Below are 1,153,433 nucleotides of genomic sequence, written 5' to 3'. Positions count from 1 at the left end.
GAGTACAGCTTTGTCGACTGAAAAAAGACAGGCACAGTCTAAAAGTTGAGAGTTATGTTTTATTTGGTGTACATTCTTAGGACTTCAAGCCCAGGAGAGAGCATCTCATATAATGCTGAGAGACTGCTCTGAAGAGGAAGTGGGGAAGCCAGGATATATAGGAGATTTTGCAACAAAACCAGGTGGTCGGAACATCAAAAGATTACTGTTCATTAAAGAAAACCAGACATCTCAAGTTAAGGAATTCAGTACTTTTCTGTGTATGGGGAGATGCAGGAGCCGGGGCTTATGGAAGTCATTGCTTTGATGTGCACCTCAGCGATCTGGGGCCAGTATCCTGTGTTTTCGCATCCTGAGTCTCCTCAGGGTGCACCGTCCAGGTGGCTGTACGTTAACGTGCCGGCTTGATGGCTGCAGTATCCTTTGTTTACTGACAGCGCAGGCAACATTTTAGCTCTCAGCTTGTTACTCATCGATTTTTGTTTCCTCCCCTCCACTCCAGGTCTTCTGTTAGTCCAGCGAACAGTGTGTGGGGCAGGTGGAGTGAGAACGGAATCCACTGTGTCATTCTTCCTTGTACAGATTCTTTGCCTCATGGAATGATAGAGTACCGGTCTGTACAGGTAGTCACAGAGGAAAAGAACACAGCACTTGAATTATTAGTTTAACAAAAATTAATTCTTCACGAATTTCCTGCCATACTCTCTCTTCAATCTCCATTCTGTTCTTTTTCCTCCTTCCTTCCCTGCTTTTTTTTTTTTTTTTTTTTCTTCCCTGCTTTTTAAAACTATCTATCTCCGTTAGGTCTTCCTTCCTTTCTTCTTATCTTCCCATCATTTTCTACATTTCATCTTTCTCCCTTTCTCTCTTCCTGTCTCTTCTTCCCTTTTTTCCCGTCTTCTAGATTATAAGCAAATCTGTGTCTTTATTTGAGGTCTGTAATTGTATTTCTATAAAATATCAAATGCAAAAATCCATTTATTTCTAGATCTATCATAACTTGAGAGCTTCTCAGCCTAAAACTAGGCTGAGCCTAGGCCTGAAAGTCACAGAGAAGCCTACACTCCCTTCCTTCCCAGTGTATCCCAGCTTTCTACTTTTTGTCTGTGCTTATGTAGTCTGTGAGCTGTTATCCTAACATTACTGCACTTGAAATCATGCCAAATAATGTAACTAGCTAAAGACTAGGTTAATTCAGCCTAAAGTGTGAGATTGAAAAGTAGCACCAAAAAACCCTAAAAATCTTATTCAGCAATTCCCAGTCCCTTTCTCCCAAATGCTATTCTAAAAAATCTCTGCATACTGTCAAACACATGATAGGATAGGATAGGTGAAAACTAAACTTATGTGAAAGGAATATACCGTGTATATGTGTGTGTGTGTGTGTGTGTGTCCCAATGATTATTGTACTGCCTCTGGCTTTACACAACTCCTGTACTTCCTCACTGTGGCAGGTAGAGGCTGGTGCTTTCTTTTTTTTTTTTTTTTTTTAACATCTTTATTGGAGTATCATTGCTTTACAGTGGTGCGTTAGTTTCTGCTTTATAACAAAAGTGAATCAGTTATACATATACATATGTTCCCATATCTCTTCCCTCTTGCCTCTCCCTCCCTCCCACCCTCCCTATCCCACCCCTCTAGGTGGTCCCAAAGCACTTTCTTAATTTACATCTGAAATCTTGCGTGGCTGGGGATAACACGTGCATTTGCTTTGGCTGCAGAAGCAAACCTGGTGAGGGCAGCAGTTCTCTGAGGCTGTGATATCATCGCCAATGCCCACTAGTACTGCATGGAGCAGCCTGTGTGCGAAGTAGACAAGCACCTCTATACAAACTAGATGATCCCGGTGATAAGCGGACAGATTAATAAATGCCGTTTACAACAGAAACACGGGAACGCGGGAAGGGAGGTCACCATTTCGATGCCCTCAAGATAGGCTGAAAATGAGAAAAACAGCAAGTAATTTCGTAGGCCCTTATCATGGAAATCAGATTTGACCAAGGAATGGTTCGTGGTCCCAGATGGATTCCACCTCATTTCTTCTTCCTTTATTGGAGTCTTGCATTTAAACTTCCCATTTAAAAAAGAAAAAGACAGTGTTGTGGTTATATGAAAGTATCTTTTAAAATCATTTGGAGGGTTTTCAGGGTTGATACCTGGTTTGGAATGTGCAAATACAGGTATTATAAGTGCTATATTCAGGCGAGAAGAATGGACACACCTTCCCCAATATCACAGACTAGGGATGTTCTCATAGCTTTACAAGTTTGTCATCAGAATCTATTTTTTTTCCTCAGAAACTTAAAAAAACAATTAATCTGAAGGAGTTCCGTTCCTGAAATTGTTCCTACTATTTAAGCTGTTCTGCTTTTTATTTATTTATTTATTTTTTAAATTTATAGCTGTGTTGGGTCTTCATTTCTCTGCAAGGGCTTTCTCTAGTTGCGGCGAGCGGGGGCTACTCTTCATCGCGGTGCGCAGGCCTCTCACTATCGTGGCCTCTCTTGTTGTGGAGCACAGGCTCCAGACGCGCAGGCTCAGTAATTGTGGCTCACGGGCCCAGTTGCTCCGCGGCATGTGGGATCTTCCCAGACCAGGGCTCGAACCCGTGTCCCCTGCATTGGCAGGCAGATTCTCAACCACTGCGCCACCAGGGAAGCCCTGTTCTGCTTTTTATAAGTCAAGGTTCAGTGCAAGAAACAGCAAACATGCTAATAAGACTTTTGAACAAGAAGGAATAAGAAATATAATAAAGATAAATGGGTGTTTACCAAATAGGAAAAAGGACTGAAGGAAGAGATTCTAAGCAGGACCCGTGGTAATGACTCCCAGAACAATACAGGACCAACCCAGGAGGAGAGCCACTTCTGAGGTTGTTACCGGAGCTATGCCAGAATCAGGAACCCACTCCCATGGCCTCTGAACAACCCCAGAGCTGGAGAACCAATGGCCATAGCTGCCAGCCAGGGGTTGGATGCATGGGTAGAGAAGCCCCATAACTGCTTCATCCTGTAGCTTTCTTTCCACACACAGGAAGCTGGAGCAGTGCTGTCTAAGAGACATAGAATGAGAGATACATTTGTAATTTCAGGTTTCCTAGTAGCCTCATGTTTTAAAAAAAGTAAAATGAAACAGGTAAACATTTCTTTTTATTTAACCAAAATAGAAGATAAAAGCACTTCAAAATATAATCCATGATAAATTGATGGAATATACTTTTTTTTTGGTACAAAGACTTCAAAATCCACTGTGTATTTTACACTTACTGAACATCTTCATTTGGACAAGCCACATTTCAGGTGCTCAGTAACCGCACGGGACCAGAGACTGTATATTAGGCGGTGCAGGGACAGGAAAGGATGCTGCTTCACTGCTGCTGAGAAATCTGTGTTTCCCCCACATGTTTCCAAGCAGAAACAGACAAAACATGACAGGAAGGTGGCTTCTGCCTCAATGTGCCTTCCAAATTTCATAACTGTGCATATGATTGCAGGATCTAACCTGCCTTCCAGAACCCTTGATTCAAAAGAATCTGGAAATTATGTTCCTTTTGTTTTGCTTTGATTTCTTAATTCCTCAGAAGAAAGGTGTAATTCAGGTTAAATAAACCAATCTATAGTATCCAGTAGTTCTTTTCAAAAAGGAGGACAATTGCTATGGGAATCTATCCATTGTATTTCTGTCATCCTACAAACACTTGCATATATGCTACTTTAAGAAAAACGACCAGTTTACTTTCCTTCTATTTTGGAGCACTTGTGGTTAACCAAGGTTCCATTTGACAAAATTTTTCATGTTTTGTAAGCGTGAACACGATGGTGTATCTCTAAAATGGTTTCCTGTCACTTACTCTGTCTTAAAGCTGTCTCCACCATACAATGTCTGAGACTTTGATCACAACTCAGGATAAGGGCTTTCCTCAGTTGTTTCTAAGGATTCCTACACAAAAAAGGCATCAGTGTGAAAAGTAAATTTCCTTTTTAAATGTTTGAATCATTTCCAGCATTCAGGGAAATTGCATGAGTGCGACTGGGTAATTCAGCCTGACTCTGTAGAGGCTTGACTCAATGAGCATGAATCCTTACAATGCAGAGCAGCAATGGAGAAATGAGGAAATAAGATAACAGGCTTCTGGTCAAGATTCGTATCGTGAGAAGAGAGGAGCTTTTAGAGATTATTTATAACAAAAGTAATGAAATGTTAGTGAAGTTTAGGGCACATTTTCTGAGAGAACCATAGTCAAGGAGTCTACAGTTCCATCTGCCTAAAATCCACTCAATGAGACATTCGTTACACCTTGTGTCTCCACTCCACACTCAGTGCTTCCATTTATCACCTCAGTTCAGTACAAGAATGAGCTAGTAGCTCGAAAACCTGTGTAATTTGTTCTTTTTAGACACCTAGAGTTTAATAAAACTCTAGACCTGTCTCCAAGGAATAAATAGTAACGTGATATCATCTAGCGCTACCTTGTACATGGTAGGTGTGCTGGGTACACATATTGGGTAAATGCTCAAATTCATATATGATTGGTTAGCGTGATCACATACTGGTTTAAAAAAAAACACTGAAACTTAATCAAGTGAATATCATACGACATGTGAGAAGAGCACGTGCTAGGCTGGTGCTTTCTGGGGGGGGGATTCATTAGCGCCTCTTCTCCCTCATAAAATTGACACTTCCAAGATTTCTTCATCCTGCTGATATATGGTTCCTGTTGAGTGTGACCTTTTCTATGACTGTCGTTGCAGTTAGCACTTATAAGCAGGTGGACTTTAAAATCTATGTCTTTACCTTGCTCTTTTAAAATTCCCTTTTACATTCCAGATCCATATTTTCAGCCAACTGGTGATGCTGTCTAGAGCTTTTTCTCTAGGCAGATACGTTAAGTCCACAATTACCCTTTTCCTCATATTCAATGAAACCCTCTCTCTGAGTTCACTATTTTTTTTTTTTTAAATTAACAGCACCAGAAATACTTATCCTTCTGCCTAGGTTTAAACCTCTAAATAATCTTGATTTCTTTCTCTCTCCCTTTTCCTTTAGGTGAAACTATTAGTTTAATCCCGTAAATTATTTTTAAATACTGTATTCATGTCTACTTTTCTTTATGGAAGTTACTAGCTTAATTCACAATTTTAATTTTATTTTTAAAAATATCATACGATAGACATTTTTTTCCCTTTTAGTGTACATTTCTACAAAATTTAACATAGGTATAGATTTATGTAAAAGCCATCATAATCAGGATTCAGAACAATTTCATCACCCCCCAAAAATCCTTTATGTGATCTCCTTGTAGTCACACCCTTCTCCCATTTCTGACTCAGAACTGCTGATCTGTTTTCTGTCCAAAGTCTGTCTAAAGTTGTGTCATCTTTAGAGTGTCATATAGAGGAATCCTACAGTATGCAATCTTTTAGACTGGTTTCTTCCACTCATCATAATGTCTGACATTCATCCAAGTTGTAGTATACATTAGTAGTTTATTTTTCATGCTGAGTAGTGTTTCATGGAATGGATCTACCACCATTTGCTTTATTATCTCCCAAAACACGTGAAATTTTCTTAGGCTGCTGTTCAAGGGCCCTTATGATATGTCTTCCACTTCAAGCCTGGTTCCCTTGTTTCTCTTCCGTGTACAATTTCACTGAGAAAGACTGTGCTCAGTTACATCATTATAGTCAAAACTTTTTGTTTTATGAAGTTTCTTCCAGTTTAAAATAACTTGCCCCTAAATCTCCATTCTATTAAACTCTTAACCCATTCTTCAAGACCATTTTCTAGGAATCTTTTTCTGAAACTTCTGAATAGAGTTTGCCTCTCTGAAAACTTTATGGAGTGCTTTGATTTTATGAGACTTATGTTGATTTATAGCCATGCTTGTCTTAGAGATTGTGTATGGATGTAAGATGAATCATATAAGTTAAAATGGTGTCTGCGAGTAAATATTGGAAATCAAGACAGTGGATCATCAGAAATATGCAAAATCCCTTTAACTAGAATTTCTTAAAGGTTTTCACAAAGTAGGGTGAATGTAACTGCAGAGTATGTGCTTATCCTTCAGCAAACCCCATTTTTTAAGGAATTCTACTTGAAGGCCCATTCAAATACCTTCTGAAAAGATAAGTTCTCTGCCTTTGCAGTGAGATCGGTCCCATGTTAGGTTTGAGGGTCAAGTGTATCCTCACTAGAGAAATGTCTCAAGCTCTTAGAACTTGAGTTCACTAAAATTTTGATTTATATGCCTAATTACATTTTTCTTTTTTTCCTTTCTGTGTTAGTTTGCTAGGGCTGGTATAACAAAATACAACAGACTGGGTGACTTAAACAACAGAAATTTATTTTCTTACAGTTGTGGAGGCTAGAAGTCCAAGACCAAGGTGGTAGCAGGTTTGGTTTCTTCTGAGCCTCTCTTCTTGGCTTGCAGGTGGCCAACTTCTTGCTGTGTCCTCACATATTCTTTCCTCTTTGTCCTCATATTCCTGGTGTCTCTCTGTGTGTCCATCCCTCTTCATATAAGGACACCAGTCAAATTGGATTGCAACATTAATTTTATATATCAATAAGGAAAGAAAAAGTCAGTAAACCATGAAATATCTATTATTTCATACATCCAAATTAATAATGTAAAATGTGGGAAATGTTTATCTTATTATCACCCACCCTAATGTCTCATTTTACCTTAATTACATCTTTAAAGGCTCTCTGTCCAAATAGAGCCACATTCATAGGTACTGGAAGTTAGGACTTCAGCATGTGAATTTAGCCCATAACACTTGCTTAACAAGGAACTTCTTGAAAACTTGTCTTCCCATATAACTTACTTATAAATAAATTGGTCAGGCTCACCCAATTAGAATGTCTTGGCAGATAGATTTCTCATGACAGATTAATAAATTGACCTTCTAGAAAGTCTCTTGTGAGAGTTTAGTTTACATAAATTGGCATTTACTTGCCAATCAGCTCTGGAACATCAATAAAATAAAAATTTTGAATTATGGCAGATGCTGGGCCAGAATTGTGGTAAATCTGGAAGATAAATGCCTGATCTGGACAACTGTTTTGGAAGGCAGCCCACCTTCTCCAGCTATAGTCCTTTGCATTGTCTGGTCCTGCATCACTTTCCATTTGCGACTTCCGCAGTCTTAGTCACCCCTTGATATTTAACCTTGAACAAGCTACTTTATTTCATTCATAATAAGATAAACATTTCCCACATTTTACCACATTATTAATTTGGATGCATGAAATAATAGATGATATTTCATGGTGTACTGACTTTTTTTTCCTTACTGATATATAAAATTAATGTTGCAATTTAAAACTTACAGCAAGTTCAACTTAAAACTTAAGTTGAGATAAGATACCTCTCTAGCTGCCTTTCCAGAATTGAGAAAATAAAAGTACAGGCCTCATTATGTTCTGAGGATTAAATAAGTAATCTATCGCTTGATACAGGTCTTGGCACATGATATACACTCAAGTATTGGCTATTGTCATTATTTTAATGTAAAATTTTTTTGTTTGTACAAAGCCTCATGTATAGGAAATGAATAATAAATATTTTACTGAAGAGGAATTCAGATTTTGGGGAGGAATTAATGCTTATGACTCTTACTTCAATGATGGCAACCTGTAAACACAGAGAAAAAGTTTATGAAAGTCCATTTCCTCAGAGCCAGAGTTTGTCAGCCAGAGAGATGAGAATGAGAGTATTGTACCATAATCCCAGATTTAATCTGGACCTGAAAAACACATGAGTATAGTGTCTTTGCAAAGCAATATAAAATAACATTTATCTTATTAAAAACTTTGCTATTGATCTCAATACTAATCAGATTCTCCTAAGAGGGTGTTTAAAAGTCTGTGACAGTTACTACAACATTGCTCTGTTTCAGCCACATCCTTCTCCTGGTTTCCTGGCCTTTCAGTGAGGAGGAAAACCTAACTGACTATTAGGTTCCTGACCAGTTCTACTCAGAAATTTTACTTTTCTCCCGTGTCTGTCTGTCTCATTGTCCCTTGGACATTATTGTCAGCAAACCCTGCTGTATATTCATTTGGAGTGGTGATAAGCAATAGGAAAATGTGTAGCCCTTTCTCAAAGAAAAACTAGGGACCCACAATCTCAAGGATAATTCAGGAATGTTATTCTTCCTTCAACATGTTAGTTTTATCCTGTTTTCCTAATTGTGGGAAGAATGGAATTCACTTTTTGTAATCAAATACTACTTTCTACCGGTTAGGAATCTTACCTAGGGAACAAGAAAGCAAGAAGAAATTGTGGTCACGCTTATGTCCTTAGGGTTAACATATGTCCTTAGAATCACTTGGAATTTCCCTCTCCTAAATTGCATTCTCCATGATCCAGAAACTCCCCTGCGTTCCACACACTGTGGGGCACAAACATCTTCCTGACGTCTGTGTCTTGCACTTACTAAAAGGTGATTTTCAGGCTGGGTCAGAATTTCCAGTTTATAGTTGTGCAGCACCCTATTTTTGATCTCATCAAAATTATACTCAAATCATTATTTGTGTTCCACATTTGATGATAAACTTCATGAGAGCAGGTCCCATGGAGAAAGACGGCTTATCTTCAGGGATAATGAAGACCCTATTTGTTTGGTGTCTAATACACATTCCATGGATATTTGTTAGAAAAAGGAATAAATGACTGAGTAAAGAAATGAATGAAGAAATATACCTAAATGGTCATCAAGCCCAGAAAAGCCCTGACTTAAAAAAAAATTATAAAAAGTTCAGAAATGCAGAAAATAGCTTGACTTAATTCTATCTAAAATGCTGATACATTCAAGGGCTTCGTTTTCTAATCTTTCCTTGCAAGGGATGTACACAAACCAAGCCAAGCAGTTTCTTTATTCGTTGTGTCTACACACAAATGTTCCCTGCGGGTCTTCCCGGTTAAGAGCAGTGGCCTCCCTGTGGCTCCTCTGATTCTTCACAGCCAGGACCATCTGGCAGTCTCAGTCCTGCCGATTTGCTCACTGTGTCTGCCTCCCCTGATAAACGGATCTCTCCTCCAAAAGGCATCCTCTCCCTTCCCCATCACCCGGCCATGAGTCGCTCATAAAGATGAGAAAGAAACTCTTCTATTCTGATACGATTTGCCAATGAGTGATTTGCATTTATTTAATCATAACCAAGATTTGGTCCCAGCAAATAGCTACTTAGAGATTTTTTCCCAATTTAATCTATAACTATAATTATCATCTTCAGTTTTATTCTGTGGGCCTTATGAGAGAAAGAACTATTTTCCTCGAGATTTTATTAATATTAAGCAGTAAGGCATTGAGCTGCCAAACAAGTCACTTATTTGGACATTGTAAAGGATAAATGGTATTTACTTCCCCATCTGAAGTTAATTTTGTAATTGACAGATTTTTCCATATATTTTTATGGTTTTATTAGCATTTTATAGCATGTTTTATATTTGAGAGAGCTGCTTTACACTCACTTCAATTAGTTATTTCTCATATATATCAATTAGTTTCAGTAATGGAAAGAGTAAAGTCAAAAAGATTTTGAAAAGCAAGATGTCACACATGCATACAAATTAAACTTTAATGACTTCCATCTGGGGATTATTACCCAGAATCACAAGTGGTTTTAGAGAAAAATGGTATGAATGACAGATAGGCCTTGCTAGTTTTCTCATCTCATCCAGAAGAGGGTGAAATGACTCAGTTTTTAAACATCTCTTAAGTTGCTTAAGAAAATGGGCACACTGGATGACTATAGTAGGTGAGAAGAAGAAATAATATGAAGTGCAAAAGGTACAATACACGCACACGATCAGTAGCCAATGTCATAATAACGCAACCATTTAATGCTCAAGAATACAGGCTTCTGGAGCCTCCGACCTAGGTTTGATCTAGGTTTTACCACTTAAACTAGTATGTGACAAGTAAATTAGTTAATGTCTTTTAACCATGCTTTCCCCACATGCACAGTGGATCTATCAGTACCCGTTTAGGTTTAAATAAATTCTTCTACAAAGTGCTAAACTCAGTACCTGATACCTGGTGAGCCCTAAATAACGTTCACTAGCATTATTTGTATGAGCCATTTAAAGATTTTTTTTTCTTGTACTACGATATCATTGATATCCATTCCTACCCTGCCCTTCAACTTTGATTTTGGCCAAAATTTTATGAAACTACACTGTTTTTAAGTGACAGATCATACTGGGACTTGATCATCATGGATTAAAATCTAAAATCATTCAATCTATGACTGATAAGGGTGATGAATCCTTTATCTGGAAGGAAGCTTTGACCATTATCCTAAGCTTTCCTTGTGTCCCAAATGATCTGTGTAAGCAAACTGTTCCCATTGAGGAGCATAAATATGACAAACATATCTAAATAGGTATAGATGGGTCTATGGAAAAGTTCCTAATCTTTCCTTCCTCCTAAAACGAGCAGATGCTTCCTCTTGTGGTGGGGAGTGCTGTGTGGGGCTTGTGAGGGCCATCATCATTTAGTGTGCAGTTGATGGCATTGTGCTGCCGCAGTAAGCCAGGTTTCACGTGGGTGTCAAATAACCAATTCATAGTACCTCAAACTTCTTCTCATTTCAGATTTTTTTATGTTTTGAAATTCAAGCAATGATTAAAAACCAGCATCAAATTAAGAACAGCAAGAACGTTATTGTCAGTCTGAAATACATTCCGGGCTAGACAGCATCACATCAGTGTTGATTTCACTTTTATTTTGAACATTTTTGCCCATTTCCCAGCCCTGTGAAAGAGCTGAAGTAACCAGTGCTCATTATATTTTGCCTAGGTAAGTCAGATGTTTGTATCAGTTTCCTCAACATATCATAAAGGATTGTCATTTTTCTTTCATGTAATGTCAACAATTATCAGAGTAATACGTAGAGATGAGCCAAACTAGATAAGCGAATATGTTCTTTTAAATGTATTGTTAGTAATGGATATGTGTTTAGTACACGATTGTTTAGTTTCTATATACTGTTCAACTAGCCTTCGTATTTTAGACAAAGCACAGAGATAATGCGTTAAAGTTTTTATGTGAATTATTGTTGCAATATAAATTGCAGCTGTCATTGAAAATAATGTGTAGAAACAGCATATAGTGAGAACCCAGATATTAACATTAGTACACTGATAGCCAGTGTTTATTTAATTCATGAGCATTGTGCAGGGTTCAGTGGAATCTAAAGAAGAATAAATGACTGCAGAAAAGTGTATCTTTAAAACTGATGGAAATGTGGACACTAGATCTTCTAAAGTTCTCCATGATGACTCGTGACCATTCACGCGACTTAGTGTCCATCATTTCCAGGCCTGCTTTAGGCCCTGCCTTATCATTTTGTAGTTCTGGCTGGTGTTGATGTCAGATTTGTCCATGAACTTTCAGTCTCCTCCTTGCCTAATTTGCATTTGGCATCTCCTTTTCTGTTATTCTAGTGTCTGGCTATTGCACGCCCAGCTCTACACCTGTCTTGTGAAGTTGATTTTCCTAGCTTGCCAAGTCTCTTTTGGTGTCCAGTCCCTAGCTGGCCTGTGCTTTTCATTTCATTGCCCTCATCTTTACGACTAATGACATGTCAAACTACTAAGGAGTTGAGAATTTAAATGGACTTACATATACCAGTTTGAAAGTGTAAATAATGCATAAATAAGTATTAAATTGCGTGGCACAAATACTTACTGTTGTAGGAATTGAAAGAGACTGTCAATGTTTGTATGTATGTATGTATGCATTCATTTATACACCATAGGCAGGTTCAGTGAATTCACGTGCAAACACACACACACACACACACAGGAAGACATACACACACATAGCTTTGGATCTATATGACATAAGATAGGCACATATATTACACAGCAATGGATATATGTTCAATAAGGTTCATGGTTTAAGCACAGTTAAATAAATTACTACTAGGTCAGCCACACTTACTCCCCTGCTTTTTCTTTTGCTCCAAAAAGGTACATTTTCAAATATGCTTCTGGAAAATGAGGCTACTAGAATTTATTTCACACTGCTCCTCTCTGTAATTTTTCTTTTTCTGTTAGTGACATTAATAGATTATTCTGCCCCACCAGCCTCCCCCAGGAGAATGGGAAATGCCTGCATGCTCTGAAAAGAGGTCTGTAAAAAGTGGGCATGTAGTACAATTATATAAATGTGATGTCCTTAGGATATTTGAGTGAGAGCTTGCTAAGAACTCTTTAAGGATATTATCACATATATGGAGAAATAAGTGAATTTCCTTTTAAGCCTGGTGTCTTAGTTCAGGCTGCAGTAACAGAATACCATAGACTGAGTGGCTTAAACAACAAACATTAATTTCTCACAGTTCTGAAGAGTGGAATTCTGAGATCAGGGTGCCAGCATGGTCGGGTTCTTGGTGAAGGTCTTCTTCCTGGTTTACAGACAGCCGTCTACTTGTATCCTCACATGGCAGAGAGCAGAGAGAGATCTCCTGTCTCCTCCTCTTTTCTTAAGGGCACTGATCTCATCATGAGGATCCTTCATGACCTTATCTAACCTTAATTATCTCCCCAAAAGCCCGTCTCCAAATACCATCACATTGGAGGTACAGGTGTCATCATATGAATTTTGAAGGGGCATAGCATTTAGTCCATCACACCTGGGGAAGAATAACCAAATCTTTGAGAAACAGAACCCTGATCAAGAGAAAAGTTACAGGGAACAATGTAACTTGTCCCACTTTGAAGACTAGAGAAGTTTTTCTACTTAGGCTTTTATATGTGAGATCTCTCTGGCATACTTTTCCAGGGATAGTTGCAGGAACTTGAAAGTACAGGGATTTATAATTCGGCAGTTCCTTGGATGAAAATTGCTAGGAACTCTGAATGAAAATCTATACCCATTGTTCATAAAAATGATCAGATATGCAGGGTTGACAGATAAAAGATACAATGCTCATTTAAACTCAAATTTCAGATAAATAATAATTTTTGTAGTATAAGTATGTCCCATGCAATATTTTTATTAGCTAAATTTGAAACTCCTACAAGTAAGTAACACATTTACAAACCATTATATTCTGGAGGCAAACTGTTATGGAAGGGGTGGATTTCCACTGCAAAAGATTTGCAAATTAAAAACTACTGACCTGGGCTTCCCTGGTGGCACAGTGGTTAAGAATCCTCCTGCCAAAGCAAGGGGACATGGATTCGAGCCCTGGTCTGGGAAGATCCCACATGCCGCGGAGCAACTAAGCCCGTGTGCCACAACTACTGAGCCTGTGATTTAGAGCCGACGTGCCACAATTACTGAAGCCCGCGCAACTAGAGCCCGTGCTCCACAACAAGAGAAGCCACTGCAATGAGAAGCCTGCACACCACAAGGAAGAGTAGTCCCCGCTCGCCACAACTAGAGAAAGCCTGCATGCAGCAACAAAGACCCAGTGCAGCCAAAAATAAATAAATAAATAAATTTATTTGAAAAAAACAAAAAAACCTACTGACCTAGTAAAGTAAGCATTTTCCTGGGAAGCCTTTGAGATAATTGGCCAAAATAGTCAACTGAGAAATATGATGGAACAAGGACACTGTGGATGTGGTAACTACAAAGAAATTTACAAATAGTAATGACCAGTTTATAATTGACTAGAAAAATTAAATGTGGGCATGGTTCCATAAATGTTGATAATAAGTAAATGCATTTCTTCCCAATGAAGGCTTCATGCAAATAAAGTTTGCTTAAGTAAGACATAGATTAACATGATATGAGTACTTATATTTTGGTCTGAGCTCAAAAGATCATATTCAGCAAAATCCTTACAGAGGAGAAAACCTTTTGTTTTGGGCCCCTGGGTTTGTGACCTACAGAAGCTATGCTGAGACCGCTGAAGTACATACATATTGATGCTGAATTTTACAAAATTACTAGTAGATTTCTACAGGCTAGTGATTTTATTAGTATGCTCTTCATCTTTAATCAGGTTGAAAATATGGAAGAACTCAAAAATGCAGAGACCAATAAGGAGTTTTATGACTTATTAGGAGTATGGTTGAAAGCATTCATCATGGCCATAGGTTTCGGACATGAATATTTTGGTACTCAGTGAATAAGAGAGAAAAGTTTATTATATTCTTCCTTTTCAGCTTGGAAAATATTTAATACATGGACTTGTTAATAATATCTAGTTGTATTTTTAAAACAAAGTTTTAGATGTAATTGTATTAAATTTCTGTGATAAAAAAGTATAATTAATTTATTAAAAAAATGAGAGATTAAATTAAGGACAGAACAGTTGTAAGTGAAAAAGAAGCATATATTAAGCTTTGGTAACTTCCGTTGAATTATTTTAGACTATATTCTTGAACTGGGATAGTCTAATGAGAAAGATCCTAACTGTATTTCATCATAAATATTAAATAATTAGAATGTAAAATAATGTTTTAATAGCTCTACGTTTATCGGATTAGTTTGGGGTGCTATGAATTCACACTCAGGTTTTTGATTGTTAAAATTATTTTAGGTCCAAAGGTCATTTTGTTGTTTTTTTTTTAGCTCTTGAACATGGTCATGTGCTACCCAGTATTACTCTAAGAGAAATAACACGTGGTTATTGCACTTGAACATTGCATTCTGTTTTTCCTTTTGGTGTCAGTAGCTTCCATGGTTCCCTTAAGAAGTGGAGAACAATTATGGTTCAATGAGAGTGAGTGCGGATAAATGACACCTGGAACAGAATTGATTTACAAGGTGATACAGTGTTGGGGCTCTGGGTTTACCCCTCCTTTGGCCTGCTTGTTACATTTCAACTTTAATTCTCACTCTTATTTACATGGCTTTCAGACCCTGTTGTCTAAGTCATTGGTTCACCCCCACTCTTCCCACCCTGACTTCTTTATTGGACTCACATTTCATGGTCCTCCTATTACAGCCATTGGTCTTTACCCTTGCATTTAACCTTAGTAAAAGTTATTGCGTCACTCTGATATTCTTCCATAGCACCTCTTAGAAGCCATTGCAAGATCTACACATTTCCTCCTCAGCCTGCCACATCTTTTCTATGTGAATTTAGTTCCAAACCGGCTGTTCACCTTAGAGGGTGCTTTATGGGGATTAGGTACTGGATACATACACTGTGCCATGCATTGTGGAAGACTGTCTTTAAGAATAATTATAAGCCAAGTTTTAGCGTCTGTGTTTTGTCCGTCCGTCCTTTCGCACCATCCTAGCCTCAACCTCTCAAGGTCGGGACTGCCTCCTGCCACCTGGAAGCCTACAATTTAGTAGGATTCCAGGAACCTCCATGACCTGAAACTTTTATACTTCTTCCCTGATTTGCATTTTTTTGGTAATACCTGTTAAAGATTTAATCAGATAAGCTAATTGGTCTTAATGTGAAGTCAATGCTTGTGCTTTATTTGAAGTTTTATCCTAATTGAAAGAAGTATTTTCCCAGAAACATTACAGGAATTGACTCAAATGGTAGGAAATACAGGATGAGTTTAAGCTCCTTCAGTGAGATATTTTTAGGCAGGCAGCTCTTTCCCCGCTCTGCACATCATACCTTGGAATCTAATACGTCCATGACAGATGTCTAAGCCAGGCTGGTGAAAACTCAGATGGATTAGTTAGGAAGAGGTAAAATCATCCAGAAGTGAATGAGAGAGTCCCTTAGTTCTATAACTTTTCCTCTACACTCTCCAATGAACTTTCTCCTACTTTGCAGAGTAAATAGAAGACTCCAAAGAGCAATTACCCTAATTATTTTTACCACCAAATCTACAGATCGACCACTATTCATACATATATGTTTGTTTTTTCCTTTGGTTATGACGTTATCTAAGATCAGTCCCTCCCACCATGCTGTACTTTCAACTTCTTCCTCTCCACTCTCTTTTTGTCATTTGAATATTCTAAAGTTGGTTCAACTTAAAAGCAACCCTTTTCCAATCTCATACTCCCTTCCAGAGTCTGCTCTTTTTCACTCTTCTACTTCGGAGGCAAACTTCTTGAACAAGTTATGTAGAATGACCACTTTCATTCTTCAGTCTACTAAAATGTGACATTTTTGCCGCAGTCCATTTGTACTGTCCAGTATGTAGCCACTCGTCATGTGTGACTATTTATACTAATTAAATTTCAAAAAAATTAACTATTCAGTTCCTCAGCTTCACTACCCACATTTTAGGTGCTCAATATTCCCATATGGACAAAGCAAATACAAAATGTTTCATCTCAACACATTGTATCGGGCAGTGTCACTCCATAGAAACTATTCTAGTTAAAGTCACCATAATCTTCATACTGCTAGCCAGGTGGACATTTTTCAGTTATTATGCTTGATCTTTTAGCAGGGTTCAACGTATTAACCATTTATAGCTTTTTAAAACACATCCCTTCCTTAGCTTTCCTGCCTCTATTCTTATATAAACTTTTTTTTTTTTAAACATCTTTATTGAAGTATAATTGCCTTACAATGGTGTGTTAGCTTCTGCTTTATAACAAAGTGAATCAGTTATACATATACAATATGTTCCCATTTCTCTTCCCTCTTGCATCTCCCTCCCTCCCACCCTCCCCATCCCACCCCTCTAGGTGGTCACAAAGCACCGAGCTGATCTCCCTGTGCTATGCGGCTGCTTCCCACTAGTTATCTATTTTACATTTGGTAGTGTATATATGTCCATGACACTCTCTTACCCTGTCACATCTCACCCCACCCCCTCCCCATATCCTCAAGTCCATTCTCTAGTAGGTCTGTGTCTTTATTCCCGTCTTGCCACTAGGTTCTTCATGGCCTTTTTTTTTTTTTTTCCTTAGATTCCGTATATATGTGTTAGCATTACTGTATTTGTTTTTCTCTTTCTGACTTACTTCACTATGTATGACAGACTCTAACTCCATCCACCTCATTACAAATACCTCCATTTCATTTCTTTTTATGGCTGAGTAATATTCCATTGTATATATGTGCCCCAGCTTCTTTATCCATTCATCTGTCGATGGACATTTAGGTTGCTTCCATGTCCTGGCTATTGTAAATAGAGCTGCAATGAACATTTTGGTACATGACTCTTTTTGAACTATGGTTTTCTCAGGGTATATGCCCAGTAGTGGGATTGCTGGGTCGTATGGTAGTTCTATTTGTAGTTTTTTAAGGAACCTCCATACTGTTCTCCATAGTGGCTGTATCAATTTACATTCCCACCAACAGTGCAAGAGTGTTCCCTTTCCTCCACACCCTCTCCAGCATTTATTGTTTCTAGATTTTTTGATGATGGCCATTCTGACCGGTGTGAGATGATATCTCATTGTAGTTTTGATTTGCATTTCTCTAATGATTAATGATGTTGAGCATTCTTTCATGTGTCTGTAGGCCATCTGTATATCTTCTTTGGAGAAATGTCTATTTAGGTCTTCTGCCCATTTTTGGATTGGGTTGTTCGTTTTTTTGTTATTGAGCTGCATGAGCTGCTTGTAAATCTTGGAGATTAATCCTTTGTCAGTTGCTTCATTTGCAAATATTTTCTCCCATTCTGATGGTTGTCTTTTGGTCTTGTTTATGGTTTCCTTTGCTGTGCAAAAGCTTTTAAGTTTCATTAGGTCCCATTTGTTTATTTGTGTTCTTATTTCCATTTCTCTGGGAGCTGGGTCAAAAAGAATCTTGCTGTGATGTATGTCATAGAGTGTTCTGCCTATGTTTTCCTCTAAGAGTTTGATAGTGTCTGCCCTTACACTTAGGTCTTTAATCCATTTTGAGTTTATTTTTGTGCATGGTGTCAGGGGGTGTTCTAATTTCATACTTTTACATGTACCTGTCCAATTTTCCCAGCACCACTTATTGAAGAGGCTGTCTTTTCTCCACTGTATATGCTTGCCTCCTTTATCAAAGATAAGGTGACCATAGGTGTGTGGGTTTATCTCTGGGCTTTCTATCCTGTTCCATTGATCTATATTTCTGTTTTTGTGCCAGTACCAAACTGTCTTGATTACTGAAGCTTTGTAATATAGTCTGAAGTCAGGGAGCCTGATTCCCCCAGCTCCATTTTTCATTCTCAAGATTGCTTTGGCTATTTGGGGTCTTTTGTGTTTCCATACAAATTGTGAAATTTTTTGTTCTAGTTCTGTGAAAAATGCCAGTGGTAGTTTGATATGGATTGCATTGAATCTGTAGATTGCTTTGGGTAGTAGAGTCATTTTCACAATGTTGATTCTTCCAATCCAGGAACATGGTATATCTCTCCATCTATTTGTATCATCTTTAATTTCTTTCATCAGTGTCTTATAATTTTCTGCATACAGGTCTTTTGTCTCCTTAGGTAGGTTTATTCCTAGATATTTTATTCTTTTTGTTGCAATGGTAAACGGGAGTGTTTTCTTAATTTCACTTTCAGATTTTTCGTCATTAGTGTATAGAAATGCAAGAGATTTCTGTGCATTAATTTTGTATCCTGCTACTTTACCAAATTCATTGATTAGCTCTAGGAGTTTTCTGGTAGCATCTTTAGGATTCTCTATGTATAGTATCATGTCATCTGCAAACAGTGACAGCTTTACTTCTTCTTTTCCGATTTGGATTCCTTTTATTTCTTTGTCTTCTCTGATTGCTGTGGCTAACACTTCCAAAACTATGTTGAATAATAGTGGTGAGAATGGGCAACCTTGTCTTGTTCCTGATCTTAGTGGAAATGGTTTCAGTTTTTCACCATTGAGGACAATGTTGGCTGTGGGTTTGTCATATATGGCCTTTATTATGTTGAGGAAAGTTCCCTCTATGCCTACTTTCTGCAGGGCTTTTATCATAAATGGGTGTTGAATTTTGTCGAAAGCTTTCTCTGCATCTATTGAGATGATCATATGGTTTTTCTCCTTCAATTTGTTAATATGGTGTATCACATTGATTGATTTGCGTATGTTGAAGAATCCTTGCATTCCTGGGATAAACCCCACTTGATCATGGTGTATGATCCTTTTAATGTGCTGTTGGATTCTGTTTGCTAGTATTTTGTTGAGGATTTTTTGCATCTATGTTCATCAGTGATATTGGCTTGTAGTTTTCTTTCTTTGTGACATCTTTGTCTGGTTTTGGTATCAGGGTGATGGTGGCCTCGTAGAATGAGTTTGGGAGTGTTCCTCCCTCTGCAATATTTTGGAAGAGTTTGAGAAGGATAGGTGTTAGCTCTTCTCTAAATGTTTGATAGAATTCGCCTGTGAAGCCATCTGGTCCTGGGCTTTTGTTTGTTGGAAGGTTTTTAATCACAGTTTCAATTTCAGTGCTTGTGATTGGTCTGTTCATGTTTTCTATTTCTTCCTGGTTCAGTCTTGGCAGTTTGTGCATTTCTAAGAATCTGTATATTTCTTCCAGTTTGTCCATTTTATTGGCATAGAGTTGCTTGTAGTAATCTCTCATGATCTTTTGTATTTCTGCAGTGTCAGTGGTTACTTCTCCTTTTTCATTTCTAATTCTATTGATCTGAGTCTTCTCCCTTTTTCTCTTGATGAGTCTGGCTAATGGTTTATCAATTTTGTTTATCTTCTCAAAGAACCAGCTTTTAGTTTCATTGATTTTTGCTATTGTTTCCTTCATTTCTTTTTCATTTATTTCTGACCTAATCTTTATGATTTCTTTCCTTCTGCTGGCTTTGGGGTTTTTTTGTTCTTCTTTCTCTAATTGCTTTAGGTGCAAGGTTAGGTTGTTTATTCGAGATGATAGGCTTGTATTGCTATAAACTTCCCTTTTAGCACTGCTTTTGCTGCGTCCCATAGGTTTTGGGTCGTCGTATCTCCATTGTCATTTGTTTCTAGGTATTTTTTGATTTCCCCTTTGATTTCTTCAGTGATCACTTCGTTATTAAGTAGTGTATTGTGTAGCCTCCATGTGTTTGTATTTTTTACAGATCTTTTCCTGTAATTTGATATCTAGTCTCATAGCGTTGTGGTCGGAAAAGATACTTGATACGATATCAATTTTCTTAAATTTACCAAGGCTTGATTTGTGACCCAAGATATGATCTATCCTGGAGAATGTTCCATGAGCACTTGAGAAAAATGTGTATTCTGTTGTTTTTGGGTGGAATGTCCTATAAATATCAATTAAGTCCATCTTGTTTAATGTATCATTTAAAGCTTGTGTTTCCTTATTTATTTTCATTTTGGATGATCTGTCCATTGGTGAAAGTGGGGTGTTAAAGTCCCCTACTATGATTGTGTTGCTGTCGATTTCCCCTTTTATGGCTGTTAGTATTTGCCTTATGTATTGAGGTGCTCTTATGTTGGGTGCATAAATATTTACAATTGTTATACCTTCCTCTTGGATCGATCCCTTGATCATTATATAGTGTCCTTCTTTGTCTCTTGTAATAGTCTTTATTTTAAAGTCTATTTTGTCTGATATGAGAATTGCTACTCCAGCTTTCTTTTGATTTCCATTTGCATGGAATATCTTTTTCCATCCCCTCACTTTCAGTCTGTAAGTGTCTCTAGGTCTGAAGTGGGTCTCTTGTAGACAGCATATATATGGGTCTTGTTTTTGTATCCATTCAGCCAGCCTGTGTCTTTTGGTGGGAGCATTTAATCCATTTACATTCAAGGTAATTATCGATATGTATGTTCCTATTCCCATTTTCTTAAATGTTTTGGGTTTGTTATTGTAGATGTTTTCCTTCTCTTGTGTTTCATGCCTAGAGAAGTTCCTTTAGCATTTGTTGTAAAGCTGGTTTGGTGGTGCTGAACTCTCTCAGCTTTTGCTTGTCTGTAAAGGTTTTAATTTCTCCATCACATCTGAATGAGATCCTTGCTGGGTAGAGTAATCTTGGTTGTAGGTTTTTCTCCTTCATCACTTTAAGTATATCCTGCCACTCCCTTCTGGCTTGCAGAGTTTCTGCTGAAAGATCAGATGTTAACCTTATGGGGATTCCCTTGTGTGTTATTTGTTGTTTTTCCCTTGCTGCCTTTAATATGTTTTCCTTATATTTAATTTTTGACAGTTTGATTAATATGTGTCTTGGCGTGTTTCTCCTTGGGTTTATCCTGTATGGGACTCTCTGTGCTTCCAGGACTTGATTAACTATTTCCTTTCCCATATTAGGGAAGTTTTCAACTATAATCTCTTCAAATATTTTCTCAGTCCCTTTCTTTTTCTCTTCTTCTTCTGGGACCCCTATAATTCGAATGTTGGTGCGTTTAATGTTGTCCCAGAGGTCTCTGAGACTGTCCTCAGTTCTTTTCATTCTTTTTTCTTTATCCTGCTCTGCAGTAGTTATTTCCACCATTTTATCTTCCAGGTCACTTATCCTTTCTTCTGCCTCAGTTATTCTGCTATTGATCCCATCTAGAGTATTTTTAATTTCATTTATTGTGTTTTTCATCGTTGCTTGGTTCCTCTTTAGTTCTTCTACGTCCTTGTTAAATGTTTCTTGCATTTTGTCTATTCTATTTCCAAGATTTTGGATCATCCTTACTATCATTATTCTGAATTCTTTTTCAGGTAGACTACCTATTTCCTCTTCATTTGTTAGGTCTGGTGTGTTTTGACCCTGCTCCTTCATCTGCTGTGTGTTTTTCTGTCTTCTCATTTTGCTTATCTTACTGTGTTTGGGGTCTCCTTTTCACAGGCTGCAGGTTCGTAGTTCCCGTTGTTTTTGGTATCTGTCCCCAGTGGGTAAGGTTGGTTCAGTGGGTTGTGTAGGCTTCCTGGTGGAGGGAACTAGTGCCTGAGTTCTGGTGGATGAGGCTGGATCTTGTCTTTCTGGTGGGCACGTCCACGTCTGGTGGTGTATTTTGGGGTGTCTGTGACCTTATTATGATTTTAGGCAGCCTCTCTGCTAATGGATGGGGCTGTGTTCCTGTCTTGCTAGTTGTTTGGCATAGGGTGTCCAGCACTGTTGCTTGCTGGTCGTTGAGTGATGCTGGGTCTTGATGTTGAGATGGAGATGTCTGAGAGATTTTTGCCGTTTGGTATTACGTGGAGCTGGGAGGTCTCTTGTGGACCAGTGTCCTGAAGTTGGCTCTCCCACCTCTGGAGCACCAAGAGCCTTTCGTCCACACGGCTCAGAGTAAAAGGGAGAAAAAATAGAAAGAAAGAAAGAAAGAGGCTATAATATAGTGAAGTAAAATAAAGCTATTATAAAGCAAAGCTCTACAGACAAAATCTCACCCAGAAGTATATACATATACACTCACAAAAAAAGGAAAAGGGGAAAAATTAATATATCCTGCTCCCAAAGTCCACCTCCTGAATTTGGGATGATTCGTTGTCTATTCAGGTATTTAACAGAAGCAGGCACATCAAGTTGTTTGTGGAGTTTTAATCCGCTGCTTCTGAGGCTGCTGGGAGAGATTTCCCCTTCTCTTCTCTGCTCACACAGCTCCTGGAGATCAGCTTTGGATTTGGACCCGCCTCTGCGTGTAGGTCGCCTGAGGGCGTCTGTTCCCCGCCCAGACAGGACAGGGTTAAAGGAGCAGCTGCTTCGGGGACTCTGGCTCACCCAGGCTGCGGGGAGGGAGGGGTACGGAGGAGGCGGGGCGAGCCTGCGGCGTCAGAGGCCGGCGTGACGTTGCACCAGCCTGAGGCGCGCAGTGCGTTCTCCCAGGGAAGTTGTCCCTGGATCACGGGACCCTGGCAGTGGCGGGCTGCACAGGCTCCCGGGAGGGGCGGCGCGGAGAGTGACCTGTGCTCGTACACAGGCTTTTTGGAGGCGGCAGCAGCAGCCCCAGCGTCTCACGCCCGTCTCTGGGGTCCGCGCTGATAGCCGCGGCTCGCGCCAGTCTCTGGTGTTCGTTTAGGCGGCGCTCTGAATCCCCTCTCCTTGCGCGCTGTGAAACAAAGAGGCAAGAAAAAGTCTCTTGCCTCTTCGGCAGCTGCAGACTTTTTCCCGGTCTCCCTCCCAGCCAGCTGTGGTGCGCTAACCCCTTCAGGCTGTGTTCACGCCGCCAACCCCAGTCCTCTCCCTGCGATCTGACCGAAGCCCGAGCCTCAGCTCCCAGCCCCGCCCGCCCCGGCGGGGGAGCAGACAAGCCTCTCGGGCTGGTGAGTGCTGGTCGGCACCGATCCTCCGTGCGGGAATCTCTCCGCTTTGCCCTCCGCACCCCTGTGGCTGCGCTCTCCTCCGTGGCTCCGAAACTTCCCCCCTCTGCCACCCGCAGTCTCTGCCCGCGAAGGGGCTTCCTAGTGCATGGAAATCTTTCCTCCTTCACAGCTCCCTCCCACTGGTGCAGGTGCCGTCCCTATTCTTTTGTCTCTGTTATTTCTTTTTTCTTTTGCCCTACCCAAGTACGGGGGGAGTTTCTTGCCTTTTGGGAGGTCTGACGTTTTCTGCCAGCGTTCAGTGGGTGTTCTGTAGGAGCAGTTCCAGGTGTAGATGTATTTCTACTGTATCTGTGGGAAGGAAGGTGATCTCCGTGTCTTACTGTTCCGCCATCTTCTCTCCTCCCCCCTTATATAAACTTTTTAAAAATCTCTCAGCAACTTCTCAGTCTCCTTTGGCATTTTTCCTTCTCTATACTCAGTACTCCCTTGAATTCTATTCCTTTGGATTAAATTTCGATTTATATACTGAGAAGTCCTAAATTCATTTTTTTTTTGGCTTAAATTCTCATGGTTCAAACAAACATTTCTAAAACTGAACATGGATTTTTTTTACCCTCCCCTCCCCCAAGCATACAAACAATCTTCTTACCCTCTAGTCTCCCCTAAGTCAGTCAGTAGCACCATCATCTATTTAGTTTTACAACAAAAAAGTTGGTGTTTACCCTGTCATTATGCTTACACCTAAGCAGTCTCCAGTTCAAGTCAATCTTAAAATTATTGCAATAACCCATAATTAACTTTCAGCTTCTACTTTTGATCTCTTCTAATCTTTCTTCAAACTGATTCAAAGCTAGTTTTCAAAAATCAATTTGATAGTATTATTCCTTTCACTGGAAATACTTCAATGGATTCTCATTGCTCTTAAATAAAAAACAAAACCTCAACAGTGGTTGAAGGACAGTCCACACTTGCACTCATCTCATCTTCTTTTGCTTCCTCTCAAGTACCCTACTCTTTTCCAGCTGAGGATCTTCAAACATGCTGTTACCATACCTGAAATATTAGCAGCTCTCTCTCACCCATCTATTTCCCACTCATCCTTCTGGTCTCAGTTTATGTGATACTTTCTCAAAGAGACCTTTCCTAATTACATCCCTGGTTAGTTTAGATCTCCGTGTTCAGAGCTCTCCCATGTTCTCTATTCATCTTTCTTATAACTTACAATTTGTTTAACATTTGTCTATGATGGTAAATACCAAATATATTTTGGCAAATGAAAACATAAGTGGAATGGACCTTACTTTTATTTCACAGATTAGTCAGATGATTTCCCCGTGGTCCTATGCTGTTACATGACAGAGCCATGCCCTTTCCCTCTGCTCCAGAGGAGGGAATTGAAGTCTTGGAGTCCTGTGACTTCTGAATAGACATGATGAAAGAAACATAAACATGCTGGTAGGACTTCCTGTTCCACTGCCAGAATTTCCAGTGTGCTGTCCTTTGGATTCACTTACCCATGAATCCTTGTGTTAATCATTTTTGTGATGTTATCATGCCCCCCTCACTTCTGTTTGTTGGCATCTTATGTTCAGTTTGGGTCCATTTCAAGGGTTACTATCCTTAATAAATATTGGGAATACTTGTTTGAGAGGAGAAGAAACATGAACAAAATTTAATCTTTAGTATAACAGAATGCAAGATTAGCAAATACAGTTTTTAAAACAACCTTGGATCATCATTAAAATGCCGACTATAACAAGATACTGAATATAAAACAGTTACAATCTTTGCAAAAATGGAACAATTGTCTGCTATGTCTTTGTTGAGTTTCCTTGTGGATTAGGATATGTGGAGACTGTAGATTGTGTGGAAACTGGGTTATGTGGATACACTGACTGTGGGTTCAAAACCCAAAGCATCTTGATTAGGGTTTGTGTGACCCCATCAGCAGTAACTATGGAAATCTAATCACCAAAGACAGAGGGCCAAAGCAGTATTTTCTCTTCTACTTTTTAAAGTCTCTCTCGCCAGAGACTCCAGTACTTGATTGCAGCACGTTTACTTATACTTTGATAATCACTAGGGGGAAACAATTTGCGTTTCTTTTCCAAAATGCCTTTCTCCTTTTCTGAGACCTTGCTGTTGCTTCCTCTGTGCTCTCATTCTCTGTACTGTGTGTTGATGCTGAAAACAATCACACGACAAAACCTCTTTCTTATTAAAGACAAGGTCTTATTTCAAACTGAGAAAATAATTAGAAAGCTGACAGGAATTCCTTTGGGTACAATCATGTTTGTAATGAGAAAATTGTACATCATTGAAGTCAAAGGGCTTGGCCTTGGGAGCTGAAAAATGCTCAGTTTTTGTCTCAAGGTCTGAACCCACATGCCTATTGCCTCTCTACTGGAAGCTGGTTGTTCCTTCCCCTGCACAAATATGCCAGTCAGCGCCTTTCTGATGCCTTGCTGCAATGCTTATTAGGTAAATCCTGAAGTAGTTACCCATTTCATTATGTCTGGAAAAAATCCAGATACTGGTGCATGAATTAAATCACTTACTTGTGCTTCACTTCAAGCATGAAGTTCAAACTCATTGGAAGCCACAAATTATATGCTTGAGAGACTTCTGCAATTTCAAAAAGGGCTGTACTTGACTGCTGGAAGAAAGAAAGGACACACAAGTGCTCAGTTCACTTCTGTCTGCTGGCATCGTGCTGTTAGTTTACTTAGCATCCCAAGGATAATTCCAAAGGTCAGAAGAAGAAGCAGGGAAAATAGTGCTGTGACCTTATTCCCACACTCTTGTTTGAATAACTAGAAAAAAATTGGAAGAAGTAGCACAGAGGTTCTTCTATTAGTAATAATAATAATTTTTTTAGTAGTCCTAGAACACTCGTGTTACTGGAATGTAGCACAATGTATTAATAAATAGAAGGTACCTTTTAAAAGATAAGGACTGTACTTCATCAATAATAATAAATATTTAAGTTACCGACTGTAGCACTATTTTTCACCAGTATCCAGTACCTTTTGACTGATGGAAATGTGAATTCTTAAAGAACAAAATTATTCTAGTCACATATTTACTATGGTTACTGTCATGAATAATAGCGGCAAAACAAAAATAAGCTTGTAAATATTGTAGTTTAGTATAATTGGAGAACCACGAGAGTTTTAAATGGTGTAGTAAGCAGTTCAGTTTTCTCTCTCCTAGACCATTTTATTAAAAAAATACCTAGGTATTTTATTCTTTTTGTTGCAGTGGTAAATGGGAGTGTTTCCTTAATTTCTGTTTCAGATTTTTCATCATTAGTGTATAGGAATGCAAGAGATTTCTGTGCATTAATTTTGTATCCTGCTACTCTACCAAATTCTTTGATAAGCTCTAGTAGTTTTCTGGTAGCATCTTTAGGATTCTCTATGTATAGTATCATGTCATCTGCAAACAGTGACAGCTTTACTTCTTCTTTTCCGATTTGGATTCCTTTTATTTCTTTTTCTTCTCTGATTGTTGTGGCTAAAACTTCCAAAACTATGTTGAATAATAGTGGTGAGAGTGGACAGCCTTGTCTTGTTCCTGATCTTAAGGGGAAATGGTTTCAGTTTTTCACCATTGAGAACAATGTTGGCTGTGGGTTTGTCATATATGGCCTTTATTATGCTGACGTAGGTTCCCCCTATGCCTACTTTCTGGAGGGTTTTTATCATAAATGGGTGTTGAATTTTGTCGAAAGCTTTCTCTCCATCTATTGAGATGATCATATGGTTTTTCTCTTTCAAGTTGTTAATATGGTGTATCACACTGATTGATTTGTGTATATTGACGAATCCTTGCATTCCTGTGATAAACCCCACTTGATCGTGGTGTATGATCCTTTTAATGTGCTGTTGGATTCTGTTTGCTAGTATTTTGTTGAGGATTTTTGCATCTATGTTCATCAGTGATACTGGCTTGTAGTTTTCTTTTTTTGTGACATCTTTGTCTGGTTTTGGTATCAGGGTGATGGTGGCCTCGTAGAATGAGTTTGGGAGTGTTCCTCCCTCTGCTATATTTTGGAAGAGTTTGAGAAGGATAGTTGTTAGCTTTTCTCTTAATGTTTGATAGAATTCTCCTGTGAAGCCATCTGGTCCTGGACTTTTGTTTGTTGGAAGATTTTAAATCACAGTCTCAGTTTCATTACTTGTGATTGGTCTGTTTATATTTTCTACTCCTGGTTCAGTCTCGGAAGAGTGTGCTTCTCTAAGAATTTGTCCGTTTCTTCCAGGTTGAGGCAGGTAAGTTTTCAGTCTAAAAGATATATGTAGTATACAAAATATTTAAAGTGTTGGATAATTTTTCATTTTTACTTGAATAACCATATTTTAGGAATTTCAAGCAGTTAAAAATCTTATCAAATTAAACACTCTATATATAATCCATGTATTATCTGACATGTAGTCCAGGTTACAGTTTCCTGGCTGTTATTTTTTATGTGAAGGTTAATACGGATTTTAATGTATAACTGTAATTTTACTAATTATCTATAATAAGTATAAAACAAGTATATTAAGCTGTCTGCCTCTGAAACTTTTGAAATGTAGATAAAAACACAACTTATGGTTGAGTTCTTGGTTAACAAAATAATTGCCTTCCAAACTCCAAAATGTCTTGGGGCACCAACAGTGCAGCACAGATTATCTGGACAGGTGGTACCTCTTAAATCCAGTCACTCAGAGATTTATGTGATCTAACTGAGGAACATCATGAATCTGGAATTAACAGCCATACACAACAATTTGATCTGGCACTGAATTGTTCCTTGCGTATAGTATGAAACCCACTAAAAAAAAAAATCTCTTAAAATAACTTCAGTGTAATTCTCTAAAGTAGAGTAGGTGAAATTGCTATATACAGTTTTGTTTAGAGATACCAGGGTAATGTGTAAAACATCAAGACAAGGATTCTCAAAGTATAGAAGGACTAAAAACACCTCCCCCAAACAAAACAAAAAAACCTCCTTGACAAGAGCCTGCTGCTAAATGCCATAGGATTAGCAGGCACGTTTTTGCTTCACTGCAAACTTGCTCTCTGACCTTGGCCACCCTTCTAGCCTACTTTCATGGTTCTGCTGATGAGGCTGGGGATTAATACCATTCCACTGCCCACAAGAAGATAAATAAAATATCAAAAATGTATTGAAGGGGGGACCCTGACGCCCAAGGAGACGGGAGAAACCCCCAAGTGAACGGGTAGCATGTGGGGGGACTGAGGGGGGAGGAGAAGTGGAGGCCAGACAGGATCGGCGCCCCTGAGGCCGGGGAGGTCAGGAGAGGCAGGCGGGAGAAGTAAGTCAGAAAGAGAAAAACAAATACCGTATGCTAACGCATATATATGGATCTAAAAAAACAAACAAAAAACGTGGTGCTGATGAGCCTAGTGGCAGGGCAGGAATAAAGATGTAGGCATAGAGGATGGACTTGAGGACACGTGCGGTGGGAGGGGGAAGCTAGGGCGAAGTGAGAGAGTGGCATGGACATATATACACTACCGAATGTAAAATAGTTAGCTAGTGGGAAGCAGCAGCATAGCGCAGGGAGATCAGCTCCGTGCTTTGTGACCACCTAGAGGGGTGGGATAGGGAGGAGGGGAGGGAGGGTTAAGAGGGAGGAGATATGGGGACATGTGTATGCATATGGCTGATTCACTTTGTTGTACAACAGAAACTAACGCAGTATTGTGAAGCAATTATACTCCAATAAAGATCTATTAAAAAAATGTATTGAAATATTTCCCAAAGAAGATGGAGGGGAATTATGATCTTATAATGCACATTGTAAGTATCAAGTGTACTAGAGAAAAGCATTTAGGGATTTGTTTACGGGAATTAAGAAGCTATTAAATTTCCTTAAACTTTATAGCTGTATTGCCTTTATTTGGAATTACTGAATTATTATAAAATAGGAGTTTATCTGAGCTAGAAAGATAAAATCTTTATCTGGAAGATCAGAGAGTGTACTGTCAACTCAAAGTAGTTATTAGCTATCAAAGGCAGGCTAAGATATGAAATACTGCACAAGACAATGAAAGCTGAAAATATATGTCTAGGAATATTACGTCAAGGATGGGGGACTATTAGCATCTGTAAAAGCAAAAGATTCTGACAGCTGAATACTCTATTTCACTGTCCATTATGATAACATATTTCTATCACCCAGTTTTATTTAAACTTATTTATTTATTTATTTATTTACCATTTTATTTTCTATCAGAATATGCATTGCATTTTTGAGGATTATTTTCACTTGGAAGTGACTATACTTATTCAAAAATTTGAAAATATCTCTATTAAAAACTTTGGGATACATTTTACTTTAAAAGTATAAATATTCTACTAAAATGCCTACTGTGTAATTTCTACATATACTTCTGAACCTCATATACTTCTAAAGTTTTAATTAAAGCACTGATTTTAAAATATTGTATTTTTAACTGTCATAGGATTTAGGTTAGGTATGTTGTTTGTGCTTCTCACCTACCTTCCAAGAGAGCACTTTTTTTTTAATCCATTTTCCTTTTGGATTTATTCTCTTCTTCCTATTGAGTCTTTGGAATTATTAACATATTCTGATAACTAATTCTGTGTTGCAAATGTCTTCTCCCAGTGTGAGTGTCTTTTCCTTTTGATTTAAAAAGATTTGTATCATGTCTATGAAATCATATCCACTCCCTCCCTGCAAAAGCATAAAGATATTCTATATTCTCTTTTTAAAAATTTTAAGATTTTCTAATGACAGTTAAATCCTTTATCTGTCTGTAACTGATTTTTGCAGAAATAGGTCTCTGTTTTTCTCCCAAAGATGTTCAAATTTCCCAGCCTAGGTACCTGAAAATTCTATACTTTCTTTCCTGCACTATGATGCCATGTATCAGGTTGTGTAGTTCCGTAATGCATAGCAGAGTCAAAGCAGCAATCAGAATAGTCTGATTCATACAGACCTATGCTGTTGGCTAGTTGATTATGGTTTTTCACTAGAAGTGAAATTGTAGGAAGTCTACTCAATTCTTACTTGATCTATATAGGCAGAAAAGTTCTAGATCAAGTGAACAGAAGTCTAACCTGAATCATAAAAACAGAGGTTCAGTGGAACTCTTTTTGTGTTGTTCTAGTATAAGTGCAGCGTACCCCAGGAAGCCAGATGTCTATTTCATCAGAGCCTCACATTTCAGGGACAGAGAGAATAGATTTCCCAAGAGGGTCACTAAGGAAGAAATTGAAAGGTCCATTCTACTTCTTCTTCTTACTTCCAAGACAAACATATTCTATCTGTTTGGGAACACAGAGCCATTTAATGGCTTTAGTTTCAAGTATATAATTCAGTTTGAAGGGCAATACCCCATGCTCAGAATCTATCATACCCATGTTGCTCTTTGAAAAGTTTATTTCAGAAAATCCGTGTTCAGACATGGAGTAAGGGGGACTAGGCTAGTCCCTGCTACTCTAAACAATTAGAAAAATGGGAAAAATGTATAAGCAAACAGTTTTACCCAGTGAACAATAGACAGAATGGGGTTGTGGTCCCTGAGAGGAAATCTTATGATCCTTTCAGATTTCTGCCCGGAGGAAGTTTTGTACTGTAGCGTAAGAAGAGTATACTCGTGCAAAGCAGAATCGTCTTACTGAATTGGGGAGATGGAGATAAAAGATCACGGGAGCTAAGTGCAGAGGAGGTTGCTCTGTAGATAAAGAGATCCCGAAATCTGATTGGAACCTGTAGTATCGGTTGCTGAATACTAAGCTGTACCTTTATTAGGGTGAAATATCACAAGATTAAGCAAAGTATGACCATGAGTCGGTGAACAGCCCAATTCTCTGAGCTCATACAGTACGGAGTTCCAGCCAGCCAGGGGAGAGTCCTCATCAAATTCACAAGGATACGTACAGTAAACTTTAGAGTCTTGGACATTCACTCAGTCACCCTGAGATGAAGTGGTTTTTAGCGGGGCTGTCACTGACTGAGTCTTTCTCTTATCTCTCTGTTAAACTGTCAGAATCTATTGGTTTTAGACACAGCTGTTTAGATTAGCTGTTACTAATTGCCTGCTGATTGCTCTGTTGTTTTTGACAGTGACCTGGGGATAAGTTGCCCCAAAGTCTGATCTATTAAATTCACAGCACTTTGCATGGATGGACTACAAGACCAGACTTTGAGGTTTGTTCGGATTCCAGGAGTACTCTTCTTACCTGCCTCTGTCCCTGATGTTCTCTGGTAAACTACTAGCCTCCTCTAGAGAGCTACTAGTCTCTCTCCACTTAAATGCTTACCACCAAAATCACCATTATTTTTAAAAGCACCCTTAGGGTCATATTTTCCTACATTCTGTTTTACATTAATATCAGTTTCCTGGGGAGAGCTTCAGAACTCTATTTTGATATGGCCGGCCTTTCCCCTAGGCAAAATCTGAGTTTTTCCTCCAGAGCTGGGATAGAAGCAATGGCCCACTTCTCTGGGAGCGTCAGTCTGGCTTTATAAGCAGGGAACTGGGTAGGAATGCTATCTTACCGTCTTTGCAACTTGCTGAAAAGATGTGGGGAAAGGACAACTAGGTGTCTAATATTCTTGGTGTGACATGACTGGGTTAGAACCTCTGCCTTCTGAGTAGGGACTCGGATGTGCAAGGGAGTCCTCGTCCTTTAAGCTGCTCTTGCTCGGAATTTAGACTCAACAACACATTGCTGGAAGGATATGGGAAAAGCTGGTTATATTTTCTAATCCTTGAGTGGGCGCTCCGGGGTCGGGGGGGAGAGGAAGCCCCATTTCTTGACCACACCCACCCTGGGTTTATATAATGCTAAACTGATACAAGGGGGAATGTGGGGATGAAGTGGCTCATGGCTTAAGTGCCACGGACTCTCACCGTCCTTATTCTTACCGAGGCTTAGTAGATTTTCTTGAATGAATGTTTTTTCTTTCATTTGCTTGGTGCCTAAGGAGCTTCCTCACACTGCCATTCCAAAAGTCGTACTCCTCTTAGATATTGTTAGATTTTTTCACTACATTAGAATAATTATTTTTTCTCTGCCATTTAAAAATATATTAAAAATGGAATCTAGAAAACTTCATATTGTTAATAGTACTTCCTATAAAAAATGACACAAAGAGACTGAAAAATATGTCACACTTAAATAAAATTATTGTTATTAGAAATATGGGAAAATCATATTTCCCCTGAAACAGCATGATGTGTGTTTTTATGTAAACAGCAATAGAAATAAACGTTTTGATTTGTATTCTTTGAAACAGATCTTTTGTTGAACACCAGACACCAGGAGCTTTCTTTTTTTAATGTTTCGTCTGCCAAAACAAGAAGCAGTTTTACGGTATACATGATTTATAAGATTATTCAGACTATGATTTTCATAATATTTAGAATGGGTAATTTATATATGCTGCTTTTGAAAGAATCAACTGACAGTTTACTGTAAGAAAACAAGACATTCTTTTCCTGATAGCCCTTTAGAAATGCAAAACTTCTTGCTGTTAACAGTTTAATGTACCACTATTTCTAGTTATTTAATACCTGAATATCTGATTTCCTCACCCTGCAGTGTTGCCTTTTATAGAGATACCAAATCTAATGTGCACATTTTCACTTTCTTTTACAGAGCCTGCTTGTGGGCTCATTAAGAGTATAAAAAATCTGCAAAAAGTTATCCATAAAGTCCCTGGATAAAAGCTAGACAAATAATAGCTGATACACCTAGTGAAGAAGTCTATCAGTTTGAAGACATATAAAATTTAAATGCTGTAAGGAAGGTTTCCTTGTAAATAGAACAAATAGAAGCTATTTTGGAAGCCTGTTTAGTTAGGCCTTGGAATCTTTGCTTTAATAGTTTTGAAGAGCAAAGAAAAAGTCATTTGATTTAATATGCATTATCATACATTAGTAGTTACTCAGACGTTTTGGCCATTTGTAGTTAATAATAAAAATAAACCTTATTATATCATACCCAGATTTTATTTATTGGCTATAATGTGAATTAATATTTAATTTGGCTCACCTGAAATAATCCTAAACAGGCCACAAGTTCAGTTTAGACTTAATCCTTTTAATTATTTACATATTCATTCCACAAGTATGTGTATGAGTATCATGTATTACTTATGTATTACGAGTATCACATGCATCATGTTTTAAGTAATATTTTTAACTCCTTGTTTTAAAAAAAATAAGCCTTTAGTATTTAAACTAATTCAACTTTTGAATGTACTTCACATGGCTATATTTAAAATTTGGCCAGAACCTTCCAAATCCATATCGGCTGAATATAATAAATAATAGGGAGATTAATTATCTTAGTTAAGAATATTTGGGCTTCCCTGGTGGCGCAGTGGTTGAGAGTCTGCCTGCCGGTGCAGGGGACACGGGTTCGAGCCCTGGTCTGGGAGGATCCCACATGCCACGGAGCAACTGGGCCCGTGAGCTACAATTACTGAGCCTGCGCGTCTGGAGCCCACGCTCCGCGACAAGAGAGGCCGTGATAGTGAGAGGCCCGCGCACCGCGATGAAGAGTGGCCCCCGCTTGCCACAACCGGAGAAAGCCCTCGCGCAGAAACGAGGACCCAACACAGACAAAAATAAATAAATAAATAAAAATTAAAAAAAAAAAAAAGAGTATTTGATACAGCTACTTAGATTGACAGAACTGGTCTTAGTACTAAATTCCTAGGAAAGGACCTTAGATTTACCCAGGTTTTTTAAGGGCTCTCGTGGAATCTGATGTGCCACCCAGATGCCCTCTCAGAAACGCAGGATTTTTCTCCCTGGCTGTGGAGAGGGTTGCGAAGGATGGCCTTTAGCTTCAGCTGTTTTTCGGGATGGTCTGGGCTGAAGAACACTGCCTTGCCCAGAGTTGTGCCTCCTTTCAGGGCAGTCCACATCCAATGACTGATCAATGAGGGGATATTAGGGCCTGGCCCTCTTAGCTCCACCTCAGAACCACTCTGAGGCCATGCCAACCTTCAGGCTGAGTCCTCTGTTAGGAAAGCATCATGGTTCAGTGTCACCCTCTGTCCAACCATTTCTTCTCCCCTTCCCTACGTGCTGACCTCCATTGCAGAGTCCTCTTCCTGGGAACCTAACCTGAGACTGGGTGCCAAATCCTATCCAATCAGTTGGGGCAGAGTTTGTGGCTACATTTTACATAAGGAGAGTGAGAAGTGAGACAAAGGGAAATAACTCTGGGAGACAAAGGGAAACAAACAAAGGGATGGCTGTGAACTAAGACACTTTGAAAGGTGTTTCCTCCTGGAAGTGCCTTTCAGAATGTTGGATACCACAAATGAGTAAAATTTCGTAAAATATTTGAGGTTAACTTTTTTTAAAAGAAAGAATTTCTAAAAAGATATCATAATCTTCTACTATTGCCGCTTTTCAGAAAATAAAGAAAATTTCAACATCAGAAATGTTAGGAGTATATTATCTAAGATGATGTTAAAAATTAACTTCACAAAACAAATCACAATGTTGCATTTATTAAAGCTTTAATCCTTAAAAAAAATTTAAGTACAGGGCAGGAAACACTTTATTATGGAATTATACCACTTTGGAATGTACTCCTGCCTAATATTTAATAATTCTTCTGTTTCTTCCTTGTTTTTGGCATTGTCATTGAAATTATTACATTAAATTTTAAAAGATTATAACTGATCATACTTCCATACCCAAACAGTTGAAATCAGAAAGTAGAGTTGTCAGGTTATTGTGGAAAATGCTGCTGTCTCTGTAATCTTATGTATAGTTACATTATAAAAAGACCAAACCAAAGGGCTTAGTTTGTCACTGCTTTTTGGCTCAGTTGTCACCAAAAATGTTATAACGGCAATAATCCCAGGCTTTATTAAACTAGTGAAAACATCACATCATATTTGCTAACTCATTTTAGTTTTGTTTATATTGTTTTTATAGAATGTAAGGGAAAATTTTTGGCAATAAAAAGATTTTGCTAATTAGGAAACAAATGATAAAAGTGTAGATTTTCATTTATATGTGTTTTATTTTTAGCTTTTTTGACAGCAGCTATACCAGCAAGATATTAAATTTTTTATTACTCCATGTGTGTTCACAGGCTGCCAGTCACTGACATTTCTAACTTCTTCAAAGAGTTTACCTTGCTTAAACATTTCCCTGACTTACTGAATACTCTAGGAGAAATATGTATGTTTTAATGATTTGCAACTCAAAGCAGCTTTTTATGTTCCAAGTGAGGCTGAAAGAGCAATGATTTTGGCCTAGCCACATTTTGAGGGAAACTTGACATATGCCACAAGGAAACTTGGAACATAAAAGATATCAAATCAGCTTTTTTATTTTACACCACTGAGAACATATCACAAGTCCAAAATAATTCTGACTGGACTTATTTGATATGTCATTTTTGGCTCAGTAAGAATGGAAATGTATACATTTTTTGAAATATTACTCTTTTGTAATATGTAAAATCCTAAGTTGATAGGCTTGCTGTCAAATGTTTTTAAAACAAAAACACAAAAATATGCATAGTGATGAATTGTCAGGGATTGCATAATCAAAGATACTTCTGCTTTGAAAAAGCCAACATTATAATAGATTTAGAAGGCTAGTTAGACACTTATAATTTTTGAGAAAATATTATGTTATGGACCCTTAGAAAGCCAAGATGATAAATTTAAAATTATTATTTACCCTTAGAAGATTATATACATCTAAGTAAGAATAGTTTTTTTTAAAGAATGTATCCAGTTCCTCACCTTGAGTACTGAAATGCTGATTTCTAAAAAGAAATAGGAGGTGAGTCGTCACAGAAGCCACACACTTTACAGTGATAATTAGACCAAGGTGTGGCCTATGAGACTTTCAAAATTTGAAAAGCAATTGTTTTATCCAACTCATCTGATTCTCTCAGTGTGAGCTATATTTTTTAGTCATTTGCCAGTTATGTTGCTGAATAATGAACAGTTGTCCTGGTTATCCTTGATGCTTTCATTATTCTGTTTCCAGAGGTTGAATCCATCATGATGTCTTATCAATTTACCCCTAGACTTTTTCATTTATGTAAAACTCCTCTCCATCTCAACTGCTAATATATGTTCACAACTTCTTTAAGCATTTTTTTATCACACACCACCATCCCTAATTATTATTATTTTTAAAATTATTTATTTATTTATTTATTTATTTATTTATTTATTTATTTATTTATGGCTGTGTTGGGTCTTCGTTTCTCTGCGAGGGCTTTCTCTAGTTGTGGCGAGCGGGGGGCCACTCTTCATCGCGGTGCGCGGGCCTCTCACTATGGCGGCCTCTTGTTGCGGACCACAGGCTCCAGATGCGCAGGCTCAGTAGTTGTGGCTCACGGGCCTAGTTGCTCCACGGCATGTGGGATCCTACCAGACCAGGGCTCGAACCTGTGTCCCCTGCATTGGCAGGCAGATTCTCAACAACTGTGCCACCAGGGAAGCCCCCCTAATTATTTTTATATTAAAATAGATATTGACATAGTTGTAAACTGGAGAAGTAATAGCCCTCACAAACGACAGTTATATATTTAATGAACTCATTAACTAATAAAACCAGCACTGGTTAAACATATTATAATTAGATGCCACCATGTAAGCATATGTTGAGCTTTTTTAGATGAATAGACCACAGTTCCTATTTGTTATGGCAATACATTGACAATTTAAGTAGTCTAAGATTGATATGAATATTTTGCTAACTTACTCCTCATTGCTCAGTTTATTCTATTCTACGAATAATTCGATAAGCATTTATTGAACATCTGTGTTCTGGGAATATAACAATAAGGCACGTAATACTGTTGCTTTCCTAGGATTACACCTAACAGGAAGGTAGGTATGTGGTTCAGGCAAATAAATAAGTAAATGCCAAATAAAAATGCTCTGCAGAACGAGGACTCAAGATCCTCCCTAATGACAGTAAGACGACCACTCTCCTGTCCTGTACAGTGAAGTAACCACTCTCCTGTCCTGTACAGTAAAATAGTCTCAAAAAGTTTGCTGATTTGCAGACTTCTCAGGTGTATGGAGATCCCTCAGTTGTTCCCGCTTTACCCAACAGGAAAGCTGCCTGCAGGGCCCAGGCTTTCCCTAGGAGCACCTTTGATGACTGCCTCAATTGCATTGGGTCTGGTTGTTGCAGTCATGCTCATATATTACTCTGTTCCATTGGATGAGGACTTAATAAACCTAATTCTCTACATATTAATTAAATTAATTGTGTAGTAAGTTACAATAATTTGAAGGCTTCCTAGAATTATGCTACTATATCTTTGGGAAAAAACATCTATCCACCACCACAAGAAACTTCTTTGCTTATTTGTTTACCATGGGAACCTGAGGCCCACAGAAAGTAACAATCCAGACACAATTTAGCAATGCAGTGGTCTTTTTTTAAAAAAAAAATAGATCTCTATTGGAGTATAATTGCTTCACAATACTGTGTTAGTTTCTGTTGTACAACAAAGTGAATCAGTCATATGCATACATATATCCCCTCCCTCTTGAGCCTCCCTCCCACCCTCCCTATCCCACGTCTTTAGGTCATCGCAAAGCACCAAGCTGATCTCGCTGTGCTATGCTGCTGCTTCCCACTAGCTAACTTATTTTATTTTAGTTTAGTTTATATCAGTTTAGTTTAAGCAACATAAGTTTATCTTCTCACAATTCTGGAGTCCAAGTTTCAGGACTTTTTTCTTTTTTTCTTTTTTAATTCACATACATTTTATTGATTGGAAATAACATTAACATTAATTATTATTTTCACAGTAATCCTGTTTTTAATAATCTTTATACACTTAAAGATTGTATATGTGCTAGAAAGATGATCAGTCACTTTGTCTTGGCTATTTCTTGGTCAGCTAAGTGAAGTTCATCTTAGCGGACATATTTTTACATTATCTGCCATTATTGTTCACATAAATTTTCATTTTTTTACAGTTATTATATACCAATTAGAAAAAAAAGGCTCAATGGTGAAGGGAAAAAGTAGAATGGAATGAGTCAGGTAAATACTAGCACTCATAATAATGTTAGAACTATAAATAGTGGACAGGATACCAGTGCAAAGACAGAATGTGTATTTGTATAGCTAACTTTTACATTTGATAGTGTATATATGTTGATGCTACTCTCACTTTGCCCCAGCTTCCCCCTCCACCACCCCCATGTCCTCAAGTCCGTTCTCTATGTCTACGTCTTTATTTCTGCCCTACCACTGGGTTCATCAGTACCACTTTTTTTTTTTTTTTTCAGATTCCATATATGTGTGTTAGCATACGGTATTTGTTTTTCTCTTTCTGACTTACTTCACTCTGTATGACAGACTCTAGGTCCATCTACCTCATTACAAATACCTCCATTTCATTTCTTTTTATGGCTGAGTAATATTCCATTGTATATATGTGCCACATCTTCTTTATCCATTCATCTGTCGATGGACATTTAGATTGCTTCCATGTCCTGGCTATTGTAAATAGAGCTGCAGTGAACATTGTGGTACATGTCTCTTTTTTAATTATGGTTTTCTCAGGGTATATGCCCAGTATTGGGATTGCTGGGTCATATGATAGTTCTATTTTTAGTTTTTTGAGGAACCTCCATACTGTTCTCCATAGTGGCTGTATCAATTTACATTCCCACCAACAGTGCAAGAGGGTTCCCTTTTCACCACACCGTTTCCTGCATTTATTGTTACTAAATTTTTGGATAATGGCCATTCTGACCGGCGTGAGGTGATACCTCACTGTAGTTTTGATTTGCATTTCCCTAATAACTAGTGGTGTTGAGCATCTTTTCATGTGCCTTTTGGCTATCTGTATGTCTTCCTTGGTGAAAGGACTATTTAGATCTTCTGACAATTTTTAAACTGGATTGTTTGTCTTTTTGATACTGAGCTTCATGAGCTGTTTGTATATTTTGGAGATTAATCCTTTGTCTGTTGTTTCATTTGCAAATATTTCCCCCATTCTGAGAATTGTCTTTTTGTCTTGTTTATGGTTTCCTTAGCTGTGCAGAAGCTCTGAAGTGTAATTTGGTACCATTTGTTTATTTTTGTTTTTATTTCTGTTACTCTAGGAAGTGGGTCAAAAAAGATCTTGCTGTGGTTTATGTCAAAGAGTGTTTTTCCTATGTTTTCCTCTTAAGAGTTTTGTAGTGTCTGGTCTTACATTTAAATCTTTTTTTTTTTTAAACATCTTTATCGGAGTATAATTGCTTTACAATGGTGTGTTAATTTCTGCTTTATAACAAAGTGAATTAGCTGTACATATACATATATCCCCATGCATTGAATCTGTAGATTGCTTTGGGTAGTATAGTCATTTTCACAATGTTGATTCTTCAAATCCAAGAACATGGTATATCTCTCCATCTATTTGTATCATCTTTAATTTCTTTCAGCAGTATCTTACAGTTTTCTGCATACAGGTGTTTTGTCTCCCTCGGTAGGTTTATTCCTAGGTGTTTTATTCTTTTTGTTGCAGTGGTAAATGGGAGTGTTTCCTTAATTTCTCTTTCAGATTTTTCATCATTAGTGTATAAGAATGCAAGAGATTTCTTTGCATTAATTTTGTATCCTGCTACTCTACCAAATTCATTGATTAGCTCTAGTAGTTTTCTGGTAGCATATTTAGGATTCTCTATGTATAGTATCGTGTCATCTGCAAACAGTGACAGCTTTACTTCTTCTTTTCCGATTTGGATTTCTTTTATTTCTTTTTCTTCTCTGATTGTTGTGGCTAAAACTTCCAAAACTATGTTGAATAATAGTGGTGAGAGTGGACAACCTTGTCTTGTTCCTGATCTTAAAGGAAATGGTTTCAGTTTTTCACCATTGAGAACAATGTTTGCTGTGGGTTTGTCATATATGTCCTTTATTATGTTGAAGTAAGTTCCCTCTGTGCCTACTTTCTGGAGGGTTTTTATCATAAATCGGTGTTGAATTTTGTCAAAAACTTTTTCTGCATCTATTGAGATGGTCATATGGTTTTTCTCCTTCAAGTTGTTAATATGGTGTATCATATTGATTGATTTGCCTATATTGACGAATCCTTGCATTCCTGTAATAAGCCCCACTTGATCATGGTGTATGATGCTTTTAATGTGCTGTTGGATACTGTTTGCTAGTATTTTGTTGAGGATTTTTGCATCTGTGTTCATCAGTGATGCTGGCCTGTAGTTTTCTTTTTTTGTGGCATCATTGTCTGCTTTTGGTGTCAGGGTGATGGTGGCCTTGTAGAATGAGTTTGGGAGTGTTCCTCCCTCTGCTATATTTTGGAATAGTTTGAGAAGGATAGGTGTTAGCTTTTCTCTAAATGTTTGATAGAATTCTCCTGTGAAGCCATCTGGTCTTGGACTTTGTTGGAAGATTTTTAATCACAGTCTCCATTTCAGTGCTTGTGATTGGACTGCTTATATTTTCTATTCCTAGTTCAGTCTCGGAAGGTTGCGCTTTTCTAAGAATTTGTCCATTTCTTCCAGGTTGTCCATTTTATTGGCATATAGTTGCTTGTAGTAATCTCTCATGATCCTTTGTATTTCTTCAGTGTCACTTGTTACTTCTTTTTCATTTCTAATTCTGTTGATTTGAGTCTCCTCTCTTTTTTTCTTGATGATTCTGTCTAATGGTTTATCAATTTTGTTTATCTTCTCAAAGAACCAGCTTTTAGTTTTATTGATCTTTGCTATCGTTTCCTTCATTTCTTTTTCATTTATTTCTGCTCTGATGTTTATGATTTCTTTCCTTCTGCTGACTTTGGGGTGTTTTTGTTCTTCTTTCTCTAATTGCTTTAGGTGTAAGGTTAGGTTGTTTATTTGAGATGTTTCTTGAGGTAGGTTTGTATTGCTATAAACTTCCCTCTTAGAACTGCTTTTGCTGCATCCCATAGATTTTGGGTCGTCGTGTTTTGATTGTCATTTGTGTCTAGGTATTTTTTTATTTCTTCTTTGATTTCTTCACTGATCTCTTGGTTATTTAGTAGCATATTGTTTAGCCTCCATGTGTTTGTATTTTTTACAGGTTGCTTCCTGTAATTGATAGCTAGTCTAATAGTGTTGTGGTCGGAAAAGATACTTGATACTATTTCAGTTTTCTTAAATTTACCAAGACTTGATTTGTGACGCAAGATATGATCTCTCCTGGAGAATGTTCCATGAGCACTTGAGCAGAAAGTGTAAGTCTGTTGTTTTGGGATGGAATGTCCTATAAATATCAATTAAGTCCATCTTGTTTAATGTATTATTTGAAGCTTGTGTTTCCTTATTTATTTTCTGTTTGGATGATCTGTCCATTGGTATAAGTGGGGTGTTAAAGTGCTGTACTGTTATTGTGTTACTGTCAATTTCTCCTTTCATGGTTGTTAGCATTTGCCTTATGTATTGAGGTGCTCCTGTGTTGGCTGCGTATACATTTATAATTGTTATATCTTCTTGGATTGATCCTTTCATCATTATGTAGGGTCCCTCCTTATCTCTTGTAACAGTCTTTATTTTAAAGTCTGTTTTATCTGATACGAGTATTGCTACTCCAGCTTTCTTTTGATTTCCATTTGCATGGAATATCTTTTTCCATCCCCTCACTTTCAGTCTGTATGTGTCCCTAGGTCTGAAGTGGGTCTCTTGTAGACAGCATATATATGGGTCTTGTTTTTGTATCCATTCAGCCAGTCTGTGTCTTTGGTTGGGGCATTTAATCCATTTACATTCAAGGTTACTATCAATATGTATGTTCCTATTAACATTTCCTTAATCGTTTTCCGTTTGTTTTTGTGGGTCTTTTTCTCCTCTTGTGTTTCCCGCCTAGAGACTTTTCTTTAGAATTTGCTATAAAGCTGGTTTAATGGTGCTGAATTTTCTTAGGTTTTGCTTGTCTGAAAGGCTTTTGAATGAAATCCTTGCTGGGTTGAGTAATCTCGGTTGTCAGTTTTTCTCTTTCATCACTTTAAGTATATCCTGTCACTCCCTTCTGGCCTGCAGAGTTTCTGCTGAAAAATCAGATGATAATCTTATGGGGATTCCTTTGTATGTTATTTTTTGTTTTTCCCTTGCTGCTTTTAATATTTTTTTTTTAATTTAATTTTTGTTAGTTTGATTAATGTGTCTTGGAGTGTTTCTCCTTGGGTTTATCCTGTATGGGACTCTCTGTGCTTCCTCAACTCGGGTGACTATTTCCTTTCCCACGTTATGGAAGTTTTCTACTATAATCTCTTCAAATATTTTCTCAGACTCTTTCTTTTCCTCTTCTTCTGGGACCCCTGTAACTCAAATGTTCCTGCATTTAGTGTTGTCCCAGAGGTCTCTGAGATTGTCTTCAGTTCTTCTTATTCTTTTTTCTTTATTCTTCTCCTTGGCAGTTATTTCCACCATTTTGTCTTATAGCTCACTTATTCATTCTTCTGCCTCAGTTATCCTGTTATTGGTTCCTTCTAGGGTATTTTTCTTTTCAGTTATTGTGTTGTTCATCTCTGTTTGTTCTTTAGTTCTTCTAGATCTTTGTTAAACATTTCTCGTATTTTCTCAGTCCATGCCTCCATTCTGTTTCCGAGATTCGGGATCATCTTTACTATCATTACTCTGAATTCTTTTCAGGTAGATTGCCTATTTCCTCTTCATTTATTTGGTCTTGTAGGTTTTTACCTTGCTCCTTCATCTGTGACATACTTTTTTGCTGTCTCATTTTGGTTTTCTTTCATGAGTGGGATTGTGTTCCTGTCTTACTGGTTGTTTGGCCTGAGGCTTCCAACCCTGGAGTTTGTAGGCTGTTGGGTAGAGCTGGGTCTTGGTGCTGAGATGGGGACTCCATGAGACCTCACTCCGATGAATATTCCCTGGGGTCTGAGGTTCTCTGTCAGTCCAGTGGTTCGCACTCTGAGCTCCCACCACAGGAGCTTTGGCCCGACACCTGGCTCGTGAACCAAGATCCCACAAGGTGTGCGGGGTGGCAAAAAAAAAGAGAACAATAACAAAGTAAAAAATAAAATTAGACTGGGAAACTAACTGCTATGTTAGAAAAAATATAAAAATAAAATATAGATGAAACAACAACTGGAAAATAAAACAGAACCACAATAGTAAAAAAGAGGGGGAGGCAAAAAAAAAGGTGGAAAAGGCCTTGGCTGTGGAGGGTGGGGCCTAAGCAGGGGTGAGGTTTGGGTGGTGGGCGTTGCCTGTGCTTAGTACCCACAGGGCTGGAAAAGGCGTGGGTGGGAGTTGGGGCTTAGGCTCGGCTGAACACAAGAGGCCCAGGCATGCCTCCCACCTCTGGTCTCAGAGGGCAGGGGACCCCATCTGGGAGCCTAGCAGGCTGCCTGGGCTCAAGTGGTCAGGGCAAACGCCCTTTGCTCCTCTCCCAGAGGGCCCCTCCCACCTGCCTCTCCTGATCTCCCTGGCCTCTCACCTGTGGTTCCCAGGACCCACGTGGCCTGGAGTGGGCTTTGGAGAGTGGGAGATCGGCCTGGGAGCTTAACAGGCTCCCTGGGCCTGAGTGGGCGGGGCAAATGCCCTCTGCTCCTTTGCTGCTCCTCTCGTCCTGGAGGGCCCCTCCCGCCTGCCTTTCCTGTTGTCTCCCAGCCTCCCTTTTACACCTCCAGGATCAGTCCAGCCCAGAGGGGACCTCTGAGGGCATAGGACCCGGCCCAAGAGCCGGGCTGACTTCCCCTGCCGATTGGGCAAGGGTAGCGCTGGGCCCGCTCCCCCTGATCTGAGCCCCCAAGGGTCTCTCCAGGCGTGGGAACCCCTCCCTGCTCTCAGCCACCCCTCAGGGGCCCTGTCCTGTCTGGCCTCCACTTCTTCTCCCCCCTCAGTCCCCCCCCCGACATCCTACCAGTTCGCTTGGGGGTTCTTCCCATCTCCTTGGGTGTCAGGGTCCCCCATGAGCGTCCGGCAGGCACCCTAGTTGTGGGGAGACACGAACTCTGCATCTTCCCACACGGCCATCTTCCTGTACATAATGCAGTGGTCTTGAAAGAGTCAGTTTTCAGGCAGATAGGAAGCGGTCCTGGTGTATACAGCTGAGGTCCAGCCTTGTCTGGAACATCATGTGCAGTCATTTCCTGGAAGTCATTTACCCTAAGAGACAAGGACAAATGGAAAGAAATTCAGAGAAGACAGAGAAGTAAGTTAAAACACTAAATATGAATAAGTTGTTAAGGTCCAGTTAGTGCTCATCAGTTGTTGTAAGTCTATAAATAAACATAGAGGAGATGAGAAGAATGGTGCAAAGACCTTGGAACTGAAGAAAAAGGTTTTGTTTTTCTCCAGCCAAAATGGCTAAAGATCAAAAATACTTCCTAACACAAAAAAGTTATTAAATGTTCCTATCATATATTTTTTTCTGTTGGATCTACTTATGAACTATCTCCTTTATCTGTTGTTTTCCTGTTTTGTTCCCCAAACTTCTGTTAATATTTCTGTGCTCAAGATACATTTTTATCTCAAGTAGCTTGTAAAACTTTTTCATTAGAGCCTTATAAAATTATTTACTTTTAAAGTTTTATAGAGAATGCGTGTTCAACTGGCTAAATTAAAGAGTGGGTAAGTGATATTACAATGCCACAGTGAGTCCTGAGAGAAGCCATTTGAATAGTGGGCCAAGTATAGTATATTAGAGCTACCAGACCATTGAATCAAATCCTCAAATGACTGACAGGGAAGATGAATTCTAGAAGGGTTAAGTGCCTTATTGCAATTAGTTATTGACACAGTTGGCTAGAACCCAAATCAGGTCACATGATTTGCTGCTTTGCCCTGTGTCTGCACAACCCAGGATTGCTGAATTACTTATTCAAAACGTGGTCTCACTGCTCTGCGGTCAGTACAGTTTGACATCAGCACTCTGTTTAATAATGTTATTTCCTGTTGAGTAAAAGTTCTGTTGCTTTTGGTAATGCAAAATTTGGAAAACAAAGAAAATCGAATTTTTGTGTCTTAAAAATAATGTAGTGCCTCCTATTGAGGGCTGTGCCCTCTGCTCTTGAGCTTATTATATCAATATAAAAAAATCCAGGGTGCTTTTATGTTCATCAAAATTGGGTTTAAAAAGTTTGAAAAATTACTGCTCTAAATAATGCAGTGAAAGGAATTTTGAAGAGCTAGAAAGTTGCTCAGAAAGGATCAAAGTGGATTTAGAGCCTCCAGATGAATGCTTTTTCCCTGTATTGGGGAATTCAGCTAGAACGGACAGGAAAAGGAACATGGTGAATAAAATATACTGATTTACCTACTTTTCCTTCTGAGGCTGCACTAAAGTGGCAGAAAATGAGACTCAATTTATACATCAATATATGAGGGTGTGGGAAAGAATATGACAGTAACCTTAAAGGTGGAAAGTAGGACAAGTATTAAGTGGCCTGTCAGGATAAATCGGGAACCCACTCTGGGATGCAGGGGAAGACCTGAAGCAAGCAAATTAATGTTGCAAAGCTCTCTCCAGAAGACTTGGGGAGTGAGAGAAGTTGGTACTTCCAAAAGTGCAAAGAGCAAGGTCCAGGATCTTACAGTTTATTTATATTTTGAGAAAAGTATAGGGATATATGTTTTTAAAAGTTTAAAAGGGTGGAACTTTAAAACTCTGGAAGGATACACAAAGAGCTAGTAAAAGTGGCTGGTTCCAGGCTGGAAACTGATCATTTGGGAGATGGTGTGTGAGTGGTGAGAGCATGCCCTTTACTCTATTAACTATTTTTTTTGTTTTTTAACATCTTTATTGAAGTATAATTGCTTTACAATGGTGTGTTAGTTTCTGCTTTATAACAAAGTGAATCAGTTATACATATACATATGTTCCCATATCTTTTCCCTCTTGTGTGTCCCTCCCTCCCACCCTCCCTATCCCACCCCTCTAGGTGGTCACAAAGCACCGAGCTGATCTCCCTGTGCTATGTGGCTGCTTCAGACTAGCTATCTATTTTATGTTTGGTAGTGTATTTATGTCCATGCCACTCTCTCACTTTGTCACAGCTTACCCTTCCCCCTCCCCATATCCTCAAGTGCATGCTCTAGTAGGTCTGTGTCTTTATTCCCATCTTACCCCTAGGTTCTTCATGACCTTTTTTTTTTTTTTTCTTAGATTCCATATATATGTGGTAACATATGGTATTTGTTTTTCTCTTTCTGACTTACTTCACTCTGTATGACAGACTCTAGGTCCATCCACCTCACTACAAATAACTCAATTTTGTTTCTTGTTATGGCTGAGTAATATTCCACTGTATATATGTGCCACATCTTCTTTATCCATTCATCTGTTGATGGACACTTAGGTTGCTTCCATGTCCTGGCTATTGTAAATAGAGCTGCAATGAACATTTTGGTACATGACTCTTTTTGAATTATGGTTTTCTCAGGGTGTATGCCCAGTAGTGGGATTGCTGGGTTGTATGGTAGTTCTATTTGTAGTTTTTTAAGGAACCTCCATACTGTTCTCCGTAGTGGCTGTATCAGTTTACATTCCCACCGACTACTCTATTAACTATTGATATTTAAAATAAAGAGGGGAATTTGGAGAAGGATAATCAAGAGATAGATGTCCTTTGAGATCCAGTGTTTTGAGGAGAGATTGAGAAGAGAAAGAGGAGAGAAAGTGGAAGGAAAGAACAGGAGAGACGAAGAAGGAGGAGAGGGAGAAATTCTAGGAGAAGCAGATGAGTATCCCAGGAGGATGAAGTAAAACAAAACAGAAATACATGATTTGGCACATGAGACTAGGTTTTGAAAAAAGAATTCTGAAGTCCAAGAAAGGATGAAAGTAAATGTAGCAAGACATTAAATAAACTTCAAGATAATAAAAGCAAAGAAGGGGGAATTTTTTCCTTTGTGTTAATGACAAAAACCCTCCCACTTTACTAAAGAATAAAAAGGAAAACTGACTGTTCTCTTGACATCTGAGACAGAATGGAATCACCTCTTCTATTGACTTGTGGGTCCAATAACCTTCCTACACTGCTTGTTATAATGATTTTCGTCATATATTGATAACTGTAGTTTTATTGTCAATAACTGAATACTTCTTTCAGTAAACAGCCATTTTCATTTGAAAAAAACAATAGCCAGAATTCCATTACATTCAGCTCTTTTGTAATTCTGAGGCCCACAATCATGCCTTTGTGTTGACTTCTATTGATTTAAGTACACTTTTACTTATTACTTTCCCAGAAGACCTTATAAGCAGTCTGCAAATATCTCAATACCAGACTGGCCACTTTTTCTGTCAAATGTGATAATTTTGTCTGCATTACTAAAAAGTGTCAAACTATAGCTAGTGTCCACTAAGCAGTGATACTTATGTTTTATTTCCAGTGCATTATATGAAAGTATATTCAGGTGAGACAAATAACATTTGCTTGTGTAACACTTGCTCTTCCTCTTTTCTGTGGATGGTTAAATTTACATGGATGCCTGTGTGAATTTATCTCCGTCCTTATTTAGTGTTTCGCGCCAACCTCTCAACAAGCGTGTAACCAAGTGAAAAGACTGTTACTCACAATGAAGGGGCCAGGTATATACTTCTCAGAAGAGCCCTTGTTGACTTCTGCAGTGATATTGAGCACAGCAGACAAGTCATTCCTACAATTAGGAGGCAAAGTAATAAGAGATGATGTGACATGGTGGCTCAAAGTGTGGGTTCTAGAACCTGGCTGTAGGTTTCCATCCCAGCCTTATGGCTGTCTTTGTGGCCTTGGGCAAGTTTTCAACCTTGTTATTCCTAAGTTTCCTCTCTGTAAGATGAAAATAAGAAAGTTGTTGAGAGGATTAAATGTCATAATGTATATAAAGCACTTAGAACAGGGCCTGGAAAAGAGTAAGCACCCTATTAGCATTTGCTATCATCATGATCAATAGTAGCAGTAATAGTTAAAATTTACTGTTGTTACTATTCCTAAGCAACTAAAAGTAAAACAGCTGAGGTACTCGGCTAAAATGCACATAAGTAGTTTACCTTGGTCATCTTGGTTTTGATAACACAGGAAGAATTTATGACTGACACTTGTTTAAAAACAGTTGCCATTTCACTTTCTGTTTGTTGATTTTATGCATGTGTTGTTCATCAGTTGATATATGTTTACTGTATTGATTTGTTTTACTCATTCCCACGTGTTTTAATCAAGTTAGACCACCTCCACCCAATGGTAGGAAGATGCTACATGCAACTGAGCCTCCTAATGTCTCAGGGTTTCAGGGGAGACCTTCTGGTGGTGAGTTTGCTCAGCGGGTGTTTTCCTGAGTTGACTTGCACAGTGATACTAAATTGTTATTTGAGCTTCTATAAGCATTAACATATAGACACAAAACAAGGTATCAGACATACTCAGTTACTATAGGGGAGACGGAAAATATGTTAGTAGATAAGACACTTCCAGGAATTATATAAAAATACGAGGTGGTGTTGCAATAAATGGGGAAATGTAAATATGGATACAAGTGCCCTGGGAAGGTTTATTGAAGGAATCAGGGGTGTGAATTGATTTCTGGAGAAAGAAGTAGCCAGGGGAGATAGGACCAGGTGCAGAGAGTGGGTTTGAAGCAATGAGGCAAAGCACAATGAATGTAGCATTTTATGAGACTAACGAGTAAATTAGCTTTGCGATGAAAATCCTAGAAGAATGCTACTGGACTCAAAACAATATGAGAGAGAAAAATAGTTCTGTAATAGAAGTAATCTGTTAAAACCAGTCTTCTGCTCTTCGGTAAAATATTTCCCATGTTCATTCCTTTTCTCACCCTAGTCAGAGTGGACTTTCAGAAATTTGAATCCAACGACAGCAGAAATACTCTTGCTACCATTCTTGACCCTATTTCCACACTCTATCAGTCCTCCCAAACAGAGGATGAAGATCAGGGATGTTGCCGACTTTTATGTTTTATCTCCAGTGTACAGAAGTGTCCTTGTGCATAGTAGGACCCCAAATAAATTTCAAGTGAAATTATTAAATGGAGACCAAAATTTAAGAAAAAAAGCATGGATGTGGCCTCAAGCTAATGGAAGACTTCACATTATACTTCAGGATTGTGATGGAAATAGACGCTCTTTTATCTCAATAACACATTGCTGGAGGAGGTCATCCCAAGTGTGGTGGCCGCTTGATCCACGAGCTGGACTCAGGCAATGGGAGGCTCCTCACCTACTCCCACTCTTAGAATGTGTGCTCTGCCCACTGTTCCCACAGTGGGAGCTGTTTTCAAGGTCGCAGCCTTGAGAGAATAAGGTGGTGTTGAGACCATCTGGACTGTGTACATGACTGAACCCATTAAAGTACAAACTTTAAGATTCTGATGGGGGAGCGGTGTGGAGATCTACTTGTCTTGCAACCTCAAGGCAAGCCTCATGGGTAAACTTCGTTGCTTATTATTCATACCACCTACTGATCTGGGGTGGTTTGCCCCTTTCTTGGCTATCTCTTTGCCCTCCATGTATGGGGACCAGTTAGCAAACCAGTGCATTTTAGTTATGCAAATGGGGAAAAAACAGTGAAACAACTGAAGAGGCCATATGTTTATTTCCCCATTGAGAGATGTGCCTACTATTTATAGATAATTTGAGGATGGAGGGATTACACTGACACCTATAAAGGATTCAGCAGTGTCTTATATCCATCCCATCCCAATTCCCCACCTGGGATCTGACCCCTCTTCTATCTAGCTACAAATAATTTTGTTGGGTAATAGTTGCTTTATGCTGTGAGCAAGATACGTTAAAGGACAGAAAAAATGGGGCTTTCTGACTTCTCAGAACGGAGGAGCTACAGGAAGAGGTAGGGTGATTCATGCTCCACAGGAGTCTGTGCCCGTCACCAGACGTTGCTAATACACCCTGTACCAGGCACACACTGTGTAGGTAAAGGGCAAAGTCACTGTCCTTTGCTTAAACTGGTTTATGTATTCTCATTAAAAATACAAGAGTCTAAATACAGCAATTCAGTTATGTACAACTAAAAGCCATTTAACCTTACTCCATTTTAGTTTTTGATATTCCTTAATTTGCCCTATTGTAAAATATCTGCCAGGATTAAACACTGGACACATTTTTTTTTCCATATGTTTTAATCAGTAGTCATTTTTTTAATATAAGAATGCTTCCAGCCAATTTGGTGTAGAGCTATAAGTTTGCTTGTGCACATTTATTCATTGGGCTCAACAAAATAGGTCAGCTCCGTGGCTTGTCTGTGTAAACTTATGACAACTCCCATTGAAATAGAGATATTCATAACTCTAGATAATGGGATATTTGCTTCAGAAAAATTATTCCATAATAATTCCATAAATGAATCTTTTTTAAAAATGCAGAGTTCATAGTATATAAAAACATCCATTTACCAAAAAGATCATCTCTTGTCTTTCTTCCTGAGAAATTTTGGTTAGATTTGTCAGGTTAAGAAGAGTGAAGTCAAATCCCTCCCCTGAAGACATAAGCAGAAAGCAGGCAGTTTATCAGGAAACGGCATAAACACAGAGATGAGGGATTTAATTGAGAGCAGAGGGAGTAAATAGTAAGACAACTAAAAAACCTAGAAGATGGGCCAGAGAAGGTTAAGAATAGTGAAGCAGTTAAAATTTGTCCATTTTAGCTTCTCTGTTCAAAACTCCTGCCTTCTCACTGAAATTGGGGTGTCAAGTAAAAATTATATTTCTATATTGCGGTAGCTTGATTTACTCTTCATAGACTTATTTTCCTCCTTACAGAGTCTTCCTTCCCATGAGAGGAGTATTTCACCACCACATTGATGTCTTGTTTTTTGCCAGCAGTTTCCTTACAGACCCTCTTTTCTTTCTTCCGTGAGATCTGCACTGTCCCAGATCGGGGTGCTCCTTCATCCTGAGCCCCAGAATAACAGTGACTGGGAGCAGAGCCACAGCCGACTTGCATGGCCACATACTGTGAGTGACAAATGCAGGCATGTTATTGTAAGCCACTGAAATGTCAGTGCCTGTTGTAATCACATTGTTAGACTACACTATGTAGGGTCATAAGGCAGAAAATAGTGCTTAATTAACTTTAGAAATGGACCTTTAAACTAAAACACAACTCAGAAGTCTAATGATAGTGTATTTCTATCTGATACTTATCTTTAGCTCTACAGCTAAGATATACATTTACATTGTATATTTGCATACAAGCAAGTGCCTGTATTACATCCTTTAGAGTGAGTACTCTGAGTAAATCCACAGTTCCCTAATGTTCAGTTTTTTAACTGAAGCATAATTGAGATTTTGATCTTTTATGCTACAGTCTTTAGTTTTTTTTTCATTTTGATGAAGTCATAGAATTTCAAATGAATCTTCAGTATTATAAGTTGAATTTTTATTATATGTGTTGATTAAATCCAATATACTTTGGATTTTTAAAATGGCCTTCTTTAGATTACTTTACATATAAATTCCTAGAGAAAATGTATATATGTATGTTATGTGTGTATAATATTCTGTTGAGACATGTAACTCTTAGCACACTATCCATTCTGAAGAGATGCTAAATAATAAAATGATAAGCAATGTCATGTAAAAACTTACTTATGTAAGTCATATTTCATTCTATCCTATGATAATGTTTTTTATAGTGTTTTTATCTCTACACGTTACTTTAATGCTTTATTTCTTGGAAAATTATAGCCATAATATCTTAATAATGCTATGCGTTTGGGTAATATGCAAAAGAAAGGTTGTTAGTGATACACGTGCCTCTTTTACCTCTTGAGTATGAAAAATATAACTTGTTATTAAGGCCAAATATATTTCTTCTATGGTTGAATAAGCATGAGTCTTCCTTAAGAATCCATGAAGTGTGGGGATGGGAGAAAGTGCTTACTGACAGCGCTCCCAAGAGTTCAGAAGTAATTGTCTGTATGACAGAAAAATACGTGAATCTGACTCAGCTTTAGGGAAAGCTTTGCAAACAACTAATATTACCAAAGGAAAGCCTGTACTGTCAAAAGTGACCTCATTATATAGACCTTTATGTCTGGAAAAATAATACCATTCATATCACAAGTGAATTTCACCAAAGACATTGTTATTAGGGTCCTCTAGGTACTGGTAGCATATTAATCTTTCATGTGGTAATGAAACTAGCCACATATCTGTGAATAAAAATGTAAAGGTCCTTTATGACCGTTTATTATTGACGTGAGATACTAAAGTGCATCCAGCCCAGATTCCCTTTAAAGTGGGTCATGTGTTTTAGAAAGACATGTCAAAATTATGAACAACTGTAATTTCAGTCCTGGAAGGACCATCCATAATATCATTTCCCTTAGCCTAGGTAGCAAACACAGTGTTTAAAAGCAACACTTACTTACTCAATTGGCTTTGTCTGCTCATTTTTAAAATCATAAGTAGCTCTTGAGCTTTTCCACCCACTGATTTTCAGTTCAAATGACATTTTAACTGATAATCAAATCCTGCATCTTTCCTTTGATGGTATTTATATAATGGAAATCAACACAAAACAACTTAAAAACAGCTTAAGAAAAGTAATGGGGCTTAATGATGACTTATGTGGCAAATCCAGCTTTCACTTAGAGGGTAAGCCTATCTGGGAGAGTTGTTTTATTGCAATTAAACAAAAAACTATCTTCTATTTTGCCGTTTGAGGAGAATGTGGAGAGGAAAATAATCTCCCCCAGTCTCCCCAACACACAGCCACATTACACTGAGAGAGGGAAGAGCCCTAGCTTTTCACACTAAAACTCATTCTCATAAAAGTCTCTGAGTTATAAATTCTCCAAAGGCTCTGTTTTATTTAACCTATTTCCTTGAAGAATTTCACCTCCCCTGCTTAACTGATCCAAGTCTTCCTCCCATCCCCCACCCCCAATTCGGTCAGTGTCCCGTCAATTCTCTCGTATAGTTTCCCACTCCTGCTCCTCCTTGTCATCACTATTACATAGCTTTTGGAAAAGAGAGTTAACATTCTCCTTGTTCTTCACTACACTTTCTTTTACATAACGTTGCCTAATTATCGTCTCTCCCCTACTTGCAGTTAAGGATTTTCATACCCTTTTATTATACTTTTTGTAGGCTTTCAACTGCTAAGATATTCTTTATCATAACCCGGAAGAGAAGCCACCACTTTCTCTTCCTTCCATTCCCATAGATCACTCTTTCCTGTTGAACCTGGCCTGGCCTGGCCTTAGATTCATTCTCAACACAGTGAGTGTCCGGGCAGCCACTGTTAACTGATATAAATTCACTTACAAGAACTTTCAGTCCTGCTTAACACCTTCTTGATTAACTTCAGCTCAGAATCCGAAGCCTGCTCATGCCATCTCCTGTCATTATCATAGGGGAATTAAATATTAATGTGGTGACTTTTCTATCACTCCTGCAGATAGGCAGATAGTTTTGTTTTTTTTTTAATCTCTTTAGCTACATGGATTTTCATCTAATTCTATGTTTGAATTCCTCACTGAGGAATTGCTATTCCTCACTGGAATAGCAATAATTTGTATCTGATCATCAGTGAGAATTACTGCCTTAAGATCTGAACCTCTGAAGTACCTCCTTGTCCATACCCCATGTCCCTTTACTTTTATGAAACATTTTTCTCCTGTACCCTTTACTTTCAGTATGCATCTCAAAGACTTCCTTTTCATATTTTTCACACTCTGTAAGTACCTTCTTCACCTCCCTCTCCACTCCTCCAGTCTGGTTTAAATCCTGATGGAAATCTCAACTTTCTCTCCTACTGACATTGTGTCACGGTTACCCATCACTTCCCAATCATGAGTGAACATTTACATATGGCATTGCCAATCCCAGGCTGCTCAGCCTTCAGAGAGATTGCATGCACTACATATTTCAGCTATTCAGCATCTGCTATTATAAATATGTTCTATAATCCTTCCATTTTCTTTATCATCAGTTTTTCTTATGATTCCCTCATAATCCCTTCTTCTAAAATACTGTCTTCACTTGGTTGGGAGGGCTTGAATCTCTGAGGAGATAATGCTTGAACAAAGGCCTGGGTGTTGAAAAGGAGTCATCCAGGCAAAAATCTGGGTGGAGAGTTTTCTAGGCAAAGCAAATAAAAGATTTAAAGGTTTTGACTCAGAAAATAGTTTTGTATCTTAAACAAATAGAATGTCTGGCTGGAGTGTACTGAGAGGTGTGGTAAACAGGAGGCGAGATCTGAGAGGTGTGGTAAACAGGAGGCGAGATCTGAGAGGTAGGCAAGGGCCACGAAGTGCCCTCTAGTCTGTGGTAAGAAGTTTGGATTGTATTCCAAGTGAAGTACAGGGTGTCTCACCCTTGGTGTTAACTGAAATTTGGGGTCAGATCATTCTTTGTTGTTGGGCTGTCCTGTGTTGTAGGATGTTTACTAGCATACTTAGCCTCTACACACTAGATGCCAGTAGCACCTCCCCCTCATTGTGACAACCAAAATTATTTCCAAATATTGCCACTTTTACCCTCGGAGACAAAAATCACTCTCCAAGGAAGCCATTGAAGTGTTTCCAGGAGTAGATTCATTGTGTGTTTAAAAGTGTCGATCTGGCTTCTTTGGAGAGAATGGGCTATAAGAAGGTAAGATTGGAAGCAGAGGCAGTTCAGAGGCTGAATCTGCTCTCCAGGTGTGAGAAGGTGGTGCAGTGGAGCACAGTGGTTGTTATGAAGGTTGTTTCATTCCCATTATGTTTGAAGGTATTCCTAGAATTTGGCCATATGATTTACTGAAAGGTATATAAAGCATCCAATTACCAATTAAGGTTGTCAGTAAGAAGTGGCGTGGAAACAAGTGGAGCTCAAAGGAGAGTTCAAGACTGAATTTACTAAAACGAAAGAGTTGGAGTCATTAGCATTTGTATTGTATTATAATAGTTAAATTTACAGAGGACCAGTGAATAATAGCCCTTTCTTTCTCTCAAGTTGAGAAGGATGAAAACATAAGGCATGGAATTCCTTTCTCACTCCATATATAAAAATTAACACAAAATGGACCAAAGACTTAAATATAAGAGATCAAAATATAAAATATAAAATTCTTAGAAGAAAACTTAAATGTACATCTTCATGACCTTGGATTAAACAAAGGTTTAGGGCACAAAAATCATAAGCAATAAAACAAAATAAAAAATAGATAAATTGAACTTCATCAAAAATGAGATCTTTTACTTCAAAGGTCACTCTCAAGAAAGAGAAAGGGCAACACACAGAATGGGAAAAAATATGGCAAATTCTGTATCTGATAAGGGTGTAGTATTTAAAATATATATAAAATTATTACAGCTCAACAATAAAAAAAACCAATTTAAAAATGGGCAAAGGATTTTAATAGCTATTTCTCCAAAGAAGATACACAGATGGCCAATAATCACATGAAAATAAAAATGTTCAACATCATTAGTCAGAAGGGAAATACAAATCAAAACCGTGATACCACCTCACACACACTAGGATGGTGCTAATAAAAAAGATGAATCACAACAAGTATTGGCGAGGATGTGAAAAACTTGGAACGCTCAGATATTGCTGGTGGAGATGTAGAATGGTGCAGTCACTTTAAAAATAGTTAGGCAGTTTCTCAAAAAGTTAGAGTTACCATATAACCTAGCAATTCCACTCATAGATGTATACCCAAGATAATTGAAGATATGTTCATGGAAAAATGGTACACAAATATTCATAGCAACATTATTCATAAAAGCCATAATGTGGAAGGAGACCAAATATCCTTCAACTGTTGAATGGATAAATGAAATGAGTATATCCATACAATGGAATATTATTCAACCATAAAAAAGAATAAAGTACTGATAAGTGCTGTGACATGGATGAACCTTGAAAACATTATGCTAAATGAAAAAAGCCAGACTCAAAAGGCCACATAATGTATGATTGCATTTTTATGAAATGTCCAGAATAGGCAAATTCATAGAATCAGTAGATTAGTAGTTTCCAGGGATTAGAGGAGTAGGCAGAGGGGGAATGTTTGCTAATGGATATGGCATTTATTTTGGGAGGGGGGTAATGAAAATGTTCTAGAATTCTATATTGATGATAGTTGAACAACTTTGTGAATATACCAAAACCCACTGAATTGTACATTCCTTAAAGGGGTAAATATCATGGTATTTAATGATATCTTAATAAAATAAAAGTATGACTATTATGATATTTGAATTCTCTCTACACACACACAGACACACACATTAACACACGGGTTTGGTGAACCTGCTGTTTGCCTAACCCCCCCCTTCTCTTCCCCAAATAGAAAGATATGTATAGGAGTGAGTATCATTCAAAATAGTAATTATATTATAGAGAAAGCTGAGTTGAAGTGTATCAGTTACATATGTGGGCACGATGAACTTCTACTCTTTACCCCTGAAGTAAATGGATTTAGCTACCTAGTCGTGTGGAGTTGTCATTAGGACACCTCCCTCAAAGATGCATTGTGGGGAAGCAGATTTTTGAGCATCCTCTCTGCAGCGGACTGAATAAAAGAGAAACATAGAAGCAGCTGAGCCAAGCCTACAGGGTTTCTTCTTGCAAATGCACCAATTACATGAGAAGCTAGAGAGAGGCAAAATTGTTAACCCTTGCTCAGTTCTTTCTTATATATACATGAACTCAAAGAAACTGAATGCCTTATGAACACATGAAGAAGAACAGATTTGAGAGGATGATGAGTTAGTTCAGTTTTGGGCATTTTGGATTTTGTGACCGTGAAACTTTTCAAGTGAAGGTGTTGGTAGAAGGATGGGTATATGACTGTTACATTACAGCCCCATATGACTCTGGACTCTTAAAAAATCTGCCTCAAGAAATGACAGGGAAGGCTAAGAATGAGTCTCATAAGAGTTGTCTTTTCCAGCCCACCAAGATAGGTTCATAGCAGCCATGAAAGTGGTTTAACGGAAACAGCAGTCCTCTGCTTAAAAGGATGGATAGTTTATGTTCAAAAGTGAAAATTCATGGTAGATGTCTGCTCTAAATTTTAATAGCTCTTATTCCATGAAGTTTATTGTTTTCCTAACATTTACAGTTTTCGATATGGAGACCTGTAATTTTTTTGTTTTGATTTTGGCAGTGAGAAGAATCCTACTACATAAATCTACTGGCTTGGGATTGAGAACAAACATTAAAAGTCATGATGCCTAAATATTTTTCCTAAAAATGTTTATTCAAGCATTTGTAGAACAAAGTGACATCATTTTATTGCTTAAAAAGAGGAATAACTAAAAATCTTTTCCAATGTGGTCTACCATTTCTGGATATTATACTGAATGGACTGTTTTATTTTGATAAGCTAAATAATCCAAAAGCTTCCACACACTGAGAAACTTAATGGTTTGTGAAAGAAAGGTGTCCTGGGAGCTGATATAAAAATGTAGATATAAAAGCAAATAAACACGAGGCCCTCACATTCATAAGAAAATTATCCAATTCATAATTTTATGAATTAATGTGGCAGTTAGAAATCATAAATGTGAAGATGGGATAATTGTTCCCCTAAACAGAAGCCGTACGTAAATATTTTAAACCTCATATAATAAAATCACATTGAAATTTAGAGAAACTGGGGCCTAAAAAGTGCTGCTTGCCTTAAGCAACTTGAGGTTTCCCCTGCTCTTGAATAGACTTCATTTACTGTTTATTCAAAATGTTAAGTGACTGCCAAGGCCAAAGGAAGGAGAGTTTAACAAACTATATTTCCGACTTCATTTACAACTAAATAAACTCATTAAACGTTATGTTACCCATTCTATATTTTAATTGCATTAAAATTAAACAATTTTAAGCTATTATATCTTATCTTGCACAACAGATTCAAAGAATTTTAGAAGTAGAAATAACCATATACATCATCCAATATATTGATAATTCCTTCATTTTCTAGGTGAAAATGGTAAGGTCTAGAAATGTTAAATAATTAGGTAAAAGTTATATTTTAACTAGAATTGGAGCCAGGACTCTTAATGGCTCCTGAGTCCAGCTTCAGAATTCCTTTTATAAAACCACATTGCCTCCAAAATTTTGTGGCAGATGTTTGAACCAGTCAACACTCTATTTGAGAAAATGCCTGCTGAAACTGTAATTACAATTGCGTTAATCTATAATCAGTTTGGGAATCATTGATATTTAAAAAATATTTAATCTTCTAAGAACTTAGCATATATCTCCATTTGTTTATATTTTTCTTAATTTCATTCTTGAAGTTTTTAGTGGTTTTTAATTTTTTTAATGTAAAGCCAAGTATCTTGTGTTAAATTTATTTGTATGTATTTTATAAATTAAAAAAAACTACTGTAAATGTACTTTTAAGAAATTTCTTTTCAGTAAGATGGCTGAAATAAGATATCCCTCATAGCCTCACTTCAACAGCAAGAATTTGGCATCCTTCTACAGATGAAAGTGTGTTTATGGGAGCTGTGGGATCCAGGTAGGAGATGGCAAAATATTGGTGCAGTCCAGGAACAAAGAAAGTCATTTTGAGAAGACAGGTGTGTACACAAGAGGCTGACTTGCTGATTGTGGCCTTGCCTATAGACCCAGAAACAGCTTTGTGTCCCTGGGGACTGGACTATAGCACTCTTTGGCTTTGGTATATGTCACCAGCATCGTAGCCAAAAAACCTGGGAGGGGTCTTGCCCACTCATGCATCAGGTAATAGGCATCAGACTGTGGTGCTGGCTTTGGACCCTGAAGTGGCCCATGGACAGCCTCCAGCTTCTCTCAGTTATGGCCCAGTAGCCCCTGGAGAACACTGATCTAGACAGTCACCACGGACAAAGGGTTCTTGTGCAAGTCTAGGAGTCCAGTGGAGAAATCCAGCACACCATTGGAGCAAAAAAAATCCCAAACTGGCAGCATTGGAGAGGGTAAGAGGAAGGGTTTAATTTTACCCATATCACCCCTCCACTGAAGTGGCACAAATCAGCATCACATTAAGGATATATTCATCTTTTCTTAATCTATGAGAAGATGACGTAAATCTTTAAAAATTTACTCTTCCAGTGAATATTTAATGAGCAGCTATGTATATACCAGGTAAAATTCAAAGGATTTGTATATAGTAGTAAACAAAAGACACAAAAGTTCCTGTTCCTGTGGTACTAACATTCCAGCAAAATCACAGACTTAAATTAATAAATTATGTTAACAGGAAACATGTATGGTGAAATTTAAAAAAGGAAAAGAGAGAATGTTTGGAAGCCTGGATTGAAAGTTGGGCATCGAGAAAGTCACCAATGACCTGGTGACATTATCGTAAAAACCTGAGGTGACTAAGTGTGAATAAGGAAAATTTGGGGAAAGAATATTTCAAACAGGGGAAACAGCAGATGTAAAAGCTCGGAGGCAGTCTTAGGTCTGCCATGTTCAAGGCTGGTGGACTTGGGATGGAAAGGGGGAGGAAGTGGAGAGTAATGAGATAAGAGAACAATTGCAGATTCCGTAAGACCTTGTATGGCACCATGAGAAGTTCAGATTTTACTCTGCGTCAGATATAGTACTGTTACAAGGTTTTGAACATATTTTAACTCACATGTTAACATGATCACTGAGTACTTTTTGAGAATAGATCATAGGAATGAAAGGGTATAAACAGAGAGACCAAAGAGGTGTTTGCACTAATCCAGGTAAAGGATGATGATGACTTGGTGGATGGATGTAGCAGTCAAGTTGGTAGGAACTGATTGGCCCAGTTCCAAATAGAAAAAATTTCTATTTGAATTTTATCATGATGTGAATTTTGCATCAAATTATTCAGGAAAGTTATATAATTTTTTCTGTTGTGTATTCTTTATTGAGTAACCACATTTTTCTTCTCAGAACTCAGCGTATGTTCCTGAATAATTCTCTAGTTTACATCTGTTGTAAGAAAAGAACAAAGCTACCCTGGCCGATTATCTTTTATATGGATATACTGTGTGCATGTGTGTATTTAATTTCTCCCTGGACAGAATTCTTGTAAGCCTTTATTCTTAATAAAGTTTGAATTTTTAAGGATAAAACTAGAAAATACTTTTTCTAGAAAGTTGAATCATTTGATCTGAAAACTCAAGACTTTTGTCAACTTGAAACACGTTTTATCCTCCCGTATCTGTGGTTTTTATATGTATTATGGAACTTTTGTATCCTCCTTTCAAAAGATGTTTTCCTCATATTTTTAGTATTTTTTTTCAATTTTTGAATTTTATTTTATTTATTTTTTTATACATCAGGTTCCTATTAGTTATCCATTTTATACATGTTAGTGTATATATGTCAATCCCAATCTCCCAATTCATCACACCACCACCCCCCTCTCCTCCACTTTCCCCACTTGGTGTCCATACATTTGTTCTCTACATCTGTGTCTCTATTTCTGCCCTGCAAACTAGTTCAACTGTACCATTTTTCTAGGTTCCACATATATGCGTTAATGTACGATATTTGTTTTTCTCTTTCTGACTTACTTCACTCTGTATGAAAGTCTCTAGATCCATCCACGTCTCTACAAATGACCCAATTTCGTTCCTTTTTATGGCTCAGTAATACTCCACTGTATATATGTACCACATCTTCTTTATCCATGCATCTGTCGATGGGCATTTAGGTTGCTTCCATGACCTGGCTATTGTAAATAGTGCTGCAATGAACATTGGGGTGCATGTGTCTTTTTGAATTATGGTTTTCTCTGGGTATATGCCCAGGAGTGGGATTGCTGGGTCATATGGTAGTTCTGTTTTTAGTTTTTTAAGGAACCTCCATATTGTTCTCCATAATGGCTGTATCAATTTACATTCCCACCAACAGTGCAAGAGGGTTCCCTTTTCTCCACACCCTCTCCAGCATTTGTTGTTTGTAGGTTTTCCAATGATGCCCATTCTAATTGATGTGAGGTGATACCTCATTGTAGTTTTGATTTACATTTGCCTAATAATTAGTGATGTTGAGCAGCTTTTCATGTGCTTCTTGGCCATCTGTATGTCTTCTTTGGAGAAATGTCTATTTAGGTCTTCTGCCCATTTTTTGATTGGGTTGTTTGTTTTTTTAACATTGAGCTGCATGAGCTGTTTATATAGTTTGGAGATTAATCCTTTGTCCATTGATTCGTTTGCAAATATTTTCTCCCATTCTGAGGGTTGTCTTTTCGTCTTCTTTGTAGTTTCCTGTGGTTTGCAAAAGCTTTTAAGTATCATTAGGTCCCATTTGTTTATTTTCGTTTTTATTTCCATTACTCTAGGAGGTGGATCATAAAAGATCTTGCTGTGATTTGTGTCAGAGAGTTCTTCCTATGTCTTCCTCTAAGAGTTTTATAGTGTCCGGTCTTACATTTAGGTCTCTAATCCATTTTGAGCTTATTTCTGTGTATGGTGTTAGGGAGTGTTCTAATTACATTCTTTTACATGTAGCTGTCCAGTTATCCCAGCACCACTTATTGAAAAGACTGTCTTTTCTCCATTGTATATCCTTGCCTCCTTTGTCATAGATTAGCTGACCATAGGTGCGTGGGTTTATCTCTGGGCTTTCTATCCTATTCCATTGATCTATATTTCTGTTTTAGTGCCAGTACCATATTGTCTTGATTACTGTAGCTTTGTAGTATAGTCTGAAGTCAGGGAGTCTGATTCCTCCAGCTCTGTTTTTTTCCCCTCAAGACTGCTTTGACTATTCGGGGTCTTTTGTGTTTCCATACAAACTTTAAGATTTTGTGTTCTAGTTCTGTAAAAAAAAATGTCATTGGTAATTTGATAGGGATTGCATTGAATCCGTGGATTGCTTTGGGTAGTGTAGTCATTTTCACAATATTGATTCTTCCAATCCAAGAACATGGTATATCTCTCCATCTGTTTGTATCATCTTTAGTTTCTTTCATCAGTGTCTTATAGTTTCCTGCATACAGGTCTTTTGTCTCCCTCGGTAGGTTTATTCCTGGGTATCTTATTCTTTTTGTTGCAATGGTAAATGGGAGTGTTTCCTTAATTTCCCTTTCATATTTTTCATCATTAGTGTATAGGAATGCAGGAGATTTCTGTGCATTAATTTTGTATCCTGCAACTTTACCAAATTCACTGATTAGCTCTAGTAGTTTTCTGGTGGTGTCTTTAGGATTCTCTATGTATAGTATCATGTCATCTGTTAACAGTGACAGTTTTACTTCTTCTTTTCCAATTTATATTCCTTTTATTTCTTTTTCTTCTCTGATTGCTATGGCTAGGACTTCCAAAACTATGTTGAACAAGAGGGTGGACATCCTTGTCTTGTTCCTGATCTTAGAGGAAATGCTTTCAGTTTTTCACCATTGAGAATGATGTTTGCTGTGGGTTTGTCATATATGGCCTTTATTATGTTCAGGTAAATTCCCTCTTTGCCCACTTTGTGGAGAATTTTTATCATAAATGGGTGTTGAATTTTGTCAACACTTTTTCTGCATCTATTGAGATGATCATATGGTTTTTATTCTTCAATTTGTTAATATGGTGTATCACATTGATTGATTTGCGTACATTGAAGAATCCTTGCATCCTTGGGATAAATTTCACTTGATCATGGAGTATGATCCTTTTAATGTGTTGTTGGGTTCTGTTTGCTAGTATTTTGTTGAGGATTTTTGCATCTGTATTCATCAGTGATATTGGTCTGTAATTTTCTTTTTTTGTTGTATCTTTGCCTGGTTTTGGTATCAGGGTGATGGTGGCCTCATAGAATGAGTTTGGGAGTGTTCCTTCCTCTGCAATTTTTTGGAAGAGTTTGAGGAGGATGGGTGTTAGCTCTTCTCTAAATGTTTGATAGAATTCACCTGTGAAGCCATCTGGTCCTGGACTTTTGTTTGTTGGAAGATTTTTAATCACAATTTCAATTTCATTACTTGTGCGTGGTCTGTTCATATTTTCTATTTCTTCCTGGTTCAGTCTTGGATGGTTATACCTTTCTAAGAATTTGTCCATTTCTTCCAGGTTGTCCATTTTACTGGCATAGAGTTGCTTGTAGTAGTCTCTTAGGATGCTTTGTATTTCTGCGGTGTCTGTTGTAACTTCTCCTTTTTCATTTCTAATTTTATTGATCTGAGTGCTCTCCCTCTTTTTCCTGATGAGTCTGGCTAATGGTTTATCAATTTTGTTTATCTTCTCAAAGAACCAGCTTTTAGTTTTACTGATCTTTGCTATTGTTTTCTTTGTTTCTGTTTCATTATTTCTGCTCTGATCTTTATGATTTCTCTCCTTCTACTCACTTTGGGTTTTGTTTCTTCTTCTTTCTCTAGTTCCTTTAGGTGTAAGGTTAGATTGTTTATTTGAGATGTTTCTTGTTTCTTGAGGTAGGCTTAGATTGCTATAAACTTCCCTCTTAGAACTGCTTTTGCTGCATCCCATAGGTTTTGGATCATCATGTTTTCCTTGTCATTTGTCTCTAGGTATTTTTTGATTTCCTGTTTGGTTTCTTCAGTGATCTCTTGGTTATTTAGTAACGTGTTGTTTAGCCTCCATGTGTTTGTGTTTTTTTCATTTTTTTCCCTGTAATTGATTTCTAATCTCATAGCGTTGTAGTCAGAAAAGATGCTTGATATGATTTCAGTTTTCTTAAATTTACTGAGGCTTGATTTGTGACCCAAGATGTGATCTATCCTGGAGAATGTTCTGTGCTCACTTGAGAAGAAAGTGTAATCTGCTGTTTTTGTATGGAATGTCCTATAAATATCAATTAAATCTCTCTGGTCTGTTGTGTCATTTAAAGCTTGTGTTTCCTTATTAATTTTCTGTTTGGATGATCTGTCCATTGGTATAAGTGAGGTGTTAAAGTCCCCCACTATTATTGTGTTACTGTCGATTTCCTCTTTTATAGCTGTTAGCAGTTGCCTTATGTATTGAGGTGCCCCTAATTTGGGTGCATATATACTTAAAATTGTTGTATCTTCTTCTTGGATTGATCCCTTGATCATTATGTAGTGTCCTTCCTTGTCTCTTGTATCATTCTTTATTTTAAAGCCTATTTATCTGATAGGAGTATTGCTACTCCAGCTTTCTTTTGATTTCCATTTGCATGGAATATCTTTTTCCATCCCCTCACTTTCAGTGTGTATGTGTCCGTAGGCCTGAAGTGGATCTCTTGTAGACAGTATATATATGGGTCTTGTTTTTGTATCCATTCAGCAAGCCTGTGTCTTTTGGTTGGAGCATTTAATCCATTCACGTTTAAGGTAATTATTGACACGTATGTTCCTGTTACCATTTTCTTAATTGTTTTGGGTTTGTTTTGTAGGTCCTTTTCTTCTCTTGTTTTTCCCACTTAGAGAAGTTCCTTTGGCGTTTGTTGTAGAGCTGGTTTGGTGGTGCTGAATTCTCTTAGCTTTTGCTTGTCTGTAAAGCTTTTGATTTCTCCATCGAATCTGAACGAGATCCTTGCTGGGTAGAGTAATCTTGGTTGTAGGTTCTTCCCTGTCATCACTTTAAATATGTCATGCCAGTCCCTTCTGGCTTGTAGAGTTTCTGCTGAGACATCAGCTGTTAACCTTATGCGAGTTCTCTTGTATGTTATTTGTTGTTTTTCCCTTGCTGCTTTCAGTAATTTTTCTTTGTCTTTAATTTTTGCCAATTTGATTACTGTGTGTCTCGGCGTGTTTTTCCTTGGGTTTATCCTCTGTGGGACTCTCTGCATTTCCTGGACTTGAGTGGTATTTCCTTTCCTATGTTAGGGAAGTTTTCAACTATAATCTCTTCAAATATTTTCTCGGGTCCTTTCTGTCTCTCTTCTCCTTCTGAGACCCCTATAATGCGAATGTTGTTGTGTTTAATGTTGTCCCAGAGGTCTCTTAAGCTGTCTTCATTTGTTTTCATTCTTTTTTCTTTATTCTGTTCTGCGGCAGTGAATTCCACCATTCTGTCTTCCAGGTCACTTATCCGTTCTTCTGCATCAGTTATTCTGCTATTGATTCCTTGTAGTGTATTTTTTATTTCAGTTATTGTATTGTTCATCTCTGTTTGTTTGTTCTTTAATTCTTCTAGATCTTTGTTAAACATTTCTTGCGCCTTCTCGATGTTTGCCTCCATTCTTTTTCTGAGGTCCTGGATCATCTTCACTATCATTATTCTGAATTCTTTTTCTGGAAAGTTGCCTATCTCCACTTCATTTAGTTGTTTTTCTGGGGTCTGGGAGGACTCACGCCAAGGAGTACTTCCCAGAACTTCTGCTGCCATTATCCTTGTCCTCACGGTGAGCCACAGCCACCCCCAGCCTCTGCAGGAGACCCTTCAACACTAGCAGGTAGGTCTGGTTCAGTCTCCTATGGGGTCACTGCTCCTTCCCCTGGGTCCTGATGTGCACACTACTTTGTTTGTGCCCTCCAGGAGTGGAGTCTCTCTTTCCCCCAGTCCTGTCGAAGTCCTGCAATCAAATCCTGCTAGCCTTCAAAGTCTGATTCTCTAGGAATTCCTCCACCCGTTCCCTGACCCCCAGCTTGGGAAGCCTGACGTGGGGCTCAGAACCTTCACTCCAGTGGGTGGACTTCTGTGGTATAAGTGTTCTCCAGTTTGTGAGTCACCCACCCAGCAGTTATGGGATGTGATTTGATTGTGATTGCGCCCCTCCTACCGTCTCATTGTGGCTTCTCCTTTGTCTTTGGATGTGGGGTGTCTTTTTTGGTGAGTTCCAGTGTCTTCCTGTCGATGATTGTTCAGCAGTTAGTTGTGATCCTGGTGCTCTCACAAGAGGGAGTGAGTGCACGTCCTTCTACTCTGCCATCTTGAACCAATCTCCCATATCTTTAGTTTTCTGTCCCTTTTTAATGAATTCTGTGGATTTTTTCAAGTTTTTCTTTTAATTCGCCTATTAATTTTTCTCTTGTTATTGTGTTGTTTTTTGCCTCCACTGTGTATTTTTCCCTAATTTTTATTACAAACTATAGGTCTGGGGAACCCCAAAGCTCTCCCAAATGTACTGGCTTAAGTAAACCATTTATGCATCACTTGAATTGTCCATTTTCCAGGGTGTGCAGTTTCCCGGACTGTGTTTGATTCTGCCTCAGTCTAAGTATTATTTAATTCATTTATGTGTGTTTGTGCAGACATTAGGGAATCTAATTCCATTTGGGTATGTTTTTAGTGTTGTTGATTCCTCTTACTTTAGAGGTCAAGAGAACCATCCATCTTTCTTCTTGTTTCCCCCTTCTTGAGTTATTTCTTTCTTTCCGTAAGTTTGTGGCAGAACTCTATGGTTTCCTTTGAATTTACTAATATGTCCGCTGTACTTCTACTCACTACATTTGATACATAGATCCTTCCAATAAGTTCTCCCTACTCCCCGAGGTTAGTATTTCTCACACAACAGAATAAATGCATGAAGAATAGCAAGGATGTTTTAGTTTGTCTAATTGAACTTTTCTTTAAACAGAGCACATTCTGTTCATGACAACTTGTATTAAGTTACGTTCAACATGGTTGAAAAATGTAAATATAGTGGAAATGGCAGTTTGAGCAACCAGCATTGTTAGAATACGTAGCCCTTCCCCTTTGTGATGCTTAAGACCTCTATAGGTTGCATAAAATAGAAAATAACCGTAAGAATCCTGATGTGACTGATGTAAAATAACATTTAGTTTCCACAGAGAATACTTTCTTCAAAAACTCTGTTAAGGTTAAACATCTTTCAAAAATTCAACAAAGAACATAGCATGAATATAGACTCTTAGTAACACCTCTTAAAGGGAAAAATGAGAATATTTTACACCAGAACAGTGAGAGGAGAAACTGAGTGTGATTAAAAACTGATGTGAAAACTCTTCTGTTGGTGCCAACAGTGATTTCACACTCCTGTGTTAGCTGCCAATTCTATTTTAAATTATTGGGCCTCTGCTGTTACAGAAATAGATGGGCTGTATCATGAATACTGCAGTCTTACTTGTGGTTGGGAGTTGACATATCCATGATATATTCTACCTCTGAATGATACTAGAAATTGTCCTTGAGGTAGAGATGAATAAGCAAGTGAGATGTTGGTAAAAATAGGGCTAAAGTATGATTATTGCAAGAAAAAAAAGAAATTAGGATACTTTGAACTATTTTGAAACATTTGCTAAATATAGAAATCTTGATATTTTCTTTAGAATTGCCTAAAAAATTAACAGTTCTTAACTAGTCTTCTTGGCACATTCTATGGAAATTTGTACTCCTATAGATCATAGAGAAGACATTAGCAAATAAACTGGTCAAATACCATTTTCCTATAATATTTAAAATATCAGACAAGTTGTCTCTGTTTATCTTTATATATATATATATGTATATATGTAAAGTGATATAAAAATATCTGGAAAAATAAGAAACATCTCATAACTCCAGTGTGGAAACAGCTGGGATTGGGGTGGCACAAATAATAAGGATATTTGATCTTTAATCATATACTTCTAAATTGTTTGCATTTTTATAATGCATATATGTTTGTATATTATGTAGTTTTTAAGATAAAGTTGCTCAGCTATAAACATGTATTACCTCTTGTGAAATAGGAAGGATGACTCTGAGGGCAGAGTCATGGGCCAGAGAGGATTATTCCCAAGCCTTGAAACCTGATAGAGTTTGCCCTGTTAGATTCTGAAATTGCTTGGAACTGGTAATTCTGTTGTTCCTTTCATTTTCTTTTTGAATGTGAATATCCATAACTGTTAATATTATTCTATGCCTGTCCCACACTTTTATTTGGGAAGTAAATAACTTATTTACCAGCTTCAAAGGCCCACAGATGGAGAGAAATTTTTCCCCAGGAAGGAATGTACCTAGAGCTCACCTGCTTAATTTAGATGGTTTAGATAATGAGATTTGGGACTTTTGAGCTAAGGACACTTACAGGAGATTTTGGACTTGACTTGATACTTAACATGTTCAGATTATTTGGGACTTTTGGATGAGACTGATGTGTTCTGTATGTGAAATGGATGTGAATGCTTGAGGGTCAGAAGGCAGACTATGGTAGGTTGAATAATGGCCCCCAAAGATGTTCACGTCCTAATCCCTGGAACCTATGAGTATTTTACCTTATGTTGTAAAAGGGACTTTGCAGATATGACTGAGGATTGTGAAGTGGGAAGTTTTTCTGGATTATCTGAGTAGACCCTATATAATCACAAGGTTCCTTATAATCACACGATTGCCTCTTAGCTTAGGGAGAGGGAGGTTGCGCTGTAGCAAACCCTTCTTGCTAAACCTGTTTAAATAATGTATGTCAAATAGAATAGTCCATGACTGGGCTCAAGAAACAATCCACCTCTACAAGAGTCTCAGCTGGATTTTCAGACTTATTCTCATTGCCTCTTTTGACAATCTAATTCCCTCACTTTGGGGCTTTTTACAAGAACTAACATAACCATTTTATTTCTGGTACCTCCCTGTGTTGCAGTTAGCCCATACATCCTATCTTGAGCTTTAAATTCAATTGCACAGCCACTGTCAAGTCTTAGTTAGACAACTTATCCTGCAGCATGGGAGCAGAAGGGACTAATTCCAGGCAAAAACAGACGTGTTATCCGGGAAACCTCCTCAACAGTAAAATTTCAGCAATGGTAAAGATATGGGTATCTTGGACTAATGTCCTCCCTTCTGACTTTGGCTTTAGGTAAAAGAGGGGAACTGGAAAAAGAAAAGGTTAAAAATATCCCATGACTGCTCTTAGCAGGAAGCTGGCCTGGCTCTAACACCTAGGATGTAGTGTTCTCTTGCCAGACATAAACAATTTCACAGAACACCCATGTTAGACAAGGTTATTCTAACCATGATAAAGCAAGGCAAAAACAAGACCACTCTGTAACCAACTCTGAGCACAGGGGGAAAAAAAAGAACTCTGTGCAAACCATGATCATACCCAAACACCCATACCCCTTCACTTTGCTAGCTGTGTAACTGCTGCTTCTTTATCAACTGTAGCTCTCCTCCATTCTTCTTGCCTTCTAAATAAAAAAATACTGAGAGAATCATAGAATTGCCCCGTGCTTACTGAGGATACCCAGTCAAGAGCAAAACCTGCTTGCTTACTTGAAACCTCCCCCAAATTACATAACATCAGTCCAAATCCTATGAACAAGTCTCTTCTAAACCCTTGTACTGACATTCCTTCAGTTCTCCATTTTGTTGTGGTCTCCTTTGTTACAATGAGTACCCCAAACCCCAACTTCATGTGACTGTGGTTGTTCCCAGTCATCTTTGACTCGATGACACTAAAATAACAATGTCAAAATTTCAAGGACATCAAAGAACAGAGGTTTAATTTTCATTTATATTACATGTTTATTGCAAATTGATAAGGAAGTTCTACTTCATGTTGCCCTCAATCTGGACAAGACAATAAATCTCCCAGTATCTTGAACATCAGTGGTTGATGTGGAAGAACGAAAGGGGAGGTATTGTGCGTTTGCCCGTAAAGCTCCTGCCGAAAATAATATCCATTCACTTCCACACACATTTCATTGGCTAAAGCAAATCCCTAACATGGAGGGAATGGAGTATGCAGTTCTACCATCTGCTTAGAAAAGAATCTATAATATTTGGTAGACTGAACTCATGACTATTATAGGGTTGCTTTTTGTGGGGGGGGGGGAAGGAAAGTTATGTTGGGAACGAGGGTTTCTGAGGCATGATACTGTCCCATTTCTGGCCCAGGTCTTACTTACACATATGTTCTCTTTATTATTGTTCTTTAGGGTACACATGCATTTTTTACACTGTGTTGTATGTATGCTATATTTAACAATAAAAATAAATAATGAGATATAGGATAGAACTTGGAAATTAAAAAATGGAAAACTGAACAGTTGATTTTATTAGTTTGGCATCCTTATTTTTCCATCCTTGTCTATGTTACTAAAATGTCAACCAGTGCATCAAAAATTATCTAAACATCTCTTAAAAACTGGAATCTTAATGTTTGGGAATACTGACAATATTTATTTCCAAAGCCCAACTACATATTAAAATTTGTTAAATTCTTCTCTATTAATCAAACCTCTTGCTTTACTGTCACCAACCTTCCATTGCAAAAATGAGGAAAAAGACAAAGAGATGTAAAATAGGAGAAGAACAAAAGAAAAATAAGGAACAATTTAAGATGCCCAATATCCAACTACTGTGAGTTTCTGAAAGAAAAAGAAGAAATTATAAGAGGAAATTACCAAAGGAATTACAGAGAAACTTCCCCAGAATGCAAGAATATTAATCTTTAGGTTAAAATGATATGTTGAATTTATACCACAATGAGTGAAGAAGGGCCCATATCAAGTGATACAACTTTAAAGTTTCCTCGACATCAGGATAAAGAAAATATAGCAAAACTTTCAGAGAGAAAAAGAGTAAGAAAAATAAGTTTATAGGTATTGCATATGTGTGGAAGCAAAAATTCTGAATAAAATTATAGCAAATTGAATATAACACAATATTCTCAAGAATCAACCAAAGAATGATTTATCCCAGAAATGCAAAGATGCTTCAATATTTTTTTAAAGGAATATATGGTTCCATTTTATTATTTTTATTTTTTGAAATATTTACTTATTTATTTGGCTATGCCAGGTCTTCTTTGCTGCATGCGGGATCTTTAGTTGCGGCATGTGGGATCTCGTTCCCTGACCAGGGATTGAACCTGGGCACCCTGCATTGGGAGCGCAGAGTCTTAACCAGTGGACCACCAGGGAAGTCCCAAAGATGCTTCAATATTAATTACAGCTATCAATGTAATTTACTTAGAATAAGAAAAAGATCATCTTAATAGAGAATAATCATTTATTAATTTAAATATCTGCTTTAGAATGATTAGGATTTCTCCAGGAAACAAACTCTGAGAAGCGGACTTGTGAGCAGGAGTTTACTGAGGAGTCCTTTCAAATATATACCCTAAGTAAGTGCAAGAATCAGGACTGGGCAGAGGGAGCAACTGAATTGCAATGTAGTTGTAAAAGACTCCACAGCTACTCCTCTGGGAAGATCTGGAAGTGGGATGGCCACTCTGAATTGAGTCAAGGGTCCAGGTTTTGTAGTGCGATATTCAGCAGTCATAAATGATGAGTTGGCACCCCTTGGCCGAAATCATTCCTGGAGAGGGAGTTAGCTGTTCGCCATCAGCCAGTACTCCAGCAGCTGAGGAAATAATTGGTTTAGTTCTAAAGGTGGCATCTGGTAGGTGCACCCTAGCTCCCACTACTTTCCAACCCTTTTTTCACTCATATAGTGAGTTCATCTTATCTGGGAACAGCTCTTTGGGATAATGGTTGGTCTCTTCCTTTGGGGAAACTAAGAAGAGGAAGGTTAGTAAGACAAACTACAATCACTGCTCCAGCTGGTCTGCAGGGTTGGTGTCTTACTGAGGTCCCAGAATGGATTCCAGTTGCTAGAAGTTTGGACGTTTGGCAGTGGCACTTGTAGTAGCCTTGGTGAGCAAGCTGGTACTGTTGAGCCCACGCCTAGCCTCCAGCTATGTCACTACACTGTGGCCACCGCATTTAAGAGCGATTTGCCAACACCGGCCATGACTGATGACAGAGGCTGGCTGGCATCAGTTGGCTGAGTCGTTTTGTCTGTTGAATTATTAAATGCTTCCTTTGTGGTGGGTGCTCACTGGTGAGTGTTCACATGCAATAACAGGACCTTCACCCTTGGTGCTTACCCTTATAAATCTATTTACCTGTCAGTGGTGCAGTTCATATAGTTCTGTCTTGTCACAGACTAGGGTTGAAAGGAATGGAGAATATATTGGAAAGGGCAAATGAAAGACATCCAGCGCAATTCATCCCTTTTTCTTTTGGCATCCACTTTAAACATTTCTCCAGAGAAAAACGTATGTCCTTAATACAAAGGACACAGAAAGTTCTAAAAGTTACATGGAATGTGAAATACTAGCTACTACCAGAAATAGGAGAGAAAAGAAACAATGACCATGAACATAGATACTGTCATCCTCATTTCATTACTAGTCATGAGGTCTATGTTGGAAGTCACAGGTGCCTTCTTCTACCATAATTTATGTGCCCCTAACCTTTGACTACGCCCACTGAATGACATCATTTGTCTGGTGGAGTTGCCCAGTTCTCATGCCTGCAGGATCTGAGTCTTGGTTATCCTCCTGCACTTTCCCACTGACCTGAACTGTTGATCAAGACAGTCCTGAGGGGAGCCTCCATGAGTCATGAATCACTTGAGTTCCTGAGATTGTCTGTCCCTTCTCCACTGTGTTGTAGCAGGACATTTTTTCCTTGGAAATTAGGATCAGCTACTTCAGGTAACACAGTTATCCCCTCTCTGCCTGTGCGATCAAAAGAAATAGGAGTGAACACAAACTATCAGAGTGCAGTCTCACCTTCCGATTTAGTGAAATCATGATGATGTGTCCTGGTGGAAGTATATTCCTTTTGTGAGTACAGAAATCTAAATACCCAGAGAGCCCATACTCATGGAGACGGGGAGCTAAAATCCTTCCAATGGGTAATGATTTTAATAGTGAGAGAAATCACTCCCAGTTCTACTTGTTGACTCTTAAATACATGCATCCCATCTATGGCAGATATATGCACCATATATTGCCCACTGATTTGAGGCTTATAGTAGTACATCTTTCTGATTGATATCCCAATCTTGTGGACTGTTGAATATGCTTTCAACCATGTTATGGTGATGAAAGATGTGCTAAGACCTATGAATTCTCTGTGCCATCTTTGCATTGCTGTAACATATGTCTCTTGATCAAAGGGTATTTTGTATGGAAGACCATGGCAATTGATAAGGCATTCTGTAATTCCATACATGGTTGTCCGAGAAGAGGAATTGTGGATAGAGATGAATATGTTTCTGAATATGTGTCTGCTTCTGTGTGTATGTACAGGGTGAGGTGGAATAGTTTCCTCTTGTTTTGTGGAAATTTGCATTATTGACACAAATATCTGCTCTTTTCCTCGTAAGAGGATTATATTCCAGTGCTCTTTGCTTTTGTGATTTTTCCGTTTGCCTTGTAAATGGTATATGGAGTATATTTTCCTGCTCCCATTGCTGAGGTTAGTCTTGTGAATTGTTTCGGTCAAAAGAAAATGAGTGGATGTGATTTATGGCATTTGCACACAGAGAATAGAGACTTTTAATGAATTATGTCATTGATTTGTTTCAGCCTCTTCTGATTTTGCCCTCTGTCACAGTAGCAGGATATTCCAAATTGGAGTTGTTCCTTCACCATGGGTCCCAGATTAGAACAATGAGATAGAAGCCAAATGGAGCAGACCCACAGCCAACACAAGTAACACAAACAAGAAATAGTTTTTGCTGCTATTACTAGTATTTTAAGCCCCTGGTAGGTTGAGATTGATTTTTACTGTAACAGAATCTATCTAATACACATGATATAAGGGATCAAAGCTAATCATTGTGTCACCAGGTGGCCAGTTAGTACCCCCAGGGAATGAAACTTCATTGGGAGTGAAACATTGGCATTTACTTTTGGCAGGTTGAGCATAATAGCAGTAGCCAAATAAACCTGGGAGAGGAAATAGCTCTTGTTCAATCCATGCATAGCCCTCATCCCACTGACAATATCCACTTTGTAAATAGGCCCCTTGAGAAAGCACCTGGATGGCCGACAGTCACAGGGTAGTTCACAGGCTCCGTATCATTCCTAGTGCCGTCCACTGGTAGGCATTTATAGGCGTCAGAAATATGTTTACACTCTTTGCTTGTTTCGAGAGGTCCACACCTCAGCTCCAAATTTCTTGTTGCTAGTCTTCTAATTTTGTTCTTTCCAAGTCCCTCATTAGCCAGCTGACCCATTAGCCATTGCCCATGAATCAGCACAGATCTGTATCCCAAGTTATCTCTCCTTGTATATGAAGTGACGTTCCCCCACACTGCAGAAGTCTGCGGACTAGAGGGACATCCCTGCTCTGTGGCCTTCTAAGGACATTCCTAATGGGATCATAATGCAGCAACTGCCCAGTTCTGATGAGTTCTTGAATATGACGCATATTACTCTAAGCAAATCCATACATTTCTTTCTTTGTCAAATGGTCATAAACAGGGTGATAAAAGATTGTGGTTTGCCCAGGACACTCTTGACTTATACCTGCTGTCCCATCTTAATTATTAATAGCCACTTTTTGCTCTTAAAAGTGTCCTCGTTTGGTTGTTAGCTATATATGGTCACATAAATCATTGATGTCGTTTAAGAGAGAGAGGTGGTAAAGCAGTGAAAACATGTGCAGCTGAGCCTAATTCTTCTGTAGCTTGTCTGTACATTCCAGACCTGTTCAGGTCCAGTCTCATAAATTCCTTTTCCATTACACAGTGGTGTACTACTGTACTCATCCAATTTTATGATTCAGTACGTCAGCCACATCCTGCTAATGATGTGCAGATAGGGATGCATGATTACTCGTGATCCCATGGTCCAATATTTTGTTTCTACAAGGGACCAGTACCAGATCACAGGGTGCTTTTTGAATGGAGAGTTAGTTACTGAAAGGGCCAGGACTTACTCTCAGACTGTAGGGGTCTGTGCTGATTCTCCTGTTGAGGCTTTCCAAGGGCTCCTTAGAGCATCTCTGTCTGCGATAAACACTTCTGATACTATCAGCTCTGCTGATTGACTCTAAATTGCAGGGCATCTTTTCCCCACTGCAAAGTCTTTTCTTATTCTAGGTACATTCAAAACTGGCAGATTTATGGGTTATCCAGTAATGGGTTAGAGAAGCACACATAAATATGATAGTTGCTGTCTCAAAATCCAGAGAGTCCCAACAACCATTGAGCTTCTTTCTCATCATGGGCAGTGTAAGGTGCAGCAACTTGCTTTCACTTTAAAGAGGATATTCTGAGATATTCTCTATGCTAAGGAAACACCATGGAAACTTCCCTGAGGTGGCGAATCCCTGAAATTTTGCAAGATTTAGCTGTATCTTACTATAGCATTTTGAAGGCTTATTAATTTCTCACCATCAGATTCAATTAGAATACTGTCATCAATATAGAATAAGAGTAATGAGATACCAGCATACGCAAGAGATCTTTCTACTTTATTATGACATAGCCCTAAGTCAGAGGAGTAAGGTATACAGATATCATTGCTGCTGAAGGCAAAAATGCTTCAGGTTAATTTTTTTAATAGGAATGGGAAAAAGAAGCTCCTGCACACAAGAGACTGTGTTGATTGACCATAGTAAAGGCACTAACTTTAGCAACTGAACTGTGATTGTTATCACCACTGGTTAATTTTGTGATAATCTATAGTTTTTCTCTATGAGCTCATTCTCTTTTCCACTGGTTAACAGGCAATTAATGAGGATGTGGTAGGAATTGCTATCCCTACATATTTGAAATATGTGTAGTTGGTACTAGTCTCTGCAAATATGTCCCAGATTGACTTGGCTTTTTATTTACCCTCTTGGCAGGAGTGGAAATATCCAAGGGCTTTCACTTGGCCTTTTCTGTCATAATAACCTTCACTGTACAGATCATAGAACCTGTGTAAGTATTCTTCCAGTAACTAAGTATATCTATCCCCACTAAATGGCCAGACATTGGGAAAATAATCACAAGATGTGTCTGCCATAAGTTCCCTACTGCACTTGAGTCAGATTTTTCCACTAGCCCTAGAATTTTCCACTTTAATACAAAAAACATTTCTAGGCCACCAATCTGTTTCACTCCTGGTAACTTCATGATCAGTTAACCATTGGTACAGACCTCTGTCTCTCAAAAATAAGATTACCACCCAACTCAGTGGCTTATTATTCTCGATGCACTCACATGATCTATGACAAATCAACATTGCCACCTGACCTGTGCGCCTCTAGGATCCTATTATCCCTGTTGAGATGACGGAGTCCAATTTTATTGTAGAATCCCTCATTGTTAGCTCTGGCTTACTGGAAACAACCACTACAGAGCTTTACATGGTGGTGTCCCTCTCACCAATACGTTTCTCAACAGTTTAACAAATGGAATCTCCTTTGGGCAACTGCAGAGAAGATTTTTATAGGTAGATGAGCATTGTATACATAACAGAGTCAATCTAACATTCACTCTAAACCAGTGAGGTTCTGGTATTTGATCCCTAATGACTGTAGCCACTGTTGAGTTCAACTGTCAGTTAGCCAAGATACTAAGAGAGGATGGCAAGGTAGGTTCAGGGGAATTTGGAAGTTTAAAGATCTGCTACTAACACCATTCCCAGGCACTCAATTCAATACTGTAAATCTATCAATAGATTCATCCCAGGCAATGTTCATATTTTATCCTTTCTGGCTTAATATCTAGGGTCCACTCATAAAGTGTTTCCCAAACTGCTGCCAGTGGAAATTAGTGACATCCTATAACATATTTAGAGTATAAACTACCTCCTCTTGAGGCATGCCATGAACTTTCCAGGCTAGTCTGTGAATATCTAACTTTTCACGGACTTGAAGGCAAAAAGGTGAGGTGGGGGTGTGCCCTGAGATGACTCGGCAGCCTCTTCTGAGGAGACAGCACGAGAACCATTCTAACCTCTAATGTATTAATAGAAAACATACAGTGTATTAATAGAAAATTTGAGGCATAGTAAGACCAAGAGATCAGGAAATGACTGCCATTGAAAAGATAGTTTATTACTCATCGTTCCAGTAGGAGGAGGCATGCTGTGCCATGGGGGTCCATATGGGGAAGACCCAGGGTCAGTTAGGAGGCAGAGGGAGAGAGGGAACTGCGGGCAAGAGCTGTTACTGTGGTTTCTGCGGGGGAGAAGAAAGGGGAAGGAGGGATGAGCAGGCTTTGGATTGGCTAGCTGGAGTAATTTCAGTGGGCTCTGGGGCATAGCGACTGTCTTTAGTTTTCTGGTGCCTGGACCTGGAGTGAGTATGTTACACACACCAGTGTTCTTGGCCTCCTTAATCAATAGAAATTGATCAGAGGCCAGACAAGAAATTCAGGCAAGGCTTTATTGGGGCCCCTGCTGCAGCAGGGGGAGTGAGAACAAGTAACAGGTTCCTTTGCTCACTCGCTCCCTGAGGGGGCGGGAGCTGGTTCCTTCTATGGGGTGAGGGTAGGGGTGTGTCCAGGGGTCCAGCCAGAGGGGTGGCTTAGGTGGACTGCCCACCCCTTGGTGGTGCTGTGTGCAGGGGGCAGGCGCAGTGCCCTGCTTTTGCTCCCAGTTCCTCAGAAGTGACAGTTGGTGTTTTTTGGTCTTTTTGTATCTTCTGTCCAGTATTTGCCCCAATTGCTCATGCACGCAGTTGTTTTTAGTCCCTTATAGTTTCTTTGTATTTTGTAGCTTGAGGAGAGGTTTGTCCAGGTGCAAGCATTGCTGCACTGCAGCAAAGGGTCCCAGGTCCCAGGTCCCAGGTCCCAGGCCTCTCAATTAGGGAAGGTGGATAGCGGCCCAGAGTGTGAGAGCCCAATAAAGGAGATGGTTAGCGGTGTGGCCTTTGGGTCAGTTGGTTTGTGTTTGAAAAGCACACTCCTGTTTGAGTTGTTTATTGTTTCTAAGAACTGGCTAGCACTGGGAGGGCAGTCACTCCAGGGTCAGCAAGACACCAGATGTCAAGGCATCAGAATACAGAAAATAAAAGGATCACCATCACATTTTTTTTTTCCTGCAGAGGGATGCTGGTTCCGTGTGTGTGTGTGTGTGTGTGTGTGTGTGTGTGTGTGTGTATTGGGTTGTTGCACAATGGAGGGGGGGATATGTCTGCTGGCAAGGTGGATTCAGGGCAGTTTAGCTGTTCAGCTGTTTCCAATATATTGGAAAATATATTTTCCCAAGATTTGATATTTAAATGGTGCTGTAATTTAACAGCTTTTAGTGTATATTTGCTGCAGCTATAGGAGACGACAGCCTCTTCACAATGGCCCTAAAGATTTTCTGATTTGTTTTCTCAGTTTGTTCTTAGTTGGGCATTCAAGGACTTCAGTTTGTCCTTTGCACTATTTATGCTTTCTAGGCTAGTGAGAGAAAGCCAACTGACTCCACAGTCTTTATAATCATGATTGTTACCATAGTTACGAAGTACGTTAGCCACTTGACCTCCATCCGCACAACATCCCTCATCCCACGCTACCAGTGGGGATAATTTGAGTTATCAAGAGGCCACCACATGCTACAGAATTAGTATTGGTCCATTACACCCAGCAAAGAGGTTATTTCTTCTCTTCTCAAACATACAAGCTCAATCATGGAATCTTATTTTGATATGATTCTACAACCCTAAATGGTGGAAAACCCAGTTTCCTAAAGCTACTCCAAAAGCCAATTACTCTGTTAGTCAATGTCCCAGCTGGAAAAAGATGGAACATTCACAGTGAGTAACTAAGGAAAGTTTAATAAATGGATGTTGTACTAAGGTGTGGGCAGCGTATAAAGAAACCGTCAAGGGATATTGCAGTGCCCTGAAGCTAGCAAAAGTGGCTAGCCTCCAATATCACTAACTAAAATGGCAAGCAGGGAAAGCAGTTATCTAGACCCAGGGTGGGTAGATGCATTGTGTGGACCCTCTGACAAAACTGGTCTCCCTATTGGAGTAACGCAGCTGTCTGACAGTGACCCTGAAGCAAGGGAGTCTGTAAAATAAAAACAGAACCTCAATTTCTTTTTCTCCTCTCATTTTCTGCCAGAACTTCCCAGTGGTTGAACTCAAACAGAAGCCTCCGAAGGTAAGAGCACGAAGATACAGTTCACATAGGTCAGCTTCCAGTGATCCAGGAAGAAAAGTCTAGAGGGTGGATCTGGCAGGGCAAACACAAAATAGCCAGCCCAGGGACCCGCCCAAGAGGAGAAAAGCTAGAGCTAGTTCTAACATCTTGATCTTTTTCTTCTAAGCCCCTAATGGGTTCCTTCCTCTTTCTGTAGATGCGATGGTGTTAAACATTAGTTGTTGACTTAGTTCTTTTCTATCTAAGTAAGTCAGTTCTTCCATCCCTAAGCATCTTCCAAGTCACAGGGCAGATGTTTTTTCGAAGGTTAGGAATGAACATTTTCCTCTCTTTCCTACTTTTCTGTATAAGATACGTAATGATCTGCATTTCTAAAACAATAGTAATATGCAAGAAGCATTCCTCTCTTAACATAAATGCTTCATTTTGACCTAAATATATGAAGATGAAAAAGGAAAAATGTAATCAGGTTGAAAGGTTACAGTGGCATTTTCTGCCTAGAAAATAATTTCATATTCTGAGATGAGATGCAGGCTTTATATCTTCTTAGCTTTATTGACTAGGTAATTTAAAAAATTTCTGAGTCTTAGTTTCTCCATAATTAAAATGAGGGCTATAATACCTAACCTGAACAAAAGTTGTTATTATTAGAGATAAAATAGATAATGCTTCTGGCACAGTTTCTGGTACATATTAGGCACTGAGTAATTGGAAAGGATTATCAATAGTATCAGATGTAGAAGTAAAAGAGAAAATATTGATTTAGGTGTCTAAAAGATGAATGAAAATCCTTGAAGAAATTTAGAAATTCTCAAAATAGCTTTGATACCTCTTAGAATCCTAACAAAATAGATTTGTTTGTATACCTGCATTCTGATTGGAAATGTGTAGCCACCAGCCATGTGTGTATACTGAGACACAGCTCTTTTCTTTCTTTCTTTTTTCTTTTTAAAAATTAGAAGCATCCCCACATCCACACAAATTTCCTGGCCATAAAGGAGTTAAACCCTGTGAGCCAAACAGTTGAGAAATGTGTGTGATCCAATATATTGGCCACTTTGGGCCTTAACAAAGTGAATTGAAAAAAAAAAACCAATGATTAATGGGAAACAAAGATACAGGCTGGACTGCATTTATTACAAAGCAGGGATACCATTAGATTAAAGCCGTTTACATTTTGAATTTCAGCAGTCCCTAAAATCAGCTTATATGCAAAGCTGCTTATGCTAAAATGAGCTTAATTTCTGGTTGTAAACAGTTCTGCTGAACATAAAATTTCAGGCTTCGTGAGGATCCCTTGTTCAATTCAGATTAGCTTAGGAAAATCTTTAGTTATATTAAAACCTTATATGGTGAATTTATTCCTTCAAACTTATACCAACAATTTTCTAGTGCATTTTTTCCTACTGGTATAATTTTTCCACCAGCATACTAGAATGTTAAGGTAAGGAACTAGTTATTTAATGGGCAAAACACATTCCTTCCGCTCTGGTATATATTTTTACTATTTGAAATGAGTACATTTATAATATTTCTCTATTACTTTTATTTAGACTCATAATACAACTCATAACACGTCCTTCAAGAATTATAGGATATACTAATACTTTTGAAAATACATAGGAAAAGTCACTTAACTAGTTTGGGCTCTCCATCATCCATTCTCCTTTATTTTTGGTAACACTTTCTGAATTGCTTCTCAGGCATTCACCCCGTCCCCATGCAGTCCATGTAACTCTATGGAAGCTGAACTTATCCTCAGATCTTTCTTCCAAGGTAATCAGCACATCCCTTCAAGGTAGTCAGTTCATGGTTTTTTGTTTGGAGATGGATTCATGGTTCCATTAAAGTCAGTGAGATATGAGTATATATTCTTGAGACAGCCTTCTTGGGGACAAGCATTTGTGAGTTTTCAACAAACGTTATTTGGAGAGAATCATTTCATTAGCTGGAATTAAATGAGGATGCCTATAGCTTTGGAAGCTGCTGGCAGCCATTCTGTGACCGTGAGGGTTTTCAGACTTAGCATGAAGCAGATATAATGGAAGACAGAGAAGTTGAACACATTGCAGTCTTTGAAGATATTCAAGCTTGACTGAAGCCTTCCCAACTTGTGGACATATTCCAGTTTTAGGTATATGTACCGAAAATTGCCACCATTTTTTAGCTCATATATGTATACCATTTTATTATTTAGGTCTGTTGGTTGCAATGGAGAAATTTCTAACATAAATATTTATCCATTTCAATACCCTGTTTTACTTTGCCTGTTCAATCACCATTTCTGTGCAGCCACAATGTGCCATTATGAAGGCTCCAAGCATACTGCATCCCTTCTGTGTGTGTATGGAATTCAAAGCAAATTTTTTCCACTTGCAAAGTTTTCATAGATTTGATTTAGATATGTGAATGCATTTTAGTTTCAAAATGGACTTTAACTGTGTTTTTGCTACTCTAATTACTCAGAATTGGCAGCTAGCTTAAGCAAAAAAGCGAATAATACTTGATTCATGCATATACAATTTTATATATAATATACATACATAAAATAACACATAAATAGTAATATTATGTAAAAGAATAATGTATACACATTTGGAAAATTATTTAAATTTATATTAATTTTTATTTGGGTAAGATCAGAAAGATTGTGCAGATTTCTCATGTTATTTGAAGTCATTATTTAAATACATTTCATAAAGCTATAGCTGTCATAGATAGGGATTCCTCTGATGGATCTGGGCAAAGTGAATTGAAAACCTTCTGGAAAGAATTTACCATCCTAGGTGCCATTAGGAACATTTGTGATTTGTGGGAAGAGGTCAAAATGTAAGAAGTTGATTCCAGCCCTCTTGAGAGGTTCAAGAATTCAGTGGAGGAAGTAACTGCAAATGTGGTGGAAATTGCAAGGGAGCCTGAAGATGGAACTGAATTGCTGCAATCTCATGATAAAACGTGAATGGATGAGGAGCTGCTTCTTATGGATGAGCAAAGAAAGCGTTTTCTTGAGAAGGAATCTATTCCTGGTGAGGATGCCGTGAAGACTGTGAAAATGACAACAAAGGATTTAGAATATTACATAAACTTTGTTAATAAAGCAGCAGCAGGGTTTGAGAAGATTGACTCCAATTTTGAAAGAAGTTCTGTGGGTAAAATGCTGTAAAACAGCATTGCCTGCTACGGAGAAATTGCTCATGAAAGGAAGAGTCGATCAGTGTGATGAACTTCATCACTGTCTTATTATAAAATTGTCACGGCCACCCCAGCCTTCAGCAGCCACCACCCTGATCAGTCAGCAGCATCAGAATCGAGGCAAGACCCTCCACCAGCAAAATGATTAAGACTTGCTGAAGGCTCAGATGATGCTTAGCATTTTTTAGCAATAAAGTATTTCAAAATTAAGGTATGCACATTTTTTTAGGCATAGTGCTGTTGCACACTTAATAGACTACAGTGTAGTGTACAGTATAGTGTGAACATAATTTTTATATATACTGGGAAACCCAAAAAAAATTGTGTACCTGACTTTATTGTGATATTCTTGCTTTATTGTAGTCTGGAACTAAACCCACAATATCTCTGGCGTACACCTGTATGGAGGTATGCCACTCCCAAGGTATGTTTCTTCTGATAGCTAAGACATAAGAGTCTTTGAAAAGTGAGAGTGTGTCCTGAAATATTTATTAAAAAGCACTCTTAAATTCCAAGTTGAAACTCTTTGGAGTGCAGACACACACACACACACACACAAATGAAACTCAAAAAGCTGCCAGGAACCATTGAAATATAGCAGTTACTGATGTTTGAGATAATGGTACCTTAAAGGAGTTAACATGCAACTCAGACTACAGAATATTTTTCCCCATTGGAAGTTAACTGTTTTCCCATTACTTTCACCTAAAAAGTCTTTAAAAACAACCTGTCAGAATATTGGATGTATTTTTCTCATTATTATTATTATTATTAATTTTTTTTTTACTCCAAATTTTGTTGATCTCTATTTTGTCTAGGAGTTTTTCAAATTTTCTACCATGTCTCATTATTATTATTATTATTATTATTATTTTAAAGAGTAGGGAGATCTTTATTGATTAAAAGGTTGAAGCCAGGGAAGGTTTTGAGCTGAGACGGAACATCCTCAGAGCCTTGGATTAAGAAGATGAATTTGTCTGCAGTGAGGAGGGTGAGTTGCAGGGGGATAATACCCTTTTTCCCATCCTCTCTCTCCAGCTGTTTCCCTCTGTCTCCTCCTCATCTTCACAGGTTTCCCCACCTGACCACAGCTTCTCCCTCTCTCCCTTCCATGAATCTCCCCCTCCTTCCTTCAGTTTTCCTTCTCTGCACCCGCTTTCCACGAACATCTCATTACCTTTTAAATAGACAATTTCTGTCCAAACACAAGTGTTTCCAAAGCCACTAATGAGCAAATTGTTAACTAAACAATAGGATGGGGATACACAGGGTTTGGTATGAAAGTTTCTTTAATTAGTCAGAAAGAAAGGACAGTTATTATTGTCTCCTTCCCTCTATTGTTTTCTTAGTGGATGTACATACAGTTGGCTTTCTGTATCTACAGGTTCTGCCAACCATGGATCAAAAATATTCGGAAAAAATTCCAGAAAGTTCCAAAAAGCAAAACTTGAATTTGTGTTGTTATAACTGTTTACATAGTGTTTACATTGTATTTACAATGATTTATGTAGCATTTACATTTTATTAGGTACTATCGGTAATCTAGAGATTTAAAGTATACTGGAGGATGTGCATAGATTTTATGCAAATATTACTCCATTTTATACAAGGGACTTGAACATCCTAGGATTTTGGTCCTTAGATACCTAGGGATGGCTGTACATACTGCTAGAATACAATTTGAATCTTGGACAATTGGAGCAGTTGTCAACTATGGACGATAGGGTTAGATTAATGACTTTTGTTATTTCGCAGAAACACAACCACTGCCTTAGATAAATTATGTATTGTAAATTCCTCTATTTCCTTAGGAAAAGACAGTTGAAATCTACATGTGGTCTACATAATAACCCCTTTCAGAAGTTACAGCTCTCAAACACCCTTTTTCTCTGAATGAAACATTCAAAATCTGAAAAGAAACACTTTTTTGACTTCCCCTTTTTGATTTTGATTATTTTCTTGTTTTTGTTTGTTACTATTGTACATATAAAAACAGATTTAAGAGCTAATTTAGATATAGTCAACCAAGTGAAATATGAAACAATTTAACTCACTGTTTTGACTGAATTAAAAGAGTCTGAGACTGATGTGGTAAGTTTAAGATGACAAAATGATTGATTGTATACCCTTGTAGACAGAGTGTTCTTCAGCTTTACAGTTAAGCTTTGATATTCACATCAACATTGGCATTCCCACCATGGGCAGTGGCAGTGCTACAGATTCTATAAGTGACTTTGTGGGCTGTGCACATGGAAGCCAGAATAGTAGATAGGGTCGATGCTGTAGGATGACTGCAATTAAGAAACTGGTTTGTGAGTATACATGTTGTAACTTTCAGGGCGTCCCCCAAATTGACTTCAGAACCCTTCAGAGTGGAGAATTTCATTTAATGATAATTCTGACTTATTAAAGACATACCATATTATAGCCAGTATGAAAGGCTATGATGTCAGGATCACTGCCATAAGAGGTTCTTGTTTCTTTTCAGAAGAAAATTTGAAGGACTGCAGAGAAAACAAGCACAGGAAAGTCCTGGTCTGAGAAAATGGAGTCATTAGTTTTTAATTTGCAGGTAATTTAATCTGTACTCATTTCTGTGTTATATTCCTGGTTTAACAAACTGTGTTCTCTATGCCAAAATACAAAATTATTTAACAGTTCCTTGGGACAAGTGTAAAACCTCTAGACTTGTTTCCAAGGATGAAGACCTAAATACAAGAGAACTTATATAGCATGAGTCAGTTTGAGCCCTCAGCTGCATAGATGTTTAAATGAAAAAAACACTCTGAGTTAAATTGGGAGTAGTGACAGCTTACAGATACATAAAGTGAGCTGTTTCAATGTGCATGTCAGAGTTTGGGTGAGGTCTGAGGATATCAATAGAGACAACATTTATTAGAATAAATTAAATATAATAAATGAGTAACTGAGGTAAATTTTAGCCTACAAAACATATAAACTGTTGTTCTCTATAAGCATTTGATTTGGTTGCCCTGATCATTTATAGTGGCAGGAGAAAGCTTCCAGGACATAAATGTATGGATAACTGCCAAAAAGTAGAGCGATACTAATGGGCCATGCCATTTACAATATGGAAGGAAACTTCCTTGCCTCCCCTCTCTTTATTGAGGTATAACTGACAAATAAAAATTGTATATATTTAAGGTATATAATGTCACATTTTAATTTATGTATATATACATTGTGAAATAATGACCACAATCAGGCTAATTAACAAATACATCACCTGACAGAGTTACCATTTTCTGTTTGTGTATGGTGAGAGCACTTAAAATATACTCTTAGCAAGTTTACGTGTGTAATACAGTAGATAACTGTAGTCCCCATGCTGTACACTAGGTCTCCAGAACTTACTGCAAAGTGAGATTTTGTCCACTTTGCCCAACATGATCCCATTCCTCCCACCACCCAGCCCCTGGCAACCACCATTCTACCCTCTGCCTCCGTGAGTTCAACTTTTTCACATTCCACATGTAAATGAGATCATGCAGTATTTGTCTTTCTGTGTCTGGCTTATTTCATTTAGCATAATGCCCTCCAGGTTCATCCATGTTGTCACAAAGGGCAGGATATCTTTGTTTAAAGGCTGAACAACATTCTGATTGATACAGTAATCACACTTTATCCACTCATCTGTGGATGATATTTTTGTGTGCTAAAATTTCCACTCGGTTCCTACTTCTTTTATTGCCTTAGGAAAACAAATTTGTTTTAAGCATTTTGTAATTACTCACTGAAGCATTTTTATGGTACCTGCTTTAAAAACTCTCTTGTTAGAAAATAACATCCATGTAATCTTGGTGTCAGAGTCAATTGTTTGTCTCTTCTCACTCAGCTAGGGGGTTACCTCATTCTTTGTATGACGAGTGAGTGATTTTTTTTTAACTAAACCTGGACCTTTGAGCTAAAACGCTGGGTATTATTTGAATCTTGTGTTTATCAAGCCTCCTCTGACAGCCGCTGCAGTGGATGAAGTGTGTGTGGGTATCTTCTTGTTACCGTCAGACGAGTTGGAAGTACAGGTTCTTCACTTGGCCTCGTTTCACATCTAGAATGAAGAAGGGTTCTTCGTTACTACTGGATGGGGGTAAGAGTTCAAGCTCCCCATTAAACTTCAGCTCATACCTGGCTGGGAGCAGGAGAATATCTCATTACTGGTCTCCACCTGGGGCCCCCACTAACACTTCTGGGGAGGAAGTGGACTCTTTATCACTGAGTAGTATTAAAAAAAGTCTTGACTGCGTTGGACCTTTTCTAACACAACCCCAGTGAGGTAGCCTTGATATTGCTGAGGAGGAACGGATCTCCAGGCTGTCTCCCGGTCTCCACTACAGCGTATGGCATAAGAGTAGTTGTTACCTTTTGTCAGGGATGAAAGTCTCAGTTCTCCACTCAGCCTTTTCTGACATCATCCTGCAGAGGGAAGGTCAGAGTGTCTCACGGTTGGCCTGCCACGGGTGGAAATCTAGTCTTTTCACTCAAACTTTGCTAGTGAGGGTGGGGATGGGGCTGTGGTTTTTTCTGCAGGTTAGGCTAGAATATACTGGTTATTGTCTGAAGGTTTTCTGTCTTTCAGGGCTGCCTTTTACCTGGTCCTTGGGCTACAGAGAGGAGACTGTACTAGGCTTCTGGTGGTTAGGAGTTGTCAGCTTCTCCAGTTTTCATTCTGAGACATGTGAGGCAAAAAGAAAACTCGGAATTCACCAGCTTGTCACTCCTAGATATATTTATATCTATATCGACCAGTCTTGAAGTTTTACTTAGTGGTGGGAAAAGTACATCTATTCCTCTTCATCCTCTTTGAAAGTCTGATGAAAGTCATATGACTTTTTTTTAAATTAAGGTATGATATATAAAATATTACCTTCAGATGTAAAATAAAATGGTTCAGTATTTGTATATATTGTAAAATGATCACCACATTGTCTAGTTAACATCTATCATCTTTTAAAAAAATCTTTAAAATAAGCTCAATAAAATATAAATAATATTTTATATTTATTTTATAATATATTATAAAATTATATTTATTTTATAATTATAAATATATTTATAATATATTTAATTTATATTTTAAATATATATTATAAATATATTATAAATATATTTATATTTAATATAAATAAAATATAAATAGAAATAAATAGAAATATTTATTTTATAATATTTAATGTAATATATGTCTCTATATCATTTTCTTTAGTATTTGGCATTAAAGGAGGGTAAAATCTCAAACACAGATCTGTTATTACCCCCAGCAAAAAATATTCATATCCCTTTGGTGAAATGCAATAATACTAACCATGAGGTTGGATAATGTGGACACCGTAATTTAAGAGACTTTCAATGGAAAGGAAAATCAAGAAATAGTTGTGATGGAGTGACGTGGTATTCTTTTAAAACCCCCATTAAAATATTGGGGGATGATGGGGTGCAGATGGAGAAGTGAAAACAAGGTCTAGGGTGACTGTATTTTACTTGGAACTCTCCTGGTTTTAACACCAAATGTCTCTTAGTCCTGGGCAAACAGGAACAGTAGTCACCCTAATTCAAGAACTATGCTTATTTATAGATACTGTGCAATCTTAATCTTATAAGCAGACATAACTGTGGCTATTAATAAGGCATCAAAGGAATCACTAAATTACTGGGCAGACATCACCACATTCTCTTACCTCATCCACCATTGTACATGTGTGCTCATGATTTGTTCCAGTCGTCATTGAATTGGGCTTTCTGCTTTTGTTCTTCACCTCCTAGAGCCTCTCTGTTTCCAAACAGCAGAGGTCTTAAGAATACTGAAAAAAACACATTTATGATTAGAAAACATCACTGACTAGAACCAAATTTATCTGTTTGTTATGTTATCTGTAGAATCACAGCTGTTTTAAAATGAATTAATGATGTAAGTTACTATATTTACTAAAGTTATACTGAATCAATTACTTAATGGAATCTTCATTTACAAGAAATGATAGTGATATAGAATAATCTAGTATTTTATTAAAAAGTAACACTTTGCTGTACAGCAGAAACTAACACAACATTGTAAAGCAACTGTACTCCAATAAAAATTAATAAAAAGAGAGGTGATAAATCATAAATTTTTTTTTGTTTTGTTATGTATACCCCCTTTAAGTAATCAGTGTGATTTTTGCAGTGTGTTATATAAATTGACATATGTTAGGAATATAGTACATTGAATTTAAATCCTGTAAAGAGACTAATTTTTAAATGAATCTAAGTTAATTTTTCTTTAGAGTAATAAACCTTTTAGTTATGTCTATAGTCTTTCTTCAAACATGTTTTTAATGTTATACTATAGACATTTTCCCTAAAGTTTAACACCTTTACCATTCAAATAAATCATCAAACACGTCTAAAAGTTTACTTGTCCTTTTAACTCAGGTACATAGTATATTTAAGTATTATATTTATAAAGAAATTTTCTGTGTGCATTTTAAAGCTTCAAGCAAATTTCCAGTTAAAAAATATCTTCCAAATTACCAAGATTCCTGCTAAGGAAGGATGTGCACACAGTAGCAATTAGGACAGTTAATCAGTTGGCTTTGTCATCTAAAGGGGAAAAATCATTAGCAAGACACTGGGTGGCTAGTGACAGCTTAAATACTTATAAATCACAAAACTGTCAGCTCCTTCATTTAAAAGAAAGAGATAGGTTGAGGCTTTTTCAATTAAGTTTTTGATTTATGTCACTTTGTAAAAACCTAAACACTTGGAGCCTTGTCATGCAAAAAACTTAAAAAAACCTCTTAATAAAAGTTAAACAAGGGGCTTCCCTGGTGGCACAGTGGTTAAGAATCCGCCTGCCAATGCAGGGGACATGGGTTCAAGCCCTTGTCCCAGAAGATCCCAGATGCCGCGGAGCAACTAAGCCCGTGTGCCACAACTACAGAGCCTGTGCTCCACAAGAGAAGCCACTGCAATGAGAAGCCCATGCACCACAACGAAGAGTAGCCCCTGCTCGCGGCAACAAGAGAAAGCCCGCGCGCAACAAAGACCCAACACAGCCAAAAAAAAAAAAAAAGCTAAACAAGCAAATTGTTCTAGAAAAAGTCAAAAGACTTGTCTGCACACTACATCAGAACCTCATCAGACCTTAGTAAAAACATTATGTCCTCAAGAGGTTCACATACTAGTGTCCAAAAGTGCCCTTTGAAATATAACAAACAAATGTTAGAAATACCACAAAATGAATAGATCTATTAATTTTAATAGATCTACTCTCTCAAATGGCTTAAATAAACAAAGCCATACCTGTGCTAAAAAACAAAAACCAACCAGCCAATTACACCTGTCGTTTGAGGATCAACACTAGACTCGTGACGAATTGCCAAAAAAATCACCTTTCAATTGACTTTAACTACGTAAGTATCTCGATCTCTAGTAAAAATACCACCTATACTCTATTTAACATTAACTTTATAACCATTAGTGTTCCAGACTCATCAATACTCAAGTTACTGAATCAACTCTTTTTTCATTCAATTTTCAAAGTTTTTTTTGCATAATCATCATGTTAATCATGAAGTGATCCAACTCAGGAAACTCGAGTGTGTACTAAGATTTCCTAAGCTTTCTAAGGTAGATGTGGACTCCATTTTCAAACCATATTCTTTCCTTTACAATAAAACAGAATGTGAAAGTCACTGGGACACATAGGATACAAACTAGCATCTAGATTTTATTAGATTTTATTCTAATAATCATTGTACCTTTGCCATCATTAAATTTTTTTTTAAATTAACTGATTACTTTCTGAATTCCTTAACTATGTTAATACACAACAGACTCCTACATGACCAGTTCGATTTGCACAATTTACTTAAATGGTACTTAAAAATAAACAGTCAGCAATGAGTATAAAATTGCTACCATTGCAACTCTTTGAAGAATTTTTAAAAATTAATTACTCAAGTGACCTTGAGTAATTATCACATACTTGCAGGGAGTTTACTGTGCTTTTGACAAAAGAGCTAAGGGTCAGCAAAGCTGTGGTCAAATACTCAGCTAATAATCTATTGAACAAATGACTGGCACTTTTAGATGTGGTATACACCTGAAGTAATCATTAAATTCATCCAAAGTAGTGGAAGCTTTTATTTGAGAATATAACTCTTTTTACCTTAGTGTTTAGATGAGTATGGAAACCAATGAGGTAAGGGAAGGAAGGTTCTGAGAGATTTCGGAGAGAAAGTGAGGAGAATGTCAAGACACTTATTATATATGGTCCAAGCAGCCTGGACCAGGAGCAGGAAGAAAGTACTGAGTCCAGTGTTATGTTTTAGCTAAGATCTTATGAGAGAATTTTAGAGAGATACGAAAGTTAAAAGGTCCAAAGAAAAACTTTTTTTTCTAAAATCTTTGTATAACCTTAAAAACCTTATGTTGAAAGCACAAGACACCTGCTTTATTGCCTTTGTAACATGCTATAAAATTTAAGGTCATGGGTACCTTGCATATTACTGGATAATATAAAGGGACAATGCCCAAGGCAGTAAGATAGAGCATCCTACATTTGAAATATAGAAAAATCAGGAGAAAAAAATCAACAACCATGGAAATAAAGGGTAGTGGGAATACATAGAGGAACACATTATTAAGTGAACAATTTGACGATTTTTCATAAACTGGACACTCTTGTGGAACCATCACCCAAATTAAGAAAGATTAACCCTTATTTCATTACCGATACAAATCCCACCCAACCAAAGATAACCACTGACCCAACTTCTAAAAACCTAGATCAATTTTGTATATTTTTTTCTCTACGTATAAATGCTAATGTGTAAGGTGGTATCTTGCAGTACATACTTGTTTTAGTCTATTTGGGCCGCTATTACAAAATACCATAAACGGGGTGATTTATAAACAGCAAACATTTATTACTCACAGTTCTGAAGGCTGGGAAGTTCAAGATCTCACTGCTGGAAGATATGGTGTCTGGTGAGGAGGGCCTGCTTTGTGGCCTACAGGGCAAGGGAGCTCTGTCAGGTCTCTTTTATAAGGGCACTAATTCCTTTCATGAGGTCTCAAGACCTAGTCACCTCTCAAATGCCCCATCTCCTAATACCATCACATGGACACTAGGTTTTCAAAATACAAATACTGGGGGGACATAAACATTCAGTCCATTGTAATGCTCATTTGTGTGTGGTTTCTTTTGCCTCTTTATCACATGTGAAATTTTTCCATATGATTCATCTAAGTGTAGTTTATTCTCACTGCTGTATGCATAACAGAATTTTCAGAGGAGAATGGGTTAATTTAAAAAAAATAGGTATTGTGGAGAAAAGGGAACCCTCCTACACTGTTGGTAGGAATGTAAATTGGTACAACCATTATGGAGAACAGTATGGAGGCTCCTTAAGAAACTGAAAATAGAACTACCATATGATCCAGCAATCCCACTCCCGGGCATATATCCATTCGAAAAGATACATGCACCCCAATGTTCACTGCAGCATTGTTTACAATAGTCAAGACATGGAAGCAACCTAAATGTCCATCAACAGATGAATGGATAAAGAAGATGTGGTACATATATACAGTGGAATATTACTCAGCCATAAAAGAGAACAAAATGATGCCGTTTGCAGCAACATGGATGGACCCAGAGATTATCATACTAAGTGAAGTAAGTTAGGGAAAGACACGTATCACATGATATCACTCATATGTAGAATCTGATTTTAAAAAATGATATAGATGAACTTATTTACAAAGTAGAAACAGACTCATAGATATTGAAAACAAATTTTTGGTTACCAAAGGGGAAACGTGGAGGGGAAGGATAAATCAGGAGCTTGGGATTAACAGACACACGCTACTATATATAAAATAGGTAACCAACAAGGAACTACTGTATAGCACAGGGAACTCTACTCAATATTCTGTAATAACCTATATGGGAAAAGAATCTGAAAAAGAATGAATATATGTATATGTATAACTGAATCACTTTGCTGTACACCTGAAACTAACACAACACTGTAAATCAGCTATACTCCAAAATAAATAAAATTTAAAAATAGGTATTTATTTTCATTTTTATTTATTAGAAAAAACATGGCTAGCAAACAAAGCCATGATTCAGATTTATGGGTGCTTAGGATAAGGCTGGAACATGTGTATCTGTAAAAAGTAAAAGCACATTTAAAGAAAAACATGAATTCATTATTACTGTGGGTTGTACACAGCAATGGCAAAAATTATGTTCAGTTGACAGCATAATGTTAAACATTGATTAGGGCATGAGGCTATGTCCTATGATTTCCAGGGAGCAGAAAGAATGAAGTGTTATAGTCAGTTGCATCAATGGAGGATATCTTTTCAGAGTGAGATAACAGGTGACCAGTTAAAGTCATCTACTAGATTAACTGGTTATCAGTTTCTCTGCTGAATCTCCTGAGATCACATGAGTCAAAGTGATCATCACAAGGAATCCGGTGGTTCTACCACTTATTTCTTAACCCAGTTTTTCTAGTTCTCTGTGGATCAGAGAAAAAAATCATAATGTCTCTTTTTAGGAAAGGACACAGTCAGTGAGGTTGAAAGATCTTGCCAAAAATGATCAGCAAGTGGCTGAAAAACATGTGTTTAAATGGATTCTAAGGGATACAGACCGCACAGAGCTAAATATAAAGCCTGGTCTGGTTGAGTTTATCCATTCAGATGCACTCAATCAGAATTTCTTGTAACTATATTGGTTCAAGTACTTGGAGCAATATTACACTCAGAAAGGCTGATTAATTGAAGCCTGAACTCATAGTTCTCTTCTAGTCATGAGGTTGAGATGCTGGGACTTCTGTGGCATATTTGGAGGAAAGAGTTCAAAATCTCTGAGATACGGGAATGTTTAAGTGCATCTACTATAGGCAGCCTATTAAGCCGTATGCTGTTGTAGCACTCAAGTGGGCCATCTTTGAGGACATTCTTTTTACTGAGGAATGAAGAAACACAGTGGTGAAGAGAGCGCTAACATCCTAGAAAAGCTCTAGAAGGTGATACCATGGAATTAGGCCCACGATTTCAAAAGAAATAATTGGACCCTGGAATAGTGGTGTTTAACTTTTAGAAACAGAGTAGGGGCAATAACCAAGTGTTTTGTTTGCGATCCGGAGAAGAGAGGACTTAATTCAAGGTTCATGCTCCGATGTAAGCTGCCTGGATGTCTGGGTCTTATGGTGGAGCAGCCAGTGGTACTTAAAGTGTCTATGGCAGACGGGGGCAGTATGGTAGTCCCCAGAGGGGAATTGCAATGCAGACTTAGAAGAGTTTGAAGCAAAGCTATGATAGTCTCTTCTACCTCCAACTGTTCTCTACTTGAAAAGAAGCTCTTGGCTTGCTACTGGGTCCCTGATCATGGTACACCAAGTCACTCGGCAATGGCAGCTTGGCAAGTAATCCAGTAATTTTTTGGTCATCAAATCATAAAGCGACTGGTGTGCCTGGCATTCCATTATTGCTGGAAATGCTGTGTACAAGATCAGGCCTGAGCAGGTTTGGGAGACTCAATGATTTGCAAAAAAAAAAAAAAAAAAAAAAAAAGCATGTGCATTCCTTTCCACTGCTTCTCTGTCACTCCTCCAACCGTGTACCTGCGGAATCATGATGAGCTTTTGAATAACAGAAGAGGACACAGTCAACCAATTAACAGATGGAGAACTCACAGAGGCCTGGTTTACACGGTGTGCAGCAGTCACCAGCTGGAGGTGTCCTGCCGCGCTGTAGCTCCGCACAGGGGTCGTCCTGCCAGACAGAAGGGAAATCCTTCCAGTTGGCAGTGATTTGAGCAGTACATTCGACTGTTCACTCTAGTTGAAAAGGTTCAGTTCTACACTAATTCCTGAACAATGCCTATTGGATTGGCTGGTTGATCAAGAACTTAGAAAGGGTGAAACTGGAAGATGGCTGACAGGCAAGTCTGGAGTGGTGGGAATTATGTGGATATTTCTGTCAAAACAGGAACGAAGTGCAAAGATGTTTGTGTCCTATTTAAATTCCCTAAAGAGCATTTACTACAAAGAAGGATCTTAATAATCAAACAGACAAGAACTGTTTGTAGCCTTTTTCTTTGTGTACTTGTGAAAGTAAATACACTTGTTTTCAGATGCCTGGCTCCTGCTCAGTGGGACCAATAACATGGACTTTTCCTCATCAAAACTGATCTGCTTTGTGCCCAAATGACCAAGAACAGGCTAATGCTGAGCCAGTTCGGTACCACTTTCCAGTGGACTAACCAGCCACGTGACTGAAGACTGATTACACAAAGTGTCTTCTGCCATGGAAGGAGAGACTGGTTTGTTCTCACAGCGACAGAGTTATTCTGGATAACTGACCATTCCTTGCACAGTACTTTTGCCAGCACCATTGCTCATATGCTCACAGAATGCCTTTTCCTGGCCACTTTACCAACAATGTCGTTTCTAATTTAAGAAATTCATTTTACCGCTAATGAAGGGTGCCAGAGATCATGCCACAGAATCCACTGAAAGAATTCAATCAAAATCGGCTGACCTGATAAAATGGCGGAAATGGCCAACTGATGACTCAATTGTAATGCCACCTGGGAGGGGGGAAAACCCGGGAAATTTGAGGTCCTGTCCTGTAGGCTGTGGCATAAGCCTTAAAATGGAAGACTGGAAGACTATATTGTGCTGTTTCCCTAGTAGTCCTTACAGCAGTGGGTGGAGAGAGGTGTCCCTTCTCACTATAATGCCTACTAATCCATTCACAGTATTTTTCTTCCTATCCACACAAACTTGGGCTCAGTTGGGCTGGCAGTCCTAGTACCCAGGAGAGAGACACCCATGCCAAGGATCATGGTTCCATTAAACTGGAAGATGAGACTGCCAGCTGGCCATTCTGAACTCATTTTCTACTGAACTGACAAGCAGATGAGGGGATTAATTTGTAAGCTGTGGTGATTTATCCAAATTACCAAGGGAAAATTGGGTTATTATTAGACAAAGCAGAGAAAGAGAACTATGCTTGGACCTGGAGGCTTCATAAGGAATTTCTTTGTATTCCCATGTTCAGTAATAATGTCAGCGGGAAACTAGGACAACTGAATAAGGTCAGGACTGACATGAACATAGATTCTATGGAAGTAAATTTTTGTGTTGCCCAGCCAAGGAAGAACCCCATCCCACTAAGGCACCAGGTAAGGCAAAGGGAATAAGAAATTAGATAGAGGGGGAAGGGAACTATGGCTCCTGACTTTGAGCTTGTGATTGGCTATAGAGGTAGGGACTGCAGTAGTTATATCTTATGCCAAATAACTCCTTTTCCTCCATTTTTTAAACCTTGTGTGGTTAATGTTATAATTTGGGATCCATGGAAGGTGTGATTAAGTTGACATCGCCCTGTGATGATTTGGTGACAGGTGGGGTTTTGTGCTTTGCTCTCTGTTGGTCAGGAATGGATGCTGAGTTGCAAAATATGTGAAGAGTGTTGGCTAAACTCCATTTGCTAGTTCCTGCCTGCCCAAACACCTATCTTCTGCTATTCTTTTGTTTGTGCTCTAAGGAGTGGACCCCTGGGGACTGCATTTTATCTGGGGTTTCCTGCCCTCTGGCTGCCGGTTGGATTCAGCCAGTGGAGGGCGGCGGCAGCAGCAGTCGATTATTGAATGGAGGAAAGAGTGGTAAGGATATTTCTTCACCACATCCTTCCTCAGTTCTGGTAGTGACTGCCTCTCTCTGAAACTGTGGGTTCTGTTGAGCTGTCCAGTTCGCCCTCAGAAACACTCTTCCCTTTGCACAGAAGCCTGGCAGTGGCCACAGCTTCCCATACCCTTCATTAAATTCTCCTAGTGATTCGAATTGAGTGTGCCTTCTCTTTCCTGCTGAGATTCAAACTAATATGCAGAAAGTGTAACCAGAGAATCCCTGTCAACAGAGTAACTTGAACCATCTTTAAACTCCCCCCCCCAATACATTTATTTAAATTGTTTTTAGAGAGTCACTTTGTCAAAGCTCTAGATGTAATGAATGGAAGAGTGAAGATGCTGGTTCTGATTTGTGCTCTTGGGGAAGTATTCATTTACCCGCCAACTCCCAATCTCCTACCTTCTTGAAGCATATCCAAGGAAAAATAAATACACTTTTTGAATGAAATGCTGGTTTGAGGTTATGGAAGAACAGGTTTTACAGTAATACCGGGCTGTTCTAATACTAAATATTTTGGTCTTCATGAAACTGTTTAACTTAAATCCTGCACTAGAATGGAAGTTACCATTCCGGGTTCCTCTGTGCCTTAATGCCCTTATCACTACATGAGAAAATCAATAGATCCTAATGCATGAACGTGTTGTGAGGATTAAATGCGATGATGCATGGAAAACATTCAGGACAGTGTTTGGCTCTCAATAAATGATCATTAAATAGGAGCTGCTGTTCTTTCACACATTCATGTGCGCTCTGCAGTCAAGAGCACGGTTGTATTTACTTTATTCCCCATCCAGCCCAATCTTCAGACACCTAGGAAAAGATTTTACATAAGTTTAGGAGGCGAAAGCAGCAATGAGTTCTCCAGTGTGACTTTTCAGCTACTGTCTTATAAAGTGCTCTTCTCTTATTTATCCAGCACTGCAAAAGCCCCTAATTACATGTCTTATTCCACTGGAGAGTATGAGTTACAATGTAACCACCTAACGATAGCAAAACTTAGTTTATGATTATACCACATTTCCCTTTAAATTCCCTCAGTGTTTCCTCATTAGAGTTCCTCTTATGAGTAAACTTAATTTTCCTTCTCGTTTACCTCCTGAGATAACATCATTGTTCAAATTAAAACTTACAGCAACATATTTGATGGAAACTTCAGTAACTAACAGTAGTAAATATTCCTGTAAAGAGAAACTATTTCAAACATCTTATTTTACCTATATTCATAGTATGTCCTCATTTAATGTCTTCTTTTAAAGAGAAAATTTAGCAGGGAAATCCATTATTGTAAAATGAAAAATGATTTAAAATTGGCATTATGTATCGCTGCATTTGAATTCCAGGACCTGTCCACAAACTATTGAGTTCTGAGATGAGAAAGATATTTGAAACAGCAAGGGACCTGGTGTCAAATAACCACAGGAAAGTTGATTGCTCTGAAAGACTTCAATAGAATATGTTAATTAAAATCTGCACTCAAGCCTCCTCAGCAGTTTGGCCGTTGACAAAAGCACTTCAAAACAGTTTGAAGAGATTATGTTTTTCATGTTAGGGAGCAATTGAGAGGTCAGTAATGCCTCAATTGTATAAAAATACAATCTAAATTGGCCTGTAGGAGAGTAGATAAAAAGTATAGGCATTATAATGCTCTTTTCTCGGGCAGCCTGATAAAGTCTAGCTTATATTGACATAGTTATAAAGCAGGCCTAATCAAAGGTAGATTTATTCTAGATTTTCTTTCTATCACTCGACTTAGGATAGAAGTGTATGGAAACAACTTCCAAGCTGGAATAAAATTATATAAACATTATTACTACATTAAAACAAAGATAAAATAACACCACAGTTACCCAGCATTGTTGGGAAGTTCAGTTAAAGACGTTGCTTAACTGAAGTTTAACTCAATAGTGGAATAAACAGAAAAAAATAATTGGCTTTTTTCATACTTTGCATATTCTACAGATTGTTGCAAATAGTTATTCTGAAGTAACTTCAATTTATCATGTAAAACTATAGATGTCAAATTCTTTCAGGATGGCACAGTTGACTAAGATATTACAGAGCTAGTCAGATGTTCTATTGTATTTTATAATGATACTGGATCACTTGACACTGTCATACTCGGCATTTTCCAGTTTCCTTAATTTTTAACTAGTAATGTTGGGACAAATCATTGGGCCAGTAAGATAAAACTCAGTAGACAAAATTAGTTGAACTTGAACTCCTCCATAAAAAACACTTGGTAGACAGGGAGTTAACTAATTTGCTATTAGTATTTCATTTTGAATTACTAGAAATACAATAGAATAAGATGAAGTGATTTTTCTTGTTTTCATGGAGTTTGGGAAGAAGGCAGAATGGTGAGATGATTAAAATAGCTGCCAGATCACCTATTCAAGACATATGTAGAGAATGAGAAATCAATTACGAGACCCTTATGCTCAGTACCCATCTCCAGGGTATATAACAGAAATAATTTATTAAAAGGCTGAAGAAGTTAATAAGGAGGATCTCTTTGCAAAGAGCTGTCAGGGTGCTGTTCATCATTCATTTGGTATTTTCCAAAATGGCAACCTCAATAACACACACATACACTTGGTTTTATTTTCTCTGTCTTATTCTCCCTGAACCCTTGCCCCTGTTTCCTGGAATCACCTACCACTGATTATTCTCATTAGGGAAAACAGTATTTCTTGCTAGCTATTTAAGTTTTCTCTTAAGTGTTTTTTAAAAAATGCTATCATTGTCTTTATATGTCTTACAAACTCCTCAGATTTATTCCCTAGTATTTATATTTGAGGCTTATGTTATTAAATTGTAATAAAGTTTTACTTTAAAACATTCCAGACATGCACAAAAGAAGAAAGAAAAACATAAGTAACCTCTGTATGCCCACCACACATATGCCAAAATTATAAGGATGTTTTTCCTTTTCTGAATTGTTTTAAGGAAAATTCCAGGTATTATGCCATCTCTAAAGATATGAACATTTGCATGTGTAACTAAAATGCTATTAGCACAAAGAAAATTAGTATCTACAATAAGTGATATTATTTAGCACCTAAATGTCCATCGACAGAGGAATGGACAAAAAGGATGTATACATATATACAATGGAATATTACTTAGCCATAAAAAAGAACAAAATAATGCCATTTGCAGCAACATGGATGGACCTAGAGATTATCATACCACGTGAAGTCAGAGAAAGACAAATATCATATGATATCACTCATACATGGAATCTGATTTTAAAAATGATATAAATGAACTTATTTACAAAACAGACTCACAGATTTTGAAAACAAACTTACAGTTACCAAAGGGGAAGTCTGGAGGGGAGGGATAATTTAGGAGCTTGGGATTAACATACACACACTACTATATATAAAATGGATAACCAACAAGGACCAACTGTATAGCACAGGGGAATCTACTCAGTCTTCTGTAATAACCTAAATGGGAATAGAATCTGAAAAAGAATGAATATATGTATATGTATAATTGAATTGCTGTGCTGTACAACTGAAATGTATATAACATTTTCAATCAATTTACTCCAATAAAATTAATTAAAAAAGAAAAAGAAAAATGTCATTTTATCATTTGTTGTGTGAATCAAAATCCAGACAAGATCTACCCTTTTATTAGAGAATTTTTTATCCTCTTCTGTTCTAAAGAATTTGTGCTCCCAACCTTGTTTTTCTAAATTATGTTTTCTATTTGAAGAAACCAGGCCAACTGACCTGTAGAACATCCCACAGTCTGAATCTATTTGCCTCCTAATGGTGCCATTTATTGTATTTCCTTTTTTCTTTGTCCTTTAATCTTCAGATTAGTTCCACAAGTTTTATTAGATCCAGTTCAATTTTTTTTTTTCAAGAACAGGCAATAAGAAGGAGCTGCTGTGTAACTCACATGTATATCAGAAGGTCCTTAATATCTGATGGTAGCATTCTTAGTAATGCTGAGATTGGTCAGTGGCTTTATGTGGTAAAATCCTTGTCCTTTCATCATAGAATTCCTCATTAACCTGTCTTCTGATGGTTTCATCCATTGATAACAATTTGCCTAAATCAATTATTTCTAGTGGTGTGCTGGAGTCTGCCTCCATTGGCTCGTAAAAGCCAATTACGTACATTTCTTTGCAACTCCATGTCCAACGACTCCGATTTGGTAGCTTGAAATTAACCATGGTAGAATTATTTACACCACAAAAATCAGCAAATCCTACATACCAAGAGTTTTTCTTTTTAGAGGGCCAGTTTATCAGCGCAGCATTATTTCATGTTAAAAACCAAGGTTTTATCAGATGCTGTAGAGGGTGTGGAGAAAAGGGAACCCTCCTACGCTGTTGGTGGGAATGTAAGTTGGTGCAGCTACTATGGAAAACAGTATGGAGGTTCCTCAGAAAACTGAAAATAGAGTTACCATATGACCCAGCAGTCCCACTCCTGGGAATACACCTGGACAAAAAACTGTAATTCAAAAAGATACATGCACCCCTACGTTCATAGCAGCACTGTTCACAATAGCCAAAACATGGAAACAACCTAAATGTCCATCGACAGGTGAATGGATAAAGAAGATGTGGTACATATGTACAACGGAATACTACTCAGCCATAAAAAAGAAAGAAAGACCGCCATTTGCAGCAACATGGAAGCAACTAGAGGTTATCATACTAAGTGAAGTAAGTCAAAAAGAAAGACAAATACCATATGATATCCCTTATATGTGGAATCTAAAATACGGCACAAATGAACCTATCTACAAAACTGAAACAGACTCATAGAGATCAGACTTGTGGTTGCCAAGGGATGGGGAGAGGGAGAGGGATGGACTGGGAGTTTGGGGTTGGTAGATGCAAACTATTGCATTTAGAATGGATAAACAGCAAGGTCCTACTGTATAGCACAGGGAACTGTATCCAATCTCCTGGGATAAACCATAGTGGGAAATTTTAAAAAAGAGTGTCTCTGTGTATAACTGAGTCACTTTGCTGTACAGCAGAGAATGGCAAAACATTGTAAATCAACTCTACTTCAATAAAAAAAATTTTTTTTTAAATCAAGGTTTTATAATTCTCCCATCAATTCCACATTTCTAAGCCAGAATTATTCTGTAAAGAATGTTTTCTCAACGATGGCTATTTGGTAACCCTGACAAATAATGCTTTATTTTAGGTCCCTCAGTGTAGAGGGACCTCACTGCCTTTCAGAGCTAAACCTCATTTGGAAAGTCTTTGTTCCTTTATCTGTACCTCTACCTGCTCCTCTATTTTGAAAATCTCTCTTTCTCTCTGTATCTCAGGATTAATGTAACATATTCACAATTATTATAATAACTAATATGTATGGGCTTATTCATGCCATCATATGATAATTAAATCATGCTTTCCTCTTGATCTCTGCACTGTTCTTGCCTTCTGTTAGACTGAGTTTTCTTTGTTGAATTTCTTATTGCTGCTGTTGTTATAATTATTATTAGTAGTATTACTTATGTGGTCAAAAGTCACAAAAAAACTTTCAGTATTTCCTTTCATGTGGTCTGCTGGTGGAATAGTTTTATTTTTCTGAAAATGTGTTTATTTTGCTTTCATTTTTGAAAGAGATTTTCATTGGGTATAGAAATAACGTATAGAAAGCACTCTGAAGATATTACCCTTTTATCCGTAATTTCCTTTAAGAAGTCAGCTTTGTATCTTACTGTTAATCCTGTGAAGGTGATTTGCTTTTTTCTTTTGACTGCGTCAAAATTTGTCTCTGTTTTTGGTATTCAGCAGTTTTAGTATGACACTTATATTGCTTGTGTTACTTGAATTTTTGGCTTGGTATTTTAAATCAATTTTGGAAAATTCTTGGTCTTTATCTTTTTATAAGTTGCTTCTGTCCCCTTATTTCTCTTTTCTACTTCTATGAGTCTAGTTACACATAAGCTAGGACTTCCCACCTCCTTTTTTCTCTGTATTCTTCAGTACATATATTTTCTCTTGATATCATATTGAACTTCTCTTAAAATCTGTGAAACCATCTTTATCTGCATTGAAAGCCTTGATTCTATTGGGAGGCAATTTGATTTAAGAGCTGGTCTGTAGAAACAGAATATCTGATTTCAAAGCCCTGGACTCTGGTTGGAGGCAATACTCAACTTCTCTGCGCTTCAGTTTTCTCATTTATAAAAGGGTTAACAGTGATGACAGCTTCCTGTGGTTACTGTGAGGATTACATGAGATAATATACAAAAAGCCGTTTAACACAGTGTATGCCATATACAAAGTACTCAGTAGTTTTAGTAACATCCTGTGAATCTTGTTATGAATCCTTGAAACACCTTTTTATGGGAGAGGAAAAAAAGATACTGCTTCTAGTGACAAAAGTACATCCCTATAGAATGGCATATCCTACAGTTGCTCTGTATTTTTTGTTTTTTAGTTTGTTTTCTGTTAACAGTTATCTGTTGACTGTATCCTGTGAGCCAGGTATTGTGTGAGGCACTCAGAAACACAGAGAGGGATGGGGTTGGCTGGTGGGCCTCTGAGTGCTCAGTGAAGTGGTTTAAAATTCCCTGAGAACTATTCTATGATAGAGTTTTATTGGTATCCAGGTTGTCTAACTACAATTTTTTTTTCCAGTGTGAAACATAAAAACCTTCCTAGGGGTCTGTAAAAATGCATTATCTTACCTTCTGAACTTAAAAGTAAGTTCACTTCAGTTGTCAACTTTAATATTAAAAGAGGGCACTCTGCTTATCAAAACCGAAAAGTCATACTGCTCTTAAATAAATAACTGTCCATCACAGCTATCTTGTTTCAATCTGATTAAATTCTGTTCTCTGAGGATCAAAGACTTCTAATATTCCATTTTAAAAGTCAGAGATTTTACCCTGCAGCATGACTGAAAATCACATCCTTTAAGCAACTGCTGTTCAAACATTTCAGAAAGCATAGACTTGTTCAGAGTAATTTCTGAATACCGGCAATGAATTTAGGAAGTTATAATTTTAATGGCATAAATAAAAAGTCACAATATTAGAAACTAATAGTTTTGAATTTTATTTTCTCTAAAATACTAATTAATAGGAAATAGAATCTTGCACTTATTTACCTTTCTGTTTAATTTATTATTTGTAAACACTGTCTTAGTGACCTTAAGCAAAAATTTGTTTTTAATAAGTAGCAATATATACTCCTTGGGTAAGGCATTTTCTCTTGTATCCTGGAGAACCCTTGCAATTTAGAAAGACATGTAAGTTGACCCTTGAACAATGTGGGATTGGGGATGTTAGGGGTTAAAATTTACCACATGTTAAATGCTTTCTCTCCATTGTCCTTATTTTTGTCTTCCACACTTTTTCTACCTTTTGTGGTTTTAATTGAGCATTTTATGTGATTTGATTTTTTTCTCCTTTCTTAGCATGTAATCTGTACAGTAGTAAGTCCCCTGCATACAAACGAGTTCCATTCCAAGAGCGTGTTCGTAAGTCCAGTTTGTTCGTAAGTCCAACAAAGTTGGCCTAGGTACCCAACTAACACAATCGGCTATATAGTACTGTACTGTAATAGGCTTATAATACTTTTAACACAAATAATACATAAAAAACAAGCACAAAAAAACAAAGAAAACATTTTTAATCTTACAGTACCTTTTCAAGTACCTTGAAAAGCTGGCATACAGGGTCTGGCATTGAGTGAACAGGCAAGAAGAGTAACTGACTGGAGGAGGGAGAGGAGGTGGGAGATGGTAGAGCTGAAGGATCGTCAGCAATAGGAGATGGAGGGCAAGCTGCAGTTTCACTCAGGCCTGACGTCGATGGAATGCACATTCGCACCTTGGAAAGTTTGCAACTTGAAGGTTTGTATGTAGGGGACTTACTGTACTTAAAAAAGTGTTTTGCAGCGGTTGCCCTAGAGTTTGCAATATACATTTATAACTAATAAAAGTCCACTTTCAAATACTGTGTTACTTCACAGGTAGTACAAGTAGCTCATATAGCAAAGTATTCCTGATTCCTTCCCTCACACTTTGTATCCACTGCTTTCATTTCATTCATATATAAGCTATAATCATTACATAGAAATCGTATATTAATGCATATTATGTGGAATCTAGAAAAATGTTATAGATGATCTTATTTGCAAAGCAGAAATACAGACACAGACATAGAGAACAAACGTATGGATACCAAGGAGGAAAAGGAGGGGAGTGGGATGAATTGGGAGATTGGGATTGACATATATACTCTACTATGTAGAAAATAGATAACTAATGAGAACATACTATGTAGCACGGGGAACTCTACTCAGTGCTCTGTGGTGACCTAAATGGGAAGGAAATCCAAAAAAGGGGATATATGTATACGTATAGCTGATTCACTTTGCTGTACAGCAGAAACTTACACAACACTGTAAAGCAACTATACTCCAACAAAAATTAATAACAAAATCATTACATAGATTGTTGCTATTATTATTCTGGACAAACTGTTATCTGTTATATCAATTAAGAATGAGAAATAAAAGTTTTTATTTTACCTTCACATTTCTTTTCTAATGCTCTTCCTCTGTATAGATCTGAGTTTCTAACCTACGTCATTTTTTCCTTCTCTCAGGGAAATTTTTACTGTTTCTTGCAAGGCAGGTCTATTTGTTTGAAGAACAAATTTCCTTACTTTTTGTTTGTCTGAGAAAAGTATTTCTCCATCACTTTTGCAGGATAACTTTCTCAGACAAAAAGTGAGGAAATTTGTTCTTGAAATGTTATTTTTATTCATTTCTTCACCCTACTCCTATGAAAAAATGTGCTGCAACTTACATTGATAGGGCCTAATTCCTGGCTATGCCATGCCTTCAGTTGAAATGACCAGTTTTAGAGTTAGTTAAGGAACCACAAGTGAAAAAAAATGTTATTATTTAGTAACACTCAAAAAACATTTTAAATGAAAAGTAATATTCTACATCTTGCTTCCTTTGATATGCCAGATATGGTCATCACTGAGTTTGTGTTTCCCCAGGGCTAATTTGCCTTCAACAATGAACATTTGATCCCAGAGCATCACAGCAGGTTAAAAAAAATCACACAAAGTAAGACTTTGTGGTGGATTCTATGTAAGTCTAAAACTATTCCAAGGATGGCAGCATGTCTGGAACAAATATAAATACTCCCCAAGTGATAACACTGAAGAAAACACAATGAATTTTTAAAAGCATCACTAATTTGTAAATATATGGAAAACATAAAAGAACGCAGCACAATGCGACATACCATGGATACCCAATTAGTGTTACTTACGATTAACTTTCTAACAATTCAGGCAAATACGGCAGCTGTGTACTGTGATGGTCATGAACTATTTCATAATTTCTAATGTCTACCTATTTTTTTTTACTCTCCGCTTTCAACCGTTTCCTTTAATTTTGTAAATCATAACTATTTATTGGAGAACCATAATCTACCCAGAGTTACACAACAATTAGTCACAAAATTAATTGGAATGTAGGATGTGCTTTCAGTAATTCATCTTTTACAGAATATGACAGTAGAGTTAATTAGCAGCGATTAAAAGAATGGTGTTTACCTTTAGTATTATGTTAATAATGTTGCAGAGTTAGGACTTAAATGTGAACGTGTCATGGAAAAAAATTACTAACCCAACTCCAGTTGACTATGAAAATGTCTACTCATGGTTTGATGAACTTAAATATATGTATAAAAAGACACATTTTAACCTAAACATGCTAGGGAAGAAGTAAATATGAGAAAACATTCTGAGAGGTGAGAACGCTAGTATATTCCAAGTATCTGCCTTCTCCAGCCAGTAGGAAACATTAGTTGCCTCCATGTTGGAAAATCGGGGTTGGCATTTTGGGAGAAATATTAGAAACAAAATCTTTGCCCAACTCAGAAAACCTCCCCAGAAAAGTAGCAGAGAAAGAAAGCAATTTTAATATTGCATAAGTATTAAACCAGAAAGTGATTTGCATCATAGGCAATCAGCTAAGAAGTTGCAAAGACAGAAGGACATCTCCTCCTCTAATATAGCCAAGCAGATACAATCCATTTACATAAGTGTTTTCAAGATAAGCAGTAAAAGCCCTCCAGTAAATGGACTTGACAGCGCATTTGTCACGCATAGTTAATCCTAAATTCACCTGGTAATTGAAACGACTATCTGTGTTGGCTAATTGGCTTTAACCACAGGAAAGAAGATGTGGCACATATGTACAATGGAATATTACTCAGCCATAAAAAGAAACGAAGTTGAGTTATTTGTAGTGAGGTGGATGGCCCTAGAGACTGTCATACAGAGTGAAGTAATTCAGAAAGAGAAAAACAACTACCGTATGCTAACATATATATGGAATCTAAAAAAAAAAAAAAAAATATATATATATATATATGGTTCTGAAGAACCTTGGGGCAGGACAGGAATTAAGATGCAGACGTAGAGAATGGACTTGAGGACACAGGGAGGGGGAAGAGTAAGCTGGGATGAAGTGAGAGAGTGGCATGGACATATATACACTACCTAATGTAAAATAGATAGCTAGTGGGAAGCAGCTGCATAGCACAGGGAGATCAGCTCGGTGCTTTGTGACCACCTAGAGGGGTGGGATTGGGAGGGTGGGAGGGAGGGAGATGCAAGAGGGAAGAGATATGGGGATATATGTGTATGTATAGCTGATTCACTTGTTATACAGCAGAAACTAACACACCATTGTAAAGCAACTATACTCCAATAAAGATGTTAAAAAAACAAAAAACCAAAGTTTTCACGTCTTTGTGGCAGGAGGTAAACTTACAGGTTGTAGCAAGGCACTCACCAAAATTAGGCTATTATCTTCCCACACAAACTGGGAGATAGGGGGACTATTTCCCTTGATATTTACATTTAAAGAGATGGCTCCCGGATCCTTGAGAAAGATAACACTATGGCATAAAGATGACAAAAGGCCTATCTAGTTTTCAAAAGGATTTACACATTTAAAAGGGAGGAGACTGTACTTATACTTTCGACTTTTCTAAAATAGATGTTCTAAGAAAAGGAAAAGGAAAGAACTCTCTTATTTTCAACAGGGAGAATTCAGCCTCTTAGTTTTAATTTGTATTTATCCTTATAGTATCAAAGTTTGCAGCTTTTTGGTAGTGGTCTGGTGAGGTTAGGAATATATAACAGATGACTTAAAATAGGAAAAAACACTACTAATTAACAGCTACTTCCTTTCTGTGTAGAATACTGTCACAACCCTAAACTCAGCCAATATATAAGTGAAGAAACAATGAAGAAATAGTGCAGGAACTAAATATAGAAGTGGGCTTCAGCTGAGACTTTCTTTTTAGAAACGGGAGAGTTAGAATCCATGTCCTTATTCCAACTCTCCTACCACAAATTCAGTCTGAGCATGAAATCACTTGTGCTGCAGACCGCACCCCTGACCAACACCGAACAACCCCCAGCACTTCTCTGGGAACCAATAGGCTCCTTAAATTGTTTCAGTCATAGTTACGGGGTGGAGGAGGAACTCTGCCCTTCATTTATTATCACACCGAAATGAAAAGCATTTTGGTTCCTTTCAAGACATTGCTGAAAGTGAACACAGTACAGAAGCTAAATTCCAGCACTATTCGACTATACAGAGATAATAAGGTCTCGACTGTGTTTCAGTCAGTTAAGTATTTATTGGATTTTTCTTAAATGGCAACCTTCTTTGGGAAATTAATGCAGGACACCAAATACCTAAGACTACCAATTGGAAAGGATACATGAAACAAAACCAGCAATGGTAAATAGTATTGAAATCACTCATAAAATAGGTTGTTTCAAAAAGACACGTCTGAAAGCTTCCTCTGAAGGTAAGCGGATCTGGACTTGCCAAATTAAGTTGGCAAAGAATATTTTGCCCTGTAGTTTCATGCTTTCTAATCGAGGGATATGGGCTCTGTTAGAGCCGTTTGAAGTTTGTGATGGTGCAGAAGGAAAGATGCCCCCCTTAAGTTTGAAAATACCCCAGTGTACTTCTGAGGCTTTAGAAATTAGTCATTGCTTTGAATTACATTTGGTAGCAAAAGGTGCAAAATGCAAAACTCCTGAAATGTGTGTTCCTTCACATTCCTGCGTATTTAAATGAAGCCAGTTGGGAAACTCCTAGCTGGCGGGAATAAATGATCACTCTCAGGGGAAGTGAAGTAGGGAGGAGGCATTTGAGGAGAAGAGAAGGAAGATGGGTAGAAAGGAGGTTAACCTGGCCTCTTTTTGCTTTCTCGCTTTCTTGAGAAAGAAGAAAACATGTTAGAAAACATGAAAATGGAAGAGAAGGAATTTAGAAAACTAAACTTGTCAGAATCATTTTTCCAGATGGATTTTTTGGTTGGCATTCAGGTTAATGTTCAAACCAACACCAGCCCCATTTCTGCTCCATGAAAAGTTGCAAAGGAGATTATTAACCTCTTTCCCAGCTACCAGCTTACCTCTTCTCTCCTAAGTCCTGAGAGAACCCACTGAGTGTCAGGTTAGATGCAAAGTTTCTCAGCAGAGATGTTCAATGCATCAATATTGTCCTTTTTTTTCTTCTCTGATTTCTTCCCATATCAAAAATTGCTTGCCCTGCAATATCTCAGTTAAATATCACTGTAAAATCAGTATAAATTTGTGAACAACTCCACTCCATTTTCTGTACTTGTATCTTTACATCTCAGTGAGAGTTTTGAAAATCAAGCTTTATTTCTAAAGAAGCACACTTAGACAACCCACAGAATGGGAGAAAATATTTGCAAACGAAGTGACCGACAAGGGATTAATCTCCAAGATATACAAATAGCTCATGCAACTTTATATCAAAAAAAGCAACCCAATCAAAAAATGGGCAGAAGATCTAAATAGATATTTCTCCAAAGACATACAGATGGCCAAAAAATCACATGAAAAGATGCTCAACATCGCTAATTATTAGAGAAATGCAGATCAAAACTACAATGAGGTATCACCTCACACCGGTGAGAATGGCCGTCATCAAAAAGTCTACAAACAATAAATGCTGGAGAGGGTGTGGAGAAAAGGGAACCTTCTTGCACTGTTGGTGGGAATGTAAATTGATACAACCACTATGGAGAACAGTATGGAGGTTCCTTAAAAAACTAAATGTAAAACTACTGTATGATCCAGGAATCCTACTCCTAGGCATATATCCAGAGAACACCATGGTTTGAAAGGATACATACACCCCAATGTTCATTGCAACGCTGCTTACAATAGCCAAGACATGGAAGCAAGCTAAATGTTCATTGGCAGATGAATGGATAAAGAAGATGTATTGCATATATACAGTGGAATATTACTCAGCTGTTAAAAAGAATGAAACAATGCCGTTTGCAGCAACATGGATGGACCTGGAGGTTATCATACTAAGTGATGTAAGTCAGACAGAGAAAGACACATATCATATGATATCACTCATATGTGGACTCTAATTTTAAAATGATATAGATGAACTTTTTACAAAATAGAAACAGACTCATAGATATCGAAAACAAATTTATGGTTACCGAAGGGGAAATGTAAGTGGAGGGGGGGAGGGATAAATTAGGAGTTTGGGATTCTTCATACACACACTAGTATATATAAAATAGATAATCAATAAGGACCTACTGTACAGCACAGGGAACTCTACTCAATATTCTGTAATAACTCATGTGGGAAAAGAAACTGAAAAAGAATATGTGTGTATGTGTGTGTATATATGAATTACTTAGCTATACACCTGAAACTAACATATTATAAATCAACTATAATATAAAATAAAAATTAAATTTAAAAATTTTAAAATGCTTAGTTTTAGGAAGTATGTCTGTGCTCTTGAATAGAAATTAAACAGTCTAATACTACAGATGATGTAAATGCCCTTTAAAAGTCTGATGAGTTGAAAGTATTCTACGGTGGGGAATAAACGGTTAATAAAATCTGTCTCTGGAAACTAAAAAAATAAAAAATGAAAAAAAGAAGCACACTTAGATCCAAGTCCTGTCATCAAGGCTTCCCATTTTGCCCTAACCTACATTTTTACTATTGTCAGCTAGTCAGCACAGTTCATGTGTGACGTGTGGATGGGTATATACATCAATTGGGAATTGTGGCCAGTTCTGGTTGCAGCTCTCTGATTCACTGTGTACTCCTCCTAGGCCCCTGATTCCAACTGCCTCACTCCCTTTTATTGCACCAGTAAGGCTTGAAATGGTCCCCGAAAACGTGACCATTGGGGGTATATCTCTTTGATGTTTTCAAGCTCTCTGCTCACATCTTTTGGCCTCTGTCCACGCCCCTACTTCTCAGAAGACCATTACAAAGAAGGTATCAGTACAGCACAGTGAAGGCAGAATGACTATCTGCTCAGCCTGAGGCAAGTGCCTTTTTGGTAATCGTGCAAGAGAGGCAGAGTGGAGGGGCAGAATTACAGACATGAACATCACCACAAATGAAAGTTAAACCTATCATTGGATTATTTTTGCACGTGTTGTTCCTTGTGTGGAATTTTTTGTTTTCTATAGCTTTTCAGCTCCTTCTGAAGGCAATGAAATCTTTTTTTCCAGAGAAACTTATCACCCTCATATAGAAGACATGAAAACAGAGCTGCTAGCTTGTCTTGTCAGGGAGGAGTACTGAAGCCCCATGCTGTCTTTTCCATCTAAATTTCTCTGTGATGCCCTGGTTACTCCACGGAACTCCCAGGTTCCAGGAACCCAGTTTGAAAACCATATTCAAATCAGTCATACATCCAGAATTCTCTGCCCCATTTTTCTTGTTCAATATAGATAGCGTCAAAAGTATCTCTGACCTCATGAACAATAATAATTCTTTAAAGGTTAATTGGACAAAACCTAACACAGGCAAGCTTGCCTGCATGCCTGAGTTATCTCTTCCTGGCTGAGTTTGGGGAACTTTTACTATCAGTCCTTCTCATTTCTATTCAAAATATACAAATTTATATTGTATTGATCATTATCTCAATTTCCCTCTTCTGTTCTAGACCAGAAACATATAGAGAACAGGAACTGCATTTTATACTTGGTTATATTCCAACACTTAGTGCAGGAGTTAACATTTACTAAACTCTGCTTATTTGTTTCTGTTGATAGTGATGATTATAACTCTCAGATTTTGAAAAAAAATGTTTTTTGGAAAAAATTTTGAGTTTGACTGAAGTATGTTCCTGTTCCCCTCAGCTGGACTAATGGTCACTAGGCTTCTTCCCGACTCTAGGCCCTGATCTCCCTTTTCTTAGAGCACAGACTTTGGAAAGCTTAGCAATGTAAATTCTTTTTCTACCCCTTTAAGATGGAAATCATTCTAAAAGCCTCTTGCCAGCTTTACAACCTAAGACTCTCTTTTTCAAGGACCTGGGAACCACCTCTTTGAAATGTAATTCTCATGGACGTTAGGGCCCCATCTTCCAGCTTCTGTGAAGTTAGAACCCTAATTCCCACAGGGAACCTTGCTCTAAGTTGCAAACTATCTCTTATCATGAAAATAGGAGAAAGTTACTTTTCCTTTGGGCAAGGCCAATTAGTAAACATGGATGACCTGTAATTCTCCCCACCCATCTCTCTCTCCCTTCCCTCATCTCTTAAAAACTCTCTAGCCCTTTGTCCTAGTGGAATTGAGCTCAGACTGAGTTTTGGCCTCTCTGCCTTAACCTTGAGGAAAGTCTTCCTTACCTGTTTTACTTTGTCCAGTGCAAGTTACGCTTGGACACAGACTTCTAGAAACAACAAAAGCAAATGTTCCTCTGCTCAAACTCAACTTGCCATAATCATATGAAACTGTATTTATCAGAGAGATGAACAAGCTATTTTAAAAACTCTTTTACCGCCCCCCCCAAGGAAAACTTCTTGCTATTGGTGATGGCAAGAAAAAATATGGAGAAAGCAGTTAGAATAAAACTGAGAAAAAGCTGAAATGAACGGGTTTACACTTGTGCACTCTGTGTAAATACACTGATGAGCTTTCTGAAAAGCATTGAGCCAGCTCTTCCGATGTATATCTCCTTGTATGAAACTGCCTTTAGACCCTGCGGTAACTTTTGTAGGCCACAAGGGAACTCCTAAGAGCACTGAAGGTATATTTTACTGCCTGTTACTAGACTATAAACATTATGCCCCTTTCTTCTTGGTAAAGTAACAGAATTTAAGCCATCCAGGTTTAGAGGTAAGAAGAAGCACATCTGAGCCCTTTCTGTGCCTTTCTTTTCAGCTGGGCTGGCTACTCCAGACTCTGCCGTCAGGGTAGTAACAGAGTATACACTTGACTATCCGTCCTGAATTCACTCAGAGTTGTGGAAAGCAGAATTAGCTCCAGGAAATATAAGGAAGTAACCAGTTTCATAAAATTTTAGGCTGAAAATGATCTTTGTGGTTAGAGAGCCCCGTCCTTTCATTTTGGAGGTGAAGAAAACATGGACTTCCTTGGGGTCACAAAATGAGCTAATGATCGAAATGAGATTGAGAATTAGGAACCACAGAATCCTAGTCCACTGCCTTTCTATTAATTTTATGTGTTTCTGATGTTTTTCTTCTGTTTTTATCATTTGTTCCTATGTCCTTTGATTCTGTGTTTCCATGCTATCTCACAAAGATCCCATAAATCCATCCACTGTAGGACTTTATGGACTGTATGAGTCACTCCATCTAGGAATATGTATGTTTTTTAAAAGAAGAGTGCAGAGAACTATTACATGGAAAATCACGAATGATCCTTGGTGGGATTTCTTTCTGCAGAGTGGATATTTTTTGTGCTGGGAGAGAGTGTTTCCTCTATGCCTTCCATCCCCTATGCTCTCTCTGCTGCAGACAGAAATCTTTGACATTACAATTCAGTAATGAATACAGTCCAAATCAAAGGCAGATTCTGAACACAGGGCAGTATTTGAACACAAATGACTTCAACATACAGCTTACAAGAAGGTGACTCAATAAATTTTCATCTAAGTTTTCTCTCTCCAGACTGGAGAAACCCTTAGTTGGTACATTCTCATTTCTATTTACTGAGAGAAGAATAAGATTGTAGGGACATTCCAAAAAATAACTATCACTGCTTTTTGACGTTCCATCTCTTTTTATGTCAGTTTCATTCCCAGGCTTAAATAGAGTCAACCGAAGAAACGCCAACATAAAAAAAAAAAATCAATTAACCAGCTTAGACACACACACACACACACATATACTCTCTTTGGTGAGTCTTGTGCAAAATTCTTCCTTAATCAAGTAGATCTGAAATGTAATGTGTTAAGAGTTGGTTCATCATATTCTTTAACTTTCTTCTTTAAATAGAGTTTCTTTCCCTACACTGGGAAATTTCAGCCTCCAGTGTCATTAATAAACTTGTATCTTCATACCACACTGCATTGGTTCTGAAGCTTATAGGCTGTTTCTATACTCAGCTTCCATGTGAATTTAATGTCATTGTAGTTTCCTACATTTTCTGCCTTTCCAGTCTAACTCCTGGCATCATCAAAATATTACTGCCTTTTAAGATACCCCATGTTCCCACAGGGCTATTCTTTGAACAGATAAAAACTTAGAGTGGAAATGACCTTTTAGCAGATCCTTGATTCTTATGCTTGTTAGCAAGTCGTACATTTTGAGAGCTACCTTTCTGAGATTTTTAAGGCTGTGGATCCATTTTGTAGTTTTCTTCTCCTACATAAAATGCCATTCTCTAAAAAGGGAGCAGTGACTCTGTTTAACATTGTACATTAGAAAATCTGTAAGAAAAAAAAATGTTTAAAATACTTATAATGAGTCTCAATGGTATCAAATATTATGAAAGGAAGTAGTAGGACACATATTAATGGAAAATGTTTGAATTTATAAATGAAAAGAAAAAAATGGAAATAAGGGGATATAGGGGTAGAAACACAGGAGGGCACAGGAATGAAGTCCATTTATTTTGTTATTTTATGTTACTCGCATCATTACTTAGGGTTTTACTTTAAAATTATTAGACACTGATATGAAAAGAAGATGTAAGTGTGAGACAATTGAGGTTATAATTTGATATTACTGATACATTGAATACTTAAAGAATAGAAAGTAATTTTTTTCTATAAATGAGGTTTTGGAGAATAAATGATCACAATTTTAAATGCCAGACCTGGAATTGTGGTGTTACCGGTGTCATTTTTTTCTCAGTAAGTATTACGATAGTATTTAAAAAATCTAAAAGTAAAATTCCTTAGTCTATGCTTTAACTAAAAATTATACACTTACGACAAACTGCTGAAAATTGGATTGAACACACGGTATTAGGTATCAAGCATTTAAAAGGCTTCACTGTTTAAACCATATTTAGAATGAAAATTTGTTTAGAGTTGTGATTTTTGTGTTTTACTCCCTACTGCATCCCAAGTATCTAGAACTTACACCTTGGCATAAATTAGGTAAACAGTAAATATTTGCTGGACTGATGTCCTGGGTCACCATTTCTCACGGCACTGTCAGAGAAACACTGGCGTGTTGCTTTTTGCTCTGTGAGAAGGGGGTTCTCTGGTTACAGACATTTGGGAACCACAGCATACGAAGATTCCAGATACTCAGGTTCTGGATAATCACAGATCTCTGAGAATTCCTTTGTTGAAGGAAGGTGTGATTGTGGTTCATCTCACTGACTATGGTAACCTTGCCATAAATAATAACCATGGCAGTTTTCCAGTGGGAGATGCTATCCTGAGCCCCTCTTGCTCTCGTACACAATACGTCACGATACCTGCTGTCTGCTCCACCAAGGGATCTGCTTTGAGTCTAGATCCCACCTAGAAAATCATTTTTTTTTTTAAATAGATAGAAAGTCAGCATTCATTCTTTGATGATCTTCCAAAGAAAGTGAAGATCTCATGGAACAGCAAATTCATATCGTCACATTTTGCACAAAAAGTCTGAAGAAATTCTGATTAATATAGCTTTTAAACTATAGATCAATTTTGGGAGAATTGTTGTCTTAACCATATTAATTTTCTGATAAATCAACACCACATGCCTCTCCATTTATATAAGTCTTCTTTAACGTCTCTGCAATATTACAGTTTTCTATGTACATGACTTGCAAAACTTTGTCAGATTTACATTTACTATTTCATATTTGTTGATGTTTTCTTACAACCAATTTCAATTTCTGATTGTTCTTTGCTAATATATAGAAATAGAATTGATTTTCGTATATTCATCATGTATTCTGCAGTTATTCTTAATTATACCTTCTAGTAGCTTTCTACATTTTACAAAGGATTTTTCACATAGACAAAATGCTTTGTGAATACGGAGAGATTTGCTTCTTTCTTTCCAATTTGGATGCTTTTTATCTCTTTTTCTTAGGTTATTTTCCTAGGTTATACTTCCAGTATAATATGGAATAGAGATGGTGGGAGTGAACATTTGCATCTTGTTCCACTTGCTTAGGGAGAAAGCAGAGGCTTCCATCACTGAGTATGATGTTATCTGTAGGTTTTTTCATAGATGCTCTTTGCCAGATAAGAAATCCTCCTTCTGTTCCTAGTTTGCTGAGCTTATTTTTCCCTCTTCAGGAATGGTCGTGAGATTTTTGTCATCTGCTCTTTCTGCATCTATTGAGATTGTGTTTTTTCTTACACTGTTAATGTGGTGAATTATGCTGATTGATTTTTTTTTTTTTAATGTTAAGTCAACCCTGTATTCTCAGAATAAATTTGACCAGCACAGACATGGAAGTTATCTCGCTGTCAAGGGAGTGGGAATAAAAGGCTCCTATACTTTTATGGACCTGGGGTGAGGGTGGGGACTGGAAAAATAGTGGTAGGAGTCAGATAGGGGAAAAGTGGCTTCTTCAAGGTTACTCCCTCCTCCCCTGCTAAGGAGGGCTGAAGAAGACCTCAGCAGAAGATCCAGGTAGAGAAACCTAGGAATGAAGGCACTTAAATTAGGAATGCAAATATTCTTAAGAGCCTGGCCTGGTGGGGGGTCCACAGTCCTTGACTGCAACTCTCTTCAGAGAATGCAGTGCACTAGCTCTGCACCAAGTCTGGGGTGGGGAGGGGAACATTCCCCAGTGATCCCGCTAGGTGAATCCCTTGTAATTGCTGATGGTAGCAGATCCCAAGATACTTAAAGTGAGGAATGCCTTTTAATGTTCATTTAAAAAAAAGTATGGAATTTTGGACTTGATTTAATAGTAAATCCTTGCTTGTTTCAATATTAATATATTTTTTTCCAAAATATTTACTTAAACTTATATTTTACACTCATCATCTTTATCCTGTGGCTATGAGGACTGCCTAGGACATCTCTGTATATCCCCGAAGTTCACAAGTATCCAAGCTTGAGGGACACATCACTGGATACAGGGAGCCTCCAACACTAATCTCTGATTTTATGTTACCTGAACTTAGATGAAAACTTTGAAGTGTATGGGGAAAAGCAAACCTTAATTTTCTTGAATAATGTAAACTATGGGTTTACAAAGATTGATAGGTGTATATATATATATATATATGTGTGTGTATATATATATATAATTGCCTGCTTTTTTTCAAGAAAATGAAAATGAGATACACATATAGAGGAAAATTATTCACAAATAGAATTGGAGAATTGGTATTAAAGATCAGAAGTCTTGGAAAGTACAGAGCCTTTCTAACTCCATAAGTTTGCCTCTCTCCTAAGTTCTGTTAAACTAGTATTTTCTGACATATGTTCTGTAGCAATGACAGACTGTCCAGTGTTCTGCATCCCCCAGAAGAAGACAGTCCTAGGCATGTTACCAAACGACATCCTTTTTTGTGTTTTCACTTTTCAAGACATTTGCATTTTCAAGACATTCTGAGTTCACTTACAATTTTCAGGTAGAATTTTATAAGACTAACAAAGGTTTATTATTGTCTAAGAGTTATGCCAAAAGGAAAAGCTTTTTCCAATTTTATACTCTTAAATCCTTTTACAAAATGCTTGCTTTAACTTTTCTGGTAGTGATATGCATTTACATCAGCAAAAATACAGTGAAAAATAACCTTCATAATTTCTTTTCTAGTTCATTCAAACATGCTGCCTTGCCTTACCTTTTGTTTTACCTGTAACTATTCCATTACTAAATGTGTCAGTTTCAGGGGCACCTTTCATAGTATCTTTAACTAATTACTTCCAAGGTTCTCTGCAGCCTGTTTTCTCTTGGGTCCTGCTGGCTTCTTCCCTCAGCCAGTCTTCCCACATCCTCCTTGGACTGTCTGGTCTCATAATTCTTAAGCAAGTCAGAATGTTCCCTACAATATGCTGCTTCATGCATCCTGACTCCAGCCGAGTAAAAATCCCGGCAGAGTTCCAATTTACTCTCTGTTCGAGATTTTATTTAGTTGAAGAAATTTTGCTTCATAGCAGTTTATTTCACCCATCTTTCGTAAGAATAACTTAGTATATTTTTACTCTGATAATTTTTGATGGCATTTACTCTCTTTGAAATTAATCTTGGGTTTTTATTTTACCAGTTCTTATGGATTATTTAATTTAATACAATTTAATTTTTATTACTTTGTAATTTTTTTTTCAGCTTTACTGGAGGTTTCATTGACAAATAAAATTGTGAGATATTTAAAGTGTACAAAGTCATGATTTGCTATACGTATACATTGTGAAAGAAGTCCCCCCATCAATGCCGTATTATCTACTATAGTCATCATGCTATAATCAGATACTCAGACCTTATTTATTTTATAACTGAGATTGTATCTTTTTACCAGCCTCTCCCTATTTCCCCCATTCCCTCCATTCTCCAGTCCCAGGCAAATAATTTTCTACTCTCTGTTTCTATAAGTTTGACTTTTTTTTTTTTTTCCAGGATTTCAAATATAAGTGATACCATGCATTATTCGTCTTTTTCTGTTTGGCTTATTTCACTTAGCATAATGCCCTCCAGGTTCATCCATGTTGTTGCAGATGACAGGATTTTCTTTCCTTTTTAATTTTGTCTGAATAATTTATCTATCTATCTATCTTTTCTTTATCCATTCATCCCACAATAGAAACTGTTTCTGTACCTTAGCTGTTGTGAATAATGCTGTAATCAACACTGGAGTAGAGATATCTCTTTGAGATAATGGTTTTACTTCCTATAGATATATACCTGGAAGTAGGATTGCTGAATCATATAGTAGTTCTATTTTTAATTTCTTGAGGAACTGCCATACTGTTTTCCGTAGTACCTATACTAGTTTACATTTCCACCAACAGTACACAAAGGTTCTCCTTTTTTACACATTCTAGCCAGCATTTATTGTCTCTTGTCTTTTTGATAATAGCCATCCTAACGGGTGTGAGGTGATATCTTATTATGGTTTTGATTTGCATTTCACATACCTTTTGGCTATCTGTATGTCCTCTTTGGAAAAAAATGTCGTCTACTGTGTTCAGATCTGCTCATTTTTGAATCTGTTTTTCTTTTTTTTTTTTTTTTTTTTGCTACTGAGTTGTATGAGTTGGTTGCATAGTCTGGATATGCAGTTTGCAAATATTTTCTCTCATTCCATAGGTTGCCTTGTCATTTTGTTGGTGGTTTCCTTCATTGTGCAGAAGCTTTTTATTTTGATGTAGTTCCCCTTGTTTATTTTTGCTATCATCGCCTTGACTTTTGCTGTCAAATCCAAAAAAATCATTGCCAAGAACAATGTCAAAGAGCTTACACCCTAAGTTTTCCTCTAGGAGTTTTACGGTTCTAACAACCAAGATCTAACAATCAAGACTTTAATCCATTTTAAATTGAATTTTGCATATGGTATAAGACAGGAATCCAGTTTAATTTTTTTGCATGAAGATATCCAGTATTCCCAACACCATTTATTGAAGAAACTATTCTTCTCTCATGTATATTCATGGCTCTTTTGTTGAAAATTAGGTGATCATTTATGTTTGGATTTATTTCTAGGCTCTCTGTTGTGTTCCATTGATATATATATATATCTTTTTTTTTAATGCCAATACCATACTGTTTTGATTGCTGTAGCTTTGCAGTATTGTTTGAAATCAAGAAGTATAATGCCTCCAGCTTTGTTCTTCCTTCTCAAGATTGCTTTGGTTATTTGGAATCCTTTGTTATTTTTTAATATGAATTTTAAGATTGCCTTCACTATTTCTGTTAAAGATACCATTGACATTTTGATAAGGATTGCATTGAATCTGTAGATCACTTTGGGTAGAATGGACACTTAATGATATTAAATTAATGATATTAATGATATTAATTCTTCCAATCCATGAATATGGAATATCTTTCCATTTAGGTGTGTCCTCTCCAATTTTTTTCATTAACTTTTATAGTTTTCAGTGTACAGATCTTTCAGTCCCTTGATTAAATTTAAACTAATTATATTTTGATGCTACTGTAAAGGGCCTGTTTTCTTAATTTCTCTTTCTGGTAGTTTTTTATTAGTGTATAGAAACACAACTGATTTTTGTATATTGATTTTGTATCCTGCAACTTTAATAAAATTTTAAAATTAATTCTAACAGTTTTTCAGTGGAGTCCTTAGAGTTTTTTAATAAATAACTATTAATTCACCTGCAAATAGATTCAGTTTTACTTCTTCCTTTCAGATTCAGTTATCTTTTATTTCTTTTTCTTGCTTAATTGCTCTAGCTAGGACTTTTAGTGCTATGTTGAAAAAAAACTGGTGACAGTGGACACCTGATCTTAGAGGAAAAGATTTCAGCTTTTCACTATTGACTCTAATGATAGCTGTGGGCTTATCATATATGGCCTTTATTATGTTGAGGTATGTTTTTTCTATACTCAATTTGTTGAGAGTTTTTATCAGGAAAGGATGTCGAATTTTGTCAAATGCTTTTTCTGCATCTGTTGAGATGGTCATTCATTCTGTTAATGAGGTGTATCACATCGATTGGTTTGTTTATGTTCAACTATTGTTTCATCCCTAGAGGCCTAGAATGAGTATGACATAGAGGGCATAAAAGAACTGTCCCTCAGTTGTTCTCGGTTCCTGTGTGCCTTTCCAAATGTGAGTCTCTTACTCTGCTGAGTGTAATTCTAGTATTAAAAAGTATATTTTTTCATCTGAAAAGCATGAAAATGAAATGGGGCCCTTTCCTCCCCTGCAAATGGTAAAGTGTTCCAATATTTTGGGAAAACACTGTGTTGAACTTAATGAAGAAAAAATAATTATGTGCTCAATATTGGTATTCCTATGAGATTTTCAAAAAATAATCATACATGATCTTTACCTTGCTGATTGACTTCAATCTTAATTCTGCAGTAGGATTTAATTCCTCTGTAATAGTTTATAGTAAACGCCATGTGAGATTCCCAAACCTAACTGTGTAAAACAGAATTTTAAATTCAATCCCCATTACCAAAACTGATCCTCCCTCATTCGTATTTCTTAGTAGATAAAACAGTGCCTTAATCTATAGTTGCCCTTGCTCAGGCTAAAAGTGTTACGGTCATATGAGATTTCTTTCTCTTTTACATATATATCTAATCAGTCAGCAAGTTATATCACTCTATTTCCAAAATATTCCCCGAATTTGACATTTTCCCTATCAGTAACCCAAGTTGTTACCATCATCATCTCTTCCTTCATGAATTCCTATCAGGATTAGTTATACTGTTTCTCCTGCAACTCCTAGAGTCAGTCATTCTCTTCCCAGCTCCCAGATCCCAATGGCCTTTCAAGTTGTAAATTTGATTTTGCAACTCTTTTGCTTAAAAATCTTCGATGTTTTCCCAATGCAATTAAATAAAATCCCAACCGTTACAATGACCCCATTTAGTCTGTCCCTCGCTTATGTTTCAAGACCTCATCCACTTACACTAGTTCCTGATATTTTGTCAACCCTGGCTTATGGACACACCAAGTTTATTCCTGTCTCCGAGATTATGTTTTTGCTCTTTTTTTTAGGCAAATGCTCCTCCCCAAGGTTTTTACGTGCCCCCTTGCCCCAGACCCTCACGTTCTATTCCAACATCCTGTTTTATTTTATTCATAGCAATTAGCATTTGTGGCAATTATATTATTTATATACAATGCTCTATTAACCAGTATGTGAGGTCTGAGATGATAGGAGCTGGATTTTTCTTGCTCACCATTGTAGCATCCAATATCTAGAAGAATGTCTGGCACTACACCACAGTGCCTTTAAGGGAGCCCTAAGCATTGTGTTAAAAGAGAGTGAGTTCAAATAGCTGAGACCTAGATTCTTGGTGCAGAATCTTCAACTGATGAACATTTCTTTAGGAGAACCAATGATTTTTATGAGACATAGAGATATATGATGGTCACAGATGGGATGCCATGTAATGTATACCTACATCTGCTCACTGTGAAACAAACTGACATTTTATGATTCAATTTGTGCAAAAGATGAATGATTAAGATAGCTGGATTGTAAGAGTTTGGTGTAAAATGAAGTTTAACTCTGTTGAAGGAAAAAAAATAAGCCAGTACAGATTTACAATGCCACACATTGCTTATTTTTATAGCTTGACTTCATCATTTCAAATATACAACTACAAACACACAAGATCAACCAAAGCATAGAAACTGTTGTAAGGATATCCAAGATCCTGAGTAAACATGCTTCTCTCTCCTGAATTATCCTAGGACATTGCTTATATTTGTAAAATTATTTTATTTTTGATGATGTATCCCTAGGGTACATGCTTTTATGATAGTAAACTACTGAGAGATTAACTCAATTTTATGTTATTAGTTTAATACACAATTCATTCTGATCAAAATGATGAACTATCAGTGTATAATTTATAATCTATTTTCTGCATTTATGCAATTACATTTAAGATGATGGGTGGATCGTTACAAAATATGCCGCTCATGCCTCCCAAAATATACCAAATAAAAAATTATGTATAATAGTAACAAGGATAGTGAAGTTTAAAAAGTAATTAACTGTGGACACTTGTGACTCAAAGTCCATGTAAACTGTCAAACAGCAAGACTGAATCATAATGATGCTAATACTTAAGTGAGAAAATGTGAGTTAAATTCTAGACCAATAAAGAATAAAAATGGAATATGAAAGACTGAAGGGCAAGAGAAACAGAGACTGCAATCTAAATGTATTTAGGCAGAAAAATCAAAAGATATTTTTGTAAATATTTAACATCTCGAGATTAATTAATTCAGACTAATTCTACAGCAACAGACAATCTCAGTGGTCTGGATTAAAAAATGATACTAGCTTTAATGTAGAGGTGGAAGTGCATTAGTTAATTATTAGATACTTTAACTTTTTAAAATATATAAAAAAATACTATTTTAACTTGGCAGAGAATTTTAAAAGATTCTCTGAAGTTACAATGGTCCATAAATGTATTTAATATAGGAATCCTATTTCTGACACACCTAAATTACACATATAAATAGGGCCAGGGAAAGGAGTTCCAAATTTATGAGTCACATTTAAGCCTGAAATGGTGAATGAACATGAATATGAATAAGAGCCATTTTAACTGTATGACTTTGAATATAAAAATCACACAATTTTTATTTTTAAGGACAGTATAGATGTAGTGAATTATATTATAACTTTAATGAGTTAAGATAACTAATTTGATCTGAAATAATCAGGTACTGTTTTGATACTTCTTTCATGTCCGTAAAGGAAAAGCACTCGGACAGAATTAGGGCACCATCCAATGCTCACATAATTTGATTTCACAGGAAATGAAAGGATATTCTATCTGTATAATATTCATACCATCTATTTATCTCAATGTTATTGATGTGTATCATCAATCACGCTTCAGTGTTAAAGAATTAGAGTTTCCTGTTAACATGCAAATATTTTAGCTAAATATAACCATGTTTAACCATTAACAACAACAAAAAAATATAGTCATGTATCAAAGAGCCAAGTTATTACGGTAAGGAAGCACTTTTGAGAAAAATGAATGTGGCATTTGGTTTCAGGGCTCTGCAGCAGGGTGGTGCCTTGGAAAGGACAACAGGGTAACATAAAGACGAAGGACCAAGAAGAGCAAGAACTCACACATAGGTCACGAGCTTCCCTGAAGACCTAATTAACCTACTGCGCCTTTTCTTAAAGTGTGTAAAAAAAATTCTTAAGTAAATGCTGAATTCAACTTTTTTTCCATCTAACATTAACCCTGAACATTGTGAATTGTGTCTGTGGGAAACACTAGTGTCTTTACTCAAGAGCATTCTTTTAGGACCAAAGTCTGCCTTAATACTTAGAGAGAGGGACCAAGATGGTGACCTAGGAGACTCTTGAAATTTCTTCTTCCCATAGATGTATCAAATGTACAGCTACACACAGAGCAATTTCCTCTGAGAAAAATCCAGAAACTATCTGAGTGACTTCTGTATATTGGATAAATGAGAAACAGGAAACAGGAAGGAAAGGCTGAGACACGATCTCACTATCAATCCCAGTCCTGGCACAGCACCATACAAATGGGAGGGAACATGCAACTCCCAAGCTTCTCCCTGAGGAACTAAGGATTTGGATCACACACATAGCCCCTCATCTTTTAAGACTCTCATCTGAGCTATGAGCCCCCAAAACTCCTAGCTCTGAAAGCCAATGAAACTTGAGTATACAAGTCTCACAGGATTATAGCAAAGGCAGAACAGTTCTTAATGGACATAAAGGGACTCCTGGCACCTGTTCCCCAGGGCATAGCACAGAGGGAGCAGGTATATATACCAAACTCCCTGGAAGGAGTTTAATTGCATACTTTACAAGCTGCTGCCTGAGAATGCAACATCTAATTAGACAGCACCCTGGTGCTGACTGTGATCCTCCCTGGAGCCTGAAAGATCCAGTGTGAACTTCCCCCACCATTTCCCTTCAGCTTTCTCTCCAGTAATAAAACCAAGTCTCCAGTATCTTCCTGGAAGGAGCTTATTGACACATCTCACACCCCAAACTTTACGAATGTCACCTGAGGATGGATCCTAAATCACCTAATTCTGATCATCAATGGGCTTGCATTCATGAGTCCCACAGGACAATAACAAATAAAGAAGCAGTTTTTAACCAGGCACAGGAGCAATACCCCCCAACCCCATGGCTATACACCCTGGCTTAGCACAAAGGGAGAGAAGGCAAAAATGCCTATCTCCCAGTTTCTTCCTGGGAGTGGTTTAATTTCATAGTTTCCCAGCTGCTGCCCGAGAGTCTGGCTTCTAATCAGCCTCATCTAGGTGCTATGATCCTTTCCTTTGGGACACTGACAGGTCTTCACATACCCTCACTTACTAGGAGCCACAAAGAACAAAGATGGCAGCTTAGGCAACCACAAAGGTTGAGAGACAACTACAAGTTTGGGTCTGGCTGATTGACAAGGTTCATTTACACGAGGTCAGTCTGTCAAGATTGGGAGAGGTGGCTATCTTATCCAATGAGCAGAAACCAACACAGAGGATCAAGGAAAATGAAGAACAAGGGATAGGTTCCAAATAAAAGAACATGATAATTCTCCAGAAGCTGATCTTAATGAAACAAAGGTGAGTGATTTACCAGACGGAGAACTCAAAATAACAGTCATTAAAGGTGCTCACTGAAGTCAGAAGAGCAATGCAAGAACAAAGTGAGAACTTCAACAGAGATAGAAAATATTTTAAAAGTACCAAACAAAGATCATAGAGCAGAAGAATACCATAACTGAACTGAAAACTTAAATAGAGTTCAAGAGACTAGATCAATTGGAAGAATTGATCTGTGAATTAAGACAGGGCAGTGGAATTCATACAGATAAGAAAAAAAATAAGAGTAAAGATTGATTAAAGAACTTATGGGACATCATCAAGTGGACACTGTACACATTATAGGGTCCCAGAAATAGAAGAAAAAGAGAAAAGAGGCAGAAAATCTATTTGAAGAAATAATAACTGAAAACATCCTAACCTGGGGAAAGAAACAGACATCCAGATCCAGGAAGCCCAATGAGTACCAAATAAGATGAGTTTAAAAAACCCACACTAAGATACATTATTATTAATTATAATTTAATTGTCAAAAAGGTAAAGACAGAATCTTAAAAACAGCAAGGGAAAAGCAACTTTTTTTATGTACAAGGGAACCCCCTTCAAAGCTATCAGTGGATTTTTCAGCAGAAACTTTGTGTTTTATAGATACAATAGAATACTTCTCAGCCATAAAATAGGACATAGTGTCATTTGTGATAACATGGATGAACCTGAAGGGTGTTATGCTAAGTGAAATAAGTCAGAGAGAGAAAGACAATTACTGCATGGTATCACTTACATGTGGAATCAAAAAGGAAAAAAAAAAGGAAAGAGTCAAACTCACAGAAACAGAGAGTAGAATGGTGGATGCCAGAGGCTAGAATGTGGGAAAAATAGGCAGAGGCTGGCAAATGGTTACAGACTTTCAGTTATAGGATGAATAAGAGCTGAGGTCTTAATGTGAAACATGATGACTCTAATTGATAATACCGTACCATATAATTGAAATTTGGTAAGAGTAGAACCTAAATGTTCTCATGTAAATAAATAAATAAACAAATAAATAAATAAATACATTTCTGGTGATGGATACATCAATTAACTTGATTGGGGGAATCCTTTCACAATGTATATGTATATCAAATCGTCATATACACTTTAAACATATTTGACAACTTTACCTTAATAAAGCTTTTAAAAAGTTAGTTTAGTTTACTAATGTGCCAAAATTATGTTTTGATTTGTTTAAGTTCAGTGTACTTAAATGAAATATATGGAGTAAATATATGAAATATATGGAGTAACAGAACCCTAGCTTAACATCTCAACAGAAAATAAAGAAAATTCAGGGAGAGCATTTGTGATTGCATTTAATTTTCACAATAATGTATCATAACAAAAATAATACCTATGATGCAGATATTAATATTAGCATTTTACACGTAAGGAAATTTTCAGAAATTTATAGTTCGGAACTTTCAGAAGTTCATAGTGCTACTCAATAGTGGAGTAGGGTTTGGAAATACATGTGACTCTAAAATCTACGCTCTTTACACTACAGTGCAGTAAGTCCCCTACATACGAACAAGTTCCATTCTGAGAGTGCATTTGTAAGTCCAATTTGTTTGTAAGTCCAACAAAGTTAACCTAGGTACCCAACTAACAGAATTGGCTATATAGTACTGTACTGTAATAGGTTTATAATACTTTTCACACTAATAACACATAAACAAACAAACACAAAAAATAAAGAAAACATTTTTAATCTTACAGTACAGTACCTTGAAAAGTACAGTAGTACAACAGCTGGCATACAGGGGCTGGCATCGAGTGAACAGGCGAGAAGAGTTACTGACTGGAGGAGGGAGAGGAGGTGGGAGATGGTAGAGCTGAAGGATCGTCAGCAATAGGAGACGGAGGGCAAGCTGCAATTTCACTCACACCTGACGTTGATGGAATGCAGGTTCTCATCTTTGAAAGTTCACAACTTGAAGGTTTGTATGTAGGGAACTTACTGTACATAATTTTACAGCATGCAAAATACTATGTATAGTGTGTTGAGATAATTTAATATATAACTTGAGTGCTATACTTGTCATTTCTGCTCAGGTTACATTTCTAGTTCCTTAATCTAAAAGAAAATGGCATTCAGTTGAATTAACTAGATTTTTAAATGAGCACCTCCTCAACCAGAGCAAACTTAATGAAAAGTGGCAAGGGTTACTTAGCTGCCTGAAAGCAGGCATTCTCATGTGATTCTATATGTACTTGGCATAATGACATTTGTAGTAGCAGCCCAGATGACAACAAATATGTTCACTTACTCACTATGATTTCTACAAAAGCAGAAAATCATGTAAGTTATGTTTCTTTGGATGGTCACATGCTTAGCACACAAAAACACATGCATGACAAAAAAAAAAGTCATACATCTAAAACACAGTCCAAAATGAATTTCAAATAGCTTCTGAAAGTTAGAAAAAATGTAATAGGATTTAAAACTGCAACATGAACTGAAACCAATTTTTTCCGAACTTGAAGTGAACTAAAAGCTATTTGCATATATATATTTATTCATCAGTTGCCAAATATTTAATTTTATAATTAATGCATGCTCTCATTAAGTATAAATTAAACATATATTTCTCTAATATCTATGCTATTAAATATATTTTTTCAATGATTAGAAAACCAACAAAAACAATCCAGTTTAAAAATAGTGGATAAAAGTTTTTACTAGGCAGTTTATACAATGTGAAAACCAAATGCCTACGCATATGAAAAGATGTTCAACCTCACTAGTAATTAGAAAATACAAATTTAAACAGTGGTGAGATACTGCTTAACATCCATTATCTTGGCAAAAATAAGAAAGTTAAATATTACCAATGGCTGAATGGGGAATAATTTTTATATACTATTGATTTAAATAAAAATTGTTGTAGTTGTTTTAAAGAGTATTTCTATCATAATTGGTAAAATTGAGAATGCACACATCACATCACTCATCATCCCCACTCCTGGGTACATTTCCCAGAGAAACTATAACTGTTCCCAGGGCACAGGGTTAATATGAAGATGTTCACGTCAGCATCACTTATAGCAGAATAACTAAAGGTAATATAAATAATAAAATGTATTGGATGAATATATAAAATACCCTACAGCAATGAGGAGATCTGAAAACCCTAGTACTGAACATTGGACCACTTGAGTGAATGTGTTTGCGACGCATATACATTAGGCTCTGACATAAGGGATAAAATAAATACACAAGAAGAAGGCTTTCAATGACTATTGGAATAGTGTGTCATAAAGTGAGGAATATGATCACCTCCAATCTCTACATATGAGGTAAATATAAAACATAAAAAAATCTTACGGATTAAAACATCAGATTTGGCAAAAATGTTTTTTTTTTCTTCCTAAAATCTAATTGATAGGATAGAATAATATAAAAAAGAAGAATTCACTGAAGTTTAAGAAGTTTAGGATGCTACAAAGCCTTTTGGACTGAACTGTTGGAAACAGAAATCATATGAAATCAGATTGATGGAGGAAAGCAATATGGAAGAGAAGAAAGGAGAAGTACAGTACTACTCCCTGAAAGTGAGGTTTCCCACCAAAACCTTGGACAAGTCACACAAGCAGAGACAGCAGGGTCTAACAGGGGACAGTCTTCAAATCAATTAATTTCAGACTATGGGAAACTGTGCCATTATCTTGGTATCACAGCTATTGGGTCTAGTATTTGCCTTGAAGATAAACGTACAATGATAACATAAAATACACTAAAACTTATAAATAATTTGTCATAGGGATTCATAAAATGGGTATTAGTGTCAGGCAAAGAAGCAACACAGGACTTAGTTTCCATTTGGTTTCTTCGAAGGACGTGAAATATGCATCCCTAGAAAATAATGATACATTCCATCTATCTAAAAGCAAGCCAGCCTGTTCGCTTATCCAAAAGCTAATGCCTAACCCCTAGCTTCCCACTTCAATTCAGTCAGCACAGCCTCTACCTTGTCTGGAAAAATTATTTTATTGCCAGAAAGCAGAGTGCTTAGGAAACACTTCAGCTAGAAATATTTTACAATTTAAGCTTTTGTTTCATGAAAATTAAGCAGGCAACCAAAAATCACTGCGAAGTTGAATAAAACCAGTAGCATGAAAGAAAATCACTAGACTGAAAAATCCCAAGCATTGAAACAGCAACTAACTTTAACGTAAATGTAAATAGTATCCTCAGAGGAATGAAGAGATGCCACAAAAAAAACCCCCACAAAATGTGCTTAAGAAGCAAATAACTTGAAGAAATGAAAATAAAGAAAAAGAAACAGAATACAAAGACTGAATCATAGAATGAGTATGAAAATCGGCTAAATCATGGGTTGGAAAGAATTCTTAGAATATGGAATAAAATAACTAAGGTAACATTAATGAGCATAAAGTTAGAAAACATGGGGATAGATTCTGGAGAACCCTAACTGTCTAATTGGGTCTCCAAAATAAGAGACTGGAGGACAGTGTAGAGGCAAACGTCAAGGAAGAACATTTCCCTGAGCTGAAGCAGGACTTGAATCAACAGCCAAGAATTCTTCCATCTTTAGAGGAAAACTGAAAACAGACCTATACTTGACTGTTGCCTGGTAAAGTGAGAAAAAATACTGAAGAGAAATAGAATAGCTTATAAGAATGGAAATCAAACTCATGTGAAGCTTTTGTTCCCAGCATGGCTATTCTGGGTGTGTTTGCTAGGGAGATTCCTGATGAGATTTACATTTGAATCAGCAGATTGAGCAAAACAGATTGCCCTCCCTGCTGTGGGGTGGCCTCATCCAGTTCACTGAAGGCCAGAATAGAACAAAAAGGCCAAGGAAGGGAGAATTTGCTCTCACTGCCCTACTGTCTTTGAGTTGGGACATTGGTCTTCTGCCTTTAAACTCAAACTCAAGACTGGCATTTATCTGCTAGCTCTCCTATTTCTCAGGCCTTCAGACTCTGACTGAGGTTACACCACTTGTTCTCTTGGGTTTTCAGCTTGCTGACTTTTATATATAAAATCTGCCCTACAGTGCAACTGGATATCTCTATCTCTATTTATCTACCTACCTACCATCTTCTATCGGTTTGTTTCTCTGGAGAACTCAAACTAATATATTGGGGAAATAAGAAAAACACTGGAGAAAACTGTTATAATACTAAGACTTAAATGAGCCAATCTATATTCAAATTTGAGGACAAAATATTTTTATACATCCCCCCAAATCAGAAAATTTACAAGCCAAATAGCTTTCTGTTGTCTTTTCTACAAGTATTTAGTGAGTAAAGCCTGAATGTATTTCATTTCTTCAATGTTCATGAAGCGTTGCTCATTGACTGTATTCTCTAGCATACCATATGCAAGATTCCCATCTTCACTGTTGACCTACTGGCCTCATCTATTCTGGATATTCTTTGCTTTCTTCGTTCCTGTGTTTCAACTCCTCAGTAACTAATAGGACAGTAGATGTCACACGAGGACATTTGAGCATGACTCTAGCACACTAGAGAGATTTCTAGTGAACAAGGTACCAGTGTAATCACCATGCTGCAGAGTTGTCCTGAGGGATAAGCACTCCAGAAGCACTGCAGAACAACGTCATTCCCTCTTGAATACACAAGAAGCATACTTCCAATGGAAGACCAAGCCCCAAATGCACACTTTCACTGTGGTTCATTCTAGAGTTCAAGAAAGAGTCCTGGATTAGAAATTACCTGACCATATTCCATTCATCCAGTTATCCTGTGGTCTCTGTTCTTTCGTTTCCGCACCAGTTAAATCTGGGCTGACCATGCCTGCTCTGCCTATTTCATGAGAATTTTTGAGAATTGTAGAATTCACAAATGGGAATGTTCTTTGTAAGGAGCTCTAAAAATGAAAGGGATTTTTTTTTATCTGATGATAAAATGTTTGTCAATTAAAGAATCCAAAACAATTTTGTAAACTCTCAGTGATTCCTAAAACTAGAACTTTTAAGTTTAATGCAACCAATAACTAAGGTTAATATAAAACAAAACTATAAATTTGTAAATTTGTAAAATAAAAAACTGTACATTTGTAAAATAATCTGATATATGAATTGCAGATGAATATACAAAAACTGAGAAATGAAGCTTATGAGTTGAGTTAAAGCACACTAATGTTCTAGTTTGGAGAGAGGCAATTATTGGAGGAGAAACTGATGTTTATACATTTATATTTCTATTTTAATTAGAAATGTGAAGGCAGGCATTAATCGATTTACAAAAAGAAACTGGAACTTTCACTAGGGTACAAAAATATGAAAATACATAGTTGGCAGTATAAAATAATGTAATAAAACTTGAATTTAAAAAGTTAGGAATAATAGGAAATAGGAATAGCTACCCAGCTTTCTACCCCCCTCCCTTCTGTAAGTTACCAGGACAAGATGTTTTGGGTACAAGTTTTAGAAAATCTCAGGAAACAAATATTCCAGTGTTATTTATATATATCTACAAACTGTTTCAGAGCATAGAAATGAATGATACTAATTGATTTTACATGGCTAACATAAATGAAAAAAACCTAGACACAGGTAAGGAAAAAAAATCTATGATTGGTTTTAACTGTGAATATATTCACAAAGATCCAAATAAGTTACTAGCACGTTTATTATGACATCAAATGCAAAAGATATTCAATGCACCATTTTGTCTCACAGTAAATATTAGTAATAACTAAATATTCATCAGTGAGGAAATAGTTAAGTAAATTAATTAAAAACATCACACAGTTTTTTTTAAATGAGTTACATGTGTGCATACTGATATGAAAATACATCTAGAACATATATTTTGATGAAAGAATTAAGGTACAAAATAGCATGTATGATAGTCTCCTTTTAAAAATGTATCTATCTGTGCATGTATGTATATTATATATCCATGCTAAAAATTTATATAAATATAGAGCAAACATGATGGCTCCCCAGTGAATTAGGAGTGTATATTTCTTCCAAGTTTTTTGAATTTCTTACAAACGTTTATAAATTTTGTTGAAAGTTATGAATTTCCCTAAAAGACTAGAGGCTATGAATTATATAAAAAGTATCAAGAGTACATATTCCTTCCCTTGGAGCAAGCTCAAATGTTTAAAGAAATTTTAAGCCTATTCACATGACAATGTAAGTCTCTCCAAGGGCATAACATTATTTCTGTTGTTTCTCAATGTTAATATGCCTGAGGGCTTTGTGTGTGTATGAGTATCACCATTTTAAATACAAGCTGAAGTGTTTTGCTAAAATTTCACCAACTGTAGTGAAGCTAAGATTTGTTTCAGGGACTCTATGATTTCACTGTTCATGTTCTCAAGCATGATATTCGTTCCCCTAGAGGAAATAAACCTAAAATAAATAATTTTATGTTATTTAAAAATACCTCAAATTTACAGTAAAATTATCACACACCTTTTATTAGAAATTATTAAAATATCTAGATACAGCCACAGTTACCTGCTTGGGGTGGTCTTCATATGTGTGAGATGATTATAATGATCCCACAGAATTATGGCATAAAAATTGAAAGAAGAAATTTCCTTGAGGTTTCTATGTATCATGCAATATATTTTATGGATTTCATGAGAATGTAGGAAAATTCTTTGCTGAAATTTTTGCTACAGTTTATGCTTTGGCTTCAAAATTTAAAATGTTGTTCACCAAGATCTAGGAGGTTTCCTAAAGAACAAAATTGCTCGGACATTGCCCATAAACTTTGTAATATACTGGGCTTCCTTTCATCTAAGACCTTAGATTTCCTGGTAGCTGTTAAGCCTTTTTCTTGATAGAGAAAAGACTTTTGTAGATGACACAGCCATATATTGACTTTGCCCTGGAGGGGCTTGGAAGTGTTCCAGAGATTATTGATTATCTTTTCTTCTCTATATCCCCAATGTCCTCACAGCCCCTAGAATATAAAATGGAATGAACATTCCCTGAATATAAGTTTCCTTTACAAAACAGAAGTTCATTCTAAATAGGAGACTTGGCAATAGCAAATTATGTTTTCTTCTTAAAAATAAATAATTTGTGATCAATAATTATAGAATGATTTTAATGTTTTTATTTTAAGCCCTAAAATAAATGTAAATCATAACAGTTTTATGTGGACAAATCATTTTAGCAACAAATTAATAAAAGGTAATAAAACGATAAAGGTTTTTAACCTCTGTTTGTGTGCTCTTTGTCATATGTCCTGCTTTGCCCACACAGGTAATAATCTGTGCACTTGAGAAATCATGTGCATTTTCATATTCCTCTGTTCATAAGCTGATATCAGTAAATCACATTCTAAGTAAAGAAATACAAAATCTTGTTTAGACAGTTTGATTACATTTTAATGACAAACCTTCCATGAAACTAATGAACCATTGGCTTTAGGGGCCTTCACAGGCACAGACCCCTTTCCAAGTTGGCAGTGGCCTACAATAAGTTCCCGAAAATTTGCAAAATTAAAATAATTTGCTACAATTAGTAAAGGACAGTGATTTTCTCCATGCAACTTCCCCCATCACACTTTCCTTCCAACACCCCTGGAGGAAATACCATAGGCACTTTCTGATATCCAGGTAAGAGGAAGTTAGTTGGGGATCTATTTGGTTTAGAATCAATGGGATATAGTGATACATTTCACAGTCTTTTCCATGTACAATTAAGTTGTTTTCAGCTGTTTCCATGTAGAAATGGCTACCAGGAAATCTACTATCTATCATTGTCCCAACTCACCTAGCATTGTGACAGAGAGGGGCAGGATCACATGTTATTTTGTGACTTAAACATGTCCTAAGGTATGAAACACTAGAAATACGTGGGTATTGAAGGAGAAATAAGGACTGGAATACATGGAGCTGAAAACTGCTCTGTGGAAAAATTCTTCTAGTCATCATACAGGTACGATTGTATGTGGAGTATTCGGTTGTCATTGACACCTAATCAAAACAGAAGTTATCTCCTAACAGCATATACTAAATAATATAGCATATACAATTAAAATATGCCATAAAAATAAGACTTCCAAGAATCCTTATATTTGTCTAGCACAAATCTGTAGCAGTACTGCAAATAGTACTGTAAGCATTAGGCATCTCAGCTGTCAATAATAACAAATTCAGATCAGCCATACGAAAAGGAAAACTAACTCATTCCATAGAAAATATAAAATTGTTGTCATACGAATAAGTACACATCTTATTGCCCAAATCCCCAAACACTGAACTTTCCTCAATGTTCCTTTCCTCAACTTTCCTTTTCAGTCTTTTTCCTCAAATTACATCACTTCAATGGGAACACCCTCCTCCAACTTCAGCCCCATATGGTCATTTGGCCAGCTCAAATTTAGCCCTCGGTGAAGGGAAGAATCTAAGAACAATAGGGGTCAAGTCTCCCAAATTTCCAAAATGAGTGGCTACAGCATTATGAATGTTATAGAGGAAGTTCTAAATATCACCTTATGAGACTCACCAACAACTCTCTTCAGACAATATAAGTTTAAAAATTCAGCCATGAAGTTCAGAAATTAAGAAGAAATGTCTTTGGAGAATGCTACTGGAGTGCTATGCTATTTCCACAACATATCTTCTAAGAGAGAGGGGAGAGGATTCTTCTCCCTCATCTCTGCTCAAGCCAGAAAGGTATTAAGCAGTAACATGAACAGTATACATAAGTCCCTAGAAGTCTGGAAAGCATTTATTTCTGTTGTAACCCATCCCTAGAAAAATTTAAAACACTGGCGGTTGCTGCCTATTTGGTGGAGAGCAAAGAGAGTGGGATATATTGGTAAGGAGAGCACAGCCCTTGAAGACAGAATGATGTGTGTGGTCTCTTGTGATTCAGATGTGGATTACATGGGGGAAGAAACCATCTTTCATGTGGTTTTAAAAGAGCAACCATCCCAAACATTGTCTCACCAGGGAGGAGGTGATATTAGCTGAAACAAGCTGTTGCTATTCTGTTGGATGAAGGTCAATGTTGTGTGTAGCTAATTCTACAGAAGACACGGAGACAAAAAAGATGCAGCAGAAGTTAGCAGAGAGGAAATCTGCAAGGGGTTCATGAAGTGTTCCCCAAAGGAGGTGAGCTTTTCCCATGACCCCACTTCAGGGACTGGCTTCAAGGTCGGAGGTCTCATAAACTGAATTTATAATAAAAGGAATAGATTCCTACCACATCCCTGTGATCCCAGCCAAGTGCAGACTTCCCAGTTGAATGCAGCCATGGCTGGCAAAATGAGAATTTTATTTGCAAAAAATGATTGAAATCTGATTGAAATGGATTGGGGCCTCAGTTTTACAGACACAACCCAAATGATGTCAAGAATGGATGAAAAACCATTTTTTTTTTTTTGTCCTGGGTACAAAAGGTTTATTGCTTATAAAAATAAGTTATGGAACAAAACAAAAAATTCCGCATGACACAAGGGCTCATTCCAACTATAAAATGACTTAGAACATGGATCCAGGAGGGTCAATGGACTAGTATTGTGAACATACACGGGAGAACATGCTGCCTAACTTCCTTATACTGAGTCCTAAGACGGTCACTTTGCCTTCCACGTGCTTTGCCTAACTATTCATTAGAGTCAAGAAACCCACAGATGGAAGGAAGGACCTTCTAGTTCATATCACCTTTCTTCCTGACCCCTGGGGGAAAAATAGACAAGCACTTGGAGTATTGAATAAGGCAGGTGATTTATGTCATCATTAGCCTCTTGTACCTCAAGTGGAACATTTGGGAAGATGGTATAGGGCTGAAGGGGTACAATGAAGGAAGAAAAAATTATAGAACAAACATGGGCTACGCACTGTAATCTGAAGAAGGAAATTGAGGTTATTTTCGTAGTACACTTTCAGAACAAGAGACTAAACTCTTAGCTAAATAGCTCAGATTCATACTTTTTAGATGATCTTCTGGAGCCTCACTATTTTTTTCTTATTTTAGAGAGAATGACCCTCTGTAGCCAAAGCTGTTTTTGACCCTTGGGTCTTTACATTGTAGTATTCACAGATGATTTCCAACTTATGTGTACTTGCTTACCTTAGAAAGCAATATATAATTAGTGCAGTGAACAACTTGTCCTTGGGAATTTCTCTGCTATTTACCCCAACCTGAGCACAAAGAGAGTAACACAGTATTATGGCACGATTGACCATTTTTGTCTCCTTACTTAAGTATTTGAGAGTACGAAATGGGAAATGACCTCAAAAGTTTGGGGAAAGAAGAACTTAGGATAGAACAAAGTCTTCTTATTTCTGCATGGATCCTTAGGTTCTTACTCTGTTGCTTAACTGTCACAATTCTACAGGCACCTTTAATAGGAGCAACTAGGAAGGAGTACAGGGCTAGGGAGATTATTTCACACTGTGGATAGCATTCAAAACTATCTTATGCTTCTGAGAAAAAGATAGGGATTATCAAGGTACCCTACAGAAGAGAATTAAGACTCTGGTCAGTTGATTCTGGCAAGTGTAAACAAAACATTATTGCAATGGAAATTAAGAGCCACCAAGGTTAGAAAATGGATAACTTGATAACAATAATGCATGCTAATATGCATGTTCTTTTCTAACAGTTACAGGTACAATTAAGCTTATTACTAACTCTTCAGGCCACCATGGCCCTGTAACCTAAGCCCAAAGAAATGTTAATCACTGAGGCAAAGGTTACTAAAGGGGATGTGAGGGAAAATCAGTCTGTCTATCTATCTATCTACCTATCTATCTATCTATCTATCTATAACTATATAGGCCAGAGCCAGATTACCCTATTCATCCCAGTGGACAAAGGGTGTGAGTCCATATAGCCTGTGGCTTTGTCCAGTCCTATTGCCAAGAGAGAGACTTGCCTCTAGCCAAAGCATCAAGGCAGCTTAGTTACTAGAACAAAACATTTTGATTGTATACAACTGGCAATACAACAGTGTGTGTTTTAGTAGAGTTTTATAATTTTACTCACTTTCCATATGGAGAATGGTGAGAAAATAAATATATGGCCTCTACTACTGTCAATCAGAGTATTATATAAAGTTATTTTTATGTGCTGCAAAGTTCAATCCATTATTGGCTCCTGAAATTGATTTCACGATTAATCATCAATATTTTCTTACATACTCATATGAAATGATTAAATATACTTTTGTGAATCATATTAATTTTACATGTATATATGTTTGTGTGTGTACTGGCTTCTGACAAATGAAAGTATTTTGTACTGTGAGTTGCAGTCAAATGTTTAAAGGTCATTGACCTAAGGTACTAAAAGACCAGAATTGTCAATTGAATTTCTGTAAGTAGTATTTTAATTTTTTCAATATCTAAAATTATAGATTAGATATTTCCTTATTATTGTTCTAGCCCAAGAGACTAAAAGACAGTGAAGGCTGTTAACTCCAACTGAATCAGGGATCAGAGGTTTAGAATGTGTAAAAAAAAAAAAAATGAAGAAATTCACTTGCACAAGAGTGGAAAAAGACTAAGGCATTTTTTACCTTGCCTGTTTTGGAAAAATTAAGTGAAAAGCCACAGAACACATCAAATTCAGTTCTTCAGTAATACTTGCTTACACCTGACCAAAATTTAGTTGAAAACGTTAATCTGTATATTTTCAATTTAAGCACTCTTATGAAATTAAAATCTTGTATTTTTTTCTAAGAATCTTTTAGGTTGCTTTCACTACTATAATTTTAAAGGTCACAAATCTATTCTTAAAGTAATTAGAGGAGTCTAAGTTTATTGAAGTATCTGTAAAATACCAAGTAGTCAGGGGGAACAATAACATGGAGAGAGTCAACTCCAAGGAAGATATTGTATTAATAGCTCTTCAAAAGAAAAGCAACAGCAAACCCTCTAATTAAAGGCCTTTTCCTCAAGTGCCTACATCACTGAATAGTATATCTTTATTTTCTTAAGCACTTAAGTGATTCAGCAGATATTTATTGAGAACCTATATTATGCCAGGCATTGCAATAAGAGCTAGGGATGCAGAGATAAGCATTCCCACTCTCAAGATGCTTTTGGTCTCAGTAATACAGATATGAAAATTTATACTTTCAGTATTGTATACTAAGCATATAATAGTGACAAGCAGAAACTGTCATGTTTAAGTCTATAAAGTAGAGTTTCCAGGAAGGACCCAAAGAAGATGACATAGTTCTGTATGAATAAAGCAAGGAGTAAAACTTTTAACAAGGAAAGAAGGAGAAAAAGGAAAATCAATGAATGGTGGTGCTTGGAAGAAAGGCTTGAACCAGGTCATGTAGGATATTAGACACACACTTTATATATTTGAATATCATTGCAAAAGCAACGGGGGAGCAATTACAGTCTTTAAACAGAGGAGTTATTTCATCAAATTTCATTTCAGGAAGTCCATTTGGGCTACAATTTGAAGAATTAAGTCAAGGGGGCAATGATTAGCATTGGGGAAACCTACTGGTACGCCATTGTAGAAATTCTAGTGCAAATAATAAAATTATCAACTAAGACACTGACAGTGATGATGGAAAAATTGTTGAATTATTTCATATATTTTGAGGAAGGTATACGGATCAATCATCATGACTAACTTGATGCTAGTTATGAGGAACAATTTTTTTTAAAAATTTAAACTTCTAATTATTTTGGCTTGAATGTGAAGGTGGTGTTTCAATCTATTATAATTAAGAATAAGAAAAAAAAGTAGGTTTTAGGGTGTAATAAAAACCGTGAATTTAACTTTTGATATTTTGAGCCTATGGCTGGGAATGCCCAATACTCAGTTCACAATATGGAGCTGAAGAAAATAGGTTCCTGGTAGAGAAGATGTGTAGCTCTCAGACAAAGAGTAAGTACAGAGTAAGGTGAATAAAAGTTCAGGAAGAGAACAATGAGGAATACTCACATTTAAAGGGTTAGTGGAAGACTTCAAACTAGAGCATGTTAAAAAGTGTTTAGAGAATTATGAAGGAAAAATCAGGAAAGAATGAAACCATGGAAGTGAACCCCTCCAGGAGCCTCTTACACTCATGACTACAGGTTTTACTTACTGTACACCAGAGGGAAGAGACACACACAGAAACAGTACAGTAATTAATGTGAGAGTACTCTTTCATCCTCAAATTCATGCGTAGACAGGAAGTGAATCCTAGAGAAGGATTCCATTATCAGTCACTGGGGAACACAGGGAGGGAATTAGGATCAGTGGAGTCTAACATTTGATAGTCTATTTTTTAAATGTGCTTTTGCATATGCATATTTGTAAAAATTTTATCATTGTATTTTATTAATACTATAATTTTCATGGTTTATCCCCAATTTATGTAAGTAAACTATCTGCTGTATCCAGGGTTAGCAATATTCTAGCCCGGCTGACATATGAAGTTGGGCCAGCACAACAGTAGCTCAAAGGACCTATTTTTGTTCCAATGTGCCCCACATTTTGGGGCATTCCTATAATCATTCTCTGTTTTCAGTATTTTCAAACAATTCAGTCATGAGTTTTATCAGAGTAGACAAGCGTGAAATGAATTTTTTATCATGGTTTATGAATGACAGGAGAGCTCAGAGATCAGTAACATTAGAAGGCATTGGTGCTTGATGTTTAACTTTTCCTTTTTATTTAAGTAGGCAAATCCCTTCGAGCATTATTTTGAAATCCCAAGGAGAGTGGTTGTCCTAATTTTAAAGTAATGTATTGCTCTAAAGAGATAACTCTCTTAAATAGTAGTCTTTGCTATTGGAAAACGTGGACCTAAGTTTTGTGATTACACTTAGCTATTATGCAATTTATATTTATCTCAATAATACATTGTTCAATTCAGAACTGATTTAGAAAACTATTTCATTGTTTAATGTTTGTAATACTCTAATTTGAAGGGCAGTGTATCATATTACATTATTAATTTGAGAATATTGAAATAAGATTCTGTATTAAAAATCAAATATAGCAAGCAGATGAATATCTGTACACATTTTTCATTCTGTTAAGTTTGCAAATAAGTACCGTGTTTGAATAATACATAATTGGCCTACATCTCTCAACTACTAATGTATAATAAAATTGTCAAATTGAATATCCTCAGAAGTTACACCCTGCTACTTCTTTTACATTTATACATTTACATTAAATGTTCACGACTATTATTTATTGACTCAAAGGATTTAAATTAAATTTATTGGTATTAAAAACCTACAAAGAAAACAGATTTTATTTTTATTCCTCATTTTGATTTTTCAAGGGCATTGGAAGAATTTGGGGACCTTGAATGTGAGGAATCATTTCTTTTAAGGTCATGATGAGGGTGGGCAGCTAGTCAGCGGGCATCATTATTTGAGGTGGCCCAACAATTCTATCTCCTACTCCACTTGGTCTGAGGGATTATAAAACATACAGTAAGAATAGACAGAACTAAATGTAAATTCTCAGTTGTTTCTGCCATTGTGCAATGTAGGCCCCTTTCCATTGTGCAGCATTGAAGAGAACTGCTGCAAAAGTTTTCTACCAGTACAATTAAACTGCTACTACCTGGCAGGAAAAACAATGTGCAGAGAAAAACCAAATAGCTTAAGGCACATCTTCTGCCAAAGGACTTGGTAGGTTAAGCTTGAACATGCTCTGATGTGTTTCCTCAGCCCTCATGTGGCAACATACAGCTATTCCCTGTGTATTTGCTTCTTTTTAATTGCTTCTTGCCTATTTATCTCGTTTCTAGAACAAGATTTTTGAATCCAGGGAGGATCATGCAGTCTTATTTTTTGTCTACTATAATTCTAGAGCAAAAATTTATGGATAGTGATTATGTTAGTGGTCAGGTGAAAGTCTAAAGTTGTGTGGCTTAAATATTCTGCAGTAAAAATCCTTTTTTCAATATCTGCTTTTGAATGGCATCTGTGTAAGTGCACTCGACACGATCTCTCCCAGCTTCCTAAGATGAAAACCAACACCGCAATACAAAATGAGGACAGAGAAATTTGAGGAAGGATTGGGAGAGAGATAGCTCAAATAATTACTTAGGAAACAATGTTCAATTGAAGGAAATCAATGTAATTTTCCCTCAGGACATGTGGATTTTCTTCGTGAAAGAGAAACTACTGGAAAAGATAAAATAACATGAAAGATGGAAAGGTACTGAATCTATCTCATGCCTCAGAAACCAGAGTTTGACAGAAAATCGGAAAGCTATTTCCTTAACCTGTGTAACCTGCCTTTTTTTTTTTTTTTTGAGGTATCCAAAGTAATAATCTTTTTTTTCCCCAACGACCATCTTTGCTGAAACTACCAGTGAACAACTAAGAAGGAAGTTGTGTATGCATGTGTACTGGTTAGGGGTTAGCAGTGGCTAGAAAGGGCACTGTATTTGCTTCATGTGAGACATATATAATCTCCACAAAAAGCACAAAGGGTTAAAGTGGGGAGAAGAACACGGGGAGCAATGTATATCAAGAATGATTGTCTTCATGTGATCTGTACAATTAGAATATCAACCAACCAGATAGGAGGGTGTTATATACTGAATAATGCACTCCCCCCGCTCAAATGTTAAAGTCCTAACCTCCAATGTGACTGTATATGGATATAGGACCTTTAAGGTAATGAAGATTGAACGAGGTCCTAAGAGTGGGGCCCTGACCTGATAGGATTGGTGTTTTTATAAGAAGAGGAAGAGATACCAGAGATCTCTCTCCCTCTGCGTCTGCACAGGGAAGAGGCAATGCGAGGACATAGGAGAACACGGTCATTTACAAGGTAGGAAGAGAGGCCTTGACAGACACTGACTCTGCTGGTATCTTCATCCCAGATTGCTAACCCCCAGAACTGTGAGAAAATAAATTTGTTTTTTAAGCTACCCAGTCTATGGTATTTTGTTATGGTAGTCTGAGCAGACTAAGGCAGAGGGTAAAAGAAGTTATCTCCTCTTCAAAGAAAAATCAAACTAGTCAAGAGCTTCCCAGTTTCTGAGAATTAGCCATACAGTGAATGCCATTTATGGATTAAGGAGATTATTTAAAGATTTCAATAGGAGATGGAAAAGGGGCAAAGGGAAACCTACCACGGCGCCCATTGCCAAGTACTGTATTTGCTTCATTTTGCCTCATTTAAGTTAAGAGGGAAAATCAACATAAGATATATTAAAGGTAATTTACAATAAAACAATTTTTAAATTATCTTGAATTTAAAATAACTTAAAAGAACTTGAAATAAGTGCAGCAGCTTCTAAAAGAAAATGTCAGGAATGCGTAAGGAATTCTTAATAGAATGTTAAAAATGTTTAAAAAAAAGAACATCTACGAAAACAACAATGAAATTATGTGATAATGAAACAGAATGGGGAAGGATTACAAATAAATTTAACATGCAATGCCAGAAATAAAGTCAACAATTAATATACTTGATATTGTGAAAAACGGAATCAACGTTATAGATGACAAATTTGAGAAATTATTCAGAGGGTAGAGTTAAGTGACAAATACATGAATAGAAATAAGGTGAAAATAATCACTTTGAAGGACAAAGAATTTAGGTTATTGCAGAGATTATTGGTAGAAAGGCAGATAGGGCTCAAATAAATGAAACAATTTTTTTAAAGTTACTTAGAAATGCCATAGATGCTGTGAAATTAACAGGATGGGTGAGACAACAAAGAGTTGTCTCATATCTAGTGTAACTAGAACCAGATTAATGCAATTATTAGAAATATATAACAAAGGTTACTGCTATAATTTCCATTGTAGAACTCAATGAGAGACTTCCACGCCCAGAAAGATAAACTAAATGTACTTTTTCGTTTTCCCTCTGCTAAGGAAAATTACAAACCTTGGATATTTATATGAAAGAAGCGTGAAAAACTTCTGCTAGATGGAGAAAAGAAGGTAGACTGGCTAGGAATTGCAGGTTTTCTTTTCCATCGTGTACTGGAGAAATTAGCAACCCAGAAACACCATCAGACTCAAAAGAACAAAGAGCTCCAAGAAAAGCCCCCTCTCTCTATCCAAAAGGTGAGGAAACAGTCAACCTAATTTGTTTTGGGCAATAACCACTCTAGTTTAGCCATACACAGAAAAACAAACAAACAAAAAACGGTGGCCTCACTCCCACCCCTGCCAACAAAGACAGAAAGTGGAGGGTAGACTTTTACCCTTTCCAGGCTGTAGTGGGGAGCCAACACCTGTACTGGAGTGGCGTCAGAGAAGGTGGAGTTGGGATTTGAACTTTCATCTCTGCCAGGAGGGAATGAGCCTCGACTCCCACCCTACGGTGTCAGTGGAGACCAGCTGGTGAGCCTGGACCTCCCTGACCCAGTGGTAACGAGGCACCCCTTCTCTTCAAGCTGAGGTGATGTCAGAGGAAGCCCATTGGATGGTTCTGCAGTAACAAAGCCACACTCATCCACTGAGTCTGCAGATGCTATGCGGGTACAGTAATGAGCTACCCCTCTAGTTTAGCCATACATAGAACATACATAGAACACACAACGGTGGCCTTACTCACACCCCTGCCAAAAAAGAAGTGACACCAACTCAAAGGACATACGTGTGTGTTAGCATGTACATTTATTGTGAGCGCTAAATTTTCTGGGTATCCCTTGATAAATTTAAATTTACTTATGTTTTCCCCAACATTTAAGTTGGTGCCATTTCATTTGTTATTTCCCTATCTTCTCTTCTTCTCTGCTTTCTGGTTTTCTATTTTACATGGTCTTTTACAGATGGCTAATCTATACAGTCAAAGAGGCAAGCTAGAGGGAATTTCCTTGGAAGCACCAAGTCTGCTAAAAAGCACAAATGCTCAACGGTCTCTATACTGGAAGAAACTCAGAGGTTATTATTAATATGAGCACCAGCAAATATCTAGGTTAATCATAAACAGAGACATCATAATTCTTGCTTCAAAGCCTATCTTTACTATCTCGACATTTATAATTATTGGAGTGTCCATCATTCTTTAGCAGCACAGAAAAGTTATCCGAAATGTCTCATGCAACATAAGAAAGTTGACATTTTATTTAATTTGATGCTTTAAAGCCTGTCAGTTTAATTCTATTTGTGACTGTCAAAAAGAAAAAAACCCAAAACAAAGCAAAATGAAAATCATTAAGCTGATTACTCTGTGTAAATTTAGTCAATAATTTTCTGAGGACACTTGTTCAGTGTCATCTAAAAACAGTGCTCCTGTCAAGGCTTTGTCATCATTATTTGAGATTTATGTAAAATTTTTCATCTTGAGAAACAAGCAACTTTTTGTTCTTATAAGAACCAAAAAGTGGTTGAATTAATCCAATTTTAGTTCATGTTAGTGATCAGAAACATATTTTAAATAAAAAAACATTTCAACTGATAAAATTGATATAACATTTTTTCCTTGGAGTTAGAATGTCTTAAAAGAGCATATGATACCATTTATTTTTCAAGGCACCTCCAAAATTACCAACTGATATGAATATGATTTAAATACTGAATATATTTCTGGTGACATGCATATACAGATATTAATAGGCAAATGATGAATTTCCTTTTGGCATTTTAAAGTAGAGAGAAGAGACTGATATTAAGTAAAAACAGAATACTAAACATTTCAAGAAAATAGTTAGTCACTGGTATTCATGCCAGTGTTCCAACCTCAAAATGCTCCACATATCTTTTTGTCACTGCAGATGAAATTCTTTAGGTATTACTAAAATATTCTCAACATACCAGTCCCTGCCCATCCTAGTCAAAATCGGAACCAGACTTTTTACTATGGCTTTCAAAGGTTTTCAATGCCAGAACATTACTATCAGTACTTAATTTCTTACTCTGAATCACATCCCAGAAGAGATTCAGGCAAAACTATGATGTTGGAAAAGGAGTCTTCAGAACTTCTCTACTGCAATTTCTTTACTTCTGTGTGACAGAGCTGCCCTATCAAATGCACCCCAACTGTCTCGTTATGTCACCTCCTCAGGATGAATCCACTCCATTCAATCCACCATTATGACTCCAGTGGACTGGGTCTAACTTAACCTTTCCCACACCAGTCCTACCTGGTCACCAACCAAATTAACCTCTCCTAAGTCCTATTCGACTGACTTATAGTATATATAATTCTAATTGTTGAGTTAGTTTTACCTGAGAGGGAAATGGCTACGAATTCTTCTCAAAACCTACCGGCATATTATTAGGAATTTTTAAGGCTTGCGAGAATATTCTGGTTTGTCAGAGGAGATATTTTGTGGAGAGGAGGACTCTTTGAAATCTATGTCAGTTTGGCTACTCCGGGAAGCACATGCCAAGGAGTCGGAAGCAGAAGAGTTTTGCTGGGGAGAACACCTGAGAAAGATAAAGGGGAGGAGGAGCAGGAGGAGGCAAGTGTCTTAAGACATTGATGCAGCTCTGACACTCGTAAAAGGATAAGGGTCATTGAGTGGAAAGTGGAAAGTGGGGTGCAGCTCTGAGAATGTCTTGGGCAGCCCGATGGGGAGATTCAGCATAAAGACTGGGCAGGAATGGCCAGACCCCTGGCACCCACTGTGCTCAGTCATTGGCTCATAGTTACCAAGGAAGATGCCCTTGACCTGAACACCGGGGCAGATCCCCAAGGCACTGCAGCTGGAGGCTGTCAGCTAGATTCTTACCAGGAGGGAGACCCGAAGGAAGTGGCTGCTGAAAATTCACCCTCTCCCTGTCCCCCACCCCAAAAAACACATCTAAACGCTGCAGTGCTCGGCCCAAGCATTTCTTTTTGTACACAGTCAGTTTATTCTGAACCCACACATATTCATCCACTATGTTATTTCTGTATTTTTGCCTATGTTTTGACAAAAGTATGAAATAACTTTTATCCTTCTCCTTGGTGCCTCCTTCCCTTTGCTTTTAATTTTATTCAGTTCTGTAACTTATTTACTTCTCCACTTTTGTTCATTATTTAATTACTTTATATATTTAGGCAGATCATTACACACACATAAGGTAAGCTCATTATTTGAATAGGTAATATATGCTCTTTGTAGAAAAATCAAAGTATACCCCCATTTTTATCTCTAGTCTAAGGACCAACTTCTTAAGGTATCCTTCACTGATTATTCCCACAAATCTACAAGCTTCTAGCACATGCTGCGATCCCCCTGCTATACTGCAAAGCATGCCTATAATACCTAGATTGTTTCATATGTGTTAAAACCCAGCTAAAATGAGAATCCTTTCTACATGTTTTTATATATCTTAGTTCAAAGAGTTTTCTGTGAGAATAACCTATTCATGTAGAACAAACATAGCAAAATACAGCACACATGGTAGTGGCTGGCATGTTTTTCTAATAAAAATGCTGTCCTATTCCTGTGATTGGATGGCTTGATTTGCAGTGCCTGTACCTAGGATATTTCCTATATTCTTGATGGTGATATTTGAGTAATATAGTGTGCCTGTGAATGCCTGGTAATATAAGCTCACCTATAATTTTAGAAATTCTAAAAAGAGAATGTAAGTGTATGATCTTTAAATGGTATACCAATTTAGGCAAACAGGATAAAGAGAAATCTCTGCCAAATGATATCTATCCTTCTGGAGCCTTAGGTCTTCAAAATAATTCTGAACCAAGAAAGAGCTTGAGTTAGTTCTGCTTAGCCCTCAACAGGGATTAATACGGCCAAGAAGGGCAGTGTGGAATGTGATGCCGGTGCAGTGTGATTGGCCAATCTCCCACCCAGCAGGGGCTCTGACTGACTAGGGGCTAATGCCTTTGACCCCTGGCATTCCTTCTTTCCCATTTAACCTGCCTGTCATATGACAAGCTTTCCATGAAAGGTGAGAAGAATTGCATACGAGGTATAAGACAAGAATGAAAGCAGGGAGAATACATAGGGTGGCAGACAAACAGATAGGATCTAAAAAGAGGAAGGCAAAATGGAGAACATTTTGAATATATCATGAAACAGAGCCACGGAAGAGTGACAGACAAGATCAGTCTGGCCTCTGAGCGGTAAGGAATTACGTTCACATCAATATTCTATTGATGAACCTCTTGGGGAAATTACCTTTCTTTGCTGTGCTTTATACTGAATATGGTTCTCTTTTTAATTATACATGATAATGCATGTAAGACACTTGGAGCAGCGCATAGTATATAACAAGCGTTCTATAGATGTAAAGCACTATCAAGCACAAAAAATGCCAAAGGGATGGTAGGGAATCTGGTTCAACAACTCTGGGTAAAGGAGATTCACTCTATAAAATAGAGCAGTGCTTCCCCAGCATTTTCTCACCAGAGTGCACACACACACACAAATGATACTACTTGTACGGCACCAAATGGTAAACTGGAGGAGACTCAAAGCCCCAGACAAGGTTGCTGGCAGATGCAGACAACTGACCCAATGGTTCCAGCCACCCCATACCTCATCTGTATGTGCCGAAGCTGAAGGGTATATCATGAAACAGCTGTGGCACATCAGTGGGGGAGCTCTGCAGTAATGGTACACTGACAAGCTAATTCACTCAGCTCTTTACCTTTGGGAAGGCGTTCAATCAGAAGTGAAAAAAACCCAACAGGCAGTGAGAATTCCAGCCTGGGCAGTACAGGTCTTGTCTGGCAGCTCACCAGAGCCCTTGGCCACCATCTTTCCCACGACTCCCATCTCTTCTCACCACCATTGCCCTACCACCCTGTTTCAAGTCACCATGGATTCCAACCTGGATTGTTTCTATATTTTCTAGGGTTGCTCCCTGTGTTTGTCATTGTTTCCCTACAGCCTGTAATTACCATAGCAACCAGAAAGATCATATTAAAACTAAGTCAGATCACATGCCCAAGTCTTTCCATCTCACTAAGAGAAAAGCCAGAAGTTGACACTGGTGCAAAGATGTGCAGATCAGCCTCTCTCTGAACTTATCTCCACTACTCAGTTCCCACCACAGGGCATTTACTCTGTCTTCCTTTGGTGTGATTGCTTTTCCCCCAGAACACCACATCTTAACCAGGATGTCCCTGTCTTATTAGGGTCTTCGCACATTTTCTTATTTATTATCTGTGATGGTTAATTTTATGGGTCAACCTGACTAGGCTACAGTGCCCGTTGTTTGATCAAACATCAGTTAAGATGTTGCTGTAAAGGTATTTTTAAGATGTTATTAACACTTAAGTAGACTTTGAGAAGAGCACATTACCCTTTGTAACATGGATGGGCCTCAGCCAATCAGCTGAAGCCACTGAGAAAAAAGACTGGAGTCCCGGAAGGGTATGTATATACAGCCTATTGGTACTGTTTCTCTGGAGAACTTTAATCGACATTTATTCTACATACCACTGGCACACCCTATCCCCTTCCCTGTTTTATTTGTGTCTATATTTATTGTCTGTCTTCTCCCACATGAAGGCAAGCTACATATGGGCAAGATTATTTTCCCCAGAGCTTTAGAATAGTGCCTGGCAGACGGTATGTTCTCAACAAACACATGTAGAATAAAAATAAAAACAAATCATGATGTCTTCTTGCTCCAAACCCTTCAATACCTCCCCCTTGTTAGGTAATTGAGATGAATGAGACTGACAATGAGAAAGTAAAAAGGAAGAACAAAAGGAGTCCAAAGCATGTACAGATATGGACAACATTTAGTTGTCGGCAGGGAGTGAGCAGCCAGTAAATTCAAAGAAAAAAGAGACTTTTCATATATAATTCAAAAGTCAAATGTTTCAGAGACAAAGGGAAGTGAGAATGTGAAAAAGTGTACTCAGCTGTACTACTGACTTTTCAGCAAATCCAGTAGAAAAATGAGTAAAAATTGAGAATGGCTTTGGAATTGGAAGAATACATTTTTTGAGAGGAGTTTCATTAAAAATGAAAAAGCGTGCCTCTAGAAATAGACTTAAAAATCATGCTTCTGGAAATACATAAATTGATGTAAAATTTTTCTAAGTGTAGAATTAGGAGACCTGACTTCTACTACTAATTAGTTTTGTAAACATATGTAATGCATTTAGTATTTTAGTATTTCCCTCAGCTCTAACAGGAGGATTATGACATATACTTTACTTCTTTAGCACAATTTTTTCCCCAAAACTGAATCAGATGACAATGTGAAAATATCATGAAAAATTAAATACATAAACCTGCAAGTTATTATTATAAGAATGTTTATTCAAATAATAGTGGTTTTGACAGGGTATGCTTTAAAAAAACTTCTAACTATAAAATAACTAAAAACTCAAAATAAAAAGTAGATTGTCAAAGTAAAAAGTCAAAATAGTGATGAAGTGCTAGAGCATGAATTGCAGGAGTGTTGTGCAGCATTTAATTGAGGTGAGAGGAGGAGTGAGAGAGAGGAGAGAGAGAGAGAGAGAAACTTATGTTTTTGCCAAGCAGGCACCTGGAGAGACTGATATCCTCTAGTGCTTTGGAGAAAATTGGAAAGAAAACTATGAGTCTAGTGTCTCACTCTTTCTGACTTATAAAAATACATTATTTAAGGTTATTGCACAGTTGTTTCCCCTAGAGATGTGTTTAAAGTAAACAGTGTTATCTTAAATGTGTTATTCTGTTCTCACAGTTCTTTTTTTTTTTTAACATCTTTATTGGAGTATAATTGCTTTACAATGGTGTGTTAGTTTCTGCTTTATAACAAAGTGAATCAGTTATACGCATACATATGTTCCCATATCTCTTCCCTCTTGCATCTCCCTCCCTCCCATCCTCCCTATCCCACCCCTCTACGTGGTCACAAAACACCGAGCTGATCTCCCTGTGCTATGCAGTTGCTTCCCACTAGCTATCTATTTTACGTTTGGTAGTGTATGTATGTCCATGCCACTCTCTCACTTTGTCACATCTTACCCTTCCCCCTCCCCATGTCCTCAAGTCCATTCTCTAGTAGGTCTGTGTCTTTAGTCCCGTCTTGCCACTAGGTTCTTCATGACTTTTTTTTTTTTTTCCCTTAGATTCCATATATATGTGTTAGCATACTGTATTTGTTTTTCTCTTTCTGAGTTACTTCACTCTGTATGACTGACTCTAGGTCCATCCACCTCACTACAAATAACTCAATTTCGTTTCTTTTTATGGCTGAGTAATATCCATTGTATATATGTGCCATATCTTCTTTATCCATTCATCTGTCAATGGACACTTAGGTTGCTTCCATGTCCTGGCTATTGTAAATAGAGCTGCAATGAACATTTTGGTACATGACTCTTTTTGAAGTATGGTTTTCTCAGGGTATATGCCCAGTAGTGGGATTGCTGGGTCGTATGGTAGTTGTATTTTTAGTTTTTTAAGGAACCTCCATACTGTTCTCCATAGTGGCTGTATCAATTTACATTCCCACCAACAGTGCAAGAGTGTTCCCTTTTCTCCACACCCTGTCCAGCATTTATTGTTTGTAGATTTTTTGATGATGGCCATTCTGACCGGTGTGAGATGATATCTCATTGTAGTTTTGATTTGCATTTCTCTAATGATTAATGATGTTGAGCATTCTTTCACATGTTTGTTGGCAATCTGTATATCTTCTTTGGAGGTAGAATTGTAGACTTGTAGACTTGCCTGGAATCAGACCATCCAACATACTATGATTATTCTCCTCAAAAAGCCAAATTATACTTTGCTTTTTAAAAATGAACTATGATCATGATTTTTGACAAACTGCACACAGTTTATAACTTGATGTTGAGTATAAACTCTTGTAATCCTTTTGTCTCCAAAGACTTTTACTTAAGGAATTCAAAAGAATTGACAAATATTAAAAATCACAGTTAAGTGTGTGGAAGAAAAATATTCAAACTTGAAATTTTAGTGATACAAAGTCAGGGAGAGTAGACATTTTGTTCATGGTTTTGGAGAAAAATAAAGATTGGTTTAATGACAATATAAAATTCAGACTCTATTCCTGTTTGGTGTTTAATAAACTACAGCGATCATTACCTAATCTTTTATTACAGATTTTTTTTAGTCAAATCTGCTCCTTTCTATTCAACATCAGTAACCCACATCTTAACTATAGTTTATAAATCTATCAAATCTTAACTACAGTTCATAAATCTATCAATAAATATTGTATTTTTTTCTTATGTATTTAAAACACTTAAGGACATTTTGTAGACATATTACTATTTGGCTGAAGAAGCAAGCATTTTATACAAATAAGCTTGGTCTTTCATGACCACATTTGCATCCCAAATAGACATACAATACAGTAAAATGTTTGCAGCTGATACTGAAACAGAGCGGGACCCTATGGTCCTTGCCCCCCCATGTCCTCAGCCTGCCTTTTGTCTGTGGAAAAACTTTAGTTTCATCAGAGAAGTAAGAAAAATGCAGAAACAAAGGAAAACAGTCCAACAAGACTAAATAATAATAATTTAGTCATTAAGCAAAGTCAAGGACCTTAGTTCCTCCTCAAGGGCTGTAGATAATATTCTGAGCCGTATCCTGTGAGCTGTCTTGTAGATACTGAAACTCTCACCAGGTGGAAGAAGTTAACTACATGATGACCAGGCTGTAGCATCACATAAGCTGCCACAATTCTGAGAACTGGCCTCAAAGAAATGGGAACAAACCGACCCTGGAACTGAAGATTAACTATACTTAATCAAGATGACGCTGAGCAGACCACCGCATGACCAATTTCAAGATGACTGTCAGAGCTGACTCTGCTGTTTCTGCATGTGGCCCCCTCCTTCGGTGTATAAAAGCTCTTGGCCACAGATTGTCAGTGGGGGAGTCGGCCTTTGGACAGGAGTCTGCCCTCCCCCAACCCGGTGGCCAGCCTCTGAAATAAAGTAAACTTTCCTTTCCACCAACTTGCCTCTTTATTGACTTTTGAGCGGCGAGCAGACAGATTCCCCACTTTCGGTTACAATACTATAAGTGTAATAGAATGTTAACTTAGGAATGAGGTTTTTACACCCCCGTAATATTTTACACCACCTCCATGGGGACTTAGATCTAATTAGACAGTTCACACTGATATTTGTGCCTTTGTGAGTCAAGGTCACTACACTTACTGCAAATATGGTTCAGAGTAGAACATTCCAATTGTAGAATATTTGTGTTTAGGAAGGAAGCTCACTATCAAGGGAGGATAAGACGGGGGTTTAGAAAAATGCTTACTACATCTTTGACTAGACATGGGCATGTGTACTGAAGGGGACATAACAAACAATGAGTTAGTCTTTTACATTCAGTGCAGAAGAACAGAGGAATAGGGCATTGAGAGTATGTAGTGGATGGGCACGATGTACTGATAACTCCTCTGAAGGGTTGAGTTGGAATGAGAATTTGTACCCCTGCATCTTCCATTCCTCATGAAAATAGAAGATTTAGGTACTGCTTAGAAAGTTCTTCCTATGGTACTGCATCCTAAATATCTGATGAGATGCTAATGTCCAACAACTGCATTATAAAAAAGCAAAGTTGTCCCGAGGTTATATCCATGGGGCAAAGCAGTCTCAGTGATTAAAGCTGGATACTGAAAGTAACGGCGCTGGGGAAAAGAAGTAGGTGAGAACGACTGGATTGGGGGAATATAACACATCTGGATGCAGAAAGGTTGTCATCTATCTATATGCATCTATGTCTCTGTACATCTATATCTACTATCCATCTCTCTAGATATATATTTATTTATCTCTTTATATATAATTATTTTTGAGAGCTAGAGAGAGAGAGCTCTCTCTCTCTCTAGCTCTCAGAAATAATCATGTTGCTAAATTCGCAGTGAAAGGTCACTTTATCTGGGAATAAAGTTTTAGGAAAGTCTCACAGAGTTTATGAACTCACTGAGGGAGGAGGTATGGAAGGTGAAGCTGAGGGACACAGCTTGTCCTAGTTGGATACGCAAATATCTTCTCACTTACAGACTCAAAGGAGAGAGGAAAGATTATTTAAAAAAAATTTTTCTGACAATATATACAAATATTTTTGCTTAAGAGAAAAAGTCAATTTTAGAAGAGAGTCCCCTCACTTCACTTGAAAGAGGGTTCACAGAGAGCTCTGACAGCATGTTGGAGGTCCCTTGTGTCACCCATCTTGTGGCTCTGTATATTCAGGAGGAGTGGCAAACAAACTGTAATTTCAGATCCAGTAGCAAGCTTAATCTCAGCACTAATGTCAGAGTCCTCAAATATTTGTCTCATCGGGACCTGTAAGGCTTCAGTGGCACACCTAAAATGATGCTGACTTTCTTCCTTTCTGTCAAGCTTTTGTAGAAAACTTTTTTCAAGTTCCTTGGGTTGGATGTGATGAGAACGGCTGACACTTGAGAACCAAACCAACACTATTCTCAGCACTGGGCCAAAAAGGCACTGAAGATATTTTTTAAACTTCCTTAAGCTGGCCTTAAAGAGTGACAGTTGAAGCAAACATAGAAAAAGGACGATAGCCATTCTGTGGAATAGATAAACTGCTTTTGGAAAAATAAAACAATTTCAGTTTTTATATTTTCAAGGGCAAAACGAAAGAAGGAATAGCAAGAAAGCATGACAAGTGATACCTAAAAATATAGTATCTGGGCTAAACTCACTGTAGGAGATACTTACTTAAGATGTTTTATAGAACCTCAGCCTGCAGACTAAGCTGAATTTGAAAATAAGAATAAGTCTTAACTAGAGTAAGATTTCAGCTATCTGGTTTTCTCAGAGAATAAGGAATTTGTATGCAAATTCCAGGCACTGAAGCTTTAAAATCAGGACCATATAATTATGGTAGAAAGTGCTGTTACCAAAATATAGTCGAAAACAAAACGCACCCTTTACTCTTCCCTCCCTTTACAGAGATTGTGATGTAGTAGGAAATTTTACTACAATTTTTCAGTTGATTGAAATGTATTTCTTTAGAAAATAAGATAGTGGAAGCTAACAGTGTTTGTTAGATTGTTTTCTTACTAAATTGTTAAACGAATATGAAGGCTCTAATACCAGAAAATGAGCAGACCAATTTACAATTTGTGGTTTATACTTATCATCATTTACTATCAAGCTAATAGTAAACTTGAAAATTGAAATGCATGCTAGAACTAGCAGTACTAGGACTTTGTAATACATTGAAGTACACATTGACAAGAATATACATAGTTGAAGTGTTTGTACTCAAATAGATGTTTAGAAGAATTATGATCAATCCCAAAGGGCTTTTGGAAATTTTAAAGTGTTACAATAAAAATAGAAGTTTTTATTGTTATAACAAAGTCAAATCTTTATTATTTGCACTGTCTCTTTCTTTCTGTCAATAGTCTATAAATCTATGTGCATATTCTTTAGCTGCATCAGAGAAGGTACATTTGTTGCCTTAAATCTCCATTATTCATTCATTATTGACTCGACTGTCCCCACCTCAGAAATAGACTACCTAAGATTAGAAGTTTCTCCATGAATTTGCCAGCTAATTTCTAGAAATTCTTAACTCTTTATACTCAAAATAAAACACTAAATAACCTGGGATTTGTTGAAAAATAGTGTAAAGTTAGAATACTTCTGATCATAATTTCCACTTTCTATTACAGACATTCAATTACTAGAAACACATGAAAGTGTTCATGATAATTATGTTTACAATATCTACACTGAATTAGTTTTACAGGGCAAAATCTCACAAGCTAGTAAATGGAGATAATTATTCAATGAAAATCTTCCTTTAGTAAAGGACCTCTTTGACTCAGTTTGTGTTGTAGGCACAAGAAATGTTTATCCTAAAATGAGTGTTATCCCAGGCAGTAGTCTTCATGGCAGGAGAGGTGGAGCTCTCAATGTATCCTCCTTTCCTGATCAAAATACCCTTCATCTGGTAATAATCATCTTTTTTCTTTTTTTTTTTTTTTTTTTTTTTGCAAAAATACTATATCTGCCTGGTAAGTCCTTTATAACACAGCCTTAACTAATTTGAAGGTAAATTATGCAACCTGGTATATATTTTCATGTGTCATTTGCAAGCTATTTGTCCTGTCTTCCCAAGAATCACACACTTTCATGGCAGAACGTGTGTCATCTAGTCCTTTTCCCTCTTGAACAGTATCTGGCAGAATACTGGGTGTTTAGAAAGGTATATGTTTGTTCTCCAGCTACTTCAATGTCATAATCTGTGAGTTTCATTCTGGAAAACCACTGTAGTGCTATTTCAATGATGATTTCAACTATATTTCAAATCATTGCTAAAATGGACTATTTACGGAATAATTATAATATTCCAGAATAGTATATATTTGAAATAATTATAATACAATGGAATGGAATGATTATAATGATTATATTATAATGACTATCATATTTTAAGTGTTTGTCTAAATAATTTTCTTGTTTCCCACCTTTATGTGATGCAGTTAGACAAACTAAATATTATACACTATCATATTTTGAACAATGAAATACATCTTGGTATTCACTTAAATCATAAATGACATCTAGGTGCTAATGTTTTCCAGTTCCAAAAGAGGCTTAAGAATTATAGTAATTCATAATATCTATTAAATGCTTTACAGTTTACAAAATACTTTCATATACCTAAATCATTGAAAATCTGTTTTGTTTATAGACTAGAGTTGCTAACAACCTAAGAATGCTTTTGAGTCAATGCAAGAGACTTTTCATAATGAAACTTTCCTACCCCAAATATGCAGTGAGCAAAACCAAAAAAACCAAACCAGGCTTTCTAGAGGATAGCAAGTGGTCTGATGCTTCTAAAAGAAAGTTTATATAGTAAAGGTCTACAGGGAGTGCTGAAGAGTCCTAGAGAGGGGTCCTCACTGATCTCGGGAGAATTAGAATCTAGCTTCTACAGTCCTAAAGAAGCAACTGACTGAAAGCCTCTTTCAAGTCAATGACTTCCTGCTAGCACATATTTTAGTCACACAGTGATAATTTCAAAGATCCTAAATCATCCAAAACTCCCAATTGTTGATATTTTTCCTTATGTCTATGCTAAAAAAAAAAAAAAAAAAGGAACTGAAAATTTTTAAATCACGGTGGAAGTTGAAGTTTTTATTATAGTGTTCAGAGCTTGAGTAACCATAAAGTTAAATGATGTAATTACAGCAATTAAATGTGGAACAGGTAGGACATATCCAGCATACTATATGTCATATAGACAAATTAATAATCACCCACGAACTAGAAATGTTATGTGTTGAATGTTAACATATTTGAAGTTGATGTCTATATTAGCAGAACTTATGATAATCAAAGAAAACCACTTAAATATTTTAAATGATTACATAGACAAACAATAACCATAATAGTATTATTTTTTCCTGTTTGTGTATGATATACCACTGAAAATGGACCCTCTTAGGAAAAGGTAAGAAAACTTTTTAGTCTTGTTCTCCCAGAAGGCTTGAAGTGTTGCTACTTGTATGGATGTTCATTGGGCAATCTGGGTACATATTTGGCCAGTGCTACTTTTTAAGTCAGATCTAAGTCACTGAAGAGAATAATGGATAGCCCGTGATGAGTGATGATTCTTTGGAGAGATTCTAGGTGTACATACAGGAAGTGGGTTCATCAGTTTTAAGCCCTACTGGGCATTACAAAAATGGATAAAATGGCCTTTCAAAATAGGTCCTCCAACCAGATCAGCCTAATGGGATAAAACAGATGGTAGAGGCATAAAAAAAATATTCAATTTGATATAAACATGTATGGCAATAATTGTTTTCCAAAGTCAGCAGAGGAAATAATTACTTGCATTGCATGTCATAAAAAACATTGCCAAAAGGTTTCTACTTTCCAGAATACCTTGACTATTGGTTTAGAATTTTTTTTTTTTTATCAAAGATCAATTACATTGGGCCAAGTCACTGTGCCACCAGGAGTCTTCCTTTGAGATACAAACACACTTTAGAAGAGGCTACAGAGTGTGTGCAGAGCCTGTGAGGAAAAGGTAACCAGTATACAAAGAAAGAAAAGCTGGTTGAGGTGTGATGGGAGAGTGGGGGTAGAAGGGACTGCTGAGCTTTTAGGTGGCATCTTGATGTCACTGGGACCTGAGGGAGGACCTGTACTAAAGATAGGAAGGGAAATTACAAAGCTCCCAAATTAATCTCCTATTTTGCTACTTTGGCCAACCACAACCTACAGAACAAATCCAGCCCACCACTTGTTTTTGTAATTAAAGTTTTATTGAAACATAACCACACTGATTCATTTACTTATTGTCTCTGGCTGCTTTTGCGCTACTGACGGCAGAGGTGGGTAGTTGTGACCTTATATCTAACAGAGACCTTATGGCTGACACAGACTAGACTATTTGGTGCTTGCCCCTTTACAGAAAATTTGCCAAAGCTTGCAATAGAATAAACCCATAGTCTGGTTATTCACTTAAAAAGTAATGAAGATCTAAATAAATAAAAAGGAGGCATGCATCTATTTTTATCCCTCACATGGAACTGTGTCTTAATTTATATTTCTGGTATAAGGGGCACCCTTCCTCAGCCTCTCTAGTTAGTTTCTTAGCTTATTCAAGTGGACACAAGGATTTGCTGAATACTGAAATGATTATCATTTTGAAATGTTATGATGCATTTACATGATGTTTTCTACTATTAACAGAAGTGATTACATAATGAGGAAAATCTACAAGCTGGGCTATTTCTATTTTTAATTGAATGAAAATCATAACTAAAGTTTTTAATTAAACATTTTAAAATTGTAGTTGACTTACAATAATATATCAGTTTCAGGTGTACAACATAGTGATTCAATATTATAGGTTATACTCCATATAAAGTCATCATAAAATAGTCTATATTCCCTGTGCTGTACATTACATCCTTGTAACTTATTTATTTTATACCCAGTGGTTTGTACCTCTTAATCCCCTTCACCTCTCTTTCCCCTCCCCCCACCACACTCCCCTCTGGAAACTGCTGGTTTGTTCTCTGTATCTATGAGTCTGTTTTTGTTTTGTTATATTGATTCATTTGTTTCATTTTTTAGATTCCACGTATAATTGAAAACATCCCATATTTATCTTTCTGTGACTTATTTCACTAAGCATAAATCATAACTAAATCTTATTCTTGAACTGAAAACTTAAAAATAAAATTCAAATTGATATCTGCTAAATTAATTTTAGAGCATTTTTAAACAAAATTATTCATCCAAAGTAATATATGTGCCAGAATATAGGCCAGTGGAACAGCTGCTTATTTATTCTGTAAATCATTCATATGAGGTAGGTAAGTACTAGGCTAGAGACTGGGGATGCAGAGATGTAGACACGATCCTTTCCCGTAAGACAGTCACAGCTGTGTGGGGACAGACTGTAACTATATCATGGGGTAAGCGCCACAGCAACTCTCACCTCGAGCAGCCCATACCTTTTGTAGAGCAAATGGCTCCCATGGTGTCCGCAGAGTGGGACTGAAGTTCCCTGCCAGTTTAGTCAGAAATTTGTGGGTTTGAATCTTGCCTCTGCCATTTTCAGATGTGTAACTTTGGGCAAATTTCTTAATTTCTCTTGTCCCCTCCCATCTGAAATGTGGCTAATATAAGGTTGTGAATACTGTATAATATTGAACTTGAGTTTAGCACATTCATGAATTAGATTAAGACCTGAAAACAAGTTGGCTATTCATATAATTGTTGCTAAACTGTAGACATCTCACTTTTTTTCTCTTATCTAACCTTTAATCACTGAATATGTCATCATTTGCCTCTACTGAATTTTAGTGTTGTAAGAACCAGATATAACAGTGGGCTTGTAATTCAAACCCAAGTTTTTGTTTTACCTTGGTTGTAGAGATTTTTTCCTTAATTTTGAGCAAATTGAAGAAGTTTTGGTTCATAGTCCACACCTGGAAAAGACTACACTCAACTCACTGCCAGCCCAAACCATCACATCCTGTGATCTGACTACAGTCCAGTTATTAACACAGAAAAGAAGAAACTGACAAAAAACCGTGTCTTAATAAACCGGTACATCACTGTCAAAGAGCATATGGAGAACCACATCAATAAAGCCACCAGAATCAGAACAAATTGAAATCTACTAAAAAATGTGTTGCCTAAAACTTGTCATCATTTATTATCTTTATGTGTAGAACAGACAGCATGGTGTATTAAAAAGAGCAAGGGTTTTATTGTCTGAATCTAGGTTTAAATCCCATCTATATCACTTACAGGTGTGATCCTCAAAGAGTATTTGTGATTTCACATTTGCCCAGAATTGCTTCTTCCATGGTCCTCACATGATAATCAATCACATATCCCACCCTCCCACTGCAGTGTGTGAGGAAAAAACAAACAAACAAAAAAAAAACCCCCAAAAAACCCTGCCTCCCTGATTGGTTCAGAGAGATGCATGTGACCAAAGCAAGACCCCATTAGTCCTTTTTGGGATTGTTACACAGTCTTTGAGAAAAGAGAAGTTGTCTTCTTAACCTAGGAAGATTAGACCTTGGTAACAATTTTGTCTCTCTGAGGAGTAAATCCAGGCAATAACAAGCAGAAAGATAGAGACTTATGGGCATCTGTGAACCTGTGAATGAAGCCCTGATGATATCATGCCCAGAAAAAGCAGAACTGAGGGAGAAAGAGAGCCTCAGTAAAGCCATTCATAACAGATTAACTCCAAAAATATGGGATTTTAAAAATTAATTAATTAATTAATTAATTAATTATATTTTTGGCTGCGTTGGGTCTTCGTTGCTGTGCACTGGCTTTTCTCTAGTTGTGGTGAGCGGTGGCTACTCTTCGTTGTAGTGTGCGGGCTTCTTGTTGAGGTGGCTTCTCTTGTTGCGGAGCACGGGCTCTAGGTGTGCAGGCTTCAGTAGTTGTGGCACGTGGGCTCAGTAGTTGTGGCACATGGGCTCAGTAGTTGTGGCACACGGGCTCAGTAGTTGTGGCTTGTGGGCTCTAGAGCACAGGCTCAGTAGTTGGTGCACACGGGCTTAGTTGTTCCGTGGCAGGTGGGATCTTCCCTGACCAGGGATCAAACCCGTGTCCCCTACATTGGCAGGCAGATTCCTAACCACTGTGCCACCAGGGAAGTCCCAAAACATGGATTTTGATAACACTAATAGTTAAGTCACAGGGTGGGTCCAAGATGGCCTCAGATTTTGCCACTTGCCTCTTATAATAGTGTCCCATCCACTCTCAAACACGACCTGGTTTAGAATAATTTCTCCCTACTCATAGCTCGGTATCTGTATCTTGCCCACATAAAATATATTAGTAACATCTTTTTCTGCACCTGCTGGGATTAGGCTTGAAGTAAAGGACAGCCAGGAACATTGCTACGAAACTTGTAGAAAGGATTAAGTGGTGAGAAGTTTTGGATTCTCATTAGTGTTATTCCTTTCCAAGTGTAGAGTAAGGGTAATCTAGTATAAATTGAATAGAAACAGTCTTTTAGTTTTTACATTTATTGAAGCAGAATTAACAGAAGACAGAGAGACTATCCCTAACACTTCCCACACAAGAAGATAAATTGTACCTTCAATAGTCTTACACAAAGATCATCATGTTTTATGACATGTGAGAAGTGGTGAAGGAATTATTTTTGACAATATTTCATATGCTAATATTTTCAAAGCACCTGCTTAAAAATAAATCATGTACATTGTTATACATAAGACAATATTACCCTTACTCACTGTATTCTGGCATACTTCCCAGCGTAGGAAGGGCAGGCCTATATTACAAAGGCATCGTGGTAAGTACACATCTGAATGCTGTAACCTATAGGGGTGTTTTTAAAAACCCAAATATTTGTGAATGGTTACTTTAAAGGGACTTCCCTGGTGGTCCAGGGGGTAAGACGCCGCGCTTCCAGGTTCGATCCCTGGTCAAGGAACTGGATCCCGCATGCATGCCGCAACTGATTCTCATGCCGCAACTAAGAAGCCCACATGCCACACATAAGAGGAGTCTGCATGCTGCAACTAAAAAAAAAAAAAAGGTCCCACATGCTGCAATGAAGATCCCGTATGCCGCAACTAAGACCCAGCACAGCCAAGATAAATAAAATAAAAATAATCAAAAAATTAAAAAAATAATAATTACTCTAAAAACCCATCTTACTAATTGAAAATCTGCATTTCTTTTTTTCTCTTGGTAGCTAAGATCCATATATGATTTTGGACTTAGAGTATGGTAAATGATGTACAGTTTTATGTAAATGGTATGATTATATAGGTTTTAGATTATTTGAGGAGAGAAAATATGTAGTTTTAAACTGATCCTTCAAAAGATGATGACCCAAATAGGAAGCAACCAATGTGCATAAGTGCACCCACTGACTTCAAAGTCATTTCTACAGCACTGCCACAATCCCTGCGTGAGTCAAATTCAAAGGAAGTCTATTTCAGAACAGGTTTGCCACTTACACCTTTTGAGTGTTCTCCATCCAATTATGAAACTGGATCATTGAAAGACCTCCCAGTATAATTAGTCCATTTTTTTCAATAGTCATGAACTAGGTGAATTCTCATCTTCTTTAGCTTTTCATTAAATTACACAAGTAAGCAGTGGTCTTGTTTTAAACAAAACCTTGAATGGCTAATCTTCATTTAAAATGAAGCCTAAACATTAAAACAAAATGCCAAAGCCATGTTTGGAGACTTATTTGCCAAAACACTTTGATCTCTGGTTTTCTAGTTCAAACGGATGGAGATAGCTTTGTCCCACACTCCATTTCAGATTATTTCAGCTATGCTTGTATCCTTGTGTGACAGAGAAGGGCACAACTCACAGGCAGCAAATATGAGTCATTATACCCATTCCGGTCATATAAGAGTCAACATCAGGCTGCGTCCAGAGGGACAAATCAGAGGCCCCTAATTGCCTGCAACTCATATCGCTATGTTATTGCTACTCCCCTTACACAGTTATTCAGCTATTTAGATGGTTGCCAATGAGATAAGTTAGCTATGGACTGAACATACTTAATTACTTTTTTTCTGTCATTGGAAAAAACTGATTTTCATCAAAGGAAATTAGACTTTCAAGACCGATAAACGAGGAGGGAATGGAATGGTCTTTGCCAGAGTCTTCCCAAATAAACGTATGAAAAATTGTCCCAGCTTATGTGAATGCTGAACATTAAATGAGTGGAGGTAAGATAACTATCTTTTAATAAAAGAAATTGGTGTCATTGGGTGCATTTGACAGATGGTGTGTTGAACTGGCACCACCCAAGTGAGGCCATCTTATCCTCCAATAGAGGTATGAAGGTATGAACAGTACATCCCAGGTTTTGACAGGCTTATTTCTGTTTCTCATTTAGTATGAGCCCCGGGGCACTCATTTTAGTACTCAAAACTCCCTTTCCTTCCTCTCTGGCAAAACAGCCACTGCAAACTCAATTGAATTTGCTCTCATCCCCATATCCAAATCAATCCTCAAATCAGTAATATGTGATGATAGATCCAGATGTCTTATGCTACAGCACTGCTATCTCAGGATGGTCTGGCAGGCTGAGAAAACAAGCCAAACAGATAAATCTATCACTTTAATGAAAAAAATTAATTACAAGCAAGTGAGAGCCACATATATTGAAATCAGCGTTCGCCTTGCAGTGTACTGAGATGTGAACGCTTAGAAATAGGTTGACTGTTCACTCCTCACTGTAAAGGAGGACATGCTCCCAAGTTAATAATTAGTGACCCCACTGCACTTCCCCCATGGTTACATTACGCACACGTCTGCAAAAGGATACAAACAAGAGATCACTGAAGCTGTTAAAAGATAAACAGGTCTATTAAAAATTTTTAGGAGTTTATTTGAGCAAAAATCGATTGGTATATGGCAGTGCCAAACCAGAAGGGGTTAGGAGCACTCCACCTACAGGAGCTCGGGAGAGACTTTTATGGAGAAAAGGCAGAAGCAAAGTAAAGAAATTATTGATTGGCTATGGCTTAAAGCCTAGTTGGCAGTTTGTGATTGGTTGTCCTTAGCATTTTGATTTCACAACCTAGAGGCATTTATAGGCTTAGGTTTTGGTTTGATGACCTAGGCTGCCTGGGCACTAGAGCCACCTCAGTCCCATGGCCTCCTTGCTTAATTAATTTAACACAACTAAGCTCGACTCAAGTTGTGCCTATCAAGACCCTTTCTTGAAAATATTTTTATTTTATTTTATTTATTTATTTTTGGCTGCATTGGGTCTTCGTTGCTGCGCGCAGGCTTTCTCTAGTTGTGGCGAGCGGGGGCTACTCTTCGTTGCGGTGCGTGAGCTTCTCATTGCGGTGGCTTCTCTTGTTGCGGAGCACGGGATCTAGGCACGCAGGCTTCAGTAGTTGTGGCTCATGGGCTCTAGAGCACAGGCTCAGTAGTTGTGGCTCACGGGCTTAGTTGCTCCGCGGCATGTGGGATCTTCCTGGACCAGGGCTCGAACCCGCGTCCCCTGCATTGGCAGGCGGATTCCTAACCACTACGCCACCAGGGAAGCCCCTTGAAAATATTTGAGTCTTGTAAATGGGTTATTTCCTGGGCAAGAAATACCTGTTTTGGATTTTAATCCACTCCCTTTCCAAAATTTGTGTCGCTGTAAGTAAGAGCTACCGAAGGGGCAGGTGGGCTTGGGGGTTGTTCCCTAACACTGTGGCAAGTTTTCTTCCATGGATTAACTCTGCAGACCTCTTTCTCATTCACCGTTTGCTTAGAGAGGAAGTTCTGCATATTCCAGTTGGGGACTTTGAAAGGAAGACCCTACCACATAGAGCCGGCCCTTTTTTCCCCATTTCTTTCTGAGAGTGAGCTGTTTCTGGAGAGTGGTTTGTGCTGGGATCCTCTAGGGGCAGGCTTTGTGGCTGGAAGGAAGGGTAGAGTAGCTGACCTTGGTGCATGCAGTGCTGGCTGCCTGGGTCCGGGCATAAGGTATTAGGAAGCTCAGCTTTCTGCAAATATAAGCTCTATTCTCTAATATCTGCTTTATCACAAATTAAAGTGATATTTTGGCTCTTATGTGTTTACACTTTTGTCTTATTTTTAAATTGACTTAGAACTTGGATAAGAAATCAGCATATTATTTACCGGATGTTTCTCAAAACGCTGAATAAGGACTATTATGGACACGCTGGTTTCTTAACCCTTCTGAGAGTAGTCAAATCGTGTAGTTCCTCTTGCTAAAATAATAGATATAGACACCAAAGATTTGGGCTGACTGTGGGCCAACTTGATTTGTCTCTTTCTGGCTGAAATCTATAAAAATCTAGGAACAAATGAGCACCTGCTATTGGCAATTCCACCTGTGACTCAAACTGCCAGAGAGAAAGCAAATCAGTTGCTATAGTCTCCAACCCCAATTCTGGGTGCCTTAGGCGTCAATGGTGGGCAACATATTTGTTCACACACACAAGGGCCTCATTGAACAGGTCAGATTTCTTGAAAGAAAAGAATATTTTCTTCACTCACAATTGCTCAAGCCCACAATTTTCACATTGCATTTTCACAGTAGATAGCTGTATCATCAGTGAGGATTCTGTGAAGGTATCATATCATCCTTCTCAAATTTACTACAACCCTATTTGACACCGCTCCTATACAATACTTAGCCACCCATCTCTTCTGTCCCAATCTTGACAAGTGACTTGCTGTGGCAGTTCTTTCAGAGTCAACATATTCATGAAACTGTTTGGCATATGGTTACACATTTGACATAAATATTCCAAACATCATCCACTAAGCTCTATATGGGCTCTAGAACATAAAAATAACTCTTCCCCAGAAGTGGAAACATCTTGGTGACGCTGTTATCCTGTAATGTCTAGCATTTTTCGGGTTCTGAAGCTCTCTATCCTTGAATCATTTGAGTCACCATAATTCAAAATCTTCTATCCCTGTCACTGACATGGGAGTTTAGTTTCTGAAAAGGAATAACTTCAGCCATTGGTTAGAAAGTTTTTAAAATCTTACTGTAGCAGCCCTATCCCTAGGAGATATAGTCGTCAAAGCTATAGACTTAGAGCACAGAACTGACATTGCCTTCTTCTTGCATATAGCAAGTACACTAATTTTATAAGAAAGTGGATTTTGATGGAGGGTAAAAGAAAAATCGAATTGCAGTTTATAACTTCATGAGGGAATTTTGGTAAACTTTTATAAGGTCGAGAAAATCTAATTCTACTTGACTAAAGTGTATCTGCAGGATGTTTCTTTAACCTGGTTCTTGATTTCTGAGAATCATAATGGCTCTTACCTGCTTGACTTTCCCTCTGTGCTCTCACATGCAACTTTGCCTTCAGTAAAGATTGACAATCTTAATATGAACTGCGGCTGAAATTTAGGTCCCAAATCCAGTGCAACAGCTTTCAAAACATAATCTATACAAGACCTGGGGTTTGTCTAGGGCCTGATGCCTGCTCAGAGATGTGTCTAAATATGCTAGACCTGCAGTTAACAGTAAAGAAATTTCTTTTCATTTTAATATCTCAGAGAATGTTGAAGGGGAGCCAAAAATGTACGCTATAGAAAGCAGTTTTCAAGATTCCCTATCTATTGTCTTATCTCACAGTCCCTGACATCTTTCATCTTCCCTCAATCCTCTCACATTTCAGTCTCCCAGCTCTCAGTTATAATGCTGATGAAGAGGATGGCCACAGGGCAAATAATGAGAATGAGTAGTATTTATTTACTAGGTAAATAAATGAATCGTATTTATTTATATATTGTTCTCTGTGCTTTACATGTGTTAAATTGTTTAATTATCAACCCCAAAACGCTCTGGATCTGTCAGTCTCTCTCTTGTTTTCTCTACTGTTCTTTCCCAAGTCTCTCTCAAATTATAAATTTTGTATAGCCTGACAGCCTTTCTGGCTATATATTTTTTGTTTTATCACTTCTCATCCTTTCTCTTTTTAACCATTATCCATATTCTTTATCACAAAAGACCCAAACAAGGCTGTTAAGAGCTGAATTCTCCAATAGACTCAAAGGACTGGAGGGAGGTAGAAGGACTTGTGGCTGATTGGGAGTACACAGACTTTAGTATCTCTTGTCTCTAACATATGTAGGTATTACTTAATTGTAATTGACCTGCCTAACGTACACAAAATTTGAGGACACATTTGAAATAAATATATATATTTTCAATAAGTATATTCATATTCATAAGTGCACTGGAACATGATATAAAGATCATTTCTTAAACTAGTTTTTAAATATGTTGAGGTTATGGACCCTTATGAGAATCTGATGGAACTATGAATCTTTATAAAAAATGACAGATGATGGCATATGCCCAACATCATATTTATGCTATTTACTTGATTGAAGTGGAAATACATGTCTTGTATATAAAATGTCTTCTGTATAAATGTATTTACAAAATGTTTCTTTGATTCTTATTATTTTTCATGTAAAATTTGTCACTACTGAAAAAAGAAATAGGTTTAATTGGATACATACAACAAGGAAGTACATTTTAATTCTAACCTAAAGTAAACTTTAATGATAAAGTTACTGCTGTTTGGCATGAATAAAATTTTGAAATTGTAGCAAGATCTCTGATGTGACAATGATCAAGTTGTTTTTGAAACCCAATCAATTTTGACTCTTACTTTTAATGGCAATACAATTTTGACTCTCACTTTTAATGGTAATACAATACAGTGCTGAAACCCCTGACTCATGAAGGTATGTTACAGAAAATAGAATCTGGGCTTCTGTTGCTGACTCTGCTATATAAGGGTAGGCTTGTGTTGAAGAAAACCATCCTGAGTTTAAATTATGTCCTAACATTTACTTTGTCCCTAGATGAGTGAGGTCTAGTTTGGCAATGTCTCCTCCAATAATGGCTTCGTCAGCAAGAACACAATTATGAATGCATGTTTCAATGTTTAGGTTGTCTGAGATAAAGTAATGTTTGAAGGCATTCTGCATTAGTCCAAATATCAGAAGATTTCTGTCTGCAGCCAAGTTAAAACTTTGTGCAGCTGAATCCTCTGAAGCTCTGGAAAGTTTTGCAAAGTTGTCTCCTCCAGTCACCTCTTCCAAAATGGCAGATTAACCAAATGAGCTTGTGGACTTTTTGGCAGCATAACTGGTACTATTTATGTGGGCTTGAACCAAAAGATTTACCTCAGTTATGAAGCCACATGTGTCCATTGTTTGACAAATAATTAGTGAAACTGTTCCTGGAAAATTTTTCTCAAAATCATATTTTTTTATTCAAAAAGAGTATAGAGTTGTTTTCAAATTTAGCAGTAAACGGCTAAAAGATTGTTCTCTGAAAAGTCAATATATTTTGTGCAATAGAGGGGAACACTGTATTTAGGACCTATTTCCTGAGAAAAATTCTCAAAATGATGGGAATTCAAAGGTCAACTGGATGAATTGAGAACTTGCCTGCCAGTAGATAAAATATTTTAGAATTTTTGCAGAGATTTCTTAACACTGGTACATACAGATGCGGAAAGCCAGTGATTACACTGAATGTCACTATTGTTGCATCTTTTGTGCTCTGATTAGGTGGCATCATGGTCCATTATTCCATGATCACCATATTAAAATAAATGTCAGAAGTTCTGGAGAATTGCTTCTTTAGTGTTATTTCTTTGCTTCAAGCATTAGATCAGCAACATATCCATGACTCACAGCTTCACCAAGTTCTCTTAAAAAATCTGAGGCTTCTTTTATCTGCAAGCTAACCTTGTGAAAAACTTCAAGTTGATATTGCGATGGATCCAAAATGCTGGGAAAATATTTTCAAATCAAGCTTTTTACATAAAAAGAAACTCACTGCCAGGTATACTTGCAAATGGACAGACTTTGTTTTATTATTTTCTCATCAAGACTTCTGACAAGAATCTGATACACGAGAAGTTATTTCAACTATTTGCTAAGTCATATTTGGTAATGAAATAAAGCTGAGTTACATAAATTTTACTCAACTCTAGTAGGCAGAATAATGTCCGTATCCTAATCCCTGGAAGCTTGAATATGTTACCTGACATGGCATAAGGGACTTTGCAGGTGTAACTAAGTTAAGGATCTTGAAATACAGTGACTATCCTGAACTGGTTAGGTGGGCCCACTGTGATAACAGAGATCCTTAATAGAGAAAGGAGACAAAAGGAGACTCAGAGTCAGAGATGTGAAGAAGCTGTGCTGCCGGCTTTAAAAATGGAGGAGAGCCACAAATCAGGGAATGGAGGCAGCCTCTGGAAGCAGGAAAAGGCAAGCAAACAGATTCTCCTCCAGCCTGCTGACACTTGCTTTTAGCCCAGTAAGAGCCAGTTCAGACTTCTGTTCTCCTGAATTAAAAGATAATAAATTTATGTTGTTTTAAGCCACCAAGTTTGTGTTAATTTGTCATAGCAGCAAGAGAAAACTAGTACATCAACTTTTTGAAAAAAATTTTTTTCACATATAAGCTATGCCTTGGGTTAAGTAAAATAAAAGCAAAGTTCCATAATCACAATGCATTTGTTGTTTACTTAAAACTCCTACCGACCAAAAACTAGTCTATAAAAAAAAAGGCAATAATGATTTTGAAGAAGCAACGATGAAGAGTAACATTCCCTGTAGTACCAAGTACTTCTGGACATAAAAATGCCTACATGGCATAAAGTCACATATGGAATTTTTTTTTTGATTGGTCTGTTTCTGCGTTTTGTAGATAACTGTTAGAACAGTAAGAAGCAAACAGTATCTACTCTGAATCAGCCACTCTAAGCAATGCATATATGTTTGTGGAAATACAGTTGACCCTTGAACAACATGGGTTTGAACTGTGCAGGTGCACTTATACATGGATTTTTTTTTTTCACCAAATACTACAGTACTACAGCATCCACGGTTGGTTGAATCTGAAGATGTGGAATCTCGAGAGGGAGGAACCAAAGATAAGGAGGGCTGACTATAAATTATACACAGATTTTCAACTGTATGGGGTCAAAGCCCCTAACCCCATCTTGTTCAAGGGTCAACTATATATGTATGTGTATATATATATACACACACACACATATGTATACATATATACATATATGTATACATATGTATATATGTATACATATATGTATATATGTATATATTATATATAATATACATATACATACATGTATACTTACTACACATATAAAAATTTAATTCTCACTACAACTCTTCAAATTATTTTAATTCTCATCTCATGAGTTTATTTATCCAAAAAACAGTTATTAACCACTATGTTTCAGGCCCTGTGTAATCAATAGGATCTACATACTAATTGCCTTGATGAAGATAATGTAAAATTTTCAGAGAAAGTAACTGAGGTCCAGAAGAATAAAAAAAATGACTAAATGAAGTCCAGTCACCAAAGCCAAGAAAGAAGTTTTCATTCTGGAAAATAAAAGTTGTGTTGCTTTTATACTCCTTTGCTTTTGGCTTTCCTCTACTTATCCATTCTTGACTCAGGAGCCAAAAATGTACTTCAAGAATTGGACTGTACTAGCTGTGCCCAAACACTTTTTGCTTTGTTAATATCCTCTAATTTTCAGGATTAGCTAAATTGCCACTGATGGCTTATCTTACCCCTAAATATAAATATGCTCAACCTTTTATTCTTTCATAGTTTCCTGTTCTTTAATTCTTTAGTACTTATCATTATTTTAATTATGCACCTAGTTTATAGTGATTCACTTAATGTTTGATCTCCTGCTGGAGTTTCACGAAGACTGGAACAATTTCTGCTTGTTTGTTCCTTTATCCTAATTCAGTTTTACCAAGTGACTAGTATAGTGTATGGCTTATATCATTTACTTGAAATATATTTGTTGAACAAATGTAGATGTGAACATTTAACCTTTGGTATAGGGCATGCACCTACCAACAAAATCGGGTACTGGAGCTCTCTTACTATGTCAGGCGTTGACTCTTGGGTGTTGAAATATGGGGAATTAAGAGAGGTCCAAGAGATTGGCCAGTGCAGCGTGGGAACACTGTGGAACTTGTGAAACTCAGGGTGTTAGTAATCCTAACCCTAACCCTAATATTAACAACCAGTAAAGAACTGTTTCCATATTTTAACAACCAATATACAAGCTGAATATCAGCATGAAGAGATGGATAAAACAGAGCTATATCTTAACTTCTAACTTCAAAGCTTATAATACCAAAACTCTTTAAAATTTGAACAGATTTAATCATGTGGTTTTATCTCATGTCATGCCCAAATAAGCTTAAAACAAAGTAAAAGAATCAAGTCCATTTGAATTTAGATTCATTTTTATAACATATTTCCAAGGTTTTCTTAATTTTTCGCCAAAATGTTGATTTTTATTCCAGTGAAGACATCACATGGATGTAAATAACTTATTGTATTTAGATAAACAGATGATTTAAATGTTTTATATTTTTAAAATTTCAGTAGGGTGTTTTTTTCTCATGTATTAAACTTTTTCAAAAATTCATAGTTTTAAAAATATGATTCAAATAAAATTTGTTAAAGCCTTTTATGATTATTGGAACCTTGCTTCTGTGCAACACAGCAGCTGTGGCCACACTCTTTGCCAACAATTGAGCAATGCCAACAGTTGCCTTTTGAAATAAGAATCTGGACACACATCAAAATTAGAAAAGGTAAAATTTTACAGAACTTTCATACGATAAAAAACCTACCACATGTATTTTCCAAAAACTTTTGTTGTTATGTAGTTCCAACCTCTATTTTGTGGCATTTGTGTCTCTTTGCAATCCAATAAAATAAATGACTTTCAAGACTGACCATCTACCATTCTCCCCTTCAAATATTGCTCCAGTATTGCTCCAGGGGCCATGAAAATATCATACACAAAGTGTTTGTGTCCTCTGCCTAATATGTTTTGCTTGGAAAACATATTACTTACTTATTACTTAAAAAGTAAAACATTTTTACTCTTTAAGAACTTCTTTATATTTTTCTTATTAAACATTTCTGATTCCCCAAGACAGATTAGTCCTTTCTCCTCTGGGTTCCAGCATCACATTGAACAAACTTTTATTCTGGTATTTTAAAAATCATAAGGTAATTGTTTTACATCTCTGCCTTCTGTACTAAACTGAGAATTCTTAAGGGCTGTGTCTATTATTTAATCATCCACATAACCCTAGAACCTAACCTAGTGCCTAAAATTTAGTGGATGTTTCAATGAAAATGTGTGGAAATAAAGTCTTCTAACTACATCGTTATCACCGTTCTTTTTTCTTACAAATCCCAAACTTAGGTAATTTTTAAGACAATTAAAAAGGCCTTCCCTTGACATACCTTGACTTTCTTTGTTATTATTTCCTAATTATCATTAGTGCCTTTTCATTGCTTCTATTGTTCATTTTTCCTGGTCTGTCTTATAATTCCCTTTCTCTTAGCTGAGTGACATAGAGAGAGGTAAAATATAATTAAAAAACCAGTCTGGTTATTAAAATATACTGTCATAAACTTGTCACCTGGCACATTTGTTCTGTTTAGCTTTATGCAAAGCATTGTGATGCATTATTTATAATGCTTTTTCTAGCTCATCTATTAAAGGCAATTAAAACAAAAGGAGGAATAATGTTCTGCATCTGCTTTTACCCCTAGGACCTTCTAGGAAGAGGAACAAGATGAGTTTTGGTATTTATGAAGCTTGTTGTCTGTTAGGCCTCGTAACTGAGGCTAACATAACCTTTCACACAATCTTAATTAGATTTGATGTTTTATTTGTCTTCATTAGGAGACAAATTAATTTTTAATTAAAAAAGAAAAGATTACTGCATCACTGGATTATTAAAAAAACAACTTTCCATTCCTTAATTCTATAAGCAAGACATAATTATCAATGACTCCAGCTTCAGGGCGATAATCTAACCTATTAAATAACTCACTTGTACGGGAAGAAAGAAGAACATTCAAATAGTTTTAATTGAGATATTTTCTAGTTTTATTTTCATGAATATCTTGTGTTAAAAACTAAAACTCTTAAAAGAATTCTTAAAAGTGCAGGAAGCCTACATTTTATATTCATACCTTCTAAAACAACTGGATTTAAGTCACATAGTACTTAGTGTGAATTTCTGTTGGTACTTATTCTTTCCTTCTTTGACAATGACAACACTATATAAATATAGACAGACAGATACAGATATAAAAGAACTGTATTATAAGTAAACTGTAAAATGGCATGTTAAAGATATATAATGAATGAAAACAAATACTGAAGTTAATCTAACTTGGGAACTCTGAAAAATGTGTAGCTCTTACTTCAAAGTTATCTCGCCCAAGGCATAAAGGAACTAGATTGTTTATACTGATTAAGAGGTGATCCTGAGGGAATTCATTTTCTTACTCACCTGGCCAGCCAGGAATTTTGGGCAACAAACAAACAAACAAACAAACCGTCAGGCAGAGAAATGCAGGAGATAAAAGCCAGAAGAATGGAAGACATGCGCTGAAACATTAAGGAGGAGGGCACATAGGTTGGGCATGGTGTCTCCCTAACCATAAAGTCCACATATATGAACGTGTGTTTGGTTTATAACCAATACTGACTTGAGACAAACTCTTGTCATAGCTCTAAATCTTACTAAATATATACCTAATAATATTTATACTTATGCTGTGTCTGGAATTCATTTAAGAGACAGCTGAAAGATTTCCCTGCCAGAATTCATATACTGGCTTTGCCAAAGGACCGCAAATGAATTTGTTATATAAAAGCTACAAGTCAGTAGGGTGTTAACCTGTAGTGATATGACAAATAGGTATATTTGATTATATTTTGATTCATTAATATTTCAAAATAATAGATTTTTTAAAACAAATTTTTTCATAAATCATCTTTTTTTAATAGTAGTTTAAAAATTGACTCCATAATCTAAATCTTACAGATAAAAAATATTATTTCTAGTAAAACAAAAGAAAAAAATCAGTATTACAGGTGAGATTGCCAAATGGTAAATAGTGAAACAAAACAAAATTAGTTTTGAAATACTAAAAAAATTGTGAAATTTAGAGTTTGTCAAAATGTACATCACAAAGTCATAAAGAACTCATCTTTTGTCTTGCTCCAGATGATCTAAAGGAAATGGATAATTTATCAATTTACTTGTGTTAAACTGAGATAATTAACAGCAAAGTAAAGTCCACTCACTATTTTATAAATATAAAAAAAAAATCAAGTGAAAAAAAAGTCACCTTGACTATTCATCCAACCTAACACAAAAATTGCAAACATTAAATGTTTTATTTTTTACTAGAATTTCTGCTGCATAGTTGATAACCTCCTGAGTCTTCCAAGCCTGGTCATCATGTTAAAATGATAATGAGGAGAATAAAAATACAACATATATAATAGAATAAAGATTTGCTTTTGCACAGTACCATTTTCTAGGTTGGTTAGCAATCTATCTGGGCCAGACTTTTAACAGACAAAACTGGTTTCTGAAGCTGCTTTAACAAGATGCTTTATTCAGATAGTCATAAATATGGATGGACTCTCAGAGAATACTAGTCTAAATTCTCATTGTCAGAGATGGACAAATTGCCACCTGGAAATAGTAAATAACTCTTCTTTTGCCATACAGCCATTTGTGGATTTAATCAAGATTAAACCTCTGTGAAAGACTTATACACTGAGAACTATAAAACATTAATAAAGCAAACTGAAGATGATTCAAAGAAATGGAAAGATATCCCATGCTCTTGGATTGGAAGAATTAATATTGTTAAAATGGCCATACTATCCAAAGCAGTCTACAATGCAATCCCTATCAAATTGCCCATGACATTTTTCACAGAACTAGAACAAATAATCCTAAAATTCATATGGAACCATAACAGACCCAGAATTGCCAAAGCAATCCTAAAGAAAAAGAACAAGCCAGGAGGCATAACCTTCCCAGACTTCAGACAATACTACAAAGCTACAGTAATCAAAACAGCATGGAACTGACACAAAAACAGACATATGGATCAATGGAACAGAATAAAGAACCTAGAAATAAATCCACACACCTATAGTCAATTAATCTTTGACAAAGGAGGCAAGAATATACAGTGGGAAAAAGACAGCCTCTTCAGTAAGTGGTGCTGGGAAAGTTGGACAGCCACATGGAAATCAATGAAGTTAGAACACACCCTCTCACCATACATAAAAATAAATTCAAAATGGCTTAAAGACAAACATAAGACATGACGCTATAAAACTCCTACAAGCAATCATAGGCAAAACATTCTCTGACATAAATCATACCAATGTTTTCTTAGGTCAGTTACTCAAGGCAATAGAAATAAAAACAAAAATAAACAAATGGGCCCTAATCAAACTTACAAGCTTTTGCACAGCAAAGGAAACCATAAACAAAATGAAAAGACAACCTACAGAATGGGAGAAAATATTTGCAAATGATGTGACTGACAAGAGCTTAATTTCCAAAATATACAAACAGCTCATACAATTCAACAACAAACAAACAACCCAATTGAAAAATGGGCAGAAGACCTAAATAGACATTGCTTCAAAGAAGAAATACAGATGACCAACAGGCACATGAAAATATGCTCAATATCACTAATTATTAGAGAGATGCAAATCAAAACTACAATGAGGTACCACCTCACACTGGCCAGAATGGCCATCATTAAAAAGTCTACAAATAACAAATGCTGGAGAGGGTGTGGAGAAAAGGGAACCCTCCTACACTGTTGGTGGGAATTAAGTTGGTACAGCCACTGTGGAAAACAGTATGGAGGTTCCTTAGAAAACTAAAAATACAATTACCATATAAGCCAGCAATCCAACTCCTGGGCATATATCCAGACACAACTATAATTCAAAAAGATGCATGTGGCAAAAGCGTGTTCACCAAGATGAGTCGTTGATCAGTCAAACAGGTATAAACTTGGTCTGAGGGAGCGCCCTCAAGATGGCAGAGGAGTAAGACGTGGAGATCACCTTCCCCCCCACAAATACCTCAAAACTGTATCTACATATGGAACAACTCCTACAGAACACCTACTGAACGCTGGCAGAAGACCTCAGACTTCCCAAAAGGGTGCGCAAGGAGAGGGGATTCAGAGTACCACCTAAACGAGCTCCAGAGATGGGCATGAGCCGTGGCTATCAGCGCGGACCCCAGAGACGGGCGTGAAACACTAAGGCTGCTGCTGCCGCCACCAAGAAGCCTGTGTGCAAGCAGAGGTCACTATCCACAACTCCCCTTCTGGGAGGCTGTGCAGCCAGCCACTGCCAGGGTCCCGTAATCCAGGGACAACTTCCCTGGGAGAACACACGGTGCGCCTCACGGTGTTGCAACGTCATGCTGGCCTCTGCCGCCACAGGCTCGCCCCGCATTCCATACCCCTCCCTCGCCCAGCCTGAGTGAGCCAGAGCCCCCTAATCAGCTGCTCCTTTAATCCTGTCCTGTCTGGGTGAAGAACAGACGCCCCCAGGTGATCTACATGCAGAGGCAGGGCCAAATCCACAGCTGAACCCCAGGAGCTGTGCGAACAAAGAAGAGAAAGGGAAATTTCTCCCAGCAGCCTCAGGAGCAGCGGATTAAATCTCCACAATCAACTTGTTGTACCTGCATCTGTGGAATACCTGAATAGACAATGAATCATCCCAAAATTGAGGCGGTGGACTTTGGGAGCAACTGTAGACTTGGGGTTTGCTTTCTGTGTCTAATTTGTTTCTGGTTTTATGTTTATCTTAGTTTAGTATTTACAGCTTATTATCATTAGTAGATTTTTTTTATTGATTTGGTGGCTCTCTTCCTTTTTAAATTTTTTTTATATATATTATTTCTTTTTCTTTTTTTTGTGAGTGTGTATGTGTATGCTTCTTTGTGTGATTTTGTCTGTATAGCTTTGCTTTTGCCATTTGTCCTAGGGTTCTGACTGTTTTTTTTTTTTTTTTAATATAGTTTTTAGTGCTTGCTGTCATTGGTGGATTTGTTTTTTGGTTTGGTTGCTCTCTCTTTCTTTTTTTTTATTACTTTTTATTTTTAATAATTTTTTTCTCTTTTAATAACTTTATTTTTTCATTTTTCTTTCTTTCTTTCCTTCTTCTCCCTTTTCTTCTGAGCTGTGTGGCTGACAGGGTCTTGAATGAATGAATCTGGTAAAGTAGCAGGATACAAAATTAATGCACAGAAATCTCTTACATTCCAATACACTAATGATGAAAAATCTGAAAGAGAAATTAAAGAAACACTCCCATTTACCACTGAAATAAAGAGAATTAAATACCTAGGAATAAACCTACCTAAGGAGACAAAAAGGACCTGTATGCAGAAAACTATAAGACACTGATGAAAGAAATTAAAGATGATACAAACAGATGGAGAGATATACCATGTTCTTGGATTGGAAGAGTCAACATTGTGAAAATGACTATCCTACCCAAAGCAATCTACAGATTCAATGCAATCCCTATCAAACTACCAATGTCATTTTTCACAGAACTAGAACAAAAGAAATTCACAATTTGTATGAAAACACAAAAGACCCCGAATAGCCAAAGCAGTCTTGAGAAAGAAAAACTGAGCTGGAGGAATCAGGCTCCCTGACTTCAGATTATACTACAAAGCTACAGTAATCAAGACAGTATGGTACTGGCATAAAAACAGAAATATAGATCAATGGAACAGGATAGAAAGCCCAGAGTAAACCCTTGCACATATGGTCACTTTATTTTTGATACAGGAGGCAAGAATATACAACGGAGAAAAGACAGCCTCTTCAATAAGTGGTGCTGGGAAAAATGGACAGCTACATGTAAAAGAATGAAATTAACACACTCCCTAACACCATACACCAAAATAAACTAAAAATGGATTCAAGACCTAAATATAAGGCCAGACACTATCAAACTCTTAGAGAAACACATAGGCAGAACACCCTATGACATAAATCACAGCAAGATCCTTTTTGATCCACCTCCTAGAGAAATGGAAATAAAAACAAAAACAAACAAATGGGACCTAATGAAACTTAAAAGCTTTTGCACAGCAAAGGAAACCATAAACAAGATGAAAAGACAACCCTCAGAATGGGAGAAAATATTTGCAAATGAAGCAACTAACAAAGGATTAATCTCCAAAATTTATAAGCAGCTCATGCAGCTCAATATCAAAAAAACAAACAACTCAATCGAAAAATGGGCAGAAGACCTAAACAGACATTTCTCCAATGAAGATATACAGATTGCCAACAAACACATAAAAGGATGCTCAACATCACTAATCATTGGAGAAATGCAAATCAAGACTACAATGAGGTACCGCCTCACACCGGTCAGAAAGGTTATCATCAAAAAATCTACAAACAATAAATGCTGGAGAGGGTGTGGAGAAAAAGGAACCCTACTGCACTGTTGGTGGGAATTTAAATTGATACAGCCACTATGGAGAACAGTATGGAGGTTCCTCAAAAAACTAAAAATAGAAGTACCATATGACCCAGCAATCCCACTACTGGGCATATACCCTGAGAAAACCATAATTCAAAAAGTGTCATGTACCACAATGTTCATTGAAGCTCTATTTATAATAGCCAGGACATAGAAGCAACCTAAGTGTCCATCGACAGATGAATGGATAAAGAAGATGTGGCACATATATACAATGGAATATTACTCAGCCATAAAATGATATGAAACTGAGTTATCTGTAATGAGGTGGATGGATCTAGAGACTCTCATACAGAGTGAGGTAAGTCAGAGAAAAATACTGTATGCTAACACATATATATGGAATCTAAAAAAAAACCAAAAAACCGTTCTGAAGAACCTAGGGGTAGGACAGGAATAAAGACACAGACATAGAGAATGGACTTGAGGACACGGGGTGGGGAAGGGTAAGCTGGGACAAAGTGAGAGAGTGGCATGGACATATATACACTACCAAATGTAAAACAGATAGCTAGTGGGAAGCAGCTGCATAGCACAGGGAGATCAGCTCGGTGCCTTGTGACCACCTAGAGGGGTGGGATGGGGAGGGTGGGAGGGAAACGCAAGAGGAGGAGATATGGGGATGTATGTATATGTATAGCTGATTCACTCTGTTATACAGCAGAAACTAACACACCATTGTAAAGCAATTATACTCCAATAGAGATGTTAAAAACAACAACAAAAAGCAAAAAGACACATGCACCCCTATATTCATAGCAGCACTATTCGCAATAGTCAAGACATGGAAACAATTTAAATGCCCATGGACAGATGAATGGATAAAGAAGATGTGGTACATATATACAACAGAATACTACTCAGCCAGTAAAAAAAACCAAAAAAGCAAGATAATGCCATTTGCAGCAACATGGATGCAACTAAAGATTATCATACTAAGTGAAGTAAGTCAGAAAGAGAAAGACAAGTACCATATGACATCACTTATATGTGGAATCTGAAGTATGACACAAATGAATCTATCTATGAAACAGAAATAGAATCATGGAAATAGAGAACAGACTGGTGGTTGCCAAAGAGGAGGGGGTTGGGGGAGGGATCAAGTGGGAAGTTGGGGTTAGCAGATGTAAGCTTTTATATATAGCATGGTTAAACAACAAGGTCCTACTGAGTAGCACAGAGAACTATACTCAATATCCTATGGTAAACCATAATGGAAAAGAATATAAAAAAAGAATGTATATATATGTATAACTGAATCACTTTGCTGTACAGCAGAAATTAACACAACATTTTAACTATACTTCAATAAAAAAAAAGAAAAAGATTCAACCTCTGATCTCTTAATTTCTACTAGAATGTTCTTATTCTATCGCGCTACTTAGTCATTTTCAAGAGAAGTGAAAAAACTAGCTTCCATGTACTTTACTGCACTGCTACAGTCCATACACAATTTATTAATGAACATTAAAAAGATATTAAACCAACACCTTTGACATTGAGTTATTATTGTATATTATGAATGACCAAAAAATGGACATTTTTATAGACTTATTTGAATGCAAATGTTCTACGACATGAGGTCTAATGTTGAGGACTGACAGCCAGGCACTGGGACATTGATAAATTAGCTTTGGCTCCTGCCCTTATGACCTGAATCAGAAAAATTGTAACCCATCTAGAGGTCATGATACTAGTAACAAGAATGTGTGTTAAGTAAATATATACTTATATATTCATTATATTTTAGCCGTGAGTCCTCGGTTTGATGAGTTGACACTGAGGAAAAATGATGTATGAGAGTCTTTTGCATTCATTGTAATTAGTGCTGCTAAACAGAGTTAATGAAGGTGTGAGCATTATTACATCCTTAATGAAAAATGATCTCTAAATATAGTGGGTAAGTTTATGATATATGAACTTATTATCCAACGTCAAAATCTGGGGAAGATTTACCTAATTAAAGTAGAGGCTGTTTTGCCCCAGAGGAAAGAAGGGAAACATGATTTTGAAAATAAATGAAGCTCTCTGTAAGGCTCCCTTAACTTTTAACTCATGAAACAGAAAATTGACTTTTGACAGAATTCTAGACTTTTTTTTTGTCAAGACTTTAAAAATCTCTTTACACTAAAAAGCACTATGTCTTCTTGGGGTGGGGGAATGCCTTTGTGGACAATTTGGAAAATGATAAAATCAAACGGCCAACAACCACCTTAGCGGATAAAAAGTCATTACAGTAAATGCCTTCAGATATTGTTAAAAGGAGTCCATCCATTCAGTCCTACACTGTACCAGTTTTCTACTGCTGCCTTGACAAATGATCAGACTCTGAGATTTTAAAAACGATCCAAAGCTACTATCTCACAGTTCTGTAAATTTCAGTGCTTGTTCTTGAAGTTCCATTGGGCTTGGCTGGCTTTGATGCCCTTGTTCACAACAGGCTGAAATCAAGGTTTCCATCAGTGGAGGGAGAGAATCAGCTCATTCTGGCTGTGGCAGAATTCAATTCCGTGGAACTGTAGGGCTGAGGCTCCTGTGGCCTTGCTGTCTGTCATCTGAGGCTCAGTCTCAGTTTCCTGCATTCCCTGGCTCATGGTCCCCATAATCTTCAAAGTCATCACTAGTGGAACTAGTTCTTCTCCTGTTTTGAATGTGTGATCTGCCCTTCTGCCAGTCTCTCTGACTCCAGCAAGGGAAAGTTCTCAGCTTTTCAAGGGGTGCTAAGATGAGATTGGGCCGTTGGGATAATCCAGGATATTTTCTCTATTTAAGGTCTGTAACCTTAATTATATTTGCGAAGTCTTTTTTTGTGATATAACTTAACATATTCACAGGCTCCAGGAATTAGAACATTTTGGGGGAAGGGAAGATTCTCCATTGCACATATACGTTTAAGGGGAGTTCCTATTAGTCTAACTTTGTCAAAAGCAGTCTGCACTCACCAAGGAACTTTATTTCAAACTATTGCTAAACAGCTTATATGAAAAACAAAAGTAAAAGAAGCAGGCTGCTAGTACAGTTTTTATTTATATATGAGCTATGAGGGCACACCACTAGTTCTGTCTTCTTTACATCAGACCGGACTATAGTACATTCCGTGCACTTTATTGTCAGTCAATCACTATACACATGCCCAAGTCATACCTCCTATTGATAAAGAATAGATGTCATTTTTTTAAAGTAAAGAATACTGTACTATTTCTTGGTATTCAATCTTTACATCAACCCAGACATCTCAACAGAGGATTAGTGCCACTAATAACAAGAATAAAATAAATCACTAACATTTATAAGATTGTTGCAAAGTGCCAGGTTCTGTTCTAAAAGATTTACTTTATTAATTCATTTAAATCTCCAACAACACATGAGGAGGCACTACTATTACCCTCATTTTATACATGAGTGAACCGAGGGAAAACAAGAGTGAATAACTTCCCTGAAGGCATCCAGCTAGGCAATAAAAATGATAACATTGGAATTGCAAGTTTGGCCATAGAATCTGTACTTTAACCACTGCACCATCAGGCAGTCCTCAGTTTGCGCAGCACTGCATTGGTGGATCTCCCTGTACATGGGAATCCTACAAAGTGAGATGCGTGCTGTTGTGACGCGCACATGTTCTTGCTAATTCTGTGCAAAGTGAGGACTATCTGTATTGCTTAGGGAAAATTCAAAGATTAGCAGTTTCAATAGGATTCCATACTGGTAGTCATCCGTAACATTTATTATCTTGCTGTATGCGATCTAGGAAAGTAATTCATTACAATACATGTCTTGGTATTTCCATTTTCAGCAGGCATATATTGGAGCATATCCACTGCCCATAAAATGGGTTAGATATCCTTTAAATTCCCTTATTCTTAACAATTTATAAATAAAGTTTTCCTTATATAATTTTCAAAGTATTTGTGTAATAACAGCTACGTGAATTATACACAGTAGGACAATATTATCTACATTTAAAAGGAGAGAGATTTTGTAAGAGCTCTTTGAAAGGAAAACAAAATTCCATGCCAGAACACTTTATTTTGGTTAGATATTAAAATGAGCCACCTAGGGCAGATAGAGGTCAGATACATTTCTTTCGATTAAGCAAAATGATGGAGCTAGGTTTTTTTTTTTAATTAATTTATTTTATTTTATTTATTTTTGGCTGTGTTGGGTCTTCGTTTCTGTGCGAGGGCTTTCTCCAGTTGCGGCAAGCGGGGGCCACTCTTCAACGCGGTGCGCGGGCCTCTCACTATCGCGGCCTCTCTAGTTGCGGAGCACAGGCTCCAGATGCGCAGGCTCAGTAGTTGTGGCTCACGGGCCTTGTTGCTCCGCGGCATGTGGGATCTTCCCAGACCAGGGCTCGAACCCGTGTCCCCTGCATTGGCAGGCAGATTCTCAACCACTGCGCCACCAGGGAAGCCCGGAGCTAGGTATTATTAAAAACATACAGACAAGCTAGCATGCTTTAAGCACCTCCTACATAGGAGGGGAAATCCCTACGTCTGAGGACAATGGAGCTCAGAAGGATTAAATAGTTCAGTCAAGGTTTATCATTAGTAGATGGCAGGGCTGAGATTTGAATCCAGATCTATTTCCGAAGCTAATTATCCTTCCAGCCGGTCAACCTACTTTATCCAGGTCACAGATGCTGGCTTGCATGTTAATTGTGCTCTTCTGAATTTACTTTGTTGAAATTGGATAAAGCTACTCTTGGATTTATCTCCAGTATGTGTTGGCTATTTAATATGGAGGGTATATTTTAAAAATCAATTGAACAGAAGCTAACTAGATGTTGCTTACTTCACTCTCCAAACACTGGGAAGAAGAAAAGGTTGTTTCCATTTAGCTGTAAACATCTCCTTCCTCTTCAACAATATTCTCAAAGGCTTCAATCTTTCCCATCACATATTGAGTCCCCCCAAGCAAGGTGAAATGCAGATTAGAAAACGATTAGTTATAAGCTGAAATAGATTTTGAAATCATATTGCAGAATTTATGATATTTGCCACTATCTGTGCGATTTATGTATTTAACAAACATTTGTTGTGCACCTACAAGGTGTCAGATTTTAAGCTGGAAATCAATGATACAACAAGGAAGAAAACAGATAAGTGTTCCCATGCAACTTATAGTCTAATGGGAGAAAATCAATTAATAAACAAGTAAACAAGTGCGGGTCACCAGATTGGGGAGAATGCTGTGGAAAACATGTCAAAGCTAAGAAAAACAAGAGTGTCGGGGTCGGGAGCCTTGTTCTGATGTTTATTTAGAGTGTTCAGGTAAGGCCTCTATAACCAAATAACATCGGAGCAGAAATATGCAGGAACTGAGTGCAGAGAGCATTTTAGGAAGAATGAACTGAAGCGATAAAGGTTCTAAAGCAGAAGAAAGCATGCTGTGGTAACGAACCAGCTCGGAGGCCAGTGTGGCTAGAGTATGATAAGCAGCGGGAGATGTAGCCAGGGCCACCCACGGAAGGCTTGGTTGTGATTAAAAGGACTTTGCGTTTCCTCTCATTATCAGATGGTTGGAACGCTCTGACTCACTCTTTAGAAGGCTCTTTGGGGCTCCCCTGTGGAATAGCCTGGGGGAGGGAGGGGACAGACAAAGGGAGACTAGCTGGGTGGTTACTGCAATAGTCTGGGCAAGAGATGTTCCTGGCTTGGCTCAGGGTGGCAGCATCGGCGGTGGAGGAGCTCCGTGGTACATTTGGGATATGCTAAGTTTGTGGTGCCACCAGTTACGAAAGATGCGAGAGGTTGGATATTTCGGTCTGGGCTTCAGAGGAGACAGACATTTAGAAACTTAAGATCTGAGAGACAGACTGAGTTTGTCTACAGAGAAAGAGGAGAAGAGATAGGGAGAAGACACAGATAATAAAGAGAGGTGAAGTTAGAGACACAGACTGAGGAGTCTGGGATGTAAGGCGGAGTCAGGAGTGGAGGGAGAATGAGTGGCTGAGAGATGGCAGGAGAGGTGAGGAAGAGCAGCGTTCTGAAGGCCAAGGGAAGCAAGTGTTTAAAGGAGGGGCTGAAATGCTGTCCCAGAGGCTGCTGACAGGTCACATGAGGACCGAAAAATGACTGCTGGGTTGATCAACACGCAGGTTACCCTGGCCTCGAAAAGAGCTGTTAAGTATTTGGAGAGAAATCGTGATTGAGAAAAGAAGAACCATATAACTCTCTCAAGGTATTTTGCTGCAAACGGAAGCAGGGAATTGGGGTAATAAGTGGAGGTGGTTGTGGAGTCAAGATGGTTGTTATATAGAAGTTTTGGGGGATTGTTTTTTAAGACGTTAGAAATAACATGTTTGAACGCTAAAGAGAAAAGTGAACTGAAAATTCAAGAGAGCGATTGAACGCTAAAGAGAAAAGTGAACTGAAAATTCAAGAGAGTGAGGAGAGAGTTGCTGGTGTCATGTCTTGGAGGATCTAAAATGAGAACCTGTTTCCCTTTGGGGGACTGGCTTAGCCAGCTGTTTAGACCAGCCAGGTCACAGTGACAAGGAAGCCAGGCAGAGCCAAGGAGCAGGCTAAAGGGATGTTACTGAGTGCACAGGGGTGTTACTTCTCTATTTTCTTTTGTTTCCCAAGTTTTATTGAGATATAATCGACATATAAGTTTGTATTAGTTTAAGGCATCCAATACAATGATTACATATATGTATATATTACAAAATGATTACCATAATAAGTTTAGTTAACATCCATCAGCCACATAGTTACAATTCTTTTCTTGTGATGAGAACTTTTAAGATCTACTCTCTCGGCAACTTTGAGATGTACAACACAGCGTTGTTAACTATAGTCATCTTGCACATTACATCCCAGAACTTATCTCATAACTAAAAGTTTGTACCTTCTGACCACCTTCATCCATTTCCCCTGGATGTTTCTTTTCATCATTGCTGTTTTCTCAGTAAAACAGAAAAAGATTACTTGAGAATGCAGGTGGGGAGTTGTTAAAGATTTGAGGACAGAAGTACAAGTAGGAACTAATGACCTAGGAGAGGGGAAAGGTGAATGGGCTGGGAAATGAAGCAAGATTGCTGGGCAGGTAATACCTGTGATGATTTATGGCAGCTAGAATTTTAATTTTTATCTTTTTTTGCCAGGGGCATGAGGAGGAGAGGGAGAAAATGTTTCTAGCCCATGTTGTTCTATTCCTATACCATTCTCTGAATAAAGTCTTTGTTCTTTTTTTAGAAGTTCAGGGTAAATAAGCACATCAAGCCTTTACCTAGGATGCATATTTTCCATAATTGCCCTAAAAGAGTCATGAGCAACATACACTTAACTAAACCTATTAATTTTTGTTTCTAAACATGTATTGGTACTAGATATACATGAATGAATGAAATGCTAGTGAATTCTAATTAGTCTCTAGGCACTAATCCAAATTCCAACTCCTTCTATGATACTTTACAGAATGTGAAAGTTTCCTTCAACGTATTTTTTATGAACTTATAAGAACCAGTCCTTGAGGAGAGCTAGCTATCTTTTCCTTCCTTTTAATATAAACATAAAAATTAGTATAAAAATGACACTAATATTTCCTAACTGGTATATATGCCTTTTTACCATCACAAATTAATTAAATGATTGACAGACATGGTTAATAGAATCACAGAATGTTGGAACTAGAAAGATCTCAGAGGTCATCGAGTATAATCCATTTAATTTATAAATGATAAAACTGAGACCCAGAGAGTTTAGAAATTTGCTAATAATCTTAATCTGCTGATGAAATTAAATAAAGATTGCTTTGCAATTAGCCTGGTCCCCTTTCCACTTAACACAGTCTATTTTTTTATGTCTTTAACTCTATTCCTCTTGAATACATACCAAATTATTATTAAATTACATAATTGCTCACATTATTTTATCAATTTATTTGCATGTTAATTAAAGAAGCAATATATGTTCAGTAGAATGTTTTGCTCTGTGGATGTTACTGTATGTAGTGGGTCAAAAGCCATGTCCACCTGGAACCTCAAAATATGACTTTATGTGGAAACAGGACATTTACAGATATAGTTAAGGATCAAGATAAGATAAATACTGGATATGGGTAAGTCCTGAATCCACTGAGATGATTCTTACGAGAGATAAGAAAAAAAAAAAAAGAAGTACACACTGGCACAGAGGGCAAGCAAAATGACAATGGAAGCAGAGATTGGAGGGATGTGTCTACAAGCCAAGAAATGCCAACGATCACCAGAAATTACCAGAAACTAGGAGAAAGGCATGGGACTGTTGCCTCCTCAAAGCCTCCAGAAGGGACTAACCACACTGACTCCTTGATTTTGGACTTTCAGCCTCCTGAACTGTGAGACAGTACATTTCTGTTGTTTAAAGCCACCCAGCTGTGGTGATGTGTTACGGCAGTCCTAGGACATGAACACCTTAGAGAAGGAAATTTCAAAGCCCATCACCTGAAAAAGCAGTAAAATAAAGGAAACAGGAAAACAAAGAAAAACCAATTCCTTAGTTTATGGCCATTAGTGAGCATTACCATGAAGCTTCCCCACTCACTTGATAACCACATCCCTTCTTCCTTGTCATTAAACTGGAAAAATAAGGTAAATTTTATAATTTCTAACACCACCACATTCTACATTACAAAGACCATATGATACAGTGTTGGGGACAACCAATGGCAAGCCCTTCAGAATTTATCATGTATATATATATATTTTTTTTTTCATGCCAATACTGGAGAATACTACTTTGATCATGTTTACTGTATATTGCCTGAGACAAGGGTAACATCATGTGGATGTAAGAGCAATTATTTCATAAGTAGCTGCTCTGTACCAGTCTCTGCGCTAAGGGACTTTACATATTCTAGCTCATTTAATTACGAAGCATCAGCATTTGTACCCAAATTAGTTTTCCACTGCTTCCTGACAAGTTATCGCAAGCTTAGTGGCTTAAGACAACACACATTTATTGCCTCACAGTTTCCATGGGTCAGGCGTCTGCACCCTCACTTAGCTGGGTCCTCTGCTCAGGGTCTCAAGGCTGCAATGAGCGTGTGGTTCTCGTTCTCCTTATCTGAGGCTCAGGGTCCTCTTTCAAGATCATTCAGGTAGTTGGCAGGATTCAGTTCTCTGCAGCTGTAGAACTGATACCCCTGTGTTGCTGTTTTGTTTTGCTGGCTGTTGGCTGAGGGTCACTCTCAGCAGCTAGGGATCCCGGTCACCTGGTCTCCTCCACATGCCATTCACTATCTGGCTCTTTGCTGTTTTCCAGGCCAGGAGAAGAGCCTCTCTGTGTCTCTCACTTCAAAGCTCTGACTTTGCCTCTGACTCAGATTTAAAGACCTCCTGAGACCAGGTCAGGCCTACTTAAAAGTCAACTACTTAGGCATCTTAAAGCTATCTTTCCCATAGAGTGTAACCTAATCATGGGACGGCATCTCACCATGTCTACAAGTCCTGCCCACACTCTAGGGGAGAGGGTCTTGCAGTAAGTGTTCACCAAGGGGTGGGAATCTTAGGGGCCAATTCACAATTTTGTCTACCACCGTATTACTAATAGTGAACGCTGATTGATCCCTTGCATGTGCTTTCATATATAACTCTCTTAAATTTGGAATATGAATACTGGCAGGGGTTTCAGAGATCATTGGCTTAATGCACTGTGGACGCCCTTGCATTTCCTGCTTCCTTTAACATTTCTCCTTACTTAATGTGCTTTTAGAATAATCACCCTACAAATGGCCTCAGCGGCCTCACATCTTTTGTTCTCACTTATTTCTAATAGAGGTGGATCATCCTTCCTTAAGTTTCACACGACAGCAACAATATCTAGAGTGAAATGTGAGTTATATGTTTTTCGAATGAAATGAAATGATTAGAGTGGGGTAACATGTTTTAGAGTTCTGGTAATAGATATACTTTTATCATTTTGAAAAAGGCTTTTCCTAGAAGCTCCAAATGAGACCTCTCAGAGCTTCCTACTGAAATAGCTGCAGAACATTAAAAAAGAAAAAAAAAAAAAGAAAGAAAGAAAACTCACAGCAATATTGGGAACCAGGCCTAGGAACCAACCCAAGGGAGAGAGTCCACTCACTGCAGGGCTGACATGAATAGTGGATCGAGTAATTCCAGAACTCCCTGCTCTCCTCTGAAGCAGCAGGAACATGTCCAATTGAAAGCACATGCATTTACAAAGATGACCCATCTCTTTCCTATTTTTTGCTGTTTGACTTTTATTTCAGCAATACAATCTTTTCCAAAGGTGAAAACCATGTGACTACTGATTTTTGTGTCACACTCAGTGTTGTTTTACTGACTCTATTCCAAAATCATTTTGTCAAAGTATATTAAAAAAAAAAAAGCAAAATGGGAGGGAAGAAGGGAGAGTGGCAAGGGAGAAAATGGAGTGTGCGTGTGTGTGTGTGTGTGTGTGTGTGTGTGAATGTTGGTGGTGGTAAGTCCCATCCTAGGAATACAGTCCTTGGAATAAAGCCTTGTCACCTGTTAGGTGTGATGGAGTTCAGATGAGTCCTGGTTCAACAAGCAAAGCAAAAGAATACAAAATCATAAAAATGATAGTGGGCCAGAAATCATATGAGTCCAGCAGAGCTAAGTGTGTTTTAGAATCTCAGCATATCAAGCTGCCACTGTGAAGAGTATCAAATCAGAACTCAAGTGCTTAGTGAATGGGGTCAAGGACGATTCACATGCTCTGCTTTTAGTAAATAATAGGAAGGAAACGATTTTCTGTCATTAACATATCAGTAACCAGAAGAAAATCAACACGAACCTTGTGAAAAATATTCCAGGGAAAGAAAGAAAGAAAGAGAGAGAGAGGGAGGGAGAGAGGGAGGGAGGGAGGGAGGAAGGGAGGGAGGGAGGAAGGGAGGGAGGGAGGGAGGGAGGGAGGAGGGGAGGGGAGGGGAAGAAAGGAAAGAAAGCTTTGGAGACATGATTCTAAAGATTCAGAAACATCGACACTTAGGGAAAATAAAAGATAAATAGCTAACAGACGTCAAAAACAAAATCAATAGACAAACCAGATTTAGAAACATTTTGAATACAGATAACAGAGGGCTAATAGTTACTATATTTAAAGAATTCTTTTAAATTGACAAGAATGTCATAAATAAAACAGTGAATAAAGATATTATGTGGCACCTGTCAGAAGAACAAATCCTACCAACAAGCAAAACACTTGTTTTTACAGATTCTCTTTTATGCAAACTCAGTGATTTCCCCTCCCATTCATTTTCAGAAATTACTTTAAGATCCAAAGAGGAAACAAGACCAATCATTTGAAGAAATCAACTACAGTAGGCCGACAATGTATATATAAAGAGCAGTATATGCATCTATTATTAGAACACAGAGAATAAGATACAGAGGTAAAATAAAATTCTTAAAGAATATTTAGAGTATGTTTGAAAAGAACAGTCCCAGTATTATTTGAACAGGACAGAAGGGAGTATAATATTGAGGGAAGAAAAGATGAAGGACATTTTACTACTATGCATGTATTGAGAGCCGGGATTATCAAAGAGGCGCTTCTATCAAAAATAAGCTAAACATACAACCAATCAAATGTTTGCTTTGGTCTGTTGTTCGTTTGGACTGTTGGCATCTGGCTGCCTAGTTAGTCTTGCAGGGTTAACCTGGTCCCAGGACTTCTAGTTTACTGCTATTTTCACTGCCTCAAGTCACCACTGTGCTTTTTCTAAGAGCAAATTACCTTTTGTCATATAGTTTGGGAATGATGCAAAATAAACCCTTTGCTATGTCTAAAAAATTCTAAGTTAAAATTCTCCAACAAAATTATCTGACGAGCATGATTATTTATTTGGAGATTAATAAAACTGTCATTCTTTTATTTAAAAAGGTAGACACAACAAGGAAATATCAGTAATATTTAAAAAGAAAAACTTGCACTCTATAGCTGGGTCTACACACATATACACACACACAAAGAGGTGAAAAGAATGGAGAACTAAGTGATTTGCTTTCTGATTTGATTAGTACAGTGAACTGATCTGGAGAAATATTTTGTGTTATAATCAAGAAAGATACGAAGGCTCTTCAGGACTTCGGGCCGAGGATGGGGCTGTTAGGCACTATTACTAGCTGAGCCATGGTTTGCATTTCCTATTTTTATTTTGTTTGGCTTTTAAGTAATTGACAATTCATGAATTCCATTAGTTGTTTCTTTAGCTGGCTCTGCTGGATGTTGCTATGAATTGTGGCTTTCTCCTCATTATCTAGAATACACAATCTCCCCAACCTCTTACTGAATTTCTTCAGGGGAACTCCATTTCTGAAATTTATCTTTTGCCAACTACAGCCAAATATTTCATTACAGAATTGATTTTATTTTCTCCTCCATGGACACATCCCATAGATACTACCCACCCAGCATGACACCTGTTAAATAGTTCTATAAATCATTCTCCTACTCAGTTGCCTTGCCACCATTCAAGAGGAACCTGGGGTAATTGATCCTGATGCAGTCTTTCCAGAAGATCTATTTCACCAACCAAAAGGCACTTTTCAACTGCTCCACTAAATTCTCCCAACAGTTTTCAAGTGATATATGGTAACTTATGCCTTTCCAAGGGGAAAAATATTTTTGACAGTTTTAACTTCAGAAGAAAGAAATCTGTGACAAAGTAGCTGTAGCCTCTTCTATACTTTTCTTAAGTCCATCTCTGCAGCTCTTCAGCATCACTGATTTCTCTATGAGCTCTTTGAGCAGGTTTTCATATCCCCCTGCCTGCTGTAAACCAATCACTGATGATCACCCAGTGCTTTATTAGGTCACTAACTGATTTCCCTTAGGTCTGCCTTTCTGAGCCCAGTCACAGGGCAAGCACTTCATTTCATGGTTGCCTTAAAAATAATGTTAGGCCCAACATCAGTTTTTTGTTTTTTGTTTTAACTTGTAGGCTAAATTAGTACCACTGACTTAGCACCCAAGCCTTGGATTTCTCCGTAAGCTCTTACATAGTTGACAGCCACCCTTAAGATCTAGAACATCATCCAGATGCTTAGAGAGGAGTGGAAGGTAGTTGCTAAACTGTATCTTCATATCGTCTGCACTAACACATTGTTGCAAGATCATAAATGCACTTAACATCTTATAACCTCAGAAATGCAATTCCTTATTTTTTGACAAGCAGCACTATGACAAGGACAATTATTCATCCAGTTTTCTAATGTGTTCATTTTTATCTTGTTAATTGTGACATAAACCTAAAATTATTAAGCATTCTTAGGAAAAAAAAACCTCTCTCAGCATGCTACATGAGAAACAAATCAAAGTCACGTCCTGTGGTTAAGAAAATAGTGTTAAAAGGCTTGTTAAGAATCTCTAATTGCTTCGTTGACATCATACCGGTCTTTTAAAACAATCGAAGTAAATTAAGAATAATGAATCAGAAACTTGAGCATTCTATTGTCCTAATAAGAAATATATTTAAAAACAAAGGAAAAGCCTCTCTTAGGGATTGAAACCAAATAGAGTATATAATGAACTTCATCTATAATATAAAGTATATTTGGGTTTTGAACCCATTAATCTGAATTGCATGACTTTAAGACTACAATACTATAAGCACATATTACTTTTGAGGATCAAAACTTCTGGATCGGGGGGGACCTTCAAGATAGCAGAGAAGTAAGATGTGGAGATCACCTTCCTCCCCACAAATACATCAGAAATACATCTACATGTGGAACAACTCCTACAGAACACCTACTGAACACTGGCAGAGGACCTCAGACCTCCCAAAAGGCAAGAAACTCCCCACGTACCTGGGCAGGGCAAAAGAAAAAAGAAATAACAGAGACAAAAGAATAGGGACGGGACCTGCACCAGTGGGAGGGAGCTGTGAAGGAGGAAAGATTTCCACACACTAGGAAGCCCCTTCACGGATGCAGACTGTGGGTGGCAGAAGGGGGAAGTTTTGGAGCCACGGAGGAGAGTGCAGCCACAGGGGTACAGAGGGCAAAGCGGAGAGATTCCCGCACAGAGGATCGGTGCTGACCGGCACTCACCAGCCCAAGAGGCTTGTCTGCTCCCCGGCTGGGGTGGGTGGGGGCCTGGGAGCTGAGGCTCGGGCTTCGGTTGGATCACAGGGAGAGGACTGGGGTTGGGGGCGTGAACACAGCCTGAAGGGGGCTAGTGCGCCACAGCTGGCCGGGAGGGAGTCCGGGAAAAGGTCTGGACCTGCCTAAGAGGCAAGAGACCATTGTTTTGGGGTGCGCAAGGAGAGGGGATTCAGAGCACTGCTTAAAGGAGCTCCAGAGACGGGCGCGAGCCACGGCTATCAGCGCGGACACCAGAGACGGGCGTGAGACGCTGGGGCTGCTGCTGCCGCCACCAAGAAGCCTGTGTGCGAGCACAGGTCACTCTCCACACCGCCCCTCCCGGGAGCCGGTGCAGCCCGCCACGGCCAGCGTCCCGTGATCCGGGGACAACTTCCCCCGGGAGAACACAAGGTATGCCTCAGGCTGGTGCAATGTCACGCTGGCCTCTGCCACCAGAGGCTCACCCTGCATTCCAATTATAACTACCGTACCCCGGCCTCCCCCGGCCTGAATAAGCAAGAGCCCCCTAATCAGCCGCTGCTTTATCCCCCTCCTGTCTGGGCAAGGAACAGATGCCTGAGGGTGACCTACACGCAGAGGCGGGGCCAAATCCAAAGCTGAACCCCGGGAGCTGTGCGAAAAAAGAAGAGAAAGTGAAATTTCTCCCAGCAGCCTCAGGAGCAGCGGATTAAATCCCCACATTCAACTTGATGTACCCTGCATCTGTGGAATACCTGAATAGACAACGAATCATCCCAAAATTGAGACAGTGAACTTTGGGAGCAACTGTACACTTGGGGTTTGCTGTCTGCGACAGATTTGTTCCTGATTTTTATGTTTATCTTAGTTTAGTTTTAAGTGCTCGTTATCATTGGTGGATTTGTTTATTGGTTTGGTTGCTTTTTTTATTATTTATTTTTTATTTTAATAATTAAAAACTTTTTTAAAATTTATTATTTATTTTATTTTTTTCTTTCTTTTTTTCTCCCTTTTATTCTGAGCCACGTGGCTGACAGGGTCTTGGTGCTTCTGCCAGGTGTCAGACCTGAGCCTCTGAGGTGGGAGAGCTGAGTTCAGGACATTGGACCACCAGAGACCTCCTGGCCCCACATAATATCAATCAGCATGAGCTCACCCAGAGATCTCCGTTTCAACGCTAAGACCCAGCTCCACCCAATGGCCAGCAAGCTCCAGTGCTGGACGCCCGCCCCATGCCAAACAACTAGCAAGACAGGAACACAACCCCATGCATTAACAGAGAGGCTGCCTAAAATCACACCAAGTTCACAGACACCCAAAACACACCACCAGATATGGCCCTGACCACCAGAAAGACAAGATCCAGCCCCACCCAGGAGAACACAGGCACCAGTCCCCTCCAGCAGGAAGCCTACACAAGCCACTGAACCAAACTCAACCACTAGGGGCAGATACCAAAAACAACGGGAAGTACAAACCTGCAGACTGCAAAAAGGAGACCCCAAAAACAGTAACTTAAGCAAAATGAGAAGACAGAGAAATATTCAGCAGGTGAAGGAGCAAGGTAAAAACCCACCAGACCAAACAAATGAAGAGGAAATAAGCACTCTACCTGAAAAACAATTCAGTGCAATGATACTAAAGATGATCCAAAATCTTGGAAACAGAAAGGAGAAAATACAAGAAACGTTTAACAAGGAACTATAAAAACTAAAGAGCAAACAAACAATGATGAACAACACAATAAATGAAATTAAAACTTCCCTAGAAGGAATCAATAGCAGAATAACTGAAGCAGAAGAGCAGATAAGTGAGCTGGAAGATAAAATAGTGGAAATAAGTACCACAGAGCAGAATAAAGAAAAAAGAACGAAAAGAGTTGAGGACAGTCTCAGAGACCTCTGGGACAACATTAAATGCACCAACATTTGAATTATACGGGTCCCAGAAGAAGAAGAGAAAAAGAAAGGGTGTGAAAAAATATTTGAAGAGATTATAGTTGAACACTTCCTTAACATGGCAAAGGAAACAGGCAAACAAGTCCAGGAAGCACAGAGAGTCCCATACAGGATAATTCCAAGGAGAAACACGCCAAGACACGTATTACTCAAACTATCAAAAATTAAACAAAAATAAAAAATATTAAAAGCAGCAAGGGAAAAACAACAAATAACATACAAGGGAATCCCCATAAGGTTAACAGCTGATCTTTCAGCAGAAACTCTGCCAGCCAGAAGAGAGTGACAGGACATATTTAAAGTGATGAAAGGGAAAAACCTACAACCAAGATTACTCTACCCAGCAAGGATCTCATTCAGATTTGACAGAGAAATTAAAACCTTTACAGACAAGTAAAAGTTAAGAGAATTCAGCACCACGAAACCAGCTTTACAACAAATGTTAAAGGAACTTCTCAGGCAGGAAACACAAAAGGAAAGACCTAAAAAAACAAACCCAAAACAATTAAGAAAATGGTAATAGGAACATACATATCAATAATTACCTTCAATGCCAATGGATTAAACATCCAACCAAAAGACATAGACTGGCTGAATGGATACAAAAACAAGACCCATATATATGCTGTCTACAAGAGACCCACTTCAGACCTAGGGACACATACAGACTGAAAGTGAGGGGATGGAAAAAGATATTCCATGCAAATGGAAATCAAAGGAAAGCTGAAGTAGCAATTCTCGTATCAGACAAAATAGACATTAAAATAAAGACTATTACAAGAGACAAAGGACACTACATAATGATCAAGGGATCAATTAAAGAAGAAGATATAACAATTGTAAATATCTGTGCACTCAACATAGGAGCACCTCAGTACATAAGGCAAATGCTAACAGCCATAAAAGGGGAAATCGACAGTAACACAATCATAGTAGGGGACTTTAACACCCCACTTTCACCAATGGACAGATCATCCAAAATGAAAATAAATAAGGAAACACAAGCTTTAAATGATACATTAAACAAGATGGACTTAATTGATATTTATAGGACATTCCATCCAAAAACAGCAGATTACACTTTCTTCTCAAGTGCTCATGGAACATTCTCCAGGATAGATCATATCTTGGGTCACAAATCAAGCCTTGGTAAATTTAAGAAAACTGAAATTGTAACAAGTATCTTTTCCGACTACAACACTATGAGACTAGGTATCGATTACACGAAAAAATGTAAAAAATACAAACACATGGAGGCTAAACAATATACTACTAAATAACCAAGAGATCACTGAAGAAATCAAAGAGGAAATCAAAAAATACCTAGAAACAAATGACAATGAAAACACGACAACCCAAAACCTATGGGGTTCAGCAAAAGCAGTTCTAAGAGGGAAGTTTACAGCAATACAATCTTACCTCAAGAAACAAGAAGCATTTCAAATAAACAACCTAACCTTACACTTAAAGCAATTAGAGAAAGAAGAACAAAAAATACCCAAAGTTAGCAGAAGGAAAGGAATCATAAACATCAGATCAGAAATAAATGAAAAGAGAAATGAAGGAAATGATAGCAAAGATCAGTAAAACTAAAAGCTGGTTATTTGAGAAGATAAAATTGGTAAACCATTAGCCAGACTCATCAAGAAAAAAAGGGAGAAGACTCAAATCAACAGAATTAGAAATGAAAAAGGAGAAGTAACAACTGACACTGCAGAAGTACAAAGGATCATGAGAGATTACTACAACTATATGCCAATAAAATAGACAACCTGGAAGAAACAGACAAATTCTTAGAAAAGCACAACCTTCCAAGGCTGAACCAGAAAGAAATAGAAAATATACACAGACAAATCACAAGCACTGAAATTTACACTGTGATTAGAAATCTTCCAACAAAAGAAACCCCAGGACCAGATGGCTTCACAGGTGAGTTCTATCAAACATTTAGAGAAGAGCTAACACCTATCCTTCTCAAACTCTTCCAAAATATAGCAGAGGGAGGAACACTCCCAAACTCATTCTATGAGGCCACCATCACCCTGATACCAAAACCAGACGAAGATGACACAAAAAAAGAAAACTATAGGCCAATATCACTGATGAACATACATGCAAAAATCATCAACAAAATACTCGCAAACAGAATCCAACAGCACATTAAAAGGATCACACACCATGATTAAGTGGGGTTTATCCCAGGGATGCAAGGATTCTTCAATATATGCAAATCAATCAATGTGATAAACCATATGAACAAATTGAAGGAGAAAAACCATATGATCATCTCAATAGATGCAGAAAAAGCTTTTGACAAAATGCAACACCCATTTATGATAAAAACCCTCCAGAACATAGTCACAGAGGGAACTTACTTCACCATAATAAAGGCCATATATGACAAACCCACAGCCAACATTGTTCTCAATGGTGAAAAACTGAAACCATTTCCTCTAAAATCAGGAACAAGACAAGGTTGCCCATACTCACCAGTATCATTCAACATAGTTTTGGAAGTTTCAGCCACAGCAATCAGAGAAGAAAAAGAAATAAAAGGAATCCAAATCAGAAAAGAAGTAAAAGTGTCACTGTTTGCAGATGACATGATACTATACATAGAGAATCCTGAAGATGCTACCAGAAAACAACTAGAGTTAATCAATGAATTTGGTAGGGTAGCAGGATACAAAATTAATGCACAGAAATCTCTTCCATTCCTATACACTAATGATGAAAAATCTGAAAGAGAAATTAAGGAAACACTCCCATTTACCATTGCAACAAAAAGAATAAAATACCAAGGAATAAACCTACCTAAGGAGACAAAAAGGACCTGTATGCAGAAAACTATAAGACACTGATGAAAGAAATTAAAGATGATACAAACAGATGGAGAGATATACCATGTTCTTGGATTGGAAGAGTCAACATTGTGAAAATGACTCTACTACGGCAAAGCAATCTACAGATTCAATGCAATCCCTATCAAATTACCAATGGCATTTTTCATAGAACTAGAACAAAAAATCTTAAAATTTATATGGAGACACAAAAGACCCCGAATAGCCAAAGTAATCTTGAGAAAGAAAAACTGAGCTGGACGAATCAGGCTCCCAGACTTCAGACTATACTACAAAGCTACACTAATTAAGACAATATGGTACTGGCACAAAAACAGAAATGTAGATCAATGCAACAGGATAGAAAGCCCAGAGATAAACCCACGCACATTTGGTCACCTAATCTTTGATAAAGGAGGCAAGAATATACAATGGAGAAAAGACAACCACTTCAATAAGTGGTGTTGGGAAAACTGGACAGCTACCTGTAAAAGAATGAAATTAGAGCACTCCCTAACACCATACACAAAAATAAACTCAAAATGGATTCAAGACCTAAATATAAGGCCAGATACTATAAAACTGTTAGAGCAAATCATAGGCAGAACACTCCATGACATAAATCACAGCAAGATCCTTTTTGACCCACCTCCTAGAGAAATGGAAATAAAAACAAAAATAAACAAATGGGACCTATGAAACTTAAAAGCTTTTGCACAGCAAAGGAAACCATAAACAAGACGAAAAGACAACCCTCAGAATGGGAGAAAATATTTGCAAACTAGCAACTGACCAAGGATTAATCTCCAAAATATACAAGCAGCTCATGCAGCTCAATATCAAAAAAACAAACAACTCAATCCAAAAATGGGCAGAAGACCTAAACAGACATTTCTCCAAAGAAGATATACAGATTGCCAACAAACACATGAAAGGATGCCCAACATCACTAATCATTAGAGAAATGCAAATCAATACTACAATGAGGGATCACCTCACACCAGTGAGAATGGCCATCATCAAAAAATCTACAAACAATAAATGCTGGAGAGGGTGTGGAGAAAAGGGAACCCTCTTGCACTGTTTGTAGGAGTGTAAATTGATACAGCCACTATGGAGAACAGTATGGAGGTTCCTTAAAAAACTAAAAATAGAACTACTATATGACCCAGCAATCCCACTACTGGGCATGTACCCTGAGAAAACCATCATTCAAAAAGAGTCATGTACCACAATGTTCACTGCAGCACTATTTACAATAGCCAGGACATGGAAGCAACCTAAGTGTCCATCGACAGATGAATGGATAAAGAAGATGTGGCACATATATACAATGGAATATTACTCAGCCATAAAAAAAACCAAAACTGAGTTATTTGTAGTGAGATGGGTGAATCCAGAGTCTGTCATACAGAGTGAAGTAAGTCAGAAAGAGAAAAACAAATACCAAATGCTAACACATATATATGGAATCTAAAAAAAAAAAAAAAAGGTTCTGATGAATCTGGGGCAGAACAGGAATAAAGACGCAGATGTAGAGAATGGACTTGATTTTACAGGGAGGGGGAAGGGTAAGATGGGATGAAGTGAGAGAGTAGCATTGACATATATACACTACCAAATGTAAAATAGCTAGTGGGAAGCAGCCGCATAGCTCAGGGAGATCAGCTCCGTGCTTTGTGACCACTTAGAGGGGTGGGATAGGGAGGGTGGGAGGGAGATGCAAGAGGGAGGGGATATGGGGATATACGTATACATAGAGCTGATTGACTTTGTTATACAGCAGAAACTAACACAACACTGTAAAACAATTATATTCCAATAAAGATGTTACAAATAAAGAAATAAATTAGTTTATAAATGGAAACAAACAAACAAACAAAAAACTTCTGGATTGTCAAAATGGAAAACTCAGTAAAGTACATTTGAAATTAACAATCTTCTTGAATTAGATGATTTCTGCAACTGTAGCTCAACAAATATTTGAATTATCCTTGGCTTTAAGAGATTTTTCTTTAGTCAGCAGTTTGTATATAATTAGAGCCAATTAAATTTCCTGTAAGTTTTTGATATATTTTACAAGTTAATAAAAGATACTTTGCTCTGAGTGTAGTGTGAGTTTTGCTTATACATTTAAATTTTGTATTATCAATAGTGCAGGATTTTTAAAACAGCTAGCAAATGCTGTGTAATTAGGATTTGATCTCCAAAGAACAGTTCTTTGTGTGCTGAGTAGATGACAAGGCTGAGTCAATTTCAGGCAAAGTGTATGCATAAGAAATACTCTTACTGTACCAAGAAATAGTCTGTGTTCTGTGTAAAACTGTTAGGGAAATCTTCTTGGTGAATTTATAATTGGAAAATGAACAGATCCCCAGCTCACTTCAATGCAAATGCTTTTAAAGCAAATACAGCCTATGAGCCTAATCTGGTGCTGCCTCTTTTTGTAAGGCTAAGAATGCTTTTTACAGATGCACATTTATAATAGATTTGATGGTAAGGAACACTAACTTTGAACCTCAGTTAAGTGGAATTTATCCTCCCCCTGCCACCGATGAATTGTATTTTTCTCATCCGTAGACCTGTACTATAAAAAAACAATGTTCTCAGTGATCATAATTCTATTTTGAATTGCATCAATATAAATTTGTGAATATTGTTTTATCTCGCTATATAAGTACCTACATAATAGCCTCAATTTTGCCTGTTTGTCCCCAAGATTGAAGTATTTACTATCTAGCCCTTTACAGAAATAGTATGCTTACTACTGTCTTAGAACAAGATGAAAATCTATAGAGATGGAAAAGGAAAGTTTGCGAAGTGGTTAAGACCAGCAACTTTATATTTAAATAGGGCTTAACTGGGTCCAGGAACTGCCATTTATTAAATCTATGAGTCTGGATAAGTCACTTGCACTCACTAAACTTCAGTTAATTCATCTATAAACATGAGTTATTGTGATGTTTTAATGGGGTTAATAATAATGGTACCCATTTCATAGGGTCGCTATGAAGATTAAACCGCCAGGCTTGTAGAAAGATCTAAATGTCTATTACAGGAAAATAAATGTTCAGACTCTCAACCTGGTTTTATATGAAAGTTCAACTCCTGGCAACCCCTATGACCTCTGTAAACACACAAGCAAAAACATAATTGGAGAAGGCAAATCTGCTCCCAAATACTTCAGGGGAGAGTTTGAAGAGTGAGCCTTCCCTGTTCAGAATTTTTTGTCTGTTTGCTTGTTTTGTTTTGCCTTGTCCTTGCTAATGACTAGGGCTTGGGTTGAACAGGCCATTATGATCAATTACATTCTGTGATAAGTTGCAAGTTTGGGTAGCTGGGAACCTACCAAGCAGAGGCTTGTTGGAAGGGATCCTACAGAGCTTTGAGACCTGATTCTGGCCACTTGTTCTAGAAGCTTCCTCTCTTTACCCCCATATATCCAGGAAGTGCCAGATGATTTGCTAACTAGAAGAGGCCCAAAGTTCCAGTTGTCCAGTTGGAATAGATCACAGTGCTTGCTAGAATCCACTAGCTTTCACGTGAAATGTCTGAGAATCCCCCTCACCTGCACCCGAGACTTAGCCTCCTGTTGATCTCCTAGTCTTCATGAAAAAGAGAAGTCACCCTGCACCAGGGATGCACAGCTGACTGCCCAGCAGGAAGGGCCCTAAGCCCAGTGGTAAGAACTAACACCAACACCATTACAACCACCTCTTTTCCAGAGTGCCAAGGGACACTTTTATGCCCAAGGAGGGCTGTAGCCACCTTGAGGATCAGGAGGAGGAAGTCCAGTGCTAATGCCTGGTGTGGGAAGCACCCAACTAAGCAGCTGGGGCTCCGGGAAATGGGCATTCCCCTCTTACTTTAAAAAGGCAAAAGCAAGGATAAACAAGTTTCTTTCTCTCTTTCACATCGTTGCATTGTGTATTCTGCGGCCCTGAGGAAGGATTTCAAAGCAATGTACTCCTGGGTCACAGAATGAAACTATAACATAAAAGACTAATAGAGTGGAGTCTGTTGAATTATAAATGCTTTAACCTTAGACACTCTTAATCTCAACAATAATGCCTATTGGAAAGAGGCTTCCGTTTGTCATTGAGCAACATTTCTCTATGGAAAATAAAATGAACCAATAGCATAAATTGCCCCAAACATTTCACATTGGCATTCTCTACCATCACAAGGTACTGTATCTTCTTAATTGTAAAGAAGATTGAAGATGCTCCTGACATGCTTTATGGAGGCTGTATTTTCCTTAGATGAATAACTTGCTTTTTATGAATATTCCAAAAGCAAACGAGAGACCTATTTGCATACCTCATTAATGAATGATCCCTCTTTAGCAGGAGCATGTTCCTAGTTTTACATACCCATAAACACGTCTTTCCATCATCTGAATGAAAAATAATAGATTTTCTGCCAGAATTTATACTTGGATACTGGTGTTTGAAAAACAAATTATGCTAAAGATTTAGATATTTGAGAAGAATAAATTACAATAGTGATATTACTTGCAGTGTGGTCATAGCTTATTGGACTCTTATTTTCTTGTCTTCGTCCTTATGTTTCCATCTATTTGGTCATGATCCTCTTTCTTGCTTTGTTGTTATTCATGCTTTCTCATGTGAATATGGGAGAAATGTGATGCTAAGAAATAGTGTTTAATTTTCAGACACTTGATAAAACCTTACTTTCTTTATAAATATAACAGTTTATATTCATGGATAACGGTTTCCCTTTTAAGTGTGTTTGTCTTATGTATATTTTTCTTGTTTATGATATAGCATGCCACAATTGAGCAAAACCAACATATACTAATTTAATGTTTGAGCTACTATCTTCAACCCAAACACTCCTAATTAGAAAGAGAGAACAGTAACTAAGTATTCTAATACTTAAACTTGGATAAAATGTAATTCTTTATCTTCAAAATAAAACTGATATGAACTGCATGAAGGGAGTAGATCTGACTTCACTTTTCTCCATACATTCATTCAAAGGATATTTTTGGAATGGCTGCTATGTGTTAGGAACTCTACGAGGCAACAAAGATTCAGAAACAAATAAGGCAGCTCAGTCCTTATTAATTAAAATAAGCTAAATTCAGTACTAGAAGAATGATAGCACGCTATTACAGAAGTATACATATTGGAGTACGGGAGTACATAAGCGGAACATTGATGTCATAATCAAGGAAGGCTTCCCAGAAGAGGTGTTATATGAACTGAGCTTCCAACAATAAGTAAGGGTTAGCCAGAAGAGAGGAGGGATGTCATTTCCTGAGGGACATGTGTGGAAACCCAGAAGGCAGGAATATTTTTAGGACTTCATATATTGAATAGCAAGAGATGAGTCTGAAGGCGTAGGCTGGGAATTAGAGAGTTCATATGTATCTTGGAATTCAGGAGAATTTTGAAAAAGTTTAACAAGGTAATGATCACAGTGAGATTTGTTTTGGTTTCGCATCCTTGCTATTCGTTTGTTCATTCTGGATATGTTTCTAGAATTCAACATGTACAACCTCCCCACCTTTAAAATAAAGACAAGCGGACACAAAGTTAAGGAACTTAGCCCACTGCTCACTGTTTCAGGTGGTTAGACAGCACCAGAAGCCAGAACTGTTCATTTTCTCACATAAGTATTAAGAGTGATTGAACACGGGGACATTTTCCCAGACTACCTTTTGCTTTCCAAAGTAATAGTGAATAGTTTAATCATGTACTTAAATAACCCATCACAGTTACAAAATGCACAGGTCCAAATTGGAATGATTTTAGATATTGCATTAAAAATATAGTCTATGCCAAAAAAAACATAACCCCAAAACAAACAAAAAAACAAAACCACACTATGTGTCAGCTGCTCAGAAAGAGCCTGTCAACTCACTGCAGGTGATCATCAATCAGATATGTCTGTTCCAAGTGGCAGCTTTTCCCGTCTGGAGTGCAGAAAATCACCATGAAAATGCCCTGTGGACTAGCGACCTCATTTGACCGTGCTATTAGGAGACATTAGTGAATTTTTTTTATGAATATACAACTTTTAGATGCCGCTCAGTAGCTACACCTTTTTAATCATTATAGATTCAACAGACATTTTCTATCAGAGAAGTGTAGTATCATTGAAGGAGTGGATACTGTATCAATTCAATTCATTCTAATACACAGAAATGCTTAGGTCCATATTTATTTATTAACCATCTGTGAAGTGGGATATTAGTCTGATTCTAAAACACTTTGCTCAAGACTTAGCCCAAACAGAATCTATTATATTACTTTGAAGAGCAGTCAGGAAAAAAAAAAAAATACTAGACTACTGGGAAGCATTTAGGGGAATAAATACAAATATGAATTAGACTGTGAGTCTTAACTGGAGAAATTTAATGACATTGAAAGGAAGGGGAATAAGACTCCTCTTCATTTGCTCATCCCTTAAAGGTCACCCACCTCCCATCCCTTCCTTACCCTTCCTTTTATTTCTTACCCTTTCTTTTGGTGTTTGACTTCTTTTGCAAACTGAAGTGTTATTGATAGCGCTCAAGTCCCAGCCCTCCCACTGCTTCTCCTTCTCTCTGACATCCTTTCCGAAACTTTGTATTGTCAGATATTTTCTTTTTGGTCTATTTGATGGATGTTAAGTGGTATATTATTTTCGCCATAAAATCTCACTTCCAGCACACTTGTGAAAATAAGACTACCATATATATGCCCAGACTTTGGCTTGTCTTTCTCTTTTTATTGGGAATTTTCACCCCAAACCGAAGTTTTACACTTTAACATAGACATATTCATCAGATCTTTTATTTATGGTTTATAATCATATAGACTACCCACCATTATCACTTGTTTCCTGGAGAATGTAACAATTCTGTGGATCTGACTACGAGCGGTATCTACCTAGGAGTTGCCTGCTATGATAGAAACCAGTTTCAACACCAGCCTCTCATTCAAACTGTACTGAGCTCATAGGACTTTATAATGATAATACATATGGTAGTCACTTTTGGTTCAAGACAACTGCATCGATAGTGATGAAGTGTCTAGCTAGCTACTTGTGGAAAAAGAAAACATGCCAGAGCAAACATAAATAACAGATGAGTCCAGTTTCCAATGTAAAATTTCAATCATGAAGACGATGGAAAAAATATAGGTGAATATTTTCATAATCTTTGGGGTTCAGAAATATTCAAATTTTATACGTAACTTATAGACCACAGATTAATCATGTTTAAATTTGAAGTCATAAATGAAAACTTTCATATGACACAGTACTATAAAAATAAAATCAAAACTAAGGAAAAGATGACAAATTTTTCTGAGACAAACATGCCATACAAGGCATTGATATTTTCAATATATAAAATTATTTACAAACTGAAAGAAAATGATTATATATAGTAATATTAATAATGCACACAAACAAGCTATTATTAGAGAAGAAATACAAGCTCTTGATATTTAATTAACTAGTAGTGAAACAGAGCAGGACCTTATGGTCCATCCCCCCCCCATGTCCTCTGCCTGCTTTTTGTCTGTAGAAAAACTTCAGTCAAAGAATAAGTTTTATCAGAGAAGTGAGAAAATGCAGAAGCAAAAGAAAGCAGGCAAACAGGACAAAATAATAATAGTTTAGTCATTAAGCAAAGTCACGGACCTTTAGTTCCTCCTCAAGGGCTATAGATAGTATTCTGAGCCGTGTCCTGTGAGCTGTCTTATAGATACTGAAACCCTCACCAGGTGGAAGAAGTTAACTACATGATGACCAGACTGTAGCCATGACATAAACTGTCACAATTCCGAGAACTGGCCTCAAGGAAGTGGGACCAAACCGACTCTGGAGCTGAAGACTAACTGTACTTAAAACAATCAAGACGACGCTGATCAGACCACCATATGACCAATTTCAAGACAACTGTCAGAGCTGACTCTGCTGTTTCTGTGTGTAGCCCCCTCCCTCTGTCTATAGAAGCTCTTGCCCGCTGATTGTCAGGGAGGGAATCGGCCTTTGGACAGGAGTCTGCCCTCCCGCCCAGTTGCCGACCCCTGAAATAAAACAAACTTTCCTTTCCACCAACCTTGCCTCTTTGTTGGCATTCAAGCTGCAAGTAGCCCAACCCCACTTTTTGTAACAACAGTCTTACGGAAATTCCAAATACAAACTGAGGTGTTAATGTTTTGCTTACCAGACTGGAAAAAACCAAGGATTAACAAGATTAATTATATAAAGTATGACACTAAAGTGATTTTATAAAGCTCTTAATACAATTTATATTATATAGTAAACATTCAATTAACAGCAGTTGTTTATGAATGCTTGTGGAGGATATGGAGAAATTAGTACTGTACTCACATCCGATCCTGTTGGAGATGTAAGTTGTTATAATTTATATTTTAAAAATATATTCTCACTGCTAGCCCCAAACTGGAAAGAACTCAAATAGTTATCATTAGAGAAACAGTTAAATCAATTGTTGTATATCAATATAACAGGATGCTACCAGCCATTACAAATGACACTGTATATCAAAGGTCTCCTTGATACATTTTTTTGGGTGGGAAACCCTGCTTACAAAAGAGGATAGGCTGTATTATGCCATTTATAATATAATTTACTGTGCTTAAGTAATATTTAAACATTAAAATTAATATTTTCTTGTATCATATAAATTTTATATAATATACTTAATATTAAAAACATAATATATAAATGTATATAGGTAAAAATTATATATACATATAAAATCTTCTGCATTGAACCAGCTTAACACAGGAAGATGCAAAAAGAAAACTGCTTTTTCTCAGCCCACTGCTTCAATCACGTTCCAACAGATATTCAGTGGCTTTGGATGATATTTTTGACAGATCCCATACACATCAGTCTGGGTCACATCAGGAAGCAAGCAGATGGCACACTCAACATTAAAATAAAAGGAAGTGTGATAAGGTGGTATTACAGAGATAATGTTAAGAGTAAGGAAACTAGGAAGAGGTAGTGATGCTCTCAGGGTTCCCAACAGTGGACACTAACAGCAGCTGTATGCCTTCAGAGGTAAGGTTAGGGAACAGTTAGTTACCTGAACCCCTGAAGCAGTAAACCATAGCCCTGGAACTCCACAGGGGTTGTCCACGTGGGTAAGAACCAGACATTATCAAGCCATACCCAGTAAAGAGAGTGTATGTGAAATAAATACTTTGAATTTCTTTTTCTCCCTCTCTCTGAGGTCTTGCTGGTGCCTTAATTGGATGGACACAATCAGAAGCCAAAGGACATGGGGGCCGGGGAAATGCAGGGGTCGGCCTCCTGGGCAAGAAGCTGGGCAGGAAAGAGCAAGGAATGGATCAGGAGGTGCAAACACAGAATAACCAGCACAATACAGCAGTGGGGCAAAATTTAGGCAACAAAATAGTCTCATTTTCAAGTTAAAAAGTCTAGTCTACTCTATATAAAAACCTGAGCTTACACTTGGTTTAAAGCTCCTCCCTCTCCACCCATAGGGGCCATCGGTGGCCTTTGTATTGTGCAGCCTCTTCCCTTTCTCCTTCCCCACCCATTGTGTGGCCTCTGGTTTCTCCAGTGATGGGCGGGTCCTGGGGGATAAGAATGGAAGTGAAGAGGATACAGATCTTTTTTCTTATGTTGTTTCTTGCCCTTGCTTGACTGATAAACGCTCATTGTCCCAGCAAGAATCCACAATAATCATTCACTTACGGGCAATTTGTGGGATGGCTGGGTACCTTCACATCATGAACTATGCCCTTTTACATGGACCATGCACTCTTCTGCTGCTGTGTTGAGATGTCCCTCAGCTTCTGTCCTTTGGTGATATCTGAATACTAGCGGTTTTCTATATAGGTCACTCATCTGAGTATCTTTTCCTCTATTTTACCACTATAAGTTATAGAAAATTGATAGTAATGCGAATAATTCATGTCCATAGAAATGCAAGTTGTGTCCAGTGCAATGGACATCACTGTCCTGTGGATTGTTGCCACTTTTGCATCTATTAAATGAATTAATTTTAACATCCCCAGTGGGCTTACATATTCATCTATTCTTTGGATTTGTTTTTAAATTGTGATCACTTACTGATTCCCTCATTAGGAAAAACATCTAAAATCTTTGGTACATGTTTATTTTATATGAGTCATGGTTTTCCTTTTCTTTCTTTAAATATTCTTTAATCGTATGACATAACCTTTCTTTTCTAGCATCTACCTGCTCCAGCAGGAAGCTCTTTGTGGTAAGGTCCTTTTCAGATGACTGACTTAGCCACATCTGACAGCCTCCTTGTGGCACATGGGAATTCATACATCGTTGACCCACCAAAGGCAGGTGGCAGCCGGCTATCACTCTTTCTCTTTTCATTCTGCTGTTCAGAATAGCTCCAGACAGGCATGGACCAGGGAGGAAGATATATTCTCCTGCTTTTCTTGAAGGCACACAATTTCCCAAACTCTTCTTTTTATCCAAGTTCTTTATCTTGTGCTCTACTTGCTTGGCCTAAGTGTATTAGAAAAACGATGCTTCTCCCTTCTCTCATGGAGAGGAAAACAGAAACACTGCTGTACTGTTTATAGCTTAGGAATTCCTACACTCACCCCACCTGGGTCCCATGCCCCAAGTGTTTAATCTTGTCTTTGATTGATTTTCAGGAACGGTTTGCTATCATTGCAGATAGAATTCCCTGGGAAGCAGGCTTTTATAGGAAGTGTAGCACACAAGTTTCTTGGGATTGATTTCAACATGTGTGGTGGGGTGAAGAAAATGCGATTTGGGACAGAGAGAGGTTTAGCTGTGATGCAGTCACAGCAAGGGCTTCAGCAGATCCTATGGAGAGCTCTAAAGCTGGGAAGGCCGTCTAGAGTTGTCTCAATTTGACGTAAGAAGGCTGGTCCTTTTAAATCCTTCATCAACCAGTAATTGGGTGTGGGTCACCTCTGGGAAGGAGGAAGTGACAGCTTTGTTCAGCCAAGTATAAGTTGTGGAGAGTCACTCAGGCTGCCAAAAATTGGAATTTGGGGGAATGAATGTTTTGGCCCTGGAGTGGGGATGTGGTCTTTGAGGAGGGACCATATCTTCTAATTAATCATTTGCCAATATGCTTAACACCTGTTAATGGGTTAAATTAATTAACGTGTTACTTGTTTGCCTATGTTCTCAGCATCACTGGGACTTCACCCCAAATATATAAGATAATAGGAACTATCTCAACATACAATTATGAGTAGTATGCATATGTAGGTGAGTATATGCATAACATTTCAATGCATATAGAGATACTGGAAAAGACTGGTTAAAATATTAACAGTGTATCTCTAGGTGGTGGGATTTTAGGAGGGTTCTTTTTCTTGCATTTTTTAACATATTCTTGAATTTTCTAAATAAAAATCTCAAGAAATATAGGCTATGAATTAAAAAACAAACAAGCAAGCAGACAGAAGACAAATAAGAAAAATAAACCCAATTTTTTTTTTGTAGAGGCCAAGATGATGTAGGCGAGGGACCCAGAGCTCACCTCCTCTCAGGAGCACACCAAAATCACAACTATCCTCAGAACAACCATCAAAAAACCCCCTGGAACCTACCAGAAAAGCTCTCCTACCACTAAAGACAGGAACCACAGGAGGAACCACAAGGGGATGCGGGTCGGAGGGGCAGACGCGCGGTGTAATCAAATCCCATACCGACTGGTGGGCGACCCACAAACTGGAGAGAATTACCCCCTCCAGAGGTTCTGCCACAGGAGTGAGAGTTCGGGGCCCCACGTCAGGCTCCCCAGCCCGGGGGCCCGGCACCAGGAGGACGAGCCCCCAGAGCGTCTGCCTTTGAAGGCCAGCCGGGCTTCATCGCAGGAGCCCCACAAGACTGAGGAAAATAGAGGCTTCACTCTTAACGGGCGCACACGAAATCTCAAGCACAAGCAGTAACTTGACAGGCGCCTGGGCCAGGCCTACCTGCTGGTCTCAGAGAGTCTCCCGGAGAGGTGGCGGCTGTGGTGGCCTCTGGGGAGACGGACGCTGGCGGCAGCCGCTCCCGGGAGCTCCTCCTGCCGAGGACGCCGAGGACGCCGAGGACGCCGAGGACGCCGAGGACGCCGAGGACGCCGAGGACGCCGGTGCCGGCGCATGCCCGGGGCCCTCCCCCCAGCTCCCGAGACTCCTCGGGCCACGCAGCTGACTGAGCCCATCAGCAGACAGGCTGCTTGAAGACTAACGGGCCCACAGCTGCCTCTGGTCAGGCCCCTAAACACGGCCCAGCCCACCGGAGGGCCGGGACCCGGTTCCACCACCAGCGGACAGGCCCCGGCCCCTCCCCCCAGGAAGCCTCGCCCGCCAGGAGACAGACGCCGGAAGCGAGAGAGCGCTGAGCCTCAGCGCAGGCCAGGCCCTGCCGGAACCAGCTGGCGTCGCCCCGCCCACTAGCAGGCCCGCACTACCTTCCCGACACCCGGACCCCATACCCAACTGGGTCAGGAACAGGCCTCCCCCTCAGTGATCTGAAACGGGCTCTGGCATCCCTGGCCCTGTAGCCGGACTCCAGGAACCAGCTCTGCCGGCCAGTAGTCCGGCACTAACGCCAGCATCTGGCTTCACCGGCTAGGGGGTGGGCAACAGCCCCAGAGTCTTTGGGACGCTGACTCCAGCCACCAGTGAGCCAGCGCTAACCAGGGGCCCCGAGGATTCCACAACCAGCCGCGTAGTGACCAGGCCTCGCTGAACAGCAGCCGGCAGCATCCGCAGGGGCAGGGCCTGGCAGCCCCCCGGACTACCGGCCGACCAAGCCTACCAGACCGCCCACATAGTCAGCCCACCACAACAGAAGGACCCACGCAGCCCTCTTAGGGGGAACCCCTGGAGCGTATAGCTTGGGTGACGAGAGGGGAGTGCAGTGCTGGGACATCTAGGATGCCTCCTACAGAAGGCCACTTCTCCAACGTGGAGAGAACATAACTAACCTACCACATGCATACAAATACAAATAGCAGCTTAGAAAAATAAACCCAGAGTCCACTTTAGTCCACAGTGGAACTTATTAAAGGATATTCAATAGCACTCAGCTTCAGAGTGAAGACTTGACCACCACTGATCCCAGATAAAGACAAGAAATTGCATTGATGACACTGGGCACAGGATGTCATGACTTCTGTCAGAGAATGGGTGCCTTCAGTAATGCACTTGCCTGAAAATGGATTTCACGTGGAAGCAAGCTTGCAAAGCAGTTTTGCATGGGTGTGTTTGATCCATGATATCTATGTCACATGCTCACACCCTAGCTTTTAGGTCTCCACTTTCAGTGAGCAGGATTTATAAGGTAGACAGTTTACCCAAATAGAAAGAGTATTTAAAAGGCGGTTAGTAGGCAGAAAACATAACAAATGACCATTACCATGTGTTCTCTCAATATAGGTAGAAAATAATTAAGTAATAATCTTTAATTAGAAAAGATAAAAGTTATTAATGCTCATTTCTAGACTTCTAACCTCCTTCTCGCAAACCTGTTGTTTATGTTTCCAAAGTGGTTTTTTAGACAACTTTGAAATATGATTAACTAGTCAAACCAGCTTGTGTTTACAGTTCTGCTTCTTGGTCTCAGGTTCATTTTTCCTTATTTGTAAAATGGGAGCAATAATATCCATTTTGAGGTGTCGTTGTCTGTATTCTAGAAAATGGTTATGGAACGGCTGACTCGTAGTAGTCATTGGATAAGAAGTAATTGAGTATCATTAATATTATTTTATCATTATTGTCATTGCTCTATTCATAAGAGTAGGGCAGGCGTGACAATTTTTCAGGTTGATTCTCTCTCCTAAGAGTATTGGTCATTATGCCACCTATGTACATGTTTAATGCAGAGAGAGACTGTTGACCCTTTTCCTACAGATAACTAAATAGGTTTTCCTGTCCTTCAGACCCTGTGCATATACAGTACATACTTCTGTTCTCATGAGGCACTGTTGTTCAGCTTCTTGAGAACTCTGTCAAATGTACACATTTTCCCCATCATTGGTTATTCTGCTTTCTGTTCATGTTACATTTATTCGTAGTTATCCTTGCAATATTGTTCTTTTCCCTAAACAATATCTGTAAATTGAACTAAGTTGCACTGAAAGATTCTGTATTTTATGGATAGTTTTTTACAACGATAAGCTACTTTTGCATATCTTTGACTCTAGTGGAAACATTTTTGACATCAGATAGTCTTTGGTTTTTTGTCCTATTGAAATATCTCCTGTAGTAATCAGTAGTAAAATAATCTGGCCCTAACTGTGTTGAAGGACATTGATGTCTCTAACTTTAAATCAATCCATAATCTATTTCTGACTTGGAACTATTTGTAATATGTATTTTTTAACTCTTTCTCACATATATTGCTCTATTTTCCTGCCAGTATATATGCTCATACCTTCACATATATTGAATATGTTTCTTAGCTCTTTCCTGTATTCTTGGATTGATGTTTCCTCCTTTTTAAATGTAATTTGAAGTAGTATATATTTATAACAGTTTATGATTCCAAAAGGGAGGAATGAGAAAATTATTTAATATGTATATTTTATGAGAGTGCTGGGCTTTTCATAGTCTGGAAATGTGCTTTTGTTATTCTGCATCTTTTGCTTGAAATAGTACTTCTTGGATGTCATCATAATAATGTAAATGAATTGTTTTTTAAAATACTGGGAAGTTTTTTAAAAAATAAAAATGTTATTGGTATCCTTTTGCAAGGGCATCAGACATTCTAATTCATTAGGTACAGTCTAGAAGTAATAAGATTATATTATTAATGCTTACAAATAATGTAAAAAGAAGACGGAGATTTGAATCAATGAATAAGAGATTATCTGACTACTGGCTCTCATTATCTTCACAGCTGGGTTTATCCTCATTTATCTCTTCACAAGAGAATATTTTAGTCAAAGACCATAGATTTTTATTCTCATAAATCTTTAACAAAAGCCTTTTAAGATCTAAATTTAAAAAATAAAGTAAAAGGTGCTCTGGGAACAAATAATTTTTAAATATACTAAGAAAAGTATCATGAAATAACTATGGGATTATAGCATTGCTAGCTCTATATGTTATTACTAAATATAAAAATGTCACACTTCTCCAAATTCACAAAATCTTGGCCTTAGTCAAGATGCAATCTGAACTCTTGTTAAAGAGGAAATGATCCAGGTCTAAGACAAGTTTTATGAAATATATAAATATGCTTGCCATCAATAGGCAGGCATAGAAGCCTTCTGACTATCCAAAGGCAGAGACATGAGAAGATCAGAATTCAAACTGGCAGGGTAAATACAACACATGAAAAATTCTTACAGTAAATTAGAAGGTTTTAATTTAAAAAATAGTAAGTTACCTGCATGTGCTATGGACATGTGGCTGGAGAGTATTTCTTTGTACAGTAACGTGGTGACTTATGTAAGTGAAATCTCAATTAACTGTATGGTTCACTGCCGAAAAACCTAGAGCAGCTTTTCCCAAGATATGCTTCAGTATGACATTTTCTGTCAAAACAGAGTTCTTTGGTTAAATAACTGAGAGGCATTGCAAAATGTATCTCCATCTTGAAGTTATTAAATATGTTTATATATAGTTATTAAAGGCTTTTAACAAGTAAAGAGATGTGTATGATTTTACTTGTCCAGTCTTTCCAATGATTTTTGTTGTTAGCGCTGTGCATTTTGTTTCATTTTGGTTTTTTGTCCATACGGCTTTTTTTTTTCACATTCTTGTTTATATTTTGTGGAAATGGAGTGCAACGAAACAAACATTTGGAAACACTGATTCAATGTAATACATGTAAGTCTGCATTAAGAGATTTATAACCCACTCCTCTTAGAGTTAAATATTGCCTTCTTTCATAGGCTGCGGTTTCACAGGAAAAATAATTGAAGAAAGTGCGTATTTGCAGAACATCTTCACTTATGAAAAATAAAAGGCATAATTATCAAAGAAGAAATAAAGGATCAGTCTGTATTTTGAGTGACTATTTCAATCTGGCATTCACTTTGGTAGATGTTTTAATTCTTTATAATATAATTTATTTACTACTATTTTCCCAGGGAATTTTTTTCTTCCTAAAATAAATGATGTTATTACATGGCAAAGCCTTCCATGTGATATGAGAGACAAAGTTATCACATTTGACTATAATTTTTACTAAATATTTTTATTTACATTTATTTGAAAAATCCAATGTAACGTACATTTTAAAATTTTACAATATATTACATGTATATTTTTTCTAATAATCCCAATAAAAACATATTTCTAAAAGTATATAGTATAGTATTTAGAGATTTTATTGGAATGTAAATATTTTATTATAACAATAACTAAAGTGATATTTTAAAATTAAACTGTACAATATTATACTTTTGGAAGAAGTGCTTATACACCTTAAAATTATATAGGGACATTAGCTCTACAGATATAAATTATATTGTCCCAGAAAGTAGAGTTATGAGGCCAAAATTTATTTTTTCCTTGTTGTAAAAAATACATAGCGGTTATTGTTTTTGTATTTAGGTATAATATTGTCATTCTCTTAAAAAACATAAATTGTACTCTATATGTGGAAAAATTAAAAATTTATCATGCTTTAAAAATACGTAAGGTTTTGAAACAAGAAGTTAAAAAAAATAACCAAGAGAAAAAAAGTGGTATGTTTCCAGCACACTCTTAAGATAGGCAATGTGTTTTTCTGCAAACAAAATTTCTAATCATGAATAAACATGGACCTTCCAATGAAAGTCCTTGTGAAGAATTAGCACACTGCTCCTACATTTCCCAAAGGAAACTAAGGGTGTATGTGTTAGGTAATATAAATATTGGGTAAGCATAATTGTATTCTGAAGAGTTTCCTATACCTTTTGAATAATCACAAAGTCATTTCTGTTGAAAAGCCATATACTTGAGTTCAAGTAGCCCATTTTTCAGATAAAAATACAGCATGTCTCTATTAGTGCAGGATGAATATAAGATGCAACTAATCTAATTTTCTATACTCAAGCAATTAAGGGAATTCTATTTAAATGTTATTCCAATAACTATTTTATGGTAGGGCAATTCAATCTTTTCTTTTGGAAAGTAGCTTTATTTTGTTGTAGTCCTTAGATTTTTCAAATAGGAAATTTGGGTATTTGAGGTTAAGACCATTTTGTTGGATTCTCTGGGTAATGAAAAGTGTCCCAATTATATTTTAATCTATTAGATAAATGTAATTGGGAGAAGTTCAGAGAATTAAATTAAAACTTTAAAGTACCAGATTATTATTACTTAGATACATCTTCAGAACATGATAATCAGAAAAATGCAACTTATCAAACAGTGAATAATTAATGCTTTCAGCCATGTACTTTTCCTTCTGTTTATTGATTTTTGAAATGATTCATCTTTTCTGAGGTCACAAAAAAACAGGCTAATCCAGACACTATGGACTGAGAAACCAAGCCTGTAGAAACTGCAACACTTGGAAGGATATCATTTGCCTTTTATTTTGTCAATATATGTTATTGAATTTGTTGAAGCCACCATAGAGAAGATCATATTTGCAAATAATGGCTTTGAGCTCAAAGCAAATTATGCATTTTAATGAGAGTAATTGCCTTTAATCTTTGACTATTTTTTGGTTATTCATTTCCCTTTAATTTCCAAAATGTAATATAGTTCCTATAATTCATTTCCATATTTGAACACTGTGTTTTATGGACAATGACCGAACATTGTTATTCGGTAAATAGGCATTTGAATTCCCTTTGACTATCCATTTGCACAGCATTACAGAATGTAGAGAGCTGGTAGGTAAGACAAAAGCTAAAATCATTTCCTGACAATTCAGATCAAGTCTTGCTGTTACACAAAATGGATTAAAATATATTTCCCTACCATAGCAGAACAATTTAACACAACATTGCAGATATAATGTCAATTTTCTTTGACACTTTCAGCACATCTTAAATTTGAAAATATGTGGCTAAACTACACTAAAAAATACTATACATTTTAGACAAAGTAGCCACCATGTTAAAATATTCCTCTAATTTATCTTGCATATAGTTGTTAAGAGTTTATGCCAGGAAAAATTTTAACAGTTTTTGCATTTACCACATTATCATATTAATCCAACTAGATCAATCTTACTTCAACTCTGGAAATATGTAAAGTAGAGAACTATCCTATATAAGTATTTGCAAACTGCAGAATAAAACTTTGATTATAAATAACACAGAACAAAAACAAATAGAGAAAGCTGAGGCAGAATAACTTTGATTAGTTTTATTTCCACTTCCTGATCTTTGGTAAGATAAATGATCTTTTGACCTTCATAATCATGATCTGAATATGGACAGGAGATTATTCTGGGCCACTCTTAAAGAAATAACTTAAAATAAGTTATCAAATGACACTTATCACTTCTTAGAAGAAATACATATATTTTTTAGGAGTCTAGAGGATATTTGCGTTATTCAGTTGTACACATTCAGGGGGTGGTGAAAATATGGTAGGTCAATTTTCTTTAAAGCAGTGTGGGAAGTTGATGAATCAGTCAGAGCCTGGAAATATATTTTTCATGTCATCATTGACAATAGTTGTAGCTTCAAACTGAATCTAATTCATCCTTGAAAACCAGAGAGTTATTGCAATGAAAATGGTGGTTACCTACAAATTGATAATATTAAATACTGGCCCTCTGATTCAATTGTTTTTCTCTGTTTTAATTGTTCCAATTAATAAGTATTTACCACCATGAATTTTTCCATGGTAACCATGCTAAGATAACCATCCAACATAATAACAAGCTGTATTCAGGGAGATGAACTGGTCTGTGTACCCTTTTAAAAAAACCATAAAATCTAAAGTTTCTGAATTGGACAATTATCTGGTCTAAATGTCTTTATATAATTTGTTAAATATTTTGCAAGTTAAATATTGGATCTTTCAAATACCATACCATTTTTAGATCAATGAATATGGTTGGCCATAAAGATTTATTAGACTGTACTCTGGGGTCACCTTAATACAAAACTTTAGGATGCCCAATTTTAAAAGAATAAAGTACCCCAAACCCTACCCCACTTATATGATTCCACTTTCCCTTAGGGGCACATGACCAAGGTATAAGTTCATAATTTATCATGTTCAATGACAAATATTTTAAAAATGCCTTCAGAGAAATTCAAGATACTAAGATTGATAATTTACTATTCAATCATTATAGCATTGCAGGGATAGAAAGAATCTTGTCAAACCATAAGGAGAATCTTGTCAAACCATAAGGAGAATCTTGCAACTCCCTGTTAGAACTACCCCTAAAATATTCCAGAATAATGTAGGAATACCTGACTCAACAGATTCATCCCAGAGAGAGACAAAACTGCCTTAGCTTGGGATATGTTTTGTGATAATACTCAGGTCAATTTTACTAACTTATTCTAACAGACCCATCAAAAGGAAAAGCAACTAATAAGTCATTCAACATAACATAAGCAAAACTGAGGGTCTTAAGCATTTTGCATGGGTTAGATTCCAAAAGTAGACTGTGAGTCTACCAGAATCCTTCTGGTAGAATGTGATTGCACAATGAATTAGCGGTCTTTTTTTCTCCCCCCAGGACATCAAAGCTCATATTTTTTATCATTAGAATACCGTTCTGAGATTTATTTTGGTGGGGAGAGGCATTCCATAGTACAAAACTTTTTGTCGATGCTGAGTAATGTATCATGCTCACATTCAAGCAAGCATAATTTCCCACATGCAGCCAGGAGATAAAATCAACAGGGATAATGGTCTGTGTTAGAAGAGAGTATGTCCAAAGCCAAAACATGAAATCTCACGAGAGATTGTGATGAAAACTGTGATATCAGGTTATAACTTGGATTCCAGCTGTAGATTTTAAAACTGTAGTGTACATTTATTCTTGCTTTGTATTTTACCAGTAAAACATTGTTTATGTTATTGAAATCTAATAAATTTTCTCAGTCTCTGTTCTCATGACTATTTTCCAAATTGGCATCCTGGTATTTAAGTGGTTGGGTTGGCATATAGCCTACTGCACCCGGAAAATGTAATAACAAAAGCCTTTGTGACTTGAAATTATAAGGTTCTCCTTCTTCTTAAACTGCTTGCCATAATGAGTGAGACTCACCCTATCAATATCTCATTGCTTATTTTCTTCATAGAACTTCTCATATTACCACATTATCTTGTTTATTAATTTTTCTCCATTCCCTTACCAGCCCCAAAACTCCACAAGAGTCATGGAGTTCTCTATCTGTTGGGTAAACCACTGTTTGTTTACCAGTGTCTAGAATAGTAGAATAGTGCCTGACATGGAGATACTTGTTATCATTTAGTAAATAAATGAGCAAATGCATGCACTAAAACTAAAACGCAAAAAAGTACAACAGGTGATTTACTTAACCACTCCTAAACACAGCTTTCATGTTTATAAAACTGGGATTACTTAAATTTAATACAAAAATATATGAGATTATAATTAAAGGAGTAACATAAATTGTCTTAATTCAGTGTAAAATAAAGAATATATGCTTAACCAATGTTGGTTCATGTACTTCTCTCTTTGAACAGTTGATTATCAAGTAAAATTGTTATCTGGAGCTCAGATAACTCCCATAACCCAGGTAATTCCGTTGCATGCTCTGAATTATGTAATGGACCGTAATGTATCAAGGGCTTGACAACACCTCACCTCTGTTCCTTGTTTATTTCACTTCAGTACATTGCTCTATATGTTATACTTCCACACTGGCGTAAAAGTAAATTCTATATAGCACAGACTTAAACATGGATATTTTAAAGGATATTAAGATAACATTGATGCATTTAAAAATATTTTGAATTTAACCCCCTTAGTTTACATTTTGGGAAAGCAAGGCCCTGTATTGAGTTGAAAGACCTTGAGACCACCTCACCGCTAAAATAGAGCAGAGGTAGTGCAATTAATCAATCACCCCAGAACTTTTGACATGATAGACCACAATGCCACTCCTTCCTGGAGAGCTTGAACTTAGTTCTAGACTCATTCTCAATGAAATGTTGCATGGTGATAGCTCTTGTCTCTAAAATTTTTCACGTGACACAAAAAAGAAGGTAAACTTCTGCTTGGTAACTAACAAGAAGCAACAGCAACAATTTCAGTTTATACAAGTTGTCTTCAGTAGCTGTTCCTTTAGCAATATGCCATTGTTCTGAAAACACTAGTATAATATTGCATTGGAATTATCTGGCTTAATATCCATTGCCGATCTCCACTCTCCAATACCCCACTTAATGGAGAAAAGAGTTTACCAGACACCAGGCACTACTTTGGTCGGTAAATGGTGTGAAGGATCTGCTGGAAATAAGTTTGCGAGTGTCTGGTTGCTTACTAGAACCATCCAGAACTTTGTTGTAGATTAAATAAAGCTATAAAATGTATATATGATTCCCCAAAGTGAAAGCACTCATTTATTTTCTATTTAGATTTAACATTTAAAAACTTTTATAAGGAGTGTAAATGATTCTGGTTTTGTTTATTTCTAATATCCAAACTAGTGTATAGAGATATTTGGACAGCAAAGAAAAAAAAAAGTAATAGTGAATTTAAAAAAAACAAAAACTTTCAATGGCTCCTGTTGCTTTTTTGGAACCTAAGAGGAATACTGTCACTCTCAAAGCTTGTAAGGTATTGCACTGGGAATTACATCTCTAAAAGGTAATAAAGTCCATGTTATTGTCTTGATGCATGTTCTTGATATTTTGAGTGTAACAAGGAAGTGAAGAAATTCAGCATCAAATAAGTAAATGACAATTAGTATGCGTGTATGTTCAACGCTGCACATGTATGTGTATTTGTGGGTGATGCTATGTATCATGTAGGCTGTGTGTTTGAGCAAACAGCAGTTTGTCTAGTCTTATCCTCAAAATAAAATCATTGAGGTTTCAGAATGGATAAACTATTAGCTAGTCATCTTGTAAAATGTAGTGACCACGACTTTTAAATCAATTTGAATTCTTTAGTTTCATTGGTCATATATTTAAGAGGAAAAATATGTTCAGCTTTCATAAGAGAAGCATCCTAGCAAGTATAAATATATAGATTAAACTAAATTTTAAAAAATGTTTTAATGGAGTTGAAAAATATTTTAATGGAGTTGATATTTAAAATGCATAATCGAAAAAGGTCTCTGTGCAATACTAATACTCATATCCCTCTTCTTTGAACTTTTTTCTCAATAAAATAAATGAAATGATAGCATATGAGTTCTGATCCTCTTTGTTTTGACTATCATATTTAATCATGGTTACACAGTAGCACCAAAATTAGGACAAAATACAAGAATTACAGGAGAGATCTTAAATTATATGAGCTCATTGCATGCTTCAAAGATCTCATTTTCTGAGAAAAAAAAAGTTTCCAACTGCCAAACTTTGCTGCATTTTCTCCCAAAAGAAATATAATCCAATCCACCCCAAACTAAACAAAAGATACAATAGACTGAGTTTTGAATAGATATGTTATCTACAATTTATGGGATAGTCCATTAAAATAGAAAAAGATTGATTTTACATAAAGCAAGATAGAGTACAAAAGCACAGCTTTTGTAATTTTGGTAATATTGCAATTTTACAAACATATTGCATAGTATGTGTAAGAAAATAGTTCCATTTTTCATATTTCTCTATATACAAGAAAACATTTACATGAAAATTACAAAACAAAATATATGAGTAGTGGACCTGGTTTAAAGAACTGTATAAATAACGAGACACTCAAACTTGAAATTACATATTTCCATTGTTAGTAAATGTCCTTGCACATCTTTAACCCTGTTTGGCTTTTATTTATAAATATTCAAACAAATGAGATATTAAGACTGCAAAAATCAAAAGAATCACAGCTCATTATACCTAATTTCCTTTAATGTTTTTCATTGACTTTCTCAAAGAATGGAATCGCTTCAATCAACACTTAAAAAAATAGCCCTCTGGTTCTGAAAGAATTTCAAATTAATTACATTTTCCAAAGAATTTTTAGCAAGCAATGAAAGTTTAAACTCAGCTGAGTAAATCCATCCTGGGCCCATTTTAGGATATAGTCTTTATATACTGGTTTTATGAATATCAAGGTGTTTATTATGCATGTATAAAAGGTATGTGGATTACACTAACACATTCTTCCTTTTAAAGCAAAAGCATTAATCAATGATCCATAGCTCAGAATCCTGCAAAGGAGGATGTTTACTACCTCATGTTGTAATTATAAGCCCTCCTATTCGTTTGAATAAATTAGTAGAAGCAGCAGTGTTGTTGGGTTAAATACAATAGAAATCCCAGTCTTTGGTCTTTGACATTTAAACAACTAATGAACTGCAGTATAAAACAATATGAATAACAGTGTTCAATGAGGTCATTCATTAGTTTATGATTGTTTTAAAAGAATTAAAATGCAATATTATTTTACTTTGTTATCATAACATTTTGCAATAGTCATTACTATAATATACACTAGTACACAGAGGAAAATCATTTCTCCAAGTATCTTTAAATAGGGTCACATGAGCAATTCTAATTAGACCAAAGCTACTGGAAGAATAAGGTGACAAGACCTCACTTATAAGAGACTCGAATGTGAGTTTGGTTTTGATGGCTATATAGAGAATTTGGCCATTAAATATCTTCAACTATTTTAATAATTTAATATTATGATATTGATATTACCTGCTATAAAATACAGCACTTAAATGCCTTAAACACTCTCAATCCCTCTATCTATTGCTGCCTCATACAGGGATGCCAGGTTTGCAGTGATATAATTCATTAGTTTTACTATATCAAATGTCAGTTTTATAAAATGAGGCACTGTCCAACTGAGTAATTCAAATGGAAGAATATGTAGGAATTTTGAACGGCATAACAGGTTACAAAGAATTCAGCAACCGACCTTTGTGATCAAATTACCATTTCTTCAAAAGACCAATGCTTTTTAGTTTGATGGAGATAAGTAATCATAGAATGATCAACAGACTATTGATATTTGGTAAATACTTCTATTAATTTCCTAAATAGTCATTTTTAATAAGACCTAAATACATACTTTTTCTCGTTAATGTTAACCATATTACTGAAGCCTGTCAACAAAGCATGGTTTTCTGAAAGGGACATTGATGTTCAAATGATTAGAGCAAGAAAGGGAGTGTAGAAAAAGAAATAGTGTTTGGCTGCTGGAAAGATTTGCATTTCAACATTTATAAACAACCATGTCTACGTATAGAAGGAGGTCAATAATAACAAGTTCAGAGCAGGCTACTGAACTCAAGATTGCTGAGTCTTTTCTTAAGGGAATCAATGACATTTAGAGATGAAGGTAACCAAAGAAAACTTCTAGTTTGGCGTAACCCTCCCCAAGAGAAATAAACGGTGACCAAGATAATTAAATATATTTCTTAAGGTCACATGAGTAGGTAGAGGAACAGAAACACAACTGGAACTCCTGGCTCCATTTTCAGAGATATGAAGTACTGAAATCTAAGGTTTCCAGGTTAATGTAAAATATGAAGCATAAAATTATCTTAAATTCTTAAATAGTTTTGCACCAGATTATACAGTTTATGGTTCATAATAAAATAAGAGAAAAAAAAGTAGGACCAAGAAGTACAGAATAGAAATTTTGGAGGAAATTTGGAAGTTTTTTTTTTTTGGAAGTGTCTTACTGAAATATTCTGAAAGAAAAAAAATAATTTGTCCTTTCTGCTTCTCTCCTTTTGATCTCAAAACATGAGTGCAAATACTTCTCTGTTTGTCCATTTTCAGCTAAGAACTTAAATGCTAGGAATGCTGTCAGTCCCCTTCCTTCTCTCTATCCTTCCTTCCTGCCTGTTTGCCTGCCTTCTTCCCTTCTTCCCTTCCTGCCTTCTCCACTTAAACTGGATACCAAGTTTAGAGTCCATGTAATACATTTGAAAGGAATCACTTTTCTGAGTTTAATTTGGGAAAAATGAAATTTGCATCTAAGTAAACTGCACTATATGTATTTTGTAACATAAAAATGGTACTGGAAAAACAGATAATGAATGTGTTTGGGTAGTCTGCAATTAAGGAAAGAAACTCTGTATCAAGAAAGAATCAAGCCTTCTTTATGAGGAAATTAAGGACCTTTCAGAGCAATCCTCTGTGCCTTTAATAGAAGCCCAAACTCTGAGGCTGAGTTTATACTTAGATTCTAAGGAATCTAAAACAGCCAGTCAAGTAATTTAAACCACCCATTTAGTGTTGAATAGGAAAGCTATCTGTATCACTATGCTATTTTTTTTTTACCACACTGAGCAGATATTTTTACGTCATCTAGACATAGTCTAAATCTCTTATACATTTCTTTTGAATTGTGTTTATAACATTTCAAAATACATGTGAATTCAAAATTTGACAGCCCCTCACTGGAATTGGTTTTAACACTTTTTATCTTTTCTCCTCTCATGACATATAGTTTAAAATTTCGATGGCCCCTTTCACCTTCTATAATATTTGCTCTTGGAATTAGAACATGTTAGAGCTGGAAGGAATCTTAAGAGACCATTTGATTCAATGCTTTTGTTGCAAAGTTGAGTAAACTGAAGCCTGGAGATATTCCCAGACTGCCTAAATCAGTTTACTGATTAGTAGAAGACAGAGCTGAGATTAGAAACAGGGCTAATCACTAATCAAAAGAATTGTTCCCATTTGACTAAGAAACTTTCTAATTGTTTTAATTTAGGGATGTTTAGAACTTGGATATGTCTCAAATTAATACATAGCATTTTCCTAAAAGGTCCGTACAGTGATTAGCACCCATAATTTATCATAATTTCTTGTGTTATACTTCGTGTGAGTATTATGCAAAAACCAATGGGAGGATTTCTCATAGTAACTTCTAATGTTTTAGCTTAAATAAATTAAACTCCTGTGTTAGGATATGACTTTTTAAGCAATTGCACATCTTAATTTTTACTCCAATATTGACTTAAGGTTTTATGTAATAACCCCCAAACACAAGTTCTATTTTAAGAGTAATAAAACTGCACTAGCTTTCTGACTTTTCTGCTGAGTACAGAATACATTTAGTGGAATGGAGGTTTTTCAGGTATTCGATGTGTTACATTATCCCAACAAGAGAATTCTGGTCAAACGGTTCACTTTGTTGCTTGCCTTACTCAGATTTCTTACTTTCACTAATCAGATTATTTCTATAAATTCCAGTCTCCCACTTCACCCTGTGCTGCAGAGTCCTGAACTCCAAAGATTCTACAGCCATGGACCTCCAAACTGAAAACTTCCACACACCTGTAATCGTGTGTGCATGGGGGAGAAAAAGATGGACTGACGTGTGAAAATTAAAGACTTACCTTAGAGTAATCAAGTCATCTTCCCAGAACAGGAAATAGCTAATACAATTTTATGTTCTTGGGTTCTATAAGGTGCGAGAGTTCGAGTTAAGGAGTGTTGTAGTAAACGCGTGGGCAGCATTCTGGAGTTATTTATCAGCAGCTAATTTACAAAAAGAAGCATCGGAGGATGGAAGCAACTATGTTCTCTGATTCGGGGTAGCTTAACAGTCTAACAAAAGTAACCAAATATTAAGAGCTGCAAAGGAATGTGACTAAATTCCTTAAAATATGAATCTAATGGAGTAAACACATTTTCAACACGTTCGCTAACATTTGTATGTCTTACTGTTTAAGCGGGGATTTTCACTTTAATTTCTACCGTCCTTAAGTCTTAATCTCCAATAAAAAGTACATAGATATAATTCTGTAGATGATATTCCAATGGAAAGTGAATTCATTCTCAGTATTAGGCATCACAGTTTTTATTTAGAGGATGTTTGAATTTTAGCAGTCCGAGTCAAGTATAAAGTGAATGAAGCAAACAAAAATTGTACACTTAGAACCTAGTTGTAAAGGATATCATGTGAATTAAAAAAAAAAAAGAAAGATCTATGGATTCCACACCATCGGTAGGTCCCTCTCAATCCTACCTTATATTGCAATAAATTAGATGCTTGGTTAAAAGCAAATACGTCACATGCAATAGCCAAGTACATACTATATAAGGTCATTCAGATCTGACAAATGATGGTATAATGGCATTTTGTTAATTCTGTAAAGATTCTATTGCTGAGCTTTCAAAATTACCTAATGTACCAAATGCTAGAGTTAGTAGACAAAGAGTAACAACACATTGAATTTAAAGAAACAAACAAAACTCAGGGTGGGATTCTGTCTTGTCTTGTTTTGTTAAAAACCATGTATTGAATTTAATTTTTAGTAAAGCAAGCATTACATAATGCTTTAAAATTTTAAAATTCAGGGATAAAAGTTTACATCCAAAAAGATGAATGGAAAATTGTGCTTTCAGACTGTAGAACTAGTTTTCTTACAGGGTTACCCATTTCATCTTGCCATTGGACACTGGGAATTTCATCTATGTCATGTATGTGTGTGCAGTCCATATCCAGGTCCTGCAAAAATCTGAAACTGTGTGCTTCACTTCACGTAGCAAAGGCACCTATGTTATTCTCCCTTCTGAGCAAAAGTTATGATCCAGTTTTCCTGCTGAAGATGGTTTTTCCACTGTTCTGTCACTCACACTCTCCGTGTCGAGCAGTACAGAAAATCACGAGAGAAGGTGGCACGAATCCCTGCTTACACTGGAAGGAGTTGCTCTGTGGACCATTTGGAGAAGCTCTGGACTGATCACGAGGGAAACGGAGCAGAACTGTGAAGGAGACGGACGGGAACAAAAGGCTATTCTGGTGTGAGGAGAAATCAGTCAGTTCAGCTCCACAAGCAGATGTTGCTACCGGACTGACAAGTCGACCCGGCCCCGGCTGGAGACAGGTACAGTTTGCCGTTGGGGCAGACACACAGTTCATACACTGTCTGCCGAGAGTGGGAGGAGCTGGGTGAAGAAGAGGAAAAAGAGCCGGTCGGCAGGTTTCCCAGCCGGATTGTATCCGCATTCAAAAATATCTAGGGGGAAAGAAATTGCATTTTAATTCCTTTTAGCATCCTATATTCTTAAGAGCTTTACAGCATGGTCTAATAAGAAAGACCACAGGACAAACAATTTTGTTGGTTTAGCTGCCAAACCTTGTTGAACGAACAAATTGCGTGCCTACGGTACAGCCCAAACGCTCCGCGGCTACCCGAGCCTTTGAGACACGGTACATCCTGAGAGAATGCCCTCGAAATGAAAAGCAAGATTGTATAATCTGCTTAAGGGGCCAACCCAGTTATTCAGACACCACAGAAAATGAATGATTTTGACTGTCTTTTAATTTAACTTAAACATGCCAGTCTAAAGAATATACAAAGAAATAAGGATGTTTATGGAGATGCCGTTAGTGAAGTGATGGGCAATTAATTAAAAAAATTCTCTCTGGTTTAATTTTTTTTAAAATACTCATAAAGTCACGTTGACTCCCAATCTACACCAAGTAGATAATATGCACAGTAAATAACAGATAATTATTAGATATAATCAGGTTTGAAGACTCCATGAAATACATTACCTGTACTTAACACCCATATTGCTAAATCTTCTAACTTGCAAAATTACTTCACTTATTCCAAATCATGGACACAACACTTTCAGGGCCAGAGATCATATGGTTTTGACATGCATGGGGAACGGTCCAAAGAAAGGAAAATTGGATCATGAATTTGAATGAGCAAAGAAACAAACTCTCTCTAGCTATGTCTTGATTCTATTGTTAGGTAGCTAATTACGGCCTAAAGGCATCTCTAAATTGACAGGAGAACCAGAGAATATTCCATTTTCTACACATTTGCTCTCACCCAAGTCCTAATCATTTCTTACTAAGACTCTTGCAATAGCCCCCTAATTGGCCTGCCAGTGGCCACCCTTGTCCTCTTACAGTCTATTGTACATGCTGTTGGAGTGAACTTCTAAGAAATGCAAACCAAATCATGTCCTACCATCGCTCAAGTTTCTCTAACAGCCTCCCATCATGCTTAAAATGAATCTAGATTCCTTTCCACGGCCCACAAGCCCTGTGTGATCTGGCCTTTCTCTCTAACATCACTTCCTATAATTATTCTTGCACGAGCTCTCACATTTTCTCAAACACACCAAAACAACCCTGGCCTCAGGACTTTTTAACTCATTTTCCTAGCCTGAAAAACTTTTCTCCAAATATTTACAAGTGGGGATAGATATTAACAGGGTGGTTAGAGAACAGAGGTAGGAGGGAGATTTCCCGTTTGCTTTTTTTTTTTAAACTTTTTTTAAAAAATTAATTAATTTATTTATTTATTTTTGGCTGTGTTGGGTCTTCGTTTCTGTGCGAGGGCTTTCTCTAGTTGTGGCAAGCGGGGACCACTCTTCATCGCGGTGCGCGGGCCTCTCACTATCGCGGCCTCTCTTGTTGCGGAGCACAGGCTCCAGACGCGCAGGCTCAGTAGTTGTGGCTCACGGGCCTAGTTGCTCCGCGGCATGTGGGATCTTCCCAGACCAGGGCTCGAACCCGTGTCCCCTGCATTGGCAGGCAGATTCTCAACCACTGTGCCACCAGGGAAGCCCTGTTTGCCTTTTTATGCTTTAAAATTTTTTGAAATATAGGAATCTATGGCACACTAAGAATAAGCCAGAAAAAGAATTCCTATACCATAGACATGTATACTTTAGATTAATTTTAGATGTGAGCATATTTGTCCGGATCTCTACTAAAAGGTCACCCTCTAAAAGAGGACTTTCCTAACCATCCTATTAAAGTAACACAAATCCATTAATCTCTCCTTAACAGCTTTACTTTACTCTGTAGTAACAATCTCTTCTTAACATTATATTGTATATTTGTTCATTTATTATTTCTCTTACTTGCAAGTAATATCTATGAGGGCAGGGCCTGTCATTGGTTCAAGACTATAGAACAGTGCATAGAATTGTGCCAGTACAAGTTGCATGAAGTAATGCTTTTCCTTCACCTTGTACGTGTCTCTCTCCTCTAGGGTACGATTCTCACCCTCCACCAAAGCCCAGTTCATCTGCTTCCTCCTCCACGGACCTTTCCCTAGCGCCCCGAGATGGAAAGACTCTTCTTATTTGGCTCTCCTGTAGCAGTTTATTATTAATATCTTATTTTGCTCATCACTTGGTAGCTTATTTTATAGTCATATTGATATATTACTTTCCCTAATAAACTATGTTCTTCTTGAGGGTAGAATTAAGTCTGAATTTTTTTATAACTTCACAGTGCTTGACCCTGCATTTACAGCTTCCATGTAATACAAATAGTTGTTGAATAAATGGATAGATTATGAAATAAAAATGATTGCATTTCCCAACAGTATTCAAAGTTAAGAAAGCATAATTAAAGTTTTTGTTTGTAGGTATCGAATGTTGAAACTTATTACTTCATAATTTCTTCTAGGTTAAGTGACAGGAAAGCAAAGAGAAAGGACTTCTATTTTTTTTAAGATGAATTTTTATTTTTCTGATTCGAAAGTTAAAAGTGCACAAAACTAAGTAAAAAAAAAATGACAACATATTTTTGGGGTATAAATGCTGGGCCTCATTTCTTCCTGCTCTGTGTTTCCATGATGAGGGACATCAATGAGTGTAATACCAATTGCTACACCCTGTGGGTTCTTTCACTCACTTCTCCATGGGGGAGGAGGCATGATTCCTCTTACTGGTTGAGTTTGACAGAGAAACTGGGCTTGCATGGCATATACCCCTTTCTTCCCTTCTGCTGAGGAGTTGGCATGCCTGCAGAGAGTAGATATTCTCAAGCTTTGCCAATGCCAAACGTATTATAAAGACAAGCTCTGGGACTGTGGGGTTTAGGTCTGCATATGTGGAGGTTAGTTCATGCTGAAAAAGTGTTAGGAGCTGGTGTTTTGTCCAAGAAACCTTGTGATATAGACAATAAAGAATGGAACATGGAAAGCTAAAGAACATGTGGATAAGGAGGCTCATGTAGGATTAATCAAATGACTGTAAGATATTGTCAATGGTTCATTTCTTAGTAAGCACAGAAGCAAGTGTTACTGGCAAGCCCTGGTGGGTTTCAGAGGCTTGCTGACACCAGGCCACATCGCTGGGTTTTATAGTTTGGAACTGATTGCCTTCCCGTTGGTGTAGCCTAACTGAATAAATGTGGAGAGTAGCTGTTTTTATACAGGTAGGACATGCAGGTGGCAGCCTCAGAAAGCAAGCCCAGCTGTGGTGGCCTTATCAATGGAGTTAGCCTTGAATCTTATGGTGTATGGCCTGCTTCAGTTTAGCTATAGCTGTGCCCTCCAGCTCTCCTATCCATTTACAGGTGACTCTTGATCATATTTGGCTATGTGGCAATACTTAATTCCATCATCTTCTGAGATCCACATTGTAGCTTCACCCATATATGGGAGGTAGATTTTTATTAACAGGTAAATTAAAATGAATGGGGTCTTTAAAAAGAGAAAAAGGGGGTTAATTATATGGGGATGGGTGATAACTAGAACTTTGGTGGTGATCACTTTGTAGTATATACACATGTGAAATTATAATGCTGTACACCTGAAACTTACACAGTGCTATATACCACTTTTACCTCAATAATAATATAAAATTATAAAAGAAATAATAAAGGAACAAAGAAAGGATAAAGAAAAAGAAGGAATATAAATAAAATTCTGAATTTCGTAAGTTAGCCTCACAGATATAACATCCATCCATAGAAGGATGAAAGATTGAATAAATGATGGCTTTAAATTTAAAAATAAAAAGAAAGAAAAAGAAAAGAAAGGGGAGAAAAAATATTTTCTTGGTTTGAGACAGAAAACTAAGTTATGAGATAAAAAGGGGTGTTGTATATTGATTCTTTCCAACCCCACATTGCTCAGCTTTTCCAGGCTTCTGCAGCTTGTATGGACTCCCTCATACCTCTTTCTGTTCTGCTTAAGGCACTTACTATGACACTGCTCACTTTCCAACTTCTAAAATTGATATTTCTATTCCATATCGTCCTATAAACCATATAATCCATTTGTTGTGAAACTCTTCCTGGTACTCATAATGACACCCCTGAGCTTTTAAGTCACAGCCCATTGTCTTCTCTCTACCAAGAATCCATTTATTCCATTCTTACCTGTTGAAATCAGACCTATCACTGTAGTAGAACATTTAATCAGTTTGCAAGATTAAAAAATTGTGTCATCTTGTAACATATGTTATTAAGTTATTGCATTGCATATGCTATTATAACTTTCAATGTTTTACCTACAATTGTCATTCATGTTGTTTTCAGAGCTGAATTTGAAATTCCTTGCAATACGGTGTCTGAAATGAATGAAACTTCTGCAGTGCAGAACTTTGTGTGCAATTTCATTCTTACTTATTTTGGTTACCTCAACACCATGTTTGCCCTGATCTTAATTAATTTAAACACTACCTAAGAGTAGGGACTTTATATTTTTCTGTATTATTTAATAATTGGTGGGTCTGCCTTTCTGTGGCATAGTCAATGAAGCATAGAGAAAGATTTTATATCATTTCATACTTCTTCCTAGAAAAATTACATGCTATTTCATTCTAATAGAAAGTGCTGTGCTTTTCTGTATATTTATTTTATTAATATAAAAAATGGCCACAGCTGAAAGCTTTTGGCTGTGACTTATTTACAGCATAATACTCAATTCACAATTAAATGCTAATCTGTAATTGAATTCAAGGATTCTGCTGATACTTTGAATAAAAGAACATAAGTAAAGTGGTGCATAAATAGAAGCAGAATGGAGATTAATAACCATCAATATTTGTTATGAGATGATTCATTATGAATAATTTGAAGGAAATGATTAGCATGATGAAAATGCTTTAAAAAAGATGAGGTATTTAAGAAAGATTTCTCTCTTGCTGTGGTAGACAAAGTATTGTAGTCTGCAATTGTAGTGGGAAGAAATCCTGAAAGGTAATATGGATATATGTTTTCAATATTATAAAACATATTTCTAGATTATTTAAGCTGTAATATCAGATAAGATGCTAATGATCCTGGCAATAAGTTTGTTTATAAAAAGAAAGCCAAATGTGTAATACAAATTTATCTTGAATCAATAACTGAGATACTGGTATAAAGGTAAGAAAGGAACATCCTCTTCTTGATTCTATTAATGTCTGCCCTCATATTTACATCTGAAGAGGCCCGAAATGCTCCAGAGGGTCACTCTCAAATCATCCTTCCATGCTTTTTCTTCTCAGCTTGACCTTTATAAACTCATTAAAAAAATAAATAAGCACACGAAGGAAGAAAATATTAAGGGAATTAATTGGTGGAAACAGCAGCACAACAGATTTAGACCTTCAAGGACTTTGGGAATTGTGGTAAAAATATACAGAATCGAATATGTATTATGCATAAGGCTTTGAAATAATGAAGGTAGAATTAAAAACAAACAAGCAAACAAGAGAGCGACTACCAAGATGTCCAGGCAGATTTGGAAAAAAGCAACAGATGAGAATCCTAGAAATGAGTAACAAAATTACTGGAATTAAAAGCCCAATGTAGGGATTGAAGAAGAGATTAGATATTGAGGAGGAACCTGGCATGTAGATCTGAATAAATGGGCAGAGTGAGGCATAGGGCAATAAAGAAATAGAAATGAGGAAGGAGAGGCTAAGAGATCTGGAAGGTAAGGGAATGAAAAGATATAACATTTCTTCAGAGAGTCTGAAAAAGGCCATAGAGAAAAAGGGGAGAGGGAATATCTGAAGACGTAATGCTGAGGAATTTCCAGAATGAACAAAAATGTGATTCTGCAGACACAATAGTCACAATGTATACAGCAAGTAAAGGAGACAAAATAAATACCTGCCTATCACATTCCAGTGAAAGAATGGAAGCCCAAAGACAAAGGGTTCTTTAAATCAGGCAGTAAGAGAAAGAAGAGGATCTTTAAAGGAATGAGGACAACAGAGTTTAAACAGACTCTTGGGTGAAATAAAGCAACATGGAAGAAAAACAGCATGTATCTCATCTAGGAAATAATTGGGTGAAATAGCAAACTAAACTTTTGCTTTTTGTTTCCCTTTTAGAAAAATATAGGTACTATTTCTACTGAAACAAACACACAAACTTTCAAAGCACTTTTTGGAAAAACTTTTTGAAGACCAAAATGGAACAGAGACAGCAAAGACTGCCTTCATTCTGGGTATTACCCTGATATTCATTCCATTTATCTGTTGATTTCTGAAACTGCAGGAACTTAGATGCCCCACTTATAAATGACTTATGAATGAATATCTTTCAGTAGAAAATAAATGGAGCTTTGACTTATGAAAATAACATTAGGTTTACCCAGTTCCATATTTAAGAAGTATTAATATTTTCATAATTTGAGCCCTCTTATGAAGTAGTTCCTTCTGTTTCTCCTGGAATCATATGCATATAATTTGAGAAGAAGCACCCTCCGCAGTAAAAGGCCAGTGTCTACACCTCAGAACTCACCTCCCCCTCTGTGGACTGCAAATGGAGCTCCTTCCTGCAGGCAGCCTTGAAGTCTCCAGCTGCAGCACTCACCTGGACCCCCCGGGGAGCTTCCATTATCAAGGACCTGGTTGGTGATTCAAGCCTTAAACAAACAAACAAACAAACAAACACCTTAATATTGATAAGAAAAAAAGTTTACATTGGACTCAAAGATAATGTTGGTCAACTAAAACAAACAGGCAGGCATAAATACAAATCCTTGCCATTTCCAAAAAGAAAAAATGCTAAAATGAGTTTTAGAAAGATTTTTGATTGCTTTATCTATTTTTTGGCTCTTTCTTCATTTGTTAGCATCAATTATTTACTCTCATTTGTATAATGATTTAGTAACAGTTTCTTGTGTTGTTTCCCTTCACAATGCACATGAAAAGTAGGTTGTGGTAGTTTACTAGTTTAAATCTATTACACATTTTCAATATTAATGATGGAGTCTTAAGAAATAAATTTCTAGAAAGTTAGCATGAAAGTATCCCTCAGTAAAGAGTCCTTGTCTTGCAAAGATGAGAGAGTTTTAACGAAAATCATTAATATTGCAAACTTCCAAATGTGCCCAGTCAAAATTCTGTAAACTAAAAAATTCTCAAGGGACTCTTTACACTTCTAGACATTAATTAAAATGAAGACATAAGATATTTCCTACATCACCTGACCTCTATCGGCCCAAGAAAATGTCCACAGAATGAATGACATTAGTCTGAGAAAGAAAAATTAAATGAGGGGTGATATACAAGTGTTTAGATAGATGTGCCTGCAAAAAAGATAGTTGGGAGGCATTTTCAAAATTATCTCCAAATATAAACCTAGAGAAAGAGCAAAGGAAGGCAAAATACAGAAACAAGAATACAGTCGTAAAAAGCACTGGGTGTGATAAGAGATCTTATCCTGGAGTTGATCATTTTGGATAATAGCTTGCTCTGGGGCTGTAATTGCCTGTGTTCCTCGTGACCTCGGGACTTCAGGACAAGAGTCCCTTCAGGCTCACATTCACCATCATCCAGAGCAACTGGTCTCCTTTGAGGCTACAATCCCAGTGTGGTTTTTCAGAGAGAACCACACCAAATAGTTTGAGCACTGAAGATCAGCCCTCTCTCTCACTAGTAAAGTTGAACTTAAACACTTGAAAGTGATATTGAAGGACTAGAGCCAGTATTTTGAAGAAGTGATTTCAACACTTTAAAATTTTTTTCACTCACTAAAGCAACTTTGAAACTTTCATCCCTATAGGCCTTTTGGATATCTTCATAGAATCTCTGGAGGGTGAGGTTTTGAATATACATATTTTAAAGAAATGTCTGTTTTTTTTAAAACACAAATTACACGTTTTCACAGAATATTTGAAAACTTCAAAAAGAATCACCCATAATTTTTTTCATTCATAATCCTTATACTTTGCACAGAGTATCTAAATTTCAAAATCTGAATGTTTAAATATATATTTATAAGTGATGTCCTCTGATACACCCACAAATATTCACCATCTTGAATAATATATCTGTGACCATTTCTTTTTCCACTTGTTATAGACCATTTCTATAACATTAAATGTAATTACATAAGTTTGGGTATGATTGAACCACTCAATCAGAAGTCAGATAAGAACTTAATTAACATGAATTAATGTTCTGAAACATTATGAATCTGACATTGAAGGAAACACAACTTGTAAGCGGGAGCAAAAACACGCTTATTTTATCAAATAATTGATATGGTTTAGTTTGTTTCCAAGGATATGGGGTTGGGATATTTATATATTTGACAGTAAAATATCTGTATTAAGTGTGAACATTTTTTGTACTATACTTTTACCCTATTTCTGCTAGAGCATTAAAATATAGTAAGTGCTTCTGGGTTTTTGAGTTTTTCCATTCTCATCCTTACTAATTATTTAATTTAAAAATCTTAATTGTCTTCATCTTCACTTTAGACCTCAGGTACCCATTGCCAGTCTTGCTATAGAGTGTTTTGCTAGCATTGACTTAGAGGATCCCTATTCAAAGAGGCAGTAAAGATGGAGAGCTGGCTAGACCTGGGTTCAGGAAAGTGAGCCAGCAGCAATAAATTTCAGTTTTATCATCTCTAAAATTGACAATTATAATGTTTTCTTATAGGATTGTAAGGAATCTCTTAAATTGATTAAGGGAAATAGCTATGTAGTGGGATAGTAGTTTGAAATGTATGGGATTTCCTCCCCGTCCCATTTCCTTGCTTCCTTTGCCATTCCCCATTCACTAAACATTATCCTTTGCCAAAAATGGTGGACGATAGAGCAGAGAAGCTGTTAAAGATATTTTGTGTTTCTTAATGTTACAGACATTTTGAGTTGAAAAAAAACCTTAGCCATTTATTGTGTTGAAAATGATTCAGCACATAAACAAAAACAGAGAAGAAAACCAACATCAGTGAGACCTTGTTGTTTATTTCACGAGTTGGAGAAACTGTTTTCTTGATTCACAGGCTAGAGAAGATTTGGAGAGAAATAAACAGAATTGGTCTTGAATGGCTCTCTGTGTTCTGCTACCTGAGGTCAAGTCCTAGGTTGTGGGACCTTTATTCTTTAGGTGTTAGAGGTCTGAGGAGAGAGTGATATTTCAGGATAACTGAGGACAAGAGACCACAAGATCCCCAAAGGAGAAAAGAGTGGTGACCTGCAGTGACTGAGGACTAAGTGACGGTAAGAAGAACATCTTGGCAAATGCCAGTTGGATTATGAGGCTACCAAGGACCAAATGTCACCCCAAATGCTTTGGCAGTGTAAGCGTCTTGGTATAACGATGCAACCCCAGGGAGAAAGAAGAGAAGTGAATAGACTGGGGCTTAGTTTCTGATAGTGAGTACAATGGAGACCATACATGTAAATTAAAGTTTTACAGGAATATTTTCATTTCTTCTACAGATAATTCTGTGCCCTAAGACAATATATACCTGCCATATATATATATATATACATACATACATATATATGTGTGTGTGTGTGTATATATATATATAAAACCTATCAAGGGGTAAAGGGGTACATAAAACATGTTATATGATATATATAATATATATAAAACTTATCAAGGAGTACATATATATATATAACTTATCAAGGGGTACAGAAAACATAAAAAACATGGCAATTTTACAGTATTGCTAAATCCTTCAAGTTCTGAAAGTGATAGACTGAAAGTGATTAAGACTTTGAATTAAACAGGCTTCAACTGTATGCTTTGCTAATCTTGATAAAATTAAAAGTAGTGATCACTAAGAAATGATATAAATTTTATTAAAAAGAGCACTGTTTTATATATTATCCATCACTCAGATGAGTAATATACACTAGGAACTTTAATTATGGAGAGCGTGCAGATAGAGTATATAATAAAAATTTATTAGATCATTTGGAGGATTTCATAATTCTATTTTCAAAGGAACATGTTGTGGTATTCAAATATTTCTTATGAACATGAAAATTAAAGTAAGCTGCAAACTAGTTTTTACAAGCTTGCCTGACTATTTAGCATAAGCAAATAAACTAAATTTTGGGTAGCAAAAATTTCATAGCAGGACTACAATGTATATGGAGACCTAACATCTTCAGATGAACACTACTGTGAATAGCATAAATTCAGTGTGAGCATTTACAGATGCATGTATTAACCTGAATCATCCAATATCAATATTCACAATTACATGTATACTTACATTTAAATATTACATTTACACACATTACCTACCTAGAACTGCCCATTGTCTCTAGGTCTATCACTTGGTGAATAAGGAAAAAACACATTTTTCACAGGCGGTGTGCAAATTTTGTTCTATATTTCCATCCAAACTGCAAGTGTTAAACTTCATGAATTCTGACAATAAGAAAGTAATATTTGCATTTAAGCACAATGAGGCACTTTTAAAAGGTTTTGAAATCAGGTAAGCATATGATCATGATATTAACTATCCAAAGAACATTATAGAAAAAGTAGATGTAGACACAAAACTTAAAATATATAAAATAAAAAGTAGACATCATGTTACCAGTTATCCCAGTTTATCAAAAGGATTTGATGATGGTGTAATAATATATTTCATTGACTATTTTATAAATAATATTTTCCCAGGCTCTTACTAGAAGCGGGGTACTTCTAGAGGCTATATTATAAACTGCAGGATATAGAAAAAGTATTTCCTATATGTATTAAAAGTGTTGCTGCATACTATGAAGCAATGAAAGTTATTTCCAAGAAGCAGTCTGGGAAATTCAGGTATAAACTCACTGAGAATTATTATGTGCAAGAGTTACATCAATCTAATGAAAGAATTAAACATAGGACTTTGAATAATAAGCTCATAGTTTCTACATGAGTTCTACTAGAAATTTTAAATCCAGTTAACCTCACTGGGGCTCAGTTACCTAATAAATAAAATTACAGCGCACCTTAAACATAAAATATTTTATTCATTGCAGAACATCATTAGGTCTGTTCTTTATTAGTGTGTTAGCCATATATTTATAATAATACACTAAAAGCTATTTTAAGGAAGGACAAGAAAATTTAAAAATAAAATTCTCTCTCTTAGTTTGGTCCTCCTCCCTCTGTCCCTAATGTGCAGTGTGCACCTCCATTAAACATTAACCAGAGCGCCTCAAAGGTGGGAATGCCTGCCTGCTCCACAGAAAGATCTTTTTCTTTTTTCCTTTCTTCTGACACTAGCTATGCAACTTCTTAAAAGAATAGCATTCTTTCCCAGATCTGTAGGGGGTCATAATGACTTGCTGTTCCCTTTGTACGATGCATACCTGGGCTGTGAGTCTTCGGTGAACTTTACATAAAATACCAGTATGCCATTTTGATGTATGATCCTTTGTCTCGAAAATGTACATGACTGTGCTTTCCACTTCTGACAGGTGGAACAGTTCTCAGGGCTTCTGAGAGTCTGTCTCCTGGATTATAATCCTCAATTTGGCTTGAATAAAATTCCCTTTCATTAATTCTTCTTAACTTGATTGTTAACTGAATTTTCGTCGACAAAGAGTAAAATGATACAACCACTTTGGAAAGCTCTGGCATGTTTATATAAAACTTAACATAGCCAGATACATCCCAAGCATCTTTCAATTAGGAAAATGCATAGATAAAATATTGTATGTTCATATAATGGACCAGCAATAAAGCAGAAGGAACTATTGATACAGACAACATCATGAATGGCTCTCAAAAACATTATGTGGAATGAAATAAATCTTACAAAGAAGTACATCTTGTATGATCAATTTATGTTAGTACTAAGTCAGTCTAATCTAATACAGGGTAAAAAAAAAAAGAGAGTAGTTTGCTTCTGGTGCGTAGTGGTGGGGGTTTACCAGGAAGGAAATGAGGGAACTTTCTTGAGTGATGATAATGTTTTATATCTTGACAAGAATTTGGGTTACACAAGTGTACGCATTTTTCAAAACCCAGCAAATATGCATTTAGGCTTTGTGAATGTCATTGCATAATTATTTTACAACAAAAGGAAAGAAACTGTAAGTGATCTTGGCTACTACTTAATGATGTACATGCTGAAGTGATCAGGAAAAGTGTACAGATTTATACAACTTATGTTCGAATGCATAAAAATTAAGATATTCTGGTGGATGGACAGTGGAAATGTATACATAACTAAAGACATACAGAAAAATGATACTAGGAGAATCTAGCTGGGGGTTATATAGGTGCTTTCTATAAGATACTCTCAACATGTAGTATGTTTGAGAATTTTCATAATACGATGTCAGGAAAGAAAGTGTGTTCACAGATCTTATAGGATTATCTTTTTTTTTTTTTTTTTTGGTAAAATTTGTAGAACTGTATACTATGAAAATCTAAATAGGAAAACTGTTAATTGATGCTAATATTTGACTGTTATTGACTGTATTACAATGCAATAAAGATATTAAAGACATACAGGGATACTATAAAAATATGTAATTCCTGTTGCTAAATCACTATATTAATATAAATGCTATATTATTCAAAGTCTGTATTTTACAATTACTTCCAGGAAAGGAATACCTAGAAAGGACATCTGATATTCTTTACTTTACCTGAAAATTCAAGAGTTTGAGGTATTCCTGGATAAAAATAAGCTCATATTTATACTTCCATATCATGAAAATTCCAATATATCAAAAATAATAAATATATGTAATAAAATTCCAACAAGAATCTCAGTAGAGTCTCTTGAAACTTAAAACTTTATGTCAAAATATTTTGAGGGGAAAAATATGTGTGATAATTACCAGATTTGTTAAATGAAGATAAAGTAGATTTTCCTTTTAAAATTAGAACTTAATATAAAGGTATTTTAATTAAAAAATGATATCAAAATTAGAAATGGAAATTTGGTCAAGGAAACACAATACAATCTAAAACAGATGGCAAGTATTTATGAGAAGTTAATATTTGACAAGTTGTAGCAATCATTTTGGGGTGGAAAATATGAAGTTATTTAATAAATGATGCTTAATAAATTGACTATCCATAGTGAAGAAATAACATTAGATCCTTAACATGCTCTGCAAGAATAATTTCCAGTTTTATCTATTCAAAATATAAAAACTAATAAATTATAGACTGTAATTTTCAATAGAAAATTGGAAGAAAATTCAGAACATAATTTCCCATTTTATTTACTCAAAATATAAAACTAAGAAATGACCTAGTGTACAAAATAAACAACAAAATTAGAAGAAAAAAACCAGGAAATATCCAACTCTAGAAAAGGGAAACCTTTGAAACAAGACTGAAGCCTAGAAATCATAAAGTAAAATAATTTATATAGTTTACAATGCCAGTTTTTGGTTGGACTGGTTTTCTCCAGGAACCCTCCACTTCTCAAATCAGCCTAGAATTCCTCTAGAATGTCCTGGGCTCAGATCTTGGAACTCGAATCAGACTAAACCTGGATTTTCTTCTAGAACCATCTACTAAGTAGACTTTTGGTAACTGAGTATCAACAGTTAAATGATACCCTGATTCTCTTTTCCATGGAAATTCTCAAGCTTCCACTGAGGAGGGTTTACAACATATACTTAAACTATTTATTTTATTACAAAATACTTTCTAAAAGGCCTGTTGAAAACTGAAGTCCACATGTATTGGCAAAACTTGTGAATTTCTATGCAATTAGTCACTGGAATTAGTGAAGAACAATTGTGTTCATTTTTATAGCATTATAGTAATCACAGCAGTGCATTTCAGAGGAGTTTTTATAGTGGGTACACAGGGATTATAGTAGAGAGAAGGATTAATGTTGAACTCGAGTCACTCTGCTGACTATTTTTTCCAAGCAATTCAGTTTTGGTGTTTAGATACCGAAGCCATAACAAGATTTTGTTTTTAAGGTGTTACATAATTTTCAAATTTGAAAATGAGTGACCTAGATTTCCAGAATTCTCAACATTCTGAGAAAATGATTTAGACTTCTCAAACTAAGTTGCACGATGCAATTACTAAATGGAAACTTAAGCAGAACTTGAATATCATGTGCCTTGTTCTTGCTAAATATTTAATACAGTAACAGAGACAGTTGGCACTCATTATTTGCCATTTCAAGGATGAAATAAACCGAGAATTGCACAGAAAAGTGTTTTTAGAAAAAACAATCCAATGCAAACTGTGACCTGAACATATATTCTTATACTATCTTACCACTTTTACTGTCTTATCACTTCGGGCTACCCTGAGCTTTTTTCAGCTGCAAATCATATTGTTTTTGTTTCCACCATTTGTATTGTTTCCTGCCCACTTGCACACCCCTTATGGTCTCTTCCTGCAAATTAGATCAAACAAATCCCTAGGTCAATTTTTGCTCCCTGTTCCCATGACTGGAAGCGAAGGCAAGCTTCTCGTTATCCACATTTGCTACAAACTCTAATATACAAACATACATAGAATGAAAGAATAAAAGGAAGGAAGGAGGAAAGAAAGGGAAGGAAGAGGGAAAAGGAGAGAGAGGGAGAGGTATGTGGAAGGGAAGTGGGGAGGAGAAAAATACTACTTTATTACCATTTTTTTCTCATAGGTGGAAAAATACCAGTAAAGTATTTTACCCCTTTATTGACAAATTGTCTCAGGGAAAAATCCTTACCATTTAATAAATGGTGGCTTTTCCTTGAACACGGGAACTATGTAAATCAAAGCTATATGTTTCCAGAGATTAATTTGGAGCCTGCAAACCTCACATTTCAGTTTTAAATTATATGCATACAAGAATGGAAATGATGAAAAGATGCCAATTATGTCATTAAATAGTAACTCATTTTACTAAACCAAAGTCTAAATTCTTGCCTTATTCTTGGAGCAGTTAATGAAACTCAGATCCAAACAATCCTTGGACAATGGGCATTACATTATAGGTTTTATCACTTCTCACCAAAGAGGGCAGAAATTCTATTGAACTATAATAATTTAGCTACATATTAATTTAAGAAAAAATAAAAAGAACATTTATACTTGGACTATTTCAGGCAAAGTGCTATGATGTCCTTACTATTTGTTGTTTAGTCTTTTAAAAAATAAGTCCCTGCCGAAAAACAATATCACCTTATATAAAAAAAAATTAAAGAAAATCTACACCTGTATTGTTAAAATGCACATGAAGATTAGCACAGACCTTGGCACATAGTAAGCATTCATTAAACAGCCGTTGAGTAAATAAATTATAGCAATCTACTACATTTCCACACCAAAATATTACCTAAACTCTACAGTAAACTTTTTGAAATGTTTCTTTCTAAAGTCTTTTATTCTTGACAAAAGCAAAATCAAAGACAACATGGCTTCTTACTCCCTAAATTACATTTTATTTACTTGGTCAACTGATGTCACCTTGTTGATTAGACTTAGGTGTCAACTAAGGGTACTTCTTATTGCCCTGAAAGGAAAATTGTCAGCAAGACTTGTAAGGCTCTCCTCAGACACTGCTTTTAATCTTCAGTACACAAATGAATAATTGAATAACCTTGTCATTACTGTGCTTTGCTTCTGCTTCCGTTTTGGAATTTAGATCAGTACCACTCATCTTGGGGGCTGCCAATCTGCTTTTAGCACTAGCAGCTAAGCCTCGCTTAGGTCAATATTTAAATAATTTATGAATAATTAGAAAATAAAAACTGGAGACATGATATACTAATTATAATTTAATTCACATTCATACTTATGAATGTTGAGACATGTCAGTAAAGTAATTAAAATAGCAGTTGGTTCTTTTTCCTTTTTTGGCAATAGGCTTTTCATAATGAAAATCTGTGAAACGAGTACATAATTACTAAAACGTTAGAAGTAAAAAAAAGTTTCTTTTAGAACTTAGTAATTAAAATTTTTTTATTGAATGAAACTCTGGTATCTATGTTAAAACACAGCTCAAAAACAGTTGGAATCAATGTTAGTCATGTGTCTTAGTAATACAAAAACAAATGACACCACATTCCTTATATACAGGCATTTAGCATCCTCATTATTCAGTTTTACTAAGTTTCAGTAATTCATATTAACCAATTATAATAAAACTATTATGTGTGAGATAGAGTGGCTGGCTATTATTGAACTAAAGATAAGCAAGGAAGACGTAGATCCCGTTCTAGTGGCAACACAACCTTGTTAAGTAGAGAAGGAAAAGATAATTTATACAAAAATGTAGAGGTCCTAACTGAGAATAGTCATAAATCAAGACTATAACACACTATGAGACACTGTTTTCACATATTCTTCAACCCTCCTAAATCCTTGGGGTTTCAGCATAAAGTAAATAATTATTATATTTGTCTTATTAAAAAATGCCTGATCACATGAAGAGGGGCACCTTCTCCTGTTATTCTTAACTAGCTTGTTTGAATCTGGGCTACTCAACTAGTGAAAAACTGAGTTTTCTTAAGGAATTTTATCATGGAACTATAAAGGTCTGCAATATTTACTGTTGTAAAAGTATGACTTTTAAAAAATAAATTTATTTATTTTTGGCTGCATTGGGTCTTTGTTTCCATGCGCGGGCTTTCTCTAGTTGTGGCGAGCAGGGGCTACTCTTCCTTGCGGTGCGCGGGCTTCTCATTGCAGTGGCTTCTCTTGTTGCGGAGCACAGGCTCTAGGTGTGCAGGCTTCAGTAGTTGTGGCATGTGGGCTCAGTAGTTGTGGCTCGCGAGCTCTAGAGCGCAGGTTCGGTAGTTGTGGCGCACAGGCTTAGTTGCTCCATGGCATGTGGGATCTTCCTGGACCAGGGCTCAAACCTCTGTCCCCTGCATTAGCAGGCAGATTCTTAACCACTGCACCACCAGGTAAGTCCAAAGTATGACTTCTTTTTTAATTAACATTTTTCAACTTTATTTTTCTATTTTTATTTGAGCATTTTTTCCCACTCATCCAAATAGGAAGGGCTGAGCCTGCTCTTTATGAAATAAAACGGGTATTTTGCTTAAAATTTTATTGTGTTTCAAGACAAAGACTCTATTTCTCAGGTTAATAATTTAATTCAGCTTTAAAAATGATTTTAAATATGTAATTTATTTTTTTATATCAATATGGGTTGTCTTTTTTCATATCATAGCAAATGGACATATATACACTACCAAATGTAAAATGGATAGCTAGTGGGAAGCAGCCGCATAGCACAGGGAGATCAGCTCGGTGCTTTGTGACCACCTAGAGGGGCGGGAGAGGGAGGGTGGGAGGGAGGGAGACGCAAGAGGGAAGAGATATGGGGATATATGTATATGTATAGCTGACTCACTTTGTTATAAAACAGAAACTAACACACCATTGTAAAGCAATTATACTCCAATAAAGATGTTAAAAAAAAGATACCTATTTGAAATTAATTAGAGAAAACATCTTTTTTTATTGGCATATAACATTGTATTGGTTTAAGGTATACAACATAATGATTTTGATAAATGTATATATCACAAGATGATTAACACAAGTTAGGTATAATTTTATATAAAATATATAAAGTATATATTAAATGTATATTTATTGAATTAAGAACAATAGATAAGTTAATAGATTTTAGTATTTCAAGTTTTATCAGTGATTGCCATGATTATTCTGGGGAGAATACCTTATAATTTTGTCCTCTCAAACTGACAGATGGAGCTTATTCCACTGGAAATATTAGATTGAGGAGTGTATCACAGGGCAATTAAGTTCTGCCTTTTACTGATCACTGTTTACATTTGTTTCTGATTTCCCTCTACTTAAGCCTCCCTGACTATTTATTACTTTCTCTCACTCTCTGCCTCCCCTTTCTTTATGCCTATGCGTGCCATATATTTCATTATCTATATCAGATTTTCTGAAATCCCTATTTGTATTAGTCCTCCCCTCAACATCCTCATAACTGCCTTTTCTTTTCTTTTTCCACACTCCTCCTGTCCGATATGTTTATTTTATATCCATTGTATGTTTGTAAAGGAAAAATATACAGAAGGACAGAATAATAACTCACATTTTCTTGCCCTCAATGAAATATCCGATTATCTATTTACCATGTAGGCAGGGAATGTCAATTCTTTATACAGTTACGTAGCACATTTTCTGCTTTAGTTCTTTATATATCAAGGACCATCATCAGTGGTGGAAACAATGACACAGGTATAAATGCCAGGACTTACCTGAGGTCTTGGGAAGGTTCTGCTCTGATGTGAGGTGTTTCGACAGAGTGCCCGAACACTGCTCCTTCAGTGCCTGAGGATAACGTGAATCCAGGAGTCAGTATAAGCAAGTGGACAGACACACTGGTTTTCATTACTACTGTTATGCACCAAATATTCTTCTAAAAATGGGACAACTGAAAATAGGAGTACAGAAAATAAAAGAGAAAAATTGGAAAAGGAGTTTAAGGTAGTGAAGGGCCAAGGAGGGTAAATCTAAGTTCCACCGTGTTGACCCTTTTTAAGATGATCTTATTTATAAAAGTTCAGACTGAGTGAGAATTTTCACCTTCTGATCATAGAACAAGATCCATTTCCTTCCCTTTTCTTTATTTCCAGGTAAGTGAATTTGAGGGAGGGATAGGTCACAATATTCAGTTCTTTCTACAAGCAGCAAAGCTTGAATGAAAATGTGGAGAGTGAGCTCTGATGTAGTATAGTATTAATTGTTTCAAGACATAGGTCCATAGGGCATTTAGCAATTTGCCCACAAGCAGCACTAGCCTTTAGTTAGAGTGATCATCGAACTACAGAGAACAGGGCACCTTACTTTGACCTTTGTGCAATTAAGGCTCAATCTAAAACCATGAACGGCTTGAGTTCATTAGAGTGGACTTCACCTGGGATCATAGTTATCTGAAGAGGTCATGTGCTCGGGTATTTGAATGATACTCTATCTAAACTTTCATTTATGGACTCCATTTGATTTTCCAGGTTGACAGAGCATTTTCTAATTTAACTGAGCAAAATAAAATGATTTTCCTTTCCAAAAATCAAATGCAAAAACACTCATTAAAGATGATGAAAAAACAGCCTTTTTTTTTCTTTTGTAATTTTACATAAATGAGATCATTCCCTTCAGAATAAACTTTATTTTCTTTCGGTTTGATCATCTTCAAACATCTCGGTGTAAGAATGCCATGGCTGCTCCATCAGTGGCCCCAACACTAGCTCAACAATGCAACGCAAATAAAAAATACAAAATTTACACCTACAAAGCGAAGCTTCTTCACTTATCATGAAGAACAATATAAAATATATTGATTCAATAAGCAATGAAAAAATTGCCACCAGGAAGTTAGAGCTAACATTTAAATTCCTTAAAAGTAAGTGTGTATATAGGGAAATATGCTAGAATCACCAGAGGACTCCTCTACAGAAAACAGCAACGCAGATCTTGATCTTGAATCACAGAGGAAGAGGTTTTTTTCAGTCTGTAACATCTATATTATGGTTCTAAGGGTAAATGTACAAGGTTCTGCTCCAGTAAATTCCTTAGATTGCAGATTTCAGTTTATAAGCTAAAAGCTATCCACATTTGTTGACCTCTTACTGGATTTTATTAGTTGCTGGTGGTTTTTTTTGTTTGTTTGTTTGTTTTGTTTTTTCCTAGAGAGGATACGTAAGGCATATACTGTTTATTTATTTAACTGTTTTCACAAATTTAGAGCAATTATTTCTTTAAGGAGTTTGCTCTTCCAGTATTTTTTAAAATATTTTATTTCTGTGAGTGGACAATTCTTAGAAATAGGTCTTTTAAAATAAAGTAACAGTTTTAGATAAAACTCTGATTTTGTGACTGTGGAGGGGCTGGCATTTGAAACAACATTCTAAGGCACAAATTTCTAAATCTCACGGAGAGACTCCTTTGGCATTTTAAAATAAGATATAATTTCCAAGTGGGCTAGCTATCCATGGGCAAAGTTCACAAGTTAATTTCTACTATTTTATAATTTTGAAAACTTCCCAGACAAGATGCCAGAAATATCATTAAAGAACAGTAGCAATATTTATTTTAAAACACAGAATGGCACATATAGTATAATAACTTAGTACAGAATATATCAATGAAAGTGAAAGTAGAATGTTATCAAAAGTTTAATTTTACAATGAGGATGAAAGACTGATAAAGGTGTTGATTCTAAATATCAATATAGAAAACTATTGATGATAAAAAAAAAGATACTTGAAGAAATAAATGTATAATAATACCACCTAAGGGGCTACATTGAAAACTGCATAAAATATCATAAATAATTAACTAGCTACAGACTTCCAAATAATGAGAAAATTAATCTTATCCTCTCACTTTTTGTTCCAAAATGAGCCAAAAGGGCAACAATTAATAAGCAACAATGATAATCTTAAAAGGAAATCAGTGAGGAAAAATAAAAGACATCTGAGCCAGAAACAAACTCTCACAGCATAAAAAATAAAAAAATATATAAATATATATTTCCCATGAATGGGAAAATTTTACAAACATCAGACTATTGGTAGGGTTGCCAGACTTAGCAATTAAAAGTATTGGACACAACTAATTTTGAAGTTCAGTTAAACATAAAATCATATTTTAGTATAAGTATGCAATACTTGCAGAGGATATACTTATACTAAAAATCATTTGTTGTTTGTCTGAAATTCAAAATTAACTGGGCATCATATATTTTACCTAATAAATCTAACCATTAGTCAACATTTATTTGGAACAAAAGGTAAAGATCTGCTTTATCCTCACTTCAGGAAAAAAAAAAATGTGTGATGAATTCTCACATCTTAAGTTATAGAAATCATGGAAACCAGAAAGGAAGAGGGACAGAAAAAGGAGAAAAAGGAACATAACATAGACATTTATTAATATGTATATTTAAACTTGTTGACTAAATAAATATTTATTGTTTATTGCTTTTGAAAAGGACTGTTCAAAAGGGCACAATGTCAGTTTTGCTTGATTGTATAGATGCTAAAAGATATTTCAGGTAATTTAAAGTGAGGACGATGTTATAAGATATAGAGAAAACATAGACTGTTAACTCTTGTCATGGTCAGGAAAAATGATGCAGGCAAACCTCATCGTCAAAAAATACTGGATCTCATTCATAGGATAATTTCTAGCCTTTAAACAAAAGAATAAGAATAGCATATTTTTTGTTAGAAAGAAGAAAGAGTATATAAGAACTGTGGTCCTACTTTATACTTAAAAACAGTTTTAGCCATAAGCTACTCTTTACAAATGCCTAACATAAAATAATCTCGCCCAATTAAAAACATCATTAAAAATAAATTTATGTATCCCTCCTAGTATGGCTATCTATACTCTAAATCCTATACTCTAAGCTACTCATTATCAACGCATTGGCCTCCATATATCCTTTGGGAAGGCATTTGCTTCAGAAGGCAGGACAAGAAAAGGAAACCAAAAATTCCTGGTATTCCCAGGTCCTCAACTTCATAGTAACTGAAAAAAAATTCTGTGAAATATAGCATCTCTCCAGCCACCAGCTTCATGATTTCCACTGTGGTTAATTTCAGATACTATTTTATGGGGTTACTGGGTTTGTGTAGAAGAACCTGTGATCAGTAATATATATACAAGCAAGGCAAAAATACCTCTATGCTTTGAAATATTAGTTTTATATAAATTATCTCATTTTTTCTCACCAACATTTTTAATATACAGAGATGATAGATTGTTTACACTTGAAAAATGAGGATGCTCTAATCAGAGAAATTAAATACCTTATCGATGAGGCTAGAATCTTGGAGTTCAGGTTTTCTTATGGACACACTATGAACTTTGAAATGAGCCATTTTGGGAAGCAATGCCACCTCCTTCATTCCATCTAAGTGACGTTGAGCAAGTTATTTAATCTCTCCAAACTTCAATTTCCATTGATACAAATATGTATAGTAATGCCAACCTTGCAGTTTGGGTTAGGTTTTTTTTTTTTTTTTTTTAATTCTTAGGCCAAATCTGCCACTGCTCTTACTTTTTTTTTTTTTTTAATTTTTACTTATTTATGGCTGTGTTGGGTCTTCGTTTCTGTGCGAGGGCTTTCTCTAGTCGTGGCAAGCGGGGGCCACTCTTCATCGCGGTGCGCGGGCCTCTCACTATCGCAGCCTCTCTTGTTGCGGAGCACAGGCTCCAGACGCGCAGGCTCAGTAATTGTGGCTCACGGGCCCAGTTGCTCCGCGGCATGTGGGATCTTCCCAGACCAGGGCTCGAACCCGTGTCCCCTGCATTGGCAGGCAGATTCTCAAACACTGTGCCACCAGGGAAGCCCTTGGGTTAGGTTTTAATTAAATAGGATACCTGGTTCACTGTAAGAATTCAGTATTCCTTAATTCCCTCTATCAATTTCCTTTATGAAAGTCAGCCACAGAAGATGTACACATTGTATCTGTAGAGTTAATGTCCCAGCATGGGTCTACTCATTAATATGTGAAATCTCTATTCCCAAAATGTCATAACTTCAAGTAACATAGTCTCATGCTGAATTCTGAAATCTGAAATTTAGACACTGAAAAGATATTCTTGAATGTTAAATATTAAATGCATTTTATTAATCAAAACTCTCTTCACTAAATCAAGGAATTCTCTAATGCAGCTGCTTAGGTACCAGATAAGATCAATCAATGCTCAAATAAGCTCTAAGAACGAAGTTTCTTCTAAAAAAATGTCCAGCATGATCTTACTTTTAATTGAACTTCATCATAATATTTAAAAAATTGAGGAAACATAAAAACAAAAATGCATAGTAGACCCTTTAGTAACTAAAGTGGATGGATGATGATTTTTTTCATGTTTTACACTTACTAGTTCTTTGTGCAGGATATAATAGAAATGCATCATTTGAATAATTGGAGTAGGTAAAACAGTCATTAACTCTACCAGGGTTTTAGTTTCCATTCAAAAATCAAAGGAAAAGTTAAAGAAAGTGTAGTACAGGGCATCATTCCTTAGAATATTTCTCTTCTCAAAGTGAAATTGTAGTCATGAATTGGTAAGAATTCCAACCTAAAAACTTAAGGTAGAGGAATCTGAGTAATGTCAACCATACCACCTCTCTTATCTAATCCATGGGATTGTTAGGAGACTTAAATAATCAAAAAATTAATTAACAGTAGACAGCATTTTAAATTGCTATACTGGAATAGGGCTGAAGTCTAGGGTGAATTCAGGTAGATTTCAGGGGCAAAAATATTCCTGTTTATTCATTATCTTCAAGTTTGATCCTGTGCTATTAAATGCATATAAATTACTTGGTTAGTTAAATTGAAAGACACTTTACAATATTTTCTTTTTAATTATTGTTCTATTTGAGATCAGGAGCCTTTTTCACTCCTGTAGTTCCACTTCCTAGCACTTTTATCTATTATAATATAGACATTCATTAGTATGTCTCTCTGAAGTTGTTGAATAAATAAATGTTTTCTTTGGTTTGGAAGTAAGATGAAGAACACAGCAGCAGAAAGCTGCCTAGAAGGAGAGCAGTCCTCACTAGGGCCTCTATGTGCTGCTCGAAAGGCTGCGACGGACGAGGCTAAGGTCTGGCGCAGAGTGCTTGCTGTTCTGGAGAACCAGAAGGAAGAGTAAAAAAGAGAAAAGCCAGGTGGATTGGGAACAAAGGAATGAAGAAAGACTGGGGCACTCTGTGCAAAAAGAAGCTAAAGAGGAGTAGAAATATTGTTGAGTTAAATTCTATTGTTATTTGTCTCGATGTTTGCCAATGAGATCTCCTAGTGCTTTCAGTTTTTCAATAAAATCTACCATGATCTTTGTATTTTTTGAGCTTTTTTTTGGAGAGGGACAAAGAAGGGAATGAATGTCACACCCAGCTCTATATGGAACGGAAGAAATAATAGGAGGCACGAGGCAAAGGATGTTCAGAGAGCATGAGTATCTGTCCGCCTGCCCTCTTCCCCTGACAATTAATGGGAATGTAGGCAGCATTTTAAACTCCTGCACTAGAATAGGGATGAGGTCCAGGGTAAGTTCATCTAGATCTTAAGGGCCAGAAGGATTCTTATTTATTCATTATCTTCAAATTTAAACTTATGCTACTGAATATTTCAAATTCTTTGGAAGTCTTCACATTTTGCTTTCTTTTTTCTTTATTTGCATCTCTTTCCCCTCAGATCTAAATTGGTAGAGTAAAAGATTGGACAGGGAACAGTTTCATCTAATTCTCAAATCTGCCTCTAATTCATTCTTTGATCTTTGACAAGTATTTAAAGCCGCCCCCCCGTTGCTATTTGTAAAATTAAGCTCTAAATAACATGATTGCTAAGGTACCTTCAATTTCTAACTGTCACAAGTTACATAATTTTTTCTGACATGTCAAAACCTGTATACCTCTTCTCATTTCTCCTTAAATACAAGTGGAAGTAAGTTTGCCCCTGCAAATCGACAGAATATTTGGGGGAAGGGATGGAATAATCATATTGGCAAAAGTAAATTATTAACTATCATATCTTTTACTCCGTTAAAATGAGTTCCTCTGAATCCTGAAAGCATCATTACCCTTTAAAAGGAGAAATGTCAACCCATTTCAACATACATCTCTTACTTGTGTTATTTTAATAGTCTAAATGGTGTTCCTGCTTCCAGCTAACTGCACAAAATACCACCTATACATTGCTATATTAATCTTACCAAACCTCTCGATATCTCACCTGTACAAAAACCTGTAATTATTTTCTTGTATAATGCTTTTGCCCACCATTCAAGACTTCTGCTTGAATGCAAAATCCATTCATTCAGACTTATTTTCCTCTACTCATCTATAAATCTATTTACTAATTTTCCCACCTGTTAAGGTAAATACAATCTGTTCATTCTCTGACTATATTTGGGGTTTACTACCTATAGCACTCATTGGGAAGCTACCACATCTATTCTGAAATTTTACATGCTAAATTATATATTACTCCCCCTCTAGGCTAAAAAAATATATATATCAAAGACATTCCTTATATCCCATTGTATTCTTGTGAGCAACATGGTATCTTACATATGTGAGGTAATTAATAAATATTGGTAAGGACCAATATTTCAAGGACTTTCTTCTTGAAAGCTTTTTTCCCTCTTTTTAACCCTCCTAGTTTGATTAATGGTACAATCATGCCCTAAAAACTCAAGTCAGGAATGGGGAAATATACTGAGATGCCCTTTCTTGTTCAATTTCCCTATTAGTTTACTTCTTTTTACAACTTCAGTATCACTTACATTTTCTCCAAGTTATTCCTCAATACCACAGCCAACTAATGTTCTGAAACTCAAAGCTGACGGTGTAATTCTCACTTAAAATGCTTCCGGAATCCAAAAGTCGGTGGAAGTCAAACCCGAATTCCTTAGTAGGACTTACCTGTTAGCAGTTTTCTGCATTTTATACTCCAGTGACAATAAAACTTTTGCAGATTTTGAAACGTTTATAAACTGTTAAGAGTACTACTTCTTCCCGACGTACCTCTCTTGCCCCTTTAATGGTCATCTCTACTCATTTTCAGGATCTGATTCTAAATGATTTTCTCTGTGAAACATTTTCTGTGTCCTTCCTGCTCTTCCTCTTTCTGCTCAGTTTCCCCAGCTCCTTGTGAAAATTACTGTACATGGCAGTTATCCTGCTTTGCAATTCACGTTAAACTTCTACCCAGTAATTTATGAGTTCCTTGAACTCAAGGACTTTGTCTTAATAAATTTTGTATGCTTAGTACTGATCTTGAATTCTGATATACAGTTAAGGATCAGTAAATGAAAGAAAGAATGGGAATGAAAAAATTAATAAAAGCGTGAATAAATTAAAAATTATGCTGCAGTATTTTATGATTGATATGTAAAACTTGCTAAGTTTATGTTTCCCAGTATATTTCTTTGTTTAATACTTCAAAACAAATCAGGTTATTAATATCCTGAGGTGATGATCTGAATTTATTAAAACTGTTATTATGAGCTTATTCAATGTTAATTTTTCTAGTAAAACAGGGAAGCAGTATTGTTAAATTGTCTCTCTGAAACAGAAACAAACCCCTACCATGTTGTTCATTTGAAAGTAGAGAATAAGCTGCCAATATTTCTGAAAATAAATTATTTCAAAATCTGTTTTTACTTTTCAGTCAGCATTTTTCATAATTTAAAAAATATCTCAAGGCATTTACTCTCACATGCCAAATCATGTCCTCTTTTCAACTTTTTAAGGTTTTCAGAAGATAAAAAGACATCATGGGAAAGATACTTGACGATCAGACTGAAAATACATTAGAATAAAGCTATTTTCCTCAAGATGAAATATATTCAAAAATAAAATGTTTTATCACTAATAAAGAAAATTAAACTTAAATATATCAAGATTTGAAATTATGCAGAGACGCTTCTTGCTCATATTTTATAAGCTTCAAGTAGCTTGTATTTTTCTAGCATTTATCTCTGATTTTTAGGGGGAAAAAAGCTCTTCTTTTGTTAATTCCTTCTATTGCTTTTAATGAAGCAAAAAATAACTGAAATTTAAGTGTGTGGAGAAAACAAAAAAGAAAAAAAAATTCAAATTGAATGATACTTGATGGAAACTACATCTAGGAAAAAGATATAGAAATAATCCCTCTTTCAAATTTCCACCTTCAGAAAAGAATATCAGAAGGTCAAGCAGAGCTTTCATCATTCACTCTTAGGATATATATTTTCAGAAAATAATAAGTAATTCCAAGGTCTATAATTACTAAGGTTGTCATATTGCCCTTTACCTTAATAACCACTAAAGGAATAAGAAGCAATACACACATGAGACGTTTAAAAAATCTTAAATGAACAAGTGTTACCAACAGCATATCTTTAGCAAACACAATCATAAGATTCTTTTGTTATGGATTTATCAGAAGGCAGCTACATTTGAATTGATTGATCACTCCATTGTGCACATTCTAACAGAAACTGAAACATAAAAATATGAAATAACTTGATAACAAATGAACTACCTATACTCTTTTTTTATTTTGCAAAGCATTTCATAAAAAATCAGTTCATGATGTGATTTGGAAAATTAATAAGACAAGATCTCTACGTGAATTACCTTTATACTACATTTAAGTTATCTTTGCAAGCTTTGAGACACTTAATCTAGTAGTGTATTTTGTTTTGAGGTTTGGACATTTTACCTAAATACAGATAGCATAGCTAGTGCTAGTTTTGCTTCTTTAAGGTCACATTCATTTTTATGCAGGCCTATTTTCTGTATAGCCCTTTCCTTTACAAACTTTATCATTACTTAATCCACATGCAATTTAAGCTTTTCTGATCCCTGTGGAAATCATTTATCTAAAAATGGACTGTTAGTTGTACCATAAACTCAGGTTCTTCGGGAAAATAAAAGAATACCTTAATCCTGCCTTTTTGTCTTATTTTATTCTTTAGATTCTGCACCCCTATTTAAACTAGTTTCTGGAGAAAAGTAAGATGGGCTTTCTACTGCTGTTAGTCATAGGCAGGAAGATTGTGTTTCCAACTGGCACACCATGCTGATCATTGCAAGTGGAACGCACAAGGACAGGTACTCATCTTAGCAACACATTTATTTCTTAATGCTTTCCCCCCTGATACTTCTGATACATTGTCACTAAAGCACATTCTATGGAAAATAGAAATCCATAGAAATGTATCCAAAAGCGGTGGTACCCAACTGCCTTTAGTGGCTTCAGATACTACCTGTGTTTATGGATTTATAGGCATACCCTGGAGATATCGTGGGTTCGGTTCCAAACCATGGCAAGAAAGCAAATAAATGCAATAAAGCAAGTTACACAAATGTTTTGGTTTCTCAGAGCATATAAAAGTTATGTTTTTACTATACTGCACTCTGTTAAGTGCGCAATACCATTACATCTAAAAAAACAATGTACATACCTTAATTTAAAATATTTTATTGCTAAATAAATGCTAACCATCAACTGAGCCTTCAGTGAGTCATAATTTTTTTTGCTGGTGAAGGATTTAAAATATTGCAAGAATTACCAAAATGTGACACAAAGATATGAACTGAGCAAATGCTGTTGGAAAAATGGTGCCCATAGATTTGCTTAATACAGGGTAGTCACACACCTTCAGTTTGTAAAAAACACAATATCTGCAAAGTGCAATGAAGCAAAGAGCAATAAAATGAGGTATGCCTGTATCTGAAACTTTCTACAATCATTTTTTCAATTGAAAAAAAACTTGTGTGTTCAAAAGATGCTAATTCTATAAATGGCTTTATGGACCTGAGCTACAGAGTCAATATATACAAATCAGCATCTGAACGCAACTAGGACTTCTAACATGGTACCTTATTAAACACAGTTTAGTTAGACTTTCCTTCTAATCTCAATATAGCTAAGTGATTCTAAAATATCAGAGGGACTTCCCTGGCGGTCCAGTGGTTAAGATTCTGCTCTTCCAATGCAGGGGGTGCGAGTTTGATCCCTGTTCGGGGAGCTAACGATACCCCATGCCTTGCGGTCAAAAAAACAAAACATAACATAGAAGCAATATTTTAACAAACAATAAAGGCTTCAAAAATGGTTCACATCAAAAAATATTAAAAAAATAAATAAAACATCAGAGTTTAACCTGTCATTTTCTGAGTGTCTGTGCAGTTGTGGACAAAGTCATAATTTGGAATCTTCATTTGGCAACTTGCCTTAATACATATGTTTTCACTCTTTTACTAATAATCGTTTTATAAAAATTGAGGTGAAAAATGCAAGTCTCAAAAAGTCTATCCTCCAATAACAGGATAGTGTGGCATTCATACATAGAGACCAGTTGGGAAACAGCTAGGAAGAAAGCACTTGCTAATGCCGAAACAAACTCCCTTCATCCTTTTGTTTCTATGAGGTTTTTTTTTAACCTCTTATTGTTCCAGATGCTCCTGTGAATTTTATGTTATCACTTGCCATGTAATTCATTGTGTGCCAATAGGGAAACAAACAGAGCTCGATTTATCTGAGTTTGTTTTCTACTCACAAGAGGTTAGGTAGCATTACTTTTTTAACATCTTTATTGAAGTATAATTGCTTTACAATGTTGTGTTACTTTCTGCTGTATAACAAAGTGAATGAGCTATAGTATACGTATATCACCATATCCCCTCCCTCTTGCGTCTCCCTCCCACCCTATCCCACCCCTCTAGGTGGTCACAAAGCACAGAGCTGATCTCCCTGTGCTATCCCCGCTGCTTCCCACTAGCTATCTGTTTTACATTTGGTAGTGTATATATGTCCATGCCACTCTCTCACTTCATCCCAGCGTACCCTTTGCCCTCCCCGTGTCCTCAACTCCATTCTCTACGTCTGCGTCTTTATTCCTGTCCTGCCCCTAGGTTCTTCAGAACCATTTTTTTTTTTTTTTTTTAGATTCCATATATATGTGTTAGCATACGGTATTTGTTTTTCTCTTTCCGACTTACTTCACTCTGTATGACAGACTCTAGGTCCATCCACCTCACTACAAATAACTCAATTTCGTTTCTTTTTATGGCTGAGTAATATTCCATTGTATATATGTGCCACATCTTCTTCATCCATTCATCTGTCGATGTACACTTAGTTTGCTTCCATGTCCTGGCTCTTGTAAATAGAGCTGCAATGAACATTTTGGTACATGACTCTTTTTGAATTATGGTTTTCTCAGGGTATGTGCCCAGTAGTGGGATTGCTGGGTCACATGGTTAGTTCTATTTTTAGTTTTTTAAGTAACCTTCATACTGTTCTCCATAGTGGCTGTATCAATTTACATTCCCACCAACAGTGCAAGAGGGTTCCCTTTTCTCCACACCCTCTCTGGCATTTATTGTTTGTAGATTTTTTGATGATGGCCATTCTGACTGGTGTGAGGTGATACCTCATTGTAGTTTTGAATTGCATTTCTTTAATGATTAGTGATGTTGAGCATCCTTTCATGTGTTTGTTGGCAATCTGTATATCTTCTTTGGAGAAATGTCTGTTTAGGTCTTCTGCCCATTTTTGGATTGGGTTGTTTGTCTTTTTGATATTGAGCTGCATGAGCTGCTTGTATATTTTGGAGATTAATCCTTGGTCAGTTGCTTCGTTTGTAAATATTTTCTCCCATTATGAGGGTTGTCTTTTCGTCTTGTTTATGGTTTCCTTTGCTGTGCAAAAGCTTTTAAGTTTCATTAGGTCCCATTTGTTTATTTTTGTTTTTATTTCCATTTCTCTAGGAGGTTGGTCAAAAAGGATCTTGCTGCGATGTATGTCACAGAGCGCTCTGCCTATGTTTTTCTCTAAGAGTTTTATAGTGTCTGGCCTTACATTTAGGTCTTGAATCCATTTTGAGTTTATTTTTGTGTATGGTGTTAGGGAGTGTTCTAATTTCATTCTTTTACATGTAGCTGTCCAGTTTTCCCAGCACCGCTAATTGAAGAGGCTGTCTTTTCTCCATTGCATATTCTTGCCTCCTTTATCAAAGATAAGGTGACCATATGTGCGTGGGTTTATCTCTGGGCTTTCTATCCTGTTGCATTGATCTACATTTCTGTTTTTGTGCCAGTACCATACTGTCTCGATTACTGTAGCTTTGTATTTTATAGTCTGAAGTCAGGGATCCTGATTCCTCCAGCTCTGTTTTTCTTTCTCAAGACTGCTTTGGCTATTCGGGGTCTTTTGTGTTTCCATACAAATTGTGAATTTTTTTTGTTCTAGTTCTGTGAAAAATGCCATTGGTAGTTTGATAGGGATTGCATTGAATCTGTAGATTGTTTTGGGAAGGATAGTCATTTTCACAATGTTGACTCTTCCAATCCAAGAACATGGTATATCTCTCCATCTGTTTGTATCATCTTTAATTTCTTTCATCAGTGTCTTACAGTTTTCTGCATGCAGGTCTTTTGTCTCCTTAGGTAGGTTTATTCCTAGGTATTTTATTATTTTTGTTGCAGTGGTAAACGGCAATGTTTCCTTAATTTCTCTTTCAGATATTTCATAATTAGCATATAGGAATGCAAGAGATTCCTGTGCATTAATTTGTATCTTGCTACTTTACCAAATTCACTGATTAGCTCTAGCAGTTTTCTGGTAGCATCTTTAAGATTCTCTATGTATAGTTTCATGTCATCTGCAAACAGTGACAGTTTTACTTCTTCTTTTCTGACTTGGAGTCCTTTTATTTCTTTTTCTTCTCAGATTGCTGTGGCTAAGACTTCCAAAACTATGTTGAATAATAGTGTTGAGAGTGGGCAACCTTGGCTTGTTCTTGATCTTAGTGGAAATGGTTTCAGTTTTTCACCATTGAGAACGATGCTGGCTGCGGGTTTGTCATATATGACCTTTATTATGTTGAGGAAAGTTCCATGTATGCCTACTTTCTGGAGGGTTTTTATCATAAATGGGTGTTGAATTTTCTCGAAAGCTTTTTCTCCGTCTATTGAGATGATCATATGGTTTTTCTCCTTCAGTTTGTTAATATGGTGTATCACGTTGATTGATTTGCGTATATTGAAAAAGCCTTGCATTCCTGGGATAAACCCCACTTGATCATGGTGTATGATCTTTTTAATGTGCTGTTGGATTCTGTTTGCTGGTATTTTGTTGAGGATTTTTGCATCTATGTTCATCAGCAATATTGGCCTATAGTTTTCTTTCTTTGTGACATCTTTGTCTGGGTTTGGTATCAGGGTGATGGTGGCCTCGTAGAATGAGATTGGGAGTGTTCCTCCCTCTGCAATATTTTGGAAGAGTTTGAGAAGGATAGGTGTTAGCTCTTCTCTAAATGTTTGATAGAATTCGCCTGTGAAGCCATCTGGTCCTGGGCTTTTGTTTGTTGGAAGATTTTTAATCACAGTTTCAATTTCAGTGCTTGTGATTGGTCTGTTCATATTTTCTATTTCTTCCTGGTTCAGTCTCGGAAGGTTGTGCTTTTCTAAGAATTTGTCCATTTCTTCCAGATTGTCCATTTTATTGGCATATAGATGCTTGCAGTAATCTCTCATGATCGTTTGTAGTTCTGCAGTATCAGTTGTTACTTTTCCTTTTTCATTTTTAGTTCAGTTGATTTGAATCTTCTCCCTTTTTTTCTTGATGAGTCTGGCTAATCGTTTATCAATTTTGTTTATCTTCTCAAAGAAACAGCTTTTAGTTTTATTGATCTTTGCTATTGTTTTCTTCATTCCTTTTTCATTTATTTCTTTTTTTTAAAAGTAATTTTAATTAATTTATTTATTTTTGGCTGCGTTGGGTCTTCGTTGCTGCGCATGGGCTTTCTCTAGTTGGGGCGAGCTTGGGCTATTCTTCATTGCAGTGTCTGGGCTTCTCATTGTGGTGGCTTCTCTTGCTATGGAGCATGGGCTCTAGGCATGTGGCCTTCAGTTGTTGTGGCATTCGAACTGTAGAGCGCAGGCTCAGTAGTTGTGGTGCTCAGGCTTAGCTGCTTCATGGCATGTGGGATCATCCTGGACCAGGGCTCGAACCCATGTCCCCTGCATTAGCAGGTGGATTCTTAACCACTGTGCCACCAGGGAAGCCCTTATTTATTTATTTCTGATCTGATTTTTATGATTTCTTTCCTTCTGCTAAATTTGGGGGGTTTTTTGTTCTTCTTCCTCTAATTGTTTTAGGTGTAACTGAGGTTGTTTATTTGAGATGTTTCTTGTTTCTTGAGGTAGGATTTTATTGCTGTAAACTTCCCTCTTCGAACTGCTTTTGCTGCATCCCACAGGTTTTGGGTTGTAGTGTTTTCATTGTCATTTGTTTCTAGGTATGTGTTGATATCCTCTTTGATTTCTTCAGTGATCTCTTGGTTATTTAGTAGTGTATTGTTTAGCCTCCATGTGTTTGTATTTTTTACAGATTTTTTCCTGTAATATATATCTAGTCTCATAGTGTTGTGGTCGGAAAAGATACTTGATACGATTTCAATTTTCTTAAATTTACCAAGACTTGATTTGTGACGCAAGATATGATCTCTCCTGGAGAATGTTCCATGAGCACTTGAGAAGAAAGTGTATTCTGTTGTTTTTGGATGGAAGTCCTATAAATATCAATTAAGTCCATCTAGTTTAATGTATCATTTAAAGCTTGTATTTCCTTATTTATTTTCATTTTGGATGATCTGACCATTGGTGAAAGTGGGGTGTTAAAGTCCCCTACTATTATTGTGTTACTGTCGATTTCCCCAAAGGTTGTTAGCTTTGCCTTATGTATTTAGGTGATCCTATGTTGGGTGCATAAGTATTTACAATTGTTATATCTTCTTCTTGGATTGATCCCTTGATCATTATGTAGTGTCCTTCTTTGTGTCTTGTAATAGTCTTTATTTTAAAGTCTATTTTGTCTGATATGAGAATTGTTACTCCAGCTTTCTTTTGATTTCCATTTGCATGGGATATCTTTTTCCATCCCCTCACTTTCAGTCTGTATGTGCCCCTAGGTCTGAAGTGGGTCTCTTGTAGACAGCATATATACGGGTCTTGTTTTTGTATCCATTCAGCCAGTCTATGTCTTTTGGTTGGAGCATTTAATCCGTTTACATTTAAGGTAATTACTGATGTGTATGTTCCTATTACCGTTTTCTTAATTGTTTTGGGTTTATTATTGTAGGTCTTTTCCTTCTCTTGTGTTTCCAGCCTAGAGAAGTTCCTTTAGCATTTGTTGTAAAGCTGGTTTCGTGGTGCTGAATTCTTTTAGTTTCTGCTTGTCTGTAAAGGTTTTAACTTCTCTGTCAAATCTGAATGAGATCCTTGGTGGGTAGAGTAATCTTGGTTGTAGGTTTTTCCCTTTCAGCACTTTAAATGTATCCTGCCACTCTCTTCTGGTTTGCAGAGTTTCTTCTGAAAGATTAGCTGTTAACCTTATGGGGATTCCCTTGTATGTTATTTGTTGCTTTTTCCCTTGCTGCTTTTAACTTTTATTCTTTGTATTTAATTTTTGATAGTTTGATTAATATGTGTCTTGGCGTGTATCTCCTTGGATTTATCCTGTATGGGACTTTCTGTGCTTCCTGGACTTGATTGACTATATCCTTTCCCATGTTAGGGAAGTTTTCAACTATAATTTCTTCAAATATTTTCTCAGTCCCTTTCTTTTTCTCTTCTTCTTCTGGAACCCCCTATAATTCTAATGTTGGTGCATTTAATGTTGTCCCAGAGGTCTCTGAGACTGTCCTCAATTCTTTTCATTCTTTTTTCTTTATTCTGCTCTGTGGTAGTTATTTCCACTATTTTATCTTCCAGCTCATTTATCCTATCTTTTGCTTCAGTTATTCTGCTATTGATTCTTTCTAGAGAAGTTTTAATTTCATTTATTGTGTTGTTCATCATTGTTTGTTTGCTCTTTAGTTCTTCTAGGTCCTTGTTAAAGGTTTCTTGTATTTTCTTCATTCTATTTCCAAGATTTTGTATCATCTTTACTATCATTACTCTGAATTCTTTTTCAGGTAGACTGCCTATTTCCTCTTCATTTGTTTGGTCTGGTGGGTTTTTACTTTGTTCCTTCATCTGCTGCGTATTTCTCTGTCTTCTCATTTTGTTTAACTTACTGTGTTTGGGGTCTCCTTTTTGCAGTCTGCAGGTTCATAGTTCTCGTTGTTTTCGGTGTGTCCCCAGTGGGTAAGGTTGGTTCTGTGGGTTGTGTAGCCTTCCTGGTGGAGGGGACTGCTGCCTGTGTTCTGGTGGATGAGGCTGGATCTTGTCCTTCTGATGGGCAGGACCGTATCTGGTGGTGTGTTTTGGGGTGTCTGTGAACTTAGTATGATTTTAGGCAGCCTTTCTGCTAATGGGTGGGGTTGTGTTCCTGTCTTGCTAGTTGTTTGTCGTGGGGTGTCCAGCACTGGAGCTTGCTGGTCATTGAGTGGAGCTGGGTCTTAGCATTGAGAAAGAGATCTCTGGGACAGCTCTCACCAATTGATATTACATGGGGCTGGGAGTTCTCTGGTGGTCCAATGTCCTGAGCTCGGCTCTCCCACCTCAGAGGCTCAGGCCTGACACCTGGCCGGAGCACCAAGATGCTGTCAGCCACACAGCTTACATGTAAATGGGTTACATTCTCCAATCCAAAGGCACAGGGTCACGGGCCTTCTGCACTCAGCTCTGTCCTCCAGCCACGCATCATGCTCCGGGCCTTTTCGATATGGAGAGCCTGCTTTGGATCCAGGTCCAGCTGCATTCTCTAGCATCTAGAAGAAGCAGCTGATGCCCACATCCTCCCTTATCCCTGCCGCAACTTGTCACGATCCTGGAGCGCCTCCATTTGTGAATTTATAATCATTTCAAAATAAAAGTTGACAGTTACTCTTTGGTTGGCAATTTCCCTCCTAAAGTCAGAATTTTGGGGCTTCAACCTGAGCACTTACCTTGACACTTAAGTCTATTCAAAACGTGTTCCTGAGGACAGTTTTGAATTTGCCAAAAAGTGATCTCCAGCCTACCTGTGAGCATGCATGGGAGGGTTAAAAGAATTGGAGTTATCTAATCAGGCCAGTGAAATCAGGATTGAGACTCTATTTCAGTGGTAAAATGATGTATCCTACAGAGTAAGGAAGTTTGACACGTCCACTGAGAAAGAGAACAAAAGAAGAAGTGAAATGGACTGAAACTGCAGGATCCCCTTTCAATCAATAATACAGAAGGCCTGTGTTTCACTCACTCAACAGGGACTACAGTCTTCCACTGTTTGCAATCCAATTACCTTAGAATCCTACTTCAGGTTTTATGAATTTGGCAATTGATGTTCAAGGGGAATAGGCTAAGGGACCACAGAGTCATTGATATGTCTAGATTCTCTGAGATTGACCATTGTATTAAAGCCACATCATCAAAAAGCTACAAACCTATCCTATGTAATTATATATCCCTGTATCAAGATCTTTACAGCATTGAAAGTTAATATTGTATACTTCATTTATTCCATATTTAATAAAATAATTTACCATATTGCTATGGACTGAATTTTGTCCCTTCAAAATAAATGTGTGGTGGCTATCTCCCCCAGTGTAATGGTATTTGCAGACAGAGCCTTTGGGAGAAAATCAGATTTAGATGACGGAGATGGTGGGACACTCATTATAGGATTAGTGACCTTATAAGAAGAGTCAGAGATACCAGGGCTCACTCTCTCTCTGCCTTGTGAGGACACATTGAGAAGGCAGCTGTCTGCAAGCCAGGAAGAATGCTCTAACCAGAACCCAACCATGCTGTCACCTTGACCTTGGACTTCCAGCTTCCAGAACTGTGAGAAAAATTAATTTCTATTTTGTAAGCCACTCAGCTTATGATATTTTATTACAGCAGCCTGAGTTGACTAAGACGTATGTGGAGAATATTTTTCTGTACTCTGAAAAATATTATCTGTGGTTTATTAATTACATGTTTAAAATTTATATTTTATATAATTTTTATTTAATATAAATAAAATTTATATTTTATTGTTTGAAACAATGTCAAGCCTGAAGAAAAGTCATGAGTATAATTTAAAAAAGAAAACAAAAAACTCTTGTATACCCCTTGCTCTGGAGCCCCATTCAAGTTTTGCTAAATGTGATTGGCTTTAAAAACAAATCCACAAATTCTTTGAAACTCCTTTCATAAAAGGAAAGCGGTCCTCTTTTATGACTTTCTTCACATTTCTATTATACTAATTATATTTTCAAGAAGTTTTGCTTTAACAAAATTAGGAAACATTTAAGTCAGAGCTCAGAGAAATAAAATAAGTCACGGAAAAGACTGTCAGTAAGGTGCTCAGAGCAAGCAGCTATTTTCTGATGATGGCATAGTTCATTATTAATACACTTCAAAACCTGCAATCAGTTTTCACCCAGAAATGTGGGGGCCAGAGTGGTACTCATCTTTAACATCTCTAAAAGCTTTATCCTCCGTAAGTTTAAAAAACTAGAGACAGTAGCCATGCAGATGTGCTTTTGAAGCATTTCCTCAGGCTCGCTGGGGTGGGAGGAAAGGAGGAGGAGGACTAATTAAAAAAAACAACTAGAAAATTGAGTTGAGTGATTTACCGAAGTCTACAGACTTGAAATGCCACACCGAAGAAAATGAAGTGATTGCACCTCACTTTCCTCAGCACCTGATCTCATCACATTTCTTCAGGTGCCGTTCAGACCAAGCAGCTCCATCCTGCTGGTTGAGTGTTACCATGTTCTTAGCATTTGGACAGCCTGGAGGAACAACAGTCCTATGTAATAGAAAGGTTGATTCCAAAGCTGACCCCATCACAATGTCCCAATTTAACAGACAAGAACAAGGATGTAGAAGACTAACTAATAAAGACAAACCAGAAAATACTGATTTCAACCCAGAAACATAATGTTTAATTTAAAGGCAGCTCTTTGGAAAACTCTTTCTTCTGTTGTCAAATAAGCATTGGAACCTGTCTATCTTTCCAACCATTCAATTAGAACAGAGACAAAGGAATGACACTCTTGGCTTTGAAGCAAACACTAGGGCACAGAGTGGATGCATGATTCGGATTCACTATTCTTTCAAATTGCCAGTTTTAATTTCTACCGCCTGATAAAAAAGAGATATCCTTTTTTCTCATACATTGAGCCATTTTCTACTTTTCTCTCAAAGGCAAAACAGAGAGATCTAACTCCAACTAATGGCTTTTAATTTAACATGAAAATATCGTATAGGACTAAAGTCTTTCACTTTATAAAGTCAAATGACCTGCACTTTGTTTTCTAAGTTAATATACTACCTGGAATAAAAATGAAAGTACAAATCACAGTTGATTGATTCTGCCTGAAAGCACTAAATTTAAGAGTCTTCTGCGTGTAAAGGTTCATATCTTTTATTTATTGACCTGGTCTCAAAAGATAATTGCATTAAGTAATATCTTTGACCAATATTAGGGAATACAAAGGAAAATAAAGTTGTCAAGTATGCATATGTGAGCTAAAGTGTAAAACTCCCATATATTCAATGATATAGACAGGGTATGTTAAGGTCAAATAAGTATATTCAAATTAAGATTTAAGCAAAGTACTACTGAGCAAGTCAAGTAATATCAAGAGTAAAAACATTAAAAATTGAAAGCATGTCACTGACTGACTGCTGAACATGCCGGTAATGAGGGGTGGTGGTATTCAGGTAACTACCTGCCACTTTACTTCTACCCTCCTGCACCCTGAAAGTATTTAAATGCATCAAGTACATCCCTGCTATGCTCCAAGTAGAGTAAATTTGAGTATCCGGAGCCACACTAGATCTACAAATAATTTTAGTCATAAGTGATTTTACCTCAGCTGGATAGACACACTTATTATCTAAATAAATTCATCTACTTCTGCCACCTGGAAAGAGAAGTCCATGTACGAAATGCCATTTTTTTAGAAAGGATCCATTTTAATCCCTATGGATATTGCTTAAGTAGAAAATTTCTGTGTCACAAATTTAAAATTCTAGAATCAACCTCACACAGATCTCTTGTCACATGCAACTTTGAAGTCTTGTCAGCACTGCTACCTAATTTACATGAAATACCCTGGAGTCACTGTTTCTTTGTAGTATAGTTTGTTAAATATTTAAGCACTGCTTTAAAGTACGTATGAGGTTACTAATCAATCCCAGTGCCCTTAAATTGCATGCTACGCTATGCACAATTTCCTCCTCTAAGCATGTGAAATTCTAAGTTATATTTGCCTTTGATAACTTTATTTTAGAAGTATCACAAGAAGGAATAAAGCTACTATAAAGTTCATATGCGGTATTCTGGTAATGGAGTAAGGACCTCACAGGAATTTGAGAATGCGTGTGTATGTGTGTATGTTTGTGTCTGTGTCTGTGGGTCTATCTGGGTTCTTCTGTGAGAAACAGAAGTGTGACTGGATACTGAGGGGAATTTTAATCATATTAAAGTACTCCCCTGGGGCTTCCCTGGTGGCGCTGTGGTTGAGAATCCACCTGCCAATGCAGGGGACACGGGTTTGAGCCCTGGTCCGGGAAGATCCCACATGCCGCTGAGCAGTTAAGCCCGTGTGCCATAACTACTGAGCCTGCGAGCCACAACTACTGAGCTTGCGTGCCACAGCTACTGAAGCCTGCGTGCCTAGAGCCCGTGATCCACAACAAGAGAAGCCACCGCAATGAGAAGCCTGCGTGCCACAACGAAGAGTAGCCCCCGCTCGCTGCAACTAGAGAAAGCCCATGAGCAGCAACAAAGACCCAACGCAGCCCAAAAATAAAGAAATAAATAGATAAATAAATTTATTAAAAAAATAAAAATAAAATAAAGTACTCCCCAACTTAGCATTTATTTATGAAAGATGTGGCCCTTGCATACCCGCATCAGGTTAAAAGCCAGGGTTACTTGTTACAGACACTCTCATTGTTCCCTCCTGTGTGATGCTTCCATCCTTTACAAAAATCTGCCTGGATTCTATAATTATGAACTCAAAATTGTATTAGTTTATTATTTAGGATCTTCTGGAGTCATATGATACATAAACATATTGTAAAACTGATTAATTTTTTGAGATAATTGGAAAATATAAACAAGAGTATTATGAAAAATAAACTCAAAGCTGTGTGTATATGTTTGAGACAGAGAAAGAAATGGAAAAACAGAGCTAGAGTGAGATATATGTATTTATCCATCTATACATCATACAATATACCATGCATACATCACACACATACAAAGGGGAGAAAGAGAGAAAGAATGAATAATAGGTCAGCAGAGATGACTGCCCTAAGACAGTTAACTGAAAAGCAAAAAAACCTTAGATATTTTAGGGAGCACTTTTTCCTCTGACTTAATTGTCTAATTAACAATTGAAAGACGGCAACCAGGCTACCGAGAAAAAGAGGAAATAAATGTGAGTATCCATCTACCTCCAAGAAAAATTAAGAAAACTAGTTATTGGGTCTAATTTTGTGAAGACAGTACTTCACTGCAATAGTTATGAGAAAAATCAAGGTAATATAAAGATCAGAGAAAGTTAGAATTCCATGAGATCATGAAAGCTGTCAAGAGCTCCAGAACTACCCTTCACTTATGAATACAAAGTACCCAATGCCAATATCTGAAATGGATGAAATAATTTTTGGTTATGTGTGTAATATCCTAAAAGCTATGAGGATTATTTTGGTATCAAAGCTGATAACTGCAGGTACTACCAAGGTTTAAAGATTGTTAAATATTAAAATCACATCTGCCCAATCCCTCTGAGTGCGTTTTTACTCTGATTCCTGACTTTCTCACCAACTAGCAACTCAGATGTTAGCATCAAGGGCCCTAAAGTCAATGTCCTTTCTGATTTGTTTGTGCTCTTTGCCAAGGAAAATCCTCATGATTTTTTTTAATAAATTTATTTTTTCTATTTATTTATTTTTGTCTGCGTTGGGTCTTTGTTGCTGCGTGCAGGCTTTCTCTAGTTGCGGCGTGCAGGGGCTACTCTTTGTTGCGGTGTGCGGGCTTCTCATTGCGGTGGCTTCTCTTGTTGTGGAGCATGGGCTCTGGGCACACGGGCTTCCGTAGTTGTGGCATGCGGGCTCAGTAGTTGTGGCTCAGGGGCTCTAGAGCGTAGGCTCAGTAGTTGTGGCACACGGGCTTAGTTGCTCCGCGGCATGTGGGATCTTCCTGGACTAGGGCTCGAACCTGTGTCCCCTGCACTGGCAGGTGGATTCTTAACCACTGCACCACCAGGGAAGCCCTCCTCATGATTTTTTTAATAAAAAAAATTTTTTTTGGCTCCCTGACTGCCAACTCAAGACTTAGGGAGGCCAATGTTTACCCCATGTACATGTTTACTCCTGACCTTTTTAAGGAATCTTAAGAAAGAAAGAGAAATGAGGCTGATGGGCAGTCCTGGGAACCAGCCCAAACACTAACCCAATGGTGCAGGCTCCAGCTACTCATCAGAAAACTCACGAAAGAAAGAAAGGAGGCCCTCGGGGACAGTAAGGATGGTGGTGGTAGATTGTGAGCCAGACCAGAGATGCCCAGTGAGGATCCCCATTCAACAATCTTTGTTGAATTTCATTGCTATTTAATAGTGTATCTTTCTTGAAATCCACACAGACCCTGGTTTCTGGGATATTGGCAATATCAATATTATCTTTATTAATAAAAACAAAAAGCTAACCTTTACAATGTCTTCATTATGTGCCCAAAACATTCTAAAAACACACATGCACACATAGGCATGCACGTGCACACACATGAAATTTGAGCACTAACGATATCATTATCATTTCAATCATTTAGATGAAGGAAAATAGACGGCATAGATTTACTCAAAATATTGAATGGTGGAGGCAGAATTTAACCCAAACAGCCCAAGAGCTGAGGTCATTTACCATGCAAACTGCTCTCACATGGCCCACAGGCTCTGTTCTACCTAGATATGATAGATATCCCATGAGCTGTCCCCAAACTCAAATTTGGGAAATGCTAAGCCAAACATATTTAATTTTTTAAATATAGACCTCTTTGTATTTTAAAAACATTTTATCAAAATAATATGTATTGTGGTTGTAAATCAAATTATTCAAAAGAGATTGTACTTACAATGCTAAAAATAGTATTAATAAAATTCTTCCCCATTCCCAATCGTGCTTTTAACTTTCTGCTATTTTGTTCTTGTTTTTGCTTTTTCATTTCAGTTGGTGGTTGACACTAATGGTCCTAATATTAGAATAATGACTTTAATAATGTCTCAATAATAGGTGATTAGCACTATTTCTTGATTTATATACTTTTGAAGACAATTATGAGCCCAAAGAACAGGAATTTAATTTACTTATAACCTTCCCCTTACTTCATTCTAAAGTTGATATTTACATTTTAGTTCTTCTTTTGCATATCTTTTACTTTTAAGTAATACCTCTAAATTGTATTTATCTATCACCTTGAGTAATCTTTAATCATTGTTTGCACCCCACCTTTTCTTCCACCACCCACACTCAGTTTCCTCCACCTAACCCTGCCTGAGATGTGCAGCTTTGCTTTTTTATCATTAAGGCTAATATTTATAGTGTCTTCAGCAACCATGACCAGAGCTTTCTGTTTATGACTACTGGAAAATCAAATGATGTGATATCATGATATTATGCGAGACTCAATTTCAGGCGTGGGGACCATAGATATAAAAAAGTAGTTTCTTGTTCAGTTGCGTATTCTTTCAAGAAGTAAACAATGTTCCAAGACCTCCATCTACAGTACCTGTAACTTTCAGCTTTTCAGCCCCAATGGTAATCTCATCTTCATCTGCAGAAAACAGCACCCTGCCATCTTCACTTGCTCTCACTTCAAATCTTTTACACTGAGCTTCCACAGCATCAGCTCCTATGGTCAGAGGAAAGGTTTAAAAATGAATCTGGTATCCAGGAAACCATCAACATGTATTTTTTTTTTTTTGAAAAAGAAGAGAAATATATATATTATTTAATCTCTACAGTATGTTTTATACTTAAATTAATATTTTAAAATTACCATCCTTTTCAGGAGGCTGTCTAATTTGGTAGGGTATTGCTGGGCTAGGTTGGTTGGGTACACATCTGACCTCTAAATCCTGACATAGTCCTGACAAGGTCTGTGTGGGTTTAGCCAGTTAGAAAATCTTTGCATATACACAAGGAGAGACGATGTCTGCCTTGTTCTTGGTGGCAGCCTGAAGACTTGGCATTATACCTGGCATGTGCTGGATGCTTAATAAGGACTTGTGGACTGAAGGATTCTCGTGTTTTCTCTCTGCAAGTAGACAATAGTGCCCATACTTGCTACATCACAAGGTACTTATAAAGCATTATTCAGTTGTGAACCTTTAGTTACTCTATACTTCATAGATTCTAATACTGCAATTTGTTCACTCTTTATTACTACTGAATGTGAATCCATTTTAGATTCAATATTGCAAATGTATGTGTATATCTATATATACATACATAACATATATATATTTAGTGTTCTCCAATGTATCTTCTAATCAATAATTTTCTTTATTAAAATATTTTAAATAAATACAATTACATCATGTAATTGAAATCTATTTTCAATTTATTGGACAATTTTGCACATTAATCCATCCACAATCCACAAAGCCAGCTCCCATATGTGGAAAACATAATTAATTTGAGAGTGAGCAGGCTTCAGCAAGAAGATCAAACTGGTCAGGGGGTGAGGAATTGCTATTTCCATGACAGTGATTTCTTTCTTTTGGCATAACGCATTTGGCATATGGATCTGTATCTTCCCCTCCTGTTAAGATCTGGAACATCCCTCTGCTGCTGTCTACATCAGAAACTCTTGGCAGGTACAATGTGGTCCACTCAGGGACCTGGGCATAGCACCCTTTGTGCATATTTCTTTTCATTTCTCTCTACATGTGCTATGGACTGAATGTTTGTGTATGCCCTAAATTCATATGTTGAAATCCTAACTCATAATGCGATGGTGTTAGGATATGGGGTCTTTGGAAGGTAATTAGGTCATGAGAATGGAGCCCTCCTGAATGGGATTGGTGCCCTTATAAAAAGACACAAATAAGTTTGCTTTCTCTCTCTGTGCAGTCTATGGAGTGAGGACACAGGGAGAAGCTGGCTGTCTGCAAGCCAGGAAGAAGCCTCTCACCAGACACTGGATTTGTTGACACCTTGATCTTGGACTTCCAGCCTCCACAACTGTGAGAAATAAAAATCTGTTGTTTAAGCCACCCAGTCTATGGTATTTTGTTACAGCAGTCCAAATGGACTAAGACAATGTACTACCATTTTCTGTTAGCTATATGACCCCCAGGAATTCAAAACAGGAGATTATATTTGCATTCCAAAATGCCCTCTAAATTTAAAATTGTGTCTAGTTTCTAGTAGGCATTTAGTAGGAGAATGTTGTAGAGGTGAATGAGTGCAAGACTCAACTTTCTTCCCCTTTCCTTAGTCCTCAACCCCACCTCAGCCCTACTCTCAACCCTAGTCCATGTGTTTTAGTACCTACACTTTAGTAACTTACACCTCCCCATCATCATAGCTCCTGAGGAGTACTTAATAAGAGGAAGACATTATTCCACACTGGTAACATGTGGGATAATTTCTCTGAAAACAAGAAATTTTTCTTATATTCTGAAACTACATATATGTTTTCAGGTCCACAAAGAAAATGTGAAAACCTCCAGTGAGAACAATGCTAAATACTTAAAAACTGGTGTTAACCATGCAAGCTATCAAGTTCAGAACACCATGAATTGTATTTTAAAGTCTGTTCTTTTAAGCAAATAACTTTCCTTATGGGATTTAATGGTAATATTGCAGAAACCATGGAAGACCTATCGTTCCTGGTCACCATCATTGCATTTAATCTTGCAAACACTATTTCAGCAGCCTGTGTTCAGTTGATTTTGTTTTCTTTTCATCATGGCCTAACTTTCCTGTATTGAGCTTTTAATCTTTGAACCATAATAACTCAAATGGATGAGTTTCAGTTGGTGGTTGACACTAATGGCCCTAATATTAGAATAATGACTTTAATAATGTCTCAAATGGATGATGTTCAAAAAGCCATGTTTGAGGCCACATGTGTTGATAAAAGTGATTTCTGAGTTTTGAGGCTTCTGTGTTTCAATCTATCTTCAGGGCACTGAGGCATACATTAAATATGAACTGCCTAAAAGATATTACAGATACTATATACGTAAAACTTAACATGTACACTACCTTGCTTCCTTCAAATATATTTAATTATTGGGTGAATTGATCCACAAAATATATCACTGACTTTAATGACACTGAAGTATATAGATCTCTGTGCTTATAGATACATACATACCTACACACTATATACACACACACAGCAGCAAGACTTTTCTTGGCATAATACTTAATGTTGTTATATGGGAGACAATTTATTAACATAAAAATGCTATATTATAAGTCACAGAAACTATTAGAAATATAAGTTAAGTGTCTGGATGTGGCAAAGTAAGTTGAAATCTTAATTCATTACATTTAAATAAGCAAAAGAAAATAAGCAGATTAGAAAACATTTATGCACCTGGAATAGAAGAGATGCATCTAGGCCATAAATAAATGCATAAAGACTCATCCAATTGAAAAATAGATATATACATTAATACAGCAGACTACACTCTATTCAACATATTAGTATAATTACAGAAGGCAAAATTGCAAGCAATTAGCAATGCATTGATAATAAGTAAATATTTTAAGTCAGAAAATAATTTTAAATGTATTGTGCTTCTGTATATTACTTTTCTGCAAATGGAAAGCACTTAATATATGTAATTGGACATATATTGCATTGTTGTGAATACTTATGTTTGAAATAAATATATTAGGCTATATGAAACTGAATTTATTATATCCTAACATGCTTGGTGTTGTCTTATTCTGTGTTTCAGGTTTCAAGTTAGCACCTCCTATTCTCTAGGCTAGATCACCTTAGGAGCCAGTTGTTCAGAGGGGCAGTGACGTCCACTTTAACCTTGTCTCAATCAAAGATGCCTCCAGAGTTGCAGGAAAGCAATATGTCTGAATGTCTCTGGGTAAAGAGCTCCGATTCCTTAGCAAATAGATCATGGGAGACAAGTTATCCAGGAAGCTCTATATTTTATTAGTCGTCTTAAACACCAAATTGCTAACTAAAGTATCAAGACTAAGTGCTTCTTTCAGAATATCTCTGAGATGTTCATGTCAGCAACTTCAAAAATCAAAGAACAATTAGGTATAGAACAAGAGGGAGATTGATCAAGATGGCAGAGTAAGAGGATGTGGAGTTCACCTCCCCCCACTAACACATCAAAAATACATCTACATGTGGAAAATGTCTCACTGAAAACGAACTGGAAACTGGCAGAAGGACTCCTGTACAACCAAGGCTGTGAGAAAGATCCACACATAATTGCGCAGGAAGGGAAGGAAAGCGATCAGGTTGGGACCTGTGCTCCCTGGGAGGGGACTCAGAGGAAAGGGAGAATACAAAGGTGAACACACTGGGGAGTGAGAGGTGAGAGCCACAGACTGGGCGCCCGGGTCCTGGGGTCCTATGTGGGAAGACCAGCTGCCTTGGCTGGTTGGAGGACCTCTGGGGCAGGCAGGAGGGCTGTGGGAAGGCTGGGCTCTGATGGTGAGCAGCGTGCTCACTGGCTTGCCCGCGAGGCAGGACTGAGAGGGCAGAGACAGGACTGCTCCGGAGCTGCCGGGTTTCCCACGACCACCTCAGCGTGTGCCCCAGACCGAGCCAAGCTAACACTCTGGCGATGCTGAGCATATTTTCATGTGCCTGTTGGCCATCTGTATACTGTTGGTGGGAATGTAAACTGGTGCAGCCACTGTGGAAAACAGTATGGAGGTTTCTCAAAAAACTAAAAATAGGACTACCATATGACCAAGCAATTCCACTACTGGGTATATGTCCCAAAACACCAAAAACACTAATTCGAAAAGATGCATGCACCCCAAGGTTCATAGCAGCATTACTTACAATTGCCAAAACATTATGGAACAACCTAAGTGTCCATCAATGGATGATTGGACAAAGAAGATGTGGGATATTACTCAGCCATAAAAAATAATGAAATTCTGCCATTTGTAACAATGTGAATGGACCTAGAAAATATTATGCTTAGTGAAATAAGTCAGACAGAGAAAGACAAATACTGTATGATATCACTTATGTGTGGAATCTAAAAAATAAAACAAAGGAATGTACATAGCAAAACAGAAACAGACTCACAGATATAGAAAGCAAACTAGTGGTTACCAGAGGGGAGAGGGAAATGGGGCAAGATAGACATATGGGATTAAGAGATATGAACTACTATGTATAAAATAGACATGCAACAAGGATATATTATTGTACAGCAGAGGGAATCATAGTCATTATCTTGTAACAACTTTTAATAAACTATAATCTGTAAAAATACTGAAACACTATGCTGTACACCTGAAACTAATATAATATTGTAAATTAGCTATACTTCAACTTAAAAAAGAACAAGAAAAGAGAACTGGCAGGAAAAAAAGAAAATATGTAAGCAAAATAACAGGTTTTTTAAAAGGATTGAAGTGTTCAATACATATCCAAATATTTTCTCTAGTCCATTTAATGTTCTGTATAGATTCTTTGAAAGCAAACAAACAAAACAACAACAATGTTAAGTCCCTCAGAGATGGCTCCACTGCCCTTTCTGGAAGGTTCACATTTCTTACAGTCATATTTAGTGTCCAAATGCATGTTTTGCAGACAAGTAGAGAGGCTCCGTTAATTATGTACTGGCTTTGCATTTTCTATGTTAAATCAGTCAAAGACATGAACTGGAAAGTTTTCTTCAATAAAAAGAAAACAAGGCAAAGATCAAAATGGATATGTCTGGTGTGTTTTCCTCAAGCATAGCAGGATGAATCCTTTCTTCCTATATAACTCTAATTTTGTATGTCTGTCAATATTTTCAAGGTCTTAAAGAAGAGCATTATTAAAAGATTAGAAATTCCCACAAGAAAAACAAAAACAAGATTCAATACAGTCAACTAAATTCAGTGTTCTGAAATTGCTGATTTAGAATTATCATGGGTCAGGAAAAAACCAAACCAAGTTTGAGACAAAGTAAGCTGCTTTCATGAAATATAAATGTAAATAAGCCTGTAGTTTATTCTACACGATGTGTGTCATTAAAGTTTTGCACGTGGAAAGTGCACTCCGAGTGTACGGGGTATAAGAGGAGAAGAAGCAGCTGAATAAAGGAAAGGCCACCAGGGCCAGGCTGGGAAGCTTGTCTCAGAAGAAGGGCTATTGAGCCTTGGGATCTGCAATCCTCATGGCATCTTGCCAGAGATCAGTCTTTGTTTCTTTCCCCCTACCCTCAGGAACTGCCTTCTGCTTTGGAATTGGAGGAGGAGCCATTCTTCCATCCGCAAATAAGGTAGTTATATTAGCTCTGAGGTTATATTCACCTTTGTAGCCCTACCTGGGACTCCCTACAGTCCTGTGTCTAGACCAATGCCTGTGCACAATATTCCTCAATTAAACTGTGTTTTTAAGTTGAAATGAATTCCATGACTCTCCACCATTTGTACTTTTGAGCCTTGTTTATCACTTCCTTGCCCATCTATACTATCCCTACGATCACATACAATTGCTCACCGTCATCCTTTCCTAAAAAGTTATGAAAAACTTATGCATATAATAATTATATAAATAATGTTACCCACCACCCCACTGAATACATATCTACTATTTCCAAAATAGGTGAAACTTTCAGTGTAACCTTTCCTTAATCATATGTCCCTTCATCCTCAGGGAGCTCCAGATGTCAGCAATGTCCCCAAATGAGTCTTTATCACTCCCATTTTATAACCTTACTACTTATGTATATATCCATCAAACATTTTTCTTATTTTTGCATGTTTTGCACAAGATACACGCACACATGCACAGACACACCATTTTATTTTATTTGTATTTTTCAGTGACTAGATTTATTTTGTTAAATTGTAGCTCTGGTTTATTCACCTTCACTGCGATATTCTATCATACGGATATACCACAAATTAGTGATCCATTTTCCATTGAAAATCTTTTAGGTTGTTTCTAGGATATCAGAATCCGTAACAATTATGCTATAAATGTTTTTGTGTAAGGATCCTTCTACACTTGGGCAAACGTGTTCTAGGGCTTTTACTTGGGTGTGGGATGGCTGGACAGCAGAGTGTGTACTTTAATTTTACTAAATAATAAAAAGTTGCTTTCCAAACTGGTTGTATTGATTTACATTCCTACGGAGAAAGTATGAGTGTTCCTGTAACTCACATCATTGCAAACACTGAACGTTAAAAGACTTTAATTTTTACCAATCTGCGTGTTAAAAGGTATGCCACTATGGTTTAAATGTACAATTCCCTGATTGCTGTTGGAGTAAACATCTTTTTTATGCCATTGCTCCACAGATTCTTTCCTGACAATATACTCCCCACAGTCAGTCCATGGGGGCATGTGAGGCCAACTCTTTCTCTAGAAGTGGTTCAGTTCTCATAGGATATTATTCTCTCTGACCAAAGCAGTTAATCCATACACAAGCACGTGACTCAAACACTCCTGATTTTTGCTCTAAGTTTTGAAAAAGAGGCACATTCTTCTTTGAGATCAGACACTGAGCATGATATAAACTTGAAGCTTTTAGCTGTACTTCCAACATGGAGAAAGTCTGCCTGAGAAATCAGCCAATCAGTGAAAGGGAGAAAAAAAAAAAGAAGAGAAAGAGAAGGACAGAGAGACATTCCTGAAATTATTGCTTAAATAGTCAGATCCAGTCAGAAACAAATGAATCAAGCTCTGAACTTTCCAATTTTATAAATCAATAAATTACTCACTGACCCCACTCATTTTGAAGAGTTCATAAATTTTGAATTGGGTTTCCTTTAGCTGAATTCTTTTACTCTTTATTTTCTTCTTTAAGTTTCTATGTATTCTCCTCTCCGTCATGTTCATCTTTATTAAACAGAAATTCTGGAAATGTTCCACCTTTTAAGTATCACTGAATTTCCCCACAAAAAATTCATCAGTCTTTAACTAAAAGGAAAAAAACATGCTCTGTGCCTCTAAATTAAAAAGCATTAATATATCAAATGTTACTTCATAATGACAAAAAATTGATTCACCATGAATATTTAGCAATTTAAATTATTATAGATGTAGAAACATGATGTCAAAACAAAGCAACATCTGACAAAACTACAAGAAAAACTAGCCAAATGCAGATTCTTGACAGGAGATTATAAAATCTTTTCTCAGTAACACAGCAAAAAAAAATAATAATGGGACAATTAAAACATTTTTATCAACGTTGGCATATTGGTCGTGCATTGAATCCTTAATCTAAATACTTTAGGGACTTCCCTGGTGGTCCAGTGGTTAGGACTCTGTACTTCCAATGCAGGGGGCATGGGTTCGATCCCTGGGCAGGGAACTAAGATCCCACATGATGCACAGCGTGGCCCAAAAAAAAAAAAAAAAACAAAAAACCAAATACATATATACATATATAAATAAAATAAATACTTTAAAGTGCTCCTTTTCAATTGCATATTTTTTCCATTTTATTGGAATATAATTGTCTACTATATTATATAAGTATAAAGTTTTCAGCATAATGACTTATATATATTGGGGAATAACTGAATATTTTATTTGACTATTTTATCTCAACCTACTCTATTAAATACCTTAAAAAGTGTATCATTACTCTGGCTTAATGCAAATCTTAACAGATTACAGCATGAAAATTATAGAGATTTTTATCTGACCACATTACAATCAATCTTAAATAACAAAAGTTAACTGATATATCCCCATATGTTTAGAAAATTTAAAACTCACATTAAAATAAGCAATGGGCAAAATTCTAATAATAGTTGAAATTAGAAAGTGTTCCAAACTAAACAATGATTATGATATTATTATCAACATTTGTAAAATATGCTAAATCAGTACTTACAACAAAATGTCTAGCCTCACATAGCTATATTGGAAGGGAAGAGATGCTAAAAATTAATGATCAAACATCCCTCTATGCTGAGAAGCTAGAAAACAACAGCAATAAAACAACAAAAAAATAAATCCTCAAAATGTAGATGGAAACAAATAATGAAGGGCAGATATTAATGAAATAGAGTACAAATCTATAATATACTAGATCAATGAGGTCAAAAGTAGATTTATTACAACTAATAAAATTGACCAATTTATGGTGAAATTAATAAAATATTTAAATATAACAATACATATCAGTAATAAAAAGGGACATTACTACAGATATTATAGATGTTCAAATGGTACAAATATTTTATAGCAACATTATATCAATAAATTTGAAAATCTGTTTGACTTGAAAAAATGCCTACAAAATATTACTTACCATATTGACTTAGGAATAAACAGAAAACCTGAGCACTCCCATTATAATATAGCATAACATAGTACAGAAATTACATAAATAATTTAAAATCTTTACATATATACACATACAGACATGCGCACACACACACACAGAAATTCTAGTCTGTGCTATTCAGGAAAGAATTAATTTGAATACAAATTACAACTCTTAATGAGAACAGAATAATACGAAACACTCCCCAACTGATTTCATGAAGCTAGTATAATTCTGACACAAAAACCTTACAGAGATAGTACACTGAATAAAAATTACAGTATAATTATACTCATAAACAAAAAATCAAAAAGCCTAAGTAACACATTAGCCCACCATGTTTACTCCAGGCATGTAAGAGTGGTTTATATCTGACACTCAGTAAATGTATTTAACTATCTTAGAAGTTTTAAAGAGAAAAGACAGGATTAGCTCATAGAGGTATAAAATTTTTTTGACATAATTCAACATTGTTCATAAGAAAACCATTTACCAAACTTTGTATCCTTTCCTGATAAAGGGATCCATAAAAACATATTAAACCCCTGACACTTAATAATGAAGTATTGAAAGCTTTCCTTGTAACATAAGGAAGTAGAAAAGGATACCTACTATTAACAGTTATATTCAGCATCGTTCTAGATATCATAACCAGCGGAATACAACTAGAAAACGGTTTGATAATTTATAAGAATTGTAAAGGTAGAAACAAAACTAGATTATTCACTGATGACATAATTCCATATGTAGAAAATCCAAAGAATCCACAAAGATATTCTTAGAATTAGGAAATCAATGTATCAAAGTCTCTGAATGCAAGGTCAATATATAAATATCAATTTTATTTTAGAAAATAAAAGGTAAATGATATTATGTATAATAGAATTAGAGATAAAACTGTCATCATTTTCAAATAATAAGAATTTGTTTAAAGAATAACAAAGAGGGGCTTCCCTGGTGGCGCAGTGGTTGAGAATCTGCCTGCCAATGCAGGGGACACGGGTTCGAGCCCTGGTCTGGGAAGATCCCACATGCCGCGGAGCGACTAGGCCCGTGAGCCACAATTGCTGAGCCTGCGCGTCTGGAGCCTGTGCTCCGCAACAAGAGAGGCCGTGATAGTGAGAGGCCTGCGCACTGCGATGAAGAGTGGCCCCCACTTGCCGCAACTAGAGAAAGCCCTCGCACAGAAACGAAGACCCAACACAGCCATAAATTAAAAAAAAAAAAAAAAAGTACTTAAATTAAAAAAAAAAAAGAATAACAAAGAATCTACAGAAAAATAATTAAATGATTAAGAATTTAACATACTGCTTAGATAGTCAAGAATGAGTCTTGATTCCAGGTTTTGGATCCAAGTTTAGTTTTGTAGAGTCCAAAGTCTACAGGTTGTCTGTGCTACTGTATCAGTAGATGATAAATCCCTCTCACAATAACACTTCTATATTATACGCCCTTGTCCTGGACACAAATTACACACTAAGAAGCATTCATTTATGTTGAAGTGGTATTTAAACAATGTTTTTTTCAGTCTTATACGATCCAAAGTATTAATTATCAATAATTTTAAAGTATTTATTAAATATTCACTATATTTCACAAACTAGGTTAACGCTGAGTATATGAAAATAAAGAAGAAAAGGGTTTTACCCAAGGAGATTATAGTATATTGGAATTGCTAAACAATTATACAAGGCTGATAAAACAAAATCTATATTGATTGTTTGATTAGGTTTATCAGTGTTACTTCCTCATTAGAGGCATCACAATCAATGTACAGATCCTCACAGGTACAGCTTTAAATAGCAGCTTTAAATAGCATAGCTTTTTAAACTAAAAACACATATTTTAAAAAGAAAGTGTTTTTGAAGAGAAGTGCCATAGACTACAATTTCCCCTGTGTACGCGTAATCTCTTGTGATTTTGGATCAGTTTACTTGATGATACTACCAGAGCAACATGTGCTTAATAAAAGTATATTTCTAACTTGAAACTACAGGAAAATTCATTAGAGCACAATGAGATTTAGTACTTTCTAAAATAGAGTATCCCACCCTAATGGTTGTATGGCAACAACAGCTTTATCAGTGTACATGCACGAACTAATACTAAGAGGAAGTAATTTTCTTTTTAATTAGGCTTTATAACATTTAAGTTTCATTTCAATCTATAATATCTAATCAATAGTTTAGTTACACATCCAGACTACAAAGATTTTCCACTTCAAATGATCAATCACATCAGGCTTTCAATCTCACTACTCCACTCTAATTGGTCTTATCAAGATCTGAATAAATATTTTTCAAAATTTAATAGCCATAGACCTCATCTTACAGGATCTCTCAGTAGCATCTGACTCATTCAACACCTTTTTCCTTAAAAGCTTTTTTCATTAGACTTGAGAAACCACACTCTTGGCATTTTTACTAGCTCACTAGTCATACTTTTCCAGCCTATATCCTTGCTTTCTTCTTTTCTTCCTATTCTCTAAACATTTACATGTCTCAGAGGTCAGAATAATGATTTTTTTTAACATTTTTATTGGAGTATAATTGCTTTACAATGGTGTGTTAGTTTCTGCTTTATAACAAAGTGAATCAGTTATACATATACATATATCCCCATATCTCTTCCCTCTTAAACTGTATTCTGTGTGAAAAGTCTCCAGAGAAAAAGAAAAAACCCGAAAAGAACGGAAGGAAATCCTCTCTATTTACTCCTCTCACTTCTCCATGCATCTGGGGGCTCTCATTCAGGATCATGGCTTTAAGTAACATGTATGTGTTGAGTCCAAGATTTCTAACATGTGCACTAATATTTACCTGGAAATCCAAGTTTATATAAACACCTTTTATAGATGTCTAAGGGGCATTGAAATATAGTTTGTCTCAGTAAGAACTCCTGATTTTCACACACTTGCCAAATTATTTTTTCCTCAGTAATCTCCTTCTCAGTGAATAGGGCCACAATTTACTCCAGTCGTTTAGCTCTCTACCTTCAAGGTTTATCTCAGGTCCCACTTCCACTTTTTTTCCTCGGTGCCATTTTTTTTTTTCTTCCGAGACCCTAACTGATACAGAAACCCAAAGAAAGAGGTAAACACATTGAAATATTTATTTTCATAACGGAATGACAAAAGCAAACGTAGTGAATAAAGATTGAGTCTTTTAAATTAAATTAAAATTTCTGTTAATTCAGAAACAGCATGTCTCTAACGCATTGCTTTCTTCCAGTTTAATAAAAACCGGCTGTCTAATGAATTGTTTAAATAAGGTAACGGGGTTTTCAGATAAATAAAATAAACAATATCTCTCTAAGATCTACTTTTCCCCTAAATTCATCTTTCTAATAACATTCTTACTTTCCTTAGTCTCTGGAAAGATTTCTTGGTATCCTGAATATTTCAAAATATTCAAGAACAATTATAAATAACTAAACTGCCCCTCCACCCAAGCTAAATTTTTGAACATACTAGTAATATTTGGGGTGAGGATATGATGAAGTCATTTATTTAATTAAATATTTGGGGAAACTTCCGATGCTTTTAGGCAGTTAACTGTGTTTCAGTAGAGATCACTTGAATTTGTTAAAAATAATTTTCAAAATGAACTTTAAGTTTTCTTATTTACTGATATCTATTACTCAGTGTGTATTCTCTTTTCATGCCTCATCTCCCCCTTTCAGAATAGGTATTTAAAAGAGTGTGTGTTTTTAGAGTCATCTAAAGTAACTTCCTACGCTGTTATCATCCAAATGAAGCTTTTAATTCTTTTCAACATATTTTCCTTCACTTTAATATACTTTTTAAACTCCAAGGGAATTTTCCAATTCAAAGCACTCTTTGTTATCAGATTATCCAGCTAAATATGAAAAAAAAAGTTTTATAGCCACATGTGCAGCACATTTTAAATACTAGTCCAAATTTCCCTCACCAGCATACCTCCACCTGTCTTTCCCTGAAAATAGCTTTTTGGTGTTCAGAGAATGTAAGTAATCTGATGATGAAATTAAATGGAATATTATTAGGATATCTGAAAAACTTGTAGGGCAAATTTTTTATCATCACTTATTTATTGCAGGCATATCTAAGAGTTGAAATTATATTTCCAAAATATTCATTCTGGATATTACTGTATATCAGAATACTCATTAGGCTGTTTCTCTTTCTGATACATGTTTGGTATGTGGTCCATGGTTAGAATGGAGATATGGGGTCTTGGGAATGCAGGCCTTTTCTATTTTTTTCTCTGCCACTCTCAAACTATGCTTCTATCTTGGAAACCAATATAGGTGCTACTGGTCATTTTAATGAGTCTCATTCTAGAGAGCAGGAAGACAGAATAAAGGGCAGGTCCATTTTTTAAAAAGACACCATCTAAAATTGTACACACCACCTTATTTATATCTCATTGGCTAGAACTCAGGCACATCTAGCTGCAAGGGAGACATATAGTCTTGAGCTGAGTAGTCATATGCCCAGCTTAGACCTGAGACTGTATTACTAAAAGAGAAGGAAAGAATAGTTATGAGGAGGGAGCAACTAACGGTATCTATAACATCATACAAGAGCTTTTATTTCAGAAATTAATCTTGATAATTGCTCAGACTTCGGAAAACCCTAAAGTCAACATTTATATGCATCTCTTACTATTCTTTTGCTACTAATGCCTGGATTCCGTATCCTGTAGGATTTCTCATCCTAATTTTAGTTGTACTAGTTTATCTAAAATAATACTGATCCCTTTGCCTATAAATGAAAGAGAGTAGGGCTAACAGAAGCAGAAACCAGTTAGATTTCAGTCATATGTACTTTGTAAACACAGTATTTTGTTAACACAAAATATTTATGACTTACTGAAAAAATGCCATACAATTCATGACTTCAAAAAACAAATCACATATATAAGAAGTACTTGCTATATTTCTTCTGAAAATTCTAACTGGGTGGTGCTTTATAGTCAAAACAGAAAACAGATAATTTTATTGTTTTTCTTTAGCAAATTACTATGTTGTCTTTTAGTATATTTTTGCATTTAAAGGAATATAAATAATAAGAAGGAAAAGAACACTGCTGTGTCTATTGCTGATAGCGGTCTCCTTGATAATTAGCACCAAATATCCTCATCCAATCTGAATTTCTTTCTCAATAACATATTATTTGCATACTGTTAAACACTCTTCACTTTTTATAATTAAATCTCTAATATTTCTTCCCATAACATGTATATTTTGGAAAAGTAATATCACATTCAGATGTTAAAATGTTTTGCTACCTCCAAGCACACTTTAATAAAAATTACCAGTAAATTACCATGAATAAATTGCATCTGATGTTTGAGCTTTTATTCCAGAATTCTATCTAAGCCTATCCTTAATACTTTATTTCTTTTACCTGGTTCTATATTTCTTTTCTTTCGAGCCTTCATCTTCACTAATTAGATCAGAATGAAATTGATGTCAGTAGTTTCTCAATATTACCTTAATGTCATTCAAGCGCTATATCTAGCTATTTAAGATATAAACTACCATAAAGGAGAACAGAAGATAGCCTTCATGGAGTACACATTTGAATTTAGAATACAATTTTCATTTTCAAAATTAAATCATCATGGCAAGCAACCTGAAAAAGTTTAATAGAACATGAAAGAATTAAGATGTATGCTGTAAGAGACTATACTCTCACCTATTAAAAATTGTATATATGTATATGATGGGTATGTATATCTGCATATACTGAAAGAAATGATAATATTTTTAACTTGCCACAGTTATATATATGCTGAGATAGCTTTTAAAATATATTAATTGTAGTTACACTGGCAGAATTAGTACTTTTTTCAAAGATCTCTTCATGGAAAACTATATCCTATAGGCTGTCAAAATCTTTTCTCCTGATTATTGATTATTGTCATAAGTCAAGTTTTCTTTTTTGACAAGGTAATACATTTATAGGATACAACAGTTAAAAGCATAATGTACACCAGAGAAGTCTCACTTCTACCTCTGCCCTAGAAATCCTTTTCTGCTATTTCCCCTAAGTGGAAAATTTCTGTGGTTCCTTTTGAATTTTTCTTTTAATTTTTAGCAAATAGAAGCACAGACAATTATATCTTTCTTAAACAAAATACACATTTTTACAATGTTTGTCCATTGCTTTTCCTATAACAACTGTAGTCCAATTTTAAATATTCTTTCAACTCATGACAATCTAAATGAATGTGGGGATATAATAATGCAGACACCCAAATCTGTCTAGCTTTGTCTGGTTCAACATGTGTTTATTTTATATTTGCATGAAATTATTCTGATAAGTTGCGACTCCTTATAGTTTAATAAGGAAACTCCTATTTTCAATAACGTGGGGTTTTCTTTTATTTTTTATTTTTTAAAATAAATTTGTTTATTTTATTTATTTATTTTTGGCTGTGTTGGGTCTTCGTTGTTGCGCACGGGCTTTCTCTAGTTGCGGCGAGTGGGGGCTACTCTTTGTTGCGGTGTGCATGCTTCTCATTGCGATGGCTTCTCTTGCTGCGGAGCACGGTCTCTAGGTGCGCGGGTTCCAGTAGCTGTGACACGTGGGCTCAGTAGTTGTGGTTCGCGGGCTCTGGAGCACAGGTTCTGTAGTTGTGGTGCACGGGCTTAGTTGCTCCACGGAATGTGCGATCTTCCCGGACCAGGGTTCGAACCCGTGTCCCCTGCGTTGGCAGGTGGATTCTTAACCACTGTGCCACCAGGGAAGTCCAAGAACATGTTTTATTAATCATTTTGGTGAATACATTGGTGCCATGTTAATTAAATTTTCACGTAACACAGAAAATGGAGGAATAACTACATACACAATCAGAATTCTAAAGGATTTTGACAAGTCATAATGGGATCAGATAATAGTTTTTAAAATAAACTTTGAGATAAATAAATTATATTTTTCGTAGGTATCAAGAGACATCCTTTGAAAAGCGACACAAAAACAGAATATGAGGGAGAAGAATTATCAACATTTGTGGGATAAAAGTGCTTTATCTGTTAGACAACTATGCTCAATGTGTTTAAGGAGTAAACATCATCTTAGACTGTATAAATGGAAATGCAATGCTGATGAACAAGAAAATGATCAAGCTGAACTCTGGGTTGATCAAATCATATCTGTCTGGATTACTGCATTTTATTATAGGCTTTCTGTGATGGCTGATTGTTGGTGTGAATTAAAAATGTGACCAGAGTAAGAGCACCCCTGCTAGGGAAGAGATATAAAATTAATCAATTAGTCAATATAATAAAACTACTATCAGAAGTCTAGTGTAATCTTAGTTTGAATGAATAATAGTGTCATATAAAGAGAGGATAAGTGTGCCACACATTTTGGTTATACATTGCTGGTGTATTCAGCTACCTTTTGTTTTTTGTTTTTTTTAAATTTTATTTTATTTATTTATTTTAATAGTAATCTTTTATTTATTTATTTATTTTTATATTTATTTTTGGCTGTGTTGGGTCTTCGTTTCTGTGCGAGGGCTCTCTCCAGTTGCAGCGAGCAGGGGCCACTCTTCATCGCGGTGCGCGGGCCTCTTCACTATTGCAGCCTCTCCCGTTGTGGAGCACAGGCTCCAGATGAGCAGGCTCAGCAACCGTGGCTCACGGGCCCAGCCGCTCTGCAGCATGTGGGACCCTCCCAGACCAGGGCTCGAACCTGTGTCCCCTGCATTAGCAGGCAGATTCTCAACCACTGCGCCACCAGGGAAGCCCTCAGCTACCTTTTGAACTCTAAGGTTTCAGAAGGATGTTAACATAGCTGGGCATGATAAGAAAATAATCAAAACTATATACATATATGTATGTGTGTGTGTGTGTGTGTGTGTATATATATATATATATATATATATATATATATTTTTTTTTTTTTTGCTGCTTCTGACCAAGATGGAATATCTGGGATTAGATTTATCTTCTAGTCTGAAATGACAACAAAAAGGACAAAATACATAAAACTATGATTTTCAAGACACTGGACCTCAGAAAATGATGGACAGTGATACCTAAGAGACAGAAACAAATGAGATGAGTCACACAATTACTTCAAGTTACTGCTTAAGGGAGTTCCCAGGCTGTGGTGCCTAGAAGGGGAACCCAGGTGGAACCCAGCAGACTTGCTGAATTGTGGAGATGGAACAGAAACTATGACAGGTAATTTTTAGGACAGAGTACCAAAGAGAACTGAGATGCGGAGAGAAAGGAACTCCAGAGATCTGCAGAGGATTGCCCTTAAATAATCAGCAGATTACATATTACTGCAAGTATGTGAGACAACTACCCCAGGTCAGGGAAAGAAATAGAGGGAATAGTGTCTGGCATTCACAGAGTGCTCGGAATAGTACCTGCCAGATTTGAAAATAACAAAATCAAAAACAAGCAAAATAAAACAAACATCATAATTCATGGGGCATGGTTAGAGGACTCAGGAAAATCTTGAGTCATAATAGGAAATAATTAGCCCTAGACCTAGCAAAGCCAGAGGTCTGTCAAAGAAACATCAAATGCAGAACCCTGAAGGGAAAAATCTGTTTTCAATTAACTTAACTACATCCAGGACAAAGTCTGAGACTATTTATCAAAAAATACCCAGCCCCAAAAGAAAAAAAATGTACCATGCCTCACATCGAACCCTGAAAGATTACTAGGCATGAAAAGAAACAGAAAAACATGGCCCATAATGAGGATAATTGTTAATAAAATGTGGCTCAGAATTGAAAAAGATGTTTAAATTAGGAGAAAGGGACAATAAAGAAGTTATTATAATTGTATGCCCCAAAGTTAGAGACACGGATTAAAAAAAGACCCAAATAAAACTTCTGGTGATGAAAACTACAATGAAATGAAAAATACACTAAATGGGATTAGCAGTAGATTAGATGTTGCAAAAGAAAAGTGAGCCTGATCCATAATAAAACATAAAGAGAAAATGGATTTTTTTAAAAATGAAAATAACATCAGTGCTATTTAAAATAACTTCCTGTGAGTTTATATACTTGTAATTGGATATCCTGAAGAAGAAGAGAAGGAGGACTGAGGATAGGAAAACATTTGAAGATATAATGGACAGAACATTTCCAAATTTGATGAAAACTATAAACCCATATCTCAACAAATCCTAAGCACAAAAATACTAAGAAAATGACGCCAAATAAAACCATAGTCCAACTGCTCAAAACAAGTGATGGAGTGCAAATTATAAAAGTAATCATAAATAAAAGACACTTTTTATACACAGAGTATCAAAGATAAGAAGGGCAGCAGATACTTACTGGGAATAATGCAAGGGGTAAGATGGAGATGGACATCTTTAAAGAACCCTTGTCCCCTGCCCCCACCAAAAGAAGAGCAACCTAAAATTCTATACCTAGTGAAAATATTTTTCAAAAAAAGGGAAAAAAAAGATGTAAAACATTGAAGAATTTATTATCAGCAATCTGCACTCTAGGAAATGTTAAAGGAAGTTCTTAGAAGGAAGATAATATCAGATGGAAATAGGGATCTATACAGAAGGAAAAAGGGTAAGGTAACTATACTGGTTTGGTAAGTATAATTTTCTAATTATTTAAACTGTTTAAAAGATAATTAACTATTTAAACAAAAATAATGACAATGTATTGTGGAATTTATAACTTGTGTATCTAAAATCTGTGACTACAGTATCCTAAAAACTGGGAAGGGAGAAATGAAAGTAAACTATTCTAAGGTCCTATTGAAGAGGTATGTTATCACTTGAAGGCAGACTGTTTTAAGTTAAAGATGTATATTATAAGCACTAAAGCAACCAGAAAGATAATAAAACAAATAAGCCAATAAGGAGACCAATAGGATCATATAAAATACTCAGCTAATCCAAAAGAAGACAGAAAAGGAATAAAAAGGAAACAAAGAAGGCAATATGTGGAAAACAAATAGCATGATGATAGACTTAAAGTTAATCATATCAATTGAACAGAAATAATTTAAACACTCTGGTCAAAGGTAAAGACTTGCAGATTGGATAAAAAGCAAGACCTTACCTACAACAAATCCACTTTAAATAAAAAGACACAAATTAGTTAAAACTAAAAAGATGGAAAAAGATATGCCACATTAGTCAAATGAAAACAGGAGTGACTGTTTCAATATTAAATAAAATAAATTTTAGTGCAAGTCATATTACCAAGGATAAAGAAGTTCATTTTATAGTGATAAAAAGGTCAGTTCATCTACGGGGCAAAAAGAATACCAGAAGTTTATACATTTAATGACAGAGTTACAAAATATACAAAGGAAAAATTTATAAAACTGAAACAAACCCCAAATTATAGTCAGAAATTTCAAGCCCCATCTCCCAATAATAACTATGATAAGCAGACCAAAAAATCAGCAAATATTTAAAAAATGAAACAGTACAGTTTTATATGAACCATCAGCCAAAGAAGAAACCAAAATAGAAAGTATTTATTTAGAAATGAATGAAAATGAAAACAAAATATATGTGTTGGATTAAGACTAAAGTTGACATTGTATAAATTTATAACACTAAGCATCTATATAAGAAAAGTGGAAAAATCTAAAATCAATGACCTCAGTTTTCATCTCAAAAAACTAGAAAAAGGAGAGCAAACTAAATCCAAAGTAGCAAAAAAGTAAAATAAAGATCAAAGTAGAAATCAATGAAATGGAAAAAGAAAAACAAAGGAGAATATCAATAAAACCAAACGTTATTGTTTGAGAAAAGATCAGTAAAAGTGGTAAACATCTAGTCAGGAAAAAAGTGAGAAGACACAAATTACCAATATCAGTAATGAGTAAGCGGCATTGCAACAGATTCAAAAGATACTAAAAAGTTAATAAATATATATATTATACATGACTTATGCCTACAAATTTGAAAACTTGGATGAAATGGACATATTTCTTGAAAGACTCAAACTACAAAAGCTCACTCAAGGAAAAATAGATAAATTTCACGGCCTTATATTTATTAAAGATATGAATTTATGTTTAAAAACATTCCTGTAGGGACTTCCCTGGTGGTCCAGCAGTTAAGACTCTGCATTCCCAATGCAGGGGGCCTGGGTTCGATCCCTGGTCAGGGAACAAGTGACCCAATTTCAGCATGGACAATATATTTGAATAGACATTTCACCAAAAAAAAAAGAATGTTTAATGAGCCCATAAAAAGATGCTCAACAATATTAGTCAGTGAGAAAATGCAAATTAATGCCATAGGAGATACCACTTCACACCCACTAGAATGACTATCCCTAAAGAGAGACAATAGTAAGTGTTGGCAAATTTGTGGAGAACCTTGAAATGCAAAATTTTTCAGCCTCTTTAGAAAACAGTTTGGTAGTGTTTTAAATAAACACAAATTTGCTCAGCAATTCCACTCCTAGATACCTACCTAAGAGAAATGAAAGCCTGAGTATACACAAAGATTTGTACATGGATTTTCACAGCAGTGTTGTTCTTGATAGCCCCAAGCTGAAAATGATCCTTAGATTTATTAACCAGTGAATGAAAGAACAAAATGTGGTAAAGTTGTACAGTGGTATGTATTCAGAAATAAAAGTAATAGGGTTACTGAAACACATGCCACCACATAGATGAGCCTCAAGGACCACATATTATGTGATTCCATTTATATCAAATATCCAGAAAAGGCAAATTTGTATACTATAGAGGAAATAAATTATTGATTGACTGGGAAGGCATATAGGAAAGGGAAATGACTGCAAATGGGGAATAGGTACATTTTGGAGGCAATAGAAATGATTTAAAATTGGATTATGGGGCTTCCCTGGTGGTGCAGTGGTTGAGAATCTGCCTGCTAATGCAGGGGACACGGGTTCGCGCCCTGGTCTGGGAGGATCCCACATGCCACGGAGCAGCTGGGCCCGTGAGCCACAACTACTGAGCCTGCACGTCTGGAGCCTGTGCTCCGCAACAAGAGAGGCCGCGATAATGAGAGGCCCGCGCACCGCGATGAAGAGTGGCCCCCGCTTGCCGCAACTAGAGAAAGCCCTCGCACAGAAACGAAGACCCAACACAGCCATAAATAAATAAATAAATAAATAAAAAAAATTTAAAAAAAATGGTCCACATCAAAAAAATCTTTAAAATTGGATTATGACAATGGTTGCACTCCTCTGTAAATTTACTAAAAATCACTAAAAACCATTTTAAATACATTTAAAATGAATGTATTTAATATTATGTAAATTAAGCACCAACAAAGCTGTTAATAAAGTTTCCTTAAAGAAAACATAAGGTCCAAATGACTTCACTTGTATAATGGCCAACTCTAATACACATTTAAGCAAAAAATAATACCATTTCTATACTGTTCCTGAAAATAGAAATAGAAGGGACATTTCTCAACTTATTACAAGGCCAGTATTATTCTGATACCAAAACATGACAGATATTACAAGAAGAAAAAACTACAGATCAATATCTGTCTTGAATAAAGAACATCTTAAATTTTCAATGTAATCATATATATAAGCAAATCAAATCAAGCAGTATTTATAAAAAGGATAATACATCATGATGTTTATCTCAGGATAAACATAAAAATCAATGTTCAGCTTCTGTAAACAAATCAGTATAATTCACTACATTATGCCAGACTAAATAAGAAAAATCATATGATCATCTCATTAGCTAGAAAAAAGGCATTTGCAGAATTCAAATTTCATTTATTATAAAAATGCTTAGTTAACTGGCAATCAAAGGGAACTTACTCTCCCTGATGAAGGGTATTTATAAAAATCCTAAAGCTAACAATATCTTCAAAGCCTGAACAAAGAATGTCTCCTTTCACTACTCCTATTGAACATTGTACGGGAGGGCTGAATCAGAAAAATAAAAACAAGAAAAATAAATAAATAGCATATAGTTTGGAAAGGAATGAAGGGATTTGCATATGGTTTGGAAAAGAATGAAGGGATCTGTAGATGGCATGATTCTAGAAATCTAGAAAAAAGTTACTAAAAGTAATGTGATTTTAGCTAGTTTGCAGGATATAAGGTCAACATACAAAAAAATTAAATATACATGTTTACACTAGCAATGAATTAGTGGAAATTTAAATTAAATGTAATGCTATTTATAATAGCCCCCAAATCATTACTTGCTTTAAATCTAACTGAACACATACAAATTCTGTATGCTGAAAAATCTGAATCACTAAGGAAGAAAATTAAAGACCTAAATAAATGGTGAGATACACTGTGTTCATGTATCAAAAGACTCAGTATTGCTAAGATATCAATTCTCCCCTCAAAGATCTGTATATTCAATGTATTCCCAATAAAAATCCCAGCAAGAATTTTTGTACAGATTGACAAGTGGATCCTAAATTTTTATGGAAAAGAAGGTAATCTAGAACACTCAAAACTATTTTTATGAAGAACAATGTTGGACAACTCACAGTAACTAATTTAATAGTTTACTATAAATAATCACATAGAATACTGCAAGAATCATGACAGTGTGGTACTTAATGAAAGGACAGATCCATAGATCAATGTAACAAAATAGAGAGCCCAGGGATAGAACCACATATATTATAAAATTAATGATTTTTGGTGTAAATGCAATTTAAAAGAGGGGAGATAGTCTTTTTAACAAATGGTGCTGAAACATTCAGATGTTCATTTAAAAAAAAACAAAAAAACAAAAAACAAACTTGGTCCCTACCTCACAATATATATGAAAATTAAGCCATAAAGTCAAAATGGATTGTAAACTATAAACCTTGTGAGTAGAACATAGAATAAAATCTTTGTGACCTTGGATGAATCAATGATATTTTTAGAAATGTCATTCCAAGTATAATCCATTTTAGAAAATTGATGCATTCAAGTTCATCAAAATTAAAAACATCTGCTCTTTAAAATACACTGTTAAGAAATGAAAAGAGAAGCCACATACTAGAATAAATTATTTATGAAATAAATATCTGAACTTCCGTTCAACATATACAAAGGACTCTCAAGATTCAATACTTAGAAAACAACCCAACATTTAAACAGACATTTCATCAAAGAAGAAATGCAAATAGAAGATAAGCACATGAAAAGAAGCTCAGTATTATTAGTCATTAGAGAAATACAAGTCAAAACCATTACATACACATTAGAATGGCTAGAATTAAAACAAAACAAAACAGAACAAGTTCTGGCCTGGATATGGAGCAAGTGGAAATGGTCATTTAGGCAGGCAGTAACACAGAATGATACTGCCACTTTGGAAAACAGTTTGAAAGCTTCTTATAAAGTTAAACCTACACTAACCATATGACATTGTAACCCCTCTCCTAGGTATTTACCCACATCAAATGAAAATTTTCGTTTACATAAAAACCTGTATGCATATGCATATAGTGGCTTTATATTCACAATCACCAAAACCCAGAAAACATCTAAATGTCCTTTCACCAGTCAGAGGATAAACAGACTGTGGCACATCTGTGCAATGGAATACTCCTCAGCGATAAAAGGAATTGTATTCACTAGCCTCCCCCAATTCATCTGTTACAGTTCAGGTTTTCCTACCTCTGGCAGTGATTCCCCCAGGACCAGAGGTTTTAGCTCATGAAGAAACTCCATTAAGTTGCGATTCTCTGTAATTGTCTGTTGGTCTCTCCAATTCTGAGTGCAGCAGTTTGCCCTGTGACTTCCCTTCTCTTACAGATCTAAGAAGAGTTGTTGCCTTTTCAGTTTGTACGGCTTTTTGCTTATTAGAACACAGTGGTGTTGTCCTCCGCTTCTTATATGCTGGCTTGAAAACTGGAAGTCCAGGTTTGGTTTCCGGTTTCTGTTTTTATTTTGTTTGTTTAAGAATTGGAAAATACTTTTTCTAACACACCGCCTATTCCTAGCAGATTCTCAGTATGTGGTGGCTGCGATCAGCACATTGTTTTTTCTTCTATTACTTTCTGAGGCTTCTCTTACATATTTTTCTGCTTCTTAATTTACATAAATTAAGGAATGGTCAACCTCTTTAAATTCACCAGCTTAAAGATCTAATTAAGAAAATTTAAAAGCAATGTCACCTACTAAATTTTCAGAGTGGAAAGCAGGGCTAAGGACAATCTGTTTGTAAGCACATTAGCAGACATGGGATTGAACATAACTTTGATGACTGGGACTACAATTTATCGTAATTTTATTATCCCCGTATATGAGCTAAAGATCTCCCTATTCACAATTTTATTTGGAAGAAGGTTTTTATCTATTGCTCTTTAAACAGTTTTTCAGTGAATAAAACTAGTTTTATACTTAAAATTCTTTCTCAAGATAATTATCAACTCTGTGCAATTTCTTACTGAGTTTCACAAAGAAAAAAAAAAAGAAAAAAAAATCCATACTAGGAGAATCTTTTAATACTCTACATTGATGAAAGGCAGATTGATGTAATAAGTTTTATTCTAAAGCCATGTTAATGTGAGAATATATGCAAATATTTGATTAAGGATTTTCTATTTTACTTCCTTCCAAGATATTTTATGAAAGGCTTAAGGACCCCTTGGTGATTTTGTAGCATTAATCTAGTATGGAAGTTATATTGAGTTCCTTCTTTGTGTATATAAACTCATCTTCCTTTTTGCTAGAACTTAAAATTGTTCAGTGCACTACCCAGTGATTTACTGATGTCCCCTGGAACATTTTAAAATAGAATAAAAATGCATTTCTCCAAATCTTAATAATTCTAATGATATATTTGTCTATTTGGCTTTTAGTTAAACTTCAATCAGCAAAGGTACTGATACTATTCTATACAAAACAAATTGGTAGATGCTGCAAGACCAAAAGAGAGCTGAGGAACTTTTCTAATCTAGGTTCATAAATGAGTAATGTTATTGGAGCAGACCACTTACTTTAGTTAACACAGAACTTTTACAAGTTTTTAATACTTATTGTAAATCTATTCCCCTTGATTTTCATAACAAATCTCCCCCACTCATATGTACAAATTCTTGTTTTCCTAGTATCAATTTGATACCCTAAATTTTATTTTTGGCATACTTTTTGGCAACTACAGTGGGATAATGTGTTTTGATCAGAATATTAGATACCTGACTTCATTTTCAGTGATGGCAAGGTCCAAGTTGCTACCATGGGAATGTCTGGATGAAGAGAAACAGAGGTCACTGGAGGTCACTGGAGGTGAGCACCAGGAAGGCAATGCCGAATGAAACATGGTTCTTGCCCTTAAGGACCTTATGCCCTCAGGTGGCATAAGGACCTTATGGCCTAGTGAGGGTTATGATAAAGAACCAGGTAATTACAGCACAATAAAATTAACACTATGAAAGGGTGAATTAGAGGGCACTTTTGGTGCACACAACTGGAGCAGGTCATCATGCAGGTAATACATGGAACTGAAGTGTAAAGGTTGCTGTAAGAGTTACCCAGGAAAAGAGTCAGAAGAAGAGTGTCCAAGCAGAAAGAGTAGGATTTGAAAATGTATAGAGAGAGTGTAGTGCACTGTGGAAACTGCAGTCATTTTTATTTTGATGGAGAATAACTCCATCTCTGGATCTGGCATCAGTTTCTGTCCTTCTTTGCCAAACCTTTGAACCTTTGCCCCAGCAAGGGCATGGTATGGAAAAATGTGGCATGGTAAGAAAGAGACAAGTTTAACTGGCTTTTCCTCTTTTCTCTCATTTCTGTTACTTGGAGACTAATCTTGGTTTTCAGGCTCTTCTCATTTCATTCTGAACAGATTTTTTTTTTTTTTCCGGCTAACACCCAAGTCTCTGCTTTACACCAATACCAGTATGACTCAGAACATGGAATTCTACATTCTTATTTAAGAGATAGATTATTTGAGAAGCTCAAATCTACCTTGGATGAATTTGAGTTCTTCCCAAATCTTTCAAAACTACTGTTGACCTGCTCTCCAGTAGTTAAGAATGTGATTTTTTTACCCACTTGCCTATCAGGACTCTAAAATCATGTAAATCCATTTTAAAAATCACGTGTCAGCCTTTAATCAACTACGTACCCAAGTAGCATCTTAGTAATTTTCTTTAAAAGAGAATCAGTCTATAAGCAGACTACAAAATGACACTTGTCAAAGATTCACTTAAGACATCAATTGAAATAGACTCCCCCTCAACATGCTAACTAGTTATTAGACAATGTTCTCCAGGCTTTTCTTCTTTTGTATATTATCAAATCTTCGGAAAGCAATGTACCTGGATCATATTTTCCTAGCAACCTGATAAAATGCTTTTTAGAGAGTTAAAATTTAATGCTATTCCTTGAATTTTATATGAAGATTATATAAGAAATGTTCAATTGATGAATATTTCAGTATTTTTCCCCTAAAACAATGGTCCAAAACATTGTCCATTATGTCATCTGATGTTCCTTATGGAAGGATAAGTCTACAGTTCAGGGCCTGAGGAGACGTTCCTTTTCCTAGATAAGCTCATGGGCATTATTTTAACCTGACCAAGAGAATTATATAATCAAATATAAGCATTTTTGTTTGCTTGTGGTCTTGTTTTGTATTTAATCTGAGTGGCCAGGTAGCTCAGATCCAATATTAAGGTAGTCATCTAGCGAGTCACAGCTGTGCCCTCTCCAACAAGTTCTGGATCTCAGTTCAGGGGTTGGGGAGAGGGAGCTCCTTCTTTGGGTTCTATCTCAGTTGTAGTTTAGTGGCTGCTCCTTATATCTGCTATCTCTGCATTGTGTAGAGCTCTTTTTACTTCCTAAGAGCCAAATCTCTCATTCCTCCATCTTGCAGCAAAGGGCGACCCAGGCCCAGCATCTCCCAGCTGTTTACCTAATAGCAAAAAGCAACCCAGAACTGGTGTTTCTTGATCTCTTCCCCAGAAGCAGAAGATGGCTTACATCGGCCCTTCCTTTTCCTGGCAGTACCAGCAGAGATCGGACAAAAAGCCTGAGAGAAATAGGCAGCTGGAAAACAGGCCAGGGGAATCACTAGGTATCCTGAGGGCCTGGCATCTTCAACCCCTTGCCTGTGAACACTGAGTGACCCAGAAAAATGCTTCTGCCCCCTCAGGTGGCACCAGTATGGATCAAACAGGAGCTTAAGCAGAGCCAAAAGCCTCTCCTCCCCATCCCCACCCCCCAAAAAAAGTCGGTCAGAAAAACATTGCAAGGGCTTAGAAAACCAAATTGTCATTGGAACTACATCCCTCAAAGTAGTCCAGAACCTATGCACTAAACTTAAAGAGGGTGACTTCTTGTTAAAATAGAAAATTTAAATAGGATTGAAAATCTCTTAAGATAATATCCATGATGTCCAGCATACAATCAGAAATTACACATCATACTGAGAAGCAGGGAAATCACAATTGAATGGGACAAGACAGTCAATTGAAGCCAATGAGATGAATTCGATGTTGGAACTAACGGACAAAGATTTTAAAGCACTGATAATAAAATCACCTCTACAAGCAAGTACAAATTCTCCTGAAACTAATTAAAAACAGAAAATCTAAGCAATGAAATCAAAGTTATGAAAAAGAACCAAATGGAAATTTTAAAATTGAATACTAGTATAATGAAAATAAAATAAAAACCTGTTGGATAGGCTAAGAGTGGAGATAACAGAAGATAGAATCAGTGAACTTCAGGATGTATCAATAATATTTAATTAGAACAGTAGTAAAAAAAAAAAGACCAGAAATGGTAAACAGATCCTCAGGCACTGTGGGACAGTAGCAACAGATCTAACATTTGTATCATCAGAGTGCCAGAAGGAAAGCAGGAAGAACAAGGGGCTGAAAAGGTATTCAAAGAAATAATGGATGAATTCTTCCCAAATTTGGGGAAAGACATAAACTACAGATTTAAGGAACTAAAATAGGATAAAAACAAAGAAATACAAAACACACAAAATTAATCGTCTGAAAACTAAAAACAAAGAAAAAAATTTAGACAGCAAACAGAGAGAAAGGATGCATTACCTTTAGGAAAACACCAATTCTTATGACTGATTTCTCATCTAAAACCATGGAGACCAGAAAGAAGTGGCACAACATTGTCCAAATGTTGAAACAAAAGAACTGTCAACCTCAAATTCTTTCTTTAATTGAAGTATAGTTGATTTATAATATTATATTAGCTTCACCTCACACTTGTCAGAATGGCCAGCATCAAAAAGACAACAACAAAAATGTGTTGACGAGGATGTGAGAAAAGGGAACCCTGGTACACTGTGGCTAGGAATGTAAACTGGTTCAACCACTATGGAAAACAATATGTAGGTTCCTCAAAAAATTACAACTAGATATACCAAATGATCCAGCAATTCCACTTTTGGGTGTTTATCCAAAGAAAACAAGAACACTAATTTGAAAAGATATGTGTACCCCTATGTTCACTGTAGCATTATTTACAATAGCCAAGATATGGAAGCAACCTAAGTGTCCATCGATAGATGAAGGGATAAAGAAGATGTTGTATATATACACAATGGAATATTACTCAGACATTAAAAATTTTGAAATGAAATTTTGCCATTTGGGCCAACTTAGATGGACTTGGAGGGTATTAAGCTAACTGAAAGAAGTCAGACAGATAAAGACAAATACTGTATGATTTCACTTATATGTGGAATCTAAAAAAAAAACCCCAAACAAATGAACAAACAAAAAAGAAACAGACTCATAGATACAGAGAACAAACAGATATTCACCAGAGAGGAGGCAGAATAGGGTGTTGGGTAAAACAGGAGAAAGGGATGAAGTGGTATAAACACCCAGTTATAAAATAAATAAGTCACCTGATGTAATGTACAGTGTAATGAATATAGTCAATAATATTGCAATAATTTTGTATGGTGACAGATGGTTACTAGATTACTGTAGTGATCAATTTACAATGTATATAAAATGTTGAATCACTGTTACACACCTGAAACTAATACAGTATTGTATGTCAACTACAATTCAATTAAAAAATTGAAAGTTATAAAAAAGACAAATCATGTAATAGTATCAATTGAGGCAGAAAAATATTTGTCAAGGTCTAACATCTATACATGGTAAGAATTCTCAGCAAACTAGAAGTAAAGAGAACTTCTTCAACTTAAAATAAAACCTATACCTAACATTAGAAAGGCTGAATACTGTTGACCCTTGATCAGCTGGGAGTTAGGGGTGATGACCCTCCTCGCAATCAAAAATCCAGGTATAATTTATAGTCTGCCCTCATCATTTCCAAGGTTACTCCTTAACTGAGGTTCTTCCATATCTGTGGTTCCACATCTGCTGGCTCAACCAACCTCAGGTTGTGTAGTTCTGTAGTATTTACTATTGAAAAAAAATCTGCTTATAAGTGGATCCTCACAGTTCAAGCCCATGTTGTTCAAGGGTCAACTGTACTTTTCTCCTAAGATCAGTAACCAGACAAGTATGTGGGCTCTGCCCACTCTTATTCACTGTAGTTCTAAATGTTCTAGTCAGCAAAATAAGACAATAAAAAATTAGGGGCTGTTAAGAGCACAAGAGAACTTTGGGGTGGAACAGTTATGTATCTTGATGTGGTGGTCGTTAGACAAAGCTACGTAAGTGGTAAAATTGCACAGAAGTCTATACACACACATACACACACAAACTAATGAGTGCACGTAAAACTGGTGAAGTCTAAATAAACTGTGTATTGTACCAAGGTCCACTTCCTGGCTTTGATATTATATAACATAGTTATACAAGATAAGGCATTTTGAGAGCTGGGGTAAAAGGTGTTCGGGATCTCCTTGGACACGTCTATGCAACTTCCAGTGTATCTATGATTATTTCAAAATAAAAGTCTGAACAAATAATGTAATTCACTCCACTGGCAGAATAAAAGAGAAAAAAAGTCATGATTATTTTAATAGATGAAGGAAAAGTATTTCAGAACATTTAAAATCCACTAACAATTTTTTTTCAAAGGTGCAAATAGTAAAAAAAAAAAAAGGGAGCTTCCTCAATATGATAAAAAAAATGTAGCTACTTCCATCATCTAAAGTTGTGAGAAGCACAAAAGGAAAGGCAAAGTTATTTTATGTTAACTGTTGAGATAGCACATTCATGAGTATTTGACCAGGGACACTGAGGTCAAAAAACAAACTGGAGTAAGGGATACATTTGGTCTGCGAAAATTGGAAAAGAAAATTAAATTTCAAGCAGAAACTAAGGAAAGAGACGTAAAATAGAGAGGCCAGGAGCCTTGGGGAAAAAAAGGCCAACAAATGGAAATACAAATCTCTTCTATAAACTCAAATTGTAGATAGTGTGTATTCAGCATCTTATGTGCATGTGTCATTGCGTGTGTATGTGTATGTAAAACCCGGAAAAGAAGATTTGGTCAACTTCTAGAAAAATGGTAGTTCTAAACTGGGAAAGTGTATGTTGGAAGACAATCAATAAATTATTAAATACTTTCTTGGCACATATCACATATGTACATTTAGATGTGATTTTATGATTGATTAACATCTGTAATTCCCGCTAGAGACAACCGTTGTTGTTTTTGCTCACCACTTTATCTCCAGTCCTAGCAGAGTGCCTGATACTTGGTGACACTCAATAAATACTTGTTAAAAAAAATAAAGACACTCAACTAACCCACTAAAATAAAAATAATAACAACAAAATACAATAGCTAGCAAAGAGTGGTTTCTACTTAGTAGGCATCATGCTTTATACACATAAATTCTCGTGACGTCGATGTAGATGTAATCCCAATTAGTCTATTGCAGGGTGGATTCCATTCACAAGTGGGCGTGGGGACTCAAAACCAGAAGAGAGTGGGAAAACCATGACAGCAACAGGAATTCTTTAGGAGACTGAGAGGATGACGCCACCTACTGGATGCCTTCATTAAAACCTCATGTGAGATGGAACTTTTACTGATATTTAATTACTTCAGTTTTGTTTATGGACTATTGACCTTCAGAAGAATTTTAACTTTCATGCATGTAAATGAATAAATCTTTTTTTCTGCAGCTTCTGATGTGGAGTGTACCCTGGAAGACCTTCTCTACACAAAATCAGATAGCTCTTCTAACATATTTTTCCATTATTTGTTTAAAATTTAAAATAAAACCTTTATGGTTAATTTATTGTTTTATTGTTTAAAGACACAGAGATTTAACTTTTGCCTCTAAACTGTTAAACAATTATGTCAACATCATTTTTTAAATAAGTAATTCTGCTTCTCACATCCCTGTTGATTTGAAAGGGTATCTTTATCTTATATTGAATTATTGTAGATACATGGTATCTTTCTTAGTTTTATATCATGCTCTACTGTTCTTGGTATTTCTAATCTCTGACTTTATTAGTTATTGCGCTTATAATATTTGATGTACACTTATTAAAATTCTCTAGGCTTTTCACTTAAATAACATTGTTTTGGAAATGTTTCATCCAGTTGTAAAATATCCATTAATATTTTCATTTGAATTGCTTTACATTTGTAAGTTAATTTTGGAGACAGCTGATCATTTTAATAAAGAAAGATGTATATTATAGAGTTCAGATTGTTTATTAATGTATATATATTCAATAAATATCAATCTAAAATGATGCAATTAATAGAAGATATGAAATTCACTATTCATTTTTATGTTCATCTAATATATTCACATCTAGAATAGTAATTTTTTTATCAGAATTAATGAGCTGTTGGAATGTCAGAAAACTAAGAGGGAACAAATATAAAACCTTAATGTCCTGTCAGTGACTGGTTAAAGGGCCAGATGCTACGGGTAATTTAATTGTGCTTATCGCCCAGCAGCAGCCTCATGAGTGTCATGACATGTGGAAGCACCTGCCTATACCGATAAATCAAGCGATAACGCTTAATAAACTGAAGATGCTACAATGAAATGTTACCTTGAGTGATCATCTACACCATCCAATATAAATTAGGATAATTCTTAGTAAAGACTGTTTTCTGCTTGTTCTCCCCTTAAGAAACTATTGCTGCTACTACTACAAATGATAGCAGGCAGCATTGCTATAGTGCTTAAAATTTGCTAAGATCTTCACTTACGTAAACTCACTTAATTATCAAAATAATTCCACAAGACAAGTACAATATTATCATTATGCCCATTTCACAGTTAGAAAACTCAGGCACGGAGAGGTTAACTAACTTGATCAAATCACACAGATAGTAAATGACTGCATGAGATTTAGACTCATGTAGTCTGGCTCCAGAGTCCACGCTCCTCACCCCCAGGAAACTTTGAACTGATGCTGAACTCCCAGCAGCAGTTGGGTCCCCGAGATCCTCCTTGCAGGATAAGGTGAAGCCTCAATTGCAGGGCATTAAGGATCACGTTCTTCCCTTCCCCAGTCCTGTCTTCCTGCTTTTCTCATTCTCTTACATGTGTGCCTCTCAAAGCCACTCCCTATATAATTTCTGCACACAGCTGGCTATCTCTGTTTTCAGGAAACCAAACATAGACACATTAAATATACTTGCATATTCTAGACGTACTCTACTTATACCCGTTAATTGGTTTATTTCTAATTTACATCACAAAGCATATCCTTAATACTATTGTGCCACTCCAAGCTCAAACTTTTAGTGATTCTTCATAACAAATAATGGTCCAAGTTTTGGACTTACATTGAAAATGATAAAATTCAAACCCAATCAGTTTTTCAAGTTTAAGCCTAGTTCTTCCATACACAAATTATTTCTCCAGACAAACTAGATCATTATTTGTTACGTGAATACATCCAGAATATATTTACTAGGGGATGGGAATACCAAGGATAGAACAGAACCAATGGTAACACTGCAGTAAGTTTAGTATTCTCCTTGTTGGCAGATAAGATAGCACTGGGTAGAGGGGGGCGGGTGTAAACTATGGTGGGGGTAAAGCTGGTGGCAAAGGCATGGAAAATATCTCTAGCTCTGAAGGCTAGAAGGATGCAGAATTCACGAGTCAGAAAAGTGTATAGACTTTCTTATTGTGGCTTACATGGCTTTGAGCCAAAAATCACCATCACCATTTAGTATATGTTATGTAACTTTGTGCTTCTTTAAATATGTCTGTATGAAAAAGCTCAGTTATGCTAAAATAGTATTTCTTTATTTTGATTACTTTGCTTGTGTCTGCTACATAGAAAGGAAGAAAAGTATAATTTTAGATCTACTGATATTCTGCCATAGAAAAGCTTTTATTATGTTACCATAAAAATTATAAAATGACTAGAGGGAAAGAGGCACAATTAAAGAGAAAATGGAAGGAGGCCAGAAAGCCCATTAAAGATCATAATCATTATTAAATTATTTCTAATGCAACATGATATTCTTTCCTTGAAACACTTACCAGATTCTCTTTCAAAACTATTTAGTCTTGATACTTATACTGTGACCCCACTAACATTTTCCTCCATCTGTTAAATTTCTGCACGTAAAGAAAATTCTTTGGTGTATTTTGAAAGGTACATTTGGTGTTCATCATTCTCTGTGCTCAGTCAGTGACCTCATGAATTTCTATTCGACAATAAAGCAGCTTTGCAATGTTTCTTTTATATTCTAAATGTAATCTCATTTGAAACTACTTATTCCTAAAAACCATGAACTATTCAACAGAGTATGTTTAATTTTCAGTAGTTGACATTGTTTGCATTCATCTCATTCCCTTTGTTATCAATATCATTTCAACACTATGGTACTCATAGATAATTTCTATTTTCATTGAGATTTAAGGAGGTTATTAAGAAGTTGAGGTATCCTATTTAGTGTCCCACTCAAACAAGTTATGACTATTCTAAATAATAAGTTGATGGGTGAGAAAACAGAAACAGGAGCTGACTTTTGAAGGAAAGCTGATTAGTTTCATTAAAGTAGGAAAAAATTTCTAAAAATATGGAATATTAATGTTGAAAGGAAACTTAGATACCACTGTCTTTTAAAACTAAAAATGGAGGCAGATATAGATTATTTGTTAGCTTCTTGAAAGCAGCCAGTAGTAAATTCACAATGAGTTTGAGATCAGCCTGATCATCAGGTAGACACAGCAAGAATGGTTGGCTTGTCGGTTTCTTGTGATTGAAGAAAAAGAGAGAAAAAGTTGGAGGGGTTTATTTGGTAGCCATCCACATATGTGTGATAAAGGATCATATCATGTAACCTAGTTAGAAAAAGGATATAGATGACGTAAAAACAGATAGAACAAGCTTTAGTGATGGTAGTGCCCACCGGAAACTATTTGCAAATAATTTTAGTAATTTTTTAATATCTTTATTGGAGTATAATTGCTCTACAATGTGCTATTTTCTGCTGTACAACAAAGTGAATCAGTTATATGTATACATATATCTCCATATCCCCTCCCTCTTGCATCTCCTTCCCACCCTCCCTATCCCACCCCTCTAGGTGGTCACAAAGCACCGAGCTGATCTCCCTGTGCTATGCAGCAGCTTCCCGCTAGCTAGCTATTTTACACTTGGTAGTGTATATATGTCAATCTTAAGACTGAAAATGAAATGATACTAAGCTCACTTTCACTCAATAAGGAGGACTCAGTTATTTCAATACAATTAATAAGGATCTTGGCAGCAAATGCCACTTTATTATACACTTGCTGATACCTGAGAAAGAACTGTGGTTAGATTTGTACCACAGACTTTATCAAAAGTTTCCTAAAGTGATTTAACACGACTTGTGTGACCTTGTTAACTTGATAGGACACAGACAATCTATTCCTGGGTGGCTGTATCATTCTGCATCTCCAGCATCAGAGTGTACGTGTTCCAGGAGCGCTGCATTCATTCCAGCACTTGGTACTGTCAGCATCTTTTATTTCAGTAATTGCAATTATCATGGTTTATGATTCCTCAGAGCTTTTAACATGAAAATATGTATGATTAATAGGAAATATGTATGCTTAATGTCTCAGTGTATAACATTGAAGGCGTTATGCCCCAGATATATTTACCCACACTTCTCCAGTGTGGCTTAGGTTGTGGATAAATTTTGATTCCATTAAAAGTAGTTCACAAATTGGGTGAGGAATGAGCCTGCAGGTGAGGAGAGGAAGGGGAGCCAATCACAAAGACTCAAGAAGACAGAGATATGGGGAAAGGGAGCTTATTCTTTTAGACCTGCCCGTCCCACAACCCTACCCCCAAAAACACTTGCGTGACTGGCCTGTGAATTATTTCCAGTAATATTCGTAGAATGATAAAGAATGGCAAAACAATGTAAGATTAGAAATGAGAGATTTTGTTCTAAATACTGTGACATGAGAGAAGGTGAGTTCCGAAAAGTCTGAGTTGTTAACATGCTTTAATTCCTTGGGAAGGGGTAAAGGAGGATGGAATATTAAACATACATTAGACTGATGTGTTTGTGAGCATTTAGAAAACAAAGCAGCAGGCATATGACCTCAGAATGGAAGATTCAAAACAAGCCATGCCAAAATCAATACATGAAGGGAATGTATAGGAGCAGATATTACTGATTTCAGGCAAATACAAGGCAAAATATCTAAAGATAATATTGTGGAAAGGTTGCAAGTGAATTCAAAGCTGATTAAACACTTTAACCAATGAATGTAGATTAAGGGATTGATAGTAATCTTAAGGTAGTTTTAAGACACTTTGGGAGCGTTTCCTCATTACGAGGAGGGTGTTGTCCAAAGTCCAATAAATACTTGGAAACAGAAGAATTGCTCTGGTTTATTTTTTCCCTTATTCCTATACTCAATTTTCTATTCCCATTGTACTTTATTTTTCTGATGTATGTATTATCTGATTTGGAAATATCTCCAAAATAACACATAAAAATAGAGACATAATCCAAAGTGAATCTCAAGCGAAAAAAACTAACGTAGTTGATAGACCTAGACCATTATAAGTAAGTGCCCCTGATGGTTTATCTCCCTCTATTCCATGACCGGGCAATTAGGATTGTTCTTCAGTAGTCTGGGTTTGGCTGTGATGTCATCTAAGGCCCCTAATGCTGAAGTAAATAATCTTCTGTGTACACACGGACCCCTAAATTTTATTTAGCTTCCTACCACCAGATGTTTTTCCGATAATTGGTCTCATAACCTTACATTTGTGAACAGTATGCCCCATTAACCACATTTCCAAAGACCAACACAAAATTGGCCAACACAAAATTGCATGTTCCATAAGTCAATTACATATGAAACTCAAATACCCCTGCAGTTCTGAGGTCCCACAAATGGAGCCTCCTTAAAAACCAAGCTTGGCTCAGTGCATAAACTGTAGACTTGTTAATTCCAGGCAAATCATATAGCTATAATGCTAATGAAATATCTAAAATATGAAGGCAGAAACCATTCTTTTGCTATTTTGTATATTCTACCTCTATCCTTTAATGAGCTCTCTAATATATCATTTTAAAAATTTCATTACAGCTTCTTAATATTAAAATTGAAACACTGAGCTATAGTCATAGCATATTTTGAATAACTCTATGTAATCATAGAATGAATAAAATGGTTATCCATCTCGTCAGTGCTTTCCTCAGTATTACAAAGTTAGAAACACTTAACAAGTTCTTGCATTATATTTGTTGAAAAAATCTATATAAGTTCCTTTTATCATTATATAAGGAGACGGACTGGCATGGGAGTGCTAAGAGGGAGGAGTCTGCCTCTTTTACGCCATTAATATTCATAGAATTACCATATTTCATCTTATCCACTCACTCTCATGCCTCAATATTCAAGACTAGATTTATTTCTTTGACAACTAAGGGCATTATTACCAAAGACTATATTTTGAAATATATATTCTGCCTGGAAGGGGAGAAAGTTCAAAGACATTTTCCTGTCAATCAAAACACTGTTATCCACTGACAATTCTAGCTGACGAACTACCCATGGTTCTGAGAAGTAGAGGCCGACACCTTGCAGGGCTGGCCCTAGAACCGTAACACAGAGCACTGTTAAGTGGAGCTGGCCTAGCAGAACTGCAATGACTGACCCCAGACTAAGGCACTGAGCGCCTGGAAGAGAAGGAGGACGGAGGCCAGCACAGGAGGGACATGACTAGCCAAACCATTCATTTCAGAAAATGGTCTAGGTCCTCCAGGAAGAAACGTTCTTGGTAATTATTACTTTATTATGTTTTAAAATATAATACTTACAAATAAAAAATTATGTTTTATACAACATACATATATGCTATAGAGTATCAATAAATAAAAAGCCATGCAGATAGACAGCTAGTGGGAAGCAGCTGCATAGCACAGGGAGATCAGCTTGGTGCTTTGTGACCACCTAGTGGGGTGGGATAGGGAGGGTGGGAGGGAGATGAAGGAGAGAGGAGATATGGGGATATATGTATATGTATAGCTGATTCACTTTGTTATAAAGCAGAAACTAATACACCATTGTAAAGCAATTATACTCCAATAAGATGTTAAAAAAAAAAAGCCATGATTTCACCATAAAAATAAAAACAACAGAAACATTCTTGGTATGCCTTGATTCTGCACTTCTAAATATACAAATACTTGAGAGTTAAACTAAATACTTGAGACAATGCATTTTTCTCTTTTTAAGGTAATAACAAGCAGTAACTTCAAAAGGTAGCGTAATGATTCAGGTTGTTAACACATGATATAAAATACTGTGATATAATGTTTCAAAACATGTACATTATTGTCTTTCCTTCAGGCATTATAATTCTCTTTATACCTGAGTTACACCAATTTAGGGTCCTAATTTATAAGAATGCCATCTTTTTCCTAATATCACAGGCATCTATTTTTGCAAACTAATTAATATTAAACTAATTGGTAGTTTAATTAATATCAATGAATGAATTAATATTAATAATGAACTAAAAAGTCAACAATGTATTTAATCATTTAAAATGTACGTGTAATATTAATCCTAAGTGTTGTGCTGATTCACTCTTCAAGATTTGCACAACTTATTTTACATAAAATATTCATCCTTATTAAGTTGTCCCGGACTATTACAGCATTCTCTAAGTTAGAAAAAAAATGAGTCAATGACAAATAACATAAATTTGGTACGTGAGAATAATCTGTAACCTTCTACTTTTTGTATGTCCTACACCACATCTGCAGTCAATTAAGTGATTCCCAGGTGTTCACAGTAACTGCTTTAATGCAAGATTACATGTCACTTTAGGGGTCTTTAAATATTTATTATAAAACCCTCATCTACAGTTTTCTCCATTCATTTAGGGAAAAAACATGCTGATGTTTAGTATTGACAAAAATAAGCTGATTGCACTTGATGAATTATTTTGTAGATTAGCTTTCATTAAAAAAAACTTTTTTATAAGCCAAAATTTGATGAAAGAATGAAAACATAATATGCTGATTTAGCTGTGCTTATTTGCATTCTTCATTTTAAATGAAAAATATGTACTTATAATTTGGGGCTAAGATGTCAATAATCAAATTAGATGTCATTTTTGTCAGGAGTGTGGAATATGGGGAATTTAATGGACCAGAGGATTTATCAACCAATTTCTTTCTTTAAAGGTAAAAAAATAATTTTTCACTTTTAGACTTGGAACAGCAAAGAACCATGGAGACAGTCTCATATAATATTTATTTTATAGATAAGGAAAATAAAACCCAGAGGCTTGGTCAAGTGTACAGAATTATTTACAGGTAGATCTAATAAAATTTACAATTACTAACATATACATAATGCATACTATGCTCCAGGAAGTGTTCCTAGCACTTCACATATATTCACTTATTTAATTCTCACATCTGCTGTATAAGACGAGTGCTTGTATTATCCCCACGGAAGCTTGGAGAGGATGCCCTGAGTAACTTGCATAAGGTCACAGAGTTGGAAGGGACACATCTAGGATTTAGCTGGCTCCTGAATCTGTTATTAACTATAAAAATATAATTTCTTCCTAAAACTAGTTTCTGAGGAAATTATGATTTCTAGGTGAACATACCCTTCTACAACATTTTGATATATTACATAATTTGTATGATTATCTTCATAATAGTATTAGGGAAAATCGATATATTCCTATATTTTAAAGATAATTTTCATTGAACTTATGCTCTGATTTTTTTGGTTTCTTAAACATCTCTTAGTAATTAGTCACAATAAAAATGCCTTTCTAGCAAGCATGATTTGTGTCTGATATGGTGAAATCTTTGGATATATAGATTAACTTAAGTCTGTGGAACATTAAAAACATGCTCAGTGGTTTCAACAATCTAATACACACTAAGTGTATATTAAATTCTTAATAGTAACAGTTCCCTTAAAATTATGTGATTTTACTCACTGCTTGCGTTACTGAGTTTTTATTTTGCCATGATAGGTGACTAGCAAAGATTTTTGGAAAAGCTTCAAGACAAATTAGTTTGTAGCATATCGCATGAAATAAAATGCTCATGTGTCAACGAAGCCTGCTGTGTGTGGTAGTAGACTTAGAAATGTTTTTTAAAGTTGTACTGGCTTTGCTTCCCAGTACTTTCCTTGTACCAGTTCTTCGGGGAGGCCTGTGTGCTGTGTGTGTGTGTGTGTGTGTGTGTGTGTGTGTCTGTCTGTCTGTCTGTCTGTCTTGGATGTTGGGGGATGTACTGAGGTGGGCAGAGGCATCAGCACAGTTAAGAGACTTAGGGTTTTCAGTTTTTACTAAAGGATGTCAATTTTATCATCGGTTCACTTTATGAAATGAAAAGAGCCAGCAACAATCACTAACTATTTGGGCTCTCACTTCATCTGACCAATAATAAGCCTGGATGAAAGTATATGTCAATTAAGGAATATTTAGAAGACACACATATGATTTCTTGCAGATAAATCTAGATTCTCATCGTTGAATTAAGTTGAACCAGTAAACATGTTTTATTTCTTGCCCCCTACAATGATTTTATCTAACTGCATTTTGCTGTTGTGTTCTCAGCCTTCTTTAAAGCATTCTGCCAGAGTATTAGCAGACCCAATGCTTCTTTTGATATAGAGTTGCTAAAAATAGTCTACAATATATCATCTCGTTTTCTTTCTGTTAAACTATTGTAACTTGTTCAGTGTATATGAGGAAAAATACCTGGTTTCCCATAAGATGTTTATATGTTTTCTCCTTAAATATAGTGGGATCATGTCATTAGTCACATTTCCCTTTACACCTTTACTACAGGGAAGGTCAATGCAGTTTAATCAATCTCTCGATAGGATACAAATAGCTTTCCTACGGATAAACAATGTATTAATTTTAACGTAATTTTGTATGTTAGTCCATTTTTACTTATCTCCTTATAAACTTAATGTATATCACAAGTGATTGTTTCATACTATAGACTGTATTATTCGTGCATATTGACCCAAAATGGTAAGAAAACAAATAAAAATATATTTGCCTTACAGAATCCTAATGTGAGGATTGTTTACCAAGCTCATCTTCTCTAAAGAAGAATAAAACAAATTTGATTTTTAAGTGTGTAGCTGATCGACAGCCCCTGGAAAAGGCAAAGGACCGGTACTGACACCTCTCTTCGGGCACATAGGCTGCTTGTATGTCCCACTCCCTGTCCAGCTCCCTCATAAATCCCCTTAAGGTGACGAAGGAAAGCGGCTCAGACTTCAGAAGAAACCATAGTTGACCCTGCTGCAGAAGCTGTCCATAACTGTTTTCATTATTATATGGTGTTTAATCCTCAAAATATGAAATATGAAAAGAAAACTAGCACTAAATGTAAATACTTTGTTTAACTTCTTGCAAATAACATTCTTTCTTATTACATTAAGACAACCATGACTTTGGGTACTGAAGAAGTATGGAAGAAAGAAAAAATGAGGAGTTATTGATTGTAATTAAGGTTTTTATATAATTTGGTATGTCACTGATTTTTGATAAATGGAATTAAGAATATCAAAGACAATAATAGCTAGCAGTTCCTAGGAGTTAATTGATTCTCCTAAATGTGTTGAGCACTCAACAAGGAAAATTATGATGACATATGAGATTCCATTTGAAGCATATGGTTGTGATTTTAAACACATTTTAAAAGTAAAATTTTAGAACAATGACATTACAATTATTTAATACACAATTAGTCTTAATGTTTTACTGGGATAATGATAGACACGGCATCGTGGAACTTATCATGTTTATGACACAGGACCACATAACAGCCATGCCAGGTTTCTCAACCATCATTGATTGTGACTGAAATTTAAATGCGGGAGCTACCAAATAAAAAGAATTAAAAACAAAAACTACTTCTACACATTACTATCATTCCTTGTTCAACTTTTCAATTTATCTTCCTTTTACTTTTATCCTCCAGTTATAGACTGATGACAGAAGGCATAAGAGAAGGGAAAAAAAATCTTATTACTTTTCAGCCATTGCTTTTTCAAAGATAAACAATGCTTTGTAATGGAATGTAAGAAAAAGCAACATATAATTTTCATAACTTAATCAAATTGGCTAAGAGTTACTGAAAACCTGAATTGTTTTGCTGAAATCAACATTTATATTGTTTAAACTACTTATGAAAGTAGTTTAAATATTTTCTATTATCGATCAATGTAATATTATTGTTAAATAAAAGATAACTCATTATCTGCATCATACTGTGGGAAAGGTTATTACATTTTTAGCAAATCTAATTACTACAGCATTAATTATCACTATTATCAGTATTATGAACAATGTCTATATCAAAACTACATGACAATATTTCATCTGCACTTCCCTAAGGAAACGATTTTTATTCTATATATCACATTGTAGCAGTTTCCTAAGAGACTATAATAAGCTTCACAATAATGGTGCATAATTCACATATTTTATATAAATTATTTGATGGAAATGTCCTGAAAAATATAAAATATCATACTATCAACACATAGGAACATATAACACTTAATATCACACACTGTTTTTGCCACTTATATAAAAAAGGAATGTCCTGCTAGCATAGTAATTACAGATTGAAAAATAGAAAATTTGACCTGGAGAATGATTCTGAATTAAGTTCTTGTTGGTTTTCAAGGAGTCTGAACTCCTGGGATTCTGTACTTTCTTTAACCACTTACCCCAAACAATGCGATACCTATCTTTCAGCTTTATTCTAAGAAGAGAAATTTGTAAGAAGAATCTTGAGTTCACTGATCTTCTATGCTATGAAGGTCATAAGAAATTAAGAGTCTTGGAGGAGCTTCAAGATGGTGGAAGAGTAAGAAGCGGAGATCATCTTCCTTCCCACAAATACGTCAGAAATACATCTAAATGTGGAACAGCTCCTACAGCACACCCACTGAACGCTGGCAGAAGACCTCAGACCTCCCCAAAGGCAAGAAACTCCCCACATACCTGGGTAGGGCAAAAGAAAAAAGAAAAAACAGAGACAAAGAATAGGGACGGGACCTGCACCAGTGGGAGGGAGCCGTGAAGGAGGAAAGGTTTGCACACACTAGAAGCCCCTTCGCAGGCGGAGACTGCGGGTGGTGGAGGGGGGAGCTTCGGAGCCATGGAGGAGAGCGCAGCCACAGGGGTGCAGCGGGCAAAGCAGAGAGATTCCCGCACAGAGGCTCGGCGCCGAGCAGCGCTCACCAGCCCGAGAGGCTTGTCTGCTCAACCGCCGGGGTGGGCGGGGCTGGGAGCTGAGGCTTGGGCTTCGGTCAGATCGCAGGGAGAGGACTGGGGTTGGCAGCGTGAACACAGCCTGAAGGGGCTAGTGCACCACAGCTAGCCAGGAGAGAGTCCGGGAAAAGTCTGGACCTGCCGAAGAGACAAGAGACTTTTTCCTGCCTCTTTGTTTCCTGGTGCACGAGGAGAGGGGATTCAGAGCGCCGCTTAAAGGAGCTCCAGAGACGGGCGCGAGCCGTGGCTATCAGCGCGGACCCCAGAGATGGGCATGAAATGCTAAGGCTGCTGCTGCCGCCACCAAGAAGCCTGTGAGCAAGCACAGGTCACTATCCCCACCTTCCCTACTTGGAGCCTGTGCAGCCCGCCACTGCCAGGGTCCCGCGATCCAGGGACAACCTCCCTGGGAGAAAGCATGGCGGGTCTCAGGCTGGTGCAATGTCACGCCAGCCTATGCCGCTGCAGGCTTGCCCCGCATCCATACCCTTCCCTCCCCCCGGCCTGAGTGAGCCAGAGCTCCCGAAGCAGCTGCTCTTTAACCCCGTCCTGTCTGAGCGAAGAACAGACGCCCTCAGGCGACCTACATGCAGAGGCGGGTCCAAATCCAAAGCTGAACCCCGGGAGCTGTGCGAACAAAGAAGGGAAAGGGAAATCCCTCCCAGCAGCCTCAGGAGCAGTGGATTAAACCTCCACGATCAACTTGATGTACCTGCATCTGTGGAATACCTGAATAGACAATGAATCATCCCAAATTGAGGAGGTGGACTTTGGGAGCAACAATATATATATATTTTTTCCCACTTTCTCTTTTTGTGAGTGTGTATGTGTATGCTTCTGTGTGTGATTTTGTCTTATAGCTTTACTTCTACCATTTGTCCTAGGGTTCTATCTGTCCTTTTTTTTTTTTATTACTTTAAAAAAATGTTTTCTTAAATAATTATTTTTTATTTTTTATTTTAATAACTTTATTTTATTTTATTTTACTTCATTTTATTTTATTTTAACTTCTTTCTTTCTTTCTATTTTTTCTCCCTTTTATTCTGAGCTGTGTGGAGGACAGGCTCTTGGTGCTCCAGCCAGGCATTAGGGCTGTGCCTCTGAGGTGGGAGAGCCAAGTTCAGGACATTGGTCCACAAGAGACTTCCCAGATCCACATAATATCAGACGGTGAAAATCTCCCAGAGATATCCATCTCAACACCAAGACCCAGCTCCACTCAATGACCAGCAAGCTACAGTGCTGGACACCCTATGCCAAACAACTAGCAAGATAGGAACACAACCCCACCCATTAGCACAGAGGCTGCCTAAAATCATAATAAGGCCACAGACACCCCAAAACACACCACCAGACGTGGACCTGCCCACCAGAAAGACAAGATCCAGCCTCATCCACCAGAACACAGGCACTAGTCCCCTCCACCAGGAAGCCTACACAACCCACTGAACCAACCTTAGCCACTGGGGGCAGACACCAAAAACAACGGGAACTACAAACCTGCAGCCCGTGAAAAGGAGACTGCAAATTTAAGGCAAATGAGAAGACAGAGAAACACACAGCAGATGAAGGAGCAAGGCAAAAACCCACCAGATGTAATAAATGAAGAGGAAATAGGCAGTCTACCTGAAAAAGAATTCAGAATAATGATAGTAGAGATAATACAAAATCTTGGAAATAGAATAGAGAAAATACAAGAAATATTTAACAAGGACCTAGAAGAGCTAAAGAGCAAACAAACAGTGATGAACAGCACAATAAATGAAATTAAAAATTCTCTACAAGGGATCAATAGCAGAATAACTGAGGCAGAAGAACGGACAAGTGACCTGGAAGATAAAATAGTGGAAATAATTACTGCAGAGCAGAATAAAGAAAAAAGAGTGAAAAGAATTGAGGACAGTCTCAGAGACCTCTGGGACAACATTAAATGCAACAACATTCGAATTATAGGGGTCCCAGAAGAAGAAAAGAAAAAGAAAGGGACTGAGAAAATTTTTGAAGAGATGATAGTTGAAAATTTCCCTAATATGGGAAAGGAAATAGTTAATCAAGTCCAGGAAGCACAGAGAGTCCCATACAGGATAAATCCAAGGAGAAACATGCCAAGACACATACATACTAATCAAACTATCAAAAATTAAATACAATGAAAAAATATTAAAAGCAGCAAGGGAAAAACAGCAAATAACACACAAGGGAATCCCCATAAGGTTAATAGCTGATCTTTCAGAAGAAACTGTGCAAGCCAGAAGGAAGTGGCAGGACATATTTAAAGTGATGAAGGAGAAAAACCTACAACCAAGATTACTCTACCCAGCAAGGATCTCATTCAGATTTGATGGAGAAATTAAAACCTTTACAGACAAGCAAAAGCTAAGAGAATTCAGCACCACCAAAGCAGCTTTACAACAAATGCTAAAGGAACTTCTCTAGGCAGGAAACACAAGAGAAGGAAAAGACCTACAATAATAAACCCAAAACAATTAAGAAAATGGTAATAGGAACATGCATATCGATAATTACCTTAAATGTAAATGGATTAAATGCTCCAACCAAAAGACATAGACTAGCTGAATGGATACAAAAACAAGACCCGTATATATGCTGTCTACAAGAGACCCACTTCAGACCTAGGGACACATACAGACTGAAAGTAAGGGGATGGAAAAAGATATCCTATGCAAATGGAAATCAAAAGAAAGCTGGAGTAGCAATTCTCATATCAGACAAAATAGACTTTAAAACAAAGACTATTACAAGAGACAAAGAAGGACACTACATAATGATCAAGGGATCAATTCAAGAAGAAGATATAACAATTGTAAATATTTATGCACCCAACATAGGAGCACCTCAATACATAAGGCAAATGCTAACAGCCATAAAAGGGGAAATCGACAGTAACACAATCATAGTAGAGGACTTTAACACCCCACTTTCACCAATGGAGAGATCATCCAAAATGAAAATAAATAAGGAAACACAAGCTTTAAATGATACATTAAACCAGATGGACTTAATTGATATTTATAGGACATTTCATCTAAAAACAACAGAATACACATTCTTCTCAAGTGCTCATGGAAAATTCTCCAGGATAGATCATATCTTGGGTCACAAATCAAGCCTTGGTAAATTCAAGAAAATTGAAATCGTATCAAGTATCTTTTCTGACCACAACGCTATGAGACTAGATATCAATTACAAGAAAAACAATCTGTAAAAAATACAAACACATGGAGGCTAAACAATACACTATTTAATAACCAAGAGATCACTGAAGAAATCAAAGAGGAAATCAAAAAATACGTAGAAACAAATGACAATTAAAACATGACAACCCAAAACCTATGGGATGCAGCAAAAGCAGTTCTAAGAGGGAAGTTTATAGCAATACAATCCTACCTTAAGAAACAAGAAACATCTCAAATAAACAACCTAACCTTACACCTAAAGCAATTAGAGAAAGAAGAACAAAAAAACCCCAAATTTAGCAGAAGGAAAGAAATCATAAAGATCAGATCAGAAATAAATGAAAAAGAAAGGAAGGAAATGATAGCAAAGATCAATAAAACTAAAACCTGGTTCTTTGAGAAGATAAACAAAATTGATAAACCATGAGCCAGACTCATCAAGAAAAAAAGGGAGAAGACTCAAACTAATAGAATTAGAAATGAAAAAGGAGAAGTAACAACCGACACTGCAGAAATATAAAGGATCATGAGAGATTACTACAAGCAACTATATGCCAATAAAATGGACAACGTGGAAGAAATGGACAAATTCTTAGAAATGCACAACCTTCCCAGACTGAACCAGGAAGAAATAGAAAATATGAACAGACCAACCACAAGCACTGAAATTGAAACTGTGATTAAAAATCTTCCAACAAACAAAAGCCCAGGACCATATGGCTTCACAGGCGAATTCTATCAAACATTTAGAGAAGAGCTAACACCTATCCCTCTCAAACTCTTCCAAAACATAGCAGAGGGAGGAACACTCCCAAACTCATTCTATGAGGCCACCATCACCCTGATACCAAAACCAGACAAAGATGTCACAAAGAAAGAAAACTATAGGCCAATATTGCTGATGAACATAGATGCAAAAATCCTCAACAAAATACCAGCAAACAGAATCCAACAGCACATTAAAAAGATCATACACCATGATCAAGTGGGGTTTATCCCAGGAATGCAAGGATTTTTCAATATACGCAAATCAATCAACGTGATACACCATATTAAAAAACTGAAGGAGAAAAACCATATGATCATCTCAATAGATGCAGAGAAAGCTTTCGAGAAAATTCAACACCCATTTATGATAAAAGCCTGCAGAAAGTAGGCATAGAGGGAACTTTCCTCAACATAATAAAGGCCATATATGACAAACCCACAGCCAACATTGTCCTCAATTGTGAAAAACTGAAGCCATTTCCACTAAGATCAGGCACAAGACAAGGCTGCCCACTCTCACCACTATTATTCAACATAGTTTTGGAAGTTTTAGCCATAGTAATCTGAGAAGAAAAAGAAATATAAGGAATCCAAATCGGAAAAGAAGAAATAAAGTTGTCACTGTTTGCAGATGACATGATACTATACATAGCGAATCCTAAAGATGCTACCAGAAAATCTTAAAGATGCTAGAGCTAATCAATGAATTTGGTAAAGTAGCAGGACACAAAATTAATGCACAGAAATCTTTTGCATTCCTATACACTAATGATGAAAAATCTGAAAGTGAAATTAAGGAAACACTCCCATTTACCACTGCAACAAAAAGAACAAAATATATAGGAATAAACCTACCTAAGGAGACAAAAGACCTGTATGCAGAAAATTATAAGACACTGATGAAAGAAATTAAAGGTGATACAAATAGATGGAGAGGTTATACCATGTTCTTGGATTGGAAGAATCAACATTGTGAAAATGACTCTACTACCCAAAGCAATCTACAGATTCAATGCAATCCCTATCAAACTACCACTGGCATTTTTCACAGAAATAGAACAAAAAATTTCACAACTTGCATGGAAACACAAAAGATACCGAATAGCTAAAGCAATCTTGAGAAAGAAAAACGGAACTGGAGGAATCAGGCTCCCTGACTACAGACTATAGTACAAAGCTACAGTAATCAAGACAGTATGGTACTGGCACAAAAACAGAAATATAGATCAATGGAACAGGATAGAAAGCCCAGAGATAAACCCACGCACATATGGTCACCTTATCTTTGATAAAGGAGGCAAGAATATACAGTGGAGAAAAGACAGCCTCTTCAATAAGTGGTGCTGGGAAAACTGGATAGGTACATGTAGAAGTATGAAATTAGAACACTCCCTAACACCATACACAAAAATAAACTCAAAAGGATTAAAGACCTAAATGTAAGGCCAGATACTATCAAACTCTTAGAGGAAAACATAGGCAGAACACCCTATGACATAAATCACAGCAAGATCCTTTTTGATCCACCTCCTCGAGAAATGGGAGTAAAAAACAAAAATAAACAAATGGGACCTAATGAAACTTAAAAGCTTTTGCACAGCAAAGGAAACCATAAACAAAACGAAAAGACAACCCTCAGAATGGGAGAAAATATTTGCAAATGAAGCAACTGACAAAGGATTAATCTCCAAAATTTACAAGCAGCTCAATATCAAAAAAACAAACAATCCAATCCAAAAATGGGCAGAAGACCTAAATAGACATTTCTCCAAAGAAGATATACAGATTGCCAACAAACACATGAAAGGATCCTCAACATCACTAATCATTAGAGAAATGCAAATCAATACTACAATGAGGGATCACCTCATACTGGTCAGAATGGCCATCATCAAAAAATCTACAAACAATAAATGCTGGAGAGGGTGTGGAGAAAAGGGAACCCTCTTGCACTGTTGGTGCGAATGTAAATTGATACAGCCACTATGGAGAACAGTATGAAGGTTCCTTAAAAAACTAAAAATAGAACTACCATATGACCCAGCAATCCCACTACTGGGCAAATACCCTAAGAAAACCATCATTCAAAAAGAGTCATGTACCAAAATGTTCATTGCAGCTCTATTTACAATAGCCAGGACATGGAAGCAACCTAAGTGTCCATCAATAGATGAATGGATAAAGAAGATGTGGCACATATATGCAATGGAATATTAGTCAGCCATAAAAAGAAACAAAATTGAGTTAATTGTAGTGAGGTGGATGGACCTAGAGTCTGTCATACAGAGTGAAGTAAGTCAGAAAGAGAAAAACAAATACCGTATGCTAACACATATATATGGAATCTAAGAAAAAAAAAAACAAAGTTCATGAAGAACCTAGGGGCAAGCCGGGAATAAAGACACAGACCTACTAGAGAATAGACTTGAGGATATGGGGAGGGTGAAGGGTAAGGTGGGACAAAGTGAGAGAGTGTCATGGACATATATACACTATGAAACGTAAAATTGATAGCTAGTAGGAAGCAGCCTCATAGCACAGGGAGATCAGCTAGGTGCTTTGTGACCACCTAGAGGGGTGGGATAGGAAGGGTGGGAGGGAGGGAGACTCAAGAGGGAAGAGATATCGGAACATATGTATATGTATACCTGATTTACTTTGTTATAAAGCAGAAACTAACACACCATTTTAAAGCAATTATGCTCCAATAAAGATGTTAAAAATAAATAAATAAAAAATAAAACAAATGAGACTCAAAAAACAAAAAAGAAATTAGACTCTTAAATTTCATGGAGAGATTCTGATATTATCAGAAATTTATGTAAAGCCTGGAACTTTAAGCATACAACAACATTTGTCATTTTTTAAATTTACCCAAATTCTAAAAATGTTTAGTTTTAGTTTTGATTATGTCTGAGCTGGCATATATATAAAATATTTTCTTTGCCTTTATTGGATTGTAAATAATCTGGTGTCATATACTGAGTGTGAGTTTGGATTAGAATTAACACACCAGTCTGCCTAGGCCTTGGACTACACATATCCCTGAGAATTGAATCAGTAGGAAGGTAAGCTTGTAAACAAAAATAGAAGGGCAGAGTACAAGGGGAGTGGATATTTGCTTGGCTGAACAATCTTATATGTATTTTTGAGAAAAACGTTACAAGTAGCTACTGATAAGGGAAATTTTCTTTTCCCATTTACAATGAAAATAAAATGTGGAAAAATATTCAAAGCCTGTCACATTGGTAGAATTGACTATACTTTCCTAATAGTGATTGATAGATTTAGGGTAGAAATTAGAATTTTTTTACCTAGACAGTGAAGAATAACTGAATTTAATTTCCATAAATATTAGTCTATTTTGCGGTAGTATATTTTTTTAAATATTGCAAAGTAATGTCATGCCTAAAGTATAATCAAGACCATGCCCCTAAACAAAAACTGAAAGAATGAAAAAGGAAAAGAGGTTTAAAACAGTTACTTTATGTCAATATAAGTAAAAATGAATCCCGACTGAATACATAGCTTGAATTCATCCATTTATCTCTTCAAATTCTACCTAAAGATAATTTTATCATGACATGATTAAAACATTATCCACATATCAGGCACACTTTCTGTGATGTGATTTGTAGTATATCTTTGCAACAGTATTATAATCCAGCATGTATTCCTCAACTACTATCCCAGAGACACATTGGATAGAAAAGGATCATGAAATCTTTCACATGATAGCAATGTATTTGTAACTTAAGTGATACCAGAAATTACAATCACCATCATCCAAATAATAACTAATTTGAGATTTAATTGCCTAAGATTTGCAGACACTGAAATTGCCCCAATTCTTACGTATGATTCTAAATAAATGTCCGTATCTCTATTTTAGAGATGAGAAAAGTGAGTCTCCAAGAGATAATTATTGTTTTGGAGTCCCATATGGTTTGACTCCAAAAATGAATACACTATCCCTGCCCTACTCCCCTTTATCTACTTCTTCCTTTGTTCTCTGTATGTTTGTTGAAAAATACAAAGCAGTGAAAAGATGGAGGTCACGAACAGTACACTCAGAGGACCAGGATATTAAATAGTTTTCAGCTTAAACCTCACTGGAATGAGTATGTTTCCATCCACAGAAATAAGCTGCTGCATCATTAAATAGATTTGCTTCATTTAAAACTAAGCTTAATCTTTCTCCCTAACTTATCACCCTTTCTGTTTCTCTTCATTCTTCTCTCTTTCTTTTTGTGTAATTGGCAAATATTGATTCTACGTTAAAATCAACTTGGAACAGTGGTTGAAAACACAAGCACAATAATATTATTCTTTATATTTACTGCAGGAAAGCAGGTAGCAAAATGTAAATGGTATTTGATTATCCTTCATAAAATCAAACAGCCGCTTTGCTCTATAGGTAGTACAGTAGTTATGTAGTGATTGCATGTGACAGTGGACATTGGTATATGGTCTTTGTGTGTTTAATTTACAGGTTGGCATTTCCACTACAGACATTTGTTTTTTTTTTAACCAAGAAAAGAATGCAGAATAAAGTTCTATCTAGCTAAAGAGTTCTCAACATTAAAAAAATTATGATATGGAAAATCTGCCCAGTTTAGGTCTGTTTCTGCAGTTCCAACATAGCAATAGTAAATTGACATGGACATTTAAATTAAGTGCCTGGTGCTTCTGAATCAGTTCTGTGTCCATAGACATATTTCTTCTCTCTAATTTTTAATCCATTTGTCTATAGCCCCCCCTTGTAATTGATATCATGTCACAAAATACTATCAAATATAGCAATTGATAGATATCTACTGACCAACTTTTATAATGTAAAGAAAATGCAAAATAAAATTTAATTATTATAAATAAAATGCAATTATATTTTTTCAAAATACACATATGCCACAATATAAGTTTCACTTTTGGCTTCATTAAAGCGAGTAACATCAAAAAGTGTTTCATATACCTAGAAATATGTGGACAGAATCAAGTTCATGTTTATAAATCTCACATTTCATATGTCATACTCTTTTGTAATTTAATTAGAAATACTGGAAACATACATTTGCAGTAGATGATTAATTTCTCAAGATAAGGATAACTCAGCCCTCAAAATTGCAATTTACTCTTCATAATATACTATCATACATACACAATATCAGTAAGTATTAGGTAATTTTCCCACAGAAAAATACAGTATTTCAAAAATATTTTAGCAATTACACACAAATCAAGTCTTTGTAGCATTTTACATAATTACAATTGACTTTTAATTTCCTTTTTCTTATAAAAATTAAGTCAAATAATAATGCCACTAACGAATCTCTAAATTAATTTTTTGACAATATGAGAAAACATTAGTAATATTTTATCATAAATTTACATTTACAACTTCTACACCCTATAAACCTTAAGATATATATAATTTCAACATCAAATTTATAAGTAATTGATCAATGTTAAGATTTTTTATATTCAATTACTGTATTATTTTTTCTAATTTTATAAGCAGATAATAATTAGTAAATTATTTGTTTAGAACAAAGGATACATAGGTGTTACATCTCATGTTTGTTTTAGCCTATTTACTATAATTTAACATATACTAGGGAGATATTGTTAGGAAAGTGGTACATTTCATAATTCAAGTGTAATAACAGCAAAATGTATGTAATTCAGTCTCACAATAACACAGTGACAATAGTAACAATGACCATAACTAGCCTATGACAAATCAAATCATGTGCAAGCTAATTGGGCTGGAATAGGATGCCTAAATATATATTAGAGAAATAATATACTTTTGCGTTTCCCAATTTAAACAACCACAGAGTTTTAAATGGAGTAAGATGGTATGTGCAATCTTTACCCCAAAGCACTCACCTACTGTCAGCTGTCCCGTTAACTGCCCCATGTGATTTCTTGCATTCACTGTTACATTCCTGTCAGACTGTAAGACCAGTGGACTATCCTGGGAAACATGTATAAAATAAAGAAATCAAATAAAAAATAGAAATATAGTCAAAATTTGATATATAAATTTATACTGCACTTGCTTGGGTATTATCAAAATTCTATTTCTTTGTTTTCTATTAGGCAGTTATTTTAACATCCCAAACACTGGTTGAACAACATAAAAAATATGGGGGCGTCATAATAACTATTTGGCATAATAAGGATGTTTCCATTTTGGTAAATAGGAATTAACTACTCGATGCAAACATTTCCAACTCTAGTGATTATTGCACATCACAGCTGTAGTAACCTCTCTCCTTGTCCCCCCTCCTAGTGGCATAGATGCCTGCCTTTGGAGATATTTTAGACCCTATACAAATGGGGAAGTCACTTTTAAGCTGAACTTGCAGCTTTCAGATCTCAGCTTAAATGTTACTTCTTGAAAGTGCCTCCCCTGATCACTGTAACTACAGATTCATTCAATCCCCAAACTCCCAATCTCCTTTAATTTTGTTCAAAGCACTATCACATGACAAATTTATTTTGCTAATGTATGTGTTTACTTGCTTTTTATTTGTTTCTGTCACAAGAGGAAATGTCCATGGGACAGGGACCATGGCAGTCACGTGTACACAATTTTATTCCCACTACTTAGCATACTGCTGAAGGAAAGCATTTACTAAGTGTTTATTGAATGGTGAAATAAATCGTCATAATAAAATTGATATTACTTTATGTATCTAGCTCATGAAGAAATGCTTTGTAAATCATAGGATGATTTAAGAAAGGAGGTATATAGAATAAAAGAGTATAACATATTTTAGTATAAATAACCTTGGTTAGATGTTTACTTTTATCACTGATTTAGCACTTAAGAGTAAAGTATTTTACTGAAGGACAATATCACTGCCTTAGGAACCTATGTATTAGGTATTGCCACTACCTGCCTCAAACAAGTAACTTACAACTGGCTACATTCTCATTTTTATTATCTAAAACAAGCATGGTGATCATTTACAAACTGTCCATTCATTCAACAAAAGTATTCTGAGAATAATGAATATATTGAGTGCTCACTCTGTATGACGTACAGGCTTGGAACATTTCAGGGATCAAAACATAAAGCAATACCTGTCCTCATGGAGCTTGTAATCTAGATATTGAAATTCTATGAAAATCTCTCCCAATACCATCCTCAACCTGTAGGTGCTTTGTCACTTCTATGTCAATGTAAATACACAAGTGCTTTCATACATGAGCCATATAAAAACTCTTTTGAGAAAAATTTGAAATTTGTGATTTGGATATACACAATAAAGATTTTATAGTTTTTTTTCCCTAAAGCTGTTTTGCCCCTTCTGACTATATGCAAAGCACTGAGCAAAGATACACACACACACACACACACATACACAAACAAATGTTCCTTTAAAAGTGGGGTTTGCTAGTATGTCTAAACTAAGGCTTAATTTTTTGAAGTAATTTTCTGCATTTTCAAGAATAGATTTATTCTCTGAAGTGAGACACAGCTGTACAAAACCACGCTAATTTCATTCTGTCTCTTATCACAACTCATTTATTTTTGCAACAAATCAAAAGTATTATACCTGCAGTTAAAAAAAAATCTAGTCCTTTTTGCATAGGTATTTCTAGGCTGCAGACGTTCATTTTTGAAAATATATGAAATATATTTAATTAATTCCCTCATTCCTTTCAAAGGGCATATTCAAATTCTGTTTACAATATGGATTGTGGAGTAAGGACTATTTGCAAATAATTACAGTATATCCAGTAAGGATACTGCACAAAGAGAATGGCTAATTAAAGCACAAAATTATTTTATTTTAAATTGATAAAATTAAATACATGTTGCCCCTGTATTTAAGAAAGGAGCTTTGAATTAAATAAAATTAATTTGAATGTTAAGAAAGAGCAGAAGCCTATAAAGCACCTTGTGGTTCCAAACATTGTAAAAATATGTTGGTTGAATTTTCATTGATATATTTCAATATTTTTATGATGTAACATATATGACTGTTGTTTAGATTTTAAAAAATTGATGACACTATATGCTCATATTTGAATTACTAAACATAAGTTTCTGTGAACTGTAGCATAAAAAAGCATAACCATTAGAGTGTACACTATAAGAACTATGTAAGTATATTAAAATGAGTATTACTTTACTAAATATTTTAAGATGAGAGAAAAGTCCGTTTTAAAAAGGCAATAAGTATTTAATTTGATTTACTAGAGAAAGAGCTCTGGGTTAGAATTGAAAGTTTAATCATTATGTCTCTTTGTTTACAATATATCAATCTTCTTTCTCTTTCTCTAACCAGAGAGATACTATTGAGGTTCTATCCCTGGCATTCTTTCCTTTTCATTACATGATTCCACCAAATTTCCCCTCTGAATTAAATTTCTGTATCTAGATTAAAATTCTACTATGGTAAAAACAGCAATCATTTTACTGACTAAAGCTATAAACATATAGCTATCAGAGGTCACAGACAATTCTTCACACTGTATTCAGGTGACATCAGTATGTTATACTGATTTATTAAAATGTGATCAGGTGAACTGAGTCAAAATCGAGTAACTGTTGCTGGTAAACAAAATGCAATGCATGTAAGAGCACTGTTTTCACTGACGAATCACACTGTCGTTTCTGCATTATATTGATATATCGCCCCGATGACATTTTTGGGGATTAGAACCATGGCTTATGCATTTTAGGTCCACAGCATGACCTTTCACACAATATACACTGTATATTAATTATAACATGATTAATTAAAATATACATATGTGATAAAAATATATTTGATAAGACTAAGAGCAACTCTTTCAATCAATCCTAAACAATTTATAAATCTTATCGCAAACACATTCTTAGGTGAAAACCAGTACCAAGAAATTACTTTTTACCAAAAAATTGACATTTAAGAAGGTTTCATATCTTCTTTCTTGTGTTCATTTCTCCAAAGGTCTCTATATAAGAAAATAACTTCCACTAATAAATCATTGGTTTTCACTCTTTTTAAAAAATATTCCCTGTTCATGTTTCTTTATAATTCTGTGCTCCCAAACTTTGAAAGCTAGGGTCTAGTTTCAGATATTAAAATAAACATATCAATACTCCTTATGGTTTATTCTTGCTGAGAACATGAAGGGGAGAAAAGTTATCTGGTAGTATTAACTCTCAAATAGAAATAAGATTTGTAAGTCTATAAGGGTAAGTAAGTAGGTGCTATATTATTCTGCACAATATATTAGTATACATATCTCTTTTGGAGGAAGAAAAATTTCTTCTTTGAATTCAAATATTTTTCCTCCAAAACCAAGAAATCTCCTGTAGCAGGTATTTCATAGTTTTCTGGAGCTGACCTGCATCTTGGCTGTGACTCAAGGAAATATATTTGCCTTCTTACGCTTCTCTTGAGACAAAGCAGGTAGGCAATCCAGGGAGAAAGGCAATGGTACCATGAAGGGGGCCTGAGAGCCCTCTCTTACAACTCTTTTATGCTCAAATTCTTTATGCCAAGGGCCTGCTTGTCACCTTGTTAATGGTTATGGAAAAATAATGCACTGTGTCCTCATTTCAATGTTGTTGATAGGCTATGCAAGTGACCAAGGGAAAAAAAAAAGATCCTTTTCTTCTTATTTCTATTATGTTCACCTTTGTTTATCATAAATATTTACTAAGGGAAAAAAGATCCTTTTCTTCTTATTTCTATTGTGTTCACCTTTGTTTATCACAAATATTTACTAAGGGCCTATGATGTGTCCAGCTCTTTGCTGGGTATGAAACAGAAAAAGGGTAGACAAACTTTCTTCTCTTATGGAGTTCATTATCTAGTAAACCAGACAAACAATAAGCCAGGTAAATAAAAAAAGAGAGAGCGAATGTTCCTAGTAACAAGCTGCTGTGACAGAGACTTCTCTAATAAAGTATCAGTTATACTGATGAGAAGATGCTGTGCATTTATGCACATAAGATGTTATATGTATATCAGGCACTTCAGTTTCTGACATTCATAGGTTAACTATTAAATTGTAGTAGAAAGAGTAGTAGTAAGAAAAGCAGCTAACATTTACTGGCACTTAGTCAATGCCAGACATACATGTAAAGATTTAAATACTTTACATATGTGAGCTCACCTACCTTTAAAGCTTAAAATAAAATCACCCATGAAAGAATCAAGAAATAAAGTGGTTGTAAGACAGACAGTGAACCCTGACTGTTTGAGTTCAAATAGTGAGTCTGCCAAACACTGGCTTCTTGACTTGGCAAGTCAGTCAGCATCTCTACCATGATTTCCTCATCTGTAAATAGGGTAATAATACATAATCTGTGGGCTTCTCATAATGAATTAATGAGAACATGTATTCAAATGCTTAGATCAGTGCTTACTAGCCTTTGCTAAGGGCACTCTTAGTGTTTACTTTCATTATTTATTCCTCATTGTAATTACAGTACTCTACTGATAATAGTATTGTCTATTATCATTCTTGTTTTACAGATGAAGAAACTTCAGCAAGGAGAGTATAAGTCACTTGCTCTAAATCACACAGCTAATAAACAACAGGAAGTATTTGAACCCAGATATGTGGGTAAAGAATCTCCCCTGTCAACTATTATGAGATACTGTGTCTCTGGTGGGTGATTACAGTCTAAGCTTTCTAAACTGCAAATATTTAAAGATTAATTGAACAAAATATATTTTAAAATTCCATTAAACATTTCAGTCTCTTAAATAAATATCTGATACACACACGGTCTTAAGTGGTAAGATACAACCTCACACTGCCATCATCTACGTTTCAGTAAGAGTCCGGTTCATATTTTTTTTTAAATTGGAGCATAGTTGCTTTACAATGTAGTGTTGGTTTCTGTTGTACAACGAAGTGAATCAGCTATATGTATAGATATAGCCCCTCCCTCTTGGACCTCCTTCCCATGCCCCCCCCATCCCACCCATCTAGGTCATCACAGAGCACAGAGCTGAGCTTCCTGCGCTTTATAGCAGGTTCCCACTAGCTATCTATTTTACACATGGTAGTGTATATATGTCAGTTCTAATCTCCCAGTTCGTCCCACCCTCCCCTTCCCCACCTCCAGTGTCCTCATGTCCATTCTCTACATCTGTGTCTCTATACCTGCCCTGCAAATTTTAAAATTTTTTCTCAGGTTCTAGAGGAAGAGAGTGTACTTATGAACAGTCCTCTGCACACACATTTTAAAATATACCACCTATGAGAGTCTCCCTACTTGCAATCCTAAAAGAGAGCATAATTAATTACCCATATTGTTCAGTGTAGACGGCAAAAATTTGATATGTCATTTCTTGAATTATACAGTTTTACCAAGTAAGTTTTCTTATCTTCACTGATAGATATTATTCATTTTTTCAGTAAACCTACATTATCACTAAACTCTCTATCTTCCTTTTCCTCAATATCCAACCAGCTATGTCAGAAATGTTTCTTAAACATATGTTTTCCTGTTTTTCCCGTGATCACTCCTATAATAGACTTGTAGTTCACATCACAATAACCATTTCCTCCTTACATTAATTCTTCATATCCAGTGTTATTTTTATAAAATATTTTTAAATTAAAAATATTGATATTCTTGAATTAAAGCAAAACAAAATAATACATTTATTGATTCCTCAATCTCTGCTTGGAACAAAATTCACATATATATAAGGCACTTTTTGATACAATTCAATTCTACTTTTATAGCTCTATTTCACACCACTTCACCGTGCAAGAATTACCCAAATTTCCATGTTTCTGAAAATATGCCACTTCTGTGCATTCTCATCCTCTGTTCCCTGTGCCTGAAATTCTTCTCCACTTCTCCATAACTGGCAAAATTATAGATATTTTTCAAGTCCCAATTCAGTTATGTCCTCCGTTAAGCTTTCCTGCTCCTCCAGAGTTCAAATTTACCTCCCACCCTCCAGTTTCTCCATCTGTGTTGATGTCTATCACAGTAGCTGTCACAGGATCTTTGCTTTGCTTTGCTTTCCATCATTCCTTTGTTTATATCCTCCATTAGACTGAATTGTCCTGAAAGCATAGTGTGTGTTGTCATTTTCTTTTACACATGCAGACTTTTGAAAGTATAGTTTGTGTCATGCTTGGCATCTCGTTCCTGTCCAATAAATGTCTGGTAAGTGAGTGAACTGAACTGGGTATATTTACAACCTAATGCACTCAGGCTACACGTGTTTACCTGAATTTGAGTTCAGGTCACACAAAACTTACCAAACTCTTGCACCATTTTTTTTTTCTTTTTTGACCCAGAGCAAGCTTTCTAAAAAGCCATTTAAGTGGAACAAGTCATATCACATTTTGATTTGATCTATATGCATCATGTCTCTGCCCAAGGCAGCCAGTTCATTCCTTTCCTAAGAGTTTGACCCACTTAAGAAGATGAAAAATAGGTAGTTTTAAAATTCTTTGGTTAATTAAAACAATTACTTGAAATTCCATTTCCTTCAGAATGACAATCATTTAATTGTTGAAATTTGTATTTTAAGGTAGAAGTATTAATCATGAAAATATCTAGAGCTGTTAAACTGCTTTCCCCAAATTCTCCGTGTTCACATTTTAACTTGAATGTGAAGTGGTACAGGAGAGAGAGCATTTCTTCATCAATCATCTTTTCTGTATTCCTACTCCAACACTTTTATTGAGTTGCCAGATCACATACGATAATAGCAGAGCAGTTACCTGTTCTATTTGGTTCCTAGTTAGTCTCATTCTTAAAAATAGATTTAATTTTATTTCCTAGAAAGGTTAGTGGACTTCATATATGAAGAAAGTAACCTTTATATGTGTCTAAAGCTGATCCATTATTTTCAAAATATATTTTTAAATCACAGAGAAAGAATAAGTTGTTTTACAACACACGTTACTGTTAAAATTTTTAAAAAATGGAGACCAGCCTTGAAAATTCCCTAAGCAGACCAAACCAGTTTAGTCCTACAAGCAAAGTTTAATGTAGCTTATTTTGCAAGACTAGCTTGAACTGGGTCATTTCTTGCTTATGCCTCTGGAAATCATAAGCAAAACTTAAACTGTTTTCCAAGGTTGATATGCGGTAACCACTAACCAATTCCCTATCATTTAAGACAAAATCACTGTGAAGGAGAGTCACTCTTTACTATATAAGCTGCTTTATAACAATATCCCTCTGAGCCACATTTTGTGTTTTGGTTTGAATGCTCCCAGTTCTCAAACTGTCTTTTTGGTGTGTGCAGAATAAAGTTTTACTAATTACTCCTTCAGTGATTAATTGGTTTTACTTCTGCTATTTCTGATCTTTTGATGCAATCTATATTAAAAAAGTAGAAACAGCTAGGAATTTTTAAATGTAATAAATTAACCAATTTAATATAAGTAAATATTGTATTTAAAGGCATTTTTTTCTATTAAAACATAGAATTAGTGATATATGAGAAACAAGTGAACTCTTTCCTAGTTGAAAAATTATCACAGGCTTTTTGAATTCTTTTTTAAGTGTAAAAAGTATTACAGTTTTCCTTAATTGTTCTGTTTTTCATGAAAAAATAGAAGGCAGATGCCATATGAAGAGAAAACACAAAGAGGAGAAAAACATAAAATATTTATGCTTTTATTAAAACGGTACTTCTTCCCAAAAGATATTAAGCATGTTATAAACTTAAACACAATGTTAAATTGGGCACTAAAATCTATAAACAGAACTAAAGACCTTTAAAACCATGAGAAATAATTGTGTCCAAACACATATCTTGTTGCTAGAGTTGAACCCCAAATTTTACTTTGACTTTCTTGGCAGTTAAGGCAAAATAAAAATGCTATATTGTAAAATTTTCATTGCCTGATAAAAGCAAGCCAAGGAATTTGTAGGGGAAAATATTTTCCCCTTACACTAGTAGTTAATCTTCTCTTTCTGAGAAGTTTAAATACACTCATTTAAAGCACTTGGTTTCAAATTCAGGCAAATCAAATGGTGTACTGTATTGTCTGCCTGGGGGCTTGCCTGACCCAGTGCCATTGGCAACCAGATATCGAATACAAAGGAAGGAGTCAGAATTTCTACTTATGTCAAAAAATCAGTGAAGAGGCAAAAATGAATGAATGAATGAAGAATGTTCAAAAACTTTTTTTTAAAAAGAGTCCAGCTGTTAGATTTTGTTTCACCTCCCATTATGTGTATGCAAGAGTAATATATTAATTATGTACCCATTAATGATTTACATTAATAACATACAAGATAAAAAACCTTTTCCTATTTAATTCTTCTGCTGAACATATTTAGAAGTAGAATGAATGCGTGTACTTACCATTTTAGAAAGTGAAAGATATAATTTACCTTGTTATCTGTAGGAGGAATTTTTAATGCCTGAGATTCATTATTCTAAATATGAGTGATGAATTTAATAAATCTGTAGAGAGTGTACGGGACAAATCTGTGTTTATATATATTTACATTTTGCACTGCAAAATTCTTCACAATTTAGTAACTATGAATTTGAAAAACGTTAAAACTAACTTCCTCATCTATGAAGTTAAGTACTGAACTAGACTCAGAACAATCATATGTTGAGTTCCTATTATCTCTCCAACTGTAGCTGGTTTTGCTCCCTTTTCTAGGGCAGGAAGATGGGGGATGTATCTTCTGTGCATCTCAGAGCTAGTTCCAGATAATTCTCCCTTCCATTTTCCTCCTCCCTAACCTTTGAATCTCACATCATCACACTACATAATCCTCCTAGTTGCCCTCATTGCTGGAAGATTTTCTCTCTTAACTCACTCCTCGTCATTCCAGCATCATCACAGTCATAACTCTCAGCTGTTTTAATTACTACATAGACAATTTTCTGATACTCTGAATTGTTGAATTCTTGGTCTCTCCTCCCATGATTTTGTCATATACCCTGCATTAGCCTCCCTGGTAATCATACTAAGATTTTGTCATTACTAATAACTGAAACTCTTCCATTAGTTCCAGTTGAAGCTGTGGACAAAAAATGTTGACTACCATTTCAGTAAACAAGGAATGTTGCCTGCATCAAGCCATCAGCCACTGCAGCTGCCCTGATGGTACACCCTGAGGGGAATTCAGGATGGAGAAAAACAGGATACTGGCCCTAGATAGTTAAGATGCATAAGGAAGGAGGCGCTTCAAGATGGCGGAAGAGTAAGACGTGGAGATCACCTTCCTCTCCACAAATACATCAGAAATACATCTACATGTGGAACAGCTCCTATAGAACACCTACTGAATGCTGGCAGAAGGCCTCAGACCTCCCAAAAGACAAGAAACTCCCCATGTACCTGGGTAGGGCAAAAGAATAAAGAAACAACAGAGACAAAAGAATAGGGACGGGACCTGCACCAGTGGGAGGGAGCCCTGAAGGAGGAAAGGTTTCCACACACTAGGAGCCCCTTCGCGGGCGGAGACTGCGGGTGGCGGAGGGTGGAAGCTTCGGGGCCACAGAGGAGAGCACAGCCACAGGGGTGCGGAGGGCAAAGCGGAGAGATTCCCGCACAGAGGATTGGTGCCGAGCAGCACTCACCAGCCCGAGAGGCCTGTCTGCTCCCCCGCCGGGGTGGGCGGGGCTGGGAGCTGAGGCTCGGGCTTCATTCGGATTGCAGGGAGAGGACTGGGGTTGGCGGCGTGAACACAGCCTGAAGGGGCTAGTGCGCCACCACTGGCCGGGAGGGAGTCCGGGAAAAAGTCTGGAGCTGCCGAAGAGGCAAAAAACTTTTTCTTCCCTCTTTGTTTCAGAGTGCGCGAGGAGAGGGGATTCAGAGCGCCGCCTAAACGAGCTCCAGAGACAGGCGCGAGCCGCGGCTATCAGCGCGGACCCCAGAGACGGGCATGAAATGCTAAGGCTGCTGCTGCCGCCACCAGGAAGCCTTGTGTGCAAGCACAGGTCACTCTCCACACCGTCCCTCCCAGGAGCCGGTGCAGCCCGCCACTGCCAGGGTCCCGTGATCCAGGGACAACTTTCCCGGGAGAACGCACGGCATGCCTCAGGCTGGTGCAACGTCACGCCGGCCTCTGCCGCCGCAGGCTCGCCCCGCATCCATACCCCTCCCTTCCCCCGGCCTGAGTGAGCCAGAGCCCCAGAATCAGCTGCTCCTTTAACCCCGTCCTGTCTGAGCGAAGAACAGATGCCCTCAGGCGACCTACACGCAGAGGTGGGTCCAAATCCAAAGCTGAACCCCGGGAGCTGTGCGAACAAAGAAGGGAAAGGGAAATCTCTCCCAGCAGCCTCAGGAGCAGCGGATTAAATCTCCACAATCAACTTGATGTACCTGCATCTGTGGAATACCTGAATAGACAACGTATCATCCCACATTGAGGAGGTGGACTTTGGGAGCAACAATATATATATATTTCCCCCTTTTTCTCTTTTTGTGAGTGTGTATGTGTACGCTTCTGTGTGTGATTTTGTCTGTATAGCTTTGCTTTTACCATTTGTCCTAGGGTTCTGTCTGTCTGTTTTTTAAAATTTTTTTATATTACTTAAAAAAATTTTTCTTTCTTAATAATAATTTTTTATTTTAATAACTTTATTTTGTCTTCTTCTTTCTTTCTTTCTTTTTTTTCTCCCTTTTATTCTGAGCCGTGTGGAGGACAGGCTCTTGGTGCTCCAGCCAGGCATCAGGGCTGTGCCACTGAGGTGGGAGAGCCAAGTTCAGGACACTGGTCCAGAAGAGAGCTCCCAGCTCCACGTAATATCAAACTGTGAAAATCTCACAGAGATCTCCATCTCAACGCCAAGACCCAGCTCCACTCAATAACCAGCAAGCTACAGTGCAGGACACCCTATGCCAAACAACTAGCAAGACAGGAACACAACCCCATCCATTAGCACAGAGGCTGCCTAAAATCATAATAAGGCCACAGACATCCCAAAACACACCAACAGACATGGACCTGCCCACCAGAAAGACAAGATCCAGCCTCATCCACCAGAACACAGGCACTAGTCCCCTCCACCAGGAAGCCTACACAACCCACTGAACCAACGTTAGCTACTGGGGACAGACACCAAAAACAATGTAAACTATGAACCTGCAGCCTGTGAAAAGAAGACCCCAAACACAGTAAGTTAAGCAAAATGAGAAGACAGAGAAACACACAGCAGATGAAGGAGCAAGGCAAAAACCTACCAGACCTAACAAATGAAGAGGAAATAGGCAGTCTACCTGAAAAAGAATTCAGAATAACGGTAATAAAGATGATACAAAATCTTGGAAATAGAATGGAAAAAATACAAGAAACATTTAACAAGGACGTAGAAGAATTAAAGAGCAAACAAACAGAGATGAACAACACAATAAATGAAATTAAAAATTCTCTAGAAGGGATCAATAGCAGAATAACTGAGGCAGAAGAACTGATAAGTGACCTGGAAGATACAATAGTGGAAATAACTACACAGCAGATTAAAGAAAAAAGAATGAAAAGAATTCAGGACAGTCTCAGAGACCTCTGGGACAACATAAAAATGCACCAACATTCGAATTACATGGGTCCCAGTAAAAGAAGAGAAAAAGAAAGGGACTGAGAAAATATTTGAAGCGATTATAGTTGAGAATTTTCCTAATTTGGGAAAGGAAATAGTTAATCAAGTCCAGGAAGCACAGAGAGTCCCATACAGGATAAATCCAAGGAGAAACATGCCAAGACACATATTAAGCAAACTATCAAAACTTAAATACAAAGAACAAATATTAAAAGCTGCAAGGGAAAACAAATAACACATAAGGGAATCCCCACAAGGTTAATAGCTGATCTTTCAGAAGAAACTCTGCAAGCCAGAAGGGAGTGGCAGGACATATTTAAAGTGTTGAAAGAGAAACCTACAACCAAGATTACTCTACCCAGCAAGGATCTCATTCAGATTTGATGGAAAATTAAAACCTTTACAGACAAACAAAAGCTAAGAGAATTCAGCACCAAAGCAGATTTACAACAAATGCTAAAGGAAATTCTCTAGGCAGGAAACACAAGAGAAGGAAAAGACCTACAATAATAAACCCAAAACAATTAAGAAAATGGTAATAGGAACATACATATCGATAATTACCTTAAATGTAAATGGATTAAATGCTGCAACCAAAAGACATAGACTGGCTGAATGGATACAAAAACAAGACCCGTATATATATGCTGTCTACAAGAGACCCACTTCAGACCTAGAGACACATACAGACTGAAAGTGAGGGGATGGAAAAAGATATTCCATGCAAATGGAAATCAGAAGAAAGCTGGAGTGGCAATTCTCATATCAGACAAAATAGACTTTAAAATAAAGACTATTACAAGAGACAAAGAAGGACACTATATAATGATCAAGGGATCGATCCAGGAGGAAGGTAGAACAATTATAAATATTTATGCACCCAACATAGGAGCACCTCAATACATAAGGCAAATACTAACAGCCATAAAAGGGGAAATTGACAGCAACACAATCACAGTAGGGGACTTTAACACCCCACTTTCACCAATGGAGAGATCATCCAAAATGAAAATAAATAAGGAAACACAAGCTTTAAATGATACATTAAACAAGATGGACTTAATTGATATTTATAGGACATTCCACCCAAAAACAACAGAATACACATTTTTCTCAAGTGCTCATGGAACATTCTCCAGGATAGATCATATCTTGGGTCACAGATCAAGCCTTGGTAAATTTAAGAAAATTGAAATCATATCAAGTATCTTTTCCGACCACAACGCTATGAGACTAGATGTCAATTACAGGAAAAGATCCGTAAAAAATACAAACACATGGAGGCTACACAATACACTACTTAATAACGAAGTGATCACTGAAGAAATCAAAGGGGAAATCAAAAAATACCTAGAAACAAATGACAATGGAGACATGACGACCCAAAACCTATGGGACGCAGCAAAAGCAGTGCTAAGAGGGAAGTTTATAGCAATACAAGCCTACCTCAAGAAACAGGAAACATCTCGAATAAACAACCTAACCTTGCACCTGAAGCAATTAGAGAAAGAAGAACAAAAAACCCCCAAAGCTAGCAGAAGGAAAGAAATCATAAAGATCAGATCAGAAATAAATGAAAAAGAAAGGAAGGAAACGATAGCAAAGATCAATAAAACTAAAACCTGGTTCTTTGAGATGATAAACAAAATTGATAAACCATTAGCCAGACTTATCAAGTAAAAAAGGGAGAAGACTCAAATCAATAGAATTAGAAATGAAAAAGGAGAAGTAACAACTGACGCTGCAGAAATACAAAGGATCATGAGAGATTACTACAAGCAACTATATGCCAATAAAATGGACAACGTGGAAGAAATGGACAAATTCTTAGAAATGCACAACCTTCCCAGACTGAACCAGGAAGAAATAGAAAATATGAACAGACCAATCACAAGCACTGAAATTGAAATTGTGATTAAAAATCTTCCAACAAACAAAAGCCCAGGACCAGATGGCTTCACAGGCGAATTCTATCAAACATTTAGAATTCTATCGAACATTTAGAGAAGAGCTAACATCTATCCCTCTCAAACTCTTTCAAAATATAGCAGAGGGAGGAACACTCCCAAACTCATTCTATGAGGCCACCATCACCCTGATACCAAAACCAGACAAAGGTGTCACAAAGAAAGAAAACTACAGGCCAATATCACTGATGAACATAGATGCAAAAATCCTCAACAAAATACTAGCAAACAGAATCCAGCAGCACATTAAAAGGAGCATACATTATGATCAAGTGGGGTTTATCCCAGGAATACAAGGATTTTTCAATATATGCAAATCAATCAACGTGATACACCATATTAACAAATTGAAGGAGAAAAACCATATGACCATCTCATTAGATGCAGAGAAAGCTTTCGAGAAAATTCAACACCATTTATGATAAAAACCCTGCAGAAAGTAGGCATAGAGGGAACTTTCCTCAACATAATAAAGGCCATATATGACAAACCCACAGCCAACATTGTCCTCAATGGTGAAAAACTGAAACCATTTCCACTAAGATCAGGAACGAGACAAGGTTGCCCACTCTCACCACTATTATTCAACATAGTTTTGGAAGATTTAGCCACAGCAATCAGAGAAGAAAAAGAAATAAAAGAATCCAAATTGGAAAAGAAGAAGTAAAGCTGCCACTGTTTACAGATGACATGATACTATACATAGAGAATCCTAAAGATTCTACCAGAAGACTACTAGAGCTAATCAATGAATTTGGTAAAGTAGCAGGATACAAAATTAATGCACAGAAACCTCTTGCATTCCTATACACTAATGATGAAAAATCTGAAAGTGAAATTAAGAAAACACTCCCATTTACCTTTGCAACTAAAGGAATAAAATATCTAGGAATAAACCTACCTAAGGAGACAAAAGACCTGTATGCAGAAAATTATGACACTGATGAAAGAAATTAAAGATGATACAAATAGATGGAGAGATATACCATGTTTTTGGATTGGAAGAATCAACATTGTGAAAATGACTCTACTACCCAAAGCAATCTACAGATTCAATGCAACCCCTATCAAACTACCACTGGCAGTTTTCACAGAACTAGATCAAAAAATTTCACAATTTGTATGGAAACACAAAAGACCCCGAATAGCCAAAGAAATCTTGAGAAAGAAAAATGGAGTTGGAGGAATCAGTCTCCCTGACTTCAGACTATACTACAAAGCTACAGTAATCAAGACAGTATGGTACTGGAACAAAAACAGACATATAGAACAATGGAACAGGATAGAAAGCCCAGAGATAAACCCACGCACATATGGTCACCTTATCTTTGATAAAGGAGGCAAGAATATACAGTGGAGAAAAGATAGCCTCTTCAATAAGTGGTGCTGGGAAAAATGGACAGCTACATTTAAAAGAATGAAATTAGAACACTCCCTAACACCATACACAAAAATAAACTCAAAATGGATTCAAGACCTAAATGTAAGGCCAGACACCATCTAACTCTTACAGGAAAACATAGGCAGAACACTCTATGATATAAATCACAGCAAGATCCTTTTTGACCCACCTCCTAGAGAAATGGAAATAAAAACAAAAAGAAACAAACGGGACCTATGAAACTTAAAAGTTTTTGCACAGCAAAGGAAACCATAAACAAGATGAAAAGACAGCCCTCAGAATGGGAGAAAATATTTGCAAATGAAGCAACTGACAAAGGATTAATCTCCAAAACATACAAGCAACTCATGCAGCTCAATATCAAAAAAACCACAAACAACCCAATCCAAAAATGGGCAGAAGACCTAAACAGACATTTCTCCAAAGAAGATATACAGATTGCCAACAAACACATGAAAGAATGCTCAACCTCATTAATCATTAGAGAAATGCAAATGAAAACTACAATGAGATATCATCTCACACCGGTCAGAATGGCCATCATCAAGAAATCTACAAACAATAAATGCTGGAGAGGGTGTGGAGAAAAGGGAACCCTCTTGCACTGTTGGTGGGAATGTAAATTAATACAGCCACTATGGAGAACAGTATGGAGGTTCCTTAAAAAACTAAAAATAGAACTACCATATGACCCAGCAATCCCACTACTGGGCATATACCCTGACAAAACCATCATTCAAAAAGAGTCATGTACCAAAATGTTCATTGCAGCTCTATTTACAATAGCCAGGACATGGAAGCAACCTAAGTGTCCATCAACAGATGAATGGATAAAGAAGATGTGGCACATATATACAATGGAATATTACTCAGCCATAAAAAGAAACGAAACTGAGTTATTTGTAGTGAGGTGGATGGACCTAGAGTCTGTCATACAGAGTGAAGTAAGTGAGAAAGAGAAAAATAAATACCATATGCTAACCCATATATATGGAATCTAAAAAAAAAAAAAAAAGGTCATGAAGAACCTAGGGGCAAGATGGGAATAAAGACGCGGACCTACTAGAGAATGGACTTGAGGATATGGGGAGGGGGAAGGGTAAGCTGGGACAAAGTGAGAGAGTGGCATGGACATATATACACTACCAAACGTAAAATAGATAGCTAGTGGGAAGCAGCCGCATAGCACAGGGAGATCAGCTTGGTGCTTTGTGACCACCTAGAGGGGTGGGATAGGGAGGGTGGGAGGGAGGGAGACAAAAGAGGGAAGAGATGTGGGAACATATGTATATGTATATGTATAACTGATTCACTTTGTCATAAAGCAGAAACTAACACACCATTGTAAAGCAATTATACTCCAATAAAGATGTTAAAAAAAAATGCATACGGAAAAATAATTTCAATGATCCCAGACTCTTGCATCTTCCCATACATAGGAAAACACTAAAATCGTTATCTTGAGATTGTCCATTTTTTGTGATTAGCAGTAATCTTTTGATGTCTGAGGACATGTTTTCTTTCTTTCTTTTTTTTTTTTTAGCAAAAACTCCTATGTATCCTGGATCCTGCCTTTGCTCTTTGGAACAGTTCCTCAGAGATATCTGAGAGGCTGCCTTCCCAGGCTACAGTCCTCAGTAATGTCTCTGAAAAATTTGCAACTTTTAGGTTGTGCAGTTTTCTTTTTTTCAGTCAACAAAACACACCACATCTATCCTTTCAGCTTGCTCTTTGTAGTTCCTGACACCGGATGTAAAAATAATTCTTCTGGATTGAGGTAAAATTAAAATGAATATTTAATGAATAAAAAGACAATTATATTACAAATTTGCTTATAAACATCAAAAGAACAGTACACATTTATCAGAAATGATTACCCCAGTTAAAATTTTTAAAAAGATACTACCCCCCCAAAAGCTTATCCGAAATTTATAAGAATTACTTTTTAAAATGATTTAGATAGTTCTTTTCCCCCAATTAGTTGACATATTTGTGAAAGAATGTAACTTATTGTTGGAATTTAAAAGGGTTCAGCATGAGATACATTCTACCTTTCCTGTATGATTGAGAAAGTTGTTCTCATAATTAAGCAGGTAGAAAAAAAGAGATTCATTATACAAATGTTACTTAATTTTTGAAAACTTTTTGAAGTACATTAAAAAATCACATCACACTGATTTATCATTACTCTTACAACTGATAACAACTCAATTAGGTACATCTTCAATTTTGCAATAAGGAGTTGATTGGAAACCAAGTAACTTGCAAAATATTCTATTACCCAGCCATTAGAGTTATTACCTTTCTCATCTGTTAGGAAGCATGCCTAAAAGACTTTACTAAAACGAGTTATTCAATAAATGATTGTTTATTTTATCTCTTATTCTCTCTCCAAGAGGTAATTTGTTTAACCCGATATTCTTTGGAATATGTTGGGGAAGTTCAGAGATGGTTGAAGCTTGTGATATATAAAATGCTTTTATTTGATCATGTGCTTCACCCATATTTTATCACAACTTTGGAGCTTAAGATTTACTTTATTCTATTCATGAAAAATGTGCCATATAACCTAAGGCTAAGAAAGATTTAAGAGAGATACATAGATGAGACACGGATTTTGCCGTGTAATCATTGGCTACATTAAATAAGGTGCCATAGATGTCTCCTTTTGTGGCATCATTTACTTTTTTGTTATAGGACACTCCTCAGAAAAGATGCACTTGATAACTAGGGTTGGAAAACATGAGATCCCTACGGGGAACTTGTTAACACTCCTGCTGTGCCGTTATGCAAGATAATTGAACTCAGAATATCTCAGGTCTCAAAATAACTTGCCTCGTGGTTAACATAACATCCCCTATATATTGATAAATCCTACCATGAATTTTTGATACCCAGTTTGCAAATTTCTCTCTTTCTCTCTTTCTTCTTCTTTTTTTTTTTGACTCTCTGAAGGTTTTTATATACCAAGACAATGAATCTTAAAGGTAAAATCCATATTTTTACACGAGGAAGATCTGGCTTTGCTTCCACCAACTCCTCTAAAACTTTCCATCAGATAAGAATCCTTAAATTTTTACACTACCAAGTTAACTTTACAATCTGTTTGCGTTGTTCTCAATCACATGAATCCACTCACAACAAGCAAATCTAAATTATGATCTTTCCAGGCTTTTATCAGAAGCTATGCCATCAAACTCTCTGATATTTATTCCTGTTACAATCTCAGCTGAGAAAAATATTTATAGAAGATTGTTTGAAGATCTATTATTGTCTATTTATGTGGATTGATTACACATAAATTGAAGATTATTCCTTTGTTAATCCTTCTCAAAAATCAGTTTTATTTAGCTCAATTTAAAAACAGTTCTCATAAATGTTATGGAAGGTACAATATAAAACTATATTAAACATGTTTCTGCTTTTACTCTAAAACTATTTTCACACTTTCTACTATTTTGCTCCATGATCTCCTTATGAAATTCTACTTAACAAATTTCTCTGGCAATTTATGTTAAGAAGAGTTTTGTTTTCTTTAATTAATTGGTTATGTTTCTTTATTTTAGAAACTAAAATCATGTAACCGACCGTGTTTCTGTTCCTTTTTTATTCTTGAAGTCAAAATTGAAACTGAAGGGTAAAATCCATACGAGGTTCCTTTTTTTTTTTGATCTTGTCCTATTTCTATTTTAAGTTTATCCAGTTCTGCCTTTCTTGGTATTCTTTTTTATATTTTGCCAAATATTTGTGCATTTTCATTATTTTCATTATATCAATAGTTTCTGGAATAGAAAAGTTAAGTAATATATAATAGTATAAATTTATGTTACTATGCATATGAACATATTTAACATGAAATAATAAATGCTGTGACAATTTAAACTGATACTAAGCAATGCTGAAAGTCTAGATATAAATACAGATACATAGATATATTACCTAACAACTCAAGATCAACAAATGGATAATTTGCTTCAATATACTTAAACAATGAAATGGCAGGGGTATTTGGTAATTGGTTGAAATAAGAACCTTGCAGACATTTTGGATGATGCTAGGTTTGTAATTATAAAGCAATCAAAGTAGTGCAGTAGTGTTAGTTAAAAGAAGTACCATTAATTAGTAGATCTCTTTATATTTTAAGAAGGATTACCTTATATCCTAGCAGAGAATATGAATATTAGATGATCATTTGCACATCTTAAGATAATTTAAGCAAAATATTATTTTTCTCCACATATGAAGATTATAATGGAAATAATTAAAAGGTAGGTATGTCCTTTTGAGGAATAAAAGGATATAATTTTTCTTCCATTTCAGAGTTTCTCTGGACTCCAAAGTTACACCATTAATCACCAGTCTGCGTATTTCATTAAAAATATGGAGCAGTGCATTAGTCCTCTGCATGCTGAAAACTACACATGACCTATACATCCCTAATCTCCTGGGAAGCTTCTAGTTATGCATTAGAACAAAGTCAAATTCACACTGAAAAAGATAGTCCAGAGCCTTAGACTAGCCCAAGAAATCCACTTGACATTCTGAATGAGCCAAGGTTAACAGGTTACAGGTTAACATTAGGCTCACAGGTTTCAGGTACAGTAAGTTAATGGACAGGATAGATAGAAAAATAGCAGAAGATCTACTACTTCTCCAAATAAAATAAGTGCTGAGATCTATGTCAACTGACAAAAAACAGCATTCAAATTTTCAAAAATATTGTGAGAGTGAGCTTTCATAGCGTGCCTTCCATATAACATAAAATAATATATAAATATCTCACTGGATTAATGTGGTGTGCTTGTGATTACCTGCAAGCAGGGAAAACAGGCATTAAATTAGTTTCTACATCTTAAGGTATTTGAAGTGAACTTTTATTATCTTCACATGTGAGAATTATGTGTATCAGGATAGAAATAAATGAGAAATAGAAACTATTGCAACAATATGTCCTTGCCTTCTTCATGCTGGCAACCTGATTTCTAAAGATCATTAGACATTCTAAGTAGTGCAGCATAATGCAAAGGCAGAGAGCAGGTTTTTAACCTTACAAAATGTTCAATAAGCAGCTTCACCATCATCATGACACATACTTGGCTGCATCTTTGTGTTTGATTCCAGAGTGCTAAAACACTACCTTCTACATTTTAGTCATTTATATTATGAAGAAACATTTTTAGCCTTATGTAACCTCCAATATGTGGATTTGAGACATTACATTTTACAATGTAAATGCAATTTTCAATTTATCATGGGGTGTTCCAATTATACCATATATAATATATATACCTGGTTTATTAAAAAAGACACAATAGAAGTGGTCCCACAAAAATGTTTAAGAAAAAGGCAAATTATATTCCTTTCGAAAACAAAACCACATTTTGCAATATGAAATTTTACTATATTGTTAAGCCATCAGATATTGCCCAAGCAGAATTATATTCCCTTACCTCTAACACATAAAAAACTGAGCTGATACTTGAAACTAGTAGAATGATACTTAGTAAAATATTTTAAGAAGAGAGACCCTCTCTAAACAATTACATTTAATTTATTTAAAGCAAATAAATGTTTTGATAGTTTATATTCTTGTTATTAAAGTGTGAGTTTACTGTAAATATTTCTTTGGAATTGAGGTCATATAGATCACCAATTTTTAAAAACTTTCATTTATTTATTTTTTACTGAAGGTCTATAATGAGTTTACTTCCTTACAAAGTTTGACTGAACATAGTGTTTATCAGCCCCTGTAGAACAATGCAAAGTTAACCTGTTCATTTGGATCAATGTCAAGTATAAGCTGACTGAGCTAACTAGATGATTAATAGTTATCCTTAAATTTACTTGTCAAAATATTGACCAAATGAGGAATTAATTTTAAAAAATTTTAATGTCAATCAATTTAAAATCTAATATCCCATTTGGCTAGTAGTACTGGAAAGTATAAGAATTATTAGACAGAACTATCTAGTCCCATCAAAGTATCATCTATAAAGAATTTGTTCCCTCTAATTTCTATATTCAATTTTAAAAAGACATATATTATCTTTTTTATATTGTTAAAATAATTTATTATATTAGTCTTTTGCCTTTTTACTGTATTCAAATTTTAAAACATCAACGGCCTTGAATAAATAACCCATATATAATTTATCATCATAAAATATATATCATGATATATAACAATAAAACCTAGAAAAAAAAGATGCAAAGCCCAATCAAAAGATGTTTCAAACAATGCTTAAAAAAGACAATGTGCGCGCACACACACACACACACACACACACACAGCTTTCTAAATTAAGAAAAAGTCAGATGTGAGAGGCATAATCCTGTACCCTAAGTACCCACTGTGTCACAAGAACTAAATAAACAAAAACAAAATTGAGAAATCCTTTATCACCTTCTTTTATACTAACATTTATCTGTATTTGTGTTTTTTACATAATTTTTTTTCTGAAATTTTAAATTAAATAAGCATTTTCTGAAGAGTAAGAAGACAGATCTGTTTTGGAATCACTTCACATTAAAATAAATATTTTTTGCTTTAGTTTTGTTTTCACTGTTATGTTTGTGTTTAATGGAAGTAGGGATATTCTTAAACACTATGTAGTAAACAATAACATTTGAAAATTTCCTTAAACCAGTTGTAGAAGGCAAATACAAATATAGTGGTTTATGAAAGGAAAATACAGAAGGGCATGGTACTACAGTTTAAGTCCATGAAAAGATTTAAAGATCATGAAGAATACTATTGTGAAGATTCGTATTTTGAGGTCTGTGTGCTATCTCTGATAACATCCACAAGACAAGAAAATGACTTTTTGGGTCAATTTTCAAGCTCTAGGAATTTACAATAAGACCAATCATTTCATCCTTAACCAAAATCATCAAAACTGTCATTAAAAAAAATTAACCTGTACTAGTGTCTGATTCCATGTGGCACCTTTAAGACAGCTCTTGGCATAACTGGGAAGGCCAGCCTTGGCCAGCAAGAGTCTACTGGAATTATGTTGGACCACTATATGTCTGTCTATTTGAGCCCTGTCCAGTGCTACCTCATCTGACTCTTTTTGAGTACCAACCTTGAATACCTAGCACAACTATGAAAACCAATATCATTTCACTACAGTCTTCAATTCTGGCACTTCTGATATCTCAATTTTGACACTTTTTGAGTCATTTTGGATTTACAGCGTACTTACAAACTCAACATTTAATTGACAGTATTCATTTACCTGCCTCATTTACTTTCTTAAGAAGGATTAAAATGTTTGTTATTTTCTAGAAGTGTCTGAAACCCACAACCCACACAGTCCTATGTATTTTTTGGCCAGTACTATTTCTTGTTGGTCCTACAGTTCTTTTTGAAAAAGGCTAAAGAAAATGTCAAAGTCTGGAAGACAGCCAGATTTAGGTAGGGAAAGTTTTCTTCAAGACACGATGTTCACACTGAGTGTTAACTAGTGTGTGGGAGTTAGCCAGGAGAAGGGAAGAACCTAAGGAAAATGGAAGACATTTCTGGTAGTGGTAAGAGACCAAGCAAAGGCAGAAGGAAAAGAGCAAAATGGGGAACTGAAGTCAATTCACTTCCATACAATGAACTGTAGAGAAGACGGTGACATGAAACCGTAGTGAAGAGTGTGGAAATCATGGGGGACCTGAAAGGCCATTCTCACATGCTTGGATCTTCTAAGCAAAGATGAGCCACTGAAACCCTTCCTGTTGTCTATGCTCAAAGCAACCATGAGCAAAATCCATGATGTCTGAGTGGATGGATTAACGAGGTAACCTCAGAAATAGTTGTGACGTGGGCCAGTCATCATGAAGAAAGCACTGGGATCTATGTTATCATAGCCACACAACGTGCAGTAAGGGAGATACAGTGTACAGCTTAGAATAAGCAGATGTAGACGAGCTTCTTTCAGTGACTATATCTAAAATCTGTCATGGCTGAGCAGAATTTTGGAGCTGATTTTGGAACACGAGTCCACCTTCTCCCCAGATTGCTGGCTTTATGATTAAAGCACCTTTTCTGTTTCTACCAACATTTGCCTCTCGAGTACTGGCTTTCAGGTGGAGAGCAGCCAAACCTGAGTTCGGTAACAGTGGGACACTCTTTCAATCTTTAACATGTCTGGTTTGGAGAGTAAATAATATTCACCATAATACTATGCTACTGGATGTTTCTGATGTACTAGGGAAGGACTCCAAATTTATTTCAAAATATTAGTACTGTATTCATAATAATATTGAACAGCTTGCTATAACCTCCTCTTTGACTTGTGCTGGATAGAAGAATCTGTGGTAGCAAATAAAAAAAAATTTAGTTTGCTGTGGTCCCATTTGTTTATTTTTGTTTTTGTTTCCTTTGCTTTGAATAGTCATATCTTGACTTGTAATGTAATGTCATATGTGGAAATTTTTTGTTTCATGAATTAACTTGGACTGACTCTGAAATGGAAAGGATGATGACAATCTATTTCCCCTATATACATCAAGTCAAACATATAAGTGTGAATGTCAAATTAAAAATAAATGAAGTTTACATTTAAGTAAAATAAGAGTGCTATAAAATCTTGTAATTTTATTTGTGGAATGTTTTCATCACCTAAGTGTCATAATAAAGAGTTTTTCCTTAATGACAATAATTCATTCAGACTTTTAAATAGGTACAAAATATTTATAAAAATTTATAATACATAAAATAAAAACAATAGAATATGGTTCCTCTTCTGTGTTATTCTTCCTAGTTGCTTAGTCCTAGGCTCAGTTATTATATTTTATTTACAACACATATTACACCTTGAAAAGGACTTAATTATTCCTTCCTTTATATTCCAGTAAAATGTCTCTGGTTTTGAACGGAAGAAATCCTCTCTCTTACTCTTCCTAAAATGATGCTCATATGCCACACATTTCTCCCACACAAAGAGCCCTGAGATGGACATCCAACTCAAGTCTTCCCACTCTCCCAGGACATTCCCAGAAGTTAGTGCTCATCGAATCTTCTGGTGAAATTTCTCAATCCTTATAATAGCATTTAAATGTAGATTTCTAATACTATCAATTAAAATGTCTAATTACACTACCACACTACCCAATCCCTATGTTTAAAGGTTTAGAATATTTAAATATTCTATCCTGAATCTTCAACCAATAAAATCCAAAGATATGGGATAGCATGCATTTTAATATACTATCATGTGTGTTGGGTAAATACTTGTTAAGTACAAGTATTTCAGTACTTGTCCTTAACAAAGAAAAGAAACAGGCAATGTCAAATGCAACCTGAATACTGTCAATATCTTAGAGATATTAAAGTTGCTAAATTCTTTTTGTTGTTTTAAAAGAAAGATGGGATTATTTTTAGCAAATATACCTGCAAATTTCTAACAAGTAAGCACTCAGACAGATGGCCTTCTCTCCTGATATTATTTGTTAGAAACAGGCTTCAGGGGGAAAGTCTTCAAGTTATCTTTCTTTTGTTAAATCTCTTTCTAAATATATTCTAGTATTTTAATATTTGCTTATTTTATTGATATTTTATTTGTATATATTAACATAGAATTTTAAGAACTCAATTTCTTAAACTATTATTGCTGTTTTAAATTATAATAAAATTAATTTTATTCTAAACATTTCATAGAAAAAATAAAGTACTGAAAATAATAGGAGGAGTTTAATAGAAATTTCAAGTGAATTCAATGCCTTTCTTTCAGCATTTTTTAAGTTTATGACTAATTTTGCCCACAAAAGGAAAAAGTTGATTTATATAAATATTTCATCTTACTAAATTATGCACAAGCCATTTGTTTTAAATTCTGATGGACTTTAACTGGAAACGTTTGAAGAGACAAAATTGAACTTGATTTTAGATCACAGGTTTAAGCTATAAAAAATTAAAAATCTGTACACTAACTGTTCTTTTCTGTGTGTGTGTGTGTGTGTGTGTGTGTGTGTGTGTTACCAAAATTTAATACAGGCTTCTCTTACTTTCCAAACGTGTTATTATATGACAGTCTCCTTCGAAAAGTATCCCAAATTCAGTTTTCCTTCAAATGATATTCATTTGGAGACTTCATAAACATTTATTTCAACAACCTCAAATATGTCCTTTCTCTATGCTTTTTTTTTTCCACAAAAATTTTGCTGTTTATACTTTTGTATTCATGTTTCCAAGGCATTCAAATCAGAGACATTATTATATAAACTGCAAAGCTGCTATGAGAATAACAGTAATAATTCTTTGAGGACTGTCAAGTAGAAATTGTGGCCTCACATTCATTTGCTCCCTAGACTTTTGGCAGACCCATATCCTTACTTCAGATTTTTCCAGTCATTAGCATTTCTTAAACAAGAGAAATATGTCAGAGAAATATTATTCATCTAAACTCAGAATTTTAGATTTGTACATGAGACTTCACAGAGATCAACTAGTTTAACTCCTTAATGTACACATGAGAACACAGAGAACATGGGGTGGTCTGACCATGTGCCCACAGTTACAAAGGTCAGAGCTAGTGCCTAGGTCTCCTGACTCATAGTCAAATTTCAGTTAACTAACCAAGGTCAAATATTCAAACATTTGAAAACTGCACGCTTTCTAATCATGGAAACCAAATGCCAACCCATGGAGGGACACTAGGTCTCAGTTTGGTTCTCCTCCATTGCTTATTCCAACCCACTCAGTAGAACAACTTCTTCCCTATCCCTTTGGATGAAATCTAGTCAAAGCCCAATGAATCTTCTGGATACTCTCAGAAAATGGAAAGTCCTCTTTGTAGTAATCAATGCATTTAATCTGGTGTACTATTCAAGCGCTTCACACTTCCTCTCTTCTCCCTCAGCTGGGGACTGCTGACTCTAGATGCCTTTACACTTAAAAGAGGAGATATATTTCCTTCCTCTCTTTGACCACTCAGCACTTCTACGCATCCTTTTCCTTCTATTCAGTATCAGAACATGAGGGGAGTGGGGGAAGAAATGAAGGGACAGGGCATGTTCTTCCTTCACTAATACTGCCCTGGGCTGGAGTTAGCACTTTATGCCCATTGAAGATGCTTAGAGGGGACTCTGTTTCATCTTTTTGGAAAACTTGTTTCTTTGATTCAGTGGGGACACCTCCCAGCTGCTGGAGATCCCTCCCTTGCAGGATCCTTTATACAATGGAAGGTTTCTCCTCCAGCTTGTAGTTTGAAACTGTTTCCTTACACCTGGGAATCCTGAAGCCCAGCGTGTACAAGCTACTTCATCCCTGCTGATAGCCCACTTAGCTGGAAGACAGCCCCAAGCCAGCTCACATTCATATAGGACGACATCTGGTTCAGGAGAAACACTCAGCATTCTTAGTCTGCCAAACTTGAGCAGTGAAAGCCGAACCAATGTGCCAGCCTCTCACCTTTTAATCTCTCAGGCTTGAGTCAAACATTAGTCCACTTTGTCTACTGAGTCCAAGGGAACATATATCGCACTCCCCAATTGGAGCCACTCCCTGTGCTAGAGGTGAACACACTTCTTTGGGGAACAGCAGAGCACTCATACATGAAAAGCTCTTTAAAAACTCTCTTCTATTATACAGAACCCCTGTACTGGTGTACACTCAGTTTGGTGGGCATTATGAATAGTATAAATTATTTTCCGATGCCTCTTTCACAAGTCCGGTATGGTAGTCTTACACTTTACTTTGAAATGTAGTGTGTATTTTCTTGGGTCTCAACTGAAACCGTGATTAAAAGAATTCCATTTAATCATCTTGTCATAGATTCTTGGAGAACATGTAGCATTCATTATTGCATTCCCAGTGCTTATCACAGTGACTGAAATGTAGCAGGTATTCAATAACTGCGCTTTTTTTGAATGATTGAAGTGATTTTTAATTTAGATCCTGTACCATGTGTTCTCATAAAGAAACATGTAGGGGCTTCCCTGGTGGCGCAGTGGTTGGGAGTCTGCCTGCCAGTGCGGGGGACACGGGTTTGAGCCCTGGTCTGGGAGGATCCCACGTGCCGCGGAGCAACTGGGCCCGTGAGCCACAATTACTGAGCCTGCGCATCTGAAGCCTGTGCTCCGAAACAAGAGAGGCCACAATAGCGAGAGGCCCGCGCACCGCGATGAAGAGTGGCCCCCGCTTGCCGCAACTAGGGAAAGCCCTCGCACAGAAACGAAGACCCAACACAGCCAAAAATAAATAAATAAATAAATTAAAAAAAAAAAAAGAAACATGTAAGTGATTCTTGATTTATTTCTCTGCCATGAGATCATCAACAAAGTTTTTATCAGTTCTTAATGATTTTACATCTTTTCTATCACTAGAATCTTTGTCTCCCTCCACACCTATGCTATATCTACTGACTTAATTTAGGTGCTTACCCCTTACTTGGAACGTTCTAAAGCATTCCTAACTATTTCCCTACAATACTTTCTTCTTCTAGTCAGTATCCTATGCTGTCTTCAAGGGTATGATTCTAAAAATTTAAATTTGATCATTTTATTCTCTCCTACCAGTCTGCCCACTGTTTAAATCATTTCTGGTTTTCTTTCACATATCAAATAGAGTCCAACTTCCCCAGAATGATACAGCCAACTTTTTCAGTGTGACATCTGCCTAACTCCCCATTACTGACTGCCATCATTCCCCACTTCCACTTTCTTAAAGTTCAGCAATATTCAGCTACAAAGAGATTGCTGATCGGGCCATGTTCTTTCATAATTTCCAACTTTTGCAGACTTGTTTCCTTTTCATGAAATACCTTCCTCTTTGTTTATCTGCTGAACTTCAAATGCCAGCACAAATGATATTTTACTCCTCCACTCAGAAATAGTCACTTCCTAAATTCTTCTACCTCCAGACAGTATGCTCTCAATACAGGTATCACACTATATTATTTGTTCACATATCTATCTGTCTTTTCAACTTGACAGAAGGGTGGTCTCCTTATTATAATCAATCAATCAATAAATGATCAATGAATTAAGAGTTGCTAAATTGTTAGTATGTTGATGGGAGGAAAAAAGCATCACAAGCATATCAGCTGGAACATAAGTGGGAAGATTGAAATGAAAGGATTGATTGTGTAAAATATATAATATTTATTAGTTCTACTTATTTTCAAACAGTTTAATAGCCACTAGAATATCACAACATCTAAGTGATCTGCTTCTTCCTACTCAGACCTCTAAATAGTTAAATTAAGACTACAGGGAGCAAAATGCCCTCAATGGTAAAAGGACACATAGAAGCAATACTGTAAGATAGTGAGTGCATTAAGATTCTCCTGATCAACTACTTGTTATCGGGCAACTCATGTCAAGCTGTAAAGGTCTTAAAGGAGGATGAAAGATTGTGAGATGGTGAAAACAGGCTCTCAGAGGTTTCTGTATTCTTTACATCGCTACTTTCCAAGCAGCATGTATTCTGCCAATGGGTTTGGCATCTATAGGTATAATCTTCCAGCTATAAAGTTGAATCTACTTGCAATTACCAGACCAAATAGTTGGCTTACTAACAGAAGTAGTACCCCATTCAAATATCATAATGAAGAAGTTGCTGTTCTGCTATGCTCTACCTCTACATAGGACTTCACATTTTTGAGGGACTCAAAGTACACACAATGCCCATGAGAATTATCTCTAACAATTCACAGGATGCTTTTAAATTCTCAGCCCACAAAAATATGTCAGTTGCTGTCATAAACTCCTAGAATGCCACGTCTCTCCCCTGATAAATGGATGTTTTAAAGAAATGGCCCTAGTTCTCAGTCTAGGCATTTAATGAGGAAATGTCTCTTAAAACTGAAAGAATAGGAAGACATTGCTCCGCTTTTGTTTTGCTGCCTAATTTAATATTAATTACCTATCCTAGCTTGAAGTCTCTAGAAATCAGAGCCTGAGATAAAAGTTTATGTGCTAACACTTAATTAAGGAGTGCAAGTTGTCCCTGGGGAATAGTGGCGGGGAAGGGGGGCGCAGTGAGACAGGGAAGAAGGAAGAACACATATAATGAGAAGAGTTACCCAGATGGCCACTGACTGACATTCATCATCAGAGAAGCCTTATAAACAGTGACATCTGAGGATAATCATCTGTCAGGGGCAATAATGATCTGGTTCCCTAAACCCTTCTGATCAAAGGCTGTGCCACAGGTCTTAACTCCCCCCACACTCCTGGGTTGTGTTTAAGGAATTCAGAGCTCTCATGGAACTGGTCAGTCAAGCTTGCACGGATCTTTTGTCTGTCAATGTCAAGCATGGGGTTTCACGATCTCTTGTAGGAACAGTTACAGCAGCAACAGTAGAGATCTGGCTGCATAACTGGAGACCATTACAAGCAGTCACTAGGACCTCTAGCAAGCCAGGTGAATGGATGGAGCCCTAGTGAAGCAAAAACAGAACCCATTACTCTACTATCTCATGACTTTTCATGACACCAATATGTAAAAGCCAGTGTTACCTGAGATCTATCTAACTACCTTAGATGGCTGGTTTATTTACTATTTTCTTGGTTTGCTTGCATCAGAGGAAGCAGTTGTACACCATTCTTGAGTTCACCAATCAAGAATAAATAGGTGATCCACTTCCAGTTTTACCAAAAAACTCTAGAATCGCAACAAGTAAAGAAACAAGCAAAATAAGTCACTGGATCTGGAGATTATATGCATACATGTCTTCTCACCATCAAAACTCTGGTCTGGAGTTTCCTTCCTGACTCCAGGCAAGGATAGTTATAGACTGCCAACAGTGGGTGGCAGTAATGGCATAAAGAGTGGTACCAATCTGATGAACTGCTCAAAAGGAGACCATATTTTCTAATGTTTATGTTATTCATCAGTCACAAGTATCTTTTTGGTCAAAATGATAAATTTTCCTTTTTTAGTAACAAACGGTTGCTGTGATTCGTCATCATTTGCTTTTGGAAAAAGAATCATTGCTAGTACTTGTAGTGAATCATATAGCATTTTGGTGACATCTGATGGAGAAGGACGGTTATGTTGAAGAGATCAATTCAGGGGTCACTAATAGAACCAAATCTCCTGTAAAAAAAATTGCAGTATTTTGAGCTTTTAATTTGAAGAAGTATTTGTCTAGGCTACGAACTAAACCATATCACGAGGTATTCTTTTAGCTTCTGATCATCAAACTGCAGCTACCCAATTTATTTTTGAAAATGCAAAATCAAGGACCTAATTGAGTGTTTGCAGAGGTACCTTTAGAGGTAAAAAGAAAGCAAACAGATGTAGGCATGTCTTATCTTTTTAAAATCCACCACAGATGAACACTACTGTCCAAACAAATTCTGACTACGGCTAATTTTGAGATACATTAATCTGAAACTTTGTGTCCCACTTCTCTCTTAAACAATGTTATGAAAACTGATGACCACTTGATATATACTAGGCAAATTGGAAAAGTAGATATTAAAAAATTTAGAGATCAAATTTTTTTCTCCAGATTTAAAATGATTTATTTCTTAATAATAAAGACATAACATGTTCATTATGGGGATTTTCGAAAAATAGAAAAGAAAAAAATAAAAGTACCCTAAATTCCTACCTCTAGAAATGATCACTGTGTGAATTTTAGATACATATTTATTGATAGTTGGGTACTTAGATTACATAATTTTTCACTTCATAGCTCAACTTTTTTCTAATTCTTTCTTCTTCAATCATTTCTGATGACTTTTTTTTTTAACATCTTTACTGGAGTATAATTGCTTCACAATGGTGTGTTAGTTTCTGCTTTATAACATAGTGCATCAGCTATACATTTACATAAAACCCCATATCTCCTCCCTCTTGCATCTCTCTCCCATCCTCCCTATCCCACCCCTCTTTTGGAAGACCCCTTAGACCCAGTCTTTTTCCTTTTGGCTTAGGGATCAGTAAATTACAGCTCACTTGGCAAATCCTACCTGCTGTTTGTTTTTCTACAGCCTACAAGTTAAGAATATTTTTTACATTTTTAAATTAAAATTAATTTAGAAGAATAATATTTTATGACACATGAAAATTGTATGAAATTTAAATGTAAGTGTTCCATAAATGAAGTTTTATTGGAACACAGTTACACTCATTTTATAACTGTGTTATCAAAGTTTTTCTGTTAGGTTACAAGATTCATAAACCTCTCTTGTTTCTGGAACCTCTCTCAGGTTAAGGTTTGAGGAAGAGAATCAGTAGCCATATTAGTTCACCATTTAATTTAAAATTGTACATTTATTTTTAACTTGAAAAAACTTGGTTAATTATTGTTACTGAAAAAGTCATCATTTTTGCTTAATTTTCATTATAGGAGTTTTTAATGTCTACATAAAACCTCAGAGCTATAACATTGTCAATTATGCTTATTGTTGAAATAACCTTGAGGTAAAGGTTTTGATAGTATACCCATGTAACAAGGGGTATATAATATTTTAATTGTATAGATTTTAATAATCAAAACTTTTAATGGATATTTGATACAGAATTGAAGGACAACTTGGCTCATTTACTAATCAATTTTGTTCATTTATAAAGGGCAAAATCAACTTATTTTCTTGTTTCTATATATCACTGGACAGTCGTTCCTCAAATTTCAATAAACTTCAACTTCATTTCCAGAATTCAGCCTCTGGGTTATTTTTACACGGCTGTTGTAAAAATAACAGCAACTACATGTACAACCAGTGCAATGAAATATACAGGAGCATGTTGAGTGTAGCTGCAGACAAGTGATTGAAAACCTGCAATGTGTAACATGCTATTTTTCATGGAAATGTACAAAAACTAGTTATGTGAGTTCATCTCTGATTTTCTTTGAGAACTTATACAGAACATTCCTAAAACATACATTTACAAACTTTACAATATGTTAAATAATTTAAGGTTCAGGTTCATCTGTTTACTGCTTTTTTTTTTAAACTATAACCGTAGACAGCAGGGTACACAAAAGCTACAGATTACCACAATGAGATGCATGCAAATCTTGAATTGTTAGGGGATTTTTTTTAAAGATTAAACTTTCTTTTTAACCCATTCTATAATAAAGAGAACAAGCTGACTAGGAAAGATGACTCCATAAATCTCTCTAATTATTTCACAATAAAAATAAAATCTGAATCTACTTTATTAACAAAAAAGCAGAGGTACAAGGAGAATCCTCAACTATAGCATATATTATCACACCACAATGTTAAATGTAGCTGTTTTCACTGCACAACTTCTGGCAGCTAACGCTGCATATATTATCCCACACGGATGATAGAAGGAGGCCAATCTTAACATATGCAAAGGAAATTCACAGCCTCAATAATATTCATTGTGATAGTTGATAACTCTGAAATTTCAAAACATTTTCTATTTTTTCTAATCTGAATCATCATGCATCAGGTTCCAATTTTTTAGTCCTTAGAGAAAATATTAGCTGGCCTATGGTGAAAACTCATTCTTTAACTTGGTCTGTTAAATAACAACTTGATCTTGGTGAAAATGAACTAGGTCTAAATATAAACATTAATCAGCTTTGGGGATTTGCTCAACTCCTTTTCATTTTGTCAATGTCTTTTTAAATTGTGGAAGTCAAATACAGACTTTGTTCTGAGCCATATGATTTGGGATTTTGTTCAAATTGAATCAAATTTGAATTAGGAACAAATTAATCTAATCTACTTTTATTACAGGTATAGGCATACTACCTACACAATCTTCCATCATTTTCAAACATAATAGCATAATGCTATGGATGATAACTAGGACTGTCCTATTCTGAATCCATATAAATGAATGGTCTGCTTGTTCTGATATAACAAAATGTGGAAAATGTCTTAAAAATTGCATTTTCAAAAACAGGTAAGAATATAAATCTAGTTAATGTAATATATATTATAGCAGAGTAGGAGAGAATCAAGATGACTAAATGTTTCTGTAGCCTAAAGGTAAGATTTTACTCCTCTGCCTAACACTGCTAAATTCTTCCCTTTAAAAAATAGGAATATTGTTAACACTAAATTTTCTAAGGGACTAGGCTAAATGCAATTTCGTCATTAATACTATAGTCATATAAAGTATGACTCTAAGAAGAATATTGCTTTGACTTCTTTTAATACTATTGTTCCTGAGCCCTTAAATCTTAAATTTCTGGTGGTTTCTTCAAGGCACTTAGATTTTATACACTGTCTTACTAAATATTGGGAAACGCCACCACTAATAATAATTATTACTGTTGATTCCTTTGTGGTTGGAAAGAAAATTTGTGTGACATTGACTTTGAACAACTTTCTTTCCACCAAGGAAGTCATGTTTTTAGGCTTTTGTTGCTATTAATTTTACCCTTTCTTCAGTGCACTTAGCTCATATGTTTTGGCTTTTTCACCAAGCTTATAGCAAAGATGAATTGCTTGGCCAGTTATCATATGCGTGATGGCAGGACTGGTAAGACAAGAGAGGGGGAAAGTATATAAGAAAAGAGAATGGCATAATAGAGAATAAAAGTACTGTTTATATTTTGATAATTATATCCCTCCTTAAATGATGAGGTTGATGTTATTACAGATTAGACAAAGTTTTCCTTTGCTACTGTCTATATTTTATCACAACCATAAATTTTGAGACCTTACGTGATTTTCATTACTATAATGGGACAAAAGATTTTATATTCACGTTCTTGGGATGGAGTCCTAGTTTTATTGCTTTATAAAATGGGTGTATTCAAGATAGTAATTTAAAATAGAGAAGCCATGATACTTAGTTTTCTACTTAGTGAACTGACACAAGCTTCTACTTAGTGAACTGACATAAGCATGCATACCTCATTAGTTAGTATAATTAAATGAGATAATAAGTTCATATAATATTAATAAGAAATTATTTCATGAGTTCTTATGTGCCAGGTAGTATGTCACAATGCTTTATGTATATTGTTTAAAATAGCTAAGTGCAATCTACCACCATTAGTTCTACTATCTCTTGCTGTTTTGAGTTTTCTGTTGTTTTTAATTTATGCAATATTTTATCCACTAGGTAGATTATTAACTTATTTATATTACAAATCTTTGAGAATCAGATGCAAAGTATCCTTTCACTACCCAGTCAAACTGAATTTTAAAAAGTGGGGACTCAAAAAAAAAAAAAGTGGGGACTCAAATGTATAGACTATATGTAGATATATAAAATCTAAACGCTAAGTAAATAGAAACAAGATGATCGTAGTCAACTCTCTTAATAAAAATATGCAATAAAAGGCACTCTTTTTGAATTAAAAATATATAATCTGAGAGAAAAACAAAGAATCTTGGGGTCAATCCAGAACACATAGAGGGGACTGTGATATGACACCTTATTATAATACAAATATACTTTCACGACATATGTGTATGTATATGTGGGAGTCTTCAGACATAAAAGGACATTATTCCTGAAACAAAATTCTTTTTGCATCTCAAATTCAATGTGCCCAAATAAATACATATTTTCCTTGCACTGTGTTCTAATATTTCTGAATGTCATAAATATCCTACCAACATTGATATAACTAGATGTATTCATCTTAGTCTATATCAAACCAGTCTTCAAGCCATATTGGCTCTGTCTAAAGGCAGTAAACTTAGTCTTCTTTTTATTCCTTACATGCTATCAAAACAAGGAATTCAATAAATGTTTATTGTACATCAACTATGTGAAGGATCAAAGAAAATTCTCATATGTCCCGAACATTATTCAGAATATTTTTCTCCCTCTTTGCTTTAATTGAATTTCAAACTTATTTCAAACTTATTTCAAAATATCTTTCTATCTATCTTTAATACAGTTTTCACTATCTGAGGTATTAGTTGCTTCACTAATAAATTAGGTTTACAATACCTCTTAAATTGTAGGATATGAAAAAATAAACAAAGAAAACACAGTTCTTATTCTGGTTTCAGGAAAATAATTTTCTCTATTTAACGTGATATTTAAACTATTTAATAGTTTTCTCTATTTCTCTATTTCAATTTATATATTTTAACTTTGTGATAGTTCCCTTTTTCTGGAGTGAAAAGATGACCCTTAATGTGCAAGTTTCCCTAATTAGCTATATTATAAAATGCAAAGAAAACTTGGCTTTATGAGAATTATTTATCACAGATATTTTCTTAAGAAAAAGAAATGACTCTGTCCTGTCTTTCTTGGGGTTTTCCCACATACAAAGAATAGGAATTTTACTGTGTAATCTAGGCCCTCATCTTCTGTGTAAAATCCCCAACTACTTTAATACTACATTCAGGCAGAAGAAAAGAGATAATATGGTTTTTTCAATATTCTGTCTATTATCGTAAGAGAAAATGTATTATTTTTCTGGGCAATTCAATGAGTAGAAGAAGGTTTTTAAGCTTCAAGGATCAAGACTTAAATAGATTTCCCAACTTCAAGTTTTATTTTATAAAACATCATTAACTAACCTGTTAATTTTACAAACATTTTTTCAAGTGCAAAAGATAAATAAAAGAGACTATGTGTTTTTCTTAATTTTTCTACTCAGGAAATGGAAACATGAACAATTACAATACATACACAAAGGTCATGGAGATTTGCATAAGCTAACATGGAGCAGACATGATGGCACCCACCCAATTATGGATGGAAAAGCAGCTAAGGAAGGTCTGGTGAAGGATATAACTCTTGAGCTAATTAGTAACACGACAATAATGATGAGTCAGGGGAAATTAAAGAAAACATTAAGGGAAGAAGAAGCAACACATGCAAAGGCATTGATTCAAGAGACCATAGTAAACCAGGGATCAACAAGGAATTCATCCTACCCTGAATATAAATAAACAAGTTAGCAAGTGAGAAGACTTCCTGTTGTTGGTGAAATAAAAGGCTGCTTTATGTGTAACTCCTAAAACATTCTATATTTATATGTTATACACACAGCAATGTAGCATGGTAATTTAGCATATGCCACTGAAGACTATCAGACTTCTCTCTACCTGGGTCAGATCCTGGATCTGCCACTTACTTGGTATGTGACTTTAGTTACTTAACAGTTTCGAGTCTCAATATACAGATTGTACCAAGTAGTTAAAAAATACATTAACATATTATGTTATGCACAGTAATTAATAAATATCAGGCATCATTGTTAGAGTATTACTATTGCTATTATTTTCCAGCATTAGTATACAAATCACACATTTATTAGAATATATTAATGCATAATATCTAAACAACTTCAAAAGCCTTTTCATGATTCTTTAGTTTTCAGGATACAGAGAAAAAAACAGTCAGCTTTAAATCCCCGAGGAAAAGTAAACATAATAATTTACCAAAGATATATTTACCTCTTGAACTTTTCAGAAGTAATCTAAAATGTACAGCCAAAAATGGCCTTTTCAGCTTACATAGATTTAAAGAAGGACATTTTGAAGAAAATGAAAATCAAAAGAATATGGGACAAAGCATAATTTAGCTACACATATCTAATGCAAATGAAGGAAAATCCCTGTGGACAATGAATGTGATATATGCAAGAGTGCAAGCACTTAAATTTTATCCAGACTCCATGCCTGCCATGTATAAGTGCCCAAAAGTTCTTTTTAAATTTTGTTTTGTTGTTTTCATCTACACAGACAAATAGAATAGGATCTAGAAAATAGAGATATTTCAATTTTCACAAAGACATAGCTTTGGAATAATAAAATGCTTAGGGTCAAAATTAAATATCTCATGTCACCTACAGACAACGATTGATTTCACATTACATAGACTCTTCTTCAGTAACTTGGACTTTTAACCCCCTCAGAATGAGTTAGTTTTGATATATACACCAATGATTTCTAAATAGTGTTAGGAATCGCTCTGTTTTATAAATATAAAATAATGTATTTCAATAATGCTCCAATCTATATAAAATCTTCAAACTAGTAAAGGCGATCTGAAGGAGGTCAACTATCTATTGAAGTTCATGGATCTCTGAAAGTATGATGAAATGATAGGCAATTATTGATCTGAGACAGAGAAAGCTCTTCAAAGAGAATTATAATTAAGCATCTTCTTACTTTCTATGTAACTCAACCCCTTTGAGAGAATTAGAAATAGATATTGAACACCTAATTAAGCCAGATGAGTAATTAAAATGTTGTGCTGCCTCCTTACTGGCCCACACTGGTAAAAGAACATGACAACAGACAGAACCTAGCCTAGGTCTCCTCTCAGTTTTATAATCACCCTTGGATTTGGTTCACAATGGCCAAGTCCCTCAAGATTCTGGTATGAATGAGCTTACAGCTCATTTTACTCAAGTTTAAGAACAATAAAAATAACCTAAAGTATTTTATTTTAATGTACATTCTGGATGTTCCTTACAATGTTTACTACATTCTTTCTAGTACAAACTTGTGGGTATTTACATTAAAATCATCGGAGACAACAGCTTAAACACATTCTCTGTTCCTCCTCCTGCCCTGTGGTTCCTACTGCTCCTTGGAAGAGTGAACCAAATAATCTACTCCTGTCACAGCACGTAAGGTCCTGAGTTAATTGCAAAACCCAGAAGCCCCATACACGAGACACTATAATAGCGACTTTTCTTGAATGCCTCTTTATCCCTCTTCTGAGGCCCTGGCACTGATTACTGTAGGGTTGCATAGGGTGGGCACTTGACTTCTCTGGGAAAAAAAAAAGGAAAAACAGACTTGAAAATCAGGTTTGATGGAACAGCCTGCAGAGTTCTAAATAAGAGAGTTCTATTCGGGAAGACTAAGAGGAGGGGAGGGGGTCACAGGTTCTGATCCATGGTAGGCAGAGGAGGAAAAGACCAGAAAGACAGAGGTAGGAAAACGAAGCTATACAATTTGTGTGATCTGATAGTCTATCTCTGGGAATGTTCACAGTATCTTTATTCAAAAACAAAGGTTGACATATTCATCCAATAAAATACTACTCAGCAATTAAAAGGAATGAACTACTAAATGATGAAACAACATGGATAAATCTCAAAAATATTAGGCTGAGAGATAAAAGATAAAATAGTACACACCTTGACTCCATTTATATGAAGATCGAGAACAGACAGAAATCATCTATGGCTTTTTATAAATCTGTAGTATTAGAACAGTGATTGCTCTGGGTGGCAGGGTGAGGCTTGGGTTTAGGGAACTCTGTAGAGAAACAGAAATGTTTCTATCTTGACACTGGGGTGGGTCACAAGAGTATATACTTTTGAATTACATTTCAAAGCTATGTATTTCACCGTACATATATTATATTTTAATTAACAAAAAGTTCTACAGCCAAATGAAGGAAGGAAGATGCAGAGGGAGGGAAGGAGGGAGCACCCTTGGGCTCTGAGATTAATAAATACAGTTCATCCTCCCAGGTCTGCTACTTATAGCATGACATTAGCCATATTAGTAAGCTTGTCTAATTTTTGATTTTGTTATCTAAATAAAGGAGCTTTTCATAATATTTGTAAGATTATTATGAAGATAAAATAACATGATTGTTATGAAGATTAAATAACATGACATATGTATGAAAAGTCTTTAACACTGGACTACCTCCCAGTTAATAATGCTGGATGGCAGTTATAATGGTGATGGATAGTGAGTACAGTGTGGGAATACAAACATCTTCTTAAAGTAGAGGTGAGACAATGAGTATTGTTAAGAAAGGTCTTAGGAGGAAGGAGCCCATTAAAAGGATTTCAGTCAAAACTACAATGAAGTATCACCCCACACCAGTCAGAATGGCCATCATTAAAAAATCTACAAATAACAAATGCTGGAGAGGGTGTGGAGAAAAGGGAACCCTCCTACACAGTTGGTGGGAATGTAAATTGGTGCAGCCACTATGGAAATCAGTATGGAGTTCCCTCAAAAAAGTAAAAAATAAAGTTATAATCTATTAATCCCACTCCTTGGCATATATTTGGACAAAAGTGTAATTTAAAAGGATACGTGCACCCCTATGTTCATAGCAGCACTGTTCACAATAGCCAAGACATGGAAGCAAACCTAAGTGTCCACCGACAGGTGAATGAATATAGAAGATGTGGTACATATATACAATGGAATATTACTCAGCCATAACAAAGAATGAAATAATGTCATTTGCAGCAACGTGGATAGACCTAGAGATTATTATACTAAATGAAGTAAGTCAGAAAGAGAAAGACAAATAGCATATGATATCACTTATATGTGGAATCTAAAATATGACACAAAACAGAACAGACTCTCAGGCACAGAGAACAGACTTGTGGCTGCCAAGGTGGGGGTGGTGGAGGAAGGAGGGACTGGGAGTGTGGGGTTAGCAGATGCAAACTATTTTATATGGAATGGATAAACAATAAGATCCTACTGTACAGCACAGGGAACTATATTCAATGTCCTGGGATAAGCCATAATGGAAAAGAATATAAAAAAGAATGTATTTATGTGCATAACTGAATCACTTTGCTGTACAGAGAAATAAACAAAACATTATAAATCAAATATACCTTAATAAAATAAATTTTAAAAAATAAAAGGATTTCAGTGTGTAATAGTCACTAAAATATTTAATTCCCCACTACTGTTCCTGAGGCAAATTACCTCAAAATGCTTTCAGTAAATTGGAAAAAAATGAGAGACCCTTTGTGACTACTATGAATTCTAACTACAGAGTGGACTGAGGTGAGGTATTGAACCTCACAGAAGCAGGATCTGCAGCAAACAGGACAGTTTCACCCCACAAATCTTAAAGGTGGCCAAACAACATGGATCCAAAAGGCAATAATTAGGAGTGGAGATGGAGTAAAAATCCAGCCAGTATCAGAGCAGGAAAGGTACAGCCAGCAAGTACTCATGTAGCTAAAATTCTCCTGTCCCACTGTAGAGGTGTGAATCAACTTTGATATACAAGGAAATCATCATCATCATCCATTTATGGAACACTTATATGCTCACACACTGTATCTGGTTTATCTAGTTTTACTACTTACAACTATCTTGTTGAGATCTATGTATAAAATTCCCCAAATGTGCATATTATTTAAACCAAAACAAAAGAGTCTGTACACATTTTCCTTAGTTTCTCCACTGCTTGGTGAAGCTGATTAATGTTTCCTGATGAAAGAAAGGACAGGATTATGGAAATTTGTAATACAATTTCTACCTGGAGAGGAATTCAAATCTCACAAAGACTTTTGAAAAGTCTAATAACTCCTTTTCTGGAGTGAACTATAAATCGTTACCTGTTTACACTCAGATTTGCCTTTGTCTGATTTTTATTTTAATATTTTATAGAGCACGTGATACCAAATCTCATGGAAACCTTTTACCAAAAGAATAAAATTTGGGCCTTTTCAATTGGTTTAACATAGAATCTAGAGTGAGAAATATTACTTCTCAGTGTTTCAACTTTTGTTCTTCTAAAATGAGAATAATTTCACTTGACATCAGTTTATTTAACTGGATACTTCTGTCTATTCAATGTATTATCCCCAAATCCATTTGAATAAATGTTAGAAAAGTAAAACTACATTGAGAAAAAAAAAAAAAAAAAAAAAACCAAAAACTACATTGAGGTGAATAAGTTGAAAGTTTGGGAAAACATTTGAAACTGATTATAATATATATTTATCAAGTACTGCACACATAGTTTTTAAGTTATAACTTTATTTTGTTGTTCATCTTTCTCCTTTAGAAAACAGATTTTTAAACTCAAAGCACAACCAAGCATTTTCAGATGAAAATGATAATTTTGTAGCTGTTTGAACATTTTCAAAACCCTCTTTTCAAAGGCTGCCTTTCATTTAGAGCTCATTGATGTTTTTCCCCAATTGTTTAGAAATATGTGTCAACTGCTTTATAAGCACTAATTAAAAGAAGTCACTGATTTATAAAGGGTGATTTTTCAGACACATATATGTATATACACTCACATAGAAAGCCTCAAGGGAGTACAGAAAATGAAGTTATGCCTCTAAAATGTCTTCTCTTTCTCTAAGATTACAATTTAAAGGCACATACATCACTGTAATTGGACCAAAATGTGAGACAGGAGAGAATCTATTACACTCTTTTAATAACCGCTTTAAAAAATTTTTAAGTTAAATCAAGCTTTTAAAAAAATACAGAACATTTTTATATAATCTTTCCCAAAAGGAAAATAAAATAACAACATCTGACATGAAATTTAAGCACTTCTGTGAAAGCACTGGATTGGGTATTTGGAATTTTCTCATGAGTTGATTGAACATATGATTTTGACAAATAAAAGCTATGCTTCTAGGTGTTTAGTTTTCTTGTTTATCAAATTAGGTATATTTTATCTGCCCAGTATTTATTCAGAGAAGCTTCTATTATATATTTACATATGTATATACATATGTAATATATATATATATATATACACACATATATGAGAGAGAGAGAAATTTTATATTTTTTGTTTTCACACTTTAATTTTCTTACTTCTCTATGCACTGTTCATAGGGACATTTTTCTCCCCAAGAAAACATGATTCCCAAAGTTCTAATCCATACCTGGTGCTTCTGTCGCCCCAACTGCACTCAATTGTCATTCACTTATAGAGTTTTGACCATCTCATCATGTGCTTGTTCCCTCACCTGTCCCTCCAGCTTTATGCTTTAATGAGCTACTATTTTCCAAAGGCCTGTATGTATTTCCATCAAAATGTCTCTCTGCGAACTCAAGCTTCATCTGTCCCAAACTAATGCTATTTTTGCTAAGAAATACACTGAAACACTGACCTTAATATTTTTCTCCCTGCCTCAAATTCATTCTGTATATAACTGCCAGAATCTCATTCCTAAATAAAACTCTAAGTCACTTAAATGCTCAAAAAGTATTTAACAGCTATCTAGCTTTCAGTGAGTAAAATCTAAATTCTTGATGCATATTCACAGGGACAGCTAGCATGACTTCATGCTTTCTTTCCAGTTTCAGCCATGTTTGTACTTCTTACTTTGACTCCTGTTCAAGCTCTCCCTCTGTCTAGTTTTCTCTTTCTATCTATCATCTTATAAGACCCTCATCAAAGGCCATTAACCCCATGAGGCATTCAAAGGCCACTTTTGTCTGAGATAATTTGGGAAGTGAAAAATTCTTAAATATAAAGTAAAACAAACTTATTTAAAATATCCACACATATTTTGGAACTAGCATCTGCAAGGTATAATATACCTCAATGTATTCTCAAATTAGCTAAAAAGCAAAGCCATAATAAGAAGTATTATATAAGGGAAACTAATTAACCCTAGCTAAAATATATATGAGGGGAATAACGTAAATACAGAGGAGAGGTACTTTAAAAATAAAATGTAATTTTTCACTTATTTCACACAAAAACAAAATATCAAGATTAGAAATTCTAAATATTAAAAAGGACATGGGTTTGTTTAAAAACCAATATTATACACACTCACACAGATACTGGACGTTCAACAGGCTAGAAGTCCTCTGATAATAAACTCTGAATACTCACATGGAAAAGCAAACGTTGCTTCAATGAACAACGGGTCAGTGGATTTATAGAAGAAGTGCCAAACTGAAATTATGTGCTCCAAACACATATATATTTTTGTTACAGCTGAATGACTCCAAAAAAGTTTCAACAAAGCAGAACACATCAACATCCTGAAACATCAGAGTCCTCTTGATTGTCAGTGGAAATAATGGATAACCAATTACATCCAGTAGCAAAATATCAATGACTATAATATTTTACTCTAAAAATAAAAAAGTATTTCTTCATGTTCATTTCATTATTATGATTACTCAATCATTTTTAGTAATTACAATAATGTTAGAGACTGTTATTTTTTATCACTAGAATAATAAATGGAGTTGCATTATAGCTACATTGTTGATAGAAATTATTCCCTTAGTTGGCCAAATAGTTACAGTTTTTTTCCTAAATACATTTCTAAGACAGCATACAAGATATTATAATAATCTATCCTAGCTTAGGGTGCTTTATTGTATAAAGAGTCTAGATAAAATAGATTGGACATATATCTTATCTGCTGGTGCTTAATATAATATAAAGCCAAGCTATAAATCTTCAGAGGGAAATCAATGTCAACAAATAATCCACCAATATTACTATCATAAGGACAACATAATCACATAAATTCAAAGAGACAAATAATGATTAGCATGATAGATGCCTTATAAATCATAGTAATGCCACATAAATTACATTTGTTGATTTGATCACAGGATCCGACATTTTAATAATTATATTGCTTATTTTAAAATTTCAGGGAAGAGTCAATGCCCCAAAACTAAGGCTTTCAAAATAACTCAAATAAGCAGGTTGTCCATATCTTCAAATATTATTCTAAGTTCTGAAATAAGATAGAATAGCAAAAATCTAGGAATTTTATCTGATTTTAAGTGAAAAAAATTTATCTCCTTAAGTTTAAATTAAAATCTCCTTAAGTTTTAATTAAAAATGTTCACCTTTTAAACAAATGCATAAGTACACAATTCAATCATTCATAGAAAGTGCGACTGATAAACTACAAAATAAAAACAGGCTATTAAATTATTAAGACAAGAAATGAGAGTCTTTGTGTTGGTTTGCAAAATGGTCACACATTTCTCCCATTGCTGTACGCTGCTTTGTGAAGTGTCTACTGTTCTACCAGGAACCAGTCAACTTGCCAGCCCTAGAATCTGGGCTCAGCCTTGTGACTTTTACTGGCTGATGGACGTTAACAAACTTGCCACAAGCAGAGGTTTGGGAAGCATTTGCACCACGTTGGGGCTGCCCTCTCTTGCTGCTGGGAACCATTTGTCACAGTGTGATCAAGCTGGGGCTAACTTCCCACAGGAAGAGAGACCCCATGGTGTACCATCTCAGCCCTCATAGCCAGCCGAGACACGCCTGTGAGGACATTCTAGATTAGCCAGCCCCAGGCCAGTTAGTACAAACTAGAAAAATAGCCTAGTGTTTCTTATTCACAACTTTGAGGGGAATAATAAAAATGTATGGTTCTAACCTATTAAGTTTTGAGCAAAAGCTTTTTATTTGCAGCGAAAGCTAGCTGGATCAGTCTTCATTATTGCTTTTATACAACTATTTTTCATAACTATCATAACAACAAAAATAGTCTACAAAACATGATCAGAGGCAAAATAATAAGTTAAATGTGATAACACTATAGAATGACATAAAATTCTAAATCAAAAAATAATAGTTTCTATGCTTCCCCACAGAAACTATATACTTTCCATTCATTTCATGAATTTTGAAATAATATACAAGGTTAGATGTTTGATTGACTATTTAGCTAATTAAACATTACTCCAAATAAAATATAAAGTACTTCAAATATTAAAATTAATTTCTCTACAAAAGCCTTTTACTTTACTGGATGATCTCCCAAGTTCTCTCTTTGATAATCTCTGCTATCCAGCATGCTCAGGAGTATTTTGATTCTAAATTCCTGATTTAGTTTGTGATGATCAAAAGAAGAAGCCAATATGGCAAAAGTATGGTAAGCTGAGTGAAATACAACATGGGATGCTTATTGCAAATCATAGATAGATGAAGAGGACAAGAATGGCATGGTATTACACTGGCGCTGATTTTTTTAAAAAAGCAGTTAAGTGAAGGCATTTGCATAAATTATGTTAAATTCCTCTTTTCCTACTTCAGGATACAATAAAAATATGGCAATTTGCAGTATCAGATCAAAATTAAACTTAGAAAAAGAATAGAAGAAAAGTAAAACAAACAAACAGGTATTAAATTGCTTTTTTATCTTCCACACGTACAGAGGATAAAAGACAAAAATGCAGCTTTATAGCAGTTTGTTTTAATAATTCACTTCTCAAATACTTTCTAGAAAGAAATGAAAGGGCAGATAGTTACTAATTACACCTAAAATATATTGAAGGGGAATATTTTCAGTAATTTGCATTTCATGAAATAAGAAAAAGAAAATTCATGAATTTAACAAATATTTTATCAGGGAAATAAAAGAATACTGCTAAAATAACTTACTTTACTATTCACAACTAGAGCATAAGTAGGAATGGAAGTAGTGAATATGGGACACAAAAAATATGGCATTTAATTAACTATTCCTCTTACTGTCTCCTTCCTTATTTCCTATTCATTCAAATTTTAGGATTAATAATTTGTAACCTGGTTGAAGACTAGAAACATGTAATTCAGCTTCAGACTGGTGTCAGTGTCAAAGAAACAGTTCAGCGGAACAAAGTAAATTTTAGCAGTTTGGAACCTTTATTTGCATATCTTAAATCCATGAAAATAAAATCTGAATCTTTTTCTGCCGCATGCTTTTTTACAGAATCTGAAAAATACCTCTAATTCTTCCTAGATTTTCATTTTCTCTCTCTTTTTCTTCTCCTTTCCTAAATTGCAGAGGTTGACCTAAACTTTATTTAGCAAAAAAGACTCTTTCCTCTTTAGGTTTGTAACTAAGGATAATTACAAGATGCTCTTTGGCTCTGAGGAACAGTGTTAAAACTAGGGCCCTGAAATGAATTAAAATTGTTGTCCTGTGATATATGCATGTTGTAATAATTTAAAAAACACAAAGGTAACTAAGTTCAAATTGTTTCCTGTCTTTATGTTTAATTCCATTATCTGATCTAAATCCTCTTAACAAAATGATGGGCATTTTTCCAACTATTTTCCTTTCTTATAGAGAAATACATAAATTATTCTCACAGATGAAAGAATTTTTTGGTGGTTGCCTTTGAGAGGGAGGGAAAGAGAAAAAGAGGATGGACAGGAGAACAAGAAGGACTCAGCAATATGACAAAATACATTTAAATAATAGGATGTCTAACATTTCATTTAAAATGGTTTGCATACCACAATGTAAACACTTCATCTCCTTAAGACATTAGTGAAGTCTTTACAGAAGAAAGAATTATGTGTGAATATATGTGCATGTTATAAAGAGTTACAAAAGTAGGAAAATCTAGGAAATGACAGAGATCCATATTTGGGTAGATGTCATGGCAAAGGAAAGAACTTTCATGTCATATAGGGGAAAAAAATTAAATGGTGACAGAAACTGGGAGCCAGAGGACTTAAGTCCCCCGGAAACAGAAATCTTATGGATATAACTGAATCATCCATAGGACATAGAACAAGGGTTGAAGCTACATATAGAAAATCCTAAAGACTCAGTTGAAAAACTGTTGGAACTAATCAACGAATTCAATAAATTTGCAGGATATAAATCTCTTAAGTTTCTAAAAAGCAAGGTGATCAAAGGCAACATATGGGTTCACTGTAATGAAAATGTTGCTTAGCAATGATAAAATCATAAAACCAAAGTTATATTGAATGCAGTTTTTTCTTTCTTTTCTTAATCGCTGGGAATTTCAGAATCTTGATATGTCTTCGTAGTTTGTGAGAAAGATTATATATTTTGCCACAGATGTGCTTTTTAAAGCAAATTCTGATTTATAGGAGGCTGCTTATTACTTCAAAAGAGATTTCAATTGCTATAGAGATGGAAAATTAACAAGAAGAGATTATACCCTAAATCTTTCCTTTTTTTTTTTTTTTTATTAATGCAAGTCAAAGAAAAATCAGAGAAGTGTGGTTGAAGTATGTGAAAATGCAAAATCATGACTATAATAAATTACGAGCTTTTACAGTGATGAGGAAGCTTACTATGATAAAATATGGACAGTAAAGTAGTTATAGTATTAATATGTGTGATTGAATTTTATTATGATAGCTCTACAGAGAGTACAATGAGAAAAGTGTAGGACTAGACTAAAGATGATATTGGTCAAAACCAGTGTTTTTCAAGCTAGAAGGCAAGAGTATGAAAGGTTTCACAGATTCCTATCACAGATCAGGCAGACTCTATGTCTGTTTGCTTTATACTGCTTTTAGTTTTTGTAATATTTTACTTGATGGAACAGTCCCACATCTACAAATCATTTATAAACCATCAATCCAGCTAAAAACAATATTTAATTTGTAATAACTGAGTAACAAATTTTAGTATTAAGATACTGAATATTTCTATTTAAAACATTATGTCTTTATTTGTGACTCAGTATAGTGCTTTTTAATAAAATTTCTATCACTCTCTTAGAAATATTAAAAGAATGATTATCTAACGCATTAAAATGCAGTAACACAAAATAAGGGGAAAGAGTGGAGAGCTTTTGTTATTTGCAAAAAAAATGCATTTTATTAATTTGAAATATAGTAAACCAAGCAAATGTAAGATAACATAGGCACTTTAGAGTTTCACTGCCTTGAGGATAAATTCCAAATTCCTTAGCATTCAAACCCTGCGTGTGTGAAGCCCTAAGCTGCATTCCAAATCAATGTTTCTCTGCTCCTTTATATCCATATTCGTCAAATACTTTTTTGCTCACTCATTTCCTAAAATATTTTTTTAAACTATATGTCCTTGAATATTTTTAAGCTGATATTTGAAATATTTTTGGTATCAAAAGTTTGTTTTTTGCAAGGGATAAAATATCTGACCCTACATATTATATATGTGTTTTAAATATATTTTGTAGAATGCTCCAATTTTGTGGAGCCCTGCATTGAGCTTACCCAAATGACAGAACATGTTTGCCATATAACCTAATTCATCAGTAAACCCGGCCTTACTTTCTATCAGAAAAATATTTGAATGTTTCATTTCAAATAAATGTATTAATATTATCCCATGATAACTAACTTATTTTTGATTTATAATTCTAAGACAGAGGATTTTGCCATCCATATAACCTGGATGGATAGGCTTCTCCTTCAATAGTTCTTATCTAGCGACTAGTACTTTCTTCTCTCTACTTTTTTACATCTATCTGTCTACATATCGATCTATCTATCTATCTTTTTACTTTTAATTCAGGTGCAATGTGTCTTCATACTCCCACTTTGTTTAGCCAACCACTCATCCCCCATTTTCAACTTTTTATGTCCTGAGCAATATATTTTTTAATGTAAAAACAAAGGATTGATGACAGTTATCTGTTACTTTTGAAAAATAATGGATGTGGTAGTGGTAGAGAAGTTGGAAAAACGAGCAGTACCAGCTACAGGGTCATTCTTGGGCAGATCAAATTTAGGAACAAGTGCATTTGAAACTTGAGACTCAGGAAATAGATCTCCATGCATCAGTACCCCATGAATAGTCTTGGAACACCCACAGGGGTATGCGTGCCTGGGTTTGAGACTGTTACCTCACAGGATTCCTCAATCAAACCAAATTGCTCTACTCACTTTTTCCTGAAAAAAACTATGTCTTCTATAAACTATTTTCTGGCTCACAAATTATCTAATTTAGAATCAAAATCTCAATCATTCTTCAAAGTACAGCTCATATGCTTTCATATGGAAGCATACAAACTTGACCCATGAATAGTTATTTAGTATGGAAGGCCCAATTGAAAGTAAAAATATTGTCACTAAGATTGTTCCCATACTCAGTTCTCAGGCCTGACTTCTAAGGACAAGGAACTACAAAATAAAAAATAATGTGCTTCCCTTTTGTTCTAGGTTTGCTATCTCATTATCTCACATCTTTTCTGGAGGAAGAAGTAAGTGTAGGGCTAAGTGTGTACGTGTGTGTGTTTATGTGTGTGTGTGTGTGTGTGTGTGTTTGGTAGAGAACGAGATGGGACACTACAGGTAATTGGTTTATGTGTTTGTTTATAAAAACAACTACATTTGAGGTAAGGAGGGAATCTTCATGTCTTTGTAAAGCTTCTGCAGTGTCTGAGAGACAACACCTGTGAGAGGACAATAGTATCATCTCTGGAAAAAATATACGGTAAGTAGAATTCCTTTTAGAACCTCCTACATTTTTTTTAACTCCGTGGATTACTGCATTTCTATAACCAAGCTCACCTACACTTATATATTTAGCAACATCAAACCGTGTCCTAGCTTAATGAGGATTTCCTATCACGCTATTTTTTTGGCTTATTTTTAAACAAGATTCATTGTGTTGAAATTATTCACATTCTTTCTTCTGTGGGTCTAGCCCAGAACACCATACACAGAAATAGAAATATGGAATTCCTGGAGAATATGTAAAAAAATTACTTTGGAGAATACGATGAATTGTTTTTAAAAATTTTTTTAATTTGGTAATGAAAGATAATTTTTTTTTTATTTTGGACAAGTAATAAGATACATTTTTAATCAGTACTTAAAATGTATCTTCTGATAGCTCAAAGGTTTTAATTTTCCTTTCAAATAAAATTTTTCATTGGTCAAATGAGACTATCTATAGAGTTACCTAAGATATATTCTTCCTTTATACCTGGAATAATTCTTAATTTTATGAATTGTTTAAAAGCAATGAATCAGAATGGGGAATTTAGGTTTGAGTCATAGTATTAAGACTTTTCTTTGCACAACTTGAGATAGCTAAATTGCCATATGCAAATGAAGACAATATCTCCTCCTGTATAGCAGTATGAATTAAGTAAGGTAATATGTATAAAAATGCTTTGTAAACCTGCAAAGTTTAACGTTCAGGATTATTAAACTGTAGTGAGTAGTTACATAGGTGGTTTCAGTGTTTTCATCTGTTGACACATGGTTGAGGGGCATCTATGAACCACTTAAAAAACTGTATATAATTATTTATTTTTATCCTTGTATTTAGATATTTTCTTCAGCTTTGAGTGGATTTTACCAAAGATGTCTGAATTTACAAACACTGAAAAGCACTTTGTTGCACAAATGTGTGTTATCTTTTCTGTATTTATTACTAGTGTTCCTTAACCAGCATGTACACATAACCTCAATAAAGAGGCTCAGATTAATTATTTGTAGATGTTTGTTAAATATAACAGAAGAGGCTTAAGTTCATCAAAACTGAGGAATGTAAATTGGTACAGCCACTATGGAGAAGAGTATGGAGATTCCTTAAAAAACTAAAAATAAAGCTACCATATGACCCTGCAATCCCACTCCTGGGCACATATCCATAGAAAACCGTAATTTGAAAGGATACATGCACCCCAATATTCACTGCAGCACTATTTACAATAGCCAGGATATGGAAACAACCTAAATGTCCACTGATGGAAAAATGGATAAAGAAAATGTGGTACATATATACAATGGAACATTACTCAGCCATAAAAAAGAACAAAATAATGCCATTTGCAGTGACATGGATGGACCCAGAGATTATCACACTGAGTGAAGTAAGTCAGACGGAGAAAGACAAATATCATATGATATCACTTATATGTGGAATCTAAAAAAATGGTACAAATGAAGCTATTTACAAAACAGAAATTGAGTCACAGGTGTAGAAAACAAACTTATGGTTACCAAGGGGGAAAAGGGGGGAGGGATAAATTGGGATTGACATATACACACTACTATATATATAAAATAGACAATTAATAAGAACTACTATTCTTATAGCACACAGAACTCTATTCAATACTCCGTAATGATCTATATGGAATAGAATCTAAAATAAGAGTGGATGTATGTATATGTGTAACTGACTCATTTTGCTCTACAGCAGAAACTAACACAACATTGTAAATCAACTATACTCCAATAATAAAAAAAACCCCGAGGAACTTAAAGTCCTATTATTTCTAGTGCTGTCAGACTGTAAATATTTACAGTCATTAATTATTTAGAACAGCAGGTCTACAATTTACAGAGAGACAACTATAGAAGAAACTTTTGCAAAGACGAGGTGGATAGAACAAGAAGCAATGACTTGAGATGTTGAGTTCTGGCTCACTTTTGAGTCCTCAGACCTTGGACACATCACTTAAATTCCCTAAGTCTTGAGGTAAAGTATCGGCAAAATGGCAATAAAATTATCTGCTCTGTTCACCTCACAGGGTTGTTGCTTTGACATTTAGATACCTTTTCATGGAATCCACTGAATATATTAAATGAGAGAAATAATAAAAATTACATTGATAGATATCTAAGAATATGGAAGAAACATTGATTTCTGACTAGACTATAATCAAGCTAATAATAGAAGGATGGATTTTCAGACTTCATGTTACTTGACCCATCAGAAACAGTTCTTCACTCTATCAACTTGGAAACACTTTCTTCTCTTTCCTTTCAGGATACCATACTCTCTTGGTTTTCTTACTACTTCACCAATCTCTCCTTCTTAGTCTGTGGTTGGTTCTTACACTTCTTTCCAAACTCTTCAATATTGGAGTGATGGATTATAGTGATTATAGATAGAATATTCAGTATTCTATCCACACGTACTTACTGATATTCTTGTCTGATATCATGTATTTAAATTAGATAGATAGATATAGATATTAATATTGATATAAAAATGTCTCTAATTTGTGTCTCGAGCTTATACCTCAACATGAAATCTACACTCAGATAGCCACCTGCTAACTTGAAATGCCTGCTCTTCTAGTAGACAAAATTATCAGCTCCAAAATTGTGCTCAAAATCTTCCCCCACTCCCTACTTTGCCCCAAATTGGCTAATAGTGACTACTCAGAACAAAAAACCTTGATATCGTATGTGATTCTCTCTTATTCTCACATCCCATTTGCAATGTGTTAGCAAATTCTTATATTCTACTTTTAAAATATACTGTCTTTGATCATAACACTCATCACATAGTGAGGATTAAATATATGCAAAGGATGAAAAATATGCAAAGGATTTAGTATAATGTTTGGCTTTCATTAAAAATAAGCAATACTGTTTCTTGTGTTGGACTCTGTGGTATAGGTTTTACCTCGTTTATGTCTTCTAATAAAAACCATAACACTCTAGTCCCTAAAAATATTAGGGGCTACTATGAACTTTATTTTGCAGATGATAAAAGTAAGGCACAGAGAGGTAAAATAAGGTAACAAGTCACAACTGCTAAGTAACAGAGCCAGGATTTGAAGCCAGGAATTGGACTTCAGAAATTTACTCTATGCTGAATGTTAGCTAGTGTTAAAAACCATTATCTGTTGAACAGCCACAAAAATGATTTGAAATATAATAGAAATGAAAAAATTTCAAGAAAATGGCCAGCTTACATTCACAACACCAAAAGGAATAGTTTTTCTCCACAAGCACAAAGGTGAAGAGAAAAAGGAATGGAAAACCCATTCTCATACACAATATGAACCATAAAGTGATTGACAAGAAACTTGTAATGCTTATATGAAAAAGAATGTTAAGAAATGTTCCTGAACAACACAAAGTAAGTTCTCAAAAGAAAAAAAAATCAGGAGAGAAGCCATATTTCTAGATAGAAAAATCTCAAAACTATAAAGATGTCAATTTTCTCAAATTAAATGCAACCATAATTAAGTTTCCAATTGGAATTTTTATGAAACTTGACAGCTGATTATTAAGTTCATTTGGAAGAGAAAATGCACAATAGTCAAAAGGTTTTGAAAAAGAGCAATAAAAAAGAACTTGCTGTAACAGTTCCTTAAACTTACAGTTTGGTTTTAGTCCAAATATATCAATAGAACAGATAGAGGGGCCATAAATAAATCTACGTACATTTAAGAATGTAGTATATGAGGAAAGTTGTACTACAAATCAGCGATGGGAAAAATGGACTATTCAAATTATGGTATTGGGGGCTATTGGTCATGAAGGAAATAAAAAAGGAAGGAAGGAAGGAAGGAAGGAAAAAAGAAAAAAGAAAAGGAAGAAGGGAGGACAGGAGGGAGGAAGGAAGGATCCTACCTAATACAATACATCAAAATAGAAAAGTTTCAAAAACTCTCCCTCATTACTTAACAACTTAAACAAAAATTATTTCTTTTAAAAATCAGATTTTTCTTGGAACAGCCATCAATTTTTGATACAAGCTTGTGTCATAAACTTGAAAAAGTGAAAGCCAAGAAAAGAAAGATTACTTCATAGTAGCATACAGTATGTATCCCTGCCCTATTTTCACCCATGTCCCAGAAGAAAAGAACAAATGTTGACATATTTCTGAGAAGTGTAACCCAAATAAACTGATCTGGGTAGAGGAAAGAAGGTAGTAGAGTAGACAGTACTGGAAAAATCTACCAGACTGTATATGTCATTGGAAGAAATCTACAGAGGCAAAAAGGGCCACTTAGACCCATGGAATTAACAGAGTCCAAGTCTGGTTGGCACAAGGCATTTACTCACAGTCTAGCTTGCCCTTCCCATCAACAATCTCTCAAGGCAAACAAAATTGCCAGAAAGTAATTTTCCTACCTCAAATTGTACTCATTAGGGATAATGCAAACTAGGTAAGGAAAGAACCTTAAGTTTTAGTATTTAAAATTTTGGATTTTAATAAAACCATAGCTTGAACACAATAAAACAACCTGTAAAGATTTAAAAGACTGTGGACCTAAGGAAAATTCTGAGAGTGGAAACAACACCCTTATACATAAAATACATGAATTAGAGCAAAGGCAAAATTCATACAGAGAAAAATAAACTAATGGCAGAGAAGACAGACTCTAGATCAGTGGTCCCCAACCCCCAGGCCACGGACTGGTACCGGTAGGTGGCCTGTTAGGAACAGAGCCACACAGCATGAAGTGAGCGGCGGGCGAGCAAGGGAAGCTTCGTCTGTATTTATAGCTGCTCCCCATCGCTTGCATAACCGCCTGAGTTCCGCCTCCTGTCAGCATTAAGATGATTTGTATAATTATTTCATTATATATTACAGTGTAATAATAATAGAAATAAAGTGCACAATAAATGTAATGTGCTTGAATCATCCCGAAACCATCCCCCTGCCACCCCGGTCCATGGAAAAATTGTCTTCCACAAAACTGGTCTCTGGCGCCAAAAAGGTTGGGGACCACTGCTCTAGATAATAACTTACTTGTATTCAGAGGAAACATACAAAGTTTAAAATAATTAGAGAAATTATGATAGCTGTGGAGGACAAAGAAGATCCAACATAAGAATTATTGCTTTCTCTGAAAACCTTAACAAATGTAACTGAAAAATATTGAGTGATATAATATAGAAAAGGTTTCTGAAATTAAAGAAATGAAATGGCAAAAATGTATCAGACATCCAGGCAGAACGTGCCTGTCATCAACAGGAGAAAAATACCAGACTTTCCTGAGACTTTTTATGGCAATATTCAGTGCTAGAATTCCACAGAGCAATGAGCTAACAGGAAAAGAAGGGATGAACCATTAATAACATTCCAGAAAAGAATAAAGACAACAGTCAGACACCTTTTGCATGCAATATTTCAAGTATCAGCAAACAAACACACAAAACTAATTAACAATGAAATACAAGAAAGGAAGGAATGATTTGAATAATGAACTCAGTCCTGGAGAATCCATAAAAAAAGGACTGGTGTTGAGAATGGCAGGCATCTGTATTGTGAGTTAAGACCAAAGTGCCAAGGCAATTAAATCTGCAGAACAGAATGTAAATATTATGAACTCTGACAAAGTTAAAATCATATAATTATCAAAAAAAACTGAAAATGAATAGGGGTGAAGACAAACTGGAGGGAAGCTAATCACCCCAAATTGCACTGCAGGGAGTTAATGAACACTGTCTGAAATGAAAACATGGAGCTAATGCATCCAGCTTCCTAATGGTTTTCGTCGTCTTTTATTCTTAACCATAAAGACAGTTTAAAAAAAACATTTTTGTGGTAAAAAAATATTTAAGGTCAGCAATTCTTTCTAATTTATGTCAGTTTATGTTTCTTCTATTTAATTATGTATAACATACTAATTATAAATAGCAGGTACATGTCTCCCTATATATTTATCTTTTTTATTTTTATTGTTTTATCTTTTTTATTTGTGCAAATGTATAATTATATAACTGTCATGATGTTCACCATATGTTAACAGGTTTTTTTTTCTTGAGTGTAAAGATTTTTGGATGATTTGTGTGCATGTGTGTGTTTTAACTTGAATAAAGACATTACAGTAAATAATAAAGTTCACCAGTATTAAACATCTGAATGTGAAATAATAATAAGAATGATAATAATAAAAAGATTATAGAAGCTTGCAGATATCTATTTATGATTGGTTTGCACGGGAGAAAGAAACCTGAATAGAGGAGATTTGCCATGGTAGCTGAAGGACACAGGGTCAGGAGACTTATCATGTTGTGTAACCAGGGAAGAGGTCTGCTGAACAGGCCTGGCTCCATGGCTTTGTGTCTGAATTCTATAAAGAAGAATTGAACACAGGAGATGAAAAACTGATTGTAACCAAGAACGCAGTTAGTATCACAGCTCTGAAGCCAAGTGAAATGACTGGAAGTGAAGAGAGGGTAGAACATTGCTCACAGCTCTGCTAACACAGGAATCCTAAAAAAATGCAGACTTCTTTGTTTTGCTGTGGAATTACAGGAACTGGAATTATCTGGTAGCCATTCCCCTGACACAATTATCAATCTGTCATGCAGGATGCTGGGATGAGGGGCAATAGTGAGGTATCACCTTAACTGAGGAGGCTTAAACAGAAAAAAATAAGAGAGGTATTCAGTTAATATCAGATGAAGTTGGATAATACTTAAGATAGTCCTAGAGAACTCATGATGCAATTTTTTTCTGGTAAGAATCAGTGAAATATAGATAATCTAACCACCTGAGCACTCTGAATTCATGAAACCTTGAGAAACTTTTCAATTACATTAAAAAACTGGTGATTACAAGTCCTAATTTCCTGATATTTCAAATATTTAACCTAATGTTAGACCACATGCATTAAAGACCCATTCAGAATGTTATAATATATGCAAGGTCAAATCCCAAGTTCTTCGAATATTTTGTATCTAAAGAAAACTATATATTTAACTTCACAAATGTTCAGTACCTACTCTCTGAAAATAATGTTAATTTTGAAGATGCATTGAATTCTAAGATACTTTAAACACAGAATATGTTTTTCTGTGTGCTGATATGATCAACCACTTAAAAAGTTTTTTTTTTTTGTTTTTTTTTAAAGCATGAATAAGAGAGTAAACTGCATTGGATAATAGTAGAATTTCAAATATCTATAGAAATTTGGTGGTGGAGACAGCCAACTACCCTACAGCTAGCCTGTCGGGTAGAAACAGCCCATGGTTTATTAAGTTAGGAGGCTAGGTGTGTGTGTCTGTGAGCAACTGCATTTTCTGACCAATAGAAATGTATTACATTTCCATGTATAGGATTAAATAAATACCTATGTAACCAGAAAATAATTTTAAATAAGAAAATTCTTTATTTCAGAGTGGAATACTGGCTAAATAGAAAGAAGGCAATCCACTGGCATTAGTGCAGGAAAACACACACACAAATCAAAACTGCAGGAAAAAAATCTGCACAAATCAAAATTGTTTGTACACTACTATTTTTCTCAGCTTAATTGAATCTTTGTAAGTACCTGTTGAATTTAATATATTTTCTTATCTTACCTACAGGAATTTTGACATTTTATCATAAAAACATTTGAATACATGAAAATGTGTGGAAAGACTGAACTAAGTGGAATTAAAAAAATAATGTAAAACCTCATCTCTACTAGTATTACTGAATTTGTTGTGTTCTTTCTTAACCTAAGAATCACGTATTTTGTTAAGTTTCTACCAAACTCACTTTATTAATGAGAAAATTAAGGCTCAGGAACATTGTGGCTGGCTTTTTGAAACAGTGAATAAACTTCACGGCAGAGAAAAAACAACTGCATGCATTCATGGACAAGAGAATCCTAATATGGGGACTGCTTATAAAAGATATATTTCTCTTTATTTTAAATATTTATTTTTTTGTGGTATGTGGGTAGAGACATTTCCAAGGAATAAATGAGTCTCCTTCTTTTTCTGTTCTCTAACCAGTCCTCCCATCTGACTGCTGATGGAACATGCTGCCACCTGCCTGGGCTGTATCAAGCTTCGCAGTTACTGAGGGGCAAATGATAACCAGAGGAGAAGCGACAGGACTGGGGACGTGAAAGAGAGCATATAGATTTCCATCAATACGGCGAGTTTTAGAAATGCTTGTGAACTTTCCCAGGGATAAAGGTTAGAAAGCCCATCTGCCACCACCTCACATTTTAATGCTATAACATCAGTGAATTCTTTCTTATTTGGTCCATAGTTGGAGTGAACATACATCCCCGTTTCCCAGGAGTATCCTCGTTTACACCTGTTGCTTGCTCTCAAAAATGTTCCTACTAGGAAGGTAAATTCTATGACCCTCCTGCTGGCAGAGGGCTTCACAATCCTCTAAACTGTACTCCCAGGAAGCTGCTCCAAATTGGTCTAAAATGGTTTTGAAGATAAATCTTTTTTTTTTTTTGCCATCCCCAGACTTATCAATAGGATACATTTTCAAAGAAGGTCCTGCCTATGATGACTCTCACCTTTGTCCTATGTTAAGTACTGTTTTTATTTCCAAGTATGAGTTTTCATTTCTTCAAATATGAAACTGTTTAGTGGTGCCAAACACAAGAAGGAACCAGAAAATAACTGAGTGGTGATAACTTCCAATCAAAGGGAAGATGCTAATATGTGTAAGCATGCTATTTGTTTTCAGTTTTCCTAACAATCAAATCAAATAAAAACACCAAACAAACTTTTTATTTTAAGTTTAATTAGTTTTGATAGTTTAATCAGTAAGGTCAGGTGTTCATACATGTGTCTATCGTATTATTTATTCTCTGACCAAAATCCAGAAAGTAATCTTAATAAAAAATTTCCAGTACCCAGAGTAGCAGTCAATATAGTATATTAGGAAGCTCTGCAAGTTCACACATAACAAAATAAAATTTAAACTTAATATAATTATCCTAATTAGAATTTTTATGAAAAAGAACGCTTTGTTCTGTGTTCACTTTGGTATTTAAGGGAAAAATAGCCTCGAAGCAAATTATAAAATTTTGGCTTACTATGCAACTCATTTGCTAATATATTGCTAATATTAAAACATTCTAGTCTAAAATATACTTTCATATTTATGAAATAAGGTTAGTAATCTTTCCACATTTTATATAACAATCTTTCTAATTATTCTGTTTTACTAAATTTATTTCCACACATACACACATATCCCAGGGGAAAGCCTATTACATTTGAAAGAGTCTAGTGAGATTCTGATGTACCAAAGATACTACCTTCTGAGAAATAACACACTTAAGCCAAAATGAACAATGTCTAAGCTATAATGTTTTGATTTTTAGCATGCTGCTAGGTGATAAAACACACATAGCACACACACATACACACATACATTTGAAAGAATAAATATTCTTACTGCTTTTAAATAATGTACATCCAGAAATAAAGTTAATTTCTGTACTAAGACTTTCTGTCACCTCTTTTAGAAAATGCATGTCCCTTAAAGCTGAAAAGATGTAAAATACATTGAATTAATATCATTTATTCAAGTCAAGGTTCTTGCAGAAATTACTCAAAATATGTTAAATGCCCCTTTTGGAATTAATATAACTGGATTTTTAATGTCCATTGAAAACAGAGGGGCATATTTTATAGACTAACAAGCGCAACACTGCAGTTTAATTTGAAATGGCTCTCTAATTTGTCAGTTTGAAACTAACTTCTCCACTGGTTTTTCAATTGCTTCATTGTTTTGATTTCTTCAAATAAGTCTTTAGCTTAAAATAACTAAACGCATACTGAAGAGATAAGGGGTAACTGTCCTCCTATTTTAAGCTAAAACATAACCTCTAAATTATCTTTTACAGTAAGCCAAAGCCAGTATCACATACCTTTCGGGAATGAATTTCTTTCACATACAATGGAAGTAGAAACTCAGATATACCTTCAAGTCGGATTCCCTTCTTGGTGACTCTCAGATTTCCCATACCATCCTACAAGCAATGAAATATAGTTCACTTTTAGGTTAATTAGAGAATGAATAACTGGCCATAATTTTCTTAGGCCTAAGTTGAGAAAACAGTAAGCTCAAATCAGCGATGATTTAAGGAAAATGAGAGGTTGAATTTACTTAATGAATGACTGCAGCAGTTTGCATGCATATGGTGGGCTCTGTTTAAAATGAACAGGGAAAGAGGAGTATAAAGGACCTAGTATCTCTTTCAAGTTCTAACAGAGACTGGGACTCATCTGTGAATAAATCCTGTACTTTCTTCATGCATCAATCCTTTTAACTATTTATTAGGTAAAATGATACTTGCTACCTGATTATTGAAAACAACTTTGCAGAGAGATCTAATATTATTTTTACATGACAGTTGTATACATATTTCTACTACAATCAAATAGTCACATTTGTACAAGCAATAAATGATTGACTAGTGTAAGTAAGAATGGTGTCCCAGTGTTTTAACCATGGGTTAAGCATACATCCTTTTCTTTAGAAAATAATACTCTATGAGGAGGATAAAACAGTACACAAATAATATTTATGAGACAAAAAGTAAAAATAGTAAGAACATGGGAATTAAAGAAAGGAGAATTCACATCTGGTTGGAGAGTAAACCATTTCTCATGGGAAGATACTGACTACGATAAAGGACTTAAGAATATGGAGTTTCAACAGAAGATGTCCCTAGAGGGAGGAACAAAATGACCATTCTGGTCGCAATTAGGAAGCAGCATGCCATCCAAACTGGCTAATGGAATATTGTGAGCAAAAACAACTGCGAGTATGTTTTGAGGCCAGAGAAAGAAAAGCCATGAATGCAAACTAAGGGGTCTGTATGTACAACAGCGTCCAAGAGAAGGAATGTACAAAGTTCTCGAAGAGCTCAGTGGCTTGAAATGATCAGAGTTACGCTTTAAGATTAAGCTGGCAGAAGGACAACGTGGAGCTATCTGACAGAGTATCAGTAATAACGTACAACTTGGTAATAAGTGTGAGAAGTGTGGTGGAAGAGCAACCTTCAAGACCTGGTGACTAATTTTATCTGGAGATACTGAAAAGAGGGCCATTTATGACTGACCCAAGGTTTCACAACTATGACTATATAAGGACATGTAGTGATTTTTACACTTGGACTAGTAAAATTTGTAGGCTCAATGGCAAAAATAAGTTCAGCTTTGAACTTTCTAACTTTGGACTTTCTAACTACTTCCAGTAGCAACACTGGAAAAAATCAGCATTTTATCCATCAACCAACACATCTGTAGAAAGCAGGCTGGGGTGTGACAGTTGCTTAAGTCTCGCTTGAATCTATCATGATGGATGAGCAAGTCCTGTGTGGAAAAAATGTATATAAAACCAAAGAGGGACTCCTAGATAACGCCTAGGTCTGTGGGTTGGAAAGACATATTTTCTACCTCCTGGGAGGCTGGGATTAGTAGAAGAGGAAAGGCAAGGGATTATGATAGCCAGCCTCAACCCTCTGCTCTGACCTCAAAAGAAAGCCAATGAAGTAGTAGAACAATGAAAAGAATTTTGAGTAAGAACTGAAGAACTATTTTTTAAACTCAGACAAAGAAAAGGACTAAGAAGAGAGAGAGAAATATTTTGAGGTGGTGAGATCTCAGTCTTCTCATGGAAGGAGAAAGGAATTGATTCTGGTTGAACTGAATTTGGGATGAGACAGAGGAATTCACTTCTTGAGCCTAAACTTCTTGTCAGCTTAAACTTAAAGCTGACATTGGAAATGCCTAAACTTCTTTAAAAATAAGAAAATTTTAAGCATCCCTGAAGACAAATTCTGATGGGAAAATAGGCCTACTTTTGTTTCTCTTAGACAGAGCTAGTTTATACCAGTTTTATAATATCCTCTCTCACTTTTGAAACTGAAGTGTCTCTGATATAGACATTAATTACAGGGTTGCTCATTCACTGGCTCTAATTAGTTTTGCAACATTATGCAACAGAAACAGGCAGAATTAACAGTGAGAGAGATTCAAAACTGAGGATTTACTGGACAGGAGTGGCAAAAAGTCATAGGAACGTGGTGTTCTAAAGTAACAAAAAAATGATGCCCCTTAAATGGCTATTATTTTTTTCCTGTTGGATACAGACATGTAAAGCCAGAACAGCAGTGTCCAGCTGCAGAAACAGCACAGGGTAAAGAATAGCAACAGATAATAAATTAATGATCAAGTTCAATAGGAGTTAAAAAAATACAAGAAATGCTAAGACAGGTTTATCATCAGAAAATGCAAACTCAGATTTTGAGATCTTGAAGGTGAGAACATTTCCAGACATGATGAGGTCCAGAGAACACCTGAGCAGTGGCTGAAGACATAGACTGGAGACAGAACCCTGTATATTTCACAGAGCCTAGAATAACAGTACATGTAAAGTGATGTGTGGCTTTAAAATATTATTTTGTTTCAGAGAGATTTTCTTGACTAAATCTCACACACTGACTGTCCATGTATATTCTCAAATGCCTGCCTGAAGGAAATGTTCTGAAATGTTCTCCATGGAGTTGCTTTGCAAATGTTTAAGGCAAATGTTAGACTATCTCAAGGAAATAGAAACAAATTCTATCATGAATGTAATTCCCAGTTCAATGTTAATCTTAAAAAATGTTTTTATAAGATGGCTAAAAATAAAAGAATTGGACATCCAAAGTTAAATGTGATATTACCTTTGCTATATGCATATTAAATTCTGGAAAGTTTTGATTCTTAAGCTCAGTGTTTTCTTCTTATATTTTCTATATAACATAAACTTTGGCGGCATATATATAGTTATATTCCATTTATTTAATTAAAAAAATTTGTTTAACATCTTTATTGGAGTATAATTGCTTTACAATGTTGTGTTAGTTTCTGCTTTATAACAAAATGAATCAGATATACATAAACATATATCTCCATATCTCTTCCCTCTTGCATCTCCCTCCCTCCCACCCTCCCTATCCCACCCCTCTAGGTGGTCACAAAGCGCCGCTGATCTCCCTGTGTTATGCGGCTGCTTCCCACTAGCTATCTATTTTACATTTGGTAGTGTATATATGTCCACGCCACTCTCTCGCTTTGTTCCAGCTCACCATTTCCCCTCCCCGTATCCTCAAGTCCATTCTCCAGTAGGTCTGCGTCTTTATTCCCGTCTTGCCCCTAGGTTCTTCATGACCATTTTTTTTTTTTTTTTTTTAGATTCCATATATATGGGTTAGCATAGGTATTTGTTTTTCTCTTTCTGAACTTACTTCACTCTGTATGACAGACTCTAGGTCCATCCACCTCACTACAAATAACTCAATTTCGTTTCTTTATATGGCTGAGTAATATTCCATTGCATATATGTGCCACATCTTCTTTATCCATTCATCCGTTGATGGACACTTAGGTTGCTTCCATGTCCTGGCTATTGTAAATAGAGCTGCAATGAACATTTTGGTACATGACTCTTTTTGAAGTATGGTTTTCTCAGGGTATATGCCCAGTAGTGGGATTGCTAGGTCGTATGGTAGTTCTATTTTTATTTATTTAAGGAACCGCCATACTGTTCTCCATAGTGGCTGTATCAATTTACATTCCCACTAACAGTGCAAGAGGGTTCCCTTTTCTCCACACCCTCTCCAGCATTTATTGTTGGTAGATTTTTTGATGATGGCCATTCTGACTGGTGTGAGATGATATCTCACTGTAGTTTTGATTTGCATTTCTCTAATGATTGATGATGTTGAGCATTCTTTCATGTGTTTTTTGGTAATCTGTATAACTTCTTTGGAGAAATGTCTGTTTAGGTTTTCTGCCCATTTTTGGATTGGGTTGTTTGTTTTTTTTGGATATTGAGCTGCATGAGCTGCTTGTAAATTTTGGAGATTAATCCTTTGTCAGTTGCTTCATTGGCAAATATTTTCTCCCATTCTGAGGGTTGTCTTTTCATCTTGTTTATGGTTTCCTTTGCTGTGCAAAAGCTTTTAAGTTTCATTAAGTCCCATTTGTTTCTTTTTGTTTTTATTTCCATTTCTCTAGGAGATGGGTCAAAAAGGATCTTGCTGTGATTTATGTCAAAGAGTGCTCTGCCTATGTTTTCCTCTAAGAGTTTGATAGTGTCTGGCCTTACATTTAGGTCTTGAATCCATTTTGAGTTTATTTTGGTGTATGGTGTTAGGGAGTGTTCTAATTTCATTCTTTTACATGTCGCTGTCCAGTTTTCCCAGCTCCTGAGGCTGCTGGGAGAAATTTCCCTTTCTCTTCTTTGTTTCCACAGCTCCTGGGTTTTAGCTTTGGATTTTTTTCACAGAACTAGAACAAACAATTTCACAATTTGTATGGAAACAGAAAAGACCCCGAATAGCCAAAGCAATCTTGAGAAAGAAAAACGGAGCTGGAGGAATCAGGCTCCCTGACTTCAGATTATACTACAAAGCTACAGTAATCAAGACAGTATGGTACTGGCATAAAAACAGAAATATAGATCAATGGAACAGGATAGAAAGCCCAGAGTAAACCCTTGCACATATGGTCGCTTTATTTTTGATACAGGAGGCAAGAATATACAATGGAGAAAAGACAGCCTCTTCAATAAGTGGTGCTGGGAAAAATGGACAGCTACATGTAAAAGAATGAAATTAGAACACTCCCTAACACCATACACAAAAATAAACTCAAAATGGATTCAAGACCTAAATGTAAGGCCAGACACTATCAAACTCTTAGAGAAAAACATAGGCAGAGCACTCTTTGACATAAATCATAGCAAGATCCTTTTTGACCCAGCTCCTAGAGAAATGGAAATAAAAACAAAAAGAAACAAATGGGACTTAATGAAACTTAAAAGCTTTTGCACAGCAAAGGAAACCATAAACAAGATGAAAAGACAACCCTCAGAATGGGAGAAAATATTTGCCAATGAAGCAACTGACAAAGGATTAATCTCCAAAATTTACAAGCAGCTCATGCAGCTCAATATCCAAAAAAAACAAACAACCCAATCCAAAAATGGGCAGAAAACCTAAACAGACATTTCTCCAAAGAAGTTATACAGATTACCAAAGAACACATGAAAGAATGCTCAACATCATCAATCATTAGAGAAATGCAAATCAAAACTACAGTGAGATATCATCTCACACCAGTCAGAATGGCCATCATCAAAAAATCTACCAACAATAAATGCTGGAGAGGGTGTGGAGAAAAGGGAACCCTCTTGCACTGTTAGTGGGAATGTAAATTGATACAGCCACTATGGAGAACAGTATGGCGGTTCCTTAAATAAATAAAAATAGAACTACCATACGACCTAGCAATCCCACTACTGGGCATATACCCTGAGAAAACCATACTTCAAAAAGAGTCATGTACCAAAATGTTCATTGCAGCTCTATTTACAATAGCCAGGACATGGAAGCAACCTACGTGTCCACTGACGGATGAATGGATAAAGAAGATGTGGCACATATATGCAATGGAATATTACTCAGCCATAAAAAGAAACGAAATTGAGTTATTTGTAGTGAGGTGGATGGACCTAGAGTCTGTCATACAGAGTGAAGTAAGTCAGAAAGAGAAAAACAAATACCGTATGCTAACCCATATATATGGAATCTAAAATAAAAAAAATGGTTATGAAGAACCTAGGGGCAGCAAGGAAGTACCAAAAATATGTTTATAGTGGGGTAATACATTACACTTGTTTTTTTAGTGTGCATCCAAGTTATTTTACTTTTTAGTGTTATTTCCTAAAAATGCTCAAATTGTCTTTCAAAGAGAATAGAAAAGAATGTGTAAAGCTAGAACAATATATAGTTTACAGTGCAATCAGTTGCAATCAGTTTTTTCAGTTGCATTATGGTAGGGGATTTAAAGCTGATATATTTATTTTGCATTTAGAATGCCTTAAGATATGTACTATCTGTTGGATTACATAACAATGAGCACGTTCTTTTCAATGGGTATTTGCTGTGTGGTAGCAGAATAGAAGCATTCTGCGAGTTTTAGTCTCATCAAAACTGACTATAAAAATTTTGAATTAGTGGATCACCGAGTGCATTAAGAGTTAACAATTTTATAATTGAGCTGTCGTGTTTATTAGTATTGTACTGGTAGCATCTGAATTGACCACATTTTAAAAGTCCTTTGAAGTTTTGATTTGAAAATGTTCCAACCATACATAACAATCTATGCTGATTATTTTACAACTTTGATTATATAGTACCAAATGTATTGTGCCATTTCTCTAAAAGTTATATTTTGAAATTATGATGTAAGAATCTAATAGCAGTTCATTTTAAAGAATAAAATATGCATGGAATTTTGCATGAAAAATTAAAAAAAAAAAAAAAAAAGAACCTAGGGGCAGGACGGGAATAAAGACCCAGACCTACTAGAGAATGGACTTGAGGACACAGGGAGGGGAAGGGTAAGCTGGGACGAAGTGATAGTGGCATAGACTTATATACACTACCAAATGTAAAATAGATAGCTAGTCGGAAGCAGCCGCATAGCACAGGGAGATGAGCTTGGTGCTTTGTGACCACCTAGAGGGGTGGGATAGGGAGGGTGGAACGGAGGGAGACACAAGAGGGAAGAGATATGGGGATAAATGTATAGCTGATTCAGTTTGTTGTAAAGCAGAAACTAACACAACATTGTAAAGCAATTATACTCCAATAAAGATGTTAAAAAAAAAGATTTCTTTTTGTTATTTATTCTTTCCTGCATGCTAAAGGAATAAAAAATCCAACTGCTAATTAAAAAAAGGAAATTCTCTTTAAAACATCTAAGCATTTTCTTTTTCTTACCTGTTTTATGCTGAGGTTATTTATAATTTATAATGAGCTGTTTCTCCTCAAGCATAACAGAAAGAACAAATAAAACATAAGTTGGAAGCCTGCTTTATATATGTGTTTTTACTATGTTGTTTGCTGTAATCCTGTATTTTATTTTCATTTTAATTGGCCTTCCTTATTCCTGCCTATTATTAGAAAATAAACTCTACAGTAATAAGGATTGATAGACTTAGGAATTTGACCTCTAATTCAGCTTGTAGAGAAACATCTTTAGAGATTGTTTTTAATAACATAACTTTTGTCATCTGGAGCATGATTTATTCTTTTTGTTCTTAGCCAATAATTGTTCTAAGTTTCACAATTTATGCTTCACCAATTATAAGAGTTTTGAAACGTTTTTGAATATATGATACATTGAATAAGATAATAAATACTGTACTTCGTATCTATTATTTGGTGTTCTTTCAGCAATGTGAATGATTTTTTAAAAAGCATAATAAGGGCTTCCCTGGTGGCGCAGTGGTTGAGAATCTGCCTGCCAATGCAGGGGACACGGGTTCGAGCCCTGGTCTGGGAAGATCCCACATGCCGCGGAGCAACTAGGCCCGTGAGCCACAACTACTGAGCCTGCGCGTCTGGAGCCTGTGCTCCGCAACAAGAGAGGCCGCGATAGTGAGAGGCCCGTGCACCGCAATGAAGAGTGGCCCCCACTTGCCACAACTAGAGAAAGCCCTCGCACAGAAATCGAAGACCCAACACAGCCAAAAATAAATAAATAAAAATAAATAATTTTAAAAAAAGCATAATAAAATAAAATGTAATTTGTTTTCCAAGTTTTTCTCTACTTATGATAAAATACTTGACAAACATTTCCTTCTTTTTCTAACAATCCACCTATCACTAGTCTCATAGAACATGTCATTGTTTAACAACAAAATCATCATAGTGAATATATGCTGAAACAAAATAAAACCCAAAACAAAACTATATTAATCTGACATGGCATATGTGATCACAATTATCTGATTAATGGAGAAAAAAATAGATACATTCAATAAACCCAATAAGACTGCATATAAGGGACCAGCAATATATATTACATATATGTGTATACACACATATTATATATATATATATATATATACACAGACATATGTAAACAATTACTTAAAATGATGGAGAAATAGACATAGCTATTCAATCCACTAAGAATGTTTTGAATACATAAGCATTTTATGTTCAATAAAAAATAATCCTTTTGAAAAAAATCCTTACAGCACATCTTTTTCTTTTTGTATTGTATTTTATTTTTTTTATACAGCAGGTTCTTATTAGTTATCTATTTTTTACAAACTAGTGTATATATGTCAATCCCAGTCTTTAGTTTCTCTTCAGATAGAATAAATCTTTCGCCTTTTACAGGACATCTTTTGGAATCACTCTCAGGAAAAAAAATTGGTATGGCTCAGTCTAATAATCCAATTAATCATATGATACAACCTTAAATGTGCATGGAAGCAGCAGCATTGTGCCACTTTAACATGAAGTTAAAGTTACACTCTGAGGATGTGCAAGAGACAGAGATTTGCTAATGAAGAGTGCTGTAGGAAAACTAAGCATGCTATTAAAACAAATCATATTTCTTGGTGGTTAAGTAGAGACAGCTGCAAAGAACCTTAGGTATTTGCTTAAGAAAAATAATAAAGAATTAATAATAACACTACGTACCCTAAAGATTGTCATCTGTAAATGGGTGACTGAAAAAAATCCACATTTTAATCTGTGTAACAAAATTATAAAGCCTAAAGCTTCACTATTAGTGTGTCTGTCTTTCCCAAACATGCTTAATAGTATGTAATAATTATAATAAGCCCTGTGGAAAAAGTTCAGTTTTCAAATAAATTTAGGAAACCACTGCATGATATATTCCCACTCAGAGATTCATAATGCATATTAGCATACTCAACACACTGAGAAGTCTGGAGGAGAGAAATACTTTACTTTCTCTAATACAAAGTTCCCTAAACATTTGTCCAAAGGGACCCCCACTCACTCATCCACCTTTTGGAATAGGTGGAATAATGTCCCTTTGAACACACTGTGTTCACTTACATTTTATAAACCCTGAAGGAAGGATGCGTTGTTTAGCATGAAGGCTTAAAAAGAGGTGATTAAAGAATTAAAAGCTACCGTGTCTCCACAGATATTTATTGAGAGCCTATGTATCATACCACTAAGTTCTGTTTATTTTCGGCTTCCCAGCTGTATTTAAAAACTGGAGAGTCGGGCTTCCCTGGTGGCGCAGTGGTTGGGAGTCCGCCTGCCAATGCAGGGGACACAGGTTCGTGCCCCGGTCCGGGAGGATCCCACATGCCGCGGAGCGGCTGGGCCCGTGGGCCACGGCTACTGAGCTGGCGCGTCTGGAGCCTGTGCTCCACAACGGGAGAGGCCGTGACAGTGAGGGGCCCGCGCACCGCGATGAGGAGTGGCCCCCGCTTGCCGCAACTGGAGAAAGCCCTTGCACAGAAACGAAGACCCAACACAGCCAAAAATAAATAAATAAATTTATAAAAAAAAAACAAAACTGGAGAGTCTATGTTGAACAATGCTAGGAATCTGGGATGCTTCTGAGATGTAACTTGTTGTCAATAAGAAAGAGAGGCAATGTTGAGCACACCTCTAGCTTTTGCATATACATGTCAGTTACTATGAGGATAACTTAGTTCCTAAAAGGAGAATCACTTCTTACTTTGAACAAAATCACATTTCTGGACCTGTAAATTAAGAATAAGACCTCAGGGTATAGTAACTCTACATAGGTAATCCTCATGGTAAGGTCTTGTCTAAGAATTCCTTCTACATGCCCAAGACATCTTCAATTTCTACCCAAACTATGGAATTAATCTTAAGAGCTAAGTTCATAGAGCAATTTAGCAGCTACTGAGACAATGGCGCATTGTCACAACAACCCTGTAAAATAGAAACAATATTGTCCTCCTTTTATTTAAAACACACACACACACACAAAGTTAAGTGAATTGTATGCAGCTAGTAAGTTAGCCTGAAGTTTAGTCCTCTCACTCTTAGTCAATCTAACAACTGTAGGGATAGAAAATGTAAGTTAAATTTATTTTATTATGTAACTCCATTAGGAATATTGTAATATTTTTCATTATTATTTCCAAATTAATGTGTATCTCTTCTTTCTTAGATTGTTTGACTTTTAAAAAATTTCCTTCTCTCACTGACTTCATTTACCAGCACATACTTCTCTTTTGGCTTGGATCTGAATCATGGTATCCTGAAAGCAAATTATTTCTGGTAAGACAAAACTCTACTTCCAAATAATTACAAAGTTCATGTTGACAATGAAGCCCCCTAGAACAAATTACTGATATTTTTACAGACATAGACCATTTTAAAGGAGTCTCAAAACAATATTTTCTGTAAATAAAAAAATTCACTGTTTCACATTCTTCCTATTGCATATATATGTCACTTCCTATTCCTATAACTGCTTTATAATGACCCTCATTCTATAAAACTAAGTTGTGTATATGTGTATATGTGTGTGTGTGTGTGTGTGTGTGTGTGTATTTAGAAGAGATGAATTGCATAGGAAGGGTAGGTAAAATTAACTTACTGAACCCAAAATTATAGCGATCCTATTAGCCTGGGACTGAGGGGATTTTAGGTGAATGTCAAGATTGGATGAATAGCCCACAGAAGGCAGTTGCCCCAATGAACAAGTCATGATTCTTTGCCAAATTTTGGTCATGAGCCAATTTTTTGACCCAGAATCCATTGACCCCTCTTGCCGAATTTTGACAGTAAATGGACAAGTGCAGCTGCCTTAGCCTGAGATTCCTCAGAAATGAGGATGTTGGTTATGCCACCAGGTGAGCCACTAAATCCAGCAAAACTGAGGTCTCACTTCAATGAAGGACCTGCCCCGCCTACTGGGATTACCAAAGGCAGAAAACCTTTAACTTTTAGTCTTGTCAGGAAATATCTTAGCTCAAAGATCCATCTTGTCCAAGATCATGTCCCCCAAACCCCACCTGGGATGGCTTTCATGACGGATTGATCAATGTGAGGATATAAAGATCTGGCCACCATATGAACCACTCTGGACAATTCTCAGGTTTATTTTAGCTCCAGAGCTCCCTGTGGGGTGAGTCAAGGTTGCCATTCCTTTGCATTGCACTTTGACTTCTCTCCTCTCTCTGCTCAACTCTGCTTGCTTGATGTAATGTTATTATCTAGATTACTGAGAAATCTTTTAATCAAAATGCAACTAACTCCATGATACTTTTTAAACTAAAATTAAATTAAAAATTAAATTAAAACTTAGGGCAAGGATAAGACTGATGCTAAAAATGAAAGTGAACTATAATCTATATTAGAGAAATCAGTACATTAATATTTCTGCCAGTTGAGAAGAAAAGTAGGATAAGATGAGAAGTCATTCATATTGAGAAGTCAAAAATATGATTTTTTTTTTTCTTCCAGAGAGTGCTTTATTAAGATACCATCATCACCAGGAAAGCTCTTTCATCTTCAATGGCTGCACTGCAGTCTTTCCTCTATGGTTATTCATTTACCACAGACTTCCTTAAAATATTTGTTTACAGACAATGGTAATTTTCTTTTTTTAATTTTTTCCTTTTTTAGCCAAAAAGCATTGGGTCTTCGTTGCTGCACGTGGGCTTTCTCTAGTTGCGGCTAGGGGGGCTACTCTTCTTGCGGTGAGCGGGCTCCTCACTGCGGTGGCTTCTCTTGTTGAGGAGCACGGGCTCTAGGCGCGCAGGCTTCAGTAGTTGCGGCACATGGGGTTAGCTGCTCCGTGGCATGTGGGATCTTCCCGGACCAGGGATTGAACCCGTATCCCCTGCACTGGCAGGTGGATTCTTAACCACTGCACCACCAGGGAAGTCCCTGTAATTTTTATAATAACTCAGGTCCAAACAAATAATGTAGATCTGGGTTAGTTTCTACCTACCTGGATGCCAGAGAAAGGACGTCTCTTCTCCACCTGAATGTTAAATCAAAAGTTTGAAAATGGTTGCTTAGACTTGTGGTTTTTCAAATTTTTAAACATTTGGAAACTTTTAAGAGATAAAATATGGTGTTTGGTGGGGTATTGGTTTAGAAGTTATTGTAGGTAATAGCTTCACTATTGATCCTGTTTCCTGCTTTTAGTACACAATTCAGAGTCATGGTAAATGCTTTCTTTTTCTTCCACACGATGAATCAGTTGCCATGTCCTATGAATATGTGGGGTATAGGCTTGTGTAGTCTCTTTGTGTGTGTGTGTGTGAGTGTGTGTGTGTGCGCTTTGGGATGTGTTTTGGTACTTGGAGAAAATATGAGCATCTATCCCAGGAAAAGTGGATGAGTAAAATATATGGCATATCATGCAGCCATGTGCAGCAAATGAATAAATGTACGCCTAGCAACAGTACTTAGAAAATTCAGAAAGTAAGAAATAAAATAATATTTATATAAATTAAAAATGTTTCCATTAACAGATGAAATCTATTTCTCAGAACACACAGGATCACCAAAAAGGATACAACGATTGACTACAAAGAGAGGACAAGTGCTGATAAAGGGAGTAAAAATGGAGATATAAATAAAAGGAATGAAAGAATAAATAAATGAATAAACAATAAATAGAAACAGTAAGTGAGAGAATTTGTATGGACCAATGATGTAATAGTGGCAATGTTCCGTAACTGATGTACATAATTATCTCAATCTTCTGCACCTGAATTAAAAAATAAAGTAAAATCTGCTGCAGAATGGTCAACTCTCTCTCTCCCTCTTTGTCTATCCTTACTGCTATTGTTTTAATTCAGTTTTTTTGTTCACTTTCTGCCTATACTAGTTTCTTAAATGTCCTCATTATCATTAATGTACCCAATTAAAATCCCTTTCATATTGTTGATGTCCTTATTCTCTTATAAAAAAAATTTTATTTTAGCAGTGTCCAAGGATAAACTTAACCTAAAAATGTCTTTCATATTCCAAACCACATTCTAGTAAATTGTGATCTAATAACTAACAACAACAACAGTTCATTGTTTCACAAACATTCCCATGAAGTATTCTATTCCTTTTCTTTGTGCCTTATAAATCATTGTTTACTAGAAAATCTCTCACTGTGTTCTGTCTTTATTAAGAGAAGGTATTATGTCTTCTGAGTTGGAAAAAATCTCTTGTGTTTTTCCTTTACTTCTATATTCACAATACTCCTGACACTAGATATGTGGGTTTTTGACCTTCCGTACTCACAGTTCCACATCTGTGGATTCAACCAACCTAGGATTGTGTAGTACTGTAATACAGATTTACTGAAAAATATCCACATATAAGTGGATCTGTTCAAATCCATGTCGTTCAAGAGTCAACTGTATATTTTGTATTATTTCACTTCTATTTTCATCTCTAGAATTTATCATAATGACAGTGTATACAAGCACAAGTACTAGTAAGTCCTTGATAAATATCAATTGAGGTTAAAATGCATTTTTATAATATCTAAGAGTAATCAGAGTGCCTATGGCAGAGCAGTTCATAGCAGACTAAAGCACCCACTGAAAATATCTACAAAATGTTTAATAAAATAATAAAGTGCAAACCCACTGTCTTTGAAGGTAACATACCTTTTTGTTGTGGTGAAGTATACATCATGTAATATCAACTATTTTAACCATTTCTAAGTACATAGTTCAGTGGCATTAAGTACATTCACATTATTGTGCAATCATGACCACTATACATCATCTGAAATTTTCACGATCCACAACTGAAACTCTGTACCTATTAAATAACAGCTTCCCAATACCCCCTCCCCCAGCCCCCAGTAGCCACTACTCTACTTTATTTCTCTATAAATTTGACAACTCTAGGTGTTTAATGTAAGTATAGTCATATAATATTTGTGCTCCTGTGTCTGGCTTATTTCACTGAGCATAATGTCTTCAAAATTCATCCTCGTAGTGTGTGTCAGAATTTCCTTCATTTTTTTTTCAGTCTGAATAATATTTCATTGTAGGTATATGCCACATTTTCTTTATCCATTCATCCATGGCTGGACACTTAGGTTGCTTCCACGTTTTGGCAATTATGAATATAAACATGTGTGTACAAATATCTCTTTGAGACACTGCTTTCAATTCTTTTGGGTATATACTCAGAAGTGGATTTACTGGATCCAATAATAGACTGTTTTATTTTTAAAATTCTATATTTAATATTCTGAGTTACCCTATACTGTTTTTCACAATTTCTGTACCATTTTACATCCCTATCAGCAAAGCACAAGGGTTCCAATTTCTCTACATCTCACCAATATTTGTTATTTTGTTTTGTTTTGCTTTGTCTTTTAATATCATAGCAATCCTAATTAGTGTGAAGAGGGGTAACATATTTCAAGACAGTTAGACTTGAAGGGCCAAGATGCTGAAAGAAAAGATACTTATAGCTTAGCTTCTTGTTTACTTATTTTCCTTTCAAAGCACTTGCCAACTTAAATAGCTCAAGACAAGAGGCTGAGGTTAAGAAGCTAGAAGAGAATCAATAAGTGGTAGAGAGGCAACAGTGCTGTCTGTAATCTCATGGTCCCGAGGAGACAAAAATTAAATTCTAGGCTTGTCAAAGCACCTAGATCTTGAGGGACTAACATACCAGAGAAAGGGTAGGTGAAGAAAAATGAAACCTGGACTCTGTGTGGAGTTTTCTTTAAGTCATTTGTTGGCTATTAGACTGCTCCGCGTGAGGCTAAAAGGCTGAACAAAAAACACCTGAGAATTTCATGGGAACGTTTAGCAGTTGTATAACGCTGGAGAACAAGAATCACTAAGGGGACTCAGGTAAACATTGAAAAGTTCATTTGGGAACCACAGAGGATTATACCTTAGAGAGGTCATAAACCATAGTCAGAGGAGACTCAAACCATATAAATCTTATCATCAAGTAATCTCCCACCTCGATTTTATTGAGTAAAGGGGCTTAGAGTAAATCCTTTTTAGACAAAGACAACATTGTCTAGAGCCTCTATAACTTTTCAGACACCAAGTCTAGAATTGATCCCAAATTACCAATTATACCAAGAATTAGTACTGAAAAACAAACAAACAAACAAACAAAAAAACACTAACCAGTGCAAACAGGCAAGAAGTGTTCCAATTGTTTGAGATTGCAGCTATAGATCCAAAATAATTATGACTCATATATTCAAGAAAATATGTGATATGATAGAAAACACTACCAAGGAAATCCACACAAAAAATCAAGTGGAAATTCTAGAACTGAACAATAATTTATATTAAGAGCTTGATGGATGGGCAGGGCATTGGAAACAGCTGAAGAGAGAACCAATGAAGTGAAAAGAGGCCATTAGCTAATATGCAGATTGAATCAAAAGCGAAAAATGGAATGAAAGGTACAGAAAACAGCAAAACACAAAAGTGGACCATGAGGAAAATATCTAAGACATTTTAATTGAGGAATGTGGATAATGAATTTGCCAAGCAAATATCCAGTAACAGATTCAAGAAAATCTGTGAAACTCAAAAAAGAAAAATACAAATAAAGCCATACTAGGCACAGTGTAGTAACTCCTCTGAAAATCAAAAAGAAAAAAAAAAAAAAAAAAAAAAACTCTTCAAATCAGTAACATAGTAGAAAAAGAAGATACTAACTACACAGTAAGAACAATAAGACCAATAGGTTACTTAAGAGAAAAAGATTTTGAAGCAGCCTAGGCTAAGCTAGTAGATATTCCAAAGTTTAATAAAACTGGCTTCAGTAGAAAGAAAATATTGTAAACTCAGGAACCTGGATTCTACATCAAACTGTACTCCTTTCTAGTGTGTGAGTTTATCAAATCTTTTTGCATTCCAAGTTCTTTGACTTAATTAGGAAATAGAAGTAGAGAGGCACCTAGGTCCTTTCTTACTTTAACTTTCCAGGATCTGATTTTAGGGTCAGGCAGAATCGTACTGTTATTCTTCAAATGATAATTTTATTCCCCTCCTCCACTATCAATACCATGGCTTCATTTGACTTATGTTTGTCTTCATTTGACTTTTATTTGGTTTCACTTGTATCAGCTAGCAAGGTTTCTTATTTGCTTAATGAAAACACTTCAAAAATATGCTTGACCATTTAAAATAAATATATGAATGATTATACATTCCAGGTATATTTTTCTCATGTATATTAAGGTATCTGGGAAACCTCTGTTATCATAATATTGATGAATAATGACATAAAAATTCCACTATGGAAATAGGTGAACCTGAAAAGATTACATGTGTATGATTCCAACTATATAACAGGTAAAAGGCAAAATCATGGAGACGGTAAAAAGATCAGTGATTTCCAGGAATTCAGGGAAGAGAGGAATGAATGAATAGGTAGAGCAGGAGATGTTTAGGGCAGGGAAACTATTCTGTATGATACTATAAATGGTGGATACATATTATAAATTTGTCAATACTCTTGGAATGCACAGCACAAAGAGTGAAACAATGTAAACTATGAACTTTAGTTAACAATGGAACATTATTGGCTCACCAATTGTTACAAATGCATCACACTAATGTAAGATTTTAATAATGGGGGAAATGGGTAGTCAGAGAGGGTGTATATAGAAACTCTGTACTTTGTGCTCACTCTTCTATAAACCTAAAACTACTCACAAATTAAATCTAGTATTAAAAAAATCCACTCTAATATTTTAATAACTTTGAGAATAAAAAAATTAAATAGATTACAATATAAGTGTTATACATTTAATTTTCTTCACTGATTTTCATTCTTTGAGTTGGGCAATTTAGCAAAATTCTGAGATTAAAAAACAGTGAAAAATAATTATATGTTGAAAGAAACAATTGATAAACTGAATTTCATTAAAATTAAAGTTTTATGCTCCACGAAAGACACTGTCAAGAAAATGAAAAGGCAGACTGAGAGAAAATATTTACAAAAGAAAATATTTGTAAAATATCTGATAAAGGGCTATTATCCAAAATATACAAAGAACTCTTAGAACTCAACAATAAAAGAAAAATTAAAAATGGGCCAAATACCTTAACAGGTACCAAAGAGGATATACAGATGGCAAATAAGCATATGAAAAGATGTTCCACATCATATATCATCAGGGAAATGCAAATTAAGCCAACATTGAGATACCACTACACATCTATAGACTGGCCACATTCCAGAAGACTGACAGCACCAAATGCTGGTGAAGATGTGGAACAACAGGAACTCTCATTCATGGTTGGTGGGAATGCAAGATACTACAGCCACTTTGGAAGACAGTTCAGCAGTCTCTTACAAAACTAAACGTAGTTTTATCATAAGATCCAGCAATCATGTTCCTTGGTACTTACCCAAAGGAGATTAAAATTTATTTCCACTGCAAAACCTGCATGCTAATGTTTATAGCAGCTTTATTCATAACTGTCAAAACTTGGAAGCAATCAGGATGTCCTTCAGTAGGTGATGATGTTTTAAAACTGTGGTACATCCAATGGAATATTATTCAGCAATAAAAAGAAATGAACTATCAAGCCATCAGAAGGCATGGGGGGACATTAAATGTGTATTACTAAGTATAAGAAGCCAGTCTGTAAAGGCTACATACTGTATAATTCCAATTATATGACATTCTGGAAAGGGCAAAACTAAAGAGACAGTCAATTAGTGTTTGCAAAGGGTTGGGCAGGGGAGATGAATAGGCAAAGCACAGAGGATTTTTAGGGCTGTGAAACTACTTCGTATAATACTATAATGATGGTTATAAGCCACCATAAATTTTTCCAAATCTATAGAATGTACAACATTAAAAGTGAACCCTAATATAAACTCTGGGCTTTGGGTGATAATGAGGTGTCTGTGCAGGTTCATCAATTGTAACAAATGTACCACTCTGCTGGGGGATGTTGATAATGGGGGAGGCTGTGCACGTGCGGAGCAGGGGATACCTGGGAAGTCTCTGAACTTTATGCTCAATTTTGCTGTGGACCTAAAAGTGCTCTAACAAGTAAAGCCTGTTAAAACAAAAGAAATACATAGAAATGACAAATAAAATTAAGGGATTAAGGAGACTGGTCCGATAAATACATTGCCTATTTTAAGCCATAGAGTTATATCATTTATTTTGCATGAAAAATTTTAAAATAGGTATATATCAAATGCCTTAAGTAATATACGTGTCATTTATCTCAGCACAAAGCATTATATAACATGGGAGTTACACAACTAAAGGGAAATAAAGTAAGCTATTTTGAATTATAAGATTAATTAGAGTACACTAAAGATAAGAAGCTAAGCACACTTTAATATGTTTAGTAATTTTTGTGGGTAATGGCTTAGAAAAAAGTGATCTTTTATCTTTCTCTGTGATACATACATATGTGAGTGTGTGTACCTATGTGTATTTTTTTTAACTAAGAATAAAATTTAGGTTGTTTCCTTTATTTTTCTTACATTTTATAAATATTCCAATGAAAAGAAATTGTTCAAGACAGAAATTTTTGACAATATTTTTGTAAATAAGTCTTCTCTTAGGTTTGTTTTCTTAATATTTATAAAACTTGCTAATTCTAACAGCTGCTGAAGAAGACTAATGTATCTGTCCTTAATCAGCATAGAGATTATTAGCCCGAGTTACTTGCCAGAGGCTGTAATTTCTTGTCAAAATTCCAGCTGACAGAGATTATATTGTTTTAAAGAATATAATATAAAAGAAAAACTACTCGTTTTCCTTAGAAGTCTACATTCTAGCATTTGGTAGAGTCTGGCAGCCAAAGGACTCCACATTGGGATAATATGAGTATAGCCACTGGCAGAATTCCTTCACTGAAGTGAACTTCAATGCAGTGTCTTGAATTTTATTGAACATTTCTAAAATAACCAGCCACATGAATTCCACTTTTTAAAATTTCCAGAAAACTTTTATTGGGGGTACTTTTCTTTATATCACCCATTGTTTTTCACACGAAGGAACCTGCTTAGGAATACAGTAATAGGAAAAAATAATGCGTTCCTTAGGAAATGGTATGCTTCTTCTTTTCTCATATTTGAGCGATCATATTTTCCTCAACTTTTAGTTTATCACATTTAAACTTTATGTTTAGTCATAAAAATTATCATAGTCTTTATATTTAATTTTTAATCCTACACATTTTACTTTCTATTTTACTAATCCAATTACAGATGCTTTATAAAATAAGCTGTTATAAATTCTTTTATAAAAGAGAAAAATAATACACACATATATATGTAAATGTCAGGATTAAATACAGTCCTTTTTATCAAATAGGTAGAGTATATTTCTAGATTAAAATATATTCTATGTGTCATATATGAAATTAACTTTGGGAGCCATGTGACAGAACATCAATGAAATAGCTCATTATCCTTTAGAGTAGCTGACACTTAGGACAAATTTTCACAAAATTTTTTGGAAAATAATTTACTCTGGGGTGGATTCTGGAGGGGAAGCTAAAAATAAACCTAGGAATTTATTTATTTATAGAAATATATGAACATACTTAAAGTTTCTTTAACTTTAAAATTCTTTGATTCTGGAGTCAACAATACTGCGTCATCTTGAACTACTATAAATGGACTTTTCATTCTGAAGTACAATAGTGAACTTTAGGATTAGTGAAATGCTGTTCATGTTATTAAGGGATAAAAATTTTAGATGTCCTCTAGTAATCTAATAATGATAAACAAAATTCATAAGATGAAAAAAATAATCAGCTCACTTTGAATTTGTTTTTATTTTTAGCTTTGCCTTTATGTATTTCCCCCTCAACTACTTCCATTCTATAGGTTGGCTTTCTGGACTAGCAGACATGATTTGAAGAAGTCAGGCTTTTGCCTGAATTAAGTTCTGATAAGTACACTTTGCACCTGGAAAGTCATTCTCTTAACAATTTTGTGGATTATTTTCTACCTGTTTTCAGTTACCAGCTTAGACACTAAGTCTTTTTCTTTAATTTTAGGCAGAGCAGCATTTTATATCTACTTACACAAGTGCATCTTTCTCTCTGTAATTTAATTACGTTTTATATATTTGTTCCCACAATAAACAATAAGTCAAACTTCGTAATCTTAGTGGCTAACACAGTCCCTAGAAAAAGGAAAACAATAAATGTTTGTTGAATGACTAACTAGACAGTGTAGATTTTAAGAAAATAATTTGAAATTAATGTTATTAGAAAGTAATCTTGTGTTTTTATTAGGAAAGTAATATGTTTTATTGCACAAAATATGGAAAAATGTAGAAAAGCATTAAAAAGGAAATAATTCCCATAATGCCACCGTTCACATGTGAACACATACATTAAATGAGTAAAACATGATATTATAGTGCCTGTGTAGTATTGAATTCCTAAGCACATAAGCATTACCGTTAAATAAATGTGTTCACACATATGTACATAATTTATGTATTCCCAAACATATATGTATAGAATATAAAATATTATCTTGATTGATTTTTTAAATTTCTAAAAAAACTTCTGACATGAACTTCTGAAGCTAAAACACTACTTTAAATTCTCATATAACTTCTATTTCCTGACCAATTCTTAGCACTTATATGCTCAAATATTTTGTTTGTGAGGCAACTAAATGTTACACAAAGTCATATCCAAATGATAAAATTTCATTCTCTCAATAGCTGACATAATTGAGCTGTAAGCATCTGGATTTATTCCCAAGCAATTTTCTGTAGTACACCTTTGATAACAAATGTATTTGCTGAATATTTTCAAAAATTATAAGTATATTTCATATTTAATTTGGCAAGCTCACGTTCCAATGCTACAAATAAGACATTTGTCCTAATATTTCATCGAATCCGAATGTGTTATTATTATATCTAACTTATGATGTCAATCTCTTCAATCTTTATTGCATATTTTATTCATTCACAGTGTTTGTGTACTTTGCAGGTTTATAAGCTACAAGCAGATGTTTTGCTATAAACCATGTCAGGAATTCAAGATAATTTATATATTCGATCAGCAGTAAAACAAGGACAAAATTTTTATTTGTACTAAAAACCTCAGCATATATTCTCTTTATTCTTGATTCCAAATAAATTCATAATCTAATTGCTAATCATGCCAAGAGTAGTAGCTGATTTCTTTTATTTGTGAGGTAAATTTCACAAACCTAACAAAAAAATTTATTTTATTCTTCAGTGAAAACTGGCATATTTATTCGACTTAAATCCAGATTTTCTGAATCTCTAGATGCACTATTTTAAGATCTTGGTAAAGTCACTTAATCTGAGATTTCACTTATTAACATACAATTCAATAATCATGTATATCCATTCTACTTGACAGATTTGATTAAAAGATTGAAAAAGTATAGCAAATCAAAGATGTTTGGAAACTACTGAACATGGGGATAATAATTTTGCATGTTATCGTTAAGGCTACTTTCAAGGTGACAGTCTGGAGGAAGGAGAGACTGTGATAAAGTGTTCCTAATCGGGAGTCTAAAAGCAAAACATCCTTTATTACCTTGCTACCCCATAGGACTAAAGACATCTGTAAACAGCAGTGTGATTGACAGGTGACATATTGTACCTTGGGTGTAGACAGGTTCTATAAAGACAATTTGAAATATATGAGACCTTTCATACCATGCTATTTTTCTCTCATTCTTCATTCACTGGCAGTCTTATATACTGCGAATGTCGAGAGCCAGGTAATAAGGGAAAGATATTGACTTTCAGGCTGAGACTAAACTCACACAGTTACCATCTAGAGATGATATCTTTCACATCCAGAAGCTACGATACAGCACTATTTAATTCTGGATGGGTTTCAAGCAGCACTTTGGCATTTTGTTTTATACCCATAGGTAGTAAGCGCAAGACCTGCAGTTAGAACAGAAGGGTATTTGTAGCCAGATGGCATTTTCTTTTTCTTTTTCTATTTATTTTTTTTCCTTAAGCAACAGTTTACTTTTAACAGTAAAGAAGATCTGATACTTTGGTGCTTTTACCAAATTTCACCTTACCAACTGGCTAACAAAAAATAGGAAACATTCAATCCTTCATTCATTTTTATTCAGCCAACAGTTACTGCATGACTGTTTTGTGACAGCGACTGGACCAAGTATTGAGGCTGCACAAACCTTATTTGGAAATGGCACCACTGGCACTACTTATTCTCCTTTTGCAACGTTTCCTGTCTGAAGCCATTTACATTTGTCTGGTATTTTAATTTCATGATCTACATTTCTCTGATACCACTCGTATTTGACAGATATATTTTCTCTTTAATTATTGTTTATTTAGAAAATGCTTATCAGGTTTACATGTTACTATTTCCTTGTTTGCCTTTTTATTTTTTTGAATTCAGTACAGAATTGAGATAATTCCACCCCTAAATTCATGGCATACTATCATCAGCAATCATATCTCCCCTTTCAATTATAATTTCCAATTCTTTTCCTCTCTATCCCATAAATACTATCATTTAGTTTATAAATTATTTTCTACATGTTGTTTCAACATTTATGTAAATGCGTTTTATATTTATACACATCCTATTTTCCATACGTGCTTTTGAAATCATTTCATATTGTTTTGTGCACAAATAATTAAGTGCTCTTAATGTTATACAGATACTATGAAAAATACGTAGCTTATTTTATTTACATATTCCCCTGTTGATGGACTTTAGATCGTTTCTCTCTGCCTGCTAACATAAACAATGCTGAACATTTTGGGACATCCCCTTCTTCAATTTTCTTCTGGCTCATAGAATGAAAGAGTTATTGATGGGTCACTCACACATAGATTCTTTACTTCAATATACATTTTAGACGCATTGAGTTTCTCAAAAACATGCATTCTCTAACACCCTTCTGTGTCATTTTGGCCATTTCACTAACAAATAATTATTTTTTCAAATAATCTTTGAATCAGATACACAAAATTTTCTGCACTTTGTTTTATCCATTGAACAATAACTTCAATACCTCTAAGCCCTCTAAATCAATTCACAATGTTTTGATATATCATCATTTTTATATATTAATTTTATTTTTTAGAAATTTACATTTAGATTTTCTGCCTCTTTTATTTATTTACTTATTTATTTATTTTTATTGCTGTGTTGGGTCTTCGTTTCTGTGCGAGGGCTTTCTCTAGTTGTGGCAAGCGGGGACCACTCTTCATCGCGGTGCGCGGGCCTCTCACTATCGCGGCCTCTCTTGTTGCGGAGCACAGGCTCCAGACGCGCAGGCTCATTAATTGTGGCTCACGGGCCCAGCTGCTCCGCGGCATGTGGGATCTTCCCAGACCAGGGCTCGAACCCGTGTCTCCTGCATTGGCAGGCAGATTCTCAACCACTGCGCCACCAGGGAAGCCCTGCTTTTCAAAGAATTTGTTCATTTTATCTAAACTGTTGAATTTTTTGGCATAAGATACTTAATAAAATTATCTTATATTCTCTGTGCATGATCATATTGATTTTCCTTATTTTGATACATGGTATTACAGTGTTGTATTTTTCTATATTTCTTGACTAATATTGAAAGTGTGTTGTCAATTTTATTAATCTTTTCAAAGAACTAACTTCTGGCTTTAATGATTTTCTCCATTATCTGTGTCTTTTTTTTCTATTTATATGCCTTTCTCTCCCTTTTCACACTCATACACACACACACACAGAATGTGTTCCTGTCTATACAAATACCTATTTCCCAGTTCTGTCTGCTGCACAGGCTAGTTGCAATGAGCAATGAATACACCCAGTTCCCAGACATTCTCTTAATACCATTTTCAACTGAAAGAAGCTGGGAAAAATAGCTGTTTTCACAGCTGGGGCAGGGAAAGAACAAGATGAGCACAAAATATCCTCTTGTGCCAAAAAGCAGACCAATACAGAATGATTGGGACCTATCAAAGAAACATAGAATCCAGTTACAAGGGTCTAATCTGGGACAAGTTGAACATTAGAATAAATAATGATATGAAAGTTATAACCTATTTAATAAAAGTAAGAATATATGAGTCTGCACTCACATAAATAAATACACTCAGGGGAAGGAAACACTCTCCCATACAGTCAAATGCCAACTTATGAATACAGAAGAATGGAATTAAGTCCACAATTTGGCAATTAAGCAAAATTATCAACAGGTGCAAAAACTCACTGGTAGAAGTTTGAGGTTAGAGGATATTTATATAGTTTCAAAACATCTCCCTGCATGGTACTAATTAATTGCAATGAATAGATATAAAATAATAACTCTACAGTGGCAAAAACTGACAATGGCAAACATTATGGTCAAAGTTAGCATTCCCAGCAAAGGGACTAATATATGGCACGTGCACATGTTAGGATTCACTGAGAATAACCCCACCTCAAGTTTGTGGTATTCCTGCCGAATGTATTTAACCTGATTCTAATCACGAGGGAAGGAGACAAACCCACATTGAGGGACAGATTACAAAATAATTAGCTTGTACTGTTCAAAAATATCAATGCCATGAACTATAAAGACAGAGTCTAGAACTATTCCCAATGAAAAGATATTAAACATAAATAGCAACGGATTATAACTGATTATTTTAAAGTTGGGGAGGAAGGGGTGATGTGAAGGACAACATTAGGATAAGTAGCCAAATCTACATGAAAGTCTATAGATTAGATAATAGTTTAGTATAAATGCTGATTTACTGATTTAGTAGTTTTATGTAAATTACTACTTTGTTTATCAGAAGTCATGCTGAACCATTTAGAAGTACAGGAGCATCATGTTCTCAATTCACTATTAAATGTATGAATATATATTAGAAATGTATACACATTAGAAAAATGCATGTATATATACATATATATACACATATACAGATATATGTGTATACTTATATAACATACATAGAGAGAAAGAGAAGGAAAGGAAGAAAAAAGGAGAAAGGAAATATTGTGACCTACAGACAGGACTCCTGGGTAATCCTTGTAATATTGTTATAAATTTTCTGAAAGTTTAAAATTATATGCAATTATTTAAATAACTTAATTGTTGGATTGCAAATTGAATGTTTTAGTTAACATATAAATGAAAGCTGCATTATTTATAAATTTTCTATTAATGCCATGAAATGGTTGCTAAAGCTAAATGTCAAAATTTCTTGACTTAACTAAATGTTAGTCAAGTGTGTGTGCTCATTGCGGGAGGATAGAAGGGTTTTTTCATAATAAATATTGGAAACAGTAGCAGTAGAGGATAGTTTCCCTATTGTTATTAGTAATTTGGTACTACTAAAGACAAAAATTACTGTATAATTTGTGCTGTGTATGAAGCATGAAAAACAGCAGGTATTACGTAATAAATATTTCTGATATACTTAGCATTTAATTTATAAATTAAGTCAGGGAGGGTGTGTTGGATTATTTAAAAGAACAAGAGTTGCCTTCCCATTAGTTCAAGTCTACTTTTGTGTCTTTAGGGACCATTGAAAGTATTTCCCATGTAAATTTTGCATATTTTTGTTTATTCCTAAGTACTATATCTTCTTTATTACTATTATAAATGACATCTGTACTCCTATTCATTCCTCTACCTGTTTAGGGCAGATTTTATTTTCTAAAGTTTGCCACTTCAATATATCCCAGCTCACACACTCTTCTTACAATATAGTGTTGACATCTTACATTGAGAGGTGGGGTGGTGATCTCTTCCCTTGACTCTAGATGTACCTACAACTATATCAGAAGTGATCCTATGGGTCTTCAGACTTACAGCCTCTGCCTGAGACCCTCTAAGAACACACAACTCTGCACCACCATAACAAAAGTTCAGTGTTTATGATTTCCCATGTTAGAGAGACCATGTGAAAGGGTCATTGAGAAATAGGATATATACAAAAATATACTCAAGATGGATTAAAGACTTTAATGTAAGACCTGAAATCATACAACTCCTAGAAAAGAACATAAGTAGAACAATCTTTGAAATAAATTGCAGCAATAATTTTTGGGGTCTGTCTCCTAAGGCAAAAGAAACAAAAACAAAAATAAATGAATGGGACCTAACAAAACGTAAAACCTTTTGCATAGCAAAGGAAACTATCAACAAAATGAAAAGACAACCTACTGAGTGGGAGAAAATATTTGCAAATGATACGACTGATAAAGAGTTAATATCCAAAATTTATAAACAGCTCAAAAATTCAATGTCAAAAAAACCCAAACAACTTGATTAAAAAATGTGCAGTAGATCTGAATAGACATTTTTCCAAAGCATATATACAGATGGCCAAAAGGCACATGAAAAGATGCTCAACACCACTAATCATCAGTGAAATGCAAATAAAAACCATAATGAGATATAACCTTACCCCTGTCAAAATGGCTAGCATCAAAAAAGTCTACAAATAACAAATGTTGGCAAGGATGTGGTGAAAAGGGAACACTCCTACACTGTTGGTGGGAAATTAAATTGGTGCACACACTATGTAAAACAATATAGAGGTTTCTCAGAAAACTAAAAATAGAACTACCATATGATCTAGCAATTCCACACCTGGGTATATATCCATAGAAAACAAAAGCACTAATTTGAAGAGATACATGCACTTCAGTGTTCATAGCAGCATTATTTATAATTGCCAATGGGACTTCCCTGGTTGTCTAGTGGTTAAGACTCTGCGTTTCCACTGCAGGGGGCACAGGTTCGATCCCTGGTTGGGGAACCAAGATCCTGCATGCTGCGTGGCATGCATAAACAAACAAACAAATAAATAAATTTGCCAAAATACAGAAGCAACCTCAGTGTCCACAAACAGATTAATGGATAAAGAAGCTGTGGTATATATCGATATATCCAATGGAATGTTACTCAGCCATAAAAAAGAATGAAATTCTGCCATTTGCAACAATGTGGATGGACCTAAAAGGTATTATGTCAAACAGAGAAAGACAAACACTGTATGTTATCACTTATATGTGGAATCTTAAAAATAAAACACATGTATATAACAAATGTATGAATGTATATAACAAAACAGAAACAGTTTCACAGATATAGAGAACAAACTAGTGGTTACCAGTGGGCAGAAGGAAGGGAGGGGCGAGACAGGGGTATGGAATTAAGAGACACAAACTACTATATACAAAATAAATAAGCAACAAGGATATATAGTGAAATATATATATATATATAAAGCACAGGGAAATATAGCCATTGTTTTGTAATAACTTTAAATAGACTATAATCTATAAAATATTGAATTTGAAACTGATATAATATTGTAAATCAACTATACTTCAATTAAAAATAAAATAAATAAAAAGATTGGAGCCCTGGCTGTTTCACCCCTAGCTGTATCTGATGTTGGTGAAAATGCCTCTATTTCCCTACTGAATAATATGCCTGGCTTCTGGGATAAGGTATGTAGATAAAGGTAGAGACAGAGTTTGAGACAGGGAGAGAAAGATACAGATATATTCATATTAACAACTATCCATTAATGACTATTTTGAGGAAGTTTTTTCTGAAGTGAATGTTTAATATTGCCAAATTACTTTTAGATCTTTCCTTCCATTACCTGTACATATGTTAATGTAATATATTAACAGCTTTCTTAGTATTCAACCAACCTTTCATTCCTAGAATGAGCTTTGCTTGGTTATGGTGTGCTTTTTCTGTAAATGTTTTAGGATTCTGTTTACTAATAAGTTATTATTTTTGTATTAATATTCATAATTATATCCATCTGTACTTTTAAAAACTATTTTGATACTCTTAAAAGTATATTAAGTGCAAACTATTATAATGTATCTAGTATGGTTTGATTACTTAAATATTAAAATACATCACATTAAATACAGATTAAATGGTTTAGGATTACTATAAATGTATTATATATTAATTTGTGGTTGACTACAAAGCAGCGTTATTCATCTCTTTAGGTCTTTTTTCCTCATCCAAGCTTTTATCTTTAGTTTTCTGTGAGATCTCACCAAAAGTAACTAATAAAAGCAAAAATGACTACCTATAATTTAAGAACACTCAAATTATAGATTACAGATTTTATCACCCACTCAAATTACTTAAATTGGGGAAGATACTTCATTCCAGCCAGCTATTTTGGCTTTTTTAAAATCAAAATTAAATACTGGCTTATTTTTTCAAAGGCATCATAGGCTAATGGTTAAAAATATAGATTTTGGAATCACATAATACTTTATTTGCACCATAGTTCTATTGTTAACTGGGCATGAAACTTCATACAATTCAACTAACTTATCTAAACTCTTTACTCCTATACTTCGTAGAGTTATTTAAAATTAAATCAGTTAGTACACAGAAAGTACTTCACAGAGTCATACACATGGTAAACAAAACACTCAATCTACAGAAAAAAAAAAGCAAAGTGGTAATTTTCAAAATTTATTAGATCAACTGAATTATTTTGTGTGCTTTTTAAAATTTAGATCTGTATGAGTTTAGGTGATATTTATAATATGAACAGTATACTGAACTAAGTATGCTTAAATATTTTGTAGCTTTTACCGTATCCTTAAGAAGAAAGTTTACTTTCGGACTCTTAGGGATTGCAGTACATCATGATTTAGAGTTAGTTTTAATCTGTTCAAAATATGTTATGATGTTTGAAATATTTAAAAAAGGACAAAGACAAAACTAATGACGTGTCTAGGAAATATATTTTTTTCGTCCACGCCAGCGGCATCCGGGGATTTTAGTTCCCAGACCAGGGATCGAACCCATGCCCCCTGTAGTGGAAGCACAGAGTCCTAATCACTGGATCACCAGGGAAGTCCACTGGAAATATTTTTTAAGATGTAGATTATGTTTCAAATCTAATCTGACATATCTTTGTCTCCGTACACAACTAAGGAACGTTACAGAGCAATTCAGAGTGAGTTCAGATCCCACAGCTGCAGGCAACAAATTAATTTCAGAGCTCTGCTGGGGGTTTGAAAAGACCTTTAGTTCTGATGGGGTGATAAGTCTGACACACGAGCTAGCACAGAAGAAGAATGGAGAGTTTTAAATGGCAAAGAGTAAACTGGCGTAGAAACACATTTCTCAGTCCTCTGTAAATCAAAAGGATTCTAGAGCATAGAAGACAAAGACATGTTTTATCAACTGGCTATTAAATGCATGAAATTGTCAGGGCAATCATCTGATATTCCTCAATTAAACAGCCTGTGGTATATTGCTTTAATTGGCTTTATTAATTTTTATAAATATATTGACTATCAAAAATCAGGTATTCTGCCAAGCACAACACAGTAAGTCATTTAGAAATTTAAAGTTTCTGAAGCAAATCAATTATACATAAATGACCAAATTCTAAATATGAAAAATATAAACCTCTTAGAATTTATATAATTCAATTAAAATAATACAATAAGTAGATTTGAATAAATTTGAATATTTTAACTCAAAATTTCTTTCATTACTAATCCAAAATATCTTCTATTTATATTTATATTGAAAAAATAATTATTTATTAATACTTACACAATTAATTAATAAAGAGCATCTTGGAAACTCTAGTAGGTATACTAGTAATACAGGTAGACATCTTGATTTTTTCCACTCATTAAGTACCAAAAACCAAGCTCAAAGATGAGCATATAGTATCCACTGAATAAGTATGTATACAGTAACTACACTACTTAATAAAACTCACCTTTATAGGTAAAAATTAAATTTTTTAAGCTAATACAAATATAGCTTGCATTTGTCTTACTAGGCATTAGTACAAATGTAATATGGAAGTCCCACTGAATGAGGAACTTGAGTGCATGTGTAAGCATTTTTGCTACTCACAATCATGAATATATCATTCCATGGAGGTTATAAATGAAACACACAAGTGAATAAGTTCGTGTTGAAAAGGAGATGTATAACTTTTACATTATGGAAGCTGATAAAATTACTCTTTTTGCTCTTTGTTGTATATGAAAATCCTTAAAATATTCAAAGAAAAAATAAGATTCCTCCCAGATGGTAGGCACCTTTAGGAAATCTCTGGCATTTATCAAATTTGGAATTTAAAGTAAACTCTACTTTCAAAAATGCCAGATATCCACAAAAGAATATAATTTTCTGTAACATATTCATGGAACAATTAGTGACTAAGTCTCCTGAGTCAGAGATCAGAAACAAGTATCATTAGAAACATTAAAAAGTCTTTTTCTAAGCAAGTCAGTTCAGTAAAGTGATAACATTTTCTGGTTTTAGAAAGAAATCTTTGCTATAAAAACTATTTAAAATCTGTGTTTTATGAATATGTTCATTAAAATAAGACACTCTAAATTTCTACATTGATCTACCCTGAATTTAAATATATATATATATTTTTTAAAGAATTTTAAGTCATTACAACAGTCGCCTCTTTTTTCTTTAATTAATTAATTTATTTATTTATTTTTGGCTGTGTTGGGTCTTCGTTTCTGTGTGAGGGCTTTCTCTAGTTGCGGCAAGCGGGGGCCACTCTTCATCGCGGTGCGCGGGCCTCTCACTATCGCGGCCTCTCTTGTTGCGGAGCACAGGCTCCAGACGCGCAGGCTCAGTAGTTGTGGCTCACGGGCCTAGTTGCTCCGCGGCATGTGGGATCTTCCCAGACCAGGGCTCGAACCCGTGTCCCCTGCATTAGCAGGCAGATTCTCAACCACTGTGCCACCAAGGAAGCCCTAAATATATTTTTAAATATATATATTTTTAAATATTTCTAAGCGTAAGTGGATCTCCTTTAGCAATAAGTGGGAAGGCACAAATGCACAAGTGTTCATCAACCTGGTAGAATGCATTTGATAAAATTCTTAACAAAATGAATATTTTTTTTCAGTGATGAATGGACATATGCTGTCAGTGAGAACAGCAGGTATAAGATAGATGAATAAAGAAGAAAAAGTGTAAAACATTTACTAGAGAAAAAATTAGACACATTGGACAGCTGGACAGTAAGGGTAAATATACGATTAATGGCCATGAATTTATGGAGAGACTAGACCACATGCTACTGTGTTGTTCCTCAGAAAAATTCATCTATTTGGGAATAGAGATGCAGTAAACAGAAAATCAGAGTTTTCCAAAGGAAAACAAGGAAGCAAGAGAAGGATAAGGTTGTTGAGGGTATATGAATGGACCATGGAGTTTGCTGGGAAAAATACAGTGAAAAAGCGTTACGGAGTCATGGAAGCTGAAAAGATGTCATAATTGACTGTAAATCATGGTGAAGTCAAATTATTTAGTTTTGAAATAAGAAAGAATGAGTTGCAATAGTAGGAACTGGAAATCAAAAAGGGAGTTGTTTGGAGTGGAGTTATGGAAGATTTCAGTTTTGGGCAATTACAAGTTCTAGGGATGATCATGAGAGTGAGTCATTGAGTTTGAACTGAAGAGAAAAATCACTGGAGAAGAAAAGATGAAGGAATTGAGAGGCCAGGAAATGGGGACAATCATCTATTGGGTTGGGCTGGCCAAAAAGTTCATTCAGGTTTCTGTAAGCTATTACGGAAAAACCCGGACGAACTTTTTGGCCAACCCAATACATGGATATTTAGCATGGATTATGATAAGAAGTGTGATGAAACATAAGAATGATATTTAGTGCTAAAAGCTACAAATCCAATGTAGATATGAGACTTGTACACTGAACAACAGAGCAGACCCTTTGTAAAGCAGGAAACTACAGGGAATATAAAGAGAAGTAGGTAGAAACACGCTCATAATTAGATATTTTAAAAAACAACTCTCAGCATAAGAAAGGTCAAGTGGCCAAAAGTATAAGTAAGGATAAAGAAGACTTAAGCCTCATAATCAATAGCCTCATAATCATTAAGGAGATTGCCTAACTAGCTTCTATCTTTATCTATCTATCTATCTAGAGATCTTTATAATACATTATAATAGATCTTTATAATACATTATGTCTCTAAAAGGCATGAGTAAATGCCATAAAGTAGAATTATTAAAATAAAACTGTGGTCACAATGTAATAAAATTCAAAATTGGTAATAGAAAGTTAAAAGGGCTTCACTATGGAAATAAAGGTATCTGCCTATTAAACAACACCTGGATTTCCAGCTGAAAGGGGATATATAAACCAAAATTACATGATGGTATAAAATAATAACAATAAAAACACTTCATACCCAAACATATGGGAAATATTTAAGGCAGTGATCAGAGGAAGGCACGTAGACTTGAACGTGTGTAGTAATTAAAAGGAAAGAATGAAAATTAATAAATTCCCAGCTATAAACCAGAAGCAGAAAAACAAATAAGCTAAAGGAAATCATAAGAAAGGCAAAAATAAAGATAAAAACAGAAATGAATAAGATAGAGAAAAGAAAAATGAGAACTTCAATTGTCATGTCAAAATGCTGGCCGTTGGAATAGCTAATACTATATACAAATCACTACCTAATGTAATCAAGTAAAAAAAGCATAAATAATCAAAAAGATACAAAATAAGAAAAAAACAAGGGAAAATAACTGTTGAAACAAAAACAAATTTATTAAAAGGAGCTTATTTTGAAGACTTCTATGTAAATTAATTTAAAAAGTTAACTGAAATGTGTAATTTCCTAAGAAAGCACAGTTTATGAAAATTAATTCCATTAGCGATAGAAAATCTAAATCAATTACTACTGAAGAAACAGAGAAAGATATGTACCAGACAGATTGTTTTACAAGGGAATTCACTCAGCCTTCAAAAACAGATCAGTTCCTAATGCTACATATTGTTTTTCAGAGCATGGAAACTGAAAAAGAGTTCCAATTTTTATTAGCAAAAAATATAATATGAGTATCTAAGTCAGAAAAAGGTGCCACAAAAATAGTGCAAAACAATATTTCTTGTGAATACCAAGGTAAATATCCTAAATAAAATTTTAGCAAGCAGAATTCAGTATCACATTAAGAAAATAATAATGCATAACCAGGTAGGGTTTATTTAAGGAATGCAATGTTGTTTAAATATTGGAAAACCCACTGACACAATATATCATATTAATAGATCTAAGAAACATATAATTATTTTTATAGGCTTTAAAAGACTTTGACAAACCCACTTGTTTCTTTACAAAACACTTAAAAATAGGAATTGATGGTGCTTTCCTAGATGATGTATTTACCTTGATCCTTAACCTAGCATCTTAGTTAAATAGAGACTAACTAAAGACTTTCCACTAATATAAGGAAAAAGGCAAGTATGCACACTCTTTTCACTGCCATTTATAATCCTTCTAAAAGTATCACCAAATGCAAACAGAAAAAATCAATTAGAATCTTAAGAACTGGGAAAGAAATACTGACCCTACTTCTATGTGCTATATACCTAAAAAACCCTGAAGAATCAATGAAAAAAAAACCAAAACCCACCATTTTAAGTTAACAATAAAAGAATTTAGTGAGGTAGCAAGAGATAAAATTAACTTACAGAAATAAGTAACCTTCATAGGTTACACAAACAGTAACTAGATAGATGATATAATGGTAGAGAAAACCCCATTTGTGATAACAAAACACAGATCAAATACATAGGAATAAACTTAAAATCTGTGCAAAACTTATATGAGGAAAACATTAAAGTCTTCCTCTAAGTCACAAGCGTAATCTTGAGCAAATGGAAAGACATCCCCCTACTCTCAGACAGAATGACTGAATATCAAAAAAATGTCAAATTGTCTTATGATAATTTATAAAATTCCAATAAAATGTTGATACACTATTGTTGGACCTAATCAATTAGATGATATGTTTATATGAATAAATAAGTACGTAATAGTACCTAGGCAAACTCCATAAGAAAAAAGCTCTTGGAGGAAGAGGTGTCTTGCCCTACCAGATATTAAAAGATTAGAATTAGAATGTCATTTTAATTTTCACTTCTAATAACGTTGACTACTTCTAATCTTAGCTATTTGAACTTCCTCTTCTGTAAGTCTGTCATGTTCTTTAATAGGGGCATGAGAATTTTTTTGCTCATTGATATATGCAAGTTTGTATGTCACATTAACATTACACAGGCCAATTTATTGTGAATATTTTTCCCAGTCTAAGGTTTGCAATTATTATGTCATTGACATTGTCAAATACATTAACCTTTGCTTTCTTTGATGTTTTGTTAAAAGGCTTTCTTCAATCATCTATATCATCTATATTTTCATCATAATCATCTACATTTTCCCATGACATTTGGATATCATAGTATTAGCTTTAACTCTAATCCATCTAGAACTTATTTTGAAATATAATGAGCTGTTATCAAAATATATTTTCCAAGTATCTAGTCAATTTTTCCAATTCAATGTATTAAATAATGTACTAATTCTCTATTGATTTTGTTCTCGTTGTACTTTGAGACTTACAGCCATCAAAATTCAAACAATAAGGAATTCTATAATGTAAAATGTAAAACTACCCTTCCTGCTCTCAATTCTAATCCCCAGAGGTAACCATTTTAAACATTTTTGTGTGTATTCCCAATGATTCTTGACATATTCTTTACTGCACATAAATTTATTTCTTTTCATAACTAGAGTCAGCTTCTGACCTATGTTATTTTGTCTTCGGACCTGGTGATGGGCAAAAGTGGTAAAAAATATATTTTGTAATATTTGATAAAAATTTGAACTGGCCTGCCTAAGAATTCATAGGATTTAGTGATTAATTTAGGATTTGTGTTAATTGTATTAATGGTCGAGTTTGAATGCTAACATTTCAGCCAGAGGCAATTACAAAACTTCTTTGACAAAGAAGCATATAATTTGATCCTCAGAAAAAGCTATAAAGGTTCAGAGAGCAGAGTTAGAAAGAGGTTCTGAGTATGCAAATATGCAATATTCTAAAATCAGAAACTGTTCAGGCCTAGCCACCCTGATAGCATTGATGGGGGTCACACTATGAATGATAATCCATATTTTACCATGTCTTGCTCTATTGTTCCCATATGACTTACTGTCCGATAGGGTTGTTCCGTAAATGTAATGAAGCCCCAGGGTTTATCCATACATATGTTATGGTTTCACTTGTCAGTCATTCCCTGAGAGATGCTTCTAGCTTTCTGCTAAGTATTCCAGTTCTATTGACACCTCACTAGTTCTCAGGACCTGGGGAGAATCGTTCCTCCTTGGTCACACATGCTCACTGTACAGCTTTACCATTTCCTGAGCCTTACCTTGCTAACTTTTGGAAAAAGATTAATGAGTTAAAGTGACAGAAGGAATGAATAATCCCTCCAGCTTTTCTTACTACACAATAATAAAAGGGACCCTAGGGATGTGTTGTTTGTGTAACGGAATCTTCCTGCTAAACCAGAGCTAAGCTTCTGTTAAACTGATGATGGAATTAGGCATCATTACCCCCTTGAGATCTTCCAAGAATATGTACAGAACTTCTTTATATCCCAGAGATTCTGTCTGTACCAGTATCATTTATTTTTCATGAGAACCAAGACCTGTGGAAAAACTCTAAGACCCAAGGGAGAAGGCTCACAAATATATAGAACTGTCTGACAGTCACCAACTAAAGTGAAATACCATGATATCACAGCACATAGGCCACTGTTTGGCACAAAGCAGGTACAAGCAGAATGTGAGATGATTAGATATATGTCTCATATATATAATCATAATATTATATATATGATTATATATATGAGTCTACTCCTTCCCTGGGACTCCTAATACACACATCAGCTCACATAGGACCCTTAAAGTCAGGAGAAGGATGTGTCACAAGCAGTAATTATTAGTGATGTTCAAGAATATCTGAGGAGTTTCCAAGAAAAAAAACAACAACAAATTTTTTGCTAGGTGAAAAGATAAGTGCTGAGAGCACCAGGATTTATAAATGTGACATATGAATACTCACCAGTGGGCAAAGTATTAAATATATAACTGAGTTCATGAACCAGTTTTGTAAAGTTACTTATGGCCCTCTCATTCCTTGGAACACACAGGAGTGTCCAGTGGTTTTTCCCAGAGACCAGATTCAAATCAAACAGCTAGAATTGTGTACTAAGATGCATTACTGTCCTCCAGTGACTAAAGTTTTGATACTAGGTATGACTCATTAGGCCTGACTTTTTCTTCTCTCAGGATCACTTCTCTCCCAGAAAGCTGCTCTGTCCTGAGGAGAAACTTACATGGAATCACCCTACAATTTCATGTGCCTGTTTACAACCCAGCAGAGATACAACTTATGTTCAATTCCCAGAAATTTTCCTAACCTTATGAAGAATGATATCTATTGGGTCTGGCCCAACCATCCTCCAAATATAAACCCTGTGGTAGATGTCAGAAAGCTATAACTCAAGCTGAAATCTCTGTTATGTGTAAGCCATTTCAAAATTAGTTTTATAAAACCAATTAACGTTAAGAGTTAATTACAGTATCAAAAGTAAAAAGCTCTAATTTTGGGGCTTCCCCGGTGGCGCAGTGGTTGAGAATCTGCCTGCCAATGCAGGGGACACGGGTTCGAGCCCTGGTCTAGGAAGATCCCACATGCCGCGGAGCAACTAGGCCCGTGAGCCACAATTACTGAGCCTGTGCATCTGGAGCCTGTGCTCCGCAACAAGAGAGGCCGCGATGATGAGAGGCCCGCGCACCGCGATGAAGAGTGGCTCTCACTTGCTGCAACTAGAGAAAGCCCTCGCACAGAAACGAAGGCCCAACACAGCCATAAATAAATAAATAAATAAATAAATAAACCCAAAGTTAAAAAAAAAAAAAGCTTTAATTTTGAAGAAAATTGATGTAAAATGAGGCTTTTTGCTAAATCAATGAGAATATAAAAGAAATGGTCCCAACAAGAGTGTAGAAGAGAGAAAAATGGCAGAAAAATAATGTTTCAAAAATAACAACTTAGAATTTTTCAGAATTAAAGAAAAATATAAATGCTCAAGTTAAAACAAGAAATCATGTTCAGAGTAGATAGAAGCAAATTCAAAGTAGACATCTTGATGAAACTGTTGAACATCAAAGACAAAAAGAAAATTATAAAACTAACTTGACAGGGAAAAAAATGGATTAACAGAAGTGGTGATAGTCACACAGAAAAAAAGACTTTTGTGACAACAGAAATACAATGAAATGCAAATTTCAAAGAGCTGAAACAAAGTAACTATCAACTTGGAGTTCCAATTCTATCAAACCTGAAACTCTGTAATGCCAGTGGAAAATAAAGACATTTCTAGACAAAGGCTAAGATAATTTGTTTTCATAGATCCTTATAGAAACATAAAAGGATATGCTTAAGTAAGAAGAAAAATATGCCCAGGAAGAAGGGTTAAGATGTGAGAGGGAATGGAAATCAAAGAAACTGGTAAACAGTTGTCTAAAACTGAACAAGTATTGAATATAAAAATAATAAGTATGATTAATATTTGAAAATGTTTTTAATTATTGTTTTGTGTTTCAGTTTCCCAAAAACCGATCTGCCCAGACATACTGAGAGTAATCCTGAACCTCTGTCAAAAGCATAAGAACCAGTAAGTCATCAAGTAAAGGAAAGTTGATCTGGGTGTCAGTATTGACAGGCTGAAAGACTAATGATTCTTACAGTTGAGGTAGTTTCAATTCTTTTCTTTCTACAAAATTAAAGGTAGACTGAATTGAGATGTCTGTTTGTATAACATTAAAAATAACTTTAATAATAGGTAGATCACTATGAATGTCATTATTGTTATAACAAATTGTGATTGCTAAATAAAAATTCCATTCCCATCTACTTATTTAGGATTTACGCAGCACTTGTAGTCATAAAAATAAGTAATGGGAATACAATTGAAATCTATTTTACCCTAGCATATATTCTTGGATATAGGAGACATTGGAGGGGCAATAATAAAATAATCCTCAAGTTTGTTTCTAATGAAATATTATTTTGTTTAATAATTTAAAAATATGTATTATTTATAAAGCTTTCCAACTATTCTAATTATAATTGTAATAATAAATAATTTGACAAGAAAATAATGTTTACAGCCTTATGGTGAAAAAATATTAAGATTTTAAAAATTAAATTTATTTATTTTTTCAGAGATATATGAGACTTTAAAGCATAATTATGTTAGGATAACATTCTATGAGAAAATAAAATTAAAATGCAAGTTCAGAAACAGTATGAAACATTGAAAAAATCTGACTGTTAAAAATCTTTATTATTTAAATAGATTATGGTAAGGATTGAATTGGTATGGTACGTAGATTCCATTATATATATTTAAAATAGGTTTACAGTCATTCTATATTTACATAAAGTACATCATTTGTAGCTATTTAAAATTACATAAAAATATTTAGATGCTGACTTTGTATGCTGGGAACACATACTTTTTTCATTTTTCTTAACCGTATATTAGCAAACGAATTGTTGAACACTATTCTAAAGAACCTCTTTTTTTCTAGAAGAAGATAGAGCTATTCATTATTCAAACTTGTTAAGGGTAGCTATTGAAATAACAATACTATAGGATATAACTTCCATACTCCTAGAAAGAAATCAGAGGAATAAAGTGAATGCATTCAACCCAAAAAGAAGAAAAGGTGGGGGAAATACGCAATGAAGAGTGATGGCAAATAAAATAAACTTCTGTCCTACTTCAAGATGCATAGAATTAAATAAAACATGTGTCCCCTATCTCCAACACGATCCAGTAACAAGTCTCTAGGATTCAAGAAGGTCAAGTATATATGCCCTTAACTGAGGCTCCAGGGATGATCTGGATAAGGATTAATACAATGCCTGGTTCACAATTGGAAACAGTAAGACTGACCTAGCAAAATGATCTTATTTCATCATTGGAAACATTTTTTCCCCAAAATGATCAGTCTCCTGATAGAGGCTTTTAAAATTTTTTTTTCTTCTTATAAAAAGCAGCATACAATTGCTGTAGATATAAATAAATAAGAACAACAGCAACAAAAATACCAACGCATGCATAACCGTACAATGTAGAAATAGTCATTATTAAGACTTCGGTCTATATTCTATGCATATATTCTTAAGAGATTCCATATGTATCCAAAAAAGACTAATATTGTATGTATTGATTTGTATTACAGCCATGGGAAGCTACTGACATACTTAAGCAGGGATGTCTGCGCTCAGTCGCAGAACTAAAATGGATGGATACAAAAAAAGCCAGTTTACTGGAGGGGAACCAGTCAGGAGACCACTTGAGTATTGCAGAGAGACAGGTATGAATTAGTGCAGTAAAAGGCAGAGTGAAAAGTATTTTGTGATTCATTGCATATAGAACTATTGTAAGGAATAAAGGAGAGGGAGAAATTTTAAATGATTCCCAGTGTTCTGGCTTAATCTCCTAAATTTAATATTTTAGGTAAATCGCACAAAGACAATTATCAGTTATTTTAATGCAGTAACAGCCATACATTAGTGCATAGTTATAAGTTCTCTGAGCATATATATAAATGCGCAAGTATAATTATTCTGAATTTAAGAAATTATAATAAAATTACATGGAAGTTAATATCACATATTAATCATGATTTTTTTTCCTTTGAGTAATGCATACATATTTAATACCTTTAGCCTAAAAAGATTAAACTCTACCATACAAAAATGTTTGAGATTTACATATGGGCTCTACTTCTCTAAATAATTTTCATGCTTTAATAATAAAAATAAAGTTACAGTTAGTATTTCTGTCCTTTAAGTTAGCAAATTGCTGTTATATTAATTTACTTTTTATTATACTTCATACTTTGGGTTTTATTAGAAGATATACAATAGAGAACAAAACTCAAACTCTACTTCTAATAGTTAGAAAATTATTCTATGTATTGATTTCTGTCCGGGCCCAATGGAGGGGAGGAGTAGAGAAATACTTCTGTATTATGTTGATTTGGTTGCCTTTCTAAATTTTAATATCTTTGTTTTCTACAGCTTAATATAATTGTCCCCTGTATACAAGAAATAAAGTAGTGCTATATCTTGTATTTATAAACAAGAAGGGCAGATATATCTTGTGCCTTTAGATGCTCCCAGAATTATTAATAAGACTATTAATAAGGTCTATTAATAAGACCAATAAGACTATTAATTTATAGATTCTAATGAATTCTGAGCATTGCACAAAGCATAAAATCCTAGGAGGAAATTTCCAGTTGTCACCTTTGTGTAAATTAACTTTCAAATCTGGCCAATTTTTTTTTTTTTTTTTTTTAGAAATTCACGTTCTTTTTATTTTATTATTTATTTATGACTGTGCTGAGTCTTCGTTTCTGCGCGAGGGCTCTCTCCAGTTGCGGCAAGCGGGGACCACTCCTCATCGCGGTGCGCGGGCCTCTCACCATCGCGGCCTCTCCTGTTGCGGAGCACAGGCTCCAGACGCGCAGGCTCAGCAATTGTGGCTCACGGGCCCAGCCGCTCCGCGGCACGTGGGATCTTCCTAGACCAGGGCTCGAACCCGTGTCCCCTGCACTGGCAGGCAGACTCCCAACCACTGCGCCACGAGGGAAGCCCTGGCCAATTTTTTATATGCATTAATTTCCTGGCCTTGCCCTTTAATTAATGTGTGGGCTTTAACTAGAAACACCTTTTCTTTAAGGCAGATATTAACAATCAACAATTGCTGAGTTTTATTTTAAATGTTTTATATGTTTAGTATGAAAACAGAAGTAAAATATGAACGCACACTTTTATATCCTGAACTACTTTGTGCACTTCCCTATCGCCAATATCCTTGAAACACATATTGATATTTTAAAAACACTTTTTAAGATGACACATATACCAATTGAGTCAAACTCAAATACTTGAGGTCATGTCTGGCTTAAGTGCCTGCTCTCAGATTCTCATCCATTGACATAATGTGAATCTCTGACCCTCTCAGAGCTAGTAATCTGTGGGCAGAATGATAAAGGCCTAAATTTGCACTGTAGAAGAGATCAAGTAGAGATATTTGGGGATATAAAAGGGGTCAGGATCTTAGTTTGGTGATTGGCTGGAGATATGAACTTAAATAGAGAATAAAAAACAGGAAGGGAGAGAAGGATAAATAATGAACATATGGAGTCTAAGGTCATCCTTGGATACGTCAGAGCCATTCATGTTTCCAGGGATTCTATCAATTCATGGATGTTATCGTTCAGGTATCGAGAACACCATTGTCAGACTACTTGGTTTTCATCCTGGTTCCACTGTATGCTAGATGGTGGCATGGGCAGGTTGTTTAACCACTTGGGACCTTCATTTTCAAAGTTGTAAAGTTGCCATAATAATAACTATTGCCTCAGAGAATTCTGAGCCTTAAATCAAAATAAATAGGAAAAGTACTTAGAAAACGTAAGAGACAATGAATGTACTCAATAAATTCTACCTATATTTATTCTGCCCTTGGTCTTTTGGTCATAGTCTGTATTATCTCCCTTGGTCATTTTATTTACTGTGATGGTTTCCACTATCACCTGATGATTCAAGAATTTCTGTATCAAACACAGACTTTGCCCTTGAGGTTCAAACTCATGCACTTAACTAGAAGTTACTGTTAAGGGAATAGCACAGAAAGAGAAGAGTAGGATTCTGAAAGAGAAGAGGAGGCTGTGTTTATCAATCAGGTTAGCGGAAGGAAACACAAGGCACACTCAGATTAGGATGTTTGAGGAAAATTTAAAACAGGGAATACTGGAAAGGGAGGATCTTTGACACAGAGCTGTTTCCCACATGACAGGGAATAGTGAAACACACTAGTGCTAGTAATGGTGGAGCCCTCAGGTCCCCAGAGACATCAGGAGGGAATGGTTTTCCTAACCCAGAAGGAGAACACTTAATGGAAAGGGCAATGTTAAAAGGATCATTAATCTTCAGCACAGGACACAGCCAGTCAGAAGTGACTACACAAGGAGGATGCCAAGGGAATAACTATCTAAAATATCTTGACCTCATTTTCCCTACTTCTTCTACTGCCCCATCAGGGCCACCCATTGGATGAACACCACCAGAAATCAGAGGGCAAGGAACCCAAAATAAATATCAGGGAGAAGGGTGGAGAATATATTTGCAGGTGCAAACTTATGATATCTGGCACACAGTGTCTAATTGAGGGGCTATCAAAACAAGTAGAAACATCAAACAAGATAAATGCAAAAAATAACTGTTAGCTTGTCAATAAATTCTGGTTGACAAGTCTAGTTTCAAAAGGATCGGGATAAGAATCAAAATAAAATTATCTACATTCAATGTATCTTCATTTTATGTATATTTAAGATAAGGTAGAGGATAAGTACAAACAAAAAATATTTCCCTTTTTTTTTTTTTTAAAGCAAGACTGGGGTATAGGTGTTAATTGCTTCCTCTTCCTGACAATTCTTACCATTGCCATTATAGGTGCCTATACCTTGCCAATATTTTCTTCATTGCTCGTGAGGTCTGGCTGGAAAGATTACCCATGTCATCTATGACTAACTTTACTCTCTGTTTCTTCTTTTAACTCCTGGGCAGTATGTTTTTAACTTAGTGTAAGGCGAGGACTTCAAATGAACATATTTTGTGAACAGGAAAAACAGATATTCTTATAATGTTTCCCTTTATTGTTCTGACTTCTTATTGCTGTTTGTAACCTTTGATGGGAGTGGGCAATTGGTTCACTGAAATCCCTATTTGATAGCACATCTTCATGGACAACGATGAGAATTAGGCAAGTTAAGCTTGGGGCACTTAGAAATATTATCTGGCCTTCTCCCTTGTATGCCTCCTAATAAAGTCACATTTATTCATTCATTCAATATTCAGTACACACTTACTGAGAACTTCCTCTTTACCAGGCTCTTTTCTTGGTGCTAGGTATACTGAAGTAGACAAGACAAAGTCCCTATTTTCACTGAACGTTGCATTGAGACTAACTGATAGCTAATATAATAGAAAGATTCATCATCTTTTCAAATTCCTCAGGGTTTTTCCACAAGCATTTTCATGGTGAGTCTACATAGAGGCTTATTTTGACTCTGGTCATCCTGTCTCGTTCCTTATACTCAAGATAAACCAAATGCCTAAGGAACATCTGGAAGGGATTAAACAGCAATACTGTACTATTTGGAGGAAGCCAAATGAACAGACTGGTGTACTGCAGAGAGTTCATGCTTTAACCAAGGGAAATTCGCTTATTCACGCTAAGAAGTAATTCTCTCATTGGTAACATGGTCACACTCATCCTCCCTTATAAGCTTGTTGAGAATTGATGACAATATATAGAAGAATGCTAACACTAGTTGCAAAGTTATCTGAGCTTTCAAAGACTAAATTTTCTCATCTTTAAAATGAGAATAATATTACCTAACCCTATTCATATTAAATCCCTGAGCTTTGGTGTTCTCTACTAATGGGAGGTACAAAATTTTGACTGACTTCTCATTTCTCCTTGAGAGATGTTTATTCTTCACTCCCTTTTGAGAAATATTATGGACATGTGAGGCTTTAAATATTTTTTTAAAGTTGATAATAGAAGCTAGTAATATTCCAAAATAATAGCATTTCTGGTGCAACAGAAAGCAAGAGAACTAAAATTAGACAATTTACAGTTAGGTCAAACTGCATAAATCACTTTCCATTTTTTGTGGGTTTTTTTTCTCAATTAAAGTAACTGTTCCTGCCTTGAATAGGCACTCAACACTTTAAATAGTGGAAGTAATTGCTCCACAGGAATAATTTTTTTTCTTTTTCCTTTTCTGTTGCATTGACACATAATATTTCTAATCAAGCTGTGGTATTACCTACCTTAAATTTTACGTAAAGAATGGAAATAACTACCTATTTCATGATATTCAAGAGTCTGCAATATTATTGTACATAATAAACATTGTAGTAACATGTTTTTATTCTAACATACAAAACATAACATTAATCTCTACAATTCAGGCAGTCAGAGATGAGCATAATCTCTTTACTAAAAATGTTCATAATTTCTCCTAGTGATTAAATATGGAGGACACACAAAATTATTTGGTATCCAAAGATATCCTTCAAACATCACAGAAGCTTATCAGTGATCCCCTTTCAGCATCTGTCACCAGAATCTTTAACGCAAGTGCTGGAACATCTAAGGTGTTTCACAGGGGCAATTCAACCTGTTTAGGGTTGTCAGCCTGAGCAGAGCCTTGGACACTTAAATCACTTCTCTTCATCAAGACATCCTTTCCCTGTATTTCATTCCCCGAAGCCCTGTGCTCTGACTACTGGCAAACACCTGAACAATTTCCTCGGTCTAAAAAATTGTCTTCCTCTAAGAATGTCTACTTAAGTTAATGATTCAGGCCATCAACTCAAGTAAGAGCTTTTTGTGACCCTCAGTTGACATCAAGTCATCTGGCTTTTCCCTGACTGGAAAAACCAAAGAGTAAAGTGAAAGGACAAGAACGTGGAGTCAGTTAGACCTGCTTCTCTTAGTTGTGTACAGGTGTGCAAGTTATTCAAATGTTCTAAAACTCAATTTTATTGTCTTTAAAATGAGAATAACATTATCTACCCTTTAGAATTGCTTTTTAGATTACATAAAGTTATATCTTTAAAGCACCCTATTACTGATAGTTCTCTGTCATCTAAGTATCTTTTCCTCCTAGATGCAAATCCTGTCCTGTTTTTGTACTTTTACCACCAAAGATCAAGTTTAGGACCATTTAGTATATACAAGCCTTTGGACATCAATTATGAAATTCCATTTCAACAAGTGTAAATGCTTATTGAAATAACAGATTTAAGTCATAAATTTGAATATTTACTTCTATAAAACTGAGGTGTTTACTTGCAATTATTTATTACTTCTAATAGAAACATTTCTTTTTCTAAGCTCCAATCTCCCAAATATGTTGGGTTCAGAAATTGGATTTGATCCTTATTCTTTTGAGATATGAGTAGAGGGTGACACTCTCATTGCTTTTGTTGAGTAGCGCAGTATTTCAGAATTTAAAATTTTGTTGGCTATAAATGTTATATTATTTTTCAGTTACATATCAGATTTCTTTAGGCACATTTTTGTAGAGATTTTTATATAATAGTTACTGTTTATTACAAAATAACCTGTGATTATAATTGCTTAGATGATTGGTAAATCAGAATTCACTTACCAATTTTTTACATCACCGGTAGAATCCCATAGGACTGGGAATCCACCCACTTTTTAATAATGCCTACGATGCCTTTGTCCAATGATGTTCTATCAAACCTGACAGGCCAAAAGTTTTTAATGACTTTCTCATGGGTAGCTTCATTTATGTTCTAGATGCATAGGTTCTTTCCTACCTAACAGATGATTCATTAATATGAAGAAATTTTTTCATAGTCTTACTAGCTGGTAGTTAAAATGACCTTCTTTTAGAGAGACATTTTGCAACACGTTTTTTGGTACCTTGCAATTTGAAAATTATATATCTTTATTTCAGCGGTATAATGAGCTACTTGAAAACAAGGGCAAATCTTACTAGTTGTTTGTAATCTCTTCAGACCCCATCACCATGTTTGAGCTTAATCAATACTTTTCAATTAATTGGTGATACATTTTACATTTCTTAATCAGACTCTTTCAGGTACTAACAACCTAATACCTGATAATGCACGTCTAAAATTTAATTTTAACAGCTTTGTTGAGCTATAATTTACATGTTATAACATTCACCTATTTAAAGTATGCAATCCAACAATTTTTATTATACATACAGAGGTGTGCAACCATCAACATAATGTAATTTTAGAACATTACCACCATCGCACACAGAAACTCTGTACCCATTAGCTATCAGTTCCCACTTCCTCTTCCTGCTCCCCTTCCGTTCCCCCTCCACCAAGCAGCCCTAGACAATCATTAATCTACTTTATGTCTCTGTATATTTGCCTTTTCTGGACATTTCCTGTAAATGGTATCATATATGATGTGGTCTTTTATGACTAGCTTCTTTCACTTAGCATACTGTTTTAGAGATACTACATTCATGTAACGGCATGTAACAGCACTTCATTCCTTTTTATTGTAAAAATAATATTCCATTGTATGGAGATACCACATTTTGTTTATCCATTCATCAGCTGATGAATATTTCAACTGTTCACATTTTTCAACTATTATGAATAATGCTGATATGAGCAAACATATGCAAATTTTTGTGTGGGTATATGTTTGCATTTATCCTCGGTTGGTACCTCCAAGTGGAATTGTTAGAACATACTGAGTTTTCCATTCCAAGAAAAAATTAAATATAATGTGATAGAAACATCATTTGAATTATCATATTCACTTGTTTTATACCATGACTATTATATTATTATGTGGCCAGACCATGTACTTAATATATGAATCTTGCATGTCTTAATTAAATGTGGCATGCTTGTGCTATTGTGTGCAATTTTTTAATGGGTGCCCATTCTCACATCTGTATTTTTAAAAGTGCAAAGCTACAACTTCTTAATCAATAGCTTAATTACAGAAGAGTAAAATATATGTACAGAGATGAAATAGGGCCTGCACCCATGGAATACTCAACAATGAGTTAGCTTGGCAGCATAAACTAATTTATTTGTTGATCTTCTAAGACTTCAGATTAATTTTTATAACTGAATATGTGTGGCAATTATATTTCTGTTTGGTTATGTTAAATATGTTTCTAACAATGAAAGTCTAACCACACATTTGCATAACATCTGAAGTCCTGGCAGTCAGTGGAACATAATTTGAAAACCAATAGTTCACTGCAAGCAGGCCAGTCCCAACCTATGCATTAATTTTTCTCTGTTGTTAATGCCCCTGGCATAGCCTTCCTTCTACTCCACCAATCCAAGTCATTCAAGTTACAACTCATTTTACACCTACAACTAGTAACTTTCCCAGATTAGTTTTGCCCATAAAAATGCAACCACATCTACTATTTCTTAACTTTCTTTGCATTATCCATAAAATCAATAAAACTCCTAGCTCATAGTAGATAATGACCCTTATGAAAAGCACATTGATTTTTTTCTTCTCATATTGTTGTCTTATTTTTTCAATAGGTTGGAAGCAACAGGTTTTAAAAAATGAAGGTCTTATAAAAAAGTTTTTCTTGTTCTTTGGGGTCTGAGAATTTCTACAAAAACATTTTGTTTTTAAAAATTCTACTAGCCTGTCAATTATCATCTTAAAAAAATAAAACCCCATACATTTGTATTATAAAACAAAACTGTCTTTGTGGTAATACAGCATAGTTATAAAGTATTTATCTAAGTTTCCATAGAAAAACTGAGTTTCATAAGTCAATATTTCTCAAACTAGCATGCTTTTTTCCCAAAGAGGTCTGTGCACTACTCTAGTTTGAGGAAAAATATGCAAACAATAGTCATGTAAACTATGTGTAAAGATCATTTTACCTGGAGCTAAAAATCTGTTAAATTTGTCAATTAGACACTTTTTATTCCTCAGAGCTTTAAAAATCACCAGGCAGAGCAGGAAGTCTAGGTCTCAGTTGGGAAAAGTATTTTGATAGGAAAGTGAAGGAAGAGAAATGAGTGTTCTGGCAACCGGATATATGTCATGAATAAAGCTCAGAGAGGAAGACCCAGAAGGAGACAGAGAAGATGGATGGGGAGACTGATAAATGATGTATCTGAGTATCATGAAGGAGAGAGAATAGACGAAGAGACAATATGAGATTAGAGGAGGGAAGGTGCCGGAGGCAGAGATGCATTACCTTTCGCTCAGTTTTAAATTTCACTCTCATGTTATAATAATCATATACTTAGACCAAGCTGTAAACACCCCATATATCTACTTTTATCTAGTGCAATTTTCTTTTTCTAACTATATAAAATTTTGCCAGTGCTTAGTGTGTATAAAACTGCTAGAAAATCTTTAACTTTATACTGTACTAAATACATTCCCTAGTAAATGCTAAGAAAATATTGTCCATTTTTGTGAAATATGAGCATCAATTTAATAGCAGCACATCCTTTTGAAAGAAGACTGTATTTTAGAGTATTTTCACGTTTATGAGCATTGGAAGAGGTGGGGGGGGAGTTAAAAGGGGATTCAAATAATCTTAGAAGTTCTTTTCATACTCAGAAATAATGATAAATGATTAAAAATGGCATTGAGATTTTCAAATTAGGTGAGAAAAGTCAGGCCTCAGGTTGTCATTTCAAATTACATGTTGTACTTACTGTTTTTCTTAAATCCTTAGAAAAGATCTTTCTGATTTGGCACCACTGAGAATTCATGAGGATATCTGACTTTGATTCTGAAAGGAAGTACAGATTTTCTGGCATGTTCTTTCTCCAATCCTGCATTTAAATCTTATAATTGACATGTGTGCCAGCCCTTTTCCTTTTGGCTCTGAGATCCATGCCTTGTTTTTACCCTGCTCTGCTCACAGGTCACAGAGCTGAAACCAGAAAATGACAGTGTCTAGGTTTTCTTTGCCCACAAAGTTTCAAGTTAGTTTTGGCTAATAAGGGGCACTGATGGGAGACCAGAGGGCAACAGGAAAGAGGGGTGTAGTTGCTTCTTGCCGTATGACAATCATGGCATTAGCTTTAAATCTTGGACTTCAGATCTGACCAGGTGACCTTTTCTCCATGATTTACGGTCCAACCCGGTGGGCCCGGCTGCCTAAATCCTCAAGTGTCCACTTATCACTTTTTTCCCTCTGGGTGGAGCTGGCTCCCAAACTCTGGGACTACCAAATCCTTTCCCTCTCCCCAGCCCTAGGTTTGATAAGGGCTGCCTGCAAGTGTCGACTCTGAGTTGCCTCATCTTCCTCCTTACTCCTCTGTAATTAGTTCCTTGTGTTAAATCCCCTCTGCTGAAACCGCTAACATGGATTCTGTTTTTCTGACTGGAGATTGACAGATAAAATATAGTTTAGCTGAATATACAAGCTTTGCAAGTATTAAGTATTAAGTATTGCTGTTTTAAACCTATGATGTGAGTTATTACTGCTTTACATATCATCCCCATGAAACTATTATTTTTTCTCACACATATTCCATTAAGATTTAAACTAAAATGAACACATAACATTCCATCACACTACCATTGGATAAAAAAATTCTTTTGACTTGTGAATTGTTTTTATCTACCTCAGTGTGCACACCATTGCTTATTTAAATAACACACCCTCTTCCACAGAATATCAAGGATGGCAGGGAGACTAGTTTGTTTTTAATATACCCTTATGTCTAGAATCATGCTTGCCTACATTATGGCTGACATGCACATTTAAAAAACAGATGAAGTGTAGAATTAAATGTGATGGAAATGTTGAAGTAATTCTGCCTTTAGATTCTGTATATGTGACCGTATCAAAGTCTTAAAATTCCTGATTTTCAAGCCTGCGATTTCCAACCATACTGTACTGCACAGCTGTGACATACGTCAAGTAACCATTGCTACTTATAATCGTTAAGTATTAAAAGTTTGCAAATAAATTATTTTTAATACATTAGAACATTTCAGTGTTATTTTTACAACAATATCTCAATCACTGGCATTTCACTAAAATTTTTCTTTTCAATGAGAGCTAAGCAGGCAACTTTGAATAAGGGCTGCAGGCAAGTTTGCATCAGGAGCAGTCTAGTAAGCTCACCTTCCGATAGTTATTTACATTCCTGTGAACAGCTGTTTGCCTGTGAAGTCATGCAAATAAACATCAGACATTTGTATCTCCTCATCTCACACAACATCATCCCTTGCTTTAAAAGTTATAGTTGCCCATCTTCCTTCTGGTTCTTGAACATGGCAAGTTTATGTCTTCCACAGAGAAAGCTTTGACTCAGTCCCTGCACTTCCCTCTGCCTGTGTGTCTTTGCAAGACTGGTTCTTTCTCCCAGCATAGGGCTCAGCTCTCTGTCTCAAAGAAACTCCTTGACTAAATGATCTGGATGATCTCACACACCACATGCTGGTCACTCTCTTTCGAGATTTTGTTTATTTGTTTTCCACAGTATAGATCACTGAAACCATTTTCCAGAATTTTTTTATCTTCTTAATTATTTTCTGACTTTTGGATATAAATCCCATGAGCAGAAGGACCTTGTGTGTCTTGTTCACTGCTGTAAGGCTATCTCCTCAAACAGAACTTGACATATAGTAGGCACTAAAAGACTGTTGAGTAAATCTGACCTATGACTTAGCATCTTATAAACATAGATACAGACCAATTCTATGTGTTAGGACAGGTTTCTTAATCACTTGCCATAGCTAATTTTAAAACTAAACTTTCTTAATCATCTGCCATAGCTAATTTAAAAGCTAAACTATTGTCTGTCATGTTTTACAGATAAAAACATTGAGATTCAGAAAATTTATCATGGTAGCCAAATATTACCCAAAGAGTGGTGAGTTCAGGATTAGGACAAAGATCTCCATACAACTACTTTCATGTTTCCACCTATTATATAATATCTTCCTTAAGTATCAGACAATGTTAATTAACATTAGATAATAAATAATAATCAGAGGCATTAAAGCATCACAACATAGGCATATAATATATAAACATATGATTCACATCTATTATATGCTATTTCTACTAAATATTTAGTTAAACATAATGTAGTTTCAATGTCAAAAACTGAGAAAGGTTCTCATCCAAAATGAAAACATGCCCATCTGTCACTGAAGAATCATTCCAAAAACGTACAGCCAAGGCATTTTTTTCTTTGCATATATTTCCCTGTATCAAGGAGAGATTTTCAAAATGGTGACTTTGTTCATTCTTTCCAAAGTAGCTTCCAAATCACCTAAATATGCTTATAGGCTGTCTTTGAATTCTGATTGTGGGGAAAGAAGGAAGGTCTTGAATCTCACGTTTTTGTTTTTCTCTTAATTGTTTTGTCTTAAGTCAAGGTATTGAAGTAGACAGGAGGTAGAGGGATAGTTATTTAATGACAAAAGGGTAGTATGTGTAAATGAGGGGGAAAAATGGGGATTGCATTTTAGAGACTGATTTTAATTGGAAATTCACTGCCTTTTCACATTTCTCAACTACCTTTTCTACCTCAATAGTCATTGTGGAACATAGATATACTATATAATAAATTAAAAGAAGTAGAAATTGAGAAAAAATGTAGGGGCTAATCAGACATCATAGAATTAGGGAGACTGTGTAAGATAAATAATCACAATTCAAGGACCCAAAGAGAATTACTGCTCTTTTTGATTTGGAGCATCAGCTGTACAGTTACTAAACTTTGTGACCACAAGATCTATTCAAACAAAAGTTAGCTACTTATATATATGCCCTAATGTCATAAGCAGCTCCTTCTAGACCCTGTGAGTTGTGTACACATCTTTCCTCCACTCCTCTCACTCTCAAAAATCCAACCCCTACTAAATAGATCTTTAATTTTTCTCATTCTCTCCATCATCTCTGCCACCACCTTTGCCCATGTTGCCACCATCTCTCACCTGAACTTCTGGGCACATTTTCTGGTTCTTACATTTCCAAACTTACTTCTCTCCAATTCTTTTTCATTTTTTTTTTTCCAGCCAGAGTGACTTTTTCTATATAAATCAGTTTATATGACTCCCTTATTTAAAACCCCTCAATAACATCTCACTGCCATTAGATGGTCGTGTGGACCTAGGTTATCAGATCTACCACTCTAACCTCAGCTAGTCCTACATGGCACCTTGCTTGCCAGGCTCCAGCATTCTTTCATTTTCGTGAGTTTTCCATGTTTTTGTCTGCTTAGGGTCTTTGTTATTCCTCTCAGTCTTGAGCTGGCTAACAATATCAGGTTTTAGATTAAACATTATTTTATGATTGAAACTTTCCCTGACTCCTACCCTATTCTGAATTATTCTTCTTATTCTTCTCTTTTATAAAGATATTTTTATATTCCTCCAAAAAACATAACAGAACTTTTAATTATGCATGCATTTATTTGGTAGGTTTTCAGTGTCAGGATTATTTTCCATGTTTTTTTTTTTAAGATTATTTTGATGTGGACCATTTTTTTTTTTTAACATCTTTATTGGAGCATAATTGCTTTACAATGGTGTGTTAGTTTCTGCTTTATAACAAAGTGAATCAGCTATACATATACATATATCTCCATATCTCCTCCCTCTTGCATCTCCCTCCCACCCTCCCTATCCCACCCCTCTAGGTGGTCACAAAGCACAAAGCTGACCTCCCTGTGCTATGCTGCTTCCCACTAGCTATCTATTTTACATTTGGTTGTGTATATATGTCCATGCCACTCTCTCACTTCATGATGTGGACCATTTTTAAAGTGTTTATTGAGTTTGTTATAAAATTGCTTCTGTTTTAGATTTTGGTTTTATGGCCACGAGGCATGTGGGATCTGAGCTCCCCTACCAGGGATCAAACCCACCCCCACTGCATTGGAAGGTGAAGTCTTAACTACCGCCAGGGAAGTCCCTATCTTCTGTCTTTTATACACAACACAGAGCACACTGTTTAGCTGTTAATGAGTTCTCAATAGCGTATAGTGATTCAAGTTTTGGAATAAACTATTACAGAGATACAGTGGTAAAAATCCACCAGTCATTCATTCAAACAACCAAGAAACATTTATTCAGCATTTATCTATACCAGAAATTCACGCGAGCATTTATAATACAAAGCTTTAAAATAACGACCCAAATTACACTTCCTCATTAGATATTCTGACATGCGGCTTTAGGAGGGGACCTCTTTAAAAAATAAATAAAAACAAACAAAATATGTGGTTTCGACATGAACATCATCAAGTATGTGACTATTTCTATACCTTCTATTTTGATAGTTTAGACATCCAGCCTTTGGTCATTGAGGAAGTGCGGCTCAGAACTTGAGTTAATCAAAAGTGGATTAACTTTCATAAAAATGTCCCACATGCTACCTCATTGAACTTACTATCAGAGATGAGGAACATTGTCAAACTTTTACTCTACAGAAAGGCCAGATGCAAAATTTACAGTAATTATATTAGTAACATATTTGTTATTTAAGACACTCCTGCTATTACCTATAAGTAAAAATAGTTAAAGCTAAACAGCATACTTCTGAAAATACTAATGATCACTTGCTGAGAACTTTGATTCAATCCCTCTTTTTGTCTTACATACATGAAATATATTGATGTGCATATATTGCAAAAGAGATTTAGATATATACTGATTTGCAAAGTAGATTACCAGTGTGACTATATTGCTATGCCATTTCAAAATATGAACAATTACTATAAGCATAACAACTATGATAATATATGGGAGAAAAAAATCACTCACTTAGAAAGTGTGCTTATAGCTCTCACAAGAGATAAATAGAGTAAAAAATGAACGAATTAACTAGAAGATTCTTGCTTAGATATACAGGCTTTGAATACAGTAGGTTGATGACTCTGAAAGGCAAAGTTAACTTCTAATTGTACAACAAAATAAGGAAAGATAAGAAAGGGTTAATTTTAATGACCCAAATGGATCTCTACGTATAATTGACTCTGTATCAAATTCTGTAAATGGACAAAATTATATTTGGGGATTGTAACATGGGTATTCTGTATAATTCTAATTTAGTGTAAAAAATAAATAGGATCAGCCTTAAAAAGGAAGGAAATTCTGACACAGGCTACAGTATGGATGAACCTTGAGAACATTATGCTATGTGAAATAAGCCAGTCACAGAAGAAAAAATATTATATAATTCCATCTATATGAGGAGCTTAGAGCAGTCAAATTCATAGAGACAGAGAGTAGAATAGAAGCTGCTAGGGGCTGAGGGGAGGAGGAATGGTTACAGAGTTTCAGACTGGGATGATGAAAATGTTCTAGAGATAGAGTGGTGATGGTTATACAACAATGAATGTACTTAAAGCCACTGAACTGTACACTTTAAAATTATTAAAATTATAAACTTTATGTTATATATACTTTAACACAATAAAAATTTAAATAAATAAATAAGCAGGAGTTAGAGTTTCAATGAAGCTTTCATTTCAAACATACTTCTACTGCTTCTACTTCACACTGCTACTCCCTAACGGAAAAGTTAAAACAAATAGAAATCTTTAGTTTGTCAGTGTAAATCAAATGACAGTGCTGACTTTTTCTTCAATGTTTTTTCTTTATATTTTTTTCAAAAGCAATTTTAAAAACAGAGTCAGGAAGTTCCTGTGTTCTTCAAAACAACTATGATTCCTGAAGAAAAAAAATTAAAAAGCTAAAGAGCATTTGGATCACAAACCATTGTATTATGCAATTAAAATAATGTGATTACTGATATAACCAATGGGTTTTGTTTTTTTGCTATTCTTCCAATTTACTTTTCAAATTAGAAATATTTTTACTTAATGATAGTTATAAGAACATAAGCATTTTTTCCTTAGAAACAACTCTGCAATTCTTTTTTTCTCTTTTTTTTTAATTGAAGTATAGTTGATTTACAATGTTATGCTAATGAAGGAGTCATCCTTAAAACATATTTCTTCTCTTGAAAAAAAACCAAAAAGCTAAACTTTTTGTGTAAACATTATCATATTATTTTTGGCTATAAGACGTGTAAAATACATTAGCATTCTGTTACTTAGTAAAATTCTTAAGTTTGTGTCTCCTTCAATTTAGAAAACTTTTGGTTCATTTCACACAATGCCTAACTATGCTGAAACCAAGATCAAGTCTCTAATGACATACCAAGGGAAGATGGAGAATATAAAATTTCACTTTGCTGCCTATAGTATACAAAGCCCAAGATTACAAAAGAGTAATTGTATATTTCTTACTTCCCCCAAACTCAAAAATTCCTGAGGGTATGGGCCATATCTATTATTGTAGACCATTGTAAACCCGCCATCTAATAAAATATCTAGCACATCGTTAATCTTCACTAAATATCTGTCTCACAAACAAACACTTTTAATAGTAGCATTCTAGAATTACCTGATTATATGTAAAGATATTCAATATTAGTCATCAATGAAACACAGTCCTTCAACAAAATCTTAGAAATGTGTTCTCGTTCCAATACAAATACTTTCAACATACCCAGATGATCTAAGGGAAGAAGAGCCAGCAAGTGTCATATTTTAATCACACAGTATCTCAGAAGGAAAGCTGAAAGACGTTGACAGCAGGGAGGTGATGAGTGAAAATATACTGCACCTTCCTCAAAGGCAGGGGCATGCATCTTTTGTTCATAATTGTATGTACATCCTCAACACCAAGCCAGTGTTGAGCTTAGAGTTGGCATTAAAAAATTGACTCGCATTAAAGGATGACATGTGTTGTATGGTTATTATCAAATTCTAATTGACACCAAGGAGTAGTAATGGAAAGAATACTATGGACTGTGTTCTCAGAGACCCCACTCAAATCCTAACTCTTAATATTATACTAGTGAGAAACCCAGTCTCAGTTTCCTCTACCATAAAATTCAAAAGTATTGATAGTTCAGATCCCCTGGTGTTTGGGGGGCGGGTGTTAAAGATAATGTATGTAAAGCATCTAGTAGACAGTCTGGCACCTAGATTGTACCTAATGTACAACAGCTATTATAATTATGTGTGTTTCCCTTTGGATCCATGGGTATGTGTACATATGAATGTCTAATTCATATAGATGCAAAAATGTGGTGAAATATTCAAATGAATTGCATTTCCAATTTAAATAGATAATCTCAGCATAAGTGCTGCCAGGGTTTGCCTTCTGCAGCTGCTCTGTTTAAATAATTCAGCTAACCATCAGGTAAAAACACATACTCTGCATTAACTTTAAAGAAGTGCACGACAGTGAGCATCTTAATGACTAAGCTAACATTTTACTGTTTCATTTTCTTGAGCTGTTTATTCATTTTGATCAAATATTACAGTCAACCATGGTGGAAATTTCTCACAGAGGCTAATGTATTCAATAAACAACTATGCTGCATATTAAAAAGCTCACTAAGGATGTACACATGACAAGGTAGCAAAATACTCAGCTGCAACTACAAGGATGACATAATTTTCATTAAAATAGTTGAATTCGTAGAGTGTTTGGCATTCGAAAACTTGATGGATATAGGCTACAAGTAAGAAAAAAATATTTTTTATCGTTTGAATTATTAGTTGAGTAGCATTTAATCAGGTGCATTATGTGAGAAAAATAAAATCATAACAAATAAATAGCATTTACAACCTAGATGTTAAGCTCTTACTGTAAGCTGCAAAAGTCAAGATTTACTTCAAATTTTAAGATAAACTTAGAATTATTATGCTTTGCATCAAATAAATCCATTAAAAATTTTTTATATTTAATGATAAATTCTTACTATTAATTACTATTTTAACATTAGCAATTTTATCAACAACTTTCCTCCAGTTGATAAGGTAGCATGATAGTACCATAGACCATAGCAACATAATAATATGAAAATATGCTTCCATGATATTGCATTGACGGGCTCTTAGATCTCATTACTTTATGTTAATCCACAAAGGGTGTGGTTAATTGGAAGGAATTCTAGAACACATTATTAGCTCACCTGTCTTATTGCAAAGTTACCCTTACTCTCTATTTACTAAGTTCAAAAATTCTGTTGCTTCTATCTTTTCCTGCTTTGTTAAAAAAAAAAAAGTTATTTCCTGTTATGTTTTAAGATGCCCATCATAAGTGAATGTCCTAATGGATCCTGTTGAATGCAATAATCTTGTTCAAGCTAAATGGATGTTTCAGAAGTACATAGTAAAATGTGTTAGGTCTCTCTACGTCATTGTTTTATAATGTTAGGTTAAGTATCTTTCTAATTCATGCTGGCGATATTGATTCCTTAGATTTCACTCAGTCTTTTAAGTTGCTAAATGTTCTGAAGATAACGCCCACAACACCTCTCTCTGACATCTCCTTTTTTCTACAGCACTAAAATCAGATTTCTTTTGTATCTACCTGCTTAATTGTCCTTTGCAACCTTATAAGAAGACAGCTGTATACTAAACACAGAATCTGTCTTATAAATCCATTCATATATTTATGTTTTAGATAGATCATAAGCCCTAGGGAAGAGAGTCTTTTCTTTGGTCTATTTAGTTCTCCGATATATCTCTACTCCTAGAACTTTGTAAATTCGCAATGAAGATGTATTATATTAAATGAGGAAAAACATCATCTACTCTTCTCTAGTAAGACTGGTTTCTACCCCGACTGTTATTCAGATATTTAATTTAGTCTTTTTTCTCAATTCATAACTCATAAAAATAAATTAACATGGCTTGAATTTATATGTTTCACAACAGTTGTGACTCTAAGATTGTTATTTTTAAAAATCAGATAAAAGTTTGCAATCTTAGATATTTAGTGGGACTTGCACATGAATTTTAAGAGACCAGAAAGAAAGGAAAACAACAGAAAAAAATGCAGCATCACACACAGAAACATACACAGAGAAATCTTTTAAATAAAAAATTGATTTTATATTCCTAACCAATTATCAATTTTTATTTTGGTGTTATTTAGCTTAGATAGGTCATATACTTATGACACTCTGCTCCTCATACCCTTAAATCAGTACTTCTCATATATGAGTGTGCATAAGAACTCCCTAGACAGTTCAAGTTGGATTCCTGGGTCCCATTCTCAGGACCCATCCTGACTGTGTAAGCCTAGGGTGGGACCTGAGAGGTTTTAACTATTATGCTTTGAAACCTGTCTAAGATAAATTTAGGCAAATAAAAACCCATCATCACTTTATCTACTACCTGATAAACTTATAAACCACCTCAAGAGTATTTATGAATAATGGAATTCAAAAAGGATTTAAGAGCAGAAAAAAAAATGTGTGCTACGCCACCTCAAACCAGTACTATAGGCACAAGCATGACTCATAATTAACCCATTATAAAGCATAACAATAAGTCTGAAGAATCATGCTCAAATGTGTTGAACCAAAGGCACATTTTGGAAATGGAGGGAGTGCCTTCTAGTATGTGAAGAGGTAGGTAAACAAATACATATGTTAGTATTTGAAATATTTCATTACAATTGTTACAATAAGATACATATGAAATTGTGATCATAAAATTGAAATTGGAAGATTTAATAAAGTTGACAATCTACTTTGAAATTATTGTTTCCAGAAATGCTGATTAAAGTAGACACCCAAAATTGGAAAAGCACTACAAAAAAATCGCTATTATTCATTTCTGAGCTCATTTAATAATATTTTAGAAAATTGTGCTTAATGGGGCACTTGAAGACATTACAAAATTATCCTACTACTTCTATCTTTTTTATTAATAGAAGAATGTTTTTACAATGCCCTGAAGTAGGAATTCTCTATAATTTCAGCGAATTTCAAAGAAATAACACTTGATTCATTGGATCCTTTGATGTTAATGAAAAGGAGAACATTAAATAATGCTTTGCAAGTGTTCATAATTAATTTAAATATAAATACAAGTTTTCAGCCATACAGGCACCAAAATTACATTATAAGGAATGTCTTTAAACTAATAAAAAATTCAGTTTATCATAACAGAATATGAGTGTTTTCAGAAATAGCATGAAAAGTACATTACACTTTTCAAACTGTAAAAAACATACAGGAAAATTACTGAAAAATAAGAAGGAGACAATCAGGTAACTCTATTTCAAAACTGAATATTTTTGAATGATTAATGCATATTTGAGCAAAAAAAAAGCCCATACTCTTATAGTTCCTGAAAATAGCAAAGATGAAATAAATAAAGCATTATTGAGTCAGGAAAATGTGCATGTTGTCATAGAAATCCTATCACTCTGCTTAACAAGAAAATTAGTGTAAGTAAATTAGTTGACATCTTCCATGGTTTAGTTTCTTTAGTTCCTTGATTCAGACCCAGGCTTAGCACTTTTGAATAGCTCCTCAAGAATAAAGTGGCTTTATTAAAGATATATTTTGTTTGTTTAGATTTTCCCTTGGGAATAGGTGAGAACATACCTTAAAATTTAAGAGAAGGTGCAGATAAACCACTTCCAATCTTTGACAGAAATAAAAGAGTTCATGAATTTGGTCACACCACATTGCACACATAGTCAGTGGATTGAGTGAATATAAACTGGCCGGTGTGACTCACAGGATTTAGGACTGCCCTGATTGCCAAAAACTATATCCTTCCCTGACTTGCTTTAATATAAGAAAACCTATTCATTATAATTACTTCTTTGCAATAATGGAAACATGCTTATTTATTTTACAGTTTGCAAAGAACTTTCCAATAAGTTATTTAATTTTATCACCAGAAAACCCTGTGAGTTGGAAAAGGCAATTTCTGTTAATATTCTGATACTACCTGAGATTATACAGCATGTTCATAGAGTAAAGCAGAGGAGCTGGTTTTAGACCAGATCTTGTAATTAAAACACACCCCTGCGCGTGGGTGCGTGTGCACACACACACACACACTTTTATACCAAGAGAGGAAACAAATTATTTCCAGAAGGCCTCTTTAAAGATGGACATTTCCTACGGGAAGTAACACACCTAGACATTGAATTAGAGATGAATGTATTGCAGGCAAAATTTAGCAGCATATCTGGCAATTTATTAGCTTAATGGCATGATGTCTGTCATTTAGTCTGTCTGGGTCTCAATTTTCTCTTTTGTAAACTGGAGAGAGTAATATGCATCTCATAGCTTATTGGAAATCAAATAAAATATGGACACAAAAGTGCTTATATCCTATGTATAAAGTATTATTATGAGAAAAAATAGCATGTAGATATACTGTTTTCATGTCACCAATGAGGTCAACATAGGTGAGGATTATGGAAGGAGTGCTGGGGGTTATGTCATGATTTTTGGTTTATTTATTTATTTATTTTTAATATTTGTTCTCAGAATCATGCTGGCTGCTTGAAATTCCTGAAGAAGACAATGAACCTGAGGACATGGAGAGCTCTTCCTCCATACTCAATCTGTTTCTGAGCTCACATTATAAGAGCCTGTCTGAGATTTCTGAGACATGAAAATGAGGGTACCTAGAAAAGTAGTTCTAATGTGTAAGATGTTTGAACATTGACCTAAGATTGTCTGACTGAGTTCTTAATGCAATTGGCAAGTATGGTCTCAAATGAAACACGCAATCCATTTCTTCCTTCAGTAATTCTATGCAGTGAGGCATATATTATTTTCTTTATACAAATTTCAAATGGTTCAACTTTGTATTCCTCTGGTGCTTATGATAATAGACTTATAATTCAGTTTTTTATTCATCAAGTATAGATATCTCACTCTTATCACCACTCTTCCTCTGAACTATTTCTGCAATGATCATTATTTTTGTTGATCTGTTTATTATTTTTCAACTTTGAGAGGATATATATATTAATATGTATATGTATATGATATATATATACACATATATATCAGTTGTTCCATCAACTGTAATCATTACCTTTTTTTTCCTTCCCTCAATTTCACTTATATATACTGTCAGCTACATTTTTACTGCATTGTCACTCTCATTAATATTTACATTCTTTCTACAACCATAACAAAGCTGTGTGTTCTTCCTCCACATGTCGGCAAAAAAAAAGTTGAAAACCAAACCAATGAAGATAAATTACAGTATTAAAAATACATAAATTTTGTTTAATGTTAAGTCAGATGTGCTAGATGTATTCTTCTTTACTATTTCCATGTCGATTTTCCTGGTCCACTTAAAGGAAAATGTTTCTAGCCTTAGAGGCCAATGACTTATTTTTATATAGTCAAATAATTGTTTAAAACTATGTCCCTTTTTTAATGTTAAGACCTCTAAATTTTTGTTTTTCTTTGAATTTTGAGTTGGCTTTTTTAGGTTTTTAGATTTTTATCAAAGATTCAAATTTTCCATGATGCATTTACTATCATTTGCTGAAGAAACATATTTTCATTCCTAATCCTTCAGTGTCCTCCCTGAGCCACATCTTTTTGTACCAGCTGTTTTGTAGGCTATGCTTGCCTTGTGTTAGATTCTTTGTTAGGTGGTGGAGATACAGGGGTAGGTTAAGAACACACACATGTCCTGCCTTCACTGGACTTCTACTTCAGGGAAGGAAGGAATTTAACATATTAAGAAAAGCAACCTAGGGACTTCCCTGGTGGCGCAGTGGTTAAGAACCTGCCTGCCAATGCAGGAGACACCAGTTCGAGCCCTGGTCCGGGAAGATCCCACATGCCACGGAGAAACTAAGCCCGTGCGCCACAACTACTGAGCCTGCGTGCCACAACTACTGAACCCCATGAGCCTATAGCCTGTGCTCCACAACAAGAGAAGCCACCACAACGAGAAGCCCGGGCACCGCAATGAAGAGTAGCCCCCGCTCGCCGCAACTAGAGAAAAGCCCACGCGCAGCAATGAAGCCTCAACGCACTCAAAAATAAATAAATAATTTTTTAAAAAAAAGAAAGAAAGAAAAGCAACCAACCTAAATGTCCATCGACAGACAAATGGATAAAGAAGATCTGGTACATATATAGAATGGAATATTAGCCATAAAAAAGAACGAAATAATGCCATCTGCAGCAACATGGATGGACCTAGAGACTGTCATACTGAGTGAAGTAAGTCAGATAAAGACAAATATCATATGATATTGCTTATATGTGGAGTCTAAAAAAAGGATACAAATGAACTTATTTACAAAACAGAAATTGAGTCACAGATGTAGAAAACAAACTTACAGTTACCAAGAGGGAAAGGTGGAAGAGGGATAAATTGGGAGATTGGGATCGACATATACACACTACTATATATAAAATAGATACCTAATAAGAACCTACTGCACAGCACAGGGAGCTCTACTCAATACTCTGTAATGACCTATATGGGAAAAAAATCTAAAAAAGAGTGGATATATGTATATGTATAACTAATTCACTTTGCTGAACAGCAGAAACTAACACAACATTGTAAATCAACTGTATTCCAATAAAAATTAATTTAAAAAAAAGAAAGAAAAGCATTTTAAGGAGGTGTACACCATGAAGACATTTTCCATCACATTAAAAGTATTTAATCATGATTCGGGCTCTAAGGCATTCTTCTCAAAGGTTGGAGAATTGAGAGTTAATATTTAACAACAGTGAAGAATGAAAATTGAGTGGATATAAAGAACTGCTTGTGGAAGTATTAGTCCTAAGAAGTCAAAGCTATACAAGAAAAGGGACTCCTTAGAGGTATGCAGAAAACAGAGTGACAGTCACACTCCTGTAGTATGTTTACATATTAGGAGGCCTTCCTACAAAAACTACTTTTGCGGAAAGGAAACTATTTTTATCAATATTTGTTTACGAAACAGTTTGTCTTAGTGTTTTACCTAATACTATTTACACATAGTTCACGGAATGGTGTTGGTTTTCAAAGTCTGAGAACTACTGGTTAATGACCAACAATAAGATAAATATAGAAATTGAGACTAAATACTAGCTTGAAACTTTTATGGAAGTTTGACTTTGCCACACAAATTTATTGTGCTTTATGAAAGTATTTGTCCATAAGGAACTAGAAATGAAATAAAGAAAAGCAATTAAAAGCATCCTTCTCCACAGACAGTTTAGGAAGCAGACCACTGCTGCTACATATAATCAAGAACATACTGAAATCGGATATAACTTAATCAAAAGTTTTGTGGGTTTAAAGCATTTTAATCAGAAATACATCAGGAAGACACCCATTGGATGGCTCAAATGTACATTTCATAAATGCAGGTTTGGAATAAAGTCACCTATATCTTAATGTTAACTATCTACTGGCTTTTTTGATTCAACTGCATGACAATGTCATCTATATATTAATATTAAGTATCTACCAGAATGTTTGCTTTCAACCACATGGCAGCCTGAGAAACCCAGAGACAGACCAAGAGCAAATACTTTAGAGTTTGAGAAAAGTATAACAACAATATTTAATATATTGTCAAACTCATAAAATAAAAAGAATGATCTACCATCCACACACATTAATTCGGAAGCTAAAAGGAAATGGAAAGCCAGAAGTTTAGTGAGTGAGCTGAAGTGAAAAAAAAAAAATTCACCTGAGTTCTTAGACACAGAAAAATACCCTAATAGCCGGATAATGTGAGTTACGTAACCCATCTGATTCCACTCATTGTTTTGACTGCTAAGAAATAAAAAATAACTTTCCGGAAGTCCTTCCTCATTTAAAGTTGTTGATATACTTTTCTCCCCACCTCTTATCAATTCTCTTTTAAATTTTTATTCCATCTGAGGTTTTTTTGTTTTTGTCTCATTGTACTTTTGCTGTTAGCCTAAGCTATTTTGTCTCCTTTGTGAATCTAGGGAGCATAAAAACTTATTTCAATTATTTATTCCCTTTCTTGCTCAAGTGATACAGAAATTGCATGTTTTTAATTATTTCTTAATATAATGGCAACTATAGTGCTTGATGAAAACAATCTCAACCACCCATTTCTATATTACCCCAATTTACAACAAACAAGGTAGACCTGCTTTTGAGTAATGTGGGCTTGATTTCCATTTCTGTTAAATTTCCAATTTAGGCTTAATTAGTACGTGCTATTATAAATTTATTGGAATTAAGAATACTGAATGTTGATTTTAGTGAATTTAAAGTCCAACCGTCAGGCTGAAATGACTAGCATTTGTTTTCATAGTGATAGAAAGCATGTACCTTTCTCATCCTCAATATGATTCCAGAACAATGAGCACCAAATGTGATTTATTGAAAGTATGTTTTCTTTATTTGCTGTTAAAAACCCTTTCCAGTCTCACCACTGTACAGATTGTACTAATCTTATTGTATTTAGTACATTCACCTTCTATATTATAATCCAGCCTGTTAAACTGTATTGAATGGCTTATGACTCTGAACATATAATAATTCTACCTTTTTTCTATAGTATATTATCCACTAATTTGACTTTCAAAATTCTCAATCTTCTTATTTTTTGTTTGTCTGTTTTCAGTTCTCTCAAAGATGGCTGAAATATTACAAAAGAAAATACAAATAAATCTTCGCAGTCACATAGTATATTATACCTTAGCACGAAAAGGACTAGTAACCATTATTAACCATTACTATTTATTGCTATTCACAATAGTCCCAAATTGTTATTTACAGCAAAATCTTTGCTTACATTTCAACTCTTTTTATCTCGGCCTTGTGTATTGGTGTTGATTCATTTTTAAATTTATTTTGGCTTTAGTGTATTTTAGCTTTGCCTTCTATATTCACTATTCTTCAGGAGCTCTAATATTGTCTTCAACATTTTATCTCCCTGTATGTATTCCTTTTTCCTTCTTCAGCTTCCTGATGGGATACCAGAAGACTGACAGTCCTGAAGTTCTGACCCTAGAAACCTTTTTGCCCAACATAGAGAGGTCAGACCCCACTTAGCAGAAGAACCATAGAAAACACGTGTGACTGGCACACCAGCAATAACAAGTGCAAACTGCCTCCCAAGGCCTTGGCTGGAGTATGTTTGTGCAAGGCCAGTAAAATATCATGCCTTCCCAAGTGAATATGCTTATTTATTCTTCTCTTCCTTATTAAAATATTTTGAGCATTTTATTTTAACTCTATTAGAAAAAAGGACTAGTTGCTTTATATTTGCATGCAGTTCTTTCCACCTTTAATCAAATGGCCAGTAGATGTTCCTGATATATTTATTCCATTTTATAACATATCATTTATTGACTGACTGCACTGTTTCAATTGGTTAGCACCTTGAAGTCTTTGTAATAAAAGTGCTTTAAAATTAATATGACTATATTCTAAGTTATTCTGAATTGTGATTTTCTTTTCCATTCTTCCTTCATTAATCAAAAATATATATTAAAAAATGTGAGAGAATTTTGTTAGAACTCATTCATGTGAATAGTCTAACATTCCCATATTTGAAATTGGATTATATATACCAAAAGTCTGAGAAATACTGATGTCACGCTTCCTTTTCTTCTCCTATCATACCACTTGAGCTCAGCATTACTTCACACTGTTTTTTTAAATAACATCACTCTTCATTCTTTCTTCCTTTCACCCTATAGACCAATACCAGGCAATTGGTAACATTTTCTAAAATTTTAACAGAATTCCCCACATCAGAAGAGCCACTGTTTTTTCTAAGAAGTATGATTCGTTCACACTGGATCAAACCATGCATACATACCTGGTCTTAGGATCCCAGAGCAAATACAACCATGTTACCTCAATGACAACTCCAAGACATTTTTATTCCAAAGTCCCTCGGTTTGAAAAGTCATATCCACCTAAGTCATATATATAATATCAGACAAGGACATAAAAATCTATGGCGAAATATTCAGAGAAATATAAAGTTTAGTCAGCTAGGACCACAGATTTGTTCTAATCTTTTCAACCTTCAAAATAAAGGCTCCTACAGGGTGTGAACTAAGAACGCCGCCTGCCATATCAGTAAACAAAGGATGTTGCAGCCATCAAGCCACCACATCACAGCCGCCCTGAAGGTGAGCCCTGAGGGAGCTCAGGATGGAGACAAAGAATGCCTGCCGTCTAGCAGTCAACTGCTGCAGCCACCCGAGGGTGCACAATGAGGAGACTCCGGATGAGAAAACACAGGATACGCGCCCCAGATAGCTGAGGTGCATATCAAAGGAATGATTTCAATGAGCCCAGATTTTGCATCTTCCCAAACATAAAAAAATGCTAATTTCATTAACTTGAGATGTCTGGTTTTCTTTAGTTAACAATAATCTTTCGATATTCTGACTACCTGGCCTCTGTTGCAAAAACTCCTATATATCCTGGTCCTCCCCGCCCCGGCTTTGGAACAGTTTCTCAGTTTCTCAGCATTATTTGAGATGCTGTGTCCCAGGCTTGAAGTCCTCAGAATGTCCGTTGAATAAAACATAACTCTCTACTTTTAGGTTGTGTATTTTTTCTCAGTTGACAAGGGGTTCTGGTTCAAGATGGTAATTGGGACAGAGTAAAGGGAAAAAGTAGTTGATTAAATAGTTAATCCCACTAAGGGATTGTAAGTAAAGAAAAAGTATGAGAGACCTGTAAGTTAATGATCACTAACGAAAGCATGTTTGCTTAACCACAAAACCAAGCAGGCCTGCTTAGCAACAAAGCCATGCAACAGAAGCATGAAACACACCCCCAAATGATAAAAAATATGGTGGCATGAGACCCACATCCTGCCCAGTGAGCTCAGTAAGTTAATGATTCCTAGGACACGCTCCTCCATGTGCACCAAAAACAAAAAAAATAAGGAAAAGGTGACATTATACTAAAACCTGAGATGATTTACCATTTTTAGCATATGTTACCACCCTTCTGCTAATTTAAATAGCACCATAATAGTCCTGGCTTGACCAGGTAGGGACAAGAAGACTCCCCCACCTGACGTGGAGAAGGAGCTGATGATGGTAGCCTGACGTCTACTTAAGAATAAGGAAGAAGGTGGTCTTTTCCCCCTTCCCACTTCTCCTTTGATTATAAAACTGTAGCTCACTACGTTCTCAGGGAGTGTCACCCTCTCAGCTGTCTGCCTGTAAGCCTCACAAGCGTCCTATTCTAATAAATCACTTCTTAACTATCATTTTGCCTCTCACTGAATTCTTTCCGTGCTGAGACATAAAGAACCGGAGCTCCTCAGAGCCCCCCGAGATGCATTTCTGCGGTTTCAGTGGCAACATAGGACAACATAGGAGGCTCCTGAATTCAGCTCCTTTAATGGACACATTGAATCTACAACAAATAAGGAAAAATTGCCTCTGAAAGAAATCCAGAAACTACCTGAGCAACTCCTATATGTGAGGTAAACAAGAAAATACCCACAATGAAATAGGTAGGAAAGACTGAGATACACTCTCACCACAAACTTCACCCTGACACAGAAATATACAATTGAGAGGAAACTCAAGCTCCCAGCTTCTCCCTGAGGACAGAAGGGTTTGGACCCAACATTTACTACCCTAACTTTTAAGACTTCCATCTGAGGAATGAACACCTAGCTCTGAAAGCCACCAGGGCTTGTGTCCATGAAACCCATGTGTCTACAGAAAACAAAGAGCTTTTAATGGACTCACAAGAACGAGCTCTGGCTAGTAACTCAGGGCTCCGTACAAAGGGAGCAGATAGAAATGCATATCTCCTGGTCTTTCCTTGAAAGTGGCCTATTTGCATACTCCAAAAGCTGCTACCTGAAGGTCAGGCTTCTAATTTAGCACACCTGTCAGGGTGATTGATCCTCCCCTGAGAATGGAGAGGTGGGTGGGCACTGTTTCCACATTCTCCCTCTGGCCTGCTTCAGGTTGCCAGTGTGTCCCTGGAAGGAGCTTGTGTACACATCTGGAGCCCCAGCTTTTGCAGCTGCCACCCAGCTGAGGGAAGGATAGTCTCTTCAATAAATGATGTTCATAAAACTGGATGGCTACATGCAAAAGGGTGAAATTGGACCCCTATCTTACACCATAAACAAAAACCAAGTCACAATAGATTAAAGACTTGAAAGTAAGACATGAAACCATAAAACTTCTAAATGAAAATGTAGGTGGTAAGCTACTTGACATTGCTCTTGGTGAGGATTTTTTTGGATTTGACACCAAAGGCAAAGACAACAAAAGCAAAAATAAACAAGTGGGACTTCATCCAAGTAAAAAGCTTCTGCACAGCAAAGGAAACCATAAACAAAAAGTCAATGTATAGAATGAGAGAAAATATTTGCACACTATATAGCTGATAAGGAGTTAATGTCTAAAATTTATAAATAACTCAATAGCAAAAACAAAAAATTCTATTAAAAACTTAGCAGAAGAACTGAATAGACATTTTTCCAATGAAGACATATAAATGGCCAACAAGTACATGAAAAAAGTGCTCAACGCAACTATTCATGAGGGAAATGCAAATCAAAACCATAATGAGATATCATCTTGCACCTATTAGAACGGTTATAATCAAAAAATAAGAAAAAACAAGTGTTGACAAGGATATGGAGAAAAGGGAACCCTTGTGCACTCTTGGTGGGAGTGCAAATTGGTACAGCCACTATGGAAAACAGTATGGAGGTTCCTCAAGAAATTAAAAATACCGTATAATCCAGCAATCCCACTTCTGGGTATATATCCAAAGAAAATGAAAACAGGATATCAAAAAGCTTTGCAATCCCATGTTTATTGCATCATTATTTATAATAGTCAAAATATGCATAAATATTTATATAAATACATGCATTACACTAAATGAGACAAGCTAGATAGAGACAGAAAATGGCAAATACTGCATGGAGTCACTTACATGTGGAAACTAAAAAAATAAAATAGTCAAGTAGAAACAGAATAGAAAATTTGTTGCCAGGGGCTATGGGGTGGAGGAAATATGGAAAGTTTGGTAAAAGGGTACAAACTTTCAGCTATAAAAGGAGTAAGGTCTGAGGATTTAATATAAAACATGGTGACTACACAGTTGATAACACTGCACTGTATAGCTGAAATTTGCTAAGAGAGTAGGGCTTATGTGTTCTCATCAAAAAAAAAAAAAAAAAAAAAAAAAAAAAAGAAGAAAGAAAAGAAAAAAAGAAAAAGAAAAAGAAAAATGTGTGAGGTGATAGATGTGTTAACTAAATGAGGGAATGTTTCACAATGTATATACATCAAATCACCATGATGCACACTTCTATATCTCAAAATTTCATGTCAATTATACTTCAATAAACGTTAAATAATTTTTTAAATATAAAGACTCATAGAAATTAGAGTGTAGGAATAAACCCTGAGGATAGGGATTTTTGTCTCTGTTTTGCCATCATATATCCAAGAGCCCAGAATAGAGCTTGATACCCAATAAGCAATTAATAAAATATCTCTTAAATTTAAAAATCTAAAGGAAAAATAGATTACACAAAATGGAAAAGTTTATTTAGAACTCAGATTTCTATAATGAAACATTTTAAGAATTTTGTTTGGAAATGTATGAACTAAGACTTTTTTAACCACAAAGTTTTTAGTCTTGTTTTAATAAAGTCTCTCAGTTATGCAAACTATATGTATGTTTTTAATTACTCATACTTCCTGGATATACATTCAACTGCAAAGGCTTAAAACCCACATGCTTTTAATAGTAAGTTAATTTAAAATTTCAAAAATGAGAAAACACAACTCTGTCTGAAGTCTGTCATTAGGAAATAATCCTAATAATAATGGCAAAGTGCATGAGATTTATTCTTCATCCAGAAATACTAGATAAAATAAATGTTCATGGAATAAGTATTTAATCTCCAGCAATAAGATCAGTTTGGTTTTTTGTTTAACAATTTGGATCTGTTAGGCTATTTTTATGCTGATTTAATATGCTAAATAAAAAGATAGGACATGTATAAATATATACTTATATATAACTGTATATACATATATAAATATATATACATATATTTATATATTTATATTTAGTTGATTTAATAGGCAAGACTTAGCTACACTATGTTACTTCCCTTGATGGAAATTGTCTTGCAGGCAATTTCAGACTACTTAATTTAAACACTGAAAATCTCATTTTGAATTTCAGCTTCAAGTGTGTCACAGATGCCTCAGGCACTCATTGGTGCAAAGCAGACTGAAATACTGTAATTGGAAACTATAAAGAAAACTCACATTTATCTTGAGTTATTTTTCTGCATAATGTAAAAGATTTCTTATATAAAAAAATAATGCTTAAAGAAAAAGAGCGTAGGCTTACTGGATTTGCTGAATAAGGAAGGCCTGTGGGGAAATGTAGATGAGCTAGTGTAGTTTTCAGGACCAGCCTAGACAAATTCAGAAGTACATAACAATTGCTTTTGCTACCCTAGATCTTTCCTAGTTATTAATACTACTAACTTTGATTTAGTAATCACCAGTGTCCATATTTAAACACTTTCTTGGCAGTATCACGTGTTCCAGAATTTTTCTGACTATAAATTCTATCCTCCTAAATTTTCAGAAGACACTGTTAATTAAAAAATAACATTTTCAATAAATACACTGCTACAATTAATATTCTACTTTGCTTTTCTTACCCTCCCTCTCTTCCTTCCTCCTTCCTTCCTTCTTTCCTTCCTTCCTTTCTCCTTTTCTACCTCCCTCCCTCCCTGCTAAATACCAGATATATTCATATTCAGGTAACTCATGAATCATTAATGTATAATAAATGCAAAACAGAAAACCTATAGTGTATAATGATAAGATAGTAAATAGTATAAGTTAATGCTGATTTAGAGAAGTAATGAAAGGCTTCAAGGGGACAGACATGTGAAATAATGCAACTCATTACAAATTTCACAGAAAACTCAGTGTTCTGAAATGTAAGGAGAGAGGAGGGTAAAAGAATGGAATTAGAACATTCTCTAACACCATATACAAAAGTAAACTCAAAATGGATTAAAGACCTAAATGTAAGACTGAATACTATAAAACTCCTAGAGGAAAACATAGGTAGAACACTCTTTGACATAAATTGCAGTAATATATATTTTTTTGGATCCATCTCTTAAAGGAAATAAAAGCAAAAACAAACAAGTGGGACCTAATTAAACTTACAGGCTTTTGCACAACAAAGGAAACCAACAACAAAATGAAAAGACAGACTACTGGATGGGAGAAGATATTTGCAGATGATATGATCGATAGGGATTAATATCCAACATATATAAACAGCTCATACAACTTAACATCAAAGAAACGAATAACACAAATAAAAAAATGGGCAGAAGACCTAAATAGACATTTTCCAATGCAGATAGACAACAGGCACGTGAAAAGATGCTCAACATTGCTAATCATCAGGGAAATTCAAATCAAAGCCACAATGAGATATCACCTCATACCTGTCAGAATGGCAATTGCCAAAAAGAACACAAATAAGAAATGTTGGCAAGGATGTGGAGAAAAGGGAACCCTCATGCACCGTTGGTGGGAATGTAAATTGGTGCAGCCACTGTAGAGGAGAGTATGGATGTCTCTCAAAAACCTAAAAATAGAACTAGCATATGACCCAGCAATTCCACTGCTGGGTATACACGAAAAAAACAAAAACACTAATCCTAAAAGATACATGCATCCCAATGTTCACAGCAGCATTATTTACGATAGCCAAGACGTGGAAGCAACCTCAGTGTCCATCAACAGATGAATGATCAAGAAGCTGTGGTATATGTACACAAGGGAATATTAGCCATAAGAAACAATGAGATTTTGCCATTGACAGCAACATGGATGGACTTGGAGGGCATTATGCTAAGTGAAATAAGTCAGACAGAGAACGACAAATACTGTATGATATCAATTATATGTGGAATCTAAAAAAATACAACAAACTAGTGAATATAACAAAAATGTAGCAGACTCACAGATATGGAGAACAAACTAGTGGTTACCAGTGGGAAGAGGGGCAATTTAGGGATAGGGGAGTAAGAGGTTACAAGCTATTAGGTATAAAATAAGCTACAAAGGGAATATGGCCAATATTTTATAATAACTATAACTGGAGTGTAAAATTTAAAAATTTTGAATCACCATATTGTACATCTGTAACATATAATATTGTATAGCAACTACACTTTAATAAAAAATATATTAAAAAAATAAATAAAAGAGTAGAAGACACTATGATCAGATTATGATCTACACAATGTTAGGTATTAAAGCTTGTTTTTCTCATTATAATGAAAGACACATTTGTAAAATATTCAAAGATTATAGATTAAGAGAGGTAATATATGCAAAGCTTTTAAAGAGGTGATTGACACACAGCAGCACTCAGTAAACGTTGGGTTTCCAACTATATGCTAATGAGAAAATTAAATTTATATCTAAAATACTCCATTCTTCCACCCCCATTACAAAGACAGTTTAGTCTATATTTCTGTATGAATATATTGAAACACACATATATACACACATGTGTGCATATATATATTTCATATAGCATCATACTATCCATTCTTTATTTAGGACTATTATAACATTCTCTGACTTATTTTTTTACTTAACACAATATATTGACATTTTATATGTTGGTACATATTTACATGTATGTCGATACTTCTATTATTATCTAACCACTCATTTATTGATGAACATCTGATTTATTTCCAAATTATTTAGTATTTTAATCAATGCTACAATTGAATTTTTTAATACTGTGAAAGACGATAACCTTTTTAAAAATTTCTAACTCGTTATACATTTAGCATTGCACATTAAGCTAATTGGTACAAAAATGAACAATTTTAATATTAACACATATTATCAACTTAACCACTCATACTGAGTAATACCAACATATTTTCAAAAGATTACTTACCAATTTTCCCAATTTTAATTCTTTTTTCTAATTATCTATTTATATTTATATAATCAACTATTTCTAATCAATTTGTAAACATCTTCATACAGCAAGGACATTAGCCAGAGCTTTCTAACTAGGGAACTGAAACACCCCAGTGTTCCATAAATAGCACAGGATGTCAAGAGATGGATTCCCTTAGCCTCACAGTGGCTTGTTAAAGACGAGGTCAGCTGCATTGGTCCTGTCACTTCTGACTGAGAATGGGATCCTTGTTTATCCTGGTTTGGCATATAAATATTATCATTTTTTATCTGTACTATGATGTGAAAAAGATTGAGAAGTACATCTTGAAAATGTACTGCAAATAGGGCTTTTATTTTCTAGTTTTTTATTTATTGAGTTTATAAGATTTTTACTAGATTTATTTTTTTAGTTTCTGTAGTTACATTTATGATCATATATATATATAATTTAAAAAGTAGTACAAGTGAGAAAGACTGTCGGCCTAAGTCAATAAAATGTCGCTGTGAATTAAATGAAGAGTGAGGAATAATAATAACATAAAGAAGATATTTTTAGCAGTTACCATTTATTAAAGAAAGATCAGCAAATTAGAAGGACAAAAAGAGAATAAGGCTAAAGAAGCCCAAAGAAGAACCTAGATTCAGACATTTTAAAGTAAATATGTACCTAAATATTATTAACTCTAACTGTAATTTAATATATAAAGGACTCTATTTGTTGTTTTCCTAGTAAGGGCCAGAATTCATTTGTTCATTCAATACTATTTATTGAGTGTCTAATATGTTTTAAGTCCTCTTCTGCATGCAAGAGATTCAGCCATGAACAGAAAAAAGGCATAGTCCTCTCTCGCACAGCTTCAATTCTAGAAAATAAAGGCACATTATAAAAGGATAATAAATAAAATTTGTGGCACATCGAATGTGTTATAGAGAAAATAAAACAGGTAGTGGGGGAATAGGGATAATTGTCAGGGTGTGGGAAGCAAGTGGGAACAACATTTTTTTTTTTAAGGCAAAATTCACACTTTCTTTTTTTAAAATTAATTAATTAATTAATTTATTTTTGGCTGCATTGGGTCTTCGTTGCTGCACGCGGGCTTTCTCTCCCCGCTACTCTTCGTTGCAGTGCACGGGCTTCTCATCGCAGTGGCTTGTCTTTGTTGTGGAGCACGGGCTCTAGGCACGTGAGCTTCAGTAGTTGTGGCATGTGGGCTCAGTAGTTGTGGTGCATGGGCTTAGTTGCTCCACAGCATGTGGGGTCTTCTCGGACCAGGGCTCGAACCCGTGTCCCCTGCATTGGCAGGTGGATTCTTAACCACTGCGCCACCAGGGAAGTCCCAGGAATGACATTTTATTATAGGGTGGTGAGGGAACATTCGTGCCCACCCATTTGGTTAATAGAAGGTAGTGACCATCGTAAAAGAAATGTATTATGGTGTCGGTAGTGTAAGCCAAATGGCAGAGGGTTGAATAAGTAGTTAGAGAAACAGAGAAGAGAAAACATGCTTGGGTGAGTTTTAGTAATGAAAAGGAGAGAGATGGCGAAAGAGATGAAAGGGATCTTAAGGTTGAGAAAGAGGATGTGTTTGCCATTTCTGGTTTAGTTTAATTTAGGAAAACTTTAGCATGTTTCTGAGCTGAAGAAAAAGCTAGAGAATGAATAATTAATGCAAACTGGGCTCTGGATGAAATGTGAGAAGACAGGATAAAGAACATTACCCTCTAATAGGAGGAAACCAGAGATGATGCAATGCATATGTATAGAAAAGTGTACAAGGTGGTTTTTTAAAATAGAGTGCTATTATTTGGAAATATATCCTGAAGGGAATGAACAGATGATGAGGAGAATGGAAAAATTGTCTAAAATAAAATAAAGGAAGTTTCCGGTTGTCTCTAACTTTGCATTTCATTAATATTATATGTAAGGTCAATATATCAAAATAGTAAAAATGCATACACTATATATCTATAGATATATGTACTTATTTCTTTATTATTCTAACTCCTCTATCTCCAGTGCATATTTTTCAATTAGTTTTCAACTCAGAGAGGATGTGGGGGTTTTGATTGATCTATAGTGTTACTTTTCTAATCATATTTTTTCCTCTTCAGTCATATAAAGAAGCCAAATGTTGCAGTATTTATATCTTTGTACATCACTGTGGTTGTAGATTATTTTTACATGTAGAAGGAATTAACCATACAATATGTTTTTGTGTATGCTATCAGCATTTAATGAGTTTTACGTACAAAGTGTAATTTTACTAATAATTGGTTAAAACCATTCTATTATTAGAGATTTTGTTTAAAATGTATTTCTCTTCATCTCTGAAAAGGTACTTTGAAGTTTAAAAAATACATTCAAAATGAAATCATGTGTTCAGTTTGAAATTCAACAAAAGTAGAGCAAGTTGTTTGTGTCAGACCGATTTATGGGGATACGTGGATGGTCATGCAGATGACACAACTTTGGTAATTCATACATAAAGGAAATAGTACTATGAAGTGACAAGCAGTGCTTTCACTTGTTGATTTCCTACACTTGGACATCAATTCACACCAAAATGTAATGATTCTACATGTTGATTTAAAATAATTTTTATAGGTTTATGGCATGCCTTTACAGTTTAAATACATGATTTGTGAATTAGGGTAAAAATAATTTGTTTTAATTTTGGTTGGGAAACTAGGTTAGGGAAGAAGTATTTTATTTCCAAAATAGAAAATCACATTTATTTCATAATAAGCCATGAAAAATAATACCTAAACCTGCTGTTATCTTATAATACACCAATGATTAGACCATTATTGAATATTTAACTATGTGTAAGGTACTAATTATCCAAGGTGTTATGAAGGACCTAGTACATTTTACAAACTTTGCTTTGAAGAAACCTGCATTCCTGGGGTCCATCAGTGAACACTACAGACAAAGATCTCTCTCTCCCTTTGCAACCTACATTCTATTGGGCTGATGCACATGGTAAAAATAATATAGCAAATAATTTTTTGTGTTTTAAGAGGCAATAAATGTTATGAAAAATAAAAATGTAGAGTAGGTCCTGCTAAGGGGAATTGGGAATGCTGGTGTTGAGGATGGAGTTTGAGGAGGGTTACAATTTGAAAAATGTTTGTCAGGGTAGGAGGTAAGGTTTAAGCAAAGATTTGAAGGAAGTGGAATGAGGCACACGGCTATCTGGGGAATCTTCCAGCAGAGGCAATAGCCAGAGCAAAGTCCCTAAGGCGAACACTACATGGTTTTTTCCAGAAATGGAAAGGAGGCCAACAGCATGGCTAGGGCGGAGTGGGGAAGGACAGTGGAGAAGATGAGGTAAGAGCGGGCCAGGTCACACAGGGTCACTACATGTATTACACACATGTAGTAATTTGAATAGCGACCTCTAAAAGACTTTTCCACCCATAACTGGGAATGCCACCTTATTTGCAATATGATTTTTGCAGATGTAATTATAGTAAAAATTTTGAGATGAGATCATACTGGATTTAGTTTGAGCTTTAAATCCAGTGACTAGTGTCCTTTTAAGAAAAGAAGACACAGTTCTACCATGTAACAATGTGACCTTGTCCAATTTACTTAACTTTTATAAGCCTAATTTTCCTCAAGTATACAAAAATTCTTTCCACAATGGTTACAACAGTCAGAATAATTCTACATTTCGTGCATTATATGAAAAGAAAAATACAATTTCAGTATAAGGATTTGTGCCCTTTGGGCAACACTGTATGAAGTTATATCTCAAAAATCACAGAAGTAGAGCTACATGAAATTATTGACATGTATTGTAAATACAGGCATACTTCATTTTATTGTGCTTCCCTTTCTAATGCTTTGTGGGTACTGTATATTTTACACATTGAAGGTTTGTGACAACCCTGCGTTGAGCAAGTGTATTGGTGCCATTTTTCCAACAGCATTTGCTCACTTCGTATTTGTGTCATATTTTCACAATATTCCATTAATATTATATTTGTTCTGGTAACCTGTGATCAGTGATCTTTGATGTTACTATTACAACTCTCTGAAGGCTCAGATGATGGTTAGCATTTTTTAGCAATAACGTATTTTTTAATTAAGGTATATACATTGTTTTATAGACATGATGCTATTGCACATTTAATAGACTACAGTGTAGACTAAACATAATTTTTATATGTACCTGGAAACCGAAAAAATTTAAAAATTTGAAACATTCTCTGAGAAACAGCCGTATGTGTATAAAATTCCATTATATATACATATATATAATGGAATGTTATTCAGTCATAAAAAGAAGAAAATCTTGTCATTTGCAACAACATGGATGAAACTTACAGGCAGTATACTAAGTGAAATAAATCAGAGGAAGACAAATACTATATAAATTCCTAGGTCTAATGTAAAACACAGTGACTGTAATACTAAAATAATTAGAAAACCATGACTGTAATTATATCAACACTATATTATCTATCACAAAACTCTTAGCTTATTATTTGTTAGAAAAGAAACATTTTTTCTGACTGCAATGGTATTATAATGAACTTCGGAAAGAGGCACTTTCTTTTCCTTTTAATAATACTTTTATAATCCAAAAAGAATTTTTGTAAATCTCAGAAGACCAGAGATAATTAAGACAGAGGATCTTTTACAAAGTGTCCTCTGCAGAGTTTTATAGATGCCAAGGATTAACCCTGCCTAGTGGCATGGTGAGCTATTTTATGACATCAAGGTTGAAGGGATTTGAATCCCCCCCATGGGCTCTGCCTCTAACCATTATACATTTGTTAAAGGGAATGATTTTTTTTTTAAATGAGAAACTGTGTTTGAAAAATACTGATTTAAGGTTTTTAATAAGTTCTATAGGAATTTTCAGTCTGATGTGATTGCTTTTAATCTCCTGATTTAAGAATATATATATAATCTATTTATATTATATTATAATGTTTTTGGAAAAATTGATTTGCTTTTGTTTAAAGGATTAGGTTTAGCTGTATTCTGTCTCACTGGTGTGATAACAATTGCAATGAAAATCAAGCGGTATCTTGAATTTAACGATATAAAAAGGAAAACACCCCTCTAAATATGGATTATTGACTAGGCGCTGAAAAACAATCATGGAATAAGTGGAGGAATTGTCAGGGTCTACTCAGTGCTGTTCAGGATTATTCAAGGCAAAACTGTTATAGCCAGCTTTCAAGAAAAATTGCTGAAAATTGCAAATGCTGCCTCAAATCCTGTAATGACATTTTGTAAAAGCATGACTCAAAGAGGTGAAGCTGACCTTTAACACTGCAAGTTGCCCATTCTATTCTCACTGACCTTACCATTTCAAAGCTCTTCATTTTAAAATCAAAGACGTTGTTTTAATATAAAATGCAATACTTTCAAATATCACTGCCACGAACACCATCTTACCTCAAATATTCCTTTAATTTCCAGATATTTCTAGTTCTTTAAAGAACAACATTTCAGTATTATTTGATATTTCATATCTAAATGATATATATATAAAACAGATGCAGACAAAAAAAAAATTCCCACAAAAGCTTTCTTTCTATACCCAAAGGACCAGGAAAGGAACAGCCTAGCAAGAAGGAAAATTTTAGGCAATCATTTCTCTACTCCAGTCAGAATCTCAAGAAAAACAAAATAAAACACTGTGGTGCTAGTCTCACCCAGGGCAGCAGAAGCCAAGGGGGGAGCACGAACTTCCACCCAAACCAGATTGTAATGACAAATACCAACTCCCCCACTGCCTGGTCGGTGCTGCTGGAGAAGGACAAAAGCTAGCCAGGGCTCACCTAGGGCAGGAAGGAGTCCCTCCCTCCCCGTTCTTCCTCCCCTACACAGAGAATCTGGAAAGACCACGTGGGGAGCCTAGACTTCTATCCCATCCAACAGCGTGAGGACTCCCTGCCCTTGGACAGGATAGTGTCAAAGGAAGCTAGGTAAAAGAGAAAGTTTAAATAAGATCCATAGTCTCATAACATAATATCCCAAAATGTCCAGTATAGAAATGAACAGTCCAATTAGAAACTGTGCAAAACACATGAAAAGATATTTCATTGAAGAGGATATGCACATAGCATGTGAATACATGAAAGGTGATCAGCATCATTATCCCTGATGCAAATTAAAACCACAATGAGATATCACTTTATATCTACTTAGAAAGCCTATATACGGAATAGTGAATACCAAATTCTGGAAAGAATGAGGGAGAAATAGATTCTCATACATTAAAGGTGGAAATGTAAAATGGTAAAACCACCCTGAAAAAAAATGTTTGGTAGTTTCTTATAAAACTCAATATCCAGTTATCATACAACCAAGTGATTGCACTCTTGAGTATTTATCCCAGAGAAATGAAAATTTATCTTCATGCACAAATCTGTACAGTAATGCTTTACAACAGCTATGCTAATAATAGTGAAAATTGGAAACAGCTCAGACCGCCTTCAACTGGTGACTAGCTAAACAAGCTGGGATGCATTTATGCCACCATAATGCATTTATGCTACTCATCAATAAGAAAGAACTAATTTCTGATACACACGAAAACTTGGATGAATCTCCAGAGAATTATGTTGAATAAAAAATGCCAATTCTAAAGGTTACCTACTATATGATTCCATTTATATAACATTTTTGAGGTAATAAAATTATTCAAATATAGAAAAGATCAGGAGTTAAGGAGGGGGTGTGAGAATAAAAGAAACAGATGTAGCTATAAAAGTACAGCATGACCGATGCCTTTTTAACGGAAATGTATGCATCATGATTATACCAATGTTAATATCCTGGTGAGATGTTTACAGATTTGAAGGATGCTGCCTTTGGTGGGAATGGGCAGAGGATACAGGGATTGTCTCTATATTATTTCTTAAAACTGCATGAGAATGTATAATTATTTTAAAATAAAATTTTAAAAAGCCTCAGCACTTATTTCATTGTATTGACTCTAAATGCTTCTAATTTACAACATATTTACCCAACAAAACTACCAATCTAATTCATCATTTGTCAGAGCCTTCCATTTTAAAAAAAAAAGTTTGAAGCTTGATTTATATAACATAAAATGTACGGATTTTAATTGCACGTATTTCTAAGATTTTTAAATGTGTATACTCATGTAACTCTAGTCAAGACATTTCTTCCACCCACAAAATTCCTCTATTTATGTCATTTAATATATGTAAAACAAAATATTTATTTCCATTTTTTGGTATTCCTTAGATTTAATGTACTTAAGTCCTAAATCTAGACTTGAGTAAGACTGATCAATTCATCTTAAATGTCAATTGAGCTTTAAGCGAATGTGTACAAATTTGAAAGTCTAAGTAACCCAGCAAGTGAAAGACACTGTTCAGAACCAACTCCCAAATTTATCTTAATCTCTTTCTTATTTTCTTTTTTTAAAATTAATTTTTATTGGAGTATAGTTGTTTTACAATGTTGTGCCAGTTTCTACTGTACAGCAAGATGAATCAGCTATACGTATACATATATGCCCTCTTTTTTGGATTTCCTTCCCATTTAGGTCACCACAGTGCATTAAGTAGAGTTCCCTGTGCTATACAGTATATTCTCATTAGTTATCTATTTTATACATAGTATCAATACTGTATATATGTCAATCCCCATCTCCCAATTCCTCCTATCTATCATGTCTACTAATTGCATTCATGTTTGGATTCAGATTTGTTTTTCTAATGCAATTTTACAGTAAAAAATTACGTTTATCATCTTCATGTGATTTCCATGCAGTCAATAAAGAAGGAAATGTTTACCTTCTTTTTAACTGTTTATTCATTACATAAGTTCTTCTGAGATATAAACTCTGATATAAATATATAAATAATAATGTTACATCATCACAAATTATCAGTTGTATATATTCTTATACGGCACACAAAAATATTTATTCTTCAGCATATGGTAAGTAGATGTTTACTCTCTCCAGTTAAAATAATCATGGCATTGTCTAGATAAACTATAAACTCTACTTATATTACTTTACCCCTAACTGGAGATACAGCTCAAGTAAATCAGGTGCAACAAACATAATGTTTGTTGATAATAACAAATGATAAGGCAGGCATTACCCTAATGTTAAATCTCATACAAAAATAGCTTTTGATATCCAGATGGATGTTATCTCTAAAAACAGTTTAGATGACAAAGTACAGCATCTACGTACATGCTTTTATAAATTATGTGAGCATTCTAAATTATCAGCAGTGATAAACTCTGATACGGTATTCAGGAGGTGTGTTTTCCACAATGCAAAGTCAATCTAGAAGTGCATTTCACTGTGCCATAAAATGTTTAATTTTTTTTCTCTGCCTACTTTATATATCAATCTGTGATTAATTTACAAGAATTTAAAGGATTCTTTATTTTACATAAGATTTATATTAGATATAATGGTGTGAAGAAATTGAAGGCTCTTATTATTTTTCATTTGTATTGTGCTGACTAGGCAGCCTTTGAGTCAGCCTGCACACTGGTATAAATTAAGGGCTCAGACAAATTTATTGTGAAAACCAATACAGATATGAACTATTATGCCGTTATTTTCCCAAAAGCAAGAGAGAAATATATTTTGAAATATAACAAGAAGATTAGAACAAATCAGTCTTTATATTTATTACCCCTAGTGAAATATAGTTTAATGTTAGTTTCAAAGCAGTTTGTGTCCAAAAGATTAACTAATTTTTATGCAAAAGCTTTAGATCTTTGAAAGTAATGGAATTAAAGATAAAAATAGGAAAGGTACGTAATTCATTGCAGCAGTTTTCCAAGAAATATTCCACATTTTCTAGGAAATATATGCTTATAAGAAGTGAACTCTCTTTAGGATATTAGAATATTAATCTTGCACAATAGGCCAAACATCACGAAAGGCCTTAGACCTCTACTCACTCAGCCAGCCTAGTGAAGCAAAACCTGAGGCTAAGATATTTAAGTGACTTATTTTAGTTCAACAGCTTATTTAGTTCAACAGAGGAAGCCATCTGCCGAACCAAGATTCTCTGTTACTCAAATTATTGGGCTTTCTATGAGGCTTAATGCGTATTTGTTTGGGGCTTATAAGATAAAACATACTAATCTTGAGTCATTTTAATATGTCTCTTGGGTAAAAAAAACGGAATTTAATATTTTTAGACATCTAATAAAATCCAATTATAGTAATTTATTAAAATATAAAGTTAAATATGTAAGAGAAAATTAAATCACTACTAATGAAATGAGTTGATTTTTCTAATAGCAATAAGTAAAAGCAATCAATATATGCTTTTAAACATATAATAAACTAAATGCATTCATTCATTCATTCTCTCACATAACCCACAATGAAAGATGAGTTAGAACAACCGGAGAGATTAATTAAAGAAGGACTACCCTTGATACTGTAGCAGCAAGAAAAAAAGTAGCTGGTGCAGTTAAAAACTCCGTCAGGCTTTATCTTGGCAATGTTTTGAAGCATACGTAATGAAAGACTTTGCACTATTTCTTAATCATCGACAACCATCTCTTTGGGATACATAATTGACAAGGTCCGTCATAAAAGGTCATGTTAGGAAAGATCAGTCAGCTTACCTAACATATACAGAAAATGTACATATATATACCATCTCAAGTTCCAAAGTACACACATGCTCATAGAGGTGAATTTTCTTTTTGATGTTAGAATAGTTGCAAATGGGGTGAAAAAATGAAAAAAAGAAGGGGAGCCTACCAATAACACCAAAGTACATTCCAAATGAAAGAATTGCTATGGCTAGTAACAGTTACAACAGCAGACCGACCAGAGATGGTATACAGATGCTAAGAAGATGTCAGTAGGGAAAGCATAAGACTGCAGATGCTCGCTACTAAAAAGCAGATTCAGGGATCACCATCTGTAGTACTCTGGTGCCAAGTACCTCTTATATATGGCCACTGCCACTGGCTAAAATGAAGATCCATATTAAGAGAACACAAAAGAAGACCACATGGCAGACACTTTCCTGATACCAAGAGACCAGTTTAACTACAATTCCCTACATGTTGCCAACTTCCTCTAGAGTAAAACTGTAACACTGGACCTCATGCATCAGTCAGTGAATTCGAGCCACCTTTTAATTACTGCATAATCTATCTAAAAAGACTGAACCATGAATCTTGGCTTTGCAGAACTGAGAGGAGAAATCTATAAATATTCATAAAATAGTGATATTAGCTAAGCCCATGGCAGTTGTTGAATCTGATAACTAAAAAAGCCAAAAAAAATTTGGGAAGAACTAACTCCATGATTATGCTCAGGCACAGAGGCTATTTATATGCATGAGGTAATAAGCACAACAACAACAGTAATTTGAATTTTCTCAGCTCATTGGTGTTCTTAGAATCTTTTCTTAGTGTCTTTGAGGGTCAAAAACCTAGTGTCACAGAGGTTTAGCATCTTTCTTATGAACTTTCTGGATGCTGCTTTGCTTATCCACTGCCACTGCTGTCACTGCTTTTCCACCAACCTCTGCATTGGCCGGTTAAGGATTTTGGTCTCCTCTAGCCTTGGATATGACTCCATGATCCTGGGTGATGCCGTGGCCAACACCACCATCTCCTCTATTGTTCTATCACCACCCTACTGTCTGTTTGTCCTTCACTTCTTCCCTATACCTCTATATATGCACTTGAGATCTAAACTGACAAAGCTAAGCCTGATACTTACGAGAATATCTCTTTCCCTTTACACTCGCCGGGAACAAAAAGGTCAATCTGAGTTCAAAGATTAATGCCAATGACCACTTGGCTTTCATTCAGGATTGATTATATTTGCCATGCAAACAAGCATATTATATCCCAGACTAACACATACAAGTGAATGGACATATTCCCTGATGGCTCCTTAGCTCTTCACAGGGTGCAGAGTAAGTCCTGTCAGGAGGTCCCTGCAATCCAATCAGAGCAAGGAGCCTGCTGGGGAGAAAGAGTGCTGCATAGAGGTCTTACTGACTTTATCACATTAAACAGCACTCAAGGGTCTGCTTACTACCTTTTAAACAAATTCCATGTTAGGCCACAGTCATGAACGTCCTTGTTCTCTTTCCAAACAAAATATTGGATCCATATGCAGCCCTGCTCAATGTTTCCCACTTCAGTACTATTTACTTACCCACTTTATTCTCAAAGAATACTATCTGAATGGCATTGTATAATAGATACACTGGCCCTGGAGCATCTCTTTTCTAAATTCAAAATGTTTGTGTCCCAATATTTTATAGATTTTGTTTGGTGAAAGCATTCTTTTAATTCTTACTTCTACTACTCACCACCACTGTTCACTCAGTGACATATTCATGTGACCACTTGGTCCTCAGAATCACTCTTCCTAGATGACATATTAAGGCTTTGCATCTAGATCAGATGTTGTGCCTGTGCCTTTCCACCACCCTCACCCTTCATCATAGGAAGCATCCTTACAAAAAGCTTGTCAATAGCCCTACAAATAGAACCAGCTTGGGTCTTCACACAGGAAGCTACTCCTCACTCATTAAAGGAGATTTGCTTTCCCTTTTTGGCAGTTGACCAGATGAAAACTGTGGACATAGCCTGGGCTTAAACTCAGATTATCACTGCACTTTTAGCTTTGGAAAGAAGGTGCCTGATTTAGTGTGAGGTCCAAGAAATGCTAAACTAGAAAAATTTTAATTTGCATTCCAGCTTTGCCAATTACTAAGGGTGTTACCTTGAACCCCTTTTTTTTTTTTTTTGCATTTCTGAGTCTTATTTTTCAAATTTGTAAAATGGGGACTGTAGCTATCTCATAGGTTTTATTTTGTTACATAATTTTATAATAATGTAGATGAAATACTTGGCACAATAGCTGGCCTTTACTATATATTCAGTAATTCTTGGTTGCTGTCACATTCACGTTCATGTTATTTCTATAATTAATTCTATTTCTGATAATCTAATACTTCTATTACATGACTTAAAAATATTTTCATACTAGAAAGACTTTATCATTCCTTTGATGTCATTTCTAGATAAGGGTAAAATAACTTAGAGGCCCTCTTATCCAAATATCAGCTTCTAAAGGGGTATAAAAAAATCAGTCTTATAATGACCCATGGGGTTTGTAGAATTACAGAAATTTTCATCTTCAGATTATAGACCTTTTGTTATGGGTTGAATCATGTCTTCCAAAACAGATGTTGAAGTCCTATTCACCAGTACCTCTCAATGTGACCTTATTTGAAAATAGGGTCTTTGTAGATGATCAAGTCAAGATGAGTTTGTTAGAGCTGCCTCAAATCCAATATGACAGGTATCCTTTTAAAAGGGGAAAGTTGGACACAGAGATAGATATGTACAGATGAAAGATCGCATGAAGACACAAGGAGGATTCTGGAAGCTAGGACGATGGTGTGTAACAGATTCTACCTCACAGCCCTCAGAAAGAACCAACCCTGCTGACATCTTGATTCAGACTTCTCACCTCTAAAACTATTGCGAGACGAAATCACTGTTGTTTAAGCCACTTTACATGTGGTTCTTTTTAGAGCAGCCCTGTTAGAAAACTAAAATACTCTTCACTTGCAACACTCTTTCTCCCCCATGTATCCACTGATGAGAACTCTTCTCTGAAAGTACTCATCCTAAGAAATTTTTGTTGAATATGTCTCTATTAAAATATGTACAGTAGTTTGCAATATCAACATAGTTAACATACAAAATATAATTTAAGTTAGATTTAATAGCTTTCTTAATTTAGTGTTACAATGACAAAATGTTCTGTCATGAATAAAGTCTATAGAAAAAAATACAACAAATTATCTCCAGGACTGTCCCTCAGAATGGGGATTTCATTCAAGATGATGCTTCTTGAATATATTATTTATCAGGATAAGTTGCTCTTCCACTGACAGGCAAAAAAGAATCCATAAAAATATTATGTACCATGTAGAAAAAATGATTCTATGAGTAGTCTATTAAATGTTACACAGACTCTCAAATATTAAATTAAGAAACTGATATTACTCTTAGTGTATCAGACTCTTATGAATTTGGGCAGTTAGGGAAATTCCCCAGGACTCAGTTCCTTCTGCAGAGACTCAGAAAATAACTTTGACGTGCATTTAATAATGAGGATCAGATTCTGAACTTGAGATGGAATACTACTGAATTCACCCCGAAATCCTCTCCCTTACCATAGTAAACAGAGCAACTATTGTGTACAAAAGGGAACATAATAATGTGAACAACATAATGTAAAACATATATTATGTATATATAACATATATAATAAAATAGTAACATAATATAATCCAGAACTCCTTTAGAACAAAAAGGAAATAAAAAGGAAAATGTGAAAGATAAATCTATCTATTCAAAATGTGTAACATTGAAGCAGAAAGGAAACAAGAATCTGCCAGTCATTGTCAACAGAGGTGCCACTGTGAATGTGCAGCAAGGCCACGGTTATATGATGAAGCCAAGATACACAGCAAGGATCAATCCCCAGCAAGGATCTATACTAACAACCTAACATTCTGTCAATGAGAACAGTTGAATGCACAAGCAATCATGATCCTTTCTGCAAAGGCATCTCAAGGATGCCTTAGCATGCAAGTATGTGGGCTATGCTTATTTGATTTCAATCTCCACTGTGGAATAAAAAAAAAAAAAACAAAGTGCAGAAATAGGCTTTATAGTCAGCATAGCCTAACATAAAGGGTCAGGAGTGTAATGAGCAGTATTGAATTAACTTGAAAGCGTAGGTGAAAATGTCTGTGTTGAAATATAATCATCTGCCTTATCAAGAGTGTCCCAGTATCTTTGGTAGTAATTTGAAAGCAGCTATAATTTTGGTTAAATGTATCATCAGGAAATCACAACCTCCAGTGACCGCTTCTGCTTATACAAAATTAGATCAGTTCTTTTCACATATGAGGAAGTATGCCAGTCAGTAGAACCGTACCACAGTGACCACTTAGATTTTAATTTAGCCTATTTTAAGATTCTCAGAAAGTTTAAACCTCTCATCTCTGTCATTACAATGGATTTCTGTGCCGTTGCTACAGGGCAAAATTGTTTGGAGGAGAGTTCTGAAGTGCACACTAAGGACAGAATTACCTGGGCTCCAGATCTATTTTTCCTGATGTGTGTATTCTTTTCAAGGATACTACAAAAGTGATATTTCAAATCCCTCTAGCAGCATCCACTGGAATCATCTTGGGGCAGGCAGAGTATGGTAGCTTTATGAATATTCATAGCAGCACATGGCCCATTATGATTCAGTGTGCTGTGCAAAATACAGCTGCTTTGCTCCAAGCCCACCAGGAGAGCAGAGGGTACTTGTTTTAAGTGGTCCCCAAGGTCAAAAACTAGTTAGCGATTTCACAGTTAGAAAATTATCCATCTCACTACTCACGTTAAAAGCAGAGTCTCTTTTAAAGCATTCAGGGATCTATAAACAGACTTCTCTCTTTGATACTAAAAGTGAACTATTTGAAGACTGATAAAAACAAAAATAGATTCCATAGGAAATTTAGCTCCCTGCATGTCTTCCTTTTTTCTGTCCTATATTTATTTTTGATGAATATTTATATGATGTCAGGTTCAGTGATTTTAAACTAGAAAATATACAATCTGGTAGGAGTCTATTGTTAACAGTGAAATCCAATTATGTGTCAGGGTACAGTGTAACCTAGCAGACATATCATTAAACTAAGAAACAGATGGTTTCCCTTACAGTTTATATTTTTGCTTATATTTGAGAAAGTTACTTTTTCACTTTTAATATGAGATAAAAAAATAATTACCCATAGCTAAGTTTAGAAAGAAACAGGATCAACAGAATGAGAAGACAAGCCACAGACTGGGAGAAAATGTAAAAAGACATATATTTCATAAAGGACTGTTAACTGAAATATACAAAGAACTCTTAAATCTCAACAATAAGTAAATGAAGAACCTAAATAAAAATGGGGAAAGAGGTGGGCGCCTCACCAAAGAAGATATGCAGATGACAAGTAAGCATATGAAAAGATGCTCAACATCATACGTCACTAGGGAATTGCAAATTAAAACAACAATGAGACACTACTACACACCTATTAAAATAACCAAAATCCAAAACACTGACAACATGAAGTTCTAGGAGGGATGTGGAACAGCAGGAACTTGCATTCATTGCATTGAAGAGAGTTTGGCCGTAGCTTGACAAAACTAAACATATTCTTACAATACAATCCAGCAATCATGGTCCTTAGTATTTACTCAAATGAACTGAAAACTAATGTCCACAGAAAAACCTGCAGACAGTTATCTACAGCAACTTTAATCATAATTGTCAAAACTTGGAAGCAACCAGATGTCCTTCAGTAGGTGAATGGACAAATAAACCGCAGTACAACCAGACAATGGAATACATTCAGCGTTAGAAAGAAATGAGCTATAAAGTCATGGAAAGACATGGAGGAAACACTCAGAGAAAGAAGCCAATCTAAAAAGGCCACATACTATGATTCCAACTCTACAACGTTCTGAAAAAGGCAAAACTATGGAGACAGTAAAAGAACATGATGGTTTCCAGGGGGTGAGGGGAGGGAGGATGGATAGGTGGAGCCCAGAAGATTTTTAGGGCAGTGGAACTACTGTGTATGACACTATGATGGTAGCTGTTTATCGTTATACATTTGTCAAAACCTGTAAAAGGTACAACACCAAGAGTAAATCCTAATGTAAGCTATGTGCTTTGGGTGATAATGATGAGTCAGTGTAGGTTCAGCTATTGTAATGAATGCACTGCTGTGGTGGAGGACGTCTTCAGTGGCGGAGGCTGTGGGCTTTTGGGGAGAGAGGGTACATGAGAACACTCTGGATCTTTTGCTCACTTTTGCTGTGAACCTAAAACTGCCCTAAGAAAGTAGTGTCTTTAAAAAGAAAAAAAACAGGAAGCATGAAACATTCTGTGTAAAAAGACCAATAATTCAAAGGTTTAATCTAAATGAATGTTCATATATTTTCAGAAATGGTTTTCCCTTTAAAAGAGGTTTGTAAAAATGAAACCATACAAGTACTAGAAGAAAAGGTGAGTGAATTCTTCTTTGAACTTGGGATAGAAAAGTTTTTCTAAGGACAACGCAAATTCAGAAACAGTAAAAGAGAAGACTGATATATTTGACTCCACATTTTAGAAAATGCATCCAAAACATGCCACAAGCAAAATCAAAAGACAGCTGAAAAACAGTGAGGAGATATGTGTAATATATACCATGGTTGTAGGGCTAAAACCCCTATTATATAAGGAATCCTTGAAATTTAAAGGACAGACTAATAAAAACCAGGTAGAAAAATGGACTAAGTACATGAACAAGTCATAAATACATATTTTAAAGTGACCCTCAAAGAGGTAAAAAGTTCTAACTCATTCATAATTAGGGAAACCAAATTTAAACAACACTAACATATAATTTCTTATCTATCAGATGGGCAAAAATGAAAAGTGTGATGTTGGTGAATTTGGGTAAAGGCAGTCATATATTGCTGGTGAAAATGATCATCAGCTTAAAAGTCTGGGAGGGAAATTTGTCAATACCTATACACGTTTGTCAATAAATATATATACACACTCACTGTTGCTTTCTGACCAGGCATCCCACTTCTAGGGATCTACCATGAAGGCATACCTTCGAAAACATAAAAATATTACATACAAAAATTATCTGTGTATTGTTTGTAATTGCAAAAATTTGGAAATAAGCTAAATGTCCATACTTAGGAGAGCAGTTGATCTGAAGGAAAATACAGATGAACCTGGAATATCTTGTGGTGTCAGAAATTTAAAAATTACTCAGGAAAGAGATGAGGAAATGTCAAAAGGACACAAGAGCCATCCTGCTCCCCAGTGGAGAAGACTAAGGAGACAGGAAGAAATGCTACGTGGGATACTGATTTATACCCTGAAACAGAAAAAGACCTTAGTGGAAAACATGGTAAAATTCAAATAGTAGTATTGTAGTATGTGTAGTTAATATTTTTGTACAAATATTAATTTATTAATTTTGATAAATGTATCATGCTTATGTAAGTTGTTGACATAAGGAGAAGTTGGGCGAAGGGTATACACGGACCCTTTTTACTAGTTTTCAACTCTCCAATAAGTCTAAAGTTGCCTCAAATAATATATTAAAAAGAATATGAGATACTTTTTTACATCCACATCTAAAAATTTGGAAATTGACCAAGAAAAGGTAATGCAAATTGTCTGAGGTCAAACAGTTGTGTAGGCACAATTCAAAACCTAGAAGCCTGAATTGTGAAATTATATTCTAAAACATTCATACAAAGTTAAGATTATTACAAGCTCTCAACCAATATAAGAGAATTCAAAAATTAAAAATCCCTAACCTACACAGACATTTTGTATTAACAACAGAATGGCTTTCAGCGGGCATCAGTGCTCACTCCCAGTGCGTGGAAATCAGGAAGGGCAGCAGGAATGGTTGCCCCAGATTACTTGGATCCTCGATGCCTAGTACGAAGGAGCCAGGGATGCTAATAGCGCTGCAGTTTGTAGGAAAGTTTTGTACAGGAACAACTGACATTTCCAAAGATCAAGAGTATACTCACTCATTGAGAAACACTGACAGGAATACAGAAAGGCCTTCTAAGTCTGAAGAAGTAGATTTTTGTCACTCCTCAGCCCTGTTTATTAGATTAGGAAAGTTAAAACTGTGTGAAAAGGTAAAGAGCTGAGTGCTGACATCTTGCTTAACCCTGGAGCTAAAGTTGGGAGTACCAAATTCTTATTCATTTCAGATAAACGTTTCAAAACAGCAATGTCAATTAATTTAAATGTTGTTTAATATGTTAGCAAAGTGATAAGCAACACTTTTATTTGGTGCATATCTGTTTGTTAAAATCAGATATCCAGCCTAAACTTTGATCAATCTCAATACATTTCCCAATAGAAAAATGTTACTTTCTCTCCTCATTACTTAGCATAGCAAAAAATCAACACACTACCCTAATAACAGGTGTGAAAAGGGACTCATAGTGGGCTGGTGGATCAGAATGTTATCTTTCTACAATAAGGTACTTTCAATAGATGTGCTGGCTGTGAAATTCACTGTCAGCACCCATTCACGGTAGCCCCTGTATTTCTTGTAGATGATTCTCTCATGGTGATAACTTGTCTTGGTAGCAGTACTGTCAACAGCTAGTCCCATAGGATATATCTTCTTCAATTCTAACGGCTTCCATTCAGAGCCATTCTGAGTTTTAGCATTCTGTCCTTTCTAGAAGGAATATAGCTTTGTCCAGCTTTCACGCATGGCAGCATTTGTAATATCCTCAGTGAATCTCGCCAACTTACATGTGTCTAATCACTTTCATAGCTAGCTCTTGCCACTCACACTGTAGTCTGTAGAGCCTTTTAGAAATGCAGAATCTCAGGCCCTACCTAGACCTACTGAATCAGAAACTGCCTTTTAACAAGATCCCCAGGTGATTCATTTGCCATTAAAGTTAAAGATGCCCTGACATACGTGAGTCAATGTGGCGGTTTCAGTACCATATTTAAAGGCCAGCTCACGCCAGGGTCACTGAGGAATTTTTGAGTGACAGCTTGCTTCAGAACTCTTCCACACACTATACATAAAGGCTTTAGACTGGCAAGATCTTCAATGTAAAGTTCTAATAAACATAGCTTAAATACATCCTTTAAAGTTTTTTCTTTTTAAGGCTATTTTGTGAACAAACTTTTTTAAACGTTATGAAAAATTGTCAAAAGTCACTTCTAAAAAATTCCAGAGCAAGAAATACAGTCATTTAATTCCAGAGCCAACACTAGTCTTGGCCTCTGTATTCTTGGAAAACCACTTTTAGAAAACTACTTCTGATATATTTATTCACATAATTTTCTGTCCTAGTGCATTTCTGAGCATATAATGAGGACTAAATATATGATGATTGGAGAAAATCAGTAATTAAATGACACCATTCTGATACAGAAGAGAGATGAGCACAGAAAGGTGTGGATGAAAAGTGCCAGGGATAAAACCGTCCTCTTTGAAAGAGCTCAAGAGAAAGTCATTTGGGAAAGACTGCTAGGAAAAGACTGGTTTGCCATAGCCCTCACTGATACCAAAATAGCAGGTCCTCTGGTGTATTTAGATAGTTGCCTTAACAAGGAATAAGTGGTCTTAACAATTCTGCTTGCTTATTAGATCTTTAATGATCTAGGCCCCAGGTACAATGATTACTTCACCATTGCTAGTAAGAGAAACAACCCTAGACTGACTGATAAGAGTGCCTTCAAAAAACCTGCTTTCATTCTTTTTTTTTTTTTGAATGCTTTGGAAAAAAATATTCTCCGGCAGACAGATGTATGTACATTTTAATTTTTTCTAAACCTGCTTTAAGCAAAGCCTACATCCTATTTTAATGGAATATTTATTACCTTTAATAACTCCATAAACCTTTGATAACTGTTTTCTTCAAAAATGTAATAGACGAAAGCATGGCAAATGAATGTTTTCCAGAATGATTAAATAATTTGAAATGTAGACTATCTGTGTCATGTAGAATGTCATTATACTCTACTCATTTAGTGTACTTGGTATGAGAGAAGAGTGAATGATTTGCAGTGCTTATAAATACAATAATTAGCATAAGTTTATGAATCGTACTTTTTAGCAATGGGACTATATTATTAAAGATGCTGATTACAACTCATAAGACGTATGCTATTTTTCTGGCAGCAACCACATATATCAGTCCAATCTAATACTAAATATATGATACAATCTTCAATTATTTTGATGGCATATACAAGGAGGACCTAATCTCTGGATTGAGTATGTCAATGGAGGTTATTCTTCCCATACAAATTGCCTCAAATGAAGATCCCTTTTGCTAATAAATTATTCAGTATATCCTCTAATTATTACCAACTCACTTGAAAAGTAATTTATCACAAATGTCACATTAGCTACCTAAATTTGAAAGCCAATTTAATATTTACTAAATACTATGAATAAGCTATTAATACAAATAACCATGTTAGTGCCCATTTAACAATGCTGAATTGAATACATTGTTCCACATACAATTTAAATACCAAATAAAGATCTGTCAAAAACTGCTATTATAATGATTCTAAATAAATGAATCATTTTACTTTATTGGTAAGTAGATTTACAAAGGGTTCAAATGAGTATCATATCCACATCTAATTAATCATTTTAAATAATACATTGGTGTCTAAAATAATTAAAAATGCCCATTAGCTTTTCCAGATGAAAACTATCTCCAAATGTAGTGATTCATTTACCTACTTATGATACCATTAAAAATTACCAATATTCTTTTTTGATTTTTTTTTAGCTGCGCAGCACGTGGGATCTTAGTTCCCTGACGAGGGATCAAACCTGTGACCCTTGCATTGGAAGCATGAAGTCTTAACCACTGGACTGCCAGGGAAGCCCTAAAAATATCAATATTCTTATTTGTTCTAATATATCAGGAATTTATTTGTATCAGGAATAGATTACTCAGAGAAAATTAAATGCGTATAACATTTTACAGAATCTTATCCTAAATCTGACTCTCATAAATCACAGTAGTTACGTAATAAAAACACTGTAAACACAATTTGTGTATACAGAAACATTGCTCCCAGGGGAAATCCAGGGTTAAGTTCCTTCAAGCTTCTGCTCACGGCATTTTTGTCAATCTCTCAATGCACAACTCTGATTTATGCTTGTTTCTCATTTTCACACATCAGATCTAGTATGTATTTTGGATTCACTAACACCGAACTCGTGACCAGCAGCACCATAACTCGTTCCGGAAGGAAGGTTATCTAACACACCTGCATTTTCCTCACAAGGCACATCACTGCCTTCTGTGCTTAGGGACACTGGACAGCACTCCAGCACCAGACCATTGCAAACAGCTTCTTCACCAACAAAAAGCACAAAAATGCAAAAAACCCCTCAAACCTGGTACTAAGTAGATGACAAAAAGGACACTATTTACCATATGAGAGTTGCCACACTAAGGCTCAGTCCCCTTGTTCCTCCTCAGCTAGGAATGTGCACCTGAGGTGACTCAAATGTTCCTGAATTCGCAAAGTATTGCAAATATTGATCTGGGAGTTACACATGACTTTTTGCAAATAGACAAATTCGCAAGTCCACCAGTAGTACAGATCAACTGTTCATTATTTAAGATGTGCAATTTGGGGCCTACAGTGATTCAGGGTGAACTAAGGAAAGAGACCTTTTACTATCTATTACAGCAGTACGGAAACAAGATGGAAGGAGGGTCACCTGGATACTGGATAAACCTTAAATTCACATATTTCAAATAATAATATTTACCAAAAATAATGATTTTAATATAAAATGATTAAAAATCAATTTTTTGAATGTAAACTTCTTGAGAAGAATTACTACCTTGTTAATTGTAGACTGCTGAATATCATCAACGTGAGAGTAAAAACCACACAATAAACATAAGATTTCTTGTTAACTAAAAATTGTTAGAAAAAAATTGATAAAATATAAATGTACAATACGAACATGAAAAATACTTTTTGAAATACATGATGACTATGGCAGAAAAAGACAGAAATAATTTATAATGGTAACAATAAATTTTGACAAGAACAAAAACTTATCAATGGAAAAAATGTCATTGTAAAATATTCATATACAGATGTTAATCCAGAGTTTTAAAAAAAATGCTAGTAAAAACCATTTTAAATGGCTGGACATCATAAAAAATAATCACAAAATTACATTACCTCATTGTAATTTACTTTGGAAAATACTTTCTTGATGAACAGTTATTGGTGTTAACATAGTTCAAATTAAAATATTTTTGGTTTTACAAACACAAATCAAAAATATACTTAAAAAGAGCAAAGTCAAAATATCTATCCGATCAAAGTGTCAGTGTTAAAATAGTACTATGCTTTCTATATAATATTCATTAAGAAAATTGCACCCAAGGTCAGGAAACACCAATCAGTGTTCATTTCCCAAGTTGATGGCACTTTTGTGATTTTTTTACCTAACAGGTTGGGTCACAGAATGGCTACCATTTTTCACTCCACCTAAAAATAAGCTAATATATTCAATTTTATAAAAAGTGGTCATGATCCCTTCCAAAAGACACCTTGTTTTTAACAAAGATAACACTGTAGTAAAACAAAAATAATAAATCACTTCTCTTAAAAATTGTCTTTTGGGCTCCAAAAGACTTCTATGTACAATCATTAAACTCAGAACTAATTATAATCCTAAAGTATGGTAGACAGTGGTAATAATTGTGATGTAAACACCAAGAAATTGTAGAAATTAAGTAGATTTGTGAAAACTCTTCTGGTGTGCTGCACCTTTTTCTGGAAACCCATCATTGCTTCGCTCTTTCCATTTTTACTTGATTTTTATCTACCTAAACCTGTTATATTTCTAATGTAAAAATACATCAAGGTTAGGTTTCATTCACTGTAAATTTTAATTTTCAAAGATTTTTTTACTTGTTATTCTCTAAGGAACACTTTTATTATTTTCCCCTGTTTTTGCAAGGCTTTTCCCATCAAACTATGTTACTCAAGTCATAAGAAATTTGCTGTCTCAGTTTTCAGTATTCATTGTTTTCAGCATGTGAACATAAGTAATTTTAAATGGTTCCAACTACAAGCAAACACATTGACCTTTAGTTGGTTTGTGCAGTTTTACTGTGGGTACAATTTCTATCAAACTTTTTGATATACTAGAAAAAATTATGAATCTCCACTAATGTCTTAATTTAATAAATCTGCTTGTTCATGACTTTAATTGGATTAAAAGCCAAATAGAGATACTTGTCCAGTCATCACTCCTCTCAGAGACCTACAGTATCATTGTCTCCAAGCTGTAGACACTTCACAGACTTAATATGGTTAATGAGTTGATGAACTCAAGACCTGACATTCACATATTCACTTTATAATTATGCTGTCAAGTCTAAGCTACACATAGTATAACCCAAACTTGTTTCATGATACTTATTTCATCCACATGCTAGGCTATCATTAAATTATAAGAAACTCAATGGTGATGTATGAGATGTGGTAATACATGTTTCTCCATATTAAAAGGATTATCCTCTCTTATGCTGATCTCACAAGGCACAGTATAATTCCTATTGAACTAGGAGAAGGAATATTGAAATATGTAAATGCTCTTCCAGTACAAATAAAAATACTCTCTTCAGACAATTGTATGTGTTTGTGCATGTGTGTATTATGGTTTAAAAACCAATATTGTTTTTGTAAATAATTCTAAAACAAAAATTTCTGTTTTTCATTGTAAATACAAAAACAAAAAAGATGATAGCATCAGTCCTAAATAATAATCCCTGAAGTAATTTTAGCTGAGGTCTCTCACTCTAAACCACCAAAGTAGCCCATCTTTTTTTGGTGTTTCAAGAACTGCATGACCCAGTTTGTGTTAACTGATGGTGAAGTGGTAATCAGTGAGTCTATTTTTTTTTAAGGATTTGTTTTATTTATTTATTTATTTATTTATTTATTTATTTATTTATTTATTTTGTTTGTTTGTTTTTGGCTGTGCTGGGTCTTCGTTTCTGTGTGAGGGCTTTCTATAGTTGCGGCAAGCGGGGGCCACTCTTCATCGTGATGCGCGGGCCTCTCACTATCGCGACCTCTCTTGTTGCGGAGCACAGGCTCCAGACGCGCAGGCTCAGTAGTTGTGGCTCACGGGCCTAGTTGCTCCGTGGCATGTGCGATCTTCCCAGACCAGGGCCCGAACCTGTGTCCCCTGCATTGGCAGGCAGATTCTCAACCGCTGCACCACCACGGAAGCCCCAATCAGTGAGTCTTTATAAAAAATGAATAGCATTTACATTTCATGGGTTTTACTAATTCTGAATAATATCTAAGAGAAATGTTCAGTTAAAATAAATAACTAAATGGGTCACTGAACATTAAAAGGCAATTTAGAATGAACTGAAATCTGTAATAAAGTTCACACCTGCTCCCATATATATTAAAATATATTACAATGGTTTATGAAGTATTCTCTTTATGTCTTATTACAGAAATAAATTTCTATTACAATAAGATAATAGCTTAAAATTATAACTATTTTCAAATTACATTTTTATGTATAAGATAATTAAGAATGAAAAAACTTTCTTCCACATCTGCTATTGCCCTCATGTTAAACCAAATCTCTTTAATTTTATTATTGCAATATACATATGAGATAACCTCATTAAATACATTGCTGATTTCTTACCCTTAACCCTGGAATAAATATTAGGCAAGGAAGTATATATAACATGAAAATAATAAATTCATTACATAAGTAAATATTTCTACCAAAAATAATATTAATTTCCACCAGTATTTTTAAATTACATAGGTGTTAGTGAAAACATTTGATGAAAATTCATAAATAAATAGAATTAAATGTTCCTACTATTTTTCAACAGAAGTAAAAATAGCTTCTATGAAAAATAATATCTTTAAATAATTTCCCCATGTGTAGTAGTATTCATTGCCAAATTTTTTCCCCATGTGGGGAAAAAATGTACAGATGAAATTAAAAAATCCCTAATTGAAAGGAATAGAAACCTTTCCACTGACGAAGGGCATCTGCCGTTGGGAAGAGTGACTTGCAACAACATAATGTAACATTCTCTAAAAAGCTTATTTTGCACTCAAATTTGAAGTATTAAAGATTTATGCAATTTGTGTAAAAATACATGAATCAAATAATCAAATCCTTTTCAATTTGGATTAGTATAATACCTAATTTGCCTTCTGTGCATGCAAATATTCAAATTTCTAAGTTATTTTTCAAGTGTTGCATATTTAGTGTGGATGATTCAGATGCTTTTTTTGGTCTGTGTACCCCTAAATTTATAGGCATACCCTCATACATACATGAATACACATATAAGCTCATGTGTTCACATAGAAAGAAATGCTAGAAATTAGTTCTTAAATCCATTTAATTAATATCAGAAGTTCATTTTGCAGTAACAGTTATCATAATTCTCTTTCAATGTTTAGGCATATTTTTACTTTATAGAGAGCTCTAAGAATTAATTTCAAGAATGGAAAAGATAAATCCTACGAGGTAGCCCTTCATGCAAAATTAAAATATATCTATCCATTAGAAAGAACAAAATACTTTTCTAAATTATATATTGCAGACATTCACCTCCAAAGAACTTTGAAACTATATTTAGAAGCTAAAATACTTAAATTTACTATTAGATTTTGATTCACACTGAAAAATCAATTACTTGCCCTTGACAAAACTTTTTATTATATCCAAATGATTTTAACCACCAAAAAGATATTGAAAAAAAAAATTTAAGTCAGAGACAGCTTTAATCTGCAAGTGCATCATTCCAAAATATGTGAGATAAAGTTGAAAAGGTCAAATCTGCTACAATGGTATAATGAAAGCCATTCTTCGGATTTCTTTACAGTTGAAGTTGCCAAAAATCTAGGCTGAATACCAAAAGATTTAAGTATTATGGTTTATATTCTTTCTTCAGCAATCTGACATCATAATGTGGACTTGTTCAATGAGTTATTATATTACTGTTTTATAAAATATTTCAAATCATACAATATTGTGGTAGAGCTCTGCATTTTACATTACAAACTGAACAGATTTATATTTAATTTTGTAGTATTAAAGAACAAAAGAATCATTTTCTTCTTAAAATTTTTTTTAATTAATTAATTTATTTTTGGCTGTGTTGGATCTTCGTTTCTGTGCGAGGGCTTTCTCTAGTTGCGGCAGGCAGACTCTCAACCACTGCGCCACCAGGGAAGCCCAAGAATCATATTTTAATATACTATTAACAAAAATATATAGTTTTATCTTCTTTTTTATTTCATGTGCACACCAATTTTCTAAGCATTATTCCCTTATATAAGTGGCATTGTTTCCAATTCATAGTAAAAGAATTGTGGGATTGGTGCCAAAATACAATTATTACAAATGTAATAAAACCAAAAAACAAAGTAAAAGATAAGATAGTAAAATCATTAACTTAAGAGTTTTTAAATAGAGATTCCCTTCTGTTGTCATTTAAACAACTGACATTTCCATGAATGATTCATTTTAATAACGTGATTGTTACTAAAACAGAAGAAAATACATCTGATTAAATTTTCACTGATGTTCCAAAGTGAAGCTAATATTTTAACTTATTTCACACCTCCATTTGTTGGTTTCTATTTACAAGAAAGCTTTGTGCTAGAATTTGTTGGAAGTAACAATAAAACCAAAATCCCTATTTCAACTTTCCAGGACCTTACAATCAGTCTTAAATCCAGAGGATAAAATAATCAGAAACAATTCCAATTTAAGGAAGTATATGGCAAGTTCAATATGGGTGACACATACACAACAAATATATTAGTTTAAATGGTTCAATATTGGACATACATGTATATATGTATGTCTAATTTATTAAAATAATACATAAGTTTAAAATAGCTTATTCTCTTAAATGAACTAATAATTAAAGCAAAACCCACATGATACCAAATCTCTTTGTCTAACTCTATAGCGAATCAAAATTTAATAAGAATAATATGCTTCCATTTATCAAGTATTTTCTATATTCCAAACCTTGAACAAGTACCATTATAAATGCTAATGCACTGATTCCTACAACAACTTGGTGAAGTAGTTATTATTATCCCCACTTTGAGATGACATGATGGGGCTGTCACAAGTTAAGATACTTGCCAGTCTTGTACAGTTAAAAACCAAACAAGAACTAAAACCCAGTCCTGTTTAAAATTCTACCTTCATGTGTTTTGCCTGTTGTCTTACTGTCTTGGAGAAACAGTTCCCAAACTCTTCCATGAACTTACAAAAGGAGGCAGAAACTCATCTATTCTTTAACAAACTATTATATTTCCCTAATTGTCCTTTCCTAAATACCCTACCTAAGACCCACAGAACACAATACTTTGTTGTCTTTGGGAAATCTCTGAAGAACTGCTGCTGGTGGTAAGTGCTTCTTCCCCTAATTTATAATTTGGGTATATTCAATTTATTATACTTTACATAATATTTCTTTCCTTTTAAGTTCATGCTTTGTTTCTTTTTACTTCTGTAAGTAATTTAGTTAATAAATTATAAACTTATTATTAATTTTTAACTCTATAAAATGTCTGTCCATAAAATTATTTGTGTGAATTCCCACTGGCACGCTACTTTTTCATTCCATTAACAAGAAAAAGCCCAAACCTACTGGCAAAAACCTTTAAAACAAACTCTGAGATACTGAAGTACTTTGGTTTTAAGCATTTGACTTTATGAGCTCATTAATGAAAGTTAATATTTTTCATTGAAATTTACTACCTGTATTTTTATGTTTTTAGCACTGTGAGTTGTTTTATATACTAGTGATTTTTATACCCTATTAGTATTCTAAATTGAGTTTGGTAGTAGAAATGACACAATTATTTTAGTAGATACCTCCTCATAGTAGTTTTACACTATTGTATTCTCTTTACATAGTTTATCATCTACTAAACCTGTCTAAAACAAAATGTACAACAGGCTAATAAATGGTTATGTTTACATAAATCTACTCTGGTTTAATAACCATGAAAATATTAGGTCTGTATTTCCCAAATTTCTAAACATCATAAGCAATTTTTTGAAGCGTTCTGATTTTCATCAAAACACACAACACTCCATATCATCTTATTTTCAAAAATGTAAAAGAGAAGGAAACATATGATGAAACGCCATACCTCTTCTTCAGCTATTGGAGTATGTCCAACTAATGAGGTTTATATCATCATAAACTTAGTATCGTTGTTTACTCTACAATCTTTAGCTCTTTATATATGGTTAACACTTTTTTTTGCTTTTTGTTTTGTTTTTCCAGGAGTTTTTTTAGAATTCAAGGAACTCACTAAATATTGTCCATAAAAGGAGGTAGGGGATGAGTTGAAGAAATTTATTTTAATAATTGAATGTCTTAAGAAAATAATGCAGAGGGAACCTTGAAAATGAAGGGCAGACAACACCAAATGCTAGCGAGGGTGTGGAGAAATGGAAACTAACCCATTGCTGGTGGGAATGCAAAATGGTACAGCTGCTTTGGAAGACAATTTAGCAGTTGTCTTACAAAACTACAGGTACTCTTATCATAGGATCTAACAATTATGCTCCTTGGTATTTACCCACCTACAAAAAGTACAAAATAACCTGTAGACAGAGGTTTCTAGCAGCTTTATTTATAATTGCCAACACTTGGAAACAACCAAGATGCCCTTCAGTAGGTTAGTGAATAAACAGTGGTATACCCAGACAATGGAACTTTATTCAGCATTAAAAAGAAATGAGCTATCAAGCCATGAAAAAATATGGAGGAATTTGTTTAGTGGAAAAAAAGCCAATGTGAAAATATTATGTGATTCCATCTATACATCTGGAAAAGGCAAAGCTTTCTCCTAGGACACAGTCTTTTGGGTTCCCAAGACCAGCTGGGTGGTTCCCTACTCTTGACAGGCCATACAAAACAACTTTTCTCCCTCTAAATCCCCAAGTCTCCTGAATGCACACTTTTGTTTTTCAGCTGTCTCCTCCAGAGGGTCAAATGCCCCAACTTGAAAAGACCTCTGAATGCTAGATTCATCTGGCTTCTTCTGGTCCTTTCTAAGATCACGGCCTGATTATCCCCTACTATCTTATTAGTCTTCGATGATAATAATAAGACATTTTTCTCTATCTATGAGTCTGTTTCTGTTCTGTTTTGTTGCCAGAGGGGAGACAGGTGGGAGGAGCAACAAAAGAGGTCCAAACTTCCAGGTATAAAATAAATAAGTCATGAGGATGTCATGTACACAAAGGGAATATTGTCCATAATACAGTAACAACTTTGTATGATGACGAATAGTAACTCGCCATATAATGGTGATCATTTTATAATGTATAAAAATGTCGAGTCACACCTGAAACTAATATAATATCATATAATATTGTATGTTAATTATAACTCAGTCAAAATAAATTTAAAAAACGTAAAGTGAATATAAAAATGTACATTTTTATTCTGCTACTAGAATCTAAAGACTGATGGATTGATATTTGCCTTACATTGTATTTTGAATAAAAGTTTGAAATATTATTCTGTATCCTATCATCATGTTTAAAATAAATTGTTTATGGTCTGTTGCTTATGCCAATGACAGCATTAAGCTTCTCCCTCAGTCTGAATAGATATTAGACAGATTTTCTTTTGACTCCAGAAAAATGCTATTTCTTAGAGCATTTTCTCTGGAAACTTTCAATCGTAAATGCTTTCTCTGCCCCTTTGAGCTGTAAATCTTCTCCAAGCCTCTTGCCACTTTTACAACCCAGGAATGTCTTTCTCAAGGACATGAGAACCATCCTTTGAAAAGTAAGCATCAAGAAAGATAGCATCCCCATCTCCCAGTCTCTGTGGGAAGGTAGGTGCCTAACCCCCATTAGCATCAATTAGCAAACGCCTCTGCCTCTAGCCTAATCACAGGCCCAACCTCCCTGTTAACATCCTCCATTACATTCCCATAGATCCTCTAAATGCCCTTTCATCCTCTCCTGCCCTTTGATTCAAGGACTTGAGTTTGATCTCTCTCCTCTCTTGCAGTAGTCTTGAATAAAGTCTTCAAACTGTCTAACTTTGTCCAGTGCAATTTTTTGAGACTTAACTAAAGATTAATTTTAATTAATTTCTGGGAATTTACACATTTTTATTCATGGAAGCAGTGGAATCTTCTAGATGAAAAAATTTCACCAGTCATATATATTATATTATATATTTTCTAAATGCAAAGATAAAATACCACAAACTAATGGAGCTGAATAGAAATTCAGAATTCAATTCAAATACAAATAGAATTCAATTTTACAGAACACGTCCATTCTTTCAGGCTCTTAGTTTTATTAAATATGAAAAAGTAATAAAAATACTTGCAGAATTCTCATTTTACTTAACAATTCATTATTAGCAAGTTAGATTAACAAGGCCATTTTGTAAGAGGCTATGACTGCATTCAAAAATTAAAATGAGAACAATGATCTGAAAAACTTCATTTTAACTTATTACTCAGTTTTCTCACTGTGCCTGTGGGTAGACAAATCTGCTTCAGCAGCCACGAAATTATGAAATGGATACAGAATAGTCTCCTCAAAAAATTAAGCAAGATCTCTCTTCTTAAAAGGACTACAAATATAATCTAACTGGCTTGACACTTTTACTAATCTAAATAAACTGTTTGTCCCAACACCCTGTTTGTCCATCTGAATTAATTTTGGTCAGTGTGTGTGCGTGCGTGCGTGTGTGTGTGTGTGTAAATGGCAGTTTACACTGTGAATGGAAGTGTAATGGAAAGTAAGAAGAAGAGGAGTGGGTTAACTTAGTTGCACTTTTATTATACACAAAACATATGTACTAAGTAACAATGCTGTGGTAAAAACTAGTGAAAATACTTGTAATTGGCATTTTATGAGACTTCAGTGTGTAAGGAATACATCTGACTGGATCTCACAGACACACTCAGACCGATTACTGACCTTTGTCTAACATCTTGCTTACGCGAGTTTAACTACATTTTACATAAATGAAACGGTTTGTAAGTCAACGTCTTCAGTGCGCTATATTGTTATTTATTGTAGTATGAAAATATAGAATATCTGTGACCTTCCATATTCTGCCTGGGAAATAAAAATATTGCTTGAGCATGATGCTAAGTGCTTCCAAGCATAGGTTTCACTTGGCTCAGAAATGGAACTCAATGACGGAACTCAATACACTACAAAGTGAAGCCTGCTGATTCTCATCCTCTTAGTCTCAGTCTATCCCCTCTTCTTCACTCCTTCCTTCCTCTCTCCCTCTTCCTCTCCCTCCCCCCTTCTCTTACATCCCTTTCTGATGAATATAAAAACTCAGTAGTTTTCATGTGAAGTTAAAATTCATGGAATCAATGTGTTGATTTGATCATCCAACAACCATTTATTGAGCGACTATTTACAGACCAGGCTGTGTTTTAGATAACAGCTCAGGAAATCAATGGATTTTTTACATCCATGTACGTAACAGAAATACACATATTCCATTGTTTTAAAAAAGCTCTGTTAAGGTCTTTTGTAGTCAGAATCACAAAAGGAAAAAAATCCCTCCTTTTAACAAGTCATTTTTGAGACAGAATAATGGAAGTAGAAGATTATGTAGGCATGTTCTATTAGCTCAGATCTTAACTACTGTTCTTAATTGACAACCTCATTATTCCTAGTTTAATATACTCACATTCATCAGATATTAAAAAACTTTAAAAATATTTCTGATTCACTCTACTCATCAATTTTTAAAATCTAACTCATGTCTTTGGTTATATTTCTTCATTTTTATTGATCTTGAAGACTTCTTTCCTATCCGGCATTAAAATTATTTAATGTCTATTTTGTTGACTTGGTTTAACTACTTTTGACCACTTTTGGTACACTTCCTACAGTGATTATGTAGGAAAGTTTACGAGATCATGATCCTCTCTCTTCCAAACCCCTAATGGCTACTCCTTGATGGACACATATCACAATAGAAGCACACACACACATAGAGACACACAGACACATGCATGCATACACACTCCACTGGGTTGAACGATAAAATACTTTTAAGGGAAAAGACATCATACATCAACAATCTCTAGTGCAATATATGCTCCTGTAAATTCCTAAGAGTATTCAGTTGAGGTGAGTATACAGAGGTTTCTAAGTTATTTGAGAGCTAAGCTTTGTTACTAGTGGAGGACACTATTGTAGTAATACACTATACAGTGCTCTTGGGTCTTTAAAGAATCTGTGTACTTTCCAATGAAAAAGGAGTTATAAGGTCTTGAAAATACAAGTTTATTATATACTTTAATAGCTAAAGCAAAGCTGATACCAATATATTTTAAATTTATATCCATTTTTGTCCATTGTCCTTTGCTTGAAATATACATCTTTTTAGGTTACTGGAAATGAGAAGCATCTTAGGGAAAAGAAGTCAAGAAATAAATTACTCACCTTTACCCTGTGCTTTGGTCTAGTAACCTGCTTCTGCACATACAGATTATAAATTGGTGTCTTGGGGAACCTCTTTGGTATTTCATTTTAATAGCTCATGTTGGAGAATATATTTGGACCGTGTATCAGTGACATTTAAATCTTGACCCACATAGAAATGAATTTTCAAAAATATGTCAGAAGCCTAGATACTATAAATCCTTTTTCATTGTAGAACAATAAAACTCTTGCCATTCGTTGCTTAGGAATTGTTCAATAAATCTAAGACGGTTTGGGCATAAATAGTCATGGGTCAGTATGACTCATCATTAATGTTTGTAAAAATTAGTACAAACATTTTTGGTTGACAATAAAAATCTAGACATGATGTTACTTTGATAGAGATAGCTAGAGGTAGATAAATTTTTGTTAAAGCAAATTAATAATAAGAGATGTGTAAAAATGTTTGTTCTATAGATACAATTTCATGATGAAATTGTGCTGAACAACATGAATTAAATGTGTGTTTTGTGTGCTACTAAGCAGTTGCAGTATTAGAGCCTTTTAAACATTTCATTAATTTCAAAATGTAACATCACTGAAACAATCTGATTTAGTAAGTTGGGTTAATGAATAAGGATTGGCATTAGCTGAACAATAACACATTACAAAATTATACTTCTTTGTGTACTAATACAAATAACAGAAAAGAAGTTCTATAAAATGATTACTGTAAAATGACTATCATATTACTCAAACCTGAAAGGAATTCAATAACTCTTTAGTGACTTCAATTGAACGGAGGTAACTTAAGTGAGTTGCATTCATTTTATACTATTCCTATCCATTTTATGGCTTATCCAAGATTGTGACCATGAATAAAGCCCATACGTTTAACCCTTTGAGTAGAATAAGATGCCATGAAGGAATAAGGAAGTTCTTTCCATACAAGTGTTCCACTCTTTGCATCAAATCAAACTAACCTTCCCAGAGACAAGAACATTTCTGATGTCACACTGCCACCATCACATCTCTTCTGCCTCAAGGCTCAACCCTCCAAGTTTTCTTGAATGGATTTGGAAAAATTTCATTTTGTGATATTTTAACCAGCCCAGATGCCTCTCTCTCACTAAAGCTGGTATTCTTTCCATGTTCTTTATTTTTTTTTCAGGGAATGATACCAACTTCTATCTACATCAAACATCAAGAAGCCATCAATGACATTTCCTTCTCCCTCACATTCCGATTTCCAGTCACCAAGTCTTGTCAGGTGTTACCTTCTCTATGCTTCTTGAATCTATTTTTGTCCTTCAATCTTCATCACCATCATTAGATTCAAGTCCATCATCAACTCTCATCTGGGCTAATGTGAAAATTTCTAAACTGCTCTCTCTGCATTTATTGTTCTTTATCTAAATCAGTTTCTGTGCTATATCCAGAATGATTTACTTGAAATGTAAATACAACTCTTTACGTATCACAGTTGCAAAGAATTGAATTAATCATACTCCTTAGTTCAGGAGACATTATCATCACTGTTTCTTGGAAGTTTCTTTCTGGTTTTACTTATTTATTTCTTTCCTTTTATTCTGTATCCCCTGATATAGGCAGGTGCTCTAATATTGTTGATATCTGTCATTGAATCTATAAGAATTCTTAAAAATATGAAAAGTTGTTTTCCAAGCATGTATGTGCACAGGCATGAGTGTATACATTTTTTCATAAATAGTATACTGTGCTATAAACTTAATTCCATTTCTAACTTATTTTTTCACACAGCATAGTGTTCTTAATATGTTACCAAATTGCTGTAGGTTCTTTTAGGTTCATTTTCCTTGCTCTCTAACTGCTGCACAGTTTCATGTAAAATGAATCCACCACATTTTACTTATCCAACCCCACAGAACTGACACCAATACCCTGCTACCAAAAGATCCACTTACATGAATAGCATCCTTATAAAAACCCCTTTCTGATCAAGTGACACAGTTTGAAATATATACTGAGAGTGTGATATCTAGGTCATATGTATTTTAAAATAAATCCTGCTAGATTATTCTCCAAGTGTCTATAGCCATTTAATTTCTCATCCACTGCCCATAAGTGTGGTTTTCCTCATATTCTCATCCAACAGTATCATCTATGACTCATATTTTCTTTTTTTTTCTTTAAACATCTTTATTGAAGTATAATTGCCTTACAATAGTGTGTTAGCTTCTGCTTTATAACAAAGTGAATCAGTTATACATATACAATAGGTTCCCATTTCTCTTCCCTCTTGCATCTCCCTCCCTCCCACCCTCCCCATCCCACCCCTCTAGGTGGTCACAAAGCACCGAGCTGATCTCCCTGTGCTATTCGGCTGCTTCCCACTAGCTATCTATTTTACATTTGGTAGTGTATATATGTCCATGACACTCTCTTACCCTGTCCCATCTCACCCCACCCCCTCCCCATATCCTCAAGTCCATTCTCTAGTAGGTCTGTGTCTTTATTCCCTCTTGCCACTAGGTTCTTCATGGCCTTTTTTTTTTTTTTTTTTTCCTTAGATTCCGTATATATGTGTTAGCATACTGTATTTGTTTTTCTCTTTCTGACTTACTTCACTCTGTATGACAGACTCTAACTCCATCCACCTCATTACAAATACCTCCATTTCATTTCTTTTTATGGCTGAGTAATATTCCATTGTATATATGTGCCACATCTTCTTTATCCATTCATCTGTCGATGGACATTTAGGTTGCTTCCAGGTCCTGGCTATTGTAAATAGAGCTGCAATGAACATTGTGGTACATGACACTTTTTGACCTATGGTTTTCTCAGGGTATATACCCAGTAGTGGGATTGCTGGGTCGTATGGTAGTTCTATTTGTAGTTTTTTAAGGAACCTCCATACTGTTCTCCATAGTGGCTGTATCAATTTACATTCCCACCAACAGTGCAAGAGTGTTCCCTTTCCTCCACACCCTCTCCAGCATTTATTGTTTCTAGATTTTTTGATGATGGCCATTCTGACCGGTGTGAGATGATATCTCATTGTAGTTTTGATTTGCATTTCTCTAATGATTAATGATGTTGAGCATTCTTTCATGTGTCTGTAGGCCATCTGTATATCTTCTTTGGAGAAATGTCTATTTAGGTCTTCTGCCCATTTTTGGATTGGGTTGTTCGTTTTTTTGTTATTGAGCTGCATGAGCTGCTTGTAAATCTTGGAGATTAATCCTTTGTCAGTTGCTTCATTTGCCAATATTTTCTCCCATTCTGATGGTTGTCTTTTGGTCTTGTTTATGGTTTCCTTTGCTGTGCAAAAGCTTTTAAGTTTCATTAGGTCCCATTTGTTTATTTGTGTTCTTATTTCCATTTCTCTGGGAGCTGGGTCAAAAAGAATCTTGCTGTGATGTATGTCATAGAGTGTTCTGCCTATGTTTTCCTCTAAGAGTTTGATAGTGTCTGGCCTTACACTTAGGTCTTTAATCCATTTGGAGTTTATTTTTGTGCATGGTGTCAGGGAGTGTTCTAATTTCATACTTTTACATGTAGCTGTCCAATTTTCCCAGCACCACTTATTGAAGAGGCTGTCTTTTCTCCACTGTATATGCTTGCCTCCTTTATCAAAGATAAGGTGACCATATGTGTGTGTGTTTATCTCTGGGCTTTCTATCCTGTTCCATTGATCTATATTTCTGTTTTTGTGCCAGTACCAAACTGTCTTGATTACTGAAGCTTTGTAGTATAGTCTGAAGTCAGGGAGCCTGATTCCCCCAGCTCCATTTTTCGTTCTCAAGATTGCTTTGGCTATTCGGGGTCTTTTGTGTTTCCATACAAATTGTGAAATTTTTTGTTCTAGTTCTGTGAAAAATGCCAGTGGTAGTTTGATAGGGATTGCATTGAATCTGTAGATTGCTTTGGGTAGTAGAGTCATTTTCACAATGTTGATTCTTCCAATCCAGGAACATGGTATATCTCTCCATCTATTTGTATCGTCTTTAATTTCTTTCATCAGTGTCTTATAATTTTCTGCATACAGGTCTTTTGTATGACTCATATTTTCTAAGCACGTGGTGTAAATATATATCTCACTTTACTTGTGGATACTGGCACATGTCAGATTGTTAATAACATTTTAGGATTTGGGGGCCCATTTTTCTAATGAGTTTACTATCAGATTTTGTTGATGGCTTGAGTGTTAATTATATTCATTTTGCCTATCTCAGCCATGTAAACGTTTTCTATTAATCTATCATATATCTGATAACTTTGTATTTCTATCTTTTGTTGAAATGAATCCTCATGTTTTTATATTCCGTTAAGAGTTTAGTTTACCTTTTCAGTTACTTTTTAAATTTAATAAACTTTTTTTTCTTTTTGGCTGCGTTGGGTCTTTGTTGCTGTGCGCGGGGGCTACTCTTCATTGCGGTGCGCAGGCTTCTCATTGCGGTGGCTTCTCTTGTTGTGGAGCTCGGGCTCCAGGTGCGTGGGCTTCAGTAGTTGTGGCTGGCGGGCTCTAGAGCGCAGGCTCAGTAGTTGTGGCGCACGGGCTTAGTTGCTCCATGACATGTGGGATCTTCCTGGACCAGGGCTTGAACCCATGTCCCCTGCATTGGCAGGCGGATTCTTAACCACTGCGCCACCAGAGAAACCCCCTTTAATAAACGTTTTGTTAAGTATAACATACATACCAAATCTATGTTTTGGGGCATTTGTTTAGATTTAGAATTCTTATATATTTTTGGTGGATATACCCCTTTAACATAATGAATTGTGACTATTTCTGCTAGTGTATTGAATCTCTGAAGTTAGTACTTCGATCTTATTGTAGATACATGAATTTTCTTTGGTTGGTGTTTATGCAGTTGCATGTTCCCGATCCTTTTGCTTCCAATCTCTCTGTAAGTTTCTCCTTCTACTTTAACAATCTTTGCCTTTTATGATAAAAAAATATGGCCTATCTTGTTGAATGATTCATGTGCACTTCAAAAAATGTGTACTCCACTATTGTATGTTGACTGTATGTATTTCATAGTCAAAAAAATCATATATAAACTGGCTCCTCCCCTACCTCTTCAGAGCAGTTCCTTAGAACTTATAGGCTGTCTCCCAGGCTATAGTCCTCAGTAAGACCCTGAATAAAACTTAAGCTCACAACTACTATGTTGTCTGTTTTTCTTTAAGTTGACATTTGCTCCCTTGTACTTAAAATTTAGCAGAGATATGCCTATCTCAGGTCCTCTGCTAATGCTCCTTCTGATGGAATGCAATTCCCTGAGTTTTCCACATGACACACTCAACTCTTTTTAGGTCTTAATTTATATATTGCTTTCTTAGTGATACCTGCCCTTCAAACTGCAACCCATTCTCATCTTAATTTTCCTAAGAACTTATCACTATCTAGCATACTATAGAATTTACATATTTTTCTTATTATCTCTCTCCATCACTAGAATATAAGTTCCTCAAGACCAAGGATATTTGGCTCTTTTACTCACTGGTCTATCTCCATCATGTAGACCAGTGCCTGGCACATATTAGGACCCCAAAAGGTATCTGTTGAGTGAGTGAATGAATGAAATAGAAAACTCTTACTAAAAACTTTAAACAAGTGATGAGTGACTAAAGGCATTTGAACACTGTCTTTTTAAAAGAAGTAAATTTAAAATCAGAGAAGAAGAAACATCTACTTGCTACAACTAAGGCCCTAGAGATGGAACTCATAGAGCCTTCTGCATGCTAATCTTATTTTCTGTTCTACCACTTGAACTATGCATATTCATTTTTATAAGAGCTATGAATTAATTTCTCCAAATCTTTTGGGAAAATTAAAATTCCATGGGTATGCCATAGTGGGCCTGTAACTTTCCCCCTCAGTGGCATTCCACCAAATATCTTTCTGAGGAGCATGACATTGAGCAAAGTACCTTTCTAGTTAAAAAAGGTTACACTGCAATGCCTGCCAAGTTGATTGTCGAGTTTTAGACTAAATTATTTTTAATAGATTACACTTTCCTACAAGTATTTATTTGAAGACTATCCTTCAATTACTCTGATTTAAGAATCGAATGAAAGTAGGTTCACTGTACTATTTGAATAAACACATTTTTTATATGCTTAAACAGAATTAGGACTAACACAAAGAATATAGAAACAATTAGATTATTTTAATTTGCCTTATTATTTCACAAACTTTAAATATAATGTGTATTATTTATTGAAAACAAAAGAAACATATTTAAATCCAAATGCTAGGTTTTTTAATGTTAATATAGCACATTCAATAACTTTGTGCACTATCACTAGATCCTGGGATTAACACCATTGATAAAGATATAAGGATTATTTTATAGTAAACAAAAACTACAAATTCATTATTTTCTATGATTTTTACTGGCCAATCCTTATCATTTCAAACACAGTTATTGTCTGTAATTTCATTTTTGCTTCTTTGTTTATTCAGTGAAAAATAAAAATACATATTACAGGATCCAATTTCTCTCTGATCCTGTCTGAAGCTTAAAAAGCAAAAGTTAGTTAAACTGACAGAAAATGATAAAAATAATTTTAAAACCTTAGCATAATTGCTTTGGACATGGCTCTTACTTTTGCTTCCAGAAGAATATTGTGTGTCCAAATGTATATGAACTGATTTACCTGCTGCTGATTCATTAATTCCAACTTCTGTACACAACAGTCATCTATTAGAGGTAGGCTAACAGACTTGAAATTTTTAAGTGAAAGCAATTTCTCACCAGAAGAACATCAGCATCCATCGCCAAGGTGAGATAGCTCTAGCGTTCTTCTGAGTCTCATAGAACTTTCAAGTGGCAAAATTAGCCTCAAAGCATTTTGAAACATACAAGCAGATTAAACTACTTGAAAGAATAAACATTAAAATCAGAATAAGGAATTAGAGATATACATCTTAATAAATTTAAAATATCAATATGTAATATAAAATAGAGAAATTCAAATTCCTTTTCTTTCAGCTGACAATCAAAATTCTATAGAGAGAAAGAAAGATAGGTCCAAAAGGGATAGCCATTTTGGTTTCAGTGGTGCTTAAATGCTCTACCGGTAGGTGAATTCAATTATTATTTTTTTAGGTAAATGAAATTTTGTTGCATTCAGAAGATGATGAATGGGGAAATTTTAATCCAGTGGAAATATTTTACAAAAGTGGAGTAATACAGGATTAGAATTTTATATGTATTGTATCATAAAAGTAAAATGCAACAACCACAGAGAGCTTAAAGTAATGACAATGCCAAAAAAGGAGGCATGTCAAAATTATCTAATTCCCAAAACTGATGTTTTTCATATTTTACCAAAATTTAGGCTATGCAAGATAAACCAAATAACTAAAGAAATAAAACTATTGGATAAGTATGGGTAAAAACTTTAAATTTAAAACTTAGTATTTACTTGTTTAGAAGATGCAAAACACATATTAACTAGGGACAATCTGTACTTCCACCTACTAGTACTGCAAACTGACAAGTTTTTCTAAATAATTAGAGAATCATTGAAACTTTTCAAGATACCAGATAACATTTTAATGACTGTGACTAATTTACTATTTCTACTTTATTTACCCAGTAAAATAATTTCCAATTCAGGTCAGAATATAGGGCAAAGACCTTCAGATGCAGAAATTTTTTTTTGGATCACTTAGAAAATATAATTTTATATTAACAAATGCCTAATAAGTTTTGGGCTTACCATTAAAAATAATCTCCCTTATATAAAACTATAATTTTACAAAAGTAAAATAAGAGGCACAATGGTATAGTAAAAAGAACTGATAATTAAAACACTTAAGTTCTAGTTAAAGTTCTTTTAATAACTACCTCACACCAGAAAAATGAAGGCTATTGGCTTTGGTGAAGTGTAAAGATTTTCCAGTTTCAGAACCTGCTAATATAAAAACAATCTTTGTACTCTGGAAAATACACTAAAAAACTTTCTGCTTTATAACAACACATGCTATGAATATTTTAACCTAATTAATTGAATTGTAATCTACTGACAGAAAAAAAAAAAGAAATTTAAACTACAACTGCCTCTAGTCAACTTTGCCTCCTATGGTTATGCCATAATTCAGCTTTTGGTTATTAAAATACAATGACAGAACATTTTGAGGAGTGAGGCCTGTAAGGTAAATACAAGTTTAAAGTAAGAAAAATAAATATTTAATTTTCTCAGGTTCAGAAAGGGACAGCAATTCTCTCTTGTTCTTTTTTCTTAGCGCATTTAAGAAATTTAGAATTTAATTTGAGGGCTTCCCTGGTGGTGCAGTGGTTAAGAATCCGCCTGCCAATGCCGGGGACACGGGTTCGAGCCCTGGTCCAGGAAGATCCCACAAGCCGCGGAGCAACTAACCCTGTGCGCCACAACTACTGAGCCTGCGTGCCACAACTACTGAAGCCCACATGCCTAGACCCCGTGCTCTGCAACAAGAGAAGCCACCACAATGAGAAGCTCGCGCACTGCAACGAAGAGTAGTCCCCGCTCGCTGCAACTAGAGAAACCCCGAGCGCAGCAACGAAGACCAAACACAGCCAAAGATAATAAATTTTAAAAATAAATAAATAAATAAATAAGAATTTAACTTGAGAAAACTTGAAGTTGTGAATTCTTTTCTGCTCCCTTGAGATGTATTTAAATCTTCTTACAAGCTAAATAAAACTTTCACCAGCTTTCCTAGCCACAAATGTCTTTCTTAAAGGACCTGGAGCCATCTCTTTAAACTGTAAACCATAAGGAAGACAGTGCCCTTTGCCCCAGTTTTTGTGGGAAGGTAAGAGTCTAACTTCAGCTAGTTCCTAACTCCAAGTTGCAAACCTACCTCCTCTTGCAAACATATGAGAAATTTATTTTTCTTCTGGATAAAGGCAATTAGCAAATACAGATGGCTGCCCAAATTACCAGGTGAATTTAGGATGAACTATGTGTGACAAATGTGGTTGTCTTCTTCCTTGAGGACTAGTTATTGTTTACCTTGAGAAAATACATGTATGGGTTCTACCTTCTTGGCTATATAAGAAGATGAGATTTCCTTCTGTCCTGGCAATCCTTTTAGTGGATTGCCTACGATGCACATCACATTGTAATGTAATGCTTATTCAATAATAAACCTGTTAAATTTCTCTTCTACTTTGTGGGGAGGTTTTTGCTTGTTTGTTTGCTTGCCTATTTCTTTTGAGTTGGAGGGTGTTTTGCTTTTAATTATAGTTCCTCAGTAGGCCTAAAGGTGACATTATAAAGAGACTATACAACAAAGAGGTGTAGACTCAGTTTTTTCTTAAGGGCCTAAGAAAAACTGAGAGCAAGTTTTTAGAGAATTGCAAGTCTGAGAGGATCAGCAAACATGGTAGGATGGTGTGGGGAAGTGAAAAAGTTGGCCACAAAACAATTCCAAGGGCAGGTAGCCTAAAATAAAATAGGAATATTCTAATTAAGTTTTAAGTTGTTCATGATTTTGCCCTAAATCTTTTAAAATTTTCAGATTTTGTCCTAAATCTTGTATGTTGGAATAAAAACAGTCCTGTACCAACTCTAGTTCAGGAGTGAAGAAATTGAGTTACAATGTAATATGAAAAAATTCAGGGACAAAAAAGACATTAAAATATTATACTTAACTTAATCCAAGTTCTTAAGCAAGATGTTGGAGCCAAAGATAACATAATTCCCCACCAACAGTCATGGGATTTCAGGAGGGATGCTCAAGTAGGTCCATTTCCTTTCACTCTCAAAGGACAGGGTATCCCTTGATTACATCTGGGAACATCAGCATAGTCTACAGATCATTAATAACAATTAAAAAATTTTGAAAGCCTTATAAATTGTGTGTAATAAATGTTGAAAACACTAGCTGAACTCTTGAGGATAAACAAAAGAAGCTGTTAATCCGAGGTTTTTAGTCATAAACACTCCTGGCACGTGAAATGTTCTAGGCTATACGCATCCATCAACATAGTAACAAGTAAGGTCATGACAACTAAAACTTAGCCCTGCCAATGAATTTTTCAAGATCTCTAGGTATTTTCCACACTGTTTGGAAATAGGACTGATCCCTAATTATCTGAGTAAATGGATGCTAGGGAAGCAGAAAGTTGGCCTTGAAAAGGAGATACTAGAGTGCCTATTAGTATAAACAGATGGAAGCTGAATGATTAATTGTTCAAATATAAAAAGAGTTTATACATCAAGCAGGTTAATCAGTTACCTATGTAAAAATCTCTAACTAAATCATAAATTCCTTGTTGCCTGTCAATACATACATATTTTTTTCTGTTTGGTGTGTTTCCTGCTCATCCATAGTTCCTTGTGAATATGTAAATCATAGCTGATGCTCAAAATTTAACATTTAGAATTTTAGAATTTAAGAACTTTAAGAAACTTTAGGAATTGTCTAGCCTGGTGTTTCTCAAATTTCATTAAAGACTCCTCTAGGTGCTTGTTAAACATGGATCTTCCCAGATCCTTCCCTGGAGATTATGTTTCTGTGACTGTGGAATGAGGCCTGGGAATTTATATTGTTAGTAAGCATCCCTAGTAATTCCTATCATCAGGGGTATATAAGGAAAAGCTTATCAAGTTCAAATTCCTTTTTGTACACAGTGCCCTGCCCAAGGGTACACAGTAAGTGTCATAGTAAAGAGTAGAACCCACATCTCCTGATTTGAGATTCAGTGACTTTTTCACTTCCCCACGCTGATACACATATTTGCCTGTGCAACCAAAATGCAAGTAGTAAAATTAATAGTGGTCATGTCTTACCTCATACTACCAACATATATCATAGTGTTTAAAATATTGCATTTGCTCAAGAGCTACTGGTTGTGAAAACACTGAGTTAGCTCTCCTTTAAGAAACTTTAGAATAAAGGCATGATGATAAATTTATTATGACAAAGAATTTGTCACAACAAATATTTGAATAACAATCATTCCACAATGACAAGTTAAACACAACGTGGTTTATAGAACAACCTGTAAAATCCTTTAAGGGATATTAGCAAGCTGGAACTTGGTTCTCGTTATTTAACAATGCATTTGAACTACGAAAACAAAGTTTGATTTTGTCTTGATGACTACAGAACATTGGGGAATTGACATATTGAAGTGCTCTCTGGCAGTCACACGGTTTCTACTGACAGCTTCCCTACAGGAATCTTCTGTTCAGGAAAGTAGCTATTACTATTCATAGTTGTTGTAGCTCATGTCAGCCCAGTGAGACTTGAGAATGTTGTAATCAATGGCAATTAAAACTGTTTAATAACATTAAAATTTAATTTGGACACAGGTACCAGACAGAAGTGCTTTAGATATATCTCTTGGCACATTGCTGGCATGTACTAAACATCCAAATATGTTAATAAATGAATGCTTAATCAGGGAAATAATTCAGCAAGGAAAATAATATAAAACACATCAATTTTCTCCCTAGATGCAATAGTACTGAACCAAAAATTGTCATATAACAGTCATTTAATAGAATAAGTGAAGCAGGGATGAAGACATATTATATTCCTATGTGAAAATGAAATAGACAGATGATAAAAAAGAACTGAGAGCATGCAAAATATATATTAGAATAAATTATTTTCAATCTGGCACTCAAAAGGAATTTTATGCTAATTTTGACCTTCTCTTATTATTGTATTTGAAAATGTTAATTTGGGAAATTCTCACTCTCTCTGTCTCTATTTCTCTCCTTGTAATAACAGCATACATTTTTGGGTCCTACTTTTCTAAAATCAATATTATATACTAAGCGTGTATGCATTTGCTATAAATGTAACAACTAACTTTAGCAATAGCAAAACATTAAATCAAGAAGATATTTTCTCTAGCATATAGTTGATTTAATTTAAATTTTATCCTGAAATAATTGTAGATTCACATGCAGTTTGTAAAAAATGATACAAAGAGTTCCTTTGTACACTGTACTTAACTTCCCCCATTCATAACATCCATCTTATAAAACTATTAAAAAGTCACAACCAGGATATTGACATTGAGCAGTAGAGATACAGAACATTTCCATCCCCAGAAGGATCCCTCATGTTGCCTTTTACGGTCACATGTTTCCCTCCTGACTCCATCCTCCATAATCCCTGCAAACACTGATTCCTTTTCCGTTTCTATAATTTTGTCATTTCAGGAATGTTATGTAAATGGAATCACAAAAAATTCAACTTTGGTGGGGTGATTTTTACACTGAGCATAATTTTCTGGAGATTCATCCAGGATTTTGTGTGTATCAATAATGTATTCCTTGTTATTGTTGAGTAGTATTCCATAGTGTGGTTGTGTCCCAGTTTGTTTAACCATCGACCTATTGAAAGACATTTGGGCTGTTTCCAAATTTTGACTATTGCAAACAAAGCTACTATAAACATTTAGGTACAAGTTTTCTGTGAACACAAGTCTTCATTTCTCTAGGATAAGTGCCCAGGAGTGCAATTACTTTGGTAATTAAATGCTTAGTTTTACATATGTATTAAAAAAAAAAACCTGGCAAGTGAATTTCAAGAATGCCTATACCATTTTACATTTCTACCAGCAATGTATGAGAAACCCAGTTTTTCTATATTCTTGTTAGCATTTGCTAGTGACATTGTTTTTTATTATATTAGCCATTCTGGAAGGTATGTGGTGATATGACTGTGTTTTTTAACTTGCATTTCTCTGACAGCTAATAATATTTAACCTCTTTCCATGTGCCAGTTTTCCCTCCATATATTTCCTCCAGCAAAATGTTTGTTCATGTCTTTTGTCCATTTTCTACTTTGAGTGTTGTGTGTGTGTGTGTGTGTGTGTTTACTGGTGAGTTTTAATAATACTGTATATATTTCAGATACTACACTTTTGTCAAGCAAGTGTTGTGAAAACATCTTCTGGTGAGTAGCTTCTCTTTTGGTTCACTTAACGTTCTTTTGCAGAGCAAAAGTTTTTCATTTTGATGAATTCAGCTTATAAAATTTCCTTTTAAAGATCATGCTTTGGTGACAAGCCTAAAAACTGCCTAGCCCTAAGTCCTGAACATTTTCTCCTGTATTTTTCTAAAAGTTTTATAGTTCTACATCTTATATTTAAGACTGTGATTGATTTTAGTTCATTTTTGAAGGTTTGAAGCCTAGGTTTTTAGTCAAGGTTTGTTTGTTTTATGTCTAAAGATGCTCAATTACTCCAACACTATTCGTTGAAAAGAATATCTATCCTCTACTGACTTGCTTTTGTAGGTTTATTTCCGGGTTTTCTTTCTCATTCCATTGATCTACCCATCTCTACACAAATACCACACAACCCTGACTACTGTAGCTATATAAGTCTGAAAGTTGAGTAGACTAATTCCTCTTACATTATTAACTTTGACAAAATTGTTGTACTATTACAGTTCCTTTGCTTTTCTATATAAATTTGAGGAGAATTCTGACTATATCTCCAAAAAAATCTTTCTGAGATTTTGACAGAACTTTTGTTAATTATGTGTGTGTGTGTGTGTGTGTGTGTATATATATATATATATATATATACATATATATATATATATATATATATATGTATATATATATATATATAATTTGGAGAATATTGACGTATTTACTATGGTGAGTATTCCAATGCCTGTCTCCTTTATTTAGATGTTCTTTGATTTCTTTCATCTGCATTGTTTTTCAACACAAAATGCTGTACATTTTTTAAAAACATTTACACCTAAGTATCTAATTTTTGAGCCATTATAATTGGTACTTATTTTAAATTTTGGTATAAACAGGTCCATTGCTAATACGGAAATAATATTGATTTGTAATGTTTATCTTGTATCCTATAACTTTACTGGACTCATCAATTCTAGGAATTCTTTTTAAGATTCCTTAGGATTTTCTTCATAGACATTCACGTCCTCTGAAAACGGAGACTTTTTTCTTTCTTCCTTTGCTATCTGCAGGTCTTTCTTGCCTTACTGCACTGGCTAGAACTTCCAGTACTACACTAAATGAGTGGCGAGTGGTGACACTATTGCCTTGTGTCTGATCTCCTGGAGAAAGCACTGTCTTTAACCATAATGTTACCTATAGGTGTTTTTTTTTTAAGTTTCTCTGTTTTTGTCCTTTTTTTCTTTCCAAGATAAATAGATAGATAGATGATAGATAGATAGATAGATAGATAGGTAGATAGGTAGATAGTACATCGATATATCTAACTGTCCATTATCAAATGACAGAATAACTTCATCTTTAAGCAGGTGAAACCTGGAAATCGAGTTCCCTACTTGCCCTTGCCCCCTGCTTCTTGAGATAGATATTCCTGTTATTTTATGTTCCTGAAATACACAAAATAAAAATAATGTCTTCTGCTGTCCTATTAGTAACTGATTCTAAAACTTCTGAAGGAAATCAAAACATTGTCTTAAAAAAAGTGTATTTCCTGTTTTGTACTTTGCTTTCATCTTTCTAGCACACTCCTAATATATAACTACTAATTGAACAGTATAATAGTAATATTGTTTACATGTAAAGGTAGTTATCATGTCTTATGAAAAAGATTACATATTTCTTTAAACTGTTTCAGATCCTTTGCCTGTAATTTTATTTGCACATAACTCCATTTACATGTTTCTTTATATGGTTAACTGGTCACAACATAAAGAAAAACATTCACCAACACATTAAAAAGCAAATTTAACACCAATAATTGAACCTGTGCAAGGAAGAAATATCTAGCTAATTACTAATGTTAAATAGCTCAGTCACTGTTGAATAACAATTAACTCTAAGAGAGGTAGCAAGCTGTACGCACAAGCCAGGTAGGCACAAAATGCAAAACAATATATGATACTCCAGAAATCTTATACATCTGGTCTTCAGATATTATTTTCCACAGGAGGAAAATAGGGTGCAGAGTATTTTACTACCTCTATTAATACCTTTAATAGAAACGTGCTAAAGTTAGAGAAGGCCAAGGTAAAGTGTTCAGTCACAAAAAATATCATCAAGTATTGGTATTCGACTTTTGTAATGCTTAATTTGAAATTTTGTAAGATATTTTTTTCTGACCATATTCAAAAATAGTATTTTGAAACTTGACAGAAAATTTTTGATGTGAGTGTACAATGCAATAATGCTTCTTAGGCTGTCAAACTTACATGCATTAGCTGTTTTTATCACCTATAAAAATAACTAAACAATTTCTCATACCTGGAATTAATCTCACATAAACGTACAATATTTAGCAGTAACTTTCACAGAAATCTTAAATTTTTCACATAATCTTGATATGTTCTGCCTCTTCTCTGTTTCTAGATCTGTTAGTATATGGTGAAATGTTAGTAGTTGAGGTGACAATAGCTGTAATTGTTTTCTCTTTGAGGAAAGGTGCCTCAATCTTCAGAACTGTAGATTTAAGAAACTGATAAAGCAGCTATTGTACAAAGAACTCAAGTACATGGAAAAACTATAAACCTAAATTAAAAAATATAATTTACACCAATGTTACCTTTGAACTACAGTATTTGCAGACTTCAAACACACACTTTGATTTTTTCTCTGATTATATTAATTTCCACAAAGTTGATAAGAAATTATTTTTCTTTGAGCAAAAGATGCATACCTATTTCTCAAGCTAGTTAGTGCATTTCTTGATCTCTTGGATCCTTTTGTTACCCAGGGAATACTTCAGTAAAGCTGCTGACTTACCCTACCAGTTTCATTGCTCTGAGGATGTGAAATGCATATCACACCAATTCTTAGTATGTGAACTCTTTCTTCTCAGGAGGTTTCTACCTTCTCTAGTTACACTGAAACAGGAAAATTTCTTTATGACAGATTCATACTACATACACAAAACTGAGCTTCTAGCAACTTCTACTCTGTGATCATCTTGAAAGTTTTGTGGTTGCAGGGACTTTTGTCAAGATCGTTGGCCAATTATTTACCAAGCACAAACAGTCAACTGCCCACTTGCACTCATGAATATTTTTGAACACTATAATTTTTTCAATATTCTGAGGCATTTGTCATTACCTTCTTAACAAGAAATGACTCACTTGTACTCACTACCATGTAAATAAATTTCACATAAGACAAAACGTTATGAAAATTCTCATGATACTCTTCCAAGGTAATCAGCTCTTCCTTTCACAGATTATGCAACATTGAATTAGAAAAGAAAGTGTTAGTATGAAGAGGGGTTTGGTAAATAAGGAATTGTCAATAGATGGTTTGGGTGTGTATTTTCCATGATGCATAATCTCTGTTGTGAGCATTTAAACTACTCACATGCTTCAACTTCAATAACAGTAATGATATGTCACTATCTATAACTATGATATTGGAATCTGTAGCCACAATTTACTCATGGTTACTTAAGCTTAAAGTTTAAATAATTAAAATTAAATTAAAAATTTAAAATTCAGTATCTCCATCATGTTGGCCATATTTCAAGTGCTCAATAGACACACATGTTAACGAACACAGCACAAAATACCATTTCCTTCATGTCAGAAAGTTCTTTCGTACAGCTCATATCTACAGCATTTTTAGACTATTAACATGCTACATTTATACTGCCAAAATGATCGTTGTTGAGATTCTTAAAAAATTCTATAAGTTAGTAAAATAGTAAAAAAGAAAAAGGAGAGATACCATTCAGAAATACAGTATGAGCAGCAATACCTGCAAGGCTGTTCATCATGTGTGAACTTACATATTTCAAAACTAACTAGAAGTGTAGATGAGAAGTGACTCCTCACTCATCTCGTAAGTAAATCTAATTTCTCAGTCTCACAAAATAGATCCAAACCTAGACCTTATGTTGTTGGTATACATGATACTTGTGTTCTGAGTCCCCTCTGTGGTATGTTTTTATAGAGAATAGTAACACAGGAGATTGATTGAAACCACAGGTATGGATATGTACCGAATGAATCACTGTAAACCCAGAATCTTCTCAAGTCTTGGAAAGAAGGCAGTGACAATTTTTGACAATGAATTTGTAAATGAACTACACCATCTGCAATTTTTGCCTTTATTCTCAGAGGTTGCTCTCTTAGAGTAGGAAAAAGCAGACAGTGGATGAAAAGGCAGCACAGGACTTTAGTAACAATGCTATGTAAGATTATAGTTAATGTGTGTGTGTGTGTGTGTGTGTGTGTGTGTGTGTGTGTGAACCCCACTTCACGCAACTTCTGTCTCTTAGCTCAGGATCTCAAGTAGATTAAAAGAGGCAGGGTGGTATAGAGCCACACATACCAAATGAACGTCATACACACTCTGAATTTGTCGTTATCCAGCTTTGGGACAGTTAGTCACTCAGGGCCTTAGTTTTCTCTTATTTAAAACAAACTCTCTCAGTAGTCATCTCAGTTTTATGCCCCCAACCTCTTGCTCCAACACAACCCAAAAACTACAGACTAGACTTCTGTTAATAACTTAGACGAGAAAGCGGATACTTGTAGTGGAAAGAAGCTGAGGATGACCTCCCTCCCTGGCCCAATTTCTTTATCTGCACTGCCTCCTTCCTCCAAGTTGATGACCACTGGATAAACTGCAACCTGTCTTATGTAGCAAAACAAAAACAACCAAACAACCAAACAAACAAAAATAACAAAGAAAAAACTCTGAAATTTTGAGATTTATAAACAGGCATCGGTTTTTCATATATGGAAGGGATCTCAGATATCACCCAGCCCACTATCCTAATTTTATAGATGTATAAATTGAAACCAAGAAAATCAGAACCATCTCAATCAAATATGGCTTACAATCTTCACTGAATTCTTTGCCATCAATGTATTTCCTGTTTTATATTAATGCATTTTTAGGAATGATCATCAACATTTAGATTTTTTAAAGAAACATTAATATTCAGTTCAGTATGTTTAGTCCAACATATATGTGTATTTCATATTTAACATGTATAATGTTCTAACTGGTTGCATTATTTGGATTCAGTTATTTGAGCAATAGTTTTTTCCCTTATGATCCTACAGCCATATGCTGAAGGGCAAGTAAGACACACCTGGGGAAAGCCCACACCTAACTCATTTCAGCACACCTGCTTGGTTCTTTCTGCTTATATACCCTGTATTCCTGCTGACTGCAATGTTACTAATCTTCTGACCCCATAAAGACTGCCAGGGGCTGGCACACATGAGAAGCATGAAATCAAATGTGCCATGTTGTTTAGCATCTGTTCCTAACTCCCCATGAAGTTTTCTTTGCAAACAGCACAGGGCTGTCAGCTTCAATCAGCTCAGTAGAGAACTCTACTAAGAAGCATTAGTCTTCATCTAGAATTCCTCTTTACAAGATCAGACCTTCACATGAGGCACCTAGGTATGCAATGGAGAGGTTTAATGTTAATATGCCTATGTTACCAAAAGAGAAATCTCTTAAATTTTGCCCTAATATTTCTATGTGTTTAATGAGATCTGAATGTTAAGTATATCTCCTGGGACAAATAGCACACCTTTCAGCAACTACTGTATGTTTATCTTTCTTCTTGAAATGCTTCACTAAAGGCTTTGATAAATGCTTTTGACTTTACCTCCTCAAGCATTCCCTTAATCTCATCTTCCTTGTAGACAATAATAAAATTAAAAGGTATTAGTGCTCCTTTGCAGAAACACATTTCTAAAATTTGTAATGCATTTTGAAATAAGATCTATTTGGATTTCCTCTCCGGAATGGTAATTAAACAAAAATTATTTTATAAATTAGGAATGCACAAGTGCTGCATAATAGGCAATGCCTAATTTTAGGCTTTATACACATAAACACATTTAAAATTTAAACATCCTTTATCTGCCAAATGGTTAATCTGAAAGATTCTAAGTAAATATCTCCACATTTCCCAGAATACAAAACATTTATTTGCATATTATGCTATTATAGATAATCATTTGAATTCTCATAAAAATTATATGCCTCTTCTTAAGCGGTCTAAGGAAAAAAATAATTGTGGAGATAAATGAAAATGTATTTTATCAACCTGAAACATGGTAATGCCCTTTCTTCTTCTAATCTGGCCTAAAATATCAGTAATCTAATATATATTATTTGTTTATAACTTATGACCTTCTCACAGATGATTCAACCAATGAATTATAACACTACTATTTCTAATTTAAAGTTTTAGTTTTTCCCTTTTTTGACACGAAGAATCATCTGACTCTGATCACATTTTTATTTATTAACAGTTTATATAAAATTGATCAAGTGTTTTCTGAACATTTCAGCTTTCACATTCACATTTCAGAGCATTCTTGAATATCTGGCAGTTAGCTGATAACATTTAAATGTATTAAATACAGAATTGTTCTTGTGACTTCTTTGAAGGGACAATGAAGTTGGCATATACCTGTAATAATGTATAGTTCACTATGGAATATTTAATAATGAAAATGAGTCATCAAAAGTAGTTAAACTACTTTGAAACTATATAGGTTAAAATATTTTTATGAAGAATGATTTTAATAGTACTCGAGTAGTAACGACATTATCAAGAAAATTCACTTACATGGAAAATTAATTTTCTTGACCAGAAAGGATAAGTGAAGTTCTACTATATGTGTACAGAGGAGACCTAAGACTCTAAGGTACCTGGCAGTCTAGAGGTTCCCAAGAAGACAAGAATCTGAAATAACCCTGATAGTTACGAAGAGGATGCAAAGAATAGGAACAAAGATCATGAGAAGGAATCTAATGCATGTCAATTAATAGATTCTCCTCTCTTTTGCTTCCCAATCCCAAATACTGTCTCCTTTCCTATTAATTTATTTTCCTTTCCTTTCAAACTCTAATCATATCCAAAATTCTGAGCACCATAACTTATAGCTACTAGATTATAGTTTCATTAATGCAACTAACATTATCATATGTGAAGAAGCTAAAAGTTAAACAATATTAGAAGACATTTGGATCTCTAGGGAAGAACTTAATAGACTTTATGAAACCAGCTTTAATTGAATAAATACCTCATTTAAAATCCCAGGTAGAGAACTTGATTTAAAACAGAGCTAATTTCATCACATAAAAATATATAGAAGCAATTATTTCAATGGTTTCAATAGAAAATCTTTTCCCTCTAGCAAACAGGATATGTTACAAACCTTGCCAGGTAATTGTTTTAGTTAAAAAAAAATTTTAAATATATTGAAAATATTGTTGAATACCTGAATAGCATTATATAAGGACCCTGGAGGCCCAGATATGCCTGTGTGTCCAAGGCACAGCATTAAAAATCACAGAGGTATCAAGATCATGGAGAAGAAAATGATGTGTGCCCCAGAATCTGAGGAAAATAAAATTTCCATTGCAAGAGTATATTTACTTTTAAGGAGCAGAAGCTTGAAACCTTCAATTAAACCTAAATGGAGTATTAGCACTCTTCAGTGGAAAGTTAAGTGGAAAATGGACACCAACAAAGTAATCACGTATTACTTCCATGAAAACTGCACAGATTCCGTGGGTGAATGAGACAGACCTTGAATTGGCTCAAGATTTTAAAATTGTGGCATTTTGGAAGAAGAATCTAGATAAGACAAAGAGAGCTAACAGTTAAACGTTGTGAAAGCAAGTTGAAGAGCATCCCCTTCATAGAAAATGGTAATGTAGAAAAATACAAGAGGAAACCAGCCAGGAGCTGACTTACAGTCAATTTGTAGTGTGTGTGTCTGTGTGTGTATCTGTGTGTGTGTGTGTGTGTGTCGTGTGTAGGAGAGTGTTTACATAATAGTATAAGTGAAGAGGAAGACTAAACCATTCCACTTTGCAAAAGCATGGAGCAAGTTCTGATTCACTAGTGATAATTTGAACGATATAACTCTCTCCTTCTTTAGCTCTTAGTTTACCTGAAATGTCAGATGATGTCATTTTACAAATAAGTCAATTTACAACTTTCAAGGTTTGCCAGTTCCCACAGCAAGCAGACCAAATAAATTTTTCTCCCTACAATAAAACTCTATTACTTTCTCTTCAAAATATTTGTGTATGTCCAATGTATCCTTATAAAATTTGAAAGTCAAGTGATTAATACTATATTTTCATATTAACCACTCTTGAAAATAAATCATACTTATTCTGGATTAAATATTTAAAGGCAAAATTTAATTTTTTTTTAAAGTTATATAAAAAATAAAGAGTTTATTGAATAATACAGAAGTTTACTGCTTATTATTGATTCAGGTTGATCAATAAAGTTTTTAAAAAAATTCTTATGCTACTAAGTAATGTAGAGGAGAAATATAATTATATTTAAAACATTCTCAGATAACAGTTAATTTAGAAATATGGAATAAATTTAGTGATTGCTTCAAATAAATTCATGATGACATAATTTTGAATCTCTAAATGCAAAAATTAAAAGAATATAGTGTATGGAGCGGACCCCGATCTGGGGAACAGCCAGATTCATTTTAGGAATCTAAGTGTACTGTTTTTTTGATCAATATATTGATATTTTTCCCCTCCTTACATTACAGTTTTTATAATTCATAGCCAATGATTAGTTTTAACCACATTAATCAAAACTGTATATCCTCTGTGAATAAGAATAATTACTGAATTAATTTGAGTAGCATTCAGAAAAGTTCCAGAAGACTTTCTGTGTAAGATATGGTTACCTGGCCCTAGATTTTCATGTTCACATGGTGACTGAATGCCATTAAAAGGATAACGTTTTAGCAGAGGTCATGAAAACAAAAATGAGAGCAAGTACAAAGGAAAGAAGGCCGCTATGGAGTAAGAGGATCTGCGTCGTGTGAACAAGCCTGGTGAGACACAGCCCATTCTGTCAGGGGTGGGTGTTCAGCAGATGCAGGCAGTCAGTCAGTCCACGGGCACCACAGCAGCACATTGAATGATGCAGGAAGACACGTGAGCTGAGCTCAACAGACCCACATACATGCCGAAGGAATCTGACTACTGAGTGGTGGGAACTGTGGTTGAAATGTTGAGACCAGAGAAGTCTTGAAGCACCAGATGGAAGTGGAAGAGGTGAGGCAGCAGACACTATGAGGGAGCAGAGAGAGGAGAGCGGAGCAGGTACACAGAGAGACGAGGGGAAAATTAGAGACCTGTCAAAAAGATGGTAGAGAAGCTGTTTACTAGAGCCACTTCATTCCTGACTGCCTAAGCGCTCTTGGTTTTTCAATATTTGAGAGATTATACATTACAGTGTATAAGTTGTAAAAAATGGAAAGGAGCACAGCAGGGCCTTGAGAATGGCCCATTCTTTTGTTTTCTGAAAAATCCCTTTACAGCAAATACCTTTTTGAAGCTGAAGACATGGGCTAGCTTATGTAAATACATTTCTGCAAATGCAAATTACACACATGTATTTAAATATGCATTAAGATGACTGAAAGGAATGGAAACAATGGACCAATGGTAAATGAAATGCATAAGGGGTGTGTGTGTGTGTGTGTGTGTGTGTGTATTTGAAAAAGGGAGAAAGAAAAGTTTGTAAGGAAGGAGATGCTTTGTAAAAGAGCAGAATATTAGATAAAAACAGCCAAACATTATAGAATAAATGAAGAGAAAGAATGTGGAAGTTGGTAGAATATAACCTTTTCTGGGGTCTAGTTGTTCAAACATTCTGGATATGGAATAAGAGAAACAGTAGCTAACTCAAATTTTCAACTTTAACTTGCCTGCATCTCATTCCAAATACATTTTTTAAAAGTGTAAGAGGATAAAAAAATGTAGACAACAAAAAAACATGAAAAATAAATATATAGGTTTTCTGTACTTTACATAACTGATTTAAACTTCTTCATGAGTGCCAATTTCTATGGATGATGTTGAGGTGGAAGAGAGTGAGGAAGGGTAAATAACATATATTTTTCAATTAAAGTTATTTCAGTTTTCCAGTGTCAACAGTCTCATGTGAGATCAGCACAACAGTCAGCCAATTCATAGTCCAGCTTTATAGCACAGTCATTTTTTATGATGATGTGTGAACTTCAGGGGAGCTTAAGTGGCCTTCTCAGGTTGGGGAGGGGGGCTCGTCATGCACATGTGGATCTTTTTCTTGTCTTTTAGAATTCTTTCTGGCCCACGATAATTATGGCCATTGTCCTGCCTTATTTCTGGACATCATATTGGCATCAGGCCATACTTCACTCTTGGTGAACCGTGTGTTGTGATTTTGGCAAAATCAAGGCAGTGGAATTACTCTTGCTGTTGACATAACCCTATCTGGCTCTCACAGATCTTTTGAGTCCCCAGACATATTCATGATCTACCTCCTGGCTAAAGATGTCTACTCTGCAAGGTCTATAATAGAATTTCCTCATCCAGGGCATCAGAAGTCCAATGGAAGCCATATGTTCTCTCATCATACTAATTTCTATTCTCTTGGAAGCCTACAAGAACTCCTGGATTTCTTCAAAATCACACAGTTGTTGAGTGGGATTTAAGACAGTATCTATCTATCTATCTATCTATCTATCTATCTATCTATCTATCTATCTATCTATCTATCTATCTCCCTGCCTAAACAGGCCAATCACATTCCCACTCTGCTTTAGTAACACATATCAATGTGGGGGATCAGTGTAAGGCTCCCCAAAATTCAAAAAAGAGGTAGGAAAAATATAATTGGTGTTCAGCTACTTCTTCAATTTAGATGGTATTTCAATAGTTTATCCTTTTACTTCCTCCAAAGTGAGGAAAAAGAAACCAAACACTTTTCTTTTGTGAGTTTAAGTTCTAAATCTTACTTACCTACCACTTAATAGTTTAAGTGTAAGTGAAAGAAAATGCTAGGGGATTTTCCTGGGCTAGTAAGAGTTGGCGCAAATCGTCATGTGTATTTGCATTGGAAGATTAGAAGACTATCCACTAAGGAGGAAGTCCTTAAAATAATGTAAAGCAATTATACTCCAATAAAGATGTTAAAAAATATATATATATAAAATAATATGGATTTATGGGTGTTTTAAACCTTAAGCCATGTGGTCTTTTTCTTTTTAATGGATTAAAAAATAGCTGCTTGAGATAGACTAAGAGTTTTTAATCCATTAACTTCCAATTTAATATAGACAAAAAGTTAGATATCTATTAGACTAAATTGGAAGCTTTCTTATTATTCTGTATATTTGCATAGCCTTTGAAATAGTAATTTCTTAGTGGTTCCTAGGATGTGTGAGGTTTCCTCTTTGTAATGGTCACTGACCTTCTTAAATGATGCAGATGAAATCACTTCTCAATACAAACTTGGTTAGAACTTGATAAAATAAAGCTTGGAGTTTGAGAAATAAAGATGTATTTAAAAAAAATCAAAAGTTTAAGAACCCTAGCATCTAACTTCCTCTTGCTAACTTCTTTCACTTCTTGAGACCTCCTTCCTGAACTGGTAAATCTCTTTTTACCTTCTTCTTCCTGTTCCTCAGAGACTACTCTCTCTTACTATGACTTACTGTTTAAAGAACCAGTTAATAGGAGACAATTTACAGCAGTTATTTCAAAATATGATAAAACAAAGATGTTGATATGAATTTGAATATTCAGTTGTGTTACTGAATATCCCCACTCACTTAGTGTTTGGACAGAGAGATTAGTAACACAAGAAAAAATGTTTGTGAACTCTAAAAAGCTGTTATAGTTTCTATGGAGGAGGGTAACATGGGTGGCCAAGCTATATTTCCTTGTCAGGAGAAAGGGGAGTATAAGATTGAACAGATAAAAATAGAGAAAGACGTCTATTAACAAGTGCAATTGTTTTGTTTTATTTTTTTCCATCGTAGAGATTATGAGGTCAATCATAAATCTGACTCCTGTACTCCTCTCCATTCTAAATGGTTCATGAGAGATACCCCTAAAAGTGGTTAGGTCAACTAGATGTCTTTCACTCTGAGAGAACATAATTTTAAAATATATGTCAAGATGTGTACATCTTTTCAAATACACATTTTCCTCTGTTACAATAGTTTAATTATTGAAACATATCAGCTTTTCCTCCATCCCACATTTGTTTTTGGTATCTTTACTTATTTATAGCCATGTTTCCATCTGAGTTCAATGTTTAGCTGAGGTAATTTTAAAGAAGGATTTATTGTGCACAATTTTATGTGAAGCTATGTTTAATTACTGAGAATATAAATACAAATAACAGACAAGCTTTGCCTTCAGGAATTCCATAGTCTAGTGGGAGAGGATGAAACATAAGCAGGTGATATAAATGGAGCAAGAGTGGAACACTCTAGATTCCGTGGAGCACCAAGGACCCAAACTGTGGATGTGAACAATATAAATACAACCCCAGGGGCTGGTGTCAGAGCACAGGTTAGAAGAATGATTAAGATTTTCCTCTTAGACACACACAGAAACGTCTTCCAGGAGGAAGGAACAATAAAAGGAAGAGCATCTACCAGCAGATGTCCATTATTAGAGCATAAAATTTTGGATATTCAGTGGTGCAAATGAGGCAGGAAAGTTAGGCAGAAATCAGGTTGTAAAAGACTTTGTACGTCACACTAAGGAGCCACTTGATTTTACCTATTAGGCAATAAGAAGCCTTTGAAATATTTTTAAGGCCTATCAACTATGCATTTTAGAAAGCTGAGTATAATTCCAGTAGGAAGAATGACTTTGAGGTGGGTCAATCAGGAAGCTATTTGAAGTACATGATGATTAATTTCACGTGTCATAGTACCCATGCATTTGGTCAAACACTGGTCTGGACGTTGCTGTGAAGATATTTTTAGGTGAGACTAATAGTTAAATCAATAGACTTCGAGTAAAGCAGTTTACCCTCCATAATGCGGGTAGGCTACATCAAGTCATTTAAAGGTCTTAAAAGAAATGTAGGTTGCCGTGGCTAGAACTTCCAAAACTATGTTAAATAATAGTGGTGAAAGGGGGGTGGCTGGGATGAATTGGGAGACTGGGATTGACATATATACATTAACGATACTATGTATAAAATAGATAACTAATGAGAACCTACTGTACAGCACAGGGAACTCTACTTAATGCTCTATGGTGACCTAACAAAGAAATCTGTCACTATCACTTGAGTTTGGTGGAGCCTCAAAATCAGATAGGAAAGTGGGAAGTCTTAAGAGTGAAAAAAGAAAAGGCTTCAATATGCTGTCATCACAGGCTGTTGACTTGGGAAAGCTGGAGGTGGACTAACTAGACGTGGAGAATTTTATGTGATTGCTTCGATTTTGTCTTGAGTTCAAAGTTGGGGCAAAAGATAAAAAAGCTGGCAGTCAGTGACTAAGTCCTGACCACTCTGGGCTAATTGCTATAGAGGCTGTGAGTAGGAATTCTGCTGTCATAGGTGGTCTGGCTATTGTCCATTTGTCACAGTACACTTAGTCTTTTAACCTGTTAATTCTAACTAGTTTCAAATGTCAATTGAGAGCTTATAAACATTTCTCAAAAACATTTCCCTATATGACATTAATCCAGATATATTATGAAATGTAATTTATTGGAAAAAGAAAAGATTTTCTACTTTAAGAACATTGAACCATTACTAAACTGGAGATTTAGAGCTGGTGAGGCAGTCCTGTTAAAGTTATTATTCATCTAAAAATAAAAATAAATAAATAATCTTGGATATATCCAGTAAAGAATAAACAAAAACCACAGTAGTACGGCATCTTAGATCTGAGTTAAAATTCTGGCTCCTCCACTTACTAGCCATGCGTTTTGGACAAGTTAATTTAACCTCTAAGTGGGGCTAATAACAGTAACTGCTTTCTTGGGTTGTTAGGAGAAATGAGTTAACATGTGAATAATAGTAGCTTTTATGATTTGTAATTCTCATAATTATCTATTTTATTATTTAGTATTGTTTCCTCAGTGACTACAATGAGGTAATTTACTCATTATAGTTATCCACCAAATAAAAGACTATACTTCTTGAATAAAAAGACATAATCTCAACCACTTACTGTATTATAAGATCTTGACCATCTACGATACTACATGATTAAATATAAATGGAATAACTAAAGCTACCATTATAAAAAGTAAAAGTTTCTTTGAAAGCTAAAATATTTGACTATTAATATTCACTGCTATTTTTAATGGATGCATTTATATTAACAGGCATTGTCTCAGGCTGTGCTTAATTGGCAAACAATTTCTTTTCATAGCAAACAGCAGCTGTCCCTTTATATATTAAATATATATACTTAATGCCAAATTTGATATATTCATTATTAATTTTATTAAAAAACTCAAACAAGACACATTCTCTATTAGGTTACTCTCTAGAGAACTATATCCTTCAGAAATTAGGATTATAAAAGTCTGATTCTTTGTAATTTTAAGTAGTATATGTTGCACTCTTGTAAGCAAGGTTAAAAATACCATTCAAACACAGAATCTTAAGGAGGAGATTACTGTAAATAGAATTAAATCCTTAGCTTAATCACTGAGATGAAAATAATAAATTCTAAGTCAAGTAGCTCAGATAATTTTCCAGAGTATTTCTGTGGGAAATATAATGATTTGTCTTACACTGGAAATAATGTGACAAAGTGTCAATTAATAAATGAAGCTATAAATTCCTTATATAAAGATAAAACATATTATTCCATATTTGATTTTCAAGATACTGTCTGTATATTTTCAAATTTAATTTAATGATCTCTAGAAAATATGGTAGTGTCATTTATATCATAAATCTACCTTTTCCATTAATTTTGCAGATTCCATTAATTTAGAAAAGTCAGCTCATAAGTAATTCTAATGTTGTTGTCCAAATAAAATTTGTAAAATATTAATGAATGACTATTTTAAATTCATGAAATCTCAGATTATAAAAGCTGATTATGAATATTTAATACCAAAAAGTTATCCTTATGTAGTATTGTTTCGATTGATTTTAGGTGTATTTTCCCACACTATTCTTTAATGAATTCATTTTTGCTATATTCTAAATATTTATTGAATTAACGAGTCCCTGGATAGGAATGCAATAAAATGGAGGAAAATTTTAAAAATGTAATTAGAATTGTGTGAAGCTAGAGGTCAGAGAAAGTAAACACCTGTAAAATATTAACCATACATTCAAAACAACAATCCATATTTCCCATTCCCAATTCTGCTAATTATTGGAATGTAAATTATTGAATTTACATTAAAAACTTACCTGGCCTTATTTTATTAACACAGCTTTATCTGAGGGCTAATTTCTATTCTCGTTCTAATCTAGAAAGAATAAGCAGAAAAAGCAATAAATTCAAGAAAGATTTAAGGCCCCTGGAGTTTAGAATTTACACATTATATACTGCTCTTTCCCTTCCTTCCTCTCAGGCACAAACACTGGCTAATTAGTTCCTGGCTTTTATTTGAGAGACCAAAGAAGAACAAAAGGTCAGGACAGGTTTGCATTGCTGACACTGTTAAATTCTGCTTGGAGTTTCAGAATTTAGATTCAGGTTATTGTTTGGAATATAGTAGTATTGCTTGAAATATTTAATTTTGTAATGATTCAAAATGAAGATTTTATTTCTTGCTGTTTATGTGTTTGTTTATGAATGTGATGTGACTGTGAGCAGACACTGACTGTGTACTGTCAAGAGCCTGTCAGAATTATGCTGGAATTCAAGGATAGGTGATTTGCAATTACAATTTTGCTACCCAAATACCCAATTATCGGCATTCTGGAAAGTAATGTTTAATAATTAATCACCAATACCCTGCCGAAGTGATGCAGAATCATGGATTTAAATTTTAGATTGATAATTTCTATATTTGTTTATAAATAACATCTTCTGAAACAGAAGCTTTATGAAACAAAATTTATAAGCAAAAGTTTATAAAACAAATTATTAAAGTAAAATGACTTATCGAACTTTTTGTTGCACATCTACTGAATTATATGCCTTCTTTGAGAATATAGAGCTACATAATTGATCAGAAATCAATTTGTAAGGTAATACAGTTGACTCTAAATAAGAGTGTCAGTTGCCTTTGGTGGAAAGATGCTATGATAGCAGTTACTTTTTTCTAAAATAAAAAGAGTAAAGTCAGGGTCTCCATATTGATTACAGGAGAAAAAATGAGAACTACTATGAATCACACGTTAATTTCTTCCAATAGCCATACAATTTGCAAAATTAGGGTTGCAAATATTAGCTTACCATATCTCAAAATGAACCTCTATAGGTATAGACTTGTATCACAAAGACTTAAAGGGCTAAAGAAGGATTTCAGGGACAACATTCAGTATGGAGAATGACAACAAAACAGGTCTAACTTTTCCATAATTATTTTTTTAAGGTGACATACCAATACCTAAACTATCAACAGGTTACTAAAAAACATTAAGAATGCATTTTTAAACTAAAAAATAGAGAAATCAGCCAATTACACTCTATGTTGTCTACAAGGAATAATACAAATAGTTGTACTGAATTGACTTGAACAACATTAATGCCCCTGGAATAACTCAAGATTCACAGTTTAGTGAACAAATCAAGGGAATATATTTACTCTTTACTGTAGATATGACTAAGCATGACGTTTTGTATTGGAAGGCCAGAGCTCTATTAAGTACAGGAATATGGTTTTGGTTGATTTTTAAAATGTATACATATTTATATTTTATATATAATGTCAGTAGATTTTCTTTTTTTATGGCCATTTTAAGTTCACAGTAAAATGTAAGGAAAGATACAGAGATTTTCATATACCCCTTGCCCCCATAAATGGACACCCTTCCCCATTATCAGCATTCCAGCCAGAGTGGTACATTTATTACAATTGATGAACCTACATCAACACATCATTATCAACCAAACTCCATAGCTGCTTGGTTTTTCTGATTGGCGAAACTTTGTAAGGCATCAGCAATTTTTGTTTGCCTCCAATCTCAGTATTCCTCCATTTGGGAGACACTTTTTAAAAAGCTTAGGCCAAATGAGTATAAAATTACTCAAGTACTAGGAGAATTAATAGTAGGAAATTTTATAGAGCTAGAGATAAATGATTCCCAGGAAGAATTCCTATCCACAATTTTAATGAAATAAACCACTGCTATTTATTTTTAGAAGGGAGAAAATACAAATAAAAGTGTTTACTTAGTGAATGATTTATCTTTCACAATTTTTATTAAAATAAGATTACAATTGGAAAACTATTTCAGAGTAATAGCATATTGCACTTGCTACTTTAAACATGATTTTTAGGAAGAACTGAATATATATTGTTTATTGGCTTCATGAAGACAGTTCTTCATGCAAAACATGGATTGCATTCTAAATAGGAATCTTGATTGGATACAATACGTCAGTTAAATAAATGAAGAAGGTAGTCCACACAGTGGTTGTGGTAGAACTACATGAGTTTTGTTACTTTATAAGATTTATAAGTTTATTTTGCATTTAAGCAAAAGTAAAGAATATTCACAACAAAATTATCAAGTCAAGTTAACTGAATGAAGCTACCAATTGAAAAAAGCAGAAAGCAACGTCCTGTTTTAAAATATGCACATATATCACTGTATGTATAGGAATCAGACCTGGTCAGTCAGAGGGAAAGTCAAGTACTTTCATCATTAATAAAACATAATCAAGGCAGTCAGGTTAGGCTTCTTCCCACCCAGAGGGAAAATAGAGGTCAGAAGTCTAGTTACACAGCTTAACCTGTTTCCTAGGGACTAAATTCACTTTCATATAAAAATCATTGATGAGGAAAATTAAAATATTTCTTGATCTTAAATTCAATGGCTCATAACTAAAGATTAGATTTCCATATGGGTTTTTCCAGGTCAATAAGATTTTTCTGATGCACTTAATATTATTTTTAGAAAACAGACATCGGAACAAGTTGCTGATCTAGGATCAGGTGTGTCTTTTGTAAAATATGGATTGGTCCCATCTTGGCCGATGAAAGTCTAATTTCATCCTAAAGAAAATAGCTTGTTGTCTCTGAAAATCAAATACTAGTTTCTCCATTTTCTTAAGTAAAACAAGACAATTGGCATAGTACTATTTTTAAGTTCCCATTAAGTATTATTTCATAAGGTCTTTAAAACATTTAGATTTTCACTAATAACCCATATTTTTGGATTTAATTCCAGAAAAGAAAACAAGCCTTTTTATATTGAGTATAGTGAATTCACTACGATTCACACAGATTTCTACTGATTATAAAATACGTAGCCACTGAATAAAGTTTACAAAAAAGTACAAGAAGAAAGTTGGAAAAAGAAACTTATAAGAGCACCACTGAAAGGTAATTGCTATTTAATATTTTGCTTTTATTTAAGATACTGGGTTGGCCAAAAAGTTCGTTCGGGTTTTTCTGTAACATCTTACGAAAACCAGAACGAACTTTTTGGCCAAACCAATATTTTTCTAAGCAACTCTTTTTAGAGATGCTATAATACTGCATATGTTATTTTAAATATGTCTTTTCACTTGATTCTATAGTATAAACACTTATTCAAAATCATTAATATGATTTTGAAACTTAATTTTTGATTAATATTGCATACATAAATTTATTACTATAAACTTAACTCCCACTTGTGTTTAGATCTTTATGTTGTTTTTACATACAGAATATATACTTATTTGGACATAAATTTTTCTCTACTCTTCTGATTATTTTTTTAGGGTACATACCTGATGTCAAGTTACTCTAAAGGCCTAGAATTCTAAAAAAAAGGTGCAAGTTTCAAATTATTCTTTATAAAGGAAAGGAAAAATCCTTTTGTGCTGTCAAGCAATAACTTAATATTGTCATTACTTTTAATAAAACTTCAGGGTAACTATCTTTAAGTTGTAGGATATCTGGTGATTATAAAAGTAAGTATGTTGTGTATTTGCATCTAAATATAGATACACACATACACATGCACATATATACATATATACACATATATATTGAATATAGATATATTAAAGTGTGTAATATTTCTGCAATTAAACTAGTACTAAAGGGAAAATAAAAAATATATGGTAGTTTGATAAATTTGAAAATGGTACTTAAAACATTGACAACACCAAATGCTTGTGAAGATGTGGAGCAACAAAAACCCCCATTCACTGCTGGTGGAAATGCAAAATGGTACAACCACTTTGGATAACCATTTGGCAGTCTCTCACAAAACTAAACATACTCATACTATATGATCCAAAAATCATGCTCTTTGGTATAACCCAAAGGCATCGAAAAGTTATGTTCACACAAAAACCTGCACATGGATGTTTACAGGAGCTTTATTCATGATTGACAAAACCTGGAAGCAATCAACATGCCCTTCAGTAGGTGAATGTATAAATAAATTGTGGTACATCCAGACAATTATTTAACACTAAAAAGAAATGAGTTATCAAGCCATGAAATACATGGAGGAAACTTAAATGCGTTTAACCAAGTGAAAAAAGCCAAACTGAAAAGGCTACATGCTGTATAATTTCAACTACACGACATTCTAGAAAAGGCAACACTATGGAGGGTTGCCAGGTTTGGGGATTTCCGGTATGAGTGGAGAGGGGGGGATGAATAGGTGGAGCACAGAGGAATTTTATATCAGTGAAACTGCTCTGTATGATACTATTATATAATGTTTGACACATGTCATTATTTAATTGTCCAAACCCACAGAAGTTATAACATCAAGAGTGAATCCTGATGTAAACTATGCACTTTGGGTAATCAATGATGTGTCCATTGATTTTAACACATGTGCCTCTCTGGTGGGGATGTTGATGGTGTACATGTGTGGGGTCAGAGGGCATGGGGGAACTCTGTACTTACTGTAAACCTAAAAGTGCTCTAAAAAAAAATCAAGCTTATGTGAAATTCTAAAAATAAAAGAGATATTTAGCTCTTGTTTTAATTGCATTTCTTAGGATACAAGTGAAGTGGAGTCTATTCATCCTATGAATCTTGACTGCACATGTGACTTTCTTTGGCTAATAGAAGGCTCAGACTTGAGTGATGACGGACAACAAGTTTGGGTCTTAGACATCTAGAGGTCTTGCATATATCTACGCTCTTCTTGGAACTTCTAACCTGTTTAAAAATGGCTAGTTTATTGGAGGAAGAAAGACATGTGATCCAAGTGAAATGAGTGTCAAGTATGGGGATGAGGCATCCTAAACCAGCCAAGCTGCAAGCTGGCTAGGACAGCTGACTGCAGACCCACGAGGAAGCGCTGCCAACATCAGATGATGGAATCACCCAGTTAATCCACAGATTCCCGATTTAAATTAATGTTGATTATTTTAAGCTACTGGGATTTGTGTCTGTTACACAGCATTCTTGTGGCAATAGATCACCAATACACTGAACTTGTTTAAAATGCCTGCTAGTATATGAAAAGTTGAGTATGCCTATAGTTAAAACAGTGCTCACATTTCTTATTTGTACAAGTGGCAGAAAAAGTTATAGCAAGTATCATGACTCTGTAGTTCTGTTATAATTAATATGCTATGAATATGATAATGAATCAAAAAATAGAGAAACAGAACATAAACTAATATTAGCAGACAGTAAAGTAAGAACCTCACCCCATTTCAAAATTAACTAGAAAATATTCAATCTCATGCCCCTATAAAAATGTATGAGGACTTATATGTGAACTTATTAAATTATTGTCGAATAGTAGAATATTGCTTATGTAGAAAAATTGTATTTTGGCTACACTGGCACGTGAATAACATCAACAGTAGAATGATTCCTAAGCAGGTGAAGCAAATTTGGCCTGCAGTGTTAGATAAACAAATATTCAAATATTAATTCAGTCACTTTTTAATTGCATGAATTTGGGCAAAGTTTTTTATTTTAAAAGAGATAATAATATGCATCTCATAGGAATGTCCTATTATGTAACACAAACTATGTAAAGTACCTAACAAACTGTTGCATGAATACTTGTTCCCTTTCCTTCTTTACTAACACCAATTTCTATGTTTCTTTACATACCTAGGTATTCAGGTATTTTAAATAAATTTATAAGAGTTTTCCTAGTGCAAATCTGGTTATTTTGTTTGTTTTTTTGCAGCTCACTAACCAGAGCTCTTAGAGAAACATAAAGTGACAATATTGCTTTTAAGTCATCAATCAAGACTGAAGCATATCAGAGAAAAATTAACTAGGTTAACCGAAAAACAGAGTCCAATTCATAAAATTGCAACTCACTGGAAGTGAGATTAAAAGGCATATTATAGTGGAGATGCACACAGGTTTTACACATTGTTTAAGCAATTTGTATTGCTTCTTAATAATCATATTTTTTGGACATTAATGAACACTGAAAATAAATACTTCTTTTGTAATGAGTGCACACACATGCATATTTGGGTCATGCTGATATTTAGGTTTTACACTTCCCTCCTCCGACTAAAACTAAAACTAGCATCAGGAGATAAACTTGGTCAGTTTGTATGAAGACTTTTAACAAATGCCCAGTGCTTTTTCAGTTTAGTTTAAGTTAACCCCTTGATCAAGAAGAAATAAAGAGGATATGAGAGATAACAGAGGCTTAGCCTATTTCAAAATTTCTTAAGCTCAGAAATATACAAAATTTTCAATAGCAGAAATATGTGAATCACAAGAGAACAGATATATAATTCTCTAATGACATTATTCAATGGAATTTACAAGTTGAAATACAGCTGAACACTGTTGAAGCTGTATTATGGACCATCATGCATGCTTTGGGAAGGAAGCTGTGAGCTACCCCAAAGATGATAGCCATCAGCCGATATAAACAGCTTCTGAAACAGTGTAATTATTTGCAAAGGCGCTGTAATGGTGAATTTCCGGAAATATTTAAAACTAAATATTAAACTATTTAGCAAACTAAATCTGCTTATAATAAATAGTATTAACATCTTGTATCAGTACTATTAATTTATTATGTAGTACTAACATATATTTGATCTGGGAATGAGTTTACAAACTAACAAGAAGGTCTATGGTGAAATTATTATTTAAATTAATAAATTCATATGAATCCCTGCCTAAAAGATGACTTTTATTTTTTTTTTTTTATTTTTTTTTTTTTAACATCTTTATTGAAGTATAATTGCCTTACAATAGTGTGTTAGCTTCTGCTTTATAACAAAGTGAATCAGTTATACATATACAATAGGTTCCCATTTCTCTTCCCTCTTGCATCTCCCTCCCTCCCACCCTCCCCATCCCACTCCTCTAGGTGGTCACAAAGCACCGAGCTGATCTCCCTGTGCTATGCGGCTGCTTCCCACTAGCTATCTATTTTACATTTGGTAGTGTATATATGTCCATGACACTCTCTTACCCTGTCCCATCTCACCCCACCCCCTCCCCATATCCTCAAGTCCATTCTCTAGTAGGTCTGTGTCTTTATTCCCGTCTTGCCACTAGGTTCTTCATGGCCTTTTTTTTTTTTTTTTTTTTCCTTAGATTCCGTATATATGTGTTAGCATACTGTATTTGTTTTTCTCTTTCTGACTTACTTCACTCTGTATGACAGACTCTAACTCCATCCACCTCATTACAAATACCTCCATTTCATTTCTTTTTATGGCTGAGTAATATTCCATTGTATATATGTGCCACATCTTCTTTATCCATTCATCTGTCGATGGACATTTAGGTTGCTTCCAGGTCCTGGCTATTGTAAATAGAGCTGCAATGAACATTGTGGTACATGACACTTTTTGACCTATGGTTTTCTCAGGGTATATACCCAGTAGTGGGATTGCTGGGTCGTATGGTAGTTCTATTTGTAGTTTTTTAAGGAACCTCCATACTGTTCTCCATAGTGGCTGTATCAATTTACATTCCCACCAACAGTGCAAGAGTGTTCCCTTTCCTCCACACCCTCTCCAGCATTTATTGTTTCTAGATTTTTTGATGATGGCCATTCTGACCGGTGTGAGATGATATCTCATTGTAGTTTTGATTTGCATTTCTCTAATGATTAATGATGTTGAGCATTCTTTCATGTGTCTGTAGGCCATCTGTATATCTTCTTTGGAGAAATGTCTATTTAGGTCTTCTGCCCATTTTTGGATTGGGTTGTTCGTTTTTTTGTTATTGAGCTGCATGAGCTGCTTGTAAATCTTGGAGATTAATCCTTTGTCAGTTGCTTCATTTGCAAATATTTTCTCCCATTCTGATGGTTGTCTTTTGGTCTTGTTTATGGTTTCCTTTGCTGTGCAAAAGCTTTTAAGTTTCATTAGGTCCCATTTGTTTATTTGTGTTCTTATTTCCATTTCTCTGGGAGCTGGGTCAAAAAGAATCTTGCTGTGATGTATGTCATAGAGTGTTCTGCCTATGTTTTCCTCTAAGAGTTTGATAGTGTCTGGCCTTACACTTAGGTCTTTAATCCATTTGGAGTTTATTTTTGTGCATGGTGTCAGGGAGTGTTCTAATTTCATACTTTTACATGTAGCTGTCCAATTTTCCCAGCACCACTTATTGAAGAGGCTGTCTTTTCTCCACTGTATATGCTTGCCTCCTTTATCAAAGATAAGGTGACCATATGTGTGTGTGTTTATCTCTGGGCTTTCTATCCTGTTCCATTGATCTATATTTCTGTTTTTGTGCCAGTACCAAACTGTCTTGATTACTGAAGCTTTGTAGTATAGTCTGAAGTCAGGGAGCCTGATTCCCCCAGCTCCATTTTTCGTTCTCAAGATTGCTTTGGCTATTCGGGGTCTTTTGTGTTTCCATACAAATTGTGAAATTTTTTGTTCTAGTTCTGTGAAAAATGCCAGTGGTAGTTTGATAGGGATTGCATTGAATCTGTAGATTGCTTTGGGTAGTAGAGTCATTTTCACAATGTTGATTCTTCCAATCCAGGAACATGGTATATCTCTCCATCTATTTGTATCGTCTTTAATTTCTTTCATCAGTGTCTTATAATTTTCTGCATACAGGTCTTTTGTCTCCTTAGGTAGGTTTATTCCTAGATATCTTATTCTTTTTGTTGCAATGGTAAACGGGAGTGTTTTCTTAATTTCACTTTCAGATTTTTCGTCATTAGTGTATAGAAATGCAAGCGATTTCTGTGCATTAATTTTGTATCCTGCTACTTTACCAAATTCATTGATTAGCTCTAGGAGTTTTCTGGTAGCATCTTTAGGATTCTCTATGTATAGTATCATGTCATCTGCAAATAGTGACAGCTTTACTTCTTCTTTTCCGATTTGGATTCCTTTTATTTCTTTGTCTTCTCTGATAGCTGTGGCTAACACTTCCAAAACTATGTTGAATAATAGTGGTGAGAGTGGGCAACCTTGTCTTGTTCCTGATCTTAGTGGAAATGGTTTCAGTTTTTCACCATTGAGGACAATGTTGGCTGTGGGTTTGTCATATATGGCCTTTATTATGTTGAGGAAAGTTCCCTCTATGCCTACTTTCTGCAGGGCTTTTATCATAAATGGGTGTTGAATTTTGTCGAAAGCTTTCTCTGCATCTATTGAGATGATCATATGGTTTTTCTCCTTCAATTTGTTAATATGGTGTATCACATTGATTGATTTGCGTATATTGAAGAATCCTTGCATTCCTGGGATAAACCCCACTTGATCATGGTGTATGATCCTTTTAATGTGCTGTTGGATTCTGTTTGCGAGTATTTTGTTGAGGATTTTTGCATCTATGTTCATCAGTGATATTGGCCTGTAGTTTTCTTTCTTTGTGACAAAAGATGACTTTTATTAAAAAATATATTTTCTTAGAAACAAATACGACATTTCAATTATGTTTTTGAAAAACAAGTGGTTGCTTCATTTTTTTTACAAAATAGCAAAATGTTAACTCTTCTTAAGATAATTAGCATTGTTTCATTTTAAAACTTAAAATTCCCTCTAAGCTTCCTACTAAATTAGTCAAATTATATAGGTCATACTATATGCTATTAAATGTGAGAATAAGCACAATGCACTTATTACATTAAGCTCAATGTGATCTAACATATTTTATAGTCTGGTTGCAAGTCACCCACATGGGCGAGTGATTTTATCTTTCTGGATTCCCATCTTCTCTGTGTAAAACAGGCACTGAACAAAAGTCTTTTCCATCTCTATATATTATAAAAACATAGGAACTAACAAGTCTGTACTTTCTATAACTTTTTATTCAATGGCTAATTTTCTTAATTCTTTGTTTTCTCCTGCAAAATATCTGGTATTCTAATGTACTTCATTTAGCACATGCTATGTAGAGTTCATGGTTTATCTTATGCCCCTGTTTTTGTACTTTAATTCAGTCAAAGGAATGACTGCTTGGTACTTGTTTGAACTTGGATAAAAGTGACTAAATTTTTCTTTCTAAAGGCAAGGGAAGGAAATGTACTGCCAGGCTAAGACTAAGCATGAATGATTTCACGTGAGAGGGACAATTTGTCAGAAAATTATGAGGAGGTACAAACAGAGGGTTATAATGGAAGCAGTCTTGCGACATTAACTGTACTATTCACTCTCATAAATTCTGTAGTAAATCCACACACACCACACTGAGGGGCGATGCAGGCCGGACGGCTCTCCAGCAGGTGGGCTCCCACTGCTGGCACTCCTCCTGTGGAGTGGTCGTCACGCCACAGAAGATAGCACCCCACCCCGTTTGGCTTGGGGTGGGAGCCATGATTCATGTACTGAGGAATTAACTGGAAAAATGGAAATGGCAGCCCAGAAAGGTGGACAAAAGCTATGGTCCTAAATCACCTTCAGAATGGTTTTTCATCATGAGCAATTAGTTACTCCTCAGCAAAATATAGTTTAATGAGGGCAAAGACTAGATTGGAGTCACACAGGGATAAAACAGCCTTTATGAAAATCATTGTCCCTTTTATAAAGGTGCCATTAATAAGCACCATTACTCTATCCAGAAATTAAGCTTAATGCTCATTCTGGCAAACTCAAAAGCATAGTCATGTTTGGAACTTACAGAAGAGTTTTCACTGTTCTAATTACTCACTGACTATGAGAGATTAGGTACGTTTCCCCATTAAATTAAAATAGTTCAGAGGATTGAGGTATCTTTCGTCCAGTGAATTTTAAATATACTTAAAAAGCAGTGATGTCATAGTTATGTATCTAATGGTATTGTGTGAATGCACTAAAGTAGACAGGAAAGTAAATTATTTAATGAAGAACATTGAACTAATTTAATTTTAACCGAATCTTTATCATATGCTTCAGAAGTTTTGAAAGTCTGATTCTGAGTGCATGTTTTATAACAATTCTGTGAGAAATGCAAATAAAAACCCACACCCCTGCTTTTGCCCTGTGGGCCACTTGAATAAAATTCTTCCCCTTTTCTACTTTCTCCTGTTATTGATCCGTTTCATCTTTTTTCAGTAACTGGAGACTAGTTTATAATTAGTGGGGACTTATTTTGTGTGTTGTATCTTTAATTTTTTTTAATCAAAGTAAATTTAGAAAATCGCAAATATCCTTAAGATGAGACCAAGTTGGGTCAACAAATTTCTCTAGACAGTCTCAATATTCCATTGATTTCAATTGCCAAAGGACGAGACTTGGGGAAGTTATGATTGTGGTGGGCAGGCTGAGCCTCCACTGAAGAAGGTTCCCTCCCAAGAGAGGCTGGAAGTCAGGAAACACAGTTAGTTTCTCTCACACTTGAGGTTTTGATTACGTTTTCTAGAGGGATTGTAATAAGTGATGTAATGGTCAACTGAAAATAATGTATTACCTACTATGTGCCTGGCAAAGATACCAAGATAAAAAAGATAATAAGACCTGATTCTGCTCCTTGAGGAATTCCCACATTAATGGGGCTTTGGGAAAACGAGTGGAGAAGAGTACATATTTAGATGAACCATAATTATACATCTAATACAACATAGTAAATCCTATTGCAGACATAAGACATATGACTAAAAATAAAGGAATAAATCTGTCAGAAAGGGACACCCAGATAAACAAACAAACCAATAAACAAAGAGGATCTTTATGAGATAGCTGGCTGTCAGATTTGTGGCTTAAGAGGTAGCAGTTTAGTTTAGCTGGCAGTTCTCTGCTAAGAGTTAAGGAGAACAAAAGAAACCCTTACAGGTTGCTCGTGGTGGCAGCAAACTGATTCAATCACTTTAGGGAAAAAAATTCATGTTAAAAGCCAATAATTCTAGACATACACTCTAGACTCTAGAACCTAGAGAAACTCTTGTACATGTGCAACTACACTTATCAATATACAAAAATATTCTTAGGATCACTGTTTGTGAGAGCAAATTAAACAACAAAAAATACTTTGGAAATAACTCAAAAGGAAAATTGATAAATAAATAAGGTACACTCATAATGAAATTTACAGCAGTAACTAAATAAATTGCAGCTATACACATTAACAGGGATAAATCTTGCAAACAGACTGCTGACCTAAAAGCAATATAATGTTTGAGGTTTATACACACACATACACTCACATGAAACTAAATAAATCAAGAAAAAAACCTTCAGGATTGTGGTTCTCTATAGATAGAGTTAGGAGACATTGGTAATGTTTATTTTTACAACTGGGGGATGTGGCACAGTGTTCATTTCATTGTTTATGATTGTTATTATTATCATTTGTGCCTTAAATATATATTATGTATATTCTTTTGTAGGATAAAATATTTCATATTAAATAAATGTTAATAATGGCAGCTCTCTGTACCACTGATAATGGATAATCAAGGTTGGGCCTGCCTTCTTGGAATGTGTTGGCTTCTAAATCAGGAGCCACTGGGAATTATTAACCTTGGTGTTCAGAACACAAAACTGCTTTTTCAATGTAGAAGTTAATAAATACCACTGCACAGACCACGAACCATCCCCTGTGCTTATGAGACCTTAAACAGTAGCAAAGAGACCTGGGATAACTAGTAGTTTTGCCTCAATTCTTCCTAGGTCAAGCTGGGCCTTTGGAAAGGCACACATCATAGTGAAATGAACAGCTAACTGGTTTTCAACGCAGGTAATGTTAAAGACTGATATTTATCCCACAAATACTTATGAAGGGCTAATTATCTGGAAGGGATTATCCTCTGCTTTGGGAATACAGCAGTGGAAAAAGTGTCAAAAACCCTTGGCCTCATGGAGCTTATATTCCATTTGTGGAGAGGGGAACAGACAATAAACAAGGTCATATAGAAAGAAAGTATTTTGTGATAAACATGCTAAGGAGAGGAGAAAAAAACAATTAAAAATCAATGAAATATGGTTAGTTCATATTTAAGCTTCACATATGTTTATCCATAGCCATAGATTCTGGGTAAGAAATAAAATGCATCTGAGATTAGGACACAGCTTTGATAAATATAAGAACTGGTTGGATAAATGGAGATGGAAAAGTTCATTCCAAAGTAATGGTCCTATTAGAAAGTGAAATGAAGAAAACTGTGGGAGTAGCAAGCTTTTGGATGGACACACAGATGATAGCATATTGCATATATACTTTAGCCATCTTAGGTAGATTGGAAATAGCTATAGATAATACATCACTTGGTTACTGATGAAGATTAAATAAAAAGGAATAAATAGTTACAAGTGTGAGATGGGGATATGTGATGTGTCATTTACCAAAGTATTAGAAGGAGTACAGGATTTAAGAATCAAAAAAAGTATATTATTTCATATTCCCCCTGAATTAACTTTAAAAACATTTAGCTTTAAAAAGTGAGAAAGGAGAAAGCTAAATATAGTATTATGTGCAATCTCAACTTTAGAAAGGTACACTAAAAGAAAAGAAAGTATGATAAAAGGTATCAGTGACTCTATAGACAACAGCCATAAACAGAAAGATATCATAAAAGGGTTGATCATCTTGTAAACATATACTTGTAAATATGTAATAAAGAGAATATGAAATGAAAAAAGGAAGTCGCAACTAAGGAAACCAAAGGGATTGCATAAGAATCTCTCTTACATATTCTGATCTTTAGACATTAAAATGCAATATGATCAAAGATATATATATACTTGATGTGTATATGTATAAAAGTATATAAGTGTATATATATGTATACATGTGTGTGTTTGTTTATATATGTATGTATATGTGTGTATACTGGAACATATTGTGGTCTTGATTAATTAATAAATTGATGTCAGATTGAAAGAATGGAATTAGGATCCTAAGACTGGAGTTAACATACAGAAAGATTGCAACAAGATACCAAGATATCAATAACAACAAAACTATCCAGTGATATAATGGGATGGTTTGCTTATCATCCAAAGGAGGATTTAAGCAGATACTGAGCGACCAAATGGAGAGAGCGTTGTAGAGTGAACTCTAGAAATACGTGGATGGTTGAACTAAAAATGTCCCAGTTCCTTTTCAATCCTTAAAAACTAAGATATTCAATCCAGCTTCTCCTGGGATTTCCCTTCATCCAACATTCATCCCACTCATCATATAAGCCTCTAAGAATTTTTTTCTAATTTATTCAATTAATTGATTGTTTCAATTATTATCCACATCTGGGTACTCTTGACTTTTCAGTCACAACATTCATGACCTTCCTCTCAATCTTCACTTCATAAATGGCACTTAAGTTTCCATTCTTTCTTTTGCTGGCTTGTTAACATGTCTAATCAAATTAAGTTGCAGTTGGATGCCACCAACTTTTACTTAGTACTCTCATGACTAAAATGAATACTTTATTATTATATTCATTTTCAATTTTCAAGTATAGAGCTAATTTACTTACCATGGGCACTGGAAGAAAAGAATATTGCCTCAGCAGAATGCCTGGTTTGACAGATCTGCTGGACTAGTCTATTATATTGAATCACAAAGATATTATACCAAACAACCAAACAACAACAACAGAAGCATGTAATTGGGTTATACTGATCTCGAGAGAATGTTGTTTCAAAATCTCTCCCTTCAACTCATGCCTACACTTACCAACTCTTATGGCCAGGAAATTATTGTTTATATCTACCCTCAGTTTTTCACCCTGTGGTATAAAGTCATTTCCTTTTTCCTGATTCTCTGCTGCTGGATATCTCAATAGCAGAGTGATATTATTTCCCACAAAATGAGAAAGAGAATAAGGTCATATCAACCATAGAGATCATGTGTAATACTGGTCATAATGATGGACTCCAAGAAGCATCATAAAACAGGTGGGCAGCTACACTTGCTGTGCTGAAAACACAATATTTTGAGAGCAATAACATGTCAAGTTTGCCCAAATAAGAGATGTTAACAGCCACATATTTCCATGTATTGAATGGCAACAGTTGTAATGAAAGTGAAATACGTTTTGTGCAGATCAATAACACTCCCCAATTTACACACCATTTACTACTTCTCACTATAGTATGGCAAGTGGTTTTTGGTATTCATTCTAGAGATAGATACAATCCTAATGTACTAGTGAAAACTAAAATTGATTTTTTTTACTGCTCTAATGTAAGAGGATTACAAATTATTTCACTTTGCGAGTACATGCAGCTTAACCTGATGTGGAGTATTTAGGACTGCTAAAATCTGCAATTACTTAAGTAATTTGGAATTTTTCTGAACAATTATGAATCACTGCATGGATATAAAGGGTATGTTACCTTATAAAAATTATCTTGATACAAAAATTACAACTTTATCTTTCCATTTATTTCAGGTACATATAAATAGCTTACATAGCTAAAGGAAGGATAGTTTTATATTTTGATTATAAAAAAATAAAATTGTGATTTAAAAAACAAAAAAAAGAAAGATATGCCTAAAATAAAATAAGTAAATAAATGTCAAGATTCCTACAGAAATAAATTCCTTTTCATTATCCCAAGGAATATGTTGACATTTACATTTTGGCCAGCTGAGGTTCAAATTAGAGAGCTCCATAGGTACCAGAGACCCAGAGGCCTGTGTGGATCCGGAGGACAAAGATGATGGTTCAATTATTTTCCCTGAATGGCTTATCCAGCTTTGGCTTCAGCATGGGGCAAGGTAATGGGAGGCTGATGCATGCAGCCATGAAATTACACATTTAAGTCTATTTTCTTAATTAATTTAAACATGGTTCAGAAACATACATGCATTTAATCTGAAAATTCCCGTGGCCTGGTCACTGGATAGGATCAAGGCTCCCTAAGGTGAGAGAGTTGATCCTATTTTTCATGAGCTTTTAAAAGATGTCTCTTGATAGAGGAAAAAGAATGCTTGAAATTGTAAGACTTGGAGAAAAATCTACTCTTCTTCTCTTTGAGAAAAAAAATTTTTTAGAAAAATGATGTTGGAGAACTTGCTGTCAGCAACTGCTAGTTTGGCTGATAGTTAAGAGAGCATAAAAAAATCTGCAGGGGTATACATATTGTCCCTACTGTGTGATACACAAATCACAAATGAAGCAGGCACGAGTAAGTGAACACAGGAGCAGAGCTCAGAAGAACAAAAAGATTACAGGTAGAATTAATGACATTTGTGTCAGATACTCTCAAGACTTTTTTTTCTGGGGGGTGGTGGGTACGGGAATGAGCCAGTTCCTGGGACAAAGGAATGGTTCATATGTGTTACCAGAGTCTCATAAAGCTATCATTTGCCTAGTAGCCCCCAGCTCCACCTCTAGCCCCCCACAGGCTCACAGGCCTTGGTCAATGACCCTGAACGTATATCCATGTCTAGGAAGCAGTTATTTTCTCTAATCCTGGAACACATTAAGTCCTGCCCCTCTTCTCTTTGTCTTTCATTTCTTTTTCTAATAAATACCCTTCAGAATTTGCACTGTATTGGAAAAAATGGAACCCCTGCTCAGCTCATTTTTCTCCGTGAGCATATGCTGCTTTATCATGATTTGCACAGTTACAGTTTTTCCTCTTTGGAAGGTTAGGCCACCTGCCGCCCAGGCTCCTACTGCACACAACCGCAGTGCCCTACACTGTGGACAGATGCTGGGCTCATTTTCTAGTTAGAATTCGGTATTAGTGAAGTCAGAAAGAAACGACTCTTGCTAAATCAATACACAGCAGAGTTGTTTTTTTTTTTTAAAGGCAGCCCCACATCAGAAGATCAGTGAAGTTAAATAGCCAGCTTTACACTCACCCCTGAGGATGCAGAGTTCTAAAGAATAATAGCAATTTGGTCAGCAAAGAAAGATACCTGCTTGGATGTGAAGCTATCTGAGGTTTCTAAGCAAAGGCAGAATGGTTTAAAGACAGAGTAGAGAAATTTAAGAATTTAGCCAGTAAATATAAAATGGCTAAACTAGACTTTGCTGAAGCAGCTAATTTTTCCCAGATAAGACATCCTCATAGGTTTATTGTACATGGTCAAAAAACTGAAGCAAAATTCATCTATGGATTATACAATGATTTTGCTAAAATTTTTGTAAAATAGAGATTTAATTCCTGGTTTATCTTTTATTTACCATGACCATGCTCTCTGATAGAATGAGATCACCATGTGATGACAATTATAGACATTGTTCCATGCAGCCCAGGAAAATTCCAGGGTTTAGATTTGATCATGCAGTATATTACATAGAAAGCAAATGTAGAGAGGTAAATACTCTGTATAAAGTATTTCAAAGGAACTTGTGATTTCCTATATTAATTTTAACATGAAATATCATTTCTAAAAGCAGACATTTTTTAGATTCTCAGGTTTAGCAAACAATGCTTCATGCTTATTGATTAAAAGTTTTCTAACTTCCTAATAAATCAATGTGCTGTGCTGTCTCATGATCTAAGTTCCCCACACTCAAATGGCAGGTAGTAAAATATATGTATCATGATTACCTATTGAATGCAGTCATAAAATAATATATGACAGTCTTCGAAATTTCAAGACAAACATGTAAAGATTAAGATGAATAACTGTCAATTAAAAAAATAAAGCTATATCTTCTTTCAACCAAAGGCAATAGATATAAAATCATGGTGGTACTTACCACGGTGAAGTTCATCACTTTCAATATCCAAATTGTCATGGCTAAGTTAACTATCATGGTAACCAACAGCAGAAGGACAAAGAAGTATAAGCACCTCTTTCGCCATCCATAAATTCCCACTGGGTAAAGTTGTGCATTCTCAGCCCTTGGCAGGTTATTTTGTTGTGTTGCTAGTATGTACTGTTCTCGTGTCATCTGAAAAAAAAAAAAAAGAAAGAAAGAAAAGAAGTATTCAAAAATAAAACCAAAGATTTTTTTAAAATCAAAAGGCACAAGATATCTAAGAATAATGGTCAGTGAGTGCTCACACAATTATTGATGAGTAATTAAAAATTAATTTATTTAATTAAAATTAATTGAAATGTTATAAAACCCCTCAAATCCTTATCACTAGTTTTGCTTTTCAAAGCTATTTAACTACCTGTTACATCTCTAAGGTGTGTATCATTTTCAGCGGGGTTTGTCCAACCCTAACATTGACCTTTGCTCTCAGGAGTCTGTGAAGATTCTCAGCAATACTTCCATTTGTCTAAAACCCAGTAACTGTATGCACAGCCATGCTACTCTTGGAATGAACTTCATCTGTTCTTTGGAGTAGACAGAGGCCAACTGTACCACAAGATATTTCTGTGGCTTTAAAAATGCAGGATATAAGGAGCTCAGTGTATATGTTTTAATAAAATGTCAATGTGTTTGCAAAAACCTATGGAAAGAAAATCACTTTTATTTAGAATTACATAGATGTAACTATTTAATTAAAACTTTTATTTAGAATGTTATTTATTTTAGTTGTGTTTCAATGAGTTATCAGTATAAAATTGATCTCTGAAAGAACAAACAGCATATTTACTATCCTGTAACATAATACAGTGATATCAGCAGAAGTCAGTTTTGGAAAAGGGGAGATGGTATTCTATGGTAGTATATAAATTTAGGTTCTAAATTAGTTCTTTCAAAGAGCAAATACATTATTTACTATCTGATAAAACCTAAAAATATGTACTGGGTATACAATTTTCAGAATAATATATTCATTACCTGAAGGATGGGAACTTTAAATTTTATAAAATATGATTTTCTATAGAACAATAATTGTTCATTTTTTTTCTTTTTAGGTTTTTCTCAGATTTCTTGTGCATGCAATTAATAATTAATACACCAACAGAAATAATGCTGAATAAATTATGCAACAATAAAAACATTAATAAAGAATTAAAATTACCTGTTAAGTAGTACAAAATATATAATGTAAGATTATTAATTTATGGTGTTAATTGACTTAATCCTACACTAAATAAAATGTTGAACTATATACTGAGAAATGCAAAATATCCAAGTTATTTGGCTTTCTCCCATTTTTCTTTTTATTTTAGAGCTATAACTTCAAATTGTATTAATGCACTGTTAAATATTATCTCTCCAATTTTTTATGAGTGACATATATTATATGTAATATAATAAAAATAGTTTCATATGTTAAATTATAATTTTAAATGTATTAGAAGAGCTAATACTATTAGATGATTAAGAACAAATTCTTTCATAATATAAAAAATTACCTTTTTCTTTATTGTCATTGTTATTATTTAAATTAATATTTAATATTTTCTTGAAAGTAGCCAAAAAGCTTTAGACCTTAATTACAATTTGGAGGGGAGATGTGTAACTTACTAACTGCTACAAAACGTAAAGTGATATAACAGGTGACAGAATACCATGGGAATTTAGTTTGCCTGAAGATTCTGGTGGAGATTTTATAGTTCTGACAATGGCTATTATTACAAAGTAGAAAATATATTATAGGAAGATGATAAAGGGAACTCTAAGGACCACCACAATTAAAGGGAAGAAAAAGGAAGAGCTATGTTCTTGAAAAGAGGAAGAGTATGGATGTGAGACTGGAGCAAAAGAGCCCAGACACCTGATTATGTCCAGCTGACAAGGAAGAGAACTTCCCTGGTATAGCTGGTATCTGAAGTCACAAGTAAAATGCTGTGACTATTCAGACCATGTATTGTCTTTAATCTCATATTAAAGCAAACTTTCTGTTTAGAATATTCTATTTCTACAAATTCTGTTTAGACATGAAGGTGAGATTAACATGCCTTAGAAAAGAAATGAGAACTTAATAAGTATCTGAAATAAAACAAACACACATTACAAAGAAAATGGTCTTTCAACAATAGAATTGATTTTTTTTGGTAAAGCATCAGAAATTCAGTAAATATATCAAATGCCTCTAACAATTTGAAAAAGCAAATAGCATAACAAAAAGCCAAGAGAAAAAGTTGTCAAGAAAACAAAAAATCTGTTATTTAATTAAAACTATTTTACCACCTCAAGAAATTCAATGATATTTTCTTAAAGATGAGTTTAACGTTATTACTTTATGTATCTTGTTCATCACAAAATACCTTAGAATATCCAAGCTGCAAAAAGACAACAAGATTATAGAGTTTTCTTTAAAAATTTCCTTCTTTCTTAAGTCTCACAGACCTGAGTGTTTTTCAAGATCACAAAAGCTTTCACAGTGGTTACAGGGCTCCCATAGTACTAGAGAAGAACAAGAACAACATACAACTGTAAGAGATTAAGCAAACTACCCTATATTTGAAACTTTTACAACCTTCGCCTAAAATGTTAAATGCTGACCCATTTTCAAGTATTAAACATATTCTGAAATATCTTGGTTCTCCTGGCATTATGAGAATTCCATAAATAAAATAGAAAATTGTTTAATTAAGTGTTTAATGTCATTCTAAAGGAATGTAACAAACGTACACTTGCAGATATACTTATTTTCTCAGAAGAGCTAAGTAAACTTCCTGAAAGAGAAATGGCCAAGATTTCCTGAGAGAATATATCACTGTGCTGAGATGTCTCTCTGGTTAGTCCTCTCTACTTCCTTCTGAAATATAAATTCAACATTCTCAAAATTATTGCTTTGCAATTCTTTTGGTTTTCAAGGTTGTGACTACCCCTATTATTGGTTATTACTTAAAATAATTAGGACTTCCTTCATCTTAGTTTTGCAGTTCTATTTCATACTAGATTTTATGTTTAAAAGCATTCGTTTGAATCAAGTAACTTCTAAAACACAGTCTTTCTTAGCTAAGGTTGAGGAAGTCTTCAGCCTTCTTGGATCCAGATGTTTATCAGCATTCACATTAAGATAAATGCATTTACTTGTATCCTCTTGTAATTCAGGGAAGGGCTGATTTAATTTTGGACTTTGCACTTTCTAGACCTTGTGAACTTTTCAACATTTTTCTCCAAAGGTATGGAAAATCTGGTTTTCAGAAAGGGTTATTTTGTTCAGTAAATTTAATAACTTAGTGTGTAAATACTAGAAGAGAATGAATTAATCATTCATTAATCACCAATGACCTAAACATGATTCATCACTAATAATCTAGCTCTGGAGAATTCTGGTAAAGTCTACTGAGCTGGATGGAATGGGAGAAAAATTAACTAAAGCATCAGAGTCCATTGGCTACTACTCCCCTGCCTCACAGAAGGGGACAACAGTACAAAATACTAAAGCCAAGGTAATGTTATAAATATTCCAATCTACCTGGCATCATTATTTAGGTATTTTGTATAAATACTCAGAGCAAGGCACAGTATTTGAGACTCTAGTCTTCATTCGATAAAATATGTTTTTAGTGACAACTATGTGCAGGCAGAGTTCAAGTTTGCTGCACTCATGAATTTCACATAGTTATGGAAAACACAATAAACCAATAACGTACAAATTTATGTGTATAAATATATAGAAAATGACATATCAAATAGTGATATGCTCTGCAGATGATAAATACAATATAATGGATTCATGATATAAGCAATAAAATATTAAATAGTGATAGATGCTATGAAGATAATAGGCATGGTGATATAATGGGGGCGTGGGAAACTACTTTGAAAGTGGTAGAAAGAGAATGCCTCACAAAGGAAGTGACACCTAAGATGAAATTAAAATGATGGAAATCTTCTATGAAGAAAGTTAAAGGAGATCTTTGAAGATTTATCTGAAGGCCTAATTAGAGTGGGCTAAATAGAAAATGAAATATGAGGAAGTGGAGAGAGTATAGACATTTTTTGAGGGGTAGAGAAGAGCAAAGGAATGGGATTTCAGATGAGAATATGAAGTCAGATGTTGGAGTATTAAATCAGGGACCAGTGTGAGTTTATCTGAAGGATATGAGAGAGAAAATGGTAAAGCAATGAGGTTACTTAATATGAGACCAATAGTCGAGGTGACATCTGGGATACAGAGATGAGTTATGCCTTCTCAGAGGTGTGGTGGCCAAGGAACTAGTGACAATGACAGAAGATCAGCCAGGCAGCTGGGCTCTACAAGGTGGGAATAAAGTAGACAGGTTATAATGATCATAATCCAATGAGAAGAGTTCTTGGTCTTAGTCATGCACTAGTATTCTGACTCACATCAGCATATGCAAAACTGAAGGTAGCTGCACTGTGGTTAGAGTTTGCAGGTGCCTGGCTCTGGGACCTGTGGCACTGAGACTCACCTCCTCCAAAGCCCACTTAATCAGAGGCTCCATCACTACAAACTTGCTCCATTTGGATTTCACTGTATAAGACCTAGAATGCTCATGGGTATAAGTACCATCTTCTCCTTTCCATCCCCACAGTCTTTCCTCTCTTTCAGTAAAGTTTTATTATTTACTTTCTAAAATTGGGAGTAGAGAAAGGAGGGCATTTGTGAATATAATTAGACGTGGCATCTCTCTAGATAGACAGGAAAGGCTAAAGAAAATTTGACATGTCTTAATATTTGTGAGACTAGAAGAAAAGAAGAGGTTAAATGAGATTACAATGTCTGAGATAATTGTTTTACATTGCCATGGCTAAATTAAGGGTAAAAATAAAAGCTATTAATGGAATGCTCTGTTTTATGTTTTGTAAGGAAGAAATATTGTCTGAAAAGATGATCAAGTGACCCACTCACGTTTGTATCCTTATGATCCTAATAGGGAGGGGGTTTGAACAACTTAAATATGGCAGTGAGAACTGAGAAGTATGGAAGTGAATTGTAAGTCATCACTTTTTTAAATCTGAGTTTTACCAAGAATAGAAAAAGGACTCTCGGACTTTGCCCAAAAGCATGAGGACATTAGAAAGTTAGTTCAAGCCCAGGTATTGAGAACCTGTTCTCTCCGGTCCAGATTTTACCACTAAATTGTCAATCTGATGATAAAGGTGTAAAGAGAACCCAATTTTATATTTCAAGTCATATAATTGATGTAATTGTTTTAAAAATACCACATTTAACACTATTGTAATACTACTCACATCAATACTGGCTATAACACAGAGATGTAAGCACACAGACTGGAAGGAAATAGCAGATTATTTGTTTAACTCACTATTTCATTCCTTAAAATTAAAATATAAATTAAGAATCTCAGTTTTGCTCAGACCTGTTCCCTGTGTTCCCTGTTATGGGAAATATGAATATAAAAGAGAAGCATGTGTCTCCTGGAAAGTAAGCTAGATAATTTGGGAAATTGCTTTTAATTTCTGATTACAGAGCTAGCATTTGGCACATTCAAGTAGCAATATGCAACAGCTCTGTGACCATAAAAATTGAATCTCAGTTCCAAAACCCCTTAACTTCCTCACTGGGAATAGCTTAGATTCCAGGAGAAATGGTAAATCATGTTGGTGTCACTGCTCATTAAGTGTTGATCATGTTAGATTTAACACTACAATTGTCTGTTATTTGTTCAGACAAGGAATGGGCACAGCAAGCTAAGTGCAGTCTCAGATTTACATGCCAAGCGTAATCCCAGTCTGGCCATTCTATTCTGTACATCCTAGGGCAAGCCACTTAGCCTTTCTCTGCCCCAATGCCTTCTGCTCTCAAATGAACATTACACTGACTTACATAAGAGCAACGTGGGAGGAGAAAAGTAGAATGCTGAAGTTCCCCTTTCCTTTTAAACAGTAAAAATACTCATTTAAAAAACTTATCTTCCACCTTTTAGCTAGTGGTCCCCTCCTTCAGTGCCGTATAAGTATTTATATTGGAGTTCATTTTAAAAGACATGCTGGAAATATCATTTAAAAAACCAGATGCTTGAAGTGTCCAAATTATACGGCATTAACTTTACACAGCAGAAAGGCATTTTGTTTTCTGTTCCCAGAAAATGAGTCTCTAAACAGCTACTAATGTTGAGAGAGACTGAAAACAATAAAGTCCACTTACCATGGCAATTGAAACTTCTCCCTATCTGTGATACTTAATTCTCAAAGGCACATTCCAAGAAGATGGCAGTTAAAAATTGCTATTTAAGAAAAATGTCCAATTGGAATGAATTTTTTTTCCAGTTGGTTTATGGAAAATGCTGTAGTCAGATTTTACAGCCTGGAAAAGTAGCAGCCTAGCAACTGAATTTCAAGAATGATGAAAGATATCTCAGTCAAATGGAGCTGCCTCTTGAGATGAAATAGAAGAGGACTCTAGCCAAGGCTGATAGTAAAAAAGAAACCTGAATAGACATTAAAAGGGCAACACATTCCCAAATGAATAAAAATTTTAGAAAAATGTGGACATTTACAGAGAATGACCCAGTCATCATTCTGAGCTTATCCTGCATACATTTAGAGTACATTTCATGTACTCTAAAATGAAGCACTTTTACATAGAAAATACTTTTCCAGTATTTAGTTGGATGAAAACTCCATCACAGTTTTTAGCACTTATTCAGTCACAGACTTAGATTTAGGTTCCTAACAATAAAGTCACTCAATTCTCAGACCCCCTCATGTGCTATTAACAGAAAAACTTAGCCATTAAAGTGATTTTGAAGGAGGCTGGGAAGTCTTTTGCCCACTCAGAGTTGTATCATCACCAAGAGATGAAACAACATAGGTATGGGACTTCCCTGGTGGCGCAGTGGTTAAGAATCCACCTGCCAATGCAGGGGACACGGGTTCGATCCCTGTTCTGGGAATATCCCACATGCCGCGGAGCAACTAAGCCTGTGCACCGCAACTACTGAGCCTGTGCTCTAGAGCCTGCGAGCCACAACTACTGAGCCCGCGCGCCACAATTACTGAAGCCCACGTGCCTAGAGCCCATGCTCTGCAACAAGAGAAGCCACCGCAATGAGAAGCCCGTGCACCGCAATGTAGAGTAGCCCCCGCTCACCGCAACTAGAGAAAGCCCTGGCGCAGCAACGAAGACCCAATGCAGCCAAGAATAAATAAATTAATTAATTTAAAAAAACAAAAAACAAAAAACAACATAGGTGGTGTGAGCATCATTCACACTAAGACTGCAAGCATGAGAAGCCCGTAGGAAAGCACTGCTACACATGCACAGCAGGAGGAAAGGGAAAAATCTTTAAGGAAACACAAATTTGCCAGAAACACGGCTGGAGAGCTTAACTGGGCAACCAGAAAGCCCATAATATTTAAAGCAATAGGATCAACAGGAAAACATCTTTAAAGGACAATAGTAAGAAAGAGAATAGGAGAAAGAGTAAGGCTTATTGGCTTTTGTCCTAACAGCAAGCAGAAAAACTTCAAGAGAACAAGAAAGATACAGTATGGCTTCCACAGCCTTGATGATTAATTGGAAAGCACCAGTGGTTGTGAAAAATCTTGCAAACAAATTTCAAAATACTTATTCTACTGAAAGTCACTTTTTCCCCACTTTCACAAACTTAGTTACATTTTACTACATTAATTTAAATTATTTATAGTATAGTCAAATTTGGGGTTTGTTTTGTTTTGTTCTGTTTTTTGGTAAAATTCTCTAATGTGTAATGAGCTCTTAAGAAATGTGTTCTGCTTGAGGTTAAGCTCAGTTTTGGAGATGAGGAAAAGAGGAGATTCATGGAGAATATGTTTTAATTTAGAATGTACTGCTTTAAATGAATTAAACAAAGATGACTTTGTAAAGATCCAGATGATCTCGTCAAAACAAGTTTTTATCCCCAGCATAACTAAATGTTCACTACCTGGATGAAGACAAAGCCACTGGGCCAATAATTAGATTTCAAATCTCTTGAATTTTTGTTTTAAAGTGGGGGGAAAAGATAGGGCCCATTTTTGATATAACAAGTTAGTGGCAGAGAGGAAATGCAGACCAGTTCAGCATCTGATGCCATGAAGGAAGGGTGTAGAAGGAAGCCTGAATAGTCATCATGAAGTGGGACCTGTGTGGACAGATATCTCCATCAGTGCTGGAGAGATGTCGCCTGAGGGTTGTCCCTGATCCTCCGACTCTCCCCCTGTGGAATCTTAGTAGGGGCCGTTCGGGAGAACATGGGCTAGGAGAAGAGGTGAATGCTTCGTCCATCATTACTCATACTAACCTTGGTCAGGCACACCTAGATTGTGAGTATAACCTGCCTGTCCACCAGAGGTGAAAATTGGAAAGAGAAATGGACTGATGGCACTCTGATTTTAGTTTATACACCACAAATCAGGCTCTTTTCAGTGCTGGTATTAGAAAACTGAATAAGATTAACTGGTTATTCTTCTCAGCTGAGGAGCTTTGGTGATGATATGTGTGTTGTATTCCTTTTCTTTTCAGTTGTTTTATTGTTGTTTCTTGTCTTAGCTGAGGAAGGGTAGCAGAATATGCCACCCCAAAATATGCCACTTTGGCACATTGATTCTTTTGAGCTATTGGCACTTGAAAAACAGCAAATACAGGGAGAGGATTTCTCTGAACTCCCCTTCTCTGCCTGTAGATGGATTCAGCAAAAGGAACTCAATTATCATAAATCCCCTCCCCAGGAGTTGCATCAACCAGGGCAAATTGACTCGTGTCACCCGAGAGGAGAAGGCCCACTTTGTCACAAACTATTCACACCCCCCATCTAGTCTTCTAAGGGCCCATTCATCTTTCCTAAACGTCATTTACTCTCCCCTAAGAGACCTACATTTCCCTCTTCTTTCCCTATTAAGGTGGTATTTAAGCCTGAATTCTAAGCCACTTCTTTGAATTACTCATTTTTCCCTGGGCATCTCTCGGGCATGCAGGAGGGATACATTTTAATAAAATTCTGTTTGTTTTTTCTCTTGTTAATCTGTTTTTTATTATAAGATTCTCAGCCAAGAATGCATAAGGGTAGAGGGGAAATTATTTTTCCTGCTTTACACTCACAATGAATGCCTTTGCTTAGAATTCTTTTATAGTCACCCTAGCACCAAACACAGAGCTAGATATGCTATCAATGATAAATTGAGATTAGTACCCACTTTTACTGAATACCTGCTCCATGCTAGGCATTCTACTGGTACCTTTATTGTTGATTCAGCTGAAATCAAATTGATTTTTATATTAACTCAGAAAAGGGGGCACTTTAGGAATCATAAAGATGCCATTTAGTATATTACTGTTACATCCATGGCCTTCATTAAATAACTCAAAAATATTTGCTGACTCTATGGATGGATGAATATATTTAGAAAGCATAGAATTCAGGCAATTGGAAACATATTTAGGGAGCATGGTGAGAGTGAATGGAATTATATGAGATTCAAAATAATATACAATTGTGGACTTATTTTTTCCATTTGTGAATTGGAAAGCTGTAGCTTTTTCATGTCCTTAATGGATCAGATGATATCTCAGGGATGGTAGTGGGGTCCTCTTGAGACAATGATCCTTAAAAACATATCTCTAATTTGAACTTCAAATATAAGCCCCAGTTCTGAATCTCCAGCACTCTAAATTCGGAAGCTTCTGAATCCAATTAAGTATATACAATTGAGCTATTTATTTGTCCCAATGTCTCTGATTCTATTGATAACAGCACAATATTTTAAGTCACTGTACATAAAAAATGAAGAATTTTATTGATGCTAAGATCCTATGTCTCTTTTTTGGGAGGTGGGGAGCATATAGCTCCATCTTTCTTTATTTTTCATATTTTCCACATATATCTGTTTGTATCAGTCCTTATTGTCAGCATTCTGTTTTAGGATTTATCATAGCAAGATTATTTTAAAGTTTTCCGACTTCTGACTTATTTCTTGCCTCTATTGCTTAGTCTCAACACATATTCCCAAAGCATAAATACCATCATGTTTATTCGTATATTAAATAAAAGTCAGTTTAGCACTTTCTACTCACAAGGCATCTTTCTAGAAGCTACAGACGCAGCAGTGAAGATGACAAACAAAAATTCAGTTGTCACAGGTCCCCCCCTCCCACCCAGGAGTTTCATCAACCAGGGAAGATTAAGTCTTGTCATGGGAGAGGAGACTAGAAGGTGACATCACACCCAGACACACTTTGTCCAAACTATCACACCTCCCATCTATTCTTCTAAGGGCCCATTCATCTTCCCTAAAAATCTTTACTCTCCCCTAAGAGGCCTACTTTCCCCTCCCCTTTCCCTATTAAGGTGGCATTTAAGCCTAAATTCTAAGCCACTTCTTTGGGTTACTTATTTTTCTGTGCTATCTCTCAGGTATACATGAGGGATACATGTTAATAATCTGTTTGGTTCTCTCTTGTTAATCTGTCCTCTATTACTAGGGTCTCAGCCAAGAACTCAGAAGTGTAGACAGAAAATTATTTTTTACTCCCTTACACCACGAACACTGGTCCACGGGGCAGGAAACCAGCTGGCTGCACACAGCGGGCTGTTGTGCTCCCGTAGGACCTGCCCTGTGCTTTCTCTGTGTGGTAAACAAAGTGCTTTCTGAAAAGCTTACATAGAGGCCAGACTCCATATTCTCCCACTTGTTTTCTTATTGCATTGTACAAAATTATATATTTTTAATAATTTTATTCTCTCCAAAGATCTGGAGAGCTGTATTCCAGGCCACAATACTTAATTTAGGCTTCTACCTGATGATCTGAAAAGGCCATGGCCATATTATAAATTGGTGACCTTTGTAAATTGCATTTAGCTAGTTTAAAAGTACCCATCTTACAGTCAAGAAACTGCACAGATAGAAGAATATAAAAGAAATGTTTAAAAACATGTCAATTGCTAGTTCTAAGAATAACTGAAAATATCAGTAGCCAAGGTGAAGCTTGAGATATATGTGTGTGTGTGTATATATATGTGTGTGTGTGTGGGTATACATGTATAATTTATATTTATAATACATTTATACTATTTACTTATAGTACATAGTATACTTTAGAAAAGGTAGGTTGGAATGAATAGGAAAAGAAACAATAATAAAAATCACTTGTTTAAAACACCTTAAAAAATCTAATTTAAAAGAGCTAAAATTCACATATTTTAATTCATTTGAATCATTGTATGGCTTTAATGATGAATTACAAAGTACTCATACACTACATTATTTTCATGATACAGTATTAAGGTGAAATTACAATAATGCATGGTCTAGTGCCATGTGCAGAATTTTGCATTTTAACAGTACTTCAGTGCTGCCTATCAGATGTGTTTATGCCCAGCTTGTGTTTGGTCATATTCCTAAACTAGAAAGCTAAATGTTTCCATGTAATCTGAAAATAAAATGAAATGAGTTAGTTTATTTTTAATAATACCCACCCAAATTACTTTCTATTAAGAAATGAAAAAGAATCCTTTTCAGTGAAAAAAGAACCATATTTTAACACTGAATGATTCTTCATTTGAGGGAAAGAAAGGGAACTAACTAAGGAAAATGATCTCATTGAGATTATCATGTGCTAGATAGTAATGTCCAACAAGTGTTACTCATTTAATCCTAACCACCACCCTACAAGGGAAACTGTTATTATCACCCTTTTTTATTTTTATCTTTTTTATACCACCCTTTTTTATAAGATAAGAAAAATGAGGCCTGGAGAATTTAGGAAATTTCTCCCAGAGGAAATAGGGGCAAGAGCTACTAGAGGCAGGAGATGTAAAACGTACCTTCTGATTCCTGAACTTACTTTCTCAGCCGGACCCCACGCTGCCTATGGCCTAAGTACTCAGCCAGCCCTTGACCTAGGTTATCTCATGTATTCATCAACACCACTCTACAGAAGTTGACTATTGCAAGTCTCATTTTAGTACCTAATAATCTACAGCCCCTGAAATTAACATACTTAAAATCCCACAGATGAGCAGGAAATTGATTTTTGGATTCAGGTGTAGAGATTGATATGGGAGTTATTGTTGATGTTTTGGTTTTTTTAATTATGTCACACTACTCTCCCAACAAATATTTACTGAACACCTACTCCATGCAAAGCATTTAAAATACATTTACGTATACACCAAACCATCTCTAGTATCCATAAACAAATAGGCAAATGAATGTAATCTGTGCTTCCCCCACTGTGAGATTCTGTACTACAGGGGGTAAGGAAATTGTGAAAAGTGTAATCACTTCAGACAGTAAATAAGCATGACATTAAACATCTTTGATTCACCTAAAGAGAAATCTATTCTCTTTTACATTTGCTTCCAAGCTTTCTTAGCACATCATGTGGAAAGTCGTTCTTATGCTAGTAAGCAAATTACTAATTTCTAGCCCTTCCCCTCAGAAAAAGAGCTGTTGGGGAAGTTTTCAGTCAAACAGTATGTCTCTAGTTAGGATATAATAAATTTGTTTTGTTTTTGTTGCATTTATCTTTCCTGCTACCTTACAGCAGGTGAAACTGGCTGTATCTTTCCAGTTATCTTTTAGTATGCTGTCTTTTGGCGAGACAGGTTTCTAGTTTACCGTACTGGTCTAAAATTTCCTTTAAAAATAGCTTTATTTACATAGAGGTATATGTGTTGTATAAATATGGGGGAAATCATAAAGTTTGTAGAAAGTGACTAATGTTTGGAAAGCAGCTATTAGCGCCGTCCTCTCCATGTGTGAACTTGGACATGATATTTGTGCTCTATGTACCTTCCCTGTAAAACGAGAGTGACGAAAATCTGCCTAGGGTTTGTTTTAAGCGTATATTGAAAATATATAGACAAATGTAAAGTGAAAAACAGGATGAGAAAAAAATGGTGAGAGGTTAAATTTGTTTACTGCTACTCCGTGAAGTAAGTCTATCCTGAGCTGAGCCTTCTAAAAGGAAAAGAAAACTGAAATTTGTAATCAGAGCAAGAAAAGGGAAGACCCAGGTACTGTCTAACAAGGGGAGCCGTGTAGTGGAGTGGAATGAGGGAATATATAGTAGGGGTAAGAGTTAACTGTAAGGTGGCTAAGGTAATTCTTAGGAATGGAACATTTATTATTCACCTACACCTAAGAAAAATGGCCAAATTAAGATTGAATTAAATTCTAAGGACTTATTTTATGTCCCTGAGATGGGTTCCGGGAAGCAGTCCTCTGAAAACAGTGACCTGAAGGCACTTGCTTAAAGCCATAGGCATGCTCTCACGCACCTGTTCTTCACAGTCTTTTTTACATAACAGATTAGAGAGCAATAGGTCACAGATCAGTGCAATTACCTTGGACAGAATCCAACTTCAGTGGAAGAAGTTTCGTGCTCTAAACACAACATGGGTAGATGTATACACCAAGAGTGCGGTGGCTGCTCAGCAATTAATCCACCGTTCCCTAAATTTGAGTTTAGTGATACAAATAAAAGAGTGTTGCAACCTTCTTAATGTAAGGAGGGATGTGAAAGGTGGAAAATGATGAATCATTCACGCTCGTCAGATGACCCACCAGAGCGTTCTTGTAAAGAGTCATCGCCGAGAAAGCACGCTATGAAACCAGTAAGGTTTAACATACTTCAGATTTACTATATTAAAAATCTTGGGCTTCCCTGGTGGCGCAGTGGTTGAGAATCTGCCTGCCAATGCAGGGGACACGGGTTCGAGCCCTGGTCTGGGAAGATCCCACATGCCGCGGAGCAACTAGGCCCGTGAGCCACAACTACTGAGCCTGCGCATCTGGAGCCTGTGCTCCGCAACAAGAGAGGTCACGATAGTGAGAGGCCCGCGCACCGCGATAAAGAGTGGCCCCCACTTGCTGCAACTAGAGGAAGCCCACGCACAGAAACGAAGACCCAACACAGCCAATTAATTAATTAATTAATTAATTAATTAATTAAAAAACTAAAAAAAAAAATCTTTAAGTAATGCTTCTAAAAATAAAGTTTCAAATCTAAATGGTGCATTTATTTACAGATTAAGATTTCTAACTGCCAAAACAGATATTTAAATGAGGACTGGATTACTAAATTAATACTAAAAGCCTATAAACCATGCTAAGTGCATTTGTGAAATAGTCATTAACTGAATAAATAAGCCTATTGTGCTATATGGACTCAGTAACCACTCAATAAAAATAGATAAATATACAAAAACAACTTACCACTATTTTTCTGCTATCGTATAGAAACATCTTAGATATTTCAATTTTTACTTGATCTTACTTATCTTTGATATTATCAAATTAACTTTACAACTATTTTATGTACTTTCAAACAAGAAAGAAATAAAAGAATTAAAACATTCTCAATAATATATTGGAATGATATTCAACATTCAACATTCTAATCTGCTCACAATAATGAAATATATACATGTTTTTATCTGAATTTCATGAATTGGGTAAAATTTTATGTGTCCTTTCTAGCCAATAGGCCATGTTTCACTGATTGAACATATTCTGTTCACTTATTTATTTCCAGGGCCAAACCATGCCTGACCCATTAAAATAATGAATAGTCACTGAAAAAATGTGGAAAAGAGCGAAAGAGTGTGATTTTTAAAATTTCAGTTTTATTGATTTATAATTGATGTAAAATTGTAAGATATTTAGAGTGTTTAGCCTAGTGATTTGATATATGTGTACATTATGAAAGGATTTCCTCCCATCTAGTTAATTAACATATCCATCACTTCACATACCTATCTTTTTTGTGTGATAATATTTAAGATCTATTCTCTTAGCAAATTTCAACTATACAATACAATACAATGTTATCAACTAATAGCCACTGTTTTATGTGAGCTCCTCAGACCTTATTCATCTTAAAGCTGAAAGTTTCTAACACTTTTACCAGCCTCTCTGTACTTCCCCTACCTTCAGCCCCTGGCAACCACGTTTCTTCTTTCTGTTTCTATTAGTGAGTAATTTTTACTTTCCTCTTTCTATTTTCAGCATAATGAGCTTGATATGAACTGCAATAAAGTACACTCTACAGTACACAAGGGATCCGGGAAATTATGACAGACTTTCACAGTCCTTGTATACCTTTCCTTTCCTATACTCCACCTTCAACTGAAACCTATTTTATTAAATTTGTGTGGAATTTGGGGGAACAATATACATTTTGGAAATATACATGCAAGTTTGGTGATAGAGAGATGGCAAAGGTCTGATGACAAATAGAACCATTTATTGTCACTAGGTGACTCACACAGGTGTCAAGCTCCCCCTAGCCACCACCTGTGTGCACACTTTCCCCAGTCCATACCTAGGCCTCCACAGCCCACCCCAGGAAGGGAGGCATTCCCATGTCCACCAGTTTTCAGCAGAACAGCCAGATCCAGGGGATGGGCTCTCCTCTGCCTCCCCTTTTTCCAGCTACCTCACAGGCTTGGGCACTGGCTACAGGTAGTGTCACATTTTCTCTGCCCATGTGACTGAATAACCAATCAAAAATATTATTCTAGAATTTCACTGCAACTGAGATTATGTATTATCACTACTCTCAAAAGTAGTTTGGGAGATTTAGAAAAAGTAAATATAATTTAATTAGAGTTAACATTAATATGTATAAGTGTTTAAATGTTTGATAAATTCTAGTAGACACAGTGAGGGCCATTTTAGTAAATTCAGCAATGAATGAGGAAGTAAGTGACTTCTAATTTTAGCAAATATCTTCAAAAAGATTGATGAAGAAAAGGGAATAAAATTTGGATTCATTAGCCCGTAAAAGAAAAATCCTGTTCTGTAAGGGTCTAGCATATTCATTAAGACTTTATCTCTCTGTGTACAAATAGAATATGCAAAACTTAATTCTTACTAAATAATACCTCATTTGTGAATTTATCACTGTTTAATTAATTTTATTATTGAAAATTTGTGGGGTTTTTATAGATCATTTTTTTCTTATTCTACTGTTTATTTTAGGATCTAAAAAGGGCACGTGCTCCACATTTTGGAAAAGTTATCTAGATTTGTAATATCCACAGTGACATAATTTTTTGCCTTTATCCCTACCTCTAGCAATATCATCATTTACACATAGCAAGCTCACAGAAAATGTTTAAATAATTAATTTCTGTTTGCTCCCCAGAAACAGGAAGAGCAAGGGAAGTATTTAGAACTTAGGCCAGCTCATCATCTTTTATTTATACACTATTAGCTAAAATGTCAACAACCAATGTTACCAAAGTACCTCAAGTGTGGAGTGCTTTACTAAATGAGCCGCCCATGAAAATACAAAGGAGTGAATGTATTAAGTATGTTTAAGTATTTAGAAAATAAAAATTAAAATTTACCTGCGTGTAAATGAACAAATGTATAAACAGAGACCCTAATCAGAAGTGCATGTTCTCATTCTTCCCTCCTTACCCCATGCTGAGCCAACAATGCAGTCCCTCTGCCCTTAACACTCTTTCTAATTAGGCAGTGTGCCTTGCACACTTATTTTTTAAAATCAAACAATGTAGTATCAAGATCTTGCACTGGGTATATACTGAATTAATCCACCCCTTCTTTACATTATTAAGATTAGTTAAACCTTTGGGAAATTGTATCAAGTATGGCACTATGAGAATACACAATTTTCTGAGAACATTGGATTTCTAACAATCACTTATTTTCAACCTTTATATCCTATATAATCAGTTGTGTTAAGCTGTCCCAATTTGCTGTTTTGAGGCAGCTTAATTAATGAGCCTTCTGGGCAAAGGAAATCAGTGGAGACTTATGGAGTGGCTAGGGAGTGGCATATGGAAATGTAAAAAAATGTGGACTTTGTGTGTATATGCATAATCATTTTTTCTCTTGGTTTTCTTTTGTATATCTAGTTTAAGTACAATTCTGCATCTAGACAGACAAATAGACTAAAAAAATCCATGTAAGTTCCCCTGAGTCTAAGCAGATGTTATATATGCCAGAGAGTGATATAGTTTAAGATGAGTATTTCTGTTCCATTGAGTACTCTTGTTGTCTACTGAAGTGATTTAAGGTGCAGTTAACCATGAGTGGTTCTGAAGTACTGTAGGTCTGTTGGGTTGAAGATTTACTCATGCATAGCCTGTTTTACTGCTACCCAACAGAAAGACAGTGTGGAGAAAGGGTCCTGGAGAAGGATAGAGTTGATTAAAAAAAAAAAAATCACAAATACAGAACACTCAGTAAGCTGTGGAAGGGAAAGGCAAGAACAGCCAAACTGTAAAGTGGGTAAGTATTAGAAAAAGAATGTCCAGGGCCACAATTTTCAAAAATAAAATTATTATCCCATCCATCAAAATACTTTAGAATATCAGTACTAAAATAGGTCATAAAATTAAGGGCTAATTTCAATTATGATTTTTCACTTATTGGAACAAGTTTCAAGAAAACCATTTTGGAAGTTTAAAAAATAATAATACTTTAAATGGAAGGGTCCTTATGACAGAAACCTTCAAAAATACTAAAAGTTAATCTAGAAATAAGAGATTATAAGCTTATTCAGTGTATTATAATCATTCTTGTACTAATTATCTGAAGAAAACTTTAATGGAAATATTTAGAGGATAATGGTAGTATAAATAAGTAAATAAATAAACTGACAAAGAAGAATAGTAGTAGAAATAAAACATATTTATACAGAGAAAACATTAAGAAATTAAGTAGTACAAATTGATTTCTCAGAAATGAGTTACATTTATCAATAAATGGACTAGAATAAAATAGAAGTTTAAAAATATTGAAAAAAATTATTGGTAAATAATTATCTTTATGGTTCACACAAACAAAAAAATGGTTTAAACCATCTGTAGGAGATGTTTAACACAGGGATGGCAAATTGGTTATATCACGAGTGCCCATTCTGATCAATCTGTAGTAGCTGCTTGGAGAGATGGATGGAGGGAACTTCTCCCAGACTCTGGGGGAAGGAGTGCAATGAATGATTATGGTGCAGGAGGCTGACTCAGTCCAGCACATTTGCTCATATTTACCATCCTTTCTCTCTTTCAAAGAAGAAGGTAATCAAACATTAACACTACAATTTCAAAAGTAAATGCCTTTTTTGAGATTCATATCTACTGCACCACACAGACACAAGTACCCGTGAGATTTTCTCCTAAAATAGTAAAATTCCAAGGTTAGGGAATAAGTTGTCTCATACATTTGTCACTATTTTTTTCACAGTGCTCAGTGTACGTTATTGACAGACTATATTAGAGTCCAAGTCCATAATAAACTTCCAAATCTCACAGCATGAGGTAATAGATTCAGGGGAAGAGAGAGAGTGAATTATACTAGTTTTTCCAGAGACAAAACAGAATCACTCATGTTTCGTATAATGTAGCTTTGGAGTCTGGATAGCTTCCCCAAGAGTTACTGCTCTTCATTAAAGACAAAAAGCAAAGCACTTCCTACAACTTTTCAAACTGTCGGTTATGCCAGGACACTCTGAAAAGAGTTGAGAGTATTACAATAAACATAACAAAGGGAAATTGGTGAACAAAAAGCGAAGTTAGAGCATACTACTTAAAAACCTTTAATTAGTCTGAATGCTTTTCATACACATTATTACAAAAGAAGTGTGTATATATGTATATATGTATATATATACATGCACATAGACACATATACATGTACAATAATATACTCGTATATTTTGGAGTCTATCACTAAGATTAAACTCTCATGAAATCACCATACTCTTTAATAATTCCAGAAAGATGAGAAATCTGTGATTATTTGTCTTTAATATTTTTCAGAGAGGAAAAATTTCAATTATTCATCAATAATCATGCCTATCATCTATATTCAATTATCATCTCCAAATTCTCTATCTTTCTTTACAAAATAATGTATATCCAAAATAATTATGTAATTTACATTCAAAAATACTTTAAATTATAAATCATAATTTATATCAATCAATAAATAATTTACCTCTTAATTTATATAGGCATTTTCTTTCTTTTAAAAATTTTTATGTTCCCCTTTTAAGGTACACATCTATGTAAGATTTTCTAAATTATTTCTGTAACAGGGCAGGGTATTAAATAATGGACTTGTTTTTTCCAAAACTGACTCTGTTAGGGATACAAGACTATAAGACCTTGTCCTTTTTCTCAAGGAGTTTACAATCTATTTGTATATTTAGATGTTAATATAAGGTGTAGATTTGGGCACACAATGAGGGTTACACACCACATATATTTATGGGGCAGAAGTGAGAACAATTATTAGGTGTTTGACTTGGAGGAGATGGGTTACAAATGGGCATGGAAAGACAAGTAGAATTTGAATAGACTGTCAGGAGAAAAGACGTGATTCTCTAGAGGCCAAAGCCCAGACAACATGAGAAAATGATGGAAGCTGGAACATGCAGGTAACGGTTGTGTGGGAAGTAGGCTGAAAATTAGTATGAATTTATTTTTATGATATGGACTTGGGGTAGATCATGGAGGGCTTATATTTTAGGCAAAAATTTTAATTTTATGATAAAAATAATATGTGTGTAATGAAGAACATTGGAAGAATTTGAGCTAGTGAATAGATAGATGTAATTAGTGTGTTGCGATATTAATAAAAGGAAAGGAAACAGAAGACAGGTGAGAAGTGGTCATACATGAAAACAAGATTATTATAAAAGATTAGGTTTTGATGTACATTGATTTTGAGCAAAGATAGTAAAAGTGAAAACAAAAGAGTTATGGGTCGTTTAGGGCCAAAGACAGGATAAATTTAATTTTTTTTCACAGTACTGAGGACAATGTCAAGAATACAGTAGAATTCCATAATATATAAAAAAGGATGGGAAAGAGGCAGATAGCAAAACAGTTATTAAACACATGTTCTGTGTAAGCATTGGGCTAGGTAATTTCACATACAATATTCATTATATGCTATAATAACCTAGAAGATAATTTCATTATGCCCATTTTCACATAAAGAAACAGACTAAATGAGGTTAGAAAGTTATTCAGAATCACTTGACAAGCAAATTATGTCTTAAATTAGTAACTTAAAAGTTTGCATAAATCTTGAGCTCAGATACTCTCCACCACCTTGAGCTACAGGAAACAGTAAGAAAAATTCTAACTTACTTGAGTTGCAAGGTAAGGATGCTTACAGGTCATGAAATAAGTATGAAAGTATCCTGAAAATGTCAATATTTAAGTAATCCCCTGAATTTAGATAATCTCTACCAATAAACATTCGTTTTTAGTTTCCCCACTCAAACATAAAAACCTTAAGAAGTGTTTGCATTTTCATTTGTATTATTTTTTAAATTTTATTATTTTTTTATTGGAGTATAGTTGCTTTACAACGTTGTGTTAGTTTCTGCTGTACAGAAAAGTGAATCAGCCACACGTATACATATATCCCTTCTTCCTTGGATTTCCTTCCTATTTAAGTCACCACAGAGCATTCAGTAAAGTTCCCTGTGCTATACAGTCTGTTCTCATTAGTTATCTATTTTATACATAGTAGTGTATATACGTCAATTCCAATCTCCCAATCCACCCCATCCCCCTCCCCCAGCTTGGTATCCATATGTTTGTTTTCTACGTCTGTGTCTCTATTTCTGCTTTGCAAATAAGTTCATCTATATCATTTTCTAGATTCCACATATATGCATTAGTATACAATATTTGTTTTTCTCTTTCTGACTTATTTCACTCTGTATGACAGTCTCTAGGTCCACGTCTCTACAAATGACCCAATTCCATTCCTTTTTATGGCTGAGTAATATTCCATTGTATATATGTACCACACCTTATTTACTTATCTTGAAACTTCAACTGTAGCTACACAAATATTTAACAAAAACTTTGAATGAATGACATTTTATAATATCTATTTTTCTATCTTTTTAGTTCTGAAAATGATGAGTTAATATTCCTAGACTCTTTAGTATTTTTTTCATGTTTTATTGTAGGGCTACTCAACTATTTTAATAATTATGACTTCCATATTATGCAGATTGCATTCTCTCAAAGGTTTCAACATCTATAATTGTTGAGAGTTAACATGGAACCAAGGCAAAAACAAACCTTTTAGAGTCTTTCAGAAACCTGTAAAGTTTTACTCTCACCCTACAAAGGTTATTCATTTATGAAAAATATATATGGTGCATTCTCTGAACTTGAAAATATAACTACAATTGAAATTAATAATACAAGATTAGTTCAATACTTAACAAAAAATGCTTATACATTCTTGATATATCTGATACACAAAGATTAATTAAATGCTTAGTGTCCAAAATGGATAAGAGGATTAATTAAAAATAAAGCAAAGGTTTCATGTGATTGTCAATTCTGTATATATACTAGCAAACCATGAGTATTCCAAGAAGAGAATTTAAATCGCCCTTGGCTAACGATGCAATAGTGAAACTAACCACAGGATTGCTTTCATTTCAAGTTGCTCAGACAAAGAACAAAATCCAAATAAGTCCTCATAAATGCAAAGTGAGATGTCATTAAGCAAAGCAAAGTTACTCAGTGAAGCACCTCACAAAGTCTAATTACTGTGATCAATAAGGCATATCCAGGGATGACTACAGTTGTATTAGAAAAATACTGTTTGTCATTGCAAGTTCTTTTTTGAATATCTATGTTTTTAATGGGATAGTTTAGATGGGACAAAGTCATTTGAGGATGGTAATCACCTGCTTAAAATACAGATTATACAAGTTCAGGTCCTTATACCCTGTAGAACAAATTCATTAAAATACATAGTTTAGAATATCAAATATTTGCAAATTATTCTTACCTAATTCTTAAGTGAATAAAACAAGACAAACTTTGATTTTTATTATTTATTTTATGTTAAAATTTGAGAAAGCAATTTTTAAAGTTAGGCATACGCATTAAAGACAATATATGCAATCTGTAATAAATATTTCATTTATGTGTCATACAAAAACTTCTCATTTCATTATGAGATTCAGAAGATTTCCAAATGATAATTGAGTTCAAATGAAACTTTAGCAGAGGGTATAGCAAGATGTTCTTTGAAATGTCATGGCCTTTAAAAAAAAAATTTTTATAATTAAAAAAAATAGAACAGAAAACATTAAGAAATACATGAATGGATATGATAAAATGGAATTACCTACACTTGCATTTGGAGTTAAAAAAGCAAAAACAAGCAAAAACAAATAGTAAGGAGGAAGGCCAAAGTGATCTGTGTTCTGTTTATAAATCTAGAAGAACTTCAAAACATCAAACAGGCAATTCATCAGTTACACTTTGACAATCACCATTAAAAGTAGGCCTGTTAGTTACCTAGAACTGTGACAAAATCCATCTTAAAATATGCCTTCAACTTGTTCAAATTTTTCAATTAAATTTTTAACAGAGTGAAAATCTTATAAAATGATTTATAAGATTTAAAATCTTATAAAATCTAAGCATATCTTAGATCTTGCAGCCATCGATGTAATAGATGCTCCCACTCTAATAGGAAGCAGTTCTTATACTTCATCTCTATCAGTTTGGTAATGTCTTAGGTCACTGATTTTTAAATGATGTTGAATCCTAAGTGTAGGCCATAAATCAATAAAATTGAATCAAGGAAAAAAAGTCTTATTTTTTACCTGCCCCAAATAACAAATATTAAAATAATCCAGCAAGTAGTTTTGCTGTTTGGGTTTGCCAAAGGTGTTGTGTTATAAATAGATTTATTGGCTAAGTTTGTAAGCGACTCAAAATGATATCCACTGTTCCCTTGTGAATTTTATAGACTACATCATGGATCACATCTTTCTCAGTGGCTTCTGATTTTAAACAAAGATTTTTAGAAAAGTGGGTGATAATACTGTGAATTTATATATAGGATTTATGTTTTATATATATAATTAAACAATAAATAATGTCAGAAGACAAAAACCATATAATATAGTTGGAATCAAACAAAACTGAGTTTTAGACAAGACTAGCTTGACCAGTCTTTCTACAGGGAAATTTGAACAAATCACTTGATCTCTTTAAACTTCAAATTTCTTTTTTCTAAAACTGAAGAAGTATATCTCAAAACCTTAGTAAATGTTATTATTACACGTAGTACCATTATTTGATTTTAATTTGAAAGGTCATAGGTAGAAGTTTCTCTAATAAACTATAACTAAATATTAATAAGATTAGAGGAAAAGAACAAAATATGCAGCACAGTCCATTAAAATAGAAAGATCTATCTGGATAAATTTTGAACTAAGTTATCCAACTTCTTAATTTTACATATATGGAAACTGAGGCCAAGAAGAAATCTTCCACAATTTGCCCAACTGGATTTGGCCCTGATAGAATTTGACACCAATGTTCTAGTTCAGTATTCTTTCCTGAAGCATGTAATTGCTTTCACCCAGATATAAGAGCAATCTGATGGGTACAATGGTCATCTCAAAGATCACTGGAGTTATTCAGTTGATCTGTCTAGCTAGTTGTCCTTCCTGCCTAAGTCTTGTGTGTACTTTGGATGAATTGCCTTCCCAAATACATGAGGAACGTTCTTTGGTAAAAATGCACTGCCACTCAACAAGAATCGAGCATTTGTGTGTTTTTATTTTATTCAATAAGTTTCTTATCTTATGCATCCCTTGAATACAAGAACTAGTATTAGATTACTTCTTATCTAGTAGGACAAAGAAGATGAATAAGTAAATGAGAATAATAAAGGGTTAGAATAAATAATTTCCTTAAAATATAAATAGGAGATTAAGAAAAAATGATAAAGGAGTTAAAGAGAGGGAGAAATGACTACCATTTTGGAAAATCAGTCAGGTTTCCTAAAAGATGTAGAGAATAAATTTTAATTGATCAAAACATTTTTTTCTGTGTCCCATTGTCTGCACAGCACTGTAATATACATTATGATGAATTTTTAATATCAAGAAATTATCATTTTAATCAGATACACCATATTTATATTAAATTATTATTTTAGTCTTTATTTTTTTCTATTATTTTCATAATTGTGGATCAGGGTTTGGTTTAAAATTTATTTTATAAAAATGAAACACATGGCAAAACCACCAAAATCTCTTATTGAGTTGTGTGTTCTCGTTGTAAAGATAATTACACACATGCACACACACACACACAGTGCTTTATTTAATATTATTTTACCTTTCACAAATTTCACCAAGTGAAATTCCAAGGAACCACAGGCCAGAATCACCTGATAAATCTCATGCACTATTCAATGTTTTATATTATCTCTCATCATAAATAATGACTAAATAATTCAAAATAGTACAATTATTTTAATAATATCAAATAAATTCCTGATCAAATTGGAGCTCTAAGGTTCTTTTTTTCAAAAGCTCAACTGTTTCTCTAACTTCTCTGGGGATTGCAAACTATGTCTCTTTAAAAACAAAACTTTATGTTTTACTGAAATTCCTAACTTTAGTAATCCAGGTCCCCTTTAATTAAACCACTTGATATGTTATTTCATATTATAATGCTGATTTGCAGTGTTTTTATATATTCCAGCCTAGCTATTATTTGAGGTATATAAACTTAAAAATGTAAGAAATACAAATGTATAAAATATATATTTAGAATATAGAAAAGATTCATTATCCCCCAAAGATACACAAAAAAGGATGAGAATGTGTGATGGAAGCATTTCACTAATTATTTTTATCCTTGAATTCATATTTTTCAGATTTTGTAAGATGTTAGCGTAAATGGATGTTGATAACATCCATCAACATTTTTCTAAATCATTTCACTATGGGAGTACAGCAGCGAGGAATAAAATTGGAAGTTTTAACTCAAAACATTAAGTTTCCTACATAATTTTAATGTTTGAAAGCTGAATAATTTAGAGAAAGGAAACTTTAGCCATTAAAAAAAGTACTTTTGACATTCATGTCAACGGGGCTTAAGTCAGCATGTCTGTTCTGATAGTGCAATTTGCTTGGCTTTATACTGTCAATTATAATTCCACTTTATTGCTAAGTCGATACAATTAGATTACTACAGGGACTTCATTACAGCCACAGGAAGGACAGCAGCTGAGGTATACAATTTTCTTCCTATGATGCCAGCACTACTAAACAGTTATTGGAACAATGGTCTGCAAATGGGCAATAAAAGCTGCTGTCTTAAATATTGTTATACCATTATATCATCTGACAAAAGATCACCAAACTTAAAAAATGTTAATGCAATGGAAATCTTGCTTTTACCATTAGTCTGATTTGGGAAGGTTACTACAAATCAGTTATTTCTCATTTATTCATTTAGACATAATTCAGATTGCATATTATCCCCAGGCCTTAGATTCCTAGTGTGAAATTTGAGGGAGTTAGAATTTATGGATATCTGATATGCTTTCAAATAAATGTGTAAAAATGAAGAATAATGAAATATTCCTCCTGATTAGATTGTTGTTTGCTCATATCAGTACCAATTTCAGAACCGACATTTACATCTTATGCTGATATTGTCCAGTATTCTTTCTTACCACCATAGCTTTAAACTGTATATGTTAGGATTCATATCCAGAATTCTACTTCCAAGTAGCATACTAATTAACGTCTTTCTTTCTTAATTATACAAAGTTTATCTCTTCTGAGTATTATGCTCTATTTTGTGCCATCTGCCTTGATATATCTCATGCACATTATTAAGTCTTAAAAATGTGGCACATTTCACTACTTTCCTTATTATTAAAAGCAACAAAGTCTGTGAAAAAAATAAACAACACTTTCAAACAAACAAATCAAAGATTGATAGTTATGAAATTTCTCTTACCCCCAAATTTCAACACTCTTTTACTGGAAAAATTTTATTTTATGTTATGATGGTATTGAACTAAATTTTACTGAGTGCTTACTACATGACAAACTCTGAGATGGTCTCAGAGATTGCAAAATTATTGAAGGAAATGGGGTTGTCTCTTAAAGGCGCTCAGAGTTTAGCAAGACAGACAAATAGAAAAATAATGACAATATAGTGCAGTAAGTGTCATCCTGGGCTCCCTAGCCCAGTGATGTGAAACTATTTATCATTAAGTATTCCAACAATCTATTTAATTCAAGCATGAAGTTTATAATGTACAAGTCTACTACATTTTTTGCTTGCTTGTTTCTGTCCCTCTGGCATAGTGCCTACAGATAAGTACTGAATTATCTTTGTCAAATAAATTATACCAGCTACATCTGCCCTGGTGTTTCAGATTGAATAATGCCTTCTCTCCCCAAAGATGTCCATGTCCCAATCCCTAGAATCTATGAATATATTACCTTAATGGTAAAGAGACTTTGCAGAGGGAGTTAAATTAGGGATCTTGGGATGGGGGAATATTATTCTTGATTATCACAAAGCTCTATATAAAAGGGAAGCAGAGGGATCAGAGCAGTAGGATGTATGCAATATGATGACAGAAGCAAGTGACTGCAGTGATCGGAGGGAAAGACCACTAGCCAAGAAATACAGGCAGAATATAGAAGCTGAAAAAGACGAGGAAAGGGATTCTCCCCTCATCCATCCAGCAGGAATACAGTATTACCAGCATTTTGATTTTAGACTTCAAATTCCCAGGCTGGGAAGACAATAACTCTGAGTTGTTTAAGCCACTAAGGTTGTGGTAATTTGTTATAGTAGCAACAGGAAACTAATACACTTGCTTTTCAAGAAACTGCCAAATTAAAGTGTTTTCTTTTATCCTCACACTTATATGAATTGATTTTTAATTTGGCAAGCACTGTTATAGCAGTGAAAGGATAAGTGTTTCCAAAATATTGAGAACTTTTACATGAACCTAAGAAAAGCTACAGAAGACAAATGATGAAAAATAAGTCATACTGTTTCTGAAAAACATGATCCTATATTGGAACGTATTACATGTTGGAACATCTTACACTGGATTGGATTTCATGCCCAGAGTCATACCTGCTCCTTCAAGGGAATAGGCTGAATTTGGATCCATGGTTAATTATTTGATGAGACAGCAGTCTTCAGACTTGAGTTTACCAGAATCAACCAGAGAGATTGTTAAAATACAGATGGTTGGACTCCAGCCTCAGAGTTTGAGACGAGAGCCCAAGAATTTGCATTTTAACGGTTTTTCAATGATGTTGATTCTGCTGGTCTATAGACCAGACCTTAAGAAACCTTAATGTGGCAGAAAAACATGAAACACAGAAATCTGGGTTCATGTATTTGCCACTTTCTAGCTATGTAATCCCTTAACTCAAGTGACTTTCAGCTTCCTTTCTGTCCAAACAATCTTATAGATCTGCTGGAATGATCAAATACATTATTTATAAAAATTAATGAAGACAGTAAAGTCATATAGAAACACAGTGACTATAATTAATAAAAGGCAGGAGTTTATGCCTATGGTGATGTTATTTAATATTCTGCATAGTTTTCTGTGAATGGGCATTTTAAGTATTTACTTGCCATACATACTCTGTGTATGTACATTGGTTACTTTTCAAATTAAAAAGAAAATATGCATGAATGTGTGTGTGCATATGTGCATGTGTATGTGTGTGGGGGGGTATTATAATGATTATGTGAACTCTAATAATTCAATATTTCCTTATTTGAGAATCAGTTAACATTCCGATTTAAGCCTTTTTAAAAAATTTTTGTGCCTACTATTATAGAGACATTGCTATATCTATATTGTTACAGTTCATTATTGAAAACTCAGTAGATACTCAGCATGTAAAAGGAGATATTTATTTATCCTAATTAGTAAAACATTTGTTTTCTTATTTTAGACTTTTTCTGTACTAAATTATTATATAATACCTAATCTAATTTTAACTTTTTTGCATCATATAAATGGCTTTATTTGTGTGTGCTTTGCTTCTTAATTTATTATCACCTGAAAATTTTATTAACATCAATAATTATGATGAATGAAACTGGGATTCGATCTACTCTTTCATGTGTCCCACTAGGCCATTTTCTCCTGGAGAACCACTGTCATTCATTACCCTTTATTTAAAGCCCTTCAGGCAAGGTTAAATACAAGTCATCTCAAAATAGCGGTGATTTATTTTTTTTTTAGAAAATATACTAAATATTTCCTCAAAGTCAAGGTACATCTATACCTGGAAGATATCAAAACAAGTACACATGTATCTGTGTCTATATGTATGTATGTGTGTACTCACACATATATAAATACATAACATGAATGCACACTCACACACACACACACACACCATGAACTGACAGGCAGCTGGAAAGGGAAAAGGAATTGATCCATAGGTAGAACTATAATGACACAGCATGTCTGACAGACAGAACCGTGGGTTGAAAGTCTGGTGGCTGCTCTCAGATCCCACAGAGCTCCATCAATAAGTAGCCGGCTGGCCTTAAGCAAATCCCGTCTGTTTGCAGCTTCATCTCTTTTCTATAACAATGAGGGTATCCAAACGCTCAACTTCTAAAACCCTTCCACCTTGAATATTCTGTGATTTGGCCTTGGTAGAATGGCTTCAGGAGAAAATTAATAAGGTGCAAAATCCTTTCTATAATAGCTTATGGAGAAAACAGAAGTGAAGCCTCACTTGTTCTGATAATGTTCCCATTTTCAAAAATGCAACTCTGCCATGCTAACATAGCAGATGTCCTGAACTCTATAACAATTTGATTGAAGAAAAGATTTTAGGTTGTCTAGTAGGTAGGAAAAATAACAGACCTACTCAAAATGAATGGAAAATGCATGTTCAAGAAGACACCACAGAAATGGGCAGCTCTGGGTCCTCCAGCTAATCAGTTTACAGTGTTAAATAATGAGAAGGATAAAACCTGTCAGCTTCAGACAGATGGACTTTAAATCCTTGAGACAGGCTGTGGTCTTTATCTCATTTAGTATCTGTCAAAATGATAGGTGAAAATATACTCTGCAGTATTTGTAAAGCCTTTCATCTTAATGGATTGATAGCCCCAGATGCGGCCCTTTATGACTGGCTTCCAGCAAAATATTTTACAGAACCTCCTCAATTAGCCATGAACTCTTGGCAGAAGTGAAAAGTTTTGCATTAACCTCCTTCTACCCAGCACATGGGATAACACTACCATAGAAAGTGTTTCAGAGCAAATGTGAAAGAAGGGATAAATTCATTTGTATGTAAGCATATTTGGAGAAAGATAATTTTATCATTCAATAATAAAAAAATAATTCAAACTTTTAACTAGGGTCATTAGCATTTTGATATACCAAATATACACTTTACTTTAATTTTCCATAAATAGATATTTCCATATGGCTTAAATGACAATAACAGGTTATAGAAAATGTTTGGTAATAAAAATACCTATTGTTTATTCTTTTCTTCTTTGAAAATTGAACCAGAATTTCTTTGGACTGCAGTAACTGCAGCAACTTCAGTAACATTAAGTGATCGGTGTAGAATATCTTTGATGTGCTTCAGTTAAAAATAAACAGCCTCAAAAAAAAAAAAACTGTCATCAACCTTTTGGAAATGCTGAAACCTAAGTCAGGGTAATAGACTAGAGAATTCAAAACAACTCACGGTTGCCTTTAAATGCCTGAAGTAGTGTAGTATTTTCCAATATTACAGCATTTTCAAAAGTTAAACTATAAGCAGCTATGAATTGCTTATAGACATTCTTAGCCAGTTTTAACTATTTTTAGAATGTGTTAAAGGATTTTAAATTGAACAAGCTGCAATTGCACTCCCTTAACAACATCAGGCTTTATGAGAGGACTGCTGGTTTATTTCTCCAACGAAGGCATTCGGTAAGCATTGCTTAAGGAACCTTTGGAACATGGTCCTATAGGCCCATGGAGGACATAAAAGAAGTCCAAGGATTTTGAAGTTAGTTTGGGAGAGTAAAAGTATTAGGCTAATATCACTGCTTTCAATAGTAATGGCAGATATGAATAACTGAATCAATAGATTATAGAGATGCAAGTCTCTTCGCAGGAAAATGGGCTAGGAAAACATGATTAAAGTTTTTATTTACTTCATTGTTTTCCTCCAGGGTTGACTCAACTAGGAGCACTGAGGTTCATAACGGTAAAATTGTACAGAGTCACGTTTTGCTTTCTCCAACTTCAGTGGTCTAAAGAGTAGATACACAAAACAAGGATTCCTTCTGGCACAACCATCTTTGAGCATTTATATAGTTTTCAATTATTCCTATTGCAAATAATGCTTTGAAGAATACATATAAATCTTTGTCTGAATTACTGATTTTTTAGGCGATATTATTGGAGAAAGGACAAAAGTCAAGAACTTATTTAAGGTTTTGCTATATACTAAACTGATTTCCAAAAATGTTATACATAATGGTGCCCATTTCATTGGACCTGGAAAATGGTTGATAATTATCATTTTAAGTGTTTAGATAATTTTATACTAAAAATTTTTATTTTATCTGATTTCAGGTGAGGTATTTTTCTCATATATTTATTAGCAATTTATATTGCTTCCTTGAATTATTTGTTTAAATCTGCTAATTTTACTAACTGGATTTGATTTTTCTTGCTATTTTGTATATGCCCTTTATATACTAAATTTATCAAGATTTTGCATATTTGTTACAAATATTTTCCTAATTGCTAGTATCTTTCCTAATTTTGTATCATTTTATGTCTGTACCTTGAAAGAGATTTTTTAAGACTTTGATTCCCCTTGTGGCAATCGGCCAGGGAACTCTGGGCTACACCTCCTACCCTGCACCCACTCAGGACAAAGATTTTAGCAGTAGGCTCACATTCTCTCTGTCTCTCTCCACCCCTACTCTATATTAATTTTTGATACTTTCAATATCCACTTAGATAATCTTTATAAAACTCTGGCATCTTAGGCCCTCGTCCTCCTGTCCTCCAGTGATTTTTGTACTCTACCCTAACTCGTTCATTCAAGAACAGAATCATATGCAAAACCTTGTCATGGGCAAAATCTTCATACTCTCCATAATTCAATTTCAAACATCTTTTTCTTTGGCTACTTCCTCTTATCTTTTAAAGTAACTACTTCTCAAGGACTCTTCTCTTTGGGGCTCCAATATAGTGGTTAAACCAACATGTCACTTATTTCCTCATATCCATTTTCACCTATTTTAGATGCAATGCCCATCATCATAATCATTCTCTTTCATATATCCTCAAATCCCTTGTTCCAAGCTTGCTTTTACACACCCATTTATCAAAACCACTTCCATATTTAAATCCAATTCTCTGCACATACATTCTCAGAGGTAAATGTAATGGTAGAAAGACACACAGCCATCCACATTATTCTACCTCATTTTAATTTCACAACGGCAAATCTCACAGTGGCTTTTAGTGGCCCATTACATTTCTCTTGTCAGTTTACTCTTCTACTGGGCCAAAAGAGTTTTTCACATCAGTTTCCTCTCTCCTCTAATCTCTATCTCCTTCTTATCTTCATTCTCATAAGAGGAAACTGACTAAGGCAGAAAAGAGCTTCTCAACTTTCCCCCCACTAAATTTGGAATCATACTTTCATTTACACACACAAACACTGTCCTTCCTTCAATGGAGGAGCCATTTGTGTCCCCCTGCAAGACACACTGTTTACTCTTTCTTCTTACTAAAGCTCTGACAGCAGTCCTCACCCCCGAATCATCAGTGGATCCCTCTTTGTAGAATCTCTCCTATCATCTTATAAACATGTTGTATTTTCCATTTTATAAAACAAAGCCTCTTGAGTCCACACTCTCTGCAATCTCCTCTAGCTACTGCCTTGTTTCTTAGCTTCATACTATAGGGAGAAACAAATAAAACGAACATACAAAAATTAAACAAAAAAAGCTCCTCAAGAGAATTGTTTATTGTTGTAATCTTCACATTTTCTTTGAAACCTCATCTATACCAGGATTTTATCCTCACTAGTGGAACAAAACTATTCAAAGTCACCAGTGATTGATTACAAGATTTCTTTTTTACCTGATACATTTGGTAGTAAGCATATAACCCAGTTATTTTTTTCTTCTCCAACAGTTTCTTTACTTGGCCTTCTGAGCACTATTCTTTCTTGGTTCTCACTCTACCTCACTGCCTTATCTTCTTAGTATTCGTTGCTGGATTTTCTGCATTCACCCAGCCTCCAATTTGTTGAGTGCCTGAGGGCTCAATCTTGTTTGTTTCTCCATCTATTTGCTAATCACATCTATATGTACTGGTAACTCAGAAATATAAATCTCCATATGCTCCCTTGGAATCTGGGATCTATCATCTTTACTGGGATAAACTTCCTACTCAACATCCTCATTGGGATCTATCCCCACAAAGATTGTTCCACCCGGAAATGAGAATGTTGGAATTTTATACCCTATGATGACAGTCATTAGCTAAGGGCCTTCCCAATACGGGGGACTCAAACTTCTCAGGCATTTCCTGATACGCAGGTCCCCATCAGCTAAGTGCAAGTCTCCAAAGGAAGGTACAAGTATAATGTAATAGCAGTCAATATCTACACCTAGGAGATGATTAAATCAGCTGGTAAAGAGTTAGAGTCTGTCATACAGAGTGAAGTAAGTCAGAAAGAGAAAAACAAATACAGTATGCTAACACATATATATGGAATCTAAGGAAAAAAAAAAAAAGTCATGAAGAACCTAGTGGTTAAGACGGGAATAAAGACACAGACCTACTAGAGAATGGACTTGAGGATATGGGGAGGGGGAAGGGTAAGCTGTGACAAAGTGAGAGAGTGGCATGGACATATATACACTACCAAACATAAAATAGATAGCTAGTGGGAAGCAGCCGCATAGCACAGGGAGATCAGCTCAGTGCTTTGTGACCACCTAGAGGGGTGGGATAGGGAGAGTGGGAGGGAGGGAGATGCAAGAGGGAAGAGATATGGGAACATATGTATATGTATAACTGATTCACTTTGTTATAAAGCAGAAACTAATGCACCATTGTAAAGCAATTATACTCCAATAAAGATGTTTAAAAAAAAAAAAAAGTATCATGGCAAGGCAACAAAAGCACATTCTGCACTCTGGAATAAGTATGTGATAACTGTGTCACGAATTTAACTTAAAAAAAGTAAATATCTTTTTACAGATGGCCTTGTACTATATTATTTTTAAGTACAAAGTTTTAAAAAAAGAATCAAATTAATCCATTATTGTCTTTAGGTATAAATTAGATCAAGCATATACACAATTACAGAATAGTATAACAACACTTTGCTTGGGAAACAAAACTTTAAAATAGAGTCTAAGCTTTCTGATGACCTTTCTCTAATCACTTTAATTTCAGAGTAATTGCAACTATGAATTGAGTATGAAATTTTCAATGAATTTTTAATACTTTGACTACATATGTCTTTATGATCAACAAAATACATGCTTTTATACTTACATAAAATGAATCATACTGACCATATTTCTCTAAACAATTATTTTTCTGCTAACATTATTTGTGAGATTCATTCATGTTTTATGTGTGGCTATAATTTATTCATTTCATTACCAATCCCATGTATGATTATATCATAATTTATATATTCAATATCCTTTTGATGGGCAGGTAGATAAATGTTTTTCTTTCTTTCTTATTATAAAAATATAATTGATTAAACATTCCAGTCCATACTTCTTTGTGAACATATTTGAGGTTTTCTCTAGATTTATACCTAGAGAGTGCAATTGAAAGATAGAAGGGTCGGTTCAAATATTACTATAATTAAATAAGTAGAACTATGCACTTAGTTTCTTGCATTTGGTTCCTTTTTGTTAAGAAGAGTGAAAATAAATATTTAAAGAAATGTCTGTAAAGTTGACTTTTTGGAAAATTCACATGCCTTTTATGCTTAGAGGCAGAAGTTATTATTCTCCCCTGAATCCATTCCCATATGTGGAACATACTGAATGGTGCCTGCTATTTTCCTCTTTAGAAAAGCAGTTTCTGACCTTCCCTGGGATTATCTTTTCTCATTGGTAGTAGAATTTTTTTTCAACATGACACATCTGAGAAAATCTATAAGGATACGTTCCAGTATTGCATTAGACAAGAATGCAGAGAAAATGGCCTTTCTTTTATGTTTCAGGTCCTATGCTAGAAGATTTATGTATACTTCTTTAATCCTCAAAACCCTAGACTGCTAATATATACCAATTTTTCTGCTTTGGAGAAACAACTGTCCCCAAGTCACACAGCTAATAAATGAAAAAAACCTGGATTCTAACTCAAATTTATCTCATAACATGGTATGAAGTTGGCTTATATGGATGACACTTAGGTCAACTGAGTTTAATTAATAATATGTAAGTAACTAATATAGGTTTTGCATATTAAAATCTTAACTATGTTTCAAGAGTCCAAATTCCAATTCTTTTAGAAGCCAGTCTCTATATGTAGACTGAGATTTTTCTTCTTCTATGCTATCATTTTATACTCTACTGTACTATTCTGCAGTTGTCTGTGAAAACTGTTACTATAATATCCCGCACCAAAATTTAAGCTTCTTGAAAGTCTATACCTAAACTGCATATCTGTGGTATCTCCTAGTCACCACTTCTTAGCCAAAAGTCCAGTGCCTAAGAGGCAAATCTAGGAAATTACAGCGCAAAAGAACGTAAGATCATTACCTAAGGAAATGGCAAGCGAATAGCAAGGCATGGTTGTCACAGGATATTGGGAAATCATATAGTACTCATGCAATAATAGGATCAGTAGGGAAAGGAAACAGTGAACAAGCCAAGAAAAAATTCAGGCATGACTTCAGAGGCACAAGGAGGGTTTCAGAAATAGAAGCCACAGAAGTTCAGAATAACATAAGACAAACCCTACATTTTACAGCCAGGAATACTGAGAACCTGATAAGTTATATCACTTGAGCATGGTCACACATCAAATTAAAATGCCAAGGAATGGTTGTCATCTATGTAAATATTTTAGTTATGTTCATTCAAAAACAACTTTTAATTAAAAATACTAGTAAAGAAGGTTAAGCAACAAAGATATAAAAGAAATGGCTTCTGATTTCAAATAGCTTTAAGTTAACAGCATTTTAACATTAATGGGATTTTTTAAACAAGGTCATCATAAAGATTTTAGGGTTTGTTTCAGGTTAAATTTAAATCTTCATTTAAGTTTATATTGTGAGACAGAAAGATCCACAAATGGAATTTAGAAATGATTGATTAATTTTTCTTGCCACTGATGTAAACTTGAGTTTTAGTAGCTGTAAGGTACAAATTTACCTTATTTCCCTGATAGCAGGTTTTTATTTGTCACAGGTTTTCAAATAAAGTGAAGTTGCTACTTTCTCCTGGGAAATTCCACTCTCTTTGGTGATTAAGCTCCTTGAGGTCAGGACCCCAGTCCTATCTTTGTTTTGTGCTTCTCATGAAATACAATGCAGTTTTTGACTGCATTTTAAGTATTCAAAAATTGTATGATGAAATGATTTAGCTGTACATGACCTGCTGATCTTGTCAAAGTAAGACTGCATAGCAACAAATCTCACATTGTTACTATGGTTAAATATATATATATATATATATATATATATCTCCTAAAAATGATTCAATTTCCTTAACACAGCAGCCCAACTAAAGCTCAGAAATCACACTGCTTATTCTGTGAGAAATTGTCTACTACTACTGTTTACTTAAAATATTCTACTCTCATTTGTTACTTTTGTTTTAACCTATGAAACATATATCAAAAATGTTAATGTAATGTTAGGATGTCATTGTCTATATTAAGCAAGGTACAAATTGACTCCCAGAAAAGAGGAATGGCAAATCACCTTCATTCCATTGCCAACCTCAACCAATTGTCAGTGGCTGCCTGGAGTGTTCTTTTCTGAGAGGAATTGTGAAAGCTAGTGTAGGCTCAGCAGGAAAGCAAGCCAAGATCAATTATTGATGTCTGCCATGGGTATACAAGAGAGTGAATGACAATATATAAGCCATGAACTTTCTTATCTGTGCACTAGAGCTGGAAATATGTAGTCATTTTAATTATTAAGAGGTAGGCATATTGTTGCCAGATGAATGTCATGACAGGAACAATAAACTTTAAGAATGTGCACTGACTTTTAGGAGCCTTGCTTACCACATGTTCCAATGAAGTGATAGTAGACCTCTAACAGGATCATCATTCTTCCAGGATACTACAGTCAGAGTAATAGAATGTCACAGTTCATACTATTGCTTCCTTTCTAAGGATAGACTATTATATTAGTTTTCCAGAAAAAAAAAATAGCCAGGAGAATATTTGTTATTTTTACTTAAATGTATTCAGATGTGTCTACTGATGTCAAAAAAGGAAAAAAATGGAAGTTCGGACAGGTAATTGTTTAACTCCACAGCCCTCTACTGTCCCTTTATTTCAGAATAAGGAGATCTGGCTTTGATCTCCAAACAGACCACTTGGTAGCAGTGACTATGGGGATCAAATTAAGTACTAATAACTATCAAAGTTCTCTGTTTGTACCAAAAGAATATTAATTAATGCTAGTATTACTATGTACTATCTGCTTTTATCCCCAATCTTGATATCTGATTTTGAACCTAGTTTCAGTTACCTGAGTCCAGTTCCTTCGTCTAACTTTCCTGATGCCCTGTTTTCAATCCCTTGATTTTGGACTACACTCTGGCTACATTAACCACCCAGAAAGATTCAGCAGAATACTCATCCCCTTACCTGTAAAAATGCTTCCTTGAAAGGCAGCAATCCATAAGTAATAGCAAATGCTATCTCCATTGGGTACAAAAATATTTGGTAAATTTTGGAATTTCACTCATTCACATTTCGTATCAAAGAGAAAAAATTACAGAGATAATTAATTTCTAATTTGCAGATATAGGCAATGCTCCTCTAGGGATTCTGTAATGTGGTCATTTTGAGGAATAGTAGTCAAGACTAACATCCTCAAATTAGAAAACATAACGAAATTTTATGTAAGGATTAGAAAAGAATCAATGAATGAGATGGATCTTTGTGCTGAAATGAGGCGATGAAGTAAATGTTGCTTCCTAATTCTGTTACTTTACTTATATATAATGAAATAAACAATTATAATTTGTATGAAACTTCTTATAATATGCCAGAAAACTGAGACTCATTATTTTACCTTCCTCTACATCATCATCACATCTAATTTATCAACAACTCTTCCAATTGCACCTTTAAAATATATCGTTGATACACGTATTTTTCTTTAACTTTTCTACTACTGCCTAGATGCAAGAGAGAATCAAGCCTTACTAATAGCGCTAAAATACCCCCTTTATTAGTGGCACCATCTCCTCCAATCCATTTTTTATCTACCAATTTGACTTGCTTTCAACACATATATCTGATTATTCCATTTTCTTGCCTCATATCCACCAACGGTTTTCTTATTGCACCCCTTATTTGGTTTATAAACCTTTCAACCCATACCACCCTCCTTTCTCTACAAGTTCTAGCTACAAAGGTCGTGTAGTTCCTCAACACCACAAAATCCTTCTGTCCTTGAGGACTTAGTTTGTGTTGTTTCCACTAGCTGTTATGTTCTTGCTCTGACCTCTCAACATTCTGGCTCTTTCTCATCCTTCCAGGTCTTCAGGTATCAACTTACCTGCTGTGTGTTCTATGACCGCATCACCTAAGTAACCCCCATTCTTTCTCATAGCAGTCTGTTTAATGTATCATAGTTCTTCCGGCAGTTGCAATTAACATGTGTTTGTTTATTATTTTCCTCACTCCCCTAAACTTCTAAATGGATGGGTGTAGAATATTTTATTCACCATGGTACCTGCAGTATCTAGCAAAATGTCTGACATACAATAAGGGCTAGATATGTATTTGTAGAAAGAATGAATAAAAAAGAATTCTCTAATGTGGTTTATTTGTGGTTACTGTTATTGTCGATGATGGTGTGGCTGTCTTTAGTGATGGTGATGGATTGTTGGCCTATTTGTGCTAAGTTTTTACTGTTGAGACTATTAAGTATCAGAGATATTAGGCAAATTAACAAGTAAGTAGAGAAGCCAGGATATAATTCAGTGTCTAATGCCAATATCATTGTTTCTAATAGTACATGATACTGTTTTCATATTCATCATACATTCAGGGAGCACACTGAAATGGAAAAATGATTGGTCTATTGTCCAACAACCCTGGATTTAAACCTTGGCTCCTCTATTCATTGACTGTGTCTAGTCTTCAGTTTCTTATCTGTAAATTGGCTATAATAACCTCTACCTAATGGACTCTTTTTGGATATTGACCAAAATTATAAATATACATATCCACATAAAGCAATGGGCATACAACAAGAACTAAGCGAAATAAAATTTGTCTCTTCTCTTTTCCAATGATCATCAGCACACATTTGGTGTCCTTTGTTTGCCAAAGTGTTAAATGTCCTTCAGATTGCAAATTTCCAGCACTGATATTTTTCTCCTCTGCACCAAGATAATTATTGCTTAACTATAACTTTCGTAAAATCTCTTTCTCTTTCAAGGTCTATGATAAACTTGATCTCCTATACTATTAATTCATTCAATTTGGTAATTCAATAATAGTTTATGTCCTGATTTAAAATAATCCATTTTCAAACAGACATCATTTTCCTCCCACTATGGTACATTGATTCTTCATAACATTTATGTAAGAAAACTTGGCAGCAATTATAAAACACATGCACTTTTGAATGCTGCCCAAATTGACAACAATTTCAATTAACTATCCAAACTGTGAGTCCCAGAAAAATGCACAGAAATAAAGTGACAATTATCAAATAGCTAGAAAGGATTATTGACCTCAACCTGTGGGACCTACTCAATCAAGAAAAGAGAAATGGAAAATGAAGTGTCCAAAAGAATTGACTTTTCAGGCTTATCTTGATCATTATGTCAACACGGACAGATGGAAGCACGTACACAAACTATACAAGTGTGCCTTGTGTAACCTAATAAATATATTTCCACAATATTAGCAAAAAGATTTCAGAATATTACTCTAAAACATTTTTTAAATCATAGTTAAAAATCTGATTGGGCCACTTGTACACTTGTTCATGCTGTAAGAGACAAAACCAGTTTTCTGAAAGTTTCCAGTGGATTATAGGAAAGGTTATATGATCCTAAGAATAAGGACTAAGACTGCACAGTGATTGATTATTGTCAGGAAGAAAAGCACATCCTCCTCCTTTGTCACTTGATTACTGTGAGCACAACAGAAATATAATTACAATACAAAAGAATCTAAAGGACTGCTTTTTAAAAATGAGGTGTCAAAACTCCCCACAGAGTGTAATGAAAATAACCTATAAATACAGCTTTTTACAAATTGATTTCAACTTAGAGTGCTTTATTTGAGGCTTCTTTTAAAAGGTGCCCTAAATGCAACCGTATCATTTTAAAGTTTTGGACTTGAAAAAAAATGACAAAATGAAGATCCAACCTCCCCCAAGATCATTAGTACTCCAAGTTAATAATATAATTATTTGGACAATTTAGATAAAAATAAACTCAAGTAACTGAATAGTAGGAAAAACATTAGAAGAAACAATTTCATATTTAAAATTCATTATGAATGATGGAGGCATTCTTTACTGGTACTGTTTCATTTGTTTTGTATAATAAAGTGATCAAATATGTGTTTCTTTTATGAACTATTTTTAAACCTTTTAATTAATTACGTATCATTTTATTTTTAGGAAAGACAATTTGAAGATCTCAATGGCTGCCTGTCGCTAAATATAGATTCCATTTGAGATTAAAATATGGAAATGAGCTCATTAATATTTAAGAGTAAACAGGAGTTTTGCCTGTGGTGATATTTATTTTATTTATTTACTTATGTATTCCCTTATTTTAATATTATACTATGTCAGTGCTGGGATTATAATAAAATGAATTCATTTCTTGGCTGAAAATTCCTTTGGAACAGTACCAAATTATGTGAACAGAAATTTCCAAGTGATAATATCTACCACCAGATGTCTATAAGTCACTTGGAGATCCCTGGAAGGAAGATGTTAGGTAAATAATATTATAATTTTCTTTGAAAAATTCTTAATTAGGCCTTCCGGCATAATGAGAAGTACTACATGAAAAAGTAAAGTTTAATTGATTATATTGAGGTAAATTGCATCCATTAATCAAGGCTATATAAGGTTTAGAAATAAAATAGGTGCCATGCTATTCAGCACTTTAGAAACCAGCATTTCTGATACATCATTTTCAAACCTGGTACCCAGAACTGAATCCTGAGCTAAATTTGTTTTTTTAAAGGTATATAACGTGTGCTTTCTCAAACAGCATTGGTTCATATATATCTTTCATTTCTCTCTTAAGTAGTACAAAAAGGGAAATAATCAGGAGGAAATAAGAAAGCAGGAATATGTTGAAGCAGAGTTCTCAATTTTCTTCTTCCTTTATATATAAAGGAATGAGTATGACAGCTTTTACTACCCTGATTTGTGTAATGAGTCAGCAAATAAACTCAAGTTAAATAAGAAAATATTGAATTGGGGATGTATTGGTGTTTATAAGTCTGCTTATAGTGAGGATTTCAACTGCTATTATTATTATTTTTTACTTCAATTGATACATTTTGAAGATCTACTAGGTGTAAGGCACTGACTCAGGTCCTGCTGGATATCCACAATGAGTAAGACAAGCTTCTGACTGCAGGGTAGGGGCCAGCCTTTTAAATAGAGATAGAGGATTCATAGAGATGACCATGATATAAGGCAGAAAATGTGTTTCATTAAAAGAAATAGATAAGATATATGTAAGACCTTATAATATACAGACATTGCTGCAAGGGAAGAAAGAGTCATATCTGTAGGAATTAACAGGAGAGTTAAGTGCTCACAAGAGTACACACATGAACATACAGATTGTGTCTTCAGAAATTGAACTGTGAAGCTGAATAATAGAATGCAAGATAGTCATAATCAAATATTCAGATAATGTTAATGGGATTGAAACCCAATAGTTTTTACAACATACACTTAAAAATCAAATAGGTTCTTTCTTTTAAAATTAAACTTACTGATTTGATAGACATTCTCAACCACAAAAAACTTAAATGTATATTTAATAATGAAAATATAAACAAAACTCATGGAAGAAATCTTTTGTTTCAAAATAGTCAAAAAATAATCATCAGCTTGACAGAGATCCAGGTATTAGAATCACCTAAAATATCTATTTATTTTCTTTATTTTAATAATTTCTCATTTTTAAATCTGACTCAAAAGTGACACTTACTATGAAATATCTAAACACTGATTCTTCCACATTAACAAGTCTATCATTTTTAGTTTTGAGAAAATTTTCACTACCTCAGGGGATAGGTTAAGGGAGTGTGTACGAATCTGTGTTTATGTGCAAGTATGAGATGGACTGGGAAACTCTTTCTGGAAAAAATATTTTTTTAAGTAGTACTTTTAAAAATTTTTTTTTGAAATAAAAATATTCCAGAATTGTTTTAATTCCATTTCCATTGGTCTCTATGCCAAAATTTATACAAATTAATAATGTCATAAATTAACAAAATTTCATGAATTAATGAAGAGTCATACATTGATTCAGAATGATTTATATTGTCCTTTGCTGAAAAATATGTTCCGCATAAAACTCCTTCAAATGCTAATGAGAACATTTTTTTTTCTCAGTAGAACCTCCAATCCAGAAAAAATGGCAGTGAAACTCATTGGTGCAATATAGTTCATAAAGAAATATTTCACTATATAGCTAACGTTCTAATATGACCTATGCTACCAAAAGATTGAAAGCAGTCCAAATCAATGCTAGGCGAATGGTTTAATAAAATATGGTATATCAACACAGTAGGTGATGCAAAAGTATGTCACTCATGAGCCAATGTAGTAAACGTCGATTGTACATGCACTACGAAAGATATATGTTAAGTATGATGTGTTAACATGTATACATCAAAGTAATTTGGGATTTAAAAAAATAATTGGTAATTCTTGCTGCTCTAAGTCAAAGCATCATTTCTTCAAGGGAGAAAAGGAATACGTCATTAAAAACAAAAAAACAAAACAAAACAGTATTCAGCTTTTCCTCCATATCAGGATTTCAGAGAAAAAAACTTATGAAAATTTGTGTTTTCATATGCAAGAGCAAGTCTTTCTTTTTCCCATGGTAGAACAGGAGGATTTAGGATTCACAGCCACAAAGTCTGGATTGGTCAGAATCTAGAAATTTTTTTCAAAGGCCAAAGAATTGGCAAAGTTCAAATGTTTTGTAAGTACAGTTTTATAATGACAGGTGGAAGATTTTCTTTTCTAAAAAGGCCTTTTCGTCTGGGGAGAGGAGTCTGATCACAAGGTCAGGTGTGCACAAGTAGAAAGGGTGTGCACACTGTGTCCTGCCTGGTACCCAGGAGTGACTCTGCTGGGAGGGAGTACTCTGAGTGGGTGCCCTCAACAGAGCTCTGGAGGAACTTACTGAGAGGTCACAGTAGAGTTTTTACAACACTTTAACTAGAATCTGAATATAGAAGTTAATATATATTTAGTTCCCTTTAGAGATATTTTTTTCATAACAATATAGTCTGTCATTTCTATTTTATTGAATTGCATAAAACTAGTAAGTTTATAAGTTTTGATTGGAACCATATTTAGGTGGATCATTAATATAAAAAATGGTAAAATAGCACGTCATAATAGAGTCTCCCTGGATAAAGTTTATAAAGCCTTCTCTTATGGGACCGTGAAGTTCAGGTAGCTTAAACTGAAATGTATTTAATAACAATCTTAAGATGATATACTCTTGCAAATAGTATTTTGTTTGTCCCTTGTGTAACAAGAGCTGATGAGTTATTTCTTTTTTTTTAATTTAACTTTTTATTGAATGATTTTTTAAATTCTATAATGCTTTATAATTTTCACAAGTTTCACACACATGATTTCATATAATCCCATAATAACCTTTCTGTTCTCCCCTACTCCTGTGTTACCCTTCCCCCTTCCCTCTCCCCACTGGTAACCACTAGTTTCTTCTCTATATCTATGAGTCTGCTTCTGTTTTGTTTTATTCACTAATTTGTTGTATCTTCCCTTTTTTTTTAAACAACTTTATTAGAGTATAATTGCTTTACAATATTGTGTTAGTTTCTGCTGTATAACAAAGTGAATCAGCTATATGTATACGTATATCCCCATATCCCCTCCCTCTTGCGTCTCCCTCCCACCCTCCTTATCCCACCTTTCTAGGTGGTCACAAAGCACCGAATTGATCTCCCTGTGCTATGCAGCTGCTTCCCACTAGGTATCTATTTTACATTTGGTAGTGTATATATATCAATGCTATTCTCTCACTTCATCCCAGCTTACCCTTCCCTGTCCCTGTGTCCTCAAGTCCATTCTCTACGTCTGCGGATTTATTCCTATCCTGCCCCTAGATTCTTCAAAACCATTTTTTTTTTCTTAGATTCCATATATATCTGTTAGCACATGGTATTTGTTTTACTCTTTCTGACTTACTTCACTCTGTATGACAGACTCTAGGTCCAACCACCTCACTACATATAACTAAATTTCATTTCTTTTTATGGCTGAGTAATATTCCATTGTATATATGTGCCACATCTTCTTTATCCACACTTGTGTCGATGGACACCTAGGTTGCTTCCATGTCCTGGCTATTGTAAATAGTGCTGCAATGAACATTGTGGTACATGTCTCTTTTTGAATTATGGTTTTCTCAGGGTATATGCCCAGTAGTGGGATTGTTGGGTAATATGGTAGTTCTACTTTCAGTTTTTTAAGGAACCTCCATACTGTTCTCCACAGTGGCTATATCAACTTACATTCCCACCAACAGTGCAAGAGGGTTCCTTTTTCTCTACACCCTCTCCAGCATTTATTGTTTCTAGATTTTTTTCATGATGGCCATTCTGACCTGTGTGAGGTGATACCTCATTGCAGTTTTTCTTTTTTCTTTTTTTATTCTCATTGCAGTTTTGATTTGCATTTCTCTAATGATTAATGATGTTGAGCATCCTTTCATGTGTTTGTTGGCAATCTGTATATCTTCTTTGGAGAAATGTCTATTTAGTTCTTCTGTGCATTTTTGGATTGCGTTGTTTGTTTTTTGATATTGAGCTGCATGCACTGCTTGTATATTTTGGAAATTAATCCTTTGCCAGTTGCTTCGTTTGCAAATATTTTTCCCATTCTAAGAGTTGTCTTTTCATCTTATTTATGGTTTCCTTTGCTGTGCAAAAGCTTTTAAGTTTCATTAGGTCCCATTTCTTTATTTTTCTTTTTATTTCCATTTCTCTAGGAGGTGAGTCAAAAAGGATCTTGCTGTGATTTATGTCATAGAGTGTTCTGCCTATGTTTTCCTCTAAGAGTTTTATAGTGTCTGGCCTTACATTTAGGTCTTTAATCCATCGTGAATTTATTTTTGTCTATGGTGTTAGGGAGTGTTCTAATTTCATTCTTTTACATGTAGCTGTCCAGTTTTCCCAGCACCAATTATTGAAGAGGCTGTCTTTTCTCCATTGTATATTCTTGCCTCCTTTATCAAAGATAAGGTGACCACAGGTGCGTGGGTTTATCTCTGGGCTTTCTATCCTGTTCCATTCATCTATATTTCTGTTTTTGTGCCAGTACCATACTGTCTTGACTACTGTAGCTTTGTAGTATAGTCTAAAGACCGGGAGCCTGATTCCTCCAGCTCCATTTTTCTTTCTCAAGATTGCTTTGGCTATTTGGGGTCTTTTGTGTTTCCATACAAATTGTGAAATTTTTTTGTTGTAGTTCTGTGAAAAATGCCATTGGTAGTTTGATAGGGATTGCATTGAATCTGTAGATTGCTTTGGGTAGTATAGTGATTTTCACAATGTTGATTCTTCCAATCTAAGAACATGGTATATCTCTCCATATGTTTGCATCATCTTTAATTTCTCTCATGAGTGTCTTATAGTTTTCTGCATACAGGTCTTCTGTCTCCTCAGGTAGGTATATTCCTAGATATTTTATTCTTTTTGGTGCAGTGGTAAATGGGAGTGTTTCCTTAATTTCTCTTTCAGATTTTTCATCATTAGTGTATAGGGATGCAAGAGGTTTCTGTGCATTAATTTTGTATCCTGCTACTTTACCAAATTCATTGATTAGCTCTAGTACTTTTCTGGTAGCATCTTTAGAATTCTCTATGTAGAGTATCATGTCATCTGCAAACAGTGACAGTTTCACGTCTTCTTTTCCGATTTGGATTCCTTTTATTTCTTTTTCTTCTTTGATTGCTGTGGCTAAAAATTCCAAAATTATGTTGAATAATAGTGCTGAGTGGACATCCTTGTCTTGTTCCTGATTTTAGAGGAAATGGTTTCAGTTTTCACCATTGAGGACGATGTTAGCTGTGGGTTTGTCATATATGGCCTTTATTATGTTGATGAAATTTCCTCTATGCCTACTTTCTGGAGAGTTTTTATCAAAAATGGGTGGTGAATTTTGTCAAAAGCTTTTTCTGCATCTATTGAGATGATCATATGGTTTTTATCCTTCAGTTTGTTAATATGGTGTATCACATTGATTGATTTGCATATATTGAAGAATCCTTGCATTCCTGGGATAAACCCCACTTGATCATACTGTATGATCCTTTTAATGTGCTGTTGGACTCTGCTAGTATTTTGTTGAGGATTTTTGCATCTATGTTCATCAGTGATATTGGCCTGTAGTTTTCCTTCTTTGTGACATCTTTGTCTGGTTTTGATATCAAGGTGATGGTGGCATCTTAGAATGAGTTTGGGAGTGTTTCTCCCTCTGCTATATTTTGGAAGAGTTCATGAAGGATAGGTGTTAGCTCTTTAAATGTTTGATAGAATTCTCCTGTGCAGCCATCTGGTCCTGGGCTTTTGTTTGTTGGAAGATTTTTAATCACAGTGTAAATTTCAGTGCTTGTGATTGGTCTGTTTATATTTTCTATTTCTTCCTGGTTCAGTTTCGGAAAGTTGTGCTTTTCTAAGAATTTGTCCATTTCTTCCAGGTTGTCCATTTTATTGGCATATAGATGCTTGTAGTAATCCCTCATGATTCCTTGTATTTCTGCAGGGTCAGTTGTTACTTCTCCTTCTTCATTTCTAATTCTGTTTATTTGAGTCTTCCCTCTCTTTTTCTTGAGTCTGGCTAGTGGTTTATCAATTTTGTTTAACTTCTCAAAGAAGCAGCTTTTAGTTTTATTGATCTTTGCTATTATTTCCTTCATTTCTTTTTCATTCATTTCTGATCTGATCTTTATGATTTCATTCCTTCAGCTAACTTTGAGGTTTTTTTGTTCTTTTTTCTTTAATTTCTTTAGGTGTAAGGTTAGGTTGTTTATTTGAGATTTTTCTTGTTTCTTGAGGTAGGATTGTATTGCTATAAATTTCCCTCTTAGAACTGCTTTTGCTGCATCCCATAGTTTTGGGTCATCGTTTTTCATTGTCATTTGTTTCTGGGTATTTTTTGATTTCCTCTTTGACTTCTCCAGTGATCTCTTGGTTATTTAGTAGCGTATTGTTTAACCTCTGTGTGTTCGTATTTTTTACAGGTTTTTTTTCCATAGTTGATATCTAGTCTCATACCGTTGTGGTCGGAAGAGTAACTTTATATGATTTCAATATTCTTAAATTTACCAAGGCTTGATTTGTGACCCAAGATATGATCTATCCTGGAGAATGTTCCATGAGCACTTGAGAAGAAAGTGTATTCTGTTGTTTTTGGATGGAATGCCCTATAAATATCAATTAAGTCCATCTGGTTTAATGTGTCATTTAAAGCTTGTGTTTCCTTATTATTTTCATTTTGGATGATCTGTCCATTGGTGAAAGTGGGGTGTTAAAGTCCCCTTCTATTATTGTGTTACTGTTGATTTCCCCTTTTATGGCTGTTAGCATTTGCCTTATGTATTGAGGTGTTCCTATGTTGGATGAATAAATATTTACAATTGTTATATCTTCTTCTTGGATCCCTTGATCATTATGTAGTGCCCTTGTTTGTCTTTTGTAATAGTCTTTATTTTAAAGTCTATTTTGTCTGATATGAGAATTGCTACTCCAGCTTTCTTTTGATTTCCATTTGCATGGAATATCTTTTTCCATCCCCTCACTTTCAGTCTGTATGTGTCCCTAGGTCTGAAGTGGGTCTCTTGTAGACAGAATATATACGGGTCTTGTTTTTGTATCCATTCAGCCAATCTATGTCTTTTGGTTGGAGCATTTAATTCATTTACATTTAAGGTAATTATCGATATGTATGTTCCTATTCCCATTTTCTTAAATGTTTTGGGTTTGTTATTGTAGGTCTTTGCCTTCTTTTGTGTTTCCTGCCTAGAGAAGTTCCTTTAGCATTTGTTGTAAAGCTGGTTTGGTGGTGCTGAATTCTCTTAGCTTTTGCTTGTCTGTAAACCTTTTAATTTCTCCATGGAATCTGAATGAGATCCTTGCTGGGTAGAGTAATCTTCGTTGTAATTTTTTCCCTTTCATCACTTTAAATATGTCCTGTCACTACCTTCCGGCTTGCAGAGTTTTGGCTGAAAGATCAGCTGTTAACTTTATGGGGATTCCCTTGTATGTTATTTGTTGTTTTCCCTTGCTGCTTTTAATTTTTTTCTTTGCATTTAATTTTTGATAGTTTGATTAATATGTGTCTTGGCGTGTTTCTCCTTGTATTTATCCTGTATGGGACTCTGCCTTTCTTGGGCTTGATTGACTATTTCCTTTCCCATATTAGGGAAGTTTTCAACTGTAATCTCTTGAAATATTTTCTCAGTCCCTTTCTTTTTCTCTTCTTCTTCTGGGACCCCTTTATTTCAAATGGTGGTGTGTTTAATGTTGTCTCAAGCTCTCTCAGACTGTCCTCTATTCTTTTCATTCTTTTTTCTTTATTCTGTTCTGTGGCAGTTATTTCCACTATTTTATCTTCTAGGTCACTTATCTGTTCTTCTGCCTCAGTTATTCTGCTATTGATTCCTTCTAGGGAATTTTTAATTTCATTTATTGTGTTGTTCATCATTGTTTGTTTGCTCTCTAGTTCTTCTAGGTCCTTGTTAAATGTTTCTTGTATTTTCTCCATTCTATTTCCAAGATTTTGGATCATCTTTACTATCATTACTCTGAATTCTTTTTCTGGTAGACTGCCTATTTCTTCCTCATTTATTTGGTCTGGTGGGTTTTTACCTTGCTCCTTCATCTGCTGCGCATTTCTCCGTCTTCTCACTTTGCTTAACTTACTGTTTCTGGGGTCTCCTTTTAGCAGTCTGCAGGTTCGTAGTTGCTGTTGTTTTTGGTGTCTGCCCCCAGTGTGTAAGGTTGGTTCAATGGGTTGTGTAGGCTTCCTGATGGGGGGGACTGGTGCCTGTGTTCTGGTGGACGAGGCTGGATCTTGTCTTTCTGGTGGGCAGGATCATGTCTGGTGGTGTGTTTTGGGGTGTCTTTGAACTTAGCATGATTTTAGGCAGCCTCTCTGCTAATGGGGGGCGGGGTTGTGTTCTGTCTTGCTAGTTGTTTGGCATGGGGTATCCAGCACTGGAGCTTGCTGGTCGTTGAGTTGAGCTGGGTCTTATCGTTGAGATGGAGATCTCTGGGAGAGCTCTTGCCGATTGACGTTTCGTGGGGCCGGGAGGTCTCTGGTGGTCCAATGTCTTGAACTCGGCTCTCCCACCTCAGAGGTTCAGGCCTGACACCCGGCCAGAGCCCCAAGACCCTGTCAGCCACACAGCCACCATCTTGTTTGAAACTCCCCAAAATCTGGTAATCTAGGTGAGGTAGGTGTTAGTGCTTCAGGAACTGAATTGGCCAGCACTTTTCATCTATCTTAGACTTCCCAGCCTCCAGAACATTTCCTTGCAAACCAGAAGGGAAGATCCTTGTGGGCAGGGAATATCATTGTTTCTCTAGTGCCTATTACAATGCCTGGTCCATCGCAGAAACTCAGTGTGTAATCGGGAAGAACAAATCTGACTACATACTGGATTAGTTTCTTTTACTTTAAATTTTGTATTTGATTGCTTTTGCTTAATCATACTAGCTCAAGCAGGCATGAAACTGAGCAGGACCCTGTGGGGCCCTCCCAAGTACGAATTGAGTTATTTCTTACTACCCTCAATCATTAACAACACATTCTCCTAAATCACAGTCCATGCAGAATTTGCAATAGTTCACTCCGTTAGGTTTTACAAATAATATGCAAACCACACTTCACATAATTACCTTTCAAGGCAAAGATAAAGTTTGAATGGGTTGGAGTAATTAACACGAAAGTATGCAACAGCTATAATAAACTTTTAAATTACACATTTAAAACCTAATTTTAACTATGTAACTTGGCTTAGGGAAAAACAAAGTAGCCATTACCCCTTTACATAAAGGAATAAAAGAGCTAATATTAAACCAGCTAGCAAATATATACAGAAAGCCAGCATTCTACAAAAAGGCCAAACACAGAGAGAGAGATTAGGGAGATTAAAGTACAATCTTTTACTGTGCAACTGGCTGTAGAAAAGAATAGCCATCAGATATTGATGATAAAATCTGAACCAAGTCTGCTTGAATCATTTTTGCTATTTACCAAGATTTGGAGGCATATATTTTAGAAAGGGTTTGGGTAAGATGTGAGGGTGAACAAGAGTCTGATGAAGTTGGCCATCCATAGACAGGAAGAAAAATCTAAATCAAAATGGCAGCCAATTCACATTATTTACATGGTATCAACTGACACTCTCAAAAGAAGTAGAAAGAAAAAATATTAGAATCAAGCACATGTTCTTTTACCACCAAACAACTGACTTGTTAATGACATTAACAGCTTGATATTTTTAAACTAAAATCATTGATAGTTTAAACTATGCCAGTTCAGCCACTGCCTTCAGTGAGCACAGGTCCTTCACTGAACCTCATGTGAAAACATACAGTGAGTTCTATGACTAGTAATAGATTTGATCCTTCAGATTAAAGTACAGTAAATTATGTCATCTAGTACAACTTTCCTAACATTTGCATCTAGATTAAATGTGCTGTCAAGAATTTGATAAGATAACCTGTTTCTTCCAGCTGGAGAAATGGCTCAAGAGGGTGTTCAGTGATGGAATCAGGCAGGAAATATGGACAATCTAGAGAAAGACTCGATTCATTTAATGAACGAAGGTTTTTGGAACACTGAACACATGCCTCACACTCTACCAGGCCTGAGTGATGGAGGCTAAGTTCCTGCTTTTAAGGAAGACATGGTATATGAGAAGAGACAGAGAGGCAAACAATCAGAAATAAAAATGTTCCATAGTAGAGGCAAGTAGAAAGAAGATAGAGGGGAGCACATGACATAGCCCCTTCCCTTGGGTGAAGACTTCACAAATTAGGTTACCTGTAAGGTGAGTCTTGAAGGAGTTCAAAAGGAAAAAAGGAACATTCAGAGTGAAGCAACTGCATAAAAGTGTGAAAGAGCGAGATGCATTTGGAGACCTGTAACCAGTTTGGAGACGAGTATTTCTGTGGTGGAATTTCTTTCTCTCTCTTTAGTGAAGTTTCTTAATAGGCTTTAGCAAACTCAGACTCTATCATGCTATAAAACAAAGGGGTCCTTGAAACAGATGAAATGTTCCATGGTCAAATGTCCACTAAACTAACTGAAAAGAGTAAATTTCAAAAATACAATGGCAAGGTGAAATACATAGAGTCTTTAAAAGAAGGTTCAATATCTATGCTTTGTTTTAATAAAGTTATCTTTCAATGTTAATTATTAAACATTTTAATTATATTAAAAGCATTGTGAGGGCATAATAAATGTATTATTTATCTTTAGACATCCCCCTTTCCTTCCACTATTCCTTGCATCTCTCCCAAAGCCCCGTAAAAGATTTTGCACAGACTTGGTGTGCAGTGAGCATGTGTTAAATAAAGAACAAATAGGTGATGAATGAATCTATAGCTAGAGATTCCTGTTATTTTCTGGGACAAAACAATAGAACATAGACATATAAGAATTCAAGACAAATGCCTCAGTCATATAACAGATATCCAAGTGAAAAGAAAAGTAGCATACAAAATTATAGTTACCTTTTGAACTGAAAATGAATTAAATGTCCCAAAACAACCTTGAAAAACTAATGCATTTTAAAATAATATAGCAAAATATTAAAAAATGGAAAGTGAAGCACATATTTTTCTGTATAATTAGAATACTGAAAATATTATATTCCCTGCATCCACTTATCTAAATTTATAATTCTCATCCCCCTCCAACCAACACACAAGGAAAAAAATGTAAAAAAAAGAAAAAAAAAACATGTAAACTAAAATTTATAACATGTACATAGGTCTGTATATAAATTAAATAGGAAACATGGTTATGTTTTTCTATTTATCTCTAATATCAATTTATTCAGAAAGATATTTGTGACGATTTGCCTTTCAACATGCATTACTAGGGAATATTTGAAATACTGTGTGTGTGTGTGTGTGTGTGTGTGTGTGTGAATGGCAGCTTGACTGAACATGCTTCAGCTTCCAAACTTTCTTCAAACAGTTTTGATTCTACTTCATTTCTGAGTTGGTACTGCAGGTGGTTTGTAGTTAGAGTTAGAAAATGCTTGAAGAAAAGGAAGAAAGACTTTACTGTAGAAAGACAGTATGTAGTTATAAAAGAAAAAGAGACTATTAAGTATTTTACAAGAGAAGAGAGTTAAGAAAATATGGAGTTGGGGCACATTTGAAATCTATAGCATCTAATAAAAGAATAAAAAATGAACAGTAAAATATGTGAAGAAATATGAACCATATTAATTGTATCTACTGTTGTTGAACGTTACAATGTTACAGGACCCAATCAAACATTTTGTCATTTCATATGTATAAGGAATGCTTATCATAAAATTTTAATTAAACATAATTACATTTAACATAATGAAAATTACGGTTAACATAATATCATTTAAAATATAGATCATTATGACAATAAAGGAGAAGGATTACGCTCGTATTCACATTTGGGCACATTCTCCTAATAACAGCATGAAGACAATAGTAAGAAAAATACACTGAAAACCTCCTTTTTTTCTTTCACAAATAATGGATTCTAACACGATCTCAGCATCACCTCTAAAATCTCTGCTACCTGGATCTTTTCCAAACAGAAAATATTACGCATCAGATTTGGGGAAAATGTTCTTAAATAAAACAACAATTATTCCAACCTAGACTAAAGTTTCAAATATTTTTCACAACTCAGAGTAAGAAATGCATTTTACATCAGGACTCTGTGAATATTTACATATGTAAGTACACAGTTAAAACTACTGCTTCTGCAAGTGTTTACTCCATTCTACTCTACAGAGGTTCCTTTCAGTTCCACCCCATGCCATTCCATTCTATCCTATTCTATTCTCTCCTACCTATTCTACTTTATTCTATTTTATTTGAAATAATTTCTAGTTATAACCCATCAAAATGATTACATGACTCATTAATGGATCAGGACTGTAGTGTAAAAAACACTGCTAAACGGAGGCAAATTGATCATAATAACAATAAAGATAAAAAATAATGGGATGACATTATCTCTGCTCTAGTTCTCTAAAAAGTAATCTTACCACATGCATGCTTCATCAGTCTATTATTACATTTTACCAAGGAGGTTTGGACAGTGAATTAATATTTATTTTTAATCTGAAAAATCACATAAACTTAGTGTTATCTAAGACATAGAAATCATCTAATGCAAAACTTATATGATCCATGAAAATTGTCTAAAACATTCCTCCTGCCAAAGTGTGGTCCAGCCTCTCAATAACCTCAGTGAGGTATAATTGCCTACTACTTAAAGCAATTGATTGTTTTGCAGAACAAGTTTAATTTACTCTAGATATAACCAGATCCTGATTTAGAACTTTGACAAGAACCAATAAAGGACACTGTAAAACTCCAACAATAGTAAAACTCAAATGGTATTATTTGCAGTTTTAAAATGCATAAACTTTACCTTTATAAATTTTAGAATGTCTCTAGGTAGGATAACTTTTAATAAGAAAGTGGATATTCATGCCCCAACTCTATAATCCTCTTTATTTACACATTGCCCTTCACAGACATTTATTAAAATATTTTAACCTTTTCCTTTCAGGGTGAAGACTGGGCTCTTGGAGTATTGTGGGTCTTGGAAGAGTGACAAACTGAGCCCCATGTTCTGTCTCTAGTGAATGAGAGTCCAGCAGATCTTGTTATTCTAGGTAATAGTCAAAAAGGAAAGTTGTTCTGCTTCAGAGATGATCACCGTAAGCCCTTTTCATAGTTACTTGGTGAGGGCTTGGACAATCATGGTTTTACTCATTGTCTTTATTATTCCATGCCCATTTGTTAATTCTCTCAGTTCGGTAACCTTTGTTCTCACCATACCACTGCAGACATCTTGTCTTCATCTCCACGCCCACACACAGAGGCCCCTCATCTCTTTCCGCTCAGGGTCCCACCCCAGACTTTCCTAACATGGGTCTTAACTGGAGCCGACCTGCAACAACAGCATCCCTATATTGGTTTCTGACTCTCAGGCTTTGGGCATTAATATTGAGTAGACATTTAAATTTTACTTAAACTGTGTGAATATTGGGACACTGCAACGCAATGCATCATTTAAAATTTTCTTTCTCCTATTGTTAAGTAATGAGTATCAAAATGTTTTATTTTTATACCAACAATGAAAAGTAATTATGTAATCATCCAATAAGTAACAAGTAGAATACCATATGCCCCATTCTATATGAGGCATGGGGCACTGATAAGTAGGTAGCGGGAACATAAATTAAGTCAAAGAAATGGCCTCAGCTCTGTCCCCAAGAACTTAAAAATTCAATAAGAGAGGCACAGCACAATTACATTTAGTTTTTTCGTTAATATCTCAAATATTTTAAATAGCAATCTATTTCTCTTTTTTCCTACTTTTCACACTCCTTCAATAGAATTTCATATACTATCATGCCTTTCAGTAAGAAGAAAAGAGCAATCCAGACATTTATGGAAAGAAAGGATTCCAAACTGGAGCAAAGTTCTAAAAAAGATAGAGTAATTTTGGTTGACAGAAAACTGTGAAGAAAAGAATGTATCAATTTTAACTTCCCTTGACAGATTTTTTTAATTCCCCAAAGCCTTTCTGAATACTAAGAAAGTAAAAAGTATTAGTTATATCTTTAACAGTTGTGTTCATATTTACCACATGTGTTTTTACCAAATTTATAATACAATAAAGTTGTATTTATATGTGTTATTCATAACTATAAAGAACATTAGGGACCTTGGGAAGATCAATATGTACACATTTTTTCACCATTTAATAATATTTGGAGCATCATTTTACTGTTCTAAATGACCATGTCTCTTTTATCTGGACTTTTATGATGTCTCTTAGTCACAGCTCTGATTTATATAAGCTATGTCCTTGGTCAGAGAATTTTATCTTTAGAATTTTAAGCTTTCAAACGATGAGCTTTATGACATAGTTTCCAGAAATTTACTTTGGCAAAAATCCAAGGATGCTTGTTTCTAAGCTTTAGAGTCCTAACTATAATGCGTTTGAAGTTTAGAGAACAAAGAAATAAATGTGAAGTAGATTATTCAGGGAAAACTTCCAGTTAGAGAAATGGCTTTCGCTGAGCCTTCAAGAAAAAGTAGCATTTAGCTAGGTTGAAAAGCAAAGGGTGATAAGGCAAGAAAGAAGATATAGAGATAGAAGAATATAAGGGAAAACAAAATATTGTAAACCTCTTCCCAGTTGGAAAAGGGAGTTCATGTTGAAAAATGGTACTAGCACAAAAACAGAAATATAGATCAATGGAACAGGACAGAAAGTCCAGAGATAAACTCACGCACCTGTGGTCACCTAATCTATAACAAAGGAGGCAAGAATATGCAATGGAGAAAAGACAGTCTCTTCAATAAGTGGTGCTGGGAAAACTGGACAGCTACATGTAAAAGAATGAAATTAGAACACTCCCTAACACCATGCACAAAAATGAACTCAAAATGAATTAAAGACGTAAATGTAAGGCCGGATACTATAAAACTCTGAGAGGAAAACATAGGCAGAACACTCTTTGACATAAATTGCAACAAGATCTTTTTTGACCCATCTCCTAGAGTAATGAAAATAAAAACAAAAATAAACAAATGGTAGCTAATTAAACTTAAAAGCTTTTGCACAGCAAAGGAAACCATAAGCAAAACAAAAAGACAACCCTCAGAATGGGAGAAAATATTTGCACATGAAGCAACTGACAAGGGATTAATCTCCAAAATATACAAACAACTCATGCAGCTCAATATCAAAAAAAACAAACAACCCAATCGGAAAATGGGCAGAAGACCTAAATAGACATTTCTCCAAAGAAGATATACAGATGGCCAAAAAGCACATGAAAAGATGCTCAACATCACTAATCATTAGAGAAATGCAAATCAAAACTACAATGAGGTATCACCTCACACTGGTCAGAATGGCCATCATCAAAAAATCTAGAAACAATAAATGCTGGAGAGGGTGTGGAGAAAAGGGAACCTTCCTACTCTGTTGGTGGGAATGTAAATTGGTACAGCCACTATGGAGAACAGTATGGAGGTTCCTTAAAAAACTAAAAATAGACCTACCATATCATCCAGCAATCTCACTCCTGGCCACATACCTGAAGAAAACCATAATTCGAAAAGATACATGCACCCCAAGGTTCATTGCAGCACTGTTTACAATAGTGAGGATGTGGAAGCAACCTACATGTCCATCAACAGAAGAATGGATAGAGGAGATGTGGTACAGATATACAATGGAATACTACTCAGCCATAAAAAAGAATGAAATAATGCCATTTGAAGCAACACGGATGGACCTAGAGATTCTCACACTGAGTGTAGTAAGTCAGACAGAGAAAGACAAATATCATATGATATCACTTACATGTGGAATATATAAAAAAGGGGTACAAATGAACTTATCTACGAAACAGAAATAGAGTTACAGATGTAGAAAACAAATTTATGGTTACCAGGGGGTAAGGGGGGAGGGATAAATTGGGAGATTGGGATTGACATATAAACAGTACTATATATAAAATAGATAACTAATAAGGACCTACTATATAGCCCAGGAAACTCTATTCAATACTCTGTAATGACCTATATGGGGAAAGAATGTATAAAAAGAGTTGATATATGTGTATGTATAACTGATTCACTTTGCTCTACAGCAGAAACTAATACAACACTGTAAATCAACTATACTCCAATAAAAATTTTAAAAAAAGAAAAATGTGAGAGAGTAATTTTGTGTAATTCTTTTTCCTGTGTGTAGAACTTCAAAATATAAAAGTTACTTCCAGAAACTTGGACTTATTTCACCATCAGAAAATATTAGAAAGTAAATAAAATAGATACAATTTCTCTGTAACAAGTAAAAAATGTGCAGTCCAGAGACCTCCTTGAGCTTGCATTTTTCTCAGTAAAATGGGAATAATTCTAACTTCATGCCATTTCATACACCCAACAAATATTTACAGAGTGGCTACCATGTGGTAGGCACTATTCTGGGTGCTTAGACTAATTTAACAATAAAACAGATTAAAATATCTACCCTTGCAAAGGCTATATTTTATTATGGAAGGCAGATAATAAATATAATAACAAGAAAATTGTATGATATATTATGTAAATTCTTCAGAGGAAAGAAATAGAGCAGGAATACGGTGTCATTTGAAAGACAGGTTGACTTGGTCCCATTGCGTTTTTAAATATGTTAGTCCTCTTTATTGAGAGGAGCCCATGCAGATATCTGAACAAAGATAATTCCAGGAGAGACAAGGGCCAATGCAGATGCCCTAAATGATAAATTCTCCTCTCATATTCAAAGGATAACAAGAAGAGCAGGATAGCTCTGGTGGAAGCACGTATGGGTAATTCAGGGGGAGACAGAAGGGTAAACAAGGGTGGGGATGGGGCAAGCAGCTCATGCAGTGATTTGTAATCATTAAAAAGACTCAGTAAAAAGGAGAACTATTGGAGGATTTTGAAAAGAGGGAAACATGATCTGACTTAGGCAGACTCGTTAAGAGGCTGAAGAAGTAATTCAGACAAAGGATGATAGAGGTTCATCCAGGGGAATAGCCATAGAAGTCACAAGAAGTGAGCAGACTGTGATGTAGCATATTTTTAACATACACCCAAAGGATGTGTTAACCGACTGAATGGGGAGGATGAGGAAAAGAGAAGAGTCAAGGATAATGCCAAGATTTGGCCTTGGTAAATGGAATAATGAAGTAAGGATAACTGGAGATGGGGAAGACTGGGTTAGAACATGTTTTGTGGAAAATAACAGAAATCCAGTTAGTCTTTTAGATGTCCATGTGGATATATGAATCTGGAGTTCAACAGAGCAATATGGTCTGTAGATATAAATTCTGAGCTATAAATCATCTCATAGATGGTGTTTAGAGATCTAAGAGCAGATGAGGTCATCAAAAGAGTTTGTATAGATAGAGAAGAAGCCCGAGGACTCAGCCCTCCAAAGAGAACAGGTTTGTGAGGAGAGAAACTAGCAAAGGTGACTGAAATGGATTAATTGGTGAATTAGGAGAAAAACTCACAGTATGTGTTTTCCTGGGAAGAAAACAAAGAAAATGTATCAAGGAAGGGCAGTGAGCAACCATCAAATGCAGCTTTTGCCTACTGAGAATTGACCATTGGATCTAACATCATGAGACCCTCGTATGAGTTTCTTGAGGGCAGGACTGTGTTCTTATTTATTTCTTTGCCCTATAGTCCAGCAGAGAGATCAAAAAAGCCCAAGTGCATTATTTTTTCTGTCACAAAATCTCATTCTCTAGGTAAAGTGCTATCAGAATACGGAGAGGTTCAATCAGTTAGATCACACGAATTTTAAATAGTTAGAAACAATAAACAGGCATTGCATGAACGTGTGTTATTGTTTATGGTTCTTTTTTTCTTGTTTTTTTTTTTTTAATAAAAACAAGATTAAAAGCTAGTGGAAAAAAGTGATGAGAAAATAATTTAAGTGACTTTTCAAAGTTGGCAAGTTCCTGGGGTGACACTAAGGAAGAAACGATGATATGTGAAAATAGTGTAAAAGATGTATATCAGGAAACCAGAAGAGTAATGGTGCCAGTGATACACTGGAATCACTTATACTGATGTTATTATTGACTTCAAGTATTTTTAAAATTCTAAACATAGTTAGTTAATAAAATAAAACATTTCATTGTACATTAGTTATCTAAGTGGATTACTGAAATAAAAGCAGGTAATGCTCCAACCTTCTCCTGTGTTCAGGCAAGCCCCATGCATCTACTTGGTCTCCCCAGTAGCAGAGAGGAAAGATCGCACCTGCACTGAAAGGTCCTGTTTTTCCGATACCTCAGAGGACAGAATTCTCTCTGGGAACACATCAAAACAAGAACCACCTTCGTGGGCCCTCCTTATCAGAACTCAATTTAGTCGCTTTAAATTTAGCAATGCCTTATCATAAAGTATTATTTTAATTTAAAATAGTGCAGACACAAGAAGGCAAAATAACCATAATAACTCACCACAAAGAATAAAATGTTAATGCAAAGAAAAATTAGAAATTCAAATCAAGCTTGAAAAATGAATTAGGTTGTTGGAAAGCAACGTTCATACCACATTAGTGTGCACCAAAACACAATTAATAAAGAGAAAGTACATAAATACTATTTAAATATTTTTGTAATTAAAGGGAACATCTCTTTGCATGAAGTAAAACAACCCAAGAAGCATGAGGCCATCCCACGGTTGAGCACATAACAAGCAAAGATAACAGATTTCTTTGACCTCTGTCTCTCCCAGGACAATAGGAACAATGATTATACCTTGTGAGGACCATAGAAGGGAAAAATCAGCACACATGTCCTTAGACAGAGATGTCAAAATTTTACGGAAAACATATGCTCCTCTCTTCCCTTTTTATAGAATCTCAATTAGAGATAACATTTTTTCCAAACTCCTTTGTACCTTCATGTGGCCAATGGGTTTTGAACGGAAGTGATGTTTACCATTTTCAACCCATTTCCATGAAGAAGCAGATTGCCTTTTGCTCTTTGTCTTCTTCTCCCCTGGGGCTGGGATGTGGTCACGTCGCTGACAGCCAGATTTCATGTAGAATATCTCAATGACTTAAAGAATGGCAGTGCAACAAGACAAGAGCCTGAGTTCTGAATGATCTTGGGAACAGAACTGTTTCCCCACCCTGGACAGCATAAAACACCCATTTCTGGACTTTTCTATGAGCGAAAAATAAATGTTATATTTGGCCACTGCATTCTGGAGCTTCTTTGTTGTTGTAGCTTAGCATATACCCTAACCAATTCACATAGAAGTCCCTAGCACACAAAGTCTACTCCTCCTTTCCTTTTTTTCCCCAATATATATTCAATAAATATATAGCAGATTCCCATATGCCTCTGAAATTTTTGAAAACTTTATGCATATTTAATTTCTGAAAGGGCCAATGAAGGCACATGAATAAAAAATATTTTCTTAAATAGCTTATGCTACCAGATTTCACAAAGGAAGTAAATAAACCTCAACTGAACGTTCATCTCTGTCGAAAGCCTTAGAAATTCCCCAATGACAAATGTTTTTAATGCCAAAAAAGTTACTTTTTTAGGGTTCTAGTATCTGTTGTGCTAAATTAGTTGCAAATTATTTGGCAGCATAGAAAATAAAACTAGTGGACTGTAAATAATGTTAATAATAGAGGAGCTGACTAAAGATAGATAATAGTGTTCACAGAAAACACGCATCAATAAAGCCAGTAGCTTTTCGTATGCATGTCTATGATAAAAGAAAAAGAATTGTAAGGAAGTGGTAATGCATCACGATGATCAAATTCCTGACATCAATTCTTCTAAAAATGAGGTTCCACAAAGGGGACACAACCTCCTTTATATCTAAGATTCTTCCTTAGGTATTTTCATTTATTGTACTTGTGTCTTCTACCTATTCGTCAACTTTTTAAATGTTGAAAACAATTTGTTTCATACTATCAGTTAATAAACATGCAAATTGTCCCTTTTGCCACCTTCTCTGACATTTAAACTGACAATACTGTTGTTGCAGTTTTTATGCATTGCTATTTAAATCTGTTCACTTTGTTAAGTGCTCCATAATTTAAAGATAAGTAATTGTTCTCTCGGTAGAATTGAAACTTTTTTTAACATACTACAATATGTCTTGATTAAATTGCATATTTTGAAATCTTTATAATTGATTACTGTTTTCTTTTCATGGATCATCCAGTGACATTTTACTGGAGCAGCTTCTCCTGATGCATGGCCACTTGGTGCAGAGGATAGGCTTTTCAGAAAGAAAGCAGACAATCTCTGCTTTTCTGCAACTCATGATCAAGCCTGCAGAATATATGGAGTATCATGCTATTCTTGCTTTACTGCATAGTATTTTTATCATCCTTTGAGCATGGTATGGGCAGACGACATGTGGAGGAAAGTCTAGCTGGGGTTTTATACCCAGAGGATCCTTTAATTATCAATAACTGACCATTAGCTGAAGGCAAACAGTCTTAGAATAGTTCCCCGAGTTTCAATTCTGGGGATCGTAATATATAGCCTCCACATTACTGATATAGATGAATCCCAAGTTGGTTCATTAATTTGAAGATGACATTAAAAGCAGCAGAATTATCGTCACCTTGAAAGGTCAAACTAGAATTCACAACATTCTGAACTGCTTAGAAAAATTTGGTGAGGTCCTAAAGAAACGAATTTAGGCAGCAAAATTTCATCCAAAGCTGAAGTCCATTTACAAGGGAAAAGGGGCAGTAACTAACTCGGGAGTATTACTTCTTTGCTATCTCTTTCTCTTCCACGCATCTCCTAAAAATCACAAATTTCCTCATAATACACTCTCCTTTTCCCCCTCGCTTTAGACAACTCCAGACTTAGATTTAATATTTGTTCCTGGTCGTTATGAGTTGAATTTGACTCCCTCCCCTCAATTCATCGAAGTACTAACCCCCTTAGAATGTGAACATATTTGAAAACAGGGTCATAGCAGTAGTTAGTTATGTTAGGATGAGGTCATATTGGAGTAGGTTGTAAAGAAAAGTTTTACAGCACTTACAGCACTCTACATAGAAGAAATAGAAATATGATGAATGAATAAAGGTAAATAAAATACATCAATAAAGTCCTTTAAATTATATAAAAATGGCTAATATGTAAGCAAATAGTAATTCAATAGGAAGCAAAACTGTTGAAAACTCTATGAAAACTTTTTTTGCATTTGCTTTACATTGTCAATAAGTTCATTATATATAACATTATTTAAAAAGAAATTTTGTTTAAGAATTTAGATCCAAAAAGGGTGAAAAGTGTTCAAATAGCATGGATCCCCTCTCCAGACCTGTCTTGTAACTGTCATAACAATGATGTTTACAGAATATTTGCAACACAATGATGTTGACTCAAATTGCATTAATATTTCATGAATAAATGCATCCTTTAACATTTATTACCTGCATTTATCATCTGGCATTATTCTATTTATCTTTCTCTCCTTTTTTTCTATATATAGAGAGCATTGTTTATTGGATAAGAAATTAATTTTTGGAATGGGACACACTGAAGTTTCGATTCTGGCTCTCTCTGTATTAGCTCTGTGACCTTGGGCGAGTTACCTGCTACCCTTCCAGGTTTTACAGTTTTCTCTCACCTAAAATAGACATAATAACTCACAAGATGTTTTGAAAAAATGAAATACTGCTTAACATTTATCAAGCATGAAAGAAAAGTTATTACAACAGAATACATTCTTAAGAAAAAGCATTTATTATTTATCATTATTCTTACTTTCATAACTAGAAAAAATGTTGGCAAATGATTATAGGAAGTATGTTGCATACATCTGTATGGGTGTAGAAGAATACACTGCCCACAATATGCAGCTGTTTTTATCTACTTAGGGCAGTTATTCCAAATTTTATGCCTTGCTCATTTACTTCTAATTTCTGGTTAACTCTTTTTTACTTTGATTTTTGGCTTCAGCAATAAGTTTAGCCCCAGGGAAAGTGCAGCTTGCAGAAAGATACAACTTTGTATCTTTTAAAAAAATCCTGACGTTAAAAGTTAAATCTGAAAACTAAGTTCACGTATCCAGTTTTATTAGCATTCATTTAACCTCACAGACAAATTGCTTTCCTTTCTGCTTATTTTACTATTAAACAAAAAAAGTTCTTAGTTTTTAAATACAAGGATCAATTTTGGCAGTCCAGAAGTGAATACTAACAGTCCTTTTGCTTTTGGTTGAGATCCAAGACTATCAACATAAATAATTCTAATACATTTTCCAGAAATTTTGACAAAAAGGACATGATTTAAGTATGTCAAGATGAAATGAAGTTTGACTTTTTACTTTTTTTCAATAAAGAAAAACAGCTATTCTACTGATATTTTTTCATTTCAGCAAGTTTTGTGAAGCCTTGAATGAATTTTTATTCCCCACCTCCAATTTCTGTCAAGTTGACATACCAATATTTTTATGAGTTGTAATGAATATATTTGTGTCTACAGTACCAAACTAAATCATGAGATGCAGGAGAAATAGTGTTCTTTGTTGTTTATTTAACAGAACAAAAAAATGATAGTCAATTTTAAAGGGATATTGGTTTCATTTCCCTGTTTATTTGTTTTATATTTTTTAAACCACCCAGTCTCAATGTCACACATTTACAATATTAGGCCACTTACAAATAAAATTTAAAATTTCATAAATCCATAGTGTAGCAATTACTGCAGAAAATACTCAGAAAAAAGTTCTTCTTTTAAGATGTTAGTGAAAGCCTTTTGAATAAGTCAGATTGAGCCCTTACTTAGTTGAGCAGAACCAGGTAATTTATATAAGAAATGACTGTGAAAGAAAGATGCCTTGAAGGAGTAAAACCATTGAGGTCTTCAATTTCACTGAAATACCCCATGGATATTAAGAGAAACCTGACAGGAATGAATGACTCTCAGATACATGTTGAAAAAATAAAATCCCACAAACCTTCCCTGGCATTACTAAGAACAAGAAACTAATGCCCATGCCTAAATCAAGAAATAATTGCTAACTTTGATAATTCAGAAATAGATTAAATGCTGATAAATGACACCCAACAAAGACTTGGTTAGCCAATGAAGGCTTGCAGAAGGAAAGATGCCCAAACTAGGCCTGAAGACTGAGAAAGAATTAATCAAGTGAGAGGGCTGGAATATTAAGTACTTGAATTATTAATACTGATATTATCTGAAACAGCATATACAAAGAGCTAGAGGTGAGTAAAAGGTTGAGATGTTTCAGGACTTGAAAGAAGCTCTGTGTGGTTGGAGAGTGAAGGTGAGAGGAAACATCCTGACAGAACAATTAAAGCTGGGACAACATTAAAGCTGGGACATAAGCGGAATCTGATTACAGAGAACCCTGTTGGGAGCTTAAGAATGATCTGTTTCACAAGAACAATTAGGAAATCATGAAGGGTTTTAAGCAGGAAGATAATATGATTCAATTTTCACTTTAGAAAGATTACTTTAACTACAATATAAATAACAGAATCAATAGATTCCAAACAGAAAAAAGGAGAACCAGGGAGAGGTTTACTGAACTCTAAGGGCAAGAGATGGTGAACTCAGTGATCGTGAGATTGAAGAGGACAAATTCAAGATAATGTTATGAAATGGACGTGAATGAAAGAGGGATAGAACAATCTACATTGATGCCAGATTTCTTGTTTGGACAAATGGAATTTCAGCAGGAAGAGCTTGTGTGTAGGGGATGGTGGATGACAGGCCAATTTAGGGCATTTTGACTCTCAGGTGTGACCTAGACAGCCCCCTGGGAATGTCTACTTGACAGCTGGTGCATGTATCAGAAGTTCAGAAGAGAAAGTATATCTGGAAATGAATTTGAACATCAGTATTACCTGGAAAGTAACTTTGGCCATGAGACTGAATGAGACTGAATGAATGATTGAAAGAATGGATGACGATAAATGCTAAGAATAGTTCCAGCTGAGATGGTACAAATAGTTTTACTTATCAAAGAACAAAAAATAAACAAAACCTCAGAACAAAACAAAAAAGAGTGTCCTTATGAAAACTCAGAAGATTAAAAGACCTATGGAAATAATTTATTACTAAATCCACTGGACACTTTTAAATCCATATATATCTCTACTATGGCAGAATTTAACATTTTACGTGGTTCCATTATTCTAGCTTCTAAAACAATATTTTTATTTTCGTTGTCTTTCTGCTTCTTGGCTTCATTGCAGACTCCTATTTATTTGTCTATATATCCTAGGCTTTTCTCTTTGACATTCTCCACTTACCATGTTATGCTCCCATTCTTGAAGCATTTCTCATAGCTCTGAATTTGCCTATCACCTATATGTGGACAACTCTAAATTTTACATCCTCTACCCCAGATCTCTCTATTGAGGGAGACCAGCTCAGTCTAACTGCCTACTGAACCTCTCAATTAAATACTAGTATTTCAGTTCATTATTCCCTCCAAACCCGCCCTCTCCTTTTCTATATCCAATTTCCACTAATATAATCTCTACTTACCTAGCCAAGTTAAGCAGGTATAATCCAGAGTCATAGCCTAAGCTCCTCACTTTCTCCCCCTTCTATTATCCAGTTGGCCAAGAAATCCTGCTTATTCCACTATTTCACATTTCTTGAAGTCTACTACATTGTCTCATCAATTATCACAGTGCTAGGTCCAGAGTAGGTATTCAAAGATGGTTTTTGAATGAATGAATGAATTCCTCTTCCCTCTGCCCTTACTTGAGTTTGTGTTCCTCATTACTCTTTTCTTACATATTGGAATGCATTCTCAATAAATCACCCAATATAAATCATTTTCCTTCCTGCAACTCATCCTTTAAATTGAAGTCAAAGTAATTTTTATTTACTTTACCAAATTTTATTTGGTATAAAGTTTATAAATTTAAATTTAATGGGTTCAATCATGTTCTTAAAGTTAATCAAGTTTTCCTTCCTCCTACAATACAAAGGTAAACTTTTTAGCATGTTTTTAGCATTACCAGCCTTTTAGCATGTTTTAGCATTACCAGCTCTTCTTCCCACTCTAGTGAACTCCTATTTCTCCTCAGACTCAGCTCAGTTGTCATCTCCCCTAAAAGTTATCCCAGCTCTTCTACTTAACCTAGAGAGGTGAGCACTCCCTCTTTTGTGATTCTAGAGATTTTAGTGGTTAGTTAACCTGTGATCACTCTCAGCTACATTGTGAATTTAAGCAAATATTTTTTAAAAATCTATTTTCCTATCTTCCACATTTAGAAAAGTTACAAAGTCATGTGAGGCACTCAACATAAGTTGATCTAGTGAAAGAATAAACATATTACCTGTAAAAATCTCATAATACACTTGTGCCAGCAATAATATACCAAAGGTAAGACAATGATATAGAATACAGAAAAAGGATCTTTAGAAATACCACTTCAAGGAAGTGGGACTAGTTTTAATGAAAACCTGGAAAACAACTACATTAGTCAGAAAATTCTGCTGAAAGTTACCGTTACGGTCCACTTGTATTATGGTTTACCACGAATATATTCTTCCTCATCTGAGAACTGCCATTAAAAATGACTTTCCTTCAAGCTCCCTGCATTAGTAATGAATTCATAAACACAAAGAGCAAAAGCTGTTAAGGGCCATATTCTTTAACAAGGGAATAGGTTACTTCATAACCTATGGTAATTCATATTAGGAATTACCAAGAGGATAAATCAAATCACTTCCAGTGTACATTTTTTTTTTCAGGAAAATCAGTAGATTTCAAAATATAACACAGAAAGCTAATGACTCAGTAGTATTAGTAGTTAATGTAGTATTGGATAATTTTGAAGGCCTGCCTATGAATATATTCACCTATGCACTATTTTTACACGTTTTAATGTAATGTCACGTAATGTAAACAATGTTTAATTACTCACTGTCCAATATTTAATCCAAAAGTATGAAAACAATCCTGAATACTACTTTTAACAAAAATATCTAGAAATATATCATATTAAAACGGATAAGGATTTTATAATGAGATAGAAAATTATCCTCATGCAAAAGGCTATTTTCCTTCTTGGTATAGGGGGAATTTTAAGAAAAGTGAATTCATGTGATTCACGTGATTCTATTAGGCCCGACTAGGTAGAGCTATTTTCCTTAGAGATCTAGCATGAGAAATTCAGATACTGTCAAAAAATGACAGTGGGTACTTAGCTTAGAGGAAAAAAATAAATGCCCTAGGCCTACTCAAGTCTTTATTCACACTGGGAATAAACTACACATATTCATGTATTACACTGAAATTTTTCTTAATAAAAGCACTTTATTTAAATAGTTACATAAATTTTAAGTACTTATTGCCTGCATTTACGACCTAACTTTAAGGGAAGATTAGATTTAAATCAAGATATTAAGAAACAGAAAATTGGGCAGAATAGTAAAAGCAATGAAAATTGCTTGAGTTTTAACTTTTACTTGGAGAATTTCTTGGAGATCAAAGTCAGTTCCAATTTGAAAAGCCCCCAGACAGCTCATCCTCTGCCCAGAGAAGCAGGCACATCTCATCTCTACTGATAATTAGAGTCCCTGCAACTTCTGCATCCTGCGGATGTGGTGGACTAAAGAGTTCCAACCAACCGGGGCCATGTCATATCTAGGATAAAACCTGGAGACGTGCGGCTAGTAGTCATTAAAATATGCTCCTCATTCCTGATATTGGTAACACTAGTATAAAACCTTGCTCTATGCAATGCAAACAATATAAATCTGAGAAGTCCTTTAGCAAATTATAAACAGGCAAGTATACTCTGGTCCTATCTTCTCCCATAGTCCAAACTGGACTAAAAACTTTTAAATGATAACTAAAAACTTTAAAATGAGGAAGTAGGAATTCAAGGATACTTCTCAAGTCTCTTTCCCCAACCTGTGTCAAATGTGCTTTAGTTGCCGTGGCAACAATGCTGTCAATTATGTTTTGGCTCCAGGCTTACACTATTACAGCATTACTTCAAATCAGTTAACAACAACAAAACCCTCAAAACACACATGCACACACATATGTACAAATATTTAAACAAAATTAAATATAATATTTAAATAAAATGATATAATATTTAAATAAAATTCTAAAATGGTTCCATTATTCAAGTTGCTTTTCATATAAATTATATTTTTAAAGTATTTTAACATTATTTTTGTAAAGAAAACTAACATTTGAAACATAATTTAGCAAATAGTTTGAAATAACTCACAGTAATTCGTTAGAAGCAATTTTGAACCCTACATGTCTCCTAAAGGCTAACTTTATGTTTAAAGCAGTATTAGAGTTTACGAGTCAGAAATCTTTCATTCTGCTTTGTCCTTTGTTCAGAGACAGACAGTCCTTTGTTCAGACACAGACAGAAACAATGCATTGTATCTGCGGTAATACCTAAACATTACTCAGGAATTATTTAATCACCGTCTTCAAAACACACTATATCTCATTTAAAAATACATTATTTTCTATTCATTCTTGAAGGATATGGAAATTATTGCTATGATAACCTGTTCTATGAGGTTTAGATAGTTTAAATTTCAAGAAATTGTAAACCCACTTTTTGGACCACGGTCTAGGGAAAAATCTCGAGTTCTTTTCCCATTCCTATAATACTTACCACATTGGGAATAAGAGGCAGTTTTAGTGTAATTCTACTGTTTGCAATTGTTGGTGGTGAAAATAAGCAAATCACATGGACTAAGGTGATAATGACAGGCAGAGTTATATTGAAACAAAAGCTACCTGCTTCCTAAAGGTGTATCTCTCCAGGGATGAAGGACCTTGGAAAACTTTACTAGCATACAGTAAATCCATTTATCAATGGTTCATTAGTACTTGGCAAATTAAAAAATAATATTCATCGTTGTTTGTCCAATTCACCTGGGAGTATTTTAATAATGGAAAAGCACCCAGAGTCTCAGAGTATGACCTTTTAGCCCAGTTAAATATCTGAGTCATGGCCAATGAAAAAGTGAAAATATGAGTATTTCCTTGCTCTCTGTTCAGATGGGAAAGTACTGAAAAAAAAAATCACATGAGATAAAATTACTTACAAAGTGGATAAAATAACTGCAACAGTATCACTTTTATTTCTATTAGTTGTGTTTATATAACTGGTAGGAAAGTATAATGAAAACATAATGTATACTCGATAAATCAGAATAAGTTGTTACTTCCTCATACCTTTCAAGAGATGTGAAATATAAAGTCATACTCATTTTTAGTATCTGTATGTATAGCCCTTTCCTTGATAATTAGGAAGATTCTGTTCCAAAGTAAGTAAGAAAGTAACGTGGAGTGTTACTAGTTATGTCACCTATGTGCTTTTTCTAACACCTTGGCTCAAATGTCAACCAGATGAAAGTGCTATTTGTTGTTTGGAACTCTACACAGCAAATATTTTTCTTCTAATTGTTATGTTAATATTCACCAATAGCTTCCTTTCTTATTTTCAATGCTGTTCCTATTTAAAACCAATTTAGACATTGGAGAACTGGTTATTTTTTTTTTATGTAGATAGTTAATTTCTTAGGCAGATTTAAAAATTTATCAGTTATAAGGAAATAAATAACTTAGCATATCCAAGAAAACACATGACTTTTTAATAAAGCAAAGGAGGATTTATATTGTCTTGTAAAGTCTAGAACAATAAATTGCTTTGACTTATATTATTTAGTATACACTAGAATGTAAGCCTAAATGTGTAGAGATTTCTGTTTCACTCACTGATACATTCCGAGCCCTTGAAAAAGTGACCTGCACATAGGAGGTGCTCAGTAATATTTGTTAAATGAATATATTTTTACTTGGTGCTCTTTGTTATAAGGAAAGATATTGTATTAATGCTTACAATGGAATTTTTTCTTCTCTTTTCCCTCTATATTCTTCTTCCAAAAGAATAAATTTAAACAGAAAATTAGTAGCAAAATAGACTAAGGGAAAAAGCAGTGTAAAGTAAGAAAGCTGTTCCCTATTAGCGTAACTGAAGGTCAAGAGTCAGCTTAGGCAGTTTGGCTTCAGAGGTGGTGATTCTTGCTCAGATTTAATCAGATTACATTATTACTTTTCACTTTACTTTGTCACTCTACCTGAAATGTTGTCTAATAGCAATTTATGTAAATTCATGAATATCTGTTATAAATGCAAATAGCTGAGAAGGTTAAGGAATAATTAATAAAGTAGCTTAATTAGATTACTTACCACCCAAAATTTATTTACTATCCTTTCAACCAAGTAGATAAAAGGTTTTCTTGCAAGAAAAACATGGGTGATTTCGAAACTGGTTAAGAAGCCAGTCAGGAAAATACAAGACAATCTGAGTTTAGCTGGATTTTGAGATTGTGGGAAATGCTCCAGGAAACAGAAAGAAGTGCAAAGGGAGAGACGGAATCATGAGCATTCCATTTCAAAAATTCCCTATAACCAGCCCTGAACTCCAAAATTGGTGTGGGTGGGGGAAGGGCATTTTTATTTCTGCTTTTTCTCTGGAGCACAACTGGCTCTGTGCTTTCAGAGGAGCATCAAGAATGGCAGAGCTTTCTTAGAACCAAGATATCTGAAAGGTGCATAATTTGAGGAGGTACTGGAGGCTTAACCTCGTCATATTTGAAAAAGTGTGTATTTGCAATGGAAGGACACTTTAATAATAAATTTGTGCTAGCTCATTTCACACACACACACACACAAACAATAGTAGAGAGATCGGTGGCTCCTTAAATCACACAGATGGTTAGTGAAGTAGTCTCTCTTCAGATCTAATTCTCTGTCCGTAATAAGTCTCCATGATATCATATAGTTCTTACTGTTTCTACAGGAAAATTCTTTCTCACTTCCTCAATGAATAACACTGTTACATTGGGAACACTGGAACTGAAGATGCAGATGCCAAGATTGAAAGAGTAGTCAAATGCAATGTAATATAACATAGTAAAACTATTTTACAACACAAATGTTAGATGGGGCATATCTCAAGTAATCAAAGTACAGTAAATAATTTCAAATTTAAGACTGAGTAAAAGAGATTTAGTGGCTGGGACAATTAGAGGTAGTAGAGATTTATAAACATAAATCATATGCAATGAGCAGATGGGAAAAAGGAGAGGGCAGATAGATGAAAATATTATTCAAAAAAGGAGAAGCTTAATCCATTGCAAGACAAGTATTGTGTGATAATGACTCTGCCTCCAACGTTTTTCCCAGTAAAGGATACTGATAGACATGATAGATAAATTACATTTAGCTGGGACATTACTAATATGTGTTGATGACAGAATCATTCTAAGGCACTGAAAAATCAAAGCATGGAAATAACTGAAAGACAAAACAGAGCTGTCTTGCATAATATAATAAGTTTTCATTTGATTTCCTTCAAAAAGTCATATCCTGAAAATGAAGGTTGCCTCTGTCATGAGCCACAGAAACCTATTAACAGCACAATCCAATGAATAAATCGAGATAGAGTTGTATGTAACCAAAAGCTAATAAATAAAAATGCAATTTAAGATAAAAAGATTATTAGAAGTCAGCATGAATAAACAAAGACCAATACCTTTACAATCCTTAAAAATAGATTTGCTACCTGGTAGTTTTCCTACATATAAGGTCTAGCAAAAGTAAGTTGAAATAAAAATAAAAATCCCTTTTAGGAGTTGTTACTTATCTACATATCTATATTACTGTGATGGTTAATGTTATCTTGTCAACTTGGCTATGGTGCCCAGCTGTTTGGTCAAACAATAGTCTAGATGTTGCTCTGAAGGTACTCTTTCTGGATAAGATTTAAATTTAAATCAGTTGACTGTGAGTAAAGCAGATTATTTTTCATAGCATGCATGGAACTTATCCAATCACTTGAAGGCCTTAAGAGCAAAGACTGGAGTTCCCCAAAGACAAAGAAATTTTGCATCAGGACTGCAACACAGAAACCCTGCTGCCCTGTAGAATTCAGACTCAAGACTACCTGTGCTTCCAGTCTGTCAGGCTGCCCCACAGGTATGCCATCTCCCACAATCATGTGAGCCAGTTCCATAAAATATCTCTCTCCTCTCTCAATCTCTCTCTCTCGCTTTTTTATACTATTATTATTATTATACGTTTTATTATATATTACTACATATCACATGTAACATTTTATTATATACTATATATTTATATCATATATTAGCATATATTATATATGAACATATTTAAATATGTATTTATCCTATTATATTAGTATATTAATATAGTAAGATACATAGCATATAAGATACACAAATAGAACATATAGTAGAGTTCCATATAATAGGATATGTATATATGCTATTATTGGTTCTCTATCTCTGAATAACTCTGAATTATACAGTAGTTATCAAATCAAGGGGCACTGGGGTCAGAGAGGCTGTGGCTCTTGAATTCTTATCTCAGGCGATGCCCTATTTGGTCACTGGTTCTATTCCTCCATGCTTCGTAAATCCTAGCAGACTAGTCAAAAATCAAGGCAAATCTAAAGATACTAGGGTAAATTCGAGGTTCAAAATTTGCTTCTTAGGTAGATAACAGGACTAGTTCTACTTGTTGAGTGAACTTGCCAATTAATTTGAATAACTGGTTAATTTATATAAGGGAGAAATTAGTCAAATAAGTTGATGACCGAGAAGACCAGTCATCTCTTTCCCATTGTTACGATGCCAACATCTTGACATACATATAAAGTTGCTGTATGCTTACATAAGTAAAGGAAAAACATCTCAAAGAGTATTTCTTAGACTATGGCCTACAGTCCACATACAGCATCCATATCAGAATCACCTGAGGTGTCTATTAAAAGGCAGGTCCTTGGTACCATCTGAGCCTTCCTAAATCAAATCTTGTGGAAGGAACTTAGCAATTTATCTATTTGTCAAGCATCCCAGGGCATTCTTACGCTACCAAAGTTTAAAAACCACTGATCTTTAAATAGGTATTAAATGAGTTGAAATTGCTATTTAAACTACCAAATTAAAAAATGTCTAAATGATTTTTGAATTTATATACAAGATTTTTGGCTGTGGAAAATTTTTACGAGCGCCACAAGTTGTTTAAATTTTCAATGTAACAAGATATCTTTCTAATTGTGAAAAAAATTTCTTGCTTTAGAAATTATAATGATTTCTTTTTGTAATTTAAAATACAATTAGAGACAAAACTGTCATTTAACCTTCTAACACATGTTGGCAATTCCCAAAACAAATATTTGAGATGAAATTTTGATTGAAATTATTTGCACACTTCTATAGGACCACTTACAAAATTACCATTGATTATATATATTTGAATCTGTTATGAGTAAACAGATAAAAATATATTCCTGATATCTCCTAAGTTTTCCTAAGTAGTATCAGACCAAAAATGATCCCTGCTTTGTGTTTGGTCTTTCCAGGTGTCCTAACTAGCTTCTTATATCCTACCTACACACACACATACACACACTCTTAATCTCCATTAATTTAAATTTTGTGAACTTCTATGCAGTAGGTCCACAAATAATATATGTTGATTAACTGATATACTGATTGAAAATACAGGCATATTTAGACATTTAAAACAAATTTTATTTTCTCGGCATTAAGGAAGCATTGCCTTAATTCAACTAAATTGAGATGTTCCATAAAATACTTCATGTAATTATCTTGGTTTCTTCAAACTGTTATCTTAGTACACATAATTTTATTACACAAAAATGAGCAAAACTGGGGACTTCCCTGGTGGCGCAGTGGTTAAGAATCCACCTGCCAATGCAGGGGACACGGGTTCAAGTCCTGGTCCGGGAAGATCCCACATGCCGTGGAGCAACTAAGCCCATGTGCCACAACTACTGAGCCTGCGCTCTAGAGCCTGTGAGCCACATCTACTGAGTCCGCGTGCCACAACTACTGCAGCCTGCGTGCCTAGAGCCCGTGCTCTGCAACAAGAGAAGCCACCACAATGAGAAGCCCGCGCACTGCAGCAAAGAGTAGCCCCCGCTTGCCACAACTAGAGAAAGCCCGCACACAGCAACGAAGACCCAACGCAGCCAAAAATAAATTAATTAATTTTTAAAAAAATGAGCAAAACTGGAAATTCATAATCTCAGAATCCTGAACAAATTAAAATAAAATGTTACATATAGGTAGTTTACTAAACTATATAAACTATTGCTAAAAAATAGAAATATTTTGTCTAAAAGTTGCTCTTTGGAAACAGTGGTACAAATATTTTAAAAATAATATTATGTATTAAAATATTAAGTATATTCATTTATGTATTGAGTATTAATTTATACATCCATTCTTCAATTCAGAACATATATTTTAGGCACGAACTATATACCAGGAACAAGGAATATGAAAGCAAGAAAGACACAGTCCCTTTTCTAAAGGATTTTCATTTGTAATGAGAATAATATTTAGCAAATAAAGACAAATAGTTATTCTTTTTCAGAATTGTAGGTCCAGCTGTCTCTAGGCTCACATTTCGGAAAGCAAGCCCAGGGGATTCAGACTGGAGTGCTTCCTTGAGGCATACTACTTTAGCCCGTTTTGGTGGAACCTGCAAACTCTGTTTTATGTCATGACTTCCACTCCCACATACTCCAATCTTTCCAACATCCCATTTGGGCAGAAATATGTAGACTGTGTTTTCATAGCCAATGTGTTTATAGAGATATGACTAATGATAAACAATAGCTCGTTGGACTGATACCAAAGAAATAATGAGACTATAATCCTCCAGCATTTACCTTCTCTTATAGGACATGTATAACATTTCTCTGTCATTATCAATGATCTCATTGTTTTACTGATATCAAAATGTTGAGAAATAGGTGCTATTATACAACATAAAAGGGCATATATTTAATAGAAAAAGGCATAAATGAGATGTAAAGATGAAGAAGTTTATTGCTTTTATTTAGAGACCTGGATTAATTTTATCTACATTACCAGCTGCCTATCAATCTCTATGGGTATACAAAATGTAGCTATATGATGTGTATATATAGAGTATTCAGTTTCTCTGTCTCTATCTCTCTCTCTATATATACATGTATGTATACACATGCATACACACACACACATATCTCCAGATAACACAAATAAAGACACAATTCAGATATTTTTATCAGAGGTATGCTTAGCAAATATTTTCTTCCAATCTGTAGATTGTCTTTCATTTCATTGGTTGTCTCCTTTGCTGTGCAGATTTTTTTTATTCTGCTGAGAACAAAAATCACTCTTAATGTTGGATTACATTTCCTTACAGTATTTTGTCTATGTTTTAATGTAATTTTTATCATTTTGTATACATAATTTTGTGTTTTGCTTTTATACTCATGAACATTTTAATGGTTGCATAATATTCCACCAAATTGATGTAACATCATTTATTAGCTCTAATTGTAGACATTTAAATAACATTTCCTAATTTTTAATGTTGCTCTAAATAAGGCTATATATCACTAGAGCACTGGGTATAAATCTTCCTTCACCTTTCTGGCTATTTCCTTAAGACAAATTCTAAGAACAAATGATTTCAATTATGGGTCTTGAAAAAAATATTCCCAAGTACCGTTTGGAAAGTTTGTAACAATATACATTCCACCCAACGGTGTTTAAGAATGCTTCTCTCACTCTACCTTTACTACAACTACTTCTTTTCTAAAGTTTTTGATAATTTGATAAGCTTTCTAAAAAGTTTTAGCACTGCATTTCTTTGCAATTGTGATGTATAGTTTTTATGTTTATTCTCATTTCTATTTCTCCTTTTTAAAAATTTTTGTTCATGTCAAAAGCTGCATCGTGAGTCAGTCCCCTCCCAGGAGATTCTGCTGTGTGCCTCCCGCCTCACTCATTTGATAATTCCTGGACTAGGGAATGTTTAGGAGCTTTAAATGACCTGGAAGGCCCTTTTCTGGTCTACTCATCTTGGAGGAAGACAGAGAGGGACACTAAACTTGCTCCCTCTCTCCCCCACTTACATTTCAGCTTTTCTTCCAATCTGTAAAACTGTCTTTCATTTTGTTGATTGTCTCCTTTGCTGTGCAGCATTTTTTTACTTTGCTTTTCTTGCCTGTGATTATAGTGTCATATCCAAAAAGTCATTGTCAAGACCAGTGTCAAGGAGCTTTTCCCTATGTTTTCTTCTAGGAATTTTAAGGGTTCAGGTCTTACATTTAAGTCTTTAATGTATTTTAAATTGATTTTTGTGTATGGTTTTAAGATAAGGGTCCAGTTTCATTTTTTTTGCATGTGGATATCCAATTTTCCCAACACCATTTATTGATTATTAATTCTTCCAGTCTGGAATGCAGACTTAATGGCTGGAGCTGCAACAGCCATCATGTGATTCCAAAGACAAAAAGTATGTGCTGAACATAAAAGGACTGGAGAATAGAAGGAATTTATAACCAAGATATCCTCCTTGAGCAATAGCACCAAATTTTGGACTTCATACCTCCAGAATTATTGGATATGAGAAGCACTAATCTTTAAACTGTTTAAGGCTCAGTTCTTCAAGTGACATACAGTATTATGTTAGTTTCAGATGTAAAACACAGTGATTCAAATTTAAATGTCATGACCATCGTAAGTCTAGTAACCATGTGCCACCATACAAAATTATTACAGTTTTATTAACTATATTTTGTATGTATATTACATTCCTATAACATTTATTTTATAACTGGAAGTTTGTACCTATTAATCCCCTTCACCTATTTTGCCCAACCTCCCATCCCCCACCCCTCTGACAACCACCAGTTTGCTTTCCGTATCTGTAAGTCTGTTGCTATTCTGTTTTGTTTGTTTATGTTTTAGATTTCACATATGTAAGTGAAATTCAGCTACATGCAAAAGAATGAATTTGGGCCATTTTCTTACACTACATGCAAAAATAAACTCAAAATGGATTAAAGACTTAAATGCAAGACCTAAAACCATAAAACATCTAGAAAAAAACAGGGAATACACTCTGTGACATCAGTCTCAGAAATATTTTTTTGGATCTATCTCCTTAGGCAAGGGCAACCAAAGCAAAAATAAACAAATGGGACTACATCAAACTAAAAACCTCGCACAGTGAAGGAAACGATTAACAAAATGAAAGGCAACCTACTGAATGGGAAAAGATGTTTGCAAATGATACATCCAACAAAGGGTTAATACACAATATATACAAAGAAACCATACATAGCGATATCAAAAGAAAAAATCTGATTTAAACATGGGCAGAGGACCTGAATAGACATTTCTCCAAATAAGATATACAGATGGCAAAGAGGCACATGAACAGATGCTCCACATCATTAATCCTCAGGGAAATGCAAATCAAAATGACAATGAAATATCACCCTACACCTGTCAAAATGGCTATTATCAAAAAGACAAAATAACAAGCGTTGGCTAGGATGTGGAGAAAAGGAAACTCTCATGAACTTTTGCTAGGAATTTAAATTGGTGCAGCCACTATGGAAAACAATATGGAGGTTTTTCAAAAATTAAAAAAATATAAGTACCACACAACCCAGCAATTCCACTCTGGGTATTTGCACAAAGAAAACAAAAACACTAATTTGAAAATATATGTGCATCCCTATGTTCACTGCAGCATTATTTACAATAGCCAAGATATGGAAGTAACCTAAGTGCCCATCGACAGATAAATGGATAAAGCAGATGTGGTATAAATATACAATGGAATATTACTCAGCCATAAAAAACAATGAAATCTTGCCATTTGTGACAACATGGACGGAAGTAGAAGGTATTATGTTAAGTGAAATAAGTTCAGGTTTTTCTGTAACTAGAAAACAAACACAAAGCTAATTGCTAAACATAGGGATTTCCAGTTCTAATTATAACAATAAATAGTAACATTATATCTATTCCAATATAAAATTGTATATAAAGTAATCATTGCATTTGGCTGTTCTCCCTGAAAAAGAGAATAGCCAGCCATACTATTTGAACTCAGCATTAGACATTTTGCCATTTCACTGAACACACAAAAAGGCTGATTCAGTGAATGAAGATAGGATGGCACAGTTCACACCTGCCTCAGTGAGTCTGTTATAAGCACTTTCCTAATGCAGGTGGGGTGGGAATCTCTAACTATAATTACATTAGGTTGCTTGAAGATAGAGGCCATATTTTACTCGTTGATTTTCCTTGTGCTTGGAAGTGTCTTAAAAATGAAATTTCAATATTTGTTTAATTGAATTGCATGGCTCTAAATGTTGTTTAGCAGAGTATGTAGGAGTAGAAATAAAAATATGGGGATTCAACTAGGAAATCAGGGTTTGAACAGAAAAACAAATATAACATTCATATTATCAGCATCTCTTTAAAGAGGACAACCCATCAATTCAGACTCTTCTCATTAAAATCAGGGTGAGACCAACTAGTGGTATTAAATTTTTTTAATGACTTATTTTAGTACATTCCAGTCTTCATGGGTCTCAGTTAGTGTATGATTTACCTTAAGTATCATTAAATCGCTGATTTTAAAATCTTATATCAACTGTTGATATCACTAGGATTAATAATTTGGATTCCATGTTCTGAGAAACATGTTCCAGGAAAAGTAAATAGCATCTGCTGCTAAATATCTTGTGTTGTTCCAAAGCTCTAAGATACAGATCATGGTTAAGGAAGCTAGATCTGCCGCCAGGTCACCTCGTTTTGGATCCAAACTCTCTGTCACTACATGATCCTGGCCCAGTTATCTGTAAAATGGCATTGACATTTTTAGGAGTGAGATAAAGGACACTTGGCATTTAAAGCTCTTAGAACTCTATCTGCCATTCAATAAGTATCCCATGAACATTAAAGTTATTTTATTCCTGTTTTTGAAAAAGCAATGTTTTCCTTGTAGTTTTACTCAAATCACATCAAATCAATTCCCAAGACATTTCCATATCGCATTAATCATCTTTATAGTATTAATGCAACCAACCAAGGAAAAGATAAGGTATGTACATATTTCCTTCTTCCATTGTTTTAATCCCTGTGTACTAATCTTTACCAACTGCCACTAAAAGATGACAAAAATCTTATGTTAATTCTGAAATTAAATGAAAGGAATTCATTTAAGGAGTAATGTGTATAGATTATTTGAATTGAAAAAGTTAAGCTTTCCACTTTCTATTTTAGTGAATTTAAGCTTCACAAATGCAAATAATTCTACATAACATGCTTTGAGAAAAAGACGTGGACAGCAGCCCCACCTCCTGGGCAGCATGTGACACTTGCAACATTAGTCCCTGGGACATAAGCATGGACAAGAAACTAATCCTGGCAAATGAACAATCATTTGTTCCCACTCAGTTTTTAAACAACATCCCTGTTTGTCTACAATAACCACATGACTTCTGATGTTTCTGCCAAGTATCCACCTGCCTTTGAAATGTACTAACAAATACTTCTATTGCATCCAAATCCCATGAAGCATCTCATTACTGAAATGTTTGTAGGGCATAAAAGAAATACTGGCAGCATGTGAAGTAGTAAAAATGCCCTCTCCATTGTAGGTAATTTCCACATTGCTGTTTTCACCAGTTATTCACCATCAGGGGCTTATGGGATGACAGAACTGACATGCAAGGTCTTTAAAAAGCTGTCTTGCAAATGAATTAATATTTTTCATTTTATGATCGTAATTGGTGACCAGCTGCAGTGAATCAGAAAACATGTTAGTGTCCTTTCAACCTAACAATCTTTTGTCTGCTTAACAAACAGCAGGTTGAAGGCTATGAAAGCAAATCAGAAATAAGATGTCAATTTTATCCTATCAGCACACAGATAAGTGCACAAATATTTTGCTTGGCTTTTTCCATAGATTAACTAAAACATATTTACCAGAGTTTGGAACTGAGAAAGAGAGCACAAGTTATTTTCTCAATACCCTGATAGAGAGACAAGGACATATCTTTTGCTTCTAAGATTTGCAAAAAAGAATTGAAGTATAAGTTTCTAAGAAAAAAGATAAAGCTAGGGTACATTTAATAGTTTTTTTTTTTTTAAATCTTGTTGAGAGAAATAACATCCGGCATCACTGTGCTTGTATCTACGGGTTGGGGGGTGTGGGGTAGTAACTCTTCAGCCTTAGTAAAAAATAGTTATTTTAATTTCCATCTAAGTAAGTACTAAGATATTCTATAAGAATAAACTCTACAAAGATAGATGATAAATAGATGGATGGATAGATAGATACATAGATGTTGCAGTACCATCTTTAATACTCAGTTTCCCTGAAAGTAGGTATGATATAAATGAAAACTTCGAAGTTTCAATAATGATTTTTAGACCATTTTTCTGAATGGAAAAAGAGCTGAGAGTAATCCATAATGTCTGGAGGACACTAGTTCCTAAACCAACCTCACATGTTTCCTCTGGCATATTTAATTCATAAATAAGCCTTCCACAAAATTAGAAAAATTGAACACTAGAGATGTGGATTTACAAACTGCATTTACAAGATATTTATAGAACATACTTACAAAGCATCATTTCATGATGCATCATTTGACGCATTAGGAACCAAGTACAAACAATGTGGGAGATCACAGCCCCTGTAGTACCTGGCCTTATGTTGCCATAAAAGCTCTTTTCACCAGACCACATAAACTTCCAGAGAAATATATCTGAACTGTTATTTTTAAAAAGAGATATTAATAAAATAGTCTTATTCTATTTTTGAAGTATTGAACACTAGCAAAGTTTTCTCTCCTTGTCTGACACTGCATTGAATAGTGTGCATTTACATGCAGTTTAGACCACAAAGACATACAAAAATCTGTTATTACTCTAGAATAGTAAAATCATGATATTTTGAATTACTGATATTATTGAACATTTGTTGATTTTCATTATGCTTGGAGCATTTTGTTATTATTTCAGAAGGAATAAAACATGGCCCCTTGAATCAAAGGGCTAGTAATTGAGACAGGTCATTAAAAAAAATATATATAGTGAAAATAATGAAGAGATCACTGTTAAAATAAATGTTTTTCCTCCATATAAGGAGCTCAGCTCTATTAAGGATACTTAAAAACAGAGTTTGCATATACCTCTTCAAGGAAAATTTGATCTGTGATCCGCTAAGAAACCTGGATTCATTTTCAGATAAATTCAATTCATGTTCATAGGCAGAAATTTTTGTTATGATCATATCCAGCACGTGAACATATAATTTTTTCTGCTCAGTCACACCCCTGACTTTAAACTCTACTTGCTTTGGTTGCTTAAAAAAATAAGACCTCAGGTTGTTTCAATCTTTAAAAAAAAAAAAAAAAAAAAAAAAAGGCATGAAATTGAGCTGTGGACTTCCTAGATAAAATTTAAAACCTGAAATTCTACCCAGATTTATAATCAGGAATTTACTCTTAGCTCTGTTTTAAACTTCATAACTTATTTTAAAATCTAAATTTTGACTACTCTTTCCTCTACATGTCTTATAAAAAATAGCCTTTGTCCAAAAGCAATAAATTCTGATATGACCCTAGGCTGAAAATGTGAGGAAATATGGAGGCATTATTTTGTCATAGAACAGCAAAGAGGCTAAAGTGGAAGGATTTGCATAAGGAGGTGAGTGAAAATGCCAGCATCGTGCAGTCTCATTATCATTGTATTCTTTCCAATACACAAAGAAACCAAGCCAACAAAAACTAGAAGATCCAGGAATGGGGACAGATTTTTCCCCTTGTTGCTCATTAAACAACACATACCAGTTTCCTATGATATTTTGGAAGCAATAACACAGTTTATGATTTTGTTAGCTAAAATAGTTTGTCAAAAGCAGTCATTGGTTCATCCATTCCAGCAGGAATTGTAAAAGTCATTTGCCTTCGGCAGTTGTGTTAAAGTAATCACAATATGTTCATGCATCTGTAAGAACTGCTCCAGCCTGCCTATAATCCAGATTTTAGAATTAGATCAATGAGAGGCTGTGTTTCCAAATATACTGAAAAAGTAAAGTTTTCTATAGAGGCTGGAGTGCACCCATTGTGTTTGGTGATTTGAATATATTAATTTGTAGACTAAATATTTATAATTTACCCCCAAATCAGAACAAGATAGTCTGTACTTCAGTTTATATCTAATACTGTCTTAGTTGTATTATATACTATTACTGTCAGTTTATCATTAGTCCCTCCAATTGGTATGTTTCAGTGAGCCTGGTAAAGTAAATAACTATTTGCAGTAACAGAGTTAAAGTACCTTCATGTGTCTTTTAGTCTTTCAATGTGCAAGGAAATCCAGGGAGGACAGGAAAAATCAGTTAGATGAATCTGAGACCAACAAAATGTCAACAGATGTAAACTACTAAAAGTGCTCATACCTGAGGAAGATGATCCAACTAATATATGAATTGGGACACGTGCTGTAATAATAAAAGCAACAATAAACAAAAAAATGGTGCTTTTAATGTTCTGAGCCCTTTTCTAAGTTCTTTGCATATTTTGACTCATTTACTCCTTAAATAACCCGTGTGGGGGGTGATATTCTTGTCCCTCATTTTAAAGAAGAGGAAACGGAGGTCCAAAGGGGATTAATAACTTGCCCAAGTTTACACAACTAGTAAGTAGCAGAGCTGACATTCAAATCCGAGCAACCTGACCACACAGTTCATGTTCTTAACCTACTGCACTAAAGTGCTAATGACAGTGCACAGGGCGGAGCCAAGGAAGAGACTGGCTGAAGAACAACAACTGGCTGGTGTGTTATGTGTGTAAAGAAAGAAGCCCCGTTTCCAGCCCTTAGGTTTCCTCAGTGCTGGCAGGAGCTGAGGAAAGCAGCAGTCCAGTGTGCCTTCCTCTATCTCTCCTTTAATTCCTCCAAGTTTATACAAGTCATAGGTCCTCTGTACTGCAGACTGAGACATGTGAAGGACAGAGTCATCCATCTATAGAACTAATTTCTTCTGTGACCTCTCAAAATGTTTGAAAATATGCAGGTGTGTATGTCTGACAACGGTGCAACGTAATGTGGTATCTTGCATGGCCTCTTCTGCCTGTCTTTGCTCTGGCTTTGCATAATTGGGCTTCAATTTTGGGGACCCAACTTATTTAATAAAAGTTCCTTATCAGGTGTTAAAATAAAATTCCTTTTCTTAATAGATGGGATGACATCACTTGATTTTAATTTTTACTCAGGCAAGGAAAAAGCCAACTTTGAAAGGTTTTATACATTCAATGCTGCCTGTTTTTACTGATGGTCTTACAATTCTTTGGAAAGGCATAATTATAGGCTAGCACAAACACAATTAAATTTCCTCAATAAGGACTTATTGTGTAACTTTCTATTACAAATTTCACTTCAGAGGGTCCGGCTGAGATAAGGGCGAGGATTATAAAGACTATGATTAAGAAAGTAAAAAAAGAAAACTCATAAATTAAGCATGAGTAGTTTATAGTCTTAATACTCAGACCCTTCATTTTCACTTCTAAGCCGTATTACTACCGATAAATATTTGTAGGTAAAGTAGGGATAATAATATGAATAATTTCAAAAAACAAATCATAAACAAAAGAAAAGAAGAATCTCCTCAGAATAAATGCTTTAATTCTCAATTAATTATAAATATACACTGGAGGCCATTTCCCCCATACAGCCTAATCCTAGAACTGGTCTTTTTCCCAGTGTAAATATACTAATATAATAAATATTTAATTATCTTAGTGCCTTTGCCAGTTTTTCTTAGTAATTTCATAAGACAGCATTTCTAAAAGCTGAGGACATAGTTACACTGAAAACAAAGACTATTTCCCAGTTTTGGAATAAATATTACAAATCTCACATACAGACCCAGAAGTTACTTTGACTCTTTTTCTTTTGAAAACAGGAGAATAGCTCTGAGAATAGAAAATGCTGTAGGAATTTAAAAAGGCACCAGGAGTTTTCTGTGTCTTCTAAATTCCTTGAACAAGTATTGTACTAACTATACCATTTATTTATCAGTTAATTATAAACTCATTTTTGAAAGCTATTTCACTGACCTATCTAAAATGTGAGACCATTAAACTTTTCAGGGGATAAGTTATTAGTAATGTGTGATTTCTTAAGCATCTAAAACTCTGTGTCTATACTCCATACTTGATAGGCTGGCTGCAAACATTTGTTGATTGCTCAGATGCACTATTTAAAGAATATTCTTGCAAGATATTCATAAAGCATTGAGTTACAAGATGGTGGTTAGTTTTTTTTAATACTTCCATGTATGTATTCAACAATCATCAGTGAAGAGCTACACTGTTAAAGAATGATTCCTGAGCCATGAAACAAACCCTAACAAATTTAAAAGAATAGAAATCATATGGTGTAATGTCAGCAAAATGGCAGTACAGGAATTTCTAGCACCTGTCCCTTCCCAGAAACATCAATTTGAAAAATTATTCATGCACAAAACTACTCTCACAAGAGCTAAGGATTCCAGACAAGGAACTTCACCACCTCAGTGAAACATATAAATAAGAAAAGATGCAATGATGAGGGTAGGAAAGATAGATTCACACTACCTGCATCATCCCTCCTCAAACCCTAGGCAGCCCAGCATGAAAAAAGATACCCTCCCCCTTGGAGAAGGAGAGTGAAGTGAGTGCCCAAATTTACTGCAGACCCCAGTGCTGGCCTGCCCAGCACCAGGCCAACTCCTGAAGCCTGTAATATGGTGGTATATTAATTGAAACTCTAGTATAAAAGTTAAAGGACCAAAGTATTAAATATAGCTACAGCTACAAAACTTTGTTAATGAATGTATAATATAAAAAGAGATAAATTGTGACACAAATACATAAAATACGGGGGGAGTACAAGGGTAGAATATTTGCATGCAGTCAAAGTTAAGTTGTTATCAGACTGTTATATCTTTAAGATATTTTTATGTAAACTTCATGGTAAACACAAAGCAAAAATCTATAGTAGATTCACTAAAGATAAGAGAATCAAGCATATAACTAAAGAAAATCATCAATTCACAAGGAAAGAAAGCGAAAAAGGAAGAAAAAACTATGAAACAGCAAGAAAAAAATAAGACGGCATTAGTTAGTACTTCTCTATCAATAATTACCTTAACATAAATGAATTAAATTCTCCAATCAAAAGGCATAGAGTGGATGAATGGATTGAAAAACAAGACACAACAGCTGCCTACAAAAGGCTCACTTCAGCTTTAAGGACACATATAGGTTCAAAATTAAGGGCTGGAAAAAGATATTCCATGCAAATGGAAACCAAAAAAGAGCAGAAGTAGCTATACTAATATCACACAAAATAGAATTTAAGTAAAGATTGTAACAAAAGACAAAGAAGATCCCTATATAATGATAAAGGGGTCAATTTAGCAATAAGAAATAACAATCATAAATATATATGCACCCAACATTGGAGCACCTAAGTATATTAATAAAATAGTAACATATATGGAGGGAGAAATAAATGACAATGCAGTAATAGTAGAAAACTTCAATACCCTACTTTCAACATTGGTAAGATCATCCAGACAAGAAACCAATAAGGAAATTTGGACTTGAACTATACCTTAGACCAAATAGACCTAATAGACAGGAAAATTTTTAAATGCTTAGAACTAAATGAAAATGAAAACACAACTTATCAAAATTTACGAAACGCAGAGAAAGCAGTGATTAGATGGAAATTCATAGAAGTGAACGCATATAATAGAAATGAAAAAATATCTAAAATCAATAAACTAAGCTTCTATCTTAGGAAAGTATAAAAAGAAAACTAAATCCAAACTAAGCAGAAGAAAAGAAATAATAAAAATAAGAGCAGAAATCAGTGAAGTTGAAAGTAGGAATCAAAAGAGAACATCAAGGAAACTAAAAGCTGGTTCTTTGAAAAAAATCAATAAAACTGATAAGCCTCTAGCCAGACTAACTAGGAAAAAAAGAGAGAAGACACAAATTACTAATATCAGAAACAAAAGAGGGGCCATCACTACAGATCCTATGGACGTTAAACAAATAGTCAAGAAACGTTATGATCAACTCTATGCCCATAAATTTGATAACTTAGATGAAATGGACAAATTCCTTGAAAAAAAACTATTTGCCAAAACTCACACAAGGAGAACTAGACAATCTGAATCACTTTCTATCTATTAAGGAAATTAAATCACAATTAATAAACTTCCCAAACAGAAAGCCCCAGGCCCAAACGGTTCACTGGTCAATTCTACCAAACATTTAAAGAAGAAATCATACTGATTCTCTAGAGTCTCTTTCAGAATATAGCAGCAGAAAGAATACTTCCCAACTCAATTCGCGAGGCCAATTATCATACTAACACCAAAACAGACAAAGATACTACAAGAAAGTACAGACCAATACTTCTCATGACGCAAAAATCCTCAACAAAATATTAGAAAAAAACCCTGAAAAAGTATAAAAAGAATTATATACCACAACCAAGTGGGATTTCTCCCAGCTATGCAAGGCTTGTTCAAATTAGAAATATTAATAATAATAATGTAATCTATCATATCAACAGGTTAAATGAGATCTATCATGTGATGATATTAATAGATGCAGAAAAAGTATTTGACAAAATCCAACACCCATTTGTGATAAAAAAAAATAAAAACTCAGTAAACTAGGAATAGGGGAGAACTTCCTCAACTTGATAAAGAATATCCACAAAGAACCTATAGATACCATCATACTTAATGGGGAGAAATTAAAAGTTTACTCACTAAGATAAAAAACAAACAAGGATGTTCCTCTCACCACTCCTTTTCAACATTGTACTAGAAGTCCTTGTTAATTCAATGAGGAAAGGAAAGGAAACAAAAGGTATACAGACTGGGAAGGAATACATACAACTGTCTGTTCTCAGATGACATGACTGTCTATGGAGAAAATCCAAAAGATTCAACAAAAAAATCTTCTAGAACTAGTAAGTGATTTTAGCAAGTTTGCAGGATACAAAGTTAATATGCAAAAATCAATTGCTTCTCTTTATATCAACAATGAACAAGAGAAATGTGAAATTTAAAATGTAATATCATTTACATTTGCATTCCCCAAAATGAAACACTTAGGTGTAAATCTAACAAAATATTTACAAGATATAATGAGGAAAACTACAAAACTCTGATGAATGAAATCAAAGAAAAACTAAATAAATGGAGAGATATTCCATATGGATGGAGAGGAAGATTCAGTACGGTGAAGACGTCAGTTCTTCCCAACTCGATCTATAGAGTCAATGCGATTACAATAAAAAGACCAGCAAGTTATTTTATGGGCTATTGGCAAACTGATTCTAAAGTTTACATGGAGAAGCAGAAGTCCCAGAATAGCCAACACAATACTGAAGAACAAAGTTGGAGGACTGATGCTACTCAACTTCAAGAGTTATTACAAAGCTACCGTAATCAAGACAGTGTGTTATTGGCTAAAGAAGAGAAAAATAGGTCAATGGAATAAAACAGACAGCCCCAAAATAGACTCTCATAAATAAAGTCAACTGGTATTTGACAAAGGAGTAAAAGCAAAACGATGGAGCAAAAACAGTGTCTTCAATAAATGGTGCTGAAACAACAGCACATCCACATGGAAAACAAAAAGAATCTAAATACAGACCTTATACCCCTTAGAAAAAGCTACACAAAATGCATCATAGACCTAAATGTAAAATGCAAAACTATAAAACTCCTAGAAGATAACAGGAGAAAATCTAAATGGCCTTGGGTATGGCAATGACTTTTTAGATATAACACCAAAAATGAGATCCATGAAAGAAATAACTGACACGCTGGACTTCATTAAAATTTAAAAGTCTGTGAAAGACACTATCAAAAGAATTAGGAGAAAAGCCACTGGCAGTAAGTATTTGCAAAGATACATCTGATAAAGAACTGTTACCCCAAATATACAAAGAACTCTTAAAACTCAACAACAACAAAAAACCTGATTAAAAAATAGGTCAATGATCTTACCAGAAACCTCACCTAAGAAGATACTCAGATTGCAAATGAAAATATTCAGATTCCAAATCATATGTCATCAGGGAAATGCAAATTAAAACAACGAGATAACATTACACACCTATTAGAATGACCAAAATCTGGAACACTGACCTCACACTGTAGAGATGAAGTGGAGAAGCAGGAACTCTCATATGTTGCTGGTGGGAATGCAAAATGGCACAGCCATTTTAGAAGATAGTTTGGCAGTTACTTACAAAACTAAACCTATTCTTTCCACATTACTTAGCAATCATGGTCCTTGGTATTTACTCAAGCAGTTGAAAACTTATGTCCACACAAAAACCTGAAGAGGGATGTTTAAAGCAGCTTTATTCATAATTGTCAAAATCTGGAACACACCAGGATGTCCTTCAACAGGTGAATGGATAAACCGTGGTATATCCAGACAATGGAATATTATTCAGCACTAAAAAGAAATAAGCTATCAAGTCATGAAAAGATAGGGAGGAAACCTAAATGCATATTTCTAAGTGAAAGAAGCCAGTATGAAAAGGCTGTATGATTCCAACTATATGGTATTCTAAAAAAGGCAAAACTATGGAGACACTAAGAAGATCAGTGGTTGCCAGGAGTGGGAGTGGGGGAGAGATGAATAGGCAGAGTGGATTTTTAGGGCAGTGAAAATACTCTGTATGATATTATAATGATGGATATATGTCATTATACATTTGTCAAACCCATAGAATGCACAATAAACAAGAGTGAAACTTAAGGAAAATTATTGCCTTTGAGTGATAATATGTCAGTGTAGGTTCACTCTTCATAAAAATGTACCATTCTGGTGAGTGATGTTGAGAATAGGGGACGCAACACATCGGGGAGGCAAAGGGCTTGTGGGAAATCTCTATAACTCCTCTCATTTTTGTTTTTAATCTAAAACTGCTCTGAAAAATAAAGTCTTGAAAAAAGTCAGGATAACACAGTTACATACAGACACATTTAGGTTTGTTAAATCACATTTCATATAACTTAAAAGTAGTTAATAAATATTTTTGTACTCTCCCTCACTGACTGTGGCTAAAAGAGCTGTGGGACCTTGTAGCTGGCTGATGCTCTTGGAGCTGCTGGAGGTTTGCTACCTAAGATTCTCAGAGCATACATTCTGCAAACATGGGGATATTTCTGTTGTAACTGGGTTAAGTCTTCCAAGAAATAAATGAGGCGATTTATTTGTTGTTGCTGTTAAAGCAGTTGTTTGCAAAACTCATGTGATGAGTCATAAACTTTATTTTGGTGGCCAATCACAATTCCAAAACTCTCCTCTTTAATGAAATCTAAGTTTTAGTTATAATGAAGTTTCATGCTTATTATTGTAAACATGGAATTTACAGATAAATTTCCTAAGCAACAAAAATGTCTTTGATTTCAAAATTAACCCATTGTCTTCATGGGCTTAACCAGTTGATCAAGAGTGGGGTCCAGGTTGCAATTTTTTCAGCCACCTTTAAAAAAAAAAAAGTTAATGATAACACAATGGAGAATACTGTATTGTGTTATCATTAGCCTCTATATTATGCATGCATTTAGAAGCCTACCTGAAATCTGCCTTTTATAAAGGAATAGTATGGATAAGTTGAACTGTACATTTTTTAAACTTGATTGCCATTAAAGGAGAAATTATAAGGTTGCAACAATAAAAAAAAAAAAGTTAACAAACCACATCACATCTTAAGTTATTGCAAGGAAGTATTCCCTTTAAAAAGAAAAATAATCCAATAGTCCTTCATACCCTGTTGGCAGCTGGTCCTTGTCATTTCAATAGATAGCACAGCCTTCAATGAACACACATGTGGAGGAGGGTGCTCTGTCATCTATGCGGGCTGTAATGGCTGGTCATCCGTTTAAATACGCAGTGGTACTTCCAATGTAATTAAATTTCTAACCGTAGGTCCAAACTTTGTCTATGTATTGGCATGTATAATGAATTATGATTTATAATTGTTAAAAGCGATTAATTTGAAATCTGTGGGGCAAGTCTTCACCATCTTGACTGTATCATGAGATTCATTTCTTTTAGAAATTATTTGAACTATATTAATTGAACTTAAGTTTAAATATTATGAAATTGATACTGTTACAGAAGGAAAACTGAAGCTTCAAATAATATTTATGCTGTGGGCTATTTTTATCTTCTCTGAAAAAGCAGTTATTTATATCAAGAACAATTAAAATAATAAATTCATAGGAATAAAAGGAAAGTTTCTAGATGTTATGTGGTGTTTTGGGCAGACATTTCTAATTATACAGTAAGAAGGATACAAAATATTTCTTAATTACTGTTGAGAATTGGACACAGTTGAAAGTTTAGCTTGAGCTATTACGGCACATTTTAAAGTACAACTAAAAATGAAAAGGCAGTTAATTTTTCTAAATTAACAACTTTTAACCTTTTTAATCTCATAGTTTATGGTACTGGCAGAACCCTGTTATATGAAAATCTGAACTTATAACATACTTTGGGTAACCCATATCTATAGTGAATAGCATTGCTATTCACTGTCATGCTTCAGTAAGGCCACACCCATTTTTAAGAGCTGACATTATCTGATGGGCTGGGGCATTATGCCATCAGCCAAGACATGGAAGTAACCTAAATGTTCATCGACAGATGAATGGATAAAGTAGATGTGGTACATATATACAATGGAATATTCCTTAGCCAAAAAATGAATGGAATAATGTCAATTTCAGCAACATGGATGCAACTAGAGATTATTGTATTAAGTGAAGTAAGTCAGAAAGATAAAGACAAATACCATATGATATCACTTATATGTGGAATCTAAAATATGGCACAAATTAACCTATCTACGAAACAGAAACAGGCTCACAGTCATAGAGAACAGACTTGTGGTTGCCAAGGGGGAGGGCATGTAGGGGAGGGATGGACTGGGAGTTTGGGGTTAGTAGATGCAAGCTATTACATACAGAATGGATAAACAACAAGGTCCTACTGTGTAGCACAGGGAACTATATTCAATATCCTGGGATAAACCATAATGGAAAAGAATATAAAAAAGAATGCATATAACTGAGTCACTTTGCTGTACAGCAGAAATTAACACAACATTGTAAATCAACTACACTTCAATAAAAAGATAAATTTAAAAAAAAAACTGGCAAGTTAACAAAGTGATACTACCAATGAATATTCACTAAACAATTATCAGAGCATTCATTAAAGTAAAAAGCATTTACCTAGTTTACCTCCCCAAACCACTGTACTAGAATTTATAGCAGCAAGGCTTGGGTTTAGCTGTTACAGTAATTAACCTTGTAGATATTCAGCCTCAATATGGTAGTCTAAAAGAGAAATTACAGAAACCCATATTTCTATTAATTACTTCTTATAAACTGGATGTTTCTTTTCAACCAGGACTTTAACATCCACACTGAACTTTCATCCGTCTGACCTAGTGGTTCTGTATAAAAACTCATCTGGACAATTGATAGAGAAAATTATTCTTGTCCTCCAAACACTTCATTGACTATTATTTTATATTATATATTTAGAACTGATTAAGCAGTCTTAAATCCACTCCTGCTTTCAGGCTATAGGGAGGATAATATAACGATTAATTACTGTATTATGTTACAAGCACTATGACAGAGATATGTATAACATATAATACATCAACAAATGAAAGAAAAATCAATCTGCTTGGAGCAGCAAAGAAATGTTTACAAGGAACAGGCAGAAGGTACAGGACTCTAAAAAACAGAGAACAATTACGTTATTTCAAAAATTCAGTTGAGAGATAATAAAATCAGAAACTCAGAGGCTACTGCTGTAATCCAGGTGAGACACATTTCATTTGTATCCGGCTATACAGGCCAGTTACTCTGAATCAATATCCAATCAATCTCAAATGCATCTCACAAGCCCTGATACAAAATCATAAACTTTTACTACAATCTAAAGTCCTAGATGGCTTATAAGAAGCAATTTCTCCATGGCAGTTTTGGTTCTATTGAAGTGAATCCTGTGTATTACTAGAAGGATAACTAGTGATTATCAATAGAATTTTACAAATCCAGTTAAGTACCCATCACTTATTAAACGTCATTTCATCTTTCTTCATAAGTCATTTGCTCTCTGCTTCAAGAATACAATGTATTTTTAAACACACATATACACACACACACAATAAATAAAACAAAATGAAATCAGAAACTAAATCAGGAGCAATAGGGTGAGAGAGAAGAGATCTGATAGGAAAGGTGTTATTAAAGTGGAATTGATAAAATTTGGTCATCAATAGATGTAGTCAGTAAGTCATATTACAGGAGGAGTGAGGTGCAGGGAGATGGGATGACATCAGATTTTCAGTTTCTGGAGGTCCTGGACTATTAATTAGGAGAAGGGACCCCTGAAAGATGAAGCAGATCTGGGGTAATATAGGAAGTTCAGGTTTAGACATGTTGTGGTATCTGAGATTGCATATATGGTGGTGTAGAACAGCTCAAGAAAGCAGTTTGGAATAGCAACCCATATTTTAATGCATGGGTTTGATTATGACAAACATTAGTGAATTCAAAGAGATGATCAAGGTCTGATGCCCAACAAGAAGACGACACAGCAAAAGAGAGTGAGGTGATACTTCCACGTGGCTGCACCACCAACAGGAGGGAGAAGGCAGCACATCGTTATTAACACCTTTAAACCAAGCCTATGAATTGTAATTGTCTTCATAATGCACCTCACAAGATCTTCAGTAATTATTTTTGATACAGGATTACACAGTCACACTTAAAAACAAAACAACGCCCCCGTCCCCGGCATTCTCTATTTTTAAAAAATAGTCTATTTCCAAGATTTGTACACTTTATTTTGAAATGGTTATGAATGTGATTTTAAAACCTTAATAAAAATTTGATTATAAGAGTAAGACTTGAAATATTGAGCATTTTTTCCTAAGGCTCTTTTTCTAACTTACAGAAAAATCTATTTTATCAAATATTTTTTTAAAAAGCAAGCAGAGTAAATTTCCTTGTTTCAATTGTTAAAGCTATTGCAATAGTTCATTTTAATGTTAACATAAAATAATATTTGACTACTGCTGGGAAGATAATTGACAGTTTTCTTAAGAGCAATTTTGAAATGGATATTAAAAGTGAAAAATTGGGCATATATTTTATCTATTAATTCTACTACTAGTTTATTTTATTAAAAATATCTACAGGGACTTCCCTGGCGGTCCAGTGGTTAGGACTCTGCGCTTCCACTGCAGGGGCCCGGGTTCCATCCATAGTTGGGAACTAAGATCCCGCAAGCCGTGTGGTACAGCCACGAAAAGAGAAAAGAAACAAACTTAAATTTGCAACAGTAGTAAAGAGGCCACGAGATACAAACAAACAAGACAACTGAAGAGGGGAAAGCAAAATTAAACCTTCTCTTCTACAGTCTGCAGCTCTAAAAATAAACTGTGAATTTGCTTAGTTGATGACCACATCTTATGAATTAAAGTGAAAACATTTTTACTTGATTACAAATTTATTTTCAATCTACATCAAATTATATATTTGGAACCTGAGTTTTTTCTTTTAACATATTCTGCTCCTAACAAATATTGAAAGATCTTAAATGTAACATTTCTCAAAAATCTCCAAACGTTTTACTTCATTTAGAAGCTTTAGTATGTATAAAGTTAATATTGAAAAAATACAAATTACATGTTAAAATTAAAACAATTATTTCTTTCTTATTCCATTAACACATGACCCCCAGAAATAGGACTATGAGAGATAATTTACAATTTCGCTCCATAAGTAATATTTCAAATGATAATTCATTCGTTTTGCAGTAGTTATTTTGATAGAAGGGCCAATATATTTGGAAATTTTTTAGCACACTCAGGGCTTTGTTATTGCTAACATAATTAAATTCTAGATTTAGTGAATTGTATTATATACAAAAGTACACCTACTTACCAGTGGGAGTAATCTGCCCTACAGAAATCTGTTATAATATTTAAATGAAATTGTTGATCAGGGACTATTTACAGCTGCACCTGCTCATATTTGCAGCATGAAACTGTGTAATCACTGTCAGTTCTTCCAGATCTAGGCAGAAGATAACCATTAATACAACAGAAATATAACTAAAGAGAATCCCCATCTGCTGTATTATCCTGGCTTTGTTAAAGAGCGAGCGACATGGGTGCAGGAGGCACCAAGGAGAAGAATGCGAGGAGACTGGGTGTTATGACAACACCACCTATCTCCTACGCAGGACGCTGAGAGAATTACCCAAGAAAGTCCAGCGATTAAAGGATAAAGAATAAAGTTAGAAAAAAAGTTTAATGAACCAGACTATGGTGAATCCACTTACTTTTAAAGGAAGATTTTAGACTAGAAAATCAGTTTGGAAATGGAACAAAAACCCCACAAACATTTCTAAGCCATTTCTAAGTCTACGAGTTCCCATAAAGGTTATTTTTGACCACCTCATGTGTGTAGAAGATACTGCAGCAAGTGCATTAAATGTTTTCAGAGGAAGAATTATGTTATGGTCTGAAAATCATTCATGCATCTTACCTTCAAGTAGTTTCTCCTCCTTGTTTGAATAGTTCCACAATTTCAAAAGTCCCTTCAAACACTTATTCATGGAATATGGGTTTGTGCATTTGTGATCATATACATATGATAGGCCAGACACTGTGTTAGTGTCACAAGATTTACAGTTATGTATGTGATGTAAACACTAAACTCAAAGTATTTCAGATTACGAAGGCATTATGGACAATATTCCAGGCAAAGATAAGCTTAGAATTCTACCTACATCTATGAGAGAAATATGTGAAAGAATCAAGAAGATAATATGAGTCTTATTATAGGTATCACTTTTTAATATACTATAAATTTACCTATTTATTATTTTATTGTCTGTCTCTTCACTGATACTTAAGCTCCTACATAATAGAATGTCTTTTTCTTCAGTGATGGATGAACCCTATCTGAAATAGTATATGATACTGGTTGAGATTCTCAGTATTTGCTGAGTGATTGAATGATCTTCATCTGAAAAATACAGAAGAAACAAATACTCATGTTGTTGTGTGCATTTTAAACAGAATGTTGCAGTATTTATCTTAGTTTTAAAAAAGCCAGAAGTGTTCATAAATATCCTTAGGTGGCAGAGGATCTATAAATTATGTCAGTTAATGAATGGCCAAATGAGTTGTGAATGAGATATAACAGAAAGGAAACAAAAGAGGAAGATTCCATTTGGAAAACTGGGAGAGTTGCTTAATTCCTATGTTTAATGATCCAATTTGCATGATAGCGGAAGACAGGCAATACCAAACAGAACCAAAATATTTATACATTAATAAGCACAAGTGCCTCTTGGAAAGGGTGAGCTAAACTTAAACATCACAAGTATGAATAATATCCCCTAAAAGGGGAATAATTGATTACTATAGTAAAAATATTTCTGTAAATTGTTAGATTGGGATTGACATATATACACTACTATATATAAAATAGATAACTAATAAGAACCTATTGTATAGCACAGGAAACTCTACTCAATAATCTGTAATGACCTATATGGGAAAATAATCTAAAACAGAGTGGATAGATGTATAACTGATTGACTTTGCTGTACAGCAGAAACTAACACAACATTGTAAATCAACTATACTCCAGTAAAAATTAATTTAAAAAAAGAACATGATTTATGTTGGTCAATTGAAACACCATTCTTAAAAATCATGCCCACATATAGAAGGACAAAATAGCAATGGTGGACAAGTTGAAATGTGAGTGGGAATAATTTTTATTGTAATTATAAAGGAGGTAAAATCAGAAGTCCAAGTTAGCATAAGAAAACAAAACAAAAATGTTATCCTAAGAGAGGCCTTTAAAATTATTTCGTGAGAAAATAAACCACTAATTTAGCTTCCACACATATGTTCTCGTGTTTCTGTCAAATATTTTGTTTATTACATTTCCATAATTTACACATAAAAGGTTAGAAAAATTTTTTTCCTCATTATCAATTTGTTGAAAACTTAATTTCTAGTCTTATTTTTAAATCCCTTACAAATATCAACAATGTATCTTATTATTCTTAGGAATTTCTTGTGACAAAGTATAATTAAGAACAATGAAATCCTGGCTGCATTTATCTACTAATTTTTTTTTTTGATACTTAAATTATATACTTAAATTGATGTTATAGCAGAATGACTAATTTTTATGAATCTCAAAAACTTAAATCATTAAGTTAAAGATATATCTTCGACTAAAACAATGGATGGGAAATGATCAAATGAGCTGGGAGGGAAGCATAATTAAAGATATTCCTTATGAAGCATCTATGAAAAAAGGTGATTTATATTTAACATATCTGCCGAGATGGTCCCATTGATATGACTAGGACTATTGTCAGAGAAATTTATTTTATGCACACACTCACATACACATCAAGAGGAGCTACATGGGAACATCATTTTAACTTATTTTTTAATATTAAGCCGTTCTGGTCACACACATTCAATAAAATTTTCAGGCATATTTTCATCTGGTCTTTACCAAGTGTCTTTATAGCACATATGAATAAAGTAACTGCTTTTGGCAAAAATATACATTGCTATCTAATACAGAGAGTTTGAACTTTGGTTTATTGTCATTTGCGATAAACTGAACAAAGCTTATTTTAAAACTATGCCTAAATTATGGGAATTATTTTATTCCTATCTCGAAAAAAATTACCTAAATTCTTTCAGAGTTTAAAGTTAGTTAATTATGGCAAGTGTTTCATTCCCTAATGGAGTATCACCTGGGACAAGAACTCTTCAATTTTCTGATCTCACTAGGTGTGATGTCTCAGATACAGAAACAAATAACGATCCCCAACCCTGATGGAAAGAAAATTTGCTATGATTGGTTTTCACCCAGGAGAGACCATGGAGTGATAGTCAAAATATCCCCAGAGCTACCTGTAAAACTTTAAAGCAGGGCAGTTAAGTTGCAATTGTGGCTCCAAAACTGATTTTTTCTGTTTATACAATTCAGGCATAGTAAAATGGATTATAAACAATTAAGCAGACACAGGTATTGTGGTAAAGGTTACCTATACTGAGTCGATTGTGATTTCCATGTTTTCTTTGTAAATAAATATTCTTCGACTGCTAACTGGCAAAATAACTGAAACAGCCATTGATTGAATACTCTAGTATGTTAAAATGCCTACAATAATTTTATTCCTTAATAATTACACTTTCATTACAAGAAAAAAGATTAATTCAATATCTTAGTATTTTGAAGATATATGCTGTCAGCATATAGGGGTATACAAAGGGGTGTTTCCTAAACACTTGTAGGAGGTGGGGCATGATTATCAACTGAGAATATGAGTAGAAACACTAAACACCACCCTAAATAATAACTGTAAACAATAGACTTAAGAAAGTTGTCCATGACAGCAGTCACCATGTGGCTATAGGTCTGCAGTTCTAAACTTTGAGAATCTTATGAAACCTCTGACCCACCCATTTCCTCAAGGAAGTAAGTGCATATATATATGCAAAGTTTTACTCTTATTTCCAGAAGTTTCCAGAAATTCTTCCCTAATGCCTCAGTTCAAACACCTACTCTAGGCAAATCCAGGCTGCACAACATGTTAAGCTCTGAGGTTTTCATCCAATCTTAGCCAGCATTGATTGCAACACACGACATTATATTATGTCTCACCAAGAAAGCAAAAATGCAGTCAATTGATCTCTGACACAATGCTTCCTTAACTGCTTTGAATCTTTATTTTATACTTGTTGAAAGGGCTATTTGAGGCAAATTTAGATGTGGATTTTTATCCTATCAGGCAGCTCTATTTTGTTGCCTTTCTGTGTACACAATATTTTGTTTGTTTTAATGTAAAATCAGTGTTAATCTTTTTGAGGATATTTTAAATAGCAATTAATTTCTAATCTCATCATTAACACACATCATGCAATTGAACAGTTATGACCAAATCTGCACATTTGTTGGCAATGACAACTATATTGTGACTGCTGCCTGGCTGATAGCAATTATAAGATGCCACTGATTACAAAACAGAAAAAATCTACAGATATTAATATTTGGAGAAAGTGTGTTAGAAAATTGATGAAATATAACACACAGAAAGAAAAAACAGGCAGAGGGTAAATATATTATGCTTAGTGCATATTCAGCACAGTGAGGGCAAAAGAGAACTTTGGCCAATATTGATGACCTTGGTTCCAAGGGCAAGGCTATCTTGATGAAACTATTTTAACTGAGAAACCTATAAAATGGTGTAAGTTAAGTTTTCTTTTATTCTATTCTTACAAAAGCGCTCTTTAAAATGTTGACTATCCTTTAATACATGGAGAGAATCTATTGATCTGGGGTATTTTGCACATTCAGATTCTCCTTACAATTGATATTAAATGTAAATTAATTAATTAGCACTCCAGAGTTTACTTCAGTCTTTGCTCATTATAATTGTCATGAATCAGTCCCTCAAGGCTTGATCATCCTTTAATCCTAATAAGTAGAGATATTTTTGTCTTCAGAATGGGAAATTTGATTCTAGAACTCAACTTCAACTTTGTTGAAGATTTGCTACCTCCAGTCTGCCCTGATAGATTCTAAATTTCCATGGGGACAGGGTTGTGATTGTCTTGTTCACACTTAACACCCCAGCATTTAGCAGAGTGTCAGGCTCAGTAAATTGTAGTTGAATAAACCTTACTGTCATTTCAATATAGCATTTCTTATAGAGTTATGCTTAATTAAATGAAAAATCTCAAGCTGATTTTTATAAATTATTATTTTTGCATCTAAAAGTCGCCTTTAAGAAGATTGCTAGGTTAGTTAGTGAAGTATGTGTTCAATACCTTCCAGAAAAAAAAATATCAGTTTGCCTCTCCAAAATTCATCCCAAATTTAGATTCAAAATGTAATATTTAATGCAAAGAGAAAAGAAACTAAAATGATTTCTAAAAGTTACCTTACAGTAGGAATTTAACATACACGTCAACATGAACCAGGACAAGGAATAAAATAGAAAGAACTTTCAGTGCTTTGGAAAATAAATTACTTGTCTTGCCTAAAAAAACACAAGTCTCTAACTCCCAAGGAAAACTGATGTCCAGAGATGTTTCAGGAAAGAGAATGGTCAGTCAGAGCTGATTTGGGTGTAAAAATAAGGTAATAGCAAACGCTAGAGATATTTTTTTATGGTGGTAGTGATGATATTAATGATATTTTGCCATTACAGAGTATGAACAACTATCTTGTGAAGAGCTTTTTTCACAGAGCAATAACCTAGAACAATAAAGAAAGTTAGAAAATAAACTCTTAAAGGAATACACAATTTATCACAACTATGTAAGACAGTAGAAGAAACAGCAGTAAATGTACATGAAACAAGCATCACTAGCAAAATTCCAAAGAATTTACCTGATGTTGAAAATTACATATAAGATGATACATATCATGACATTTGTTGGGGCAGCGTGGAGTAGGATACAACCCAGGTATCATCACCAAAAGATTAAATAAGTAGAATGTGGTGCATCATTAGATGGCATCCTATGCAGAGATCAGATTTAATGACCTTAACTTACATATAGCAACATGAGTAGATATTTTGATTATAGTTTAAAGATAAAAGTAAGAAATAGTCTGAAATCTATATAACACAATATAATTTACACATTACAAATTAGACACATACATACACAAACCAATGTTATATAGTTTTTGAAGATGTATGCATATCTAAGGACATAAATTCATTGAGGTGATTACCTACAAAGGTGATGGGAATGGGAAGAGTCCTAGAAATGATGGGAACATATAATAGAACAAGACAAAGGCATTACCAAAAAAGAAAATAGTTAATAAACTGAGGAGCATGAGTACTTCAAATCTGTGCAACCAAGATGAAAACATAAATATTAAAATAAAAGCTAAAACCTAATTTGTCTCCTACAGCAATACCATATCAGAGGAAATTTTTAAGGTATCAGTTTCTTGTTTCACCTTAAATCTCCAGAGAGTTTATGTGACAATTAATAGTGGTTTTATATAAATAATTGATTAATGCAGTTGTATTTTGGATGCTTTTTCAGGTTACAGGAAATTTCATTTTTCTAAAATGCATTTTCCATTAATGCCTTCATTGTATAAGGGATGACACTGTAACACATTTGTAAAAGTGAATCAGACGTTTAATATTCCTTTAATCTAAAACCCCTCTAAACTGTGTGATTTAATTAACAGATAATTAAATACCAAGTATGAGAACTTTAGGGACTAACGCATTGAGGCTGTATCAGGATGAAAGATGTTTACACTTATCGCAAAGATTCTCCTCTGCCTGAATAAGGCTGGGAATTGCAGGCAAGGCAAAGTGGAAGCCAGCTGATAACGAGCTGTTCATTAAAGGATTAGCCTCCCTGAGCTTAAAGAATGTCAAAGCCTCTCCTCACACATCCATGGAAAAATAATTACAGAGCAAAAAAGAATGCTGCTTCACATTTGTAGTAAGGGGCAAAAAATTACCTTATGTTATATTCGAAATTAGTTCTAAAAATACTCATTTCCAAGTTTCTTTTCTGATGGTTTTACTTTCAGTATTTATCATTATGACCCTCTCTTTATTCACTCTTTCTCCCACTCATCTGCCTTCCCTTTTCTGCACTGTGAATTTGCTTTTGTGAGTTGTTGTGTTGTCCCATTTTATCTTGCATATTATATAGCAGCTTTAACACAAGTAACACACAGAATCATTGGTATATTTTGGATATATTCTAAAACACAGTGTTAAAGTCCAGAGACAAAAAAGATATGTTTTTCCCAAACAGTTATAGTAGACAATAATTTGGAAATTTAATATTGGTAAAGTGAAAAAGGAAAAAGAAAATATTAGAACATTAGCTAGAAATGAGCTTAGTGTAGTCTTACATTAGGTATGGGGAAACAGCAACCTATAGGGTTTAGGAGAATTGTCCGATGTTCTGTAATCAGTACTAGAGATTAAAATCTAGAAATGCATCCCCCCCTCCATTTATGTGGTATAACAAAACATTATATACCGAGGATAGGTAATAGATATGAATTCATTCCATTCAGTTTTTAAAGTGGCCAGGACACTGGTTAGGAGAAAGGGCCTGGAGTCAGAATGCTTGGATTCAAATTTTGGCTTTACTACTCACTAGAAATGACTGTTTGCAAATCTCTCTAAACTTCAGTTTCCCTATCTAGACAATGACAAAAATAATCATGCCTAACTCATTGGATTGTTGAGAGGATTAAATGAGACTATTCATGTAAAGCAATCAGCATGGTGCCAGGCACATAACACTTTTTAATTGTATTACTTATCTTAAAAATATATTAGCTCCTCCATTCACAAGACATCTGAATACCACTCCCCATGCTAAATTCTGACATAACATACAAGGTACAATCCCTACAGGTAAGACAGGTATACCCTGTTTCTGCTGGTTATATAATTCTTTAGTGAATTCAACAATTAGCTCATGTTTTTCTTTTCATCTTGTCCCATATGTAATATTTACTAAATTTAATAAATCCACCAATAAACCCTTCTAAAATGTGCTTGAGAATCTCTTTACCTCCTCATTGTCAATTATCTCCATCTTCCCACAGACATTCACTACAAATCCAACACTCTGCGTCTTACAATATCTTCAATAGCTTTACCTTTAGCACCTCAACCCTAAAATCTTATTTTATATTAAAAACAAGAGTCTCGCCATCTTATTCCCTTACTCCTCAAAATCTGCTCTTTTCACTACTGACTTTGGAATCCTTGATCGCTTTCTCTCTTCCTCCATTGTCAATCTTCCCTACCTATATATTAGAATCCACAATCAGAAAGTTCAGGCATATGTTTGAACCACTCTGGTATTTGCAGACTGTTCAGTTTGCTTCTGAGTATTATCTTCATTTTAAAAGGCAACATCTCAGATTTAGCCATTTAAAGTTTTGAAGACTAAAAGTATCCCTTCCTATTTAATAACTACTCATCATTCCAACGATCACCTTCCCAGAGGTCAAACAAAATATAGACGTGTTCCTTTTCCTGCAAGAATGAAATGTCATATGACTTGATTGTTTTAGCACCAATAACCTAATAAAATGTGTTTCTAAGTGATATTATTATTAAGACCCTCAAAAAGTACATCATAGTTCCTAATATGATCTCATTAAGCATTGGTCTTGGGAAAGTGAAATACACTGCAGATCGCTGGACAAAATTTTCTGGTACCCAAAGTTGCTACAGTTTAACTTCATATTAAACTTTTGAATTTAACTAATTACAATATTATATCAAGAGTCAAGGGATAATGAGAAAATATATAGGTTATGAATTTTATTAAAGGTTATTTCATTTCATTAAAAGTATAAAATTTAGAAGCATAATTTCTAATTATAACCCAAATCATATAATTATAGAAATTTGGCACTAGATAAAATATTTTCTTGAAAAGTAGCTAATTACTGAGCTAACTTGTTACTAACAAATTGCATGTTTTCTGCATTCAGCATATGTATATATAAATCATAGATATATATACACATGTGTGCATATATAGATAATTGTTTACTACATGACACTTTATATTCTAATCTATAAATAGAGCCAAATAACCCTCAGCTTCAGAAACCTGCTGCTCTCAGTCAGGGTAGAGTGTTTTGCACTAAGGCTGAGCCAGTGGACACTCATTAAGTCACCCAGAGACTTGATGTTGTCATATCGCTGCCATCCTGTATTTGAAGCGAGTGAGATACAATGAGGAACAAACTGAGTTGCACTTCCAGAAATGAGAGTAGTGTGACCAATATAAACACATGTGTTCTTGTCCTTACTCATTATGGGCTAGAAAGGTAAACCAAGGCAGACCAGATATCAGGGTAATCCTGAAAGCCTTGAAGGAGTGGATTCTCAACCAGAACAGAGCCTCTGGCCATAAGTAAATAAAAGGAGGCAAAATAAAATATGGTAATAGAATATAACAAAAAGTTAGGAAATTAAATAAAGAATAATAAACCAATGTTATGAGAATCACTTAAGCACCCTGAGCTTTCTTTTTTTTTGCATTAGTAATTTTTTATAAAATTCCTAAAAATACAACCTAATCTCTAGTGATAAAAATTGAACAGTGGTTGTCTGGGATAGGAGGGCAAAAGAGGTGGGGGATATTCAAAAGGAATACAAAGAAATCTTTAGGTGACTTTCATGTGCATATTCTTGATTACAGTGATAGTTTTATGTATGTATACATATGTCACAACTCATTAAGATGTACACTTTTAAGATGTCACATTTTCTTCCGGTTTTCTTTTTTTTTTAGCTTTAATTTATACAAACAGAGGTGAGAAGATCCCTTTCAGCTTGGAATTATATTACCCTAAAAGATTATTAAAAGCAAAAAAAATCAATCTAAGCAGTATCTATTTTGTATTTTTTGACCATTATTTTGCTAGAAAATAATATTAAATATTTATAAATTTCTCATCTATGTTTTACATTTTCTCATGTTAAATATAAATGTATCATTCACATTCTTGTATAATCATCTATCGCTGACTCCACTGGCAGAGACTAGTATGGCATGAAAGAAGTACATTGATGGTTTAGAATCCAGGCCTTGCAGTATACTCTCTGGGAGTCCCAGAGAGTGTATGTGTGTGTGTATATATATATGATGCCTTACAGATAGTAGATGATCAAATAAGTAGAAATTGTTATTGTATTTGGTAATGTCATTCTATAAATGAAATTCCACTCTTTAAAAAGAAACATGGTGATAATTACCGAACTCTTAGTTTTATAATATGTTTATAAGATTAGGAATAGGCATAATATTTAGGAAATCTCTTCCTCAAGCAACCACAGAATACCTAACACATTTTGAATGCCAACATGTTGTGAATACAATAAAGTACATGAAAAAAACTTAATTCGTAAACAACTAGTACTTCTTTTTAATAAAAGGTTAATTCCTACCACAAAAGGAAGGTGGTAAAAGAAAAGGCTTATCAGGGAGTAAGTAACAGGAGGAAGATGGGAAAACTTTTAAAATAATTAGCAAGAAGAAGGAATGGGGGAAGAGTAATAGGTAAGTAAAAGAAAGACAGGTGAAGAGGCTCACACAAGCATGAAGTTAATTCCTTTATTTAAATATTTTAATTTAATTGGGTTATTAAATTTTAGTGACAGAAAAGAACTGAAATTATGTAAAAGGACAAGACAGAGGCATACAATATCCAGAACAAAACACCTTATATGGGTCTTGTTGTAAAAGAAAAAATACACTCTGAGAAACTGAATCTAAATTAAATGTTAGAACAAACATATTTCATTAAAGGGAATTGCAACGTAGCATAGTTCAAATATTCATCTTTCGCAGAACCCTGTCAAGCTTCTAACTCTTTTTTCTGTCATATAAACTATTTGGGAAGAAATTTTCCAAGTATCAGAGAAATGAACGATATTTTTATTGACAAAAGTAATTCTCCTTTAAATGGTGACAATATGACCACTAAATACAACATACTACCCTCACAACTTTTTTCCCCCTTGTGTACTCATCTAAAATAAAGCCTCAGTCCTGTTTCAACCAATTCTCTTCTCCTCAGCACCTACTCTGAAGGAGATGAGTATAGAAGAAAACAACCATCGAGGCTTCCTGGTTTCATCACTTTAAATTTAACATCACAAATTCTAGGGTCCCTCCAGGCTGCCTGATGATGCTACTATAGCCCCTCTGTCAGTGACCTCTCCCACTTTCCAAGACACCTAACCTATACATTCTCCACAATCTTACAACTTCCTCTTCATTCCTCATGGTCAGTTAGCTATCTTGCTCCTTATACTGAGGGAGTAGAGGCTGTCATAAGAGTAATTATTTCGCCACTACCAGACCTACCACCCTATTAGCCTCCTTGCTCTATACCCTGTCTCACTACCATTAACAGCATGCCTTTCTGCTACCCCTGTCTAACATGAGCTTTCTCCCTGGAGCACTGGATTCCATCCAATCTCATCTACTCATCCACACATTTCCTCAAGAAGCCCCTATCTCTCTTTCAATATCAGCTTGTTTTTTTTCTCTTTACTTGGTCATTCTCATCAGCTTAAAATATGTGGAAATATCTCTCATCTTTAAAAAAAGCAAACAAACAAATCTTTCTTGATCTACATTTGCCTCTAGCTATGTCCTAATTGTGTCCTATTACTGGCTACACTTCTTAAAAGTTGTTATAGTCAGTGCCTATACCTTCTCTAGTCCCATTTCCTCTTAAGATTCTCTCATCAGGCTCTAGCCCTCCCCACTCAACCAAACTGTTCTTGACAGGTTCACTAATCACTTTCACTTTGTCAAATCCAGTGATGAATTCTCAGTCCCATATTACTCAATCTCTTGGAAGCAAGGACATAATTGATCACTTCCTCTCTGTTGAATTAATCTCTTAACTTGGTTTGCATGTTTCCACTTGAAAGGCTGCCTTGATTTTCCTCCTACATTAATGTCTGCTTCTTCTCTTTGTGTCTTTCGCTTTTTCTTCGTCTTCCTTACATTTAATGTTAGAGTGTTCAAGGGCTCAGCTTCCTATAGACATATACCTGCCTTGGGTGATTCAATCTACCCTTTCTAAGTGTACTCTATAGTATAGTGTATAGATTCATTACACTGATGACTACAAAACACACCCCTTCAGTCTCAGCTCTGCACCATTCCTGATCTTCAAACTGCTATATCCAGATTTCTACACAATGTTTCCACATGAATAACTAAAAGGCAACTCAGACTTATGTCCAAATACAGAAATACTGATCCACCCACCCCTCAAAAAATCTCCCTTCAGTGTTATGCATCTTAATAAAGGACACCACGATTTACACCTTGGAATCACTAATGACCTTCTCTCAAACGCCACTTCATATATATCAGTAAATTTTGTTGGCTGGGGAATTCATGTCTATCCTTAATCTCCAATTTTCACCTCCTCCACCACTATCACCTTGGAGCAAGCTTCCATCATTTTCCCCTGGGACTGATGCAATAGCCTTATAACTAGTCTTCAGTAACGTATTTTCAGTACAACAAATGTATTCCTTTAACATTAAATCTGATTATGTTACCACTCTAATCAGAACATTCCACGGCTTCTCATCATAATCAGAACTGAATTCAAGATACTTACTTTGGTCTCTGAGGCACTACATGAATCTGGCTCTGGCTACTTTTAAAAATTTCATCTCCTATCATTTATGTCTTTGTTCACTCTCCTTGGCCACACTGGCCTCCTATTGGTCCTTGAAAACAGCAAGCACACTGTTACCTTAGAGCATTTGCATTTGCTCCTCTCTTTGCCTGGATGGTCTTATTCCAGTTATTTGCATGACTTAATCTTTTCCTTAGGATTTCTGCTCAAGTATTAGGCCCCTGAGAGGTTTCCCCATTTATGCACTCCAAGGTATCACCTCCACACTGTCTCCTTATGCTGCTTTACTTTTTCTCACGATATCAAATACTACCTTATGTTATTTTACATAAGCTCCATGAGGGCAGAAACTGTTCTGCTCTGATACATAGAAGACACTCAATATCTGTTGAGTGAGCAAATAAATCATATGGCATTCCATGTGAAAATGAGCAGGTCTCTGTGGGGCTCCTGAGCAAGAAAACCTTTCTGTGTCCCCCATTTCTTGATTGTAGGGAATAAGTTTCAGCCTCCATGACCTTCCCTGCGTTTCAAAGGGCAGGTTCAAACAGCTAATCAGGGAAGGGAGGTGAAGCAGAGACAAGGAAGGAGCAGTCAAGAAACAATAGTGCAGCCTTGGTACAGGATGCTGGTTCCACCTCAAGGGATACACATAATGATATCATCGAACTCTTCTGCGGAACTAAAACCCCTAACAAATGGAAGATGCTAACTACCTGATGAAGCACTCTTCATTCCTGAGAGGTCACAGTTTGATAACCTGAGAACCACAGAACCTCATCAGGAGACACCCCTGAGGCCAGATTAAAGGAAGGCAGGCCCTGCACACACCCTGATCCTTAGCAGCAACCCCACCCTTGAACCACTGCAATAAAACCCCTCACCAAATCCCCTGGGGTTGGGACACACAGTTTTGAGGGTATTATAGCCCACTGTGTCCCCACCCTTTGCCTGGCAAAGCAATAAAGCTATTCTTTTCTACGTCACCCAGAACTCTGTCTCCAAGATACATTCGGCACCAGTGCACAGAGGCTGAGCTTCGGCATCACTTGCAGCCATAAATTCATATATAGTCCAAAAGCTTTGTGGACAGCAGCTGGGAAACGATGTTTCCTAAAATATTGCTCTTCACTTGATTATATAAAATGGCTTCAGTGGCTGTGGTTTCTTAATAACAATAACTTTGATTGAAGAGCCATGTCAAGCAATTTGGGCTTTTAGTTATTAATTTAAAAACTGAGAATGAAAGAGAAGTTGATGAATCATACCAGTTATAGAAAATTGCTAATTTAATAAGCAACTCATTAGAATTTGCTATGGTGGCTCTGAAGTTTAATGAGCAGAAATTTTCCCTCTAATTTTTCTGAAGCAGTGAGATGCCAGTGAACTGAATTGATGCTTTAATAATTGTGATTTCTCCTCTACTTCCTTCTTCATGAGAAATTAGCCCACATAGCCTCTAACTCACACTCACATATATCAGTTGTACCAGTGTGAGAAATCAGAAATCATATAATTTATAGGGTTTAAATACATTACATAGCACGCACTTCAATACCCTGGTTGTAGCCTTGTGGTAACTAGTTCACATTTACACAAAAATGCATATTCATAGATTTTTCTAATATGTTTGTTTAAGAGAGTAAACTAATAATAATAGCAGTAACTACTGCCAAGACCCTTAATACTCACCCTACATACTTTTTAAAATTCTTTCTTTAATATAACAACTTTTATTATCATTAAAGGGGAAAATCCACTGATCCATTTTTTTAAAAAACTTAACTACTAATTCACACATATACGTTCACTTCATAATGCTCTTTTAAAATCATGCTGCTTTTGCACCCAAACTTAAATCTTGATAGGCTTTTTTAAAGGCCAAAACTCTTCTTTCTTCACTTCATAATGCTCTTTTAAAATCATGCTGCTTTTGCACCCAAACTTAAATCCTGATAGGCTTTTTTAAAGGCCAAAACTCTTCTTTCTTCCATATGTAGTCAAATTTCATACACCCTTTAGGAAGTCACCTTCATGATGATTACGGCAGAGAAAAGTGCATTTCTCAAAATCATACGTTTTGAAGTCAGATAGAACTGAATTTAACACCAGATCAGTCATTTAGTAACTGTGACCTTGGGCAGTTAGCTTAATCTCTCAAAGGCTCAATTTCTCCATCTTTAAAATAAGAGTAAATCTGTTATAGAGAATTGCTGTGTGGCTTAACTGCATACACTTTTATAAAATGGTGACTCATGGTAGGCATTTAATAAGTGTTTTTTCCCACTCCACTACCCTTCTTGAAATACTGACCCATTCATTCTGCCATTCTGTACAAAAAAAATTTCTTAGGCATAAGTTAAATGCCAGATATTGCAAATATAATGATATGCAAGCCAAACTTCCTTACTTCAAAGACACTGTAAGAACTGAGGCACTGTCAATCATTTTTCTGTTCATTGCTACTGGCACCAAAAAAACCCCAAATGTCCAAAAAGCCTGATTACCTTAATAGATCTCAAATGCACATTTAGTAGAAAATGTTCACATGGATTAATAATCATTAAAACAGCGATTATATGATTATATTTAATTTAAAAGGTTAATCTTTCTTCCAGTTATAAAGTTTAAAACTGTGCAAATGGAGACCAGGAATAAAGTATTTCAGGGATAAAGTCAATGCTCATTCATTCAGAAGAATTTTTTTTAGACCTTACTGTCCTCGTGACAAGTACATAAGCAAATTCTAATGACTAGGTTAAATAATATTGCTAGTCAATATGTAACTTTGTGGGGAGTATGGAATACATGGTTTTTAAGATCATTTATTACAGGCATAAAGGTTTTGGGTCTACAGGTTCTGCTTCAAGAACATTCACTTTGAAGTTTGACAGTCAAGATTTCTGAGCCTGGCTATGGTACATGAACTATGTATGTGATTTTAATCAAATTACTCTCAATTTCCTCATCTGTAAAGTGTGTCTTGAGTATTAGAAGTGGTAAAAAGCAAAATGTTTGCCATACAATAAAAACAGAGTGTTGGTGTTTTTTTCCCACTTTGTCTCAAGTTACTTTATTTAGTTACAGTTTTTAAGTATGTAAGTGGATGAAAATGTTTCTGTTTTCCTAGAGAATGATTATGCATTTAGTTTCCAAATGAATGCTGTGTTTTGGAGCCCTAGTTTCTTACGAGTGCATCAAAGAGACTTTGTTATCTTCAGATTACAAGGAATTCTGGGAAGCAGAGGTTTTGAATAGAAGTTAGTAAAAGTATCAATAGCTATGGAAAGCAATACATCTAAATATTAATTTGCCTTCAAGCTAATCTTTTACTCTCTTTTCATCAGTCTACAGAACTTTGAACAAATTTTATATCTATACCGACTTTCTGAATACTATAATACCATTGTTTTGAACTGTCTGTATTTCCCAACAGAATGAGTTCTTTAAGGACATAGGTTCACTTACAATGCTTGGCATCCCACAATTATTTGTTGAATTAGTAGCTTAGAATCATAATAGAAAGAGAGAACAGTCTGGGAATATAAGATAATAAAAGAGATTTATTTCCCTTTTGAAAAGTATCATGGGAGCGTAGAGTCAAGATGGCGGCATGGGAAGATGTGGAGTTCGTGTCTCCCCACAACTAGGGCGCCTGCCGGATGCTGGTGGGGGACCTCAATGCCCAAAGAGACAGGAGGAACCCCCAAGTGAACCAAACCAGTAGAACGTGGGGGGACTGAGGGGGGAGGAGAAGTGGAGGCTGGACAGGACCAGTGCCCCTGAGGGGTGGCTGAGAGGGGGAAGGGGTTCCCATGCCTAGTGTGACCCTTGGGGGCTCAGATTGGGGAGAGCGTGCCGAGTGTTTCCACTGCCCAATCGACCCAGGAAGGCTGCCCAGCTCTCAGGCCAGATCCTATGCCCTCAGAGGCCCCCTCTGGGCCGTGTTGGTCCTGGGAGCATAGGAGGGAGGCTGGGGGAGAATAGGAGAGGCAGGTGGGAGGGGCTCTCCAGGACTGGAGGAGAGAAGGAGCGGAGGACGTTTGCCCCGTCCACTCAAGCCTGGGGAGTCTGCTGGGCTCCCAGGCCGGGTCCCCCAGCCTCTGAGACCAGAGGCACACCTGGGCCCCTTCTGTTCTGTTGAGCCTAAGCCCCACCCCCCACACCCCCAGGGCCTTTTCCGGCCCTGCTGGTCCTAAGCATAGGCCCAACCAATGCCCAAACCCCGCCCCTGCCTATTCCCCACCCTCCACAGCCAAGGCCTTTTCCACCTTTTTTTTTCCCCTTTATTTATTTTTTTCTTCTCTTTTTTACTATTGTGGTTCTGTTTTACCCTCTGGTTGTCGTTTCATCTATATTTTTATTTTTATATACTTTCTAACATATCTGCTAGTTTCCTAGTCTAATTTTATTTTTTACTCTTTGTTATCGTTCTCCTTTTTTTCTTTTTTTTTGGGGGGCCACCCTGCGTGGCTTGCGGGATCTTGGTTCACGAGTCGGGGGTCAGGCAGAAGCTCCTGTGGTAGGAGCTCCGAGTCCAAACCACTGGACTAACAGAGAAGCACAGACCCCAGGGAATATTCATCAGAGTGAGGTTTCCTGGAGGTCCTCATCTCAGCACCAAGACCCAGCTCTACCCAACAGCCTAGAAACTCCAGTGTTGCAAGCCTCAGGCCAAAACACCAGTAAGACAGGAACACAATCCCACCCATCAAAAAAAAAAAAAAAAATGAGATGGCAAAAGAATATGTCACAAATGAAGGAGCAAGGTAAGAACCTACAAAACCAAATAAATGAAGAGGAAATAAGCAATCTACCTGAAAAAGAATTCAGAGTAATGATAGTAAAGATGATCCAGAATCTCGGAAATAGAATTGAGGAACAGATGGAGAAAATACAAAAAACGTTTAACAAAGATCTAGAAAAACTAAAGAACAAACAAACAGAGATGAACAACACAATAAGTGAAATGAAAAATACACTAGAAGGAATCAATAACAGAATAACTGAGGAAGAAGAATGAATAAGTGAACTGGAAGACAAAATGGTGGAAATAACTGCCAAGGAGGAGAATAAAAAAAAAGGATGAAAAGAATTGACGACAATCTCAGAGACCTCTGGGACAACACTAAATGCACCAACATTCGAATTATAGGGGTGCCAGAAGAAGAACAGAAAAACAAAGGGTCTGAGAAATTATTTAAAGAGCATATACTAGAAAACTTTCTTAATACAAGAAAGGAAATAGTCACACAAGTCCAGGAAGCGCAAAGAGTCCCATACAGGATAAACCCTAGGAGAAACACACCAAGACACATATTAATCAAACTAACAAAAATTAAATTCAAAGAAAAAATATTAAAAGCAGCAAGGGAAAAGCAAAAAATAACATACAAGGGAATCCCCATAAGGTTATCAGCTTATTTTTCAGCAGAAACTCTGCAGACCAGAAGGGAGTGGCAGGATATACTTAAAGTGATGAAAAAGAAAAACCTACAACCAAGATTACTCTACCCAGCAAGGATCTCATTCATATTCAACGGAGAAATCAAAAGCTTTTCAGACAAGCAAAAGCTAAGAGAATTCAGCACCACCAAACCAGCTTTACAACAAATGCTAAAGGAACTTCTCTAGGTGGGAAACACAAGAGAAGAAAAAGACCCACAAAAACAAACCCAAAACAATTAAGAAAATGGAAATAGGAACATACATATCGATAATAACCTTGAATGCAAATGGATTAAATGCCTCAACCTAAAGACACAGCCTGGCTGAATGGATACAAAAACAAGAGCCATATATATGTTCTCTACAAGAGACCCACTTCAGACCTAGGGACGCATACAGACTGAAAGTGAAGGGATGGAAAAAGATATTCCATGTAAATGGAAATCAAAAGAAAGCTGGAGTAGCAACACTCATATCAGATAAAATAGACATTAAAATAAAGACTGTTACAAGAGATAAGGAAGGACACTATATAATGATTAAGGGATCAATCCAAGAAGAAGATATAACAATTATAAATGTTTACGCACCCAACAAAGGAGCACCTCAATACATAAGGCAAATGCTAACAACCATGAAAGGGGAAATAGACAGTAACACAATAATAGTAGGGGACTTTAACACCCCACTTACACCAATGGACAGATCATCCAAACAGAAAATAAATAAGGAAACAAGCTTTAAATGACACAACAGACCAGATTGATTTAACTGATATTTATAGAACATTCCACCCGAAAGTGGCAGAATACACTTTCTTCTCAAGTGCCCACGGAACATTCACCAGGATAGATCATATCTTGGGTCACAAATCAAGCCTTGTTAAATTTAAGAAAATTGAAATCGTATCAAGCATCTTTTCTGACCACAACGTTATGAGATTGGAAATCAATTATAGGAAAAAAACTGTAAAAAACACAAATACATTCAGCCTACACAGCGCGCTACTAAATAACAAAGAGATCTCTTAAGAAATCAAAGAAGAAATTAAAAAAATACATAGGAACAAAAGACAACGAAAACACGATGACCCAAAACCTATGGGATGCAGCAAAAGCAGTTCTAAGAGTGAAGTTTATAGCAATTCAATCTCACCTCAAGAAACAAGAAAAATCTCAAATAAGCCATCTAACCCTACACCTAACACAACTAGAGAAAGAAGAACAAAGAAAATCCAAAGTCAGTAGAAAGAAATCATAAAGATGAGAGCAGAAATAAACGAAATAGAAACAAAGAAAACAATAGCAAAGATCAATAAAACTAAAAGCTGGTTCTTTGAGAAGATAAACAAAATTGATAAACCCTTAGCCAGACTCATCAAGAAAAAAAGGGAGAGGACGTAAATCACTAAAATTAGAAATGAAAAAGGAGCAAATCACAAGTGACATTGCAGAAATACAAAGGATTATAAGAGACGACTACAAACAACAAGTATATGCCAGTAAAATGGACAACCTGGAAAAAATGGACGAATTCTTGGAAAGGTACAATTTTCCAAGACTGAACCAGGAAGAATTAGAAAATATAAACAGACCTATCACAAGTAATGAAATTGAAACTGTAATTAAAAATCTTCCAACAAACAAAATTCCAGGACCAGATGGCTTCACAGGCTAATTCTATCAAACATTTAAAGAAGAGCTAACACGGATCGTTCTCAAACTCTTCCAAAAAATTACAGAGGGAGGAAGACTCCCAAATTCATTCTGTGAAGCCACCATCACCCTGATACCAAAACCAGAAAAAGATATCACAAATTAAGAAAATTATAGACCAACATCACTGATGAATATAGATGCAAAAATCCTCAACAAAATACTGGCAAACAAAATCCAACAATATATTAAAAGGATCATACACCATGATCAAGTGGGATTTATCCTAGGGATGCAAGGATTCTTCAATATACACAAATCAATCAATGTGATACACCATATTAACAAATTAAGGAATAAAAACCATAGGTTCATCTGAAAGGATGCAGAAAAAGCTTTTGACATAATTCAACATGCATTTATGATAAAAACTCTCCAGAAAATAGGCATAGAGGGAAGCTACCTCAACATAATAAAGGCCATATATGGTAAGCCCACAGCAAACATCATACTCAATGGTGAAAACCTGAAAGCATTTCCACTAAGATCAGGTACAAGACAAGGATGCCCACTCTCGCCACTTTTATTCAACATAGTTTTGGAAGTCCTAGCCATGACAATTAGAGAAGAAAAAGAAATAAAAGAAATACAAATTGGAAAAGAAATAAAACTGTCACTGTTTGCAGATGACATGATACCATACATAGAAAATCATAAAGATGCCACCAGAAAACTACTAGAATTAATCAATGAATTTGGTAAGGTTGCAGGATACAAAATTAATGCACAGAAATCTCTGGCATTCCTATACACCAGGAACCATTTTCCTAACAACGAAAAATCAGAGAAATTAAGGAAAGGATCCCATCTACCATCGCAACAAAAAGAATAAAATACCGAGGAATAAACCTACCTAAGGAGGCAAAAGACTTGTACTCAGAAAACTATAAAACACTGATGAAAGAAATCAAAGATGGCATAAACAGATGGAGAAATATACTATGTTCTTGGATTGGAAGAATCAATATTGTAAAAATGACTATACTACCGAAAGCAATGTACAGATTTAATGCAATCCCTATCAAACTACCAATGGCATTCTTCACAGAATTAGAGGGAAAAATTTTACAATTCGTATGGAAACACAAAAGACCCCGAATAGCCAAAGCAATCTTGAGAAAGAAAAACGGAGCTGGAGGAATCAGGCTCCCTAACTTCAGACTATACTACAAAGCTACAGTAATCAAGACAGTATGGTACTGGCACAAAAACAGAAATATAGATCAGGATAGAAAGCCCAGAGATAAACCCATGCACATATGGTCACCTAATTTACGACAAAGGAGGCAAGAACATACAATGGAGAAAAGACAGCCTCTTCAATAAGTTGTGCTGGGAAAACTGGACAGCTACTGGTAAAAGAATGAAATTAGAACACGACCTAACACCATACAAAAAAATAAACACAAAATGGATTAAAGACCTAAATTTAGGACCAGACACTATAAAACTCTTAGCGGAAAACATAGGAAGAACACTCTTTGACATAAACCACAGCAAGATCTTTTTTGACTCATCTCCTAGAGTAATGAAAATAAAAACAAAATAAACAAATGGGACCTAATGAAACTTAAAAGCTTTTGCACAGCAAAGGAAACCATAAACAAGATGAAAAGACAATGCTCATAATGGGAGAAAATATTTGCAAATGAAACAATGGACAAAGGATTAATCTCCAAAATATACAAACAGCACCTGGAGCTCAATATCAAAAAAACAAACAACCCAATTAAAAATTGGACAGAAGACCTAAATAGATATTTTACCAAAGAAGACATAGAGATGGTCAAGAGGCACATGAAAAGATGCTCAACATCACTAATTATTAGAGCAATGCAAATCAAAACTACAGTGAGGTATCACCTCACACTGGTCAGAATGGCCATTATCAAAAAATCTACAAACAATAAATGCTAGAGAGTGTGTGGAGAAAAAGCAACCCTCTTGCACTGTTGGTGGGGATGTAAATTGATACAACCACTATGAAGAACAGTATGGAGGTCCCTTAAAAAACTAAAAATAGAACTACCATATGACCCAGCAATCCCACTACTGGGCATATACCCCGAGAAAACCATAACTCAAAAAGAGTCATGTACCACAGTGTTCACTGCAGCACTATTTACAATAGCCAGGACATGGAAGCAACCTAAACGTCCATCGTCAGATGAATGGATAAAGAAGATGTGGCACATATATACAATGGAATATTAGTCAGCCATAAAAAGAAACGAAATTGAGCTATTTGTAGTGAGGTGGATGGACCTAGAGTCTGTCATACAGAGTGAAGTAAGTCAGAAAGAGAAAAACAAATACTGTATGCTAACGCATATATATGGAATCTAAAAAAAAAGAAAAATGGTACTGATGAACCTAGTGGCAGGGCAGGAATAAAGATGTAGACATTGAGAATGGACTTGAGTATACGGGGTGGGAGGGGGAAGCTGGGGTGAAGTGAGAGTAGCATCGACATATATACTCTACCAAATGTAAAACAGATAGCTAGGGCTTCCCTGGTGGTGCAGTGGTTGAGAATCTGCCTGCCAATGCAGGGGACACGGGTTCGAGCCCTGGTCTGGGAGGATCCCACATGCCGCAGAGCGGCTGGGCCCGTGAGCCACAATTGCTGAGCCTGCGCGTCTGGAGCCTGTGCTCCGCAACAAGAGAGGCCGCGATAGTGAGAGGCCCGCGCACCGCGATGAAGAGTGGCCCCCGCTTGCCGCAACTAGAGAAAGCCCTTGCACAGAAACGAAGACCCAACACACCCAAAAATAAATAAATAAATAACTAAATAAATAACAAAAAAAACCCAGATAGCTAGTGGGAAGTAGCAGCATAGCACAGGGAGATCAGCTCAGTGCTTTGCAACGACCTAGAGGGGTGTGATAGGGAGGATGGGAGGGAGGGTCAAGCGGGAGGGGATATGGGGATATATGTATGCATATGGCTGATTCACTGTGTTGTACAGCAGAAACTAACATGGCATTGTGAAGCAATTATACTCCAATTAAGATGTATTAAAAAATTAAAATAAAAAATAAAAAGTATCATGATTTCCTATTCAAAAACCCTTTCCTCCAAAACCTAGTTGTTTTTTTTTTTCTTTTGTCATGGCTTAATGACCAGTCTTTATTGAAATCTTAGCTTTACATTAAGAACATTATCATTTGTTCTAAATGAGTTTCTGAATTAAAAATTAGATGAACCCATGTCATGTTGCCACTTTTTAAACCAGAATAAAATAAAGTCTTATTCACCCTCTTAAGAGTAATCAAAATCCTAACGCACTATAAGGATTCTCTTTTGACAAGTATATTTTATGTGAAATCTCTGGGATGTTTGTAAAAGCCAACATTTTACCAAATGTCATATTTAATTTTACTTAAGGGTGTTCTTAAGCTCTGTAGGAATTAAATTACATTCAGAGACTCTATTGTTTTGCCTTCATAACTAAAGACATATCTACAAATCTTTTCCAAGTATTCCAGTTGTTCCATTTCTTATTCTTAATAACCAAAGTTGAAAAATTTCTTAGAGTTTATCAAGTTTAGCAATTATGAATTGGAATTTCAAGTTCTAACTCTCTGATTATATCCTATAGCCATAGCCAACTTGTGGGTCTACTACATTAGAAACCAGGCCTTAGGCAGCAATGGAGAAACCAAAGCTACTGATTAGTTAAAATGAATTATTCTTACAATGCTAATGCAAATGCATTAAGAAGATTTAAGTTATTTCAAATATTTTAAATTATAGGATTATTAATATCACAATACTATACTTTTGCCTGTATGTAAGGCTCATGTGCTTATGTTAGAGCCAGATGACACTGAGTTGGTGTTAAATCTTTCCCTAAGTTTATGAAAGTGGTTTCATTATAAATGTAAAATATAACCAGACATTCTTATCATCTAGAGAAAAGTTCTCAAAATTATTTATGAAATTATTTTGTCATTTGGTCAGAGATTTTTTGTTTTTAAATAAAGGATTTTGATTTGCCCATATATGTTTCAGTGATTAGAAGACTTGATGAGCAAGATTAATAATGGAAAATGCTATAGAAATAGTTGTAGGACATATAAACAAGATTGACATTTCCCAGAACAAGGAGAAAAACCAACAAAACTAGTGTTTAAAATTTCAGTTTCAGCTCCAGTTACTGCTCAGAAGTCTATCGGGGAAAAAAAACTAGAGAACCTCAAACCTGCTCCTATAAAAGACTGAAAAATTAGAAAATTCACAAATACCTTTCTTTGTGATTTTTTTTTTTATCCTGAGAATAAGGAGAAAAAGATTGCTTTCTACTTGATTACAATTTTCTTATTTCAAATCATAGCAACATCTCTAAAACTCTAACCATGATCACAGCATTTATTTAATAGGAAACTAAAATCAACAACTTTTAGAACACATGCTGAAGGAACTAACCAATCCATCTGAGTAGCGTTGGACCATAAGAACACACTCACGGTGTCTTTCTTATTGCCATTTTCCTGAGGCGGAATAAATCACAATTAATCTTTGTTGCAACTGGATTTAACTCCAGCTTTTATTAACTCTCAATTATATTAACATAAGATGCAGCCATTAAAATAATGTGAGTGGAAAATGGTTATGATGTAGTGTTAAGTAGGCAAAAACACAAATATATGTAATTACCAACAACATAAGAAAAGGCAGAGGTAAGAAAAGAACTGGAAGGAAATGAAACAATAATATCTGTTGTGTATGTAGGAATATGAGCACTTAAAAAAAAAACCCAAGTTCAAATTTTCTACAATGCTTTTTCTATAATAATTTAAAATTTTCTATAGTAATTTTAAATTACATTTAAATTATTAATTAACTAATTTTATTAAATTATAATAAATCTTAATTTTGTCTACAATATTTTAAAATTAAAAAATGAAATTATAAAACCACAAGGCAGATTTTTTCAGCAAAATATCAACATATTCAACTTCTTTAAAACACTTATGCAATTGTGAATATTTCATAGAATACTAATTTATGTGCCAAGAATCTCTCAATGCATTAAATACCTATCAGTTTGATCAGTATAAATATTGTACATATATTAGGAGATTTAATCATTTAAAGCAACCCTAGGTGAAGATATTTTAAAAACACAAAAACAAGCAATCATCCCTATATTTGCTATCTGTTTTGTAAAATTTGGACATTTGTGCACTAGGTTTTAACTTGCAGCAAAAAGCATTTAAATAGTAGCTATTTGCTATTTATTACTGATTATTCTGTGTATAGAATATGTGAGATTTCTGACATTCCTGAGTCTGTGCCTGATCAACTTCTTGAAAATGTTACTCAGGAACTGAACAGAAAACTTGGCATTTTGTCAAAAAGAATAATAGAATACACAGAGACAACACACAAACATCTTATATCCAGGTATTTATAAACTTCCTACTTCTTAAAAATATGTTAGCTTTCTATAATAATAGAAGAGTACTGGGTTGTTTTTAAAAAATGGACAAGGTTCTACAGGAAAAGGCTTCTGTAAGGGTAAATTTGCCATTATGCTTTCTACTTATTTGAAATTATGTTTTCATCAGTTTTATAACCCTACAATATTTTTTTCACATTTAATACTCTCAAATTCTTCCCATTTGGTGCCTAGTAACTGCTTCAACAACAGCCTGTTGGAAAAGAAAAGAAATTTTATGCCCAGAATTTTTTGAACCTTAATCTGATTTATAAGTCCTTAATTGCAGCTAAACTCTCTAATTCAACAGATTCAAAGGCCAAATATTTAAACCAAATTGTGATTAAATGCAGAGAAAAATGAAAAGTTGAATTTTATTCCTTCTCTTTTTGTGTTCTTAGTAGATATTATAAATACTTTGTCAAGATCTAAAAGCATCTTATCTAAAAGCATACTGTGCTATTACCAGTCAACTGCAGAGATTATCTGTACATCAACTTGAACTGATCTAGCTTCTATCAAACCCTCAAATAAGAAATTTGATCCTCAAGAAATGCTGAATGCCTTAAGAATGCATAGCTAGCCCCTCTGCCCAAGTGAAAGTTATAAGCCACACCTTATTAATTTAGCTGAAATAGCTAGCTATAAATGAACGCATATTCTTTCTGTATAATATCACAAACATGTAATTTAATCACTGACTGAATGCTCAGTTATTCTTAGGATAATAATTGACGGGGAAAGAAATGGAGGGACATCATTTACTGAATCCAGCTCTGTGTGGAAATGGTGCCCTTTTTAATTGTGTAGACTTCAATAAACACTTCTGCTAATTCATGGTCTTACTACATAAGAGGGAAGGCAGAGTTAAATCATTGTTAAAATTAATCTTTCACAGTGGTTTAAAAATCAAATTCACAATGATATACAAAACTGTTTCATTTACTGTGACCCAGGTTTGCAAGAAAAAAAAAAGAGAGACAAACTATTTGGAACTAACTCTTCATGAAGTAAAAATGGCAATGCTGAAATAATTTACGCAATGGATTGGAAATTAGTACATTGGGCTGTATTCAAATGCCACTAATCTTTATTGATGAATATATCACTTACTGATTACTATGTGCAAGGAATTTTTCCATGAATGTCTGACATCATCCACACTAGACTTTTATGAAGCAAATAGTGTCCCCATTTTATGAGAAGACAAATGATAATCTTTATATTAATTACTTGGTGATGTCTTTATAACAAAATAATAGAGGAACTAGGACTCAACCAGGTAATATTCACAGTATTTACACTAGAATCCTATTCCACTCCCATTTGTCACAGCCAGTGAGAAATTTCCAATCCTGAAGAAACTTCTTAAAAATAAATTAATGGACACTGTCTTTGGAGTAGACCTTAGAATTCACTAGGAGAATGTGAATTTACAGTTTAAGAAAATGTCCCGTGATTCTGATGTAACCAATCCTTGGTCCACGTTCAAGAATTTAGATAATGCTGTTTTTACAAACCTTTTTACTGCTTTAATGATTTTGTAAAATTATTTTCAGTTAGCATATTAACTATATGTGCTCCTTATTTATTATTTATCGAAAATATCTTTAAATAAAAAATACAAATAGAACATCATAGAGATAATTTAGTTTACATAAAAGAGATTTAACTTTTTCATCTTAATTCATTCCAACATTTAACCTTTTATTGTCATTAAATTAGTATGTATGGCATATGGCAACTGTACTAGTAGAAAACAATGAGAACACATATAATGAGTAATATTTACCATGTAGCAATAATGTTAGTGAGCCTTTGTCATACTGGTTTCATTACTAATACAGTAAACCATACACAGTAACACTAGTCTATCTTATCTGGTGTGCTATGATAGGAAATGGACAGGGAACTAGATACTTATGGAAGACATTTCTACTAATATTCTTTCACTTAAATCTCACAGAGACCTTTTTTATCCAGGCATCATTAGAGACATTTAGTTTATTTCCAAGCTGTTCGTAAAGGTTCAAGTATGCAGCATGTAAGGTTATACAGGATTGCTTCAAGCTTGTAGGGTGCCTATGAACTGATTTTTTAAAGTTCCTGTTTTGGGCAGAAATATTAGAAAAATGAACTCCTCCTGGGGAGACAAATGGCACCTCTAAAACAGAAACAAGCCCATGACTTGGCAAGGGAAACATCTCTTGGATTCTAGCCCCCATTCATCCCCTTAGCTGGGTGTCTTTGAGCATTACCATACTACACAACTGTATGAGGAAGCCCCGAGAATACTTTTATTTATCTGATGATTCATTTATTTTATTACTTAGCACATATATTTTTTGTTTTTGCATTTTACAAATTCTAAACTCAGACTCAACATGTCTTCCTGCAAGCTGCAGAAACCATATTCAAAACATGACCTTATTGTTACTTTTGTAAAGGGAATGAGTCATTGGATTCTCCACTGTGCTGCCAAAAGATCATATAGAAGAATGGCTGTTCCAAATTATGACCTGGTTCTTTAAGAATAAGCCAATTAGGGGGCTTCCCTGGTGGCGCAGTGGTTAAGAATCCGCCTGCCAATGCAGGGCACACGGGTTCGAGCCCTGGTCTGGGAAGATCCCACATGCCGCGGAGCAGCTGGGCCCGTGAGCCACAATTACTGAGCCTGCGCGTCTGGAGCCTGTGCTCCGCAACAAGAGAGGCCGCGATAGTGAGAGGCCCGCGCACTGCGATGAAGAGTGGCCCCCACTTGCCACAACTGGAGAAAGCCCTCGCACAGAAACGAAGACCCAACACAGCCATAAATAAATAAATAAATAAAATTTAAAAGAGATAAGCAAAACATTCTCTCTATAAATTTGATCTTTAAAAAAAAAAAATCTAATTTGTTAAAAAAAAAAAAAAAAGAATAAGCCAATTAGGAGATTGACCTGCACTGCCAAGACATAAAACACTTTCTCCTCAAGACTAGGACATCTGGGTGACAAATGTATTCATTTGCTAAACTACTGTGTGAGACCCCTAGTTGCTCATTTTTACTAAAAAGTAATTAACTAAGCACCATATAAGAGTTCCAAGCTTATTAGCAAAGTTTCTTGGGAATTTAAATAAATTAGCTATGATTAGAACTAATGAAATCTCCAAGAGTACCAGATTTAATTCCAAAAGTTGTTCAGATAAGATACCTAGTAATTTGTATTAGAAATCTGGAGGAAGTTAAATAAATGTCCAAGTGTATCAAAGAGAGAAGAAAAATCCAACATTTGAAAAATAGTAATAATAAAAAAATTTTTAAAGGACAGTAAAATATATTCAGAAATATTCATGTACTAGTAGAAACATTCAATATAGTAATGTAATGCATGTTAATTTGTTATACTAACACTTTATGTGTAATTTTGGGGGTTCTTTGAGGAAAATCACTCTTTTAATTGGTGCATATAGTTTATTTTGAAAGACTATTTTCTATGGTATAAGTAAAACAACTGAAATTTTCTTTACCATTTGCTGAGGTTTTAAAAGTTTGAAAAAGTTTGTGAAAGTTAAAGAAGGAAACAGTGCCACACTGCAGCTTAAGTATAATATTCATTTCAAGCTCATAATTACTTTGAGTCAAAGATTTAATAACATGATTTATTTTTATACAACATAAACAGATATGGAAAACTAAGTATATCTCTAAAAAAAGCAATATAGTTTGTATTTTTTGCAATAAATAAAATGTCTTATATCCAGAAAGGTTTCCTAAAATGTTTTCCTATTAAATCACTTCATTTGTCTTGGCCAATAATAACTTTATTTTCTAATGGCACACACATGTTTTTGTTTTATTTTATACTGTGCCTCAATTTGCATATGATTAAAAAAGAATTCAAATGAAAATACCTAGAATAAAATTGTGATTAAAAAATAAATAAAGCATTAGGATCAGGAAAATGAATCCAGAAATAGAAATGAAACATTAAGAAAAAGAAAAAAAAAGTAAGTCATAGGACTTACATATTTAAGGACAGTTAAATTTCAAATGGAATTGAACATCTTAGCAGGCAAAAATAGTCAGTTTCACAATCCTCACTGTCAGAAATTGGAAGACTCACCAGGAACTGCAGAGGATTTTCTTAGTGCTAAATTTTAAAATTAAATCAATGTGAGGTTTTACATTATAGAAGTGAGAAACAGACACAAGTGGTGAATGTCCTTAGTGATATTACTATATCAAATGTAGTGGTTTAATGTGGCCGAACCTTGTAGCTTCCTGCTGTAAAGCCAAGGATATAAATAAAGCTGTTATTTTTCAAGGGCCATTGTAAGGTACCCTTAGATTGTAGCTTTTTGATAGTCTGGTGTGGCCTAAGGATAACATTTGAGCACGTGGATTTATTTTTTTAAATTCGTATGCTTCAGGACGTTTCTTTAAAAAATTTTTAAACAGGAAAAGAACACTTCTCTGTGTTGTGTATTCAATGAAACTGGCAAGTAAATAGTTGAGAGCTTAAAAGCTCAAAAATATTGAGCTTTTGGCTGAGGGTAAATATATAAAAATAGAAATCAAATCAACATATATGGTTTGGTCCTTCTCCAAATGTTCAGATAAAACTCCTCTTAGTAGTGTATACTGACAACTTTTGTAAAACACACACACACACACACACACACACACACACACACAGTCTTTTAATGCATGGGTCAGCTAAAGAAGAGTAAGGTAACTCCTTAGAGGCCAGAAAGAACAGGAAAGAGCTTACCTAAGCAAGGATTGCAATATGTAGATTCACAAAGGTACCTGTTCATCCATCTATGCTCTAAAGCCTGCATATAAGAAACTGTAACAAAACTAGGGCTTAAAGCATGGGGAAGGTTAGAAAGATGTCTTCTACCACTACAAAACTCAGGACTCTGTAGAAAAACATGATCAATAATGAGAGTGGGGAGAAATATCTTTCCAGATATTTTTTAAAGATAAGCCTGCCACTCTTACAACTTAGAAAAGCTCTATATGGCTGGGGGGTGTATGGCAGAATTGCGGAGATGTCATTTAAGGGTACAAACTTGCAGCTAGTAGATAAATAAGTTCTGGAAATCTAATGCACAACAGTGATTATAGTCAACAATACTGTATTATAAACATCAAAGTTGCTAAGACACCAGATCTTAACTCTTCCCAACACACACAAAAAATGGTAATTATGTGATATGATAAAGGTGTAAGCTAACTCTACTGTAGTAATCATAGCGTAATATATAAATGTACCAAACCAACACATTGTACATCACAGACTCACACAATGTTATATGCAATTATATCTCAATTGCAAAAAGTCCTAAGCAGAAAATTTAGATTAATGTCATCTTGTTTTGGTAGTGCCCATGGCTATTTTTTTTTCCTCATTAAACTTTGTTTTAATGGGTTCAAATTTCTGTGACAGATGTTTGGTCAAGTTGTTTCCATTAAAAAAGTCCTAATTTTAAAAACTAATAACTTAAAATTGCAACACAGAAAACAAATGGTCCATATAACATTCTCCTTTTCTTCTGAAGGTTTCAGAATGCACTGTTACCATTAATCAGCCTTTCACTATTAAACTGAAATGGCCAGTTGAGACAAACAGTTCTGAGACAGTTTTTCCACCACTGGCTAAGACTGGGGTGGCAGAAATTGGGGATAATATCTATTTAGCCTTCTGAGCTTTCTGGGCAGACTTGGTGACTTTGCCAGCTCCAGCTTTGATGGCTGCACTGATTTGATGACACCCACAGCAACTGTCTATCTCATGTCACGAAGAGCAAAATAGCCCACCGAAGGATAGTCAGAGAAGCTCTCAACACACATGGGCTTGTTAGGAGCCATTCTACAAGTTTATACTTTAAAACTGTCCTGAATGTATTTTCAAAGGAAAAATCTAATCAAGAGGAGTTCACAATTTTAAAAAAGGTCACAAAATATATTGGGAAACACGTCATCATCAGTGAGATGCATGAACACAAAAATTTGATATAAAGACATCACTATATGCTGTTAAGATATTCAACTCACCAGAAAGGATAACAATTGCAAAGCTGATGGCTCCCAATTACCAACTTCAAAAGCTAAACTGATGAAGTTATAGGAGAAAGTCACTAATCTCCATCATTATAGTGTATTTTAACCATTTCTCTTAGTAATTTATCCATAAAACAAATGAAAAATCCAGATGGATATATGAGATTTGAATAGTATATATATGTATAGATATGTGTATATATATATATGGAGAGAGAGAGAGAGAACTGTATCTACATGAAACAACTACAAAAATGACAACATCATGGATAATAAGTCATAATGAATGTTTTGAAAATCATTATGATGGAGATCACATGCTTTGTATATTATACAAATCAGAAAGCAGTACCAAAGGATAATGAAAAGATAACTCAAATACATTTCTCAATCATTTAAAAATGCTAACGAAAATATCACCTAGCAAAACGTGAGAGGCAGATAAAGTGGTACATAGAAAGAAATTTATAATCTTCTTATGTTAAAAAAATGGGAAGAATGAAATAACTGAGCTAAGCCAAACTTTAGAATATAGTAAAAATACAATAGAATACACACAGAAGTTAAAAGGAAAAAATACAGTTAGTAATATAAATAAATGAAATAGAAAACAAAGACTAGAAAGAGAAAAATAAGAGCCCAGAATTTTTTTTCTTGAACTGCCTTAGAGAAAAATCATGAATTAAAAAAAAAATACCTTGCAGTTTTTATGTATATTTTAAAAACTGTCAAATGTTATGTTTGAAATGATATTTTATAGTAAACTGATTACTCATGCTGTAAGGACTTACATCTTCCAAAATTGAATACACAATTATAATTATTTTGGGGGATCCTCAACAGTGAGTTTGGTTTATAACATACTGGAATTATAATTTAAATTAAAATTACATCATTTACATATATCATAGGAAACTAAAAGTAATTTCTTTTGAGTTCTTTTTATACTCAAAATGTCCTTTGTTTGTAACTGAAAAATTAAAATCAAACCATTTTACATTTCTTTCTTCACACATTTTTTGTAGCTCATCAACAGTGTTAACTCATTACAAGTCTCTGAATGCACAGGTTATTAAGGAAAATGTAGCTTTATATCTGATGTTTTACCTTTAATTCCATTTACTTTCTGGCACTCTAGATAGAAAGAGAAGATTTTATGATCATTCTACTCTTATTGCTCCTGTATTTATATTTAATGTTCTTAAACTTTTTATAAAGCCTAATCTCTGCAATACTATATTACTTTCAAAATGTCCATCTTATATAAGTGCAGTTACAGTCCACATTATCAATAATGCATGAAAAGATTTCATCAGTCCTGGGTTGATAAAGGTCAAAAAAGAGTGAATGTTGAGGCGGGAAATCTGCATAGAAGTGACATTTTTGGATAATGATAAAAAAGCAATTCCGTTTCAATGAATTTCATATTTTATTTTTATTTATTTTCCCTCTGCCTAGAATATTCTCCCTCATGTGTTTCCATGATTCTCTCCTTCACTTCCTCCTCATCTTTTCCCAGCTGTTTTCTCAGTTATCTTTCCTGGTCAATCTATCTAAAATGTCAACTCTATTTCTCTTGCTTTTTCTTATTCCCCTTTCCTTCTTTATTTTTCCTGCTTTGCACTTATAAATATCTAACATGTAATTTATTTCATTAATGTATTTTATTATTTTATCTTTTTCCACCATTAGAATTAACTCCTACAAGGGCAGATATTTATGATTATTTTGTTAACCACTGTTAAATCCACTAACTAGAACATAATCTGATAGGCAGTAGAGACCAAAAAATGTTTCTTGAAAAAAATGAAATTATTGTCTTCATTTAGAACAATGAAATCATTTTCAAAAGGGTGTATTTCTCTAATAATAACTGATATTTCAGCCATGATTTAGAAGTGGAATAAAATAAAAATAGACGTGGAAGCTTATTACCAAAGACTTTATAAGCATAATCAAATAATAATTATTATTTGATAAATATTTGATAAACTACATAGAATTTTCTCAATATGTTGAAACACTTTTATACATGTATTTGTGCATACTGATTATGTATTTTTGTGGGTATACTATATATTCATTACCTTTCTCCCTGAAATGGGAGATCTATATGCATATTTAGTTGTGCTTTTATGCATATACATATGAGTCTGTACACATGTACTTATGTGTATAAAAGCAGGAACTAACATTTGTTGTATTTCTACACTGCTAAACACAGACCCAACTACGATTTAATCTCTGAATAATCCAAGTACCAATTCAATAGAAAGCAGGACCAGAATTCAACTCAAGTCATTCAGACCCCAAATTTCAAGTTCCTCACTTTTATTTTATTGTTTGTTTCTTTTGTATGTCTATTTTGCCGGCTGGGTTTTGATGAAACACATAAATGTTAATTTACAAACAGTAGCTAATCACCAGAATGAGGCATGGTTTCTTTGCATATGTATGTTTACTTTATCATTATGTTTAAATGATTTAATTCCAAGCTAATATAATGAAGTGATAAATGTTATTGAATGGTTTTAGTCATGTGTTCATTCTATCAGCAAGAGTTATGAAAAAGTGGAAGTAGTAGAGGAAAAGAGAGAGAAATAGATTCCCTAATTTTCTCTTTCTCCCTATTCTAAAACTGCTTCTACACAAAGCGTGTCACATTCTCAAACATCTGCTTTACTGAAGACAAAGTTAATGATGTGAGGATGGTTGGTAAGATGGTTGGCATCATGGAGGTATACTAACTAGTATAATGATGATGATGTTGGTCATCATCTCAGAAATATGACAGCATATGAACCAGCCAATATAGGTTTAAAAAAATAACAGGTGATCCTACTTCTAATGGAGCATGTTTTCAAAAGAACTTGACTGCAATCGTGAAAACACATGTTAAAACTATTAATTAATCTTCTGAGTCAAACAAAGATGAATTCTTAATCTCTATAAAACAAGGCATAGAACCAGAAATTTAAAACCAGATGTTCATTTCATTTGAATATTATTAGTGATTTAGTACAAAAAACAGGTTTAAATCATATAAAATTTTATTTATTTTATATATGTGTATTATATATATGTAATTTTATGTATGTGTATATATATAAACAGTGCATCTAAGTATGCATGCACACATATCTACAATATATTTATATATTATATATACACACCTGAATGTATATTATACATACATATGTATATATATAATATTTAATGTTTTAAATGCAAGAAAAATTATTCAGTAAAAAGGATCTCCAAAATTATGTTAATAAAATTTTAGTGTTTCCTTACTCTCTTTCAAAAGGTTTTCATTGCCTTTATAGCAACAGAATGGTCACTGAAGCATAACATGATAGAGACGAGTTCTGACTGTACTGATGGACTGATGTTTAAGAAAAATGAATAGCTTCGTGCAATGACTATTTTATTCACGTTCTTGGTGTTAAAAAACAATTGCTGAAAGTCTATAAAATCTCTAAAGAGCTATATATCAACTAAATTATGACATAAAATGAGAGACTGAGAAGGGATTGGAAACAGTACTGAAGAGAAGGCAGGATGAAAATATATATATTTACTTTATTTTCCTTTTCTTTTATAAAATCTTCCAAAAATAAAAATTCAGAGAGATGTATAACAAAAACCCAGGTAGATATCATTAAAACTTAATAAAGGCTAATGATTTACTATGTTTACAAAAATTATTTTAAATAAAATGAAGCATTAGCTAGAGCTGAAATCCAAATTTTGCTCTTCCAAAAATCACATTTGCCTTCTGTGTCTGAGAGGCAACCACTACTCTGAATTTAGTTTGCATCTTTTAATTCAGTGTTCACACATGATCTGTAAATTCAGAGTGAGGATGAAATAAAGACTAAGAGTTTCTTTACCACCTACATGCCATGATTGAAAGAATTACAACGAAATGATTTAACTTAACAAACAGAAAAGCGAATCCAAAGAAAACAGAAGATAGAGGTATGGGGAGCACAAAAAATTGGTATAAAAATGTGAATACCAATTTAATGTACATTTTTTCTCATTTCAATATTAAAATTATCTATTTCTGTATTAAGTTAAAAAGAGAACTAAAATTCTAGATAATGATTCCAAGGAAAATAGAGAAGGGGTTTTCTACACACTGTAATTATTAATTACCCCTAAATCACCGCTTGTCTTACTTAAAAGGAAGAATGAGTTATACAAAAGATTTACATTTATTAGAATAATTCACAGTTAAGAAGTTATTTAAAGATGTAAAGGCAATTGCTGAAAAATTAGAAACATCATATAGAGCTTGGAAATCAGCAAAGGAAATATATAGAAATAAAGTAATATTTCATTAAAGTAAGAAATTAGCACATTGTATTTTTAAATTTCAGATACACAATCCATACATGTTATTAAGAAGTCATACAGGAAGAATGAAAATAAAAGAGTAGATAAGCATGTACTTTGTACAATTTATTTTAAAAGTTATTAATCAGTTAATATTCATGTCAAAAAGAAATAAATTTAAGACTGAAAATACTTTCATGATAGAGAGGCACTGCAGTAGTTGATTGAGAAAATATAACAATTATATACCTGCTTCCTCCCAGCCATAAACCCAGACAATTAAAAAAGAAAAAAATATAAATATTCATAATACTAGTATGAGATTATAATACACATCTATCAGTAATTGAAAGATTAAGCATACAAAAGATTAACAAGGGTATAGAAGATGTGAACGACAATAAAATTAGAAAATTTAATTTAATATGTAACCCTGCACTAATATGATTTTTGCATGAAGTAAACTAATTCAGATATCAACAATAAAAAATACGATAAAAAAGCAAACTTTTTTTTGTAAACTGAAAAATATACTCTGCCACACAATGAAGAAGAAAAATTGGTGAATATTATAAATATTAACTAATAAATAACAAAGAAATACTAGACTTCAAAACTTATGGGGTTCACTAACCATAAAGGAAAAGTCTGATAAACTGACTTCATCAAAATTAAAATTTGTTTTTCATCAAAAGACATCTTTAAGAGTTTATGTACTTAAGCCACAACCTGGGAAAAAATATTTACAAGACACTTCTCTGGCAAATGACTTTTAACCAGAATATATAAAGAACTCACGCACACAAAACAATAAAAAGACATATGACTCAAATAATAAGTTAGAAAAATAGCTGAACAGACACTTTACCAAGGAAGAAATATAAATAGTCAAAACCACATTAAAAAATGCTCAACATCTTTACTCATCAGGGTTATAAAAATTAAAACCACGATTATGTTCCATTTAAATACTCATTAGAAGAGTAAAAATTAAGAACTTTTCACAATACCAAATGTTGGAGAAGATTTGTAAAAATTGAAACTATTATTCATTGCTATTGAGAAGTTAAACAGCACAAATATGTTGGAAAATTGTTTGGCTGCATCTTATAAAATTAAACATAAATCTACCAAAAGAGACAACAAGATCTAAAAAATTAAATGCTCATCAGGCAAAAGAGTAGACAGAAAGAAGTTGAATTATAGTGGTAAACAGAATTCCTCAGAGGACCAAATATATTGTAAATTCTGAAGCAACAGAACATGCTTCAAATTTGAGCCATTATAATTTTTGAACTAATTTTATAGAAAGTATTTGAATGTTACCTATCATATAAACTTGCTTGATATGTTCATTCATTCTAAGTCAATTTTTCTGAGTAATCTAGTTTGTAAATCAGACTGTGTAACTTTGTCACTAGGCAAATCAAGAAAGACTGACTTTTGTACCCTCAAAATTCATATGTTGAAGCCCTAACTTGGAGATAGGGCCTTAAAGAGGTAATTAAAGCTAAATGAAGTCATAAGAGTCAGACTCTAACCCAGTAGGACTGGTATCCTTTTAGAAGAGGAAGAGACACCAGAAAAGGCCATGTGAGGATACAGCAAGAAGGTGGCCATCTGCAAGCAGATGAAATGAAGCCTGCAGGAACCTGGATCTTGGACTTTCAGCCTCCCGAACTGTGAGAAAATAAATTCTTGTTGTTTAAGCCACCTAGTCTGTAGTATTTTGTTATGGTAGCCCTAGCAAACTAATACATTTTATATGCAAAACATTGCTATAAAACCTGCCGTTCTATGAAAAAAAAAATCTCTAAGTGTCACATATTGTATGATTTCATTTATATACCATTCTTAGAATGACAAATTATAGATGTGGAGATCAGACTAGTTTTTGCTAGAAATTAAGGATGGGGGAGGGGAAGGAATGAGTGTGACTGTAAAGAACAGTATGAGGGAGATCTTGCAGGGTATGGAATCAATCTGCATCTTGATTGCAGTGGTGGTTTCACCTCTCTACACATGCTATAAAATGATATAGAACAATACACACTCATTGGACCAATGTCAAATTCCTGGTTTTGACATTTTACTATGGTTATATAAGATGTAACATTATGGGAAACTAAGTAAAGAATACACAGATTCTCTCTGTACTATCTTTGTAATTTCCTGTGAATGCATAATTATTTCAAAATAAAAAGATTTTTTAAAAAACACCTGCCATTCTGGTTGAAATAAATGGTACCTCTTTAGCTTTTCGACAAGTTTGGATCCCTGATCAAAATCACATGAAGAAAATCTTATCAGACATCATCACTGGATGAGGGATCTGCAGTGCCACAAGAAGCTTTATGCTCCAACTGGCATATTCTCTTCTTTGTTTGATGGATTAATGTATATTCATTTGAAAAAAGATATAGATATGGAGATAAACAAATACAAAAAGTATAAAGATAGACTGATTACAAAATGTAAGTCCAAATGGCAGAAACAAAGTTCTGGGGGGAAAAAAAAAAAGTGGCAGTATATGTTCATGTGCATATAGGAGTGGAGCGAGGGGGTAGGAAAGGTGTAAGAATAAGCAAAAATTAGTAAAATCAATTAGAATATTAAACTGCAATTACTCCTTTCATGTTCTAATTTGTTCCTTTTCCCCTATTAAACGTTATGTTTGAAGATACCTGAAGCCTTGGCTAGTATTTTTTCGATACATGACATGGTTAGAGTAAGGGAATCTGGAACAACATTCAGCCGGAAACAATTCTAAGTAAATATTTGATCCACTGATACTACATTCTGGAAAGTGTCACTAAGACCCTTTTTTGCATGTCATCCCTCTGACACCAGGAACTGTGGCCAGCACGTTCATCACTGCATCTCCATTATTTAGGATCTATGTTTATCTCAGGAAGGTCAACAAATATTTGTTGAATTAGAACTGAATAGATGTTAAAAGCAATTAACAATTGTATTTTCCAATTAACAAAATGGATAAATATGGTGTTCCTGTTCAATTCAACAACACTTGTAGAAATGGAATTTCACTACTCATTTTTTTTACCATGTCTTCTCTACTCTCTCTTTGCTCTGTGTGGATGACTCCGTCTATCTTTACGTCTCCATTTTAGTGTACATATGACATACTTGTAAATATTACATATTTTCACTTTCTTTCCCTTCTGGGCCAGTCTGTTATTAAATTCTACTTCTCACAAAATCTCCAAAATCAATAAAAAATTTTAAAAACTGAAATGCTTAGCCAATCTGAGTTCTGTTTTTACTGCAATGTATTCCTCCACTGGATAGTCTCTTGAATCTTTCTCCCCAGTATATCTAGACCATCTCCAACTCATTATCATGTTAATACATTTAAATATCTATTGTATCAAATCACATGCCTTTTCCATTCTTGATAACATTAATGTGTCCTATGATACTCAAATGAAGTATGCTTAATGAAACCAAAAATTAAAATGAATCTCAAGCATAACTATGATTCCAGTAGAACTTGTTAAGCCTTTACTTTAGAAGTAATATTACTTCTGAACTCAGTCTTAATGCCAATGGAACCACAGTATACTCAGGTTATTTAAGTGATAACAGAATCCAGGTCCTTTCTTCCTTGCTTTCTCACTTTCTGTCACTCTCTCCTCACAGCCTGTAAGCCCATCCTTGCCCGCAGCCCTCACTCTAATTAGGGTAAGTCGGGATATCGCCAGCCCTGCTGAGAACAGTATTATGAGTGTAGACTCCCTGATTCTATGCCCTTCTTAGCTCCAACTTCATTACCCACTGATTCTTCTCTCAGTATAGCAGCTAAGAAAAAATAGATAAAGAGATAAAAAATGGATGACTGATGCTGTATGGAGGAGATAAAACAGTAGTGGGGAAAATAGTTCAAAATGGTTTCAATTTCTTTAAGCCTTTTGCATGATCAGGAAGCTGCTAAAGTTCAGTCAGACCCATAGCTATCAAAATTTGCATGCTAAGCCCCTCACACTCACTGGAGGAGTAGTCAGCAAAGCAGTGGGGTCAGACAGTGAGATTTGGAAGTAGATGACTGGGCTTCTATTGCCATTTACTGATAGGGTGATTCTAATAAGTAACTTAACCTCTTTATTTTTTATTTATTTATTTTTTAACATCTTTATTGGAGTATAATTGCTTTACAATGGTGTGTTAGTTTCTGCTTTATAACAAAGTGAATCAGCTATACAAATACATATATCCCCATATCTCCTCCCTCTTATGAAGAAACAGAAAATATAAACAGACCAATCACAAGCACTGAAATTGAGACTGTGATTAAAAATCTTCCAACAAACAAAAGCCCAGGACCAGATGGCTTCATAGGTGAATTCTATCAAACATTTAGAGAAGAGCTAACACCTATCCTTCTCAAACTCTTCCAAAACATAGCAGAGGGAGGAACACTCCCAAACACATTCTACGAGGCCACCATCACCCTGATACCAAACCCAAAGATGTCACAAAGAAAGAAAACTACAGGCCAATATCACTGATGAACATAGATGCAAAAATCCTCAACAAAATACTAGCACAGAATCCAACAGCACATTAAAAGGATCATACACCATGATCAAGTGGGGTTTATCCCAGGAATGCAAGGATTCTTCAATATACGCAAATCAATCAATGTGATACACCATATTAACAAATTAAAGGAGAAAAACCATATGATCCTCTCAATAGATGCAGAAAAAGCTTTTGACAAAATTCAACACCCATTTATGATAAAAACCCTCCAGAAAGTAGGCATAGATGAAACTTACCTCAACATAATACAGGCCATATATGACAAACCCACAGCCAACATCGTTTTCAATGGTGAAAAAATGAAACCATTTCCTCTAAGATCAGAAACAAGACAAGGTTGTCCACTCTCACCACTATTATTTAACCTCTTTAAACATATCTCTTCCTCTCTATAATGGGGAAAAACCACACATGCAAGATTTGAGGCACGACAAACAAAATACTTTGTGTAAGTCTTTATAAACTAGAACTCACTCTAAACTGTAATTTTTTTTTTTTTTTTATAGTTCAGGCACAAGAAACTAAGCACTGTATTTTCCTTATACTGGCAGTATAACTAATGGTCTAGCAATGATGTCTTGGATATCATGCTCTAAAACACATTTTTTAAATCTTATCTACAGATTTCATGGATTGTACATAGGTTTACAATGTTAAACACATATTAACCATGCATTTCAGATTATTTGACATCTGATGACTTACTGGCCCTGGAGAGAATGTCCCACACAAGGCTAGCTAATTCCTAGAGATACTAAACAACTCACTTGTAAGCATACCTTTGATATGCAAACCAGTCAGTCAGGAGCCCATACCCGCAATAGATCCTTTGGCTCTCGGAAGGCTCATATTCTGGGCCACTATCCACCTATTCTATCAGCCAATTAGTGATAGTCCTTACAGCCCAGAATCTGCCAAAATTACTCAAACTATCCAATCCTAAACCTACTAAGCCTGCTACCCTTGCCCATTCCTTCCCATTGTAACCACAATTAAGTCTTTGGCCTATGTTTTCCCCTTACTCCTTTCGTCATGACTGACCCTGGTGCTTCCCTGTGTGGCCCTGAGTGGCATGCTGTTCTTCCCTGTTTCTAAGAACCTGTGACTATAAAAACTTCTCCTTTCATGACAGTGTCTGTATATTTTACCACACCTGTTAGCAAACAAGTCCTGGGTAACCTTAAAAGAATAATTATACTCTTTGAACATTTTCTGTCAAGTATTTTCTTGTTTTACAAGATTTTAATTCTTTAAATAGGGACTATTGATCACTTTTTTTGTAATTCCAACTTGTTTACAAAAATATTTTAAATGAATTTGTATAAATGCAGATATGTTCAGATGAAGGAAACATGGAGAATTTAAATAATAATCATAACATTAAAACATATCTGTAAGAACCCACAGAGGACCATAGGATTAATTTTAACTTAGTTGTGAAAACTAGATGTAAAATAGAATGAGTGAAAAGTAATTTCAAGGCTTTGGAATCATATTTGTTAATTACATACTCATGAATTTCTTATTTTTCTCTTCCTTTGACTAGACACTTGTCTGAATAGTGAATCAAAGCAGAGAATAAACCTACACTGGAAATATTTTTTTTATCCTCTTCTATCTTCAGTCCATAAATCAGTTAATGGAGAAACTGAACTAGTTTTCTAAACCATTGTGTTTAGCATTTATGTACCTTGAAAGGACTTTGACATAATAACAGAAGCAGCAATCATGGATTCTGTTACAGATGAAGAAGTCAGAGGAGAGTGTCACAGGTTTTGAACATAAATTTATGAAATAAAACAGGAAATGTCAAAATGCATTGCTACTGCAGTAGCTGGCTTTAAAAAAAGGCTATGACAAGGTTATGTTGTGTTATCAAGATTGAATTCCCAAGAATGTGAGTTGAGGTCAAAAATAACAGAAGACAGGTATCTATAAAAATATAATAAAATACTAGGAATCTACCACTGAATAATAAATGGTAAGAAAAGTCCAGCAACAAGAAGTCAGAGTACTTGACTCTCTTAATCTAAACAAAGTACAAAGAAATGCTATAATAAAGAATATATATGCATTTGCCCAGAAATTTTACAACAAAGTGCATCTTTTTAAATCTTCCAAGAGGCATAATGAAGGTCTGACACCCCAGGGAACTTAGTATTGTTGCCATAGTCCATAAGTATTTACCCAACATTCTTTTTCTAAATGCCTGATGTATGAATAGAATATTGAAGGGATATTATAACCACATTCACTTACACTGATATATGAAGAGACAATTCAAATATGTTGTTTCTGTACCACCACCTTCTCCAAACACCCTCCTCCACAATATAAACTATGTTGGAAAATACAGTATTTAATAAGAAAAACTGTCTACTATTCTATTTAATGGTAATAAGCAGTCCTACTTAAAGTCTGGTATTTTCTCATCATTCATTGTTATAACAGAAATTTATATGTATTTTACCATGATTAAAAATATAAATACATTCAATAATTACATAAAATATGATAAAGCTACTTTTATCTTGCTCAACTTGGTATGCGAATGGGAGTTCTGGTCCATCAAATACTGAATAATATCTTATGTATACAGTAAATAGAGTATCAACTTCAGAACAGTAAGACTACAAAAAATAAACTTAGTTTATCCAAACAAGCATTTGTCATAGAAGATATAAAGACTGAAGCCAGGCATATAGATTTTTCACTCTAAAGTACCTCACAAAAAGATTTGAGAAGAAATGAAGGTGAAACATTGATTTTGATGCTTTCTCAGAAGTATACCTAGTGCCTAGCAGAATGCCTAATCCAAAGTAGATGATCCAAAATTTTTCTGAATTATTGAATGATATTAATTAAATATATCACTGCAACATGTCATGGAAACACAAATGACGGAAATTTTTACTTTGTGCTCTTAAAGAGGCAGGGTTAGTTGATGACAATCAACCTGAGAAGGAGTTTATCATGGGCGGAGGCAGCAAGAATGAGTAGAGCCATTCCAGCCTGAGTGAGAATCATGAGGAAAAGCACCAAGGCATGCATCAAAGTCCATTATAAACCCTAGAACTTTTGATAAGTGTAGATGAATACAGGGATCGAAAGCAGACTGAGGACTTCCCTGGTGGCGCAGTGGTTAAGAATCCGCCTGCCAGTGCAGGGGACACGGGTTTGAGCCCTGGTCCGGGAAGATCCCACATGCCGTGGAGCAACTAAGCCCGTGAGCCACAACTACTGAGCCTGTGCGCCACAGCTCCTGAAGCCCGCACGCCTAGAGCCCGTGCTCTGCAACAGAGAAAAGCCACTGCAAGGAGAAGCCCATGCACCGCAACGAAGAGTAGACCCCGCTCGCTGCAACTAGAGAAAAGTCTGCGCACAGCAACAAAGACCCAACGCAGCCAACAATATAATTTAAAAAAGAAAAAGAAAGCAGACTGAGATTTAACGAACATTCCATCTCAGTTTGTGATGTCTACTCTGCAGTTAGGCCTTCATCTAAATTTCTTCAGATCATAAACCTTAATTGTAAGTACCTTTACCTAATATGTTTTCAGACCATCCTCCCTTGCTTGAATCTACCTCATGCCAGAAGTGTGAAATACGGTCCATATGTTGTGGAAGTTCAAGTAAACCACTGTTTATTCTTCTGGCTTTGAGAACTCATAAATCTCAGAGTCAGTGCAGTGCAAACATATGTAATTGAATCCTTATTATATCTAAGAGGAATACATTTTCTTTAAGTAGCCTCTGTTACATTTTTCTTAGTCCTTAGTTGTTGTATTCTATGTTAAGTTAAACAAAGTAACTTGCCTCAAAATATTCCAAAAGCAAAGTAGCTATAAAAGCAAAATGAATGAATGGTATTTTGGTATTTTTCTTTGATAGTAGAGATTTCTCAGAGTCTTATATTCTCGTTCAAAAGAGGTACAGAGTATTGTCAGTTTGAAAGTTATTCCCAGAAGTTCTAACAAAACCCAAAACTTCAGAATTATAGATGGTCAATTGGAAGCAAGCTAATGTGACCTCTTTTGATAGAAGCCTATTAAGATGTACATTTTCCATTGTCACTGAGAATCCAAGTTTCCTAACTTCAGCAACAGCCAACATCCATTTTGTGCTCACTGATTCAGGTACTGTATTAATTTTCTAGGGCTGCCATAACAAATTACCACAGACTGGGTGGCTTAAACGACAGAAATTTATTTTCTGGAGGCTGGAAGTCCAAAATTAAGGTCTAGGAAAAGTTGGTTTCTTCAGAGGCCTCTCTCCTTGGCTGGTAAATGGTTATCTTCTTCCTGTGTCTTTACAGGGTCCTCTCCCTGAACCTGTCTGTGCACAGATATCACCTTCTTATAAGGACATCAGTCATACTGGATTAGGGCCTACTCTAATTACCTTATTTTAACTTAATTACCTCTTTAAAGACCTATCTCCAAATACAGTCACATTCTGAGGTACTGTAGGTTAGGACTCTAACATATGAAGTTTTGGGGGACACAATTCAGTTCATAAAAGATAGACTACTTTACATACATGATTTTATTTGATATTAAAAACCAACCTGTGAGACACTATTTTTATATACATTTTACAGATGAGAAAATTAAGCAAAGGGATGGATAACTAGCCCAAGTTCACACAGGCAGTAAGTGAAGAAGCTCTCACGTATAGATCCTGACATTCTCACTTCAGTACCCGTGCTATTCACAACCACCCAATATTGTTATTGAGATTAGCTAATCTTCTAGATAAAATCTCTCCAATATGAATTTCTTCAGAATCTCTCCTTTACATCTCGAAAACCTCTCTGTATCTATCAACATTATTTTGAATCATTTGTCTTCTTTCTAAAGTAGAAAGATATTACCTTACTGACAAGACTTTAGCTTTGTGCTACAAATTCCCCTTTTACAGAGCTTCAATCTTTCTTTTTACCAGATTTTCATGGTCTCCTTTTTCCCCTCACAGTGTATGATCTAAAGTACTCTCAAAGGTTCTCTTTCCCATTCCATTTACTATCAAATACCTCTTTAAAAATAAGTGATGTCAGCTAGTCAGCTACACCCAACTGAAATAACTTTTTCTTTTCCTTCACCAGTGAAACTCAGATCATTTAACTAATAGCCTTTTTCTCAGCCAGCTCTCATTAGGAGCTGTGTACCTAATTCATAAAATTTCCTCTGCACTTACTACTCTGATATATCACTCTTTCTTTTCCTCTGACACCTCTGATGGTTTGCAAAGAGTTTACAAGACTTGCTAAAGCCTCTTAGGGTTTAATAGACAGACTATTACATTCATTAAGATTCCTTCCTTCAGTGGAGAGCCAAAATGAACAGAAGTGAAGATATCCCAAGGACATAAAATGGTAACAAAAGTCGGTGCTTTCTGAAGATGTCCTGGCATCTGTGTTTTGTTAACTAAAAAACAAAAACAATTTGTTTGTTTTTCTAAAGGGTGTCTAAAAATGAAAGTGGGTGTAGGGGGCAGGTAAAAGTTAGGTTGGATTGAATTGTTTTGACTAATGTATATAAGATACTTCACCAGGTAGGATATTTCTGGGAGAGACAACCTAGACATATAACTACCAACAACTACTACACCAACAAACATTGGTGGCTAAAGGGTTGACAAGGGACCTCGGAGAATATGCATATATTGTGAGGGATTTAAATGTGTTAGCTGTGGATTGCAGAATGCATCCCATCTTTATCTGTCTCTCTGAAAAATCTTCAATAGTTATATGTTGTTCACTACTGTTTTTTGTGCGAGTAGATCCTTTAGGGGAATTCAGAGCTTTTAATTTCTAAGGTGGGAAATGGGACGTAAAAGCCATGATGAGAAGGGGTCAGCTAATATCTAAATAGTTTAGCATCTTCAAAGAAAGTTAGAGTGAAAAAGAAAAATGAACACATAAAAACAAATGATTTCTAGTATATCATCCAGTGATGATTAACTAAATTATTAATTGCACTTACTTATATTCAGTAAGTTTGTCTACAAAGGAAAATAAAATTGAACTAGATTAATTCTGTAGAAATTTGATATGATTTAAAAGCACCTTTAGATCACACACACACATACATACAAACACACACACACACTAACTGGTTGGAAGATTAATTATCCAGCTTACCATTTAGGAAAATAGAGATTATGTACTTCTATTTCTCCTTGTTGGTGAACTCAAAAATTATTCAATGGTGAGATGCTATACACCACAGAATTCTAAAACTATTTATTCTCTGAAACTGACCAGTCGTATTCATTTTTTCATATAAATACTCCTTTTTCTTGTATTAGTTTTCCTTTTAGGAAACTGTTACAATTCTGTACCGCCACGCATATAATGAGTAACAGAATCCTCAAAGATGATAATGATGATATTACTTACAATTAATCTCCTAACTAACAAAGATTCTCAACATAAAAAAAGAAGAGGAAAGGGCACTCTCTGATGTGATCTCTATGCATATTCCAGGGGGAATGCTTATCATACTAGGTCATTAAAGACTTCCATTTTTATTCAGCAAAAGTGCTATTGCGGGGCTTCCCTGGTGGCGCAGTGGTTGAGAGTCTGCCTGCCAATTCAGGGGACACGGGTTCGAGCCCTGGTCTGGGAGGATCCCACATGCCACGGAGCAACTAGGCCCGTGAGCCACAATTACTGAGCCTGCGCGTCTGGAGCCTGTGCTCCGCAACAAGAGAGGCCGCGATGGTGAGAGGCCCGCGCACTGCGATGAAGAGTGGCCCCCACTTGCCACAACTGGAGAAAGCCCTCACACAGAAACAAAGACCCAACACAGCCATAAATAAATAAATTTTTTAAAAAAAGTGCTATTGCTATTTCATATTTAATTTTATTACAACATAATCTTTTGGTACCAGGGAAAAGAAAAGACATACCTAAGTTCACACATAATAAGAAGCATCTGCATATGGAAATGGTCTCCCTGGCTCCTTTTCCAAGCACACTCTTAGGCCCCAATGCAAAGTAAATTCTTTCTATATCCTTTGTTGGTGGGGTTAAAATTGGCAGTTAAAAAAAAATTGGAGAGCATATTGAAAGATAAGTGACAGCAGCTATTGGGCATTTCACAACTTCAAGAGGTTACTTTCAGCCTTGACTCTAGACTGAGTCACTGTCTCCTGGAAGATGTCATAAAAGCATTCCAAATCAAAGCCTTGGTATATTCAAATGCTTACCTTTCAATCAAGATAGTTGGAATTCTTCAAATTGCTAATTCAAGAGAAATATCCTTAAGTGATTTAATATTGACTTCGCAAGGAACCGTGTCAGGTTTACTAACAAACACAGATCCATCAATGGGTAGGTGTGTGGTTTTTCTCTCCCCTTCCCTTTATAACCCCACCTTTGTGGCCCATGTTTTACTTCACGGACTACCAAAGGAGCTAAGACATTGCTTTCTTTTTTAGCGGGACCCTGCGGATGGCTCACAAACAGACATTTGGTAGGCTGGCAAAATACTGTACTATGAGTGTCCACTAATGATGTCCCATTGTTTTAAAATCTCCTTCTCAGTGTGGAGCTGCACTAATTGAAAGCTGACATAGGCACAACTCTGGTTCCTCAGGGGCTACACAGTTAATATTCATCAACTCTGTGCTTTCTCTGTCGTTCTGGGTTACTGGAGTGCTTACCACATACTTTGAATCACACAGGGGAATAAAATTACATATTTCATTTGAGCATTATTATTGCCCCCTTTTCCCTGAGTTGATCTGAAGTCTTTCTCAAAAGAAATTAAAAAAAAAAAAATCTTTGCAAAAGTAACCCGTAGATGTAAGGGCATGTGCTGAGTCAGGGAGCCATTCACTTCCTGAATATATATTGTTTCTTTTGCCAGTAATCTTCAGATGGCATGGATAAATCAGGATGAAGCATGAAAACTATTAATACTACAACATACGCAATCAGTTAAGTATGTCATAAAAAATGATTGGCACTTATAATTATGTACTTATTATTTTGCCTTAAAATATTTGACCTCTAAAACATATGAGGAAACAAAAGTTTTCCTGGTACCTATACTAACCAGCTAAATGAAAATTAAAACCTAGTTCTGTGTAAGTCTAAATCTTGGGTCTATAAGTGTTAAACAGCTCTGGCTCATAATTGTTTCCTTGCTTTCCAGGGAGATGCAATATACTTAATTCTGCTTCCTACCCTTCCTTTGATTCACACTGTATTTTGAGAAATAACCAGTGTTACACAACTGACATGTGCTAAAATGAAGCCCATCCTGTGGACCACATTAACCAAGAGATTAGCAACTGATTTAACTGTAAGTTTGTGTATTTATAGTAGATCCTTACAAGGGAAGCTTTAAAAGTCCCTTGCATACATTGTTCCATTCTATTCTACCTCTCTTCTAAATATATACTATAATAATTTCAGATTTTTAAATGGATAAGCATTTACAATTTTTCAAATATTTTAAGCACTTTAGCTTCCCCATAACATAACATTTTATGGGCAATAACTAATAAACATTTACATTAAAAATATTAACATGCTCTTATTTCAAAGATCTGTTAAATGTATCATTTGAGAAAATTATATTAAATTAAATAAATGCTTTTTATAATATTGCCAGAATTGGTCGGCAATAAACCATGTTAGAGCAATTTATGAGCAGATATAAAATATAGATAGTTTCCTAAATTGCTTTTCCAAAAGCATGCCTGAAAGGAAAATTAAATGTGGTCTTTGAACATGAATCATTAAATAAGTTCAAAGCACTGCAAAAGATATAGAAAGATTTAATTACTTTGGTAAAGCTTAATTAAATGATCTTAGAATAATATCAATATCAACTTCTATTTTAACAACTCAATTTTTTTAGAAAACTATTTTTCTGAAGCTGTTTCGACTCCTATATACACTTGGTTCAAAATAACTAGTTAAATATTCCCATCTGCTTAGTCTTACACATGCAGAATACAAAAGCATAACTATTTATTGATCTATGATTGCAACAGTATTAAAATCATGACTGGAGTACTGCATTTGGAGGGAAGAACTAGATTTAACTTTATAAATATTCATATATTCTAGAGAAGAAACACGGGCCTAAAGTTTATTCAGCACACTAACACTCTAAACATGCAATTCAAATATACCATCTGTAGTTGTCCTGCTGATCCATTTGTGGGGATATTTAAACACTGACAGCACAGGTGAACAGTCACAGTAGATCTCTTGAATTAAAATATACAAGCCCACGTGCATGCGTATGCAGGTGTGCACGCACGCACACACACACTGGTGACCGATGTTAGTTTTGCAAAATTATCAAACTTCTAAAACTCAACAATGACTTAGTCTAATTGTTCATGTTGCCTTTTCTTAGACTCACTTGTGTGGATTAAGAGGAAAGTTTAAGCAACTATGATATCCATTTAGCGAACAAGAAAATGTAGAAAAATCAAATCACGTTGCCTGTTTACAGTATAGGACATTCAGGGAAATAAAGGATAAGCTAGCAAAATTATCTATTCAATTTACTTGAATTTCTGTTTTAATAATATTTTGCCATAAACATATACAGTCTGGATACTCTGATTCATCCTTAGCAAAAATTATAGCCCACAAATTTCAAGTTAGTTAATATGAGTGAAGATATTTACTGACAAAAATACTATGTAAGAATGCAAAGCACTAGTAAACCATTATCTTTAAAGAAAAAGGTTAGAAAGAATTTACATTTCAGTTGCCAAATAATGTAAGATATATCTACATTGACTCTTTACCTTTCATCACGAAGTTGAGCTGCTAAGCCTGTTACTGATAAGGATAAATATTAAAAGGTTATTTTCCAAGGACCAATTACCTAAAACCTTGAGATTACATATGATTTTAATAGGAAACTGCATTTGTTAGAATGTGCCATGAAAGCTTGAATACGCTCACTAATCTGCTATGACCTCACTGATCTACCTAACTAACTCAAATATTATAAAAGACTGTGTGAATTTTCTTGAAGTTAGAAAAAGTATAGGGTTTCAGCATTTTCTTTCTTTCAGAGTAAATTTTTTCTAAATAAAATAGATTAACGATTACTAACATGTTCATTTTAATGTAAACCCCAAAGTCTCATTTTTCCATGCTTTTTAGAAGAATTCTTATTTTAGAGACAGTATCAAATATGATCATTTGGAATAGTCCCATTAAACATAATTTTCCATTAATTTACTACTGAACTAAACATTAAAGATATGATTACTTTAAAGTTTTATTTACAAATATTCATACTCCTTAACTGTTCTTATAGTTTATATTTTGAACACTTTTAAATCTTAAATCCTTAATGGAATATTATTTTGATGTGAAACAACTTTACATATATTGTGTCCCATACAAAAAGTTTTGCAAGAAGACTTAATTTTTTCTGTTCATGACTTGAAAATCTGGCAAGCTCTGCTCTTTATTTTGTGAAGTTAATTGAAGAGTATGAGGAAAAAATAAAACACACAAATTCACTTCAGAATCTATACACAGAACTATGCATAGTCTGATGCAATAAAATTGACAATGTTTTAGAAGAAGAAGGAATATTCGCTTTAATTTATCTCATTCTACACCCACACCCACCAAAGTGATTGAGCCATACCTTGGGCAAATCTTATTATTCTTTTTCCTTCTTGCAAAAAGCAACGGCTAAAGAACAAGGGTCTTTGAGAAGGGAAAAAGAGACTCGAAAGCCATCTGGCCTCGATTTAAAAGTGAAAATTATGAGGATAGGAAATAATTACACAGTGAAATTCAGTGACGGATTAAATCCAGCAGAGAATTCCCCACGTACTGTGTATTGGAGATCAGGAAGGACAGCTTTCCTTGGCCTGTTGTTTCATAATCTTTCCCCCAGCAAATTTTGCCTCTTGAATTCTCTCCTACAGGTTCTGCATGTGTAGAGGAGAGGCTGAGCCCACAGTCACAGGCTGTGGAATAGCCACGGGCTTAGATATTGGCAAGGGTTTCATCTTTTTAGTCTCCTCAAAAAGAAAATAAAAACAATTCGCAAAAACCACCATAGGGGTAATAAGAAAATGGAAAGGAGCACAGATAAAGGAAGAGAGACACTACTTTCCTGCAGACTAAGCCTGCACAGCAACATGCACTACAAAATCTTTTCTGCACGGCTTTATGTTGAAAATGTCAAATATGCCTATGTGACTCTCAAGAGTGTAGCTGGGCTGTCTGTTTGGGCCAAGAGGTCCTTAGACCTGTACATATTGCAAAGTTTTTCCCCGGAGGCTGTCTGCCCAGATCGAGGTGACATCTTCTCTTGGTAGGATGTGGCCTGCCATCATGACTGTCATGCAGGGGAATTCATTTGTACCAAATTTTACTCTGGATCCCTTTCCAAGTCCTTGATTATAATTAATTATACTGTTCTATATACTTTAAAGTCAGTATATAAGTCAGCTGACAGTAGATCTTAAATGTTCTCACCACAAACATGAAATGGTAATGATGTGATGTGATGCCAGTGTTAGCTACCTATGCTGGTAATCGTTCTGCAATTTATAAGTGTATCAAATCAACACGTTGTACACTTTAAAACTACACAATGTTATATTTCAACTATATCTCAAAGCTGAAAAAAGAAGAAATAATGGCCTAGAAGAGGAGAACAACAACAATCTATCCCCATTATAGTTTTCCTGGACAATGATAATCCCAAGCAGAGAATTTATACTTTTTAAATACAAATAACAAGCCTTAGTTTTCCAAACATCCAGAAGTCTGAAAACTTCTTCAGGAGAAAATGCAACCAGATTTTTTAAAAAATGACTTCATGCTTAAAATTTTTATTTTATCATTTTCAGCTACTTCCTGTAGTTATAATTCATATATAAACCTAGCAGCAATTAACCTCTTATTTTCTGAGATATAAATCATAGAAGAAATCATATAGAAAGCATCATTTACATACTTAGAAATTACTTATGTTTAAATCTGTAACAATTTTCCATATGCATCTTTTTTCTTTTAAACATCTTTATTGGATTATAATTGCTTTACAATGTGGTGTTAGTTTCTGCTGTATAACAAAGTGAATCAGTTATATGTATACATATATCCCCATATCCCCTCCCTCTTGCATCTCCTTCCCACCCTCCCTATCCCAGCCCTCTAGGTGGTCACAAACCACCGAGCTGATCTTCCTGTGCTATGCAGCTGCTTCCCACTAGCTATCTATTTTACATTTGGTAGTGTATATATGTCAATGCTACTCTCTCACTTCATCCCAGCTTACCATTCCCCCTCCCCATGTCCTCAAGTCCATTCTCTATGTCTGCATCTTTATTCCTGTCCTGCCCCTAGGTTCATCAGAACCATTTTTTTTTTTTTAGATTCCATATATATATATATGTTAGCATACGGTATTTATCTTTTTCTGACTTACTTCACTCTGTATGACAGACTCTAGGTCCAACCACCTCACTAAAAATAGTTCAATTTCGTTTCCTTTTATGACTGAGTAATACTCCATTGTATATATATGCCACATCTTCTTTATTGATTCATCTGTCGATGGACACTTAGGTTGTTTCCATGTCCTGGCTATTGTAAATAGTGCTGCTTAGATATTGCAGTGAACATTCTGGTAGATGACTCTTTTTGAATTATGGTTTTCTCAGGGTACATGCCCAGTAATGAGATTGCTGGGTCATATGGTAGTTCTATTTTTAGTTTTTAAAGGAACTTCCGTACTTTTCTCCATAATGGTTGTATCAATTTACATTCCCACCAACAGTGCAAGAGGGTTCTCTTTTCTCCACACCCTCTCCAGCATTTACTGTTTGTACATTTTTTGATGATGGTCATTCTGACTGGTATGAGGTGATACCACATTGTAGTTTTCATGTGCATTTCTCTAATGATTAGTGATGTTGAGCATCCTTTCATGTGTTTGTTGGCAATCTGTATAACTTCTTTGGAGAAATTTTGCGCCAGTACCATACTGTCTTGATTACTGTAGCTTTGTAGTATAGTCTGAAGCCAAGGAGCCTGATTCCACCAGCTCCGTTTTACTTTCTCAAGTTTGCTTTGGCTATTCGGGGTCTTTTGTGTTTCCATACAAATTGGGAATTTTTTTGTTCTAGTTCTGTGAAAAATGCCACTGGTAGTTCGACAGGGATGGCATTGAATCTGTAGATTGCTTTGGGTAGTATAATAATTTTCACAATGTTGATTCTTCCAATCCAAGAACACGGTATACCTCTCCATCTGTTTGTATCATCTTTAATTCCTTTCAATAGTATCTTATAGTTTTCTGCATACAGGTCTTTTGTCTCCCTATGTAGCTTTTTTCCTAGGTATTTTATTCTTTTCGTTGCAGTGGTAAATGGGAGTGTTTCCTTAACTTCTCTTTCATATTTTTGATCATTAGTGTATAGGAATGAAAGAGATTTCTGTGCATTAATTTTGTATCCTGCAACTTTACCAAATTCATTGATTAGCTCTAGTAGTTTTCTGGTGGCATCTTTAGGATTCTCTATGTATAGTATCATGTCATCTGCAAACAGTGACAGTTTTACTTCTTCTTTTCCAATTTGTATTCCTTTTATTTCTTTTTCTTCTCTGATTGCCGTGGCTAGGACTTCCAAAACTATGTTGAATAATAGTGGTGAGAGTGGACATCCTTGTCTCGTTCCTGATCTTAGAGGAAATGCTTTCAGTTTTTCACCATTGAGAATGATGTTTGCTGTGGGTTTGTCATATCTAGCTTTTATTATGTTGAGGTAGGTTCCCTCTATGCCCACTTTCTGGAGAGTTTTTATCATAAATAGGTGTTGAATTTTGTCACAAGCTTTTTCTGCATCTATTGAGATGACCATATGGTTTTTATTCTTCAATTTTTTAATACGGTGTATCACATTGATTGATTTGTGTATACTGAAGAATCCTTGCATCTCTGGGATAAACCCCACTTGATCATGGTGTATGATCCTTTTAAAGTGTTGTTGGATTCTGTTTGCTAGTATTTTGCTGAGGATTTTTGCGTCTATATTCATCAGTGATATTGGTCTGTAATTTTCTTTTTTTGTAGTGTCTTTGTCTGGTTTTGGTATCAGGGTGATGGTGGCCTCATAGAGTGAGTTTGGGAGTGTTCCTTCCCCTGCAATTTTTTGGAAGAGTTTGAGAAGGATGGGTGTTAGCTCTTCTCTAAATGTTTGATAGAATTCACCTGCGGAGCCGTCTGGTCCTGGACTTTTGTTTGTTGGAAGATTTTTAATCACAGTTTCAATTTCATTACTTGTGATTGGTCTGTTCATATTTTCTATTTCTTCCTGGTTCAGTCTTGGAAGGTTATACCTTTCTAAGACTTTGTCCATTTCTTCCAGCTTGTCCATTTTATTGGCATAGAGTTGCTTGTAGCAGTCTCTTAGGATGCTTTGTATTTCTGCAGTGTCTGTTGTAACTTCTCCTTTTTCATTTCTAAATTTAATGATTTGAGTCCTCTCCCTCTTTTTCTTGATGAGTCTGGCTAATGGTTTATGAATTTTGTTTATCTTCTCAAAGAACCAGCTTTTAGTTTTATTGATCTTTGATATGGTTTTCTTTGTTTCTATTTCATTTATTTCCGCTCTGATCTTTATGATTTCTTTCCTTCTGCTAACTTTGGGTTTTGCTTGTTCTTCTTTCTCTAGTTCCTTTAGGTGTAAGGTTAGATTGTTTATTTGAGATTTTTCTTGTTTCTTGAGGTAGGATTGCATTGCTATAAACTTCCCTCTTAGAACTGCTTTTGCTGCATCCCATAGATTTGGGTCGTTGTGTTTTCATTGTCATTTGTTTCTAAGTATTTTTTGATTTCCTCTTTGATTTCTTCAGTGACTTCTTGTTTATTTAGTAGCATATTGTTTAGCCTCCATGTGTCTGTATATTTTACATTTGTTTCCTGTAATTGATATCTAGTCTCATAGCATTGTGGTGGGAAAAGATACTTGATACGATTTCTTAAAGTTACCAAGGCTTGATTTGTGACCCAAGATATGATCTACCCTGGAGGATGTTCCATGAACACTTGAGAAGAAAGTGTATTCTGTTGTTTTTGGATGGAATGTCCTATAAATATCAATTAAGTCCATCCTGTTTAATGTGTAATTTAAAGTTTGTATTTCCTTACTTATTTTCATTTTGGATGATCTGTCCATTGGTGAAAGTGGGGTGTTAAAGTCCCCTACTATTACTGTGTTACTGTCAATTTCCCCTTGTATGGCTGTTAGCATTTGTCTTATGTATTGAGGTGCTCCTATGTTGGGTGCATAAATATTTACAATTGTTGTATCTTCTTCTTGGATTGATCCCTTGATCATTATGTAGTGTCCTTCTTTGTCTCTTGTAATAGTCTTTATTTTAAAGTCTATTTTGTCTGATATGAGAATTGCTACTCCAGCTTTCTTTAGATATCCATTTGCATGGAAAATCTTTTTCCATCCCCTCACTTTCAGTCTGTATGTGTCCGTAGGTCTGAAGTGGGTCTCTTGTAGACAATATATATATGGGTCTTGTTTCTGTATCCATTCAGCCAGTCTATGTCTTTTGGTTGGAGCATTTAATCCATTTACATTTAAGCTAGTTATCAATATGTATGTTCCTATTACCATTTTCTTAATTGTTTTGGGTTTGTTATTGCAGGTCTTTTCCTTCTCCTGTGTTTTCTGCCTAGAGAAGTTCCTTTATCATTTGTTGTAAAGCTGGTTTGGTGGTGCTGAATTCTCTCAGCTTTTGCTTGTCTGTAAAGCTTTTAATTTCTCCATCAAATCTAAATGAGATCCTTACTGGGTAGAGTAATCTTGGTTGTAGGTTTTTCCCTTTCATCTCTTTAAATATGTCCTGCCACACCCTTCTGGCTTGCAGTCTCTGCTGAAAGATCAGCTGTTAACCTTATGGGGATTCCTTTGTATGTTATTTGTTGCTTTTCCCTTGCTGCTTTTAATATTTTTTCTTTGTATTTAATTTTTGATAGTTTGATTAATATGTGTCTTGGTGTGTTTCTCCTTGGATTTATCCTGTATGGGACTCTCTGCACTTCCTGGACTTGGTTGACTATTTCCTTGTCCATGTTAGGGAAGTTTTCATCTATAATCTCTTCAAATATTTTCTCAGACCCTTTCTTTTTCTCTTCCTCTGGGACCCCTATAATTCGAATGTTGGTGTGTTTAATGTTGTCCCAGAGGTCTCTGAGACTGTCCTCAATTCTTTTCATTCTTTTTTCTTTATTCTGCTCTGCGGTAGTTCTTTCCACTATTTTATCTTCCAGGTCACTTCTCTGTTCTTCTGCCTCAGTTATTCTGCTATTGATTCCTTCTAGAGAATTTTTAATTTAATTTATTGTGTTGTTCATCATTGTTTGTTTGCTCTCTAGTTCTTCTAGGTCCTTGTTAAATGTTTCTTATATTTCCTCCATTCTATTTCCAAGATTTTGGATCATCTTTACTATCATTACTTTGAATTCTTTTTCAGGTAGACTGCCTATTTCTTCCTCATTTGTTTGGTCTGGTGGGTTTTTACCTTGCTCCTTCATCTGCTGCGTATTTCTCTGTCTTCTCACTTTGCTTACCTTACCGTGTCTGGGGTCTCCTTTTCGCAGGCTGCAGGTTCGTAGCTCCCATTGTTTCTGGTGTCTGCCCCCAGTGGGTGAGGTTGGTTCAGTGGCTTGTGTAGGCATCCTGGTGGAAGGGACTGGTAACTGTGTTCTGGTGGGTGGGGCTCGACCTTGTCTTTCTGGGGCACAGGGCCGCATCCGGTGATGTGTTTTGTGGTGTCTGTGAACTTAGTATGATTTTAGGCAGCCTCTCTGCTAATGGGTGAGGTTGTGTTCCTGTCTTGCTATGTGATTGGCATGGGGTGCCCAGCACTGGAGCTTGCTGGCCATTGGGTGGAGCTGGGTCTTAGCATTGAGACGGAGATCTCTGGGAGAGCTCTTGCCAATTGGTATTACATTGGGCTGGGAGGACTCTGGTGGGCCAATGTCCTGAACTTGGCTCTCCCACCTCAGAGGCTCAGACCTGACAGCAGGCCAGAGCACCAAGACCGTATCAGCCACATGTCTCAGAAGGAAAGGGAGAAAATAAATAAATAAATAAATAAAAATTATTAAAATAGAAAAAAATAATAATAAAAAAACCCAGAAGAGCAACCAAACCAATAAACAAATCCACCAATGATAACAAGCACTAAAACATATACTAAGGCAAACATAAAAATCAGAAACAAATCAGTCACAGCCAGCAAACCCTGTCTATAGTTGCTCCCAAAGTCCACTGCCTCAATATTGGGTTGATTCATTGTCTATTCAGGTATTCCACAGATGCAGGGTACATCAAGGTGAATGGGGAGATTTAATCTGCTGCTCCTGAGGCTGCTGGGAGAGATTTCCCTTTCTCTTCTTTGTTCCCACAGCTCATGGGTTCAGCTTCGGATTTGGCCCCACCTCTGCATGTAGATCACCCTCAGGCATGTGTTCCTGCCCAGACAGGGCAGGGTTAAAGCAGCAGCTGATTAGGGGGCTCTGGCTCACTCATGCCACGGGGTGGGAGGAGTGGTGGGTGGGAGTGGTTAGATAGTTATAATTGGAATGCAGGGCGAGCCTGTGCCGGCAGAGGCCAGTGTGAATTGGCAACAGCCTGAGGCGCACTGTTTGTTCTCCTGGGAAGTTACCCCTGGATCATGGGACCCTGGCAGTGGTGTGTTGCACAGGCTCCCAGGCATGTAGATAGTGACCTGTGCTTGCATACAGGATTCCTGGTGGCTGCAGCAGCAGCCTTAGCATTTCATGCCCATCTCTGGAGTCTGAGCTGATAGCCGTGGCTCATGCCCATATCTGGAGCTCATTTAGGTGGTGCTCTGCTTTCTGTGGGCAGACAGGGAAGGAATCCCCTCTCCTCGTGCACCCCGAAACAATGGTCTCTTGCCTCTTCAGCAGGTCCAGACTTTCCCAGACTCCCTCCCGGCTAGCTGTGACGCACTAGCCCCCTTCAGGCTGTGTTCACACAGCCAACCCCACTCCTCTCCCTGGTATCTGCTCCTAGCCCCAACGTGCCCTGGTGGGTGAGCAGACAAGCCTCTCAGGCTGGTGAGTGCTGGTCGGCACCGATCCTCTGTGTGGGAATCTCTCCGCTTTGCCCTCTGCTCCCCTGTTGCTGCGCTCTCCTCCAAGCTTCCCCCCCGCCCACTCCCCCGTCTCTGCCAGTGAAGGGACTTCCTAGTGTGTGGAAACTTTTCCTCCTTCACAGCTCCCTCCCAGAGGTGCAGGTCCTGTCCCTATTCTTTTGTCTTTTTCTTTTTTCTTTTGCCCTACACAGGTATGTGGCGATTTTCTTGCCTTTTGGGAAGTCTGAGGTCCTCTGCCAGCATTCAGTAGGTGTTCTGTAGTTGTTCCACATGTAGACGTATTTTTGATGTATTTGTGGGGAGGAGGGTGATCTCCACATCTTAATCCTCCGCCATCTTGAAGGTCCCCTCCCACCATATGCATCTTTTCCATAAGGTTATTCGTACAGTATCAAACCTTAAAAAGTCATCAGCATAATAGAGATTCCATGCAATGAGGTATTGAAATTTAGAGATTTTTTAAAGTAATGGAAATTCAGTTTCAGTAGAATTTTAAACATGGCCTTTCTATTCTCATCTGATTCTTCAGAAATTTTATATACAAATTTTTTTTTCTCTGTCAAAGACTTATTTTAATAAAGTATATGCAGATGGAAAAATTCTACATTCTGATAGACATTTAGAAATCTCTATTAATACAATGATTTCATGTTAATGATGTGACTACTGATGCATTCTATTTATGGCAATAGGCAGATGACTAGGACCAGTTATCTCATTAAGCACAGTATTAGAAGTGCCTTAACACCCACCTTCCCCACATCCCCAAACCCACATCCAAGTATATTTTATAGATATACATTTTTCAAGTTTCACAAAGGGTAAGTAGATCACTCACTCTTCCTTAAAAATGTCTTTTACTTATTATGCTTAACTTTCACGACATGAATAAAAATTTAAAATAGCTGATAAGCTTAACCAATAATAATAGACAAGTCAAATACTGCATTAGTAGTAAATAACAATACAGCGTTTAGTACTAAATTAAAGTTACTTGGTACCTACATGAAGGCAAAATCAAAATATTCAGATTCTCTCATTTAGTCTTTTACTTCCTTCCCTCTCTTAACCATAGTCTTCATAGGTAAATATAAATGGAATAAATAAGCCTACCTTTCAAATTAAGATTAAGAAGTATAGAAACACTTCTAGCATAAAGGATAGTCAATTTATTACACAGTAAATGGAATGGATATCACACATGCCAAAAAAACACACTCTCACTTATTTCAAAATTTAACAGCATTGTACTGTGCATTCTAACTCCCCAAACATAAACCATTTAAACTTAAAATAGTACATGGAATTTTTGTATATATCAAAGAATAATTTTTTAAAGAAAAGCAACTTCCTTTGAAATGAAGATAGGTGAATCCAGACATACTTTTCTCAATATAAGTATCCATCACTTTACATCCTACACCATTGATTCAAAGGTTCAGCTGTGATTTCATTACAGAAATCTTCATGAAATGAGTTCAACGATTTGAGGGTTCATACTTGATATAATTTATTCCTTAGAGGGCCAAAGAGTTTTCCTAGAAACAAGTTATGTACTGAATTTGACTGATGCCCATTTTTATTTTTGATATGTCTCTTTTATGAGTGCTGTTTCAATAAGGATAAGACCATATATTTGGTTTCTTTTTATAGTTTAGGTACTTTCTGCCCAGCTGAAGATACTCCATTCTGGGAATTACTTTCTCACTGAGCCACCTTGTTAGGACCTGTGTACCTGAATACAGCCAGAGCTTCTGAGTCCCATGATGAACACTTGTCCCCTGTCCCCAGGATGTCAGAACCTGGAACTCAGTGAGCGCATCTAGCCAGCCTTATACAGCAACTAAAACTTTAAGATTGAAAACTCTAGAGCTATTGGTAGCCTTGGCCATATTTTCTGCAGCCTTCAGCAATACAGGTGACAAAGCTAGTACACGTGACAAAACCAGAGAGAGGCAAACACACACGTGTGTGCACACACACACACAGAATTCTAACAATATACTCATATCCCTGAACACGTAATTACTTTTATTCTAATGTAGGTAGAAGATGTGTTAAATAAGGAGAAAAATTCAATTTTGAATTGTTTTTGAATTAATGTATTTGTTATAAATTTTCTCAATTAAAAATACATTAACACATATTTTGTGTTACTGTTTTTTTAATTGAGAAAATTTATAACATATATGTATAACTGATTCAATTTTCTGTACACCTGAAGCTAACACCACCTTGTAAATCAACTATATTTCAATTAAAAAAAAACCATTAAGACTGAATTATCTGCAGTGTTGTTCATGATAGAGGGAGAAGGCACATGACACTTTTTGGATGTTCAAATACTGATATATTATTATTGTGTTTAAAAAGATAGAAACCAATGACAAACACCTTCCAGGACTCTGGTCTCCAAACAGTACATGGCATGGAGGTGTTACATACATTTTTCAAGTGCTTCTCATATCCTGAAGCTTTATGAATAGTGAATCGCATGTATGAAGATCTTCTAATATATCACTGAGCTAAAGTCTTTACACATATTACTTCATTTAGTCTCCATAACAGCTTTTTGAGGTAGTAATAATTATCTCCATCTTATAGTTGAAGAATCTGAATTTTAAGTAGAAGGTACAGCGGCAAAATTCAAACCCTGGTTTGACTGAATTCAATGTCCAAGCTTTTACGTATTGTATTGCACAATCTCAAAATTCTTTATCCCCAGAGGCAATATGGTGGCTTGGATTGGCAAGCAAACAGATTGGGAGTTTCACCTGACTCCTACCATTTAGGCTCTGAAAAATTGGCTAAAAAAGTTTAAGTAGCAGAGTGAGAATTTCAGCTCAGCTATGCCCCAGGCTTATTCATTGTGAACCATAAAGACTCCTCAGGAAAATACGACTCAGCTTTTTCAATACACTCCTTGGAAATGCATTAAAATGTTTATGCATGTTTCTCTATCTGGAAATACGTAAAAGAGACCACCAAAAAAGATCTTTAGCAAAAGCTAAAAGGGGCAAGGGATGCTTCCTCGAGAAAAAGAATCACCTACGAATAAGAAATCTAAAAAAATTAAGTGACTATTTTAAAGCGGTGTTATGCTTAACCCCAGGAATAAAGTCGATTGTGATATCTATTTACGGTGTGTTTGCTGTTGTGTTACGATCCTGACATGCTTTTATTTTATATAATCTTCACAGCAGTTTATGAGGTATGTAGTGTTATTTTACCCATTTTACAAATGATTTAATAGAAGCTGGAGTAGGTTAAATAATGTATCTGAATTCCAGAAAATAAATTTTATGTGTGTATATATATATATATATATATATATATATATATATATATATATACACCACATTTTACATATAAAAGTGAAAAATTTGGGTAGGATTTAATACACAACAGTTAGGGTGACTTCTTTTCATCCAATTTCCATCCAATTTATTATAATATTTCAGCTCATTAAATTAATCTTGTATTTATAATATTAAATTATATTTAATTTGCCAATAAGCCTACACTCTTTAAAACCTAGATTATATTTATCATTACAAAATAAGAAAGCTAAACCTGTCTGATTTATTATTACTATGAGATTTACTTTATTACCCAACTGATGATGTTAAAAACAAAATGAACCAGCCATGCTGCAATCAGGTCAAAATGGTTACAGTGTTCTCTGCCTGATTTCTTCGGCAATAAATGTGGATATGATGAAAATCTTCCAATGGTCCTGTATGTTCCTCACTCTAATTTTGTTCTTAGTGAGAGCAGAAAGTTTCATCAAATAAAGAAAAAAATTTTAATTGAAATGTTTCTTAAAAAAAGTAACGTTAACATTGTAGTATTACTTCTGCCACTATAATTCCCAATACACTGTTAACCAGCAAGAGAAGTCACTTTTTACATTGCAAATGGAAATACTCCCAAATTCACTACCACAGCTTCTAGGATGAACACTCCACTGGTGAGTATATGTGTGTGCGTGTGTGCGTGCGTGCATGTGTATGTGTGTGGCTTTTGGTCAAAGTACATCAATGTAATAACAACCAAATAACAAATAACAAATAACAAATGTAGGGTTCCCACCTGCAGAGAACTATCATGCTGGAAGTGTTTTATTTGGAAAATTCAGTTCTGTGTTACTGCAATACCAAAACTTTTTTGGATGATGATGGCTTTTGTAGGACAGATTTTAAATGCAATTTGTCCAGGTTCAGATAATTTACTGGGTAAATAACTCTCCCATGCTTAATAGAATTGTCACCATAGCAAAGAAATACACAGAAAAAAACAAGTAAAAAAAAGTGTATTTTATAAAATCAGAGGCAAGATTTAGAATGAAAAAACTAAGATTTTATTATCTTTGCCCAAAGTCTGTGATTTGCCTCCACTGGAAGAAAGAATTCTTTAAATATTACCTATACACATTTTTACAGTTAAAATCTCAACATAAGTAACACTATTTAAATCCAAAATGGCAAATTGAATGAAGAACATCATATATAAAAATCCAAGATACACAATGTTTTGTTGAATCAATATATCTGTGAAATCTAAGTATGATAAGTATTATTAAAGTTTATCACTCAAGCTACTTGTTAGAAAGGAAGTCAAAATAAATTAAAAAAAAAACCAACAAATTGGGAGAATTACCTTATGAATAGACAGAAAACTTTAAAATTGTTTCTTACTCTCAATAGTTGAAATTATTAATTCAAGTGAATTAAATTGAGTAAAATAAATTGATATGTATAATGCCTTGTGACGTATGATTGAAGGAGGACATTTTACATCTGGGAGAATGAAGGGTAAGCAGAGATAAGATAATAAAATAAGATAATTAAGTAAGATTAAATAATTAAATAAGATAAACTAAAAAGACTGCTTTCCTGTTTCCTGTCCTGAGAAAGCAGTGCTACTTTTAGGCCCAGGTGAAAAGGTAATTTTTAATATTCTGATGTCATCTAAAAGTTTTCACATATTAAAAATCCAGGGACCCGGAGAGAAGATGGCGGAAGAGTAAGACGCGGAGATCACCTTCCTTCCCACAGATACAGTAGAAATACATCTACACGTGGAACTGCTCCTACAGAACACCCACTGAATGCTGGCAGAAAACGTTAGACCTCCCAAAAGGCAAGAAACTCCCCATGTACTTGGGTAGGGCAAAAGAAAAAAGAAATAACAGAGACAAAAGAATAGGGACGGGACCCGCACCAGTGGGAGGGAGCCGTGAACGAGGAAAGGTTTCCACACACTAGGAAGCCCCTTCGCGGGCAGAGACTGCGGGTGGCAGAGGGGGGAAGCTTCAGAGCCACGGAGGAGAGCGCAGCCACAGGGGTGCGGAGGGCAAAGCGGAGAGGTTCCCGCACAGAGGCTCGGCGCTGACCAGCACTCACCAGCCCGAGAGGCTTGTCTGCTCCCCCGCCGGGGCGGGCGGGGCTGGGAGCCGAGGCTCGGGCTTCGGTCGGATCGCAGGGAGAGGACTGGGGTTGGCGGCATGAACACAGCCTGAAGGGGCTAGTGCGCCACAGCTAGCCGGGAGGGAGTCCGGGAAAAAGTCTGCAGCTGCCGAAGAGGCAAGAGACTTTTTCTTCCCTCTTTGTTTCCTGGTGCGCGAGGAGAGGGGATTCAGAGCGCTGCCTAAACGAGCTCCAGAAACGGGTGCGAGCCGCGGCTATCAGCCCGGATCCCACAGCAATAGGGGCGCAGAGGAAAAAACGGAGAGACTCCTGCACAGAGGCTCGGCGCCGAGCAGCACTCAGCAGCCCGACAGGCTTGTCTGCTCAGCCGTCGGGGCGGGCGGGGGATGGGAGCTGAGGCTCGGGCTTCGGTCAGATCGCAGGGAGAGGACTGGGGTTGACGGCATGAACACAGCCTGAAGGGGTTAGCGCACCACAGCTGGCTGGGAGGGAGACCGGGGAAAAGTCTGCAGCTGCCGAAGAGGCAAGAGACTATTTCTTGCCTCTTTGTTTCAAGGCGCGCAAGGAGAGGGGATTCAGAGTGCCGCCTAAACGAACTCCAGAGACGAGCGCGAGCCGCTAAGGCTGCTGCTGCCGCCACCAAAAAGCCTGTGTGCGAGCACAGGTCACTCTCCACACTGCCCCTCCCGGGAGCCGGTACAGCCCGCCACTGCCAGGGTCCCGTGATCCAGGGACAACTTCCCTGAGAGAACGCACGGCATGCCTCAGGCTGGTGCAATGTCACGCCAGCCTCTGCTGCCGCAGGCTCGCCCTGCATCCGTACCCCTCCCTCCCCCCGCCTGAGTGAGCCAGAGCCCCCAAAGCAGCTGCTCCTTTAACCCCGTTCTGTCTGGGCGGGGAACAGACGCCCTCAGGAGACCTACACACAGAGGCGGGTCCAAATCCAAAGCTGAACCCCGGGAGCTGTGGGAACAAAGAAGAGAAAGGGAAATCTCTCCCAGCAGCCTCAGAAGCAGCGGATTAAAACTTCACAAACAACTTGATGTGCCTGCATCTGTTGAATACCTGAATAGACAACGAATCATCCCAAATTCAGGAGGTGGACTTTGGGAGCAGGATATATTAATTTTTCCCCTTTTCCTTTGTTTGTGAGTGTATATGTGTATGCTTCTGGGTGAGATTTTGTCTGTATAGCTTTGCTTTATAATAGCTTTATTTTACTTCACTATATTATATCCTCTTTCTTTCTTTCTTTCTTTCTATTTCTTCTGCCTTTTACTCTGAGCCGTGTGGATGAAAGGCTCTTGGTGCTCCAGCCAGGCATCAGGGCCGTGCCTCTGAGCTGGGAGAGCCAACTTCAGGACACTGGTCCACAAGAGACCTCCCAGCTCCACGTAATACCAAACGGCAAAAATCTCTCAGAGATCTCCATTTCAACATCAAGATCCAGCTTCACTCAACGACCAGCAAGCTACAGTGCTGGACACCCGATGCCAAACAACTAGCAAGACAGGAACACAGCCCCATCCATTAGCAGAGAGGCTGCCTAAAATCATAATAAGGCCACAGACACCCCAAAATACACCACCAGACGTGGACGTGCCCACCAGAAAGACAAGATCCAGCCTCATCCACCAGAACTCAGGCACTAGTTCCCTCCACCAGGAAGCCTACACAACCCACTGAACCAACCTTAGCCACTGGGGACAGATACCAAAAACAACGGGAACTACGAACCTGCAGCCTATGAAAAGGAGACCCCAAACACAGTAAGATAAGCAAAATGAGAAGACAGAAAAACACACAGCAGATGAAGGAGCAGGGTCAAAACACACCAGACCTAACAAATGAAGAGGAAATAGGTAGTCTACCTGAAAAAGAATTCAGAATAATGATAGTAAGGATGATCCAAAATCTTGGAAATAGAATAGACAAAATGCAAGAAACATTTAACAAGGACATAGAAGAACTAAAGAGGAAGCAAGCAACGATGAAAAACACAATAAATGAAATTAAAAATACTCTAGACGGGATCAATAGCAGAATAACTGAGGCAGAAGAACGGATTAGTGGAAGATAAAATGGTGGAAATAACTACTGCAGAGCAGGATAAAGAAAAAAGAATGAAAAGAACTGAGGACAGTCTCAGAGACCTCTGGGACAATATTAAACGCACCAACATTCGAATTATAGGGGTCCCAGAAGAAGAAGAGAAAAAGAAAGGGACTGAGAAAATATTTGAAGAGATTATAATTGAAAACTTCCCTAATATGGGAAAGGAAATAGTTAATCAAGTCCTGGAAGCACAGAGAGTCCCATACAGGATAAATCCAAGGAGAAACATGCCAAGACACATATTAATCAAATTATCAAAAATTAAATATAAAGAAAACATATTAAAAGCAGCAAGGGAAAAACAACAAATAACACACAAGGGAATCCCCATAAGGTTAACATCTGATCTTTCAGCAGAAACTCTGCAAGCCAGAAGGGAGTGGCAGGATATACTTAAAGTCATGAAGGAGAAAAAACTACAACCAGGGGCTTCCCTGGTGGCGCAGTGGTTGAGAGTCTGCCTGCTGATGCAGGGGACACGGGTTCGAGCCCTGGTCTGGGAAGATCCCACATGCTGCAGAGCAGCTAGGCCCGTGAGCCACAGTTACTGAGCCTGCGCGTCTGGAGCCTGTGCTCCGCAACAAGAGAGGCCGCGACAGTGAGAGGCCTGCGCACCGCGATGAAGAGTGGCCCCCCCTTGCTGCAACTAGAGAAAGCCCTCGCACAGAAACGAAGACCCAACAAGCCATAAATAAATAAATAAAATTAAAAAAAAAAAAAAAAAAAAAAAAAAAAACTACAACCAAGATTACTCTACCCAGCAAGGATCTCATTCAGATGTGAGGGAGAAATTAAAACCTTTACAGACAAGCAAAAGCTGAGAGAGTTCAGCACCACCAAACCAGCTTTACAACAAATGCTAAAGGAACTTCTCTAGGCAAGAAACACAAGAGAAGGAAAACACCTACAATAACAAACACAAAACATTTAAGAAAATGGGAATAGGAACATACATATCGATGATTACCTTGAATGTAAATGGATTAAATGCTCCCACCAAAAGACACAGACTGACTGAATGGATACAAAAACAAGACCCATATATATGCTGTCTACAAGAGACCCACTTCAGACCTAGAGACACATACAGACTGAAAGTGAGGGGATGGAAAAAGATATTCCATGCAAATGGAAATCAAAAGAAAGCTGGAGTAACAATTCTCATATCAGACAAAATAGACTTTAAAATAAAGACTATTACAAGAGACAAAGAAGGACACTGTATAATGATCAAGGGATCGATCCAAGAGGAAGGTATAACAATTGTAAATATTTATGCACCCAACACAGGACCACCTCAATACATAAGGCAAATACTAACAGCCATAAAAGGGGAAATCGATAACAACACAATCATAGTAGGGGACTTTAACATCCCACTTTCACCAATGGACAGATCATCCAAAATGAAAATAAATAAGGAAACACAAGCTTTAAATGATACATTAAACAAGATGGACTTAATTGATATTTATAGGACATTCCACCCAAAAACAACAGAATACACATTTTTCTCAAGTGCGCATGGAACATTCTCCAGGATAGATCATATCTTGGGTCACAAATCAAGCCTTGGTAAATTTAAGAAAATTGAAATCGTATCAAGTATCTTTTCCGACCACAACGCTATGAGACTAGATATCAATTACAGGAAAAGATCTGTAAAAAATACAAACACATGGAGGCTACACAATACACTACTTAATAATGAAGTGATCACTGTAGAAATTAAAGGGGAAATCAAAAAATACCTAGAAACAAATGACAATGGAGACACGACGACCCAAAACCTATGGGACACAGCAAAAGCAGTGCTAAGAGGGAAGTTTATAGCAATACAAGCCTACCTCAAGAAACAGGAAACATCTCGAATAAACAACCTAAACTTGCACCTAAAGCAATTAGAGAAAGAAGAACAAAAAAACCCCAAAGCTAGCAGAAGGAAAGAAATCATAAAGATCAGGTCAGAAATAAATGAAAAAGAAATGAAGGAAACAATAGCAAAAATCAATGAAACTAAAAGCTGGTTCTTTGAGAAGATAAACAAAATTGATAAACCATTAGCCAGACTCATCAAGAGAAAAAGGGAGAAGACTCAGATCAACAGAATTAGAAATGAAAAAGGAGAAGTAACCACTGACACTGCAGAAATACAAAAGATCATGAGAGATTACTACAAGCAACTCTATGCCAATAAAATGGACAACCTGGAAGAAATGGACGGATTCTTAGAAATGCACAACCTGCCGAGACTGAACCAGGAAGAAATAGAAAATATGAACAGACCAATCACAAGCACTGAAATTGAAACTGTGATTAAAAACCTTCCAACAAACAAAAGCCCAGGACCAGATGGCTTCACAGGCGAATTCTATCAAACATTTAGAGAAGAGCTAACACCTATCCTTCTCAAACTCTTCCAAAATATTGCAGAGGGAGGAACACTCCCAAACTCATTCTACGAGGCCACCATCACCCTGATACCAAAACCAGACAAAGATGTCACAAAGAAAGAAAACTACAGGCCAATATCACTGATGAACATAGATGCAAAAATCCTCAACAAAATACTAGCAAACAGAATCCAACAGCACATTAAAAGGATCATACACCATGATCAAGTGGGGTTTATCACAGGAATGCAAGGATTCTTCAATATACGCAAATCAATCAATGTGATACACCATATTAACAAATTGAAGGAGAAAAACCATATGATCATCTCAATAGATGCAGAGAAAGCTTTCAACAAAATTCAACACCCATTTATGATAAAAGCCCTGCAGAAAGTAGGCATAGAGGGAACTTTCCTCAACATAATAAAGGCCATATATGACAAACCCACAGCCAACATTGTCCTCAATGGTGGAAAACTGAAACCATTTCCACTAAGATCAGGGACAAGACAAGGTTGCCCACTCTCACCACTATTATTCAACATAGTTTTGGAAGTGTTAGCCACAGCAATCAGAGAAGACAAAGAAATAAAAGGAATCCAAATCGGAAAAGAAGAAGTAAAGCTGTCACTGTTTGCAGATGACATGATACTATACATAGAGAATCCTAAAGATGCTACCAGAAAACTCCTAGAGCTAATCAATGAATTTGGTAAAGTAGCAGGATACAAAATTAATGCACAGAAATCTCTTGCATTTCTATACACTAATGATGAAAAATCTGAAAGTGAAATTAAGAAAACACTCCCGTTTACCATTGCAACAAAAAGAATAAAACATCTAGGAATAAACCTACCTAAGGAGACAAAAGACCTGTATGCAGAAAATTATAAGACACTGATGAAAGAAATTAAAGATGATACAAATAGATGGAGAGATATACCATGTTCCTGGATTGGAAGAATCAACATTGTGAAAATGACTCTACTACCCAAAGCAATCTACAGATTCAATGCAATCCCTATCAAACTACCACTGGCATTTTTCACAGAACTAGAACAAAAAATTTCACAATTTGTATGGAAACACAAAAGACCCCGAATAGCCCAAGTAATCTTGAGAACGAAAAATGGAGCTGGGGGAATCAGGCTCCCTGACTTCAGACTATATTACAAAGCTTCAGTAATCAAGACAGTTTGGTACTGGCACAAAAACAGAAATATAGATCAATGGGACAGGATAGAAAGCCCAGAGATAAACCCACGCACATATGGTCACCTTATCTTTGATAAAGGAGTCAAGCATATATAGTGGAGAAAAGACAGCCTCTTCAATAAGTGGTGCTGGGAAAATTGGACAGATACATGTAAAAGTATGAAATTAGAACACTCCCTGACACCATGCACAAAAATAAACTCAAAATGGATTAAAGACCTAAGTGTAAGGCCAGACACTATCAAACTCTTAGAGGAAAACATAGGCAGAACACTCTATGACATACATCACAGCAAGATTCTTTTTGACCCAGCTCCCAGAGAAATGGAAATAAGAACACAAATAAACAAATGGGACCTAATGAAACTTAAAAGCTTTTGCACAGCAAAGGAAACCATAAACAAGACCAAAAGACAACCCTCAGAATGGGAGAAAATATTTGCAAATGAAGCAACTGACAAAGGATTAATCTCCAAGATTTACAAGCAGCTCATGCAGCTCAATAACAAAAAACGAACAACCCAATCCAAAAATGGGCAGAAGACCTAAATAGACATTTCTCCAAAGAAGATATACAGATTGCCAACAGACACATGAAAGAATGCTCAACATCATTAATCATTAGAGAAATGCAAATCAAAACTACAATGAGATATCATCTCACACCAGTCAGAATGGCCATCATCAAAAAATCTAGAAACAATAAATGCTGGAGAGGGTGTGGAGGAAAGGGAACACTCTTGCACTGTTGGTGGGAATGTAAATTGATACAGCCACTATGGAGAACAGTATGGAGGTTCCTTTAAAAACTACAAATAGAACTACCATACGACCCAGCAATCCCACTACTGGGCATATACCCTGAGAAAACCATAGTTCAAAAAGAGTCATGTACCAAAATGTTCATTGCAGCTCTATTTACAATAGCCAGGACATGGAAGCAACCTAAATGTCCATCAACAGATGAATGGATAAAGAAGATGTGGCACATATATACAATGGAATATTACTCAGCCATAAAAAGAAATGAAATGGAAGTATTTGTAATGAGGTGGATGGAGTTAGAGTCTGTCATACAGAGTGAAGTAAGTCAGAAAGAGAAAAACAAATACAGTATGCTAACACATATATATGGAATCTAAGGAAAAAAAAAAAAGGCCATGAAGAACCTAGTGGCAAGACGGGAATAAAGACACAGACCTACTAGAGAATGGACTTGAGGATATGGGGAGGGGGAGGGGTGAGATGTGACAGGGTGAGAGAGTGGCATGGACATATATACACTACCAAATGTAAAATAGATAGCTAGTGGGAAGCAGCCACATAGCACAGGGAGATCAGCTCGGTGCTTTGTGACCACCTAGAGGGGTGGGATGGGGAGGGTGGGAGGGAGGGAGATGCAAGAGGGAAGAGATATGGGAACATATGTATATGTATAATTGATTCACTTTGTTATAAAGCAGAAACTAACACACCATTGTAAAGCAATTATACTTCAATAAAGATGTTTAAAAAAAATCCAAAGAAATATTTATTTTAATGGCGAGAGAATACAAAAAAATACCTTTAGAATCTAGTGGAGTAGGAGAGCTGATTAAGATTTACTTTGCTGGAGCAAACAGAGGACAATTTTCCTCCCATTTCTCCCTCAATAGGTAGAAATGTAAGAGCTTTCTCTCTAAGGAACTAGGGAGAGAGCTGTCTTTATTTCTCACTCTTATTATCATGGGAGATCTCAGACATTCATTTTCTTGCCATTGTAGAATATTTATCAACGTAGCTTTCAAGAATCTTATTTTTTTAAGACTTTAAAACACATTAAACAAGAAAGAAGACAGGTATTTAGTGATGCCATGATGCAACGTGAGTAAAAGCTCATCTGATTATACACTAGAATACTGAAAGCACCGTAAAAGATGCTATCTCCAGGCAACACCTTTAATCAAGTTAGCTACATTTATTTAAATCGAGAAGAATCACTTCCATACAAAGCAAAACAGCCTTGCAAAATGTGTATTACTATAAGTGCCTATTCAAGTTCATGGTTTGTTAACTGAATTCTTTTCTCTTTCCCTCCCTTTGTATGACTAGAACAGATTATGTCTAATTGAAAACAGCAGTCAGAAAGTAATCAGGCTGACATGGTTAATAGCAGGAGTTTCTATTGAAGCATCATCACAAACTAAATTAATATGACATTTCTTTACTAAATATGAAATCTGCTGTTGTTATCAAATGTACAAGTCTCCTTTTTAAATTGGACATAAAAGTAAGAAAAATTAACAGATTTTAAGATATTTTTCTTGGTGTGAGCCTATCTTTAAGTAAATACATTTTCAACGTATTGTTCTTAATATCTTTGTATATCTTGTTTAAAATCATCAATAAAAAGTGTGAGCAGATCAGTGATAGAGAGGGACACGTTTTCTCTCTCCAGGTAGTTTGGTGAATTTTCACATGACATGTATTTTATAAAGAAAATTTAAAAGTCGGTGACTTCCTAAAGTAGCACTATGCACTTAAAAGAATGGAATCAGTAGTAGGATTCATTATAAAAAATATTTACTAGTCCATTTACCAGTGGGATCTAGAGTATTTTTGACATCTATATTCTGGTAAAAAGTAAAGCCAATTATTTATTATATATTGAACATAATGGTAATAAAATCATAAAGACCACAATAAGCACTGTAATCTGATATAAAAATCACACCTAACATTTACACAGTACATATGTTAGGATCTAGACTAGTCTGTTTCCCTTAGTTACAGAGATGGACAGTTTGGTCTACAGTTAGTTCCTCAATTCCCGTCCCCTCCCCCGACCCCTTTCCCATTTAATAGTAGCTGTGCAGTTTGGGAAGGTCTGATTTGACTTGAGGCGTTCAGGTGTAGTATTGCCTGAGAAGAGGCACTGGTTCTGAGGTGGGCCAAGCATTTAAAATCTTAGGGGATTTTAGGATACGGTAGAACTGTTGTCAGTGTTTTGCTACAAGGAGAGGAGCCAAAGTAAAAAAATAAAAATAAAAAATTCAAACACAAAGAATAAAAACAAGATAAAGAGATTTACTATATATTGTTTGTAAGAGACATTGCAGTAGCTTTCAAGAAAACATGTCTTCAAATATGCATACACTACGTACATTGTGCACTGCGTACACTGTTGATATTTCCTCACTTTTGAGGAGTCTCAAGGCCCTCACTCCTTACCATCCCACTTTAAAATAAGTCAGATTCCTGGAATATGATGCTCCACTCCCTTAGTCCACTCCCTGGTCTGGCTGATAAAATTACAGAATATCATAATGGGTCCACAGTTAGTGGAGCACCAGAATGGGACGTGCCGTTTGTATGGCTTCCTTCTTCTCATGATCCAAAGTGAAAACGTAGAGAGGACTCACTGTCTGAGTGGTCTCTCTTTCTCTCTCTTGCCACTGAGTGAGAGCTAAGCCTGGCTTTATGGTTCCCGATGGAGAGGTTCAAGGCAGACAACTTGTACCAGCGGCAATGGGGCAATCACTTCCCCCGGTACGTGTGCTGCTCTGGCACAGGAAGGCATACACAAGACTGCACTGTCCTTGCATACAAATGGGCTGCTCTAAGGCTGGTTATCTTCAAAACAGAAATAGATGAAGCAGACCTTGTCTACACTTTCCATTCAGGATGACCTAACATAGGGGAAAAGTTTTTTTTTCTGAGATCAGCTCATGTCAATAGAGTTCTGTATTAAACTTTGAAGCCAAAGTTCTAGCTAATATAACTGACATTCTGTCCTTGATTATATCTTAGGGGCCTCAAAGAGAGAAAGAAGTAGTTCTGGCCAATAGCTAAATCTGATTACCCTTATATCCCCTTGACAAATATATGACTTTAAGAAGACCCTCATGTACTTCTAATATTTGAAACAACAGGTCCCAATGAGGGCTGCAGTGGTTACCCCACATAGAATTACGATCTTCCCCTTCTCACCACTGTCATTACTGATTGTTTTAACCTGCTCTACACTTTTTTTTTCATAACAGATACCACAATTAACATTATATATATATTATATATAATGCTATATAATATATATTGCTTATTTTTTTATCTCTCCTTCCATTAAATCTAAGTTCCATGAGGGGGAGTTTCTTTGTTTTATTTACAGATGCACTCTAGGAATCTAGAATAATGTCTGGCACATTATAGGTGCCCAATAAATATTTGTAGAAAGAATTATTAGTCAATAGTTTTTGAGCTACAGTTCTTCAATTGCAGAATACTCAAAGATTGCATTTAAGAAACTTACATTTATAAACCTTAATATTATGTTGGATCTCAAAATGAGTTTTAATGTTTCTATGTCTTATTCACAATGTTTATTCAAAGTACATTTGAGAATATATTTCCTGCATTTTTTTTTTTTGGTCTGTCTCACTTGTACCATTGACTCATTTTTTTTCAAAATCTTTCTTTGGATGGATTCAGTATAATAGAATTCAAACTGTTGTTTGAACTGGTTAAAAAAAAAAACTAGGTTGCTGTTCGTTTGTGGCTATGGTTTTGGTGATCTCTACTGTGTATTGATTTTCACATTAAACTGCACTTTCTATTTGTTGTTATTGAAAACATTAGCAAACAAACTGACTTAGGGGGCATAAATCCAAATGAACAATTAAGTAGCTCTACTGATTGGCTTTTTTAAGTGTTCCCTACTTTTTTCATAAAACTCTAGGGAAGGTTCACATGTCTCCTCACAAGCAGGAAGTGCAAAGGAACAGTATTTTATAACTGCCTGTGAGAGTCTTCTTGTTATACGCTCTTAACAGCAATTTTTAAGCCCTCAATTTCTATGAGTAATGACTCTTGATAAGCCCTTATTCGTAAGTGATATGACCATGCAGGAAAATATATACAAAGGAATAATTTAGTATTGAATGAGGTTCACATAAACTTCTACATCAGGTCCATGACTTCTGTTAGTAAAATTCACCTCCAATATAGCTCTGCCAAGGGCCCTGACTACACATAACTGGGATGAATGCTTTACAAACAAAATTACAGATGCAGTCTGTGTCCTCTACAGACATGGAAAACAGGTACTCTGCAATGTATAGGACATAAATAAGAGAGAAAAAAGGAGATGAACATTACACTGGGGGAAAATCCAGGATAATTCCATTTTAGTGCATTAAGACCAAGCTCAAGATAACCACATAAATGTGTAGTTCAAAGAAAATCATCACATAAATTCTAAGATAATTTTACTAAGAAGAGTTAAACTGTGACCTAACTATTCAGAAAGGAGCTTCTCATGGTCATATTTTAGTAACTATTTATCTGTGGAGACTGGCATCACTGTGAGAGACATACAGGCTGGACTAAGTTGTGATAGGCATGCAGGATTCTACTAGAAATTATTTTAGTGGAAGAACCAACTTTCAGAGGCCTTCCATATGCTGCTTTCTCCTTTCTCACAATACTACCTATGTCTCTACTCTAGTCATTTGTCTAATTCATTTTCTTTATTCTCAGAGCTGTCTTCATTGTCTACATATGCAAGGTGATCAGTAAATGGTGATGGAAAGAATTATCCTTTGTGTTCAAAAATAATAAACCTTTGACTCAGATGGGTGAAAACGTAACTAATATACTTTTTCAACATTCAGGAGATGTATCTGGAATTGTTCTGATGTTAATATTATTTCATGAAATCTCACAAACTGTAAAAATCCGAGAATAAAGAGTATCACACTGGTAAGTATAACACTCCAACAAAATGTTGCTATTACAAACTTGTAAAATTGCAGAATATTTACTTTATCTGTTTGAGATAATGGAATTACTTCTGGAAATATCCACATGTCCCAAGCATATCTAAGTCTTTCTTTCCTTCTGCACTTAACTCACCATTCAATTCATTATGTCATCTGCTTTTTCAACTATAGCTCTTTCTACCCAGGTGCCACCATTTTTTTAGGCTACTTCCAGGGCTGCCTGGCTTTCTGAAAGAGAGGTGTGGATGGAACCACTATAGACATTCTTTCTTCTTCTCCACTTACACCTGAGGGTTCATTGAATATATATCTTAGAGTAGTCTGGACTCCTGCAATATAAATCTTTTCTTTAAAATTAAACAATCACTGCCTGTTACATAAAAATGTGGCAGAAATAACTTTCCAGACCAACCTCTGTTTTGAGTACAATAGAGAGAATGGAGTACACTTTTGGTTCCATAACAATACTAACCAGATAAAAGAACTGCATGTCAAAACATAATCAGAACCTAAAAATATCATTTTGTTAATAAACCTTAAGATCCCTAGCAAATGGTCACAGATTTGACTTTACTATTATCTTATGAAAATATGTGCCCATTTATAAGGATCTATCAACTGAGTGGTAACTGTAATATGGAAATCACAATTTAGTAAGCAAATACAACTAAAACTTTCCATACTAATTGCTTTAAACGTGTTAAACTTGATTTAAGTGTGAAGATGCTTTAAAAGTGTCGATTCTCCCGGTAACTCTAGGAATGTTCTCTTTCTATGGAGTATATAGAAATGTTTCTATATATCCCATTATGCCCACTTCCAGTAACTTTGTTATTGTTTTCACACAACAGTTTTATATATTGTTTTAAATTCTTCAATTTATTATAGTACAGGTGTTCCAAATTGAATTGTTTTTAAACATATTGAATGCCCAGCTGATTTTTCACATTAGGAGTAATAAGAAACTACTAGGATTCTTCATTACTAACAAGAGTCTAAATACAATGATAACAAAATTTCATAAGTCAATTATATGTTCCATTTAAAGATTTTAAAAATTTAAAATCCAGTAGCTTTAATTTTTTTCTACATGATTGTTTACTGTAGCTACTTTCTTTTACTTATATGGCTGATAAAGTGTAACTGTGTTTATTTCTCTCCCTATGCACATATTCGGATATGCTAACTTTACAGAAGCATATACAGTCATTCACCGAGCTTGCAAAAGCTTGTATGTAGAATATGTGCCAACGTCTTGTAACAAGTTCTTCCTGTACGGTGTGGTGCTTAAGAGAGTGACATCCATGGGGGTTAATCTCAGGAATCCTTTGGCAGTCCTCACAGCTTCCTCCCTGCACTTTGGGATTGCCCATATTCCTCAACTCCATTGTAAGTGCTGAAATTCCTTTTTCAGCCAAGTCAGTTTCTTGTCTGATCACTTTCCAGGTTTTAGCATTCTCCCCTCTCTTCAATAATTTCCTAACATAAGACAATTACTGCTAAGGACAAAAGCCACAGACAAATATTCTCAAGTGGTATCCAGTTAGAAGTTTAATCATTCCTGAGAAATCTAGGATACCAATCAAAGTGTGAAATTTCATATTAAAAATTCAGTGCCTTGGACATTGTGCAATGCTGCAGTAAGCTCTGCCTTACACATTAAAATATGTGATAGGTGCACAGTCAAATAATATTTCATATAACTAACCTAGATATTAAATAATTTATTTCTCATTTCTTTATTTTCTTAGAAAATTTTTTTACAGTTGAAATGCAATTAATATTTTTAAAAATTAAAGTACACCTCTTTGGGGAATATTATGCATCTGTTAGAAGACTGTATATTTACATATACTGACAACCAAAGCGCTGCCAAAAAAAGTATACTATAATCACATTCACATAAAAAAATACATAGATCTATTTCCGTGTGTGTGTATGTAAAACTCTATTTGTAAATGAACAGTAAGTGTTCTGGAAGGATTTCATACCTGAGAAACCAGGTTGCCTCTGGGAAGAAAATTGGAGACAAGTGAAAAGTAAACTATTTTTTTCTGATTGTTTGAACGCTTACCAAAAAGAGAAAAAAAGTAAAAAAGAACTTAGAAAAAAATTCTATTTTACTTTTATTTTTCTGTTTGAGGTTGTTTTCTGAATCTTAGGTTCTTAAAGCTTCATTTCCCTTTGGAGTCAGTCTCAAAACAACCAGAGTATATTTTATATTTTAGTACAGTTTTGGAAACGAAGTTTATCCCACAAAATATCAAATGATCTTTAACTAAAAGTCCAGACTATGCCCTTCCACATGACATGGAGTAAACAGCCTCTAATGACTTCTTGCTTAAGAAGGTAACAGGTAAGCTGTTAACATTCTGGGAGAGTCCGGAATGTTAACTGGACTTGATCACCTTGTGTATCAAAGTGACAGATCTACAGCCGCTGTGACAGTATTTCAGCTCACAAGCATCCATGGCCAATTAATCCCTTATGAATCGGACCAGAGTTAGCCAGTTGTGACAGCTTTGGAAGTGTGTCAACTCTCCTTCATAAAGGACACCACAGTATTTAAACTCACTTTAGTGAAAGTCCACAAAGACGTCTTAATACAATTTTTTTTTTTTTAAAGGAATGTGTTGGATTTGAGGCTGATGCTTTTTTTTTTTTTTTAATTAATTAATTTTATTTTTACTTTTGGCTGTGTTGGGTCTTCGTTTCTGTGCGAGGGCTTTCTCTAGTTGTGGCAAGCGAGGGCCACTCTTCATCGCGGTGCGCGGGCCTCTCACTATTGTGGCCTCTCTTGTTGCGGAGCACAGGCTCCAGACGCGCAGGCTCAGTAGTTGTGGCTCACGGGCTTAGTTGCTCCGCGGCATGTGGAATCTTCCCGGACCAGGGCTCGAACCCGTGTCCCTTGCATTAGCAGGCAGACTCTCAACCACTGCGCCACCAGGGAAGCCCTTCAGGGCTATTTTAAAAGGCAGAAAGGTTAGAACTCCACAATGAGAGCCAGGTCCCAGGATCAAAAGAGCAAAGCAGTCATGAAGACTTGACTCTGGGACAGATCTCCTTTTTATTTAAAAACTTGTAATTAGAAACATTTTTCTAAGAAAATCATTAGCTCTTGAGTGGCGTTTTAAAGTTTGCAATAGTTTCAAGTATATTTTCATTGCACAATGCATCGAGTTTAACTTCTCTTTTCATGACAAGCACAACTGCTCTCAAATTGAGGGGGAGATGTATAGTTTTGTGTTTCAAAGATTTCAGACCCCATATGCAAACAAATCATCCTTATGCCCAGAAATAATGATATTACTTGCGGCTTTGTTACCTTCACCGAATAACCAGAGCATGATAGGAATAAGGTAATCCCTGCATATTCATTTATACTCAGTAAGTAAATAAAGGAGGAAATCACTAAATAATACTATTTGATAAATAATTCAAAGACATTGTCAATTAACAACATGATGGAAGAACTGCTGTTTGATAAAGACTTGTGGGGATTTAACTTCTGTTAATCAATGAAAATATGTGTCCTTTTAAAACTAGATTGGGGGAAAGTATATATCCTCAGATGTATTTGCTGGCCTTAATAATGTATGCACTAGAATACAAACATCATTTAACAAAAAATTTTATGAGTGGATTTTATAACCAGAGAATGACATGTAACCCTCATTTAACCTGTTTGTAGTGTGCAATTGGCAAATTATTTTTATAGCTTAAACAATAAATATTTACCTGTGGGACTAATTCAAATTTCAATAAAATTTGTAAATGCTTCCTATATTCTGTGGGGATAGTGGATAGAGTACTAGTTATATATTCTCTAAAAACACATCCAACTAACAGTTACTGAGTGTACTGCCTTACAGGAATCATCTCTAACGTTGCAATATTTGGGACTTATTTATACTATAAAGCTTATTCACTGTTCATATGAAATTCAAGTTTAACTGAGGGCTCTGTATTCTTATTTGCTAAATCTGGCAACCTGAATCATCTTAGTGAATTCAAAAAAGCATAGAAACTCAGGGTATATTTGGAGGACTTTTAGTTCAAAGTTTTTCTTAAACTTTTAGATGTCAAATGTAGGTTATAAGAAGTAGGGGGGATGGTGAAGTTGCAGGAAGATCCAATCATTAATATAAAGCTATTATTTTCACAGAGTAATGCCCTAATCATCAATTTTTATCCATTTATGTAATTAGTATAATTAAAGATAATTATTCTGTCACAATGCTTTCATGGTCTTCATTAATTCAAATATATAATTGCATGAATTTTGGTCAGCTGGAAAAGGGAGATTTAAGAATTCACACACAGGGACTTCCCTGGTGGCACAGTGGTTAAGAATCCGCCTGCCAGTGTAGGGGACACGGGTTCGATCCCTGATCCCGGAAGATCCCACATGCTGCAGAGCAACTAAGCCCGTGAGCCACAACTACTGAGCCTGCGCTCTAGAGTCCGAGAGCCACAAATACTGAACCCACGTGCTGCAACTACTGAGCCTGCACTCTGGAGCCTGAGAGCCACAACTACTGAAGCCCGCATGCCTAGAGCCCGTGCTCCACAACAAGAGAAGCCACCGCAGTGAGAAGCCGTGCACCGCAATGAAGAGTAGCCCCCACTTGGCGCAACTAGAGAAAGCCCGCACGCAGCAATGAAGACCCAATGCAGCCAAAATAAATAAATAAATAAATTAATTAATTAAAAAAAGAATTCACACACAAAAAATTACTCTAACAAAGCCAATTTCTAAAAGTTTGTGATGGCCGTAAATATTATATTAAACTGCTCCCAGTTGATCTATCATATTGATATTTAAAGTAACACTGATATGCTCACTAAGGACACTTAAGTGTTTACTAAACTCTATAAAACAAACCTTATTGTGTTAAAAAAAAAAGCTCTTCTTCCACAACACCCACAAGATGTTATTATGTCCTGCTGTGATCTACGACTCTTGAATGAATTGTAGATGTTTCTAATCTAAACACATTTACAACTCTAGGGCTAAAATGTCCATCAGCGGGTTGCCCTGAAGAGACCGCCTTTCCAGCTGCATAGAGCCCAGAACTGCACCAATTTCTCTAAGAAGCTGTGAGGGGAGGTTCATGCCAGCACATTTTTCAATAGACTGAACTACATAATGGAAAGTTTTCCTCAGGTGAGAGCTGATGATGTGGGTGAATGTCAAATAGATGTGGATGTCACAGTGACATGAAATTTTGAAAACCTTGTTTTGCAGAACCAAACCATTCTATCTATTTATGCTAGAGATTGCAGAGATATATTTACATCCCGGATATTGAGTTCTTTTGATTATTGAAAACATCTGGGATTAAATCCTGGCACTGAGATTTATTAAATATGGGATGAGTCATAAATGTATCTCTGAGCCTCACTTTCCTCACCTGTAAATTAGACACATGATGACCAATCCCATCACATACATGATCTAAATATGTCATTCTTGCCTATATGTAATATATACAAGTAATTACTTTTAGTGATAGTTCATTTTCAAGTCATGACAAACTGGTAATACAGAGAGGGAAATATTGGAAGACAATTCTCTATGGATCGCTTTCATTTCTGCTCATTTTGTGGGCATAAACACTGATGTCCTCTCTTGAAGATTAAGTATTTAAAGACATTTGTATATCAGTCAACCCTGGAAGATAGAGATAGTGTCTCCCTCCCCTCTGGGGCAGGATTTTTTTTACTGTCCAGTATAATAAAGAAATAATTCCCTCTGGGACATATGCGGCTTGCTATCTCTTCTATAGGATCATCGAATTTCTTAAACTCAAGACCCCTTGACTGTAATGAAAATCCATCACTCCTCCTCCTGGGCCTGCTTCCCTATGGCCCCCACGGGACTTGGGAGGCACAGGGAACAGATGTGAACATAAAGGTCATGCTGCTTGCTGTTTGCGAGTCATAACGCACCTTGTCTCCAACCCAGGAGTCTTGATCTTCTACCATCATGTATGAAACAGTGGCAGGCCAACATTTTTGCTTGCAAGAAGGCAAAATCTCAGACTTTTTACAATTTTTGGCAAGGTACAATCATGATACCTTGAATATAGTAATAGGAAGTATTGTCAGAGCTTATCAATGTATTTCAAGGGGTGTTAAATCCTTTTTTCTAATTAGAGTAAATAATTTAAAAGAGAGTCCTCTTTAGAGGTCAGTTGTGTAATTTCTTTGGGTCAATACCTATAACCTAAAAAGCTCCACTGCAACACCCACATCAAGACTAAATCACATCTATTGAATCTCCAGGTTTCTTGCTTATAGATCAGTGTTACACAACATACAAGTGTGTAAGCTCCATGAGGGAAGGTGTTTTATCTGCTTTCCTCCTTTCCAGGGCCTAGAGCAGTGCCAGGCACAGAGTAGACAAATTATGAATCTTTGCTGATAGAATAGAGTAGTATGAATCAATAGAGTAATATATCATAAACCAATGTATCTGATTCGAACTATTGTCCAGAAACAAAATGAATTTTTTGCCTCTTTTATCTTCCTAAATTAATTATCATAATATTTTGATTCAGATCACAGCTAAGAGTATATATTTGAAAATAAGTACTTTGAATCATCTAATTATACAATGCAACTTCCCATTTTTAAAAGAATAGCAATTTTTAAAAAATTATATTGACCGGAAAGCAGTAAAATCTCACAGAAGAGGGCTGTATAAAATGAGATGTAAAGAGCACAGGATCAGATACTTACAGTGCTATTTGATAGAAAGTCATTTAAATTCATCACGCCTCAGTTTCCTCATATGTAAACTGGAAATAATAATTCACATATTACAGGTTTGCTGTGAGGTTAATGAGTTAATTTAGGCAAAGTAATTAGTACAGTGCCTAGTATAAGTGCTGAATGAATAAGGTGGAACATCACACAAAAATCTGAAATTAAATGATAAATTATTAGGATAATAAATAAATTATTAGGATAATTATAAATTATCCTAATTTAATACCACTAAAATCAGATTCCATAACTAGTTGTTAGTATCATGATAAATTCAAGGCAAACCAAAAATACGAAAAAAATATGCAGGGGTTTCCTACCCTATGATTCGCTGAACTCTGTGTTCTCTCTGTCTTCTAAAGTTCATTATGCTTATTTGCTGGATAAATGGATATTCAGTTTACTTTGATCCTTTTATAAATAATGAACTATATGTATAAGTTATCATAGAGGAAGTAAACATCAGTGGGCTTTGCACAGAGATATTTCTGTATTCTAAAGAACAATCAGTGAGTATGGTGGAGAAGTCATGGGGTTTGAAGTCAGATAATGTTAAATTTAGATTTAATCTGTGCCATTATTAGCTGTGTGACCTTACAAAATTTGCTGAACCTCTCTGATCATCAGTATCCACATTTACAAAACAGGATTAATAACATTTAATTCGTAATCTAGTATATAGGTTAGATAAAATCACATATCTCCAACATAGTAAGTGTTAAAAATAATAACCACCTTCATTAGTTTTAAAAAGTTATTTAAGCTAGTTACTGATATTTCCTAAGTTCTTCAAAATGTCATTTACATGTTTGGTTCTCCTCTACAGTCAGATACTGGTTAACACAGTCTCTGAGATTGCTCTGCTTGTCAAGTTCTTAGGAAAGCCCTGGCTTTCAGCCTTTTAGAAGCATTTTATGCTATTACAAGCCTGTGAAATATGATTCAATGCAGTCAAATTTTGAACCAAAAAGCAGCTCAGTGTCTTTCCAACCTAATAGAGTGGAAAAGATCATTCTCCGGGGTTGCTGAAACCAGCCACAGAGCCTCCAAATCCCTCACATCTGCTCACTTACAAGCACAGCTCAATTCATTGTCCCTTTCTTCTCCAGGCCTTCATAACGTTCAGCTCTGCATCCTACTCTGCTTTTATCTCAGAAACTCTCTTCCATCTGGATAGTAAGCACTTGATGTTCTTAGCTCTTTGAATGTCTGCAGAGGAGACACTGTGTTGTAGACCAAAGAACTTTGAAGAATAATTCCCAACCCAGTTGATATCTGCTCACCAAATACATAAGTATGGAGAACACTGGTAAATACCTGGAGATGTACTAATACCACAGAGCAGGTATAAAGAAAATTCAGTGATGGCTTAATACCTACCCACAATAAGTAAGATTTAAATCACAAAAGGAGAGAATTACCTAATAGTTCCATATAACCTTAGTTCTATGTAGCCCCTGCAAAGAAGTATTTAATACTGAAAATACTTTGAGTATTATAAATGAGTATACACAAAGATAGTTGGGAAATATGGGTTTCACTTTGGGAGAAAAAAATACAGCATGGGCAAGGTGAAGAAAAACCCTATAATGCTGGATTTGAACTGCAGCAAGCATAATGCACAATCATTTCTATACAGCTCAAGAGTTCTTTGAAGTTGTTTTTACTCTTAGAATATAGTTATCCTAAAACCATCCATTAAAGTAACTTGAAGAAATGATACTCAAGCAGCAATGAGTATATCTAGTGTCCGGATATTAATTTCTAAATACTATTCTTTTATCAAATGTTCTTGGAGAAATGGCTAATTCCAGGTCGGTGCAGGGGAAATATAAGAAAAACATTTTGTTTTACCAGAAAATGAGTAAATGCTTAAATGGGAAAGTGAGTAAATGCTTAAAAATGGAACATATCATAAAGCACGCAGGAGCCACATTAAAGAATTCTCCCTAACCAAACTTGAGATTTGGGGGGAATAAAGCACTTCTTCACAAAAAAATTTCAGATACTGAACATAGATGTAATACTAGAACTCAGACAAAATACCAATGGGTTATTGGGAAAAAAGACTGATACACAATCTCAAAGTATTACCTAAGAGATTACTTCTTAATTACAGGTGGAAATGCACATCCTTAAAATGAGGAAATCTAATGGTTAACACATTAAACAAATGATCACACAGTTTCCTCAATAATGGAGTAAACAGACATAATTTCTCCTGATGTGATGCAAAAATAAGTGTAAATCAATACCAATGTAGTATTCTTGCCAAAATGAATCTACACATGAAGAAACCATAAGCTACATCCAAATATGGGATATTTTAAAAAGCAACTGGCCTCAACTCATCAAAAATGTCACTGTCAAGAAAGACAAACATCACGGGAGTAAGGGCAGCTGTTCTAGGTTAAAGGAGACTAAAGACACCTGAACAAATGTAATGCTTGCCCCTTGACTGGATCCTGGACCAAATTTTTTAAAAAATTGAGAACAATTAGGAAAATGTGAACATGGACTAAAAATTAGGTAATATTGAGACACTACTACATGTTGGAGAATGATAATCATGCTACTAATATATAGGAAAATATCCTTTTTCTTAAGAAATACTTATGATAATATTTATGCACACAGAATCATGATGTATGTAGTAATGTATGAACCATTACTTTCAAATGGTTCGACAACGGAAAATGTGGTAAAATGTTGCCAACTGGTGAAGGGTGGTCATCGTACTATACTATTCTTTTAATTTTCCTAGAACTTTAAAATGTTTTCAAAACAAGATGGAAATAAAAATAATATGTAAAATGCCTAGCAAAGTGCTAGATACATACCAAGTACACAAGATTTCACATCTGGTATGATGTCCTGGGTCTCATAGTTTCTGACAAGTTTCTATGAATCAGCCTTCCCTACAACCTCAATAAATGATGCCCCTAACCTATTTTAGAGACCTGATGTATATTCTCCTATACCCTCCCAGAGTCATCAAAAAAGAAGTTTCAAATATATTTAATAACCTTATTTTATGATAGAAATATAAAATAAGTAGAATAAAATTTTCCATCAAAGTGATTACATTTTGAAATTTTTTGAAAGGGCAAGCCTCTGTTATATAAAATATTAATATATAAAACATTTTATTTTCTCATATGCTATAGAGATGAGGCCTATACAGACTCATAACTGGAAGCCTGAAATATAATTTAATTCTATTGCTATGAAACTAAATAAATTTCACCCTTTATCCATTCATAGACAAGTGCATACTGTCTTCTGGCAGAGAATCCCACAGAATGGAAAGGCAGATAAGTAGACAGGATGAATATATCACCCTACTATATATCCTGCAGGGAAGACTGTTGTGCAACAATAAAGTACCAGTTATACATAAAACTATTAAGCAGAAGACATAAAATAACAATTATCTAAAAGCCTCAGTAAACAAGTGCATTTTATAGCATGACAAAAGCTAACAGAAATGATGAGACAAAGTGTGGGGAGAAAGCCTTGGTAAAGATCAGTCACCAAATTCTTTTGCTATAAAACGGTTCAAATTATGCCCATGACTTATCCTGCAAAAAGTAAAATCAAAGTAAAAAATAAAATACAAACATTTAAAGGAGGCATTTAATCTTGGAGGAGATAAGATGCTACGTACATCATCATCACTGTTATATTCACCAATTATTTTTTGACTAACTCATGTACAATATTCCTATTTTTAAAGAAATCCCATTAAGTATGGAAAAATAAAAATTATTCTTAGGCTTACTTGTGTTATAGTTTAACAGGGTTATATATGACCTAGAGAAATGTTGTAATTCAAAACAATATATTTATTTGTTCACGTATTGGACTTTTTTCCTGAATGATGAACTTCTTAAGGTTTGAACTGTATCTTCTCAATTTTAGCCCAGCATATAAAAAAATTCCTGGCTTATATAAGCTCAATAGATATTTGTTTAGTTAGGAAAATAACAATAATCCATTTTACTATAGTTTTCATTAAGCTCGACTTGGTTTAACATCAAAGGGAGTTTTACAGAGAAGCACATTAGAAAAGGAATATCTTGAGAAGAATATAAAGTTCTTGCAGAGGCTAATTTTGAAACAAACAAAAAAACCCTATGCTTAACAATAAGGTGTAGAATTATATAAATTCTATTATATAGTGTTGTATTTTTAAACACTTCTCTTAATCTTCCTTCATAATACTTTGAAGCTACTCCTACCCTTGAATCTGGGCTAGCTTTTCACCACTCTGTCCCATGAGATGATGAGCTATGGCAAAAGTGACACTGCTCAAGTTCTACAGCTTAGACCTCCAAGACCCTGCAGTATCCTCTTGGTGCAGCCATTTAAGGAAACCCAGGCTAGTACTGTGGGATGTGTGTTTTCATTTATACATAGTCTGCTTAGTTCTAGACCAAAGTAAATTTAAATAAGGAAGCTATCATTGTCAACAATGCAGAAACTGGTTTTAGTGGACCCAGGAACAACGCCAGTACAACGCCATTACTGTAGCATTAACATCACATTTTCTCAATTTTACAATCACACCATCAAATTTACACTAGCCTTTTGGGGAAAGAAACTGAATAATTTAACTAGTTAGACAAAGGAATGTGACTGAGAATGTGTAATGAGCTCCCCAGTAGCAGAGGGATGAAGGTAATTCTGAAATCTGCCTCTCTACTTTCTAGCAGAAATTTTTTTGCACCCTTCTTATTTCGAACGAACGTTATTCAGCATCTTAATACAGAAGTTAGGCATGAATGGAACGCCTGCAGTCACAGTAGAGGAAAGGGTGTCAACAAGCAGTCCTGGCGCAGCACACAGCCACGGGCTGGTTCTGAGACACCTCTGCAGTTCTGAATGCTGTGCAAGGCACTGTGAAAACAGCTAAAGGCTCTATGAGAGTAGAGATGACCTAATTCATATTTAGATTCTTCCTCACTACCAGAACAATGTTTTGTGTGACACAGATCCTTGGTTGCTATTTGAGAAGTGAATACAGAGAAAAAAGCTAGAGAACAACAAAACAGTAGTAACAAAGTCCATATGGTTTTTAACTACGCCTACCTATACATTATGGGGATTTATGACATCTGTGTGAAATTTCTGATTCTATAAAACGCTTTCACATGTGACCTTCAAATGTTCTCTAAAGGAAAACACTGAATGAAGAAGAGGCTGTGTTCTTCCAAGACTGAACTATTCAGAAAAATGTATTTAGAGACTGTGAATTTCAATAATTTTTTCTACTGACTGATCTCCTGTGTAGTGTCCTATAGTGAAACTGAACTGAAGTAATTCTTCCTTTTCATTGCTTACCCCAACACCAAGGAATGACTTAAGCACTGTGGGGAAAAGAAAGAAAGAAAATAATATTTTATTTATCTAAAAGTATTTCTCCAAACCTAAAATTTTGTTTTGATATTTAAATAAATATCTGTTCAAGAACAGTAATCATAAATGCCAGTTAACATTATGTAGTTTCTTGATTATGACCTCATATCAGCCAGTATCCCTTCCCCATCAGGATCCAGAACCAAGCTGTAGGCAGTCACCATGTCCCATCAAATTCATTCACCTTACATAAAGAGACCCTTGAATATGATTTACTCTTTTTGTAATACAGCATCACAGGACACTTGGGGAGGGAGGAAGGGAACAGAACTATATTGATCCTTCACAGAACTCCCATTTGAAATGAGTCTCTGCTTGTCCCATTTTGGCCACTGTTCATGATACCAGTGAGTAGATCATTAACAGAGCATTCACTTAACTGATAGAATAATGCCAAAATATTTCTTATAAATCAGATGAATATCCAGAAACTTCACTGGCAGCATGATGGATCTTAAGTCCTGACCATTATACACAGATGCAGATACTGGATGAATTATTTAACATGCTTGTACCCACTCTGATATATATGCACACACACACCCCAGTCACCGGGTAGGTGGAAATAAGGCAGTAAGAAAATAAAGAAGATAAATTCACCAAATAAATTCCTAATAAGGAATAAAGTGTAGCAGAAAAACCTTAGGGAACAGGGAAAAACAGATGGAGAAAGACAAATTATGATAGTAATGATAATGACAATTATGTAAATAAAAAAATAATGAGAATAATGAACATTCCTTTTTATGATATGTCTCATCTAAGAAACTCATAAGGGGCTTAGCATATGACAAACAGATTGCAGATAAACCATTCATCATGTGGGAAAATTTTGTGGATAATGTAGGAAGCACAGTTTATAAGATAGAAAGATGAGAAGAAAGGAAGAACTAACTTTTTAAAAAGATAGAAAACCAACATGGGTTAAGCTTAAAAGCAAATCTACTTTTATTTATCTGTACTTAGGAAAGGAAGGACTGGCCCATTAAAGCAATTCAATAGTTCCCACTCTCTGCTGAAAAAAAAATCAAGTTTCTTTCCGTAAGCTGCAACTCAATTGGCTGGTCACATTAACTATGGTCAACTACCTGTGGTTTCCTGAACACATCTTACTCCTTCATGTCTCCATGACTTTGTATTTGTTCATACTCTTCCTCCCAAAGTTCACTTGAAAAATAACCAGTCTAGACCAGTATCAACAGAACTTTTCTGTAAAGAGCCAGATAGTAAATATGTTAGGCCTTACAGGCCATGTGATCTCTGTTGCCACCACTCAACTCTATTGTAGCAGGAAGGGAGCTGCCCATAACACATAAACAAATGAGTGTGTCTGTGTTCCAATAAAGCTTTATTTCCAGACACCGAAGTTTAAATTTCATATGATTTTGCATGTCAAAAAATATTATTTTTCTTTTTGTTTTTCTAATAACCATTTGAAAGTGTAAAAAACATTCTGGGATAGTAGGCAGTACAAAAACAAATGGTTAGCCATATCTGACCCATGGAGGGCAGTTTGCTGATCCCTGATTTAAACAAATATTGCTTTGTGAAATTGTCCCTACTACACTCCAAGGCCAGGTACTCCTTTGCCTTATTTTATAGTACTTTGTTCATAATACATCATTGTTTATATTGCCTTTCTCCAAGCTACCATTTCTTCCAAACTGAATTCCTTGAAAATATCAGCTACTACAAATATGTAGTGGTTAAGAACATAGATTCTGGAGTCAGACTTACTAGGGTTGAATGCAAGTGCCAACAGTGACTGTATTGTGACCTTTAAAAACATTTAAGCTTATTTTTTTTCATTTGTTAAAAACAAAATGAAAACAATAATTGTCCATATATAACAGAATCATTCTGAAGCATGCTTAAAAATGTAGTTTATATAGTTCAATGACGCTAACCTAGATTTGAAAAGAGTTCTAAACACATTGGTAGTTGAAAATGAGAACGTTTTGAAAAATTATACTTGGCAAAATTTTTTCTTCAGTTTGTCTAATATAGAACCTGATACATAAGTGGTGCTCATAGTACTTTTTGTGTTGAATGAATGCATTTAAAATTTAACTATTTTCTACTCTTTCCTCCAGTGGTCAGTATATTGGGAGGGGGATGGTAGAGAGGTAAACCCATGTACAATTTACATAGTTAAAGTTAAATATTATAAAGGTTTTTTTAAATATATGCATGGTATTTTTGCATCTTCATTATTTGTTTGAGTAGGCACAGATGACCATCATGATCACAGATATCCATTATTTGTTCACTAATTCAGGAAACTTCCACTGAACCTGCATTCTATGTCAGATATATTGTTAAAATAAAGAATAAGACATGGGGACTTCCCTGGTGGCGCAGCGGATAAGAATCTGCCTGTCAGTGCAGGGGACACGGGTTCGAGCCCTGGTCTGGGAAAATCCCACATGCCGCGGAGCAACTAAGCCCGTGCGCCACAACTACTGAGCCTGCACTCTAGAGCACGGGAGTCACAACTACTGAGCCCGTGTGCTGCAACTACTGAAGCCTGTGCGCCTATAGCCCATGCTCCACAACAAGAGAAGCCACCGCAGTGAGAAGCCCGCGCACCGCAATGAAGAGTAACCCCTGCTCGCCGCAACCAGAGAAAGCCTGCATGCAGCAACGAAGACCCAATGCAGCCAAAAATAAATAAATAAATAAATTTATTTTTTAAAAAAAGAAAGAATAAGACATGGTATCTACCACCAAAAAGTTCACAGTTCTGCAGTTAAGATAGACACATAAACTAATGATATCAATAAAATGCAAAAAGTGCCATTTTTTTGGCAAGAAAGGCAGAAGTAATTGAACATGTGCATGGTGTATCCAGGGAATCCAGGGAACTCATCAAAAAATATATTTTTGTAAACAAATAAGTTGAAAATTGAAATAAGTATTGAAGATAAATAGAATTTGTCAGACTGACAGATGAGTTTTCCAGGAAGAGGAACATCTTTTACAGGAACACAAGTGCATTCAGCAGCTTTGCTTTTTCAGACCAAAAAGTCAAAACAAAAACCAAAAACCAAAAACCAAAAACCAAAGTGTGAGGGAGAGGTTAAGATGAAGCTGAAGGTGGAAGTTCCAATCATGGATGTATGGTATTTCATGATAAGGATTTGACACATAAAATCATAAGGATTTGCAGAAGAGAACAGACTTTGGTACCCAAGAAGGACTCAGGGCAAAAGGAGAGGCAGGCAAGTCTAAATCACATATCAACGGTGAACCGGCAAAGGAGTAGTACCTTTGAGTAGTCTTCTGGGACTACTCAAAGATAAGGAAAGAGGGGAAAAATAGAAGATAACCTAGTGAATGGGAAAAAGGGAAGGTATTCAATAGAACTGTGTTACATTCAAATGACCACAGGACATCCCCAAAACATTTACACCTAGTGAATCATTTAGACATAACATAGCTTATGTACATGACAGCCTAGATGCAATCTGCTCTTTATTTCATATTGATTTAATAATTACCTCTAAATTAAGTTGAATCACAAATGAATTGTAGTGTAAATGAAAAAGGAGCACACACTTTGGAGCCAGTGAGACCAGGCCTTATTACTATGTGACTTGGACAAGGTATGACCCTCTCTGGGGCTGTTTTTTAAGAAGTAGGCTTTATCTTTAATTTCTTCATCTATAAAAGAAAGATTCTACCTGCTTTATTGAGCCATTATAAATTAAGTGAGATGCCTGGTGCAGGGCCTATTATAGAATAAATTCTCCATTTCTATCATTCTGTTTGTCTATCTTTCTGCTGTGGGAGTCACAGAATAAAGATGAGGCATGGCGTACACCTACAGAAATTTCATGGTCATGCTGGGGTGAGAACTATTACAATGTAAAACTGAATAAGACAGTATCTACACAGTTTAAAAATTCATAGAATGGACTAAATTTTGAAGTGGAAAGTGATCAGCAAAAGACAATATAATTTTAAGTGAAAAGTTATAGATACAAGTCTATAAAGTTTATGTGTGTTTTTACACTGAAAAGAAATGCAGTAAAATGTTAACTGCAATGTTTTTTTCTCTCAGCAAAGAGAAAAAAAAACCTAAATGAAACTATGTACTCATAGTCATTACCAATATTATATACATCTAATTACGTTAAAATGTATATTTATATTTAATAATATAATAAACAATGTTTAATCGCATATATCATATTGTGTATACATAATATAATAATATTAAATGATATATATATTATCAATATGATATATAATTATATATTATTAAAATGAAATATATAGATACATATAATATAAATTATATAAATATAAATGTAATAATACATAGTATATATAATGTAAATATAAAATAATATATAAGTTATATATATATATTACATATATATGGAGGGAGAAAATTGAGATGCTTCTTTTAAAATTTAGAGTAATGTGTATAATATTGAATATCACAGGAAATTTGAAAATTAAGCCAGGCAAGTTTATGTTCATGGAGTGAAGTGAACTTTGTGTGCTAAAAACACATCTCTTACCTTCAAATCCAATTAAATATGGCAAAAGTCTCATTTTAGATTTTCTAGAATTACCATATTAATGTTTCAGTTTTTCATGTCACATTTAATATGTCAACTCAATCCAAGTTTCTGAGTTAAACCCTTTTTTTTTTTAACTTCTGTAGAACATAAAAGAATATTGATTCAATATCAGTATATATATATTGAAAGTGATGCACTGTAAAATATTAGTTAAAATATATTATTATTGAAATTTTAATTCATCAAGTTATCTAAATATGTTTGCAATCAAATGCATTTGTGAAGCAGTGACATGTTCTGTTCTTTTTGCAAAGACAGACAGGCTCAGGAAAAACATAAGTTTCATATTCCATTACTTAAGGAGAAAAAGACTTCCATTATTCAAACCAAAGATACATTAATGATGAATTATTTGTATTGGAATACTACATAGGGAAAAGTTATTTTTTTCTAGAGAAATTTTCGTGCAAGTGGTTTCAACTTGAATCAACATAATATTGTCATAACTTGGAATATTTTTAACATCTTAGATATATCATATATTTCATATAATATACTATAAACATTATTTTAAAAGAACATAAATATTTGCATATTTTCATCAATCTTAATTAAAAAAAATACATGTGGCTCCTAATATTTCAAAGAATAAGATGGACTTTTCAATGTGCTCTAAATTTTTTCTGGACCATAACTTCTTGCACATTCCCCCTTGCAAGTTTTCATATGTAATATTGATTCATATTTGCCCTCTATGCCCAGACAAAGGGAACAACAGAACCTTGTTGTTCCTGCTCTTGGATTTTCTATCAAGATTAACGATACCATTATATATCCAGATGGGAGAAGCTAAGCCATGTGATCAACATTTCAAACTCTTCTGGTTGCCTACTTCCTTCCATTCAGGGGACAGAGTGCACTTTCTTTTTAGAAAGGGTTATGCCCTTCCACTGTAACACAAGCATGTTTTAGAATAGACACAATGATAAAAATCAAATTACTTCTAATCTTCCTCTATATTGCCAACACTACAATGCATCCTTTCTGCTCCTGAACAAAAGCGGAAAAGCAACACACACCATATAAAGCTGTAAGACTAACAAGGTGAGTGAAGGTCCATAAGTCACAGCAGAGCCCCTTAAACAAAGAAGGAAGAGAACACTCCACATACAATTGCCTCAATTTCTCTAAAAATTTGAAAAAGGCAAGAAAGCAAGTGGGATGTTATGTTTAAAGAAAAAAGGTATTTAATATTAATTTTAAATACCTGACAGTATTAATTGAAACAGGCAACTGAAGGCTGATCTCACTCTCTCCTAAGTGACTGCCTCTCTTATTGTAGCCAAAGTTAAATTAGCGTGGACCTGGTGAGCATATAACCTTCACAGTAGTCTACAGAGCTAAGAATATTTCCACCAATTAGTCTGTAAAGATGATTACATTTTACATGTTAACATAAAGAGCTGGCTCAACGTTTTAACTCAGATGAAATAGTGTTTTGTTCCTATAGTTGTTTGTTTTTGTTTAGTTTTAACTTCTATATATTTTGTACAAATTGAAAGGAAGAACTGATTGAAAACCACTTCTAGTTTCTTCTGGTTTTCAATGAGAAACAGGAACACAGGATCCTGGCATAGGATTTCCTTACACTTCATCACGACGTCATCACATCCCGTCAAAGTCAGAGATCTGACAATTGCTATCTCCTTCTTATACCCTTGCTCTCTTCCACCCCCCTTGTTATTGCTCTTGCTCAGAGCCTCACTTTATTTTACCTCCACTGTTGCCACTGTATACTAGCTTGTTGGTTTCCCTCCCTTTTCTCATCTACTTTAACCTCTGCCCTCTTAATGGAGACAGACTGATTCTTCCAAAACTCAGGTAGTATCACTCCCCTTCTCAGAAACCTCACTGTGGTCCATTCTCTTTAGCATGACTTTTGTATATCCTTGTAATCAGGCTGCAAAATTGGCTCTAGGTTTACTTTCTAATGAATTTCTCTCCAAACAACCTTCTTTGGTCAACTCACAACCTACCATCCCACAGATACTTCCCTGACTTTGTGCTTTCGTTCATCAGGTAACATCTCTCAACACAGAATGCCTCCATCCTTGTTTTTTAAAACCCTTTTCATTATTAAAATCTGAATTGAAATGTCACAATCTTCTTGAAAGGAGAGAACACAATCATCTCACATTCGCTCCACGTGATGTTTAATATTATGTGTCAACTTGTCTGGGACGTAGTATCCAGATACATCATCAAACATTATTCTGGATGTTTCTGTGAGGGTATTTTTGCATGAGATTGACATTTAAATCAGTGTCCTCTAAAATGAGGGTGGGCCTCAACCAATCAGTTGAAAGTCTTAATAGCGCAAAAGACTGACCTCCCTCAAACAAGAAGGAATTCTGCAGCCTGACCAAGTTCAGACTTGAACTCTTGATTTGTTTCTTCTCTGAGCCTCCAGCCTGCCAGGTTAATCTGCAGGGTTTGAATTTGCCAACCACCAGAATTCTACAAGCCAATTTTTAAAAAGACATCTGTATATAGGAGATTTATGTGGATATACTCATACACAACCTACAGTTTTTTTTTTCCCTCTGGAGAACCCTGATTAAACACCCCACAACATGCTATTGCCATCTGGAACTTAGCTCATACTCTTTTCAGTTAAGGTGAAGGGTTGCCCATGCCTCCCTCCCTGACTAAATAATAAATCTATTAAGATAGGAACCACATTTTACTGCCTTTATGGCTAGTTCCACAAAAATGTCTGGCACATGGTAGGAGCTTAGTGTTTAATTAACTGAATCAATCCACATGGTCTATGAACACAACTTTAAAAAGATACCTGTATTAAAATGAATAATATATGATTATTTCTCCTTGCCATAGATGCCCTCATCAACTCCAGGTGTGGAGGACATCCTGGCTATGACTTTGTGCAAAGTATTTAAAAATCATTAGCTTGAGATGTCATTAACTGAACCAATGATCCTTGTTAGCATGAAGGCGATATAAGTAAGCCAACATGAACAAGTATTACTAAGCGTTCAAAAGGTTCCCTAATCTCTTATTATCCTTACTGTTTTGCTCCCTAATTACTTCTTTAATCAACTGACTATCTATTAAGTACTCATTTAATTACCTTACATGTAGGTAATGGTTGTACTAAGAACCTTTGAAGGTTTCATTCCGACAGTCTACGAAAATTATCACTGTAGTGACTTTGACTCAAACACCACATGAAGAAAAACATGCTTACAATGAAAATATTCAAATATGTAAACAAATATTCACAACTATAATGTACTAAATTGTGAAGACAATTACACTAAACAGATGTGCAAAAAGGGCAATGGACCTCAGCTGGTTACAGCTTCAGTAATGGGAGGATGCAGGATGGTGGGAGAGAAAGGAAGATGGACTCTCTTGCATATGGGCTTTCCCCAACTAAGTCCATCGTGGAAAAATAGAAACATTATAATTTGTATACAACAATATCATTAAAGGGATGCATATGGAAACAAACTGAAGCATTTAAAAGCTGATAGATAGTGGGACTGGAGGAGAAAGAAAGTGAACTCCGAACTCTTATTTTAAAGAATTTTTAATATGGTAGATTAAGGCCTATTTTATGCTTTTTAATTTACTTTTCAAAGAAAATATCTAGAAAGTGAAAATGGCTATACTCTTCATTTTGTTAAAACACTGAAATTAATTAAATGTCAAGTTGTAGAGTAACTAGTAGATTAGCCTCAGAAAAGCACAATCACTTGATGTGCACCTTGGAGAAAAGACAGTGGAATAAAATACAATTTTCACTTTACTAAATAATACCCAATGTTTAGACAGCTTTGGAGAGAGCCAGATGCAGTCCCGCATGTATTAGGCCTGCAAGGAGGAAGATATGAGTCTCAAGTGTGGTGAATCTCCACAGCGAATGTAGACTATCAGATTATGTCACTGTGACTTAAATTTAGCAAATGCTTAAGGATGTAGCATTTGAAATACATGGAAGTTTATTTAGAATTAATAAATTTAATTTAAATTTAGAATTAATACACCCTAATAGAAGCTAGAGCATTTCACTAAAAATTTCATTATTAAGACATGAATTAGAGCAGTAAAATAAGAAATATGCCCTAAATTATTTCAGAAGCCATATATATAGCAATATTATAATTACAGATATGATCAGCTGATAAAATTAATGATATATTCAGTTTTTTTAAGAGACACTGGGATAACAAAGAATGTGTCAGTATTTTCTACACAGTTCATGGAGGAAAAAAGTACTTTGATTTTAAATGACTAATGCAAACCATTGGAGAAATTACCACAGCTTAATTTAAAAATATTAAAATCACTTTCCTTAATATCTTTAAAAGAATTTCTTTCTTTTAGTTGAAGATCCAGTCAAGAATTGTGTACTGCATTTAGTCTTCACGTATCTTTAATCTTATATATTCTGAAATGCTTCATTAGCCTTTTAATAGTTGCAATGTGGTACTTAAGACACATGCATATCCATGTTCACAAGAAACATGCACTAAACTATTTACAAGGCATGACGTCTGCTTCCCAACTCGTGACCCACAGAAGCCAGGAAACAATAAATTATTGTTTTAATCCACTAAGTTTTAGAGGTACTTGATAAGCAGAAATAAATACCTAATGAAAATTAAATTATGGTAAAATTTTATAAAATTCAAAATCAACTGAAACTAAATATTGCTAAATGTACATACATATCCTGTAAGACTGTTTTAATAACATCAAAAAGTTAAGAATCATGTTTACTTTTTGCGTGCAAAGGAAATGGGATTGAACAGTTGAGGAGCACATAAATAGAAGAAACTTATCAGCAATGTTCTAATGAGTAGTGCTTTCATAGTTGATCATTGAATTATTAACAATTACATTTAATTTGATTTTAAAAAGTCATGCATGGACCAAAGAATACAGTGTTTCCTCATCCAGGGATTATGTGTAATTTGAATTCTGTGAATTGCAGATCCACTGAGAGTTTTTGAGGGACATGGCAGGGTGGAAAATAATATTACCCTTAGAGTCAGAGTGCTTTACCAATTTTTGTAAGATATAATCTATCAGAGGTTGGCCATTCAAAAAGGGAAAATGAACATGAAAAAATATAATGCCTTAGTTATCCCTGAGATAGAAACATATTCGGTTGAGAGAATTTAATATTACCCGTCATTCAGCATCTATTTTTTATCATTTTATAGTATCTATTAGACTTGTAACAAAGAAGATAAACACTTTTCCTGATGAAAAGAAGAGGGTCTGCTCCTCAGGAAGGCAGGTGGTGGTAGAGAGATGGGAAGAATAATGAAATTTACCTTCTTAAAATAACTTTCTAGACCCAAGATGATGCAACTCCTATTCAGGGTACTACATCAGTAAATAAAAACTTAAATAACTTTCATGTCCCTGTAAATTCTCTGCTTGACTAGAAAGGCAATATATCCAGTCAGCCAATCCCCAAATGCCAAGCCAGTGCTGGGCTTTCTTCTCATCCCAAATAAGGTTGACTATGTGGACCCAGCCAATCAGGTATTTCCTATTATTCTCTTCCTTGTTCTTTATTCATTATCCTATAAAAGCTTCTTACCTTCTACCTCATTTTGCAGTTCTCCACAAGAAGACTGTCTGCTTCATGAAATGTCAAAGCTTGTTTGTATCACCTAAATTGTCTTCTTCAAACATTTTTTTGAGTTCTTGGTGATGAGGAATAGGATCCAAAGCTGATGGCTAATGGCCTTTGGGACAAGGAGACTCACATGTGAGGCACTTAACTGAACCCTTTGACTTCACTGTTCCACTCTTCCATTCCCCATAATGGAGGGCCTAGGGTAAGCCGCTCAGATTTCAACTCTGCTCCTTTGCATACAGTTCTTGGATCCAAACAAACTTGATTTTTTAAATAAAAATTGTTCCCAGAACTGTCCTGGGATCCTAGAAAGGCTCTGTGCTTTGTTAAAGTTCCCAGAAAGGTTCTGGGTTCTGTAAAGTTTCTGGGGTAGTTCTATTAAGAGTTCCCAATGAGTGGTAGCTGTTAGGGGACTCACAAAGCCTCAAGGTAAGTCCATAGCATAAACCATTGGGGGACTTGAGGATGCCATTAGGGTGTCCACCACCATAAAGAAATCTCTTGAAAGGAAAAAATAGGTCTTTTGCTAAGGGAATTTTGGAAGCCAAGCCACAGAATTGATGGGCAAAGACAGAGCACTTAAAAGCTGTTAGAGGACTCACCACCTAACTCAAGACTCTCATGTCTTAGATAAGTTGGTCACAGAGTGGGTTAGATTCACACTAGCTCAGCCTTGCCAAATTCTGGTAGATACCAGAGCTACATTATCTACTTTAAACTCCATTTGCTCAGGACCTTGAAGATGGGATCCTGGTAAAACCAACAGAAGCTGGGGAAGGGTGAGAATTCTTACCAGAGTCAGCTCTCCTGGATCTCTGCAGTGCCCAGTCAAGAAAGGAAGGTAAAATTTCACATTGTCCCTTTCTTTCCGAATTCAGACTCTTGTGAATTTGGTTTGGGTTACCCATTGGTGGTCAATCTTTTCTCTCCCAGGGGCAGCTCTTTCCTTCTTGTTTGTCTCCTTTTGTGTCCTGAGACCTTGGCTTAGCTTTCTTCCTGCCTGGGACACACACGTTGTCGACACTTGTATACACAGGCAGCTCAACTCTCAGGCTGGGGACCCCAAAGTATGGTTGGACAGAAAGGTGGGTTTCACTCCATTTGTGGTTAGGGTCCTACCAACTGTTGCCAGGTCTCAGGGGAACTGTCTAAGTCCTCCTTTCTTTTGGCTATCTTTGAGTGTGGCTCTAGATCTTGGGAGGGTAGCAACTTCTGGGGTTGGTCAATACTACCAGGAATATTTACTGTCTGTCCCAGCTGAAACTTGACAAGATATTTGAAAGGATTTTTTTTTTTTTTAAGTAGCTCTATGGTCGGAAGTTGGCCGAATTGAAAGCTGATATTCAGAGCCTGACAGCAACTATTCCTAGGCTTTCTCCCCTAAGCTAAATGAAACTATGCACACAAAAGGGGAAAAATTTCAAAGGCAAACAGCTCTAATCTAAGACATAGGCATCTTTGGATTTCTATCTTAGTTGAAGATCTTCTCCTTATATAAAAAAGCACACTGAAGATAACATTGTGGGATAATTATCATTAGATCAGCCACTTGATTATCATTTAGGTTGCATCCCAATTCTTTGAGAGAGTAAAAACAACTGTCCTACAAACTGAGGACAATTTGTACAACTTGTCTTACAAAATGAGTCTTTACAAGAACAGAAGAAGCACACCTATTTTTTTTTTTTACCAGTCTCCAAAACCTCCCCTGTTCATCTCAAAAGTCTTGTAGATATTGTCAAAGATCTGGATATAGGGAAGAAGGTTCCTTCTTGGTGGAACATATTCTTTCTCTGTGTCTTTTGAGATGTAAATGTTCTATCCTGCCTTTTCTAAGAACTGAGGGTCATCCCTTTGAAATGCAAATCACAAAGGTAATTCTTATCAGAAGGAAAAAAGAAAGAAAAAAAAAATTTATTTGGAAACTAGGTGAAGGAAAAATCTTAAAAATCTTCAACATAAATATTAGTGAAAAGTTTAAGCCATCTGGGCAAGTAACCTTAACTTATTCCATTTGTCAGAAACACAATTTAGATACAACACTTCTATTTATAGACTAGTTTTGCATTATTGTACCTGTCTCATGGCTAAAATTTTAAAACAAAAGGTATAAGATCCCTGTTTGTGTTTGTCTGTATGTTTATGTATGTCTATGTATGTATATTATAGATGTGTGCCATTTTCTGCCCCATGATGGTATTGCCAAAATTAATTTGTAAAGAGTTGTATTTAATTTGCTTAAAGACAGACAAACATTTAAAACAGAGTTTAAACTCTCAGAAATATAGAATCTAACTCAAATGTTTACATTGAGGCAGGAGATAGATGGGCCCCCGGCTGAGCAGCTGGAGTTTGTCCCCTGTGGACAGATACTCCAAGATGAAGAGGAGGAGCAGCTGAGCCCTGCCCAGATAAGAGACAACATATTTCTTATTCTTGAGGTCAAGGAGACCTTCCTGACTATACATGTGTAGAAAGGTTCCTTGGAGGTCAAAAAGGGAGCGATGTCAACCTACCCATGGGCCTCTTCACTAGAATCCATCTTGGCTAAGAGATGTACGCACACATGGGAGGACCCTGAGATAAACCAAATACGGACTCAGAACCAGGCAAAGCAAGATGACTGGCCAGAGGAAACCTGGAAGTAATGCCCCATATAAGTGATTCAAACTACCATAAGGGCACTACTCTTTCTCTGAGCGTGCCCGTGTGTCTACCCACACGTACCCTTTTTCCTCCTAATAAACTTGTTTATTTTTACTTGTTTCACTACTTTCTCTCTGTGGAAATTCATTTCTACACAGCTGATGGGCCAGGGCTTTGTCACTGGCCACTGGTCGTGGCTAGGATTCAGCATTCTCACTGCTGTGGCCTGACTTCAATCTCTGGCCGGGGAACTGAAATCTTGCTTCAAGCCGCTGCCGGCTGAGGCCACTGGAGATCAACATGATCTACGATAATCTTTGGTAAATAAAAGTTAGTCTATGTTTGTTGGTTTAACTAAACCAAACATGTCTTTAGAGTTATCGGCATCAAATGATACTTTTATTCTACCAATGTTTATTAAAAGTCATATAAGCTCATGTTATTTCTGTCACAGAATTTGTCAGCAAGGAAGATGACTTAAGATGATGGTTAGCTGTTTAATGTCTTGTGAAATTGTTATGAGTAATATAAACATAATTGTTAAAAACAAGTAAATTAAGTGGCTGCAAGTAAGATATAAGTTTACAAATGAACTTTTCAACAATAATTATACTCTATGGTATGTCTACTTAAAAATAGTTCCCCAAATCTTTTTGATAACTTAAAACCTTAAAGTTATACTGAGATAAGTTAAGTGATAGATACTGATTGAATATCTAGATTATTTCTAAATAAGATAAAATACTGAAACACTATTTAATGAACATAGATTTATCCACTTTTGGCTTCCTTTTACAGAGGAACTAAAGAACATGCTTTGTGCCACATTAAAAATTTTATTATGAGGAAGAATATATTTCTAGAAATTATGAAAGGTATTTATAAATTTTTCAGTTCACAGAATGCTAGTGTAACAGGGTCCACAATTGCTTACATCTTAGTTTTCAGAAGAAATTAAGTATCTTAAGGGTTAAGAATTCTAATGATTTCAAGCTACTTCGAAATAAAAAGGGTGAAATAAGACAACTGTGTATGAAAAGTAGGTAAGGAAAGTAGATTGTGGGTTTTAGGTAGGAAAGGCATGGGAAATAAGTGTTTGTTTGTTTTGTTGTATTGTGTTCTGTTTTGAAGGAAAAAAATAAAGTGGTTTTTGTCCTACAGTGAAATGACTGTTCCAGAACGAGAAAAGAAAGAAAAAAAAAAAAAAAAAGGACAAACCTGAATGGATATAAAAAAATTGTAGAAGGTTTGTGAAGAATGAATCTTGGGAAAGGAATTTTACCTGTGGTCAAGCTGGCTAAGATTATTTAACTTTACAAAAAAAAAAAAGTTTTAATATCAAAAGTACATTGGTCCAAAATTAGATGTTGGTCTCTCTGTGTTAAAAGGACAAAGTTCTCTTAGATTATTGGTCTGCTCTTAATAAAAAATTGTAAATAATGTTTTTTCTTTAACTTTTAAGTAATCTGCCTGGAAAGCAAAGATTTTGTGTCTTACCAGAATAATTTACTGTACTTCACCTTGTCTTTAGCAGGCTTGTGATTACTTAAAAAAATAAATAAATAAATCTGTTCTTCTAAAAATCAAGAGAGCTAAGGTTTTTTTTTGTTTTTGTTCTATTAACAACTATGTGATGTTCTATATTTGCCTTCAAAATCTTAACTTGTCACTTTGATTAAATGGTATTTTTTGATAAACTTCACAAAAATCAAATTCTAAATGAAATCTTTTTGACCTGGAGCTAAATTTGGGATTTTCCAGAGGGCCCTTGGAACATCTCAAATCATTTGTTTGCTAACCTTTATACAAAGAGAAATATTAAACTTATTAGGCATTTTTGATATGCCAAATTACAGAGGAAACACTGTCAAATAAGAAGTGATGTTTAAGCTTCTTAGTTTGTATTTGTATAGGTATATGTTATTAATATAAGTGTTTCAGAAATTATATGAAATTCCTAAAAATCTTATATATCCCGGTATACTATTGGTCATAATTCCAGTTATTAACTTAAGATTTGTCACAGAAATAGCCAAATTTCCTTGTCAATTTCATTATAATGAACTCTCATCAGATTTTTTTTTTTTTTTTTTTTTGAAAACTTAAATCAGCCATTGCTTTATTTAAGAATTTGCCTGCTGGATCAGTCTTGCAAATTCAAATTTGTCACAACAAGAGCAACAAAATCAAAACAACAAAATACACAAGTGCATGTCTTTGACTTTAATTCTAATTTTACTAATTTCATTCAGAGCAATAGTTCACCTACTCTGCTCTTTGCCTGTTATTGGCAGGTGATGGTACCATTTGTGTCCATCTTTCTATTAATTTCCAGCTTAAGTAGAAGAAATCCCTTTGTCCTGAGAACTCTGGCATAAGTTACTGAATGAAGAGTACAGACATAAAAAAGGATTTACTTAAGGGTCTAATGAAATCTGACAAGCTTTTCTAGGAATTTCAGGATAATTTTTTCATTAATTAAGATCAAATATGGAAACATTTGCCAAGTGATTTCAAGAGTTATGTTAATGAAGCCATGAAAATGTTTGATGTCTCCATAGATAAGGAAAATAATGCTATCTCATCAGATCTTTAACTGGGCCTTTTAAAGTCTTTTGTCATTTACAGACTGTTATAAGTTTACTTTGATGCTTTTGCATGAAAGTAAATTTCATGAAAAGGACCCTACCAAATTACCTACTCTTGATCATTGACCCCACTACCAAATTACAATGTTTCAAACCTTAGGTACATATTTCACAAATGAAGAAGGCCCCAACTGATATCTGCAGGAGATCCTCAAAATCAAACTGACTGGGAAGAGAAGTAGCCAACATTGGGGTAAACTAGTTCCTTCCAAGATGTCAGATCAAGAATGTTTCTTTCCATTCCTCCTTCCCTCTCTGACCATCATTTTCCTAATTCTTACACCGTGAAGGTCTTTATGATTCTTTTGTCCACCCTTTGCCTTGCCCTGGCCTGAAAAAATAAAGTCATTGTTCATGTATCTCAGGCCACTGCAAAGGAGAGTATTCCAAACTCCAACCAGCTGTTGAATTTTCTATGATGCTGGTGATCTTATAAATTTCTCCCTGATTCTCAGTGCCTCGGGTTCTCTGAAACAAGCTCATTGGATAAACACTTTGGGGGAAGTGGAGATACAGTTACACGAAATACATAAATAGGACAACTGGCTTAAAGAATTATCCCTCTCTTTGGGATCATTTCTTGACTTATTTGATTCTAGCTGGTTTGGGTTGTGGGGACCCTTTCTCAGGATCACTCTCCAAACCGTGGGCATAGTTTTGTTGCTAATGATTATTATTGTTTCCCTAATACTCTACATTCTCTCAAAACCTTTAAATGCATGAGGGCAGTGACTGACCCACAGACAAATGGTCTCTCTCTGACTGGAATGACAAAAGGAACAGAAGAACGTAACCAGCTCCAAGAATAGGAGTCTGACATCATTTCTTGTGAATACGGTACTGAGAACTGAAAAGGCAATGGTAACTGAAAGTCATGCTACCACCTGTATTTTTTGATCAAACTGCTGGAATGGTTGAGAGATTGATCAAAAAGGGGACTACTGACATAACTTTCTTGGCCCAAGATGGATCTGCTCCTGCTCGAGGTACCCTGTCAGCAAACCAAAACTCTCACATCCCTTTAAATGATCCACTCAACCAGCAATGCAGTATACCCAGTCAGCCAATCACCAAATGCCAAAGCCAACTCTGAGTCTTCTCACCCCAAACAAGGTTGACCTTCCCCAGCTAGTCAGATATTTTCTATTTTTTTCCTTGCTCTTTATTTTTTATCCTAAAGAAGACTCCTTGCCTTTTGCCCTATTTTACAATTCTCCACAAGGAAGCTGTTCACTTCATGAAGTGTTAAATAAAGTTTGTTTGATTCACCTAAATTGTCTTCTTTAAACATTTTTTAAAACAGCCTTTAGAAGCAGGCAGAATAAGAGTTAAAGCTCCCCAGGATCAACCCGTGCTCCGGGAAAGGAGCTGGTCACAGAAACTCAAGTAAAGACAAAGTAAACCTTTTTCTTTTTTTAAAAAAAATCTGAATACAGAACAGGAAGATTGATTTTTTTTTAATATGCGTAACTTCAATTTCACTGTCCTGAATATTTTCAGCCTCTCTGTTTCACTACTGAAATTGGTAAATTACATTACCTAGATTTAATTTTTCTTTTTGGAATAAAGAATTCTAAAATTTAATTGGAAGAAGAAACACTCAGGAAAAGAGAAAATGCTCAAAGTTAAAGAAAATGAGTAAGCAAATTTTCTGTTGTCAGAGATAGATAGAAGAAACAGGATATCATCTTGAAACTAAGACCTGAAACAGTTAGTTTACACCAGCAGAATTTCTTAATCAATTCAAAGGTATTTCGTATGGAACTAAATTATTACATATCCCTGAAGGATAAAACCAGCCCTTTGATAGTGGTACCCTTGTCCTACATCATTAGAAAGAGTACTCATTGAATTCACTGTCCCACCTTCTAAGTGGCTGTGCTCTAAGAAGCCTGAAACACAAACAGAAGTCTCTTCTCTTTTAAAATATCATTTTTTTTCTGATGGCTATGTATTAATAATAAGTGTTTGGGTATTCTGATTCATTCATTTTTAATAATATAACATATACAGTGACTAGTTAATAGATACTACTTGACTAGCAGCTAAGAGACTTAGGTAACATGTTTCAACGATGCCACTCCGACGCTGATGTCTTCAGCAAATAACTTCACCCATCTGGGCCCAATCTCCTTATCAATAAAATAAAGAAGTTGGTTTAAATATTTGCTGAATATCCTGTCAGAACAAAATTTTAGGATCTATGATCTATGCTAATAATTATTGAGCACTTCCTTAGTTTGCAGTAATATTCTGAAATTATTTGAGTAAAAAAAATCTGCCATTTTAATGAGGAAAATCAGATTTCATGAAGACGGGTTTTGTCTATGTGTGAAAAATGCAAATCCCTGCGCCCCACCTTTCACCACAAATGTGCTGAATCATAATGTGAGTCTCTGGGACTTGTGTGTGTGTGTGTGTGTGTGTGTGTGTGTGTGTGTGTGTGTGTGTGTGTGTGTGTGTGTGTGTGTGTGTGTGTGTGTGTGTGTGTTTGATCTTGTATTCCTCTAAGGTCTAATGTCCCTTTCTTTCACATTTTAGAACTCAAACTGCAAAAAAATACATCTCACAGAACTGTCACAACATTTTGCAGAAATAAAGAAATTAACCATCTGGAACACCTAAACAAGACTCATTCCAGCACTGACAATCTGCTATATAAACATGAATAAAGTATCCAACTGTGACCCAGACTGAGAAAAGATAAGGGTTTTGAATGAATTACTGAGATGGTTATAGAAAGAAATTATTACCAGATGAGACAACAATGAACAGAAACAAACAACAAGAAACTTCTCACTCTAAGGAGACTATCCATAAATTCTACACTATATTTGCTGGTGTTTATTACGAATGTAATTTGATGCATTTCTTGAACACAGGTACTGTAGCTCTGGGAGTCTATGCCATTGATCAAATTGTTGGTATGATTCAATATGCAAATAGTATCTACATTAGTCAGGGTTATCCAGAAAAACAGAACCAATAAAACAATATAGATATTTAAGAGGAGATTTATTATGGGAATTAGCACAAGCAATTATGGTGTCTGAAGTATGGCATATATGCTGTCTGCAAACTGGAGAAGCAGGAAAGCTGGTGGGATAATTCAGTCCGAGGCCAAAGGCCTGAGGACTAGGAACGGGGAGGGGACTGCTGGTATAAATCCTGGAGTCCTAAAGCCTAAAAATCAGTAGCTCTGATGTCCAAGGGCAGAAGGAGAAGAAAATTCCAACTCAAGAAGTGATAGCAAATTAGCCCTTCCTCTGCCATTTTGTTCTATTTGGGTTCTCAACAGAGTGGATGATGTCAGCCCACACTGGTGAGGGCAGATCTTTTTTACTCAGTTTACCAATGCACACACTAATCTCTTCCAGAAACACTCTTATGGGCACACCCAGAAATAATATTTTACCAGCTATCTGGGCATCCCTTAACCCAGTCAAGTTGACATATAAAACTCACCATCACAGTATCTTATGTAGTCTAGAAATAAGAGGAGTAGAAATTTATGTGTTTTTTAATAATTTCTATTTATATGCTTTTAACACAGGCAATAATGTATATGATAAACTTAAATATTTCTACAGAATAATTTAAGTAAATAAACTTAGGGTTTTATAATTTTAAATTCAAATATCTTACAAGTTCATCCTTAACACATGAAATCTGGGGGCTTATGGTCACAGACAATTGAAAATAAAATAAATGAGTGAATTTAGAAGTGATAGTGAAAAAGCAGAAGAACAGTACAGAAGAAAAACAAAGTTAAAACTGAAAACTCAGCCTTTCTAAAAATGAAACAACGGAATGTAAAATTTAAATATGACTATAATATAGTGCTATGTTAGCATTTTCCTCAGATATTGACAATAGTGTTTCCTGCTAGTTTCTTGTGTGGGCTAAAACCTATTTGACATATGCTAATGTATTTTTTCACTTAAATGATTAAATTTCAGTTCTGAGTTTAGGTTTTTTTCTTTCTAGGACAGTAAAGTTATCAATCATTTGGAAACAACTAGCAATCTGAGACACTGGTTGTTTTTTGTTTCTAATTCCTACTTTTTTCAATTTCCCAAATTTTATTCAAAAGTTGTTGTTTACTATATAGTGATGAAAAATGCAGAACCTATACCAAATGGGACACATTGGAGTTTATTTTAAAACTTAGGTTGTAATAAATTGGAGTATTTGAAGGATCATTCTCATTTTTCAGATTTATTGGTCAATTTCACATATGGGGATCTTAAAATAATTCTCTTATAAATTCTGTATGTATGCATTTTATGAATTAATTTAACGTACGTATGTCAGAAAAAAGCATGTCATCCTAAAAAGTAGTTTAAGATTTTGAATAAAATAGATCTGGAGTCATATATAACTCATACCAGTCACTGAGTGATTAACTAGTAGTACCACTATTAAGAAGAGTTACCTTGACATTTGATGTATGAAAATTTTTAGACAAATGATAAGATGAACTGTAATACTGCTTTAGAAGCAGAAAATAACCTGACTTAAAATCATTTTTAAAAAAGACAGAGGGGGGCTTCCCTGGTGGCGCAGTGGTTAAGAATCCGCCTGCCAATGCAGGCGACCTGGGTTCGAGCCCTGGTCGGGGAAGATCTCACATGCTGCGTAGCAACTAAGCCTGTGTGCCACAACTACTGAGCCCACGTGCCATAACTACTGAAGCTCACGAGGCTAGAGCCTGAGCTCCACAACAAGAGAAGCCACTGCAATGAGAAGCCCATGCACTGCAACGAACAGTAGCCTCCACTCACCGCAACTAGAGAAAGACGCGCACAGCAATGAAGACCCAATACAGCCAAAAATAAATAAATAAATTTATTAAAAAAAAAAAAGACAAGAGGGAATTAATCTAGATAGCTTCCACAAATACAACATAATTTAAAAGACTATCAAGAAATGAGTTTTTAATAGTATACAAAGCCAATTGATAGCAAGAAAATAGTCAATAAACACTTTTAAGGAATTACATTGTTTTATTCACAATGAGATCTTCCTTTAAAAGTGTTCAAAATATATTCAAAATATATTATAAACACATTCTAAACATATAATAAATTTAACAGATAAACATAAATAGAATTATGATTTTAAGTAAGAAAACATATCTTAGCATTTATTCATTCATCCCTGTGGTAGTATTTATCACTTTATTAAAATGATATTAACTGAATTAGGTTGGTGAATTTTTCTTCACCTATAGAAAATCAAGATTAAGAATATTATGCAAAATTGTTTATTCTAGTAAAAAATCAATATTGCTTGATATTTAATAAATAACAACATTAGTAGCTTACAATAATCGAGGCCATTCCTTTCTGAATAAATTAAGGAATATATTGCCAATAAATAATTAAAGGAGTTGCCAATTATGTTGAATATTTCTTAATATTTTGAAAACTAATCTAGTGGTAATCAAGGGAAAATGAATGAATTATGTTAGTATTTGTTTTATGTCATTACTTTAAAATGTATTATATTGCTGTATAAGCAAAATGATTTTATGGGAAATAATACAGATTATGCACACAACTAGCTAAATTAATTATTAGCAAATCACTCTATAACTTGTGCCAAGAATGAAAAGATGGTACAGCTGGGAGGATGGCCAGTAAGAGGAAAAAGCAACAAGGGCTTTCAAGAAGTGATACTCTGTATTGCAAGTTGAACATTCTGTACTGATCACTGTCCAGTTCTAGAGAGGGATGGATTTACTCCCACATTTCCTTGAGTGTGACACTGCACCATGATTATGCAAGGTAAAGCCTTTAGTTATTTCTGTATTAAACATAAGGATATTTTTAAATCAGGAAAAATTGGATCTCCATTTGAAAAAAATCTATAAAACTTGCATAATCCTCAATAATAATTTTATAATGGATTAACTGTTTAAACATCTGGAATAAAAAAATACCAGTATTATAGGAAATAGAAAATATTATTAAAAAAAAATCTTTAGATGTGGAAATAATTTTTTATCAGTACACCAAAAATTGGAATTCTAAAGGTAAAGGAAGATGTATCTACATGAAATAATATCATTAATATTAATTATATTAAAACTTATATATGGCAAAGAAAATACATACCAGTGCCTCCCCTACCACACATGCAAAAGCACAGTCAATAAAGACATGAATGCAAATTGAGAGACATTTGATATAATATGACAAAAAAGGGTTAATGCCTTTACTTTTTAAATGTCTAATAATTTTAAGTGAGAAAAATAGAAATTATCCAAAAATGTAGGCAAAGACATAAATAGGTAACTTACAAAAGAGGAAACATATATGGTCAATAAAGATATGAAATAATACTCAGCCTTAATGAAAATGAAAAATGCCAGCTTAAAATAAGAAGTTGTGACTTTTGCATATCATTTTGGCAGCGACTGAATAAAATGATAATTCCAGATTTTATCTTGACTGTTTTCTGGAAATGAATTTATGAAGTTCACAAGTATAGACTCAATGGTACAAATTCTACTACCAAAAATTTATCCAATAAATATTAGTGGACAAGTATTTGACTAAAAGTTAAGATGTATGCACAAGGTTGCTTACCGCAATGCTTTTTACAATGAAAAATTATAATCATGTTAAAGATGTATGAATAAGGAATTGTAAATTATGTTTTACGTAAATAATGGGATATGTTAAAGTAATTAAACAAGAGGGCCATCAGACTGAGGTGGCTCTAACGTCCTTGTAGCCAACGTGGGTAAACCAAAACTTAAGCCAGAATTAATACACCAGAATCTGAGAAAATAAAACTTAAGAATGACTAGTCACAAACAACCAATTAGGCTTTTTCAAATGATGCCACTGCTTAAATTATGACCAATCTGATAATTCCCTTGCTTTGTTTCTGTGTCCTCTCTATAAAAACCTCTCCACTAGCTCCTATTGTTGGAGGTCACTAACCACTTCCAGTTTGGTACTACCCAATTTAAATCAACATTTTGCTCAGATAAAGTCTTGAAAATTTTAATGTGCCTTAGTTTATCTTTTAAGAGATAATATACATTTCTTTAGCAGGATGAAATATATATATGTGTGTACATATATGTATATACATACATGCAAAATTTATACATCTATACACACACTACAAAATATTATAGCACTGATTAGAAGTTGTTGATGAATTCACAGAGTTCATTTCTCTTCTTTTTTTTTTTTAAATCTAACATCAGAAATAGTAATAGTTTCTAATTGTGTATTTACTATGTCTCCATCCTTGACAAAACAAACCCTAAACAAGAAGTGTCAGGACATGGGTAGAAGGTGAGAAGTGTAGCTATAACACATAAGAGTAACTTAGCACATTTATATATTAGTGGAGTTTTTGTTCCACTCCTAAAATTAAAAATAATCATTCTCTATTAAGAAATCTGGGGCTTCCCTTGTGGCGCAGTGGTTGAGAATCTGCCTGCCAATGCAGGGGACACGGGTTCGAGCCCTGGTCTGGGAAGATCCCACATGCCACGGAGCAACTAGGCACGTGAGCCACAACTACTGAGCCTGCGCGTCTGGAGCCTGTGCTCCGCAACAAGAGAGGCCACGATAGTGAGAGGCCCGCGCACTGCGATGAAGAGTGGCCCCGCTTGCCACAACTAGAGAAAGCCCTCACACAGAAACGAAGACCCAACACAGCCAAAAATTAATTAATTAATTTTTAAAAAATCTGATCTCTCACTTTTACATACTTAATGAAATTCAAGTGTATTATCATCTGAAATAATTAATTTACATTCTATTGTAATGTACATTTAGAGTTGGATTAAACAAATATCTGAATATAATAATTGCTATTGTTGTAGGTTCCTATTTAACATTTTCCAGTGAGATCTTTATAAGATAAACAATATATATTTTGATAATTTAACAATACTTTTAATATTAAGTGTATATTTTAATAATGTATACAAAGTACACATTTTCCAAGCTGGTACAAAGCCACATAGTTGTCTTTCCTCAATTATGAGAGTATAAGAGCTTAGTTTAAATGTGTAGATAATTTGAAGTATTAAATATAATGCACTGATAAGAATGCAAGGTTGCAAGAAAACTAAAAACCTCTATTTTTAAGCATTTTTTATTACACACACACTCAAAAAACAGACATCAAAATTTAAATTATATGGTAAGAAACTTAAAATTAGTCATTATCGAAAATGCCTAATTGTCAACAGCTGATCTTGAAACACTCCTAACGTTTCAATGAGGTACTTATCAATAGTTATTGCTTTGTTGCAGGTAAATAGTTCTCATCCCCTGACCCCCCAGCATCTGGACCTTTAACCAAAAGGCTAACACAATTCTGACTATTTTTGCCGTATCCTGATCTTGGAGGTTTTAGTTTAATTTATCCTATTTATAATAGAGCCCATTTGGTATTTCTTGAGACTTCCACTACTCACCCCATCCCAAATAAACAGATTTGCATAGAATTTGACTTGTTATTTTTTCTGTATATTTCAGTTCTTTTTAACAGGCAGAGAATTGTGGTATACATATTTATTTTGACTTTCTTGAAATTTCTTCCTTTATCTTAAGGATAACTGCAGATATTTCTATTCCTGCTGTGCTATTTGCTTTATGTCTTTTTTTCTATTCCCAGAACCCAGTTTCCATTTTAAAAATCATCTCCAAAAGGAGTAACTCACAATCTGCAGATACTTAACGTGAAAATGAAAGAAAATTTCTGTTTAGAGGTACATTCCTATACTTTTAAGACATTTTCTAGTTTCTAACATTATCAGATAATAAGTAGTATACAGAAATAAAATAAAGTTGTTACTTTAAGTTCTCAAATCTTCCTCCTTTAATAGTTATCTAAACTTGGGTCAATAGAAATATCAGTTGATTTTTTTTTCAAATGTATCTTTGATAGATTTTACTCGACAATAGTTTTTATTTAGAATGGTTTGTAATGTGTTGTTAAATATTTTCTTTCTATAAATTTATTTATTTATTTAATTTATTTATCTTTGTCTGTGTTGGGTCTTCATTGCTGCATGCGGGCTTTCTCTAGTTGCAGCGAGCGGGGGCTACTCTTCGTTGCGGTGTGCGGGCTTCTCATTGCGGTGGCTTCTCTTGTTGTGGAGCACGGGCTCTAGGCATTCGGGCTTCAGTAGTTGTGGCACGTGGGCTCAGTAGTTGTGGCATGTGGGCTCAGTAGTTGCGGCTCACAGGCTCTAGAGCACAGGCTCAGTAACTGTGGTGTGCAGGCTTAGTTGCTCTGCGGCATGTGGGATCTTCCCGGACCAGGGCTCGAAACTGTGTCCCCTGCATTGGTAGGCGGATTCTTAACCACTGCACCACCAGGGAAGCCCTGTAATGTGTTGTTAAATATTTTCAATACAAAGGGGCATTTTAAAACCATGGTTGGCATATTGGTAGACAATATATAATACTCTTAAATTTTCCTCTAAAGAATTAGTATGTTTTGTGAAAGAAGTTCAATAATATAATTGAGCAAAGAAATATTTGTAAGAAATTATGTTGAAGATTTGAAAATATATCATTCAGAACAGAACTGTTCAACTCAAAGCATCTCTAGTGGACTGACAATAGTTTCACAGAAAATGGCATACACTTTTTATGTATAAGTTTCCATATAACTTGAGAAAAAATAACCATATTTCATCACAGTTCAGTTTTATGTACGATGCTGCAGTGTACATGAACATGATGCCATGCAGTGTGCAACCATTTTCAAATGCTAACCAATGATTTGGGTGCTGTTTTTCCTTTCCATTCAAATGTAAGCTATCTTAAGCCTTCTTAAACTATTCACTGCCTCCGGGAAGAAATGCAGTGCAATAAATATATAAGTAGGCAAGCAAACACACAGAAAATGTGATGGATTTTTAATACTAGTGTTTTTTGGAATTACTAATCTCTAAAGGGACTCAGGAAATATAAATATGTCATAAGTTAGAATAAGACTTTCCAACCCAGAAATGAGATAAAGATTTCACATTTTAGGAGAGTGGAAGAGTCAGAAAGGAGGTAAAGAATGCATAGATTCAGAAGGTCTTTGATAAAAAAACAAAAACAAAAAACCCCACAATCCTCTCTCACACTGTGTATTGGGGGGAGGTGGGGTGAGAGCAGTGTGTGTGTATGGCGGGGGGGGAAATAGAAATGTCTGGATATCTGGTAGGTATGGGGAATTAGAGCATCGAGGAGCCTGCAAGTTCCTTAGGAAGCATGTCTGGATGGTGTATCTAAAAAGATACATATAGCCCGAGCTTCCTAACCACATTCTCTATAACCCAGTGTGACCCGGGAGCAACAGTATGAACTTGTGTGACTGAAGATGGCAGGAAAACAGAATGCACAGAAATATATGGAAATGGATTACAATAGCCCACGTAAGTTTGCTTGGAGCAGTATGATATGGAAGCAGCAGAAAGATCCCCATGTGCTCAAGAGCTGAGAGAAAGCCAGTTCTTACAAATCCGTGATCAGTAGGGATGATGTAACCAGAAGAAACCAAGAACTTCTGGGGGATGTTAGCATCAGTGCAGAATACTGAGATTCAAGTGAGCCCCAAAATATAATAACTTGGAGCTTTGTAAACCTCCAGAACTTATATGTGATCCTGAAGAAAAAGGTGAACTGAGATCATGATTTTGTCACTTAGCAGAATAGGGGTTCTTCATAGATATTAAATTGAGAAATAGGAGATTATTAAATGGCTAAATTTGTATCCTGAGATTACTTACTATACCTAGTAAACTCAAAAATATAAAGTTTATAATCTCCAAGAATCACTCATTTTTGTTAAAAAAAAAAAAAAAAAAAGAGGAGTAACTGAGTTTCATTCTAAGTTAAAGGGAATATTCCTATTCTGTATAATAGAAAAAATATTGCTAAAAATCTCAACAGCAAATACAACCATAGTTAAGGCCTCTTCAGGCAATCCCTAGTGTCCATTTATTAAAAAGATATTAAATAGATCAGAGGAACTTACTTTTACACAATCATTTGTTCTTCCAGTCAAGCTCTTTACTTTTTTTTTTCCAGAAATGTTAATAGATTTTGGATAAAGATACATCATGTTTACCAAGAGGGAAATTATTGTGTATGGAAGAAAGCACTTTGTGATCCTAACTTTTGTACAAATCATGGAAGTATTTTATTCAAAAACTTCTTCATTCTTTTTCCTTCCCCTGGGGATAGAGAGCTAAGCACTCTCTCTTTTCAGGTCCTTTTTAAGGTCTCCAGAATAAAGCACATAATGCAAGTAATATGGGTGTGTATTCCATGTTAATCACATCTTAGCTCCAAGAAGTGTAGACTGTGTGGAAAAGAGCACTGTACAAGGTCTGTTGGGAGAAGGAATTGGGCAATTAAATTCTCTAAGCTTTGGCTTTCTGCCTAGTCAATTAGGAGAAAGAATGTCCCCTATCAGCCTCAGAGAAGTGTGTAGGAATTGAATGACCTAGAAAACGGAAAATATTCTGTTAACAGTGGGATTTTGTTGTTGCATTTGCTGTTGCTGCTGTTATTGTTGTTGACTTGGACAGTATCTATCCTAAAACCTAGCTCCTAAGTTTCTTCATTTAAAACATGAGGTGTAATAATAATAATACCAATCTCATATATTAGTGGGAGGGTTAAAGAATTAGTGTATCTATAAGCACAATAAATGTTAGTGATTCTTATTATTTTTAATAAATACAGTATCTTCTCTTTATTAACAATAGTTATGTCCTATAAAGTTGCTATAAACTATGAAGTAGTGAATACCTGAATCACTTTTAATTCTAGTGAACAATTTAGTAAGTACTCTTGTCTGATGGCAGAGAGATTTGGCCTAGAAGTTAAAATACTGGATCAAGACTATGAATGTTTTTAATATTTTTGATACATATCGCCAACCAATCAATATGTAACTTTGTTTTCTGTGCATTTCTGTCTAAAGACACATTATAGCATATATTGATTAACATTGAACTCATAGCTAAAAACACTATAACTTATGCCTGAACAAAGATTATATAACACACTCATTTTCTCTGAAAGGCACATAACAGCCTTCTTGTACTTAGGAATACAGGCAGTACTTGGTACTAAATTTGGGGCTTATTTTAAACTGAGAAGTCACCAACAGAAAGCAAGTGAAAATGGTTAAGTAATCACTTGATTATCTAAAATTATTTAAAATAATGATAATAACTATACTAACACTGGAAAATGATTATATTGTAGCTGAAAAACAGGACACAATATTATGTATCCTATAATCATCATTATTGTTATAACCAAAAAAACAAGTTTCTGAGTGGTAGGATCATGGATATTTCTTTCATTTAATTTTCAACACTTCCTATAATGTGCATATATTAATTCTTGGAACAATCATTACTTTTTCAAAATCTTTTCATTCTAACACCACATTCTTCAAGTTCTGCATTATTTTTTAGTTTTGCAGAGGTTACTCTTGAGTTAAAGAGTTTTCAATCAAATTCTTTCAGTCACTGACCATGACACGTGTGCCAGGTGTGCTCTGTGCAGCACTAGCAGGCCCCATCCACCTCACCATGATGTAAATGCTGCCCTGGACTATCCTGTGAGGCAGATGACCAGCTATTAAGTAGTTTTCTGTAACAAGACTAGTTCACAGGCAAAAACAACTCTCTATTTGTCTTTTGACAACCTGAAATTTATATCTCCCTGTAGTTATCTGTTTAAAACCATTTACTTACTAGACATCTCTGGATTTGGCTAAACCATCTCCCACTCCACTCCCAAATCCCATCCTCGGGTTTTACTTTATAATATGACGAATTGTATAGCTCAAAGTAAATATTCTATGTTTAAACAATCCTGCACATAAGCAGCAGCCTTTGTGGCTCACAGCAAACCAAAAGACTATTATATGAATATTATTCTGTAGTTTGGATCCAACCCTCAGTAATCCCCGTGAAGCAATAGCAATAGGTTCCAATGAGCAGTCCTGAACCACCAGCAAATTAGACGTCTTCAGGGTTTTCTGTTTTAAAAATTAGGCAATAATAAACTCGTGTTCTGCTATGCATTACAATGGTGTAGAAGGGTTACCTAAATCAATTCTAGCCACACTGTTAACATGCAAAGCACAGCTTCAAGCTCATTATTTTGCAAAATAGAAGTGAAATGATAGGATGTAAATAATGATGTAATCCATTTGAAAAAATAATAAGGCAGTATAGCAGGTGCTCAGGGGTGTCATAAAAAACAGCTGCCAATACATAGAAAGGAAACATTGCATTAATCCAGGATTTCATAGATTCTGCTCTTTCACCTACTGCCATAAAAAATAGCAACTGTGCATAGAAACATATAATCGACATATTTCATCTATAATTGAATGTCACATTTTCCATGAAGTGTTATAACCATATAGCATATAGTCATTTGGTCATAACAGTTAGCAGACATTTGGTCCTGTCCAAAATGTCCATGAGACATTTGGTTCTTAAGACATTTGGTTCACACCAAAAAGTCCTTGATATGTGGTCCTCTCCAAAACCATTTGTCATGGATCAGATATGCTCATGGATGTTCAGATAGGACTAAATGTCCTGCAAGGAGTTGTAACATATATGGATATAAATGTCCTTTCTTAATATTAAGATGACTTTAGTATCCCTAAGCAATATCTTTGAAAAAATCCATCATCTGATTCCAGATGTTGTTCCTGTTGTCAACTCTTTTTCTATGGAAAAAGTGTTTTCTTTTTTATATAAAAGAGAAGACTGCATTAAGTCTCATAATCACCAATTCTATATTCAACCCCTTTCAGACAAGGTTCTATCCTCTGCACTATGCTGATCAAGGGTAACAATAATTTCCAAGTTACAAAATCCAATAATCACTTTTTGCCCTCATTTTACTTGACCTGTCAGCATCTTTCAACAGAATCTACATCCTCTCCCTCTTTAAGCACTTTCTCCTTTGGCTTCCACGTTTTCTTTTTCTCTCACTAACCACCTTCCCATTCCCTTTGCTTGCTTGTCATTTTCTTCCTTACCTTTAAATTTTGGAGGTCTAAGACCTTGCTCCAAACCTTTTATTTGATAGACTCTCTTTGTACGTGATCTCAAGAAGATCTGCAGCTTTAAATATCTTTGACATGCTGATGACAATCAAATATATATTTCCAGCTCTGATCTCTCAATCTTTAACTCTTGACTCTAATATTCGTTTGACATCACTATTGAATCTTTAACAGACATCACAATAGAAAATATCCAAAATACGATTTTTGATCTATACCCTCACCCTGTTCTTATTATATTTTTTCCTATTTCAGAAAAATAATACTCAGCTGATTAAATTTAAAAAAAAACCAAACTCCCAGACTCTCTTTTTTTTTTACTCCCAATATTTATCAGCAGTTTTGGATGGTATCTCCCGAATAAATTTGAAACTACTCACTTTATCTTCACTGCTACCATCTTGCCCAAGGCATTATCCTCTCTTGCACTAACTACTAAAATAACCTGTAACCGGTGCCCTGCTTCCACTCTTGTACCCTTTTAATCCAACTTTCACATAGTGACCAATGATAATTTATTAAAATGTAATCCAGCAACTTCTATATTAAGAGGATTGACCAAATACTTCTAATTTTGCTCTCTTTTTAAAAACTGCATAAACTACATCAAATAAACTATTTCAAAAATGCACAAACCATAAATATGGGACAGCAGGAAAGGAGACACAACAACAAACTTTTGAAAACTTGAAAGCAGGTGGATAGCATGTTTGAGAAAGCTACTTTCTTAATTGGCAGTGAGGAAAGCTGAGGAATAATCCAATGAAGATGGGCGATTACTCAGAAGTCCTGGGAACTGGCAGCTCCAGGAACCTTAGGAATCTGGGGTAAAGAGGATGCTAGATGAAGACACGTGGGTGAAAGCTATTTGAGAAGCACCTAGATTACTAGACACCTGCACCCCTCGAGGCTACTGGTTACCGGTATTTCACCTGGGCAGAAACCTATTCTCTTTAGAGAAGGTAAAATAGAGGGTCTTTGGACTAGAGGACCTGAGATATATCAAAATATGAGAAATAGAAAATACATGCTTAAGGAATACCAAATTCTAAAACTTTCAGACTGGTTCTCCCACACTGCTTCCAGAACTGTGCCAGCCATATTTTATCTTCTAGGAAAAAGACTGAAATACTTTACTTTTGGAAATCTGACCATTCCAGGAGAGAAGAATGCAAAATAATAGAGACTATGTTTCCCCAATAAATAACCCACCAAGATCTTTACAGAAATTCAAAATCAACATATACAACTTATGTAATTTGAGCTTCATATCAGTTTTTGAGTCTTCCACTCAATCATGACTAGATAACACAACAAAAATATTATGTAATATCAAAAGAAAGCTGATGTGGAAGATAAAGAACAACTCATAAAAAGAGAACCAAAGAAAACAGCAACAAAGAATATGCAGGCAAAAGAAAACTTAAAAAGAAATTTTTCATGAATATTCAAATAATATCATGAAAATTTCTTTTATAGAGGTAAAAGGAGCTATAGAAAATTTAAAAAATTTTTAAAACTCTGAAAACTCAATAGAAGGAATGGAAAATAAATTGAGGAAACTTCCCAGAATTTTATTTTTTTTTCAGCTACCATAGGGATTTTATTTTTTTAAATTAATTTTTACAATTTTTACACAACTTTACAATGTTGTGTTAGTTTCTACTGTACAGCAAAGTGAATCAGCTATATGTATACATATATCCCATCTTTTTTGGATTTCCTTCCCATTTAGGTCACCAGAGAGCACTGAGTTCCCTGTGCTATACAGTAGGTTCTCATTAGTTATCTATCTTATACATAGTATCAATAGTGTATATATGGCAACCCCAATCTCCCAATTCCTCCCACCCCCCTTTCCCCCTTGGTATTCATACATTTTTTCTTTACATCTGTGTCTCTATTTCTGCTTTGCAAATAAGATCATCTATACCATTTTTCTAGATTCCACATATATGCGTTAACATACTATATTTGAAATAAATACCACCAAAGAAATATACAATATAAAAAATATATTGTTATAAAGCAGAAACTAACACACCATTGTAAAGCAATTATACTCCAATAAAGATGTTAAAAATATATACATATATACAAAATTAGATGACCAGTCCAGGAAGTCCATCTTCCAGATAAAAGTAGGTTCACAGAGAGAAATTTAGAAAATAAAGAGGAGGATGTCATCATCAAAATATTTTCATTATGTTTTCCATGAGTGAAAAATATGAGATCCAGATTGAAAAGTTTCACACATCCAGCATGTAGGATGAAAATAGACTCACACAAATTTATATCATTTTGAATTTTCAGAACACTGGGATTAAGAAGAATATCATAGAATTATCTTAGTGGAATAAAACTGACCTCATTCAAAAGATCAGCAATGAAATGGCTTCAGTGTTCTCAACAATAATGGAAGTTAGACAATACTAGAGAAATGCCTTACAAATTCTAAAAACAAAAATTATTTCCAACGAAGAATTCTATATCCCAGTTAACTATCAACCAAGATAAGGAGCAGGATATTATCATTGTCAAATAAACACCCTGTAAAATGCTCTTGGTTAAAAATCTAATGCAGAATTTGGTTTACAAAAATGAGGAAGTAAACCAAGAAATAAGAATTCAACACATATGAAAAATGGGAGATCCAACACAGATTAAAGGTAAGTAGAAGCCCCAAAAATCAGGATGCATGACTGAATGGTTAATCAAAATGTTGATTAGAAAAGATACGTGAGAATGTACATATATCTATTCCTTAAACATTTTATTAACTTAAAGTGTACGGATCTATATTTATTCACAAACAAAATATTTTGATACATAACCAAGGACATACTTTGAACAGGGAAATACTGATTGGAAGGCCAGGTAATTTTGATAATACTCTGTGGTTCTGTAATACTAGATTGAGTTGTAAGTTATATAAAGGGATGCATTTCAGTAAAAAGAAAAAAAAGTATTTATTTAATTCATAAATCTTTAAAGAGGAAAAGTGGATAACTAGTGAACCCCTGTCTTACTTATGGGCTACCTATTTCAAAACTGTTATGTGTCCCACCAATAAAAAATACTCTTCAGGATTAAATCTCATGATCGAGCCAGCATTTATGCTTTTCAAGACTTAAGTTTTACATCTCCCCTCTTTTTCTACTTGAACACTATAAACTTTAGATAATGATTTAGAAATACATGATCATATTATATGTATTTAGAAGAAATCAGGTGAACTTTAAACACCAAAAAGACATAAAAATATTTATCGCTCTAGTGAGTGCCTAAATTATTTTTGATACCTACTGTGTATACTTAATACTACAAACAGAGCAGAAAAAGGATAGGGTAGGGTTTAATCCTGGTCCATATGTTTATGGGTGGCACATATAAAGATGGAAAGGGGCATTTTTCTGTTTTACATCACTTTGAATTTCATTAGTTACCCTGTTCAGCATTAAACTAATTACAGAGGCAGAATGCTGGTCTCATTTATAAACCAAGCAAGCAAATGGAAAAACATCAACAAAACAAAAAGATAATCAGAATGGCCCTATCCTCTGCTCATCTTAGTATAATAAACACCGAAAGACATCAAGAATAAGGGAAACTGGGTCCAAATACTAGATCTGATTATTTTTGGATAATTACAATTCTAATTATGAATATCTCTAAGTGGCATTGAGTGACTGACAGGTTACAAGGTAAAAGAAGAAAAGTGGTATTCTCTCCAGCCAACCTTCAAAAGATCTATGAATACTGAATACGGGGGAATTTAGAGTATTATGTGTATGCATGTATGTGCACCTGTGTACAGGAACTCAGTTCATTAAAAGAGAGATCGTTAAAAAGTAATTATGCAGGCTGGCCATTACAACAGTGAATATATACATATACTATTGACATTCAGTGACTATTGGAATATGTAATCTTATTTGTTTACTAAGGAAACATTGAATCATTTTAGATGAGCAACAATTTCTGTGAAGTGTGGTAAAATAGTATCATTATTTCTGGTCGGGTCGTTTACAAAGCAAATAATAAATTTGGCAAGTCGGTGTTAAGCACAAAATAATCTATCAATAATTTCCCTATTAACACTGAAAGGCTTAAACTCCCAAATGTAAAAGTTACAGGCAGATAAATAACGGTGATTTTCATTCTTTCTGTTTCTAGAGAGAGAAAAGATGATGAAAGAAATGGCCAAAATACAAATAGAGTGAAGATCAGAGAGACATCATATAGGATAGCAAAAATAATTACTAAAGAAAAATTACTGAATTGTATTTGGAGGTGAAGGAAAATCAGGGAGAGAACTAAAAGGATAGAGAAATATTGATAGAAGGATTAAGATGATGTGGTCAGCAAATTAAGAATTGACTGAAATGATTCACTGACAAAAAATCAAAATGTTGAGATAAGGGAAGAGAGCACTGAATTTTTATGGGTTTCAAAATACAGAAGAGGAAGCTTATAAGGACAAACCAAAATATGCGAAGTCCTGGCTAGTTACATATATCCAAGGGAGAATCTGACAGACTGGAAACCAAATACCAATCAAATCATATCAAATGCAGTTCAAACCGGAGAGAAGTAATCTTCTCTAGCAAAGCTCAATCCTAGGTAGGGCCAGTTTTGAGAATTCGCAGAAGAAATTATGAAAGAGAACGGTGTTAGAATAGGAGCAAATCATCCCCCCAAAGAAGCGGGAATGTTGAAAATGATGAACTGGTTAGGTGTGTTTTAACCAGGAGGTTGAAGATCTTGAGTTAAATTCAACCTCTGGCATAAGCACGCTGGAAAGGCAAGAGGAAGACCTTGGAACCTACTGCCGCCCACTCCCACACACTTCACAAAGGGGAAAAAAAGAAAATGTTTAAACCCCTTAAGTGTATTTAGAAGGTGCTAGTCAATAAGTAAATCACTCAGCTGCAGTGCCTCAGCTGTGACTAAATAAAAACAAAGAGTCTTGACAAAATAAAGAATACTGCCAGCTATCTGAATAGGCTAGTGTTTTAGTGACATCACTTTTTAATTCAACCGTTGAAAACTAATTCTAAACAGAGGCACCTCATGGATACCCACATTCAGGATACACTCCCGTGCAGGTATCTACATTTTACGATGAGTTCCCTTAAACAGGCAAGGAAATAAGCAGTCCAATGATTCAAAACCACCATTTTATTAAAATTAGTAATGATCACTTGCTGTTGACCTGTTTTCTATAAATAAGATGGGCTGTATATATATTTCCAGCATCGAACCTACTCTTCCTTCCCCTATCCTTCTCAGAAAAGGAATGTACAAACGTTGGTTCTTGAGACTAGTATATTTTAAAGTGTTTTAGCACTTTTCAGTTTGGGCTGGGGGGAGGGTTCTTATATAACATATAAAATAACGTATATGAGTTATTTCTTTAATAGAAAATCTAAAATAATTACCTGTGAAAGAATAAACTGGTTAGAAAGAATAAATGCACAAGTTCATACTGCATATATGTCAGGCTCAAGATGAAATGAAAAAAATTATACTATACTAGCACCAAATGATTCTTTAACTAATGCTGAAATATTGATAGGATATAAAACAGATGTTTTGTGTCAAAAACATAGACGCTTGAAGACAAATCTAGGATATATGTATATTATATATTTACATCTATAATGTATATCTATAATTTGTCAAATATTTAGATATATTTTATATATCAGTAAATATGTATTTATAGATACTTGCATTTATATAATAATGTAATATATATTTATACTTATGTATATATGTAATTTATTAACTTGTATATATATACTTTGTCAAAGACTTCACTTTCTATGGTAATAAATATTAGCAGCTTTGAGTTTTTTTAGTGAAAAAAGTTTTGACAATATTTCAGTGGTTGCCATTAAACTGTAACATCATTGTAAGGTAGAACTGGACAGAGCACAAATATAAGACACTAAGTTCTCTGCAGCTTAAAGTGTATAGCTTTAACATTATCAAACAATTCATGCATTTGTAATTTAAATATGAAGACAGAAATGCAAGTTAAGTGACTGCAGCATACATGAGGAAGAATCACTCACTCTCAGGGAAAATCTTTCTCAATACTATACTATTGATAATACAATATATATGTTAACATTAGCAAGACACTACAAAAGTGTGATGAATTCCGTTGTTTAAAAATACAAGCTAGAAGAAATGTTTTGAATAGTTAAAAGGCTAGCATTTGATTGATTTGGTGAAATATTTAGATGTTCAGAATCTTTCTATTTTCCTACGGTCTGTTTTTCAGTTTTAACGAACTCATGCAGGCATATATATGAAATGCTTGACAAAAGAGAAAATATATCTTTTAGATCAGTTTTAACAGACCTTCATATAATTTTAGAAAATTTCAGGCTTTTGTTTGTTTTCTATTTGGCCTGTTATTAAGCATTTACCAACACATCACTGACGATAACACAAAATATTTCAAGTTGTTTTCTGCATAACTTGGAAAATTAAACCTGCTTAAAAGCTGCCATTAATTCCCTCCACTTGGAAAAATTTTAAGAGGAATGTGGGTAGTTTATAGATATTGTGAGTGACTAAACTTTGACATAAAATTTTCCTAGTGCTTCCTTTATAATTTCTGGATTAGTTTAGAGTATCCTGAAATAGAAAGCCAAGCTTAAAAAAAAGAAAAACAAGTTTTTAAAAACTGGCAGGATTTTCTGTAAATAGAATACAAAAACAAATTGGAATCTAATATTAATAGAATAATTTGTTAAGCATAAACTTAATTTCATTTTTTAATGTTCATTAAAATGAGTTGTATTTCATTTAATGCCTTTATAATATATAAACATGATGAACTGGAAATTACAATAAAAATTTACACTAATAAAATTTAACTGGTATACTAGGTATTTATATATAACAAATTACAGTAAAGACTTCATGTGAATAAAGGAGCTATACTGCTTAAATAAGTTTGAAAAGCATTGGTCTAATCCAATTGCCTTGCTTATAGATTAAGCATAAACCACGCATAAACATGAAACAGGGTGCCAAAGATATGAAGTGACTCACCAACAGTAATATACTCACAGATAGACACAGTATCTTTTTATTTTCCCCGCACTACACTCAAGCTTTATACTTCATATTTCTTATAGCAGAACAGGACAATCTTTGCTTGAATAAATCTTTGCCCCACATAAATTGCATAGAAGAGGTTAGGGAAAAGCCAATGAAGTCACCCATCGTCTCCTCTTCCCAAAAGCACAGCTCCTGACTGTTAGATGCACTGCTCATGATCAAAAAGGAGTAATTACAGATTTGAGAAACTACCTATGAAGCTATTCACCTGAGTCATTTTCAAAGCTGCTATCTTAATTCTCTTTCAGATGAAACAGAATCTTGGAACAATGAATGTTTTTAGTGGAACCACAAAGGTAGCCGTCCTTGTCTTTCACTTTTATATAAGCTTTTGGTTTTAAAGTAATTATAACTCTCTTCCCCTTCCATTCATTGACTGATTCTAGTAGAATTCAGTCTCACAGGCATTAGATCTATGCTTAACAGATGGTGGCTTCCTCTTCTTATCTGTTTTTATTCTACTTCACCCCAAAGGTTCTTGAGGTGGATATCCTCTTCCTTAGGTTGTGCACTGCTGGGGTAATGGTTTCATTTTTCTGAGCTGTAGTCCTCATCTGTACTATGATGGCAATGAAATGGGCTTCAGGAGTGGTTATGGAGAAGAGTTGAGAAAATGGTTATGGGGATAAATAGGGGCCAAGCTCACAGTCAGCAAATATTACTTTTCTTAAACCCAACTGAAATAATACAAATTTTGAAAGTAATTTACAATATTTAGGTATGAAAAAATTTACTTTTAAAACAATTTATTTTTTTGCCACACTGATCCACATTTAACTTTTAACCTGTGTCTGGAGAAAAGCTCTGTCCTGATAAAAGCAAGAAGAATATTAACAATTGGTAGTCATTTAAAATTCAAATGTCTGTACATTGACACACAAATCATGCAGTTCCTTCAGATCTTTTGAATATATGACCGTGTACTTTTTTGTCAGCAACAAACGTAAAACGGCAGCCCTGAATATGACCCAATGGAATGACTCAGGAAAGCAACTCATTTGAATGTTTAAGCTCCTCAAAGGCTTAGTTCATTTGAATTCTTCCCATAATTTGAAACTGAATATCTTGTTTTGACAGTATCATAACCTAAATGGCTTCCAAATATAATATATACAGCACCAAACTATATGAGTGAGCTAAAATACCATATGATCCATGTGCATTACAATTAATGAATAACTAGATGATTCTGGAGACAATTAGATCGTTTAAATAGCTAATCTGCATTCACTATCCTATCTATCTTCTAGGAGATTTAACTTAGCAGTATTTTTATAGTTACTGCTGAGTGTCTCATTTATTTAATGTATGAGCTTCCACAATTATCAGGCACGCTTATTGAACTTTGAAAAGAGCACTGCATTTTTGCAAACCCTCTGACACTAGCACTCAGAAAACTCCTTTGAGTATGTTCACTAATGTCCTTAAGAAATATGCCAGACCTACAGAATTATAAAATGCAAGAAATGTCTTTCCAAGGCCCTGAATGCTATGTCTCAGTAAATCTGAAGAGAGCCTAAAATATACTGGGATAATTGAAATGTTAAGTGTTTTTAAAGTTGAAAACTATAAAGAGTGTGAGGTATTTTGTTGGCTGTGGAAAACGGGTGCATTGCAGATATCGGGAGAGAGCCATAACCAGCTATCTGACACCTCCAAGAGTTCCAATATGATGATTTCTTTTTATTGGAGTACAGTTCCTTTACAATGTTGTGTTAGTTTCTGCTGTACAATGAGGTGAGTCAGCTCTACTTATACATATATCCCCTCCCTTTTGGTCCTCCCTCCCACCGACCACCCCCATCCCACCCATCTAGGTCATCACAGAGCACTGAGCTGAGCTCCCTGTGCTATACAGAAAGTTCCCACTAGCTATCAGTTTTACACATGGTAGGTTTGTTTATGTCAATCCTAATCTCCCAATTTGATGATTTGTTTTTAATGCATAAAGTACCCTGAGATACTGAGGATTATCACTTATCTGAAATTTTCCCCTCTAATATACATTTCATTGAAATTTCATTGGTCTTTTATAATCTCTATTTTAAGAGTGAGGAAAAGAATGCTGAATCTTAATTCACCCATTCCCAGATAAAAGAGAATAGAGAAAATGCAGGGAAAGGCATGGAAGGTGGAGTGGGCAGGTTAACCCACATCACCTTCAGGGATGTGCATCCTGAAATTTTTAGTTCCACAATGTTTCTTTGCTCCTTTGGGGAAACTATATGTATTTATTTTGTTTAATAATAATGAAATTAAGTAAGATCAAGTAAAAGGGAAAGTCTAACGTCATGATAAAAAGCTTTAGATTGAGAAAGCCCACCTCTGGAACTTGAGCTTCACGATGCACTGAGGTTACCCAAGTCCTTTCAGCTTCTGGGGTCACCATCATCTGATCTGTGAGCTGAGGGAAATAACATTGAACACCCACTAGTACTGGAAAGGATAGTTAGGTGGTGTGTGTGGAGCCCCTAGCACAGTATCCAGTACTTACTAGACATGTCTTCTATGACATACACAGTAAATAACTTCAGACAATATTAAGGACTGAACATAGGAAAGAGAATTTCACCTTGAGACAGAAATCGCTGATAAGATACAGAATAGAGACAGTTAAGAAAGAAATGACTGGTGTTAACATTTCATATCTCAAAACAAAGAAGCCATATTTGCCTTAGTTTTGAAAGTCTGAGTTGACCCGATGCCCTCTGCCTCCGCAGACGGTGAGCCTGAGCGAGGGGAGCAGGAGAGGCTCAAGCTCTAGAACAAGGGAACATGTCTGAGTCTCTCCTGAGCATGGGGAGCAGGTGGGAGAGGGAAAGGCAGAGCTTCAGAGCTATGGCTCCACTTGCTCAGAGTGGAGAAGGAGGGACAGTGTGACTATCCAGTCTGTAGTAAGGGAAACAGACCAGTCCAGAGGTCCTCTCAGAGCCACCTCGAAATGCCCCAGAATCGAAGGCACTGACCAGATCTGTATAGACATCTTGCTGCCAAAGAACGAACCGATCAGATACCTTTTCTGTTACCTGGCCCTACTAAGTACAGGAATTCTTGTAAGGGTCCAGAGAACAGAAGGCACTTGCTAGCATTGTATTTCTTGCCAAATTTAAAATATATATATATGTGTGTGTGTGTGTGTATATATATATAAAACCTTTTTGTCCACTAATATTTATAGTCATTAGACATGGGTAGCATAGAGTCCTTGATATTCAGGAGGCAAGAGGAAGACACTGTGCCCTGACAACGAAGAATGGAGGCTTCCAAAAGAGAAAAGAAAAGTCCTGAGAAGAGAGGTCTGGTAGGTCTTATCCAAAAATACCTGGCCTCATCACTTTGCCTGGCTAAGCCTGTTGTTCTATCTGCCCTCCAAATGTCCCCATGATCTTGCAGAGGTCAATTAAGGTTTTGTTTCTCTTTTATTTGAGGAGGGTATTATGACTTTGAAATGTAGCTTTTTTTTTTTAACCAAACCCTGGTAATTCTATACTTACAGCAATTTGCGTCACACATTAGAAATAGAAATTTTAATAGATACAGTTGTTATTTTAAATATCATATGATATCACTTATATGTGGAATCTAATAAATACAAATGAACTAATTTACAAAACAGAAACAGACTCACAGACAAAGAAAACAAATTTATGGTTACCGAAGGGGAAAGGGGAGGGGAAGGGATAAATTAGGAGTTTGGCATTAACAGATACTCACTACTATATATAAAAGAGATAAGCAACAAGGACCTACTGTATAGCACAGGGAATTATATTCAATATCTTGCAGTAACGTATAATGGACAAGAATCTGAAGCTGTATACCTGAAACTAACACAATATTGTAAATCAAATGTAGTTTTAAAAAATATATATATACATAGTTGCTATTTTCTCCTAATTAATGTTTACTGTTTTCACAATAGTTCATTGCAAAAAAACTACTCTTTCTAACTTGATTACTTGCTCTTCCTCCTCCTTTTCTTGTTTCTGATGTGTCTGATTTTAAAGCTGAGACTCTCTGATGTGTGGTAATTCACTTTATTAATTGGAACAATTTGTCCCAACATGACATTCTGTCAAAAGCCAGTCTGTTTATGCTTCACTTACTCAGTGTACATTGGCAAGAAAGTGCTCAATATCTTCGTAGATTGCTTGGATTATTCTACAGAGTCATTCACTTACTGAACAGGTTAAATCTCAGGGGTTTTTTAGACTTTTAAAAAAAATTTAGAAGCAAATAAAAAAATTGGACAGGAAGAATCCATTTCATAATCTTTGTTTTTAGTGGAAAATGGTAAAAGTAAAATTTGCCAAATTGTTATAACATTTGCCAATTCTTCAATTTGTATGATATCTTTTGCACATGGTTCATAACTACCTACTTTAAAAAAATAGAACTACATCTATTTAGAGATGGAGAAGTGGGAATAAGATCTTTATGAAGAAAATATCCCTCTGTCAGTGTTTCTGACAGAAGTAAATCTCTCTGGAATATTCAGACACTGCTGCAGCTATGTCAGCACTTTATCTTTAAATGTCATAGTAATATTAGACTCCAGTAGGGCACTCCTCAGTTTTTACTACCTGGGCAACACTTACTGCTACCACCACAGCAGGATAAGTGGGCAAATTTGGGCTATCTCTTCCTGTTCAAGTTATTGCCTCAGTAATAGTGCAAAGTGATCCCATTTGGCATGAAGCTTCCAGGCAGATGGGGGAGAAAGACAGGTGAAGATTCCTTCACAATTGAAGGTGATCTAGAATATCAGATATTATGTGTGCTGTTATAGAGGAAAACTGGTATTATGTAGGAAAGTATATAGGAGATTTTCAAGACTTCACTCAGAGTGGTGTGTGCATAAATAACATATTCCTATCAAAGGAAACACGAGGTCCATTTAATCCATTAAAGCCAATATTTGGCTTTAGTTCACCCTCTCTAGCAGCACTGTCAAATAAAAATATAATACAAGCCACATATGTGATATTGAATTTGCTAGTAGTCTCATTTAAAAAATTAAAAGAAGCTGATGAAATTAATTTTAATAATGTATTTTATTTAACATAATATGTCAAGCATATTTCAATATTTTCAATGTATAATCAGTATTTTAAAAATTTTTAATAAAATATTTTACCTTTGTTCATATTAATTCTTTAAAATCCAGTGTAAATTTTACACTTTTAGCATATTCAATTCAGTCCAGCTACATTTCAAATGCTCAACAGCCACACGTGACTGGTTATTGGGATTGGACAACACAGCTCTATAGCACCTGTTCAACATCTTTCTACTTGTTCTTGTGCTCCTATTAGACTAGGAAACACATCATCAGACATTTTTTAAATACTCTGAAAATTAGTTAAAATTATGTGTTACCAGTACCTAATACAGGTACCTCAGACCTTACCGATTAGTCAGAGAGTTCAATGCTATAATCGTTGGTTAGTCAATTTTTTTCTTACATGTGTAGGCATATAGCTAATTATGAAACCCAATTTTTTGTTTATCAATATAAGTAAATATGCAAATGATATATCATGAAAAGCAAACAATGGAAATGAATTTAAATGAACAAAATTTTTCAAGACATTAATTTCTTAGTTATAAGTTACTCTGCTTCAGTTCATGGCTGTTAGACCATGAGGTGAATATAAGAAATATAAGAATAAACCATATAAAAGTCAGAGGAAAGTTTAGCAATACTGAATTCACCAACAGAGGAAGTCTACTAATAAAATTATTATAGGCTCTGTATTGCCTCCCTGACATATATCTTCCTGACTCATTTGATTAGCTAAATGTACTGAATAAAGAAAATGCATCTACCAACAGAACAAAGAGGAAAGTTTCTCTGTGTTAACATTTATTAATTTCAGTCCTAAGACCAATATACATATATCACAATTATTTTTAATATGACTATGTCTAAATTCACGATTGATACCAGGGATTGACATAAAAACTGAAGGTCAGATGATGTCACTATTCCTCAAATTCATATTAAAAACTGTACCCATTTCACGACCTGAGGTGCTAGCGCTTCCCACACTCCACAGTGTCCTTGGTTTCCTCGCCCCTCCCAAGGATCACGCAGTGCTTCATTACACTTTGCACACTCAGTCTCACTGCAGAATGCTCCTTCATACTCTTGCTGTAGAGGAAAGTGCCTGATGCTGCATACACTGTTCCCCTGTCCTTATTTATTTCTTCATCTATTCATTCTTTTCATCTACTGAGCTCTTCGTATTTCCTAATGATCACTGAAATGTATGACTCCTGGGTTATAATGCTTTGCCTTCTTAGGTTCTGTTACCATCGCAAGCAACCTCAAAATTACTGTGAATGACCCATCTAGCACCTAACAGAAACTCAGACTCTTACTTTTCTAAAGTTCAAGAACCTTCATGTCTACTCACCCATACCAAAAACCCAATATACCTTGTCATCACTTGAAATTTTTCTGTATAATAAATCTTAAAATCCAGAATCTTAGTCTCAATATAATCTCCTAATTCTCACATGTCCTAACTCCCCTAACAAAGACCATTTGCATCTTTAAAGACCCCATTTGTTTACTTACCTTGTCAAGACCAACACCATGTATAAATTGCATCCTGTTTTCACATCCTACTTGTCTAGCAAGACCTAAATCCTAAAGACCTTTGCTTTTCAGACCTTATTAACAAATGTTCCTGCTATTTGGGGCAAGACTGATCATTAATATGTGTGATCATTTGTGCTTCTTTGAATCTATTTTCCCCGGATCTCCTTATCCCCAAATATCTTCTACATGAACCCCTTAAATGTGCAGGGGCATTCTCCAGGTATCCATCTTACCACTGCCCTTCTCATTCCATCGATTCTCCTGGACCAATATCTTCCACTCTGAATTGTTAACTATGGTTCATATGTTTATGGACCCCAAGTTTTGGTCTGCATTCTGTTTGGTCTTGTGAGCCTTAGACTCTTTGTTGTATATATTCACCTACAAGACCAACAAACAGCCCCGAATTAGCACAGTCCCAAACTGAAAATATTATTTTCCCCACTATCCCAAACTGCAACTCTTCCTATGTTTTCTTTCTTAGTTAATGTAAAAAAAAGTATATTAATATAGCATAGTATAATGAGCTCACATCAATGACATTAAATAAAAATGTAGCAGTGTGGTGGGTTTAGGTAGAGATCATAAATCAAGTATCAACTGAGTGTCACTATGACTGAAACAGCTGCAGGCAGAGGAGGATGAAGTCAACTGGAGAGGGAAAATTCGAGGCACTCGAATTCACATTTTATTAAAACTCTGAAAGGACCAAACAATACAAACCTATGGCTGCATCTTGCCTGTAGGTTCCTGTTTATAATGTACTTTAAGTGAATGTTTCTGACCAGTTGGCACAGGTACAAGAAACATGAGGTTGAAATTTCTGGGCATTTCTGTGAATTGACATTCTTGCTAGGATCGATCTCACTTATTTTAGTACATGATTTGAAAGGGAGAATACCCTCAATACCTTAGATTTTCAGTTGATTCTCAGTTAACATGAATAAACTACAAAGTGCGAATGTCCTTGTAGATGGGGCAAAAGGAAAGAGTTCACTCAGGCAGCTGTAATCCACTCTCCTGGAATAGAGAGAGGTACCAAAAGGGGCTGAAGAAGGGGAATAAACTCCAAAGAGAAGAGGTGAGTAGGAGTCTTGAGGTCTAGGAAAACAGGAGATATAATGGAGTTTGGTATGGTTCAGAAAAAAAAATGCATTAAATTAAATCAAATCAAATGAATGGATTCTCCTATCCAAGAATGCCTACAAGAAATTAAAAGTCAACAGTTTGGGGGAAAAAAAGGTGAGGAAAGTATGTTTTTAGCCTCACCTAAAAATATTGGGAAGGCTACTTTGAAAATGAACACAGCCTTCTTCAATAATTTCCAAAACACTAAAATTGTGTCTTATTAGGAAATTGGACAAATGAAAGGAAATTTACTGTCTAAGACTGAAAATATAAATACGTTGAGTTTAGATTTTTTAAGACTCATGACTCTTAAGACATTAATGTAAATACTTATTGGTATTTTACAGAACAATTATGTCCTTCCGTAAAGAAATTCCTGATGTCAATAAATAAATGATTTTAACTTGGATAGATTCCACGGATTTAAGTTGTGTGAAATACTTATAACGTTTGAGTTTAGCCATTTTATTTATATCATTAGGGTCATTTTACTTCCTTCTTTGGTTACTCATACTGTATCAGTCAAAATAGGCTGAATAATACTGAATTAACAAATCAATTCCTAAGCACAACAAAGGTTTATTTTTCATCACAGATTGAACAAATTCTTTTCTACACATAGTTGCTCAGGGATTCAGGCTGTCAAACAATTCCCCATCTGGAAAGATGCTATTCCTCATAGCAAGGGGAAGAGAGAAACTGGAGACTATTTTATGAGCCTTTCATGGTCTCATTCTAGACAACTTCTGCTCCCATTTCATTGACCCACGTTCATCACATGGCCCCAATTAACTGTGAAGGAGCCAGGAAACACAGGGAAGCAAACAATGTTTTCAGATCATACCTTCCCTGATAAAATGGGAAGAGCATAGAACCAGGTGGTCAAGGAACCCAGATTCTGGTTGTATCTCTGCCAATCCCACCACACAGGAGCCTGGGCAAGTCATTGTCTCGCAGTGCCCGGGACTGGATTGCCTACAAAAAGGGACCCCTCCCTCTCCCTGATTTTTAGCAACATCTTCAGAGGAACTACAATAACAAAGAAGCAGATAAAAATAAATTCTCCTCTTTAACATATCTCCCCTATTGCCTCTGAGACAACTGAGGTGTCTCTGCTGGTGGCTCTGAAACATCTTTCTAAAATTAATATAAAGTTAAAAGGCCCCTAATTTTATTCTTCCCCCCTGAGCAGGTGTATTTCCATATCTAATCAAAGGAATTAGCTTCCTAAGAGATTGGTCCCCAAAATGGGATTTTTCCTAGAGCACCCGCACATTTTTCCTTGAATGGGTGACAGGTGTGGGGAGATGTCTATTTTCTCAGTGCTTGAGCAGCTAGACATAGCCCATGGCAGCTGAAATCTGTCATTTCCTGAACAAGCTGACCCCTCCTTTTACACTAGGGTTCCACAGAAATGCTGTTATGTCTTTTATGTATTAAAAAGTTGGAAAATACTAATCCAAATGATGACCTGTATATTTCATTACTTACTTTCCAGTTCTATACATCTAATTAAATAGAGCTCCAAACTGCATAACTGTTTTCTACCCATTCACTTGAAACTAGACTGTGTTTTGGAATTCAAGGTGTCTGCAGGTGATTGCATTCTCCTCTGCTTTTTACAGCATCTCTTCAAGCTTGACATACTGCTTTACCTGCTTTTCCGGTTCATTGACGAGAGTGTTAAATTTAAGTCTGGGCCCAGTACCAATCCTCGAGGCCTCCCACTAGACACCTGTTCTAATTTGATATCCCACCATTTATCATTACTTAGTTTGCAGTTCTTCAGCCAACCTGTGCTTGGCCTCATAACAGAATCTCTGTGATTCTTGATAAAACTGACTGTGTGAAAGTATTTACAGTGCTGAGGCCAAAAGCCAGTGATTCCCAGTCCAATGGGAGATTTCTTTATGTGTCCATTTCTGGGAAATGTTTTTGGTAGGACTATTAATGACAAAATCTTAAAAATAATAATTTGTGAAACTAAGGCTTGCGGAATAAAGCTGTTAACTAATCTTCATCTGTAAATTAGTATTTGGAATAAAATTTCCAATATTTTGCTACAAATAAACACAAAATAAGTTGCTCAGAATTTGAGACCCAAAGCAAGGCAGCTGAAGTCATCCCTGCCTTCCTTGGTGAATCTATTCCTCCCGTAAGCCCTCTATCTTGATTAATACCATCAAGTGCCGTTAACTCTTCACCCCATCCTTTCCACTGCCTCACCCACAATTCACCTCCCACCCCATCATCAACTGACACTGATAAATAGGCCCTCTTAACCTTGGTAGGATCTATTGCACTGTTTGCTCTAATTCCTAAAAACAAAAATTCAATTTATAGGCACACAGATCTGAGCCAATTATTAACTCTATAATCTTGAGCAAATTACTTATTTTCTGAAATGTGTTACCCTTACCTTTAAAAGAAAGGGAAATAATGACTATGTCACAAGACTGTTGGGAGTCCATATTAAGGCAGGGACCATTATTAAATCCTCAGTATCCTGTCTGGAAAATTGAGCTGTTATAAGACATTTTCCTTTCCTTTTCTATACAAGTCCCTGTATCCCTTCTTCCAGCCTCTCTTCTCTCCCTCTGTGCATTCAAACCGCACTCACAGTGACTTTTCTGGATAACAAATTAAATTATGTAATTTCCTGCTCAAAAATATTGTATGGCTACTACTTCTATGGAAAATAATATCCACAGTCCAGAATGGCATCTCGTATGAACCCACTTGTACAGCCTGAGATTAGAATACATACTTCCCACTTCTGAGACTATATCAGTCCTTGAATGTTTGTTCAAAGAATTTATACTTCCTTCCCTATGTAAAATAATCATTCTTTTCTTAATTTTCAAAGCTCTCAATTTAAATATTTTTAGCTCCCAGAATTTGCTAGACACTGGTTTTGGCACTGAGGATATGGCAGGAAATAAAACAGGTCATCTTTGCAATTGTGGAGTTTACTTTTTCTTGGGGACAGAGAAAATAAACAGTAAATATGTGTTACAGCATCAGTTCGAGTCAGGTGCTATTGAGCTATAGCGGGTGGTCAAGAAAACCATTGTGAATAGGTGATGTTTAAACAAAGAACAGAATAAAGTGAAGAAATGAGCCATGAAGACGTCTGAGGAAAGTGTTCCCAACAAAAGAAACGTCAAATAAAATGACCAACAAGAGAACATTCCTAGTGTTTTAAAGAAATAGCAGGAAGGTTAATCAGGCATGGGGGGGCTCCACCCAAGATTCCAAGATTCAAGTGCTCCCCTTCCAGAATGTAGACTTGTTTCTGGGAATTGGCTGCCCATCCATGGACTACATTTCCCAGCATCCTTTACATCTGCGTCCTTGTGGCTAATTCTTGAAAATAAGATGTAAGCAAAATTGATACATATGGGGTGGGAGAGCAAAGCTGGGGCGAAGTGAGAGTAGCATCTGACGTATATACACTACCGAATGTAAAATAGTTGGCTGGTGGGAAGCAGCAGCATAGCACAGGGATATCAACTCTGTGCTTTGCGATGACCTAGAGGGGTGGGATAGGGAGGATGGGAGGGAGGCTCAAGAGGGAGGGGATATGGGGACATGTGTTTGCATATGGCTGACTCACTCTGTTGTGCAACAGAAGCTAACACAGTATTGTGAAACAATTATACTCCAATAAAGATCTATTAAAAAAACAAACAAACGGATAAGTGACACATCCTGGCCTAAATGGTAAAAAAAAGAGGTGTGCACCCCACCCTCTCTTCCCTCATTTGAATGTAGAAGAATCTGTGCTCTTGTGTTCTATATTTTTTAATTTTTTGTGTATTATAATGTTTTAAGTCTTAAAAAATCCTTTTCGGTTGGAGAGAGACTGTCCCTCCTGGGGCTAGCCAATCCTTAGAGAAAGAAAATGACTCAGCAGGAAGCATCACCTTTGATATGCAAATGAACCAATTCATAGCCTTACCTCTTCTATCTGGCTCATGCATCCCTGCAGGCAAAACTCCTCTGCCCGAATCATCCCTAGGGCCAAGTACCAGGTATCTAGCGACCACCCCTATAGTTTAAAATCCTCTGAAATTATTCAAACTAGCCAATCCCAATCGTAACCTGTTTGCTCTGCTCTGTCTTGTCTGCCTGTGAAAACCCCAATAAAGGTCCTAAGCTTTCCTCTTACTCCTGTCTTCTACCACCTGACTAAAACCTGGCACGTCTCTGTGACATTGTATGGCATGTGGTAACCCCATCTCTAGGACCTGCGAGTATAACAAACCTTGTTTTCTTGTGTCCTATGTGTCTCCACTTGTGGTTACACCTGACTGACCATCACATAAAAGAACACAAAACAGTTCTTCAGGATAGATGCCAGAGCCTTACACCAATGAATCCAAGTCAACACTGCTGGGACAGAGTGAACGAAGTGATACAGAAGTCTCTGAAAGGTGGCCAGGAAGTAGGCAGACCAAGTAAAGAAAGATCCTGGTGGAATTTAAGGAAAAAAAACAAAAAACAAAGAAAGACTGATTTTATTTTGGAGGAATAATCCTGAAGAGGACTGACTGTCAAGGGGCTGTGGGGTGTGGGGTGTGGGAGACTAAATTCATCAAGAGCCAACAGACTCACGCAGTAATCTACCTGAGAACTGACTGCTGCTCAGAACAGATTAGTATGGTAATGATGAAAATGTGGCGAAGTCATAGTTCAATGACATTTTGAAAGCAGAGGTTAACAATATTTGATGTGGGGTTGTGAGAGAGAAATGTCGATAATAACTCCAAGTTTTACGCATGAGTAGTTGGGTAAACAGAGGTGCCACTTACTGTGAGAGTAAATATTAGTAGAGGACCCATTTGTGGGGGCATGTGTAAGAGCTCTGTTGAGAAATATTAATTTTGAGATGTCTCTGAGACATCCAATTATAGATGTCAAGTAGGCAGTTGGATTTATAAGTCTGGAGTTCAGGAGAGAGGTTAAAATAAAGATGTAAGTTGAGAGTCATCAAAGTACCCATGTATTTATGGCCACAGAATGCATATTTGTTTTTACAAAACATTATTTTTCATTTATCTGCATGATACAGTGTAGTAAACATTTTTCTTATGCCATCCACCATGTTACAATGAATGCCTTGTCTTAAAGATCCATTCACCCAGCGATACGCTGATTTCCATCTTCTTAAATCTTTACTTTTTAAAACATTTCCTCTGATATTTTGAGTTAATTCTAATAACTCAAAGAATTATTGAGTTATTAGAATTCCAAGAATAACCCTTTGGCTTAAGCCATCTCAATTTGGTATCCATTATTTACAAACCAAAAGAATCTTCATTAAGACCACAGCAGTCATTCATTTATGTACCTATTAATTCACCTATTCTAGCCTATTTACTTGCATTCATCTACTTGGCAAGGGTTGAAAAGGATGAGTGTGTGCAAGGCATCAGTGGCTGGACAGGTGAGGAGGAAGGGATACTTAGAGTACAGTTTCTATTGATCATTTATAGCTTCGATATTAGCAGTTACCTATAGACCGTAAAGGCTTAGCTACAGACATAGTCCTAAAATTTATTAGGGACTTTAATGAAAGCCTTAATTTTTGGTGGCACAAATACACCCACTGAAATGATTAGCATGCTACTAGCAATGCTTATTTTACCTATTCAGCCTCTTCTCAATCCATTCTCTACTGTTGGAGTGAGCTATCACTCTTACCACCTCTCCCAAAGCTGACAGTGTGGAAAAGGGGCAACCACTGTCAACCACTTGAGTGTCATAATTTCTTATAAAGCATAAAATATGAAACTGGGAAACTTCGATGCATTTAAATGTTTGGTATATAATACTACAAACTAGAATGTACAATACCTTACAATATAAACATAGAAAAAGTTCCTACTATTTTACAGTGACTCTTGTAATGGTACCAATATTACATCTGTGTCATGGAGGATTCATACTCTTACATATTTTCAGTCTCCACTGGAGAGTCCCCTTCAGTCAAGTCAGGGACATTCTCATCTATTTATTAGTTTCACATGTTATATCACCACCCATTTAATAATTTACAGTATGCTTTCAAAAACAGTGTGCAGCCTATTCTTCGTCTACTTCTTACAATGTTGCTTGACAACTTCACAAAGGAGGCTTCTCATCCAAGTTTTCAAGTTAACCATTTTCCGCATTTTCTGACTCTTCCTTATTATCTTTGTCTACCATCTTGTCATTGATAGCTGTCCTGTATGTCTGCTTTCTCTTCAAACCGATTGTATAGCAAACTCAAACATTACACTATTTTTGAAAATCCTTTTTCAATCTATAGTGAGTGTCATGAATACTCTCAATACCTATCTGTCTTCTTCCTATCCCAGGGCTCAAGGATGCTAAGCCCCGGGAGCCCTGATTACTTTAGTGAGGAATTGGATAAAGCCCCAGTTACTGCTAAAGAGAAGTAGCTTCTTCCTCCATCCCATTCACTCTCTTACTGAATCACTGCCAAGCAATCAGCTGAGCCAGTGAGTACTCCCAAAGCAAAGGGCATGGTATGATTCCTTCGATTTTTCACATCTTTTAAAGATTCATGTGCTTTGCACTTCAGCACTGATGCAAAGGAACCAAATACCACTATTAGACCTGCACTGCTCACATTTTGTAAACATCTGAATTAATGAAACACATCTTGACAAACAAGTGAGCCTTAAGTATAGTAGATGCCCAGTGAAGTTTGTTCATATGACTTGAATTATCTGCTTGAAAGTGAAGAAAAGACTACTTGTGCTTAAAGGATTTTTAAACACAAGAGAATTGACTATTGATCAGAATGATCAGGGAAGTCTTTTGCCAACTATTATATTTTAAGGGATAGGTATTAGATAGAGCAATATTAAAATTCAAAAAGGAAATATCCATTTGAGACATTAAAGACATTATTCGAATTTGAAGTAATCGTGCTTCAGGGGTAATAAGAAAACAATTTTAAGAAATATAATATATATGATGCTAGAGCTAGTAAAAACCACAATACATAATGTTTTATCAAATTCTAGAAAACATTATTTCTGATATTGCCCATTAAAATTCTGTATCCAGGTAATTGGGGCTAATGGAGAAGATGATCAGAATCAATGTCAAAGCAATCCAATCTTCTTTCTCTAAAACAAGCCTGTCTCCTTTACTGAGAACTATCTTCAGGTCACTTAGAAGGACAGCATGACACATAAATTAAGGAGACCTAAATCATATTTTCTTGTCAGGAACTATCTTTCATAAGCTGCTTAATCTTCATAGAACTTAGTTTCATCTATAAAAGGAGGGGATTTGATTAGAATATATCTTAAATTTATTTTTACCTTAGCCTTATAAGACTCTAAAAAATGTCAAATATGTTGATGTGTCATTTTTGTGCATTTACATTTGGTAGCAAGATATCAATTCTGTAACAACAATTATTGTACTGGGGACATCTATATATAGATATGTAATACCTGTATTTTAGATGTTGTATCAAGAATGTTAACTTAATCTTCCCATCATTTCTATGAAGTTAGTCTTACTATTTCCATCTTATAAATGAAGAAATATTACCAGAGAATACAAATATTTTGCCTGAGGTCCTAGAGCAGGATAATGGAGAACTGAGTCCATTCTAACACTATTAAGAATAGGGTGTAAGAAGAACAAAAAGAAAACCAGGTTACAAATTGGACTTCTTCACTTTAAATATTGCATGCTGGGAGACGGGCACGATATTGCAAATCAACTATATTTCAATAAAAAATAAATATTGCTGCTAGAAAGATAGATTAATGCTATGCTATGTCTTGATTGAATCTTCAAATAATAATAAAATATTTCAAAGAATAATAAAAACAATATTTTACAATCTTCAAATGCAAACTAAAGAGCTATGCAAATAGTTCTTCTCTTCTACTGTATTTACAAGCACAAGCTCAAAAAAAGGCTTACATGCTAACCTAAAGAAAGAGACAAACAGTTATAAAAGTCTACTATCTAGAATTATTAATTGGTTTTTGCCTTGCATTTCTGCAAATATTCTAATGGGAGAATTCATATTCATGGTATTTAAAAAACTAAAATTCTATTCTTTCTGAGAATTCTACTCTCCACATAATTACATGATTGGTCAGTGGGAAGTTTCAGCTACTGGAGCAGGAAATGTAGTAGCTTGGGAAAATTTTAAATAGTAGGTCTCCAGAAAAAAATAAAAGTTTCATGTCATATAATAGTCATTTCTTCCACCTTTAAAAAATTTTTGGAATTTTAATGTCAATGGCTAAGACTTACATTGTGGGTGGTATGGAAAAAGCAAGCTCATGTAAAATGGAAACAGAAAACACAAATAATCAATTGAAAATTGTCATATAGTCAAAGACTATTAAGGGATTTCCAAAATCATTTTGTCCAGGGTTCTCATCCTGTAAGTGAGGAAAATTGAGAGCTGGACAAATTTTTTCTTATTCAAATCAAAAGGTCAATGTTAAGGGGACAACCAAGAACTGAACCTCCTAACACACAACCAAGGGCTCTTTGCACTGTTCTGATTTTCATATCAGGGTCCACATTCATGACCAGTCCTTCATTCCAGGTCTGAATTACCTGGGTGTGGGTGTGGGTGTGGGTGTGGGTGTGGGTGTGCGAAGACAATTTTTATTCATTTAGCAAATAGCTGCTAAGCATCCACTTTGTGTCAGACCCTGCAGGAGACTCTAGTAATACAGTAAGAAAAAAGTGATAAGGAGTCAGCCATGGAACTTTTTTTGTCAGTGGATAATTACATATGAGGATAAACGTTCTGAAGAAAATGGAGTTGGAAGAGGCAAACTGAGAGCAGCGAAATATTTTCCTGAGTTGATGATACCCGAACTGACATCTGAAGGACAAGTTAAAAAAAAAAAAATCCAAAAAACAGATGATGAGTTTTAGAGGGCCAAATATGAGCAAATACCATGGGCAGGTGAGAAGATTTTTAAACAGGAAGGAAGAAAGTTTACTTAACAGGGACATAGAGGACACAGGGCAGAGTCATATAGGATGGGATGGAGCCAGGCAAGGTTTACAATACACAGTGCTCATAAGCCCGTGGTAGTGAATAATTTTTTGTGTCAAGGTGACTGGGCCACCAGGTACCAAGCTCTTTGGTGCTCTGATATTAGGTTAAATGTTATGCTGGGTGTGTCTGTGAGGATATTTCTGGATGAGGTTAACATTTGAATTGGCAGAATGAGGAAAGCAGATTGCCCTCCTCACTGTGGGTTAGTATCACCCAATCCGCTGAAGAAGGTGGAGTAAGAAAGAGTTCACTCTCTCTTCCTGTCTTCGAGTTGGGCTATCACTCTTCTGCTCAGACTTGGACTAAAACTGGAATTTCTACCATCGACTCTCCCAGCTCTTGAACTCAGAACTGGACTAGAATTTGCACCCTCAGCTCTTCTGAGTCTGAAATTGTCAGCCTCCGTAATCTTATGAGCCAGTTCCTTATAATACATTTCTTTACACACACACACACACACACACACACACACACACACACACTCTCACACACACCTTTTTGGTTCTGTTTCTATGGAGAATCCTGACTAATACAGCTATTTAAGAACTGCTTTTTATCTTTATGGAAAGTGAAACCAGAAACTTTTGAAATGTGTAAGCCCAAGAAGTAACATGATCAAATTTGCATCTTGAAAAGACTGTTATGCTTGCAGTTTGTACAGCTGACTTGAAAAAGGCCACACAGGATAAATGAAGACCTTTCAGGGAGAAAAGGGTATTTTAGCAGTTCAGGTTAGTGGTGATGGCAATTTGGAAGAGAGAGGTTCCTAGGGAGACTCTGTGATTCCTTGCATTTTTTTCATCTACCAGTGGTAGTTATTTTCTTCCAAGTTATCAGAACAATAATTTTCTATGTACGTAGATATTTGTAACAAGAAAAGCAGTTTAAGCCTTTTATATTTATGCAGAGTTTAAAACATTACCCACAAGTACATTTTCAAAACTATTGTTTTATTGTTTCTGATTTACTGTCTTATATGTAAATGGTAAAATCAAGACAGACTGATTATAATTCTACATATCTGTTATGTGAAAATGACTTAGTATCTATACACACACCTTGTGGAGTGTGTGGCACGTGGTTAAGGGTTTACTAAACGCCCTTTAATCATTCTGTCCATTCATTCATGGTAACCAAACACTAAATATTCCTGTTTCTTCTAAAGTCAAATTTTAAAAATTGTTTCAGTTACAATAATAAAAAAGACATATGTGTAAGTAATAAATGTGTCTTTGTTTAGAGAGAGAGAAATTTGAATATATATACACACACAGCATATCCTAATTACAGAACATAATTCTGAAAAAAAACCACTGAAAATCAAATACTACAAAGAGATGACAATATGGTATTTATGAAACACTTCTAAGAATTTAAGAAATATTCATAGATAGTAGATTTAGCTTATTATTCTCGTATTGCCTTATCAACTTTTAAGCCTGATCAAAATCAACATTACTTGTGTTCCTAGCCTAACCTTAGTTCTGTTCAACAGAAGGCTGTCCAAATATCATCCATTTTCCTATGAACAGTTGTATTATGCCCCAAATAAGATAAATTTTAGGAAGTGAAGAAAGTTTTATATTATTGGGGAAGTTTGTTTTGTTTGTATCCTAATGGAATATATATCATATAAATGATATATATTATTTACAAATATATATTATTTATATAATTTATAATTTGCAAGTTATATTTATATGATATATATACATATATAATTTACATATTATTTATAATTATTGGGTTGGCCAAAAAGTTCACTTGGGTTTTTCCTTTTTTTTTTTTTTTTAAATGTTAACCACATATTTGTCTTTTTTTTTTGAACTTTTGAATTTTATTTATTTTTTTATACAGCAGTTTCTTATTAGTTAATCATTTTATACATATTAGTGTATACATGTCAATCCCAATCTCTCAATTCATGCCATCACCACCACCCCCCACCACTTTTCCCCCTTGGTGTCCATACGTTTGTTCTCTACATCTGTGTCTCAATTTCTGCCCTGCAAACCAGTTCATCTGTAGCATTTTTCCAGGTTCCACATATATGCGTTAATATACAATATTTGTTTTTCTCTTTCTAACTTACTTCACTCTGTATGACAGTCTCTAGATCCATCCACGTGTTCCTCTTTATGGCTAAGTAATATATCATTGTATATATGTACCACACCTTCTTTATCCATTTGTCTGTCGATGGGCATTTAGGTTGCTTCCATGTCCTGGCTATTGTAAATAGTGCTGCAATGAACACTGGGGTGCATGTGCCTTTTTGAATTACGGTTTTCTCTGGGTATATGCCCAGTAGTGGGATTGCTGGGTCATATGGTAATTCTATTTTTCGTTTTTTAAGGAACCTCCATACTGCTCTCCATAGTGGCTGTATCAATTTACATTCCCACCAACAGTGCAAGAGGGTTCCCTTTTCTCCACACCCTCTCCAGCATTTGTTGTTTGTAGATTTTCTGATGATGCCCATTCTAACTGATGAGAGGTGATACCTCATTGTAGTTTTGATTTGCATTTCTCTAATCATTAGTGATGTTGAGCAGCTTTTCATGTGCTTCTTGGCCATCTGTATGTCTTCTTTGGAGAAATGTCTATTTAGGTCTTCTGCCCATTTTTTGATTGGGTTTTTTTTTTTTTAATATTGAGCTGCATGAGCTGTTTATATATTTTGGAGACTAATCCTTTGTCCGTTGATTCATTTGCAAATATTTTCTCCCATTCTGAGAGTTGTCTTTTCGTCTTGTTTATGGTTTCCTTTGCTGTGCAAAAGCTTTGAAGTTTCATTAGGCCCCATTTGTTTATTTTTGTTTTTATTTCCATTACTCTAGGAGATGGATCAAAAAAGATCTTGCTGTGATACGTCAAAGAGTGTTCTTCCTACGTTTTCCTCTAAGAGTTCTATAGTGTTCAGTCTTACATTTAGGTCTTTAATCCATTTTGAGTTTATTTTTGTGTATGGTGTTAGGGAGTGTTCTAATTTCATTCTTTTACATGTAGCTGTCCAGTTTTCCCAGCACCACTTATTGAAGAGGCTGTCTTTTCTCCATTCTATATCCTTGCCTCCTTTGTCTTAGATTAGTTGACCATCAGTGAGTGAGGTGGGTTAGCATCCTTATTTCTATAAGATCTTATAGAAAAACCCAAACGAACTTTTTGGCCAACCCAATATTTTAGGGTAAAAGTAAGATTTCACAGAAAATTATTTTATTTTGTAATAACATGAGCAAATATGCATCAAGTACTTATTTTGTGATAGATAGTAAGTGCTTCAAACATATTAACTCCTATAGTATTTATGTCAACCCTATGAGGCAGGTACTACTATTATCCCTTTACACATATGAGAGAACATCCTCAGTGATGTTAAATGACATGCCTAGGTTTTCCCAGCTTCTAAGTAGAAGAATGAAGATTTAAATTCAGAAGTCTGTCTCCACAACTAGCCTTGCTGGACTGTTTCTTCAGGTTAAGACTGCAGCACAGTTTTAACCGATGCAATTCTGATTTTTATCTACATATTCTTTGAATGTTCCATAGTTTTCACTTAATGTGTATTTCTCTTTTATTTCTCTTTGTTCAGATAATTTTAAAAGGGGTTCTATTTGAAAAGATAAGTAAGTGTGGAAGAAAAAGTATTTGATGCTGTTTCCATTATAAGCATTTAAAATGCTGTACAGGAAAACAATTTATTGTTATTCATTGTTATATTTATTCCCTACATACTTTTAAAGAGTAGTTACAAGAATAGGCATATTATTGTTGTTAATTATTCCCCTTCCCTATACAAGAATGATATATTCTTTCCCATTGCCACGTGATTTACAATACCTCAGTGGGAGGAGTACATGTCTCTCTACTGGGACCAGTTTTTCCAATGGGATATAACACACATGACGCCAAAATATAAGTAGCTTCAAATTCAGCGATGTCATTGGTTCTATCTGCCTTGCTTTTTTCCTCCTACTATGAAAATTGTTTGTCATACTAGGGGGCCCCTTTCACCTAGATATTGGAGTGAAGAACACACATGCAGCAGAGATCCTCAGCTGACATGGAACATGTCAAATTCTGTTGTTGTAAGATGAAGAGATTTAGGGCCTGTTTTACCAGGTCACGGTGAAGGCAGAGAATATCCAAACAAAGCCCAGTAAGTAGATTCCCTAAGTTGGGGACATAGAGTCTGGGGTGAAAAAGGCAGCTGTACTTTGCAGTACAAAGTTTGAGAGAGACAGCTCTGGAAATCTGCAGAGTTCCCACATGAGCAGTTACCTAGTCATAGCAGGAAACTACCCAACACTAAGGAAAGAACACCCAAAAGATAAGAGGTTTGGTGCCCAGCACTCACGTTAGGGTAAAGTGCCTATTCCCTCCGCCAGACTGGAAAAATTTATGACTCACAGGTATTGATTGGAACACAGAGAAGCGCCTTGCCTCATTAGTAGGGAATAAATAATCCTAAATTGAGTACTGTTCCAGATATGCCTAACAACTTTTAAAAGGAGATGAAATGATTAAACTATTTTCAAGTAATTTAACTGCATACTAAACAAGGCTAATAACATTTATAAGAATATAAAAAACAGCATCCAAAGAGCAAAATTCACAATGTCTGGAAACTAATAAAAATTACCAGGCATGCATAAAAGCAGAAAACTATGACTTATAATGAGAAAAATCATTCAACAGAAACTTACGTATAATTGACAAAGATGTTAAAATTAGCAGACAAGGAAATCAAAACAGTCATTTTAACAGTATTCCATATGTTCTACAATTTATGTAGAGACATGGAAGATGTTAAAAAAAAATACTCACATTAAACTTCTAGAGATGAAAACTACAGAATTTGAGGTTAAAAATTCACAGTATGAAATTAATGACAGATAAGATATAGAAAAGATTAAAAACTCAATGGTGGAGCAATAAAAACTATCCAAAATAAAACACAGAGAGAAAAGAATTTGTCATAGGAGATTAAAAAAAAAAGTAAGACATAACTATGTGCTTCCTAAAACAATGTACTCCAAATATAAAGACAGTGATAAATGGATGGAAAAAAGATATAACAAGCTAACATAAATAAAAAGAAGTAAGGAATGACTATATTAATATCAGACAAAGTAGACTTCAGAGCAAAGAATATTACCAGAGATAAAATGGTCATTTCATAAGGATAAAAGTAACAGTTCCTCTGGAGACATCACAATGCTCAACATCTGTGCACCTAATCACAGAATTTCAAAATACAGGAAGCAAAAATTGATGGCATTGCAAGAAGAAATAGACAAATCCATAATTATAGTCAAAGATGTTAATACTCCTCTCTCAATAACTGAATGAACAAGAAGACAGAAAGTCAGTTAGCTTTTAGCAGACTAGAATACTATCAACCCACTTACTTAATTTACATTTATGGAATGCTTTATCCACTAAACACTTATGTCGGAAAAAAAGAAAGGTTGTAAATCAATTTTCTCAGCTTTTACCTCAAGATACAAGGAAGAATTAAACCTAGCATACATAGAGAAAGAGATATAATAAAGATCAGAGTGAAATTCAGTGAAATAGAAAACAAATAATATGGAAAATTTTTTAAGAAGCTGGATCTCTGAGGAGATGAATAAATTAATATATCCCAGCCAGAATTACCAGGAATGAAAAGAATGAAAATATAAATTATCAATATTAAGAATGAGATCATAGCACTACAGATTCTACAGATATTAAAAGGGAAATAATTATTATAACTTTGTACCAATAAATTTGACCACCAGGAAAAAATAGTAAAGTTTCTTTAAAAACACAAACTGCTAAAAATCACTCCAGAAGAAACAGAAAAGTTGAATAGCCCTATATTTACTTCAAAAATTGAATCTGTATCTAAAAATCCTTCCACAGGAAAAGAAACTTCAAGCCCATATGGCTTCACCGGTGAATACTACCAAACATTTAAGGAAGAAAAAAAAGTCAATTCTATACAAAATTCCAGAAAATAGAAGAGGTTCTACTTTCCAATTAATTCTCTAAGTTTAAATTACTCTAATTCCCAAATTTGATAAAGCCATTCCAATAAAAGAAGATTGCAGACCAATATCCCTCATGAACACAGGTATGAAAACCCTACTTTCTTATTTAGCAAATTGGATCTATCCAACAAAACATAAAAAAGATAATGCAATATAACTAAGATAGGTTCATTACAGAAATGCAAGGTTGACTGTGAAATTAAGTGAATCTGTGTAATCTATCATATTAACAAAGAAAAAAATAAAAACAGAAAGGAAAATCATGTGATCATCTCATTAGACACAGAAAAATCATTATAAAAATCCAGAATTCATTCCGGATAAAAATCCTCAGCAAACCAGAAATAGAAAGAAAAATCCTCAACTTGATAAAGAACATATATATATATATATAGATATATATAGATATACACACACACATACACACACACATATACATATATATATAAAACCTGGAGCTAATATCATACTCAATGATAAAAAATCTGAGTGCTTTCTCCCTAAAATCAGAGTAAATCAAGTATGTCTGCTCTCACCATTTCTTTTTTTTTAATTGAGATATAATTGACATATAACATTATATTAGTTTCAGGTGTACCACACAATAGTTCAATATTTGTATATATTACAAAATGATCACCTCAGTAAGTCTAGTTAACATCCATCATCACACATATTTACAATTTTTTTCCTGTGATGAGAACTTTTAAGATCTATTCTCTTAGCAACTTTCAAATTTACAATACAATATTATTATTATAGCCACCATGCTGTACATTACAGACCTATGACATTTATTTTATAACTGGAAGTTTGTACCATATGACCTTCACCCACCCCTCACCCTCTGCCTCTGGCAACCACCAATCTGTTCTGTACATATATGAGTTCGATTATTTTGCTTTCACCTTTTTTTCTCAACATTTGTACTCAAGGTGCTAAGCAGTGATTTCATAAAAAAATAGAAAGCATCCAAATTGGAAAAGAAGCAAAAATGTCTTTGTTCCAGACAACATGATCATCCATCTAGACTATTAGATGGCATCTACAAAGAAGTTACCAGAACTAAAAAGTGAGTTCAGCAAGATGCAGGATAAAAGGTCAATACAAAATCATAAATTTCCATAAACTAGAAATAAACACTTGGAAAATAAAAATTTTAAGTTCCATGTACAATAGCCTAAAACTTCTATCTATGATAGCCTATTAAATTCTTAGGAATAAACGTGATGGAAAATGTTAGACACTCTATAAAACATTTCTCAAAGAAATAAAAAAGGACAAAAAATAAATGAAGACATGGCCTGTGTTCATGTGTAGGAAACCTCAATACCTTGTTAAGACATCAATATATTGTCTCTCCAAATGGAGCTACAATTTCAATACAATGTCAGTTAATATCCCAGCAGGCTTTTCTATAGAAATTGAGAAAATCATTCAAAATTCATGTTTAAATACTAAATACAAAAGGCCTAAAGTAACCACAATAACACTGAAAAAGAGGAAAGAGTTGGAGGACTAATACTGTCTGATTTCAGAGCATATTACAAAATTATAAAAATCAAGATAATGTTGTGTTGGAGAAATGACAGACACACTGATGAATGGAACAAATAGAGAGACCAGACAGACCCACACATATATGGCTATCCCTTGCAAAGATGGAAAAGCATTTTCATGGAAGAAAGATAATCTTTTCAATAAATGGTGTTGGAACAACTGGGTAGGCATATGCAAGAAAATGAACTCTGATTGATCTCTCTCACTGTATATGAAAATTACATATATATATAAAGTTATATATATATATATATATATATTTTTTTTTTTTTACATTTCAGACCTGAATGTAAATCCTAAAACTATAAAAAATCTAAAAGAAAGCATAGGCTAAAATGTCACATTGTATCAGGCAAAGATTTCTTAGGTACAATTCCAAAACTATGATCCATGAAAGAATGAATTGATAAAATGGACATCAGCAAAGTCAAAAACATCTCCTCTTTGAAGGACTCTTTTAAAAAATGAGACAAACCACAAAAATGGGAAAGAATTATTACATCACATAAAGGATTTGTATCAGAATATATAAATGACTATCAAAAATCAATAATAAGTAAACCAGCAACCCAATTAAAAATTTAGTAAAATATTTGAACAAACAGCTCACCAGGGAAGGTATATGGATGGCAAATAAGCACAAAGAAAGATGCTTAATATCATTGGTTATTAAAGAAATGCAATTAAAAATCACAATTAGATATCACTACACATATACTGGAATACCTAGATTAAAAAGATTGATCATGGCAAACAGCGCTGAATATGTAGAGGAACTGCACCTCTTACACAATACTGGTGGGAATGCAAAATGGTAAATCCACTTTGAAGACAGTTTGTCAGCTTCTTAAAATGTTAAATACACACCAACCATCTGATCTAGCCATTCCACTCCTAGCTATTTATCCAAAAGAAAATAAAAGTGTATGTCAATAAAAATACATTTACCTTAATTTTCAGAGCAACTTTAATTGCAATAGCCAAAACCTGGAAACAACAGGTGAATGGATAAACAAGCTATGGTATATCCACACAATGGATACTAGTCATCAATAAAGAGAAATTAGTGATATACACTACAACATGGATTAATCTCAAAATAATTGTGCTAGCTGAAAGAAGCCGGACAATAAGTAGTAAATACTGTATGATTCCTATTACATAAAATTCTAGAAAATGACAACTAATGTATCATGACAGGAACCAGATTAGTGATTGCCTAACACATAGGTGGGGGAGAGGCAGGGAACAAGGAATCTTTGGTGAGTTGTAGATAGGTGCACTATTTTGAAAGTGGTAATTATTTCCTGGATGTATACTTATATCAAACTTATCAATGCTTACATTTTAAATATGTGCAATTATGCTTCAATAAAGTTGTTAAAAGAGAAAACAAAGCGAGGTTGAAATTGGAAATTATATAGCTCCTACCCCTACCTAGGATAGAAATATTTTTAAATTAAACACAATAAAAACAGCAATGTGTCTCTTTTTTCTTTATCATTTTTAAATCACCTTAACACAGAAAGTTAAAGGTTTTTTTTTTTTACTTCTTTTTATATAGTCATTGAGAAGAGTATATTCTATTAAACAGTCCTACTTTGGATTTTGCAAGATGATATACCCATTTGCTCTCTTCTGCATATAGGCTAAATCATATCTCCCTTTGTGTTCAGAGAAACAATTTGTTTGCAATGCCTTCAGACAATTACATATCTGATGTTTGCTTTATATCAAATAATTTCATATTCCCTCACTGTTAAACTTCATATACATAGTATTCATGTAAATTTTTCATTCAAATGTTCATTTAGTAAGAGCAGCCAAAATATGCAGGCACTGTACTGGGTTATGAGGTTACAATAATGAAAAATGGCATGGCGGTTGTTCTAAGTGGTTAAGAGTCTTTTAAAGGGGAGGGTCCCATTCAAATGAATAATTAATATATTGTATCATACATATGATAATCGAGAATCACAGACAGAATTGTGAGAAACAAAATGAATGGTTAATTTTGTCTAGGGAGTTGATGGAGTGCTGGCAGTGTGTAAGGTATGTTTCAGGGAAGGCTTCTGGAATTAGAACCAAATGCTTCTGGAATTAGAACCAAATATGCTGACTTTTGAAGGGTAAGAGTTGGTGGGGCAGTATACAAGATAGTGGTATGATCACATCTATGTGGAGAAGAAATTAACACATTAATGTTTAGCCTTAGTTTCTTACAATATAAGAACATTTTTACCAAACAATTATCAATGGCTTATCTAAATCTTTTAAAGTAATGATTTGTTGATGACTTTTAAACCCAAATACTTTCATTATATTGTTGTTCTGTCACAACACATTATTGACTAAAGAGATGGCCATAACATTTTACATAAGAAATATATTTTAAAACTTTTTGCATCTTTGAGGTAATCCATGTGTATAATAGTGTTTTCCATTTGTATCTATCCTCTGTGTAATTACAAGTCTTAGCCTATTGCTGGACATTTCTGGGCTTTAGAGGAAACACTTTCTTGGGAATCTAAGTTGATTGAGAAAGGAAATTGTGCCCATCTTCTCTAATTTCATGACTTTTCTTTCCCCCGCAAGAATAAAAGGAGGATTATGCACAGGATAACTAGTTGTATTAAAGGAAAACGAAGGTAGCTGTGATCCTTGAAAATACACAGAAGTAAAGTATTTGACATAAGGATGTTCATTATACCAATCTTTGACATTTCTTCTACCGAGGAAATACACTTCAGCCATCTATTTGTCCCCTCAGGTTAAAGGTTCCTTTATCTCAGTTTTTCCAGTTAAGGGTATTGTTCATCCCTAAACTTCCTGATCAAATTTTTAAAAGAGACCATACCTTAAAGCTTCTCTGCCCAAGTCATCTTGGGAAATAAAAGCACAAACATTCAAGTGTAATATTTCTCCAAGTGGTACAAAATAATACCTCTAAATATTTGGAACATGTACAGTATAGCCTTAATCTTTAAGTCTAAGAATCATTTGGAACACAGAAACATCACATCAAAGTACAAAATATTTTACAAAGTCTTGACACTTTGTAAATAGTTGATAGAATATAAAATATTCAAATATGTCTCCAGTTAATGTATGCCTATAGAAGATTCTGATTTTTTCTAAATATTAGGAAAATATTAAGAAGGGAAGCTCTTATTTTTTATATGATTGAGTAAAAATCTATCAAAATAAAAACTCCATTCAACAAGAGTTACTACTGGATACATGTAATCCTGAGGAAATGCCTCCTCAACAACTGCCTGAAAACATTTCTAGAATTAGTTATTTTTCATATCAATTAAACATTTTATTGACTTTTTTTCCTTATCACCAGGTATCTGTAATCTTCCCTACAAACATCTTGTCTTTTCCATTTTTAATCATATTTAGTTTTTGGCAACTGAAGCTTGTATAATTATGTTGGAGCAGGACCCAATGTAGAAAAAATTATAAAGTCCAAAAATTTTTCTTTGGCTTATCTCCCACCTCTAGTGTTTCATAGAGCAAAAGCATTTCTATCAATGTCTTTTCTGGATACCTGGGGTACTATTCCCAGATTCTCTTTGCTAAACTCTACTGAGGGGTTAGCTCCTAAAAACATATGTTTATACTTCTATGGGGCTTTTGCTTTCCTGGTAACGGGAACCAGAATGGAAACCTGATAATAGAAGACCAGATATGCACTGCTCATGACGGCAGCCACATTCACCATCAAAAAGCCATCTCTGCCTTCTGAGCATACATAAAAGTGTCTTCCAATAATAACCTGATTGTTCATTAATTAAATCAGCATTCATGTTCGAAGAAAGTAAAATGAAAGCATGCATATGTAAATTTGTGCTATTTGCAGTTTAAATAGTTTTGCCCATGGATTTCTAATTTCTGCATGTAACCTCATTTTCTCCTTATAGTATAAAACTTTCAGAGAATGGTAAGACGAAGTAACAATAAAAGTGCTCCTGTGAGTAACAATTAGCTGCTTTATGAGAAAGTGAGGCTTCTAAACACAGGTCAAACATTGTCCTTTGCATCTCACCTGAAGCACGCCGGCCACTCCAGTCCACCAAATGCAGTTCCCTTGGGACCTACGCTGGATGGACACACAAGGTCTCATGAGGTAAAAGGCTAGGACACTTGCTCTTTCTGACCAGGCAGTGCTGTGGCTGATTAATATCCACCCAAAGCCACAATCACCTTCTGATCTGAGGAGCAGGTGACGTGGAGATTCTGAAGTGTCTTGATAAATTATGCAGGCGTATCAAACAATACACACAGCAGGTTAAAAAAAAGTCAGTCACTAGAGTGGTTTGCTTTGTCCTTTTATGAACTGAATCTAGATAGCTCATCATCAATCACTGACAACCCTTAGCATGACAATACTGGGAAATCAGTGCTACATAGGTACCAAATAATGAAATGTTTGGGAAAGGAGAGAGGAAGGGAGGAATATAAACAAGGTTATTTTAACAGCCTTTGAAATTTTACTTTTTCCATTCCTTCTCTGAATAAGAAGACCAATTTATTCACAATATACAATGTCTTTCCTGTACACCATTTTGTCCTAAGCCTTCCTTCCTCCTTGCCAATACAAATTATACCCATCTTTCAAGCATCTTTCAAGGCCCATATTAAAGGTCAAATGTTATCTGCTCCACAGTCATCCATTTTGTAACAACGCCAATTTTCCTGCGATTCCTCTGACAGTTGTACATATGCTGTCAGAACTTCTAATAATCTCTTCCAGTTCAGTCACAAAGTATAATTGAAATACATAATTGTTCTTTTGCTTTTTTTGTGTTTACCTCATTTCCTTAACTATTTAGTAATTCTCAGGCACAAAGCCTTTCACCTTGCATACACTGGGCTTTTAACAAAGAGTTAGTGTTTTAAAAATTATAGGAAAAATGATTCACCATACCACTTCGTTCAAAATTCACAAAACAGAATGTTAATTTGCATTACATAAAATGAGTTAATACATGGGAATTTAAAAAACATATATATATATAAAACTTATAGTTTGTTAGACCCCACATTGTTCTATAAAGAATTCAAAGCAGTAAGAAAACTTACAAATGTACACATTTATTTTAACAATATATACTAAGAATAAATTACCAAGTTAAACTAAGTCACTTCTAAAACCAATATATTAAATGCAAAAATCCCTAAATTTGTTCTCATCATAGGAAACCAGTTGTTTTTGCTGTTGTCAACAGTCTTTCCAAATATCATGATTATAATAAATGTACAATATCTATATCTATCTATCTACCTATCTATATGTTTCTATGTTACCCAGGAGAAAGGGCAAGGATTAACTGGTTCTTCTGATTATTTAAATATTTTTGTGGATCTTCTCAGGAACATCAGCAGGACTTTTGTCTGAACATTTTATTATTTCTTTAACAAGAAGTTATGGGGAGAGTAGGTCAACTGACATCAGAGTCCTTGCTGGGCACAATAAGCCCTTCAAAGTGTGCCCCTCTCGGGTCTCCCCCACACCAGCCATCAAATGCCCATGACCACTATTCATAAGATACGACCTGGCAGGGTCATCAAGGACTGAGCAGTCCTACTCTGTGGCCTTTCCTGGCACGTCCTGACCTTCCCTGTATTTGGCTAGCTCACTCTTCCTCCAGGATCCAGCTTCGATGTGAATTCCTTAGAGTCTCTATTCTTATTTTCCCCGCTTTGGGAATCAAAATTCTGTACTTAGTGCTCTCACTACACCTGGCCCCATCCTGGTTTACGCTTGGTATTCTCATGCAAACTCAATACCCATTTTACTTTCAACAGTGTCCAGGTTGAATGACAGATGATAGTCACGAGGTTCAATTTAAAACCAGCCTTGACTGGAAGGTCAACTCCTGCCCTCTCATCTCGAGGCACCTCTGCCAGGTACCTAGTGGCTTTTATCAATACTGACTAACTGAAGCCAACTCTGAAAACTTATCAAAAATTCTGAAAGGAAACATATGGTTAGATTGTGGTTGTATTACTGCAAAGGCCCACAGAGGCAGGAGCTTTAGGAAATTTTCCCAGGAATATTCCCCTTTTGGTTTTCATGAGCTTGAAAGCAGAAACATAATAGTGCCCAGTAACACAATAGTAATGTCAAATTCCAAAGGCAGCCTTGTGATAACTTTGCCAGCATATAATTCACTTAATAGAATTCTAAGGCTTTCATTTCTCATGATTCTCACTGTTGGTGATTTGAGATTAGGGCCACAAAAGGAACAGACTCAACTTTTCATAAGGGTCTACCTGAATTTTGCAAGACATTTTCCAGTGATAAACAAGTCTATAACATAGTCACTGACAATTCACTTCCTCTTTTTTTTTTTTTTAAATTTTATTTATTTATTTATTTATTTATGGCTGTGTTGGATCTTCGTTTCTGTGCGAGGGCTTTCTCTAGTTGCGGCAAGTGGGGGCCACTCTTCATTGCGGTGCGCGGGCCTCTTATTATCGTGGCCTCTCTTGTTGCGGAGCACAGACTCCAGATGCGCAGGCTCAGTAATTGTGGCTCACGGGCCTAGTCGCTCCGTGGCATGTGGGATCTTCCCAGACCAGGGCTCGAACCCGTGTCCCCTGCATTGGCAGGCAGATTCTCAACCACTGCGCCACCAGGGAAGCCCTCACTTCCTCTTTGCAGTACATAATTTCTCCAGAATTTTTTTTTTTTAATGGAAAAACCAGTTTTATTTCTATCAGCAGCACCAGCCCTAATGGTAATACAAGGGTTAACAAATCAATTTAACCTTTATAAATTAATTTCTCCAGAATTTTTATTTGAAGTGTTTACATCCATGACTAGTATTTTCTGAGTTAACTGAAATAAAGCATATCGTTAACTATTTAAGTTAAGGGCAGGGTTAAGGATGGTACCTGGAGTCAAGATATAAGTTCAATTCTTAACGCATGTCTTGTAATGTTTAAAACTTGGCTAAGAGATGATGTAAGACTGCTATGTTATGATTCAATTAGAACAAAAGGAAGAATCACCATACTGGCACATCAATAGTATATACTGCCATAAATCCCACATCAACCGCCAACAGTTCAGGTTTGAGGTGAAGAGATTCAAAGAAAAAGAAATGCAAATGGATAACAGTACGAAATATATTAAACGCTATCTAGTTCCCAAACAACTGCAAATTATTATATTTGAGCAACATTTTTCCTATCAACTTGGTAAAGTTTTTTAAAAGACGGTAATATCTGCTGTTGATAAGAAGCTGGGCACCCTTGTAATCTACTGAGAATGTAACTGAATAGAGCTTTTCTAGAGAACAGTTTGACAATAGTAAAGCTCTCTCCAAAATAAAGACTAAAACTTTTAGTTCCACAGTTTCTGCTGGTTATTCCAATAGAAAATAATTAAAAAATTAAATCAGAGTCTCTGGGCATGAGGCCCAGGAAGCAGTGTTTCTTACCCACCTCCAACCTCAGGTAATTCTGAAATAGCAAATATAGTCTTATTAACATTCGCTTAGAGTCAGAGAAGTAAAGAGAACAGGCGACATATACACGAAGAGAAATTCTACCCTGATTAAGAAGAGATTTCTCCAACTCTAAAATCCAGTTAAATTAATAAAATCAAGTGATGGACTCTTGTAATACAGTATTTCCCAGTGGGAAGAGAAATCTCAACATTATGGTCAAAACAATGGGAAACAAGTAATTTAACTGCATGTAGGTAATGAATTATTTTAGATTTTTAAAAATAGTCAAAAACTTATTTTTTATAATTGTTTTAAAATCACAATACCGCTACCATTCTCTTTAGAATTATTACAGTATAAAATAGAAGGGATGGTTTAACAAATGGTTAGAAACACAAAACTTTTTGATAAATACAAAAAAAAATCAAATTCTCCTCCTGCTCTAGTCTGTTTCCCGGTTTGTGGTGTTGCCAGTCATCTTGTGGTCAGGACCAGAGGGCATGAGGGTCTCTTCCCTCTCCTCCACAATCCTTATCTAGTTGGTCTGCAAATTCTGCACTTCTCCTTTTCATACAGCATTTCAATCTGTTCCTTATCTTCCCTTTTTAATGCTGATACCACAGTTCAAGTCTGTTATTCTCTTTCAGATGGGCTTTTATGAAATTTTCTCTCTGTCCTCAATTACTTCCTATACTCTGTTGCAAAAACTCAAGTTTTGGTGAGGAAAACCATGATATAATCACAATATTCAGTTATTGAAAATGTTTAATGGTACCTGCTACCTATAAAGCAAAATACAGTATCTTCAGCATTGCATTCAAGGTTCTTTATTACCGGACTCAAGCTACACTATCATTCCTTTACCTTCCTCTTCTCATCCCATTGTCCCACCTCTATATCACTTCTGCCCCTTACTTCCAGTTAAACTGCTGTCAGAACATACCCCATGATTCATAAGGATCCTCTCTTTTCATGCATATCTTTCTAGAAAGCTCTCTACCTCACCTCTTTGCGATGTCTACTATTAAACCCAAAGATTTCTCCTCTATAAGTTAATAATTTCTTCCCCTGCTAACAGAAAAGAAGCACAATAAACCCATGACAATAACTCACTCTCTGCATTATTCTGGCAACAGAGCTGGATGAGGCTGCCTGAAAGAGGGTGGTGGCGGTGTATCTGTTCTTTGACTGCAGGTACAGGCATCACTCATCTTTGTGTACTCCTTGACCTAACCCAGAGCCTAGCATGATGTTCAGAGAATCTCTGTGCACTTGGATCATGTAAGGGGTCAGGCAGGAGATCTACAAAAAGACAATACTTAATCCAAAAAGTTAGAAACAGGATCATCTTCTAAAAGGAGCTATGAGGCTTGGAACCTTCTTCTCTACTATTTTACATGCACTTAGGGAGCTAGCTAATTAAAGAAACCCTCTGGTGAATTTCCTATAATGAGAAGAATTCTTTGGCAAAGCAAATAACCAACCCTTAATTTATAAAGTACTTATGGAGTTAGGTGCTTACAGTATCACCAAATTTAGGGACCCCTTGTCATTAATCTGCCTCTGTAAGCACCTAACTCAGAAGGAATCGCTAAGATTCTGGAGAAAACTGGGTTGTAGATGATTTAAGCTGTTAATTTTGATCTTCTACAGAAGAATGTTAATAAGACTGTATTTGCTTTCCTATTTAAGCCTTAAAGCATAGCATAGACAAAAGAATCTCCGCAAGTAGCATTCTAATATTAACTTCCTTTTGATTCCAGCAAAAAAGCAATAAAAGTTTTCTATGATTAAAAGAAAGAGTCTATTGTGTTATTTATATATCTTTGATTTGGGGCAAAATTTTGGTACTTTGTTCTCGGTCTAAGGAATGATAATTTTTAAAGTCTACTGTAAAGTTTATTGTTGTTCTTCTTCTTTTTAAAATAATTCTCCTCCCAAGGGCAGAGGAACTGAATTCTTCCCATGGATTAAGAGTTAAAGCTCTGGTTTTACTTTGAGTATTTTATCAACAACATTCAAAAGCTTTTAAAACAAATGTGGTTATTAATGCTGTTACTATGAATGTAAAAAAGAAAAGGAACACACACATCAATCCTTGTTTATTGAGCCCTATTTTTTAAAAATTGTCAGCTCCAGAATTTCCATACATGACAAATTTCTGGGGGTGGCAATCTGCCTAGGGCAGGATGAATCAGAGTAAGCACTAGGATATCGCCTCCAAATTGCAGTTTCTCTGTTAAGCACACTGGTTTTTGTTTTGTTTTGTTGCACCTAGGATACACATGTATATGGGCGGTTTTGGTAAAAGTACCTGATATTCTAGAGAAGCTAAAATTTCCGCAAACCATTTCTTGGTTTCAATCTTATTTCCCAATTTCTAGGCCAATCTCTACCACAAATGCAATTTATTTGATATTCTCCCGTCCTTCCTCCCTCCTTTCTTTCTCTCCTTCTTTCTTGGAAAAGCAGAGATATGTTTCTAAAATTTGTGCATGCATTCCATGTTAAGACAATCAAGTTGAAATGCCTGAGGAAGTAAGTAACCACATGGTGAAAATCTCTGCCGGAAACCCTATGTGACCTGGAAAACGCCCCATGTCTGAGTTTCTGCCCCCCTCCTTAGCATCCTCTCTATATTGTAGACATTCCCGGCTAATGTCACTTTTAAGAATCTGTCAAACTGTTTCATACTCCCATGCCTTTGCCTTTGCCATTTTCATTGCCTGGAAATCATATATTCACTGAATATTTTTACTGAAATCGACTCTCTGCAGAGAATGGTGCTAGGTCCTGGGAATACAGCAGTGAAAACGATATGATATTCACAGTTGCTGCCCACACATGACTCAGCATCCTTCTTCCCTGGCAAACTCTGCTTGCATCTTGCATCTTTTGTGCCTCTTTCTCCGGGACTTGTTCCCTGACCGGTCCAGTCAAGACTTATCAATCCTTCTTTTGAGACACTGGTACAGCTTTAATAGTCCTGTTATAGTCCTGACCAACATGCTTTTAATATGGTTATTTCCCATAATTCCTGATTCCCTTATGAAACAGTGAACTTGCTGTATCTCTTTCGTTTTTGTATTACCAGCACAGTGCTTAGCACTGAATGAATTAATTAATTGATAGAATGACTAAACTGCATAACTGATTTTTCTGGGGAGAGTAAATTGAATTTCAATCTGAATATTGTTTTAACATGTCCTAATCTAAGCCTTTGCAAAGCACATATTGATCTGAAAGAGACAATTAGCACAGAATTTTAAAATGTGAAGTTACAGAAGCTACAATGAATGTAATCTCTTACATGAATATGATATGCTCTTATAATAAACCTCAAAATTCCTCAACTTTGTTACCTGAAATATAAGAATTATGATGCTCTTCTTCTACTGTTCTCCAAAGTAGTCACAATTATTACGTGGTTCTGTCTGTATATGTGGGTATTTTATTACAAAGGTGGTTATTATTAATATCTAGAGTGGTTGAACTCTTCAGAAGAAATATGCTATTTAATTGGAAATTCACAATGGTAATAGAATCAGCATCTTTTATGAAAGCTGAAAAGTTGGGCTTGCAGAAAGAAGACTCCTAATTCTCTATGAACAGAATGCAGTTTAGAAATTTGTAGGCAGCTCTTTAAACCACACAATGTATATATACATTAGATTTCAATGGAACCTAAAGGCACCATACACACTGCTAGGTTTGAGTCATCAGCTAATTTTTTCTGTCCTTCTTGGAAATTTTTTTTTTAAATATCAGAGTCGGATACTTTATTGAATTAATTGTAAATTCCTTGAATATCACTATATTACTTATTCATCTTTTTATCTACTGTACTTCCTAGCACACTGACTTGACCACAGTAGATTCTCAGTAAATAGAAGTCAGTTTTATTTGGGTTACCTACTTCTAATAAAAGAAACTTGGGCAGATTTCACTGATTTGGGGACTTAGAAATAAAACAGGGGATGAATGTTTAATACATTTTTTGCAAATATTTGACAGATTTGGAAGTATGTGTGGTTCCAAAGAGCGATGTAGATCCATGCCATAAGTTAGATGAAGTTAGATTTTGGGTAAATTTAATGGAAACTGTTTTCATAACAGCAGTTACCTAATAATAGAATGGATTTCTTGTAAGGTAAGCTGTTTCCCACTGGTGGACATTGTGAAAAAGAATGCCTGGAGGCAGCAGAGGACTATCTTTGGCTAGATTCTGTGAGACAATAACTGTTCTTTAAGTGCTATAAAGAGAAAAGGGCATAGATGGGTACAGTCAACCCTTGGTATCTGCAGGGTATTGGTTCTAGGACCTACAAGAACACCAAAATTGTCGGATGTTCAAGTCGCTTATATAAAACAGTATGGTATTTGCATATAACCTACACACATCCTCAGACCTTAGATTCAGTATTATGAGTAATGCAGAGTCATCATTTTTAGATTACTCATAATACCTAATATAATGTAAATGCTATATAAATAGTTGTAAATACAATGTAAATGCTATGTAAATAGCAGTAGGCATGCAGCATATTCAATCTTGCTTTTTGGAAATTTCCAGATTTTTAAAAAAATAGTTTTGATCTGGGCTTGGTTGAATCCACGAACATGGAACCCAAATATATGGAAGGCCGACTGTATATTCAGTTCATGTGTTGGTTTATTCTGTTATCTTAATAAAGTGATACCATATATTTTTATAGTCTATAATACGTGTCCTCAATATTACTGAGTTGTAGATTGCCTCTGGACAACTTCTGGGACTCTAGAGTACTGTGAACTTCAGGACTGGTCATAAACTACTCTACAAGTGATTGCAAGGTGGGGTGGCTGGAGTCCTGAAAAAATTCCTCAAGTTGGAATACGCAGATGTTCATTACATAAGATCAAGAGGAGTCATTACTGGATTACACATTTTCAGAGTTAAAACACTTAGATAAGTTCATGGACCTAACTCACTGATAGAACAGAATTTCCTCAATCATTCAAGATTTGACTACAGTTCCTACAAGGATAAAGATGAGAAGAGGTTAATTTTCATTAGAATTTCATGAGGAACCCCAGCTCCTTCAGCTGATGCTGGTGAACCAATATTCAGATACTATTTAAGGAATATCATTTTACTTAAAAACCCTTGGCCACATGCATACCTAATTAGGAAAAGCAACCTTTAAAAATGGAAATTAAATTTCAGAAGGGTGCTTCTATAATAGTATTTGTCCACTATCATTCTCTTATGCTGCTTAGAAGCAGTAGGAATTTATAACTTCTGGAAAGAAAGGTATGAAATTAAGATGTTTGTCCTTACTTGTACCATAGTCATAAGGTTTAGCAATATTATAGGGCAAAAATAATTATAAAAAATGCTGAAAGCAAAGGAAAATTGTGATTGATCTTTGGAATTCTGAAGAAAAAGATTAAAGTGTAGTAAGTGTCAGAAACATACTTTTCAACTGAAAATACTATTCAGCAATTTGAGAAGTTCTAACTTCATTTTCTTTCAGTGACAAAGAAAAATGTTTTCAGTAATGGGACTTTTTAGTTTGCCCTGGAAATAATTCATGTATTTCAATATCATTGAAAAGAAAATGGTCTTCTTATAGTCAACCTGACTACTGTGCTATATTGTTTAATTAAACATAATAATTTACCTTGGACTGCTTAAAAGTCAATTGTCCAGAGCTGATGTGACTTGGGTCGTAATTGTTACCTGGCATCTTCTACAAGCACAATTTTGTAGATCATTTTTGATTACAATTTTATGAAGGAAATTTGTTTCTAAATATAAATTCTTGTGGGTGGGGTTTTTTTTTTTTAACCCATCAACTGATGTTTACCTGATCAACAAAAACTATTGGTTTAAATTTGACTAGATTTGATTAAAATGGGGAAAATATATATTTATAATATGCATTATATTTATATTATAATGTGTTTTAATACTACATTATAGTATAGATGCTTTACTTTGTTTCCCCTATGTGTCCTTGATATGCAGATTCTCTTCTATCTACTAATATCAAATCTAGACTGAACCTTAAGCTTTCTGTCTTAAACCCAATGACAGCTGGACATAGTGAATTCCAGAGCGTGTATCAGGTGATGTACTATTATCAGTGAATGCATATGGTCCTAAGTACTGTTCTCTGAAAGCCAAATAAAATTGTTACAAAAGAAAAGAAATGCATATCTATTGTGTTAGAATTTTAAGATGGTTCCCAAGATTTCCACTCCCTTGGGCACATTCATTTTCTCCCAGTTATCCAGTTAAAGAGTAATCTACATGCCTCTGTGAAACAATTTTTGGGTGTAATTACGGTCCCAAATCAACTGATTTTAGAAAATGATATTATCCTGGCCTATTCAGAGGTGAGTTCACCCTTAAAAGGGACTTAGTTCTTCCTGAAGAGACTTAAAATGTAAGAGGGATTCAATGGGAGGAAGATTTTTCACTGATGGCTTTGGGGCAAGAACTGGGAGCAGTCCACAGCTAAAATCCAGAAAGATAATAGGGACCTCATTCCTACAATTGCAAGGAATTAAACTCTGACAACAACCTGAATGAGCTTGAAAGAGTACCCCAAGTAACACATAAGAATGCATCCTTTCAACACGTTGATTTTTTTTTGTCTGACTACAGAACTGTGAAGTAATAAATGGGTATTGCTTTCAGCTGCAAACCTTGTGGAAAGTTTTTATACAGCAGTAGAAAACTAATATATCTATGATGTAGCTAAACAGAGCATCACCATTTTAGATAAAGGAAATTTGTATGGCTGTATTGAAGATAATAATTGTCCCCTTATGTCTATAACAAACTTCTTAATTAACTCACCATTCAATTGGGGTCAGTGGGAATAAAATACAAAGAGCATATATTAGAGTGTCTAGCAATTAGATCTCTTGCAAGGCACTTTACCACTTTGGACTGCAGTTTTTTTTATCTGTAAAATAAGAAGCTAGAACCTGATTATTTCTGAGATTTCTTCCAGGTTAAGGAATCTAAGATTTAACTAAATAGTAGTAAAGTGAATGAGCTGTGATATGGTGGAAAGAATACAGTACTAGAGAAAAGGAAAAAAAGACTTGGGTTAAATTCTATGTCGTAAACAAGGAGCATTGACCTTAAATAAACTGTTTCATTTCTGGACTGTGATTCACTTGGTTGAAAATGGGGGTAAAACCACCATGACTCAAAACCCTTTGTGAAAAGAGCTATTCTGGGTAATTTACTTCCAGGATGGCAGTGAGGAACTTTGTGAACTCACTCACTCTCTAAAACAATGAAAATATGGCCAAAACAACTTCCATGAACCATTTCAGAAACCTGGTAATGAACAAAGCCTCAGAACAAATGAAAAATCATCTATTCAAGAGAAACTGCTGAATCTCTATAAGAGAGAAGGTCTGTGACATTTTCACTTGGGCCTATTCCCGTTCTTTCCTCCCAGCTTCTTGGTGTGGTAGCCAAAATCTGGAAACAGACAGTAAAGAGATCTGACCATCTTTGGAACTCTGTTAAAAGCACCATCCCCAGAACACACTTAATACTTTGTCCAAACATTTAGATCTCTGTGAAATACACAAATATGTAGAAATCAAACAACACACTTCTACATAACCAGTGCATCAAAGAAAAAATCACGAGAAAATACTATGAGATGAATGAAAACAACAACACATTATGCCAAAGCTTATGCGATACAGGTAAAGCCGTGCATAGAAGAAAATGTATAGCTGCAAATGCCTACATTGAGAAAGAAGAGCTCAAATCAATCTCACCTTCCACCTCAAGAAAAAAGAACAGCAAACTTTATCAAAGCAAGGAGAAGGAACTATAAAGATTAGATTAGAAATAAATGAAATCAAGAATAGAAAAACAATAGAGAATATCAAAAAAAAAAGTCAGCTCTTTGAAAAAATCAAAAACTTTCTATACATTAGCAATGAATAATCTGAAAATAAAATTTATAAAACACTTAAAAATAAAAATAATAAAAATTCTAATAATTTTTTTAAAAAGTATAAGACATATACTAAATATATAAAACAATTGAAAGAAATTAAAGATGCTATAAATAAATAGACATACCAGGTTCATGGGTCAGAAGACTTAACATTGTTAAGATGGCAATACTTCAAAAATTGAGGTACAGAGTCAACACAATCATTTTCAATATCCCAGCTTTTGGCAGGGGCAGGAATTTACAAGCTGATTTCAAATTTATAACCCCCTTATCTGAAACCCTCATAGAAAAAATACAAGGGACCAAGATAACCAAAATCTTCTTGAAAAAGAAAAAAGTTGGAGAGCTCACACTTTCCAATTTCAAAACCCAGTACAAAGCTACAATAATCAAGTCATCATAGTACTAGTGTAACAATAGACATATATATCAATGGAATAGAACTGGGAGTTCAGAAATACACCCTTACATTTAGGGACAATTGATTTGGACAAGGATGCCAGAATAATTTATAAAGAAAAGTATAGCCATTCAGGAAATGTTGCTGGAACAACTGGATATCCACAAGCAAAAGAATGAATTTGAAGTCCTCACACCACACACACAAAAATAATTCAAATCTTAGATTTAATTGTAAGAGCTAAAACAATAAAACCCCTAGGAAAAAAACACAGGAGTAAATTTTCGTGATCTTGGGTTAGGCAATGATTCCTTAGTTATGACACACAAAGTAGAAGGAATAAAATTTTTAAAAAGATAAATTGACTTTGTTAAGTTAAAAAAAACCTTTTTTGTGTCAAAGGACACCACCAATACAGTGAAAAGAAAACCCACAGGATAAGATAAAATATTTGCAAATCATATATATGACAAAGAACTTCTATACAGAACATACAAAGAACTCTTACCATTCAACAAAAAGAAAACTAGCCCAATTAAAAACTGGACAAAAGATTTGAATATATATTTCTCCAAAGAAGATATATAGTCAATAGACACATAAAATGATGCTCAAATCATTAATCATTAGAGAAATGCAAATCAAAACACAATGAGAAACTACTTCATGCCTACTAGATGTCCAAAATATAAAAGAGAGAAATAATAAGTGTTGGTGAGAATATGGAGAAACTGGAACCTTCATACATTGCTTATGGGATTGTTAAAACAGTGCAGCCACTTTGGAAAACAGTCTGGCAGTTCCTCAAATGTTAAATATAGAGTTAGCTTATGACCCAGCAGTTCCACTCCCAGATACATATCCAAGGGAATTGAAAACATGGGGTCAACACAGAAACTTCTGCATGATTTCACAGTAGCATTATTCATAATAGAGAAAAGGCAGAAACAACCTAAATGCCCATCAACTGATAAGTGGATAAATAACGTGGTATATGCAAACAATGGAATATTACTGAGCCATAAAAATAAATGTAGTGCTGATACATGATACAACATGGATGAACGGTGAAAATACTATGCTGAGTGATAAAAGGCAGTCACAAAAGGCCACATATTGTATTAATACATTTATATGAAATGTCCAGAACAGGCAAATCTATGGAGAAAGTAAACTAGAATTTAGTGATGGTGGCACAACTCCACTAAACTGTATATTTTCATTGAACTTGTATGCATTCCTGCCCTACTTATCAATATGGGACTATCTAATGGACAATTTAGATAAGAGCACAAAATATGGAGTCAGAGTCTTAGGTCAAGCTCTGTTATTTACTAACTGTGTGACTTAACCTCTTCAAACTTCAGTTTCCTCTTTATAGCTAATGGAAATAATAATGCCTTCCACTTACTTTACATAAGGAAACTGAAATGAAAATACAATTTCCATGATAATATTATGCTCAGATTATGCAATTTCTTTTAGGAGCCTTTAAATGGATTAATCATAATCCTTATTTAGTGGCACAGTATCATTATCAATTAGTGCATAAAAACTTTATTTGTATTTACTTCAAATAGACATTACTTTTTGTTCCCTTTGTTCTATTCCCAATCCCTTTCTCTCTCTCCTCCATACACCCTGTCATTGGTTGAATTTTCCAGGAAACAGACTCTGAGACACAGTGTAATGGGTGGGATGTTCATTAGGGAGAATCCCATGGAAGAGAGTAGAAGGGAAGCAGGTTTGAACAGAGGGAGAAGTCCAGCTGGGATGCAGGCCATGGCAGCCTCAGCCAACTTCAAGAGGAGCTCTGGAGCTCTGGCCCCTCAGAATTGTCCTGTATTGGCCAAGTGGCCGAGACTCTGTACCACAGTCTCAATGTGTAATAGGTTGTGAGACCTTGGGCAAGGCGGCGCTCTGTGGTTGAGGCAATCCCTAAAGGGATTAACAAATGGCTGGAGGCTATTTGCTCACAACACCCCCAGAAGTTGGAGCAATTCGTCCTTCCTTGAGGGGACATTTCGACAGTGTATCACAGTACCCATCAGAGGCTCCGAATTCTATGTATTTAAGTATATAAATGGCATTGTGTAGGATATTTTGCTCTGTTTCTATTTTACCTTTGGTGTATGTCTGTCAGATTTAGCCACGTTGACAGTCGTAGATCTGTTTAATATAAAATTCTTTTCTATATTTCCTTCTACGTAATAGAATGAACATTGCTGGTACGGTATCAGTAGACACAATCCCAACACACTTATCATTGCTGGGTAGAAGAGATAGTGTTAAAATAAAATAGATTAGTCTGTTGCACACACACTGGTTTGGTTTTTTAATCAATTAACCAATCGCTCTGAACAGCAATTCTGCCACTCCAGTTTGCTTTGCATATTGCTCACCGTCTGTATTTTTTCCCTAAGCCCCCACTGTTTGATTAGACTAGCGTGGTTCCTGACAGTAGCATGACTCCTTCCAATCCCTTCTTCAGTTCACCTCCTGTTTTATATCTCCAGTTCCATTCTGTTTTGGCTTTCTCTTCTTTCCTACCTGCCTTCGCCACTGCAGTATCAGCATCATTTGGAGTCAGGTCCAACTTTATAAATGTTTTCCCACAGAATGTAACAAAATATATGACATGGAACAAGGGCACAATATTGTTGATTTGTAATGTTTGAGCATTCCTAATTCTATTGATTGCATCTCTTTTTACATCTATGTAAATTATATGTAATTTTAAATGAAAGGGAGAAATAAAGATTTTTTTGAAATACATTATATGTATCATTTTTGGAAAGACATTGCAAAAGGTTAATGCTTCCCTAGTCTCATGTTTTTGTTTGTTTTCTCAATTCAGAAGCAAACTCCTGATTTTATACACTACCTTTCAGACTACTTCATCTTCTGACATAAACAGGGAAACCTATGAACCTCCTTCATCTCAGTGCTGGCCTATCTCTAAACCACAGAGCACAAGGTGAGAACCAGAAGGAAGCCCTCCCTGGGTTTCTCAGCTGTGTTCCTTAGACTCCTGGGTTAGTAAGGATTCAGGGCCCATTGTAGGGTGAGAGGCTGCAGAGAAGGCAGGACTCGGCTCACCTGGGTTTATGTTTCAACCATATTAAATATAATATATTAAATACCTGTAATATTTAGTTTAAAAAATGAGTTTCCCTGCTGAAAGAAAGAGACAGAGACAGAGACAGAGAGTTGAAAGTTACTGATCTAAGCTTTACCTCACTTAATATTGAAATACACAGGCCTAGCATGGAAATTACTTGTCCAAGATCCAATGATATTCTCTAACTTCATATTTTACTCTATTTCAGAGCTTATTATTAATAGCTCTTTGGCTGTTGGCTTTAGTAGCCTTATGTCTCCTGAAATCATAACCCGGCACAGTTTCTAGACTCCAGCTCCTTCTAAGCAAGACTGTGGCTTTGACCTGACCTGAAGCTCACACCTATTCCTCACAGCTATTCTCCCTGAGATCTGGTTTTGGTTTCTGTTTTTGCTAATAGCAGTCTTTCCTTGCTTGGTTTCTCTTCTACCGTTAAATGTCATGGGCCTTGACAGTAGCATTAAAGGTTATCTTTTATGTTTAGGGAAGTAAATACTTGAAGGCAACTTGGGATAGATATCATGATGGAAGCATTATCCTCTTACTTATATTTAGAATAGCAATCAAGTAATAACAAAATGAATTGTAATGGAGCCAACCATTTGTTTTGTCATCCTTAAATTTCATATGGGGAGTTTAGCATAAACTAATTACTCCTGACGATTATCTGACAGATTGGTTTCAAAGACCATGGAAAGAGATAATTTGAAGCGTCGGGTTGAATAAACAATCACTATGTTTCTCTAAGAGTCTGATTAATTCTAAATATAAACGTCTTGTCTAGAATGCACTGCACTGGATATATGCAATGCACATCTTTCCCTTAATGCCAAAAAAGCTTTCCAAACAGGTCCTATTTTTGACGCATCTTATAGGGCTGAGTCTACTGTAAGGTTTATAAAGACACTGAGTTAAGGACAATGTCACATAATCTGTATTAATAATGTTCACAAATAATTATTTCCATATTAGCAGAAGGTAAACGAACTATTTCCTTATGCAATCAACTATAAATAAATAGGATTTTTATTCTTATGCACTTCCCTTCTTGGTGGGTGGATGGTAAAGAACTAACATGTACTCAGTGTCTAGTTTAGACTCGACATTGGCATATATAAAAGTTTCTACAAAGTAAATCTCAATCAAAATTAGAAACAGTATTATGTTCATGATTTTTAAAGGCCCTTCTGCTTGCAGAAAAAAGTGTTGGGGATTTCCTAAGTGTATATAATACCAACAGGATAAACATTTAGAATTCAAACATTTAGAATTCAAACATTTAGAATTCAAACATTTAGAATTCAAACATTTAGAATTCAATTACTTTAAAAAAGATAATTAGATGTTTAATATGTTGCATAAGAATTTAACCACTTTTTTTTTTTTGCTGACTTATTTATTTTCTTTCTGGATGTGGCTTAATTACAGAAAATTATTGATTTACAAAACAATACTTTATGCTTCACTCCCAGGTATGGAAGCATTGGCTGTGATTGATCCCTAGTATAAAAACACAATTCATGATATTAAAATATGGGTTATTAAAACATTGTTTCATTTATTATTATCAAGGTTCAAGATTTTATATGAACCTATATAAGCAGAGGACATTTAAGGAATTTTCTGTGATACAAAGTATAATACAGATGACTACTTCAGTGTTAATAAGTAAAGGTGACATTGGCAGGAATTAGCTGGTTGGAAAGGTTGCTTCATCTCTTTGACCCTCAGTATCCACAGTGGCAAAATGAAGGAGTTACATTAGTGAAGATCAAATTTCTTTCTATCTTAAAGGTTCTCTGCTGGGTGCTGGTTCAGGGTGAGAAGGTGAGGGGTTTGGTGGAGTTGAGGGTGGTGGGGATAGGATGGAAAGAAAGCTCTCAAAGAAACTCTCCTCTTTCTCTGCCCGAGGAGGAGAATGGGCTATTCATCAGAGTGGTAAGATTATATGACCTTAGTTGGGATACTTTTGCAAGCAGGTAGGTGAAATTGTGTTTAGAGGCTGTGCAAATGGTTATGGTTCTCTCTTCTGTCCCTTGTCCCCAGTGGCAGAAAAAGGTGTGTTGAATCAGATTCATGCCCACAGAAAGAGCAACTTCATCCTGCTCTATTCTTTTTCTTCTCCCCTTCAGATATATTGAGAAAGTCAGTTGGCACATATTCCACTGAGAGATGGAACTAACCATCTCCGTGAAAGTCTGGCACTGCTGCCTTTAGGGTCTTTTTTTGTCCTATGTGGCCAGTGGTAAGATTCAGATTCAGGTCTCTAAGCCTGACTAGAGGCTTAGTGATTTTATTAAACATTTCAAATGACCAGCTTTTGGTTTAATTGGTTTTCTTTATTGATTTCCTCTTTTCAGTTTCAGTGATTTCTGTTCTAATTCTTATTACTACTTTTCTTCCGCTTACTTTGGGTTTAATTAGCTCTTTTTTTTTTTCTAGTTTTCTAAGGTAGAAACTTAGGTGACTGATTTTAGATCTCTTGTTTTTTCTACTATATGCATTGAATTCTGTATTTTCCCTCTAAGCACTGCTTGCTCTGTGCCCCCCAAATTTTGATAAGTTGTATTTTAATTTTCACTTAGTTCAAAATATTTTAAAATTTCTCTTGAGATTTCTTCTTTGATCCATGTGTTATTTAGAAGTGTGTTGCTTATCTCCATGTATGTTGGGATTTCTCAGTTATCTTTCTGTTATTGATTTCTAGTTTAATTCCACTGTGGTCTGAAAGCAGACATTTTATGATTTCTATTTTTAAAATTTGATAAAGTGTGTTTTATGGCCAGGAGTGTAGTCTGTCTTGGAGAATGTTCCACGTGAGCTTGAGAGGTATGTGTGTTTTGCTGTTGTTAGATAAACTAGTCTATAGATGTCAATTAGGTCCAATTGATTGATGGTGGTGGTGTTGAATTCAACTATTTTTTTCTGCCTGCTACTTCTCTCTGTTTCTGATAGAGGGGTTTTTGAAGTCTCCAATTGTGATAGTAGATGCATCTATTTCTCCTTGCAGTTCTATCAGTTTTTGCCTCGTGGAGTTTGACACCCTGATGTTACACACATACACCTTAAAGATTGTTATGTCTTCTTTTTTTTTTAAGTTTTATTTTTATTTTATCTATCATTTTCTTTCTTTTTTTTTGTTTTAGTCAATCATCAATTTTATACACATCAGTGTATACATGTCAATCCCAATCGCCCAATTCAGCACACCACCATCCCCACCCCACCGCGGTTTTCCCCCCTTGGTGTCCATACGTTTGTTCTCTACATCTGTGTCTCAACTTCTGCCCTGCAAACCAGTTCATCTGTACCATTTTTCTAGGTTCCACATACATGGGTTAATATACGATATTTGTTTTTCTCCTTCTGACTTACTTCACTCTGTATGACAGTCTCTAGATCCATCCACATCTCAGCAAATGACTCAATTTCATTCCTTTTTATGGCTGAGTAATATTCCACTGTATATATGTACCACAACTTCTTTATCCATTCGTCTGTCGATGGGCATTTAGGTTGCTTCCAGGACCTGGCTATTGCAAATAGTGCTGCAATGAACACTGGGGTGCATGTGTCTTTTTGAATTACGGTTTTCTCTGGGTATATGCCCAGTAGTGGGATTGCTAGGTCATATGGTAATTCTATTTTTAGTTTTTTAAGGAACCTCCATATTGTTCTCCATAGTGGCTGTATCAATTTACATTCCCACCAACAGTGCAAGAGGGTTCCCTTTTCTCCACACCCTCTCCAGCATTTGTTGTTTGTAGATTTTCTGATGATGCCCATTCTAACTGGTGTGAGGTGATACCTCATTGTAGTTTTGATTTGCATTTCTCTAATAACTAGTGATGTTGAGCATCTTTTCATGTGCTTCTTGGCCATCTGTATGTCTTCTTTGGAGAAATGTCTATTTAGGTCTTCTGCCCATTTTTGGATTGGGTTGTTTGTTTCTTTAATATTGAGGTGAATGAGCTGTTCATATATTTTGGAGATTAATCCTTTGTCCGTTGATTCGTTTACAAATATTTTCTCCCATTCTGAGGGTTGTCTTTTCGTCTTGTTTATGGTTTCCTTTGCTGTGCAAAAGCTTTGAAGTTTCATTAGGTCCCATTTGTTTATTTTTGTTTTTATTTCCATTACTCTAGGAGGTGGATCAAAAAAGATCTTGCTGTGATTTATGTCAAAGAGTGTTCTTCCTATGTTTTCCTCTAAGAGTTTTATAGTGTCCGGTCTTACATTTAGGTCCTGAATAAATTTTGAGTTTATTTTCGTGTATGGTGTTAGGCAGTATTCTAATTTCATTCTTTTACATGTAGCTGTCCAGTTTTCCCAGCACCACTTATTGAAGAGACTGTCTTTTCTCCATTGTATATCTTTGACTCCTTTGTCATAGATTAGTTAACCATAGGTGTGTGGGTTTATCTCTGGGCTTTCTATCTTGTTCCATTGATCTATGTTTCTGTTTTTGTGCCAGTACCATATTGTCTTGATTACTGTAGCTTTGTAGTATAGTCTGAAGTCAGGGAATCTGATTCCTCCAGCTCCGTTTTTTTCCCTCAAGACTGCTTTGGCTATTCAGGATCTTTTGTGTCTCCATAGAAATTTTAAGATGATTTGTTCTAGTTCCGTAAAAAATGCCATTGGTAATTTGACAGGGATTGCACTGAATCTGTAGATTGCTTTGGGTAGTATAGTCATATTCACAATATTGGTTCTTCCAATCCAAGAACATGGTATATCTCTCCATCTGTTGGAATCATCTTTAATTTCTTCCATCAGTGTCTTATAGTTTTCTGCATACAGCTCTTTTTTCTCCCTAGGTAGGTTTATTCCTAGGTATTTTATTCTTTTTGTTGCAATGGTAAATGGGAGTGTTTCCATAATTTCTCTTTTAGATTTTTCATCATTAGTGTATAGGAATGCAAGACATTTCTGTGCATTAATTTTGTATCCTGCAACTTTAACAAATTCATTGATTAGCTCTAGTAGTTTTCTGGTGGCATTTTTAGGATTCTCTATGTATACTATCATGTCATCTGCAAACAGTGATAGTTTTACTTCTTCTTTTCCAATTTGTATTCCTTTTATTTCTTTTTCTTCTCTGATTGCCATGGCTAGGACTTCCAAAACTATGTTGAATAATAGCGGTGAGAGTGGACATCCTTGTCTTGTTCCTGATCTTAGAGGAAATGCTTTCAGTTTTTCACCATTGAGAATGATGTTTGCTGTGGGTTTGTCGTACATGACCTTTATTATGTTGAGGTAGGTTCCCTCTATGCCCACTTTCTGGAGAGTTTTTATCATAAATCGGTGTTGAATTTTGTCAAAAGCTTTTTCTGCATCTATTGAGATGATCACATGGTTTTTATTCTTCAGTTTGTTAATATGGTGTATCACATTGATTGATTTGCGTATACTGAGGAGTCCTCGCATCCTTGGGATAAATCCCACTTGATCGTGGTGTATGATCCTTTTAATGTGGTATTGGATTCTGTTTGCTAGTATTTTGTTGAGAATTTTTGCGTCTATATTCATCAGTGATATTGGTCTGTAATTTTCTTTTTTTGTAGTATCTTTGTCTGGTTTTGGTATCAGGGTGATGGTGGCCTCATAGAATGAGTTTGGGAGTGTTCCTTCCTCTGCAATTTTTTGGAAGAGTTTGAGAAGGATGGGTGTTAGCTCTTCTCTAAATGTTTGATAGAATTCACCTGCGGAGCCATCTGGTCCTGGACTTGTTTGTTGGAAGAGTTTTAATCACAGTTTCAATTTCATTACTTGTGATTGGTCTGTTCATATTTTCTGCTTCTTCCTGGTTCAGTCTTGGAAGGTTATACCTTTCTAAGGATTTGTCCATTTCTTCCAGGTTGTCCATTTTATTGGCGTAGAGTTGCTTGTAGTAGTCTCTTAGGATGCTTTGTATTTCTGCGGTGTCTGTTGTAACTTCTCCTTTTTCCTTTCTAATTTTATTGATTTGAGTCCTCTCCCTCTTTTTCTTGATGAGTCTGGCTAATGGCTTATCAATTTTGTTTATCTTCTCAAAGAACCAGCTTTTAGTTTTATTGATCTTTGCTATTGTTTTCTTTGTTTCTATTTCATTTAGTTCCGCTCTGATCTTTATGATTTCTTTCCTTCTGCTAACTTTGGGTTTTGTTTGTTCTTCTTTCTCTAGTTCCTTTAGGTGTAAGATTAGATTGTTTACTTGAGATTTTTCTTGTTTCTTGAGGTAGGCTTGTATAGCTATAAACTTCCCTCTTAGAACTGCATTTGCTGCATCTCATAGGTTTTGGATCGTCGTGTTTTCATTGTCATTTTTCTCTAGGTATTTTTTGATTTCCTCTTTGATTTCTTCAGTGATCTCTTGGTTATTTAGTAACGTATTGTTTAGCCTCCATGTGTTTGTGCTTTTCACGTTTTTTTCCCTGTAATTCATTTCTAATCACATAGCGTTGTGGTCAGAAAAGATGCTTGACATGATTTCAATTTCCTTAAATTTGCTGAGGCTTGATTTGTGACCCAAGATATGATCTATCCTGGAGAATGTTCTGTATGCACTTGAGAAGAAAGTGTAATCTGCTGTTTTTGTATGGAATGTCCTATAAATATCAATTAAATCTATCTTGTCTATTGTGTCATTTAAAGCTTCTGTTTCCTTATTTATTTTCATTATGGATGATCTGTCCATTGGTGTAAGTGAGGTGTTAAAGTCCCCCACTATTATTGTGTTACTGTCGATTTCCTCTTTTATAGCTGTTAGCAGTTGCCTTTTGTATTGAGATGCTCCTATGCTGGGTGCATATATATTTATAATTGTAACATCTTCTTCTTGGATTGATCCCTTGATCATTATGTAGTGTCCTTCCTTGTCTCTTGTAAAACTCTTTATTTTAAAGTCTATTTTATCTGATATGAGTATAGCTACTCCAGTTTTCTTTTGATTTCCATTTGCATGGAATATCTTTTCCCTCCCCTCACTTTCAGTCTGTATGTGTCCCTAGGTCTGAAGTGGGTCTCTTGTAGACAGCATATATATGGGTCTTGTTTTTGTATCCATTCAGCAAGCCTGTGTCTTTTGGTTGGAGCATTAAATCCATTCATGTTTAAGGTAATTATTAATATGTATATTCCTATGACCATTTTCTTAATTGTTTTGGGTTTGTTTTTGTAGGTCCTTTTCTTCTCTTGTGTTTCCCACTTAGAGAAGTTCCTTTAGCATTTGTTGTAGAGCTGGTTTGGTGGTGCTGAATTCTCTTAGCTTTTGTTTGTCTGTAAAGCTTTTGATTTCTCATCAAATCTAAATGAGATCCTTGCCGGGTAGAGTAATCTTGGTTGTAGGTTCTTCCCTTTCATCACTTTAAGTATATCATGTCACTCCCTTCTGGCTTGTAGAGTTTCTGCTGAGAAATCAGCTTTTAACCTTATGGGAGTTCCCTTGTATGTTATTTGTCGTTTTTCCCTTGCTGCTTTCAATAATTTTTGTCTTTAATTTTTGCCAATTTGATTACAATGTGTCTCGGTGTGTTTCTCCTTGGGTTTATCCTGTATGGGACTCTGTGCTTCCTGGACTTGGGTGGCTATTTCCTTTCCCATGTTAGGGAAGTTTTCGACTATAATCTCTTCAAATATTTTCTCTGGTCCTTTCTCTCTCTCTTCTCCTTCTGGGACCCCTATAATGTGAATGCTGTTGCGTTTAATGTTGTCCCAGAGGTCTCTTAGGCTGTCTTCATTTCTTTTCATTCTTTTGTCTTTAGTCTGTTCCACAGCAGTGAATTCCACCATTCTGTCTTCCAGGTCACTTATCCGTTCTTCTGCCTCAGTTATTCTGCTACTGATTCCTTCTAGTGTCGTTTTCATTTCAGTTATTGTATTGTTCATCTCTGTTTGTTTGTTCTTTAATTCTTCTAGGTCTTTGTTAAACATTTCTTGCATCTTATCGATCTTTGCCTCCATTCTTATTCCGAGTTCCTGGATCATCTTCACTATCATTATTCTGAATTCTTTTTCTGGAAGGTTGCCTATTTCCACTTCATTTAGTTGTTTTTCTGGGGTTTTATCTTGGTCCTTCATCTGGTATATAGCCCTCTGCCTTTTCATCTTGTCTATCTTTCTGTGAATGTAGTTTTTGTTCCACAGGCTGCAGGATTGTAGTTTTTCTTGCTTCTGCTGTCTGCCAGAATTTAACCACTTTTAATACATATTTTCACATTGTATTTTATGTTGCAAATTGTCAACATCACAGTATAACTAATATTAAAAGAAAACCCCAGAGTTATCTCTCCCTATTTGTCCTTCTTTTCTTCAATCCTCCAGTCTTCTTGGTTTCAATCATACTGAAGTCACTGTGGTTCTATTTGTTTCCAGGTCCTCGTTCTCTCTCTCTCTCCCTCTCTGTCTCAGCTAGCCTGTGCATAATCTTTCTTCTTCCAGAAAGTATACAGTATTCCCCACCCACTGCTATGACTTCTCCCTTGCCTTCTTAAACTCCTAATTGTATTTATTTCTCCATTCAAATATCACCTTCTCTGGGAAGCCTTCCCTGACTCCTTTACTGAAAATCCCATCCCAGGCTGGGTTACATGTTGTTCCAGTGGGTTTTCATAACCAAAATCTCCTAGATATTCCCCCTTTGTACCACTTACCACTTGCTATTTAATATTCCCATGTGACTATGTGTTTCCAAATCAGTTCAGTTATCCCCTTGAAGAAAGGGACTGGGTCTTGCCCAGCACTGTATTCTTGGCACCCAGCATAGTGCTTGATTGACAGTGGTACTTGGTGTTGTAGGATTAATGGATGCCCCTATGGTTTTAGATAGATTAGTATATTATCTGTTATGCCTATGTACTAATACCAATTTTACTTGTCATTTCAAGAGCTCTGTAGTGTGATTATTGAGTATGATACATCAAATACATGTTGTCATGCAAACTGTGTAATTACCTGGGTTGCACCCCTGTTTGACTGAAAATTTTTTTAAATAAGAGTGATCTCATTCTCAATAGCTCAGCCAGATGGGATCACCATTTCCCCTGCCTTATCTGACACTTCTTTGAACCTCCATCACAGCCTGCATTGAGATCCCTTGTAGTTGATGGAATGTGTCCTTGCTCTCTTAATTTAGGCCTTGAAGGCAGGAAAGAGTCTTCTTTCAATCTTATATTTCCCACAGTGCCTGGCACATAGAAGAGGTGCAGCAATTATAGAACTGAGCTGGTACATGATTAAACAAAGGCCAAGCCAAAGTCAGATTTTTTTTTTAATCAGTCCTTTCAAAATAAGTACAGAACTCTGAGGGGTTTTGTTATTGCTATTGTTGTTGTTTTTACACTTTTCTGATTAAAAAATAATGCAACTCGTATTTGGAAAATTTTGGAAAGAACACAAAAATATATAAAGCAGAATTAAATTTACCTGTACAATGGAGATCAGTTTATGTTAGAATTTTAGCATATTTCCATCCAATCTGTCTTCTTCAACCAATGATAACCTTATATCATATAAATTATTTTATACTTAGCCTTTTCACTTAATATAATAGCATATTATTTTCTATCACTATAAATTTTTCGACATTATATTCCACCCCATAAATGCCCATGGTTTTTTAAGCCAGTTCTTTGGTAACTGAATACTGTTTGTTGAAGATTGTTTTTTAATTTTTCACAACTGTAAGTAATTTTGCATTATTTCAATGAATAACATATTATTTCTATGTACCTGGCTTTCTGTTGTTTTATGCGCTGGGATATAGCAGAGAAGAAACTGACAAAAAGCCCTACCCTCATAGAACTGACATACTAATTGAAGAGACAAAAAATAAACATGATAAAATAACATGTGCTACATTAGACAGAAATGGATGCTGAGGGGAAATAAAATACAGGAGGGAAGTGTAAGAGAAAGTGTCAGAGGGTGGTCACACATTTGGGTTGAGGTGGCTAAAGAAGGTCTCAGTGAGAAGAAATTTGGGTAAAAACCTCCAGGAGGTAAGGGAACAAAATCATCTTGAAATGGGGTGGAGTTGGGGAAGGGAGAAAGACCAATTCCAGGGGAACGTATAAGCAAGGCCTGAGAAAGAGTATGCCTGGTATGTTTAAGGAGCAGCAGAAGCTCACACTGATTGAGGAGCAGGAAAATAAGAGATAAAATCAGAGCTATCCCAGGAGGACTAATTTTTTGGCTTTTCAGGCTTGGCTACTACTCTAAACGAGCTGAGATGTCACTAGAGCAGCAGGATATAAGTGGCATTTGAACAAGATCACTCTGCTTCTGGGATGAAATAGACTGAAAGGGGAAAGTCACAGGCAGGAATGCCAACTGAGAAGCTTCTGATATAAAATTGGGGAGGGCATAATGACATGGGCCAGAGTGTGGTGATGGAGGTGGGAAGGAGAAGTTAATTGTGGAATTTATTATTAGATTGAATGTGGTGTATGAGAGAATAAAAGGGGTCAAGGATGATGTCAGGTTTTTAGGCTTGAGCAGTTGCAAGAAAGGAGATGCCATTTAGTGAGATGAAGCAGATTGGTAGAGAAACAGGTTGAGAGTCAAGGTCATGTCCATTTTCCACATCCTTCAGTTTGATATCTAAGTGGAGATGTCAAGTAGTCAGTTGAATGCATGAATCTGGAATTCAAAGAACAAGTTCTTACCAGAGATATAAATTTGGGTGTCTTCAGCACAGAGACTATATTCAAAATACAATATTCTCATGCATAAATCTTTATTCAGATATTTTCATCATATGCTTTCAATAACTATGCCTGGGATATTGGAGTTGGCGTTACCTGATTAATTCATATAAGTTATTTCCCTAAAACACTGTGACAATTTAAGTTTTCTGCCTGCATTATCATCTTGCATCTTTGGATATGGTAATTTAAAGAACAAAAACTACATACACATATATAGTTTTGTACCTTCATTTTGCATTACTTTGATTATTGATGAAGACATTCTTAAATTAGACACTAAAATGGGAACATGATTCCATCAAAAATAGCAAAATCTACAAACATGTATGTATCCACGCAGCCACAAAATACCACTTTGTAATATTTAAAATATTAATCTAGAGTTTGTTTGAAAAGATAAATGGGTTAAAAAAAGGCCTAAGAGTAATGGAGCATTACCCCTATTAAATATTTAACCATATGTAGAAGCTAAAATAATTAAATTAGTACAATACTGGCCCCCAAAACAAACAGACAAATTTGCAGACAGGACACTGTACTTATTTAAATTACTATATGACAAAGGTGGTCACAAATTGGGGGAAAATATGAGAGAGTCAAGATATAATGAATTAATTATTATTCCATTTGGAAAAAAATAGTTTAGTTCTTTGCCTCCTGCTGAATACAACACAAAGTACATACATAATTATAATTAAAGTAATTAATTATGTAAAAATCTATCCATATTTTTTAAAACTAGAAGAAATTTGGAGAATATTTCCTAATTTCTAATTAGGGAAATACATTTCTAAACTTAAATGGAAGAACTTACAAAACAATAAAAATAGTCCTGTGTGTATGTAAACAATATTCAGTGGTCAACAACAAATGGAAAAACAGCTGTAATAAGTATGACAGGAAAGTTAATAATCTTGATAGTCAAAGCTCATATAAATTTATTAGAAAAGCATTAAGGCTCTTAAAAGAAATGGAAAAAGAATATAAACTGGGGATCACAATTTTTTTTGTTAAGTGAAGGAACAATACACAAAATAGTGACATTTATTCTTAAATGAGAAAGATGTTAATTGATAAGTTTCCAGGACACTGTTTTGTGGGTGGAGTGACTGAGCTGATTAACAGAAGTGAACACCTGAAAGGTACTCTTTTGCCAAACACGATTTCATCACAATCTCTAGCTTTCATTCTTTCATTTTGTTATGCCCGTATCTGAACCTCACCAACTTTTATCAACCCTTCCTGCACTTATTCAGTGATTATGATTTTAAAAAATTGTCTGATCAGATTAAAAGAATGAAGGAACATAAGTGAGAGACTGAATATAGAAAGTATACATGATCACTTTATGAGCAAAAAATAAAGAAGCAAACAACAATAATATTCCTTATTACAATTTTGAAAGACATAGAAAGTTTATGAGGGACTTCCCTGGTGGTCCAGTGGTTAAGACGTCACCTTCCAATGCAGGGGGGGTACGGGTTCGAGCCCTGGTTGGGGAGCAAAGCTCCCACATGCCTCGTGGCCAAAAGCCAAAAACATAAAAGAGAAGCAGTATTGTAACAAATTCAATAAAGACTTTAAAAATGGTCCACACAAAAAAAAAATTTCAAAAAGAAAGTTTATGAGAAGAATCCATATAAATCATTAGCCTAAGAACCAAAGAAAAGATTGATTTCTTTCAAAGTAATTATGCAATGCATATTAAATTGCCTCATTGTTTGTATGAAGCAAAAGAATATTACAAATATCAATTCTAGTTCATTTAATAAAGCATAATGCCTTTGATTTGCCAGTGAAATCCACTGTCTCCAATGTTTGCTTTTCTCAAAACTACACAAGTTTAATGCAACTCCTCTTGTAATAGGGAAGTAAGAATTATTTTCCCTTATAGGTTTATTTTTTAACAGGTTGTGATGGATATGGTTTAAAATATTAATTTAAATGATATGGTACATGGCTACATGATCTTTCCCTTTTAATAAAACTTGGTGCACATTTCAAGTAATCATCTAAGAGGAATCAAAATATTATCTAGTCCATTTACCTTTGTCCAAGGTGGATTCAAATTAGCATGACTTTCTGGATTTCCCCAATCCCTTTCCCCCACCTCCAACAATTTTTCTTAGAGTGCTTGAAGTAAGCATGATACTCCTAGAACCTACTATAGACTCTTCAGTTTCAGTTTAAAACATTTAATATCATACCTTCTCTTACTCAAAAGAAAAAAATGCCAAGAGTACAATATATCATTAGAATATGAATGTGTGGTATTTGTGACAAAAAAGCTATTTTAAAATTCCACCCCCTCAGCTTTCTTTCGCCAAGTTCAGCTCCTCTTTATAGAGGAAGGACTAACGAAAAAACGTAGATAGATAAAAATCCTGTAAAAAGTATTTTGCCTGTAATTGAATTTTTTAAAATTGGGTTTAATTAGAGGCTCTAATTACCTCTCCCTCTCCCTAGGCTCATTGTTTCAATTTTAGTAGATCCTGGGAAACATTTATGGAATTGCAAAGTAAGGAACTCTGAAAACCTGCTCTTCCATAAAAGCAATCAAACCCCAATTGTTAAACTCTTTCAGAATTCTAGAAATTAACCAAAGGTTTAAAACACTCTGAGAAGCATGTATTGAACAAAAATGGATAAATCTTGCTAAGAACAGTGAGCTTCGTGGCATTTTAAATTGCCATTTTGGAAAACAATCTGGCAGTTCCTAAAAAAGGTTAAATATAGAGTTATCATATGACCCAGCAATCCCACTCCTAGGTACATCCCAAGAAATTTGAAAACATAATGTCCACACAAAAACCTCTACACCAATGTTCATAGCAGCATTATTCATAATAGGCAAAAAGGAGAAATAACTCAAGTCTCCATCAACTGACAAATGAATAAAATATGGTATATCTATACAATGGAATTTTATTTGGCAATAAAAAGGATAGAAGTTCTGACACATGCTACAACATCAGGAACCTTGAAAATATGCTGAGTGAAAGAACCAGTCCTAATAGGCCAAATATTATGATTCCATTCCCTGGGTTCAGTTTTTTCCGTAAGATAGCTCTAGTAGCACTTAGATGTCTTTAACTTCATTCGAAACAATTTTGTTAGATTGCATTTTGACAGCTTTCATATCGGCATGCACTTAAAAAAAAAAACCTCATCAAAACTGGTTAATTTTTGTGTAGCCATTTTAGTATTGAAGATGGAAGAAAAAAGCAACATTTTTGGCATATTATGCTTTATTATTTCAAGAAAGTTAAAAACGCAACTGAAACGCATAAAAAGATTTGTGCAGTGTTTGAAGAAAGTGCTGTGACTGACTGACTGTGTCAAAAGTGGTTTGTGAAGTTACATGCTGGAGATTTCTCGCTGGATGATGCTCCATGGTCGGGTAGACCAGTTGAAGTTGACAGCGATCAAACAGAGACATTAATTGAGATCAACGTTATACCACATGGGAGATAGCTGACATACTCAAAATATCCAAATCAAGAGTTGAAAATCATTTGCAGCAGCTTGGTTATGTTAATCACTTTGATGTTTTGGTTCCACATAAGTTAAGCAAAAAAAAACCTTCTTGATTGTATTTCCACATGCAATTCTCTACTTAAACGTAATGAAAATGTTCTGTATTTAAAACAAATTTTGATGGGTGATGAAACGTCGATACTGTACAACAATGTGGAATGGAAGAGATCATAGGGAAAGGGAAATGAAACACCACCAACCACACCAAAGGCCAGTCTTCATCCAAAGAAGGTGATGTTGTGTATATGGTCAGATTGGGAGTTCTCTATTATAAGCTCCTTCAGGAAAATGAAAAGATTAATTCCAACAAGTACTGTTCCCAATTAGACCAACTGAAAACAGCACTCGACAAAAAGCATCTGGAATTAGTCAACAAAAAATGCATAATCTTCCATAAGGATAATGCAAGACTGCATGTTTCTTTGATGACCAGGCAAAAACTGTTACAGCTTGGCTGGGAAGTTCTGATTCATCCGCCATATTCACCAGACACTGCACCTTCGGATTTCCATTTATTTATGTCTTTACAAAATCCTCTTAATGGAAAAAATTTCAATTCCCTGGAAGACTGGAAAAAGCACCTAGAACAGTTATTTGCTCGAGAAGGTAAAAATTTTTGGGAAGATGGAATTATGAAGTTGCCTGAAAAATGGCAGAAGGTAGTGGAACAAAAGGGTGAATACATTGTTCAGTAAAGTTCTTGGTGAAAATGAAAAATGTGTCTTTTATTTTTACTTCAAAACTGAAGGCAATTTTGGCCAACCCAATATATGAAGTGACCAGAATAGGCAAATACACAGAAACAAAGGAAAGTAGATTAGTGCTTGCTAGGGCTGCAGGAGAAAGGAATAGGGAACAAATGCTAAAGAGCATGGGTTTCTCCCTGGGGAGGTGAAAATGTTCTGAAATTGCAGAGTGGTGATAACGGCCCAACTTTGTGAATATACAAAAACTCACTGAATTATATACTTTAAAAGACTGGCAGGGACTTCCCTGGTGGTGCAGTGGTTAAGAATCTGCCTGCCAATGCAGGGGACAAGGGTTTGATCCCTGGTCCAGGAAGATCCCACATTCCGCGGAGCAACTAAGCCCGTGCGCCACTACTGAGACCACGTGCCGCAACTACTGAAGTCCGTGGGCTCTAGGGCCTGCATGCCACAACTACTGAGTCAGCGTGCTTAGAGCCCGTACTCCGCAACAAGAGAAGCCACCGCAACGAGAAGCCTGCGCACCGCAATGAAGAGTAGCCCCTGCTCACCACAACTAGAGAAAGCCCACGTGCAGGAACGAACCAATGCAGTCAATAAATAAATAAACAAATAACTGGCATTTATGGTATATGAATTGTATCTCAATAAAGTTATCTTTAAAAATAAAAAATTGCATTTAAAAAATATTCTTTTAATATTAATTTTCTATAGAGAAAAAGCTCCTAATAAGGAAATTCTAAAATGGGATATGGAGTTCACACTATTTCTTTCATATTAATTTATTATGTTGGTATTACTTCATACGCACAAACTAATTGGCTAAGGAAAATCGGAGGGTGGTTAAGGGGTCAAAGACCGGGCAAGTAACTTCACTTGGGCTCAAACTGTTATCTATATGATGACAAAAACACCTGCCATATATATGCTCTCAAGAAATATGCTAACATATAGTGTTAGTATATACATTTTAAATAAGCATAATATTTCCAATCAGAATTTATCTCAAATTTAATTTACATCTAAACTTAGATTAAAAAATTATCTTATGGCTCCTAGACAATTTCAAAATATTCTCCAATGAGTGTATCCCAAGTCCCCCTCCTTTCTAGACCACAGTTCCAAGCACTCCCTGGGTTATCAAGTAATGTAACATGTGACATCAGGATGCATCTCCTGAGTGTGGGTATATCACAACATAGCTCATTTTCCCCTCTGATATTTCTCTCATTCAATAGCATGACACACAATGTAAATAAAAGTGAGCTCACTGCACTGAAAAAGAAGCTGCCTATTCTTCTGAATAACTGATTTCTGTGAGATATGACTGCAAAAAATAACTCTGAAATTAAAAAGGGAAGTCTGGAAATCCTAGCAATCACACACACAAAAAAATTTTTATTGCATCACTCTTCTTTGGCAAAAGCCAAAGTTCTGTTCTCTTTTCTTATAAAACCAAAATTAAATGTTTGTTTTCTTAAGAGTTTATCAGTCAACGTATTACGGGTACACCTATATCACTAGGTTTTAGACATGTGTTGAGGAAAAATAAATATACTATAGAAGAAAAATAAGGCTTATTTTCACATAAAACTGCACTGGAACTTATTTTTTTTAATTATGATGAATTTTTAACAACTTAATAGGAAATTATATTGGGAAACATGGTCATCACCATTAAAGAATCAATGCCCTGTCCACACCAAACCTGCACATGGATGCTTACAGCAGTTTATTCATAACTGCCAAACTTAGAAGCAGCCAACATGTCCTCCAGTAGGTGCTACAGACTGAAAATTAGTGTCTTCTCACAATTCAAATGTTGAAATCTAATCTCCAATGGTGTTAGGAGATAGGGCTGGTGGGAAGTGATTCATGAGCAAAGCCCTCATGAATGGAATTAATGCCTTTATAAAAGAAACCCCAGAGAGGTCTCTTGCCCCTTCTGCCAAATGAGAATGCAGCAAAAAGACTGCCATCTATAAACGAAGAAATGGATCCTCACCAGACATGGAATCTGCCTGTGCCTCGATCCTGGACTTCTTAGCCTCCAGAAATAAGTTTCTGCTGTTTATATTTCTCCAAGTCTATGGCTTTCTGTTATAGCAGCCTGAATAGACTAAGACAGTAGGAATAGATAAAGTGTGGTACATCTAGACAATGGAATATTACTCAGCACTAAAAAGAAATAAGCTATCAAACCTTGAAAAGTCATGCAGGAAATAAATGTATATCACTAAGTGAAATAAGCCAATTTGAAAAGGCTATGTACTTGTGTGATTCCAACTACACGACCTCCTGGACAAGACAAAATATGGAGATCACAAAAAGATCAGTGGTTGCCAGCAGCTGGCAAAGAGGAGAGATGAATGGGAGGAGCACAGAGGATTTTTTGGGCAGTAAAACTATCTGATACCATAATTATGGAGCTATATATACATAATTATATATTTATCCAAACCCACTGAATATACGACACTGAGAATAAGCCCTATGTAAACTATAGACTTTGGGTGATACTGTGTGTTAGTACAGGTTCATCAATTGTACGAAATGTACCACTCTGAAGGGGAACACTGCTAATGGGGAATATATGGGAAATCTGTGCACCTTCTGCTCAGTTTTGCTGTAACCTAAAACTGCTCTAAAAAAGTCTTAAAAAGAACACAATTCCTGTGATCAATTACTTTCACTAGTGAATTTTATCCATCTCCCCCTTAAAATGGAATGTTTGAACTAGTTGAGTTCTATGTTTCCCTTCCAAATCTAACATTCCGTGGTTCTAAAATCTGATATGATTGAGTGGTGATTAGAGAAAGAAGTAGCCATACTACACATAACAACCGCTAGACCAATAGTCAACTACAATGGAGCTATTCTTCCATATAGTCCATGTGTTTGGCAGAATGATGGCAGGGTCCACACCCTGCACCTTACATGGCTAAGGTGATTAAGTTATGTGATTAAGTTAAGGACCTTGAGAAGGGGAGGTTTTCCTGGATTATCCAAGTTGGTCCAATCTAATCACATGGGTCCATAAAAGTGGGAACCTTTTCAGTCAGTGGTCAGAAAAAGAGATCAGCGACAAGCATAGGGTCAGAGAGATGCTACCTTGCTGCTTTGAGGATGGAAGGAGGGGGCTAAAAGCCAGGGAATGTCAGTGGCTTCTAGAAGCTGGAAAAGGCTAGGAAAGAGATTCTTTCCTGGAGCTTCCATAAAGGAAACAGCCTAGCCAACAATGTGGATTGATTAACCCAGTAAGACTCTTGTCAAATTGCTGATATCCAAAGTAGCAAGATAATAAATGTATATTGTTTTAAACTACAAAATGTGGCAATTTGTTACAGGAGCAATAAAAATTAATACAGTCCAGGGGGAGGAGAGAAGATGGCGGAAGAGTAAGACGCGGAGATCACCTTCCTTCCCACAGATACAGTAGAAATACATCTACAGGTGGAACTGCTCCTACAGAACACCCACTGAACGCTGGCAGAAAACATCCGACCTCCCAAAAGGCAAGAAACTCCCCCCGTACTTGGGTAGGGCAAAAGAAAAAAGAAATAACAGAGACAAAAGAATAGGGACGGCACCTGCACCAGTGGGAGGGAGCTGTGAAGGAGGAAAGATTTCCACGCACTAGGAAGCCCCTTCGTGGGCAGAGACTGCGGGTGGCGGAGGGGGGAAGCTTCGGAGCCACGGAGGAGAGCGCAGCCACAGGGGTGCGGAGGGCAAAGCGGAGAGATTCCCGCACTTCCCGCACGGAGGCTCGGCGCTGACCAGCACTCACCAGCCCGAGAGGCTTGTCTGCTCCCCCACCGGGGCGGGCGGGGCTGGGAGCTGAGGCTCGGCTTCGGTCGGATCGCAGGGAGAGGGCTGGGGCTGGCTGCGTGAATACAGCCTGAAGGGGTTAGCGCACCACAGCTGGCTGGGAGGGAGACCGGGAAAAAGTCTGCAGCTGCCGAGGAGGCAAGAGACTTTTTCTTCCCTCTTTGTTTCCTGGTGCGCGAGGAGAGGGGATTCAGAGCGTCACCTAAACGAACTCCAGAGACGGTCGCGAGCCGCGGCTATCAGCGCAGACCCCACAGCAACAGGGGCACAGAGGAAAAAACGGAGAGACTCCGCACAGAGGCTCGGCGCCGAGCAGCGCTCACCAGCCCGAGAGGCTTGTCTGCTCACCCGCCGAGGCGGGCGGGGCTGGGAGCTGAGGCTCGGCTTCGGTCGGATCGCAGGGAGAGGGCTGGGGCTGGCTGCGTGAATACAGCCTGAAGGGGTTAGCGCACCACAGCTGGCTGGGAGGGAGACCGGGAAAAAGTCTGCAGCTGCCGAAGAGGCAAGAGACTTTTTCTTGCCTCTTTGTTTCGCGGCGCGCAAGGAGAGGGGATTCAGAGTGCCGCCTAAACGAACTCCAGAGACGGGCGCGAGCCGTGGCGATCAGCGCGGACCCCAGAGACAGGCGTGAGACGCTGGGGCTGCTGCTGCCGCCAACAAGAAGCCTGTGTGCGAGCACAGGTCACTCTCCACACCGCCCCTCCCGGGAGCCGGTGCAGCCCGCCACTGCCGGGCTCCAGTGGTGCGGGGACAACTTCCCCGGGAGAACGCACTGCGCGCCTCAGGCTGGTGCAATGTCACGCCGGCCTCTGCCGCCGCAGGCTCGCCCCGCCTCCTCTGTACCCCTCCCTCCCCGCGGCCTGGGTGAGCCAGAGCCCCCGAAGCAGCTGCTCCTTTTACCCCGTCCTGTCTGGGCGGGGAATAGACACCCTCAGGCGACCCACACGCAGAGGCGGGTCCAAATCCAAAGCTGAACCCCAGGAGCTGTGCGAACAGAGAAGAGAAGGGGAAATCTCTCCCAGCAGCCTCAGAAGCAGCGGATTAAAACTCCACAAACAACTTGATGTGCGTGCATCTGTTGAATACCTGAATAGACAACAAATCATCCCAAATTCAGGAGGTGGACTTTGGGAGCAGGATATATTAATTTTTCCCCTTTTCCTTTTTTTTGTGAGTGTATATGTATATGCTTCTGGGTGAGATTTTGTCTGTATAGCTTTGCTTTATAATAGCTTTATTTTACTTCACTATATTATAGTCTCTTTCTTTCTTTCTTTCTATTTTTTCTCCCTTTTACTCTGAGCCGTGTGGACGAAAGGCTCTTGGTGCTCCAGCCAGGCATCAGGGCCGTGCCTCTGAGGTGGGAGAGCCAACTTCGGGACACTGGTCCACAAGAGACCTCCCAGCCCCACGTAATACCAAACGGCAAAAATCTCTTAGAGATCTCCATCTCAACATCAAGACCCAGCTTCACTCAACGACCAGCAAGCTACAGTGCTGGACACCCGATGCCAAACAACTAGCAAGACAGGAACACAGCCCCATCCATTAGCAGAGAGGCTGCCTAAAATCATAATAAGGCCACAGACACCCCAAAATACACCACCAGACGTGGACGTGCCCACCAGAAAGACAAGATCCAGCCTCATCCACCAGAACTCAGGCACTAGTTCCCTCCACCAGGAAGCCTACACAACCCACTGAACCAACCTTAGCCACTGGGGACAGATACCAAAAACAATGGGAACTACGAACCTGCAGCCTGTGAAAAGGAGACCCCAAACACAGTAAGATAAGCAAAATGAGACGACAGAAAAACACACAGCAGATGAAGGAGCAGGGTCAAAACACACCAGACTTAACAAATGAAGAGGAAATAGGTAGTCTACCTGAAAAAGAATTCAGAATAATGATAGTAAGGATGATCCAAAATCTTGGAAATAGAATAGACAAAATGCAAGAAACATTTAACAAGGACATAGAAGAACTAAAGAGGAAGCAAGCAACGATGAAAAACACAATAAATGAAATTAAAAATACTCTAGACGGGATCAATAGCAGAATAACTGAGGCAGAAGAACGGATTAGTGGAAGATAAAATGGTGGAAATAACTACTGCAGAGCAGGATAAAGAAAAAAGAATGAAAAGAACTGAGGACAGTCTCAGAGACCTCTGGGACAACATTAAACGCACCAACATTCGAATTATAGGGGTCCCAGAAGAAGAAGAGAAAAAGAAAGGGACTGAGAAAATATTTGAAGAGATTATAGTTGAAAACTTCCCTAATATGGGAAAGGAAATAGTTAATCAAGTCCTGGAAGCACAGAGAGTCCCATACAGGATAAACCCAAGGAGAAACACGCCAAGACACATATTAATCAAACTGTCAAAAATTAAATATAAAGAAAACATATTAAAGGCAGCAAGGGAAAAACAACAAATAACACACAAGGGAATCCCCATAAGGTTAACATCTGATCTTTCAGCAGAAACTCTGTAAGCCAGAAGGGAGTGGCAGGATATACTTAAAGTCATGAAGGAGAAAAACCTACAACCAAGATTACTCTACCCAGCAAGGATCTCATTCAAATTCGATGGAGAAATTAAAACCTTTACAGACAAGCAAAAGCTGAGAGAGTTCAGCACCACCAAACCAGCTTTACAACAAATGCTAAAGGAACTTCTCTAGGCAAGAAACACAAGAGAAGGAAAACACCTACAATAACAAACCCAAAACATTTAAGAAAATGGGAATAGGAACATATATATCGATAATTACCTTGAATGTAAATGGATTAAATGCTCCCACCAAAAGACACAGACTGGCTGAATGGATACAAAAACAAGACCCATATATATGCTGTCTACAAGAGACCCACTTCAGACCTAGAGACACATACAGACTGAAAGTGAGGGGATGGAAAAAGATATTCCATGCAAATGGAAATCAAAAGAAAGCTGGAGTAGCAATTCTCATATCAGACAAAAATAGACTTTAAAATAAAGACTATTACAAGAGACAAAGAGGGACACTATATAATGATCAAGGGATCGATCCAAGAGGAAGGTATAACAATTGTAAATATTTATGCACCCAATAGAGGAGCACCTCAATACATAAGGCAAATACTAACAGCCATAAAAGGGGAAATCAATAGCAACACAATCATAGTAGGGGACTTTAACACCCCACTTTCACCAATGGACAGATCATCCAAAATGAAAATAAATAAGGAAACACAAGCTTTAAATGATACATTAAACAAGATGGACTTAATTGATATTTATAGGACATTCCACCCAAAAACAACAGAATACACATTTTTCTCAAGTGCTCATGGAACATTCTCCAGGATAGATCATATCTTGGGTCACAAATCAAGCCTTGGTAAATTTAAGAAAATTGAAATCGTATCAAGTATCTTTTCCGACCACAATGCTATGAGACTAGATATCAATTACAGGAAAAGATCTGTAAAAAATACAAACACATGGAGGCTACACAATACACTACTTAATAACGAAGTGATCACTGAAGAAATCAAAGGGGAAATCAAAAATACCTAGAAACAAATGACAATGGAGATACGACGACCCAAAACCTATGGGATGCAGCAAAAGCAGTGCTAAGAGGGAAGTTTATAGCAATACAAGCCTACCTCAAGAAACAGGAAACATCTCGAATAAACAACCTAACCTTGCACCTAAAGCAATTAGAGAAAGAAGAACAAAAAAACCCCAAAGCCAGCAGAAGGAAAGAAATTATAAAGATCAGGTCAGAAATAAATGAAAAAGAAATGAAGGAAACAATAGCAAAAATCAATGAAACTAAAAGCTGGTTCTTTGAGAAGATAAACAAAATTGATAAACCATTAGTCAGACTCATCAAGAGAAAAAGGGAGAAGACTCAGATCAATAAAATTAGAAATGAAAAAGGAGAAGTAACCACTGACACTGCAGAAATACAAAAGATCATGAGAGATTACTACAAGCAACCAATAAAATGGACAACCTGGAAGAAATGGACGGATTCTTAGAAATGCACAACCTGCCGAGACTGAACCAGGAAGAAATAGAAAATATGAACAGACCAGTCACAAGCACTGAAATTGAAACTGTGATTAAAAACCTTCCAACAAACAAAAGCCCAGGACCAGATGGCTTCACAGGCAAATTCTATCAAACATTTAGAAAAGAGCTAACACCTATCCTTCTCAAACTCTTCCAAAATATTGCAGAGGGAGGAACACTCCCAAACTCATTCTACGAGGCCACCATCACCCTGATACCAAAACCAGACAAAGATGTCACAAAGAAAGAAAACTACAGGCCAATATCACTGATGAACATAGATGCAAAAATCCTCAACAAAATACTAGCAAACAGAATCCAACAGCACATTAAAAGGATCATACACCATGATCAAGTGGGGTTTATCCCAGGAATGCAAGGATTCTTCAATATATGCAAATCAATCAATGTGATACACCATATTAACAAATTGAAGGAGAAAAACCATATGATCATCTCAATAGATGCAGAGAAAGCTTTCAACAAAATTCAACACCCATTTATGATAAAAGCCCTGCAGAAAGTAGGCATAGAGGGAACTTTCCTCAACATAATAAAGGCCATATATGACAAACAGCCAACATTGTCCTCAATGGTGAAAAACTGAAACCATTTCCACTAAGATCAGGAACAAGACAAGGTTGCCCACTCTCACCACTATTATTCAACATAGTTTTGGAAGTGTTAGCCACAGCAATCAGAGAAGACAAAGAAATAAAAGGAATCCAAATCGGAAAAGAAGAAGTAAAGCTGTCACTATTTGCAGATGACATGATACTATACATAGAGAATCCTAAAGATGCTACCAGAAAACTCCTAGAGCTAATCAATGAATTTGGTAAAGTAGCAGGATACAAAATTAATGCACAGAAATCTCTTGCATTTCTATACACTAATGACGAAAAATCTGAAAGTGAAATTAAGAAAACACTCTCGTTTACCATTGCAACAAAAAGAATAAAATATCTAGGAATAAACCTACCTAAGGAGACAAAAGACCTGTACGCAGAAAATTATAAGACACTGATGAAAGAAATTAAAGATGATACAAATAGATGGAGAGATATACCATGTTCCTGGATTGGAAGAATCAACATTGTGAAAATGACTCTACTACCCAAAGCAATCTACAGATTCAATGCAATCCCTATCAAACTACCACTGGCATTTTTCACAGAACTAGAACAAAAAATTTCACAATTTGTATGGAAACACAAAAGACCCCGAATAGCCAAAGCAATCTTGAGAACGAAGAATGGAGCTGAGGGAATCAGGCTCCCTGACTTCAGACTATATTACAAAGCTTCAGTAATCAAGACAGTTTGGTTCTGGCACAAAAACAGAAATATAGATCAATGGAACAGGATAGAAAGCCCAGAGATAAACCCACACACATATGGTCACCTTATCTTTGATAAAGGAGGCAAGCATATACAGTGGAGAAAAGACAGCCTCTTCAATAAGTGGTGCTGGGAAAATTGGACAGATACATGTAAAAGTATGAAATTAGAACACTCCCTGACACCATGCACAAAAATAAACTCAAAATGGATTAAAGACCTAAGTGTAAGGCCAGACACTATCAAACTCTTAGAGGAAAACATAGGCAGAACACTCTATGACATACATCACAGCAAGATTCTTTTTGACCCAGCTCCTAGAGAAATGGAAATAAGAACACAAATAAACAAATGGGACCTAATGAAACTTAAAAGCTTTTGCACAGCAAAGGAAACCATAAACAAGACCAAAAGACAACCCTCAGAATGGGAGAAAATATTTGCAAATGAAGCAACTGACAAAGGATTAATCTCCAAGATTTACAAGCAGCTCATGCAGCTCAATAACAAAAAAACGAACAACCCAATCCAAAAATGGGCAGAAGACCTAAATAGACATTTCTCCAAAGAAGATATACAGATTGCCAACAGACACATGAAAGAATGCTCAACATCATTAATCATTAGAGAAATGCAAATCAAAACTACAATGAGATATCATCTCACACCGGTCAGAATGGCCATCATCAAAAAATCTAGAAACAATAAATGCTGGAGAGGGTGTGGAGGAAAGGGAACACTCTTGCACTGTTGGTGGGAATGTAAATTGATACAGCCACTATGGAGAACAGTATGGAGGTTCCTTAAAAAACTACAAATAGAACTACCATACGACCCAGCAATCCCACTACTGGGCATATACCCTGAGAAAACCATAGTTCAAAAAGAGTCATGTACCAAAATGTTCATTGCAGCTCTATTTACAATAGCCAGGACATGGAAGCAACCTAAATGTCCATCGACAGATGAATGGATAAAGAAGATGTGGCACATATATACAATGGAATATTACTCAGCCATAAAAAGAAATGAAATGGGGGTATTTGTAATGAGGTGGATGGAGTTAGAGTCTGTCATACAGAGTGAAGTAAGTCAGAAAGAGAAAAACAAATACAGTATGCTAACACATATATATGGAATCTAAGGAAAAAAAAAAAAAGGCCATGAAGAACCTAGTGGCAAGACGGGAATAAAGACACAGACCTACTAGAGAATGGACTTGAGGATATGGGGAGGGGGTGGGGTGAGATGTGACAGGGTAAGAGAGTGTCATGGACATATATACACTACCAAATGTAAAACAGATAGCTAGTGGGAAGCAGCCGCATAGCACAGGAAGATCAGCTCGGTGCTTTGTGACCACCTAGAGGGGTGGGATGGGGAGGGTGGGAGGGAGGGAGATGCAAGAGGGAAGAGATATGGGAACATATTGTATGTGTATAACTGATTCACTTTGTTATAAAGCAGAAGCTAACACACCATTGTAAGGCAATTATCATTCAATAAAGATGTTTAAAAAAAAAAAAAGAAATTCAAACAGTTCCCACTACAAAAAAAAAAAGAAAAATAAAATAATCACTATTGCAGGAAAAATGAAGTTATGCCATGATTTATCTTGCTGTAGCCACACCATTTGATAAAATGCTTATAGTTACAATGTCTGGCTTTAATGAAATAAGTTGGTTAAATAATAAAATGATACTTAAAGTCAAAAAAAAAAAATTAATACAGTCCAAAAAAGTGCCAAATGCATTTTCTCTCTTTAAAAGAAATGGTTTGTGCTAGATTGTGAATGATTAGCTGAAGCTTTCATCTGATCTCCATAATTTTAAATTTTTTCATAAAACTTTATATATGTTGCTGTCCTTTATCAGTGATCCAATATTGAGTCTCAGGCAAGAGACAAGAACTGCACTGACAAGTGCTCATGACCTTCTTTAGCTATGATAAATATGATAACTTACCTACCAATGTCACACAGAATCTTAAATAGTATGTTAAGTAATTTAATGTCCTCACTTTGCTAATTTGGAGAAAACATCACTAATAATCATCTCTTCACAAGACTTTGGTATTTTTATAAGATGTTAAAAGTCTAAAGTGCCAACTTAATAACTTCAGCTTTATTCATGCTATTTTATTTAGCTTTATTATTGCAGTAGTGACAGTTTCCTCCCTCGATTCTTACTCCTAAGCCATTTGTAACATTCTTAAATCCAGAGAATAATTGATAACTATACCAAAAGCAGTTGCTGCTTGGCTTGAATTTTCCTTTCAATAAGACTGAAACACTCTCATAGAAAGCATGGGAAATATTTAACTTAATAAACATAGCTGTATAAAGCTTAAATTTATAACATGCAAATGAGTTTTAAGATACTTAAGAAAATTCAAATACAAAACACTCAGTAAATATAGGAGATGTGCAATGATTCTACATTACTTGGACTTCTTAAAAAAATTCAGTATTAGTTTTCAAATGAAAAACTGCTTTGAGAAATTAAGCCTCTACAGTTAATGAAATAAATGCCTCTATCATAACCTCTGTCAGTTGTCGCAAAGAGCATACTTCAAACCTATATGAATTCATCATTATAAAATCCATTTCCATCTGGCATAGATAATTGAATGTCAATGTGCAGACTTAAAGGGAAAGATTGACTATGCTCTTTCACTGCTTTTAAAAAGCCTGTCAGCGTCCCCTTGGCGATGAGTCCAGACAGAAATGGACAAGGGTTCTCCAAATTTGCTCCGCAAGGGTCTTTCCTTCAGGTCACAATGAACATGAGATTTTCTTTTTTTGTTTCTTTTTGTTTCTTATGTTTGCTGGGCCTCTCGTATTGGTGATACAGTTTTTACATTAGGTCACAATGAACATGAGTTTTTCTTTTTTGTTTCTTTTTGTTTCTTATGTTTGCTGGGCCTCTCGTATTGGTGATACAGTTTTTATATTACCCAAGGGAGACATTACTGATCTCACTGAGCAATCTTTTAAATTCCCAGACAAACCAGTAGTTTTGGAAACTACTTCAAGTAAAATGTTTGTCACCTCTTTACCAAAAATCATAAATAAATAAACAAATGACACCTTATCTCCCTTATTAAAATCAAACACAAACATTTCTTTTCTCTTCAGAGGTTCTTGACAATTCAAAGGCTATAGAATGAAAGAGAGGTATGCTAAAAATATAAATAGTTTGTAAAATTGGAGTACTGGAAACCAAGTAGATTCTAAATCCAAATAAATCTTTATATCTTTTAGATATAACGTTGAAATTTTGAGGGCCAGGGTAGTACCAAAAAGAAGGGTATATTACTTACTTTAACCCAAATTTTATTGGGAATAACATTAGTAATTAATAATGCAGATTTTGATAGAATTTGCTAAACAGAATTTTAATTAATAAAAATCACTATAATAATTAATATTTATTATTAATTTCATATAATTAATAACTTAGTAACTTCATTTTGATTTTATTGATAACATTTCTTTTCAACAAGTTCTGTTATTTGATGTGATAGTTAAGGACAGGATACTACCTGGATTCAAATCCTACTTCTGCCCTGTAATCTTGGGTAAATTACCTAACTCTTCAGGTTCTTAGTGCACACATCTATAAACTGGATTAAAATTGCATAGCGTGAGAATTGAATGAGTTAATTAAAATAATAGAACAGTTCCTAACATTAGCAGTGTATGTGTGTGTGGGGGTGGGGAGTGGTTCATACATGATATTTCTAGTCTGTGGAAAGTTTATCAGCTATGTTACCAGGGTGATAAAAAATTCAAAGATGAAATGAAGAGCTTTAGAGTAAGAGTTTTAAAAAAATATCTATCTATCTGATTATCTATCTATCATCAGTAAAAGCTGCTGGAAAACTTTATGCTGAAATGGGAAGACCAAAGATTTGGGAGGAAGACCAAAGATTCTGGGTGTTGCATCTTTATGCCAGAAAAAAGTACCAAGAGCAAAGGGCTTAGCCTAATATTAATAATTACTAACCTCTACCGAAAGATTACTATGTGCTGGGCACTTTGCTATGAGCTTTCAAATAGGCAATAATAGCCTCAAATAGTAAACTTAAAGTGGCAGATGGCAGTCCCAGCCCAGACTGCACATTGGTATCCCTAGGGCAGCCTTTTAAAACATCGAAGCCTGAGTTTCACCCCTGGAGAGTCTAGGTGATCTATTTAGTGTGGAAACTGGGCATTTGTATTAAAAGCTCCTCTGGTCCTTATAATGTGTATACAGGGTTGAGAATCACTTCACTAACATGCTTAAATTAAAAAAAAAAAAAAAACTAGGGTAAAGGCAGACAGGAAAGACAAACCATCCTCCCAATCCAACACTCACTTAGGTTTTTGGACCAGTCTGTGCTAACAAGTACATTAAAACTCCAAGTAAACAAAAAAATCACTATTTTTATTAATCCCCCTAAATAAGAGGTGAAGAAATTTCTATAGGTAGGTGAGTTGAATTTTGGTTCATTTGCTTTTATTTTGGTCATGTTGTAGGTTCTCTTTCTCTTACCCTGGAATGTTGACTTTCAAGAAAGAGAATATACCTCCTTAGTTGCCTCTTGTCCCCCTAAATTAAGGATATCTGAGGGAAGAAGAGTGCCTGGTTCCCAGGTTCCTGCCTCCTATCCTCACATATAGCATGATGACAGCTCTGACGTCAGTTAGGGTTATCGGGGGTAAATACTGACTCTACATTTTGTGTTGACTGATCATGGAAAACCTTCTTAACTTCTCTAGACCTTTCTTTCCTCATCTGCAAAAAAAAGAGGGGTAATAGTACTAGTTTGATAGTGTTCAAAGAAATAAATGAGACAATCATGTAAACATTTTGGTTAATATAAATGTAAATGGTCAGTGAATATTAACACATAACGATATACATAATGAGCCACTGATGACAAAATTAATGTCTGGTGTTCCCTAGGAAGTTCTTATCTGATGATAGGCAAACATTGAAAGCATAGCTTAAGAAATAATGGTTAGAAATTGAGTTATTTGTAGTGAGGTGGATGGACCTAGACTCTGTCATACAGAGTGAAGTAAGTCAGAAAGAGAAAAATACCATATGCTAACACCCATATATGGAATCTAAAAAAAAAAAAAAAAATGGTTCTGAAGAACTTAGGGGCAGGACAGGAATAAAGACTCAGACGTAGAGAATGGACTTGAGGACACGGGGAGGGGGAAGGATAAGCTGGGACGAAGTGAGAGAGTGGCATGGACATATATACACTACCAAATGTAAAATAGATAGCTAGTGGGAAGCAGCCGCATAGCACAGGGAGATCAGCTCCGTGCTTTGTGACCACCTAGAGGGGTGGGATAGGGAGGGTGGGAGGGAGACACAAGAGGGAGGAGATAAGGGGATATATGTATATGTATAGCTGATTCACTTTGTTATAAAGCAGAAACTAACACACCATTGTAAAGCAATTATACTCCAATAAAGGTGTTAAAAAAAAAATAAAAGGAAATAACAGTTAAAGCCAACCTGTTATACTGAATCTCCCCTAAGAATAGTTTGTAACATCTAGATTCTCTCTTTTTTCAGGGTTTCCTTGGATCGATACCCTATAGGTGGGGATGATTTATTTCTTCTGTTTTCGCAGAGTTCCTTCCCTCATCAACATGTGGATGGTGAGGCAGGCTCCCAAATTATGTCCTCAACCTAATTATTGTACAGATCAAATTAGAGTTCAGTGCTATTTCTAACCATTGACTAATCACCAGGTATAGATTGTAATGAAGATTATGAGACATAATGCATATATCTCTGCATAGACCACACAACCATGATACTAAACTCTTTATTTTTCTACAACTTTATCTTATCAACTAAAGGCCATCGTTATCCTCTCCAAAAGTTTTTGGCATTAGTATACATATCTCTGGCTTTGAAAGTATCTGATGCACACCTATCAACAAAAGAGATGTACTCCTTGTCCTCATGAATCTTATACCCTGTTTTTAAATTAATGGTAAGATAAAATTATTTAATTAGCACTATGATTAAGTGAAAAGAACAGATGTGCTTAGGGTGTATAGATTTGGGTCATCAAGTAAGGTACTCTGAGGAGGTAACTTTTAGGATGAGTTTCACCAAAGAGAAGCAATTATCCAGGGGCAGAGAATGATGGGAAGAAACACCTGTGTAATGGGAAGAGCCTGTACCAAGGTGCGGCGACAGGAGGGAACAACAGTGGGGACAGTGGCTGAATCTCAGAAAGCAATAGGAACATGGTCCAAGCACGGACTAGAGAGGTCTGAAAGGCTGGACTTTGCATAAGCACGCAGGTTCATTTAAGGATTTGGCACTTTATTCTGGAATCAAAGAGAAGGTATTGAGTAGGGGAGTGATATGATTAGGCTTGTTTTCTTAAAATATTCTTTGGGTTTCAGTGTGAAAAGAAGGTTTTAAAAAGCAAGAGTAAAATGAAAGATGATTTTTGGACTTGGATGAGAAGAGTAGAAGTGAAAAGATTCTAGAATGTGTATGAGTAGAATCAAAGGGATTTGACAAAGGATTACAAGTGAGAGGTGAGAGAATACTTTAAGAATAATCCCCTGCTGTTTGGGTTGACAGGATGAATAGGGGTGCTAATCTGCAAAACAGAGAATACTTGTTGGGTACGTAAAAGGATGATTCGATGGGTGATACCTTCTGTTGAAGAGGTATATTACAGGCATCCAAGTGAGAAAGTTGTGTAGGCAGTTGAATAGTTGAGACTGGAAGCTGGAGAAGAAATTTGTTAGAGAAATAAATTTAGGAGATTTTGGTTTATCAATAAGTAAATGTATGAGAATGAAGAGAATATAGAGTAATAAGAGGCTGCCCAGATGATTGGGTCTATTTGAATAATAGGTTTGTTACCATATATAATTTTATTTATTTTTGAAAAGACAACCATTTTATTTAAAAAGGAATGGTCATTGTGCTTCTGGAGTCAAGGTTAATGACATAACAGCTACCTTAGTCATAATTTATCAAAAATCCTTACATAATACCAACTGGGTGCAATGAACATATGTTTTAGGAGAAATTATGAGTTAAAATGTTTGATAATTGTCATAACCACTACATCAACTTGCAGTTTAAGCGTTTCCTGTAGTCCTTCCATTCCCCCTCCCTCCCTCTCTTCCTTCCTCCATCCATCCATCAAATATTTATATAACAATTACTACAGTTTGAAGATATATGAAATGAGTAAAGGATTTCCTGCCTTTAAAGATTTTATAGTCCAGTTAAGAGATTTGTAAATTGCTATAATAAAGGAAGACTGACTGTGACTTGGCGAAGGCGCTACAAAGATGCTGATCTTTGAAAATAAGTAGCCATTTCCTCCACAGACAAGGGAGGTGCACTGGACAAGCTGGAGAAAGCTTGCCATTCCCTGAGCCCTGCAGAGAGAAGCAGCTATGGGTTCTGAGGTTCCCTGCAGTAAATCGCTATGCTAGGGTCAGTGTCTAATCTGGAGGGCTTACAGAGTTAAGCAACAAAATAGGTTTTTGTTGTTGGTTTTTTATTTTTAACCTGGGAGGTTGAATAGGAAAGAGGGGCATAGGAAGATAAGGCAACATGTATACAAGACTATACCTCAGAATGAGGAAGGAAGGACGAAAGGAAGAAAGAAAGGAAGGAAGGAAGGAAGGAAGGAAGGAAGGAAGGAAGGAAAGGAGGGAGGAAAGGAGGGAAGAAGGGAAGAAGGGAAGAAGGGAAGAAGGGAGGGAAGGAAGGAAGGAACGGAAGGAGGGAAGAAGGGAGGGAGGGAAGGAAGGAAGGAAGGAAGGGAGGGAGGAAAAAGGAGGGAAGAGACGAGAAAGAGGATGAGGAGAAGAGGCGAATGTTTAAACACTGCAACAAGAGCAAGGAGATGAAGGGACATGGACACCCTGTGAGTGATTGTAGCTCAGGGTACCCTACTGGTGAAAATGTATGATATGGGGATCTTCCTCATTCTCTGAGAGGAGACCCTTCAGTGAACCCAATTTTTCTCTAGTTACTCTCCAGAAGTTGAATATTTTATGAATACCATAAACTCTTCCAAACTATCAGAGTAACTTTTTTATACATTTTTCATAAAAACTTTATCTGTATAAATGATATCTATTTGACTCTAGATAGTAGTTTTAAAAAAAGAAAATCAAACAGAACACTGATAACTATAAACACTGATACATTTTAGAAGGAATAAGTTATGAACAGAAAGTAACATTTAAAAATCAAATTATTTACTTTCCCTAAATAATAATTTGATAAGTCTCCAGTGATTCTAGTTTCTACCATTTCTTCATTCATTTGGTGAGTGAATCGTGGTGAAAGGGATGCTATTGTCAATAACACTGCGCAGAAAGCTTATACCTAAAAGTGATATTCAGTAACCTGTACAGCACAGAGAAACCAACCCATCAAAATCCACACACCAACAGCACCAAGGATTCTGTTTCCTAAACAACCAACTCAACTATTCTGCTGTGTACTGGCTGAATGGTAGCGCTGATTATATCTATTAGCCCATATAAAAAAAAATCAGTTTATTCATGAATGCTGAACTCATTGAAGGTTTTTCAGTTTAAACTAAATAACAGGTTTGACTTCAATTTAGACATCAGTGAAACTCATGCTGAATCTCATTTTTAGATTACAATAGGAAATCAGAAGATATATGATCACTGAAGTCAAGACAAAATGCAATTGAATTCATTTAATAATCATGAATATCACTGGCTTTTATTTATATTTCCAAAGATAACATACTCCAAAATTCAGAATCCCTTAAAAAATAGGCACTTTGCCTATAAACACATAGTAGGAATGTTGAAATTAAAATGTTTTTGATTAATTTGTACTCTCTGATTCATAAGATTTATGCCATGAATTGAAAACCTTGTCTACCAAATATGATTTTTTTTTCTCTGTGGACTGTTTAAATAGCTCAGGCTTTGAGAGTTTATAATCTAATTTATTAACAATAAGATTTTGTTTAATAAGTTGTAATTTATGTTGGGAAAGAATGCTTACTCAAAGGAAGAGAGCTTTAATTCCTGTTACATTCGCAGCATAAATATTCCTTCAGTTATACATATGAAATATAAAATCTTGGATCAACTTACAACTTCTAGGTGGGAGACTCTTCTATCATCCTTAATGAACCCTAAATTAGATAAGCATACTTAGGAAGTAATTGGCCAATAAAATCCTCCTGTGATGACTCACTGGTGGCAGCAGTTTTATGATGAGTTGAAGGAATGAAAAGAAAACTCTCCATTATCCATGGAGGTGCCTCACAAGCAGGTCTAGTGAGTCACCACACACAAGTTCATTGCCCTGTGCTGATAAGAAAACAAGGACATTAAGAGAATAAAATTTAGGGGTATAAAATTTTTCTCTATGACAGTAGAGCATTTTTAGTTACTATTAAAAGTTTACCTGGTTTCAGATTGAAAAAATTGCTAAGTCAAAATTTTATTTAAAGAAGACTATATATACACAATGTGTGAAGGACTGCAGTTATTTGGGAAAAAATTCATAAAACTGTGCCAAGCAATATATCAGACACATATACAAATGGGACTTAAACAACAGATTGTCCAACTTAGAGATTTTATATATATATTTTTTTCTTTTTTCATGTGCAGGAAATGTCACATTAATGTAAGCCAACTGTGCAAGAGAAGGAAGTGTTCTATCTAAAATAAGTGAAAATAAGACATGAAACAAGTTATGGGAAAATGATTCTTGTTTACATCTAGTACCAGGAATAAATGCTGACAGTCAATTTTTTTGGAGGGGGCAAAAATCACTAATTGGTAATATCTATCAGTAATTATGATTCACCATTTTAGTATATACATCAATGTAAATATTAACAGAGGCATCTTATTTATTTTAAACTATTCTGCTCAGTAAATGCCTATGCCCACAGTAAGTTTAACTAAACCCTGCCTCTAGATACTATAGCATTTGCCTCAATTAGTCTTTCATGCAATATGTTGTCAGGGCAACTAAAAGGACAGAGAACTGAAATTTCATTAAGCAACAGTTTTTTAAATGTTCACAAGACTACTAGCAAATAAATGACGGTATGTGTACCAAATTCTAAGACTTGCCACCATATCTAATAGTGATACAGCAGCACATAAAACTTACGACCCTCACCTCTAATCACTGAAGGATACCAGTAATTATCAAAAAGAGCCAGATAATATATTGGCTTAGGTTAGTTTGCAACAGAACATAAATCTTAAAATTCTGACCCCTCCAAATAAAACTATTGACCAGAAAATGTATATGCTAATGGGATGGCTATTAAAGTAACTTAAGGTATATTTGAGTCTACTTGTTGAAGAATAGACAGATAAATAATTTTTAGATAGATGGATAGATAGACATTAGCCACTAAGATGGATAAAATATTAGAAAAGTTTCAATCAGTTTTAAAAAAAACAGGAAAACTCTCCTGAAGGACTCAAACCTCAGAATTTGAAGGACAGCTGGTATGGGAGCTACGTGTAGCCTTTAATAGTGGTATATAGGGCCAGTTGGGGTACATTATATAATAGACCAAGTATGATGCTTATTCCAACAGACCATGCAACAATTCAGAAATATAAAGAGAGGAGATACATTGCTGGACTTGGGTAGACGTGACAAGAACTCAGATGGAAGTAATAACAGAAAAGAAGGAAGAGACTTACTGGATGCATTTACCTCAGGAGGGTTAAAACACAAACTCTAATCATGCCCTTCCTCATAATTAGTAATATTATATCAGGAATTTTGGGTCATTTATTCAATATTATTAGATGAGGGAATGGCCATTTGGAGTCTGGAATAATTGATGAAGTCAGTTAAAGGAAATAATTTATTAAATTTTGTGTAAAAATAGTCATATTCTTTCTCAATTTATAATCTTACACTGTTATCTACCTTAAAGTGTTTTGTAAAATGGGTTTACCCTAAAATAGGTTAAGCTGGACATAAGGGAAAATACCACTCGAATCGCTGCCCTCCGCTTTTTCCACAAATTCTTTCCCCTGACTTTGTTTCTTTGGGAAAACACACTTTATCTGTTGATCCCTTGTTTCTTCCCTGAAAACAACATTGCTTCCAAGTATAGAGAGTATAGCATAATGTTTTGGTACAAATGTCAAAGTTATTCCCACATAACTTAATCCTTTTCAGAAAAGATTATAGTTCAAAATGTCATGCAAAACATCTCATTATCAAATAATATACATACTTCCCCTTTCTGTGAACTAGAAGGAAAATTTTACCTTTAATTTATATCTCAAACTCATTAAAAAATAATTTCAGCAGAAATGTTTTTAAATTTATCTGTAAAATTATATATTCTTATCAGAATAAAATTCCTGATGAATTTGTAATTTGGCCAACAGCACAATTTGTTGATGTTTTTAGTGAAAGAAATTTTCTCAATAAGATTAATTCAAATTAAATATTATACTATAAAAATTCTGAATCACTATGCTGTACACCTAAAACTAATATAGTACTTTAAATGAACTATTCTTCTAAAAAAATTAAAAGTTTAATTAGATAATATTCAATATTTATATTTTATAATTAGATATGATATTCTGTTATTCTGCTAAGGATATCTGTTTTTTGAATTATTTTACATATTCTGTCAATAATTCTTTCTTCTTAAAACTGCTTTAGTATTTCTTTTGTTATTTCATTTATTTATGATTTTTCATTGAGTATTATTTCTTCCTTAGATAACCATTATTTTCATTTTAACCTTCCTGATGTTTCTTTTTTAATGTTTATTTTTTCTTTAATATAATAATCTTTATTATGAAACATCTACTTTTGCCTAGATGTAAAAATTAACCCGTAAAGCTAATCAAAGAAAATACGAGACAATATCCTCGTGACTCAATGAATTGGGAAATATTTCTTAACACTAGTCCCACTCCCATTCCTAAATCACAGATTATAAGGAGAAAAATTGATGGATTTCATTTCTTCAAGCTTAAATATTTTCTTTAGTCAAGTAATGACAACACAGACAAAGTTAAAAGATACGAATTTACTATCTAAAATATACTAGGAACTTCTTTGTTCATCAAGGAAAAGATCTGGAATCCCAAAAGGAAAGCTGTCAAGGTTACGAAGAGGAAATCTGCACAAAGGAAAAACTGTGTAAGCTGGTAATGGTTCATGGTAAAAAGATGCTCTACCTCAATAATAGTCAGATTAACGATAATTATGAAAAAATTTAACATAACATGTTACGTTAAATGTCATGTTAACATTACATTTCTCATTATTGGAAAAATAAATAAGTCAGATAATATTAAATCCTAGAGAAAAAAGGGGACTAAGGACCCTTATCCACTATTGGTTGAAACTGGAACAATAAATCTGGGGCACAATCTCCAGTATTTGCTGAAACTGAGTATGTGTATATTCTATCACCTAGAAATTTCTCAAATATACCAGAGAAACTCACACACACACACACACACACACACACACACACATACACACACATACACCTATGAAAAGTAGTGTATGATTAAATTAATCACGGTGTTAATTATCATATCAAATAGTTGGAATCAACCTAGGAATTCATCTGGGGAAATGCACACATAAAGACATATAAGAAGTCAGAAGCTACAGACCAGATGGTAACAGCATGGACAAATGTTCAATTAAACACTGAGTCGGAAAAAATAAGAATAAAATTTAAAACTCAAAACTATTTATACAAGCTAAACACACACAGAAAATAATATCTATATGCATTCATACACATATATACATACATCCATACTTACAAGGATATACAAACATCTTAGTACATGTAAGAAAAGTACATTGCAAGCACATTTATAAATACAATAAAGGGTCTACCTATGAGGAAGAGATAGTGTTAGGGCTTGGGTGAAATATAAAACAAAATAAAGTTTTAAAAGCCCAAAGAAAAGCTTCCCAAAGACACAGTTGTTGTGCCATTCACTGAGATAAATAAAATGTGTGTGTTTGAGACATAGAAAGAAAAATAAAAGGAATAAGGCTAATAATATATTGAGTATCAGCACTCTGTTTCACATACTGCAATAGCTACAATTTATTAGTTTTAAGATGTCCCCTATTATTTTACATAATGAACTGCTTGTGGAAACCGAGGATCATAATAAATGTGTATATTCAAATAACACTTGAGACAATTTGAACGTTTTATAAATGTTACATTTTGAAGATTTTTAAAAACAGAATACTTTTACATAAATGCCTACAAACCTTAAAAAAAGGTAAAAATTCAGAAAGATACTAGGTGTCTACTAAAGCAACAGTTCTGAAACCATGCTCTGGAAAACTTAACTACTATGAAGATGTATCACGTCATCCACAAGCAAAGGATTTTTTGTTTGTTTCTACCAAATGATGAAAATTTACACTGCTACTAATTTAAAGAAAGACTTTGGCTTCTAAAACATTTGAAAGTTATTCAGTTGAGTAATTGTCCTAAATCTACAATCACTTTATGTCTCTCATCCATACTGAAATCAACAAACTAGGATTGATAAAAATGAAGGTTAAACCACAGAACGTTGTGTGATGCACACATACTTCTGTGAAATCTACTGGAGACCATCCATGAGGTGTGTATAGTTCTGTTTAGCTTTAGAACATTATCATTTGCCTCACTTGGGTCCTTATGAGAAAAACCTTTCTTTGTGAATAGTACATGTCACAAATAGAGCAACTAAGGTAATAAACTATGCTCTTGTTATGAAGTCAGAGTACTTTCAAATATATACAAATATCAGTGATATTTCTGCCACTCTCTGAATTTATAACAATTCAATAACTTTAAATTATGTCTCATAGATAACTCAAACTTTTACCATAAAATATTCTTTTAATTTTATTCTGCCTGCAAACATGATACTAGTTTTATACATGTTAGTGGATCATTGAAATGTAAATCATTTGTTTATAAAATGATGGTAATTTACTTTATCCAGGCACCTCCAAGGTATGGGGTCTAATCTTCCCCAAAGTTTTTTTTTTGACTTCCAGTTAATTATTAAAAAGTACTGCTTCACCTATGACTAGATGTCTCCAGTAACTAACTTGTGCTTGTCAGTAAATTTTTTTTCTTAATGAAGAATGAAAACTGCTTGACCTCATTTGTTACCTCTTCCATCTCTTCCTCTTCCCTGGGGTGTATGTAAGTTACGAGAATAGAAAAAAAAAAAAAAAGCACAATTTACTAACATTTCTGGAATAAGATGGCTAATTATACCTATTCTAACTCTTATTATCAAAAAATACTAAATAATATTTAATATTCATAATGTATACAACCAAGGGCAAACAACAATTTTGGAGGTAGGAACAGTGTATTAATATCATTAATTAATGCTTTTTGGAAAGGATAATTTGTACTAGGGAAAGTTATACATTAGTTTAAATCACGTGAAATCAGTGTACTTATTTTTAGGTCAAAACCAAACAAATAGGGACCATTAGAAAAGAAAATTTCTGGCTTGTTATGTGCTGCTGTACACTGTGTCTGCAGTTAGACTGAAAAAGATTGTTGATAGAATTTTTCACATCTCTTTGATAAGCTGATAGGAATAATTTATAACAATTACATGATATATTTATGTATTATGACAATTTCTTTTAAATTATTTTTATCTAAGTTACTGCAATTGGTACTCAAAATATTCAGTAAGTTTAGAAAGATAGGTATGATACTTAATTTTGAAAATAAGGGGAAAAAAAGGTTTATTTATTCAACACGTATTTAACTAATGGCCATTGTATAACAGGTACTGACTGAGGACATGGCAAACTCCCCATGAGGTCACATCCAACTAGGGAATATGATAAACAAAGAAACACATGAATGGGCAAGTTACAGATTTTTATCAAGGTTCAGAGAACCTCATTCAGACTGTTAGCAAATGTAAGTCAAGAAAACAAAGTTTCTGACATTTTGAATTCCTAGATTCTTATTATACTAATATGAGACCAGTAATTGGTTACTTAATTTCCTACTGCACTGTTTTGTGTCCTCTATTTTTTTCTTTCAGATATTTATCTCCCTAATTATTCTGTAAGAATCTGGTAACACAGGCCACGTATACTATGTCATTATCTCTCTCATAGCACCTAGGACAATGCTAGGCATAAAACAGGGACTCTAGTGATGTGGAGCAATTTTTCCAAAATTACTAAGGAGAGGTTTGCAAATTACTTGTATCACATTGATTAAGTATCTCATCCTGTTTATGCTATTAATCCATTCAGTTAATCATTTTACCGTACCTTCCAGCCCACTCCTCATGTCAATTACTATAATTTTCAATTAGCAGAACCCAAATTAAACAAGGCTTATTTTATGTATTGATATCTACCTGGCCTCAAGGAAAAACTGTTAGATTCTGAAGCTATCTGAGTTTTAATCCAATATTCTACTTCCCCAAATAAATCACTTTTAGATAATTCCTTTAAAAATGTTTAATATTTCCCTTGATGTACAGTTCTTTATCTAGCAAAGTGAGTAATTCCATGTTTTAATTTTGTAATGTCTTTCTTCTATTGACTAGAAATATGTCTCAATTAATTTTTGCTTGTTTTTCCTTTCAAAATCTGAAGAAATTACCTTAACTTCCCCACATCTGGTTTATCCATGCTAAACATTCGCAAGTCTTAACTTTATGTAATATTATTTTTTCAGTAAATTTTGTGAATAAATATGATTTAATTATTAGGCTTTTAAGACTTTTTTTTTCTTTTTAGTCCGTAATAGTTTTAACTAAGAAGGCACAAGTATAGCCCCTTACCTGCCAAAAAGATAAATGTAAATCAAAATCAAGTGCAAATGGAAAGAAAGCTATACAAAATTAGCACAGTGTACTTATTGTCTATCACTGAGGGTTTTCTGTTGCAGTATAATTGACATACAGTATCATATTAGTTTCAGTTGTACAACATTGTGATTTGATATTTGTATACACTGTAAAATGGTCACAATAAGTCCAATGACCATCCATCACCATACAAAGTTAATACTATATTATTAACTATATTGTCCCTTCTGTACATTATATCCCCATGACTTATTTTATTATTGGAAGTTTGTACTTATTAATTTCCTTCATCCATTTCCCCCATCCTCCAAAACCCCTCTCCTCTGGCAACCACCAAACTGTTCTCTGTATCTATTAAGTCTGGGGTTTTTTTGTTTGTTTTGTTTTTTAGATTCCAAATATATGTGAGATAATGCAGTATTTGTTTGGATCTGACTCTAAAGGCAAGAGAAACAAAAGCAAAAATAAGCAATGGGACTATATCAAACCAAAAAGCTTCTGTACAGCAAAGGAAACCATCAACCAAATGAAAAGGCAACCTACAGAATGGAAGAAGATATTTGTAAAGCATACATCCAAAAAGGGGTTACTATCCAAAAAGGGATTACTATCCAAAATACACAAAACTCATACAATTCAATAATAAAAAAAACAAACAATCTGATTAAAAACAGGGCAGAGGATATGGATAGACATTTTTCCAAAAAAGACATACATATGGCCAACAGGCACATAAAAAGATGCTCAACATCACCAATCATCAGGAAAATGCAAATCAAAATCACCATGAGATATCACCTTATACCTGTCAGAACGGCTATTATCAAAAAGATAACAAACAACTAAGGGTTATTTGAAGATGTAGAGAAAAGGGAACTCTCATGAACAGTTGGTGGAAACGTAAATTGGTGCAACCACTATGGAAAACAGCACGGAGGTTCCTCAAAAAATTAAAACTGCAGCTACCATATGATGGCAATTCCACTACTAGATATTTATTTAAAAAAAAAAAAAAAACAAGAACACTAATTTGAAAAGATATATGCACACCTATGTTCATTGTAGGATTATTTACATGGCCAAGATAAGGAAACAACCTAAGTGTCCCTTGATGGATGAATGAATAAAGAAACTTGTGAGATATGTACACACACACACACTGGATTACCACTCAGCCATAAAAAAGAATGAACTCTTGCCATTTGGGACAACATGGATGGACCTTGACGGTATTATGCTAAGTGCAAACTTTTCACATAAATACTTAAATTTGAGGAATTCCTTGTCGGCTAACATGTCAGATGTTGAGCTGGGAAAATATGATGATTTTAATTATAAGGCATGGTTTTAACTACTGATCACCCCCCTCTAGGAACTCTGGCTTGTCCATTTATATTATTTTAGTGCTTAAAAACATCCCTCAATTCTGTCACCTAGAAATCAACAATTCTCCATGTATTCTTTGAGCAGTGTAGACATATAGTGAAATCAGATATTTTGGACAGCATATTTATATGTACAGCCAAAAATTGAATCATGCTTTTAGTAACTATTAGCGGTTAATAGAGCTTATACTCCACTAATTCCTCTATTTATAATACATGAACTTCTATCACGTCAACTATATCCACACTCTGTGCTTTAATAGTCAGCTGTCTTATCTAAACATAAACTGTTATATTTATTATAATTACTTTTAATCTTACTTAAGTTATGGCAGTCTATTAAACTTATGATCCTAGTTAGTCTTTCAAGTTTGTATCATCAAAACCAATGATATAGTTTCCATAGCCTCACTTAACTGATGATAAAAATTAATAAGGTAACTCTCAATTGGTTAAAACAGAACTCTTCAATTAGCAATAACTGTCATCAACATATATTGGGATAAATTCATTCAACTGGTTAAACTCCATTATACATTCCTCAATCATCATTTTACACATAAGAATATCAGGGAACAACTTGCCAAATGACTGATTATTTGTGGCATTTCCTCAAAACTTATTTTTAGTAAATTTATAATCTTACTGCTATCTTTTTAAGTGCACATAAACTTTGTATTTAATAATGTTCTCAAAATTTTGACTGAGATTAATAAATATTTTTTTCTTAGTAGCTGAATCTAGAGTTTTGGTCTGACTTTGGTCTGAGTCTATTGATATATATTTGATACTACACATTAACAGAAAACATTGCTAAAGTAAAAACAGACTGAGTTATTGATTTCTTTAGACTACCTAGCCCATAATTTCTTCAAATTTATATTATTGTTAGATATCTATTATATCTCTTATGCTGAAAAGAGAATGATAATCATGTGATGTCATGCTTTGTAAGTCATTAGAAAAGTTATTTAACTTGGTTTATATTGTTCTTTAATATTCTTATTAAAAACCACATGGTATTTTTCAGAAGTGTAGAAGAATACATCCTAGAAGATTGTCAGTTTGAGCAATAACCCTAAAGTAGATATAATAATAAATACATTTGGCAATCTATACCAGAATAATTATCTCGAAGGTTCTAACAATCAGATCACTAATTTGTTCATAAGTGATAAAATATTCTAAATTTCATTATGATGCCGTATATTAGATGATACTTCTTATGTGTTTTTTGTTTTATTCTGTTTTGTTTTGATGGGTGGTGAGATAGAGATAATTTTGCCTGTCTTCATCAGACTAGAAGCACTCTGAATTCTTTGACATATTTCAGGTTTATTTTTCCACCTTCTGAGAAGTGATGCAGTGAGGAGAAAATGCCTGTGGGCAGTGGGTGTAATTCAAATTGTCAGAGTGATCATGGTGTCCAGATCTGGATTAGTTAGATCCTAATGGCTCACATTTCTAATCTACCACAATCTATTACATCCCAATAAAATTGGTGATCCTGGCTGATTTCCTGCTCCCCATATCTCACAGAATATGCTGACACCATAGCCCATTCTTCCTGTGGAAAGACAGCATCAAATCAAATCTGGGACACTAAGGTATCTATCGAATAAAAAGCAGTTACACACACACACAAACACACGCAAGCATTTGGTAAACAAGAAAAAATACAGCATGCTGTCAATTACATAATCCCTGACAGCTAACCCTGGACCACCAATCATTTGTTAATTTAAGAATCAGATATAAAAATTTTAATAAATATAAAATTTCAGAAATTATGAATGCTCTATGGAGAAATTTAACTTCAGATTTCATACCAAAACCTGCTTGCAGAAATGCTTTACTGATTGTAGAAGTATTACAGTTTGTGACAATGAGAATATATCTTTATAGAACTATAAAGTACAGTTTGAAGTATTTTATATATGTATAAATACTATTTTACCTCTATCTTTCAATCTCTCTTGTCGTTTATTTCCTTAAAAAACTAATTAGTTTCAGAAACTGAGCATATTTCATCTTACATACAAATTCAAATAAAATTTTGAAAGAATAAATAATAAAAAATAATATGAAGTAACTTTTATCTCTTTATTGAAATGATAAAAGGATCCTGCACATGTCAAAGACTTTAAATAATGATAATCTTCTAATAAACCATCACTTTAGCTATTTCTGTTTCTTCATTTACATATCCGAGGTGAAGAGTAGCTGCTTTAATGTTATGTTAGCTATTTGTATCTATTTTATTTACATATTTTTTTTCTGGTTTATAGACACTTAAATATCAAAAAATAATTTTAAAAGATAGAGTGGTGTCTTAAATAATAAACTAGAGATATAACAAGAAAACATTCCCTTTCAAAATTCTTCTCTGACGATTACACACATTGGACAGACACATGTTGTTGTTGCTCCACTTAATGACTTAAAAAATTGAAGTTATGGTTTATAGGTTTGCTATGCATACGAGATACACCAAAAATGACTTAAGACTCCAAAACGAAAAGTCTTCCAGACTGACACTTCATAAAATGTCCCTTTGTAAGAATATAAAATCATCTTACTTCAGCACAGGAATCATTAAATATTACTTTATACTGTATGTTTAGAACTATAAAATTTTAGAACATAGATTCTTTCTAATGTTTCATCTGAGGACAAAATAATGTGAAATATAGTAATGATGTTTCCAAGCTGTCATGGATTACTTGCTTGTCAAATAAGGCTTCTAACTCACAGGACCATGTCTGTCAGCAATTCAACAGCATGGCAAAATTCTGAAAGTCACCACTCACCTGAGAACGCCAAGATAAAAATGTCAGAAACGATGGCCTATATACAGATCTTGGCTGCAATTTGAAACACCACTGTTTTGCCAGAACCCAGAAGCTTCCAGAACTAATGAAAAATGAAATTTTGAGTTGATTGTGATCTCAACAGGAAATGAAATACATCTTTCGATTTCTTTGGAGGACTACCAACAACGTCTCCTTGTATCAGATCTGCTTCCAATTCTTAACTGGGTTCCAGAAAGGAAAAAGACTAACACCCCACAGTGAGAGAATACACTGTGTAGCTACCCACTTATTTAATCATTCTTGTTTGGTTTAGACTGCAATTTAGTTTGTTCTATTTAATAAAAATATTTTTTTAAATTTTAATAATACGTGTTATCATAAATAAGTGTGCCCAATGTATATACAGAAACAAAAATGTGGAAAGGTATATCTGTATTGGTAAATATTTTTATAACTCATTTTCAATTAATTAAAAATAGAGAAAATCTCATCCTAATTGTCCAGTGTAGCCTTTACAAATTAGGATTTTGACATAACTAATAAAAATTTGAAATACTTATTTGCATGACTTTAAAAACTATACGTAATTACTTAATAAATACAATGAGTAGAAAAATAAGTACTTGAGTACCTTCTTATTACAATTCTACATATGTAGACCAATATTTCCTAAATTGTGTGCTAAAAACCATAAGGTCTTTGAAAAGTAGGTCTTGAGTTAAATAAATTTGGGAGAACTACATCAGTGAACAGTTCTAATTCATCTTTGCATGCTTTGAAATGTTAGAGAAAAATATAAAAATACTAGTTTAACTTTGTTTATTTCATAACATCTTTTTTCATCACAAACTTTCATCATCTAGGACTGAAAAGTTTACTGTTTCCCGGGAAGAATATACAAAGATGTCTACAACAAAAGTATGAAGCAAGTGTGTCCTTCAGACAGACTTCCCTCCACCAGAGTGCTGCCCATTTATTTAATTTTCTCATGAACATAAGCAAAACCTATTAATGCAACCATTACGGTAAATTTTATATGTGACATATTTAATAAATGAGAGTACTATGCTCATTAAAAAACATTTGTATGTAATAACAGGTCTTGGAAAGATATCAGTGAGAAATCAATGTGGGAAAATGGCAGCAGGCAGAAAGGCAAAGATTTCTTTAGTAATAGGTTTTCCAAATGAAGTCCCTTAAAAGAAAAATCAATACAGCTCTCAGGTCATTAGGATGATAAAACTAAAGCTACCTTGTTTCAGAGAAATCCCTAGGACAGCTGATCTTCATAAACTTGAGACGAAAAAATAAGAATTAAGTTTTTAAAAGAATAAGCAAAAATGTTCTAGTTTAGAGCATACTCATGAAATTCACATCTTCCCCAGATTTATAGAGCTATAATTGACAATTTAAAATTGTCCATATTTAACGTATACAACTTGATGATGTGATATTGTAACCAAGCAGGACCCTGGGAGGCCTTCCCACAATAGACCCCCACCCGTGTCCTCCGCCTGCCTTTCGTCTGTAGAAACACTTTAGTCAAAGAATAAATTTAATCAGAGAAGTGAGAAAATGCAGAAAGAGGAAAACAGTCAAGCAAGACAAAATAATACTACTTTAGCCATTAAACAAAGTCAAGGGCCTTTAGTTCCTCCTCAAGCACTATAGATACTGTTCTGAGCCGCGTCCTGTGAGCTGTTTGTTAGATACTAAAACCCCCGCCAGGTGGGAGAAATAAACTGCTGCCCACAAGCACGTAGACCCCAGACTGATTGGAACCAGGTTGATGGTGTTGACTCCTGATTACCTCACCACCAACCAATCAGAAGAACGTCCACGAGCTGCTCACGCCCTGCTCCTTGAACACGGTAAGATTCCTCACTACCCCCTCCAGGGCGGGACACACAGTCTTGAGGGCATTAAGCCCGCTGTGGCCCCCTTTGCCTGGCAAAGCAATTAAGCTATTTCGTTCTGCTTCACCCAAAACTCTGTCCCCGAGATTTAATCCGGCACTGGTGTACAGAGGCCGAATTTCGGCAATAATATATGTATACATTGTGAAATAATAGCCACAATCAAGTAATTAACATCCATCACCTCACATAGCGACCATCTTCTTTTTCACATTTTTAATAGTTATGATGTAGAAAAATGCATGGATAATCACTGTTGTGAGAATGCTTTCCTTTTAAAGGGCATAAAAGATTATTCAGAAATAAACACTTCTAAAGTGTAAAGTGTGTTCAGAGAAATTGTGCAACCTACAATCAAACATACATATTATGCAAACATATACGGAAGATGTACACACACACTGCATACATATACACATAATATGAATGTACTGATGTCATAAACAAAACAAAATAAGGGAGTATCTGGGGCATCAATATCTTAACTTCAATTTCTGTCTCTATGCTAGCCTCTGCATCCCTCCGTTTTACGCCTAATTCCTTCTCACACTGGCAACTTTAGCTTCTCCCAATCATCCTATACCCGTGCTCCTGGTTACATCTGAAAGCTCTTAAGTCAGGGAATTGCCTCTGTTCACTTGCATTTCCGGGCCAACAAAGAAATCTATTTGACTAAAGGTTGTTTGGAAACAGGTTAAGATACAGTGAAAAATGCCTACACTAGAGGCATATCAAGAGAGTTCTTTTAGCCACAGTACATACATTCCAAGAATAACACCTACCTGAATAACACTTTAAAATCCAAAGGAGAAAATATACAAAATAACACAGGCACTTAAAGCAATTTGTAAAATGCCCTTTCAAATGTTGTTCCCCAAATCTTATCAAACAAATAGGCAAAGGTACGGGAAGATATTCTCCACAATTATTAGTAATTCATTTGTATACTTTTGGAAAACACATTATTCCTTTTAGCACACTGGTGAGCTATTTTGGTGAATACTGTTATACATGCAATTCAGAAGGTCTCACGTTGCAGAAGAACTTGCTACTTTGCTGGGAGCCGACCCAAGGGCCCCCAGATCATTTCCATTAGGTTGCTAACACTGCAAAGCCTTTGCAAGCAAAAGGAGGATTGGCAGGTGGCATCACTTGGAACTGAGCGTGACACATATTTGCTACATCTCATTTGTGTTTCTTACTGAAGTAAAAATATTTTTTTTTCAGCCAGGAAAAGCTCTTTCATATCTATCTTACTGTTTTTCCATCCCCTTTCCTCAAGAGTTCAGAGATTTTTTGTAAAAAGTATGGATATCTTCCATAGCTTTAAAGATGTACAAAGTTTATGCAGTTATCATGCATCTAGATAAACGGCACCATACAAAAATATCTGTAAATTCAATATCAAGCCATTTGGGGAAAGAAAAGTCTATTTGTATGTGTACATCAGCTATCACAGCAATTTAACTTCAGAGACTGGGTACTTGAGAAATAAAATATATCTAGTCTTATATTTCCAATAAATGTTAACCATTTTAACAGGCTTTCCAGTAGCTTGATAAATAAACTGTTGGGATATTTAAAAAGTCACAACTAGTTTTTGTATTGAGAGTACAACCTAAACACACAGTATATTAATACATGTAGGTTTGTAGAATAAGATAATAGTGGCACTACTTATAGACTACAAGGATTAAAAGCATTTTTGCATGGTAGATACATTTCAAAAAGGAGGTTTTAAAATACCTTGTATGAGCAATTGGTAAATAACAAAGTAATATGCCAGACTTCTACTAAAGCTCTTTGATTTCTTATCCACTGCCTTAAGATTATAAAACATTTATAACTAGAAATAAAGCAAGAGCATGCTGTTTAGATAACACAGGTATAGCACAAACAAACAAAACAAAATTCCGTACTCGAGAAAGCCAAAACTTTTTGACATGCCAAACAACAAACAATAACTTTTAGTGAATACTTGATAGAAGTGCTACCAGGACACACACACCATGGAAGAAAGAAGGAAATAGTTCAAAAATAAGGTGAAGAAACACAGCTCCCCCCAACCCTTATCCCCAGAAAATACATTCCAAGACTCCCCGGACGCCTGAAACCGCAAATGGCACCAAACCCTTTAGACACTTACTATGTTTTTTTCCGCTGCAGACATACCTGTGATAAAATTTAATTCATAAACCAGGCGCAGCAAGAGACTGACCAACAACAATAATAAAATAGAACAATTATAACAATAAGCTGTAATAAAAGTTACGCGAACACGGCCTCTCTCAAAGTATCTTACTGTACAAATTTAAGGCTTTTTCCATCTTAACTTAACACTTACTGCGCTCTGTGGCTGTAACTCTGTCAGTCTGAGGTGCGACAGCAAAATTAGCACCATCTTTTCTTTCTCCGCAATTTCACGAAGATTCAGTTTTACTGTAGATCTTAGCAATGTCAGCGTATGACTTGTTTTTTCCTCATTAAGTCAAGAGCTTTCACTTTTTCACTTAAAGGAAGCGCTTTACGGCTTCGCTTTGGCATGTTCAAACTGCCAGCAACTCTACTTTTGCACTTTGGGGTCATTATTAATTAAAACGAGGCTCCCCTCTACGCAAGCCCTGAGGCGGCTACCAGGCAACTAACGGTCGGGATGTGCGCGGGAGGGGGTGTTGTCACGTCTCGGGCAAGACCTCGCGAGATTTCGTCATGCTCCTCTGAACAGCAATGTAAAACTTATGAACTGTTTATTTCTGGATTTTAACATGTAATATTTTCAGATCCTGGTTGACCGCGGGTAACTGAAACTGCAGAAAGCAACACCGCGGGTAAGCGGGGCATACTGTAAGAAGATGTTTTTCTCAACCAAATGTCAGCAGAATTGTGGAATTGTTACTGTGCCAGGCTATTTTTTCAAGTATGTCCCAAATTTACCAGTGACCTTATCACACTGTGAACCGTATCTGGTATAAGGCAATACTTGGTTGTGGAAGATTATATTTTGTAATCTGCATATAAAATTTAACACACCTTTCTTTAAAGACAAACAAGCAATTTGACTTCATATTTTGCAGTTCTACAACTAAGATCCCATTCTGCAAGATGGCACTTTATCTTGATTTTACTTTGTCCATCTAGACGTGAGCAAAGTTCCTCTTTCTCTACAGAAAGCTGTTCTGGGTAACTAGTCCTATATACATAAGTGGCATTAACCTACACTCACAAGTATGTAGGTACATCAGAGGGTTTGGATGGGTGCATACAGCAACTATGGCATAACTATTTTCAAAAGAACAATGCCTAGTCCTTTGGTTATTTATGAACTTTGTTTACTGTATTAATCTACTGCTAGGTTTCTGCACAGATATCCTTATCAGTGACAGAAAAAGCAGTCAAACTGCAAGCATAATATAACTTTCCTTTAGGCAATATAATTTTGGAAGTCGTCACATCTTTACAAAGGGACAGTTGTAATCAGATTCATTAGATAAAATATATCCTATTGTACTCAGCAGGTATAGCTATTAGCTTATCAAGGTTTACATTGCCAAATAAATCTCTCGCTGCCTGAATTATAATTTATCAGCATCACTGCAATCTTAGACTTAATTTTATAATTTTACATAATGCTGTATTGAGAAAATCAATTTAAAATGAGTGAAATTTTGAAAATCCAATAACAATAACAAAGTAGCCTATTTAAACATGAGATATTTTTCAGCTGACCTACGATTATTCCTTTTTTCCGTTATAACTTTAACCAAGTAGAAGGAAAATTTATTGAGGGGATCCTGGATACCGATTTTATTTCTAATTCAGTTTCTCACAAAGTTTAATCAATAAAACTACTGGGCAAAAGAGACTTTCCAAATCATTCCTAGTAATATAACACTAGGATTAGATACTTTATTTAAATTTTCAATTCTTCCTTTGGTTTAGACATTTCACAGTGATCTATTGATCCATGGCAAACACCTCTTATTATAAATTAACCAACCAAATACAGACTCTCTCAGTTCTGAACTGTGCGTTAATAGATCACTAACTTTGCCTCCTAACTCCATGTATATAAGGTTCCAGAACACTCAACAGAGCTGAACTGAAGGAGAAGTCAAAGGGAGATTATGTATTTGTAAAGTGCATTTTTCTCCAAGTGTATGTTCTGACTGCATTTTAAAAGAACAAACTAAATGATTCTTGTTGTCTTTTCCATTTTGTATCATCTGTACCTTTCTCATGTCATTAGAATAATTGAGGTGAATATAAAATATGAAGTCATAATGCACTGTATTTGTTTGGCTTTTAACATTTCAGGGTGATTTCAGTTCTATTATCTCATGGTACCCATAGTACATTTCTGTAAGATTTTAGGTCAATTATTTTTATACTAGTTATTATACTTCCCTTAAATATGAAAGATATATTCATAAAAAGAAACCAAAAAAGTGTTGCCCTCTTAGAAGTCATATAGATAGTAGCAAAGCCAAGACTTCCATTAAAAGTGATTGTCTAATTTTGTACTTGAGATTCAAGAAGATACTGTGCAGTTTTCTTAAGGGACAGATGAGATGAATACCCTCATATTTCCTTCTTCCCAGTTTTTTTACTCATCCTTCTAAGGGAGAGTGTGATTAGATTGCTGCATCTTAAGTAAGTGTAGCCACAGAGTATCTATTGATATATCACCTGTTGGCTTCGTCTTACTATTTCTCAGAACTAAGTCCACAGTTTCTGGACAGTTAAGAACACTTTAATTCATGAAGGATTAAACACAGTTCTCTGGGTAGTATTCTTAGAGTCTCTTGCAACGCCATTTTAAAATAAAATTTATCATTTCACTTTCAAACAAATTTTACATAACAGTTTTATAAACCCAAGAGCCCTCCAATAAGAAGGATATTCCTATCCCTTTGAAATGTGCAATACTCTTCTGAAGTCTAAAGCTATTCATGTGTAAACAAAACAAATGATAATAAAGTGACCCATCAATTAAATGGAGTAATTCACTATAATGGAAGCAACTCGGTATTTTACATTCTCACTGAAACTTCCAAGAGATTATTTCCTCTGATTAAACAACCAGTAATTTTGGTTCTTAATGTATTTGGGGAGGGCTTCCTTACTGTCCCATAGACCTTAGATGGGGTTCCTGCTTCTTCTACTGCTTTGTGTGGAGGCATAAGAATGTCCAGTTACCTTCAGAGACTCAGTTTTCCTCACTGTAAGAACAACAGTACTGACCAGCATACATTACAGGACTGCTGCCAAGAGCTAGCCAATGGATTCTGTGAAAATATTTTGAAAACTGTAAGTTGGTACATAAATATGATTAATTGATCTGGAGGCAGCATATGTTTTGGTTAGTGGCGTTGACTGAATGGTTTCAAGACCTCTGCCACGATGTTCTGAGACCTTGCTTAAGATTTTCACATTTCTAAACATCAGTGGGGATAATAAAATACTTAGTTTTTACATTGTTAGGATGAGTCAACAAGTTAATATTTAAAACTTATTTAGAATAGTGTAACTTACATGCTGGTAATATTTATGTTTGTCAAACAAATAAAAATATCTCAGATGTCAATTTTGTACTCATCTTGGAGAGCACACAAATAGAATTAGAAAGATGATAAAAGTTCAAATACAGATTCTGTTTAAACAATTACAACCGTTATCCCCGTGATAATTTTTAACACTAACAATGTCTACAATTTACTAAACATCTTCTAGTAATATTTACTACACTCTTGTCCTTATACATCCTTCTATTTAGCTTCACCATAATCCTTTACATAGAACTTATTTTTCCATTTGAAAAATGTAGAAACTAATACCAGTAAGTTGTAGAGGTAAGACTCCCACTTATCTGGGCTGCTCTGAGTAAATCATTTATTGTTTGAAAGCTGTATGAACTAAATAATAAATGGAGTGCGTTCTAGGTCATGACTTTGTGCCGGGCTGGGATTGCTCTCTACTGGACTAGGCTGTCAGACACCCAGGAGCACAGCCTCAGAAGATCATAATAACCCAAACTGAAGTGCTGCTATAATAAGACTTGAAAGTGGCACTTAATTATTCCTGGATCGCATGCCAGCAAATCTGTCACTTCAAATATCACTGTCTGCATTACAAAGAAAACTGGGCAATCTTGTTGAAATTCACTGTTTTTATCAAAAAGTTGTGAACCACTTACAAAGACTATATTTAAAGGAGAAAATGTCAGTAGAGGTGGGGCAATGAATATATGGGAGTCAACGCACCTCCAATTTAAAAAAAAAAAATTCAGAGAAAAGCAACAGAAAGATAGTATTCTACTCTGGAAGATGGGCCAAAGACACTCTTGAGGAAAAAGAAGAGAAAATAATAATAAATTAAGGGGATAGTGTGAAGGAGGCTGTTAACACCTCTGAAGAGAGACCCAATAAAGATGGACAAATGGAGAGGAAGGAGCTCTGAAAATGTTATGAATGTACCCTAGAAATACACAGGAAAGATGAAAGTAAGCAGAGCTATGCAGTTAAAAAGTTATACAGTTAACTTGTATTCAATTAAAAATTATTAGTATACTTAATTTTGCACCTAAGTGTATTTGTTTAATTCATTTTAATATACATCATTGATTGCTTATTCTGGAATATTTTGTTAAGAATTATTTTTTAGGGACCTCCCTGGTGGCACAGTGGTTAAGAATCTGCCTGCCAATGCAGGAGACACGGGTTCTATCCCTGGTCTGGGAAGATCCCACATGCCGCGGAGCAACTAAACCCATGCGCCACAACTACTGAGCCTGCGCCCTAGAGCCCGAGAGCCACAACTACTGAGCCCACGTGCTGCAACTACTGAAGTCCACGCACCTAGAGCCCGCGCTCCGCAACAAGAGAAGCCACCACAATGAGAAGCCCGTGCACCGCAACAAAGACCCAACGCAGCCAAAAATAAAATAAATAAATATATAAATTTATTTTTAAAAAGAATTTTTTTTTTTAAAGAATTATTTTTTAAAGCATACTGGAGAGACCCTGTGGTGGACACAGTGTCTTCTCTTCGGAAGTGAGGCAATAACCACCCCCCAACCCACGGTCAGAGTACTAGCTTCTAAAGACTCAAGATATTAAGACAAAAAACGAGCTGCTTCACCCAAGCTCACACCCTCCATACCAGGCAACCCACATCCATTTACCAATGAGTGTGGTAAGAGGCCGAGCCCTCTTACCTCAATTCAGGACAGTCCTGAAGGGCCATCTCAGCTTCACAACTTCTGCAGAGAGTCTAAGGACACTGTTACAATTGCATCACAGTTCAACCTCTCCTTCTGCCCAATTCAGCTTCCATCATTCCTTTAGGAAAGTTCTGGAGAACACTCTCCAACAGTGCCCCTGCATTCCAGCCTCCATTTCAGAAACTAAGACGATATGAGATGTGGTTGAAGTCCCCCTGAAGAGTGGAGTGGTCAGATCTTGAACGCTCAAGTCAGGAAAACCTGCGTTCAGTTATCAGCTCCTCACTTACAATCTGTGTGATCTCAGGCAATTTCTCCATTAAACACTGAGGGGACTATTAGCCCCTACCTATAGAATTGTTGTGAAGATTAAATAGCATAATGCATACGTGTACAACATAAATCCTTAATAAATATTGAATATTTAACAACTGTTAGCTGGAGTTGTAAAGTTAATATAAGCTGTGCTTCTCTAAATCCACATTTTTAGAAAAAGCTACTCAGTGGACATTTGCTCCCCTAGATAAACAACTCCAGTCAATCAATGGCATGCCCAAAGCTGAAACCATCATGGTCAGAATTTCCTTCCAGAGGGACTGCACAAGTCCCGGACATCTTTTACAGACGAAAAGTTTGCAACAATCAACAAACTGAACAACTCGTGTGATGATGACTTGTATTTTTCTTTCTGTAGATTTTGTTACAATTTAATAAAAGATCCCTTTTTATAGGGGTCCAAATATTTTCAGCCAATGAAAGGGCTGTAGACATGTAAAGGATTGGCTGAACAATGGAAACACTAGATTAGAAAATAAAAGCGAAAATGGCACTAAGCAATTTGCATGGCTTTTATATACCAAGCAATAGTAATTCATGAAAACATACTTTAGGCAATGCTATAGAATAACAAATCATTTCTGGTGGTTTAAGAGCATTCAACTCACGTTTAATTTCTCTGAATACCTTTAATTTTATTATCCTAACCACCAAGATGCTGATAGGACTTGAAGCCATGCCAAGTCATGCCTATCCCTGCTTTGGCTGCTTTATTTCAAATATCCCTTAGTCAGCTTCAGACTTTGGAGAACTAGCTAAGTAAGAGATGAAGCAGTAGCAGCTAGAGAAATACGACAATTATGAAAGGACTGCTCACAACTATCTTTTATTATGACATTGTTACTGGGCTAGGCAATTAGTCTTGTTGCCACCATGCCCTAAAAAAATATATTTGATATTGAAGGATTAAATAAAGATAATCTTTAAGAAATGATGCCTTCAATTTTAAAATATGATTCATTCCATCATGTGTGTTTTCAGAACAAAAATTTTTTGCTAAATTAATATTATTTGAGAGTGATTCAATTGAATATAGGTATTTTTGCATATATCTAAGACAAAATAACATTTCAAGGCAACATGTATCTGTTAAATATGTAGAACAAAACAAGAGGAAACAAATTAAAGACTTAATTGCCAAGATCCAGGGAGGTCAAGGAAGGAAAGGTTCTTGGAGGAAGTTGTCTTTTTTTTTGGCTGCAGCACAAGGCTTGTGGGATCTTAGCTCCCCAACCAGGGATCAAACCCCAGCCCTCAGCAGTGAAAGCGCGAAGTCCTAACCACTGGACCACTGGGGAATTCCTGGAAGTTGTCTTCTTATACAGATTTATGTTTATAAACTCAACCACAGAGGAAGAACTGAAATTTCCATCATTAATTTCTAACACTGATTGGATTAATTTTACAATGGCAAGTTGAACTTCTAGATATTAGGCTATACCTTTGTATTTCAAATGGATTTAAAGCTGTTAAAAATGAAATAATATATGCTTTTCCGAACTAGAATTTAAAAATTTGTTTGTGTTTGAAAGACCATTTTCTGGCAGGAAACTGTGAACTCAACTAAAATCGCTCTGTAAGTTCAGAGAACAGTAAGTCCCCTACATAAAAATGAGTTCCGTTCTGAGAGCCCATTCCTAAATCCAATTTGTTCATAAGTCCAACTAACTAGGTACCCAGCTAACACAATCGGCTATATAGTACTGTACTGTAATAGGTTTATAAAACTTTTCACACAAATAATACATAAAAAACAAACACAGAAAAGTAAAGAAAACACTTTTAATCTTACAGTACAGTACCTTGAAAAGTATAGTGGTACAGTATAACAGCTGCCAAGCAGGGGCTGTCACTGAGAGAACAGGCAAGTACCAGATACATCACTGCTGCTTTTATGCTTGCTTCCGGACATCCTGGGCTTGAAATAAAGATATTGTACTACTGTACTCTATGCAGTAATGTACAGTAAAGTACACAAAAGCACAATAACTTGTAGAGGATGCACGCACGTGATGTATGCCAGACACGTGAACTAGCTTATGTGATTGGACGTGCAAATGGATGTTTGCATCTTTGAAAGCTTGCAACTTGAAGGTTTGTATGTAGGGGACTTACTGTAGTGGTTTGGGTGATGTCTGCTTTCACAAGCAAAATAGTACTGGCATCTAGAAGACTGACTAATCCAGATGTCCTTTAATTCTTGACCTGATGGAATGGTTGCTAAATATTATCTACTGTGATATTTCTAATAGAAAATTGAAATTTCTCCATTCAGTATATTTTTACTAAAAATGTGTAAATTTAGCTTTCTTAATTTTCAGAGAAAAAAAATGAACCTCTCTGAATGTATGTCCGGAACTACCAAGATAACAGAATTGGATATGCAGAGACAAAATATAGATATGGTAGCAGTTAAACAAATGAAGATTGCTCCCATAGTGTTTGCTTCTCATATGGAATTTTTCTACAGCGACAAAATGTCCCGTTATAAACTGAGTGAAAGAACTTTTTTCTTTCTCTTTTTCTTTTTTTTTTTTTTTGGCTGCGTTGGGTCTTTGTTGCTGTGCACGGGCTTTCTCTAGTTGCGGCGAGCGGGGGCTACTCTTCATTGTGGTGCGTGGGCTTCTCATCACGGTGGCTTCTCTTGTTGCGAAGCACGGGCTCTAAGTGCATGGGCTCAGTAGTTGTGGTGCACGGGCTTAGCTGCTCCGCGGTATGTGGGATTTCCCGGACCAGGGATCGAACCCATGTCCTCTGCATTGGCAGGCAGATTCTTAACCACTGCACCACCAGGGAAGTCCCAGAAGTTATTTCTTTTTATGATACTGTGCAAAACTCCCAGGAGGTCATATGTTAATTGTACCCCTATATGTTCTATTTATTAAAAATCACTTCAAGATTCCTTCTGTACTTCACTGTGTGGGGGATGGAATTCAAAGCCAATGAACATTTTCAAATCCATTGGAAACATAAAGTTGCATGGTAAACTATGTCACAAGAGAACAATTGTTGCTGTTTAAGCAAAAGCTTAGTCTGCCATATGCTTACAGGTGATTGTCTTTTTTTTTGATTCATGTTTTCATATTTTATTTTATTAATCATCAGTACAGCTAGTGATTTTGCTACAAGGACATCTGACACAGAATTAGAGACTGACCCGTGTAGGGCCCACTCAGAATCTCAGAGTTGGTATGACCATTATTTTAGCCGAAGACATTTGAAATTTGACAGATGCAGAAAAAAGCTTTCTCAGAGCTTCCCTTACCTGACTAAAAGCAGCTACTTCTAGAAAATGAGGCTTCCTTAAATTACTCTCAGGAGAGAGACCAAGAGTAAACCTACCATAAATATTCTCTGGGGGTGGGGGAAGGAAGACCAGTCGCACTCCCATAAACAAATATTACCACAGTTTTTTGTTTTTTTTTTTAATCTCCTGTTAGTTCTCCTAAAAACACATTAGCCTTTCCTAAAGAAACCTATTTGTTCCTCTTCTAAAAGTCTTTTCTTCCCTTTCTCCTACTACATTAGGTACATAAGCTTTTAATTATAACCATGTAGAGAGTTAGCTACTTCTTTTATTAGCTCTTTCATGCATATGAATAAATCTTTTTCTCCAGTTAATTGCCTTTTGTCAATTTAATTCACAGGCTCACATTTACTAAAGTAAGAGGGTAGAAGATATGGGTTTTTTTCCTCCCAGACTATAGCAATCAAGGCACATAAATAGCATTTCAAGTATCAGATACAGTAAAGTCAATTCATGTATCAGGACCCACAAAATGCAGGCTGCCACATTGGCCCAGCTCACATCACACATTTAAACCCAAGTCAGCCTGTCAAGGAAACTGAACAGAAACCAATCACAATCCTCCAACTCAGCTTTGGCTAACTTATCTTCCCCTTGAAAACAGGACCTGATCACCTTATAAGGAAATCCCTGACCTCCTGGCCAATTGTTCCCAGTTTTGGCATTGCCTCTCTAAGCTCTATAAAATCTGTTCTTGCCAAAAATTCCTGGGGAGGGGTACACAACTCCTTGTGAGCCACTGTACTCCCCAATCCCTGGATTGTTTTCCCTTGAATAAAGAAAATCAAACTCGTTACTAACTTGTTTTAGTTTTGTCACTTCACAATTTTGGTGACAAGATGGAACCGGAAGGCAGTTGCTGAAGATTCCAGGGATGACTCCTAGATGCACGTGAAGGTACCCAAAGAGCCATTTTGGTTTGCTGCCTCTGGCTGCTCTCCAGAATTTCAAGTAAGCTCTTCTCAGATGGAGCTCTGCTTGCTTTGCGATCTGAGCTCTTTGAGTTTTTTGGTCTTAATCCTTCCTGGTGGAAAATTGAGGCATGAGATGTTCTAGGTTTTTCTGGGTGAGACTATGGGCCACAACATTTGGGTTTGTGGCCGAACTCATTTACAAGGTAGTGCCTCCTGGAGGTCCTGAAAGGTCTAAAGAACTGTGCACAGGCAGCCAGAAACAGTAAATCTGGTTGAATTAGGAAGGGTCAACAAGGGGAAATAGGTACCCCTCGATCTAAGAAGGCAAGATTGCAGTGGTGAGGGGACTCACAAAGCCTCAGGTAAGTCCACAGAATAAAGCATTGAGGGTCTTGGGGAAATAAGACAAGTAATTCAAACTGCTTTGATCAATGGCACAAAATGTAAGTAGGCACAAGTGGCACTATTAAAAGCCATTAAGGTGTCACCACCATAAATAAATCTCCTCCTGAAAGGAATAACAGATCTCCTGCTAATAAGAATCTCAGAAGCCAAAGTTGCAAAATTCATGGGCACGGTGGAACACTTAAAAGCTGTTATAGTGCTCACCATTTTGTCATTTGACAGATATAAAGGATATTAGAAAAATGTAACTTAGCTTTATTAAGAGCAAAAGCCAACTAACACAACATTGTAAAGCAACTATAATCCAATAAAAATTAATTTAAAATAAAAGAGCAGGGGCTTCCCTGGTGGCACAGTGGTTGAGAATCTGCCTGCTAATGCAGGGGACACGGGTTCGAACCCTGGTCTGGGAAGATCCCACATGCCGTGGAACAACTAGGCCCGTGAGCCACAACTACTGAGCCTGCGCTCCGCAACAAGAGAGGCCATGATAAAAAGAGGCCCGCGCACCGCAATGAAGAGTGGCCCCTGCTTGCCACAACTAGAGAAAGCCCTCGCACAGAAACGAAGACCCAACACAGCCAAAAATAAAATAAATGAATTAATAAAAAAAAAAAAAAAAGTGAGGACACAGTTTAAAAAATAAAAGAGCAAAAGCCATTCATGCGTTTCACATATTTCGGTATCCTTTAAGGAAGATAATTCAAATAATCAAGACTATATACCAAAAAAACAAACAAACAAACAAAAAACCCATGCCTTCCAATTTACATGAAACACAGGCTTATCCATATAATTCTAGATTCTTTAAATAAGGCAAAATAGTGCTCAGAGTGGGGATGTATTTGTTAGTGACATTTACTTAGTTTTTATTTTCTATATAAACTTCAGAAAGATAATAATAAGATGAAATACATTCCTTAAGTCTTTTTCAATATAGCAAACTGATTTTGAAGCTAAAAATCCCAACATGTTAAAAGCTTAATTTGTTAAAGTTTTAACAACAATAATAATACTAATAGTTGTAATATTTGTATTATGTTCAAGTATATTCTCTTATATTTTTAGGTATTTAAGAAATTTTCTGTACTGCAGCACTTAAAATTAAAATTTGATTGTCTTATTTAATGTATATGTATGCACACATGCAATATTAATATGGTCATTATCATTATCAAAGATAATAAATAGTACCAAAGTTCTCTTTTGAAAAGAACACTATTCTACTTCACGTGGCATTTTTAAATTTCCTAATATCAGAAATTTTACTGCACTCACAGCATGAGAGTACCAACTTAAAAAAAGAAAAAAAAGGAAATTAGGTGCTAAGAGTTTTGTCCTTTACTTTTATATACCAAGAATCGACATGTTTTAAGATTGACGTAACAGGTAAATTCATAAAAAGATGCATCTCAAAGGCTTTCTTCTCAAGAAAATGCATACTTATAAATAGATGGGAAGAAATGGCAGAGACTTGATGGCTGCCTGAGGTTGCTTGAAAAGGCAAGCAACTCCTTAAAGAACCCTGCTATTACTGGTCTAGGTGACAAGATTCCCGGTCCAGGCACTACAAAGCTGCTATTTTTCTGGGGTTGGATTTGGCTTTACTTTTCCATAGCCACCCCAAACAGACAGAAAAAGCATAGACCAATCAGTACCATGGTCCTTGTTTTCTGTGAGCATCAAAGAAGGAATGTGAGGTCTAATAACAAGGGCTACCTTAGGAATTTAGCAAAAAAAAAAAAAAAGCATAAAGGGAAGTGTAACTATTCTGGACAATATTTTATGAACACGATAATTATACCAGAGCAGAGATGATTTTACACTGGTGAACACCAAGGATATCATTTGCAGGTAGATAGCTGAAGTGCAGATTATCTCAATGGACCTTAAAATTAATCATCTGAAAACTGTAGATGAATTCACAAGGGAAAATATAAATTATGATTAATGTATAGGACAGTCACTCTGAAGAATACTGGTCATCAAGGTTAAACTTTGATTTCAATGAAAATAATTCATATTTCAGCAACATAGATATTAAGTGAAAGTTTTTTAACAGCACATACATGTTCTTTCATTTGTAAGGCTAATTTTAGCCAATTTTGTAGAAAATAAGCATACAGGATAATAAGTGGTTATACGGAAGGATTTTTGTCATCATGGCTCACTTATACAAATTATTATACCTAATCCAGGTTTTTACATTAAATTATATTGAAAAGATAAATATATATAGAAACATTAATATTAAAAACTTTATTTTTTGACTTTACTAAGTTTTTGGATCTAGGTAAGCATCATTCCTATGAAAACCTTACTGGAGCATGGATACTTTTCATATAAGCACCTCAAATGCCCTGAGTTTCTTAATTCTAAACAATGACACTATATTTTGTTGTCCTGGTTTGTTAGGACTGCTGGGTGAACTCAGTTGATAACTTTGATTTTGAAAAAGAACTGAGCATCAAAAGAATTAACTTAAATTTCCCGAAAGTCAGAGTCCAATGGACATACCATATAGATGGTCTCTCAGTATCAACTCCACTTTGATAGAAAATTTAAATTTGACATATGCCATATTAAAGTATCTGATTCTTAAACTCAAAAAGATAAACAAAAAACTTGAAAGTTGGGATTTTATTTATAGTATATAAATGTAAAGGAGGAAGAGAATAAAGAAGGAAGGAGGAGAGGAATGTCATAGAGAAAAAAGAGGGAAAGAAAGTAGTATAGAGAAAAGGCAGGAGGGAGAGAGGTATAAGGAGGAAGAGGGTAGAGCACTGGAAGGAAAATATCTGGATATTTATATGAGAAAATTTTTGAAATAATTTGTCTAGGGTGTTTATCTTTTCAATATGTTAGCATATCGCAAAAAGGAAAATTCTATTTGAGACTTAAAAGCAAAATCAGGTAACTTAGTATCATCCTGCTTCATTAAGGGGTTAAATTCTACCTTATGTGTTCCTAATGTCAACAATACTAATAAATACCACGATTTCCCACACAAATCAGCATAGAGAGAAACAGCTACCATGGAGTTCAACCATCCTCATTAGAACACATTTAAAGACTTTGGAACATCCCAAGAACGTGGCCATTATTGATAAATGTCCTATCATAGTCAACTCTTTCTGGCCTTAGTTGACCTCTTGAGACTTGATTACTTGTCCATATCTGCCAGATGTCTCTGCCTTTACATAGTTTCAGGTCTTGGTCCCTTCTGAGTGGCTTGTCACACTGCCACCCATGCCACGTGAAAATATTTTATGAAAACCAAGATGTTTCAGATACATTTATCTCTTGGCAGGACTTTTCCAAGTAATAAAAAATTAATATCAATGACATCATTCAAGATTGAAGGCTGACCACATCAAATATTTAAAACTTAATATTGGCATATAACTTATAGTTATGGTGAGCATATGCCTTGGAATTACTAATTAATTCTCAAAGTCAAATATTCTGGTGTACTGTTCCCATAAATATGTCTATGCTCAATGATACAACTGTGGTAACTCTTCTTATATCCTACAGAGCTCTAAGCTAATTGATTATATGAATGTGAAAAGTAATATAAAATAAGACAAAGGGAGATAAAAAATAAAATAGAAACTTCCTGAAGGGTATAGAAGAAATATATATTACCAGACATAAGAGATTTGCTGATTCTTAGAATTTTATCTCTGAATTTGGCTTTAGGTGTGCTGCTAGTTAAGGTAAAAAAATGAAAACATTGGTTTACACAGTTTTCATTTTATTAAATTCTTGTAGAAAATCATATTGTTTGGGTCCTCACTGGCAGAAAGTATTTCACTGCAGATTTATTAAAGACAGAATTGTTATAGAAATTGACATTTTAAAATATAAAATTGCTATAAATGCTAAAGGCATAACAACTTTGAAGTATTCCTACATGTAGGACTTGTGACAACTTAGTCTACGTATTTTCCTTCTTAGAGATCTAATTGAATCTAGAGACTTAAATGTGTTATTTTAATATAGAGAAATGGAGGTCTACCATGCCCATTAGATCATCTCTCAAATATTAAATTTCTTCAATATCAAATGCCTTTGTTTGACAGAAGCTTGATTATATTCAATTCACAATTGCATTCTTAAAACTCCCCTAATGTAGATACTCTGTGCTGCTGTATCAAGTAAGAGGCGTGGGCTTTGAATATGAGAGGGAGACCGAATTGTTATTATGCTTTGAAAGTTTAAGTGCCCAGCTTATATTCTCACCCCGACACAGTGTGATGGAAGTGCCTTACACAATGCCTGCAAAATAAACGCTCTATAAATGTTAGCAGAATCTGAGGCTGAGGCGGTCCAACACACTGATCATTGGCCTATGGGCCTCAGAGGGTCTGAGTCAAATCAATCTAAAGGAAGAGATTTTGTTAACCTATTGTTAGTCTTCCAAACCATGAAAACACACCTAGCAGCTCCCCATTAGTCTCTGAATCTACATTTTGGGACCACCTATTGTAATGTCCTTTGGTATGTCAGAAATAAACCACAGATGAAATCCAAGGCTGACACTGCGGATTTGAATTCAGGTTTTCATGGTTAATTAATGTCTTTCTTGCTCAGTAACAGATGGTGCTTTGACATTATAAGGATGTGGAATTTGGCAGAAACAGCTCCCCATTATTATTTCAGCAGAACTACAGGCACAGGCTAGGACCTAAAGTTGATGACAGTCACTCACCAAATAATTATGGCCAGAAACCGAGTTATTGAATTTTTAAATAATAGCTCTTTCAATGTTCTAAACTTGGATTTTCAGTACTATTTCCCAGTTTCAGGGGTAAATCCTGGTATTTCTGTACCTTGAGAGAAGATTGTTTTAGAGTCCTAGTAGATATTTAGAAGACTCAGAGCTGTTCTTTATTACCTCATGAATGGTTTACGAGTCAGATGAGTTGTGAATGAAATGTGATTTGGATAAATCCTCTTGCTTACCTTTCTGAAATAACTTACATTCCTTTATATCCAAAATCTAGAATAGGGTTTTCTGATATCTTTCTCAGATATAATATTGGCTCTATTACTTCCTTCACCATTTCACATTAATTTTTCATTGAGTTCTTTGATTATTTTATTATTTTTTACTTTGTTAAAAGACTGTATTTTGTGTAGCAGTTTTAGGTTTATAGCCAAATTAAGAGGAAGGTACAGAGATTTCCCATATATTCCTGGCCCCCACATATGTGTAGCCTCCCGCCTTGTGAACATCATTAACCAGAATGGTACATTTTTTAGCGAGGATGAACATACATCAACACAATATATTAACCAAAGTCCACAGCTTACTTGAGGGTTCACTCTTGGTGTTGTAAATTCCATAAATTTGGAAAATGTCCAAATAATATGTCCATTATTATAATATCAAACAGATTACTTTCACTGTATTAAAAATGCTCTGTGTTCTGCCTATACATCTCTCTCTGCCTCCCAACCCTTGCAACCACTGATTTTTTTTGGGGGGGGGGCCTGGATAGTTTTACCTTTTCCAGAATGCCATACAGTTGAAATCATACAGTATGTAGCCTTTTCAGATTGACTTATTTTTCTTAGTAAAATACATTTAAGATAACTCCATATCGTCTCATGGTTTGATAGCTCATTTCTTTTCAGTGCTGACTAATATTCCACCATCTGGATGTATCACAGTTTATTTATCCATTCACCTGCTGAAGGACCTCATGGTTGCTTCCAAATTTTGGCCATTATGAATAAAGTTGCTATAAATATCCATGTACAGGTTTTTGTGTGGACCTAAGTTTTCATCTTCTTTGGGTAAATACCATGAAGTGGAATTGATGGATCCATGGCAAGAGTAAGTTTAGTTTCGCAAGAAACTGCCAAATTGTCTTTCAAAGTGTCTATACAATTTAGCATTCCCACCAGCAATGAATGAAAGTGCCTGTTGCTCCACATCCTGGCTAGCACTTGGTGGCATCAGTGTTCTAGATTCTGGCTATTCTGATAGGTTTGTAATGGTATCTCATTGTTGCTCTGATTTGCATTTATCTGTTCACATATGATGAGGAGCCTTTTCATATGCTTATTTGCCATATATATATATCTTCTTTGGTGAGGTGTCTGTTAAGGTCTTTGGCCTATTTTATAATTGGGCTGTTTGTATTCTTCTTGTTGAGTTTTATGGGTTCTTTGTATATGTGAGATTACAGTCCTTTATCATATACATCTTTTGTACATATATTCTCCCAGTCTGTGGCTTGTTTTCTAATTCTCTTGACATTGTCTTTCACAGAGCAGAAGTTTACAATTTTAATGAAGTCCAGCTTATCAATTATTTCTTCATGGATCATGTCTTTGGTGTTAACATCTAAAAAACACTCACCATACCCAATGCTATATAGGTTTCCTCCTTTGTTACCTTCTAGGATTTTTATAAGTTTGCATTTTACACTTAGGTCTTTAATTCGAGTTAATTTTTTGAGAAGAGTATAAGGTCTGTGTCTAGATTCATTTATTTGCATGTGGATGTCCAGTTGTTCCAGCACTATTTGTTGAAGAGACTATCTTTGCTTCATTGTATTACATTTTCTCCTTTGTCAAAACAAAGATCAGTCGACTATATTCATCTTGTACCAAATCTTAGTGGAAAAACTCTAGTCTTTCACTATTAAGTATGATGTTAAGTTTAGTTTTTTGTAGATATTGTTTTATCAAGCTATGGATGTTCCCCTCTATTTCTAGTTTATTGAGAGTTTTTAATCATGAATGGGTAGTGGATCTTGTCAAATGGTTTTTCTGCATTTATTGGTATGATCATGGTCTATCGATGTAATGGATTACATTAATTTATTTCTGAATGTTGAACCAGCCTTGCATACCTGGTATAAGTTTCACTTAGTAGTGGCATATAATTCTTTTCATACTTTTTTGGATTTGATTTGCTAATATTTTGTTAAGGATTTTTGCATCTATGTTCATGAGAGATATTTGTATGTAGTTTTCTTTTTGTATGATTGCTTTGCCTGTTTTGGTATTTGGATAATGCCAGATTCATGGAATGAGTTAGGAAGCATTCCTTCTGCTTTTATCCTCTAAAGGAGATTGTAGAGAACCAGTATAATTTCTTCCTTACAAGTTTGGTAGAATTCACCAGTTGAATCCATTCAGGTCTGGTACTTCCTTCTTCAGAAGATTATTAGTTACTAGTTCAATTTCTTTAATAGATATAGGCTTATACAGATTGTCTATTTCCTCTTGTGTGAGTTTTGGCAGGTTGTGTCTTTCATGAAATTGTCTTATTTTTTCTAGGTTATCAAATTTTCGGGACTTAGATTCTTAATCACATAACACGCATCATCTATTTAATCTCAATTATACTGCTCAAAAAATCACTTTATTTACTTATAGTTTGTTGCTTTATAATGATATGAATTTTCATTCATTTTACAACTTTTTTGGTCAATTTTCAAATATTCCCATCTAATTTAATCATTTCTACTTTATTTCTGTTTTAACAATAAATAATTGATAAAATGAATTATTCCAGAAAGATATTCATATTGTACCTTGGGCATATTTACTAATGTTTCTAGAAACCCACTTTTACATTCTCATAATTCCCAGATTAGTGCCACTGTAAAGATCAGGAGCAAAAGTAAAATGACATGCCAAATGATCCTTTTTCTTTATTATTATGGTTTAAAATTTTTTATTTTTACACAATTTTAAAGATTATACTCCATTTACAGTACAAAATTACAGAATATTACTTATATTCCCCATTTTGTACACTACATCCTTGTAGACTAAAGTGGAATTCTTCCCTCCCAAACAATCTTAATATATTTTAGCAACCTGGTCTTTCTTTGCAAGAAATCTGATGATGATTCCATCTTTCAAAGTGAGCTGTAAAGCCATTTAGATAATTTTCAGATTACTACGCCGAAAATATTAATTTTCTTTTATGTATGTGAATTATAGAAGTTTACAAAATTCATAAAGTAGCTCAAACATTCTTTCTTTTGATATTAAGGCTGTTTTTAGAGGTCCTAAAAATACCTTTCCCCACGAGATGAACATTTAATGGGAATTTTTGGATAAGTTACTTCCAACAATATTATGTCCTTTTTTCAGTAAATTCTTTGTTTCCATGTTTGTTTTTTAGTCACTTTTGTTTTAACCTTGACACTGCTGTGACCCCAGTTTGAAATACTATCTGGAACAATCACTGATAAGACGTTTCGTAAGTGTGCGTTTTGTGGAGACAGCTTGTACAATATTAAAGTCGCATCCAATGTATTGTTTATGGTCAAGCATACATTTTGTAAATCTAAACTATATTAGTTATTTCTTGAATATTTACTGTTGTGATAGCTTCATCATTATCACTGTCCTGCTGGCAATTGAATCTGACCTCCATGAATTTTATTCTTTGAAATTTGTTTTAAATTTCCTTTAAGAAGGAAAATTGTATAGTGTGATAACTAAAAATTATGCCTGCCCTGATAAAATTAAATCCATATTAATAAATTATGTAAGTTAGAATGCTTAAATTTTTAAAGATTCAAATTAACATAAAACCACTGGTTTGGAAAGTTCTCAATTTGTTCTTAAGTGGCTTCTGGCAAACTCTAATAGCAATTTCATTTATTCATCTCAGAAGGCAGAAGTTGTTTGTCCTTCTAATATAACTTATGAATTCCAAAATATTTTCCATCATGATGCAAGGAATGCAATAAAACTGAATCTTACTTCATGCTCTATAAAGTAAAATTGGTACATTCATTATAAAGAATTTGGCCTTCCAAATTTTCACTTTATTTGAAAAGAGGGAAAGAGCAATTGCAGATTCAATATTTCACCTTAGCTGTTGACATCATGACATATTTTGCCAAAAGAATGAAGATCCTTACAATGTGTACCCACTAAATAAGGCAAAACAAAAAGAAATAAGCAGAAAGAGCTAATAGTGTAGAATTGTGAATCCAATAGAGAATACACATTACTTTCAAAAATGTATGTAATTTTTAGAAAATTAACAACCTAAACAAACTTCTTACTTCAAAGTAACTAAAATTTCTGGATGAAAAAAAAAAAACTTTCTAAATGCATTGCAGAGATTAAAATAAAACAGTAGATGTATGTATCTACTGGTGAGAGAGCATTCAATCGAGCATTCACTTCCAGGGCATCTGCCAAAATCTGGTAATTTTGGGCCTCCCTTTTGAAGATGGCACCAGACACGGCAAGAGGACTCAGAACCTAGGTCTCATCCTGGAGAGAGGTCTGAGAGGAGACCTCTGGAAAAATAGAACCCCAGATGGTTTCACCATTACCGTTGTTTTTCTAAGACCTAATGCCCAATAATTCATGTTAAATGTTCCCAAGTTCTTAATACTTCCAAAAACACATCCTTCGTTGAGATATGTACTTTAAAATAATTCCCATCAATAAAGTTCTAAAGAGCATATACTCACAATCAAAAGTCACCAAACACAAAACCAGAAATGGAACAAGGCAACTCTGCATGAAAGCTATAAGAAATAGTAGACAGCAGAATCAAATCTCGACAAACATTAAATACTGGGAATATCATATATGGAATATATATATATATATATATATATATATATATATATTTACATAGACACACACACACACACATATACACACACAGTAAGTCCCCTACATATGAACGAGTTCTGTTCCGAGAGTGCGTTCATAAGTCCAATTTGTTTGTAAGTCCAATAAAGTTAGCCTAGGTACCCAACTAACACAATTGGCTGTATAGTACTGTATTGTAATAGGTTTATAATATTTTTCACACAAATAATACATAAAAAACAAACACAAAAAATAAAGAAAACATTTTTAATCTTACAGTAGAGTACCTTGAAAAGTACAGTACTACAGTACAACAGCTGGCATACAGGGGCTGGCATCTGAAAGAAGAGTTACTGACTGGAGGAAGGAAAGGAGGTGGGAGATGGTAGAGCTGAGGGATAGTCAGCAACAGGAGATGGAGGGCGAGCTGCAATTTCACTCACAGCTGACGTTGATAGCACAGGTTCTGGTTCCTTGCTGGATTCAATTCTATCTACCCTCTTGAAAAAACGATCCAGTGATGTCTGAGTAGTAGCTCTTTTTTTCTCATCATAGATGACATCCTGGGCTTAAAAAAAAGATACTCTGCTACTGTACTCTATACAGTACTGTACAGTAAAATACACAAAAGCACAACCACTTGTAGAGGATGCACATACATGACAATGTACGTCAGCCACGTGAATTAACTTACATGATTGGACATGCGAATGCACGTTTGCATCTTTGAAAGTTTGCAACTTGAAGGTTCCTATGTAGGGGACTTACTGTATATAATAAACAAATTTAAAGATACATATTTGTGTCAGGACTGAATATGTGAATAAGGAATAAGAGACTATAAAATGACCAAGATTATTTTAAAAAGAACCAAAGGGAACTTCTAGTAATTAAAAAGTAAAGTAATTTAAAGTAATAATTAGACAGTTTAAACAGCAATTTAGCCATAGATGAAGAAGGAATTCACAAATCGGAAGAGAGAGCGGTAGTACCCAGGCTGCATCTCAGAGTTAAAGAACAGAGAAATATGAAAAAGAGGTTAGGACACATAAAGATAGATTAAGAACTTCCTACATTTCTAGAAGTAAAATAAAGACAGAATGAGGCAGAAACAATATGTTAAGAAATAATGTTAAAGGAGAATTTTTAAAAGTTATGAAAGATGTAAATCTTCAAATTCAAGAGGTGTAAAGAAATATCATACCTAGAAGTAGCAAAGTGAAACTAAAAACACAAAAGACAAGGAAAATGCCCAAATGCATCCCAGGAAATACAAGTTATCTACAAAAGAACAAGAGCTAGACTGAGAGGTGTCTCTTAAATATGAGTAGCAAAAGCCTGAAGTCATTAAGTAATAATGTCACTGTAAAAAAAAAGAAAGTCAACCTAGAATTGTTTATCCAGAAAAAGTAGCTTTTAAAGAGGAAGACAAAAGGAGAAAAAAAAAAGGACAATTTTATAAAAGCAAAACGGTGATAACTGCCAAACATTATATTTTAACTAAAGAAAATTATAATGAAAATCATATAGAAACATGAAAGGTGTAAAAAGAAATTATCATGTTTAAAATAGGCTGATTTATTTTTAGACAATAATATTAATGTCTTACTAAAAATAGAACTGCCATGTGACCCAGCAATTCCACTCCTGGATGTATATTTTTAAAAAACCACTAATTTGAAAAGATACATGCATCCCAATGTTCACAGCAGCACTATTTACAATTGCCAAGACATGGAAGCAACCTAAGTGTCCATCAACAGATGAATGGATAAAGAAAGACATGGTATATACATACCATAGGATACTACTCAGCCATAAAAAAGAACAAAATCTTCCCATCTGCAGTAACATGGATTGAATAAGTGAAATAACTCAGAGAAAGACAAACACTGTATGATATTACTTACATGTGGAATCTAAGAAGTACAACAAACAGTGAGTATAACAAAAAAGAAGCAGACACAAATAGAGAACAAACTAGTGGCTACCAATGGGAAGAGGGGGTGGAAGGGCAACACAGAGGTAAGGGAGTAAGAGGTACAAACCACTGGGTACAAGATAGGCTATGAGAATGTATTGTACAACACGGGGAATATAGCCAGTATTTTGTGTATTTGCTTAGCATAATTTATTTTACAAATCCTTTTTCTAAAAATTGGCACTTTTCATCAAGTAAATGTTTTGTCAGTTTTATTTTTAAATGTCATATAACATCCCTAAATCATCTCATAAATGAGATTGTAATGAATAAAAATATATATTGAAGTATCAAAAATGTTACAGAGAATAAAACCAGATATTTAAAATTTCATAATGAAGGGATTAGTAAAATAATACATTTTACTAGTAATACAGGGGAAGGTCACAATTTATGAGCTTAGTAGATATTTTCATTTTCCAAAGTCAGCTAAAGAAATATTTGATTTGAAAATACTTGAAGCATTGGAAATTCATCTCCATAACTCAACCACTCTTAGAAAAATATATATACATTAACACACATATACATAACAATGTATATTTTATTTATAAAATGATTTTTTAGTATTGTTCACTGTTGTACATTGGCTTATATAGATTTTACATGTTAAAAGAAAATGGAGTCACCCAATTTTATAGTGTAACTATAATGGAAACAACTGTAGACAGAGTAAGCCAGCAATGCAAATTAGCAGATATGAGTCCAAAAATACATATATTTGCAAGTCACTGTGTATGACTTGAATATGTAAAAATACATATATATATATATATATATATATATATATATATATATATAGTCAGCATTTTAAAGAACAAGCTCATTAAATTACTTAAATATATTTTTAGCACTTATCTTGGAAGTTAATTCATTTCATAGTTTTGTCAGTAATAGAACTTTGAGTACATTCTTTAAAAAATAGTGACACAGGAGCAACTGATTTTTCTCTGATTTCAAATGGCCAACTAAAATTTATTTTATTAATGTTTTTATTATACTAGCATGATTAAAAGCTGATACACATTACAAAAACTGAACTAATTTTTGAAAATTAAGTTAAGATTTAAAATATATTTTAGTTTAAAAGTTCTATTGCTTCTGAACACATATAACTCTATAAATAAATTTTTATTAATTTCTAAAAATTGAAATATATAACTATATTATTAAACTTTCAGCTAACAAAAATAAATTTTATTTTTTTCTACACTCATTACGTTTATGTTTCATTCAATTTCCCACATATAATTACTGCCTTTTATTATAAATGTTCTCATTTATTTCATATTTACCATGCTGCAAAATATTTCCTCATGTTGCATGAGCTGTCTTAGAAGAATGAACTGAAACAGGAATGACAAATACCTGGCTAGTTCTCCACAATTCATCCCGGCGGAGCCAGAGGAGACATTACTAACAAAGTAGTGCAGCCTTTTCCACAAAGCCCAGCACTGCTGCAGTGCCTCTCAGTCTGTGCCTCAGCCCTGGCAAAGTTGGACCAAAGCAATGGAGCCAATCAGAGTCAGAGCCCACACCCCACACAGAACTCATTCACTAGCTCCAGAGACTTTCCAGGTACTTCATTCCAGGATTCCTGATTTCTATTTCAACTTAGATGCTCTTTGCCAGACAGGATCCTATTCCAGTGTACACTAGGGACTAGACGTTATGCCTGTTCCAGGTCTAGGCCACCTTTGGCAGAATAGCTACAAGCTGGAATCCTGCACCTAAAGCTACTCTTGTCTCGATTTATACTCTTAGGATCACTAAAGCCAACTGTAAGCCTGATGCGTACGAAAGTAAAATTTTAAAACTAGCTACAACTGCTAAGTACCTACCTTACCGTCAATATCTTCTTCAAAACATGGTTGGGATGAATATACCTCAGACTATAATGCTTTCTGAAACAGTGGTTTCCAAATTTTGGAATTTCATAGACTACCACACACACACAAACACACACACACACACACACACACACACACACACACACAGACACCCCTAAACAAATTTAATAAGATAATAAAACAGAGCAGACTTTTTGTCATGTGAGCATAGTTAAACAAAATTACACTAATCAAGCAACAAAAGTGATCACTATAGATTCATAAAATAAATGGTATTTTAACAAAAAAACAGTAAGGGAAATGATATCATCTCAGAATACTGGACCACTGCAGATTAATACTGCCCTATGTAAATATTCATTTTGCTAAGAGCTGGTGAAAATTCATCAGCAGTCCACAGACATATTTCACATGAAAACAAAGGAAAAGCCAGGTAAGACTACTGCAAATAGTATTCACTCAGGGGAAGCAGCTTTGGGGACTTCAAGGTTTCCACATGCTACTCTCCTGATTTCCTCTCCACTCTAGCTTCCACCCCACCTTGTCACAATTAAAAGAACTAAAATCACATTGATTTCAACTAGGTATTAGACACTGTCACCCCTACCTAGTTTAATGGAATAGTTATAAATGGTATAATTAATTCAATTAGGCAGCTGTTTATGAGTTTTGTTTATGTTTATATAGAGATACGTGCTTAAGGTCCATTCTTAAGTCACTGGGGAACAATTCCCTTTTAACCTATTAATTCTACCTTCTGATACTGGTGATAATCAAAAATTCAGAGTAGCATAACCACCCAGGCTCCTGGGATTCACCCTAGAAAAGCCAAAAAGCCTGGCAACATCCTGAGATTTCATAAACTGGAAAGTAGCAACCTAGGAACATATCACTATAGGGACAATAATATAACCCACCTTCACCTTTTGACCACCTAAGATGTTTGTCATCTTACCTAATGCATTGTGCATCATATAAAATATTTACAACATGTCCTCAAATTTGAAGACCAGTAGTCTAAATAGACTTACTTACAAAATAAGTTTATTTCTTGATTAGATGCTATATTTATGCTCTCAAAACTATACCAACAGGCAGCAAAGAATATAAATCTTAGTATCATTAGTAATGTTCTGAGTTTTCCTACCTATTATATACCTACTTGAAGAAAACAAACTTAGAATCCTAAGTCAAAGCATATAATTTAAATTGAGGCGGGCTAATGATTTACACATATAAATAAGAGGATAAAGTATTACAAGAAATTTATAAAATTTTCTGTTATCTGTTGGGAGAGGTCTGTAAGGCAGAAAACCTGAAGCCAAAAGGAAGAGATAAGCATATCTGACTATGTATGAGTAAAATGTGTGTATTTATAGATAACCAAAGACACCAAAAATGAAGTCAGAAGAGAAACCACAGAATGGGGGGAGAGATTTACAACATATATGAACCAAAAAGGAACTACAGTGTTAATATATAAAGGGCACCTACAAATTAATAAGAAAAAGACATTCTAATAGGAAAAAAAGCATATGAAAAGATAATTTATAGAAGAGAATGCACATCCCAAAAAACATATTAATAGATGTGTAATCTCTTTAATATTTATTAAAATGCTAATTAAGATGGCAAAAAAATACCATTTTTGCCCATGATATAAGCAAAGTTTACAAAGAATTAACATGGAGAGTTGGTGAGGAATCTGGGAATTGAACACTTTTATACATGCAGAAATGTGAAACACTGACATCATTTTAGAAAATAATCCAATATAGCTTTCACATTTTTAAAAATGCAAATTTTAACATAGTAACACCATCTTTGGGAAACTATCCTACAAATATAAAAATAATGGTGTGAAAGCATCTACATTTAAGGATACTTATTATACCTTTACTTACGGTGGCAAAAACAGAAAGCCATCTGAATATTTATCTAGACAGAATCAAAAATACATTAATGGTACAAGCATGCTATGAAATAGTATTTAAAAAGTGCTCTTAAAACTTGTATTTGTATAATTAACAGGAAAATAAATACTTGTGGCAAAGTAGCATGTATAATATGTTTGTATTTTTCTAACAACTATTAAAACTCCAACACAATATGTAGGAAATTATGGGGTATGGAATAAAGATTATGCATATGTTAAATATAATAACCATATAAGGTAAAGTAGTTCAAATTTTTAAAAGTTAAAATATAAAATTTAAAATGCATGAGCCTAATGTGATAGTTATATAACTTCACTATATACATTATTGATATATGTTATCATATAATATTGGAGTTTTGCTAACCAGAAGAATTGGTTAAAACCCTTACAATGGGTCCAGAATGTCATTAGGAATCCTCAGCAGGAGACATACCTTGAAGCTGGGCTGTTTCCACAGAAGACTCTTAGACTGGTGAGGATCGTCTGGGTCCCAGGTCTGGTCCTGTACCTTGAGTGTACCTTAACCCCGCTTTGTCCCTGTAGAGATAAGGACCCTTCTCTCATGGGAGAGCTCATGTTCAACCGAGAGAGATATATAAAATCAGAATGCTAATGTACTCCTTTAAAACAGTTTCAATCAGAATAAAATCAAAACCCTAATGTATTTATTTACCATGAGAAATAACAGTAACATGGGTTAGAGAAATTGAAATGTGGGATGACATAAATGGGAAGTCAAAGTATAAGCAAAAGACTGCTTGATATCCAAGTAATCAGATACTTAAAGCCAATTAAATTACCAAATACTTAAATATATCAAGGTAAGACTGGCCACTGGTGAAAGTGCCTTCTGTTTGGCAGCATTTGAATGAGCCAGCTTTCCCTCTGAAATACTCATTTTCCCATGTCTCCATGGCTGACAAACTCATTCTCAAGCACATTCTCCCCTTTGGATATATTAATACATTCATTCACATTATAGCCCCAGTATTGCTATGGTAAAAACAATTTTGTCTCTTTTAGGTGATTCCATACCTACATATTGATTCATTGGGTATTTATCTTGCAGTTTAAAAAAAAGCCATCTTACATCTCTCATTTTTCTGTCCTTAGAGGCATTTTATTGCAGTTCCCCAAATACTGAAAATAGGCTATATTACTACTCTTCAGAGTACTGCTTAACATATGCACCTATATTTTCAGGTTGATTACTGAATCATGCCAGTCTTATTCAGACACATTCAACTCATATCTTCCAACTGTGAAAAATAAAACATTATTTACAATGAAGAATCATTATAATGCAGTAATATTTTGCTAGTATTAACAGAATGTACAAAAAGTGATTCACAACATTGCATTCAAAATACTTGTACTCTTCCTTTGACTCACTAAATCTAGACTATTTAAGTGTCAGCAAAGGATCCATTTTCAAAGATATAAAACAGAGCCTCTGAATGAAGATGGAAGCGACATTTTTAAAAGGTGGCTATATACTTTGAAGAGGTGAAAAATAATTATTTTATTCTTCCACTTTAAACATGTAACAAACAGGATGTGGAGTGAAACAGGTTTGTTGCTCCTAAACTGTCAAACAAGGTTAAAAACACCACTAAGTACCTCACATTCTAAGTCAAGCCAATTGACATTTGGAACAAGCAAACTGTGGAGTCTTTGGAAGCATGTTGACTCTATGGGGCTTGCTGGGTCCAAGCAAGAATTAACTAGCCCTTTCTTAATCTCTTTCCCCTCACTGAGAATGGAAGGGAAGAGCCAGCACATTTCCTGTTAAACTGAGAATTTGGGATTCTGATCCAACCCTTGTCTCTCTTCTTCATTCTGATCATATAGACTAGAGAATGTGGAGCCTGCAGGCTGAACATAGCTGACTCTTCCTCCTCTTGGTAAGTTGTAGGGGATCCTGCTGCAATTTGGGCAGCTCTCTTAAGCACATCTTAGTCCTCAATTTTAGAACCTCGTTGCCAGTTTGGTGTTAATAAGACAAGCCCTATTCCCATATAACAAACTGTATTAGTCTTATAAGTCCTCAAAGTCACAAAGTATGTCACTGCACAAGGTAGTGTCACCAGGTAGTCATGAACAGGAAGGGGTAACAGGACACTACAGTCCTTTCTATTCAAAACAGTCAACACAAATCCAAATCTGTGATTGGATTTTCTGAACAAAAACAATATAACACAGTCTGCCAGTTGGGGTGTGATTTTGATAACAATGGACTGAATATATGACTCATGAGTGTATTGGAAAATTGAAAGATATTTTCTTTGATCATTAACCTGAAAATGAACTTTAGGTAGTTATGTCACATTACCTTAATGAAAGAGAATAAGTACAAGATGTAGGTAAAATACCACAGAACCCAGTTTTCTAGTAAAACAATAGACCGATAGATTATACTAGTTGGTAATGGTAAACAATTACCCAAATTATATAAATAACTATAAATATATCCTTATATTTACATGTATTTAGCTATATATATATATACTTATGTATGTCCATATTATAATATTTTTAGACATGAAAATCAAGTTACATGAGCTGCAGGCTCAAAATTCCTGTTAGGCTGCCCAGAGTACATGCTACCTCAAGAATCAAAAAAAACCTCAAATAAACAACCTAACCTTAGACCTAAAGCAATTAGAGAAAGAAGAATTAAAAAACCCCCAAAGTTAGCAGAAGGAAAGAAATCATAAAGATCAGATCAGAAATAAATAAAAAAGAAATGAAGGAAACATTAGCAAAGATCAATAAAACTAAAAGCTGGTTCTTTGAGAAGATAAACAAAATTGATAAACCATTAGCCAGATTCATCAAGAAAAAAAAGAAGACTCAAATCAACAAAATTCGAAATGAAAAAGGGGAAATAACAACTGACACTGCAGAAATACAAAGGATCATGAGAGATTACTACAAGCAACTATATGCCAATAAAATGGACACCCTGGAAGAAATGGACAAATTCTTAGAAAAGCACAACCACCCGAAACTGAACCAGGAAGAAATAGAAAATATAAACAGACTAATCACAAACACTGAAATTGAAACTGTGATTAAAAATCTTCCAACAAACAAAAGCCAACGACCAGATGGCTTCACAGGCGAATTATATCAAACATTTAGAGAAGAGCTAACACCTATCCTTCTCAAACTCTTCCAAAATATAGCAGAGGGAGAAACACTCCCAAACTCATTCTATGAGGCCACCATCACCCTGATACCAAAACCACACAAAGATGTCACAAAACAAGAAAACTACAGGCCAATATCACTGATGAACATAGATGCAAAAATCCTGAACAAAATACTAGCAAACAGAATCCAACAGCACATTAAAAGGATCATACACCATGATCAAGTGGGGTTTTCCCCAGGGACGCAAGGATTCTTCAATATATGCAAATCAATCAATGTGATACACCATATTAACAAATTGAAGCATAAAAACCATATGATAATCTGAATAGATGAAGAAAAAGCTTTTGACAAAATTCAACACCCATTTATGAAAGAAACTCTCCAGAAAGTAGGCATAGAAGCAGCAACTTACCTCAACATAATAAAGGCCATATATGATAAAAACAGAGCAAACATCATTCTAAATGGTGAAAAACTGAAACCATTTCCATTAAGATCAGGAACTACACAAGGTTGCCCACTCTCACCACTATTATTCAACAGAGTTTTGGAAGTTTTAACCACAGCAATCAGAGATGGAAAAGAAATAAAAGGAATACAAATGGGAAAAGAAGAAGTAAAACTGTCACTCTTTGCAGATGACATGATACTATACATAGAGAATCCTAAAAATGCCACCAGAAAACTACTAGAGCTAATCAATGAATTTGGTAAATTTGCAGGATACAAAATTAATGCACAGAAATCTCTTGCATTCCTATACACTAATGATGAAAAGTCTGAAAGTGAAATTAAGGAAACACTCCCATTTACCATTGCAACAAAAAGAATAAAATACCTAGGAATAAACCTACCTAAGGAGACAAAAGACCTGTATGCAGAAAACTATAAGACACTCATGAAAGAAATTAAAGATGATACCAACAGATGGAGAGATATACCATGTTCTTGGATTGGAAGAATCAACAATGTAAAAATCACTATACTTCCCAAAGCAATCTACAGATTCAATGCAATCCCTATCAAACTACCAATGGTATTTTTCACAGAAATAGAACAAAAAATTCACAATTTGTATGGAAACACAAAAGACCCCGAATAGCCAAAGCAAGCCTGAGAAAGAAAAACGGAGCTAGAGGAATCAGGCTCCCTGACTTCAGACTATACTACAAAGCTACAGTAATCAAGACAGTATGTTACTGGCACAAAAACAGAAATGTAGATCAATGGAACAGGATAGAAAGCCCATAGATAAACCCAAGCACATATGGTCACCTTATCTTTGATAAATGAGGCAAGAATATGCAATGGAGAAAAGACAGCCTCTTTGATAAGTGGTGCTGGGAAAACTGGCAGCTACATGTAAAAGAATGAAATTAGAACACTCCCTAACACCATACATAAAAATAAACTCAAAATGGATTAAAGACCTCAATGTAAGGCCAGACACTATCAAACTCTTAGAGGAAAACATAGGCAGAACACTCTATGACATAAATCACAGCAAGATCCTTTTTGACCCATCTCTTAGAGAAATGGAAATAAAAAGAAAAATAAACAAATGGGAGCTAATGAAACTTAAAACCTTTTGTACAGCAAAGGAAACCATAAACAAGACAAAAAGACAACCCTCCAAATGGGAGAAAATATTTGCAAATGAAGCAACTGACAAAGGATTAATCTCCAAAATATACAAGCAGCTCATGCAGCTCAGTATCAAAAAAACAAACAACCCAATCCAAAAGTGGGCAGTAGACCTAAATAGATATTTTCCCAAAGAAGATATACAGATTGCCAACAAACACATGAAAAGATGTTCAACATCACTAATCATTAGAGAAATGCAAATCAAAACTACCATGAGGTATCACCTCTGACACCAGTCAGAATGGCCATCATCAAAAAATCTACAAACAATAAATGTTGGAGAGGGTGTGGAGAAAAGGGAACCCTCTTGCACTGTTGGTGGGAATGTAAATGGATACAGCCACCATGGAGAACAGTACGGAGGTTCCTTAAAAAACTTGAAATAGAACTACCATACAGCCCAGCAATCCCACTACTGGGCATATACCCTGAGAAAACCATAATTCAAAAAGAGTCGTGTACCACTATGTTCATTGCAGCAGTATTAACAATAGCCAGGACACGGAAGCAACCTAAGTGTCCATCAACAGTTGAATGGGTAAAGAAGATGTGGCACATATATGCAATGGAATATTACTCAGCCATAAAAAGAAACGAAACTGAGTTATTTGTAGTGAAGTGGATGGACATAGAGTCTGTCATACAGAGTGAAGTAAGTCAGAAAGAGAAAAACAAATATCATGTGCTAACACATATATATGGAATCTAAAAAAACAACAACAGGGTTCTGAAGAACCTAGGGGCAGGACAGGAATAAAGACACAGAAGTAGAGAATGGACTTGAGGACACGGGGAGGGGGAAGGGTAACCTGGGAAGAAGTGAGAGAGTGGCATTGACATATATACACTACCAAATGTAAAATAGATAGCTAGTGGGAAGCAGCCGCATAGTACAGGGAGATCAGCCTGGTGCTTTGTGACCACCTAGAGGCGTGGGATTGGGAGGGTTGGAGGGAGGGATATGCAAGAGGGAGGGGGTATGGGGATATATGTATATGTATAGCTGATTAACTTTGTTATACAGCAGAAACTAACACAGCAATGTAAAGCAATTGTACTCCAATAAAGATGTTTTAAAAAAAAAGATATACAGATCAAATTTGCATTATAATCTCCCCACTTCCTCTATGAGCTCTGCCACATTCTAGTCTTTCTTAACGAATTCTCTCACATCCTGTGCAAGACTCATAGTAGGTATTCAGTGGTAATTATAAGATTGCGTATTCTATTACTCTTAGCCTTTTGTGCGTGGAAGTCATTCTTCGAAATACCATAAAGAGTTGGTTGAATTTCAAAGACTGGCAAGAATGACAATTCATTATTGGTTCAAGACTACTTTCATGTTGCCTTATTACTGAATGAAGAGCAAGCAGAGCAAAGGATAATATCAGTTTCACAGTGAGTACGTGTGGATCCCTGAAGCCTCCTTAGTTCCTTACAGCGGTCAAAAGAGTCCAGACCCCTAAGTTGGAAAAGTTAAAAACCTGCAGGCCTACGGTCTCATATGGTGCTAGTCTGGGGCTGTCCACATCCACTCAGCCCCTAACAGTAGTACTTTATGTTCCATTTCCAGCTGCTCCATGGCCAATCTCAGCAGGATATTTTCTGTGCACATGAGTGTGTTCTTTCACGTTAGCGCTTCAGGTATTTGCACTTGGTAATTAGGTTCTCCATCTAAGTTGTAAAGTACCACGCAGCGCACAAATCTTTACCTTTTGTACTCTGCTGGGTGTCTGGCACCGTGCTCGTATACGTATCCAGGGTTCAAATATGTTATTGAACAGCAGGGTTGAACTCACTTCATATTAAATCAGAGGATTTATTAGAAATATGAAGTGTTTCCTCTTTCCATATTGAGTTCAAAAACATAACCTGTTTTGGGCTTCCCTGGTGGCGCAGTGGTTGAGAATCTGCCTGCTAATGCAGGGGACACGGGTTCGAGCCCTGGTCTGGGAAGATCCCATATGCCGTGGAGCAACTAGGCCCGTGAGCCACAATTACTGAGCCTGCACGTCTGGAGCCTGTGCTCCGCAACAAGAGAGGCCACGATAGTGAGAGGCCCGCGCACCACGATGAAGAGTGGCCCCCGCTTGCCGCAACTAGAGAAAGCCCTAGCACAGAAACGAAGACCCAACATAGCAATCAATCAATCAATAAATCTTTGAAAAAAAAAAACCAAAAAAAAACATAACCTGTTTTGAGAAAATGAAACAAAACAAAAACCTCTGTATCTTCTTACCCCTCCCACCTCAAAAAAATTAACCCCAGTGTATGTGCATCAAATCCAGTTTTGAGGAGGAACACTCCCATCCATCATGAGAGTGCTGGTAGCTGTGAGTGTTTGAGGAAAGACAAGTTGCTCCTACCACAAGGAGGAAGGATGAGAACAGGAACAAAACCAAAATGTCTTGGAAGCAATTCAAGTTCCTTAACGGACAGTTAACCAACCATCGGTGAGGCAGAGCTCTGGATTTGGGTGGACGGCACTGTTTTGATAAGAGACTGAAATCTAAGAGTGAGATCGATTCAGACATTATGATACCCCAGAGCACACTGACTGGATCTTTTAAATTTATTTGTTCATTTATAACTGTTTCTCTGTTCTGATGTGGACAACCCCTGTAAGGTTTTAAAATTCCCAGGTCTCTGATCCTTTTTAAAAAGATGTTTTTCCACTGGAAAAGTAGTGTGGTGGGAAGGTAGGGGGAGCAGCGTGAGTCCACATTGCTCTATAACTACACTGAATATAAAATTTTTATGCTTATTTAGTAAAGACATAGTGCCTTTTCAATGCAAATAATCAGTTTTGCAAGGTGAGCAAGAGGAAATGTCATTAGATATTTTATTCACTGTGTTTAATCCATTATAGATGACACTTGGAAGAAAAGCATTAAATATGATGCCACTTTACAAGGATTCTGTAATTTTAATGTATAAGGCATTAGGGCATCTCATTCAGCATAACTTTGACTGCAAGCACAGCATTAATGTTTTAATAAGCCATTTGATTTGCCTTGTAGGTGGCTACCAAGGAACAAGAATTTCTTTATAAAACTTATCAGATTGTATCTTAAAATCTCATGATGTGAGTTGATCCAATTATTTTTTCTACCTCTATCCACCAAAGCTGTATTCGCAACAAGCAAAGGCTTTTTAAAAGGCATTTTTGTACTGTTTGAAGAAGGCAAGGCTTCTGGGACTTTTATTGTGGGGAAGGGGAAGAGGGAAGGAGCTGCCACAGGATTTGGGGGCTACAGGTTTGTAGAGGAACAGCCCTGACATTGTCCCCTTTTCTATAGGCAGAATGGTTGTTATTTATTCTCTCACTAGGGATAATCCTAGGACTGATCAAGATTTAACTTGCTGAGTGAAGACGTATGAAAAAATATCATATTTAACATTTCTTAGTTGGTTGAGATAGAAGCTATAAAAGGATTTTGCATCCTGAAAAAAAAATGAAGACAGTTGATTATTCTTCCTCCCTAATATACTGGCTATGGGAAATTTAAAATTAAAGAGACCACCTAACTCCTAAAATTCACTCACAGCACTAAGAAAGAAATGAAGAGATCATTAAATCTGTTTTCACAGAAAGGTATTTGGAAAGATTGTCCTCAAACTCATCTCTCTCATCTTTAAAAAAAGAAAAGAAAAGAAATGAAAAAGAGCTATCCCCTAGCTATTACTACCCTTCTTCCCTTCACACTCAAGCTTTTTCATTTTTTTTTCTTTTTTTTTAATATGAGAAATTTTTATTTGGGAAAAAAACAAATGACAAAATGGCTGTACTACATTATCTGACATATGCCATACATGAGTTAAAGTAAAGCCCAGAAGAATATACTCCAAAATGTTAACACGTTTTCTGAATAGTGAGCTTACAGATGATTTTTGTTATTTTTTATTAAGTAATTTTTTACTGGAAAAATTAACACATACTCCTGGTTTCAAAAAATCACAATACAGATGGAATACAGAATAAAACAAATCTATCTCCTTCAAATAACCACTTTTTCCCAGTTTCTTGACACTCAAGCTTTTTCAAAGCAGAACCTAAGTTTGTAGTCTTGACTTTCTCACATCTCATTTATTCTGTAACCTACTCCGCATGGTTTTCATTTTTCCTTTTTTTTAAAAAGATTTTTTTTGATGTGGACCATGTATAAAGTCTTTATTGAATTTGTTACAATCTTGCTTCTGTTTTATGTTTTGTTTTTTAGGCTGCAAGGCATGTGGGATCTTAGCTCCCCAACGAGGGATCGAACCTGCACCGCCTGCATTGGAAGGCATAGTCTTAACCACTGGACTGCCAGGGAAGTCCCCCATTTTTCTTTCTTAATGAAACTGTTCCCACCAAGATTATTAACAACTTCCTGTTTGGCAAACTCAGTGGAGGCTTCTAATATCAGGTCCATCATCTGAAACATTTTACTAGGTCAACCCTTCTCTCCTACTAGAACCCTCTTCTGACTTTCACATTCAAGGCATACTGCTGGCGTTTGGTTTTTTACTTCTCTCTGCACGTTCATTCTTTTACTCAGTTTCAGTCTTCCCTTTCTCCAACCTACCCTTCAAAGGTGGGATTTCTCAGCTTTTGTCCTTATTTGTGTTTCTCTTGTTCTATTTTCCTCCTCATTTCCCCCAGGCGACCTTATGTACAGACATATCCACAAACATTCCCTACACATACCTCCAATTCACTGTGTCAAAAATACATTCAGCTTATTTCTACTGAAACTTGCACTGACTCAGAATTTAATCTCTCATGTTTCCAACCAGAAACCCAAAAATCAACCTAAAAAGACAACTACAAAATTTGTTTATGTATTAAATATTTTAGCTAGGTTTTCACATTTATCTTTAAACTGTGAGAGGGATGGCAGTCCATGTAATAAATAACTAATAAGTTTAGATGAAGATAATAACAATGATGAGATATCTTCATTTTATAAGGAAGAAGATACTGATCAGATTCTATTGGGAAAAGTAATAGCTAGAAATATTGCTTTACTTTCGACCTTAGACTATTTTATGCAAATTGAATAAAAAAGAACAGATGATTAACGTTGAAATAGGCACCTATTTCTTTAAAAAGAAAAGACTTCGCTATATAGACCAAAAATTATTGTGTAAAAAGAAGATTGATTTCACTACACATGAATGAGTTGTCTAGAGTGTGAAGATTTATTATCATAAGAAGTTATTATTTCAGGAAACTGAAGATAAAATCAATACTTTGGAGATCATTAAATCTTGGCATAAGTTGAGCACTGAAGGCAGGATATTTTATTGGGGCATTGGGGAATTTATATTTTGAGAACTCTGGAGGTCATTTTGCTGACATTCTTCATTTCATTTCAGTCTAAAACAAAGGAAAACAAATTATCTCTTCGGATTATCTCTGCCGAATGTTTTAACAATGTATGCTACTCAACATTTGATTTCAAAGTTTTGTTTTGCTCTATAACTGTGATCAATAAAACCAAAGCAGATGAGAAATGAAGTAATAAAAATTTATAGTCAATGTAATAATTCTAGAACAAAAAACGCTTTATCCAAAGGAAGTATAAAAGAGTTTGGCAAAAGATGGAAAGTTAAAGTAATTCATGTTTAAAACCAATGTTGTAAATAAAAGTGAGTTATTTTGTCTTTGAGTGCAACAGTAAATGAAAACACCAGGTTATTTCTTTCTTAGATTCTGTTCTTCTCAAATACAGTACCTGGTTCCCTATTAAAAGCTTTCAAAACAGATTTCAGTAAATCAGGATTCAGGTGATTCTAAACCATTCCTGAAACAATGAAACTATCCTCTTTCCGGGAGTAGTCTATTCTCTTTTGCAAAATGAGTTCCATCTTCTGGAACATTCAATAAATGAATGGCCACTCTTAGAATTCTGCAGAGAAGGTGGAAAATGGGACAGAGGCCTTTATAGGAATTGATAAATACAGACCAAAAGAAAAAGTTCTGTATTGCCAAATATCAATATATATGTGGTTTCCTCCCTCCCTCCCTCCCTCCCTTCCTTTCCTCCTTCCTTCCTTCCTCCCTCCCTCTCTCCTCTCATCTTTCTTCTTCTCTGTCCTTTATTCAGAAGTACCAAAAAGGCCAAGGGTTAAACAACATGTAACAACCACTATTAACATAATCTTTTGATTAGCAGTCATCTTTGGTGGAAACAACACTGGATATGTCTAAGTGGGTTTGTGTTTTCAACTTGACAGTAGAAATGGTACTTTTACAGTTAGACTGTTGGCAATGAAATTATAATTCAGTGAAAATTTCTAGAGACACAGGCATTCATGAAGGAGGGATGTGATTTGAGAAATGAACAAAAATAAAACAAGCAATAAATGAGAGCTGAATACATGAGGATATGTAGCTGAAACAATTTAAAATTAAATCTGTATTATCAATGATATTATTTATAATAAAATTGGGTCCATAGTATTTTAATAAAAAATGTAAGAGAAAAGCTAAATAGTTGATAATAGAATAATTTAAAGTCAAATTTAAATTTAAATGGGAAGAGCAAACATTAATGAATACTCTGGAGTCATTAAAGTCAAAAGGTTCAAAAGTGGGTTAAGATAAGTCAAATTTCAAGAGTAAGAAAATTATAGTCCATATGTAAATGAACATTTTACATCAATCTTCTGGAGAAAATCAGATGAAGGACCAAAAATTTTTTTTAATCTGAGTATTATATTAGAGAGGACATTATTTAAACAATGGTCCTAACATCTTCAAGAGTAACACCTATCGCAGAAGTTGGACTGAACAGTTTACTTTTTATAGTTATACCTCAATCTTATTTGTGGTGCCAAATTAAAACATATAAATTATTAATTTTATGTAGAAAATGTATACAAAATTAGTTTAAGAAATAAGCTGTAAAAATTTAGCATTATATTAGGAACTTTAAAAACAATTATTTCCTTATACTACTCATATCACATAAACAAGATTTCTAGGGAGTGAATTTAAATACCTATGATGCATGTCAAATTCATTGTCTTTAGAAAGAGAAAGAAAACAGGATTATTTTTTACATGCTGGCCATGCTAAATTACTCTTAAATACTGCTATGAAATTATACGGTAAGATATTAGGTGTATTTACTACAAGATAATTCTTAAATGTGGCCATAACATGTGAAGTCTTATCTGATACTAGTGAATTTATAGAAGTTTAAATATTGTTAGGTTTACATTATAGCAGTCTAACATAAAAAAATTTACAATTAATCACCAGTGTAAAACTCTACAGCTAAGTGATAAGTTGCAATTTGGAATGGTCATTAAAGACACAGTCACAGGCTTTAAAAAGTAGCAACACCTCCAAATTCAGAGTTTATTTCAAGAACATGGGATATGTTCAACGTCTGTATACCTGTGTATAGCAAAACTTTTCAGTTATGTTACCAGCATGTTGTCAAACACATAAATTGGTCGTGCACAGCAAATGAAGAAAATCTACCTCCTTTTTAAAATGAACATTTCAAATCACTTCTAAAGAGAGCTATTTTTATTTCAAACAAGCTTTTGTTTACCTAGTGGGCATTCTTAAACATCTGATGGACCTGCCAGTCTTCTGAATTCATGCATTCATTTGATATGTTTTTTAACTAACATATTTGTATTATTTTTATTTTTTATCTTACATGCTTTATACATCTTGAGTTAAATATTGTTCTGTTTTAATATTTGATCTGAAATACAAGGAAGAATTATAAGGCATATCATATTCTTAAACTTACATAGTAACACTTGAATTTATTTTTTCTAAATACAAGTTATTACTAAGCATAATCTGAATTATTTACTATCATTTCACCAAGATAATAAAAGTTATAGGCACAGTTTTGGTCATAGGTCAGGCATCTTTGCTCTGGCTTTGTTTATTTTAAAAGCACTTAGAAGTTATATCTATATTTGAATCTCTTAACATTTTCAGTTCTATCCAGGAGATGCTGATTTAGTGGTAACATTGAATTTTTTATGCCAAACTTAAGCTCTGGATCCATCATCAAAAAGGTGAGTGTAATTAAGCTGACCTTCACTTGATAGTGTTGATGGATTTGCCTTAATTTTTTTTTCACTTTTTCATCTTCATCCTCTAGCAACTAATAGAATGTGCAATAATGCTTAGCTAGTAGAACTCTGACCAAGTTGAAGGATATTTTAGGGGCTCATGGGAGATAGTCTCCATGACTTTGGTTTCATTAAAATGAGGTTCTAAATAAGTACCAAAAAAATGACAAGAATGCTGATTTTCCTTGAACTCTAAATTTCCAAAGTATTTAATGTTACCCAGGAAACTCTTCCTAGCAATACTCTTTAAAGGAAAGGTCTCATACAAAGTGTTCTGCACATCTTACTCTATGCCCAAAACCCTCCTGGAGAAAAGATAGGTACTTGGATACAACTGTAATTGAAATCAATATTGCAAAACTCTAGGCTAGGTCTCAAATAGAAATAAATATGGTAATTTTTATATTTCATACATGGATATCTGATAAGAGATAGGGAAAACTTTTTATAACAGAGTGCAGTGTATAAAACTCTATTTTTTGATGAAATTACAGATAATTGGTTAATGTAAAAGTCATCATGCAACTAAATTCACATTTCATTGATTTTCAAATTTTTGCTGTAAAATATTTCTAGAATCTAAGCTCAGAGTACAATGCCCAGCTTGTTTCCTTGTTTTTGCATTCTGTTAAATTGTTAAGAGAATAATATATTTTTTCTTTTCTTCTACTTTTTAGGAAGGGTAATGAATTTTACCATTTGACAGTTTTGGTGAGTTGCCAATACACACACACACACACACACACACACAAATATATGTGCCCTAGCATGAAGAAAAAATAAACCTGGAACTTTATACCATGTAAAGGCAGACTATGCTAATTTTTATCATCTTTTATGGTTAAATTAATTTGAAGGACTTGGAAAAATACTTCTTAAGCGCCAAGAAGACCTGTCTCCACATAAAACTGGACTTGATTACAATTATTATCATAAAATTCTGTAAAAATGTAAAATTTTGTTCTATCTTTCTTATGCAAAAAACCATGTAAATACGGAAACAGATGGTGACATTGTTCAGTAGAATGAATATGTATTAACATACGCATCCAAATTTATTTGGCGAATATAAATTTTCTTCTTCTTTTTAAATGTAATGGTTAACATAAAACTTTAGTGGTAAAGTAAATGTAAGCTGCAGTATGTATGTGGAAAATTTATATCTATTTACATTATTTAGATGTATTTTTCAAGGAAGCTGTGGAAAAATATATTAAACTTTCCATTTCTAATCACTTGGTTTATTGCTGATTTTCAAAAATAGATTTATTTTTGACACTGAAACATATTTAATAGTTAATATACATGTTTGGCTCCCAAGCCTGAATTTTACAAATCATTCATGTAATGTGCAATGAGATGAAACTACCTTAGTTTCCATGTTTTACTTGAGGGACACTGTTAAACTTTCTTATATAGATGATGTCTGGACACATTTTTTAAAAGCTATTTGGGGATCTGTAGTGTTCAGAGTAATTATTTTAGTCCCTTATTTTTAATGATAATTTTATATATTGCAAATTCAGTTTAATATATTTTGGAAATATATTTACATATTGTGAATTTAAGTACTCGTGTTAGATGCTGTAGTCAGAAATACACATGAAACAAAAGTCAACAAATGCTAGCTTTTGCTACCTGAAAGCCTAAGATGCCTTATGTAATGCACATTCATTCATTCAATAATAGATAAAAACAAGACTTATAGAAAATCTTATGTGAGAATCTGAGGCTCTGAAATAAATTTACCAAAATACTTTCAACTACTAAGTGAATCTACAGTCTCTTAAGGAAATAAACAATAACATTAAAAGTCATAAAACTGAGTTTAGTTTATCACATACTGAGGTATATTTTAGCTCATTACTCATGAAAGGATAATTTCACTTTGTATCATGATGATTAGAATCAGTAGGGGTCCTTTGGGCTATTTTATTTGGGTTATTTTTGTGCTCTTTCCTTTTTTATATTTTTTCAAAAAAAGGAATAATAATTTATTTTATTTATTTTTATAAGTAAAATTTGAAAAGGACCCAGAAATTTCACTCTTAGGTTTCACCCAAGAGAAATAGAAATCCATAAAAATTTGCTGGTACAAGACGGTTAATAGTAGCTTTATATATGATACCCCAAAACTGGAACTAATTAAATGTTGTTGGTGAATGGATAAAAAAAAATTAGTGGTATGTTCATACAATGGTATACTTAGCAATAAAAAATATAAAACTGATATATGAGGTAACATGAATAAAGTCAGAAAACATAATGCTGAATAAAGAAGACTTTCACAAGAATACATTCTGTGTGACATCATTTACATGAAGTTCTAGCACAGGCAAATCTAATCCACAGTGGGAAAAAAAAAAAAAAAAAAAAGACGAACAGCAGTTGCCTGTGGAGCAGTTGACTGGGAAGAGACATGAGAGAACATTTTAGGCCTTTAGATCTATATCTTGATAGGGATTTGAGTTACACAGGTTGTGTGCATTTGCATAAACTCAGAAAATTTACTCTTGAGATTTGTGCATTTTATTGTACGTAAATTTTATCTCAAAAGCATAAAAACTAAACAATATTGAACGGTATGATGTACATGCTGAAATATATAGGAGGAAGCACTCTGATGTTTGCAACTTATTTTGAGATACATAAAAATCCCTTGGTTCTTTGATGGAGGAATAGAGAGATGAGTAGATGGATACTTAAGTGTAAGATGATAAAAAATATTAATTTTAGAATCTAGATGTTAGGTATATAGGTTCACTGTACAATCCCTTTAATCTTTCTATAAATTTGAAAAATTTCTAACATGTTTGAACAAAATTAAAAAGATATCAAGAACTCCTTCTACATGTGTGGAACAAATATTTTCTTCTTCATTATGGTTTGCAAACATGAATGCCAACTTACTGTATAAACACTGCGGTCAACTACATATATTAACCAATAGATTGCAAAGACTTTTTTTCCTCAACAGTAAAACCAAAATGTAGCAGCAACAAGTCATAAATGTTTTAGAGGTCTAACCGATATGAGAGGTTATTCACCTAGAGGCCCATGGACATGATATTTCGTTGAGAAATCATTATATCCATAGTGATACAATGGAGGTGAAACTGAATGCAGGCTACATATTCATGATTCCTTTATAACTGATGATAATATTGTTTTCTTTGCTTGGTTAGTTGACCAGTATATTGATTTTGGTGCACTGGGAGTGAGACAGAAGAAAAGACTCAAAATTAGCAGATGGTAAATTTTCAAAGAACGACTCAAAATGACAGATCCAACATGAAGTAATACCCAAATGAATGAGTAAATCCAGTGTTGCCTGTGATATATGTGCTGTAATCTTTTCTTAATAACATAGGATGGTTTGTTTTAAAAAATACAAAAGAAATGAATAAATAATTTAACTTTACCTAATGCAGATGCCTATTTTTTAAAAACAATCTGATATCCATATATGGGCTTTTGGATTCTTCTGTTTAATATCTACCCACAGCAGCTATAAGTACCATTATCGAACACTTAAGTTCATGTAATACCGTATATATATGTTCAATAGCAAAACATGTGTCCATTAAGAACAAACTGTTCCTACATGGCATTTTAAAGATTCTACATGACTATTCACTTTTTAATTCTACTGGTAAGTGTATCATTCTCTTTACCATCTATCTGGTTGTATTTGAAAATAATCTTTACTCCAAATAAAAAGAAGAGTCACTACCCTGTTTTAGAAAAAGGAGAGTAGAAGCAAAATGCAGGGAACAGGTAATTAGCTTTTCCTGATCTTACAGCATGCCCTGAAGGAAATGCCAGTTTTACTTGATTACCATGGAATTAAGCAACCAATTAAAAGTTTTACAAAAGCTTTTCATTACAGAGTTCATACTGCCATTTCAATAGCCTTTAGTTTTACTTTGCTGCCAAATCAGTCACGCACCAACCAAGAAGCAAAGTTTGTTTAGATTATAAAGGTGAAGAATAAAATACATGTGCAAAACCAAAATATGGTGAAAATTTTTCCATAAAGTTTTTTTAAGATATCAACTTATATATCAATAAATGACCATTTTTACCAGAGCTTTTTTTCTGAGAGAAGATGGTATTTTTTCTGTAAAAGTCACTACAACATAGACTTTCTAATTACTATGACCCATGGATCACTTGTTATTATAATAAAATTTATTATTTATTATAATAAAATTCCATGATTTGTGTGGCTTGATCATTTTATTTTTAGCCATGGGTTAAGATACCATGGAACACAAGTTGCTTCCCCATTTTTCTTTGATGGAATTGGGGATTGTACCAAAGGAGCACTTCTGACAGCAGGAACTGACATTTAAGATGCAATGATTCTAAGAAAATGTTGGCAGTCAGATTTTCATATACTAGAAGTTCTACAAAGTATGAATCTCTGTTTAACCCCACCACAAGCAATTGAAGAACATAATCTTTCTTTTATATCTTGAACAGCTTCATCTTTCTTTTGAGCAACTGCAATAATCACATTTCTGGGCTAGGGATTATGCAGTACCAGAAGTGTGAGGAAAATTAATCCATCCCTGTCTTAGAAGTTTGTACATTACCAAGACATCAATGTGAAATAATCAAGTCATAATAAAATATATTATATAATTAATCAGTGCCCATAAATACTGAACCACTGCTGAACTGTGAACTAAATAGCCAAAGAAGCCTATTTATATAGCATCAAGCAAGTCTACTATGTCAATTAAAGAAATTAATAATAATATTTTCACACCCTGCAAGTAGTTTAGTGCTATGAAAACAGAAATGCATAGCCATTTAAAGTAGAATTGTAACCATTCAGAAGAGAACAAAGAATATCATCTTCCTATTCCAAGGAAATGGTGACTATACAAACACACACACACACACAAACAGAAATTGCAAAGCCAATTTTACATTTTGCCAAAGAATAGAGTGTATTATTGTCTATCCATGGATGTCCTTTTATGTGCTTACCATTTTAACTGTAAGCTCTTTGGCAACAAGGTCTGAATCAATGCTTCAGTGATGCCTGAAGTACACTGAATTATGCCTTTTATTCTGTGGGCACTTTTTGTCTACAAATGAGCTTAAACAATCTGCTGACATTTTCTGCTCCGTCATTTTCCTTTCATCAGTATTTTTATCTGCGGGTAAATCTCTCCAAATCCTAAGTACCAGCCTAGATTCAGAGGAGCTACCTACTGACCAGTTGCTGGTTGTAGGAAGAGTGAACTTCTCTGAAACACTTTGGAAAACTGTTGTTGCCTTCTAGACTCACATGAGGAAAATCCAGGCTGACTTCAGAGGAACAGAATGTATACTACAAGTGTAATCACAGGAGGAACTAGAACATAGAGAAAAGAATCTCACAAGCAGTAGAAGTGGATGGGCAGTACAAGATTGCCCAGTGCAGAACATGGAAGCTGGCCCTCAGTGTGTATAGAAATAAGGCCCCAAACCACTCCCTTTTCACAGTGACACAGGAGTAAGTCCATCTATTTTGTAATTCATTTGGGTTTCTGAATACTTTTCTTATCCCTTCTTGTAGGGAATTTATTATATCATTCTTTATCTTATTGTATGTTTCCCTCTCCAATTAGTCTGCAAATTTTCAAGACCAGGTAATAAGCATTCAATAAATGTAGGACAGAAAGAAGGACAAGGAAATGGGTAGGGAAGAAAGAAGTTTTATTCCTTTGCCTCCTGCAACATCGAGTGTGTCACTGAATTCCCTAAATGGTGTATGAATTATGATGTCTATCAGTTCTGATTTATTTTCCCCAGTCTCTCTTCCCCTCAGGGGATGAGGGTTTCTTATATAGACAGTAGTTTATAATTTTATTCTTTAATATATTGCACCATGAGATTAAGAAAAGACATATTGACTCAGATGGTAATAGCCATTGCCCTTCCTAATAAGGAATACTAAAAAAAAAAAAAAAAAATTAGATCGAGGTCATCACATATGTGTCTCTACAATTTATGATCTATCATGCACACAAGAAAAATGAATTAGTATTCTATTTTCATTTATAGATAGAATAAATATTATTTATATTTATTTATATAGAAGCTTCTCAAGTACTAATTTAAAAAATACACAGCATTTTTTTTTCTTAGATTCCATATATATGTGTTAGCATACTGTATTTGTTTTTCTCTTTCTGACTTACTTCACTCTGTATGACAGACTCTAACTCCATCCACCTCACTACAAATAACTCAATTTCATTTCTTTTTATGGCTGAATAATATTCCATTGTATATATGTGCCACATCTTCTTTATCCATTCATCCGATGATGGACACTTAGGTTGCTTCCATGTCCTGACTATTGTAAATACAGCTGCAATGAACATTTTGGTACATGACTCTTTTTGAATTATGGTTTTCTCAGGGTATATGCCCAGTAGTGAAAAAAAAGGTCATGAAGAACCTAGTGGCAAGACGGGAATAAAGACACAGACCTACTAGAAAATGGACTTGAGGATATGGGGAGGGGGAAGTGTAAGCTGTGACAAAGTGAGAGAGTGGCATGGACATATATACACTACCAAACGTAAAACAGATAGCTAGTGGGAAGCAACCGCATAGCACAGGGAGATCAGCTCGGTGCTTTGTGACCACTTAGAGGGGTGGGATAGGGAGGGTGGGAGGGAGGGAAACGCAAGAGGGAAGAGATATGGGGACATATGTATATGTATAACTGATTCACTTTGTTATAAAGCAGAAACTAACACACCATTGTAAAGCAATTATACTCCAATAAAGATGTTAAAAAAAAATACACAGCATTATCCAGCTTGAGTATTTATTGGTGTCCCTGTTCTTTATTACTACAATGTGAAAATATTTTCTAATTTGAAAATACGGAAAATTCATTTTGGTATGTTTGACATAGTAACTGAATAAGAATAGCAACACAATCACTAGTCATCTAAGTAAATGCTAGATCAATTGGATTTCATAGGAAAGGTTGGCACAAAGACATTTAAACAGTATGTTTAAACATAGTAGAAGGACTATGCCTCAAATGATATTTGCACTTGGGCAAGTGTCCCACATTAAGAAATTCACCAGAGATAAGATATGCAGAGCAAGAAAGTTTGAATAATTTCTGCCATATATTGTGAGAACAGTTTGTTCTTTTCCACTGTAGACATGAAAAAAAGAAAATCCATATAAAATGTCACTGGCAATAGGGGATTAGCCCTGTTCTAGTAAAAAGTAGGTCTCCTCAGGGCTTGCTCTAGACAAAATTGTGAAATAGGAGGAGGAACTAGTTAACAGTGTGGGAAAAATTCATGGACTGAAAGTTCAAATTTTTGCATTTTCTCCAACTTTTGAACTAAATGGCAACATGTTTGTCCAAGTCTCTTAATTTATCTGTATCTTATTTTGATTACCTTTAAAAATAAATATCTCTGAATCCCCTTATAATTACAAAAGCCTGTAAGTCTGTCTTCTTTGGATTCCATCACACCCACATACCCCTTTCTCCTACATGCTAGCAAGCAGAACCTCTTTTCTCATCTCCAGTTATCAGTCTCCATGCTCTTTTGCTGCCTAATGGCTGCTTAGAATCATTTGCTATCATGGCCAATCCATAATTCCAGGACGCCTCATGTTCTGGCATTGCTTTGAAAACATTTTTTCCCTTACATTCTTTCACTAAACCCAATGCCCACAAATTTGAAATCATAATTAATACTGCTGGAAAAATAGAAATTAGGCAGGTAGCCCTACCACAGTATAAGATATATACTAGTACTCAGTAAACATCTATTGAATAAATGTATACATATGACAAAATGGAAGTAGATTGGCAAATTGATAAAAATTCCCCAAAGTGGGAGCTACCCAGTAAGGTATAAAATCATTTTCTAATTTTCAAAATAGTATTTGTTCGGAGTTCAAGCTACCTCAAGGAAATTCACTGCTAATTGTTAGAATTTAAGGAGCCATAGGGAAAATACTTTCAGGCAGTTCATACTTTGCAGTCCTTCTCAAAGTCCAGTATTTAAGATAATGTTTATTCCTCTATAGCAGGGATCACTCATTGCAGTCTTAAAGTTTCATACTTTCCTTCAAATTTATTCATTTCTTTCCAGTGCTTTCTTAAGTCAAAATCATTCTTTTTATCCCAGAAAATAAAACTCCTTTTAAGTTGTTCAATAGAGTTCCTAAAATGACAGCACATGGATACTATAAGGTTACAAGAATAAATTAAACCCTTCTCCTTTAACTCCTATGTAAAATTTACAGGAATAAATAAATTGATCTTATAAGCCATGTGTTGAAGGAACAGAATAAGCCTTATGTGTCTGTAAATTGAAAGGTTTGGTTTAATTGACATTCCACCCCCTTCTTCCATTCTGTAATTCAGTCACCCTCAGAACTGCTTGGTCACCTAGCCAAATCTTTCTTCCCTGATTTAGCCTAACTGTGCAAGATTCCAACACAAAACACTTTAATCCATTACAGTGGACACAGATAAATCATAACATCATGAGACATGTGACCAAGGTGGATCCTTGACATACAACTTTGCGTTTGTTTCTTATTCCCTACTGAGATGACTCAACATATATAGAGAAAAACTTTCCCACCACTATAAATCAGAAAGATGCTCTCCCTAGACCTTTTGAGCTTCATACTTCTGCAGAGATGGTGTTGCTAACCAGGTTCCCCGAAAAGCAGACTCTGAGATAGAAATTGCATGTAGGAATTTTACTGGGGCAAACTCTTGGGATCAATACTTGTAGGGAGTACAGAAAACAGGATTGGGTAGAAGGAGAATTTTAACACAGCCAATCCCACAGGGAACTCTGGAGATACGGTGGCTCTGAAGCATTGTCCTGAACGGAAGCAAGGAGGATGGTTCTTTATAACCCTGCTTTGAGTAGTTATTGGATATGGGCTGCCCCCAGGAAAAGTGGCTCCTTTCAGTCCAGAGCAATTCTCAGAGAAGGAGGCAGCTAGGAGCTGCCAGCTTCCAACACTCCCAGACCTAGAGGAATGAGTGCTTCAGTCCTGAAGAGGGATCCAGGGGTGTTCCACAGCACCCACTACTGATGAACATGCAAAAGTGAGGTAGAAAGCTGTGCCAGCCCTTCTACTGTCACCACTATTCAGAGTCCCTCAAACTGTATGAAGCTCATAAACACCAAGGCCCTCAACTCCCTTGTGGTTTCTCAGAGGATGAACCCATTTAGCTCTAATCCACCCAAGAGGAGACTCACCTCTGTATACTAATCCAAAGCAATTATTTTATATGATGCTAAAAGTCACATAACTGGTTTATTGGGAGTGGGGAGATAACAGTGTGTTAGGATGATCTGTAAATTCAGGAGGGGATCCATTGAGGACAACTATTCATGCCACAATTCCCAGAATTCAAGGTAAAGCCAGTTGATATCAGTAGTTGACCTGATTATGAATCTAACTCATTTGGTATCTCCTCCTCATTGGTACCACTCATATCTGGCCCATTGACAGTAGCCGCTCAGTGTTTCTAGAGTAAAATTCCTAGAGCCACATGCCATTTTGGATTGGGGTTAGAGGAGCACACACCTGAAAAAAATGACAAGAAAGTTGAAAATAAAAGTAGGCCAAAATGACTAAATTAGAAAATGCAAACAAAAGAAAACACAGGTGGTGATACATAATTCTTTTCAAAAATGTAGAATTTTAGGCCAGAATGTTAAATAGATACAAGCAGGATATTATGTAATAATCACAAATCTTTATGCACATAGCAAATGTACTACAATATAAAAGGAATGAAAAGTTGCTAGCAATACAGGGAGAAATTTAAAGCACCACAGTCTTAATCAAAGATAATAAGACACCATTTTTTTTAATATAAATCAATAGATTATGTAGAGAAGAAATGATATGGAGTATTTGTATAATACAACCAATGATTTTGGTTATCTGTACTAATACCAAGATCTCTATTTATAATACTTTACTGCTAAAACAGTGAAGTAACACAATCTTCTAAAGCTCATATGATAATTATATCAAAATTCATCATATACTGGGCCATAATTTCAATCTTGATAAATTCTAAAAGTAGACAGCTTTCAAGATATAACCTCAAACTGCACTACAGGGAATCTAATAATAATGTTAAATTAAAATTTGGAATTAAAAGGAAAATATTGTTCCATAATTTTTAGATTAAAGAAGAAACAAAAATTAAAATGGTAGACTTCTTAGATTAAGAAATGTATAGAATGCTGCCAAATGAGCACTCAAAAAATTGCCTTAAGTCCTTTTGCCATTATGTAAGTCATTAAAATAATGAACTCCAGAAAACTGGAAAAAATGAACAAGAAGAGACACCTGAAAAACTAAAGGCTTTAAATGCAAAATAAATTAGAAAACAAAAATACATGGAAAAACAGATAACCAAAAATATAGACAAAACTAGGGCAAGAATGTATTCTAGAAAAGAAAAGAATAAGGAGGAGTGGGAAATGGATTCATGTTATCAGAGATAAGAAAAGGGAAATAAATAATCAGATCAAGAGGAGATGATAAGCTATTAAGTTAAAAAAGGAGATTCATCATAAATAATCTGCATTCAACTGTATATTTTTATTTTGTAACAAAGAAAAATGTTCTATTTTATCCCACCATATAATTGTATATGTTTTTTAAAAATCTGGAAGTATATACACAAACTGTTAACAATGATTAACTCTAGGGGAATATAAGATTATAAAGGATTTTGTGTATTATTAATTTTTGCAAAGTACAAGTATTAATTACAAAATATCCAAAAAGTATTCCAATTTCAAAGGAAAACAAAGTATTTTAAAACTTCATTTTAATAATACCATATTTACCAGTTTCTAGTTATGAATGCAATGCATAATATTATCACTGATTTGCTCCTGTGAAAGTGCCAAATTTTTTTAAAAAAGCGAAATGTAACACAATTTTAACATGCATGCACCTTCTCTAAATTGCTCTGAGGTTATTTGTTGTAAGGAAATAGCATAGAAGAGATATGCTGTCCAACATGGAGAAGGGTAGGGAACTCAGCTTTATTTCAATAGACTATTCAAAGGAAAGAGAATAAATGACAAAGAGATATAGGAAAGCTATGAATTTAAACTATAGCCAGGGTCAAATTTGAGTGAAGGTATATGTGAATTTTATGAAAGGAGTATAGAAAAAAAAGTGGTGGATTAAAAAAAAAAGATGCTCTCATTCACTTCATTCACTTTCCATTCTCTCCCAGTTTTGTATTTATTCATTCATTACATAATTATTACAAATTTAATATATTCCAGGAAGTGTGCTAAAACTCCACGAATACACAGTTTAGAGTCAGTCTCTTGTTTTAAGTCACTCATGGTCTTGTAAGGAGTGGAATGAGGAAACTGCAAAGTCCCTACTCTATAGCACAGAGTGTCATAGAGTTGCACTTTTCAAACTTTCCTGCATTAAAATCACCTGGAGATCTTATTAAAATGCAGGTCTCCTGTGGTATCCAAGATTTGGGATTCCTACTCAGCATCACCAGTCTCTGATTATAGTTTGAGGTACAAAGTTATTGAGCCTCTAACCTGTGCTCTGTCTCCAGTCCGCTTGCCTAAGGTGCACAGTGCACACATGGCTTCTCATTTTCCATCCGATTTTTCCTATTTTCATCTTCATCTTATCCACTCAGTCTTTACTTTCTCCTGAGCTCATCCACACCTCTGTCTTTAATTATGACTTAAATGAAAAAAGCCCACAACTATCTTTAACCCTCTTCTGAGCTCCAGATTCTCCTACTCAGCTGTCTGTTTGACATTAACTTTTGTATCTGCAAAAGCATCTCAAACTCAACATGTCTAACGATGAAACCAGTGTACTTGTCCACCTCCAGCCAATCAGAAAATACTGGCCAATTTGAGCATTTCATATCTCAGTCATTAAAGCATCCAGTCGTGCAAAGCCCCAAATCTTAAGACTCCCCACCTTATCCAATCCACACAAAGTCCACTGAACCTCCTAAATTTATTTCTAATTCATTCATTCTCTCCCCCTCTACTACCGCCAGGCTGGTCTGAAATCCACTCATCTCTCATCTGGATGATAACAACGGCCTCACAAGTGATTATGAGTTTCCACTTCATCCCACCCAATCCATTCTCCATACTGCAGCAACACTCTAGCCAAAGGCTTGCCTTGTTTTTACAGTGAGAAAGCCTTGTTCTTCATTTATTTTTCAGAGGTTTTGTCTATGACCAACACTTTCCTCTGTTGAGTCTCCACAGACAGGTTGATCTTCTTTTGATCACCCTTAGTCACAATGCTCCCTCCGGACACGCCTGTGTACCTCCTCTCTCTTTTGCCTGGAATGTTCTCCTCTATTTTCCTAGTTAATTTCTATTGACACTTCCTATCTCAGCTTAATCATCAATTTCTCAGAGAAACCTTTGCTGACTTCCCTGTGTAGGTCAAATGCCTCGATTAGTCTCTCCTACTAGGTTTACCTCTTGTTTGGGGCACTTACCACAACTAAGTTTCCCCTTCTGCTTTATATGATTATTTGATTGATACCCGTAAACTCCATAAGGAAAGAAACAGTGCTTGATTTTATTTGTCATTTAATTTCAGGCACTAGCATGGCATTTGAACAAAGTAAATACTCAAGAAATACCTGGAATAAAATGTTAATTTAAAATGATCTGTGCCTAAATCTCTGTACTTACAATCAGATAACTGCATAACCCAGAGGAGCTCTAAAGCTCCACGCCAGAGCCAGTCACTCCTATTATACAGCTTTCCACTGGGAAATTATTTTCAAATACAAAGTGTCCAGTACGCATTTGTTTGAATTAAATAAATAGGTGATGCAATGTACCCATCTTGTACAGAATTTAATCCACCTAGAATTTATTGAGCCCAATCTGGGCATGGCTGTATAATAAGCATAAGAATAAAATGTAACAATTTTGGTGTCTCATCAGATTGGTTAAAATGAATGTGTGACTCTAGTTTCGTGGCTGAATTACTATCAGAATCCACACTCCATATGGCTCTTTCATTTGATTTATACAAGCAATTTGTGGTATCTCATCTTGATACTATCAAACATATAGTATACGACATAACTGTAGTTTCTATTATGATTTTTGTGACAGATTGATTAAAATCACTTGAATAGATCAGCTGGGAACATTTAGAACCTGAGCATTTTATTTAAACTTACTGATTTATATCTATAGAGCAGACATGGTGGCAAAAGAAGGATGTAGAAAATGTGAGATTTATCAGGGTTTTCTCTAAACCAGGGTTATACCCTCCAAATAGATCAATTTAGTTAACATTTAGTTATTTATTTATCATATAGCAGATTCTAGATTAAGATGTTATGAAAATATTACATTGCATTCTCTTAGGATATTAAAAGTCTAATGGGCAAGATAGACCAGTCAATGGATAATTAAAATCAAGGGGCTCAGGGCTATAGAAGATGTTTGTACAGATGGTTGCACAAACACAAAGAAAGTGAAACATAAACAGTTAAGGAAGATGCTATCGGTATGGGGAGGAGGTTTAAATATACTGCCTTGAGAAAATGACTCCAAATATGACTATTCAAAGGCTAGAAGAAAATATCCTCTTGGTCGTGGTGTTTGGGAAGGCAATCTGGGCAGAGGAAACATTTTGAGATTCCATTTGTCTATATACTATTGGTAATAATTGGAGGCTAAGGCTTTCAAATTTTATGACATTCTAAATATTTTTTTAATTTTTAAATTTTTTTAACTTTTTATTTTACATTGGAGTACAGTTGATTAACAATGTTGTGCTAGTTTCAGGTGTCCAGCAAAGTGATTCAGTTAGACATATACATGTATCTGTTCTTTTCAAATTCTTTTCCCAATTAGGTTGTTATAGAATATTGAGCAGAGTTCCCTGTGCTATACAGTAGGTCCTTGTTGGTTATCCATTTAAATATAGCAGTGTAAACTCTTTTAATGACCTGGATGACTTTTCTCTTGGGCTTTGTTTCTCTCGAAAACAATATTTTCCTGTGCAGATAAAAGATGGAATTGTGAAGTACAGAATATTTCCTTTACCCATACAGCCTACTTTAGCATTAGGAGAAGATTTAAGTCATCCTGCTTCTAATACTACTATATTTTTTGGCAAGTGCGACTGGGCTAGAAAAGATGCAAAGCTATTGAGAAACTATGACCCAATTAACACAGTACTCTTACATCCACTAAAATTAGATTTCTTGCCCTCATTTAAATAAAAACCTTGGCTTGTATTTGCAGCTTAAAATCCAAATCCAATAAATTCCGCTCATATGTGGAATCTAAATAAATGATATAAATCTTATTTGCAAAACAGAAACAGACTCACAGACTTAGAAAACGAACTTATGGTTACCAGAGGGGAAGGGTGGGGGGGAAGGATAGTTAGGGAGTTTGAGACTGACATGTACACACTGCTATATTTAAAATGGATAACCAACAAGGAGGTACTGTATAGCACAGGGAACTCTGATCAATATTATGTTACAACCTAAATGGGAAAAGAATTTGAAGAAGATAGGTACATGTATATGTATAACTGAATCACTTTGCTGTACACCTGCAACTAACACAACATTATTAATCAACTATACTCCAATATAAAATAAAAAGTTTAAAAAAATCCAATATGTTTCTCCCACAATTTCCAACATACATTTGTTATTAAGACACATTATGAAATTTGGATATCTATGAGATATTAAATTTTTAGGTCACTGCAGTAATTGTCTTGTGGCACCCTATCCTATATGTTTCCCACAACTGCACACTCAAACATTTACTCTCATCATTTTTTAAAGCTTCATTGAGTTGTAATTGACATAAACAGCATGTAAAGTGTATAATTTGGTAAGTTTTGACGTGTGTACAACCATACACTATCATCACAATATAGATAACGAACGTATTCATCACCCAAAAATATTTTCTCTTGCTAGTTTGTAATACCTCTCTCTTCTTGACAGTCCCCAACCCTTGCCTCCAGTCAACCTCCAATCTACTTTAAGACATCATATATCAGCTTACTTATTGTTTTATTTTTTATGGTTTTATATAAATGGGATCACACAGAATGTACCTTTTCTTTATTTAATCTGGCTTCTTTCACTCAGCATAATTATTTTGAGATCCATCCACGCTGTAGCATCTATCAATTGTTTATTCTTTTTTTATTGCTGAGTAGTCCATTGTATGATGCACCACAGAATTTTTATCTATTCACCTGTTGATGGACATCTGGGTTATTTCCAGTATTTGGCTACTATAAATAAAGGTGATAGGGACACTCATGTATAAGTCTTTGTAGGAATATATGCATTTCAAATATATTGGTTAAATACTTAGGACTGAAATGTGAGGCGTATGTTTCAACTTTAAGAAACTGTCCGACTATATTCCAACATGGTTGTACCCTTGTACATTTCCTGTTGTATGAGAGGTCTTGTCTTTCCACGCTCTCTCCAACACTTGGTAAGATCAGTCATTTTAATTTTCGCCATTCTAATAGGTGGATTGTAGTATCCCACTGCAGTTTTAATTCATACTTCTCTAACAACTAATGATGTTGAGTATCTTTTAATGAGCATGCTTCCCATCCCTGTACCTTCTTTGGTAAAATGACTGTTCAAATGATTTGCTCATTTAAACTGGATTGTTTGTTTTGTTATTATTGAGTTCTAAGAATTCCTTACGTATTCTTTTTTTAATTAATTAATTAATTTATTTTTGGCTGCGTTGGGTCTTCATTGCTGCTCGCGGGCTTTCTCTAGTTGCGTCGAGTGGGGTTACTCTTCGTTGCGGTGCGTGTCCTTATATATTCTGATGCAAGTCCTTTAACTTATATATAATTTGTAAATACTTTCACCTACCTCTAGATTTTTTTTCATCCTCCTTAACATGACCCTTAAAAGAGCAGATTTTTTAACAACTTAATGAAATCCAATGTATTAATTTGCTCTTTGAGGGGGATTGTGTTTTTAGTTTTAAAAAACACTTTGCCTAAGGCAAAAAGGCTTGTTTTTCCCCCTATATTTTCTTTTAGAAAGTTTTCTTTTAGAAATGTTATAATTTTGGACTTCACAGTTAAGCCTATGATAAATTCTGAGTTATTTTTTATATGGTGCAAGGTACAGATTGAAATCCATTTATTTGCATAAGAATATCTGACAGTTCTAGCACCACTCCTTGAAAAGACTCACCTCTTTATACAATTACTTGTGTTTCTATGTTGAAATGAGTTGTTCACATATGCATGTTCCTATTTCTGGACTCTATTCACTTCCACTGATAAATGGTCTACCTTTGTGCCAATACTACACTGGCTTGATTATTGTAGTTTTATAAGTCTTGAAATCAGGTAGTGTTAGTCCTCCAATTTGGTTCTTCTTTTTCAATGTAATTTTTGCTATTTTAATTTCTTTCCATTTCCACTGAATTTTTGTTTGTCAATTTTCACTTTTAAAAAGCCTGTTGACATGTTGATTGGCATTGCATTGAAGCTGTAGATCAATTTGGGGAGAACTGCAATGCTAAAAATATTGTATCTTCCCACTTAGGAACACAGCATATATCTCCATTTACGGAGGTATTTTTCATTTCTCTTAGCATCATTTTACATTTTTCTGTGTTTTTCACATTTTCTGTAAAATTTTTTGTTGCTAGTTTATAGACATACAATTAACTTTGTATATTGATCTTTTATCTTGCAACCTTACTATTATTAGTCTGGAAGAAGTCAGAGCAAACATACTTGTATTGTATTACTCATTTTAGGGGGAAAGCATGAAGTCTTTCATCATTAAGCATGGTGCTAGCTGAAGGTTTTTCATAAGTATTCCCCCCCTTTTTGAAAAAGTTCACGTCTATTCCTAGTTTGCTGAGAATTTTTATCAGGAGTGAATGCTGGATTTGTCAAGTGCTTTTTCTGAGATGATTTTACAGTGTCGCTTCTTTATTTTGTTAATATAGTAAATTACAATTGATTTACAAACGTTAAACCAATCTCTTGCATTCCTGAGATAAATCTTATTTAGTGATGAAACTTCATCATTCATAAATGTTGTTGGGTGTTATTTGCTAAAATTTTGGTTAGAGTTTCTGAATCTATCAATAAGGTACCTTGGTCTGTAGTGTTGCTTTTTTTCCCCCCCAAATACCTTTGTCTGTGTTTGCTTTCAGGTTACTCCACACCTCATAGAATAAGTTGTAAATGGGACTTTGAGCTCCACCTCCTCAATCCAGTGAGTCGACCAGGTCCCATCATTTTTACTGCCCATCTTTATGGCCTGGGAACTCTCTTAAGAAACATAGATAGATTAATGATAAGGCTTACTTCTTGGTTTCACATCTCTCAGGAACCACTGTCTATTGTACAGTGACTTAAAAACTGTTGTTTCACATGTTTGTCCATTATTCTTGTTTCAAGTGACAGAATAAAGCTGGTTCCTTTTACTCCATCTTGGCTATAAACTAAAAATGGAATCAACTGTCAGCTGAAGATGGAGTCAATATTGTCTATTTTATAGATGTATTTTATTTTTACAAGGGCACAAGAGTGTAATGTCTAACAGAGTTAAAATGATTGATGTATAGACCAGAAATTTTTTAACATGCACATGCTTTGGTCCCTCTGTCAAGGTCCTGGTTAAAACTGCATGTCTGAAATAAGAATCTAAAACTTTAGTATAGACTCTGTATTTCTCATTTTTGCATCTCTCTTATGATGTTATAGAGAACCTTACATTTAACACTAACGAGTGAATGTTCCCAGGCACATTTATAGCAGCTATTTTGTGTATATAATGCCTTCTTGATCTGTGGCTTTGTATGACTGTGTATCTGAGCTTCCCTACCACCCTTTCTTGACACCTCTTTTCATATATGTGATTTTTTGGGAATCATTTCATCAAAATGATTCGACTAAAAGTCAGTTTCAAAATACCCAAAGCATTTAAAATTAGCTTCACCTTCTTCATAGGTCTTCTTTAATTGCCAGTGTAAAATTTATTTTCATTTAAATGGACTATCGGTGTCATAGCTTCCAAAATATTCACAAGAGTATTTGATTTGTTTATCCACATAATAAGTAATTTTGTATGACAAACCTTATTTAATTTTTATATTGATTTAATTGCCTAAAACCAATGCTGTCCAATAGAAATAAACTGTAAGCCACATTTGTAATTTAAAATTTTCTAGTAGAAAAATTTTAAATGCAAAGAGAAAGAGGTGGAATTAATTTTAATATTCTATTTATTTGGCTCAAAATATCTAAAACATCACCATTTCAACATTAGTCAATAAGAAAAACGATAATGATATATTTTATATTCTTTGTTTATACTAAGACTTCAAAATCCAGTGCATATTTTATGTTTGTAGCACATCTCAATCAGACTAGCCACTTTTCAAGCGCTCAATAGCCACATACAGTTAGTGCCTACCATATTGGATAAGTTCGACATAAATAATATATTTGAGGTCATTTTCAGCAACTGCAGTAAGTCGTTGTTAGGATTTGATTTGTATGGCATGCTAATAAGTCATATTTTGCTCACATTCCTACTATAGTAAAATTACCAACACTATCTTTGGCTCTTTTGAAGACTTCTAGCCATTGGGCTGTGATTGATCCTGGCTTTATCACCTGTCAATTCTGCAACTTACTTAGGATGGTTAATATCCTTGTGACTCAATATTCTAATCCACTAAATAAGCATGACTTTGGTTGCTGCAAATTCATAACTTGCTATGAAAATCAAATAAGAAAGTGGATATGAATATACAAAGAGTTTAAAAATATGGCATCATCTAAAATTAAATCAGGGCATTTCTTCTGACCAAAACAGCTTTAACCTTTGCCTTGGCTTGACAGAACTTTAAACAGGCTTCTTCCTGACTCTACGCCCCCCCACCTGCCTTTTCTTAGAGCATTTACTCCAGAAAACTTACAATTGTCCATTCTTTTTATTCTTTTTTTTTAAAGCAGTGATAGTAAAAGTTATGTTTTATTCAAGACTCAAGGTAATGGAGAGATAGTAGAAACTTAATTTTATAATCCAATTTTTAAAAATTTTTTAAAAACTTAAATTAAAATTTTTTAATTTAATATTTTAAATTTTAAATATATTGTTATTTTAAAACTATTATTACCATTTATCCATTCTCTCTTTGCCCCTGTGAGCTATAAAGCTTTTTCAAAACCTCTTAACAGTTATATAATATCTTTCTCAAGGACCTGGGCACCATCTCGTTGAGACATAACCCTGGCAGAGTTAGCGCTCCTATTTCCCAGTCTCTGTGGGAAGGTAAGAACCTAACCATGGAGGTGTAGAAATACTAGAGAATGCTTACTTTCCCTCTGCATAAAGCCAATTAGCAAACAAAGATGGTCTGCGTTCTTCTCAGCCCAGCGCGTGCGCACACACACCATTCACTCCCACTCCACTCCCACCTTCTGTTTCAGCAGAATTGAGCTTAGACGCTGTTCTGGTCTCTCTCCTCTACTGGAATTGCTTTAAATAAAGTCTCTTGCTTGTTTCACTTTGTCGATGCAGTATTTGCTTTGGCACCACCTTAATGAATGTGCTTTCTTCTCTGATATAAAGGAATCTAGACTTGGACTTTTAAGCTTTGGCATCCAATGCAGCTCACTTTCTCGGAAGTCATCATCAATCACATAATCAAAAAAGTTCAATGATTTAGAAGATAGATGGAATTAACCTGGATTCTTCTACTAGATCTTCTTATGACCTTGAAAAAGTTGCTGATACTTTGGAAAAGGATTTCCTCCTCTGCAATGTGAGAGGATTGGGTAAGGAGACCTGTAAATTTGCCTTTGAATTCTGAACCTCTTTGATTCTATTCTTGCTGGAGCCCTGTTGATTATTTAGGCTAACCCAGTGTATCCATGTTTTTAATCAGTTAATTTACATCAACTTTATGTACATGACATGAGACTACGCTTTTTTAAGTCTAATGAACATTTTCACATTTATAACAGGAAGTGAATCAAACACGTATACTCCGAGGGTGAAAACGAGGTACAATTTTCCTCTACCTATAAAGCAGCTGCTATCACTGTTTGCTGACTTGCAGATCATTACTGAATGCTTCAGCACATCTTTTTACTTGTTGACATTGTGCAAAATCAGCTCTTGAACTACCCATAATTGTTGGACTCATGATTTGCTTTTTTTTTTTATTTCAATGTAGAAAAAGATGTGATTAATGGTGTAAGTTGCACAATACATTTTTATGATACTTTAAGAAAGTGTGTGTGTAATTTCTCACCTTAAACAGAAATACAGAAATGCTGCTTTATATGGTATCTGCTGTAATATTAAAACATATCTGGGAAATTACAATTAGCATGTGATGCCTTTGGTACCACAGTTTTCATCAAAGCATACCTGGAAGTAGGGGAGAGTTAATCTTGGGAGCATTTATTAGGTGCTGGGTCAGTGATTCCCATATTCCTGTCTACTTTAGAATTACTTATAGAACTTTTAAAACTTCCAAAGCCCAGGCCACACCTCAGACCAATTAAATCAAAGTCTCTGGAGGTGAAAAGCAGCCTCAGTCTTTTTCAAAGTGCCCCGGATTTTCCAAAATGCAATCACAGGAACCACTGTGCTGGGCTCTGTACTCAGTACTTTACATGCATGATTCCATGGTGATTTGCACAACCACCCTATGGGGTATACATCTTGTTATAAACTATGGTCCATAATACTAGAATTAACAAAGTACTTGGAAACAAAGTTACTTTTGGCAAATTCACTTGGGTGAAAAAATAAGGTAAGTGAGGAAGGAATTGAATGACATGACTTCAGCAATCTAGGTGGTCCAGTGACTGGACATTTGAAATTCCCAGCCTTCAGAAGTGGGAAAAGATTTCAGGCTATTTCCCTTTTATGCCTCCAAGATCTAGGTCATGGCAATGTCCAAAAAGAGACAATACCAAAGGATTCCAGCCTCATTTAAAGGGGAATTGTGTAACAATGATCAGTCAAACCTGGAGGGAAAATCAGGGTCTGGTTCTTATCGAAAGCTTAGATGCATAAAATAATATAGATAAACAATGATCGGATGCATATGTAAGCTCCCATGCTAGGGAGTCTAGATTTTTCTCTCAATGAGGAGAGCTGACTCTCTTCGACCTTTTTTTTTTTTTTTTTTTTTTACCCTGTAGGATTGTTTTCACTGGATTATATTTTAACATGGGATTTTCAGCTTGTATTGAGAGGTGCTAAAAGAAATATTTGTAGTTCCTTGGTTGTCCAATATAGAACTCAGTAGATGTTTCAGGGATAATCCATGGGAGCTATTTCTCCCCAGTTTCTGGGGTCAGGAAATGCTGTGCTTTCCCATAGGAGATGGTGTTTTCATCTTATTGACAATATAATTTTTGTAATTCCACTTTTTTCCCTATGTGTTTTGACCAGGAACTTCAGACCCAAATGTGTTCCCCTGTTTTATAATCAAAAAATCTAGACGTACAAAATTTTATATACTAATATTCCCTCTGAAATAATATCACTGCCTTTAATTACCTTTACCATCCCTGGTTTCATATTTTAAACTTATTGTGTGTGTTTCATAATCTCCCTTGTATCTCATAAACATAGTTACAGATATTTATTCATCTAACCCCTGCAACATGGCTACCTCTAGTTGTGAAATTTCTGACACCAACACATAAGGTCAAAAACACATTTTCACTTACAGCAGTGTTACTCTCAAGTTAGCAGGAAAATTCTTGCAGCATCAATGGAGAAGTAGAATAGATATATAGTGCAAAAATATGACAAAGATGAAAACTTATACTATCACATACCTGTGTTAATCTTGAGATAAATGTTAATCCTACTCTAAAACTCATGAATTATAGAACTTGCAATGCTTCTTCCACTTGTATGAACCTCTGAGTGCTAAGAATCAAAAAATTGTAGATAGGCCAAGTTTAGCACCAGACCTACCATAGGTAGTGCTCTAAGTTCTGGAAATAACTGGCTTGGAAATTTGGGTGAAGTATATTGTGACATTTAAAATTAGACTTACCTAAAAGTATTTGTAGTTGTCACTTCTCTGTGAAGGATGCATATCAAAGAGTTAGGACATATAGAGAATACAGGAGTCTACAAGTATTTGCCCTCCAGGAAATTTAGTGCTTTCTGTTGTTGTTGTTGTAACCCCTTTTCACCGATATCATTCATTCATCTAAAAACAGTTTCCCAAACATACTCGGATGCAGAAACATATGTAAGAGTGTTTTGCTCGACTGAACTCATTGAAGGCAGCTGTTAATGTCTTCCTTACAGTTGAGCCCCCATCCTCCAGCCCCCAGATCTCTTTAAGAATGAGGACCCCCCCCTTGCTGACTGCCCTATCACTAGCACACAGAGCAGCACAAGGTAGAAAGGAGGTACTAAATGAACATTTGCTGTATGACTGATCAGGGAATCCTTGCACTCAGCACTGAACAGCTCTTTAATATTTACTTAATATGCTGGTGAACTTTATCACCAGTTCTAAGCAATAGTGCTTTATCATTTTCCATAGCTACAATATCATCCTTTTTCATCCATATCATCATAATACTATTTCCTTACATTGTAACACTGAGAACTTATTATGTGCCAGGCACACTATAAGGTACTTTGCATGTCAGCTCGTTTAAACCTAATGATGTTATCATTAACTTTTAAAATACAGGAAAATAAAAACTTAGAGATATGGATATGCCTGAAGTATATAAACAACACACCAAGGTCAGCCCTAAGGCTTAGAGTTTTCCCCTCACACTTGGAAAAACAAAAAGCTTTCTAATGATTGTGTTACATTTTTCTAGGAATATTAAGCAAATAATATACTATTTATCAGCTTTAAAAATCAGGAAAAACTATATGCATGTATTATGTATGTGTGTGTGTAATAATTATTTTTTCAAAATTATAAATTTTCTTACTTATCTTTTCTTACAACTTGGGGATTATTTTATGTTACTAGCTTTCCTCTTAAGTGGTTTTTTTTTTTTGTATTCTAAAACCTTTTATTTTGAGATCATTATAGATTCACATGTAGTAGTAAGAAATAAAAGAGATCTGATGTACCCTCTACCCAGTTGGTAAAATCAAATGGTAACATCTTACAAAATTATAGTGCAGTGTCACAACCAGGATATCAACATGGATACAATCCAATGCTCTTATTCAGATTTCCCCAATTTTAATTGTACTCATTGGTGTGTGTGTATTTAGTTTATATAATTTGATCACCTTTATTGGTTCACGTATCCACCACCTCAGTCAAGACACAAAACTATTCTTCTGCCACAAGAATCCCTCAAATTGCTCTTTTATAACCATACCCACCTCCAAATGTCCCCACCCACACCTATCCTTGAGGATAACAAATTGGTGAATCTCAAGAGAATTATGCTGAGTGAAAAAAGTCAATTCCAAAAGGTTATATACCATACGATTCCATTATATAACATTCTTGAAATGATAAAATTACAGAGATGGATAACAGGTTAGTGGTTGCCAGGGGGTGTGTATTCTCTTGAAAGTAAAAGTTATTTAAAATATCTCAGGGGACTTAAAGTTGTCTTTTTTTTTTTTTTTAATGTACATGTATATTCATTGTGGCATTACTTTTTTTTTTAATTCAAACAGAAAGTCACAAAAATTATAATCATCCTCATCAGTTCACTCAGTCCCATGTAATTAATTTTTTTTTCATCTTGATCTTTTGTTAGCACTTTTATGAATTCATCAGTTTTCCATTAGAGTTCTGAAAATGCTTATTCATTCAGTTCTGCAGTATAGTCAGTTACCAGAAACCTGTACTTGTCAGAGTCTTTTCCATGAATTCCTTGAAGATGAAACCCTTTTATAGGAACATTTTTGCAAAAGTATCAGAGTACACCCAGAAGTGTCTGTAAATGACAAAAGACTTAAAAATGACCCCAGTTAAAGATTTGATGAAAGTTCATAATAATGCAATAGACAAGGAAAATTAGTTATTTCTGAGATATACATTTAAAAATAACTAGAATTATGACTTATAACATTATACCAGAACATATAAGATTTTTAGGAATTTCATGTAATGTCTGAAACATTTATATTAACATATTTCCATACAAACAACCCAGAGAAAGTTTAGTATTAGTTTTTTTTTTAATTTTTTAATTTAATTTTATTTATTTTTTTATACAGCAGGTTCTTATTAGTCATCAATTTTATACACATCAGTGTATACATGTCAATCCCAATCACCCAATTCATAATATACTATTTCTAGCACTAAGGCTTCCCTTTCTCAGCTATTGTTAAATGAGTTCTACCAGCTTCTCATATGCCGTCTCAACTCTTCTCTATTTCTTTAAAATTTTGCTTTCGTTCCTAAAAGTTATTTTACATAATTTATATCTGCTTGCCTTTGATGTCTTTTACTCTAAACTTCTGTCAGAGTGGCATTTGCTTAATTTTATATACCAGCTTTTATCACTATTTAGTTTTTGTTGTGTTTTTCTACCTGCACCTCAACTTCTAGCAGACCAGAAACATGCCTTCAGATCTCTTTCCTCTCCTTTCTATGCCATTAAACACTTTTCTTTAATAACGTAACATTTTTGAGGCATCTACTATTTTCTTAACACAAAGAGAGAGACCAATAAATCGATTACCCATTTCCTGCTATCAAAGGGTTTTCTATTTTCTTATAGAGACAAGACATAAGTACGGAACAATATCCAAAATGATGAAAATACTAAAAAGGAACTAACTTGAAAATAATCAAGGGTTTTGACCTGGGTGACCTCAAAAATGAATTTTAATGAGGGTTTATTCTTGTCATAACAACAGTAAGTGTGTGTGACCATAACACACACACACACATGCACACACACACATACATACATGCACACGTTTAATTCCAATAGATAAATATTTTGGAATTGCTAACTTTCATTTTCGAAGTATTGATATTCAATTATCTGCATCTATAATTCAGAACCCAGGATCCAGAAAATTTGTAACCATTAAAAATTAAATCTACAAAGATGGGAAAGGAACATGCAAAATGCTTACATAATCCCTTCGGAATTTCAAATGGATGTGCCTTTTTTACGTCCTTTCTGCTCCAGTTGTTCAGTGTTGCTTTTTAATGTTAACTGCTACTTCATTATCTCCCCTGAGAAAACTTCACTTAAAGAAGTAAATGAGGCAAAGACTGCATTTTAGAAGATGTTTGCTAACTGCACTTGAATCAAAGGCACCATTATTAATACCAGTCCCTACAATTCAAAGCCATGCCTTTTAAATCAACTAACATTCTGCACTGAGGAAGTTCTTCTTTTACTTTTTCCTAAATGTGCTAGACTGATTATGAGGATATGAATAGATAGTGTTAGCTTTGGGTAGGTGCTAACAGATCATCCTTAAAATGAAAAAAAAATGATTAAAAAGACAGTTTTTCCTTTTCCTAGTTTCTGCTAATCTTTTGCTTTATATTTTTTTTCTCACTGTGTGTTGAACACTAGTAACAACATACTGGTACAACGTTTTAAAATGGTAACAATCATCTTTGGAATAATTACCTCAAATACTCCTCATAACAAACTTAGGAAATATGTAACAAATAGCGAAATCAACATTTAGAGAAGTAAAATGATGGAAATCAGGTAAATGCACAGAGGCCACGGCTTGGGCTCTCTGGCAGCTCAGCATGGCTCTGTGACAGCATCCTTATCTGTGGACTCTGTTGCACGTATTACAGGACACTGTCTCACTGGCTGTAAAGGAAATTTCTTGGCATGGTTGTGCTCTTTCCGCCACACTAAGGAAAGTAAGTGTACCAATTTGATCATGCAGATGTGGAGAATAACCTAGAGGAAAGCAGAGTTAAAAGTAGAAAGGAAACTACTTCTCATTGATCAAAGAGCCTGGGAGTGGGAAGCCCAGAGTATTGACATAAAACCAGAAGTGTTCTCCTACCATTTTTACGCCACGATATTTTGAGGGTTTAATTTTTATTATAAGATCTTTATGCTTTCTTTAATTAGTATAGAAATATCAATCTATCCATCTATCATCATCCATGCATGCATTCTCTATACATTCTCATCCTTAGTCCATTTTCCTTCAAAATTCCACACCCATTCCACACCATACCTCATTCCTTGACATCTGGATGGCTACAACAGCATTCCCTTTGCTCATAAACTCTCCTTGACACAATCCACTGAACATAAGACTGCCATACCAAATCTTACTTAAATATGGCTTGTGTAAGATTGTTTTCCTTGGGCTTCCCTGGTGGCGCAGTGGTTAAGAATCCACCTGCCAATGCAGGGGACATGGGTTCGATCGAGCCCTGATCCGGGAAGACCCCACATGCCACGGAGCAACTAAACCAGTGTATCACAACTCCTGAGCCTGCGCTCTAGAGCCCGCGAGCCACAACTACTGAAGCCCGCGTGCCTACAGCCTGTGCTCCGCAACAAGAGAAGCCACCGCAGTGAGAAACCCGTGCACCGCAATGAAGAGTAGCCCCCGCTCGCCGCAACTAGAGAAAACCCGCGCACAGCAACGAAGACCCAGTGCAACCAAAAATAAATAAATAAATAAATAAATAAATTTATTAAAAAAAAAAAAAAGATTGTTTCCCTTGCTCAGAATCACTATCGACTTCTGTGTGCTTTGAAATAAAGCACATTCTCTTAGCCTTTCACTGAAAGCCCTTCTAATCTGATCTCCTCATATCTCCTTTACTGAAATTATGCCTTAGCCACTCAGTTCAAACCCCAACTCTTCTATCAAATTTTGCCCAATTAAATTAGCCCCCAATTAATTGGGTTCTTAATCTTGCATACTTCTCACTATCATTGGAATATATTTTTATCTGTCCATCTGTATTAAGATGCTGCCAAAAGGAAAGGAGCACAATTTAGATTTCTTTTAGGCCCTCTTCCTTGACTCACTGAGGAAAAAAAGTCATGTGGTAAAAGTTTGGAGGCTACTGAAATAAACGGAGTGAATTCTGTAGGCTTCCTATGTGAAAAAGCAAGAAGAGTGGGTACATATATTCATAAGAATAACCCTCAGCATTAAATTACCGTAACTCTTCAAGCAATGCATTACAAACTAGATTGGAATAATATTCTTTTATACTTTCCTGTATCCCAACTCAAATCCTGGTGAGTTTTTGTACAGATGATCCAAAACCTTGACGGTTCCAGTTTACTACAGGCGATACACATGATTCTACGAATGGCATATGTGTAAGTACACATAATAGAAGCAAGCATGACAACTAATAAGCAGGGCTTAGAAGCCCTAGTGAATAAGACCTATCACTTATTTTAATAATAAAACATTTGCCACTTGGAAATGTAATAACCATATCAAGTGTATTCTCTAGTCAAGAAAATAGCATTTCAAAAGGGAGTGCCATCGTATGAAAATACAAAGACTGAAATGAATCATATTTGGCTGGACACTAGAGCTGGTGATTACTGTCTCAAGTGATTGAAGGCAAAAAGTGCCGTTATTTGATACAGTGCCAAATGCCTGGACTTTGAAGATAGGTTAAGCTGGGTTTCAATACCTGCTTCACAATTTACTAGTTGTGTGATTTTAAGCAAATTATTTAAGTTCACTGAGCCTCAGTCTCATAGACAAATAAGATAGTAGCACCTTTCTCAGAAGATTATAATTAAGAGTATAATGTAATATTATTGTTAAAAATTTGGGGGCACAACAGGTACACATTAATTGCTAGTTTCTTGTCCCTTCTTGAGATACTTGGATAATAAAATTATCCAAATGGGCTTTTAAATCAACTCTACCACCTTTCATGTATACAGAGTTTCACTCATTTACAAGCTATACGTTGTCTGGCAAGTTATTCGCTAACTTCTAACTCCACTTGCCTCCTCTGTTCAATAAGGACAATCTTTCCTACCTTATCTGGCTGCTAGGGCTGCTGGACGCATAAACTAAGTTGACATATGCAGTGTTAAGTACCGTGATTGATTGTTAAATTGTAAGTGTTCAAGTTAACAGTTTGCCATAGAGAAACTAAATTACAGAATTTTTTACCTTAATTTTTCAAATGTAAGATATAAATTTTGGGAGGGGATGACACTAACGAAAACAATATAAAAATTAACTTCTTTCATGCATATCCTACCACTGAAAGCAACCACCGCTACTTATCCTGTAAACATTTATTAAGTATCCACTATGCGTCATTTTGCTCTATGTCATATATCCAGATAAAGAGCACAGCTTCTGGAGTCAGATGGCAGAGTGTGTATCCCAATGCAGCCACCTCCTACCTGTTCATACCTGAATGATTCTTTTAATCTTGTGCCTTTATTTACTGGTCTGTAAGACTTCATGATAAAGACACTTAGCTCACAGGGTTGTTGTAAGGATTAAATGAGTTAATATATGTTGATAACAAATTTAGAACATAGTAAGAGTTATGTAAGTACCAGGGCTTATTTCATTGCATTAGGAGCTTTCACAAAGTATTCAATTCCACAGTACTCCTTGGAGGTGGGCACACATACTACCATTTTTATAGAAGAGGACGTTGAGGCTTGGAGGTCTCAATGGCTTTCCTAACTGGACAAGTAGCATATGAGGGCATCAGGCTCTGGTTTTTTCACCATCTAAATTCATCTATATTTCAGTACACCATAATAAATCCCGAAGTATACTCTATATCTATTATCCCTTTATATTCTCTGTTTCTTTATTCTTTTTTATTGGCGTATAGTTGATTTACAATATTGTGTTTGTTTCAGGTGTGCAGCAAAGTGACGTAGTTATACATATATACTTATCCATTCTTTTTCAGATTCTTTTCCCACTTAGGTTATTACAGAATACTGAGCAGAGTTCTCTGTGTGATACAGTAGGTCCTTGTTGATTATCTATTTTATATATAGTAGTGTGTATATGTTAATCCCAAACTCCTAATTTATCCCTCCCCTCTCCCCTTTCTCCTTTGGTAACCATAAATTTGTTTTCTATGTTTGTGAGTCTGTTTCTGTTTTGTAAATAGGTTGATTTGTATTTTTTATTTTAGGATATCATAATAAATCCTGAAGTATACTCCATATCTATTATACCTTTATATTCATCTGTTTCTTTATATATTCAACTTTATAAAATTATATTTTATTATACAGGTACCACAAACTCTTTATTATCTCAGGTTCTCAGACCTATACCATACCAGTATACCAGTACCAAACATTATAAACATACCAGAGTGGAGTGATATATGAACATTTAGCCTAATGTCAATGCTATTCTCATAAAAAATTATCTTCAAGAACCTCTTTTTTCTATTACGGAAAATTGCATCATATACATAAATATAGAGAAGCATATAATGGACCTCCCGCACGTATAATTATCAACTCATGAACTCATGGCCAATTTTGTTTCATCCATATGCCAAATCCTCTTAAATTATTCTGAAGCAATTTCCAGAGCATAGCATTTAGTCTGTAACTATTTCAGTATGAAATAGTGGCACTTTGACAAAACACAACTGCAATTCCATTATCATCCATAAAACAATTAAAATTGCATTGTATAAGCAAATCACAAGTCAGAATCCACATTTCCCTGTCTTAAGATTTTTTAAAAAATACTTGTTTTAAGCCAAACACAAATAAAGTCCACATTTAGAGATTCTTTTTTGTATATCTTAATTCTCCTTTAATCAATAGATTTTTTTCCCCCACCGTCTCTCCTTATCTGGCAAATTTTTGGAAGAAAACAGGCTTTGGCATGCTCTCATGTCCTGTTCTATGTGTGAGAAGGCATATTGTCAGGCCTCTCTAGGAAGGGAGAAAGGAGAGCATTGTTCCTTTCCCTACACCCAAATAACACGCATGAAGTCATCTTATCTCAGGCCATTTTCTGCCATAGGACAGAGCAAACAGGGCTAAAAATTTATGAGAAAACTAGGGGCTAAAATGTCCGGAGATTTAGAGCCTGACCTCAATGCCTTGACTTACAATTCAAAGTAAACAGAAAGCAGTTCGGAATGCAGGATGTGTGCTTAATGTATTCTATTCAGTTCACTGCCAGAAATGAATTGTTGCATTGTGTACAAGTCAAAGCATCCAGGAATGATTCAAGGATGAGCTCAAGGAGAGGGGTTCCCAGTTGTACATTTAGGGCATGAAAAAACAACACAGGCAATATCTGAAAGGACAGGTAGCTGGAAAACATCCCGTGAAACACCAATGAAAGCTTACACTTACTCATTGAATATTTAGAATTATTTTAAGACCAGAAGTTTATGGGACAATAAAGCTTCAAATCCAATAGCAAATGCCTAGTTTCCAGAGGAAATAACTGTAGAAGAAAATAAGTGAAAACTTTCAGATGTTTTGGTCTTTGGTGGGGGACCTAATTACTATTAAATTCTGAAATAAGCAGATGTGGGGTTATTGAATTAGAAACCACTTGTGTTACATATAAACAATATTTATAATTATAGAACATTTATTAATATTCTATATTGTAAATTGTGGTAAATCAGTATTATTGACATAGTAAATTGACAAATATAAGTATTATTCATGTTATTATGGTAAACTGCAAAAAATATATTTTATTGTCATATACCCCAGATATCTATAAAAACAAAATTGTTAAATGGGGGGCTATCAGTGAAAACATCCAGTACTGTCAACATTAACTATGGTAGAGTAAATTACTTGGAGACTTTTAGTTATTACTTTCAAATTCTTAGCAGTAACTGAACAAATCTGAAGTGATTTGCTCTTGATGAATTATTTGATCTTAGGTAAATTATATTTTCCTGCTGAATATGTAAAAATTTGGAATAGTGTTTTGCTGATTTATTTTATATATTTGCCAATTATACATTTAGGCTAAGTGCTATATCATCCAATGTTTTTAAATTTTACACAACTTTTTTTATTTTAGAGAGACTGTCAGCTTGAAATCTAGCTGGAGAAAATATTTTAAATGCAAAATACTCTGTCCGACCTGATTCTTCTCCATGTAAGACTAAGCTGTAGAAGCCCAAGGCAAATTTTCATGACCTGTCAATTTGATAATAAAAGTTTAAGTAGTCTATCTGAATTTTTCATAAATTGCCACATTATTTTTATATGCAGGAACATGGATTAAAATTCTGTTATCACTGTCCAGTAAAAGGTGAAGTGTGAAAGGTTTTTAAAAATATAATTGTGGAAAATATTAAAACAGGAGACGATAAATGGTCAATTTATAAACTTAAATTGATGATTCATGATGAAATAATTTTCCTAAAATGAGTTTAAGTAATTTTTAAATTAAATATTATGTCTCAGTGTCTGTAGGTCAAATTTAAGTCTTCTGTTCCACACAGACAATATATTAAAGAAGAAAAATTATCAAAAGTGACTGGTTAGAAAGCTGTGAATTACAGTGTTTCTATGATTTGCTAAGTTATCCCTCCAGGTATTTAAAGATTATCAGCTAAAAAGCAAGAATTTTCCTTTATGGAGAAGGATAAAGTATACTTTTTATAAGAAGATATATTGTGGCATTGGCTCAAAACACTGAAAATTTCAGAGCTAAATTTCCCCAGGAAAGGAAATATTCAAAAGAGAAATGAAATCATTTAAAATATCAAATATCAAACCCCTCTTAGAGACAGGAAAATAATATGTGCCCTTTACATATCCTTCTTATAGTATGTGATATATTTTATAGAATAATTTTTTCAACATTTCTGCCAACAATTGACATGCACAGGATAATCTGATCATGTTCCTGCTACTGAATCTTGTATTCATCATACTTAACAAATACTCTAATGGTTGTTAATTTTTAAATTCTGACTCTGCATAGGAATCCCACTGGTAACTTTTCTTATTAATACATTTTCATTTTCCACTTATATACCCAGGCATCCCTCTCCAAAATATAGTAAAAGTATTCCAAGAATTCTTGGGGAAAATATTCTTTGATCATAGGTATCTTAAGTGGAAGAAACATACCTACATTATTAATGATCACAATGTAATTAAACCAAAACCATTTACACTTTTAATTTGAAGTTGTATTGCTTCATAATTAACCCAAATAGAGAATAAGGTAATTAATTTTTCAGGGAACAGTTTCACTGCATACAGTTAAATGTCAATTAATATGTGTATTAAATTGCCAGTAGTGTTTTGAAAAATTAATTTTCTCCCAAACTTTCAGAGCAGCTGAAATTTTGTCAGTGTCGTCTCAACGTCAAGTAATTCACAAGTAAGACACAGGGTGAATTTAATTACAATAATCACTAAGAATATAATTATGGTTCTATTTAACTTTTCTTATGAGCGTTCCATCCTAATTTTTATGATATAACCCAAGAGACCCTCCATATACCACTAATTTTTTCTAGTTATAAAATAGTGATTCTCAACGTATCATTCTGGGAGATACATGAAAACATCTCATTCTTTAAAAAATACAGAATCTGTCGTATTTGAAGAATATAAGTAATTTATCTAGTAATATTAATAAAAATCAACTATGTGTGAATTTTAAGTTAAATATCCCATCCTTTAAAAATAAAGGACAGCCTTGCTAACAAAGTCACCCATATTCCACATGATATATGATATAATACACTTTCTATAGGCAATAGTGATCACATAAAACTGACAGCTTCTATGCTCTTCCTTAGAATTCCTGTGGAAACTTAGATTTACACTAGCCATCTTGACAAGTTTGATTTTTCCTATATTATATGGTTCACTATTAACCTAAATGTAATTCAAAAATAGTTTTCTTCTTTTTACTATGAGGTAGAATTGAATGAAATTCAAATCATCTTATAGTTTTTATGTAGCTGATGAATCTATGTTCTTTTTAACATTTTTCATACAGTATGACAAAAATAAAACAAAACAAAAGGCTGTTAATCTAACAGTTGACCATCGATAGTGCCAAAACATGAACTATATATGTAAAAATACATAACAATAGAAATGTTTCACTGTGAAAATAACACACTTTGGGCTAAGAAAGAAATATATGACTATTGTTTTTTTCTTAAGAAATGTAGAGGAAAAATATTTTGGAGATATTAACAGATAAATTTTTAATTTTTATTCCTGGATATGAAAAGTTGCCATATGGCTCTCTGCTAATTGAATCAATGCCATTGGTGGGTAGGGTGGCTATGAAGGCTAGAAAAATTAGTAATTGCTGAACTTAGAGTTTCAAAACACAATTTTGTTATTTCAGGCTCGTAAGAAGGAAAGAAGTGTTCTTTCATGGGACCCTAAGAGCATGGATTTTCATTAAGAGCTCTGGGCACGGAGTTTGTACTCTGGACAGTAAATAGGAGAGTAAAATTTCCCTGGGTTTATTCCAAGGGGAGTGGCCAGAGCAATGGAAATTCCAGTTGAATTTAGGGGATTCCCAGAACAGAAGGATCTGTAACCCGATTTTAAAATGGTAACTTGACAGATGTAAAACCAATAGGGAATACGTATACAAAATGATTTTTGAGTGGTACTTCAGTAATAATTGAGGGAGCTACATCAAAGGATGATCCTAAGGGTGCCTACATCAGTGTCCTGTGCTCCCTAATAGGGTGTAGGAAAGAGGAGACAAGTTTCTTGGGCCCCAAGAGGAGAACGGAGGTGGGTAAGCAGAGTCCACAGAGCAGAAGAAACCTCAGGAATTCTGTCCACTAAGGAAGCATGGATCCCATGAAAATCCTGAATTGATTGAGGAAAACCCTAAACTGATCATGCATCAATCCAGAATAACCTAGTTACCCTCCATTGTCAAGGTAATTTTTTCTGTCATCAGCAGAAGTGGACACTCCTTAGTTAGGCAGAAAGAGAGAAAATAAGAGAAATAGACTTTCATTGTTTTCATACCCTGTCCTTGTTAGAAAAAGCATCCATATGCATTACAGAAATAAGTAGTAATCTGGGCTTTTGGATGAACAGCTAAAGGGAAGAGAGTTGGAGGCTGAGCAGCAGAGGCAAGAGTGAAGTCCCATGGTGTGGGAGCAGGTTCGCTCTACGTAGAGGGATGGCTGGTGCAAAGTCCCTGGAGGAAGGAACTACTGAGCCACTATTAATGACATAGTTGTCTATATTTTAATTTTAAGCTGTTTCATTTGTTGTTTGCTGATCACCAGTGCCCTCCTCGCTCAGTTCCAAAATCTTCAGTCAAATGTTGCCCCCTCCACCCACAACTAATCATGTCTTTTGGTACTTTGTAAAGTAAAGGGATCAAAACAGTGGCATTTAGTGCAATATGCGTTAAGAAGACAGACCACCATGCTTGGTGTGGAAAATCAGAGTATAAACTGAAAATTTAGTGGGATTCAGAGCAAGAGGTAACCTCAAGGAATAGCCTGCACCTCCCACCCGACATAAAAAGAGTCCTTGAGATACAGAGGCAGAAGTGTGATCCAAATTCATTTAAATCTCAGAGGACTTTGGAACTCCCAACCCAACTTAGCATATGATTTAGGGGCACCCAGGAGGCTGAAAGTGGGTTACATTCAAACACAATTCTTTTCTATAACATTGTTTATACAGTCTCATTTTTTAAATTGGAAAATACAGAAAACCATTAAAAATGCAGAAGACCGAAAACCTTAATGAATTTAACCCACTCACAATGATACCACTTCAAAATATTACTAACATTTCGGAAAGCAAAAGGTTATCATTTATTATTTCATTTATTGCTTTATGTTTTTCAGACGTTAAAGATAATCACTTCCTTATTCTGCTGGAAGTCTTTTTTTTAATTTTTAATAGAGTTTATTTTTAAAGCACTTTTATTCTTTATTTGAATTTTATTTTATTTATTTTTTATATAGCAGGTTCTTATTAGTTACCTATTTTATACATATTAGTGTATACATGTCAATCCCAGTCTCCCAATTCATCCCACCACCACCACCACCACCACGCCCCACCCCTGCTTTTGCCTCTTGGTGTCCATATGTTTGTTCTCTACATCTGTGTCTCTATTTCTGCCCTGCAAACTGGTTCATCTGTACCATTTTTCTTGGTTCCACATATATGCATTAATATATGATACTTGTTTTTCTCTTTCTGACTTATTTCACTCTGTATGACAGTCTCTAGATCCATCCACGTCTCTACAAATGACCCAATTTGGTTCCTTTTTATGGCTGAGTAATATTCCGTTGTATGTAGGTGCCACATCTTCTTTATCCATTCATCTGTCGATGGACACTTAGTTTGCTTCCATGTCCTGGCTATTGTAAATACTGCTGCAATGAACATTAGGGTGCATGTGTCTTTTTGAATTATGGTTTTCTCTGGGTATATGCTCAGTAGTGGGATTGCTGGGCCATATGGTAATTCTATGTTTAAATGAACTTCCAAACTGTTCTCCATAGTGGCTGTATCAATTTACCTCCCACCAACAGTGCAAGAGGGTTCCATTTTCTCCACACCCTCTCCAGCATTTGTTGTTTGTAGATTTTCTGATGATGCCCATTCTAACTGGTGTGAGGTGATACCTCATTGTAGTTTTGATTTGCATTTCTCTAATAATTAGTGATGTTGAGCATCTTTTCATGTGCTTCTTGGCCATCTGTATGTCTTCTTTGGAGAAATGTCTATTTAGGTCTTCTGCCCATTTTTGGATTGGGTTGTTTGTTTTTTTGATACTGAGCTGCATGAGCTGCTTGTATATTTTGGAGATTGGAGATTAATCCTTTGTCCATTGATTTGTTTGCAAATAGTTTCTCCCATTCTGACAGTTGTCATTTTGGCTTGTTTGTAGTTTCCTTTGCTTTGTAAAAGCTTTTAAGTTTCATTAGGTCCCATTTGGTTATTTTATTTCCATACTCTAGGAGGTGGATCAAAAAAGATCTTGCTGTGATTTATGTCAAAGAGTGTTCTTCCTATGTTTTCCTCTAAGAGTTTGATAGTGTCTGGTCTTACATTTAGGTCTTGAATCCATTTTGAGTTTATTTTTGTGTATGGTGTTAGAGAGTGTTCTAATTTCTTTCTTTTGCATGTAGCTCTCCACTTTTCCCAGCACCACTTAATGAAGAGACCGTCTTTTCTCCATTGCATATCCTTGCCTCCTTTGTCATAAATTAGTTGACCATAGGTGTGTGGGTTTATCTCTGGGCTTTCTATCCTGTTCCATTCATCTATATTTCTGTTTTTGTGCCAGTACCATATTGTCTTGATTATTGTAGCTTTGTAGTATAGTCTGAAGTCAGGGAGTCTGATTCCTCCAGCTCCATTTTTTTCCCTCAAGACTGCTTTGGCTATTCGGGGTCTTTTGTGTCTCCATTCAAATTTTAAGATTTTTTGTTCTAGTTCTGTAAAAAATGCCACAAATAATTTGATAAGGATTGCAGTGAGTCTGTAGATTGCTTTGGGTAGTATAGTCATCTTCACAATATTGATTCTTCCAATCCAAGAACACGGTATATCTCTCCATCTGTTTGTGTCATCTTTGATTTCTTTCATCAGTGTCTTATAGTTTTCTGAGTACAGGTTTTTTATCTCCTTAGGTAGGTTTATTCCTAGGTATTTTATTCTTTTTGTTGCAATGGAGAATGGGATTGTTTCCTTAATTTCTCTTTCTGATCTTTCGTTGTGAGTGTGTAGGAATGTAACAGATTTCTGTGCATTAATTTTATATCCTGCAACTTTACCAAATTCATTGATTAGCTCTAATAGTTTTCTGGTGGCATCTTTAGGATTTTCTATTTATGGTATCATGTCATCTGCAAAGAGTGAGAGTTTTACTTCTTCTTTTCCAATTTGGATTCCTTTTATTTCTTTTTCTTCTCTGACTGCCGCGTCTAGGACTTCCAAAACTATGTTGAATAATAGCGGTGAGAGTGGACATCTTTGTCTTGTTCCTGATCTTAGAGGAAATGCTCTCAGTTTTCACCACTGAGAATGATGTTTGCTGTGGGTTTGTCATATATGGCCTTTATTATGTTGAGGTAGGTTCCCTCTATGCCCACTTTCTGGAGGGTTTTTATCATAAATGGGTGTTAAATTTTGTCAAAAGCTTTTTCTGCATCTATTGAGATGATCATATGGTTTTTATTTTTCCATTTGTTAGTATGGTGTATCACATTGATTCATTTGCATATATTGAAAAATCCTCGTATCCCTGGGATAAATCTCACTTGATCATGGTGTATGATCCTTTTAATGTGTGTTTAATGTGTTGTTGGATTCTGTTTGCTAGTATTTTGTTGAGGATTTTTGCATCTATATTCATCAGTGATATTGGTCTGTAATTTTCTTTTTTTGTAGTATCTTTGTCTGGTTTTGGTGTCAGGGTGATGGTGGCCTCATAGAATGAGTTTGGGAGTGTTCCTTCCTCTGCAATTTTTTGGAATAGTTTGAGAAGGATGGGGGTTAGCTCCTCTCTAAATGTTTGATAGAATTCACCTGTGAAGCCATCTGGTCCTGGACTTTTGTTTGTTGGAAGATTTTTAATCACAGTTTCAATTTTGTTACTTGTGATTGGTCTGTTCATATTTTCTATTTCTTCCTGGTTCAGTCTTGGAAGGTTATACCTTTCTAAGAATTTGTCCATTTCTTCCAGCTTGTCCATTTTATTGGCATAGAGTTGCTTGTAGTAGTCTCTTAGGATGCTTTGTATTTCTGCAGTGTCTGTTGTAACTTCTCCCTTTTCATTTCTAATTTTATTGATTTGATCCTCTCCCTCCTTTTCTTGATGAATCTGGCTAAAGGTTTATCAATTTTGTTTATCTTCTCAAATACCAGATTTCAGTTTTGTTGATCTTTGCTATTGTTTTCTTTGTTTCTATTTCATTTATTTCTGCTCTGATCTTTATGATTTTTTTCCTTCTACTAACTTTGGGCTTTGTTTGTTCTTCTTTCTCTAGTTCCTTTAGGTGTAAGGTTAGATTGTTTATTTGAGATTTTTCTTGTTTCTTGAGGTAGGCTTGTATTGCTATAAACTTCCCTCTTAGAACTGCTTTTGCTGCATCCCATAGGTTTTGGATTGTCGTGTTTTCATTGTAATTTATCTGTAGGTATTTTTTTATTTCCTCTTTGATTTCTTCAGTGATCTCTTGGTTATTTAGTAACGTATTGTTTAGCCTCCATGTGTTTGTGTTTTTTACCATTTTTTCCCTGTAATTGATTTCTAATATCGTAGCGTTGTGGTTGGAAAAGATGTTTGATATGATTTCAATTTTCTTAAATCTACCGAGGCTTGATTTGTGACCCAAGATGTGAGCTATCCTGGAGAATGTTCCGTGTGCACTTGAGAACAAAGTGTAATCTGTAATCTGCTCTTTTGGGAGGGAATGTCCTATAAATATCAATTAAATCTATCTGGTCTATTGTGTCATTTAAAGCTTGTGTTTCCTTATTAATTTTCTGTCTGGATGATCTGTCCATTGGTGTAATTGAGGTGTTTAAGTCCCCCACTATTATTGTGTTACTGTTGATTTCCTCTTTTATAGCTGTTGGTAGTTCCTTATGTATTGAAGTGCTCCCGTGTTGGGTGTGTATATATTTATAATTGTTATAGCTTCTCCTTGGATTGATCCCTTGATCATTATGTAGTGTCCTTCCTTGTCCCTTGTAAAAATCTTTATTTTAAAGCATATTTTATCTGATATGGGTATTGCTACTCCAGCTTCCTTTTGATTTCCATTTGCATGGAATATCTTTTTCCATCCCCTCACTTTCAGTCTGTATGTGTCCCTAGGTGTGAAGTGGGTCTCTTGTAGGCAGCATATATATGGGTCTTGTTTTTGTATCCATTCAGCTAGCCTGTGTCTTTTGGTTGGAGCATTTAATCCATTCACGTTTAAGGTAATTATCGATATGCATGTTACTATTACCATTTTCTTAACTGTTATGGGTTTGTTTTTGTAGGTCCTTTTCTTCTCTTGTGTTTCCCACTTAGAGAAGTTCCTTTAGCTTTTGTTGTAGAGCTGGTTTGGTGGTGCTGAATTCTCTTAGTTTTTGATTGTCTGTAAAGCTTTTGATTTCTCCATCGAATCTGAATGAGATCCTTGCTAGGTAGAGTAATCTTGGTTGTAGGTTCTTCCCTTTCATCACTTTAAATATATTGTGCCCCTCCCTTCTGGCTTGTAGAGTTTCTGCTGAGAAATCAGCTGTTAACCTTATGGAAGTTCCCATGTATGTTATTTGTCTTTTTTCCCTTGTTGCTGTCAATAATTTTTCTGGTGTTTAATTTTTGTCAGTTTGATTAGTATGTGTCTCGGTGTGTTTCTCCTTGGGTTTATCCTGCCTGGGAGTCTCTGCGCTTCCAGGACTTGGGTGGCTATTTCCTTTCCCATGTTAGGGAAGTTTTCGACTATAATCTCTTCAAATATTTTCTCGGGTCCTTTCTCTCTCTCTTCTCCTTCTGGGACCCTTATAATGCGAATGTTCTTGCATTTAATGTTGTTCCAAAGGTCTCTTAGGCTGTCTTCATTTCTTTTCATTCTTTTTTCTTTATTCTGTTCTGCGGCAGTGAATTCCACCATTCTTTCTTCCAGGTCACTTACCCGTTCTTCTGCCTCAGTTATTCTGCTATTGATTCTTTCTAGTGCATTTTTCACTTCAGTTATTGTTTTGTTCATCTCTGTTTGTTTGTTATTTAACTCTTCTAGGTGTTTGTTCTTTAATTCTTCACAGCGAAATTCTTCATTTGTTCTTTAATTCTTCCCAACTCAGCCAAAACTAAAAACTAACTAAATGAATAAATAATAAATAAATCTTTTAAAAAATTTATTAAATAAAAAAATATAGGGGCTTCCTTGGTGGCGCAGTGGTTGAGAATCTGCCTGCTAATGCAGGGGACATGGGTTCGAGCCCTGGTCTGGGAAGATCCCACATGCCGCAGAGCAACTAGGCCCGTGAGCCACAACTACTGAGCCTGCGCCTGGAGCCTGTGCTCCGCAACAAGAGAGGCCACGATAGTGAGAGGCCCGCGCACTGCAATGAAGAGTGGCCCCTGCTTGCCACAACTAGAGAAAGCCCTCGCACAGAAACGAAGACCCAACACAGCCAAAAATTAAAAAAAAAAAAAATGTATACAGTCCTTTGTGGGTTATTCCAGCAGATGACTGAAAATATTATCCATCATACAATTTTATGATAAAGCACATATTATCCCATCTGAAAAAAAATCCTATTGATGCAGTCAGCAAAATCCTATTGATACTGTCTCTGTAAATAAGCTGCATGTTTCTGTGAGTGAATTAATTATTAATAAAGATTAAAGCAAAAATATGTTAGCATGCAGCTCCTTTTATCACAGTAAAATTTACTCAAAGATCATATAATCCAGCTGCAAATGCTTCAATTGAAAGCTAATTAGCTGTTTTTAATATGCAATGATATTAATCAGGGGCATCAGCTTTCCATTATTTTCTGCACCACTAAAATGTAAGGCATTGTTATATTTAAAATTTGTGCTATTATAAATAGGATTAGTCATGTCACTGCTTTCAACATATGAAGTAAAGAAATGTAACTTCCCATCTGTACTTCTCTTTTGTCAGAAACTTTAAGAAGATTCAGGTAAGGAGTAAGAGATACACTAAAGTACTGTGCCTTTTTCAAACAAATAATGGAAAAATAGTGTAGCTTGTGCAAAATCATCAGTACTTGAAGGCCCAGAAGCACTAACTTACAAGGGGAAAAAAAGTGAACAACTGTACATAAACAATTTTTTCCAACTCCTCAGCAAAGACAATGAAAAAACTGTTTAGAACAGAACAAGCCTGTTTAACTAAGAATAAGGCATCTTTCACGTGAAAAATACAAATGCTCCTTGGTAGAAAGTAACCTCTGAATAAACTCCTGGGTTACAGTTATAAACTTTCCAGTTAGAAAATGGTATGATTATACATGTATTCAGTACCTAAGTGGCATGCTTTTAATAGCAAAGGTGATGTTAGGTAGCATGGCATCGCTAATTATCTGCATTTAGTGCTTTGGAGTATAAATTCCAATTAAATTCATTAAAAAGTTAACTTTTTTATTAAGGATCAATCCCACTTACCAGTCAGAATGAAAGACTCATCTTGACTTCTCTTGTGGCTTTAAAGCAGCTTTAATTTGCCATTACAAATGTCAACAGCAATAGCCAGGAATTATACTAGGTATAAATCTCTACTTGAAGGCAATTATTAATATCAGAGTCTTGTCTTGTTCAGATTTGCAATTCTTTTATAAAATAGGGATATGGATGCAGCAGTATGTTAAACATGCTTTTATGCTCACATTCAATGCAAGTCTGTATATGGTAATTGATTTTTTAAATTATGCTAAAAACTATTCTAAATGTATCCATATCATTATAGCTGTTGATATTGGCTGTTGAGCCAAAGTGGTTCATGATAGGACTCAAACAATGTGTTGAATTTATGTACCACTTTAGGATTATTAGCAGGAATTTAGCTACTTCTGTAATTTTGGGTATACCTGGATTTGATGTCAATTGAATGGTCTTATCCACACCTGGATAATGCTCGTTACAGCATCCCTGGCAGTCTCAATTAATTTATTAAAAGGGTCAGGTTATGCATGCTATACAAAGTTATGTGGATTTCTGTGGAAGAGGAGAGAAACAGTGAAAGGTTCAAAACATACGATCAATGAGATCAGTCCTTTGTTTTAGAAACACTGTTAGGACAGAGTGTGAACAAGGTATTAGAAGGGGGGCTACGGGCTGAATGCCCTCCATCCCACCCTGATTTTATATGTTGAAGCCCAAAGCCCTAGGACTTCAAAACGGAACTGTTCTGAAGACAGAGCATTTAAAGGGATAATGAAAATTAAATGAAGTCGTAGGGGGTCATCCCTAATCCCATTTGATTTGAGTCCTTATAAGGGGAAATTTAGACATACAAAGTGGTAATAAGGGCACACACACACAGAGGGAAGACCATAGGAAGAAGCAGCAAGAAGATGGGCATTGCAAGCCAATGAGAGAGGTCTCAGAGGAAGCCAATGGCACCTTGATCTTGGACTTCCAGACTCCAGAGCCATGAGAAAATAAACTTCTGTTGTTTAAGCCACCAGTCTGTGGGATTTTGACTTCTCTAGCAAACGAATACAAGGGGGTAAAGCCATCCAGGAATGGATGTTTGGAGGTTGTTTCTGTATCACAGGTGAGAAGAAATGAAGACCCAAACTGAGTCTCTGGCAAGGACTGACAAAACTGAGTGATGCTTCAGGACTAGCTCAGCGACAGAAGAGCAACTTGCTTCTTGGGATTCAAGGTCGATACCAAACATTAAGGGGATAAAGTGGTTCTCTGAGTTTCAGAAGAAATAAATTCAGAAATAACTCAATACAATTTGACAAGATGGAGAATGGTTTGCTAATGTAAGGATGAACTGCATCATCACATTTCTAAGGTAAGATTTCAAAAGTTGGAACATCAAGGCCCATCCCCCAGACTCTTCCTGCCTCTAGTTGATGTTGCCTTTGCCGGGCGGGGTGGGAGAGCTTGCTTTGTGGAAATGCTATGCAAATTCACCAGGATATTTATCACAAGGAATCTGAATCAGTCATGTACCTGTTAGTGTGAATTAAAGAGCTGAGGGTAATGATGATAATATTTATCAAGCATTTCTGTGGAATACATATTATTATTATCTTCATTTTGTATACATAGAAATTAAGATAAAGAAGAAGCTAAAACCTAGTTCCTGGTTGCACAGTTAGTAAGTGATCAGGCTGGGATTTCACACCAGGCAGTTTGGTCTCTGTGTATACCACTTTTGGAAAGTTCAATATAGAGTGAAGGGAGCTTGGGAACTCTGAGTGCCTAGGAGAGCACACAGCAAAGAGAAAACAGCAAAAGTAAGTTTCACTCTTCTTGAAAGTTGTTGCATAGCGTTGCCCTGTGAATGGTAGGCAAACATGCTTAGAAATGAATAGCAAGACATATATAAATCACAGAATAACAGAATAACCACAAAAGTTATTGACAATGTACAAGTTAGCTATAAAAGAGTCACCAATATTTAGTCAATAAAAAATTTAGTGCACTGATATTTGATTTTATAAAAAGAAAGCTAAGAGGTAATTATTTAATCATTTAAATTAATATTTTAAAAAGACATAGTTCTAAAGACATTTGTAGAATACAAATTACATGGTTGTTCTCCTCTAAGGAGATAAGATATAATAAAAATTAAATAGCATAGTACCTTTTTTCTGATTTATGAGGATCGGGGGGCCTCTTAATTCTATATAAGGTTGTTAGACTCATTTCTGGGAATGTGTGTGGCTGTGTCATTACTCTTGATATAGAAACCCAGAAGGATCATGGCTGCAATTGACAAGTTGTTGAAGGTTGCATGAAGCACAATAAAAATTTAAGTGAGAAGAAAGCCTGACTACAGCAGCAAAAGGAAACCTGGCAAGGATACATGTGCTCATCCCATCACCCTTCTCAGCTTTTTTCAAAGAAACTCTACTTTCCATTTCCCCGTCTTAAATCCACCCAGATTTTTAAAGGACAACCACGACCACAGCAAGAAGTTGTTCTTTCCTGCATCTACAGATATTCTTTTGTATTTCAGAAGGATTATCACGCAAAACCAGATAGATGTGTGCCACCTCTTTCGTCTGAGGCATTGATAACGTTTCACAGAAATGACTGATGGCTAAACAGGGCATTTTACAAGTGCACTAGAAGTTATATTGATACAAAATTTATATGTTGTTGCTATCATAAGTTATTTGCTTGTAGCAATGCAAAATAAGTTAGTAAAACCAAACAATAAAAAGTGGAAAATGGAATGGTTTGCCTTGAACGAATACAGCCAACTGCACAAATAGAATATCGAAAAGAACTCTGAAAAAGATAAGTTTTTACATCACTCTTTAGCTTTTGGAAGACTTGGCTATTTTATCTATCTAATCTTTATACGTATATAATCTTTACATATAGATTCTTTTTTTAAAATGTCCTTGATAAAGCAAGGAAATTATTAATTTCATTAAATCTTAAGTACATATCTCTTCTTTTTTTTTGGCTGCGTTGGGTCTTCGTTGCTGCGCGTGGGCTTTCCCTAGATGCAGCGAGCGGGGACTACTCTTCGTTGCACGCGGGCTCAGTAGTTGTGGCTCGTGGGCTCTAGGGCTCAGGCTCAGTAGTTGTGGCGCACGGGCTTAGTTGCGCCGTGGCATGTGGGATCTTCCTGCACCAGGGTTCGAACCCGTTTCCCCTGCATTGGCAGGCAGATTCTTAACCACTGTGCCACCAGGGAAGACCTACATATAGATTCTTTATACAATAAAGATTTACATACAAAGAACCTTTATGTGGATTCATGGTCTTGATATAGATATAGATATCTATCTATATGTATATATTCCAGTGAAAATGAGAAATCAAGTTTTTTGAATCAAGCCTCAACTTCCAGAGTGGTTACAGAGGAGGATTCATTTTCTTTTCCAAGAATGTAATGCCTTCATACCCAGGCCCAACAGGTATTATCTGTGATGCCTACCTCACAAGTGTAGCTGAGGATGACAAGTTTAACAGTAATTGCCCTCAATACAGAAACCATAATAGGGATCAAGTCTCGTGGAAGGCAGTGAACATGTAATATGTCTCATGCTCCCCAACCACTCCTCAAATATATATTATAAAGGGGGAACTGAAGTACTGATGAGCTAGTAAGTGGTAAAGCTGAATCCAAAATCAGGATGTCTGACTGCAAACACTAGTTTACAACAGGGATTCCCAAGGGATCCTCAGAAGAAACCTAAGAATTCTTGAATGTATATTTGTGGACATTTGAAATACAGATTCTCACCCCTACCCCACTCCCACCCCCAAGTTCTGATCCAGCGTTTCTGAAGTGGTATCTGTGAATATGCGTTTCTAAATAAGCTCCCATGTAGATCCTGATGAATGAAGTCAGGCTGAGAACTGTGGTTCTATCCTGAGCTTTTCTCTCTAGATAGTTTTAGATGGTGTTCTGATGCCACAGGATTCCAAGGGGATAAGAAGCATCCTACCTTTTAGTAAGTTACCTATGGTGGGACCATTTACATTACTTTCATAAATAGAAGTAAAGTCCCTCGTATTGAAAGGCACAGTCCTTCTCCAAATGGTGATACCATTATAATGAAGATTCCAAACTTCAAGTAGCTTCTGATGTTTATAGATAATTGTGAGATATTGTGCCTAGTCACTCATATTTTTAAGTAAAAGAGAGAGTCCCGTTCTAATTTCACAACCTTCTAATTCACTCTAAATCCATGTCATCACACAGCGTAAGGATCTCTGAATACACCACAGGAATATCTACAGATATTATATTTCCTAAAGCCCTGAGTTATCACCTTGTGAGCTATAGTACAACCACTAAATTTTGATTAATATGTGTAATTTATTTTTTCTACTATGGAGGAACTGGCCATGCATGGTATAGAGCTGCCAGGTGCAATTTACAGCTAACAAAAGGCAAGAAACTTGCCGTAAGACCAAGAGAACCCTAAAGAAAGATACAATGTTTCCTGGAACATCCGGTAAGTTTGCAGTATGATAGCAGTAACAGGCAGTAAAGAGTTCCGGTCTAAAATAGAGACACAGTTCTGAAGAGCTGAAAATGAATAACAGACTTTTACAGACAATGAGAGTCCTTGCTGTATGTGCTGGGGACTAAAGTTACTTACCATGGACATGTTTAATGTTATTTTTAGAGTGCTCTGCCATATTGTGGAATTTTTTAAGACGTTAAAACCAGTTCATCTGTATCCCCCCTACTTTTTTCCCCACGATACATAAATTGAAAATATAAAAATATAATAATGTGTAGGGTGATAGCACTCTGCAGTCAATGTAAGCTGTGCTGACACAGTGTGAGCACCATCAACCACCAAATAAATTAAACAGAACCAAATATTTAAAATTCCAAGATTGATTATCACAGGAGTACCTGATAGTTCAAGTCTGATGGAAGAATTCTCCATTCCATGGTATGCTATGCATGGCAATTAAAATAAAATAGCACAGCAATTATTCCCAGGAATCTGAAATATCACATTACAATGAAACATTTAAACCTTGTAAGGTCAGAACTATTTTATTTTAGGAGACCAGCGTCAGCATAATAAGGACTAGTTGAACCTTTTGATAATAAGGTTAAATATCAGCTAAGGTTCAATTTGCTTCCTATGAAGAGTTTAAGTTAATAATGTGGAGAATGAAGTCACATTGTCAGAGTGAATCATTTAGAGAGGCTACAGTGAAAATTAGGGGCTCTGAGGACACACTGTGTGGAGTTTAAGCCTAGATTCTCCACTGACTAGTTGTGTGACCTTGGGGAGAGCTACTTAACCTCAACCACAAATGGTTGTAGAGAAAATTAAATAAGGTAATAATATAAGTAAATTAGAACATTGCCCAGTAAGTATTAAATGCTCAATAACATTAATAGTTGTCCTTGCTATTGTTGTTAATATTGACCAGTATCTGGCAATACTATCAAAAAGTTATTGGTGCTGAAGCAGAATAAGAAATGGTGAAAATTCTGCTCTCCAATGGTATGATTTAGAGAAAGGTAAATAGTGATTTGACATCCCAACATTGAAAAACACAAAGTCAAGCAACTGAGAAAGTCTGATTTTCATTTGAAAATTATGAGTCCATTGATGTTAAAGGAAAGTTCAATTATTGGCTCTTGGAAGAAAAGATAACCAATTTTCACACTGTTCAAACATCACCAAAATGACAAAAGTTAATGAATTTACATTCAATAATATAGAAAATCATAGGACTCATGTTGCAATTTGTAATGCTAGTTGAAAACCATAGGACTCATGTTGGAATTTGGTGGAATGTGTCAAAAGATTAATTAGACACTTAAAAATTCTGTGATGTGATTATATTTTAATCCAAAGATATTTTCATAGACAAATTGTAAAAATCTATGCTGAAATTTTCAATCTGCACTTCACAAGACTGCTAATATTGGAAATTATACCATAAGGGAATTTTAAATGTGCCTCTTTAGACATTTCTATAATGCAAAGAAAGCTAGCAGAAATGCTGATTTTTGCATATTAAAATATCAAGGAGCAAAGTGTTGTGAAGGAACAAATTATTAGTTATTTTCAAAGAAAGGAAATAATAACTCTTGAAAATAACTTAAGAGGGAAGTGTAGTATGCTAAGTTAGCACTTTGGCTGGTACATTTAATTGTTGCAGCAACATTAGTACTGAAATTTAAGGGCTGAGTGAAAACATTCTGCCCTCCATAGACAAGCAATTAGCTTTTCCAAACAAAAAATATATCTGCAAAAGGAAAATAAGAGAAAAACAAAATGGAAATGTTCCATTTGATAGTTAATTACAATATCAAAATGCTCTTACCATGAGCATTTCCCACCTCAAATACAAAAGTATATTTAGATAAGACATCAATTATCTCCATTTTTGTATGTCGGATTCTGATATTATGTTACAAAACGACTATAGACAATACAGTGTTAAAAGCCATTTAAAATGGCTTTTGAACAGAAATAGACTCAGAGACATAGAAAACAAATTTATGGTTACCAAAGGGGAAAGTGGGGGGGGAAATTGGGAATTTGGGATTAACAGATACACCCGACTATATGTAAAATAGATAAACAGCAAGGACCTACTGTGGCACAGGGAACTATATTCAGTATCTTGTTATAAGCTATAACATAAAAGAATATATATATATACATATATATGTAACTGAATCACTTTGCTGTACACCTTGTAAACATTGTAAATCAACTATACTTCAATAAAAAATAAATTAAAAAATAAAATACCTTTTGAAAAATTCTGGATTTTGTTTAAAGAAGATCTTGCAAATTTTACCTTAAATTCTTAAAAAAAAAGCATTATAGTTTTGTAAAATTATTCTAATTTCTTATAAATAGCAGTATAGTGTGATATGCAACAGAGGGTAATGATAAAACCATGGTCTCTTAAGCCCTATGGCTGGGGGCACACTCTGGCTCTGGCACTTGCTTACTATGTGACCCTGGGCACATCTCTGTTCCTCAATTTTCTCATCTGTAAAATGGGATTCATATGCCTGATATATTTTAAATTCTTAAGCATTTGCTGTAATTCTATTAAATGATAAATAACAAATTTAAATGAAAGAATATCCTAAACATGCATGCGTACTAATATTGAAATGACTAAAAAATATTGGGCTTAAGTATCACATTAAAAATACTAGCTGAAGTATAACTACTATTTGGAATAGATAGCACCATTTATTATTGTATAACCTTGAGGATATAAAGTTATTGAAAACTTAGCTATGGGAAATATGTTAGATAGAATCATAACATGTTATAAGTGGAAGTTTTAAAATCACTTCAAATATGCATTTAGTACAGTTCACATTTGCCTTTTAATCTATTTAGTATTTCCACATAAAATACTAATTTTATATCTCCCAAGTCCAAATAAATTAATTCTAACTTCATAAATGTATTGCCTTTTTGCTTGCGTTTTCCAAATTTTCTGTAAAGATGTCTAAGCAGAAAAATAACCCTTTAAAACGTCCTCATTCTAACTCCTCTTATCAAAATGATCTTAAACTAGGATATTATCTCATTTTCTGTCTTTTTGCATCTCTCCAACCACTTGTGACCCTCATTCCAAGTGGCATATCCTCTTCAATTTGCTTTTAATCTTCTCTTATCTGCTGAGGTATTTCCCCATTAATTGGTGGGGCTGTTTTTGTTTGTCAAATGGGTGCATTACCTTTCTGTCATGTTTGATCAATGACTGTGATATTTTCACTGTGATATTTCTATTTTTATTTCCATTCCCCCCCATATAGACCTGGGTCCTGCCCCTATGCAGACCCTCCAAGTAGACTTGGGTCCTGGAAATATCGCAATAGAAATGGTTACTTCCCTCTTATTTCTCATCTGAGGAGCCTTTGAAGTTATAATAAAAGTATAATAGATGTGATCACAGTTATGAAAACCAATTCAAAGATCAACAAAATCTATTTCATTGGCCCAATATCATCCACAGTAAAATGAAGTAGCTGGAAAACAATAACTGGGTGTGTTAAAAAAAAAAAAAGAAGAGAACGAACCTAGAAACAGACAATTTCAATCCTCTGACAATAAAATTATTCTTAAGTAAAAAACTGTCTTCATAGTAAATTCGTTGCCAATAAAACACACACACAGACAAAGTTGTAACATATTCCCTATTTCCTGTGTTTCACATATCCTGGCCCAAACTATATAATTGTCCCTTCTATACTTGGAATTAGTGCAAATCTCCATTTATATAAATATCATAGCTTTAGCAGTCAATTTCAGTAAGAAAATTTAGAGATAGATCCTGATAGATAGAGATAGATAGATAGATCTAACTTTCTCAGGAAAGCGTTAGGAATCGATGTCCTCTTAGATGAAACAAATTGTCATACAATGTCATACAACTATTTAGTGAGGATGATGAAAAAATCAGTTAACCATTTCTTAGCAGCTAATTGCCAATGACATAGAGAATAAGCTCTATGAAGTTTCTGGGTCAGAAGCTAATTCTGGGGCTCCTGAAAATGTATTCCTTGTGTATGCCCATCCCTCTCTTCATCACTATTTAAGATATACAGGCATATTTTACAAATGTAGAATTTGAGTAAGCTGGCATTTCTAATATGGATGGGCATTTGTCCATTTTTTTTTCAGTAATTCTTAAAATAATTTTAGTAATGCATCCTAAAATAATTTCCTCAGTAAAGATAATTACATAACCCTGATCAAAACCATGCAAATTTTTAAAAAGTCTTCTTTTACTCAAGTTTAAAGGTAAGAATATGTAATAATATTAGAATTCTTAATAATTATTAATAATACTAATCATAAACAATTATTTATTTATAAAGGAACCTTTGCTTCAAGTTTTTGAAGAAAATATTTGGTAGCACATATACATTTCTGCTGCCTTTAATAAAAAGAGAGAATATATGATTTTATTGAGAAATGAATAATTATCCTCTAGCAACAGGAATAATGTTAGCCTCTTGTTAATAATAGTTAAAAAAAAAATTGGCCTTGAAATTCAATGTTTAAGTAAAAGAAAACAAATCTAAATATTTGTTCTATAGAGAAACAAAAAGAATAGTACTTTCAATGCAAATAGTTTATAGATAATTTGTTTATTTCTTAATTAAAATTCTTAATTTATGGTTTTGATATTTTATCTATTGATGAATTGGAGAATAATTTAACCAGGAATATTAGTTTCTGCAGTTTTACTAAAATGTAGGATGCTACCTATCTTATATGCGTAGACATCTCAATTAAAAATATTTCAAGACTTTCAGAGTTACATTGTTACCTTTCTTGTATTCACTTCCTAATTTTAAGAAGCCAGTAGCATTTATTTATTTACTTTTCTGTCAGTGGTCATTTCTGAGAAGTACTAATTTATATAAAAATTTAAGATTCTGATTAAGACAAAATTCATTAAAATAATCAGAAAGCATATCTCCTTAAACATGCACAGCCATGGGAATGAAAGTTTTTCCAACAGCCTGGTGATGGTTCTCACATTGGCATCACAGGAAGTGAGACAAAGGAAATCAGAACTTACTCTAATACCTGAGAGGCTCTCTACCCACCCAGCATTTTCTCAGAGTTATAGCTACTGTTGGAAAAGCACATCAGAGGAACTCCAGAGATGTTCTGGTTCTCCTCCCAAGGTCCTTGTCATCCAAGGCCACCACGTGCCCCTCAAGCTTAGAAATGCTCTGTACAAAACAATCCTTTGCACAGGTGCCACTTCCTGTACATGGTAATTATCAAAAAACTTACCTCTTTGGCAAACTTGAGAGGCACTGAAGCTTCTTCCCTGGTTTCTGAAATTTAGTCATTATATACTGTTTTATCTACTATACAGATGTTTTATCTATTGATGAATCATAACATAATTAAGCCAGGATTATTGTTTCTACTATTTTTCTTTAAATTTCAAAAATTCACAAAGTCAATCTTATCTGTTTGATTTTCTTTTAATTTTTATATATTTTTATGCATTCAAGGCAGTAAGAGTCATGTAAACATAGAAATTTTGCTTAAATGTTTGAAAAAATTTCATTTATCCTTATGTGTTCAAAGCAGTTTAACTCTGATTACGCATCTTTCAACTGAATATTAGGATAGGGGTTATTAAAGTTTATCCAGAATCTCCCAAGAGTTATAAGCCTGTTAACCATACTCTGTCTCTTTGAACCTGAAAGGAAACGATTTGCCATTATAGAGTTTGTCAGGAAAAGTCCTGATGATTCTGTTTGTATATTTATAGTAATTCAAGTTTTGCTTTTCTAACTACTCAAATGAAAAATCTAAATAAAATAGTTAAATTTGGCTTTCTCCAATGATTAAGATTAAGAAATAATCTAAAATTGTTCAACAAATATTCAACATAACCTCATTTGAAAGAGCATATTAAGGACTGCCAATGGCAAATTATATTTTTAATTATGATAGCTGAAATTCTATATACTAGATTTTAATACTTAAATTCCAAACTGTCTCAATTTTGAATGAAAATGAATTCTTCTGTCACATCTTAGCAATGTCTAATTGGTAATAAATATTTTTCCCAAAGAAAATTGTACAGTTGTCAAACTCCATACTCTCTATTCCACTAAAAGCAAAATTACATCTCTGTTTAAAATATCATTTTAATGGTATTCCTCCAAAATATTTATTGTTGCATGAAATTATCACCTTGAATATCCATTGTACATGAAATGCGATGTTAATTATATAGATGCCGAATAAAAAATCACAAAATTATGAGTGCATGTATACCATAAATTCATTCTTTAACTACAGTGATTAACAGTAAAAATATATCATCTAGTCTTGGCATAATTTACCAAGCAATTATGTCAAAACAGGGAGATCTCAATTAGTAGGTCACATTTGCATCTATTTTTGAACCTATATATAGAATTCTCTGTGTATCTACTCCGTTGCATTATTAAAGCTATTAAAATCCATCCTTATCCATATTAACAGACTAACTGGATGGGTAGAGATGTTTCCAATGATACCCTTCATATACATTATATTATCTGCTTACTTATTAATCCAACAGCTGACAGTATAAGTTAAATACTTATTCTTTATCACTGCTCAGCATTTTCTTTCCAGTGATTTTTTAAATTCATTTTTAAGGCCAGAATATGGTATTTGATTTTGTTTTCACATGCACTGGTAAGTGACCAAACCACATATAAAATGTTAAAAGTTATCCCACTCTTAAGTTTATATTTTGAAAAGCTATTCTGCAGAAATGGTGTCTGGTGCCAAATTCCTAATGGTAAATAAGTGGATTTTCAAGGAATGGAGTTATAGTAAAATTTTAAAAATGATACCCAGTGTACATTAGAGAAAAATGTATGCATCACATGGTGACTCATTAAGTGAAAATATAGTAGACTTATCTCCCTTATTTGATTATTTGATGCACAGATATATATCCCTTTCCTGAAATGAAAATCTTGATGCATTGGATTATCTCAATACATTTCTCTTTGGTTGTACTGAAATAAAATTCTTAGCTATGAACCCTTATGAACAAACCAGTAGACTGAAAATAAAATGATCTGAATAATGGAATCATACAGTTGTTATGGATGGAGAGAGCTTTCTTGAGCATGTATTTTATGCCCACGATTAAAGTGGGGTGTATTTAATCTTTCCCTTACCATGTATAATATAAAGGAATACATAACCATAAATAGTTCCTCTAAGTGTACTTAAAATCACTTTAGTAATACCTATTTCCTTTTCCTCAATAAACCCCTCCCTTCCTTCCTTCCTTCATTTTTTCTTTCCTTTCTTCTTCGATCCTTTGATTTCTCTACAGTAATCTTTTGAGATAATTAGTGCCTAGGAAGGAAAAAAAAACTAAGTGTGAAAGGCAGCATGATGTTATACAAAGAACTCAGAATTAGAACAGGCAACCTTGGTTTCAAATTTTGACTCTACCACTTACCAACTCGCTGCACTTAGACCAATTACTAAACTTTTCTGATGTTTAGTTTTCCTCATTGCAGGGTTGTTTTGAGAATAAGAAGTAATATGCAAAAGACACCTGTTCTATATTATATGCTCAATAAATAGCAGTCATTATGATTAAGGAGAAACATATATACACTTTAAAAGTTAAACTGACAAAACATGAAGAAATTGACACAATAAGGTATGTTTGGGATACCTGGAGAAGAAACAGTTTGCTTCCATTAAGCAGAGACAGTTAAGGCGCACACTTTCCTAGTTAAATGCTATTCGTATTACTGTTGCTTTTTATCCACAGTCAAGATGGGATGACCAGAAGCAAAACATAAAATGTAGCCCCATTTGGGAGCTGGATCCAAGATAGGTCAAAACTCAGGGCTAGTGAGGATAATAAAAGCTATTTGTTTGTTCAAGCATCTCCCTTCTGAAATGAGAAAGGGTAAATCGGCCAAGGGTGAGTGGTCTCAAGAAACACTTCAAGGATGTACAGAAAACAAGCCCGAGGCACTGTAGCATTTATGTAGGCAGCTGGGAATCCACCACAATTGACAGGACCTGCTGGCATGCAGCTGTCAATAAAGAAATGGCCCAACCATTATGTAAACAGACCAATTCCATGAGGCCAAAAGATGTGCTGGGCATAGAGTCAGGTCCCCAAGGCATCAATACTGGGCAATATTCACACTGGTTTTATACGTGGCCACAGGTGCAGGTCCAGAATGATTTTATCCACTTTCTCAGGAATGGTGTCTTCATTTGTATGTTTCTCTGTGGGTGAAGATTGTTTATGATTCATCTCTTCCCAGAGAACTTAACAAATAGTTACTTTAAATCTGTACTTATTGCTGAAAAAGTTTCAATATGGCTGTTCTAACTGGCCTTAAGCCCCAACACATTTCTACCCAAGAAACACTAGGCTCTGGTCACCAGCTACCTGTACCTATGGTCAGGTGTCCATAGCATTTGACCACTCAGCACAAACATGTGGTTCTTTTCCCTAAATCACCCCATCTGATACGGGCTCTACATGGTCAGCCCTTCAGTGCACACGAATCACCAAAACTAGAGGTGGTTCCATGACCAATAGTCCTTCTTGACCTTCTAAAAGGATTGATTTCTTCAGAACAGGCATTAGCACTGTGATAGCCTCACAATTCTGTCGGGACAGTTACAGCTCTAGACAAGAGAGCAGTTCGTGATCCCTCAGTGACTGCTAAAGAGCCAGTATCGCCAGGAAAAAATAGACCAGCCCAAGCAGGTTTCCATAAGAACTGGTCTGCTTATTATGGACTTCAAAATTCTGAGTCTACTGGAATAAAACGTTTACAGTAAAACTTTGAAACTTTATTTGTCAACTGACAACCACTGATGATAAATGGACTATTTCAGAATATCTGAATGAACAATATAAAATAAAACTGAGTACAATTCATTGCCACCTGAAACATAAGTAGATAGAACAAGCAATAAGTATAAACACTTGTTGGTTGTGATATCAGTTTCCAATTCCTCCTGCCTTAGTCTTTTTGGGCAGCTCTCACAAAATACCACAGACTGGCTGGCTTATAAACAACAGGAATGTGTTTCTCCCAGTTCTGGAGGCTGGAAGTCTGAGATCAGAGGGCCAGCATGGTCAGATGAGGGCCCTCTTCCAGGTGGCAAACTTCTTGTGTCCTCGCATGGTGAAAGTGGCTAGGGAGCTCTGTGGGCTTTCTTTTATAAGAGCACTAATTTCACTCATGAGGGCTCCACCCTCATGACCTAACCACCTCCCAAAGGCCCTACCTTCTAACACCGTGAGCGTTAGGATTCCAACACGTGAATTTGGGGAGACACATATGTTCAGACCATAGCACCTCCCTTCTCGTAATGTATTAAAATTTTCTGTTTGTTTGTAACTTATTGATCTCTTTTTTTATGGTCTCATCCTGATTTTCTGCTGCTTCTTTTGCTTCAGCCTCTCCTTTTCCCTTCCGTTGTTTTCTGGTGTGCGAGGACTAACACCATTTGCAACAATTCTTATTCTCTGTACTTCCGGTTGCTAGAGGTTTACATTCACTTCACAGCCTTTATTGCTTAAGAAAATAATGCACTGCCCTCCATTATATTTGCAAATTAACCAAAAATACCCTAAAATTTATGGGTCTCATTATCCCCCCACAGTTAATCCAGGGACTCCATGCTTCCACAGAGTTTCCCCTGGATATTCCTGGACTCCTCTGGGCTGTGCCTTACATGGGCTCACACTGACCATTCTGCTGGATCCACTGCTTATCCACGGCTCCTACACTCACGACAGCTCTGCCAGTGGCAGCTGCTGAAGTAACAGGCAAGTTAGTGGAGAATGAGCCACATTAACTGCTCTACCAGGGGGATGACATGCTGGTGGTGGTGGTGGGTGGGTTGGGAGATGATGGAAAATGGCTTTCTCCCACTTTGTATCACACTCTGTTGGTAAGATCACAAGGTAGTTGAGATAATTAATGCCCAGGAGGGAAAAAAGAACTAAGTATGAAAGGCAGCATGATGTTACAGAAAGAACTCAGAATTAGAACAGGCAACCTTGGTTTCAGATTTTGACTCTACCACTTACCAACTCTCTGGGTGAAAGAAAGAAGAGAGGGGGAAGAAGTGGGAGAAAGAATCGGGCAACTTCTTTCTTGAGGTTTGACCAAGGACGCACCATTACGATCGTTCCTCTTTCTACACTCAGAAACCCCCATGGTTTTGGACTGGGTCAGAAACATTGAACCTCACAAGTGGCCTCACGGACCCTTTCCCAGTACCCTTGAAAATTATCTGGAGAAATAATATTTTAAAAATCAATTTCTGGATTCAAGCCTAGATCTGAATCCTGGCGTGGAAACATTCACTGCATGTTAAGTGTTTTAATCTCTCTGAGACTCGGTTGCCTCATCAGTAAGTAGGAGTAATAATTATTCCTACACCAGAGGATTTTTGTATAAGATTCAATAAGACAATACATGCAAAGAGCTTAGCAGGCTGCCAGGCACGTAGTCAAGAAAAAGCAGCTCCTATTATCATTGTTATGCACCCGTTCACGGGATGTGTACCATTCTGCCTGATCAGCTTTGGACACAGGTTATCTCAACACGCCCCTCAGCTCCGTGTAAATCTTGAAAGGTCTATTGTTCTGGTCAATAGGCACACCCAAATCTCAGACGTTGACACAGGCTAAGCTCAAACTGATATTTGCACCACTCTTTAAAACTGTATCCCTCTCCAGAGGCACTGAGCAGCTTCTTGGGCTCCACTAACTTACCTAGAAACCGAATTTGTTTTTCATAAATGCTCTGCTGTCTACAAAACTCAAAAGTTTATGCAAAAGAATTCCATTTAAGGTACTGATGCTGAAATGCTATCAGACAGCTAAGCACAAGTCAATCATATCAATTTTACTCTCCCATCTCATACTCCCCAGCACCAAGAAGACATCCTTCAGAGGTATTAGAGGTATTTTATCCTGTACACACATACTTACACATTCAGCACATGTTATTAAGCTTTCATTATGTCACAGACACTGTTCTAGGCTCAGAGATATCTTCGATATCATACATAAACAAGACAGATAGCTTATTTTTAGGTGGGAGGAGGGAAATAAGCAATGAATGAATAGGTGAAAGCAATAAGTGGAAGAAAATGAACAAGAAAATACCAGGGAGGGAGGAGTACTACGGTGATTGGAAATCACCATGCAGCTACTCGAAGTTGGATAGTCAGGAAATGGCACTCTGAGGAGGTATTTAAGCTGAGATCTGAATAAGAGAAGGGAACCAGCTACAAAAAGATCAGATGCAAAAGCAGTCAGGGCAGAGGAGAGAGCTGGTGCAAAGGCCCTAAGGCTTTTTGCTGCACTTAAGGAATTAAAAGAAGACTAGTGTACTAAAATCCGGTGAGGGAGAGAGAGAAGGTAAGGGAAGAGACAAGATGAGGATATATAGAGGCTACTGTATCTACCTAAGGAATGTGGAAACCACTAGAGGGTTTTAAAAAGAAATGTGATTTGATATGATATTTGATGCTGGGACAAAAGCATGGATGTTGGTGGGGTGGGTGCAGTATGAGGCCATTGTAGTTCTCCAGGTGCAGAGAAGTAAAGGAATTCAGGATATGTTTTGACGAGAAGGGGAACAGAACTTGATTTGGGCAGATCAGGAAAAAAGGAGGAATCGAGGATGCTGTTGATTTGTGGCTTATGCACCTGAGCAGAGTTTAGAGCCACTTACCACGATGTGGTATGTTGGAGGGACATGTTCTCTCATAGATGCACATTTACAAATTGAGGACCCTCTCTCAGCCCCATCACTTCTCTCTAGGGGAAGAGGTTGGACTTACACGATTGGTAAATTCGAAAGAAGCTAAGCGATGCGGAGTCAGCCCCTTCCTTTCTGCTTTTCCTGGCTGTTTGGCTTCAGAAAGCACACATTCTCTGCTCCTCCAGCCTGTGTGTTTCATGTAGGTAGGCTGATGCTGGGGATGTAGGTCCAAGCTCAGCCTGGGAGCAGGTGTGGTCATAGGGATCTCACCGTGACTCTGCAACTAAGCCTGTCCTCAAACCTGGCATTTGTCACTTTATCTTTGTGACTCAAGTGTCTCTCTATTAATCGACTTAGATCTCAGGATGCTCTGAAGAAATATTGGGAGGGTAGCATATTCAGGGGAATCAGGAAGCTAGAGATCTGCTTGGGACACATTAGAGTTGAAAGACAGATAACTAGATATTTCAAGAAGAGTCATGAACATTAGTTTTGAATTCGGGGGAGAGGTCAGAGGTGGATATGTAGACTTTAGAGTCATTGGTTGATATATTATAAAAATGCATATGTGATTTTCTTGGCAAGCTGTTGTTAAACAAATAAATAGAGTCTATGAGTGTGTAACAGGGACCAGAATGGATTCGAGCTGCAGCCATCAACATCACTGTACTTTTTAGAAGCGATAAGACTCTTTAAACCAGATTGGGTGTCACCATGCCAACTGACTGAGAAGATCAGGTCTGCTGTGTCACTCTACCCCAGAAGGCCTTCCAGGTGTACTGCTATACATCAACCATCAGCAATTTATCCTTGGCTGGCTCAGTGTAAATGATTTGATGCAAATCAAATTCAATTAAAAATCCTACACACTTCACCTCTGACTCATCCAAGGTGCACACTGCCATAGTAATTGGAGACATCTGTCCTACTGAATAATACAGGAACAGACCACGCAGCTGAACCTCCCACACTGATTAAGTGATTACCTCATGTAGAACTGAAGGGGGCGATGAAGGCTGGGGACAGAGGTATATGTATACATGAGGAGATGTGCTCATGGACACTGTCAAGGTTTCTAGCTCTTATTATTATTCTTGATGAAAATATATCCATTGTCGGGCTTCCCTGGTGGTGCAGTGGTTAAGAATCTGCCTGCCAACACAGGGGACACCGGTTTGAGCCCTGGTCTGGGAAAAACCCACATGCCATGGGGCAACTAAGCCCGTGCACGACAACTACTGAGCCTACGTGCCACAAATACTGAAGCCCGCGCACCTAGAGCCCGTGCCCCGAGACAAGAGAAGCCACTGCAATGAGAAGCCCGCGCACCGCAACAAAGAGTAGCCCCACACGCCGCAACTAAAGAAAGCCTGCGCGCGGCAGTGAAGACCAATGCAGCCAAAAATAAATAACTTAATTAATTAATTTTAAAAATTATAAAAAACTAAAATATATCCATTGTCAGTTCAACAGAAAATAGCAACTTTCACTTTTGAAGTCACCTCAATCAAATACACAATTCTATTATGGTGCATGAATGGGCAATATGAAATATGATTGGCATTGTCAGTAATCAACAGGATGGATTACAATTTATCTTAATTACAGAATACTTCTTTTCCTTATGGTCAGTAATCCACCTGTCAAGTTCCTAGACAATATATCTTAATAAACAATGAAAAGTGGTTAACATAACAGTACTTATTTAAAATAGTCACACTTGTTTTCTCCTTCCATAAATGTAGGCTTTTTCTCATGCAATCTTACTGCAGACAAAAACCTCATTATTTATACCATTTTGGGTGTAACATTTTAAAATTCAGCTAAAAGTGATCATTTTAGTGGATTTGAAAAAAGTCCGTATATTTTTTAAATGCTTAGTTTCTTGAAATCAAATCAAATAGCCTAAAAATTCAGAATTACTGCATTTTTTCTTTTCAAAAAGATCTTTAAAAATATTTAAATCCATCAATATTTCAGGATTTGGCTGAAGAGATGTTATATATGCATGAACCTTTGCCGGCATTTCAACTCAGAAAGTTCACCTGACTAAAATGCTTTGGATTTAAATGTTAGTAGAATGAATAAAATAGTCCAATATCAGGAGCTATATTGTTTTGAAAGTTAACCATATTAAAAATGGTATCAAGTTAAAATACTGCTATGCTTACATATCTGACAGATTTAGAATTGATATCAATTCCGTAAGTTGTGGAATAAAGCAAAAGAACTGCAATTCATGTTTTGCTGCAAATTAATTTGATTATATCTGAAGAGGATGATGAATTCAAACCTCTTGGCATTATCTACCACTGGATAAAATAGTGCCTCGAGTCTCCTGAAGGCTGGACACGCTGTGTAGGGGAAAGGCCTGTTCAGACTTGTGTTTAAGCACCTCAGTCATTGCAAGTAGATCAGAATCTCCTGGCTAATCTGAGGTGGTACACCCTTCTGACTTCCAATTTACAAGCAAGAAGTGAATTAACAAGGCTTACTCAGTTGAGAGCAACTGGCTAGAAACTGAGAGCTCTCAACTAACCTGCTGCAAAACTCTTCCACAGGGATTTAGGAGAAGAAAGAGACCAACAGATTACAGAAAACACCACCCACTCTCCATGTGATGTGAATTGTCAACATGCGTCTGGCTTTCTACTACAAGACTCACACTTCTCCATTCATTAGGACTCGTCTCCATGCCCTCCTTTCGTTGCCAAAGTCTTCCATATTCCTTCGACCTAAACGATCTATATATTGTTGTTACTGTTGTTGTTCCTGGAACTTGCAAGTGAGGAGTATCACTGCCTCTAAGCCATTCCCCGCGCCTTGGCCACTGCCTGGAAGGCCCTCTATAATTCTCTGGGATTGCTGAACTATTACTCACTCTCTCTCAGACCAAGTTCACATTATAACTTTTCCCAAGAAACATGCTGATGACCCCATGTTATAGAAATAAGGTAATAACATAAAAACATAACCTTGCCTATAAATTGCCTTTCCTATTTTGGTCTTTGCGATAATACCATGAACTGGCCCTGAGGGTGCTGTCATGCATTCATAACAAGACAGACTAAAAAACATTAAGCCTTGGCAATTCCAAATTCTACCATTGGTCATTGTCAGGGAATGAGGCCTTCCATACAAATGAATTACTAGCATTGATTTATTTATACTTTAATTTTGTTCAAAAATACATATAATAAAAAAATTGTTAGACTCTTTTTATTATGTGATGGGTAAGTGAATGTTTCAATTAGTATAATCTACTGTTTTAAGGATGAAATATTAAGAGATTTAGGTTGAATTATTTCTAAACAGAACAAAATTTCACTTACATTGATGATACAGGATCAGTATACTAAATAACACAATTCTAGTAGGCTGAAACATAGAAATAATAATTATAATAACTTTCATTGATATAGTTATTTTAGCAATTGCAAAGTAGTTAGTATATGTTGTATTAATTGACAGTCCAACAGTCTATGAAAGAGAAATTTCCACATTTCATGGATGAAGGTGAGGCTTAGAGAGTTTAAATAACTTAAGGTTCTCAGCAAGCACACAGCAAAGCCCCATGTTTGAACACTAGGCTATGGACAGGCTGATAGGAATTGTTAGCACTACACTAAGTGGCCTTAGACTACGGTGCACATTTTCTCCATCCTTTTGTCTCATTATTCAGTCAGCTATCAACTCCTCCAGTTGCCAGAGAACAGTAACAGTCATTTCTTCCTACTGCCAGCTGTCATCATCTGTTTCTACTCTATGTGCTGGAAAATCAGATAATCAGGCTTGCTGAAATTGGACATGGAACAGATTAAAAAGCATCTGAGGGAGAACTTCTGCTATGGAGTCAATCAAGTTCACGGCTTTGATGTACAAGTTGCAGATCAACTATCACAGTACCTCATGAGCTTCCTCCAGCAGCTTCTTGGCTCGTGACGAGGTCTTAGAAGGGAGAACCTCCTGTTAAGCCTGTTCACTGGGCAGGTAAAGTGTGGCTATATTTACATTTTGTCCTCAAGTAGGAGACAATAACATACCAACAGCCATGCCTTCTTGCCTTCACACCTGCCTCTTCTGCCTGGACTCCAATTTGTTCCAGGATTCTAAGATGGGCCATTAATGGACACTCAGTGTATGGTTGCCCATGCCACTCAAAGTGCAGACCTCAATTTAATGCCAGTGTCTAATCAATTTGTTACCATTCAACAAAATAAGTAAAGACATTATAGCACAGGGAGATCAGCTCGGTGCTTTGTGATGACCTAGAGGGGTGGGACAGGGAGGGTGGGAGGGATGCTCAAGAGGGAGGGGATATGAGGATATGTGTATACACATAGCTGATTCACTTTGTTGCACAGCAGAAACTAACACAACATTGTAAAGCAATTATACTCCAAAAAAGATGTATAAAAATTTTTTTAAATAAAATAATTTTAAATGTAGAAAAAAAAAGAAATTAAGAGCAAGCATTTAGAGAGGTTTTTAGCAACTTGACATTGATGCAACAATTTTATCATATTTTTTTAAAACATTGGTATGCAACAGATTGGAAGTTTGTTGTCGGTTTTTTTAAAATTGTCCCATGCCATAGTGAATTTGAGAAGCATAAACTTTGGTATGCCCACAACTAAAGTGCTAAATAATAGACAAAAAGATTATGTGAGACTCCCACCTGGCCTGTGAGGCAGTTGAACAAAATAATGTGAGCTTCACGTGTGCATATAACTGAGAAGGTCAATCATATCTGCTACAAATTTCTCTCCATCCTTTAAGAGAGAAATACTCTATTTTTTTCTAATCAAGACAAGGGAGACACACATGTTTCAGGCTGTCATCCTGAAGGCATATAATTGGATCTTTGCCTCTTTTCTTCTTTCTGCTACAGTTTCAAAGGGTAGAAAAGCCTGGAAAATAAAACCTTTCCTCCTCAGGCAGTTTTTCTTGGGCTAGGTGAGAGGTGAAGATGCTGAAAAGATGATAAAAGAGTGTAAGAAACCACAGATTGAGAAAGAAAGCAGATAGTGGTCAAAGGCTTCTTAGCTTGAGATCCCATTCTTCTGAGAATCCACTAGAGATTTGATGACAGCCCAACACCTGAAATTCCAGGCCTGCTGATAAGCCATGTAGGATCTTATAACCAATCAAGGATTTATTCAGGTTTTGATTTTTAAACCACATTCTCATTTGATATGGAGAGAAAATTAGTCTTGGAACAGTTTCTAATATTTGAGATTAGAAATTAGTGAGAAAAGCACCAGATTGTACATAAGCATTTTTTTCTTTAAATCTTGCTCCATGTGCATCATCTATACATATGAAGTAATTCTAAGCTGTAATGTTTACAAATGTTTATATGAAATTATTTAATATCTGCTTTTATCTACTAGTCTTACTTTTTGTTTGGTATATGTAAACTTCACCTGGTGCTTTAGACCATGCAAACATATTACATATTATCACAGAGTCTGGTATAGCTAGCTTTAAAATCTGTCTCTTCAAAGGTAATCCTAAAAACTTAAATATATAAAATTAAAATATCAAAGGTCATACTATATGCACTTGCTTTGTAGATTATCCTTTAAAACAACATTTTTCAGTTGCTAAGCATCCATGGCACTCCAATAGGGCTTCTATACAGAAATTGTATTTTTAATGTTTATATCAAATTCTAATTTGAATGACCAAAATTTGCCTCTAGATTCATCCAAAAAATGGGGGAAAATGCTCACACTACCTGATTTTTCCTTTTAGCATTTCAAAAACCTGTTTGATATCTTTTCTAAAAGAAAATACCTAAGATGAGAGCAAGACATGATTTCCTAATGTTCTCCAATTTTCTGTTTATTTTCAAGCACTGACATTTTCTGGGTGAAGAAGGAATCCTAATTTTTAAATCATCCACAGGGGATTTTGTCATGACCATGTGGTGGATTTTTCCAGAAAGAAAAGGACCACAAATCATGGATTAAGGTAAAAATTGTAGACAAAAAGTTTGCTATTGTGCCTCAAAGTGAGGCAGGAAGAAGTTCAAACAGAAGTGTCGTAATTCCAATTTCTATATATTGTCAACGGCAGATCCCAGCTGTGCGCAGATACCACTAGAGCTTAGGGCACAGCTGTGACATTATAAAAGGGACTCGACTGCCAGTCAGAGCTTGGCTTGAGCGATTCATTGTCCAAGCCACTCCCTAATAAAGCTTCTGGAACTCCGTGTCTGCTTCAGGTATTTTCTCCATGAACAAACCTGCGTTGTACAACTCAAGACACTGCACAATTTCTCTCTTACTTATTGTAAGGGACTCTAGCTTTGAAACACAGTTCAACAGAGGATTTCCCTTATCACTTTAAATTTCTCCCTTCCGCGGAGACACATGAGGTAGAATATCAGAGAGCCGTAACAAGTCTCATGTTACTCAGCAATCAGCAGTTTTATTGAGGGTTAATATTCTTTTAACCTCCTTTGAAAATGGTTTCAAAGGACAAAGGCAGCACCACTGACAGAATCACACAAAGAAGCACAACTGCCATCAGTATTGTTTTGCACTTAAAATGAAGTCTCTGTTGCCTAGGATGTACTATGCGCCACCATTACGGCAGCTTCCGCAAACTATTGTGTCTCTATGAAATCCTAGCCACGTAAGATATTTTTGTTTTTGCTCTGAGACCCCAAAGACATCTTTGATCAGATAAGTTTTTGATCCTTCTCTTACAGAGTAATAATGTGCACTGACTTTTTAAAGACTCCAAGAAGTCCTGGAATAAAGAAACATATTTGTCTTTGTTCAATGTAGGATTGTTTCTCTATAGAACACTTCTCCCTAATTCTAATCAACAGCCCAACGCTTTATGTAACAAAAATGGGAAAGTTATTTTAGGGATTGTTGATTTAAAAAGAATCCTTGTTACAATCAAAGTTTGTCTTTGATCAAATAAAAAAAGGAATACTTTTTGAGAAACTACCATATAACACTCTGCTACCAAGAGATTTTGATCTTTTATGGCATAAACTGTATTGAGTTTGACACATTCTGAGTAAAACTCTGCCTTTCAAGAATACTTACAGGTAAATATCTTATCTTCTAATTATATACAATAATATTTATACCTAAAGATGCAGAGAAGTTATGTAACAGGAAGCAGAATTCCATTAATAAATCTGAAGATATTGCAAGAGATAGTTATTACTTCGGATATGCTGAATATCAGATGGTACCTTCAAATTTCAAAACTGTATTAAACTCCTTGTCCTTATTAAATCAGCATCTCTTGCTCTATATACTAGTTTTGATTTGTGACCATAATCCTTAAAGAAAGAGAAGAGGGAGGGGTAACAATACTACCTCATAATTTTATTGAAAATGTAAGATCTATTTATAGTATACATTTATTTAGCTTACTCTGTCTGGCAGTGTTCTAAGCATGTATAATATCTATTAACACATTTATTCTTCATAACAAACCTAGGAGGCAGGAATTCTTTTTACCTCCATGTTAAGGTGAAATAATAAAGGAACAGATACGTTAAGAATCTTGATCAAGGACACACACCTATTAAATAAAGCATAAAAAGGCACTCATACTCTAACCACTACTCAATGCTGCCTAACAGCTTTGCTCTACTTCTAGAGATTATAAGATGTTACTACAACTGTCCCTTGACTGGTCAAATAATAAGAATTTGAATCATAATTATCAGAAAAATTTAATTTTATCAGAATTTAGAACGAGGTTGCCCTAAATGGTTTGTTTTTCATCTTTGGGACTCTAGCAATTCCATAGCTTTAATGAAGGTTAGAAAGTCATGGATGTTCTTTGTTTCCTTCTGAAGCCTTTATTAGTAGAAGTCAGATTCGTAAGAAACACATTTTCCAAATAAACTTGCTTGTTGCTTCCTCGGTTCCTTCAGTCATGTTGATTCAAGTGAATAAAAAACAAACCCTGTAAATGATGGTATAAACGCTAAGTACATCGATCTCAGAGATGACTCTTTTACAAATAGCTTTGGGACTCCCCTGGTGGCGCATTGGTTAAGAATCCGCCTGCCAATGCAGGGGACACGGGTTCGATTCCTGGTCCAGGAAGATCCCACATACCGCAGGGCAACTAAGCCCGTGCACCACAACTACTGAGTCTGCGCTCTAGAGCCCGCGAGGCACAACTACTGAGCCCTCGTGCCACAACTATTGAAGCCTGTGCGCCTAGAGCCCGTGCTCCACAACAAGAGAAGCCACCGCAATGAGAAGCCCGCGCACCGCAAGGAAGACTAGTCCCCACAACCAGAGAAAGCCCACGTGCAGCAATGAAGACCCAATGCAGTCAAAAATAAATAAATAAAATAAATTTTTATATATGGAAAAATAACCTATCACTTAAAAAAAATTAGCTCAATTGTTCCTTTTCTGGATGCAAGGAATAGGTACTTTTATTTATGAGATTAGGTTCTGCATATCTAAACCAAAGACTGCATTGTTCATCCTCACACATTATTAAACTAAAACCATGTACTTTCATGGCACTTAAAGGTCTGTAAATCCTCCAAATTCTATTCATTTAGACTATATTCAAGAAAATTTAAAGACCAGGTTGCAAGGTGTTCATAATTCAAGTTTTCTGAATCAGTATAAACGTGCAGAGAAAAACATTCTCCTGCATTTTGATGAACTAAAAGTCACCATCTACATGAGACATAACTATTATAACACATGCCTAAGCAGAGATGATTGGGAGACACAATGACTAGCATCCTAAATTAGATACCTTTATGGAAAAAATTTTGACTTGTAGACGTTCTCTATATAATATATACCTACTAACAAAACCAAACATAAACCATGTTATAATACAAAAGGAAAATTCACTGAGCTCTGGTATCCTACTTAAATAATTTTGAAGACTCTGATAAATGTGCCTTGGAAAATTGGAGTTCAAGCATTCAGAATTAGCATTTGAGCAGTGGGATTTTATTTATGGAAACAAAACTTATGCCCATATGTGCATGTATTTAGGACAATATTACATAATATTGCATGTAGGCCACATTCCAAATATATGCCATGTTCTTTTTATCTATGAGGTTTTTACTGCATATCCCGGGGGTGGGGTGGACGGGGGTTTGTACATATATGCAAAAAAGAAGCTTAAAGTTAAATTAGATTGGGCTCTTAAAATTGGGTCAAAGAACTTTAGTGTAACAACTGCAATTTTGAAACAATTCCCCAGTGAATGGTTAAAAAGAATATATATTCCTTCTTTTCTTTTACTCATGAGAAGAAAATGTTATTTGAGGATTTAAAGACCAATCCAGAAATCCCTCCCTTGTCCATTGTAGAATAAGAAAAAACACTGAATCCCATTTTTGTTTCCCTACAAGTTTATCAATTTTTGATTATGCTTTCACTGTTTTGAGTAGCTGAGTTTCAAGCCAAAGTCTTTACAATCTATTTCAACACAGCAAAACTATCATCATGCCTTCTGAAACTAATGGCTTCCACAAGATGGTGATAATAGATCATCCGGAATTAGAAATCCTTTATGTAGTCTCTCTCAAAGCAAGCAAGTGATCTGCGAAGGAATATGCGCTTCTTTATTCCATTCACTGTGCTGCACACTATCAATTCAACAAAAGTTTCCCAAGTACCTACTCTGTGCCAGGCCCTGTTTTTAGTGCAAGGAACAAAAAGATGAAAGCTGACTTCAGAGAGCACACACTTTTGTTAAGGCAATGGACATGAAAAAGAATTACACCCACACAACATCCTGCATGTGGATGTTTATAGCTGCTTTATTCAGAATCACCAAAACCTGGAAGCAACCAGGATGCCCTTCAGTAGATAAATGGATAAACTGTGGTACATCCAGACAATGGAATATTACTGGGCACTAAAAAGAAATTAGCTATAAAGCCATAAAAAGACATAAAGGAACCTTAAATAGTTATTATTAAGTGAAAGAAACCAATCTCAAAAGTCTACTTAGTGTATAATTTCAACAATATGACCTTCCAGATATCTCTTTTTGGAGATAGCAAAAAGATCAGTGCTTGCTAGGGATTGGGGAAGAAAGGGAAGAATAGGTGGAGCATAAAGGATTTTCAGGGCAGTGAAACCACCCTGTATGATACTATAATGGTGGATACATGTCATTAACATTTGTCCAAACCCACAGAATGCACAACACCAAGAGTGTACCTTAAACTATGGTCTCTGGGTGATAATGATGTGGAGGGGGAGGCTGATATTGGAGGAGGCTAGAGGCCAGGGCATATGGGAAATCTCTGTACATTCTGCTCAGTTTTGCTGTGAACCTAAAATTCTCTAAATATAAAATATATTAAAATAATAATTACAGTACTTAGCCATTGAAAAAAATGAAATAATGCCGTTTGCAGCAACATGGATGGACCTAGAGATTGTATACTGAGTGAAGTAAGTCAGACAGAGAAAGAGAAATATCATATGATATCACTTATACGCAGAATCTAAAAAGAAATGATACAGAAGAATTTATTTACAAAACCGAAGCAGATTCACAGACTTAAGAGAAGGAACTCATGGTTATGGAGGGGGAGAGGGATAGTTAGGGAGTTTGGGATTTACACGTACACACTGCTGTTTTTAAAATGGATAATCAACAAGGACCTACTGTATAGCACAGGGAACTCTGCTCAATATTATGTAACAACCTAAATGGGAAAAGAATTTGAAAAAGAATAGATACATGTATATGTATAACTGAATCACTTTGCTGTATACCTGAAACTATCACAAGATTGTTAATCAACTATACTCCAATATAAAATAAAAAGTTAAAAAAAAAATAATAATTACAATATAGAGTAATGCATGCAATAATAGCAATGGGTACAGACTTGGAAGCAGCACAGAAATTGGAAAGAATCCCCATGGAAGGAGCAGACAAGAAACTGTGCATAAAATGATATCTAAGATGGGTTGTGAAGAATGAATACAAGTTTTCTTAATGCCAAAGATCTTATTCTTCCTATAACTATGATTGAATTTCCTTCTGTGACAATGTTTCCATACTAGAATGGCAACAAGGAAAAGGTTTAATTAAATAGTTATAATATCCTTTGAATAGTAAAATAAAGATTTTTAACAATGATGTGATAATGTTAGCCTCATGGTAAAGATTTCATATTTTCAGGGTAATGTCTGATGAAGTTTTAGGATACATTTGTGTCTAAAGTAGTATATGTTAGCTGTCCAAAGCACTTGGAGGAGCTGGAAGAAATAATGAGAAGGGATATAAAGTCTGAAAAAAAACTGTGAAGGATCTGTATCCTCTGACTTAGGCAAAGTCACCAGAACTTCATTAAGTGAATTTGTATTGCCCACAAGGGACCATTCTAGACTTCTAGAATATAGAAATGAAAGCAATTTTCTTTCCTCAGAGAGTCCACAATATGGCTAAAGAGAAGGCTTACCAAGTGATGATTACGTGATTAAAGACCATGGCAGAGGTGAGCCACAAAATTACATGGAGGGACACTAACAAAGAAAAGGCTACCTAAATAAAGAGTTAGTCACTTAAAAGAAACTAGGATTTGCAGTTTAAGTGAAGGAAACAACCTACGGATGCTGCAATGCAGATCACACCCATTGCAATTTTGGAGAACACAATATATGGAGACAAATTTCCTGGGGGGAGTCCTTCAGGAATGAAATTCGTATTTCATTTTAGATCATTATGCCACATTTCATTTGTGTGTGTGTGAATTATCTCATTTAAAAAGAACTATTAGAAAGGTCCATCATAAAGCCAATCTGCACTGAAGTAGCTTTATTCTAGCTGGGATGCGGTGGCATTTTCTTTTAGTGCATGAAGTTATTCATTAAAAAAGAAAGTCTTATCACCCAGTATGGCAAAAAATAAGTTCGTTACTACATGCCAAACCCAACTACTTCTTAGATATTTGGTTGAGGCATTTGTGGTAAGGATCCTAAGGCCTTGTCTGGTCCTGAAGGTAAAGAGGGCCATGTTTGATTAGTGGTGTCTGCCACTCATCAGGGAGGAAGGAGAGTTAAATCTCCACCTAATCCCTTAAGAATCCCTAATCCCTTATTTATTTTGCATTCGGCTAAGATCCATGGAAACAAAATCCATAATATCAATGATGGCTAACATTTATTAAGCACTTATAAAGTGCTTTCCAACACTGAACAACTTTTCATGTATTAATTCATTTAACCTGACAACAGCCTTGTGAGGTAGAAACTAAGGCCCAAGAAAGTCAAGGAAGGTATACAAGATTGGAAGCTAGTAAGGCTTCCAACCCTGGCAGTGAACTCTAGGGGAAATGGTCTTGCCGTAGAGCCTCCCTGTCAACCATCCACACTAAATTACTGACAGCACAGTGTCAGCTATATCAGTCATGCCCCCAAAGTAGTAATACACATTCAAATACCATTCACATAAACAGTCTACAGGAATCATGCAGGCATAGCAACTTCTCTTAGCATCTCTACTTTGGAGCCCACCAGAGCAGTTTTCAATTCTGCAGTCCTCTAACCGGGTTTCATTTTCATGTAACACACACCAAATGTGGAAAAGGGAAAAGAGTATGGTTTGGGAGTTTCACAGACTCAAATCCCAATGTCTGTGATTTTGCATAAGTAACTTATCTGAGCTTCAGGGTCCTCATATCTAAAATGGGAATATATAAAATATCATATATTTGCCTAAGCAAGGTAAAATGAGGTGACATACTGTATCATAAGTGCCTGACGTTAAGGTTTTTAATTGTAGTATAAGTTCCTGATTTTGAGCTTTTGATTGCCGAAGCATCCATTTTAGACATCCATCTCTTCTGTTAGGTTATTACAGAAACTAACACAACATTGTAACTATACTCCAATAAAATTTTAAAAATTCATTATTAAAAGTTGGTAACCAATTTAGAATAAATAAAAAATAAAACATTTTACTCTAAAGCTAAAAAAAAAAAAAACCACATCCATTTCACTACTAGTCTCGCTACTATCAAAACAAGGAGATAAGGAACCAGCTAAACCCACACATGAAGTTCCCCTTTTAGAAAGCACTGGGTAACCTAGAAACTCGACCTGTTGTATGACCTCACCCTTCCCTTCCCATGTCCCAATTCTCCCTTTTATGCTTTAAATTCACCAAATAAAGAGTGAACCTTTATTCCAATAAAGAGAACCAATAAGAGTGAACCAGGGGATTTCCCTGGTGGCGCAGTGGTTAAGAATCCGCCTGCCAATGCAGGGGACACCGTTTTGATCTCTGGTCTGGGAAGATCCCACATGCCGCAGAGCAACTAAGCCCGTGCGCCACAACTATTGAGCCTGTGCTCTAGAGCCCGCGAGCCACAACTACTGAGCCCGCGTGCCACAATTACTGAAGCCCGCGCGCCTAGAGACTGTGTTCTGCAACAAGAGAAGCCACCACAATGAGAAGCCTATGCACCTCAACGAAGAGTAGCCCCTGCTCTCTGCAACTAGAGAAAACCTGCGTGCAGCAACGAAGACCAAAACGCAGCCAAAAAATAAAAATAAAGTAAATAAATTTATTAAAAAAAAATAAAAATAAAGAGTGAAACTTTGAAACCCTGGGCACCCCGCCCCCAACCCTAATAAAGGCAGAGCCCCAGGTCCATACTTCCTTAATCTCTCTCTCTCGCTCTTTCTCTCTCTCCCTCTCTTTGCGGTCCTCAGGCATGCAGCATGCCCTCCAGAACCTGTGAGTGATAAATCTTATTCTTCAAAGTTCCCTAATCGTTTGCTGAGGTGCATCCGGCAATCATATTAAGAACCACAGGGGCCAGTCCTGCCACAACATTGTCCCTGGTTGTGCTGGGAGGGATGTCTGTGGGCCTCACGAAGAGTAAATCGCCTTAGGCAATTCCTAGCCCAAAGCATCACTGTCAGTAGGCTGGGACCAACACAACACACACCGGAATACCTAGCTCAATGCCTGACATACAGCTTATCTTCCAAAAGGTTATTTTCTATTGCTTGCTTATACATCATTGTACATGAATAAATAAGTTAGGATACTATCTTAAATGCAAATTTTCTGTTTTTCATTATTTGAATATAAAAGAGAGGATTTCATCTGTGATTATTATTTTCCAATGAATTAGGTAGCTTTTCCATTTTCAGTGTATTCCTTTGACATTATATTTTGCAGGAAATGGGTAGTTTGGATGAACAGAGATTTTTTAAAAAAAGATATTGAATAAATGTCGTATTTTCAGAAGAGGGCCACGTAAATTCTATAGTTCTATAATGGCTTTTTAAAAATAGCTTATTATAATATTTTCAGGAAAATCTTATAACTCACGTTCTCTAGATCTGGTACTTTTCACACTGACACCAGTGTCTTTAAGAAAATTTTACTGTGTGTGTTGGGGGGTAATTATGCTCTATTACAGAATGCTATTAGATACATAGTTAATGGACCACATAAGTTCAAACTGGTATTTTGTTACCTAATAAAAAAACACAATCCATATTAATAATTGTGGGTCATAGACTCTAAGCCATTTATTTATATAGTCAGATACAGAGAATCTTCTGCTATTATTTCTTTAATTACATTTTGTTTCTTACCAGCTAATAAAGGTTTCTTAGAACATTAGAAAAAAGACTATTTTTCCATGTTATGTTTTTGTTTAATGAAATTATGGCTCATTCCTGTGAGTAAAATCACAAGGAAATCATTAAGAGCAAAAGATGTTTTTTCTTAAAAACTCTTATACTGAATATGGATTTGCACTCTGGATAAATCCTTGATTTATTAAGTAATACTGAGACTTAGTCAATTCTCTAAGATGTGTTCATTCAAAATCATTTCTATAAAAATACATTGATTAACTGATATAATCCTCCAGCGTAATTTCATTTTAGCAGGCTTCTTGATTACAGAAACTATGTTAAGGTATTAGATTTGTGGTTATGATATGACTCTCTTATCATCATTATAATCATGAGCTATGTTCACTAACATTAGTTTCTTCATCTGTGGCAAGCGATTAAGAGTGTAAGAAGGCTTAGGAATCAGAAAGTTTGTGTCTAAGGTGGCTTACCAGCTGTGTGATTTGCCAGTACCTTACTTTGATCAGAGCAGGGTTTTTATGCTATTTAGTATCCAATATTTCAGCAAAGAAAAAAAATACCCATTATATATTGTTCAAAGTATGAGTTTCAATGACTTCATTGATTTTTTTTAATTAAAAAAAATGTTTATACAATCTTTAAACGTTACTTTTCCTTTACAGTTATTAACAAAATGTTGGCTCTATTCCCCGAGTTGTACAATACATCCTTGAGCCTATCTTACACCTGATAGTTTGTACCTCCCACTGCCCCATCTCTATAATGCCCCTACCCCCACGGGTAACCTCTAGTTTGCTCTTTATGTCTCTGAGTCTGCTTCTTTCTTGTTATATTCAGTAGTTGGTTGTATTTTTTGATTCCACATATAAGTGATACCATACAGTATTTGTCTTTCTCTGTCTGACATATTTCACTTAGCATAATGTCCTCCATGTCCATCTATGTAGCTGCAAATGGTAAAATTTCTTTCCTTTTTATGGCTGAGTAGTATTCCATTATATATATATATATACCACATCTTCTTTATCCATTTGTGTGTTGACGGGCACTTAGGTTGCTTCCATATCTTGGCAATTGTAAACAATGTTACTATGAACATTGGGGTGCATGTATCTTTTCAAATTAGTTTTTTGGGTTTGTTTGTTTGTTTGATATATACCCAGGACGAAAATTGCTGGGTCATATGGTGGTTCTATTTTGAGAAGCCTCCAGGCTATTTTCCACAGTGGCTGCACCAATTTACATTCCTACCAACAGTGTATAAGGGTTTCCTTTTCTCCACACCCTCTCCAACATTTATTATTTTTGTTCTTTTTGATGATGGCCATTCTGACAGGTGTGAGGTGATATCTCATTGTGGTTTTGATTTACTTTTCCCTGATGATCAACAGTTTTGAGCATCTTTTCATGTGCTTGTTGGTCATCTGCCTTTCCTTTCTGGAAAAATGTCTATTCAGTTCTTTGCCATTTTTTAAATTGATTTAAATGATTTTTATCATTTGTACATACTATACATTTTTTATAAAAGGCCAAATGAAGGCATTTAAGTTTATTTCCACTTTCCTATATTAATCAATAATCTATATATTCTTTGTAAAAATCTTTAAGTATTTCCTCAGAATACACTATTCAAACTGAAATCTTCAGTCAATGTGTGCAACTTTTTTGAGAATTTTTATATGTCTTAGCACATTGTCTCCAAAAAAGTGTAGCAACACACACTCTCACCAGCAGTACAGTAGAATCTATTTCCCTAAAGTCTATTTCAGTTGTATATGAGTTATTACACAAGACAATGAAGTAGCAAATTTTTTATTTAAGTAGATTTGTGGATAGATCCAATTGTATTCGACATATATTTAAATACTAATGGTTCTAAGAAAACAACAGTTTCAGCTCTTTTAACCACATTCCTCCTCATTTCTTTTCCTCCATGCTAATGGTATAGTAGGGGTATATCATACATGCTAATGAATTGACCTGAAGTCTCCTATTTTTTTAAGTGATTTTGTTTCCAAGTGAAAGAGTACGATTATATTTAGTTGATCATAATGCTTTACTTTAAATAAACTGCTTCTTCATGGTAATTGTTTTTTAGTTTTTTGTTTTTTTTTATGGAAAGAGGTATCTGTCTAGTCTCAGAAAAGATCACCGAACTAGGGTGAGCTGCTATCTATTTCAATCATATAAAAAGATAATTTTTTGTTTTTAAGTTTCTATGCTTACCAAAGTCAGGATAAACTGATAAAATTGCAAACTGGTAAATTTTGTTAGAAATTTGATTGCAAAGCTATGTAACTTCAATTCAAGTATATTCTCGGAAAAAATGTTTATGAAAGACATTTGTGCTTAATTTTATTTCTCTTCAGAATCGAAATAGATGAAATGATAAAAAATTATTAACAAGTGGAAATATACTTTCTAAATATGAAATCTATAAAATGTAGCCTCTATTATTCATAGTAATGAGGCAGTTTACATTATAGGAACCTTAGAAATTATTTTTTTTCTGAAGAATTTGGTTAGATCAGTTCATATTAAATAGATATTTCACCATGATCTAACACCATGAGAAAAATTCACAGAACTGGTTTCAACGTTTTAGATAAGATCATTATATTTATGAATGTTTGGGTATCAGTTTTAAAAAGTAATTTTTTAAAAAGTAATTTTAAAATTACGGTTATAATTATACTGGTTATATATTTCCAATATAACTTAGAAAATTATACAATTCTTGTTATTGTACTATAATTTAAATCACAAGATAAAATGTTTTAAAGTATATATATTTGGAATAATTATTAGTTGTCTTAACACATAAGAAGGACTATATCATCAAATAAAGCTGAATATACATCATATAATAATAATAATTATATGATTTATATAATTTTCTTTATTTGGCTCTGTATACACAGTTAAAGCACATAGGCAGTGGGTTAACCAAACAATCATAAAAAGCAATTCCTAGTCAAATTTGGAATAAGTATTTGCATAGAAATTCATATTTTGACTTTATTGCATTTAATAATTTTCCTTTATCAAAAATAAGAAACAAACAAATTCATCATGAAATCCAAGCATGCACACAAATATACAAATAACTTTTCATGTGGGGAAAGACTGTTGAATCCTCATGTGGGGAACAAACGGATGTCCGCAATTATACACCAATGAAATATATAAGCTAGAATGCTCCAATATAAAATTTAAAAAAATTTTAAATTATAAACAACAACAAAAATAACTGAATCACTTTGCTGTACATCTGAAACTAACATGACGTTGTTAATCAATTATGCTGTAATATAAAATAAAAGTTTTTTAAAATTTATAAACAACAAAAAATATATAAGCTAGACATTTGAAATCCAAGAATATAGAACATATTAACTTACTATCCAAAAGAGACCAAAGCATTAATCAGTTTGTAATATATTCTTTCACTCTTTAGATCTGGTCCCAGTGCCTTCTATTTCCTTCTCATTCATGCAACTAATTCTGAAATACAATGTAATGCTGAATATAAGAACATGGGAAAGGCTAAAGAATGTGAAGGAAAATAATTAGTATATATGTTCTAGTTTATTTCTGACTACATTAATTTTCTTACTGGTTTTTGTGGGAAAGGGTCATTTTTGTGGAAAATATCATTTGTGTTCATAATAAGATGATACAGATGTTGTTTTACCAGCACATTCTGGCACTGAGTTAAGATGATGAAAAACTTTTGAAAAACAAACCTAAATTTACCTATAGAAAATCCACACATGTTTCAACCAACCTTTGCTTCTCTAATCAACCCCACCAATGGATCAGAAGAAAGCTAAAGTACAGTTGATGGTCCTTCAGAGCTGACGCCTCTCTGCTGGGGTCCACAGCCCTCTGTGCCAGCTCCCCAGCCCTTGGTCATCTCGCTGCACATTTCTGATAGAGTAAGCAAGGTTTTAAATCAGAACACAGCTTGGGGAGCTGCCAAGTCAGCTGCAGCACTACAAGGTAATATACCCCACTGTGTCTCAAAATAATTCATTTCTGAATAGTTCATTATATTTCCTTTAATTTAGCAAGATTTAAAGGTGACCTAACACAAACTAACAAATACGTCCTTTGGAAATAATATACCAAATCCACATCCAGAGTATTACTGATGTGGGTTAACATACTGCCACTTTTAAACAGTTTTCTTCCGTATTGAAAGTCTATATATTCCTACCATCTAATCAAATAATTATTTGGTATGAAGCTCTTTGTGCACATGTCTAAATATAAACATATTTATAAACTCTTGAGAAATGTTATATATAATAAATGCTATTTGTATTTACAGCACTTTCTCCCTTCCCACATCAAACGAAAACATAGCTAGTTTTTGCTCATTCAAACCCAGGTCTCCCAAGTGAGGAAAACAGAGGGAATAACTTTGTTTTACATGGGGGCATATATTGTCTGTATCATTAGTTCTTCAACTGCAGTGTCTTGTACTTCAATAAGTGGAGTCATTAGTGCTTTCTCAAAAGGCATATTAGAACTTCCTGACTAGAAGCTCTGTTAGCCTTGCTCAGTTCCTTAATCACTTAACCCTTAACCATAGGACAATGCTGTCACGGCAACATACTCTGCCTAGAATGAGTGCACAGAATGTGTTACCATAGCTTCTCCAACCACCAATTGGGAGTCTTAATTCATTATGTTAAAGAAGACATGGATATTGTTTTGATTTCATTTTTTAAATCAGTAAATAAAATAACACTTTCCCCCCTCTTTTAGCAGAACAGTGTAAAAGCTTCAGTCTCAAGAAAATTAGAAAAGTTGGCTTGACATTGGCTAGCTTTCTTGGTGGTTTTGATCCTAATCTAAAAAAAAAAAAATGGTCATGAAGAAACTAGGGGCAAGACGGGAATAAAGACACTGACCTACTAGAGAATGGACTTCAGGATATGGGGAGGGGGAAGGGTAAGCTGGGACAAAGTGAGAGAGTGGCATGGACATATATACACTACCAAATGTAAAATAGATAGCTAGTGGGAAGCAACCACATAGCACAGGGAGATCAGCTCAGTGCTTTGTGACCACCTAGAGGGGTGGGATAGGGAGGGTGGGAGCGAGGGAGACGCAAGAGGGAAGAGATATGGGAACATATGTATATGTATAACTGATTCACTTTGTTATAAAGCAGAAACTAACACACCATTGTAAAGCAATTATACTCCAATAAAGATGTTAAAAAATATATATATATATATATATCATTTTAAATTATTTTTATTCTTAGTTAAATGTATGCTTATAATGGTATAAATTTATGCTGGTCCATTTTAGATGGCTCATCATATAGATAAATCACATCAAACAACAGAGTGGGTTGTTTTGAAAATATACTTAAATAAATCAGGTTTTTCTTACATAATTGCTCCGAGATAAATTAAATAGCACAGGGTTATCTGTTCCCTGTAGAAAACAGTTTGAAAACCATTGGTAACCATCCTCCCCTTCAATGCAGAGCATTCCAGACAACCTCTGCTCCACACTCATGCTTTCCTGCAAAATGAAACTTAACTGCCATCCAACTGTACTTGCATATTACTTGGATGCTGATTTATTTATGGATACAGCTTTGAGTCTTAGTGAACTTATCCCCGATTCATATTTTTTGTATATAAATATACATTATATATAAAATATATATAATACATACTGAACATATCTAGTTAATGTATGTGTGTGTATATATATATATATTTCATATATAATATGTGCAGTGCCCGTTCTATATTGAATAAGCCTAAATACCATGGGCTACAAAACTACTCAACCCAGAATTATTTTTTGTTTGCCACATGTCCATTTGGCAGGCATGCACTGTTAAACCTGGTTCTCCATCAGTTAAACCCTTCTAGTTCTGCCCACTCTTATTAAGTCAATTAGAAAAATTCACTTTAGCTTTGGGTTCATTAGCTTATGAATTGCCCCACTGGGAAAGTTGAAACTCTTTGTCAGGCATCTAATGGGTATCCTGTATGTAGTTTTCTGCCATACTCTTGATAGAGTCTGCCTTTGCCTTTTTGTGAAAATATTTTACTTTGGAGTAGAAGAAATGATTTTCCCCCCAAATACATAGAGAATCAGAAATAATTATGAAAAACAGAGTAAAATTCCAGAGTTTTCCAAAAACCTACAGTGAATCAAAGTTAGGATTGAGTTTAGGACATATTAATGCTCGTAATTGTGTTCAATTTGAGAAGTGTTAATTGAGATCTGCCAGATGAAAATTATTCATTTGGTGCTGTGAGGATTGCAAAAATGGATAAGATTGGGATGGATTGGGGTGAGTTAGTCTTCACAGGCTCTGGTGAGGGCTGGATAGTGCTAGGAAAACTTAGCACTTAGCACAAGTACAACTAGAATGAAGACAAGAAATGCTATAGGCGGTTTTGTAAAAGTAATTTTAAATTATTTCATTATAATGAATAATAATGGCTACAATAGTGAATACAGAATGATATAATAGTAAATTATAACGATTTTGTTGCTTTGTATATGTTTAGACTACAGAAAGTACAGCTCAACAAAATCTCCTTGACTCATGGTTGTTGGATTTATACGGACATGGGTATACATTTTGGGTATTAGATACAGAGGGCTTGTACACAGGAAATGTCATGAGCTTTTATATTTCTCTATCGACATGATTAATAAACACCATACTTGGGTTAATAAGCAATGTAAAATATCTAACTAGTGGAAAGAAATTCACACAGAAAGAAATGGCTATCATTCAAGGCAGACCATGTATTAAATATTATTTTAGAGAGACCAACAAACACTACAAGAGACTTGGAATAATATACAGAATTTAGGGGAGGGGTCAGAGACCCTTTGTAGAGTTAAGGGCAATTGAGCTGGGCCTTAAAGGATTGGTAAATTCAGAATGAATAAAAGTGACTTTGTTTTGTGAGTATCTCCTGTGGGAAGGAAAAGAAAATAACATTCTACAGACAGGGACAAGGACAAATATACATGGCTTAACAGATTTTATATTTTGAGACCTGAGTTAAAATGTGTTTATATATGCGTAGTTTAAATCAGTAACCGCCAATTCTTTTTTCTTGGGAGTGAGTCACAGTAGTTGGGGTGTAAGACTGAGATGAGTTTAGCAGGCCAGTGTTAAACTAATTCTGAGATGTCATGTTTGCACGTATCACTTATTATTATTTATGCTTGCAAAGCGCTTTTGTTTATGTTTACTTCCCCAGTGTGACTGCATTGATCTGTACCTCGGTACTCAGCTACCCTGACAAAACAGATATCTGATCAGAGTTGAAGGCTCCTTCCTTCAGCCAGATTGATTGCAAGTGACATTTGACAAAGTGGCTAATCAGAGCGGTAGTCAGCTCTCTTCAGTGTAGAGACTATCCAATCAGACAGACCCTCACTGGCCAAGGGGAGACCAAATTAGAAGAAAAGGACCAGGAACATTTTCCATCACACTGTTTAATGAGATGAACTAACACCCAGATACTGGCCAATAGATTTTTTTCAACTCAAATATATATTCTAACACGAATGAAGAAGCCTGTCATCATCTTTAACATCCATTCACATATTAATACCATGTAGACTACATTCTATTAAATTATGTTGTTAGTACACTTATTTACATTGAGCACTTTCTATTTTGGCTACTTGTGTTCATACTGATTTTCATTCCATAGTGAAGAGCATTTGTAATACAATACAGTGCACATGTTAAAAAAACTAGAGTAGTGGAATTTTTACTTTCCTATTAAAGAAGTCTAACATCTTGCATGCTTACTACTTTTCACACATACCATGCATCATTGAAGAATGTGTAAGTGCCAGATAAACAAGTATTCAAGTTATTAGTAAAATAAATATAGTAGCTGAAAAATAAATCAAACATCAAGGTAATGGACATTAAATTAATTTTCAAAAATCTTTTTTATTTAATTATTTACTTATATCAATATGAGCTCATGGACTCTCACCTTATTCAGTGAGTTATTAGTATTTATTAGTATTTATTCTTCAAATATGCTCCTCTTCCTGGGATTGAGTGCCATCTGTAACAAGTTGCGAAGTCAAGATGTGTGATACATTTTTAGTACAATAACTCACTGAAATTCAGTTAAGAGGTTCTCAAACTTGGCCGTATAATAGGTTTGATAGTCTTAAAGATGATTTATTCTGAGACCAGACTTCTGACAGCTGCTTTCTTCTACTTCAAACCCTTCTTCACTTGCGGAGATTCAAAGACCTCTTCAGATACATCCAAGTGAAAAATGAATGATTCACCATCTAGGTCAAAAGTGTAGAAAAAGAGGTGGAGAGGAGCGAAACTGGGGAAAGGACTTGGGGAGGAAAGCTAAAGAGGAAAAGAATATGTATCCTTAATACATTTGGCTTCTTTCACTCAATATGAGATTTATTCTTGTTGCTGTTTATCTTTAGCTTATTCTTTTTAATTGTTGTATAGTATGAATACCAAAATTTTTAATTAGCCATCTCCTGTTGATAGACTTGTAGGTTATTTCAAGTTGGGGCCTATTATGAATAATGATGCTACGGCCATTCTTATAGGTCTTTTTTGGTGGACATATGCATTTATTTCTCTTGAGAACATAGCTAGGACTGGAATTGCTGGGTGGTAGGGTAGCTGTATGTTCAGCTTTAGGAGTTACTGACAAATAGTTTTCCAAAGTAACGGTACTAATTGCAGAGGTATGTGAGAGTTTTTTGGGTTTTTTTTTAACATCTTTATTGGAGTATAATTGCTTTACAATGGTGTGTTAGTTTCTGCTTTATAACAAAGTGAATCAGTTATACATATACATATGTTCCCATATCTCTTCCCTCTTGCGTCTCCCTCCCTCCCACCCTCCCTATCCCACCCCTCTAGGTGGTCACAAAGCACGGAGCTGATCTCCCTGTGCTATGTGGCTGCTTCCCACTAGCTATCTATTTTACATTTGGTAGTGTATATATGTCCATGACACTCTCTCACTTCATCCCAGCTTACCCTTCCCCCTCCCCATGTCCTCAAGTTATGTGAGAGTTTTGTTGCTCTGAAATCTTACAAACCCTTGACATTGTCATTCTTTTACGTTTTAGCTATCATGATAAATGTGAGCAATATCTCATTGTGGTTTAAAATTTTATAGCTTTTATGGAATTAGCATTTTTTTAAAAGCTCCTTGGGTGATTTAATGTGCATCCAGGTTTGAAACCACTGTCTTAAGCACCTTAGAGTTGAAGAACTGCCTCTGGGTATGTAGTCTAGCATTTAAGCTGGAAGGATAGGAAGTATTAAGAAGCTGGGAGGAGGTAGCCTAGTTTAGATTTACCTCAAAACTGGGATGCTGCAGGGCAAAGAAGAAGACTCACTAGAGACGAGGCTGTCAAGAAACAGAAGCTGGCATGGATGTGTCCATGGAAGTCACTAATGTTAGTGTCAAAACACAGATGGTGAGAGGAACAATCTAGCCATCATTTAGACCGTTGAGTGTTGAGAAAGGGATCATTCGAGCTGGGTTGTTTGTCCCTAGGAGGTCATCAAATTTCCTCATGAGGAGGAGAGAAAGATTAAGAGCAACAGGTATGAACATTTATACATGACCATGTCACTTCTTTGCTTATAATCCCTGAGTAGCTCCTCATTACTTGCAGGCTAAAGTCCAGTCCTTGTGGTAGAGCATGCAGAGCTCTTCATAATATGGGGCTCAGCCTTCCATCACACACTCATCTCCAGTTAGGCCCAGTCATTACCAGTGATTTGCTGTGTAACTTGGGTAAATTCTTGGCCTCTTTGTGCTCTAGTTTCTACATCCATAGACTAGATATTCTAATAATATCATATGGGTATTATACTCGAAATAATGTCTGACATATAAATTCTCAAGAAATATTAGCTATTAGTATTACTGTCTTTATTACTTTTGCTCCCCTTCATAATTGTGGTAGGCCTTGTCCAAAACATGCATCTGTGTGTATATAAGTGGAAAATTTCCAGGTCCTATGTAGGAACAGAAAATGTATGACTGAACAAGAATTTCAGAAGAAACATAAAAACTAGGTCTGGGAACAGGGCATGATGTGTTATTGGTTTACATGGAAGCAGGAACCATTTCCAGGCAGTGGTGGTGGGATTGAGAGGGTCAGAGCCTGGGAGCCCCTTTGCCCAAGGCTCCTGAGACGATGTAAATTCCTCCTGTAAGCACTGATGGCTGCCACTGCCAACCAATGAGGATCATGCAGGAGATCTTGAGAAGCAGTGTGTACTCAGCTCTCAAAGCTCAATCATATCATGATGCTCAACAAAGCTTGTGAGCAGAACAGATTGCTGTCCTTGAGTGGCATTTCCATCCACAAACCCAGCCTAATACCTTGGAAATACCTCTTCAAGCCTTTGCTGCTGCATCTGCCTGAAAGGCCTGTGCCCCTTGACCTGTACTTTTCACCTAAATCTCTGCCTTCCTTTATTTATCCAATAACTAAACTAAATATTTTGCTTCAGAGAATTATACCAAGAGTAAAACTGGATAAAGATATGTAGTGATAAAGATGCCTTCCTACTGTTCACTTTTAAATCTGTTTAGAAAATGTACTTAAGTATTGCTTTGTCCCTGGACAATTCAATTCCTTTCTGAAGGCCTTGGTCCAGAATGTCTTTCCTCTAAAACAGCCCTCCTCGCCCCTTGCCCCCAGCTCCAGGTCAAGCATTGCTGTTTATAACACTAATCACGAGGACTCTTTCCTTCCAGACCCTTGGAAGTACCCTTTGGAGATTTCAGCTGTCGACAAGGAACAGTTCTCATCCTTTTGTGTGCTTTCATGGGATAATATGAACAGATCTGAGAGGAATATGCGATTTCCCATTCTATTGTGAACATTAATTAGAAAGAAATAAGATATCATTTTTTCTTGCGCCTCCCATTATATTTTCTGTGACTTGAAAACAGGAACTCTTATTTTGGCATCCAAAAACAATGCCAGGTCCATTGTAAGAAGGACAATAAATGCATTATTTATTGAGTAAATGGGTGAATAAATGAATGAATGGATGCTGTTTTGGGAAGACTTCTTTGCCTTAATGTACATGAAAAAACAAACACTAAAATATGATAGTGTCTAAATCCAGATATCACATGCCTACATTTATTTTGTTGTATTGTATCTTGACCTAAACATTTTTTTCCTCTCCTAAGTAAAGATCTCTGTCATATTCAGAACTGGCTAAAGGAGATTTTGCAAAACTCAGTGCATATGCAGGTTGCATGTGAGCCTAAATGTCAATATTCACATTGCTCCACTTCATTAAATCCACCTTCCTAGTGACTTGGACTGGGAAAAATTTATTTCTTTAAAAGTCCCCAAATTGTGCCCACATCAGCAATGCAGCACCTGTGAGTCATCAGGGACCCAGTTCACCTCTCGAAGCTCTTAGCATTCTGACAGGCAAGGTTTATGACAGGCAAGTTGAAGGTGAAGGGGATGGATGTATAAACAGCGGAATACAGCCAAGCACTGACCTCTGCCAGATTGTGTGTGCGAGGCTCTGAGGGTACGAGGTCACGCTGCCAACAGCCAGGATGGCAGTGAGGGCTGGAGTGCCCTGAATTTGGTGCACACGCTTTGGCATCGCTGTGCCCTGATTAGCACCGTGTGTGGGCCGATCGGCACGAGGCTGGAGCACAGCACTTTGCGGGAAGAGCATATGGGAAGTGCAGATGTTCAAAGGGTGGCTTCGCCCTCCGTGCAGCCAGCAGCCGGCCTTGAAGAATGATCATATCCTATCTTGAGTACGTACAGGCAGGAGGGATCTGCATAAAATTGCTGGCTGAGAAAGAGTCTGATCGTTTCCTGTTCAGGGACTCCCCACTTGGTTCTCCCATTAGGCACCATGACTTAAAACTGTATCCTTGGAGCACACAAACACTACCTCCCTCTTCCTGTGACTGAAAGGAAAGAGATCAGTCATATCATATACGAAGAAAATCAAAGATTCTCCCAGGGCAGGTAGAACAAAAGTAATCTAAATGTTACCAGATCACATAAATTATAGATATATGTTACTACAGTATTCATTATTTATTTACGTATTAATTAAGCAAGTTTACGCCGATACACCAGAAACATTGAAGGGATAATGGACCTAGGCATGCAGAAAAATGGAGGCCAGAAAAAAGGAATTCATTTACTTACAAAGGACAAAATATGGCATGGTGACATATAAATTAGATGACAGCTAAGGAATTAGCCCCAATTCTTCTAATAATTAGCTGTGCTCTCTGGGCCTCAGTTTTCTCACTCAGAGCTAATCATTTTCAATTAAATGATTACAAATGCCCCTTCTATGTCTAAAATGTTATGAATTTTATGATATGAATATATTCTTTATTTCCCTTATCATGTGGTTAATGTATTAATTAATGTTTTCATCTATTCAAGAATCTCAGAGCCTAATCTGTTCCAGGCATAGTTCTAGGTGGTGGAGACATTTTGGCCATAAGACACCTAAGCCCACAGTCTGGCTATGGAAAGACACAGTTTAACACGTAAATAAGTGCGTAAAATAACATTCTATCCAGAAGTCAACAGGACTGTGAAGAAAAGTAAAACAAAGACATAAAATAGAGAGCATTAGGTGATGAATTTAGTTAGGATGGTCAAAGTAGATGCTTCTATCACATTTTAGTGGGAAGATACCAACAATAAACACGGACACCAATCAGTCACAAGATACTTTCAGACATATTCCTTAAAAAAAGGAATATGATAGCAAGTGAAAGGAGTGAGGCCATAGGTCATGTGGGACTTTAAGACCATCTTAGGGAATTAAGGTTATCATTTCAAGTTCAGTGGGAATGGTTTTACATCAGGGATTGACATGAAAGTTTTACACTACAGGAAGTGGGTGCTGGCTGTTATGCTTGGAGAGTGGATTGCCGGAGGGGCAAGGTAAGAAGCAGGAGAACTGTGAGTGGTACTCAGAAGGTCGGGGAGAAGACAACAGTGGCTTCCTCTGGAGTGCAAGTGATGGAAATGAAGCAAAGTAGGTAAGTTCATGAGAGATGGGATATGAGGGCAGAGACAAACAGAACTTAGGATAACTCCTAATTTTCACTTGAGCAAAGAAGAGGACTGAGATTGTATTTGTCAAATTGGAGGAGACTTGGGGAGACTGAAATCTGTGTAGTAGGATGTCAAGAGGTTGAAATGAGGAGGAGGAGCAGGAAATAGACTGAACAGGGGCAGAAAGAAAGCCAGAAGAGTATGGGGTCATCTGCATGTGCCGACTTATTAAAGGGGTAGCATAAAACGCCAGGCAGTGTTGAAAGACCTTCAAGATTTTTGGTTTTAATTTAAGATTTAAATTCAATACTTAATTAAAAGGGAAATGAATCAGTAGAATTGTGTGATTTTTTTTTCAGCAGCACTTATGCAGTAGCTCAACTGGGAAATTTACCCAGGACTGGGCTTTCGCCTGATGAGTAGGACAGAGGGAAACATCAACATGGGAGCAAAGCATGTTTGCCAGGAAGCGGTTGTCACGATGAAGCACTGGCGTCAATCCTCAGATGGCAAAGGGTCAGGCCACACATCCTAAAATGGTCGTGTAGCAGAAGCTTCTCTCCTGGGCAGATCCAGCCCCATGGAGCGTGGCCTGCATGGGAGTCGTATCTAAGGGGGCAGTAAAGGGGTGGAATTATAAAACAGCAACAACATAAACTGGATAAGAATGGAGCAAGAATATTTCACGGAGAGTAAAGAAGTAGTAGAGTCAATGAATTCGAGGTCCCCATGTGCTTGCAGAACTTTGGGGAAGAGGTACTAGAATAAAAGAGCAGAAAGGGCAAAAGCTGGTAGTGAGACAGTGAAATGCCTGGAATGCTGGAGTGAATATTTCAGAGATTTTAAGAACATTGCCTCCTCTCTCTTTCTCTCCCCTCTTTTGCTCTCTCTCTCTCTCTCTCTATCTTTTTCTCTCAGTCCCTCTCTGTCTCTCAAACTGGGGGAGCTGCTAAGAAGTAATGACCATCCCTCCCTTATCTGAGAAGTTCCCCACCATAGGAGTTCATGCTTCTCCAAGTTAGATATTAAAATTCACTTCCCCAGCCTCCCTGGAGCATTGTGATCTAGGATCCATCAATGAGACCTTCTGGCAGAATCTGAATTAGAAGTTGGTGGCCAGAAGAAGTATGTACCCTAAAAGATCCACTCAGAAGATGTGACAACACGCTTGTCTAGCTCCCAGAGGCAGTGGCGGCACCCGTGCCACAGCCATGGGGCCTACCCTAGTCCAGGCAAAGCAGCTGTGCTGTCTCTTCTGGCGCCATCCTGGGGGTAATCTGGGCGTTGTTTCAGGCTGCAAAGCCTTCAATTCTGGTTCTTGGGCCTCTGCAAAGGTTTTGTGTGCTATCAAATATCCTTTGATAAATTCATTTTCTGCTTAAGCTAATGGTTTCTGACCTAACCAGAGATGGTACAATTCCTGGCCATGACAAGGACTAGCATTAGATCATGGCAACGAGACTGTCAAGAAATGAAAAGACCTGGATATTGAATGAGTTGGAAACTTTATAAGTGATTCACTAGGAAAGTCTGACAATACTTGATACCAAAGTAAATGCATATAAACATCTGGAAACCCAAACAAAATTCAGCAAAGAACGCCTTGTGGGTCACTATCCCAGCATCATGTTTATCACTCAGCATAAGCCACCCACTGTGAAGGATATCTAAGGTCCTGGTATAGCTTCTTAGGAGACAGTAACACAAAGGCACAAAGGATTCCCAAGTTTTCCAGTCTTTTCTAGCCCAGGGTTTTTAACACAGTATTTACACACATTAGACATATAAAATGATGGCTGAACAATTATGACCATAGTTAAGAGCTTCATAATTTTCTACTTGGATTATTTTAGTGGCCTGCCTTTTACTCTCCTCAAGTTTGCCAGATTAATCTGCTTATAAAAGCCACCATGCCTCTTCATTTTCAAAGAATGTCACATGTATAGTAAAATATCACTACATATGATTAATTGATTTGGCCACTTTAAGTTAGTAAAAATATAGAACTAGGAAATGTATTCAAGGACATGCAGTTTTAATTTTTTTTTCAAGGGTACTCAATAAATAGATCTTGGCTAACAAAGTACTGCCTAGTAGGAGTCCTCAAGGAACGTGCTAGGAAGAATATCAATTGTTTAGAGTGGCACTTTCAATGTACTTGAGGATGGTTTGAAGGCATTTAATTTCTTTCTCATATGTCATATACCTCTTGGGTTTGCCTAGAAAATCCTTTCTTTAGAGAATAAATCAAAAATAAACTTTTCTCTGGCCCAATATTAATGCAGTTCCATTGTACCATGTCTGATTTCCCACTATTTTAACAAACTTCATTTTCTTTGGAACTGCCTAGGAAAAAAACACAGTCCAGTAAAAATTACTATAATATATAAACAATCAAAATTGTGATGTGTCAACTAACATAGGCACATTTAATATGCAATACTAGTCCCCATTCAGGAATGTGATTGGTTATTTGCTTGCTTATATTGTCCTTCTTCTATTGGAATAATTTTTGCATAGCTTGTTAAAAGGTGGCCTACACAATAATTTCTTACATGTAGAAAAAAGTACATTAGAAAGAAAGCAACAATACTGAGTTTGACAAAATAAATCAGAAACTTTACTGACAAATCATTTGGCAATAATTTAAGTTTTATCACAATGAAAATGTAGCCCAGTGTATTGCTTCATGACTGTCAGTGATCTTTTAGAACCTCTTTTAAAGTACAAATCCCTCTAATGCAGGGGTCCCCAACACCCAGGCCATGGACCAGTTCCAATCCATGGCCTGTTAGGAACCGGGCTGCACAGCAGGAGGTGAGTGGCGGGCAAACGAGTGAAGCTCCATCTGTATTTACAGCCGCTCCTCATTGCTCGCATTACTGCCTGAGCTCCGGCTCCTGGCAGATCAGCGGTGGCATTAGATTCTCATAGGAGCGCGAACCCTACTGTGAACCGAGCATGCAACGGATCTAGGTTTCATGCTGTTTATGAGAATCTAATGCCTGATGATCTGAGGTGGAGCTGAGGCAGTGATGCTAGCGTTGGCAAGCAGCTGCAAATATAGATTATCCTTAGCAGAGATGTTTGACTGCACAGAGACCATCATAAATCAATTGCTTGCAGACTCATATCGACACCCTATCAATGAGTGGCAAGTGACAATTAAGCTGCATCTTACAGAGTAGACTGGACATAAGCAACACACTTCAGATGTCACCGTCTCCCATCACCCCCAATGGGACCATCTAGTTGCAGGAAAACAAGCTCAGGGCTCCCACTGATTCTGCATTATGGTGAGCTGTATAATTATTTCATTATATATTACAATGTAACAATAATAGAAATAAAGTGCACAATAAATGTAACGCACTTGAATTATCCCAAAACCATCACCCCCTCCTCAGTCCGTGCAAAAACTGTCTTCCATGAAACCGGTCCCTGGTGCCAAAAAGATTGTGGACCGCTGCTTTAATGCACTTCAACTTTTGCCAGAGCTGCACTGTCTTCATTATTCTGAAGTAACTTTGAATATTGCTTGTCCAAAGATTTAAATTACGTATTTTTACACACATAGAGCTTCACAGAAGCCTAGTGAGCCAGTATGCGTGACTGTCATAATTTGAAAGACATCTGGAACGAGACTTAAGTGAGGTCATGGGACATTTCTCCTTGAAATTGAGTCACCAGTATTATTCAAATTTAACTTACTGTAGTTGTATTCTAAGAATTTTAACTGCTTCATCTTTCTTATTTCATTTCATGCCTAAGGCTTATAGTTAAGGGTTGCCTTGATTCAAGGTTCGTATGTCTCTCTATATTAGGAAAAATATTTGATTCCCTGAAATTATTTTATTTCCCATTATTCTAATATTTCATTCTGGTCCTCATATAATAACTTAGGCCTTCAAATAAGAATCAAATTTTCTACATTTTAGGACACTCCTTTGAGGTTCTGTCATATATTTTCTCTCTACCTACTTTTCAAATGTCAGTGTTCTCCAAAATTTCCCATTCTGGATATTTTGGATAGGAGAAGAAAAAAAAAAAAAAGAGAATGGCTAAGTTTTGGGGTTGAGTGATGAAGAATGATGGTGTCATTTACAAAGGTATGGAATACTAAAGGCCTAAGGTGGTAAGTGATGAATTCTCCTTCAGACGTTTGTGGTTTTGCGCTTTTGAAACATATAAATAGATATGTCCACTAGCATTTGAAAAAAAAGAATTTAGAGAAATGTACACAACCACTGGTGAAATCACATAGGAAAGCAATTTCTTTCATTAATGGCTTATTAAACCTGTTTAATATACAGGTTTTCATCTTCTTGTTTAAATTTATTCCTTGTTATTTATTTCTGTTTGATGCAGTGGTAAGTGGGATTTAAAAAAATTTTTTTTTCTGATAGTTCTTTATTGATGTATAGAAAATAACAGATTTCTGTGTATTGATTTTGTATCCTGCAACTTTACTGAGTTTATCAGTTCTAACAATTTTTTATGAAGTCTTTAGGGTTTTCTATATATATATAATATCATGTCATCTGCAAATAGTGACAGTTTTGCTTCTTCCTTTCCAATTTGGATGCCTTTTATTTTTACTGCCTAATGTCTCTGGCTAGGACTTCCAATACTATATTGAATAAAAGTGACAAGAATGGGCATGTTTGTCTTCTTCCTGATCTTAGAGGGAATGCTTTCAGCTTTTCAATGCTGAGTATGATGTTAGCTGTGGGGTTGTCATATATAACCTTTATTACGTTGAGGTATGTTCTCTCTATACCCACTTTATTGAGAGTTTTTAATCATGAATAGATTTTGAATTTTGTCAAATACTTTTTCTGCATCTATTGAGATGATCATATGCTTTTTATCCTTCATTTTGCTAATATGATGCATCACACTGACTGATAAGCAAATGTTGAACCATTCCCAGAATAAATCCCACTTAATCATGGTTTATGATCTGTTTAATGTATTGTTGAATTTGGCTTGCTAATATTTTGTTGAGGATTTTTACATCTATGTTCATCAGGGATACTGGTCTATAATTTTCTTTCCTTGTGATGTCCTTGTCTGGTTTTGGTATCAGGGTATTGCTGGTCTCATAAAATGAGTTTAGAAGCATTCCATTCTTTTCTATTTTTTGGAAGAGTTTGAGAAGGATTGGTATTAATTCTTCCATGAATGTATGATAGAATTCACCAGTGAAGTGACTGGTGCTGGACTTCTGTTTGTTGGGAGGTTTCTTTTATTACTGATTCGATCTCCTTATTAGTAATAGGTCTGTTCAGATTTTCTATTTTATCAAGATTTAGTCTTGGTAGGTTGTATGTTTCTAGAAATTTAGTCATTTCTTCTAGGTTGTTCAATTTGTTGGCATGTAATTGTTCATAGTAGTCTCTCATGATTCTTTGTATTTCTGTGGTATCAGTTGTAATATCTTCTTTTTCATTTCTGATTTTATTTATTTGAGTCCTCTCTTTTTTCTTGGTTAATCTAGCTAAAGGCTTATCAAATTTTGCTTATCTTTTTCAAAGAGCCATCAATTGGTTTCATTGGCCTTCTCTATTGTCTTTTTAGTCTCTATTTTATTTATTTCATCTTTGTTATTTCCTTCCTTCTACTACCTTTGGGCTTTGTTTGTTCTTCTTTTTCTAATTCCTTGAGGTGTAAAGTTAGGTTATTTAAGACTTTCCTAAGATAGGCATTTATTGCCATGAACTTCCCTCTTAGAACTGTTTTAGTGCATCCCACAAATTCTGGTATGTTATATTTCCATTTTCATTTGTCTCAAGGTATTTTTGATTTCTTCTTTGACCTATTTGTTGTTCAGTAGCATGTTGTTTAACCTCCACATATTTGTGAATTTTCCAATTTTCTTCATGTAATTAATTTCTAGTTTCATATCATTGTGGATGGGAGAGATGCTTGATATAATTTCAGTTCTCTTTAATTTATTAAGACTTATTTTGTGGCCTAACATATGATCTATCCTGGAGAATGTTGCATATGCAGTTGAGAAGAATGTGTATTCTGTCTCTTTTGGATGGAATGTTCTGTATCTATCTGCTAAGTCTATCTGCTCTGACGTGTCATTTAAGGCCAATGTTTCTTTACTGATTTTCTGTCTGGATGATCTATCCATTGATGTAAGTGGGGGACTTTCCATTTCTTAATAATTCCTGCACATTGAATAGATTACTTTTCTCTTTCTTTTAAAAATGTGCATCACTGGGCTTTTAGACCAGCTTATTTCCATTTCATAACTCTCAAATTCTGCCACCCAGTCTCTCACTATGAGAATTTTATTCACAGAAAATTTTTGACACCAAGCCCGATACATTATCATGGAGGAATATTATAGTTGTAAAGCAGGAGGATTTCTCTGTATATAAAAAATGGCCTGAACTGACAAGCAAATGTAATCTTTCTCAAAAGTAATATTTTTATACAAATCATCTGTATTTACTGAGGTTTTTATAAGATATAAATAATCAATAACTAGGGAGAAAATTTTCTTTATAATACTAAAATAATTGTGAACTATATCTCAATATTTGGTTGCATATACAATAGTTTGTATCCTTTAAAATATATATGTAAATTGTATGTAAATAGCTATAATGTTTATATTGAAATGACTATGTCTGTTTAAACTTTCTAACTTTGTATAATTTTCATTCATTTATTTCCATATTGGACCCTATTTCATTGCAAAAACAATATGCTTTTGCTTATGTATACAACACACACATACACACGCTGTCCTCATAATGATTATTTTTTAAATGTGCATACTGAAAATTTTATATCACAAAATCTTGTGTTTAACTTCACAATTGAGCTAAAGAATTATGTGTCTTAGGACTAGAAGTGACTTCAAGGAATTATTCAACCTTTTGCACTTAGTTATATATATTTTCTTTTTTTTATATATAATTTATTTTATTTTATTTTATTTTTATTTTTATTTTTTTAACATCCTATTGGAGTATAATTGCTTTACAATGGTGTGTTAGTTTCTGCTGTATAACAAAGTGAATAAGCTATACATAAACATATATCCCCATATCTCCTCCCTCTTGTGTCTCCCTCCCACGCTCCCTATCCCACCCCTCTAGGTGGACACAAAGTACCGAGCTGATTTCCCTGTGCTTATATAGATTTTCTTATCTTTACTCTATAGATATACTTATTAAAGCCAAAAAAAAGTTAAATGAATTTACAAATATCATCCAGTGAACAGTAGGACTCAATGTCTGAGAATAAAGGCTCTTAATCCTATTCCCTAGTTCCCTGAACAGTGCTTATGTAAATATCTCTAATTGCTATCCATTGACTTTGCAAAGTCTTCTTTTGAAACATTTTATACTTAATTTATACCACTTCTTAATTTTCTGAACTTGACAAAATTATTTCATATGAGTTTCCTTGATTATACATATATTTACCATCATCATCCTCAGAATTCATTCATCCTTTCTTTCACTCATAAATATTTATTGTCCTTCTATGTAGGCCATGCACTGTGCAAGGTAAGGAATGCACACATAAGCCATAATCACAGAGTTCACAGTCTAGTGAAAGATACAACCAATTAAACACTGCAGTTTAAATAGTATCCCTATGCCTCCTATGCCATGTTATTATAGAGGAGCACATTAGAGAGACATAGAATGGAAATGGGGATGGAGAGAAGACCAGTGACCAAAAAACGACTTAAAGGATGAGTTAGAATAGCCAATTGACCTGAAAAAATCATTTTCTAGGCATAGAAAGTACTATACACAGAGGTCATGACACATTTTGGTGACTAAAAGTAGTTTAGAATGTCTAAGTTATAGAATATAAAAAGGACTGTCATAAAAGATACAACTGAAGATGTGAACAGGGATCATATCAACATGAACTTTAAAATCCTTATAAAAGAAGTTAGATTTTGTCCTAAAGGCAATAAGTAGAGACTTAATCTCTCATTCCAATTATTATTATTATTAGTCCCATTATTTGGCGCATAAAGCATTCAACATCATTGTGATATTTATTCTTGGGTTCAATTCCCATTCTAAAGAGACTTACCTTTATGGTAATCACCCTACTCAGAGGTTTTCGAATTTAATATCTATCTTCAAGTCTGTCCACTTTGGAACAACTTAGGCTTTAGTGTTAGAACATGTAAAAATACTAATTACCACAATCTGAGTACCTAAAGTATTAGAAACTGTGCTAAGTGTTTTACATTTGTTATCTTGATGTATCACCATAAAAACCTATGATATAGTCCTTTTTATCCCCTAAATACAGATGAGAATATTGATATTCAGAAAAGTTAAGTAATTTGTTAAAAATCATATACTAGTAAACTTGTAGTGTCAGTTCTGTATCCATGATCTTTTTATACCCATATGTCCTTAACATAAAATGTGTTCTTGCAAAAAATACTGAAAGTCTAGTATGTAAAACTTGAAAACAGAAAGTACCTTTTATAAAAAGAAAGTCCCTTCTTGCTAAAATCTTCAAAGGTAGATTACTCCCATTTAAGATATTTCCTTAATTTAATAAAACATCTTTTTAAAAAACATTTCTTCCTCATTTTACACATAGTCAATTCAATTAAACCCAGCAAGACACAGACTGAGTTTAAATATTTGCTGATTTCTTTGGGTCCAATTTTTTTCTATCATAGTAGGTTTACTGGCTCTGTGCTTCTAATACTAGTGTCAGCACTTTTATTTTTCTATTTTACAATTGCTTTTATGAAACAAGAAGATCAAAATACCATGAAATCTAATATTCAAAAAATTAAATCTTACTGGACAAAAAAAACTACTGCTAAAGTTGACGTATTGGCTGATAGGCAGCACCATTACACAATATTCTAAAAAGTTCTTTCTTAATTTGATGATCAAAGTCCATATTCTGAGTACCAAAACACAGTCATATAGATTTCATCCCATAATTTATGATAGTGCAAAGTTTTGAAAGCATTATTGTTCAAAGTCTAGAATTGCTTACTATTTACAAGGTTATTATAAATATCACACAAATTCACATAAGTGTTACTATTTTTCATGTGTGAACACCTCAAGATTTTATATAGGAGTCGAATTTGCCTTCATGGTTTTTCTAAAATTCTTTCTGGTTAAGGCTACCCAGCAGTATGCTGGCCCAAAGTGTTTGGAAATAGTAACCTGCAGTTTCTTTTCCTGGATTCCATTGTTAATTTCACTTCCGACATCCTGTTAGTTCAGTTCTGATCATTGCCCCTAAATGTATTGCTTCACTTTTGCTCATCGTGGAATTCAATATCACTTTATTTCACACTCATTGTCTTCTCTAACATCCATCATTTATTTTGGTCATGTTGGTGTTGAATTAACCTGAAGAATTTAATATCACCTGCAAAGTCAGAGAATGCATTTCCCACATCCTTTTACAGATCACTTATCCCATATTAAATAATGCACATATATCTTGAAATTTTCCACTTTCCTTTTTTTAATCTCCTTTAAAACCTAAACTCTATTCTTTTAAGCTATAGAAATGTGTGCATATGTGTTTCATTTTATGTGTTTCTTCATTACGCCTAGACACATGTATGCAAGTGCATTCATGCACACACAAACACACACATATCTGCAGAAGAAACTGACAGATGAAGTAGCTGGGGCAAAGAAATATGTGAATTTAGAGTTAAGACTTTCTGCCTCTCAAAACTGAGCAAAATTATCAATGTCCAATAAAAATTCTTCCAGTGTGAACTGTGTAGCATTTTCCTTCCTCAGCTACATGTCATTTCTACTAACTAGCCAAAAAAAAGACACGTAAAATTTTGATGGTTATATTAGCTACTCTCAGCAAGCTTCAAAGTATTCCTCTGATCACCATAATTACAATTCGGGAGGGCTGCAATACACACATAATTGAATTCAGAAAATTATAAACACTAGATCCATTTACATATTATCATGAAAGCTCAGTTTTAAGGGTCATCTTCTCTGAAGGCTCTCCTGTATACAAGGACCCCTGGAAAATCTCCCTATATCCACATGATTTGTTTCATTGTTCTGCTATTGATAATGCACCTCTGACACTTTCACTATATGCAGCTTTTCTTGGAACAGTAAGATGCTTGTACACATAAAATGAAAATGATCATGTAGTAATTGCCTGGAACTTGAGTTTAAGGTAATAGACTAAACCCTTCTAACAATGAATTTCTAAGTACTCAGAGGAAAAAATGTAAGGAGTACAAATTGCATAGGGCCCATGGGCTTTCCAGAAAGACTTTGAAATCCTTTAGCTTGCATATAAAAATTTATTGCAAATGGATTTTTACAGCACAGGGATGTTACTTAAAGGGTAATTCAAGGCTCAGTATGATATTTAGATTTAATATTTCACAAGCTTTATAGTTAACTTCTTTTAACTCTTTGGAAATACAAACATGATGTAGTCTTCTAGCTGAATGAGTGTATTAGCCTTTCATTCCTTGTGGTTTTAGAGACCAGTCCAGTAGAGTATAGCAGAAAGAAGCATAGGATTTGCTGTAAAACCACTGAGGTTTCCGTCTTAGACTTGCCACTCAGCTAAGGGTCCTCAGACACGTTACTAAAGTGCTAACTAAAATGGGGGGATAATAACATACCTCTCTTAGAAGAGCTGAGGTAATATGTACATTGCAGATGCTCAGTAAGTGGTAGGTAACTTCCATCCCAGGAAACACCTAAGAAGATTCTGACTTCCTATGAAAGCTTCTTCATTTTTCAAGGGAAGGAAAAAAAATTCTTTAGAAAAACCTGATTTTTAATAATCACTTACTTAAGTAAAGTTTCCTCTTTAATTTATAGTGTTTAGTAATAAAGTTGATATTTTATAATTGTAAGTACTTAGAGAGGCAACTTGATAAAATGAGAGATGATCATATTCTTCCTACGAATTTCTTAGAAAGTGTTTTTCTATTTGTTGTTTAATCTGAACAATTAGCATAGAATTCCATGAATTCTTTGAAGGGTAGCTAGGTTTCTTTGAGAAATCCTTAAAGCTGAATGAGATATGACGCAAGGAGCAAGACTGAACTTCAGAAAAATCTAAGTTCTACTCACAACTTTTCTATTTATTACCCATGCAATCTTAAGCAAGATACTTTAGATTTTCTGTATTACTGGATCAAAACACTTGCCATGCCTACTTCACAGGGGTATAAGGATCAAATAAAAGAATATAAATATATAGCAGTCTGAAAGAGCTATGCAACTATGCTCTTTTATCTTATTCATAAAATTTATTTTAATTCAGGAAAATCAGCATTCATAAATTCACAGTATATCCATGACTTCTGAAATATAAGAGTGTCATTTGTGTTTGAGTCCCAACCTCAAAGTCAAAACAAACACCTGCTTTGGTGGTTCTCCACGGGTGGCATATTTGGATAGGTTGCTTGTCTGATCTCATTGACCTTTCAGAGGGGAATAGCTTAGGAAGATGGTTTCAAAAGTGAGTATAGGGACTTCCCTGATGGTCCAGTGGGTAAAACTCCACACTCCCAACGCAGGGGGCCCAGGTTCGATCCCTGGTTGGGGAACTTGATCCTCCATGCATACTGCAACTAAGAAGTCCGCATGCCGCAACTAAAGATCCCGCATGCCGCAACTAAACATGCCACGACGAAGATCCCGTGTGCAGCCTAAATAAATATATATTAAAGACTGCTACCCTACCTGGGCCTCCCACAGGGCCCAGAGGGGTGATCTATAATAATCAGAGGCAGACACCTTCTTTTCAGGAAATTCCTCAGGACTTCTCTCATTGACTAGGGACCAGCTTGTATCCATCTCCATAGACCATGAGTCCCTTGCCACAAACTCCAGCATGTGAAGTCTGCTTCTTTCTCCTTGGTTTTGGTTACACACTGACATTCTCTTCCCCATTTCCCAGCAACTGATCAGGCTTCAGGGGAGCCACTCTCCCCGCCCACCTGGACTTTATTTTCTAGGCAGTTCGTAATGCTGCACTTGTCTCATCCCCAGTCATAGGAAGGGAATTCAGATTAAGTCTAGAGCCTGGCCATCTAGGAAGTGTGATTTTATATATGAAATTTGTTTATGTGAAACAGACATCTTATCAAGGTGGGGTTGAATATTAAAAAAAAATGAAATGTATAGTTGAAATTATTTATACACCATAGTGTGGTTTGAAGAATACCAAAAAGAACAATAACAAAATCCCATTGCCCCTTCCCAACAGATTTCTCTGAAACTCCAAACCCCTCCCATTAATTTCACATCAGTGGTCAAAGCATTTTCTCTGCAAGGATAGTATGTTAAAAGGCTTACACACTGCCCGAAATTTAAGGCACACCAACCTATCCTGACCTACCCCTTACCTATTGTCACATATTAATTTCATTGCTTTTTTTTAGCTTAGCTGTGAAGAAATTGGATATAGAACATTAAACTTGGGATGGAGGCCAGCAGTTTGGGACAGGGATGAAACCGAGAAGGTCAAGATTGAGGCAGGGATTACAATGGGGAGTTTTGAAGAAAGAAAATAAAGGCCTCCAAAAGGAAGATTAAAGAGGCTTTACGATACATTTTATACACTTAATAATTTTATACACTTAATAATTACTAAAATCATTTAATCTGTTAAATGGTCTTTTAGTCCAAATAAACACATGTTCTGCCCCCAAGTGAAAAACTTATTTCTAGAGAGCAACATATGCCTCTTGGAAGGATGTTCTTTCAAGAGTTTAGAATGAACCTCATACGTAGGCTTGCAAAGACTATCCACAGAGCTGTGGCTTTTCTGACGTTGGGAGTGATTTTCTGAGCCTTTAAAGAGTTACGTGCAATTCCATTCAGAGCTGCTCTAGAAAAGAACACATTTTAAGGGCAGAGACATGTTCAGTTTCCTATAAACTGATCATAGCCCATCCCAGCACCAGCTTCACGTGGAGACGGCAGATACTAAAGGCCAGTGCTCCCGAGCTGACAGGGCAACAGAGGAAGGTGACTGTAAGTATCCTATATCATTGTGGGATCTTTGTTGCTGTTACTGTGTTTTTCATTCAAAGAAGTGCTCTTTTTCACTGCTTTAATAATCAGAGTAGCTTCACAAGCTGGCTGATAACAACATATAAAAATATTGCTCGACTATAATTTCATTTTGCATTTTTTGGTGCTAACCTTATTTTGTTTTCTGAATTAATATGAGGAGGAAGTGAGACAGAGAGAGAGAGAATGAATCACACCACCTGAAAATCCTGAGTAATGATTCACAATAAATTAATATACAAGATTAAAAAAATGACAAGCTGTGATGGCTAATTTACACACCAGTTTGGCTAGACTATGGTGCCCAGTTTGATCAAACACCAGTTTAGATATTGCTGTGAAGGTATATTTAGCTCTGAGTGACATTTAAGTCAATAGCCTTTGAGTAATGCAGACTAACTGCCATAATGTGGGAGGGGCTCATCCAATCAGTTGAAGGCCTTAAGAACAAAGACTGAGGTTTCCTGAAGAAGAAGGAATTCAACCTCAAGACTGCAACATAGAAACCCTGCCTGAGTATCCAGCCTACCTGGCCTGCCCTGGCGGATTTTAGACGTAAGGCTGCCATGTCAACTCTTACCTGAATTTCCAGCCTTCCAGGTTGCTCTATAAATTTCAGACTTGCCAGTCCCCACAATGTCATGAGTCAATTCCTTAAACTCTTTTTTATACTGGTCTGTTTCTCTGAAGAACCCTAATACACAGGTCATAGCTCATCATCTTTCCCAGAGACTTTTACAAGGGCTTCCTGACTGGTGCCCTTGTATCTCGCCTCCACCCTACCACATTACTCTCCATACCATTTTAAAATAATATGGCTAAAAGCCACCCCATTCATCATTTTTTCATCATTCCTTGATGCACTCAGGGTAAATTCTAAGTTCTTTAATATAGTATACAAGGCATCAGTCTCATGCACCCTTGCTTGCTCCCTTCCCTCCTCTCCTGCCACTGAAACGTTCTCTGCCTTTTATTTTCCAGGAATATAAAACCTCTGTTTCTCCAAACTCATGACACTGCTTTCACATCTGGGCCTTTGCCCATGCTCTGTCATCTGCCTGCCATGACTTTTCCTCTTCCCCTACACCTCTTGCCTCTTGGGATACACTTTTACATCTTTTCTAACTGAATTGAATGGAGACATCACCTTATGTGATGAATGTGACATCACCTTAGCTCAGCCCCGTACATCAACTGCCCCCTCTGTGCCGCCCCTGGACCTATGGATCCGACTGTGCCTCTCAGTCTCCTTGGCTAGACTGTGGAATTGTCTCATTCTTTTCTGCACCCTCAACACCTAACCCACCAGCTGTCACAGAGTATGCCCTAAACAAGACTGTATTAAAGGCCTATAGCTTGACTCTCTTTTCATTCAGCTACTTTGAAACTAAACTTCATAATATATTATGTAAATTAACATCTTTCTTTAAATATCTCTTATCTTCAGAATTCAAATTATGTGAAATACCATTTTTTGCATTTGTTCTAGAGAATACAATTATAATATATAGTATTCAGACATAAATGTGGGATATCATTCCTACTTTAGGGATAGGTGCTTCTAGGCTAAGAAATGCACTTCCCATATTTAGAGTGTATCTAAATAATTTAGACATAGAACATACTTAAATTCCAAGATGGCATTCATTTTTAAAATGCCCTGACATTTCATGGGGTCATTTTCTTTTAAAAGCATACTGAACTTTAAGAAGGAAATGAGCATGACGATAACTTATAAAGCATCTTTTAGAAAGGAACATGGTGATGGAGAGCTAAAAGAGGCATTGCAGCTCTAGCGTAGTACTCTCAGATTTTAGCAACAGAGGAACTTGAGGCCCAAGGATTCTGAGTGATGAAAGGCACAAAACTGGTTAGTGGCAGAACCTAGACTACACCTCGGTCCTGGAGATTGTCACAGCGGTTACCTCTTTTTTACTCCAGGCACTAACATAAGCTACTCATAGTTCAAGAGCAATTACACAAAATGCCATTAGTACTACCTGCAAGATAGACAAATGCATCCAATTTTTTGCACACATTCGTATTTTGAGACAATATTTTCCTGCTGTAAAGCCTAATTCACTGAAAGAAATTTGTGCTTGCCTATCATTCTTTTTTCTAAAGCGACGTAAGCATCAATGAATCACTGATAAGTACTGGGTATAAATACAAACCAGTAGACATATACCAGACCCTCCCCACAAAAGTCAGCATCTTATGAACTCATGATTTCTCACAAAACCAACATTGTTCATAGATAAAAGTAAAAGATATGGTTCTTTTGCTGTAATATCATGACTTCTAATAGATACTTAAAAGATAAAGCCAGCACATACAACGGGTTCTCTTTTTCCCTTCCACAGTCTAAGAAGATGAAGGAAACTTAAACACATCCAAATACATTTGGCTATTATGAGAGGGTTTTTTTTTTTTTTTCTGAAAGTTTGCAGAACTTTTGGGAAAGGGAAGCATGTTTAAGAAGGGAAGAGGAAAGTGTATATATTAGAGGTGACATGGGTGACAATGGAGGCCAGAGGGCAATTGGAAAGAGAAAGACAGCAGGCAGGAGGAAGTGGGAAGGGGGTAGAAAGAGAAGGAGGGGATGGGAGGGAAGATTGTGACTGCAGTAAAAGAGTTAGAAGTTATGCTTATATGCAGAATCTAAAAAAACATGATACAAATGAAGTTATTTGCAAAACAGAAACAGACTCACAGACTTAGAGAATGAATTTATGGTTACCAGGGGGGAAGGGTTGGGGAGGAAGGATAGTTAGGGAGTTTGAGACTGACATGTATGTACACACTGCTATATTTAAAATGGATAACCAACAAGGACCTAATGTATAGCACAGGGAACTCTGCTCAATATTATGTAACAACCTAATTGGGAAAAGAAATTGAAAAAGAATAGATGCATGCACATGTATAACTGAATCACTTTGTTGTACACCTGAAACTAACACAACATTGTTAGCCAACTGTACTCCAATATAAAATTAAAAGTTAAAAAAAGAAAAGTAGTAGGAAAGGCGATAAGTAAAAAAGAGGACAATTAGATGATCTCTTCAAAGTTCCCACAAGCACATCACTCAGAATTTACTTTTCTTGTATAATTCCACTGCACTGTAAACATGCCTTCCATTCCTGTCCTTTTAGCACTGAGGTAAGCTATTACATTAGTTTACTAACCTGTATCCTATGCTACCCTGTACCTGTTCTCTAGGACTTTCGCTGCCCTCTTTGCCTCCTTCCGCTCCCATCCGCATCTCAGTCTCAATCCAGCCAGAAGGCAGAAGTTGTGTCTTCAAACCTTTCAATAGTGTAGTGAGCCCTTCATATCCGCGGTTCTACATCTGTGAATTCAACCAACCCCGGATCCAAAATATTTGAAAAAAAGTACAGAAATTTCTCAAAAGCAAAACGTGAATTTGCCACAGACCAGCAAGTACTTACATAGCATTTACATCATATTAGGTACTATAAGTAATCTAGAGATGATTTAAAATATACAGGAGGATTGTGTAAGTTATATATGCCATTTTATATAAGGGACTTAAGCATCCCCGGATTTTGTTAACCAAGGGGATACTGGAACCAATACCACACAGAAGCCGAGGGTCAACTCCTGAAAGTACTTAAGTATAATAAGGAAGTCAAAAAAGTATCTTTTCTTCTCCCTTCCTGTCTGTCTTTATCTGCATCGGTCCAGCCACCCTTTCTTCACTCCCCTCGCCTTGCATCCCCTCTTTCACTCTTCTCTTCTTTCGTCTCAAAGAGAAAAACAGTGGGATATTTCCTTCCACTGCCACCCCTCAATAAGGCACATCATTTAGGCAAAGACTTTCACGGAATATGCTTCATTTCAATTGATTGGGAGTTTAAAATCTATGATATTTGACAAGCTGTGCATTCTTACATAATTACAGCGTGCTTTGGGTAGCATTTTAAGTTACGAAGCCAAGAGCAAAGTGATTTTAACAACTTGAAATGTTAAATTACTTGTGTGGAATGTTCCTTATGGAGACTCATTGCTGTAATGAAATGGAATTTTTTTGGTCATAAATAATAGGAAAAGTGAGAATTTCAGTCAGAGTATTTTGAGGATATATTTGACTTTACTGTATCATTAATAGGCATTACAATGGTTTTAAAGTCAAGGACAATTACAAAATCATTTCAAAATATGAATCTGACAAGAAATACATTAGAGAAATCAAGCTATTAACATTGAATAAACCCATGCGATAGAACACAAGTGTGTTGCATGTATTTACAACAGTTATAGCAGTAATTTGCTGTGCTTGGCAGATTTTCTACTATAAAATAATAGAAATAAGAGTTTGCTATGGGAATCAGATTGTCATAAATATTAGAAAATCCTTAACTTATTCGCATATTTTAAAAATGAATGTGTGTCCCAAAAACCTATTAAATGCAGCAACCAATCAAAGAAACTCAATTTTTCTATATGAGGAAGAAGAATGGGATTTTTTTTTCTCTCCCATTTACCATCTTCATTGTAACATCACCCTCCTTCTATGCTGAACTCCAGGAACAGTCCTGCATTTAATGTTTGTCTTTAACATATAGTTCACACACTACACATGAACTTCCTTCTATTCCCTGTACTGGGGAAAGTTCCAAATTAGTATTTTCCTCCCAGACCTGTCCAATGAGTTTAGATTAATGTAGATACTACCCACTCAGCAGATCTACTTAGACAGCCCATAGACCCATCCAACTCAAGAGGTGCAAGAAAATGGACCATCTTTCTCTTCAAAATCCTTATCCAATCAATATTCCCCATCTCAGTTGATGGTGATCCCATGAGAAACCTAGGAGGCACCCTCCCTCTTTCTCAATACCACATCCGGTGGGTAACATAAAATTCTTCTGTTTTCAGATCCTCATGATTCCTGAAATCTACTCTCCGTCTCAGGTCAATATTTCATCATCACTCCTGTGGAAAAACTGTGGTAGTGTTTTGACAGGTCTCCCCATTTCCAGATTTGTCTCTTTTAAATCCACCCCCATGGGGGGATCTGATATCTGCTCTACACAGCATATGTTGGATTTTGTCTTTTGATCCAATCTGTGAGTCCTCTGGTTTAATACGATGTTTGGTCCCTTTATATTTATCTACATTTTTTGATGTGACATGTGTTTGACCTTAGTTCTGTCATCGTAGGTTACATTCTCTGATATATTTATTCTAATGTATGGTCTTTGCTTTCTTTGAATTTCTTCTGATAATTTAGGTTTATTTTTGTTTGCATGGTTACACTTATAACTATAATTTTATATAGTATCTTAATACTCTTTTCTCTCTTGTTCCTCTAAAGCAAGAATTTAAGTAATATATTTAACCTTCCCTCTCAATTTTATTGAATATAATTTTCTTAATGTTTATCTTTATGCCATTTAAGCATACTAATACATATGTTACCTGATTTATGAGTTTTAAATTTTATTTTTTGACCTTCAGCTTTATAAATCCGCATCTTTGGAGTCTCCCAACTATTTTCCTCTTCCCTCTTCCCTCCTCTTCCCAAGCTCAGTCTTTTAAAGATATGTAAATTTTACACTGTCAGGGCTTATAACTTTCACATTGGTTTTGAAACCTTAATTCTCACACTTATTTTAGTCTTTTATCCTATATAATTGGATTCAATTCTCATTGCCAGTCTTTATTAAATTTATTATTAGCTGGATTTTATCATCATTTTTTAATCAAAGATGGTAGAAACTATATTCATTGATTTCTTACATGTTCAAAAAATGTTTATCTGCTGCATTTATAGATATTTTGCTTGCTTTGGTCGAAACTCTTTGGTTTAAACTTTTCTTTTGAGAACTTAATAGGCTACATTTTCTTTCAGTCTTGACCACTGCTGTGGTAACTATAAGACTAAATTAAATTTTTTGCCTTATAGATGAATTGAATTTTACAAGTCTACTTAGGCAAATATCTTTGTCTTTAGCAATTAAACATTTTACTGGGCTATGTCTCAATCAATTATTCTCTGTTAATTTCTCCTAGGACATGTCCATTCATTCCATAGATTCAAGCCTTCTCTTTTTCAGGAAAATTTTCTTCAATTGTCTTGATCAAAGGTTTTCTGTTCCTTATTTTGGTTCTTTTATTCAGAGATACCAACGAAGTGCATTTCATATTTCTTGCCATTTTCTGTCTCTAATCCTCTTCAATCCTTCATTTATGTCCAATTTCTTCTTTAGCCTATCCTCTAGTGAATTTTTTTGTCTGCCATTTGTTTCTCTTATTCTTTTTAAAATTTTTTCTTGTGGCATCTCTGTAAAGATTCCATGCTGGTTCCCTTTCAGTTATTCCTCATCTTTGAGTCTTGGACCAGATATTTATGTGGAGGCAGTGATGAGGTGGCTCCAGGCCATGTTCCAGGCTGATTTTCAATGAGATCTTTACACCACAAGATTTGCTGTATGAACGTGGCTTTTATGTTTTCTTTTTCTCTAGCCAGTTTCTCGGAAGCAGCAATGCTATTCACAATGCCCAGTAACTCTCCTCCATCCATCCTGCCTCACTGAAAGACTCTCCAAGTGAACTTGACCTCACCCACACCTACTCAGTGTCAAAGGAGCCCAAGAAAGTTCCAAGTACCATCCTGAGCATAACTCCCACCTCCAAAGAGTGGGTTGATGGTATGTGTTATGGGCTGAATTGTGTCCCCACAAAATTCATATGTCGAAGTCCTAACCCCCAGTACCTCAGAATGTGACTGCTTTGGTAAGGAATTGATTGTAATGAAGAAAAAGGAAATGAGTTAAGTGAGAAAAAAAAAATGTAAGCACCCAAGTTGCCTGATAGAGTTAGGCTCTATACTATCCTCTGTAGTTCTTTAGATTTGTTGCTTTTATTACTCTGGGCCCTTAAATAGAATGTGACTTTCTTAATGATAAGAGCCATATGTCATGTATTATACATATTTGAAACAGACAAAGTGGCTTAGTTTGACTTCTTTTGAATCTCCACCACCCACCCACCCCCTCCACAGCATGGATTTAGTCTATCTTAAGTGTCAATAAACACACATTGGCCAATTAAGAGAGAAAGAGAGAGAGGATTAGGGAGGATGGGAGATAGTTTCCAAAACACTAGATGAGTTACAGAAATTACTAAATCCATGTGAAGATCAAAAAGAGTGAGATCTCTGTCTTCATTCTTGTAAACTGGGACATATGGCATAGAATATGTAAATGTCCAGTGCAAAGGCATCACCAAGGGACCTAGAAGTAGGAATGATGTTTCAATACTTATTTGTCTACGATTTACATCTATTACCCCTGAGAGGACCTTTGGTACTTTGGGGTTGTTTCCATTTCCACCTTCTTATAAAGTCAATACTACTTAAAGAACCATTAATGGGGCTCTAATTGAATAAAGCAACAATTCTGTTATTATTGCTCACTTGACTTTCTGTCATTTCTGAAAATGACCTTATTCTAAAAGGCTGACATTGAAGATCGTTTATGTACAAAAGGTTTATTCAGACAGTACTTAACTTCCTGGTTCTTTTTTTTCTCTTTTTTTCCCCCTAAACTGAAGATCAAAGCACTGTATTTCACAGTTGGACTTTACACTATTTATTTATTCATTTGATTTTTTTCTACAGACGAATTTCTTTTTGAGAACAGGAATGCTCTCTTATGTCGGTAGCTTATGATATAATAGTCATGTTCATATGAAATATCTACCCTTAAAAGTAAACAGATAGATAGATCTTACCACAAACAGAATAATACATACTGGATTACATAGATGCCTAGAGAACATTGGGACTGTACAATGAAAGCAAAGAAACCATAGATTATAAACGTTCATATCAATTTCCCACCTTTCATTGGTCAGTTACAAATCTATGAATTTCCCATATTGCTATCAAAGCTAAATCAAATAAGAAATCTTGTAATCACTGGAGAATCAGTTAGCATAAAACACATCATCTCCCCTTAAAAATGAGAATCATTAATTTTTACAGATATAATTCATACAACCTAAAATTTTCTCATTTAAAAAAATGTCTTAGGTAGATCTTCTGACATATTAAAACATTTCTTTACTAAAATTGACTTTTAAAAACATGGGGTTCTCATTAATAAATGGATTTACTATTTCATTAAATTCATAATAATTTTCTGTCATTTCTTCTTATGAGAATTGGATTTCTTCAAGTGTTAAATTCTTCCTTATGTTTCATAGTCTTTGACGTATAAGCTGCCAAGTTATAGTCCTTTATATTCAGTGACCATTTTACAAAAAAAAAAAAAAAATCAGTGAAATAATCATGAAATATTCTCATGGCCATGAGAACACAGTAGAAAATATCTACTATGCTGTTTGCAATTTTTTAGGAAGTGATTGCCTGTCGTTGCGGTAAACCTCCAAATGAGCAAGTCGGTTTTGAAGAAGAATGTGGAATTCTTGGTCATTAAGGTCCTTGATTTCGCTAGTGTGCATGGTCACGGTTCTACGTTCTTCATAGATATCACAGATGTCTTCTTCTAATACCTTCTTTTATTAGTATGGCTATGATGATTTTAACGATAACAAAGAAGTTCAGCCTATACTAATATATTAATCATTTGATGTCTGTTATGAATTATAAGGCACCACAAAGATGATTGATTACACATCACTGCATATTCAGATGAGCAAACCAAATATATGAAGACATCAAATAAGTTGTCCAAATCAATGAAGCTGGCAATATTAGATTTTCCAAAGAAATCAGGGTCTTAGAACATCCTGATGGCTAATGTAATACATTTTTGGTTATTAATCTCTAATATGATGTGTTTCACTTAGCAACACACCAAAGACTTTTTAATAGATTTTATCTTATAAACTCACACCAGATACATCTCCTTTCTCTCTTAGATCCATTAGCAATGGTCAATATAATTCAGTAACGATAATTATGAGTATGTGCTCAATCTAGTATGTGCCAAGCGACCAAGTAATTTGATAAATGCACATTATCTAATTGTATCCTCAAAATAACCACAGGAGATCTATGTAATCAATTATCCTGGTTTTGCTGAAGGAAATGAGGCTTCAGAAGGTTAAATAACTTAGACAAACATAGACAGTCAAATGAGATGGGGCCAGTGTTTGACCCATGTTTGTTTAACTCCAAAATCCAAACTCCACCCATGGTTATTGAATTTTCATGTCCTTAAATCTTATATTCTTATTTGGACATTGAGTTCCTTGAAGATATAAACACTCTTTGTGCTCCCACAATGCCCAGAACCTCAAATAAGTAAGTTATCTTTGATTTACAAAAAAAGGGGTAATGACCAGTACAGGTGATTCTGTAAACCATTAGATACACCACTGAAATCTAAGACTACACATGCACTATGGCTCCATTCGTCAGAAAAACAGAAACAAAAAAACTTGTTTTCAGTTTCTAACAAAAGAGAAACCAATTGCTCGGGAGTGGCATTATCAATTTCACTAAAACGGGAGGATGTGGAAAATGACACGTGTCTACATGTATTCAGTCTAAACCAGCACTTTTAAGTGACCTGATACCTTGGCTATGGTAAGAAAATAACACCTGACACACAATCCCTCTGTAAATATTAGTTCCAGGACAGCCTGAACCATCAGGTACATTTTATTTTGCTCCATGTTTCACTGCTATCCTAGCCATCAACTTTGCTACTCCTTTTTTCACTCCCGTCCACACATCTCCCCTAGTTATGAATTAGCCATTCTTCCGGGATTCCTCTCTACATTTTGCCAACAAGTCATCACACTTTTCTTCTGTTGTTTCCAATCAGAGTCAGCCTCTGCCTCTCATGTTTGTGTGCTCCTGGGGGTATTTCTCACATCCAGCCTCACCTACCCTCCAACCCAGTACGGAACCTATACATGATCCAAAGTGTGGGGTTTTGAGGTTCTGAAAAGAGATTTTATTCTTTTGTGGTTAAGAAGATACATTACATGTATATTTAAGTCTGCGTCTTGATTTGGAACCTGGCAATTTTGTGAAATGCCATGGATGTTGAATAATAAAATCTAAACTTAGTAATCATTCTTCAAAGAAGAACACGATTTAGCACTATTTAAAAAGGGCACATTCTAATAAGCAAAATATGAAAATCCTAGGGGAACATGAAAGACTCTTACTGCAATGTTTGAATAATATATCAATTTCTCCTTAAATCTCCGTGCTCAGAAATCAGGAAAACATTTTCCATAATCCTAAAAATACACTGTAGTTGCTAAAGACACACACAAGCTTAGGTTTGGAAAAGACCATTCATGATCCTTAATCCAGTTGTCTCTTAGAGATTTGTGCAGCTCTGCCCTTAAGTAAATTCAGCACCTTTTGAAAACTACTTAGTTATCTGAATGTACGTGCTGTGGAGTTTTAACCATATTAATCCTTGCTTCATCTTCTCTTCTACAATCCAAATAATTCAATTTTTTATATGTCATCCTCCCCCAAAATCTTTACTTATTTCTCCACTAGCTTTGTGGACCTTGAATATTTTCAAATATAAGGATTTTTTTACAACTCACTGAAAGAAAATTAATTTTTTCTCCTCTACATTTTGTTCCTTGAAAATCGGTTTGACCTATTTTTCCAGCCAGATGGAAACTTTAGTCAAGGGGAATTTCAACTGTCAGTGAATTTCTGAATTTCTTACCTTGCATATTTCCTAGTTGTCTGAGGGCAAGTTTTGGCAAAATGGTTAATCAGCTTATTTTCTCAGAAGACGACACGACATAGAAGGACATGAGATTTTGACTCACACATGGGATTTAGTTCATATTTGTATTAAGCTTTCTGTTAAAACTATAAAATTGAGTAAATCACTTAACCTCTCTGTACTTCTGCTTCCTCATCTGTAAAATAAGGGTAATAAACCTCACTTTATAGAGCTACTGTGGAGATTAAAAGTATCCAACACATAGTCAGCGGTCCAGAATTGTTAATTCGTGACATTCTTCTGGACATAGTAAATTTTGACCGGAATCTACTACACACATCAAGAGGCTCAGGGACTTTTCTATCTGATGGAGGTGGTGACTTGTAATTTTCCAGTCTTTCCTGTATGCTTCTCAACACAATCCTACGTACATGTTGGGATATTTATGCATGAGATGTCATTGTGAACATCTCTGCTGTAAAGGCAGAAATGAGACAGATTCTCAACAACTCGAAGACTGGTTTTACTCCCCATTGTTTTGGGGAAACTCAAAAGTTTGAGGAGCTCGACGAATTTCTACCAATAGACAAAAGTCCGATTGGTATCAAAGTATTTTCAGATACTATTGTGATCAGTGAATTTTCATTTGGGATAAATCTTATATACATGGGTCTATAAATAATCTATCAGAAAACTTGACAGTTTTCACTTAATGAGATTGATTTTAATTTCAGGTACTGTAATTAATTATTCATTAATGTAAATCTCTTTTTTATGTGGGTTCAGCTAAGCTAGCATTAAAACTTCAAAGTCTTAGAGAAAAAAAAAAGCTAAAGAAGAGCGTCAAAACCTTAAATTTACTCAGAGTATTAAGGCATTTTCTGCAAATAAGCTAGTATACCTAACACAACATACAGCTAAGAAAATATAATGCATAGTATGCGTCTATTAACCTAGATTTCTTAACACTCACCATGCAAATTAAAATGAGGCTTTATTTTAATTTATGGCATTCAACTAAAATGTTATTTTTCAGTTACCATCATCATCACCATAGGCCTCATATTTCATTTCTTTTTGATCTCCTGTTATTAACACAGCAGCAGGGAATAACGTAAATGTCCAGCAGACAAAGTAAATGTCAAATCACCAATCTCACTGAATAGAAAAAGAATCTGAAAGTATAAATCTACTGTTTTCTGAGTCCTCCTGTGCTGTGTAACATACACAACGCTTTATATATGTGGGTGTTTGATCATATTATCGATCATACACGTTTTACATAATAAGGTAACTGCGATTAGGGATGTGACTAAATTCACACACACAGTACGTACTGGAGCTGAGATTCAAGCTATCTCCTTGGCCCGTGCTTTTCCATCTACTGCATGAGAATCTGTCCTTCAAAGGAAGTTTATAGTTACTTTTCTGCTGTATGGTTATATTAACGCTGTATTTTTAAAGGAGGAATACATTTTCCTGCAACCACATCAGAAAATTTCACTCTGTTTCTCTACTATAAAAATGACTTGGCCTGAACTTGTTCAAAAAAGCACAGTTGCAATTCATTTGGTTTACATAAGTGGAGATGGTCATTATTGGAGTAAACTGCAGAGTTGAGAATTGTTTAGGTACAATGAATGATGCTAGGCATGAACTAGACAGCCAAGACCTAAAACCAGGGAAAATACGCATTCTTCTCACTAAAGAAGAACCGAGTCCGGGTGAGAACGCTGTTGTGCCTTGCTGATTGGACATCCTCCCTCACTGTCCTCACAGGAGCCTCTTCAGCTTGTATGCCATCAGGCACAGATCTCATCCTTAAAGATGCCGGTCCCTAAACCATCAATGTATCATAAAACATACGCTGTCCTCCAGAAACAATCAGAGAAATAGGCTCAAATCACACATGGCTTTTGCATCACAATCACAAATAACTGGTATTTTACTTTTAGCTTTCCTTCTGGAAACTACAGACAAAAATGAACCGGTGTTTTAAATTTCTCTTTTTGCTTGGAATTTAGCAATGGCGTAAATTGTGCTTAGAATTTAACAATATTCATGGGTGCTCTTAACTGTCATGAGAATAAATATCATTCTTTGTCTGAATTTATTTGCATGTAACACATTAATTGTAATACATTTTATTTCTATTAAATGTAGAAGAAATGCCTTCAAACTATTGAAAATTTGACATTAAAATATTGGTTTATTGCCAAAGTTTTATAATATAAATGTTTAATCTAATTTTATAATCATACATGACTAATCTGTATATACTGTATATACTGAAGTTTAATAATTTGATATAAAATTATTTAACAAACTGTGACTAACTAGTATTCATTTCTTTAATTTCCCTATCCCCTTTGTTTTAGTTTCTATTACATTAAGTTGACTAGAAATGAGTAGATTTTAACATGTTCAAAGAAGCGTGATCCTAATTTCAACATTTCTCCTGTCTAGGATCTGGACAACTAAAATACTTCTTGAATTCAAATTAGTGTAAATTCGTTGAACCACCCCACCTCTAAACATTCAAAGACTGACTCAGCTTGTAGTTCTTTCACTTCTCCTGCCTTTTCTGAGACTTACCAAAATTTAATTTTTATAATACAGTGATACACCTCATGGAAAGAATATGAATGGAAAGTTAACTTTCATCAAGTTTATATTCAAGATTGAGACTAAAAACAAAAGCAGACTCACAGATATAGAGAATAGACTTGTGGTTGCCAAGGTGGAGGGATGACTGGGGAGGGATGGATTGGGAGTCTGGGATTAGCAGATGCAAACTCTTATGTATAGGATAGATAAACAACAAGGTCCTACTGTATAGCACAGGGAACTATATTCAATATCCTGTAATAAACTATAATGGAAAAGAATATGAAAAGGAATATATATATGTGTGTGTATATATATTTCTATAACTGAATCAATTTGCTGTACAGCAGAAATTCACACAACATTGTAAATCAACTATACTTCAATAAAATAAAATTTTACAAAAGATTGAGATGTAAAATGCATATAATTAAGACCTCTGGCTCTAGGCCACTCACACACTTGACTCTGCCACTTTGTACCTGTTTGACCTTGGGTGAGTTCCTTAGCCTTTGTGTGCCACAGTTTCACAATCACAGTACTCACCTCCTAAGTGTATTGTGGGAACTGAGGACATAAAAAAAAGTGCTTACAATGGTGTCATGCACACACTAAGCGCTCAATAAATCTCAGCTATTGTTGTGGATCATATTTTATCAGTACAGCTGTCAAAATGTAATAATGCAACTTTAATTTATGGATGAAGTTACTGCTGAGTGAGTTAATACTGTGTTCAGAGAAGGACGAATGAGAAAAAAACAATCAAGTATGTAGGCATTGTTCCACAAAATGTGGGTCAAACATATTGTATGAGACAATACAGTTGTCAGACCATCTAAATTCAAAGTCTGTGGCCTGAACAAGGTAGTAAAAATAGTTGGCACTTCTAGTACAGTGTTGTTCTATGTAATTAGTTAACATGTTCTTTGCCAACTTTACAGTTGCTGACAGAGTGCATTAAAAATGGAAATTTGGTTCTCAGATAAAAAAACTGGTTGAATTTTACAGTTTTCAGACAAAGGTCATAATATCCCTGAGAAATAAATTGAATCAATCACTATTTGCCATTTACTTACAATCTGACCCAGGGTTCAAGCCCAAAAGTTATAAGTGCAGTAACGGCAAAAAATACCATATAGTTTAGTCAAACTATACTGCCTAGTATTTAGAATTAGTGCATGAGGCTTGACTTACATACCCCCCAAATATAGTTCCCAAGACCAATATCTATGCATTTTCTATATTTGAACATTGTGTCGATATATGACAATATCACTGGGTGTGCAAGCCCGAAGAAGAACGCTAGAGAGAAAGAGCTATAAGTTACTTCCAATGAGGCAACTCAGGGGGCAGTGCACAGACAGTACTAAATCCAGATCAAAGGTCTGCATCTCCAGAAGCGCAATTCAAACTTTAGCATATTCCTGAAAGGAAGAGATATGCTCTTATTTTAGGAATTAAGTGAAAGATTAAGAGCCAGAGAAACTGATTAAACAGGAGTTTGTCTGCAAGGGCTCCAGCAGGTGGGTTGCAGGAAGATACCGCCAGGGGCTGATAGCAAGCAAACAGATGGTGAATGACTTGTGGGTGATAAAAGGGCTGGTTTGGGACTAATCTCACAAACACCATTTCTTCTTACCCTTTTTGTCTTCATGCCAAACAGGTGTGTGGAAATCTGAATAGTGAAATGTTGAATAGTTAATTTAGGAGGCTGGCAAATTAAAATGGGAAATTAACAGGGGAAATGCTAAATAGCCAAAATAAAATCTGGACATCTTTCTTCTTCTAGGTTACCTGAATAGGTGACCTGAATTTTTCCTTGAACAATTAAGGCTGATTACTTTGATTCTGCACATTAATTTTGTGGTATCTAGTTGATTGACAGTTATATACATATTTAGAATAGAAAATGGAGTCATTTAATAATGTTTTCATATTAAAATAAATGTTTTGATTTATTACCATAGACATGTTTGAATTGATAAGGTAATCAGTCTTCTCAAATAGACATTTTTTCGTTACCTCTTTTGGCCAGGATGGATGGTAGATGGGCACGCTGTTAACAAACTTTTCACTGAGATAATTCAATTACACAAAACTCCTTATGAATCTCAAAAAGAAAGTTGTATTTTATCCATACTTTTTATGTTCACTTGTATCTCTAGAAATCATCATTCTGGAAGACTTAATCATCCAATGCCACATAGAGATCCTATGCTTTCGATGCATGTTTCAGATACTATTTTATATACACACAGTATGCCTGAATGTAAAGATCATAAGCCAAAATGTTTACCAAATTAATCAGAATCACCAGACAACCTTGTTAAAAATGAAGACCCAGATTCTACTACAGATTGCCTCACAGACCTACTGGAGATGGAACTCAAAAATCTTTATTTTAAATAAGCATCTGATATAAATCTTATGCACCCTTTTGAATTCTGAGATTCACTAAGAAGACTCCAAATCTTAAAGCACTGCTGTTATTCCCACTACTTTAAGAATGTCTCTATGAAAAGCACATGATATGGTCAGTGAGAACACTGGACTTAGAATCTTGGAACGTAAAGCCTGTGCCTTAGTAGCTCTGCAACCTTACACAAGTCTTTTAACTTCTCTAATCTTTGGTTTAACCATCTGTTTCATTGAGGGGTTAAGGACTGTTTTTCTCCTAGTCCTACATGCCAGAATTCCAGAATTGGCACTATACTGCTGCATTGGTACTATAAATCCTGAGAACTCTATAATTAGTATTGGATACACATAACTTATTATATATCAATTTTTAATAGTTATGTGTAAATCTGTATTTATTGCTATCAACGAACTATTTTAGAATGCTTACTTTGTGTTTACAATAATTTGGAAGTGAGAAAGAATTTTTTTAACAAAATACAGTTAGCCTGAGTATTAAATCAGAAAAGTGTTGGGAGAAAACTTCTCATTTACATAAATTAAATGAATATTCATTGTTTTATACTGAGAGAAAGAAAACAAATTATTAAGAAGCTATTTTATATATTAACTTCTGGATACTTAAGATGTAAAAGCAACCTACCATTGTAAAATGTCCCTGGTGACCTTATTAATATAACTTTTAAAATTCTACATTTCAAAAGAACCAGGAAAACCATATTTTAATATCTTTCTGTTACATATTGATCAAGCCCTGTAAAATTCATCCTAACAGAAAAGAATTGAGATCATCATCACATGCATTATCAGGGCTTCTGAAGAATGTAAAAGCTTTCAAATATTTAAAGTACACCCGCTTAAAGCTACTTGATAATACTGCTAACAGGAGAGCAGATGTGTAGGCATCGAAATAAAGCTTGGATATGCAGAATGTCATTTGGAAATCATTTTCAGATTGCTTGTGGCCACACATGACAAATACATGCTCTTAGTACCACACTCCCCAGGGTGTTGTTAGAATTTTTCTGAAGATGACTTGCCATTATTATAAAAATACAAAGTTCAACCCTGGTCCTGTTCTCCAGTAGTTCATCAGACTCAGTAATAATAATAAAACAATGAAATAAGTTCTCTGTGACTTGAGAAAGATAATGTTAGGTTTTCTTAGACATAGGTAACATGATAAAGAATTTCTGCATAGATCTTAAGAATACATAAGCCTGGATGACTTTCATGGAAGGTCACAAATGCATGTACACTTACTGGACACTCTTTGACTTCTATTAGAAGTTCATATTTCTCAGCAGGAATTAAGGCTGAGTTATCCTAACTCAACAAAAGAGTAGCTTGATATACACATTAAAAGTCATTCTTTTATGGTCTGTCCACCATGATGATTGTTTTCTTCATTTCCAATATTTTTCCATTATAATCAGCACAATTGCTCAGAAAAATGTTTCAGTTATTTTCCCCCATGTATGTCAACATGAATAAGATTCATTTAGGAGAAACAAGTATGTACTGTATAAATTGAGGTATAAAATTTCTCAATTTCCCAATTTTGTGTTTGGTTTAAATAGCAGCTTGTTGTATCTCTTTTTTTTAACTTTTTATTTTATACTGGAGTATAGCCGATTAACAATGTTGTGATAGTTTCAGGGGCACAGCAAAGCGACTCAGCCATACGTATACATATCTATTCTCCCACAAACTCCCCTCCCAGCCAGGCTGCCACATAACATTGAGCAGAGTTCCCTGTGCTATACAGTAGGTCCTTACTGGTTATCCATTTTAAATACAGCAGTGTGTACATGTCAATCCCAAACTCCCTAACTATCCCTTCCCCCTACTCTTCCTCCCGGTAACTGTAAGTTCTTTCTCTAAGTCTATGAGTCTGTTTCTGTTTTGTAAACAAGTTCATTTGTATCATTTCTTTCTGGATTCCGCATATGAGGGATATCATACAATATTTCCCTTCATTAAGGAATGTTAGAATGTTTGCACTTGATTAATATACCTCAAAGTGAAAAGTTGTGTTTTATTGTTTATTTTGACCTCAAGGTTAATTGATTTGTAATGATTTGATGTGTTAGGCACAATTTACATTATAAAATTAAGACTGGAAGTTGCAACAATAACCCATTCATTAAGCAATCTATATGCATGCTCAATAATTTCATATGACTACCAACTTAGAGAAATACAGCAATACCATTTATTCACAAATAATATTTGAATAGATTCTGTATACTAGGTCTTTTATGGGTCCTTGGGGTATAGCAATGTACAAGATAAGCAAGACCTCTGTTCAAGTGGTCCTTACCTGCTAGTGGGGGGGAAAGAAACTAAGTAAATCTAAAAATAAATCTAAATAGAGTCCCTTGGCTGAAATAGACAATGATTGGGAAACTCCTCTAGATTGGACAGTTTCTGAGGAGCCATTTGAGCTGGGAATTAAATGATAGAAAGGAGATGTTCCTGTGAAAAGAGCTCCCAAAATAAAGAATAACAATACAAAAGCCCAGAGTTACTGCAAACATAAGCCAGCATCGCAGAGCTCACAGTCTAGCGAAAGATACAGACAGTTAAGCACTGCAGTTTGAAAAGCATGCCTACGCCTCCTATGGCATGTTATTACACAGGAGCACCTTAGAGAGACATGCAATGGAAAAGGGGAGGGGGAGAAGACCAGTGACCAAAACAGGCCCTAAAGAATGAGCTGGAATAGTTATTGCGAGACTAGCACATTCCAGGATCAGGGAGTTGACATGTGACTGGACCAGCAAGATGGAGAGGGGCATGAGATGAGCCACAATGTGACCTTCATTTTACCCAAAACCAATAGGCTCTATATTGTGAAGTCAGGAAAACTATAACCCTTCTATTTCAAACAGATTTTGAGAAAGCATCTTAATTATATGATAACATTTGACCTATTCATTTCAGTTGTGCAATTTCTGTTTGTCCCTTACTAGGTTTTCCTTTCCATACCTTTCTCATAATGATAAATTATCCCCTAATTGTTTGCATACAGTTATATTAGAAGTTTTCCTTTAAACTAAAATGAAATTAGACTCCCTAAAACATGAGGACTTCAGATTTTTGGAAAAGAAATATACATTCTGCATATTCTCCCAAATGTTTTCTATTACCAAGCATAATTCATTCAGCCAAATAGCTCCACTCTATCAAATCAGTAAGGGTTTCTTTTGCACACTCATCTGACGGAAGCAAGCAGCAGGCTAAGGAGGGTGAACGCAGTCATAGCTCAGAGTTTTGAAACTTTACACTTTTCAATGAATAGTAATTAAAGAGTTGACAAATCAAAGAAAATGTGTCTTTATTTCTGCAAATTCAACCAATTGATGTTCCCAGGAAAACTAAGCTAAAAGTTCTACTCCTCCCTAAATCAGGCTTATTTTCAACAAGGATCAAGCCTTTTCAAGAAACAATTTACTTTTTCTATTTCCAACTAATTCTCAGACTGATGAACTGGTTCACAAAAGTGAGCAATTCAGTATTTTGAACCAATTGAAAATATCTCAAGATACCCTGCAAGAAAAAGGCTCTGTGCTGTCTTTCGGCTGCAAGGACTCACCAGCAAGGCCTTTGCTTGGAGGAGGAAAAACCAAACTGTGCCTTATCTAATGCATACAAGAAATAGCTCCTTCAGCCTCAAGACGGTCTATGAATAGAGGGAACATATAATATATCTTCCAAACTGGGACACTTTTAAGATTAAAAGGAGGCTCTATTAACCACTACGGAGGGACTGCAGGCATTAACTGGGACACATGTCCTCACTATCTATGAAGCACAGGCCCGGGAAGCCTTTAGAAAATTATCCTTTATCTCCTCACAGAGAAATATGAAGCATAATAAATTGTAAACATCTTTGATGGAGGAAAAGACTGTTTGGCGCACTATTATCTAAAACCTCTAAGCCTTAGAACTTCCCCTTAGTTTCACCGAGTTTATAATGTATATAAACATGAATATGGAGGCTCTGAGCTTTTTGGAGAAAAGCACCAAAATCTTCAGCTGCTCTTGAACATGGAAACATAATTGTGACATATAACAGACTGACCTCAATGCAAAAATAGTCGCAGTGTACCCACACTTAACCCATTTGTCACCAAGTTTGAAAAAAAATCCCACTGCTGGAAGACCAGATGCTGGGTATTTCCCTAGAAATAGTTACAGCTACATATCTCTTCTCATTACCTGGCTACCCTTGGGAATTAAACTACTGTCAGCCTTACTAACTTTAAACTTGTGGCTTGGAAATCTATCTAGCCTTGAATATTAACTGCTAATTCTACATTTATAATTAACTGCCCCATCTTACAGGCAGAGCAGGATAGAGAAAGGTGATAAGAAAAGAGGTGTTACAGAAGGAAGTTAAAGGAATAAGGAGGAAGAAGAGATAGAGGAAAAGGAGATGTAAAAATAGAAAGAAGGGAGAAAACAAAGGAGAAAAAACTGAAATACGAGTGAAACTAAAACATCACATAGCCTTCCTCACATCTTCACTACTCTTTTGACCTGGGGTTAGCTGAGCATGTTGGATGCAGGTAGAGTTTCACAGAACTGAAAAAATCATACAGATCATCAGAAATATGTCAGACTCAAAAAAAAAAAAAACCAGAAAACTGTGGCCTGCTCAGTATCACACAGCTGGTCAGTGGAAAAGTTAGTTCTAAAACCCATGCCTCCTGACTCTTGAGCCCAGTTTTTTAGTTACAAAAGTGCTTTGCTTTTAGAATGTGCATTTTTATCTTATAAAACCTCAAATTGGAGTTTTCTATTAAATTCTGGTTTCATCACTTTATAAATGCTATACTTATTTTGAAGAACTCAAGCATATCTGTTTCTGAAATGTTCACCTGCTTCTCCTGTTTCCACAGTTTTTAAATTTTAATATACCGTGTATTTTTCTTTATAGAAATAATATAAATTTTGGTACTCAGTAAGACTTGATTCACATCAACAAAGTGAGAAAACAACATATGGAATGAGAAAAAATATTTGCAAACCATATATTTGATAAGGGGTTAATATCCAAGCAACTGAATAACAAAAATATTTTAAAATCCAATTTAAAAATGTGTACAGAACCTGAATATGGATTTTTCCAGAAAAGATATATGAATGGCCAACAGGTCCATGAAAATATATTCAACATCACTAGTCATTAGGGAAATGCAAATTAAATGCCTATTAGAATGACCATCATCAAAAAGATAAGAGATAACAAATGCTTCCAACAATGTGGAGAAAAGGAAGCCCTTGTGCATGGTTGGTGGGATTGTAAACTGGTACAGCCACTGTGGAAAACAGTACAAAGTTTCCTCCAAAAATTAAAAATAGAACTACCATATGATCGAGCAATTCCATTTTTGGGAATATATGCAAAGGAAATGATAACACTAACCCGAAATATCTGTACCCCCATTTTCATACAGCAATATTTACAATAGCCAAAACATAGAAACAACCTAAGTGATATATTATATACATCACTCCAGTTATTAGATAAATAAGTGCTAGGGATGTAATGTACAACATGATGACTGAAGTTAACATTGCTGTATGCTATAGAGGAAAGTTAAGAGACTAGATATTAAGAGTTCTCATCACAAGGAAATTTTTTTTTTCTTTTCTTTTTATTGTATCTATATGAGATGATGGATGTTAACTAAACCTATGGTGGTAATCATTTCACAATATATAAAAATCAAACCATCATCTTGTACACCTTAAACTCATACAGTGAAGTATGTCAATTATTTCTCAATAAAACTAGGAAAAAACAATTCTGATTTAGTAAATGAATGAATAAAAGGCAGTACTCCTGTAGGCTTTATTGAACAACTGAATACTTCTAAATGAAATGGATTGACCAAATATGTATTTTCTTGATAAATTCTGTAGAACCAAAATACAAATAAATAGTCTTTCTGACCATGTGTGACTGCTTGTACCTGAATAATGAAACTCTTCAATTAGAAATGGATCTCATACTTATAATGTTATTTGTTTGTTTTTTTCTATATGCTTTTGAATATGTAATGTACCACATATATATTCATCAGGAGAACCAGGCCTTGAGTACTGTACATGAACCACCTATGGTAAGTTCTATTCTAAGTCTTCTTTATAATCTGTTAAGACATAAATATAAACAAATATAGAGTAACCAAATATAAATGTAAAAAAATCATAAACTGCAAATTACTAGCATCAGAAAAGAAAGAGGGGTCATTACTACTGATCTCATGGCATTAAAAATATAATAAAAGAATATTATTAATAACTCTATGCAACACAAATTTGACATCTAAGGTGAAATAGACCAATTCCTTGAAAAGGCACAATTACCAAAACTCACACATGGAGACATAGACAATTTGAGTAAAAAAATGGAACCAATAATTAAATAACTTTCCAAAACAGAAAGCAAGAGGCCCAGATGGTTTCAGTAGTAAATTCTACAAAACATTTAAGGAAGAAATGATACCAATTCTCCACAATCTCTGCCAAAAGAATTAAAGAGAAAGGAACGCTTCCTAAGTCTTTCTATGAGGCCAGCATTACCTTAATACCAAAACCAAAGATATCACAAGAAAAGACAATTGTAGATGAATATCTCTCCAAAAATTCTCAATGAAATGTAGCAAATCAAATCCAGCTATGTATAAAAAGGTATACACTAGAACCAAGTGAGATTTTTTCCATTTATGCAAGGCTGGTTCAAAATTAAAAATCAATTAATGTAATCTATCACATAAACAGGCTAAAGAGAAAAAAAATCAATGATTATATCAATAGATTCAGAAAAAGCATTTGAGAAAATTCAACATACATTTGTGATAAAACTGGGAATAAAGGGAAATTTCCTCGATGTAATAAAAAAGAAATCTACGAAGAAACTCTAGAGTCAACATCATACTTAATGGTAAAAAAACAAAAACAAAACAAAACAACAACATCAACAAACTAAATGCTTCCTTAAAGACCAGGAAAAAGACAAGGATGTCCCCTCTTACTATTCCTATTCAACACTGTCCTGGAAGTCCTAACTAATGCAATGAGATAAGAAAAGTGAATAAAAGGTATATAGATTGGGAAGGGAGAAATAAAACTGTCTTTGTTCTCAGATGACATGATTGTCTATGTGGAAAATGCTAAAGAATAGACAACAAAACCTCCTGGAACTGTTAAGTGAGTATTGCAAAGTTGCAGGTTATAAGATTAATAAACAAACTCAATTTCTTTTCTGTATTTCAGCAACAAACACTTGGAATATGAAATTTAAAACATAATGCTATTTACATTAGAACCCAAAATATACTTACGTATACATTTAACAACAACAACAAAATATATAGGATCTATATGAGGAAAACTACAAAATGCTGATGAAAAAAATCAAAGAAGATCTAAATAAATGGAGAGCTATTTTATGTTCATGGGTAGGAAGACTCAAATTTTAATATTTCAGTTATTCTCATTTTGATCTATAGATTCAACACAATCCTTATCAAAATTTCAGCGAGTTATTTTGTAGTTATCAACGAACTGATGCTAACATTTATATGGAAAGACAAAAGACCCAGAATAGCCAACACAACACTAAACAACCAAAATCGAAGAACTGACACTATCCAAATTCAAGACTAACTACTGGCAAAAGACTAGACAAATAGACTTAATGGAACAGAATAGAGAGCCCAGCAATAGAGCCACGTAAATAAAGTCAATTGATATTTGACAGAGAAGCAAAGGCAATTCAATGGAGAAAGAAGTCATTTTAACAAATGGTGCTTAAATAATGGCACATCCATATGCAAAACATTCAGAACTTACACCTTTCATGAAAATTAATTCCAAATGGATCACAGATCTAAAATGTAAAATTCAAGATTATAAAACATCTAGAAGATAACACAGGAGAAAATCTAGGTGTCCTTGAGTTTGGCGATGACTTTTTAGATACAACATCAGAAGCATAATCTAAGAAAAAAAATTTTATTTGAAATTTAAAACTTCTGCTCTGTAAAAGACACTGATAAGAGAATGAAAAGACAAGCTACAGACTGGGGGAAAACATTTCAAATCACGCATGTGATAAAAGACCCCAAAATACACAACTCAACTCAAAATGTCAAAACTCAACAGTAAGAAAAACAGTTAAAAAATGGTCAGGGGCTTCCCTGGTGGCAGAGTGGTTAAGAATCCGCCTGCCAATGCAGGGGACACAGGTTCAAGCCCTGGTCCGGGAAGATCCTGCATGCTGTGGAGCAACTAAGCCCGTGCGCCACAACTACTGAGCCTGCGCTCTAGAGCCTGTACTCCACAAGAGAAGCCACCGCGATGAGAAGCCCGCGTGCCTCAATTAAGAGTAGCCCCCGCTCGCCGCAACTAGAGAAAGCCCTCACACAGCAATGAAGACCCAAAGCAGTCAAAAATAAATAAATAAAATAAATTTATTTTTTAAAAAAATGGGCAGGAGATCTGAAAAGACACATCACCAAAGAAGATGCACAGATGGCAAATAAGCATATGCTCTGTATCATGTCATTAGGAAACCAAAAATTAAAACAAAAGTGAAATACCACTAAACATCTATCCGAATAGCTAAAATACAAAACACTGACAACAAAATGATGGTGAGGATATAGAAAAACAGAAACTTTCATCCACTGCTACTGAAAATTAAAATTGGTATAGCCAATTTGGAAGACCGCTTGACAGTTTTATACAAAGCTAAACATAGATTTACCGTGGAATCCAGAAACCACACTCCTAGGAATCAGCTAAAATGAGGTGAAAACTTATGTTCATACAAAAACACACACAAAGATGTTTATAGCAGCTTTAGTCATAATTGCCAAAACTTGGAAGCAACTAAGATGTCCTTCAATAGGAATGAGCAAACAAACTGTGGTACAGCCATACAACTGAGTATTATTCAGTGATAAAAGGAAATGAGCTATGAAGCCACAGAAGGTCATGGAGGAAATTTAAATGCATATCACTAAGTGAAAGAAGCCAGTGTGAAAAGGCTACATGCTGTATGATTCCAACTATCTGACATTCTGGAGAAGGCAAAACTATGGAGAGAGTAAAAAGATCAGTGGCTGGAAGAGGCTCAGGGGTGGACAGAATGATAAATAGGTAGAAACTTTGAGAACTGAAGATGAGGAGGGTATATGGGAACTCTCTGTACTTACCGCACAATTTTTCTGTAAATCTAATAATCCTCTTTAAAAAAAATCCTAAAATGGTTATATTGGTAAAAAGGACCAATTTATGGAGGAAGGTATTAAAACTTTCATTAAAGTGATCATGATTTGTGTAGAAGAATATCTTTGAATGGAAGCTCTACTTTTTCTCAAATCTTCTATTTCTAGTGAATCTTACTACCTCATTCAAACCACTGTTAATGTAGTAACACTCATCAAGAACTTCTTTTCTCCAAGACTGTACGTAGTTGCTACAAACACAAAGAAATATAAATTTTATTCCTTGCTTCAAGGAACATATTGTCTTTCTGTGCAAATAGAAAGCAGATATATTACATAAAGCACAGTGTAGTATAAATAGAACACAGGTATAATATGTGAAAGAACAATACAATGTTGTATATGCTGAATGTCAAATGAGAGATGGAGGAGTTCATAACAGAAAAATGAAACTTCAGCCTGTGGAAAAGCTGGATTTGAGGAAGGAGAAATTGAAGAGGGAATGAACAGGTTCAATGGGCCATGGCAAAACCAGTTTGGTTGCAGTGAAATCTCTTGTAGAAAATGAATTAAAGTTAGAAAGATAACTAGACTCATAGAGTGAGACACTAAGAAGTTGGGATTTTCATTTGGGTTTCATTTCTTAAGTAATAAGAAGCTAATAAAGGAGTCTAAACAAGAGGAACTAGAGGAAGAGTAATCTGATTTGGGTATGAAAATAACTAAAACTATTTTTATTTTATATATTTTTATATATATTTAGGAACCTGGCACCTAATATCGATTTATCTGATTGACTACTAGTAGTAAATAAACCAGCACAGTTTTTTGGTTGGTTTTCTAGGGACCTTAAACTCTTAGTTTCATTATCTAATTGATGCTTGCAACACCTTTCTGAGACAGGTATGGGTCAGTTTTTATTCCTCCTATCAGAGATTTAGATGATATCCAAACCTTGGATAAAATACTAAATAAAATTTATATTTAGTAGTTGTAAAATACTAAAGAAAATCATAATGATGCACATTACTAAGTATACCTAGTATTATATCATATTTAATTTCTTTCTGTCAACAAAAAAATAATTTAAAAGACTGTATACTTTTGCCAATAATACATAGTCTGTAATAAAATAGGGGTCATAGTATTAAAATTAGGGAAGAGGAATCATAAACAGGATCGAAGGGTAAAATGCATAAAATCTGAAGCTAATAAAGGGATAAACTGCAAGAGAAAGTTTGGTACTATTAAACACTCCAGGAAATGCCTAGCATAATAGGAAAAAATAAAAACATGAAAGGAAGAAAAGCAGTTCCCACTCAAGATAATATTAAATCTAATTGGTGCTGCAACACATACAAATATGAAGCAAACAGAAAAAGTGTCAAAGTCATGCAAAGTGTTGATTACCAGAAACTCTAGATGACAAAGCAACCTAGCAATGGAAACACCCTTTCAAGCAGCATGTTTCTCTAAATTAGAGGAACTACTCCCATTTTCCAATTAGGAAATCGTCAGAGGTGAACTTCAGCTCTGCCCCAAATTGTCCCTCCTTCTGCTTTCAATGAGCTATTTTTTTAGGTCATCTTCAAAATAATCCCTCATTCAGGATTCTGACCCATTCCATCTAAGCCACCCAGAGGCCAGTTATATAATATAGCCTCTTACACAGAGGTCAGTTCAGAATGAAAATTTGTGTCTGAAGCAATGCATGCAAAGTATTAGATGATGGCTACAAAGAAAAATTGAAAACCATGCATAGGCTGCAACATCAAAGGAGAAAACCCACACAAGAAAATATATCTTATATTTATATATACATATGTATCCAGTATTTTTAAGTTCTTAAAACTAAATTCATAATTTAGATATTACAAAAGGTTAAAAAGTGAAAAGTAAACTTCTCTTTCTCACTTCATTTGCATTTTCAATCCACAGAAATAACCACTTAAAGAGTTTCTTGCACATTCTTCCAAAAAAGTTTCTATGTATAAACTATTACATAAGTATGTATATGTCATATGTTAATTTTTACACCTATTTATTATATGACCATATGTAAAACTTGCTTTTCTCTTAGGCATCTTTTGAGTTCATATAGCTTTCCAAAGTGGCACATATAAACCTATCACATATGCTACAAGTTATTTAACTAGTACCTATTTTGATTGTCTCATTTTTGCTGTTACAAATAACACAATAAACATTTTTTAATCCTTTTCCCACTTAAATTCTCTGAATCACAGGGTATGAGCAATTTTTGTTGAAATACTACCAAATTGTCACCCAAAGAGTTTATTCTCTCCTTTATACCCTAAGAGTATGGGAAAGTCTATTTCACTAAACTATTGCTAACTGAATCTTGTCATTTAAAAAAATCTTTGCTATCCTGAAAGACTATTTAATTGCCACTTTTGCTGTGAAATTAAACATTTTTAAAGTTACTGGCCACTTAAATTCCTTTTATAATACACAGTCCATGCATGACCTTGCACATTTTTTTCACTAATTATTTTTTAACTATTTGCTGTGTTCTTTCTATATTAAGAAAATCAAGTATATTCCCAGTTTAATTTTTGCAGTTTTGATTCTGCATAATGTTTCTGCAGAATCAGAAAGATGAAGATGTTTCTGATTATGGTCAAATTTATCTGAAGATGTTTCTGATTATGGTCAAATTTCTCAGTCTTTAATCATGGCTTCTGAGCTTATGATGATGTTTCTGATTATGGTCAAATTTCTGAAGATGTTTGAAGATGTTTCTGATTATGGTCAAATTTCTCAGTCTTTAATCATGGCTTCTGAGCTTATGATGATGCATGGAAAGGCATACAGCACTCACATATATACCAAACTTCACCAAAGTTATTTTCTATAATTCAGTGGTATCATCTTTTAAAAATCCTTCATTTACTTGTACAGTGGGACAGAGGTAGAATCCTGCCTTAACTTTTTGCCAAGAGAGCTAGCCAGTTCTTCTCCAATAATTATTGAATAACCTATCTTGTTCCCCATGAATTTAAACTGTGAAACTTGGTATTTTTTTGAGGTGATTTCCAAACTATCTTGAATAGTTCTGGTTCCACAAATCTGCTTATACCAATCCCAAACTGTTCAAATTATTGTGGAATTGTTATATGTTTTAATATCAGTGTGGATATCCCCTTTATTACTCTTCTTTTTTAGATATTACTTGGCAAATCTCATACACTTATTTTCCCACATAAACATCAGTAGCATTTGTCAATTTTACAAGAATTCTTGATATTTTCAAACACATTATATGCATTTATAAATTGATTTAGGGAGAACTGACATATTAACACTACTGAGTATTTCTATATATAAATAAGATGTCTTCCCATTGAGTCAAATCTCATTTATGTACTCTAGTTTAATTTTGAAATTCTCTCTTGTAAGCCTTTTACCACATTTATGCCCACATAGACTAAATGTTTATGCCTAGATAGTCTAAATATATTTGCTATTCTAAATAAAACCTTTCTATCCACTGTATTTTATCACCTATTATTGCATACAGACTACTAATTTTTATGTTTTCATCTTTTATAACTCACCACTTTATTCAATTCTCTCACTATTTCCATTTGTAGTTGTATTTCTTGAACTTTTGGTATATGTCATATCATATACAAATAATTCCAATAGTCTATCTCAATCCCTAGTTTCTAATATTTCTTCCTCTTATCTAATTATGGAGTTAAAATTCCTAGTAATTTTAAATAGTGATGGTGATAGTAGTCATCATTCTTGTTTCCGACTTTACTGAGAAATCTTCTGTTTCACAATTAATTATGAGATGTTTTATGCTCCATATCAGAGGGAAGAAACTATTCTCAACTTCTACTCTATTCATATTTTTTATTAATTCAGGATTTGGTGTTGAATTTTGCCAGATTAATTTATGCGTAGACTTAAAAAGCAATTTTTTTTCTCCTTTTACCTATTTATATGATAAATTATGTTGAGAGATTACCCAACACAGATCTACACTTGTATTCCTAACACAAATACCCCTCATCACATGATCAGGATATAATATTTGTTAATGTACTGCTAATTCTGAATCACATTTTTATGGTTTTAACAGATATTCATAAATAAGATTAGTTTACTTAATTTTGTGTACTCTTTTTAAAGTTTTGTCATCATAGTCTGCTAATTTATAAAAATATTTTAATACTTTTATGTTTTCTCAGGCTTGGAACAAGTTGAATAGAATTGATGTTCTCTATGCTTCAAAGATTTTAGAGAATTTCCTTCTGAAACTACTGGCCTAGCACTTCTGTTAGGTTTACTCACTGAAAACATTTTTCATTTCTTCCGTGGTCATGGATCTCTTCTGAGATCAAATTGTGAGATTTATATTTTCTTAGAAGTCATCTATTTCACTCAGTTTTTATATTTATTTGAATAGACTCGGGCAAATTATGTTTTTACAAGGCTTTTAATTCACTCTGTAGCTGTGATTATTCTGCCATCCTCATTTCTAATTTACATAGTCTTCTTTTTTTTATTAGATTTACTAGTAGTTTTCTTTTCACTCCTACAAAAGAGCTTTTGATTTATTTATCAATTCTACTACTTTCTCTTTGATAATTCACTAATTTTCCCTTTTGTTTTCAGTGATTTATTCCTTCCATTTTCTGTGGGCTCAACTGGTTGCTCTTTTAATATCTTCTTAATTTGAATTTTAATAAACTCCATTAAATTCTTTCTTAATTAGTAATATATGTGTTAAACATGTGGTACTAATTTTTTTCATGGTATAGCACACTCAGAAAATTATAATATCTTTATAGCTCATATAATAAACTCGAGGCCCTGCACTATTCAACATCCTGCTTCCTGACGGAGGTCCTGAGACAAAAAGAAATGAAGTCTTGGCACTCCTGTTACCCACTGGCTACATACCAGTTGGGAAGCCCTATTAAAAAAATCAAGTAGATCTGGATGTACTCATATACTCAGTAAACAACCAATGAGCAAGCGCACTAGGAGCTCAGAATACAAAATGGATGAGAAAAGGTTTCCAGTAACTTTAATATTTAAAATAGTGAGTGTGTGTTCACCAATTTAGGATTGATCAAGTGGCTTAGCTTCTAGTCCCAGAACTACACATATTATATGTGTGACCCATGTCTATGCCTCAGTTTTCTGAATCTTCACTGAAATAGAGATGATAGAATAAAGAAAACATTTGAAAATTAAGATGATGAATTCAAATTATCACTATTAACTTGTATTGAAAGGGCTTGTAACAATAGTATGTATGTTTCTATGCTCTCTAGTGTGTGCCCAATAAATAAATAATGGAATACATTTCCTATCTTGATGGAACAAAAAATAAGCCAACTGGCTATTGTTAATTGTTATATAGTCACAGATATGGGTTGTCCTCAGTGAGTGAAAGAATCATAAGTTATTACACTGAGAAAACTATTGCAACAAAAGAAGAGAATTGGGCTTCAATTTTCTCCATTTTGAGATTTGATGGTCCTATATCAATTTTTAATAAGAAAATTAAGAAAACCTGGCTAAAATTGCCCATAATTGGAAAGGATAAAAAAAATCAAATAAACCTCTCCTCCGCAAAGGTAATAGAGACCTTACACACATAGCTAGTAAAATCTTGAAGATTTTTCTTTTTTTTAAACTTTTTATTTTATATTGTAACATAGTTGATTAACAATTTTGTGATAGTTTCAGGTGTACAGCAAAGTGATTCAGTTATACATAAACATGCAACTATTCTTTTTCAAATTCTTTTCCCATTTAGGTTGTTACATAATATTGAGCAGAGTTCCCTGTGCTATACAGTAGGTCCTTGTTGGTTATGCATTTCAAATATAGCAGTGGGTATGTGTCAATCCCAAAAGATTTTTCTTGAGGTGGATGTGGATGGTTATGCAGAAAGCACAGCAAAGAGGATGATGTCTCCTCCCTTCCAGAGCTTACAGACACATGAAACCATCGTGTGTACAATTTCTTTTCATTCTCTGCTAATGAGTCATGAGATAAAATTCACAATCAGCTTAGAAATCAACTGAAATCTTTGTTTTGTGTATGACACTGGGGATGAGTTTTAAAATTTGAGAAGGAATATCTGCCAGATAGAGGATGGGTACTTATTTCAACTACAGCTGAGGATAAAGGAAAAATCTTTGTACTAGAAATGATCACAGAATAAGACATTGGTGAGTATAACTATCTATTTAGAATGAGGTACAGGAGATATAATAATTGCAAGAAATCTATATCTTAAGCAGTTCCATGATGTGTTGAAATAAGAAAAATGGGAGCAGGTATAAACTAATTAACAATGGTGCAGTAAAAGGTGAGCAAATCTCCACCATTTATTACACACCATCTAACTACTCAGAGATTTGTTGGGTAGATTAGATGAATTATATGTGGAACACTTGGGGCACATAATAAGTGCTGAGACCATGTTGGCCATTATTATTGTTGTTGTTGTTCTTAAAATTTTAAGTGACATTTTGGGAATAGTTGTGATTATTCTTACAGCAGCCCTACCTATAATTTAAGTAGCCCATAAAAGCAATAAAGAAATCTCTTCATGGACAAATTTCTGTTAAAATGTAACCAAGATAGGAGGACCTTCAAGATGGTGGAGGAGTAAGACATGGAGATCACCTTCCTCCCCACAAGTACATCAAAAATACAACTGCATGTGGAACAGTTCCTACAGAACACCTACTGAACGCTGGCAGAAGACCTCAGACCTCTCAAAAGGCAAGAAACTCCCCACGTGCTTGGGTAGGGCAAAAGAAAAAAGGAAAAACAGAGACAAAGGAATAGGGACGGGACCTACACCTCTGGGAGGGAGCTGTGAAGGAGGAAAGGTGTCCACACACTAGGAAGCCCCTTCACTGGCGGAGACAGGGTGTGGCAGGGGGGAAGCTTCAGAGCCATGGAGGAGAGTGCAGCCACAGGGTTGCAGAGGGCAAAGCTGAGAAATCTCCGCACAGAGGATCGGTGTTGACCAGCACTCACCAGCCTTTGTCTGCTCACCCGCCAGGGTGGGTGGGGGCTGGGAGCTGAGGCTCCAGCTTCGGAGGTCAGACCCCAGGGAGAGAACTGGGGTTGGCTGCGTGAACACAGCCTGAAGGGGCTAGTGCACCACAGCTAGCCGGGAGGGAGTCCGGGAAAAAGTCTGGACCTGCCTAAGAGGCAAGAGACTATTGTTTGGGGATGCGTGAGGAGAGGGGATTGAGAGCACTACCTAAACAAGCTCCAGAGATGGGCGCGAGCCGTGGCTATCAGCATGGACCCCCGAGACGGGCATGAGATGCTAAGGCTGCTGCTGCCACCACCGAGAAGCCTGTGTGCGAGCACAGGTCACTCTCCACACCTCACCACCCAGGAGCCTGTGCAGCCCACCACGGCCAGGGTCCCGTGATCCCGGGACAACTTCCCCGGGAGAACACATGGCAGGCCTCAGGATGTTGCAATGTTACACTGGGCTCTGCTGCCACAGGCTCGCCCCTCATTCTGTACCTCTTCCTCCCTCCGGCCTGAGTGAGCCAGAGCCCCCGAATCAGCTGCTCCTTTAACCCCCTCCTGTCTGGGTGAAGAAGAGACGCCCTCTGGCAACCTACATGCAGACGCGGGTCCAAATCCAAAGCTGAACCCCAGGAGCTGTGTGAAAAAAGAGGAGAAAGGGAAATCTCTCCCAGCATCCTCAGGAGCAGCAGATTAAATCTCCACAATCAACCTGATATACCCTGCATCTGTGGAATACCTGAATAGACAACGAATCATCCCAAAATTGAGGCAGTGGACTTTGGGAGCAACTATAGACTTGGGGTTTGCTACTTGTCACTGACTAGTTTCCGATTTATATGTTTATCTTAGTTTAGTTTTTAGCACTTGTTACCATTGGTGGACTTGTTTATTGGTTTTGTTGCCTCTTCTTCATTTTTTTAAATTTCTTTTTTATTTTCTATTTTAATAATATATTTTTTAAATCTTGTGTTTTAATAACTTTATTTTATTTTATTTTATTCTTTCTTTCTTTTTTTTCCCCTCCCTTTTCTTCTGAGCGTGTGGCTGACAGGGTCTTGGTGCTCCAGCCAGATGTCAGGCCTGAGCCTCGGAGGTGGGAGAGCCGAGTTCCAATTTCAGGACATTTGACCACCAGAGACCTCCTGGCCCCATGTAATATCAATTGGTGAGAGATCTCCCAGAGACCTCTATCTCAGTGCTAAGACCCAGCAACACTCAATGGTCAGCAAGCTTCAGTGCTGGACACCCCATGCCAAACAACTAGCAAGACAGGAACACAACACCCATTAGCAGAGAGGCTGCCTAAAATCATAATATGTTCACAGACACCCCAAAACACACCACCGGACGCGGTCCTGCCCACCAGAAAGACAAGATCCAGCCTCATCCACCAGAACACAGGCACCAGTCCCTTCCACCAGGAAGCCTAAACAACCCACTGAACCAACCTTAGCCACTGGGGACAGATACCAAAAACAACGGGAACTATGAACCTGCAGCCTGTAAGTTAAGCAAAACACAGTAACTTAAGCAAAATGAGAAGACAGAGAAATACACAGCAGGTGAAGGAGCAAGGTAAAAACCCACCAGACCAAACAAATGAAGAGGAAATAGGCAGTCTACCTAAAAAAGAATTCAGAGTAATGATAATAAAGATGATCCCAAATCTTGGAAATAGAAGAGAGAAAATACAAGAAACGTTTAACAAGGACCTAGAAGAACTAAAGAGCATTCTGGTATAATGTTATAAGTCATAATTCTAGTCATTACTTTAAAATGTATATCTCAGAAATAACTAAATTTCCTTGTCAATTGCATTATTATGAACTTTCATCAAATCTTTAACCGTGGTCATCTTTAAGTCTTTTGTCATTTACAGACAGTTCTGGGTGTACTCTGATGCTTTTGCAAAAATGTTCCTATAAAAGGGTTTCATCTTCAAGGAATTCATGGAAAACACTCTGACAAGTACAGGTTTCCAGTAACTGACTATACTGCTGAACTGAATGAATAAGCATTTTCAGAACTCTAATGGAAAACTGATGAATTCATAAAAGTGCTAACAAAAGCTCAAGATGAAAAAAAAATTAATTACATGGTAATTAATTAATTAATTACTGAGTGAACTGATGAGGATGATTATAATTTTTGTGACTTTCTGTTTGAATAAAAGAAAAGTTATAAAAAAAGAAAAAGTAAAATTTAATTTAATTCAATTAAATGCAAAAAAAAAAAAGAACTAAAGAGCAAACAAACAATGAAGAACAACACAATAAATGAAATTTAAAATTCTCTAGAAGTATTCAATAGCAGAATAACTGAGGCAGAAAAACAGATAAGTGACCTGGAAGATACAGTAGTGGAAATAACTACCACAGAGCAGAATAAAGAAAAACAAATGAAAAGAATTGAGGACAGTCTCAGAGACCTCTGGGACAACATTAAACGCACCAACATTCGAATTATAGGGGGCCCAGAAGAAGAAGAGAAAAAAGAAAGGGACTGAGAAAATATTTGAAGAGATTAGAGTTGAAAACTTCCCTAATATGGGAAAGGAAATAGTCAATCAATCCAGGAAGCACAGAAAGTCCCATATAGGATAAATCCAAGGAGAAACACGTCAAGACACATATTAATCAAACTATCAAAAGTTAAATACAAAGAAAAAAATATTAAAACCAGCAAGGGAAAAGCAACAAATAACATACAAGGGACTTCCCATAAGGTTAACAGCTGATATTTCAGCAGAAACTCTGCAAGTTAGAAGGGAGTGGCAGGACATATTTAAAGTGATGAAAGGGAAAAACCAACAACCAAGATTACTCTACCCAGCAAGGATCTCATTCAGTTTTGACGGAGAAATTAAAATCTTTACAGAAAAGCAAAAGCTAAGAGAATTCAGCACCACCAAACCAGCTTTACAACAAATGCTAAAGGAACTTCTCTAGGCAGGAAACACAAGAGAAGGGAAAGACCTACAATAATAAACCCAAAACAATTAAGAAAATGGTAATAGGAACATACATATCGATAATTACCTTAAATGTAAATGGATTAAATGCTTCAGCCAAAAGACATAGACTGGCTGAATGGATACAAAAACAAGACCCATATATATGCTGTCTACAAGAGACCCACCTCAGACCTAGGGACACATACAGACTGAAAGTGAGGGATAGAAAAAGATATTCCATGCAAATGGAAATCAAAAAAAAGTTGGAATAGCAATTCTCATGTCAGACAAAATAGACTTTAAAATAAAGACTATTACAACAGACAAAGGACACTACATAATGATCAAGGGATCAATCCAAGAAGAAGATATAACGATTGTAAATATTTATGCACCCAGCATAGGAGCACCTCAGTACATAAGGCAAATACTAACAGCCATAAAAGGGGAAATCGACAGTAACACAATCATAGTAGGGGAATTTCACACGCCACTTTCACCAATGGACAGATCATCCAAAATGAAAATAAATATGGAAACACAAGCTTTAAATGACACAGTAGACAAGATGGACTTACTTGATATTTATAGGATATTCCATTCAAAAAAAACCAGAATACACTTTCTTCACAAGTGCTCATGAAACATTCTCCAGGATAGATCATATCTTGGGTCACAAATCAAGCCTTGGCAAATTTAAGAAAATTGAAATCGTATCAAATATATTTTCTGACCACAACACTATGAGACTAGATATCAACTACAGGAAAAAAACTGTAAAAAATACAAACACATGGAGGCTAAACAATATGCTACTAAATAACCAAGAGATCACTGAAGAAAAAAAGGGAGAAGACTCAAATCAATAAAATTAGAAATTAAAAAGGAGAAATAACAACTGACACTGCAGAAATACAAAGGATCATGAGAGATTACTACAAGCAACTATATGCAAAAAAAATGTACAACCTGGAAGAAATAGACAAACTCTTAGAAAAGCATAACCTTCTGAGACTGAACTAGGAAGAAATAGAAAATATAAACAGACCAATCACAAGCACTGAAATTGAAGCTGTGATTAAAAATCTTCCAACAAACAAAAGCCCAGGACCAGATGGAATTACAGGAAAATTCTATCAAACATTTAGAGAAAAGCTAACACCTATCCTCTCAAATTCTACCAAAATATAGTAGAGGGAGGAACACTCCCAAACTCATTCTACGAGACCACCATCACCCTGATACCAAAACAAGACAAAGATGTCACAAAAAAAGAAAACTACAGGCCAATATCACTGATGAATATAGGTCTCAAAATACTCAACAAAATACTAGCAAACAGAATCCAGCAGCACATTAAAAGGATCATACACCATGATCAAGTGGGGTTTATCCCAGGAATGCAAGGATTCTTCAATATATGCAAATCAATCAACATGATACACCATATTAACAAGTTGAAGGATAAAAACCATATGATAATCTCAACAGATGCAGAAAAAGCTTTTGACAAAATTCAAAACCCATTTATGATAAAAACCCTCCAGAAAGTAGGCACAGAGGGAACTTACCTCAACATAATAAAGGCCATATATGACAAATCCACAGCCAACATCATTCTCAAGGGTGAAAAACTGAAACCATTTCCAGTAAGATCAGGAACAAGACAAGGTTGCCCACTCTCACCACTGTTATTCAACAGAGTTTTGGAAGTTTTAGCCACAGCAATCAGAGAAGAAAAACAAATAAAAGAAATCCAAATTGGAAAGGAAGAAGTAAAAGTGTCACTGTTTGCAGATGATGTGATACCTTACATAGAGAATCCTAGAGATGCCACCAGAAAACTACTAGAGCTAATCAATGAATTTGCTAAAGTAGCAGGATACAAAATTAATGCACAGAAATCTCTTGCATTCCTATACACTAATGATGAAAAATCTGAAAGGAAAATTAACGAAATACTCCCATTTACCATTGCAACGAAAAGAATAAAATATCTAGGAATAAACCTACCTAATGAGACAAAAGACCTGTATGCAGAAAACTATAAGACACTGATGAAAGAAATTAAAGATGATACAAACAGATGGAGAGATAACCATGTTCTTGGATTGGAAGAATCAACATTGTGAAAATGACTCTACTACCCAAAGCAATCTACAGTTTCAATGCAATCCCTATCAAACTACCAATGACATTTTTCACAGAACTAGAACAAAAAATTTCACAATTTGTATGGAAACACAAAAGACCCCTAATAGCCACAGCAATCTTGAGAAAGAAAAATGGAGCTGGAGGAATCAGGCTCCTGGACTTCAGAGCATACTACAAAGCTACATTAATCAAGACAGTATGGTACTGGCACAGAAACAGAAATCTAGATCGATGGGACAGGATAGAAAGCCCATAGATAAACCCATGCACATATGGTCACCTTATCTTTGATAAAGGAGGCAAGAATATACAATGGAGAAAAGACAGCCTCTTCAATAAGTGGTGCTGGGAAAACTGGACAGCTACATGTAAAAGAATGAAATTTGAACACTCCCTAATACCATGCACAAAAATAAACTCAAAATGGTTTAAAGACCTAAATGTAAGGCCAGACACTATAAGACTCTTAGAGGAAAGCATAGGCAGAACACTCTATGAGATCAATTACAGCAATATCCTTTTTGACCCACCTCCTAGAGAAATGGAAATAAAAAAAAAATAAACAAATGGGACCTAAGGAAACGTAAAAGCTTCTGCACAGCAAAGGAAACCATAAACAAGATGAAAAGACAACCCTCAGAATGGGAGAAAATATTTGCAAACGAAGCAACTGACAGAGGATTAATCTCCAAAATTTACAAGCAGCTCATGCAGCTCAATATAAAAAAAACAAACAACCCAATCCAAAAATGGGCAGAAGACCTAAATAGACATTTCTCCAAAGAAGATATACAGATTGCCAACAAACACATGAAAGGATGCTCAACATCACTAATCATTAGAGAAATGCAAATCAAAACTACAATGAGGTATCACCTCATACCAGTTAGAATGGCCATCATCAAAAAATCTACAAACAATAAATGCTGGACAGGGTGTGGAGAAAAGGGAACCCTCTTGCACTGTTGGTGGGAATGTAAATTGATACAGCCACTATGGAGAACAGTATGGAGGTTCCTTAAAAAACTAAAAATAGAACTACCATACGACCCAGCAATCCCACTACTGGGCATATACCCTGAGAAAACCATAATTCAGAAAGAGTCATGTACCACAATGTTCAGTGCAGCACTATTTACAATAGCCAGGACATGGAAGCAGCCTAAGTGTCCATCGACAGATGAATGGATAAAGAAGATGTGGCACCTATATACAATGGAATATTACTCAGCCATAAAAAGAAACGAAATTGAGTTATTTGTAGTGAGGTGGATGGACCTAGGGTCTGTCATACAGAGTGAAGTAAGTCAGAAAGAGAAAAACAAATACAATATGCTAACACATATATATGGAATCTAAAAAAAAAAAAGTTCTGAAGAAACCAGGGGCAGGACAGGAATAAAGATGCAGACGTAGAGAATGGACTTGAGGACATGGGGAGAGGGTAGGGTAAGCTGGGGAGAAGTGAGAGAGTGGCATGGACATATATACACTACCAAATGTAAAATAGCTAGCTAGTGGGAAGCAGACGCATAGCACAGGGAGATTAGCTTGGTGCTTTGTGACCACCTAGAGGGGTGGAATAGGGAGGGTTGGAGGGAGACACAAGAGGGAGGAGATATGGGGATATATGTATATGTATAGCTGATTTACTTTGTTATACAGCAGAAACTAACACAACAATGTAAAGCAATTATATTCCAATAAGGATGTTAAAAAAAAAGTAACCAAGATAATAGAAATATATATATATATATATATATATACATATATATGTATATTCTCTGTATATATTCAAAATATATTTTTAAAATTTTAATATGTTACCAAATGAAAGAATCTTGAAAATAGACATTACAGTTTTCCATAGGGCATTTTGCAAATACATATCTTGTGAGCAATGTTTTCTTTCTGTCTCTCTTCATCTCTCTTCAGGTCAGAGAGACATTTTCATGAGTTAATAACTTAGAGTCGTTGTATGACTTAAAAATAATCTAGCATGAGTGAGAAATCTAGAGGGGTTTTATAAAACAAATGGCACACTCGTGAGACTTCTGGATGGAGCTAAATTACTACTTTGATGCGCAAGCATTTAATGTGTTATTTTGGCTTTTGGAGGGAGGGGGAGGCAGACCAACTAGATGACCCCTGAGTTACCTCAGGGCTCCAGAGTTGCTTCAAAAAGACTTCTGCACTGCAGTGTTATCAGAAAATTATTAATGAGATACATTGTGCTCTAGAGATTTTAGTAAAAAAATGTAGGCTCGTAAAATTGTGTTCAAGATGATCATCTGGTAGTTCCTATAAGATCCATGGAGAGGGCTGACCCAGATGAATGTTGCATGAAAGTCAGTATTTACTGTAAAATGTGTGCATGGTTTTCTAGCAAGATAGCCAGAGAGCCTTCAGTTACTTATCATCATAGAATTATGGTCCTCTGGTCCACACAGTGTAGGCAACAGGGTTCACCAAAGTGAAATCAAAGTAAATCAAAGGGTGCACATCCCACCCCACAGGACACCTGAATCTGCCACCTCCTTGGTCCCTAGTACACAGTGAGCAAAGCAGCACGTCACAAGCCATCACCTTGGTGAGAAAGCTTTGCTATAGGTATTAAAACAACTAGTCCTGTGATCTCTCTCTCTCTCTGTTAGTTAGATTAGATCTTATGTTTGATCTTCAGTTTGTGGTGGTTTAAAAACATGGCCTTACAGTTATTTAACATTCTCTCAATTGAGACATGGAGTACACATCCCCTCGCTTTGAATCTCAGCTCTGTGAGTCCTGGACAATAGAATCAGTGGGAAATATACTATGCCAGTTTGGGAGCACAGGCCATAATAAACAGGCAGTTTTACTTCCTGTTTCTTGTGCCTGTTGCTCTTGAAACACAGCCGTGACATGAGGAAGCCCAAGCAGCCCCTTGGGGAGGAAATAAGGCTCCCAGCCCATAGTCTCAAAGGAGCTCTCAGATGACAGCCAGCACCTGCTTACCAGCTGTGTAAGAGAGTCACCTTACTGGTGTACCCTCCAGCTTATAGGCGAGCTGCCACAACTGATGCTGTGTGGAACAGAAATGAGGTGTCCCTGACAAGTTCTGCCTTACTTGCAATTCATAAGCAAAATAAATCATTGCCCTCCTTTGATGCCGTAAGTTTTGGGGTCACTTGTTAAACAGCAAAACATAAATGAGTTCTTCATGTGAAAGCCCTAATTTAACTCCATCTCAAAAATCCTTAGCAAATGTTCCTACTCATCTATATATTCCATTGCCTCTTCTCCCAAACATACCAGATTTTCTCCCCCAAATCCTTCATTGAGCTAATGATAACAACTGGTCTGTCTTTACACTTGGCTCTAAACTTCACTCATTTTCTCTCTCTCTCACTCCTGCCCAATGGCTAGTCCATAACCAAATACAATACCCTCCTCCTCAAAATATTTCTGATTTCAGTGTCTTCTTTCTCATTACTATTTTAATCGCCCAAGTTGTATCCCTTGCACTTGAACTAGCACCATGAGATACAAATGGTGTCAGCTGTGTTCCTGTTTCCAGCCTTTCCCTCTCAAATTCCTCATGCAGTCTAACAGACACTTTCCAAAATCATTGCTTAAAATTATGCAAATGTTCCCACTAGCTCTTTTACTAAGGTCCTAACTTGTTAGCCTGACTTTCCACAATCCACCTGCAATCCATTTTCTTCACCGTATTGTCACCCTGCTTTTATACAGTTTCCCCCAAAGCCCCATCTTCTTGCTCCATCATGGAGTCCACATTGCTCCAGATACCTCTGTCTGTCAATCAGCCCTGCTTTCCAATTTTCTCCAGGCTTATGGTTCTTCAATCATTCTTTAACTGAGAGAGCACAATCTCTCTCTAATTTTAAATGAGGATTTGTCTTTCCTTCCTTTTGTCCCTCATTATTAGAGAAATAAATTGTGTTTCCTGATAAATTTGACATTTACTTTACTTATTTTGGTGTAAACTTCATCTAAAAGATTGCAATATATTATATATGTGACATATAAACATATACATATATAAATATATACATATATATCCTAATATATATTACTTCTATCTCTAGTTAACCAAGTTTTTGATTGAAATGCATATCACCGGCCTATATAGTTTTTGTGGTTAAAAGGAGAAAGAACCCTGTCCTGGATATCTAGACATTCGAGTTCTTGTTATTGTCTTCCCTCTCACTGGCTGCATGGCCTCAAATTATTTTCCTTCCATGACCTTTAGTTTGCTTCACTCTACAATCAAATAGTTGTATTAGATGGCTTTAGATTTTTTTCCCAGTCTGAGGTTAGTAATATCAAAATTCAAACTAATATTCAAATAAAAAATAAGATAGTATTCTCTCTTTATAAATGTATTTTTATTTATAAGATGATTCAGAAAGAAACTCCTTTGATAGCAAGCCTTTCCACTATATTTAAATCACTACTTTGAGTGACAACAGCAACAAAATTGTGATTATTTTTCAGAAACCTATATCTATAGGGAGCTATGTCTATTATTGGACATATGAAATAATCTTGACCTGACACTTGAAGTAAGAATAGTTACTCAAACCACACAGATATTCGGATCTGAGCTATAAATTTATATTCAGTGTAGCTTCCCTGATTCTCAATCCTAGAAAACAGATACTTGCTTTGTTCTTTTCCTTAACTATCTCAAATCACCTAGGTGCAAGCAGTAAAGAGAGCTACGTAGTCAAAACTATCAGAGAGTGAACTTGAACACGGAACTTTTGATTCTATATCCAATGAGTGTTCCTCTGAACTCAGCACTGAAAAAGAAAAAATTTCTATTTCAAAACCATTAATAGAGACAATAAGTAGGCATTAATAAATAATTGCAAGCAAGGCTACAATACAATAGTGCATCAGTTATGATAAAATTGGCCATGGTAAATAATCAATATACTCCCAAATCTAAGTGTCTGACAAGTTTGAAAAAGGAAAAGAGAAGTTTTATTTCTGGCCACACAAAGTCAGACGGTTCAACAGGGCCTTGCCTCCATCCAGTGATTCAGGGACCCAGGCTTCCACCATCTTGTGGTGTTGCCATCTCTACCCAAGGCTTCTGAGGTATCAGAGGCAGGGAAAATCAGAGCATGGAAGGGGCACACTGGCTTTTAAATGCCTTGGCAGCAGGTGACACACACATGACTTCTGGTACATTTCATTGGCTAGAACTAATTATGGAGCTCCACCTAACTGCAAGGGCCTTGGAAGTGGAGTCTTCCTGTGAGATCATGACTAGTAGAAAACTGGATATACGTAAGCACTAAAGCTCTCTACTCGAAATGGTATGACTGTGTGCCCTGATGGAAGTCTAGGATTTTAGGACAAGCATATCCACTTAGGATGTCCACATAAATTGTTAATCATATGTTGCAGATTGCACATTAGCTATAAAGGACTATTAATTTAAAAACATATGCCAGAGGTTTTCCTCTCAAAACATACATTATGTTATCAGGGTTCACAGAGAGAAATATTTTCAGGGCTTACTGCTAGATGTCTAAGAAATATTAATTTGCACATAAAAACTCAGTCTTAATTGTTCTGGATTCAGATGTTCTATTGTTCAAATGTCTTTTAGGTCATTGCTATTTAACGATATTTTTGAAGAAATGTAAACTATTTAAAAACACAGAGCTTCCTCACATATTAAAAAAAGTGTAAGATTCATTCACAGATGAAAACCTGTTTTTCTGCTGAAAGTAGTCATATTTCCAAAGGTGGAAAATATTAAAGATAATTAAGAAAATTAGTGTAGAAAACAGTACCAGTTAGTCTACAAACAGGAATCTTTATAAAGGGTCAACAAACTTTTTCTGCAACAAGCCAGGTAGTAAATACATTAAGCTATGTAGGACATGGGATCTTTGCTGTATTTACTCAATCTGGCCCTTATAGCATAAAAGCAACCCTAAGTAACATGTAAGTAAATGAGACTGGTTATGTTCCAATAAAACTTTATTAACAAAAAATGGTGCGGCCAGATTGGATCTGCAGGCAATAGTTTGGCAAGCCCTGATCTACAATTCTGAAATGGTACTAGATACTATGCTTCTAATCACTTTAAAATTTAGCTCTAGGCAAAAAAAAAAAAAAAAAAAAAAGGAAAATAAATCAGTCAGAAGCAGACTATACACATTTGTTGTTATCTACAATATTTGGCTATACTAAATTTCAAAATTAATTGAGATCAAATGGGTTATGTACTTTTTGTTCCAATTCATATTGTGTAAAGTAGTCCCGTGACAGCTTTGGGTTAAAAGAATGTCTTTAAATTATTAGTTTAAATTCAAACATAGATTCCCTGCATACACAATATACTCCAATAAGAAATGGGTAAAAATTTTAGTATATTGGATAAAAATGCCTTTTAATCAGCTTGAAAATGTACAGTAGATTTTGTCAAGGGTGTTTTGGCTGAGTGACCAGTCCTACTTTATTAAACCACGTTCAACTATTGCTTCTCAATAAAACTGGTATAAGAGAAGGCTTATGGTAAGAAAAAAGTGTATATCACAAGAAATAAAATATACATAATAAAGTACACATGAAAAGTGAAGAATAAAGGGAAAGCATTCAACTTTATACAAATATCAGTGGAAAGAGCTTGCTTACTACCTCTCAAAATATTTTTGTTTGGTGCTTTATCATTTTTCTCATTCCTAAAGTGTCAGAAACTCATTATATAGTAGTTTTAAAACTACAAGTAACTTAGTAATATATAAATGCTGTCATCAAATAATGTTAGAACTCATTGTTCTAGAAATACAACTGCAATCATAGATACATGCTCTCTATACAAGTATAATTTTAGGGGTGTACATTGTATGATTTTTCTTCTAGATTGGAAGTTTTAAGATAGCCATGCTCATGAATTTTCATCCCATCACTCAATTTATCAAGTACAATAACAGTTATATCATTTCTAAAATGCTATTTCTTCAAATTACAGCTCTGTAACAATTCGTTTAAATTATGTCACTTGTAAGAGTAAGTGTATTATTTGTTCCAAATATGCTGGGTGTTGATTACTTTTTAAAGCAAATATTATCTCTATTCAAATCTCATTAATTTATAAATCAATCATAGCAGAATGGAAAAACCAGAAGGCAGAGTCAGAAGATGAGACTTTAATCCTTGGGTCTGATACTGATTAGCTGTGTGATGTTGATCAGGTTATGACTTTTCTGACTTCTGTCTTATCATCTGTAAACCATAGGAAAGGACACGTGCTCTACTTACTTTTCATTACTTTGTGAGGATATTATAAGATCATATACTTGTAAACAAGTTATCTTATATACTGCAAAATGCTGTACAAATGTGAGTTACTGTTATTATTTCCCCCAATATCCCTTTTCGATAAGAAATGTCATTTACTAAATTGACAATTTAACCACTCAGGAAATAAATGACTGCCTTATCACATTCATAAACAATATCATGTAACCAGTCAGCTGTGCTTTAAGGCCAAGATTTCCATATGTTAGAACAAATACATATTCTGTATATTAGGACAAATGCAAAAACTCAGTATTACCTAGATACACCTTAGGTATTAATTGCTATGCTCAATGTAATAAATGTGGATTTTATCCTTGGAAAAATATTTGTTTATACTAATATGCATATAGCTAAAATGGAATGATTAAATCTATGCCAAATTATCATGGAAGATAAGAATTTCCTTATACTTTGTCAGATTTTCATGGAGCACTTTAATATTTAGGGCAGAAAAATAACCTTCCAATCTCATTTTACTATAAGATTTATAAATCACATACCAAGGCTTTATTTATAGAATTCAACAGCAAAATAAGAAAATCAATTAAGGTTTGATATTCAGTCAACACAGTAGGTCTTTCCTAGTGATTTCCTGTATTTCTGAATAGGGCAAAGAAAGTGGTAAAAAGTCTTCAGGAGAATATTTTTATTTTTTTATATACCAAGAAGTTGTGGGGCTTTAAGCCCATCCTTGGTTTCAGTTGGATTCTCTGAGGTCTTTGTGTGGCTTCCAGAGAGCAAAGGAAGAAAGAAGCTAGATAAAGGGGTCACAGACACACTAAGTAGGATCCCCAGAATTGCCTTCCTGGCCACTGCTGAGATGAAGCACACCCCTGTCCAGACATTTCTTTTCTCCATCCCTCTAGGGAGCCAGTTTAGGTAAATCTCTCTGCCTGCTCATGTTTGTGAAAGATACAGAGACATCTGAGTGGGAGGCTTAGAGTCTTTTTTTCCTAATGTAGTTAATAGGTCGATCAAAAATAAAGTTGAGAACCCCTGATCAGGAGTAGCTTAGACTGTAATGGGAATAAAATCTCTATTCTGTCCAATCTGAAATATATTAGAAAAAAAATTTAAAGGCACCCTAGGAAACCAAGCTTTCCACATTATGACAGGTTATTATCCCCATGGGACAGCCCTGCAGATCATCTCCGAATAGTTATAAATACGTGCCTTTAAGTAATAAGGAGTCTGTGGCTACAGTACTGGCTTTTTACAGGGGTATAAATATGTTCCAGATGAAATCTTGTACATTATACAGAGAAAATCTCTGAGATTTTACTCTTAATGTGGGCTTTCTAAATTACAAAGTGAACATTTTTTCCCAGTTCACTGCTATTTGAGTAATAGGCACTCTGTCGGAAACTTACACTAGGCAATAAATTATGATTCGATTTTTTTTCAGAAGTACATCTTCTTATTTATGCTTTAGTCCTTACCCTGTTTTAAGGATGCAATGAACCATTTGTTAACACGCTAAATAGAGCTAAATAGAGCACAACTGATAGAAACTATACAAATATTTGTATGGTAGCAAACAGTTTAAAATAGCAATAATTCCTTTAAAAATATTCTTATTTTTCTAATAGAAAATGTCCCATGCATGATAAAATTGGGTCAGAGTATTTTTAGGTTAGACGACAGCTCAATTCCCCTCACAACTAGCTCTGTTTTTAGTGATATGGCTCCTCTTGCATTTTGTCAGATGCATTCTATCCTGCACAGAAATTCTTCTTTCCCTACCCTTCATTTAGTTCCTTCACTCCCCTATCACTGCCATGCTTTAATATTCTGGCCTTAACACCTTTCAATTCTGCTTTTATATTTTTCGAACAATGTTTCACTGATAGTGACAAAGAGTTATAAAATAAATAAATAAATACAAAATGAGATTTGTAGATTTAAAAATTCCTATGATTTTGTTCGAGATTATCACATTTGATAAAAACTGTAAGCATATGTAAATTGTGAGAAAATCAGATGCAACTATAATTAAGCTTTCTTTCATAAGACTATTCAGATGTTTTCTATCAAAATCTTATATGTATAATATTTAACCCCAACACTGTCAAATATATTTCAGTTCAAGGCTATATTTTCCCCACTATTCCAACTATTTAGATTGTTTGCTTAATTTAAGTGGTTAATACCTACTGTTACCAAGGATTTTTCTTTTAAAGTGGCACTAACTTTCAAATTTAAAAAAAAGAAAAAAAAGCTTACCCTTCCTTTTCAATTTAGCAGATGTTACAGTCACTACAGTGATAATGTTAGCAATCTGGTATTAAGGTTTAGAAATCTCATCTTGTGATGTAATAGAGATTCCATAAAGACTCCATTATACTCCCTGAGAAAATAAATTGACATGCTAGGCCCATCACTCGTGCTTTTGGTCTACCTCACAAAACTGCTATCTCTTTCATTTCAACTAGATAGCAACAAAATTTTCAAAGAAGGGTTTTGTTGATTTTCCCAATTCTCTCAAACTTCGCAATATTAAATCACTGTTCCATTTGCATATGAATACCTTGTAACAGTATTTCTTTTTAAAGATACTGGGGTAGCAATCAGCCCTGGGAATTAATCCAAATAACAGCCTCTGAAGATGGCCTTCTTTGCTATCTAATCAGAACCATCAGTGCCATGACAGAGCCCTGCTGGGAATCCTGTCAGATTCCATTTATCTGAACACATTGGATAAGTGACCCAATGGATAAGTGGTTTCAAATAACCATTTTTTCTGATTTTTCATTGGCTTGTCACAATGATTTTGTAATGGGAACATAAACTGGTTAATAAGTATTTACACTGAATGTGTGATACAATTTCATTTTACCCTTTTTTGGTTACTGTGAGCCATCTCCTCAAAGCACCGTTTGAAGTTATATCTCATAGCTTTACAAACGAGTATTGTCCAAAAAAAATCTCCATTCACCCTAATCACACCAAAACCATTCACCCTCCCTCTCAGATCTTTCCAATTTCTTCTAATAAGCTACAACAAATGACATTTCCTTTAGACACAGTTGATATATTGGCTCTAGGCACAGAACTTTTAACACATTCCAGAGAACTTCTCATCGAACCTCAAAGATTACAAAATGTGGCAAATAAATTATTCTCCCCAGTACCAAGAAGATGCTTTGAATACTCATTGAACACACACAAGGCAACAGCTCTGGGCAAAAAGCTCCACCCATAAGATGCACATATTAATCTAGTTGTTAGAGTACAGCATAAGTGCATGAAACAACCAATGAATGAATCTATACATATATAATAATGTGGGAGTTTATAATACAGGAAATAAATGCATAAAGATTTAGCAAAGACCACATGCTGCAGTAATTTAGAAAGCTTCACTATAACCTGAAGCAGGGCTTTAGGCCCTAAATAATAGGTAGGTTGGCAGGATAAATAAATGGAAATCACTTCAAGTAAGAAAACAAATAAAATCCAATAAGCAAAGTTTCAAGAATGATGCTAATATTTGGGAAGAAGTAAATATATTCTGGAAAAATAAAAACAAAGACAAAAACTCCTGACTTGAAAAGAGGTTTTCTTGTGAACAGTTGCAGAAAATAAAGAACAGTTGGATATGCAAGAATTTTAGAGAAACTTTTGAACCAGTTAGAGTTGTTGAAAGCAGCAGAGATATTGATGTGCAGGAATATCACATAAGTTTAATACAAAAATCTGAACATTTTTATATAAAAATAGACAACGACTAATTTACTAATTTCTCTGGCACTCTTCATTTTTTAAATTTGCAGTTTGGATAAAATAACTCCAAATTCCCTCCCAGCTCTAATATTTCATGGGCTCACTCAACATAAAAACTCTGCATTTCAAAAAAAAATAAAAAATAAAAAATAAATAAAAACTCTGCAATATAGATAGATAATCTGCAATGGGTGTGAAAAAAATCCATTCCTTCCAAGTGAGGAACTTGGGAAAGGCTTAATGAGAATTGTGGCACATTGAATAGGATCTTAAAATGTCATAGAAATTTAAAGTGAAGTGGAAAATAGGGACATTCAAGACTTAGAAACTTTGATAAATTGTTTTTTCATTTTCCCTCCATTCTAGAAAATCATCTTCCAGTCATACATATTAGAAAATGGATTCAAATACTTTATTTCCCGGGAGCTGAAATTTTTTGTAGTATATCTTTAGGATAGGATATCTTTAGTATAGAACATCTTTCTGGAAAGGAAAGTCATAAATAAAAAAGGATAAGCACAAACAATTAAGAGTTGAAGATACACATATTTTAATGGCTCATTATCTTGACCAAGAAGGCAGAAAACAAGAAGTAATGAGAATAACATTAACTGAGTGCCTAGCATATGTCTCTCTCTGTCTTAGGTGCTTCATTTATATTATTTCATTTAACAATTAAGGCCGATTATAAATGTTTTCCAGATTTCCTGTCTTGACCCCTTACACTACTAAAAATCAAATTCCTACAAATAAGCTTAGCTATAAATATCAGTCAGTAACAATTCCTGTTTGTTAAATTTTACCTATAAAGGTATCACAGGACTCAGGTGGTCTGGAAAAACTAAGTTTGTCCACTGAAGATAAGGAAAACCAAAATGCATAGATGTGACATATTGTTCATAATGTTACGCCATGAAAAGCATAAAAATGAATAAACAGAAACCTCAATTAAAATAGAGCCAGGAGACCAGAAGGGGAGGCTCTCAGGCCCTACAGCAATAGCAGAGCTCAACAGGAAGAAGAAAGACTTCCTCTTCCTGCCTGGCAAGAGCTCAGCCAATGAGAGACTGTCACAGCTCAGCCAATGAAAAGCCACTATACACTGAACTTTCAATTCCTCCAATGGACTCTTTATTTACCATAGCCCTCCCAATTTCCTTTTCCCGTCTTTAAGAGAGTTCTCCTCTCCTTGTTCTGCGGGACTTGCACAGTAACTCACCAGGTTTGCAGACCTCGAATTTCAATTCTTTGCTGATCCCAAATAATCCCATTTTTACTGGAGAAATAACTGGCAGTCTATTTGTTTAAGGTTAACAAAAGGGTTCTTATTATTATTTGGAAACTTGGAGCTTTCCATGCAAGTAGTATTGAGTCAATGTCTATAATTACATTGTAAGTAACTGACCCAAAAAAACCTACTTGCGGATATTTGTCACCCAATAGCACTCTGATACTGCTCTGTAAATAGGAAATCCCATTTTGTGAAGCTTTCATGCTCTTCTGCTGTTATAAAGGGCTCACAAGCCATGACACTGATGTCATTTTTCACACTGCCTTTTCACTTCAAGGTATTTTCTAACTTTATGTAGCATCATACGTTTTTCCAAGAACATTTCTCAAAATAAAACCAACTAATTCTACCCACTCTTTAGCTCCCTGTCCTTGGCAAATATATAAAGACTTATACATTTTATAAAGATTTATGTCTTTCATTCTTGTTGTTTATCATATCCAGGCCTTCTTTCTCTAGCTAGATTATTAGTTTCTTTCTTTCAAATATTTTGCATTGGATCTTAATTTTTTTTTTTTTTTTTTTTTTTTTTTTTAATTTATGGCTGTGTTGGGTCTTCGTTTCTGTGCGAGGGCTTTCTCTAGTTATGGCAAGTGGGGACCACTCTTCATCGCGGTGCGCCGGCCTCTCACTATCGCGGCCTCTCTTGTTGCGGAGCACAAGCTCCAGATGCGCAGGCTCAGTAATTGTGGCTCACGGGCCTAGTTGCTCCGTGGCATGTGGGATCTTCCCAGACCAGGGCTCGAACCCGTGTCCCCTGCATTGGCAGGCAGACTCTCAACCACTGCACCACCAGGGAAGCCCTTCATTGGATCTTATATCTAACATTTTGCTGGGAAAACATGATACTCAGTAGTTTTTGGCTTAATGATAAATAGGATCATAGACTTTTAGGCCAGATGGGATATAGAATTTATGTAATCCCAACATCCTCATTTTACAGCTGATGAAATGGGGATAGGCTCAGAGGTTAAAATAATTTGATCAAGACTTGTCAGCTGACAAGATGATGAGAACTTTGGTGACTTACCTATCTCATGCTTTTCACACTTCTTATCTCATCCACTTAATAAATAAGTACATTCTAAGTGACAAGAATGATGCAAGGAAAAAAGGTAAACAAAGCACCCACTCTTATAGTTTCTGCTTCATGTGTAGAAATAGAGAATAAATAGTAAATATAATGTGAGAGTATAGCATTATCATAAGTACACTGGAGCAACAGTTATCCTAGGCTCAGAGAGTCAAATGAGGCTTTCTGGAGATAAATATACATCATGTGAGAACAGAAGAGTGAGTTAACAAAATGAAGGTTGGGGTACAGAAGGCAGTCTACATACTGGGAGCAGGGAAGAAAGAGACTAGACAGGTAGGTGAGGATAGATCATGAATGGCCTTACCAGTAAATTTACAATTTCTATTTCGAAATCTATTACTAGATTTTAAGTAGGAAGGAGACTTCATCAAATTTGTATTTTAGAATAACTTTAGCTGTGAAGTGGGGAATGAACAGGGTGGAAGAGGCTGAGATAGAAACCAGAAAACCAGTTTGAAGACTATTGTAATAATCCATGTGACAGACAGTGACAGCATTTACTGCACTTCAAAAAGGAGTGAGCCTGCTCTAATATTTTGAAAGTAGGCCTTTGATATTGCATCTGTACTATCAGGAAGGAAAAAAAAGAGAATGTGTTTATCTTTGAAAAGTAAATAAACCTTGGCAAGGAAGAATTTCATATTGTGGGAATTAAGATTATGAACCTTAATTATTGAATTGGTTTATTGCAACCCACTGATGGGGCAGAACTGTTTGAGTTCTAAGGACATCAGTCCTCAACTACAGATGAGGACTGTAGATGTGTTCTCAATGCCTGGGCAGCTTGTCTAGCCATGGATAGACGTGGCTTAATTCAAAATAGAAAGGAATTTTAGAATAAGCATTCTCAAAACCCCCAATACTGGAATAGTCTATTTACTTGAAGAGTTCCTCTTCAATTACAAAAGCAAGTGCCAAAATATCAGCCAAGCTCTTGATTGCTCGGCCAATTCCAACTAGTTTTGTGGTTGTGCAGTTGCTCTTGTGCCAGCTTAATTTTTTAAAACTATTATGAGGTCTAAACGCTGGAAATGCCAAAGGGGAAAAACAAGGTCAAACAATGTGATTGCATTTTAGCTAAATGCATCCATTACGTAGGCAAGAGGATGCAATATGGTCTTTTAAAAGACAAAAAGTATGTGGTTTACATGAAGAAATTCATAAGTTTTTCTTCAAAGAGAAATCAGTACAAAATTTTATTTCATGCCATAATATATTATGGCAATGAATTCTGAAAATGAGGTCTAAAAATAGAGACCGTATTGAAGTATTACACATAGCAATAGTTGCTTTAAGAAAGCACACTCAAACTTGGTATTTTATGCACATTATGAAAAATGGTTACAATGTAAAACTAAGCAGAATCGGCAGCGATTTATATTCATTCTGTGGATGTTGACCCTTTATTCTTTAGACTAAATAGGAAAGGATATCTGCATATAATTGCTACTTTTTTTTTTTTTTTTTGGTCCTAAGATTTTTCAAACAACTGGTTCCTCTCTGTCTTTCCACATTCATCTTCCCTTATCTACAGTGGGACCATGGCCCCTTTGACCTGCGCTCCAGCTTACCAAACACACCCAGCATGATCAGGCCACTTTTCTGTTGCTCACAGTGCTATTTTTCTGGGTAGAATGCTGCGCTCCATCTGGAAAAGTCTTGGTCATCATCAAAGACCTAAATTAAAAATTATCTCCGTTGTGCCAACTTCTCTGATCTCTCCAAGAAGAATTAATTATTCTCTTCTGTATGCGTCCATCAACTCTCCTAGTACGCTTTTGATTTACAAGGTTCATAAATAGATAAATACAAAATGCTATTTTTACTTTGCTAGTTTTTATATTCTCTGATATACTCACAGGATCTCAATGAAATAGATGATAGAGAATAGAGATACAGATATAAACATGTATAAATAATATTGACATATGTACACATAAACTCATTTAATTCATAATAATAAATATTCACTTTCATGATGTGCCATGTCCACAGTTCTTGTGCTATAATCTGTTACTTAAAAAAGTATGATGGGGAGGAGCTTCAAGATGGCGGAAGAGTAAGACGCCGAGATCACCTTCCTCCCAACAAATACATCAGAAATACATCTACATGTGGAACAGCTCCTACAGAACACCTACTGAATGCTGGCAGAAGGCCTCAGACCTCCCCAAAGGCAAGAAACTCCCCACGTACCTGGGTAGGGCAAAAGAAAAAAGAAAAAACAGAGACAAAGGAATAGGGACGGGACCCGCGCCAGTGGGAGGGAGCTGTGAAGGAGGAAAGGTGTCCACACACTAGGAAGCCCCTTCGCGGGCGGAGACTGCGGGTGGCGGAGGGGGGAAGCTTCAGAGCCACGGAGGAGAGCGCAGCCACAGGGGTGTGGAGGGCAAAGCGGAGAGATTCCCGCACGGAGGATCGGCGCCGAGCAGCACTCACCAGCCCGAGAGGCTTGTCTGCTCCCCCGCCGGGGCGGGCGGGGCTGGGAGCTGAGACTCGGGCTTCGGTCGGATCGCAGGGAGAGGGCTGGGGTTGGCGGCGTGAACACAGCCTGAAGGGGCTAGTGCGCCACAGCTGGCCGGGAGGGAGTCCGGGAAAAGGTCTGGAGCTGCCGAAGAGACAAGAGACTTTTTCTTCCCTCTTTGTTTCCTGGTGTGCGAGGAGAGGGGATTCAGAGCGCTGCCTAAACGAGCTCCAGAGACGGGCGCGAGCTGCAGCGATCAGCGCGGACCCCAGAGACGGGCATGAAATGCTAAGGCTGCTGCTGCCGCCACCAAGAAGCCTGTGTGCGAGCACAGGTCACTAACCACACCGTCCCTCCCGGGAGCCGGTACAGCCCGCCACTGCCAGGGTCCCGCGATCCAGGGACAACTTCCCCGGGAGGACGCACGGCGCGCCTCAGGCTGGTGCAACGTCACACCGGCCTCTGCCGCTGCAGGCTCGCCCCGCATCCGTACCCTGCCCTCCCCCCGCCTGAGTGAGCCAAAGGCCCCGCATCAGCTGCTCCTTTAACCCCGTCCTGTCTGAGCGAAGAACAGATGCCCTCAGGCGACCTACACGCAGAGGTGGGTCCAAATTCAAAGCTGAACCCCAGGAGCTGTGCGAACAAAGAAGAGAAAGGGAAATCTCTCCCAGCAGCCTCAGGAGCAGCGGATGAAATCTCCACAATCAACTTGATGTACCTGCATCTGTTGAATACCTGAATAGACAACGAATCATTCCAAATTGAGGAGGTGGACTTTGGGAGCAAAGATATATATATATTTTTTCCCTTTTTCTCTTTTTGTGAGTGTGTATGTGTATACTTCTGTGTGTGATTTTGTCTTTATAGCTTTTACCGTTTGTCCTAGGGTTCTGTCTGTCCTTTTTTTTTTTTATTTTATTACTTAAAAAATTTTTTTTCTTAATAATTATTTTTTATTTTAATAACTTTATTTTATTTTATTTTATATTCTTTCTTTCTTTCTTTTTCTTCTCCCTTTTATTCTGAGCCTTGTGGATGAAAGGCTCTTGGTGCTCCAGCCAGGCATCAGGGCTGTGCCACTGAGGTGGGAGAGCCAAGTTCAGGACACTGGTCCAGAAGAGAGCTCCCAGCTCCACGTAATATCAAACGGCAAAAATCTCCCAGAGATCTACATCTGAACGCCAAGACCCAGTTCCACTCAAAGACCAGCAAGCTACAGTGCTGGACACCCTATGCCAAACAACTAGCAAGATAGGAATACAACCCCATCCATTAGCAGAGAGGCTGCCTAAAATCATAATAAGGCCACAGACACCCCAAAACACACCACCAGACGTGGACCTGCCCACCAGAAAGACAAGATCCAGCCTCATCCACCAGAACACAGGCACTAGTCCCCTCCACCAGGAAGCCTACACAACCCACTGAACCAACCTTAGCCACTGGGGACATACACCAAAAACAATGGGAACTACGAACCTGCAGCCTGCAAAAAGGAGACCCCAAACAGAGCAAATGAAGCAAAATGAGAACACAGAAAAACACACAGCAGATGAAGGAGCAAGGCAGAAACCCACCAGACCTAACAAATGAAGAGCAAATAGGCAGTCTACCTGAAAAAGAATTCAGAATAATGATAGTAAAGATGATCCAAAATCTTGGAAATAGAATAGAGAAAATACAAGAAACGTTTAACAAGGACCTAGAAGAACTAAAGAGCAAACAATGATGAACAACACAATAAATGAAATTTAAAATTCTCTAGAAGGAATCAATAGCAGAATAACTGAGGCAGAAGAACGGATAAGTGACCTGGAAGATAAAATAGTGGAAATAACTACTGGAGAGCAGAATAAAGAAAAAACAATGAAGAGAATTGAGGACAGTCTCAGAGACCTCTGGGACAACATTAAACGCACCAACATTCAAATTATAGGGGTCCCAGAAGAAGAAGAGAAAAAGAAAGGGACTGAGAAAATATTTGAAGAGATTATAGTTGAGAATTTTCCTAATTTGGGAAAGGAAATAGTTAATCAAGTTCAGGAAGCACAGAAAGTCCCATACAGGATAAATCCAAGGGGAAACACTCCAAGACACATATTAATCAAACTATCAAAAATTAAATACAAAGAACAAATATTAAAAGCAGCAAGGGAAAAACAACACATAACACACAAGGGAATCCCCATAAGGTTAACAGCTGAACTTTCAGCAGAAACTCTGCAAGCCAGAAGGGAGTGGCAGGACATATTTAAAGTGATGAAGGAGAAAAACTTACAACCAAGATTACTGTACCCAGCAAGGATCTCATTCAGATTTGATGGAGAAATTAAAACCTTTACAGACAAGCAAAAGCTAAAAGAATTCAGCACCACCAAACCAGCTTTACAACAAATGCTAAAGGAACTTCTCTAGGCAAGAAACACAAGAGAAGGAAAACACCTACAATAACAAACACAAAACATTTAAGAAAATGGGAATAGGAACATACATATCGATGATTACCTTGAATGTAAATGGATTAAATGCTCCCACCAAAAGACACAGACTGACTGAATGGATACAAAAACAAGACCCATATATATGCTGTCTACAAGAGACCCACTTCAGACCTAGAGACACATACAGACTGAAAGTGAGGGGATGGAAAAAGATATTCCATGCAAATGGAAATCAAAAGAAAGCTGGAGTAGCAATTCTCATATCAGACAAAATAGACTTTAAAATAAAGACTATTACAAGAGACAAAGAAGGACACTGTATAATGATCAAGGGATCGATCCAAGAGGAAGGTATAACAATTGTAAATATTTATGCACCCAACACAGGAGCACCTCAATACATAAGGCAAATACTAACAGCCATAAAAGGGGAAATCGATAACAACACAATCATAGTAGGGGACTTTAACATTCCACTTTCACCAATGGACAGATCATCCAAAATGAAAATAAATAAGGAAACACAAGCTTTAAATGATACATTAAACAAGATGGACTTAATTGATATTTATAGGACATTCCACCCAAAAACAACAGAATACACATTTTTCTCAAGTGCTCATGGAACATTCTCCAGGATAGATCATATCTTGGGTCACAAATCAAGCCCTGGTAAATTTAAGAAAATTGAAATCGTATCAAGTATCTTTTCCGACCACAACACTATGAGACTAGATATCAATTACAGGAAAAGATCTGTAAAAAATACAAACACATGGAGGCTACACAATACACTACTTAATAATGAAGTGAGCACTGTAGAAATTAAAGGGGAAATCAAAAAATACCTAGAAACAAATGACAATGGAGACACGACGACCCAAAACCTATGGGACACAGCAAAAGCAGTGCTAAGAGGGAAGTTTATAGCAATACAAGCCTACCTCAAGAAACAGGAAACATCTCGAATAAACAACCTAAACTTGCACCTAAAGCAATTAGAGAAAGAAGAACAAAAAAACCCCAAAGCTAGCAGAAGGAAAGAAATCATAAAGATCAGGTCAGAAATAAATGAAAAAGAAATGAAGGAAACAATAGCAAAAATCAATGAAACTAAAAGCTGGTTCTTTGAGAAGATAAACAAAATTGATAAACCATTAGCCAGACTCATCAAGAGAAAAAGGGAGAAGACTCAGATCAATAGAATTAGAAATGAAAAAGGAGAAGTAACCACTAACACTGCAGAAATACAAAAGATCATGAGAGATTACTACAAGCAACTCTATGCCAATAAAATGGACAACCTGGAAGAAATGGACAGATTCTTAGAAATGCACAACCTGCCGAGACTGAACCAGGAAGAAATAGAAAATATGAACAGACCAATCACAAGCACTGAAATTGAAACTGTGATTAAAAACCTTCCAACAAACAAAAGCCCAGGACCATGGCTTCACAGGTGAATTCTATCAAACATTTAGAGAAGAGCTAACACCTATCTTCTCAAACTCTTCCAAAATATTGCAGAGGGAGGAACACTCCCAAACTCATTCTATGAGGCCACCATCACCCTGATACCAAAACCAGACAAAGATGTCACAAAGAAAGAAAACTACAGGCCAATATCACTGATGAATATAGATGCAAAAATCCTCAACAAAATACTAGCAAAGAGAATCCAACAGCACATTAAAAGGATCATACACCATGATCAAGTGGGGTTTATCCCAGGAATGCAAGGATTCTTCAATAAATCAGTCAATCTGATAAACCATATTAACAAATTGAAGGAGAAAAACCATATGATCATCTCAATAGATGCAGAGAAAGCTTTCGAAAAAATTCAACACCCATTTTTGATAAAAATCCTCCAGAAAGCAGGCATAGAGGAAACTTTCCTCAACATAATAAAGGCCATATATGACAAACCCACAGCCAACATCATCCTCAAGGGTGAAAAACTGAAACCATTTCCACTAAGATCAGGAACAAGACAAGGTTGCCCACTCTCACCACTGTTATTCAACATAGTTTTGGAAGTTTTAGCCACAGCAATCAGAGAAGAAAAAGAAATAAAAGGAATCCAAATTGGAAAAGAAGAAGTAAAGCTGTCACTGTTTGCAGATGACATGATACTATACATAGAGAATCCTAAAGATGCTACCAGAAAACTACTAGAGCTAATCAATGAATCTGGTAAAGTAGCAGGATACAAAATTAATGCACAGAACTCTCTAGCAGTCCTATACACTAAGATGAAAAATCTGAAAGTGAAATTAAGGAAACACTCCCATTTACCATTGCAACAAAAAGAATAAAATATCTAGGAATAAACCTAGCTAAGGAGACAAAAGACCTGTATGCAGAAAATTATAAGACACTGATGAAAGAAATTAAAGATGATACAAATAGATGGAGAGATATACCATGTTCTTGGATTGGAAGAATCAACATTGTGAAAATGACTCTACTACCCAAAGCAATCTACAGATTCAATGCAACCCCTATTAAACTACCACTGGCATTTTTCACAGAACTAGAAGAAAAACCTTCACAATTTGTATGGAAACACAAAAGACCCGGAATAGCCAAAGCAATCTTAAGAAAGAAAAATGGAGCTGGAGGAATCAGGCTCCCTGACTTCAGACTATACTGCAAAGCTACAGTAATCAAGACAGTATGGTACTGGCACAAAAACAGAAATAAAGATCAATGGAACAGGATAGAAAGCCCAGAGATAAACCCATGCACATAGGGTCACCTTATCTTTGATAAAGGAGGCAAGAATATACAGTGGAGAAAAGACAGCCTCTTCAATAAGTGGTGCTGGGAAAACTGGACAGCTACATGTAAAAGTATGAAATTAGAACACTCCCTAACACCATACACAAAAATAAACTCAAAATGGATTAAAGACCTAAATGTAAGACCAGACACTATCAAACTCTTATAGGAAAACATAGGCAGAACATTTTATGACATACATCATAGCAAGATCCTTTTTGACCACCTCCTAGAGCAATGGAAGTAAAAACAAAAAGAAACAAAAATGGACCTAACGAAACTTCAAAGCTTTTGCACAGCAAAGGAAACCATAAACCAGATGAAAAGACAACCCTCAGAATGGGAGAAAGTATTTGCAAATGAAGCAACTGACAAAGGATTAATCTCCAAAATTTACAAGCAGCTCATGCAGCTCAATATAAAAAAAAAAAACAACCCAATCCAAAAATGGGCAGAAGACCTAAATAGACATTTCTCCAAAGAAGATATACTGATTGCCAACAAACACAGGAAAGAATGCTCAACATCATTAATCATTAGAGAAATGCAAATCAAAACTAAAATGAGATATCATCTCACACTGGTCAGAATGGCCATCATCAAAAAATCTACAAACAATAAATGCTGGAGAAGGTGTGGAGAAAAAGGAACCCTCTTGCACTGTTGGTGGGAATGTAAATTGATACAGCCACTATGGAGAACAGTATGGAGGTTCCTTAAAAAACTACAAATAGAACTACCATATGACCCAGCAATCCCACTACTGGGCATATACCCTGAGAAAACCATAATTCAAAAAGAGTCATGTACCAAAATGTTCATTGCAGCTCTATTTACAATAGCCTGGACATGGAATCAACCTAAGTGTCCATCAACAGATGAATGGATAAAGAAGATGTGGCACATATATACAATGGACTATTACTTAGCCATATAAAGAAACGAAATTGAGTTATTTGTAGTGAGGTGGATGGACCAAGAATCTGTCATACAGAGTGAAGTAAGTCAGAAAGAGAAAAACAAATACCGTATGCTAACACATATATATGGAATCTAAGAAAAAGAAAAAAAATGGTCATGAAGAACCTAGGGGCAAGACGGGAATAAAGACACAGACCTACTAGAGAATGGACTTGAGGATACGGGGAGGGGGAAGGGTAAGCTGGGACAAAGTGAGATAGTGGCATGGACATATATACACTACCAAATGTAAAATAGATAGCTAGTGCGAAGCAGCCGCATAGCACAGGGAGATCAGCTCGATGCTTTGTGACCACCTAGAGGGGTGAGATAGGGAGGGTGGGAGGGAGGGAAACGCAAGAGGGAAGAGATATGGGGACATATGTATATGTATAACTGATTCACTTTGTTATAAAGCAGAAACTAACACACCATTGTAAAGCAATTATACTCCAATAAAGATGTTAAAAAATAAATAAATAAATAAAAATTTTAAAAAATGTATGATGATTGACTAAAGTAGATGAATTAACATAGTGCTAGTTGTATCAAAATATCTTAAAATTTTACATACCTAACAGCTAAAAGTATCAAATTTATAGGGTTTTTTATCTGCATAGATCTGATAATATTTAGGAATAATTTCCAAGGGCATCGATTTACTTAAATCTACCCCTGTTATTCCATAGAAGAAAAAAATATTGAAAAACAAACTTTCCTTAATTAATTTAATAGGAACTCGTTGACAATCTTTCAGCAGGGCACTGTGCAAGGCAAAGCACTGGAATGTAAACAGAATAAGATTGGATCCCCATCCTCAAAGAGCTCTTGGTGAAGTGAGTTAGACAGGAATAAGAACAGGTAAATGCAGTACAGAGCAGTCAATGTTAAAATAGAGGTAAGGATGAGGTATAGTGAGGATGCAGAGATGACAACGGCAAAGTCCACCTGGGAAGTCAGAGAAAATGCCCATTGTTGTGTGGAAGTTCACCAGGAAAATGGAACACTGTGGACAAAGGCAGAAGAGGCTTGAAAACCATGGCTCATTCAGCAACCTGCCCACGGTTAAGGATGATTGAAGCACAGGGCCTAGGTGGAGGAAATCAGGAACTGATGTTAGAGGAGCAGACGGAGGTCAGATCTCTAAAGGACTCCAATTCCAGGGGCACTCTGTGCATGTATCTTATGGGGAGGAAGTGGGGCCCAGGACAGGGAACAGAGACCAGAGATTGGCTGTGTCAGGAACTAAGGAACAGAGCCCGGCAGCTTATCTTCGATATCTCATACACATCTCTAGACACATCCTAATTCTATGCATAATTCATAATTATACACATTAATTGTTTTAACAATTGATAGGAATGCATAGGATTAAAAGGATAACACTCAATTTTAAGATTTAATTTTTTATTTAAATCACCACATATAATGAATGCTGATTGTGAATGAGACACTGTTCTGAGAACTGTAGCGCTGTCAAATATGGACAAAGTTCATCCCTCATCCTCTGATACTTCTTGAGCCTTACACTGATGTGGAAGGGAGATATATATGTATTCCTACATCAGTGTAAGGCGTAAGAAGTTTTAAAGTTGCTATTTTTATAACCAAAATATAAGTCACATCAGGATAGGTGTTATAGCAAAGTTACAACTACATGTTACTAGATAGCATTCATCAGAGAAATCTTCTTAAGCCACTCTGTATGTTGAATAAACATTTGAAATTTGAATAAATAAGCCAGGGCTTAACTAGACCAGATATAGAGAGAGCAGTTCCGAAGCCACTGCTGTATTTGAATTTATCCTTGGGAACTGTGTTACACAGGGTCAGGAAAATGATATGTTTTCTTCCCATACATAAAACTTTCACAAATATTTTTATGAATTAAAAAAATAAAGCAGACTTTTCTATCATACATTCATGTTTATGTATTATCAGCACTTCTGGGATATTTAAATAAACTTAAGATAACCTAAGGAAAGCAACTGGTAAACCACATGCAGAACGTTTATAAAAGTCTCACATATTGCATATAAAAACTATACTCAACATTTGGAATAAAAATAACTCAGTATTCAACATTAATGTTAACAACAGAGGAGAAATAGGAATTTAAAAATAGAGAAACCCCAAAAACTAACTTTTACATTTTCAATTTTGACATGTAATTTTTCAAACCTTACAATCCTTTAATATAGCTATTTATATTCTATTTCCTTCCTAAATTTAACTATGCTTTTCCCACATGAGACTCAGGATGCTGACCTATAAAACAAAAAGAAATTCCTAAGTATATAGTATGGAAATGACAGAGGTTCATGATGCAGTGGGTCATTATTCAGGCTGAAAATAAATTGGCTTTCTTGAAGAAGTTCCTTTTTAAAGATATTATGTGCCAGGTTCTGCCTGCTCTCTTTCCCACCCATCCCATAAAAGCTGAACTAAGCTTCAGAGTTGGGAATCAGTTTCCCTCATTGTTGGAAGAAGCATTGTTTTCAATAATCTCCAACCTACCTCTGATTTATTTCAGTGCTACTGAGGTCTTGGTTACTCTAAATGGAAATGCTTTCCTGTTCCAGAAGCCAGGAGCCACTTTACATACTTTGAGACTTGGGACCCCATCTTACTCTCAACACCTGAGCTCTGAGGAATGAAATTTTGCCTCTGATCTTCAACCCTATGCCTGAGACCCTGCTGCTGGGATACATATTCCTTCCAGGGATGTTTTTCAGGCCTGACTGCCTGGGTCCCAGCTTGCCATCTGTGCCGAGATTCCTCCCCATCACTACACGCTGTTTCTCCAGACAGTCTCATTGGTCCTTTTTGGAGTTCTGACCCAACTGATCTTCTGCACACCCGCCCCCGCCATGGCTGGTGAAAATACTGAATTTTACCTGGGCCCTACGATCCTAGGAAAAAGTAAAGGCTAAATTCTCCCACCTTTTGTGATCCAAAAAATGGCCCCCTGTAAAGAAACACCCTTCCCCACATGACTTAGATTAAGACTCATGGATGCCCTTGTTTACTTGTGACAAGGGCACACAGACATCCTTCAAATGTCCATTCTTTGCTCATAAACTGATCAATCAGAACAAAACTTACAATATTAACCAACTCTCACTAGGAATCTCTCCTTCCCCAAACCCCTAAATTTTGGGCCACCCTCAGTCTGAGCCAGCATACAACACTCATCCTTCACAGGCCCTCTAGAGAGTAGGCTTGACCTCAGAGTAAACCATTCTCTGATCTACCACCCCATCACCCACCAGCATCCCTCACTCACTTCCCTAAACCTTTTCTTTTGAGCCTTACTCACTTCTCTTTATAAAAGAAAACCCCTTGTGGATCTATGGTTGGAGAAATCTTCCTATGGCAGTATTTCCTTTCCCCTCTCTGGCAATAATGCTTTAGAATACAGTCTCTCCTTTGTTAACTCTGAATTTTTTTACTCATCATGGGCCACTAAGGTTTCTGTCTGCATAACTCAAATCATTGGACTTCTTCTTCTTGCCTAGAGTAGTTTTTGTCTCTCCCTCCCACTAACTGCACCTATTGAGGCGTACACTCTCACAGCCACACCCGAACACGACTCCCTAGACCCTTCCAATCTCTCAAAGCTTATGGAGGCTTTGCACCTCAAGTCATTACACTGGCCTTCTTATTTTAAAATTCATTCAGCCCATAATATTTTTTAGTAGTCAAAATCCTACAGGCAATCTCCAATTTTTTTCCCTAATATTCTTCCAAGACACCCCAAATTCATTGCCACGAAATGTCCTCTCCTCTCATACATCCAGAACGGAAGTCTTAAAGATTTTAATGAATTTGTCAGAAACTCACAAGTAAGGAAAGAAATACTAATATTTTTTTAAAGTGTTTCTTGTTACTTGAGAAAGGTGTTTGATCACAAGCCATATGTAGAGACAGCGTCATTTAATGTGAAGTTGTAAAAGCATTAAGCTCACAATATTCAGTTTAGGTAAATTCAGAGGTGTGTTTTTTAAAAGTCACAGCTCTTCCTTCAATCTCCTTGCAAAAACACCTAGACGAAGTGTCACTCCCTTTGCAGGAAGCTGCTATGCTTCAGGTGGCATGGGAAAGGACCCAGGGGTGGTGGGAAGTGAGTACCCCACTGTGTCCTCAGACAGCTACACCGGGGCTTGTTTTATAAAGTCAGACAAACACATTCCCACAATTGCATATATACGTATACATACACATATATTTAGCAATCTCAGTATTTCTAAAATGACACAAGTGATGCGTCCTGTATGACTAAGTAGGCCAGAAAGCATGCGTTCTTCTTTCCTCTCCTAATTGTTATGAGACATCATATTTCGGTCAATTTGGGTGTTATCTGAGCTGATATTTGAGGCTTTTCTTTACCAGTTGGCTGTGGCATTTCCCACAGAAATGTGTTGGGTCTACCTGGAAGCTTTGTTCTTTGCTTTAAGGGCTCCCATAGAGCCAAGGACAGGAAGCCTGCACAGCTTGGCTGTGGTGTGGTGCTGAGCGGCCCTGCAGTGGTTCATCAGCCATGAGGGCTACAATTCAGAGTAAGCCACTTGGCTGGAAGGACCCCTGGGGACACAAATCGATAGCCTCAGCACTTGACACAAAGCTCCACATGCCCAGACTGCTCAGATTCAGGCCAGGGATACGAATGCACTAAAAGAAAAACAAAACCCTGCAAATGGGAAAGATTAATAAACATGATGACTAAGAGTGTTGTAATTTTGTAGCAAATACAAAAAGGCAATGTTCTGTATCAACAGTAAATAAAGACTACAGTAAGCTAAACTCTAGTAAGCTAAATAGTTTTTAAAAATGTTCCTCATGTCAGCTGGTTGACATTCACCTTTGAAAAGCAATATTTACCTTCTGTTTAATTATATCACTGGTTAAGTCACTTCAATCCCTTGCAATGTCTGTTACTTTAAGAATAAATGATATAATGGGGTGGTGACAACTCTGATGAAAATATTTTCCACTGCTATGAAGTACTGTAAATAATTGTAAGCATTATAAGCAGTGATTATATTTCAAAATTATGCATACTACCTAAGATTACATTTCTTATGTTTTCGGAATATTCATCACCTAGGTCTACAGAAGAGATCCGAATGACAAAATTACTAGTAAATCCATCAAGTGGAAGATACTGTGTTATTACTTAATATTTCTGAACACACTCTATCTGTTTTACAGTCATTCATGGAACACTCACTAGTTGCCAAGTGTTGCGCTAGGCTTGGGGTTTATGGAGATGGATGAACCGAGAAGCCCTGCGGTCTCACCACGAAGCTGCCAGTTCTTTCTCAAAATGTGATCTGTAAGCAAGTTTAGGACACTTTGGGATTTATATCCCAATATTTGAAAATTTGTTAATAATAAATAATCGTGATGCATTAGGTTATTACTTAATGACATAGAATAAATAATGTTGCCTCTGGAAGTTCCAAATATGTATCTTACATGTGCAACCACATAACATGTTACTCATATGTCGAAATAAAGTGAAGTCAGAAATATTCTAGGTCTTTTATACATTTTAACCAAAGGAAATCCTGATTTCTGAGGGACTAGTAAGTATTTATCTCAGCATTGCACTCTAATTTATATTGACTAGCTGAATAAACACAAGACTTTCTTTAACTGAAAGCAATTTTTTTTTTTAAATCAACAAACAGTTGCTTCCTAGTTAAAGCAGTTAGTGAGGCTTCCAGTTTGAACTAGCTCTATCCGTCATATACATCACCAAAGGCCAACTTCCTGCTTATCCCACAGAGCCAACCATGAAGCTGGCATAGTGAATGGCTGAAAACATCTTGAAAAGAATAGAGTTTTGGTGCAGGTAAAAGATATCTCTCAGCCTGAAAGAGCTGCTAGCTCTTCATCTTTTCGATTTTTAATCTTTCCTATTTTATGACAAGACACTAATGCCCTTTTATGAAATGAGTGCCTTGATGTTAATTACTAAGCAAGTCTTTTTATTAGTAATAGAGCTAAATAAATTTAACTCCTGCCAGCCACTTTCTAGAACAAATGTATAATCGTAATTCTTTCAGTGCATTGGTGGAAAAGCCCCTGGATATTGTTCATTTTGCTTACATGAGGCTGTTAACTCAGTTAACTACAAGTCATTGTCTTGCTGTTTTTTTCACACAGTTTCTTTCAACACAGCCATTTATTTAGGAAGAACCATGCATCCTTGAGTGCAGTTAAAGAAAGCAGGAGACTCAAGAGCAATTATATTTGGGAAAGGGCGCACCAGAGGCCCTGTGGTCCTCATACCCACAGAGCCATCGTCTTTTACTTGCCTACAGATGCTGTGTATGTAGCATCTGCCTGCCCAGTACACTGCTCTTCATTACCCAAGAAGACATATACCATCAGACTGTGGAGGCCTGCACCCCAATCTCCTCTCCAGCCAAGTCTTCCTGTTCTTAGAGCCCGCATCACATGCCAGGTGGTGAAGACACAGAGACTGAATGAATGAATGAATGAATGAAAACCAAAGGAAGAATGCATGCAAATGGGAGAGAGGACATATGAAATTAGATTTTTAAATGACCGTTTTAACCCAGTTATGCTAAGTTATGGGAGTATTGTAAGTTTCTTCCCTCCTGGTCGCTCAGTCTAAACGTAACAGTCCTCTCCGACAGTGACTTTGTTTATAGGTTGTAAATATGATGTGAGTGATGTATTTGATGGGTTGTGGAAGCCAGTTGTTAAACTCTTGGTAGCTTGAAATCAATCACGGTGAGTGAGTTATTTACACCATGGAAATCAGTAAATGCTAACAATCAGGGATTTTTTTTTTTTTTTGAGAGTCTGTTTGCCAAATTACTATGGCAAAGCCCTTCATAAGCCTCTGACCAAAAAAAAAAGAGGATTCCTAATGTTCCTAACTTTCTAATAATCAGCTCACGATGTGCCATTCACATTTTCTTTCCAAAATTCTTTTTGTATACATGTTTTTATCAAGTCTACTTCTTGGGATTTTAACTGTAATACGAATATTAGTCATTTTGTAAATAAGTACTTCTTTTCATAAGTTGACAAATGATTCTTTAAAATGTCAATGAATTTGGTCAACAAGCCATGTCCTCTCTATCTATATACTTCCTGATTTTATAGCCACCGATGAAATCCCTTCTCAGCCTTGGTTTATTCAGGCTGAAAAAGGCTATTTATTTTAGACTCTCCTTATACTGCGGCTCTTCCCCTCAGCTCTTTTTAGGCACTCTTTTCTGGACCTATTCCAGTTCAGTCTTTTCTCGAATGCTGCAATCAGAACCGTCTGCAGTATCTCACTTGTAGAGGAAAAAAAAATCTGTAACATAACCACAGCAGAATGATGTCTTTCACCTTTTTGTCCTTAATTATGAGTAATGTCCATTCAGTTTAGCAACAGCAACAGCAAAACAAAACAGCAGCCTTTACAGCAAAGCTAATAAAATCAGACCATATCCAAAGAGATTAGTGGTTGAAGTATATATTTGCTCTGAGCAGGAAAAGAACTTACTAGATTCTTAATTCCTAGTAAGCCTACTATGAGGTACCTGTTTCAATTTTCTGTTATTTAGCATCACCAAAGAAAATTAAAGTATTCTAGAAAATTAATATTAAGAATATCAGATTTGTCAGCTTTATTAAGTACATGCTGATTAACATCTATAATATCCTTGATTAAGGCATACGACTGAGACCGATTAATGTATTTGGCTTTTGTAAGACTATTCCATAAATATTTAAGCATCCTTTTTAAATCAAGCTTTATTATCTGTGTTTACACTGCCTTTCCCTTTACAGTAGGGAAAAAAAAAATATCTTTCTGATATTAGTTGGAAAAGTGTCACTTCCATGGGTAATATCAACTCGTAAACACGTTTATGGTAGGAATATTGGGGAGGGCCTATTTTTTTTAACTTTTTTATTATGGAAAATTTCAAACATACACAAAAGTGGAAAGAGTAGTAATATAAATTTTTTTTTAACCTCCAATCATTTGTCGATTTTAGCCTTCAAACACAAACTAAATTACATGGTCACAAAACCACCAGAAAATCTAATTTAAGCAATATACCCTAAGGCACGTTCGTGAATAATCACAATCGCCAAGCAGAAGGTCTTCCCTAACTAAGCAGTAAGGAGGTTTCTGTAACTGTATTGAAAATTAGGGCTTTTTCCTTTTGTATGAATAAATCCTTTCAATTTTAGGATATGACTCGAAGAGACAACTAAAACCAAGCTTTGGAGAACTCTCAATATAGCATGTACTCTTCGTGTAAATGTGCAAGATTTTTAAGTAATGCAGGTAAAGTCACCAAAAAGTCCAATTCAGAGTTCTCAAGTTATTTCTTTTGAAACACTTGTGTTTGACAAAATGTTATAGATGATATTCTAAAAAGACTATAATGGGCAAATTTGGAAAACTCTGTGCCACAGAAAAAAAACAAAAATAAATACATTACAGCTTTTAATCTATGAATATATTTTTTGAATCTCTAAAGAAGGAATATAGTATTCAGTGTTTCCAAAACACATTTGAATATAAACAGTTTGTTCTGAATATCTTCTTTGTTTTTGAAAGACAACAGTTTTTCAAAAAGTGTTGTTTCGAAATGCCGTTATTATGAGAGTTTGTTACTGGCTTGCTTGCATTTTTGCCCCTCAGTAGCTAAATTAGAATGACTTGGGTCCATTTAGGCATCTTAATATCCAAGATGCTGTCCTACATCTAGTTCCCCACAGCCAGCAAGCTGAGAAAAAATTATGTGCAAGTTTATTTCTTGATTTTTGACCCTTTCCAAATGGTAGATAAATTATGGTTCTGAGCATTCAATCTACCATTTATTTTTCATGCTAAATGGATCAATATATTTCCCTATAGGCAGATATTCTATTCCTGATAATATTTTCCACCTAAAATACTACTGAACATTTTCAGATAAATAAGCAAGTCAAGAAAAGCAGAGTTGCTTAAACTGGATCATTTTAGCTGATTTTGTATTTTAATCTAGCTTTTCACTTGCAAAGAGGGCTATAGAATGATGCTAAATTAAAAAAATGACATTCTATAATTCTTCCATTCACATTTTCCTAGCATATAAAGGAAACAAAGTCACCTTGTCAACAAGATTCAGTATCTTATTAAAATGTGTAGATATCTGTATATGCTGTTTTCTAAATATTTACCAACTCTAATAGATGGAGCTAAATTTGGGTCTAGAAACCTTTTTTTTTTTTTGTCTTTAAAGTATAGGTGGTGGACTTCTACAAATTCTGGTGGCTTTTACAAATTGTGACTCTGTATTTCCATTAGGTAAACATATCAAGTAATGTTTAGATCGTGTACACGCCCCTGCTCAGGACCATTATACTTGGTCTGTGGGTATTTAAACATTTTTTGCCTCAATTGACTGCTTCTAACCAACATGATTGTATGGTTCAATGCTTTAAGCTATTTGAGAGAGTATCACAGTGACGGGGGAGGTGCTCCATGTGTCCTCTGAATATCAGGTGTCACTCCAGCACATTCTGTTACAAGTACCACCTTGTAATGATACACAGATGACTTATTTGTGATGGTGGGATGGAGTGGTCGTTAGAGAAGGATGCCCAGATTAGAAATGTTTTATACCACATGTCTTGGAAAGAAGAACCAAAATGAAGCCTTGCTGAACTGAAAGCATAGAGAGGATGGAGTTCAAGATGGAAAAGGAAAGTCTAAATCATGTAACGAGAAAATGCCAATTAGAGGAATCAAATAGTTTCGTATCAGCTCCATGGTTTCATCTATTTTTAAACAGACTGATAGTTAATGCTGAATTTAAGCATGACCTGGGTTAAGCATTTTGCTCTTTATATGTATTTCTCTAAATTTTCTTTTCCTCCCTGACAAACAAGGTAAATTAATATCAATATAAACAGGCCAGAGCTTGGTGACTCTCCAGTTCCTGCTGCTAAATATTATCAGATAATAAGTATCAACACTAAATTCCTCTAGTAATTTCAGTATTAAAATTTCTTGAACATAGTTCATACCCTTAATGCTTCCAGAATTCTCTAAAGAAAGATCAATGGATAACAATATTTATCAAATGCGGGAAAGGTAGGGGTATGCCTTGGGGACTTTTTTCAAAGGAATGTTTACACATCAAGCACACTGTTTTTCCAGAGTATATGTTAGGGATCAATAAATGTAGTCAAATTTCCTAAAGATGTTATTATTTATACTTTGTATAAGGTCAATGGTCCATAACAAAAGCATCATTATTATTGTGATGACTGCTGCTTTTTTGTTATCAGAGATAGGCTAAAAATGACGATGGTAGTCACTGAAGTTCCCCCATGTCATGTCACATCTTAAGAGCTACTGTCAAATTCATTACTACATACCTAATTCTATGCTAGAGCAGGTTATATGATAAAGTGTTTGTACCTCTATTTTATGCCTTAGAAGTGGGTGGATAGGCTCTGGTTACTGAGTTTATTTATGGCTTATAAATAATGTAAGCTATGTAATGGTTAAGAGGTGCTTTAAAATCAGTCTTGGACTTGAATTCTGTGTTAACTTGGACAAATTGAACCTCAATACCCTCATCCATCTATTGGAAGATAACAAATGTTTTCACTCTTGAGAATTAAGTGAGAACACACATTAAGGGTTTAGCTCATATTTACAATTCAACAAAAATTAGTTGAAAATAATAATAGTAATACCAACAAAAACAACAATCATCCAAGTTGTTTACCCTTAAGGCCTCCTTCCTCTCCTATAATGATTTTACAAATATTTACATTTTTCTATAAGTAACTGCATAATTTACTTCTCTACCTTTATTGTTTGCTTCTATATTCTGAGAGCTTTTCTAGTTCAGACTGCACTTTATCTACTATCCATCAAGACAGCTCACTCATTCTGCCCAGTCCATCCTGATTTCAAAATCCATTCATTTCTATCTTCTCATGATAACCTCAGAAGAATTGAAAACTGAGTGTAAAGTGAAAACAAATACATCTTTGCAGTCTTTGCAGTGACAAGTTGTGCATACCTGCAATAATGATGACCACCATGTAACTGATGAGTAACTATTATATGTCAGAGACTCATACCTCCACTTAAGTGATGAGGAAATTGTGATGACATACACTTTGTGTTCTAAAATTAATTCTGACTATATCTTAAATTTATGGTCACATTTTTCTTTTGCCCTTATTTCTTGATTTATTTAACTTTCACCCTGCTGTATAATTTTACATCTAAAATCATTCACTTATATATATGTTATGCCAAACACTGAAAAATTAATGATCGATTAACTAATTTGGAACTCAAAGAACTTGAGTAACTTGTATTTTCCACACCACCCCGCAGTGCCAGAGACTGGAGCTGGAGGTTGTGGATTTGAACCCAGTTCAGTCTGATTTCACAGCTCAGGTCCTTCTCTGTAGGGCCTATTGCTCCCATACTAACTTTGTATTGCAATGAGTCACACTGACTTGGATATAGACTCTTAGGGCCCGGGCTATATTACACGTGGAACCCAGAGTTTTGGGCACTTGTAGCTGATTCACACCTGAGCAAGATGTCTACGCATCAGTGGTTAGCTGAAGTTTCCAGTAGTTGCAGAAAAAGGACAACTTTTAGGAAGTAACTGTACTTTCAATGATGACAGAGTAAAGTGTGTGATCTGGGTACTTATTTCTGTCCTGTCCAAGGTCCCGTGCAAGAAGGCTTTGGGCAAAGTGAAAACCTCAGTGAAAAGAGCTGTGGAATGCAGAGCTTTGGACAGCCTTAGGCACTGACTACACTGAAAAAAGCTCAGTTAGAGGGACCTGTCAACAGAGAGGGTTTCTCAGGAGCTCAGAAATGCTCCCACAAGAGCAAGAGTTGACCACAGCCCTCCACCAAATCTGGAGGAAAAGAAACCCTCTGACTCTGAAGTTTGAATTGAGCATCACACTGGAATGGCAACATTTGTTACAATTACATGAGATAATTCTTTTGACAAAATGACTAGTGTAGATTTAACCATCTATGACTAAGCAGATGGGTTCTGGGGTCTAAAATTTTATCCAGGGGTGGGGAAAGAATTTATCCCAGAGTGTGTTTAGATTGGCAGTGGGGAAGTTGCTTCTGATTGCACTCTGAGAAGTTCTGCTTTCTGAACATAATGCTTGAGAAATTACATATTTAATATGGGATGTGGTACATTTTTACATATTTGATATATTATAGTGTGGAGCCTGTAAAATTGGGAGCACCTAAAGCTTAAAGAATTTTCCCTTCAAATCATTTTAATTCAGAATAATGTGATGCTAGAAGAGCAGACAGTGAATGTGGAAGCCTAGCCCTGCACTGCTCATACACCGCAAACCCTGGGCAAAAAATTTCAGGTAAACCATCTGTCTCATTTAGGCAACAGCGTGACTTCCAACATTAAGAAATTGCCAGAAAAAATGCTATTTTGAATTATGCTTTCTACTTGAAATATGTTTCACTGCATACTAAAAAATATTATATTGTAGGTTAACCTACAGTTTTGGATAAGGACTTGTTGTCCTAGAGCATTTCATGACAATTTCTTTGCCTTTCCAAGGTACATTTGCAGTTGCTAAGGAACCACATTTCACAGCCATGGCTATCTAGTAATACCATATGTGTAGAATGTCAGAATAATTATGTGATAGCTGTTGTGAAAACCGGAAATCTTGGACATTGGAAATAAGGAAAATTTTAATTAGATTGCCTGCTTACAACCATAATATAAAGTCTAGTTCTCCACTGAAATGAACACTCCATCATCAGAGGAACCTGATATGTTAGCTTATCCCTCTACCCCTAGCCTAGCACAACACTAGCACATAGTAGGCATACAAAAATGTCTATGGAAGAAATAAAGATGTTTCTTCTCACTAGTACTCAAAAGCAGAATAATTTCTATATGGCTCAAGCCAGGTAATTCTCTTAGGAAAAGAAATGGAATGCTTTAAGAAAATTATAAAGGGACATTTTGCATTTGTAATATTCTCATTCTCCAGTTTTACAAAGGTATTGATAATAGCCAAATCTTCGGAAATTAGTTAACAGTGCCATTTTAAATTTGTTTTGGATAAATTATTCCATTCTGAAAACCATGTCTTATTAAAACAAGAGTAGACAGAAAAACTAATGGTTTATTTAATAACTTTCCCACTATATTTGAGACTAGATGAATTAACCCATCTCCTTGGGCTCGCTTTTTCCACCTCTAAAGTAAGGTAGGATTTTCTTATAACCTGGTCATTGTAAGTGTTTATGTATCTATGGTCACTAGTGTAATGAGGATATTCAATGCAGCATGCTTAAAAGTGGTCCTACCATTTGCTTTTGGAAATGTGGCTGACATTCATCTTTTAAAAGTTATGTTTAACTTCAGTTAATTTGCAGTGAAGGCAACAATGCTTAGAGAGACACTAATTTTAATTAATTATTTACCGAACATTTTCTGGCGTAGCAAGTGTTGTGTGAAAGCCCTGATACCTTGCATCTGCTGCTTATATTTTCTTCATCCACTATGTCATTTTACAAAACACTAGAAATCAAGTTTGTCTAGCATAATAAACTCTTATGATTTTGCCCTATAAATTGTTCTCTGAGTGTTCTCTAAGCACTTGCAGATTTTGTTTTCCTTTTATTTTCAAATGATTGTACAGGGTCACTAGGCAGCCTTTGATCAGAGCCCACTATACCCCAAGTACTGCCACGTCTCCTCAGTTCTTCTGACTGCTCTGGGAAGGTTTTAACTAATTCTTTAATATTCTGGAATTCAGACATGCTGTTTAGATGTTATCTTTTCTGCCTATGTCTGATCAACTATTAAATTAAGTGCACCAGCAATGAAACTGATCTAAAACACCGCAAAAATTAAAATATTATTTTGATAGGAAACTTTTCATGGAGCTTACGAATTGTCAGTATCCTCATATTAAAAAGATGTTCTGTGATGCAGGCTGAGGAAGGTTTGGGCTTTGGAGGCTACTGAGGCTTTGAAATCCCAGATCTACGATGTGAACAAATTTGAACGATCAAGCCCCTTAATATTTCTGAACTTCCATCTTCTTGCATATTGAATAGGTACAGTAGCATCAACCTTTTAGACTGGTATGAAGACTCAGTAAAAGATTTAAAGAACGTGGCACAGAAATGTCTGTTAATCATGGATGATTAAGCACATGTTTTTATCTCCTCTGCCTCTCCAAAACTTGAATAAGATGACAGTAAAGGCTCCCAACCTATCTGTATCCTTTATTTAAAAAAAGTTAAGGGCTTCCCTGGTGGCGCAGTGGTTGAGAGTCTGCCTGCTAATGCAGGGGACACGGGTTCGAGCCCTGGTCTGGGAAGATCCCACATGCCGCGGAGCGACTAGGCCCGTGAGCCACAACTACTGAGCCTGCGCGTCTGGAGCCTGTGCTCCACAACAAGAGAGGCCGCGATAGTGAGAGGCCCGCGCACCGCGATTAAGAGTGGCCCCCACTTGCCGCAACTAGAGAAAGCCCCCGCACAGAAACGAAGACCCAACACAGCCATAAATAAATAAATAAATAAAATAAAATAAAAAAAGTTGAAAAGAAAAAAGGAGAAAGATCTGTTTTATTGGGTTAATTTGTGATATTCTACTTGAGACTGGGTGGGGAAGCCCCTCAGAGAGAATGCTTGAGAAGAGGCTTCCAAGGGAGGCTGGTTCCTCCCAGACCTGACTGGGTACAGAAGGAAACCTGGGCCGGGGACCAGAACTCAATCCACGGTGCAGGAAGCCTCTTTGAAGGGACAGAGCCCGTGTTCCTGGGTGTCCCTGGGGAGGCACTTTGGTGTGGAAGGGCAGAGATGCTAAAGATGGGTGTTTATTAAATATCTCTCCCTAAGAAGAAATGTGAACACTTGTCTCTGAATCCTCTGGGCAAACCTTTATAAAAATGCACGTTTTTCATTTTACATGCGGAGTTGGGCTTGCTTTTCTGGGGTTGTGGCACAGCATTGAGTCTAGACTCCTAAGTAGGAAAACTAGAACTTCCAGTTCGGTCCAGTGGTCCAAATGTATACCTGCTGCCCTGGAATCAGTAAGGATAGGGCTGCCTTTCCTTCTCAGAAGGGTCCCGAATTGGATGATAAATTATAAAGTCACTTACTCCAAAGGCTTCTGCTAGGGCAGAGGTGAGGCAGCCCCTAAAAGACTATGTGAAAAAACATATATTTTCTACTTAGTTAATTTCTTTGCAGTAAGAACTTTTCTAAAATAAGATACACACACGGATGCCTTTTTAAATAAACTGAACAAAACAATTCACCCTGTCCTTGATGACTGAGTCAGTAACTGAGGCAACAATTGTTGGGACACACTGAGGATTTGAGAGCATAAAGCTGATACAGGACACAGGCTGAATAGCTCATTGATGGTTAATGAGCTTCATTTCGGGGAAAAAAAAAAAAAAAAAAGCTGCCTTGATGTCAGCTTGATGTTTGCTCATTTGCTTCCTTCACATAAAAGTGAGTTAGGTGTACAGCTGTGTGACCTCCTGGGTATTATAGCACGACTGTCCCTCTCCATAATTAATTAGCAAATCAAAGGTCAAAGCAGTCTTCTCCAGAGCGATAGGAATTGCAAGGAGACATGCTCCCTGTCGTTCTTAGTATCCTCTGTCTAGTAACCATCAATTATCTTTGCTCGAGTAACATAACCCTGAATTTACTATATTCTTGTGTCTCCCTTATACATACTGTGGTTAGTAGGTGTGAAGACGGAAGATGCTCCCCCATGACACGAGTTTATCAGGCGATACTGATACTGTTCTCCAAGCCTGGATCCTTGACTTCTGACTGAATTTCAGACACAAACTAATACAGAAATTGGACGTTGGATGCCATAACAAGATTAAATTCAGACATGTTAACCTCCAGGAAAGAGAATGGTGAAAGAATCATATTACCACTTGTTCCATGTGCTGTCACAGTCATCAAAAAACTGACTGAGAAGGACAAGGGGAAGCAAAAACTGGGAATAAAATTGCACCAGCATTGAAACCAGGAGGATGACCAACCACATGTTACAGATCTGCTGCTGTGTGAACCAAAGCGAGGAAAATCACAGGGCACTGCCCAGAATTCACCTTCCTGAGAAAGCTGGCACAAAGCAGCAGAAAGTGATCAGAGAAGATTCTGGAAGTCTCCGTTCATAGTCTCTGTTTTGAAGAAGCGAGTGCTGGTGATGTGGGCTCCTCTCTGACCTGCAGATCAGAGGCTCTGGAAGCCAGACTGGAATTGGAAGGAGCAATGATTTCTTTCATTTCATTGTTAACTAAACAACGAATTAATCGTGATGATGTTTGAAAGATAATCCTTGCTCCTGTGAGAGGTAAGGTCTGGAAGGAAAAGTGGATCCCAGAGACAGAAACCCAAATTTACCAAGTAACTGGTCACCAGTTTAGCACAGTTTAAGAGCAAAGCATAGTTTCAAGATATAAAAGGTGCCCAACAAGACAGAAAGGCTACCTTGACTTCTCACAAATGTGCCCAGGACAATCAAATAATTTTGAGCACCTAATATCAATGCACTGGCTGCAAATTATTTGGATAAAAGGCACAAAAAATTCTCCTATATCCCACTTTTTCACACTTTCCCAGGCCCCAGAGGCTCTGACAAACTAAACTTGATATGCTCTGGCCAAGCCCTTCTGTTTTAAAGGTAAGATTTTAATGCAAATTAAAACAACAATGAAATACCACTTTTCACTTATATCATCGCTAAGATTACAAACATTGATAATAGCCAACTTAAGGAAGTTGAAGGAAACAGGAACCCTCAAAGACTGCTGGTAGAAACATCAACTGCAAAATAATCTTCCTGGAGGGTAATTTGGCGATCTGCTTCAAAATTCAAATGCGTGTTCACTGACCCAGCAATTCCACTTCTAAAAAGACACACTAATAATCAGATGAGTGTTCAAAGATATAGTACAAGGATATTCTACTGATAATAGAGAATAATTAGAAACCATTAAAAAAATGTACATCAATAGGGATCTGGAAATGTTATGGGACACCATACAAAGAAATACACTGTAGCCATTAAAATTAATTGTACATGTCTATATTTAGTTATATAGGAAAAATCTGCAATGTGTTGGCAAATGCAAAAAGCAAGCTACAAAACAGCCACCTGTGGAAAATATTCATTGAGAAAAAGTCTGAAAGGTTCTACACCAAAATATATGTGGTGGTTATCCAGACTCATGGATTTATAAGTGATTTTCACTTCTTTCTTTACAAAAGTATGTACTGTCTGGATATTTTACAAGGAAAATGTATTGCTTTTATAATTGTATATAATTATATATACTATACTATTATAGTATTTATACTTATATGTACAATAGTCACATTTCATGTAAAGCTTATCCGCACTTTCCTTCACTGGGCATTGACACACCCCAAACAGCTTTCGTACAAAATCTGATACAAAAAAATGAGACATCATCTGATAAGCAAGTATCTTGAAAATCGCACTGACATGCAAGAGTTCTGTTTTAAAGCATCACATGATCTGTCTGAACAGCAGTGTTGGTATAATTGTTTGCATTTTGTGTGTTGCTTTTTAAAACTTAGTGGAATCAGTAAATGAACATACTAAAAAAGTTGATAAGATAATTTTTACAGTTATTACAACTGAGAAAAAATAAACATCGTTAGCTTTGCCAAACATATACAATTTAAAGCCTCAGACCTGCATTAGACTTAAGTCAGCCAGTTATTTTAATGGTGAATTAATTGATCTGCATTTCCCTCTTGAGAAGGTCTCTTCTCAAATGCTCCATAACCCCCACTTAGCACAGATAAAGTCATGTGACCTCATCCCCATCCCCACCCACACTTCCACGCCCAACCCTTCCCCCTTCACCTACTCACACACAGAATTGATTGGAACAAGATTCAACTGGGTTAATCCCTCTTTCAAAGGGATTTGAATTAGACCAAAGCAATTGAAGTTGGTCCCTTTTGGTGCTTGAGTTGAAAAAATATATTGGGATTTTTGGAAGACTATTTCCACCTAGACGCCAAAAGAGAAGCAGAGATAAGGAAAATTTGTACCCACAGAAAGAAACTGATGTATTCATTTCTGGAAGATACCATAAATTCTCCTTTTAGCTTAAGCTAAATTTGTTTGACTTTCTACCATTTGCAGCTAATGAATCTCTGATGGGCAGTCTCTAAAACGGTCCACAGTGATCCTCACCTTCTGGTACTCACACCCTGTGTAATTCATTCCCCTGCAGTGTGCACTGGACTTAACATGTCTTGCTTCTAACTAATGGAATATAGCAGAAGTGATGGGCCCTAAGTGGTGGGCTTCTGTGTTGAATTCTCTCTCTGTCCCTGTCTTTCTGTCTCCATCTCTCTCTCTGTCTCTACCTCTGTCTTGTCTTTCTTTCTGTCCGTCTTAATTCTCTGACTCTGTCTCTCCTCCTTTTTGTCTCTTTCTTTCTCTCGGAGTCCAGCCACCGTGTAGTAAACTCCAGGCTACTCTACTGGAAGGGCCTTGGGAGGTGAGAGGCCACACGGACGAGTAAGAAGGCACCTCAGCCAATAACCAACACCAACTGCCAAGCATGTGACTGAGCTGCTTGGAAGGACACCTTCCAGCCCTAGTCAAGGCTTCAGAGGCTGCAGCCCCAGCCAGCAGTGAGGCTGGAAGAGAGACCCCAAACCAGAGCCATGTAGCTAAGCCACTCCCAGAGTCCTGACCAACATAAACTGTGAAATAATAAATATTTGCTGTTGAAGACACGAAATCCTAGGGTATTTTAATATGCTGTAATAGACTGCAAATATACAATCTCATTGAAATAAGTCTGTACTCTATTGTGAGAGAAATGGATGATTGAATAATTAATATCAGTGAAAATCTGAAAACATTGAAAATTTCAGGTCTAAATAGGAATTCTGTAATTCTTAGTTCTCTGGGTATAAAATATCTGTCTATCTATATATCTATCTATCCACTATTTACATAAATATATATTATATGCACATGACAAGACAATATGAAGTATCATGAAATTGCTTTTTAATAATATTTCAGATTAAGGAACGACACTGATCCATGAACAGTACTAATGAGATCAAACCACCGAATAAATATTGAATGAATAAATTAGTAAATGAACAATTATCCAGCAACAACGCTGCGTTTTTCAACTGTATAATTACCCCCTCAATATACTTTATATAAGTTTTATTACCTTCAGAGAACCCTTGGCTGTGAAACAATCTCTTGTGATAGAACCTGTTAATCTGTGTATAAATCACATATATTAAGGGGGAAAAGATTTGAAAATGCCAAAAACCCAAAGTGACTGATCTCAATAGCCTTTGGAATCGTGGTTTAAGGAAAGCTTTCAAGTAAGAACAAGAAGATATCATAAAGTCATAAAGTTTTTATTTTTTTAAATTTTAATTTCCTTCTGAGAAAATCACCTTTTTGTGTTGTTTCCTTGTTTTCTATTAAAAAGTGAGGTGTTCTGAAGTAGCTTGAAAAGAACCCAGCTTCTAATAATGAAGGGTGTCAAGCTGTTAGCAATATAGCTAAGAACTGCAGAATCACAGGAAACAGGTTGCTTTAGTAGGACTGGAAAAAAGGCAAAGTAAGGCTGCTTAAAGAATGTTGAGCTCAGTGTCCGAACAGACATGTAAAGAAAGCCTAAGTGGAAATCTCAGACTTAAAGGACTAGCAGCAGTGATAATGAAGCACAGTAGAGGGAGAGCAATCAGTAAGAAATAAACGGCTGCCCTGGAGAGAGGGTCAGGGAAGCCAGTCGCCTTGTGGTAGAATATCCAGACACAGTAAAAGCAGATCATTGCAAGCTCCAGGCCACAGGTATCAAAAGAGATAATAGCAGCAACAGATGCGAAACATGACAGAAGGGCAATGAAAACAGTTATCCTCAACTTGAGAAAATGAGAAGACATTGAGGAGAATGAGAGGACATAAGTCATATTCATTTGAGATAACTTTATTTCTTTAATATGCTTAATTTACCAGCTCAGAAATTTTATGGAGCTGTGCCAGAGTATATATATTTTATTTGCAAAACAAATTGTGTTTCATGTCTCAATTAAGAACATAATTGTACTTTCTGGAGCAAAAGTACCTGAACCCAAATATATCTGACTGATCTGCTCACTGCTACAGTGATTCCCAGCAAAGGCAGTCAACCTCATTACCACCAGCCTACCTGGTAGAGGAAAGGGACTATATATGTTTGGAGTCCTTCCTTGTACTCTCTAAGCCTCAAATAAATAAATATATGAAAGTGTAGAATAGTGCACTTTCATAATCACAGAATAGTGGTTTTGTTCGTGGCCTCCAATAACTTATCCAAGGTTTTTCATATGAACTAAAGAACACAGCACCAGGATTGCATATAACTAGTACCATTCTAGATGAGAGGAGATAAGTGAACCCATCTCAGACAGTGAATGGCTCAGGCCATCAGGGGCTAATTCTCATGCAAACCCAATTGCATGGCTGGATTGAAAATAAACATTAAACTTTTGAGCAACTGCAACCAAAATAAACGTCTCATATATTTCACAAGAAATATATTGAAAGCCATGTTGTAGCCAAAGTGGAATTTGCAACCGGAGCATTATAAAACTAACTCCATCACCTCAGTAATGGGAGAATACCAAAGCAGCTTGTCAGATTCAGATACAGCTCATAGACTATATTAGTCAGCTTTCACTAGTCTTGCTATTAACATCCCAATGGCTCAAAGCTACAAATGTGTTATTTCTCATTCACAGCACCTGTTGGCTGTGGGTGAGCCTCTTCTCGGCTCCATGCTTGGTTCCACTGGGCGAGCCATGCTAAAGAAGGAGGCCCCCATCTGGAATAGGCCATTCTCTGGAGAGAACAGGAAAGATGGGACTAAAAACTTTTGTTTAATCTCAGCATGCATTGGCCAGAGTGTCACATGCACAAAGCTTACATGAAGGGGTAGGAATGATACGCCTTACATAGAGAGGGCCACCAGAGAGGTGACATGCAGGAATAGGCCCCAGCTCAGAGGGCAGAGAATATGTTGAGCAAATAATACAAACTAACGGAGTTAGAAGGAGCAGAATACTGTAACACCACGCCCTGCCTGGGTTACAAGTGAAAGGTAGTCAACAATTTGTACCGAAAATTGGAGGAAGCAAACAGCCTCCAGAAATTATTCAAGAAGGTTTGCATTTAAGTTGAACGTCAAGCAATTATAAAACAAATCTGGGAATATTTTGTAATTCAAATGAGACTTTCAGTCAAGACTCTGGTGCCCAATGGTTCACAACTGTGACAAGCATTTGTATAAATGTATCTTTTAAGGAAAATTTGGTAAAGCTTGTCAAAAACCATGAATATATCCTTATCTTGACCCAGAAATTCCAATTTTTGGAATTTCTGCTAATTAGACATTCTTAAAGTAGCACAAAAGATACATTCACAAGGTTATCCAGCACAGCAATGTATCTAAAACAAACCAACTGGAAACAATGTCATAATTAAGCCGTAAAATTGGTTTGAAAACTGATCCTGCATTCACAAAAATAGAATGTTCCACAGACGAAAAAGTGAGGGGGATTGGACTGCTTGCCACTGTCATAACTGTGAGACAATTCAGCAAGCATGACAAGGAATAGACTCATTGTATCTGCATAGTGAAATCATTCTTGAGACAGAATGTACTCAAAAAGAAATACCTAAAAGGCTACAAAATTTTTGATCGTCATGATTTGCTATTTCTCACTAACTTTCTATCACCTCCCCAGCTTGAAATGATAAAACCGTATTTTTAAAAATGTCCATCCATATCCAAGTGAAGGGCATTTTCTCAAAACTCTTTGACATTGCAGTAAGTACTAATTTAAAGAGGAGAACTCTCAATATTTTTCTTTCTCTGAGAATCATTCATTAAGTACATGAGCAGAAGACCTAAAATTTAGATGAGCATATACACCTGCTGTTGATTTATCCCTTGAGATAACACAGAAGTAGGGGGATAATTAAACAGTTCTGCTGACAAATACCTCACGTCATATACGTAGATGATTTTATTTTATACTTATTCATGAATATTTTTTCTTTTGCTCACAATGTGTTTTCTTTCTTATAAGAGGAACACAGTACTTTTTCCTTTGCTTTCACAAAGAAAAGAAAATTAAAAACAAACAAAAGAGACCTTTGGGGTTGATACAATGTGTGAATTCTACACTTGCAGGATTCATGCCTTACATTTTCTTGGCTTACACTATGCAGGCCCAAGAGGCTGCACGCTCAGACTGATGTCCTGGGTTCTCTTAGGCGTATAATTCTGGAGCACATGACAATTTCTTGTTCTCCCCTCCTAAACAACACACACACACACACACACACACACCCCGAATGAACCGCTAAAGTGTTAGATCACTGTGGTCCTAACACTTCACTGGAAGTGCTTCACTGAGAGAGCTATGCCGAAGAAGGACCCTCCATCTGGAATATGCCATTCCATCCAGCCCTCTTTCTATAAACAGATGCACAAAGGAAACAAGACAACTCCTTGCCCTACAAAGGGAACACTGAGAGATCTGACCTCGTCCCTCCTCCTTCTCAGGGCCCATTCCTTCCCCTCCGCATCACCCAGGCCTCTTCCTGCCCAACAACTCGCAGAGCTGCCCTAACTTTTGCTTCCCTGTTGCTGGTTGTCTTTTCTTTTCTTTGTCTATACACCTGCTGCTCACCACCCCGTACACAAAGTGTTGTCATCTCTCAGGCCTGCCACTGTCTTTCCTCTCTTCTGCTGCTATCTCTTATTTCTTCTCTTCTCCATTTTTATCAGATCTTTCCTACTTCTCTGCAAAAAAAAAAAAAAAAAAAAAGCCCTCAATCCATCACTGGGGCATCACTTTCTTCCCCACATCACCACGTGCTCATCACCTGTGTCATCCTTTCTAGCAGGCCCTACAGGCCAAAACCTCCCTCACAACTCTTACCCTTTGCGCTAGCTGTTGGTGGAATCTGAGGTCCCCAGAAGGTTGTTCTCCACGCAGCTGATATAGTCATTCATTTTCTTATACACATGTAGCAATAAATATGAAATTATAGCTGTAGCATTTGATATATACTTGGGTTAAAAAGACTTCCTCAATATTTAATCTACAAGGTGCATAAGGTGATTTAATATTTTCCATGAGTGGTATAAAGAAAAAAAATATTACTATTTTATGCTAAAGCCTACTGAAGCATATTCAGAATACTAAGGAGGGGTAATAATTCTTCTCCTTTAAAAATTCATTTGGAACTTATAATTCATTTGGAATTCATAATTCATGTAGAAAATACCTTGATAGACTCTTTGAATATAAATGGCAAGGCCTTCAGGGCATGGTCTACAAAATAAAAGTAGAGGAGTTTAGAATTTCCCAAGGACAAATTTGCTTTGGAGACGGAAGGTGAGGGATAAAAAGACCAAGAGTGATGACCAAAGACCTAAGGAGAAAGAAAGACCCTAGAAACATGATGTGAAGCCTGAGGAGGGTTATGCTCAGTCTGTGTCAGGTAATGGCAGATAATTTTCTGGGGCTTCTTACGTCTGATATTGAGTTTGAGATTGACGCCTACCTTTTAATTCCTGCCTTTCTCTACCCACTAATCTTGCCATCTACAAGCTGTAAGGCATCTACGATCTTATGCGATGGGGTCTTAGTAGAATGACGAAAGAGAGAAGGTGTCCAGCATGGACCAGTAAGAGAGAACAGCAGCATCAAGATATGAGGTGTTCTTTACATTTTTAATTGTGATGAAATACACGTAACATAAAAATTACCATCTTAACAAGTTTAAGTATACAGTTTACTAGTCTTAAGTGCACTCACACTTCAAAACTCTTTACCTTGCAAAACTGAAACTCTGTACCCATTAAACTTTCTGCACCTATGAACTTGACTACTCTAGGTACCTTATATATGTGGACTCAAATAGTATTTGCTTTTTTATGACTGGCTTGTTTCACTCAGCATAATGTCCTCAAGGTTCATAGCATGGTTCAGAATTTCCTTTCTTGTTAAGGCTGAATAATATTCCTTATTCTGCATATACCACACTGTGTTTAGCCATTCATCTGGTGATGGACACTTGGGTTGCTTCCACCTTTTGGCTATTGTGAATAATGCTTCTATGCACATGGGTGTGAGGTGAGAGTTTTCAATAGGAATCAATAGGAGTCAGTCCATTAGCATAGACTGACCCAGCAACATAACCCTATTTCCCAAGAGGGACAACTTGAAAGAGGAAAAGGCAGACATGTGAGTTACATATGCAAATTTTTTTTTACTGCATCCATCCATCCATCACCAAACTTGCCTAAGCTTTGTAGAAAACAGATTTTCATATGAAAACTATATAGTAAAGCAGACACTTCCACTTAAACTTCCAATAAGCATCTCTAATTTAACATCAAAACTAATCTGATCTTCCCTTCAAATCAAGCTCCCATTGATGCTCTTCTCTTATCAATTAAGGGCAACAGAATCCTTCCATTTGCTCAGGCCAAAAGGCATAATGCCACCCTTTACTCCTCTCTTTATTTTTTGTTGGCAAATCCTATATATTGCACCTTCAAATTATATCCTCATCCCAGCCATTTCCCACCATCTCTAGTCTAAGCCACCTTCATCTCTTACTTGGATCATTGCAATGGCCTCCTAACACCTGTCACTCATCTTGCTCCTATTCTGTCTATTCTCAACAGGGACCTTTTAAGACTTAAATCATGATGCTCCCCTGCTCAATCTTTCAACACCCTCCCTCTCTGTGGATGATCCAAAGACCTTGCAATGACTTCTCAATCCTTATAGGATCTGGTTTTCTGTTCCCTCTCTGAACTGACCCATTACTACTCCCCGCTCTCCTTATATAGCTCCAGAAACACTGCTCTCTCCACTGTCCCTTGAATATGCCAGCCTTCCCCAACCTTACAGGGTTCACCTTGAATGCTCTCTCCCTCCAGATCATCCTTGGCTCCCTTTCTCACCTCCCTTAATGTCACCTTTCCTGTTAGGTCTTTCCCAGGAAACCATAGTTAAAATGGCAAATTTTCTCATTCCCTGAAACACTCCCCATCCTCCTTCCCTGCCTTATTTTTCTCCATAGCATTTACCACCTCTCAATATACTATGCGTTTTACTTACTTTTTTTAGACAGTGTCTACCTTCTACCACCAGAACGTATGCTTCATGAGAGTCAGGATTTTACCTGTTTTGCCTATTAATGTATTCTCAGCAGTGAGCAGTGCCTGGCAGCAAGTGAGTGCTTAATAGGTTTGTGTTGAATTAATTAAATGTGTAAGAATGAATGCATGAATGAAAGCAAAGAGTGAAGTTTTAGGAAAGAAGAGAGATAAGCAGAAATGTTATAAAAAGTGGAAACCAGCAAGTGTCAACTAAGATGTTTGCATTTTATTTAGTTGACAAAATATAAATATGGCTTGCCAAATAGTCAGCAATTAAGAAATTCTGAAAAAGAAAAGAGGAAAACAGCTTTGACTTCATGATTGTAGAGATTCACCCTAACAAAATCAGTTTATCTTGCGGTTATTTTAATCTTATACTCTGGACAACACTTGTGTAGAATGAAGACACCAATGATATTTTGAGTGTCTCATTTTATCAACTCATAAAAGCAAAAGTTTTCTTAGACTTGGTAAGATGGTGGACAAATAACTCAAGACATGCTCATAGCTTTATATTAATCAAACTAAAGGTAGATGAAGAAATAAACAAGAATTTTTCAAACTAGTCAAAAATCTTCTAGTCAGCCCCTGTCCTAGCCCTCACCAAAAGGAACATTTTAAATGGAGTCACTGGAAAACATTCTCGTTTTACTAAGTTGAACCTTTTATTTATCACAAACTACATGTAAATTACTTTCAGAACTAGCTATGTATCCTTCAGCTTCAAGACACATGAACATATATTTCTTTATGACTCAGTTCTGCGTTTCCAAAGTGGTTTGATACTCAGAGAACATCAATGCGAGAAGAGAGCTTCTCCTCTCCAACTTTTCATGAACGATACCCTAAAAGCAGCAGCCTTTGAAATCACACTCAGTCTAGAATCGTGCTGCATTTTTTATGAGAGTTAGGAAAATCATGGCTCTCTGAAATGGATGATATCCAGGACTCCTTATTGTCATCCTCTAAATGCACCACTTCCATATATTTCTCCTCTTATTGTCTCTGCATGCTTTTAAATATTTATTGGGTTTTTATAGCATCTTACCTCTAAAGAGTTCAAATCCTATATGGAGAGTTTCTGGCAGTAACATTTAATAGACATTTTCTAAGCATTATGCTACACTAGTAAAGCAACAGTGAAACCATAGAAAGAGCCTAAGTAACTTAGACGAGGAAAATGAAGATGAAAATGGAAAAGAAAGAAAAGTGGTGAGAGTAGACAGTAGTACATTTACATAATAAATCTAACTCCTTTCAAGCACTCTTCTAAACTCCTTTCATGCTCACTTGTATCTTCCAGACATACTGTGACTGGGACTGCAGAAAGATGACCAGGGAACTTGTCATATACCTTTTATTATACACATAGCAGTTACGCAGCCATCTATGTATAGCTGCTCTTACTCAGGATCGTCTTTGAAGAGCTACACCCATATTATTTAAATAGTATTGGCCTACACTTACATAACATGTAACATGTGCTAGCCACTGTTCTAAACACTTTATAAGCATGAACACATTTAATTCTCACAGTGTCCTATAAGGTAAACACCATTATTAGCCTCACTTCCGAGCTAAGGAAACAGAGGCACAGCTACTAAGTGGCAGATCCAAGGCTGGCCTCAAGCCTGTCTCTATCAGGAGCCATGCCATTGACCATTACAACAAGCTGAATTTATATCTGCTCTTGGGCTAGAAAATATTAATACTAGACCCTTCTTAATTAACTTCCTCTCACTCTATTTTCTTTGACTTCATGCTTTCTTTTTCCTTCACTCACTCTTGAAGCTGTAATAAATATATTTAATGATTTTACGTATCTATTTCTTAAAGTAAAAGGTCTACTACCCACTGCCTAACTAGAGATGCTAAAGTAAAGTATTATTAAATTTAATGCTGATTTATTTACTTAGAGTTACATTAGCTGACTACTTTTATTACTCTGATCTGGAGGACTCTTTTACCCTTAAAAATCTCTAATACTTAGGACAGTTTGCCCTTTAATAAGCCAAATATGAGTAAAATGTGCCAAGCAGAGGTTTAGAGAATAAACTAAATCTCATTGTCCAGGGAAACATTTAACTTCCTATACCACAGTTTACCATTTCTATGATTGACATATCTTATTTGACATTGTCTTAGTAAAGAATAAGCTATTTAAACCAACACAGATAATAGTTTCCAATAAAAATATTGCATCAAAGTATTTAAACTGTTGTGGTCAGAGGAAACAGCTAAATGATACAGTTCAGTTGGATAACTGAGAGGTTAATCATTCAAAATAAGTTTTAGATGGCAACTGAAAACCTTTCTATTAACATAAGTAACTGAAGATCAGTAATTACGTTTGTCCATGTGTAAACTGAAGTCATATATAACTGCTCTCTGACCACCTTGTCTATACCTGCCCAACATCTGAAGTTTGCTGGTCGCTGAGACTTTTGAAACATGTATGGAAATTATAAAATCATGATTGGCCCATCCCTGCTCAGTGAAACCTTTGCTCTCGAGCTTCAATTTCTTCATTCATTCAGTCAGTCATTCATAAAGCAAACACATGTTGAAAACCTCCTCTTCCCCAAAGATATAAAGAGAAAAGAGAAATTAGAATTTCCTGGCCTTGAAGAAGTCATGTCTAAAAGGAAATTGGATTAATAGACAATTGTCCACACCTGCTTAGACAAGTCACCTCTTAGAGACCATTCTGTTACTGTAGCTCAAATTCTTTCTTTGTGCCCCAGCTGCTGAACTTTTTTTTTTTTAATTCAACAGACTAGGGAATTTGACAATCCATTTTAAACTAAAGAGTCCACTAGATCATGCATCCCTGGAATCCAGCACCCTATATTTTTAATCATTCTAGCCACTCTCTTCCAAAAGCCACTAGAAAAGTGCTTTATACAGGATAGATATTTGATAGCTCTTTAATTGGAATTACATAGCTTTTAATTATCTCAGTATACAGGGCTTACAGGGTATCCATATAATATTTCTAAGTTATCCATCAGAATAAAAAAAAATTAACTGGAGTTTTGATATGGACTTTAAAAATGAGGAAAGGGGTATGAAATTGCAAAACTCATTTAATCCAACAAAAGGAGATGTACTATTATGTAATCCTATAAAATTCTTTGGAGAAATGAAAATGACAAAATGTAGATTATTTGGAGCAGTCTGTATTCTAAGTGTTGAGTTGATTGTTACACTTGATATTTAGACTAACAAAAATATTACAAGGTTCTCTGAAATATAAAGAAAAATAAAAGCAATAGTTTAAAACAACGGCAACAACAACAAAAACAATTTAAATAGAAGAAAGATAAGGAAAATGACCTCTAAATACTTTCTTGTTGGACTTAACTCTGGATGCAGATATTATCTGCTACCTAATCCTTTAATTGAAAACAGATAAAGTAGTCTTTGAGGTAATTAGTTTTCCTGCATTATAATAATCAAAGAAGTATATTTTAAAAGCTTAAAGTAAAAAACAGATTTTGCAGGGTAAGAGAACCCAGCACTGATTTCCAGCAGAGTTGCTCAGCCTCATGAAAAAGTACGTCGTGCTTGAGTAGCTGAAAACAAATCTAGAGACATAAATACCCTTTCCATTTAAAATGTTTCCTTGCATTTCATATAATTTTATCAAACGCATGAGATAAAAGGGTGATCTCCTTATAGTGGAAGAAGCACCCACTGAAAAGCCACCAGCCCTTCAGGGCCTCTGTACTCTGATCATCATTCATACTCTGAAAGCTATTTCTCTTCTTAGCTGGAGATCCAATTGGGTATCACATAAAAGTTCTATTAAGTTCAGATTTCTCTGTGACAATAAACTTTATTTTCACCCGTTAGAAGGTCTTCTGATTTCAGTTTGAATCATTTTTTCCTTCTTAATCTTGTTAATGTGTGAGCCCCTGACGGTCTTCCTTTATGACTAAGGCAAATATCAAGCCTGTTGTAGATGGTTTATTTGCAGTCTGAGATTAGGGGGTGTGTCAAATGCCATATCTTGGTCTGAACTGTAGGGACCCGTAGTAAAACGTTTCTTCAATTTCATCTAAAGTCATGAGCTATTGTATACTCATTTCCCATCTAGTTTTTTATACCTAATGGCTTATACCCTATGTTCAAAGAGATCACCCTTGAACATAGGCCAAGAGAATAGCCAAATTAATTGAGCAGTGTGTGTCTTCACTCTACTGAAAAGGAAAAAAAAAGAGATCTTGATCCCTTATGCAAGCAAAGAGAACTAATATCTTAAAAATGGAGGCTTCTATGTTAAGCCAAATGCTATGCAAAACAAATTGCAAAATGCAGTTAACCAAAACAGACTTATTCAACATTATCTTTTGCCTCGTCTTAAGGGAAAATAATCCTTTTTAGTTTTATTTTTTAGTAAAATAGAAATCAAATATTTTACGGATATGACTAGTGGAAGATACACTGGATTAGGACTCAGGAAATAAAGCAAACCATTTAATAACCACTCTAAATCTCATGATATTAATGAATAAAATATTTTTTAAATCTAAAGACTTTCCCTCAATTTATGTGCACAGCCCATTTGTACATGTGGTTAATGAAACATCAAAGAACTTTCCAGGCTTCCCTAGTGGCGCAGGGGTTGAGAATCTGCCTGCCAATGCAGGGGACACGGGTTCGAGCCCTGGTCTGGGAAGATCCCACATGCCGCGGAGCAACTAGGCCCGTGAGCCACAACTACTGAGCCTGCGCGTCTGGAGCCTGTGCTTCGCAACAAGAGAGGCCGCGATAGTGAGAGGCCCGCGCACCGCGATGAAGAGTGGCCCCCGCTTGCCACAACTAGAGAAAGCCCTCGCACAGAAGCGAAGACCCAACACAGCCATAAATAAATAAATAAATAAATCCCAATTAAAAAAAAAAACAACAACTCCTTTCCAAACCTCAAAAGGAGTGCCAATCCCTGACAAATATACTCAGTCTTGGAATCTATTAAAAAACTTCCTAGAATAGAATTGTACCTTTACTGAAACGTGTTGAAGCATTTCCAGTGTGTGATTTATCTCTTCAGAACATTTGGCAATGGTGGATAATTTTTAAATCATCCAATACCACAGACACAGATTTTACTTGAATTCTTCACATCAGTAAAGATGGATAGTTTTATTGCTAAGTTGTATACAAAAAAAAATGTAAAGGAATTACTTATTACTAAGAACTATTAGCCGGTAAATTCAAATAAATCATTATTTTAAGCCTATTTTATTCTCATTTTTGGAGGAAATAAAAATATTGTAGTGATTTACTCATTACAACATTCAAAAATAGAAATGGTCAACTAATTTCTTCTCATTGGAGTCTAAAAGTTTGCGGCAATCTCAAGAAGAAGATGGCAGTAAATCCAGGATTTAAAAGCCCAGACTTACTGCTATAAGCCTGACTTACTATTGGTGTAGTGTGACACTGAGAAAATTTTTCAAACTATGAAACAGAGTTTTATTATCTATGAAACAGAGGATGATACTATTATTTAATGTTCCCAAGGTGACTAAATGAGATAACCTCTATCAAGCACATAACACAGCATCTGGCACATACCTAGGACCCACTAAATGTCAGGAATTATTACATGAATCTCTTTCATTGTATGATAAATAGAGAAGTGTCTTTTGTATTATAATATGTAGTATGTCTTCACAAAGTGGTGTGAAAACCAAAGGTCTTAAAATGCGATAGAAGGGGAATGTAAATTGATACAGCCACTATGGAAAGCAGTATGGAGTTTCCTCAAAAAATTAAAAAGAGAACTATCATATAATCCAGCAATCCCATTTCTGGGTTTTCCCAAAGGAAATAAAATCAAAGAGATATCTGCACTCCATGCTCATTGAAATATTATACACAGTAGCTAAGATATGGAAACAACCTAAATGTTCATCAACAGGTGAATGGATAAAGAAAATGCTAGGTAAGTAGGTAGGTAGGTAGATAGATAGATAGATAGATAGATAGATAGATAGATAGATAGATATAATATTAATAGAATATTATTCAGCCTTTAAAAAGAAAGAAATTCTGCCATTTGCAACAGCATGTATGAACCTGGAGGACATTATGCTATGTAAAATAAATCATTGTATATATGTGCCACATCTGGCACATATATACAATGGAATATTACTCAGCCATAAAAAGAAACGAAATTGAGTTATTTGTAGTGAGGTGGATGGACCTAGAGTCTGTCATACAGAGTGAAGTAAGTCTGAAAGAGAAAAAAAATTACCGTATGCTAACACATATATATGGAATCTAAAAAAAAAAAACAAAAAACCAATGGTCATGAAGAACCTAGGGGCAAGATGGGAATAAAGACACAGACCTACTAGAGAATGGACTTGAGGATATGGGGAGGGGGAAGGGTAAGCTGGGACAAAGTGAGAGAGTGGCATGGACATATATACACTACCAAATGTAAAACAGATAGCTAGTGGGAAGCAGCTGCATAGCACAGGGAGATCAGCTCGGTGCTTTGTGACCACCTAGAGGGGTGGGATGGGGAGGGTGGGAGGGAGGGAGACGCAAGAGGGAAGAGATATGGGGACATATGTATATGTATAACTGATTCACTTTGTTATAAAGCAGAAACTAAAACACACCACTGTAAAGCAATCATACTCCAATAAAGATGTTTAAAAAAATAAATAAATAGAAAATAAAATAAATCAGGCACAGAAGGACAAACACTGCATAACATCACTCTTATGTAGAATCTAAAAGAATCAAACTCATAGGAAGATAGTAGAATGGTGGTTATCAGGGGCTAGGGGGTAAAGGAAAAGGGGAGACATTGGTAAAAGGATGTAAACTTTCAGTTATAAGATGAATAAGTTCTGGTTATAGCATGGTAACCATAGTTAATAATAATGTACTGTATACTTGAAATTTGCTAACAGAGTAGGTCTCATGTATTGTCAACACACACAGAAAATGATAATTGTGAGGTGATAGATATAAGTGATACAAGTGACTGTGGTGACCATTTCACAATATATATGTATATCAAAACATCATATTTTATACCCTAAATATATACAATTTTACTTGTCAATCATAGCTCAATAAAGCTGGAAGAAAACAAAATTCTAGGATACACATTTTTTAAAAAGCTCATTTTTTTTTTTTTAAATTTCACTGTGTTTAATTTATGTCATACATTTATAGCTACTTTATTTATTTATTTATTTATTTTTGGCTGTGTTGGGTCCTCGGTTCGTGCGAGGGCTTTCTCCAGCTGCGGCAAGCGGGGGCCACTCCTCATCACGGTGCGGGGACCGCTCTTCATCGCGGTGCGCGGGCCTCTCACCATCGCGGCCTCTCTTGTTGCGGGGCACAGGCTCCAGACGCGCAGGCTCAGTAGTTGTGGCTCACAGGCCCAGCTGCTCCGCGGCATGTGGGATCCTCCCAGACCAGGGCTCGAACCCGTGTCCCCTGCATTAGCAGGCAGACTCTCAACCACTGCGCCACCAGGGAAGCCCTAAAAAGCTCATTTTTTATGGCATTCTTGGAGATTCATTTGAAAATAATCCTTGGTAGTACACAGAGCACTCCTTAATATTCACATATTATACATTTAAAATGGTGACTAGACAATTATTAAGTGGCATTTGTATTTTTTCTCAGACACAACTTCTTCATGAATAGATATTTCATTTAAATATTCTTTTTCGTTTGCACTTCAATTATGAGTCATCATTAATCATGCTGCATATTCTACAAACAGATCCAATTCAATGCAAAGAAGTGCAGAACGCTTCATGAGTGCCTTGGTGCTCACAGCTGAGTCAGATATTGTCCTCATCCTGAGGTCTCTAGTAGAGGGATTAGCACAGCTCACCAAGAGCTGAACTGCTCGGTCCAGTAGGGTAGGTGTGCTAGGAGCATACAAAGCAAATTCACATTCACATGTATCTAGATGGGGCTTCAAGCTGTAGAAGCCTACTAAATAAGGATGAAACACAGGCAGAATTTAGATAAATGGACTTCTAGGTGAGGAAGACTGCAAAATGAAGGAACAAAGTTAAAAAGGTGAAGAGTCACTTCAGGAACAGAAAGCAGTGATGTTTGTAGGAAGGTGGGCTAATTGCAGGTAAGAACAGAAAGATAATTTGAGGCTTTCCTGTGTACAGCATTGAATAGCAAGATGAAGAGGTTAACTCTACTAAAATTTACTGTCCATATAAACTTTGAAAATTATTTTAAATGAATAACAAAAAGGAATTCTATAATTATAAATTAGACATATTCTTAATATCCACAGTATAATGAATATGCTATCACATTTTTAGTTAAGTGAAAGTTTTTACACATCAAACTGAAAGCTTAATTTAATAAATGTGGTAATTTAAAACAGAGGCTTTCTGCTGGCCCACCTTCCACACTGTAGCATGAAAGTTATTCTCCAGTGATATGTTAATGGAACCCACAGCTATGAGTTATCTCTTCCTTTGACATAGAATTTTATTATCCTTCTTTTTTATTTCATGCATCATATGCCATATTTTCAATTTTAAAGACATCGATTTTCTTTTCTTAAATATTTCACACCTATAAATATTTAGTGTTTGGTGGCAATACAGTATAATTGAAAAGTCTCAAAAATATTTGTGTTTAAAAAACACAGCATACGAATATATCATTTTCAAAGAATAGATTTTAAACGTATTAGCTTTATACTAAAATATACCACAGAAATTCCAAAGTTAATGTTTCATAGAATAATTATTATGTGATCCAACTAAACTATTAGTGAACAATTTAAAGCCAATGATTGCAACATATACTTTGAAAGATTTACAAATTTAAACAATTTTCTCTTCACAAGGGAGTAAATAGTTTCCTCGGGTAAACAAACCTTATCAAAAGAAACTATATGTTAACAGCTCTTTAAAATTTGTGAGGCTTACTTTAAGGAATAACTTAACTCAAAGCTCTTGAAAAACTTTTTTAGATCAAATACGAATCATAGCCGGAATCAAATAGCAGTATAGAATCATGAACATACCTCTAGAATAAAGGAAACCCAACATGGCAAATAAAGGGCATGCCAATGTGCCCTGATGGTAAAAGTTATGCCATGAGGGGGCAGGTAGGGGGATGTTCCTCTCACAGCAGCTGATAGGAAAGAGGAACCAGTGCAACAGGTGGGCTACCATATGTTCTAGAAAGAGGAGCTGAAGCCTGACCTCACCTGATAGGACTAAGAGAATAATTAACAAGAAATCCAGCAATTTTCCAGGACCAGTACCATTCTGGATTATGAGGCCTTATTTTGTTTTACCCATAAATGTTGACTATATCAACTATTTGATAAGGAAAATTAGAGACATTTAATCTTACAATGGGAGGCATCATAAGTGGTCATTTTTTCCCATGAAAAAGGATAAAAGAAATTTGCAAATTTCTGATAGACCCATAAATTAAAAAAGAAACAAATGAAAGAGCTAAGGTCAATACTCAAGGAAAGAAAAAGATCTAAAATGTACAATATGCAAACACCAATGAAGTATATTTGTTCTATGATCCAAAAACAAAGAGATGAGGGCTCTCCACTTATGCCTTCAGTCCATCCTGAAAATTTCCTGAGACACCCTAGTATCAATCTATGTGGACCCTTCAGAGGGGCAGGCTCTTGGGCTTCCATTCCACACACTTGTGGAAGCTGAGAACCTCCCTCTCCAATCTAAGGTCCAGCCTCCTCATGTGCCCCACATGGCCATTGCCCTGTGGGTATTACTGCTTCCTAGGACTTCTGCCCTGAGCTCTGAGCTTGAGACCTTGCCTTGATTGGAGCTCTACACAACCATTCCCTGACTTTCTCCCACAACATTCCTTCCCCTTCCTCTGGGGCACTCCTCTTTCTGCCAAGGAACTTCTCTAAAGCACTCTCTTTCTCTCCCACACCTGCATGACACCTGCTACAAACTATTGAGTGTTGGAGCTTTAACTAAAGACTGGGAAATCCATTGACTTCCCTGCATTCTATCCATCCAAATCCCTGAGGCAATAATTACAAAGCCTGGCCTAAGGTATTAAATGCAGGGAAGAAAAATATAGAGGGATGTGGACTGAAAAAAAAAGCAAAACACACAACCTAAAAGTTGTGAGTTATGTTTTATTTGGGGACCTTACTAAGGACGATAGCCCCGGACACAGCCTCTCAGATAGCTCTGAGGAACTGTTCCAAAAAGTTAGGAAGGAGCCAGGACATGTAAAGTTTTTGTGGAGAAAAAACAAACAAACAAACAAAAAAACCATGTAGTCAAACATCAAAAGATTACTGCTAATCACAAAAAACAGACATCTCAAGTTAATGATTTTAGTGCTTTTCTATATATGGGAAGATGCAAGAGCATGGGCTTATTGAAGTTATTCCTTAATTATGCATCTTAACTATGTACGACCAGTATCCTGTTTTCCTCTATCCTAAATTCCCGCAGGGCACACCTTTCCGGTGGCTACAGCGGCTAATGGCTTGGTGGCTGATGGCAGGCGATATTCACTGTTTACTGAAATGACAGGCAACAATTTTTTTGTCCACAGCGAGGCAAACAAATGTTTCACAAATGATACTTTTGCCCTTGAACATAAACTCTATCCAATAAATATTATTTTTAATGAGGATATAGAATGTTAATACTAAACATGGTGAGTCAATTTAGAAATGATATGATAAAAATATTGAGCTATTGTTTTATCATGTGGATACATTGTAAGACTGTCTTTCTGTTAAGGTGATGTACTAGATTAAAGAACTACAAATTCTACATATATATATAGGCATAAAACTATAAAGTTATTTTCTTTTGCCTAAAACAAACACTCAGAAGAAAATAAACCTGAAAGAACAAATTTCAAAAATGTCTAGAGATATTACTTAAATAATAATTGACATGTTTAAGGAAAAATAATTTTTTATTCCATTAATCTGAAGAAGACCGAGTAGTAAAGCAATAAAAAGTAATCTCAGATAATCTCAATTTTTTTTTCTTTTAGGTAGAGGGAATGAGGAATGTGAATGAATAGTGAATTATCCCTTCTCTAAACCTCTCTGTCCTAATTCATTTGCTTCAACTAGAAACAAATCATAAAGAAAAGGAAAAAAATAAGATGACAGACTTTGTATCTTCTAGTATTATTCTTTAGGAGTTCACAGTTTTGATATAATACTATATATGATTTGTGATTAGCAATCACCCCAAAACTAGCACTAAAGGGTCCTCATGATCCCAAGATGTTCTGATAACTGTAAACCAGAAAACCAAAAATCACAAGTAATTTTCATTGTTTCAGTAATGGGAACAGTTTGCAATTGATGCTGGGAAATACATTATTCCACATTCTAAATGGTATGAAGTATGTACACAGCCTTTGCTTTTGGAAGTAACTTATGACTGAAAAAGAAAATGAGTACTATTTGAGGGTAACCCTAAGGGAAAAAAAGTGACAGCCTCTCCAGCATCGTTCTGGCAATTTAATCAAGGAGAAAGACAAGAAATCAAGGATAAGGGCCAAAATAACAACAGGCTGGAGGGCACTTAATCTGATCACTAGCAGAAGCAAGTAAAGGTAGCTTTCTCAAACAGAATGAGAGAGGCTAGGAAGAAGGTATGAGCTAAACTGTACCATGAACAACAATAGCCCTGCAAGAATGTAAAACAGCTGGACTGATTCATACTGAGCCGTGCAAAGCATTGGACATGCCAGCTCCCATCCCAGCAGGGAAATTCAGATCAAAATGTTCTGTTTAGTAGCCTGGCTATATTACACACATATTTTTTTTTCTACATAGTATAAAGTGATGAAAAGTGATTATAGAAGATGGCTTTTCCAGATTCCTCCTATTGTTCCTACATTCAGGCAAGTCTTTACACAGGTGATTTTAAGAAAAATAACCCTGGTCACCATCACAAGGAGAAACCCATTAGCTTCTAGGCCAGCAGAACTAAAATTATGATGTCACCAAAAACAGGGAGATTCCACACTTTATTCTTCCCCATTTACCTCAGTATTTCAAAGATGCAGAAAGTTATTATCTTACATAGATATATAAATAAATTTTTGTATATTTTTTGCTTTACAATCTTGTTCACACTAAATCCATTGTAACTGAATACTCTGTAAAATATAAAAATTAAAACTTCGTGTGACCAATGTGTATCCTTAGAAAAGTTACTTGACTCAGTTTTCTCCTCTGTAAAATGGGGACAGTAATAGTATCTCCTTCATAATATGATGCTTATGAAGATAAATGAGCTAATACATGTAAAGTACTTAGAATAGTTCTTGAGATATAAAAAGCACTATAGAAATGTTTACCACTACTCCATCCTTTAACTTTTAACCCGTTTCTTTACATTAAAAATGAGCAGCTTGTAACTGACAAGAGGTAGTTGGATCTTTTTATTTTTAATCCAGTCTAACAATATCTGCTTTTTAATTTGTGTCAAGACATTTTTACTTGATAACACTGTTTTCAAATTTCTATGGAATAAATACAAAAATTGACTGCATATTATGCCTTAAAGTAAACCATGATAAATTCCTGGAAGTAGAAATTATTCAGGCAAATTTTCTGAATATAATAAAACTAAAACTTAATAAGAAAAGATTAACTGAAAACAATTTGAACCATTTAGAATTTTTTTTAAAAAATCCCTCCTACAGCACTGAAAGGTAAAATCAAAATAGATGTTCAAACATGAATGACAACTAGAATAATTCATTAAGAGCAACTGGCATGAACTCGAAGTCATATCTTTCTTGCTGGCTATTTCAAAACTATCATGTAAATCTATTAGAGACGCTTCAGTTGAACTAACATGTTCATAAACTGACTTGATAAGACCCCTTATGAAATACTATTTGCAATATTACATGCTTTGGGGCTCAGAAACAGGTACTGAAAGTAAGACTTAGTCCAAAAAGTACCAAAAATTTGCTTTTACTTTGTTTTATGTAAATGCTGTCTTTGATTAAAAGCGATACTCACTCTGATCTAGGCATAAAAGCAGTCACAAATTTAGCATAGATACAAAAGACAAGTTGACAAAGAAAAGGACAAAACAGAATGCTAGCACATGAACCTACATGGTTCACAGTAAACTAAAATAATAAAAGAGTAAGTGTATGTATTCTCAATGAAAATACATTCACTCACACATGTGTATACACACACACACACCATCTCTCAATTAGCAATACTAATTTATTCCTGAAAATCAAGGCACTTCAATAAAAAGTAATTAAGTGAAAAAAATACTTCCATTAATTTCAATGAGGAAAAATTATGCTATGTTTCATTTCATATGTTTCATTTCAAAACGCCCAAACAATTGTCACTGAGGAAAAAACACGTCCATCGGATAATGAAAACAAGTTATGGAAGTTATAAATAACAATTTGAAAGTAAATAAATAGTTTTTATATAAATAGAATGAAGGTTTATTGTATTTATTTTTTACTTTCCACACCTTTTTCTTCACCAATTTTCAGTCCTCTGAGTGTTTATCTTGTATTCAAACTGTACTTAAGAATAGAGCACACACACAAAAAACACCTAAAGGCCAAAATAAAGACTAAACAGGAGAGAGCTTAGGCAGAGCCCCCCCTACAAAATAGTGTGTGTGCCCATCAGACTGAGAAGTCTTCTCAACATAACTCTTGGCAAAGCAAGAAGCTTTGGTTCATACATACACAGCACGAAATTGAAATTTGTTCCATATGACATTTTTCATAAGAAACTGTAGTATTAAGTAAATTGGTGTTTTTGCCTACAACCATAATGTTGAACTATAACTTCTTAGAATATACTTACCTAATGTATACTGCAGTGAAGATTTTGATATACTGAAAACAAAATGTCATCCAAAAAGAGGATAACTTTTCAAGAATTGTTAGGACAAAAAGTCATTAACCAAACAGTTTTATATGAGGTAAGTATCTTTAGAGATGTGTGTATGTGTCTGTGTGTATAATTCATAGCTGCATTAAGTAAAAGATGGACAGAAATCTGTAAGATAAAAAGTTATATTTGGATCTAGAAGAAAAAATAAAATAGGATTATTTGGAGAGTTGTACTTTGTTTCTTCACTCTCTTGATAACTTCTAATGCCTCCAATTTTTTAGCTTTCAATTTTTGAACCTCTGGTATATCCCATGCAGTGGCAAAAATGTTTCTAAGGATAGTAGATAAACCATTGTTCTGACTACATTCTTTAAAGAAATAATGAAGAAATCACTTTATTCTTTCTAAAATGATGAAACAGCAAAAATCTCGAAGTGGTCCCCTCTATCTACAAAATGACAATTTTTCATCATCAAACAAAACTAGATATGTGTATTTGATGTTTCATAAATGTTTATCCAGATGTGGATAATATCCTTAATTTAATTTTTACATTAATTGACAAAGGATTACACCAAACCTACATCATCAAACTATAAAAGAATACACTATAATAGAAATTACTAGTATACTAAATATCTACAACATAACTGGAAACTCAAAAGATGTCACCTGATCTGTAATAGTCTATGGGTGATTTGTGTGTCAGTGATATTGGGCTCTAAATGAGATGTGAAAGTTTTAGGGGATTGGGTTTAATCCAAAATGATCCTATGACACATTATTTAAGCTACCATCTTGAGAAGAAAAATCACTAATATCTGCTTGTTTATTGGCATATGTTTCTTACGAAAATATAGGATTAAAATATGCCAAGATAGTTTTCCCAATTATTTATTTTTACTAGTGATCATGATTTGAAATAAAGGAGAGCATGCTTTAATGGACATTATAATGATACTTAGTTACAAAATACAGTTTCTTCTCACAAAATCTACCCACATTTTACAAAATTACTACCTAGCATTTATGACTCAAAAATATTTTCTGTGATCAAGCATAATTACTACATAGTGTACAGAGTAATAAAGGTCCATGTAAAGCAAATAGAAGAAAGAATTGTTATAAGAAAGAAAGATGAGCAAAATCGACATACATGCTTAAAGGGGGAGTGAATACGCAGTTAGCTGCTTTTACAGTGCTGAAAATATATGTATTTTATTTATTTTCATCCTCCATTTCAACAGTACATTCCAATTACACATTTTCTATATTTTCTGAAAGATGATTATGCTCAAAATGTTTAATTTTCCTTAGCATGCTTGCTCATAAAAGAAAATTATAATTATGATAAATTCTTTTTCATTTCAAGTAAAATGATACACTAAACCTTTTTATATGCCTTCATCTGGAAGATTTTTGGTAGGGAACAAAAACCCATTTCACAACAGAGATTACCTAACACTTTTTAAAAATTCCAGTCATATTTAAAACTCAAACTCAAAAAACCAAAATGTGTCATTTCTACTTTGGCCACAAATATGTAAGTATCACAGAATTAAACTAATTTAAAAAGCTAAAACAGGTGCATTGACATCCCTTCAAAATAGGAAAGACCATCTCATTTAAAAAACACTAGGTTCTGGGCTTCCCAGGTGGCGCAGTGGTTAAGAATCTGCCTGCCAAGGCAAGGGACACGGGTTCGTGCCCTGGTCTGAGGAGATCCCACATGCGGTTGGAGCAACTAAGCCCGTGCATCACAACTACTGAGCCTGCGCTCTAGAGCCCACGGCCACAACTACTGAGACTGCATGCTGCAACTACTGAAGCCTGCGCACCTAGAGCCCGTGCTCCATAAGAGAAGCCATCGCAATGAGAAGCCTGTGCACTGCAACGAAGAGTAGCCCCCACTCGCCGCAACTAGGGAAAGCCTGCGTGCAGCAACGTAGACCCAACACAGCCAAAAAATAAATAAAATAAAGAAATAGAAAAAAAAATTAAAAAAAAAACACACTAGGTTCTTAGTGGCAGGATCAACGTTGGGGAGTTGTGTTGGGAACTCAGCTGCTGGTTATTCTTTGCTTGCCCCCTTCCATCCATTTTCTACCTTTTTGTTGTTGTCCTGCTCCATGCCCCAGGGTTCCACTTCCTTTGCTCTCTTGCACTCTGTCTTCACTAGGCAATGGGAGGCACGGTAAGAGACTGGGGAAGTGGGAAGAAAGAGGACAGGCTATCTCAGCACCCGCTCCCTTCCTGCTTTGCTGTTCTGGCAGCAGCATCCGTGGATCTCGTCTTCACCAGGCTTTAGTAACGTTGATTCTCCCTCTCAGCCCTGGCTTGTGATGGTTTCTAGCTCTTGCTAATCTCTATCTGCCTCAGCATCTCTCACTGGTTCCCTTTAAATAGTCTCTTTATTAAATTCTCATCAAAAGCCCAGATAAGCGTGTCATCTGTTTCCTGCCTGGCCACTATACTAGTAAGTGGTGACTAAAAATTGGAGAGTCTAAGAGCAACTAGGTCTAAAACAACCTTGTACTGGGAAGGTCCCCTTTATCTCCCTGAGTATCTTTTAGGTCCAGAGGCAAATGTCATCCTGCTTCCTATAAAGTGGAAATCTGAACTCAGATTAGGAGTAATATAAACAAAATGGGAATTTTAATTCGGGACTAAATAAACCTCCCAATACACTCTCTAAAACAAAGTTTGGAAACTTAGAGTGTGGAGAAAGAAACAGAGGGACCATCAGGGCTTGAGGTGAGCCTTCTGGGTGTTCCTAATTGTTTCCCCTGAGGGATTAGTGATGCCAATAGATTTCATATACTGAAGAGACAAACAGAACTCCTGAGTTCTGCTATAAATGTCTGAGAATTACATAACGTAGTTTTTTCTTAAGGTAAAATAATTAGTTCCATCAAAATAATTAGGTAAACTGCTACTTCAGAAAAATGCAGCATGTTGATCATACAGCTTTAGGTGCTCACTGGGACACTCCCACATGTCCAGCTTGATATACACATAGGTTCCTACTTGTTTAAAGTCCTCTTCTGTGCATTTACTCACTTGAAATACAGGGACTCTATTGCTCTACTATCTACAGCTCTAGCTACCTACCTACTCATCTATGCCTTCTGAAAAAAATGGCAAATGAAAAAGAATGAGACAGAGATGAGAGAAGGCAAGCTGTGTAGAGGAAGGCAGGGGAGCTGAAACCATCCTGCTTACGCTGCTAACAGCTATTCTCAGGACACCTTCCCTACTCTGTAAATGTTTCATTGCCTCTACCTATGCTGTCCTTATGGTAGCCACTACCCATATGTGCCTACTAAAACACAAACTAATTAAAGTTAAATAAAATTTAAAATTCAGTGCCTTAGCCCCATTTCAAGGACTCGTAGCTATCCTATTGGACAGCGCACAATAGATCCCTTTAGATCATCACGGCAAATTCTCTGGGACTGCACTAGTTGAGGCAGTCCAACGAGTGAATGTCTCACATAAAATAGAATTGCATATCCATATATATTATAGATACTTAGAGTTATTTATGACAAAATGAAAACATCTAAATCCTTAAGATCTGCAACTTGGTTAATGATATTTTCTGACTACAAAAACTTCATATGTAAATATGCATGCTTTATAAATAAATTGAGCATCTTTTTTTTTAGCTTTTCTTTCAGTTAAAATAAAACAAAGGTCAAAATAATATTGACTTAAGCATCATAGAAGTTAATTTCTCTCACACAAAATAGTCCAAAGAGAAAGAGTCTCCAAGGGCTGATATGGTGACTTCAGTGGAAGATTCAGCATCTTCCATCCCCAAATCAGGCTTCTACTCATAATTAAGTAGGATCGTGAGTGTGATCTTACCCACGATCCCGGCTGCTGTTCCAGCAAAAAGAAAGAAGAGAAAGAGAAAGGGCATACACACGCTAGACAGTCACATCTATCATTTCAGTTAATATTCTGTTGTTCAGAACCAAATAGCATTATGAAATCTGGGTTCCAGGAAGACTGAGGAATTTGTTCATTAGTTGTTGGTCATAGACCCAACTAACACTTCTGTTCCAAGACAAATAGAGAAGAAATACTGGGGAGAAAGTGGAAGTGTTGCCTCGTTGCTCTGTTCACATTGATGCATTTTCCACTCAAACTTTCCTTTCCACTAATTGCTTTCCCCCATCTATTAGCTTAAATATGAGACCACTGACCTCATGCTGATTTTTCACTAAACATATAGAATTAGAAGAACTACAATAGTCTCCTTTAAATTGGTGGATATTTCTTCTGCATGTGTTGCTGATTTGTTCCCAAACTTTAGAGAGCTGCTTAAGCAAGTATAATGGATTACAGTAAGAGAAGCCATTTGAAATAACTGTTGAACTATATATTATGTTTTCAAAAATGAATTAAGTAGAAAAATCACTAAATCAGAGGCATAGCATGTTAAGAATTCTTAAGCATATAGCCTCTAAAACAGTTGCTATTGATACTTACAAGTCTAAAGAGTAGTCATTTGTCTAATCTATAGCGAGTAAGGATTTGTCAAGGATTTGTAGGGAAGTGATGACTTTATTTATTTGACAATTAAAATAACTGTTTAGAAAATAGTACGTTGATAGATACTTGGTTTGGGTTGGAAAACATTAAAAAGTATAGCTATCTATTCAATAATTGGATAGAAATATAATATACTATAAAAGTGTACTTCATTATGTCTCTATTTTTCTACTTCTGAATGGATTATGTTGTCCACGTTCAGTCTTTCTCTTTTCTTCTCCATTTTCTAAGTTTCAATCATCTGTTCTTTAATCACATCAAACATCTCACAGTGAAAATATTAGTTATTTTGTGATGTGCTTTAAATTACTAGTAAAGGGAGATAATTTTCAAACTGTTTGAAAGATACATCTTGCACTAAGAAATTCCTTTCCTTTCAAGTTTCAGGTTTGGAGCTTGAGTATTCATTTATTTCCTTATTTGGGAAACATGTTCTTAGTTAATAGCTTGTGCTAACACCATGTTCAGGGAAGTAAGGACTCTTCATGTAGCCTTTGGCTTTCATTTATACACAGCACCCTGTGTAAGTTCATAGCATTTCTGACCAAGCAGTCGAAAAGTAAATTTGGGACATCTACATCATCCCTAGAATCTTTAGATTTACTGAATGTTCGTTTCTTGCCAACAGCACAGCAGTAAGACTGGGGAGACTGGGAGAAAGTTAAGCACTTAGGGTCAAGCAGGGGAGCTAATAGTAAAGAATAATCAAAGTGCTGATAATTACAAATGTTGGGCCCCCTACCCTGGTTAATAGGAAGCACCAAGGTTCTTACTATTGGAGGAAAATCTTTATTTGGTATTCTTTTTTCTTTCCAAAATAAAGGTAGAATTTTTCATTTTCAGGTGAACACACCCCTTTCTAATTATAAATCGTCAGTATCTATAAAGCATTACTCCTGGAGTTTTGAAATAATATCAATTCCTAATTCATAGTCATAGTTTTTAATTTATCTTCAAAAGAAAGGCAGTAAAATTCCATTCTAAGTATAAACAACTCACACTTTATAAAACTGCACATGTTAGGCAATCAATAAATATTTATTGAGTGAATGAAAGGTATTTCACTTTAATTTGAATACTCTGATTTCAATCAGCAATTAACAATTGTATAAGATTTTTGTCTATAATTAAGAGACAAAAAAGTCTACAACATTGATTTTGTCCAAAATATTAACCTTGAAAACTTGTTTTTTAGCTACTGGTGTTTTTAAGCATTTAAGCAGATCTTATTGGCTCTGTTGTCTAGTATTCAACTGTCCATGACTTCAAATTTAAACAGATAGATTGCACATTGTGGAAGTTTTGGAGACAGTTTGAAGGAAGCTATGATTACATTTCTGCTACAATGCTTCAAGAATGGGGTCCATTTTATTTCAAGAACCATAATTATGCAAGGTCAATGAGATGTGATACTTTAGGTTGAGAGTTCTTTTCAAGTGAAAAGAAATCCTGTGATTAAACACAAAAGAACTAGATAAAAATCACTTAAAATATATTTATTTTTTAATAATAATTTAGTCATTAAGCAAAGCCAAGGACCTTTATTTCCTCCTCAGGAGTTAAAGATAATATTCTGAAGCCATATCCTTTGAGCTGTTTTGTAGATACTGAAACCCTCACCAAGTGGAAGAAGTTAACCATGTGATGACCAGACTGTAGCCATGAGATAAGCTGCCACAATTCTGAGAACTGGCATCAGAGAAATGGGAACAAACTGACCCTAGAACTGGAGATTAACTGTTCTTAAAACAATCAAGATGACGCTGATCAGACCACCACATGGCCAATTTCAAGACGACTGTCAGAGCTGACTGTGCTGTTTCTGCATGTAGCTACCTCTCTCTGCCTAAAACTACCCTTAAAAGTTCTTGCACACTGACTGTTGGGTGCGGGCGGGGGGCCTCTGGACAAGAGTCCACCCTCTCTGCCAGCTGTGGCCCTCTGAAATAAAGCAAACTTTGCATTTTACCAAAAAAAAAAGTTGTATTTGTTATACTCTCCCCTTCAATAAGTTATTATTTAATAACTTAATAATTATTATATAATCAACTGATATTTAATTATTAATTATATGATTATAGTAATTATTTAGTAAATCATTGTGTTTTCTTTCTAATAGCTCTAAAATTTATCTAAAGTAATCTTAATTCCTATTCTGTGCAAATGTCTGTGCACAAGTATTACTTAACAAACATTTGCTGAAGACTCTTGGTATTCAGTTTTATTGACATTCTTAATTTTTGAATCAGCAAATAAATGTAAAACTAAACATTTCCCATTCTGCTATTTAAAATGTTTATTTTCTCTCTCTTTTTTTTTAAGACTCATGTAGTAGATACTCATTACCCACCCAACAGCCATTTCCATTTCTCTCTTTTTCCTGTATGGTAGAATCCAAATGTTATTCAAGTTTCTACATGATTAGAAGCACATCCTGATAGAATCTGATAAAGCAAAAAAGGTACATGTGACTTAAATCTTAAAAATGAGGTTTGAAGGAAGGTTTGAGGCAGGAACAGCCTATGGGTAAAATTTCCTCCCTCTGAAAAAGAGACAGAAGAAAGGAAGATTGTCTTCTCTCTTCATGCAGTGGATACACAGAATCTGCACAGATTAACTGCAGCGTTTTTGTAGTCATGAGGGGAGTCAGAGGGAATAACAGGATAACTGCACATCTGAGAACGTTATCGCATTGTTGAGCCACTGAATTAAAAGACCCTGGGACAACTTTGCCTCTGGATTACTTTTTATATAAGATAATTACTTTTTTAATGGTTTAATGTCTAAGTGGAGATTTTTCTATTACTCATAGCAAAAATTATCCTAACTGATATAAAACACTATGAACAATGATTTCCAGTAAGAGGCATACATCAACCAATAAGAAGTTTTAAGTTTTTGCAAAAAAAAAAAAAATTGCAATTTTGTTTATTTAGTTCTACTAGCTGATTCTTGAATTAAGTCCAATTATTCTTATTATTCCTTGAAGTAGATGAAGCCACTTATGTTCACTGTACAATATCTTCTTTCAGCCCTTTTTTCTCATTTCAACTTTGTATTCCAAATCAGCTCCATATTCATGTTTAAGGTAATGCTTCTAATATAAAACTATTATATTATCCAAACATGGACACTCATGAATTTTCTTTAAAAATTGGTATTTTCTCATCTATTTCCCAGAAATTTGAATATATATATTCAAATTTATGGAGGAAATAGAAGCAAAATCACCTAAAGAAATTTTAACATCATAGTAATTTTTCGGCACATTCTTTCTCCTCCCTAGACCACCCTCCAAGTTAAGAACCAATAGTTTATTGACTTAAAAGCCAATATATTGTTTCTATTTCTAAACACTAGGATAACTATGGACAGAAGTTTTAAAAAGTATATATAGAAGCTCCTGGTTGGTTTAATCAATCATGGCAGTTTATTAGATGGGGGAAAAGATTTTTTTTTTAATTCAAATGACATTTCCAAATGTAGAAGAATTTCAACTCCAAGAAAACTATTTGAACTAGTTTATGATATAAAACAAAAAACTCATCAAATATTATTGATGAAAATGATTAAGGGTTAGGAGAAAACATATCTGTGTGTCTGTATGATGCATTTGTATATGATATATAATAATTACAAATTATTTTAAATTGTATATAACATATGTTTTTACTCATGAACAATACAATGAATGTATGCATATTCAATTTTAACCATATCAACATAATAATATTATAATTTCCACTTTCCATGGTTCTAATATTCTTTAGAGAATTTAACAGCAGCATACCTCCCCAAATGTCATAATTCATCAATCTGAAACTTAAATGAAGTGAGACTTATACAAGTTGAATAAAATAAAGAAGAATGGACCGCCCCAAAATTGATGTGATCAGTAGATTACATGTCCTCTTTTCCATTCTTATGAGCTTTTAAATTCAATTAGCCCTAGAATGTCTGTCACTAGAGGAATTGTTCTGGACAAACATATTCTATAGTATATTTTAAAATGTCCTTCTTAGTGTATCTATAGATCTAAATTAGCTAAAAATGTAAACATAGAGTTTATATATGCCAGTGTAAGAAATAAATTCACTGGGAAAAATTTTTGTCTTTGTCTTTCTACTTGGTAGTCATGAAATGTGTTGGGATTATTTTGTTTTGTTTTCACTCATTAGCATGACTCATTTAGCATTTCCTACAAAGAACAGCTCTAAATATGAAAAACATTTTCCAAGTAAAAGTCCTGTCATGCTTGTTTTAATAAAAAGATAAGGATCATTTGTACTTAGCAGAATTTATTTGCATATAAACAATTAATGTGCTAAAGGTTTTCAATCTGCCATTTCACTTGAGGAATAATAAATATACATTCTGCAATTTCATTGTCACTCGTATTTGTTTCCTTTAAGATGTCTTTGTCATATTGTATCAGGAGGTGTTAACTTGAAAAGGGAAGAAAGAGGAAGGAAAGGAAGGAAAGAAGGAAGACAGAGGGAGACAGAGAGAGGTCTGAGGATGAAGAAAGAAAGAAGTTTGAAGACAATATGGTGATATCTTTCCTTGTCTTTTGCAATAGTCCCACTTTGACATTTAATCTCCATTCACTCAAACGTGAATTGAATATCCAGAAAGTAGCACGGATATGCTCTTATACATGGAAGACAATAAAACTTTTAAGAGTGTAGCGCATAGTAGGCAATAAATACATTTGTTAATTGAAAGTGGTTCAGGAAGTTGGCCATACTTTTACTAAAACATATTTTGTTTTTGCTTTAATATAGATCAATGTGCATTGCTTTCAGTTTAGAAGTAGGATTTCCTGTAAGGAAAATGTACTCGGTTACATTCTAAGAGAAAATAAATTTGGAAGGTCAATTTTTCAAGGGACTAAAAAAAAACATAAAGAGCAAAGAATTTGACCTAGGTCTCCATGATGATTTGTATTTGTTCATTGGATTAACACACTCTTTATACAAAAGCAAACAAGTTTCACCAGTGGATTCATAACCTCCCGAGGGATGTTTCCTTGAAACACCTGCTTCAAATGGTCATTCTAGGTTTTTGTAAGGGAAACTTTCCATCCAAAAATTTACCTGGCACCTAAGTCACGATAGCCAAAACAATAGACTTGGCACTCATTTCCTATTAAGTTTCAGGACTCTTCAGGTGCAGTTATCATTTCAAAATATTTGATGAGGACGGTGATCCATTTTCCCACGTGAAACCTCCTGCCATCTTCAAGATTCTCTTTATTTCCTCTCCTCCTTGGCTCTCTATTGACTTCCTGTATTCTACAGACCAAAACCCTTACCTTTGCATTCCAGGCCCATAACAACCTAGTTACAACCTACCTACCTTCATTTCCTGGCAGTCTCCACAAAACTGCCAGTGATACACCCACCTGACTTTCTCATCCTAGGCCCTTTCACAAATCCATGACTGGGTGCCTGCTTTTCCTCTGCTACACTCAATCCCTGCTCCCCACCATCACATCGCGAGGGCTGAATTTATTTTTGTATCCGTTAATCTATAGCTTGTTCAGATTTATGTAACCCTGATATTAGTGTCCTCATCTTCACAGAGCAGTCTATGCATAGTATTTGTGGGCAAATCAGGAAAGGAGAGATAAAAGGACAACTAACTCCCTTATTTATTCATTAATCCATCCAATAGGTATTAAGCACCTACCATGCACCAGGCACAGCCAGCCTCAGAAAAGACAGTGGCAAACAAGATGTAGCCCTGCTCTGAATTGACAGTCTAATCAGAGAAACAAAGAATCCAAAGATTACCAACCAAACACTTCCTGGTTACAATAAGACCTCTTGAAAGGCTCTCTACAATCAGCTTGTCTCAGATGTCAGAGTCCTCCCGGCATGAAGCATGATACATATAGGTTGATACCATGCAGATACTTTTCAGATTATTTCAAGGTCATCAAAGTGCTTGCCTAAACCCTTATTTAAAATTGTGTGTGTGTGCATATGCCTGTGTTGGTTTGCTAGCAATCAAAACTAACCAACAAAGATCGGCAATTTAATAAAAAGTCTTCTTCAGTAGTAGTAGTATGAGAAATAGTGTTTCCAAAATAGGTTTGTAGCAGCTAAATGACTATTTCTTTTACTGCAATTACATTTGGACAAGGTGTACAATTATTTATTTCAAGTTTTCAGTGGTATCCAATGACCTAATCTGGCCCCTATCTTTTTACTCTTTCATAACTTTCTATTCTAAATATCAGGAATACAGTGTCCCAAAAATTAAAACTCCCAAATACACTTTAATTACAATAATAATTGTAATTGAAATAAATTTAAAAGCTTAATAATTATGCGACATACGTAAACAATGTAAATAAGTCTTTGGGTTTATTTTTCCAGGATTATTATTGGCACATAATTCATCTGATGAATTAAAAGGGATACAAACTGAAATATATACACTGTTCAAGACTGAAAAATTTGAAATTTTCTTCTGATCCAGTCTGTATTCATTTGATTCATTCTCCCAAAGAAAATAGTTTGTATTCACTTCATATTTGCAAATATACCTAGCCCAGGCAGGTAAACTTATCAAAACCAATGATGTGGAAAATATGATTGACCAAGTTGAATGTCACTGCTTAAGGGATTTAAACTAAACTATAAATTTGAGAATGTGAATCGTATTTAACCTTGAGAACAACTTGAGTTAAGGTTTTAAGGGTTATTTTTTAAAAATCCTTAGTATTTTTAAACTAGACGTGTTAGGACCTAAAGTTCTCCTAGATAACATGTCTCTCTTTACCCACATTGTTTCCAAAAATATTTACTAAATTCTTACTATATGTGAACATAGGTAATGTGTGATTTAGAAAAAACAGACAGCAAGGATATAAACATAACTGACATTTAGTACATGCCTCACATGAACTTTATCTGTAGTAAAAAGGCATATGCACAAATAATACATTATAAAAGTAAAAAAAAGTTGAAAAGTATCATTCAACTTTTGATGAAGTAAAGTCTTTGTTTAAGAGAAGTAAAGTCTTTGTTTAAAATTTTCAGCAGTACTACTTATACAAAATTATTCTAAAATATTAAAGATAAAATAACCTGGGAGAAAAATATTACACTTCCATCTCCCCACACTCTATGGTAGGATCTTGAAGGGGCCAGATTGCTGGCTTTGAAATTCAGCTCCAGTTAAACAACCCTGGGAAAAACGGTGTCTCAGTTTTCTTATCTGAAAAATGGCATAAAAGTAGTACCTACATCAAAGGATTATGAAGATTAAATCAGTTAATATGTATAAATTACATGGAACTTTATACAATATAAGAGCTCCATTATAGTCCAGTGCTTTTAATTCTGCCATGATAACCCCTTCTCCAATGACAGCAATATCCCTACTCCAAAATGCTATTGGTTTTTGTATTATTTCTTCATCAGTGTAAAATTTTGCTCCTGAATCCCCTTGCCTGTATAGATAATTGCCCTGGTGACATCCTTTTATTCCTTTCAATGGCCAAAATCCCTGGAACTGATGTTAACATAGTTCTAGCTTCTTCAGAACATTGTTTTAATGAATAATATAGGGGAAAAAAATTGAAGAATGAACACTACTATCTCTTAAAATACGCCTGTATTTCAAAATCTTCTTGAAAAAGGTTGAAACCTAACAGTTTAATTTATAGTAAATCAAGGATGCTAGAAAATATTTTGAAAGCAGAATCATATCATTTCATTTAAATGTCTTCTAGTTGTGACTAAGCAACAATTGAAAAGATTCCTTCTTTACTCTCTTCTACAACTTTGAAATTTGGATTTCCAAATCTTCATTTTGGGGAGGAAAAGCTGCTAACTTCTACTCCAAAATCTCAGAAGCAATGTTTAATGGTTGATTGCCACCAATGTCAAACACATCAAGAGATCCCATATACTATTAGTAAAACAAACCAGCTTCACAACCATGAAGTTCTACGATGTTTTCTTATTCTGGAATTGTACAGCTCCTAAAATTATCATTTTTGTTCAAGTCTTCTGCTCCCTCGCAGTTAACTTCAGAGAGAATTTTAAGCTGCTTTAAGGAAATCCTTCTGGATTCTGTGTCCTTGTGGTTTCTTATTCCAAAAAAAAGCAAAAACAGCCTGAACTGGTTTATTTTAAGCTATATCTACAGAGGAAAGGATGACTTTCAAAAAATGTATTGAAATAAGAATTCCCAGATAAAGAAATAGATTCATACCAAAAAGTGTTTTAAAGAGGCATTACAACTGGCACACATTGCTCATTTAGTGGAAATTATTTCATGCCTGCCACTAAAATTTTGCCACTTAAAATGGTAAATACTGGGAGTGGAAATGGAAATTGGGGATATGGCTGTCTGGAACCTAACTTAGACAGGTAAGCCCAGCTGAAGCATCTGACTGAAAAGGTTAACATCCTTCAGGTCAGTCTCCTTGATTCTGAAAATATGTATTTTTCCTCTCAACTTTCCAATGTGACTAAGAATAGAAATCATAATAGCATTTATGGAAGACATTCAGTAGAAGGATAAGTATCAGAAATATGGAAGTTTATTTGAATATAGTGTTGAATATAATTTTATACTTAGCCAAGCATGCTAAAGCATTTAAGTCCAAGGTACTTGTGATGATACCTTTATAACTGCCACACATGGGATTTTTGACAAATTTGGACTGACTTACTATTTATATTAATACCTATCAAGTATCTTCTATGTATTAAGTGCTGTTTTAAGCACTTCCCATGTATTAACTCATTTAATTCTTGTAATAATCCTATATAGCAGGTGCTCTCAAATGGTATTTTGCATATAAAAGTATATATCTATCAAAACTGAGGCACAGAATAGTCAAATAACTTGCTCAACACCCACAACCAAGAAATGGTAGACTGAAGAATTTGAACTCACGTAGTCTACACATGGTGACCATATTCTCAAGCATTATTCTCTTCTAACTGCTATTTCTTAGCATTCTCCAAAATCCCATCTCTGGCTGAAGTATTAGCAGCTAGTAACTATCATGGAAAATCTATAGTAGAATACTTCTATATGAAATATATTTTTCTCCTGGTGGCACCATTTGGCCATACATAATCAACAATTTAGCTAAAGCAGACAAGAATAAAACAAAGCTGAGTTAGCTATTACATGTAAAACCATGGACCTCATTTTAAGATAAAATATAAGCAGTTACCTTAAAATTGCTACTTCTCAAACATGCTCCTATGTTAATATTCTAGTAGCTAAAAAAGTGGAACAAAATTCTCACCGGCCTTCTTCTACCCTTAAATTAGGCAATATAATTTGTTAAAATATATATTCTCCCACTTATAGACTTGATGAAGCTATTTTTCACTTTGCTTAAAATAAAATCAGGCCTGCCTGCTGACATTTAATGTTTTCTGAGTTGACTCTTAGGCAAAAATTTTTTTCTCTCTTTGCTTAAATAAACAGAGTTTCTATGTAGTTTTAGTACTTCTTACTCAGCAAGGTTTTGACCTGAGCTATTCCCTAGGCTCCACCCCTAAACACACACACACACACACACACACACACACACACACTGCCCTCCCTTTGATATAACTCACCCAGAATGAAGTTAGCCTCATTAGTAAAGCAACCTGTAAGAGATGGTGCCTCATTCATCGCGGGCATCAGAGCCCTATCATAAAGGTCAGGTAGGTTACACTTTCAGACAGATATTGGTACATAACTTAGTGTGGTGGACACAATAATTCACCACTTGCCCCCAAAAGATGTCCACATCCTAATCCCACGAACCTGTAAATATGTCACTTTACTTGGCCAAAGGGAGTTTGCAGATGTCACTAAATTAATGACATTGAAGTGGGGAGATTATCCTAGATAGCAGAGTAGGCCTAATGTAATCACAAGGGTCCTTATAAGAGGGATGCAGCAAGGTCAGAGTCAGGGGGAGAAGATGTAAGGATGGAAAAATAGGGGGCGAGGGTTGAAAATGCTACACTTCTGACTTTGAAGATGGGAGGGGGCCATTAGCCAAAGAATATAGGCAGCCTTTAGAAGCTGGAAAAAGGCAGGGAAGCAGATTCTTCTCTAGAGGCTACTGACATACAGGCCTATTGACAACTTGATTTTAGCCAAGTGAAACCCATTTTGGACTTCTGACCTCCCAGACTATGAGAAAACAAATTTATGCTGTTTTAAGCAGTAACTTTGTGACAAATTTGTTACAGTAGCAATAAGAAACTATTATGTTTGGGACCTGGGACATGGTGTTTAAAAGAATGCAAAAGGCATTATTAAAAATGTTTCCATTACAATAAGATACTCATCTTTTTACTTTAAGCATCTGTACCCACCCAATTAACTGTAAATACTATTTAGTGAGATCCATAGATCAATATTCAGCTTTTCCTGCTGAGGGGACTAGAAAAAATGTTTACACTATGAAAAATGTAATACAGTCTATACAAGTAGGATCTAGATTCTACTTCCGCTGTCCTACTAATCATTTTCTGAGCCCTACAGTTTTCTTGCCCAGGGGATCCTGTGCTAGGAGTGTTGTGTCCTCCTGCCAGAGACCTTATTAACCTTTGAAGATTATGCATATGATCTGTGTACTGGATTACTTATTCAGAATGCCTGATACTTGATTTCTCTGAAGGCTCACCTTCTCAGCACCAACTGCTTGCTGCTGGCTCTGTCTGTTGACACAAGGCTGACATTCGTTTGTGATCTCAGCCCTGGGCACATCACTCTCATGCCCAGCCCTTGGTTCTCTCTATCCTGAGCATCTTTTTGTCTCCTGCATCTCTGTTTCTTGCTGTCATCAGCCTCCTCTCTGGCGATGCTAAAATAATAGGAAAGGTCATATTTTTATCCCTTCGGCAACAAGAGTCCATGCCTGATAGGGGATCAAATTCCACCCATGTGCCAACCCAGTGAAATTCTGCTGTAAGGCAACTAAACATCTCACTGTAAAATTAGCCCCCAAATATCACTGCTTAGTATGCTAAAGGACAGTAGTATAACGCTATGGCTGCAAACCATTTTTCATCTCAAATATCTTACCTCTCACATTTCAGTGTGAACTTATAACAAATAATTTAAACTGTATTTTTATATTAAATGAGACAACACAAACTAATAGCTATTATTTCATATATTTATAATGGGCTTTATGCATTCATATTTTCTTAATATAAGAAAATATTTCTTTTTCTTTTTTCTTTCTCTTTAATACTTTTTTAAAAAAATTTATTTATTTTGTTTTTGTCTGCATTGGGTCTTCATTGCTGCGCGCGGGCTTCCTCTAGTTGCAGCAAGCAGGGGCTACTCTTCCTTGCGGTGCACAGGCTTCTCGTTGCAGTGGCTTCTCTTGTTGCAGAGCATGGGCTTTAGGCATGCAGGCTTCAGTAGTTGTAGCACGCGGGCTCAGTAGTTGTGGCTTGTGGGCTCTAGAGCACCGGCTCAGTAGTTGTGGCACACGGGTTTAGTTGCTCCACAGCATGTGGAATCTTCCTGGACCAGAGCTTGAACCCATGTCCCCTGCATTGGCAGGAGGATTCTTAACCACTGCGCCAGCAGGGAAGTCCCTTTAATATTTTTTTTTAAAGTCTAGTCTAGTTATTTCCTTAATGCCAAATTTGTTTAGTTCAAAACTAGGTTTGAAAATATCTCATTGTCTCCATTAGGTCAACAGCATTCACAAATATTTAAAGAAAAATAGTTATAAATTGTTTTAAACATTAATGTATTATTTAAATATTAAATCATTTTAAATGTTTGGGGTATAAATATATATCATATAGCACTATTAAGACGGACTGGGTAATGACTACTGACATGTATTAAAATATTCCAGTGGAAATATGCAGGAATCAAAAGTCCAATAAGTTTAGGAATCACTGTATAAAGGCTAGATTACATGAGATGTTATCATCTTGCAAATGAGTGATGGGTGTGATAATCTGAAGAAATTCATTTTCCACATTGTGTTATTTTATTTTTATTCCACCTTTATTGAGGTATGATTGGCAAGTAAAAAGTGTGTATATTTAGGTTGTGCAATGTGATTTTTTTAAGGTGTACAGTGTGATTTAATTTACATACACACTGTGAAGTGATAACCCCATTATTTCAGAACCAACATTTTATTATATTTCTTATAAGCACAATAATCTTGTCCTGGGGGCTCCACCCTCATGACCTCATCTCAACCTAGTTACCTCCCAAAGACCCTGTCTCCAAATGCCATCACATTGGAGGTTAAGGCTTCAACACATGAATTTGGGGAGGGGACACAAATGTTCAGTGCATATCAATGTTGGAAGTGGTTATGCATTTTTTCATTGAACTCACATTTCATATCTCAACAAATAAAGGAAAACTTCAAATTTGGAGTTTCTCATAATTCTTCTATATAATAAATATACATATTAAGCTTGACATGCCCTTCAGGGTATTCTTATTATAGTCATCATATTTTACTCACTCTGATGAGAAGTTATTGCAAATTTAAGTTATGAAATAAAAGCTTTTAGAAGTATGACATTAATCTGGGGTAGTTCATACATGTAAAAATTTTATGAAAAGAATAATTATACTTTAGAATAAAAAGAATTCAAATTAAGGCATAACAGTAGCATATGGCTACAGCTCCCCCTCAGATATGGTGAAATGTATGCCCTAAAAGGAATTATTATAATATACTCCTTAATATAATAGTACACACAATAGTACCACAATAATGGCTACTATTGACTATGAATTACTGCGTGCCCATCTCCTTGCCAAGTAGGCACAACTAAGCACACAACATGGAGCATGAGAGACGCTTCTAGCTCAGTGATGCACAGCTAACTTTCAGTCTCAGATTCCGTGTGACCTTGCGACTTCTGTTCTTTACCTTCTACTGTGTTTTTTGTCAAGGAAATCAATCTACAGTTGGATTTGAGTATCAGGGAAAAGCACAGGTTAGCAGGCTAATGGAACATCTACACGATGTGCAATTCACATTTAATATAATTTTTACCACACAAAGTAACTTAAATCTCCTTTTATAATACAATGATTTGTTTAAAAGATACTTCTTGACCTTCTTGTTTACACACTAGCTACCAAAGTTTTGTAAATTTTAGAAACATTCATTTTTGGACAGAAATGATGCCCAGGATTTGGAATTTTCACAGAATTTGGGATGGTATTTCCAATTCATTCATTCATTCATCATTTCTTCCTTTATTTAACGAATGCTTCCTGAATGACCGCAAAGTGTAAACATAATGCTAGTCCTTTCTTAAAATGTGCCATATATATATATCAGTTATATATATATATAACTGATTCACTTTGCTGTACACCTGACACTAAAACAACATTGTAAATAAACTTTACTCCAATAAAAATTAAAAATAAATAAATAAAATGTGCATTATGGTAGTGATGGCAGAAAACAGCAAAAATCTGAAGCTTACTTTCAGTCTAGATCAGAGTCGCAATTCTCTCAACCAGTGAAACAATTTAATCCCCATTAAACACAGAATTTATTTCTGCCTAATGTTTAATTTTTTAATCTTTTCAATTTGTGTAATAAACTTGAGCAAGGAATTATCCATCAAAATCATTGTCACCACATAGTACTCTAGAATCAGAACTAATTATGATTTTCAGCCATGACGGAAAGCATGAAGGAAATAATGGCTTCCGTTTAGGATTAGAAAGTAAGTTAATAGATCATCCTATAAACAAGGGATAAAGCAGCTGATATTCCTTTACAGGCAAGAACATATAAATACACAGTTTGCTAATACCTGCCAATAATATTAAAGCAGAAATTAGTAATTACCATATAAATTATCTCTCAGGGAACCAAAGGATACACTTTACTAACTTCAGAAAAAAATAACCCTCAATTAAGAAACAAATGATGGTTAAGAAATATTTACTTAACGTATCAAACCAGTAGGGGGAGGTGAAATATTTTTCTTGTTTTCAATTGGGTGAAATAGCGTAAGAATCTTTAAGTGCTTTCTTTTTCTCTACCCAACCCATCACAACATGATGAAACTCTAAGTACCAATCACAAAAATAAATAGGAGGATTTGTAAAGAAGAAGGACAACACCTTCAGATGATGTGGCATATTTGCTGTGGTCTACACTTTCATTTTTCTTGATTTTAAATGACCCAAGTCAAGTTTTCAATTTTCAGTTGGGAAAATTATTTAACCAAAAGAAACATGTTACTTTTTATCCAGGATGAGCTCTCTGGGTGTGTGCTTGGTGGGTTTTCAAAGCTCCTGCACAGAATCTTCAAATTTAGTCAGTTCTGAAGGCATACGTGCTCTTTTACATCTGTGGCTTCAGACTGGTTTAAGTTCCTAGAATTTAAATAAATTATCTCTTGTTACCAGATCTAAAAATGTGAAAAATTCAGTAAGAGCCTCACTGGTATTCCACCAGAACTTGAGCCCTTGGGTTTCCCACGTTGTTCCTGGCAATCGCTGTACCTCCTACAAAGTATCAGAATATGCTCTCGCTGTTCTGCTGTGAACACCGTGAGATAGATAAGGGCTGAGTCCCACGGACTCTAAGAGCAGGATCCAGAGTTCCCTGGAGAGGGGTCGGGGAGCATCAGGGGTGGCCTTACGGTATGATGTGCGAGAAGTAACTACCAAACTTAGCTTCCATGGTTCTCTCTTCACTCGAATTACTGTTACGTGTAGTCACATCACCTCGGGTCCTTTCTGTCACGTGAGCAGGAATAAGGCAAGGTGGTTAGAGAACAAGACAGAGTAGGTCAGAAATGCAAGTTCCCTCAACAATATTCCCTAGTTGTAGGAACTATCAAGGTCATAAGAGATGAGAGAAATGAACAGAGCGCCGGCAGGGTCATGGAGATAGGAAAAAGCTAGGCTGAGATACAAACCCTTGTCTGTCTGACTCCAAAGTCCCTCTTGCCTCTGTTACACTCCACGTCAGTCCCCCTTTTGTAATGTCATATTCTATTTCATTCTCAGAAGTGATATTCACTTCTTATAAGAGTTGTAATCAAAGTTCAAATATAAATGGACATTTGGAAAGTTCCTAAGCATTCTTTTCCTCTTGTGTCTCCACTGTCACTGGGGATAGCAAACTCTCCACCCACCCCCACCCCCAAAATCAGATCCATATAAAAAGATCGGAACAGAAGAGACCTGACACCTGCCAATGACTCAGAGTTTTCTTCATATTTAATCATCTATAATCAAATTTAATCTTCACAACAATCCAGCAAGGTAGAGTGGCTATTATCAACCCTTCACTTCACAGGTGAAGTGATAATATTGGAGAAATGTAACTTGTCGAAGAACACATGATGAATAACTGTTACTTCAAGGCGAAGCCTGAACCCCTGTCAGTGTTGGAACTACATGAGCCACCTGAGTTAACAGTCTGCGATTCTACATCTGGGCTTTCTGATGGGTACTGTCCAAGGGTTTGTGAGACTGCTATGTTGCTGCCCTCAGCTCACAGGGAAAATTATGCTCAACCATTGCAATTACACAACTGAAAGGAAACACATATTGCAATCTACAAAATTTGAGCTTTTTCCCCTTTTGGTAACCTCTTTGAAAAATCAAGATACAGACAGGTTTTTCACAGCAGAATCATTTCTCTATTTACCCTAAGAGTAAATATGCTCTTTCCATATTCACTTGTTGTGCTTTTAAAGGGCTTATCCACTAATGCACTTTTGTTTTCATTTTTTATGTATGACTAAAATAATTAGAGACATGGTCTCTTGTTTCACAGGCACAACCACTCGTTGCTAGTGGGTCCATGTAAGGGTCAGAGAAACAACATTCTCATATTAAAATGCCTTATAATCAACTGGATAACAATTTCACAACCCAAGATCCTGGGTCAAAAATCTCAAAGCAAAGTAGGATTCCAAAGGTAATATTTTACCACTGTTAATATTTGCCTAAGCAATAGCATCTCTGATAGGAATATTTCTTAAGTGCTTTCTATAGCCAGACATTTTATATATATTCCTAAATTGTAGGAACTATCAACATCACTTAGAAATGAGAAAAATTGAAAGGAACCTGGGCAGGGCCAGAGAGCTAGTAGAAAGCTAGGCTGAAGCACAAACCCATCCTGTCTGACCCCAAAGGCCCACTGCTTCTGTGACACTCTGCCTATTCTGGAAGTGCCTCTTCTGGACGTTTGTATTCCATTCCACTTTCAGGAAGAATATTTGCCTATTATAAGTATTTTAATCAAAATTCAAATATATATGCATATTCTAAAGGTTCTTAAACATTCCTTTATCTTTTATCTCTATTGTTACTGGGATAACAAAATCTATAGGGATGGGACTTGTATTTGGCCTCTCAGCTAGACCAGCGTCAAGCTTGAGTGTTCAAACCCCCTGACAGAACTGCAGTTTCGTATGTACATTTTTATCAGGTTTGGCTCAGAGTACACAGGACTTATGTAAAACATGATCTTGACTTTGTGGATTTAACTACACAGCAAGAAGCATATTGATTCCTCATGCAAATGCCACAGTCTACTTAAAACCTAAATTTGTTTTGATTTTGCTTTTTTCAAATAGAGAAATGTGGTATTCATATATATCGCATAGTTATTGTAGTAAGTGATAAAAACAGAGTGCAAATAAATGGGAGAATAAGTAAATCACCAAGACCTTGTAAGGCCTACCATCAGGAAGTTCATTTAAAACATAATATGTTGGTGGGAATGTAAATTGATATAGTCACTATGGATAAAAGTATAGAGATTCCTCAAAATATTAAAAATAGAACTACAATGTGATCCAGCAATTCCACTCCTGGGTATATGTCTGAAGAAAACCAAAACACTAATTTGAAAAGATATATGCACCCCAATGTCCACAGTAGCATTACTTACAAGAGCCAAGACATAGAAGCAATCTAAGTGTCCATCAACAGATGAGTGGATAAGGAAGATGTGGTGTGTATATATACAATGGAATATTGCTCAGCCATTCAAAAAAATGAAAATTTGCCATTTGCAACAACATGGACGGACCTGGAGGGTATTATGTTCAGTGAAATAAATCAGAGACAGACAGTTACTGTATATTTTCACTTGTATGTAGAATCCAAAAAAATAAATCGATGAATGTAACAAAACAGAAACAGACTCACAGATACAGAGAACAAACTAGTGGTTACCAGTAGGCAGAGGGACAGAGGGAAGGGTAAGACTGGGGAAGAGAATAAGAGGTACAAACTACCAGGTATAAAATAAAGAAGATATGAGGTTGTAATGTACAGTACTGGAAATATAGCCAGTATTTTATAACTTTAACTGAAATATAATCTCTAAAAATATTGAATCATTTGCTGTACATCTGAAACTAATATAATATTGTAAATCAACTACACTTCAATTAAAAAAGCATACACGTAGGACTTCCCTACTGATCCAGTGGTAAAGAATCTGCCTTGCAAATGCAGGGAACGTGGGTTCAATCCCTGGTCAGGGAACTAAGATGCCATATGCCACAGGGCAACTAAGCCCGAGTGCCACAACTACTGAGCTCATGTGCCTCAACTAGAGAGCCTGCGTGCCGCAAACTATGGAGCCTACAGACTCTAGAACCCACGCGCCACAACTACAGAGCCCATGCACCCTGGAGCCTATGCACCACAACTAGAGAGAGAAAACCCACACGCCAAAACGAAGAGCCCACGCACCCCAACGAAAGAGCCTGCGTGCCGCAACTAAAACCCGACGCAGCCAAAAAAAAAAACAACAACAACATACATGTGCTTCAGTGTCAATCGTTTCCTTTTCCACCTAAGGATCAATAATTTCCTTTTTTGTTTCTTATCCAAAAAATGACAATAATTTTAAAAGAAGTAGAATAATTTTGCAATTCATTTACATACTATACAAACAGAATTCAAACTGATGTATTTTTCCTACTCATGTGTTATACAGCTTTTGCTACAAAACTAAAGTTTCTCTTATTTAATACAATTCTCTTTGGGCTACCTTTAGGTGACTCACAATAAAAATATTTCTCATTTTCTTATTGCTTTATCTGTATATTTATCACATATGAGAAAGCAAAAATTCGTATGGCCAGAATTATTAATTTTTCAAACCATGACCAATTATAGTAGCTATTTCCTTTCACCTTTAAAAAGTACTGCTTCCTATTTTCCTACATCTCTACAGTTTCTTGAAAACTGTTGAAGAAAACTTTCTATATCTAAAGGTATTAAAGAGAAAAATGGTCACCTTAAGATTGTTTCACAATAATTATAAATTATAATATGGAGTTGAGGCCACGAGGTAGATTTTGCAATTTATAAATTCTAGAAAGCCAAAGTCAAATAATGTTTTCTCCAACATAAAATGCAAACAATAGACATAAGGGTTTTATCTTAACAGCTGTTTATAGAAGGAAATGCACGAACAAAAGGCACTTTAGATAGGTATTGGAAAATAACAAATATCCACATTATACATAAGTATATTACTTTTTATTTTAATTTTTATCACCACCAATAAAACACCATGTTTCAGTCAAACTGGACAGCTTACTTTATTCTTAAAAATAACCTGAATTTTTATGTATTCTATTTTACTGGAAAATATACATCTAAAGGGTTAGCTTTCCTGTGATGTATTTCCTCACCCAACGGGGGTCTCCCCTTCTTTTGAAATGCTCACAGCACCTTATAAGAATAAAACATGATAGAAAAGGAGGACCCATCTTGACTACTACCCTCCAGAAAGCCTTTCCAGACTCATCTATCAGCGTGACCTTTTCTAAACACTCCTCGTGATGGTCATCTCTCCTTTTCATCCTAACTGTATCCCACACATAACTTTTATTATAACATTTAAAACAACCTCCAGCAATTATCCATTTATCTACCAGTCTGTACCACCAAAGTTGCACTTTTCATAGGCAGGATCATGTTTGATTCAGCTCCATATTTCTCAAAAATTTCACAGAAAATTGTTAGTAAAAGTTGAATGAATGAACATGGCCCTTGTCATTAAGGTCTTTTACTCTAATTAAGCGAATAGAAGGAAGCATATCTACATTAAAACTTAAAATAGATTTAGTTCTTGAAAATAGATTTCTGAAAGTAGTTCAAGATAATGATGGACTAGGTTGTCATGCCAGCACACGACTCTCTGCAAAATGAATTAATCAGTTAACAAATGCTGTCAAAGTTTCTGGAAGCAGAGATTATGTCGCACCAGGTGATCCAGGAAGGCTTTGCAGAAGAGGTGAGAACTGAGCTCCGTATTACAGGCTGAGTTGGTTGTGAGCAGTACCAAGGGCCTTCTGGGAAAGGCGCCAATGAGAGCATCAGCATTTCAAGAAAGTGGTGTCTGATCCAATTAGCTGGAGCAAAGGGTTCTTTTGTGAAGAAAGATAAGAACAGGAAGATAAGCTGCTTTTACGTTGGGAAGAGTCTTTAATGAGTGACTAAAGAGATTTTTTTCCAATATAGGAGTCATCAAAGATTTTGTTTGTAATGGCATAATCAAAGCAGTACTGTAGAAAGATGAATTTGCCTTTAGAGTGCAGAAGGGATAAGAACCGGAGTGAAAGATGAGATGGGAGGATATGATCTGGAAGGTTGCTACAGAAAGACAAATATTATCCAGTAAGGACCTAGAGTAGAAAAGCCTGCAATAAAAAAAAAAAGGATTAAATGCAAGTGATATTGTCAAGAAATAGTTCACAGAAACTCCAAGACTGAAGGGATATGGAGCTTAAGAAGGCAGACAGAGCAAAAGCAAGGCTATTAAGTCTCAAGTCTTTGTAAAGTGAGAGTTTTGGAGTCACTAAGAGATAAAGGGAAGTCAAGAGGCTATGGAGTTTTACAAAGAGAAAAGCTGTTTCATTCCAGACACAGGACGTTTGAGCGTATGGCAGGCTAATCAAGCAGAAATGCTAGGCAAGCGATTGGAAAAGTGGACCTTTGAGAGAAGAGAAGACTACGCATTTAGTGGGAATCATTTTTCAGGATAAAGTTTTAAGCCCTGAGAATAAAGGAGGTATGACAAAAAGAGAGCACCGAGAAGAATTACGTTAGACTTGAAACTGACAAAGTATCCATGTTTAAGAGAAGGACGAGGAGAGTTGGAGGGTAGAAGTCAGGGATGAAAAAGAGTTTGGGGAGAGGGGTCGGGGGAGCAGAGGTGACAGCAGTAATCACAGGAGTTTGGGAAAGAAGGGCTATCGAAGAAATAGAAGCAAAGGTTTTCCCCATCCGACCAGAAAGTTCGGAAGTGAAAAGAAGAAAAATTAGCTTGAAAGAACAATAAGATTTAGAGGAGGGGCTTAAGATAGGAGAAACCAGAGCATTTGCATACAAAGAGGGAAGGTAGAAGGTGAAGAAGATCCTTAAAAAAAAAAAAATTGGATAGGTTTAAAAGGGAGTTTGACATAGAAAACACACCTATTCTAAGAGAAAGTTTATATTTAGTATTGACAATTTTAATGTTTCTTGAAATGCTACACTCTAAGAAATAATGACTGATGGAAGCCTTGTGCTTCCTTTGGTTTCCTAATGTGCTTACAGATTTCTCCAAAATCTTAGGAACCTTTAACTTAAATTTCTTAATCTCTGTTCAATAGGTTCAGATGTCTACTAAAAATTGTCTACCTCTGTTGTTTAAAGATGAGTCATAAAACAGTAAAGCCACATTGGAAGACAGATATAGTGAAAGATAATTCCTTTCAAGGCCAAAAGGATTTCCTTGGAAAAATGTGTAAGGATGTCAAAGAAAGTAATCCTCATGCAGGAAAAGAGATGGGGAGGGGCTCACCAGAGCCAGGCCAATGATGTCATTGATTATTTCCAGCATAAGGTATGGCACATTATAGCAAAAAATCAATTATTACCAGTGACAGGTATAATTTAAGACATAATTTCTAACTAACCCATCCAAATAATTTGCTTGTAATCTATTCTGAAGTTTGTTTTATATTTAATTACTAGCAATTCCAATCTCATAAATAGAGTGTTTTCCAGAAACGAATTTATAAATCAGTTGTCAGACACTCAGAATGTATTTTTCATTGATTTTTCCCCCAAGATAGTATAGAATATGATGACTCTGTTAACACAGTAACCTACAAAAGCTAACTTATTCCATAGTGTATCGGAAAGAAGAGGCATTTTTAGTGATAGTTACCACATTGAAAGCGCTCAAGAATTCAGTAAGGTAGGAATTATTAGTATCTTACTAATTATTAGTGCCTTACATTTGCAGTGGGTAAATTGAGACATGAAAGAGCAAGTAACTTGCTCAAGACCCCACAAAACTTTAATAGTATAGTGTAATATAATTAATATGATATAATACAGAGATTATTATTAATCTCTCTATTAGTTATCAATACTACATGAAAAGATAGAGCTTTTTAAATAAAATACTGCATTTTTAATGGCAAAACACATGGAGTTCTTTAGAGTGGTGTGGTAGAGTGGAAAAGAATCCTAGCCTTGGAGTTCTAAGAAATTACTTGAAGTTCCAGCCTTCATATTCATTCATGACTTTTCACTACATCACAGATACCTTTAGTTTCTCCAACAGAAAATAAATAATTTAGATTATATGACTTCTAAAGCACTTTTTAGAACCAAAATTGTATGTTTCTGTGATCAATTTGTGTTGCATTATTTTACGTACTTAGCTAGATGTACAAGGAAGGGTAAATCCTTGTAAAGCCTCTAAAGTTCTTTGACGTTCATACGGAAGATAGTTAGATGAGAATTCTCTTCTAAGTGACTTCTGAGACTATTTGAAAGGAGTATAAAAAATGAGGGCCTCTGGAATTAGAGTGATCCATACTCAGTCTTCACTTTTTTATTGTCAAAATCTTGTCATTCATTTATTTTTATAGTCAGATGAAGGGACAGAAAAGATAAGGGTCAGCATAAAACTTAAAGAAACGTGGTAATTTTAGTTTGTGTTAAAATACCTATCTCAAGCATCAAAAAATTTTAAAAATAAAAAGGAGGAGCAGCACCTGATGCTTAGTGCTTTTTGTGGGCTGGGCATTTGCTCTAAGTTAAATCACAATTCTACACGCGAGGAGAATGTAAACCGCTCAAGGCCACACAGGAGCCAACAGACAAAATTAAGGTGCAAACTGACAGGCTTCAAGTTTTTCTGACCCAAGGCCACCATCAATGTGATGGACTCTATTTGTTGCCTAAACAAAGCCATCTTTCTTCTTCCTCCTTCTGAGGGAGGCTGATCTCTTCCAGGTCCAGGAGGTAAATATTTATTGTTCTCAGCTAATCACGGTGCTCTCTCTAATCTTGCCAAACCATGGGTTTAGTCATGGCCATATGATATAATTTGGCCAATTATATTTTAGGAAATGACAGAGGCAGAGTTTCTAGGAGAAATTTACTCACCTTTTTAAAAAAAAAGGCATTTCTTATTTTCCCACTGATTGTTGTGTTTTGACAATACTTGTTACCCTTTATTTTATGATCCTAAAAAAGTCTGAAAAAAAAAAAAGGCCAAAATAGAAAGGATTTCTGTGCAAGAAGATGGAAAGAATTTGAATCCTACGGTTATTGAGCTGTTGAGTTAACCGTGGAACTGAACAAACTCTGGGTGTCTTTTTATGCAGGATAGTCAATATTCACAGTTACTAGGTGGGGTTTACTGTGATTTTCAGCCAGAACTACTATACTTGACACTCACGGCATTGTATGAAGTCATGCCTGGATCTCCCTTCTCTCAATATAATATCCCATAAGAATTCTCTGGGAATTCTCTTCTCTAATCCAATTTCCCACAGTATTCTTCCATCCCAATCTCTTCTACTGTGTCCTTTAGAACCTCACCCCATAATAAACTTCCCTATAGTCACAGTTTTGTTCATCAAACTTACCCTTTGCTTCTTTGCCTTAGTTGCAACCTGGCTCTTTGCTCTTCACCGAGGAATGACTCCCCCAACAGCCAACTTTGTAATCACTCACTTTCACTCACTGTCTTCTAGACCCCAAGTCCTTCCATTTTCTTAAATGGTTTAAATACCTTTGCAAAGAATGAACAATCCAGTACTCTCTCCATCCTTGTACTCCTCATCTCTAGAACACTTATCACCAATCACCTCCAGACATGCACTCCTATACCCATACTCAGCTGGAATTCCTCTAGCTCTTAAAATCTAAACTTAAGCCTCCTACTCTCTGCCAACAATCTCCCATCCTTCCATCTCTCACTCAGTTACCCCCGCTAACCTTTTCTTTACGTTTTCCCCAACCAGTTTAGAATCTAATATCTATCATTCCAAAAGCTTCAACTCCCTTATTCCCTTGTCTTCCATTGCCTCTGCCTAGAAATCTATGATCAATCTAACTGTCCAAATCTTCTGCAACAATATCCAAGCTTCTGACTGCTTTTATAAAAAACTGCAGGGCTTCCCTGGTGGCGCAGTGGTTGAGAATCTGCCTGCCAATGCAGGGGACATGGGTTCGAGCCCTGGTCTGGGAAGATCCCACATGCCGCAGAGCAGCTGGGCCCGTGAGCCACAATTACTGAGCCTGCGCGTCTGGAGCCTGTGCTCCACAACAAGAGAGGCCGCGATAGTGAGAGGCCCGCGCACCGCAATGAGGAGTGGCCCCCGCTTGCCACAACTAGAGAAAGCCCTCTCACAGAAACAAAGACCCAACACAGCCATAAATAAATAAATTAATTAATTAAAATATTAAAAAAAAAAAAACAACAACTGCAGAACCCATGGAATAATTCACAATCTTCGATAGAAATCAGGTCCTCTCTCCTGAACAATATGCTTTCTGTGTTTCCTAAGTTTATTCTTCTTACCATTTATCCATACAACTATTTCTCATCCTCTGCATCCTCCATCAAACCTCCTACCTCACGACCGCCCCTCCATTTCCAGGAAAATACCTGCCTCCAATGTAACAGCCAAAAGAGAAGCTCTCAGGTAGGAATCCCCTCTGCTTCCTTCCACCATCCACACCTACTACAAATTCACCGGCACCTCTATCTATCTTTTCCTCCTCCTTGGAAAACTGTGCCCTAGCCCCTCCTATGATAATAATCTCTCTACTTGTTCTCTAGGTCTCATCCTCTTCTGACTCCTGAAGGCACTACTAGATCTGATGATGATTTCCTAATTTTCTCGTATCTTCAGCTGTTCTCCTCTACTGGCTCCTTCTCATCAGCATGAAAAAACATGTTCAAATTCTCTCTTCCAAAAAGGTAAAAAGTGAAACCATCTGTGGTAGGCTGAATAATGGCCCCCAAAGCTAACCTGGTCCTAGTCCCTGGCCCCTGTGAATGTTACCATATACATACCATATACAACAAAAGAGATTTTGCAGATCCTTAAGTGACTAACTTAAGGATCTTGACATGGGAAGCTTACAGTTATCTGGGTGGGACTACATCTAATCAAAAGAGGAAGACAGGAAGAGATTTGATGACAGAACAGAACAAGGCAAGGTAAGAACAGAAGCAGGGGGAGAAAATGTGAGTGGTTCTGAGGAAGGGATCACAAGCCAAGAAATGTAGGTGACTTCCCTAAGCTAGAAAAAGCAAGGAAATGGATTTTCTCCTGCAGCCTCCAGAAGAAACCAGCCCTGCTGACATCTTCATCTTAATCATGTAAGACTCCTGTCAGACTCTGGCTTCCAGAATTGTAAGAGAATAAATTTATATTGATTTAAACCACTAAGTTTGTATTATTTAGAAACTAATATACCAATGCTAACTTCACATGTATCTCTAGCTACTCCTTATGTATGTAAGTCTACTTATGTAGAGGTGAGTATTTCCTCAAGACCAGATATCTTGTAAACATAATAATACTAATAATAGGGACTTCCCTGGTGATCCAGTAGTAAAGAATCTGCCTTCCAATGCAGGGGACGTGGGTTCAATCCCTGGTCGGGGAACTAAGATCCCACATGCTGTGGGGCAACTAAGCCCGTGAGCCACAACTACTGAGCTCATGCACCTCAACAAGAGAGAGAAAACCCACACGCCACAACTAGAGAGAAGCCCACACGCTGCAATGAAGAGCCCTCATGCCGCAACTAAGACCCGACACAGCCAAAAAAGTAAATTTTTAAAAAATATTACTAATAATAATATTAGTATTTAACAGCTTATATTTAAAAACTTAGAAAACCTAAATATTTGCATTTTTTTCCTCCATCATGTCACATTTCAGTTAAAATTTTTAGTAATTGAAACACATGTATTAAAGCATGCTGGGGACATATAATGGTGGTAAACCACTGGGGAATCTGACTTTGTTTTCTTCCATAGTCTTTATTTTTTTAATTAATTAATTAATTTTTTTACAGTAGGTCCTTGTTGGTTATCTATTTTAAATATAGCAGTATGTATGTGTCAGTGCCAAACTCCCAGTCTAGTCTTTAAACTGTTACCACCACCCCAAGACTGGACCAAGCCATTATAAAACAGACTGATTATTTAGTATGATGGAATATATAAGCATTCAGATTCCATTTCTGTACATAACTAGGAATGTTGTCTTTCAATGGAACTATCTTTGATTAGATTCTGCTTTGGGGAGAAAGTTTCTAGTGATGTGAGTATTCAAACTTTAACCTGAACCTTGAGAAAAAGGTCAAATGGTTAGGAAAACAAACAAATGGAAATGTTATCAAAGGGTTTTTGAGTATGTATATTGGTCAGGTTGCTCAAAATAGTCACATTTCTATGCACAGAAGACATTCAAAAGCACTTTAAAATTTCTCCTAGGCTATTATTGGATCTTAAGAAATGACTTTATAGGCAGCTAAATAATAATATACCCAAGAATGATTGTAAGTTTTCTGTTCTCAAGGGGCTTTTTAATTCTCTTAAGATCCATTGTTCTTATTTAGAGTTGTTATAATGATTTAGCTACTCTATCCTGACATCAACACTGGTTAGCTTATTTCAAGAAGAGAAGTATGTTATACAGAACGATACGTGAGGAAAATTCTTTTGAAGCCACATCTTAGTGGATTAACTCTATTTAATCATTTTTATTTTGTAATTAAGCCAACACAAAAAAGATCCTAAGAATTCAGCTCAGGATTCTTATGCTATCTCTTTCAAAGAGTCTTTATAGAATGATTTAGGATCATTCAGCTACTTTTTTGTTGTTTTTATTAAATTTGGGGAGAAGTTTCACTGATGACCTCTTCTTGGATGTGACTTCCTAGCTTCTGACCATTTCAATACTTCTGCTTTGTGTGGGTTGATTGAGAGACTTGACCAAAGCTCAAAAAATATGTCATTTGCTAATGTGTTTAAATACATAGATTTCCCCTAAGAATACAAGGACCTACAGATAAGAGAACAAAACTGTATATCTTAGGCAATATACTTATAAATTTCTCAAAGGTGATGCAGTTTTAGCTGGTAAATCTACTAATATGTTAAAAGTGACTTTAGCTTTCCCCAGGGGACTAAGGAAATACTGTAATATGCTAAAATAACTTCAACACCATTACCTAAAAAACAGATGGGAAGCCTCTTAGATAGCCTCATCCACCAGAGGACAGATAGCAGAAGCAAGAAGAACTATAGTCCTGCAGCCTGTGGAACAAAAACCACATTCACAGAAAGACAGACAAGATGAAAAGGCAGAGGGCTATGTACCAGATGAAGGAACAAGATAAAACCCCAGAAAAACAACTCAATGAAGTGGAGATGGGCAACCTTCCAGAAAAAGAATTCAGAATAATGATAGTGAAGATGATCCAGGACCTCGGAAAAACAATGGAGGCAAGATTGAGAAGATTCAAGAAATGTTTAACAAAGATCTAGAAGAATTAAAGAACAAACAAACAGAGATGAAAAATACAATAACTGAAATGAAAACTACACTAGAAGGAATCAATAGCAGAATAACTGAGGCAGAAGAACGGATAAGTGACCTGGAAGACAGAATGGTGGAATTCACTGCTGTGGAACAGAATAAAGAAAAAAAGAATGAAAAGAAAAGAAGACAGCCTAAGAGACCTCTGGGACAACATTAAATGCAACAACATTCGTGTTATAGGGGTCTCAGAAGGAATAGAGAGAGAGAAAGGACCCGAGAAAATATTTGAAGAGATTATAGTCAAAAACTTCCCTAACATGGGAAAGGAAATAGCCACCCAAGTCCAGAAAGAACAGCGAGTCCCGTACAGGATAAACCCAAGGAGAAACATGCCAAGACACATACTAATCAAATTGGCAAAAATTAAAGACAAAGAAAAATTACTGAAAGCAGCAAGGGAAAAATGACAAATAACATACAAGGGAACTCCCATAAGGTTAACAGCTGATTTCTCAGCAGAAACTCTGCAAGCCAGAAGGGAGTGGCATGATATACTTAAAGTGATGAAAGGGAAGAACCTGCAACCAAGATTACTCTACCCAGCAAGGATCTCATTCAGATTTGATGGAGAAATCAAAAGCTTTACAGACAAGCAAAAGCTAAGAGAATTCAGCACCACCAAACCAGCTCTACAACAAATGCTAAAGGAACTTCTCTAAGTGGGAAACACAAGAGAAGAAAAGGAACTAGAAAAACAAACCCATAATAATTAAGAAAATGGTCATAGGAGCATACATATTGATAATTACCTTAAACATGAATGTATTAAATGCTCCAACCAAAAGACACAGGCTTGCTGAATGGATACAAAAACAAGACACATATATATGCTGTCTACAAGAGACCCACTTCAGACCTACGGACACATACAGACTGAAAGTGAGGGGATGGAAAAAGATATTCCATGCTAATGGAAATCAAAAGAAAGCTGGAGTAGCAATACTCATATCAGATAAAATAGACTTTAAAATAAAGAATGTTACAAGAGACAAGGAAGGACACTTCATAATCATCAAGGGATCAATCCAAGAAGAAGATATAACATTTATAAATATATATGCACCCAACATAGGAGCACCTCAACACTTAAGGCAACTGCTAACAGCTATAAAAGAGGAAATTGACAGTAACACAATAATAGTGGGGGACTTTAACACCTCACTTACACCAATGGACAGATCATCCAAAATGAAAATAAGGAAACAGAAGCTTTAAATGACACAATAGAGCAGATAACATCCTTTTCTCCCAGTTAATGTTTTCTATTTTCTGTTGATTTTCATGGCATGGGACAGCAGGCCTATCCTATATTTACAACACTGCTTTTCCAATTTTGTCTGAAGAGCCATGTCTTGGAAATAATACATCTGAACTTTTTTCTATTAATATAAAAGTCCTTGTCTTTCAATAGGGTAATATATTCTACTTATAGCTATTTTAGTGTGTTTTTCTTTTTAGTCTCTTCACTTTTTTCTTTATTAAAATGTCATGTTAACTTTCTTGTATATTCATTCCTCCATATTCATGCATTAAATCATTAAAAAAAAAAAAAGATGGTATTTAGCTTCCCTCTCTGGGGCAACAGATTATAGCTGACCACAGATCTATTGGAGTGAAAAAACATAGAAACCTGGATTAGACATTTGCCTCTAGATGTTTGTGCTCAACATAATAAAGATTAGAATTCTAATACATGGAATTCAGTAAGATTAACAATTTAAATGCATAAAATCATTTAGTATCTTTTTCCCACCATTGAGGGGTAACATAAAGAAAGAAGTGAGAAAACTGATTCTATTAGGTGAGCATAATTTAAACTAAATGCATTTTTAAATAATTCCCATTAATTGGAGATAAGCCCATATAAAGTTTAAAATAAATTAGTTTAAGGGAAATAAAGTCTTAACCACATAACTGCAACAAGAGTGACTCTACCCCTAAATACACTGATGTATCTTCTAGGGGTTTTGATTTTTTTAAATGTTACATCATACAGAAGTAAGATACACACTAAGTAAAATACACACATTTTTTTTTCCTTTGGGAAATCATATAGAAAATATACATACATTTATTGCAGAAAAAATCAATGTTTCTACATATAAAACATTTGAAGAGCCAAAGAAAAGAGAGTTATATTTGTGAAAAAAATAATTTTCTAATATAGGCTTATTAGTATTAATAATAATTATGTAAATATTAGTTAAAATTCTCTCTAGTGACTTTCCATTTACTAAACAATATCAGTCTACACGTGAAACAAGTTACAAATCCTAAATGTGTTATTCCTACATAGATTCATAAATTTCATGGATATACAGAAATCTCTTTACATTTGATAAATAATTTTCAGAGGATTCCTGTAGCAAAAAAGCAAGAAGATGCTTGACATGAACCCCATGAATTTCTTGTTCTACAAAAAATAATGATGCTCTATGTGTTGGAAAAGTGGTAAACTCAAAATTTGTAATTATTGGAATACTCTTTAAGAAAGGAGGAGAATGCTTTCTACCTTTCCTAATAAATAAAATTTCTCTGGAAAAGAACAAAGAAAATGAACAACTCTAAGCACCGTGGCTATGAATGGTTATTAAAACCATAAATTCCCTGGTGGCGCAGTGGTTGAGAGTCTGCCTGCCAATGCAGGGGACACGGGTTTGAGCCCTGGTCTGGGAGGATCCCACGTGCCGCGGAGCAACTAGGCCCGTGAGCCACAACTACTGAGCCTGCGCGTCTGGAGCCTGTGCTCCGCAACAAAAGAGGCCGCGATAGTGAGAGACCCGCGCACCGCGATGAAGAGTGGCCCCCGCTCGCCGCAACTAGAGAAAGCCCTCGCACAGAAACGAAGACCCAACACAGCCAAAAATAAAATTAATTAATTAATTAATTTAAAAAACCCATAAAATTATGTGTTTTGTTGGTGTTCAGCTGTACTCTATGACCTTTAAGAAAAGAGAGTTTTTAATTTGTTTAAGTTACCACTATTTTGTTTTAAAATGTGCCCCTGTTTAATTTCATTGACTAAAAGAAACTTCTGTATATTCACTTTAGCCTTTCATAATTTTATTCTAATATAAAAAAATGCTAACTGATGCTCAGCCATCTAAAAGAAAGTCTGTGTTTATATATAATAAAAGTTAGGCACCAAAAGTGACATTGAAAAACAACCATTATAATATGAATGATCCAGAACATAAAATTGTTTATTTTTTGGAATTATAATATATTGTAGATATAAATAAAAAGAAAATTTTATATATTTTTTGTTTTTACCATAAAGGAATACACAAAATATGAGTCTAAAAACACATTTTAGCAAAGATAATTATTATTTAAAACATTTACCCTACTTTATAGGAAAATCTAAAATCTCAACACTGCTTCTTTTATTTAATATTTTGAAAATTAACACTCACTGAGGTTCATTTGATTGTTGTAATTTTGACTTTTCCATCTTTGATGTGTCTGTGAGTATAATCACTTATATAATATCCAGTATACTAGCTAATAAAAATTAGGTTTGAAATTTAAAACTTCTGTACAGTTTCTAACTGGTTCTTGGGTTTTGTCAGAATATTTTGTCATGCTAGACATGTACCTCTCATCCTGTGCAATCTCAGGCCAGTTTCCTAAATAGTGGGGGAGCTCACATTATATATAATGTGTCTTCCTAAAAGAGGCATAGTCCTTATAGAGGTCATATATAAGAACCTCAGACACAAATTTTGAACACTTTGACTTAACTTCTTTTCAAGGTAGCTGCCTATTCAAATGCTGAAGAAGCAAGTTTAAGGATATAATTTGGCAAGTGGTCTTTAGAGATGTTCCTAAGAGCAAATGAAAACAGAAAACTCAATAAGAAACGAACAGCAGGTGTTCTTTCAATTAGAAAGAAATGAGAAGTTTCAGATAATGAGACTATGATGAAAACCAGTGGCAGATACAATATATAAAACACAATGTTAAGGTTGATATTCTTCCCACACACTCATCTGCATGCTTCCTTAATTAAATGAGCATGTTAGTTTGCATCTTTTAACATTTAATCTTGAAACAACTCCCTCTTTTCATCTTTAAATAATGACAGTGTAGATTGCTGAATATGCAAACACTGTAAGAAATTAGTTTATAAGTCTCTTAGTTAACTGAAGTAGATTGGAGCATCTTGTGGCATTAAACTAGACACATCAGAATTACAATTAAGATAATCCTTGCTCTTCAAGAGATTAATATGTGAGTACTTTGCATTTGTATAAAGCTTTCTACTTAATAAAAGTAGTTATACGTAGACTCCCTATAAAATACTTATCCTGAAATTCATCATATTTGGTAGCCACAAAAAGAAACTTAAGTTTCAGGAAAATTCTATTATCTGAATATAACACAAACAATCAAAATCTTGCTGAACTTGTTATTTTCACAGGCACTGTTTTATTTGCTTTAGGGGAAGTCTAGATTTCAGATTTCTGTCTAGAGCACATGGATGCCCACACCCATCTATCTCGCGATGTCTATAGATATTTACGGTTGGTTTAGCCACTTAATGGTTACTCAGGATGATTAGAGTCAGCTGGATCTGAGGCTATCATGAAGGCTGCCACGGGTCTTTTTAAGCAGAGAGGAGCAGTAAGTGTAAGTTTTCTTGGTCCAAATTACAAAGCTTCATCACCAAGACAAGCTGAACCAAACCATTCGCTAAAGCGGTCTGACCTCGCCAATCTCTGATCAGTGCTGGTGAGCTCTGGAATAGTAATAAACCACTAACAGTCACTCATTAAAAGGATTATACACACTTTTATAGATAGTAAACTGATTAAACACATTTTTCCAAAAAATAAATAAATATGTTGTGGGTCTGTGTTCAAAGTAAGATAGTGATGAAGCAGTACAAACATTAATCCAAAGATAGAAGTCATTAGTGTTCTCAAGAATGCCACTTTTCCTTCATGATGGCTGAATATTGAAACTTCATGCTTGCCCCTGGCTTGAGCCTTCCTTCCTCAAGAGTGCATTTTTAATGTCCCCTTGTAGTTTAGGAAAAAATGGAGCTAATGCCGCCTGGGAGTGTCCAGAACATCTGTATGGCCCCATCTACTCTGATACCCATTATGAGTAACATCTGCCCAGAGCCAGTAATTCCTTCCCTAGGGATAAGGTTAAAAGCAAAGACATTTCCAGTTTCAAGAATTAGGAAGTTTTTATGTACTACTTTATTCCAAAATTGTTCTAAAGGAAGTTGGCCATATCAAAGACCCTGTACAAGTTCTGTATCACCATACAGCATTCCCAGAAAACTCTCAAGAGGACTACATTGATATCACTACTGTTATCAACTCGCTATTAAAGAAAATACAGAAAATATCTTGTTACTTTAGATTCCTGGAATTGTATCTTCTAAATGTCAAGTAGTTTAAAGAAGTAAAAGGATAAAATATGGTTATAACAGTTGCAGCTGTAGTAGAAATGGAGTTACTAACAGACAGAAGGCTAGAATTGGGAGAGAATAAAATTCACCTTTTCTTGAACTATTTCTTTTTATACAAAGCTATAAGAAAGTTGTGGAAAGATATTTGGCCAGGAGGGAAGATCAAAGGGTAAAGAATTCTACCGTCATACTGAAGACAATCTTTTGGGAAGACTGATAGAATCTCTTTTTACCTTTCAGCCATCATGTCCTGCTTATGAGCTTATATTATGTTACAAAATTGATAGGATCAAAAAAGTGACTATCATTACAGCTCAAATTAACCCCACAAAGTTGAATAAGAATTGAACTCACTGAACTAACTTCTTGGAAATTTCAGTGATAGTGTCAGCTTGAGTCCCATAACCATAAGGGGGGACTCTCAGTCATGACAAATCACACCAACCCCAGGCAGGGCTACAATCAAGGTCCTTGCCCCCCTTGCTCCGAACCCAACACTGAAAAATGTGGAGGAAATATCACCAGCAATGCCTTCTCTCTCTGTTTTTTTTTTTTTCCTAGTTTGCAGGCATTCATTTTTCCACTTGGCAGTTTTGAAATATCAGCATATACCAGTAGACTAGCTTGCCTACTTATACAAATTAGAAGATGAAATTCTCCTGTATAAAGTCTTTGAGCAAAGTGAAGCAATAGCAATAAAGCTTACAAAACAAAGGCTCTGCATATTGAAGTGCTCTGCATACCAGAACAAATAAAAGTGTCATTTTGATTTTACTTTGGTAAACATACATGCAATAAATTCTATGTAAAATAAAGACCATTTATTATGTAATATGAATGCATTTTAATAAAATTCTGTTTTTCTATTCTATTAGATTTTGCTTTCCCCAATGGGTTGAGAGGGAACTTACTTAGGGTATATAGTTTTTCTTAAGTTTTTGATGAAAGCCTTTGGATTTTAAAATATCTCAAGGAAACAACATTGCTGAAAGCATGCATACAAATAGGCAGAATAGCTATTTAATGCAGGCCTGTGTAAGTTTAAACAACCTATGTGCTCTACTATAAATAAATAAAATATCCAGAATCTGAGACTGGTTGAGCAAAAAAGTAGTTAAACTTGGTGAGATGTGAAATTAGGTTTTAATGCATGCAAAACACATTCCAATGCATATTTTTAGGTGTAGGCTGATTGACTTTTTTCAGTGTTTAAAATTAAAAGCTGCCTTTAGGCAGTTAACAACCTTTGGAGAGCTTTTGATATTATTAAATTCAAGCACCTGCATTTAGTTCTGCCATAGAGCCATGCAAAGACCAACACAAGTCTCATCCGAAGCTAGATATTTACGTGGCCAGCTGGCAATACTGTCCCATGCAGCCTGCCCATCAGCTTCTCTTTCTAGGGTGAACCCGCCACCCTTCTCAGGTGAATACACTCATTTTTTCTCACATCTCAATCATGTTTCACTCATGCTTGCCCGCTCTCATGAATATCATGTTAACAATAATAATGAAATAATAATTGAGATATAGATGGAAAGCTCAGTGCCAATCACTGATGACTGTACCCATATAACTACCTCATTTTAGTCTTACAACCTATAAGGGGTAGGTACAATTATTTATCCAATTTTGCTATTTGAGGACATTGACATTTAGTGAAGCTAAATAACTTGGCCAAGTTCAAACAGCTCACAAGTGGAGCTGGAAATGAACCCACATCTACGTGGCTCCAAAGCTGAGCAAAGAGAGAGTGGGTCCTAAAATTGACTTCTCAAAGGCTGTTAGATTGTATTAGATTTCTTCTTCAATGAGAAGCCTGCAACTCATTTTACTCCATGATTAGGAATTTTCCATGATTAGGAAATTAAAGATCTTTTATAATCAAATTAAACTCTGTTCAATAACTATGGATTAAGTACTTTTTGTACAAGATATTGGCTAAGTGGGTGGCTATCTTCAGAGTATATTTATTTATTAGTCATTATTTAAATTCATTTTTCTTCAGAGTTTAACATTCTCTGGATTGAACTCTCTCAGAGACTGTATGTGTGGGTGACCGTCATGATACTATTCTCCTTAACTTTCTCTTGTATTTCTCCAAAACAGTTTTGTTTTGATATGTTTTACATAAACATGGAAGTCTGTGATTTGTACAAAATACAAACTAACAATCTTGATTTGTCTGTGTTAAAATACACTGCTGAGTCAATATAATCTATAAACTCTGATGCATCTGATGCAAAGCTTCTACTGGAGGTTCTACTTTCATATACCATCATTTATTTCCTATTACTCACAGGTAAAGATTGAATACCAAATTCAACAGACTGGTCATTTGGGAAAGGTGTGTTTTTCTTTTTATGACTGTCAGATGGTGATGGGAATTTTACCCAGGATGAAGTGTGACACTTTTATCCCAATAGTTTCATTACACAACAGGGCAAGTGTCTTGGGAGCCTGAGTGGATGGCATATTTACCTGAATGTTGACTATTATCCACCTCACCCAGATGAATACTGAATGAAACAGGTGCTTTAACTAAGGAGAAATCTGTCCCGAGCACATAGATCATTTCTAATCACATACTCACTTGTGTCTCATAATGAATTTGGAGGAGGAAGAGCAGTAAGATTAGTATCAGAAAACAAATTTCATTTAAAGGTTAATTAATTTGACAAATATTTATTAAGCACCTACTATGTGTAATGCACTTTTCTAGATGTTGGGGATAAAACAAAAAATAAATTAATAACAAAAATAATTTGATGGTAGCTGTAAAGAGATATAAGAAATAAAATGTATTCATTTTGTTCAACATAACTCTTATGAGAACCATAAGTATGGTTTTAACGATGCCTTTGAAACACACGTACCTGTAATATAAACTTATAACTGACAAATACTAATCTTAAAATAATTTCAAGAACACATAGAAAACATCCATCTACAAACATACTTAGCAGCTGAAATACTAGGAGAAAATCACTTTTCTCAATAGAGTCTAAAGAACCGCTACCGGTCTGCCGCCTGTCAGGACCCGGGCCAGCACGGCAGGAGGTGAGCGGCGAGCGGCCGAAGCTTCGTCTGCCGCTCCCCCTCTCTCTCGTTATACCTGGACCATCCCCTCCCCTCCACCCCCATCTATGGAAAAATTGCCTTCCACGAAACCGGTCCCTGGCGCCTAAAAGGTTGGGGACCACTGGTCAAAAGTATATACTAAGGGCTTCCCTGGTGGCGCAGTGGTTGAGAATCCGCCTGCCAATGCAGGGGACACGGGTTCGAGCCCTGGTCTGGGAAGATCCCGCATGCCGCAGAGCAACTAGGCCCGTGAGCCACAACTACTGAGCCTGTCCGTCTGGAGCCTGTGCTCCGCAACAAGAGAGGCCGCGATAGTGAGAGGCCCGCGCACCGCGATGAAGAGTGGCCCCCACTTGCCGCAACTAGAGAAAGCCCTCGCACAGAAACGAAGACCCAACACAGCCATAAATAAATAAATAAATAAATTTTTTTAAAAAAAGAGAGTTTCGTTAAGGAAAAAAAAACAAGTATATACTAAAACCAGAAGTTTTTGAGTTAATTAATATACGTGGAATTGGGATTTCAAAAGTCATTTTTATAGCTCTCTTTGAATAAACCAATGTTTCTAAAAATAAAAGTCTAACTCCAACCTTCTCGTTACACGGTCCTGTTCCATGAAGTATGAGAATCATAGATATAGTAGCAAGCATGCCTTCTTACTAACAGTTATCTATAGCAGGGGCGAAGGGGGACTAAAAAGAGAGGAAGTGAAGACATCAAAACCACAGGGCTCTAGCAAATGGGTCCTGCCTCACCTCCACCTCTAATAGTCTGGGTTACAATCAGAGACAAGTCAGGTCCTAAGCATTCAGTTTCTGGACTGTTTAGACTCAACTAGGCTATAAGCTTTTAGAAAACTGCATAAACTATTGTACATTGAAATAGGTTTATTTGCATTAAGAAGTAGAAGTCAATATGAAAAACCCGAGTTCCTCTGGATTTAAGAAGAGAGGGATAGTATTAAAACAGATTATTTTAATCGCAAGTGAGAGAAATCAAAATAAGCTAATATGTGTATGAGGAAGGGGAGATAGAAGAGGAGTAAAAACCAAAATTTATTTTCAGGGGAATATAACAGGACTCTAGAAAGAATGGAATTCTTTCCTCTCTGTTGGGTTTCATTCTTTTTCAGCAGCAGAGTCCACAGCTGTGCACTGCACTTAGTTGACTGAAAGCTTATTTTCCAACCATTTAAAATTCTAGCAACGTGCCTTGCAATAAACCTTTCTCTGCTCCAAACTCAAAAAAAAAAAAAAAAAAAAATTCTAGAAATGCTAAAAAAAAAAAAGGTCCACTGTATCATCAGCTAATCCAATAAATTCCAACAGGGGATATACTGCCCCCTAGAATGAATATTTAAAATGTATTGAGACATTTTTGGTTGTCATAGTGATTGGGCTGGGGGTTGCGGGGAGAAGACTAAAATCCCAGCAATGTGTGGAACAGCTGTGTACCAACTGGGGCTTGAATCCTAGTCCATTGTACACATTTTTAAAATAAAAGTTAGTAAATTTTTACACAATTAATGAGCTGTCCAGGAATACAACATCTATGTAAATGGAAAGAACTGCTCTCTTTTATTTTGTTCAGAATTTACCAAGAGGTCCTCACAACTTCAAAAAAATATCATCAGGAAAAACCACTCATGGAATTTGAGTGGCATACACATCTCTGTCAATCTTAAATTGTAGCTTTTGCATTCACTGTGTCCTAGCACTTACATTTTGAAATACACAGAACCTCATCAGATAATGCTTTCCTCTTATTTCCTTTTATTTCTCCTTTATATTGCAATTAGGGCATGGTATTTTCAAAATTATGTGCAAGTAGGTTATACTGTGAAAGCACTTATAAGAGAATTCTAAAGGGGGCTTTGTAAAAATTATTTGCAAGTAAGTTATATTATCAAAGTATTTTATAAGATAATTTTAAAGGAGGCTTTATAAAAATTATCCCCCATTAAAAGTGAATATTGGATCCAATAGGGTTGAAATCAAGTTACTTCATCCATATACCATGGAGAAGGAATTTAATTGGTCCCGCTTGGGTCAGATGTATCACCATGCCCCAATTAGCTATAGTAGAGTAGCTAGATTCAAGAAATTAGAAGAAGGGCAGGACATCCCAGAGATGCGGACAGACAGCCTATTATAGATTTTTCCTGTAATGTTACAGGTCTGGCACAGGAATAATCATAAATGATATCATAAATTAGGTCACTTTCCCCAGCTAGCATTTACCCACTTCCAGCATTCCACTTTTCCCTTCCTTATTCCTTTCTCTACACTTACTAGGTATTTTTTTCTGTTCTCTGATTATGCAGGACCTCATACCAGGCCCCCTCATTCATTCAATTATTCACTCCTTCATTCATTTAATAAAACTTCCAGGTGTTTACTCTATGCCAGGCATCCATCTAAATACTGGGAATGGAGTGATCAAACAAGATCACTGACTTCATGGAACATATACTTTATAGCGAGAAAAAAAAATAAACAAAAATAGTTTTTAAAACTTACTTTGGAATGTGAAACTGTCACTAAGAGAAAATGAGACATGATGATATGATAGGGAATAACTGGGAGGAATTTCTTCCTTTTCTGTCATGGAAAATATCCTATCCTATGAAAAAATGCTCCCACTGTCCTGCTCGGCTAGCAAATCTGATAAATAAGTTTGCACTAAGATATTAATGTTTATAAATGATTTAATGCATTAGCTTTCACCAGCAGTTACCTATCACAAAACTAGAAAAGATTCTTTGCAATTATTTATTTTAGCACTTTCATTTTACACTTACAACAAAGAGGCTGAAAAAAGGATGAAAGAAATACACATCAGAAACACTAACCAAAATAAAGATGTGTAATAGTACAGTGCTTTAGTTAAAGGTGATCTATGTATATTAAAATCAGGAAAAAATAAAATTACCAGAAATAAAGAGGTCATTACATAATAATAATGGTCTCAACTCACCAGAAAAATATAACAATTTAAACTTATACATATCTGATAACATAGTCTCAAATATATAAGGCAAAAGCTAAGAGATCTGCAAGAATGCCATCATAACAGGAAATTTTAACATATCTCTTTCATAGTTACAGCTTAAACAAACAAAATAGAAAAATTAGGGAAGGTGAAAACTATGTAAATAATAAACTTAATCTAATAGGATTTGGCCTCCAACAAATGAAAAGATATACATTCTTTTCAAGGAAACTCAGAACATTTATAAATATTGAATTTCTACTGGCAGTTAAGCAATTTTCACCAAGCCTAAGAAGACTGGTTATCATACTAATCATTTTTTCTACCACACAGAATTTAGTTAAGAATGTAGAGTGGAGTTAAATATACAAGTGTGCAGAAACACAGAGAAAGAAACAACCATCTCTTCCTGGGTCTAGGTACCAGTCAACAAGCAGAAGTTCTCTCAGCAAAGAAGCAGAGATGTAGTCTAGGCAAGTGAATATAAAACATTATAAAAGAGGAAACGGAACTGGCATGATCAAGGAGAAGTGAGTTATTCAGTGACATTATTGTAGAATGTGTGTGTGTGTGTGTGTGTGTGTGTGTGTGTGTTGGAAGGTAGGTAAGAGAGTGGTCATAGAGCAATCTCTATATCATGTTGTATCATGTTGAGGAATATGGATTATAAAATAAACAGGGAATCGACAAAGACTTTTAAGCAGGTGAGGGGCCAAATATTATTATCTTATTCTAAAAGGGAAATCTGAATTGTGGAATGAGGATTGCTTGTCGAATAGGCTGGACAAAGGCAGATCAGTTAGAAAGTGTCAAGAACCTGGCTGGTTCCTTAATAAGGAATAATCTCCCTTTGAAGAACTATGAACAGATCTTGCTTTCTGGACTTCCCCATTCTTATAAGTTACATTTTCTTAGGAGATCCCTCACTAGCCATCGTTATCACCAGCCATCTTCAGTGAGATCTTGGTTCCCCATTCCTACTTTGAAATATGCATATCTAGGTTACCTCACTCTTATTAGCCCATATTATAAGTCCCATAGAACAGTTAAAACACAGCTGTGATGACTAAGTAGCTTTTACTGAAAGACTAAGGATATAAAAATAAAATAACTGTGAAGCCATCTAACTGACAGCTGAGATTTACAGGTCAATAACAAACCAATTTCATTAGCTGTGATGTGCATTTCAGAATACAAACACCTTGGCCTATATTTATTGAGATTTCTTCATATTTTTTTCTATGCCTCTCTGCCTAGTTAGGTGGCTTACTCTGTTAGCATATGGTCCTTGGGCCACCTCTCAGAGACAGAGCTGTCAAATTCCCAGAGGCATATAAAAATGTTTGACTATAAGAAATCTGATCAAAATGTCAAAAATACAGAAAATCAGCTAAGGAAATTGTCAAACATAATTCATGGTTCTGGGACAGTGTAATGCAAAGATTTCATTAAGACAAAAAAAGAAACTATAAAATGAATCACTATTATCTACAAATGATCTGTGGCTCCCTTCTCCCAACCTGAACATTTTAGTCATAATTAATCAGTGGCTACTATCAGGTCTAGCTTCCAGAACCCATCTTTTCTTCATTTTTGAGGGTACCTTTTTGCATTTCTAGAAACCTCTAAATCCCTCTCTATTCAGCATCAGGCCCAGCCTTGGTGCACCCGTTTCAATTCTTTCCCAACTTACTCTGAGATGACTTACTAAGAATAAGAAAGAGAATGTATAAGTCCCTTAACAGTGATTCCAACTATACCCCTAACCCTAGGGCCACAACTGCAACACCGCATTAGAATTCACTGCAATAAGACCAGTATAATTGCCAGAATAAGACAGAACATTCAACAAAAATTCGGAATAGAGAAGATGAGAATTTGATCTAGGGTTTTAACTAAAAGCGTAAAAGGGGAGAACTCTGACTCTGTGGTATGATGGACTTGCAGATCAATTAGATGAGAGGGATGAGTCAATGGGATCAGAAGAAAAGGATCCCAAGAGCACCAATGGGGGTGCTTAAGTGAACGGTGACACACTAAACGAACAGAGAAGTTTTGTTAGACTGAGGTGAGTGTGAAATATCCAGAATTCTAGAGTAGATTGTTGAAAACTAGGGAGGAGGAGATGCATATGGTCTTTGGGCCACCAAAGGTGTAAGGTGGATGTGTATTATTGCGTATCATCTCCTTGCAAGTAAAAATAGAAGTTATGAGTAGATAAGACCACTTAGAAAGTATGCATAAAGTGGGACCTGAAAAATACCATGGACAAAATCCCAGGCAACAGGAACTTTGGAGCTTAGGGTAAAAAGCAAAGATTTTGAGAGTGAAAGATCAAATTGGAAGAGTTCATATATTGCATTCCCATTGAAAATATAAAAAAGACAAATTCTTGCTAAGAATTCAGTAATGCATATATCAAAGATCTATAAGAGTCATGTCTACTAACACCATAGTGAATCACAGGTTTTGTAATGTAATAATTTAGACACTGGATTATTTAAACCAAAGAGAAAGAGAGAATTACCAGTTAAGTCAAATGTTTTTGGGGGAGGAGCATCATGTTTATTCTGTTTACTTGGAGTTATTCTTTCTTTTTCAATTAAGCTTTAAACTTCTGATAACCTTCCCAAATTTTAGTTGATGTTTCTTCTTGTCATCTTCATTCATCCGTACTCCAATACTATTCATCGTAAAACAAGAAGTGGAAAAAACAAGATTTCAATCTTTGGATTTTTGATTGCACTGTGCATGTTGGAATACACTTAACATACAGTTCTACGACTTTGAATGAGCACTGAGTTTAAGATAAGACGGGTAGGGCATCTCACTAAACATCAGAAAATGAGGCAAAGAAGACAAAAAATTATACACTGAGTATGATCACAGATAATTTTAACAATTATGTAAGTCTATGAAACCAAGTTAAAGTATAGCATTAACTATTTAATCATTTGAGATAGAATATCATCACATATAATGTTACGTTTTTAGCATTCTTGAATCATATTTTTCCAAAAGTTGTTGAAATTCCCTTCAGGTGTGTATACATGTGAAACAGGCATTGAAAAAAAAATGACTAGTTGTCAATGCTAAACGCTTTAAAGTCAGTTGTGTTTTTATTTATTATGTGCAAAGAGCTCCTCTTGATTTAGGAACTAAGTGAAATAAATATATATGTAGCAACATAGCAGTATTTCTAAAATGAAATAAGGTTTGTATAGTAATTGGGCTCAGACGCAAATGAAAGATCCTCACTTGTACTCGCCACCTGCCAAAAATGTGTTTAACTAATCCAGCTGTATATTTCACATCCATAATTACTAAATGCTTAAAATGTCTCCCAAGAATGCTTTAATAACGAGGACCTTTATGATGAAGACACAACACTATTCGTGGAACTGCCTGCTCTTTGAACCACGACACAAGCGTGAACTTTAAGAAACTTGATGAGATAAAATACCTCAAAGTCCAACTGTCTCTGCTGCCTAGAGCAATTCAACCGATCAAAACATTGATTTTTACAAAGCAAATCTGAAAAACAATTAAGCAATATGCTGATTCAGATGAGCTCGTTTATTTTAACTTTTCTTAAAATAATGTCTCCACACGAGACAAAAGTCATAAGCATGAGAAAGGCAGAGATTTAGAAATGCAGGAGATCATTATCCACAAAGGCCAAATTTGAGAACATTAAGAACGAATAATAATGATTTAAAACACAATGTCTTAGAACAAGTAGAAGTTTTGATAACATAAGTGCTAAATAGCAGTCTTTGGGTGTACAGTGAGTTTCATTTTGTGGCAAGCAGGTTCACAAGTGATGCAGCTATTATGTGCAATGGAAATCATGCACACAGCATAACTGGATATACACAGCATGCTAATTCAAACTTTTTAAACTTTGTATCCCCTGACAAATGGAAGTAAATGCCTACAGAGGTATAAGCTGTTCAGAAGAGATGAGAAATACTGAGGTATGTTCACTGAAACATTATGAAAATAATTGAGTCTCTGCAAAAGGTCTTAATAAGCTCTAAGTATACACAAATTTATGGCCACTAATTCTTTATGAAAGTATTTAAGAATAGTGGGAGAAAAAAGTATTATGAGACCAGGAATTAGGTTAAGACACAAGTATACTTGTTAGAGCTGGGTCACAAACTTGCCTCTGAGCTTTTTAGCAACTAAGGCAAAGTAGAAAACACAATCAGTTTTATGATGAAAAAGATTAAGATTGAATACCAACCGGTTGCTTAGAAGCGTAACTAATTCTGGTACTCAGACTAGATAGTATTTCTCTCTCATGAGTCTCACATTGAGAGGGATGTGGAAACCCAGAACGTAATTCAGTAAGTCTTAGATAAGCAATTTCTTACTTGGATTAGTTAGTTTCTCCTTCTGACTTGGATTTTAAAAACCCTCAAATACTCTGAGTAGATAGAAACTTGTGGAATTGCAGTGATAACAGTATTTTCCCATTCATTACATTGATTTATTAAATCATGTTTCACAAAAACATTCTTGCTCATGGCAGCTGACTTGGTTGTTTCTACCCAAGAAAGAATCAAAGGCTCTTTTATCTCAGGTAGATAATATGTTTTTTTCTAGCCATTCTAAACAAAAACGGGAGTTTAAAAACCAATATGAAGGAGGGCTTCCCTGGTGGCGCAGTGGTTGAGAATCTGCCTGCCAATGCAGGGGACACAGGTTCGAGCCCTGGTCTGGGAAGATCCCACATGCCGCGGAGCAACTGGGCCCGTGAGCCACAATTACTGATCCTGCACGTCTGGAGCCTGTGCTCCGCAACAAGAGAGGCCGCGATAGTGAGAGGCCCGCGCACCGCGATGAAGAGTGGCCCCCGCTTGCCACAACTAGAGAAAGCCCTCACACAGAAATGAAGACCCAACACAGCCATAAATAAATAAATAAATAAATAAATAAATTTTAAAATGGTCCACATCAAAAAAAAATCTTTAAAAAAAAAAAAAACCAATATGAAAAGAAGTAAGATAATGATAAGGTGTGGGTTAATATTGAAGCCTCCAGCAAAGAAGATGACGGTAGGCCCTTGCCTCTCTTGGATTTAAGGTTGCATTTCTAATTACTTAGGAGTAACCCAGAATGTTCCTGCTTTACAGCCATTAATAATTCAGCCGAGGCACTGACAAAGCAGGTGTGCTTGTGCGACGCACTAAGATCAACCTGATCCCCCACCCAGAAGCCAAAGCTCAAACCAACTTGGTTGTGTACTCTTCATTATGCCACTTAACCAGTCACAACTGTGTTCTCTAGAAGGATGCCCAAATCTAGCTCTGACAATGAAAGGGAAGAGATTAGAGAAAATGATGGTTCTTAGGCAGAAAATATGTGTTATCATATAATCATACCATCTAGTTAGACCCTTAAATCTTGAGACTTGCAAAGGCTTTGAAAAGTGTTCTTCAAAAACGGTATTATTCAATATTGATCCCCTTAAGAATATAAAAGAAATGTCCCTCCAAAATAATGTTCAGTTATCTGTATATCTTCATTTGTGATTGTTGGTATGTTAAGTCTCAAAGATTGCCAGTGAGAACTTTAGTTTTATTATGGATTAAATCATCTGGTATTTATTTCCAGGTTTTGGGGCTATCATAAGAGCTAAGTATATAATAATTGTAGTGTAAGTATAATCATTTAGATCTATTGTTTTTTTCAATTTCAAGACTGATACTAAACGTACAACAAGCTGAAATGCCAAAGCCATGTTAGAGGTTAAATCCAATTTATGGCCCTAACAAAATCAAAATTATTTGCAGTGATTCAAGAGGCAAGATAATGAGGAAGACTCATGGAGCTAGACAAAATATACAGGGTTTATTTTAAAAGATTGGTACAAGGTTAGGAAACTGTTCTTCAGTGGCCTAAATTCATGATTTATCTGTCACTTTCTCTTAGGTTTTACTCACAAACATCAACCAACAGTAATTTGACCCAAAGTAATTGATTAGGAATGAGAATATTAGTAAAAAACAAAAAAAATGGAATAACAATTCTTCTGTAACAAGAGTAAATACTATGAGTATGGCTCAAATACTGTCACTTTTCTTTGAAACAAGAATATTAGAGAAATTCAGTGAAAAACATCTACCATAAGAAGTTCTACAAACATCCTGGAATTCTAGCCTACATATAAGAGCATAGTATTTGGATATAGAGAGCATAGATTTGAGTTCTTATTCCATTTTTTATTCGCCCTGTGATCCTAGGCATTTTACTTGATTTTTCTGAGCCTCCATTTTGGTACCCTTAAATGAGAATATAATATTCAACAGACAAACTTACTATGATGTTCAAATGAGGCTATATTTGGGGAATAAAAAGAGCCATATTAACTTTATTTATCAATTTGAAAATGATTTTCTTCCAGGAGGGCACAAAAATGTTATTCTCAAAAAAGTATTCAGAGCCCTAGACTCTCAGACTTGGAAGATAGAGATCAACTGGTCCTGAGGTTTTACTTTGTGTCCCTCAGTCTTAAAGTTCTAGGCTATGTCCTGGGGTCAAGTGCAGGGGCAAAGGGGAAGTGGGTTAGACAGAGCCCCCAACCTCTCCTGCTTCCACCAGAACTGCTCCCCTTTTATTGGTATTAGATATGGCACTTGTTTAGAAGATACTGTTTGAACAAGTTCTTTAGCTGTGGCTAAAAATGATTACAACAAAACCCAGGAATCAAATCCAATTCCTACCTTGCAATACCACCATCACCTGAGAAACCTGTGATACACCCAAGGGGCCACCTCTGGTTGCTGGCAAAGCCAGGGTTTAAACAAGGTCTTCTAAGTACTCCTTCAACAAGATCTGTGCCATTCCCACCATACCAATCAATCCCCTTAAAGGTTACAAGCTGTTAGATTTGGAGTGAGAGATTTAGTACCTTGGGGTGCTTCTGACTTCCAAATGCCACTGAACTCCATTTTGGTGTGGGGTGATCGTTCCAATTAATATCTAAGGCTGAAGCTTCAGCTCCTGTTTCACTGATAGGCATTGCCATGGCAATTAAAGCTCTTCTGGCTAGATAATGAAATCCTTTTTTTAAAAAAGATTTCTGATCTCAACTTGGCATAGAACACTCTAGATAACCCATTTAATTCCAACAAAGCAGTATAAATGTTCTAAAATCGGATCAGGGCTTACAATATTTTTCAGTCAATCTACAAAAATATCATTTAGGAGTATCAAGAAAACTCTCAAGACACTAGCACAGTTTTTTAATTTTTAGGTTGGGAGTCTCTGTAATTCTCTTGGAGGGATGGTAATCCTTAAGTTTGTTCATTCTGTGGTTGGCCTAGAAGTCTCTAATAAGTTTCACTGAGGGTATAAGATTACCTCATGCTTCTAAACATTTGCCAAGAAAAAGATGAGACTTAGAGTAAAATAAAAACTTAGATGTTAGTATGTTAAAATCTGTACTTGTATAAAATGAGGTAGCTCACTTTTAGTCACATAGAGATTTAGAAGCTAAGAATTTTGTCACAAATCAAGCACAATTCTAAACAATTAAACTTAAAAACTTGTATTTTGACACAAAACATTTATTCATTTATACAGTTACCTATTTAAATGCATATACTCAAAAACTTCACAGAGATTTTAACAGAAGTACATGGTCATTTTCCTTAGGAACTTAAAGTTGTAAGCTCTGCTAAATCGTATTTTAGCTGAAACTCCAATACACTATGAGAAACACCTCACTAAATATTATATAAAAGGCAAGCCCCCAAAGATGCATGCTGATTTATTGTCTTACAGCATGAAGCCATCTTGTGCAGCTATGATTTTAAGTCCATAAATCCTAAAATATTCTTTTTTTTACTGGACCTTCAAAATTTGATGTATTTTCAATTGGTAAAGTCTGGAGATCAGCAAAACTATAACAGCCAGTACAGAGATTGGAATATACACTTAGTGATGACAGTGGCCCACTGAAGATGTCTAAAATTATCATTTGCACAACTTCCCTCAAAGGTATTTTTCTTAATTCTCTTTCCACTTATATCAAAAATGTTCCCTCATCCCTCCTAGCCATATAAAAAAATGAATGTTTCCCTAGGGCTACTTGAAGTTTACTTTAACTTCAGTGAAACAAGTCTATACTCTGCATACAAAGAAATCAAGGTTAACTGTTTCTCCATCTTTGTGACTGGTCCCTGTTATCAAAAGAGAATTGGAACTTGACCTGGATGGACAAAAGTTATAATTCATTTAGATGTGAAAGAGGTCAAATAATTCAGTACTCACAAATAAGTTTCCTTATTCTAAGCCAAGAAATGAATATATAAGGCAGGTTGCTAAAAATATGACGTTTGTTGGAGAGTACTATTTTTCACTATGGAATGACTAACAAAAAAATACCACCTACTTACATTCATCACAAAGCCTCCTACACTGCAGTAAGCTGACTTTCCTGGGCTGAGTGGTTTATTGATGAAGCAAAAAAAAAAAAAAAAACATTTTTAGAATTCTTCTAAGTGCCAAATCTCTTATTTGATTGAAATTGTAGAAGAATGTACTATGAGACTTGGTTTTAGACCTCAGCATTTTTCAATCAACCACTTGTTTAAACGCCTATGCATTCTTTGGCTAGATTATCATTTCTCACCCGTGCACTTTCTTAATGACCCAGTTGTATTATTCAGGGAAGCTTTTACCTCGCCTATCTAGGGCAAGTTTCAAGCTCTTGGTAAATGGAATTTTATGTAAATGAAAGAGATGAAATTAAACAACAGTGACTGACTATATTTAATTAACTCAAACAAGTACAATTATATTTATTGAAAGTTGTCTCATGCACCTCAGGATTAACTATGTAGTTTATAACTATATAGCTTATAGTTTTGTACCTTAACTGATAATTAAGAAAATATTCCAGAAGCATACTGTTAATGTTCTACACGTAATGGAAAAATTCCATTTTAACTTTTAACTTCTAGCTAATCATCCCATTTCCTTTAGTGGGAACAGTCCTGACAAATAAATAAATAACAGCTGGTATAATACTGCAAAAATTGTACTATACTCCTGATGTGTTTTATGTTTTTGATCTCAAAGCAAATTACAGTTATCCACAAATATACACTTAGCATCTGAAAGCATAATTTCTTGATTGCCAAATACAAGTGAATTAAAACATATTTCAAAAGCTAAGTAAAAGAATCGCCAAAGACATATGTGTTACTTAAACATACCATTTACTCAGCCTAATATCTCTTACAAATAAACACTACAAAAAGCAAATGTATAAGTGCCAGCTCTACAAATTAGTGGCATTCTGTGTTCCAGTGCATAAGATATGTAGTTTAAAAGAGGGCAACCCCAGAGCTAAAATAAAAGCTAAAGTTATTCTTTTAAATATCAACTACTAAGAGTACTCTGTAACTCAGAGACATTCCAGGACAGAGGGTACTTTCCTTAATATCAATATTCATTAGCACTCACATTTCCAAAGCAGTCACCCATACGCTGAGTTGTTTGATGTTGTTTCTTCTTGAAAACAAACACCAGGGCAAAATCCAGAGTAAAGTTATACATTTACTCTGGAGAAAGAAACAGATAGAGATCAAAGGGAAAAGAAAGACCAGAATTCTTTGAATGACAACTCTCTCCCTTCGACACTGATCTGTTTCATCAGGCACGTGTGTGCAGAAGAGAAGATGAAACATGTTTGTCTTCATTAGCAAGTTTTATACAAATAACTATATGTTAGTTTCCCACCAGTAAATCTTTTAATATGCAGATTAAATTTAGTTTTATGATAATGACAGCAATAGCTTAACACTTAATTACTGAAGCTTACCTTCAGTTTAAAAACTTGCGAAAGGTAATACTATTTACTAAACAGCAGTTTTAAAAATCAATATCCACACATGCAGCATAGCAAAAAAATATGTATACTCTTTGTTAAAAATCTCATAAAGAGAAAATAGTCTGGCACATAGATGAAGAATTAGCAGAATCTTCCTTTCCTAAAACCTGAGGCAAGCAGCTTCAACTAATAATGACACTAATGATCTAAAACTAAGCTAAATGGTATTCTTATAGTATTACGTACATTTATTTATCCATCAAATCCCCGTGAACACTGTTTTTCTTTTCATGTATTTAAAGCATCTCAGAAACTAAAGTACTTATGCGGATCTGTCTTAAAGTGAGCATTCTTGGAGCATCCTTGGATCACAGGAAGAAAAGCCAAAAAGCAAATAATGTCAAAAATAAGTATCCCCAGCTTTTTTCTCCCCTCTCTCCACATGAGGGACTCTTCAGCAAGAAGCCACCAGAAAATAACTTCAACTGGAATGGTCTAGAAAACCCAAGCCAGTGAATTCTGCTGATAAGAGGAAATCCAGACAAGTTTTTCCACATGTAGTGCACTCATCTCTACAAAGTGTATATATTCCAGAGTTTAAGTGTTTTAAAGCCTCCTTGTTCCAGGAGTGTAGTCAAAAACATGACAACACAAATTTCATTTCCCAAACTGGAGGATCTCAATGTTTTCTAGTAAGATTTGACTACCTTTCCTCTCTTGCCAGTTTTGACTTTCCACAGCATCATGGCCCTCACATAATTTTTCAGCACCCTCAACAGATCTTTGCCTCCGACATTCTTTCACTTCTTCCCCGTAGGTCATTGCCAAAATGTTCCCTTACACACAAGCTCTTCCAGTTTCTACTGAGTCTAGCACATTCTGGCTGTGAGAAGCCCTGAGTGAATGTAAGCTGGGATCTTATACTAAACTGACAGAAGTTTCCACCGTGGGTTTGCTCTTTCACTGATTTAAAAACTTTAGTGATGCCAGGGCTCAGAGGGGGATAAGCTAGTAGGAAACTAATGGAATATCAGGGCAAGTGATCACCCCAAATCATTTTTTCCCTTCCATTTCCCATGAGCAAAAGCTTGTCTCTGTACCATGTTCTATATTTAACAAAAAAATAATCTGGATGCTCTACTTCTGCATGAAATGTACATCACAAATGTTGTTCATGTACCTCTCTCCCAAGAGACTGCGATGCTTGGGAAAAGGCAGCAAGAGATCTTTTCAAACACAAAGGCGTTGCGTCCTACCTTAGTATACGGATAATAGGAGACCTCTTTTCCAGGCCAAGGTCTACGGATGGTGACCTTGGCCGTAACACAGAAACGTATTGTTCCCCAACTTTAACCAGAGCAGCAAATATGTCTCCTCCCTATTTGCCTTTTCCAACAAACCCCGAGACTTAAATGAAGTGGTGTTTTAGTTCTTCTGATCAACCTCCTCCATCCCACCTTCAACCACAATGGGCGGCAGGGCCAATGCTCTCTCTGTGCCTCCTTTCTCTCGTATGCAATTTAGAGCACCAGGAGATATGGGGCGCACGTTCCAGGAGAACTGGTCTCCTGGGTGGGCAAGCTCATGCGCTGTGGCCAGGGCAGAGAGCAGGCTGCAGACGAGAGGCGTTTGCCCTCTACAGGGGATTTCTCCAGCTCTTTCCTCTTACCGGGCAAACCCATTTTCCTGACATTTCTGGGAAAACCTCTGCTAGTGAAGTTTCCCCAGCTGGTGGGGATGCGTCTGGAAGTCCTCACCTGCAGACAGAGTCCATCTGAACTGACCTCTAGTGTAAAATAAACCCCTGAAGCAAGAGAGTAGAGGGTAGAAAATGCCTGCGGGTAAAGAAGAGTGAAGAATAAAAAGAAAGGATGCTCCCAGGCACTGCCCCCTTTCCTGTTTTCTCATTTACAGTGAGCGGGACATTTAAATGATTTTGTGGATTGCTGATTTTTTTTAAGTTTTTTTTTTCTTTTCTTTTTAATGGACACTGCAGCGGTGCTCATTGCTTTTTTAAAGCCGTGCCCACAGACAGAGGGGCATACTGTCAGCCTGAACGCTCCTGCCAGCCAACCCCTCTCGGGGGAGCCGGGGACCCGGGAGGGAGAGGGTGCCTTGAGAGGACCCAGCGGAGCGGTGGGGGCAGAGGGGGTTCCGCGCGGGTCAGGACAGCTCCTTCTCCGACAGTGGGAAGGATGCACAGAATCTCCCTGGGTACCGCTTCCCGCCCCACTCCTTGCAGCCCAGACCCACTCTCGCCTCCCCGGCCCCTCCCCACTCCCCCAGGCCCGCTCTGCGCTGGGTGCTCAGGGCAGGCACGTTCGCTGTGCTCGCGTCCCCCAGGCCAGCGGGGGAACCTCTCCAGTCCCTTCGATTGCAGCGGGTCCCCCCACTGCACACGAGTTCGCGCCCAGGGCCGTGCAACCGTGGCTGAGACCGTGTCAGTGCTCGGGGGAGAAAGGGGTCTCATGAAGAGCCGGAATGATATCGAGCCGTCGCTGCAGACGCCTCTGTACTGAGAATTTCTGAGCGGAAAGAGTCTGTCCCCGTGCCGGGCCAGGGGACAAGCAGCTCGGAGCGGGAAGAAGAGGCAAAGCGGCCGCGCAGCTCGGGCAACTTTGCTGGGCAACCAGGCGACAGCGGGCGGGGACGGTGCCGCCCGCCGCCTCCGCTTCCCGGGCGAGGTTAACGGGCACGCGGCGCTGGGTCTGGTACCCAAAGTGCTGCTGTAACTGACGAGGGGATGGCTGTTGCCGGGAGGGGCAGGCAGGGAGGGGACCCGGCCCGAGAGTGCACGCCGAACTCCAGAAAGCCGCCCCCCATCCTCGTCCTCGGCCCTAGGAGGGGCGCCCGCGCCCGGGTACACTTCACCCCAAAAGCCCACTCGCCGTCCCACGGGGCCACCAACTATTCCAGCGGCGCAAGGAAGAGGCAGAGAAAAAAGACGAGACAGGAGAGCAAGAGAGCAGGCGAGCGCCAGGAAGGAAGGAACGACGCCCGCCCCGATCATCACGTACCTTGAGCTCCTCAACGTCCAGGTTTGTTGATCTGTCCATGAAGCGAAACTAAAGGAAGTGAAGAGGAACCGGGCAAGTTGCACCAAAAAACAATCAGTCTTTTAGTTTCCAGCCTAAACTCAGCTTTATCCTCCTCCAAGCCCTGGCAGCATCTCTCAGTCTCATTCTCCGTGATCACGCCGCCTCCACCGGTTAAAAATAATAAAAATAAATAAATAATAATTATAATTCACTTTGTTTTACTTCCTCAAAGATTCAGTGACAGGTGATCTTTACCGCGGTGCAACACAGCTCCGTGGAATCAAGCGGGGGGCGCGGAGGGGGGCGGGGGAAATCCACTCTATTTAAGATTATTTCTTCTTCTGCAATAAGCTTAGAAACCAGCGAATTGCTGCATCCCAAGAAAAAAAGCTGCTTCCCTGGACAGCATCATGCGGCAAATTTCAAGCAAATGTGTTCAAACTGAACAGAAGAGTATATGATAAGAGCCTTCCTCGGTCAGGCTTACTCTGGTAGCTAATTTAGCACACTGTGAGTCCCGAGCTTCGGCAATGATCAATTTCCGTGGCAGGATAACCAAATCCCCGAAGTCCTGCATAGACTTAAAAAATGTCTTGCAGCTACGAGGTATTCTCTCAGTGGGGAAAAAAAGATGATCAAGTCTGAAGGGAACGTTCTCCTTTGAAGGTTATGCTAAAAGAGTTGAGAGAATAGGAGGTGGCTCCTACAGAGGAGAAAAAAGAGGAGAGAGAGAGAGAGAGAGAGAGAGAGAAGCCAGAGAGGAAGAGAAAAATTTTCCTCCTGCTTCGCTGCTTTACTGGACTTCACCACCAGGGGACTGACTTCACTTCTCTCTTCCCACAGCCAGCACTAAGGGGATTTCTCTCGTCTGTCAAAAAGCAACAACTCCTCTCCGGACAAATACTATGCTGCCGGGTCTTAAAGACTGTCCTCTGCCCAGAATCCACTAGGTGACGAGCCTTTTAATTCATCTCGCATGCTGCCTCATCTTGTTCCCATAGATCTGGGAGAAACATGCATGGGTGCATCATACACGTCTTCACTTTACATCACTGCTGCTTTCAGTGTCAGCGACTTTTTTTTTTAAACTTAAGACTTTGAAAGAGAGTGACAAATAGAGGAAATGTCCTGTGCTGATGCTTAGGACAAAGCAATCTTTTATTGGAAAAATTTATTTTTTAAATAGACCCTGACAGGTGAGTATGCTTAACTTGTAGGGTGTAGATGTGGGGAAAGGTCTCATTTTCTTCATTTGAAGGTCTTAGTGTAAAAAAAGCTTGACTTTTTAAAAATATTTTTCATTGAAGTATAGTTGTACGATATTATGTGTTATAGGTGTATAATATAGTGATTCATAATTTTTAAAGGTTATATTCCACTTATAGTTATTATATCAGCTATATTCCCTGTGTTGTACAATATACCCTTGTAGCTTATTTAATACATAATATTTTGTACCTCTTAGTCCCCTACCCCTGTATTGCCCCTCCCCCCTTCCTTTTCCCCACTGGAAACCACTGGAACAGATCAATATGTGTTCTCTATATCTGTGAGTCTGTTTCTTTTACGTTACAGTCACTAGTTTGTTCTTTTTAGATTCCACATATAAGTGCTTAACATACAGTATTTGTCTTTCTCTGTCTGACTTATTTCACTTATGAAAGCTGGAATTTGAAGGGATTTAAATAGTCTCCTCTTATTTTATTATGTCATATAAACTGGTGAGACTTAAAAATGTTTTCAGATTCAGAAAATAACTGAATAAATAATCACCTGTGTTTCTAAAAAGAATTTTTTTTTTTATTTTTGGATTTAGATGGGCAATCAATGTGTCTAGGCTCCTGTCTCCCGGCCAGCCTCTCTGACTTCATCCTTGACCTCTTCCCTCACTCTGCTCCAGCCCTGGTCTACCCCGCCCACCTGCCATTTCTTCTGCCACTGGCTCTTAAACACCAGCTTTTGTCCCTCAGTCAGGACCACTGCTCTCTCTCCCTCTGCTCTTTGCATGTTTAACCCTCATGCTTCATGAAACTAAAGCCATCTCTTCAGAGAGGATTTTCCTCAGGTGGATCCCTCAGACCTTCCCCTCCTTTGTCATCTCTTTGTGGCAGTTACTTGCTTTTCCATTACTCCATGTGCGCATTTGTTATCTTTTTGTCTGTCTCCTCTAGCAGACTGACTATAAGCTCTGGAGGGCAAGTTCTATACTTTGCTTATTCGCCAATGTATCCCAAGAATTCGGCACAATATAAGCCCACAAATATGCCTGGAACAGATAAATCTTTTACAGTTATTTCATTACTGTGGAAAAACCTCCATGACTCCCTCACTCCTCAACACGCAAAGACCACTTCTTCCCCTCCCAGTCTGTAGCTCAGATTTATAATCAAGCATGCAGAGTTCTTCAGTTTTCACCTAGTCTATTCCTTAAACTTATCAAAGCTAGCTTTCCTTCAAACTTTGACTTGTGCCTACTTTCAAGGCTAACATCAAGTAGCCAACAGTCCATAATTAGTGGAGCTGAACTTCAAGTTCTCAAAATAAATTTTAAATGTTCACTTTACATAACTATTTTACATAATAAATGATGAAAAATAATAAGGCTGCAGGTGGAGAATAAATGAACTTATGTAAAATGTATAACTCTAAAAAAGAGATCTTTTCTAGCAATTATCAATAACACAACATGAATAAGCATCATTACATGTTTTTTAAAAGTCAAGTTTTTCCATATAAAGCAATTTTACATTCCCTATCAACTTGTTATTGCTTAACTTTAGAAAATTGAATATAATCAGCAAATTTATTTTGAGCACATTAACAAAGTGATAATATCTCTGAGATAACTTTAAAATGTGCAATTGTGAAAACACAGTTCAAGAAAGATATCTGCAAAAATAAACATTAATGTCTGAACACTATGTAGAAAGGGGAGACTCCAGAAAGTTTCTTAGTAAGGCATAAAATTATAGTTGGAAGAAGTGATATTGTACTAAATAATAAAGGATAAGCTTAACCATATTTTTAAAAGTTGTATATAGTCATATATAATGACTTTAATAAATCTTTAGTAATATGAAATTATATCCAACATTTGATGTTGACCAGACTGACATTATATGAGCTACATAAACTATAAGTGATTTCCAAAATCACTTCCAAATTTGAGTCTAATTAAATGTCTACAAAGCAAGAGACTTCCAAGTCTTCTACTATTTCATGAATTCCCATGCAAATTCATTAAGCTAAATACTCCTAAAATTAAAAAATGAAATTGATCACAAAATATGGTTTTCTGAAACATATTTATATAACCTTTCAAAGCAATCAGGACCTGATTCCACTTCAACTGGCATGTGATTAAGGGAGACAATGTAAGAAAATGAAATAACTTTAAATAAATTTGAAATAAGGCAATGGAAAGATGGAGAAGCGAACTGAGGAAAAGAATATTATCTAGATGTCCTGAAATCACAATATCAAGATGAAGAACAGCTACCCATGGCTGCTCCAGGAAATCAAGCTGGCACATAGCAGGGTATGTGGAAGAAGCAAGATTCAATTTTAGCAAAGATGTATAATTCACAGGCAAACTGCAAATAGCAATTACAACCCCCAAGCAGGCGGAAGGCAGTTTGGAAACACCTGCAGGTCGTGAGATGATGTTACATTTCAGGATCACTCATCAGTGGACACATTCATCAATGTCCCCTTCTACCATAAGGTATCAAAGGAAATGTACACAAGCCATTAGGAGCTTCTTTATTTTAACTAATTTACAGAAGTGGGAAACAGAGAGATTCCTTTTTTTCTAATAGACAGTATAATTTTTATTCATCATATATGCCTGAAAACCCCTTCTACAGTTTTCAATTTTATAGGCCTTTATATTCCCGTCTCCCAAATCTCGAGGCAAATTTAAAATTTTTATGCTTTATATTTTGAGTATCTTAGTGTACTACATAGTAAGATCATATTTTATTTCCATTTTCTGTAATTATCAAAGGGATAAGTAATGTGTTATGATTCATTAAAAGAGAGTAATAACTTATTTACATAGTTGCCCCAGTTAGCTTCTAGTGATTAGCATTTGTATTCATATGATCTAGACACTTGTCACAGAAAAGGTTTATTTCTCAAAAATGTTACTCTTCACTCCATGATGTTTTAAAAATATGTACTAGAAAATTCAGAAAATATAAAATACTTGGTTGTTTTTATTTTTATATAAGAAATGCAACTGTTTTTATGTGAATAGATGAGGAATAATAAATTAAATGAGCTATTAGCATTTAATAGTGTGATGTAGTGGAAAGGATATCCTTTGGCTCTTCCCCAAAATGGTCACCTCTATTATAACATAGATGTATATTTTTTATTTTTAAAAAAATCAATGTTGAAATTATGTTACAATAATTTCTGCTCAACTTCAACCTAGGTCATGTTCTTATTCAAAATTTTCTTCAAGAAAAAAAACAGGAAAAGAAAAGAAAGGAAAAGAAAAATAGGATTAGCTCAGACAACAAGAGAAAGCAAAGGATAAAAAGAATAAGAGGACACAGACATGCCTGTTTATGGCCAAAAAGAAGCCAGAATGTAGAATTAAAGCTACTAAAAAATCGAAACTGAGAACACATCTCCCATTCCTTTTAGATTTAATGGCGAAAACTACTGGCAACTGCATATTTTTAGTTAAAATTATATTTAATTATTTAGCCACATATGATTTTAAAAGTACCTCAGTCATGAGAATACACATGCTTTGTATAGCATAGATTAGTTTATCAAAGATAATGGAGAATCTTCTTTGCAGAATTTAGAGATTTGTGATTAATACTAACAGTTTTAAAAGCATCCCCCGAACCATTATTTATTGCAGCTCAGAGTCATGAACGTTGGTAATTATAGTTGGAAATTTTAAAAACAACCCACATCAGTGTTAAACTTCGTATGGCATATAAGAAATAGAAACATAACAAATCTACCGAAAAAAAAAAGCCTGATCAAAACTTGAATTAAAGTTCACAACAAACACATAGCAGTTAAAACTATAATACAGTAATAATTAAAACAAAAGAGAAGCATGCCAGCACCAAAGAATATCACATCGCTATTATATAAGCACAAATAAATGGGAAAGAACAATGTCGAACTCTTCAACCCAAAGGCACTGTTGATCCTCAGTGCACTTTCCTATCAGAAATGATTATCAGTTTACCTAGAAGCTTTAAAAGGTCAGAGACAGCGAACCCTAAAATTATAACCACACACCAAATAAAATACAACTGCAGAATCTGTTAAATTGCAACCTTCACCCTCAGACCAAAAATCTTTTACTATTAGGAAAAAAAGGAAAGCCTTTGGCTTTCATTATGTATATTGACTGTATAAGTTGGTTCATTTAATTTCAAGAGCTCAATTCTTTAGCAAAATTAATCTCTATAAACAGGCTTAATATTAATTTTTTAAACTAACCCTTTGGACGGAAAGTGACTTTTCTGAAAATATTTTTTATTCCAGCAGAAGAACCTGATATTCTTAGGCCATTGCCATATACACAGTGATAAACCAATATAATACCTACAATAAAATCCTTATGAACTGTCAGTCTTTCGATGTGTTCTACTGGCATCACTCTAACAAGAAATGGAGACAGATGAGGGACAGGGCCATGGATTTGGTGAGAGATTGAGTAAAACAGTAATTGATTCTAAAAAAATGATCTCAATAGCCAGGAGGAACTGAAAGTAGCATCGGCCTTGGATGGAGTAATTTCGGAGCAGGAAAAAAAAAAAATACTAAGGAATCTGGTAGAAAATACTTAGGGTGATTAAATTCTAAAACAAGTCCCTTACTTTCAATTAACTTCTAGTTTGGAATTTTTCCTATTCTGAGAATAACAAAGAATAATACCATAAGATAGAACATTATTGTTTTTTCTGTTGTTGGTTGGCATAAAATTGTTCTTTGAAACTTGTTTTTAGGAAATTAGTTAATGTGAAATTTCTTCTCTTTTTATTCCCATGCCTGCACTAAACAAAATAAAATAAAGATTAAATGAATGGAATTATATTTAATAAGTTAATCTCTTATGGTATGTACCTTAAGGAATTACCTAGCTATAAAGTTGATTTCTAAAGAATATGGTATCCCTAAATAATAAAATTTTGATTGAGTTTTTTTTCAATTCTTTCTTATTTTTGCAGATCGGTAGGGTCCAAAGACTTTCCAAAGTTAAATTTTACTAGTATCTTTCGGCAATCAGTTTCCTTTACCATCAATATGTAGTATTGTCATGGATCTTTAAAATTTTGACAATTTTCTCCAAGGAGAATTTTGGTCTTTTGATCATTGTTAACATTCTTATTGTATATGAAATACCTCAGAGTTCTCCAAGAACACAGAATGAAAACATTAAAGATTAATAATAAGTACAATTCTGTAGTGTTTAAAACTGTCGTTAACTTGCTTAAAATAAAAAAATAAAGCAGGAAGGCCAAGTGGCGGCTTACGGAGCCGTGAGTTAGCTGGAATCATCTATCTTGGATGACAAACTATGTTTACATCGAGTGGTCCCAAACTGCTTAATCAGCCATAGCAACATTGAAGCCCATGCAGCATGATACCGCCTGGGTTCTTTTCATAGTCTACCCATTTATGACTGTTGAGAGGACCCAGTTAGGGAGCACGTTATTTGAGTTTTTTAAAAGCTTAGTTATGTGTGACAATTTCGTTACATAAACTGATACACTCTTGATATTGAACTGAGAGTAATTCTCCGTAAGCCGCAGCCTGACTAATGCCATATGTCATCATGACAAGAGGTTTTCTAAAGAGCCCAGGAGTATCTATCTTTGCCCTAATTGCAAATAAAATTTCATATGTTTGGCAATGACTTTTAGACAAGAAGGTTCCTTCCCAAATGCGGGGTCCTTAGCTTTTTCCTTAAACTTCCTGCTCTGAATGCAGTCACCTTCCTCTTTGAATACTTCAAGATTTGGCTTGTTTCCCTGATGCTCCTCAGAATGTATTCATAATAAAGACTGCAAACATCCTTATTTTTCAAAGTTGATGCATTTGGAAATGTATGTTTGAAAGGGCGAAATTTCCTACAAACATAACTGGGCATGTTAATTTCTTCCATCTAGAGAATAAAGACAATTTTTATCTGTGATTAAGTATTTTTGTTTTGATTTGTAAAGTACATATGGCTAAAATGCATGCTTATTAGAGGTCTGAACATTAAAGACAGAATGAAACACCTTTATAGATTTATCTTTCAATAATCCATTTTAGAAGCAGTCTCGGTCTAAGGTAAATTGTAGCTCATGTTATAATCACTTTCATAATTCTTTGTTACTGTATTGTTCTTAATCATATGGCAATGTTGTAAACCTATTTTTCTACCTGTTTTTTCTGACCTGGAAGCAAAATATAAATTTTCTATATTTTCATTAAAAACTAATTTCACAAAAATACTTTTTCTAAATATATTTTATAAGCTGTCTTGTCTGCACACCCTAGAAGTTTATTCTGCATTTATCAGCCTTCTTATACACATCTGATAAGGGTGCTGGGGAGTAGGCTCTCCTTAGGGGCTGGGACACTTTTGCAAGCCACTTCCTGCTGGAGATAATTTGGGAGCTGTATTCATTTTCTAGAGCTACCATAACAAGACATCACCCACTGGTAGCTAAATAAATGTCAGCATTTTGGTTTCTTCTGAGAGATGTGAGGCAAGGATCTGCTCCAGACATCTCTCCTTGACCTGCAATGGGCTGCCTGCTCACGGTGTCTTCATATGTATGTGTGTATCCTTATGTCTCTTTGTGTGTCCCAATTTCTTATCATTATAAGGTCTCGGTCAGATTGGGCTAGGGCCCACCAAATGGCCTCATCTTAACCTAACCACCTCTTTAAAGGCTCTATCTCCAAATACAATCACATGCTGAGGTACTGGGGGCTAGAGTTTCAACATGTGAATCTTGGAGGGGACACAATTCAACACGTAACAAAATCTCAGTTGTTTTGCAGTTGGAACATCCAATATTAAAGGTAGTTTCTTTGGCAGTGAAATTCCCTCAAATTATTAGTAGGCTTACAATCTATTTCCTTCCGTTTAATTTCATGTGTCCGTGACCACATCCAAATTTCTTTCCAAGATAAAACTCTCATATGTGCATTACATCTTTGCTTCCTTCTCAGTGTCCCCTTTGTTAAACTAATGGGTGACTTACATGATGACATAGGGACAGTAGACTTGGCCGGAAGACCACCCTTAATCTGAATTTTGCCACAAATCTGTTCAAGTTTATTAAACTGAAAAATTTTGCTGACCCTTTGCCACACAAAGCTTCTTAAAATTTTTATCTCTTACTTTGTGGGGCCTCAGAGCAGTTGATATTTCTGTCTTTTTGGTCCCTTAAATTTCTGGACTGTCTCTATTCCTTACGTCTCTTTCTTACAATACTTTTCCAAAGGCAGCTAATTTTAGTGAATGCACACTACAAACATTTTTCCAACATTCCCCTCTTGAGCTGAAAGCTCAGCAGATCTGCCTTCCAGACTATCACTGGCAACAGTCTTACCAGATTTTTGCCTGCTCTAACAGGGTTCTCCAGGCTTTTAGTGTCTGATATCTGATCCCTTGTCATGGGTGACTGATAAGCCAATACCACATTTTAGGTGTTTCCGGCTAGGAGTTAAGGAAAAGGGATGGGCGTTGGGGAGATTCCTGGGAATAAGCCAGGAAATGGCGTACACCACTTCTGTTCACACTGCATTTACCAGAAGGTGGTCCCACAGCCTTGCCTAATTGCGGAGGAGCCTGGAAAGTGCAGTATTGCTATGCGGCTGGAAAGGAGTTGTCTGAGCACTGGCATTCTCTAACACAAGACTCTAGGGAGTTTTTTGCACATTTGTTGGTTGTAACCAAAAAAAATACAGAATAACACACAATTACATTAACACTGGAATTAATGTATACATACATGCATTCAGAGTCTAGTTCCATAGACTTAAGTGCAAAAATGTAAAACTGAATAAAATATTAATATGGTTAATATTATTTAATTACATAAATATATGTTGTTAAACTATAAAGAAATTCATAGATTTGGGAGGTCAATGCGGGTGGCATATTTATTCGCTCCTGTGCTCATCACACCCCATCGGTCTGCCCACCCACTGGTGTATTCCTTCACAAACACTTATTGAGAACCATCTACCTCTCAGGCCCTGAGCTCTTAATATTGTCTCAGATCTAGTAAAAAAGCCCTGCGACTATTAACAAAAGCCAGCCCTTTGCCAAAGTAAAAGCCTCTAATGGGAACATCTCCTAATGGTTAAACAACCCATTAGGTCAGAAATAGAATGGTCAAGGCAAACAAAACAAATTGTTCCAAACATTCATCTCCAGATACTGTGTGTTCCAGCAAATTATTGGAGGAATGTTCATAGCAAAGCACAAAAGGAACACTTACACCTTTGACTCTTCTGCATACCATCTCGTAGAAGCATAAAATTTTAAAAAACTGGACAGAGACCATAAAGACAATGTTGGCAAACCTTCCTTTTATAGCAGAAAAAAAAAAAAAAAAAAAGATGCATACATAAATAGAATTACCTAAAGCAGAAAGTGCCAAAGCCAGGATTAGAATCTCTCCAAGGATAGAATAAGAAATATTAAAATGGGGAGCTAGCTTGGAAGATACCAAAGCATTTATGTGATAATGACAAAATAAGAAAAAAAATTATAGAATTACTAATAGGTTACTAAATATGATTTTTAATATAATTATCTGAGTGATTTTCCATGCACAGGAAGTATACTTATATCCACTACAAATAAACTAACACTGTTTTCATCTTTTTCTTTCCCCCTCCAATGTTTGGATCTATAGTTTTGTTAAGAATATTTCTTATTTACCTCTAATTTACATCATTTTCTTGCTCCAACTCTAAGTTGGATATTATTCAATTTTAGTACTGCTAGTAGCTCATCATTGACAAATTTTCCATTCAATTTTTAAAGTAAGTAATAGCAACATTTTCTTCTCTTATGGAATAAATACTATTACAAGACAATGCGTAAGCACACTCTTTTCAGCCTTACTGGAATTCCTATGTCCCTCTTCTAAGCTCCTATAGCAGCATATTATGTGTATTCATCTCTCTGCCAAGATTTTAAACCTTTTAACAGGTCCCCGTGTCTAGCATTGCGCCTTGCACAGAGTAAAAGTCCCATAACTATTTGTGAAATAAGTGAATCTTTATACATGTACAATCTCTCTCTCTCACACACACACACACACACACACACAGAGGATAACAAGTGCTATGCTACTTAATGGCTGATTATTGATTCTAGGTCCTTAAGGTTTATTTTCCTATGTTTAGCTTTGAGAATATAGATGTGGTCAGACTTACTATCTTTTGGTGACACATATGAGGAAGTCCAAATCTTTATTATGTTATTCAAAATGTTTGTTATTACTTATTGCAATGTATTGGGGGGGCTCCATTTCACAAATTATACATAATAATTTAAAAGTAAACACTGTCACAGCTTGGTCAAATCACAGAGCATCTGATTTCCTTTGTTAACTACTTCACTAACCCTTACTATTGCATAAGTAACCGGCCTTGTTGCTTAGTGCTAATAATAAATGACCTACACCAGAAGAAGAACTAGTTATAAGGCAAAGTTCTATTAAACTTTTATGATATTAACTTAAAAATAAGTATAAGGAACATATTTAGAAAATAGTAACTCTTCTTCAATGCATTTGTTTAATATGAGCAGGATATCATAATCATATTATGAATAAAACCAAAATTATCAATATAAGAGTTAGGGTTATTATTTTATTCACAAAGATGTTTAACAATCTTAAAGGAATAGAAAGCTTAAATGTAATGATACGTTCAAGTCAAAATAACCAAACATCCAATATCTTATGCAATGAAGCTGTAATTTCTGCTATAATCAGACTAATTTGTATAAGTTCATATTTGATTATCAATTTATAATACAATGGGTTCCCATTTAAACAAGCTAAACAAAGTTGCTTATTCAGAGACAAAAATAAAGAAGGAAAGCTTCTCTGCCAGCATATTTGCCCACAGGGGACTTTCCTTAAAACTGTCCCATGTGAGTCTGCAGAACACAAGAGTGAGGAGTGTCTTGAGTCCTACGATCCCATCTGTAGCAAAGGGTGAAAGACATTTTAGCACTAAGAGCCGAACTAATAGTAGGAGTCCTGGCCCCATGAACCAGGTATGTGAACGTGACTATTGATTGATCTCTTTAAGTTTCAATTTTACAACATCCTTAAACTATAAAATAAGGCTATCATCTATCTTATGGATTTATCTTTTTGAGAATCAAATGAGATGATTCAGATAAAACTATTAACGAAGTACTAGTATGGAATCGTAGGTAAGCATGCTATAAAATGCCACTGCTATGAAATGTTGCTATCATTATTGTTTCTATCATTTTAGCAATTGTACTGGTAGCAGTAGTACTAGTAGTAGTAGCAGCAGTAGTAATAGCAGCAAAATGTGGTAAGAGAAGAAAAGGGGGCATCTAAGGCCTCTAGATATGAAACCCTTGTTTTCCTGGCCATCCCATCTGGGGACTAAAATGAGTATTTTTATATCAGCTCGGGTATAGTAATTCTCTGTCTCTGCTTTTTGAATATCCTGAATCTTTCACCTCAGTTTCTCCTCGATGCCTCTGGGTTTGCCACAGAGATGTCTCGCTGGTCTCCACAGATGAGTTCCCTGATAATAGTGTCAGATCTGTGATTTCGATCTTTAGAGCACCCCAGGGGGGTCTGTTGTGCCAGCATCAGGAGCTGGGCCTCCAGTGTCCTCGGACAGGATCACCACTGAGCTTCCCCAAAGCGCCGTCACTGTTCACAATCCCTGCCAATGTAAAGGCCGCTTCTGCCAATGCCTACTAATGTCTGCACCGAGGCTGCAATACCCTCTGTCAAGACTGCTGATGCATCAAGGATGCAGCCCAAAGTCACAGAGGAACACAACTGTGCCAGAGACCGGGTCTTAATTTGGCCTGGCTTCCAACAAATATTTGGATTCTCTAAACATTTATTAACTCCTATGTGAGACATTTTGTTAGACTTTTTTTTTTTTACGACATCATGCTAGAGTGGTGATTTTTTTGACTTCATAATTACTTATAGAGTAGTGACTACACGATGATACATTAGATGGTTTTTAAAAATGCATAACATATGACAATTCTCTCCTTTCTGAAAGGAAATAATAATATAGTTATGTGTTACAATAAGGTAATTGCAAATGACAGCAGTTTTAGGAATAATAATATTCTGAACAAGAGAATTTTTGAGGAGGGAGAAATTAGGGAAAAAGGTACAAATATGTATTTTTAAATTTTTATTAATTCACCTTGAAGAAAATAAATAAAACACTGAAAAAAAATGTCTTGCCCAGAAGGTATTATTTTAATAAATAAAGTGCAAGTAAGTCAACAGTCAAGGAGAATAGCATCATTAGTTTATAAATCTGCATTTAGTCCAACTATTGTGTTATGCGCCTCAATGGTACTTTTTAGTCCAATTTTAAACAGTAAGCTCTTTACCAGTACCCCATTAATTGAAAATTGCTTAATGAGTTTTCCTAATGCATTTCTGCATTTTTGGCCAACAACGACAGTTCTCTTTCAGTAGTCTACTTCTTAATTCCACCTACAAGTTCATTTACCTCTACAACCATTATTACTTCCTTTCCTCCCACGGTAGAGAGTTAGGTGTCCCTCCTGCTATCGAGGGCTGATTAATCCCTCCACGTATGTTCTGGTTTCTTTTCCTTCCTCAAACAGAATATGCTCACCCTTCTCTCCTATAATTTCAAGCTCTCTCTCTCTATTGGTTACGTAAAGACATCAATCTTGGTTCCTCTGAACACAGAAAACATTTTAAATCCTACAGTTTCTCTGTGTCCAACTTTCCTCCCCAGCCAAGCTCTTAGAAATAATTTTGTAAACTTGCCTTTTCTGTTTGCTCATTTCCTGCTCATGCTTCAATCCCTGTTCATCTAATTTCAGCTCTCCAAAGGGAGTGCAAAGACAATAATCATGAAATGATTCTAAATCCAGTGGCTACTTTTTAGTTTCTACCTAATGTTTCTGTACCTTTTAACTGCATCTCTCTCTTGCATTGGCTGCCGTAACATTTCATTTGCCTTCTCAGCCAGGATTACCTTTGTGGGTCCCCTTCCCTCACAAGCCAATTCATCTAGGTTACCACCAGAACCTTCTCTCAAGTGCAAATCTAGTGCAACTCTTTGTTTTAAATCTGGAAGTGGTTTTCAATTTCGTACAAGGCTTCATTTTTTTAGCCTAATAGTCCACTTTGTAAAACCAACTCCATTCTCCCTCTGAACCACACGCAGTTTCCTGATGTGTCGGAACTCTTCATGCCTCAGAGCTTGTGCACATGTTTCCTCAGCCTGATATACTCCTGAGATAAGCCTAGAACATTTGCTTTCACTTAGCAAGTATTTATCAAACACCCACAATATATAAGAAAATATGCTGGGCTCCATGGATACAATGAAGATGACCATGTGTCCCACCTTTAACACCACCCATCTTGTGGCCACAGCAAGAGCTGTTTTGAATGCTATTACATCGGACTTTATTCACCATTCCCTTAAAACGTTTTGATGGTTTCCCATCATGATCACCCTCTAATACTGTTCACAATGCTGTCATACACAGCATAACTTCTCCTGTCCTTCCTGCTTTTACAGGTTCTCATCTCACACTTGCCTCTAACATGTTCAAAAAGGTCTAGAAACAGGCATTTTTAAAAATGACATCCCATGGTGGCAGGGTAGAAAAGTAAAATGCATTTATTCAGATACTCAAAAAGCCAAAAGATGCAAAATATGTGTTCTTCCTGTTACTATCCTCTCAATCAGTAATATACATGGAGAAAACAGCCACAAATTAAGTGAAAACCCAGATGCCAGAAGCATAAAGTATTCTTATGGAGCCTCCACATAATGAAGTTTAACATATAAACATTGACACTCATAAAGATATACATTATCATTTTCAGTAAAGGCATACTACCTTTCTTCATGAAAAGCTTTTAAATGTCCAAGGAAATAAAGATAATCAATATTTCACATTCATACTAAATATTCAGAGCAATATGCCTCATTATTAAAGCTGGCAAATTCCTCCAGGAAACTAGTATCACACTGTATTAAACACAATAACTGAATCACCCTCAATGTCGCTCATTTCTCTATGTATAGATAAAAGACCTATACATACACATTTGCATATACTTAAAGCACATATAAATATATGTTTTCTATCAAATAGAAAGATGCACTCGTCACACTATAAATCCATCAACTGACAGCTCATGAACACATATACTTTCTAGAATCTTTCCAAATTAAATAATAAGCACTGCATGATATTGCAATATAGCAAAGAGTACATGGAACTTTTATGACTTCTGAACTGCAATCAATCATATGTTACTAAAACTCTTTTCTCCCAAAATCATAGGCACACATGTCTTTCAAACACATCTATTTTTAAACTGGGATATATAAGTTCTAAGTTGATATATTTCAGATAACGTACTGTCTTATTTAATCTCTCCATGGTGTGTGCATGTCTCTGCAAACTTTGTCACTATTTCCTGCTCCTTGCCTAAACTTTTCTTCTTTGATTTTTCTCTTACCTTTCCAGGCTCATCTTGTCATTCTCTCCTTCATAGGTCTTTCTTCTCCTTTCAAATTGCTGTTCTCAGTGTCCTCTCTGCTCATCTAGATCCTCTTCACTTTCCCCCTCTCTGAAAATATCATCCAAAATAGTAATGACCCTCAGATTTACATCTGCAGCTCAGATCTTTCTCTCATGCTCTCCATTTATATCATATTTAACATCAACCCCTGAACATACCACCAGTAGCTTATATTTAACATATATATAATTGAGTCTATATATTCACTTCCTAAGTGTGTTTATTTCCCTGCATTGATAATCACAATTTAGAGATATCGGAATTATTTTTACATGTTTCTCCTTCATGCTCTACCATCCAATCAATTGCCAAAACTTCTTTAGTTTTTCCTATGAATATTTCTCCGAATTTTATCCTTAAACCATTTCCAGTGCTATAGCTCTAGTTTAGATATGCATCATTTTTTGCTCAACACTCTCCAAACCATATTCCTTTTTACTACCAGTGTCATGTCTTTCACTGGTCTGTTTATCAAGTGCCAGACCTATGTCTAATTCATCATCATTTTCCCTAGCACAGTGCCTGGGACATAGAATTAGCACAGTATAAAGGCTTGATCATTCCTTCATTCAACAACAGTGCAGCAAGCACCTACAGGGATCTAGATGCTCTGGTTCTATCATGGGACAAAATCTGGAAAGATACCACCTTCCTCAAACTTACATTCTAGCAGGAGACAACAGACAATAAATAATTTAAAAATATAAATGAGTAAATTATTAGCATGTTAGCATGGAAAGTGACTCAGGAGAAACAAAAGAAGATTGGATTAACAGAGATGAAGAAAACAAGGGGAGGGCAAGTTAGAAATTAAATAAGGTGCTCAAGATAGGTCTAATTGAGATGAAGGAGGCAAGAGAGTTACACATGCATTTATTAGGAATAAAAAATAGTTCAGGCAGAAGGAATAGCCAGTACAAAAGTTCTACAATGAGAACACACATAATGTGTTCAAGAAACAGCAAGAAAGCCATAGACAGAGGGAAGTTACGAGGGGAAGAGAACAAGGAGGTGAGATCAGAGAGCTAATAGGTATTTTGGGCCATTGTGCAGACTTAGGCTTTTACTCTGGGTAATAGTGTTGAATAAAGAACAGTAAAGCTCCTTATGAAAGAAATATGTCTGCAAACCTAAAATTATTCACCAAAATACGAGAGAAGGTAAATGATGGCTTCATAAACTGTCCGTTAGCTCGGTGTGTCCAATAAAATACTCTCATTTTAAAATATCATTAAGGGACTTCCCTGGTGGTCCAGTGGTAAAGAATCCGCCTTCCAATGCATGGGACATGGGCTCGATCCCTGGTCAGGGAACTAAGATCCCACATGCCGAGGGTCAACTAAGCCCGCGTGCCACAACTACTGAGGTCATGCGCCTCAACTAGAGAGCCTGCATGCTGCAAACTAGACAGCCCATGCGCTCTGGAGCCCAGAAGCCACAACAAGAGAGAAGCACATGCACTGCAGTGAAAGATCTCACATGCCTCAACGAAGATCCTGTGCGCCACAACTAAGACCCAACACAGCCATAAATAAATAAATAAATAAATAATAAATCTTAAAAAAAAATAAAATATCGTTAAGACATATCATGTTGGATTCCTTTAATATGTCTTGTAAATTTGGATTAGTCAAATAAAATCAACAACCAATTTGATTTGATTTGAAAATCAGCACCAATTTAAAAGCTGACCACGGGTATGTTTGTGACACTGCAGCATGCTGAGAACAGTTGTTCAAGCTGCCTGGAGCCACAGGGTTTTGAGAATGTTCCTAATGGTCTGAAAAAAAAAGTGGCACCAGACACTGGTTAACTTCTATAAGAAGCACTAATTCCAGCAGAACACACGATTTTAAAACTGCTGCTGTAAATCAAGTGCGAGTGGAGAAGGTAGATTCTTCAAAGTGAACTAACCATCCACAATTAAGTAGTAAGACATGGCACATTATTTTGAAACTACCCTTGGAGGCTGATTTTGCTAAGAGGTCCTGAATGCTCTAGTTTTACTTCTTTGGTTTAGAGAACTATGATATTGATTAAAAGCTTCAATTTTGAATGGAGAGGAAGTTGTGAGCCCTTCACAATCCCATCAGTGACCCAGTGCATAGGGAAAACACTTCAGTTGGAGGCAATACTTTCATCAGACCCCCTTGCAAGGCCTCAGGTGACCTTCTCTGCCTTAGGTGGGCATCCAATAAGGTGGCTGCAGAATAAGAAAGTATTTCCACTGATTAAGGGAGCCTACTGTACAAGTTTTACTTTCCATTATGTATCTAACCTAAAATTTCATCTGATCTCTCCCAATATATCTCTAGATAGTATTTTTCCAAAGCTAAACACATTTGATAAATAGATTTTCTTCAGTCTGTCTTTTCAAAACATCACTCTTTACATGTATAAAAAGTAAATCCAGGGATATCTGGTTTCAGCTACAACATGGCAAGAGCTTGGAAGTTGTCACTCCCACCCTTAAAATAAGAAAACTCTAACAAACTAAAAATCAGTGACTTTTATTGGACACATCAGAAAAGTGTGGTTGCAGGACAGTTAGTCACTCCTAAATCTGGAGAGACAGGTGAACCTAGAGAGTCACAGTGATAGCTGCACGCGACTATAAAATAGCAGGAACACTTAACTGGTAATTTTAACAAACTGCTGAAGGCTGAGTGTAAACTATCATGACAGTGAAAAACTCCAGGGACTTCACTTTTAAAGGGGACCTCATATTTTTGTGAATTTTACCTCTGGGAAACCCACCAGGATCTTATGGTGAAGAAGGATTCTTTCTTGGGTCTGGCACGGGGAGGAAAGGGGTAATGATTAGGAAATAAAGCCAGTGTTCTCCATAACAAAAGCTTACCCTCCAGGGGAGAAGACTTTGGCAGGCCATGTTTTACCTGGGGGAAGGGCATTTCTCCCAATCCAGGCTTCTTTATCCTTCCTGTCTCATCTCAAGGGGTAAAAGCTATAGTGTGAGAGCAACAACTTGTGAAGGTGTGAAACAGGCCCCACTAAAAGATTTAATCACAAGACTATGTGGTGCTTCCTCTGCCCACACCTCACCACTGCACACAGGGCTCCAACAGAATAACCCTGGATTACAGCTGAAAGAGCTGCAAGACTCAGACTCTAAGAAGGATTTCCTTCCAAAAAAGAGGGGATATATGTAAACATATAGCTGATTCACTTTGCTGTAGAGCAGAAACTAGCACAACATTGTAAAGCAACTATACGCCAATAAAAATTTTTTAAAAATTAAAAAATTAGGGACTTCCCTGGTGGTCCAGTGGTAAAGAAACTGCCTTACAATGCAGGGGACGCACGTTCCATCCCTGGTCAGGGAACTAGGATCCCACACGCTGGGGGGCAAATAAGCCCTTGCACCACAACTACTGAGCTTGTGCGCCTCAACTAGAGACCACGTGCTGCAAACTACAGAGCCTATGCACCCTGGAGCCTGTGCGCCACAACTAGAGAAGAGAAAACCCGCATACCACAACTAGAGAGAAGCCCACGCACCACAATGCAGATCCTGTGTGCTGCAATGAAAGAGCCCACATGCCTCAAGGAAGATCCCGAGTGCTGCAACTAAGACCCGATGCAGCCAAAAATAAATAAATTAAATAAATAATAAATCTTTTTTAAAAATTAGAAGAATTAAAAAAAAATAAGGATTTCTTAGGGAAGCCCAAAGTCAAGAGGGGAAACAAAAATAAGTACACTAAAGGGATTTTAAGCCTCTCCTACCTACAGCTACAGCAAACGCTCAACACAGCTCAAATCCTAACCAGATTAACAAAAATCCTCACCATAAAGACCTATTTACCTTAGTTCCCATTACTCCATGAAACATATCTAGCTACTAACAAAAATAACAATGTGTACCAAAAAGCAAAAAATAACATCAAAAATAAAATAATAAATCCTGAAGAGACAAGGAAATCATCAGACTAAGACTGAGATATGACACAGACGTTGTAATTATAAAACAGAGAAATTAAAATACTTATGATTAACATGCTAAGGGCTCTAATGGTGAGTGGAATGAAATATTTAAGGCGTTGAAAAAGAAAAAAAAAAAAAAAAACAACACCTAGAACTCTACATCCAGCAAAATTCTCCTCAAATGTGAGAGAGAAATAAAGACATCTCTGGCAAACAAACAAACAAACAAAACACTGAGGGAATTCATTGCTACTAGACTTTCCTTGCAAGAACTGTTAAAAGAAGTTCTTTAGGCAGAAAGGAAAAAACGCAGTTCAGAAACTCAGATCTTTACAAAGAAAGGAAGAGCTATGTATGGAAAAGCAATAAATTAAGGTAAAATAAAATCTATCATTTTTCTTATTCTTAATTGAGCTATAAGATAACTGATTATTTAAAGTAATAATAGCAACAGTGCATTTTTGTGCAATTATAGCATATGAGTAAGTGTATAAATGGCAGAAATATTATAAGACACTGAAGGGAGATATTAGGCACACTCACGTATAAAGTACCTGCACTACCCATGAAGCAGGATAGTTTTAATTGAAGATGGATTTGGAATGGTTAAAAAAGTGTAAGGGAAACTCTACGATAACCAGTAAAAAAATGTTTCAAAAGTATAAGTTGGTATGCTAAGAGAGGAGATAAAATCAGGTGTCTAAGCAAAAAAAGAAAATTTTTTTTTCACAATAAGAAAGCAATTAAAAATGATCTGTGGCGGGATTCTCAGTTGAAACCACAGAAGCTGAGTGTGTCTGGTCAAGCAAGCAAGAAAGTGAGAGAGCGGGAGAGACAGACAGACAGAGACAGAGAGAGAGGAAGGGAGGGAGGGAGAGAGAGACAGAGAGAGAGTAAGGAAGGAAGGAATGGAGGGAGGGAGGGAGAGAGGGAGAGAGGGAGGGAGGGAGAGAGAGAAAGAAAGAAAAAGAAAGGAGAGAGAGAGAAAGAGAAAAAGAAAGAAAGAAAGAAAGAAAGGAAGGAAGAAAGGAAGAAAGAAAGAAAAAGTTTAATGGCTAAAGATTAGTTGAGAGGGTTGGAGAACCAGGCTTAAGACTAAACTTTGAAAAAAAAATGCTCTGAGCCACGCCGCACAAGGGTAACGAGAAAATCAACTGCCTCGGGCACTCCTACTAACAAGCTGCAGGTACTACAGGTTTTTTAAATTTGTTGCAAAGAACCTGAGTGCTTCACTGCTCCTGGTGTTTGCCGGAATGCCGCTCCTGCACTCGGACACAGCCCAGACACCCACCACCATCACCCAAGCCGGAGGTGCCTGCCCTCGTCACGCCCCACCCCCGCACCCCAAAAAATGGATTCTGCGCAGGACATCCTTCCTCAGCCTGCTTACTTCCACGTTGGACTATCCTGCTGGCATGCCTGGAGGAGATGAGGGCACATGTCTGGGCTCCAGCTTCAAAGGAAGATGGGAAGCAAGTTTTCTGGCTTCTCCATGAGAAGGTAAGACAAACGCGGGGAAATTTTTCAGACATGCACGGTTATACTCAAAAGTTCAAGGCAGCAAGAAACCACAAAGCTCAAAGACACTTAGAACATTTCAAATTTATATCACTGCCCTTTGGTTCGAAACCTCGGGAGCTTCCCAGGTGAAATCTGAAATTCCCCTCCCCCCACCCCCAAAAAAGAAAGAGACAAACGGCTCCAGATTGGCGGGTGGCAGGTGTAATAAGGAAACTTACAAACAAGGCTTGTCTTGGGCGACGCAAGTTGAGTCTCGGAACCGGCCCGCCAGAATCCTAACAGCTTATAGGGAGACCTTTTCGGTGTTCAGTCAGGTACACCGTGCAGATGGTCTCAGTAACACATTACTCTCTCAAGCTTACATCCTGGAAAACGGCTCCAGCTGTGGGAAGGGTGGGTGGAGCGTACTTTGCAAGGACACGAGTGAGAAAGAGAGAGACCGCTCAGGGGTCGTCTGGCAGTCATGTCCTCTTGATGACCTCCTCCTACACCGCCAGAAATTCTAAAACACTGAGTATTATCTTTTCTTAAAAGAAAAGATAATACTCAGTGTCCATGCTCAAGGTTATATAATGTATGGGGGAAAAAAGCCATTTGAGTTTATACAAAAACTCATGAAGATTTCTTCGTAAAGAAAGACCATTCTTAGGTTGTCTTTAACCAGCACAATGACTTACATATAAAGTTACAGCAGAGTGGATACATAAAAGAACAGCATCCAGTTGCCAAAGTGCTAAAGGTATAAAATAATTCTTTGTCCAACTTTATAGCACCAAATTTTTCACAGTGTACAAATCTCTATGCATTGAACCTTTTACTTGTGAAAAAATATTTTAAGAATCAATAAGCAACATTCTAAGAGTTGATGAGTACACAGAAAACATATCTATCTCATAAAAATGAGGGTTACATTCTTAGTCACACAATCCAAACTGCTATTTCTACTTCTTAGATAGAAATATCGTGGTCTCAAATATCACATGCTGCTTTGAAAGAGGCTTAATTTATAATCAGGGATTATTTTCTGGTTTGGAAGACTCCGTCTCAAAAACATAAAGCATCACAGATTGGCATGAAAGATAAGGTTAATTGAGATATTTCTGTATAAGCTGCTAACTAGTTGGAGAACTTGAAACCTAATAATAGATATTTATCTAAATATGTATTGTGATGTCCTTATATAAACAAATCTAGTAATCCTTCATATCACTGCAATATGGCATAAAATGAAACGGCATTAAATGAAAAACTGGATGAATTCCAAATCCATTGTGTTTCTTAAAAATATATTAATGTTTCATGCAATATATATTTTAATTTATTTACCTATTCTAACAATAGTTCCATAATCCAATGATAGATTGGTTCTAACTTTTTGAAGTTACCAGATGTGTATGTCAAGGTCAATAAATTTTTTTTTAACAAACCAACCTGTTTTTCTCTATAACATCATTCAAATTTCAGGGCTGGCAGAAATGTTAGTTTAACCAGGCTGCGTTCACAGAGCAGTCTATGACATGCCCGAAATGATAATCCTCAAAATCTCCCAAAATGAGAATTTCTGCACTAAACTAATTTGATTTGTGGGCAGTATAAAAATAAATAATTATGTCAGTAAACTATAAAAAAAGGAAAATAGTTTTGTTTTTTTTTTTAATACTATTAGCAAAGGGACCTGTATAATGATGAGCCAAATTCTATAAGTGAATAAAACAGTCTCCAGAAATAAATTAGGTGCATTGGGAAGCTACATTAACTCTTTCTGCACCCAAGAGTACCATTTGTTGCCAGGAGACATCCATACAGGATGGCTTGGATGCACAAAAGTGCTAGGGGACACATTCTTACCATTAACCACTGACTTTCCATTATGGTATTTCTCTGGAGCAGATCTCCAATTTGCCATATTGACAGTTTTTCACGTGTTCTATTTTATCTGATTCTGTAATAAAGACTTTTGGTTATCTAAGAGTTCAGAAAGTTCAGTGAATCCATAGTGATAGGAAAGGCTTGAAAATAATACATAAGGTAAAATTCTGGAAGAATTGATTAGTTTACTCAAAAGACAAGAACGTTGAAGGCAATTTTAAAACAGTCCTAAAATACCTGAGGGTTGTAATGTATAGGTGATATTCTGCACAAAAATAGTAGTTCCTTGTTCTGTATCTCCACTGCAGATAAAAAAAGGGAAAAAAATTATCTTGACAGTAACATGAGAGGTTTGATTTAAACATAAGGAAAAAATTTTTGACAGTGGTTTTGTAAAACTGCTGTTATTTTCGTCTCATCACAAAAGATATGTATAGTTTATGCAGAAAGGTTTTTATTTTTATTTTATTTTTTGGCTGTGTTGGGTCTTCATTGCTGCATGCGGGCTTTCTCTAGTTGCAGTGAGCAGAGGCTACTCTTCATTGTGGTGTGCGGGCTTCTCATTGCAGTGGCTTCTCTTGTTGCGGAGCACGGGCTCTAGGCACATGGGCTTCAGTAGTTGTGGCACATGGGCTCAGTAGTTGTGGCACAGGAGCTCTAGAGCGCAGGTTCAGTAGTTGTGGCGCACGGGCTTAGTTGCTCCGTGGCATGTGGGATCTTCCCGGGCCAGAGCTGGAACCTGCATTGGCAGGCAGTGGCAGGCGGATTCTTAACCACTGCACCACCAGGGAAGCCCGCAGAAAGGTTTTTAAAGTGCAAAAATAAAATCAATGAATAAAAATCACACATAATCCTATTATCCGAAGATAACCCAGACAAAAGGAAACATTGGTGTATATTTTTTCAGATATATACATGTGTATACACACACATTTGTGATATTTTGAACATGATTTTTTTCATGGGACGTATCTTCAAATCAGTAAATATTCTTCTACAACATGATTTTTAGTTTCATCATTATATCTCATAGATGTGCCATTAATAATTTAATAAGTCACATATGTCACATTTCTACTATATATCCTTTTGCTATATTTAATACTTTGATGAATAATATTATACAGGAAACTCTGTGCACATATTTGATTTTTTTTCCTTGGTGTAAATTCACAGAACATGCAAATTTGATGGGTATAAATATTTTGTTTCGTGTTGTAAAGTAACCCTTCAGAATGACTGTTTCAATTTAACTCCTAACAGCAACTGTATGAATGTTCTTGGTCTACTTTGGTTTGTATTTCTTTCATCTTTGTTTTACTTTGTATTATTTTGATTATTGTTTTCACTCTCTTTAATAAACTGAACACCCACTTTTCCAATGGGTACTCTGATCCCATTCTTAGGGTTTTGTAAGTGTTCTCCACGTATTTAGAGTTTCCTAATTTATAGTTTATTGTTTCCTTTATTTATTAGTTGTTTTAATATGTCTCTTTTCCTCTTTGTGGTTTCTTTCTCTTTTCTTATTCCTTTAAAAAATCACCTTTCAGCCATGTTCTAATTAATATTCAGCTATATTTTCAAGTGATTTTATTCATTTTTAATATTGAATTATCATTGTGTTGAGAGGCTTGAAGTATCGTTCAAACTACATCTTTCCAAATAGTTAACCAAATACATTCACTTATTGAGTAACCCATATTTGTTCTGCTGATTTTAATTGCACCCCAAGAATATCTCCAAAATATTTCCATGGACATAGGTCTATTTCTGAGCTTTGCAGTTTGTTCTACTGATTTGTCTTTTTGTCAGTACCATATTGTTTTAATAACTGAGTTTTGGAATACATTTTAATATCTAGCTGTTCATGTTAGTTCCATTCTCCTGTTGTTCTTATTTTTCCAAAGTTACTTTGATTGTATGTGTTTTATGTGAACTTTAGTACCAAAAGTATGATTCATTTAGTATTCTTAGGGCAATTGAACTAGAAATATGCATTAACTTGGTGTTAGTTCATACTTCAACATATCTTCTTTATACCCAACATATAATAACTCTAGATTAAAAAATTGAAAGGCAACTGAAAATGCATAACAAAAATAGCTAAAGCTAAGAATTTACTCCACTTTGCACCCAAGGTCAGCTCTTGTGAGTCAAAGACAACCACAATGCTCCACTTGAGAAGAGGGTCTGAAGCTAGGTTTGTAGCTTGAAGTCAGCAGCATAGGGAAGTTAAAAAAGATAAAAAGGGGATGCCTTCAAGGAAAATTTCCTGTGGGTATGTGTTATGGATTGAATTGTGTCCCCCCCCCCGCAAATGCATATGTTGAGGTCCTAACCCCTAGTACCCTGAAGCAATCAAGTTAAAATGAGGTCATTAAGGTGGGGTGGGCCCTAATCTAATATGACTGGTGTCCTGATAAAAAGGGGAGATTTTGGAGACACATGTGCACAGGGAGAAAACCATGTGCAGATGAAAGCAGTGATGATTTGATGCTTCTAAAATTCAAGGAATGCCAAAGATTGCCAGGAAACCACAAAAAGCTAGAGAAGAGGCATGGAACAGATTCTTCCTTAGAGCCCTCATAAAGAACCAACACTGTCAACATCTTGGTCTCAGGTTTATAGGACCCAGAATTGTGAGACAATAAACTTCTCTTGTTTAATTCACCTAATTTGTGGTACTTTGCTAAGGCAGCCCTAGAAAACTAATACACTATGACTATAGAAAACTGTGAACCTACAGAAGTTGGAAGACAAAGACATAGCCTATTGACCAGGACCTAGCCAAGGCAGCTGAGAGTTTGGTGACCACATCCGTGATATACCCAGAGCCATAAAACAGCTGTTATAAGGTGTGACTCTGGCCTGAGTGTCAATGGGAAGAGGGAGCAGGAGAAGCACATATAAAACTAAAAAACAACTAGATAGCTAAGAAGACAGAAAGGAGAAAAGAAAATGAACACTCAAGATTACTCCACAAATGAAAACTTCAAAACATTAAACAAGCAAAAGCTAATAAGGATAGATAACAGAATTTAAAAATCAGATAATGAAATCAGCTCAACTGAAAATAAAGATTTTAAAATAAGTATGTACATAAAGCTCAACAAGATAAAAATAAAGCTAAAATCCTTGAAAAATCAACTTTTAATAAGCAAAAATGGGTATAAAAATTTAGAAATATTAAATATGAATAATAACCTTTGAATTAAAGAGCTACATAAGAGATAAACTCAAAGCTAGACCTGACTGAAGAGAAAAGAAAAACAGTAATAATAGGTACCCAAAAATCTATTCACAGATAAGGAGGTAATAAATATGAAAAGTGCAATTAGGATATATGGTTAGATGATTGAAAGACTGCAAAGTATACTCAATCAGTTTCAGAAGAAAAGCAGAGAGAATGACAGAGAAGCTATACCTGTCAAGAGCAGAACTGAGAGTTTTCCAGAATTTTTTAAAAACACAGCATCTCAGCTCAAACGTTTGCTACAGGAACTGAATGGCATATAAACATAAATTCAGACTTAGGCACAACCTTGTAAAACTTCACATCAACAGATTTTTGTTAAAAATTCTTTAAATTTACCATAGGGAAAAAGATTACCTGCAAAGGATCACAAATTAGACTGAAGCTGACTTCTTTGGGTTTTTAAAAAATTTTATTTATTTATTTATTTATTTATTTATTATTTATGGCTGTGTTGGGTCTTCGTTTCTGTGCGAGGGCTTTCTCTAGTTGTGGCAAGTGGGGGCCACTCTTCATCGCGGTGCGTAGGCCTCTCACTATTGCGGCCTCTCTTGTTGCGGAGCACAGGCTCCAGACGCGCAGGCTCAGCAATTGTGGCTCATGGGCCTAGTCGCTCCGCGGAATGTGGGATCTTCCCAGACCAGGGCTCGAACCCGTGTCCCCCACATTGGCAGGCAGATTCTCAACCACTGCGCCACCAGAGACACCCTTAGAACTGCTTTTGCTGCATCCCATAGGTTTTGGATCATCATGTTTTCATTGCCATTTGTCTCTAGGTATGTCTTGATTTCCTCTTTGATTTCTTCAGTGATCTCTTGGTTCTTTACTGAAGTATTGTTTAGCCTCCATGTGTTTGTGTTTTTTACCTTTTTCTCCCCTGTAATTCATTTCTAATCTCATAGCGTTGTTGTCAGAAAAGATGCTTGATATGATTTCAATTTTCTTAAATTTACCAAGGCTTGATTTGTGAGCCAAGATGTGATCTATCCTGGAGAATGTTCCATGTGCACTTGAGAAGAAAGTGTAATCTGCTGTTTTTGGATGGAATGTCCTATAAATATCAATTAAATCTATCTGGTCTATTGTGTCTTTTAAAGCTTCTGTTTCCTTATTTATTTTCATTTTGGATGATCTGTCCATTGCTGTAAGTGAGGTGTTAAAGTCCCCCACTATTATTATGTTACTGTCGATTTCCTCTTTTATAGCTGTTAGCAGTTGCCTTAAGTATTGAGGTGCTCCTGTGCTGGGTGCATATATATTTATAAATGTTATATCTTCTTCTTGGATTGATCCCTTGTTCATTATGTAGTGTCTTTCCTTGTCTCTTGTAACATTCTTTACTTTAAAGTCTATTTTATCTGATATGAGAATTGCTACTCCAGCTTTCTTTTGATTTCCATTTGCATGGAATATCTTTTTCCATCCCCTCACTTTCAGTCTGTATGTGTCCCTAGGTCTGAAGTGGGTCTCTTGTAGACAGCATATATATGGGTCTTGTTTTTGTATCCATTCAGCAAGCCTGTGTCTTTTGGTTGGAGCATTTAATCCATTCACATTGAAGGTAATTATCAACATGTATGTTCCTCTGACCATTTTCTTAATTATTTTAGGTTTGTTTTTGCAGTTCCTTTTCTTCTCTTGTGTTTCCCACTTAGAGAAGTTCCTTTAGCAGTTGTTGTAGATCTCGTTTGGTGGTGCTGAATTCTCTTAGCTTTTGCTTGTCTGTAAAGCTTTTGATTTCTCCATTGAGTCTGAATGAGATCCTTGCTGGGTAGAGTAATCTTGGTTGTAGGTTCTTCCCTTTCATCACTTTAAGTATATCATGCCACTGCCTTCTGGCTTGTAGAGTTTCTGCTGAGAAATCAGCTGTTAACCTTATGTGAGTTCCCTTGTGTGTTAATTGTCGTTTTTCCCTTGCTGTTTTCAATAATTTTTCTTTGTCTTTAATTTTTGCCAATTTGATTACTGTGTGTCTCAGCGTGTTTCTCCTTAGGTTTATCCTGTATGGGACTCGCTGTTCTTCCTGGACTTGGGTGGCTATTTCCTTTCCCATGTTAGGAAATTTTTTGACTATAATCTCTTCAAATATTTTCTCGGGTCCTTTCTCTCTCTCTTCTCCTTCTGGGACCCCTATAATGCAAATGTTGTTGCATTTAATGTTGTCCCAGAGGTGTCTTAGGCTGTCTTCATTTCTTTTCATTCTTTTTTCTTTATTCTGTTCCGCAGCAGTGAATCCCACCATTTTGTCTTCCAGGTCACTTATCCGTTCTTCTGCCTCCTTTATTCTGCTATTGATTCCTTCCAGTGTAGTTTTCATTTCAGTTATTGTATTGTTCATCTCTGTTTGTTTGTTGTTTAATTCTTCTAGGTCTTTGTTAGACATTTCTTGCATCTTCTCAAATATTTTTTTAATAATGTAAGCCCAGAGGGATAATATGAGACTAAAAGAACATCAATAAATGAAGACATTGATAAAATTATATTAGAAAATTTAATTAATAGTTGATAGTATAACTAATAATTGTTTTTTGATAAAAGTAAATCTCCAGGAAGCAGTTTATATATAATAA

The 1,153,433-nt window shown here is 35.5% G+C and overlaps 1 protein-coding gene and 1 long non-coding RNA gene across 3 annotated transcripts; both read right to left on the bottom strand.

The window, feature by feature from the left end:
- Nucleotides 1-85,232: 85,232 nt before the first annotated feature.
- LOC118887746 lies at nucleotides 85,233-86,478 on the bottom strand. Its single transcript, XR_005018142.1, has 3 exons — nucleotides 86,404-86,478; nucleotides 86,174-86,227; nucleotides 85,233-85,862 (listed from the first exon to the last, which is right to left on the bottom strand). It is a non-coding gene; the product is annotated as an uncharacterized LOC118887746 (long non-coding RNA).
- A 136,256-nt stretch (nucleotides 86,479-222,734) lies between these two features.
- On the bottom strand, nucleotides 222,735-1,125,580 carry SGCZ (sarcoglycan zeta). 2 transcript variants are annotated; one of them, XM_036838469.1, is made up of 8 exons: nucleotides 1,125,439-1,125,580; nucleotides 526,117-526,311; nucleotides 376,017-376,118; nucleotides 317,383-317,470; nucleotides 265,221-265,343; nucleotides 241,248-241,320; nucleotides 229,580-229,703; nucleotides 222,735-223,097 (listed from the first exon to the last, which is right to left on the bottom strand). In XM_036838469.1, exons 1-8 carry the CDS (start codon nucleotides 1,125,475-1,125,477, stop codon nucleotides 222,903-222,905), a joined length of 939 nt encoding a protein of 312 aa, XP_036694364.1. In that variant the 5' UTR covers nucleotides 1,125,478-1,125,580; the 3' UTR covers nucleotides 222,735-222,902. The 2 variants fall into 2 exon arrangements, with proteins under 2 accessions (XP_036694364.1, XP_036694365.1); XM_036838470.1 differs by lacking the exons at nucleotides 265,221-265,343; nucleotides 1,125,439-1,125,580.
- Nucleotides 1,125,581-1,153,433: the final 27,853 nt, after the last annotated feature.

This window comes from Balaenoptera musculus, chromosome 21 (assembly GCF_009873245.2).
Source record: "Balaenoptera musculus isolate JJ_BM4_2016_0621 chromosome 21, mBalMus1.pri.v3, whole genome shotgun sequence".
Classification (NCBI taxonomy): domain Eukaryota; kingdom Metazoa; phylum Chordata; class Mammalia; order Artiodactyla; family Balaenopteridae; genus Balaenoptera; species Balaenoptera musculus.
Note: the sequence above shows the minus strand (reverse complement) of the source record. Positions and strands in the feature narration are given on the sequence as shown.

Excerpts from the sequence above, each read along its gene's own strand:
- SGCZ (XM_036838469.1), bottom strand. The coding sequence starts at position 1,125,477 with ATGGACAGATCAACAAACCTGGACGTTGAGGAGCTCAAG. Across the intron at positions 317,471-376,016 it reads AAGAAATTCATTCCCGAAAG|GATAGTCCACTGGTCTTACA; the intron begins GTATGTGATACT and ends CATGTTTCCCAG. Across the intron at positions 229,704-241,247 it reads GAACCTTCCCAAGACCTCAG|GCTTGAATCACCAACCAGGT; the intron begins GTAAGTCCTGGC and ends TGTTTGTTTAAG.